General features: G+C 43.7%; 7 protein-coding genes across 22 annotated transcripts; 3 read left to right on the top strand and 4 right to left on the bottom strand.

The window, feature by feature from the left end:
• Positions 1 to 184,985: 184,985 nt before the first annotated feature.
• Positions 184,986 to 241,778, top strand: DPT (dermatopontin). Its single transcript, XM_033943292.1, has 4 exons — positions 184,986 to 185,389; positions 211,338 to 211,463; positions 236,907 to 237,014; positions 241,179 to 241,778. Exons 1-4 carry the CDS (start codon positions 185,094 to 185,096, stop codon positions 241,243 to 241,245), a joined length of 597 nt encoding a protein of 198 aa, XP_033799183.1. The 5' UTR covers positions 184,986 to 185,093; the 3' UTR covers positions 241,246 to 241,778.
• Positions 241,779 to 335,626: 93,848 nt separating this feature from the next.
• On the bottom strand, positions 335,627 to 462,339 carry MPC2 (mitochondrial pyruvate carrier 2). Of its 5 annotated transcripts, none has more exons than XM_033941050.1 (6): positions 462,204 to 462,339; positions 448,076 to 448,199; positions 410,293 to 410,333; positions 372,369 to 372,453; positions 368,423 to 368,534; positions 335,627 to 335,876 (listed from the first exon to the last, which is right to left on the bottom strand). In XM_033941050.1, the coding sequence occupies exons 2-6, from the start codon at positions 448,176 to 448,178 to the stop codon at positions 335,825 to 335,827; spliced, it is 393 nt and encodes a 130-aa protein (XP_033796941.1). In that variant the 5' UTR covers positions 448,179 to 448,199; positions 462,204 to 462,339; the 3' UTR covers positions 335,627 to 335,824. The 5 variants fall into 5 exon arrangements, with proteins under 5 accessions (XP_033796941.1, XP_033796938.1, XP_033796940.1 ...); XM_033941047.1 differs by lacking the exon at positions 462,204 to 462,339 and adding an exon at positions 448,515 to 448,662; XM_033941049.1 differs by lacking the exon at positions 462,204 to 462,339 and adding an exon at positions 448,561 to 448,647.
• Positions 462,340 to 462,375: 36 nt separating this feature from the next.
• On the top strand, positions 462,376 to 819,955 carry DCAF6 (DDB1 and CUL4 associated factor 6). 6 transcript variants are annotated; one of them, XM_033941039.1, is made up of 22 exons: positions 462,376 to 462,700; positions 530,731 to 530,792; positions 540,309 to 540,401; positions 549,583 to 549,768; positions 559,775 to 559,888; positions 564,859 to 564,994; positions 591,176 to 591,390; positions 608,562 to 608,655; positions 632,617 to 632,736; positions 663,623 to 663,874; positions 674,574 to 674,738; positions 691,286 to 691,345; positions 722,609 to 722,726; positions 733,014 to 733,123; positions 734,857 to 734,943; positions 738,257 to 738,566; positions 738,951 to 738,992; positions 777,515 to 777,653; positions 792,717 to 792,873; positions 813,263 to 813,351; positions 815,521 to 815,626; positions 819,502 to 819,955. In XM_033941039.1, the coding sequence occupies exons 1-22, from the start codon at positions 462,610 to 462,612 to the stop codon at positions 819,564 to 819,566; spliced, it is 2,811 nt and encodes a 936-aa protein (XP_033796930.1). In that variant the 5' UTR covers positions 462,376 to 462,609; the 3' UTR covers positions 819,567 to 819,955. The 6 variants fall into 6 exon arrangements, with proteins under 6 accessions (XP_033796930.1, XP_033796935.1, XP_033796933.1 ...); XM_033941042.1 differs by lacking the exon at positions 674,574 to 674,738 and having other exon boundaries at positions 462,610 to 462,700; XM_033941041.1 differs by lacking the exon at positions 734,857 to 734,943 and having other exon boundaries at positions 462,610 to 462,700.
• Positions 819,956 to 843,913: 23,958 nt separating this feature from the next.
• Positions 843,914 to 871,404, bottom strand: GPR161 (G protein-coupled receptor 161). Of its 6 annotated transcripts, none has more exons than XM_033942492.1 (7): positions 871,198 to 871,349; positions 870,335 to 870,391; positions 862,534 to 862,935; positions 859,981 to 860,705; positions 857,290 to 857,397; positions 848,591 to 848,710; positions 843,914 to 844,999 (listed from the first exon to the last, which is right to left on the bottom strand). In XM_033942492.1, exons 3-7 carry the CDS (start codon positions 862,893 to 862,895, stop codon positions 844,755 to 844,757), a joined length of 1,560 nt encoding a protein of 519 aa, XP_033798383.1. In that variant the 5' UTR covers positions 862,896 to 862,935; positions 870,335 to 870,391; positions 871,198 to 871,349; the 3' UTR covers positions 843,914 to 844,754. The 6 variants fall into 6 exon arrangements, 5 of the variants coding, with proteins under 5 accessions (XP_033798383.1, XP_033798382.1, XP_033798384.1 ...); XM_033942491.1 differs by having other exon boundaries at positions 871,194 to 871,290; XM_033942493.1 differs by lacking the exon at positions 871,198 to 871,349 and adding an exon at positions 870,978 to 871,151.
• TIPRL (TOR signaling pathway regulator) lies at positions 871,377 to 922,792 on the top strand. Its single transcript, XM_033942495.1, has 7 exons — positions 871,377 to 871,512; positions 871,790 to 871,969; positions 873,546 to 873,645; positions 894,371 to 894,502; positions 909,130 to 909,225; positions 915,573 to 915,635; positions 922,010 to 922,792. Exons 1-7 carry the CDS (start codon positions 871,409 to 871,411, stop codon positions 922,133 to 922,135), a joined length of 801 nt encoding a protein of 266 aa, XP_033798386.1. The 5' UTR covers positions 871,377 to 871,408; the 3' UTR covers positions 922,136 to 922,792.
• A 14,783-nt stretch (positions 922,793 to 937,575) lies between these two features.
• Positions 937,576 to 1,033,494, bottom strand: TBX19 (T-box transcription factor 19). Its single transcript, XM_033942921.1, has 8 exons — positions 1,033,133 to 1,033,494; positions 1,001,830 to 1,002,094; positions 988,341 to 988,475; positions 958,964 to 959,025; positions 957,371 to 957,432; positions 956,493 to 956,678; positions 945,307 to 945,397; positions 937,576 to 937,819 (listed from the first exon to the last, which is right to left on the bottom strand). Exons 1-8 carry the CDS (start codon positions 1,033,327 to 1,033,329, stop codon positions 937,576 to 937,578), a joined length of 1,242 nt encoding a protein of 413 aa, XP_033798812.1. The 5' UTR covers positions 1,033,330 to 1,033,494.
• A 60,447-nt stretch (positions 1,033,495 to 1,093,941) lies between these two features.
• SFT2D2 (SFT2 domain containing 2) lies at positions 1,093,942 to 1,145,487 on the bottom strand. 2 transcript variants are annotated; one of them, XM_033942409.1, is made up of 8 exons: positions 1,145,258 to 1,145,481; positions 1,120,460 to 1,120,546; positions 1,114,216 to 1,114,301; positions 1,112,607 to 1,112,688; positions 1,109,610 to 1,109,645; positions 1,108,388 to 1,108,446; positions 1,107,353 to 1,107,382; positions 1,093,942 to 1,100,741 (listed from the first exon to the last, which is right to left on the bottom strand). In XM_033942409.1, exons 1-8 carry the CDS (start codon positions 1,145,318 to 1,145,320, stop codon positions 1,100,702 to 1,100,704), a joined length of 483 nt encoding a protein of 160 aa, XP_033798300.1. In that variant the 5' UTR covers positions 1,145,321 to 1,145,481; the 3' UTR covers positions 1,093,942 to 1,100,701. The 2 variants fall into 2 exon arrangements, with proteins under 2 accessions (XP_033798300.1, XP_033798301.1); XM_033942410.1 differs by lacking the exon at positions 1,109,610 to 1,109,645 and having other exon boundaries at positions 1,145,258 to 1,145,487.
• Positions 1,145,488 to 1,153,433: the final 7,946 nt, after the last annotated feature.

Below are 1,153,433 nucleotides of genomic sequence, written 5' to 3'. Positions count from 1 at the left end.
AGTTTAAAGCCATCTCTATTTCTTTCTTGATGTTGTTTGCCAGCAGTCTTGTTCCCGCCGTGCTCAGGTGTAGTCTGTCCTTCCTGTAGAGCTTGTTCTTCCCCAAAAAAGTCGTCCAGTTCCTCACAAAGTGGAAGCCTTCCTCTTCACACCATCTCCTCAGCCATGCGTTCATTGCTTGTAGCTCAGTCTGCCTCTTCACATCTGCCCTCGGTACTGGCAGGATCTCTGAGAATGCTATCCTGTTCGTCCTCAGCTTCAGTTTCTTCCCCAGGATCTTGAAATGTTCAGTTAGTGTAGTCCTGCTGTAATTTCTGCTGTTGATGTCGTTTGTTCCAACGTGGATTATCACCGCTGTCTCTTCTGTTTCAGTTCCTTTCATGATCCTTTCGATTCTGTCGGTGATGTCCTTCGTCCTTGCACCTGGGAGACATGTCACCAACCGGTCCTCTCTCCCTCCTGCTATGTGACTGTCCACTTCTCTCAGGATTGAGTCTCCCACCACGATTGCAGATTTCCCCTTCCTCAGCTTCCTTTCTGGTCTCAAGTCTGTATCATTGATGAGGCTCGATGCTTCTCCCTCAGGGTTCTGGTGAATCCTTGTCTCCTCTGTCTGCTCGATGCTTTCATGAGGTCCTCCTCCCCTGATGTCTGGCGGCTCCTGTCTTCCGTCTGTTGGTTCCTGTCTGCACTGTTGATGATCCTGGTTCTCCACGCTCCTGTAGGCCTCCTCGATGAATCTCTCGAGCTCCCGTACTTGCTCCTCAATGTGGCTCTCTCTTGTGGGGTCCTCAGCTGTCCACGGTTCTTCCGAGATGCGGAGTCCCTCCAGCTCCTGGACCCTGACCTGCAGTCTACCGACCTCCTTCTTCAGGCTTTCCAGTTCCTGACACCGACCGCATATGTATGCCTGCCTTCCCAAGGGGAGGTAGTCATACATATGACACTCCGTGCAGTACACCGGAAAGCTTCTCTGGATTCCTGCTGGATTCCTCTGGATTCCATTTCTCTTTCTAGTCTCTTGGTGTGAAGTGTGCAAAGGCGGTCCCTGCTGGGAAGAGAAAAAGAAGAAGGAATTTAAGAGAGAAGTACTGGTGTCTTACTTTCTAGTTTAATCTGCTGGTGGCCTGGTCTCCTGGCTCCTTCACAAGGCTCCTTCGCAAAGGCGCTCTCGCTAAGGCGAGCGCCTTTGCCGCTCGCCTTCGCCGGGCGCCGAACGGCTGCGCGCCATTGGCTCCCCCCCTATACGTGATACTTTCAAGTAAAATGCCTAATTAGCAAGAAATATTAGGGAATGCAAGAATACCAGGTTTAGAATATAAGGAAATAATGTATGAATGGAAAATTAATTTTTTCATTTTACCTAAATGTAGAACCTGAGGTATAGTAAATACAATTGTTTCTGAAATACTGGCTGGCAAACAAGCATATTTTGGCTCCAGCTTAGCAGATGTATTTAGATGGGAAGGTGAATGGGTGCCAAATACTGTACATAATCATGAACTAACACTACGATATGATCAGTTAATGTTACATGTCGTCAATGATAACTGTGTTTTGTTTTTTTACCACAAAGAATTAACTTTATCTCATTGATTTAAAACCACATCATATTCTGTACCCTTAGATAGAAAATGGTGTAATTTTGAAATGAAACAATGTGTCCTTTTACGGTGATGCCTTTAACATTGGGACCCCAATTAGGGTTTCCCACTTATCATGGGCAACTAATAGATGAACAAAATAAAACAAATGTGTCATCTATGAACCATGTTCTTTACAACATATCTACAATTTGTGCCAATGGACCATTCCATCGCAAGGTTATACCCTTATACAAGAAATATCACATAAAAATGTTTGTGTTGCTAGCACTACTGTTAAACTTGTGATTCATGCTATTCAAGCTCCCTTTTCAGTATCAAATGTGAATATTAATTTTTCTTTTGCCGATTGCCATCTATAAAGAAAGCCATGCAAAATATAGCAATCCTATAGATACTGAATTTTGCAATACTAACTTGCATTCTGTGGCAGATCACATTGAAGCTACCACTGCACACCCTTGGTGGGATGCTTTTACTAGAGGGAGGGCTATGGCATAAAAGGTGTTTCTTCATTCCTTACTCTATATTTTTGTTTAACTATCCTTATGTTAACATTTCTTAATTGTGGGTTTACCTATTGTGTATACAAACGGACACTCTCTCCCTTTATTCGGATGATTTCTTATTGGGAGGTGCAGACTTGAAGATCCAGGGGTGGACTGTTATGCCTATGGCCAGGGGGTAACTGAAACTCAACATACTACGTAATATGTCTCCTCAAGTCTGCTTATCTGATCAGGGTGTTGCCAAGACAACATCAAAAGGACAGTAAAGCCCAGATGGGAAGCTGATTTCACACCTCCTTGACCTGAATGTTGTCCAAACAACATCAAAGGTTTCCGCAACAAGTATCTGCTATCTTGACCTTTTTGACCTGGGGGTTGCCCAAACAGCATCAAAAGGACAGTAAAACCAAACAACATCAAAGGGCTCTGCAACACCTCCTTGTTAACATCAAAAGGACAGTAAAGCCAGGACCGGGTGTGCCTGAATCGTAATAGCAGGACCAGCTGTTTTAACTCAGCAATTTTCATCTTATATAAGAACGGAATTCTGCCCCTAACATTAGAATCCAAGATGTCTAAAGGGATAGTCTCCCGTGTCTACCTACCTATCAATTGCAGGGATTCCCAATTGTGAAGGAGGTCGTTGTCTGGGATACGGTGATGTTTTTTATTCTTATATTCATATTTATATATATTTATTAAAGGGTTATTGTTTATGCTTTTACATTGTCTGTGTGCTTTTCTGAGTGTCACTGATCATCCCATTTGACAGAAATAAGTGGTGGAACAACATCATTTGTTGTATTAATGTTAACGCATGGCACTACATCACACATTAAGTATAGAGAAAACTCCCCATGTAGTCCCAGCCTATGTATTCCCTGCCCTATTCTGTGTTAATCAGTTAATACAGGAATTAGCTGGTTTGAAGAGGACAATGTGACAATGTGCCTATATAATAAAGTAGTTGCTTCTTTTTCTATACAGAATACTAATGTAATAAGTCAAATACAGTATATGTGTATAATATAGGTACAACCAACTAAACCAGTCATAGAGCTGGTACACAGCTTTTGCATATAATGGAGACAAGTGTGTTAGATAGATTGTGAGCCCACTAGGACAGATAGGGAAAATGCTTGAGTACCTGACTGTAAAATAAATAAACATTTCTAAAACATACATAAATTATTCTATATTATGCGTGTAACTATGTGCTCTACTTATTCTCCACCCAGGCTATGCCCATCGCATTTAGCTGCCATGTTACAGAATAGCACCAGTTTATGTGCTTATATGCATACTTAACTCATGAATATGCCTGAATTTTTGTCATTTAGGTATTCTTGGTGCCTAAATGTTGGTGTCTTCTTTATAGAATTTAACTTCTAAGTGTCAAGCATTGCGTTAATTGTTAGTGCAGGTGCATGCTAATTACCACATTAACTACGAGGGAGTGCTGAAAAGTTCTCAGCCCAACGAAGAAGAGAATGACGTGGATGTGGTTCAATCAGTGATCTGAAACAATGTCATAGAATTTCGTTTCTGCAAATTCTCACTTAGTGAAATAAGATAACACTCTTTCCAGCTACAGTGGCAAAATAACGTTCAAAATTTAGGAAGCTGGTTGGTTGGGCTGAGAACTTTTCAACACTCCCTCATATTTAACATGCCATGATACAGGGCAGGAATGATAGGAAATGATAGGAGATTGTTTCATGGAACAAATGGTAGGAGAACCGACAAGAGGAAATACAGTCCTGGACTTGGTCATAAATGGAATTTCGGGAGGAGCAACTGATGTAAAAGTCGAGGCCCCGATAGGGACAAGTGATCACAATATGATCTATTTTACCATTAGCATCGGAAAGGGGAAAACAATCAAGAATAAATCCACGACCTTTAACTTCAAAAAAGGCAATTATGACAGTATGAGATCCATGGTTAGAAAACAGCTCAAAAAGAACAAAGCAGAAATCCAGACAGTTGATCAAGCATGGTCTCTGCTGAAAAACACCATCACAGAAGCACAGAATCTTCACATACCAAAGATATCTAAAGGTAGGCGAAAGAAGAACAAAGGAGAACCAGCGTGGTTATCAAAAGAGGTGATATATTTCAATTTTTCACAGCTATAAATCATTTAAAATCCTAACTTATTGTGGTTGTATAAAATATATATTCTATAAATAATTAGTGAAGTGCTCAGACCAGATAACCCATATAGTAGTGATGTCACCACAATGAGGTTAACTTAGGGGACCATCATTGCCTTCACTTGTCCCCTGCCCTCCCTGGATATTGAATACTAATTCCTATCTAATGGTGGTACTTATCTTCGTTCAGGGGTAGTTCATGTTGAAGATGTTAACTCTCATTGGTGACTGATACAAATTAAAGTGCTCGTGCTTCTTTAAAAACTTGTTAGTTCTTTCTTAGGAAAACTCCCGTCCCCCCGACCCGGATTTCATCTCTTCGTCAGGGAGGGACACTAAGAAAAATCGAACAGCAAACTAGAAATATATGATAACAAAATATACTAGGTTATATTTCTATCATCTAAGCAATAAGTAATACTTAAAAGGCTCTTATATCCAATTTCTTATATAAATCTTACATATTAATATTACCTGATATCGGCTCACTATAGTCAGAGAAGTTCAAAGAGGACTGAGCGAATGAAGCTCACTTCACGTTACGTTTATTATAAAGGGTAGCTAACCGGAACTTGATCTTAAAAATTTGCCGACAACCGGAAGTAAATGCAACATCGAGAGAATACTTCACAGATTGTTAATCTACATTGCTAACCATATCAAAAGAGGTGAAAAATGCAGTGAGGGAGAAGAGGAATTCGTTTAAAAAATGGAAACGAGAAAAAACATCAGAGGCCTGGAACTGTCACAAAAGTGATCAGAAAAAGTGTCACAAAGTGGTAAGAGATGCCAAGAAAGTCTATGAAGAAAAGATAGCACAGGAAACCAAAAACTTCAAGCCCTTTTTTAGATATATAAAAGGTAAGAGACCAGCAAGAGAGGCAGTTAGCCCTTTCGACGATCAGGGAATGAAAGGATCAATTAAGGAGGATAAGCAGGTTGCCGATAGGGTAAATTCATTCTTTGCCTCTGTCTTCACAAATGAGGACATTTCAACAGTGCCAGACACAGGAAAGATATTCACCGGAGCCATAGAAGAAAGCCTCACAACAGTAAATGTGACGTTGGACATGATATACTTTCAGATTGACAAACTGAAAAGCGACAAATCCCCTGGACTGGATGGAATTCACCCGAGAGTATTAAAGGAACTCAAGGTCGAAATTGGTGAATTGCTACAATCTGTGGCTAATATGTCAATTAGAACCGGGCAAATACCAGAAGACTGGAGGATAGCAAATGTTATCCCAATATTCAAAAAAGGATCAAGAGGTGATCCAGGGAACTATCGACCTGTGAGCCTCACTTCGGTTCCTGGGAAAATAATTGAAACACTGATTAAAGACAACATTGTACAACATTTGGAGGATCACAACCTAATAAGGGCTAGTCAACACGGATTCAGGAAAGGGAAGTCATGTTTGACAAATTTACTACAATTCTTTGAGAAAGTGAACAAACAAGTCGATAGTGGAGATTCAGTGGACATAGTTTACTTGGACTTCCAGAAAGCGTTTGACAAGGTTCCACATGCAAGGCTTATGAAGAAACTACTAAGCCATGGAGTAGGAGGAGAAGTGCACAGATGGATTGGCAAGTGGTTGGAGAACAGAAAACAGAGGGTTAGCATAAATGGGAAATTCTCGGACTGGGAGAGGGTGACTAGCGGAGTACCCCAGGGCTCGGTTCTTGGGCCTATCTTGTTCAATATTTTTATAAACGACCTGGAAGAGGAAACAACTTGCAATATAATAAAGTTTGCAGACGATACAAAACTATGTCGGGCTGTTGACTCTCAAAGGGACTGCGAGGAACTCCAGAAGGATCTGAACAAGCTAGAAGCATGGGCAATAAAGTGGCAGATGAATTTTAACATAAACAAATGCAAGGTGATGCATCTAGGAAAGAAAAACAAAGAGCACGAGTATAAGATGTTGGGGGTGACATTAGCAAAATGCGAACAAGAAAGGGATTTGGGGGTACTGATTGACAGAATCCTGAAGCCTTTGGCACAATGTGCGGCGGCGGCGAAGAAAGCAAACAGGATGTTGGGAATGATTAAGAAAGGGATTACGAGTAGATCGGAAGATGTAATAATGCCACTTTATAGAGCAATGGTCAGACCGCAGTTGGAATACTGTGTCCAACACTGGTCTCCATACCTCAAGAAGGATATAATTCTACTGGAAAGGGTACAGAGGAGAGCTACGAAACTTGTCAAGGGATTGGAGAAATTGAGCTATAAAGAGCGCCTTAGGAAATTGGGATTGTTTACCCTCGAGCAGAGAAGACTGAGAGGGGATTTAATAGAGACTTTTAAAATAGTAAAGGGATTTGATAAAATCGACCAAGAAGAAGCATTACTAACCTTTTCGGATGTGACACGGACAAGAGGTCACAGACTGAAACTGAGTGGCAGCAGGTTCAGGACGAATGTCAGGAAGTTCTTTTTTACACAGCGCGTGCTGGGAATTTGGAATGCTCTCCCGGAGGATGTTGTGACGGAGATTACTGTTCTGGGATTCAAGCGCAAGTTGGATGCACACCTTCTTGCAAATCGTATTGAGGGCTATGGTATATCTGGGTCTCCAATCAGGAGTACCTAAAAGGGCCGCCGCGTGTGTGGATCACCGGACTGGATGGACCTCGGTATGATCCGGTGAGGGCTTTTCTTATGTTCTTATGAATGAGTAGCTCCAGAAGAACCCCATAATGAATCTGCTATAAATGTGCTGTATGATTCTTTCTCACCCATCAAGAGTGTACTCTATCACAGTGTTTTTCAACTCGGTCCTAGAGTACCCGCTTGCCAGTCAGGTTTTCATGATATCCACAATGGATATGCATGAAATAAATTTGAATATAAGGGAGGTAGTGTATGCAAATCAAATTTATGCATATTCATTGTGGATATAATGAAAACCTGACAGGCAAGGGGGTACTCCATGACTGAGCTGAGAAACAATTCTCTATCTTTATCTGAAGTTTGTAGAACATTGGCCAGGAAATGATTGGTGATTTAAAAATCAAACAAACCAAAAAACCTTCACTGGGTAATTGAGAGAAGAGAAAGCTAGGAGAGACCAAAATGATGGCAGAAGGAGAGAAGGTACTGGTAGTGTTCTCTGACCACATGATCCAGTCCCTGTAGGAGAGAGACTCAAATCTTTCTCACCTCCTACTGTTCAGGTTTTAGGTATAAGCACAAAAGTTTCGAGAGGGAACTATCAGTCAAGGATTCTCTGCAATGGAAGGGTTTTGAAGAGTAGGAAAAACCCCAGGTAGTTGTGAATGAAGGCCTGCAGCGCTTCAGTCACGTTGGAAATCTATTCCAATTGAACTGGAGCCCAGAGGATCAGCTAAAAGCTGTTGTGCCAGAAATAAACAAATATTCTCCTTAGAAGCTTTCAAATGTTGGCTCATATACCACATACTTGTCACAAAATTGGCAGAAAGTCTTAGAATATATAAAAAAAAACCAACAATGAAATATGTTATTTTTGATCTGCCATAATAGAAATGCAACTGTTTCCCATTAGAACCTATGACAGCAGCCTGTGAAGGGATATACAGGAGAGATCCTCAGACCACCTTGAAAACTAGCCCATTTCAATAAGTACATAGTTGCAGACGTTGAATCATAGGTGGGTCTTTAGAGAAACAGCTAAAACCCTAATCCCAGAGCTTAGCTGAGAAGAAACTGTCTTCCAGACTGGGCCTCCACTACTTATGTATAAGGAAGATTTGTTTCTTAGCTATTGACTTTACCTGCAAGCTAAGACAGGATCTCGGTTTATTTTTCATTACTGTCTTGAATGAAGCATGTTTTTCTACTTATGGCTGCCTCAATTATTTGTTTACAGGTCTCCTAGAGACCTGGGGCTTGAGCACTTGCCCATCGCTGTTCCCTCTAAGCTCTGCAGCCACACACCTTTTGGTAGTTGGCCACATAATCATTCAGCCCCATCACGCAGCCAGTACACCTTCTCCCTCCCATTGCTGCTGCTTTGCTGAATTAGCAGCAGCGGTACACTGAAATCCAGTGGTCGTGGGACCTTCATGTACTTATACGGGGCTGCTGGCTCACTCCCTCCAATGTTATTTCTTGTTCCAGAGCAGAGCCAGCAGCTGTGGGTATGTACAAAGAGGTCTCGTGATCATTGTATTTTGGTTTATTGCTGAAGCTGCGGGACAATATACTGTCCTGACACCTGAGGAAGGTTTTTTTTTTTTGCCTTTAAAAGCTAATTGAAAAATGCATTTAGTTCAATAAAATGGTATCGTATCCATTTTGGGAGGGTTTCCCCCTATTTGTTAGTTTGTAATGTAATGATTAGAATATGTCAGTTTTTGAAATTTACATCCGCTATCTTTTTGTGCAAGGTACAAAGGGGCATGCATCACAATTTTTATTTTTCTAGTGTTATATTCTATGCAGAGCCTGGCTACTTGGGAGTTTAGTTTAATTTAAATTTTTAGTTTGTGTTTACTTATTTTACTGGAATCGAATGAACGTTGGAGCATTTACCGCACCAGCCCGCAGTAAAAGGCTCTATCACTGCTTGATAAAAGGAGCCCTAAAAGGCTTGACATGAATTGTGTTTCAGCTAAAAGACCTGCATCATGAGTCAAACTAAATAAAAATAACAGAACAAACACATATAAAAACTACTAATATATGCATCCATAATATGTACATGTATCATGTGAGCTTCAATACATTCACCATTCGGATCATTAAGATTTTATAGGTCTAATATATATTTTTATTAAGCAGTTGTTCCCTAGTCCTCTTGCTACTTAAGCTTTTGTTTTATTATTTCATTGTATAATTGTATTACCTCTTCATGATTTTATTTGACATTTTAAATTTACCTTTGCATTTTATTATCTAAATATTGTTTTAAAGCATAAATGTTTATCTTATGTTATTACTAGCAGTTTCTGTGTGTACATATTATGGATGTATTAGAAGTTTCTATATGTGTTTATAAAGTTATTTTTATTTAGGCCTATTATACAAAGCCGTGCTAGCAGCTGCCTCATGTCAACAGCCCCAAAGCCCTTTAAATCTCTAAGGGCTTCGGGGCCGTTACCGCAGCGGCCTGCGCTAAATGGCTTCATAAATGAGGCCCTTAGTTTGACTCCTGAAGCAGGCCTGTTGTGTCAGGTCATTTAAGCTTTTATCACAGCATTGTCCAATAAAGCCTGACTGGTGATTGTTTCCAAGATTATATTGGTTCCCTGTCCACTCCGTTTCTTTTGTTACTAGTGTTATGGATTACTTCACATTATGGCTGGTATAGGCTTTTGGATTTGGATTTACACCACACCTTTCCCAGTAATAACTCAAAACAAGTTACATCCCTGGAGGGCTTACAATTTAAGCTTTGCATCTGGGGCAATGGAAGATTATGTGACTTGTCCAAGATCTCAAGGAACATCAGTGGGATCTCAGCCCTAGCATCCCTGGTTCTCAGCCTGCTGCTCTAACCATTAGGTACAGTTAATACAGATATGCTTGGATTCTCTAACCGGCACCGATATTGCGGGACTCGCGAGAACTGACGGCAGCCATTCATGGAATGGTGCAGGACCAGGCAGGTGTGCGAAAAGCTCGCGCCTGCCTTGTGTGCCGCTGTGCCTCAAGAGATGAGGAGGCAACCGTCCAGCGAGGGAGGGGCAGAAGCACGGAAAGCTCCTGCTGATACAGCGCTGCTGGACCACCAGAATTTTAAAAAGGTACCTGGGGGGGGGGGTGTTAAAAAAATTGTTATATTCGCTCCATAAGACTCACCTACATTTCCACCCACTTTTTTTTTTGGGGGGGGGGGATAAGTGCGTCTTATTGAGCGATAAATAGAGTATGATTTTCCAGGATACGGTGGCCATTAATGTAAGAGTTTGCTGCTTCTCAGTGCACTGGATTTTTGTGGTATCAAACCATTTTGAGATGAGTTCTCCAGTCCACACCTTCAAGTTCAACAAATGTAAGACTATTTTTTTTGGAGGTGGCCAGGGGAGGGAAGATCCCATTTGTTAGCACTAACAGTATGGCTTCTTTCACCGAGCAAGTAAATGTTTTCTGCCTCTCGACTACAGTATCTGTTATCATTGAAGTGTCTATAAAACCTTCCACTCAGCACTGTTACTTCAAATGGATCAAGTTTTCTTCCTGGTGTGCACTACATTCTCTGGAACTGATCACATGTTTACTTCTAGTCATACTGGACTACCTTCTCCAACTCTCCAAATCTGTTCTAAAAACCAATTCAGTTTGAGTACATCTCAATGTTATTCTTCATGAAAGAACTACCGTATTCCACACACCACCACCTATCAAGCCTCCATCTATTGCTTGGAATCTTAATGTGATATTATCTGCTCTTTTTTAAATTTATTTATCATTTTTCAATGACATATCAAGCATCCACTTGTACAGAAAGATAAAGTTAAACAAGAAATAAAATACAATTCATTTTATAATCTACTAACCCAGTATATCTTAACTTTAACTCAAGTCCTCAATATAGGTCCAAGATGTAGAATCAACGAGAATTAAACAAAGAAATAGAAATAAAACTAACAATTATGTTGGCTGAGACAGGAGATCAAACAATCTAATCTAAGAGTGCTTCATGTTCCTCCTCCTATTATCAGTCGAGCCACTAACAAGAAGGATGTCAGTTGGCTAGGATCAAAGAAGACATATTTTTACATTTGATGCACTATCACACATTTACATGGGTGGCGAAGACAATAAGTCGCCCCAAGAGCTATAACACCTGGCTTTAACAACAAGAATTCATGACGACGTTTTTGTGTATCTCATGACAGGTATGGATACATTTGTATTTTAGACCCTAGAAATTCTTTCTGTTTATTTTTAAAGAAAAGTCTTAATAGCCAGTTCTTTTCTGGTGCTAAGGCAACTGTAAGAAGTGTTGCCGGCTTTGCGACTTCCCTATCTGAAAGTTCCAGCATTGTAGAAATATTAAGCAATTGTTGATCTTCTTCCTTTAGCTTTTCTCTCCTTTTTAATGGGTAAATAATACATGGGTGAATGGCGGTAACAGTTCTTCAGTAATTTCCAATACCTCCATCATGTAATGTTTCAACATGTCTCTCGGAGTTACTGCCACAACTCTGGGAAAGTTAATCTAAGGTTATTGTTACGGGAAAAGTTTTCTAAAGACTCCAATTTTCTCCTTAAGTTGATATTATCTCTCACTAGTGTTTCTGTAATTTGTTTGAAAACTTTCATTTCTTGGGAAGAATTTAATGTTGAATTTTTCAAGTCTTGTAGATCAACTTTAATATTCTTAATTTCATTTTCTTGAGTATTAATTTTATGCTCTAACTGAGAGAGCTGAGGATTTATTGTTTTAGCCAAATCCGCCACAAGATCCCAGACAGCTTCAAGAGCTACCTCTTGGGGTTTCTTTAGTGTAAAGGAAAGTTTTTTAGAAGAAAAGTCAATGTTCTCACCAACTGGAGTTCCCTCTTGGTTGCAGCTCTCCTGTTCACAGACAAGCCGTGGTGCTGGCAGGTCCCTAGATACCAAAGGAATGCCCTATGGATACAGGGGTTCCAACTCCATGCTCCCCTCTAAGTTCCCATTAGCCTCCGGGGAGAGTCGCTCACCGACTTCCGATGGCTCCTCCACCCGCGGGGAGCTGGCAATCCGGGGAGGAGGGGGAGGCACTCCAGCATCGGGGCTCAAGGTGATTTCTAAGCCCAAGGAAGACACTTCCGTCTCACCCCGGCACGTCTCCAGCCGGGCCCGAACGCCGCGAGGCTACAGTGGCACTATGCCCTTTCCGCTTCGGCATGTTACAGGTAATTGAAGACAGGAAAACAAAATTAGGCGAGCTCTCTGAAGCGGAACGCTCAGCCAAACAGTTTGGATATTATCTGCTCTTATGAGGTTTCCCTTTGAGCCATTTAATAATAATAATAACTTTATTTTTATATACCGCCAACTATCTTGCGACTTCTAGGCGGTTTACAATAAAGAGAAGTGGTTTACAATATAGAGAAACTGTAGTTACAATATAGATAAACTGTAGTTACAATAAAGAGAGACTGTACATACAGCGGATTAAAGGGTATAACATTGTACATCTGGTAGTTCCAACATTAATAAATATTAACAGCAGTTTGTGTGCCGTGCTGCTTACACATGATTAGAAATGTTCCTTAAATTGAATATAGTGTTCATGGTTGGTGATTGGGTTGGGGTTTATAATTTAATGATTTGGGTATGTTGTGGTATTATAAAGGGGGCTGATGTTCTGGTTCGTTATCTAAGTATTTCAAGAACAGGTATGTTTTTAGGTGTTTCCTAAATTCACCATAGTTGGTTGTATATGCAATTAGTTTTTCTAAGTCTTTGCCCCATGTGGCTGCTTGGTACGATAACAGTTGTTGATGGTATCTCTTATATTTACACCCTCTAGCCGGTGGGGAGACAAATTTCAGGTGTGTTTTTCTTTCATGTCTGTTGGTTGGGAATGAGAAGAGGTCTGTGATGTATTTAGGGGCTAGACCGTTTAATACCTTGAAACAGAGACATCCTAGCTTGAACTTCGTGCGTGCCTTCATCGGCAGCCAGTGTAGGAGTCTGTAGGAAGGGGTTATGTGGTCGTACTTCTTCAACCCAAAAATCATCCTGACTGCTGCGTTTTGTATGAGTTGTAGTCTTTGCATTTGCTTCTGGGGGATTGTCAGATGGGTGATGTTGCAATAATCCAGGTGGCTTAGTATAAGGGATTGTACTAGAATTCTGAATTTACATCTTGCTCTCTCAAACTTCTCACTTGGAAAGTCGTTTTCCTCATTAATAATAATAATAATAATAATAATCACCGCAAGGCTGTGAGGTTCTATGTGGTTTACAATAATTAAAAAATATTACAATTAAAAAGAAACTGAATAGAACTAAAGATTGAGAAGCTAATAATTAAAAACACTATAATGATCTAAATGGTCCATAATAAAATTTTGCTAATTAGCTGCCTAAATATTTCATAAACAGATATGTCTTTAAATGTCTCCTAAATTCCCCATAAGTGTCAGTAAGCATAAGCAGTTGTTCTAAATCCTTACCCCATAATGCTGCTTGATATGAAAAAGATTTTGATGATGTTTTTTAAATTTACATCCTCTAAGAGGCGGAAAAACAAAATTCAAATGTGAGTTTCTCTTGTGTCTGTTGATTGCAAAAGAGAAAAGCTCCATTTTATATGTGGAAGATAGACCAAACAAAGTCTTAAAGCAGCAGCAACCAAACTTAAACTTCACCCATGGCAGCCAATGCAGTACTCGATAAAAGGGTGTTACGTGATCATATTTATTCAACCTAAAAATCAACCTAACTGCTGCATTTTGAACCATTTGCAATTGCTGAAAATTCCTCTGTATGCTGTGTGAGTGAACTTCAAGCTCTTATGTCAAAACTTCCCTACTCTAGTTTGTACTCATCCAAAATTCCTACCCAAGGTAGTCTCAGAGTTTGACCTCAACCAATTTATAGTTCTTCGGTTTTCTTTCCAAACCTGCTTTTTGCATCCTAGAGAAACAACACTGCAAACTTTGGACTGGCATATGACCTCCCGAGATCTTTAAGATCTATATCCCAATTCAATCTTAATATTCCTTCTTTAAAAATTATTGGCACACGCCGCACCTCAATTTTTTCCGTGACAGCCCCTACGATCTGGAATGCCCTTCCACTTTATTTAAAAATGGACAAAAACTTAAACAATTTTAAAAGCAACTTAAAATGCTTTCTTTTTAAAGATGCTTTTAACTGAAGTACTGTATTTTAGAGTTTAATTTAAATCAGTTCTTTTTTTTTTTTCTAATTATTCCTAATCCTTTTGTGTTTACCTTAAACGTTTCTCTCATTTACTATATCAATTGTATTTCTCCCCCCTTCCCAATTTGTGTCCAATGTAACTGTCTATTGTTCGTCTTTCGATAATAATCTAATAAGTATCATTGTTAGCCTTGTAGTTCATAGAAAGTATGTTTTAACCATTACATTGTTTGTTGAAATGTTATTTTATACTTTGTACAACGCTTTGTAGAACCGAGAAAGCGTTTAATCAAAAACTAAATAAACAATAAACAAACAATATCTAGAATATACTAAATCTCAAAGAGGATCTTCCCAGCGCTTTGTGGTTTTTGACCCTAACAGATAAGGTTTTCCAGTTTCCAAAAGAACAATCTCCACTTGGCTGGCAGACTATTTCTTTTGTGTATACAGTAAGGCTGGGCTGACGCTGCAGGGCTATGTAACAGGCCACAATGTCCGAGCTATGGTTGCTCCAGTAGCTCATTTCCCCTCTGCATCCATTGAGGACATTTCCAAAGCAGCCACTTGATCCTCAAGCCATACCTTTACTTCTTACTACTTTTTAGAAGAAAACTCCAGAAGAAACAGTTGGTTTGGCCAAGTAGTTCTGCAGAATCTTTTTACTTCCTAAGCACCAAATTTCCCTCCAACCCACTTGGTTTTCTCCAGGCTCATGATTATATATCCATTATCCTCATCCAAAGCCATGATTCTGGCAGCGTTGGAATCCCACCTGTGAGAATATAATGTCTGTTTGTCCTCGGAGAAAGCAAAGATACTTACCTGTAGCAGATGTTCTCCGAGGACAACATGAATACCACAAAAAGTCCAGCAAAGAACAACCTCATGCATAACAAGCAAAGGAGAAAAGGAAGTGGGATGAGAAAATGGACTCTCCACCAAACAAACGAAGCCAGAAGGATAAAAATATATTGTTTATTGATGTCCAGATTGAATGATAAAATAACCCAATATGGTACTGTGTTTTGGCGTATGAAGTCCGCCTGCATCAGGAATATTGTGAATCAATTTCTGTTGATGAATGATGAATTTTTACATAAATAATATGAACCTGAAATCCAATTCCAAGAAAGTCACAATGTCTGAAATATGCTAACCAACTGCACAAAACTACTTGAAAACTTTTGTGCAGTTGGTTAGCATGTTTTAAACCTCGTCTCTTTTTCCTGACCTCCAGGCTGCGTTTGAAGGGCTTCCAGCATGTACAGTTGCATGTGATGTCTTTTGCGCATGCTTATTGAAGGCCCTCCAGATGCAGCCAGAGCCCAGGGCTTTCTAAAACCCAGACAAACTGCCAGGTGTTCAGTGCTAGTACCTTAATAGGTGCCAGTACTGAATATCTGGAGCTCATCTGATCTGAAGCAGTCATTGCTTACCAAAACTCTGACTGCCATGGGCTCAATATTATCCCCAGTAGAATAGTAAGAGGAGAGTGGATTTCCTTGGGTGCCATCACCTCTCCACTTCCTCTCCCCAGCAATGGAAGGGGTCTCTTCGCCCTACCACCCCCCACACCATATACCTCTTCAAATCTTTACCAGCAGCAAGTAGCATCTCCTACCCATTCCTCACACCAGTCTCATCCCTCCTTCTGTTGTCATTTCCTTTTAACAGGATAAGGAAGTGACATCAGAGGAAAGGCTCAGCCAGCGTGAGCAGCAGGTAGGAGATGCTGCTCCCTGCCAGCAAAGATTTTAAGAGGTACGAGGGGGAGATGGATGGCAAGGCAATGTGATTCTGGTGAAAGGAGGAGCACATCAGGGGGTTTGTATGGTGTGGCAATGCCAGGTGCCTCCACCCTGGGCACAAACATCCCTCGGTACGCCACTGATTGCTCCCAATGTTTTTCTACCGTTATTGTCAGGTGAGCTCTTCCTCTGTAGACTCCTACATTTTGAAAAGGCTGGACTATTATATATGCTGGCTGCAGCATGCACGTCCACATTCTCCCATGGACCTGTAGAGACTGGCTGTTGACATTGCTTCTTCTGTGGTTAGTACACCCTATGGGGCAAATTCTATAAACGGCGTCCCAATTGTAGGCATCCTACCACTGTCTAACTGTATGGCTATTTCAGTCAAAGCTTTGGGAAGCCTTTCTGATGCCCCAATATTTTGGAGGATGCAGAAACGCTTCTCAAAGCTTTGACTATCTAGCTACCCTTGAGTGTGAAATTCTTTGATCTCCTCTGAGATAGAATTAAGAACTGAGGACTATATGAAGAATTAGGGGGCAGGTACATAGCCTATCAATATGGTTGTTTCAGCCATACATAACCAGCCAATTAGGTTATTGAAGTATAGGGTGGGGGGAGGGCGGGTTTATTTTAAAGTTATCTGAAACTATAATGTTATATTGAAGGAAGGGAGGGAGGAATTATATTATGATTTAATATATGTTTGATTAATAAGTGATATTAAAGTGTATAAGATTGTATTCTAAATAACAGTTCTTCAACCGCCGGTCCGCGGACAGGTGCCGGTCCGCAGAAAATTTCTGCCGGTCCGCGCAGGGCCGGCGAGATCAAGTCGGCAGTTAAATTTCCTGCCGACTGCGGTTCCTGCTGACTAATGTTCCTCCCAGCCTCAGGCAATCAAGATAGGCTGCCAATGTCGGGGCCTTCCCTCTGTGAGTCTCGCCTGTTCGGAAACAGGAAATTGAAACAAAATAGGCGGGACTCAGAGAGTGAAGGTCCCGACGTCGGCAGCGTGTCTTGATCGCCACCCCTGCCGAGTTGCTGAAGAGGGCCGCGGGGAAGTTGCGATTAGACCGGAGAGAGCTTCAGATTCAGGTGCAGGTGGAGGGAGATGGTCAGCGTGTGCGAACAAGATCCTGGGGAGCCTTCATAGTGACTTCCTCCCCTCCCACCAGCTCTCCTATTTGCCAGGGCAGTGATTTACCGGCAACTTCCTGCAGGCAAGTATCGAGAGCTGCTGGAAGGGGAGGAAGCCACTGTAGGAGGCTGGGAAGGTGCTGGAAAAGGGAGAGCTGTTACTGGACTTGAAGGAAGTTAGAAGGAGAGATGCTGCTGGGAGGGGAGGAGGGAAAGGGATGGGAAGAAAGTTAATGTTGGATAGAGGGAGGCGGGAAGGGAGAAGGAAAAAAAGGAAGGAGGATAGGGAGAAAGAAAAAAGGAAGGAAACAGCTGGCAGGGAGATTACAGGAGGGGAGGGGGGTCAGGGTGGAATGGAGAGATCAGATGAGAGAAAGGGGAGAGAGAGGAATGAGAAAGTAGAGAGACATTGATGCTGGAAAGGGGGTCAGCAGAGAAATGAGAGAGGGATAAAGATGCTAGATCTGGTGTAGAAGAGATAAAAATGAAGAAGGCAGTGAAGCTGGAATGAATAATGTAAAAAGGAGAGAGGAGGATGGACAAGGAAGAGGGGCATAGAAAGAAGTCAGATACATATGGAAGGGGGAGAGGGCAGACATTGGATGGAACGGGCAGATGGTGGAAGAAAAAGAGTGAAAAGAAGATGAAAGCAGAAATCAGAGACAACAAAAGGTAGAAAAAAATAATTTTATTTCTATTTTGTCATTAGAATATATCAGATTTGAATTATATATCCTGCTAGAGACATAACTGGGGACTGCAGTATTCTGTTAGCATGATATTTCTATGTAGCATTCTATAATAACTTGGCTTGTTCAGTTTTCTTGATAGTAAAGGGGATATATGTGAAGGGGAGGGGGGATAGGGGTTTTTGATGGTCCTTGCTCTGTATATTTGTATTTATAAAATCACAATTGTTCAGAATATTGTTTCTTTTTATACTTTAATAAAATACGTTCAATATAAAATCATAATTGCGGCTTGTGCAGATGGGATCAGATGGTTTGCGGGGACCGAGCTCGCGGAGATGGGGCGTAAATGGGGTTTTTAAATTTTAGTCCTAGTAGTTTGCCGGTCCACAAAATAATTATTTTATTTCTGCCGGTCCACGGGTGCAAAAAGGTTGAAGAACACTGTTCTAAATCACTTGTTGAAAGTTTTAAAATGAATAAAGAATTTTAAAAAAAAAAGGATACCTTATCTCGTTTCAGTTTAAACTAATTTCATTACATTTCTATTAATTTAATGTCCAATATTTTTAAATACTTTAAAGTTAAAAACCTTAAATATTTTAACTAGTTATTACTAAGAACTGCTTGCTGCCGACCAGGTAACTTATGCAAATGAAGACTATTATTGAAACTCACTCTAACTAGTGATAATCTTAAAACCCTTCATAATGAAATTTTAATATAACTTGTTTTTATAGGTACAAAATATTCTATGAAAGTACCTCTCCGTTTTTCAGTCCAACCTCGGCATATTCTAGCCTTTACTGGGAATCTTCTGAATCGCAAATGGATCAAGCTCTGTTCGTTCTAATTTTAAAGGCGTTTTTCGTCACTTCCGGTGCCTTTTTACCAGAAATGGTGTAATTGTTACGTGTTTATTTTGATTTCTACCTTTATGTTTCAAAAGCAAGCATAAACTTAATGGAAAATTAATAAAAAGGTTTTTTTTATTCCAAACTGGTTCAAGTGCTTTATACCATAATGGCAAAGAGAAATGAATCTGATAATATCCCATTTCTTAACTGTCTCATGTTAACTATCCTGTAATTATATGTTATTTGAGAAAAAAATTTGAATATACACATTCTTAAACTTTTAGATTTTTAGAAAAAAAATCTGCCAGTTAACTCTCATATTTAATCCTTTGGGTTGTAAACTTTGTAGGCGATCTATCCATTTCTGTTCTATCTGCAATAGTTTTTTTCCCCTATCCCCCCATTTACTGATTCTGAAACTTTGTCAATAATCATGCACCGTAATTGTTCAAAAGAATGGTTGTATGTTAAAACAATGTGCTACTAAAGGTGCTTCTTTTCTCTTTAAATGAAGATAGGATTTATGTTCTGTCATACGGACTTTAAATTGTCTAGTTGTTTTTCCGATGTAAATTTTTTGACATGGACATTTGATCATATATATCACATGATCTGTTTTACATGTAGTTACATGTCTTAAATTATATGTTTTGTGATTTAAGGGGTTCTCAAACGATGACCCTTGAATTGTAAGTGGGCATATTTGACATTTCCCACATATTGAATGAAATCCATTGAACATAGCCTCTTTTTGGGTAGCATCCGGTTTTAAGCTCAAATATTCCTTTAAGTTACGTGATCTAGAATATGCTAAACGAAGTCTGGCATTTTCAAAGCATGGATTCCTTTGGATTATCCTCCAGTGATTGCAGATGATATTAGCAATCTGTTGTGATTCTACATTATATCTGAGGACACAAGTCTGGTATTCTTCTATGGTTTCTGCGGTGGTTGTTTGTAGATTTACTTGTGTAGATCGCACAAAACTTCCTTGTCTGGAGATATTTGTAGTTGATTCGGTTGTCCGTGGTTGCAACAGCCATTCTTGATGATTATTCTTTGCCCTACGGTAGGATTTCTTTAAGACCTTTTCAGGATAACCTCTAGTTTTCAGGTCTTGTGCTAGCTTGTTTGCTGATCGTTTGAAATACTCCATATGAGTGCAGATGCATCTGAACCGTAAGAATTGCGCCAGTGATAAATTGTCTTTTAAAGCTGAAGGATGGCAACTATTATATTGTAATAGGCTTGTTGTATCTGTTGGTTTCACATATAGTTTCGACTCCAATTGGCCCTGTATTTTGCTGATCCATGTGTCTAAAAAATTAATGCCTTCTGACGATTGATTCATTGTAAATTGTATGTTATTATCTCTGGTATTAAGCCAATCTACGAACTGTATGAGCTGGTCGTTCGAGCCTTGCCATAATAAGAATACATCATCGATGTATCTTTTCCATCCCTTAATATATTGACTAAAATATATTGGTTAAAAAAGTTTCTTCATAATGTTTCATATAAAGGCACACTATTGAAGGAGCGCATGTGGCACCCATCGCCACTCCTTTAATTTGTAAATACAAATTAGTGCCATCTGTGAAGAAATTTTTTGTTAGTGCAAGTTGTAATAATGACATAATGAATTCTGTGGGGCTCTGGTGAGGTCGAATTCGAGTGTCAAGTGCTTCTTGTGCTATTTCTAAGCATCTGTGTTGTGGAAGTGAAGTGTACACTATATCAAGAGTGGCCATGATTGTTGGCTGATCAGAGATATCCATCGTTTATAACCATAACAGAAAATGACTGGTGTCCTTAATATAGGAATTGCTAGTTTCTACAAGCGGTTTCAAGTAATAGTCTGCGTATGTAGAGAGGGGTTCTAAGATGGAGTTCTTAGAGGATATGATAGGTCGCCCCGGTGGTTTATCTAGTCTTTTATGGATTTTTGGTACTAGATAAATCCATGGTATGGTGCTATGTTCCATATTCAAATATTGAAATTCATGTTTGGTGACGTATCCCTCATCAAAACCTTCCTGTGTTAAAGCTAAGATCTGTGCTTTTAACTGAGGAATGGGATTATGATCGAGTGGAATGTAAGGAATTTCTTCCAATTGTTGATTTAATTCACTTTTATAGTCATTTTCATTCCAAAATACAGTTGCCTCTCCTTTGTCTGCTCTCTTGATGATGATTGTTTGATCTTGTTGTAAATCTAACAGTGCTTTTCGTTCATCTCTGGATAAATTGTATGTCTCTATTTTTTATACCGCAATAAAATCTTGGATAAGGGTACAAAAAACATCTATTTATATATACATAATCTTTATTAAGCGATTTTCATTGGTGCCCTTTGAGGTAATTTTAATATATAAAAAAATAAAAAAATGAGATAGAATATGAAATACAATAGAAAAAGTTTTCATACAAAATAAATTTAAAAATTAATAAAAGAGACACATGGACCGATGATAGCCCACAAGAAGGTTAATAGTCAAGACTTGTTCTAATGGCAAAATAACTGTGGACACATGAGATCCAAGGTCTCTATTTCAATTTTATTCATACTGATACTCTTGATCTAGCATTAGCCATGGCCATTAGACATGGCTGCTAAGCTGATGGCGGCAAATAAATCTCCCTGCCATGATCAGCTGAGCGCCTGCGGCAGGGAACCAATGACCCCTAGCCCCCGCTAATCAGCCAGCAGGAGGGATGCCCACTCCCTCCCGCCGCTGCCCCAGTACCCCCTAAAACTGTCTGCAGCAGGAGGAATGCCCACTTCATCCTGCTGCCAACCCTGTCGATCTCCCGAATCCTGACACTCCCGATATCCTCCACATCTAATTGGCATGAGGAATGCCCACTCCCTCCTGCCACTGGACTTGTCAATCTCCCGAATCCCTGACACTCACAACACCCACCCGATACTGCCCAACACCAACCCGACACTCCCCACTACTCGCCCAACATTTCCTGACACCCCCAACACTCCTCAACACTCCCTCACAACCCAACATTCCCCCTGATACCTCCCAACCCCCCCCCCCACCTTACCATTAGGAGATGGCTGGCAAAAGGGTTGTCCACTCCCTCCTGCCAGCAGGCCTGCCTCTTCCAAAATGGCAGACCTTCCCCTTCCTGGTGCATTCTGGGATTCACCAGGGAAGGGCCTAAGGCTTTGATTGGCCCAGATGCCTAAGGACTATCCTCCTCCTCCTATGAGAGGGGCCTTAGGCATCTGGAGCAATGTCTTAAGCTCCTCCCCGGTGTGAGCGAGTATTAGAGAGTGTCAGGTGGGTGTTGGAGAATTTGGGGTGGATATTAGGGAGTGTCAGGGATTTGGAGGATCAGCAGGGCTGGCACCAGGAGGCATTCCTCCTGCCACTGACAGTGTCGGGGGGGGGGGGGGTTCCTGCCGCTTAGCTGATTGCAGCAGGGAGATTCCCTTGCCACGATCAGCTCTTGGCAAGGGATCAGCCGCAATTCTCTAACCAGCGCCTGTGACATGGGTGCTGGTAATGGATAGACACGATTCTGTATAGGATGCCGGTGTGCGATTCTCAGCCGCTGCTTAGGCGGTGGCTGAGACCAGTGTCCTATACAGAATTTCCCCCTATGTGCATACTTGGTTTGTGCAGAGCCTGGGCTCATTCACTTGGGGGTCAATTTTAGCAAGCAATAGAAATTGTGTTAGTATTCAGTATCACCTAATCCCCAGAGATGACATGTTACCCATTCCAGGAGGGAAACTTTTTGGCCAGGCTTGGATTTCTGCCAACCTTATCCTGGTGCATTATGGGACCTGCAGCACTGATCTCAATGGATGGAATCATAGACTACAAATACTACACTGTTTTGGGGTGTAAATTTAAAACCAGGACCGACTACAAAGTCTCCCTCCTGGAATGGGTTACTTAGCAGCTCTGAATACCCCTGAAAACAGTCCTGGGTTTATCCATCTAGTAGCATCATTTGCTACTTGTGAAACTACAGGTACCAGATATTAGCAAACTTATTCATCAGAATTGGAATTCTACATTTTGCATGTACTACAGGAGAGAAATAGCAGTCATTAATCCAAGCTCCTTTAACTAGTTTCATTAATCCCCTCCTTTACAAAGCTGCGCTAGCATTTTTAGCGCTGGCCACCATGGTAACAGCTCCGCCACGGTTATCACTAAAAATGCTAGTAAGGCTTTGTAAAGAAGGGGGTAAGTGACTGATGGGTATTTGCAGAAATCACATATCTGCTTTCATTAGTTTGTCAAAGAATCCAAGATTTGTTTTCTTTTTAATAAAATGATTTAGACAGCTCACAGTTATGGATTATATTTACTTCTGGTTTAACGCTGATTTTTTTGTGTGCTCTGATTACTTCTTGTGTAGCAAGGATTTGAGCACACAAACAATCAGTGGCAAACTAGAATTAAACCATTTAAAACTGCCAAGGAGGGAGACGGTTTAGCAAGTCCTGGCGTTGTACTTACATTCCAAAGCAGTGTGGTATTTGTTGTCTCTGAATTTAATGCTGCAGGTCCCATATTGCATGAGGATGGGCTTGTCAACAATCTGGGACTGAGTTAAAATTTTCCTCCTGGAACTGGTTAACTTTGCAGTTCTGTCTGTTGCACTTATTTTAGTATAAGTAGCACAGAAATGCAAGATAATTAGATGCATATAGAATTATATCTCACCAAATTTTACTAAAGATTAACAGATTGTATTACTTTCCTAATAAAAACTTAAAAGGGGTAGCTGTCTTAAACTGTTATAAAAAAAAACTGATAGAGGCATATGGCACTTTATAGACTAACCAATTTATTGAGGTATGAATTTTTGAGGACCAGAGTCTACTTTAGTGGTCTCCAACTCGCAGCCCGGGGCCACATGCGGCCCGTCAGGTACTATTTTGAGGCCCTCGGTATGTTTATCATAATTACAAAAGTACAATAAAATAGTTTCTTGATTATATGTCTTTTTAGCTGTAAATTACAATATTATTATTAAGACTTAGCCAAAAGGAAAGATTTATAAACTATAAAGAGTTCTACCTAATGCAAACTTGTCAGTTCTTTAATAAGACATTAACTAGTTTTTCTGAGACCCTCCAAGTACCTACAAATCCAAAATGTGGCACTGCAAAGAATTTGAGTTTGAGGCCACTGGTCTACTTCATCAAATTGGTTAGTCTGTAAAATGCCACCTGCCTCTGTCAATTTGATTTTATTTTCCTAATAGCACTGAAATTTTATTCCATGTCCTGGAAATGGAAATTGAATAAAACCTTCAGCAGTGAAGTAAAGATATAAGTTCCCATTGACTTCAATAGAAGTTAAGATATCAGCATGGGATGGGATTTCTATTTTAAGTTGGTGAAGTCCTAGGGCATCTACTGGTTAGGACATCCCTAGCCCCCTTATAAAGAGCCAAAGAACTCCTTCTCTCCTCATGAATCAATAATACTTACCTGGTCCTGAGAATTATGATGTGGTATTTAGATTTTGTATATGTTTGGTGTATTTATTATGTACATTTATTTTGTGCTTCTTAAGAACATAAGAATAGCCTTACTGGGTCAGACCAATGGTCTATCAAGTCCAGTAGCCCGTTCTCATGGTGGCCAATCCAGGTCACTAGTACCTGGCCAAATCCAAGGAGTAGCTACCGATCCCGGGCAAGCAGTGGCTTCCCCCATGTCTTTCTCAATAACAGACTATGGACTTTTCCTCTAGGAAATTGTCCAAACCTTTCTTAGAACCAGCTTTATATAAGGCGAATAATAAATAAATACAATACAAGATTTGCCACCGTCTTGCATAAGTAGCAGCAATCTGGAAGAGATGATTGATGTCACATGATATCATTAATATCAGGCAGACCACTGTCATCGTGGAAAATGGAAGAGTCTCAACTCTCAATAGATGCTAAAGACTGAAGTGACCAGATTTCTGGATGTCACCAACAACAATCCCCCACTCCCCCCAAAAAAAACCTCAAACAGTAGGACCACTTGTTTTTTCTCCTCTTGCACTTACTTCTCATGGAAGCAGTAATTAGTTATCCGTGCTGACTCAACCTATGCAGATGACAGAATCATTTTTGGTAAATTAATGCCACAGGGCCAAAAATTATATTTGTACAGTGGGTTAAAAGAATTCTGTACTAGTCCTTGCTTTCAGTCTTGATAGTGATGTAGTGACAGAGGACAGGCTATTTATATGCAACCTAGGACAAGGGGTATTTCCTCTGTGTAAAATTGAAGGGACCTATAAAAGGCACTTTTGAAGCTAAAGTGTGTGTGTGCATGTGTGTGGGGGTGGGGGGTGGAAGGGGGAAGTAGGGAGCAGGATGTCCCCTTTTGATGAAAAAAATAAATGGTCACGTTAGACATAACCCTACATGCTCTGGAAGTGAATTCATAACAAGTGCTACATGCTGCAGCAACCCAGCAAATAAATGCAACTGAGTTCAAATTAGGGCCTTTTTCTGTGTCAGTATGCACTGGTACAACATACCGGCACCATTTCCCTCCCCCCCCCCCCCCGACCTGCCAGTCCACTCATCCCCCCTCGCCCATCTTTCTCCTGTGGCCACTGCTGCTTCTCTCACCGAGCAGCAGCAGGATCAAAGAAGGAGTAGCAGGTAAAGGGCTGCAAGTGCATGTCCCCTGCCTTGGAAAAGGAAGTTGACATCAGAGGGACAGGGGACTGACAGAGCCAACAGCGTGTACCTGTGCACTTAGGTTCCAACTTGTTACTCTTTGATTTGCCCCTGCTACTGCTCATTGGGAGATGCAGCAGCAGCCACAGGAGAGAGGTGGAAGATGCTGAATGGAAGGGAGGGGGAATGATGGAAAGAAGAAGGGGGACAGAAAGAAGAGAGATGCTAGATTGAAGGAGGAGCAAAAGAAAGGGAGAAATGCTGAATGGAAGGATGGAGAGACAAAGGGAAACACTGGAAGGATGGGGGACAGAAAGAAGGGAAAAATTGCCTGGAAGAAGGGAGAAAGGGGAAGATGTTGGATGGAAAGATGGGAACAGAGAAAGGGAGATGCTGAATATAAATTTGGAGGAGAGAGGGGCAAATGCTGGATGAGAGGAGAAAAAGAGGAAATGGTGAATGGAACTGTGGAGGAGAGAGGAGCAAGCTGTAAGTAGACACAGTCAAAAGAGGGAAATTGAAGATTGGATAATAAAGAATTAAATCTGGACAGAGGCAGAAAATAAATTGAAAAAGCTGATTACAGAGCAGTATCGAAACATACTTATTTTGAAAGTTTGTATGTTCATAAATCATGATTTATATGTATATAGTAATGCTGCCTATATTAATATAATTCCTGAAAATGACCAGTTCTCTTGCTCTGTGATCCGCCTAGAACTGAAAAGCGTAATGTAATGAAAGAAAAAGGAGGAGTGAAAAATGACAAAAGAGCAGAAAATCCTAGCAATAAAATTAAGAGAATATGAGGAAAGTAGAAACCAGAGACTAGGACCAAACACAATTGAAAAAAAATGTGGCAAACAAAGGTAGAAAAAAGAATTTTGGCCCTCTTTTATTAAACTACAGTAGAGGTTTCTACTGCGGCTCAGGGTGCTAAATGCTATGGCACTGCTCTGACGCTTATAGAAACCTCTACCACAGCTTAGTAAAAATGGGGGGGGGGCTATTTTTAGTTTAGATAACATAGTATGATAGTTATTTTCAATAAGGGCTCCTTTTACAAAGGTGCGTTAGGGCCTTAACGCGCGGAATAGTGCATGCTAAATTGCTGCGCACGCTAGCCGCTACCGCCTCCTTTTAAGCAGGTGGTAATTTTTTGACTAGCGTGCGCTAATCCAGTGCGTGCGCTAAAAATGCTAGCGCACCTTTGTAAAGGAGCCCTAAATGTTGAAGAAGAAAATGGAAAAAAGTTATAACTTTCTATTGGACTAATTTTAATATCTTTTTGACTAACTTTCAGAGATCAAAACTAATGTGACTGGAAAAATAAAATACTCAGACAACAAAGGTAGAAAAGTATTTATTTTGAATTTATTGAAATTTGTCAGGTTTGGGAAATGTGCATCTCTGAGGAATGGTTGGAGCATGATAAGGGTTGACCTGGACTTAGGGCAGGATTCCCCGCTCATGCGCACACCCTGACAGTAGTGACAGGAGAAGCAGCCTCCTGTCACTGCTGTCAGGGCTCAGCCCGATCTCTCCTGCCTGCCCTGCTCTGCCCAGATCTCTCTTGCCTGCTCCCGAACTTTCCTGCTCGCTACCGCTGTTCCCTGCTGTGCAAGCCCGTGGTTTTAAAGCGGGCCTGCACTGCGGGGAACGGCGGCAGAGAGCAGACTCTTCTGAAAGATCTACCATTTCACATTCTTCTCCCAACTCCTCAGCATTCAGCCTGGGAGAGAAATCCTGCTGCCTCTCTGGAACACGCTCCCAGTTCCTCTGCTCCTCCCCCTCTCTGGGTCTCAGCTGCCTTGTTTTAACAGGGGAAGGGAGAAAGCTCTCTCTGCAGCTGTGTCTGTCTATGTGACAGCTTCATGCTATGACTCTGGCCTTCTGGGAGCTGTAGTTTCTTAGCTCCTGAGTTCCTTTGAGATCTAATAGTAGGCTTGGGAGAGTAACCTGCAACTGGACTGAACTCTCCCTGGCAGTCATTGTCTGGCTCATCAAAGTTAGTACAAGGGAAGCGGCGCGGCGGGGTGGGAGCAGCAAGCAAGGCTCTCAGCTGTTTACGTGCTGAGATCACTGCTCAGCATGTACACAGCTAAAAGCCTTACTTTCTGATTGGTCAGCAAGGCTATAGCGGGAAGACACTTTTAGTGATCTGCCCAGCACCCATAAGGTCCTGATACTGGTGAGATTCGTCTCAAACTAGAAGAGAGTGATCCGAAGAGGCAGGAGACAAGGAACCAAGCAATTTTTTTTTTTTAAGACCCTGAACTGAGGACGGAGCAGCAGTGAGCACTGCAGGCATGAGGAGTTGCTTAAGAGAAGCAGGAGGATGCGGAAGCTGGCAATCAGGTAATTAGCTTAAACATAAAAGAAACTGTGTGTAGGGATGGAGATCTGATAAGTTCTGATCCAGGGCATCAGAACACAGGCAGGGTCAGCACACAGGCAGTTCTGAACACAGGCCAGGTCGGCACACTGACCTAGGCCCTGTGTGCGGATCTAGGCCCTGTGTGCGGATCTAGGCCTGTGTGTGTATCTAGGCCTGTGTTTGGATCTGAGGCCCTGTTTCTCATTCCCTCTCCCTCCTGTCATGTATTCATTCTAAGCAAGGACAAGGTTTTCACCTTGAGACAGAATGCTGAGGCATTCCCCCCTCCCTGACTCTTGCCACTTATTAACCTGACATAGGTTTACCCTTATCTTATTCCTTATCTTGTTTAAGCATCCCTTATATGGGCAACAATCAGACTTTGCCTGAGCAAGGCTAATCAAGAGAGCTTAAGAAGAATGCATTATAACCTTTGGACTGTCACATGCCATAGTAAGATTTGAGACATATCAGAAATGTACACATTGGGAATCACTTTATTGTAACTGTTATTATGTATTCATATGTCACGTGAGATAGTAACTTTGAGAATCACATGAAATAGATAAACAAGCTATTGCCTTGGTCTAATCCTCACTGTAAATGCATTATGACATTATAACCTTGTAGAGCATTAGTTAAGTAATTAATGGAACTATGATTCTCAATAAAAGAAGGAGAGACCATCCATTTAGGTCGCCTCATCCCACTCTGAGCCTTGTGTGTGCAGCATCATTCCTACAACTGTGGAATTGATGATCCTGATGAAATCTTTTACTGTGTTTTTATATTTTCATATTGTGTTTTATTTTTGAATTCAAATAAAGATTTCATCAGGATCATCAATTCCACAATTTCTTTTGTGTTTGCACTGCTGTTTTCCTAGTGGAATCTCTGGTGGAACCCTTTTTTTTGTTTTCTGTTCAGGTAATTAACTTAAAACTCCCTCTTATACTAAGGCATGCTAGCCAATATAGCATGCGCTAAATGCTAATGCATCCATAGAATATAATGGACACATCAGCCTTAGTGAAAGAAGGGGTTTATAAGTTAATTACCTGAACAGAAAACAAAAAAATAATAATAATAACAGTTTATATACCACAGTACCGTGAAGTTCTATGCGGTTTACAAAAGAATAAAAGAAAGGTACAAATTGATTGAACTTAAAAGAGGTAAAAGCAAGTGGTTGATAGGTCAAGAGAACCGTTATTGAGGAAAGAGATGTACGGGTCAGCTATCTAGATATATCAGGAACAGATGAGTTTCTAGGCGCTTCCTGAATTCTTCATAAGTAGTGGGCGAAAGCAATTGTTCTAGATCTTTACCCCATAATACTGCCTGTTGTGAGAGAAGGTGTTCATGGTGTTTTTTCAGTTTACATTCTTTAACTGGGGGGGAAACGAAGTTCGAATGTGAGCTTCTCTTGTGTCTGTTGGCTGAGAAGGAGAAAAGGTCTGTTATGTATTTAGGGGATAGTCCATATAGTACTTTAAAAAAAAGGGTTCCACCAAAGAGATTCCATAAGCAAAACAGCAGCGCAAACACAAAAGAAACTGTGGAATTGATGATCCTGTCAGAAGTAATTGCTGCTTTTTATGGGGACGGGCGGGGATGGAGGGTATTCCTTGTGGGGATGGGTGGGGACGGAGAGGATCCTGATGGGGACGGGTGGGGACGGGTAGGATTTCTGTCCCCGTGCAACTCTCTAGTTCAGTGGTTTCCAACCCTGTCCTGGAGGACCTCCAGGCCAGTCGGATTTTCAGGATAGCCCTAATGAATATGCATGGAGCAGATTTGCATGCCTGGCACCTCCATTATATGCAGATCTCTCTCTTGCATATTCTTTAGGGCTATCCTGAAAATCCGACTGGTCTGGTGGTCCTCCAGGGCAGGGTTGGGAATCCCTGCTCTAGTTCACACCTCAGCAGCACAGAAAACCTGGAATATCAGTCCACTGATAAACCAATCAATAAGAACCAGTTCACTGTAAATTTCAACAATACTTGTTGTACTCCTTGGACTTGACTCCAATGGTAATGTAAATAAAATGTCACTGAATTTCCATAGGTGATATTGGCAAGATGGTACATAGCCAGTTCGACATGGCACTGTGTTTCACTACAAGAGTGTCATCAGGAGCTGAAGCCACTGAAGCCTTTCTGGGTGGGAGCGGAAGTTCTGAGCCCTCGCTGCTGTTGCAGTTATGCTAAAACAAAAAGGATTTCAGATGTATATGGATTGAAAACCTGAAGCGGCTTCAGCTCCTAATGACGCTCTTGTAGCAAAGCGCAGTGCTGTGTCGAGCTGGCTATGTACCATCTTGCTGATATCATCTATGGCAATTCAGTGACATTTTATTTACAACATTACCATTGGAGTCAAGTCCAAGGAGTACAAGTACTGTTGAAATTTACAGTGAATTAGTTCTTATTGATTGGTTTATCAGTGGACTGATGTTCCAGGTTTTCTGCGCTGCTGAGGTGTAAACCTCTGCAGCTATAAAGGTGCTGAGGTGTAAACCTCGGGTGCTATATCATTAGAACATAAAAACATAAGAACATAAGCAGTGCCTCCGCCGGGTCAGACCATAGGTCCATCATGCCCAGCAGTCCGCTCCCGCGGCGGCCCAAACAGGTCACCTGTCTGAATCACCAGAAGGGGCCCCCTTGCCACCCTGGTTTCCCATTGAAGTCCTATCTTCCCATCGAAGTCCTAACCCTCCGGTTTTGCACATGCACGACCTGGTCGGGATTCTATACTTATTTCCTGGATACTTCTCTCAGTATCCCACGATCCCTTTATCCCTCAGGAATCCGTCCAATCCCTGTTTGAATCCCTGTACCGTACTCTGCCCGACCACTTCCTCCGGCAGCGCATTCCAAGTGTCCACGACCCTCTGGGTGAAAAAAAACTTCCTTGCATTTGTTTTGAACCTATCTCCCTTCAGTTTCTCTGAGTGCCCCCTCATACCTGTTGTCCCCTTCAGTCTGAAGAATCTGTCCCTATCCACCCTCTCTATGCCCCTCATGATCTTGAAGGTCTCTATCATATCTCCCCTGAGCCTCCTTTTTTCCAGGGAGAAGAGCCCCAGCCTATCCAACCTCTCGGCGTATGGGCAGTGTTCCAGCCCTCTTACCAGTTTCGTCGCTCTCCTTTGGACTCTCTCAAGCACCGCCATGTCCTTCTTGAGGTATGGCGACCAATACTGAACGCAGTATTCCAGATGCGGACGCACCATCGCTCGATACAATGGCATGATGACTTCCCGCGTCCTGGTTGTGATGCCCCTCTTTATGATGCCCAGCATCCTGTTGGCTTTTTTCGAGGCTGCTGCGCACTGTGCAGATGGCTTCAGTGATGCATCCACCAGCACACCCAAGTCTCTCTCAAGTCTGCTGTCTCCCAACAATGCCCCCCCCATTTTGTAGTTGAACAACGGGTTCTTTTTCCCTATATGCATGACCTTGCATTTTTCCACATTGAAGCGCATTTGACATTTGTCTGCCCAGTCCTCCAGCTTCTCCAGGTCCCTTTGCAGGTCCTCACACTCCTCCCTGGACCTAACTCTGCCGCACAGTTTGGTATCATCTGCAAATTTTATGACCTCGCACTTTGCCTCTTTTTCCAGGTCATTGATAAATATGTTGAAGAGTAACGGCCCCAGCACTGATCCCTGTGGCACACCGCTTGTGACTCCCCGCCAGTCAGAATATTGGCCCTTTACTCCAACCCTCTGCAGTCTACCCGACAACCAGTGCTTGATCCATCTGTGCACATCTCCTCCCACCCCGTGGTTCCACAGCTTCCTAAGCAGCCTTTCATGTGGCACCTTGTCGAAAGCCTTTTGAAAATCGAGGTAAATGATGTCGATGGGTTCCCCATTGTCCACCCGACTGCTTATTCCCTCAAAGAAGTACAGAAGGTTCGTTAAGCACGACCTTCCCTTCCAGAATCCGTGCTGGCTTGTTCTCAGTAGTGGATTGGCTATTGTTCTCAGTAGACCATTTCTTTCAATGTGCTCGCAAATGCCGTCTTTGATCATAGCTTCCACCATCTTCCCTATAATTGAAGTCAGGCTCACCGGCCTGTAGTTCCCGGGGTCACCCCTCGATCCCTTCTTGAAGATAGGTGTGACATTCGCCAACTTCCAGTCCTTTGGTACCTCTCCAGTTTTCAAGGATAGGTTACAAACATGCTGGATTGTGCCCGCTATTTCCTGTCTTAGTTCCTTCAGAACCCTTGGGTGGATCCCGTCCGGACCCGGTGATTTGCCGCATTTTAACCTGTCTATCTGTTTGAGGACATCCTCCTTACTTACCTCTATGTGTTCCAATTTTTCAGCCTGTTCCCCACTCATGAGCTCCTCTGAGTCCGGTATATTAGATGTGTCTTCTCTCGTGAAAACCGACGAGAAGAACGTGTTCAACCTCTCAGCTACCTCTTTATCCTCCTTAATCACTCCCTTCCTATCCCCATCGTCCAACGGCCCCACCTCCTCTCTCGCTGGTCGTTTCCCCTTTATGTAACTGAAGAATGCCTTGAAGTTTTTCGCCTCCCTGGCCAGCCCCTCTTCGTATTTCCCTTTTGCTTTTCTAACCTCTCGGTGGCATTCTTTTTGGCATTTCCTGTGCGCCTGGTGATTTTCCTCCGTTGGGTCCTTTTTCCATCTCCGGAAGGATACTTTTTTGTCATTTATTGCCCTCTTTACTTCTGCTGAGATCCAAATCGGGTCCTTTGACCGCTTGTTCTTGCAGCCTTTCCTGAAATTGGGGACGTACATTTTTTGTGCTTCCTGCAGGGTGTCCCTGAATAGGGTCCAGGCGCTTTCCACAGTCTCCATCCTAAAGATATTTCTGAGCTTCTTCCCCACCATTTTCCTCATAGCAACATAGTTCCCTTTCTTGAAGTTGAGCGCAGTTGTTGCGGTCCTCCTTACTATGGGTGTCCCCCTTTCTAATGTGAATCTGATCGCATTGTGGTCACTGTTGCCTAGTGGTCCTCCCACTTCTACCCCGCTTGCAGGCCCCCCTAATCTGTTCAGGATGAGGTCAAGAGTAGCACTCCCTCGCGTCGGTTCCCTGACCAGTTGCTCCATGAAGCAGTCCCTCACAGCTTCTACAAATCCTGTTTCCCTAGTGCAGTTGGAGTGACCCGTACTCCAGTCTATCCCCGGGTAGTTAAAGTCCCCCATCACTGTTACACTTCCAGTCCTGCACTCCTGTCTCAGTTCAGCTTCCAAGTCGTGTCCGACTCCTTCTGGCATACTAGGTGGGCGATAGTACATCCCCAGTTTTATGTCTGCACCCTTGTTTCCCGGCAATTTGACCCATAGCGATTCCAGCCCCTCTGCCTTCTTTGCCATATCCATCCCGACTGAGTCGATAGAGTTCTTTATATATAGTGCTATGCCTCCCCCCTTCTTGTGGGTCCTGTCCCTCCTGTAGAGCTTGTACCCCGTCAGCGCCACATCCCATTGATTCTCCTCAGTCCACCATGTTTCTGTAATTCCAATTATATCCAGGTCTTCCCCCTTGGCCATGACCTCTAGTTCACCCATCTTGGCCCTGAGGCTTCTTGCATTTGTGTAGAAGCACCGCAGGTCTCGTCGTTTTTCCTCCACCTCTGCATTCATCTCTGCATTCACCTGGGCCGCCTCTCCTGTTCCCTGTACTTCTGCTTTGCCCTCCGCCTTTACCCTTGTAGCTTTCAGCTTCCCCACATTTCCGCCACTCCACTTCCCCGCTTTTCCTCTGGGTTTTCTTGCCCCCTCCTTGGCCCCGGCCTCTGTTCGATCCCCCTCGCCTTGTGTAGCCCCTATAATGCCCTCAGCTTTCGCTTTCTTGCCATCCAGTCCCCCTGTGTCTCCATGCCCCTCAGTCTCCTCCTCCTCCCAGCAAGCTCCCTTTACCTGTTGTTTCCCTCGCTGTCTGATCATGAGATCCACCGGTCTCTCTACTTTCTCCTTGCAGTCAGCCCGTTCAGTATCTGTTCTGGATACTGTTGTCCGAAGCGTCAACATCAGATCAGCTGTCGGCTTTCCCCCTCTCCTCAGTTTAAAGCCCTCTCGATCTCCTTCCTCACATTGGCAGCCAGTAGTCTAGTTCCCTCTGTGCTCAGGTGCAGGCCATCCCGCCGGTAGAGCTTACTCTTTCCCCAGAAGGACGTCCAGTTCCTCACAAAGTGGAAGCCCTCCTCCTGGCACCATCTCCTCAACCATGCATTCACAGCCTGGAGGTCTGCCTGCCTCTTTGCATCTGCTCTCGGTACAGGTAGGATCTCTGAGAATGCTACCCTCCGGGTATTCCGCTTCAGTTTTCGTCCCAGGACCCTGAACTGGTCAGTCAGCATGGCCATGCTGAAGTTCCTCCGGCTCACATCATTCGTTCCGACGTGGATTATCACCGCTGTCTCCTCTGTCTCTGCTCCATCCAGGATCCTCTCGATCCTATCAGAGACGTCTCATGTCTTGGCCCCTGGGAGACAAGTCACTAGCCGGTCCTCCCTTCCTCCAGCTACGTGACTATCTACCTCTCTCAAGATCGAGTCTCCTACCACAATAGCAGACTTCCCTTTCCTCAGCAACCTCCTCTGTCTCAGGTCCGTGTCCTTGGTGTAGTGTGGTGTCTCACCCTCGGGGTCTCGGTGAGTCACGGTCTCCTCCTCTTGTGTGGTTTCTCCGCTAGGTCCTTCCCCGGTGTCGCCTTGTGGATCCTGGGTCTCGTCTGCCGACATCCGTCTGTGCAGCTGCTGGTCCTGTCCTTCCACCTTCCTATAGGCCTCCTCGATGAATTTCTCGAGGTCCCTCACCTGGTCCACAATGAGGCCTGCTCCGTCTGTGTCCTCGGTTGACCAGCTCGTCTCCTCTGTGTTGCGCAGTCCCTCCAGTCCCTCCAGTTCCTGGACCTTGACCCTCAGTCTGCCGACCTCCATCCTCAGGCTTTCCAGTTCCTGACACCGACCGCATATGTATGCCCGCCTCCCGGAGGGGAGGTAGTCATACATATGACACTCGACGCAGTAAACTGGGTAGCTCTGCTGGGTTCCTGTAGCCTCCATTTCTTTCTCCTTGCTCCTACGGTCCCTCGGTGGTTGAGAGTGGCTTTCGGCTTGCAGCTAGCTGAAAGAGTAGAGAGAGAGAGAGAAGAATGAGAAGCTGAAGGGGTTGAGAGAGAGAGAGAAGAATGAGAAGCCGAAAAGTTAGAGAAAGAAGAAAATAGTGAGAAGAAACAATTTTTTTTTATTTTTTTTTATTTTTTATTTTTTTGTTAAAGTTAAAGTTAGGTTTGTTGCTGGGCTGCCTGGGCTCCTTCTCAAGGCTCCTTCGCGAAGGCGCCGAACGGCTGGGCGCCGTTGGCTCCCTTCCTCTTAAAGGGGAGCCCGGGCCGATGCAACCTGTGACGCGCGGGGGTGGGCGGAGCTAACTCTCGCCGCGACCCCGATCTGCCTGCCTTTGTGTCCTCCTCCCCTCTGTCCGGCTTCCTCCCTCTCCGGCTAAAACCTGCAAGAGAAAAAGAAGAAAACTCCCTCTAGAGACGCCGCCGCAGTCCGCCTCGTGCCCCGGCTCTCCTTCTCTTAAAGGGGGGCCCGGGCCGATCTTAAAGGGTTACTAAGCAATCAACTATTAACATACGCCCAATATGGTTCCATAACTTGTTATAATCAGCACTCTTATTTCTTAAAGCCTAAGTGCATCATTCTATCATAGCATGTTTCAATCCATTCCAAAATGGAATGTGACTTGGATATCATTAATAATAAAAAAAACTATCTCCACAAGTTTAAATTTATGCTTGAATTAAATAAAGAAATACAATTATAAAATGTCCTAATAAAGTGCAAGAGTGCTTTTCAGGTACTGTGAAAATGCCATAAAGTGCTCAGTCACCAACCAAAAAGTGCAGTAGTACCATCAAATGTACTAATACTGGTTGTAATGAGGGACCGTCATTGCACTATAAAGTCCCTCTTGCTTCCATCCAGAAAACAATATATACACTGTAGTATGCTTCCAAAATGATGCAAACTATCGCATATAGCAGTGGCATAATGAGGGTGAGAGGCGTCCAGCGCGGTGGCACCCCTCCCCACCCTCTTCTCCGCCCTACCACCACCATCTGCTCCTTCCCTGCCCCTCCTACTATGTGCGTGCCCCCTTCTCTTCCCCGGTACCTCTTTAACGTTCCCGGCACGAACAGCAACCCCAACTTGCTGCTCGCACCAGCGTCAGCTGTTCCTCTGATGTCACTACCTTGGCGTGGGTCCAGGAACACTGGCGCGAACAGCAGATTGGGGTAGCTGCTCGCGCCAGGAACATTAAAGAGGCATGTGGGAAGGGAAGGGGTGTGCATGCACAGTAGTGGGAGGGGGGGCGGAGAGAAGATGGGTGCCGTCGCCCCCACCAAGATGGCTCCCGGGGCAGAGGAAACTATCTCAACTTCGCTCTGCATAGGCAGCATGGGAGACAGTTACAGTTGCTCTTAGCATATGATACATTTACTCATGTTATTTTGCCATCGGATTTAGGTATTTTTAAATGTAAGTATATGTGCTCTCCTTTATATAGGGGTTTTCTTGTAATCTGCTTTGAATCTGAATTGAAGAATAGCAGAATATAACATTACTGATTAGATAAGATTAAAATTGCAGCAGTTTCTCAGTTCTGACTTCAACAAGTATATGTTCTGTTCCTCCTTTGATGTGGCAGCCACTACCTAGCCAGCAATGCCCGATCTGTAGCATAACTGTTTTCTAGCATGAATGTTGAGGCTCCACAGCAGGAATGAAGCTTTCGATGTTCTTCAGGGCGCTAGATGTGTCCCTGCCCTAAAGGGTGTGAGTATTGCCTCTGCATTACCCCTTGTCCCTCCACACTACAATAAGCCACACTGCCATGAGGCACCAGGCCAGCAAGGAGTTTTCATCAGTAAGCTGAGCTGTGAGTCACTGTGATTTCTACAAAGTAATTTGAAATCAGAGGCGTGCTTTGCAAAGAAAATCACATTCTCTGTGGGCGGTAAATCGTTCTGCTTCTGAGGAAAAAGGGGCAAGCACAACAGAGAAATTTCTATGCTAAACCTAAAAATTCTCTATAGCATATAGGCAAATTCTGACAGTCACTGCTAAAATTCATTTCATGGTTGAATTATTTTCTTTAGCTCTCAGTGCACTTTCCACTGCAGATACAAATATGTCTATAGAAGTTGGCAGAAACCTTCTTACAGAAAGCTTTTCTTTGTGACAGGTCTTGATTCCTCCTTGATAACTCACAGAAATCTGTTCCCTCCAGTACCTCACAGTGTATAAGCAGAAAAATGTGCATTTCTGCTGGAGCCTTGTTAAAGCCTAAATTTGCCTAGTAAAACAGGAAGAAATGCCTTCTGTTTTCTTCTGTTTCTTTTGGACTATCAGTTCAAATGGAACCCATTACAACATGCTCCTTACCCAGTTGGAGCTATAGCATAACAAACTTTTACTCACAGCTACTTGGGGTTTTTATTTATTTATTCAGTATATAGAGTATCTGCCCAAGCCTGATTCTGTGGGCAGAACAGGTTCTATGGCTCAAATGGATAGCAGCCTGTCCACCATTGCTCAAACTCTGTCCACGTTTTCTGGCCATCCAATCGATGAATCAAAGAAACGATCCACCAAGAGGTAGCTGAAATGAGCTGGTATCTGTCTCAGATTATGTACAGCACCAGCAGTCCGAGCTGATATGCGCACACACCTCCTAGAACTCCGTTAGACTTCCTCCTATTTGTGGGAGTTTGGCTATAGTCCTGGCATTATTGGGATTTATTGGAGGCCGCAGTGGAGCATGGTCCAGACGACTGGGTACATCTAGAGCAGGCGTCTCAAAGTCCCTCCTTGAGGGCCACAATCCAGTCGGGTTTTCAGGATTTCCCCATTGAATATGCATGAGATCTATGTGCATGCACTGCTTCCAATGCATATTCATTGGGGAAATCCTGAAAACCCAACTGGATTGTGGCCCTCAAGGAGGGACTTTGAGATCCCTGATCTACAGTTACCATACCTTTGTCTGGAACCCTGCTCCATTCTATGGGCGGAGAATCCTCCGGCCTACTGAAAAAAATGCCTGGAATCACAAAAATTATTCCAAGTAGACCCTGAAGAGTTCTGAGGTCAACTGTCTGGAAGTGTCTTAGGGCAATGAGTGCTGCTGAATTATTATGCAGCAGGCTATGTGAACTACAAGGTATGATAATATACTGTATAAGAGTCCTTATACATACTACTTTCATTACAAAAATTTTATTCAAGTTTTCTTACTTATATTTGGTTTTGATCAGTTTTTAGCAAAGTATTTTATATATAATTTATATATAGGTTTTTTGTGCATCAATAAAAATTGATTTTAATTGTTTTTAGTTTTTTATAATTTAAGTGTGTATATGTATGTGTATGTGTACACACACGCACTTAGATTATAAAAAACTAAAAACATATAAAATCAATTTTTATTGATGCACAATATATATACTACTTTCATTAAAAAAATTTTATTCAAGTGTGAGCATTGTGTATATTATTGACTACATATGATATTTGTTTTCTTAAATGTTTTATCTGTTTTTTCGGGTTTTTATGAGGAAGTTGAGATATATGTATGTATATATAAATATATATATATATATATATAAATTATTTTTCACATGTTTTACTGTAGACTCCTGAGACAGGCCCCTTGTTGTGTCGAGTCAATCACAATAAAAAGGAGACTGAACACCATTGGTCACTTTTGTTGTTGTTTTTTGCAGCCTATGTGAACCCTTGAGAAACCCAGAAAATTTGGTGAAACGGGTCCTGTCGGGCTATGGGTGCCTGCAACATTTTAGATAAGTTAATTTGGAAATATATTAAACAGTATTTCAAATGAATATGGTTTTAAAGAAGATGTAATGGAGAAGATTTTATAAAAATCATTATTTATTTATTATTTATTTATTTAAGCAGTTCTATACCACTTATAGTCTAAATCAGGGGTGCCCACACTTTTTGGGCTTGCGAGCTACTTTTAAAATGACCAAGTCAAAATGATCTACCAATAATTAAATTAAAAAAAAAAATAATCCACAAAGCACACTGAAAGGCAGAGAAAATATTAATTATCATTCATATTCCGGGGTTTTTTCGAAGAGGTCACGGCAGATGACTCTATGCAATGTCACCTCAGTAACAACCATACAAAAATAGACAAATATACTCCCTCCCTTTTTACTGAATCACACTAGCAGTTTTTAGCACAGGGAGTTGCGCCGAGTGCCCCGCGCTGCTCTCAATGCTCATAGGCTCCCTGCACTAAAAAACGCTATTGTGTAAAAGGGAGCCATAGTGCAAAATATAGACAGCAGATATAAATTCTCAAAACGGACACATTTTGATCACTAAATTGAAAATAAAATCATTTTTCCTACCTTTGTTGTTTGGTGATTTCATGAGTCTCTGGTTGCACTTTCATCTTCTGACTGTGCACCCAATCTTTCTTCCCTTCTTTCAGCCTCCTGTATGTTTCCTCTCCTCCAGACCTCATTCTCTCCCCCAAGTTTTTCTTCTGTTTCCTTGCTTCCCTTTCTTTCTGTCTCCCTGTTCCCCCTTCTTTCTGTCTCCCTGCCTGCCCCCTTTCTTTCTTTCTCCCTACCCTACCCCCAAGCCACTCTGTTTGCTGCCGCCGCCGCCATCAGGGAACAGCCCCCAAGCCACCGCCGCCCCAAGCTCTCCCTGCAGAAGCGTTGTGCTGACCAGTATTCCGCTCCCAGACGTCAATTCTGACGTAGGAGAGGAAGTTCCAGGCCAACCAGGCATTTCTCCCATCCAGCCTGAGCCCCATCTCTCCTTGATCCAGCATTTCCCTTCTGTGTCTGTCAGAATTACCATTCCACCTATTTTCCAGCATCACCCTTTTTTGTGTCCATCTCACCTAAATCCCTATCTCACCACTTTTTCAGAATCTTCATTTGTCTCTGTCCTTGTCTTTACCCCATGTTCACCATTTGCTCTTTCAATGTCTTTATCTCCCCCCCCCTTTTTTCAGCATTACTTCTATGTCTCTATTTCACTTCATCTTCATGTCCCCTCTGTATCTCTATCCTTATTCAGTAGGTCCTGCTTACCCTTTCTCTTCTTTGTGTCACTATCTCCATTTTCAGCTTTCCGCCCTTTTCTTGTAGCCAGAATTTTTCCACCCTCCCTCCACTCCGGCCTAGCCCGGTATGAAATATTTCCTTTTGTTTCCCTCCCCTCTCTCTTTCTCTCTCTCGTTCTCCTCCCTCACCCACGAGTCCTGCATCTGGCCCTCTCCCTTCCACCTGCACCCAGCCACACACCCTGCCCTGCGGTCCTCTTCAGCAACTCGTCAGCAACAGTGATCAAGACAGGCTGCCGACATCGAGGCCTTCCCTCTGCGAGTCCTGCTTTTGTAGAAAAAGGAAGTTGAAACAAGCGGGACTTGCAGAGGGTAGGCCCCGACCTCAGAAGCTTGTGTCGATTGCTGCTGCTGAGTTGCTTAAGAGAGCTGCGGAGCAGGGGATGTGGCCGGATGCAAGCAGAAGAGAGAGGGCCAGATAGGAAGGCTGTAGAAGCTCCGGAGCATGACACCGACCCCAGCCAGGATGATTTCTTTTTCAGGCTGCTGCCGCCGCCACCACCCCCCCTCTCCCCCCAAATGACAAAAAACAGACGTCCGGGAGAGGAAGGCTGATCGGCTGGTAGATCGGGACGGCAACACGAGTCTGTCACGATATGGGCTCCGCGATCGACTCATGTTGCCTTCTCGATCTACCGGTTGATCACGATCGACGTATTGGGCACCCCTGGTCTAAATGGTTTACATTCAGGTACTCAAGCATTATACCCTATCTGTCCTGGCAGGCTCACACTCTATCTAATGTACCTGGGGCAATGGGGGATTAAGTGACTTGCCCAGGGTCACAAGGAGCAGGGATGAAAGAAATATAAAGAAAAAGAATAAAAGGAAGGGGGGGGGGGGGTGTTCAGGATCAATGCATGAAACGTGGAACAATGTCAGACTTGGCTGAGGTTTATTCCGTTTCCAAGCAGGTTTCTGAGATCCTTTTCCTCCCCTTCTTATACTTTATACCTTATGCTTTGATAGTGGGATCTTTTAGTTATTTTGGAGTTGTTCCAGTGGGTCTCACTCACCATCTTTAGTGTATATCAGTGTGTTACCCTAGATGCAGCCCCAGAAACACTTAAAAATAGCAAAATCACCCCCTCCCCCCCCAATTTTCCCATAGTCTTCAATAGTCAGTACTCACTGTCTGTGCTGGGTTAACCTGCTGCAGCTGTTACAGAAGCTGGAAATGGAGAAAACTCTGCCTCTTGCTTGGCAAACCAGTTCACATGCTGAGATCTTTGGTTTCCAGTCAGTCCAAAGCCCAACCGAGACCTCAGTCCTCAAGAATCTGCTTTGGGAGTAATTTACGCAGTCAGTACCCGTTAAGCCCTGTTGGACTGAAACCGGGTCCAAACAGCCTGCGCTCAAGCACCTAATAAATCAGGATGCAAACTAGCTTCAAGAGAACTGGATCCTGGGCTCTACAAGATCCAATGAAGGCCAGCCAGACAAGAACCCTGAGGGTTGCCTTGTCAGCTGCAATCATCTGACCCAGAGTCTATGTCCTCTCCCAGGCAGAGCTGCCCTGGGGTGACTGGAGACCTTTCCAGCACCAAAAAGCCTTGAATTTAGATACCCCCCCCCAAAAAAAAAAAAAAAGAATATCAGAGCAGATCAGAATCATACCTTCTCAACTTGCTTGCAGAAGGAAAAAACTGAAGGGGGCACAATAGCACTAGAGAAGGAGGTGGAGCTGAAGAATGTTAATTTCATCCCTCTGTAATCAACTTGTGAGTACAAGGATATCACCTATTGTCAGGACTCATATGTCCTTTGCACCAAAATCCGGTGTAAGTTCCAAGAATGCCCTTGATCCAGTCATGCCTCTTCCAGGGCTATGCCCCCTTTTTGGAGCCACATATAAAATTTATGTGTGGATCCCATCATTAAAGATGTGCATGTACTTTTCAATTAGCACCCAATTATTGGCACCCAATTATTGGCACTAATGTGTTAATTTATCAATTAACTTGCGAGCACAAATTGGGTGCATGCCATATATAGAATTAGGGTATTTATGTTTATATATTTCACCTCAGTTTACACCCTGTGCTATTAAGATGTTTTAATGTAAATTGTGTTGAATTTGTCAGTAACATACTATGCCATCATGTGCACTGTTATTAGAATATTTTTAAGTAAACAGAATGTTGTGGGAGCCCCTCATTCACTAGGAGCTGCCTGTTAAAGCCTTAAAATGACTGAAATGGCCCAAAAAAGCATCAGAGGAATGGAGAGAGTCAGGGCCATCTTCCAGAGAAGCAAAATGAGTTGGTATCTCAAAACAATTCTCTGCCTGATCAGCACCAGACGAACCAAAGCCTCTCCCAACAGTAAATCAAATAACCTCTCAGAACACACAATTCAGTCATGGAGTCACTCTATGATAAACTGCACCAAACTCATGAACTGGGTAATCCCAACACTGGTTGTACCCCCCAGACACTGAAAACCATGCCACAATCGCATCACCAAACCAAACCCGGACAAACTAATAAGAATCCCAACCACTTGCACTAATGAAGTCGTACTCACCTCAATCCCATGTGGATATGCTAAGGCGAGATCAGTGGTCAACATGACTGAAATTATAAAAGATCTGCTCGATGAATTACAACCCGACTTTCTATTCCTAACTGAAACAAAGGCAATTACCTTCACCAGAGAGGTGAGCTAATAGAAACTCTCTCCTCCTCTTCCGTGACAGAATATTATTTAAAAAAAAAAAATCTTCTCGAAATCACCAACACCATTGCCACAGCTCAAACCAGAGAGATACCTGAACCAAATAATCTTCCACTCCACAAACAAAAAGGAAAATCGCACATACAAAATCATACTTGCCCTCTTAATACTCTCACTACTCATTTCCAACTGGCAAACCACAGGATATCACCTATCACCCATCCCAATTCTGATAGCAACCTACAGACAACCACAACCACCCAGAAAAATCCACACCACAAGAACCCTAACATCCTGCCCACTGACCAGCCAAGACCACATTCCCACCGTCTGGGGAAAAAGACCTCCACCAAAGCACAAGACTACTACTCAAAAACAACAAACACCACCAAAAAATATCCTCTACCTTAATTGCAACCTTAATTCCAACACAAAATATACCTCGTTAGCCTGTGCCTACATGAACATAAGATCAATTAGCCCAAAAGCAAATCTAATCAAAGACTGGCTGATTAAAGAACAACTAAGCTGTCTCTTCCTAGCCGAAACCTGGCTAACATCCAACTCGGACCCATGTATAACCGAATTCTGCCCCAAAGGGTACAAATTAGAGCTGGTTTGTCGAGAAAACAAACAAGGGGAGGACTAGCTATTCTAGTAAAAAACAATCTTAACCTAAAAGTTCTACACAAACACTCAACCCCTCACTTAGACCTTCTTGCATGCCAACTCTCCGACAACACACTCACAGGCACCTTGAACTGTCTGCTATGCTACACATCACTCCAGGAAAATGGAACACCTCAAAACTTGAACTCGAAGAATTCTTATTCCAGAACTCTATAACCTCCTCATACAATTTGCTCCTAGGAGACATCAATCTCCACCTCGAGGACCACACATCCAAACAAGTAGACGATATATTCTCATACCTCGACGCCCTATCCTACCAGATCCTCATTCCTGAACCCACGCATGAAAAAGGCCACCAACTTGATATAGCAGCATTCACGTCTCATAACCTCCAAACCCCAAATATTCACATTACCAATGGTACCTGGCATCCCTCTCTTTGGTCAGACCACCACAAATACACTTTCACCATCAACTGGCCTCAAAATAACATAAAATCCAAGCCACAAAAAACAACCATCAAATCTAGATAGAAAATTGAACCTGCCACATTCTGGGATAAAGTGGACCCTGTAATCATCCCCACTGACCCTACAGACTTCGTAAATCACTGGCGCACCCTAAGTGAAACAATCTTGAACGAGCTAGCCCTAGAAAAAACCAAACACAGAACCTGCAGATCCTCAGACAAGTGGTTCGACTCCGAACTTCTCCTACTAAAAAGGCATTGCAGACAACTTGAAAGATCTTGGAGAAAAAAGAAAAATGATCAAACCAAATCCGCTTGGAGAACCCAAATCAAACTATATAACATCAAACTTAAGGAAAAGCGCAAAACATACTACACTAAACTAATTGGCACAAACACCTCCGACTCAAAAACACTCTTCAACTTAGTAAAAAAACTTACGGACACAAACCCATTCCTTGCCACTCAAGGCAATAAACCACCAACAGCTTCCCAACTAGCAGACCATTTCAAACACAAGATCATCACAATCAGAACTACCTTCAACAACTCAACTACCAAACTCGACGAGATAATAACAACCCCCACAACGGAAGAAGCCATATCTGCAGACAGAACATGGACCAACTTCCCAAATCTACAATGGCCTGATTTGAACCGACTATACAAAAAATACAGCCACACCTCATGCGACTTGAACTACTGCCCATCGTATCTGCTTACAAACGCTTCCCCTAAATTCAAAACCAGCCTCATGCAATGGATACAAAGCACTCTCATAGAAGGCCAATTCCCACAAGATCTTGGAGAGATTATAATCACACCCCTACTGAAAGACCAAAAAGGTCCTATAGACACTCCTACCAACTATAGACCTATCGCTTCGATCCCATTATATGTCAAACTGATTGAAAGACTTGTGGCTCAATACCTCACCAACTACCTAGATGACCATAATATACTTCACTCCTCTCAATCAGGATTTAGATCTCACCACAGCACGGAAACACTACTAGCAACACTACTAGACATAGCCCGACAATACCTCAGTAAAGGACACAGGATCCTAATTATCTTTCCGCCACCTTCGACCTAGTTGATCATACCATACTACTCCAGATACTTGATGCAATAGGGATCTCAGGGGTGGTTTACAACTGGTTCCAAGGATTCCTTAAAACAAGAACGTACAGAGTTAAGACAAACGATACGAAATCTAACCCATGGTCAAATCCATGCGGAGTCCCGCAGGGGTCTCCACTATCGCCCATTCTATTCAATCTCTTCATCTCCTCCCTTGATACCACTTTAGACAACCTAAATGTAACATCATTCTGCTACGCAGATGACATAACTATTCTCCTCCCCTTCGAAACCCAAGACCACACCTCAACAGGACACCTGGAAATAATACTGGATGAAGAAGAAAAATGGATGACAAACCACAAACTGAAACTAAACTCGGACAAAACCAAATCCCTAATGCTTGAAACGGACAAAAACCCATCCATAACAGACCTAGAAATTAAAGCAACCAAATACCCAATCCAGACCTCACTCAAAATCCTGGGAGTGCTGATAGACAGATGCTGCACTATGCAGACTCAAATCAACAAAACTACCCAAAAAGCATTCTTCACAATGCGCAACTTAAGAAAAATAAGGAAATTCTTCGACAAAGAACACTATAGGATCATTGTACAATCCCTGGTACTAGGTCTTGTGGACTACTGCAATATCCTATATCTACCATGCCCCACAAACATGATCAAAAAACTACAGACCGTTCAGAACACAGCTCTCAGACTAATCTACTCCCTCGGAAAATTTGACCATATCACCAATGCCTACCTAGACTCACATTGGCTACCGATTCGAGCCAGAATTCAATTCAAACTATACTGTCTACTCTTCAAAGTAATTAACGGTACTGCACCTGCCTATCTAAATGATCGTCTAAACCGTAACCTTCCACCCAGAACAAGAAGAACACTGACACCATTCTCATACCCACCACTCAAAGGCACTCATCGCAAAAAGCTTTATGATAACCTCCTAGCAACGCATGCAGCAAAACTCGAACCCTCCATCACCAGATTGTTAACCACAACATCTGACCTCAAAGCATTCCGTAAAGAAATCAAAACACTGCTGTTCAAAAAGTATATACAATCTACCTAATCTCCCTCTCCTCTTCCCCAAGAAATCAAAACACTGCTGTTCAAAAAGTATAAACAATCTACCTAATCTCCCTCTCCTCCTCCCCACTTACTCCGACCAGGCCCTGCTCACTCCCTGGCACCATACCCTCAATCAACCAATAAAAAAACAAAACAAAACAAAAAAAACGAAAGGCAAAGAAAGCTACCTGAAACCTAAATTATCCTACCGAAACCGACTATCTACCAACGTATGGAAACAGACTACTTGCTAAGTAATGTAATGTAACCTGATTTATCTTCCAAAGTAATTAAGTCTTTACCCTCATTCTGTTATTAAGTCTATACCCTCAATCTGTATTCTCCAATGTCATGTACCCTCCTGGAAATGTCCAGTTCTCTTCTTATGTAATCCGCTTTGAACCGCAAGGTACAAGCGGAATAAAAATCACTAATGTAATGTAATGTAATACCAATGCAAAATGATCCCAGATTAGAACTACTCTGCCCAATAGATTACAAAATCACCCACCTATCCAGAACTGGTCACAGTATGGCGATACTGCCAAATCATTTTTTCACATCAAAATCATGGGATCTACAGTTCTCACCTCACTAGAACTACTAGAAATAAACTGAGACTCTTCCCAGTGCCCTATCTGCTGCATACTATTCTACATCCCTGCTGGAAAGTGTCTAGAAGCTAAATCACAGTTCTCAGACATCATCTCAAGAACCACGGTACAATACAACTCTTCATAGGAGACCTCAGCCTCCACCTACATTCAACCTCAAACTCTCAAACCCTTAAATTCCTTAACCTCAAAATCTCGTTTCAACAATCCACACACGAAAAGGGCCATCATTTAGATCTACTCGCTTCCTCCATTTCAGAAAAAAAGCACTAACTACCTAGAATTTAATTCCCTATCCAAAGTACTTTGATCAGACCATCTACTCCTAGAATTCACCAACTCAACCCCCTCTTATTATAGAAACAAAGTAGCCCCTGAATCATACCAGAATGAAATAGATGACTCATTACTATCCCTCCCCATCCCTGATCAAGACCTCCTGGACCACTGGAAAACAATCAGTGAACAAATCCTAAACAAACTAGTCCCACTCAAATGCAGAAAAAGAATCCAAAGATTATCAGAGAAGTTGTTTGACTCAGCAATTGTGTCAATTATGTCCCTAAAAAGAGGAAGGGCTGTGGCTCACTGATTGAGCTGCTGCCTCTTCACCCAGAGGTTGTGAGATCAAATCCCAGTGCTGCTCCTTGTGACCTTGGACAAGTCACTTAATCCTCCAGTGCCCACTGCTTTGAATGTCAGCTTTGAAATGCCAAGGCAACAAAAAGGCAGTATACAAGTCTCCATTTCCTAAAAAGAGCTTGCCGACAAGCCAACCACTACTGGCATAAACATCCTTTCCCAGAAAACAAGACTAAGTGGTACCAGAAAATCCTAGAATGTAAATCACTACTGATATGAAAGAAGAAAGAGTACTACTCTAAACAAATCAGCAAAGAAGAAAATCTAAAAATCAACAAACTGTTCTCAATATTAGATGAACAAGATCACAAATGGCAACATCCCCTCAATTTCAACAGCTTCAGAGCTAGCTAACTATTTTAAAACAAAGATTCAATCCACATGAGACCAGCTACTCCACCCCCCCACCCCCCACCAAACCAGCTAGATCAGGAGTAGGGAACTCCGGTCCTCGAGAGCCGTATTCTAGTCGGGTTTTCAGGATTTCCTCAATGAATATGTATGAGATCTATTTGCATGCACTGCTTTCAATGCATATTCATTGGGGAAAACCCGACTGGTATACGGCTCTCGAGGACCGGAGTTCCCTACCCCTGAGCTAGATCCACCGCATCAAAACCACCTATGGAAATACCAGTATGCAGATCTTGAAATGATTCTGAAGACATTAAATCCAAAGACGCAAAACGGCTTCTCAGAAAATACTCCAAAGCATATTGCAATCTCAACATCTGCCCACCTTACCTGATCAAAGCAGCCACCCCAATAACCATAGGAAAAACAACACAATAGCTCAACTATCGCCTAAAAACTGGCCTTTTCCCCAAATCAGGAGGAGGAATTATCTTAACACCCATTCCCATGAACCCAAAACTCAGCCCCCCCAGCATGTCTAAAACTGGCCCTGCACCAGGGCCATGATAGGGGAAACAGTAAAGACACCCGGAATATGCAGATAAGTAGAAATATCTGGATATGTTTACATTTTGGATGACAACAGAACACGACATGCATTATGCGCGCAAGAGTGTATTTACATAGGATGTTTGTACTAAGGTTTAGATGCTCAAGATGAGCATATACATTGGATGAATTTAATGTACCTATAGAGTGGAGATAGGGTATACATATGGTGCATATATAGTATATGTGTATATATGTATATATGTTGGGTGGAGAGTATTCTATATTGTACACTCGGTCAAAAAAAACTCCATTGATCTGTCTCGAAACCATCAAAGAAACATGCTAACTGTATTATACCACCATCACAGAATCACATGCATTGTAACACCATTACAAAAGCTCATGTAAACCACTCTGAACTGATTCCCCAGTCATTAGTGGCGATATAGAAGCTTTCAATAAACAATATATAAAGTCCCAAAGTTCACCAGCTAAATTCCTTTGAATATGGACCACAAAATTTATAAATTAAAAGAAAGTCATACCATATTACCTGAAGGTAATCTTCAAAATAGCTGACTGGCTTGAACTGGTGTTTCCCCTTACTGCTCACCACACAGACAATTTCTGAAATTCTTTTGTCACCATAGTAACAGTGACACAAACTCTCTACATCACCAGGCACATTGTGAAGTAACACAAAACAATGGGAAAAAAAAATCCTCAAGTAAATTTGAAATATGAAAACAACACTAATTCCCAGAACGCAAAGAGCATCAACCCTACCTTTGGAATAGGGTTACCAACTGGATCCAGATTCACCTGGTAGGGTTGATCCAGTTTGGGGGTTTACATCATTGCATGCAGGGACTTGTAGTTCTGATTACCCCATTGCATTCTTTTAGAAAAACAAGATAGCAAGTCCTTGCATGCAATGAGGTAAATCCAGAACTGGATCATCCCTATCGGGCAAATCGATACAGTCGACAACAATACTTTGGGAAGACCGTACCTCCAGGCCCTTGAACAGTATTACTATGCTTCCCAGCAGATAAAAGGAGTAACCTACTGCTTAAAGCAATGGTGTGAAAGCTGAGGAAAACAGAGTTCATATTCCACTATCCCCATTCATTCTCTTTAGGGGGCAATTCTATAAGCGGGTGCCCATAAATTGGTGCCCAGAGGGGAGCCATTTAAGAGCTTATTCTAAAAAGGAACATTGGTTCTTACTTTTCTTTAGGAATACTAGCCTAACAGTGAAAATGTGTCTATAAGTTAGGTGCACGCACTATGTCTGCCATAGCACTGGCATAAGTATATGTTTGGGTTTTTTTCCTATACTGCCTAATGAGTAAATGCACTGGGCAGTATACAAGCCAAGATAAGGAATATAAGTATTAATAAAATAGGCAAAGAAACTGTAAAGAAGAAAGAGTAAAAAGCAAATAAAATTACAACCAAAACTAACAGAAAAAAATACAGCATTCCCGGGAGGCAACTGCCATCTCCACTAACAGACTAAAGCGCCAGAGACAGATGCATAACTTACAGTGTTGTTTAAATTGTATTCTATAAGTTACATGCAGAAGTGCAATTCTGCTGATCCTCTGTCTAGACTCCGCCTATATGTATACCCACCTACCTATAAAACACAGGCTAGAGCACCTGCTGGCTTCAATACTAATCAGGCAGCACAGGTGAGTCTCCAGCGGCAAATCTTTTCAGCTGGCAGTGTTTGACCATCCCCACTAGCAAAGGTATATTGTGGCAATGGCGATGGTGGCAGCATGGGTGGGGAAAGAAAATGCTAGGTCCCTTCCAAAATTAAGTTCTTCTCTACCCCTGCCAAAATGTCTCCTTCCTGGAACCGGGCAATGTAGCAGTTCTGCTGTTCTCTGCAGTGCCCTTCTTTGCTTTGCTCTGTCCACTATCTTCATCCTTTCAGGTCCTATTCACTGCAGACTGTCTGGGTGAGCAGGAGCTCTAGAGTAAGAAGCAGAAGATTGTTCTCTCCTGCCTCACATCCAGGGGGCAGTAGAGTTAAGAGAGGCAAAATTTTGTATGCTCATGTCCCCAATCTGCCTAAAAGAAAAACCCTGAATGGAGTTTGCCAAAGCATGATCCACATTCTGCTGGGTTATGTGATTGTATGCCATTCTGCTAATATTCACTTCAACCCTATCTAATTAATGTGAAACACACCAAAAATACCTAAATGAAGGCTGATGCCAGAACTAATTAATCTCAATAGCTATCTCTTAGAGACTATGGATCTCAAGTGCTCGCAGCTGGCAGCCACTTGAACTAAGTCCAGGCTCACTAGCCTACATGCAGGCTATCATCAGTCCAAAATATCTCTGTTGAGAGCTACTTGATTTAAGGTTTTTTAAAATAAAATTATGTAAATTTTATTGCTTATATTTCAATATCTCAAATATAAGCCCTTATCAGAGCCATAGTATTAAAATGAAGTACTTAGCTCAGGTGTAATTTTATACCCGGCCTCACAACCAGCGACGGAAGATCTCCGTTTCACTCCCACATTCACGGGAGCTTCTTCATGGCATGAGTAGGTATGCGTTAACTAATACTAGTGACAATGCTCCGATGCTTACTCGCCGTAGCAGAGCCCTTAACAAAGCAAACAGAGCTAATATTGCTAGTGAGAATTATTATTTAACCTGCCTCTTAAATGCATCCCTTTAAAAAAGAAATACTTCCAAATTCAGAAACAAATAGGCCATTTAGTTAAGTTTAGTGAGGTTGGTCAGGAAATTATTCAGTCTAATGGAAGATTAAATTAAATATAATAGATATAATGAGTATATATTTAAATGGTATATAATTATGGCTTGGAGTATAATAGAACTCAGATTTTGATGGCTGCCACTGAAACGTCCTATTTATTTGCTCAGATAATACCACTGGAGTGGAGCCAAGTTTAAACAATAGAACAAACCCAAGTCTGAAAATGTATAGTAAAATCATCCTGGAGCTATATATAGTTAGGGATTTTTATTTTTTTTTTACATTGATTTCTACTCTAAAATTGAACACTTGAATGTAAAATGTCTGCCACATCTAAGTATCTGGTTCACAAAGGACTTCTCTCCCATTCAGTTTTGCTACATTTGTGGATTCTGTCAGGTATTTGTGACATCAATTGGTCACATTTGAAACAGGATACTGGGCTAAATGGACCTTTGATCTGACCCAGTAGGTTAACTCTTTATGTTCTCATGAGTCTATGGGAATATATCTTGATGAATCAGCCCTTATCAGCATTTAGCTCAGAGTTTTATCAATTACACAATGGGAATAAACTCACATCTTTCTCATTTTTTGAGATCTGGCAAAAATGAAAGTGACTTCTCTATAGTATCATAGAATTATATTCTTATATTCCGCCAAATCCCTTACAAGTTCATGTCGGATAATAATATATTACAATTACTGGGAACGCAATGACAAATATTCAAATAGCCCATTAACAGTAGGAGATGATAAATTTCAAGATAAAAACAATATGTTGACCTACTGAGCTTATTAAAATAGGAAAGACTAAAATGGTTAGGGCTCTTCAGCTTGGAAAAGAAATGGCTGAGGGGAGGTATGATTGAAGTCTACAAAATCCTGAGAGGAGTTGAACGGGTACAAGTAGATCGATTTTTCACTCCGTTAAAAATTACAAAGAATAGGAGTCACTCAATGAAGTTACAGGGAAATACCTTTAAAACCAATAGGAGGAAAAAATTTTTCACTCAGAGAATAGTTAGGTTCTGGAACGCATTGCCAGAGGTTGTGGTAAGAGCGGATAGCGTAGCTGGTTTTAAGAAAGGTATTGGCAAGTTCCTGGAGGAAAAGTTCATAGTCTGTTATTGAGAAAGACATGGGGGAAGCCACTGCTTGCCCTGGATCGATAGCATGGAATGTTGCTACTCTTTGGGTTTTGGCCAGGTACTAGTGACTTGGATTGGCCACCGTGAAAACGGGCTACTGGGCTGGACTAAGGCTATTCTTATGTTCTTATGTTAAGTTAAAGGAACCTGATAAAAGAAGGATGCCTTCCATTGAACAAATGATCTAATTGTGTTTGAGGGAAATTGAAGATAGAATTGCTTCTGTACAATATAACCTGGTCTTCCTGCTAGTAATGAAATCATTTTCACTAAATTATATGCACCTGATCATATAAAATATGACTGTAAAAATCATGATACAAAGCTTAAAATAAATCCTTGCATTTACTGGCAACCAATGTAATTTAATGAAATACAGTATGGTGTAATTCTAACATATTTAGAAATGGAAAAAATTACCCTTATCACTTTATTCTGCACAGTTTGTAATCTTTCCAACAATCCTTTAGCACATTCTAAATAAGCGATTGAACCACAAGTGCAAAGACTGACTTATTAAAACTTCTCCCTACGTATTCACTGTGATAGGGGATTAACAGAACTACAAATACAGAAAAACCGCGAATAACTTTTTCATATGTTATTCGCTGTTTTCTATTAAAAACCATTGTGAATGTGGTGAAACCGCGAATAACACAGTGGGAGACCTGGCCTGTTCCTGAAGGAGAGGCAAAACACAGTGAAGAAAGCGCCGGAAATCAGCAATTTTCTCTGTAAACGCTTGGAATCAGCGATTTCTCTCTGCAAGCTGATGCAATTTGGGGGGAGGAGCCAGCAAGCTAAAAACCGTGAATAATCGAAACCGCAAATGCTGAAACCATGAATACGGAGGGAGAAGTGTATTTCCAAACTAATCCGTAATTTCCTTAAAGAAATCTGTCCTACTTCCATTGCTTTCAATGGAAGTAAAACCCGAATGTCTAAATCCGTCCTCCTTTTTCTGGAGACATATGGTAACCCTATGTAAAATTCTTCTGCCATAAACTTAAGGCACTCATGCACTTATCTTAAATTGACATTATTTTGTTACAGTTCCAATCTCATCCTTTCACTCAATACAATAAGCTGTAATCCAACATAGCACTATGTTTCATCCAACTGCTTCAGATAGAGAGCTCCTGCCAAAATAGAATTTTGTTATTAATGTCCGGTTTTGTTCCAAACTTCTTTTTACAGCTCACAGCTGTTTTGAATCAAACTGACATTAATTGAACCCAGGCTGATCTTTTAAATGCCGGCCACAGTGTTTAAACTTATACCTTAATATTTAGCACCATCCAGGGATCCAGATATCAGCAATAAATATCTAGGTATGGTGCCAGTAATCAGATGACAGCAATATTGTTGAATATTGCTGTCATCTGGTTACTATCTACATCACAATCCAGATAACTTGGGATAGGAGAGTGTGGCTTAGGAGTTAGAGCTTCCAGAAGAAAAAGTTGTCAGGAAGAAATGTCTCCAACAACAATCTTCTTCAAAGACAAGACTCAACACAGTCCATGTTTCGCCAACACCTGCCTTTCTCAAGTGTCTAAATATTATATCACTAGTGTTTAAGCCCGTTACATTAACGGGTGCTAGTAAAGTCTCCTTCTCTCACATGTCCCCTATTTTCCGCCCCAGCTCCAGCTCCAAACCCACTTTTAGCACCCCCAGTCCCCTTCTCCCATCTGTTCCCTTTCAGCCCCAGACCTTTTCTTACCAGCAGCATTTCCCTCCCCACCCCACTTCCCTGTGCAGTAATAGCATACCTTCCTCCTCCATTTCCCTGTCCAGCAGCACCTCTTCCCTGCTCCCTCGGTCCACAAGCACCTCTTCCATGCTCCCCTGGTCCAGCAGCACCTCTTCCCTGTTCCCCCTGCCACTCTTCCCTGCTCCCCCGGTCCAGCAGCACCTCTTCCTGCTTCCCTGTCCCTCTTCATTGCTCCCCTGGCCCATTAGCACTTCTTCCCTTCTCCCCCTGTCCCTCTTCCTTGTTCTCCCGGTCCAGAAGCACCTCTTCCCTGCTCCCCCGGTCCAGCAGCACCTCTTCCCTGCTCCCCCTGTCCCTCTTCGTTGCTCCCCTGGCCCAGTAGCACCTCTTCCCTGCTCCCCCTGTCACTCTTCATTGTTCCCCCGGCCCAGTAGCATCTCTTCCCTGCTCCCCCTGTCCCTCTTCCTTGCTGTCCTGGTCCAGAAGCACCTCTTCCCCGCTCCCTTGGTCCAGCAGCACCTCTTCCATGCTCCCCTGGTCCAACAGCACCTCTTCCCTGTTCCCCCTGTCACTCTTCCCTGCTTCCCCGGTCCAGCAGCACCTCTTCCCTGCTCCCCCTGTCCCTCTTCATTGCTCCCCTGGCCCAGTAGCACCTCTTCCCTGCTCCCCCTGTCCCTCTTCCTTGCTCTCCCGGTCCAGAAGCACCTCTTCCCTTCTCCCTCGGTCCAGCAGCACCTCTTCCCTGCTCCCCCAGTCCAGTAGCACCTCTTCCCTGCTCCCCCGGTCACTCTTCCTTGCTCTCCCAGTCCAGCAGCACCTCTTTCCTGCTCTCCCAGTCCAGTAGCACCTCTTCCCTGCTCCCCCTGTCCCTCTTCATTGCTCCCCCAGCCCAGTAGCACCTCTTCCCTGCTCCCCCTGTCCCTCTTCCTTGCTCCCCTAGTCCAGTAGCACCTCTTCCCTGCTCCCCCAGTCCAGTAGCACCTCTTCCCTGCTCCCCTTGTCCATCTTCCCTGTTCCCCCGGTCCAGCAATACCCCTTACCTGCTCCCCCGGTCCAGCATGCAGCCTTGTGAGCATCGCAGCGGCTTTTGAGAACCTCGCAGGCTGCTCTGCACCTCGGTAGCACGTTCCCTCTGATGTCAGAGGAAATGTTCTACTGAGGTGCTGTGCAGCCTGCGAAGTTTGGTACAGCCGGCCGCAATCCTCACGGGAGCAGCGGCCGACCCTCTGCCGTGCTTTCAGGAGTCTTCAGCGGCTCGAAGCCCTCCTCCTGGCAGCCGCCGCCAGTGTCTCAAGCCGCCGAATACGGACACGGAGAGCAATCGGGGCGGCAAGGATGCGGGCAGGGAGAGAGCTTGCCTGCGCTTTCTCCATCAGTTGGTGAGTGAGGGCGGGAGGAGGGGAGTCGCCAGTGTTCCCTGCCGCCAAGTTCTAAAATAGAATCCGGCCACGGATCAGAAAACATGGCGGCAGGGATCATGAAACCCTAAGTGCGCATGCTCGCTTAGGGTTTTATTATTAGTGATGTAATTTCACTTAAGAAACTATTCAAACATAAGAGTATACAAGTAATTTCAACTCGCTGAAAAACCGCCTTACATCAGTGTTTGGTTACTAAATAGATTAATGATATAATTTTTAGATTCTTGAGAAAGGCATGTATTGCCGAAACACGGGGCGTATTGAGTCCAGTTACACATTGATTGAACAAAGTAACTGGCAAATTTAACCTATAAACTATGGGCTCCTTTTACTAAGCTGCGATAGCGGTTTTAGCGCGTGCTTAGTGCGTGCAGAATTGCCACACACACTAGATGCTAATGCCAGCATTGAGCTGGCGTTAGTTCTAGCTGCGTAGCATGGGTTTAGCGCGTGCGGCAAATCTGCGCGTGCTAAAAACGCTATCACAGCTTAGTAAAAGGAGCCCTATTTTTCTCAAGTTAGGATAAAACTTGTACTGGAAAACCTGCACTGTAAAGATAACTATGGCAAATTGTAACCTGTAAACTGTATATTATGTTTATGTTTATTTTAGATTTGCATTTTACTGACCTAAGTGGTTTACAATGAAAGGAACTCTATTGAAGATAGGAAAGATAGAGATAAGGTATGTACATTCCAACAAGTATTCAGTGAGGATGAAACAAAGATTATCTTAAAAACAAAAATAAAATAATTATTAAATTAAAAAGATTAAACAATTAATTCATTAAAATAAAATAAATAAATTCCAGTCAGACATTAGGTCCTCAGATGTGATAGACCAAGGAGAGAAAGAGGATCCAGCAGTCATCCATCCCTTACAGGGCTGTCCCACCGGTTGTACGCCACTTCAGCCAACCACTGCCGCTCTACAGTTCCGCAGGCCAGCAACAATCCACTGGCTTGAATAGCTGGAAGCAGGAAAAGTCAGCAGCCGTCGTCGAGATTGGCCCACTGCTGGAACAAGACACAGGCGAAGCTGCCTCTCCCGAGAGAAAAGGGAAGTCGCACGGGAAGTGAGGGAAGTCTCATCATCAGCCACCATCATCAGTCTCATCATCAGCACCATCAGTTCCGGTGCATCAGCCGCAGGTGCCTGCCGACCCTCACCAGTACGTCGGACGCCCCCACAGGCCATCTCCTCCGATGCGAGGCATCGCTTCCCTCTCAACAGTATCAATCTCCCAACTGCTGACCTTCTCAGCCATGGTGTGGCTGTTGGCATGGTGCAGTCCCGCCGTTGGTGTAAAGGGGCCAAAACCAGAACCCCTCCACCCTCGACGAAGGAGAAGGCGCGAGGGCCCAGACCAACATCCCTAAACTGCCACCATGGAACCAGTCGAGCAGTAGGTAGGAGGCCCCTCGACTGTTGGACCGGTGCCAATGGTCAAACCAGAGAGTCAGTGAAGTGATTCACAAAAACAAACAAAAAATAGGAATGGAAGTCCCAAACCAAAGGAACAAAGTTCAAAAATAAAATCTATTAAACAGAAGATCAACAAAACCTAAATAAAATATAAACAAGGCAAAAGAAAACAAAAATAAAAAAATAGGGTGAGGGAGACAGCACAGCTGGTCACCATCTTGTTGGCATATTATGTATGTTTAACCATTCTGAGCTCTTTGGGGAAAACGGGCTAGAAAATGAATTATATAAATAAATAAAGTCCTGTCTTTGAAGAAGATGGTTGGATACATTACTTCCTCATGACTTTTTCTTCTGGAATTTGTATTTTGTTGAGAGGTGTTTATCTGGTTTTACTTCTTATAGGGTTAGAGCTATAGCCTCAGCACCCTGAGGTTGTGGGTTCAAACTCTGTGCTGCACTCTGGAACTCGTCAAGTCACTTAATCCTCCACTACCCCAGGTACATTAGGTAGATTGTGATCCTACTGGGACAGATATGGAAAATGCCCAAGAACCTGATTTGTAACCTGTTCTGAGCTCCTTTGGGAGGACAGCTAAAGAATTGAATAAATAAGTCATAATAAATAAGGCAAATTAGTGCACTAGTCCGGAAGAGCTTCTATCGTTTGCTCTCTAAAGTTTTGGACTCTCTAAAGTTTTGGACCAACTATCTTTAACTATATTCATTGTCTTGTCATTTCCTGTCTCGACTACTGTAACGCACTTTATAAGGGTATAACACAAAAAGAAACTAGGCATTTACAAATCATGCAAAATACCGCAGTTAAAATAATATTTCAGGCAAAAAAATTTGATCACATTTCACCTCTATTGAAAAAAGTCCACTGGTTCCAATCGAACATAGAATCACTTACAAGATCCTCTTATTAACCTTAAAGACAAAAACAAGTAGCCTACCTAAATTCATCAATAATCTTCTTATACCGTATTCTCCCCACAGGTCTCTTCAATCTGCCTCACAAAATCTCCTTTTCATTCCATCACTGAGACATATAAACACTATGGGGCTCATAATCGAAACGGAAAATACGCCTAAAATCCTGCCTAAATCGGCACTTGGACAATCAAAAAGACAAGTCGTCCAAGTGCCAATAATTGAAAGGGGTTTTAGACATATCTATAAACAGCTTAGGCCTTTTCAGTGCTGCTGTACGCCCAGAACTAAAAGGGGCATGGTAGGAGGAGTGGTGAGGGTGGGATTTCGGCAGGGTGTGGGCTGAGCTAGACTTAGTCATATTGGAAGTATAACCAAAAGTTTAACGAGATTGCCAAGACGGAACTTGTACGTTGTGACTTAGGCGATGTAAAAATAGGTCTAAATGCCCAGAAGGTATCCAAAGTGACCAGATAACCACTGCAGACACAAAGTACAGACCACCACACACTGCCCCAGTGAACATTGACCACCACCCCCCACAACACCATAAAAATCGGAATAAAAACGTGCATAGGAAAGCCTAGTAGCGCAGCACAGAGGTGGCTTAAGTAGTCTGGGGCTATTGGGGTTGTAGACAGATGGGTCTAGCAGGTTTTGGGGGTGTTGTGGGGTGCTCACCATGACTTATAAGGGAGTTCTGGTGAGATGGTTTAAGTGGTACCTTTTTTGTGAAGTTCGCAGTTTTGTGAAGGTGCCCCAGTACTGTGTTGCCATGTCTGGGTGGCCAGTCCATCACTTTGCTGGCTCCTCCCATGTCTAAAAGGTCTTTTCTAGGCGTTTTTTGACTTGGACAAATTTTTGGACGAGAATGGGGTATAAAGATAGATGACTTAGCAGTCTGGATGATCAAACAGCTGGACGTATAATTAGAGGATTCTTGAAAAAAAAAATATTTTGGATGTATTTTTTGAGAATGGACTTTAGACACTGCTGACTTTGGGCGACTTGCGACTTAGGCCCAAAACGGATTTAGACGTATTTTTTTTTTATTATGTCCCTCTATGCGTCTTAATATATTCTCAGTCACTGCCTCTTCTCTATGGAATTCTACCCCAGGTTACTTAAGAGAATAATCAATCTTAAATCATTTCAAGTCAAAATTAAAAACTTTTATTTAATGACACATTTGGAACATAACTGTCCTTTTTAGGACAACAGGAAGATCTGTCTGCACCCCCCCCCCCATTTGTTCTTTTCCTTTTTTTTCCCCCTTTACTGTCAAAGATTGTAGTTCTTTCCCATATTCCATGTTTCTGTACGTCATGTCACGCCACGTCATGTCAAGTCATCTATATTTGTTAATTTTAAATGTTCTACATGTATTTTATTGTGTACACTGCCTAGAATTTCGATTAGGCGGTCTATCAATTTTAAATAAACTTGGAAACTTGGATAAGTTATCTGGGCAGTTATCTCTGTCTCCAGATTACTCCTCACTCTACTCAGGTTCTGCCCTTGACTACGCCAATACAATAGGGCTCATTTTTGAAACAGAAAAACATTCACTAAAACACACAAAGCAGTAAAGAGGCTTTTTTTTGTTGTTGTTGCAAAAACATCCAAATCCCTATTTTCAAAACTGATTTGAGTCACTTTTTCTATTCAGTTAATCTAAATCTGAAGGGGGCATGTTGGAGGCGTGCTTTGGGTGGGACTAGGGTGGGCTTATAATTTGTAGGGCTTGTTTTTTGTATTGTTGTTTTTTTTGTGATAATGTTACATGGCAAAAACATCAAGGGCAAAAAATAGGATATTTTTGGTTAGACCTGTTACAATAATGACTACGTGCCAAAAGATGCTTAAACGAACCAGATGACCACTGGAAGGATAAAGGCATGGCACCCTCTTAATCCCGACAGGCAAACAGAAGAGCACCTTGCCTTGGGGTATAAACAGTCAAGCAAAAAGTCAAGGGAGAGGTCTTTCCAACCAGTAGTGAAGACTTTATTAAAAACATTAATTGCAGATGTCTTTGCACTGTATTCAGTACAAACTATGAAGCCCCTTTTCAGTTTTTGTGTTTCACAAGTGATTGGTAGTAGAGAGCTTTGTTTTGCTACTGCTCAGATAGAACGAAAATCAGGATTTTTTTTGTATTATGACTTCCATGGAGAAATGTTCTAGTTCTGATCTGCACGTTGTGGGGTGGTAGAATATCAGCCCTCATATAACTAATTTTATTATGGTGTGTTAAACAGCTTTTCTTTTGCTTTCATTCTCATTTTGCTCCTTGTTGCTTGAGCATCATCTATTTCCTTTGTCCTTTTGCCGAAGAGCAGGTTAAAGTATGTGTGGCGAGAAACATGGTTCTTTAAGTTTCTTTAATAATCACAAAAAACACTTTCACCAAAAGGAAAAATTGAAGGTATGGTAAACAAAAGACACAAGCAGAGACCAGTCTTAACGGAGGAAAAAGCCTCAGACAGGGGCCCACCCACCTCCACAATGGTGGAATAACGGTGTTCAGGCGATCACTTCACTGGCATAAAACCTCCTACTATAATGGTCATAGCAATGTGTCAAAAAATTGCTTTCAGAATTGAGTGATACCCTAATATCACTCAATTCTGAAAGCAATTTTTTGACACATTGCTATGACCATTATAGTAGGAGGTTTTATGCCAGTGAAGTGATCGCCTGAACACCGTTATTCCACCATTGTGGAGGTGGGTGGGCCCCTGTCTGAGGCTTTTTCCTCCGTTAAGACTGGTCTCTGCTTGTGTCTTTTGTTTACTATACCTTCAATTTTTCCTTTTGGTGAAAGTGTTTTTTGTGATTATTAGTGATATTCACCATATCCGAGTTTTTGTTCTTTAAGTTTCTTTGACAGGATCTATTGTTATGCTTTAAACATGGATGACCTGGGCCTAAAAGGAGTGGTGTTCAAGGTTCTGCTGTCATTTACTGTGTTACTTAAGCTACTATCCTCTAAGAAGCTGCCATTCTTGCCCAAAGGTTGGGGGCAGCCCTTGCCCTACCCCTATTTTGGATGCTCGGGAGGGGGGGAGGTCACCAGCTCATCCCTCATCCCTCACCTCAGACAGAAGATTGCCTTGAGTTGATCTTATGCTTACTTCCTCCCGCCTTCCTTGCATACCTTTTGAATTCCCTGGCAGTCTCATGGTGGGCCGGGACAGGAGGGAACCCTTCCACCTCCTGTCCTGGCCAACTGTGACAATTTGTACCTCCCTCCTGCTTCCCCCGCAGTTACTATAGTCTAATGAGGAAGATTGTGTGAAATTAACTGAGACGTCATTAGTTATTTGCATTATTTCTTAAATTGTAGTGCCTCTTTTCCTAACAATTTTCTCCCTCTTTTAAATTGTGAGCTTATAGGGGATTTAGCCATATAAATTTGCCTAATATAGGTTCAACAGGAAGTAATACAGACCTGTGTTATGAGGTTTTCTACCAGAGCACATATTCCTGCCGCTATTCTCAAGAACAATTGGAGTATTATACAAACTCATCCGCTGTTCCAGCAAGATCAATTAAGAATAGCGTTTGCAAGAGACAGAAATTTAAAAGATATATTATGTCCAGCGCTTCTAAATTCTACAACTGATAGCACTTCCAGTCTTTTGCCTAAAGGTTTTTTTAGATGTGGCAAGTGTGCATTTTGTGAAATGGCGCTTTCAACCAAGTCCTTTACCAATCCAGCAAACGGAAGGGAAATAAAGATCAGACATTTCTTGACATGTTCTTCGGATCATATCATCTATACAATCATTTGCCCTTGCAAATTATGGTATATAGGTATGTCAACGAGACCCTTTAAAAAGAGACTTTCAGAACATAAATCTAATTTAAAACACATGAAGACATCGGCTCCGTTGGTTGAACACTGTTTAGAAAAAAATCACAGGTTTAAAGATCTTAAATATTTTTGCTTCGACACGATCGAACCAACAGCAAGGGGAGGTAACAAACAAAAGAGGCTACATCAGGCAGAATGTAAATGGATTTTCATGCTAAACACTTTGAAACCTCACGGTTTAAACAGCACCATTGATTGGTATGCTTTCCTGTAAAAAATAAAAAACCTTTAAATAAAAAACCTTTAAATAAAAAACCTTTAAATAAAAAATAAAAAAATAAAAAATAAAATAAAAAATGGAAGTTACAATAGATATATGACGTCACATCTAATTTTGAATAAAGGACATGCGCACTAATGTGTGTTTGCCGACGCCATTTTTTGGAACCTGATAGACCGGGTATAGCTTTGAGCGGTGAGTACCGTTAGTTAAGTTTATGTGGTCAAAAAAGTGTTGTAATATATTATAAGACTGTTTAAACAGACAGATTATAATTGAGTTTTTATGTTGCAGCTCGACTATTTAGACCCCAGAAGAAGCCAATGTGGCGAAACGGGTCCCGTCGGGCCGATAGTCTGAGCATAGCTGACAAGCGACCAGCTAAAAGATAAGTGTCGCTTTCTGTTTGCATAGTTAACCCAAGCAAACTATTAAGTTTTATATAAAGTGTTGAAAATAAACAAGTTTTAGAAGCATTGAAAAATAATCAAAAAATACGGTTTGAAGCCCGATGAAAGAAAAAGACCTACCTGTTGTGGAGATATTTTTCTAACACACAGGTCACTGAGGGCTTCATTCCATGACCTAAGTTTATTCCAGTCCCGTGTTTGTATTTGACTTTCTGTATATAAAGGACTGGTTACCATTTTTTGCCAGTAGTGTATCACTTATAGGGGATTTAGCCATATAAATTTGCCTAATATAGGAATATATAATCCTATTTTCCTTTTCTTTTGTTGAAATAAGTGTCTGTAATGGCTATTTTCTGTTTCCTGAGACATGTAATGTGTAAATAAGTTCAATTAAAATTGAATAAATAAAGAATTAAATAAAAAAAGAACTGGCTCCTGTCACTGCTTATTTTTTGTACCCACGAAAATGCTAATTAAACAACAAAAAAATGTAAATGTTGCTCTTAACTTAACTTAGAATTTGGGTAGGTGGTCCCTGGATGAATTCCCTTAATGGTACTGCCAGGATGCAATCAAAATCGTCCTTCTTTTCTCCCTCTATCTTGGGCAAGCTGATTATTTCCAAGAGAAAATTAAAACTTTTGGTTTATCCATAAAATGTTCTTGAAGGAAGAGGGAAGGTTGTCTCTAATGCATTTCCCTGGGATGTTTAAGCTATGGAAGGAGTGCCATCTGGGAGAGGAAAGTGAGCCTATAATTACTTGCATCACATGAGTAACTGCTATTAGGGACTTTATATAGTACAGAATGTGGGAGAAATGCTCAAACAGCTGGTATGAAAGAACAGCAGAATAACAAAGTGAAATCTAGCAAAATATATATAAGATCTGCATCACGATTTCTCAGCTTTTTTCATTAAAAAGTAGACTCATGATTGACCAATACATTTCACCATTTTCCCCTGCTATCTTTCTTCTAAAAACTTCAAAAATCAGAGATATAAAATCATGGGTGGGCCATGGTCCAAGTATGTTGAACCAATACCCATCCTACGTGCCTTCCCTAACCAAAGATCAATGAGGCACTTACAGGGCCACTTCTAGAGGCTAAGTAGGCTCAAATAAGAAATGTTATTTGTGCAGTAGGGTAGGATTAAATGAGGCAAACTAGCCATTTGCTTAAAGCCCAACCCTCTCATTCTATGACTTAGCACCTACATTTACATGCCAAGTGTGTACACACATTAGTTATAGAATACTAGCACTTACACATATGGCTATTATGGTTGCACATATAAGTGCTAAATGTGCACTAAGTGGTATTCCATAACTTTACTTGTAACTTGATTAATGCATAAATGCAATAGGATGTGTGAGGAGGAGGTTCATTGTGCATGTTCAACATTTACTGCTGAAATTTACAAACCACAATAACTTATGCACTAATGTGCCACATATTTACCCCTGGATGCTAAAAATAGCATCCAAATTTGACCACCCAAATTTGTGCACGATCCACTTTATTTGTGCACATGCAAATAAATGAGATAATGAACTATTAGCCATCAATAATTGGCACTGATTTAGATTTGCGGCCGGATCTGGCTACACATGATTCTATAAAGATCTGCATCCAAATCCTCTTGTGTGCAACCCAAAGGGGGGTGTGGCCTTGAAAGGGGTGCGAGCAGGTCAGGAGTGTTCAAAAAAGATGTATGCAGTATTACAGAATTTCAGGGATCTGTGACCAACTTGTGCACCAGGTTTCAGCTGGTGTAAGTCTCACACCCAAAGATGAACATATGAATCCCCACTAGGCGCTATTCTATAAAGGGTGCTCTGATTTTTCCTGGTGCATATTCTTCAGTGCCATTTACTGAATCTGGCCCTTAGCACATGCATTTAAGCCTTCTATTGGCTTGGTATACATGGATGTGTCTATATGTAGGTGCATACAGTGACATAGTAAGGAGGCAGTACAACCCGGGTGCCGTCTTGGTGAGGGTGCTGGCACATGTTCTCCTCTCTGCCCTCCCCAGTCTTTCCCACTCCTTTCCTTGCCATGCATGCACCTTCCATTCCCCCCTCCCTTACCACTGTACTTCTAGCTCTTTGCTGGCACGAGCAGCAACTCCAACCTGCTACTCACACCAGCATCGACTCTCCCTCTGACATCACTTCTGGATCCAACACCTAGAAAGTGAAGTCGGAGCCAACACCGATGCTGGCAGCAAGGGAAGGGAAGGGACATAGAAACATAGAAACATAGAAAGATGACGGAAGAAAAGGGCCACAGCCCATCAAGTCTGCCCACTCTATTGACCCACCCCATTGAGTCTGAGTGCTAGTGACCTAGTTCCTTAACTTGACCCTCGTAGGGATCCCACGTGGATGTCCCATTTATTCTTAAAATCGAGCACGCTGGTGGCCTTGATCACCTGCACCGGATGTTTGTTCCAGTGATCTACCACCCTTTCCGTGAAGAAATACTTCCTGGTGTCACCACTAAATTTCCCCCCTCTGAGTTTGAGCGGGTGCCCCCTTGTGACCGAGGGTCCCTTGGGAAAGAATATATCATTTTCCACCTCGACACGACCAGTGACGTACTTAAATGTCTCAATCATGTCACATGTGTGTGCAGCAGGGTGGCTGGAGAAGAGGATCAGGGAGGGGTGCCACTGCCCCAGAAACCTCTTCACTTCGCCACTGGGTACATAGAATTCAACTTGCCATTATAAAATTAGTGCTCAGCACACTGTAAAAAGCATTAAAATTATGATGTCCAGTTATAGAATTGTCCCCTAAATGTTTCGGAGGGGCCCTCTCACCTAATTCATACCTGGGTTCTCCAAGGATATCAGAATGAATATTCTTACTACTGGGTGATGTTAAGAACATAAGGACAAAAGAATAGCCTTATTGGGTCAGACCAACAGTCCATCAAACCCAGTAGTCCATTCTCATGGTGGCCAATCCAGGTCACTAGTACCTGGCCAAAACCCAAGGAGTAGCAACATTCCATGCTACCGATTCAGGGTAAGCAGTGGCTTCCCCCATGTCTTTCTCAATAATAGATTATGGACTTTTCCTCCTGGAAATTGTCCAAACCCTTTTTAAAACCAGCTACACTTTCTGCTCTTACCACAACCTCTGGCAATGTGTTCTGGAGCTTAACGATTCTCTGAGTGAAAAAATATTTCCCTGTAACTTCATCGCTCATTGAGTGTCCCCTAGTCTTTGTAATTTTTGATAGAGTGAAAAATCAATCCACTTGAACCTGTTCTACTCCACTCAGGATTTTGTAGACTTTAGTCATATCTCCCCTTAGTCGTCTCTTTTCCAAGCTGAAGAGCCCTAACCTTTTTAATCTTTGCTCATACGAGAGGAGTTCCATCCCTTTATCATCTTGGCTGCTCTTCTTTGAACCTTTTCTAGTGCCAATATATCCTTCTTGAGATAGAGACCTCAGTCCTCAGGATGGTATCTTCTTACAACTGTAATTTCCTAGCTACCAAGCTATCTTAAAAGGAGAATGCAACTCAGGCCTACAACAGATAAGCCTCATAACCTGAATTATATAACATGTAACATACTTTTTTTTTTTTAAAGAACTTGTAACTGAAACAAATGGGCTTATGGGGGATGAAGTTGGATTCTAAGACCCAAATTGTATTTCAAAGGACTGTCTGACCCATTCGGCTGACAGGTCAGTATGAGATGTGAATGTGTGGACTGAGGTCCATATTGCAGCTGTGTAAATCTCCTTTATGAAGGCTGAGCTCAAGTGGCCTACCAATGCAGTCATGGATATTGTAAGCTGTCATGTGACCCTCCAGAGTCAGCCCAGAACAGGCATAAGTAAAGGAGATGCAATCTGATAACCAGTTTAACTAGTTTGAGAGAGTGTATTTGCTGAAGGTAGCCCCTATCCTGTTTGGGTCAAAAGAAACAAAAAGCTAGGTGGACGTTCCATCTACTCCAGATAGAAGGCCAAATCTCTCTTGCAGTCCAAGGTGTTCAGTGTACTTTCACCTTAATGGGCATGTGGCTTCAGGAAAATAATATTGGCAGAGCAAATGACTGATTACTGTGGAATTCTGAAAACACTTAAGGAAGGAACTTAGGATGTATATTTAAAACCAGTTTGTTGTTACAAAACTTTGTGTAAGGTGAATCAGCTATTAAGATCTGGAAATCACTGACCAAAGTGACTGACATTAAAAATAAGATCTTCTAGGTCAGGTACTTCAGGTGACAAGTATCAAATAGGTCAAAAAGAGTATTCATTAGCTGGATATGGACATGGACAACATTAAGATCTCACAACATTGTAGGGGACTTTATAAGAAGTTTCAGTGGCAACAAACCTCACATGAAGCAAACAACCAAAGATTTGAGCAATGATGGGTTTACCTTATACATGGTGATAAGCTCCAATTGCATTGTGGTGAACCCTTATGGAATTGGTCTTCAGACCTGACTGTGATAAATGTAGAAGGTATTTAAGCATATTTTATGCAGGACTGGAAAAAGATTCTAGGGTCTTGCTTTCACACCAGATGGCAAACCTCCTTGTGGAATCTCTCCTGTATGCAAGTAGGACCTGGAAGACATCCTCTGGAAAGTTCAAAGGGCCCCTATCTAATCTCCTAACATCCAAGCAATGAGGGCTAGGGTTTGGAAGTCAGAATTAGAAAGGACCTCTTATTCTGAGTAATGAGAGTTGGAAAGCAGTCCAGTCTTCAAAGATATTTGGAGACTAGTTTTTGAAGTAGAGGAAACCAGATCTATCTCAGTAAGTAAGATGAACTCAGGATTATGGTTCCCCAATCCTGCTTAAGCTTCAAGAGAGTTTTCGTTATTAGGAACATTGGAAGATACACAAACAAAAGATCATTTCCCCAGATGAAGAGAAGGGAATCAAAGGTTAGTATGCCATGTGAACCTAGTATGAAGCAGAACTGAGGAAGTTTCTTGTTGAGATGAGAGACAAAATAGTCTATCAAGGGAATGCCCCACTCTAGAAAGATCTTCTAGGCAATTCCCATGCTTAGAGACCACTCGTGAAGATGCATGACCTGACTCTGTCTGCCAGAGAGTTGTCTTTTCCCACATAGTAAGTGGCTCTGAGCAGCATCCTATGAGAGATGGCCTAGTGCACATCCTGTCTACTTCCTGACACAAGAGGTACAAGTCTGTACCTTCCTACATGTTGATGAAGTACACTGCAACCTGATTGGATCAGAATAATTTGGCCTTTAATGTGTTCCAACTGGTTCATAGTTGTAGGAGACTGAACCGGTGATGTTTCTCCTGACCAGACCAGTGACCCTGGGTGTAGAGCCCATTAGATGAGCTCCTTATCCCAGGCTGGATATATCTGTCATAACTGTCTTTTGAGTTTGAGGAATATGCAGTGGTAGTCCAAGAAAGATACACTTTCAGAAGAGCAGTGGTAGAATACATCACTAAGATTTTAATGTATCTCTGTCTAGATCATCCTTGTACATTATTGTCTATCCTTGTACTGTTCTAAATTGATCTCCATAAACTGTACTGTAAGTTGTCTTGAACCTCTGTGGGCATACCACAACACATAAATCCCAGATTAGATACTTGTTTAGGCCCTTAGGTCTAGGATGGAGCAATATCCTACTATATTTTTTTGGGGGGTGACCAGTAAGCACTTGAAGTAAAATTCCTTCCCTATTCCTCCTGGTATTTCAGGATCGATCGCTCTTTTGGAGGGAGGGAGGTACAAATGCCTATATCTTTACAAGAAGTAGGTCCTCCACTGCTCTTCACCAAAATACTTCCTGGATGTGGATGCCAAGCTGGGATACTGATTTGATGGTTTTAGAGTGTGTATTTTTTTTTTTTTTTTTAATATAAAGTCAGTGACCTCCTCCCTCTTATCATAAAAAAGTTTTTCTCCCTGGCATGTAATATCTGCCAGCTTTTCCTGATTGCTGGTTTGAGTTCTGCACACATAGCCAGGCATCCTAATCCCCAAGGTGGAGGTTCTCAACCTTTGTATCAAAAGCATCATAGTTTGCCTGGACCAGGTACTTTCCCACACTTTCAGTCTTTGGCTACTAGATGATGGAGCTCCATGGCCTTCTTGCAGGAGAGAGTGTCTGTGAATTTCACTATAGTGCACATAATGTTTTGCAATTGCATACTCATTAAGAGCTAGCAAAGAGCTATATGGGAAGGGAGTATAATGTTCTGGAAAAAAATTTCCCCAAAGGCTCCAAGATCCTAGCTTCCCTCCCTGAGGTCACTGAGGAGTGAGTCTTAGAACTCTTGGCCCTTTGAGAGAAGATTTGACCACAATGGAATGGTGAAGAAGCTGAAGCTTCCTTCATCTCAGAGTCTTTTGGATTCTTATATATAAAGTCCTTCTTAAAGGAACTGGGTAGGGACTAGGAATAGATGGCAGAGAGAGAAAGGCTAGGAAAGATCCCTTGCTGTTTGTTGTTATTGACCCATGTCCTTTAATAAAGCCAGAAAGAGTCAGCTAACCATTTGTGAAAGCCATAGCATTTAAAAACCCTGTACTCAGTAATTGGGTCTTGTGCATTCTTCTTTGCATCTGTGTTTAATACTGTAGTTATTACCTTTATTACTATAAGGCTCTGATTGCCCCAGACACCCCATCTGGACCAATCAGAGCCTTAGGCCCCTTTCCTGTGCATTTGGGAAGGGGTCTGAGGATCTGATTGGCTAATGTTGTATAAAGCCCCTCCCATGGGAGGGGCCTTAAACAACCTGGGCCAATCTGAGCCTTAGGCCCCTCCCCGGTGCATCCTAAGCTGCACCAGGGAGGGTAAGGCCCATTTTAGATGACGCAGGCAGCTGGGAGGAGGGAGTCCACATCCCTCTGGGTCATCTATTTTGAGGTAAGGGGGTCACTTGCCAGCGGAAATGGAAGGGGGGGAGGGGGGTCACTTGCCAGTGGGAGAGCATGGGGAGAGTGGGCATCTCTCCCTCTGCAGAGGGGTGGTCGGGTCATGGTGGGGATTTTAGGGCAGCTGGAGGTCACCACATGGATTTTAGGGCAACAGGAGAGTATGAGCACTTCTCCTGCTGCAGGGGGGGGGGTTAAGGCCAGGATTTTAAGGTAGCAGGAGATCACGGCAGGGATTTTAGGGCAGCAGGAGAGTATGGACATCTCTCCTGCTGCAGGGGGGGGGGGAGTTGCGGCTGGGATTTTAGGGTAGTGGGAGAGTTTCACTGCTGGTGGTGGTGGGGGGTGTTCGCTGCTGCTGCCACAACTGCTGCTGCAGGGAATGGGTGTTGTGATGCAGCGGAGAGAATGGGCATCTCTCCTGCTGCATCAGAACACAGGGGCTTTCTAGCAGTCTCTGACCCTGACCGGCACCCCTGAACCAGTCACTTATTTTTGTCGCCAAAAGCTGACACCGCTTTATGAAAATGGCTTGGCATGTTTTAAGAATCCACCGGAGAGCTCATTTCAGTGTTGAAGAGCCCATTTGAATGTCAGTGTCGCAGACTGCTAGAAACCTCAAAGACAGAGATAATCCCTTTTGATAATCTACCACTGAACTGAGTACAGGCTAAACCACCAGAAAACAGTTTTGACGGTGTTAAAGTTTTGAGAATCTGGGCCTTAACCCTCAAGTGTCCACCAATTTGAATGTCAGCTTTGAAATGCCAAAGTGACAAAAAGGCAGTATACAAGTCTCCATTCTCATTATTTAGGAGTATGTATCACAGAACAGAAACGTTTTTAGGTCAGCTTTGAATGATTCTAAGGAGGTGTGAAGGTGTAGGAAGAAAGATTCTTTCTGAGTCATAAGAATGAGGTTGTGCCTTACTAAGCATAGATATACAGTGTGGTAAAAAAAAAAAAGCATTCTTAGATTTTATACTGCTATTCAGACTAAGAAATTGTCTTTAGTATCTGTTGCTGTGGTGCAAGTATTTGTTTTGCTTTATATAATCTTGCCTTTCTTAATTTACTCTAGCTCCCTCCCCCAACCCTCAACAAAATATATTTTAATTATTACTTAATTCAGGTTATCATCCCTCTCACCCCCTTGGAAATTTTTAAATGTTAATATTGGTTCTCCTTTCCCAACACCATCTACCGGTAAATGTTTTGTCCAGCTAGACATCTAATTTTTTTTTTCCATTATATAAAAAAAAAAAGGTCCAAATTAAAAAATGTCCAAAACAAGCCATTTGCATGTAAGAGAGGCCTAAGGGCACTGCTGTGAACTTCACTTTAAGGGTTCCAGGTACACATCTCACCATAACCCCCATACATTATAAGGTGAACCCTCTAAAATACTCCCCAAACCTACTATACCCACCTGCCTACCACCCCATTAGTCCTTATGCCTGCAGGTATCACCTATATGGTAGTACAGTAGGTTTTTAGTGGGCTCAAACTTTCCACCACAAATGTACTAATTAGAGTGGCATATGGGCCTTGGTCCTCTTCTCTGCAGTCTAATGCACTGCCTACCAGGCTACTACAGAGACTTGCTTGCTGCTCTATTTGGACTGGCCATAGCATCTCTAGCTGTCATAGACATAGATATGTACTGTTTCATGCAGATATATGGGGGTGAGAGGGGGGTCAGTGACCACTGGGAGAGTGTGTGGGGGCCATATTTTCCTCCCTCAAGTATTCATCTGGTCAATTTGAGTACCTTTTTTTTTTGTCATTATTTGCTTTAAAAACAAGTCTAACCCCAAACTTTCAAATTGTGCCTGGACATTTTGTAAAATGTTTGAATATATATCACTGTAAAATGTCCAAGAAGAAAGCACACCCTAATCCCACCCAAAATATGCCCCCTTATTTAGATCCATTGGAGACAGAAAGACATCTTAAAATCAGTTTTGAATATATCCACTTGGACGTTTTGACTAGTAAGATGTCCAAGTGCCGGTTTATGCCGTCTTCTGGACATTTATGTTTTTTGAAAATGAGCCACATGGTGCATCTAAATTTTCAGAAAGAGACTTCTGAGAAAATTAGAGTCATACGATATGAGACAACGTTCTGTTGAAAATTAGGAATTGGTTATTAGACAGACAACAGAGGTTAGGGTTAAATGGCCATTTTTCAAAATAGAGGAAGGTGAATAATGGAGTTCTGCAGAGATCTGTGCTGGGACCGGTGCTATTTAACATATTTATAAATGATATGGAAATTGGAATGACAAGTGAGGTGATTAAATTTGCAGATGACCCTAAGGGCTCCTTTTACAAAGATGCGCTAGTGTTTTTAGCGCATGTTACAATGCCGTGCACGCTAACCCCACGCTACAAGGAGAATACTAACGGCAGCTCTATGGAGGTGTTAGCGTCTAGCGCATGCGGCATTGTAGTGCACGCTTAGTGCACGCTAAAACCGCTAGCACACCTTCTTAAAAGGAGCCCTAAATTCTTCAAAGTTGTTACAACACATGCGGACTGTGAAAAATTGCAAGATGACCTTAGGAAATTGGTAGATTGGGCAACCAAATGGCAGATGAAATTTAATGTGGACAAATGCAAAGTACTGCACATTCCACCTTAGGAGTCAGCAACCAAGAAAAAAGATCTAGGTGTCCAAGAAGAAGATCTAGTTGTCATCGTAGACAATATGCTGAAACCATTTGCCCAACATGTGGCAGAGACCAAAAAGCAAACAGGATGCTAGGCAATATTAGGAAAGGTATAATAAATAAGACCATAAATAATGCCTCTGTATCTCTCCATGGTGTGACATCACCTTGAATATTGCATTCAGTTCTGGTTGCCATACCTCAAAAAAGATATAGTGGAATTAGAAAAGGTTCAAAGAAGACTGACCAAAATGATAAAGGGGATGGAACTCCAATCATATGAGGAAAGGCTAAAGAGATTAGGACTCTTCAGCTTGGAAAAGGGATGGCGAGGGGGATATGATTGAGGTCTACATAATCCTGAATGGTGTAGAACGGGTAAAAGTGAATCAATTTTTTCCCCTTTCAACAATTCCGAAGACTAGGGGGACATTCAATTAAATTACATGGAAATACCTTTAAAACAAATAGGAGGAAATGTTTTTTTTTCACTTGAAGAATACTTAAGCTCTGGAACTCATTCCGGAGAATGTGGTAACAGCAACAGCAGTTAGCATAGCTGGGTTTAAAAGGTTTTGGACAAGTTCCTGGAGGAAAAGTCCACAGTCTGCTATTGAGACAGACTTAGGGGAAATCACTGCTTGCCCTGCAAGATTCCTATGTATGCATGGCATTGTTTCTTCCTAAAAGAAGGACTATGCCAGACACCATTCGAGTAGTATCTAATCCCATCAAAGGATCTATGCTGGGAAGAATATTTTGTGTGATGAAGAAAAGCTGATGAAATGTTATATCGCAGTGGTGTATAGCTCCTGGATTGGCCACTGTGGAGACAAAATACCGGGCTAGATGGTCTGACCTAGTATGGTTATTCTTATGTTCTTATGTTAGATAATTCACTGCTTTCTTGCTTTCTTGTTCTCTTTCTTCTCCTGCTGGAACTCGATGAAACCCTGTAATTGAGCTCATTTACCCCAGTGTACTAGCAAGCACATATGTAAGCACATGCAACAGTCTTACTATTACAGTAGATGCCTTGAAGAGTCCAATCTTCAGCATACTCTCCATTGCCTACTTTAACTGTGTGAAACTTCCAAATAATCACAGAGTAATTTATAAGCAGTTTACATATAAATTAAATTATAAATTAGGGGACCAAAAAAGGGAGAGAAAAACAATAATAGGAAAAGGAACATAGCTTATGGGAGGAAGGGAGAAATACAATTTCTTAATAGGAAAGATTGGAGGGAAGATTGGAGAAGGAGAGTGGGAATTCTTTCTTTCACAGGTAAGCCTTGCTGCCAAGCATCAGTTATAAGGTGTCCCTTAGTAATGTGTGAATTATATTTTATGTAATATGGATGAGCTGGAGTTATAAGCATCATCAAATATGAATGGCTTTAGATTAGTCTTGAATTTAAAATTTGCAGATGATACTAAGGGCTCCTTTTACAAAGGTGCGCTAGCATTTTTAGCGCACTCCCTGGATTATCGCGTGCTACCTGAAAAACTACCGCCTGCTCAAGAGGAGGCGGTAGCTTCTAGCGCATGCGGCAATTTGGTACGCGCTATTCCGCATGTTAAGGCCCTAACGCACCTTTGTAAAAGGAGCCCTAAGTTCTTCAAAGTTGTTAAAACACATGCGGACCGTGAAAAATTGCAGGATGACCTTAGGAATTTGGAAGACTGGCCATCCAAATGGCAGACGAAATTTAATGTGGACAAATACAAAGTATTGCACATTCCACCTTAGGAGTCAGCAACCAAGAAAAAAGATCTCACGTGTCCAAGAAAAAAAAAATCTAGGGGTCATCGTATATAATATGCTGAAATCTTTTGCCCAACATGTGACAGTGGCCAACAAAAGCAAACAGGATGCTAGGCGATTCATGATATGGTCCGATTGATCTGACACCATTGGAATGTCCATCAGATACATCCGACATTTCAAGATACTCAACTCAGATTAGTATTTACACGTCAGCAAAACCTAAAAGAATTATTGAGCCCTTTGGACTTTATAAATACGGATCTTCCTGACACCAATAGGGTGGCAATCACAAATGCCTTAAATGTGGTATCTGTTCCATTACTTTAGAACTAAATTATTTTTTTTATAGATCCACGTACAAGCAGGAGTTACAGGTTATGGCACAATACCACATGCAATACTTCAACCCGTGCATTCAGGACCAGAATGGCTGAGCACAAGAGTTGTATCAGGAACAAGAGATTACAAGCGCCTATGGTTCTGCACTGTCTAGAGAACAACCATGTGTTTGATGACCTCCACTGCAGTATTTTGGATTTTGTTCCTGAGGATGGTAGAGATCAAAAGCATTTACTAATTCATTATGAACAGTTTTGGATACACACAGGTGGGACATGGTCATACCGGGTTACAACTTGCTTCGCCGGGACAGGGAGGGCAAAATGGGAGGAGGTGTAGCATTATATACTAAAGATGACATTAAGGTCACCAGAATCACAGATGTCCACTACACTGGGGAATCCCTTTGGGTAAATTTGGCCAGAGGGAAGGACAAATGCCTGTATCTTGGCATATACAGACCCCCAAGACAACAGGATGACCTAGATATGGAATTAATTGGAGATATAGAGAATATCACCTTGCATGGGGACACAGTATTGTTAGGTGACTTCAACATGCCTGATGTGGATTGGGACACGCTTTCCTCTGCTTCCGGCAGCAGCAGGAGGCTATTAAACTCTATGAAGGGAGCAAGACTCAGGCAACTGGTGTTGGAACCAACAAGGGATCAGGCAATACTGGACCTGATACTTACCAATGGAGAAAGTGTCAAAGAGGTCTCGGTGGGCGACACATTGGCCTCCAGTGACCACAACATGGTATGGTTCAATCTCAGGAAAGATTTCACTAAATCTACCACACTGACCAAGGTCCTCAAATTCAAGGACACAAACTTCAAAGAAATGGGAGACTTTGTTCACTAGGCGCTACAAAGCCAAGCAGAAACCGATAACGTGGAAGAAATGTGGTCGACTTTGAAAGCCACCATACAAGAAGCAACAAACCGCTATGTTAAATCGGTAAGTAAACGGCGAAGGAACAATAAACCACAGTGGTTCTCTGTGGAGATTTCGGACCTCATCAAGGAAAAGAAAAAAGAATTCATCTCTTACAAACAATCAGGGAAACAGGGCTCTAGGGAAGTCTATCTGGCCAAGTCAAAAGCCGTCAAAACAGCAGTTAGGGAGGCCAAATTCCGCATGGAGGAGTCTCTAGCGAAGAACATCCAGAAAGGAGATAAATCCTTCTTCAGGTATATCAGTGACAGAAATAAGAACTCAGGCGGGATAGTACATCTTAGGAAACCAGACGGAGACTATGTAGAAGCGGACTCGGAAAAAGCCCAACTGTTAAATGAATACTTCTGCTCAGTCTTCACCCGCGAGGCGCCAGGACTCGGCCCTCAGCTACAGACAAGGGTTGATGCAGATGACCCGTTTAGTAATTTTGAGTTTACACCCAGCGGTGTCTACTGCGAGCTGTCAAAGCTTAAGGTTAACAAGGCAATGGGGCCTGACAACCTACACCCCAGGGTGCTCAGGGAGTTGTGTGATGTATTGGCGGAACAGCTATACGCGCTCTTCAATCTCTCCCTTAGTACGGGTAATGTCTCGTTGGACTGGAAGACGGCTAACGTCATTCCACTCCACAAGAAAGGCTCCAAGATGGAGCCAGCAAACTTCAGACCGGTGAGTCTCACATCAATAGTGTGCAAACTAATGGAAACTCTAATCAAACGCCAATTGGATATGATCCTGAACGAGGAGAATCTACGGGATCCCCGTCAACATGGATTTACTAAGGGGAGATCCTGCCAATTCAACCTGATCAGCTTCTTTGACTGGGTGACGAGGAAGCTGGATGTTGGGGAGTCCCTGGACATCGTGTACCTGGACTTCAGTAAAGCATTCGATAGTGTACCACACCGCAGGTTGCTGAGCAAGATGAGTTCTATAGGATTGGATGACACATTGATGAAATGGGTTGGGAACTGGCTTGGAGGTAGGCTTCAGAGGGTAGTGGTGAACGGCACCCCCTCCAAAATGATGGAGTTAATCAGTGGAGTGCCGCAGGGCTCAGTCCTGGGCCCGATCCTATTCAACATCTTTATAAGAGACTTGGCAGAAGGGCTGCGAGGTAAAATAACATTATTCGCCGATGACGCCAAACTAAGCAATGTAGTGGGCAAAAGCACAACAGACATAAATTCAATGTCCGACAACATGATGCACGACCTACTCCTACTGGAGCGCTGGTCTAGGTCCTGGCAACTTAGCTTCAATGCTAAAAAATGCAAAGTCATGCACCTGGGCAGCCAAAATCCATGCAAGACTTACACCCTTAATGGCGAGATCCTAACAAGAACTGAAGCAGAACGAGACTTAGGGGTGATCGTCAGTGAGAACATGAAGACTGCCAATCAAGTGGAGCAAGCTTCATCCAAGGCAAGGCAAATCATAGGTTGCATACGCAGGAGTTTCGTCAGCAGTAAGCCTGAAGTCATTATGCCATTGTATAGATCCATGGTGAGGCCCCACCTGGAATACTGTGTGCAATTCTGGAGGCCGCATTACCATAAGGATATGTTGAGACTGGAGTCGGTCTAGAGAATGGCCACCCGGATGGTCTCGGGACTCAAGGATCTCCCGTACGAGGAACGGCTGGATAAGTTGCAGCTGTACTCACTCGAGGAACGCAGAGAGAGGGGTGACATGATCGAGACATTCAAGTATCTCATGGGCCGCATCGAGGTGGAAGAAGATATCTTCTTTTTCAAGGGTTCCGCGGCAACAAGGGGGCATCCGTGGAAAATCAGGGGTGGGAAACTGCACGGGGACACCAGGAAATTCTTTTTCACTGAAAGGGTGGTTGATCGCTGGAATAGTCTTCCACTTCAGGTTATTGAGGCCAGCAGCGTGCCTGATTTTAAGGCCAATTGGGATAGACACGTGGGATCTATTCACAGAGAAAGGTAGGGGAGGGTCATTGGGGTGGGCAGACTAGATGGGCTGTGGCCCTTATCTGCCGTCTATTTCTGTTTCTAAGTTTACAATGTGAGGAACATGATGGCTTAAATATTCGTTTAGAGTAGAGTCATTTGTCATAATTTATGTATAGATTCCAAGACTCTCGTGTTTTTTATCCATTTCACTAAGTTGCTGGTTTAAATAGCCATTCATTGGTCCCCTGGAAATGACATCCGGAGCTAGGCATTTGGCAGCCATCTTTGTGAAGAGCTCCTGACATCGGCATAATGCATTTTCATTCAGGTATTCACCTTTGTTTAAATAATTTTCAATGGACTAGTTTTTCACACACTTCTAATGATGTTAACGTTTGTGTGATGTACATTTTAGGATGGATCTTTTCTTTCACACATTGAGACAGTTACAATAGTGAAACGTTGGCCAATATCAGTGTGTAAGATCTGCTACAGATAAGCTCTCTTTTTAAGCTTAGAAATTACTCTGTGATTATTTGCATTGCAATGCACAAAGCCTTTTGTATTGGTATTGTTTCTCAGTTACTGAAAATATGTAAATGAAGGGAGTTTTTTTTAATGTCAGTGATTACCCCTTGAACTGCCCATTGTCATTTGGAGGCAGTGGGGTTCTGAGGCTTTTTCCTCCTCACTTTCATCATTGGTGGCTGTATTTGTACAATGGTGAATACCAATTTAGTTTGATTCTAAGTAATGTTGTTGATTGTAGTCTTGAATTTAGCCATGGATGATTCCAATTAGAAGGTGGTTGGAAGCACATTCTAAAGTGTAGGAGCTATCACCAAAAACATAGCTCGGTGAGTGGTGTCATAGGCAAGATGTGTTAGAGATGGCACAGTAAGGTTTTGTTGGGTTGAGCGGAGTGCTCAGAAGGTGGCATAAGGAACAAGCAGTCTAGCTGCTGCTTTCTTGGACCTCATTGCCTTTGCCCCCTGCGAGATGAGAAAAGACAATTGGTCTTTCATAGTTGCACTGGAAGCTGCATCTGTTGGTTCTCCTTTCTTAATGAAAATCTTGCTTCAACTTGATTGATGGACTTCTGGAGACTGTAAATAATTATTTCTGTTCCTCCTTGCTAGGGGTGCTGCCCAGCCCTAGGTTTTCTGAGAGCATCCACTGACCTCTTTCCCCTGCTTCTATCATACAATATAGACCTGGCTAGTTAAAACTCTCCTGCAAGAGTTTATTGCACTACAGGCAGTTCCTGGATTATGAACTTCCGACATTTGTCGGACTCGTAGTTATGAACGGGGGGTCCTGCTTGTCCCTTCCGTGTCCAGACATGCCCCTCTCCCTCTCTTCCCTGTCCCAACTCACCCTTCATAAGAACATAAGAATAGCCTTACTTTCTAGCCCAGTATCCCGTCTTCACGGAGGCCAATCCAAATCACAAGTACCTGGAAAAAACCTAAATAGTAGCAGCGTTCCATGCTAATATAAAGATTAGCCCCCAAAATGTAAGGTTTTGGAGGGGTAATGTTGAAGCAAATAACCCCCAATGATATATTGTGGCGGCTTTACAATCCACCAGGCCCAGGGTTCAATACCCTCGTAGAAGATTCTCATTTGGAAGTGAAATTACTGACAAAGACAGCTAAGAGTGATTGCATAAATAATATATATTGTGCAGAAATAGGCTTCAGAAAGATACATCAAGAATATTCTGGGTTACAAATGTACAGAAAGAAATCGAAATAAGCTTTACAAATACAGAGTGGATTCAGAGTGCTTTTGTGCTCTTGTGAACGAGAGAGAAAAGACAGCTTCCTGGGGAACAAGAATGTACGCTGGTAGGGCTAGTCTCAGTTAGGGCGCTGGTCTTTGACCAGAGGGCCGCCATGTAATGGACCACTGACCCAGCAATGGCAGTTCTTATGTCCTTAATAGGTGCTGTGAGGACAAAGAAAGAGAGAGAGGTAGAGAAAGAGAGGGGTGTGATGTCCAGGCTTCAGGTTCCAGAGCAGAGGCTTTTATAGGCTGGAATCTTATTCTAAAAATAGAAACTATTGTATTTCCCAGTATCTTTCTGTTTATAATTTGTAAACTGTTTGAAACAACGGTTAGTTTAATGACAAGGAAGGTGTAACACTTACAGGATTGGTAGATGGGATTAGTCTCTGGCTTCTTTGTCCCATTCAAGTAGCTTATTTTCTTGATAAACAATCCAGTCTGGCTGGATGCTTAATGTATGTGAATTCTGTACAGGAGCATTTAGGGTCTATCTGCATCAACATTCCAAAGTCAGATTGATATAATGTCACATAGGTCTCTGCTGACATTGGCTAGGCCAACTGAAAATGCTGACTGCTAGCAATGCTAGGCTGACAGCTACAATCCCATGTCTGTCTCAACAGCAGACTATGGACTTTTCTTCCAGGAATTTGTCCAAACCTTTTTTTAAAACCAGCTACATTAACTGCTCTTACCACATCCTCTAGCAACATGTTCCAGAGTGTAACTATTCTCTGAGTGAAAAAATATTTCCTCCTAATGATTTTAAAAGTATTATTCTGCAACTTCATCAGATGTCCCTAGTCTTTGTAAATCTTGATGCAGTAAAAACAAGGCACTATAAGCTCCTTTTCCTGCTGATCATTAAGAACATAAGAACTGCCGCTGCTGGGTCAGACCAGTGGTCCATCGTGCCCAGCAGTCTGCTCCCGCGGTGGCCCCCAGGTCAAAGACCAGCGCCCTAACCAAGACCAGCCCTACCTGCATACGTTCTAGTTCCACAGGAACTTGTCTAACTTTGTCTTGAATCCCTGGATGGTGTTTTCTCTCCCTATGCACCCAAGCATACTTCTGGCTTTTGCTACCTGTTTGGACTCTTAAGGTAATTAATTAATTAATTAATTTTAGTTCAATCTTTATTAAATTTTAACATCTTACAGAATATTCCAATTCACATATACTGTAGATCATAACATATATGTACTTCCAATAAGAAATTCTTATCAAGAACACATCAATATCTTATCCACCCAACACGCCCTTATCTAAATCCCACCACTCACCCTTACCCAGCCCCCCCCCCCCTTTTCCATTTGTCTGGCAGGTCATTCATGCGATCACACATACTGCTTAACAAAACACTCATAGCCTAATAATCAGTTCTAGTAAACCAAATTCTTAGTCTGGAACAAAATGTTGTTCTGGACTGTTTTTTTGATGAAAAAAGAATGTGGTGCGAGTGGATTTACGGTAAATGCCAGCCAGCCTCTTAGTTTTACTAATCCCAAACCTGATCTTCAACCAGTCCACTAAAATAAATACTCATAACCCACCTGAATTTACACACAGAGCAACTTTATAGTTGAGATAGTGGAGAAAAGGACAGTATTAGAATTCAAGAAACAAAAGACAAAGAAAGGATTTCTGAGGGGAAGGAAGGTATTGTAAAGCAGAGCTAAAGATGGAATACTGGATGAAATGCATGGTATTTATTTGCCATCATGTTGTATGTTTTTATGTTTTAGGGACTTTTGCTCATATCATTACATGTTGTTAACCTGCGGTATGGGGCTGGCACTGTTCACTATAAGTGCTGGATTTACCTATATTATAAGCTAAATATGTACAGTTTACAGCTTGAGGCCTCGCAATTTGCAAGGGCTTCATAAAAATTCACAATTTTTTTTAAGGGGGGCTCTGAAAAATCTATGTGGCTTTTTATCAAACTTATTTAAATGTTTGAGAGGTGAAATTACTTTCTGTATTTTTAAAATAGCTTCATGCTTAATGAATTTAGGTAATATTTTAAGCAAAAATTTTCTTTCAGGCTTATCAGTGTTCTGATTTTGCAAACAAGTTCATTATTATTATTATTTATATTAATATAGTGATCCAAATTACTATGGGCTCCTTTTATTAAGCCACGCTAGCGGGGTTAACGCGCATGACTTTTCGTCACATGGTAAACCCCGCGCTGGCCTAAAAACTACCGCCTGCTCAAGAGGAGGCGGTAGCAGCTAGCGTGCCTGGCGGTTTAGCGCATGGTATTATGTACATTAAACCGCTAGCGCGCCTTTGTAAATATACACTAAAAATATTTTAAATTCCATTTACATATACCCCCTCTTTTACTTAGGTGCACTAGCGTTTTTAGCACGCGCTGCAGATTAGCGCGCACTGCCACCGTGCTACACGCCAAAAACTAATGCCAGCTTAATAGTGGTGTTAGCGTTTAGCGCGTGCAGAAATTCCACTAGCGTAGCTTAGTAAAAGGAGCCCACAGTTTCTATGGTATACAATATGGTATAACTTATTACTAAGGGGTCTCCTCCAAGCTTTATATAGCTTAGGGCAGGGGCGTCCAACCTTTTGGCTTCGCTGGGCCACATTGGCCGAAAAAAATGTTTCTGGGGCCGCATAAACACGCAAACGCTGCAGCAAGACAGAGGAAGGAGCCGGCAAGACGGTAAACACCCGAGGGTAGCAGAGGAAAACACTGCATCGCCCTCAACCAGGGCCGCACAAAATACTTTACTGGGCCGCATGCGGCCCTCAAGCCGCAGGTTGGACACCCCTGGCTTAGGGCCTCACCAAGTCTTAATCTGGTACTAGCAGGAGCTTTGAGCATGAGGGTCTGTGTTCCTTAAAGAACAGCCATATTTGACTTTTCAGCTACATTTTCCATTCTGATAAAAAACAGATGTTATATTACATGATTACAGGATACAGGATATAGGATACAGACCAATAAACAACAAAGAACAGAAGAATGATTTACTTTATAGTCTCCAAATTTGTGACAGTCAAAAGCTGAGTGTGAAAGACAGGTTAACAAATGAGGAAAAATTCTAAAGACTATAAACCACTACAGTCCACATTTATTTTGTAAATCTGTGTCTTGTGGGCACTCTAAGTACAGTGTATGTCCTTTTGGTAAATTGATACCTTGTCGGTGTTACATATTTTCCATTCCTAAATACAGAATAGTGGACGATGCAGTGCAAAGAGCGGGACCTTCATATGAGAGGATGCCTAGTGATGGCTAAGTCAACCATGCCTATTCTCCGCCCCTAACCATGCCTACTTTTCAGGTAGATGTTGTTAGGCACCAATGGGCGCCTTGACTTAAGTATCGCTAGGCATCCTAAGAGTTTGGTGCCAAACTCTTAATTGGCAATTCAAATTTTTTTTTGAGTAGCTGACTACCAGCGTCGTCAATTACCAAGCCGATTAAGCCAATATAATAAAAAAGTTGCATACGGATCCCGAAGCTAGGCGTCACTAGATATCCACGATTAGGAAAACCTAGTGATGCCTAATGTAGGCATCTTATACAGGATCTGACTCTAACTGGCTAAAGCAGAATTAATGCCTAATTTAATTGTACAATAGGCTTAATCAGTGCCTATTTGGCACTCAACACCTCACCTTCAGCTAGAATTGGACTTAATTGAAAGTTAGGTACCTAAATCGAAAAAAATCGATTCTATAAAAAGTAGGCACCTAGCCCAATGCGCCTACACTAAAAGTGGGCGTGATTAGGGGGGGTGGATCATGGGCGTGTCTTCGAGTTATGTGCCTCTATGTGAATCAGATGCCATTATCTCTAATACAGTGTTCCCCCGGTCATTCGCGGTCCCGGTCATTCACGGTATTTTCCGACCGTGAACCGCTGACAAGGAGAGGACAGCTGGAGAGGCAGGAGAGAGCAACCGGAGTGCCGGCGAATGCAGGAAATCACTCGCTGTATGCTCCGACCGCCTCTTCCTGCACTAAGTGGGCCTTATCCAATCAGGAGCTGCTTTGACACACAGCTTCTGATTGGTTAATGCCCGACTTAGTGCAGGAAGAGGTGATCGGAGCATACAACAAGTGATTTCCTGCACTCGCAGGTACTCCGGCTGCTCTCTCCTGCCTCTCCCGCTGCCCTCTCCAGTCTCCCCCATGAAAAACCGTATTCGCAGTTTTTCAAGATTCGCGGGGGTTCCTGGAATGAAACCCCCGCAAATATTGGGTGAGTACTGTATTTGTGCCTAACTTTAAGCATAGAAAATCCTGGCATAAATTGGGGATGCCTAAATATTAGGATGCTGAGCGCTGCCTAAACACACTTAGCATGATTCTATGATGGGTGCCTAGGTTTTATCGAATCAATGCTTAAATCAGTGACTAATTTTAGGTGGACTTTATAGAATCAGGGCCTTAGTGCTTCCTAAAGAGGAGGCAGTAAGTGCTCTCACGTTAACTCTCGGCACTCTAAAGATAACATTAACACATACCTTCAATAAAAAATAGAGGGCAAGCCCCAAAAGCTGATGCACCAGATCTGAGTTTACTATGCAGTAAAATCTTTTGTTAAAACATATTAAGCCCAGATTCTAGCACGCTTTTCGTAAAAGGGCCCCTTTGAAAGTTATGCTCCTAAATTGGCCTCTGAAAATTTACTAGGGCCGAGTTCCTAAAATTATACCCAAAGTTTCACTAAACTAAATTTTAGGTGCACAAAAACATGGGTGGCAATAGGAACAGATTTGGTGCAGGGAAAAATTTAGGAGCTCAGCACTGATTTTCAGCACTAGGGAGTAGATTCAATAAATGATGCCTAACATTTGGTGCAGAAATGAATACTAGCTTAAATCGGCATTTTCATGCCTAATGCCAAGCACAGGCTATTGTATACATTTGCGTCTAAATACTGGCATTTAAACATGTGCACTACTACTAGTACTTATCATTTCTATAACACTGCCAGATGTACATGGCGCTGTATGTTAATAGAGCTTACAATCTAATCAAAACAGACAAGCAGGACAAATAGAGGTTAAGTACTTTCTTGGAGGGAACGATAAAACAGACATGGGTACTTTACAAGTAAGTGGGAGTTAGGAGTTAAAAGCTGCCTCGAAAAAGGGCTTTTAGTCTAGATTTGAATACTGCCAGAGATGAGCTTGACGCAATTATGATTTGGGTTATTCTTCCCAATGTGTATCACTTTGCATTTGTCCACATTAAATTTCATCTGCCACTTGGACACCCAGTCTTCCAATTTGCTAAGGTCTGCCTACAATTTTTCAAAATCTGCATGTGTTTTAACAAATTTGAATAGTTTAGTGTCATCCATAAATTTAATCATCTCACTTATTGTTCCAATTTCCAAATCATTTATAAATAAGTGATTGGTCCCAGTACAGATCCCTATGGCACTCCATTGTTTACTCTCCTCCATTGAAAAAAATGACCATTTAACCTTACCCTCTGTTTTCAATCTGATAACCAATTCCTAATCCACAAATGAACTTTGCCACCTATCACATGACTAATTTTCTCAGGAGCCTCTACTGAGGAACTTTGTCAAAAGCTTTCTGAAAATCAAGATATACTACATCAACTCACTTACCTTTATCCACATGTTTATTCACACCTTCAAAGAAGTCAAGCAATTTGGTGAGGCAAGATCGCCCTCAGCTGAATCCATGCTGACTCTGTCTCATTACACCATGTTTGTCTACGTGTTCCACAATTTTATTTTTTATAATTGTTTCCACCATTTTGCCCAGCACCAAAATTAGGCTGACTGGTCTGTAATTTTCCAGATCTCCCCTGGTACCATTGGCCATCCTCCAATCTTCAAGTACTACAGATGATTTTAGTGACAGGTTACAGATCACTAGCAGCAGATCAGCAATTTCATGTTTATGTTATTTTAGTACCCTGGGATGTATATCATCCGATCCAAGTGATTTATCACTTTTTAACTTGTCAATTCGGATTAGTACATCTTCTAGATTCACCGAGGTTTCTTCAGTTCCTGCGCATAACACCCTTGAAAACCATTTCCAGATCAAGTAGATCTCTTACATCTTCTTCCATAAAGACCGAAACAAGGAATTCATTCAGTCTCTCCACTATGGCCTTATCCTTCCTGAGTGTCCTTTTGCTCCTTCATCATCCAATGGTCCCATGGATTCCCTCACAGGTTTTCTGCTTCTGATATACCTAAAAAAATTGTTATGAGTTTTTGCCTCTTTGGCAAGTTTCTCTTCATATTCTTTCTTAACTTTCTTTATCAATGCTTTCCATCTAACTTGCCAGTGCTTGCGTCTCTTCTTATTTTCTTCAATCAGATCCTTTTTCCATTCTTTAAAGGATGTTTTTTGGCTCTAATAACTTCTTTAATGTCACCTTTTAACCACGCTGGCTCTCGTTTCCTCTTCTTTCCACCTTTGCTGATACATGGAATACATCTGGTCTGGGCTTCCACGATGGTATTTTTTTAAAAAACATCCACACCTAGTTTACAGTCCTAACCTTTGCAACTGATACTTTTAACTTATTTTTAAACATTTTCCTCATTTTATCATAGTTGCCCTTTCGAAAATTAAACGCCCCTACAGTAGATTTATTTTGCGAAGTTACTCCTGGTATCAGCTTAAATTTGATCACGTTATGATCACTGTTTCCCAGCGGACCTAACACAGTTAACTCCTATACTATCGGCCTCTTTTACAAAGCCGCGCTAGCGGCAGCAGCCCCAAAGCCCTTTAAATCTCTTTGGGCTTCGGGGCCATTAGCGCAGTGCAGTCGCAGCTTTGCAAAAGAGGCTGTATGTCTTGCATTCCACTAATGACTATTTTTACTGCTACTTAGTAAAATGACCCTTAATTATGCATATATTTTCCCTCCTAATCAAAGTTCCTATAGTCTTGCCTATTTTGATGAAAGTTAGACTCCACACGGAAATCTTTTTATTTTAGTTCAGAAAATTTTTATTGTTTGTATATAAAATAAACAATACAATACAATAGAACATATGAACAAAAAATCAAATCAAATGTTATATATCAGTAATCAGCAGAAGGTTTCACAAAGAATATTGACCAAAGGTAAACAATGTACCAATATGTTATTATGCTAGAGTTATGGAATAAAAGGAACATTACATACACAAGTTGAGAGTAAAACATGAAAAAGGAGGGGGGGGGGGATTAGCAATGATGGAAAGTTAGGGAAGCAAAAGATGAATTTAAATGAATCTTGGAAGGTCAATTGTTGGAGCATTTTATAATAAGAGGAGCCCAGATGCTGCTTTAATTTCATATCTATGTATCACAAGAATAGTCATCTACCAAAAGGTGATATTGAGAAGACTGGCTGATTTCCAATTGTTAAGAATCATTTATACGGTAATAATATATTAAGCAAAGATTTCTGCCATAGATTAAGTGAATCTTTTTTTTTTTTTTTTTATTAAATCTTTATTCATTTTTAAACTTATAAGTGTGATAACATATCCAGACAAATAACCATAAATATATCACTTAATAATCAACAATGATACATATAATATTCTCTTATCTCTACCCTTCCCACCCTTATCTATCATATAATCAATACTTATACAACATGTAACAATAAAAATACCCTCCCTCCCACCCCATAATCTTTAACAGCAATCTAAAGATGACAGCGTCCAGGTTCAGGGAAGATTGAATAGATAGTATGGTTTTAATAGCCTCTCAAACTTGAAGCCAAGAATTAAAAATATGAGGGCATGAAAATAACATACGAAGGAAGTCTCCCTGGTCATTATTGCAGTGCCAACACAGATTTTCATCTCTAAGGCCCTCCCTATGCATTTTATTTGGAGTCCAAATTGCTTTATACTTAATAAAAAAAGAGATTACAACAAGCTTGTGGAAGCAGTAGGGTGTAAAATAAATTTGAAATAAAAAAACTCATTCTTCTGTACCAGGAAGTATCAGGCAACCATTTTTGGGTTGATGATTTAGAGAGAGGATAAAATTTATCTCTTAATTCTCTGTAAAATAGGTATTTAGTATGACCTTGTGTGAAACCAAGTCTAACAAATGGAGAAGAGGTTGAAAATCAAGAACAGAAGGATTAAGTTTAGTTAAACAATGTTTAAATTGGAGCCAACGGTAAAATTCAGACTCAGGCAAAACATATTTCTCCATTAATAGTGAGAATGAGAAACAAGTTTTATCATCAAATAGTTGATCTACATTCCAAATGCCTTTGTGTGACCATAGTTGCCAATTGATGGCTCGTTTATTAGTTTGTATATTAGCATTGTACCATAATGGGGTCGATTTGGAAAACCAGCAAGTGGTGGGAAAGATAGAATCTAAAAGCTGAATGGCATGCATTGTGGATATGATAGTGATTAGAGAATGACACGGGGAAAAAATCTGTCCCCGTCACCGCCCCGTCACCGGCCCACCATCCTCTGCACCGCCCCGTCACCGCCGATCCCTTCACCGCCCCATCACCATCACCGCCATCCCTTTCACCGCCCCGTCACCGCCACTGCCATCCCATTCACCGCCCCGTCACCGTCCCCGCTGCATCCATATAAGCCTTTTTCCTTTCACTCCCTCCTTCCAATTTGAGCCGGGAACACTAACGATCGCACGGTCCCCGCGGCCACTACCTGCCTGCCCGGTCGATCCTGGTGTTTGGCCGGCTCTCTCCCTTCTCCTCACCTTGGTTTGTGGGTTTTCTTTTTCGGCAACCTGCGCGCTTTCCCAGGGAGCCGCACACGCGCGGCTGCTCAGTGTTCGATCTTCTGCTCTGCTGCAACTTCCTGTTTCCGGTTGCGTCAGAGCAGAAGATCGAGGCTGAGCAGCGGCGGGTGTGCGCGGCTCTCTGGTAGCGTGCGGGTCGCCGAGGAGGAGGATCTGCGGACTGGGATGAGGAGAGGGGAGAGAGCTGGCTGGACACTGGAATCGATTGGGCGGGCGGGTGTGAGCTGCGGGGACCGCGCGATCCTTCATGCCTCACTGCGGGGGACAAGACCATTCACCGCCCCGCAGGCGGTGAATGGCCTTGTCCCCATCGCCGCAGCGACTGCTAGTTTTCTTCCCCGTTTTCGGCGGGTGACCCGCGGCTAAAATGCGGTGGCCGCGGGTAAACCGCCACCGTGTCATTCTCTAATAGTGATGAGAATTTTAGGAATCATATGGACAGGAACATAAGGTAAACTATGAAGGGGAATAGGAGAAACTAAGGGCTCTTTTTACTAAGGTGTGCTAGTGATTTTAGCGTGCGCTAAACACTAACACCTCCATAGAGCTTGCGTTAGTATTTTTCGTTTAGCACGTGCTAATCTTGAGTGCATGCTAAGAAACGCTAGCGCACCTTAGTAAAAGGAGCCCTAAATGATTTTATATAGAATGCCATGCAGAGTAGTCCTCAAAATTATTATAAGAAGAATTGAGCCATATCACACAGTATCTTAAAAGGGCAGCAACATGATACAGAAAGAAATCAGGAAAACCAATCCCTCCATTTACTATGGATGATTTCAGAATTTTAATTGTAGTGTGAGGTGTTTTGTTCCTCCATAGATATTTACTAAGTTTGGTTTCTAAGGATTTGTAGAAGGATCTTGGAACAAGTTTGGGAAGCATTCCTAGTTAATAATTAACAATAGGCATGATAGTCATCTTAATTGCCTCTGCACGTCCCCACCAAGATAAAGACATAGGGGACCATTTGTTAATAAGACTGTCTAATTTGGAATCTATAGCATTTAAGTTAAGAAACATCATATGATTTTTTTTTTCTCTATGAAATAATACACCTAAATATTTCAGTTGGGACGCTGACCATTTGAAGGAGATGTTTCAACAATCAGTTAAGGTGGTTTGATCGTTAAGTGGCATGATTTTGGATTTATTCCGGTTAATACGGTAGCCAGCAACACTGGAGAATTAAGAGACCAGTTCCAGTAAAGCAGAGATAGAAGTCAGTGGGTTAGTCAGGAATACAAGCAAGTCATCAGCATATCCTAATGTACCAGAGGAAAAACCATGGATCGAGGGATTATTTCTAATGGCTATAAGCAGAGGTTTAAATGCAATGTTGAAAAGAAAAGAAGAGGTGACAGAGGATAACGTTGTATACTACCGTGTTTCCCCAAAAATAAGCCCTAGCATGATTTTCGGGGTAGGTCTTAATATAAGCCCTACCCCCGAAAATAAGCCTTAGTCGCTGGCAGCAGCAGCGCTTCCCCCCTCCCCCCGACCCATCTCTCCCTCCTATCTGAACCGCAAGACTAAATGTACCTTATAACAAACCAGCAGCAATGTAGACAGGCTCGTTCGTGGCCTGGGCCATTCCTCTGCCACGTCACTGATGACATCATTAGCAACGCGGCAGAGGAACAGCCCAGGTTACGAAGGAGCCCGTATACACGTCTGCCGACGCTGCTGGTTTGTTATAAGGTACATTTAGTCTCATGGTTCGGATGGGAAGGAGAGATGGGTCGGCAGTGGGGGGTGCGCGGCGGGGGGGATAGAAAGATGCTACATGGGTGAATGAGAGGAAGGGAGGGATAGAAGCTGCAAGGGTTCTGCTGCACAAGGGATGGGGGAGAGGAAAGATGCTGCACATGTGGGGGAGAGAAAGGAAACAGGAGGAATTGGGGTGGAGGAGAGGAAGGGAGAAATGATCATCGTACATGAAAAAAATAAGACATCCCCGAAAATAAGACCTAATGCCTTTTTTGGGCCAACACAGTACCTCTGAGTAATACCAGTAGACATTGTATTATTAATCTTGAGTTTAGATAAAGGTTTAGTAACTGTCCCAAATATGTTCTTTTCTAAATTAAACTCAGCACTGTATATTTATGGTTGGTATTATTTTTCTCTATATGCATGGATTTACACTTGTCTGCAGCGTTAGCAAATGTAGGTGTTTTGAAAGACAGAAGCACTTTAAAAATATATTAGCTGCTTTTTCCTTACACTAACCTCTGCTGTAAATGTTAGTATTATATTATAGCCTCTGCTACACTTGTATTTCAACTCTACCTTGCTATTGGAGTCCCTAATAGTTATTTGTGGTATTTGCAAACAGGGCATAGACTGTAGCCATCACTTTTGTAGAGCTTACTGGCCACATGACCACAGACTGTGAAGGTCACCTTCCTTGAAAACCTACCAATAGCTGAAGTGCATGTCTGCCTGTTTTCCTCTTCCCCCATAAAAAGAAGCTGATGCTTGAATAAAAATGTATACTATGGACAGGATATATTTTTATTTCAGTATGCAGGTGACAAATTAAGATAAGAATACATTTGCATTTTAATGAAATGTTTCAGTTGAAATAGGGTTCTAATAATAATAATTTTGTTTCAGGTGCTGCAAAGGTACATAGTGAAAAAAATATATGTAAGGAATGATGCACTGAAGAACTTTTTTTTTTGTTTGTCAAAGCACATTGCACATTAAATTGTGCAAAAACTCTGGCAAACACGGACAAGACCAGCATTTTGGCTGTCTTTATTGCACAAAGTCCTCTTTCCAAATGTAAAGGCCTGAGATGGGTAAAAGAAAGAACCTGACCTTTGGGGCCATGATAGGTGACTGGGGACCTGGGGCTAAATTCACGAAGCTCACTGATCGTGTTTTCGATCGTGTACCGACCCGATTTTCCTCCGACCCGATTCACTAACCTCTGTGCCGACCATCCTCTGATCCGATCCGTGCATGCAAATGAGGGGAAATGACATGCAAAGTAGGAAGGCAGCGATTCACTAACCAAAATCAGGAACACCGACTGGACTGGACGATCAATAAAGAAGCGACTGCTGGGGACCGGTTGCTCACATCCTTTCCGACTGCCCTGCTCTCTGCCCTGACTCTCCTGCTCTTGATGCCCTGTTCTCTGCCGACTTCAGTAAACTGCATCTCCTGCTCTCTGCCCCGATTCTCCTGCTCGCCCTTCCCCACAGTACGAGTCCGTGATTTTAAACCAAGTTTAAAGTGGGTTAAAACCACGTGCTCGTGAAGTTTTTTTTATTATTCTTTGTTTATTATATTTTGAAAAATTATACAAGCATTACTACTTGAACAGGAAAGAAAACAATTGACAATCTTAGAATTAACTAAGTGGTATATAGGAAACAAATTCTTTTATCTTCTTAGACCTCAAAAAACCTGTAAGGGGGAGAAGTCTTTAATACATGGGACTATAAATTTTTATTAAAAAAAAAGTAAAAGGCTTAATGGTGACTCCTAATATCTATATTACATTCCTTTAACCTCTGGAGATCTTCTTTAGTCTAGAAAAGTCCGCAGATGGTCAGGAACAAAAAAGGTATTCTTTGTCCCTGTATATTTAATGAAGCATTTACATGGATACATTAATTGAAAAGTAGCTCCAATCTCCTTTCCGACTGCCCTGCTCTCTGCCTTGACTCTCCTGCTCTTGCTGCACTGCTCTCTGCCGACTTCAGTAAACTGCATCTCCTGCTCTCTGCCTCGACTCTCCTGCTCGCCCTTCCCTGCAGTGCGAGTCCATGGTTTTAACCCATGGGTTAAAGCCATGAGCTCGTGAAGTTAAAAGTAAAAAAAATAAAAAAGTTTCCAGCTCTGTCAGCATGCGCAGACCATCTACAGGCAAAGAAGATGGTCTGCACATGCATCAGGATTGCTCTCTAGCGATCCGTGTGGTCAGTGGGGGGCGTGCCTCCGATCACCCCCATTTGCATGAGGACGCATTGAGAATCAGTCAGCCTGCCAGGGATCGCCCACGTATCAGGTAGGATCAGTAGCTTAGTGAATCTAGGCCTCTAGTTGTGAAGGTCTTTCTGTGAGATGCTTGCTTCCTTCTTTGGTAGCACCTATTTATTCAAATTTCAGGCATGCTTCAAAGTTCATTGCCCAGGCCTGTCTCCCTAAATTATAAGAGGGTTGTAAGGGGGTCAAATGTACATCTGGCCCCTTTTATGTGAAGTTCACAGCAGTACTCTCTAAGGTGCCCCACCACTCTGTTGGCATGTCTGTGTGGTCAGTCCATTATAATGCTGGCCCCACCCACATCCAAATGGTCTAGATTTTGATATTTTGAACGTTGACATTTTGTGGTCAAAAATGATGGAAAAGTTAGTCATCTTAAGCTTGGATGTCCTGACGACAAGACATCCAAATAGGTCAATTAAAAAAATTGGGGGGAGATCTAGCGTTTATGAAAATGGAAGTTTCCCTGTCCTGGCTTTTGGATATCTTGTGGGAAACATCCAAAGACAGACTTAGATGTTCCAGCGAAATGCCCCTCCACTTGGGTAGCACAAAGTTTCACTCCAGATAAAACAGAACCATTACCTAAACAATGTGTGGCCTTTGGACTATGTACCTTGGATCAGGTATGGGAAGATGGAGAAATTCCTTACTTAGAAGACCTCCAGGACGAATCTGAAAGACTACTACTATTATATTCAATTTTGAAATTTTTTTAATGATGAAAAGCAGGGACAGAACTTTATCTTATAAAGACCACAATGGAATTGGAAATGTGATCAAGAGTAGGATGTGGAGGAGTTTCCTATTTGTTTCAGGCTTGCTGCTCCAGTATGTCCAGGTGAATCCATACAATGTGAGTTGCAAAAAAGAACTATGCAAGTCTTATGAGTCAAAGAGCTGGGGGGGAAATCCCTACAAATTACTTTTCAAGCTGTCATTGTCTAACAACCTTGTAGAAAATGGATATAAAATGTATTATAGATTGTATTATACGCCTAGTAGACACAAGCTCATTTATAGAACAGCAGATAGTTTATGTTGGTGGAAATGCAGTCAAGCAGGTGATTTTCAACACATTTGGTGGACATGTTTACAGATTAAGGGGCTTATAAATTTAAAGAATTTGACTTGGAGGATGAGATGTACAGTGTCTGCATCTATGAGACAAACTTGTTTTTTTCTGTTACATGGAGCATTATGGACCCCTGTTCGGTTACAAAACTTAGATAGCTCTAAGTCTAATAGATGTTGGCATTGTCATCTTGAAGCAGGGACCTTAGATCATTTATTGTTCTATTGTCCATTTATTATGGCTTTTTGGAAATCAATTTGGGACCAAATTAGTTGTTTATTAGAAAACCTGGTGGCATTGACCTATGATACTATATTATTTGGCATGTCAATGAGGGCAAAGAGTTAGGTAGATATCTTCAAATAATAACAAGCTTTTACTTATAATGACAGGAGTCGCCATACAACATATTACATGTAATTGGAAAAACTGGAATAGATTGAACTATAATTTTTGGTGGAGCTCGTTATGCTATATATATAAAATGGAAAGAACAATATCTACAAAGAAGGGGTATTTAAGGAAGTTTCAAGATATAAGGGAGCCGTTAACAAAATATTGTACTGAATAGATATCATTTTCCCCTTAAATTTACAAGTTCAATACTGAGGGAGGAGGGGTGTAATTTTTAGTTTATTATTTAACAATATAAGAATGATAGGGGGAAATTTTATCATATGATACATATATTTTATATTTGCTATGGAAGGGTGGGGAGGGAAGGAGATAAGTTATATGATTTGGAATATTGCTGATTATTAAGTGTTCTATTTAATGTTAAAATGTTTTAACTCACTGTCACACTTATTGCAAGTTTTAAAACGAATAAAGATTTTATATATAAAAAAAATGTTCAAAAAGTGGCCTAAATCGGTACTTGGACGATCAAAAAGACAGATCGTCTAAATACCGATAATCAAAGCTGGTTTTAGACGTATCTAAAACTAGCTTAGGCCTTTACCTTGCCTCTGAACGCCTAGAGCGAAAAGAGGTGTTTTTGGAGGAGGGGAAAGGGCGGGAGGTGGGCCGACCTAGAATAGGCTCTCCTACCTGAAGGCAAACCCCCAAACCCCAAACCGTTAGGAGGGATCCCAAGCCCTCCTGCCGGAAGGCAAACCCACGAACCCCCGAACCAGCAGGAGGGAGCCCAAGCCCTTCTACTGGAAGGCGAACCCACAAACTCCCCCAAAACCCCGAACCAGCAGGAGGAAGCCCAAGCCCTCCTGCTGAAAGGCGAACCCCCCTGAACCCCTCAATGTGCTCCCCCAGACCCCCTCCCCCAACTAACCTTATCAGATGTCTAGCCGGACGAATCCTTCATCCAGTTGGCAGGCCCACCGTCTTCCAAATGGCGGGTCTGCCCCTTCCTGGTGCATTGTGGGATACATTGTGGGCCTGATTGACCCAGACATCTAAAGCCCACCCTTAGGAGTGGCCTTAGGAAACTGGGCCAACCAGAATTGGGCCAGTGGCCTATGGCCACTCCTATGGGCGGGCCTTAGATACCTGGGCCAATCAGGCTCTAGGTCCCTCCCTGGTGCATCCCACAATACACCAGGAAGGGGCAGACCCGCCATTTGAAAGGTGGCGGGCCTGCTGGCTGGATGAAGGATCTGTCTGGCCATCTGATAAGGTTAGTTGGGGTTAGTCTGGGGTTTGGGCTGGGGCTTGGGCTCCCTCCTGCCGGTTTGGGGTTCAGGGGTTGGCCTTCCAACAGGAAAGCCTAGCCTCCCTCCTGCCAGTATTGTCGGGGGTGTGGGGGTGTCAGGGGGTTCAATTCCGGCAGGAGGGCCTGGCCTCCCTCCTGCCGGTAGGGTGGGTGGTGGGGTTGGGGGTTCGCCTTCAGCATGAGTGTCTGGGCTCCCTCCTGCCGGTATTCATGGGGGGTGGCGGGGGGTGCTGCCAACTTTAGCATCTACTGACTTAGGCCAAAAGGGGCTTAGAGTTTTTTTTAAAATTACACCCCTCCACGCCTTTTTTGAATAAGGTAGTGAAGCTGCTCGTTCAGATTATACATAAACATTGTACAGTGATAATGGAATGTTGTCTTTTAAATATTCCAGTTCCAGGACTACAAGAGGCCGCTGAAAAATTCTCCACCCAACCAAGAAGAGAATGATGTGGAGCCGTGAAACTTACAAGTTATTCCACACTTTTCTTGACACTTTTTTTTTTTTTTTCATTTCATTTCATAATGATAAAAAGTGTCAAGAATGGTGTGTAATAATTTCTAGGTTTCATGGCTCCACAACATTCTCTTCTTGGCTGAGCTGAGAACTTTCTAGCACCCCCTTGAAACAAGGAGTGATACAGACAACATATCTTATGTTATTCTCTTTTTTTAAAAAAAAAATCCTCATATTTATTTACAACAAGCAAGATAAACATGAATTCTATTTTAACAATATCAACTCTATTCTCTCTACCCTCCCTCCCTCCTTCTTCTGCATACACAGTCTCTCCCTCAAGGGAACATCTGTTTTCTGTTTTATTTATTATTCCTTTCCTAATAATGCTTAGCATTCTATTTGTTTTCTTGGATGGTATCGCACACTGAGAACAGGATTTCAACATACATATTATCTAAGATGACACCCGAATCTTTTTCCAGGTTGGGAACTATTAATGGGGAACTGTGCATAATTCAGCTATAGTTTGGGGTTGTTCTTCTCTACTTGAATGATTATGCATTTGTCCACATTATTTTTTTTTTTAATTTCTTTATTCATTTTAAAGCCATAAGTAAGTGCAAAATAAAATATAATCATATAATTCTATAAAAGCACTTAAATACAATTACAATTATAATCTATGACAAAAAGATTATCACCCCCATAATTATATCTAAGAACTACACGCTAATTGAGAATTGAAAAATACATTCCAACCCGCCCTCCCATCCACCCACCCTGGACGTGTATGACCAAAGGGCATAATCAGCAATCACTCTTTGCAAAATTTTGGCAATGACTCCCAAATCTTCAGAAACTTCTTATAATATCCCTGATGTATGGCCATATTACGTTCCTTCTTAAAAACGTGACAGAGAGACTCCCACCAAAAGGAATAGTTCAGTCTATCCAAGTTTTTCCAATTCCTTAGAATAAGCTGTATGGCAACCCCTGTCATAATAAATAGAAGTCTACATAAAATTTTATTGAACATTTGGATGCATGGAGGGGCATTTTTGACAGGACGTCCTTTATGATGGATGAATCTGGTGCAGTAACCGTTAAAGTCTGAGCAACTGGGCACGTGATGGAAGAATATTGCAGATGGTAAGAGTCTGATCTGCAGACAAAACTTTGTTGTCACAGCAAAGGCGGACAAGACACAATGATGTCATTTAACAGCGCTTCATTTAAATCCAAAAGCAGTTTCTGCAGTTTTTTTTTAAATCACTGATTTCAGTTGCCAGTTGTAGAGAATGACACGGTGACGGTTTACCCGCGGCCACCGCATTTAAGCCGCGGGTCACCGCCGAAAACGGGGAAGAAAAATAGAAGTCGCTGCGGTGACGGGGACAAGGCCATTCACCGACCGCAGAAACGGTGAACAGGTTTGTCCCCGCGGGCCAATGTACCCCCTTCTAGGAACCGCTATTTACCTGTGTTTCACCGTGCTCCTCATTTGTCAGATCAACCCCTCCCGACAATCGCAGCAGAAGGGTACCCAACCCCTCCTGCCGGTCCTCCCAATGGCCTCCCCTAAGATCGCCGGCAGGAGGGTACCCAACCCCTCCTGCTGGACCCCCCCCCAACGAACCCTCCCACCCCGGAACCCCCTTAGTCTTACTTTCCAAGTTGGACCGGACAGCTCCTCGCTCGTCTGGCCAGCAGGCCTGCCTCCGTCCAAATGAGGCGGGCCCGCCCCTCCCCTCCCCTGCCTAACCCACAGGATCCTAGGGCCTGATTGGCCCAAGCACCTAAGGCCCCTCCTATAGCGGGAGTGGCTTTAGGTGCCTAGACCAATCAGGCCCTAGGATCCTGTGGGTTGGGCAGGGTAGGGGCGGGCCCGCCTCATTTGGACGGAGGCAGGCCTGCTGGCCAGACGAGCGAGGAGCTGTCCGGTCCAACTTGGAAAGTAAGACTAAGGGGGTTCCGGGGTGGGAGGGTTCGTTGGGGGGGGGTCCAGCAGGAGGGGTTGGGTACCCTCCTGCCGGCGATCTTAGGGGAGGCCATTGGGAGGACCGGCAGGAGGGGTTGGGTACCCTTCTGCTGCGATTGTCGGGAGGGCCGTTGGGGGGGTCTACAGGAGGGGTTGGGTGCCCTCCTGCCGTGATCGCTGGGGGGAGGGGAGACTTGCAGCACTGCTTATACAGCGACTCTGGCTGTGAGGAACTACAGTAAGGCCAGTGTTGAACAGACTTCATAGTATGAACCAACAGGTTTCTTTTTGTCCTGATGAATTCAGCTCTGTATATATTTTCTGAGACAGTCTATATAAATAGGAATCTATCTGGCTGTGAGGAACTACAGTAAGGCCAGTGTTGAACAGACTTCTATGGTCTTTGTTCCATGTGTGGTAAGACAGATTAGGATGTGTTAGATAGGGCTTCAACAGCAATTTCAGTAGTTGGAACATTAGAACAAAGTCAGGCAGATTTCTACAGTGTGTGTCTCATGTATGGCAAGACAGATTAGAATATGCTTCAATGGCAACTCCAGTAGTTGAGACTTAAAGAGAACACCAAGCAGACTTCTACGCTCTGTGTCCCTTCATGGGTTCTAATTTTGGCCATTGGGGTTCCTTGGAATAATTGTACCTAAGGGGTGGTGGAAGATTAGTGATTGAAAAATTGTATGAAAAATAACTATTTTAAATTTAGTGATCAAAATGTGTCAGTTTTGAGAATTTATATTAATTAATTTTTTCTCTGCGTGTTTTGTTTTTGTATAGTTATTAACTAATATTTAACTAAGTTTTAAAGTTTTACAGAATGTTTCCTTTAAACGTAAATAAAGAAAATTATATAAAATCGTACCCGTTTGAGGCTTTTATGTATGCGACGGTGACGGTGACGGGGCGGTGAATGGGGTTGCAGTGGCGGTGACGGGGCGGTGAATGGGATGGCAGTGGCGGTGACGGGGCGGTGAATGGAATGGCGGTGACGGGGCGGTGCAGAGGATGGTGAGACGGGGACGGGGCGGTGACGGGGACCAATTTTTTCACCGTGTCATTCTCTAGCCAGTTGTTTAAGATGTGTTTTTACATATTCATTTTACAGATGCTGTTCCATCTAGTAGGAGCAACCTATTTAAGGCTAGTCTCAAGCTTTTAGAGAATGACATCGGGAAATGTTTATCCCCATTCCCGTGGGCTCTCTCTCCTTCCCTACCCTATCCTCACAGACTCTGTCCCCATCACTGTTGCCACAGTTATCCACGTTTTGCCGTTCCCGTGTCATTCTCTACTCTAGAATTCATTACCAGGAAATGTAGAAAAAGTTGTTAGTGTAGCTGGATTTACAGTAAAAAAAAAAGTTTGGACAGGTTCTTGGAGTTAAAAAAAAAACCTCTTCTTTGGGAAATCCATTGTTCATCCCTTGCACAAGCAGCATGGAATCTGTCTATCTTTTGGGATCCTATCAGGTATTTATGACCAGGATTGACTGCATCCTTTGCTCCGACCCATTATGGAAATCTTATGCCCTTATATTCTCTCTTTTGGGTGTCTAATGTCCCTGTCTTGTAAATTCTTATTGCAAATTTTTCACAATCCTCTGATTTTCCCATCTCAAATAATTCAAAGGAAGTCAGAAATGTGTGCCTATTCATCCACGCTTACAGTCTATTTCTGAAGTACTGACACTTCTAAATGCTTTACAGTCTTGGATATACAAACTCAGACCATCCCCATATAATGGAAGTAAATTGGGGATGTTCACAAAGCCCTCTGTTCCGTAGCAGCTGGGGCAGAAAGAATGGGTGGGAAGTGCGTGCAGCCTGTTAATTATAAATCCTGAGCAGTAACAGCACCGGATTCATCTCCGTAGTAATTTTCTCTGCCAGCTCATGTCAGAATGATAGTTCAGGGCTCAGCTGCCATTAAGTTGTTATCAGAATCAAATTACCAAAAAGGTCAGAGCCATTAACATGCAGCTTAAGTGTGTGAGAATGCAAGGGAAAGATCTCTGAGCATGCAGCACCAGAGTGAATCCAGTCATGGAACATCAAGACCTTATATGATAAATTCAACCTCTGATCATAGTATCATGAAGAAACAGTATCAAAGAAAGATGCAGGACAGAAATGAGTCTCCAGTGGCAGGTCGTCTGGTCACATAAAGCCAGCCATAGGTAGAGGAACTTCATTAAAATATTCTCACACTGGGTCTCTTTTATGGCCTGCTGCCATTATAGGTTTTATCCTCGGTGGAGAAATAATATGATAAACTTCAGACTATACACACAAAGATCCCAAGACTTGTAGAGTATTCTGCTCAACAAGTTTCACTTTCATTTTTACTGCATGTTCCTCCTTAATCATATTTAGCTCCTTATGCACACAAATAAACTTAACCCTTATGAGGTAAGGGGTTGATTCTGTGTACATTTGCAAAGGAATAATGGGGTTAAGGTCTTTTTCTCAACTGTATATTTTATAATATTTTTGCTGTGAAGCAGCAGCATGTTATCTCTGCAGACACATGGAGGGGCATAATCGAAAGGAACGTCTAAGTCCGTTTTCGTCCAAGTCGCAAATTGTCCAAAGTAAAAAACAGCTTAGGACACATTTTTGAAAAATACGTCCACATTTTTTTTTTCATTTTGAAAATCGTCTAAGTATATGTCCTGTCGATCTGATCGTCCAAGTCGTTAAATCGTCCATCTTTATACCACATTTTCATCCAACTTTTCGTCCAAGCCAAAAACGCCTAGAACAAGCCCTGATGGATGTGGGAGGGGTCTGCAAAGTGATGGACTGAACACCCAGACATGACACCTAAATAATGGGGTACCGTACAGGACACTGCTGTGAACTTCACAAAAAGGGTGCCATGTCATCATCTCACTACAGCTCCCTTATAGGTCATGGTGAGCCCCCCAAACCACCTCCAGAATCTCCTAGACCCACTTATCTACCACCCTAATAGCTCTTATGGCTGCAGGAGCCACCTATATGCCAGTACAAAAGGGTTTTGGGGGTGTATAGGGGAGTGCACATGTTTCAGTATCAATGCAGTGATTACAGGGGCTTATGGACATGGGGCCTCCTCTCCATGGGTCCCTAACCCACCCCCAAGACGGCTTAAGATGCCTCTGTGCAGGTTGACTAGGCTTTCCTATGCCAGGCTGCCAGGTAATGATGGTTTGGAAGCTGAATTTTAAAGGTGTAATTACGATTTTTATGGGGTTAGTGGGGGTCGGTAATCACTGGAGTAGTGTGTGGGGGTCTGTATTATGTGTTTGCAGTGCTTATATGGTGACTTTAGGTGGGTTTTTGTGACTTAGATCATGTTTTAAATGGTCTAAGTCACAACATCCAAGTTACGTCGATCCTGTGCTGTATAACTTTTGGTTATACATGAAGTACGACTAAGCTGGCCCACGTCCCGCCCAACTCCCGCCATCAACACTCCTCCTGAAACACCCGTTTAGCTATGGTCATTCAGCGGCACTATGAAGGCCTAGGTCGTTTAGAAATACAGCCAAAACCCATTTTTATTATTGGCACTTGGATGCATTTTGACAATGTTCGTCCAAGTGCTGACTTAGGCCAGTTTTTGGACATTTTTCTCTTTCGATTATGAGCCCCATATTCATAGTTTTGAGAAATTCAAAACTAATCATTTATGATAATATCTTCTAGATAGAAAGATTGCCTGTTATATTAGGAATGGATTAAAGGAATTCATTTACCTAAAAATGTAAACATTGCATGAATATACAGCCTTATGCTACATAATTAAAAACTAATCCTTATCTCATGAAGAATAACTTTTGGACCACATACCATTTTAGTAACCGTCCTCTGGACTGATTCCATCCTTTTTATATCTTTTTGAAGGTGCGGCCTCCAGAATTGTACACAATATTCTAAATGAGGTCTTACCAAAGTCTTATACAGGGGCATCAATACCTCCTTTTTCCTACTAGCCATACCTCTCTCTATGCAACCTAGCATCCTTCTAGCTTTCGCCAAGACCTTTTTCAACCTGTTTGGCCACCTTAAGATCATCACATACAATCACACCCAAGTCCCGCTCTTCTGTCGTGCACATAAGCTCTTCACTCCCTAATCTGTACCATTCCATCGGGTTTTTGCAGCCCAAATGCATGACCTTGCATTTCTTAGCATTAAATTTTAGCTGTCAAATTTTAGACCATTCTTCAAGCTTCGTCAGGTCTTTCTTCATGTTATTCACACCATCCGGCATGTCTACTCTATTGCAGATTTTCGTCATCCGCAAAGAGGCAAATCAGTGGTGACAGAGGGTAGTGGTCAGTGAAGATCGCTCTGAGGAAAGGGATGTTACCAGTGGTATGCCTCAAGATTCGGTTCTTGGACCTGTTCTTATTAACATTTTGAAAGCGATATTGAAGGGTTTTCAGGTAAGATTTGCCACTTTTCAGATGATACCAAAATCTGCAACAGGCACTCTTAATGGGGCAAATAACATTAGGAAGGACCTAGAGAAATCTGAAAGTTGATAGGTAAGATTTAATGCTAAGAAATGCAAGGTCATGCATTTGGGCTGCAAAAACCCAAGGGAACGGTACAGTTTAGAGCAGGGGTGTCCAACCTGTGGCCCCATGAAGTATTTTGTGCGGCCCCGGTCAAGGGCGATGCAGTGTTTTCCTCTGCTGTCCTCGGTGTTTACCATCTTGCCAGCTCCCTCCTCTGTCTTGCTGCAGTGTTTGCACATTTGTGCGGCCCCAGAAACATTTTTTTCGGCCAATGCGGCCCAGGGAAGCCAAAAGGTTGGACACCCCTGGTTTAGAAGGTGAAGAACTTTTGTGTATAAAAGAGGAGCAGGACTTATGTGAGGATCTTAAGGTGGCCAAACAGGTTGAAAAGGTGACAGCGAAGGCTAGAAGGATGTTTGAGTGCACAGGGAGAGGAAAAGCCACTAGGAAAATGGAAGCATTGATGCCCCTGTATAAGACTCTGGTGAGACCTCATTTAGAATATTGTATGAGTCTGGAGACCACACTTTCAAAAAGATATAAATAAGATGGAGTCAGTCCAGTGGAAGGCAAGTAAAATGGTTGATGGTCTACATCATAAGGCATATGGGGACATCAGGGCAGGATTAATTCATCAAGGGCCCCTAGACACACAAGTCCACTGGGGCCCATGCCACACCATCCCCCACCTCCTGCCCCGTCCACATTTATTTACCCATTTTCTTATTTACTTCTTTATTTCCACTTCTTACTTTTATTTTATAATTCAAAACAAACAACAAAGACTATATACATGCTATTTGTGCATTGCCAGTGTTCTATACACTGGCACTGACATATGCATGCTATGGTGTTAGAGCAAACTGAACCCAGGCGGGGGGGGGGGGGAAGGGAGGGCTTTCTCTAACACTGCGCGCGCTGGCTTCCCTTCTCTCCTGAAACAGGAATGATGTAACTTTAGAAGTGAAGGGAAGCTGGCACGTGCAGTATTAGAGCCCCAAGGCCTGGGTTCAGTACGCTTGCGGATGAGAGGGCAATGAGAACATAAGAAGAACCATAAGAATAGCTTTACTGGTTCAGACCAATGGCCCATCAAGCCCAGTAGCCTGTTCTTACAGTGACCAATCCAGATCACTAGTACCTGGCCAAAACCCAAGGTGTAGCAATATTCCATGTTACTGATACAGGGCAAGCAGTGGCTTCCCCCATGTCTTTCTCAATAACAGACTATGGACTTTTCCTCCAGGAACTTGTCCAAACCTTTCTTAAAACCAGCTACACTATCCGCTCTTCTCTGAGTGAAAAAATATTTCCTCCAATTGGTTTTAAAAGTATTTCCCTGTAACTTCATCGAGTGTCCCCTAGTCTTTGTAATTTTTGACGGAGTGAAAAATCGATCCACTTGTACCCGTCCTACTCCACTCAGGATTTTGTAGACTTCAATCATATCTCCCCTCAGCCTTCTTTTTCCAAGCTGAAGAGCCCTAAGCTTTTTAGTCTTTCCTTATATAAGAGAAGTTTCATCCCCTTTATCATCTTGGTTGCTCTTCTATAGCTACAAGATATTTTTATTCTCATCCAGATAGCTCAGGAAGGAAACACCCTTCCTCCATGTTCAAGACTAGGGTACTTCCTTTGAGTGGGACAGGGGAAGGGGGCAATTCTTTTCTTCAGGTTCTTAGGCAACAACCCAGTTGATTATCAGGAGAGTAATTAAAGTTTCCGCAATCTAGTAGACTTGGATACATTTCTTTCTCATAACAATTGATGACCAAATTTTCCCTTTCTTTGTATTTTTCTTACTAGGATAAAAAGGGGGATGGAGTCATTGGATAGTTTGTAAATTTACATAATATAGTGATTGGCAGGGTGTTTTCCCTTTTCTTATTTTATTGCTTGCATATTACTCTTTCCCATTTTTTATAGAATTAGATGAAACCATCATCGATTCTTTCATAATTGTGAAAACCTAGTATTTTTCTGTTTTTCATTTGCTCAATAGGCTGAGGTCAGTCTACAAATGGCCCACAGTTCCCCTTTTTTCATTTCCTGTCGCTTCCAGTAAACCCAATTCTGATTCATTCTTATACAATTCAATGCCCAATTTGCCCCAATATCCTGAGCTTTCCCCATGGCTCAAGGACTTCTTAATTATCAGGTTTTACTCGATTGGCATTTCTCCCCCTCCCGATGACGGTTAGCAGCAGCAGCTGTACTGTGCATTTTGGACAATCGGCTTCTCTAAAGCCAGAACTCTGGCCTCCAAATTGCAGAGACCTTTCCCCACAATGCTACCTGCTTCTTATCCTTAGATCCCCTGCATGGGCAATGATGGGGCAAGCAACAAAGAGCATTTGAAGAGAAGGGCACAGATATGAGGGAGTTACCAGCTGAGCGGAGCTCACAGGGGGGATAATAGGGGGAAGACAAGTGAAAGATAGTGAGGGGCAGCAGAGTGAGTGCATTTGTAGGTCAGTAAATGGAGTTTGAATTGTATTCAGAAATGGATGGGAAGCCAATGAAGTGGCTTTAGGAGAGGAGTAATGTGAGTAAAGCGGCTCTCCCGGAATTTGAGATGATGAGGGTCTCCAATCTCACTAGAAGAAGAGCTCCTCTGACCTGTTTGTCTGACCTGCGACTCTGTGCAGGGCCTTGCCTCCAGTGCATGCTCAGTTTCCATGCAATGCCTCTGTATGCTCTGTCTCATGAAAACCGAGCATGCATTGCGGCAGCAGTGGTCACAAGTAGAGGAGTGTATAGGCCCCAGATCGGGACCCAAAAACAAATTGGGGAGACCAGGCTTTCAAAACCCCACATGACTATGCCCCTGCCTCAGTGGTGTCTAATGCCACACCAAATTTTTAAAACATCAGTTATTTGGCTTCTTTGGTTAGTACAGGCTTGTGAAATCTAGAACTTCAAATATACATATATGTTGTAAAATTGACATTTACACATGTACAGTACTTACCGACAGACATATAAAGTCCTGCATAATGCCATTCTTTATCAAGATGTGTAGTTTTGTGAAATTGATACTCCCATTGAACATGCCAATAAACATACATATGTTTGTCAGTATCCTTATATGTATATTATAAAAGGACTCATGTTCAGCAGAGCCTTTTGTAAAATGCCCGAGGAATTGTGAACATTCTGACCATAGACATTCGTTGCAAAATGAGGCTTCACATGCTCTTAATTTTGCTTGAATGCATATTATCTGTGGAAAAACCTCTAAAGCCAGGTAACTAAGGGTTAAAAGATTTAGAACCTGGAGATACGTATTTGTTGGATGTTGTAGAACAGCTTATAAAATGTCTGTCTGAAGTTATATAATTGCACTCATGATTCACTCCTTAGATTCTCCAGTCGGTTCATAATTAAAATCAAATTAGAGGGGATTTACTCATGTCATTTGACTTCTAATCCAGACCCAAGCACATTCTCCTGTTTTCCCAAGGAAACTTGTAAACACTCCTGGGTTGCGTAATATGAAGCAGAATGACGGATAGAAAGAAAGCAGCTTAATGGTCCTGTTTTTTATTCTTAAAGCTGTGAGCCTGGAAAAATTTCTAGGTATGCAAATGCAGTATTAGGCTCTCTTTGGACAGGAATGAGCAACCTTTAATTCAGTGCACTAAAAGTAGAAATCATATTCTAAAATTAGATTTCTAATTGTACTTCTTTAAGAAGGTACATTTAATGCGGGCAAAAGATTTTCAGCAGTGCCAGTATTGACAATCAAGTATTTTTATATAGTTAGGAAGCAGGATAGGGTAGAGACAGCAGCTTCATCCACACTGGAATGAGGAGGCATACGTAGAATGAAGGTGAAAGGAGACAGGAGGAATAACCTGAGGAAATACTTCTTCACAGAAAAGATGGTGAATTCATGGTGTAGCCCAAGGGTGCCCACACTTTTTTAACTTGCGAGTACTGCTGTTAATCCTTACTTTTCTTTACTATTTGTGTTGTTTTGCAACTAAAAAAATAATAAAACTTATTGAACTTAAAAAAAAAAATCACCAAGTCAAAATGATCTACCAACAATAAAATTTTAAAATAACACAAAGCACACTGTACGCAGAGAAAATGTTAATTATTATTTGTATTTGTGGGAGGTTTTCAGAGGTCAAGGCAGATGACTTTTACTAAACTGCGATAGCGGTTTTTAGCACAGGAAGCTGCACTGAATGCCCTGCGCTGCTCTTGATGCTCATAGGCTCCCTGCACTAAAAACCGCTATTGCGGTTTAGTAAAAGGGGGCCATAGTGCAAAATATAGACAGCAGATATAAATTCTCAAAACGGACACATTTTAATCACTAAATTGAAAATAAAATCATTTCTCCTACCTTTTTGTCTGGTGATTTCATGAGTCTCTGGTTGCACTTCCTTCTTCTGTAAAGCCAATATTTTTTTTTCTTTCTGCCTTTTTTTCTCTCTACCTCTGCCTGCCTGTCTTTCTTTGTCTCTCCCCCTGCCCCCCCCCCCCCCAAGCCATTGTGCCAATTTCTCCACTTCCCTGATTCTTTCCCTACCCCCACCCCTAAGCCACAGATTACAGGAGGGGAAGGGGTCAGGAGTCAGGGTGGAATGGAGAGATCAGATGAGGGAAAAGGGAGAGACAGGAATGAGAAAGTAGAGAGAGACTGCTGCTGGAAAGGGAGTCAGCAGAGAAATGAGAGAGGGATAAAGATGCTAGATCTGGTGTAGGAGAGATAAAAATGAAGAAAGCAGTGAAGCTGGAATGAATGAGGTAAAAAGGAGAGAGGAGGCACAGGCTGGATGGAAAGGGGAGAGGGGCATAGAAAGAAGTCAGATACATATGGAAGGGGGAGAGGGCAGGCAGGGAATGGAACGGGCAGATGCTGGATTGAAGAGACATGGCAGACGCTGAAAAGAAAAGAGTGAAAAGAAGATGAAAGCAGAGACCACAAAAGTTAGAAAAAATAATTTTATTTCTATTTTGTCATTAGAATATATCAGATTTGAAATATATATCCTGCTAGAGACATAACTGGGAACTGCAAAGCCCAGGCAGTGCTTCTTTAGCTTCCAGCTGGCTTAGGGCTCTCTCTGACCAGGGGGCACTCCCTTAACACTATTCCTGTCACATGATATTTCTGTGTAGCATTCTGTAATAACTTGGCTTGTTCAGTTTTCTTGATAGTAGAGGGGATATATGTAAAGGGGAGGGGAGACAGGGGTTTTGTTGATCCTTGCTCTGTATATTTATATTTATAAAATGACAATTGTACAGAATATTGTTTCTTTTTATACTTTAATAAAATACGTTCAATATAAAATCATAACTGAGGCTTGTGCGGATGGGATCAGATGGTTTGTGGGGACTGAGCTTGTGGAGACGGGGCAGAAATGTGTTTTTTTTAAATTTCGGTCTTAGTAGTTTGCCGGTTCACGGGTATAAAAAGGTAGAAAAACACTGGTGTAGAGTCTAACAGGATACCAAGCACCTTTGCAGATATCCTGAAAACCTAACTTGCTAGGTGTGCCCTAGGACCTGGTTGAGAAGCACTACTCTAGGACACATAAATGTAATAGGAACAGAGAGGGAAGATATATTTTTATAAAAGGTGTAGTTTCAGGCTCACAAACTATATCAATATTATTTCAATATACTATCCAGACATATAGCCATCCATGGTAAGTTTTTAACTTAGCTTTTGAGTTGCATAATCAAAATAAAAATGTCTGAAAACACACCAAAATCAGCACTTGGAAGACCTAAAAGACAGGTCGTCCTAGTGTCGATAATTGAAACAGGCTTTAGATGTATCTAAAGGCATCTTTGGTCTCTTCACTGCTGCTATGCGTCCAGAACGATAAGGAGTGTTTTTCAAGGAGTGATTAGGGTGGGAGGTGGGCAGGATGTGGGCCAACCAAACTTAGTCGTCCTGCAGCGATAATCAAAAGTTTGATGAGACTGCCTAGATGGAACTTATACATTAGTAAAATAGTAGATGACAGCATATAAAGATTCAAATGGTCCATGTAGTCTGCCCAACCTGATTCAATCTAAAAATTTGTTGGGGTTTTTTTCTTCTTCTCATCAGCTATTTCTGGTCAAAAATCTAAAGCTATGCCCGGTACTGTTCTTAGGTTCCAATTACTGAAGCCTCTGTCAAAGCTCACTCCAGTCCATCTACATCCTCCCAGCCATTGAAGCCTTCCTCAGTCCATCCTCCCCCAAACGGCCATATGCAGACACAGACCATGCAAGTCTCCCCAGTACTGGCCTTAGTTCTTCAATATTTACTATTATTTTCTGATTCTAGATCCTCTGTGTTTATCCCAAGCTTTTTTGAACTCCGTCACCATTTTCCTCTCCACCACCTCTCTCAGGAGCGTATTCCAGGCATCCACCACCCTCTCCATAAAGAAGAATTTCTTTACATTGCTCTTGAGTCTTCCACCCCTCAACCTCAAATTATGTCCTCTGGTTTTACCATTTTCCTTTCTCTTGAAAAGATTTTGTTCTACGTTAATACCTTTCAAGTATTTGAACGTCTGAATCATATCTCCCCTGTCCCTCCTTTCCTCTAAGGCAGCGGTCTCAAACATGCAGCCCGTGGGCCGCATGTGGCTCTTCAGATTTTATTTGCGGCCCGTGGTCTGGACTGGATCATTCTCTTCCTTTTGGAGCAGCAGCGTATCTGGCCGACTCGTTCTGTTCAAAGCCGCGGATTGGCGGCTCCTTGCGCTATCCACTCCTGCATCGGAAGCCTCTCTGAAATCACAACATCAGAGAGGCTTCAGACGCAGGCACGGATCTCGCAAGGAACCGCCACCCGCGGCTTTGAACGGAACGAGCCGGCCAGATACGCTGCTGCTCCAGTGGCGTACCAAGGGGGGGGGGACGGTCCACACAGCTGGCCAACCTCCACTGTTCTCCCTAGAGTGCGGCTCATCTAGAGCAGTGGTGCCCAACCTGCTTCCCTTCCCTTCTCACCGTTGCCATCGGGGAACAGGCCGGGACCGTGCTCTTTGATCTCCCTGCTTCTCTCGCCGCCCAATGTCAATTCTGACGTCGAGAGGACGTTCTGGCTAGCCAATCGCTGCCTGGCTGCCCGGAACGTCCTTTCCGAAGTTAGAATTGACGTCGGGCGGTCGGCCCCGTGGAGAAGAGAAGCATGGAGATCTCGGCCTGTTCCCGATGGCGGCAGCAGCAGCAGCAGCCTATTCCCCGGCGGTGGTGGATGGGAGAAGGCAGGAAGGAAGAAAGAAAGAAGGTGGGGGGACAGGGAGCAAAAAATGGGACACAGAATCAGAGAAAGACAGACATAGAGAAAGAAAGAAAAAGTTGGGGGAGGGAATGAGGTCTGGAGAAGAGGAAGCATACAGGAGGCTGAAAGAAGGGAAGAAATATTGAATGCACAGTCAGAAGAATAAAGTGCAACCAGAGACTCATGAAATTAGCAAAGGTAGGAAAATGATTTTATTTTCAATTTAGTGATTGAAATGTGACAGTTTTGAGAAAGAAAAGATATTAAACTTTAAATGTGATGGCTGCAGAAAAAATAGTTAATGTCTTATTAAAGAAATGACAATTTTGCATAAGGTAAAACTAAGAACATAAGAACATAAGAAGTTGCCTCCGCCGAGTCAGACCAGAGGTCCATCTCGCTCAGCGGTCTGCTCCCGCGGTGGCCCATCAGGCCTAATTGCCTGAATAGTGTCCCTGACTAATTCTGTACTGTCTCTAATCCTATCCCTATAACCTACCCCTACTCCTATCTATACCCCTTAATCCCTTGGTCTTCCAGGTACCTATCCAAACCTTCTTTGAAGCCCTGTAGCGTGCTCCTGCTTATCACATCCTCCGGTAGCGCGTTCCATGTATCCACCACCCTCTGGATAAAAAAGAACTTCCTGGCATTTGTTCTAAACCTTCCCCCTTTCAATTTCTCTGAGTGCCCCCTTGTACTTGTGGTTCCCCATAGTTTGAAAAATCTGCCCCTATCTACTCTTTCTATGCCCTTCATGATCTTGAAGGTTTCTATCATGTCTCCTCTAAGTCTCCGCTTTTCCAGGGAGAAAAGCCCCAGCCTTTTCAGTCTGTCAGTATATGAGAGGTCCTCCATACCCTTTATTAGCTTAGTTGCTCTTCTCTGGACTCTCTCAAGTACCGCCATGTCCTTCTTGAGGTACGGCGACCAGTACTGGACACAGTACTCCAGGTGCGGGCGCACCATTGCACGATACAGTGGCAGGATGACTTCCTTCGTCCTGGTCGTGATGCCCTTCTTAATGATGCCCAACATTTTGTTTGCCTTCCTTGAGGCCGCGGCGCACTGCGCCGACGCCTTCAATGATGTGTCTACCATCACTCCCAGGTCTCTTTCAATGTCACTCACTCCTAGCGGTGATCCCCCCATTTTGTAAGTGAACATCGGGTTCTTTTTCCCTACGTGCATGACCTTGCATTTCCCTATGTTGAAGCTCATTTGCCACTCTTTTGCCCACTCTTCCAGCGCTGTCAGATCTTTTTGGAGATCCTTGCAGTCCTCCGTGTTTTCAACCCTGCTGTATAGTTTGGTGTCATCCGCAAATTTAATAACCTCACATTTTGTTCCTGCCTCCAGGTCGTTAATAAATACATTGAATAGGAGCGGTCCCAGCACCGACCCCTGCGGAACTCCGCTCGTGACCCATTGCCAGTCTGAGTAATGGCCCTTTATTCCAACCCTCTGTTTCCTGTCCACCAGCCAGTTTTTGATCCATCGGTGGACCTCCCCTTGCACCCCGTGGTTCCATATCTTCCTCAGCAGTCTTTCGTGTGGTACCTTGTCGAAGGCTTTTTGGAAGTCAAGGTAAATGATGTCTATAGATTCCCCTTTATCCACCTGGCTGTTTACCCCCTCAAAGAAGTATAATAAGTTTGTAAGGCATGACCTGCCCTTGCAGAAGCCATGCTGGCTCGGCTTTAGCTGCCCAGTGTTTTCAATGTGTTCCCAGATGCTGTCTTTAATCAGCGCTTCCAACATCTTTCCCGGGACCGAGGTCAAGCTCACCGGCCTGTTGTTTCCTGGGTCTCCCCTTGAGCCTTTCTTGAAGATGGGCGTGACATTTGCTATTTTCCAGTCTTCCGGTATTTCTCCAGTTTTTAAAGATAGGTTGCATATTTGTCGAAGTGGCTCAGCTATTTCGTTCCTTAGTTCCTTGAGCACCCTTGGGTGAATGCCTGGCGATTTGTCGCTCTTTAACCTGTCTATCTGCCTGAGGACATCCGCCTTGCTCACCTCTAGTTGGACCAGATTTTCATCCTGGTCTCCTTTTGTGATATCCTCGGGTTCCGGAATGTTGGTTGTGTCCTCCCTTGTGAAAACTGACGTGAAGAATTTGTTTAACCTGTCAGCTATCTCCTTCTCCTCTTTTACCACTCCCTTTCTGTCTCCATCATCCAAGGGTCCCACTTCCTCCCTTGCTGGTTGCATCCCCTTGATGTACCTGAAGAATGATTTGAAGTTTGTTGCTTCCCCCGCCAGTCTCTCTTCATATTTTCTTTTTGCTTTCCTAACCACTTGGTGACACTCCTTTTGATGTTTTTTGTGCTCCTTTTGGTTGTCCTCTGATTTGTCCTTTTTCCATTTTTTGAATGATGCCTTCTTGTCACTTTATAGTTTATATATCTTTCCTTTTAACTGTTTAAGGAAAGTTTTATAAACTATAAAGAGTTTAACCTAATTGTCATTTCTTTAATAAGACATTAACTATTTTTTTCTGCGGCCCTCCAAGTACCTACAAATCCAAAATGTGGCCCCGCAAAGGGTTTGAGTTTGAGACCACTGCTCTAAGGTATACATATTCAGGGCTTCCAGTGTCTCCTCATATGTCTTTTGTCGCAAACCTCCTATCATTTTCATCGCCCTTCTCTGGACTGATTCAAACTTTTTTGTGTCCTTCGCCAGATACGGTCTCCAAAACTGAACACAATAAACCAAGTGGGGTCTCACCAACGACCTGAACAGGGGCATCAACACCTTCGTTCTTCTACTGGTTACGCCTCTCTTTATACAGACCAGCATCTTTCTGGCAGCAGCCATCGCCTTGTCGCACTGTTTTTTCACCTTTAGATCTTCGGACACTATCACCCCAAGGTCCCTCTCCCAATCCGTGCATCCCCATTGTGACTTAGGCAATCTAAAAACAGGTATAAGTGCCCATAAGGTATCCAAAGTGACCAGATAACCACTGCAGGGATAAACTGCAAACATCCACACACTCTTCCAGTGATCACTGACCTCCCCACACCGCCATAAAAATCGGAATAAAAACGTACATACCTGCCTCCAGAGCATTAGCACCTAGCACAGAAAAGCCTAGTAGAGCTGCACAGAGGTGGCGTAAGTAGTTTGGGGGGTGGGCTAATGAACCATAGAGAGGATAAGCCAGCCACTATAAACCACTCTAGCCACTGCATTTATGGTGAAAAATGTGAGTCCACCAAAAAAAACCCAAACCCTACTGTACTGCCATATAGGTGCTACCTGCAGCCATAAGGGCTATTGGGGTGGTAGACAGGTGGGTATAGTAGGTTTTGTGAGTGTTTTGGGGGGGCTCACCATGACCTGCAAGGAAGTTGTGAGATGTTTATGTGTCACCCTTTTTGTGAAGTTCACAGCAGTGCCCTGTAAGGTCCCCCATTACTCTGTTGCCATGTCTGGGTGGCCAGTCCTTTATTTTGCTGACCCTTCCTATGCCCAAAAGTTCTTTTTCTAGATGTTTTGAACTTGGAAATTTTTTTGGATGAGAATGCGGTATAAAGATAGATGACTTGGCAGTCTGAATGATCAAATGGCTGGGCATATAATTAGACCATTCTCAAAAAAAATATTTTGGGCATATTTTTTGAGAATGGACTTTAGACGCTGCCAACTTTGGGTGACTAGCACCCTAAGCCCAAAACAAACTTTGATTTTTTTTTTTTATAATGCCACTCCACAGCTTTAGCTGAGGGTGAGATTATAATTGGGGGGGGCCTTCAAATTAATATTTAATTTTTCACCGGACACATCTAGTCAAGCAAGTTCCACTGAGCAAAGAAAGCATTTGTTTTTAATGAGCTTTTAAGGGAGGCATACCTGAGAGATGCTAGTGGAGGGTTAATACTTTTTAAGTAGCATGCCTTTGTTTTCAGAGCAGAGTCAATACGATCCTCATATCTAATAGTATTCTTGGCAAGGTAGTGAGAGAATAGAATTAGGAACAATTATTTGATTTGACTGTGCTTCTGTAACAATATAATTAGTATGCTGGTTACATTTTTTTATCTCAGAGGAGCTGGAGACTTAGGGACGATCTTGTAAAAAGAAAAGGTTTAAACAATATGACTCTTTTTGAAGAGTTCTCACTAAATACAGATGGGAAAGTGGCTGCAGGGCTGGCATGGGAATCCTTCAAAGTGCTGATGAAAGGGGAATAAATCTCCATGAACACTCAAGAGTACACCACAAAATGAAGGAAGGAAAAATGCTAGCTCAGGGTTTAAGGGAAAGAGAAAAGAAAAATAGATTAGGATCAGATTTCTTACATGATCAAATTTCACATAAACAAGCCCACATCAATTTCTCCATTAATGATACAGTTAAAAGAAGTTTACTTAGGGGAGGTAATTATCAAGGTGCAGTGAAAGTCGGGCTTCTATAGCATCTTAATGTCCCATTGGAGTGATTAACCTGCAGTGGCTTAGTCATTCCTGTGGGTATATGAATAATGTTTCTTATGCATATTGAAATTACCTAGTAATAGTACTTCCTCTTTCATATTGTAGATGTCTTCAGTTATATTTCTGTCTACTTCTTCTGCCTGTGAAGAAGGCATTATATCACACCAATGTAAATATGTAGATTTTCTATCCCTCTTTCCAGATTATAAGAACATAAGAATAGCCTTACTGGTCAGACCAATGGTCCATCAAGCTCAATAGCCTATTCTCATTGTGGCCAATCCAGATCCCTAGTACCTGGCCAAAACCCAAGTAGTAGCAACATTCCTTGCTACCGATCCAGGGCAAACAGTGGCTTCCTCCATGTCTTTCTCAATAACAGACTATAGACTTTTCCTCCAGGAAATTGTCCAAACCTTTCTTAAAACCAGCTAAGCTATCCGCTCTTACCACAACCCCTGGCAATACGTTCAAGAGCTTAACTATTCTCTGAGTGAAATAATATTTCTTCCTATTGGTTTTAAAAGTATTTCCCTGTAACTTTGAGTGTCCTCTAGTCCTTGTAATTTTTGACGGAGTGAAAAATGGATCCACTTGTACTCGTTCTACTCCACTCAGGATTTTCTAGACTTCAATCATATCTCCCCCTCAGCCGTCTCTTTTCCAAGCTGAAGAGCCCTAACCTTTTTAGTTTTTCCTCATGCAAGAGGAGTTCCATCATCTTTATCATCTTGGTCGCTCTTCTTTGAACCTTTTCTAGTGCCGCTATATCTTTTTGAGATACGGAGCAGAATTGAATGTAATATTCCAGATGAGGTCACACTATGAAGCGGTACAGAGGTATTATAACATTCTTAGTCTTGTTAACCATCCTTTTTATTCCAAACTAACCATCCCTTTTTTAATAATTCCTAGCATCCTGTTTGCTTTTTTTGGCTGTCGCCGCACATTTGGTGGAAGGTTTCATTGTACTGACTACAATAATACCCAGATCCTTTTTTTGGCCGCTAACCCCCAAGCAGGACCCTAGCATCCGGTAGCTGTGATTTGAGTTATTCTTCCTAATGTGCATCACTTTGCATTTGTCCACATTAAATTTCATCTGCCACTTAGATGCCCAGTCTTCCAATTTCCTAAGGTCTGCCTGCAATTTCTCACAATCTGCAAGTGTTTTAAGAACTTTGAACAGTTTAGTGTCATCCGCAAATTTAATCTCCTCACTCATGGTTCCAATTTCCAGATCATTTGTAAATAAGTTAAATAGCACCAGTCCCAGTACAGATCCCTGTGGCACTCCACTGTTTACTCTCCTCCATTGAGAAAAATAACCATTTAACCCTACCCTCTATTTTCTATCTGATAACCGATTCCTAATCCACAGTTGAACTTTGCCAACTATCCCAGGACTCTTTAATTTTCTCATGAGCCTCTCAGGAAGAACTTTATCAAAAGCTTTATCAAAATCTAGATACACTACATGAACAGGCTCACCTTTATCCACGTGTTTATTCACACCTTCAAAGAAGTCAAGCAAATTGGTGAGGCAAGATCTCCCTCAGCTGAACCCATACTGACTCTGTCTCATTAAGGGCTCCTTTTATCAAGCCACGCTAGCGGGGTTAACAAGCGCAACTTTTCATCATGCTCTAACCCCTGAGCTGGCCAAAAACTATCGCCTGCTCAAGAGGAGGTGGTAGCGGATAGCGCGTCTGGTGGTTTAGCATGTGCTATTACGTGCGTTAAACGCTAGCACGGCTTGATAAAAGGAGCCCTAAATCTTGTTTGTCTACGTGTTCCACAATTTTATTTTTTATAATTGTTTCCATCATTTTGCCTGGGACTGAAGTCTGTAATTTTCCAGATCTCCCCTGGAACCCTTTTTAAAAATCATTGTAACATTGGCCACCCTCCAATCTTCAGGTACTACAGATGATTTTAGTGACAAGTTACAGATCACTAAAAGCAGGTCAGCAATTTCATATTTGAGTTCTTTTAACCTATAGTGCCTTTTCTTTATGCCATAAATCCTACAGTTCTGTCACTTAATATTATATTTAACTTATAACATCACTCCTCCTCCTTTTCTTCCTACCTTGTCCTTCTTGAACAGATTATAGCCTAGTATAATTATATCCTAGTCATGGTTCTCCGTGAACTACATCTCTGTGATCACTACTAAATGCAAGTCAACTTCTTCCATCATGGCCTCTAGATCCAAAACCTTATTTCCCATACTATGAGCATTAGCATGCATAGCTTTCCAGACGCTGACCTTTTTTCCCCATTTCTATTGAAGTATTTAATGCTTTACTTTCTCAAGGGCTTTTATTTATCTGGGGGCTTTAGTTTAAAGATCTCTTTAGTAGGTTGTCCAGTTTGCTGCTAAAGACACTTCGTCCTTTCTTTGACAAAATAACACCACCTCTGCTTAGTAACCCTTGGAAAAATCACCCCACGGTCTTGAAAACTGAAATGCTGTCAATGACACCATCTGCACAGCCATGCATTCATTCCAGGTGATATAGTATTTTCTGATGTAATTAGCAATTCAATCATGAGAAATGTAGGTTGTGAGGAAGTGATGCCAAGCAATGAGTTCAAGAAAGTTTGATAATTCCTCTCTATAGAGCAGTAATTATTTGCCCCATGAGTAAACTGAGTAGGCTACTACAATAAAGAGGTTATGTAAAACGAGTAAGCTACTACAATAAAGAGGCTATATCAGTATTCAAGAAATTAGAGAGTTTCTAATTACCCTATTCTGTAAAAGACCATAGAGGTAATAAAGGTGGAGATGACAACATAACAACATAAGAAGAGCCTTACTAAGTCAGATCAATGGTCCATCTGGATCAGCATCCCGTTTTCACAGTAGCCAATCTAGATCACAAGAGCCTGGCCAAAACCCAAATAGTAGAAACATTCCATGCTACCGATACTGGGCAAGCAGTGACTTCCCCCATGTCTGTCTCAATAGCAGACTATGACTTTTCTCAGCTAATCAGCTCAGCTGATCGGGGATTCCCTTGCCATGATCAGCTCTGCAGCTGCATCTATTCATAATGTAGGCCAGAATTTTTCTGGCCTAAATTTCAGGCACTTGTCACGGCCCTATGGAGATGCCTAGGGCCACTTAAGCTTGCCCAAGGCCAATCTGGGTGAAACCATGCCCTTGCTCAGCCTTGGATGAGCTTAAGTGTCCCTAAGCGTCTCCTTAGACCTGCAACAAACACCTACAGTGTAGGGGTTCTGGCGTTGTTGTTTTTTAAACGTGAGTCCCGATTGGCTGCCAGTGGTAGGGCACTTACCACTATCTACATTCAGGACACCCATTTACAGTATTTTCAGTATTTACAGTATTTTTCTTCATGTTGGTTAAAGTTTTTCTTTTCTGTTGTCTTGTCTGTTATCTGTAATTCTTCTTCAAGCAGATGCTGTCCATGTGTCTTTTTTCTCCTCTCTCCTAGTTCCTCACTACAGCTGCCTCTGACATAGTAATCATTCACTTTTAGCTTTCTGCCTCTTTCTCACCCTTCTCCTTCTCCTCCTTTTTTCTTTTCAGCTACCTATCAGATTTCCATCTTCTTCTTTCACCCACTAAGTCTCCCATTCCTCATCTCACTCCTTCATCATCCGTTTCATCTTTAATCTACTGCCATTACCTTATTTCTACTCTTTGTAATCACTATTCTCTCATTCATTTCCTTTTCAACCCTCTCCTACATGCCTGGCCTCTCCAATAGGATTCCACCATTCCCAATGTCTTCCTCCCTCCACCCTTCTAGGCCAGCATCTGCCCCCTCTTCCTCCCCTCCCCACTCTCATAGACTGACATCTTCCTGCCCCTTCTCTCTTCCCTCCTGCCCTTTTCCCCATGGTCTAACATTTCTCCTTCTCTCCAGCACCCCATCACTCCCTTCTGCTCCTGATCCATGTCCCTCTATCCAGTGGCGTACCTAGGGGGGACGTGGGGAGCGGTCCGCCCTGGTGCACGGACCCAAGGGGGTGCACAGCTGGCCTGCCATAGGGGAAAGACTGCCATTGCCATGAAAGAAGCCGGCGCCGATTCTCCCTCCCTCCGAATTCGCCCTGCTTCTTTTCCCATGGGCCGACCAACTTTAGCCATCCGACGTCAATTCTGACGTCGGAGAGGACGTTCTGGGCCAGCCAATCGCTGCCTGGCTGGCCCGGAACGTCCTCCCTGACGTTAGAATTGATGTCGGACAGCCAGAGTTGGTCGGCTGCGGGAAACAAGCAGGGTGAATTCGGCGCCGACCTGTTTCCGATGGCCAGTGGCAGCCTTTCCCGGTGGTGGTGGCAGCATGGTGATTGTGGCGGCGGTGGCATGGGGGAGGGCAGGGAGAAAGAAAGAAAGGTGGGGGAGACAGGGAGCCAGAAAGAAAGAAAGGGGGCAGGATGAAAGAAAGAAAGAAATGGGGCACGAAGAGAGAGAGAGAAAGACAGACATACAGAAAGAAAGGGGGCATAGAGAGAGAAAGAAAGAAGGGGGCAGGATGAAAGAAAGAAAAAGATGGGGGAGGGAATGAGATCTGGAGGAGAGGTGGCATACAGGAGGCTGAAAGAAGGGAAGAAATATTGGATGCACAGTCAGAAGAATAAAGTGCGACCAGAGACTGATGAAATTACCAAACAAAGGTAGGAAAAATGATTTTATTTTCAATTTAGTGATCAAAATGTGTCCGTTTTGAGAATTTATATCTGCTGTCTATATTTTGCACTATGGCCCCCCTTTTACTAAACCGCAATAGCGGTTTTTAACGCAGGGAGCCTATGAGCGTCGAGAGCAGTGTGGGGCATTCAGCGCAGCTCCCTGCGCTAAAAAACGCTATCGCGGTTTAGTAAAAAGGGAGGGAGTATATTTGTCTATTTTTGTATAGTTGTTACTGAGGTTACATTGCATAAAGTCATCTGCCTTGACCTCTTTGAAAACCTGCGGAATATAAATGATAATTAACATTTTCTCTGCGTACAGTGTGCTTTGTGTTTTTAAAATTTTGTTGCTGGTAGATCATTTTGACTTGGCCACGAAGGTAAGGGGGAGGGAGGGAGGGAGGGGAGCTGCTGAAAGATATCTAGTAATCCTTGCAGGTTTGACTGTGCAGGGAATTATTTTTGTAAAATCATGTTTTGTTATGTGACTAGCATTATTTAGACTTTAATTTCTATGAATGAATAGAATGAAAATGACATAAAATTACTTGCTTGTTTTTATGTGCGTGTGCTGAAGGAAAGTGGAGAGAGAGTGAGCTGAGGACGCTGAAAGGAAATGAGAAACAGAGAGTGGGGAAAAGACGCTGATTTATAAATTGACAATTGTACAGAATATTGTTTCTTTTTATACTTTAATATAATAAGTTCAATATAAAACAATTCAAGGCTTGTGTGGATGGAATCAGGTGGTTTGTGGGGATGAGGACCGAGCTTAAGGGGATTAGTCCAATAAAATGGTATTTTCTTATTTCTCATTATTTGTTTTATTTTTATTTGTTAATTTGTAAAGTGGTGATTGTTATGTATCAGTTTTTTCAAATTTACATCTACTGTCTTTATATTTTGCACAGTATTAGAGGACATGTATTACTGTTTTTGTGGTGTTGCATTGTATGTAGAGTCTGGTTTCTTGACAGTTCAGTTTAACTTTTGTCTACATATTTCTATTTTTAGTTTGTGATTATTCCATATTGGGCAAGGGTGTATCTGTCTGTGTGTATGAAAGGGACATGGCTTTCTGATAGCATCGACTGTACAGGATCAATTGACTGTGCAGGATCTGGTTTGTTTAGTTTTACAATGTATGTGTTGGTGTTCTAGTGCTCACTGCAGTGTTTAAGATGCTGCCTTTTCCTAGGTACACTCTTGTTGTGCAATATGTAGATTGTTACTAAAAATCATATTTTTCATATAGATGGGGGAGTGTCAAAAAACGATGGGCCCCGGGTGTCACATATGCTAGGTACGCCACTGCCTCTATCTCCCCTCTCCACCTGTTGTGTATCTCTACCTCCCTCTCATACACCCCCATGTCCAATTTCTCTCTTTCTCCCTTCCTTGTACCCTATGTCCATCTCTCTTCCCCCTCCCCTCATGCAGCATTCTCTCCCTTTCTTTCCACTGCCATTTCCAACAATTCAGCCTCTCTCTCTCTCTCTCTCTCTCTCTATTCACCATTTCTCTCCCCCTCCCTTGTGCCCTGGGTCATCAGTTCTCCCTCCCTTGAAGCATCTTTCCCTTTTACCATCATCATGTCTAAAATCTCTCTCTCCCCATGCACTCTTCTCTACCCCATGTCCATTTCTCCTTCTATCCCCATGCACCATCTCTCCATACCCTCCACTCCTATGCCCCAACATTTCTTCTACTCCATGCAATATCTGTCCCTTCCCTCCACCCCATATGCAACATTTTCTCTTTCACCCTTCTCCACCTCATTACAGCAGCTCTTCCATCCTCTCTTCCACCCCATGTCCAATAATCTTCCCTCTTCACCCCTTTCATCCTGCATTATTACCCAGCATCACCCAGAAAGTGGCAGAAAACTGGAACATTTTTCCGGAGGCTGTTATAGGGGAAAACACCCTCCAGAGATTCAAGACAAAGTTAGACAAGTTCCTGCTGAACCAGAACGCATGCAGGTAAGGCTAGTCTCAGTTAGGGCACTGGTCTTTGACCTAAGGGCCACCACGTGAGCAGACTGCTGGGCACGATAGACCACTGGTCTGACCCAGCAGCAACAATTCTTATGTTCTTATGTTTCCTTCTTTCCCTCTTAGGCAGGATGTGGCAGAGAACAGGCTTCCAGGCCAGTGGCAGGCAGCATGTAGGAATCACTGTCACTGCCCTGTTGAAGCGAGAGAGAGAAGGGAGGGAGATGCAATGACTGCAGGAGCCCAACCTGGTTCCCAAATGCCAGTGTTGTCAGTCCACTATTGTGGGTGCACCTGAGCCCAAACTAGTTGGGCCAGGCCCACTTGTGACTGTGCCGCTGTTCCTTACTGCCACCCAAAATCAAAATAACAGATGACATGGTAAATCAGTATTATTTATGGACAATGATTTATAGTATATTGATATAACATATTAGATGGATCCACTATAAATTTTGTATTATCTTTATTCAATTTTAATTTAAATTCTTGCATCCATTGTTCTATTAAACTCATACAGTTGACAATATCACCCATTACTTCTACAATAACAGGAGTAGGACTCAAAACCGTGATGTCATCCGCATATATAATAGGGGCTGCTGAAAAGTTCTCAGCCCAACCAAGAAGAGAATGATGTAATGAAACAAAGTGTCAAGAAAAGTGTGGAATGATTTGGAAGTTTCATGGCTCCAGTGGCGTACCAAGGGGGGGGGGAGGACAGTCTTCCCCGGGTGCACGCCTCAAGGGGGTGCACAGCCGGCTACCCTCCCTATTCTGCCGCTGCTGCTTTCGTTAACCAGCAGCAGCAGCGGCAGTAAATAGGGGTGTCCGCAGGTACTCACTCCGGCAGCTCTTCAACTTCTGGCCAGCTCCCCTGCTCAAAGCCGTGGGGCGTTGGCTCCTCACACGATCCGTGGCTGCGTCGGAAGCATTCCCTCTGACGTCACGATGTCAGAGGGAAGGCTTCTGACACAGCTGCGGATCACGTGAGGTGTAGACGCTCGCAGCTTTGAGCAGGGGAACTGGCCAGAAATGCTGGGCAGGGAAATATTGTTGCTGCACAGGGAAGGGAAGGGAAAGGGGGGGCATAGAAATGTTGCTGCTGCACAGGGAAGAGGGAAGGGTAGAAATGCTGAACAGGCAAGGGGGGTGGAGAAATGCTGCACAGGTAAGGGGGGAGACATGCTGCTGCTGCACAGGGAAGGGGGGAGAAATGCTGCACAGGCAAAGGGGGGGGGAGAAACGCTGCACAGGCAAGGGGGGAGACATGCTGCTGCTGTACAGGGAAGGGGGAGGATAAATGCTGCACAGGCAAGGGGGGAGAAATGATACACAGGCAAGGGGGAGAAATGCTGCAAAGGCAATGGGGAGAACTACTGCTGCACAGGGAAGGAGGGGTAGAAATGCTGCACAGGCAAGGGGGAAGAAACATCGCTACTGCACAGGGAAGGGGGAGAAATGCTGCTGCTGCACAGGCAAGGGGGGAGAAATGCTGCTGCTGCACAGGGAAGGGGGATAGAAATGCTGCACAGGCAAGGGGGAGAGAAATGCTGCTGCACAGGGAAGGGGGATAAATGCTGCTGCTGCACAGGGAAGGGGGGAGAAATTCTGCTACTGCAGCACCCAATTGGGGAGAGAGAGGGAAGGAGGGAGAAGGAAGACAAGGGAGAGGAACCAGAGATGCCAAGTCCATGGGAGGGAGGGAAATGAAAAAAGGAAAGGAGATACCAGACCATGGAGGGGGAGGAAGAGATGACATGGCATGGGGGAGGGGAGGGAAGGAGATAGAGATACCATAGCACGGTTTGGAGTGGGAAGGAAGGAAGGAAAGGAGAAGAGAAAGAGAGATGCCAAAGCATAGGGGAGGGGTGGAGACAGAAAAATGGAGAGGGGGTGAAGCTGAAATGAATCATGTGCAAAGGAGAGAAGGGACACAGGATATACAGTTTATTGAAGGGACATAGAAAGAGGGAAGATGCCATATAGAAGAAAGAGAGGGTGGACAGTAGATGGAAGGAGCAGAGAGAATGTGGGCAGGAGATGGAAGGGGTAGAGAGAGAGGGCAGGAGCTGGGTGGAAGGGGCAAAGAGAGGGCAGATGTTGCATGGAAGGGAGAGAGGACAAATGCAGTATAGAAAGAAGAGAGCAAAGAGAAGATGATTAAATCAGAAACGACAAAAGGTAGAAAGATTTTTTGGTTGCTTTACTTAGAATCAAGTAGTATTATAACTGTATTGATAAAAGTTTATAACCCTAGTTAAAGACAATACTAACCTAAGGAAGAAGACTGAAATGCTTGAGAACAACTTACGTAGTAATAATTTAAGGTTAATTAATTTTCCAAGACTTGAGTTAGTAACACCTAGAGATATGCTTAAGAGATATCTAGTGGAGAATTTAGAGATACCTGAAGATTCATTACCACCTTTTTCAAGGGTTTATTATTTGCCTGATAAAGAACAAAATCAACAACCAATAGTAAAATCTTCAGATCAAGAACCCTTAAACATTTCACAGATTTTAGAAACATCTGAGAAGGATTTGGCATCAAAAAGCCACTATGATTATTACTTTAGCTTTGCCGATTAATAAAACATGGTTGTTAAAACTTTTCTTTAAAAATAGACAAAAAAGCTTTCTTGGTTATAAAATACAAATGTTCCCAGATTTGGCACGGGAGACGCAAAGGCGCCGTCGTGAATTTCTTCTTTTGAAACCTGGGGTTTTATCTTTAGGGGCAACTTTTTATTTGAGACACCCTTGTAAATGTATTGTGTATTACCGTACTCTTAAATATGTGTTCTTTGAACCATCACAACTGACAAATTTCGTGGCTATGTCTCGTCTGAAGGTTAACAATCTCTGAGCCCTATAATTTGGATATTGTGACCTTATCTCATTGCTATAGCTCTCAGTTTCTTAATATTATTATTGTCTTCTTTTTTTTTTTTTATAAATTCGCTAATTTTCTTTAATTCTTGGATCTCAATTTGTGGACTTGAGCATAAATAGTATATTTGTTAACTTAGGAATTATATTACTATTGTACTTGATATCTATTCTATTCTTGCTTTCTGTACAAGTGTAATACTTGAAATTTAAGTTGAAAATAATAAAAATATAATTTAAAAAAAAAAAAGTTTATAAATAGGAAATGGAAATAAGGTAATTTTTTGGACTAAACCCCTTTCCTCATGTCAGGACAGGATGCCATAACAGCAGTATACTGTACTGTTCTGAAGAAAGATTTGGCCTCTGAAAGCTAATTGAAAAATGGATTAGTCCAATAAAATGGTATTTTCTTATTTCTCATTATTTGTTTTATTTTTATTTGTCAATTTGTAAAGTGGCGATTGTTATGTATCAGTTTTTTCAAATTTACATCTACTGTCTTTATATTTTGCACAGTATTAGGGGACATGTGTCACTGTTTTTGTGATGTGGTGTTGCATTGTATGCAGAGTCTGGTTTCTTAGTGGTTCAGTTTAACTTTTGTCTACATATTTCTATTTTTAGTTTGTGATTATTCCATATTGGGCAAGGGTGTATCTCTGTTCTGTGTGTATGAAAAGGACATAGTTTCAGTTGGCATTGACTGCAGGATCAATTGACTGGGCGGGATCTGGCTTGTTTAGTTTTACAATGTATGTGTTGGTTTTCTAGTGCTCACTGAAGTGTTTAAGATGCTGCCTTTTCCTAGGTACACTCTTGTGCGATATGTGGATTGTTACTAAAAATCATATTTTTCATATAGATTGGGGGGTGTCAAAAAATGATGGGCCCGGTCCAATATGCTAGGTATGCCCATTGCATGACTCCACATCATTCTCTTCTTGGTTGGGCTGAGAACTTTTCAGTGTCGTTCCCCCCCCCCCCCCCCCCATACATCACTAGCTAGACTGACTTATAGTACAGAAAATACTAGCTGTGAGTGTTAGGCAAATTTGAGCTCAAGTGCTGTTTCACTGATTAGGTTCCTGTTAATAGTATTAAAGGTCCTCGGGAATCAGGACACCTTGATGAAATGACCAGTGATAGCCCAATATTTCTTTAACTTTTATGTGGATAAAAAAAATGCAGAGGAGCCCCACCCTCTAGTATCCAAAAGATACTATTCAAAAAGATCAGAAGATGCACCTCTCTAATGCCAGGCTGCTTGTTTGCTACTGAGATCAGAACAGATCTATTGGTTTCAAGTTATAGCACTAGGAATTCAAGCAATATCCATTACTGCTGAATTTTCAAGTGCCCTTCATATGAACTGAGCATGGTATCTTTAAACCAAGCTGATTTACTAAAGTAAAATGCTATTCATAGAAACATGACGGCAGATAAAGGACTAATGGCCCATCTAGTCTGCCCATCCGCAGTAACCATTATCTCTTTCTCTCTCTGAGAGATCCCACATGCCTATCCTAGGCTCTCTTGAATTCAGACACAGTCTCTCTTTCTACCACCTCTTCTGGGAGACTGTTCCATGCAACTATCACCCTTTCTGGAAAAAAGTATTTCCTCAGATTACTCTGGAACCTATCACCTCTTAACTTCATCTTATGCCCTCTCATTGCAGAGTTTCCTTTCAAATAAAAGAGACTTGACTCATGCACATTTATATTACATAGGTATTTAAACATCTCTATCATATCTTCCCTCTCCTGCCTTTCCTCCAAAATATACATATTGAGATCTTTAAGTCTGTCCCATATGCCTTATGATGAAGACCACACACCATTTTAGTAGCCTTCCTCAGGACCGACTCCATCCTTTTTATATCTTTTTGAAGATGCAGTCTCCAGAACTGTACACAGTATTCTAAATGAGGCCTCACTAGAATCTTATACAGAGGCATCAATACCTCCTTTTTCCTACTGGCCATACCTCTCTCTATGCACCTTTTCATCCTTCTATATTTCGCCGTCATCTTTTCAACCTGTTTGGTCACCTTAAGATCAACACCCACAATCACACCCAAGTCCCGCTCTTCCATTGTGCACATAAGTTCTTCATCCCCTAAACTGAACTGTTCTCTCTGTTTTTTGCAGCCCAAATGCATGACCTTGCATTTCTTAGCATTAAATTTTAGCTACCAAATTTCATATCATTCTTCAAGCTTCGCCAGGTCTTCCTTCATGTTATTCACACTATCTGGCATGTCTACTCTATTGCAGATTTTGGTGTCATCCGCAAAGAGGCAAATCTTACCCAACAACCCATCAGCAATATCATTTATAAAAATGTTAAAAAGAACAGGCCCAAGAACAGAACCTTGAGGCACACCACTGGTAACACCCTTTCCTCAGAGCGATCTCCAATGATCACTACCCTCTGTCGCCTTCCAATCAACCAGTTTCTGACCCAGTCTGTCACTTTGGGACCCATCCCAAGGGCACTCAGTTTATTTATTAGATGTCTGTGTGGAACACTGTCAAAGGCTTTGCTAAAATCTAAATACACCACATCAAGCATGCATCCTCTATCCAATTCTCTGGTCACCCAGTCAATAAAATTGATCACATTTGTCTGACAAGACCAACCTCTAGTGAATCCATGTTGCCTCCGGTCCTGTAATCCACAGGATTCCAGAAACTTCACCATTCTCTGTTTTAAAAGCGTTTCCATTAATTTGCTTATCATAGAAGTCAGACTTACCAGCCTGTAATTCCCTACTTTTTCCTTACTTCCACTTTTGTGGAGAGGGACCATCTCCGCCCTTCTCCATTCCTCCCAACTCTAGAGACTCATTGAAAAGGTCAGTCAGCAGAGCTACCAGAACTTCCCTAAGTTACTTCAGCACCCTCGGATATACACCATCTAGCCCAGGGGTCTCAAAGTCCCTCCTTGAGGGCCGCAATCCAGTCAGGTTTTCAGGATTTCTCCAATGAATATGCATTGAAAGCAGTGCATGCACATAGATCTCATGCATATTCATTGGGGAAATCCTGAAACCCGACTGGATTGCGGCCCTCAAGGAGGGACTTTGAGACCCCTGATCTAGCCCCATTGCTTTGTCTACCTTTATTTTAGCTAGCTCCTCATGAACACAACCCTCTGAAGATCAGGGTCTATTAATCTTCCATCCCTATTCACATTTGTCTTTTGATGTCCCGCTCCCAGTGCTTCAACCATGAACACAGAACAGAAATATTTGTTAAGCAATTCGGCCTTTTCTTTATCAGCTTCTACATATTCCTCCCTTCACCTTTGAGTCTCACAATGCCACTTTTGCACTTCTTCCTATCACTAATATATCTAAAAAATGTCTTGTCTCCCCATTTTACCGTGCCAGCTGTTTTTTCCTTCCATTTGCATCTTTGCTTTCCTGGCTATACGACCAGCCTCTCTTAACTTTTCCAGATATTTTTGCCTGTCTTCCTCTTTCTGTGATCTTTTGTAGTCTATGAAAGCTAACCTCTTATTCCTTACCTTCTCAGCTACTACTTTTGTGAACCAAAGCGGCCTTCTTTTCCTCTTACTTTTACTTACTTGTCTAACAAAAAGGTTTGTAGCTCCTTTCAGTTTTGCCCACTGCATTTCTACTCCTTCCAGACGTTCCCACCTAGACAACAATTCCTTGATGTAAACCCCCATCTGAACAAAGTTAGTTTTTTTTAAAGTCTAGAACCTTTGCTTTTGAATGAGTCCTCTCTATACCCATCTTAATATCAAATCGTACCATGCAGTGATCACTGGATGCCAGATGATCACCCACTGTAACATCAGAAACACTTTCCCCATTTGTAAACACTAAGTCCAGTATGACCCCATCTCACGTGGTTTCCATTACCAACTGCTGGAACAGTTCTCCTTGTAGAGAATCCAGGACTTGAACTCATGTAAATTTCTTTGAAAATTGCCTTGAAATATGTTTTTTGCAGGGGGGGGGTTGGAAGAGGAGAATTTTACAGCTGTCTTTTAATTACTGCAGCACTACAATTTATGGGCCTTCCCTCTCCGAGTATAAACAGTTGGGCCCATTGCTGGAGAATAAGCCCTTCTAATGCCGCTACACCAGATGACTCTAGGTATGTGTTCTCTTTCTATCATATACAGCTTTTCTCAGCCCATGTTCCTTCTGACATTTGCATCAGAATCATTCTGTAATCTCAGGCAGCCACAAGGGCAAACAGTCCTTCAGACATGTATTGCTGTTTTGTCTAGAAATGTGTCTAATGCTTAGAGCATAAATATAACTGCAAGAAAAGACCCTATGACACGAGTTCAAGTCCTGCCCCTGCTACTAGTATTCCCTTGAGAAAGTTCCAGTCTTCCTCGGTCACTCAGTTTACCTAATTATAATAGGACTAGTGTTTAAGCCCGTTACATTAACGGGTGCTAGTAAAGCCTCTTTCCCTCACATGTCCCCTATTTTCAGCCCCAGCTCCAAACCAATTTTACCCCCCCCAGCCCCCTTCTCCCCCCAGCCCAGTAGCACCTCTTCCCTGCTCCCCCTGTCCCTCTTCCTTGCTCCCCTGGTCCAATAGCACCTCTTCCCTGCTCCCCATCCCTCTTCCTTGCTCTCCCGGCCCAGTACCACCTCTTCTCTGCTCCCCCTGTCCCTCTTCCCTGCTCCCCCTGTCCCTCTTCCTTGCTCCCCCGGTCCAATAGCACCTCTTCCCTGCTGTCCGTCCCTCTTCCTTGCTCCCCCGGTCCAATAGCACCTCTTCCCTGCTCCCCATCCCTCTTCCTTGCTCTCCCGGCCCAGTACCACCTCTTCTCTGCTCCCCCTGTCCCTCTTCCCTACTCCCCCTGTCCCTCTTCCTTGCTCCCCCGGTCCAATAGCACCTCTTCCCTGCTGTCTGTCCCTCTTCCTTGCTCCCCCGGTCCAATAGCACCTCTTCCCTGCTCCCCCTGTCCCTTTTCCTTGCTCCCCCGGTCCAATAGCACCTCTTCCCTGCTGTCCATCCCTCTTCCTTGCTCCCCCGGTCCAATAGCACCTCTTCCCTGCTCCCCCTGTCCCTCTTCCTTGCTCCCCCGGTCCAATAGCACCTCTTCCCTGCTGTCCGTCCCTCTTCCTTGCTCTCCCGGCCCAGTAGCACCTCTTCCCTGCTCCAGCAGCACCCCTTACCTGTTTCCCCGATCCAGTATGCAGCGTTGTGAGCATCGCAGCCAGCTTTTGCGAACCTTGTAGGCCGCTCTGCCCCTCAGAAGTACGTTCCCTTCTGACGCGATCGTGTACGTCAGAAGAAACATTCTACTGAGGTGCTGTGCGGCTGCAAAGTTTAGTAGAGCCGGCCACAATCCTCACTGGAGCAGCGCCCGACCCTCAGCAGATCGAAGCCCTCCCTCCGGCAGCCGCCGCCAACACCGCTCTGCACCGCCTCCTCAAGCCGCCGAATATGGCCAGCTTCCTCCAGCAGTTGGTGAGTGAGGGCGGGAGGAGGGGAGTGGCCAGAATGTTCCCTGCTGCCAGGTTCTAAAATGGAACACGGCCACAGATCACACACCACAGCAGCAGGGATCACGATGTGTTCAATGCGCATGCGCCGGTAAGCTTTTATTATATAGGATAATGATGTTGCTATTATTCCATTTTATTTGAAAGTTTTCATGCAGCTCACGTGGCAGAAAAATGTTATAGAAATATTTACACCACTGGTGGTTGCACGTATATTCCTGATCAGAATAACATTAAATGGAGTGGGGGGTCATGTGATAATTACAGTGTGAAAAGATGCACAGAAGATTGGCTCTGGACTGGTCCTCAAATTGCCCCCTCTTTAAATGCCTGAGAGGGAGCACTAGGATCAAAACCATATAGGTTTCAAGAAGAGGCACTGAAAGAGCTAATCTGGAACCAGAGAAATGCTCCAAAATTCAATCTTTGATTAATGAATCAAGGAGGGCTTGAAGGGGCATGCAGCATGGATCCAGCAAGTGGAAAAGCATATTACCCACCAAGTGTCAAGTTTATTAAAATTTGATTAATCGCTTTACATAAAATTTTAAGTGATGTACAATTAAAATGAAGGGAATACAAGTAATCATCTAAAACATGAAAAGGGACAAACATTCTAATCAAGAAACTGGAACATTAGGAAAAAGGGTGAACTACAATATGTATAGGAAAGAAATATAAAAAGGGTAGAACATAGGGAGAGGGAAGATAACCTAAAAAAAGAAGAAAAAAAGATTTAATGGTCAATGCCAAAAACAAGGCGATATTAAAAGTTCAGCGATAAGTCAAAATTAGAACTCAAACGCATCTTTAAAAAGAAAACTTTTAAGGGATCCTTATTGCCCTACTGACTGTAACCATGGTGGTTTTGAGGTACCATAGTGAGATAATTTCTTTTTGAGTTGAGCCCACGAAAGCATGAAGCATTTAGACATGGATACTGTGGAAGCCCAAATACACGAGCTGGAAACAAGAACCAAGGGGTCAATATTCAGTAGATGTTACTGGGTAAGATCTAACCAAGATTTTCAGTGGCATTTACCCAGATAGTGTCAATGAAAGCCATCTATGATTGCTTTAATTGGGGCATTCTGAAGGGGAAACTATGGCCAGAAATTATCTGGGTACGGCTAGTATTCAGTGCTACTACCCACTCGTAAATACGAGGGTCATTTCATAAATAATGCATAGGTTGGCAACATTGGGGAGTGGATGATGCAATTGCAGTAAATCTTGTTTCACTTTCACTTGAAGCAGCAGGACGTGTGCTTAGAAGCTCTGTAGTGTACACAGTGTGGCTGTGACAAGTGTGGGAAATGGAGGCTGCAGGTGTCTCGGGTACTGTGTCTGTTGACGATCAGAGGTCGTACATTAAGATTGAAACTCTACGTGACAAAATCCTGACAGAAATCCACAGTGCGTTACATGAAGTTTGTGGTGAGTTAACAGTGGAGTAGTACAGTTTCTCGGTGGCCAACTCGTTTTTGGAGTGGTCATGTGAGCATAGATGATGATGCAAGACCAGGAAGGCTGAAATCAACAACTGATGAATGATATGTGAGACTCATGGCTGATGCTCTTGAATAGACAAAGTTCCATGTGGAAGAAGTGTCACAGCAGTGTATTATTGTGATTTTTTACAAAAAATGTGCAGAAAAATGCACAAAACACAACCTCAGTTGCTCTTGGCTGGGCCACTCATTCTTTATGACAAAGCTCGCCTGCACATAGGGAATGTCGTCATTGAAAAACTTCGCAAATACGGCTGGGAGGTGTTACCTTATGCTCCCTACAGTCCAGACATGAGTCCACCAGACTTCGACCTTTTTCCAAAGTTGAAACAACCTATGCGTGGACATCGTTTTGCATCTCTGGAAGAGCTTTCTTCCACCATTCAGCAACTTAACAAAAACGGTATCTTAGATGGAATAATGAAGCTTTCCGGACGTTGGGATTCAGTCATTGCAAAGAAGGAGACTAGATTGAAGGATTGTAAAAAAATACTTAAAAAAAAAATAAAATAAAACGTAAATTAAAAAAAAAATAGTGTGCATTATTTATGAAATGACCCTCGTATCTGGAAAAGTTAGATCAAATCAAACGCTGAAAATATGCAGTAACTTGATAACTTCCAGCAGCTATTGAATACCCAGATATTTAGTACAAGTATCTAGGTATAGTTTGCTGTTGAATATCTGGGTATAAAAATGGCAACAGTAGCCAGTATTAAAAAAAAAAAAAAGACTGATTGTTGTGAGCTTAGCATTTCACCCCCCACCCCTCCAAGTATCTACTTGATTGTGTTGAGGATGAAAAGAATCAAGGGAGACTAATCAATATCCACATTATTAACCTCTGGACAATCAAGAAAAGAGAGTTGAGGAGAACATAAGAACATAAGCAGTGCCTCTGCTGGGTCAGACCAGGGGTCCATCATGCCCAACAGTTCACTCACGCAGTGGCCCATCAGGTCCTCTATCTATACCCTTCTAACCTCTTTTCCTTCTGGAAATTCTCCAATCCCTTCTTGAACTCCAATACCGTACCCTGTCCTATCACGCCATCTGGAAGTGCATTCCAGGTGTCCACCACCCGTTGGGTGAAGAACTTCCTAGCATTGGTTCTGAATTTTCCCCTTATAATTTTTCCGAATGCTCTCTCGTTCTTGTAGTTTTCGAAAGCTTGAAGAATCTGTCCCTCTCCACTTTCTCTATAAGAACATAAGAACATAAGCATGGCCTCTGCCGTGTCAGACCAGGGGTCCATCGCGCCCGGCAGTCCGCTCCCGCGGCGGCCCTCCAGGTCCATGACCTGAAAGTGTTCCCTACCTAACCTAAAATGTCCATACCCTATTCGCTCAATGTCCTGTAAGGTAAACCTCTATCTGTACCCTGTTATCCCCTTCGCTTCCAGGAAGTCATCCAGTCCCTTTTTGAACCCCAGAATTGTACTCTGTCTTATCACCTCTCCGGGAAGTGCGTTCCAGGTGTCTACCACCCGCTGAGTGAAGAAGAACTTCCTTGCATTCGTTATGAATCTGTCTCCTCTCAGTTTTTCTGAATGACCTCTTGTTTTAGTTGTCCCTGCTAGTCTAAAGAATCTGCCCCTCTCCACCTTTTCTATGCCCTTCATGATTTTATAAGTCTGTATCATGTCCCCTCTCAGTCTCCGCTTTTCCAGGGTAAAGAGCCCCAGCCTGTCTAACCGTTCGGCCTATGAAAGGTTCTCCATACCCTTTATCATCCTCGTTGCTCTCCTCTGGACCCTCTCGAGTATTGCCATGTCCTTCTTGAGGTATGGCGACCAGTATTGGACGCTATATTCCAGATGTGGGCGCACCATTGCTCGATACAGTGGCAGGATAACTTCCTTCGTTCTGGTAGTGATATCTTTTTTGATATTGCCCAACATTCTGCTCGCTTTTTTTGAGGCCGCTGCACATTGCGCCGCCGGCTTCATTGTGTTATCCACCAATACCCCCAGATCTTTTTCTTGGCTGCCTTCCCCGAGTACCCTCCCTCCCATCGTATAGCTGTACATGGAATTCCCCTTCCCTATGTGCAAGACCTTACATTTCTCCACATTGAAGCTCATCTGCCATTTTTCTGCCCACTCACTCAGTTTGTTCAGGTCGCTCTGCAGTTCTTTGCATTCCTCAACAGTTCTGACCATGCTGGAGAGTTTTGTGTCATCCGCGAACTTGATGACTTCGCACTTCCTCCCCGTTTCTAGATCATTAATAAATATATTGAACAGCAGTGGTCCCAGCACTGACCCTTGCGGAACACCCTCTGCTTCCTATCCGCCAGCCAATTTTTGATCCATCTGTGCACGTCCCCTTCCACCCCGTGACTCCACAGTTTCTTCAGTAGGCGTTCATGGGGCACTTTGTCGAAGGTTTTTTGGAAATCTAGATATACGATGTCAACGGGGTCACCTTGGTCCAATTGTTTACTTATCCCCTCAAAGAAATGCAGTAGATTCGTCTGGCATGATCGGCCTTTACAGAAACCATGCTGGCTTGATCTCATCAGATTATTTTTTTCTATATGCTCATTGATACCTTCCCTGATCAGTGATTCGACCATCTTCCCCGGAACAGAGGTTAAGCTCACCGGTCTGTAGTTTCCCGGGTCGCTTCTTGATCCTTTTTTGAAGATCGGTGTAACATTCGCTATCTTCCAGTCCTCCGGGATTACCCCTGTTCTCAAGGACAGGTTGCAAATATGCCACAGTAACTCTGCTGTTTCATCTCTGAGCTCTTTCAGTATTCTCGGGTGGATCCCGTCTGGGCCCGGAGCTTTATCAGTTTTTAATCTATCTATCTGCCTGAGAACGTCTTCGACGCTTACCTCCATGCAAGATAATTTCCCCTCTTGATCTCCCCTGAAGATTTTTTCCGGTTCTGGCACACTGGATGTGTCTTCTATTGTAAAGACCGACGAGAAGAACTTGTTTAGCCTACCAGCCACCTCTTTTTCCTCTTTCACCACTCCCTTCCAGTCACCCTCATCCAGGGGTCCTACCTCCTCCTTCGCTGGCTGTTTCCCTTTCACATATTGGAAAAATGGTTTGAAATTTCTTGCTTCCTTGGCCAGTCTCTCCTCATACTCTTTCTTGGCTTTCCTGACTACTTGGTGACATTCTATACCCTTTATGATTTTGTAAGTCTCTATCATATCCCCTCTAAGTCTCCATTTCTCCAGGGAAAAGAGCCCCAGTTTCTCCAATCTTCCAGTGTATGAAAGGTTTTCCATATCTTTTATCAAACATGTCGCTCTCTTCTGAACCCTGTCGAGTATCGCCATATCCTTCTTTAGGTACGGCGACCAATATTGGACGCAGTACTCCAGATGCGGTTGCACCATCGCTTGATACAACGGGAGGATAACTTCTTTCGTTCTGGTTGTAAACATAGAAACATAGAAAGTGACGGCAGAAAAAGGCCGAGGCTCATCGAGTCTGCCCACACCACTGACCCACCTCCCTATTTAATCGCTCTCTGATGACCTTTCCCTCGTAGAGATCCAACATGAGCATCCCATCTGTTCTTAAAATCCGGCACGCTGCTGGCCTCGATCACCTGCACTGGCCTCGATCACCCTTCTTGATTATACCTAGCATTCTATTTGCTTTCTTAGTGGCTGCTGCGCACTGTGCCAACGGCTTCATGGTCTTGTCCACTATTACCCCCTTCTTGGGTACTCTCACTCAGTAACAGCCTTCCCATCGTGTAGCTGTACCTCGAGTTTCTGTTCCCTACGTGCAAGACTTTACATTTCTCTACATTAAACTTCATCTGCCATCTCGTCGCCCACTCCCCTAGCTTGTTCCCTTTGTAAATCTTCGCAGTCCTCTTTAGTCCTAGCCCCATTAAATAGTTTGGTGTCGTCTGCGAATTTTATTACTTCGCACTTCATCCCTGTTTCCAGATCATTTATAAATACATTGAACAGCAGTGGCCCAAGCACTGACCCCTGCAGAACACCACTCATAACCCTCCTCCAGTCCGAGTAGTGGCTCTTCACTCCTACCCTCTGCTTCCTACCCGCAGTTAATATTCAAGGTCTTGAGAAGCGTTTCTGCATCCTCTAAATAATGGGACATCAGAAAGGCTTCTCGAATACAAGTGGCTAGCCATTTTATTGGGACAATGACATCATCAATTAATTCATTATTAAACATATGTAGTTGGTACATCTTTCAATTAAAATCCATTTACAAATTGCATACTGCTAATGCCAGCATTAGTTCTAACCACATAGCGCGGGTTTAGCATGCGCTAAAATCCTGCGTGCGCTAAAAATGCTATCGCAGCTTAGTAAAAAGGAGCCCTATGTTATGGCTTCAGCATCTTGTTCCAGACATGAAACCAAAATATTGTGTTTTATAACAGAAAAAATATGTACTCTGCATGCTTATTCATATTATGCTGTGTCACAAGTCTCTGAAGCATGTCCATTATTCAGCTACATCTATATATAAAATCGGAGGTATGTATGTGTGTATGTATGTGTGTGTGTATGTGCCGCGATCACGCAAAAACGGCTTGACCGATTTGAACGAAACTTGGTATGCAGATCCCTCACTACCTGGGGTGATATGTTCTGGGGGTCTCGCGGCCCACCTGCACACGTGGGCGGAGCTACAAACAGAAAATCGGATTTCACCCATTCATGTCAATGGAAAAAATGTAAAAAGCTGCCATTCTCACAGTAATTCAAAAACGGCTTGACCGATTTGAACGAAACTTGGTATGCAGATCCCTCACTACCTGGGGTGATATGTTCTGGGGGTCTCGCGGCCCTCCTGCACGCGTGGGCGGAGCTACAAACAGAAAATCAGATTTCACCCATTCATGTCAATGGAAAAAATGTAAAAAGCTGCCATTCTCACAGTAATTCAAAAACGGCTTGACCGATTTGAACGAAACTTGGTATGCAGATCCCTCACTACCTGGGGTGATATGTTATGGGAGTCTCGCGGCCCTCCTGCACACGTGGGCGGAGCTACAAACAGAAAATCAGATTTCACCCATTCATGTCAATGGAAAAAATGTAAAAAGCTGCCATTCTCACAGTAATTCAAAAACGGCTTGACCGATTTGAACAAAAATTGGTATTCAAATCCCTCACTACCTGTGGTGATATGTTCTGGGGGTCTCGCGTCCCACCTGCACACGTGGGCGGAGCTACAAACAGAAAATCGGATTTCACCCATTCATGTCAATGGAAAAAATGTAAAACGCTGCCATTCTCAGTAATTCACAAACAGCTTGACCGATTTGAACGAAACTTGGTATGCAGATCCCTCACTACCTGGGGTGATATGTTCTGGGTGTCTCCCTGCCCCCCTGCACACGTGGGCGGAGCTACAAACAGAAAATCAGATTTCACCCATTCATGTCAATGGAAAAAATGTAAAAAGCTGCCATTCTCACAGTAATTCACAAACGGCTTGACCGATTTGAACGAAACTTGGTATGCAGATCCCTCACTACCTGGGGTGATATGTTCTGGGGGTCTCGCGGCCCTCCACATGTGGGCGGAGCTATAAACAGAAAATCAGATTTCACCCATTCATGTCAATGGAAAAAATGTAAAAAGCTGCCATTCTCACTGTGACCAATTTGGACGAAACTTGGTATGCAGATCCCTCACTACCTGGGGTGATATGTTCTGGGGGTCTCGCAGCCCACCTGCACACGTGGGCGGAGCTATAAACTGAAAATCAGATTTCACCCATTCATGTCAATGGAAAAAATGTAAAAAGCTGCCATTCTCACTGTGACCAATTTGGACAAAACTTGGTATGCAGATCCCTCACTACCTGGGGTGATATGTTCTGGGGGTCTCACGGCCCACAACTCTATTTTGCTTGCTCAAGGGTGGGTTCACCCAAGAATTTATATGTTCTTGCTCCAGGAGGTGAAACTAAAATTGTTGTTTATAATCACGTTTTGCGTTAGTTGTATTGTATTCATTTTGTCAAATATTTCACTTTATAATTTGAATATTGTACTTTTTATTAAACTGTAAAAAAATACTTTCATTCACCACTATAAAGTATCTTTATTTGAATCCATTTACAGTGTTATTGCTATAATTAAATACCCGTGCAACGCCGGGGCATCAGCTAGTCTCTTATATAATATTAGTGTCTTTTTAAGATCTTAACTAAAATTGTATCTAATACAGATTGATTATGCGCCCCTCCCCCCCCTTATATCCTGCATAATACAATTACCACCATCAGGTAAAGAGATGACTCAATGGAGAACTCCATTTAAAAGCACTGGAGAATGGAATTCATAGTCAGATTGGGAATGCAAAGCATGGGCAAAAGGAGATAGCTGATACAAATCTTGTGATATTAAATTTATTTATTCAATTTTTTAGCCCATGCTCCCAAAAGAGCTCAGAACGGGTTATAAATCAGGTACTCAAGCATTTTCCCTATGTAGGCTCACAGTTTATCTAATGTACCTGGGGCAGTGGAAGATTAAATGACTTGCCCAGGGTCACATGCAGCAGTGCAGGGTTTGAAGCCACAACCTCAGGATGCTGAGCCTAAAGCTACAACCTCTACCCTTTACGCCACATTCTCCTGTGGGTGGGCTACATTTTCAAATAAAAATGCAATACAATACAATCAGTGGCATAGTATGAGGGGTATGGGGGACGGGCTGCCCAGGCACCACCTTGTTAGGGGTTCCAGCACCTCTCTGCCCCCCCATGCCACACTCACACCCCCTGTACCTCTTTAAATCTTCTCCAGCATAAGCAGCTTCTCAGGCCTGCTGTTCACGCTGGTCTGGCTTCCCTCTGAAATCACTTCCAGGTCATAGGGCCATAGTGATGTCAGAGGGAAAGCCAACGCCAGCAAGAGCAGCAGGCAGGAGAAGCTGTTAGCACTGGTGAAGATTTAAAGAGGTATGGGGGAAGGGACGGTGCGAGTGTGGTGTGGGGATGGGAAAGGAATAGGGGGGGCATAAAGGAGGGTACAGGGGGTGTTACCACCTAGGGCACTTCTGTCCCGGGTGCCTCCTACCCTTGCTACATCACTGAATATAATACAGTGTCTTATACACCACAATTTTCTACAAAGAATCTATGCAATTTACATCAAGATTTAGATCAAGTTTTGGAAGTTATATTTTTAGAGTGAGAGGTGGTTGTTAGGAAGAAGGGGTGGAAGAAAAGAGAGTGGTTATAGGGAGAAGAGATATGTCTTAAGTTTCTTCCTGAAGTCAAGGTATATGGTGGGCTATCTTAGTTGTATTGGCAATTTTTTCCAAATGAGGGGATCTTGGTATTTAAAGGTATTCTTCTTTCACTGTACTTTTTGAGATGATGGGGTAGTATGAAACATTGTGATACACGTGAGTTGAAGAAGGAAGAAGTGTGGGACTTTAATATCAGATGTTAGTCCCTCTGTGTTTTCTCCATAGATCGCTTTGTGAATCATGCAGGTTATCTTGAACTGGATTCTCTTGTTCATCAGTAGCCAATGCAGTTGTTCAATTAGTGGACTTGCCTTCTTGTATCCATTCTTTTTGAGAATTAGTCTTGTGACCGTGTTTTGTAGTAGTTGAAATCTGCCATACCACTGTAGAGTGAGTTATAATAGTCCAGATAGGGTATTATGACAGATTGTGCTACTGTCCTGAAACTGGTCTCAGTCATGACTGGTTTAATTGTCCTCAGTTGTCTCATCTTAAAAAAGATTTTTGTCACTAGAGAGGTGATATGTGTGTTGTAGGTTAAGTTCGTGTCTAGTATAACTCCCAGTATGTTGGAGGAATTTTCTGTCTTTAGAGGTACTTTGACATAGTCTGCATTAGCTACTTGTTGCAGAGCATACTAAGTTTAAGACTTTGTGTTTGATCTTTAAAGTTCTGATCGACAAATGTCCAGTAGTTTTGAACTCTTTGTTATGTCGTTATCAACCAATGAAAACTTTGGGGCTCATAATCGAAACAGAAAAACGTCTAAAAACCAGCCTAAATCGGCACTTGGACGATCAGTAACAAAAAACGTCCAAGTGCCGATAATCGAACAGGATTTTAGACGTATTTAAAAACGACTTAGGCCTTCACAGTGCTGCTGAATGACCAGAGCTAAAAGGGGCATTTTAGGAGGAGTGATGAGGGTGGGATTTGGGCGGGACGTGGCCCGTCCTAGACTTAGTCATACTGCATGTAAAACAGAAGGTTTTACAACACTGCCTAGACGGAATTTGGATGTTGTGACTTAGGCCATCTAAAACCAGGTCTAAGTCCACAAAAGGTATTCAAAGTGACCAGATGGCACTGCAGACACAAAGTACAGACCCCAACATACTGCCCCAGTGATCACTGATCCCCCCACCCCCCCTATAAAACGTAATAACAAGTTTACATATCTGCCTCCAGAACATCAGCACCTGGCATAGGAAAGCCTAGTAGAGCTGCACAGAGGTGGCTTAAGTGATGTTTGGGGTGGATTAGTGAACCATGGAGAGGAGGACCCAGGCCCATAAACCACTCTAATCACTGCATTCATGGACAAACATGTGCACCCCCCAAAAAAAAAACCAAACCCATTTGTACTGCCATATAAGTGGCTCCTGCAACCATAAGGGCTATTGGGGTGGTAGATACGTGGGTCTAGTAGATTCTGGGGGTGGTTTTGGGGGGCTCACCATGACCTATAAGGGAGCTGTTGTGAGATGTTTATGTGGCACCCTTTTTGTGAAGTTCACAGCAGTGCCCTGTAAGGTGCCCCACTACTCTGTTGCTATGTCTGGGTTTCCAGTCCCTTACTTTTATGGCCCTTCCCACGTCCAAAAGATCTTTTTCTAGCCATTTTTGACTTGGATGAATTTTTGGATGAAAATGGGGTATAAAGATGGACGACTTAGTGGTCTGGACGATCAGATGGCTGGACGTACAGTTGGACGATTTTCAGAAAAAAAATATGCTGGATATATTTTTTTGAAAATGGACTTTTTCCCGTGTCCGACTTTGGATGACTTGTGAGTTAGGCCAAAATGGACTTAGACGTTCCTTTTGATTATGCCCCTCTTTGCATTCTGAAAATCAGATGAATCTGGAAGTACCGCCATTGAATCTTTAAGAAAGCCTGGACACTTTTTAAAGTATCCCTGAAAAAGTTTCTTAAGTTCAGGGTTTAGTCTTAGCTTTATTGAAATGCTTTAGAAAACTATTTAAAAAAATTTATACATCGGCCAATGATTGGAGCAGGAGCTGTATTACTACGCGGATTATCCTCAGTCTGTGATTTTCACTGCTGTGCGTAGGCTCCGATTCTGAGGCCATAGCCCTTTAAGTTTGTCGGGCTAATAACACTGATGTGTATTGCTATTAGCGGTATTTTGGTTTGATTTCTACTATATTACTATATACTGCTGGGGTGATTAGTTTTAGGTTGTACACCTAATTACACCAACCATTACCAGTGAAGAACAGGCATGCACCTCCACAGAGGACTGCGCTGGCTGAATGACAAGCATGCACCATAAATAAAGTGACCATTTATTTTTTTCAGCAAAACAGGACATCTATTAATATTCAGTCCCGCCCCCAATCCCACCCTATTCCCACCTCCCAGCCCCACCTTAGCCCCGCCCCCAATTTCTTCCATATATTTTCATGTACACACAATATCTTATTAATTCATAATGGTAAACATAAAATATAAAAAACTACACAAAGCACACTGTATGCAGAGAAAATGTTAATTATCATTTACGAGTTTCAGGGTTTTTTCAAAGATGTCAAGGCAGATTACTTTCAAATATGCAATGTCACCTCAGTAACTATAGAAAAATAGACAAATATAGTGCAAAATATAGACAGCAGAAATAAATTCTCAAAACAGACCCATTTTGATCACTAAATTAATAATAAAATCATTTTTCCTACCTTTGTTGTCTGGTGATTTCATGAGTCTCTGGTTGCACTTCCTTCTGACTGTGCATCCAATCTTTCTTTTGCATTCAACATTTCTTTTACAATCCAGCCCCATCCCCTTTGGGTCCAGGTCTCTCTCTCTTTTCCCTCTGTTACCCTCCCCAGATTCAGTGTCAGTTCTCCTTTCTACCTTTGTTCCAGGTCTCCCTCTCTCTCCCCCATGTTTGAACCTCCCATAGTCCTGCATATGCCTCCTGTCTTTCCATTTTCATCCAAGCCTTTTTCTCTGTAGTCTTTCTAATGTGCTTACAAACCCCATTTCTCTGCCTCTTTCTCTCCTTCTTTCCTTCCTCCCTCCTTCCCTCTCAGCAGATTTTAGCATCTCTCTCTCTCTCTTTCTTTTTTCCCCTCAGATCTAGTATCTGTCTTCTTCCTCTTTTCCTCTTCCCAGGTCTGGTATCTGTCTCCTCTCCTTCCCCCCTGCTCTGGCATCTCTCTCTCTCCGCTCCCTTCCTCCTGTTCTTCCCTGGTCTTCCTTCTCAATTTATTTTCTGCCTCTGTCTAAATTCTTTTTTACTATTCAGTCCTCAATTTCTCTCTTTCACTGTGTCTACCTATAGCTTGCCACCTCTTTCCCTCACCTCTTCCAGTAATTAACTCTATCTTCTTCCCTCAATCCTGCATGTGCCCTTTTTTTCTTTCTCCTCCCCACTTCTTCCCAGCATCTGCTCCCCCTTTCCCTCACACTTCCATTCAGCAGCTGTCCCTCCTCTCCCCCACACTTCCATTCAGTGTCTGTTTCCTCCATCTACTGTTCACCCTTTATCTTGCCCCTTCCATTCACTGCCCTCTGTGTTCTTTCCATCCAGTGTCCACCCTCTCTCTCTCTCTCTTCCATATGGCATCTTTCCTCTTTCTATGCTCCTTCCATAAACTATGTATCCTGTGCCCCTTCTCTCCTTTTTACATGATTGATTTCAACCCTGTCACCTCTCTGTTTTTCTCTCTCTGTCGCCATCCCCTCCCCTATGCTCTGGCATCTCTCTCTTCTCCTTTCTTTCCTTCCCACCCCATGGTCTGGCATCATCCCTTCCCTGATTCCCAGCATCTCTCTCCTTTCCTTTTCTTCCATCTCCCCCTCCCCCTCCATCTCTGACATCTCCTCCTTCCTTTCCCCCTTCCTTTTCCCTTGGTCTGGCATACCTTCCTCCTTCCCTCCATGCCCTGGCATCTCTTATTCCCTCCAAACCCTGGCATCTCCTTTCATTCCCTCCTTCATCTTCCTTTTCCCTCCAGTTGGGTACAGCAACACTCTCCCCAATTCTCTCCCCCTCTGCTCCCTTTCCTCCTTCTGTCACCCAAGGCCTGGTGTCCTGAATTTCATCGGGCAGCAGCAGCATTCACAATTCACTGCTGTTGCTGGCTTCACGCTTTCCTCTCTGTCGGGTCCTGTCTTCATGAAAACAGGAAGTAGGCAGGACCCGGCAGAGAGGAAGGCCTGAAGCCGGCAGCAGCAGAGAATTGTAAATGCTGCTGCTGCCCGAAGAAGGTAATGGCGCCAGGCTTTGGAACACCAAGGCAGACTGCTTCTCCCTCCTCCCAGCCAAACCCCCGCTGACCCTCCTATCTCTCCCCCCCTGTGAACCCTTCAAAGCCTCCCAGCGAGATGACCGAGCAGCAAACCTCCCTCCAGTAGCATCGGCAGCCACAGCATGCTAAACAGGCTGCTTCGCGGCTTTCTTCTGCCGGTGAGTCCCTCTGCCGCGTCACTGATGACATCATCAGTGACGCTTCACCGGCAGACAAAAGCCACGAAGCAGCCTGTTTAGCATGCTGCAGCTGCCGACGCTATTGGAGGGAGATTTGCTATTCGGTTATCTCGCTGGGAGGGCTGGAAGGGTTCGCATGGGAGGGAGAGATAGGAGGGTCAGCGGGGCCCGAGCGATGATGTTGCCACTGCCGAATCCAGGCTGCGGCCCCATCCCATTGTCCCCACTCACAGCTTCGGGACGCCCTCTCTGAAAACGGGACATTTCGGCATCCCAAAGCTGTTAGTGGGGACAATGGGACAGGGGATCTGAAAAAGGGACTGTCCCATTCAAAACAGGACCATAAAGGAAGTGACCACTGCTGCTCAGCTACCTGAGGATGCCTATAGAAAAGAATGTTTTATAACATAACATCCACCCTGCGATATTGAGAGTCCTTAAACCTCACTCCCCCATCACTAGGGAAGGCTGCGCACTGGATAACCTGCGCCACGGTGGAATCTACCTCAGGCTGTTCAAACCTGCAAAAATCAGGATCCAGGTGATAAAGCTTTAGAAGGTCAGCAAGAGCTTTACAGGGTATCATATTGTTCTGAAACCAGACCAAGGAGCTGTGGACTGAATGGAAAAAAGGGCACAGGAGAATAGTCCAGGACTGAATCTTGACAAATGAAAGGTGGAGAATACAAATGGAGCTCTTTCAGAACATCATCCATCAAGAGGAGGACAGAAGCCTGCTTAAAAATCTGCAAAGAAGGGTCATCACCCCAAATCCGGATACTCAGGGTGGCCGAGGAGACCAGTCTTGGTAAATGCATCAGTTGGATCCAAAATAAAGACAGTGGCAGGAGACTGAAGAATAATATCTGCATGGCAACTACTGCAATCGAGGTCTGGCCTAGCCAGACAAGACGCCTCTGAACTCCTGTTCAGCTTTAGCCACAGGCTCAAGACTAAAAAAGCCCCGATGCACCTGTTGACTGTGTTAAACAAGTGGGGTCTGAGGAATATGCCTTTCAGAGGCACCAAATAAAATCTGGTTAAAATCTGGTGAAACTCCACAACCACGGCAGGACTCTGATGAGATACATGCGCCATGCCACAAGAGACCCCAGACTCGGAACGCAGACGTTTTGCGTCAGACTCCAGGACGGCCTGTTTGTGAGATTTTCTTCGGAAGACATGGACCCAGGCTGGCTCCCTAGCCCAAGATTACACAGAGGAAGTGAAGTCCGAAGCTCCTGCCACCTCCCCCAGCATACTTCGGCACACAGTACACAATTGCTAATCCAATGCCAATCTGGTGCAATCAATTTCCACATTCAACAGATTAGGGGCTGGGGAGTCCATCCCAAATGATTTTATGTTAAATTGAGAGGGTTTTGAGGCAGAAATAAAAGTTATAAAAAAAGATCGATTTTAAAATCCAAGATGGCTGCCATCACAAATTCAAGCCAAAACCGGCAAAAAATTTTTTTAAAAACCCCAAAATAAAAAATAGCAATTTGGGGTCTGGGGAGGTGGAAAACTTGAACCCTACCCTCAGAAACTGTAAAAAAATTATTTTTAAATCATTTTACAAGCCACCCCGAAGTTCCCAAGGATTTTGTGCCTCAGAAACAGCTCCAAACGGATCCAGACTTGAAATCTTTGATCTGCCAGCCGGCCAGAGACTGACTACGCCCTCCGCTCCCATGGATCTTCGTTCACGTGATCAGGGGCGGGAGAGGCAGCCTGCGCCTTGAAACCTGGGTGGGTTTCACTCCAGACGCAAACAGCCTTCATTTAAAACTCGTGACAAGGTCATCGGCAAGCAGATTCCCAGGGAAAGGGACCCTGAGTCTAGAAATGGTGGCATCCAGCAGGCTGGCTACACAGATCCACCAGTTTCTTTGTGAAGCAGCAGTCTGGCATTGTATCCTTTCCTCCGACAGAGGACCACCGGGAAGGGGTCTCAAGGCACTGAAGCCGTCAAGAAATGAACTTTAAGCATAAAATAAGAAAAAGAAGTGCAATAGACTTCTGTATGGATTGCTTGCAGATTGCTTGTAACTGGATATGTTTACTAGCTCTCAGTCTAAGGGCTGTGCTCAGAAAAGTTGTGGATTTCTGCAACTCACAGATTGCAGGTTGGATTTGAACACGTGTGTATGGAATCCAGAAGAGACATAACAGAATGCTAGTTGATGAGAGTAAAAAGTGCAAAAAGCAAAATGTAAATTTATACAGAAAACAATTCTGTTAGTCAAAAAATAACATTCCATATTGGGTGTGAGAGGAAGAGCTCCCCCCCCCCCACCATTTTAACATTGGTCCATTAAATGTACACTTACCCCTCCGTATTCGCGGAGGTAGGGGATCAGCATGGCCGCAAATAACTTACGTATGTTGTTCGCGGTTTTTCTGTAAAAAGCCCAAAAAAGACACAAAACTGCGAATAACCTTACCTGTTCTTGTGAAGAAAGTGCTGTGATTTTCTCTGTGCATCGCTGGGAGGATCAATTTTCTCTGTGCATCGCTGGGAGCAGTGACATCCTGCGACATAAATTTGAGGGCAGAGCCTGCGCATAAAAAAACACGAACAATGAAACCGCGAATAATGAGGGGGAAGCGTAGAAATGGTATACTTAGAATTGCAAGCCTATAGAGGCATAAATCAGACAGAGTGAAAGACATAAAAGCCTATTGGAGCAATTTAAGGCACAAAACCTTAGCAGATGGAACGCAAAATAAGAAACTGCAGTTCAGTGTGGGAGGGAGGGGGTATGAGTGACAGAGTGTAAATGGGAATGGAAGGGACATGAGCAGTGTGCATGGAGTATGAGTGAGTGGTTTAAGAGGGATTTATCTGAAAAAGCCAGGGAGAGTGGTGCTTATTTAATGATTTGTGAGACGTTTGTAATTGTATTGGCAGAAACAGACTTCAGTGTACAACGTGCTGTTAGTGTACGTTCTCCATTTGTGATAACAAAAAGAATAATAAAGAAAGAAATCATTAAATGGTAGAGAATTTTAGTTTTCTGTATGAAATTTACTACAACATTGAGTTTCCCAGTTGCACTATGTAATGTGTCTGGTGGATTATCCTTCAAAGGCTTGGAATGTCACTTTCACAACTCCCTCACTTCATGTTGTCATACTTGGCTTCCCACGCTGAAGCAGATGCTGCTAACTAGAGATCAGTAAATCTGACCTTGAGCCTTTTTGTAAATGATTATTTGTTGTTCTTTTTAAGCCTTGGCCTTCTAGGATATCTACTGATAACCAGAAATTGCCACTTTAAAAAAGCCCCAACTATTTCCCAGCAAAGAAACCTTTAAGTATGCAGTCTGGACTTTAGCCAGATAGCTCAGATAACTTCCTCCAAACCACCTTCAGAGGGATAATTAAAGTGATGAACGTGAGAGACCGTCCCAGGACTGAACGGCCTATTACAAATGGAAAGTGCTGTATCAGGAGCCAGTGACCTCAGCAGTAAAGAATCGTAGATTCCAGGAATGTGGTTGCTGCACACCCAATCCCATTCCAATATCATACTTCCTCTTCCCCCTTTCCCTCTTCTGGCTACTATGAGTGTGCTGCTGTCATCACACAGAGGACAAGCAGAAGGTAAGCACTGAGTACAGCTAGAACAAACCAGAAAGATAATGGGATACAGTATTTGACACATGCAGCTTTCTAAGACTCTCTGAGCTAGGAACTAATATTTAATTCTGAAAGTTACACAAGAGAGACACTGAATTTTGCTTTTCAGTTAATTTGCAGCCAAGGTCATTGCCTCACAGAACCACAACCTCATTTCACACCTATACCCTACAAATATTCTGTGAGATCACTCCTGAGAGATCTGCTCATTCCTTCCTTATGATTGATGTTTGTTTTCTAGTCTCAATAAATTCATAAACATAATGTCAGTATAAGGTTATCAGATGTTTGGATTTCTCCAGACATGTCCGGGGGTCCAGACAGCTTTCAAGACCCAGCACATTGGGCTAGATTCACTAACCTGCCCAATCGTGCCCGATCCGTGGCAAGCCGACAAATATGGCTGGGAGGGTGTAGATGGGCTGGAGTAAGTCTTAACAGAGATTTTGGCAGTTGGAACCCAAGCACAGTACAGGATAAAGCTTTGGATTCTTGCCCAGAAATAGCTAAGAAGAAAAAATTAAAAATTTTAATTGAATCAGGTTGGGCAGACTGGATGGACCATTTGGGTCTTTATCTGCCATCATCTACTATGTTACTAAGGCCAGCATGCAAATGGGAGCGATCGGAGGAACGCCCCCCATCGACCACATGGATCACTAATGAGCGATCCTGAAGCATGTGCAGACCACCTTCTTTGTCTGTAAATGGTCTGCGTATGCTTACAGAGCTGCTAGCTGCTTTTTTTCTGTTTTTTTTATACTTTGTGAGCCCATGGTTTTAACCCGCTTTAAACCCGTGGGTTAAAACCATTGGCTCGCAGGAGGGGCTGAGCAGAGCTGGAGAGTTGGGGCAGAAAGCATGGCAGCAGAGAGCAGGGCAGTTGGAAAGGACCTGAGCGACTGATCCCCACCAGTCACTTCTTTGTGGATCAGCCAGCCCAGTCGGTGTTCCTGGAAAAGTTTAGTGAATCGCATCCTTTCTACTTTGCATGCCGTTTATCCTCATTTGCATGCACGGATCGGAATCAGATCGGCCACAAGGTTAGTGAATCGGGTCGGGGTCACAAACCGATTGGTACACGATCGGTTTGCTTAGTGAATCTAGCCCTTTGTCCGGGTTTTGAAAAGCTGTACTCCACATCGCGTCGAGCAGGAGAGCATCCCCGCATGCACGGATGTCCTCCTACCCAACGAGAGCAGGCAGTGAGGGATGGGATTGGGGGCAGGACTGGGGCATGATGGGGCAGGGATGGATGGAACTGGGCAGAGTGGGTCTAGGGTCTAAGGGTCTGGACTTTCCAAATGGAAAATCTGGTAACCCTATGTCAATACAATTCTCTGCTGCCAGAGGAGAGCCGATTGGTAGAAAATATTTAGGGCTTCTGATTTTTAGGTTTGAACTGGAAAGCACTAATAACCTCCTCCCCCCTCCCCGCCCCCAATCCCTCCTAGGTGTGCCAACTTTTTGACAAAGGAAAACTCGGTATCTGTACTTTTCCATGCCTCACCCATGCCATGTCTCACTCTACCCTGCCCCACCTCCTGTTGTATTCTTCCCTTGCCCTGCCCCGTTACAGACAATTGTCTGCTCTAAGGTTGCCATCTCAGAAGAAAACACTACCACATGTACATACATTCTATGATTATTTCATAAACCACCTAAAAGAAACAGAGCTCCAGTAACCAAACTCTGTAAAGCAACACACACACATTCCAGACTGCTATTAAAACCTCTCGTAATAAAATAGCGCTAACGGCCAGGATGGGACAGAGAAGAGAAGCAGCCTAATAGAGCAGCAGGCTGGGAATTGGAGGGCCAAGATCAAATGCTACAGCAGCTCCACGCCTCTTTGGAATGGTCAGGGATGGCACTGGCAACCTCATACTTTCATGCTTGTGAGCAGCAGAGACTAGAAAGAGAGAATACACTACTATTACTGAAAGGCACTGTTCATTTGACATGTAATAGATGGTCCCTGCTCTGAAGAACTTACAATCTAATTTGGACAAACAGTTGGGGAGTTTCTTTGAGAAAGAATGATAGGATGGACATAGGTAATTTTATGGTGAGTGGAAGTTAGGAGTTGACAACAGCCTTCAAAAAGTGGGCTTTTAGCTTGGATTTGAATACTGCTAGAGACAGAGCCTGATGTAATGACTCAGGCAGTCTGTTCCCTGCAGATGGCACAGCAAGATAGAAGGGATGGAGTCTGGAGTTGGCAGTGGAGGAGAAGGGTATTTATAGGAGGGACTTTTCCGATGAACAGAGTTAGACTCAAATAGCAGCAACCCTGCTTATAAAAAGGCAGCACCTTAGAACATCAGTATACCTCCTGCCAGAAAAACAGAGCAAGTCAGATTGCCTTTCTGCGTCTTGGTCCCTATACTCTCTCCATGCTCAGAATCTGATCTTTGTATCCCTGTCCCATCCATTGTCCAGCTTATTCCCTCTTTCTACCCCTCCTCCCACTCACCCCAACTTGACCAGCATCTTTCCCTCTCTATCTTCCCGCCCCTCCACAGTCTGGCATCTTTTTCCCTTCTTCCTTCTACTGGACCAGCATCCCTCCCTCTCTTTTCCCCTCAGGTTTGGTCTCTCTTTTTTTTTTCCTACACTGCCCACCATGTGTATAGCATCTCTCCCCATTTCTTCTCCTTCCCTCCCAGTACAGTATCTCTCACTCCTCTGCTCTCTCTCCCAACCACAGTTTAGGCATCAATCTATTCCTTCCCCAATGCAGGTCTGGTATCAGTTAACCTCTCCTCCCCCCCCCCCCCCCCATGCATATCCCCACTCCTCTGAGCAGATCTGACATCCCTTCCCTGCCCTCTCCCTTTCTCTCTCCCATTCAGGTCCAGTATTGCTCGCTCTCCTTATCCTGCCCACAGTTCTCAAATATGGTCAGCAGCAGCAAAGAAAGTACACTACTTTTGCTAGCCTTAGATATATCTGGGAAAACCTGATCATGTCCTCTTTTTAGAGGACTGTCCAGGTGTCCGGATGGATTTTTTTAAATGAGGGAATCTGTCCAGGTTTAGCTGGCTCTCCTGACTCCCCCACCTACCTCCTCCCCAGTCGTATTGAATCTTTGGGCAGCCAGCAGCAGCAATAAGGTGAGCCTGCTGCCAGCCTACCTCTCTGCAGGTCCCGCTGGTTCTGTAAACTCAAAATAAATCAGAGCCTTTTCTAAAATACTGCTGGAATCAAACATGCCCAATCTTGATATCTCAATTCCAATCTCCATGTTCTATGTAAAATGGGCCTCAAAATGTCTTTATTCATTGAAATTCTGCTGAGAGGGCTGCTAGGGAGGAACCTGGATCCTACATTCAGGGAGTCCAGATCCTTGTATGGTTAGTGCTGAAGTGAAAGAAATTTATAGAAGAGGTGTCCTGTCTATCCCAATTGTACTGGGAGGAATACTTGGGCCCTTCAGTCTCAGGGTAGTAGTCCTTGTGTAGTTATTACTGGGATGGATGAGGTACACAAGCATATTTGTCTACCCAAGACAAACTAGAGAGGAGAAAGAGAAATAAGAGTGGATTTTGTGTGTTACAGAGCCAAGGAAAGAAGAATCAGGAAACAGACCAGAGAGAAACCAGGAAAAGAGAATGATGTGTGAAAGAAGTTCAAGACAGGGAGCCTGCCTAGAGTCAGAAGAAGACCCATCTTTTGTCTGCCTTTTAAGAAGATTGGAAGAATACAAATCATTAAATTTTTATATAGCTGGTCCTCTGTTGTGGAATGCATTGCCACCTCAGTTACAAGCAATTAAGAAACTTGATATTTTTAACAGAGTCTTAAAACCTTCCAATTTGGAAAAGCTTTTGGGATAGAATACTGAAGGTTATGGAAATTGCCCGAACTAACATCTGAAAATAACTGCTGGAAAATTTTGATGTATTCTTCCCTTCTGATCCACCTAGAATGGTAGACAGTGAGGAATAGAAAAAAATTTAAATAAATAAATTCTGGATTCTGTGTTTTGAATTTTTGTTTAACAAAATTACATTAAATTTTGCTTTGATTCAGAAACTGATCTGGACTGTGGAAGTATCAGAGTGCCTAGTTACTGGATAGAAAGTACTGAAGACAAGATAAGAGGAAGCTCCCATAGAGATGGGGCCTTGAAAATTCACTTTTCCCTACCCAACAAGGCCCTGGGGATGAGCCAAAATTTTTGTCATTATTGACACTACATACTTCGAGTGCAGTTCCCAGCCACCCAAGCTGTTATACATATTAATGCACAATCTTAATTTTCTAAAGTTAATTGTATGTATTTATGAGGGGGGGGGGCTCAAGGCTGAAGGTTCACCTAGGTTACCTAATACTTTTGCATCAGCTGTGACAAGTAACTAAACTATGTTACCTAAGCATATAACCCTAAACTGTAAACGCTAAACCAGGAGCCCTAAACTGTAAACTGGAGACATTCCTAAAGCCAGGTTCAGATAAGCTGTATAAGCCTCCACCCTGATATTACCGCAGTCCGAGGTCATAATGTACTGCTACTGGAGATTAAATATTAAACAGTGAAACATTATTGTGAAGACTAATCCTTCACAGATGCAGGAAAAATCTGACAGGGCATCTGACTTTTCTCCAACAGACTTTTAATACAAACAGGAGGCAGGCCTTGTTTTGCATTTTAAAAACATAAGGGTAGACAGTCAAAGTGATTTAAGCAGGCTTAAATCGTGTTTAGTAGGCTGATCACAGATAATTAGCAGCACTTAACCAGCTCTATCTTGAACCTTGGCATTTGAGGTATAGGAGAAGCCAGCAGTCATGGAAGTAATAGCTAGAGAATGACACGGGAACAAATTTTTCTCCGTCTCCGCGGGAACTCATTTTCCTGTCCCATCAAGTTCTTTTCCTGCTCCTACCCCATTTCTGTAACCTCTGTCCTCATCTGCTCAAGCCAATTATAACTGTTTGAGGCTTGTGTAGTTAAAGCAGTGCTTACAGGAATAGGGCAGGGACACAGACAGGGTTACCAGATGTCCTCTTTTTAGATAAGACCACACAAAAACCCATACTTGAGGCCACTACATACGCAGGCTTTAGAAAATCCCTGAAAACTCGATTGTTTAACAAATTCTAAATGCCAAACTCCTCTTCCTCGCTATGGCACTCCTCTCTACCTTGCCTCCCCAATTCTAGATTTGAGACTAACTCTTACCCTCTCTCCCCTTGCATAACATGTCCTGACAAAATGTATCTTTATTGTAAACCACTTGTATCCCATGTACTGACAAAATGTATCTTTATTGTAAACCGTTAGTATCCCATGTACTGTAAAAAAATATCTTTACTGTAAACCGCTTTGAACTTCACGGTATAGCGGTATATAAGAAATAAATTATTATTATTTATTATTATTATTATTATTATTATTAATATGCTCACTTAGCATACAAGTGCCAGAACTAAATATCAGGTGATACTTGCATAGCTTCCAGACCCAGCTGGTTGTGTACAAAGGTCTTCCCTCCCTCCCAACCGCCTCCTGAATCCCCCACAATAGACACCCCCCACATAATGCAACCCCTTGATTCCAATCCTTCTCCCTCCCCAAGAGCCAGGTCTTATGTGATAATTTTCTATCCCTTAGGCAAAGCAGATGAATTCAGATGAATGGGTTATGTCTATCCAACAGAGACAAATAGCATAGAACCAACTTCTGTGATATAGGATGGCATGCTTCCTGGCTGTTCAGTACTATTCATAACAAGCAGAAGGTTCAAGAAATGATATTCCTCCCTCTTCACCAAATACTGTAGGGATGAGCGATAACTCCACCTATGAGCGGAGAAAGAAAAATCAGCAACCCCGGCCCAACATGAGAAAACCGATAGCGTTTTACTACAGAGGATGGGGCCTTGGATTCATTTGTTGTGACTAAGGGAAAGAAAACTATCAGGTAAGACATAATTTTACCTTCCCTGTCATCAGCAGCATAGGAATCCAGATGAATGGGATATAGCAAAGCAATCCTATGAAGAGTGAGAATTGGAAAGCGCTGCCAATGGAACATTGTCCCAAAAGAAGCTACCGCATGTGCTTCTACATCCATGTGATAATGTTTTGCAAAGGTATGCAATGAAGATGACGCAGCTTATTGACAAATCTCTTTCAGAGAAAAGGTCCACGACTCCACCTATAAAGTTGCCAACACCCTGGTCAAGTGCACCTGTAACGAAAGGGGGGAAGACCTCCCTGCCATCATATAGGCCAATGAGATACTACTATTTGTTATTTCAATAGCACTACAAGATGCACACAGCGCTGTAAACGAAACACACATGAGACAGTCCCTGCTCAAAAGAGCTTACAATCTAATTATAGGAAACAGAGAGTGGGGGTAAATGGACAATACTCGGACTGGAAGAGCGTCACCAGTGGGGTGCCGCAGGGCTCGGAGCTTGGACCCGTGATCTTCAACATCTTTATAAATGATCTGGACATTGGTACGACAAGTGAGGTGATTAAATTTGCGGACGTTACAAAGTTATTCAGAGTAGTGAAGACACAGGGGGATTGCGAAGATCTGCAACGTGATATATTCAGACTCGAGGAATGGGCATCGACATGGCAGATGAGGTTCAATGTGGATAAGTGTAAAGTGATGCATATAGGTAACAAAAATCTCAAGTATGAATACAGGATGTCCAGGGCAGTACTTGGAGAGACTTCCCAGGAAAGAGACTTGGGAGTTATGATTGACAAGTTGATGAAGCCGTCCGTGCAATGTGCGGCAGTGGCGTAAAGGGCAAACAGAATGCTAGGAATGATAAAGAAGGGGATCACGAACAGATCTGAGAGGGTTATCATGCCGCTTTACTGGGCCAAGGTGCGCCCTCATCTGGAGTACTGCATCCAGCACTGGTCGCCGTACATGAAGAAGGACATGGTACTACTCATAAGAGCGACAAAGATGGTTAAGGGGCGAAAGATTAGAGAAACTGGGCCTCTTCTCCCTCGAACAGAGGAGATTGAGAAGGGACATGATCGAAACATTCATGGTACTGAAGGGAATAGACTTAGTAGATAAGGACAGGTTATTCACTCTCTCCAAAGTAGGGAGAACAAGAGGGTACTCTCTAAAATTGAAAGGGGATAGATTCCATACGAACATAAGGAAGTTCTTCTTCACCCAGAGAGTGGTAGAAAACTGGAACGCTCTTCCAGAGTCTGTCATAGGGGAAAACACCCTTCAGGGATTCAAGACAAAGTTAGACAAGTTCCTGCTGAACTAGAACATTCGCAGATAGGGCTAGTCTCAGTTAGGGCGCTGGTCTTTGACCAGAGGGCTGCCATGTGAGTGGACTGCTGAGCATGATGGACCACTGGTCTGACTCAGCAGTGGCAATTCTTATGTTCTTATGACGGACAAACAGGACAAAAAGTGATTTTGAATCTCTATGTGCTGCTCAAGTAGGGAATCACAAGGGAATGATAAGGTGGATAGGGTAGGGTGCTTTACAAGTGAGTCGAGTTAGGACTTAAATGCAACTTCAAAAAAGTGAACTTTCAGCATGGTTTTCAATACTGCCAGAGATGAAGCCTGACATACCGAGATGGTAAAGCATTTCCAAGTGAGCAATAAAGTGGAAATAACTGCTTCGTATAGCCATTTTTCCTCAACCTAGCCCTTTTAAGAGCCAAGCTGTAAGACCAAAGCAGGAAAGATTGTGTATGAGAACTGGAACCTGAACCAGAAGATCTGATGTCAGGGGTAGGGACAAAAGCAGAGGATCATCTGCCAACAATCAAATAAGATCCTCATATCACCGTCGGCGCCTGCAATCTTGAACAATGAGAATCACCCAACCCCTGTGATGACTGATTCCATGCAATACCCTGCCAATTAGAGGCCACAGAGGGAAGACCGAATAGTTCTTCCCGAGGCCAGGGCTGCAGCAGAGCATCTAGGCCTTTCGACCCGAACTCCTTATCCTTGCTGAAGAATGGGGTGACTTTGGCAATGCACTTGAAGGCCATCAGGACCAAGACCGTAAGCCCCCACTTCTGGGTCACCAACTGAAAAGTGGCCTGGGACAGCTCCCACTCGGCCGGATCCTGGGTCGTTTGGCTGAGAAAATCCGCTCAAACATTTACAGCCCCTTTATTTATTTATTTATTTATTTATATAAAAATTTCTTATATACTGCTCATCTTCAAATCTGGGCAGTTTACAACATGTATATACAATATAAAATATTGATGTGGGCCGCCAACAGAAGGAGCATGATTCTCTCCACCCACTGCAGCAACAACTGAGCCTCCGCCAACTGGGTGCAGCGTGTCCCCCCTTTCCTGTTGGTGGTGCATTAAGTGACAATAAAGATAAAGATATTCACTACTGCTGTGATGTTGTCAGACCAAGACCCTGACCAGTCTGCACCTCAACAGGGACTGAAAGGCCAAAAGAGCATTGCGCACCGTCCTAGATCCAGCCGGTTGATAGGTCAAAGGGTCTGCACAGGGGACCACAGGCCCTGGGCATTTTGAAGGAGGCAGTGAGTCCAAAATACTGACGTCCATGATCACCACTATCCAATTAGGAGAGGCAGGCTGCATCCCCTGACAGAACTGCCCAACTGGAGCCACCACCTCATGTTGACTCTGGTGGCTCATGTCTAACACAGCCGAAGCGAATAGTCCTGGGAAACCAGAGACCAAAAGGAGCAGCACTTAATGATATCCACAGCCATAAGCACTGCTTCCCGCCCAAATTGCGGCTGCAGCATGTCTCTCTGGCTTTTATTTTATGCTGCTTAAAGTCTGCCGTCAACTTGAGCAGTAGCAGGGAGCTGCAATAACACTGCAGAAAGCCAGCCTAAAGTCATGCCAAGCAGGGAGATACAGTTGAAAATGAATTATTCACCCTACTAGTCAGAACTGCAATGGGACATTCAGCTGGCTCTGCTGGGGTATAAGGCTGCTTCCTCTCTCAATTTTGTGTTCTTTATTTTTTGTAAACCAGGAGCCCTAAGTTGCAACAGTTAAATTTGAGCTTTTTTATTTTTTTTGAGAAGGAATGAAGGGAACCAGCTGCCTCTAAGGGTCTTAAGGTGGACACGTATTAAGCTGGCATAACCAGGTATACCCCAACATTAGGTACTCCAAACCTAAACCCATGGCTCACTGAATCATAAAATCAAAACAGGAGCCAAGTCAGCGATGAAACCAGGAGCATGGGAGATATCTATCCATCTGCCTGCAGTAGATAGAGAATACTGAACAGCCAGGGAGCGTGCCATCCTATTGGATGGATATAACCCATGTGTTTGCTACTGATGACAGGGAAGAGTGAATAGACAGGAGGCTCTGGAAACAGAGTTCAGAGCACAGGGAAGCAGAGAACCAGAGATGTGGAATAAGATGATGAGAAATATGAACTTCTTGTTTCATAAGTAGTACCTTTTTCAGATATTTAAAGAATAAAATTTCATCTGATAGCGATCTGTTAATAGGAAAGTTAAAAAATCTAAGATTCTTGGCCCTGTGCAAGTTCTCCAGTCTCTCCATTCCAAAATGCACTGAGACACTACTTCATTGCACTAGATCTAGTCATCTTAAGAGTTAACATTTTGGAGTTATTTAATCTTTTTTATGATCATTACATATTTGATGTTGTAAACTGAACTTAAAGACTGTATATTTTTAATATTATATTGAATGAACAATTGCTCATTTTAATATCAATACCATCCATCACAAAGTTGGATATAAACGCCAAGTTAGATAGATTAGATTAGAATATTGATGGATATATAATAAGATTACGGTATATGGAACAATAAGGCACTTTTACTAGAAAATGATATTCAAATAGAATTTTCCTGATTGGTTATTTAAATCGTGATGTTAATGGATCTAATCTGAAGCACACTCACCCTGATTCCAGACTAGTAATTTAAATCAAATCTGTCCTGCATGTGAGGTTCATTCCGGTCTTGGCATTTGCAGAACCAGCTCATTTGGAGACACTACTCCTAGAGAAGCTTTTATTCTGAATGAGCTGAAATCAATTGCTTCTATTCTCAGTAGGTGACCTTGTGGGCCTATCCATAGCTCCGTGTGAAAAGGCTTCCTGCTAGCTCCAGATAAGGTTCCTTCTCTGAGAGGAATCTGATCCCTTATGGTCAGGATTACTCTAGCTATAATATGAGTAACCTGTTTTCTAAGAATACCAACAACAGCAAATACCATCTAGTCCCTTTGGCACTCAGTTTGATGTAAACTCTTTGAATATCACATGTATTTCCAGACAATAGCTTTCTTTCACTTTCAATGAATGTTTGTACTAAATTCAAAACAACCTAGCATGAAACATTTTTCATGCTTTTGGCCAGTTGACAGTTTTGACTAGATGTATCTATTATGATGCTACAATCACAATGATGAGTGAGAGACAGTAAAACAAATCACTTATGAATGACCAGAATGCGTCACAAATAAATAGTAGTTTTTATTCTCTTCTAAGGAGAGCTGGGCTTACCATTAAGCGACTAGATTTTTACATATTTCCTTGCTTTTTGGCTCTGTTTTTCAGCCCCTACTGACTTAGGCGATAAGACCCCCACAAAGAGTCTGCACATAGTCCTGCATCCCTCCACATTAGAGACTGACACAGGGACAAAGTTTTTCACATCCCTACCCCCTTCCCCACAGGCTCTGTCCCCTTCTCCGCCCTGTCACTGTAGGCTCTATCCTCGCTCTGTCCCCGTGGACTCTGTCCTCATTTGTACAAGCCTCAAACACTTATGATTTTATATTTAAATCTTTTTTTTTGTCTTCGTTTATTTATTGAAAAAAATATACATAATTATAACAATCAAGACATATACAGTAGTTTGCAAAAAACAGTTATATATGTCAACAGGTAACTACACAGTGTGTATAATATATAGAGCATCAGTAAAATAAGCAAACAGATGAGCAATAAGCATGGTAAAAAAGAAATAATAAGACTTTAGACTCCTTCCAGACTTCTCCCATATCAAAAACTTTTTATACAACATGATGACCTATCCAATTATAGACCTATATCTAACATCCCCTTTTTAGCAAAATTAACAGAGAAAATTGTTTTCAACCAAATTTCAGAGTTTGTAGAAAAAACTAACGTGTTACATCCGAATCAAACTGGTTTTAGACAGCACCATAGCACAGAACACTCCCTGATTGGCATGACAACTTCCATTCAATATTTCTTAGATCATCATCAATCGGTGCTGTTAATTTCTATTGATCTTTCAGCAGCATTTGACATGATTGATCATCAACTTCTTCTCAATAGACTACAATCTATTGGGGTTACAGATGAAGTTCATGCGTGGTTTACATCCTATTTCAGTAATCGCACATCCACAGTTTTTTTCAATGAATCTTCCTCTAAACCATCACACATTGCACATGGGGTTCCCCAAGGATCTATTCTTTCTCCTTTACTTTTCAATATTTTTCTGGCACCACTGTTGACATTATGCCAATCTGTAGGCTTTCATGTTTTTGCCTATGCTGATGACATTCAGCTACTGCATCCTCTAAATAATAATGATGTACTTGAAATTTCGGATATTAATAGGAAACTTGACCAAATTTATCATTGGCTGGATGAAAACAGATTGGCACTTAATATAAAAAAAACTAATATCATGCTTTTTCCATGGAAGGATAGTTTCCCTCTTGTTAATCCTGTCGCTATTCAAAACGTTCCCCTACAATTAGTCCAAAATATTAAAATTTTAGGGGTATTTTTCGATAATAAACTTACTTTTCACGACCATATTAGTAACATCATGAAAACTACCTTTTACAGATTACGTAAAATTCGCTCTATTTCAAAATTTCTATGTCCCAAATCACTCAACATTCTGATTCACTCTTTGGTGATGTCTAAAATAGACTATTGCAATTCTCTATTTAAAGGAATTGCTTTACATGAAATAAAACGTCTCCAAATCATACAAAATGCATCAATTAAATTAATAACCAAATCCAGAAAATTCGACCATGTGACACCGCTTCTTAAGGATGCTCACTGGCTTCCAGTTATTCACAGAATAACTTTTAAACTTTGTATAATCATCTTCAAAACTTTATATAATATGACCCCCGCTTTTTTATTTAAATTATTAATTCCATATTCTGCAAGGAGAATTTTAAGATCCAACGAACAAAACTTATTGTTTATTCCTTCATTAAAAAGTATAAATACGAGAAGGCAATTTATTTTTTCATGTACTGCACCTCAGACTTGGAATGTCCTCCCTATTTTTTTAAGGGAGGAGAAGGAATTCGGAAAATTTAAAAGTAACTTAAAAACTTTTCTTTTTAAAGATGCCTTTGCAAACTGATTTTTTTATGTTACTACTCCATTGTATTTTATTATATATTTTTTTTAACTATTACCCTTGTGTTTTTTCCCTGAATGTCTCTTCTTTACTTTAATGAATTGTATTTCACCCCTCCTTACCTAATGTTAAGAGTATGTTAAACAGTGTAATTTTTTTTTTTTTTTTTAATATTTGTATGTATTGTACAGTTACCTAACAAATGTAAATTTTAATGTGTACATCGCTTTGAAGTTTAATTAAGCGATTCATCAAGATACCTAATAAACTTGAAACTTAAACTTGAAACTTAAACTATGGAACAATCCGTATTGAAAATAAGTCAATTACATGGCGTACCTGGCAAAATCTTGACATATGGGACCTTCACACTTTTATTGATTGTTCTAATAATAATTGGATAACTTTTCCCCAATGTCAACAAGAATATTCCCTTCCTAATACACAATTTTATCCTTGGCTCCAATTGAAAACAGTTTTAAGAAAATCTGACGTTCCATTTTTATGTCTAACTAGCACCCATGTATAAAATCCCAATGCTGAACCCACTCTCATAAGACTGTGGGATGCATACCAATTAATAGATGATATTTTTTTTACAATTTTTTATATGGACCTTCAGAATACAACCAGGCACAATATACTTCTGGTTGTTCCTATCTCCATCGGTCCAACTTTTATTGAATACTTATAAAAGTTATTTTTATATTTTTCAAATTCTTCTTCTCATCCAATAATTTATTACTTAAATAACCAGCACTTAGCTTTTAAAGTAATTATTATCTTCCATTAGCCGCCTTTCCCAACATGCATGTTTCACTGGAAACTTTCCTCAGAGTCGAGGGGAACTAAGACTGCATCAAAAACAACTAAATGTTAAATCCACATCATCAAACATTCATTATATTTCTCAAAGGTTACATCCCAAACAGCGAGCACATAAATATTGAAACGCTTACCATTTGCGGGAGCTGCTAGCCATCATAAAACATGGCCGCTGTTTGAAATTACTGCTTTTAAATTCAGCTGGTATTGTTAAGGGTCAGTATCCTGACAGAAGAAATCAGGAGAGAGAGCAGAGGACTTCTTCCCAATCCCTGTGTCTATAAAACTCTTTCCCCTTATCTTTATTATGCATGAAACACTCTTACAAATTGTTACACAGGTACCATACTTGCCTCCTGTGGAACACTGCTTTAGCCCCACCCCCAGTGCGGGTTTTAATTCAGGAGGGCATGCCGGAGGGAACTGTTGTCTCTGCCTGCATTGGTCTGTGTGCTTTGTGGGAATGATTTTACTGCTGTGAGCCTGCTGTGCTTTATTTTTGAACTTTCACCTGCTTGCTCTGGGCGTCTGCAGTCTCCTGTGGAACATTACTTTAGCCCCGCCCCCTGTGATGTCACAGACTCGGCACGGGTTTTAAGGAGCGTGACAAAGGAGTGTTCCTTTGTGTGCTCTTTCATGCAAACTTTGGCGGAAGGAGGTGGACAATGTAAAGATATTTGTGTCGATATGGGTTTTATCCCGGTTTGTATGTGGATGAGTAAGTATGGGGATTTGATAAATGTAAGGAAATTTGTACAACCTAGTTATTCCGGATTGAGGACGATAAATAATGTTCAGTTTGATGTTGGTGGGAGGGATGTGTTGGAGATGTCGATATTGTTGTCTAAAGCGCGATCTGTTAGAAATAAGATTGAGATTAGCTCGGACTTATTGATTTCTGATAAGCCTGATGTTTGTGTGTGATCGAGACTTGGCTGCTGGATTCTGATCAGGTGCTGTTGAATCAATTATGTATTGATGGATATGTTTCATTGTCAAAGCAGAGGAGGTTTGCTGTTCTTGTTAAGAAAGATTTAAATTTTGTTACCACAGAGGTGGTTTCCTAGGGTGGCTTGGAATGATTTGATTTCAAATATTTTTATTGAGTTTTCAATAACACAATCAAAAACCCATTTAGAAAAATGAGTGAAACAAAGGCAATTATTAACAAATGAACTGCAAGGTTCAACTGAACCAATCAGAATTCCAAGAAGATAACATACAAATCATCTCATATAGAAACATAGGGAAAGACCGAAGGGTCCAGGAGGACCAATAGAAACCTGGGGAGGAGACAAAGGCAGAAGAAAAAGAAAAGGGAGAAAGAGAGAAGAGAGAGAGAAAGAAGAAGAAAAGAGTGCTCGAGTGAAAAGAGAAGAGAGAAGAGTGTAGGACGGACATCCCAGCCCCCCTGCATGGAGAGAGAGAGAGAGAGAGAAATAGAAAAAAAAAAAAAAAAGGTAAAAATGGGAAAGTAACAAAGGAAGACAACGGTTAAGGAGAAAAGTGTTGGATAGGTTCCCAAATTTTGGAAACGGGCAGAGATCTGTTGGAAAATTCTGCCGCTTTTATCTCATATAAGTGGATCATGAGAACAGTGTTCCACCAGAAAACAACGTTAAGTAAGTCAGCAGTCTTCCAGTTATGAAGAATCATTTGAATTGTTAAAGTGATTAGTATATTAAGAAGAGCTTGTTGACTGGCGGACAGTGGGTCAGGCACCGCTAAGGCTCTAAAGATGAGGACATCAAACGAAAAATCAGAGGATATGGGAAGAATACGTTTGATGAGATGCCAAATACGAATCCAAAATTCATTAATGATTGGACAAGCATAAATCATATGATGAAGATCTCCTAGTTCTACGGTGCAATGCCAACACAAATTGGAATCTCTGAGTCCCGCTATGAACATTTTATTGGGAGTCCAAAAGACCTTGTAGGCAAGAAAATATAAAGACTGAGATAGACTTGCAGAAGCCGACGGACGGATGACTTTACAAAAGTATTTAACCCACTCATGATCGGAACCCGACCATGAGGTGTAAGGAGACCAAACCTCTGTGGATTTCTTGGATCTGGGGAATAAATGAGACCGTAATTCTTTATAGAAGAGGGATGTGGTGTGGCCAATTCCTAGACCTAGTCTGGTAGTTGTTAAGAATGGCGATGTGGAAGAGAAGGAAAATATAGAGGGAGAGCACTTCGATAAGCAATGGGAGAGCTGAACCCAGCGAAAACATTCTGTTGGAGGAAGAGCAAATTTATCCATAATTTGAGAAAAAGTGAGGAGTTTACCATTATCTATGACTTGATTTAAAGTCCACACCCCTTTGTCCATCCACGTGTGCCAGCTGAAGGGGCGATCAGCAATACAAAAGGAGGAGTTATACCAGAGGGGCGAAGAGGTTGTGAGACATCTGTCAGATCCGGAGATACGATCAAAATGATAGATCGCCTGGAGAGTAGCCCCAATGACATTAGATTTGGAAGGCAAGGAGGAGGCAGATAAGAAAGGTAGGTTAGAAAGGGGGATGGGGACGTGATGCTGCCTGCCTGAGCGGTCGCACGCCGGAGAGCTCCTGCCTCACCCCTGCTAAAACCGGCAAAACTACCGACTCCTTTGTGTCCCCACGGCAGAAACGAGCAGGCGGGACAGGGACTGACACCCCGCTTTTCTATCTTTGATCATCGGGAGTGACTGTAGCGGCGGGGGGGTCACGTGGTGCTGCCTGCCTGGACGGCCGCGTGGCGGTGAACTCCGGCCTCATCCCCGCTAACCTCGGCACCCATACCGATGATTTCGAGTCCCCACGGCAGAAACGAGCAGGCGGACCGGGGACTGATATCCCGCCTTTCTATCCCTGATCCTCGGGGGCGACTGCAGCGGCGGGGGGCTCACGTGGTGCTGCCTGCCTAGACGGCCGCGTGGCGGATAGCTCCGGCCTCACCCCCGCTAAACCCGGCACACATATCGACTATTTTGAGTCCCCACGGCAGAAACGAGCAGGGAGGAAGGGGACTACCACCCAGTTTTTCATTCATCATCGGGAGAGACTGCAGAGGCGGGGGGGGGTCGCGTGGTGCGGCCTGCCCGGGCGGTCGCGCGCCGGAGAGCTCCTACCTTGCCCCCGCTAAAAGTGCCGGACGCTACAGGCCTTTCTGCGTCCCCAAGGCAGAAACGAGCAGGCGGGACGGGGATCAACAGCCCGCTTTTCTTTTCCTGGTCCTCGGGGGCGACTGCTGCGGCACGGGGCATGCCCATAAAATCAGCGAAAGGCGCCCGGGACAAACCCTCTCTTACCCCCTCCAAGATGGCGACGGAGCAGGCCACATTCACTATCCCCGCTGGCGACTGGATCACAGACATCACGCGGTCGGTCACGGCGGCGCTGGCAGACAAACTGAATAAAATTCAATCAGCGGTGGATGAAATGCACGAGAAGTTCGATTCCCACAGCCAGCGCCTAACAGAGGTAGAGCAGCGCGTGTCCGATCAGGAGGACACGTGTGTGACGCTGACGGCCCAGGTAGAAGAACTCACGCGAACGTCTCGGGAGTTGCAGGCGGCCCTGGAGGAGCAGGAGAACAGGAGCCGTCGAAACAACCTGCGGCTGGTCGGACTCCCGAAGACGGTGAGTGACCAGGACCTCTATATGATTTTCAGCAAGTGGCTTCCTGAGACCTTAAATCTGACGGGGGGAGCGGAGGCCTTCGCCTGCGAACGGGCGCACCGCATTGGAAACCGGCCTCTGGAGGGGGGCAGGGCGAGGACCGCCATAGCCCGCTACTCTAACTGGAGGGAAAAAGAACTCATACTCCGGGCCTTCCGAAAGGCGGGCACCTTGGATTACAAAGGATCCCGAGTGCTTATATTCAATGATTACTCTGTGCGGGTGGCGGCCCAACGCAAACTTATGGCGCCCTCCTGCACTGACCTCCACAACAGAGGAGTTAAATTCGCGCTGGTTTATCCGGCGAAGCTCCGAGTCTGGCATGAGGGCAAAACTCTCACCTTTAACAGCGGAGACGAGGCCAAGGCGTTTCTGGCAACTTTACCCGCCTAATGTTACCCTAAACCGGAGGTTGCTGCTTTGAGGCTCACCTGCAGATGCGGCTCAGTACTCCTGGGAGCCGTGTTGGAGTCCTTTTGAAACTATCCTCTGCGCGTTCAGCGGAACCGTGAGACCAAACCACTATTGCGGTGGTGGGGCTCCCTTCCTCGACTTGGATATGATTCCCGAACCCGAGCGGCTGGTGTGACCTGAGTGATACGCGCTTGGCGTTGAGGGGCTGCGGTGCTTACGACTTTCCAGTGGACTCCTGTATCTCCGCCGGCTACACCAACCCTTGAATGACTCTCTTTGATCTTGGTGCGGGCCGCCCTGGCTGGAGGGGATCCCTTTCGATGCGGCATGCGGCAGCTCTGGAGCACTTTTTTGGACTTCTTGGTATCACCTATTCACTGTTCACTGTTTGTGTTTCACTTCCTGTTTTTGCATTAACTGCGGGGACTATATGTTAGGGGTATTGTTCAGTGGGTGGGGGGGGAGGGCTCCGGGCAGGTTGGGGGAACTTTATGGGTTTGCATGCTGATGGGATGGGATCAGCCTGGGGGGCAAGAATGGGGGGGGGAGGGTGGAGGGAGAGTTTAGGGGGGGGGAATGAATGGGAGCGTGTGGTTGTGTATGGGATGAGTGAGCAGGGGGGAAGGGTGGGGGTCTGGGGGGTGGAACTGGAGGGCACAGAGATATCAGGGCCAGCGAAGCTTAGCTGGGAGGCTTCGCCTGGGCCCACCTATTCTTTCTGTATTGGACGAATGCGTATTTGGCTGGTGGAGAATGGATGAGTTCATACACTTTGGGAGGGGTGTTTCCTTCTGGATTGCTGTGCTGCATAGAGCTACTCTCTCACTGTTATGGCTGATTTAAGAGTTGTAACCTTTAATGTCGATGGCATCAGGTCCCCGGTAAAGAGATCCCGTATTCTTACCAGCTTGCGACATCTGAAAGCGGAAGTAGCATTCTTGCAAGAAACTCACCTCACTCAGATCGAACACTCTAAGTTGCGGAGAAATTGGGTTGGGGATGTTTATTCCTCCTCCTCCGGGGGCAGGAAACGCGGGGTGGCGATACTGTTGCACAAGAGACTACCTTTTACCTTGCATAAACAATTGACCGATCGGGAGGGGAGATATGTACTTGTGCTGGGGGAACTTTGGGGTTTAAAACTGTTACTCTGTAATTTGTACGCCCCCAACTCCTACTGTCATAAATTTTTCTCCTCTGTTCTCTCCCTAATTTCGGCTTACCCGGATTATCAGGTGGTCCTGGGGGGGGACATGAATATCACTGCAGACCCGGGGGTGGATTGCAGACCTCCCAGGAGCAGTCTGAAGGATCATGATAATAAGGGGGTGGGCTTCCTGATGCAACATTTAGGTCTGGTGGATGTATGGCGGACACTACACCCATATGACTCGGAGTTTACTTTTTACTCTCATGTACACAAGGTATATGCCCGCCTGGATTATATACTACTAGACCAACGGCTGTTCTCTAGGGCTACTAGATCGGAGATAGTAGATTCCACGATCTCGGATCATGCTACTGTGGATCTCACACTGACCTTGGCGGCTGGCAGGAAGGCCTCCTCTTGGAAAATGGCATTACACCTGTACCAAGACCGGGAATTCCGGACGTTTCTACGGGCACGATGGGCGGACTACCAGGCTACAAATGACACCCCGGATATTGGACCAATATCTTACTGGTATGCTTCCAAGGCAGTCCTGAGGGGGCATGTGATCGCATACACTGCGGCTAAACGCAGGGCCCGGGGCGCTGAGCTCCTCTCACTTACGAGACAGCTGCATGGTTTTCGCAGGGCCCACATCTCCTCTCTCTCGGATAAGGAGAGACAGGAATACAAGACTATACGTGATCGTATTGAGACTCTACTTCATCAAAGAGCGGAGCAGACCCTTGCGTTTCAACGGTATAACCTGCATAGATGGGGAGGGAAGACGGGGAGACTTCTGGCGAACCTAGTGAGACCTTATAAGAAACGTCAAATTATTACGGCAATACGCGATAGTGGGGGCACTCGACATGAAGGGGAGAGACGAATTGCGGAACAATTTGTTAAGTACTATGAAACTCTATACGGTAAGAGACCTCTGGATGAGATGGCCCTTCAGGATTTTTTCAGGGGGTTATCACTACCTTGCCTGGAGGAGGATCAGGCTGCATCTTTGAGCCAGCCGATTACCGAGGCTGAACTCCGTGTCACCATTCGGTCCCTTAAATTGGCAAAGGCGCCCGGCCCGGATGGGTTTGGGCCCGAATACTACCGCATTCTAGAAGATCTGGTGGCGAAGCCCCTGAGTGCAATGTATAACGAAGTGGCGACATCAAGGGGCTCCTTTCCGGATAATATGGCTCATATAGTTCTACTCCCTAAGCCGGGCAAGGACCCAGACCTGGTGGGGTCGTTCCGCCCAATCTCCCTCCTAGATCAGGATATTAAGCTTCTGGCTGCGACTTTGGCGAGACGTTTGAATGGCCTTCTTCCCGATCTCATTCACCCAGATCAGGTTGGGTTTGTGCCGGGTCGATACGCCTCCATGAATTTAATGAAGGTCTTGGGAGCGATCCATGACAGGGTAGGCAGGGGTGGACAAGAGGCGGTGGCGGGACTGGACATGGAGAAAGCATTCGATAGCATCTCTTGGGATTATCTCTTTTGGGTCTTACGTCGGGGCGGATTTCAGGGTGACTTTCTGGCCTGGGCTTCTGCCCTATATCACAACCCCAGGGCGCGCCTAATGATCAATGGGGGTTTGACGGAAGATTTCGGTCTGCAGAGAGGAACTAGACAGGGGTGCCCGCTCTCACCGCTCCTCTTCCTCCTGGCTATCGAACCCCTTGCAGCGAAAATCAGGCAGGATGTGACAATTCAGGGAGTTGCGGTACGGGGACAGGAATGCAAAATCAGCCTGTTTGCTGATGACATCTTACTCTACTTGGATCATGTTTCCGTACATCTGCCCAGAGCTCTGGAGGTGATCCGAGCCTTTGGAGCGCTATCGGGATTACAAGTTAATTGTAGTAAATCGGAACTTCTGCTACTGGCTGGGGGCCGGGCGGAGACCTGGCACGCGGGGTTGCCTATCGCACCCACGACTAAACCAATGAGATACCTCGGCATATACCTCAGCACTGATCTTTCCACGCTTTACAACGCGAATATCCGCCGGCCCCTTGAGGCCATCGCACAACTGTGCCAGGCTTGGCAGGACCTGCCGCTGGGGATTCTGGGTCGGGTGGCCTTAGTGAAAATGAGTCTGGTACCGAAGCTCTTGTATCCCTTGCAGGCCATGCCACTTTGGCTCACCAGGAGGGATGAATTTGTCTTTAAATCTACTATCTCTCGATTTATTTGGAGGTCTCGCACTCCTCGGATAGCGATGTCCAAGCTTATCTTGGATAAATCACTGGGGGGACTCAATGTCCCGGATATTCGGCTTTATAATGTTGCCTCTCTCCTCCGTTGGATTCACGAGGGATATAGTGAGTGCCCCCGCTACTCCCCTCGGGGATGGTTGGCGAGCTGGAGTGCCCCCTTTCAATTTATGAACCTCATACATCGACATGATGATCCTGGGAGGCGCTATACGGTTTGTTCTCGTTTTCTGCGCCCGTTCAGACTGGCATGGCGCTGGTGGAGGCGACGACAGCAACTACCACCGGATGTATCCCCTTTTGTGCGCCTGGAGGGCAACTCCAGGTTCCCCCCAGGCAGGGGTAGATCTGTATTTCAGCATTGGTCGGCCCAGGGTTGTAGGTTGATGGAAAACGTTCTTGACCTGTCTCCGTCTGGATTTCCCTCCTTCCAGCAGGTCCGGGACGCGTGGGGCCTTCCCTCGAGCTATATGTTTTCTTATTTTCAGGTCCGTCACTACTGGGAGACGGAACGTAGGGGAGTGGCGGGGGCCTGGGTCAGGGGCCCACTGGATATCTTGTTCTCGGCCACCCAGCCCGCGCTAAATTCCCTGGCGCGCTGGTATCGCGTCCTTAAGTTGTCTCTTGTCACGTCGGTACTTACACCGGTGCGTACATCCTGGGAACGAGACCTAGGGCAGGATATTTCTGAATCACAGTTCACTGCCTGCTTTACGACACTATATTCCTACACTAAATCAGCTGACTTCCAGGAACTACAGTATAAGATCCTTCATAGGGCATACTTTACGGCACAGAGGGGAGCGCGACTGGGAATATGGGAGAGCGGTCTTTGTATTAAATGCAAGAGCAGTGCTGGTACATATATACACTCCTTTTTGGAGTGCCCACGGCTGGATGTGTGGAAGGAAGCCCTCCCCTTGTTGGAACAGGTGGTGCAGCGCACTGTGGAATGGGACTATGGGTTCATACTCCTGGGTCTGCAGTCATCCCTCCAGGACCAGGGATTCACCACACCCCAATGCAGGTTTCTCTATAATGCTATTTTAGTAGTAAAGAAACTGATCTTGACATACTGGATGTCTGAAGAGCCCCCTCCGCTGCCGCACTGGAGGTGCCGGCTTCGAGAGGTAGCCCTGTTTGAAATTCGATCCCAAGCGAGAACAACGAGCGTACTTAAGCAACATTACGCTGGCTTATGGGCGAGACTGCGGGACCTGGTGCCGTCGACCGCACGAGAGGGGGACCAGGGGCCTTCTTAGCAGGGGACTGATTTTCCGTTTCTTGGCCGGCCCTCGGGGGTTTGCCTTCTTTAACTGACTCTTAATAGCCTTCTTTTTCTCTCTCTTTTTTCTTTTTCTTTCCCTCTCTCTATACTTTAGTGCCCTGGGATGGGGGGGAGGGGAGGGGGGGAGGGAGCTTCCTGGGATATGAGTGAATGGTTTGTATGAATGGCTGATGATGAGTGCGCTTGATGATCTGAGTGTTGCGTGGGTTTTTTGGGGGTTCCTCTCATGGAAAAATGGCAGGAGATCGCTGCTTCAGACGGGCGACCTACCTTTCCGAATGTTCCTCTCAGCTTATGCCCTCAATGCTCTTTTTTGTCTTGCTCTGTTTTTTGTCTATCACATGCATGAGGGGGTACCCTGGGGGACGTATTGCTCTTGTTGATGCCTGTTCAGAGTGTTGGACTGTTATTTGTCTTTTCAATGGTTACTGTTGCGCCCTGCTGGGCGGTGTATTCTCTCTCGCTGTCAATAAAAATATGTTAAAAAAAAAAAAAAAAGAAAGGGGGATGGGACGTACAATGTGTTGTTCAATACGAAGCCAAGCAGCTGAGTTCAAAAGCAAGGAAAGGTCTTGGATCCACAAAGTACTATAGCGCAGGAGTGAGGCAACATGGTAAAGAAAGAAGTCCGGAAACCCCATACCCCCGTTCTCTTTAGAGGATTTGAGAATGTTAAGGGAGATACGAGGGGTTTTGTTGCACCAAAGATAGGAAGATAGTTTGCGCTCTAGGGATTTGTAAAATTCCTTTGGAGCTAATCTAGGTAGCATGGAAAGGTAATAATTAATAATTGGAGTAATAGTCATTTTTATGGCTTCAAGACGACCCCACCAGGAGAGCGATAAGGGGGACCATCTCTTAACCAGCTCCTCCACCTTGGTCGCTAGAGCAGATAGATTGAGAGACATCAGTGTTTCAATATCAGGGTGAAAGAGGGTACCAAGATATTTTAGAGATGTGCTGGCCCAACGGAAAGAAATGGGTCCACAATCAGCAAGGGAAGTGGTCACATTGAGAGGCATAACTTCTGATTTGTCCCAATTTATTCAGTATCCCGAGCAAGAGGAGAACTTCGAAACCAACTGAAGAAGAACAGGAATGGAAGAAGCCGGTTTGGACAGGAATATAAGTAGATCATCAGCATATACTAGTGTTTTGACTTGAAAGGAGCCCACTGGAACTCCAAGCAAGCGGGGATGTTGACGGATGGCTAGTAAAAGCGGCTCCAATGCTAAGTTAAATAAGAGTGGAGACAGGGGGCAGCCTTGTCTAGTGCCTCTATGGAGGAATACTGGGCTGGATAGAGAGTCGTTAATTCTCAATCTGGAAAAGGGTGTAGTGTATAGTAGCCGGATCCACTGTACAAAGTCCGAACTGCAGCCGAACCATTGCAGAGCAGCAAAGAGATGGTCCCAGTCCACCATATCGAAGGCCTTTTCAGCGTCTAATGAAAGAGCTATCAAAGGTTCAGAGGAGGAATGAGCAATGTTCAGAATAGCGTGGAAAGTTCGAGCATTATCCCCAATGAAACGGGATTTCATGAAACCTACTTGGTCGGGATGAATTAGATCACCTAAAACTTTATCCAAGCGTAAAGCTAGAATCTTGGCCAAAATTTTACAGTCAGAGTTAAGTAACGAAATAGGGCGATAGTTAGCCACCTGGGTGCTATCTCTACCGGCTTTAGGTAAAACTATAATGTGGGCTTCAGCGAAGCTACCCTGGTCAGAGAAATGGGAAAACAGGTAATCAAATAGATGTTTCAGGAGTGGAACAAGATCAGAGGAAAAGACTTTATAAAATTCAATCGGAAAACCATCAGGTCCTGGTGATTTGTGAGAGGGAAGGAGTTTAATGGCCTCCAGAATTTCACTCTCCCAGATGGGAGCCCCGAGAGAAGTGGCCTGTGAAGTGTCTAAGTGGGGGTGGGAAATGTCTTTAAAAAACTCTTCGCTCGAAAAAGAGGAAGGAGACGTAGATGAAGAGTAAAGTTTTTTGTAGAAGGTGGCAAATAGATTAGTTATAGAGGTGTAATCAGTAACGGAGGATCCGTCCTCCCTTAAAAAGGATGCTACTCTGGATCGCTGTTTTCGATTGGCAAGGTAGCGAGCTAAAGATCGACCAGACTTGTTAGCAGACATATAAGTGCCAGATTTAGAGATTAAGAAGTCTTGTTGAGCTTTGTGGTGAGACATTGAATTAAATTCCATCTTTTTCTGGATTAAGAGCGGAGACACTTGAGCAGAGTCAAGGGAGATCTGTTGAGCCTCCAGAATAGAAATGTCTTTCTCCAATAGCTCCATATTAGAGAGGTCAGTTTTACGTTTCCACGCCATATAGCTAATCACCTCCCCCCTTAGACTCGCTTTGAATGCTTCCCAGATAGTAGTATAGGAGGAAAGAGAGGAGGAGTTGTTTATGAAGAATTCTGATATAAAACTATGGATTTTATCCAGAAAAGCAGAGTCAGAGAGAACCGAGGTGTTGAGACGCCATATGCAGTTCGGACGAGTATGACGTAGTTCCAGATGTAGACCAATGGGAGCGTGATCAGAGAGAATAATCAGAGAGAATAATAGGGTGAATAAGAGAGGCTCGGATCGAGGGTAGAAGAGATTTAGAGATGAGAAAGAAATCAATTCTAGAGTAAGATCTATGGGGAGCGGAATAGAATGTGAAAGAGCGTTCCTCGGGATGGAGAGATCTCCAAGGGTCACAGAGGCCCAAATCCTGGATGATGTGATGAAGTTCAGTCCACATTTTAGAGGGACGGAATTGAGAGAGAGAATGTCGGTCTTTGTTAACATCCAATGGTAGGTTAAAGTCGCCACCAATAATCAAAGGGTTATCCGCAAACTCCAATAGCGTATCTCTGACAGAAGACATAAAAGATGGTAAGTCAATATTTGGTGCATAAATATTTACAATGGAAAGGAGCAGATCATCAATTTGAACAGAAGTAGCAATCCATCTGCCCTCCAAGTCAGAAAGTTGATGTAAGATATGGACTTGTAGAGAGTTTGTGAAGAGAATAGATACTCCTCTTTTTTTTATGAAATGCTGGGGAGAATAAATGTGTGGAGTAGCCAGAAATACGAAGCTTAGAACAGTCAATAGAATTAAGATGGGTCTCCTGAAGGAGCAATATATCATAATCTTTCGATTTAAGATAGTCAATAATCTTTTTGCACTTAAGGGATTGATTGATACCGTTGATATTCCACGAGACTATTTTAAGGGAAGACATCAGAGCAGTAAAAAAAAAGCATGAGAATGAAGAAATGAGAAGGGATGTCCGTCCAGAGCAGTAGTGATATGAAAGAAGGAGGAAGCAAGAAAAGTATTGAAAAGAGGAGGAAGAGAAATCCTCTCCAGGTAGAGGGAGGACGAAGAAAGAGTACCAGTTTGTCAAACATGTGGCCAAAAGCTGCAGAATCCCACTCAATTCTTAAAGTAATGTAGTCAATACAGATACCACCAATGGTAAGTGCAGAGTAAGTAAGCAGAGATGGAAAAAACAGCATACATTGACACTGGAGTATGTAACATCCATGGGTAGAGAACATAGTAGATAAAATACAGAACGGCGTTGTGAAACAAGGAGAGATTGTGAGTTGTGTAACAGTGTTATCATTCCAAATACCAACAATGGTAAACATAGCTTTTGGAAAAGAAATCCAAAAAATTTGTGAAGGGGGAAGAGAATATAGAATTCAATTACTGGTGTACAAGAGAGTGATGTATAGGAGAGCAAGGCTCTCAATAAGCACAATCAAATGGTACATCGTGTAGGCAGGAACATAAAAACAGGAAGATAAGGAGTATTAGGAGTTGAAAATATTTCAAGGCTCCTGCACATTAACACTAAGATGGATAAAACATGCTAGAGTCTAAAAGCCGCATATGAGACCAGTTACATACGTAAGGCATTATAACATAGGTAATAATGTCAAAACCTATTACAGTAAATGAAATATGGAGGAAACCAGGGAGACATTAGAAGGGTAGGAGATGGGAAAGGGGGAGGACATCTGATAAAATTGCATAAGACAAGCATATATAAAATACCGACCAAAATAGTAATAACAGTTATAAAATTATACAGCAAACATAGGAACAATGATGCATAGTAAGTACGGTTAGGGTTCAAGATAAAGACGAGAAGTCAGCTGAAGACAAGACAAAATGAAAAGATGATAACCAAATTTACATATGGAATTTCATCTGCAAAACTATATAGTGCAGTAACATAAAAGAGAGAAGGAACAGATGTGTATAGAAATTAATCCAGTTGTAGGGGGACATAATAAATAAGTACATGGGATAGGTAAGAACACAATGAAATGGTGGGGGCAAAGATGAAGACATGGTTCAAAGGTAAAGGGCTTGATGTAATAAAAATATAAAATGGGGTTCATGGCATTAAGTGCCAAGGTAGTGAATACAGCAATACAAAAATTCAGAATACAGGGCAATTGCATCGTTACTTCAAAATGAAGGGGTAGCAGAAAGGAGAAGAAGTGGAAAATACATATGGTGGAAGGAATTATATAGTAAATTCATCCAGGGTAATACACATAATAAAAAAAGGAAAAAGACGAGGATTCATCAAAATCGTATTGTCATAAAATAAATTAAGTTCATTAGAATAGTGACACTATAAAATATATATTAGTGAAAGGAGGACAACCTAATTTAATTACAGTTTCCAGCCCCTAACTTAGCAGAGGGGGGACAACTAGGGAAATAAATAGCATAATGACAGAATAAGGCAGTATAATATCCCAGCACAGGTAAAGAGGTAGAGTTAGGCAGCCAGAGAAGTCATTATCAGAAAGACAGCATTGAGGAAGAAATTAAGGATAAATAAAACTGAAATGGAAATGAGAGCAGCGTCTATCAATAAAGAGTATATAAGACGGAATAAGTAATAAGGTTAATTCATCTGGGGAATTGCATATGGGAAAGGTTCAGGAAAAAGCAAGGAATTCATTAAGATCATATAACTATTATATAAGTTAAATTAACTGAAAAATCAATATATCAAAGTTCATAGTAATAAAAAGTAGGCTGGTTTGAAATCATTTACTAGTCCCTATTTTATCAGGAAGGGGCAACCGGGGAAATAATATCGCTATAACAGTGTGAGGCAGTTTAAATTCATAACACAGACATGGAGTTAGAATTATGCAGATAGAAAATGTAGGGCAAAAGCAAAGAATTTATCAAAAATGTACAGCTATAAAGGAAATTAGATTAATTGAAAGACTGACAAGTTGAAGCATATAATAAAAAGAGGAGGACTAATTAAAATTCAACTAGAAGCTCCACATACATCAGTAAAAGAAGTAGAGAAAGCTCTAGTGATACGAAGCAGCCTAAATTCATAGTGCTGGGAGAAGGACAGCAAAGTACAGTCAGAAGGAGATAAGAGAATCAGTGCCATACAAATTCATTATCAGGAAGACAGAGTTGAAGAAGAAAGTTAGGATAGAGGACAAAATAGAATGTGAGAACAGCGTATCATTGATCTTGGGCTGCAAAAGGGAAAGGAATAAATAGGAAAAAAATAAGGTCTGTGAGGAGAAGCAGAAATACCTTTGAACACAGGAATGGACAGGGAATAAAAAAGAGGCAGGGAAAGGTAAGGTAGAAAGAAGATAAGCGAACACAAAGAAAGAAAAAAGCATATCAGATGCGCAAGGAAAAAAAAAAGAGGGGAGAGGGAAAATATGGAGCAAGATCATGGCGGGCAGAAGAACCGGGCAGCGCTGGAAAAATAAATCAATAGCAGAACAGAAAAGCTATAAAAAGATAAACAGTTAGTAAATAGAGCATCGGAGGTGACTGAAACACACAAGAGGAAGAGGGAGCGTAGAAAAATAGATATCAGAGCGGCATAGGACGGCAGAAAGGACAGTTAACAACACAGCATCAGGGAAAGTTACGGGAAGAAGAAGGCAAGATGGCGAAATGAAGGAAAGAATTCATTAAGGGAGCGAAGATCGGAGGGAGAAAGGGTAAATAAAGCAAAAGAGGCAAAGAGGGCATTACACTTAATAACAATCCATTATAATAGAAAAAAAAGGAATATAAGAGAAAAAAAGTCCTGGAGTCAAGAAACAATAAGTCCCCTGGAGGCGCGAGTAAGTCAGTTATCCGGACACGGCGGTTTATTGAGAAGTTGAGAGCGGCGATCAGCTTTAGTAAACAGGATACGTTAGAGACGCAGCAAGGAGTCCGTTGAAAAAAGAGTCCGTGCAGGCAGTCAGTGAGGAATCAACCCATCTTCGTCTGGTGAAGCCAAGTACGCAGGAGCTCTGGATCAGTGTAATTAGCCGTTTTATTCTTGTAGGTGACACGGAATCTTGCCGGGTAGAAGAGTCTATATTGTGCTCCCAAGTCCTTTAGATCTTGTCTCATAGCCAGGAAAGCTTTGCGCCGAGCGGCCGTGGCAGGAGCTAAGTCGGGTACAATGATAATCTTCCGACCCTGATGCAGCATCGATGCTCTTCCTTTAGCAGCAGTTAGAATTTGTAAAGTGTGCTGAAAACGGAGCACTTTAACAACCAACGGGCGGGGATGTTTGTTACCCGGCTGCAAGGAAGAAGGAGACCGGTGTGCCCGCTCCAGTTCCAAATTCGGAGAGAATTCAAGCTCGAGGAACTTGGGGAGCCATGCTGTTAAAAAGGCAATGGTGTCAGATCCTTCAGCCCCTTCCGGCATGCCAAAGATCCGTAAATTCGACCTACGATTGCGGTTAGATAAATCCTCCAGGTCTGCAGAAAGTTTGGAAATGGCCGCCGAGTTGGCACAAACTGCTGGTATATCTTTCTCTACTATAGCAACCCTTTCAGAGAGGAGATCAAAGCGCTGCTGAGAGGCTGCAATCTGGGTATGTATAGATTCCAGTTCTGCTCGCATGTCCTTAGAGATGTCCATGTGTGATTTCATTAATGCTTTGATGCTGTGTAGTTCAGATAGAATCGGGTCATTTTCTTCCTCCAGGATCACAGTGGCACCAGATTTGTCAGATGGTGGAGCAGATTTGAGGCGTTTATTCGCTGGTAGTGCGTCCGTTTTGGTTTTTTTAGTGGATATAACGCCTGCTAATATGAAAGGAGCGTAAGAGATAGCTGAAAATCCAGGAGAAAATAGAAAATTCAGGTGGTTTCTAAATGATGATCAGAAAAAGTGGTGGGAGCATGCTGCTCACACAGCCATCTTGCTTGAGACCAAACCGGAAGTCCAGGGTGGCTTGGAATGTTTGCAGATCTCATCGGCTTGTTTAGATTTTTTGTTGAATTATTGTCCTCCAGTAGTACTGATGCAGGACATGTCAATATTATTTGAGATGTTGATTGAAAATAAAATTGATTGTAATCGCATGGTATTGCTGGGCAACTTTAATATGCATGTTGATTGTTGCGAGATTGATATGGTGCTATCAACATTTTTGCAAATGCTTGGAGAGCTTGGTTGGTTTTAAGTTGTGGATATTGCGACTCATAATGCCAGTAATACACTAGATCTTTGTTTTGTAAGTAAACAGCGGTATGGGAAACTGAACATAGTTGGGCATGAGGTCCCATTGTCCAACCATTCGGTTTTATCTGTGCAGTTTCCATTTAATGATATTATTCAGACACGGAAAGGTGGAGCGACATTTAGTGTGCGGGAGGAGGTAGATTTGGCTGAGCTGAAGGCTAAATGGTGCCATTATTAGAAGGGATTTATCAACTGGGGGTTCAGGAGGCCACTGATTATTGGTATTCTTCTTTGTCTTTCGTGTTAGATGAAGTTGCTCCAATTACAGTTAGATCCTACCAATGAGTATGAGTAGCTCCTTGGTTTTCTGATATGATCCGAATATCTAAGCAAGAATATCGGCAAACTGAGCGAAAATGGCAGAAAAAGCCAGATGTGGTAACTTTGAATGCTTATTAGGAATGTTTACTGTACAGTGAGAGATTGGAGAAACTGGGCCTCTTCTCCCTTGAAAAGAGGAGACTAAGAGGAGACATGATCGAAACATTCAAAATACTGAAGTTAGTAGATAAAGACAGACTGTTCACACTCTACAAGGTACAGAGAATGAAAGGGCACTCTCTAAAGTTGAAAGGGGATAGATTCCGTACAAACGTATGGAAGTTCTTCTTCACCCAGAGAGTGGTGGAGAGCTGGAACGCTCTTCCGGAGTCTGTTGTAGGGGAAAACACCCTCCAGGGATTCAAGACTAAGCTGGACAAGTTCCTGCTAAACTGGGACGTACACAAGTGAGGCTGGCCTCATTTTAGAGCACTGGTCTTTGACTTGGGGGCCGTCGCGTGAGCAGACTGCTGGGCACAATGGACCACAGGTCTGACCCAGCAGCAGCAGCATTCTTATGTTCTTATGTTTGTGTGAGTGTAAGTGTTTAACTTTGGCTGCTAAAAAGGATTATTTTGACCGTAAAATTGCACTTGCAGCTAGCACATCCGTGAATTATTTAAGGTCATGAAGAAACTAACTGCCATACCAGGACATGAATTAGATTGCTCATTATCGAGTCATCAATTTGTTCAACATTTTACGGGGAAGGTGCATGCTATAGCTGATGAGTTTAGTGATATACCCTTACCGGTTGTAGAAGTCAATCAAGCACAGTTGTGGGTGAAGTTTGACACAGTATCAAGGGAAGATGTGAAACGTATTATTCATTGTCTTAATAAAATGACTTGTTTTCTAGTGCTTGCATCCAGAGCAGAGGTGTTGGTACCATCACTATTGGAGATTGTGACTAAATCTTTAGATGCTGAATGTGTTCAGTCTACATTGAAGAGAGCTGTAGTGCATCCGTTGTTAAAAAGTCGTAAGAATGGAATGGAATTAGATCATTTTTGCCCAATTTTTTCCTTAAATTTTGTGGCTAAAGTATTAGAGAAAATCATTTTACAATAGTTGAATGATTTCCTGGAACATCATCAGCTACTGGATAGTTCTCAATTCAACTTTAGACCTAGGCACTCAACAGAGCAAATGTTGTTTTCAGTAATGGAGACGGTACATCTAGGATTGGACCATGGAACTTCTTTTTTCATGGTAATGCTGGATGTGTCAGCAGCGTTCGATACAGGCAATCATGATATCTTGCTGGATAGACTGCATGCTCTCGGCATCAGAGGAGCTGTATTAGAGTGTTTTCGATCTTTCCTAGAGAATAGAGTTTTGTGTTGAGTATGAGCAGATGAAGTCGGGATGGTCTTCCTTGCATTATGGGGTTCCTCAGGGATCAGCATTGTCTGCACTGTTATTTAATATATATCTGTTACCACTTTGCAAAAAGTTAAAAGATCTGGGCTTGAATTTCTATCTTTATGTGGACGATATACAGTTCTTGATTCCGATTTGCCATTTTATGATGGAGCCCTGGGAGTTCTTCATAGCGCAATTCAGGTGATTCAAGGGTGTGCGTAGTAATCAGTTAAAGTTGAATGTCTCTAACACAGAGATCTTCTGTTTCAGTTGACAGAATCAGCTACAAGCATTTCCCTCTGAGGTCAAGTTAGATAATGCTACTGTCCCCGTGTTGTAGCAATGCAAATATTTGGGTGTCATACTGGATTCCGCATTGTCTTTTAAGGCGCAAATAAAAGCAGTGGTCTCGGGGGTATTCTATCAGCTATGCGTTTTACGTAGATTAAGAGATTATCTGTCTGAGGATAATTTTAAAACCACCATAGTGCTGATGATTAATCCTGTGTGGATTATTACAATGCTCTGTATCTTGGATTACCTCAATATGTTCTTAGGTCCTTGCAACTTACTCAAAATGCCGCCGCTTGTGTGGTGGCACATGTTTCTCAGTTTGTGCATATCATGCCAGTTTTGAAAGATTTGCATTGGTTGCCTAATAAGGCTCGCATCGAGTTTAAGATTCTTTGTTTAACTTTTACATTTTTGAAGGATGGTACTCCAGAGCTGTTACGTTCACTGGTGCACTTTTACGTTCCGGCATGGAGTTTACGCTCTAGAGATCAGCTCTGTCTTGATGTGCCCTCCCTCCCTATGGTTAAACTTTTGAGTCACTGGAAAGTGATGTTTTCAGTTCAGGGCCCTATTTGTTGGAACAGGCTTTCTATGGATTTTAGGCAAGCAACTTCGGTTTTACAGTTTAGAAAAAAGCTGAAAATGTCTGTTCTTGCATGCTTTTGTAATCAGTAACAGCGAGTAATGAACCAGCAGTCAGGTCTTAGTCAAGTAAAAGGAGATTATATACTTACCCTGGTAAGATCTTTTCCAGTAGATAGGTGAGACGTTCTAGAACATAGGGTTATTTCCCTTTACCCGCATGGACTGCAGAAGAAAACCATTCCAGGTTTTCCACTCCGCCTCTAGAGTACTTCACAGGCTAGCTCAGCTCCTCCCATCAGTCAGTACCCAAGCATGAAAGGAAACTCATATCCGTGAAGTAGAGGCACCTGTAACGACAGGCTAAACATTGTTCTGCTCAAAATAACTAAACAACACCCATAACCACCAACATAGGCTTCAAAGGAACTACTCCCAGGACAGGGTGAACTTATGTAGAACTACCTCCCAGCTCCTAAGGGCTGACCAGTCTCCACAAAGCAAGATGGTAACAGCGAAGGAGACTGAAATGTGATAATGAAGTCTGAAATCTGAATCTGAAACCTGAAAGCAGGCACAGCAAGGATAGGGCGGGGAGTCTAGAATGTCTCACCTATCTACTGGAACAGATCTTACCAGGGTAAGTACATAATCTCCTTTTCCAGTGCAATAAGTGAGACATTCTAGAAGACCACAGGGACGTACAAAAGCAGTTACCCAGGGTGGGCTTGCTGTGCCGGCTTTCAAGACCGAGGACCTGAAAACCAAGTTCCATCTGGCAGCAACATCCACTCTAAAATTTGGCAAACATGTGAAGAGATGATCAAGTTGCCGCTTCTGCCAATGAAGAAGCCACACTCCTAGTAAAATGCACCATAACAGACACAGGAGATTGTTTTCCCACCAAAATGTAAGTGGAGGAAATGGCCCTATGAATCCACCGGGCGATTGTAACCTTAGAAGCAGGAGTGCCTCATTTAATGGATTAAGTCAGCACAAAGAGATAGTCAGAAAGGCAAAAATCATTAGTGACCACCAGGTAACGCAGCAGAACTCTGCGCACGTCCAACCTTTTCAGGAGACGATCTTGATGGTTGGAACCTGTCAGCTGAAAAACAGGTAAATACACCTCCTGATTGACATGGAACGCTGACGTCACCTTAGGCAAAAAGGAAGGAACGGTCTGAAGTGAAACTCCCGTCTCCGAAACTCAGAGGAAAGGGTCTCTACAAGACAACACCTGCAGCTCAGAAACCCTATGGGCAGAAGTGATGGCAACTAGAAAAACAATCTTGATTGTAAGATCCAGAAGCGAGGCATTGCGAAGAGGCTTAAAAGGCCCAAAAAACTTCCCATTAAGGTCCCAGGCCGTGAACAGGTTCTTAATGGGCGGCTGGACCCAAAGAGCCCCTTCTAAAAACTTAGCCACATCTGGATGCGATATTAATGAGGACTGGCTATCCGGAGATCATAAACAAGATAGACTGGTCACCAGGACTCTTAAGGATGCCACAGTGAGGCCCTTATCCAGACCAGCCTGGAGAAAAGCAAGGACCTGTGACACAGGAGCCGAAAAAGGGTCTACTTGATCCTGGGTACACCAATGTTTGAAGGTGCTCCACACCTTAGCATAGTCTGACACTGTGGAAGACTTCTTGGATTTGAGAAGCGTAGCACTCACAAGCTCTGAATAGCCTTTACGTTGTAAGGCTGCACACAAGAGCCAAGCCATAAGAGCAAAGCGACCTGGATCTTCCAAAGCCACCAGGCCCTGAGTAAGGAGATCCATGGAAGTGTTCAGGCGCAGACCGCATCCTACTCCCAGTCACCTCAGATCCACAAACCAGGGTTTTTGCGGCCAGTCAGAAGCCACTAGAAAGACTTGGCATGGATGAGTTGCAATTCTTCGAAGAACCCTGCCTATCATTGGCCAGGGTGGGAAGACATATATAATCACATCCGGAGGCCACGGCTGTACGAGGGCATCGATTCCTGTGCTGCTGGGCTCGAATCTTCGGCTGAAGAAGTGTGGTTCTTTCTTGTTTTGCATTATGGCCATGAAATCGAGGCAGGGTGGACCCCAATGTCACACAAACTTCTGAAACTCCTAAGGCAACAGGGTCCACTTACTGTGATCCAGACTCGGACGAAATAGGAAGTCCACTTGAACAGTGTCCACTCCGGTCACATGGGACACTGTCAGTGCCAGGAAATGATGTTCTGCCCAAAGGAACAGAAGCTGAGCCCCTGTCGCATTGTCGGAAAAAAACATGAACAACTTGCCCCTCCAGATGAGTCTGCAATGCTCTCAGGGCTAGCCGAATGGCCCTGAGCTCCAGTCTGTTGATGGGCCACTTCCTGTGCGATGGGGTCCAATAGCCCTGAAGGGGATGACGATTGCAGTGAGCTCCCTCAGCCCCAAAGGCTGGCATCCATGGTTACCACAATCCAGGAGGCAATCTGCAACGGGACACCCTTGCAGAGTGACAGAGGGCAAAGCTACCAGGCCAAGCTTGCTCTGGTCTCCAATGTCCATGGCAGATGCATCTCTAAAGCATCTCGGTGAGGTGCCCAATGAGAAAGCAAGGTATATTGAAGAGGGTGCATGTGCGCCCTTGCCCAGAGGACCAGATCCACCTTGGAGCCCAATACCTGCAAGTAGTCCCACACCGAAGGAGCCTACTTCTTCAACTGAGCTGAAATCTGCACACAAAGCTTTTGTTTGTGTGGTTCGGGCAGGTAAATGCTATCCTCTGCCGTATTTAACAGAATTCCCAGGTATGCTAAGGAGTGCATGGGCATCAGATGGCTCTTCCTGAAGTTGACAGTCTGGCCCATGCATACATAATCAGCTGATATACACATGCGGTTATAAATTTAAATAATTATAGCTACTACAATTCAATAAACTGCAATTCAATAAACTACAATTCAATAAAGATGAAGCTTTATACATAATCTACTTTCTTCCCTGACAACTTAAAATGACTTAAGCTATAGGACATGCATGGTTCCAACATGTAATATCAACCATTAAACTAAAAGTTATCTGTCATGCTTGCTACAATCAGCCCCTGGTGGCAGTGACTTACCTTTCTGTCCCGTTCCTAGTGAAGAACGGTGGCTCCTTATAGACAGTCCAGAACCCCTGTGATGTACAACATAACTGAGATTGCTGGAGTTGCTGGCAGTTACACACCCACTCAGAAAAGAGTGGCGTTGGGCCAGCATTTCATGAGTTTGGAGAAGGATGAATGAGAAACTGAGCAGCAAGAGACTTCCTCCTCATCACAATGGCTGCTGTTGCTATGGAGATACAGAAAAGGGGAGGGGAGTTAGGAAGGAAAACACCTATTGGAAGAAATGACCGGTTATTCAAATCCAGGAGGACTCCTGCAGAATACAGGGCCCAGAGCAATATGGAAGGCAGGCTAGTCTGAAACTCCTACAGTGCCTATAAGGACTTAAGGAAAGCCTGTAGGTCTCCACTGGTATTCCCCTGAGGACCAATCAAAAAGGAAAGGACCAGTGACTGCCAAGATCATGTAGAGCAGTCTCAAACTCTAAGCCTTTGCAAGGCCACATTTTGGATTTGTAGGTACTTGGAGGGCCTCAGAAAAATAGTTAATGTCTTATTAAAGAAATTACAATTTTGTATTAGGTAAAATTCTTTATAGTTTATAAATCTTTCCTTTTGGCTAAGTCTTAATAATAATAATGTAATTTATAGCTAAAGAGACATATGATCAAGAAACTGTTTTATTTTACATTTGTGATTATGATAAACATACCGAGGGCCTCAAAATAGTACCTGGTGGGCCGCGAGTTTGAGGTGTAGAGATGTTTGAGATGTAGAGGTAAGGCTGCCACCAATGCATCCCAAAATACTGGGAAGCTCGAGCAGGGATTGTCTCTTACAAAGTCAATGTAATGTAAATGTACAACGCTGCATGTGTCTGGCAGGCAACGCTACAGAAATGGTAAGTAGTAGTAGCAGTGATATAAGCATTGCCAAACAATATCATGTTTAAAATGGACAAACCAACTCTGTATACCCTGAGAGTACAATCAAGGTCATAAGAACATAAGAATATGTTTAACCAAAGATTTGATTGGCCCATGTGCCTAAGGCCCCTCCTATGGGTGGGCCATAGGTGCCTGGGCTTATCAGGCCCTAGGCCCCTTCCTAGTGTATCTCACAATGCACCGGGAAGGGGCAGGCCTGCCATTCCGAGGAAGGTGGGCCTGCCAGCCAGAAGCAGGGAGAACCCGGCCAGCAAGCCATCTTTTCAGATTAGAAGGGGGTCCAGGAGTTGGGGGTTAGGGGGGTCCACGGGAGGGTGCCCGGTTAGGGGGGGTTGGGGGTGCCCAGTCAGGGGGAATTGCCTTCTAGCAGGAGGGCTTGGAATCCTTTCTGCCAGCGATCGCGGTTTTGTCAGGAGGTGCTGGCAGGAGGGCTTGGGATCCCTCCTGCCAGTATTGGGTTCACCGGGAGTGTTTGCCAGCAGGAGGGCTCTTACCGGTGTTTGGGTCACCGGGGGTGTTTGCCAGCAGGAGGGCTTGGAATCCCTCTGCCGGCGATTGTGGTTTTGTCGGAAGGTGCTGGCAGGAGGGCTTGGGATCCCTCCTGCCGGTGTTCAGGTCGCCGGGGGTATTTGCCGGCAGGAGGGCTTGGGATCCCTCCTGCCAGTGTTGGGGTCACCAGGGGTGTTTGCCGGCAGGAGGGCTTGGGATCCCTCCTGCCGGGCATCAGTGGGGGATGGGGGGATTGCGATAGCAGCAAGAGAGATTAGGCATCTCTCCTGCCACGATCATAGGTGGGGGGGACAGTTACAAGATTCTATAAATGGCGTTGTTTTCGACAGACACCAGTTAAAGAATCCTGCTTTTAGACGAAGGACTGGCCCCTCCTTTGCCTAAAAGGTCTGGTTTTGGGTGTTTGGCATTTGGGCAATTTTTTGGTTGGAAATGTGTCGTAGTGATAGACGTAGTGGCAGTCTGAGTGAGTAGATTGCTAAATGTGGAGGTAGGCCATTCTCGAAAAAACCCTTATTTTGGACATTTTTTTGAGAATGGACATTTCCCTGCTGCCTACTTTCAACGTCTAGTGACTTAGGCCAAAAGGGGACTTAGATGGGGTTTTTTTTATTATGCCCCTCTTTTTATTTAGTAAATTCTATTATTAACTTAGGGGTTCTTTTACTAAGTTGTAGAAAAAGTGGTCTTAGTGCACCCTTACATGTGTTTTCCCCCACATGCTAAGGCTGGAAAATGACTGATTTTCTATTTTTCATATTTATGGCCATGTGCCAATATTCTCAGATTGACACAAAATGTAGAGCACTCACAATCATATATACTGCTTAATATATATTAAAACAGAGGAAAAAGACCTCAAAATACCCCAGGAATCCAATCAATAGATTGAAACCATTTTGGGGTTAAGGTATCATCACAGGTCAAAACCTCTGTTGAAAATTTTTTTAATTTAATTCGTTCAAGTGTTACTAAATTTAAACATTTTATATGTGATTCTATCATTAGATATCTATTTCTCTCATATTAAAATGAGCAGTCGAGAGCTGGCAACCATGGACTTAACCATGAAAATATTCCTTCTGGCTTTATAAAAACTGACATCAAACACTTATCTTTTATGACCCGACGGAGGCCCAATCCGTTTCGCACCAACGGGCTTCTTCAAGGGAAATGATAAAGCTTGCTAGTTTGCCAGTATCAGTTAATCATTGCCCATAATCTTAGAAATAAAAGAGAGAAATAAACATTGCATTATATATATGTTTTACTTAATAAATCAAGACTTTTATTTAAATAATTCAAAATATCACCAACAGAGTCAAAGAGTACTGCTTGCCTGTTTTAAAGCTGACACCACCACGCTCTCGCAAACATACAAACAAAATGGCGCCTGAATTTAAATGAGACGCTGAGATCAATAAACCAATCAAAACTGGCTAGGTTACTGACGTCAGTTTTGGTAAAATTCGTGATGTTACTGCAAATAGTTATTATGAATAAAAGAGAGCTAATTTAAAGTGAAATATTGGTGACTAAACTAAAAACTGATTACTGAAGTATAATGTCAGAATTGTAAGGATAAATGCTGACTTTATTTCATACAGACCAGACATTTTGGGGTTCTAAAATGTTAAAAAGAAAAGAGAACAAAAAGGAATGTTGTTAGAAAAATGCATGCCACTCAGTTTGATTATTGAGTCCATGGGGCTCTAATGAATGAAGTCTGGAGATCCATTGTTGTTCACATCTTAAAAGAAGATTGTTTCGATCTCCCCCTCTTACTGATTTAATTACAATATCTATGACCCAGCACTTTAAATGGTGAAATTTATGTTGTGATTCAATGCAATGGGCCATTAGGGGCGCTTCTGTTTTTGTCCGCTTTAAATTAGATCGATGTCCATTTAATCTAATTCTTAAGCTTCTTATAGTTTTTCCAACCTAAATTTTTCCACATGGGCACAATATAAGATAAACAATGTATGTGCTGTTGCAGTTACTGAAAAAAAATCAATTGAATATGTTTTGCCATCGTAGGGATTTGTAAAATTATCAGAATGCATCATGATTTCACAATTTGAACAATGATCACATTTGTAATGTCCTTTCAGTATAGGTTTCATAGATGAGGATGATCTCAGCTCTGATGGACTTAATATTTCCTTGAGATTTTTACCACGGGAATATGCACTTCTAAAAGTTGTTGACTTGAAAACATCAAGAGTCTGCATAATTTTCCAGTGTTTTTTCACTACATAAGAAATTCTAGGGCTGGCATTATTGTACTGAGTAACAAAAGTACAAATGCTGTCACTATGATGTTCTTTAGATTGAATTTTCAACAGCAACTCCCGATTATTATATTTTGCCCTTTTATAAGCCATATTTAAATTCTTCTTGTTGTATCCTCTTCTTCTGAACTTATCTCTTAAAGATTTAGATTGATGTTTGAAGTCCTCATCGGTACTGCAAATGAGTTTGTATCTCAAAAATTGAGAATATGGTAAACCTGTCTTGCAGCCCTTGGGATGGCAACTGATTGAATGTAGCAAGGTGTTGCGGTCTGTGCTTTTACAGTGCACTTTTGTGATAAACCCCTCTTGCGTCTGTGTGATGTTGACATCCAGAAATGTGATGTTGTGATACGAATATGTGTAAGTAAATTGAATGTTATCATTACATGTATTTAGCCACTTGAAAAATGCATGAAACTCCTCAATATTGCCCGATCAAAGAAGAAAAATATTGTCAATGAATCTGTGCCATGATTTTATTCTATCAACAAATGGCGATAATTATATCCATTCGTTTTCAAACTGATTCATAAAGATACAAGCAATTGAAGGGGCAAAAGTGGCGCCCATTGCTACCCCCGATAACTGTACATAAAGTTTATCCAAAAATAAAAAATAATTTTCCTGCATCCTTGTTAATTGCAGTAAAAATTATGTGGGTACAGATTGTGGGCGTGGCCTGGTGACCAAGATCTTTCTAATGGCTTCAATTGCTTCCTCTTGGGGGATGGAGGTATATAAAAAGTTAATGTCAAGAGTGACCATTAAATATGATTCATCTTTATTGTTGCAATCAGCAATAATGTTTAAAAAATGAGTGGTATCCTTGATATAAGATGATTGACATTCCACATGTTCTCGTAGAAACTTGTCTACGTAAGATGACAATGCTTCTAGTAGTGACCCTTTGGCGGAAATAATGGGCCGTCCTGGTGATTTCTTGAGATTCTTATGCATCTTGGGCAACAGATATAGAACCGGAATGGTGGAATTAATGACATTGAGGAATTTGTGTTCTCTTTCAGTTAAAAAACTACTGGACAATGCTGTTTTTGTAATTTTTGAAATTGATGTTTTCAGTCTACATGTAGGATCAAGATGTATTGCTTTATATACTGTTGGGTTATTCAATTGAAGTGCTTCATCGATATAATCTGACCTATTTAACATAACTATAGCACCACCCTTGTCTCCATTTTTGATGACTATTTGATTATTGTTTCGCAGATCTTGTAAGGCAGCTCTTTCAGATTTTGTTAAATTATTGTGCTTAGAGGTAAATTTAATCTGATCCACTTCATCTAGAACTATTTGTTTTAAAACAGCTAAAGTAGAATCAATGGGTCCAGGCGGAGTCCAGTGAGATTTGTTATATACTACTGAACGATCAAAAGAATGTTTACCATCAAAAAATAAATTTTAATTATAGAGATATCACACCCCTCCAACAAAATTTTTTCAAAAATTTTGCACGCAGTTAGCACACACCAATTTTAAACTTCCTGCAGGATGCCCAAGCACTTCCTACGGTAAGTCATTTCATGCTGCAGTAAGTGCGAACTAGCTCTTCTCGCAGCTTAGTTAATAGGCTCCCTACTTTTTGTTTTATTTTATGAATGATGAACTATTTCTGTAGTTAACTTTGTATTTCCCAGTTAAATTTCCCAGTTATCTTACTGTAATCTGCCTTGGGTAGAATATTAATGTTCAGATTAGATTAGATTAGATTAGAATTCCCCACCCTCCCCCAAATATATTATTTTCAAACCACATACATCTTTCACAGCCTCTCCCCCACCACATATAGTAAATTATAAGGCTCTTAAACTTCCAAAAGCATTCCACCTTAAGAACGCTGCCAACTCTCAGAGCAGAGAGCGGGTCTGCTAAGCACTGACATGCTGCTTGGATCAGGAGACTGAACATCTGGAGACCAAATGTTAGTGAGAGTATAAAAGGGCCTGACCATAGACAGCATTTAGATATTTGGTGGCAAGAAAACACAAGCGACATGTTGCTACGGTTTCTCTGCATGCTTGGACTATTGTTGACTGTTGCATGGGGACAGTATGACTATTACTATCCCCAACGTGACTACTCATACCATGATGGGTATTACAATCAGTACAGGCAGGGTTTCAGCTTCCAGTGCGCCCACGGGGAGGTAATACGGTCAGTAAGCAGCATCTTCAGCAAGAAGGAAGGCTCTGACCGACAGTGGAACTATGGATGCATGCCAACACCCCAGAGCCTGGGTGAACCAATGGAGTGCTGGTGGGAAGAAATCAATCGAGCAGGAACTGAATGGTAGGTCCTAATCTTAAACTCTGTCTTTCTTGGCTTAGCTAATAGGGCAATTATAAATGTGATCCAGGTTCACAAGGTAACAGATAATGCTGCACTCACATCTTCCTTCTTAAAAATGTATATTTTAAGGGTGCTGGAACCTAGAAACAGCAAGGTTATGAGCAGAAGATTTGTAATAGATAAAAGGTTACATACAGTAGACACTTGAACCATGAAATGCATTGCTAAGTAAAGTTATATGCACTTGAGTCAGACGCTGCAAAAAAAATGCGAACTAGAGTATACAGCAGTGGCATGGAAAATGGACTACTGCGATAAGAATGAGTGGAGCGGATATACTGTACAAATGTCAGAAAGCAACAAAACCTTGCAGAGCACACAATTTTGTGCATGGGAACATTCATAATTTCATGAAAAAAATGTATTATTTGGATTTAACTGTTGAGTCCTTGTTGCACTCAATGAGATGTACATCAAAAGGACAGTTTTAAAAATCATTTACATGCATAAAATGCTGATTTATGTGCAAAACTGGGTTATGATCGACACATACTTGTATATTTGGCATGCTCAGGGGCAGAACTTTGGTGGAATATAGGCAGAGGTGCAATATACGCACACTTTCTGTGCACATAAATTTATACCTGCTCTCCAGAAGATGTGATGGCCACGACTTCCAATTCTAGGTACCTTCCTGCCCTATTAACCTAAGAACCCTGCTACAAAATAACCCCATAACCATAAAACATAATTCAATAATGCTATCCTGATTATATAATAAATCGATAGGTCACATGTTTTAATCCATCCACATTCTAGCACATCTTCATCCCTAAAACTCCACATATAGTCTTTAAAATTATAGAATTGCATTTCTGCGTACTATACTGACACAATGTCCCTCCCCCCATCCTAATTAATACCCCAGTCATTTCTGTTTTCTTCCACATCTTTCTCATGTCTAGTTTTCTTCTTTATAAAGCAATATCATTTGTTTCACAATTGTATGAAAGGCTTGCAATTCAAAGAATGCCATTTCATGCCTGAGCTGTTTCCAGCATTGAAACCGTGTTATTTCTTCTTTTCTGTGATGTTATTTCTACCATATCTCTCCTACTCACTGATACAACTAGGTCCTGTCTGATAAATAAAATAGACTGCGACACAGATGAAGTACTGCTGGAGCTAAAGCTATGTTGCATAACACATATCGAAGAGAAATGTGAAGCATTCACAATTCCGTTCTAATCTGAATGGTTTATCCCTGGCCCAAGTCCAGATTTTATTCCATCCTCTATTGCTGGTCTGTGCCAGATTCTGCTTTGCAGTAAGACTTTTATTTCAGTCCATTTTTTTTTTTCATTTTCTATCCTTTATTAGGCATAAAATCACCAGGATGCCCTCATAGATTTTAAAATAGAAATTCAATATAGAGCATACCTTTTTTTAAAAAAACAACAACCTAGCAGAAATGCCAGTGAAGATGTAGAGAAAAGCCATTGCTGGCTAACAGAGCAGTGTTTCTATGCAATCCTGGTATTACTATGCAGAAATTATGAAAAAATTCCTTGCCCTGCAGAATGTATGGTTGTAATAGATTAGTACGATACAGCAGGCTATTAATCAGGGTGTCCAACCTGAGGCCCCGTGAAGTATTTTGTGCGGCCCCGGTCGAGGGCGATGCAGTGTTTTCCTCTGCTGCCCCTAGGTGTTTACCATCTTGCCGGCTCCCTCCTCTGTCTTGCTGCAGCGTTTGCGTGCTTGTGCGGCCTCAAAATTTTTTATTTTTTTTCAGCCAATGCGGCCCAGGGAAGCTATAAGTGGTTTAATTGCATTAAGGAATTTCTGACTCAAAGACATTATTTTGTTAAAATGATCATCCACTTGTCAGCAGATTGGAAACACCAAGGGCTCCTTTTACGAAGGTGGGCTAGCGTTTTTAGCATGCTTCAATGCCGTGTGCACTAATGCCATGCTACACGGAAAATACTAACGACAGCTCTATGGAGGCGTTGGCATCTAGCGCACAGGGCATTGCAGCGTGCGCTAAAACCGCTAGCGCACCTTCGTAAAAGGAGCCCCAAGTGTAGTGCCCCAGAGCTCTCCATTGTCCCAGATGCTATTTAATATATACATGATTTCTTTTTGTTTTGTTTTGTCTCTTGGGATTACATTTTTTCATATGCAAATGACATGTTTTTGTTACTACCAATTGAAGATAAACTAATCTGAGATAAAGTCAAACTGAGATTAAGTACAGTACAAGTCAAGATACCAGAAATCCAGACCATCTGAAAATCCGGACCCTTTAAAATTGCAATCTGGACTGCCCGAGAACCCAGATTCTTGGGAAAGAGAGAAAGAAATGGTTTTGCTGGAGCTTTTACAGTAAATATTACAAACAGGAAAAAATTAACATTCAAGTTTTAAGTTTCAAGTTTATTTTAATTTGATGAATTGCTTATTTAGATTTATTAAGCGAGATACACCATTAATAAAAAAATATAAACATATATTTAGACATACCATTTAAAATTTAAAAATGATGGGTTAGACCAACAGACTTACAGACTACTCAAAACACAAGGTAAGAAGGGACAGAACTACAATTCAATGCTTTAAAGTACAGTGGAGAACCATAGGTGGAAAGAACATTAGGGAGGGAAAAATAGAAACCTAGAAACAAATTTTACAGCAAAATACCTATATTTTCTGACTCTCCTAATATGGTCTAATTCAATGAAATGTGGAAAAGCATTTTCAATAGGATGTCTAAGTAATTCCCGAGCGTTGGAGCCAGCCACCCCACCTCCCCCTCTTTCCGAGGTTACTATCCAATAAGCCTTAGAGGAATGCGGTACCACCAATCTGTGGTTTTGCAGTGACTAAGATATCTTGCAGGAGTATAAAGAATGCTTAAACAGAAAGATCCCTAAAAAAATAGCATACAATGGCACTTACTACTACTACTACTACTACTAATCATTTATATAATGCTGAAAGATGTATGCAGCGCTGCACATTTTGACATTTATAGATGGTCCCTGCTTGGAAGAGCTTGCAATCTAACTTGGACAGACAGACATATAGGGTTGGGGATGCAGAACCCAAGGTGAGAGGAGTTAGGAGTCAAAAGCACTCTCAAGGAGGTGGACTTTTAACTGGGCCTTGAACATTGCCAGAGACAGAGCCCGCCGTAGGGATTCAGGCAGCATGATCCAAGCATATGAAGCAGCAAGGCAGAAGGGACATAGTCTGACATTGGCAGCTGAAGAGAAGGGCACAGAAAGGAGAGACTTACCAGCTGAGTGGAACTCACGGGGGGGGGGGAGGTGGAGGGTGGATCTTAGGGGGAGATAAGTGAAGAGAGATAGTGAGGGGTAGCTGAGTTCATTTGTAGGTCAATAAGAGGAGTTTGAATTGTACTTAGAAATGGATCGGGACCCAATGAAGTGACTTTAGGAGAGTAAAATGGCACTCCCGGAATATGAATTGTGCAGCCGAATTCTGGACAGATTGGAGGGGAGTGAGATGGCTAAGCAGAAGGCCTGAGAGCAGTGAGTTGTAGTAGTCTAAGCACAAGGTGATGAGGGCGTGGATAAGTGTTTTGGTAGCGTGCTCAGAGAAGAAGGGTCGGGTTTTGGTAATATTATAGAGGAAGAAGCGGCAGGTTTTAGCGATATATTGTATCTGGGCGGTGAAGGAGAGAGAGAGGAGTCAAAGATGACCCCAAGATTACAAGCAGACAAAACTGGAAGGATTATATTATAGATTTTATTATAGAGGAAGAAGCGGCAGGTTTTAGCGATATGTTGTATCTGGGCGGTGAAGGAGAGAGAGGAGTCAAAGATGACCCCAAGATTACAAGCAGACAAAACTCCACAGAGACGGAGAACGAGGGAAGTGGAGAGGTGGGTTTAGGCAGGAAGATGAGCATCTTTGTTTTAGCCATATTTAATTTTAGATGCTGATGAGACATCCAGGCGGCAATATCGGACAGGCAGGCTGAGACTCATCTGAGTTTCAGTAGAGATATTTGGCGCAGAGAGGTAGATCTGGGAGTTGTCAACATAGAGGTGATACTGGAAGCTGTGGGAGGAGGTTAGCGCTCCAAGTGAGCACTTGGATATTTTAATTGCCAAAATGTCCAAGTGCCAATTTTCAAAACAGACATTTTAGACATCTTGCAGATCATTTTCCCTCCAGTACATCTAAATCTTAAGGTGGTGTGTTAGAGGCATTTTTGGGGCGGGACTAGGGCAGCCTTAGGACTTGGACGTCTTGCAGTGATAATACTACTGCTACTACTACTAATCATTTCTCTAGTGCTACTAGACATACGCAGCGCTGTACATCAAAACAAAGAAGAGACAGTCCCTGCTCATAAGAGCTTACAGTCTAGTCATGACAGATAAACTGGACAAGCAGATGCATCAATTCAGAGTGCTCAGATGGGGGAACTGCAGAGGGAATGACAAGACAGATACTGGTGCTTAGCAGGTAGGTGAATTACAGAGGGAATAAGACAGACATTGGTGCTTAGAAAGTGGGTTGGAGTTTGGAATTTGGATAATGAAACATTTTTGAAGACATCCAGGGCATCATTTTGATGTTCAGAGTTAGACCTGTTATACAAGTGCCTAAGGACCAAAAAGGTACCCAAACTGAGATGACCACTGGATACAGGAAGGTATGACCCCCCTCACTCCCCCAGTAGTCGCTGACCCCCTCCCACCCCCCTAAAGAAATGAAAGAAACAGTACATACCAGCCTCTATGATAGCTGCAGATAATATGGGAAATCCTAGTATATGTCTGGAGTAGCCTGGTGGGTGAACCATAGAGAGGGGGATCCAGGCCCATATTCCATCCTACTCACTACATTTATGGTGGAAAGTGAGGCCACCAAAACTCACTCTAAACCTACTGAACTGCCATTTAGGTGACACCTGCAGCCATAAGGGTATTAGGGTGGTAGACGGGTAGGTATAGTAAGTTTTAAGGGAGTTTTGTGTACCTGACACACTTTATATGAAGTTCTCAGCAGTGTCTCCTAAGATGCCCCATTGCTCTGTTGACTTGTCTGTATGGCCAGTCCATTAAAATGATGAGTCCCTCCCACATCCAAATGGGCTTGTTTTGGACATTTTGATTTTCGAAAATGGCCATAAAATATAGACGTTCAGGGCCAGAACATCTAGACAAGTCATTTTCAGAAAAAAAAGACAGATGTCTTGCAGTTTTAAAAATGGTTGTTTTCATGACCTGACATTTGGACTTCCTTACTTCATCTGGAGTACTGTGTTCAGTTTTGGAGGCCACATTATCAAAGGATGTGAAGAGAATGGAGTCGGTTCACCGTATAACCACTAAGATGATCTCAGGACTTAAGGATCTCCCATATGAAGAACGTCTAAGCAGGCTGCAGTTATATTCTCTCGAAGTACGCAGAGAAAGGGGTGACATGTTAGAGACATTCAAATATATTACGGGCCGTATTGAGGAGGAGGAAGATATCTTCTTCCTTACAGGGCCCACGGCAACCAGAGGGCATCTGCTCAAACTCAAGGGTGGGAGATTTCATAGTGACATCAGGAAATACTTCTTCACCGAAAGAGTGGTTGATCGATGGAATGGTCTTCCACGTCAGGTAGTTGAGGCCAGTAACGCACTTGACTTCAAGGGGCGATAGGATAAACATGTAAGTTCGCTCCGGGGAAATGCTTAAAAAGATGGTTCTTGTTGAGGAAGGGTTCTTGAAGTGGGTTCACTCTGGGAAATTCTTAGAGGGAGGGTTCTTGTTGAGGGAGGGTTCTTCGAGTGGGCAGACTTGTTGGGCCGACGGCCCTTTTCTGCCATCATACTCTATGTTTCTATATTATATCAAGAGAAGTCCAAGCGGAAATGAACTTTCAGAAATTTAAGATTCAACTAAAATTATTTTTCGTCCATCAGGCTTTTGAGATACAGTTGTCTGGATAAGGGGTATGGGGAACAATCCAGGGAAATTGTAAGTGATATGTTTGTGGTGTGTCCTTGAAATGACTAGTCTTTCCTATGATTTGATGAATTTCTTTTCACTTTAATGTTGTATTATGTAAATTGTATTGTAAACCGCTTAGGTCTTACCAAAGATAAGCAGTATATTAAGTTTTCTTTTTTTTCTTTTTAAATCTTTATTCATTTTCAAACTTACAATAAGTGTGACAATATATTCAAACAAATTAACAATAAATATATCACTTAATAATCATCAATGGTACAAATGATATGCTCTTATCTCCCACCCTTCCCACCCTTTATTATCATATAATCAAATACCTTGTACAATTTATAATAATAAATTACCCTCCCTCCCCCCCTCACAATTGAACTTGTAAATTCAAGGGAAAAAAATAAACATTTAAACATAAACACAGATTGTTTCTATGGTTTATCAGTCTTTAAAGAAGCTCTTGATGCTATTTTAATGATAATATGAAAGGCTTTGATTCTATGGGAATCAAAAAAGAAAGATGTCCAAAAAGTGACATAAAGGGGCAGATGGGCATTTTTATTGCCAAATCCTTCCAATTTGCTATTTTTGAAACTTATTTTCTTGACCAGTGTTTCCTAAGTCGGTCCTGTAGTACTCCTCACCAGTCAGGTTTTCAGGATATCCACAATGAATATGCATGAAAAAAATTTGCATACATCAGAGGCAGTGTATGCAAATCAAGTTCATGCATATTCATTTTGTATATCCTGAAAACTTGACTGGCAAGGGGTACTCTAGTACTGACTTGGGAAACACTGTTCTAGATGGATATGTGAGGGACGTTCAATAATTTATCTACCTGAGTATGAACGAAAGCAAGCATGTTGAAACAAGTCTGTGCATGTTGTAACATGTCTCATGCACAGTTGCAGCTCAGTGTGAGTCTAACATTCCAAGAGACAGGATGTAAGGAGAGTCCTCATGCGAATCAAGTAAGAAACTGTGGGATTAGGAGCACCGTTCAATGATAACATTTCTCACAAAAGAAGGGAAAAAGCAAAAAGGAAATCCATGAACGCATGGTGAGTCTGCCCCATCATCCTACAAAGTAAAATTTTGGAGGAAGTAGTTTAAGTAGGGTAGAGAGCCCTGTTAAAAATGACCCTCACACTGGATGGCGTCTTGAAGATGTTAAAAACCATGCTTTTCAAACAAGTGCTCCTGTCGTAATCTGTGGTTTCAATTTTATGCTTGATATGTCTTTTGACTGTTTACTCTAATGCCTGTAGTTGTTTTGATTGTAATAGTTTTTTTTAATGTCATTTGCATGTTGTTGTTTTTTATTATTGTGAGTGTGTGTTATTTTATTATGTATGTTGCATTGTTACCAGCCTAGAATTGCAGGATATGTGGGCTATAAATGTTTTAAATAAATAAATAAACAAACATGCAAGAAAGTTGAGGATTTAATTGTGTTAGACAGATGAATTAAGGTTTCCCGAAGAACTGAGCATCTCAGCAGGTATAGTTTGGAAAATAATTCATGAAAAGTTGGGTATGTCTAAGGTTACTGCAAGATGGGTTCCAAGAATGCTGACACCATGTCAGAAGGCCAAGAAGCTCCAGCACTTTCAGGAAAGCTTGAGGATGCTCCGTGTAAACCAAGTTAATTTTTTTTCATCGTTTGGTGACTGGAGATGAGACATGGATCTATCTCAGAGATCCTGAATCCAAAATTGATCAGAGATCCTGAATCCCTGAATCCAAAATTGATCCTCAAGTTTCAAGTTTCAAATTTAATTAAAATTTCTTATACCGCCCAATCAGCCTTCTAGGCGGTGTACAAATTTGTAAAAACAGAAAACAAACTTTAACTAAAATACAAGTTTGAGGTGACAATACGTCCCCAAACTGTAATTATAACTATTAAAACTAAAAAAAACTATTAAAAACAAAGACAAAGGCTCAATGCGTGGCGGCGGCAAAGAAAGCAAATAGGATGCTAGGCATGATTAAGAAGGGGATCACGAGTAGGTCAGAAGTTGTTATAATGCCACTTTACAGAACAATGGTCAGACCACACTTAGAATACTGTGTCCAACACTGGTCTCCATACCTTGAGAAGGATAAAATTATGTTAGAGAGGGTGCAGAGGCGAGCCACGAAACTAGTCAAAGGCATGGAGAATTTAAGCTACAAGGAACGCCTCGGAAAACTGGGACTGTTCACCCTCGAAAAGAGAAGACTGCGTGGGGATCTGATTGAGACTTTTAAAATATTAAAAGGATTTGACCAAATTGAACAGGAAACAGCATTACTGACATTTTCAGATGTGGCACGGACAAGAGGTCATAGCCTGAAACTGAAAGGCAGCAGGTTCAGGACAAATGTCAGGAAGTTCTGTTTCACACAACGAGTGGTGGGCGCTTGGAATGCTCTCCCAGAGGAGGTGGTGGCAGAGGCTACTGTTCTGGGTTTCAAACACAAGTTGGATGCACACCTTCTTGCAAATCATATTGAGGGATATGGAAAATCCGGGTCTCCAACAAGGAGCACCTAAATGGGCCTCCGCGTGTGCAGATCGCCGGACTAGATGGACCTTGGTCTGATCCGGTGAAGGCGTTTCTTATGTTCTTATGACAAACAAGAACAAAAGGTAAAAGGCATGAACTACATTAGGCAAAGCAAAAGAGAACAATTAGGAAAAAAACAATAGGGAGGGTTGCTGTTAAACTCAATAGTATTTTCGCTTAATTGCCCTTAAAAGGACAGTTAGGTCTCAAAGGCATCAAGGAAGAGAAATGTCTTTAGCTTCGTCTTAAAGTTATTAAGATTTGATTCTTCATGTAAATAATTTGGAATACTATTCCAAAGAGAGGGGGCAGTGACAGAGAAGATAGTAGACCTCATTGTATATATAAACTTCCTGAATCCAAAATTGATCAGTGCACAAGTCATCCCCACCCCCAAAAAAAGTTCAAGTCAGAAAAATCTGCAGTCAAAGTCTAGGATGATGAAGGACTTTTGTTTCTGGAGTTCATGCCACACAAGACAACCATAACTGGGGAGAGTTATGCCAAGACAACGATCACTTTGAGGAGTCAATCAAGAAGAAAAGATAAGGAAAACTCACAGCAGGCATGCTGCTTTTTCATGATAATATGCTGATGCACCTGTTACAATAATCACAGGCTTCCATCCGAGAATGTGGATTTCAGCAGTTGAACAATCTACCCTACAATCCTGATCAGGCTCCTCAAATTATTTCCTGTTCTCTGAGTTTTGAAGAAATCTCTCCATGGACAGTGGTTTTCAAATGATGAAGAAGTCCTGGTTTGTGTCGTCCTGAAGCTGTGACATCCTGGTTTGAAAGTCAAACAGAAGAATTTTTTTCAATAGGGGTTAAAGTCTTTGCAGGAAAAGCAGATGAAGTGTATGGAACTATCAGGAGACTCTATTGAAAAATAAAACAAAAAATTTGTGAAAACTTTTCTTTCCTACTGAGGTAGATAAATTGAATACCCATCGTATATGCTGTTTGTATAAATATTAAGGGGACATGGTAGAGGCATGGTGTAGGCGGGACTAGGGAAAGCTTATAACTTCAACGTTTTTCTGCCATAATTAAATATAATTAAGATTATGTCCAAGGCACAGTTTTTACATTTGGGGCTAGACCTGTTTTAAGATTGAATAAGTGCCAAAAAGGTACCCAAACTAACCAGATGACCACTGGTGGGATGCAGGCTTGACCCCTCCATACTCCCCCTGTGGTCACTGACCCCCTGCCGTCACCCCATTGATACATCCTCTGGTAGGAGGGATGCCCAGTCCCTCCTACCGGACACCCCCTCCTGTAAAGACCACACCTGGGCCAATGATGCACCAGGAAGGGACAGGCCCGCCATTACAGTGGAAGCGGGCCTACCGGCCAAACGCAGGCAGAAGCTTTCCAGCTGGCCAACGATTCAAGGTTAGAGGGGGGTCCGGGTGAAGGGGGTTCCGGCAGGAGGGATTGGGTATCCCTCCTGCCCAGGCTTTACGGAGGTGGAGGGTTCTGGCAGGAGGAACTGGGCAACCCTCCTGCCATGGTCTTTACAGGGGAGGGTGTCTGGCAGGAAGGACTGGGCATCCCTCCTGCCGGAGGATATGTTAGCAGGGTGGTGGCAGGAGGAATTGTGCATTCCTCCTGTCACGGACATTCAGAGGTGAAGGAGACTGGCTTCAGAGGTCCTGGCATCCCTCCTGCTGGTAGTGTTTGGGGAGAGGGGACGGGTTCCTGCTATGGCCACTAAACTGATCAGTTCAGCGGTCGCATTTACTTGAAGGCGCCAGAAATGTAGGCCATCATTTTGCTGGCCTACATTTCTGGTGCCTTCCATTGCCTAGAGAGGCGCCTAGGGCCACTTAAGCTCACCTAAGGCTACTTCTGGATGAAATCACGCCTAAGCGCCTTAGGTGAGGTTAGGTGGCCCTTCGCACCTCACTTTTTTCCCGGAGGTGCCTCCAATGTAGGCAGCTTGCTTCAGGAGGTTTTTTTTCCCAAAAAACTTGCATCCCGATTGGCTTTTAAACAGCAATAGGCTGCCTAAAATCAGGACGCCATTTATAAAATTTGTTCCTTAAAGCTAAGAAATGTAAGGTCATGCATTTGGGCTGCAAAAATACCTGAGAGAACGGTACAGATTAGGAGGTGAAGAAATTTTGTGCACAAAAGAGGAGCAGAACTTAGGAGTGATGATCTTAAGGTGAGCAAACAGGTTGAAAAGGTGATGGCGAAAACTAGAAGAATGCTAGGATGCATTGGGAGAAGTATGGCTAGTAGGAAAAAGGAAGTATTGATGCCCCTGTATAAGACTATGGTGAGAGCTCATTTAGAATATTGTGTACAGTTCTGGAGACCACACCTTCAAAAAGATATAGAACATAAGAACATAAGCAGTGCCTCCGCTGGGTCAGACCACAGGTCCATCTTGCCCAGCAGTCCGCTCCCGCGGCGGCCCGAACAGGTCACGGCCTGTCTGAGTCACCAGAAGGGGCCCCCTTGCCACCTTGGTTTCCCATTGAGTCTTATCTTCCCATCGAAGTCCTAACCCTCCGGTCTTGCACATGCACGACCTGGTTGGATAAATGGGGATCCAAGATGGTTGAACTCACCCGACACGTCTTCTCTTGATTTTCCTGTCTGGTGTGGTCCTGAGACTGCGGGACACCCTTCTGCAATGCCAATCAGCGGGGAAGGAGTGCCACCGGCGCCTTGCGGCGCTCCGAGCCTGTGGCTTCAGGTTCGCTGGAAATCATTTTTAGAAGGCTGCAAACTGAGATGTTTCTATGTGCGTGGTCATTAAAAAGAATTAACCCAGAAGTACTTACTAAGCCGATTTTGTAGGTGGTAAGGGCTCATGTTGTAATCCTATACTAACCAGTTACTGCACGCACAGTAATGAAGACCTGCTGATTAGTATTGGAATGCCTACTTTCTCCTCCCAGACACCCCCTCCCCCAACAAAAATGGTAAAATACTTTTTAGCATGTGGCCTGTGCGTGCCCAAGTGCATCCTGCATTGCCATTTTAAGCTGTGGTAAGCATGCACTAGTGCTTTCTTCAGCTTAGTAAAAAGATCCCTAAAAGATCAAAGCTAGCAGGAATTTCCCACCCTCTTCCTCCATCATCAGAGTAGTCCTGACAATAAATAGTATTATATACTGCTAACACAATCCACAATTGTACCAATAGTTTGATGTTTAATAAAGTACATCACGGTACAGTGCAGGAAACCTGCAGCTAAGGACTCTGCCTCAGGAAGCAAAGCATGCCATCTCTTTTCAACTGAAAATGAGGCTCTGTTTCCACTATAAGAACCAGTTCTGGCCAGTACTTTGTGATAGAGAAGTCAGTCAGCAGTCACCATTTCAGAAGCATTAGTCAATCATTTAGTGACCCACTTCAACCATGCTAGCTCACACTTTCCTATTAATTTTAAATCCAGCAGTGTCTTGCTGCTCCTTTGGACTTACAGTCTAATCCAAACTTGTTCCAACTCTTACACAAGAATCTAGTGGAATACATTTCTCAGTGGTGTACCCTGGGGGGGGGGGGCAGGAGGGAGGCAGTCCACCCTGGGTGCACGCTCTAAGGGGGGTGCACAGCCAGCACACTAGGTCCGGAACCTCTCACTCTACTCTGCCGCTGCTTTCCTGAACCAGCAGCAAACTTTAAATTCAGTCATCGTGGGACCTTCCTGCACTTCCCAGTGAATGCCGGTCCACCCCTTCCGACGTCACTTCATTGTTCCGGAGCAGAGCCGGAAACCGCGGGAAGATGCAGCAAGGTCCTATGATGACTGCATTTAAGTTTACAGCTACTGCTGCTGGTTCGAGAAGCATTATAGCAATGGTGGGGGAGGGCAAGATACTGAATGGCATTAGGGTGCACGGAAAGAGAAGGGAGCAGGAGACTGGTATGGAAGGGTGGTGGAAGAGAAGAAAGGGGGCAGATTCTGATGGAAGTGGGGTGAAGGGAAAGAGATGGGGTAGATGCTGATGGAAGAAGGGTGGATGGCGAGAAAGGGCAGACATTGGATGTTAGTAAGGAGGGAAGAGGGGAAGACTATGCTGGATGGAAGTGGGGATGGGAGAGAGAAAGAGGGGAGCAGTTGCAGGAAGGAAGTGGAGAGGAGAGAAAAAGGGGAGCAGATACTGAATGGAAGTGGAGAGAAGGGGCAAACGCTGGATGGAAGTGGACAGAGAGAGAAGATGCTGGATGGAAGGGGTAGAGAAAGAGGGCACATGATGGAAGGAGAGGATAAATAAAAAAAGGGCACAGGCTGGATGGGGGGAAGAGGATAGAGTTAGTGAAATACTGGAGGGGGATGTGAGAAAGAGGAGGCAAGCTGTAGGTAGACACAGTGAAAGAGAGAAATTGAGGACTGAATAGTAGAAAGAATTTAATCTAGACAGATGCAGAAAATAAGTTGAGAAGAAAGACGGAGGAAGAAAAGGAAAGGGAAGGGAGAGAGAATGAAATGCTAGATGATGGGAGTGGGTTGTGGAGGGAAGGGAAGGAAAAGAAAAGTAAAAAGAAAGGAAAGGAAAGGAGAGTGTGAAATGCCAGACCATGGGGGTGTGGGATATGGAAAGGAAAGAGAGAAGAGGAGAGAGATGCCAGATCATTGGGGGAGGGGAGGGAAAGGAAAAAGATGGATGCCAGACCAATGGGGGTGGAGGGAGAGATGGAAGGGGGAGGCAGACAGTTTCTGGAAGGGGCATAGAAGGAAAGAAGTTGCCATATTGAAGGGTGGAGAGAGGGCTGACAGTGGAATGATGAGAAGATGAGGAAAGCAGAAACCAGAGAAGACAAAAGTAGAAAAAAAATTTCATATTAATTTATTTTTTAACTTTAGGATAAAGTAGTATTGTAGCTTTGTTGGTAAATATTTATAAATAGAAAATGGAAATAAGGTGATCCTTTTATTGGACTAATCACAATACATTTTTGACTAATTCAGAGACTAAAACCCCTTCCTCAGTTTATTTTTAAATACCCTCCCCCCTTTATGAAGCTGCATTAGGTTTTTTAAATCACCAACCATGGCAATATTAGCTCTGATGCTCATAGGAATTCTATGAGCACCAGAGCTTTTACTGCCATAGCTGGCGATAAAAAAGTCTAACGTTGCTTCATCAAAGGGAGGGATTTATGAAGCCATGTTTGGGTTTTTTATCACCGGCCACAGTGGTAAAAGCTCCGAAGCTCATAGAATTCATATGAGTGTCGGAGCTTTTATCGCCGTGGCCTACACTAAAAAAAACCCTAATGCAGCTTCATAAAAGGGGGATTTATTTGTTAATTTGTAAAGTGATGATTGCTATTTCTCTATCTTTATATTTTGTACAATATTAGGTGACATGCATCACTGTTTCTGTTTCTCTGGTGTTGCATTGTATGCAGAGTCCAGCTTTGTGGTGGTTCAGTTTAACTTTTGTCTACATATTTCTATTTAACGTCCCGTCCCCCCCCCCCTCTGTCCCTTTTACAAAACCATAGCACGGTTTTTAGCACTGGCTGTGGCAGTAACAGCTCCAATGCTCATAGGAATTCTATGAGTGTCGGAGATGTTACCACTGTGGCCGGTACTAAAAATCACACTACAGTTTTATTTTTAAAAAAAGCGGGGGGAGGGGGGTTAATTTGTCAATCTGTACTAGTCTGGCATGTTTAGTTTTACAATGGGTGTACTGATGTTCAACTGCTCATTGCAGTATGTAAGAAGATGCTGCATTTTTCTAGGTATGCTCTTGTTGTGCAACATGTGGATTGTTACTATAAAAATCATGTTTTTCATATAGATGAGACCCCTCTTGCTTTATGCCCCTTTCCTTTACCAAAACTAGCTATCCCAAGTCGTCTAATACATGAATCAGCCATCAGGTGTCACTCTAGAGCACAGTTCTTCAACCGCCGGTCCGCGGACCGGTGCCGGTCCGCAAAAAAATCTTGCCGGTCCGCGAAGGATTTGGTCCCCGCCGCAACGAAAGGCCGGCGTCAGCTGACTTGCAACTTCCTGTTGCAGTCGCGGTGCCGGGACTCCTGCCTTCCACCGCGTTTGCCTCCTGCCTTGTCTCCGCACCTCCAGACCAGCAGCGGCAGCTCTGTATATTTTTAACTTCGGCACAGAGCTGCCCCTAATCAATAGTTTAGCGCGGTTTCATGAGGCAGCTTCGGGGCCTTTGCTAGGCCGGCCCGCTTCGATGATGCGATGTGGGCCGGCCTAGCAAAGGCCCCGAAGCTGCCTCATGAAACCGCGCTAAACTATTGATTAGGGGCAGCTCTGTACCAAAGTTAAAAATATACAGAGCTGCCGCTGCTGGTCTGGATTCTTGGGTCACTGAAGGAGGGCAAAGAGCAGCTGTCCTGAAGGTTTCCCTTCCTCTCGCCTTTGCAGGTCCCTTTTTTCCACCTTTTTTTTTTTCTTCTTCAAACGGCAAAGGGCCCCAGCATCGACATCAATCAAGTAAGTTCCACTGTTCCTTGCAAGCGGTTCTGCTCGGCCAAAGCTTCCCCTCTGACATGAGCCACCTCAGGGGAAAGAAAGTGACCCGCAAAGGTGAGGGGAAGGGGGCAGATAATGGAAGTTGGAGGGGGGGGGGGAGAGAGAAGGAGCAGATGATGGAATGGAGGAGATGAGAGAGAGAAGGGGACAGATGATGGAAGTGAGAAGAAGGGAGAGAGAGCAGAAGGCAGATGGATGTCAGTTGAGAGGGGAGAGCAGATGCTGAATGGAAGTGGGGAAAGAACACATACTGGATGGAAGGAGATAAATAAAGGGGGAAGAAAATAGTAAGATAATGGAGGGGTGAGGGAAAGGGGTGACAAGCTGTGGGTAGACACAGTGAAAAGAGGGAAACGGGACTAAATAGTAAGAAATAATTTAATTTAGATGGAGGCAGAAAATAGAGAAGGAAGACCAGAGAAGAAAAGGGAAGAGAGAGCAGAGAACAATATCAGATCTGAGTGGAGGAAATGAGAAGAGAGATGCTAAAAACCACAGGGGGGAGGGAAGGACAGAGATGCCAGACCATGAGGGGAACAGAAGGAAGATGATGGATGCCAGACCAAATTGGGGGGGGGGGGGGCAGGAGGATAGATGGAAGGGGCAGATGCTGGACTGAAGAGACAGAGAAGGTTATCATGCCGCTGTACCGGGCCATGGTACGCCCTCATCTGGAGTACTGTGTCCAGCACTGGTCACCGTACATGAAGAAGGACACGGTACTACTCGAAAGGGTCCAGAGAAGAGCGACTAAGACGGTTAAGGGGTTGGAGGAGCTGCCGTACAGCGAAAGATTAGAGAAACTGGGCCTCTTCTCCCTCAAACAGAGGAGATTAAGACGGGACATGATCAAAACATTCAAGATACTGAAGGGAATAGACTTAGTAGATAAAAACACTATTCACCCTCTCCAAGGTAGGGAGAACGAGAGGGCACTCTCTAAAGTTGAAATGGGATAGATTCCGTACAAACGTAAGGAAGTTCTTCTTCACCCAGAGAGTGGTAGAAAGCTGGAACGCTCTTCCAGAGGCTGTTATAGGGGAAAACACCCTCCAAGGATTCAAGACAAAGTTAGATAAGTTCCTGCTGAACAAGAACGTGCGCTGGTAGGGCTAGTCTCAGTTAGGGTGCTGGTCTTAGACCAGAGGGCCGCCGCGTGAGCGGACTGCTGGGCATGATGGACCACTGGTCTGACCCAGCAGTGGCAATTCTTATGTTCTTATGTTCTTAGGGCAGACGCTGGATGGAAGAGAGTGAATAGGCAATGAAAGCAGAAACCAGAGATGACAAAAGGTAGAAAAAATAATTTTATTTCTATCTTGTGATTCAAATATATCAGATTTGAAGTATGTATCTTGCTAGACATAACTGGGGAGTGCAAAGCCCAGGCACTACTACTTCTTTAGCTTCCAGCTGGCTTAGGGCTCTCTCTGACCAGGGGGCAGTTGCCCTAGTTCTACTCCCTAAAACCATTCCTGTCATGTGTGACTGTGATATTCTATTACATGATATTTGTGTAGCATTCTGTAATAATTTAGCTTATTCAGTTTTCTTGATAGTAGAGGGGATATATGTGAAGGGGAGGGGAGACAGGGTTTTTGTTGATCTTTGCCCTGTATTATTTGTATTTATAAAATGACAATTGTATAGAATATTGTTTCTTTTTAAACTTTAATAAAATATGTTCAATATAAAATCATAACTATTTGAGGCTTGTGCAGATGGGATCAGATGGTTTGTGGGACCGAGCTCGCGGGGATGGGGCGGCGATGGTTTTTAAAAAAATTTTAGTCTTAGTAGTTTGCCGGTCCACGAAATAATTATTTTATTTCCGCCGGTCCACAGGTGTAAAAAGGTTGAAGAACACTGCTCTAGAGCACCTATGGAGACCTGATCCCCATGGTAGTGAACACTGTCTCCAAAGTTGGCTGAGGGAGAATAGCATGGCTGTTACAGACAGTAAGAATATGATATATGGAATAGTGGTGAAGATGAGAAAACAAAAGCATGTTAGGTACTAAGCCAAAAAAAAAAAATGAACTCACAGTGCACCATGAGAAAAGGTCTCAAACGCGCGGCCCGCCAGGTACTATTTTGAGGCCCTCAGTATGTTTATCATAATCACAAAAGTAAAATAAAACAGTTTCTTGATCATATGTCTCTTTAGCTATAAATTACAATATTATTATTAAGAATTAGTCAAAAGGAAAGATTTATAAACTATAAAGAGTTTTACCTCATGCAAAATTGTCATTTTTTTAAGACATTAACTATTTTTTCTGAGGCCCTCCAAGTACTTACAAATCCAAAATGTGGCCCTGCAAAGGGTTTGAGTTTGAGACCACTGAGTGTCAATATTTAGCTTTCTCCTCTATGCTCTTCTGTGGCTCTAGTACTTTCTAGGGTACTCATATATATGTACAGTATATATATAATCCCAGCTGAAGCAAGGTCCCTATAATAAACAGTGTGTGAGGTCTAGCCACATTAAAAAACCCATATTATACTTTTAGAATTGTAACATTTTCCAATCTACCCTACAATCTCCTAGACTCCACAAACTTTTTCCTATCATTTCAAAATACTTATCTAGTTTGCTAAAGGAGAAAGCTACCCAACCATTTAATATAATTTGGACATTTATAAATGACCTTTTGAAAGTAACTATCGACTCAAAAGTTATGTACATTCAGTACTGACGGTTTGTTGTTCTAAAGCAGTGGGATATAGTCGGACACAATTTTAGCATTTAAATTTATTTATTTATTTAGCCCAGGGGTGCCCACACTTTTTTGGCTTGCGAGCTACTTTTAAAATGAACAAGTCAAAATGATCTACCAATAATAAAATTTTTTTAAAAACACAAAGCACACTGTACGCAGAGAAAATGTTAATTATCATTTGTAATCAGGTTTTTTTTTCAGAGGTCAAGGCAGATGACTTTAAAATATGCAATGTCACCTTAGTAACAACTGTACAAAAATAGACAAATATACCCCCTCCCCTTTTACTAAACCGCGATAGCAGTTTTTAGTGAAAGGAGTTGCGCTGAATGCCCCATGCAGCTTCTAACACTCCCTGCACTAAAAACAGCTCCCTGTACTAAAAACCACTATCTCGGTTTAGTAAAAAGGGGCCATAGTGCAAAATATAGACAGCAGATATAAATTCTCAAAACGGACATATTTTGATCACTAAATTGAAAATAAAATCATTTTTCCTACCTTTTTGTCTGGTGATTTCATGAATCTCTGGTTGCACTTTCTTCTTCTGTAAATTCAATATTTCTTTCTTTCTGCCTTTCTTTCTTTATGCCCCTCCCCTTTTCTTTCTGTCTCTCTTTCTTTCTCTCTCCCCCTGCTCCTCTCTTTATTTATGTCTTTCTTTCTGTCTCCCCCAGCCTGCCAGTCTTTCTTTCTCCCCCCTGCCCCACCCAAGCCATCGCGCCGATTTCTCCACTTCTCTGATTCTTTCTCTCTCCCTGCCCCCCCCCCCCCAAGCCACCACACCGATTTCTCCCTGCTTCCCTGAGCCAGGCCTGGTGTGTACAAGTGCCGGACCCACCAGCCTTCACCTCCGACGTCAATTCTGACGTCAGAGTGAAAGTTCCAGGCCAGCCAGGCAGCAATTGGCTGGCCCAGAACTTCCTCTCTGATGTCAAAATTGACGTCAGAGGTAAAGGCTGGTGGGTCCAGCGCTTGTACGTGCCTGGCCTAGCTCGGGGAGGCAGGAAGAACAAGATCGCAAAGGCAACGCAATCAACTCGCGTTGCTTTTGCGATCTACTGGTTGATTGCAATCGACCATTTGGGCACCCCTGATTTAGCCCATCCTTCCAAAGGAGCCCAGAACAGGTTGCAAGAGTACGTTCACAGTATAAGTAAGAAACTTTGGTGAGAAAAACAAACTTGGTGTACATAGAGGTATAAATTTCAGCTTTTACAGTATAGTTATAACATAAAGATTTGAAAATATAGACAGTGGACATAGGGTGTTTTAAAAATTGCAGCATTTTCTGAGAACACAGCCCATGGTGGTTTAAATTACATCATTTTCCATATGGACATAGCCTAATGGAAGGTAAAATAGCTTTGTAGGTTTGTGCGTCATTGAAGTATGGTGGGTTTTTGGTTCGACGTAAGGGTCAGTCAGGGATGCAGATGTAAGCTAAGGAGCTGGGTTTGTAAAGAGGAAGGTTTTCACGGCCTTCCTGAAGTTTCATAGACTGTTTAAAGATCTGACAGATGGGGGGATGATGTGCCATAATCTGGGTATGAAATGGGAATAAGAGCTTTTCCGGGCTGTTTCAGATGTGAGTGAGCAACTGGGTTGAATGGCTAGCCGTTTTTCTGCTTGGGATCTCAGTGATCAGTTGGGGACATAAATTTGTAGTTTTGATGCTATGTAGCTTGGTATCATCGTGTGGAATGTCTTAAAAGCTAGAACCAAGGCTTTAAAGACGCATCATTTTTGGATAGGCAGCCAGTACATGGATCTTAGTGCAGGGGTGACGTGATCGTGAAAAAACAGGTTTTTCAGGAGTCGGATTGCAGCTTTTTGCACGCCTTGGAGACGGGAGATGTTTTTTTTTGCTGGTAAGCCTACTAGTAACGTGTTGCAATAGTCTAAGAGGGATAACACAAACACATATAATAGCTGGGCAAAATTGTTCTCTGAGAAGTAAGCACAGATGCACTTTGGCTGGCGTAGGTAATAGAAACATGAAGACGCTAATTTTGATACATGATCTGAGAGCGACAGGTTTGAGTCGAGAATCATTCCCAGGCTGCGGTATGGAATGGTATGGTAATTTTATAATAAAATATAGGATATAGTTTAAGATTACCTCTCCTCAATATTGAGCACTTCTCTTGCCAGCTGACTTCACGGGGTGGACGGGTTCTCTGCTGTGGGCACAAAACTGATCGCAGCAGGGAGATTCCCTTGCCACGATCAGCTCAGCAGCTGCATCTATTTAAAATGTAGACCAGCATTTTGCTGACCTACATTTCAGGCACCTATCGTGGCCCTAGGAGACGCCTAGAGCCACCTAAGCTCACCTGAGACCACTTCTGGGTGAAATTACGCCCACGCCTAGCCTTGGGCAAACTTAAGCATCCCTACGCATCTCCCTCAACAGCAACAAATACCTATAGTGTAGGCGGCCTGCCTCGGGATGCTTTTTTTTATAACGGGCGTTTTTTTAAAAAACGTGCCTACCGCCACCTACAATCGGAACACCATTTATAGAATTTGGTCCTATGTTACTAGTTTATGATCTCATATATATGTTGTTCTTTTTTTTGCTAAGTGTTGGCCTGTGTTTTCCTTCTTTCACTCCCTCTTTTGCCCCTTCCCCCCTGCCTTGTCTTTTTCACCTGGAAAAGAACTCTTCACACCCTGTGTTTAATAAAAGACCTACATCCCTGATCCCTGGAGATGTGCTAGTGTTTACAACATTTGCAGTGCTGAGGGGGTTTGCTTTATATGATTAAAATTTTTAATTGCGATTAATCACAATTATTTGATGTGCAGCCTAAATAAATATATATGGTTTATGTATTGTCATGATTTTGTAATACACTTATTCCTCCGTATTCGCTGTGATAGGGGATTAACAGAACCACTGTGAATATTGTGAAACCATTGTGAATATGGTGAAACCGCGAATAACATGGTGGAAGACCTGGCCTGTTCCTGAAGGAGAGGCAAAACACAGTGAAGAAAATGCTGGGAATCGGCGATTTTCTCTGTAAATGCTTGGAATCAACAATTTCTCTATGCAAATTTTGGGGGAGGAGCCAGCAAGCTAAAAACCGTGAATGCTGAAACCACGAATATGGAGGGAGAAGTCTATGCCTAATTATTTGGCTCCTGTCAGTTTGCTGTATTCTATCACTCCCACTCACCTTACTCCCTGATTGTAGTTTTGAGGAAGGAGTGAGGGGGAGGGGACGCCATCTTAGATTGCCTTGAGCCACTCCTGGGCTGGAAGGTCCAATATAAAGCAATGCTAATAGTTCATTGAGTTTTGTATGGTTAAGCACCATCATACTCACTACAAGCACTGACTATTTACCTAATAGGAAACTGAGATCAGAATCTGTTATGAGTTTGAAGACTGATACTGTTCGATATGTGGCAACAGGTCAGTCAGCTTTTTCAGTGGCAGCGCGAAAATGTGGCTTAAGTACCAGGAACTTTGAGATTCTGTAAAGTTAATGACCAGTTTTGTAAATTGTTTAAACACATCTTTTTATGCAAGCTTTTAATGATTAAGAAATGCAGGTTCTTTAGTAATATTAGAGGCTGCTAATAGAATTTGATATTGAAACATAGAAACATAGAACATGACGGCAGAAAAGGGCCACGGCCCATCTAGTCTGCCCACACTAATGGCCCACCCCCTAACTACCTCCACGAAGAGATCCCACATGCCAATCCCATCTTTTATAGAAACATGATGATATTTTTATGATGTAAATGGATTTTATATATGTTATTTGTAACTCACCTTGGTATCAGGCAGGGGATAAATTTTAAAATAAACAGACGTAAATAGAAATAAAATCTCATGTCTATTCATTCTGGATATTCGGAAAACCAGGCTGGCTAAGGATTACTCCAGGCTTAAGAAACACTGTACTAAGCCATTATCTTTGAATTGAAGACTGAAATAACTAATAGCCTAAAGGAATCCAAACATCATGCCCATGCTAAAGGTGCCCAGTCCAATTCCCAGATCCTACTTACATTCACAGGCACTACATAGGAAAGAATCATGATTGTTGTTCACGGCAACACCTGATAGTCAAATCTAGAATCCATGATACGGAGTTCTGGAAGCAGCCCTGGTTCTTGACTCCTGGTTTCTAGACTTAGAATCTTGCTGCAATGATCAGGTTAGGAACAGCAGGAGGATGAATCTATATAAACATAACAAAGATCCCCCAGTTCTTATTGAATGAAGGCTTAAGACACTGTGTTCCAACTGAGAAGGATAAAAAAAAAAAAGAAAAGTGGAACTATTGGACCAGAGAAAAAAAAATTATACAGATCCAATCTAGGGCAACTTGAAGAGATCCCAGGGCCTTTTATTATTGTGTAGTGAATACACAGAGCCTTGCCTAAGAAATACCACATAGGGCAGGGGTGTCAAACTCAGGCCCAGTATAATTATATTTGGCCCGCAGGAAAATATCATATGTCTACTAGAGCTGGCCCACCAGTAGACAGTTTTTTGACCCAATCGGCTCATGTCTCCATTAGGCACATCATCACGTCTGACGTTTTTATAATTTTCCGCGGTATTCTCCAGCTCTTCACAGTCTCACACTGCATTGCAGTAGGACTGGACTCTTTTGCAATTGCTTTTTTGGTATTTCTGCTTTAAAAGTTCTTGTCACAGCTTTGGGAGTATTCTACTGTTTGCTCTTGGGCCAATGATTGTCAAACTTGATTGTGATCCTGTTGTTTGTTTCCCTACATTCAGCCTGTTTTTGTCGGGCAGATTGGAACTTCCCCCCCTGTTTTTGCGTTTAGTTTCATGATATGTTTTTTTTTTTAAGTTTTTAAATTTGTATAGTCCAGTCAATAAGTTTATAATTTGTGCCCCTTCTGTTTGCACCCCTTTCTTTTCATTTTTTCACTTTTTTTCTCCGTTGATGTCGGCTTGGTCATGTGACCTTTCCCGTGGCTTTTTTATTTTTTAGCATTCACGGAGATCGCGCCATTTTTACTTTTGTTTTCACAGCTTGATGAACAGTGTGGTTTCACTGCACAAGGTAAGGACTTTGCACTACTGTTTTTGATCGCGATCTTTTTTTCAGAGTAATCGCATTGTCACCATTTTTACAGTATGTTTTTTTTTGTTGATCTTTTGATATTTTAGCGCCGTTTCAGCAAAGGTTCTACACAACATTTTGAATACTCTCTCTGTTTTTCTTCTTATGCCAGCTTTCCATCGGTGTTCACCATATGTAACCAGCAATTGGCAAAGGAATCACTGCATTTATTTGTATTCCCTGGGCTTTTCTGTTCTCTTGGCTTTCCTATTTTTGAGAGATTTCCTTGTTTCCATATGAAAAGGTTCATTGTTATATTTGATGAGAAGGAAAAACTTCCTGAATTGTAGACATTTTTTCAATAAATATCAAGGTTGGCCCTCGACTTTGTCCAAGTTTTTAATTTTGGCCCATTGTGTATTTGAGTTTGGCATCTCTGACATAGGGAAAGATCCTTCTTCAAATGTATTTGCAAGTAAAGGTCTAACTACAGGTAGGTTATGGGACTCATTCTCAAAAGAGAAAAATGTTCAAAAAATGGCATAACGTGGCATTTGAAAGTTTGTTTGCTAAAATATCCAAATGGTCATTTTTGAAACATATTTCTTAATGGTTTTCTAGGCTGTTTGTCTGCAGTGTGTCTAGACCTCAAGGAGGCATGTTGGGAGTGTGTTTTGGGATGAGATTAGGGAGGATTTATGATCTGAATGTTTTTCTGCAATAATGGAACATTGCAGAAAAAGTACAGAGCAAAACTTGCACATTTGAGGTTAGACCTGTTTCAATAACGAATAAGTGTCAAAAAGATGCCCTAACTTACCAGATAACCACTGAAACCATGAAGACATGACCCCCCCCCTTACTCCCCTAGAGGTCACTGACCCTTTCCCACCCCAAAGATGTAAACGAAACAGTACATATCAGTCTGTATGACAGCTTCAGATGTTATGGCCAGTCCTATCAGAGCAGCAAGCGGGTCTCTGGTGAAGCCTAGTAGTTGGCGCAGTGAACTACAGAGATGGGGACCTAGGCCTTTACCCAAAACCTATTGTGCACCTGCAGTGTGACACCTGCAGGCATAAGGGCTATTGGGGGTAGAATACAGTATGCCCTACGTTGGGCAGCAACAACATATTGGAGCCACACACTGTGCGGGAGAATGCAATGGCAAACAACTTCTGTACTCTGCTGTGAAACATCTCAGGGTGGATTCTTCACTGTGTGCGTTGCCATGAGTCGTTGGCCAACTTGATGGCATAATCCATCATCCACAGTAGGTTTTGAGTGAGTTTTAGAGAGCTCATCATCTATGCTCCCTCTAAGCAGAGTGTGTGAGCAGTCGCTCATACATTTTACATGGCCACTCACAAAAATACCGATCTCACTCAATTTTCAAATACAATTAAACTATAAAAGATTAATTAAACTAAACTAAATTTATTACCATATGTGTGATGGTTTTTTTGTGCAATATACAGAAATGCATTGCTAATACTGAGATCAAAAATTGTTGGTTTTTAGAACTTGTCACTCATATGAAAATAAATTTGCACTCACCCAGTCACTTTTTAGAGCAATGTCACGCAAACTTTTTTTTAGCTCTGGCACACTAGTGGAGCAAATGTTTTTCGCAGCACATTGTTCTGCCCATTGCCCGTCCCTGCATGGGTCTTCGAGCATGCGCAGATGTCGATGCAATGACATCACAGACTTGCACGCATGCGTGTGACGTCATCACATTGGCATCCACGCATGCTCAGGGGTCTGTGCGGGGACGGACCTGAGCGCTCGTAATGGCAGAATATTTACGGATGTATGCTGGGGAACGGAAAAGAGGAGAGGCAGTGAGAGACCCGCTACACGTCATTCACTGGCGACACACCTGGAATCTTGCCGTGGCACACAGTTTGCGATACACTGCCTTAGAGGGAGCACTGTTACTGTACAATGGAAGGGAATTATGGTGAAATATGTATCTGTGACATTTTATGTGAAGTTCACTGCAGAACACCCTAGGGAGCTCTGCTGGGATACCAATGTGGATAGTCTGCTAAGAATGCTGGCCCCTTTTATGTCCCAATGGCTGTTTTTTGTGCATTTTTCATTTGGATGGGTTTGTTAGGGGGGGGGGTTCCCAAAAATGGTTCAAAATGATAGATGCACTGTAGACAAACACATCAAGGAAATGGCCATTTTGGAAAAGAAAAAAAAAAGATAGATTTTTTTTTCCTGGTTTGAAAATGGCCATTTTCTCTACTTTAAGATTTCTCAGAATGTCTAAATTGTAATCTGAATATGTTTGTTGATGTTTATGATTGTCTGATTGCTGCTAATTTTACTCTAACAAAGACTTTATCTTATCTATACTTTATCAAAGATTGTAGTTCCTTTCAACACTTTACATTGTATTTTAAAGCTTATATGTGAACCACTCAGAAAGTTCACCTTACAAGAGGTGTATCAAAATAAATAAAATGTGAAACTTGATATTTAGAAATCATACTGAAAATGCCTTTCCATATGACTGCAGGTAGATTGTTAGGTGTTATGTTTTTGTATGTGAACCTTGCAGTGGTGATAAGTCACGTCTTGAAAAATGTGTGTGTGATAAACTGTGGCCCCTTTTGTATTTCAGAAAGTAGGAAATGGCCTTATTATCCCCTCAGACCCCTCCCCTCAAAAAAACCCTGAACATTGAAACACCTATTAACTTTAAATAGTATAATCCCTATGATTTTTGAGGGGCAAGTTGGTTTACTCCCTCCTTAGATGGGTGTCTGGATAAGTAAGTCTCTGTTTGGCTAAGGGTTAAATGGTTTGCTTCCTCATTCTTGTTACCATGGAACTGCCTGATAACACAGCACTCATCTGTTCTATTCCTTACAACTCCAATACATCATGTTCACAGTATGCCCCAGCCTCTCAACAGAATAATCAAGCTCTAGCCTACTGCGTCACAGTGCAAGAGCCCTGGACCAACTATTGTTTTTCTTTTCATTGGTTTTATTTTTAACAGATGAAAGATGCTATCTCTCTCCTAAAGAAAGAACAGAATTTCAGTAGCACACAGAAAATCTATTAAATTTTCACGACTGGCTTTCTTTTTTTTAATGCTGCCATTTGTTTTTTGGTACAGGTACCAGACATGCACAAATAACGGCCTAGTGGCAGGCTTCCAGAGTCAATACTTCGACTCGGTGCTGGATCGGGAGTGGCAATTTTATTGCTGTCGCTATAATCGCAGATGTCCCTACTCGTGCTGGTGAGTCTCCAGTACCTTACAATCTATAGAAACAGGTCACATGGAGTAGAGAATAACACGGTGACAAAATTCATCACCGTTCCCGTCCCCGCGGATTACCGCGGGAAACCATCTTCATGTCATTCTTTAAGGAGGGAAGGAAGAATCGGAGTATGAATGGCCACAACCACTGACCCTCAAGCTTTGATTTGAAGAATGCTGGTGTAGAAGGACTGAGGTTGAAATGATATGGGATTATTTCCCGCAGTTATCCGCGGGGACGGGAACGGTGATTAATTTTGTCACCGTGTCATTCTCTAACATGGAGCCCTGTGTTCATTTGTGGGCAAAGACACAATAGAAGTAGAAGGACCCTCACAGAAAACAGACAGACCTTGGTACTGAAATGGGGTTCTATCATGATAGTCAAAGAAATACCCATTTGGATGCACTATCCTGGAGGTGCAAGTAGGTCCAGTAAGGCAAGGGTAATGTGTTTGATGCACCATTATGTGCTCGTACATTTTCTGTTCCTAGTGAGCTAGAGTTACCACACATCCGGGAAAACTCAGACATGTCCTCTTTTTAGAGAACTGTCTGGGGTCCCAGACAGACTTTCCAAAACCCAGCAGTTTGTCCTGGTTTTGGAAAGCCCCGACGAGGGGCATCTGAGCATGCGCGGATGATGTCACACACATCCGTGTATGCTCCAGGACCTCCAGACGTGGCCAGAGCTTGTCAGGGAACAAGAGAGGAGGTTTGCTGGGGCAGGGCTGGAGGCTGAACTGGACGGGGCTGGAACAGAACTGGGCAGGGCTGGAGGCGGGACAGGGTGGGGCCATATGTCTGGATTTTTGCAGCTTGGAAAATAGTAATCCTATAGTGAGCTCACAATCTAAGCTTTGTACCTGGGGCAATGGAGAGTTGGGTGACTTGCCTAGGATCACAGGGAGCTGCAGTGGAACCTGAATCCTGTTCTGCTGCTTCTTAGTCACTTACACTAATCGTTAGGCTGCTTCTCCTCTTTTTCTGAGAGATATCAGAACTACATGTCTACAGAAATGGGGGATGGGACATGGGAAATTTTCTTTTGATTTAAAATTTAGAAACAAAATCTCTTCTAAAATTTCAGAATCATGCATGCCATAGGGCTCCTTTTACAAAGCCATGATAGCGATTTCCCCCCTGCAAATGCACTGAAGTCCATTTAGTTCCTATGGGATTCGGTGCATTTGCCACAAAAGAATCGCTACTGCGGCTTTCTAAATGGGGCCTTTGTGCTTGATGAGACTTTCTCTCTTGCTCCGCAGTCCCAGCAGTGGCCCCATTTGTCATCTGTTGCAATCCGTTCTCATTATTTCTGGTAGTATGGTTCATGGAAATATTCGCAAACCACAAAATTGCGAATAATGAAACATGGGCCCGATTCTCAAAACTTTGTGCAAAAAACGATGGGCCATTGCAGCCGTTATTGTAGCAATATCAAAAAAGCGAGTCATTCTCAAAAAAATTGTGCTTGCAAATGAAGTTGGTGAAGAGTAGTGAAGGTTTGTTAAATTTACATAAGATGAGTCGCTGGCAATAGTGATCAGCACATGCACAGAATATACCACAAAAATGTGCGCATATGCCAGGAAAAGCAATGTCATAAGCAGTGTATCAATCATAGGCATGCCAGAGGTACTGGATGAAGGGAAGGAAGGGGAAATGTAACATCAGCTTCCAATGAGCGCATAAGACATGCCTTTTCTCCCCAAAACTGCTATAATTCATGTAAATCTTGTAATTTGTGTTTAATGTCTAATTTTATCATGAATCATAGCCAGAACCACATAAGACAAGTCTATAATACACGCACTCAAGAAACATGCTTTTGTCTACACACACCACACACACCCCCTAAAAAGACTGTAATTTATGTTAATCATGTAGGTTTTTATTTTATTTTTCATGAGCCACAGTCAAAACATACGCCAGAAATGCGTTTTTCATAGTACTGGCACTCCCAGACCATTCACTGATTTTTGGTCGCCAAAAGCTGACGCCGCACTTGGAAAATCACTCAGCGATGTTGAAGGATCCACTGGAGTGCTCATTTAAATATAGATAAGTCCATTTGCATGGCAGAATCAGAGACTGATAGGAAGTTCAGAAAATACCACACTATGCCGTTTTGATCTGCCGCCAAAATACATGCATGCTAAGGTTTAGCCAGTGGCGTACCTAGGGTATGTGGCACCCGGGGCCCATCATTTTTTTACACCCCCCCCCCCCCCCCATGTAAAAAAATATTTTTTGTAATGACCATGAAACGGAATAAATGGTCAGAATAGAAACAGGCAGTGAAAATTTTTTTTTATTGAACCTCATATATTACAAGCAGCGCTGTTACAAACATATTCTGAAGGTCAATGCTAAGGTTAACAAAGTTTCCTTCCAGTGTCAAACCACTGGAAGAGATCCCAAAACAACTACCCAGGAACAACACCCAAAGACCCACTCAGTGTGTGAACCAGTTGAGTGGAGTGGACTAATTAGGGGGTGGTAATGAGCCCGAAGTTTGCTCAGCAGAATTTCCCAGACCACCTCTTCCTCTCAACACATTGACACGCTGCCACCACCACCACTAGGAACACCTCACTGGGTAGGCCAGCTATGCTATAATCTTTATAAAACACATTATTATATTTTCTTATAAAGCACTTATTTTAACTGAACTCTCTGACATCCTCAGCCTTTCCATTCACAAAAATAGAAGGAAGAAAAGTTCCCATTTCCTGCTGTCTCATGTCCCCGGCCTATACAATATTTTTTTTCCGCAGACCCTTCAAAAGTCTGACCAAATCCTCATTTCACTTGCATTATAAAGTACTGAGGATGCCATCTCTCCCCAATCCCAGGTCCTAAAGTCTACGACAGTATCACAAACTAGTGCTGCCAGATTCAGGAAAAAAATTTTTGATTCAGCCTATTGAATTGGTTTATCGATTCGATTTTAATGCCCAATTGGGTGTTTTTTTCAAAAATCCTGGTGGGTTTATTTTATAGCTTTTTCACCCCCCCTTTGGCTTCTCCTAACCACACTGGTGCTGTGGTGTAAATAAAATAAAGAAACAAAAAGGACTTTTCCTCTCTCTGTTAAATCTTAGCTCACGTTTGCGGTCTAACACCAGCTCTGGCAGGATACACATTTCAAATCTGACATATTGTAATAACAAAACAGAAAATAAAATTAGTTTTTCTACCTTTTGTTGTCTGGTTATTTTTCAAATCTTGTTGGTCCAAGGCTCTGGTTGTCTTCTGATAACTTGCTTGCCAGGGTCTCCTTCTTCCTTCTTTCTGCATGCTAACCATCCATCTGCCATCTCTATCCTCCCCGTTTCCCTTCCCTCCCCCGGATGTCTGGCATCTTTCCTTTTTTTCGTCTCCCTCCACAGATCCACCTTTTCTTAACTACCCTTTCATCCAGCATCTCTCCCTCCTTCCCCACCACCCCAGGGTCCACCATCTCTCTCTTTCTTTTCCCAACTACCCTCCTAACCAGTATCTCTTTTCCCCCCTCCACAACATCCCTTGTGTCCAACTTCTCTCCCTTTCTGTTCCTACCCTCCCTAAAACCCATGGTCCATCATCTCTCTCCCTCTCCTCTATTTTCAAACCCATTATTTCTTCCCACCCAAAGTCCGGTATATGCACGTCTCTTTGAACCCCTCCCCCTTCCCTCCGTGTACTTCTGCACCAGGGCCCCCTCCCCTGAAGGCCTGTCCCCCCTTAAAGGTCTGCATCCCACCCCTGAAGGACTCTCCCCCCCCTTTAAGGCCTGCACCCCCCGAATGCCTGTCCCCCCTTGAAGGTCTGCACCCCCTCTCGAAGGCCTGTCCCCCCTTCGAAGGCCTGTCCCCCCCTCGAAGACCTGACCCCCCCTTGAAGGCCTGAACCCCCCCATTGAAGGCCTGTACCCCCTCTTGAAGGTCTGTCCTCCCCATTGAAGGCCTGCACCCCCCTCTTGAAGGCCTGTCCCCCCTTGAAGGCCTGCACCCCCTTTCAAAGGCCTGTCCCCCCCTCGAAGGCCTGTCCCCCCTTGAAGGCCTGCACCCCCCTTGTAGGCCTGCACCCCCCCTCGAAGGCCTGTCCCCCCCTTGAAGGCCTGCACCCCCCTCTTGAAGGCCTGTCCCCCCCTCGAAGGCCTGTCCCCACCGAAGGCCTGTCCCCCCCTCGAAGGCCTGTCCCCCCCTTGAAGGCCTGTCCCCCCCCCTCGAAGGCCTGTCCCCCCCTCGAAGGCCTGTCCCCCCCTTGAAGGCCTGTCCCCCCTGAAGGCCTGCACCCCCCCTTGAAGGCCTGCACCGCCTCTCGAAGGCCTGCACCCCCCCTTGAAGGCCTGTCCCCCCCTTGAAGGCCTGCACCCCCCTTGAAGGCCTGCACCCCCCCTCGAGGGCCTGTCCCCCCCTTGAAGGCCTGCACCCTCCCCCGAAGGCCTGCCTGTCCCCCCCTTGAAGGCCTGCCTGTCTGTCCCTTCCTTGAAGGCCTGTCCCCCTGAAGGCCTGTCTCCTTCCCCCCCAAGGCCGGCCTGCCCACTCGCCCGCCCGCCCCACCCTGAAGGCCTGCACCCCCCCCCCTCCGCAGGACAACTTGCCCTCCCACCACCTCGAAGGACCGCTCATCCGCCAGCTTGCCTGCACCATTTACCTGAAGCAGCCTGCAGCAAGATCGCGATCCCAGCGATCTTTGTGCTGCTTTGGCTCTGTTTCCTCTGCCGCGGTCCCGCCCCTCCTCTGACGTCATAGGGGGGCGAAACTGTGGCGAAGGAAACAGCCGAAGCAGTGCAAAGATCGCTGGGATCGCGATCTTGCTGCAGGCTGCTTCAGGTAAATGGTGCGGGGAGGAATCCAGATGCGAGACGTTGGGGCTGAACCGGACGCAGGGGGGGGAAGAACCGGACCGGGAGCACCCCCTCAGGGCTTGGCACCCGGGGAGACCGCCCCCCACCACCCCCCCCCCTTGGTACGCCACTGGGTTTAGCGACCACTTTAAAGGCAACCTTAACTTTTGAGAATCTGCTCCTGAGTCTATGGGAAAAAAGAGGTTAGGTTTCAGCAGTACACCTTGCACCTCAAAACCGTGGAAAGTGAACAGTGGATTCTATTGGGAGAATAGGGGCCCTGATGCTCAAAAGGTTTCCATGCAAGTAACACTCATTAAAATATAAGTTGGGCATGCCCTAGGACATTGCAGGAAAGTTAACTCCCTAGACTCCACCAAAAATATATAAACCATAAATCTAAATTTTTAAGATAAGGAGCACCCTCAGCATGATTTTGAAAGCTTTAAAGAGCGACTCAAAGAGCAGCTCTAGTGCTTAGAATAGCAAAGCACAGTACTGGCACTCACGGACCATTCACTGATTTTTGGTCGCCAAAAGCTGACGTTGCACTTGTAGGTCAGAGTGAGTCCTGACCTACAGTCGTGTTGGCCTGTTCGGTTCCTGAGGAAGGGGTTATTGCCCTGAAACTCTGCAGGGTCGAGCCATGTTGAAAGAGGAACATAAGAACATAAGAAGTTGCTTCCGCTGAGTCAGACCAGAGGTCCATCCTGCCCAGCGGTCCGCTCCCGCGGCGGCCCATCAGGCCTAATTGCCTGAACAGTGTCCCTGACTAATTTTGTAACTGCCTCTAATCTTCTCCCTATTTCCTACCTCTACTCCTATCTGTACCCCTCGATCCCTTTGTCCTCCAGGTACCTGTCCAGACCCTCTTTGAAGCCTTGCAGCGTGCTTCTGCTTATCACATCCTCCGGTAGCGCGTTCCATGTATCCACCACCCTCTGTACCTTAACTTTGGTCTTTGATCCAAAAAAAGCTGGACTCTCCTTGCTACTATTTGACTAGAGCACCTTTATTCAGCTAAGTAACTGGAGGGACAAGTGACTAATTTTTCATTCTTTGTTCAGGTCAGTGGGTTAGGCATTCGGGGCATTGCAGGACAGTGAACTTTTTGTCTTCCGCTTTTATATATATATATTTATTTATTGCACATTGTTTGCACTTGACTTGCACTTTAAAGCACATAGGAGCATCCAGATGATGATATGCGGCTGGCAGTGAGTGGTAATCTCTGCTCAGTGTTTGCTGGCTTTGCTATTCTAAGCACTACAGCTGCTCTTTGAGTCACTCTTTAAAGCTTTCAAACTCATTCTGAGGGTGCTCCTTATCTTAAAAATTTAGATTTGAGGTTTATATATTTTTGGTGGAGTCTAGGGAGTTAACTTTCCTGCAATGTCCTAGGGCACGCCCAACTTATATTTTGGTGTCTTTTAAGGATATTTTGTCTTAGGTTTTTTGCTATAGTAACACTCATTAAAGCAGTCTTACTGGCACGGAAACTGTCCTCCCGATGTTCAAAAGGATTCTCCATGACTGCTACCGACAACCGCATTCAAATGCATTACAAGGAGCTCATTGGTATTTTAATGAGTTTTCCTTGTGATGCACAAAACAAAAAATGGGAAATTGCAGTTATTTCCGCAGAAATTTTTCCGGCAGCTCTAGAGCTGTTGGCAGCCGTTGTGTGTGTGTGTGCTGTGCACTAACACAACACATGCACAACTACACTCTCCCCAACACCAACTACGCTCCCCAAAACCAAAAAAAAAAGAAACCCACTGTAGGCAGCCCCTGCTCTCCCTGCCAGCTCAGCTTGATCGCCACTCTGGAGCAAAGGACTTTTTCTTGGTTTTTGTTTTATTGGGCGCAGCTGTTGTGCACTCACACAACAGCTGCGCCCAATAAAAAAAATTAAAAAGTTTCCAGCTGAGCCAGCAGCCTGTACTCTCCCTGATGGCTCATCATGATCACAGCTCCGGAGCTGCGATCAAGATGAGCTGGCAGGAGGGAGAGCAGCAGCGTTAGGTTCCTGCATGGGACAGCACTTGTAATTCACTCTCCAGACAAGGCCTGCCCGCAAGGTGAAAGAGAAAACAAAGAAAGCTGGTTTTGTGAGCGCCGGTCTGCGAATATGCGAACACAGTGGCTCGAATGGGGAATATTGGTGGCAATTAATGCAACTGCAGATACACGAATTCGCACATTGTGAACACGCGGATAATGAGAACAGGCTGTACCTGCTTCAGCCAAATCTTATTCTTTCTTCCTGCTGGAGGCTTTGCAGAGTGAACAGATGCCAATGAATTGCTCAGGGGCATCACATTTATTCACTACAAAATGTTCAAGGGGAAGAGCAAGTCAGTCCAACCCAGCAAATGGTACCACTTGCCAAAACTTTACTTTTCAGTTTTATTCAACAACCCTTGCAACAGGAAGCACAAAGCAACAAAAATAGTAACTCATAAAAAAAACCAAAGGAGCCTATTGCCTCAGCATGGAATTAGAGAAACACCCTCCCTCCTGAGCCATCACTGACCCTCTGCACCAGCATACAGTTAGAACAGGGGTCTCAAAGTCCCTCCTTGAGGGCCGCAATCCAGTCGGGTTTTCAGGATTTCCCCAATGAATATGCATGAGATCTATGTCCATGCACTGCTTTCAATGCATATTCATTGGGGAAATCCTGAAAACCCGACTGGACTGCGGCCCTCAAGAAGGGACTTTGAGATCCCTGAGTTAGAGTGACCCCCCACCCAAGTCAGTACTGTAAGCCCTCCTACCCCCACTGAGCCAGCACAGAATTAGAGGAAATCTCTTCCTTCCACGCCAGCACTGACCCAATATTTCTCTCTTTATCAGTATCTCAAACGCCAGGTTTGAGTGTTTTTCTTCACCACAGATTATTATATAAAATGATGCAAACTTTGGTATTCCCTCGCCTCTGCAATTTCCCAGTTTTCGTTTCTCAGACTCTTAGCTTTATAAAAATTCACAAAGGGGAAAAAAACCTGACAAAAGTAAAAGAGAAAAATGGTTATTTTTACTTACTAAGTGCTAGAAAAATTACCTCCTGCTTTCTTTTTGATGAATACAAGTGACTGCTTCTTTTTGTTCAAACACTTCAGAGCCCTGCTGCTGAGATTCAGTACAGTGCAGAGCCATAGAAACGCGCTAATTAGTGACATCTTGCTGTTGGCTTATTTATAAATTCCCACACCTAACTGTAAGTACAGCTACGCATTAAACTCTATGTAGGTACACCTCGTAGCCCCCCCCCCTTAAAAAAAAAGGTTTAGGGGTAAAAAAATTGAAGAAAAAAAATTAAATGCAGAGGTTGGGGAGTAGAAACAAACATGTTAGTTCTGTGAGAGACCCTTGAGAGACTGCTCCTCTCCTACTGTTTTTTTAATTACCTTTTGCTTTGCCAAGATCAGTTCTCAGGAGCTATTCTATGCTCAAATGTGCAAACCAGATTGAAAAAAAGACTAGTCCTTATGTTACAGGAATATAACAAAAAGGGATGAGACACGAAATTATTTAAAAGCTTTATATTCTAGAAGGCTGGTGACTCACTTGTTTGGGAAGCAAGCAGAGGGAGGCAGAGGAGAGATGGTAGCCCTGGGTTGCACAGATTTTTCTCTCTTCTTTTATTCCTCCCATGCTCGAACGCCCCTACTCTCCTCTCTGTCCCCACTCTCACTTATTTGGTCTCTCCTCTCATTGCCTCCCTCCACAAAAAAATTATTGTACTCTCCTCTGTGTGCCCCTCCCTTTTTATTGCAGGTGAAAGTATGGGCAGAGTTTGACTGTATCATTTGAAGTAGCAAAAGGTGGGGCCCATGGGGCATATTAGCATATTCGTTTGCTATATATATATATATATATACTGTTTACTGAAAATTAACCAATAATATGAAATTTCTCTCTTTATATCCCCCTCACATTCACATGAATTAGCAAGAGGAAAGTGCACTCTCCCTGTCCCTCTTCCCTATGCCTGGCTGACACCACCAGTAGGGGGCACTGGATACTAGGCAAAGTTTGTTTATTTTACAGTTGGGTTCGGGGTGGATATTTCATTCTTTGTCTTGGTCCCTATGAGCCGAAACCCAGTTGTGTTTTCAGGATGTCTCCAATGAATATGCATGAAATCTATTTGCATACACTGCCTCTGTTGTATGCAAATAGATACAAAATAAAACAGGGGAAACAAAACCACGAGTTCAAAAGCACAAAACAGGAGTGGAATTCCACTCCTGTTTTGTGCGTTTACAAATAGATCTCATGCATATTCACTGTGGAAATCCTGGAAACCTGACTGGGCGAGGACCAAAGTTGGACACCCCTGATCTAGATTCAAACAAATTTTATTGATGCAAACATCATCAAAGAACATCAATAATGCATCAACTATTATAATATAATATACATAATAAAAGACAAATTCTAATTTCAATTAACCCCCACTTTATCTATATGTATTTGAACCTTTACCATCCCTCTCCACACCCACCCCTCCCCACCCAATAGTATTCTCTACCCAATGAAACTCTCTTCATTTAACTAAATAAAAGCCCAATTAAGAGATCCAACTTAAAATCGCACTACGGCCCTAAGGATGCAAATCTTGCAAATCACCCCTGATCTAAAATCCTTTCTAGCTAATGTGTGAGACCTGCCACTTTCACACCAGGCAGGAAACTATTTACATATCTAATAATTGAATTTCCAATTAAAACACTCATCTGTTTTGTCAGTGCTTTCCAGGGGGATGCAATATCCTATTGCATTGACAAAACAGATGAGTGTTTTAACTGTTTTAGCCAATACTGAGGATCTCTCTTGATACATGTAGGTATCAATGGCATAGGTATATATGAGAGGGAAGTTTTAGAATCTCAGTTTAGAATCTTAGCTAGAAAGCTGAAATCCAGAATTTCCAGGGCAACATCTTCAGAAATGCTTAACATGACCATTTATTTTTTTTCCTCAAAATGGGATATCTATGAATTTTCAGTCCTGCCCCCAATCCTGCCCCAGCCTCACCCCCCATTTCTTCCATTCATTTTTAATGTACACACAATATCATATTAATTCATAATGGTAACCATAAAATTTTTTTTAAAAACAACACAAAGCACACTGTATGCAGAGAAAATGTTAATTATCATTTATATTTGAGTTTTTTTCAAAGAGGTCAAGACAGATCATTTTAAAATATGCAATGTCACCTCAGTAACAACTATAGAAAAATAGACAAATATAATGCAAAATATAGACAGCAGATATAAATTCTCAAAACTGACACATTTTGATCACTAAATTGAAAATAAAATCATTTTTCCTACCTTTGTTGTCTGGTGAGACTCTGGTTGCACTTCCTTCTGACTGTGCATCCTTTCTTTCATTTCTTTCTCTTTCTTCTGTCTTTCATTCTCTCTTCCTGTCCCCTTTCTTTCTTTCTCTCTTTCTCTCTCTTTGTCCTCCCCAAGCCACCACCGCTGTAGATTTCTCCAAGCCACCGCCACAGCAACAGGCCAGATGCGTGCAACGACTGCACAAGTTTTCCCTTCCGACGTCAATTCTAACGTCGGAGAGGAAGTTCCGGGCCAGCTAGGCAGCGATTGGCTGGTTCAGAACTTACTCTACGACATCAGAATTGACATGGGGGGAGGGGGGAAGGCTCGTGCAGTCGCTGCATGCACCCGATCTGTTCCTGCATTGGCGTTGTTCCTGGGCGATCGACTCGTGTTGCCTTCGTTTTGGGCACCCCTACTCTAGGGAGAACACTGCAGTGGGTTGCTCAAAAATGTAACATTTTGGTGTCCCGAAGCTTTGCTTCCGGACAATGGGACAAGCTAGTTAAAAATGGATGGTCCCGTTCAAAACAGGATGTATGGTCACGTTAGAAATGCTCCCTGTTTCATGCATAGGATCCAAGAATCAGCCAGAGCTCCAGAATCTCACTGCATAGATGAGATGATGATACACAAAAGAGGGATTTAGATGTATTAGGAACTGGGAAATATTCTGAGAAAGGGGGAGCCTGTTCCAAAAAGATTGGCTCCATCTTAACCAGGGTGGAAACTGGCTGCTAGTGCTAACATTTTGAAAGGAGATGGAGTAGCTTTTAAACTATAACTTGAGGTTTTAAGTGAGGTATATTTGAAGGATACTATCAAGACAGGGAAGTTAGGACATCATGATAGAAAGAGTGCAACCAAAGGCAGTGATCTCCAACTGTTTTCATATAAAGGGCCACAGTGTGAAGATGAGAAAGCTCTGAAGGTTACTAAAAGATTTCAAGCTTACACATACTACTAATTTTATAACCGTCTTGATTTATTTGTTCAGACTAGGTCGGAGTGTTGGTGACTGGAGAGATGGGAAGAGAGAGAGAAGGTGCTGGAGCTGGCCACATGGGGTAGGGGGCTGGGGGAAGAAAACGAGAGGGTGATGGTGCTGGCCACATAGGGGGGGGCTGGAGGGAAGAAAAGAAAGAGAGGGTGCTGGCCACATGGGATAGAGGGAAGGGAGAAAGTCACTGGATTGAGGGTTGGAATTGGAGGGGAGGGGAAGGGAGAGAGGTGCTGGACCTTTGGGGGGGTACTGGACATGCAGCGAAGAGGAGAGAGAAGGAAAGGGAAGGTACAGAGATGGAAGATGGATGGTGAGCACAAAGAAAGAAGAAAATATCAAATGGGCAGGAGACCCTGGTGAACAAGTTAACAGAAGACAAGCAGAAACCAGAGCCTGGGACCAACATGATTTGAATAATAAAATAACCAGACAACAAAAGGTTGGAAAAAATAATTTTATTTTCTATTTTGTGATTTCAATACATCAGATTTGAAATGTATATCCTGTCAAAGCTGGTGTTAGACAGCAAGCACAAGTGTTAGACAGTAAGCATGAGTTGTTGAGCTGGAGAGGGAAAAGGGGGTGGGGGTGGGGGTGGGGTGAGTAAAGATGCTGCAAAATGAACTTGCTAGGATGGGAAAAGCATGCAGCTGATGAGGGGTAGCCGGGGGCAGAGGAGGACATGATGTAATTCATGTGATCAATTTTTCTAGCTAATTTTAAAGCTATATCACAGAAAGTGAATCAAATCATATCAATCAAAATATTGAATTTTTTTTTTCCTGAATCAGGCAGCTCTAATGGAAACTGCCAAAAGTACAATGGTTTCCATGGCAGGTCATGAGTTTGGTGTGTTCTGCCCCATTTTCATTGAGGCAGGGAATACGTTTTAGTTAGTTAGTTAGAACTTCAAGTCCCTGTATATTCTTGTGGTTCCCTGTAATAGGCTATTTCAGAGCACATGTCCAACTTCCAGTGTCTTATGCAGGGCAGGATTAATTCTTCGAGGGCCCCTAGGCACATAAGTACACTGGGCCCCCTGCCCCGCCCCACCCCACCATGCACCCAGGCGGAAACAGGAAGCTGCGTCAGAGGGAAGCTTTGGGCAAGCAGCACCGCTTGCACAATTACAGTTCCCATTGCCTTTCTTATGGAAAGTAAGACAAGCAAGCAACTTGCTTGTCTTACTTTCCGTTGATGGGGGGGGGCCGCGTTGCCGATCGGGGTGGGGCCTGCGTTGCCAATCGATGCTGGAGGGGCCCATCGCCGTTTGGAAAAAACAATGTTGATGCCCTCCTTCATCGGGCCCCCCTGACCATTTTGGGCCCTAGGCACATGCCTACTTGGCCTATTGGTTAATCCTTCCCTGGTCTTATGGTAGGAGTAACCTAATGGTTAGTACAGTGGACTAAGATCCTGGGGAACTGGGTTTGATTTCCACTGCAGCTCCTTGTGACTCTAGGCATGTCACTAACCTATTGCCTAAGGTACAAAAAACACCTTAGATCAGTGTCTCTCAAACTTTTTTAGTTCCAGCACACTAAATGGAGCAAATGTTTTTCGCGACGCACTAAACAGAACAAATGCTTTTTGTGGCACATTATAATTGAAATTATAAAAACCAACAAAAAATTAAATTTGAGAGTTATTTATTTAATGTTTTTTGTATGGGTAATTGTAACAAAGATGAAACTATAATAGATGGAATAGAATCAAAGCAATGGATGAGCTTGTTTTTGAATGCAAATTAAGTCAAAATGCCGTTTGATAGTTGACAAGCAAACACGCATTTCATCATCTGCAGTCGTTCACTAGTTTTTTTATTTAATTTCTGTCAGAGATGAAAATAGTTTATTGAAAGCTTCTAAACTGTTAAGATAAGAAGATCCAAGCACATACTTGGATCAAGATGACATTGATCAGCTTTCCCTGTAGATGGATTGACATGACTCTATCACTGATGACATTGTACTTTAGTATTGTCTTTGAAAGCTTATTTTTGAGGATGAATGGCATGCCATTTTCCCTGTGTGTTTCATGACCAGAGTAGCAGATCCAGTGCTCGTATGATTGAAAATGGCCCTGTCCTGCCTGATCCCTATCAAATCAATTTTGGTTTTCCCATTTGATTTTTAACAATTTCCAATTTTCCTTGATTCATGCTTCGTACATTCCAAGTTCCTATGTTGAGAATATTTTTACAACTTCTGATCTCCCTTTTCTGTCCAGCAATATCAGCATCAAAACATCCAGGCAGCTTTGATCTGTCAGCTTCATAAACACTGGGCATACTCTGGATGATGATCAGCTCTTCCCTAGTTGCATGGTGTATTCTGACCGAGGAGACCATCATCCAGCACTCTACATCAATTCTTTATGTCTCATCATCAAGTTTTCTTGGCAGAATACAGAAGTAGATTGACAAACCTTTCTTCTGCGTATTATAATCTCAATGTTGTCACCATTGTCACATCAAGCACGACTGCCTTCAACACTGTCCATCTGCTGCTGCCCAGATGTGTGGTATATCATTAGTCTGACATTTCCGCTGAAATCTGTCCACCTTGGGAGGCCCTGCTGGTAGTGAAACTACTGATAGTATAGCTTTCAGCTTCTCATATGCGCGCAAGCCCCAGTGGCATGAGAAGCCCATGTACCATGACTGGAGGGGGATATGATAGAGACGTTTAAATATCTCCATGGCATTAATATACAGGAGGTGAGCCTTTTTCAAATGAAGGAAAACTCCAGCATGAGAGATTATATGATAAAGTTAAGAGGTGACAAGCTCAGGAGTAATCTAAGGGAATTTTTTTTTTTACAGAAATGGTGGTAGATGCTTGGAATAGTCTCCCTATAGAGGTGGTAGAGACAAAAACTGTATCTTAATTCAAGAAAGCATGGGACAGGCATGTGGGATCTCTTAGGAAGAGGAGATAGTGGATGCTGCAGATGAGCAGACTGGATGGACCATTTGGCTTTGATCTGCCATCATGTTTCTATATGAATCCCACAATGTATTTGACTTTATCTTATTAAAAAAGTAGGGGGGAAAAAGACATCAGCCAAACAAAACTCTATGAACAGCAAATAGTAATAGCTTTAATCATTGGTCAAAAAATTTCCACACAATGTATTACCAAACAACTTATGGTAGTTCACAATGGCACAAAAATTGAAAGGAAAAACATGGCACCACCCCTCTTGGCAGTAGCTTTAGTCATACAACTCCCGTTGCTTAGCAAAAAAATGCTAACAAAAACTTGCATTGGAAGACTTCTTTCAGCCACAAAGGAACAGAGTACAGAAGTCAATCCCAACAGGGGTTACATTGTAAGGATGAGTCGGGGGATTTCATCTTCCTTCTTCATTATAACTTGCTTTCAATATGACTCAGTAATTGAAGTTGAACTCACCTGAGGTAGTTTTGCAGTGAAACAGGTAGCCCCTGTTGGAATTTGATTGTGCACCTTGTTTCTTTGTGTCTAAAAAAAATCTTTCAAAGTTAAGTTCTTTGTTAATTTTTTTTTTCTGAGCAGTGACAGTTGTGTAACTAAAGCTTTGGCAAGAGGAGTAATGCCATGATTTTCCCTTCAATTTTTTTTGTCTTTGAGAACTACCATCAGGTTTTTTCAGGAGCCTCACACTCTGGAATTCACTGCCAGAGGGCCCAGGCCTAACTCAAGCTGCTTCTATTTCAGGAAGCAGGTGAAGGCCTGGTTCTTCTCCTAAGCCTTTATATCTGTGGCTCACTTAGCATCTGGACTAACTTGCTACACACCTTGTAAATAAGACCAGTTCCACATACAATCGTACTTTATTCAACTGTGCATATAATTTGGCTTCAGTTTAGCCACCCATATATTTATCCCAACAAATTTGCTCTATCTAATTGTCTATCTACATGTTTCAACTATACTTGTTCTCTCAGCTGCCTATTAAGATGTTTTGTTGTATTGCAAAAAAAAGCTTATTTTCCTGCTGAGATGTTTTTGTTGTTGATATGGAAACACTAACCCCCTCTTCTTCGAAACCTTGCTAGAGGTTTTTAGTGCAGCGAGCCGCACTGCTCCCGATGCTTATAGGAACTGAATGAGCGTCGGGAGCAGCGCACGCCATTCAGCATGGCTCTCTGTGCTAAAAACCGCTAGCGTGGCTTCGTAGAACAGGGGGTAAGATTTGAACTATTTCAGCTCTGCTAGCAAAGTATAAACAAAATGGAAGATTGACTTAAAAAAAAAAATAGTTATATTTACAGTCACATAAGTTGAATGAAAGGACACAATAATTTGTAAGGAAGGTTTTTCCGATTAATGACTATGTGCTTGATTGGCAACGATGTTTAATAAGTAACCCGCGCTGAAAAGCATTACTGAGATCTTTTCCTTCCTTTATATAGGGCTCCTTTTACAAAGGCACGCTAGCCGCATGTGCTAGCCACTACCACTTCCTTTTAAGCAGGCGGTAATTTTTCGGCTAGCGTGCGCTATAAACACTAGTGCACCTTAGTAAAAGGAGCCCATAGTGTTCCTCTGTCGTAATATGTGAGTGGCATACACTTACTACAGTATTTATTGGTTTATCTTATTTGAATTTTTGTAAGTTACTTAGCTTGATTAGAAGGTTGATGTATTGTACTGATATGAGTAAAATATCTATTTTATTTGAATGCTCAAATGTGTGCTTATTAGAGTATGTCATTTCTATTGTGTTCAAACATATCAAAATTTCAGTTTGTACTTTGGTTCATATATACTAGCTTTTTTCTATTTTTTTGTTTTAATTTAATTTTTCAGAGATATTTTTATAAATTAATTCAATGAATTAATTAGTTAGTTTAATAACGCAAGGGGCAAAATAAAAAAAAAAACGTTTAAGTCCCCTTATCCCAGGACAAGCAGGCATGATATTCTCACATGTGGGTGACGTCATCTACGGAGCCCCAGCGCGGACAGCTTTTCAAGCAAACTTGATTGAAGTTTCAAGTTTGCACACTGCACCACGCATGTGCTAGCCTTCTTGCCCACTAGAGGGCGCATCCCCACCTCGTGGTCCTCAGTTCAATTTCATCCGCGGAGCCAGAAGCCCTGTGGAAAAAATTGTGCTCTTGTGCCTTCTGTCGCCGCGGCTGTGTAGAGTATTTCGCGCGGTCGCTGCGTTTTTTTTTGTCTTCTTTATTCTTTTTTTTCCTTTCTTTTCAAAAAAAAAAAAAAAAAACCTTTCGAATTTTATCGCTACCGGGGGCTCCCGGTAGCCGTGGCCGAGGAACCTCGCTTGTTCCCGGCCTCCCTTGGGCCCATGTCCCGGCCCGTAACGGGCTTTAAAAAGTGCGGGCGCTGTGAACGGCTCCTATCAATCACTGATCCGCACAGGTGCTGTTTGAGGTGCTTGGGGCCCCAACACCCTACAGCGTCCTGCGAGAAGTGTGCCACCTTCCAGAAGCGGGCACTCAAGCGCCGAAAAGCCCGCATGGCAGAACTTTTCTCGGTCGAGTCCCCGCCCGGGAAGGCCTCGAGTTCGGCCTCGGCTTCGGCCCCGGCCTTGACCTCGGCCTCGACATCGGCCTCGACCTCAGCTTCGGGACCATCGGCTTCGCCTCGGGCCTCGTTGCCATCGAAGCAGCCGGCCTCATCCAAGGCCTCGGGTAAGTCTCCACTTCCCTCCTCAGCTCCTGGATCATCTAAAAAGCCATCCTCGGGCTCTTCGGCGGGAGGGTCCACCTCTGTTAAGCCCAAGATGCCCACATCCGCCGCCCCGAGGGAATACTCGAGACCGAGGTCGCCCTCCAAGGAGCAGCGGCAGGTCTTGCCACAGGGAATGTCAATCCCTGTGTTTCAAGACTTGCTCCGGGCGTTAATCGCCTCGGAGCTCACCGGGGCCATTGAACATCTGCAGCAGGCTTCGGCCTCGGCTGCTCCGGCCTCGGTGGCCCCGCAGTTGACGACCTCGGCCTCGGGTACCGGGGCTTCGGCTCCCGAGGCGCCCACGGCCTCGACCTCGGCAGTACCCTCGGACCCGGCTTCGCGGGATCCGCCGGAGCGTAGTGTGCGCCCGAAAGACAAGGTGCGCCGGGTGCGGAGGATCTCGTCTTCATCCTCTGAGTCCTCGCGGGGGTCGTCGCCCTCGGGCAGGTCTCGGGCGAGGCGCCGGCCGAGGAAGGCCAAGCGGTCTCGGGCCTCGCCTCGGCGGCGCGGTCGCTCGTCGCCGGCCGGGGCCGAGGCCTTGCAGGTGAAGGACCTGCGGGTGGATAACCCCGTCTTATTCCGGTCTCCGGCCAGGGAGAGCTCCCGGGCCTCCTCGCCGGGACCGAAGGGTCGGGCTTCGGTGCCTAGGACCCCGGGGGGATCCCCGAGAGGTTCCTTTAGACGCACCCGGTCTCCGACTCCGTCGAGGTCGCAGGACTGTGCCTCGTTGGGGTCGGGGTCTGGTAGGGAGCCCAGATATTCTCACGAGGCCTCTCCCTTCGGTTCCGCCGGGAAGTCTCGGTCTCCCTCTCCTCCTGCTAAACCTTCCTCTTTTACGAGGTTCGTGCAGGATATGGCGGCGGCTTTGGGTGTAGACTTGTCGGAAGGGTCCGCTTACACCAAGGAGTTTTTGGAGGAGCAGGATCTTCCTGCCCCACCTCGGGAATCCCCGCGCCTTCCGGTTAACAAGGTCCTCTGCCAGACCTTCCTGAGGAATCTGGAGGCTCCCTTGACGGTCGCTGTGGTCCCCTCAAAAATGGAGTCGAAGTATCGCACCCTCCCCATCAAGGGTTTCGAGAAGGGCCAACTTTCTCACAATTCGCTCCTAGTGGAATCGGCGGTTAAGAAATCGCAGCCCTCCAGGGTCTCAGCCGCGGTTCCGCCGAGTAGGGAGGGCCGGACCTTAGACAAATTCGGGCGTCGTCTCTATGCGAACTCGCTCATGGCAACGAGGGTCCTGAACTACGCCTTTTCGTACTCGTCTTTCCTACGTACGATGGTGAAGGACCTCCCCTCCTTTCGTGAGGTGATACCAGAGTCGCATAGGGACAGGTTTGCCACCTTCAGCTCTAACCTGGCCCAGCTGCGCCTATATTTGTTCCACGCAGTTTACGATGCGTTTGAACTTGCCTCGAGGGTATCGGCCTGTGCGGTGGCCATGCGCCGGTTAGCGTGGCTCCGTACCCTCGAGATGGAGGCGCATTTGCAGGAACGCCTGGCTAACTTGCCGTGCGTTGGGTCGGAATTGTTCGACGAATCTTTGGATGCGGCGACCAAGAGGCTTTCCGAACAGGAGCGCTCTCTGGCATCTCTGGTGCGCCCGAAGCCTAAGGCCCCTGCCCAGCGTCCCTTCCGGTAGCCCCCGAGAAGGTACCCCCAGAAGTCTACGCCGGCCTTTTCCAGACCGCCGCCACGGCGTCCACCCCAACAGACTAGAGGTGGCCCCTCTAAGCCCGTTGCGCAGGGGGCGGCCAAGGCCGCGCCGTCCTTTTGACGGGGTGGGCGGTCGGGGGCGGGCCCCCGCCGCGACATCGTGCCACCCCCTTCCCATCGGGGGTCGGCTGACGGCCTTTGCCGGGGCCTGGTCTGCGATTACGTCAGACGCGTGGGTGCTCCGGACAATCTCAGAGGGCTATTCACTCAACTTCTCCAGTCCGCCTCCGGACTTGCCTCCTGGAGCTTGCCCTCCCAATCGGAGCCAGTTGGCCCTTCTCATGGAAGAAGCCAGGGCCCTGTTGAGCCTCCGGGCGGTCGAGGTGGTGCCTCGCGAGCAGATGGGCCAGGGGTTTTACTCCCGTTACTTTTTAGTCCCAAAAAAGACCGGGGACTTGCGCCCCATTTTGGACCTCCGGAAGCTCAACAAGTTCCTGGTCCGGGAGAAGTTCCGTATGTTATCGCTTCCGGTTCTCTATCCGCTGTTGGAGGAGGGGGATTGGATGTGCTCCCTGGACTTAAAGGAAGTGTACACCCATGTTCCGGTGCATCCCGCTTGCCGCAGGTTCTTGCGTTTTCAAGTCGGGGAGTTGCACCTGCAGTATCGGGTTCTTCCCTTCGGTCTGGCATCGTCCCCTCGGGTATTCACCAAGTGTATGGTAGTGGTTGCGGCGGCCCTGCGCTCGCGGGGTCTACAGGTCTTTCCCTACCTGGACGATTGGCTGATCAAGGCCCCGTCCAGGGAGGGGGTTATCTTAGCGACCCAACAGACTATCAGTCTTCTGCAGGACCTGGGGTTCGAAGTGAACTTTCCCAAGTCTCAATTGTACCCGGCGCAGTCTCTCCAATTCATTGGAGCCGTGCTGGACACGGTTCACCTCCGCGCTTTTCTCCCCACGCCTCGGCGGGAGGCTCTGCTTCGGTGGAGCCGCCACTGTCAAGGGCAGTCGGAGGTGTCGGCCCAGAACATGATGATTTTGCTGGGTCACATGGCGTCGACGGTTCACGTCACGCCTTTCGCTCGCTTGCACCTGCGGCTCGCGCAGTGGACGCTAGCGTCACAGTGGCGGCAGGATCGCGATCCGGTGTCTTCCCGGATATCAGTGACTCCTTGTTTACGTCGATCGCTCCGTTGGTGGACCGGCTCTTCCAATCTGTCCGGGGGTTTGCTGTTTCTCGTTCCGCCTCACAGCAAGGTCCTGACCACGGACTCCTCCGAGTACGCGTGGGGAGCCCATCTGGACGGCCTGAGGACGCAGGGTCTGTGGTCGGCAGAGGACCGCCGTTGTCACATCAATGTGCTGGAGCTTCGAGCCATTTTCCTGGCCGCACGAGCGTTTGTCCACCTGCTGCACGACCAGGTGGTGCTCGTGCGGACGGACAACCAAGTGGCGATGTACTATGTCAATAAACAAGGGGGTACGGGCTCTTGGCCTCTGTGTCAGGAGTCTCTTCGCCTTTGGGAATGGGCGATCTCCCAGAACATATTCCTGCGGGCGGTGTACATTCAGGGAGAACAGAACCAGCTGGCAGACAAACTCAGTCGTCTTCTCCAGCCGCACGAATGGTCTCTGAACTCCCGAGTACTTCGCGAGGTCTTCGACCGCTGGGGAACTCCTCAGATGGATCTGTTTGCCTCTCCAGAGACTCGCAAGCTGCCTCTTTATTGCTCTCGGATTTACTCTCCGGATCGTCTCGAGGCGGATGCGTTCCTCCTCGAATGGGAGGGGAGGTTCCTTTATGCGTTTCCGCCGTTTCCTCTGATTTTGAGAACGCTGGTTCATCTCAGATCGACCGGAGCCTCCATGATCCTCATTGCGCCTCGTTGGCCCAGGCAGCCCTGGTTCTCCCTGCTTCTTCAACTCAGTGCCAGGGAACCTCTACTTCTGCCGGTGTTTCCCTCTCTGCTGTCTCAGAGTCGGGGTTCGCTGTTACATCCCAATCTTCAGTCTTTACATCTGACTGCTTGGTTTCTCTCCCCCTGACTTCGATTCCGGTGTCTCGGGCCGTGAGGGAGATTTTGGAGGCCTCGCGCAAGGTCTCGACTCGGCTTTGTTATGCCCAGAAGTGGACTAGGTTTAAGTCCTGGTGTTCCTTGAATCGTTTGGAACCGAGTTCGGTGCCTGTGTCTTCGGTTCTGGACTATCTATTGCATTTATCTGAGTCTGGCCTGAAGACGACTTCTATTCGGGTACATCTCAGTGCCATTGCTGCATTCCATCAGCACCTTGAGGGTCGTTCTCTCTCTCTTCATCCTCTGGTGACTCGTTTCATGAAGGGGTTAGTGAATGTCCATCCTCCTCTGAAACCTCCTCCGGTGGTGTGGGATCTTAATGTGGTCTTGGCTCAGCTGATGAAGCCTCCCTTTGAGCCCATAGACAAGTCGCATCTAAAGTTTCTCACTTGGAAAGTGGTCTTTTTAATTGCGCTCACGTCTGCTCGTCGGATTAGTGAGCTGCAGTCCTTGGTGGCGGATCCTCCTTTCACGGTGTTTCATCATGATAAGGTGGTTCTTCGCACCCATCCAAAATTTTTACCTAAAGTTGTGTCTGATTTCCACCTCAATCAGTCTATTGTCCTTCCGGTGTTTTTTCCGAAGCCCCATTCTCATCCTGGTGAAGTGGCGCTTCATACGCTTGACTGCAAGAGGGCGTTGGCTTTTTATCTTCAACGCTCCAAGTCTTATCGGAAGGTTCCTCAATTGTTTTTGTCCTTTGATCCAAATCGGTTAGGACACCCGGTTTCAAAGCGCACCTTGTCAAACTGGTTAGCTGCTTGTATTTCTTTTTGCTACGCTCAGGCTGGTCTCCCGCTTTCGGGTCGAGTTACGGGTCATAAAGTCCGAGCGATGGCAGCTTCCGTGGCTTTCCTCCGATCCACGCCTATGGAGGACATTTGTAAAGCTGCCACTTGGTCTTCGGTTCATACGTTCACCTCCCACTACTGTCTGGACACTTTGTCCAGAAGCGATGGCCGGTTTGGCCAGTCGGTGTTACGTAATCTGTTTTCATAATTTGCCATCCTCCCACCTACCCTTTTTTGGTTGACTTGGAGGTCACCCACATGTGAGAATATCATGCCTGCTTGTCCTGGGATAAAGCACAGTTACTTACCGTAACAGGTGTTATCCAGGGACAGCAGGCATATATTCTCACAACCCGCCCACCTCCCCGGGGATGGCTTTTGTTGCTATGATATGGAACTGAGGACCACGAGGTGGGGATGCGCCCTCTAGTGGGCAAGAAGGCTAGCACATGCGTGGTGCAGTGTGCAAACTTGAAACTTCAATCAAGTTTGCTTGAAAAGCTGTCCGCGCTGGGGCTCCGTAGATGACGTCACCCACATGTGAGAATATATGCCTGCTGTCCCTGGATAACACCTGTTACGGTAAGTAACTGTGCTTTTTGGCCTAAGGCCTTAAACGTTGAAAGTAGAAGCAGGGAAAATGTCCATTATTTTTTAAAAACGTCCAAAAGGAGGTCTTTTTTGATAATGGCCTGCCTCTACGTTCAGCTGTTTAAATGCCCAGACCACCACCACTTCTAAACTTATACCATATAATCAACCTATAAAAAGCCTAAGCCCCAAACATCCAAAACAAGGGCTTTTAGGTGAAGGAGGAGCCAGTCTTTCACCTAAAAGCTGGATTCTGTCTGTCAAAAACAACACCGGTTACAGAATCCACTCCCCCACACGACATCAGGGCAGGAGGGAGCCCAAGCCCTCCAGCCCCGAAGCCCGCCCGAACCCCTAATTATGTTTGGGGCAGAAGAGAGCCCAAGCCCTCCTGCCCCGCGACCCCCCTGAACCCCCGATTACATTTGGGGCAGGAGGGAGCCCAAGCCCTCTTGCCCCAAGGCCCCCCCGAACCCCCGATTATGTTCGGGGCAGGAGGGAGCCCAAACCCTCCTGCCCCGCAATCCCCAATCCCCCCCCGAGTCCGATGGGGCCAGGAGGAGCCCAAGCCCTCCTGGCCACACGACCCCCCACCCCCTACAAGATCGGGCAGGAGGGAGCCCAAGCCCTTCTACTCAGGTGGACCCCCCTACCCCCACCCCCACTAAAATACAGGCAGGAGGGATCCCAGGCCCTCCTGCCCTCAAATCGACCCCTCCATGACCGCCCCCCCCGAACCCCCGATCGCCCCCTGCTGACCCCCCGACCCCACGATCTCCCCACCCCAATTCCACCCCCCATACCTTGTAAACGGTTGGACGGACGGGTGCCAAGCCCACCCGTCCAGCAGGCAGCCGGCTCCGGAATGGGGCTGGACTGGCCCAGGCGGCTCAAACCCTGCCCACAGGTGGGACCTGAGGCGCCTGAGCCAACCAGAATAGGCCCAGCTATTCCCGCAGCCCAAGGCATAAAAGTATGTACTCATACTAATCCACTATGTTTGGGCTGCCTACTTGATATTGCTCCATTGGCCAAGGAACAATCATCCACCTCTTATAACCCTGAAATTCTACTATGGCTGTCTTATTAGCGATAGAAGAATAATGCCAATGTGTGATTATATTATTTATTAAATAATAACAATACTTAGAAATATGACAAGCGGGTTACAAAAATGTACTAATGATTACATAAAAATATATATGGATAGAACTGGTAACACTGAAAATCTCTAAAGTAACACTACAAAATATATTTTGTTACACTAATTTCCTGAGAAGATATCACAAGCAGCAATTATACTGTATATTAGGCTAATTACCATGAGTCCCAGAATTACCAGTCCTTAGCTAGCAAAGGTCCTGTCTAACTAGTCCCTGAAACTGTACAAGGTATCACATTCTCACCCTCAGATCAGCTGGAACAGCATCTGATGGTGATGACACAATTCTTCTTCAGGGCTACAAGCTCATAGCAAGCCTAGGGTTCCATGTATAAGTAAGTTTCAAGTCTTTGCACTGCCAAGGCTATAGGATTCTAAGTCTGATAACAACCAGTAAATACTCAGTTGCAGAATTCTTTCTGGTGTAGGTCATAGCACATACAGACAAAATCTATAAGCTACACAGACAATTCAGTCCTTCTCTTCATAGAGATGTGCAAGCCAATCATAAAATCTTCTCCTTTTTTCTTTTCTTCCTTTTCCTCCCAAAACCAAACCCAAACTGAGTTTAGCCTGGTACGGAATCTCTCCAGTCATGGCCAGGTGACTACATGGACCAATCTGGACTCATCCAGTAGCCTTATGATCAGGCACACATAAAAGATGGTGCATAGGCGAATAGATGGATCGTCTCTTTATTAGGGCTGGTGCAGAATGTCCTGCCAAGATGATAAGAAAACAGGACAGATGTCAGAGCAATGCCTATAAATCTTGCTCCTACACAGTTTCTCAGGCTAGCCTGGTCCAGCAGAGGTAGCTAACCTTGGTTGTCAACAAACATTTTGTATCCAAGTAGCAGAGTAGGATCTATGATGTCATAGTCAAAGAAAAGATGGTTCACAGCTTAGCAAAGCTGCAGGCCTCCAAAGGATGATACAGGGATATGTCTACATCCCCCTCCCTCCAACTTTGTCAATGATTTATTTATTATTCAATTTTCTATACTGTTCTCCCAGGGGAGCTCAGAACAGTTTACATGAATTTATTCAGGTACTCAAGCATTTTCCCTATCTGTCCTGGTGGGATCACAATCTATCTAATGCACCTGGGGCAATGGGGGGATTAATGATTGCCAAAGGTCACAAGAAGCAGTGTGAGTTTGAACCCACAACCTCAGTGCCTATAAATCTTGCTCCTACACACTTTCTCAGGCTAGCCTGGTCCAGCAGAGGTAGCAAACATTTTGTATCCAAGTAGCAGAGTAGGATCTATGATGTCATAGTTAAAAAAAAAGATGATTCACAGCTTAGCAAAGCTGCAGGCCTCCAAAGGGTGATACAGGGATACGTCTACATCCCCCTCCCTCCAACTTTGTCAATGAACTCCTACCACCTCTTCCTACTACTGCTGCTGCAACCACGAGACCAACCTGAATTTCTGGCATCATGCAGCTCAAATTTGCAGAAAGCTGAATCATGCTGGGGAATCAGGAAGCCCATTGTTTGTTCTGCAACTGAAGCCAAGTGAGGGGAAGGAGACTGTATAAAGCCTTGGGGGGGAGGAGGATGTATATGAGAGACAGCAAGTAGATTGGATGAAGGCTGCAGGTAGATGAGAGAGAGAGATTAGCTGGGAAAGCACAACACTGTTGTATTTTACCACTATTTGATGAAGCATATGGCAAAATACAGTGGTGCATTTTTGGCCCTCCCAATTTTACAGAATATAAAATGTGGCCCCTGATAGAAAAAGGCTGGACATGCCTGTTCTAAACTGACAATGGCATCCCCAGGACATTTGGGAAGTACTGGGCTAAGAGGTCATATATCTACGAGGGAGATTGGAAAAGTTAAAATACAAGTTAAACAACTATTTTTTTTTTTAATTTGACAAAACCTATTTTTCCGATGGGATGGAAAAACTGGATACTCGCTGAACTAAGGGGTCCTAAAAATTAGCACGCAATAAATGCTAACGCATGCTAATGCGTCTATAGGATATAATGGATGCGTTGGCACGCATTAACATTTAGCGCGTGCTAAGACGCACTGGTGCGCCTTAGTAAAAGGACCCCTAAGTGTACAGCCTTCGATGGAGACTATGTTGAGAACTATAACTGTTTTTTAAAAAAAAAATATTTGTTTAACTTGGTTTTTTTACCAAACTTTTCAACCACCCTTGTATATCACACTACCTCTTATGCTGGTTTGGGATGAGGGGAGGGGGTTCTTTGTGAGGCTTACACATTATTCTTTCTTTCTCAATAACAGGCTGACGACAGAGCATCCAGGCCATTATGGAGAAGATATGGACATGGCCCTAGATGGAAATGGGTATTATGTCAGGGGTGCAACCACCACTTTCTCAGGTGTGGACAGGTCAGTAAGCTTTGGGAGAGAATCACTGATTATGGATAAAGCACTTGAGAATGGGGTTTGATAAAAGTGTTGCCTCTTCCCCAGCAAATATGAGAGCCATCTCCAAATAACATGTTTCCTTGGCATCTTTGGGTACATAAATAAAGCAACAAATAATAGTTTACCCTTTTTTAAATAAAGTGTTTGATTCTTTGATTACACAAAGGTAGTGTTTCTCAACCTTTTCAACCTCAAGACACATCTTCATGTTCAACAACCTCTACAAAACAGTCAGTATGGACAAGGGAGGGGACTACTTTGTTTGAAAGAAAAGGCAAGTAAGCACTGAAAGCAGTACTAGAGGCTAGAATGATTTAAAGGAGAAAGTACTGTGAGCAATGGCTACATGTATTTTCTTACCTCTGTAGCAATAACTTACATGCAAGGAGTCAATAAAAGGTGCAGGCCGGTTTACAGTCTCCCCATGATCCACTTTTAAATAAAGGGTATTTGTTTTCTGCAGAGAATAAAGCTTGATACTCGCCAACAAATGACCAGTTTGACTAAGGCTACAGAAATTACCAGGTGCAATGGGGACCATGGGACTGGTTTCAGACCACAAACTGACATTCTTCATTCTTGACAGATGCTATAGGTGCAGAAAAAACCTGCTTCCACGAGTGGATGAGACACAGAGAAGATGACCCAAATAACACAAAATGTATTTGTCTTCTAGGAAGAGTCAATTCAGCAGCTCACATCCAGCCATAAACACCAAGAATGCAGAAGCATCAATGCACAATACCAAACAGCCAGTATACCACTACAATCCAGTATCTCATTGATGAGATACAGGCAGTCTCATTTAATAACATACTGAGATTCTTCATGTAAAATTTTGTCAAACTTCCATGAACTCTTGATTTGTAGATGCAGGCTTTACAAGAGGATGTTTGTTTTAAAATACAAATAAACATGTTGTAACCCATTGCAAGCATCCAAGTATTCTAGTCACTGTGCACCTATAGGTGGATTTCAGGGTATCTGCATGTCACATTGGACGATGGCCAAATTTCTCTTTCAGGGGGCCATATGCCCAAGACCAGGTATGTACTTTCCAAATATGCAGGAATGGGGAGCATGAAGTCCCCTCCAAAGATGCACCACAGTATATGGAGTGCATAGGAGTGATAGTAAGTGATGATCTTAAAGTGGCCAAACAGGTTGAAAAGGCAATGGTGAAAGCTAAGATGCTCTGGTGAATAGGGAGAGGAATGGCCAGTAGGAAAAAGGAGATATTGATGCGCCTGTGTAAGACTCTAGTGAGATCTCACCGCACCATTAAAAAGCTATAAACAGGATGGAGTCAGTCCAGAGGAAGGCTACTAAAATGGTCAATGGTCTTCGTCGTAAGGCGTATGGGAACAGACTTAAAGATCTCAATATGTATACTTTGGAGGAAAGGCAAGAGAGGGGAGATATGATAGAGACATTTAAATATCTACCTGGTATAAATGTGCATGAGGCGAGTCTCTTTCATTTGAAAGGAAGCTCCAGAATGAGAGGGCATAGGATGAAGTTAAAAAGTGATAGACTCTGGAGTAATCTAAGTAAATACTTTCTTACCAAAAGGGTGGTAGATGCGTGAATTAGTCTCCCAGTAGAGAAGGTAGAGACAAAAGCTGTGTCTGAATTCAAGAAAGCATGTGGAAACTCTTAGGGAGAGGAGGAGATAGTGGATGGGCAGACTGGATAGGCCATTTGGCCTTTATCTTCCATCATATTTCTATGTTTTCATTCTTTCTTCTGTTCATTCTTTTTCTTTCTTTTTCATTTGTTCATTCATTTTCATTTGTTTGTTCTTTCTCTTTCGTTTGATCTTTTGTTCGTTCGTTCATTTTCTCTTATTCATTTGTTTGTTTTTTTTGTTCTGTCATTTCTTTTTCATTCTTTTATTTTCTTTCTTTCAGTCTCTTTTTCATTCTTTTTTTCTTTCATTCATTTGTTTTGTTCATTCTTTTTTTCTTTTGTGCTCATTTTTTCATTATTCTTTTTCATTCTTTTGCTATTTTTTTCTTTCGTTCTTTTTTTCTTTCATTCTTTTTTCTTTTTCTTTTGTTCATTCATTCTTTCATTCTTGTTCATTCATGCATTCTCTTTCTTTCACTCTTTTGTTCATTCATTCGTGCATCATTCTTTTTTTCTTTCATTCATTTGTTTTGTTCATTCTTTTTTTCTTTTGTGCTCATTTTTTCATTATTCTTTTTCATTCTTTTGCTATTTTTTTCTTTCGTTCTTTTTTTCTTTCATTCTTTTTTCTTTTTCTTTTGTTCATTCATTCTTTCATTCTTGTTCATTCATGCATTCTCTTTCTTTCACTCTTTTGTTCATTCATTCGTGCATTCTTTCTCATTTGTTCAATTCTTTCATTCTTTCTTTTTCATTCTTTCATTCGTTCTTTTTTGTTTGTTATTTTTTTGTTCATTTGTTCTTTTTCTTCCTTCTTTTGTTCTGTTTTCCATTTGTTCTTTTTCTTTCATTCTTTTTTTTCCTTTCATTTGGGTTTCTCACTCTTGTTCGTTTGTTCATTCTCTTTCGTTTGTTTGCTCTTTTTCCTTCGTTCTTTTTGTTCATTCTTTTTCTTTCTTTCTCAGCTTTTCTTTTTTCTTTCATTTTTTAAATTATTTTGTTCTTTCTTTTTCATTCTTTGTTTATTTTTATTTTTCATTATTCTTTCGTTCTCTTTCATTTGTTCTTTTGCTCTTGAATTCTACTCCTCTAGCGCTGTATGTGTGACCCCATTAACACCTTGTATTTCATTTTCCCTGACTCATCATAAGAATAGTATTTATCCTTCCCCCCTCCTTCTTTCCAGCAATCCAGACATAGAAATGTGTAGTCCGACATCCAACCAAAAGTTAAATTCATATATATCTGTTTGTAGTAACAAAATACATTCTGTATTCCTGTTTAGTGACTGTAGATCCAAATTTTAATACAGTAGTTTCACATTCAATGCGGCAACAAAGTGAAACTAGCTTATCAGAGAGAAAAACACAGAGAAAATGCAAGAGTTGCTGACCATTCCTGAGCTATGTTTTCAGGGCTTGCAAGTGAGTCTGTGGCAGTGTTGCTACACTAGAAGTTGTATTTGAGGAGGAGACATTTCTGATGATTTTTGGAAATAAAGCCACACTCATTTGATTTTGCAGCATACTCTGTACCTTTCTGTTTATCTCCCTTTGTTGGAGCCAGATTGGGTGGAGCAGGCATGCCAAAACTCACCAATACTCTGACAGAGCCCTTTGCATTGTGATCATGTTTCACACTTGCTCGTGCTAGTTCTGCTGGTACCTCAGTAAGGCCCATTGGGTCAGCACTTGGTGTATGTGTGTGGGGGAGGATTCCATGACCACTGGTTCTCTTCTTATGCTCTTGGTAATATTGTCTGACACCAAATGCCCAGTTCTTCAGTGATGAATGTGTTTTTCCTAATGTGGAGCTAGAAGAATGACATGTCTGGCTTATCCCAGAGAAGAAGCAGACTGAAGGGGGGTGGATGCAATGCTTGGCACAGGAAGACTACCACATGTTATAAGAGTGAATAGAACTTGCTAGCGTTTAAAGGACAATTCTGTGCTGGCAGAGGACATTATCAGATGTAAATTTTCCAACAAAGTCTCAACCATGTAATTAGCACCCCAATTTGTAATTTTCCTGGAAATGTCCAGTTAGCTTCTTTTGTAATCCGCCTAGAACTGCAAGGTATTGGCGGAATAGAAGTCACTAATGGAATGGAATGGATGGCTCATCATCCTGGCTCTCAGCAGAGAAGTGACCTAAACAACAACTTCGCCTGTACAATCCAATGGGAATTCTGATTCCACTTCCTCAAAACGAGTCAGCGGTGTTGGAATTCTTCATCATTCCCCATGACTGGAAAGTACTCAATATATATTTTTAAATTTTCTTGTTTTCTTTTCTCTTTATTTATAACTTATTTATATTTTATAGCTTAAATATAGCTGTGACTCCCATGCAGGAGTCACACAGCTACACAGAAAACATGGACTGTTGCTGTGATATCTGGAGGAGAAGAGAAATTTACAGGGTTTAAAATAGGGGAAAACTTTGGAAGAAAAATAGTACTAATACAGTTAATTTTCTGGGTTTCTTTTTCTTCAGGGATCGCCTGTGGAAGTTCATAGTTTGCAGAATGACAGATTTCGACTGTACATTCCAGAACTATTAGAAAAGTACCAAACTGAGCAACCAAAGAAACAGCAATCAACCACAGAGTCTGCTTTCTTCAGACCTTCCGATTCTATCCAGCACCATAGTAGTACTGAAAAAAACCCCAAAAAACTGCACCCACCAGGAACTCTTGTAATGTTTCAAAAAACTATAAAAAAAATACTTTCTGCTCTTAAAGAACTGCACGTTTCTTCTGCAGTAATAAATTGCTTTACTTTTTTTGATAAAGACAAATGTTAGCATTTCAACAGAAGAGTGAACAGACTTTGTTTTACCTATCATCTCCTGCAGTTAAAATTCTATAAGCAGCTTCCCTCAATTGCTAGAAAAAGTGACATATGACATCTGATGTCCTTCTGTAATTGGTTCAGGCTCTGTGATGCCATTTATGACATCATAGTTGTATTGAACTAGAGAATGACACGGTGACAAAATTCATCACCGTTCCCGTCCCCGCGGATAACCGCGAGAAACCATCTTCATGTCATTCTTTAAGGAGAGAGGAAAGAATCAGAGTATAATTGGGCACAACCACTGACCCGCAAGCTTTGCTTTGAAGAATGCTGGTGTAGAAGGACCGAGGTTGAAATAGACACTAGAAAATGACATGGGATTATTTCCCGCGGTTATCCGTATTGACTGGAACGGTGATGAATTTTGTCACCGTGTCATTCTCTATATTGAACCAAGCAGATCTGAAGAAATAGTGTTGTAATTTTCTTTCAGATATTTGGACAGATAGCACAGTATGGCGAAAACCAGTATCAGAATTTAAGAGAGCCTAGGACAAAGACAGAGGATCCTTCATTGTGGGCAAATGAAGGAAAAGTCATAAATCAAGAAAGGTCTATGGCATTGTAACAGGAAGAGAAAAGAATCAGACATGATAGGGCTGGCGGATTTTGCCATCTGATTCTGTTTCTAAACAAAGCTGCTTCCAAGAACATGGAGGACCTTCAGGGTAACTGCATCAAGAATTTTAGCAAACATAGGGAGTCTTTTACTAAGGCGCGCTAACCTCTAACATGTCCATAGAATATAATCGGCGCGTTAGCATTTAGCGTGCGCTAAATCGGCTAGCGTTAGTAAAAGACCCTCATACTTCATTAGTAAAATATCTATTCTATGCAAGACAAAAAAAATTATTTGCAGTGTTAAAACACACTGCATGTTCTTGGTGGATACAGTTTTCCTATAGGCTCTTAGTTGTAGTAACTGTGCGTTATTCTTCAGCAACAAACTATACTTGAAACTGGATCTATAAATTTTATATTGACTCATTTCAACACTTAGAATGCTTATATCATGAAAATGAATAATGCACCCAGTTCATGTACATGTTTATCTTGTGTTTTATAATTGCCATCAACATTCGCTATTTGATACACTTTTTATCATAGCTTTACGACTTATACTTTCTAACTGGAAATCATTTGACGCTCTCTCAGTTCATTTTTGGTTTCAATCAGTACTCCTCCAGCACAAACGTGAAATGTTGATTTCTACTCTCTCACCTCTATCTACCAAAATTCTCATCAAATGGGCAGTGTTTACAGAGTACTTGAATTCTCTGTAATTTATCACTCTCACTGCATCTCTTATCTCCTTCTTTCTTTCTTACTTACTTTTTGCTTATTCCTATCTTTTTCTTCTTCTTCCTTCCTTTTCTTTTTTCCAGGCCTCTGGGGATCTCTTTCCCTATTCCTTTTCTTTCTTGCCCCTCTTCTCTTCCTCCCTTTCCTAGATAGCTTCTCCTTTCCCTCCTACCGATTATATCTTGCCCTTCCTCCTTTTTTTCTTTCCTTTCCTCCCCTGTCTACTCATCCTTCTTTTTTCTGTCTCTACCTGTTTTAGATTTGGGATTCTTGAGTATTATATATTATACCCCTTCCTCACTTACATTGATGTACTTTTCATATGATACCAACACTTTGTCTGTACATTATTGACTATTGTACTTTTCTTGTGTACCATTTTCCCTTTTGCATTTGTATTTTGTAAAACTTTCAATAAATTTTCAAGGAAAAAAAAAATAATAATAATTGCCAACAGCCCATGAAAAGTGTATGAAAAATAAAAATGCATGTGTTGTAAGACTGCAGAATAGAATTCATTGATGTGCACTCGACGGCTTTTTGGCTGCCATCCCCACACAAACCTTTTGAATGCTTTGCTTGAATTTTGTTCTAATAGATTCACTAAAAAAATATGAGTGCCTACAAATACTATCTGCACTCTTCTGCAGAGTTCTCAAGGTCTATCCTGTGGATCCCACAGTCAGCTGGATTTTTATGATATACACAATGAAAATGTGATAAATTTGCACTCACTAGGACTAGGAGGCATACAATGAAGTTATTAAGTAGTACACTTAAAACAAACCAGAGAAAATATTTATTTACTCAACATCTAATTAGACTCTCGAATTCATTGCCAGAGACTTTGATGAAAGCAGTTAGCTCAGCAGGGTTTAAAAAAGGTTTGGATGAGTTCCTAAAAGAAAAGTCCAACACCATTATTAAGATGGACTTGGAAAATCCACTGCTTATTTCTAGGATAAGCAGCATAAAATCTGTTATACTCTTTTGGGATCTTGCCAGGTACTTGTGACCTACATTGGCCACTGTTGGAACCAGGATACTATGCTTAATGGACAACCCAGCATGGCAACTCTTATGTTCTTATCTCACATATATTATGCTGAGCATCCAAGGCTTAGCTCACACACAGGGAATAAATGTAGAAGCTATTGGAAAAAGCCTACATTAACAAGGAGTCAGAATCAATAGTCAGTTTTCCCTTACAAACATGGACACTGAACAAAATGGCTACAAGAACAGACTAAATCTTCCATGAACCTATTGGGTGAGGCTAGGGAGAGTAAGGTAATGGGTAGGATCAGAAGAAATGCAGTTTAGCTCATCAACAGCAAGAACTCCAGTCAAAAAGGAGGTTTTCTGCAGCCCAGAAGAAAGGAAGAGGGAACTGATTCTGCAAGGGCCTTTCTGTTTGAATAATTTCCATTGGGAATCAGTTCTCAGGAAATTCAGACTGTACTGGAAAGAAACACAAAAGTGGAAGGTATAAAAATCCTAGGTAGGATGAGGAACTCCACACAGGTAAAATTACTGGTCTTGTATGTATGCCCTCATGACACAGACCCTAGGACAGGAGTGCCCACACCTTTTGGGCTTGCAGCTACTTTTAAAATGACTAAGTCAAAATGATCTACCAACAATAAAAAAATTTTAAAACACAAAGCACACTCTACGCAGAGAAAATGTTAATTATCATTTATATTCCGGGTTTTTTTCAAAGAGGTCTATGCACTGTCACCTCAGTAAAAACCATACAAAAATAGACAAATATACCCCCCTTCCTTTTTACTAAACCGCAATAGCAGTTTTTAGCGCAGGAAGATATGCTGAATGCCCTGCGCTGCTCTCGACGTTCATAGGCTCCCTGCACTAAAAAATGCTATTGCGGTTTAGTAAAAGGGGGCCATAGTACAAAATATAGACAGCAGATATAAATTCTCAAAATGGACACATTTTGATCACTAAATTGAAAATAAAATCATTTTTCCTACCTTTGTTGCTGGTGATTTCATGAGTCTCTGGTTGCACTTTCTTCTTCTGACTGTGCATCCAATATTTCTTCCCTTCTTTCAGCCTCCTATATGCTTCCTCTCCTCCAGACCTCATTATCTCCCCCAACATTTTCTTCCTCTCTCCCTGCTCTTTCTTTCTCCCTGCCTCCCTTTCTTTTTTTCTTTCCATGCCCCCTTTCTTTCCTTTCTGTCTCCTTGCCAGCCCCCCTTCTTTCTTTCTCCCTGCCCTCCCCAAGCCACTGCCACCGCCCTCAGGGAACAGGCCCCCAAGCTCTCCCTGCAGAAGCATAGGGCCGACCAGCATTCCTCTTCCTGATGTCAACTCTGCCGTCGAAGAGGAAGTTCCGGGCCAGCCAGGCAGTGATTGGCTGGCCCGGAACTTCCTCTCCAATAGCAGAATTGACGTTGGGGAGAGGAAGGCTGATCGGCCCGGTAGATTGCGAAGGCAATGTGAGTCTATCACGGAGCCCGGGATGGGCTCCGCAATCGACTCACTTTGCCTTCGCGATCTACCGGTCGATCGCGATCAATGTATTGGGCACCCCTGCCCTAGGACATTTCTAGGAGAGACTGAGGTCACACCCTGGAAAATCCTAGCAGTGAAAGAAGCTAGTGGTCCCTCAGAACAGACAGAGGATAGTACTCTAGAGAAGGAACTCTCTGAATTCTTAAATCAGTGAGATTGAACCCTAGCTGACATTAAACCAATACTCAGTCTCAGAGAAACTGCTTCTAATGATACTGTTTCTATTATTCTAGCAATAGGAAAGGTGCTAGAAAATAATCTAAAGATTCAAAGAGAAAACACTGTCTATAAGAAGTTAAGAACTTTTTCAAGCAGACTGGAGAATAAGTTAATAATGAAAATTGAATGGAGCAAGCTATCCAGATGGTGCAGGAGTAGGAGTGTCCTGCCATGGAAAAAAGAAGACGAATAGGTAAAAGCCTAAGGGGTCTAGCTATACATATTTGGCACTGTAGAAAGTGGGCCTGACCTGTATTTTTGGTTTAGAAACAAATGTCAAAAAGAGGAAGAAAAACATTTAGATTATCTCTGGAGGCTAGAAGCTCTGCTTAGGAGAGCAGTCAGGAATGAAGGCTTAGCATTCTCAAGAAAAGACTGCCATGATAGAACAACTAGTAAGAGGTACTCCCCATGTAGATAGAATGATCATGCACCTGAGGCTCCATGAGAGGATAACAAAACCTCCTGGATTTTTACAGTACATCAAAGATTTCAGAGATGAAGAGGAGCAGGAGGCAGTAAGTCTGGCTTTGGTAGGGGCAAAGAATCCCTGAACCGCTTACAGGCCTTTTACCCAGATGAATGAAGTGGCTGGCTTAACAGAATCTATTAAGCACTTACAACAAGAAATAGAAACTGGTTTGTGTGCTTTTGGGATATTACAGTGAAAATGGCAATTCAAACTTTACAAAATTGATGTAGAAGAGAGGGAATTGATTCTGCAAGGGCCTCTCTGTTATAAGAGGTTCCTTTGGGAATTAGTTCTCACTGGTGCACCTGAAAAATCTGGAATTTTCTTATCTCTGGGTAAATATAAAGTTGCAACTTGTGTTGGAGCCACTGAATTTCTGAGCTCACTTCAAGCACTCTTACAGTCTCCTGAGTTTTTTCAGCTAACCGGCCTATCACTTCCATGGCTGTGGCAAAAGCTTCCTTCTGCTCCTGGAATCATGTTTCTTGAATCCTTAGCTTCTCATGTAAAGCTTCTAGTTGTTCTTTGAGTTCTTCCATCGTATCTTCAGGGACCAGACCTAGGGCAGAGATCGAGTGTTATGAAAAACCTACATAAAACTCAATTTTAAGAATTTGAATTCCAGTTTGGGACTTAAGAATTCAAATCCTGTCACTGTGATGCCAAAATGTAAAACCCCCTAGTTGTGACATGATGTAATAATTAAATTGTATATAATTGCAATTAAATGTATGAGATGTTATAATGACACTCAGATGTTTCAATAAGTTTCCCCTTCAATTCCCACCATCACAGAGGTTAAATATTTAAATAATTGAATTTATTTGTTGAAACTAAAAACCCCAACAACAATTGAGGATGAAAGAAAGCTAAATAGGTATGTCCAACAATTGTTGTTATCAGATATTGTTTAAACAAGGTAAATTGAATTTAAATTTAAATGAATAGCAAAGCTAATTTATGTACCATTCACATGTGATCAAATTTACATTGATTACACCATTATAGTTAGCAATAATATTCAAACCTCAAACAAACATGTCATGCCTTTCAGCTTACTATCAACTTTGTTCTAGGATATCCAAAACCACAGGTAAGTATTTGACTAGGTGACTCTTTTACAACCAGAGAGTGTTTCTCAGTCCTATAGTTCAATAAAATGCAAAAAGTGTATATCTGTGTTCACACAAAAATAAAATATTCAAAAAAACCTGTTTTCACTGGTATCACCACTTTCTTGTGCTGGGAACCACTGAGTCATTATCCTGTCTCCTGTCTGGAACCAGCAGCTCCTCTGAAGATCCAGGTGTTTGCTACTATTCTATTTTAAACAAATGAAAAGAACCACTACCCTAATCTTCCTGGATGAATGCAGGCTAAAGTCAATGTCCTCTTAGGCTGAGGTCATATATTTCTAACTACATGTACAAAAGAACAGATAATTATTTTAGCCCTAAGCTGACCCAGGAGAATCCAAAAAATGCTTCTGATATGAAATCAGCTCACAGTTTCAACACACACATTCACACAATATCTGAGCCACCCCAGCTTTATCTGCATTTCCAAGTATTTTTGATTCAGAAATAATGAAACTCAGTAATTATTTCACAGTCCCATAGCTTCCTCACACTGAGCCTGACAGTGTTGTATATCAGGAATACTGACTGGATACAGCTCTGCACCACAGAATTTCCCAGAATCCCAAGACATGAGAACACTCTTATAAGGAGCCCTTTTACGAAGGTGTGCTAACAGTTTTAGTGCACGCTTAGCGCGCTATATTGCCCTGCACACTACAAGCTAATGCCTCCATAGAGCTTGCGTTAGTATTTTTCGTGTAGCACGGGGTTAGCACGCGCTAAAACCGCTAGCGCACCTTAGTAAAAGGAGCCCATAGAGGGGCATAATCAAAAAAAATATCTAAGTCCTCTTTTGGCCTAGGCCCTAAACGCTGAAAGTAGAAGCAGGGAAAATGTCCATTCTCAAAAAAAAACATCCAAAATGAAGTGTTTTTTGAGAATGGCCTGCCTTTACGTTCAGCTGTTTAAACGCCCAGACCACCACTACATCTACACTTACAACACTTAATCAACCAAAAAAAAAGCCTAAGTCCCAAATGCCCAAAACAAGAGCTTTTAGGCAAAGGAGAAGCCAATCCTTCACCTAAAAGCTGGATTCTGTAACTGGTGTCTGTCAAAAAGAACACCGGTTGCAGAATCCACACACACCCCTTCTGTGGGCGGGGCCTTAGGCACATGGGCCCAACCTAGCCCATGTGCCTTAGGCCCCTCCTGCACCTAAGGCCCCTCCTGTGGGCGTGGCTTGAGGCGCCTGGGCCAATCAGGCCTAAGGCCTGCCATCTGCGGATGGCAGGCCTGCAGGGTGGATGGGCTTGGGACCCGTCCGTCCAACTTCTTTCAGGAAAAGGGGGGGTGGGGGGTCACGGGGTCAGCGGGGGTATCGTAGGTTTGGAAGGTGGGGGGGTTCAGGGGGCCAATTGGGGGTTCAGGGTGGGCGTTCGTGGGTGGGGTTCATCATGGGCAGGAGGGTCTGAGATCCCTCCTGCCTGTATCTTGGGTTGGGAGGTGGGGGGGGGGGGTCGCTGGGGCAGGAGGGCTTGGGCTCCCTCCTGTCAGTATCGTATCAGTGGTGGTGGGTGGTAATGGATCTCGGCAGGAGAGATTGGCTATCTCTCCTGCCATGATAGCGATCTGAAGTGCTGCCGCAATCGTTGCGGTGGGGGATAGGCAGGTTGCCAGGGCCGCTAAGCTGATTGCGGCAGCCACGATTAGCTCAGCAGCCCCTTCTTCAGCACTTATACCTGTTTTGACTTGGTCTAAGTCAAAACGTATAAGTGTCGACTAGGCAACCTGTCAAAACCTTTGGTTATGCCTGCTGCATGGCTATGTCTCAGTCAGCCCACCTCCTGCCCACCTCCCGCCCTTTCCCCTCTTCTAAAAATGTTTCTTTTCACTCTATGCGTTTAGTGGCAGGGGAAAGGCCTAAGCTGGTTTTAGATATGTCTAAAACCAGCTTTGGTTAAAGGTACTTGGAGAATCAGGCTTTTTGATCGTCCAAGTACCCACTTAAATTAATTTTAAATTAATTATGAGCCCCTTAGCTTTCAAAAAATAGTTTCAGATTCTCCAAATAGGGCTCAGCAGATTAGTAATCAGAAAAGACTGCAGGAATGAACGCCAGCAGAAAAACAACTGAATATCAATTTAAATACAAATCATTTGCCTCAAACACCAATAATAGTAGGCAACCTGAGCTGAATCAGTGGTCTTACACAGTGAAGGGATTAAAACTCTCTATTTTCCCAGTAGTTAATAATTCTTTTTAGCAACAGGAGTCACAAATCCAGTTTAAATTCTGAAACACATTTTAAAATTCTTATCAATTTGCCAAACTTAATTTAGAAATCTCCTTCATAGCCTTCTCATTAGCCACCTCAGCTCAACAGCCCATAAACAGGTTTAATCTGCATTTCTCATGAAATCAGACATTTACAGGCAATATTATTTCAAAAATATCCATTCCTTCTTCAAACACACAAACTCCAGAGCTGACAGAAACCCTCACCAAGCAGAAATCTCTCTGCCTCCCTGTAGCTCCCAGTAACAGTTTTAGGGATCTTAATGATAGAGCAGTGTCTCACAATCTTTTTTTTAGCTCCAGCACACTAAATGGAGCAAATGTTTTTCACGGCACATTATAATTAAAATTATAAAATTTCAAAACCAACCAAAAATTAAATTTGAGAATTATTTATTTAAAGTTCTTTAAGTTATGCATGGGTAATTGTAACAACAGTTCCACTAAAGTAGATAGAATAGAATCATCAATGTGATGGATGAGCTTGTTTGTGAGTGCAAATTAACTCAAAATGTGGCTCAACAGTCAACAAGAAAACACATCATTCATCATCCACCATCTGCAGTCGATCTCTTTTTTTTCCATTTAATTTCTATCAGAGCTGAAAATCCAAGTTCACAAAGATAAGAAGATTCAAACGGTAACAAAGCCTTGATCGCTTTGTTGTTCAAGTTAGAATATTGGCTATACATTGAGATCCAAAATAGAGAATGACACGGTGGCGGTTTACCCGCGGCCACCGCATTTTAGCCACGGGTCACCCGCCGAAAACGGGGAAGAAAACTAGCAGTCGCTGCGGCGACGGGGACAAGGCCATTCACCGCATGAAGGATCGCGCGGTCCCCGCAGCTCACACCCGCCCGCCCAATCGATTCCAGTGTCCAGCCAACTCTCTCTCCTCTCCTCACCCCAGTCCGCAGATCCTCCTCCTCGGCGACCCGCACGCTACCAGAGAGCCGCGCACCCGCCGCTGCTCAGCCTCGATTCCAAAATGCTGACAATTCTTGCTTGGCTAAAATAACTAGGGATAGGGGTAGGAATTGGGACTTACAGTATATATCGCCTTTTTGTAGTTTTACAACCACACTCAAAGCAGTTTACATACAGGTACTTCAAGCATTTCCCCCATCTGTCCTGGTGGGCTCACAATCTATTTAATGTACCTGGGGCAGTGAAGGATTAAGTGACTTGCCTGGAGTCACAAGGAGCAGTGCAGGTTTGAAGCCCACGACCTCAGGATGCTGAGGCTGTAGCTTTAACCACTATGCCATACTACTGCATAAAAAATTAAATTACTTGGTGTTATTTTTCTAAGATCAATGAAGTGATAGAATAATGCACGTCTGGGCAGTTGTATCTTCATGTGTGCAGACACTCATAACATTGACACTCTTGCATACACACATAGGCGCCAGCTCTGCGAGTGCTGTGGGTGCCCAAGAACCCCTAGCGGCAACATTCACAACTCGGCTCAGGCCTTCTTTTCTGCTGGGTCCCGCCTACTTCCTGCTTCCACAAAGGAAGATTTTAGCATGGAGATAGTTATCTGTGTAATAGTTGCAATTGCAAAGTTATGGTTGAGCAAGGGCATACAGATAGTAGTTATGCAATTTGATTTGTCCTGCACATTCGATTTAGTGGACCATAATCTCTTATTAGACAGTTGAGTTAGGAGTAACAGGGAATGTACTTTTCTGGTTCACTGGCTTTTTGTTATAAAGGTGAAACGGAGTAAAGGTGAATAAAGGTGAAACAGAAATTGTCAAACAGGTGATCAGCTCAATGTAGGGTCTCCAGTTTTATTTAATGTATTACGATTAAGATCATTAGGAGCTAAGTTAAAATCTATGGGAATGCAAGTGTTGATTTATGCTGATGATATTACAGTTCTACTCTCTATATTAGGAAAGTGGGATTTTGTCCTAGAAAAATAACCATTTGTGTAGATATCATCTTACAAATTAAAGATTAATAAAGGGAAACAAAATATCTTCTTTTGGCCCCTGAGTTTCATCTTTAGATTGATCGAAAATTTCTTATTACTGACAATTCTCACCAATTTGAGTCTTCAGGAAAGATATTGGGGGTTCATTTGGATAGTCAGCTCTCAACTGAACCACAAATGTAGTTAAAAGTTCATTTGTATTATTGAAAAATTTGAGACAAATTAGAAAGTATTTTGATTTCTCCAAGCTAGCTTTAATTGTTCATGCATTGATACTCTTCAAATTAGATTATTGCAGTTCAGTATATGCAGGCTGAATTAGATCTCTGTTTAGAAAACTGCAGGTAACCGTTATTCAAAACACTGCAGCTAAACTTATTTTTTCTGCTGCTGGAAAGTAGAATCATGTGACACCATTGTTAGTCTCTTTTCATTGGCTGCCAGTGGAGGCATGAATTAGGTTTAAATTGTGTATTTTAATGTTTAAGATCTATCATGGCTGGGCACCTAAATACCTGATCAAGTAAGAACATAAGAATTACCATACTGGGACAGACCAAAGGTCCATCAAGCCCAGTGGCCAACCCATAGAAACATAGAAACATAGAAATAGACGGCAGATAAGGGCCACGGCCCATCTAGTCTGCCCACCGCAATGACCCTTCCCCACCTAACTCAGTGAATAAATCCCACGCGTCTATCCCATTTGGCCTTAAAATCAGGCACGCTGCTGGCCTCAGTGATCTGAAGTGGAAGATTATTCCAGCGGTCAACCACTCTTTCAGTGAAAAAGAATTTCCTGGTGTCACTGTGCAGTTTCCCTCCCCTGATTTTCCACGGGTGCCCCCTGGTTGCCGTGGGACCCTTGAGAAGGAAGACCCGTGAGATACTTGAACGTCTCGATCATGTCTCCCCTCTCTCTGCGTTCCTCGAGTGAGTAGAGCTGTAACTTGTCCAGCCTTTCCTCGATCCAAGTACCTAGTTAGACCCAAGTAGTAAAACAAATTTTATGAGTGGGTGGTGAAAAGTTTTCAATTCAACCAGCCAAATTCCTAAATTCTGAGCATTTTTTTTTTTGCCATTGTAGCTGAAAAGAGTATTATCTTATTTTGTTAAGTGCCAATTTGCAGAAATAAAGGGGCAAATTCTATAAACGGCATCTCAATTTTAGGCAGTGATGGGCATCCTACCACTGTCTAATGGGATGCACATTTTTAGAAAAAACCTACCCGAGGCAGGTGGCCTACACTGTAGGCATTTTCACGGGCCTAGGGAGATGCGTAGGAACACCTAAGCTCGCCCAAGATTGGGCATGGGCGTGGTTTCACCCAGAAGTGGTCTTAGGCGAGTTTAAGTGGCTCTAGGCATCTCCCTAGAGCTGCGACAGACTTCTGAAATGTAGGCCATTAAAATGTTGGCCTACATTTCAAATAGATGCGGCCCCTGAGCTGATCAAGGCAAGGAAATCTCCCTGCTGTGATCAGCTGAGCAGCCTTGGCAGGGAACCCAAACCCCACCATAAGTCAGCTGTTAGGAGGGTTGCCCACTCCCTCCTGCCACCATCCCCAAGCTCCCTAACACTGTCCACAGCAGGAGGGATACTCACTCCCTCCTCAAAACCCTGAAACAACACACCCAAGGTGGCCTGTTTGCAGGAGGGAGTGGGCATCCCTCCTGCCAGGGGACATCGAGGGGGGTTCAGGGGTGGCGGCAAGAGGAATTGGGCATCCCTCCAGCCATGGACAGTGTTGGGCGGGGTCACTGCTGCTGCCATTCAGTTGACTGCAGCAGGGAGATTCCCTTGCTGTGATCATCTCAGCAGCAACGCAATTTTCTAACCGGTGCCTGTAGCATGGGCACCGGTTAGAGAATTGGGGGGGGGGGGTAGATGGGGTTAGGCATCTGTCCCTTAAGGCAGATGCAATTCTGTATAGGATGCCAGTGTGTGATTTTCAGCCACTTCTTAGGCGTCTGCAGAAACCTGCATCCTATACAGAAATTCCCCCCCCCCCCCCCCAAATTCTGTGTTTTGACATTGTTTCAGATCATTGATTGAACCATAACCACGTCATTCTCTTCTTGGTTTGGCTGAGAACTTTTCAGCACCCCCTCATATGTTGCTTATCCTAGGAATAAGCAGTGGATTTCCCCAAGCCATTTTACCTTCTTTTAGAGCATTAGGTTATAATTGTAGGAATTATATGAAGTTGAATTATCCATCGATTAAAGGAGTGAAATATAAAATACCTGGCAAAGCTTGAAGAATGGTCTGAAATTTGGCAGCTAAAATTTAATGCTAAGAAATGCAGGGTCATGCATTTGGGCTGCAAAATCCCGAGGGAACGGTACGGATTAGGGAGTGAAGAGCTTATGTGCACGACTTGGGAGTGATTGTATGTGATAATCTTAAGGTGGCCAAACAGGTTGAAAAGGTGATGGCGAAAGCTAGAAGGATGCTAGGTTGCATAGGGAGAGGTATGGCTAATAGGAAAAAGGAGGTATTGATGCCCCTGTATAAGACTTTGGTGAGACCTCATTTAGAATATTGTGTACAATTCTGGAGGGCGCACCTTCCAAAAGATATAAAAAGGATGGAGTTGGTCCAGAGGAAGGCTACTAAACTGGTATGTGGTCTTCATCATAAAGCGTATGGGGACAGACTTAAAGATCTCAATCTGTATACTTTAGAGGAAAGGTGGGAAAGGGGAGATATGATAGAGACGTTTAAATACCTACGTAATGTAAAAGCACATGAGTCGAGTCTCTTTAATTTGAAAGTAAACTCTGCAATGAGAGGGCATAGGATGAAGTTAAGAGGTGATAGGCTCCGGAGTAATCTAAGGAAATACTTTTTTTATCTTGGGGTTACCTTGGGGTGATGGTATCCGAAGATCTAAAGTCAAAAAAACAGTGCTACTGCCAGAAGGATGCTGAGCTGTATAAAGAGAAGATTATAACCAGTAGAAGAATGAAGGTGTTGATGTCCCTGTACAGGTCGTTGGTGAGGCCCCACATAGAGTATTGTGTTCAGTTTTGGAGACCATATCTGGCGAAGGACACAAAAAGACTTGAAGTGGTCCAGAGGAAGGCGATGAAAATGATAGGAGGTTTGTGCCACAAGACATATAAGGAGACTGGAAGCCCTGAATATGTATACCTTAGAGGAAAGGAGGGACAGGAGAGATATGATTCAGACGTTCAAATACTTGAAAGATAGTAACGTAGAACAAAATCTTTTCCAGAGAATGGAAAATGGTAAAACCAGAGGACATAATTTCAGATTGAGGGGCGGTAGACACAAGAGCAATGCAAGGAAATTCTTCTTTAAGGAGAGGGTGGTGGATGCCTGGAATTCACTCCTGAGAGAGGTGGTGGAGATGAAAATGGTGATGGAGTTCAAAAAAGTGTGGGATGAACACAGAGGATCTAGAATCAGAAAATAATAGTAAATATTGAAGAACTAAGGCCAGTACTGGGCAGACTTGCATGGTCTGTGTCTGTATATGGCCGTTTGGTGGAGGATGGGCTGGAGAGGGCTTCAATGGCTGAGATGGTGTAGATGGACTGGAGTGAGCTTTGATGGAGACTTCAGTAGTTGGAACCTAAGAACAGTACCTGGCAGAGCTTTGGATTCTTGCCCAGAAATAGCTATGAAGAAGAAAAACAACAACAACAAATTTTTGGATTGAATCAGGTTGGGCAGATTGGATAGACCATTCAGGTTTTTATCTGCTGTCATCTACTATGTTACTATGTTACATAAAGGGTGGTAGATACATGGAACAGTCTCCCAGTAGAGGTGGTGGAGACAGAGACTATGTCTGAATTCAAAAGGGCCTGGAATAGGCACGTGGGATTTCTCGGAGAAATAAAGAGATAATGGTTACTGCGGTTGGGCAGACTTGATGGGCCATTTGGCCTTTATCTGCTATCATGTTTCTATGTATACCAAGCAGTTGTAGCTTGGAATAATTTTCCACCAGAAGCAAGACAGATCTCTAATTACCTTATTTTTAGAAAGATGATTAAATCTGTTCTTTTTGAGGAATATCTATGTTGAAGGTTTTGTTGGTAAGACATGATTAGCTCTGAAATGGGATAGAACACATCAACCTTGAGACAAACAAAAGACTGTAAGCATATGTGTTGCTCGTAGAAAAGCCCCAAAAGAACTCAATTAACAGGGTATACAGAGGTCTCCCTGTTGATTGAGCTCCTTATGGGTTTTTCTACGAGCATCGTATATGCTTATAGACTTTTTAAAGATTGTTTTACAGTTTATATTCCCAGCACTAGAGTGACACCTAGTGGACCAATAGACACACCCCTGAGGCAGACCTCCACCTGGGGGCCAAAACACGGACTGTGTCGGGTCACAGACTGGATCCTTTCAACATAAGGACATCACATTCATAGGACTTTTTATACATGTGTTTTTATTCATTTGTTTCTGTATTTATTTTGAATATAAAAGATTGTTTGTCTCAAGGTTGACGTGTTTTATCCCACTCCCCATTTGTTCTCTTTCTGTTGGATTTTACGTGGGGTTTCTGTTTTCTTTATTCTGTTCTATATTAGCTCTGAAATGGGCCAACTTTTAATTATTATGAAATAATCCTGCTTTTTTGTTTAGTTGCTTAGAATTTGTGAACTGCACTGAGCTGTAGAGGTATCGTATGGAATACATTACATTACATTACAGATTTCTATTCCGCCATTACCTTTCGGTTCAAAGCGGATTACAAAAAGAGTTATGGAAGAAGAGTTAGATCAGAGAAGGTTTCCAAGAGAGGGAAAAGTAGGATCTGGGGTTAGGGAGGGGATGGTAAGAGGGGGGTTAAGCTTTATCATGGTACAAGAACTAAATTGTATTGTATTATATTGTATGGCTGGAAATAGAATAGTAGATAGTGCAAAATAGAAATCTTTTAAATACATAGCAAAAGGGTCTGATGCTGGGGGCATCTGCAAGAAGGAGCTGATGCAAAGGCTGGGACAGGAAGAAAGAGGGTTCAGCTATCAGACTGGGGATGGAGATGCAGGATGGGAGAAGGGAACCAATGCTAGGCATGAGTGAAGGGCGGATGGTAAAAAAGAGTTTGGGGCTGATGCAGGGGCTTGGAGAGGGAAGAGAATGACAGATACAGTGTGGAGGAGAGGAGAAGCAAGGGCATATGCAAGGAAGATGAAGATGGAGGGGCAAAGGGATTGATACTGGAGTTAAGGTGGAGGAAAGATAGGGAACTGGAGAAGGAGGTAGGTGAATGAATACTAGAGAAAGGGAGAAGACATATAAGCCAAGGATGATGGGAAAAGGGGTAAAACAGGGAGGGTTGTGAAGAGGAAGGGGACAAATCTTTGAAGAAGGTGAGAAAAGATAAAAATAGGGATGGTAAAAGAAGACACAGGAGCCTGAATTAGGAGATAAGACCTAAAGGGACTGTTGCAGGATGAATCACAAGGAAGGAGCTGGGTTTTGTAGAGGATGAGAGGCAGAGACAGATAAGCTGGGGAGGCAATGAATAGAGAGAGTGTAAATAGGAGACTAAAGAATGAGTGAAAGACAGGAAATAGAAGACTGAGTAAAAAATAAGACATAGGCAAAAAAATGAGAATTAGGGAGATAAGCGCAGAAAGTAAAAATATGGCAAGAAGGTGAACTATGGAGACTGAAGACTAGAGGGAAGGGAGAAGGAAGAAAGGAGGAATAAAATCTAGCTAAAGGTAGGTTGAAAAAAAAAAGCAGATGAGAGAAAATAATAAAACAGAAGGATTAGTGAGTCAGATATAAGGGAGGACAAGAAGAAGATGAAGAGTGAAGCAGAAAATTGAAATTAGATCCTGGAAAGGATTTTGGAAAAATAAATTAATGAGAGAATGTGTAAAGAGAGACCAGGACTGACCCAAGTGGAAAAACAAAATGGTCAGAGCATAAACTTACAAAACAAAAAGATTTCTAATTAAAGAAATGAGATAGCTTTGAAAATGTGGATATCTTTTGTTTTGTTCTTACAGGAAGAAATGTCCTCCTGTTTATTTTCTTTTTTCAGCATTCCACTGCACAGGCTAGTTTCTTGGGGTTTCAATTTCAGTTTTTGTCTAGGTACTTGTATCTAATCTGTAATCTCTTATTTTTATATATATATATATATATATTTTATTTTTTATTTTTTTTGCTAAGCAACTCTGTATTTTCCTTTGTAACAATAGAAAAGGATTATTTTAACATGTAGATTCTGTAAAGGCTTGTTCTCTTTTTTTCTAACTGGAAGTGTGCTGGTGTTCTAGATTTGCAATGCTGATTTCAATAGGTAGGATTAGTGCAGTTCAAGTGTCTGCTTGCAAGGTTTTGTTACTTCTTAGTATCTAGTAGTAGAGGAAGTTTGTGTTGTTCTCACTGATGTGACACTCAAGTTTGAACAGAATGTTCTTGTCATTCTACTTCTGCTCTATACCTGTCAGTGGGAATTTAATTGGTTGATTTGGGAATGAGGCAATTCTATAGTAAATCTCAAGTTTGGAGAGCTTTTTGTGGCATACCTTAGGGCTCTCCATTATCTCCTTTCTTGTTTAATGTGTATGGTTGTGGGTTCAAACCCCATGCTGCCCCCCTGTAACCCTAAGCAGGTCACTTAATCCTCCACTGCCCTAGGTACATTAGATAAATTGTGAGCCTACCAGAACAGGACAGGAATTGGCACGCTGAGTACCAAGTCATAGGGAAAATGCTTGAAATACCTTTATGTAAACTGCTTTGAGTGTGGTTGTAAAACTACCAAAAGGCAGTACTGTATAAAAGTCCCAATCCCTTTCCCCTTTAAGAGCTTTGGGTAAAATATTTTCTCATTCTCAGGCTCATGTATTCTCTTATGCAGATATTTTCCTGCTTTGTTTAGCAAAAGATTTTTTTTGTGATACCTGAAAGGCCGGCTGCTTAGCCCTCCACATAATGACCTCGACATAACACAGTTGCTGTTTCATATAATTATTTAAGTTTAATGACTAATAATGCAAAGGCAGCTTACATGAAATCCACCACAAGAATATACAGCATTTGTGGGAGCAAAGACGACACCCTCAGATGCATGCTTGTCTGAGAGCTCTGAATCTGCTCTAACCTAACTTCCTCTTTTACAGCTTCTTTTATGCTTTTCACATCTTTGCATAAAAAAGCTCCTTAGCTTACTCTGATTGGCAGTTACCTTTGGCATTTTTATCGATTGGCTGTGGTTACATACTTATTTTCTAATTGGCCATGCCCCTATTGGCGTATGTCATTATCAAGCTGGGGAGGTGTCTGATAAACACCTTTCTTATCTATCCCCAACAGCCTGTCCCTGAGGATGTCCACAAAGGTCGTCTGAACATGACCTCTGTCTTTCCCAACTGCCCTTTGCCTCTTTTTCTTCCTCTTTTCTTCCCTGTCAAAGGTGCTGTGGTCATGTGTACGTGCAGTTATAGCCAGGCTCATCAACAGTCCATCATATGGTCAGGCAATATCAGCTATTCTGCTGTGCAATAATACTATAACTGTCTTTTCCACGCTTCTGCCTATTCCGCTTTTGTGTGCTTTTTTTGGCTCTTATCTTGATGGCCAGTTCAGTACCTCTTTAGAAATGTTCCAGCACACTTGCTCTGCAATTGCCACATAATTCAGAAAAACAGCATCTGAGCTTGAAGTTTCACAGTGCTTGAGAGAAAGCTTGTTAAGAAGTTACACAAAATCCATGTTAGTGCTTGGCCTGTTTTGCTGTCCTTTAGCCCTATAACTAGGGCCCGATGATGGAGGGTCTCATAGGGGTCTCTCTCATACCTCAATTTATATAAAGAAGATTGTTGGAGATCTGAGTATGTGGACACAGAAGAACTTCCTCAAGCCGTTCGGCGCACGGCGAAGGCGAGCGGCAAAGGCGCTCCCCTTAGCGAGCGCCTTTGCGAAGGGCCTCAAGAAGGGCCAAGTCTTTCACACAAGGTTACTGAGGAGGCATCAAGCAGGCAGAGAGAGAGAGGGGACTCCAGCAGTAGGCAGAGAGAGCAAGAGAAGACACCAGCAGCAAGTAGAGAAAGAGAGAGACAGAGGACACCAGCAGCAGGCAGAGAGAGAGAGGACACCAGCAACAGGTAGAGAGAGAGAGAGGACACCAATGGAAGCAGAGGGAAACCAGAAGATGAGCTTTCCAGTGTTCTGCACGGACTGTCATATGTATGACTACCTCCCCTCGGGGAGACAGTCATATGTATGCGGTCGGTGTCAGGAGCTGAAAAGCTTGAGGAAGGAAGTCAAGCGACTGGAGGACAAGATACAGGAACTAGAAGGACTTTACACCATGGAGGACCCAATCAAGACAGCTGAAGTCTTCACGAGAGAGAGGCACATTGAGGAGGAAGTCAGGGAACTCGAGAAATTCATTGAGGAAACATACAGGAAGAAGGTGGAAGAGAGCGAACTTCATATGAAAGAAGAAGTCACCCCGACACCAACATGGAAGGGGGAGCAAGAAGCAGGTGACCACATAGAAGACACTCACAGAAGAATACCGCACGAGGGGGAAGAATTGGCTAGTCGATGCCCAGAAGAAGAGAGAGTGAAGTACGCTGAGGACATTGACCTGAGACCGAAACGAAAATTGAAGAAGGGAAAGTCAACGATCCTGGTGGGAGACTCGATACTGAGGCATGTGGACAGCCACATAGCAGGAGGGAGAGAGGATCGACTGGTGACCTGCCTCCCAGGAGCGAGAACCAAGGACATCGTGGACAAAATTGGGATGATCCTGGATGGAGCGGAGACGGAAGAGACCGCAGTAATGATCCACATTGGGACGAATGATGTCAGCAAGAGAGACTACAGAAGAGGCACGCTGATAGAACAGTTCAAGATTCTGGGAAGGAAGCTGAAGATGAGGGCCCAGAAGATAGTATTCTCAGAGATCCTACCGGTACCGAGGGCAGATGTGAAAAGGCAGGAAGAACTACAATCAATAAATGCGTGGATGAGGAGATGGTGTGAGGAAGAAGGATTCCTTTTCGTGAGAAACTGGACAACGTTCTGGGGCAAGAGCAAGCTCTACAGGAGAGATAGACTGCACCTGAGCATGGCGGGAACAAGACTTCTAGCAAACAATGTCAAGAGAGGAATAGAACAGGCTTTAAACTAAGAGAAAGGGGAAAGCCGACAGTCGACCTAGCGTCGATGATTCGGAAGAAGGTATCCCGTGAAGATACTGAGGGGAAAAAAGGCAGGGAAGAAACAAGAGACAAATTACAGGAGTCAACTAACCCAGAAGAGGAGGTTAGAAAGATTGTAGCAAAAGAGAAGACACCAAAGACCGAAGCACAGGGAAAAGAAATGAAGACGACAAAATGCCAGGATCTAAACTGCATATATACTAATGCAAGGAGTTTAAGTAACAAAATGGGGGAACTAGAAGCCATGGCCAATGCAGAGGACATAGACATCATTGGAATCTCTGAAACGTGGTGGAATGAGGAAAACAAATGGGATACAGCACTGCCGGGGTACAAGCTCTATCGCCGGGATAGGTCAGGTCAGAAAGGAGGAGGAATAGCCCTATACGTAAAAGAAAGCATACAATCGACAAGAATGGACACAGCGGAGATGATCAACAAACTGGAATCGCTATGGGTTAAAATACCGGGTAGGAAAGGGCATGAAATAAAGATGGGCCTATACTATCGTCCACCCGGGCAAACCGGAGATAGCAATAAAGAAATGGATGCCGAGATGAAGCGAGAATGCAAAAGCGGTTACACAGTTGTTATGGGAGACTTCAACTATCCTGGGATAGACTGGAGTCTTGGAAGCTCAAGATGCGCTAGGGAGACAGAATTCCTGGAGGCTATACAAGATTGCTTCATGGAGCAGCTTGTTAGAGAACCGACGAGAGGAAATGCCACTCTGGATTTAATCCTAAATGGACTAAGGGGACCTGCAAAGGAAGTGGAAGTAGTGGGACCGTTGGGAAACAGTGATCATAATATGATCAAGTTCAAGGTTGAAGTAGGCATACCAAACGGAAAGAGAACCATAGCGACATCTTTCAACTTCAGGAAAGGAAACTATGAAGCAATGAGGGAAATGGTAAGGAAGAAACTTAGGAACACTTCCAAAAAATGGCAAACAGTAGAACATGCCTGGTCTTTTTTCAAAGACACGGTGAGCGAGGCACAAAATCTGCACATCCCCAGATTCAGAAAGGGGTGCAAAAAGGGTCGAACAAAAGACCCAGTATGGATGACTAAAATAGTGAAGGAAGCGATAGGCAATAAGAAAAATTCATTCAGGAAATGGAAAAAGGACAAAACTGAAGGGAACCATAAGGAGCACAGGAAGTATCAAAAAGAATGTCACCGTGTGGTTTGAAAAGCCAAAAGAGAGTATGAAGAGAGGCTAGCCAGGGAGGCACGAAATTTCAAACCGTTCTTCAGATATGTTAAAGGGAAACAGCCAGCTAGGGAGGAGGTGGGACCGCTGGACGAAGGAGACAGGAAGGGAGCGGTGAAGGAGGAGAAAGAAGTCGCAGAAAGACTCAACATGTTCTTCTCGTCTGTATTTACAAACGAAGACACAACCAACATACCGGAACCTGAACAAATCTTCAATGGAAATCAAGCAGAAAAATTAACATCCATGGAAGTGAGCCTTGATGATGTACACAGGCAGATAGAAAAACTTAAAACTGACAAATCCCCGGGTCCGGACGGAATCCATCCCAGGGTTCTGAAGGAATTAAAGGAGGAGATAGCGAAACTACTGCAGCAAATTTGCAACCTATCCTTGAAAACAGGCATGATCCCGGAGGATTGGAAGATAGCCAATGTCACGCCCATCTTTAAAAAGGGATCAAGAGGTGACCCGGGAAACTACAGACCAGTGAGTTTGACCTCGGTTCCGGGGAAACTGGCGGAAGCACTGATTAAAGAACACATCGATGAACATCTGGAAAGAAACGAACTTTTGAAAACAACCCAACATGGTTTCTGCAGGGGGAGATCGTGCCTAACGAATTTATTGCACTTCTTCGAAGGAATTAACAAACGGATGGACAGAGGAGACCCCATAGACATCATATACCTTGATTTCCAAAAAGCCTTTGACAAGGTGCCTCACGAACGTCTACTCCGGAAACTGAAGAACCATGGAGTGGACGGAGACGTACATAGATGGATCAGAAACTGGTTGGCGGGTAGGAAACAGAGGGTAGGGGTGAAAGGCCACTACTCGGACTGGATGAGGGTCACGAGTGGTGTTCCGCAGGGCTCAGTGCTCGGGCCGCTGCTATTTAATATATTCATAAATGATCTAGAAACAGGCACGAAGTGTGAGATAATAAAATTTGCGGACGATACAAAACTATTTAGTGGAGCTGGGACTAAAGAGGAATGTGAAGAATTGCAAAGGGACTTGAACAAATTGGGGGAATGGGCGGCGAGATGGCAGATGAAGTTCAACGTTGAGAAATGTAAAGTATTGCATGTTGGAAACAGAAACCCGAGGTACAACTATACGATGGGAGGGATATTATTGAATGAGAGTAACCAAGAAAGGGACTTGGGGGTAATGGTGGACATGACAATGAAGCCGACGGCACAGTGCGCAACAGCCGCTAAGAAAGCAAATAGAATGCTAGGCATAATCAAGAAGGGTATTACAACAAGGACAAAAGAAGTTATCCTGCCATTGTATCGGGCGATGGTGCGCCCGCATCTGGAATACTGCGTCCAATATTGGTCTCCGTACCTTAGGAAGGATATGGCGTTACTCGAGAGGGTTCAGAGGAGAGCGACACGCTTGATAAAAGGGATGGAAAACCTCTCATACGCTGAGAGATTGGAGAAACCGGGTCTCTTTTCCCTGGAGAAGAGGAGACTTAGAGGGGATATGATAGAGACTTATAAGATCATGAAGGGCATAGAGAGAGTAGAGAAGGACAGATTCTTCAAACTTTCGAAAAATAAAAGAACAAGAGGACACTTGGAAAAGTTGAAAGGGGACAGATTTAAAACGAATGCTAGGAAGTTCTTCTTTACCCAACGAGTGGTGGACACCTGGAATGCGCTTCCAGAGGGAGTAATAGGGCAGAGTACAGTACAGGGGTTTAAGAAAGGATTGGACAATTTCCTGCTGGAAAAGGGGATAGAAGGGTATAAATAGAGGATTACTGCACAGGTCCTGGACCTGTTGGGCCACCGCGTGTGCGGACTGCTGGGCACGATGGACCTCTGGTCTGACCCAGCAGAGGCATTGCTTATGTTCTTATGTTCTTATGTTAACAAATTGAAAACTAAGCGGCTTTTATTTGGTAATTACAATTCATTACCACATAGAGAACTGGTGTTGGATACAGGAGAAAAACTTAAGATTGTGAAAACGTCAAAAGTGTTAGGTATTATTATGGATTCTGAGCTAAGTTTTTTTTCAATAAATTTTTCTTTAGATTAAGAGAGTTAAGAGCAATTAGATCTGTTTTAAGTCAGCTAGTTTCTGAATTCTCTTTATTGCGGTATAACAGAGAAAGAGTATGAGACTGCAGTTACTTCAAAATATGACAGTTATTGTAGGTTAATTTTTTTTAATAAGTCAACTTGAGAGGGCCAGTCTACTTTTGAGGAAGTTACATTGATTACCATTAAAAAGGAGAATTCAATTTAAGATTGCTTGCGTGGTCCAGAAGGCTATCTATGGAGAAAATTCTAATGGTTTAGACTAGAGCTTGATATCAATGTTACAAGTTCTCATTTAAACTCAAGATCAATACAATGTTTTGTTTTTTCCTTCTGCTTCACATGTTCATCGTAAAAAGTTATTTGAATATACTTTTGATTTTCAAGGCCCCAAAGTTTGGAATAATCTGCCATTAGGTCTATGTCAACTTGATTCGCATTATCACTTTAGGAAAATGTTAAAGTCATATCTCTTCTCTCTTTAATCTTTATGAATTGCTATTCATATCTAATTGTTCTTAGGAATTTTTATTGTAGACCACATTGAATCCTTGTTGAAATTTGCAGGGTATAAGAAATTTACAATATATGGTATGGTATAGCTTAGTATCACAATTTGTGTGCCAATGCTGTATACTGAGTCACAATTCATAACAGCATCTGTGAGCCAAGATGCCACCTGTAACCCATTCTGAGCTCTTTGTGGACAATGCGATAGAAAACAAATTAAATAAATAAATTACAGAATACTAGCCTAAATCAGCATTGATGTGCCTATATTAAAGTGTGAACAAATATGACAGGTGTAACCATTCATGCTTGCATATGGCACTTTAGGAAATTAGAAATTGATGGATCCAAGATGGCCCCTGAAAGATCTAACTGAGCGATACGCAGTGGAGAGTTTGCTATAGTTAGGGCGTTTTTTTTCTTATAAAATTTACCTTTGGATGAACGATGCCAAAGCGGAGAGGAAAGAGCTCAGCTGGGGCCTCGCGGAGCTCTGGAGTGACCGACTTTGGAAATATAGAACTGCGGCGAATGTAGGCTGCCCCGATCCAGTCGGAGACTTTACTGCTGGAGACGCACTGGACAAGCGGGACGGATGCGTTTTCCTTGGCTATTGACACCACCCCCATGATCACAGAATACCAGCTCCCCGAGGACGAAGAGGTTCCCGGAAGTTGGAGCTTACTCTGTCCTGGAGGCCATTGAGAATGGAGAAGGGAGTGTGGAGCCGGTCTTCCTACAACTACAGGAGAGTCTAGGCATGGAACGTGAGGCAATGACATCATATGGGGCCGAATGAATCCAGGAAATCGAACAGCGAGGGGAAGAAGCAGCTGGAGAGGTATCTAACTTAGCGTTCCATTTGCCTCACCCTAGACTCAATCTGGGACCTTGTGGCAAATCTGCCAAGTTTAATGAATCCCCAATTTCAACGAGTGGAAGAGAAAATGAAAACTCAGGCAATGGATATTAAAAAATTATAAACAGAAGTAGTTGAATCCAAAAACTCTCTTGATACTATTAAACAGGATATGACTATGTCTAGAAAGGTTCAAAAAACATTGATTAAGGACAATATAAACCTCAGAAGGAAGCTTGAATCTTTGGAAAATTATTCTCGCCGCCGCACATTGTGCAGATGGCTTCATTTATTTGTCAACCAGTACTCCCAGGTCTCTTTCCTGGGGGGGTCTCTCCAAGTACCGCCCCGGACATCTTGTATTCGTGTATGGGATTTTTGATACCGACATGCATTACCTTACACTTATTCATGTTGAACCTCATTTGCCATGTCGCTGCCCATTTCTCAAGCGTGAATTTGCTTGAATTTGCTTTCTGTAGAAGTTTATACTTTATTATGTAAATTTGAAAATTATATATAAATATTTTTTTAAACTATATATGGCACTTTAGCATATAATCTACTGTATTGTGTAAGGCCCTCTTTTACTAAGATGCGCTAACCGTTTAGCACACGCTAATCGATTTAGCACGCCTTAACGATTTAGCGCATGCTAAACGCTAACATGTGCATGTTAGTCTATGGATGCGTTAGAATTTAGCGTGTGCTAAGTGGATTAGCACCCACTAATCGGTTAGCGCACCTTAGTAAAAGAGGGGGAAATTCATTTCTATAGTGCTTCTAAATATTGGAGTCTAATTTAGTCCACAGCATCTAATGTTTTTAAAAAGGCTGCTCACAGCAAGCCGAATAGTGCCAGGTTCTGTAGTAGCTCACAATCAGTGGAATGGTGGGGGCGGGGGACGGTTCGCCAAGGGCACTTCTTCTCCTCTCCGCCCCCCCCCTCTCCGCCCTCCCTCGTACCTCTTTGGCTCTTACATATAAGCAGCAGCGACCACCAAGAGCCCACAGACCCGATCCTGCCAGGAGCGTGAACTCCTCCCCCTGCAGTCCATTGGAAAGATCAATCTGCCTGCTTTTAAATATCAGCAGCAGTGGAGATCAACTGCTTTTACACCTAAGCAGCAATGAGACCAGCCACAACCACCGAGAGCACTCAGACCCGATCCTACCAAGAGTGTGAACTTTTCCCCCCCTGCAATCCGCTAAGAAGATCGACTGTCGGCTCCGGGCGGCTTTCCCGCAGAGGAGAGAATCCTGCATTCACCGTGGACCTCATCTGGGGCAGCCTCCTTGGAGCGGCTGGGGCACGGGCAGTATGTCTGGGAGGGAATGCATGGATGGGAGAACATCGCAGGGGAGGAGACATAGGCATCCTGGGACTGTCGGCCAAGTCTCTTCCCTGAAGAAGCCCTTTCTGGATACGTCAATCTCTCCTCCTAAACTTACTTGCTCCACTTCATCACTGACGCTGACCCATTCTGCTTCTATTCCTTTCTCTCCTCTCCTCTACCTTCCAAAGTATTTAGATTAATGCTGTCTTTTTAAAATGTTTATTTTATTTTTATTTTTCCTCTAACTCTACTTTTCACTTCTCTATTACCCTCCAGGTACTTTAGTTAGATTGTGAGCCTTCGGGACAGTAAGGGAATTTTCCAAGTACCTTTCTTATTTCTAATCTTAATGTATATTTTCTGTAAACCGCTTAGAACCTAACGGATGTAGCGGTATATAAGAAATGAATTACATTACATTACATTACATTAATTCAACTGCGCAGGTTAAAAAGGCACTATCGCAGGATGTACTCAGGCATCCCATGGTAATCTTGGGATTAGCTTGCGTTTCCCATTTGCTACAAAATAGATTTTATTTTTTTAGCATGGGGGACGTGTTTAGGGGCTGAGAATACACAAGCTTTGTGCCAATCGGTTAGCACAGCTACATCACCATGTGCTAACCGATTAGCATGTGGTTAGCCTGTCCATAGATAAAGTTTGACAAGTACAATATACTTGTACTAGGAAAACTGATATTTTGGTTACAGGAGTGTTACTATGGAACAGTTGAGATTAATGAATGATGTGCAGCAATTCAAAAAGCTTTTAAAGACCTCTCTTTTTGTGGAAGCATTCTTTTAGAATACTAAAAGGTCTAAAGTGAGAGATTTATATTTTATGTTTATGCTTTATTAAAACTTGTTATACCGCTTGAACATACAACAGGTCTAAGCGGTTTACAATACAAATTTGATATAAAAAGAACTCCAATAATAATAGGAAAGACTTCAAAGAATACAAATAAAAACATCACATTTGTCTTGAAAAAGACACCATCTACCCTAAAAAAAACACAAAAAATACTAGAGCTAGAATTAAATCTAATCTTAAATCATATCTGAATGTTCTCTAACCACCACAATCCCTGGAGTCATACCGCAGAATCAAACTCTCTCAATAAATATGAATAATTTCTGATAAAGATATATCATTCCCAAATGCCTCACAAAAATAGAAGGTTTGTAGCCTTGACTCAAATGCCTGTATGATTACTTCTAATCTAATATCCTGTGGTAGATAGTTCCACAGTTGGGGACCCTTGAAATAAAAGGCTTTGTTTCTTGTTGATTCCCACTTGGCCCTATTGGCCGAGGGAAGAACCAACCTGTTATCCTGCATTGATCTTAATGTTCTCAGTGGTGTATAAGGGATTATTAGTGAATGTAAATATTTGGGTTGATGATGGTAAAAAACCTGTTAGACCAAAATCAAAGTTTTAAATTGTATCCTATAACAAATAGGCAACCAGTGATATTCAGGAAACGCCTAAAAACATATCTGTTCCTGAAATATCTAGGCAGCTGACCCGTACATCTATTTCTCCTCAATAACTGATCCCTTGAGCTGTTAATCACTAGCTTCCACCCTGTTAAGTTCAATCTATTTGTACCAACTTTTAATCTTTGTAAACCGCATAGAACTTCACGGTCCTGCGGTATATAAACTGTTATTATTATTATGATGATGATATTTCAAATGCAAAGGAGTAACCCTATTGAATTTCTTTTTGAAGCCCAATAATTTAATTGCAGTATTTTGAATTGTTTGTAATCTCCTAAGATTGCACTTTGTAATACCCAAATAAACAATACAATAATCCAACTTGGAGATTAATAATGCATGAATAAGAGTATGCAAATTATGCTCCTGAAATAATTCCCTAATAGACTGTAACTTTCTCATGCTATGCAAACATAATTTAACTAAACTAGAGATGTGGCATTCAAAACTTACTTGGTAGTCAATAATGACTTCCAAATATGTAAAGGTTGATACAAGTGAGATACTTGATATCTTCCTTCGGTTGAGGAGGGTGACCTGTTATCCAGCAAGATGTACATTTTTCCACATTAAGGACTAATTTATGGTTGCTGAGCCATTTATTGATTGTCACTAAACCTTCCCTAATGGGATTGAAATCAATATGAACTGGGTCAATTAGCAAGATTGTATTGTATTTGTTCTTTACTGTTAAATTGTGTATGTATTTTTTGGTATCCGCTGAGATTTAAGTAGGCTATATGCTCTTTAAATAAATAAAGAATGGCCGCATGCTACTTTTGAAATTAGTGCATGGCCATTAAGAGGAAAAAGGAAATTGTAGCCACTTTGGAGCTGCGCTAAAAAGTGGCCTCAGCACGCAGGAAACCCACATGCTAATAATACCTTATTCTACATACTAGCTTAGCTTAGTTAAAGGACCCCTTTTGTAAATATTATTCCTTGAGTTGCTAGAGGTTATTCAGAGACTTCTAGTTCTTAACTACACAATTCACTTGTTTAGATCAGTGATCTCCAACCCTGTCCTGGAGAACCATTGCTTCAAAGAAGGTTTGGATAGGTTCCTAGAGGATAAAGGGATTGAGGGGTACAGATAGGAGTAGAGGTAGATTATAGGGATAGTCAGGGACTACTGCTCAGGCAATAGGCCTGATGGGCCGCCGCGGGAGCGGACCGCTGGGCGAGATGGACTTCTGGTCTGCCTCAGTGGAGGCAACTTCTTATGTTCTTAACCACTAGCCAGTCGGGTTTTCGGGATAGCCCTAATGAATATGCATGGGGCAGATCTGCACTCCTATCATCTTCATTACATGCAAATCTCTTTCATGCATATTCAATAGGGCTATCCTGAATACCCAACTGGCTGGTGGTCCTCCAGGACAGGGTTGGGAACCACTGGTTTAGATCATTTGAATGATAGTTTAAACTCCACCCCCCCACACCCCCACCCCCCCAAAAAAAAAACAACAACTCAGAATATGTTTGTTCATTGTTGGGCCAAAGCAATCAGACAGAAACAGGAAAGAATCCAATGATGTAAGGATAATACATTCTGAACACAGTGTTCTGATTTCATTCTGCAGGAATGGAGTGTTTAAAAAGAAATCATATGCAGGCAGCCTGAAGATTTATTTATAAAAGCAAAATGATTTATTGAAGAGACAAAGCATTCATAAATAAATCTGATGGCAATATACAGCACATTGGATCTAGCAAGGAAATGATAAATGCTTGATGTTCTGATCATTATATGCCATGTTTGTTTGTTTTTTTATCAAAAGCATAGGAAAAGCAGCAGGGCTGCCATCCAGTAGTTAATGAGATTGTGCAACTAGACAGGTTGGTTATTATACCAGCCTTCTGATATGAGCTTCTAATTCCTACCCATAGCTTTCTCGGTTTGACTCAGTGCCTCTAGGTTCAGAAACCCTCTAGGTTTCCAGTGAAAGTGTGCTAATGTGGCATCAACAGAATAGTGTGAGTGATGCTACTGTTACCGCTGAATCTTGCGGCATATTGATTCCTGGTAGGAGTACCCAAGTCCAACAGAATAAGGCAGGAGATGGGAGAAGAATGTGAGAAAAACAGTGCTGCCGTGATAAGCAGGGTGCTATGGTAGTATTTATCCTCCCTGCATAGAAAGGAATGGGGTGAAGAAGGGAAGACAAAACTGAAGAGCAAATTGGAAGGGAGAGAAAGCCAAGGAGGAGAGCAGGAAAAAGAGCAGAGGCAGAGTTACTGTAGTGCTGGGCAGAGCAGAGGCAGAGTTCTGTAGCGCTGAAAGGCATACGCAGCTCTGTACATTTAATATTCAATAGAGGGTCCCTACTCAGAAGAGCTTACAATCTAATTTGCTGTGAAAAATAAAAACCAGGGTGTCTGTTCCACTGCTGATAAGTCAGGCTTCAGTGGAGAAAAATTGTATACAAGAAGGCACAATAAGAAGGCAATTTTATAAACTATTTTCATACACAAAGGCCCTGATTCTATAAAGGGCGCCTAAGTCCCACCTAGTACTGAGCGGGACTTAGGCATCCAAACTAAGTGGTTAATGAGCCATTTAAGGGTCTTAACGAGAGATAATTGGCACATGGACGTCCAAAAGATGTTGGCGTCACTTTGTAGGCACATCCACAATCTCTCCCTTCCTTCTTTCTACCATAATTTTTAACATTTCTCCCTCTCTCCCCATATACCTCTATTCCCCAACATTTCTCCCTCTCATGCCCCTCTCCTTGCAGTCTTTCTCCCTCCCCTTGTACCACATAGTAACATTTTCCCTTTCTCACCCCTCTCTACCCCTTTGCAGTTTCCTTCCTATCCCTCCCCCACCACACTTACAGCTAACTCTCTTGCTGATGTCGGAAAAGCAAGCTAGGCTCCCACAGCCCCTGCACCTCCCTCTTTTCACTCTCTGCTGGTATGCTTCAATGGGTCAGAGTCAGTGGCAACCATTGCTACAGGTTGCCTGCCGGTAACCGGAAGCCTCTCCTCTGCCGCATCTTGCCCAGGCAGGAATAGGAAATTGTAACAGCAGCAGAGGAGAGGCTTCTGGGTTACCAGCAAGTAGCCTGTAGCAATGGATGCCACTGACTCTAATCCACTGAAGATGGCTGGCGAGAGTGAAGGAAATGCAGGGACCGCAGGATCCCAGCTTGCTTCCCTGAATTTCCTTGCCACTGGGCGGGCGGGCAGGTTGGGTTGCCAGGCCCACCCATTGCTACACCCCTGCTCCCCTTCCTCTGCCTGCCATCCTTCCCTCCCTTCCTCCCAGCCATCTCCCCCTGCTATCCATCTCTTCCCCCCCCCACCAATAATACGAAGTCTTGACAGCCATTTTGAACCTCTTCAGACATTATTTCATTTTATTTTGTCTCAATGTTGCATATATCTATGAGCATGTACATTTTGTATTTCTTTGAGGACCCCTGAGGAAGGCACCATCTTCTAGCACCATCATTACATTTGGGATTGTGAATAAACTTTGATTTTATCTGAATCCACTGCCCCCACATGTCAGTTTGTTTGTTCTTTGCAACTTGCCATTCCATACTGCATTATCGTCATGCTGATCACCGCACTGCCATCCCCAAATTCTGCTTCCCTAGGCAGATGCTTCACCAAGTAGCCTAGTGGTAGAGCTGCTGCTTCTGTGCTCAAAGGTTGTGGGATCAAATCCCAATGCTGCTCCTTGTGACCCTGGGCAAATCATTTAATCCTCCATTCCCCCTGGTACAAAATAAGTAACCACAAAAAAGCAGTATACAAGTCCCATTCCCCTTATTGCAAAACCAACCCTGCTGAAAGCCTTTGTCTCACTCCTGGGACTATATAACTCCCTTAGTGCAGAAAAATTCACTCCCAGTCCTCTATGGCTGCCAAAAGATCACATTTTCAGTCCATCCCTAATAAATATGCATGAGAGAGATTTGCATACAATGGAGGTAGAATACTTGCAAACCTACGTCATACCTATTCATTGGGGGGTTTCTGATAACCTGATCTGCTGGCAGCTCTGAAGAACTGGGAGTAAATCCCACTGTCTTACTGGAAACCCCAGTATATTCTACTCCTAAAAGTACTGACTTCAAACTCAGAAGGAAGTACGAGTAACCCATTTACTCTTTCCCTTTTCAGTATACTACTGCAAAAACTATCTTTTCTCAGATCATTGAGGGAAGAATACAATTTGGAGAAATTTAAGAGTAAATTGAAGAGTTTTCTTTTCAAAGACGCCTTTGAAAATTAGTTATCTAGTCAATTTTAATCTGACTATTATTTTATTGAAGCTTTTTAACTTCACCCCCCCATGTTTTTTCCCTGAATGTCTCGCTTTCTGTCAAATAACTTGTAGTTCTTTCCCTTTTCCCTCTGTTTTTAGTTTTGTCAAGTTTGTTAATAATCCCGTAGGACTTCATTTTTGTCTTGCATTGTTTTGTTTCCCCAACACTGTAATTTTTATTATGTACATCGCTTAGAATCAAGATTAAGCGATTAATCAAAAATTTTATTAAACTTGAAACTTGAAACTTGAATGCATTCTCTGATAGCCGTAACCGAAATTGTAGAAGGCAGTAATGAAGGTCATTAGAAAGTACATCTAATGTACTTTTGTTTACTCCATAGCTTAAAACCCAATGTATTTGATTGTCAGTTGTATTATGTCAGCTCACTTCAACACAGTATGGGATTGTGAAAGACAAATAAGGTGAGTGAGTGCCTGGCTCCAGGTCATGAAGAACCAAAGATTCCTTTCTAGTTTTCAAAGCATGTTCATGCCAAGAATCTCCCTAAATGTGAAAGCCAGGATTGATTCACCTGCTCCTTCTGACCTGGAGCCAAGGGTCTCTTCTTAGAGTTACCAGCTAGCACCAGGGAAAAACTGAGCCAACCCTGATTTTATTTCCTCTCAATCTGTCCCTGATGACTTGGATCATCAATCCTTTTAATATCAAATTAGCGCCATCCAGTGGTCTATGGCAAGATATTCTGCATCTCACTGAGCTGAATGTCAGGGCCCTTCAATATCTATCTTTACAGGTCACAAACAGGTCTGATTTCCAACTTACTTTTTAAAAATTTATTTTTAGTATTTATATACCACTTACAGCCTAAGTGGTATATGTTCTGGTTAAATATATTTCTGTTTCTGTCTCTAATATACTGGTGAAATATTTCTTAGTGGAAATAACAATGAACAGGCTAGAGCTCTCAGAGACAAACCCCCATTGCCTCAGGTACATTAGAGTGTGTGAGCCCACTGGGACAGATAGGGAAAAATACTCGAGTACCTGAATGTAAAGTCCAAAAAGGTGGCGCCTTACTCTAAAAGAGAGGGGTCAAAAAAATCTTGAAACTCTAAATAGAGACCTGCTCTCTTATTCTTCAAGCACCACAAGGGTTACGGGCCTACCAAGCTCATTATAACGAGTATAGCCCAGCTATTTCTTGACTAATGGTATAATCGACAAGATTGATTATCACAGGAATTTCTCTAACAATGTCAAATTAGATGCAATTTCAATTTTTGATCTTAAATTCTTCAGATTTATTTATTTAAGACACTAGGGTATTTGGGCTGCAAGCTAGGTTTTTGTAATAATGTAGTTATAAAGTAAGAAGAAAAAAGAAAAAAAGATATAAAAAACTTTAGCATATCAAATTATAGTTTTTATAGGAGGTTGACCCACAGGGTGTGTAAAGTGAAGTAAGTGGGTAAGGTCTGCCGGGCACTTTTGTGCTACTGGTGGTATTGAACCCGGGTGAACTCGCTTAAAAAGTTGTTCTCAGCGAGTTCCCACCTACTGATTGACACCCTGTATAGCTGGGCTATACTCGTTATAATGAGCTTGGTAGGCCCGTAACCCTTGTGGTGCTTGAAGAATAAGAGAGCAGGTCTCTATTTAGAGTTTCAAGATTTTTTTGACCCCTCTCGTTTAGAGTAAGGCTCCACCTTTTTGGACTTTACATTCAGGTACACAAGTATTTTTCCCTAACTGTCCCAGTGGACTCACACACTCTAATGTACCTGAGGCAATGGGGGTTTGTCTCTGAGAGCTCTAGTCTGTTCATTATTATTTCCACTAAAAAATATTTCACCAGTATATTAGAGACAGAATCAGAAATATATTTAACCAGAACATACTACACCAGAAGTCTAAAATGCCCCTGAGCATTCAAGAACCCATGGCATTTGATTTTCTGCACACACACACATCTCTGAAATTGGCCTCCAGGCTACAGCCACCCAAAATCACTTGTTAGACACAACAGTGCCTCCAGTGGCAAGGGAGAGATTTCCGCTCCAATAATATGGCCAGCCCTGCTGTTGACAGCTGTGGATTGTGCAGGAAGCAGGAGCATACCTCTAATGCTGGCACGGTGTGACATCCGATCTCCAGCCTGGGCAAATGTCCATCTTGCCTTGGCTTTTGTAATAACCTTGCTACTACCTTTAGCAAGGCTGTTTTAGACCGGCAGTATCAGTGACTCGAGATCAGAGGAAGGGAAACTTGGAGATACAGATTCTATTTTTAATAGATGTTGTCAACTAGTGGCACGTTCTTTTTTAGATGTGTGGTAGTATGCAAGGCTTTAAATAAATCTATTGTAAATGTATACTGTATAAACGCACATTGCTTTCCATACGATTTACAATTACATCCAAGTACATGCACACAGACAAATTTACTAAATGAGCTCTCTGCAAACACAGATTGGGAGAAGCCCTCTAAACAAATCCTGATGCCCTTCAGTGAGATAAGCATTTTCTCTCACTTTTCCCCCTCAGATGCCAAAGTGATGCTGTAAAAGCATCATCGTATCTGGCAGCAGGGAGACTCTCACAAATTACAGATGAGAGCTGAATCTGAATTGCTTGCAGGCAGGCACTCGGTACAGAAATACCATTTGCACACACACATGCAGCAGCCATCACCAACTTGTTTATGAAACAGGGAGTGGAACCTTGGGATATGATGTGTTTCTATATTTGCCACCTGAAGCATGCTATGGTAAACAGTTTGCTGCAAGATTTCAACACATTAAATATAGAACTGAAGGGCACTGCTGGGAGTGATTGACTAGCTTTTCCTGTGATACGAGGCATAGCAGTGGAGGAAGGACAGATACTGCCAGCAAGGATAGAGATGGAGGAGCAGAACCAGCCAGAAACACATCCATTTTCACAGCCGTCAGTGCATTTGTGGCTTGATAACATCACAGCCAAGGCAGTAGGTCAGGGCTGCATCAGTAATAGGCAACAGGAGGCATATTAGATTTTGAAGGCACTCAAAAATAAGGACTATGCTTATTTTCTACTTTTCAACTAATAAGTTAATTGCTTAGTTCAGAATGCATAAAACAGGATCAGTCCAGTGCAGTTTCTAGAAACAAGGTGCCACGAACTTGGCCTGATGACCTCCCCTACTACAGCCAATTGGGTTTTCAGAATATCCACAATGAATACGTATGAGCTAAATTTGCAAACATTGGCGATGTGGTACATGTAAATTTAGCTCCTGCATATCTGTTGTAGATATCCTGAAAACTCAACTGGCTTTTGGAGCCACCAGAATCAAGTTGGAAAATCCTGGTGGACTTGACTTGAAGGGGCAGAAAACCAGACAAGAAAAAGGGAAATATTGAAACAAAGAAATGATGAAAAGAGCAGCAAATGGAGCGAAAAACAATCAAGTGATTTAAGTGGGCAGGAAAGGCTCCTTCCTGTTTAAATCTCCTGTGGCCACCTAACCCCCCAATATTCAGTGCCAGTAAAGCGGGCAGTTCCACTGAATATCATCTTTGACTGCCCTCATTAAAAGTGGGCAGTCAGGGGCAGCAGTGGGGAGAAGCCTGCAGTTATGCAGGTGCCTGCAATATTCAATGCCAGGACCCACACAGCTAACCCAAGATAAAACAGATCAAAAACAATCCTAAATAGCCAGGTTAGCTGTGCGGGTCCTGGAATTATTGACCAGGATCTTCATAAAAAATTTTACATTTCCCTCTGATCCTGTTCTCCCCCACTCCACCCCCCAACGAGGTCTATAGGTTCCTCTCAAGGTTGCAGCAGCCATTTTGTGAAGGCAGTCACTAGGATCAGGAGCAAATGAACTTTGCTCCTGCCCCATCATCCTAATGGATCACTAAGAAGGTCAGATAGGCAACTACTCTAGCCTGTTGTTCATGCAAGCCTGGCTCCCTCTGAAATCACTTTGGAGTTGTGGGACCAGGAAGTGATATCAGAGGGAAAGCCAGCACAAGCAGCAGGCAGAGAAGCTGCTTGAGCTTGTGAAGATTTAGAGGTTTAGGGGTGGGAAGGGATGGGGCATAAAAGGAGCGGGAGGAGAGCAGAGAGGAGGACACAGGAAGGGAGTAGCATGGAAGGAGCCACCACCCCAGGTGCCTCCCACTCTCACTATGCCACTGGGTAGAAGGGCTATGCACCACCTTGGAGGGGAGGGGGGGGGGGGGGAGTTGGGCTTATGGACCTCGCTGAAGGGCTGTGGGGGGATCAGAAGGAAATGCAAACTTTTCTTCTATGCGAGTCCCAGTTGATATTCAGTCAGAGCCCACATAACTTTCTTATGCAAGCCCCAGCTGAATATTGGCCAGGCCCTTGGAGTTAGGCCCAGACATTCAGAGCTGATGCCTAGGCTTGACTTGGCATTGAATATCTGGGCCTAATTCTTCCTGCGGCTGTCAGTGTCTAAAAAAACTGCTGACTGCTATAGGCTGAATATAAGTCAGAATGGGATCAATATTCAAAACAATTTAACCAGGTAGTGTGGGCCGCTTAATTGGGCAGTGTCCCTGAATATTAGCAGACACTACTTTGACTGTCCGGACAGAGCAAGGGTGGTTTGGAAGTGGATGTAGGGTGGAGCTGGTACCCACATGTCTAACTAGGCAAGCAGGATCATACAAAAGGCTCTCCTATCTTTTCCCAGTTAGGTAGGTGATACAGCACTGGATACTGGCCTGCTTACTTTCCGGGCATTCAGTGTCAGAGTGTAGACATGGCCTGGCATTGAAAATCTGGACTTAATTCAGTCAGTGGCTGCCAACAGCTTAAAAACTGCTGACCTTTGAGGGCTGATCCCTAATGAGGCAGATGCGCACAAATGTTGAGACATTGTTTTCAAAACATTTAAAAATTCAAAGTTATTCTCGTACCTGAGATAAAAGCTTCAAAAAGGCTTTTTCTTTTTACTTTCCAAAGGAGCAATAGTATTTGCTCTGTGGACTGCTAAATTTAGTTTTGCAGCCAAACAAAACCTTATCATCAATTAAAATTTACTGAGGTCCAGATTCACAAAACTTTAATGCAGTCGCTAAACTGTTATCCGACGGTTTAATCTGCACACATTTTAGCGGCAGATTATCAAAATGGCTTATCATGGTCTTTAGCGAACTTTCTAACAATCTCCGACACTGCTATGGGAATGCTGGATTTTTGCAGCATCTTGTACCTATCATGTCTGGCATCAATGATAAAACAGTTGCAAATTATACAAAATGCAGCACTAAGAAAAATATTTTCCATGAACAAATATGAGGGAAGGGGTAAAACGCGGACCTCACGGACCTGACGGACCTCGCAGATCTAAACCCGCACGTCCTTAAAAATCTGAGGTCCGTGCCACTTGTAGTTAGTTTCTGGCTCTGACAGACCTCGATGACAATTTAGTGCTGACGGATCTGTCTCAGCATAGGGAGGGAAACGTATTAGGATCCGTCAGCGCTACAATGTCACCGAGGTCTGTCAGAGCCAAGTTACTGGGGCTGCAGGAAACCAGTTTAAATGATTTGTTTTAGAGCCGCTCCAGCACTAGCACTAGTCTCTGGCTCTGACAGACCTCGGTGACATTTTAGCGCTGACGGATCCTAATACTTTTCCCTACCTATGCTGAGACAGATCCGTCAGCGCTAAATTGTCACCGAGGTCTGTCAGAGCCAGAAACTAACTACAAGCGGCACGGGCCTCAGATTTTTAAGGACGTGCAGGTTTAGATCCGCGAGGACCGTCAGGTCCGTGAGGTCTGCGTTTTACCCCTTCCCCAAATATGACCATATAACAGCAGCCTACCTAAAAACACAGTGGCTCCCAGTGAAAGGCCAAATCTTATTCAAATTCCATTGCCTGTTGTTCTACAGGGCTATGCCCCAATTTATCTGAGCATTAGTTTTGCACTGAAAGAAGCAAAAAGGTCTCAGAGAAACATGAATCTCTTTTATTACCCCTCAACCTACAAAACAAAAAGGCTAAAAATGTTAGAAGGCCTAATCTCATTCCAAGCAGCATAACTAGATAAAGATGTCGTCAGAATCTTAAGTGCTATATCAGATTATAGAATATTCCAGAAAGAAATCAAAATGAAGTTATTTAGAAAATGTCTTGCACTGCTAATCTAATGTCTGTCTAATAATAAGCCTGAAATATAATTCCCTGGAAATGTCCAGATACGTCTTATTGTAATCTGCCTAAAACTGAAAGGTTAAGGTGAAATAAAAGTTAATAAATGTAATGTAATATAATGTAACTCTATATAAAGTGGACCCTGATTATGCAAGTATACTGTATTATTAGAATAATGGCATATATATGACCTTGTGCACACATAAGCATATAAATACAGTGGAACCTTGGTTTGCGAGCATAATTTGTTCCAGAAGCATTCTCGTAAACCAAAGTGCTCATATATCAAAGCAACTTTCCCCATTGCAGTAAGTAGAAATGCGGGTGATTCGGTCCATATCCCAAAAAGACACTCCCCCCCACCCCGAGACCACTGGCACATTTCCACTCCACCCCACCACATCCCAAAAAGACCCCTCCCCCCCCCCCCCGATGTCACTGAGGTGCTTCCACCCCACCCCGAGAACCGGCATAGCCCCCAAGAACCATCATACCCCCCCGGCCCATCCGCCTGCCCAAACCCAAACCCTTACCGCGATCGGGCACCGGCACGCAACACCAACCCACAGGACGTGCCGGTGCCGGTGCGAAGGAGCCTGCCACCTGCCGGTGATCTCTGTTGGGCCTTGAGCATCCATTTGTCATGTTATATTTTACCAGGCATTGTTATGTATGTAAACTTGTAACCTGTTCTGAGCTCTCCTGGAAGGACAAGATACAAAACCAAATAAATAATTGGCCAGGAGTCAAGCACTCACAATTTGAGTTACTGCTCACAAGTTACAAATGTGTGTTAGTTCTACCCATTTTTGACTGTATTTTGGTGTAATAGAAAGTCCTTTGGTTGGCAGCTGATGACAACATAATGAGGTTTTCATTTTGTTATTGCTAGCCTAACTTCCTCCATGCTTGAGCCCACAGTGGAAGCTACCCAGAGCTTCTAAATATTAGGTGCCATGAACTTTCATGATGACTAGGGGTGGGTTCTCCCCAGTTAAGCTTCACCTTTCTTATTTTATTACCCAATTACTATAGCAGCAATAGATATTTATCTTATTTATTTACTCGATTGCTTAGCCTGTCCTCCCAGAAGAGCCCAATGCGCGTTACAAGTCCACACACATAATAAAGGTTTACTTACATACAAGTTTATAATGCCTCTGTATCGCTTCATGGTGCAACCTCACCTGGAGTATTGTGTTCAATTCTGGTCTCTTTATCTCAAGAAAGATGTAGCGGCACTGGAAAAGGTTCAAAGAAGAGCGACCAAGATGATAAAGGGGATGGAACTCCTCTCGTATGAGGAAAGACTAAAAAGGTTAGGGCTCTTCAGCTCGGAAAAGAGACAGCTGAGGGGAGATATGATTGAAGTGTACAAATTCTGAGTGGAGTAGAACGGGTACAAGTGGATCGATTTTTCACTCCGTCAAAAATGACAAAGACTAGGGGACACTCAATGAAGTTACAGGGAAATACTCTTAAAACCAATAGGAGGAAATTTTTTTTCACTCAGAGAATAGTTAAGCTCTGGAATGAATTGCCAGAGGTTGTGGTAAGAGCGGATAGCATAGCTGGTTTTAAGAAGAGTTTGAACAATTTCCTGGAAGAAAAGTCTATAGTCTGTTATTGAGAAAGACATGGAGGAAGCCACTTTTTGCCCTGCATTGGTAGCATAGAATGTTGCTACTCTTTGGGTTTTGGTGAGGTACTAGTGACCTGGATTGGCCACCATGAGAACAGGCTACTGGGCTTGATAGACCATTGGTCTGACCCAGTAAGGTTATTCTTATATTCTTACCAATGGTTTATGATTTATTGTATTTAATATACTGCCTTTCCTCATGCAATAACATAATAAGGGTTTACATACATAGTAAGAGATGGTGGTTTACATACATAGTAAGAGTTAGCAGTTTCAGATTGCATATATAATAAGAGTTCATAGTGGCAACTGGGGTTATAGTTATAGTTCGCATACATAAGAGTTAACAGTGTCAATTTGGGTATTGAGTCTGTTTACAGAACAGGATAGGTCCTGTGACTTTCCACTCAGTAGCAGTTTCTTATGAATAACAGTATCAGGATTAATGATTCCTTAAAGCACATAGCAAGATAGTTTTGATAGATTTCCACAGTTAAAGGTATTTTGGTTCACGGGTTAAGAAGCATGGAGGGTCTGGTGCACTTTGGGTTACAGGTTGGAATAGCTGATGCAGCTCTTTTAGGAGAGATGAGTCTCTATTGTGGGGGATCACAGAGTACAGCTCCCATCGGATTCCAGTAAGTGTGTATGCTAATTCAACCAATATGTGTCATCTTTGTACAAAACTGGAATTCTTTATCTTATGGAATGTGAATGTCGTCCCAGTTTGTCTGCAGAGTAAAAGCCAAGATCAGGCATCAGCATCCTGTTTTAAAATTCATTTGCACCATGCACCGAGGTGGTTTCTTAACTGTCTATGCTGTATTTATAGATTACATGTACCAGCGTGATGCTTACATAATGTTCTGAGGTTGATCAGCACTGCAGCACTCCAGTTTAATCAGCTTCAATACAATGGAAGTGCTCAAAGAGGCAAAGTAAGAAATGACAGTAGGACATGGTTTTTCGTGGAATGAGTAGCGAGACAAAATAGCATGTGATGAAAATAAAGGATCCCTTTTGGCAGAGGGTGCTAACAAAGAATGGAATACCTACACCAGAGATGCCAAGTTACCCAGTTCCAGGCTGGCGACTTTTAGGCCAGGCCTAATTTTGAACTTACATCCCATTACAGTGTGGGGCTTGTAGTATCTAGGGTTACCAAATGTTCAGGAAAACCAAGACATGCCCTCTTTTCAGAGGACTGTCCAGGTTCCCAGAGGGATTTCCAAAACCTAACAATTTGTCCAGGTTTTAGAAGTTCACAAGCTCAGGGCCACATCTGGAGGCCCTCTGTGCATGCACAGACATTGATGCAATGACATCATATGTGCACGCACATGATGTCATTGCATCGACATGCATGCATGCGCAGAGGCCATCCAGAAATCCAGGACTGTCCCAAAATCTTCAGCCTGGAATTTGGCATCTCTGCTACACCAAAAGTAGATAAGCCTTAAACAACAGCAAAATGATTACAGTGTGCTTCCAAAAATGCATGAGGGCTAACTTGCATAGAGCAGCAGTTACAAACTCAATAGATCATTTCAATCTTCATCTACTGTCATATGACTGTATTACTAAAAGTTATGTTATATGTAATCTTACTACTTCTAGTACTATCCATTCAGTCGTGTCCAGCCCTTTGTAGACCAGTCCTCGCCATGCTTCCCTGTTTTCCATGGCTTCTTTCAATTGCTTGATGTTCATTCCCATGTCATTCTTTATGGTATCTGGCCAACAGGCCTTTGGTCTCCACTGCTTCCTTCTACCACTAACCATTCTGAGTAGCACTTCCTTTTCTAGTAAATTCACCCTCATCACATGTCCAAAATAGGTCAGTTTCTGTCTGGTAATATTGCCTTCCTGGGACAACTCTGGGTTTATATGATCAAGAACATCTTTGTTTGTGATCCTAGCTGTTCATGGTATTCATAGAAGTCTTCTCCAGCACCACAGCTTGAAGGCATCAATTTTTCTTCTATCTGCTTTTATGAGTGTCCATGTCTTGTAGCCATATGTTGCAATTGGGAACATAATAGCAGTGATAAATCTTTATTTGATGGTGACTGAGACATCCTTGCACTTCCATATGTGGTCCATGTTCACCATGGCTGCATGCTCCAGTGCTAGTTGATGCTTGATCTCTGCTGTCGAACCACCACTGTGATCATTGAGGGACCCAAGGAAAACAAAGCTGTCAACCACTTCTATTTCTTCATTGTTGATCTTTATGTGGACTTTCTTGTTGGCAGTAGTCATGATATTGCTCTTCTTGATGTTCAAGTAAAGTTCCATCTTCTCACTTTCTTCTTTCAACTTCAGGATCAACTACTTGAAGTCCTTCTTACTCTCTGCCAGCAGGGTAGTATCATCTGCATATCTCAGATTGCTGATGGTTCTTCCACCTATTTTCATCCCAACACTCAAATCATCTAAATCAATCTTCCTCATGATTACTTCTTCAGAGGTTGAAAATAAAAGGGGAGAGGATGCATCCTTGTCTTGTACCCTTACTGATCTTTAACCATTCTGTATCTCCATACATGGTTTGCACTGTAGCTTCCTGATCATAGTAGAGTGATCTGATTAACCTGATCAAGTATACTGATATTCCTACCTCACTCAATGCTTCCCAAAGCTTGTCTTGCTCAACACAATCAAAAGCCTTGGTATAATCAATGAAGCACAGGTAGAGCTTTGCCTTATGTAATCTTATATCCCGCCATATCCTTGCCAAGCAGAGTTTGAGGCGAGTTACTATCAGCATTATCGCTACACAAAAGTAAACATACAGTGCAAAATCAAAAACAAGTTTAATTCCTAAAATAGACTTCTAAAATATCAGGTTACAAACAGCATTTTCATTACACAAAGAAACATGAATGCAAAGTCAAAGTTAAACTAAAGCTCTAACAAAGATTTTTGAGAAAGAGAGCATACATACTCGTAGGAGTAATACGAATCTGTACAGGAAGTGAATTCTAGATTTGCTAAGTTTGGTAACTGAATGATCTGCAGTGAGTCAACTAGTATTTTTCACCTTTCAGAGATGGAAAGAATAAAGTCAAACGATCAGTGTTATGATGTTCTACAGATCTGCCTAATAGTTCAGTAAACCTGGAGAAACTATCAGGGGCATCTTCATATAAGATTTTAAATGTTGAACAGCATAACTTAAATTCAACTCGCTTTTCTGTTGGGACCCAGGAGTAGCCTCCACGCTCTGGAATTTACTGCCAGAGGGGCTACGTCTAACTCCAGACTACCTCTACTTCAGGAAACAGTTGAAAACCTGGCTCTTCACCCAAGTCTTTAAAACATAGGGTGATTGACTATATACTCATTCTGCACCAGGATTAGCTTGCTACACATACTGTAATTAAATCAGTTCCTTATAAGAACATAAGCAGTGCCTCTGCTGGGTCAGACCAGAGGTCCATCACGTCCAGGAGTCCGCTCACGCGGCGTCCAGGACCTGTATAGTAATCCTCGATCTATGCCCTTCTATCCCCTTTTCCTTCAGGAAATTATCTAATCCCTTCTTGAACCCCAAACCCGTATTCTGTCCTATCACACCCTCTGGAAGAGCATTCCAGGTGTCTACCACCCTTTGGGTGAAGAAGAGCTTATATCTTATTTAACTGTATAAACAACTTGCCTTGAGCTTAACCTCCCATTTGTTTATCCCTTGAAAACTGGAGAGATACCGGAGGACTGGAAGATAGCAAATGTTACACCTATCTTTAAAAAGGGGTCAAGAGGAGACCCGGGAAACTATAGGCCGGTAAGTTTGACATCGGTTCCAGGCAAGATGGTAGAAGCACTGATAAAGGACAGCATCTGTGAGCACATAGAAAAAAATGGGCTGATGAAAGCGAGCCAACATGGCTTCTGCAAGGGAAGATCGTGCCAAACAAACTTACTGCACTTCTTCGAGGGGGTAAACAGCCATTTGGACAAAGGGGAACCTGTAGACATCATCTACCTTGACTTCCAAAAGGCCTTTGACAAGGTACCCCATGAGCGGTTACTTAGGAAGCTGTGGAACCACGGAGTGGAAGGGGACGTACACAGATGGGTCAAACACTGGTTGGCAGGCAGGAGACAGAGGGTTGGAGTGAAGGGTCACTACTCGGGATGGAGAAAGGTCACGAGTGGAGTTCCGCAGGGGTCTGTACTTGGACCGCTGCTGTTCAATGTATTTATTAATGACCTGGAAACGGGGACGAAATGTGAAGTTATAAAATTTGCGGATGACACTAAACTCTGTAGAAGGGTCAGAACTACGGAAGAGTGTGAGGCCCTACAAAGAGACCTAAGCAAACTGGAGGAGTGGGCAAATAAATGGCAGATGAAATTCAATGTAGGGAAATGCAAGGTCATGCATATAGGGAGAAAGAACCCGATGTTCAGCTACCAAATGGGGGGATTAGTATTAGAGGGAAGTAACCTTGAAAGAGATTTGGGTGTACTGGTGGATACAACAATGAAGTCAACGGCGCAATGCGCAGCAGCCGCGAAGAAGGCGAACAGAATGTTGGGTATTATTAAAAATGGTATTACGACCAGAACGAAAGAAGTCATCCTGCCATTGTATCGGGCAATGGTGCGCCCGCACCTGGAGTACTGTGTTCAGTATTGGTCACCGCATCTTAAGAAGGATATGGCAATACTTGAGAGGGTCCAGAGAAGAGCGACACGAATGATTAAGGGCATGGAAAACCTTTCATACACTGAAAGATTGGAGAAGCTGGAGCTCTTCTCCCTGGAAAAGCGGAGACTCAGAGGAGACATGATAGAGACCTACAAGATCATGAAGGGCATGGAGAAAGTGGAGAGAGACAGATTCTTCAAACTTTCAAAACATAAAAGAACAAGAGGGCATTCGGAAAAATTAGAAGGGGATAGATTCAAAACAAATGCTAGGAAGTTTTTCTTTACTCAGCGGGTGGTGGACACCTGGAATGCGCTTCCAGAGGATGTAATAGGGCAGAGTACGGTACTGGGGTTTAAGAAAGGATTGGACAATTTCCTGTTGGAAAAGGGGATAGAGGGGTATAGATAGAGGATTATTACGCAGGTTCTGGACCTGTTGGGCCGCCGCGTGAGCGGACTGCTGGGCACGATGGACCTCAGGTCTGACCCGGCAGAGGCATTGCTTATGTGCTTATGTGCTTATGTGCTTATCCCAACGCATGCTGTACCACACATCTTGACCCCATCTAATATCTGCATTTGACTCCTTCACCAATAAGATAAGCTGTTTTATAGAAAAACATCAGAATTATATCTATGTCATTTGAATGTTATGATTTGTGCTTATTAGATGCTTCATAAGTATTATGTCTCCCTTTTAGTATGTATTATATCTCTCTTATTTGAATTTAAGTTCTGTTAAGTATATTTTTGAAACTGTTTCATGGTAGTCCTGTTAAGTTTTAGTTTACTGATTTTGACTTTACCTCATTCATTGTATTTATGTTTATATTCGGTCTTTTTATGCTGTTAACAAAATTGTAAGTTTTATATTGAATTATTCCTGCTGTACACGGCCTTGGGTAAATCTCTTCATAAAGGTAGTTAATAAATCCCCATAAAGAAATAAATGGTGTAATATAATCAAATGTTGATTATATAAGTAACAGCAAATGTGGATTACTTTAAAATAATATTGCCTCAGAAGTTAAACTGAGATCTGAACCAAGAAGGAAGTATCATAATGATTTTGTTTTAAATTCCATCTAACCATCCAAATTATGTAAAAGCAAAAATGTTGGCTGTACTTTAAGAAATTCTACTTTCTCAGCAATGTTGAAGGATATCCGTGTTCCCTTGTCAGACTTCTCAAGGGCACAGATAATGATGTTCTCTTGGGCTTCTCAAGGGAGAATGATCTCCTCTTCCCACAGCTGCTGGCTTTCAGCCAGTCGGCTGGGCTATTGATGAGCCCAGAGTGTGAAGCTGATATGCTTTGTGGCCTAGATTCACTAACCTTCCTTTCCGTGTCCAATCTATGGGCGATTGCAGACAGGCCGACAAATTCACTAAAGGCCTGAATGCAAATGAGGGCAATCATTGGAGAGCGATCCATGAGCATGCGCAGACCATCTTCCTTGACTGTAGATGGTCTGCGCATGCGCTGGCCCTTTGTGCCCAGCAGAGTTTTTTACTTTTTTTACTTAGCTGTTTTTTTTTTTACTTCACGAGCCCGTGGTTTTAACCTGCAGGTTAAAACCATGGGCTCGCACTGCGAGGAAGGGTAGGCGAGTTGGGGCTGAGCAGGGCAGGTGAGTTGGGGCAGAAAGGCAGGACAAGTCAGCAAAGAGCAGGAAAGGTCATGAGCGACTGGTCCCCACCAGTCACTTCTTTTTGGATCGGCCAGCCCAGTCAGTGTTCCTGGAAAAATTTAGTGAATCATGTCCTTCCTACTTTGCATGCCGTTTACTCTCATGTGCATGCACGAATCAGAATCGGATTGGCCACGAGGTTAGTGAATTGGGTCGGGGTAGCAAAGGGGTCACAAACAGATCGTTACACGATCCGTTTGCTTAGTGAATCTAGCCCTATGTCATTTAGAACCCTGAAGTTTCCCAGTAAAAAGAGGATCACTACAGACATGATCTGAGACAGTGGCATAGTAAGGGTAGGGGCGGTGGCATCCCCTTGCACCCTAATCTCCATGTCGCCACTCCTTCTGTGCCTCCTCGCTCCTTCCAATCCCCCATTCCACACTTGCACGCTCTCCTTCTCCCTCCCCCTCCGTACCTCTTCATCTTCGCCAGCGCGAGTGGCTTCTGCAAGCATGCTGCTCACGCCAGCATTAGATTTCTCTCTGATGTCACTTCCTGGCCCTGTGACCCAGAAATGATTCAGAGAGGAACCAGGCTGGCGCAAGCAACAGATAGAAGATGCTCACACAAGCAAAGATAATATAGGTATAGGGTGGGGGAGCGCCCCCACTGACTTGGCACCCAGGGCAGTCCACACCCCCATTACTATGCCACTGATTTGAGAAAAGGCTCCACCCAAATAGACACCATAATGTTTCACCCTTCATCTTCTAAGCCACTAAAACTGGGTTGTTGGTTTTTTTTTAAGCAAAATACACCTCTCCCTCCGTATTCGCTGTGATAGTGGAGAAACAGACCCGCAAATACAGAAAAACTGTGAATAACTTTTTCATATGTTATTTGCTGTTTTCTATTAAAAACCATCGTGAATATGGTGATACCGCGAATAACATGGTGGGAGACCTGGCCTGTTTTTGAAGGAGAGGCAAAACACGGTGAAGAAAGTTTCTCAGTAAACGCTTGGAATCAGCTATTTCTCTATGCATGTAATTTGGGGGGAGGGGTCAGCAAGCTAAAAACTGCAAATAATCGAAACCGCGATTGCTGAATCCGTGAATACGGATGGAGAAGTGTAGTACATTTTGGATGGAGCAATGTGCCAGGAAAATCCCAAGCTGGAATTGTGCCCTGTGTGACACTCACTAGCCTCCCACCAAGCCCACTGCACCACAGGGAAGACAATGGACAGGGAGGGATTATTGCACTCCCATCTCCCTTGAAACCCAAAGCAGCCAGCCACACCACTTGTATAGCCCTTGAAAAAGCCTTGCAATTTGCAAACCTTTATTTTACCACTTATTATTTCTATAGCATTGCTAGACATACACATTGCTGAACATTAAAATATTCACAAGACAATCCCTGCCCAGTAATCAAACAAACAGGACAAGTAAATGGTTAGGGAGGTTCTCAGGCACGAGTGCTTTATAAGCGAGTGGCAGTTAACAAGTTAAAAGCAACCTTGAAAAAATGGGCTTTTCGCCTAGATTTGAATACTGCCAGGGACCGGAGCTTGACGTACTGACTCAGGCAGTCTGTTCCAGGCATATGGTGCAGCAAGAGAGAAGGAACGTAATCTGGAGTTTGCAGCAGTGGAGAATTGTACAGATATGAGAGATTTGCCTGATAAATGGATCTAAGGCCAAAGGATGGCCCATATACTAAGGGAACACTCATAAGAACATAAGAAGTTGCCTCCGCTGAGTCAGACCAGAGGTCCATCCTGCCCAGCGGTCCGCTCTCGCGGTGGCCCATCAGGCCTAATTGCCTGAACAGTGTCCCTGACTAATTTTGTAACTGCCTCTAATCCTCTAATCCTATCCCTATTACCTACCTCTACTCCTATCTTTACCCCTCAATCCCTTTGTCCTCCAGGTACATGTCCAGACCCTCTTTGAAGCCCTGTAGCGTGCTCCTGCTTATCACATCCTCCGGTAGCGCGTTCCATGTATCCACCACCCTCTGAGTGAAAAAGAACTTCCTGGCGTTTGTTCTAAACCTTTCCCCTTTCAATTTCTCTGAGTGCCCTCTTGTACTTGTGGTTCCCCGTAATTTGAAAAATCTGTCCCTGTCTACCCTTTCTATGCCCTTCATGATCTTGAAGGTTTCTATCATGTCTCCTCTAAGTCTCCGCCTCTCCAGGGAGAAAAGCCCCAGCTTCTTCAGTCTGTCAGTATATGAGAGGTCTTCCATACCCTTTATTAGCTTAGTTGCTCTTTTCTGGACTCTCTCAAGTACCGCCATGTCCTTCTTGAGGTACGGCGACCAGTACTGGACACAGTACTCCAGGTGCGGGCGCACCATTTCACGATACAGTGGCAGGATGACTTCCTTCGTCCTGGTCGTGATACCCTTCTTAATGATGCCCAACATTCTGTTTGCCTTCCTTGAGGCTGTGGCGCACTGCGCCGACGCCTTCAATGATGTGTCTACCATCACTCCCAGGTCTCTTTCAAGGTTACTCACCCCTAGCGGTGATCCCCCCATTTTGTAAGTGAACATCGGGTTCTTTTTCCCTACATGCATGACCTTGCATTTCCCTATGTTGAAGCTCATTTGCCACTTTTTGGCCCACTCTTCCAGTGCTGTCAGATCTTTTTGGAGATTTTTGCAGTCCTCCTTGCTTTCAACCCTGCTGTATAATTTGGTGTCATCCGCAAATTTAATAACCTCACATTTTGTTCCTGCTTCCAGGTCGTTAATAAATATATTGAACAGGAGCGGTTCCAGCACCGACCCCTGTGGAACTCCGCTCGTGACCTGTTGCCAGTCTGAGTAATGGCCCTTTATTCCAACCCTCTGTTTCCTGTCCGCCAGCCAGTTTTTGATCCATCGGTGGACCTCCCCTTGCACCCCGTGGTTCCATAGCTTCCTTAGCAGTCTTTCATGTGGTACCTTGTCGAAGCCTTTTTGGAAGTCAAGGTAAATGATGTCTATAGATTCCCCTTTATCCACCTGGCTGTTCACCCCCTCAAAGAAGTATAATAAGTTAGTGAGGCATGACCTGCCCTTGCAGAAGCCATGCAGGCTCGGCTTTAGCTGCCCAGTGTTTTCGATGTGTTCCCAGATGCAGTCTTTAATCAGTGCTTCCATCATCTTTCCCGGGACCGAGGTCAAGCTCACCGGCCTGTAGTTTCCTGGGTCTCCCCTTGAACCTTTCTTGAAGATGGGCGTGACATTTGCTATTTTCCAGTCTTCCGGAATCTCTCCAGTTTTTAAGGATAGGTTGCATATTTGTCTAAGTGGCTCAGCTATTTCGTTCCTTAGTTCCTTGAGTACCCTTGGGTGAATGCCGTCCGGACCTGGCGATTTGTCGTTCTTTAGCCTGTCTATCTGCCTGAGGACATCCACTTTGCTTACCTCTAGTTGGACCAGATTTTCATCCTGATCTCCTTTTACGATCTCCTCGGGTTCCGGAATGTTGGTTGTGTCCTCCCTTGTGAAGACTGAAGTGAAGAACTCATTTAGCCTGTCAGCTATCTCCTTTTCCTCTTTTACCACTCCCTTTCTGTCTCCATCATCCAAGGGTCCCACTCCCTCCCTTGCTGGTTGCTTCCCCTTGACGTACCTGAAAAATGATTTGAAGTTTGTTGCTTCCCTCGCCAGTCTCTCTTCATAAGCGCTAAACCTGATGGAACAATGGACCACAGAATTCAGACTGAAGCTCAATTCAGATAAAACTAAATTCTTTATAGCCTCGCCACACCCACATATCACGACAAAATCAATACACATTAACAATCTTAACTACCCCATTCAACCAACAATGAAGGTTCTGGGGGTATTACTGGACCAAGGTCTAACTATGTGGACTCCCTAGTCAGAAAAGGGTTTTTTACTCTCTGGAAACTTAGGTCCATTAGAGCATACTTCGACGCTTCAGCATTCAGAATTCTAGTACAATCCCTAATACTAAGCCACCTTGACTATTGCAACATTACCCATCTGGCCATCCCCCGGAAGCAAATGCAGAGACTTCAACTGATACAAAATGCAGCAGTCAGGTTGATTTTCGGGCTGCAGAAGTCCGATCACATAACCCCTTCCTACCGACTCCTGCACTGGCTGCCAATGGAGGCACGTACGAAGTTCAAGCTGGGATGTCTCTGCTTCAAGGTATTATCTGGCCTAGCCCCTAAATACATAACAGACCTCTTCTCATTCTCAACCAACAGACATGAGAGAAGAACACACCTGAAATTCGTTTCCCCACCGGCTAGAGGATGCAAATATAAGAGATACCATCAACAACTTATATCGTATCAAGCAGCCTTATGGGGCAAAGACTTAGAAAAACTAATTACACACACAAACAACTATGGTGAATTTAGAAAACACCTAAAAACATTCCTGTTCTCGAAATACCTAGGTAACGATTCTGGACAATAGCCCCCTTCGTAATCCCATCCAGATCTGATCTTGTAAACTGTTAACCTCTGATTTCTAACTATGATTGCTCCATTCAATTTATGGAATTTCTCTAATTCACTGTAAATCGCACGGAACTTCACGGTCCTGCAGTATATAAACTGTTGCTATTATTATCACTGTTGTTACTATCTGATGTTCTCAGCTATACTCTGTAAGTCGCTGTCTGTACAGTTTCTCTTCGTTGTGAACCGCCTAGAAGTCGCAAGATTGTTGACGGTATAAATAAAGTTATTATTATTATTATTATATTCTCTTTTTGCTTTCCTAACCACTCGGTGACATTCCTTTTGGTGTTTTTTGTGCTCCTTTTGGTTGTCCTCTGATTTGTCCTTTTTCCATTTTTTGAATGAATCCTTCTTGTCACTTATCGCCCTTTGTTATCCACACTGGGTTTTTTGTTCTATTTTTTTGCACCCTTTCCTGAACTTGGGAACGCACAGGTTTTGTGCTTCGTGTACCGTGCCCTTGAGTAAGGTCCAGGCTTTTTCTACGGACTCCATCTTCCTTGCGGTGTCATTGAGTTTCTTTCCCACCATTTTCCTCATGGCATCATAATTCCCTTTTTTGAAGTTCAGTGCTGTTGTTGTAGTTCTTTTCACCTTTGATGATCCAATTTCTAGCCTGTACTGGATCGTGTTATGATCGCTGTTTCCTAGTGGGTCCCCCATGTCCAGTGAAGATTAGATCAAGAGTGGCATCTCCCCGTGTTGGTTCCATGACCAGTTGTTCCATGAAACAGTCTCTCGTGACCTCCAGGAATTTGGTCTCCCTCATGCAGTTTGAGTGCCCTATACTCCAGTCTATTCCCGGGTAGTTGAAGTCCCCCATCACTACCACACTTCCGCTTTTGCATACCTGCCCCAGTTCAGCCTCCAGATCCTGGTCGATTTCTTCCGTTTGTCCCGGTGGGCGATAGTACAGACCCAATTTTATGTCTGCTCCAGTTCCTCCGGATAGCTTAACCCATAGTGATTCCAAGTCATCCGCCCTTGCTGTTGTTTCCATCCTGGTTGAATGTATGGAATCCCTTATATATAGTGCTATTCCTCCACCTTTTTTGTGTGGCCTATCTCTCCTGTAGAGTTTAACCCTGGTAAAGCCACATCCCATTTATTGTCATCAGCCCACCACGTTTCTGTGACTCTGATTATGTCTAGGCCCTTTTTGTTGGCTAAGACTTCCAACTCTCCCATTTTAGCCCTTAGGCTCCTAGCATTTGTGTATAGGCAATGTAAGTCCCGGTTGTTTGCCTCTCTTGCTGGTTCCCCTCGTGGTTTGGCTCTCCTGGCGACCCCCTCGTGAGTTGCCAGTCCCCACGCCTCATCTCGGTCATCCTCCTCCTGTGGTGTGTCTGTTTCGTCCTCAGCCTGTTTCCCCATTTTTGGTTGTCCTTTTGGATTCCGTTGTTCTCTGTTAGTCCTGTTTGCCAATTTCATTTGTGCCCTAGACCCCTGGAAATTGACCTTTGGTCCTTCTTCAAAAAATTCCCACTCAGTCCTGAGCCCTCCTTTACAGTGTCTTTGTTCAATGTCCTTGGCCCTGGGCATCTGCATTGTGTCCTTAGGTCCTTGTCCCAAAATTTCCCACTCAGTCCCGATCCCTTTTTTACAATTTCCTTGCTCAATGATCTTGGCCCTGGGCCCCTGTATTGCATCCTTAGGTCCTTTTTCCAAAAATTTACACTCAGTCCCGAGCCCTCTTTTACAATGTCCTTGTTCAGTATCCTTATTTGATACTTTTGTCCGATGTGTCAGATCGGACAAAAGCATATTATTTTTGGAGCATAATTTGGGATAGCCAATTAATTTCAAACTACGATTATTTATATTTAATTATTCATCTTCCTAAATCTGAAGTCGAGCCAAATTAAAGTCAGGTATAGTACGTAGTTCTCTGCCACAGTGGACTTATAATCAAAGTTTATACCTGAAGCAAGAGAGTGATGTGGGTTACACAAGGGCATTACTAGGAGAAGCAGGAGTTGAACCCCTATTTTTCCCCTAACACAGGATTGGAAACTCTAACCATTAAGCTATTCTTTCTCTCCTGTACACTAGCTTTTCTCTAATTTACCGCCTCAAGTTCTGGCTTCATTTTGTTTCTAAGTTTCTGATAGGAATCTTCTGAGTAGGAAAGAGATCATATACAGGGGAATTATATATATAGTATTAATGGCATAGTAAGGGGAGCAGGGGCGGACTGCCCTGAACACTATCTTGGACGTGCCAGCACCTCTTTGCCTCCCATGCCACGCTTGTGCCCTCTCTTCCCTGCCCCGGTACCTATTTAAAATCTTCCCCACTGTGAGCAACTACTCTAGCTCGCTGCTCATGCTGGCCTGGCTCCCTCTGAAAGCACATCCAGGTCGTAGGGCCAGGAAGTGATGTCAGAGAGAAAGCCAATGCCAGCGCAAGCAGCAGGCCGGAGAAGCTGCTTGTGCTGGCAAAGACTTAAAGAGGTACAAGGGTGGGAAGGGAGGGCATGAGTGTGGCGTGAAGGCGCAGAAGAAGCAAGGGGTAGGGAGGAAGACGCGGGGGGCCACCACTGCCCTTGGCGCCTCCTACCCTCACAATACCACTTTATGGTATTGAAATGATCTTTATTAAAAATAAGTACAGTGGAACACCGATTATCCAAACTCCAATTATCCAGATTGCTTCGGAGGTCATCAGCCCAGCCCAGTGCCCCCTCACTCTGAACCGGGAGACTTTCCCCAACCAATGATTGGACATTCATTTTTTTCTTTGATCTTAATAATTGTTAATAAAAAATACCTTCAGTGCACCTTCCCCCCAACAAGAAAAGGCAGCATTCCTCTCCCTCCCTAAACAGACACCACCAACCCCCTTGGACCCAGAGGAAAGACCCCCCAGGTCTACCTTGTTTCCCTGGTGGTCTAGCAGCAGCGCTGGGCAGGAGTGATCCTACTCGCTCCTGCCCATGCTCTATCAGTGACAAAAATAGTTGCCGAGACTTCCAACAGCAGTCTTATGAGGTTACTCATAGCCTCGCAAGACTGCCCCTGGAAGTCACGGCATCCGTTTTTTACACTGCCAAATTCTGAGTGCCATTTACAGAATCCAGTCCATAGTGTATGCCTGCACATTCCTCAAGTGCTTTCTGTATAAAAATGCACATTTGTTCTAGGGTCCCATCAAGCTTTCTGCCTTTCTATAATGAATTGCATAAGGGTAGAGACCACTGTTTCCTCTATGCCTCTATGCTGAGCAGAAGTCCTCCAGTCGCATTGCTGCCAGTAGGGAGTGGTGCTTCAATAGAATCCTGCAGAGCTTGCCTGTCCTTCACAATTGAAAATGTGATAGTGAAACAGCACTTCCCACTGGCAGAACTGTAAGGAGAGAGCCCCTGCTCAGCTTAGAGGGAACAGTGGGAGACCTACTTTCTTGCCGCCTCTCGCAGTTAAACTGTTGATTACATACCTCATAAGAGCCTCCTTTTAAGATCTCCTATGAAACTTGCACCTCATTAAATCCTTTCATTTCCTTTATTACAGTTATATTCAACAACCATACATGAAGAAGGACACAGTACTACTCGAAAGGGTCCAGAGAAGAGTGACTAAAATGGTTAAGGGGCTGGAGGAGTTGCCATACAGAGAGAGATTAGAGAAACTGGGCCTCTTCTCCCTTGAAAAGAGGAGACTGAGACGGAACATGATCGAAACATTCAAGATAATGAAGGGAATAGACTTAGTAGATAAAGACAGGTTGTTCACCCTCTCCAAGGTAGGGAGAACGAGAGGGCACTCTCTGAAGTTAAAAGGGGATGGATTCCGTACAAACGTAAGGAAGTTCTTCTTCACCCAGAGAGTGGTAGAAATCTGGGATGCTGTTATAGGGGAAAACACCCTCCAGAGATTCAAGACAAAGTTAGACAAGTTCCTGCTAAATCAGAACGTACACAGGTAAGGCTAGACTCAGTTAGGACACTGGTCTTTGACCTAAGAGTCAACGCGGGAGCAGACTGCTAGGCACGATGGACCACTGGTCTGATCCAGCAGTGGCAATGTTCTTATGTTCAACATGCCCTAGACAGAGTCAAAAACCAATCATAATAAAACTGATGACATGATACAACACAGGCAAGCTTTTGTTGATTTTTAAACTAAATTCTCATCATTTTATCTGTCTTATCTAGATTGTACTGTAAACTCCAAAGAGCAAGGGATGTATAGCACTAAGCAGCAGGTAGTGCTAAATTTTGCTATATATACTTAATAGTAATAGTAGAAGTAATTTAATCCTTTTATTAAACCTTCATAAAAGGGAAATCATCTCAACTGAAGGAAGTTTCATATGCCTTCATACTCACAATATGCCAAAATGATGCCTTTGAAACACTGATATTTTTAGTGGGAAGGGTGTGTGTGTGAGGGAGGAAGGTGGTCAGCAGTTTCTTTATGTTAGTCCTTTGGGTTTTTAGCTTAGTCAGAACTAGAGCTAGAATCCAGCAACCATGAATCCCTCTTTTATATCTCCTAACCCAGCGAGCACACCTTCTAGAAACCCTGCAGACAAGGGCCCTAGATATAGCCACCTGGTGCTATTTTTCAGCTCCATAACAAGGGCTGGGCAAGTGGTACAGTCTCAGAGGGCACAAATAAGGAAGGGTGCAAAATTTGCTTCCCAGTCCACAGTCTCCTCTCACTGGCGGCGGTGAAGCAGGCTGGGTAGGAGGCACCAGTGGGCAAGTTACAACTATAGCTTGGTATGGTCATGCCCCTGTTGCAGAAAAAATGGAACTCATTCATCCCCATGAATTGGCATCTCCAGTCCCAAATGGACAAGGGAGAGAAAGATCTGAGCCAGGAACGAAAGCCAGGTCCCCTTTCCTGTACCTCAGCAAATCTTTCTATGGTCTGTGTGTCAAATGAGAACATGTGAAAAGTAAAAATCAGAGCTCTGAACTGTTGAGAACTCCATAGAGACTTGCTTTTGTACAGATTAATAGCCTGGCTTATTAAAATATGAATTAACTGGGCTAAGGCAAGCGGCTACAGTAGCAGCTCCCAGGAAATAATACATGACTGTCCAGTATCTAGTTTTTCCAGGATTGATTTCTCTGCTCTTTGCAATATATAGTTTCCCTTGCTATATCAGGAATGTTATGACTTAAGTCTAACCAGAATAATGTGGCAGGCTTCATAATTCCAGTAAGTGAAATGTGCCAGTGGAAAGAATGAACCTCACTGGAGTCCTTAAATGTAGAAGCGATCAATCTCAACAGAAATACAACTCTATGTGTGCCTCATTCATACAACTCAAGTACGACAAACTGCTAACTGCTAAACCCAGAATATTCAGATCTTTCATGAGTCCAGCCCAGGGAAAATGGAGGATGGATAACTGCTGCTACCATAGTTACTCCTATTGGCCAATATTTAGTGCTGAGGGTGCCCTTGCACCTTAGACTGACAAGAGGCCATTGATGTGTAAAAGATACAGGAAGCAATACTGTCATTGCTCCCTTCCACCTTTGCACCCAATACCTCTTTCCCACCTTTCTTCTTTATTCTTTCCACCACCATGGTATCCCCATAAGTAAAAACAAACCTGCCTCTCCCTCACCACTGCCCAGCAATGCAACCAATCTTACAGCCTTTCTTCTCTGCAACTCAAATGCCCAAATTGTACTCAGCACAGGAGAAAAATATCTTGAAGCACTAGTAGAATTTTAATAGCCAATGTTTAGGTTCACTGCCTGCTTGTCCTCAGAAAGTCCAGTTGGGACTGGATAGGCTTACAAAGCAAAAGTAATAAAGAAAGCCCTCAAAGGCACATTATTCAGGGACCTAAAATAGAACCTGGTAAATCTTGTTCCCCTATCCTGGGCCCATTAACCACTCTTGTAAGGACATTCCAGCTTCTGCTCAGAAAGAACTGGATTATTTCCATCCTAAACCAAGACTTCAGTGTGAGACCAAATCAGTAAAGTAATCTGCAGTGGGAGCCTGTAATAAACGCTCTCACAGTATGTTATGTTAATCAAGTTTTCTATTCCGCCTTTACCCATTCAGTTCAAGGACAGATCACCTTACAAGAGGTTGGGTCAGTTACCCAGGAAGTTACAAGGGACAGTTTGACACAGACATTCAATAGGGTTGTTAGTACAGGTAGATCAGTAAAACTATTAATAGGGTTAGATCATAGTTACAAGTACAAGTAGGTCATTATTGGCTCTTCATTTTGTCACAGGAATTGCATTAGACGAGTGGTCTCAAACCCGCGGCCCGGGGGCCACATGTGGCCCGCCAGGTACTATTTTGAGGCCCTCGGTATGTTTATCATAATCACAAAAGTAAAATAAAACAGGTTCTTGATCATATAATTGAAAATAAAATCATTTTTCCTACATGCAAGGTCATGCATGTAGGGAAAAAGAACCCGATGTTCAGCTACAAAATGGGGGGAACACTGCTAGGGGTGAGTAACCTTGAAAGGGACCTGGGGGTGATGGTCGACACATCACTGAAACCATCGGCGCAATGTGCAACAGCCTCAAAAAAAGCAAACAGAATGCTGGGCATCATCAAAAAAGGTATTACAACCAGGACGAAGGAGGTCATCATGCCGCTGTATCGCGCAATGGTGCGCCCGCACCTGGAGTACTGTGTTCAATACTGGTCGCCGTACCTCAAGAAGGACATGGCGATACTCGAGGGAGTGCAGAGGAGGGCGACTAAACTGATAAAAGGTATGGAACATTTTTCATACGCTGACAGGTTAAAAATGCTGGGGCTGTTCTCCCTGGAGAAGAGGAGACTTAGAGGGGACATGATAGAAACCTTCAAAATCCTTAAGGGCATAGAGAAAGTGAATAAGGACAGATTCTTCAAACTGTGGGGAGCCACAAGCACTAGGGGTCACTCGGCGAAATTGAAAGGGGACAGGTTTGGAACAAATGCTAGGAAGTTCTTTTTTACCCAGAGGGTGGTGGACACATGGAACGCGCTTCCGGAGAATGTGATAGGCCAGAACTCTGTACAGGGGTTCAAGGAGGGTTTGGATAGGTTCCTAGAGGATAAGGGGATAGAGGGGTACAGATATAACTTGAGGTAGGTTACAGAAGTGGTCAGAAACCACTTCACAGGTCGCAGACCTGATGGGCCACCGCGGGAGCGGACCGCTGGGCGAGATGGACCTCGGTCTGACCCAGTGGAGGCAACTTCTTATGTTCTTATGTTCTTATGTACCTTTGTTGTCTGGTGAGTCTCTGATTGCACTTTCTTCTGACTGTGCATCCTTTCTTTCTTTCATTACTTTCTTTGTGTCTTTCTTTCTCTCTCCCTGCCCCCTTTCTTTCTGTCTTCCTGCCCCCCTTTCTTTCTGTCTTCTTTCTTTCTCCCTGACCCCCTTTCTTTCTGTCTTTCTTTCTCTCTCCCTGCCCCCCTCAAGCCGCTACCAATGCAACAACAGGCTAGGTACGCGCAATGACTGCACAAGCCTTTCCCCACCCCCGATATCAATTCTGACATCGGAGAGGAAGTTCCGGGCCAGCCAGGCAACAATTGGCTGGCCCGGAACTTCCTTTCTGATGTCAGAATTGGCATCGGGGGGAAGGCTTGTGCAGTCACTGCACACACCTGATCTATTGCTGCATCGGTGTTAGGGAAGCAGGGAGAAATCCCGGGCTCTGCGATCGCCTGTCCCGTTGTCCTCACACACAGCTTCGGTATGCTCTTTCTGAAAATTAGATATTTCGGCATCCTGAAGCTGTGCATGGGGACAACGGGACAGGCAATCTAATAACAGGACGGTCCCAGTCAAAATGGGACGTATGGTCACATTAGTTATACCTAATCATTTTCCTACATTGGGTGGTGCCCAAACAGCATGCAGGAGCGGAGGAGCAGCGTAATGGTTATTGCAATGAGCCGAGAATCAGCAAAGTCAGAGATCAAATTCCACAGCTGCTCTTGTGATCTTGGGCAAGTCACTTAACCTTCCATTTCCTCCAGTGCAAAGGTAGGGGCCCTTTTTCTAAGCTGCAGAAAGCACTGACATGTGCGTACCATAAGGTAAAAAGCACTGCTATGGGGCATGCCCACAGTAGTTTTTTGATCGACGTACGCTTCCCACGTACTAAAAAAATAGAATTTATTTTTTAGTTCTAAGGGCCTGTCTGGGGCAGAGACTAAGCATGTTCTGTGCTAAATGGTTAGCATAGCTACATTGCCAATTACCATGTGGTTGGTACGTGAGCCCCTACTGCCTAGAAAATAGGTGCTGGTAAGTGCTCACGTGTTAATAGCCACATACTAATGGGGTAATTAGTGCATGGCCATTAACGGAAATAATGGAAAATGGAGTTATTTTACTGTCATGCTAAAAGTGACCTCAGCGCACAGGAAAGATCCACACTGGGGACAGCACTGGCCACTCTTTAGCACGGTTTAGTAAAAGGGACTCTTAAATTGTAAGCCCTATGGGGGCTTAAAGTAAGTTGCTTTGAATTACTATTTGAAAAAAAAAAAAAGGTTGGATCTAAATGTAAAATCCCCATGTTATAAAGAAGAATCCCTGTAACATTATTATCATGATTTGTATATTTTTGAAACTGCTTCTTCCCAAACTTTGGTACAGGTGTTGGAGGGAAGCACATAGAATGTGATGCATCCAGGGCCGGATTAACCACTAGGCCCAGTAGGCACGTGCCTAGGGCCCGAAATGGTCATGTGGGCCCAATGAAGGAGAGCATCAACATTTTTTTTTCCAAACGGCGATGGGCCCCTCCAGCATCGATTGGCAACACGGCCCCCCCCCCCCCCATTGACGAAAAGTAAGACAAGCAAGCAACACAGGTAAGAAAGGCAACGGGAACTGTAATTTTGCAAGCGGTGCTGCTTGCCCATAGCTTCTTTCTGACGCAGCTTCCTGTTTCTGCCTGGGTGCGTCAGAGGGAAACTTTGAGCAAGCAGCACCACTTGCAAAATTACAATTCCTGTTGCCTTTCTTACTCGTGTTGCTTGCTTGTCATACTTTCTGTCGATGGGGGGGGGAGGTCCTTGGGTGGGGTGGGTTAGGGCTAGGGGGCCCAGTGTACTTATGTGCCTAGGGGCCCTTGAAGAATTAATCCTGCCCTGGATGCATCAAATACAGTGAGATGTGGACAGAAGCTAATGTATGTTAACCCTACACGATCTGGCCTAGTTTCTCTGCCAGCCAAGCCTCATTTGTTGATGGTAAATTCAGAATACTTATAAGTAGTGAGCAGCCTGTCTTCAGATATACTGAGTGGTTGCAGTAATGCTGTTTCTCCTTATGGTATCCAGATATTCAATATAAAGGTCTCTAAAAATGTTTAACAGCTGGGACAAAAAGGAAGACACAAATGCTGATAGTGAAGGCGCCTTCTATATGGTTCACATTACGGCTTCCTGTTTTCCCTTTGTCATTGGCTTACATTTCTCTGCCTTGCTTCTCTGCCAAGAAACGTGATTATATTTCATGCAGTTGGTTTTCTTTAAAAACACACATTCTTGGAAATCTTTCCCTAAAACTGCTATCTCAGTGGGGTGTAGGCTAAGTGTTCATTTTTATTTCCTTAAATTTCATTGGTTTGATTCCAACTGGCATTTGGTTTTCTTTTGCCTGTCTGATTTCAGACACTCTTCCCATAGTCCTGTTTCTTTAAATTTTCATATTTCTAAGAACATAAGAATTGCCGCTGCTGGGTCAGACCAGTGGTCCATCATGCCCAGCAGTCCGCTCACGTGGCGGCCCTCTGGTCAAAGACCGGTGCCCTAACTGAGACTAGCCCTACCTGCGTACACTCTTGTACACCAGGAACTTGTCTAACTTTGTCTTGAATCCCTGGAGGGTGTTTTCCCCTATAACAGACTCCAGAAGAGCGTTCCAGTTTTCCACCACTCTCTGGGTGAAGAAGAACTTCCTTATGTTTGTACGAAATCTATCCCCTTTCAACTTTAGAGAGTGCCCTCTTGTTCTCTCTACCTTGGATAGGGTGAACAACCTGTCCTTATCTATTAAGTCTATTCCCTTCAGTACCTTGAATGTTTCTCTCCATCCACCACAGGCCCATCTCTCTCCCTTCCTCTCACCTTTCCAATTTTGGCAACAAGATTGGCAAGGCCCTCCCACCCCATGATGACACTTAAAATCGGCAATGGGCCTCCTTCTACCCCTGGCATCAACAGAACTTCAGATCGGCAACGCGGTGCTCAGTCAAAAGCTTCCCTCTGACTCAGCTTCCTGTTTCCACCCAGGCAGTTCAGTCAGAGGGAAGCTTTTGACTGAGCACCGCGTTGCCAATCTTAAGTGCTGTTGATGCCGGGGGTAGAAGGAGGCGCATTGGGGAGGTGCTTGGACGATCAAAATGCCTGATCGTCCAAGTACCCATAACCAAAGCTAGTTTTAGACGTATCTAAAACCAGCTTAGGCCTTTCCCTTGCCTCTAAACGCATAGAGCTAAAAGAGGCATTTTTAGAGGAGGGGAAAGGGCGGGAGGTGGGCCGACCTACACCTAGGCGTACAATAGGTATAACCAAATCTTTTGACAGGTTGCCTAGTCGGCACTTATACGTTTTGACTTAGACCAAGTCAAAACAGGTATAAGTGCTGAAAAAGGGCCCGCAGAGCTGATGGCGACTGGCGTGATCAGCTCAGCGGCCCGGCAACCTACCCATTCCCCAACACAATCATCGCGGCAGGAGAGATGGCTCATCTCCCCTGCCGCGATGCGATCACCCCTCTACCCGAACTGCCGCGACCCACGGCAGGAGAAATGCCCAATCTCTCCTGCCGTGGTTTGTGGCAGTTCGGGTAGAGGGGTGATCGCATAGCGGTAGGGGAGATGAGTCATCTCTCCTGCCACGATGCATCACCCCCTACACACAACGATCCGAGCAGGAGGGAGCCCAAGCCCTCCTGCCCCATCGAGCCACGACCCCCCCAATGATCTGGGGAGGAGGGAGCCTAAGCCCTCCTGCCCCGTTGAACCGCAACCCCCCACAATGATCAGAGGAAGAGGGAGCCCAAGCCCTCTTGCTCCGGCGAGCCACGACCCCCCCCCCCCACAATGATTGGGGCAAGAGGGAGCCCAAGCCCTCCTGCCCTGGCAAGCCGCAACCCCCCACAACGATCGGGGCAAGAGGGAGCCCAAACCCTCCTGCCTCGGTGAGCCGCGATCCCCCCACCGATTACGATCAGGCCAGGAGGGATTCCAGGCCCTCCTACCCTCAACGCACCCCCTCCCACGATTGCCCTCTGAACCCCTGATCGCCCCCCCCCCCCCGCCGACCCGCGAGACCCACTTTTTTATAGGTAGCTAATGATTTTCTATTTACAGTATGTCCCTATTCTAGCTATATGTTCTTCCTCTGAGGAAGGCATTTCCAGAGTGCTGAAACTGGGATCTCTGTTGGGACAATACCATTGGTTGATTTGGTCATCTCGCTTGCCTTTTTTGTTCGGCTACTGTATATTAAGGCAAGGTATCTTCCTCTATCTGCTGTGGAGACAGTATGGGCTTGATTCTGCAAGTGTAGGCAGTGATAGGTGTCCTACCGCCATCTCTCAACCGATTTCTAGCCAGATCCAGGCTAGAGATTTGGGGGCAGTCCTGGTTTTCTGACCACTCCATCCTATGACACTTGCAGCAATGATTTCATAGGGCAAGATTAGGTACTACAAATCCCATACTGCACTGCACCAGGACTGGCCAAAAAGCTACAGCCTGGAACTGGGCATCTCTACAGGACCTATTGTTTTAATTTGACTGCAAAGGAATGGGGACTTCTATACTGACTTTTTGTGGCTTTGGCATTTCAAAGTCGACATTCAAAGTGGTGGGCACTGGAGGATTAAATGACTTGCCCAGGAACACAAGAAGCAGTACTGATGTTTGCTCTCACAACCTGTAGGTGCAGAGGCAGCAGCTCTACCAGTGAGCTACACCTTCCCTCACTGCCCAACATTTATGCCTGTGCTGTTACAAAACCCATGCAGTATGGAAAGAGTAAAAAAAAACAAAAAAAAACCACCCAATATGTATCTGTTTACAAGGAAAAAAGCTCTTCTACCTTCCAGATAGGGGTAATAAATAATTAAAGTGAAGCCAAGCTTAACCTGGTGAAAAAATATAGCAGCAGCCGCTCAGCTCCCTGCAATGAGTCAGCACCGTTGCTCGGGCAACAGCTTTTATATTCCTGCAATCGATCAATTTCATCTCAATGTTTTTACTAAACCATCTCCCTCTGAGTCTATTTATTCCTATCCCACATGGTTTCAAGTAATGAACTTCAGCAATAACAGCTGACAAACCCATTGCAGTCAGAGGACTGTGGAGCAGAACACAAGATTTAGATAAGAGATATGTGAATAGTTAATCCTAGATAGGATACTGGGCTGGATGGACCATTGGTCTGACCCAGTAAGGCTGTTCTTATGTTCTTATCTGTTGAGACACACATGGAGGAAGCCACTGCTTGCCCTGGATTGGTAGCATGGAATACTGCTACTATTTGGGTTTTTGCCAGGTACTTGTGGCTTAGATTGGCCTCCGTGAAGACAGGATACTTTACCCCACTGCATGCAGGGACTTGTAGTTCTGATTTCCCAATTACATTCCCTAAGAAAAGCAAAAGTAAGGGGGGAAGGGGGTAAAGCCAGGAGTGGATCAACCCTGTCAGGCAAATCTGGATCCAGTTGGCAACCTTACACACACCATGACAGTAATGAGTCTCACTTCTAAGCTAAGGTATGTGAAGTATGATCTCAGTTTCTCAAATTTACTGTTAAGCTTGTCACAGTGTTTGCATCATATCAAAGAGGTCCTTCTGCCATTCATATCATGTAACATATACAGTATAGGCAACCTATCACAAAGTGTTTGAAAATGTATTTTAATGAAGACTGTGGTTCCCAATACAATGGAAAATATTTCTCCCACACTGATCGCAGTGCTTGGTAGTTGAAGATCTCCATTCAATTCATAGAATTATCACTTGGCACTGACAGCTCTATGGTCAGCCCCAATACAACAACTGGGTGAAATTCAAACAAAGAAAGTTCCCAAAGGGCTGTGAACTGACCAAAAGGAAACAATAAAACAAAATGAAAATGCCTTTAAACCTCGAAGGTGCTCAGAACCAATATATGGTAAGAAAGTGACCAAACTGGGGCAACAACCCCTGTAAGGACTTTCAAAGATTATTGCACCATCCTCAAACGGTAGAAAGGTATTTAAATTTTGGTGAATATCTTTTTATACTTTTTTTCCTATTAAATGTCCATTTAAAATGTCCAATGCTTAAGTGAAAACTATGATCCTCAAAGTAGGCAAAACTTAACTGTGAGTGTTTAGGAAGCCAACTTGCTATAGCAGGTACAGGTGGGTCCTAACGCGTTTCGCCGACAGACTTTTTCAGAGAACCCTCATGCTGGATGGAACATCAAGTTCAACAACTTCCTAACGAAAGAAGATAGAGACAAACCATTGTAAATATTCAAACCCCATTCACCAAAAGATATTCACCAAAATTTAAATACTTTTCTATCGCTTGAGGATGGTGCAATGATAGACTCTTTGAAAGTCCTTACAGGAGTTGTTGCCCCGGTTTGGTCACTTTCTTACCATATATTGGTTCTGAGCACCTTCGAGGTTTAAAGGCATTTTCATTTTGTTTTTTGTTTCCTTTTTCGTTTTTGTCAGCTCTATGGTCAGTTCTTATATTTCCTCCATCACCACTTAATATATCTGGTTTTATGCGCTGCCTCCACAGTGTGTATGTGGGCGCTTGCGTGTATGCATGCTTGCAGTACATTGTTTGTATTGTGTTTCAGCCTGTAACAACAATTACTTCCTGCTTGATGTGTCATTTTCACTCCAGAGCTGCCAAATCAGTGGCGTAGTAAAGGGGGGCGGGTGTGGGTGGGGGTGGACCACCCTGGGTACCATCTTGGTGGGGTGCCAACACCTTTCCTCCTCTCTACCCCTTGCTCCTACCCACTCCTCCCCCCACCTCACGCATGCTTTCCTGCAACCATACCTCTGGCTCTTCACCGGCGCGAGCAGCAGCTCCAACCTGCCGCCCGCGCTGGCCTCGGCACACCCCTCTGACGTTACTTTCGGACCCTGTGACTAGAAAGTGATGGCAGAAGGAGAGCCGGTGCTCGTGCCGTGGAAACTAAACAGATATGGGGAAGGGGAAGGGAAGGGGCGTGCGTGCATGCAATGGGGGGGGGAAAGCAGAGAAGAGGGCGAGGGGGGCACTATCACCCAAGGTGCCTCCCGCCCTCGCTACACCAGTGTACCAAGTTGCCCATTCCAGGAGGGAGACTTTTTGGCTGGTACTGGTGAAGTATTTTTAGTCTGTAATTCTATACATTGAAATCAGCGCTGTTGGTCCCATAATGCACTAGGATGAGGTTGGCAGAAATCCAGGACTAGTCAAAAAGTTTCCCTCCTGAAATGGGTAGCTTGGCAACTCTGTCACTCCACTGTCATTTCCTGATTGTAGGGCTACCATATGCTTTCAATGGAAGTAAAACCCAGATGTCTCAATCTGTCCTCCTTTTTCTGGAGCCATATGGTAACACCTGATTGCCCTTATAATTTATGCTGATAGGTCAGCCTCTGCATGTGACCCTCTCTATCCAGCCACTGAACTCCAGGCAGATGCATATGACCCTCTCCTTCTAATCAAGTGCTGCCTTCAATGATCTTGAGTGATATTTCTTGAGATCTAGTCTCAGGTAGGGTTACAAGAACTCTGGGGTAGGGTTACCAGATGCCCAGATTTCCCAGGACATGTCCTCCTTTTCAAGGACATGTCCGGGGGGTCCAGACACTTTGTCCGGGTTTTGAAAAGCTTCCTGTAAAAATCAGGTTGGGAGGAGGCATCTGCACATGCGCTGATACCATCTGGGGGCGGGGCTGAGGGGCAGAACGGGGCACGACACAGGCAGAACTGGGTGGGCCATGGGTCTGGATTTTCCTTCGGGAAAATCTGGTAACCCTAGTCTGGGGAAATCTGGATATGTCCTCTTTTTAGAGGACTGTCTGGGTGCCCGGACAGACTTTCCAAAACTGGGTAGTTTGTCTGGGTTTTGGAAAGCCCCGACCTCCGGGCTGTATCTAGAGGGCCTCTGCGCATGCATAGATAATGTCACATGCATCTGCATTTGCTTGGAGACCCTACAAACACAGCCCAGAGGTTGGAAAACAAAGAAGAGGCTTTGCAAGGGCAGGGCCATGTGTCCAGGTTTCTCCGGACAAAAATCTTATAAGCCTAATCCTAGGCAATAACCCTATTGATCCCTTTCTTTGACCTCTTGCTTGGGGGGGGGGGGGAGGTCTTCTTGCCTCCTCCTCTCTGGAAGGCAGACTCTCCATATTGTCTCAGAGCATATTGCTCTGCCCTGCCCTCTCCTCCTGAGAAAGTGGACTCTCTTTTACCGATCTACAAACATTTCTAGCTACTCTTCCCCTTTTTTTAAGCCCAACCATTTAAGCACCATTCTCTACAATAAATCAACTGATTCTACAGACTGTCTTTACCCATCTTTCCACAGTAGTCATCAGCTTATCTGTAACTTTCTCTATCCAGTACATTTCTGTTCTCCATAATTTTCTTTAAATCTTGATTCCAGTGAGAGAAATCTAAAGATGTCTATTGTACGCTTGCTGTGAACCATCTTATCTGTAATCCACTGTACTGGGTTGCAAACAATTGCTTCTCCTTAGGCTTAAATTTACCTCTTTTTAAGCATTTCTTAACTGCTAGGGGATGAACTCAGTGAATTATGAGAACAGGGGTTGGGGTGGGGGGCTGAGGGCCTTATTTGAAGATTTTTAGCTTTATGAAGGGAGAGCTATCTAATATGAGCCCTTCACTCTCCAGTTCTTACACTCCTTCTGCTAAGTGGAATAGGGGTTTCTGTTTGGTTATCTGCCTCCACATCCTGGATGACATTCACTCTTCAGTGATTCACCGCTCATGTCATCCTCCACCCCTGGCTGATAGCCAAAAGCAATTTAACACAAAACAAAACAATGCAGGCTTCTAACTTCTAGCACTAACCATGCAACTTATCTGATAAATCAGTGCTCCCTTATTACTCTCTCTATCACTACTCTATAATACAAATGGAGAACTGGAAACCTTCCTCAGTTCTTTCATTCTCAGTGTGCTCTACTACTGGACTTCTCTTCTATGAACAGTTCTCTGGTAATTCTATCCATTTGCATTATCCAGAATCACTCAAGAGTTTGTAGAACCATCTTTCTTCCATGTATTCCTTCCCACATCAGGCAGGCTTTCTCCTTTCAGGCACATCCTCCCCTATCAAGTCTACCTGCTTTTATCCCAGGTTTGGATGACTGTGGAATAGCTCCACCCAGGAACATACCCTTGGATTAGAGAATGACATGGGGACAAATTTTTCCCCATCCCCACGGGAACTCATTTCTCTGTCCCATCCCAGTGAGTTATTTTCCTGTCCCTTTTCTGCAAGTTCTGTCCTCATCTGCACAAGCCTCAAACACTTTAAAATCATAAGTGTTCATAGCTTGTGCAGTTAAGGCAGAGCTTAAAGGAATGGGACAGACTGGGACAGCGACAAAACTTGTGGGGATGGGATGGGGAAATTGAGTTCCTGCGGGGATGGGGACAAATTTGTTCCTGTACATTCTCTACCCTGGATGACTCAGGGAGTTTCTATTGAACCCTCCCCCCTCTGGACAGTGGCGTACCTAGCATATGTGACACCCGGGGTCCATCATTTTTTTGACACCCCCCCCCCCATCTGTACGAAAAACATGATTTTTAGTAACAAGCCACATGTCACACATGAGTACCTAGGAAAAGGTAGCATCTTACATACTGCAGTGAGCAGTATAACATCAATACACCCATTGTAAAACTAAACAAGCCAGACTAGTACAGATCAATCCTGCAGTCAATCCTAACAAAAAACCATGTCTTTCGAACACAGAAAACACCTTCGCCTAGTATGGAATATGTAATCACAAACTAACCCCTCCCTCTTTTACAAAACTATAGTGTGGATTTTAGTCACAGTGGTAACAGCTCTGATGCTCATAGAATTCTGAGCATCAGAGCTGCTACCACCACGGCTGGTGCCAAAAAACGCTCCACAGTTTTATAAAAGGGGGGGGGGGTGGGGGGGATAAAATAGAAATACATAGACAAAGGTTAAATTGAACCAGTAAGAAGCTGGACTCTGCATACAGTGCATCACAGAAACAGTGACACATGTCTCCTAAAGCAATAAATAAATAGAAAATTTTTTTCTACCTTTGTCTTCTGTGGTTTCTGCTTTCTTCATCTTCTTGTAACTCTCTTCCTTCCATCCACTGTCTGCCGTCTCTCTTCCCCTATATGGCATCTTCTCTCCTTCTATGCCCTTTCCAGAAACTGTATGCCTCTCCCTTCCATCTCTCCTTTCACCCCCATTGGTCTGGCATCTCTCTCCTCTCCTTCCCTCTCCCACACCTCTCCTCTGCAATCCCTTTCCCTTTTTTCCCTCATTTTCCTTTTCAATTTATTTTCTGCATCTGTCTAGATTACGTTCTTACTACCCTCTCATCAATGTCCTTTTTTACTGTCTACCTAAAGCTTGCCACCCTTTCCCTCACCCCTCCAGTGTTTCCCTAACTCAATCCTTTTCTCCCCATCATGTGCCCTCCTTTTATTTATCCCCTCCTTCCATCATGTACCCTCTTTCTCCAACCCTTCCATCTAGTACCTTCTCTCTCTGTCCACTTCCATCCAGCGTCTGCTCCCCTCTTTCTCTCCTTCCATTTCCTTCCTGCATTTGCTCCCTTATCTCTCCCATCTGCACTTCCATCCAGCATAGGCTCCCCACTACCATCCAATGTCTGCCCTTTCTCTCGCCATCCACCCCTCTTCAATCAGCATCTGCCCCCTTTCTTTCCCTCCAATATCCTTCCCCCTTATGTCTCTCCCCTTTCTCTGTACATCAATTCTATCAGCACCACCCTTCCATACCACCTTGCCCCCTTTCTTTCCCTCCACCACTCTTGCATTCCAGCAATCTTGCTCCTTTCTCTCCCTTCATTCAGCAAGGTCCCACGATGACTGTAGCTGCCAGCTGCCAGTCCACCTCACTCCGACGTACTTGCTCTGGAGTGAACTCAGCAGCCGCATGCTGGAAGGTCCTGCAATGACTCGTCTGCTGGCTCTGCTCCGGAAGAAGTAAGTTACGTCGGAGAGGGTGGACCCAGCAGACTCAGGGAGTTGTGACAAAGTCCCGCAATGATTGCGTCTGCTGGGTCCACCCCTTCCGACATAACTTACTTCTTCCGGAGCAGAGCCGGCAGATGAGTCATCACATGACCTTCCTGCACCTGCTGCAGAAAAAGTAAGTCAGAGGTAACGTGACCATTTATTTTTTCATCAAAAGGGGACATTTATTAATTGACTGTGTATCCTTTCTTTCTTTCTGTACTCAGGCCCAACAATTGTCCCTTTATATTCCCTCCCTCCTTCCTTCCCATGTCCTTAGTGCCCCCAGTGCCTCCTTCCCATGTCCATAGTGCCCCCAGTGCCTCCTTCCTGTGTCCATAGTGCCCCCAGTGCCCTGTGCTGTGTCCTTAGTGCCCCCAGTGCCCTGTGCTGTGTCCTTAGTGCCCCCAGTGCCCCGTCTTGTGTCCTTAGTGCCCCCAGTGCTTCCTTCCTGTGTCCATAGTGCCCCCGGTGCCCCGTCTTGTGTCCTTAGTGCCCCAGTGCCTCCTTCCCGTGTCCTTAGTGCCTCCTTATGTCCCCCCCCCCACTGCCTTCCAGATTTTCTCCACCCCAAAGCCAGCCTGCCTGTCTGCCTACCTATCTCCCTTCCTTCCTGCTGCACTAAAGCCAGCCAGCTTGCCTGCCTACATCTTGCACTACCTATCGCAGAAAAAAAAGCGCGCCTCTCCCCTTACTTTCTCCCAGTCCGCGCCTACAATCTTATGTCCACCCACCGACAAGAAGTCTTTCCGACGTCAATTCCGACGTCGGAGAGGACGTTCCGGGTCAGCCAATCACTGCCTGGCTGGCCCGGAACGTCCTCTCCGATGTCAGAATTGACGTCAGAAAGACTTCTTGTCGGCAGGGGAGGAAGGATTGTAGTGGCGGGGCCGGGGGAAAGGAAGGGCAGGAGGACCTGGCCAGCTGTGCAGCCCCCCAAGCCGTGCATCCTGGGAGGACCGCCCCCCCCTTGGTACACCACTGCCTCTGGTAGGCTCTATCTCCCTTCCCCCCCCGAGGATTCTAGTCCATGTTTTCTCCCTACTGCTTCAAGGTTCCAAAGAACCAACTCTTGGCCCCTACTCCTCCTGGGAAGTGTAGTTCGCCCTGCACACAAACCTGGCCTTCCTTGCTTCTCCTCCTGGAACAACACCTGGAGCTTCCCGGGCATATACCACCTCTGTATCAGTCATCTCTGGCCATGGGGTTCCCTCCTATGGACACTGCCTTACATGACAGGCTCCTTTGCCAGTCACACTACATGTGTGTTGGACACAGTCCTGCCTCAATGCCCATTCAATGTGTACCTTCCTATATCTGCAGTATGGTGCATGGTCTTCATCATAAGGCATATGGGGACAGACTTAAAGATCTTAATATGTATACTTTGGAGGAAAGGCAGAAGAGGGGGGATATGTTACAGATATTTAAATACCTACACGGCATAAATGCACGAGGCCATGCTCTTTCAGTTGAAAGGAAGCTCCGGAGTGAGAGGGCATAGGATGAAGTTAAGAGGTGATAGGCTCAGGAGTGATCTAAGGAAATACTTTTTACAGAAAGGGTGGTAGATGTGTGGAATAGTCTCCTGGTCAAGGTGGTGGAGACAAAAACTGTGTCTGAACTCATGAATGCGTGCGACAGGCTCATGGGATCTCTTAGGGAGAGGAAGAGATAGTGGATGCTGCAGATAGGCAGACTGGATGGGGCATTTGGCCTTTCTCTGCTGTCATGTTTCTCTTTTTCTATGCGATATACAAATTTAAAGGGGGTGCATTCTAGTTTTAAATAGTCCAAAAATATCTATATATTCCCATGTACTACTATTTTATTATTTTGTGATTTCTCTCAGGGTAATGTTTGCAAGCAGGTTAAGTTTGTACACACAATGATAGGAATGGACCTTACCATGCTATAGCATGAAATATGATCGCCATCTCTCATTTTTACTGTTAATGCTTTTCTCACTATTTCCATTGTTCCAAAAATACCTCCTTCAAAGTTCACAGTGTATAATATATACAGGAAAGATATGAAGATGAGCTAGGAACTATTTTTCGATCAGGCCACTGGCATAAAATATACACGGGGTTTTACTAAATGGCATTAGAGGCTTTTAGTGCAGGCCAGTGGAGTAAATGTTCCGACTCTCATAGGAATTCTATGAGCTTTAGAGCATTTACCTTGCTGGCCCGCGCTAAAAACCTCTAGAGCCATTTAGTAAAAGGAGCCCATATTATCTGAGGTCCTTCCAACTTCCATTACTATTTTTGAAAAAGTTCTGCAACATGTTTTAGCCAGCTAATTTTGTATCTATGGAAAGTATTTATACATTTTATGTGGAATAAATTATAAGAATTTTTAATAGGTAAATTATATACCCACTCCGCTTTTTGATGTTGATCTTTTGATGACATTTCGGTGGAGTAGTGTCTTTTTTTTGTTGTCTAAATGTGGTTCTTCTCTTTCACCATACTTAGTATAAGTATAAAAGTCACTTGGCACTAACACTATCCCTCTCCTTTACATAGCCATGCAAGCGTATTTAGCATCTGCCGCCACGGTGACAGCTTTGGTGTTAAAAAAGCTAACGCGGCTTTGTAAAGGAGGGGATATGTTAGTAATGTTGTTTCTTGTGCTCTTTACAAACAATATCTGTTTTTCTTGCATCAACCTTTTTATCCAGGAATAAAAATGTCTCACCTTGAGTACTGCGTTCAATTCTGGCCATTGTATCTCAAAAAAATACAGCAAAATTAGAAAAGGTTCAAAGAGCAAGCAAAATGATAAATGGGATTGAACTCCTCTCATACAAGGAAAGGCTAATGAAGTTGGGGCTCTTCAGCTTGGAAAAGAGACAGCTGAGTGGGGATATGATTGAGATCTACAAAATTTTGAGTGGTATAGAAGAGAATGATACAGGGACAAATTTTTCCCCGTCGCCATGGAAACTCATTTTCTCGTCCCTGCCCCATTCCCATAAGCTCTGTCCTCATCTGGACAAGCCTAAAACACTTTAAAATCATGTCTTAGGCTTTTGCGGTTAAGGTGGAGTTACAGGAAGGGGGCAGGGACACAGACAGCAACAAAATTCATGGGGAAATTCTAATTCCTGCAGGGATAGGGACAAATTTATCCCCATGTCATTTTCAAGTGTAGAACAGGTTGCAGTGAACCAATTCTTTTACTTTTTCAAAATTTACAGAGTAGGTGACACTCAGTAAAGTTAAATGGAAATACTTTTTCACTCAAAGACTAGTTAAATTCTGGAACTCGTTGCTAGAGGATGTGGTATCAGTGGTTAGCATAGCTGAGTTAAAAAAATGTTAAACAAGTTCCTGGAGGAAAAGTTCATAGTCTGCTTTTGAGACAGACATGGGGGGAAGCCACTGTTTGCCCTGGGATTGATAACTTATAATGTTGCTATTTGGATGTCTGCTGGGTGCTTGAGGATTGGGCACTGAAAAAACAGAATACTGATCTATTTTCTTGTTCTTAACATCTTCATTCTCCACATGATCCCAGTGGTTTTCTAGCACATCAATATTATACTGTGAGAAGTTCACATTGTTGGAAACTATTACACGGCAAATAAAAAAAGGAACTCAAAATGGAAAAAAGAAGTAATAAATACAGGTCTCATGCAGAGCAGTGCACTGAGTCATCTGGCCAGGCCAATCCTTCTTGATTTTTACTAAACCCCTCCTTTCCAAAGCTACGCTAGTGTTTTTAACCCTGGCCACAGCGGTATGAACTCCAACATGCAAAGACTTCCTATGTGCGCTGGAGTTCTTACCGCTGCGGCCAGCACTAAAAATGCTTGCACGGCTTTGTAAAGGAGGGGGTAAATTTGAAGTGTTTGGTTTAGTAGATTACTTGATATTTCAGATAGCATTCATAAATATACTGTATATAAATTCCATAAATATATATAAATTAACAGAGATGATCCTGAGCCAGAATGCTTCTTCATGCATGTTTAAGCCAAGTTGATTTGCAGTCCTGTGGCACCATCTAGTGTTCAAAATGATTTAAAACAATGAGACAACATCACAGAAAACCCTACACAAGAGGGAGACCAAAAAAGTACAATACAAAGACAGAAAAAGCAGAGAATATAAATGTTGGCTCATTTTTTCTTCCAAAAATATTCAACACAGTTTCAGATACATCTAGGATTCCACCAGGCTATTTTTGTTTTCACTTACTAAAATAGAAATCTTTCTTGGTATGAGAGGGATGTAAATTTTGGGAGGTGTTACCCATTCTCAAGGGTGATGTAAAGATATAAAAGACTTTATAAGTCCTTCTGGGTTATCAACCAGAGGGAACAGTGGGAGACTTGAAAATTTTGAAAGTAAATGTAACAGACTACCAAAATGTGCTTTCCTTTGTAACTAGAGGAACAACATTCTGGGCTCCAGTTCCAGAAAGGTACCAATCAAATCTGAAAAGTATAAAACTCTGCTTTAAGGAAGAAGAGTTCTCTTTCTCCTCCAGAGGGGGGTCTAAGAGGTTTTCCTCCCCAAGAGCAGGTCCAGTAAAGATGATACAAAGCTGTACTAAATGGGTACCCTATTCTGGGATCCACAGGAGCCTTGGCTCCCTACTTTAGGGGACAAGGAGAAGAAAAAAAATAAGGACAGGAGTTGAAGGTCTTGCAATCCCTTAGGTCATGAAAGGAGGAGCGAGATTTGTTCCCCTATTAAAAGAACAGACCAGTTTGATCTACAGCAGAATCACAGTTTCCTACAGGAGAAGGGATTGGTCCTTTGGGAAACAAAATAAAGCTGCTGCCAAAGACAGTCCTCACTGGGGAAAGATGAGTGGAACTTGTGAGTACAAACAACTTAAAGGAACAGGAGAGTGGATATGACCCTGAATGGGTTCTAACTAATTTAATTTTGACATTTATTGTCTCCTTTACCTATTTTGGTAATGTGCAACCAGTAAGTAGGTTGCTTGTTTGCAATCCAGCTTGAACTATTTTGTTCAAGCTGGATTGCAAACAAGCAGCCTACTGGTTACACATTAAATAAAATACATCAAATGAATACATATGTAGTTCCCCTTCATATACATGGGTTCAGCAATGTGCAGCAGCGGCGAAAAGGGCAAACAGAATGCTAGGAATGATAAAGAAGGGGATAATGAACAGATAGGAGAAGGTTATCATGCCTCTATACCGGGCCATGGTGCGTCCTCACCTGGAGTACTGCGTCCAGCACTGGTCGCTGTACATGAAGAAGGACACGGTGCTACTCAAAAGGGTCCAGAGAAGAACGACTAAGATGGCTAAGGGGCAGGAGGAGTTGTCATACAGTGAAAGATTACAGAAACTGGGCCTCTTCTCCCTTGAACAGAGGAGATTGAGAGGGGACATGATCGAAACATTCAAGGTACTGAAGGGAATAGACTTAGTAGATAAGGACAGATTGTTCAGCCTCTCCAAGGTAGGAAGAACGAGAGGGCACTCTCTAAAATTGAAAGGGGATAGATTCCGTACGAACACAAGAAAGTTCTTCTTCACCCAGAGAGTGGTGGAAAACTGGAACGCTCTTCCAGAATCTGTCATAGGGGAAAACACCCTCCAGGGATTCAAGACAAAGTTAGACAAGTTCCTGCTGAACCAGAACGTACGCAGGTAGGGCTAGTCTCAGTTAGGGCGCTGGTCTTTGACCAGAGGGCTGCCATGTGAGCGGACTGCTGGGCACGATGGACCACTGATCTGACCCAGCAGCGGCAATTCTTATGTTCTTATGTGACTTCAATTATTCGTGGCTTTTATCTTGCTGATTTTGCCTCCGAATGACATCATCCTGAAGCGCCGAGAAAAAAGTTCACCATTTTTTGTCAGCATAGTCAGGCAAATGGCAGCAACAGAGAAAAGTGTGCAGAGAAAAAAGTTCAGCACTTGCTACAGCGTGTTTGGGCAATTGTGAACACTAAGTTTTATATGCAATTTCACAGTATTCACGAGGGCTATACCACAAACCCCACAAATATGAAAGTGAAGTTATTTGTGGGACATTTTTTACCCTAACCTCCGTGAATATGGAAGAAGGTGTAATCCAGAATAAAATTAGAGGTATTTTTGAAAAGTGTCAGATTTTCAGTGCATACAAACTCTGTATACAATGGGCCTGATATTCAGCCAACAGTGGGCAACACTGAATATGTTGTTTCAATTTTGTCCACAGCAACTTATCCAGTTAAGCAGATATTCAGTGCAAACCAGTTAAATGCTTAGAGGCATAATTTTTTAAAAAACATCTAAGTCCCCTTTTGGCCTTTATCTGCCATCATGTTTCTATAAGGACCTGCGATAGGCACGTGGGATCTCTCAGAGAGAGATAGATAATGGTTATTGCGGATGGGCAGACTAGATGGGCCATTTGGCCTTTATATGCCATCATGTTTCTAAGGCCCTAGGCGCCCAAAGTAGGCAGCAGAGAAATTAAGCCAGGTGTACACCTGGCAGGGCCTCCGCGTGTGCGGATCGCCGGACTAGATGGTCCGAAGGTCTGATCCGGAGATGGCACTTCTTATGTTCTTATGTCCATCTCTAAAAAAAAAAAAGTCCAAAATGATTTTTTCAAGAATGGCCTACCTGTTCAGGAGTTTAATTACCCACACCGCCACTATATCTTACATCTACCTTTAAGCCCTATTCTTGAATCGCCCAAGTCCCAAAACAAGACCTTTTAGGCATGGGACGGACCAGTCCTTCCCCTAAAACCATGATTCTTTAACTGGCATCTGTCATAAGTATCGCTTAAAGAATTGTGGAACCGTCCCCTCCCCCCCAGACTGATTACGGCAGGAGGGATGCCCAGTCCCTCCTGCCAGGCACGCACCGTTACACCCCCCCCCCCCCAACAATTGTGGCAGAAGAGATGCCCAATCTCTCCTCCGGCAATCTTCACCAGAAGGAGAAATACTCAATCACTCCTGCCACGATCCCCCAAACCCTTCCGCAAGCATTGGCAGCAGGAGGAATACCCAATACCTCCTGCCGCGATCCCCCAAACCCTCCCACAATCTTCACCAGCAGACATGCCCAATGTCTCCTGCTGGCACCTGCGAACCCCTCCTGCAATCTTCACTGGCAGGTGAGATGCCCAATCTCTTCTGCCAGCACCCACAAACCCTCCCCCCCCCGAATGAACATGGTAGGAGGGATGCCCAGTCCCTCCTGCAGACACCCACCTGCAGACACCCACCTGAAGTGCACTGGCAGGAGGGATGCCCAGTCCCTTGTGCCAACACCCCACCACCCTCCCTGAAAGTTTGCCCCCACTCTAACCTGGTTTAGTTGGCCAGCCAGTTCTTGCCTGCGCTGAGCTCAGCAGCCCAATCTAGAAATTATACCTGGTTTGACTTGGTCTAAGTTAAAACGAAGTTCCATCGAGGCAACCTTTTAAACTTTTCAATTATGGCTGCCAGACGACTAAGTGTAGGTTGGCCCATATCCTGCCCAACTCCTACCTTACCCATTCCTCCAAAAATGCCCCTTTTTGCTCTGGGCGCACAGACAGGGAAAAGGCCTAATCTGGTTTTAGATATGTGTAAAACCCTGTTCAATTATCAGTACCTGAATGACCTGTCTTTTTGATCATCCAATTGCAAATTTAGGCAGGTTTTTAGATGTGTTTTTTTGTTTTGAGCTCCATAGTTAATTAATCAAAATATCTGCCACATAGATCAGTCTTCCTAGATTTTCTAAATGCCAGATAAGAAGTAGAGATAGAAAGATACATGCTAACTTGTTTATCCCATAATGCTGCATGATACACTAAAATCTTACTAAAGAAACATTTATACAGAAGGAAAGTCAAAGATCCAAAGATCACGTAGATATTTTCTGTTGGCAAATTTTAAATGATCTATGAGATAACTGGGTAATAAACCCACTGAGAGCCTTAAAACATATACAGCCAAACTTAAAGATCACTCTTGCCTCTACTGGCAACCAGTGCAGTTTATGGTAATACTGCATCATGTGATCGGATCTTTTCAGTCCAAAAATCAAATGCAGAGCAGTATTCTGGATCATCTGCACCCTTTTTAGATTTTTCTTGGATATTGAAATATAGAGCACATTACAATAATCCAATGTACTGAGAATAAGAGATTGAACCAGCAATCTAAATGAGAAAAAGTCGACATACGATTTAATTGTTCTTAGTTTCCAGAATAAAAAATGAGATTTTCTAACTAGAGAATTAATGTGGAAATCAAAAGAGTTTACGATTAAAATAGATTCATAAGATTTTTACAATCGGCAAGATAGAATAAGTTGTGCCATTCAGTCTTATTGAGTCATCTTTGCTCAAATCGGATGGAGAAACCAAGAAAAATTTTGTTTTACCTGGATTAAGCTTTAATCTGAAATCCTTCATCCATATTTCAACAACCTCAAGGATCGATTGAATAAATGATAGAGTATCTTTTGTGAAAGCTGTGATAGGTATCAGTATGGTAATATCGTCCGCATAGCTATATAATTTTACCCCCAAAGAAGAAATACAAAACCCGAGGGGAGCAAGATAAAGATTGAACAATGTAGGAGACAGAGGAGAACCCTGCGGTACCCCGCATACATTTTCTATTTATGGGAAAAGAGATTGTCTAAACATACCTGATAAGATCGAGACTCTAAGAAACTTTTAAACCAATTTAACACATTGCCAGTCAATCCAATAACTTCCAGACATCCCAAAAGGATACGATGATCAATTAGACCAAATGCGCTGCTAAGATCGAATTGCATGATCAAAGCACTTGAACCTATGCTGAATAGCTGATAAAGATGATCGAGTAATGAAACTACCGGCAATTCTGTCTCAATTCTATGGTAAGGGCGAAAGCCCGACTGTGAAGAATGTAAAATTGAAAAACGTTCAAGATAATCATTAAGTGATGAATTCACTAATCCTTCTGTGAGTTTTATTAAAAAAAGGAATACCAGCAATCAGCCTATAATTACTCACAAGGGATGTTGCACATTTAGGATCTTTAACAATTGGAGTAACCTATTGTGCAAGTGTGGCATTTTCAATACCCATGATTTGAAGTTATATTTCAGTAGTGGAGGTATGTTCATATTTTATTTCTGATCTTCTGCTTTATGTGGAAGGCCAAAACCACCTTTGACTGAAAAGAAGGTACCATGCACAGTTATACCCCAGCCTCTGTAAACCTGATGAAAGGCTCAAAGACCCTGCTCGCTGAGGCGACAGATGCTAGTAAAACCATCAGTAAAGCCAGGAATCCCAAACCCAAGGCATTTTATCTTTCATTCTACATTCATTTCAGCAATAACTATTACTTTCTATAACACATTTTATCGGCAGCTTGATTTTGTGATTTTACAATGAAAGGTATTTCTTAAGGCCTAGTTTGATAATTTTTCCAATATTACCTAAGAGAAGATTAGGTTCTTAACTTGATAATCTTTCTAGTAGATAGGCATGAGTCTTGAACCAATGAGTTATTCAACTCTAACTGTGAGTTGTAGAAGGAATCATGTAAATATTTTTGGCTTCGCCTGCTGTATCACTGGGCTGTGCTGTAGCTCCTCATTTTATACCAAAGCACTATAAGAGGAAAAATAAGGAGGGGCACAGGGAGCTCCCTGACAAAGTCAAATCTGCTCTGTTCTTAAACAAATAAAATTAAAGAAACCAATAGTAAATAGGAAAATAACATAAAACAAGGTGGAACCGAACAAGCCACCTGCCTGATTGCAACCAGCACTAACACTTATGTAGTTCTCACAATTCCTCGTCTGCTTGCAATAGAGAGTAATCTTTTTTTTTTTCTTTATTCATTTTTAAAACTTACAATAAGTGCAATATAAGATAAAAACCATTTTACACTTTAACATCACTTAATATTCCATCAAAGTATCATTCAGATCAAATATCCCTCCCTCCCACATAGAAACATAGAATATGACGGCAGAAAAGGGCCTACGGCCCAACAAGTCTGCCCACTCAAATAACCCTCCCCTCTAAATTCCTCTTTGAAGTGAGCCCACGTGTTGATCCCATTTGATCTTAAAATCAGCCACGTTACTGGCCTCAACTACCTGAAGTGGAAGATTATTCCAAAGGTCAACCACTCTTTCGGTGAAGAAGTACTTCCTAGTGTCACCATGGAATCTCCCGCCCACATCTCCAACAACTGTCTTTAAACATAAGAAAACATAAAGTATCACCCCCCCCACCCCCCCGACTTGGACATGTATGTTCAAAAAGAAAAAACAATATTCATTCTTTACAATATTTTGTTAATGGCTCCCAAACATCCTGAAATTTCTTAAAATTCCCCTGTTGTATGGTTATTACCCGCTCAATAGAGAATAATCTTATCACTCTTCAGACCTGCTTTACAGGAAAAAGTCAAGTATCTACATCTGAGACAGTAAGCAGGCTAATTGAAATTTGACAGGCCAGGTCTTCAAGATTCATATGCCTTTCTACTAGAAAGATTATCAAGGTAAGAACCTAATCCTCCCTTCTAGTGCAAAAGGCATATGAGTCTTGAACCAGTGGGATGTACCAAAGCAGTCCCTTGAGTCTAGGGTGGGGCAGATGAGCCTGCTGAGAGCACTGAGGACCCAAAAGCAACATCCAGTTGTGCTGCTATATCCACTCCCTAAGATTTTGTAAAAGTATGGACAGTGGAATGGACTACATAGTTGCCCTACATATTTCTTCAGGCAAAATTGCCCGGAACTCTGCCCATGAAGCCACACTCCTAGTAGAGAATGTGCTATCAAAGAAATTGGTATTTATTTACCATACCCGATATACACTGAAGAAAAAGCCATGCAAATCCATCTGGAAATGGAAGCCTTAGAAGCCTGCTTCTCCAGGCAGCTAGGATGCATTAGAGCAAATAGATGATCTGAGAGATGAAAATAATTTGTCATCTCGAAGTAACAGAGAACTACTCTTCTACCATCCAGTACTGCCAAAGCTTTGTCCTTTCTCTTAGAACCCATAGCATGGAATATGGACAGCTGGAGTTCCTGCTTTATGTGGAAGGCCAGGGCAAAATCACCTTTGACCGAAAAGAAGGTACCGTGCACAATGAGACCCCAGCCTCTGTAAACCTGATGAAAGGCTCTCTGCAAGACAGAGCATCCAGCTCCAAGACCCTTCTCGCTTAGGCGACAGATACTAGGAAAACCATCTTAACTGTAAGATCCATCAGCAACAGTTGTTGCACAGGAGGATGCAGTCACGCTCCCTTCAAAAATCTGGTCATATCTGGATGAGAGGCCAAAAAACCTTTCTCCACTCAAGCCCTAAAGCACAAGAGGCTTATCACCTTTACTTTGAGATAACCAACTGCCAGACTCTTCTGAAGTCCATCCTGGAGAAAACACCAGGACCACAGAAGTCGGGGCCTTAAAAGGCACCCTCTTCTGCTTAGCACACCAGCTTTGAAATATTCTCCAAGCCTTTGTATAGGCTGCAATAGTTACCGGTTTTTTAGATCTTAGGAGGATAGCCATGACCACCCCGAGTAGCCCTTCCATGCTATAGTCGCGCACTCAAAAGCCATGCTGTAAGGCAAAAGTATTCCGGATCTTCCAGGGCAATGAGACTCTGTGAGAGAAAGGCAGGATGAAGTGGCAGTTTGAGATAAGTGGCCCTCTGTAGTCTCACCAGATCCATGTACCATGGCCGACGTGGTCAAAATTGAGCAACCAGGATTACCAACCCTGGGTGGGTCGCTATTCTACAAAAGACCCAGTCTTTCATGGGCTATGGGGGAAAAATGTACAACATGCCCTGTCTTTGGCCAAGGCTGTACATGAGCATCCATGTCAGTGCTTCTAGGCTTGAATCTTTGGCTGATGAACTGAGACACTTTTTTGTGGTTGCCAAAGCTATGAGATCGAATATCGGATGCCTCCAGCAATTTGCAAAGATGTCGAAGGTCTGCTGGGACAAAGACCATTCCTCCAGGTCCAGAGTCTGCCAGCTGAGATAATCAGCATTCACATTGTCAATGCAAGTTACATATGCTGCTAACAGAGCCTGCAAGAGAACTTCAGGCCACTGAAACAGCAGCTGGGCTTCCGTTTTCAATGGGGCATTCTTGGTGCCTCCCTGCCTATTGACATATATCATAGCTGTGGCACTGCCGAGCAAACCCTGACCATTTTGCCTTCCAGGGTGTTCTCCAAAGTCTGCAGCATTAGACTAGCTATCAGCTCCAATCTGTAGATGGATCACTTCCTTTGAAAGGGTAACCATCAGCCCTGAACTGGATGCCCCTCACTTCCAAGAAGATATGTGGAGAGGCAAGCCTTTGGAAAATGACTCTGGCAGGAGCAACCAATGGAAACTTTGACGCACTTCTGACTTTCAGGTCAACAGCAGCTGAAGATAATCCTTCTGTGGAGACCAGCAGGACAATAGTGCATCTTGGAGAGGGCATAAATGAGTTTTCACCCAGGACACAACCATCGACTTCAGGACCTGTAGATAGTGCCAATCTGGAGGAGCAGGCATTGCCAAGATCTCCAAAAACTGGCATCTTAGCTTCAGTTTGTGTAGCTCCATAAGAAAACCACAGCCTTCTACCAAGTTGAAAGGGATCCCCAAGTACTCTAGGGATTATGTTGGCTCTTCAGAATCCAAAATGCTTGTTTCTTTCGGCTGTCGATCAAACCATAAAAGGGACTGAGACCTCAGAATCCCATAGTTCCATATATCGACGGGGTTGGGGTTAGAATTCAGCCAGCACCTGATAAAATCCTTAGGACCAACATGGAGCCATATAGTCTGTGCTCAAGCTCTGGTACATACCAGGAGCCTTGCTTCCAGGGGAATGGTCCCCAAGCCTTCCAAAAGTGTTAAAACAGGCAGGCTAGGTAGGTGCTCTGTAAAAGGGTTGCCCTCCCAATGCTACAGACTTTTGACAGGAGAGTCTGTCTTCTCCCAGGCAGAGCTTCCCCAGTAAAACTGGGAACCTCTGAAGCACTGAGAAGCCTCAGATTCAGGCTAATCCACTACCCCTCCCCTCCTCTCTGAAAATAACAAACCAAATTCAGAGCAGATCAGATCAGACTAGACACCTTCAACTCGCATGTAGAAGGCAAAGCTGAGAAGTTACAATATAGCCCAGTAATACAAGAGATGGAAACAAACAAAAAAAATATATGAAGCTTTCTGCACAACTACAAAAGAGATGAATAACCCACTGGTCCAAGATACATATGCCTTTTGCACTAGAAGTATTACTGTTTAAATGTAAGCCTTTTTTCTTTGATTTTTAGCTACTGGTTGTCTATAGATATTCATGCCATTTTAGAATTACAAAATAAATGATACTATATTCATTAGAAAATAAGAACTTATCTACTGTATGCTGTTTATTGCTGGTATGTTAATTATTATTCATAGTTATTTTGTATGTCATATGTAATTTTATTTAGAGCACCGATTATTTTTATTATTGTTTTGGAATATTTTAATGATATAAACCTTATGGGGCTCATAATAATTTAAAAAAACGTCCAAAAACCAGCCTATGTCGGTACTTGGATGATCAAAAAGACAGGTCATCCATGTACTGATAATCAAAACAGGTTTTAAATCAGGGGTCTCAAAGTCCCTCCTTGAGGGCCGCAATCCAGTCAGGTTTTCGAGATTTCCCCAATGAATATGCATGAGATCTATGTGCATGCACTGCTTTCAATGCATATTCATTGGGGAAATCCTGAAAACCCGACTGGATTGCGGCCCTCGAGGAGGGACTTTGAGATCCCTGTTTTAGATGTATCTAAAACAAGCTTAGGACTTTTCAGTGCTGCTGTATGCCAAGTGAAAAGGGGTGTTTTTGGAGTAGTGGATAGGGCGGGAGATAAGCCAACCTAGACTTAAGTCATCCGGCAGCCATAACCAAAAAGGTTTCACAGGTTGCCAGATGGAACTTATACGTTTTGACTTAGATGAAGTCAAAACAGGCATAAGTTCCATCTGCCAACCTAAGATTCCGGTTGGCCCAAGTGCCTAAGGCCTCTCCTATGGGCAGGGCCTTAGAAACCTGGGCCAATCAGACCCTAGGCCCCTCCCCGGCCCCATTCAAAGGCGGGCCTGCCGGCAAATCTATCCAGCTTGCCATCAAAAAAAGGTTAGAGGGTCCGGCAGGAGGGACTGGCCATCTCTCTTGCTGTGATCATTGCGGGAGGGGGGGGAGGGGGGATGGTTCTATGATTCTCTAACTGGCATTGTTTATGATAGATGCCAGTTAGAGAATTGTGCTTTTAAGTGAAGGACTGGCCCCTCCTTCAACTAAATGGTTTTGTTTTGGATGTTTGGGACATGGGGCGATTTTTTGGTTGAGAATGTGTTGTAAGTGGTCTATGTTATATGTGAGAATCAGAGGGAAACAAGATTTTATGTATGGAAACCGCATAGTTGTATGTGGTATATAATTTTTTTAAAATAAATAAATAACTGCTGACTGTACACATAGTGACACTCAAAAATCCCCAGATACAAATAAAGGGAGGTGGGTAGCACTGAATATGAAATGTATATTTTATAAATATATATATAATTATATGCGGCCTCAGTGCAATGGTCAAAACTATGGTGCTCTGGCAAACTAGTGCTCCAGACTTAACACTTTAAGGGAGACTATATTTCAAGCCCCACTGTGCACCATCATAGGCCTACATATGTTCACAAATCATATTAATAACGTGTTAAATCAATAAACTTTTTCACACAGTGCTAGTAAAACATTTCAAATGCTACCATTTCACACAGTGCTAACAACATTTCAAGATTAAGAATCAAAAACCAGTGAAGTGCTTGAAACTTATTTTCGATGTTTGCCTGAAAGTTCATATCCAGCGTTGTTCAGAATGTCCCCTTGGTATCCAACAAGGCATAATATGTAGCTGAGTTTTTTTAAGCTCAATCGGCACCAGTTTCAGGTACTATACCCTTCGTCAGGAGCTATAAAGAGGATAACTTTGAAAAGTTATAACAGGACTTAGCCAAGAATAAAGTGGACGCCATTCTAACACCCGCCCCCCCACTTTGGCCTTTTTTTCAAGAATTGACATTTCCCTGCTGTCTACTTTGTGTGCCTAGGGCCAAAAGGGGACTAAAGATGTTGTTTTTGATTATGCCCTTCCACGCTTTTAATTATTATTAAAATTTGTATGCTGTCCTTTTATTTGAATTTGTTTATGCCTTTTTGTAGATATTTATTGTGATCCCTGAGGCAGGCTGGTGAGAGCCAAAACACAAACTGTGTCAAATCCAAACACTATGCTGCAATATTTTCATTGAATGATTATCCCATGCTATGGTGACTTTCCATCTCTACTCTTCATGTACGAGGTCTGACAATTAAGTTCACAAACTTACCTCTGTGCGCTTACACAGGAAGTACTGTACAAACAACTCAGTAAGGTTTCAGTACCTTGGTATATCAGTGTCTCATAGCTGTGTTCGTGTCGACGTATGGTGGTGTCTTGCAAACAAAATCAACATCAGACAACAGTGGAGACAGTCAGGATGATAAAATTCAAGTATAAATGACTTTATTGTAATATCCAATGGATGACACTAAAAAATGAAGACAACACGATTCATGTTTCGACTCCAAAGACCTGCACCAGGCGTTTATAAAACCAATAAATCAAACTTTAAAAATGATAATAATCTGGACAACACAACATGTACAGTCACGTGAAAAAATTAGGACACCCCATGAAATATTCAGTTATTTTTTAAGAAATGTTCACATATCGATGTCAAATTTTTTTTTTTTAAATCTCTGGAAAAGAAAGTGATGTAATTACAGGTAAACAAAAATTTTCCTTGATTTACTCATGAAACAAAAGATATCCACAAAAATGTGTACTATAACTGAGGAATAAATTAGGACACCCTGCCTACACCCTAATAGCTAGTGTTACCCCCTTTGGCTGAAATAACTGCAGTGAGACTTTTTGTGGATATCTTTTGTTTCATGAGTAAATCAAGGAAAATTTTTGTTTACTTGCAATTACATCACTTTCTTTTCCAGATATATATATATATAAAAAAAGATTTGACATTGATATGTGAACATTTCTTAAGAAAGAATGGAATATTTCATAGGTTGTCCTAATTGTTTTCACATGACTGTATATAAAATGGTTTACAAATACAAAAAATGATAAGGGGCCCATGATAGTGGTGGCAAAGTGTCTCCGATTTAGTTCCTTTTACCTTTCTGACATGCTGCATTCCAAACAAAAAGGTAATATTCGGGCTGATCCCTCAGCGGCAAGGACTTCCTCCCCTGCATAGCGGTCTATGTGAGAGTTTGCCACTGCGTCTCTCCTACATGGGACATCCAGAGAACAGTCGTCTGTTTCTTCGGCGAGAAAAGATGCTGAAGAATTGGACTTTGACATCTCTCTTTTCTCTCCAGATTCTGTTCCCCCACCATGTCCTGCTCCTACTGTGGCCCAGCTGGAGGAACATAGCAAAGTTTCTTTTGCTGCGGAAACCCCAATCCGAGGAGTTATTGTTGCGAGAGGTAAAGGGAACAAGGAGAGCAGGGAGCTGTAATGTAGATTTGCTCCAAGCCAGTGAGACCAGCAGTGGTGACACGAGAGCATTTGGGAAGCTCTCCATAAGCTAAACTCAACAGTTGCTAAGTCTTCTTAAGTCTTGTAAGAACTGTAAGAAGGATGTTTTGTGTAAAAAACTGGATGGCACAAAGGAGGAGTTTTCCTCAGAATTAAAGAAAGTTACAGATAAAGTGGAAAATCTTCAAAAGTTAATGGGTGGGATTGTAAAAGACAAAAATTTACTTAATAGAAAGATTGAAAAATTTTCCAAAATCTTTGGGAGTAAGTCCTATGGAATTGCTTAAAAAATATCTAATTGAAGATTTGTTTTTTGTTCTGAAAAATATTCCCCCCAATAAGTTGAATATATTATTTGTCTGGGAAGAAATAGGAGTCGACCCGGAGTTGTGCAAATGAATACAAGTAGAAAAGAAGCTCTTAATGTTACGGATTTGCTTGAAACAACTTTATCTGAAAGAGCCACCCTACTAGTATCATTTGTTTTTGAGCAAAATGTTAATGATATATTTAGGGCCTCTTTTACAAAGCTGTTTAGCACGGGCCACTGCAGTAACAGCCCCAAAGCCCATAGAGATTTAAAGGGCTTCAGGGCTGTTGCTGCGCAGCTTTGTAAAAGAGGGGGTTAGATTATTTTTTTCTAATTCTCAAGTACTGTATATACTCGAATAGAAGTCGAGACCCCCATTTTTTCCCCAAAAAAGGAAGAAAAATGGTTTAGAATATAAGACGGGGGCTTAATATTCAAGTGTCATGCCGTGCTAGGATCTGCACCCAGTGTCCCCCTCCCTCACGCCCTCCCCTACCTGGGTCTGCACCCAGCCCCTTCCCTCCATACCAGGCTATGCAGCCAGCCCCCCTCACTCCCTACTAGGCTCTACACCCAGCTCCCTTCCTTCCCTACTAGGCTATGCAGCCAGCCCCCCTCACTCCCTGCCAGACTCTGTATCCAGCCCCACTCAATGCCAGGCTCTGCACCCTGTTCCACCTTCCTACCCTGTACCCCCTCTGGTGGTCTAGAGGTAGGCCAGGACAGGAGGGATCCCATTAGTCTCCTGTCCCAGCCACCTAACACTTTTTTAAAACTTCCCCCCTCCCCTGCCTGCTTGCCTACAAACGTGTACCTTTTTTGCAGGTCTTAATCCCTGGTGGTCCAGCGGTGTATAGGGCAGGAGCAATCTTTCTACGTTCCTGCCCTGTGCCGAGCCGCTACCTCCAATCTCACGGTGCACCCCACAGGACCAAGCTATTGTGCTCCCTGCTCTGCCCCGCGCTGCTTTCTGATTGGCTTCCACCAGTTCTTGTCCCGTGAGAACTGGCGTAAGCCAATCAGAAAGTAGTGCGGGGCCGAGCAGGGAGCACAATAGCTCAGTACTGTGTGGGTGTGCAGCGAGATCGGAGGCAGTGGCTAGGCACGGCATGGGGCAGGAATGCGGAAAGATCGCTCCTGCCCCATACACTGCTGGACCACCAGGGATTAAGACCTGCATAAAAGGTATGTGCAGGTAGGCAGGGGGGGGAGGAGTTAAAAAAATTGTTAGGTGGCCAGGACAGGAGACGAGAGGGATCCCTCTTGTCTCAGCTTACCAGAAGTCTGCATGAAGTCCAAGAGGGGGTCGGGTGATGACCCAAATATAGGACAAGACCCCTAGTTTTGGACCATTTCTTGGGCCCAAAAATATGAGTATATTTGAGTATATACAGTATTATTCTATGGTAGAAGGGTTTGGATATTCCCAGACATGACCAAAGAAAATTGTTTTTGGCAATGAGAACTGAAACAGTGACTTGGGGGGCTTCATTTCTTTTGGCTTATCCATGTAAACGTCTGATCAAATATTTGGAAGTAAAATATGTATTCTATGTGAGAGTAGTTAAGAGCATTTATAGACTTGAAGAAATTGGTAATTGGTATTGCTTAGCTATTATGACCAGTTGTGATAGTGGGATGAGCTGTTAAGCCTTATTTTTGTATTAGTTCCTATAATAAGTCTTTCTTTTTTTGCCTGGGCCTCCTTTAATTGTCTAATATCCTTTTTTCTTTATATTCTTCTGTATTGAGATTACTTTCTGTATTTCTGAAACAAGAGTATTCTTGTGATTATGGTTAAATGGCAATAAAGCAATGTTACTTACCGTAACAGTTGTTATCCAGGGACAGCAGGCAGCTATTCTCACTAGTTGGTGATGTCATCAGACAGAGCCCCGGTACGGACGTCTCACAAGCACGTGTTGCTTGTAGAAACTTAAAAGTTTCTAGATGCCCGCACCGCGCATGCGCCGGTGCCTTCCCGCCCGGAGATCCGGGCGTGTCTCCTCAGTTCAGGTAGCTAGCCTGAGAAGCCAACCCAGGGGAGGTGGGTGGGACGTGAGAATAGCTGCCTGCTGTCCCTGGATAACAACTGTTACGGTAAGTAACATTGCTTTATCCCAGGACAAGCAGGCAGGTATTCTCACTAGTGGGTGACCTCCAAGCTAACCTCAGTGGGATGGAGGGGGAGTTGGCGACTTAAGAGAATAAATTTTTCAATACTGTTTGGCCAAACTGTCCATCCCGTCTGGAGAGTGTATCCAGACAATAATGAGAGGTGAATGTGTGAACCGAGGACCAGGTGGCAGCCTTACAAATTTCCTCGATTGGTGTCGATCTGAGGAATGCTACTGAGGCTGCCATTGCTCTGACCTTATGGGCTGTGACCTTGCAAGGAAGTGATAATCCAGCCTGGGCATAGCAGAAAGAGATACAAGCCGCCATCCAATTCGAGATGGTGCGCTTTGATACGGGTCTTCCCAACTTATTAGGATCGAAGGAGACAAAAAGTTGAGGAGTGTTTCTGTGTGGCTTGGTACGATCCAGGTAGAAAGCCAAGGCACGTTTACAGTCTAGAGTGTGAAGGGCCGATTCTCCGTGGTGAGAATGGGGCTTAGGGAAGAATACTGGAAGTACAATGGATTGGTTGAGATGAAATTCGGAGACCACCTTAGGCAGGAATTTCGGGTGAGTGCGGAGGACCACCTTGTCATGATGGAATACTGTGAATGGTGGGTCCGCCATTAATGCCTGGAGTTCGCTGACTCTGCGAGCGGACGTAAGGGCTACAAGGAAAAGCACTTTCCAGGTGAGATATTTAAGAGGGGCCCTGTTGAGTGGTTCAAATGGGGGCTTCATGAGACGGGAAAGGACTACATTGAGGTCCCAAACTACTGGGGGTGGTTTGAGAGGAGGGTTAACATGGAAGAGTCCTTTCATAAATCTGGCGACCACCGGGTGGGCCGAGAGGGGTTTCCCTTGTAGGGGCTGGTGGAACGCCGCAATAGCGCTCAGGTGGACTCGTATGGATGTAGACTTGAGCCCAGATTGAGATAGGTGTAGGAGATAGTCCAGCACGGAGGATAAGGAAGCTCTCTGAGGTTCCTGTGATTTAGAAACACACCATGAGGAGAATCTAGTCCATTTCTGGGAGTAGCATTGTCGAGTGGCGGGCTTCCTGGAGGCTTCCAGAACCTCCCTCACTTCTTGTGAGAATTGGTGAGGGGTTACGTTGAGAGGAACCAAGCTGTCAGGTGGAGAGACTGCAGGTTGGGATGAAGCAGTGATCCTTGATGTTGAGTAAGTAGTGAAGGAAACACTGGAAGTGGTATTGGTTCCCTGCTGCTGAGTTGAAGTAGGAGGGAGAACCAAGGTTGTCTGGGCCACCGAGGAGCTATTAGAATCATGGTGGCCTGTTCGAGTTTCAGCTTGACCAGAGTCTTCTGGATCAGCGGGAATGGTGGAAACGCATATAGAAATCGTTTCCCCCAGTTCAGTAGAAATGCATCTGCCTCGAGGCGATGAGGAGTGTAGATCCTGGAGCAGAACTGAGGCAGTTTGGAGTTGTGGGGAGCCGCGAAGAGGTCTATCTGAGGCGTCCCCCACTGTGTGAAGATTTGGTGAAGGGGGTTGGAATGGAGGGTCCATTCGTGCGGTTGTAGCAGACGACTTAGTTTGTCTGCTAGGACGTTGTTCTCCCCCTGAATGTAGACCGCTCTGAGGAAGGCGTTGTGGCGTATCGCCCAGTCCCAGACTTGTAGAGCTTCCTGGCAGAGGAGGGCCGAGCCCGTGCCTCCTTGCTTGTTGACATAATACATGGCGGCCTGATTGTCTGTGCGAATGAGGATCACCATGTCGTGGAGTAGGTGTTGGAAAGCTTGGAGCGCATTGAAGATGGCTCTGAGCTCCAGTAGATTGATTTGATGTAGTCTTTCCGCACTGGTCCAGAATCCTTGGGTGCGGAGACCATCCAGGTGGGCCCCCCATGCATAGTTCGACGAATCGGTTGTGAGAACTTTCTGATGGGGGGGAGAGTGCAACAGCAAACCTCTGGATAGATTCGAAGAGGTCATCCACCAAAGTAGAGACTGCCGAAGAGCAGGCGTGACTAGGATGTGTTTGGTTAGTGGATCGGACGCCTGGTTCCACTGTGATGCCAGGGTCCACTGGGGGATCCTGAGATGGAGTCTGGCAAAGGGTGTCACATGTACTGTGGAGGCCATATGGCCCAGGAGCACCATCAGTTGTCTCGCCTGTAGGGATTGGCGAGTAGACACCGACTGGCAGAGGTGAAGAAGGGACTCCATGCGTTGCAGAGGCAGGAATGCTCGGAGTCGAGTGGTGTCCAGGACCGCTCCGATGAAGGGGAGGGACTGGGTGGGTTGTAGATGGGACTTGGAAAAGTTGATCTCGAAGCCCAAATTCTGGAGGAAGTCGGTTGTAGCCGAGACCGCCGAAGTGACCTCTGGGGCTGAAGGTGCCTTGATGAGCCAGTCGTCGAGGTATGGGAATACCTGTAGGCCCCTGTCTCGGAGTGCCGCGGCCACTACCACCAGGCACTTCGTGAAGACTCTGGGGGACGAAGAGAGGCCGAATGGTAGCACTCGATACTGTAGGTGCAGATTTCCCACCCGAAATCTGAGGAACTTTCGGGAGGCCGGGTGAATGGGAATGTGAGTGTAGGCCTCCTTGAGATCCAGGGAGCATAACCAGTCGTTCTGCTCGAGGAGGGGGTATAGAGAAGCCAAAGTCAACATGCGGAACTTCTCTTTGACCAGAAACTTGTTGAGGACCCGAAGGTCCAGGATGGGTCGCAGGTCGCCCGTTTTCTTCGGGACGAGGAAATACCGGGAGTAAAACCCCCGGTTCAATTGGTCTGGCGGGACCGGCTCGACAGCCCGAAGCTGAAGTAAGGTTTGAACTTCCCGAAGAAGAAGGGTGGTCTGTGTCGAGCTTGAAGGATACTCTCTTGGGGGATGGTCCGGGGGGACCCGGTGGAAGTGAAGATAGTATCCTTCTCTTATGATGGTCAGGACCCATAGGCCCGTGGTTATGGCCTCCCATCGATGGTAAAAAAGATGGAGACGGCCCCCTATGGGGGAGGCTGAGGGGTGCAGAACGGTGTCGGTTATGCTCCCAGGGGGGGAGTCAAAAGGGCTGGGGAGCCTTAGGTGCAGCCGGTGGCTGAGGTTTTTGCTGAGACTTCTGGGGAGGTTGTCTCTTCGCAGGTTGTCTCGCAGCAGGCGTTTGTCTTGGCATGTAACGCCGCTGGTAAATCAGGGGTGGCCTGGAAGGTCGAGACTGTTGAGGTTTGGGTTTGGGCCGCAGGATGGATTGAAAAGATTTTTCGTGATCCGACAGCTTCTTGGTAACAGTTTCGATAGACTCATCGAACAGGTCAGCTCCCGCACATGGTACGTTGGCGAGTCTGTCCTGGAGGTTGGGGTCCATATCGATTGTACGGAGCCATGCCAGACGGCGCATGGCTACCGCGCTTGTGGCAGCGCGTGCCGAGAGTTCGAATGCATCGAAGGAGTATTGCATCAGCTGGAGGCGTAATTGGGAGAGGGAGGCTACCACTTCCTCGAACTCGAATCGAGCTTGGGTGTCTATGAACGGAGTGAACTTGCGGAGCACCGGCAAGAAGAACTCCAGATAGGAAGAGAAAAAGAAATTGTAGTTCAGCACCCGTGACGCCATCATGGAGTTTTGATAGAATTTTCTACCAAATTTGTCCATCGTTCTCCCCTCTCGGCCCGGCGGTACAGAGGCGTAGACCTGGGAGGGATGAGAGCGTTTAAGAGAGGACTCGACCAGTAGGGATTGGTGGGAGAGTTGAGGGCCCTCAAACCCTTTATGGTGTACGATGCGGTATCGAGCATCGATTTTGCTGGGAATCGCCGGTATGGAGTACGGTGTTTCGAAACACTGCATGAAGGTCTGATCCAGCAATTTATGCAGGGGAAGCCGAAGCGACTCCGTTGGAGGGTTCGGTAGATGCATGGTGTCCAGATACTCTTTGGCGTATCGGGAGCCTGTGTCAAGGGTCACATCCAGATCATCCGCCATTTGTCGGAGGAATGATGAGAAAGACAATTGATCCGCCGGCGTCGGTCTGTGGGACGGACTGGAGGAGGAAGAGGCCTCCGGATCCATGGACATCGGGGAGTGGCAAGGAGAATCGGGTACGGTTGTCTCCTCGTACTCCGGTCCCTCCGGAGGGGACACCTCTGATGAGGAGTATCCCATACGCTGCAGTTTTTTCTGCGGTGACACCTCCGAGTGGCGTGAAGAGTGCCAGGATGAGTGTCTTGATCGGTGCCCGTCTCGGTGGCGGGACGGGGATCGGGATCGTCTGTGCATCGCATGGTCTCCCGAGGCCCCCAAGTGGTAGATAGGGCTGGAAGCGGTGGATCGCAACTGGGGTTGCGATGCGGATTCTTGCGATGCTACCCAAGTCTGGTAAGGAGTACGGAGAAACTCTTCCTGACTATGCCCAGGGCTTTGAGTATCGATCAGAGGTCTGGTCCCATGTTGGTGTGGAGGCGTAATGGGCTCTAGTGGCGGCATGTCGGTAAGCGAGACTTGCCGCATGGGCATCGCCGCCCTCCCTCGTTCGTCCTCGTCGGTTTTCGAGGTCGAACGGCGTGGAGGAGGGGGAGGGGGCGGGCCGCCCCTTTGGACCGGTACCGGGAGGTCACCCTGTATGGCAGCGATGAGCCCGGGTCCGATGGTCTGCATGAGCTCAACGAATTGAGCTTCCAGCATGGACCGTAGCGAAGCCGATAAGGAGGGATCCGCACCGAAAGGGGGTCCTCCTGCACGGTCATCGCGCTCCTTCGAGGTCGAGTGCTTCTGCTTAGTAGCTTTCGGCACTTTGATGACCACTGGTGGAACTGTGGAAGGAAGAGGTACCTGAACCGAGGAGACCGGGGCAGGCACTGACGTCGAGCTCGTGGATGTTGTCGGGATGAACGATGCCGGTTTCACCACACTCGATGCAGGAGGGGTCGATACCGGTTTCGCCCGAACCGGGGAGGTATCAGATGAAGTGGAGGCTGAGGGATCCTTAGCTGCGTCCATCTTGAACATCGATTCCCACAATAGGCAGCGTCGTTTGAATGAGCGTGCCGTAAGGGTAGAGCAAGGCCTGCACGATTTCGGAATGTGGTCAGGACCCAAACACTGCAAACAGCGCCGGTGAGGGTCCGTGAGTGAAATCGCGCGTTGGCACTTGCTGCACTTTTTAAATCCGGTGATTGGCCGGGACATAGGCCGGAAAATTTCCGCCGCGAGGTCGAAGCCTGTGGGCCTGAGCCACGTGGCCGGCCCGTTCGACCCGCCGGAAGAAATAATCTTCTTTTTTTTTTAAATGAAAAAGAAATGTACTGTTAACTATAATTAAAAGAAAGCGAAAACGCGGACAAGGAAGGCAAATTTAACTGAATTCAGCTAGCGCATGATGAAGTTGAACTTCTCAGCTCCGCGGAAAGAAAAGAACTGAGGAGACACGCCCGGATCTCCGGGCGGGAAGGCACCGGCGCTTGCGCGGTGCGGGCATCTAGAAACTTTTAAGTTTCTACAAGCAACACGTGCTTGTGAGACGTCCGTACCGGGGCTCTGTCTGATGACATCACCCACTAGTGAGAATACCTGCCTGCTTGTCCTGGGATAAAATATAAATACAAAAAATATGCATAAAACTTACACACATATCAACCAACATGCATGAATAACAGTTGAAATTTTATATTTCAGAAACATTAGACTTTTTGGTATGAATAAATACAAGTTTGTGAAACCAGCATCGTATTGGGTAACGTTGCTTCTCTTCCTTTTTCATTCACTTATTAGGTATATATTTATATATTCATCTTTTATGATAACCTGTTATTCATTCATGTTTGTTATGTGTATAAATTTTATGCATATTTTTACATATACTTCATGCTATCCAGATTATCATTTTTTAAGTTTATTAATTTTATGTTTTTATAGACTCCTGATGCAGGCCTTAGGGGCTAAAACACGATCGTGTCAAGTCTTCTTTTTAGTGTCATCCATTGGTGATTGGAACTAAGCCATTTATATATGAATTTTGCCATTCTGACTGTCTCCAGTGTGGAGCTTGAATTAGACCAACAAACATTAGATTTCTTGATAAACTTGGCAAGAGTGGAAGTGAAATCAGGGATATGTTACTCCAAGTTTATGGGGATATCATGAAGAAAACGACAGTGTACAAATGGATTAAATGTTTTTTTCTGAGGGGAGAGAAAGCATCACTGCTGAAGAAAGGTCAGAGGGGCCAGTAACGAGCATAACTGATGAAAACATTTGTCAAATTCTGCATCAAAATCATCAGCTGAATGAGAAACATAGCGATAGAGAAAGTTAGGAAAATCTTAACACAAGAAAGGTGTTCAAAAATGGTCTCAAAGGAGCTCACCAATTAACAAAAGCAAAGGAGATTTGAAGTTTGCCAAGACCTTTTGTAGAGGCAAGACAATGTTTTGGGCCGTTATCATTGGTGATGAAACATGGGTGTATCAATATGACCCTGAAACAAAGCATCAACGTGTACAATGGAAGTCTGCCTATTCTCTACAACCAAAAATGTTTTGCCAGTCCAAATCAAGAATCAAAACAATATCAGAGGGATTGTTCATTATGAATTTGTGGCAACTGGACAGTTAACCAAGTTTACGATTTGGAAGTGCTGAAAAGGCTGCATGAAAAAGTTAAGATGAAAAAAAGACCTGAACATTTTGCCAACAACCCATGGCTCTTGTATCACAACAATCTGTGAGGTAATTTTTAGCCAGAAAACAAACACCCTTCCTACTCACCGGATCTGGTCCCAATGACTTTCTTTACCTGCAGATAAAGGAAATATTGAAAGGAAGACATTTTTATGACATTCAGGACAAGGGTACCATGACAAAAGCTCTGATAGGCATTCCAGAAAAAGGGTTCCAAAATTGCTTTGAAGGATGGACTAGACACTGGCATTGATGCATAGCTTCCCAAGGTGAGTACTTTGAAGATGATATTCAGCAATGAGGTATGTAGCACTTTTTTCTAGGATGAGTTTATGAACTGTCAGAACTCACATTTGTATCTAGCAACCTTCACCATTCAATGTGTAATAGCAGGTTGGACAAAGAACAGTATCCTAGGCTGTGGAAATCAACCTACAAAGTTATTAGTCAATTCTAATTTCCCACATGGTTAATTGGTTAGGAGTAGTGGTTCAGTGACTGCTCAGCAATTATCCTCTCTTTTCCTTAGTTTTCCGTGTTCATGCCTTCTCTCATAGAAGTTGCACCAAGTCCAATTTTGGCATGGCTTTGATATTTCCATGAAAGCCTTAAGAGCAAATTAATAAACTAAATGCTATTTGAGAAGATACAGATTCCAGATACAAAGAGAGAGATGGTTATATAGACTCAGGTAATGTTGAGGTTTTCCTCAGACCTGGCATTCCCAAAGTGATAGTTTTAATTCAGCCTATAAACAATGAGACCAAACTCACGATAACACTTTATTTTTAAATTCTCTAAAATCTGAAGTATTATCTACAATTAGAAACATGAGCTTCAGCTGTTAGCATGACAAGTTAGATATTAACTCCTTGACAACCAAGGCAAAACAATAACTAGTCAAACTAGTTCTTGGCTGGAAATGAAGAACCAACTGATGAATTTCATATACAAGTTAAGTCTATGCTTGTTTCTTCTTGTCAAGCTCCATGGATTTCAACTCCTGCTGATAGCTACAAAGAGAACAAAAATAGAGTCAGTACCCTAAAGAGTAATTGCGATGCAACCACTCCACAGTTTTAAAATGAAAGACGACAAAACAGAAAAAGAAGAGTATTGGTAAATTACCAAATGGTACTAAAGCATAAAAAAAACTCAAGGGCCCAAACCTCAACAGGTAGGGGCAGCTCTTGCCTGCTTAAAAATCACCTTGGGAACATTAGGGAATAATCAGCAGCAGTAACCAGGCAGGGCCACTGAAAGGTACCCCCCCACTGACCTCTGCAGTACTATCCAAATAGAGCCATAGCAATATTCAATGCTGGTGTCTGCATAGCTAACCGGGCAAGTAGGACTGTGTAAAGCTGTGCTTCTCAAATATTTGTGGTTATAATTACCATGATTATGGCCCAATAAAATTATGTGACCACCCCCCTTCCTAGTGAACAGAATACCCACTACCTAGGTCACAATCCCAAAGGCAGGTTTTGTAATCCCATTTGGGGCCTCAACCCACAGTCTGGGAAGCTCTGGTATAAAGAGTGGTCCTAATTTTGACCAGTTACATAAAAACAGTAATGAATACTGGCTGAATCTACATTAACTACAATAGGTGCTCTTCATGGATAGCAAGATACATATCCTCACAACATAGGTGATGTCACAAATGGAGACTGTCTTGGGAAACACAACTCCAGCTTAAAGTTTCTAGAAGATTTTGGCTAGGCTCACCATGCATGCTACTTCTAATCTGCTACTGTCACTGGGGACTACTTCACGTTTTGTATATGGCAGTTGAGTTGTACAACAATGCAAAGTTTTTCCCCCTCCTGCTTTCCCCTATTATTCCATATATCACATTGAATGAGTTCTAATCTTTGAACAATATGTAATATGAGCATTAGTCAAAAGGAACCCAAGTAAAGATAGAAACACATTTTTTACATTACTACATCATTTAAGGAACATTATCCAATACCCATATGAAAAGGTCACTGCCCCTTAAACTTAACTACCTTTAGCAACAATAATTACAACCACTTTCTATAATTTGATATTAGTCTTTCATCCCACTCTTGAGGTTATCTTAGCCCCCTCTTCGTTGCAGAGCTGCTTTAATTCAGACACAGCTGTGGGGTTTTATGTATTAACTGCTCATCTCAGGTCCTCCCACAGCATCTCTCAATCCATTTTGTTTCTCCTATATCACACTATCACAAAACTAAATCAACATATTTGCAATCGGAGCTCTGTACAATTGTACCCAAAGGAAGACTTATTTTTTGTTGACATCATCATTCTTCCATAACGATTGTATTCAGTATATAGGAATTTCAACATATCAAATGATGATTGTAATCCAAAAGAAAAGCATGCCAATTCACTATTCTCCAATTCACTATTCTCGACAAGGAACCGTGTTTTGCCACCTGCTGCATCAGGAGAAAACTAATCGCACATAGATATAGCTTTATTCTAGAAATAATAGGACCAGTGTATAAAGGCGCTCCAGTTTTGACTCATCTGTCCTTAAAATATTATCTCAAAAGGTTAGGGGATCATTCATGTATGTTTTCACAAATGTGCGAGAAGCATTAACGTTCTTGGTTAACATCAGTTTCCACATTGCTATTCTCCTGTGAATCCCATTTCTGCCCAGTCTCTTTTTCATTGTGGAGTCATGACTGTTGACTAGCTGAGGCTCTACTCTTTCAACTGGTGACAGAACCCACAAGGGAAAAAGTGATCTGGTCTTCACAAATGGGGAGAGTATCTCTAATGTTTGAGTGGGTGCCCACCTGGGAAGTAGTGACCATCAAACGGTTTGGGTTGATGTAACAGCTAAAGTGGAGGGTCGCCACACAAAACTCAAAGTCCTAGATTTCAAAATGTACGGACTTTAGTAAAATGGGAGAGTATCTGAAGAGAGAGCTGTTAAAAGTGGAAAAACAGTTGTCTAAGCTGAAAGGAGAAATAAAAATGGCTACTGACCTTTTATGTGAGGAAAAATAAATAAAAAACAAGAGAAAAAGGAAACCAATATGGGTTCTCCAAATTAGTAGCAAAAGAAAATAAAGGCATTGGCATTGGTGAAATATAAAAAAAAACTCAATAAGTAGTACAAAAAGGACTTCCAGGTGAAACTGAAAGATATGTCTGGCAAAACGCAAGAAGAGCAAATGGCTAGAAATATAAAAGAGGGAGACAAATTTTTTTCAGATATATTAGTGAAAGGAGGTAGATGAAAAATGGAATTGTGAGACTAAAAGATGCTATGAACAGATATGTGGAAAGTAATGAGATACCATCAATCATAGAAAAAAGTGTTTCTGAACAATTTGAAAAATTGAAGGTGGACAAAGCAATATGACCGAACAGGATCTAGCCCAGGATATTGAGGGAGCTCCGAGAGGTTCTGGTGGATCCTATTAAAGATTTGTTCCATCTGGAGATAGGAGTGGTTTCTGGGGATTAGAGAAGATCACATGTGGTCCCTATTCACAAAAGTGGTTGTAGATGAAGCGGGAAACTAAAGGCCAGTAAGCCTCACTTTGGTTATTGGAAAAATAATGGAAGCATTGCTGAAAGGATAGTGAAATTCCTAGAATCTAATAGGTTACAGGATCCAAGGAAAAGCACAGTTACTTACCGTAACAGGTGTTATCCAGGGACAGTAGGCAGATATTCTCACATGTGGGTGACGTCATCTACGGAGCCCCAGCGCGGACAGCTTTTCAAGCAAACTTGATTGAAGTTTCAAGTTTGCTACACTGCACCACGCATGTGCATGCCTTCTTGCCCACTAGAGGGCGCATCCCACCTCGTGGTCCTCAGTTCCATAACTAGCAAAGAAGCCATCCTCGGGGAGGCGGGCGGGTTGTGAGAATATCTGCCTGCTGTCCCTGGATAACACCTGTTACAGTAAGTAACTGTGCTTTATCCCAAGACAAGCAGGCAGCATATTCTCACATGTGGGTGACCTCCAAGCCAACCAAAAAAGGGCAGGTGGGAGGATGGCAATTTAGGAAAACAGATTACGTAACACCGACTGGCCAAACCGGCCGTCGTTTCTGGACAAAGTGTCCAGACAATAGTGGGAGGTGAATGTATGAACCGAAGACCAAGTGGCAGCTTTACATATGTACTCCATAGGAGTAGATCGGAGGAAAGCAACCAAAGCTGCCATCGCCCGGACCTTATGCCCCGTGACTCGACCCGGGAGCGTAAGACCAGCCTGAGCGTAGCAAAAAGAAATACAAGCAGCCAACCAGTTGGACAAGGTGCGCTTGGAAACAGGGTGTCCTAAACGATTAGGATCAAAGGACAAAAACAACTGAGGAACCTTCCGATGAGACCTGGTACGTTGGAGATAAAATGCCAACGCCCTCTTACAGTCAAGCGTGTGGAGCGCCGTCTCGCCAGGATGGGAGTGGGGCTTAGGAAAGAACACAGGAAGGACAATGGACTGATTGAGGTGGAAATCAGACACAACTTTAGGTAAAAATTTAGGATGAGTGCGGAGAACCACCTTGTCATGATGGAACACAGTGAAAGGCGGGTCCGCAACCAAAGCTTGCAACTCACTAATCCGTCGAGCAGATGTGAGGGCAATCAGAAATACCACCTTCCAAGTAAGGAATTTCAGGAGAGACTTGTCGATAGGCTCAAAGGGAGGTTTCATCAGTTGAGCTAAGACAACATTCAAATCCCAAACGACGGGAGGAGGCTTCAGAGGGGGACAAACATTGATCAGACCCTTCATGAAACGCGTCACCAGAGGATGAAGCGAAAGAGAACGTCCATCCAAGTGCCGATGGAAAGCCGAAATGGCACTGAGATGTACCCGGACAGATGTCATCTTCAGGCCGGAATTAGACAAATGTAACAAATAGTCCAGTACCGAAGACACCGGGACCGAATCCGGATCCAGATGACGCGAGGAACACCAGGAGGAAAACCTGGTCCACTTCTGGGAATAACAAAGCCTGGTCGAGACCTTGCGCGAGGCTTCCAAAACTTCCCGCACCGACTGAGAAACCGGAACCGAAGTCAAGGGGAAAGGAACCAAGCGGTCAGGTGTAACGACTGAAGATTGGGATGCAACAGCGAACCCCGACTCTGAGACAGCAGAGAGGGAAACACAGGCAGACGCAGAGGCTCCCTGACACTGAGTTGAAGAAGCAGGGAGAACCAGTGTTGACGAGGCCACCGAGGCGCAATGAGAATCATAGTGGCTCTGGATGATTTGAGACGAACCAACGTCCTCAAGATCAGGGGAAAAGGAGGAAACGCATAAAGGAACCTCCCTCCCCAGTCGAGAAGAAAGGCATCCGCTTCCAGACGGTCCGGGGAGTACATCCGAGAACAATACAGGGGTAGTTTGCGAGTCTCCGGGGAGGCAAACAGATCCACTTGTGGAGTCCCCCAGCGGTCGAAGACCTCGCGCAGGACTCTGGAGTTGAGTGACCACTCGTGCGGCTGGAGAAGCCGACTGAGTTTGTCTGCCAAGCAGTTCTGTTCCCCCTGGATATAGACCGCCTGTAGGAAGATGTTCTGGGAGAACGCCCATTCCCAAAGGCGCAGAGCTTCCCGGCAAAGTGACCAAGAGCCTGTCCCACCCTGCTTGTTCACATGGCCACCTGGTTGTCCGTTCGCACGAGGACTACCTGATCGCGGAGCAGGTGGCAGAAAGCTCGAGCCGCCAGAAAGATGGCGCGAAGCTCCAACACATTGATGTGACAGCGTCGGTCCTCCACCGACCACAGGCCTTGGGTCCGCAGACCGTCGAGATGGGCCCCCCACGCGTACTCCGAGGAGTCCGTGGTCAGAACCTTGCGATACGGAGGGACGAGAAAGAGCAAACCCCCGGAAAGATTCAAAGAGTCGGTCCACCAACGGAGCGAGCGTCTCAAAGAAGGAGTCATCGTTATGCGAGAAGAGACAGGATCGCACTCCTGGCGCCACTGAGAGGCCAGAGTCCACTGAGGAATTCTCATGTGCAGTCTGGCGAACGGCGTGACGTGGACCGTAGAAGCCATGTGGCCCAGAAGCATCATCATGCGCTGAGCTGACACCAGCGGCAGCTGAAGGATCAGACGACCCAACCGAACCAAAGCCTCCAACCGCGGAGGAGGGAGGAATGAACGGAGGCGAACAGTGTCCAGCACTGCGCCTATAAACTGAAGTGATTGGGTCGGGCATAATTGGGACTTGGGAAAGTTCACTTCGAACCCTAGTCGTTGAAGGAAGGCGATAGACTGTAGGGTCGCTGAGATAACCCCTTCCCTGGTCGGGGCCTTGATCAGCCAATCGTCCAGGTAAGGGAAGACCTGAAACCCCCGAGACCTTAGTGCTGCAGCGACTACCACCATACACTTCGTGAAGACCCGAGGGGACGAGGCCAGGCCGTAGGGGAGGACTCTGTACTGCAGGTGCAGCTCGCCCACCTGGAACCGTAAGAATTTGCGGAAAGCGGGATGCACCGGAACATGGGTGTATGCTTCCTTCAGGTCCAGGGAGCACATCCAGTCCCCTTCCTCCAAGAGAGGATATAATACCGGAAGTGACAACATCCGGAACTTCTCCCGGACCAGGAACTTGTTGAGCTTCCTGAGGTTTAGAATGGGGCGTAAGTCCCCGGTCTTCTTTGGGACCAAAAAGTAACGGGAGTAAAACCCCCGCCCCCGCTGGTCGGAGGGTACAGGTTCCACCGCCCGAAGCCTCAACAAGGCCCTGGCCTCGGCCATGAGGACGGGGAGCTGGGTCCGGTTGTATGGGCAAGCCCCCGGTGAATGTTCTGGTGGCGCAGAGCAAAAGTTGAGAGAGTAGCCCTCGGAGACGGTCCGGAGCACCCAAGCGTCGGATGTTATCTCGGTCCAGGCCGCGTAAAAGGACCAGAGTCGGCCCCCTATTGGAAGGGGGTCCGGCGCAATGGCGGAGGGGGGCCGGCCACATCCGCCTATCCCGTCAAAAGGACGGCGCGGGCTTGGCAGGACCCTGCGGCGGAGTTTTGGTTTGTCCCCCTCTGCCCTGTCGAGGGGGGTGCCGAGGCGGTGGCCTTGAAAAAGCCGGGGTCGACTTTTGAGGGTACCTCCTCGGGGGAGGCCGGAAAGGTTTCTGCGGCGTGGCTCGAGGTTTCGGACGGACCAAGGAGGCTAACGAGCGCTCCTGTTCCGAGAGCCGTTTGGTCGCCGCCTCCAGGGATTCATCGAATAATTCGGACCCCACGCAAGGCAAGTCCGCACGGCGTTCCTGCAGGTTTGGGTCCATATCGAGGGTGCGTAGCCACGCCAACCGGCGCATCGCTACCGCAAAGGCCGACACCCTCGATACCAGCTCAAACGTATCGTACACCGCATGAAAAAGGTACAAACGCAATTGAGACAGGTTGGACATAAACCTGTCGAACCCTTCCTTGCGGGAGTCCGGCAAGGCCTCACGATATTGGGGCAGATCCTTTACCATGCAACGCAGATAGGAGGAAAAGGTAAAGGCATAATTCAACGCCCTGGTTGCCATGAAGGAATTGGCATAGAGGCGACGACCAAACTTGTCAAGGGTCCGACCCTCCCTGCCGGGCGGAACCGCCGCAGAAACCCGGGAGGGCTGCGTCTTTTTGAGCGCAGACTCGACCAGTAGAGACTGGTGGGAGAGTTGAGCCTTCTCAAACCCCTTGGGTGGTATCGTCCTGTACTTTGACTCCATCTTAGACGGCACCGCTGTGATTGTAAGAGGTGAAGTCAGGTTCTTAAGCAAGGTCTGATGAAGGACCTTATTCAGGGGCAGCCGAGGGGATTCCCTTGGGGGAGTAGGAAGGTCCTGCTCCTCGAGGAACTCCTTAGTATATTGCGACCCAGCCATGAGGTCAAGGCCCAAGGCACGCGCCATGTCCTGCACAAAGCTGGAGAAGGAGGACGGCCTGGCAGGCGGGGAGGGAGTTCTCGACATCTCCGCCGAACAAAAGGGGGACGCCTCGTGAGAATAACGTGGCTCCCTACCGGACCCCGAGCCCCATGAGGCCAGATCCAATGGTCTCGAGGGGGTCGGGGAACGTCTCCGCCTCGAAGAACCCCTGGGAGACGTCCGAGGGACCGAGGCACGCCCCCTTTTCCTCGGCGAGGAGTCACGAGAACCCCCTCTCGCAGGGGAACGGAGAAGCCTCGGGTTATCGAGACGAAGCTCCGAAACCCGCAAGGCCTCGCCCCCGAGCGGCGAGGAGCGACCACGTCGCCGAGGAGAGCCTCGCGAACGCTTCGGCTTCTTCGGGCGACGCCTCGCCTGAGGCCGGCCCGAGGGCGAGGAACCCCGGGAGGACCTCGAGGAGGAGGAGGAGGCAATCCGTCTCACTCTGCGTACCTTGTCCCCGGGCCAAACGCTGCTCTCAGGCGGGGCCCCCGAGGTCGAGGGCAAGGTCGAGGCCGAGGTCGGTGGTGCCCCGGTAGCCGACACCGAGGGAGTAGAGACCGAGGTCGCCGAGGTCGGAGCCCCCGAGGTCAAAGCAGTCGAGGTCGCAGCCCGCTGCAGGTGTTCGAGGGCGCCAGACAGCTCCGGGGAAATCAATGCTCGGAGCAGGTCCTGGAACGTCAGGATCCCGACCATGGTAGGCAGGTCCGAGGCCGGGGGATGCTCCCTGGAGGGCGACCTCGGTCTCGAGTATTCCCTCGGGGCATTAGTGGCCGGAGTCCTGGGCGGGGCCGAGGACGACCCACCCGCCGCAGAGGAGCTCGAGGATGGCTTCTTCGACGACCCTGGAGTCGGGGATGGAAAAGAGGACTTACCCGAGGCAGGTTTGATCGCAGGCGTCTGCTTCGAGGTCGAGGGACGCGGCGAAGCCGAAGGCGCCGAGGTCAAGGCCGGGGCCGAAGCCGAGGCCGACGTCGAGGCCTTCCCGGGCGCGGAGTCAACTGCGAAAAGCTCCACCATCCTGGCGCGTGTCGACGGAGCGCTCTGGCCTGAAAAGTGGAACACCGATCGCAGGAATTAGTCGGATGCTCGGGTCCAAGGCAGAGCAAGCACCACCGGTGGGGGTCAGTGATGGATAGTAACCGCTCACACCGGGTGCATTTCTTAAAGCCCGTCAAGGGACGGGACGGGACATGAAAAAGAAAGGGGCCGGGAACGAACGATGTCCCGCGGCCGCGGATCCCGGGAGCCCCCGGAGCCAAACGGAAGAAATAAACTTTTTTTTTTTTTCTCGACGATAAACGACAGCTAAGAAGGAAAACAACAAATAAAGCACAGCGACCGAGCGAAATCAACCCAGACGCGGTGTCAGAAGGCAGAAAAATAGGAGCTCAATTTCCACAGGGCTTCTGGCTCCGCGGAAAAAACTGAACTGAGGACCACGAGGTGGGATGCGCCCTCTAGTGGGCAAGAAGGCATGCACATGCGTGGTGCAGTGTAGTAAACTTGAAACTTCAATCAAGTTTGTTTGAAAAGCTGTCCGCGCTGGGGCTCCGTAGATGACGTCACCCACATGTGAGAATATGCTGCCTGCTTGTCCTGGGATAACATGGTTTTACTAAAGGTAAACTGAATTTTTTGATTGGGTGACCAGAGAATTGGATCAAGGACATATGCTAGATGCAATTTACTTAGATTTCAGCAAAGCCTTCGATATGGTTCCTCATAGGAGGCTCTTGAACAAACTTGTCGGGTTGAAGATAGGACCCAAAGTGGTGAACTAAATTAGAATCTGGTTGATGAGGGTAATGGTTAATGGAATTTGCTTGGAAGAAGGAAAGATGAGTAGTAGAGTCCCTCAAGGATTGGTACTGGAGCCGATCCTGTTCAATATGTTTGTAAGCGACATTGCTGAAGGGTTAGTTGGAAAGGTTTGCCTTTTTGTGGACCATTCCAAGTTTTGTAACAGAGTGTACACTAAAGAGGAAGTGAAAAACATGAAAAAGGATCTGTAAAAGTTAGGAATGGTCTAATATCTGGCAACTAAAATTCAAAGCAAAAAAGTGGGGAGTAATGCATTGGGGATTAGAAATCAGAAAGAGCCGTGTATGCTAGGAAGTGAGAGGCTGATATGCACAGATGGGGAGAGGGAACTTGGGATGAGTGTGTCATAACAACATAGTAAATTATGGAAGATAAACACCCGAATGATCCATCCTGTCTGTCAAACCTTTCCCTTTCTTTAAATTAGTTTTAATTTTAATTTTCCCATTTCTTAGCTATTTCTGGGCCAGAACCCAAAGCTCTACCCGGTATTGTGTTTAGGTTCCATCTACTGAAGACTCCATCAAAGTTCACTCCAACCCATATAAATCATCCCAACCATCGAAGCCCATCCCAGCCAAAAGGCTATATACGGACACAGACCATGTAAGACTGCCCAGTACTGGCCTTAGGAAAGGAGGAACAGAGTAGATACGATTCAGACGTTCAAATACTTGAAAGGTATTAACATAGAACAAAATATTTTCCAGAGAAAGGAAAATGCCAAAACCAGAGGGCATAATTTGAGGTTGAGAGGTGGTAGACTCAAGAGTAATGTTAGGAAATAGCACAGTTACTTACTGTAACAGATGCCATTCAGAGACAGCAGGCAGATATTCTCACATGTGGGTGACGTCATCCACAGCCCCCAGTATGGACAGTGCCAAAGTGTACTGGCACTTTAAGCTTTGCGAAGCTTCGAGACAGCCCGCACTGCGCCTGTGCCTTCCCATCCGAAGTCGGCTCATGATTCCTCAGTTCCGTAAACAAGCTAAGAAGCCAACCAGGGGAGATGGGAGGGATGTAAGAATATTTGCCTGCTATCTCTGGATAACCCCTGTGCTTTATCCTAGCTCAAGCAGGCAGCATATTCCCACATCTGGGACTCCCTAACTTGCTGGAATGGGATGGAGGGACAGTTGGCCATTAGGAAGAAAATAAATTCTATAACACTGCTTAACTGAAATGACCATCTCATCTGGAATAGGATTCTAGATGTGAATGTGTTAATTGAGGACCAAGTAGCTACTTTGCAAATATCATCAGTGGGAGTGGAATGTAAGAAAGCTACTGACACTGCCATAGCTCAGACTGTGTGTGCTGTAACATGACCCTCGAGCTGCAGCCCAGCCTGAGCATAGCAAAATGATATGCAGGCCGCTAACCATTAAGAAATAGCCTGTTTGGTGACAGGCAGGCCAACTCTGTTAAGGGTCAAAGGAGACAAACAGTTGAGATGGAAGACCTGTGTGGCTTAGTCCTCCGAATATAGTAAGTCAAGGCATATTTACAGTCCAGCGTGTGAAGAGCTGTCTCTCTAGGATGAGAATGAGGCTTTGGGAATACTACAAGCACAATGGATTGATTTGAGGTAGAATTCCATGACTACTTTGGGAAGGAATTTTAGATGAGTTCTGGGAACCACTTTGGCATGATGAAATATAAACATAGAAACATAGAATATGACGGCAGAAAAGGGCTGCAGCCCATCAAGTCTGCCCACGCTAATGACCCACCCCTAGACTTCACCCGGCTAGAGATCCCACATACATATCCCATTTCTTTTTAAAATCGAGCACGCTGCTGGCATTAATCACCTGCAATGGAAGTTCATTCCAATGATCGACTACCCTTTCGGTGAAGAAATACTTCCTGGCGTCGCCATGAAATTGCCCGCCTTTGATTTTCAGCGGATGACCTCTTGTGGTTGAAGGTCCTTTAAGAAAGAAGATATCGTCTTCCACCTTGATGCGGCCCGTGATATATTTAAAAGTCTCAATCATGTCTCCCCTCTCTCTACGTTCCTCGAGCGAGTATAGCTGCAGTTTATTTAATCTTTCCTCATATGGGAGGTTCTTGAGTCCCGAGACCATCCTGGTGGTCATTCGCTGAACCGACTCGATTCTCCGCACATCTTTTTGATAATGTGGTCTCCAGAATTGAACACAATATTCAAGATGAGGTCTCACCATGGATCTGTACAGGGGCATTATGACTTCAGGCCTCCGGCTGACGAAACCTCTACGGATGCATCCCACCATTTGTCTAGCCTTGGATGCAGCTTTCTCCACCTGCTTGGCAGTTTTCATGTCTTCACTAATGATTACTCCCAAATCACGCTCTGCCCTAGTCCTAGCTAAGGTCTCACCATTTAGAGTGCAAGTTCTGCACGGGTTTCTGCTGCCAAGGTGCATGACCTTACATTTTTTGGCATTGAAGCCTAGCTGCCAAGTCGAGGACCAATGTTCCAATAAGAGCAGGTCCTGTTCCATACTGTTGGGCAGGGTGCTGTTATCTACTATGTTGCATAGTTTGGCGTCGTCGGCGAATAGGGTTATTTTACCTTGAAGCCCTTGAGTCAGGCCTCTTATGTATATGTTGAAAAGGATCGGTCCCAAGACCGATCCCTGTGGCACTCCACTGGTCACCTCCGATGTATTGGAGGGGGTACCGTTAACCACTACCCTCTGGATTCTACCGCTTAACCAGTCATTGACCCATGTCGTCAATGTCACTCCCAATCCCATTGAAGTCATCTTGCTCAACAATCTGCGGTGTGGGACGCTATCAAAAGCTTTGCTGAAGTCCAAGTACACGACGTCCAGAAACTTCCCCATATCCAGTTTCCTTGTAACCCAGTCAAAGAAGCTGATCAGATTGGATTGACAGGACCTTCCCTTTGTGAATCCATGCTGGTGGGGATCCTGTAGATTCTCCTCGGTCAGGATTGTATCTAATTCGTGTTTAATAAGTCTTTCCATGAGTTTGCTCACTATTGAGGTGAGACTCACCGGTCTGTAATTCGCAGCCTCCGTTCTGCAACCTTTTTTGTGCAATGGAATGACATTAGCTGTTTTCCAGTCCATGGGGACTTTTCCGGTACTTAGGGAAAGACTGAACAGCACGGATAGCGGTTCCGCCAGGACATCACACAACTCCCTAAGAATCCTGGGGTGTAGATTGTCCGGTTCCATGGCTTTGTTCACCTTGAGTTTTGATAATTCGCCATGGACGCTGCTGGGTGTAAACTTGAAATTTTGAAACGGGTCTTCCGAGGTTTGCCTTGCCTGCAGTTGTGGACTGGTCCCCGGTGCCTCACAGGTAAAGACTGAGCAAAAGTATTCATTTAGTAGTTTGGCTTTATCAGAATCCATTTCTGCATAGGTCCCGTCTGTTTTCCTGAGACGTACTATCCCATCAGTGTTTCGTTTCCTGTCGCTAATGTATCTGAAGAAGGATTTATCCCCTTTTTTAATGTTTTTCGCTAGATGTTCTTCTGTTTGAATCTTGGCCTCTCTGACTGCCGCTTTGACTGCCTTAGACCTGGTCAGATAGTCTTCTTTTGCCACCCTGTTTCCTGTATGCTTGTAGGAAATAAAAGCTTTTTTCTTTTCCTTAACAAGATCCGAGATCTCTGCAGAGAACCACTGGGGCTTGTTCTTCCTCCGTCGTTTGTTTACTGTTTTTGCATAGCGGTTTGTTGCCTCATGTAAGGTGCATTTCAGGATTGACCACATAGCCTCTACATTATTGGTTTCAGCTTGGTTTTGTAGCGCCTGATGGACGAAGTCTCCCATGCGTTTAAAGTCAGTGTCCCTGTAAAAAGGTGGGTCGGAAATCAAAGCTTGCAGTTCACTCACTCTACGAGAAGACGTGACGGAGATTAAGAAGACCACTTTACAAGTGAGATACTTAAGATGAGTAGATGCCATGGGTTTAAATGGTGGCTTCATCAGCGTGGATAGGACTAGATTAAGATCCCAAACAACTGGAGGGGCTTTGAGCGGAGGCTTGGAATTGAAAAGTCCTTTCATAAACTGAGATACAAGCGGGTGAGTGGCTAGAGGTTTGTCGTTGAAAGGAGAATAGAAAACGCTAATAGCACTGAGATGAACTCTTACTGATGTAATCAAGTCCAGAGTTAGTTAAATGGAGAAGATAGTCCAACACTGAAGAAACAGAAGAGGAGTAAGCCTCCAAGTCATGGAGGTTACACCACAATAGGAAGCCTATCCACTTTTGTTGATAGCATTGCTGAGTAGAAGGCTTTCTGGAAGCAGTTTTAATGGCTTGTACTGAGTGAGAAAGATTAAACTCTGTCAGAATTAGACCAACAGGTACCAAGCTGTTAAGTGTAGCAACTGTAGATTGGGATGTAACAGAGATTCTTGACTCTGAGTGAGTACAGATGGAAAGATCTGCAATGGGATTGGATCCTTGGCACTAAGTCGAAGTAGAAGAGGGAACCAAGGCTGTCTGGGACACCGAGGAGCTATCAAGATCATGATGGCGGACTCTTGCTTGAGTTTGACTAAAGTCTTCAGAATGAGAGGGATTGGTGGAAACACATAGAGGAACTTATCTGTCCAATCCAAAAGAAAAGCTGCTTCGAGATGATGAGAATATTGTCGGGAGCAGAAGCGAAGTAACATGATTGTGGTGCGACACAAACAAGTCTACCTGAGCAGTCTCCCAAAGAGAGATGTGGAGCAAGACTTTGGAGTTGAGAACACTTTTGTAAGGTTTGAGAAATCTGCTGAAATTGTCTGCAAGAGCATTCTGTTTGCTTTGCACATATATGGCCCTGAGAAATAAGTAGCGAGGAATTGCCCAATTCCAGATAGGTTTGGCTTCCTGACAGAGGTAGGAGAGCCCGTACCCCCCTGCTTGTTGATGTAATACATTGCCACTTGATTGTCTATTTTCACAAAAAGGACTTGATTGGAAATGTGATCTTGAAATGTCTTTAGAGCATTGCAAATTGCCCTTAGCTCAAACAGGTTGATGTGGAATGTCTGTTCCCAAGGAGACCATAGACCTTGAGTCTTGAGACCATCTAGGTGAGCTCCCCAAGCATACATGGATGCATCCATTGTGAGAACTTTCTGATGTGGCGGAATGTGAAATAGCAAACTTCTGGAGAGATTTGCTGAATTCAACCACCAGTGGAGGGAATGACGTAGAGGCGAGCTGACTGTGATCCTTTGAGACAAGGGATCCCTGGCTTGAGACCATTGTGACGCCAAGGTCCACTAAGCTGTCCTTAGGTGAAATCGAGCAAAGGGTGTGACACACATCATTTTTCTCACTGATACATTTTGTAGAGTGGATACATGGTTGCAACGATGAAGCAAGGTGTTTTGTCTTTGTTGAGGAAGGAATGCCCGCAGAAGAGTAGTGTTTAGTAGGGCTCCTATAAATTCTAGAACTTGAGGGCTGAAGATGTCACTTTTGAAAGATGACTTTGAACCTCAGAAGTTGAAGGAAAGTTATTGTCACCTTTATTATCGAATGCACTGCTTGAAGTAACGGAGCTTTGTTCAATAAATCGTCCAGATACGGGAATACTTGTAACCCATGAAACCTTAGAGTGGCCACTACCACTGCCTGGCACTTTGTGTACAGTTGATATGGAATGACCCTATTACTATTATGTGGTCGTCTGACCAATCAGACAGTTGGATAAAACAATGCTATTGAGGAACCTGGTGATGCTATGATGGTTCCTCTCGCAACTGGTCTATCGCTCATTGACTTGTTTGCTGGAGCACTGAGCACACCATATAACAAGTTTAAAACTATTTGCGAGTTACTTTTGAAATTTATTCTGCATTATAAGTATTGCATAAAAATAGAGAACACCTTCTGGACTCTATACATAGCAATCGTCTTTGTAATAGGTGCTACAGAGACCAATCTCCTCCCACATTCTCATCCATACATCCTTCAGGATTCTGTGAATGGTTACTCTCTCAGCCTCCAGGGGGAGGAAGATATCAAATGTTTCTGTCCTGTGTTCCTCCTCCACCTCTAACTTAAATGGAATAGCCTCAGCCATTTGTGAATGTCTGGGAAAAGCTACTAAAGTAGCAGATCCAAAATGTTGAGAATGGCCAATTTACATCAAGGGTCCATAAGCAATCTGAAAAAACAACATTTTTGCACTTCTGTCATTTTATTTATTTTAAACACAAAGATATAGTTTCGACTGTTACATTATAAATTGTTTGCTCTAACAGAATTCATTAAAACCTCTATTTCTGGTGACTTTAGCAGAAATAGAAAAGGTATAGAGAAGGGCAACAAAAATGATAAAAGGGATGAGAAGATTTCCTATGAGGAAAGGCTAGAGGCTAATGTTCTTCAGCTTGCAGAAGAGATGGCTGAGGGGAGACATGACAGAGATCTATAAAATACTAAGTGGAGTGGAATGGGTAGATATGAATCGCTTATTTACTCTTAAAAAAAAGAGGACTAGAGAGCACACAATGAAGCTATTAAGTAGTAAATTTAAAACAAATTGGAGAACATATTTCTTCACTCAACGTGTAATTAAATGCTGGAAGTCGCTGCCAGAGAATGTGGTAAAAGCAATTAGCTTAGCAGAGTTTAAAAAAAGGTTTGGATAATTTCCTAAGAGAGATGCACAACTCCGGACCTCGAGGGCCAAATCCAGTCATGTTTTCATGATTTCCCCAGTGAATTTGCATGAGATCTATTTGCCTGCACTGCTTCCATTGTATGTGTATTGATCTCATGCATATTCATTTGGGAAATCCTGGCCTGGTGGAGGCTGAAGTTGTGCACCCTTGTCCTAAGAGAAAAGTCCATAAGCCATTATTAAGATTGTCTTGGGGAAATCCACTGCTTATTTCCAGGATAAGCAATGCAAAAAGTGAAAGAAGGGTACTACACTGGTGAAACAAGCCAGGTGGTAAAGACTAGGATCAATTTACCATATATATTCGAATATAAGACAAGATTTTTGGGCCAAAAAAAAGGTCCATAAATGGGAGTCTTGTCTTATATTCGGGTCAGCATTCACCCGCCCCTTCCTGAAATTATTGTAGACCTCCACTGGGCTTGCCATATGAGCTCCCATCTCCTGACCCAGCCAACTGACAATTTTTTTTAATCTCCCTCCTGTATCCCCCCACATACCTTTTTGAATCCCTGGTGGTCCAGCAGTGTACTGCTGAATGGCTGCCACAAGATCTTGCGGGACTCGTGAGAACTTGCAGCAGCTATTCAGAGCAGCTCAGTGTGGGGAAGGAGCGTGGAAAGCTCGCTCCTACCCGGTACACCGCTGGGCCATGAGAACTCAAGTCAGCCACCCAGGGAGGGGCTCAGCATGGGGTAGGAGCGCAGAAAACTTGCTCCTGCCTGGTACACTGCTGGTCTACCAGGGATTCAAAAAGGTATATGGGGGCAGTACAAAATTGTCAGAGTTGGTCGGGACAGGAGACGGGAAGGATCCCTCCTGTCCTGGCCTACCACTGGACCACCAGGGCATTCGGCAGGTTCAGTGGAGGCCTGCAGGACATCAGGAGAGAGGGGGGATAGGGCTAGGAGGTGGGACAGGGTGTAGATCCTGGCAGGGAGGGGGGCTGTGTGCAGATCCAGGTAGGGTAGGGCACATAAATATTAGTAACACCCCCAGCTTATATTTGAGTCAACTTTTTTCCTCCTTTTTGGGGGGGAAAAAGAGTACCTTGACTTATATTCAGATCGTCTTGTATGTATATGGTACACGGAAATCATTAAAAAGTGCAATGCCAACTAAGATGTCACCTTTGTCGGACAACACTTCGGAAAAACAGAACACTGCATCAATGATTTTATAGTGAGAATGCTAAAAAGGAAATTTTAGGACAATCCAGGAATGCTAAGACCTTTGAAATCAAAATGATAAATATTTTGACACCCACCAGACAAGACTTAAAGACCTTGGGTTTATTTTACATTATAAAACATGAATTTAAACTGCTTTGTCACCTTCCTATCACTCATCCATATCTCAGTCTCTCACACATCCAGCCCTCTGTTTTTTACCTTGCTCATCCCTTCCTCTTCCTGTGAGACTGGTCATCGGAATGCTTTCATGTTTCATCACTTATATATGTGATTTGTCAACTTTTGATTATTTCTGATCTGAAGGGCTACCTTCGAAAGCTAACTAAAAAATGCATTGTTTATCCTATAAAAGGTATCACCTTTATCTCCGTTATGTTTTTTTCCTTTATATTACCTTTAAAAGTGGGCTAACAGGGCTACCATACCATTTTACTCAGGATAAGCATCAAAATCTATTTTAATCTTTTTGGTACTTGTGATCTACAGAACATCGGACATATTGTTTTAGGTGAAATTTCTGGGGGAAGGGGGGAGCAGGAAATAAACACCAGATTTTAAAAATATAATTTTACACTAAAATGTTAGATACTAAACAAGAAGTTCTTACATCAGAATGTTCATTATTTTGTAGTCAATATCACAGCGTAGAATCAACTTGCAGTTATTTCATAATATGTTTACATACAACATTGTGTGGTAGCATATGCAACTTCAGTTTTCTACCAAACTCTTTAAGGTGTGACTTTCAAGAGGCACAGAATGGAAGCCAGAGCTAGCCCAAGGGTATCTGACATCCTTGGCAAATTCTCGCCATGAACCCTCCCACCTTCCTGGGGCAACTCAAAGCTCCCCCCCCCTCCTTATTCTTCTTCCTCCCCCATGGTGTCCAGCATTTCCATAATGTCTCAGATCTCCCTGTTCCAAGGTTTTCAGCAGCTTCCCTTTACTTTTACCCCTTCCAGAGGAGCCTTGACACAGAAGTTAGCTGTAAATGTTGTATAGGCAAGTTAACATGGAGCCTTTACCATCCATATGTGTTCAAAGCACCATGCCAGCCCCAATGTCATCCACAGGTATGCAGACTGCCACATCAGCCCCACCCCAGGCAGACACCTAGTCTGCCTAGTGATTGGGTCAAGCCTTATAGAAGTACTGTGGCTCTAGAACAACTGGATCAGAACTGTCCAAGACAATGGGACTATCTTTTGGGTGGTGATGCTTTTTGATTCACATGATGATTTATGAGGGCATTTCATATGTAGAGTGGTCAAGTGTCTGGAAAGTTGGACTCTTGCCCTCGCTATAAGAGCTGGCCCAATATGGAACAATACACAGTAATAGATGGCACCCAAAAGAAGAGTAACAGAACAGCATAGGCAACCTCAGTGACTGAAAGATGATAATAATCTCAAACACTATATAAAATTAACTTCCAGTAATAAATGCTAGGCAAATTGTGTTATTAATCTTGGTTCTCTTAGAACAGTCACAGCTGTGACAACAGCAATGACAAAAGGAGGAAAAAAGCCACAGAAGCCACGAGGAAAATTCCTCTGTGTGGCTATGAAGAAAAGAGCTTCTCTTGTTAGCTCTTCTTCAAACTTCCATCAAAAGCAAAAAAAAAAAAAAAAGTCTCCTGTAAACACACACTTATTAATTACATAAATTAAAGTAATAAAGAAAGTTCTTATCTGTTCTGTTCGTTGCAGACCATGTTGCTGTTACTCTATCAGTCAGATTACTTCCTATGCGTGCCTATTCTGTGCTCTCCATCAAATTATTTCTTGCATTTGCCAGCGGTGGCCATCGTTACACAATTGCATAGTCACTGCTTCAGGGCTCAAGCAGATAACTTAAATTTATAGAGCCCTGAAGCAGCAACCATGCAGTCATGAAATGATGGCCACCGTTGGCAAATGCAAGATCAAAGAGGAAAAAGAATAAAGAACCGGCGTGGCTCACTGTAGAAGTTAAGAAAGCGATCAAAAACAAAATAAACTCATTTAAGGAATGGAAAAGATCGAAAACGGATAAAAACTGGAATAAGCACAAACACCACCAACGCAGGTGCCATAAGGCGATAAAAGTGGCAAAAAGTGACTATGAGGAAAAAATAGCCAATGAGGCGAAAAATTTCATAAGAACATAAGAAATGCCTCTGCTGGGTCAGACCCGAGGTCCATCGTGCCCAGCAGTCCGCTCACGCGGTGGCCCAGCAGGTCCAGGACCTGTGCAGTAATCTTCTATCTATACCCCTCTATCCCCTTTTCCAGTAGGAATTTGTCTAATCCTTTCTTGAACCCCAGTACCGTACTCTGCCGTTCTTTCGATATATTAAAGGAAAACAACCCGCGAGGGAAGCAGTGGGACCGTTGGATGACCAAGGAATAAAGGGAGCGCTAAAGGAGGACAAAAAAATTGCAGATAGACTGAACACATTTTTTGCATCTGTATTTACCAAAGAGGATGTACACAGCATACTGGAACCCATCAGGTTATATGCTGGAAGTGAAAACGGGAAACTGACAGGGTTGACAGTCAGCCTAGAAGAGGTATACAGGCAGATTGACAGGCTTAAGAGCGATAAATCCCCGGGACCGGATGGCATCCATCCGAGGGTCAGCAAAGGAACTGAAAGGGACCATAGCTGATCTGTCAATCAAAACAGGAAAGATTCCGGAGGACTGGAAGGTGGCGAATGTAACGCCTATCTTCAAAAAAGGTTCGGGGGAGATCCAGGAAACTACAGACCGGTGAGTCTGACCTCGGTACCTGGAAAGATGGTAGAGGCACTGATAAAGGATCGCATCATTGATCACCTTGATAGACACGGTCTGATGAGTATCAGCCAGCACGGTTTCAGCAAGGGCATATTTTGTTTGACGAACTCGCTGCACTTCTTCGACGGAGTAAACAGGCAGATAGATAAGGGTGACCCAGTCGACATTGTATATCTGGACTTTCAGAAGGAGTTCGACAAGGTTCCACATGAACGACTACTTCGGAAAATTGCGAGCCATGGAATCGAGGGAGAAATACTCACGTGGATTAAAAACTGGCTGGAACATAGGAAACAGAGAATAGAGGTGAATGGGTAATACTCAGACTGGAAGAGCGTCACCAGTGGGGTGCCGCAGGGCTCGGTGCTTGGACCCATACTCTTCAACATCTTTATAAACAATCTGGATATAGGTACAACGAGCGAGGTGATTAAATTTGCAGACGACACAAAGTTATTCAGAGTAGTGTAGACACAGGGGGATTGCGAAGATCTGCAACATGACATAACCAGGCTCGAGGAATGGGCATCGACATGGCAGATGAAATTCAACGTGGATAAATGTAAAGTACCGTATTTTCGCGGATATAACGCGCGCGTTATACGCGTTTTTACCTACCGCGCATACCCCTCGCGCGTTATACGCGTGAGCGCGGTATACAAAAGTTTTTCTACATAGTTCCCACCCCGCCCGACGCCCGATTCCCCCCCCCCCAGCAGGACCGCTCGCACCCCCACCCCGAACGACCGCTCGCACGCGCTCCCACCCGCACCCGCGATCGGAGCAAGAGGGAGCCCAAGCCCTCTTGCCCGGCCGACTCCCCGACAATATCGGGCCAGGAGGGAGCCCAAACCCTCCTGGCCACGGCGACCCCCTACCCCCACCCCGCACTACATTACGGGCAGGAGGGATCCCAGGCCCTCCTGCCCTCGACGCAAACCCCCCTCCCTCCCTCCAACGACCGCCCCCCCCAAGAACCTCCGACCGCCCCCCCCAGCCGACCCACGACCCCCCTGGCCGACCCCCACGACACCCCCACCCCCCTTCCCCGTACCTTTGCTAGTTGGCCGGACAGACGTGAGCCAAACCCGCCTGTCCGGCAGGCAGCCAACGACGGAATGAGGCCGGATTGGCCCATCCGTCCCAAAGCTCCGCCTACTGGTGGGGCCTAAGGCGCGTGGGCCAATCATAATAGGCCCTGGAGCCTTAGGTCCCACCTGGGGGCGTGGCCTGAGGCACATGGGCCCAACCCGACCATGTGCCTCAGGCCGCGCCCCCAGGTGGGACCTAAGGCTCCAGGGCCTATTCTGATTGGCCCACGCGCCTTAGGCCCCACCAGTAGGTGGAGCTTTGGGACGGATGGGCCAATCCGGCCTCATTCCGTCGTTGGCTGCCTGCCGGACAGGCGGGTTTGGCTCCCGTCTGTCCGGCCAACTAGCAAAGGTACGGGGAAGGGGGGTGGGGGTGTCGTGGGGGTCGGCCAGGGGGGTCGCGGGTCGGCTGGGGGGGGCGGTCGGAGGTTCTTGGGGGGGGGGGCGGTCGTTGGAGGGAGGGGGGGGGGTTTGCGTCGAGGGCAGGAGGGCCTGGGATCCCTCCTGCCCGTAATGTAGTGCGGGGTGGGGGTAGGGGGTCGCCGTGGCCAGGAGGGTTTGGGCTCCCTCCTGGCCCGATATTGTCGGGGAGTCGGCCGGGCAAGAGGGCTTGGGCTCCCTCTTGCTCCGATCGCGGGTGCGTGCGGGAGCGCGTGCGAGCGGTCGTTCGGGGTGGGGGTGCGAGCGGTCCTGCTGGGGGGGGGGTGAATCGGGCGTCGGGCGGGGTGGGGGTCGCCGTGGCCAGGAGGGTTTGGGCTCCCTTCTGGCCCGATATTGTCGGGGAGTCGGCGGTCCTTCGGGGTGGGGGTGCGAGTGGTCCTGCCGGGGGGGGGGGGGCAGGGCAGGGCGGGTAAATGGAGAGTCGGGACAGCGCACGGAGAGTTGGGGAGGGCGAAAAGAGAGTCGGGGTGGCCAGAGGAGAGTCGGGGTGGCCAGAGGAGAGTCGGGGCGGGCGAAAGGAGAGTCGGGGTGGCCAGAGGAGAGTCGGGGCGGGCGAAAGGACAGTCGGGCAGCATGCGCGTTATACCCGTGAGCGCGGTATACAAAAGTTTTTATACATAATATTGTGGTTTCTGCGCGCTATACCCGTGTGCGCGTTTTACACGGGTGCGCGTTATATCCGCGAAAATACGGTAATGCATGTCGGTAAGAAAAATCTCAGGCAAGAGTACAGGATGTCCAGGGCGGTACTTGGAGAGACCTCCCAGGAAAGGGACTTGGGAGTTCTGATTGACAAGTCAATGAAGCTGTCCACACAATGTGCGGCGGCGGCGGCGGCAAAAAGGGCAAACAGAATGCTAGGAATGATTAAGAAGGGGATCACAAACAGGTCGGAGAAGGTTATCATGCCGCTGTACCGGGCCATGGTGCGCCCTCACCTGGAGTACTGCATCCAGCACTGGTCGCCGTACATGAAGAAGGACATATTAATACTCAAAAGGGTCCAGAGAAGAGCGACTAAGATGGTTAAGGGGTTGGAGGAGCTGCCATATGGTGACAGATTAGAGAAACTTAGCCTCTTCTCCTTAGAACAGAGGAGATTGAGAGGGGACATGATTGAAACATTCAAGATACTGAAGGAGATAGACTTAGTAGATAAGGACAGGTTGTTCACCCTCTCCAAGGCAGGGAGAACAAGAGGGCACTCTTTAAAGTTGAAAGGGGATAGATTCCGTACAAAGGTAAGGAAGTTCTTTTTCACCCAGAGAGTGATGGAAAACTGGAACGCTCTCCCAGAGGCTATCATAGGGGAAAACAATCTCCAGGGATTCAAGACAAAGTTAGACAAGTTCCTACTGAACAAGGTCATACGCTGGTAAGGCTAGTCTCAGTTAGGGCACTGGTCTTTGACCAAAAGGGCCACCGCATGAGCGGACTGCTGGGCGCGATGGACCACTGGTCCAGCAGCGGCATCTCTAATGTTCTTATAATTTGATGGGAGAGCACAGAATAGCGAGCATAGGAAGTAATCTGACTGAGAGCAGAGTAACAGCAACATGATCTCAAACGAACAAGACAGATAAGAACTTTCTTTAATACTTTAATTATGCAATTAATAAGTGTGTGTTTACAAGAGGGGTTTATTTTTTGCCCATGACAGAAAAGTCTGAAGAGGTACTAGCAAGAGAAGCTCTTTTTTAAGGAAATACTTTACAGAAAGGCTGGTAGATGTGTGGAGCAGTCTCCCGGAAAAGTGGTGGAGACAGAGACTGTCTGAATTCAAGAAGGCGTGGAATAGGCATGTGGAATCTGAGAGAGGAAGAGATAATGGTTACGACTGATGGGCAGACTAGATGGACCATTTCTCCTTTATCTGCCTTCATGTTTCTATGTTTCTTCATAGCCACATAGAGGAATATTCCGTGTTGTTTCTGCAGCTTTTTTCCTCCTTTTATCATTGCTGTCATTGTTGCTGCTGTGACTGCTCTAAGAGAATCAAGATTAATGGCAATTTGCCTAGCATTTATTACTGGAGGCTAATTTATATTTTGTTTGTGGTTTATTTACACCAGTTCCTGTACTTATTTATTATTTAAGTCTGAATCTGCCATCCCAACAGGCAAAAATGTGGTGTGCACGTGCCTGTTTGCAGGGGCTAGTTCAGGGGGAAATAAAGGCTAAAGCACAGTTATTTACCGTAACAGGTGTTATCCAGGGACAGCAGGCATATATTCTCAAATGTGGGTGACGTCATCTACGGAGCCCCGATGCGGACAGCTTTTTCAAGCAAACTTGATTGAAGATTTTAAGTTTGCTCTGCTGCTCCACGCATGCGTGCCTTCCTGCTCCACTAGAGGGCGCATCTCCCCCTCGTGGTCTCCAGTTCACTTAACCAGCAAAGAAGCCAACCTCGGGGAGGCGGGCAGGTTGTGAGAATATATGCCTGCTGTCCCTGGATAACACCTGTTACGGTAAGTAACTGTGCTTTATCCCAGGACAAGCAGGCATGATATTCTCACATGTGGGTGACCTCCAAGCTAACTGAAAAAAGGATGGAGGGAAGTTGGCAATTTAAGCAAATAGATTACGCAATATCGATTGGCCAAAACGGCCATCGCTCCTGGACAATGTATCCAGGCAGTAGTGGGAGGTGAAAGTATGAACCGAAGACCACGTGGCAGCCTTGCAGATTTCCTCAATGGGTGTGGACCGGAGGAAAGCTATGGAGGCTGCCATCGCTCGGACTTTATGTCCCGTTACTCGACCATGCAGCGCGAGACCAGCCTGAGCGTAGCAAAAAGAAATACAAGCAGCCAACCAGTTGGACAAGGTGCGCTTGGAAACTGGGCGACCCAGCCAATTAGGGTCGAAGGACAAAAACAATCGTGGGACTGTCCGATGAGACTGAGTGCGTTGGAGGTAAGAGGCCAACGCTCTCTTACAGTCAAGCGTGTGTAGCGCCGTCTCTCCGGGGTGAGAGTGGGGCTTGGGGAAAAATACTGGCAAGACGATGGACTGGTTGAGATGGAAATCAGACACCACTTTAGGTAAGAACTTGGGGTTAGTGCGGAGGACCACCTTGTCATGATGGAATACAGTGAAAGGTGGATCCGCCACCAGAGCCTGTAGCTCGCTAACCCGTCGAGCGGAAGTGAGTGCGAGCAGGAAGATCACCTTCCAAGTGAGGAATTTCAGATGGCATTTGTCTAACGGCTCGAATGGGGGTTTCATGAGTTGAGCCAGCACCACATTAAGGTCCCAAACCACCGGGGGAGGTTTGAGAGGAGGGTGGACATTCAAAAGACCTTTCATGAAACGAGAAACTAAGGGATGGAGTGAAAGGGCTTTTCCTTCCAGGGGTTGATGGAAGGCAGCAATCGCACTAAGATGTACCCGAATGGAGTTGGTCTTCAGGCCGGAGTGAGAAAGATGGAGCAAATACTCCAGGACCAGGGGGAGCGGGACCGACACCGGGTCCTGGTCGTGCGAGGAGCCCCAGGACGAGAACCTGGTCCACTTTTGGGAATAGCAGGTTCTGGTCGAGGCCTTCCTCGAGGCTTCCAGTATTTCCTTGACTGATTGCGACACAGGGAGAGAAGTCAGGGGGAGAGAAACCAAGCATTCAGATGAAGAGACTGAAGATTTGGATGCAACAGCGAACCCTGGCTCTGCGATAGCAGAGAGGGAAACAGAGGCAGAGGCAGTGGATCTCTGGTACTGAGTTGAAGTAGAAGGGAAAACCAAGGCTGGCGTGGCCACTGAGGAGCAATCAAGATCATAGTGGCTCGCACTGGTTTGAGATGGACCAGCGTCCGCAGAATCAGAGGAAAAGGCGGAAATGCGTATAGAAACCTTCCCTCCCAACTAGGAGGAAGGCTTCGGCCTCGAGGCGGTCCGGGGAGTACATCCGGGAGCAGAATTGAGGGAGTTTGTGGTTGAGGGGGGAGGCGAACAGATCTATCTGAGGAGTCCCCCACTTGTCGAACACCTGTTGTAAGGTTTGAGCGTGCAGCGACCACTCATGTGGCTGGAGGAGGCGGCTGAGTCTGTCTGCCAGACAGTTCCGCTCTCCTTGTATGTACACTGCTCGAAGGAAGATGTTGTTGGAGATTGCCCACTTCCAGAGGCGCAGGGCTTCCTGACAGAGGGCCCGAGACCCTGTCCCCCCTTGCTTGTTTACATAGTACATTGCTACCTGGTTGTCGGTTCGGACGAGAACCACCCGGTCGTGGAGCAGATGTTGAAAGGCTACAGCGGCGAGATGGATGGCCCGAAGCTCCAGCACGTTGATGTGGCAGCAGCGGTCCTCTGTTGACCACATCCTCTGAGTGCGTAGGCCATCCAGGTGAGCTCCCAAAGCGTACTCCGACGAATCCGTGGTGAGTACCTTGCTGTGTGGAGGGGCGAGAAAAAGTAAACCTTTGGACAGATTTGAAGAGTCGGCCCACCAGAGGAGCGATCGTTGCAATGAAGGAGTCACTGTCACGGGACGGTCGATTGGGTCCCGGTCCTGACGCCGGTCCATTGAGGAATCCTCAGGTGGAGGCGGGCAAAGGGTATGACGTGGACGGTAGAGGCCATGTGGCCCAGAAGAGTCATCATCTGCCGAGCTGATACCGAGCTCAGCAGCGAAATCCTTCGACTCAGACTTACTAACGCCTCTTGACGTGGAGGGGGAAGGAAGGAGCGGAGTCGAACCGTATCCAGCACAGCCCCGATGAACTGTAAGGACTGAGAGGGGCGCAGCTGGGATTTTAGGAAGTTTACCTCGAACCCCAGACCTTGAAGGTAGATAATAGTCTGTCGGGTCGCTGAGATAACCCCCTCCCTGGACGGGGCTTTGATCAGCCAGTCGTCCAGGTAGGGGAATACCTGGAGGCCCTGTGAGCGTAAGGCAGCTGCGACCACCACGAGGCACTCCGTGAAGACTCGGGGTGACGACGCCAGACCAAAGGGGAGGACTCGGTATTGTAGGTGCAGGTCCCCCACCTGAAAGCACAGGTACTTGCGGTGAGCGGGGTGCACTGGAACATGTGTGTAGGCTTCCTTCAGATCGAGGGAGCAGAGCCAATCGCCCTCGTCGATGAGAGGGTAGAGAATCGGTAGGGAAAGCATCCGGAACTTTTTCCTCACCAGAAATTTGTTGAGTCGCCTTAAGTCTAGAATTGGGTGCAGGTCTCCCGTCTTCTTCGGTACCAGGAAGTAACGGGAGTAGAACCCTTTCCCCCGTTGGTCGGGGGGAACCACCTCCACTGCCCGTAGGCGAAGCAGTTCTCGAGCTTCTGAGAGAAGGAGGGGTAACTGAGTTTGGTTGGAAGGGCACACGCTTGGAGGATTGTCTGGAGGGTTTTCCCGAAAGTTGAGAGAGTATCCTGATGAGATCACGCCAAGGACCCATGCGTCCGACGTTACTTGTTCCCAGCGCGGGTAGAAGGCTCTGAGGCGTCCCCCGATGGGAAGGAGGCCTGGGGCTGTTGCGGAGGGGGCCAGCCCCCGTCCGCTTATCCCGTCAAAAGGACGGGGATGGTTTGGCGGTCGCAGGCAGCTGGAACTTGGGCGGAGCCCGATGGTGAGCTTGCGGGCGTCGGGGTGGAGGCCGTGAGAAGGCAGGGGTAGATTTTTGAGGGTAGCGGCGTGGAGGGGCCCTGAACGGCCTGGACGCTGGCGGTTTCGGCTTTTGCCGAACGAGGGAGGCAAACGAGCGTTTGTGTTCCAAAAGGCGTTTCGTAGCTGCCTCGATAGTGTCATCAAAAAGTTATTTGCCCACGCAGGGGAGGTTAGCTAACCGGTCCTGTAAGTTAGGGTCCATGTCGACGAGGCGTAATCAGGCTAGGCGGCGCATGGCGATAGCGAAGGCTGCCACTCTGGATGAAAGTTCGAAGCCATCATAGGCCGCGTGAAATAAATGGAGGCGTAGGTTGGAGAAAACCTCCAGGAGCAGGTTAAAGGCTCCTTGGCGTGAGGCCGGCAGGTCGGTCGCAAAAGCTCCCAACAGTCCAATGAGATGTTTCAAGTAGGACGTGAAGGTGAAAGTGTAACTTTGTACCCTAGAGGCCATCATAGAGTTCTGGTACAGTCTTCTGCCGAACTTGTCAAGGGTCCGACCCTCTCGACCTGGGGGGACCGCCACTGAGACCCGGGAGGGGTGAGCCTTTTTCAGGGAAGATTCTACCAACAGCGACTGGTGGGAGAGCTGTGGTTGCTCAAACCCGGGGTATGGTACTGTACGGTACTTGGACTCCATTTAGGAGGGAACAGCTGTTACCATATAGGGGATCTCCAGATTCCTGAAGAAAGCCTGTTGGAGTACCGGATTGGGCGGTAAGCGAAGGGACTCTCTGGGCGGTGACGGCAAATCCAGCTCCGCCAGGTACTCTTTAGAGTATCTTGAGTCGGACTGGAGGTCTAAGTCCAGAGCGTGGCTCATGTCCTGGACAAAGCGAGTGAAGGAGGGGCGGGACGTTCCCAGGGCTCCGTGTGGGGACGGTGAACGAGACCTCCGTCGAGCGGAGAAGGACGGGGAGGCTTCCCTCGAGTATCGAGGTTCATGCTCCGACCCGCGCTCCGAGACCGGGGAAACACTGTGGCAGTGTTCCGGGGTCGAGGACCTACGTCGTCTCGAGGAGCCCCTTGGAGACGATGCCGGGGTACGGGGTACCGATCGATGTCGAATCGGTGACCTCGACCCGGGCTCCCTCGGCGAAAGCCTGGGACCTTGGCTCGGAGCCCCGGTCCGAGGGGGAGTTAGGAGGATGTGAGGGTTGGAGAGTGATAACTCAGTCACCTTCAGCGGTCCTGTACGGGGCGTTGGTGAACGGCCTCGTAGTGTGGGCGAACTCCGGGCCTTCTTAGAGGTACGGCGGTTTGAGGTTTCGGTCGTTTTAGCGCGACGCTTTGCCCCGCGGTGGTCTGTGGAGGGAGAGCGTCTCAGGCGCCTCGGAGAGGAATCTGAGGAGGATGGAATGCGGCGAAGCTGGCGCACTTTGCCCTGAGGGGGCTCGACACGAGGCTCAGGCTGGTCCGGCGCACGCGAGGTCGAGGTCGGGGCCGGTTGTAGATGAGCCAGCGCAGCGGACAGCTCCGACGAGATCATCGCCCGGAGCAGGTCCTGGAAAATGGGCACGGACAGCATCGAGGGCATGTCCGATGCCTCGTTGCACTCCACCGGGGGCGACCTCGTATCAGAGTATTCCCGTGTGGTGGAGGCACGGCCCGAAGGCTTGGAAGGCTTCGCCGGGGCTGAAAGCATGGGGCTTCCACCATGCGTCGCCGGTGTCCCCGAGGCTGGCTTCTTCGCTGGTGCGGAACCTGAAGAAGGAAGAGGAGACTTACCCGGAGCCAAGGCTTTTTGCTGTCCTGAGGTCTTCGGGGTCGAGTCTCGAGGTGGTGTCGAGGTATTCGGGGCCGAGGTCAAGGCCGGGGCCGAGGCCGACCTCGAGGCCGAGGTAGTGGGTTGGTCGGCGGTGAAAAGGTCCGCCATGCGGGCTTTTCTTCGACGGAGGGCCCGGTTCTGAAAAGTAGCGCACTGGGGGCAGGAGTCAGTTGGATGGGCGGCCCCCAGGCAGAGGATGCACCGGCGATGCGGGTCTGTGATGGAAAGAAGCCGCTCGCACCGGGTGCACTTTTTAAAGCCGGTCAAAGGCCGGTACATAGAAAACGAAACTGGCCGCGGTCCAAGTAGCCATGCGGCCGCGGCGACCCGGAAGCCTCCGGGTCGGTCAAAATGAAGCAGGAACAGATGAATAAAAATCAGAAAAAACGCGCACAGCGACTAAATCAATAAAACAATAAAAAATCGCGGTGCTAGAAGGCAGTTGGGGCAGAGCCTAAAAATATACGACTTCTAGGCTCGGCGGAAAAATTTGAACTGGAGACCACGAGGGGGAGATGCGCCCTCTAGTGGAGCAGGAAGGCACGCATGCGTGGAGCAGCAGAGCAAACTTAAAATCTTCAATCAAGTTTGCTTGAAAAAGCTGTCCGCATCGGGGCTCCGTAGATGACATCACCCACATTTGAGAATATCATGCCTGCTTGTCCTGGGATAAAGGGGAATTGTTGGTTAGGACTATAGGCACAGAGCAGGAAAGAAATAGACTAAGTGGAAGGAGAAAAATTTATGTGGAAAGTAGTCAAGAGAAGCTGGTAGGAATGACAGGGAAAGAGAATGGAGCATAATGGGAAAACTCAGGGTGATGATGGTAAGAGAGACTGAAGCCAAAGGGAGAGGTTTGCTGAAAGGGGCTCTCAAAATTACACTTGGGTCAGGGCTGGGAAGAGAGAAAGGAATGAATATTTAGAGTTACATGTATATACACAAATATACTTTGGTGCAGTGGCTAGAGCTATAGCCTCAGCATCCTGAGGTTGTGGGTTCAAATCCCATGCTGCTCCCTGTGACCCTGGACAAGCCACTTATTCTTTCACTGCCCCAGGTAAATTAGATAGATTGTGAGCTCACCAGGACACACTTTATAAATTATTTATTTATTTTTTTTGTAGTGTGGAATAATCTTAGTAATGGCAGGAGCTGCAAGTGCATCAAAAATGTCCTATCCCTTAAGAACATAAGACTAGCTGTACTGGGTCAGACCAATGGTCCATCTAGCCCAGTATAAAAATTCCTCTATAATAAAACCCTAAGCGCGCATGCGCACTTAGGGTTTTGTGATCCCTGTGTCCTTCCGTGGCTGTCGGTGCATGCAGGGATTTGAGTGGTGGCGGCGGTTTCACTCCTGATAGCTTTCGCCTAGAGGAACGGCTGGAGGGTGTCGTGCAGCTGCTGTGAGGTGTCCCATGCTGGCTGGTAAAAATTCCCTGCTAGAAGGAGTGCTTCTGGACACGGGGGAGGTACAAGGAAGGGAGAAGAGCTACTGCTGGACAAGGGGGAAGGTCAAAGGGGTGCTGCTGGACAGGGGGAAGGTCAAAGTTAGGGAGAAGGCCTACTGCTGGACAGGGGGAGCATGGAAGAGGTGTTGCTTGACAGGGGGGAGGTAAAAGGAAGGGAGAAGACCTACTGCTGGACAGGGGGAGCAGGGAAGAGGTGCTGCTGGACAGGGGGGAGGTAAAACGAAGGGAGAAGAGGTGCTGCTGGACAGGGGGAGCAATGAAGGGGTCCTGCTGGACAGGGCGGAGGTAAAACGAAGGGAGAAGGGCTGCTGTTGGACGGGGGAGCAGGGATGGGGGTGCTGCTGGTCACGGGGGAGATAAAAGGAAGGGTGAAGGGCTACTGCTGGACAGGTGGAGCACGTAAGGGGTGGTGGTGGACAGCCGAGGAAAGAGAGAGACAGAAAGAAAGAAAGACAAACAGACAGACAGACACACACGGCGGCCCCAAGGTCAAGACCAGTGCTCCAAATGAATCCAGTCTCACCAGTTTAGCATAAACTTGTCGAACTTTGTCTTGAAACCCTGGAGGGTGTTTTCCCCTATAACAGACTCCAGAAAAGCGTTCCATTCTTCTACCACTCTCTTGGTGAAAAAGAATTTACTTACGTTTGTACGGAATCTATCCCCTTTCAGCTTTAGAGAGTGTCCTCTTGTTCTCACTACCTTGGAGAGGGTGAATAGTCCCCTCGCAGTCTCCTCTTTTCAAGGGAGAAGAGGCCCAGCTTCTCCAATCTCTCACTGTACGGAAACTACTCCATCCCCTTAACCAATTTAGTCGCTCTTCTCTGGACCATTCTGAGTAGTACCGTGTTCTTCTTCATGTATGGTGACCAGTGCTGGACGCAGTACTCCAGGTGAGGGCGCACCATGGCCCAGTACAGTGGCATGATAACCTTCTCTGATCTGTTCTGTTCTCTGATCTATTCCAGCACCTGTTAATGTAACAGGCTTAAAGACTAGTATATATAAATGGCTTGACAAATCCCAGGCACTAATTCAGCAAGGCATCCTACCTCTGCTTTTGAAAAATTGCTGTTCCTGCACTTGCACAGTTCTCCCTTCAACGAACCATTATGTGCCCGAATTCTTGTGTCCCCAAGGCCAAAATACTAGGTGAATTATCAGCCATGCAACCCACCCCCACCAGGTGGCCAGCATCTCCCCTGCTCTTTCCTACCCCCTCCTTCCTCTCAGGTGGCCAACATTTCATCTCTTTCCCTTCTCTACTTTCTACCCCTTACCTCCAACCCTAGGGAATTCAGCATTCATCTCCCCCTCTTACAGGCCCTAGGTTGTAACATTAAGCATTGTGCACATCCTTTAAGCAAAGGTCCACACTTAAGCACTGAGATAACCCAGCTCCATACAATGTAACATCTTGTTGAACAGGAGCGGGACATGGCAGTGTTTTAGCACAGGCCTGTGCTCAAAGGCCTTGTTGCATAACTCTCGTCTTCTTTCTGTTTGGAACCTTGGAGGAGGGAGGTAGCAGTAGGCCCAGCAAGGAAAGGGATGGAGAATGAGTCTCTCTCTTATAATGAAGCAATGTTCACAAACCTTTCCTCCTCTCCAAATTCTGCAGCCCTAGGCAGGTGCTTGCTAGTCTTGTGAGACCATCATGACTGACTGCAACTTGAACTGCACAGGAGCAGGAAAGAAAACAGTTTATAAGCAGAAGCCAAGCAGGAATTTGGTGTCAGCATTAGAGGATCATCAGGAGCCAACAAGAGGAAGTGGCTGACAGACAAGCTAATGGGTGGGTGAATGATTGGCAAATCATGGGGACAAGGATTTCTTTGTGGGGGGAGAACTGAGAAAGGGCAAGCAATGGGAACCATGGGTGGATGGGGCAAACTGGTGGTGATGAGGGTGGTTAAGAGAGATAGAAAGTAGAATAGAAGGAAGGCAAATAAGGGAGATTACTTGGGACATGTTGAGAAGAAAAAGGGTAGCAATAATGCATTAAAAGTTGAATTTAGAATGGGAAAACAGTAAGTCAAACCCTAAAGCAGCTGCAGTAGACTGTGGCGAATAAGCTATCTGTTGGAGATCTATTTAAAAAAGCTTTGCCACCGTTTCCCCTCATTCCCATTTTTTCAGACTCTGTGGGGACGAGGAGATTAAGAGTGCTCTCATCCATCGACTCCTAGATGCAAAGTAACTTTGCCAAGCCTATACACACTTAGAACGCTCTTCTTCAATGGTTTCCAAACCTCTCCCAAGGAGAGCCTCCAGCATAGGTTTGAGAGCCACTGGATGAATCCATGGTCCAAGAAATAGTCTTTCTGATCTTGTTTTCTTAAATGATTAAAGGGCTATAATTAAAAAAGGGGGAGAGGGGACAGTAAGCTGAATACAAATGTTTATTGCATCTTTAAATTTCCAAAGGAATATCAGATCTTTACAGATTTACAGTACATCTGACACACCATCAGAAAAACATCACTTCTGAGAAGATAAGTCGCAATTCTTTGGTATGGGCCTACATAGGCAAATTATATATACCAATTCAATGTAAATCTGTCCTTCATTTTTTTTTCTTCCTTTTGGGGTACTTTGCATTGGTCATCCTATTTATAAGCTTTGTTGGGCAAATGGACATAGCTAAGTTGATGACTGCCTTAACTACAAGAGGCACTTTCTCTCAATGAAGATAACATACCCTTAAATAAGGAGGGAGAAATGATAAAGAGATGCAAAACTGACTAAGTTCACAGCTATAGAAATAATTAATAGTAGTAGTCAATTCCTAATACATGTTCTGGCAGTGATAATACTTACCTCCATATCCTATAAAGCTGGGAAGTGCCAGCACAGCCAACAAAGAAGTTCACAGCAAACAGGAACCAGTTTTTAGGAATAATGATAAGAGAGTATCGTGACCAAATAAATCCTGAAAGATAGAAATGCCAGGTCACTTTATTTGTAGAACAAAGTTACTCACCTATAGCAAGTGTTCTCAAAGGATGGCAGGACAATCTCACATATAGGTAGTATAATTGATGGAACCCGGTGTGGAGGCACTCCCCAGTGTTTTTTTCTGAAGCTTTTAGAAGCATCCATTGAACTTGTGCATGCCTTTTCACCTATTGTTGCTATATGGGACCAGGGTGTTTAGTACAATAGTTGATAGAATTGAACTCCTAAGGGAAGAGGGCATGTAAGTAAGAATATATGTCCTGCAATCCTCAGAGAACACATGCTACAGGTTAAGTTAGCTTTCTCCAAGAACAAGCAAGACATTCTCACAACAGGGAATCTTCAATTACCAGTCACACAGTTGCTCTTCCCTGCCAGGAAAGGAGTATCCAGCAGTAGCATGGTGCTCCGAGTCAAACATCACATCCTGACTAATTCTTGACAGATGAGGTGCCTCCCTACTTGTTGAATTAATACATTACAATCTGTCAATTTGAATTAGGATAATATGATGCATTAGCCAATCTCACAGCTTTTAGAGCAGGGGTGTCAAAGTCCCTCCTCGAGGGCCGCAATCCAGTTGGGTTTTCAGGATTTCCCCAATGAATATGCATGACATCTCTTTGCGTATACTGCTTTCATTGTATGCTAATAGATCTCATGCATATTCAATGGGGAAATCCTGAAAACCCAATTGGATTGTGGCCCTCGAGGAGGGACTTCGACACTCCTGTTTTAGAGTGTTCCATATGGTCTATAACCTATGGCCTATTTTGGTAAAACTCAAAATCTTATGTTTGGGACAGAGTTCCATGTTACATGAACTCCCTTCACAGATTTATTTTGGTGATATAAAGATTCCGGTACTTAACCAATACAGATATTTAGGAATAGTTTTTTATTCCACTTTGTCATTTAAACCACAGATACATGCAGTTGTAACCAAGGCTTTTTTCAGTTAAACATTTTGAGAAGGCTGATGATTATTTATCTGTAATTTTCAAACTGTTGTGGCCACTATTTTAACACCGATCCTTGACTACTGCGATTTATTTTATCTTGGTTTGCAAAATAAATTTCATACTTTTATTTGGGAATCTCAATGTGTAGAGAGCATTTTTACTGGTAAGGATTGGATCTCTCTCTTCATCATCATCAAGAGAATGAAGTTCAGTTTTAAATGGCTTCCGGGATACAAATCAGGAACTCTTCCAGGATCAGGAAGTTAACTACCATATATACTTGAATATAAACCAAGATTTGGGGGCCCAAAAATGGGGGGGCTGTTTATTTTTGAGCCCCTTCTGATAATGGTGCTTTCCCTTACCCCTGATGATCAGCACTGCCATCCCCCCACTATCTTCTATCCACCACGACCCACTTCCCCCCCCACCCCGCCAGACCAGCATCATACTTATAGTCCTGGTGCTCGGAATGCAAATGCTCCCACCCATTCCAGGATTCTCAAAGGAAATCCAACAAGCCTCGAGCATGTGTAGATGATCAAGACCAGCTCAGCACAGAGCATTGGCATCAGCTTCCTGAGCACTAGAACTGTAAGTACGATGTTGGTCTGAGGCAGGAGGAAGTGGGTAGTGGAGAATAGCAGTGCCTAAACAAAAAGGATCAGTCTGGCTTCAATGTTTTTAAAGCATGGCAGTATTTTCAGTGCAATTTGGTAAGTGGGGAAAGTTGCCTTTGGACTCTGATGTTTCTTTAAAGCAGACAGCAATTTTTTTGTTTTTAGAGCAGACTGAATTTTTTTTTTAGCAGATTGTGAGGCAGACAACTTTTGTTTCCACAGCAAACAGTGGATTCTTTTTCAGCAGACTGCGAGGCTAGTTGTCTTATTTCTGAAGGCTTGTTTTGTGTTTAAAGTGGACAATAGACTGTGAACTCTTATTATTAAGGTAGATAACGTACCAGTGCATTTTTGGTTTGGATTTTAATTTTGTGCATTTAGAGATAAAGGCAGAACATTTTTATTGCATATGACTTGTTCCCGTCTTAATTTATGTGGAAAAATATATGTTTGACTGATGTAGTACTTGTTTTATTTTCAGTTTCTTTTACAAGAATCTAAACCAATAAGCTTTTGCATGCTTTACGACTGTTCAGATACCTTTGCTTTTTATGCTTTTAAGATATTAATTTAATGATCTCTTTTTATAATAGGAAACAAACGAGAAACAATTATTATTCTAATCTTAGAAGAACAGATGTTTATGACACTAAGGGCTCCTTTTACTAAGCCGCGCTACGCAGAAAAACTAACGCCAGCTCTATGGAGGCATGTAGCGCGCGCTAAAACCACTAGCACAGCTTAGTAAAGGGAGCCCCAAAAGATTATTCAAATTAATAAAGGAATTAAGTAACACTAAACATTTAACTAACACTCCTATTGAAAAACCACTGACTGCTCAACAATTAGCTTGTCACTTTATAAATAAAGTCAAATATATAAAAGCACAATTCCCACCTGTTTCAGAGTCTACACACCTTGTTTTTAGCAAAGACCATAAAATAAAGGGGGGGGGGCTTTATTGGACATCTTTTGAAAAAGTTAAGTGGGATGAATTCATTAAAATATATGATCAAATTCTCAAGAATTCGCAGGAGCCAGTCAAGAAGCTGCTCAGCGCCAAGCAGCAATGCCAAAGCGCACTCCTGCTTGGTGCCGCTCAGTGGCTGAAGAAACCAGAACTTGTGGAAGCCACCGACCGACCAGGTTAGCAGCAGGACAGGAGCACAGAAAGCTCACGCCTGCCCGCACCTCTGGACCACCAGGGATCGGCAGAGGTACAACGGACAACACAGGGAGGGGAGCAGGGTGCAGAGCCTAGTGGCGGCCTGCAGTAAGTCGGTTGGGGGATGGAGGGGGGGGGGGAACTGGCCTGAATATAAACTGGACCCTCATTTTTGGGCCAATTTTTTGGCCCCAAAATCCCAGTTTATATTTGAGTATATACCATATGTGGATCACTTTCACAGAATAAAAGTCTACATCAGAAACATCTGTCTCCACAGCTTCTGTTACTTTTTAATGCACTACCATTTTGCATGCTATTTGCTCCTAGCACTGGGGAGCTAAAGTTTTGCATTAGTATACAGTTCCCAAATGCAATTCAAAGGATCAGTTCACAGTTTTAATGCAAGCTTACTGCATCAACCCTTTAGCCATTCTGGCTTTGCATGTTTTCCTGATTTTTTTATGCTATTTTGAAACCGTGCACATTCACAATTAGAGATCTTTCTTTTTTATTTGTTTTGCAGTCCCTTGGGATAGCTTTTTGAGTGATTTTTGAATTAATGTTGGTGCAGCCTGATTTACAGAGTATTTTGGCTTCACTGAAATCTTTTTCTCCATGTCTTCTAAAAAATTTTGTTTATGGAATTCTTTATAGTTTAAAATTTATAATGATTAAAGACTTTTTATGGGAGATGATATTCAATGATTGCCTGATAATTTTGGGAATTTTAATGCTTTTATTTGCATTTGTCCAATATTGGATTCTGATAATCTAATCTCCCTTTCTTTATAAATATATATACTTGCCTGTATTTGTATATGATTTAGTCTGCACCATTCTATCAATTTATTGCACAACATTAAAAAAAATATATATAATCCATAGCAATCCCCACTGTCCCAAGAATTAGGGACTATGTTGAGGAATTGAATTCTACATGGCAGCAATTCAGGGCTTTTCATTAAGACAAAACCTCATCAGATATTCACGTCTTAATCCTGGCAGGGCGGGATGAACGATATGGGTTCTCCCATCTGGACACCATTTTTTAAAATTACCTGTGGCCATTAACACACCAGACTGAGCTGTACTGAGTTTTTCAGCTGGTCTTGCCATATCAGCTAGTCCAGCAAGAACCAAACCCTGCAAAAAATGTGAAAGAAGAGGTTTAAATTAGTAATAGGATACTGACTTTTGCAGCATGAAATTCATCAGCTGGCCATTCAAATGTTATTTCCATGTACCATTTTAGAAATTCTTTAAAGTGCTCCCTCACAATTCTCCTCATTGGTCAAAAATGTCAAAGGGGAAGTCCAGATTGGTTTCTTGGTTAGAATAAGGTAATAAAATTTCCTTGATTGGATGTCTGTTAATGTGAAACTCCACTGAAGGGTGGGGTTATTTGTATGAAGACACATTTTTGTGGATAACTTTTGTTTCATGAGTAAATCAAGGAAAATTGTTGTTGTTTACCTGCAATTACATCACTTTCTTTTCCAGAGATAAATAAAATGAGGTAGATATAATAGACATTACAGAGATCTGGTGGAAGAGAACAATTAATGGGACACTGTATTACCTGGGTACAAATTATATTGCAAGGATAGAGTAGATCAAACAGGAGGGGGGAGTTGCGCTATATGTTAAAGAGGGAATTGAATCAAATAAAATAAACATTCTGCATGACAGATAGCAGTGTAGAATCCATATGGATAGAAATTCCAAATGTGAAGAGAAGGAATATATAAAAGTAGGGTCCCCTGGGACAAAATGAACAGGCAGATGAAGAAATTCTTTCAGAGATTAGGAAAACTGGAAAATTGGGCAACAGTAAATAATGGATGTTCCATATAGGGCATAAATTGAGTTAGTTTTGATTGTATTTGTCCTTTTCATGAGGAGGTCTGAGCAATTTCAATTACCCCAACACTGACTGGTTAAATGTTAGATCGGTAAAATTCCTAGACATCATAAATGACTGCTTCTTGGAGCAATTGGTCCGGGAACCAACAAGAGGGGGAGCTATTTTAGATTTAGTCCTTAGTGGAATGCAAGGCATAGTGCAAGAGTTAAAATAAAGGTGTTAACTGTGTTAGGTTCACTGGGAAACAGTGATCATAATGTGATCAAATTTAAGCTGATACCGGGAGTGATGTTGCAAAAGACATCTAGTTGAATTTTCGAAAAGGATGACTATGATTAAATGAGGAAAATGGTTAAAAAGAAGCTAAAAGGATCAATTGCAAAGGTTAGGACTGTAAACCAGGCATGGATGTTATTTAAAAATGCTATCGTGGAAGCCTAGACCAGATATATTCCACGTATCGGCAAAGATGGAAAGAGGAGGAAACAAGAGCAGGCATGGCTAAAAGGTGAAGTGAAAGAGGCTATTAGAGCCAAAAATGCATCCTTTAAAGAATGGAAAAAGGATCCGAATGAAGAAAATAAGGAGATGAACAAGCATTGGCAAGTTAGATGTAAAGCATTGATAAAGACAGCTAAGAGAGAATGTGAAGAGAAACTTGCAAAAGAGGCAAAAACTCAATTTTTTTTAGGTACATCAGAAGAAGAAAACTGTGGGGAATCCATAGGACAGTTGGATGATAAAGGAGCAAAAGGGGCTCTCAGGGAGGAAAAAAAAGAAACCATAGCGGAGAGACTGAATGAATTCTTTACTTTAGTCTTTACGGAAGAAGATCTACCTGAACCGGAAATGGTTTTCAAGGGTGATGATGCGGAGGAACTGAAAGAAATCTCGGTAAATCTGGAAGATGTACTAAGCCAAATCAACAAGTTAAAAAAGTGATAAATCACCTGGACCAGATAGTATACATCCCAGGGTATTATAAGAACTCAAACATGAAATTGAAGACCTGTCGCTAAATTCATCTGTAATACCTGAAGATTGGAGGGTGGCCAATGTTACACTGATTTTTAGAAAGGGTTCCAGGGGAGATCTGGGAAATTACAGACCGGTAAGCCTGACTTCAGTGCTGGGCAAAGTGGTGGAAGCGATTATAAAAAAATAAAATTGTGGAATACATAGACAAACATGATTTAATGAGACAGAATCAGCATGGGTTCAGCCGATGGAGATCTTGCCTCACCAATTTGCTTGACTTCTTTGAAGGTGTGAATAAACATGTGGATCAAAGGTGAGCCAGTTGATGTAGTGTTTCTAGATTTTCAGAAAGCTTTTGACAAAGTTCCTCATGAGAGGCTCCTGAGAAAATTAAAGTCATGGGATAGGTGGCAACGTTCAGTTGTGGATTAGGAATTGGTTATCAGATAGAAAACAGAGGGTAGGGTAAAATGGTCATTTTTTCTCAGTGGAGGAGAGAAAACAGTGGAGTGCCACAGGGATCTGTGCTATTTAACTTATTTATAAATGATCTGAAAATTGGAACGAGTGATGTGATTAAAAAGATTAGGGCTCTTCAGCTTGGAAGAGATGGCTGAGAGGAGATATGATCGAAGTCTAGAAAATCCTGAGTGGAGTAGAATGGATACAAGTAGATCGATTTTTCACCTGGGGTGGGAGGATACTTTTAATCTGAATAGGGCAAGGTTATTGGGATAATCTATGTTTCTTTGTTTTACTGAATAATCATTGGGTGGGGGGGGGGAGAAAATGGTTGGTTAGGCATATCTGTAAGTTGAATGTGATTTTATTAACTTATTATATGATATAGATTTGTGTATTGCACTTTTGAAGTTTAGAAAATCAATAAAGAATTTTTTTTAAAAAAAAAAGACTAGGGGATACTCGAAGTTACAGAGAAATACTTTTAAAACCAATAGGAGGAAATATTTTTTCATTCAGAGAATAATTAAGCTCTGGAACGCATTGCCAGAGTTGTGGTAAAAACAGATAGCATAGCTGGTTTTAAGAAAGGTTTGGAGAATATCCTGGAGGAAAAGTCCATAGTCTGTTGAGAAAGATATGTATTTAGGATAAAATATGATAATATATATATTCTTAAAATAAATCCTTAGCTTAGTATAATAAAGCTGACAATTTACTAAAGAAATGCAAAACTTGTTTTTAGAAAGAAAGGATATATCTTTTCCCTAACTAATACCCTTCTTATATAGTCTTAAAGAATGAATCACAAACTCTTTCTTGAGCATTGAAGATTTTCTCTGGAAAGCGGACAGCCCTTCTCACAGACCCCAATTAACTTCTCTGCTCCAAGAGCCAGGAAGGGTCAAATAGTGACCTATCTCCCATCCTGGGCCTCCCATCTAGCAACCTTCCCCTGAATTTGATAAAGGTCAGCTAAGGACAAACTCCACATATAATCTAATCCTCATATAATTTTTTTTAGTTAAATATCACACATACTGTCATACAATTTGCCATTTCATTCTTTGGGATCCAAAGTCATCCATACATTCATATTTCCCATGTTGCATAATTATTAAAGCGCATATAAGATTTTAGCATACAGACTGCCTTTGCTCAGGAATGTGAAATCATATATCTTCAGAAGTCTAGAGACTCCTTCTCCTGTATATACCAGTTTAAACAAAAGACGAGCACGGGAAACTTCAGTTTACTTTAAACTAAACAGAAAGAAAAAAAAAACCCCACCTCATACTTTTAAATCTTTACCTCTATAGATGCACTCAATTTTTCCCTAAGTTCTGCTTAACCAGCAAGTTACACAATTATATATTATTATTCCTATACTTTTCTTAATTCCCTTTTTTCCTCTATATATAATTTCCTGATTTTTTGTTAATTTTCCTTATAAGGATTTTTTTTTATGTTCGCATACATACACACACACTGTCCAGAACTTGGAAAGGTGTCTGTTATGCCCTGCTATGTGCTGTTCCATTAGACAGCTCCATATCAGCAACACTGATGTTGAGACACCATTCATGTAGTTGAATTATCCTACTTAATCCATCTGCCAGGCTGTTGTCTTCCCTGCCATGACTGGAAGTCCAGTGCCACATACCAACTGCTTCATGATAATCTTGTGCCTCCCTGCTTGTCGACACGGTACAATTTAATCTGATTGCCCATTTGAATGAGGATAATTTGGTGTAACAGTTGATTTCTGAAAGCCTTTAGGGCTTCCAAATCATCCTCAGCTCTAGGAGATTAATGTGAAGATAAGCTTCCCGAGTGGACCACAGACCTCAAGTTTGAAGCTCATCTACGTGAATTCCCAATTCCAAGTTGGACGCATCTGTTATCTTTAGGGGAGGGAGGGGGGGATTTAGAATTGAAGTCCTGGAACTAGATTTGACTGCACTGTCCACCACAAGAGCAACAGAGATAACATCAGAGGCCTGACACCATTGGGAAGCTAGGGTCCACTAGGTCTCTATCAAATGGCGACATTTACCATGGAAAAAGTTGTTGTGGCCTTACAGCCAGGGCTGTGGAGTCAGAAGCAATTTTGGGTAGAGCAATTTTGGGAGTCTGTAAAAATGTATTGATTCCTGCTTCAAAATAAAATAAGTATAAATTAATAAATTTATATATATATCAAAAAATCAAAAGCCTAATATCAGTAGGAATTACAGTCAAAGAGCAGAAAAGTAGAATCCAAGTCCAATGTTTGGTGTACTGACTCCACAGCCCTAACTGCCTGTCCCTGCTCTGGAGGTCTAGGATGTGGGAGTTTGCTCCATCCTACATTGTCATCACCTACTTGTTCCTGCTTGAGAGGTCTAGGGCGTAGAAGCTTGCTCCACCCCATGTTATCAAATGCTGCCCTACTTAAGGGTAGCTCCTTGGTGCATCACCTATGCGCAAACCTTTGGAATTATTAATAGTGCTATTTGGTATTATTTAAATTGCCCTTTTATGGTCCATTTGAAACTGGGCTCATGATGACTTGGCTGGCTTATTTGTTTTTGTCCTATTAGGACTGAATTTTATAGGGAGACATGAGTTTGATTTTTCTGATTTGAACCTCTTATTCCATTCTGTTAATATCTTCCAGTTCTTGTCATTTTAAACAGCATAAGTAAGGTTTACAACTTACCGTATTTTTCGTTCTATAAGACACACCTGACCATAAGACGCCCCCCCCTATAGAGGAAAAACCAATGAAAAAATTTGGTTCTGAATTTTCTTGTTTTTCCCCCCTCTATAGGGGGGTGCATCTGGCGGTCTGGTACTGGGAAGCCTGAAGCAGCCCATAGCCCACCCCGTACCTTTTTAAACTGTTGGTGGTCCAGCACGGTATCCTGCTAGACATCTGCCTTTTGTTGCAGAGCAGTGCACAACGCAGGAGCGTGACCTTTGCGCTTCCTGCCTGGTCCCGCACTGCTCAGTGATTGGTTGAGGTCAGCTCTGCAACAAAAGGCAGTCATCTAGCAGGAGACTGCACTGGACCACCACCAGTTTAAAAGGGTACCGGGGGGCAGGGGCGAGGTGTATTTGCTCCATAAGATGCAAAAGTGCATTTTATGGAGCGAAAAATACAATACTAGATAATTTGCCTACATATACTCCAGATGTGTCAGGGCAGAAAGTGGACATTTCTACGATAACCATCTACATCAGGGGTGTCCAACTTTTTGGCTTCCCTGGGCTGCATTGGACGAAAAAAAAATTTTCTGGGGACGCAAAAACACTAACACTAGCTGATGAGCAAAAAAAAGGTTGAGCAGGTCCCAAATTTGCAATCACTAATATAGAAGATGTATATATCTAATAATAAACCTTCATTAAAGGGACACTGTGGAGAGGAACCAAAAAAGTAGTAATACTTACCCTAACTGAGTGATCTTCCTCTTGCACCACTGACAGTGGGAGCAGCCACAAGCTTCCGCATCCCCACTCTGATGAGCAGGGATGCACACTCCTGGTTCTCTCATTCACTTCTATTACAGCTACTCTGAGCCTCTTCAGAGGTGAGCCTGATAAGAGCGGGGATGCTGAATCAGCTGTCATCAGCGCACATTCAGGATCGTACAGTCAGGGTAGATATTACTGCTTTTTTGGGCCTCTCACTTTGAGCTTAGGCTGTCTCAAAATGAATATCTCCCCTGCTGTAGCTAGTAGGGATCCCCAAACCTCACCAACTGACGGCTACCTCCTCCCCCTCCAACTTCCCAAGTTTTGCAGCTAGCAGCAATATTGCAGAGCTGCTGCCTTCCCTTCTCCCTGCCCCCTCCCCCTTTGGCTTACATGCATGCATGAAAGCAGTGACAGCTTGAGGATATTACCATTGGCTGCAAAGCTTGGAGATTTTGAGTTGCCAGACTGGAGGAAGATGTCTTCAGTTGGCAGGGCTTGGGAATCCCCACTAGCTCAAGTATTTATAAATTGCACTCAGGCAGGGAGAAACTTTGGTGCTCATCCACTAATTTTGGGCTCCAGTCCCTCCCCAAATCAGCTGTATATGACTACGCCACTGAATACAAAAATAATTGTGATGCACATATCCCAAAGCTCAATAAGACCTCAATAAGCATTTTACAGATTGGGATGATGCGAACAAGTTTGAAAAGGGGGGCCTTTTCTTGAAATAGCCAGAAGGCGAAACATGTCGGAATGACGGGTCCCTTCCCGATAATAGTACGAGACAAGACTGACTTAAGATAAGTCAATTAAGTTATAATAATTTTAAGAATTAAGTTATATGAGACACTAAAGAAAAATAGCACCGAGAACTTTAAATAAGAAAAATGTAAAAATTTTTTTTTTTTACATGATGTATATGGCAGAGCCTGAAGGGAGCTTTTTGTCACCTGATTATATATGAGCGTTTCCAAGTTTGCATTATTAATTGGGGGGGGAAGGGAGGGAGTAGGGAGGGGAATGGGAGGAAGAGATGTTGGTATAGTATTTATTAAAGATTTTGTGAATTGGGGGAAATATGTTGATAGAGAGATAGGGAGGTATTGGGGGGAAGGGGACCGAGATAATTTACAGTATGGATATAAGGAAAAGGAGTATAATATGATATTGAAGTGGAGATTCTTAGATATTAAATTTTTATTTGTGTAATGATTTTCAAAATATTTTCTTTAAATGTTAATGGCCTGAATCACCCAGTAAAAAGGAAAAAGGTAATGTCATATATCAAACAACAGAATATAGATATATGTTTTCTGCAGGAGACACATTTGTCTGGGATAGAGTCTATGAAGCTGTCAGATAATTGGATAAAACAATGTTTATTTGCACCAGCGATAAAAAAGAAGGCAGGAGTAGCAATATTGATAAATAAAAAATGTCCAGCAACGTTTAATATGATTAAGGCAGATCCTCTAGGAAAATGGGTACTTGTTGACATGAGCATGGGCAATAATACATTGGCGTTGTTAAATGTATATGCCCCTAATTCGAATCAAAATGAATTCTTTAAGTCTCTACAACAATTAATTTTACCACTGGCTACTACTAATTTAGTGGTGGCTGGGGACTTCAATGCTGTTATAGATCCAATAATGGATAAAAAACCAAGTAGAATTATGAAATCAATGGGGTTAGATAATTTGATACAATCATGTAATTTAAAAGATATATGGCGTATTCTTCATTTTAATGATCGGGAATTTACATTTTGTTCACATGTTCATCAATCATTTTCAAGAATTGATTATATTTTTGTTTCAGATCAGATAGTACAGAAAGTTGTAAAAGCTGACATAGAACCAATAATAATATCTGATCATAGTGGTGTGTGGATAGAAGTTAATTTAGTAGATCAAGATAATTCTAAACCGGTATGGAGGTTTGATAATGCATTGCTTGCTGATTCTAAATTTTGCACAGAATTTCAAACTAAAATTAATGAATATTTTTTACTTAATGATTTAGAGGAAATGTCGATTGGAATTTTATGGGATGCTTTCAAAGCAACTATGAGAGGGCAAATTATATCATATTCTGCATATAAAAAGAAACAGCTAAGAAAGCAATATGTAAATTTGGAAAAAGAAATTAAAAATTTGGAATTAAAATTGGTTAATAAATGGGAACAGGAGACATTTCAAATATTGTTAAAAAAAAAAGGTGAATATAATGAAATTTCCTCTGGGTTAGTAAGGAAAGATATTTTTGCTCAACAAGCAATATATTATGGTAATGCAAATAAGGCTGGAAGATTATTGGCAAATTATTTAAAAGCAAAGAAAAAGGAAGGAAAAAATAAACATAATTAAGGATGAGTTAGGCAATTCACATTCTCAAATTGGAAATATATTAAAACAATTTTTAAAATATTATAAGTCACTGTATTCTTCGGAGTCTTATTTAAATAAAGAGAAAGATGGGTTGGATTTTTTGAGTTTAATTGAAGGTCCTAAGGTTCCTGATCATATAAAAGGAAGTTTAGATAAACCTATATCATTAAAAGAGTTACAAATGGCATTGAAATCCCTTAGAGTTGGGACCGCTCCAGGTGGAGATGGATTTACAGTAGAGTTTTATAAAGAATTTCAAATTTCCCTATTACCATATTTATTAAAATTATATCAGGATCAACTGAATAAAGGTTGTATATCAGGCACTATGGCAGAATCTTTAACTATTGTTTTGCCAAAGCCAAATAAAGATCCAACATTGGTGTCAAATTACAGGCCTATATCTTTAATAAATGTAGATGGTAAATTATTAGCTAAGATTTTAGCATTAAGATTGGCTAAAGCTCTTCCGCATATAATAGGAATGAATCAAACTGGATTTGTTGCTCAGAGACACTCTTCTAATAATACTAGACTGGCATTTCAGATGTATTATTTAACAAAACAAATTAATGATCCGGCTTTTTCGGTATCACTAGATGCTGAAAAGGCTTTTGATCGTGTAGAATGGAATTTCATGTATCAAGCTATGGAGTGGTTTGGTATTGGATCCGGATTTATACAAATGATTCAAACACTGTATAGCTCCCCAACTACTCGCTTATATATAAATAATAATATTTCAGATGCTTTTAAGTTGCAGAGGGGAGTTAGACAAGGTTGTCCATTATCTCCTTTGCTCTTTGATATAGTTCTTGAACCCTTATTATTAGCTATTCGACAGGCAAAGGACATACAGGGTATTCCATGTGCTGGAGTGGAATATAAAGTATCTGCTTATGCAGATGACATCTTGCTTCATTTGAGAAATCCGGAAACAACAATTCCATGTCTACTGAAGGTAATAGATACATTTGGAAAATTCTCAGGATACAAAATAAATTGGACTAAATCAGAGATTTTACCTTTAAATGTGCATTGTACAAAAGGTATATTTGATTCTTTCCCTTTTATATGGAAAGAGGATGGAATAAAGTACTTAGGTATTTGGTTGAATAAAACACTCGAAGAGACAATGAGAATAAATCAAAAAATTTTATTACAAAAAGTAACAGAGATGTGTGAGCAATGGAATCCTTTACATTTGTCCTGGTGGGGAAGAGTTCAAACTGTTAAAATGATGATTTTGCCTGTGGTTTGCTATCAATTGGGAATGATACCAGTGTTTTTTCAGGGGTCTTTCTATAAAAAATTAAATAGTATTCTGGTTAAATTTATTTGGCTGGGTAAAATTGCAAGAGTGGCTTTAGTGTCTTTGCAAAGACCAATTGAGGAGGGTGGGGTAAATTTTCCCAATTTTTATAGGTATCATCAAGCCTATATCATGCGCCAAGGTATGTATTGGGTCCTCCCAGAGCTTTTGGAACAATTACCAGAGTGGTTAAAGATGGAGAGATCACTTATCTTTCCACTTAGGCTTGATCTTTTGCTTGGTATAAAAGTGCCTAGAATACGTAGGGACAATATAGTATTAATGGATACTTGGAAAACATTAAGGTTTATAGACAAATTAACTACTGATTCTATTTTAAAATCGAAACAACAGTCTATTTGGGTAAACTCCAAGATACAAATAGGCGGGTTTAAGGTTGTCTGGAAAGATTGGATTAAAGCAGGTATAAGATCATTAACGGAAATAATTGATAATGGTAAGATGCTTGAATTTTCACAATTGCAACATAAATATGGTCTGAATAAAAAACAAAGTTTTAAGTGGTTGCAATTGAAGCAGGCTATTCAGGTGGGGTTCCCTGAATGGAAATCTTTAAATGATCATTACAGCTTAGAATTCTTATGTTTCCAGGCAGATTTTCTGGGTCATCAGGCCGCAAAGTGGTATAAAATTATATCTAATTATTTGAATAAGAAGCCTAAAAATGGATTAAGAGATATTTGGAGCATTGAGATTAAGCATCAGATTAATGCATCTCAATGGCCACGTATTTGGTCTTGGAGAATTAAAGGTACGATGTCAGCATCTATTAGGCAAACATGGTTCTTTTTGTTGCATAGAGCATTCTGGACCCCTACTAGATTACAAAAATTAGATTGCTCTAAGTCTAATAGATGCTGGCATTGTAAAATTGAAGTTGGAACTTTAGACCATCTTTTATTTTATTGTCCATATATTCAGGCATTTTGGATATCAATCTGGGATCAAGTCAACATATTGATGGAGAGTCATGTGGCATTATCCTATGACACAGTGGTTTTTGGAATGTGTATGAGGGCCAAATGCCAAATATCTGCAGCAAACAATAAATTATTGATGATACTTACTGGTGTGGGAATTCAGCAAATAACAACTAATTGGAAAGACTGTTCTAGACTGAATTGTAGTTTTTGGTGGAACTCAGTTTGTCATATGTACAAGATGGAAAGATTTCTTGCAGTACAAAGGGGGTATTTTAAAAGGTTTCAAGAGGTGTGGAGGCCATTAATTGATTATTATAATGATTAAGATTTATTCTTTTTCCTTAGAGGATAATTTATAAAAATGGGGTGGGGTGGGGGGGATAGGATAATTTAGTTAGCTAGTGGTATATTTCAACTGATTAATGGATATAAGAAACATGGTATATAGGTATGAATAGAAAAGGAAAGAGGGTAAATTTATAGGAAATATGTTGTTATGAAATATAAGGGGATATATGTACTATGATGAGATATATATTGTTGTGCATTACTTTGTATAATAAAATAAATAAAGAGTTTGAGGAAGAAAGGGTGGGGGGAGGGACAGATTTAATGTAAGATTAATTGTATTATGAAAGAGGGATGTATAAATATGTATAAGTTTGGACGAAATATTTTGTTGATATGGGAAGGGATGGGAGGTGGATGGGGGATATTAAAACATGTATAATAATATTGTTTAAGAATGTCAAGTGAGTTATGTGAATTAATTGTAATAATATTGTACACTTGTTGAAAGAAATAAAAAGGAATAAAGATTAAAAAAAAAAAAAAGAAAAAGAAAAATGTAAAAAAATATATAATGGGGCTAATGAGGATGCCATTTCCATAAGTTTATTTGGTGACCATAGAAATGCATGGCACCTAATGGCTAGTCTGAGACCTAAAAAAAGTTTAAAAGAAAATTAAAGGAACATCAAGGACATTGAGATGGTTTTGGATTAGTTATGTTTTCAATGTCTTACATTTGACTGCAGGAGATACATATCCCAAAGCTAGCATATTCCAGTTAATAAATTCAAAATAAAACAATTTTTTCTACTTTTTGTCTGGATGTTTTGTTTTTCCATCATCTTGGTCCCAGTTTTTTTTCTGCTTTTTGTCTATCTTCAACTAATTCTCTTTCCGGTATCTGCTGTCAATTTTTTTCTCCTCTTCTCTCGTTCCATTTCCTTCTTATGCCTGTCTCCAACATATTGATTTTTCCCTTTCAGCTTTCTTAACTTTTTCTTTTCTGCCTCCATCCACTCGAATCTTGCCTTCTTTCTGACCCTTCTTCTTTTTAAATGGTCAACTACCTCTCAATTCTCCATCTTCTTAGTCCCTAGCTCTCCCATTTCCCAGCCTCCTATTTCCTGCTATCTACTCCCCATTACCATATTTCTACCACTGTACTCACTGGTCTCTCACTCATCTTGTCATCTCCCTTTTGACCTCATCCACATGGCTCACTTTAAGAATCCCCCCTCCCTCTCTCCTTCTGGTCAGGCTATAATTCCCTGTCCCTTTCTTTCCATCTCCTTGCATCTTCTTATCCCAGCTCTCTTCCTTCCTATGGGTCCATCTCTGTTCCTCTATCCCAATGGTCCAACATTTTGCTCCCTCTCTTTTCTGTTTTTCTTCTTTCCTCCCCCCTTGATGCTGAACAATGAAATGGGGGGGGGGGGGGGGAAGATATGCTGCATCTCTCTGCCTTCCATCCACAGGCCAAACATTTCTCCCTCCCTCCTATCTCCAGATCCAACTTATTTCCCTTTCTTGTTCCAACTGCCCCCAAACCATCTCTCCCCCTGCCTGCCTGCCTCCCTTCCTCCCTCAGGTCCACCATTTCGCCCTTTCTTTTCCCAAGTTTTCCCTTCAAGTATCTCTTTCCCTCTTCCTCCACGACACCCCATATCCAACTTCTCTCCCTTCAAACTATTGCCCACCATCTCTCTCTGTCCTCTGTTTCTGGCCCCATAAGCTCTCCCCCCACATCCAATCTAGCACTTCTTTTAATACCCTCCCCCTCTGTACTTTAAAAAAAAAAAAAAAGTCTAAGAGGCTTCCTCAGCCCAGTATTTTCTCCCCCTTCTCTCCCTCACTCCTCTCCCACCACCATGTCCAATAATAAAATCCTCTGGAAACATTGGCTGCAGGCAGGCATATGTACTTTAGATGATGTGATCTCAAATGGGAAAATGCTAAATTTATTGCAACTGCAACGATCATTCGGCATATCAAAGTCTCAAGCTTATAAATGGTTGCAGTTGAAACAGGCAATTCAGAAAGGGTTCCCTGAATAGCGCAACTTTAAAAATCAGTATAGCTTGCAGGGCCTATGTTTCCAGACAGATTTGCAAAGGCATCAAGCCGCCAAGTGGTATAAATTAATATCTGAATATTTGAATAAAAAAACCTAAAACGAGCCTAAAAGACATTTGGAGCATTGAGATAAAGCAGCAGATTTCTGCTACTCAATGGCCACAGATTTGGACTTGGAGGATAAGATGTACAGCGCCAGCATCAATGAGACAAACTTGGTTCTTTTTGTTACATAGAATTTTTTGGACCCCTGTTCATTTACAAAAGTTGGACAGTTCTAAGTCTAATAGATGCTGGCATTGTCATCTTGAAGTAGGGACACTGGATCATTTGTTGTTTTATTGTCCTTCGATATTCAATTTTTGGAAATCGATATGGGGACAAATTAATATGATACTGGAAACATCAATTCCATTGACCTCTGATGTGGTCATATGTGGGACATTGCTGAAAGTTAAACATCCATTAGACAGGTATAAAAGCAGACTTCTTATAATTATGACAGGTATTGCCATGTATATGATCAGCAGGAATTGGGAAAACTGGGACAGGCTAAAAACTTTTCCTTTTGGTGGGAATGCGGAAATATTGGGACATAATAAAATATTTAAAGCAACATGGGGTCTGTTAGTGGAATTTGTTAAATCTGATTATTGTTTAAGCCTTCAGTTCCTACTTGATTTTCACACACATCCAGGGAGGGGAGAGGGAAGGGGAAATATATTTTTAATTATTATTTGACTGGAGGTAGTGGGAGGGAAGGGGGAATATATTTTGTATTATTATTTGATTGGATGTAAGTGCTGTTCATTGTATTTCTTATTTGTAAAATTTTTTGCACTTTGTACTCGAATTGAAAATCAATAAATAATTATTTTTATAAAAGAGGCCAGGAGGCTTCCTCGGCCCAGTATGTTCTCCACCTTCACTCTACGCCCATGCATCTCTACCTCACTCCTCTCCCACCATGTCCAATAATTCTCTCTCTCTCTCCCAACCTCCTCTCTCTGCATCTCCCCATGTCTTTCCCTTTCTCAGACTCCCAATTCTCCCTTTCTATTATCTCCCTCACCTCAGCATCTCTTTCCCTCACTCCCTTCATTCTTCCATCTTATGACTCATGCTCCCCTCCCTCTTTCCCTTCATTCCGAGTCCTAAGTTCATGCTCTTCCTTCCCTCCCTTCTGTGCAGCGGGTCTGATCTACATGCTAACAGGTTAGTGCAGGTTTAATGTGTGAGCTCTTATTGCCTACAAAGTAGGTGGCGTAGTGCAAAATATCATTGCTAGTGTTTTGATTGGTACTTCCCAATATGTCCATATTACTCCTGTTTTAACATCATCTTTTCATTGGCTCCCAAAAGAACAAATAATCAAGTTCAAGATTCTTTAATTTTCAAAGCCTTAAATAACATTGTTTATTCTATGACTGCTTCAACTCTTAAGTTATATCAAAAAGCAAGAGCCTTGTGGTCAGCAGACAATGTTCAACTTATCTGGTTCCTATCTGGTTAATCTGTTTAACATGACAGGTTCTAAAATCAAATATTTATGCACTGTATAATTTCAACATATTTAAAAATTAGAGTTGACTGGTGTAAAAGTAGATTCTTTGAGTCTGAAACTGTAGATTAATGATTTGCCATTATAGTTTCATTTATTTTTGATTAATCGCTTAATTAAAAATTTTTCTAAGCGAATTACAATAAATAAAATAACATGTAATTTTAACAAAGTATTAAAAACATGTAACATAACAAAGTATTTAAAAATATAAAACAAAACAGGGAAACAAAACAAAAATTACATAAAACAAAACATAAAAGAACAATAGATAATATCAGAGAGAAATTTAAAGAAAAGAAAAAATGTCTAATAAAGCAATTTACAAGTTAAAAGAATCTGTAAATAAAAAGGTCTTTAAGTTATTTTTAAAATTGTCTAAATTACTTTCATCTCTCAGTTGTAAAGGTAAAGAATTCCAAAGTTGTGGAGCTGTTACTGAAAATATTTCTTGGCGACGGGTTCCAATAATTTTTAGAGATGGAATTACTAATAATTTTTGATTTGTTGAACGAAGGGAATGTGAAGTAATATATGGCATAAGAACTTTACTGATGAATAGAGGTTGATTGGTATTAAGAGTTTTGAATGTTAATAATAAAATTTTATAAGTAATGCGATGATTGATGGGCAGGGTGTCAGGTCAAAACCGCGGAAGACAAAGGCGCGTGCCGACAACTGAGTGCAGTGTGGAGGCGCGCGCCGAAGAAAATAACTGTTTTTAGGGGCTCCGACGGGGGTGTGTGTGGGGGAACCCCCCCACTTTACTTTATACAGATCGCACCGTGTTGTGGGGTGTTTGGGGGGTTGTAACCCCCCACATTTTACTGAAAACTTCATTTTCCCTAAAAACAGGGAAAAAGTTAAGTTTACAGTATAATGAGGGGGGTTACAACCCCCCAAACCACCCACAATGCCGCCGCGATCTGTATTAAGTAAAGTGGGGGGGCTCCCCAACAAAACCCCAGTCGGAGCCCCTAAAAACTGTCATTTTCTTCGGCGTGCGCCTCCGTCTTGCGCTCAATTGTCGGCACGTGCCTTTGTCTTCCGCGGTTTTGTCTATGAACCGATGGGCAGCCAGTGTGATTTAATCAAAAAAGGTGTAACATGATCAAATTTCTTACCCTTATGGATAAGCTTAACTGCGGTGTTTTGAATAATTTGTAAGCGTTTCTTTTCTTTTTGTGTAATATTTGTGAATAGTGAATTACAATAGTCAATTTTAGTAATGATTAATGAATGAAGTAGAATATTTAAAGATTTAGGTTCGAGAAACTTAGAAATTGATCTAATTAAGCAAGTCTAAAGAAACATGATTTAACAGTGTTACTTATGTGATCATGATAAGAAAGTTTATTGTCAATAACAACCCCTAGTATTCTTAAGGATGTTACGAGCTCTATAGGGGTATTTTCGAGGAAAAAAGGGACACACAGCTTGATTTCTTGTTTCCATGTAAATAATAGGGCCTTAAGTCTTTTGAATATTTAAGGCTAACATATGAGTGGTAAGCCATTGTTTGACTTTTTCTAATTTTAGGTTAATCTCCTGTATTTCTTCTTTATTTTCAGGATCAAGTGGGTGGGTAAGTTGTATATCGTCTGCGTAACTAAACGTAGTGAATCCTATAGATTGACATAAAGTCAGCAGAGGGGATAAAAAGATGTTAAACAGCAGAGGTGACAATATAGATCCTTGTGGTATACCATAGTTAAGAGTATACGGTTTGGAAATGGAATTGTTAAAAGAGACTGTCGATGTACGATTTTCCAAAAATGATTTAAACCAATTGAATGTTTGACCACAAATTCCAATGGCTTTTAATCTATTAAGAAGTAATTTGTGGTCGATGGTATCAAAAGCAGCAGACAGGTCCAACGAAAAAAGAATTACAGACTTGTGGTGATCTAAATAGTAATGTATATTCGTAGTTAAACCTATCATTGAATATTCTGTAGAATGATTTTTCCTAAATCCTGTTTGATTAGGATGAAGAGCATTGGTTGATTCCACAAAGTTGGAAAGCTGTTCAAACACTAATCGTTCAGTTAATTTTGCAAGAAATGGTAAATTAGCTAAAGGACGATAATTTGAAGGATCTTCTAAACTAGATTTATGATCTTTTATGATTGGAAAAATGGTAGCAGTTCTCCAAGAAGAAGGTACTGTACTGAATTTAAGACTATTTAAGATGAAAGTGCAAAAAATGGGCCAAAACTTGAAAAAAATTTTTTTAGGATAATAGGAGGGATGTGGTCTGAACGGGAGCCCTTTAAATTGATTCTTTTAAAAAGTTGTTCTATATCGATTAGCGATGGAAGTTTAAAGGTAGAACATTTAGCAGTGGGGAGTAAGTCCTCAGTAGGGGAATTAGGAACAGCATTGTTTAATGTATGATCAAGTTTATTTCGAATATTGCTAATCTTGTTACAAAAAAAGTCTGCAAGGTCTTGGGCTGATGGACTATTTTTGGACTTATTGTCTTGCTTTTGTGAAAAAGGAGAAATTGATTTTAGGGATAGAATATAGAATCGATGGGTTTTTAGCATTTGAAATTTTTGAGGATATTATGATTGAGAAACTAATCATTTTAATTTGTCTTGAGTTTGTCTTTGTGTAGGTTACAATAACACATGCACAACAGAACACTGGATATAAATATGAAACATAAAATAAATAAATCTCCCTGTTGTCTAGCAGCAACCCCTAACCACTCTGTCCCCCTTGTACTTGAAGGTAGGAGAGATGCCCACTTGTTCCTGCTTCTGGCGCCATCATCTTCAAAACAGCAGTACTCTGTCATGCATTGTGCATCCTGGAATAAATTCCCTTATATGGTAGGCTGGCCCTGCCCAGTGCGCATCCCAGAATGCACTACACAGTGCAAGGCACCACCATTTTGAAGACATTGATGCCAGAAGCATAATAAAGTGAGCAACCCTCCTACCTTCATATCTGGGGATGCTACTAGGCACCAGGGATGTTCCTTTTATAGTCAAGGCAAGGTGGCCCTCTAGACCTTTAGGGATGTTTGTGCTGATGTTGGGGGCTAGCAGGGGGCTCACTAGACCACTAGGTATTTTATGTTTTACAATATTGGGGGGGGGGGGGGGGAGGCTAGCCATTGAACTCAGGGCCAGTAAAGATACTGCCAGGTATGGGATAGTTAATTACTACATTAACATTCATTTTAATGCCATCTGTGATAAGGATTTTCACGTGAATAAAACACCCATGCACAACCTTTTCTGCCTGTGGTAAAATCGTGTTAACCCCCAGTAACCACACGTTTTTTGCATTGACCTCAGAGTGGAAGTTAATATTGTCCTTTTTTAAAATAAAGGATTGCCCGATACCTTGCCAGAACTTTTGAGAAAAATCCTTCCCACAAAACTTGATCAAATATTTCTTGGAAAATTTCAGGGGAAAAAAATGCCTAGGGAATAAGGTAAAAAATTTAAGAAAAGAACATTGCTCTGTTACTCCAAATTTATTATGTGTCCCACCTAGCACCAATTACCAAACTGCTGTTTCTGACTTTGAATTAGTACTTTTACTTGTGAGTCCTCCCTTGAAATTTAATGAAACATTTCCTAGGAAACTGGCTCTGTGTGCCTTTTTTTTCTTACAGCTTAACTGTGTTAATACAAAAGCCCAAAGATCTTTAGACTCTTAAAAGAATAGCCACTTCTCATCTAGCTGAAGAATGAGTTAGGCAGTTTCATTACACTTGTCTTGCTTTTTATATTATTCCTTGCTTATATTATCATCCCTGTTTTAATGCTGTTGGGAGACTGTGGAATCAGATATGCTGTGAAAGTTATCTTGATGTATCCTTTTCCTTTTTTTATATTATTGACAAGGACTGAGTTATATACAGTATATTAATGTTAAATTATGATTTTCTTTAAAATTTCAATAAAATAAAAAAATGTTTGCCTTTTAGTGTATGTGTGTGTCAGTGACCAATCAACAGATGTTTACTTCTATTTTACAGAATGCAAACCCAATCTGTGAGGCACATGGAAGTGCTACCTTGCTTCTTATTTGGCAGCTTGACCCCCTAGCAGTAACACAAGACTTCTACTAGAGGTCAGAGATGTTATTATGAAGTCAGGTACTCAACAGAACTGAAGTGACTGCAGATCGCTCCTATTCCCCAATAGCCCACAAGGAAAAAAAACCTGCAGTAGGAGCTGAGGGGGAGGAAGGCTCCAATTCTTACACAGGCCCCCATCAACAGGCAGTAGACCTGATTTGCAGTCCCACTATTTGGGTTAATGTGGACCATAATCCCTTATGCTCCTGGCTGTAGCAGACCTTATGGAAGAATTCAGAATAATTTATTTTTTAAGTGGGATGGGGAACCAGGAAACACATATGCAAGCCTGCACATCCTAATATATATTTTACCAGAGACTCTTCATTCAATAGAATCTTTGGTAAAATACAAAAGGAACGAAGCAAGTTCTAACATGGATGTTTCAACTGGGGCCCTCATGTGCTTATATATGAAACCATCTATGTCACTGACATGACTGCAAAAGAAAGATTTCTTAGTTTAACCGCAGTGTTCAACTATCCCACAGCCAAGGCCAAATCTTCGCTATATTAGGCCTTAGATAAACATACATTTGTGGGCTACCATGATCCCCTCATTTACTTCTTTTCTAAATGCCTACAACAGAGTCTCCATTTTTTTCCATGTCCCCCATTCCCCCCCACCCACTCACACACGTGTGCCAATAGGTGAGATCTTCGTTAATGGGTCTCCATAGGACAAGGCCTCAAGCTCCAAAATTCATAATAGCTACAGGATTATAATGTTCAGAAATAGGTCTTGTAAAGAATCCTAATTCAAGGGCTTGAACAGTGTACCCCCTAAAACATAGACTAGGTTAAAATACCACTGAGGGGGGGAGGATACTGCTCAGAGTAGCAAGTGCTGCCACCTGAACCTTTAGAGAATTGAGGGCTAATCCAAGTCCCTTGTAAGGAGGCCAAAATGGAAGACAATGTCATTCAGGAAGAGCACTGCTGCTCTGCATAGCAGCACTCAAAGACCCTCCATACTCTAACACTCACCTTTAAGCCTGAGCTTCCTTCCACTAGAATAGTGGTCTTTGGTTACTGTGTCCAAGGAATTTACCTTGGGGAGGCAGAAAACTTCTCTTGTTCACCATACTGTAGCAGGTATAGTCTACTTAAGTGCCTATGGCCCTTAAGGGGACCCTCTGAGGCCTCCCATTGAGCCAGTACCATTTTGATCATGGGCCAGGAGGTCTATAAGAGTATGAAGCTTAGAGGTTGTTGTACAGGGTCACTTCTAAGTTGACAGAATAGCAGCTCTATTTCTGGTTTGCGTAGGGAGTTGATTTTTTCAATTTCTAGAAAAAACTAATATCATTGCTACTCCCCCCCTCCCTTTGTCTGCTATCTATATCATCTTATATCCAAGCTGGGCATAATCTCTAGTGTTGCATGGTCAGATTTATTCTCCCAAAACAAATTTAATAATGAATATCTTGACTTTTAGAAAAGTCAAATGTAAATACTTAGCTTGGAAATAAAGCTATCAAACTTCTTTGATTACATAGTAACAAAGTAGATGACGGCAGATAAAGACCAGAATGGTCCATCCAGTCTGCCCAACCTGATTCAATTTAAATTTTTAAATTTTTTCTACTTAGCTATTTCTGGGCAAGAATCCAAAGCTCTGTACTTGGGTTCCTACTGCCAAAATCTCCGTTAAAACCTACTCCAGCCCATCTACACCCTCCCAGCCATTGAAGCCCTTCCCGGCCCATCCTCCACCAAATGGCCATATACAGACTAGAGAGCTGCACGGGAACGGGGACGACGGGAATCCCGCGGGACCCGCGGGCATCCCGCAGGTTCCCCCTTCGGGTCACAGGGATCCCGTGGGGACACCCCCCTAGGGTCGCGGGAATCCCATGGGGACGCCCCCGAGGGTCGCGGGGATCCCGTGGGGACGCCTCCGAGGGACGCGGGGTTCCTGCGGGGCTGGATGTACTAAGTCGCGCGGCTTTTCTCCCTACCTGCTCTGCTTGCAGCACAAAGCTGAACGGAAGTCTTCCCAACGTCAGCGCTGACGTCGGGAAGACTTCCGTTCGGCTCTGTGCTGCAGGCAGGGTAGGTAAGGAGGAGTAGCCTCGCGGCTCGAGTGGCTACCAAGGGAGGGGGGCGGTCCACCCCACCCCGGGTGCAGCACAGTCGGCCAGGTCCCCTTACTTTTGTGGCGCTTCCCCGACCGACCGACCGACAACAGCCCTGGTCCGACAAAGCTCCCTGCCCTTAACTGCGAATCTAAATTACCTTCTTACAGCAGCTGTAAGAAGGAAATTTAGATTCGCGGTTAAGGGCAGGGAGGTTTGTCAGACCGGGGCTGTTGTCGGTCGGTCGGTCGGGGAAGCGCCACAAAAGTAAGGGGACCTGGCCGGCTGTGCTGCACCCGGGGCGGGAGAGAAGGAGGGGGGAGAAGGACGCTGAAAGGCCATGGGGAAGACGGGGGGGGGGGAAGGATACTGAAAGCATTTGTGGAAGACAGAAGGGGGAGAAGGACGCTGACAGGACATGGGGAAGACGGGGGGGGAAGGACGCTGAAAGCACATGGGGAAGACAAAGGGGTGGAGAAGGACGCTGAAAGGCCATGGGGAAGACGGGGGGGGGGGTGGAGAAGGGTGCTGAAAGGCCATGGGGAAGACGGAGGGGGGGGTGGAGAAGGACGCTGAAAGGCCATGGGGAAGACAGAGGGGGGAGAAGGATGCTGACAGGACATGGGGAAGGGGGGGGGGGAGAAGGACGCTGAAAGGAAATGGGGAAGAGAGAGTGGGGAGAAGACGCTGGCAGGGAAGAAGACAGAGTTGCCAGACTATGGAGGGAGCGGAGGGAAGACGATGGGTGCCAGACCAATTTGGAAGGGGGGAGAAATGGAGAGGCACAGTAACAGAGCAAATGGAAGACGCAGAAGGAAGAGAGTCAGTGGATGGAAGGAACTGAATGAGAACATGAGGAAAGCAGAAACCAGGCAACAAAGGTAGGAAAAGAATTCTATTTCTTTTTTTTTTTTGCTTCTGGATAAAGTAGTATATTAGTTGTGTTGATAAAAATTTATAAACAAAAGAGGCTCTGGTAGAAACCCCGTTTACAAAGTATGTATTCTTTCCAATTAATATTTCCAAATTAATAAAGTCTTTTTGCTTATTTGTAAATGGGTTTCTACCAGAGCCTTTAATTCAGTAGCATAATTAAATGAAATAACTATTTCTGAAGTTTATAGGGACGGGCGGGGACGGAGGGGATTCCTCACGGGGACGGGTGGGGACGGAGGGGATTCCTCACGGGGACGGGTGGGGATGGAGGGATTCCTCGCGGGGACGGGTGGGGATGGAGGGATTCCTCACGGGGACGGGTGGGATTCCTCACGGGGACGGGTGGGGGCGGGTGAGACTTTGGCGGGGACGGGTGGGATTTCTGTCCCCGCACAACTCTCTAATACAGACGCAAGTCTGCCCAGTACTGGCCTTAGTTCAATTTTTAATATTATTTTCTGATTCTAGATCATAGTCATAGTCTTGTTAACAAGAGAGCCCAAAGAATAGAACAGTCTCCCCTAGCAGCAGCCAATTTTAAAATCAAGTCAGCACAGTGCTACCAGCAAAATACTTACTTCAGTACTGGCAACAAAATTAAAATTCTCCAAGCACAAACTCTATACCACATTAAGGAACAGTACTTTTCAAAACAGCTTATCAACGAGGGTAACACAAACACTTACTTGTTGCAGGGCTTCTCAAAGGACAAAAGATACAAATCCTCATTTGATAGGAATATTTTATCAGGCCTGAAGCAGACAGTTTTTGAGAAAGCTCAGCCATGCCTGAAGTGCAACTGACAGATGCGATGTGGCACACTTGAAGAGGGTTTGTATACGGCTGTCCTCCGAGAATTGCTACAGTTGAGTAACTTTTCTCTGAGAACAAGCAGGATTATTATAAATCCTCACTTATAGAGTTCAGGGCCAGATTCTCTAATATCGCTGAAGTGGCCATAAATGTAATGATTCATAAAAGACAAGATTTTCGAAGAACTGTGCATGTAAATGAGGTTCACAGAGAGTTGCCAAATTTACATGACATTAGTTGCTGATGATAGCGAGCAGCATATGTGCAGAATAGTCCATGGAAAGAGGCTTCGTCATTATGTCAATTATAGGTGTGCCAGAGCTATTGGATGGAGGGGAGGTGCAATCGTTGGCTTTCAACAAGTGTGTACAAGACATGCCTCTAATACATGCAATCGAGTGCTTTTGAGATTTTTTTCCCCATCACTATATTACACACACTAGTTACATAAATTATAGTAGGTTTAAAAAATTTTTTTTATCATGAGCCACAGCCAGAAACCTGTGCCAGAGACATGCTTTTCATAGTACTGGCACCCCTGGACAAACTGGCAATTTATGGTCGTTAAAAGCCAGCGTATCACTTGAAAAATAACCTGGCGATGACAGAGAATCACCTAGAGTGATCATTTAAATATTAATGAGCCCATTTTACAACCATTTTAATAGTAATAACCTTGTTCTACTAAACTAAACTAAGCCTTAGGTTTATATACCGCATCTTCTCCACTGAAGTGGAGCTCGACACGGTTTACAGAGTTTAAAAAATATGGGAAGAGAGAAGAGAAAGAGTTTACAAAGCATAAAAAGAGGGGATGTAATCAGGAGAAGAGATTATTATATGCTAGAGAAAAGCCAGGTTTTCAGTTGTTTTCGGAATAGTTGGAGGGAATCCAGGTTCCGCAGCGGGACAGTGAGGTCGTTCCAGAGGCCGGTGATTTTGGAGAGGAGGGATCTATCCAGTTTACCTGCGTAGAGGATGCAGTGTAGAGAGGGGAAGGATAGTTTATGTCTGTGGGCAGATCTGGTGGTAGTTGGTGTCGGGGCGAGGAAGGATAGAGGGATTAGGGGCGGAAGGATGCCGTGAATGATCTTGAAAGCCAGGCAGGAGCATTTGAAATGAATTCTGGAAAGTACTGGGAGCCAGTGAAGATTGGTAAGTAGAGGGGAGACGTGGTCATATTTGCGTTTAGCAAAAATCAGCTTAGCCGCAGTGTTCTGGATAAGCTGGAGTCTGCGAAGACTTTTTTCGTTAGGCCTAAGTAGATGGCGTTACAATAATCGAGTTTGGATAGGATGATGGATTGTACAAGGACGGTGAAATGCTTTTGGTGAAAATAGGATCTAACTTTCCTCAGCATGTGGAGGCTGAAAAAACAAGATTTTGCCAGGGAATTCAGGTGATCGTTGAGGGAAAGGGAGGAGTCGATAGTGATGCCAAGGACCTTGCTTGAGAACTCAAGGTGTAGAGCAGGGCCTGTGGGTAGGGTGAAGAGGGCGGGCAGGTGAGCTCATTTTGGGCCGAGCCAGAGTAATTTTGTTTTTGATTCATTTAATTTCATCTGTACTGAGAGGGACCAGGCGTGAAGTCTCATTATGCATGATGTGATGTTCTCTTGGAGGTTTGTAAGGTTTGGATCTGTTTCGAGGAGGATGAGGATATCGTCTGCATATGTGTAAATTGTTTCAAGGGGGGATAGTTTAAGTTCTACTATATTTGCATGGCAGTCGGAGGCTGTTGGAAACTTGGAAAAGACTGCGGTAAGCTGTTCTGATAATCAGGCAGTAAAATACTGGCAAGCTAAACCAGTTGGAACTGGTTTTGTAACCATTGTTAAAGGCGCGGTAAGTTCTGAAAATCTGGCCCTCAGTACTTACAGGCTGTCTTAAATGTTTTCACACTTTTTTCTGTTAAAGTTGTGCCACAATAAACAAATACCAACTGGTTTTGAAGGCAAGACCTTGAGAGATTATTTTTTTATAAGGCAACCTAGAACTAAACATATGGGCATGGATGGAGTTGGATTCTAGTTCCTAAAAAAGGTTCCGAAGGAGTGTTTGGCCAAAACTAAAGTTTTGAGATTTAAGTGTGTGGACTAAGGTCCAAGTTATGATTAATCTCTTCCATGGAGACATGGGACATGACCCTCAAGAGTCAAACCTAAGTGGGTCTAAGGAAATGCAGCCTGCTAACCAAGTAAAAGTGCACATTTGTTGATAGTAGCTCTCCTTTGGTTAGTGCTGCTTACCATCTGCCTTTAAACTTCAGACTTCCTTCTCCTTGCATAACAAGATAAAACTAGAAACAGTCTTCGCAAAACCTTGTACACTACCCTGAACCCTCATGGAAAAAATTATTGTGTTGTGAACATATCAAAAGTGGTCATAGTGTTGTATAGTAACTAAATAAATATAACTAGTTACAGTGCTTAAAGGTTTGTCACTTTTGCTTGCAAAGAAATAGAGGACACTTTTGCTTGCAAAGAAATAGAGGATAACATCTGTTACTTTACTGAAGTAATTATTTTTACCAATTTTTTACTCACTTGTCTAGAATGACACACTTATGGCACTGGACATCTAGTTAAGTGAAAGAGATTCAGATGAGATAGGTCAGATGGGATGCCATACGACTCCTCTTCCTCCAAGAAGAAATGTGGATCCTCATCCGACTCCCAAGAGTGGTCCAAGTCAGAGTGATTGGAAAGAGGCTCAGCCTTCCTCAGACTAGTGGAACGATGTCCATGTTTCTCGGAGTGTTGATGTACATCCCTATCATTTGATACCAGGAAGGTTTCCCCCAACCCCCCCACCAATAATACTGATGGTGAAAGTGAATGCACCGAGGCAGACCAATGCCCTTTGAAGTACCAGATTTTGATTCAATGCACATGCGGTTGTAGTTGAAGCTACATATGTGTAAGTGCTCTTGACACTGAAGCAGCATGTAGCTGCGGAATCTGCTATCAACTCCTCCCTGGTACCGCTCATCAGAAATAGGCATCAGCAAAGGCTAGAGAGGGACAGTCCAAAGCGGAGTTGGTGCCAAATCGGAAGTGGGGACCTAGTTGCCTAAAGGCATCTCTACTAAAGAAAGTGAGCGATCTGTGCCAACACTTCTTGGGAATTGGTGCATCCATTGTATTGGTGCTCCTAGTACTTCGTGTCAAGGAGAACCAATGCTGTTTGGGCTTCCTCTGATGCTCGACACTGCAAAAGAGGTATGCTCCAGCTCCAAGAAGAGGCCTAGCACAAAGAAAAATAAAGGAAACTTAAAACTGCTGCAAATACTCAAAAATAATAAAACCATGAAGGAAAAGTTTAGAAAAGGAAAAGAAAACTAACCTCCCCCTCCCCTTTTTAATCACAAGCTGTGCTAGAGGTTTTTAGTATGGGCTGGTGAGGTAAGTGCACCGATGCTCATAGAATTCCATGAGAATTGGAGCATTTACTGTGCCAGCTTACACTAAAAACCTCTAATGCAGCTTGATAAAAGGGGCCTTAAAACTAAAGTACCGTATATACTCGAATATAAACCGAGGTATCATTTTTGCTCCCCTTTTTAGAGGAAGAGTGGTAACTCGAATATAAACCAAGAGTTTATATTCTATCATTCCTCCCTTCTGATGCCCTACCACCCACCCTCCTAGTAATCTTACTCCTTCACTGCTGCTGCAAGCCTCCTCCGAACTGGGAGATTTTTGCAGCTGTGATCAGGACATGCCCGCACCCTACCCATGCCCTAACCCACTGAACATCAGCTAGTGCACCCTCCCTTCATAAGTGAAACACCTATGCCTGCAACCTTGCATGCACTCCACTGAACGTCAGTTAGTGCTCCTTCCCTGCCTCCCAAGCAAGAGTAACACCCACACGCCTACCCCAACTCCCACAGAACGTCAGCTACTACTCCCTCCCAAGCCAGAATACCCATACCTGTACCCCCAACTGCACACCACTGAAATGTCAGCTAGCACTCCTTCCCTCCCTAGCAAGCAAGACTGACATCACATAAGAACATAAGAATTGCTGCTGCTGGGTCAGACCAGTGATCCATCGTACCCAGCAGTCCGCTCACATGGCGGCCCCTAGGTCAAAGACCAGTGCTGTAAATGAGCCCAGCCTCACCTGCGTTCTTTCCAGTTGAGCAGGAACTTGTCCAACTTTGTCATGAATCTGTGGAGGGTATTTTTCCCTACGACAGACTCCGGGAGAGCGTTCCAGTTTTCTACCACTCTCTGGGTGAAGAAGAACTTCCTTATGTTCGTACAGAATCTATCCCCTTTCAATTTTAGAGAGTGTCCTCTCGTTCTCCCTACCTTGGAGAGGGTGAACAACCTCCCTTTATCTATTAAGTCTATTCCCTTCAGTACCTTGAATGGTTCATAAGAACATAAGAAGTTGCCTCCACTGGGTCAGACCGAGGTCCATCTTGCCCAGCGGTCCGCTCCCGCGGCGGCCCATCAGGTCCGTGACCTGTGAAGTGGTTTCTGACCACTTCTATAACCTACTTCAAGTTCTATCTGTACCCCTCTATCCCTTTATCCTCCAGGAACCTATCCAAACCCTCCTTGAACCCCTGTACAGAGTTCCGGCCTATCACATCCTCCGGAAGCGCGTTCCATGTGTCCACCACCCTCTGTGTAAAAAAGAACTTTCTAGCATTTGTTCTAAACCTGTACCCTTTCAATTTCTCCGAGTGACCCCTAGTGCTTGTGGCTCCCCACAGTTTGAAGAATCTATCCTTATTCACTTTCTCTATGCCCTTAAGGATTTTGAAGGTTTCTATCATGTCCTCTCTAAGTCTCCTCTTCTCCAGGGAGAACAGCCCCAGCATTTTTAATCTGTCGGCGTATGAAAAATTTTCCATACCTTTTATCAGTTTAGTCGCCCTCCTCTGCACTCCCTCGAGTACCGCCATGTCCTTCTTGAGGTACGGTGAGCAGTATTGAACACAGTACTCCAGGTGCGGTCGCACCATTGCGCGGTACAGCAGCATGATGATCATGTCCCCTCTCAATCTCCTCTTTTTGAGAGAGAAGAGGCCCAGTTTCTCTAATCTCTCGTTGTACGGCAACTCCTCCAGCCCCTTAACCATTTTAGTCACTTTTCTCTGGACCCTTTCGAGTAGTAACATATCCTTCTTCATGTACGGTGACCACTGCTGGACGCAGTACTCCAGGTGAGGACGCACCATGGCCCAGTACAGCGGCATGATAACCTTCTCCATCTGTTCCTGATCCTCTTTATCATTCCTAGCATTCGGTTTGCCCTTTTCACCGCCACCGCGCATTGCGCAGACGGCTTCATAGACTTTATCAATCAAAACTCCCAAGTCTCTTCCCTGGGAGGTCTCTCCAAGTACTGCTGCGGACATCCTATATTCATGCATGAGATTTTTGTTACCGACATGCATCACTTTACACTTATCCACGTTGAACCTCATCTGCCATGTCGATGGCCATTCCTCGAGCCTGATTATGCCACGTTGCAAATCTTCGCAATCCCCCTGTGTCTTCACTACTCTGAATAACTTTGTATCGTCCGCAAATTTAATCACCTCACTTGTCGTACCAATGTCCAGATCGTTTATAAAGATGTTGAAGAGCACGGATCCAAGCACCGAGCCCTGTGGCACCCCACTGGTGACACTCTTCCAGTCCGAGTATTGTACATTTAACACCACTCTTTTTCCTATGCGCCAGCCAGTTTTTAATCCACGTGAGTATTTCACCTTCGATTCCATGGCTTGCAATTTTCTGAAGTAGTCGTTCATGTGGAACCTTGTCGAACGCCTTTTGAAAATCCAGTTATACAATGTCAACCAGATCGCCCTTGTCTATCTGCTTGTTTACTCCCTCGAAGAAATGCAGCAAGTTCGTCAAACAAGATCTGCCTTTGCTGAAACCGTGGTGGCTGGTCCTCATCAGCCCGTGTCCGTCAAGGTGATGCGGTCCTTTATCAACGCCTCTACCATCTTTCCCGGTACCAAAGTCAGACTCACTGGTCTGTAGTTTCCCGGGTCCCCCCCTCGAACCTTTTTTAAAGATCGGCGTAACATTCGCCACCTTCCAGTCCTCCGGAATCTTTCTCGATTTGATCAACAGTTTGGCTGCTAGTTGAAGCAGTTCCGCTATAGTCCCTTTCAGTTCCTTGATGACCCTCGGATGGATGCCATCCAGTTCTGGGAATTTATCGCTCTTAAGCCTATCTATTTGCCTGCATACCTCTTCTAGACTGACCGTCAACCCTGTCAGTTTTCCGTCTTCGTTTCCAGCATATAGCCTGATGGGTTCTGGTATGTGCATATCCTCTTTGGTAAATACAGACGCAAAAAATGTGTTCGGTTTGTCGGCGAAGGCTTTGTCCTCCTTTAGCACTCCCTTTATTCCATGGTCATCCAACGGTCCCACCGCTTCCCTCGCGGGTCGTTTCCCCTTAATATATTGAAAGAACTGCTTGAAGTTCTTTGCCTCCTTGGCTATTTTTTCCTCGTAGTCTCTTTTGGCTCCTTTTACCGCCTTATGGCACCACAGACCTACTGCGATCTTGTGGTGGTCTACCGGCATGTTGGGGCAAGAGCAATTCCCACTTACTCCTGTTCATTCTTCCTCTGTAATAAAAATGGCCACCAGAACTTCCAGCAGCATGGGAAGTGGAGGCCTGGTTACACCTGGATCCGGAGAACCTCTGCCTATAGCCCTGGGAGAATCTTTGCAATGTGGAACTGGAAAACTGTTGAGATTGCATGGAGCCACGACAATTAGAGCACCCTCAGCCTCTAGAAGTTCTGGGTCTATTATCAGACAGGTTTTTAGGGCGACGGCCCACCACACAATTCATGAGATCATTGAGGTCTTTACCCAATAACAGTTGCCCTTTAAAAGAGAGCCTGGTAAGAGTGGCTTTAGAAGGGGAATCACCAGCCTATTATCTGATCCAGAGCATGCTATGGGTAGAAAATGAATAAGCCGCTGCTTTCCCCAGAATACAAATGTTGTCATACAGGGCGTCAGCCACATAATCCACACCAGATAAAAGAAGCTGAGGAGATGGTCATCTCCCTCTTTCTCCAAACTGCACGGTCTGGACAGACAAGCAAGTGTGACAAATGATGCCATCGAGGCAGCTTTGACTCCCAAAGACACTGCCTCGAAAGGTCTCCGGAGAAACATAGAATCAGAAACTTGACGGCAGATAAAGGCCAAATGGCCCATCCATTCTGCCCATCCATAGTAACCATTATCTCTTTCTCTCTCTGAGAGATCCCACTTGCCTATCCCCAGGCCTTCTTGAATTCAGACATTCCACCACTTCTTCCGGGAGACTGTTCCACGCATCTACCGCCCTTTCCGTAAAAAAGTATTTCCTCAGATTCCTCAGGAGCCTATCACCTCTTAACTTCATCCTATGACCTCTCATTGCAGAGTTTCCTTTCAAATGAAAGACGTAGGTATTTAAATGTCTCTATCATATTTTCCCTCTCCTGCCTTTCCTCTAAAGTATGTCACAATCACAGCTATGGGACCTGTATATATCACAAGTTTCTCTTAGCAAATAAAGGATGCCTCAGCTCCACCACTCCACCGCTATGTTAATTTCTTATTTGCGGGAAGAATTATGTGGCACTTCATCATTGGCTGTACCTTTATATTTTTATCATTTTCATGCTATATATTTTTATATTATTTTTTTCTTAATAAATAAGTGCTCTACAAAATTTTTTGTGTACTTAGCTCTTCTTTCAGTCAACGCCTGGGAGTCTGACCCGACATGACATGTTTCGCACCCGAAGTGCTGTATCAAGGGTCTCCCTGTGAAATAGTGGAAGGAGTATGTTAGGTGACATTCACAACAACCTCCCCCACGACTTAAAACTGGTTTTATCCCATTCAGTCATAAAAGCTAATAACTCACCGAGAGCGTGCGTGTCATCCGACTCTACAGTAACTATGAGACGCAAAAGATGGCCGCGGCGTCTAACCTCGGGGTTTAAATATCCCTCCCTTCTCAATCAATTGTTTCCACCCCTCTGCATCTCATTGGCCAGACCTCTATCCTATCAGTGAAGTCCATTCAATCTCTCCGTTCAACCCACGAGGCACCACAGTATCCAATAGGAAAATGTGTGTCTGCTCACATTCATTAAGCTTCCTTAAATCTTTCCCACCATCCCTCCCAACAACTTTAGTAACAACGCGCCACCGAATATCCTCCACTGTATGTTTATATGTAGTCCAATGTTCCACCAGAGGGGCCTGGGTGACTCCATGTGTTATGCGTGATTTATGCTCTGTTAATCTGGTACGGATCGCTCGATTAGTCCGTCCAATATATATTAACCCGCATGGACACGTGATCGCATAGATCACATCTTGTGTTGTACAGTTTGTATCAGTCTTTCATGTTAAAATAATGTCTCTCCCAGGTACCCTCCAGCTATGTCCCTCTATGGTAGATGAGCACCATTGACACCTCCCACATCTAGTGTGTTGTCCCCCTTCCCCCCTGGTCACACCCCCATATTTAAAGGGTTACATTTTGATCCCATAGTAGCGCCTCTCGAGTAGGCTATCCTGGGGAAATCCCTTAAAGTCTGGTGTACTTGGACGATGTACCATTGTTGTCTCATAATCGCCACCAGCTGGTTAGCTGCTTTAGAAAAAGGGAGAACACAAGTTAGAATATCATTCTCCTTCTTCTGGGTTGTGTTAGACTCCTCCAAAAGAAGTTCCCGTTGCGCAAATTTTGCCCTCAGGTATGCCTGCTTTATAGCTCTTTCCGGGTAACCCCTATTCCTAAACCTCTCCCCGAGGAGCTTAGCCTGACTCATGAACTCCCCCAAGGTAGAGCATACCCTACGAACCCGCAGAAATTGACCTATGGGTAGATTAAATCTTAACCGGAAGGGGTGAAAACTATCAAAGTGAAGGATAGTGTTGCGTGTAACCGGTTTTCTATACAGGGAGGTGTCAATTCTACCCTCATGCACAGTGATAGCTATATCCAAAAATTCAATATGTGCTTGGTGACACGTCATAGTAAATTTGATATTCACATCCAAAGAGTTTAAGTAGTCAAAAAAATCCCCAAGATGTTCCCTAGTGTCTTTCCATATCAGAAAAATGTCATCCAAGAAACAACCCCAATATATTATTTGGGAAAACCATCCTGACTTATAGATATACCTGTCCTCAAATCTTGACATATACAAAGAGGCGACAGAGGGGGCCAACATTGCCCCCATTGCCACCCCCTGAAGCTGCTGGAAAAACTGTCCCTCATATTGGAAATAGTTATTATGAATGACCCACTTAGACAGTTCAATCAAAAACTCTGTGGAGATGCGCTGGGGGGGTGGTCGCTGTTGTAATGCTTCAGCAATCACTTGTAACGCATCATCCTGTGGAATCTGAGTGTATAAGGATGTGACATCTAAAGTCACCATCCATTTATCTCGCATATCGATATCTAGATGTATTATTTGCTTCAAAAAATGGGAAGAATCTCTAATATATGATGTAATCTTCGGTACTGTATCCCGAAGGAAATAATCCACAAATTTTGAAAGAGGCTCCAAAATGGACTGACGGGTGTTCACTATCGGGCGTCCTGGAGGATCTATAAGAGTCTTATGTATCTTCGGAACAAAAGAAATTCTCGGCACCATGGGATATCTTTCAACCAAAAAGGTATATTCTTTTTGTGTAAGCATTCCTTGCTCTAGGTGCACTTTAAGATATTTCAGTATGTCCTTGGATAGATGTTCGGTAGGATCATTTTCAAGTTTTAAATATGCCTGCACATCACTGAGTTGACGTCTAGCCTCCTTATCATACTGTTGTCTATTTATAAGTACTGTGGCGCCCCCCTTATCTGCCTTGGTTATCACTAAATTGTCTTCCCTAAGAAGCTGTTGTAACCCCTGATGTTCTTGACGGGTGACATTATAGGGACCTCTATTCACCCATGTAGATTGTATTTCCCTCAATTCCCTAGTGATAATCTCCTTAAAAGTGAAGATGAGGGGATCCATAGGGCCCGGGGGGACCCACCTAGATTTAACTTTACAAATCTCAACAGATGTTTCAGTGTTGTTATCTTCTTGGTCCTCGTCCGTCAATGGCGTGCCAGGCTTGTCATCTTCTTGAGAAAAGAACACTTTCAACTGCATTTTCCTGATAAACAAATGGAAGGCTGCATTAAGCTTGAAGAAATCTGGTGCTTGAGTGATAACAAACCCCAATCCCTTCTCTAGAATGGAAGATTGAGGAGGGGTCAATCTATGAGATGATAAATTTATCACTGTCGATTCGTCGGCTGGGTCCGAGTCACTGGTTGTTGGATGGTCCCTCTTCCCCTTTGTTGCCGGGTCCGGCCTCTCCCTCGCCCTTCTCTGTTGGTATACTCCCCCGACTTTTCAGTTGTAGCTTCAATGGAACCTTCACTGGTGGCATCGGATTCCCCTGATGTGCTGTCAAATGCTACTTTCTTATGCTGGGAAATAACTGGGGCTCTTCGCTGCCACGAATATACCCGATCATTTAGGTAGTCCCTCTCATCTCTCAACCATTTTCTGATCTTTGTTTGCTTTATACCCTCCCGAAATTGCTTCATTGTTGTCTTCAACTCCTGCAATTTCTTATCGAAGTCTTCCTTCTCATGGGTCAGTTGTAACTCAGTTTCCAGCGCAGTTGCCTTTATACATAACTCCTTCTCAGTGCCTTCAGTTGTTTCCACAAGCAAGATCATTAAATCTCTCGAACATCTATTAAGGATAGCTGTCCATTTTTCTCCAAAGGTTTTATCGGTGGAGATCATCTTTGGTTCCTTCAATATGCGTAATCCTCTAGGAATCATGGTCTTTTTTAAGTATTGTACCAATGTACTGCTATGCAATTCCGCCCTTATTGCATGTTTCATAATGTTCTCGAGGTCCAGCCAAGAGACTTAAAGATTTAAGGAAGCTTAATGAATGTGAGCAGACACATTTTCCTATTGGATACTATGGTGCCTTGTGGGTTGAACGGGGAGATTGAATGGACTTCACTGATAGGATAGAGGTCTGGCCAATGATATGGAGAGGGGTGGAAACAACTGATTGAGAAGGGAGGGATATTTAAACCCCGAGGTTAGACGCCGCGGCCATCTTTTGCGTCTCATAGTTACTGTAGAGTCAGATGACACGCACGCTCTCGGTGAGTTATTAGCTTTTATGACTGAATGGGATAAAACCAGTTTTAAGTCGTGGGGGAGGTTGTTGTGAATGTCACCTAACATACTCCTTCCACTATTTCACAGGGAGACCCTTGATACAGCACTTCCGGTGCGAAACATGTCATGTCGGGCCAGACTCCCAGGCGTTGGCTGAAAGAAGAGCTAAGTACACAAAAAATTTTGTAGAGCACTTATTTATTAAGAAAAAAATAATATAAAAATATATAGCATGAAAATGATAAAAATATAAAGGTACAGCCAATGATGAAGTGCCACATAATTCTTCCCGCAAATAAGAAATTAACATAGCGGTGGAGTGGTGGGGCTGAGGCGTCCTTTATTTGCTAAGAGAAACTTGTGATATATACAGGTCCCATAGCTGTGATTGTGACATATATTCGAAGGGACTTGAGAGAGTTATTGCAGATAGTGCCATACGAATATAGGGCTTTCCTCTAAAGTATACAGATTGGAATCTTTAAGTCTGTCCCCTACGCCTTATCACGAAGACGACACACCATTTTAGTAGCCTTCCTCTGGACCGACTCCATTCTTTTTATATCTTTTGAAGGTGCAGCCTCCAGAACTGTACACAATATTCTAAATGCGGTCTCACCAAAGTTATACAGAGGCATCAATACCTTCTTTTTCCTACTTGCCATACCTCTCCCTATGCAACCTAGCATCCTTCTAGCTTTCGCCATCACCTTTTCAACCTGTTTGGCCACCTTAAGATCATCACATACAATCACATCCAAGTCCCACTCTTCTGTCGTGCACATAAGTTCTTCACCCCCTAAACTGTACCGTTCCATCGGGTGTTTGCAGCCCAAATGCATGACCTTGGTTTCTTAACATTAAAGTTTAGCTGCCAAATTTCAGACCATTCTTCAAGCTTCGCCAGGTCTTTCTTCATGTTATTTACACCATCCGGTGGTCCTGCATGTCTGAGTACCACGTCGCCGTCATTTGGCAGGGAGGTGCACTTGGTGACCTGGGCAATCAAGGAATCCCCTTTAAGCTGATAACACTCCTGTGCCATAGGATACAGATGGGACATAGCACTTGCTACTTTCAAAGTCTCCTCTGGAGCATCCCATTGCTCTGAAATCAAGAGGTTAATATTAGGATTCCAAGGAAATGCCGAAGACTGAGCTTGCACTCCATAAGAGAGAAGGAAGTAGAAGGAGCCAGCTGAGTGACTAAATCCAACTCACGTAGAGACTCCAAAATAAGATCCAGCAAGACAGCAGACAAACGCAGAGCTGTCGTACCCTGGTTCTAAAGCAGGATCTAAAAAGCCGGCTTATGTTCCCAGGTTCCCAACCACAGGGGAAGCATCTTCAGAAAATAAGGGATCAGCAAAATGATCCTGCATAGCAGCAGACTGTGAAGACGATGTGCCCTGTGAAGTCATTCCATAAGGAGATAGGACCTGTTTTCCACAAACATTTAAAAAAGTCTGAGAAGGCATCTTGACCAAGGAGCGCCGAGTCATCCTGTGATGACTCTACTTTGCATGTCTTAGACTGTGGGGTATTCACTTTATTGTGTGTGGAACAGTCACCATTTCCAAGTCCCAAAAATAAAGATGGCTATCCCAATGGGCTAGCTGCCCTTTTTGTCACCTGCTGCCGGTTGGACTTGTTTAACGACTTTGAAATTGCTGTTTGCAAACTCAGGACAGTCCTTTATTGGAGCGACCACTATCCCTGGATTTTACTACTCATTCAGCTAAGTACTTTGTCCAGTGGCACTTGATGGATTTGTTTGATCTTTCTTTTTGAGACAGCTTCCGTTAGTCCTCCCGTCGGGTTCATAGGTGGGGCAAAAATTTCCTTTAAGCCATATTGATGTTATGAATATTATTTTTGATTGGTTATATCACAGAGTTATTTCACTGTAAAGCACACAAGCAGGGCTCCCATGATGGTGTGCGGCTGAAACCATTGTGTTCCAACCTTTATGTTTAAGCCTCTGGGTGGGTTATTGATCCATCTTCTAAAGCTTATCACCTCACACTGAGGGCCCTGCATTCACCATTTAAATTATATTTAATTGCTCTTTGGATGTTTGTTACACATACGGGTACAGTGTATCTACAGGAAATTTTTGCCCCTATTCTGTTTTTCCTCATAGCAATAAATATTTGAGTCTTTTGAAGTACCATTGTGCTATATTGGGGTTATTAAGTATACTTTTTGTCACCTTAGCATGCAAAGGAGAGATTAAGCTGGTTACTTCTGCCTCTCTGATCCATGCCATGCAGCACGTGGTGCAAGAATGCTCCTAAGCCAAAAGGTTTATGCATGAATTTGGGGTAGCAGGGCCCAATTACTCCATCCCAACCAGTTTTGAGGTTGGAAGGATCTTTTGAAGAAAAAAAAAAAAAAAAAGAGCGAGAGAGAGAGATCACTAAAAATTCAAGATGGCCGCCATCAAGATTTTCATGCCTAAAATTGCTAAAAAAAAAAAAAAAAACCATTTCCCAAATTTCAAAAATGGCAAATTTAGGATTTCTCATGTGGGGGGGACCACAGGGAAACATTCATAAACTGTCAAACCAGATTTATAGCCCCCCAAATCCCCTATTCATCTAATAGTCTTTAACTGCCTTACTCACTGTGGCCTGTGCTGGCAATGTGCTGCAGCCTGCCTCAGCCCTTTACAATAGCTGGAAACAAGCAGAATCACTGTCTCATGCTGGGAATGCATCTTCAAAGCTGATCTTCAGGCTGCCAGTCAGACATAATGTCTGACCGCACCCAACCCCCACAGACCGATTGATGCATTAACAGAAGGGGGAGATGAAAAAACCCAGCTGGCACCCTGCAAGATACCACTGAACCTCCTACTGATGCCTAACAGCCTGTGCTCAAGTCCCTGCTAAGCAGTAGGTGAGGACTAAAAGCGGGAACAGCCCCAAGCTCCAAAAATACTTAAGCAGGCTGGCTAACAGGTACTACCAGGAAATCGGCCTATCAGCTTCTTCTCTATGCAGGCAGAGTTGAAACCAAGGTAAAAGCTCTGAGCACTGAAAACACCGACTAAAATAAGAAAAAGGGGAGAGCAGAACAGAAACACTCCTTCTAGCTCGCATGCACAAGGGAAAAACTGCATTTGGCAGACGAGCTCCCAATGAAGGAGAAGGATCACCGAAAAAATCTGGAGTGGATTTCTTCTGCTTATGGCTTGTGGTCATGGGGAGATAACTCGCTTATCTAGAATGACACACCTATTTGCACTGGAAAAGTCTTGAATTGCTTGATCGTCTCACAGGCTGTGGATTCTTAGAACTCTAGATTATTAGCTTCTTTTAAAACTGTTGCATCTCAGTTTTGTTAGATTGCAAAAAAGTTCCTTGGTTTATTGAAGTTAGGCTTTTGAAGCCTAACTTCAGGTGATGTGAACAGCGATGGAGGAAGTACCCCTCCAGAAATACTTTAGAGGCATATACTTTGATGACGCAGCTATATAGCTACTATTTTAAATAAAAAAGATTTTAAAGATATTATTGATTCAGCTTCTACTAATCTAAAGAGCTTTTTGCAGTTGTTTCTGATTAACATTCAATACAGGCCCACAGTTGTCAAATGAGACAGTACTGAAGTCAGGATTTTGCCTCAGGCTTTAACAAAAGGTTGCTGCTATTAATTCACAATTTGATAAAAGATAAACTCCAATTGAACAAGCTATGCACACCAGACAACAAAGATAGGAAAAACTATTTTATTTTCAATTCAGTGACTGAATCGTCTCTGTTTTGAGAATTTACATTGGCTGTCTATATTTTGCACTGTTCAGGAAGAAATGCATTTGTTTCTATTTCTCTGGGGTTGTATCTTAGGGTTTCGTTTGTATATATATATTAGTACTTTTAGTTTGTGGTCTTGTATTTGCATAGGGGTTATCTGTGTTCTGCATGTGTAACCAAGGCCAGATGTTCTGGTAGGAATGAATGTTGAGAAGCATATAGTGTGCTTTGTATAGTTTAATTTTGTGTTTAACCATTATGCATTGTTAATAAAATTATATAGTGTGTATATATATGAAAAATGAACGGAAAAAATGATATTACAATTAGTACTATTATAGGGGCAGAGACTTGGCGGGGTCTGGGGCAGAGCTTTCAGGGGGCCCCAAACAAAAAAGCATTCCATTACCTTTGCCTAGAATGACTATTTGAATAAAGTTGGATTAAGTATGGTAGCATCTATGAGGTGAAAATAACCAGGTGGATTGCTGAAATAGTGTCTCAGGGTGAGGAAGGATCTATACTTCTATTAAGACTAACCCCCTCTTTTACTAAGGTGCATTAGCTGTTTTAGCACGCGTTAAAACGGCTAACACACCTTAATAAAAGGACTTGTAAGTATCTTAATAAAAAATCTGGCCTGCGACTTAGCTTGTGTTTCAGATTTTGGCCACTTATGTGATTGAGTTTAACACCCCTGCTCTAAAGGAAGGCTTTACATTTTAAACAAACAGATTTTATACTTACCCATTTCATAACTGGAGCCCAGAAAAACACAGTCTTAGGACCTAAAAACAACAACAACAACAAAAATCATGTACTACCATAAAGTGTCCAAAGACTAAATATAACCATTGCAAAAAACAATATGGTGCAGAAGATGAAAGGGCTTACAACCCTGTAATATGTAGACAATTATCAGAGAGAGAGAGAAAAAAAAATCTGGCATCTTTGTCAGCAAAGTAATTGTAAATATATTTGTTTTTTGACATTAAGGGCATGTTTTACAAAGCCACGCTAGCAGCTGCAGCGTGGTAACGGCCCCGAAGCCCATAGAGATTTAAAGGGCTTTGGGGCTATTGCTGTGCGGCTTTGTAAAACAGGCCCTAAATCACTTGCCTTTAATAGTAAGACTTGGCCTTCTGCAGTTGTACTGCCTATAATACTGGAGCAACAACTCAGAAACATATCACGTAAAAGTCCAATTTGACCAGAATGCTTTGTATTTCAACTTTGTTTCCTTATAGAAAGATCAGGGATGTTAATTATCAAAAAAAGGAAGCCAGAAAGAAATTTAAATACAACAAAAAGCCGACTTCAACAGAAAAAATTGTCTATAGAGAGTGATCAATTAAATATATAAAATGCTCAGAGACATGAAACTCTGAAGGGAAGGCTGCTAAACCTCCCGGCAATAGAGTTCACCTTCCAGTCATTGTAACTTCATAAATCAATGATCACGCTCTAAGACACAAAGAACAATTTGTATAAATTTTCAAAATTCTTATAATCCTTCAAGTATATTGAAAGTGATATCTTCTCGAAGATTGAGATTCTCGAGAAGATATCACTCTCAATATACTTGAAGGATTACAAGAATTTTGAAATTTATACAAATTGTTCTTTGTGTCTTAGAGCGTGATCATTGATTTATGAAGTTGCAATGACTGGAAGGTGAACTCTTATTGCAGGGAGGTTTAGCAGCCTTCCCTTCAGAGTTCCATATCTCTGAGCATTTTATATATTTAATTGATCACTCTCTATAGACAGTTTTTTTTTTGAAGTCAGCTTTTTGTTGTATTTGTATTTCAACTTAGCAGGTTCCTGATTTCTACAATGTCTGAGCTGCTGCACATGAAGGATTCTAAAAGCAGCTCACTCCTTTGCCAGCACTAGATGTCTAAGACACCGACTGCAAGAGGGTTTTGCTATATTTTTTCTGGTATTTTTTTTATGGAACTGAAAAACTGACCTACTGCAATTCCTCCTGAGGAATATGAAAACAATGAAGAACAAAAAACTGCACCAGAACTGTTTTTGGTTCACTCTCCCACTATGAACAGTGCTAGTTGGGAAGAAAAGATTGTGTCTGAGCCTGCTCTAACTTCCATCTGGAAAAAAAAAGTATTTGCCATTTCAAAGTTAACTTGAAGTCTGTATCTGAACTAGAACCAAACATTTAACCCCCCTCCCCCCCCTTTTTATCAAGCTGCGATAGAGAGTTTTAGCGCAGGCTGACAAAGTCCAAGTGCACCAATGCTCATAGGAATTCTATGAGTGTCAGAGTGTTTATCATGCCGGTTTGCACTAAAAACCTCCAGTGCAGCTTGATAAATGGGTTCCTTGTGTAGTAAAGAAACAAAACTTTGCAAATATTCCCTTTTATAAAGAGGTAATCATAATTAAGAAATATCTGGTCTGCCAGAAATTGATAAAAGCCCAACTTTAATTTGCAGAGTAATGCATTTGGGGATTAATAATAGGAAGGAACCGTATATGCTGGAAGGAGAGAAGCTGATATGCACAGACGGGGAGAGGGATCTTGGGGTGATAGTGTCCGAATATCTAAAGGTGAAAAAACAATGTGACAAGGCAGTGGCTGCTGCCAGAAGGATGCTGGGCTGTATAAAGAGAGGCGTAGCCAGTAGAAGGAAGAAGGTGTTGATGCCCCTGTACAGGTCATTGGTAAGGCCCCACTTGGAGTATTGTGTTCAATTTTGGAGACCGTATCTGGCGAAGGACGTAAGAAGACTTGAGGCGGTCCAGAGGAGGGCGACGAAAATGATAGGAGGCTTGCGCCAGAAGACATATGAGGAGAGACTGGAAGCCCTGAATATGTATACCCTAGAGGAAAGGAGAGACAGGGGAGATATGATTCAGACGTTCAAATACTTGAAGGGTATTAACGTAGAACAAAATCTTTTTCAGAGAAAGGAAAATGGTAAAACCAGAGGACATAATTTGAGGTTGAGGGGTGGTAGATTCAAAGGCAATGTTAGGAAATTCTACTTTACGGAGAGGGTGGTGGATGCCTGGAATGCGTTCCCGAGAGAGGTGGTGGAGAGTAAAACTGTGACTGAGTTCAAAGAAGCGTGGGATGAACACAAAGGATCTAGAATCAGAAAATAAGATTAAATATTGAACTAAGGCCAGTACTGGGCAGACTTGCACGGTCTGTGTCTGTATATGGTCGTTTGGTGGAGGATGGGCTGGGGAGGGCTTCACAATGGCTGGGAGGGTGTAGATGGGCTAGAGCAGGGGTGCCCAACACGTCGATCGCGATCGACCAGTAGCTCAGGAAGGCAACGCGAGTCGATCGCGGAGCCCATCCCGGGCTCCGTGATAGACTCGTGTTGCCGTCCTGATCTACCGGGCCGATCAGCCTTCCTCTCCAATGTTCTCTCTAGGGCCTTTTAGCTGGGCGGTCCGCCCAGCTGTCATCTGCTGCTGCCGCCACTGCTGAACATTAAAAAAAAACAAAAAAAAACGGCTTGGAGATTTCAGCCCGTAGCGAACTTATGCTCCGTGGCTCTAATGTGTGCGTGCCGGCTTCCCTTCTCTTCCCTCCGAAACCGGAAGTTATGTCGGGGGGGAGGGGAGGGGAGAAGGGAAACCGGCACGCACATGTTGAGAGCCCTGAAGCAAGCGTTCGCTATGGGCTAAAGCGGAAGACAGGTTAGTTAAGCATTTGCTCTTCTTGCTGCCGGGTCCTGCCTACTTTCTGTTTCCGCGAAGGCAGGACCCGGCAGCATTTCCCCCAATAGGTCGATCGCGATCTTGGGCCAATCAGCCTTCCTCTCCCCAACGGCAGAATTGACGTCGGGGAGAGGAATGCTGGTCGGCCGAAGCAGGGAGAGCTTCGGCCTGTTATTGGAGATGGACGGGCGAGAAGAGACCGAGTGACAAAGATGAAGAAGAGCCGCCAGGCGCTGAGGAGGAAGGAAAGCTCTGAGTTGAATTGTATCCAGAACAGCTCCGATGAAGAGGAGAGTCTGTGAAGGTTGAAGATGGGATTTGGGAAAGTTGATCTCGAATCCCAGACTCTGTAGAAACCAGATTGTCCTCTGAGTGGCCCGGACGGCCCCCTGAGACGTGGAATCCTTGATGAGCCAGTCGTCGAGGTAGGGAAACACCTGCAGACCATGGTTCCTGAGTGCTGCGGCCACCACAACCAGGCACTTGGTGAAGACTCTGGGAGACGAAGGTAGGCCGAAAGGAAGCACTCTGTACTGAAGATGAAGGTGTCCCACCCGAAATCTGAGGTATTGACGGGAGGCCGGATGGATGGGAATATGAGTGTAGGCCTCCTTGAGATCCAGGGAGCATAACCAGTCATTCTGCTCGAGGAGGGGATAGAGAGAAGCCAGGGTCAACATGCGAAACTTCTCCCTGACCAAGAACTTGTTGAGCACCCTGAGGTCCAAAATAGGACGCAGGTCGCCCGTCTTCTTCGGAACAAGGAAGTACCGGGAGTAAAAACTCTTGTTCTGTTGGTCCACAGGGACCGGCTCGACGGCCTGAAGCCGGAGTAAAGCCTGGGCTTCCGAAAAAGAAGGGCGGTCTGGGTTAAGTTGGAAGGATGGTCCGGAGGAACATGATGGAACTGAAGAGAGTATCCCTCTCTTACGATGGAGAGGACCCAGAGGTCGGTGGTAATAGTCGTCCATCGATGGTAAAAATGATGGAGACGACCTCTGATGGGAAAAAGCGAGGAGGGCAGAACGATGGAAGTTATGCTCCCTACAAGACAGTCAAAAAGGCTGGGGAGCCTTAGGGACAGTAGAAGGCTGAGATTTTTGCTGGGGCTTCTGCTGATGCTGCCTCTTTACTGGCGGCCGAATGGCGGGGGCCTGCTTCGGCGGGTAGCGCCTTTGATAAATCATAGGAGGACGAAACGGACGAGAGATAGCAGGCTTGGGCTTCTGGCGGAAAATAGACTGAAAAGATTTTTCATGTCTGGATAGCTTCTCCGTTGCCGCCTCGATGGACTCGTCAAAAAGGTCCACTCCCGCACAGGGAACATTCGCCAGCCTGTCCTGGAGATTCGGGTCCATATCAATGGTGCGAAGCTACGCCAAGCGTCTCATGGCCACCGAACAAGCAGCCGCTCTGGCCGAGAGCTCAAAGGCATCGTAAGACGATTGCATCATCTGCAGGCGGAGTTGCGACAATGATGCCAGCACCTCCGAGTACTCGAAGCGAGCCTGAGAGTCCAGATAGGGTAAAAACTTTTGAAGAATGGATAGAAAAAACTCAAAGTAGGTTGCAAAATGAAAGCTGTAATTCAGGACTCGAGAGGCCATCATCGAGTTCTGGTAGATGCGCCTGCCAAATCTGTCCATAGTTTTGCCCTCCCGGCCAGGAGGAGTGGAAGCATAGACCTGGGAGGGATGAGACCGCTTCAGAGAGGATTCAACCAAGAGGGACTGGTGCGAGAGCTGTGCCCCGTCGAAGCCCTTATGGTGCACCGTGCGGTATCGAGCATCCAACTTCCCCAGGACCGCTGGGACGGAGTATGGGGTCTCGAAGCATCTCATGAAAGTCTGGTCCAGAAGCTTATGCAGAGGCAGGCGTAGAGACTCGGCAGGAGGTTGAGGAAGATGCATCGTCTCCAGATACTCCTTCGAGAACTTGGAACCCGAATCCAGAGTGATGTCCAGATCCACCGCCATCTGCCTCAGGAAGGACGAGAATGACAACTGGTCCGCCAGGGCCGGGCCTCGAGGCGGGCTTGAAGAAGATGAGGCGGCCTGGTCCGCCGATGCCGAGGACCGGCACGGAGAGAACGAACCCCAGCAGTCCTCAAGTTCCGGCATAAGAGGAGGGGGCGAGTACTCCGGGGAAAACTCCCGGAAAGGTTGCTTCCGACGAGGTGAGGCGTGTCTCGATGAATGCCTCGATGAGTGCCTCGATCGACAACCGGAGCTGTGTCGAGAGGCAGGCCTCGAGCGACGAGGCGAGTGACGCCCAGACGAGGCAGCCACCAAGTAGATGGGACTGGAGGCTGTGGATTGAAGCATCAGAGGCTGAGATGAGGCCCCCCGAGGCGCTCCCCAAGATTCGAGGCCCGGCATCGCGGAGGAAGGGTCCGGGCCAGGCAAGCCATGCATCGAGGGTATCGGTTCCAAAGGTGGCATGGGCAAAGACTCTGCTCTTTGCGAGACATGCCCCGAAGCCAGACCAGACACTCACCGAGACTCTGCTCCCAGCAGCGAGAGTGTGCGCCGAGGAGGCACCGGAGGCGGCTCGACCTCGCAGGAGGCTTCCGCGTGCCCAGGCTGGATCTGGGAGAGAAGTGTCAGCCCAATTTTGGTAAAGAGCTCGACAAATCGCTTCTCCATCAGGGCGTGGAACGACGCCGGCAAAGAGGGATCCACATCAGCAATGGGACCTCCCGCACGGACATCGGTCACTCGGCCGCCAGGGGGTTGGATTTAGAGGCCTTGGGCACCTTAAGCACCACAGGAGGGATGGGAGACTGCGCTACCTGACCTGAAGAGACATCGGAAGGCACCGCAACATGCGTCGGAGTCGAAGCCGGCATGAACGCGGCAGGCTTGAGCAGACTCGAAGCCGAAGATGTAGAATCAGAAGTCGAAGGCGTGGCCCTCTATGAAGAGGGCAGCACCGGGGACGCCTCCATGCTAAACAGCGACTCCCACAAAATACAGCGACGCTTAAATGCACGTGCTGTAAATGTGGAGCAAGGCCGGCACGATTTTGGAAGGTGTTGAAGCCCGAGACACTGAAGACAGCGTCAATGCGGGTCCGTCAACGAAATTGCGCGCTGGCACTTGACACACTTTTTAAAACCGGTAACAGGCCGGGACATAGGCCGAAAAAGCTCCGCCGCAAGGTTGAAGCCGCGGGGCTGCGGCTTGCCCGGTCGAACGATCGAACAAAATTTTTTTTTTTTTTTTTTTTAACAACAAAACGCAACGTGAGGCAACGAGAATGAGCACAAATAAAAAACCCAAACCCGCGGGCACAGAAGGCACAATAAAGGAACTGCGCGCAGAGAGTTTCAAAGGCAAACTTCTCAGCTCCGCGGAAGAGAAAGAACTGAGGAGACACGCCCGGTGCATCGGGCGGGAAGGCACTCGCGCATGCGTGGTGTGGGCAACTCGAAACTTCTAAAAGTTTCTACAAGCAAGTATGCTTGTGAGATGTCCGCATCGGGGCTCCGTTGGATGACGTCACCCACTAGTGAGAATACCTGCCTGCTTGTCCTGGGATAAAGATTATATCCCGGTATGTTTACATCCCATCCATGTGATTCACTAAACCATGTCTCTGTGATAGGGACAATATCTCGATCTGCCTCTAACATCAGGGCTTGCAGATCATGAACTTTGTTGCTTAGACTGCGAACATTTGTGGTCATCGCTTTCCAGCTATTTTTCAGCGATAATCTCCTTTTTCGTATGGATTTTTGTTTCGTTTTACTTTCCGTTGCAATACTAAGAAATGAGTTGCTGATATTGCTTATGTTGCAGTCTTTACTACTATCACATCTTTTCTTTTGCCGGGGGTGGCCTCTATAATTGTCCTTCGTACATACACCACCCCCACCTTCTAGTTTAAATGCCTAGAAAAATATTGTCTAAATTTCTCTGCAAGGTTTCTTTTTCCTGCTGTAGTAATATGTAGCCCATCAGTGCAATATAGCTTCTTGTCCTTCCATGTATTTCCCCATCCTCCTATGTACCTGAAGCAGTGGCGTACCAAGGGGGGGGCGGTCCGCCCCGGGTACCAAGCCCTGAGGGGGTGCTCCCGGTCCGGTCCAGTTACCCCCCCCTGCGCCGGGTGTCGCGTCTGGAAACAGCCTGCAGCAAGATCGCGATGCCAGAGATCTTTGCCTGCTTCGACTGTTTCCTCCGCCACGGTCCTGCCCCTCCTCTGATGTCAGCGTACCAAGGGGGGCGAGGGGGAGGTCCATCCCGGGTGCCGCCTTAGGGGAGGGTGCACAGCTGGCCCGGTCCCTATCGCGCTCCTACCCTCCCAGCGAAAGCAGCATCGGCGCCATTATCGAAAAAGGTAATGGCGCCAGGCCTTGGAGCACCAAGGCAGACCGCTTCTCCCCCCTCCCAGCCGAAACCCCGCTGACCATCCTATCTCTCTCCCCCCCCAAGTGAACCTTTCTGACCCTCCCAGCGAAAGCAGCAAACCTCCCTCCAGTAGCGTCGGCTTTATCCTCCCTCTGCCGCATCACTGATGACGTCATCAGTAACGCGGCAGAGGGAGGAGAAAGCCGCGAAGGAGGTTTGCTGCTCTCGCTGGGAAGGTCGGAAAGGTTCACGGGGGGGGGGAGATAGGAGGGTCAGCGGGGGTTCGGCTGGGAGGGGGGAGAAGCGGACTGCCTCGGTGCTCCATTACCTTCTTCGGGCAGCAGCAGCGTTTACAATTCGCTGCTGTTGCCGGCTTCAGGCCTTGTTCTCTGCCGGGTCCTGCCTACTTCCAGTTTTCATGAAGACAGGACCCGACAGAGAGGAAGACCTGAAGCGGGCAACATCAGTGAATTGTGAATGCTGCTGCTGCCCGATGAAGTTCAGGACATCGGGGAAGGAGCAGGGAGAAATCGGCTGCTGGCTTGGGGGTGAGGGTAGGGAAAGAATCGTGGAAGTGGAGAAATCGGCACGATGGCTTTGTGCAGGCTAGGGGGAGAGAGAAAGAAAGGAAAAAAATAAAGAGGGGGGGCCAGGGGGAGAGAGAAAGAAAGGCAGAAAGAAAGAGGGGGACCAAGGGGAGAGAAAGAAAGGCAGAAATAAAGAGGGGGACCAAGGGGAGAGAAAGAAAGGCAGAAATAAAGAGGGGGTCAAGGGGGAGAGAAAGAAAGGCAGAAAGAAAGAGGAGGGCCAGGGGGAGAGAGAAAGAAAGGCAGAAAGAAAGAGGGGGACCAAGGGGAGAGAAAGAGGCAGAAATAAAGAGGGGGGTCAAGGGGGAGAGAAAGAAAGGCAGAAAGAAAGAGGGGGGCCAGGAGGAGAGAGAAAGAAAGGCAGAAATAAAGAGGGGAGCCAGGGGGAGAGAGAAAGAAGAAGGATCAGAAGAAGGACCAGAGACTCATGAAATCACCAGACAAAAAAGTAGGAAAAATGATTTTATTTTCAACTTAGTGATCAAAATGTGTCCGTTTTGAAAATTTATATCTGCTGTCTATATTTTGCACTATGGCCCCCTTTTACTAAACCGCAATAGAGTTTTTTAGCGCAGGGAGCCTATGAGCGTCGAGAGCAGCGTGGGGCATTCAGCGCAGCTCCCTACGCTAAAAACCGCTATCGCAGTTTAGTAAAAAGGGAGGGGGAATATTTGTCTATTTTTGTATAGTTGTTACTGAGGTGACATTGCATAAAGTCATCTGCCTTGACCTCTTTGAAAACCCGCGGAATATAAATGATAATTAACATTTTCTCTGCGTACAGCGTGCTTTGTGTTTTTAAAATTTTATTGTTGGTAGATCATTTTGACTTGGCCACAAAGGTAAGGGGGAGGGAGGGAGGGGAACTGCTGAAAGACATCTAATAATCCTTGCAGGCTTGACTGCAGGGAATTATTTTTGTAAAATCATGTTTTGTTATGTGACTGGCATTATCTAGACTTTAATTTCTATGAATGAATAGAATGAAAATGATATAAAATTACTTGCTTGTTTTTATGTGCGTGCGCTGAAGGAAAGTGGAGAGAGAGTGGGCTGAGGATGCTGAAGGGAAATGGGGAAGAGAGTGGGGAGAAGACGCTGATTTATAAATTGACAATTGTACAGAATATTGTTTCTTTTTATACTTTAATATAAACAATTCAAGGCTTGTGTGGATGGAATCAGGTGGTTTGCGGGGATGGGGACCGAGCTTACGGGGATTAGTCCAATAAAATTGTATTTTTTTATATCTCATTATTTGTTTTATTTTTATTTGTTAATTTATAAAGTGGTGATTGTTATGTATCAGTTTTTTCAAATTTACATCTACTGTCTTTATATTTTGCACTGTATTAGAGGACATGTGTTACTGTTTTTTGTGGTGTTGCATTGTATCCAGGGTCTGGTTTCTTGGCGGATCAGTTTAACTTTTGTCTACATATTTCTATTTTTAGTTTGTGATTATTCCATTTTGGGCGAGGGTGTATCTCTGTTCTGTGTGTATGAAAAAGACATAGTTTTCAGTTGGCATTGACTACAGGACCAATTGACTGTGCGGGATCTGGCTTGTTTAGTTTTACAATGTATGTGTTGGTGTTCTAGTGCTCACTGCAGTGTTTAAGATGCAGCCTTTTCCTAGGTACACTCTTGTGGTGCGATATGTAGATTGGTACTAAAAATCATATTTTTCATATAGATGGGGGGGGGGTGTCAAAAAATGATGGGCCCTGGGTGCCACATACCCTAAGTACGCCACTGCCTGCAACTACTCCATATGTACTTCTAATGTCATGACAATTTAGACATAATTTATGTTTTGTTATGTTTGGAATAATGGTTACATATATGAGGTTCAATAAAAGAAAATTTTCACTGCCTGTTTCTATTCTGACCATTTATTCCATTTCATGGTTATTGCAAAAAAAAAAAAAAAATAAAAATTTTTTTTACATGGGGGGGGGGTGTCAAAAAATGATGGGCCCCGGGTGCCACATACCCTAGGTACGCCACTGACCTGAAGCCTTCTTGATGACACCAGGCTTTGAGCCATCTATTAAAGTCCTCTGTGTTTTTCACTCTTTGCTCTCCCTTTCCATATGCAGGCAATATTTCAGAAAAAGCTAAAGTCTTTACAAAAGGTTTCACGCCCTCACCAAGCTCCTGAAAAGCTTTCTGTGCTGCAAGTGTGGAGTTGTTGGCCAGGTCATTTGTTCCCAGATGGATAACAACATCAGTGTTAAAATCCTTAGTTTCTTCCTTAATTATAGTCTGTATTTGCCTGGAACTCCAGGTAGCTGAGGATCCTGGAAGACATTTCACTATTTTGGTCTCCAGTAATAGTTTTCTGTTTTTGGCCTTTTTATTTGTGCTTAGGGTGTGCTTGCTCTCTTGAGTTACCTTCATTGGTTCCAGTCCTACCTCCCTTCTGTTTTCTTGAGTATCGCAGTGCACTAGTGGAGTGAAGGAATTCTGTAGAGGTAATATTAGTGAAGGTGGATGTTTCTGTGTTACATGTCGCAGTCTTCCTGAGCCTACTGTGACCCATTTATTCCTGGGCTGTTTTATTCTTTGAGGTAGAGGTGGTAAGTTGGTATGATTTTGTGGAGTGATGAAAGCTGCTTTAATTGTACTCAATTCCTGTTTAAGTTTGCAGAGCTCCTTCTTAATACTAGCAAGTTGAAGACAGATGGGGCAAGCCTTAAGCCTCCAAATAGTATGTCTTGGAATTAAAGCACCATAGTGATTGCATAGAATAAAGGTCATCTTGATTGGTTTGTGAAGTGACTTGATTTGAGTAGTCCTGATTATTTGGGTCTCTATATATGGTGGGACTATAAGTCTTACCCTTATTCCTATGAAGAGGAAATAAGATTTAACAGAGGAAAGAGAAGGGTTTATTTTTTGTGCTTTTTTTGTTTTTTTTAAGTAAGAAACAGGGAGGAGAAGAGAAATTAAGCAGATATAATGCTGAAAACCAGTGAAAAGAGCAGAATATGAAATGTTGAGCAACTTATCTTACTTGTTCACAGCAATGTCCCAAAGATAATGCAGTTAACCTTAGAAGTAAATCAGAGCCCCTCCCTTCTCCACCTAAGGGAAATGAATAAGGGAAATGAATGGGATATATAACAATAAAAGTAGGGGGGGTGGAAAAACAAAAGGGAGAGGGGAATTATTTGAAATATGCCTGTTGTCTAATTCTCATATATGTTTAGTTCTAGTTATAAATCTCAAATATCTTTAAAAGGAAAAGTTTTGAGACTATATTTAAACTTGCTAGGGTTATTCTCCTGTCTCAGGCCCAGAGAAAGAGAATTCCACAAAGTAGGCGCAACCACTGAATAAAAAGTCTTACGTGTATCACCATAAAATAATTGCTAAACCGAGGGGACTGCTAGAAGATGCTGCTGTGATGAACGAAGGGAACGAGATGATTCATATGGGGATCAACAGCCTGTCGATAAATAACGGGGTGTGATTTGTTTGGACTCTGAAGCTAGGAAAATAATTTTGAATGTCTGTGGGTGATGGGTAACCAGTGTGCTTTTTTTTTTTTTTTTTTTTTTAAGTGGGGTCACATGATCAAATTTCTTGGCGTTAAAGATGATTTTTATTGCAGTGTTTTGTATGAGTTGTAATCTCCTGTTTTTCAGATTCAAATATCTCAAATGTGTAGGGTTTAAAAAATTTTTTGTTTTATATAATTTGAAAGAGCATGTTTTTTTTGCTGCTGAAGCTATCCTGTTTCATCTTAGACCCGACCTTTCTTTGGTGAGAATTGATGGTTTAAAGATAAGCATTACTTGCTTGCGTAAGAAGGGTCATTGGCACGTCATTGTGAATGTGCAGTGGAACTACATTGATCTAAAAACTCTTAACCAAGCTTTGCCAGTCACAAATACTCGTCTCGTACTATGCTCAGCGTTTGACAAACTTACTGTGCACTTTTGCAAGATGACAGTCAAAACATGCATTGGCTTGCACAAACTACTTACTGTGTGCAAGTCCCAATGCATACATTCTCCTTCCTTTCGATCAAACAGCACATCCAGGGCAGATACAATACACAGCACACTTTAAACAGTGGCAGCATGGATGAAGTCCAGAAACTGAAACTGAATCAGGACAAAACAAACTTCATCCTACTCAAAAATAACAAAACCCCAATCATAATAAACCTTGTCATAAACTCTACAACATACCACATCCAACCCACTTTAAAACTCCTGGGAATGCTAATAGACAGAGGCTGTACAATGCAGCCATAAATCAACAAAACAATAATTTAAAAAAAAATAATAATTTGCAGTCATGAGAAACCTGAAGCAAGTCAGAAAATTCTTTGACAGAAAACAATTCCAACTCTTGGTACAATCCCTAATCCTAGGTCTCACAGACTACTGCAATATACTATATCTCCCCTGCTCAGCAACCATGATAAAACTACAAACAATACAAAACACAGCCCTAAAACTGGTCTACTCACTGAAGAAATTCGACCACATCACAGAGGCATACCACGACTCACATTGGCTCCCAATACAAGCGAGAGTACACTTCAAATTTTACAGCCTACTATTTAAAGCAATAAACGGAGACAGCCCAGCTTATTGGAACAATAAACTAATTCAATCCACCTCAACCAGACAAAGGAGAACCCATGTACTATTCACACACCTTACAACCAAAAAAGTTAAAAAAAAAAAAAAAATGTACGACAACCTCCTAGCCACTCAAGCTGCAACACTCAACCTCCAACTCTACAACCTATTGATCTTGACCACAGACTACAAAACCTTCAAAAAAGAAATAAAAACCCTTCTATTCAAAAAACATATAAAACCGAACTAACTCAATCAGAAATGTCCCAAGCATCACCTGCAACTACTCCATATGTACTTCTAATACCATGACAATTCAAATGTAATCCTTAGCAACTCAAAGAAATGTACAAACTACTCCCTAAATACTTCTAATCCGTCTTGAACCGCAAGGTAATGGCAGAATAGAAATCCGTCTTGAACCGCAAGGTAATGGCAGAATAGAAATCTGTAATGTAATAATCATGTGATTCACAAGAATGCATTCATAACTGTAGTAGTATGTGATACATGCAGCTTTTCTGAACATGTTCTGACTTGCAACTATCACAGCACAGTGGCTGTATGAACAAGTCTGGCTTCAAGGTTCATCATGACCTTGTAACACCATATGAATCTGAAAAACTGTGAAAATTTGCATAAATGCATAAAGCCATATTTTTGGATGGTCACATCTTCAGCTTCACTTGACTGTAAAAGCTCATATTGCTAATCTTGGAAGTACCTCCTAGTACATGTCTGCTGGTAAAGTTGTACCCTCAGATGACTTACTACCAGCAGCAGATTGGAGCCAAACTGTGCCAAAAATTTTCATTTGTGAATTTTTTTGCCAACTTTGCTGACCTGTAGAAATGGAAGCACGTTTGCAAAAGATTTCAAACCTGGCACAGAAACTTGCCCTAAGGTGTTGAACCAAACTGCAAAATTTCAGACTCCTAGGTAGTTTCCTTCTGCCGCAGTGCTTAAGCAAAGTTGGCGTTTTAGGTTACACGAGGCATGGGAGTGGATTGATTGCTTTTGTTCAACCACCCCTAGCTCCTGACCAAATTGAGATAGATCAAAAAATTTTGCAGTTTCATTTGAGACCCTAGACAACATCCCTGTAAAATCCGATTGGATTTCAAGGGGGTTGAGCGTGGGCTCCTGGTCCACTTGACATGGAATGACCCATCAATAAAATTATTTCAACTTTATGTTTAAATCTGTTTTATTGAATTTTTAAGGAACCAACAAAATATACATACACACAAAAATTCAAACACAAGGCGTGAGGAAATACTCCCCCCCCCCGGTCCCCCCACCCCCCTGGGAACAGCTACTCCAAAAACCAAGCAAGTTAAGCAAGTCAGTTCAATAATCAACTTCTCGCAGTAGGTGTTAAAGTAGAACAGAAAGGCAACTAACAGCGAAGAAATAAGGTGCTCTGTGTAGATTTTATGTCAGAAATGGCCTGACGCTCATACCACGCCAAGTGGATCAGTTGAGTACGCCAATGCGATGCCGTGGGAGTATGCGGAGTCAGCCAGCATTGGAGAATGGTTTTAAGTCCCATAAAAATAGCTTTTTGGACAAAGGCAGCAGCTCCTGGTCGAGCAAGGAAAGTTTCAAAGTAAAGAGAAAAGTGTCTGTGGGTACCCAAGTGCAATTCCACAAAGATTTAATCTGGAGACAGAGATGTCTCCAGTATGCCTGGACATAGCCAAAACATATGGCCTAGGGTAGCATTAGGAGCAGTATATTTAGGGCAGTTGTCACTAGAGGTAATACAGGCTTTATGGGCTCGGTCAGGTGCAAAGTAAGCTCGAACCAGGAATTTATAATATCGTTCTCACTCCGCTGCTACGACCAGTAGGCGAGTCCCCAACTTAATACTCCGCTTCAGCATGGTGGCAGGAATGTGCAGCTGTAAATCCTAAATCCATTTTGTCGCCAAGGTATCATAATCCAGATCGCCAGCCAGTTCCTGCAAAAAGCGGTGATGAAAACATAACCGAGTGGGCACCTGTGCAGTCAAACAAAGAGACTCTGACAATTTCTCCTGAGTCTCTTCAGTCAGAGCCATGCTGGGGAGAGAATGAACATAATGCTGGAGCTGTCTATAGGAGAACCAATCCCCATCCGACAGATGGAAGGAATCTTGTAACATCTGAAAAGTTTGCATCGTGCCATCAGACTACAACACTTGAGACAAATAAAACAACTCTTTCCTGGACCACAGAGAGTGTGATCCAGGCCTCATGCATAATCCCCATTACCCGTAATAAGCAGACACGGTATCACATAAAACCGGATATGCAATTTCGTACAAAGTTGTTTCCAAATTTTCCATATAGGGAATAAAAAAATGTCCCCATAGGACTGTGGATGTATAGGCAAGCTCCGGGCATGTAGTAAATAACTAAAATGAAAAGGGGCATAGGCAAGGCATTCCGCTCCCGTGGCTGAAAAATTAGAGGACCCGCAGAACCAATCATTCACGTGCCCAAGTTGACAGGCTATATTTATTCTTCCCAAGTGTAGCAACCCAAGGCCCCCCCTGATCAGTTGGGAGTGTAAGGGTAAGTAGGGGAACCCTAGAGTGTTTACTGCCCCACAAGAACAGAAGTAAAGACCGATGCAGTAAGTGAAGGTAACGACGTTGTAAAAGCAGAGGCAAGGCCCATTCTAAAGGAAAGGGTTCCGACCATGTATCTCAAACCTCCAGTTGTAGGGGAAGGACCAAAAACTTCAACATCAGACCAGAGAAAAGATGAAACTCGTCCAAGAGCTCTAGGGCCTTGGTCAGGGATCTCTACGGTTGAGCCAAGGTTAGTAAAAGGTCATCAGCAAAGGCCAACATCCTCAATTGAGAGGAGCCCTCCGGTAGTCCAACCAATTCATCATCTCTCTGGATCGTACGGAGAAGAAGTTCTAAGCAAAGCAAAAAGAGTAAAGGTGCCTGATGCGTCCCCCTACCAACCGCAAAGGAACTAGTAAGGGTCCCATTGACCAAGACTGAGGCAGTGGGGATTGAATATAAGGCACGTACAGAAGACATAAACCAGCCCCCAATGCCCACAAAGTCCAGCACCTGGAAAAGATAAGGCCAATGAACCTGGTCAAAGGCCTTGGCCGCATCCAGATTCACGAGAATGCCTTAAGTATGAGTGGATTGCGCTTTAGCCACAGCCAACAGCGCCCACCGGACATTCAGTACCGAGTGTCTTCCCTGTACAAAGCCAACTTGCTCTGAGGAAATTATACTGGGTAGAAAAGGTGTTAAACGTTTGGCAACAAACGTGCCAGAATTTTTAAGTCCGCATTTATTAGGGAGATCGGCCAATATGACTCTACTTCATATGTAGGTTTGTTCGGCTTTGGAAGTAAAGTGATAGTGGCTTCATTGGCGTAAGCGGGGGGAAAACCCCCTCCACCAAGGCATGAACATAATAGCCCATAAGGGGCTCGCACACCTGCAGAGATAACATTTTATAAAATTTAGCCGAGAATCCATCAGGGCCCGGAGCAGTGCAAGAACGTAACTTCTTAATCGCTTTTTGAATCTCCAGGCTCTGTAAAGGTTGATTCAAGACTGTTCTCTGCAAGTCTATGAAGCGTGGCAGTCCCACATCCTCCAGATAGTCTAAGATGTCCGGGCCACAGTAGGGGCCCAGGCTAGTATAAAAAGTCAAAAAATGTTGGTAAAAAGCATTGGCTATATCAACTGGCTTCGTGTGGTAAGAGCCAGGCCCCTTCGCAATCCGGGATATGTACCTATTATCCTGCCAATTCCTAGTCAAAGTTGCCAGCATTCTACCCGTTTTATTTCTGTAGCGATAAAATTTATATTTTCAATAGAAGAGAGAACGTTTGGTACGATCATGCAATAAGGTGTTAAGAGCAACTTGAGCCGAGTGAAGTTCTTCCCACAAGGCAGGAGTAGGAGTCCGCAAACAGCGGGCCTTCAAGTGTGAGTATTGTTTTTCCAAATGAATAATTCCACTCGAAATAGGTTTATTCAGGGCTGTAATGAAGGCTATTATGGCACCCTTAAGGACAGCCTTAGCAGTTTCCCAAAAAAGGCCCGGACTAGATTGATGCTGACCATTTGTCAACAAATAATCCTCCCAACATTTCCGCAGATGCTCCAAAAAATCCGGATCATCCTGCAAATATGAAGGGAAGCACCACCTGGGGGGACCCTGTAGGAGAAATACCCCAAGTAATATCCAACCAAATAGGACAGTGATCCTAGACTTCCAAGGGACCTATAGTAGCATCGTCAATCCTGGGAAACAAGGATTCGGAGACCAGGAAGCAGTCCAGGCGGGAGAACGTCCCGTGGGCTCGAGATTGATGAGTATAGTCCCGTTCGAGAGGATGGAGCAACCTCCAGGGATCCACCAAACCCAAGGACCTACAGAGAAAGGGCACCTCTTTAGAGTGGGCGCCAGGGGAAGGAGTCATAGGACCAGAGCGGTCAAGCATAGCATCCAGCACCTGATTAAGATCCCTGGCCACGATAAGCGGTAAGGACATATCTTGAAGACCCAGAGCAACCAGAGAATCAAAATAGGCTTGAATGTAAGTGTTAGGACCATAGGTGATCAGGAGCCTGAAACTGGTACCCTGCAATGATATGTGAAGTAACAAATATCTACCCTGAGAATCCAAATGTTTTAAAGTAATGGCACACTGCAAACCTTTCCGGACCAGTAAACTAACACCCGCCTTTTTTCCAGTGGAAGAAGCATAGAATACAGAACCCACCCAGCCTCTCTTCAAGTTTCAAGTTTAATGGTTCTTTTGATTAATCGCTTAATCATAATTCAAAGCGATGTACAATTTAAAATACATTCAGTGGGAAACAATACAATACAAACTTTAAATAATAACATAATGTTAAAAATGATTCAACATACAGTACAAATCAAACTTTAAATAATGACATAATATTAAAAATGGTTCAACATATTCGTAACATAAGGTAAAAAAAGGGGGTGTTCCTCCTCTGTCAATTTGGTCTCCTGCAGGCAGGACAAATCAGCATCATGATGTTTTAGTTGTCTCAAGATCTTTGTAGGCTTGATGGGGGATGTTATGCCAGACACATTCCACGAAACAATACGAAGTGGACGATCACCCAGGGGCACCAAGCAAACAATGCATACTGGACATAAGAGGCATCCAGCACCCAGGTGCCCAGCCCCACCCAAGTGCCCATCATATCACACCCAGCATAAATCAAAACAGTTGATGACTTGCTCATGAAACAGTTATGCAAAGAAAACAGAATGAAAAACAGGCCCCATAACAAAAGACCCATAGACTGTTCCCAACCAAAAATCCCAGCCCCCCTCCCCCTGTCCCCAAACAATCCCAGAGAACATATCCCCTAAGGAATATGCAGCAGGCCCTTAACTGACACCGTACGGGGCCCTACCCCTCCAGAAATATGAAGGAGGCAAATAAAGTCAAACATTACAAGCTCATAGTAACAAGAAAACAGTACAATCAAATCAGAGGCAACCTGGCAGGAAATCAGAAGAACGGAGGCCAGAAAATAAGTCACGGAGGTTCAGCTGAAGAGCCAAAGGTCACATTGATGTAATCCGCGGCCTCCGTCGCCACACTGAATGAGTGCCATGAACCATCATGATGGATCTTTAGTAAGGCCGGACAAACAAACAGAAAATGCTTCTTAAGGTCCACCAGCTTCGCACAGAGAGGGTAAAAAACCTTCCTGCGATCTGTAAGAGCCACCGAGTAATCTTGGCTAATGCGAATAGTAGAGCCCCGCAACTGGAGGGTATCTCGTTTAGCCCGATATTGGTGTAGAATATCCATTTTGTGCCTGTAATTCAGAAATTTCACGATCACCACACGTGGTCTGGACTCCCTGTTCAGGTGAACTCCGATACGATGAGCCCGTTCCAGACAGAGGGGACCCAGTGCCGAAGTATCAGGGAATTCCAGCTCCAACCAATCTTCCAGCTCAGCGAGCAAGCAAGCATCCGGTATTATTTCAGGGATGCCCAAAAAACAAAGGTTGCCGCGGCGGGACCTATTTTCCAGGTCATCCAGTTTATCAGCCTGAAGACGCACCATTTCTTGCAAGGCCTCAAGGTCTAATTCATGAGAATTGAGCTTGTCTTTCGCTGCGGACACTCGCTCTAGGTCAGTGGTCCGGACTGCCGTATCAGTTAAAAGCTGTTCCAGGCGAGCAATTTGCATCACCAAAGTGTCTATTTGCGGTCCTGTGCCACCGCTGTTTTGTTATCATTGAGCGCTGTGTCAGTGAACTCCGACACCGCGGTGCCCGATGCGGCCGCCATCTTGGGCTCACCGGGTTTTGAGCGCTCCTTTTCTTTTCGTTCGGGTTTCATGCGCGCTGCTTCTTGTGATCGGGTTAAATACCTGTCCATGATGTCCCGAACTCAACAGTAACCGAAATCGCCAGCCAGGTTGCAATAATGTCGATCATACACTACATATAGAAGAGCAGGGCCCCGGAGCTGATCAGGAACACGTCCTCACCCGCTCATAGCGTCACGTGACCCCTTATTTCAACTTTATAAAGAGATTCACCTAAAGATAGCCAAAGGATCCAATATCTGAAGGCAGTCTGCTGAAACCTGAATTCATATCAAGTCATTATTCATATCAAGACATTATACTGCTAAAAAATTGTAAGCTAACAGTTTAAGTGATCATGGAGCACGTTCCCTCTGACGCGATCGCATCAGAGGGAACATGCTACCATATGGAGAGCAGCCTGCGAGGTTCGCTACAGCCGGCCATGAACCTAAGCAGGCCGCTTTGAACAGGAGCGGCAGCAGCGGCAGCAACCATGGATGGATGGAGTGAGGGGAAGAATGGGAGGGGAAGCGAAAAAGAAGGGCTATGGAGCAGACAGGAAAGAGGGCGGCTTTGGGGGGAGGGGTGTGCTAGGGGCAGGCAGCAATTGGGGGGAGGAACAGAAGCAGGCAGGCATTGCACAACAGGGGGAGAGAAAAAGGGTGCTGCTTTGGGGGATAGTTGTGCTGGGGGCACACAGCAATCATGGGAGGAATAGACGGGGGCCACGGAGCAGGCAGGCATTGCACAACAGGGGGAAAGGGGGCTGCTTTGGGGGGAGAGTTGTGCTGTGGGTAGACAGCAATCATGGGGGGAACAGAAGAGAGCCATGGAGCAGGCAGGCATGGCACAACCAGGGGCCAGGGGGAGAGGGAAAAGGGGCTGCTTTGGGGGGAGGGGTGTGCTGGGGGCAGACAGCAATCATGGGGGGAACAGAAGGGGGCAACGGAGCGGGCAGGCAAGGCACAACCAGGGGCCAGGGGGAGAGGGAAAGGGGGCTGCTTTGGGGGGAGGGGTGTGCTGGAGACAAACAGCAATCGGGGGGGGGGAGGAACAGAAGGGAGGCCACGAAGCAGGCAGGCATTGCACAACAGGGGGAGAGGGAAAAGGGGCTGCTTTGGCAAGCAGGGGGGCCAGGGAAACAGAAAGAAAGACGCACAGACAGGGGACCTAGGAGAGACACAGACACAAAGAATGACAGACAGACAGCGTCCAGGGAGAGAGAGACAAATTAAAAAAAACAAACCCCAGACATACAGACATCTATTCTAGCACCCGTTAGTGTAACGGGCTTAAACACTAGTAAACAATGAAACATTTTAACAAGAAATGAGGGGTTAAAATGAAGTTAAAATATATAGACAGAACAAACTGAACATATACAACTGAATAAGATATGAGGAACATGTTTATTACTGTGGGCGAACTAAGCTAGCCCAGAATTGCTCAATAGTTTGTCATATTATCTAACAAAAACAAAAAAAATTAAATTTGTCTACTTGACTTTGCTTCCTCTTCTCTGGCAATGCTACTTTCTACTTTAAAACAGGACACTGCTATGAGATGAGCAGGTACGGCATGCATGAGTTAGTCGTAACAGATTTTATACCAATAGCACTAGGCCCAGTAAGAAATACAGTGTGCAGCAATAGTCAAGTAGATTTCACATCAGGAGGTCAATTCTTGAAACTGCTGAGCTTTATATGAAAACAGTTTGCTAAAAATAATAAAATAAAAAATAACCTTCCCTTAAAAGCAAAGCAATGTCACTGGCTGAGTGTTCTTTTGCATGCATTTCAGCTCCAAATCACTAACAACCAATGGGAATAGGGGGAGGTGGCCAGGCTCCTCCTCTTAGCCAAATTAAGTGGAAGCAACTAGGGTACAAAAGGAAAAAAAGGCCCTAAATTTCTGTGCACTGGCAACTCATCTTGCAGACATGGATTAAGACCATGTATCTGGAAATGATTTTTGAACACAGCATTAAGCTGATGTCTTGTATTACAGAACCAAATCTGTTCATGTAAAAAGCTGGAGTTAAGTAGATTTCTATATCAGTGTTATTAAACTGTTCTAAACATAACTAAAACCAAAGAACTTAAATTCTCAATCCAATCTGAAACAAGGCATGGTGAACTATATACTGTGATTGGTGCATCTTTCTTATTTAAGAGGATTATGCCAAAGCATTAAATCTGCAAAATTTTGGCATGCTAGCCTCCTCTAGACCCTAGAAGTATGTAAATTAATAAGAAACTGTTCTAGTCCCATCCACTGTCATAATGTGTATGTATGTACTATAAATGTTTTAGTATCTGTAGACCAATTGATACATCATCATAGTGGTTTACATAGTACTAAACAAAAGAACTCCATAATCAATAGGAAAGTAAAATACAAGAAAATAATAAATTAGAAAGTAAATTCTAATTAAAATAAAAATAGAAAAAGGATTATAAAAACTTAAAATACATTTATAAAAAGCAGCAACTGCAAATCTCTCTCCCAACGTTCATACCAATATGATGGGCAACAGGGAGCAGCTTGAGATGATATAGATTAAATTTCCAGTCTTAGGAGGCCCCCATTTCCCTTATTCCTAAGAAAAGTCATTTGCATTGAGAACCATACAAACTTCTGCTTTTTTTTTTTTTTTAACTTTTTATTTATAGAATTTTCATTCTTTCAATACATGAATCACATATTATAAAATGTATAATAAAATATATATGTATGTACAAATTCATATCATAAATATTCATCCCTTTCCCCTATTAATTGTTTTTTCCATTTTTCTTTCATATTAATATCTATATTTCCCACCCTAACCCTATATTACTATTATCAATGTGTTAAGATATCTGATCTCTAGAATAATTAGTCAATGGATCCCATATTTTCTTAAAATTTTTAATATTTCCTTGTTGTAAAGCCAAAATTTTCTCCATTTTGTAAATGTGACATACCAAGTTCCACCAGAATGTATAATTTAGTTTGGTAAAATCTTTCCAATTTTGAGTGATTTGCTGCATGGCAACTCCTGTCAATATTAAAAGTAATTTATTATTATTTGTTGATATTGGACTCTGTGTTCTCATTGCAGTACCGAATAATATGGTATCATATGAGAGTCCTACGTGATTTTCTAGTAATATATTTATTTGGGGCCAAATTAAATTCCAAAAAGCTTTTATACAGGGACAAAAAAAAATTAAATGATCCAATGTCCCTACTTCTATTTTACAATGCCAACATCTATTAGATCTAGTATTATCTATCTTTTGCAAGCGCGTCGGGGTCCATAACACTCTATGTAATAAAAATAACCATGTTTGACTCATAGATGCTGACTTTGTTAATCTTAATCTCCAGGACCAGAATTTTGGCCTTTGAGATGCAGAAATTGTCTGTCCAATCTCAATGCTCCAAATATCCCTAAGTCCAGTTTTCTTTTTTTTATTTAGAAATCCATTTATTAATTTATACCATTTTGCGGCTTGGTGACCCAAGAAATCCGTCTGGAAACATAAAACTTGCAAACTATATTGAGTATTGAGAATTTTCCATTCAGGGAACCCTACCTGAATGGCTTGCTTCAATTGCATCCATTTAAAAAATTGTGTTTTATTTAGTCTAAATTTATTTTGCAATTGTGAAAAACTAAGCAAGGAACCTTCTGATATGACGTTATTTAATGTTCTTATTCCTGCAGTTATCCATTGTTTCCAGACGATTTTAAATCCGCCAATTCTGATCCTGGAGTTTACCCATATTGATTGATTTAGGGATTTAGCAATTGGTTCTGGTGTCAGATTATTTATGTATCTTAATGTTTTCCAAGTATCTAATAAGATTCTGTGTTCTTTGTATCTTATAGGCATTGATATAGAAATTAAATGTTCTGGATTTAAAGGGAACAGGAGCCGCCATTCTAAATACAGCCAATCTGGTACATTTTCTAAGAGATCTGGGAGGATCCAATACATACCCTGTCTTAAAATATAGGCTTGATGATACCTATAAAAATTTGGAAAATTTACCCCCCCTTCCATAATTGGTCTTTGTAATGATACTAAAGCGATTCTTGGTCTTTTCCCACACCAAACAAATTTTGTAAGAATATTGTTAAGTTTTTTATAAAATGACCCCTGAAAAAATATTGGAATCATACTCATTTGGTAACAAACCACAGGCAATATCATCATTTTAATTGTTTGAATTCTTCCCCACCAAGAAAGATGTAATGGATTCCATTGCTCACACATTTCTGTTATTTTTTTTAATAAAAGTTTTTCATTCTCTTTGACTGTGTCTTCAATTGTATTTTTGATCATAATTCCTAAGTATTTTATTCCATCCTCTTTCCAAATAAATGAATATGGATCAAATAATCCTTTGGTACAATGAACATTAATTGGGAGGATTTCAGATTTATTCCAATTAATTTTATATCCAGAAAATGTACCGTATTTTTCTATTAAATTAAGCATACATGGAATAGTAATTTCCGGTTCTCTTAAATATAATAATATATCATCTGCATATGCAGATAATTTAAATTCAAAACTGGTAAATGAGATTCCCTTTATTTCCCTAGTTTTTTTTATTGCAATTAATAAAGGTTCTAGGACAACATCAAAAAGTAATGGAGACAAAGGGCATCCTTGTCTAACTCCCCTATGCAAGTTGAATTTAGTTGATAAATTATTGTTAATATATAATCTTGCTCCAGGAGAGCTATACAATGTCTGAATCATTTTAATAAAACCGGATCCTATACCAAACCAATGTAAAGCTTGATATATAAAATTCCATTCCACTCTATCAAAAGCTTTTTCTGCATCTAAAGAAATTAAAAAAGCTGGCTAAATTTTTGCTAAATTTAATGAGTGGAATGCAAGTCTAGTATTGTCTGATGAATGTCTTTTAGCAATAAATCCTGTTTGATGTACATCAATAATGAAAGGAAGAGCTTTTGCCAATCTTAATGCTAATACTTTAGCCATTAATTTATTATCCACATTTAATAATGAAATAGGCCTGTAATTTGAAACCAGAGTAGGATCTTTGTTTGGTTTTGGTAAGACTATAATTATCGATTCTGCCATAGTACCAGATATATTTTCATTCTTTATTTGATATTGAAACAAATTTAACAGATATGGTAATATGATATTTTGGAATGATTTATAAAATTCAACAGTATAACCATCTCCACCTGGAGCGGATCCAACTCTAAGAGACTTCAATGCTGTTTCTATTTCTTTTAAAGATATAGGTTCTTCTAAACTTCCTTTTATATGATCCGGAATATTCGGTCCAATAAAAGAATTTAAGAAAGTTAATCCGTCTTGTTCTTTATTTTTATAAGAATTAGAAGTGTATAATTCCTTGTAAAAATCAAGAAATTGTGTTATAATATCTTTTGTGTTGGTATGTGTGTTACCTTGTATATCTTTAATTGCAATAATCTTAGATTTTCTTTTCTTTGCTTTAAGAAAATTTGCTAATAATTTTCCTGCTTTATTTGAATTGCCATAATATTGTACTTGTTTATTGAAAATATCTTTCCTCACAATTTGAGAAGAAATCTCATTATATTTAACTTTTACTTTTAACAACTCTTGTAATGTATTGTTTTCCCATTTTGTAATTAATTTATTTTCTAAAATTTTTATTTGTTTTTCCATATCTTCATATTGTTTTTTAAGTTGTTTTTTAATAAAAGCTGAATATGAAATTATATTTCCTCTCATTGTTGCTTTAAAAGCATCCCATAAAATTTCTATATTAATGTCATCAGAAGTATTAAATTGAAAGAATTCTTGCATTTTTGCTTTAAGATCTTCTAAGAATTTCGAGTCTGCTAATAAATCATTATTAAATCTCCATATTGAATTAAATTGATCATTATTGTAATTCTGAAGGTTAATCCACACACCAGCATGGTCTGAAATTATAATGGGATCAATTACTGCTTTTGATACATGCTGCGCTATGTTATTATTTACAAATATATAATCAATTCTTGAAAAAGATTTATGGACTTGAGAACAAAAAGAATATTCCCGATCATTAAAATGAAGGATACGCCATATATCTATTAAATTACAAGATTGTATTAAATTATCTAGTCCTAAAGATTTTATGATTTTACTTGGTTTTTTGTCTATAATTGGATCCATTACAGCATTGAAATCTCCAGCTACTACTAAATTAGAAGCAGCCAGTGGTAATAATAATTGTTGAATTTGATTGAAAAACTCCTTTTGATTTGAATTAGGAGCATAAAGATTAAATAAATCAAGGGTTGTACTTCCCAAATCCATTTTAATATGTACCCATCTTCCTGAAGGATCAAAATTTATTAATTTAAAGTTTGCAGTGCATTTCTTATTTATCAGGATCGCTACCCCAGCCTTTTTTCCTAAAGCAGGTGAATAGAAACATTTTGATATCCAACCCCCTGTTAACTTCCTAGATTCATTATCTGAGAGATGAGTCTCTTGTATAAAGTATATATCGGCGTTTTGCTTATGGAGAAATCCTAATAATTTGTTTCTTTTGATAGGATGATTTAATCCATTGACATTAATTGTATATATTTTAATATCCATTTAAAATTTTAGAACTATTTTGATTTAAATGTAATATAAGTTTTACGATCAGATATCCATACATTGTAACAATATAATTTCCCATTCCCATTTCCCCTCTCCTCCCATCCCACCCTCCCTCCCCCCTAATTAATAGCAGTGCACACTTGGCAACACACATATTAGATCGGTATCAAAAAACACTCCCTGAAAGTCCAAATCTGTTAAGATTCACAAATAAGTCATATATATTATAGTAGTTTTAAAGATAATTAATATTTTCCTTGACATTTCATATTTCTATAAATCCGGTTGAGATTTTATGTTAATATAGACTTTAAATTAATTTATTATCCTATTATTCAATACACTCTTATTTTAATCTAAATCTAATAAATCATATAGTATAGATTATATTTTAAGTTCCCTTCTATGGTTCCTGTATATCAAATTATATGTTCCATTACTATTTTTGACCTTAATTTAAGTCTTATGTAAATATATTTAATTTTATAAATTTAAAAATATCACATTGTATAATCATATTATACTTATATATATTAAAATGAAATAATCTTTCATTATGTCAAACCCATTCATATACTGTTTTCTATAATATTAATCTTTAAAAACATGAAAAGATTAAAAGATATATAAGGTATAGGTTAAGTATGCGACAAAAAAAAAAAAAAAAAATTATATTCCAGAGCTCCCCCCCTTCAAACGCAGAAGTCTCTTTTATTCTTATATCGTGCTCTTTATTTACTAATATTTAATGTTCAGTACTTCCTTCTTCGTAGAAAATCATTCCTTCTTCTTTCACCGCCTCTTTGTATTTTTATATCCAGTTCAATATTCTTATCACATTTTGTTGTATTCCAGGTGATTTCTATTTTTCATCGTCGTTCAATTTTAAGATATAAGTTGGTCTTTGTTTCTGTTCCATTCATATTTTATTTTAATAGTTTATTATACAGCGAAGTAATTCTTTAATATCCATTCGAGAAATAACATCTCCTATTTATAATTCCTCTTTCCGGTTTCGTGAAGTCTTCTTATTCGCAGATTCTTTCGCATTGATGTCTGGGATTTGTAGTATTTGTAGTATTAAAGAATAGTAAAGATGTTGAAATACTGATTATCTTTTCAATTTGCTTGAGGGGTTAAATTAGTCACATGCATATAGTTCAAATAGTCTTACTGCTATTTTAAAGGAAGGAAGCTCCATCCTACAATCAATTCGCATACAGTTTTTCCTAATATTAAAAATTATAATTGAGATCAATAGAATTCAGCTGATGCCTTAACTGTTTCATTCCATTATGGAATACTTAGCCAGACCATATCATTAGCATAAAGATCGTTGAAGTGTAATTTTGAATAGGTTAAAAACATTCTAAATCGTTACTATGGGTAAACAATATTATTTTAATAAGTGTATATCATAAAATAAAATAAAAGTTTTTCCAGTTAAAATAATATAACATATAATAAAGAGAAATTAAGGTGACATTGGTAATTCTTGGCTTTGTATAAATTTTTGTAGCTCTTCTGCATTGTCAAAAGTTAAAGTTTTATCTGCAATAGTTACTTTCATATTAGCCGGGTATACTATACCAAACTTTGCTCCCATTTCTCTTAGTTGTGGTCTCAAGTCCAGGAGCTTTTTTCTTTTGATCGCTGTACTTTTTGCAAAGTCTGGAACAAAATGAATGCGGGCATCTTGAAATTGTAATCCTTTATTTTGTTTTGCAAGTTGAAAAATTTCTATAACCTGCTGGTGGCGCAACAGTTTAAAGATCAGTGGCCTTGGTCCTTGATACCTTCCTGATCTTTTTGTAGGCACTCTATGTGCTCTTTCAATCTCTATGGGGTACTTGGTTTTTAGAGGAAGTAGTTTAGGTAGTAAATTTTCTATAAATGCCACCGGATTTCCTTTCTCTGCTCCTTCCGGGAGACCAATCAGACGAATATTACTCCTTCTTTCACGATTCGATTGATCCTCCAACTCTTTAGTAAGCAAATCAATTTTCTTTTTTTCATTTATGTTGTTAGAAATTTCTTTTTCAGCTGTTATTAATCTTTCTTCCATGTCATTGCACTTTAACTCCATTAAATCCATTTTTTTATTTAACGTGGATACATCTTCAGTTAAATTGTTAACTTTTTTAGTAAGAAGTAAAAGCATTTCTTTGATTTCTTTCAATTCTTTCATTACTTCTGGATCTCCTGTTTTTGATCCTATTTCTTGTTCAGGCTTTGCTCTCTTGCTGCTTCCCGAGACCGCAAAATCATTTTTATTTTGTTTTCCTGAAGCCATCGCGTTTTTTTCTTTATTTATCATTAAATAATTCTTAAATCTCCACTTTTAGTAACTTTTTTTTTTCTTTCAAGGACTTTTTTTCACGGAGCTCTTCTGTTAGCCGACCTTCCTCATGCGTGTCCAAGCCACGCCCCCACAAACTTCTGCTTTATTTTGTAGCAGGTATTTTCTTAGAAGCAAAATATACAGTTGGGCTCATAAGTTTACATACACCTGGCAGAAAGTGTCCAAGATGTAGACCATTTGTTGAAAATATAAGTGATCAGAAAACATTTATTTTTGTTTTTCAAATTATTAATTATGTTTTTCCAGTACATGAGGTTATGACCATTTCAGGAGTTGGGCTTGATTCTGGCCTTACAATGAAGTTGCAAGTAATCAAGACTGTACAAGTATGTTTTGCACAAATGCATTTGCTACACTGACTAAAACCAATGCTATTGCCATATGACTTTCGCACTGTAGCCCAGGTTATGGTCTTGTCGAGACTTGATTACTGCAATGCCCTGTACCTTAGCATAACAAAAACAAGATGTAGGGCATTGCAGATTATACAAAATGCAGCAGCAAGATTGATAATGGGATTGGCAAAATATGATCACATTTCGCCATATTTTCAACAACTGAATTGGCTACCAGTCACCTTCAGAATCCATAATAAAAGGCTAAGCGCGCATGCGCTTTTCAAAGATCGTGATTCCTGGTGGCGTGAGGTGTGCTTCTGTGTCACACCTCACGGCGCCTGCGCTAGCTGGAGGCGCGTGTTCCAGAGACTCCTCCCTCCCGCTGCCGCTGCTCTTCAAAGTGGCCTGCTGAGGTTCGCCAGCCACTGTAGCGAACCTCGCAGGCCGCTCTCCACCTTCCCGATGCAGAAAAAAAAGCAAATCCAGGTAGGATGGAGGCTGCGATCGGCAGCGACTGCTGCTACTCCTCCAGCCGCCTAGCTCCTCTCCGCCGTCCCCGGCTGGCAGCCCCCTCCACCCCGTCCTGATCACGAGGGAGACTGTGCAAAGGGAAATGCAAGGGGAAGGGGAAAGGGAGGAAGCGTCTTTAGCACCCGTTAATGTAACGGGCTTAAAGAGCTAGTACAATATAAAGCAGTAATGATTTGACATCAATTTTTGTATGGTAATATACCAAAATTTTTTTAAAAATAATATACTTAGTTATACACCAAACAGATCACTACGTTCTAAGAATTGAGCTCTACCGAAGATGAATGTTAACCTAAGGCTTGTTGAGACAGACAAAATGACTTTATGCTGTTCAGGAGTTAAAATCTAAAACTCCTTTGCAGGCCAAATACAAAACTATAGTGAAAAGGGCATGCTTAGAAAATTACTCAAGACGCAATTATATGTAGACTAGCTTTATAGCCCGTTACATTAATGGGTGCTAGAATATATGTGTGTGTCTGTCTTCATTTCTTTCTCTCTCTGTCTCCTTAAGTCGCTTTTTCCTGTCCATTCTCCCTTCTTTTTACCTCCCCTGTGTCCACCACCACCCCTTCACTGCTCCCCTTATCCAGCAGCAGCCCTTCTCCCTTTGTTTTACCTCCCCCCTGTCCATTAGCACCTCTTCCTGCTCCCTGTCCAGCAGTAGGCCTCCCTTCATTTCCCCCCCCCCGTGTCCATCATCACCTCTTCCTGCTCCCCCTGTCCAGCAGTAGGCCTTCCTTCATTTCCCCCCCTGTCCATCAGCACCTCTTCCTGTTCCCCCTGTCCAGCAATAAGCCTCCCTTCCTTTTCCCCCCTGTCCATCATCACCTCTTCCTGCTCGCATTTCCCTCCCCCTCCGGGTCCCTGTGCAGCAGTAGCAGCATTTTCCCCCACCCCCTTCCCTACTCTTACCACGATGTGGCCTGCTCCTTTTGGCCCCTCCGCCTTCCATTCCCGCAGTCTAGCCTGCTCCAAGGGCCCCCCCTTCCCTTTTATTATTATTATTGTGTTCCCCGCAGGCAGGCCCAGCTTCTCCCTTCACGTTACCTTTTTTCATTCTGTTGCCCTCCCTCGCGTGGCTGCCTGCCTGGTCCCATTGAGCGGCTCGCGGCTGAAGTCTTTTTTGTTGGCACTTCCCTGCCCTGTGTTTGTTTTGGTGTTTGTCTCTTTGGCTGATACATGTGGATTTTTTTTTTTTTCTGTGTCTCTCTCTCCTTTTATTTTTTTCTTTCTTTCAATCTTTCTCTATTGCTCCTTGTCTTTAAAGGTTTTTTTCCTGTGTGTGTCTCTCTCTGTTTGTATATGGAGGTGTCATATGTCACCTATTTTTTTTTTTTTAATAACTGAAGTTTCACAGAGTAGTTGTTTTTTTTTTAAATGTATATTACCAGCATTTCTTCCCTCTCCATTTCCCTCCCCCCACACTACCTTCCTGTGCAGCAGCAGCATTTCCCCTACCTCCCCCTTTCCTTTTCCGCGGTCTGGTTGGCTCCCTTAGTCCCTTTCCGCCCCCCCTCCCTTCCCGCGGTCCTGACAAACCTGCTACACCAGCAGCGTCTGCAGCACTGTACACACGCTGCTTGGGGGCCTTCTACTGCCCTGATTTGCTCTGCTGCTGTGCCAGAGTAAATCAGGGCAGTAGAAGGCCCGAAGCAGCGTGTGTACAGTGCTGCTGGAGTCGGGACCGCGGGAAGGTTTCTAGAGATTAGCTTAACAGGTCACCGGCAGTCAATAAAGGGCTGCTGTCCTCGGGGGCAGAGCCGCGGCAGGAGCTTGAATTTATAGTTTGCGGCGGCCGTCCTCGCACTCCGTCCACCGTGCGCGCGGGCTGCCTCTGCCCTCGGATGCGATCGGCGGCGATGCTTGTGGCAGCCGTTGTGAAGGGGCGGCGTGGTGCGGTCTGTATTGTGAGGTGGAGAGCAGGGAAGGGCGCGCATGCGCACTTGTCTTGCCACATCCTGACAGAAAAGGGATCAGGGAACACACGAGGCAAGTGCACATGCGCGGCTAGCATTTTATTATTTAAGATACCTTTTTTAGCCAATAATTTTCCTCTCTGCACAGTTAATGAATTATTCATGATTCTCATTATATAAACTATGATATTAGTTTGTAGATATGATTTCTGATGATTGTGTGTCTGTTTTATCATATTTTTACAAAATTATGTATGTAAATTATGTAAACCGTTTAGTTTTAAACGGTATAGAAAAAACAAACAAACAAACCATTATGCATCACAAAATAGCACAATCATTAAATAAACCATAGAAATAAATGATTCTGTTCAAAGGTTTGCATACTATATTGCCCCCTTTTTGTATCAATGGCTTGAAGTGTGTTCTGATAGTTGTGAATGAGGCCCTTTATTTTCTCACATGGTAAAGTTGCCCATTCTTCTTGGCAAAAAGCCTTCAGATCCTGTAAATTCTTTGGTTGTCTAATGAACTGCATATTTGAATTCTCCCCAAAGTAGCTCAATGATGTTGAGGTCATGAGACCCGATGGCTACTCCAGAACCTTCACTTTTTTTTCTGCTGCAACCACTGAAGGTGAACTTATCCTTATGTTTCAAATCAGTCATGTTGGAATGTCCAAGTGTGCCCCATGCTTAAAAAATACAATCACTGGTGTTAGGGTATGCCGAAGAACATAATAGCAGCCTTATGGGGTCAGACGGACCAATGGTTCATCAAGCCCAGTAGCCCGTTCCAACGGTGGCCAATCAGGTCACTAGTACCTGGCCAAAACATAAGGTGCAGCAATATTCCAATATGCAATAGCTTCCTGAATTCAACAAGTGTAATAATATTAAATGTTATAATTTATAAAGGAGCGCCCTCAGAGTGAAGTTGAAAGCTTTGAAGAGTGACTCGAGTTGAGCGACTAATGCTTAACAGAAGAAAGGCCAGCAACAAGCAGGCTAGCCGCACACCATCATCTGTTGTCCTATATTGGACTGGAAGCCAGTGGGCTTTTTTTTAAGAGGGGTAACGTGCTCATATTTTCCAGTGTTTGTAATCACTTTGATGGCAGTATTTTGTATTAACTGAAGGCGCCTAATGTCTTTCTGACAGACTATATAAAGAGTTACAATAATCTATTTTTGAGATAAGTGAATGAATTAAAATATTCATTGATGATGGTTCCAGGATTTTTGCCAGAGACCTGATCATTCTGAGTCTGTGAAGCAGCTTCTTACCACAGTACCTATTTGTGAATGAAAATTGAGTCAGCTGTCTATAATTACACCTAAGATTTTAACCATGTCAACAGATTTTATTTGAACATTATTAATACATATTGGAGATGTAATTTGAATGTTATCTTTCCAGGGAAAAAAAGAGACTATTGCTTTTAAGAATACTAAGAGATAACATATTTGTTTTCAACCAATCATTAATGTGGTCAAGTTTCAAATTTAAAGCAGAGAGGCCATTGCTATTAGATGGAACGACAGGATATATGATTTGGAAGTCATCTGTGTACGCATAAGCTGAAAACAGTGTTCACATACTTTTACAGGAAATGCCAAAGCAAAGCATAAAACTCACAAGGCATTGCTTCTTTTTGATTTAAATATTTATTTGCACTCAGAAGCGCCCAGATGATGGTGTGCGGCTAGCCTGCTTGTTGCTGGCTTTGCTTCTGGTAAGCATTAGAGTGGCTTAATTCGAGTCACTCTTCAAAGCTTTCAACTTCATTTTGAGGGCACTCCCTTATAAATTATAACATTTAATATTATTACACTTATTGAATTCAGGAAGCCATTGCACTTATATGGTATACTTTGTTCTTCGGCATACCCTAACACCAGTGATTGTATCTTTCAAGTGTGCCCCATGTGCAGTTTCCTGGTTGATAAATGCAAATTTTCCTCCAATATTTTATGAAATCCTGCCATCAATTTTGACTAAATTCCCTATGCCACTGTAGCTCTCACCCCCCTTCCCCCCCAAAAAATATAGAGATCTAACTACAGCTTCAAGCTAGGGATGGTGTGTTTCTCTTATTTTGTTTCAGAGACAACCAGACCTAAAAAAGGTAGACTGACCAGCTGGCCACTGGAGGGATAAAGGCACAACATTAACAGCCTTACTGGGTCAGACCACTGGTCCAATTTAGCCCAGTATCCTGTTATCACAGTGTAGTACTGCCCGATTCAGGAAAAAATATTTTGATTCGAATCACCTTATTGAATCAATTTTTCGATTCAGTTTGCCTCTCCTCCTCCCCACACCTGAAACCTCAGGAAGCACACTAGTGTGCCGCAGCACACAGCTGCGATACACTGCCCTATTCCCTTGAATTGCTAAATGTTGTGACTTGATATGAATTCAGGTTTCAGCAGACTGCCTTCAGCTTTGGAGAGATGAACAACGCAGAGATAACAGAAGGACCCATATCCCCATTTTGCCCTCCTCCTCCCCCCATGTCTATCTCCCCTCTCCCTGCCTCCATCTCCTCCCCCACAACACCTACCTTTATTTTGTTATAAAATATGTTGCCGATGGTGGTAGCAAATCTAGCGATCTAAAGAGTTCTCCTGCCACCGCTCCTGGCATTTTCTCTCCACTACAGCCCACCCTCAGTGACAACTTCCTATTTCCACTGGGACAGCCATGTGGAGAGAAGATGTCCGGACTAGTGGCAGGGTAGCTCTGTGAATCGCATTCGCTTTCACCACTCAGCAACAACTTTTGCACCAACTTAAATGTAAATGCGGGGGCAGGAATTAGATAAATGCTGTTTGTGACAGGATCGATTTCGGGAAAGAGAGAGCCAGCTAGTAAAATATAAGTCAAAACTCAATTTAGAAGAAGAGAAGCCAGGGAGATGTGGGCTCATCTTTCTGCTGATCTGCGCACATAGGCATGCTCAGGCATTCCCTTTGTCGAAGTCCTTTCTTCTGATGTAACTTCCTATTTCACGAACAGGAAGATACATTAGATGGAAAGACTCCTGCTGTTGAGTGGGTTACCCCTCCTCCATGCTTTTGTTCCTTTCTCTGTTACCCTTTGGTTGGGACCAGCAGGCCCGCCAAGAGGGGGTTGAGATGGAAGACTTTTTACACAGGCTGGAAGACTGATGTCTATATTCAACGTGAGTCATGGGCTGATAGGTTTCCTTCAGATGCTAATGTGCATCTTGGTGAGTGCTTAAGTTTTGATTCCCTGCTGTGAAGACAGTTTCCAAGGACAATGACAGTGCTGTCATAAAAAGTGCAGGTCAGCAGAGCACTCCATATATGGGTACAAGAATCCAAGAAGCTGATAAGCTCCAGAAGTGGGAGCAGCTGGTGTATCCCAGTGGTCTAGTGGCCCTCTTCCTTTCTCTAACCCCCAACACCACCTTTCAACACTACACATTTCTGGTGTCTAGGGACCTCCTGTCCACGATTTAAAGAAAATAAATCTCTATTGTCTAGTGGTACCCAACGCCTATCTGAGCCTGACAGACCCCTGTACCTTATAAAAGGCAGGAGAGTAGAGTCAGTGCAACGGATGGCCACCAGGATGGTCTCAGGGCTCAAGGATCTATCGTACGAGGAAAGGCTGAAAAATTTGCGGCTGTACTCACTCGAGGAACGTAGGGAGAGAGGAGACATGATCGAGATGTTTAAGTATATTACCAGCCGTATCGAGATGGAAGAAGAGATTCTCTTTCTCAAAGGACTCTCAGCCACAAGAGGGCATCCGCTCAAACTCAGGGGCGGGAAATTTCATGGTGACACCAAGAAATATTTCTTCACCGAGAGAGTGGTTAATCCTTGGAATGAGCTCCCGGTGCAGGTGATCGAGGCAAACAGCGTGCAAGCATTTAAGAGCAAATGGGATGCCCATGTGGGATCCCTTAGAGAGTTACGCCAAGGGAACCTGTCACCAGGAGTGAGATCCCTAGGATAGTAGACTTGGGGGTGGGTCAGTAGAGTGGGCAGACCTGATGGGCTATGGCCCTTATCTACCGTCATCTTCTATGTTTCTATGAGTGATGCCCACTCACTCTAGCCTCCAACCCTACCATCTTCAAAATAACTGTGCCCTACCTTATGTGGTAGATTGAAAGATTAGGTCCTTACCTTTGCTAATCTTTTCTTGTAAATCAACACTCTATTCCAGGACAAGTAGATTGTGTATCCCATGTTGTGAGACTGCTTGTTGGAAGCCTCATTTACATAATTTTTCAGACTCTCCCTTCTTACCTCAGGACTGCTCTCTGGCCTCTAGTTAACGCAAAAGCAGACTGTGACGCCTGCAGAGGACAGACAAAAGGGAGGAGTACGCGAGAATTCCCTAACAAACAAGTCTAATCTATTCATAATATGAAATTTTATAACAATCATAAACAATTGAAACAAGTTAACAAACAGTATAAACCTGAAAAGAACTGTGCTAAAAGGAGATGCAACCTGTACTAATAGAGAGGTTAAGGACACCCAAAACAAAGTGAATAAATTGTTCGGATGGTATTCTTAGAAAGGCTGGTCAAGAAACCGTAAATCCAACTTACCAGTACTTATCAAGGCAGACAATCAGCGAATCAGCAACTCCCAGGGCGGGTTACAGGAATAGAGTGTGGATTTACAAGAAATAAGATTAGCAAAGGTAAGAACCTACCATATAAACTCAAATGGGAGATTTTTGGGCCAATAAAATTCCCAAAGATGGGGGGTCTCGTCTTATATTCAGATCATCATCCAACGCCCAGACTTGTTGAAGGCCTCTGCCAGACCTGCCATATGGCCTGAGGGGTAGGCCGAGACAGGAAGAACTGCCATTTTTTTTTTTACCTCCCTCCACGTACCTTTTTTGAATCCCGGGTGGTCTAGTGGTGTACCGGGCACAAGCGAGCTTTCTGCACTCCTGTCCCATACTGGGCCCTCCCTGAATAACCACCTCGAGTTCTCGCGGCCCAGTGTACCAGACGTGAGCGAGCCTTTGCGCTCCTGCCCAGCACTGAGCCACTCGCTGAATGGCTGCCGTACAACACGTGGAACATAGCTATACAGCCATCCACTGCAAACAGGGCATAAATCTGAAGTATCCTGCTTTGAAGAATACATCCGAGCGGTTTTCTTGCAAAAATGAGATTGTAGAGGCAAAAAATAACTTTAAATCGCGAAAATTCAAGATGACCTCCACTGGACCAATTTTCAAAGGAAAATAGCCCGGGAAAAACAGAACAACTCCCAAAACGCAGCAATTTTAGGATTTTAGGGGTGGGTAACCAGGGGATAACACCCAAACTGCACAAATACTATATCTGAAGACCCCCCCCCCTAAAATCGCTGTGACAGGCTGTCAGCCCTGTACTCACTGTGCCATGCTGTACTGGGAGCTGCAGTAAAGGAAGCTGAAACAACTTACAAGGAGATCTGGTGCCTCTTACAAGCCTTGCAAACTAGACTGCTGGTCTTCTGACTGCTCTTCCAGCCCAACACCAAAAGTCGGATTCCTCCGCCACCCTTGGACACTGCGCACATGACCTGGCAGAGGAACAGTCGGCCCCAATTCTAGACACATCTCCTCGTGAAGGGGGGAGGAATTATCTGGTGAAAGGAGGGAGTTGGCATCCCTCCTGCCGATTTTTGCTGGTGTGTGGGGGGGGAAGAGGGGGGTCAGTCCCCGGTGCGTCAGGGAGGGTGATGCTTTTTCTTTAATGGGGTAGATACTGTACATGTGTAAAACATGCACAGCATCTGTGTCCATTAAAAAAAGTGCTGGTAAGACAGTTAAACAACTGGTCTTGACCAGTCGCTTTTTTTTCTCTCTTTTTTTTAAATAATTTTTTTGTGCATCACCAAGCGATGTTAGTGCATCAATTACTCAGGTAGTTTGTATGTGGTTTAATATTAAATTGTTAATTTGCATGGTCGAATCAAAAAATGGGCAATCGAGGGGAAAAGCATGTGGTGAGACATTTTGTGCATCAGGTCAGCAAATGTGATTGTTAAAGCAGTCAAAACTGGTTCAGCAACTATTGTTAACTTTAGTGCATCTAGCTCTCAGTTTTCTCCCCCTCTACATATCATCACCATTAACTGGTCCTACATCTCACCTATAGACCTCAATAGTGATCAAGGATGAGGCGAGATGAAGATCAATTGCTAACTGGTCACAAACACTTATTCTACAATAGTGCTGTCACAAAAAAAAATAAATAATAATAATAAAATGTCAACACAATTTCCTCTGCAAGCCATCTTTATTATATCTTAAGAGCTGTCTTGTTTGTGGCAAAATGTACTTTATAAAAGCGTGTGCACAACAACAACAAAAAAACTACTTAGTTGAGGAAGTATAAAAATACAGCTCTCTCAGTAGAGCATCCACTATATTACTTCCATTTGGTCTCAAATATTTAATTGATCAGAGTATGGTTGTTTATTGATTTATGGGAAAATAGTTATGCTGATCACGTTTTTGCTCGGTTTAAACAATTTTATTGAATTCATGAGTACTTTGAACTAGTTTAAAGTACCTTCAAAACTCACACAGTAACCCAAATGGTGACACATACAGGTGTAAATACACTAAGGACATCATGAAATCTTTTCCCGATTCTAGGCAGACCTTCGATTCTACTAATTTTCGAAAAGGGGAGGAGGGTAAGATTGATTCCTCTTTTTGACTTGCATCGAGTTCAGGATTCAGTCGGGCATTTAACCAACTCAACGATGCAAGTTGAAATATTGCTCAATCACCCAGTGTGCCCTTGCTCAGATGGTTCATCTGCATCCAAAAGCTTAGGGAGGGGGGGTTGGAGCACATGATGGATAGAAATTAATCAGCAACAGAATGGCTCTCTTTGCCTATCTAAACAAAATAAAAGTGAACATCAGAGTGGAGTGGAGTGAGATCCCCCCCCCCCCCCCCCGTGTGTCATTAACAATTCTACTTACAAACAAGACATTAAGGGTCTTCTTCCATACTGTGTCTGATAACTACCGGTACTACTGCATAATCCCAGATCCCCACTTCCCGAGCCTTGAGATGGCTATGTGTGTCAGGTCTCTCTCTCTCTGCCTAGCACAAAACATATACATTTAAAAGCACAAAAAACTAAGCTCGAACGAGTCAGGGCCCCAAACTGCTTCTCACCTGCCGGATGGTTGTAAATTGGTCGCAGCTTAACTGGCAGCATCAGTTCAATCCTTTCCAGGGCGCGGTGATAGGACGCTCGCAGTCCGGTAGAAGCAGCCATCCCTGCAGTGGGTTCCTCGAGCTACAAGGACGGGGAGGAAAGGTGATAGTGGTAAAATAGGGCGTGTTCGCTCGCGAAATCACCCTTCCGTACCTACAGCTTATTCCTAAATGACCCGGCGTCCTCCAACCCCACTGCCGGCTCCACTCAGCCCTGGTGTGCAGATGCAACGCCTCTCAACAGTCACTCAGCCATTGGTGTACTCTACCCACCCGCACGCCTCCTCCCGATCGTCATATAACGTGACGCTAAAACATTAACCCACCCGCGCGCGCCACCTCCCGACAGTCAGCCAGAAGCTGAAACATTAGCCCGCCCGCGCGCGCCACTAGATACTTTTTTTAACCACAAATTGGGCGACTTCCACTCAAGCCTCTCGCACTTAGGAAAAGACGCGGTAGCTTCACTTTACAGCCCTAGCAACCTCCTCTAAACAAGGTTTCCGCCCACAACCTTTGGGGTAGAAACGTAGCCCTACGTAATAATTAGAGAAAAGCCCGCCCACTACGCCTCCTTTCCTGCAGTTATTGGACAGCTTCGTTCTGACATTTGAGGGCTTTGTTGACGCTCACACTGCTGACCAATCAGCGAGTTATGCGAGCCCTCAGTAGTGGCTCTTTCCTCGCCTTTTCGGTTGGTGTGCTGTGCTGTAATCATAGAATCAAAAATTGCGGTTGCGTCTATACGGGTTCCTTCGTGATAGATAAAATTTGACAGTAACGTAGATAAGTTTAACTTCGGAATGCATTCGCTTCTGCTTCCACTTCGCTCTTCATTCGTAACTGGAGCCAAGACTGAGCCCAGTTCTGCAATTCCAGATGCTATACAGAGGAATTTAAAACATATACAGTACATTGTTATTTATTCGTAATAATAAAATAAAAATAATATTGCAGTGCCCAGTTGTGAGAAGGTGACAGGCAGAGATGGAGGTGAAAGATCATCCATAAATGATGTGCATACATAGCTGCCAGCTCTAAATATTGAGTGAATGCCTTCACTATGGCCAATAAAAGGTAATATGTTTGTAACATAAAATAAATAATTATAAACCTATGTTTTCTGCTGTTCTGAATTATACAGAGGCCCGCATTCAGCACCGAATGCTGAGTACTTGCTTAGAGTTCAGACTCCACAGTTCAGTGTTGCCAGATATATTTTTATAATCTCGCCCAAGTACCTTGAAAAAGTAGCCCAAAAACAGTCCAACGTACTAGGAGGTGCTGAAAAGTTCTCAGACCAACTAACTTCAGTTGGGACAGTCTCCATCACACTTGGGGCTTCTTTTACTAAGCTGCGCTAGTGGTTTTAGTGCGCGCTAGATGCTAATGCCTCCATTGAGCTGCTGTTAGTTTTTGGTGCGTAGCACAGGGTTAGCGCGCGCTTAAAACGCTAGCGCACCTTAGTAAAAGGAGCCCTTAGTCCAGCAAATTTCCACTTTTTTTATTCAGTACTTTTCCAACGGGCTACGTCGGGTTACCAGATTTTAGTTAAATAAAATCTGAAGCCATAGCCCTGTCTTCTTCACATATAAGAACTACTATCTGGATTGCTACATTGTCTTTTTACCAATAAAAGACTTTGTGCCTTGTACATCACATCTGCAGTTTTTTCCTTTGTTTTTGATCAAAGATCATATTAAAGCTACACAATTGCAGGATCTGCAGGGCAAGGACGAGGTACTGTGGATCAATTTGGAAAGAGGGAATAGTAAATAGTAAAAAACACCAGCGACGGGAGCCAGCCACGCCGCCAAAGCCCCAGAGGAGACCATCGACCCTGCCTACAGGGTCAAACGAGCCCCTCTCCGCCTCCCCCACAGCCGGGAGAGGAAACTTTTCGGGGTTTTTTTTTCTATTTTTTACTTTTGTTATCTCTCTTCCCTTCTTCAGCGACGGGAGCCAGCCCGCGCCGCCAAAGCCACAGAGGAGACCATCGGCCCGAGTTGAGAGGAGTGTGGGAGCACTGCTCCGCCCCTCTCCCGAGCAAGCAGGAGACCTCGAACTTAAAAAAACCTAAAACACCAGCGACGGGAGCCAGCCACGCCGCCAAAGCCCCAGAGGAGACCATCGACCCTGCCTGCAGGGTCAAACGAGCCCCTCTCCGCCTCCCCCACAGCCGGGAGAGGAAACTTTTCGGGGTTTTTTTTCTATTTTTTACTTTTGTTATCTCTCTTCCCTTCTTCAGCGATGGGAGCCAGCCCGCGCCGCCAAAGCCACAGAGGAGACCATCGGCCCGAGTTGAGAGGAGCGTGGGAGCACTGCTCCGCCCCTCTCCCGAGCAAGCAGGAGACCCCGAACATTTTTGCTGTTGTTCTTGCCGCAACTCGGTGGACCGCGTGCCGCCAAGAACCGCCCCTGCACAGCCGGAGAGGAGTGTGGGAGCACTGCTCTGCCCCCTCCCGAACCAGCAGGAACCCGACTGCGAAGCACCTGCGTGAGACACCCGCACAGGCAGCCTCCGATACCAGCCTACCGACCACAGAGCCTTGCCCAGACCACAGAGATCACAGAGACAACCACTGATCTCCACTACAGTCACAGTCCCAGCAGCCCGACAAAGACACAACTGTCTCAACCCCAAAAAGGAACTCCTTCCCACGAGACAGACCCAACAGCACCGACTATCCAGCCTCCCGGTCTCGTGGTTATAGACCAGATAACCCTAACCGGACAAGTATTACTGTTACTTAATACTCTGTTGTATAGCCTTGCTAGACCTGTACAGATTATAGCACCACTGTATTGAAACTACATTGTTTAGCCTTTCTACATTGTTTAACCTACAGGATATTATACAGGAATCTACTAAACCGCTCTCCGACCCGCGAATCTAGTACCCCCCAATTACCGTCCCCCCTGCACTAATCCTGACCTCCCTAGCAAAAACACAATAAAAAAAAAAAATTTAAAAAAAAAACCAAAAACATCCTGAGTCATCTTGCCCCCTTTTTTCCCCCCTATAATCACCCGCAGGAAACTCCCCAACTTCTCCAACCGCAGTTGGATGAGCCCTTCACAATGGCCAGGCCAAACACACACCAATGCGCAGTTCTACTTCTACTCCTCTTGCTCTCTTCCAGGCTCTGCAACGCAGACCACTCCAATGCATCCCCCATTCCCATCCACTTTACGCTGCACCGATCGGTAAAACCCAGAACCCCTACATACACTCTCCACTCCACACAAGACCACCCTCACACCTATTCGCCCAACAGCCCCCCTCACCACTACAAACCGACCAAGCCCCACCCAAAAAAACCAAGAACACTAAAAAAACTGGCGTACTCCCACTACTCCCCACCCAATCACACCAACCACCAGTCCCTATAGGGCTTTTACCTGAACATCAGATCAATGAGGAATAAAGCCACACTAATCAAAGACTGGCTGACTGAAAATAACCCCGACTTTGTCCTTCTCACAGAAACCTGGTTGCTTTCAGACAAAGACATCATCATTAAAGATTGTCTACCACCACGATTTAAGATACTCTCCCTAGCCAGAACATGGGGAAGAGGAGGAGGACTAGCAATAATCTTCCGAGACCACCTCAATGCTTCCATTCTCAACACAACCTCTTCGCCCAATTCTGAAATTCTAACCATCGCCCTAGCATCAACATCTCTGCCCTCCTCACTAACCATCACTTTATTTTACATACCCCCCAAAAAATGGACTACGACCAAAGACGACTTCGCTGAATCACTACTTACCAATTCTCTAACAAGCCAATACAACCTACTGTGTGGGGACATCAACATACACCTCGAGCAAACTGACCAACCTGAAATCTCAGGCACTCGTAGATTAGATATGTTCTCGGTAGTGGGCCCCCAATGGTGGAACTCATTGCCCCAAAATATAAAAATTGAAAAAGACATTTCTTCCTTCAAGAAATCTCTGAAAACATTTCTTTTTAAACAGGCTTTTAATATATAAAATTTATCCTAATTTTTGTTTTAAGAATTTCCTTCCTCCCCAATGTTTTTCCCTTAAATGTGTTTCTCATTATAACAGATGTAACTTTAACCCCCCCTTCCCTTCCAATTGTTGTTAGTCTTGTCTTACCTCTAATGTTTATATATATATTGTTTGTATTTTAACTTAACTTATTGTATTATTATGTACATCGCTTTGTATAAAGATATAGCGATTCATCAAATATTTAATAAACCTTGAAACCTTTGACAAACACCCCCCGATCAAAACCCACCAAAGAGGACATCAGTTAGACCTGGTAACTCTATCCTCCAAGGAACATGCCAATCCCACTTTTTATTGGAAACAAGGCAGCTGGTCAGACTCCCTTTGGTCCGACCACCGCCTATGTAGCTTCACCATTGGATGCCAACTCAAACCTCCTAAAAGCGGCAAAACAAGAATCATCAAAACCCACACTACCAGAGGAAAGATTGACCCAATCGAATTCTGGTCCCATTTCGAAATCAACACCAATCCAATAGAAGATACGGAACAAATCATGACCTCCTGGAAACAAGATAGTACCAACATACTAAACGAGATTGCCCCCACAAAAACCCGCAGAATAAGAACCCCTAACCAAGAGGGCTGGTTTGATCTTGAACTGCTGCTATGCAAGAAGGATCTCAGAAAAGCCGAAAGATTATGGCAAAAATCCGGAACCTTAGAACACAGATTGGCCTGGAGGCAAAAATTAAAACAGTACAAAACCCTCACTAGTGAAAAAAGAAAAAATTTCTACTCCCACAAAATCGGTAATCCTAAAACCAATAGCAGTAACCTCTTCAAACTGGTCAACGATCTATACAACATAGAAACCTGCACAAACCTACACGAAGAATCCACCTTAACCGCCAACACCCTTGCCGACTTCTTCAATACCAAGATCTAAAAATTAAGAACAACACTACCCGCCAGCACCAACCCCCTCGAGCTCTTCCCCATCCTCACAGACATGAATCTATCAAACCCAGATCCTGGAGCCAGAGTCGACCTTAGTTGGAAACAATTCGCATTAACCGATTGGCAAACCTTCAATACTTACTACAACAAGTATACTCACTCCTACTGCCATCTGGACACATGCCCACCAAATATCATGAAAACTGCCCCCCCCCCCCCCATTTTAAAGCAAAAATGTTGACATGGGTTAATCACCTACTATCCAAAGGAAACTTCCCGTCGGAGCAAGGTCATATAATGATTACCCCAATTTTAAAAAACGAGAAAGAACCACCTAACTCCCCATCTAATTATAGGCCGATCGCCAGCATCCCCCTATTTACCAAAATAGCGGAAGGGTTGGTAAAGGCGGAACTTTCCGCATACCTTGAAAAATTCAACATTCTATGTGACAACCAATCAGGATTTCGCGCGGACCACAGCACTGAAACCATCATAGCCTCCCTTCTCGACTACCTCCACACACTCTTCAGTCAGGGCTCAAGTGCCCTGATCATACAATTCGACCTGAGCAGTGCTTTTGACCTGGTCGACCACACCATTCTCCTTGAATGCCTAGCTCACATTGGCATCTCAGACCAGGTCCTCAATTGGTTTCAGGGGTTCCTTCAAAATAGATCATACAAGGTACTCAAGAATAACTCTTTCTCTTACTGCTGGGACAACACCTGTGGGGTCCCGCAGGGCTCCCCCTTATCCCCCATCCTCTTCAACATATACCTAGCCTCCCTAGGTAAACTCTTACACAACCTAAATCTCAAATTCTTCATTTATGCAGACGATATCACAATAGCCATCCCACTAACCAACTTCTCACAAGAACTACTCGACCACATCACAAACATTCTCAACCAGATAGAACTCTGGATGCTATCATTCAGACTGAAATTAAACCCCGATAAATCAAAATTTTTCCTAGCCTTCCCCAAAGATAAAATCAAGGAAATCAAATTCAACTAAAAGGAATGACCTTCCCCCTCGATCCGACCATAAAAATTCTGGGAGTCACGCTGGACAAAAACCTATCCCTAAATAACCATACTGACCTCATCGTTAGGAAAAGCTTCTCGGTACCTTGGAAACTTCGCACCATAAAAAAATACTTCAATGACACTGCATTCCGTCTACTTGTACAATCCTCCATCCTCAGCATTCTCGACTACTGCAATATCATCTTCCTCAACGCCACAAAGAAAACTACCAGGAGACTAAAAATAATCCAAAATACCGCAGTGCGCCTCATCTTTGGCCTAAAGAAATGGGAACATGTCACCCCTTTCTATCACCAACTACACTGGCTACCATTTGAATCTAGAGTTCTTTTCAAATTCGCATGCTTCTGCTACAAATCGATTAACGGCTCTTCTCCAAGTTACATAAATACCCACTTTAACCTTTACTGCAATAACAGGACATCACGCAGAATTCAACTGTTCACCTTCCCTTCGCCAAAACACTGTCCTCTCAAAAGATTCCTCGATAGAACTTTCGCCTTCCAAGCAGCCAAGTCGAACCCATGGCTAGCCCAGATGATACTCGAGGCCCCCACTTACCTTGCCTTCAGAAAACTACTAAAAACTTACCTATTCAGCAAACACAACCCTTAATATTCCGTTCACCCCACATAACACTTACCCCACCCCTGCCCCCTTCCTCCTTCACCAGACCCTCCCTTCCACACTCTCTACTTCCCTTATCTAGTTCGACCAAACCTGCAATTTCTGTTATACTGATGTAAATCTTCCCCTCATTGCAGACAGTTGTAAATCGCTGTAATTTCACTGCTGACTACTGTAAATCGTTGTAATTTATCGTAAATCTGCTTGTAATTTGTTGTAAATCTGCTTGTCAATGCAGATCATTTGCTAATTGATGTAAACCGCCTAGAACTCACTGGGTATGGCGGTATATAAGAATAAATAATAATAATAATAATAATAAATATATTTACATTGGTGTGATATACAGGCCTACACAGGCAGAAGGCGACATTCAGACATAGTAGACATCCAGAATATAAGTTTTCAAGTTTAGTTTGATAAAGCACCAATCATGAATTCTAAACGTTGTACAATAAAATAGGGGAAACAAGAAAAATTAAAATAACACTTACATAACATACCAAAACACAATACCTATAGACATCACTTATAATAAAACAATAGGAAAGTAGGGAGAACTACAATATTTGAAGAAAAGAAGGACAATTAAGGTAAAAACAAACCCGGGGTGGGGGGAGAGGACAATGTTCTGATCAATCAGAAGGCTGGAAAAAGCTTTAGAGATCAGAGGACTGGCTCAGCACTTTAGACTTCCTTTGAATTTGTCTAGGTTACTTTCAGCCCTTAAATGGGTTGGTAAAGAGTTCCAGATTGTGGGTGCAGTAACGGTGATTGAGGTGTCCCGGCGAGTACTGATAATCTTTAAAGAGAGAACATAAAGCAGATATTGGGTAGTGGATTTTAGTGTTCTAGGCAGGTCATGCATGATGAGATGCTTGTGGATGAAAGCGGGTTCTTTAGTATTTTGGGCTTTGAAAACAAGAATGGCAATTTTATAAGTGATTTTATGCAGAATTGGTAACCAATGAGCGTTCTTAAGCAGGGGAGTTACATGGTCAAATATCTTCATGTTTGTGATCATTTTTAATAGCAGTATTTTGAATAAGTTGGAGGCGGCGGATGTCTTTTTGGTATATGCCTTTGTATAATGAGTTGCAGTAGTCGAGCTTAGATATGATAAGGGAATGAATCAGAATATTAAGAGATTGCGGGTCCAGAATTTTAGCTAATGATCTGATCAGTCTAAGTTTAAAGAAGCAATTTTTTTACTACTGCACTAATTTGGGGCCTGTAAGAAAGTTTACTGTCGATTGTTATTCCTAAGATTTTGACTGAATCGACAGAGAGAATGGGGATGCCATTAATGGAGACAGGGGCTACAAGTTGAATATTGTTTTTCCAAGGAAAGAGAAGACTGTGAGTTTTGGAGATGCTGAGCGATAGCATGTTTTCACATAGCCATTCGCTAATTTTATCTAATTTTGTGTTAAGAAGATTGATATTTGTAGGGTTCGATGCATCAGTGGGGTAGATGATCTGAATGTCGTCAGCATAGGCAAAAGCAGTGAGATCAATGGATTAACATAATGTTAGTAGAGGTGCCAGATAAATGTTAAAGAGTATTGGGGACAGTATAGACCCCTGAGGAATCCTAAAATTGCTTTTGAATGGCGATGATGAAGTATTAATGAATGAGACAGTGGAGGTGCGGTTAGAGAAGTATGAGTTGAACCATTCGAGGATTTGTTCAGAGAAGCCCAATGCAGCTAATCTTTGAAGTAGGAGTTGGTAATCTATTGTGTCAAAAGCGGCGGAAAGGTCCAAGGAAACTAGAACGACTGATTTGTGATGGTCCAGGTAATATTGTATAGTAGTTGTTAAACCTAATAAAGCGTGTTCTGTGGAATGATTTTTGTGAAACCCGGTCTGATTAGGGTGAAGGATGAGTTTTGTCAACAAATCTGAGATTTGATACGGTAAGGTATAGAGAGGGCTCATTCAAAAGCAAAGGTAAGGTAAAGAGAAGGTAAGGAATACGAGTTAGCTTTCATAAACTACAAAAGATCGCATAAAGAGGAAGACAGCCAAAAATATTTGGAAAAGTTAAGAGAGGATGGTTGAGTAGTCAGGAAAGCAAAGATACAAATGGAAGAAAAAAATAGCTGACATGGTAAAAAGGGGAGACAAGACATTATTTAGATATATCAGTGATAGATAGAAGTACAAAAGTGGCATTGTGAGACAAAGTAAAAGGGAAGAATATGTAGAAGCTGATAAAGGCTGAATTGCTTAACAAATATTTCTGTTCTGTGTTCACGGCTGAAGCACCAGGAGTGGGAATGCAGAAGACAAATGCGAATAGGGATGGGGAGAGGTAAACCCTGATCGATTTTCAGAGGGTTGTGTTCATCAGGAGCTAGCTAAATTAAAGGTAGACAAAGCGCTGAGGTTGGACGGTGTACATCTGAGAATGTTGAAGGAACTTAGGGAAGTTCCTGGTGGCTTCACTGACTGACCTTTTCAAAGCTTCTCTAGAGTCAAGAGTGGTACCGGAGAACTGGAGAAGGGCAGATGTGGTCCCTCTACACAAAAGTGGAAGAAAGAAAGAAGAAGGGAATTAAAGGCCGGTAAGTCTGACTTCTGTTGTAAGCAAATGAATAGAAATGCTTTTAAAACAGAGAATGTTAATATTTCTGGAATCCGGTGGATTACAGGACTAGAGGCAACATGGATTCACTAGAGGTAGGTCTTGTTAGACAAATCTGATTAATTTCTTTGACTGTGTGACCAGAGAACTGGGTAGAGGGAGTGCGCTAGATGTGGTGTATTTAGATTTTAGCAAAGCCTCAGTATGGGCCCCAAAGTGATAGGCTGGGTAAAGAACTGGTTGAGTGGAAAGGGATGTTTCAAGGTTCTGTTCCGGGGCCTTTTATTTTTAACATTTTTATATGTGATATTGCTGAAGGGCTGTCAGGAAAGATTTGCCTCTTTATGGATGAAACCAAAATCTGCAATAGACACCCTGATGGTGTGAATAACATGAAAAAAGACCAAGTGAAGCTTGAAGAATGGTCTGAAATTTGTCAGCTACGAAATGCAAGATCATGCATTTGGGCTGTAAAAATCCAAAGGAATGGTACTATTTAGGGGGTGAAAAACTTATGTGTACAACAGAAGAGCAGTACTTGGGTGTAATTGTATCTCATGATCTTAAAGTGGCCAAACAGGTTGAAAAGGTGATGGCAAAAGCTAGAAGGATGCTAGGGTACATAGAAAGAGCTATGGCCAGTAGGAGAAAGTAGGTATTGATGCCCCTATATAAGACTATGGTGAGACCTCATTTAGAATATTGTGTACAATTCTGGAGACCACACCTTCAAAAAGATATAAAAATCCAAAGGAAGGCTACTAAAATGGTACGTGGTCTTCATCATAAGGCACATGGGGACAGATCTAGAAGTATGAATCTAGGGCATCAATGGGAACTCCACTAACTTGGAACATGAGGACGTCACTGGCCAGACTTTACAGTAGATGTCCTGCAAACAACGGGATGGTTGGATAGGCTGAGGTGAGATTAGATGGCAACTTCAGCAGTTGGAACCTAGAACAATACCTGGTGGTCTTTAGTCTATGGCCCAGAAATATCAAAGAAGAGACAATTTAATCATGTATTTTTAATGAGAATAACCAATGGGCAGACTGGATGGCCCATTCAGGCCTTTATCTGTCATCATTTACTATGCTACTAGAGACCGCCCATGCTAGGAACTACAGTACTAGGATCATTTATTTTCTCCCAGAACCTATATATATATTTATATAGATAAATAGGCATGTGCATTTGGCTCATAAGTTTAAGTGGGGGGGGGGGGGGGGGGGAGAGCAGAAGTGCTAAGGATTCAGAGAGACCTGAATTGCCAACTTGTCTGAATATTTTTAAGATGCCATAAATTTATACACTATCAGGCTTGAAGCCAGAATGATGGTGAATATTTTTCACAATTTGACCTTCTGTAGCTAATTCCCCCCTTTCAGGCAAAAATGATGGTAGGATCCAGCCAATGGAGAGGCTTACATCTGACTAGTTACTCAATGGTTGTAAAATTGGTTGTAAAATTGAACCGGTCAACTTAAGACGCCACACATGAACTTTAAGATCTTTTCTCTTGAACATTACTATTCAAACATAAGAACGTAAGAATTGCCGTTGCTGGGTCAGAACAGTGGTCCATCATGCCCAACAGTCCGCTCCCACGGCAGCCCTTAGGTCAAAGACCAGTGCCCTAATTGAGTCTAGCCTTATCTTCGTACGTTCTGGTTCAGTAGGAATTTGTCTAACTTTGTCTTGAATCCCTGGCGGGTGTTTTCCCCTATAATAGCCTCCGGAAGAGCGTTCCACTTTTCTACCACTCTCTGGGTGAAGAAGAACTTTCTTACGTTTGTACAGAATCTATCCCCTTTTAACTTTAGCAAGTGCCCTCTCGTTCTCTCTACCTTGGAGAGGGTGACTAACCTGTATTTATCTACTAAGTCTATTCCCTTCATTATCTTGAATGTTTCAATCCTGGCCCCTCTCAGTCTCCTCTTTTCAAGGGAGAAGAGGCCCAGTTTCTCTAATCTCTCACTGTACGGCAACTCCTCCAGCCCCTTAACCATTATAGTCTGCATCTTCTCCCAGGCAGAGGTCCTAACAAAAGGAAACTTCTGGGCATTGAGCCTCAATTTAAAGTGATAGGAAATAATCTGAAAATAAATAAAACCATGGAGCAGATCAGAAATACATCTGAGCAACTTGCTTGCAGAAGAAAAACTGAGGGGGCAGGAGCAAGACTACTGGTAAGGAGGCAGAGCTGACTGATGAGTTATACAGTATCATTCTGCAAGCAACTTGCAGATTCAGATGCATAACCATAGCATTCAGGACTTCTAGACACATAGCACTAGAATGGATTTTTTTCACATATAAAAGCAAAATAACGCAAAAATAGCATAGAAAATGTATTTAGCATGTCTGGTAAAATAGCAATCATGGCAAATATGTGCTACTTTCTGCTGTAACATTACAAACTGCAGAAGAAGTCTGTCTCAAGTGGGATAAATTATAATAGAGAGATGAAGTAAGCCTAAATATTCTGGTTTTTAAAATGTGATTTTGGTAACATTACACCTTGATGTCTGCATGTAATATTGAAATGTAATGTGGACCCCTTGTTGGTGGAGTTAGTGTAAGTGTCACGGTACCTAGCAAGGTTCCCAAATAATGCCATACAACCAAGGGATTCGACAAGAAAAAGAACTGTAAGATTTATTAGATAGCAATAGAAGAAGAGCGGGTAAGCTCTTCAAATAGGTACCAATTGGTATAATTAGATAATGCAAGATGCTAATGCTATAGGGTAAATTACTGAGGCTGTTACAGGATGTTACAGGTTGCCTTACAGATTGGTAACAGTTCAATATCCTGATTTACTTCTATAATCTGCAATCAGTTTGACACGCTTACGACTACTTCATATACTCATGTCTGAGCAATATCATTTGCATAAATAAGGCCTAATGTAGTAAATTAGTGTGCACACAATGTTACCAGTCTAAGAAAATCTTTGGAAATGTTGCAGCTGTTTTGTGTTGGGTACCATGATCCTCGGTGTCAGCTCGTTGGCTCTGGAACTCTAGAACACCTACTACGCTAGCTGAAAACACACCAATAAAGAAAAACGCTAATCTAAAAATTAAAAAAAGGGATTTGACAGAAGAAAGGGGCTAACTAGATGCAAAGAAAAATAATGGAATAGGAGTTTTCTATCTATCCCTCCCCAACAGCAATGGCTTTTGTGGTCACATTCAGGCAGACTCTTCCCACCCGTTCTAGGCTCACTGTAAACACTAGCCGACTTCCACTAACCCCAAAGGCAGGCTCTGAGACAGGTCTCAGCAGGCAGGCTTAAATGCAGTTTTCAGAGGCAGGGTTAAATGCAGTTTCCAGGGGCAAACTCTGCCAGCTAAATTCTTCGGGGAGAGGAGTGAGGGTTTGGGGTTCACTTGTCCTCTTGCTCTGGCCCACCTCTTCTAGATCTTCCTGCTTGGCTCTTCAGCTTGTAGGTCTGCCTCTTCTTTAGCCTGAGCCTTGAGACTGGCTCCTTCCTGAGCTAGCTCTGTCCCTCCAGCCGGTTCTCCCTCTAATACCTATGGCTCTCTGGGTGCACAGATGGCCAGTCTCCCCTCCTTTTCCCCACAGCCCAGAGTGCCGCTGCAATCCATAGCATTTCTGGGTCTACTGGGGGGGGGGGGGGATCACTAGGAGATTTTCTTGGGCTGCTGTCTCCTCTCTTCTGCCATGGCACTCTCCTGTGCCTTGGTGTGCCCCTCTGCCAGCACTTCCGGGTTTGCAGGGATCGGAGCCTGCCTCTCAACTGTTGGCTGCTCATGAGTTGGCAGTCTGCAGGACAGAGGAAAGACTGCCCCATTTACAGTAAACATAACAGCAATACAAAGAGGAAAACCATTATTTTTTTGGTGTCCCAGGTGCATAGAGATAATCTAGATTAGTACAGACAGTCCCCGGGTTAAGAACAAATTACGATTTTAAAGCCATTCTTAAGTCGGATTAATATGTAACTCAGAACTTGTAGATTTTAAGATTCTTGCTGCTCTGCTCCCAGCTGACAAAAGGGCCAACTTTCCTTAAAGTGTTCCCTCTAAGATACAGCAGAAATTGTTCTTAATGTGGTCCTGACTCCTGCATCATTCCTGAATCTGCTGCAGGAGAAGTGAAGGCTATGCCGCTGGAAATACTGGTCTGAAATTAAATGAAGCCGCAACCGCGTTCTTAAGTATGAGTTGTACTTAAGTTGGGTATCTGTACTGTAATGCAAGAATCCCTTACCATTCCCTGAGACTGAAATGGTAGAATACAAGTTCTGAAACAAAAACCCTGAACTTCTTGTGGAACATCTTTATGCAACTAGGACGCCAGAAATTTTTTTCCTTTGATTATGAAGACTAAAAAAATGATATGAAAAATGTTTCACAGCCTTTGAAATTTCATAATTTTTCAGTCTGTCCATGAGACTTTAACAATTCCAACCTGAATTAAAAGGACCAAGGAATGACTAGAGAACATTTACAGGCTCAAATACTGAGCACAAGATGCACAACCCTGCTGTTATTATGAACTTGTTCCACGGATTTCAGGCTCAGAGAGAGTAACATTCTCAGTACGTGGTGTCCAGTTACGAATCGATCCAGTGTAAGATTTCAAAACTGATCTCAAGACTGGTCAACAACGGAACCAAATCGGGACAGTTTGAACCTGTGCTAAATGGCGATTAAAATATCGGAAAGTACAAAACAGACACAAGACACCTATATACACTGACTTTAGTAAAGTAATTCTACTGCATTCTCGAGTAAGGTTTTCTTCCGAAACATGCAGGACTTCCAAAAGCATTTTGTCCAAATCAAAAGTTGCAGAGAGCCTAGTCACGTGAGACACCACGTCCTTCCTGTCCTACCTTTCACTATCGCTCCGGTGTGTACAGGTCTCCTTTGGTAACCTAGCAACGGTGTAGTGTCACAGTGAGACCGCTCGAGGCCGCCAGGAGCTGGAGCAGGAGGAGGAGAGCGAGAGGGGGCTGGGTTACTATCAGTCCGGATGGCGGCGGCAGCGCTCTCGCGAGGTTACGGCTGACTGAGACACTTGAGGGAGTCGCTGGCAAGAAAGGAAACAGAGCTAGCAAAGGGGGCGACAGAGCTAGAGAGCAGCGGTGAGCAGGGAGGGCACGGGCCCCCCTCTCCTCCGGTGCCCCTGAAATGTGAAGCGGCAGGGAACGCGAGAGGCAGCGCCACCTTGATTTTCTCCTCGCCAAACTCGGTTTTGCACCCAAGCCGGGGGCTCGGAGCCCCCCACGTCCTCACGTCATGTCTCGGAGCTGTCCCAACCTGCTGTGGGATGTGCGGAAGCGCTCTCTGGGGCTCGAGCAGCCTTCGACGCTGCGCAGCAACTACCTGGGTGAGTGCAGTCCTGCATTGTCATCATAATTATTATCATAATATTGGTGGATAATGAAGGAGGCGAATCTAGTATCTCCTCGGCCGGACGGGACCTCTTTGGGAACCATCGCACAGTCTTGTGGAGCTTGGATACAAATCCGATCAGTACCAAAAGTTCTTACTGGCCAGTGCTTTTCTGCGAGGAAAATAAGGCGTGAAACCCTTTTGTTTAGAAAATAAATTAAAAGAAATAAAACAAAACCTAAGATGTCTGTAGCATATAGGAAGCCTACTCTCAGTGGCTGATCTCTCGCTAGTTGTTTGTCACCTTGCTTTTTTATGGGGAAGGTAAAGCCCAAGACAGGGTAGAGAGGCACAGTGACAGCTGGACTTGTGTCCCTCTTCTGGCCGTACCACTGAGCGCCCAAACTCCAAGAGTTTCTCTACTTCCAGGTTTCTAGCATTTTAAAGTTAGGGTTTCCATCTAGGTTTGAGGTCGAAGTAACTTCAGATGCTTTTTCTGTTTCTTTTTATTGAAGGAATTTTAAAAAACTTGGATAAATTTATATAGATTCCATACAGGAAAATGGCAACAGGTTTCCTGCCACATGATCCTGACAGTATGATAATAAATAGTTTATCTATGGTTAGTTTATTGTAAAGGTATTTGTGCTTTAAAAACAATGTTTTATGGTTTTATTTAGTTTTCCACTACTGAGCTCCAGGTCAATTACAAGCAGATAAACAAAGGGCTCCTTTTATCAAGCTGCGCTACAGGGGTTAACGTGCGTGACTTTTCATCACGTGTTAACCCCTGCATTGGCCTAAAAACTACCGCCTGCTTAAGAGGAGGCGGTAGCGGCTAGCGTGGCCGGCGGTTTAGCACATAGTATTACATGCGTTAAACCGCTAGCGCGCCTTGATAAAAGGAGTTCAAAGTTGTTATCATTCTTATATACTGCCTATGCAAATTATCCATTTCCCAACTCAAGCAGGAGACTTCACCTTCAAAAAGATATAAACAGGATGGAGTTGGTCTTCGTCATAAGGTGTATGGGGACAGACTTAAAGATCTCAATATGTATACTTTGGAGGAAAGGCGGGAGAGGGGAGCTATGAAAGAGACATTTAAATACCTACAAGGCATGAATGTGCATTAGGCGAGTAAATGAAAGGAAGTTCCAGAATAAGAGGCCAAAGGGTGAAGTTAAAAGGTGATAGGCTCGGGAATAATCTAAGAAAATACTGATGGCATAACAAAGGCTAAATGGCCCATCTAGTCTGCCCATCCACAGTAACCATTATTTCTTCCTCTCTTTAAGAGATCCCATGTGCCTATTCCATGCTTTCTTGAATTCAGACACAGTCTCTGTCTCTACTAGTACTGCTCGATTCAGGAGAAAAAAATTTGATTCGATTCAGCCTACTGAATTGGTTTTTCGATTCAATTTTCCTGCCCAATTGGGTGTTTTATTCAAACATCCTGGTGGGTTTATTTTATAGCCTCTTCACCCCCTTTGCCTTCTCCTAACCACACTGGCACTGTGGTGTAAACAAAATAAACAAACAAAAAAGACTTTTCCTCTCTTTCTTAAATCCTAGCCCACGTTTGCGGTGTAACACCAGCTCTGGCAAGATACACATTTCAAATCTGACATATTGTAATCACAAAACAGAAAATAAAATTATTTTTCCTACCTTTTTTTGTCTGGTTATTTTTCAAATCATGTTGGTCCCATGTTGGTCTGGTTGTCGTCTGATCAGGCTCTCCTTCTTTCTTCTTTCTCCGTGCTAACCATCCATCTTCCATTTCTGTGCTCCCTTTCTGTTTCCCTTTCCTCCCCCAGAGGTCTAGCATCTTTCTTTTTTTTCATCTCCATCCCTCCGCAGCTGCAGCGATGGACCCCACCATCCCCAGATCCACCATCTCTCCTTTTTTCAACTACCCTTTCATCCAGCATCTCTCTTCTGTGTCCCTGTCCCTATTTTCCTCTCCAATACTGTCCCCGTTCCTATGCTCCCTCAGTGTCCAGTATCTTATCTCTCCCCATATCCAGCTTCTTCTTTCTCTCTTCCTTACCTCTTGTATCCCCTTCCCCAGGTACAGGCTTTCTCCTACTATCTCTCCTGCCATCCTGCACCCTGCCCACCTACTTTGGAGCAGTATCTGTCCCTCTTGTACCCTTCCCCTTGTGGTCTTGCATTTCTTCTCCCTCTCTCCTTTAGTCCAACACCTCTCCTTTGATTTCCTCCCCCTCTTTTTTGTTTGGTCTCTCTCTTCCCTTCACCCCAGGTCTGGCATCTCTCCTGCCCTCTCTTACTCCTTCCTCCTCTTCCCTCTGCACAAGCCTGCCCCCCTGCCATGAAGGCACTGTTCGGCCTGCTCCTGCCCCCCCCCGCAAATGCCTGCCCCCCTGCAGTGAGGCACTCTTTTCTCTTGCCCCCCCACAAAGACCTGCCCCCCTGCAAAGGCCTGTCCCCTGCGGTGAGGCACACTTTTCTCCTGTCCCCCGCAAAGGCCTGCCCCCTGCGGTGAGGCACTCTTTTCTCCTGCCCCCCCCCCCGCAAAGGCCTGCCCCCCTGCCGTGAGGAACTCTTTTCTCCTGTCCCCGCCCGCGAAGAACTGCCCCCCGCAAAGGCCTGCCCCCTGCAGTGAGGCACTCTTTTCTCCTGCTCCCTGCTGCGAAGACCTTCTCCCCTCTCCACCCCTCAATGGCCTGCCCTCCAGCCATGAAGGCACTCTTTGGCCTGCTCCCTGCCGCGAACGCCTGCTCCCCCCGCAAGCCTGTATCCTAACATACATAGTAACATAGTAACATAGTAGATGACGGCAGATAAAGACTCGAATGGTCCATCCAGTCTGCCCAACCTGATTCAATTTAAATTTTTTTTTTTTTCTTCTTAGCTATTTCTGGGCGAGAATCCAAAGCTTTTCCCGGTACTGTGCTTGGGTTCCAACTGCCGAAGACTTACTCCAGCCCATCTACACCCTCCCAGCCATTGAAGCCCTCCCCTGCCCATCCTCCTCCAAACGGCCATGCACAGACACAGACCATACAAGTCTGCCCAGTAACTGGCCTAGTTCAATCTTTAATATTATTTTCTGATTCTAAATCTTCTGTGTTCATCCCACGCTTCTTTGAACTCAGTCACAGTTTTACTCTCCACCACCTCTCTCGGGAGCGCATTCCAGGCATCCACCACCCTCTCCGTAAAGTAGAATTTCCTAACATTGCCCCTGAATCTACCACCCCTCAACCTCAAATTATGTCCTCTGGTTTTACCATTTTCCTTTCTCTGGAAAAGATTTTGTTCTACGTTAATACCCTTTAAGTATTTGAACGTCTGAATCATATCTCCCCTGTCTCTCCTTTCCTCTAGGGTATACATATTCAGGGCTTCCAGTCTCTCCTCATACGTCTTCTGGCGCAAGCCTCCTATCCTTTTCGTCGCCCTCCTCTGGACTGCCCGATTCGAATCGATTCACCGATTCAAATCAGGTGAATCGATTCAATTTCCCAAAAAATCGGCCTCCCGATTCAATGATTGACCCTTCCCCCCTTCCAAAAGCAGGAGCTGCAGCGCTGCCTCTTGCTGGCCATCTGCTGCCGCTCCTGCTTGAGGGGGAAGAGTCAGTCAGAAAGGCCTCCCCCAGCTTCCCTGCTCTTACTTTTAGGCTAACACGGAAGCCTGCAGGATCACTAGTGCTATAGCTATCCCTGCAGCTGCCCGTCGTCCTCAGCGGCACGCTCTCTCTGCCTCAATCCTGTCCCTGACGTCAGAGCAGGGGCAGGATGTAGCAGAGAGAACGTGCCATTGAGGACAACAGGCAGCTGCAGGGTGCACTATAACACCAACGAGCCTGCAAGCTGCCTTAAAGAGGTAAGAGCGGGGAAGCTGGGGGAGGCCTTTCTGACTGACTCTTCCCCCTCAAGCAGGAGCGGCAGCAGATGGCCAGCAAGAGGCAGCGCTGCAGCTCCTGCTTTTGGAAGGGGGGAAGGGTCAATCATTGAATCGGGAGGCCGATTTTTTGGGAAATTGAATCGATTCACCTGATTTGAATCGGTGAATCGATTCGAATCGGGCAGCACTAGTCTCCACCACCTCTTCCGGGAGACTGTTCCACGCATCTACCACCCTTTCTGTAAAAAAGTATTTCCTTAGATTACTCCAGAGCCTTTCACCTCTTAATTTCACCCTATGCCCTCTCATTTCAGAGCGTCCTTTCATATGAAAGATACTCATACGCTTTTATGCCACGTAGGTATATACACGTCTCTATCATATTCTCCCCTCTTTCGCATTTCCTCCAAAATATACAGATTGATATCTTTAAATGTCTCCATGATCTTTAAATGTCTCCATGTATGCCTTATGATAAAGACCACGCACAATTTTAGTAGCCTTCCTCTGGACTGACTCCATCCTTTTTATATCTTTTTGAAGGTGCAGTCTCCAGAATTGTACACAATATTCTAAATAAGGTCTCACCATAGTCTTATATAGTGGCATCAGTACCTACTTTTTTCTACTGGCCATACCTCTTCCTATGTACCCTAGCATCCTTCTAGCTTTTTCTATCACCTTTTCAACCTGTTTGGCCACCGATCATCACATACAATCACACCCAAGCACTCTTCTGTCTCAGCCCGTCACTTTGGGGCCCATCCAAAGAGCACGACATCGATGTCTCCAGAATTGAGTAAGTTTATGCACAACGTTGATATCTCCAGCATTGAGTGAGTTGATGTATACCAGACGCTATCATGAGCAGTCTTGTTCTCAGTTTTGGCAGGAAGTGTCTCTTCTATGGTGTGCCTCTATATCAGTGTATTGCAAACTGTGCCTCCTGCAATTTCAGGTGTGCCACAGTACAGTGGGGAAGAGAAGAGATGCCGGTGCCAGCTGATTTTCTACAGGATGTGCCTCTCGCGAAGAGAGGCACATCTGTATGCAATCTCCAGATGCCGGCACCACTTCTCTCTGCCGGCCTTTCTCTCCAGCTCTTCTCGACGACTCTTCTCTCTTTCTCTCCTCTCGGCGCAAAGCCCGTTTGAAGGTACTTTGCGCATGCGCTGATGTCGATGTGCTGACGTCACACATTTGTGTGATGATATCACGCCGACACCAGCGCACTTTTGGGTGTCTCGAGCCTGGGACACTAGGTTTGGTGTGCCCTGGTTCGAAAAAGTTGGTGAGACACTGCTCTACTTTGAGGTCACCAATGCCTCGGTACCCTGCAACTCCAATGGTACCATTAAATCCATTGGTACCGCAACTTGCACCCAAGATCAACTTTGCTTGCTACTTCATAAAGAGTTTAGCAACCAACTCTTCGGTACTGGTCCAATCTGAGTGAATCTCTACGAGGTCTCATGGTACTAAATCTTAAATCTCTGCGATACAAATCCAGGTCCTGTCTTCAGAGCACTTCTTTCTCATGACGATAGGACTGTCTTCGAAGGAGACATAGGAGTCCTTTCTGTTGCTCTTCTCGACACCATAGCTGCATACCTTATAGCATCATACTTCTTCTAGAACTATATTATTAATTACAGATTGTAAGTTTAGGCAAAACTTTTCAATGTCCTCAGTTTTGAATAAATTCCTAAAGGCTGTTGAACCTCCCACTCCATATCTCATGTGAGCCACCATGTTCAACGTCTGGGAGAATGCTCCGCTTATTCCGCTTTCTATTAAAGGCTGCAAGCCTGTCCTGGCTTTGATAAGCCTCAATCGGAGTATCCAGCTCTCCTAATGGAATTTACTTTAAAGGCTTCATCTGGGCTTCACAACATATGCAAGTACTCCTCCAGATAATGAGTGCTCAGCTTGATCACAAGCTGTTACTAAACACAACTCTCACTAGCTGCATCCTAAATTACATTTCTATATGACTTTCTGTTTCAAGCAATTGGTTCGGTACCTGTCTCACTTTCAATAGCTCAAGCCTGAGCCTCCTTAATGATTTCCAACTAGAACTTTTTAAGTCTGCACACTTTTAAGGTGAAAAGCGTGACTTCGTCTATCCAACTTAAACTCCAGTGTCCAAGACTACTTGTAAATATTTCTTCATTGTGAAACAAAATAATCAGTGTTGACTTCTAACAATCCACACAAAGCATCACCTAGCATGAATTTCATTCACATGAATGTTCTCAGATATCTCAGGATTCTGCTTAGCAGCAGTTGACTATGTCTTTTGATGTACTTCCAGAGAACAACTTCGCCCAGTAGAGGGGCCATTGACTCTATTTCAACCATTGCCTCATAACAAAGGATATGGAAAGTCTGGGACCAACCCTTTACTTCTGTACTCTTAACAGAAACTTACTCTCCCTTGGAACTCTATATCCTTTCCTAGAGAAGAATGACTAACTATGCTCTTGGGATCTCAAAGAGGAACAAATATCCCAAAGTGATTTCAAAGTGTTTTGTTGCAGTACCTTCAACACTCCACAATTTTAGCTTTCATGTGTTCCCCTACTGAACGCCTGGTTGATAAACTGCTTGTTATCTCAGGAGGTCCAATCACCATGTCATCTCCTGGAACTTCTCGTGTTTACACTAGAGTTTATGAGTAGTACTCAGTACTACTCAATTTGGTGCTTACCTACCTCAGCAGAGTCTGGACACTCTAATTCATCTCTGAAAGTAAGTCTCTGCTCTTCTAACCATATCACTAGGATGATACACTCATTGGGTCATATTCATCAATGCCATTTCCACACCTGAATTTTAGACCTGCTTATTGAACTCTAGCCTCTCAGTACTTCAGCCTCTCAGTACTTCAGTACTTCAGGCCAGCATCTCATGATTTCCTCTCTGCTTCATTGATCTCTTCAGTTGTGGTTCCAACCAACAAACCTATCGAGAGACCTGTTGTTACATGTCCATTAGAGGATTCTAACAACACATGCTTCCGCACTCAGGAGTCTTCGACCACTCAGGAGAGATATCATCTCATTAATCTTCTAAAACTTTGAGCAATACACAGTGTTCTTTACACCTTTCAAGATGGTCTCCTAAACCAGATATTGCTCATCATACCAGACAACCAAGTTGACAGGTTTTATATTAATAAACAAGGAGGGCTTGGGGTCTTTCCCCTCTGCCTCCAAGCACAATAGATCTGATTTTCGGCAATCTCATGTATAATCTTCTTCAGAACGCTATATCTAGTGGGCAAACAAAATGCTCTTCATTACATGCTCAACACATTCTTTCAGCCTCACGAGTGAACTGTCAGTTCCAAAGTACTACCTGCAACTCTTCTCCCTTTGGGAGACTCCACAAAAAGATCTGTTCCATCACCCAACAATGTCAAACTTCCTCCCATCTGTTCCAGGCTGTATTTTCCCCATCGCCTGTAATCAGGCCGATCCCTATAATAGCAATGACACTCTTCAGATTCAAGCAAGAGCCAACCATCATGATCCTCATAACTCCTTGGTGTTTCAGGCATGCCTGGTTCTCGCTTCTACTTAACTGAGTGTCAAAGATCCCATTCCACTACAAATCTATCCATCTCTGCTAACCCAGAGCCAGGGTTCTCTTCTTCATCCAAATTTCTAGTCTCTACATCTCGGTGACAGTAAGCTGATACTCTTACATCCATCCCACTTCCCCTAGATGGCTTCTTAGCTTGTTCACTGAACAGATGACCCTGCAAGCTGGTGTCAGGCAGGAAGGCACTTGTGCCTGCTCGGTATGGGCGGTTTCAAGATTTCTAAAGTGACAGTACACTTTAGCACTGTCCATGGATGACGTCACCCACATGTGAAAATATCTGCCTGCTGTCCTTGGATAACATCTGTTATAGATAAGTAACTGTGCTTTGTCTTGCTGTTCTTGGAGAACATGTGTCCTTGGCAAATAAGCAAGTTGATGCTCTTTAGCAGGTGCGAGTTTGGTACCCAAAAGTTGGATGCAGGATTCATGTTGAATAATATTCTTTGTAGGGTGTACATCCTTTTATAGAGTAGTGCTTAGTGCTGAATATTTTTCGCTCTCAAGTTTCAATGCTGTTTATAGAGTTACTTCCAGAATATGGAGAATACTGCAGTGAAAATTCTCCATTCTGTTAAAGTTTGATCATATTACGCCTTTATTAGTTCAGGAGCTTTTTTTCCTGACAACCTTTCCTTTTCACTTTAAAATAACTGGTCAACAAGCATTTTGCTACTGGAGTTCGTCACCTGCTGACTCTAAATCTGAAAACAGTTTTCGTCTATCACATCCTTTTTTTTAAGTTATGCGTCAGTTTGTGTTTATTAGTGCTGCCTGATTTCCGATTCAAATTGATTCACCGATTCACTTTGGGTGAATTGATTCGATTCAAATTGATTCACCGATTCACTTTGGGTGAATTGATTCGAATCAATTTGTTTTTAAAAAAAATTGACCTTGCCGATTCGGTAACCGACCCTCTTCATCATGCCTTCAGGTCTCCTAAAGCAGGAGTGGCAACGCTGCCTCTTGCTCGCTGTCCACTGCCGCTCCTGCTTTAGGGGGCGAGGAGGGAGGGTCAGTCGGGAAGTGCTGCAGTGCTTAGGCGCTCTTTGCAGCATCCTCCGGCTTTCCCCCTGGCCTCCCGCTCTTACCTTCAGATAATTACAGCAGCCTGCAAAAAGGATCGCTGGTGCTGTAGCGATCCTTGCAGGCTGCCGTCATCCTCAGCAGCACGTTCCCTCTGCCGCGATCCTGCCCCTGAGGTCAGAGGAGGGGCGAGACCGGGGCAGAGAGAACGTGCTGCGGTGATTCTCTCTGCAGGTTGCGGTAATTAGTTGAAATTAAGGCCAAGATTCTCAAAACTTTAATGCATTCAATTCGGGAAAATTAATTGTATCTAGAAAAGCGTATAGCATATGGCTAATAGCATTGGAGAAACCCCTACCGAGGTAGCTGTCTTTCGCTGCAAAGTGATGTGATGCCAATAACCAGAATTCTTTAAGACACATATAGTGCTGTGAAAAAAACAAACTGAATCTATCGCCACAATCCCCGCTTGCAATTTCGTTGCAGCCAGCAGTAAAGCCTTTTCAAAGGAGATGCACACACATGGTCTGAGCCACGTTTAGCGCTGCTCAGAACCTCTTTCTAGCATGTTGTAATTTTGACATTAAGATGTGGGATTTAGAAAAATGGGTCCTTCGAGTCTGTTCATTTAAAACGTTTGTAACTAGGACCAGAGAAGATTCTGTGGAAAATCGAGGACTTTTTCCTCTGCAGAGAGAATCATTGGGACAGAGTTAGAACAACCAATTACTTTCATCTGGCTGTGAAAAAAACACACCTTTTCTTTGCCTAAAATATTATCTAAAAATGTATGAAAATAAGGTAAGAAGTGATATAATTACAATATACGAGGGACCTTTAGACAACAGAATGACTGTATAGAAAATAGCATGAGATTCTTACTCATTTTCTGTGAAAATTACTAGACAGATCAACTGCAAGAGGACAGTTTTTCCAGACTTTATCTGTATTCATCTAGAATTAAAGGCAAGATTGAAAACTAAGAGTACTGGGAGATCATAGGGTAAAGTTTATGCAGCAAATAATTGATTTCTAATTAGTACGGCATTTGTAACAATAAATTTTAAAGGGGACTGAGTAAAACAAAAATCCCACAGTAAGACTGGGAAGCCAGGGGGAACATGCAGGCCTTGGGGGTGGGGGCCCTGGTGTAGAAGTATATGGAGGGAGGGAGGGAAAGGGGGGGTTCAAAGAGACATGCATATAGCCATATACTGGACTGGGGGTGGGGGAAAGAAATAATGAGTCTAAAAACAGAGGAGAGGGAGAAAGATGGTGGACAATAGGATTTAGGAAGGGAAGGAATGGAAAGGGAGAAAAGTTGGACACAAGGGATGGTGTGGAGGGGGAGTAGGGGATAGAGATACTGGATAGGAAGGTAGTTGGGAAGAGAAAGGGAGAGCTGGTGGACCCTAGGGTGGTGGGGAAGGAGGTAGAGATGCTGGATGAAAGGGTAGTTGAGAAAAGGAGAAATGGTGGATCTGGGGATGGTGGGGTCCATTGCTGCAGCTGCGGGGATGGAGACGAAAAAAAGGAAATATGCCAGACCGAGGAAGGGAAGAGAAACAGAAGGGGAGGACAGAGATGGAAGATGGATGGTTAGCATGGAGAAAGAAGGAAACAACAAATAGGAGACCCTTGCAAGCGAGTTATCAGAAGACAACCAGAGCCTGGGACCAACTTGATTTGAAAAATGACCAGACAAGAAAAGGTAGAAAAAATAATTTTATTTTCTGTTTCATAATTACAATATGTCAGATTTGAAATGTGTATCCTGCCAAAGCTGACCGCGAAAGTGAGCTAGGATTTAATAGAGAGAGAAAAAATTATTTTGTTTACACCACAGCGCCAGTGTGGGTAGAAGAGGACAAAGGGGATAAAAGAGGCTATAAAAGGGGTGAAGAGGCTATGAAATAAACCAGGATGTTTGAAAAAAAAAAAAAGAAAAAAAAAAACCAATTGGGTGGGAAAATTGAATCGAATTGATTCAATAGGCTGAATTGAATCGAAATGTTTTTTTCCTGAATTGGGCAGCAGTAGTGTTTATATCATTTTCGTCAATAACGTTACTGTGAAGCGTTGGTATTTTACTGCTTCTGTAACATAATATTACATTTTAGGACAGCTCATCAATCACATATACCAGTAATTTGAAAGTTTTTACTAAAAAGTGATTGTGCTGCTTTTTCTGCCTGTGAATTTTTATATTTTGTTTGTTTTTGTCTAAGATATTATAATTATTATGAATAGACAAGGTTGTGTTAACCATCCTGATAATTTCTGTTATGTCTCTGGACAATTTGCTGCACAAGATCAGCGAAAGAATCTGTCCAGCAGACTTCAAAGTTCATACAAGCATTTTGGCTGTATAGTTGGTGACCAAGATAAAGCGTGGGCACCTCATGTGTGCTGCACTGCCTGCTATTCTGGATTAATACATTGGCTGAGTGGGAAATGGAAGAAGATGTCTTTTGCTGTACCCATGGTGTGGCGTGACTCAGACTCTTATTTTAGCATGACAAAAATTGCCGGATTCACAAAAAGGAATAAATAAAAAATTGTGTATCCTGATTGCCCTTCAGCAATTAAACCCATTCCTCATGACTCGGAGAATCCAGTTCCAAGTCCTACTTACACATCTGCAGCACAATGTGCCGAAAGTTCAGAAGAAGAATGTTCCTCTGCTGCTGTGGAGGAGTTGGTTGAACCTGAAGTGGATGAAAAACAACCTCACCTGCTAACTCAAGAAGTTCTTAATGATCTGGTTAGAGACTTGTCACTGTCAAAGGAGAAAGCAGAATTGTTGGGTTCAAGGCTGACACAATGGAATCTTTTAAGGCAGAACAACAAAATATCTTTTTTTCTGTGGTTGTCACACCATCCTGGTTTCCTTTTACCAAATGGAAGGAAACATTTGTTTCTGTGCTGATATTAATGGTCTCATGTGTGAACTGGGATATGAACATGTTTCTAACAAATGGAGACTATTCATTGATTTAAGCAAAGCAAGCCTTAAAGCAGTACAGTGGTACCTCGGTTTACAAGTGCACCGGTTTGCGAGTGTTTTGCAAGACGAACAAAACATTCGCAAAATCGGCGCCTCGGAAACCGAGCATGGCTTGATTTATGAACGCTATCCGGCACCCTCTCCCTGCGATCCGGCACCTTCCCCCAGGCGCTGCTTACTGTTATCTGGGCACCGGCATGTCCTGTGCATTGGTGCCGGTGCCCGAAGATCAGCCTCCTCTTCTTGCTGGGCCTTGAGCATAGGGGGGTGCCCAATCGCGGCGGCGGGGTGCCCGATCATGGGGGGGGAGGGTGCCGGATCGCAGGGGGGCCTTTGGGGAGAGCAATGCCAGTTCTCGTGGGGGGTTGGGGGGGAACGTATCAAAGCGAGTTTCCATTATTTCCTATGGGGAAACTCGCTTTGATAAACGAGCATTTTGGATTACGAGCATGCTCCTGGAACGGATTATGCTCGTAATCCAAGGTACCACTGTACTTATACACAATGGAAACCAGAAGCCATCTGTTCCTATTGCTCATGCAATAGGAAACGTACGAGTCAATGGAGACACATTTAAAACTCACAAGCTATGCAGATAACCAGTGGAACTTCTGTGGTGATCACAAAGTTGTCACTCCTTCTGCAGCTGGGGTACTAAACTAAACTAAACTAAACCTTAAGTTTGTATACCGCATCATCTCCTCAGAAGTAGAGCTCGGCACGGTTTACAGGAATTGGTATAGAAAGGAACTACAATGAAAAGAAGAAGGACTTAGAGAAGTTTAGAGGGACTTCGTATATCAATGAGGGAGGGGTCATTGCATTTTAGAGAAAAGCCAAGTTTTCAAATGTTTTCGGAAGAGTTGGAGGGAGGTCAGGCTCCGAAGCGGGTTAGTAAAGCTGTTCCAGAGTTCGGTGATCCTGAAGAAGAGGGAAGTCCCTAATTTTCCTGCATGGGATATGCCTTTTAAAGAGGGTAAGGATAGTTTGAATTTTTGAGTGGATCTGGTGGTGTTGGGATTAGAGGAGTTCCAGGATAATGGAAAAAGGGGAGGCAGGATACGGTGTAGAAACTTGAAGGTTAGGCAGGTGCATTTGTAGTGAACCCTAAGGATTACTGGGAGCCAGTGAAGCTTAGACAGAAGCGGGGAGACGTGGTCAAATTTGCTTTTTGCGAAGATTAGTTTAGCCGCAGTGTTCTGGATCCGCTGGAGTCTATGAAGGCTTTTCTTTGTCAGGCTTATGTAGATGGAGTTACAGTAATCCAGTCTGGAAAGAATGATGGATTGTACGAGGACAGCAAAGTGATGATGATGGAAGCAGGATCTCACTTTCCTTAACATGTGAAGATTGAAAAATCATTTTTTTACTAAGGAATTAAGGTGGTCATTGAAGGACAGTGTGGAATCAATGATGATGCCCAGAATTTTGCATGAGTGTTCAAGCTGCAATGTGGTGCCAAAGGACAGTGAGATGAGGGTGGGTAGCTGATCTAATTTTGGGCCGAGCCAAAGTAGCTTTGTTTTGGTCTCGTTTAATTTCATTTGTACGGTGAGGGCCCAGGATTGGAGGTTCGATATACATGAAGAGATGTTCTCAGAGAGATTGGTGAGGTTAGAGTCGGTCTCGAGGAGGACAAGGATGTCATCGGTGTAGGTGTAAAGTGTTTCCAAGGGGGACAGTTGGAGGAGTTTCAGGGAGGACATATAAACATTGAAGAGAATCGGGGATAGAAGTGAGCCCTGAGGAACTCCACAAATCGGTTTCCACGGGAGGGATGAGGAGCCATTCATGTTAACGAAGTAGGAGCGGGAACATAAGAATTTTGAGAACCAATCTAAGACTGTTTGAGTTTATGCCAATTTCAGAAAGTTGGAGAATTAGTATATCATGATGGACCATGTCGAAAGCTGCAGAAAGGTTGAATTGAAGAAGAACAGCGAACTTATTGCGAGAGTTAAGATGTTGGACCTTTGAGATTAATGAGGCCAATAGGGATTCGGTGCTGAAGTTGGGTCTGAAGCCATGTTGGTAGGGTAGGAGAATGGAGAATCTTTCAAGATAGGATGAAAGTTGGGTAGATATGATGGACTCCAGCAACTTGGTCAAGAGAGGAATATTTGCTATTGGGCGATAGCTGGATGGTATGAAGGGTTCTAGATCAGCTTTTTTCAGTAGTGGGGATAGGGCAATGCGTCCCATTTCTGCAGAGAATAGGCCTGAAAGTAAGGCAGAATTTATCAGTTTGGTGAGAGATGAGATGGCTTGTGTGGGAATTTTCTTGTTTAGGTAGGAGGGGAAAGGGTCCAAGGTACAGTTGCAGGATTTCAACTTGAGGCAGAGTTTAGCAACCTGGGAATCAGAAACGAGTTCGAAGGTGGTCCAGGATCTGTCGACTGGAATATGGTTGGCGACGGTTAGAGTGGGGTTGGGGTCGGTGGATGTAAGAGGTCAGAGAGTTGTAAGAGGGTGCTGGTGGGAACGAGCATCGTAAGGTAGTGACTTTCTCATTGAAGAATTTTGCTAGATCGTCTGGGGAGTGTGGTAGTGTCATGTTTGGAGGATAAGGAGCGCCAGATGTTGAACAAAGTATTACTTTGGTTGTTGGACCTAGAGATTTTGTTACCGTAGTAATTATTCCTTGATTTTTTTAGTTCAGTATTGTAAGACTTATTATCCCAGGACAAGCAGGCATGATATTCTCACATGTGGGTGACGTCATCTACGGAGCCCCAGCGCGGACAACTTTTCAAGCAAACTTGATTGAAGTTTCAAGTTTGCTACACTGCACCACGCATGTGCATGCCTTCTTGCCCACTAGAGGGCGCATCCCCACCTCGTGGTCCTCAGTTCAGTTTTTTCCACGGAGCCAGAAGCCCTGTGGAAATTGAGCTCTGATAGCTTGCCTTCTGTCACCGCGTCTGGGTGATTTTCGCTCGGTCGCTGTGCTTTTCTTTCTTTTTCAGTCGTCTTTGTTAAAAAAAAACAAACAAAAAAAAAACTTCTCCGACTTTGTTTTTTTCTCGATCCGGCTCCGGGGGCCCCCGTGAGCCGCGGCCGCTGGCCGTGCTCGTTCCGGCCTTGTCGGTTTTCATGTCCCGTCCCTTGACGGGGTTTAAGAAGTGCACCAGGTGTGATCGGTTACTTTCTATTACCGATCCTCACCTGTGGTGCTTGCTCTGTTTAAGGCCTGAGCATCCGACAGACTCTTGCGACAGGTGCTCTACTTTTCAGGCCAGAGCGCTCCGCCGACGCCGAGTCAGGATGGCGGAGCTTTTCGCGGTCGACTCCGCGGCGGGGAAGGCCTCGACGTCTGCCTCGGCTTCGGCCCCGGCCTCGACCTCGGCCTCGGGATCCTCGCCCCAGCCGCGTCCCTCGACTTCATCGAAGCCTGCTGCTCCGACCAAGTCTACCTTGGGTAAGTCCCCTCTTCCCTCCTCAACCCCAGGTTCGGCGAAGAAGCCATCCTCGGGCTCTTCGACAGCGGGTGGGTCGTCCTCGGCCCAGCCCAGGGTTGGCAAACCTAGTGCCCCGAGGGAATACTCGAGACCGAGGTCGCCCTCCAGGGAGCACCCCCCGGCCTCGGACCTACCGGCCATGATGGAGATCCCGGCCTTCCAAGACTTGCTCCGAGCATTGATTACCTCGGAGCTGTCGGGAGCCATCGAGCAACTGCAGCAGGCTTCGGCTTCGACTGCGCCGGTCTCGACGGCCCAGGCCTCGGCGGCCTCGGTCTCGGTACCCTCGACTTCGGGTGCCGGGCTGGCCCCGACCTCGACCCCGACATTGCCCTCGACTTCGACCTCGGAGGCCCAGCCTGAGAAGAGCGTTAAGCCTCGGGACAAGGTGCGTCGGGTCAGGAGGATATCCTCGTCCTCTTCTTCGAGGTCTTCCCGGGGCTCCTCGCCCGAGGCCGGCCCCATTTTTGGGGTGGAAAAAGTGCATCTTATGGAGCGAAAAATACGGTAATAGGGACATCCACAGTTGTCTGGAATAACAATATTCAGCACTGTTAACTTTCTGTCTCAAATTATCTGGATAGTTATCTGGGTACTGGTACTGAATATCAATCTCTCCCTGGCTCTAAGCCCTTGTACTGCACTAGCACTATCCGGATAGCTCCAGGGCAGTCTGCAGTGGTATTTTCTATATAATGCAACCAACAATCCAGATTGGCCCTGCTCAGTATGTTGTGTGATTTGTTAGTACCTAGATAAATATCACTGTTTATCTGGTGGATGTTTTTTTTATTTGGAAAATAAATAAAATATTCTTCTAACCAGAGTTCACTGTAAAAGAACAAACTGTTCTGTGCCTTCAGGATTTTCTCAGGCTACAGGAGAGGAGCCAGAAAAAACTGGCATAGGAAGGAAAACTCTTTAAATGCAGGAGATAGAGACCTTAAAGGCTAATATAACTGGGAAACCCTATCAGTCTCCGTTTGTATAAAAATAATAAAATCTGCCTTGTGCAGAAATGTTATGAAGCTGCATGACTTCACAGTTTTTTTATGTTAGGGTTTTTTTCTTTAATATTAGAAGTAGGAAAGAAGAAATGTAATTGGCACCTGGGATTTTCTGAAGGGTCAATAATTAAGTGAATTAATGGATAGTCGGGTGCCTTCCATTGGTTCGCCACAAGATTTGAGGTATTACTATACTGTATTTGTACAGAGCATTTTTTTATAGTTAATGTTTCTGGCATAATACAACTCCCTTTTCAAACAAGTAAAGACACTCTGTTGTCCCTAATATTATAATATTAGGAGAAACCTAAAATAGCAGAGACTTTGCAGGTTTGCTGGGTGAACCTTTAATTAGCTTGGAACAGGGTTGAAAAATTAAAAAACTGGATTGCATTTTTTCATCTGGAATTTAATACAGAAACTAGTATTATCCCAGGACAAGCAGGCAGCTATTCTCACATGTTGATGGAGCCCGGATGCGGACAGCCTCACAAGCAGACTTGCTTGTAGAAACTCAGAAGTTTCGAGTCTGCCGCACTATGCATGCGCGGCCTTCCTGCCCAGCACAGGGCGCATCTCCTCAGTTCAGATAGCTAACAGCCTCGGTGGCGGCCTCATCGACCAAGTCCTCAATCTCCAGCAAGTCGCCCTCCTAAGGCCTCGTCCTCAGGCAAGTCTGTTCTTCCCTCTGCAGGTACGCTAGCTAAGAAGCCTCCAGCTGAGTCTCAAGCAGTCCAGGCAACGAGTGCAGTAGTGCCGGCCTCTACGAGACCTCCTACGAAGCGTGCCTCCAAAAACAGGGAATACTCATCTTCGAGGTCGCCCTTTGTGGAGCGCACTGCTGCACCTTCTAGACCAGAGTTATTGGTCTTGGTGCCTGTCTTCGAGGAAATGCTGCAAGCCATTTTAACCAGGCAGCTAACCTCTGTGTTTGCTAAGCTTGCCCCTGCCTCGGCCCTGCTTTCTGCGAGCCAGTCTGAGCATTCTGTCGAGGTACAAACCTGTTAGGTCTCGACCTTTGTCCTCCAATGACTCCTCGCCTCGTCCTTCCAGGTCCAGACTTAGTCATACTTCTGGGATAATCAAAAGTTTGATGAGACTGCTTAGATGGAACTTATATGTTGTGACTTAGGCGATCTAAAAACAGATAAAGAGAGACTTAGTGGTGGTCTGGACGATCAAATGCCTGGACATACAGATGGACGATTATCGAAAAAAGGTATACTTTAGACTAGTGTTCTTCAACTTTTTAACACCTATGGACCAGCGGAAATAAAATAATTATTTTGTGGACCAGCACTGGTCCGCGGACCAGCGGTTGAAGAACACTAGGCTAAGTCATTAGCTGGTCCCTGCCCATCTCCGCCCAATCTCCTCCCCAAACCCCGCCCCATAATAGTACTAACTGTAGCACCATTTTTTTCCATTCATTTTTCATATACACATACACAATATAATCTTATTAACAACATACAATGGTTAACCACAAAATTAAACTACACAAAGCACACTGTTTGCTTCTTAACATTCATAAAAAATACAGGACCAAAAACCAAAAGTACTAATATATACAAACAAAACCCTAAGATTCAAGACTGCATGCAGTACTACCCCAGAGAAATAGAAACAAATGCATTTCTTCCTGAACAGTGCAAAATACAGACAGCAGATGTAAATTCTCAAAATTGACACAATTCAATCACTAAATTTAAAACTAAAATCATTCCCCCTACCTTTGTTGTCTCCCTCTCTCCATGCTATGCCTTACCTTCTAGCCTGCTCCCACCTGGCCATTTTATGCCGCCCCTGGTGTTATCTTCAGGCTGGCTCCCTCTTCATCAGTGCTGTGGTGCACAAAGACGCAGGCACTTAAGAAAATAAAGCTCTTATATTTCCAACAACCACATGTCACATGTTATAGAGTCAAAGCAAAACACTTATCTTATCAAACAGCAATGTCCATATGGTACCCATTTCGCCAGAGATCAGCTTCTTTTGGGGTTTTTTTAACAGCTATTCTGACTTAAAATACAAGCAAAGGGCTGCTAAATCATCTGTGAAACACAAAATCTCATCAGCATGGAATCTGAAAAACAAGACCATTATAAAAAATTACTTTCACACACTTACTAGATATATTATTATTATTTGGTCGCAGCGCTGGTTCCTGCTGATGGCGGTTGTGCTTTAAACAAATTCCACGCTTGCACAGTACTTATAATGTGCCACGTAGCTCTAGTGGTGCATGTAGATTTAAAACACTGCTCTAGACCAGTAATGGTGCCTGTAGATTTAAAAGGATGCCACACTTTTGCACTGGTTCCTGCTAAAGGTGGCTGTGTCTTAACATATGCCGCACTTGAGCCTTGTTTATAATATAAACATACATCAATAATAGTGCTTACTGATTTAAATGGATGCCACACTTGCGCCACAGTATATTAAAAAAATACATAAATAGAGAGTAGAGCCTGGGGATCCAAGATGGCCGCAGACCCTACCGGCTGAGTAACACGCCGAAGAGTCTCACCTCTAACAACTTTTAATCCGCTGCCCGAGATATCTGCTTCCTTCTTCATGCCGAAGCGAAGAGGACGCAGTGCCGCTGGAGCCTCGCGGCAGTCCGGTGCAGCGGTGTTCGGCAACATTGAGGAGATCCTCCGACATATGCAGGAGACACCCCGGACGTCTGGGGTCCCGCTGGAGTCGCGCCGGAGCGGAACGGACGTCAACTCCTTGGGCTTAGGAACAACATTAAGCCCCGACGCCAGAGTACCTCCCCCTCCGCCTCAGGTTACCAGCTCCCCACGAGAGGAAGTGCTGTTGGAGCATGAGCAGTGCTCTCCCCCGGAGGCCACAGATATCAGAGAGGGGAGACTGGAGATTAACTCTTCTTTTCAGGAGAGTTTGGAAGAGACTGAGAGTACAACAACTGAAGGGGTAATTTGAAACCAGAGAAATGCTGTTCAAGAAAGAACATCAACTTCAACTGGTGAGACTTCTCATTTTATTAATGTATTTCATATTGAAAAACCCAGAGAGGTAACCCTGGATTCTCTTTGGGATCTGGTGGCAGATTTGGCAAAATCTGTGAAACCCCAACTGAGCCAGTTGGAAGAAAGACTTAAAGTACAAGAGGTTACAATGGGGAATTTAAAAGTTGAATTTGATGAGTCTAAAAGCTCCATAGAAAATATTCATCAGGAGTTAAAAGTTTCTAAACAAATTAGAGAAACACTAATAAAAGATAATACTAACGAGAAGGAAGCTGGAATCCTTAGAAAATTCCTCTAGAAATAATAACCTCAGATTAATTAACTTTCCGAGGATTGCAACAATATCACCGAGAGACATAGTGAAACGTTACATGATGGAAATATTGGTAATTTCTGAAGATATGTTGCCACCTCTTACACAGGCTTATTATCTACCTATTAAAAGAGAGGAACAGCAGCGCTTACAAGAAAAGGACCAGCAACCGTTAGATGTTACTGCAATATTGGAGCGTTCTGATATAGAAATGGTTACTCCAGCGACACTGTTGATTACAGTAGCCTTAGCACCAGATAAAAACTGGTTGCTTAGGCTTTTCTTCAAAAATAGACTTAAGAAATTTATGGGACTTAAAATATTGATTTTTCCAGATCTGGCTCGAGAAACACAAAAAAGGAGACGTGAATTTCTTCTTCTAAAACCAGGGGTTAGAGCTTTGGGGGCGACTTTTTATCTTCGATACCCTTGTAAATGTTTTCATACAATATAGTATGAAAAAATATGTTTTCTTTGATCCAAGCCAGTTGACAACATTTTTGTCTACAGCACCTCAGGTTTAAGGGGGAATAAGAGGATAATTGATTATTGTTGACCTGTCTCTGCCTAAAGGGCCTATTTTCTTTTATATAACAACTTTGTTGTTAAAATTACTTTAATCATCCGCTATGCATGCCTTGGATCCATATAGTGGACTAGAGTTGAAGTTAAGGTATAATGATTTTTCTTGTAATAAGTTTGGGAGCAGAAATGTTTATATTAGTACTTTATTGGCTTATCTTTATTTTTCTGTACAAGTGATACTTGAATTGTAAATTGAAAATATAAATAAATAAATAAATAAAAAAATAAAAAATACATAAATATATAAAAATTCAAAGTTTCATTGTGTCTCTGATGCATGCTGGTAACAATAACCAAATCTGGCAATATTGATAAAAATGGTTTGACCTTCATCCTATAAACACGCCCAGTTCCTGTGTATTATTCAAGCCAAAAGACTTAACAGATTTCAATCTATGAATCCAATGTGCTTCGCGTTGTAAAAGGTTTTCCTTCTGTTGCTACCCCTTGAAGAAATTGGTTCAAAGTCAATGGCAAAACTTCTCAGATCATTGAACAAATGTTTCTGCACAACACAATGTTCAACCAGGGGTTCTGTAATACTGTTTTTATAATATTAGACTTCCTTGTCCTTATCAGCAGATGAATCCAGAGACTAGTGGGATAACAGCCATCTACCAGCAGGTGGAGATAGAGCGCACTGACTTGTTCTTAGGATATATCTTGGATGCACAGCCTCCTGGCCAATCAGTATACTCTTATCTCCAGCTTGCTGGCGGATGTGTTTCTCACAGCTCCTGGATTCTATGGGTCCTGGGGCTATGATGCTTTTGAGTCAGGTTGGGCTTTTGGAATGGAGGGGTGTTCTAGCACATTGTGCCAGCTTTGGAGGTACACCTGGGTCCCCCCCAGTATCCCTACCTCACCCTCTTCAGGGTAACACCTGGGTCCCCACAGCGTCCCTTACCCGAACCAACAGAGTGCCTTCTGTAAGTTTATTCTTACCCACGAGGGATACCTGAAGAGGAAGAGGTAAGGTAAAAGAGTACTGGTATGAGGCTGGATTTTTTTTGTCGGGGGTGCCAGGTGCATCGTGGTTCGGGGTTGCAAGGGCTCGATGCATGGCCTTTCCTGGGGACGTGAGAGCCTAGTTCGGGGTGACCCGGCAGTGTTCTTCCCTCTCGGGGGAGGGGGGAGAGCACCAGCAGCAAGGATTTCCGACACCTTCCCGCAGATGAGCCAAGGCTGTTTTTTCCTTCACTGCCTCACAGCACTTTTGTTTTTTTCCTTTTCTTGTAATGCCAGGGGTACGCTGCTTGCGGCAGTGGCAGGCGAGTGGTGGTGAGGTTTGCTTTTGGGCGAATGGGTTGCTACTTTGGCACGGTCTAGTGAGACGGGCTTGGGTCTGCAAGGGTGTGGGATGCCTTAGGGCCCCCGTATGTCATGGGGTCCCAAGCAACTTTCAGCACGGTGTTAGTAAGCGTTTTTTTACTTGCTTCTGGTGGCGCTCAGAGTCGGTAGGAGCGCGGTCTCTGGTGGACTACATTCCTTCTGCTAGTCGGTCTACAGCAGTTTGTGGGCGGTAGTTCTCTTTGCTTGTCGGGTCCTCCGAGGGAGGGAGGCTGGTCCACTGGGGATGGCTTTGGCCAGGTGTTGTTGATGGCCACTGACGGGACCATGAGTTGTATTTTCTTTCTGGCCGGAGATGCCTTACGACAGAGAAAGGTAGGCAGTTCATTGTTGGTATGGGACTGCCTGCGGGGTAGGCTTGGCGGTAGCTACCAGCCTCAGTTTTCTGAATCATGGGTAGGCTTGGGCCTCAGAGAAGAAGTATTCCTGTGGCTTAGGCTTCAGACGAGGAGTGTTCCTGGGGCTTAGGCCTCAGACGAGGAGTGTTCCTGAGGCTTAGACCTCAGACGAGGAGTGTTCCTGGGGCTTAGACCTCAGACGAGGAGTGTTCCTGGGGCTTAGACCTCAGACGAGGAGTGTTCCTGGGGCTTAGGCCTCAGACGAGGAGTGTTCCTGGGGCTTAGGCCTCAGACGAGGAGTGTTCCTGGGGCTTACGCCTCAGACGAGCTGTGTTCCTGCGACTTAGGCCTCAGACAAGGAGTGTTCCTGGGGCTTACGCCTCGGATGAGAGATGTTCCTGCGGCTTAGGCCTCAGACGAGCTATGTTCCTGCGGCTTAGGCCTCGGATAAGAGATGTTCCTACGGCTTAGGCCTCGGATGAGAAATGTTCCTGCGACTTAAGCCTCAGATGGAAAATGTTCCTGGGGCTTAGGCCTCCATAAAAGATTATTCTAGTGGCTTAGGCCTAGGCCTCGGAGGAGAAATGTTCCTGGGGGGCTTCGACTTCAGTTTTGAATGTTCCTAGGGCTTAGGCCTCAGTTGGGAGTTCTTTCCTGTGACTCAGGCCTCAGTGGGGAGTCCTTTTCTGTGGCTCAGGCCTCAGTTGAGAGGGCTTTTCTGTGGCTCAGGCCTTAGTTGAGAGGGCTTTCCTGTGGCTGAAGCCTCCGTTGAGGTTTTTTCCTGTGGCTCGGGCCTCCATTGAGGTTTTTTCCTGTGGCTCAGGCCTCTGTTGTGAGATTTTCCTGTGGCTCGGGCCTCCGTTGAGACATTTTCCTGTGGCTCGGGCCTCAGTTGCGAGATTTTCCTGTGGCTCGGGCCTCAGTTGCGAGATTTTCCTGTGGCTTGGGCTTCAGTTGCGAGATTTTCCTGTGGCTCGGGCCTCCGTTGCGAGATTTTCCTGTGGCTCAGACCTCCGTTGAAAGGTTTTCCTGTGGCTTGGACCTCAGTTGAAAGGTTTTCCTGTGGCTCGGGCCGCTGTTGACAGGTTTTTCCTTGACTCAGGCCTCAGTTGACAGGTTTTCCTGTGGCTCGGACCTCAGTTGAAAGGTTTTCCTGTGTCTCGGGCCGCTGTTGACAGGTTTTTCCGTGACTCAGGCCTCAGTTGACAGGTTTTCCTGTGGATCTGGCCTCAGTTGAGAGATTTTCCTATGGCTCAGGCCTCAGTGGAGTGATATTCCTGTAGCTCAGATCTCAAATATTTTCCTGTGATCCAGGCCTCATTTGTGAGTTTATTCCTGCCACTCCTTGGATTCCTTCCTGTGGAGGAGTGGATGGGGACGTTGGATCTTCTACCTCAGTTTCTGAGGCTGTCACTGTATCTCGTGGGGATTGGGGGGGAAGACCCTTGTCTCCTCCTGGCATTTTTCCTGACTTTTGTCAGCAGTTTGCCTCCTATGGGAGCCCTGTGGACTTTGGGCTTGGGAAAGCTTCAATTTGACGGGGAGTCTTCACTTTTTGTGTTCCTGGCTTGCTGCCCTAACACCTTACGGGGGGGTGGGGGGTGGGGGGTAAGTAGGGCTGGTCTGCGGTGATGTGCCTGGGTTTAGCTGTCAGCTAAAGACCATTACCAGACACAATGGTTTCATTCCACAGGAGGTTATCTGGGGCATTGTGGTCATGGTAGGAGGCTGCCTTGCCCTTTTATGTTCCATGGAGGTGCACGGGAGCGGTGATGTCTGCAGCGTGGTACTCTCCGGTGATTATTGCTTCTGCTCACAGAGGCTATGGGGGGTTAGCCTCTGAATGAGCGTGGGATACATACTCTCTGGAGTTTCGTATCTCCTTGGATGTGTGCTGCAGAGCAGGATTGGGGAGACATAGAATTGCATGTTCCCTGGGTTCTTTCCCTCCCTATATTTGGATTGCTTTGGTACATCCCACTAGTTTGTGGATTCATCTGCTGCTGATGACAAAGAAGGGAAAATTATGTCCTACCTGTTAATTTTCTTTCCTTTAGTCATAGCAGATGAATCCAGAGCCCCACCCTGTTGCGGGGTTTGGCGCTCGCAGGCGCGGTTTGGACATGCCATGAGGGCTGGAATTGCATTCTCAGTGATTTGGGTAGCACATGTGCGGACAGGAGTTACATATGTTCCTTATGTCTCGGAGGTTTCATTCCTTTTCTGTGCGTTGTTTCAGCTGCTTTGAGAAAACTTATACAGGTTGGCCAGGAGGTTGTGCATCCAAGATACACCCTGAGAACAACTCAGTGCGCTCTATCTCCACCTGCTAGTAGATGGCTGTTATCCCACTAGTCTCTGAATTCATCTGCTGTGACTAAAGGAAAGAAAATTAATAGGTAGGACATAATTTTCCCTTATGTTCAAGTAATCTAGTTTTAAAGGATCTTGAAAACATTCGAACATAATATTTATTACAAGGGCAGGTTATAATATATATAATATAATACAATTTAAATGGTATTTAATACTGTATATCTTCCCATCAATTGGATTTTTGAACTTTTTTACCTGCAGCGCAACTGTACAAATGCTGCAAGATAAGCATTTAAAAAATATATTTGGCAAAGACGAACAAAGGGTTTTCATTCCTCCAGGCAGCTTGACTGGACTCAATAGATCTTTAAGATTTTTCTCTCTAGCAAAAAGCTATTCTCAAACAAAGTTTGAGCTATTCTCAAACAAAGTTAGGAAATTCTACTTTACGGAGAGGGTGGTGGATGCCTGGAATGCGCTCCTGAGAGAGGTGGTGGAGAGTAAAACTGTGACTGAGTTCAAAGAAGCGTGGGATGAACACAGAAGATTTAGAATCAGAAAATAATATTAAAGATTGAACTAGGCCAGTTACTGGGCAGACTTGTACGGTCTGTGTCTGTGCATGGCTATTTGGAGGAGGATGGGCAGGGGAGGACTTCAATGGCTGGGAGGGTGTAGATGGGCTGGAGTAAGTCTTAACAGAGATTTCGGCAGTTGGAACCCAAGCACAGTACCGGGTAAAGCTTTGGATTCTCGCCCAGAAATAGCTAAGAAAAAAAAAAAAAATTTAAATTGAATCAGGTTGGGCAGACTGGATGGACCATTCGGGTCTTTATCTGCCGTCATCTACTATGTTACTATGTTACTATGTAAAGTGTTATTGAACAATGGATGAGTTTTTTTACTATTGGCCAATGTTTCTTAATGATGCTTGCAACTTGATTGCCTTTTGCATTATATCTCAGTTTACATGTCATGATGTCATCCTGTTCTATATTCTTTTTCTGTCCAAATAATAATTCACGGTTACAATAAAGCACCCTTTTGTAGGCTTTCCGAACAACACTTTGAGGGTAACATTTGATGAGTAATTTATTCTGCAACCTTTTGCCTTGTTGTTTAGTACAGTTGTGTCGAATCCTGAAGAAAATTATCTATATTATATATCTTACCACTAATAGATGCCTTTTTATTCATAATTTTTTTTTTTAATGTTTTATTGACAATATATTTTTTGTTGTGGCATGGACCCTTTGATACTTTAGCAGACTTTTTTTAAGAACATAAGAATTGCCGCTGCTGGATCAGACCAGTGGTCCATTGTGCCTAGCAGTCCGCTTATGCGGCGGCCCTTAGGCCAAAGACCAGTGCACTAACTGAGACTAGCCTTACCTCTGTATGTTCTGTTTCAGCAGGAACTTGTCTTATTTTATCTTGAATCCCTGGAGGGTGTTTTCCCCTATAACAGCCTCCAGAAGAGCGTTCCAGTTTTCCACCACTCTCTGGGTGAAGAAGAACTTCCTTACGTTTGTATGGAATCTATCCCCTTTTAACTGTAGAGAGTGCCCTCTCATTCTCTCTGCCTTGGAGAGGGTGAACAATCTGTCTTTATCTACTAAGTCTTTTCCCTTCATTATCTTGAATGTTTCGATCATGTCCCCTCTCAGTCTCCTCTTTTCAAGGGAGAAGAGGCCCAGTTGCTCTAATTTGTCACTGTACGGCAACTCCTCCAGCCCCTTAACAATTTTAGTCACTCTTCTCTGGACCCTTTCGAGTAGTACAGCATCCTTCTTCATGTACGGCGACCAGTGCTGGACGCAGTATTCCAGGTGGGGGCATACCATGGCCCGGTACAGCGGCATGATGACCTTCTCTGATCTGTTTGTGATCTTAATCATTCCTAACATTCTGTTCACCCTTTTCGCCGCCACGCATTGCGTGGACGGCTTCATTGACTTGTTGACCAGTACTCCCAAGTCTCTTTCCTGGGGGTCTGTCCGAGTACTGCACTGGACATCCTGTATTCATGTATAAGATTTTTATTACCGACATGCATCACCTTACACTTATCCACGTTAAACCTCATTTGCCATGTCGCAGCCCATTTCTCGAGCGTGTTTATGTCACATTGCGTCCTATCGCTGTCTATCCAGCCAATCGGAATGCACGTTTTTTTTTGGTTTTTTTTTAAAAAGCTCCCGAAGCCTGCCACCTACATTGGAGGCACCTCCAGGAGCCTAGAGAGTCCTGCATGCCCACCTAAGGCTAGCTGTGGGTGTGGTTTGCCCCAGAAGTAGCCTTGGGTGAACCTAGATGGCCGTATGCTTCTCCCTATTCCAGTGGGAGACGCATACAATGTAGGCCAGCAAAATGCTAGCCTACATTGTAAGTAGATGTGGCTGGAACCCGTGTGATTCGAATTTGAGATTCACTTTTGTGGCTAACACTCACCACATTACTTTTTTGAATGTTAAGGTGACATGGACAGGACAAGGCTTCTCCTATACAGTGTTTCTAAAGGAGACCGATAGAAACACTTTGCTTCTTGATAGAAGCTGTTATCCAGGGAAATTAAGAAATACTATAACGGCAGTTCCTTTGTTTGAGATGGATCTGTTTCACAGTTGAGGACTTCTGATTGCAAGCCATGTTACAGTTTTGAGTGTTTTTATGCAAGAGGGTATCCAGAATCAGTACTTTGAATAGCTCATAAGCGAGTATGGTGGACTGAAAGGAGATATCTTTTGTTATAACAACATCGACAGACATTGGAACAGGTGCCCTGTGTGTTACCATATTCCCTTTCTGTTGATTTAATACATTTCTGAATTTTGAAATATTGACTTGTGATACAGCTTAATGGAAGTTTGCAAGAGCTCCCCTTTTAGTGTTCCTTGGGGGGTGGGGTGGGGGGGCAGAGACCTTTTGGTGCCCTCCTATATACCGGTGCATGATACTGAGGAGGGTTGCCCATTTTTCGTGTGGCAAATGTAGTGTTTGTGGATCTTCATTTTTGGGGAGGGGGCTTTGTTCTGTAGTGGTATTTGTGATTTGGTGCCCCTGTTTGTTAGTATATAATTGAGAAAATAGTAAGACCATTGAAAATGAGACTTACTGAGCATAGTAGCTATCTTCAGCAGCAGGATAGGAATGCTTCTATAGTTGCTCATTGTCTGGACTTTAGTCATTCTTTCAGTGATTTACGATTTGTTGTTTTGGAGACTGTCCAGATATCTCCGAGAGGGGGTAACCTGGATAGGTTGTTGTTGTTATACAAGGAAAGAAAGTGGATTTTTAAAATTGGCAGTGTGACTCCTTGTGGGTTAAATCATGAGTATGATAGTTAAATTTGGGTTATTGATGTTCCTGTATTATGGAGGATACTTGTGAGTAGTTTTTGGCCTTGTGCTTGTTTTTGTGAGGGACGACTTTAGAGGAAATTTTATGATGCTGGTGGATATAGTAGGCAGTTAGGTATACAGTTTGTATGGAGAGGTGTTTGATTTGTATGATGTCATCACATCTGCATTGTAGTCTGTTAAATTTGTGCCTAATTTCATCTTACATGTGACATTAATGTGTGTACATCAATGTCAACGCCATGTTTTGAGAGCGTGAGTTTGGCGGGGTATTTTTGAGCGTATTTACTGTAAGTACAGTATATATTTTTTGAAAGTTTTGTGTAAGTGAAGTGTGGTTATGGGATTGATTTGATGAAATTTTTCTTTAGGTTGCTGGTAATATGAATTCCCTGAAGCGGGTTTTGATAACCAAAATGCTTGGCTGGTGAGCATCAGGAGTGTTTATGAGACAAGCATTGGAGTCTATATAGATAAAATGAGAAATCGCCTAGCATTTAAATTGTTTTGGAAATGATGATATTTTTGCATTTTCCCCATAAAATGGATTGATTAGAGACATTATTTATAAGTGGACTGTTTTTTGGTGTGGGAAGTAAGTCAAATGATTTAAAGACTTGGCTCTTCAGAGTGGAACCTGATATAACTGTGTTATAATAATAATAATAATAATAATAATAATAACTTTATTTTATATACCGCAGTACCACAAACAGTTCAGAGCGGTTTACAGTGTAAGAGACTGTACATTTACAGCGAAGATACAATGAGAACTGTACATAATCAGTAAAGGTGTTTATACAGCGAAGAACAATGTAGATTTACCATGCAGGAGACTGTACATATACAGCAGAGATATATATATATAGTAGAGAGGCAGTGCGAGAGGCTTATAAAGAACAAAGCAGTGTACAAAACCAATATAGGGTGGTGAATGTCAAGAAGACAACCAGTATCAATTACATGATGGAGGTATTTGATTATTTGGTGATGAGGGGGGTTCAAGAAATTTGTCGTAGAGGAAAGATTTGAGAGATTTCCTGAAGGATGAGTAGGATGGGGCAGATGAGATGAGGGTGGTCAGGCAGTTTGTCCATCTGCCAGCTTGGTATGAGAGAGTTCTATTGAGGAATCTTTTGTGGGTGCATCCCTTTGGGGAAGGGTAGGTAAACAGGTTGGCATTGCGCGTGCGAGTGGTTCCAGGGAACACGAAGTGGTGAGCATACTGAGGGACAAGCCAGTTAAGGTTTTGAAGCAGAGGCAGGCGAATTTGAAGATGACTCTCGCTTCTATTGGCAACCAGTGCAGTTTTCTATAGTAAGGGGTGATATGGTCTGACTTTTTGAGGCCATAGATTAGGCGGACCGCGGTGTTTTGGATAAGTCTCAGTCGTTTGATGGTTTTCTTGTAGGAGCCCATATAAATTATATTACAGTAATCCAGTGTGCTTAGGATTAGGGATTGGACCAGCAGTCTGAAGGAGGGAAAGTCGAAGTAATGTTTGATGGTACGGAGTTTCCAGAGGGTATAAAAGCATTTTTTGACCTGGGTGTTGGTGTGGTCTTCGAAGGTCAAGCAGCGGTCAAGGATGACTCCAAGGATTTTGATGGTGGGGTTAATAGGGTAAGTTAGGCCGTTGAGTTGTAAGGTGGTATTCGTTAGTTTGTGGTTGGGACTAGCTAGGAAGAGTTTAGTCTTTTCTGGATTTAGTTTCAGTTTGGACTGAGTGGTCCAGTGTTCGACCATGGTAAGTACTGATCATAGGAGGCCCTATGATCCAGTAAATTTCATATAATATGGTTGTTAATACCAAGTTATTTTTGGAAAAAAAATATATATATATATATATATATATATATTTAAAAGGTTTTTTTGCACTTGCCCCTTAGCTTTTTTGTGTTTGATTGTTGAGGGCTAGTATTTAAACACAGTTTTTGTGGTTTATTGAACCTTTATTTTTCATTGACTACTTTTTCTGGGGTTTCATGGTAACTTCAGTGAAAAATCATCAGTTAGGCCTAAACTAAGGTGAAACTATTTTTTTTGTATCCATCCTATTGAAAAATTACCTTGATTTTGATAAGAATGAGTCAGTCATCCCCTCCCCACATGGGGAAGTCTCTGACCTTTCTCACCTGGTACATAATACCTGAGGAGCCACAAATATTTATCTGGAGCAGGCAGTGGCAGTATAGAGGGAAGAAAATGGTCAAAAAGAGAAGGTGGTGATCAGCATTTGACAGGGACTGGCTTGTGGCCTTTAGGTAGAGCAAGCAGGACCAATGTTGCTGGGCCCAGGGTAGAAATTTGGGACATCAGTTGACTATCTGCTTCTGCTTTAGGCAGGCTTGGAGTCCTCTGTAACATGGGAACCCAAGTTGGTTGACCTGTGTGCACCCTCCTTAACACACCCTGGAAGGGAGTGAAGGGCAACAGCAAAAGGGGGCGTGGTCAGGGGAAGAGGTAGAGAGATCTGGTGATTTATTTATAATTATAATTATAGGTGGCTGTTGATTTTTTTAATGTAGCCTGGGGGTGAGGGATAGAGGAAAGATTTGAAACAGAGTGGTGGTAAGAGGACTGGTGGTTAATCTTAGTTTATCAAAATCTTTAAAAACCTTTTTGGAGCTCTAGAATAGAATCTAGTAATTGTAGTGCTGATTGTAAGAAGAGAAGTAATGAGTGAATGGATTTTGTGAGAGGTACCAATGTAGGTATGAATGTGTGAGTCATGAGACATGTGAATGTTAATAAAGGAAATGAAATACTAGTTGGAACTATATGTAGCCTAGTAATAAAGTGGGGGTTTGGAAAGAGGAAATGCTGCTGCTATTCTTTAGTTTCCTTCTCATAGCTTGAAATGCTTTGAGCTATTGTAGATAGGTTTCCTATTTTGCAATTAGAGTCAAAAATTGCTCCCATTGAGTATAATGAGAACTTCAGCTGCAGCAAGGAATTTTCTAGAGATATTTATACTGAGGCAGGACTAAATATATTTGTGTTTGAGAGTTCTGGGAGGCAGATAAAAGGCACATATCTGTTTGGGTGAATAACCCTAAATTGTTAGCTCATAGACAGTATGAGTATATTAATGGAATGCTTATAACAATTGCTGCTGAGTGCTGCCTCTGTGTTTTTTAAATATCTTTGTGATGTTCCTAAATAACCACTTTTTATGTCAGTTGCTATTTAGGAAAAGCTAAGGGAGGAATTATGTAACTTGGCACCTCTAGTTAGGTGTCACAATGGTTTGTTCTGAGTGCCAATTCTAGCTCAATGATAGACATAAGTGAGTGTGCTTAAGTGTACTATGCAATGCACCTAGGATGGAATTCTATAAATGGGTACCAGAACAATTCAGTGTTAAACATATGAACATAAGAATAACCATACTGGCCATCTAGCCCAGTTTCCAGTCTTCACAGTGGCCAATCCAGGACAAAAGGACTTGGCAAAAACCCAAATAGGAACAACGTTCCATGCTACTGATCCAGGGCAAGCAGTAGTTTCTCCCATGTCATAGAAACATAGAAATAGACGGCAGATAAGGGCCCACGGCCCATCTAGTCTGCCCACCTTAATGTCCCTCCCCTACCTTTGCCCTGTGAATAGATCCCATGTGCCGATCCCATTTGGCCTTAAAATCAGGCACGCTGCTGGCCTCAATCACCTGTAGTGGAAGACTATTCCAGCGATCAACCACTCTTTCAGTGAAAAAGAATTTCCTGGTGTCACCTCGTAGTTTCCCGCCCCTGATTTCAATGTCTCAATAGCAGACTATGGATTTTTCCTCTAGGAATTTGTTCAAACCTTTTTTAAAACCAGCTACATTAACCACTCGTGTCACATCCTCTGGCAACACATTCCAGAGCTTAACTATCCTCTGAATGAAAAAATATTTCCTCCTATTGGTTTTAAATGTATTCACTGTAAAAAATAATTTGCTGGTGGGCGTCTACTATTTTGAAGTAAGCGTCTATACCGAGGTGCCTATGCAGAAAGTAGGTGTGGAGTTTGGACATGGATCGAGTTATGTGCCCTCATTTAGGCTAAGAAAACCCTGGCCTAAACAGTGCGCCTAAGACTGCTTAGACGCCGCTTGATGTGATTCTATAAAGGGTGTCAAGTGGTTGATTGACAACTACGCTGAATGGTGCCTAGGAGATAGATACTATTTAAAGAATCGGGCCCTGCTTGAAGGATATATCGGCTTGGTGAAGGCAGGATATAGTATACCAGTGCTTTCTAGGCTTTTATGCAATATAACTATTTTAATACTCATAAACTCATGTGACCCTTATGTTCAAGCAAACAAAATAAGACCTCCCTTCCTCGTTTCCAGGTTCATTTATTTAATTTACTGCTCTTTCACTTTGCAGTGAATTTCAGTGGTTACAACATTAAAATTAACCATCACAAGAAAGGAACTCCATAATTAAAACAGATAAAAAGTTCATCCAACAAACCTCCCCAAAGAGTACCCAAAATAGAACCCCATAAGAACTTAGTCTTTTTTAAGTTCACTTTATTTATTGGATAATGAAGAAAAGGAAAAAAATATACATCATGTAGCAATAAACAGAGTACAGAAATTGGCAGAGAACATCATAATAGTACAGGATATATATTCTCTGAAGATACTTGTACCGAAAACAAAATAATCACATAATTAAAGAGATTGTAAGTAATCGTCAATGGGAGTCCAAATATCACTTAGTGAAGATAACAAATTGGTCTTTTTCTTGTCAATAGCATGTTGTTCGAATTTTTTATATAGGCATATAGAGTTCCACCAAAAAGTGAAATTCAAAAGAGAAGCGGATTTCCAATTTTGCAAAATATGCTGTATACCCACAGATATCAATATATCAATCAATTTTGGATAACAGGTACAGGACTTAAAGCAAGGATGGAGAGATCTCATAATAATGATGTCAAAGGATAAGTCAGCAGTACAATTGGTTACTAATCTAATTAAGGACCAAATTTGCGTCCAAAAAGATAAAATCTTAGGACAGTTATACAGCATATGTGCTAGGGTACCTGGGCTTTTTTGACAATGCCAACAGAGATCATCGTCTTTTAAATGTGCTAGTTTCATTCTATATGGTGTCCATACCGCTCTTCTCATTAGGAAATATAGGGATTGTGTCATGTTAGCTGAGAGAAGAGGTCTATTTACTTTCGTCCAAAATCTAATCCATTCTCTGTCCAAGAGTTGTACATTTAGATCTTGTGACCATTTACGCTGAATGTCTATATTGGATGAGGGTTGTCCCCCTTGTAGTATTTTGTAGAAGTATGATATTGCTTTTCCTTGTGTCTCAAGTAATGAACCCCATTTACTAATACATGAATTAGATGAGTATTGTATGGAAGAGAGTGTGGAGGTAAGCAACATCCATTGAGCGTGCTTGTCAGAAAGGGTTGGGTAGGATGCAATAAGATCAGCAAAAGAGTACAAAGTGTTGTTGTGATAGAGCTGTTGGACCTGCCATATCCCCAATTTACTCCAGGATGTCCAATGGAAAACCCTTTTGTTGTGTTTAATAACTGGGTTATTCCAGAGGGCCATATTTCTTAGTCTTAATCCAATTTTCTCTGCACTTACAATTCTCCATTGTTTTTCATCTTTCCTCAAGTTTAATCCCATAGGCCTGCTGGAACAGAAAGGCCATCAAACACATTCTAAATCAAGGGAAGAATAATTATCCTAGGACAAGCAGGCAGCATATTCTCACATATGGGTGACGTCATCCACAGAGCCCAGTACGGACAGTATGATGTGAACTGTCATTTTAAGTTTTAAGAAACGTTGTGACTGCCCCGCACTGTGCATGTGTGCTGAGGCTCGCAGTACCTCATTTCTTTGTTTTCCATGGAGCAAAAAAGTACTGTTTGGCTGGACTTCGTTCAGTCTAAGGTTGCCTTCCTGCTTCGTTCAGTCTAAGTTTGCCTTTCTGCTTTCGCGCCATTTTCCTTCTTTATTTATTTATTTTTCTTTTTAATGAGGGGAGTGACAAGAATTACATTTTCTTTCTTTTCTCTCCTAAATTTCGGTGACAATTAAGTTCAATCTCGCTGAAGTAATTTTTCCATCTATGTCGAAATTGTTGACTGATTTAAAAAAGTGTGGCAGGTATCATCAGTCTATGTCTGTTGCAGATCCTCATAAATGGTATCTACAATGTTTACACCCTGAACACAAAATTGAGACTTGTTCTCGCTGTTCAACTTTAAAGTTGTGCTCTCTTAAAACACGTTGCGCTCAGTAGGAGCAGTTGTTCGGCGCTACCATGGATATTGGCAAATCTTCACAGGCATCGACATCGAAAACTCCGACATTGGCTTTGACATTGACATTGTAAGAGATTCCAGCATCGAAGAAGCCAGCTAAGAAGCCACCTGTTTCTAAACAAGAGTCGCAGGTCTCTACAGCATTGAGTCCCTTGATGCAGACCAAACAACGATGCCACCGCTCTCTAGCTTTGTAGGTTGTCTCTCCTCATCGAGGTCACCCACTCCGAGACAACCTGCTGCACCGATGGTACTGGCTGTTGAGCCATCAGAACCGGTGCCTTCTTTTAGGGCACAGGTGTCAGTCAGTCAGTCCTCAAGGACTGCAATCCAGTTGGGTTTTCAGGATTTTCCCAATGAATATGCATGAGATCTATTAACATACAATGAAAGCAGTGCATGCAAATAGATCTCCATCCCTTCCAGCTATCGCCCAATAGCCAATATCCCTCTCCTGACCAAAATGCTGGAATCCATCATAGCCACCCAACTCTCATCCTATCTCGAGAGATTCTCCATTCTCCTACCCTACCAACATGGATTTAGACCCAACTACAGCACTGAATCCCTTCTAGCCTCTTTAATTTCAAAGGTCCAACAACTTCACTCCTGCAACAAATTTGCTGTCCTTCTTCAATTTGACCTCTCCGCAGCTTTCGACATTGTCCACCATGACATACTAATCCTCCAACTTTCTGAAATTGGCTTAAATTCCACGGTCTTAGATTGGTTCTCAAAATTCTTACGGTCCCGTTCCTACCTCGTTAACATGAAGGGTTCCTCATCCTCCCCTTGGAAACCGATCTGCGGAGTCCCGCAGGGTTCACCTCTATCCCCGATTCTTTTCAATGTCTATATGTCTTCCCTGAAACTCCTCCAACTTTCCACCTCGGAGACACTTTACACCTACGCCGACGACATCCTCGTCCTTATTGAGACCGACTCTAACCTCACCAACCTCTCGGATAACATCTCATCCTGTATAACAAATCTACAATCCTGGGCCCTCACTGTTCAAATGAAACTAAATGAGGCCAAAACAAAACTACTTTGGCTCGGCCCGAAACTGGATCAGCTACCCTCCCACATCCCACTTTCCTCTGGCACCAATCTGCAGCTTGAGCACTCCAGCAAAGTTCTGGGAATCATCATTGACTCTACACTGTCCTTTAACGACCACATCAACTCCCTAGTAAAAAAATGCTTTTTCAATCTCCATATGCTAAGAAAAGTTAGATCCTGCTTCCACCAACAACATTTCGCCGTCCTTGTCCAATCCATCATTCTATCCCGACTCGATTACTGCAACTCCATCTATCTAAGCCTAACAAAGAAACATCTTCTCAGACTTCAGCGGATTCAGAACACCGCAGCTAAACTAATCTTCGCAAAAGGCAAATTTGACCACGTCTCCCCGCTTCTGTCTAAGCTTCACTGGCTCCCAGTCTTCCTCAGGGTTCGCTACAAATGCGCCTGTCTTACCTTCAAATCTCTTCACGGCATCCTTCCTCCCCTCTTCCCTCTATCTTGGCTCTCGAGCACTCACTCCACCAGATCCACTCAGAAATTCAAACTATCCTTCCCTTCTCTAATTGGCATCTCCCATACAGGAAAACATGGTACATCCCTCCTCTTCAGGATCACCGAGCTGTGGAACAGCTTTACGGCCCATCTTCGGAGTTCGACCTCCCTCCAACATTTCAGAAAACATCTGAAAACCTGGCTTTTCTCCAAAATGTAACTACACCCTCCCTCTCCATTATTCTAAGTACCCTCTTCCGTCCTTGTTCACCTTACCTTTCTCTCCTTCCATTGTAGTTCCTCCTCTTTGTTTTTAATCCCTGTAAACCGTGTCGAGCTCCACTTCCGTGGAGATGACGCGGTATATAAACTTAAGGTTTAGTTTAGTTTAGTTTAGTTTAGATCTCATACCTGTTAATTGGGGAAATCCTGAAAACCTGACTGGATTGCGGCCCTTGAGGACCGACTTTAACACTCCTGTTTTCAGGAGAAACTCGATGAGTTCTTCCAGAGGGAGGGTAATATATTTAAACTGCACTGCATGTCGGTGCTAGCATTGACTCCCTCGGTACCGGCCCAGCTTGAGCATAGCATTACAAGGCCTCAAGGTACTGCTGTCAGATATCCATTGGAACATCAAATTTCTCAGGGATCTCCTGTGAGATACCATTGTTCCTCTTCTCGACAACGTTCACCCAGGGTTTGATAAGCCACGGCTTCAATATCAGTGTTTACTGGTGGAATCAAACCTTAAAAAAATCTTCCAATGCAAAAGTTTATGCCTCGGCAGCCCCAGGGCATGAGGACTGTACTATGGACAAATTTGGACATCACCTTTATCAGAATTTCATGCTGACGAACAGGATTATTAATTACAATTTCTACATTTCCTGTTATTTAAAACAACTGGTAAGACAATTGCTTAGCTTTGACCAATATATTCCTCCACAGCACCTTGTACAATATCAACAGATTGGGCATACTCTCTCACAGTCTAGACCAGGGGTAGGCATTTCCTGTCCTCGAGAGCCACAGGCAGGTTAGGTTTTCAGGATATCCACAATGAATATGTATGAGATGGATTTGCAAATCTATCTCATGCATATTTATTGTGGATATCCTGAAAACCTGACCTGCTTGTGGCTCTCGAGGATAGGTGTAGTAGTGGCAGCAGCTTTAAGAGATCAAGGGTTTCAAGTTTTCCCCTATCTCGATGACTAGCTCATAAAAGATGCCTCTCCTCAAGGGAGGTGCACTTAGCAGCACAGTCAACAATCAAGTTTCTTCAGCACTTAGGGTTCGAAGTCAACTTTTCAAAATCTCAACTTCAGCCCTCTCAAACTCTATAGTTCATTAGAGCCCTGCCCGATACTATTCAACTCAAGGCGTTCCTGCCTCAACAAAGACAGGACAACCTGATTCAACCCGATTCAACTTTGCGGTCAAGTACACCATCTTCCAGTCATCTCAGCCAGGCAAATGATAAGACTGTTAGGTCATATAGCATCTACAGTCCACGTTACTCCCTTCGCGAGGGGTCATCTCAGAACAGCTCAGTGGTCCCTGGCATCTCAGTGGTTTCAAGCTTTAGATCATTTTTCATAGAACATTACAGTCACATCATTGCTTCATTAATCTCTTCAGTGGTGGATAAATTCATCAAATATTTCCAAAGGGCTGCAGTTTCAAACATCTCCACATCAGAAGGTCCTGACCACAGACTCATATAAGACCTTATAAGACTGGTGAGACCTCATTTAGAATATTGTGTACAATTTTGGAGGGCGCACCTTAAAAAATATATAAAAAGGATGGAGTTGGTCCAGCAGAAGGCTACTAAAATGGTATGTGGTCTTCGTGATAAGGCGTATGGGGACAGACTTAAAGATATCAATCTATACTTTGGAGGAAAGGCAGGAGAGGGGAGATATGATAGAGACATTTAAATACCTACGTAATATAAATGTGCATATCTGGATTTTCAGAAGATGTTCGACAAGGTCCCGCATGAACGACTTCTTTGAAAAATTGCGAGCCATGGAATTGAGGGTGATATACTCACATTGATTAAAAACTGGTTGGTGGATAGGAAACAGAGAGTGGGAGTAAATGGACAATACTCGAACTGGAAAAGCATCATGAGTGGAGTGCCCCAGGGTTTGGTGCTGGGCCTGTGCTCTTCAACATATTTATAAATGACCTGGAAATTGGTACGATGAGCGAGGTGATTAAATTTGCGGATGATACAAAATTATTCAGAGTAGTGAGGACACAGAAGGATTGCGAAGACCTACAATGAGACGCTCGAGGAATGGGCCGTGAAATGGCAAATGAGGTTTAACGTGGATAAGTGTAAGGTGATGCATGTCGGTAACAAAAATCTTATACATCGCCTGGCGCGTGTTTTGCCATCGGTGATCTCAGACTCTCAGGTGGGGTTTGTGCGGGATAGACCGGTGGCTAAGAATATCCGGCGCATCTTGTTGGCGTTAGAACGGGTGGGACAGGACGGTAGCCCCGCCATGCTCATCAGTTTTGATGCAGAGAAGGCCTTCGATAAGGTGCGGTGGGGTTACCTTTTTGCGGTGCTGAGGACGTACGGTTTGGGCCCCTTCTTTTTTGGTGCAATCCAGGCACTCTATAGTGATCCAGAGGCGCGGATTTTGGTTAATGGGACTTGCTCGGGTTTTTTTCCTATTGGCCGAGGGACTCGCCAGGGCTGTCCCTTGTCGCCGCTCCTCTTTGTGCTTTCTTTAGATCCTTTACTTCGGGAGCTTCAGGCAAATGTGGATATTCGGGGATTGATCCTGGGAGATTCCCATTTTAAACTGGCGGCGTTTGCGGATGATCTTTTGGTCTTTTTAACGGACCCGCAGCGTTCCTTGCCCGTATTGTTGGAAAGTCTTCGGGAATACGGAGATTTCTCTGGCTTCGCCTTGAATTTTGCGAAATCTGAGGCGCTGGCTTCCTCGGTCCATCTTCAGCGGTTGTGGGGGGATAGTTTCCCGCTGCGCTGGGCTGCCACCTCTTTTAGATATCTGGGGATTCGGCTGACTATGGATGTGGCCCAACTGTATCGTCTTAACATAGATAAACTCCTGGCGGATACTAAACTGTTGCTAGCCAAATGGCAGGCGTTGCCGTTGTCTCTGTTGGGGAGAATTCATTTATTTCATATGGTTGTTTTCCCGAGGTGGCTTTATGTTCTTCAGACTCTTCCCCTTTCTTTGTTGCAGAGGGATATTCGTTCCCTTACCTCCCTATTGATCCGGTTTTGTTGGGGTGGACGTAGACCTAAACTGAAATGGTCCCTGTTGGTGGGGCCTGCCCACGGGGGTGGTTTGGGGGTGCCTGACATCAGGGTTTATAACCAGGCTTGTTTGCTTCGTCATCTTAGTGATTGGGTGTTAGGTACCTCTTTTTATACGGATCTCTCTCTGGAGCGGGATCATTTCTATCCTCTTCATCTCTTGTATCTCCTCCATGCCCCGTTGTCTAAACTACCGCGACCCTGTAAGCGTAGTATTTTGTTTCGGTCCTTGTGGACAGTGTGGCATCAAATCCTTCGGTTGTGGAATCAGGACGCTCATTCTAGTGTATTTCTACTGTTGGTGGGGAATTTAGCTTTCCCTCCGGGGGTTGGACCCTCCGTGTTCGGTCGTTGGAGGGCGCGGGGGGTGGAACAGTTGCGGCATGTTCTGCGGGATGATGGGTCTCTATTACCTTCTGCTGAGTTGGCGGAGAGGGGGGTTCCTGAGATAGGCCTTCCATTTGCCTATTGTCAACTTAGTCACTATGTGGCTTCCCTTCAGGGGACTTCCTTGCAGGGGGATTTTGGGACCCAGCTCTGCACTTTTTTGGCTGCAGATCCAGATACTAGGGTCTCTATATCTGCTTTGCATGGCCGGATTCTGGCCCTTTGCCCGCCTAGGGTTTTCCCTGGTATTTTGGAGGCATGGCAGCGGGACTTGGGTAGGGAATTGGGGGACAATTTCTTGTTAAAAACCCTGAACCGAACTGCGGGTTTGGTACATAGTGCTGAGTTACGTGAATGTCACTTTCGAACTGTCCTGAGGGCCTATGCTTCCCAGAGTCAGGCTTACCATATGGGTTGCGTTGATACTCAGTTATGCTTCCGCTGTACGGTGGAGGTAAATTCTTATTTTCATGGTATTTGGAGTTGTGAGGGGATTCAGACCTTCTGGACGGAAATGGCCTCCTTTTTACAGGGCTTGTTGCAGACCCCTGTGCCAGTATCCGTGCAGTCTATGCTGTTTGCCCATTTCTCATTCTTGTATATGAACAATTCTTATGAAAAATTATTTCTTAGTAAATGTTTTATTTTGGGGAAGAAATGTATCTTGTGTTGCTGGCTGTCATCTGAACCACCTTCATTCTGGTACTGGAGGAATCGCCTTCATGAACTTATGGGATGGGAGGCCCGTTTGGCTCGTCCTTCTCGACGCCGGAGCAGAGATTTTGTTCACACTTGGACTCCATATTTGAACATTTTGACTCCTGAGAGTCGTAGTCGGGTCTTGAATAGACTCCACCTCTGAACCTGTGTTTCGCGGTGTCTATGCTGTTCCCTGCTTACGAGTTTATCTGTATCTGTGGGGGGATGGGGAGGGGTGGGTGGGGGGTAGGGGCTTCTTTGTTGGGGGGTGGGGGTATGGTGGGTCCGGGGAGGACATAAGAGTCCAGTCCTCCACGGGTGTTTGCTGAAAATGTATCCCATGGTTGTTATTGCCGTTGTATTTACTGTTGCTTAATAAAATAGATTTGAACTAAAAAAATCTTATACATAAGAACATAAGAATTGCTGCTGCTTGGTTAGACCAATGGTCCATCGTGCCTTGCAGTCTATTCCCGCAGCGGCCCTTAGTAAAAAGACCAGTGCCTTAACGGAGTCTAGCCTTACCTGCGTACGTTCCAGTTCAGCAGGAACTTGTCTAACTTTGTCTTGAATCCCTGGAGGGTGTTTTCCCCTATAATAGCCTCTGGAAGAGTGTTCCAATTTTCCACCACTCTTTGGGTGAAGAAGAACTTCCTTATGTTTATACGGAATATATCCTCTTTTAACTCTAGAGAATGCCATCTCGTTCTCCCTACCATGGAGAGGGTGAACAAGGTAAGGAGAACGAGAGGGCACTCTCTAAAGTTAAAAGGGGATAGATTCCGTACAAATGTAAGGAAGTTCTTCTTCACCCAGAGAGTGGTGGAAAACTGGAATGCTCTTCCAGAGGCTGTTATAGGAGAAAACACCCTCCAGGGATTCAAGACAAAGTTAGATAAGTTCCTGCTAAACCAGAACGTACGCAGGTAAGTTAAGGCACTGGTCTTTGACCTAAGGGCAGACTGCTGGGCACGATTGACCACTGGTCTGACCCAGCAGCGGTAATTCTTATGCATGAGTCAAGTCTCTTTCATTTGAAAGGAAACTCTGCAATGAGAGGGTATACAATGAAGTTAAGAAGTGATAGGCTCTGAAGTAATCTGACAAAATACTTTTTATAGAAAGGTGGTATATGCATGGAACAGACTCCCGGAAGAGGTGGTGGAAACAAGAGACTGTGTCTGAATTCAAAAGGGCCTGGGATAGGCACGTGGGATCTCTCAGAGAGAGAAAGAGATAAGAGAGAAGCGTGCAGGGCCACAGCAGGCAACAAATATGAATCGCTGCGGCAAACGGCAACACCTCAGAGGCACACCGATATGAGGCAAAATTAAAAAACTGAACTACTATCAGAGTAGAGTGAAGTTTTTAAAGTGACTTTGGGGCTAGGTTTCACTTTTGATGCTAAATAAACTGTGAGTTCAGGACCCCGCTGCTGTCATGGGTGAAGTGCCGCTGCCCAGCCCTGTTTGAAGAGAGGCTGCAAACAGGTGGCACCAGGATGGCCTCCATCTCCCTCTGAGATAACTGCACGTCAGGCACCGCTCCCAAATCACCGAGGCTACAGGAATGGAGGCTACAGGAACCCAGGGGAGCTACCCAGTTTTCTGCATCGAGTGCCATATGTATGACTACCTCCCCTCCGGGAGGCAGGTATACATTTGCAATCGATGTCAGGAACTGGATAGCCTGAAGAAGGAGGTCGGGAGACTGCAGGTTCGAGTACAAGAACTGGAGGGACTGTGCACCCTGGAAGAACAGTGTTGGACAACCGTGGACACCGCCAGAGAAAGCCACATCGCAGAACAAGTTAGGGAGCTCGAGAAATTCATTGAGGAGGCCTGCAAGATGGTAGAGGCACAGGACCACCAACACACCAGGAGGGAACCGACAGTTGGACGACAGGAATCACCAGACACCATGGAACTAGGACCTTGCGGAGGACCTGGGCAGGCAGAGGAGGAGGAGATCCATCAGAGCCAGGAGAAAGGACTAGCGAACTGCGCAGATGACGCAGACCTGAGACCAGGGGCGGAGACACAGCAGAGCCCAGAGGACGGACAAACGGACTACACATATGACACAGATCTGAGACCAGAGAGACAGTTGAAGAAGGGGAGATCGGCTATCGTGGTCGGGGACTCAATCCTGAGAGGAGTAGACAGTCACATAGCCGGAGGGAGAGAGGACAGACTGGTAACATGTCTCCCGGGGGCAAGAACAAAAGACATCATCAACAATATCGAGAGGATCCTGGAGGGAGCCGAGACGGAGGAGACAGCAGTAGTGATCCACATCGGAACCAACGACATCAGCAGGAGAAACTTCAACAGGACTACACTAACTGACCAGTTCAGGACCCTGGGGAGGAAACTGAGACTAAGGACAAGGAAGATAGCCTTCTCAGAGATCTTGCCAGTACCGAGAGCGGACACAAAGAGACAGAGCGAACTACAATCAATTAACTTTTGGCTGAGGAGATGGTGCGAGGAGGAGGAGGTCAATCCTGAGAGGAGTAGACAGTCACATAGCCGGAGGGAGAGAGGACAGACTGGTAACATGTCTCCCGGGGGCAAGAACAAAAGACATCATCAACAATATCGAGAGGATCCTGGAGGGAGCCGAGACGGAGGAGACAGCAGTAGTGATCCACATCGGAACCAACGACATCAGCAGGAGAAACTTCAACAGGACTACACTAACTGACCAGTTCAGGACCCTGGGGAGGAAACTGAGACTAAGGACAAGGAAGATAGCCTTCTCAGAGATCTTGCCAGTACCGAGAGCGGACACAAAGAGACAGAGCGAACTACAATCAATTAACTTTTGGCTGAGGAGATGGTGCGAGGAGGAGGGCTTCCACTTTGTTAGGAACTGGACTACCTTCTTGGGGAAGAACAAGCTCTACAGAAGAGATGGACTGCACCTTAGCACAGCTGGGACGAGGATGCTGGCACGCAACATCCAGAACGTCATAGACTTGGCTTTAAACTGAGAAGAAGGGGAAAGCCGATAGTCGACCTGACCTCGACACATCAGACATCAGTACCTGACAAAGATACTGAACTGGGACATTGTAAAAGAGGACTCGGGTCTGAGGGTGTATGGGTTGAAAAAGGACCTAAAGACGCATTGCAGGGATCGAGGGCACAAATGGACCAGGTAAGCGGCACCAACACAGAACAACAGGAAACAGAGGGGCAAAGTCATTGTGAAAAAGAGCCCAGGACTGAGTGGGAATTAGGAGAGCAGGAGGCGCAGGGGAAACAGGCAGAGGACGTCACACACACACAACAGGAGGAGGACGAAGCTCAGGGGCTGGCAAACCATGAGGGAAACTGCAGGAATACCAAAGCACAAGGGAAACAAAGAGAGAGGACAAAAAACTGGGTCTTAAACTGCCTATACACAAATGCTAGGAGCCTGAGGACCAAAATGGGAGAACTGGAAATCACAGCCAGCAATAAGGACCTAGACATAATTGGAGTCACAGAAACGTGGTGGACCGAGGACAATCAATGGGATGTGGCCATACCAGGGTACAAACTATACAGGAGAGACAGGACACATAAAAAGGGTGGAGGAATAGCGCTGTACATAAAAGACTCCATACCATCAGCCAGGACGGAAACAACAGTACGGGCGGATGGCCTGGAATCACTATGGGTTAAGCTACAGGGAGGAGCAGGAGCAGACATTAAACTGGGTCTGTACTACCGCCCACCTGGACAACCGGAAGAAATCGACCAGGAGATGGAGGCTGAACTGAAACAGGTATGCAGAAGCGGAAATGTGGTGGTGATGGGGGACTTCAACCATCCTGGGATAGACTGGAGTATTGGGCACTCAAACTGCGCAAGAGAGACAAAATTCATAGAAGTCATGAGGGACTGTTTCATGGAGCAGCTGGTCACGGAACCAACACGGGGCGATGCCACTCTTGACCTAATCTTCAACGGACTAGGGGGGCCAGCAAAGGAGGTGGCGGTATTACCCCCACTAGGTAACAGCGATCACAACATGATCCAGTGCAAGCTTGAAATTGGATCATCAAAGGGGAAAAGAACCACAACGACGGCACTCAACTTCAAAAAAGGAAATTATGATGCCATGAGAAAAATGGTGGGAAAGAAGCTCAAAGGCAACATAGGGAAGACAGAATCCGTAGAAAAAGCCTGGACCTTACTCAAGGAGACTGTGCACGAAGCACAAAGCATATGCATCCCCAAGTTCAGAAAAGGGTGCAAAAAAAATAGAACAAAAATCCCAGTGTGGATAACAAGTGCAGTGAAGAAGGCGATAAGCGACAAGAAAGCATCGTTCAGAAAATGGAAAAAAGACCAAACAGAGGAGAACCAAAAAGGGCGGCACAAAGAACGCCAGAAAGAGTGTCACCGAGTGGTTAGAAAAGCAAAAAGAGAATACGAAGAGAGACTGGCAAAGGAAGCAACAAACTTCAAGTCGTTCTTCAGATACGTCAAGGGGAAGCAACCGGCGAGAGAAGAAGTGGGACCATTGGACGATGGAGACCGAAAGGGAGTTGTAAAAGAAGAGAAAGAGATAGCTGACAGGTTAAATGAGTTCTTCACGTCAGTCTTCACGATGGAGAATATAACCAACATTCCGGAACCCGAGGAGATCGTAATAGGAGACCAAGACGATAAGCTGGTCGATTTAGAGGTAAGCCAAGAGGATGTACTCAAGCAGATTGACAGACTAAAGAGCGACAAATCGCCGGGTCCGGATGGCATTCACCCAAGGGTACTCAAGGAACTAAAAGACGTAATAGCGGAGCCACTTCGACAGATATGCAACCTATCCTTAAAAACCGGAGAGATCCCGGAGGATTGGAAAATAGCAAATGTCACGCCCATCTTCAAGAAGGGCGCAAGGGGGGACCCGGGAAACTACAGGCCGGTGAGCCTGACCTCAGTCCCGGGAAAGATGATGGAGGCACTGATTAAAGACGGCATCTGTGAGCACATCGAAAAAAATGGGCAGCTAAAACCAAGTCAACATGGCTTCTGTAAGGGTAGGTCATGCCTCACAAACTTATTGTACTTCTTTGAGGGAGTGAACAGCCAGGTGGATAAAGGGGAATCTATAGACATCATTTACCTTGACTTCCAAAAAGCCTTCGACAAGGTGCCACACGAGAGACTGCTTAAAAAGATATGGAACCACGGGGTACAAGGGGAGGTCCACCGATGGATCAAAAACTGGCTGGCAAACAGGAAGCAGAGGGTTGGCGTAAAGGGCCACTACTCAGACTGGAAAGGGGTCACGAGCGGAGTTCCGCACGGGTCGGTGCTGGGACCGCTCTTGTTCAATATCTACATAAATGACCTAGAGGCGGGAACTAAGTGTGAAGTCATTAAATTTGCAGATGACACCAAACTATACAGCAGGGCTCAAACCAAGGAAGACTGCGAGGATCTCCAAAAGGATCTAACGCAGCTGGAAAAGTGGGCCGAAAAATGGCAGATGAGCTTCAACGTGGGGAAATGCAAGGTCATGCACGTGGGGAAAAAGAACCCGATGTTCACATACAAAATGGGGGGAACACCACTAGGGGTTAGTAACCTGGAGAGAGACCTGGGAGTGATGGTAGACGCAACACTGAAGGCATCGGCGCAATGCGCCACAGCCTCTAGGAAAGCAAACAGAATGCTGGGTATCATTAAGAAGGGTATTACGACCAGGACGTAGGAAGTTATCATGCCGCTGTATCGTGCAATGGTACGGCCGCATCTGGAGTACTGTGTCCAGTACTGGTCGCCGTACCTCAAGAAAGACATGGCGGTACTTGAGGGAGTACAAAGAAGAGCAACCAAACTGATAAAGGGAATGGAAAATCTCCCATATACCGACAGATTGAAGCAGTTGGGACTTTTCTCCCTGGAGAAGCGAAGACTTAGAGGAGACATGATAGAAACCTTCAAGATCCTGAAGGGCATAGAAAAAGTAGACAGGGACAGATTTTTCAAATTAAGGGGCACCACAAGCACAAGGGGGCATTGGGGGAAATTGAAAGGGGACAGGTTTAGAACAAACGCTAGGAAGTTCTTCTTCACTCAGAGGGTGGTGGATACATGGAACGCGCTTCCAGAGGCTGTTGTAGACAAGAAAACACTAAATGGTTTCAAAGAAGGTTTGGATAGATTCCTAGAAGAAAAAGGGATTGGGGGGTATAGATAGGTATAGACCATTGCTCAGGCAATGGGCCTGATGGGCCGCCGCGGGAGCGGACCGCTGAGCAGGATGGACCTATGGTCTGCCTCAGCGGAGGCAACTTCTTATGTTCTTATGTTCTTATAATAGTTACTGTGTACAGGCAGACTAGATGGGCCTTTTGGCCTTTATCTGCCATCATGTTTCTATGTATGCTTGGGGAGCTCATCTGGATGCTCTCAGGATGCAAGGTCATTGGTCTGCATAAGAACAGAAGCTCTACATAAACCTCTTGGAGCTCAGAGCGGTTCGCAATGCTCTAAAGACTTTTCAGCACACTATATACAGTCACGTTCTCCTGGTCTGGAAGGACAATCAAGTTGCAATGTATTACATAAACAAGCAAGGAGGGACTGGTTCTCTGCCAGGAAGCTGAGAAGATTTGGACCTGGGCAATTTCTCGAAACATATTCATCAAAGCTATGTTCAAGGAGCACAAAATATACTTGTCAACAAACTCAGCAGATGTCTTCGACCACACGAGTTGCTCCACTCCACTCCAAAGTTCTTACGTTCTTAAAGTCATGCATCTGATATTTTCGCATTGGGGGACTCCTCAGATAGATCTATTTGCATCCTCCAGCAATCACAAACTCCCTCAATTCTGTTCCAGGCAATACTCTCATAATCATCTGGCGGCAGATGCCTTCCTCTTGGATTGGAGGGACAAGTCCCTTTATGAGTTCCCTCCAATTCCTCTCATTCTCAAGATGCTGGTCAAGCTCAAACAAGAATCAGCCACCATGATCCTCATAGCACCTCGGTGGCCCAGACAATAGTTGTTCTCCCTTCTACTTCAGCTCAAAGTCCATCTCTTCTTACTCAGAGATAAGGGTCTCTTTTATATCCCGATCTGCAGTTGTTACACCTGACAGAATGGTACCTCTCAGTCTGACTTCAATGGACGCTGATCTTTCTGATCCGGTCAGAGTTATTTTAGAAGAATCCAGAAAACCTTCTACATAGCAGTGCTTCCAACAGAAATGGACATGGTTTTCAGTGTGGTGTGATCTTCATTAGCAAGATGCTTCATCCTTTTCCATACCTTCAGTGTTGGAGTATCTTCTACATTTATTCAACTCGGGTCTTAAAATCTTATTAGGTTTATAATATATTTCACTGAAGCATTGGGTCTCTGGACATACTATTTGGAGTTATTTGGCCTGTACTGGTACACCCAGCCATCCTTTTGTTTTCCATTGGTGCATTTAACATTGTCTGAAGGCAGAAGGCTCAGTCTCTCAGAAACCAAGTTAGAAATTCAAAATTCAATCATTTCTTGGCTCAGGAAATAAATTTATACTTTAACACTAGCAAAATTAATCATATCATGCTACACAGGGTGAGTATGAGGCTTTGGATAGAAAACTGGAAGCACAATCGATTGATTTAAATAAAATTCTGTTACCACTTTTGGCAATAATTTTTGGATGGGTATGAAGAACTACTTTATCATGGTGGAAAACCTTTGAAAGTATTTATGAAGATATACCTTAAGAGACCATATATTAATATATTTCACTGGGTGTACCAGTGTCACACCACATTCAAAAAGGAACTACTGTACCCCCAGTCTGCAAGAACAATACATACCATCTTAAGCCACTCAGACAGAGATAAGAGCATTCAATCAGATGAACAGAGAGAGAGACTGGAAGGCTCTGTAATTGGATGCGATGCCGGAGGAGACATAGCCACTGAGTTCCTGCCTTGGAATTGGACAATTGCTCCTGGATTCTGGTGCCTCATGGGACCAAATTTCAATCCACCAACATCTATAAAACCTTAAGATTCACACATGTGCTCTCTCTCTCTTTCTCCTGGGGAACATCTTGCTGCAACATCTCTTCTACAGGTCATGGGTCCCCAACTAATACCATGTGTTCCTTAAAAGCTTTCTTTCCTTCGGACCAACGCTGGAACCATATCTCTCTCTCTCTCTCTTCTCTTCGGAACATCACTGAAACATGTGCCTAGCTGTACCATGTGGTTTCCTCTGCAACTAAAGGACTTTTCAACCAGCAAAGGCCTACATTGTGAGTAACTTTTGAATCCAGCTAAATTAATTATTCTGCTTTAGCAATATCTTGTCTTGTGGCACATTTTCCCTTGTTGAAAGAACCTATCTGTAAGTGCTCTACCTGCCTGATTTTATAATTAATTCTGCTCTGTAAGAAATCAGTTTTCAGTTGGATGGTAAATGTTCAGTGTATACTGAACCAAAAGTTTTATTTATTTCAGTTTGCCTCATACTTTAAAAAACAATGGCTTGCCTCGGCTAAGCCTTTTAATAACTGCCTTACCTGGACAGAGTCTCTCTCTTTCTCTCCCCTCATTTCAGTCAGCTTCCAAGGGTTTCTGTCTTAGCCCACATGTAGGAAAACTGGGAACTAGTCTCTCTTCAGGGAGCTCTTCCCTTGGGACCTCCCCTCTCTGATTCATTTCTGGACATAAATACTTTTCCCTGTCTGACACTCACCCCTCTGACTCAGCAGTGAGCTCTAAAGTACAAGGTACTCTGGGACCTTTAGTCTTTTCCCCAATTGCCCAATGCCCTCTGCTGCCCAGTAGCACAACTGCATTCTTAAAGAGGGAAAACGCCTGAATCTGTCACACCGCAATACTGTAAAATCTTTCTTCATGACGTTATTCCTTCTCTTCCTCTTATCCAAACCATGAAAGCAGAGCAGCAGTGATGGCAGAAATAGATGGAATCGCTCAGGGCCCTGTTTGTCAGTAGTCTGTAAAGCAGTGCTTAAAGTTTTTTTTCTGGCAGTGACCTCATTTGTCAAACAAAAAAACACACACAAACTGTGGGTCCACAGTTTGTGTGTGTCCTTTATTGAAATAAACAAGACATTTTTACAGCAGTGACCCTCTGTTTTTTGTGTGATTTTGAACATGTGAGATTTTTGTCCTTTTGCACTTTTGTTGTTTGTCAGTGACCTTATTTGTGCCATCCACCAGAATGCAGAACAGTAGAGGGCCTGCCCAGGTTGTGACCTCAAATGTGGGGGTCATGACCTACAGTTTTGGAAAGCTCACACAGGAGAGGGCAAGGCCTGTGAATTGATTCATAAGTCCCATGTTGACTCTAGCTACTGGGCATAGGTTAGTAGAGGCCTAGAGGAAGATAAGGCAGCTCTGTTCTGGGCCCAATTTAGGTCCCAACCCACAGTTTGGGAACTACTATAGCAGGGGTGCCCACACTTTTTGAGCTTGGAAGCTGTTTTTAAAATGACCAAGTCAAAATGATCTACCAACAATAAAATTTAAAAAACACAAAGCATACTGTATGCAGAGAAAATGTTAATTATCATTTATATTCGGGGATTTTTTCAAAGAGGTTAAGGCAGATGTCTTTAAAATATGCAATGTCACCTCAGTAACAACTATACAAAAATAGACAAATATACCCCCTCCCCTTTTACTAAACCGCAGTGAAAATGTTAATTATCATTTATATTCGGGGTTTTTTTCAAAGAGGTTAAGGCAGATGACTTTAAAATATGCAATGTCACCTCAGTAACAACTATACAAAAATAGACAAATATACCATCCTTTTACTAAACCGCAGTAGCGGTTTTTATCACAGGGAGCTGCGCTGAATGCTGTTCCTGACACTCATAGTCTCCCTGCGCTAAAAACTGCTATTGTGGTTTAGTAAAGGGAGCTATAGTGCAAAATATAGACAGCAGATATAAATTCAGACACATTTTGATCATTAAATTTAAAATAAAATAATTTTTCCTACCTTTGCTGTCTGGTGATTTCATGAGTTGCTTGTAAGCGCCTGGCTTGGCGTTGGGGAAGCAGGGAGAACAGAACGCAAAGGCAACGCAAGTCTATCGCGGAGCCCGGGATAGGCTCCGCAATCGACTTGCATTGCCTTTGCAATCTACTGGTCGATTGCGATCGACCTTTTGGGCACCCCTATACTACAGTATACACTCAAACTAAACTCGTACTATCATACAGACAGAGAGGTAGAACAAGTGCTATTGTGACTGATGTGTTTCAGTTGAGTGTCCTTGATCAAATTACAGCAGAGACCATGAGGCAAGGTTATATTTAGTACTGACGTGTCATAGAATCTATACTAGGTATGTTGAATAAGATATGGTAATGGAGTAAGTGTGATCGTGTTTAAATCAATTTGCCTTCAGTATTACCAAAGTTAATTGGTACTAACGGATAAAGGCATAGTTTTATTTCCAGAACTGTTAACTGAAGTTTTTTTTCTGATCAGTAGGTTCTACTCATGATTTTCTTGGACTATGCACTGAATGAATTTGGGCCCCGTTACTTTGTGCAAGTAAATCTGCTGCTGAGCAAGTTCATAGTATAGTATGTAATTTGTTATAGTGCGTCTCTGAAGTGTTTTGTACGATAAATATAAATCTTTTATTTTGTATGTTAATATGTAACTCGCCCTGGATAAGGGCGGGTGAGAAATAAACAAACAATCAACCAACATGTGCCCACGGGCATATTAAAGGGAGTTGGGTGATGTCATTAGGTGGCTGGGCAAATCAGAGCCTTAGGCCCTTCCCCGGTGCGCCCGGGGAAGGAAGCCTAAGGCTCTGATTGGTCCAGGTTATTTAAGGCCCTTGCCATAGGAGGGGCCTTAAAAAACCTGGGCCGAAATCTTAGGCCCCTCCCCAGCATGCACTGGGAAGGGGAAGGCCTACAATTTTGAAGAGGCGTACCTGCTGGCCAGAGAAAGTAGGCATCCCTCTGGCCACCCATCATAAACAAGTTAAGGGGGAGGGGATGGTGGGGTCATCAGAGGCACGGGGGGATATCGGGGGGGATTGCGTGGCGGCGGGAGGGAATGGGCATCTCTCACTGCCGGGAGGTGTCATGGTGGGTATTGCTTGGCGGCGGGAGGGAGTGGGCTTCTCTCCCACTGCCGGGGGGTGTGTGTGTGTTGAGTGAGGGGTTGCTTGATGTCGGTGGCAGGAGGGAGTGGGCATATCGCCCGCTGCCAGGGGGTGGGGGGTGTTGGGTTAGGGGTTGCTTGGCAGTGGGATGGAATGGGCATCTCTCCCACTGCTTTGGGGGGGATCGGGGGGGGAGGGATTGTTTGATGGCAAAATTTTGTGACAATTTTGAGCTGTCAAGCCTTACTTTCTTGTCAGTGCCTGAGCAAATCAGCGCTTAAGCACTGATCAGAAAGTAAGGCAACAATAGCTCAGACCTGTCAGCAAATTTTGGCCACAAATATGGCACAACGAGGTTAGAGAATCACTCGGTGGTGATAGAGAATCGCTAGGAGTGCTCATTTTTAATATTAATGACCTCTTTGTACTATATTTGCATGGCAGTATCGAAGACTGCTAGAAAATTCAGAAAAGACCATGGTAAGCCATTTTAATAATCCACCACTAAAATACATGCATGCTAAACTGACTGTAACCCATTTAGCGAGCACATTAAAGGCAGATTTTAGTTTTGAGAATCTGTCCCATAGAGCATACAGTTTAGGTTTAGAGCTGCTTCTGTGTATAGGAAAACATGTGGCTTTTTCCAGAGCAGAGATAGCATGTGGCGTACCTGAATGAATGTGTATGTGTCTGGACCTGAATAGTGCGTGTATAGGTGTGAATAGGCAGAAAAGGAGAACGAGAAGAGGCAGAGAGAAAGAGAAGGCGTATGGCTTTTAGCTTGTATTCATAGGTTTGAGACTTGTTCTAAAAATAGCATCTATTGTTAGTAAATATTGATCTTTAACATATTTTCCAGCATCTTTCTCTGCCATATTTGTTTGAGAAAATGGTCTTTAATTGACAAGATTTCCTTAAACATCTGTCTTTAAGAACAGGCAGCTGGAACCATTCTTTACCTTAAGCACAGTTGTTGAAACTTCAGGGCTGTGGTGAATACTCCCAGCACTGTGCCAAAGGTTCTTTGTTAATCTCAAGCACTGGTATTATAGAAGTAACTAGTCTTATAGCCCGTTACATTAACGGGTGCTAGAATATATGTGTGTGTGTCTCTCTTTATTTCTTTCTCTCTCTCCTTAGCCGCTTTCTTTCTTTCTGTCTTTCTTTTTCCTTGGCTGTCCATCACCACCCCTTGCCTGCTCCCCCTGTCCATTGTCCCTTCCTTTTACCTCCCCTGTGTCCACCACCACCCCTTCACAGCTCTCCTTATGCAGCAGCAGCCCTTTTCCCTTTGTTTTACCTCCCCCCTGTCCAGCAACACCTTCCTTCTCCCCCTGTACAACATTAGGGCTCCGTTCCTTTTTCTTCACCCCCCTGTCCATCAGCACCTCTTTCCTTCTCCACCTGTCCAGCAGTAGGCGTCCCTTCCTTTTTCTCCCCCCTCCTCCTTCTTATCCCTATGATACACTTACCTTGCTCTGCCCCTGATCAGAGGTTCCCGACAGCCGCCCAGTTGCATCCATTGGAAAAGTGAGTGGATCACAACATCCTTCTACAGATCTTAGACGCAATAGGCATCTCAGATAAAGTTTACTCTTGGTTTGAAGGATTCCTAAAACTCAGAACCTACAGTGTAAAATCAAACAAAGAAAAGTCAGAATCCTGGTCAAACCCCTGCGGCGTACCACAAGGATCTCCACTATCCCCTACCCTCTTCAATCTCTACACTGCTTCTCTAGGAACGCATCTGGACAATCTAGGCATAACCACCTATAGTTATGCTGATGACATCACCATCCTCATCCCATACGATCATTCTAAACCTACCATGACAGACAAACTTCACCAAACACTTGAAACAGTCACAACCTGGATGAAAAATCACAAACTTAAACTCAACCAAGACAAAACCAAATTCATCCTTCTCGAAAATGACAAGGTCCAAACCACAACCAACCTAGATATAAACGCAATCAAATATCCCATCCAAACCACCATAAAACTACTTGGCATGACCATAGACAGATGCTGCACTATGCAACCGCAAATAAATAAAACAATTCAGAAATCATTCGCAATCATGAGAAATCTGAGACAAGTCTGAAAATTCTTTGAAAGAACACAATTCCAACTTATAGTACAATCCCTAATACTAGGTATATTGGACTACTGCAACATCCTCTTCCTTCCTTGCCCTGTAACTACGATTAGACAACTCCAAACAATCCAAAATACAGCTTTGAGACTCATCTACTCATTGAGAAAACATGACCACATCACTGAAGCCTTCATCAACTCACATTGGCTTCCAATCCAAGAAAGAATCCAATTCAAATTCTACTGCATATTATTTAAAACTCTACACGGAGACAGCCCATCATACTTGAACAATCGCCTCATCCAAGCACCCACTACCAGACACAGAAAAACGCACTCCCCATTCATACCCCCCCCAATCAAGGAAGTAAAAAGAACAAAACTACACGACGGCCTCATAGCCACTCGAGCCGCAAGGCTGGACAACCAGATCTCCAACCTTCTGATGACCACCCCAGACTATAGGACGTTCAGAAAAGAAATAAAAACCATACTTTTCAAGAAATTCCTGAAGCAGCAATAACATCACGACCTCTTAGTAACTCTAAAACTGACATTTGATCTACTCATTACCGCACTAATAATAACAAAAGAACCTCCGCTATGACCACCTATTAATTCTTTTACAAACCACCTCACCCTCAACAACCCGTTAAATGTTTATAAGATCTACAACTTACCTCTCTAGCTAATCATTGTAACTCTGTTTTTTTTTTTTAATTAACCTTTTGTAATCCGCCTTGAACCGCAAGGTAATGGCGGAATAGAAATCCCTAATGTAATGTAATGTAAAGTTCCCTCTGCGGCATCCCACACCCCTCCTGACGCGACTCCCGCTGTCTTTCTTTCTGTCTGTCTTTGTCCCTGGCCCCCTTTGTCTGTTTGTCTTTCTGTATATCTCCCTGCCCCTGTGTCTTTCTTCTTTTCTTTCTGTCTCCCTTCCTCCCTCTGTCTATCTGTCCGAAGCAGCATTCCCTCCCCCTCCATTCCCTCCCCCCACACCAGTTCCCTGTGCACCTGCCCCTATGTCTTTGTTCTTGTCTTTCTGTCTCCCTTCCTCCCTCTGTCTGTCTGTCCAAAGCAGCATTCCCTCCCCCTCCATTTCCCTACCCCCACACCAGTTCCCTGTGCACCTGCCCCTGTGTCTTTCTTCTTTTCTTTGTCTCCCTTCCTCCCTCTGTTTTTCTGTCCAAAGCAGCATTCCCTCCCCCTTCCATTTCCCTCCCCCCACACCAGTTCCCTGTGCAGCAGCATTAGCGTTTCCTCTACCCCCTTTCCCTTCCCACAGTCGCGACTACAAACGCGGGCCCGAGTCCTTTGCCCCCCCACCCCCTACCCTTCCCTTCCCGTGGGCCCGACTACACATGGCGATTCAAGCAGCGTGTGCAGCAGTCTTCACACGCTGCTTCGGGTCCTTCTACTGGCCTGATTTACTCTGGCACGTCCGGAGCAAATCAGGGCAGTAGAAGGGGCCGAAGCAGCGTGTGAAGACTGCTGCACACGCTGCTTAAATCGCCAGTCGGGCCCGTGGTAAGGGAAGGGGGGGCGGCAAATGACTCGGGTCCCGGGCAGCGGAAAGTTGCTGGGCTCCTCGGTGGGGGCGCTGAGTGGCCGCGATCCCTCTCCTCCCAGACCCCCCCCCCCCCGGTCCTGTCTCGGTCCCACTAAACCGGCTGGCAATAACGAAACCAGACATCACGGGGGCTTTCCCTCTTGCTAAATCGCTATAGGCTCTGCCGGTCTCGATCCCGCCCCTCAAAATCAGGAAGTAACTTCAGAGATGGGCAGGATCGAGACTGGCAGAGCCTTTAGCAATTTAGCAAAAGGGAAGAACCCATGGCATCTGGCTTTGTTATTGCCAGCTGGTTTAACAGGGACAGGACCGAAGGCAGGACTGCTCACAATCCGGTTGTGCCACAGGACTCGGCGTTCACTCCCTCTGTGACGGTTCGTCTTCTGCCAGTGACGTACTAAGCGCGCATGCGCAGTCGTGCGGCCACAGCACTACAGAAAAGGGATCAGGGAACACGGGTCGCTAGTGCGCATGCGCGGGCTAGCATTTTATTATTTAAGATTTAGTAGCATTCTAAGGCTGAATGGACTGACACTCCCCAGATCAGATTTGTTTAAAAATAATACTCGAGTCCTTTGCTGACACTCTGGTTAGGCCATCTCGCATGCTGACCAGCAGCATTCAGTAATGTAAGGCCGACACTTTTCACTTCATAAAGCTCTGAGGAGGATAGACCCCTTGAGTTGGAGGCTCCAGGGATGGTTTTGAAGGTATTTTGGATTATAGGAAAGCTTTATTTTTTAGTTTGCAAGATTTAGCCCTTATGTTTTGACTTCCTTGGGTTGATGCACTCATTATGATGGGCACTTGGAAGACCACTGTTCTGATGGAGGGAGATATTATATTGAAGGACTCATGTTAGAAAGGTGATACAGTACTTCAAGTAGACATTTTCTTTGTCAGCTCTAGGAGTATAAATGGAGGTCTGCAGTGGAAGCTACCCATGCCTTGATGTATTTGACAGAATGGTAATATACTTCCCATTGCCAAAGAAATATGTTGTGGATCCAATAGTTATTTTAAGGTCCAGATACAGTTCAGCTAGAGTCTGGATCTGCGTTTTTTGGCAGGCAGGCTTTGACCTTGTCTGCATTAGATCATGCTCAGTAGCTTCATTAGTGATAGCATGCAGGTACTTCTGGTTTCACATCTGGTCTGAAGACTCTGTACTTAAGGCATATTTGAGCAAACTCTTCTGTTAGAAAAGGCTGCTCTTCAGGAAGACTTGAAAAAGCTAGTCATGGATCTGGGTGATGCTAGGCCACAAAGATTGCAGTTTCCTTTACCCGTTTCATAAGACAACTTGATAAAGATATGTCTCTTAAACTGGAAGCGGACTCCAAATATACTCCTAAATATATGGAGACTATGGATATTAAATAGAAAATATACAACAAAGAAGTGACTACTGAAATTTTACACAAAAAACATTCATACACGCATCAGCTGGTTCAAAAACATTGTTCAGAGTTGAATTTGATTTTTTAGACCAGATGCTAAAAAACCAGACGTTAGAACAGGCTGTTATTTAACTCTCTAATCATCACACATATTTTTAGTATATAAATTACAAGTAAAAAATTTTTTTGAAGAACCACTTAACTGAAATATATGCATTATTCATCCACGGTTGGGCTACACTTTTCAACCTAGGTCAGCGACCAACTGTAATTCTGTGGGAGTGGTTTATCTAAATTCATGTCCGTGTGGTCTTTTTTACATTGGACCCGTATTTGTGAACATCTAAGCAAGATTCGGAAAGACGATGTTATGGTTTCTTTAACAGCACACTGGCAAGAGAAATCCCTTTCTACACTTGATTTAAAATATATTGTGTTGGAAGCACCTGTTTTAACCAGGGGTGGAAACCTGATGGGGGTTTTGGGGAGGAAAGAACAGAAGTGGATTCACCGATGGGAATCTGTTACGCCACGGGGGCTTAATAAGAAGGTAGAGTGGTGGGCTTTTTTGAATCATTCTTAATTTTTCTTTTGGGATTCATTTTGCTATAACGATTTTTGTTTTTACTTTTGAGTTTTATTACTTTCATTCATTTTGACGGATGGGTGATGTCATTTATCCCAGGACAAGCGGGCATATATTCTCACTGATGGGTGACATCACCACGGAGCCCCGGTATGGACCACTTTAAGAACTTGGAAAGTTCTCGGCTGCCTGCATCGCGCATGCGCGAGTGCCTTCTTGCCTGACATAAGTACGCGGTCCCTCAGTTTTCTAGTTTCTGTGGAGCTAGTCAGTTGCTTTTCAATCGTGTGCGTCAATATTTTGCTGCCTTTCCGCTCACGCGGCTTTATTTTATTCTTTTTTCTTCATACTTGTTCCTTTAATCTTTTCTTTTTCATTAAAGAAAAAAAAAATTACTTTTTTGCTTTCGCGATCTCATCCCTGTGGAGCCTGTTCCAAGCCTCAAACCTTGACCTTCGATTTCGCTGAGGCTATTTTTCCCTCCATGTCCCGACTGTCTACGGGTTTTAAGAAGTGCGAATGGTGTCCTCGCCCTATTTCGTTCACTGGTGCCTAGGGCCTAGGGCCAGACCACAAGGCTGAATTCTGCACCCGTTGGTCTTCTCTTCAGAAGAGGACCCTCAGAAACCGCCAAATTCAACAAAAGTTGTTGTTCGGGTCCGCTATGGACGGTGATTCAGCATCGGTCCCGGTGTCAGAGTGCACGCCGAAGTTGACGTCACATCATTCGACAAACATCGCAGGATTCCCCTACCCTTACAGGTTCTCAGGTCACTACTGCAGTGAGCCAAGTCCTGCCAACTTCGAGGCATCCTAAAAAATGCTCGGCTCCGATAGAGGTTAGTGCCTTCTCATCAGCCTCCTCATCTCTGGAGCACAGAGCGGCACTGAAGGTACCAACAAAAAGACAAGCGGTACCGGTGCAGTCTCTCGAGGACACAATTGCTGCCGTGCTTAAAGTCCAGTTACGAGAGCAATTGCACATTTTGCTTCCAGTGCTAGCGACACCGGCTCCTCCGCTGCCGGTTTGTTCTGAGCAAATGGTTTCGGCATCGACCTTGGTGACACCAACCAGGTCTGAGCCGTCCATCCTGGCATCGATGTTTGTTGAGCCTGTTTTTACTGCCCCGACACCGTCTTGAAAAATTTCTTCAGTGCCGGCAGTATTACCTTTGGGTGCGATGTCGGATTGAGCTCAACATCGTTCCTCTTATACATCTCCTGAGACGATATCAATCAAATCAGGCAAATCACTGTGGAAGCTCAAGCATGTTGAGCCTTCGACACCCACCTCCGACGAAGGACTCCGATCTCTGGGAGGACTCTGAGGAGCCTATCCTGACGGAAGATGAGGCTTCTTCTGATGGTGATGCTTCTTCTAGAGAACCTGTTTCGAAGCCTGAACAGATCATGTCAGAGGCACTCTCCATTCCTCTGGAGTTGGACTCTAAAAAATCTAAAGCATTTTTGGATGCATTAGATTTTGAGCAGCCTCCTAAAGAGTTTCTTAAGCTCCCTCTTCATGATATTCTCAGGGAGACATTATAAGAATCTGGAAACCCCTCTAACTGTTCCTGGGCTCCTCTTAAACTGGACTCCCTCTACAGAGTGGTGGCTCTTCCTGGCTTTGATAAGCCTCAACTTCCTCAAGGGTTCTGCTGTACAAGGGATGGGAGGGAGGGAAGGATAGAAGCTGGGCAAACTTCTGCTGCACAGGGAGATGGGAGGGAGGGAAGGAAAGATGCTGCACATGTGGGGGAGAGAAAGGAAAGAGGAAGAATTGGGGTGAAAGAGGAAGGAAGAGATGATCATGTGCATACCCCGAAAATAAGATCTATTGCCTTTTTTGGGGCCCCAAATGAATATAAGATGCTGTCTTATTTTTTGGGAAACACAGTATTTAACTTATTTATAAATGATCTCGAAATGGGAATGACAAGTGAAGTGATTAAATTTGCAGATAACACTAAACTGTTCAAAGTTGTTAAAATGCATGCAGATTGTAAAAAATTGCAGGCAGACCTTAGGAAATTGGACGACTGGGCATCCAAGTGGCAGATGAAATTTAATGTGGACAAATGCAAAGTGATGTATATTGGGAGTTGTAGAAATCCAAACACCTTTCTGAGCATGTAATCCTCCTATCTTAGAGAGTGAGTTAGAGCCCTCTACAGTTTTCAGTTTCTGAAGCAATCCATACAGAAGTCTTTTGATCTGCTCTGCATTTTTTCTTATTTTTTTCGCTTAAAGTTTTTTTTTTTTTCTGTGAGACCCAGTGCGGTGTCCTCTGCCAGAGGAAAGGACGCAGTCTCGCGGAGCTGGATTGCTGCTTCACAGAAACTTCAGTGGATCTGTAGAGCCAGCCTGCTTGTGCCACCCTTCTCACACTCTGGATCTATTCCCGTGGGAGTTCGCGTGCTCTCTGACCCTGTCAGGGGTTTAAGTGCAGGCTGTATGCATGCTAAGTCCCTCTGAGTTTCAGGGCACAGGCTGTATTTCCCGCCCTCTGTCACGTGGAGAGGTTCCGCAGGGGCGGAGGTTACAGTCAGAGTTCATCCAACTGGCAGTCTGAAGATCTACAAGTTTGATCAATTGAAACAGTTTCTGAAGCAGAAAATCCTTTCCCTCCATTCAGTTGCAGTGCAACAGAGCTGGCAGGCAGGCACTTCACAGACTGTAAGTGCACCTCCATTATTTCCTATGGGAGCTTCAGGGGCAGTCTGTGGGATCTGTAAAACTAATTTTTCAGAATTTCTGAGGGTAGGTTCAGGTCTCTACTTCCCCAAACCGCTATTTTTTATTTTTGGATTTTCTTTATTTTTGCTGTTTTTAGCGCAAATTCACTGGTGACTGCCATCTTGGATTTTATTCAATCTTTTTTTCAAAGCTTGATTTCTGCCTCAAAACCCCTCGATTTTGTTGCAAATCAACTGGAATGGGCTCCTCAGTCCCTAATCTGTTGACTGCATGTATGGATTGCGCTGAATTAGCACCAGAACAGCATTCATGTACTGCTTGCTGCAGCACGTTGACCAAGCTCAATTTATTTGATATACTGCCAATATAAAACTAAAGTTAAAATCTAAGCAGTTTGCAATAAAAATTGGGTAAGGGGATTGAACACACAAACTAATAAAAATCAGTATGAAAACAAACAAGACTGGAAACATAAGGGAAAAGGCAAAGGGGAAAATTACAATTTTTTTTTAAGGAAAAAGGGGATGGCAAAAATATAAAGGTTACAGAATAATAAATGATCTTGATCAAAAAAGAAAATAAGCTATGTATTAAAGGCCTGTGAAAAATAGTAGGCTTTAGTTGAGCTTTAAAAGTTGAAAAAGACCTTTCCACACAAAGGTATAAGGGAAGGGAATTCTAAAGAGTAGGAGCCATTACTGAAAATGCAGAGTTTCTATGAACATCCAAGAACAACTGCCTAAATTAGGGATCAGTCAATAGTGATTGAGATGAAGAGTGAAGGGTTCTCTGGGGAGATTATTGAACTAAGTAACCGAATAAAAAAGAGGGAAGACCGCTGAAAAGAATTTGAAAAGTAAGAATATTGTATTTAAATGGAATCTGTAAATAAACAGGAAGAATGTGTTCATCCTTTAAGAGAGGAGTAACATGATCGAATTTTGAGTAACCTCTAGGTCCTCCAGGGCTGAGAAGCCGGCCTGGGTCTGTGTTTTGGGCTAAAAGTTTTGCCCACTGGCCATTCTGGACACTGGCGCCAAATGCCTGCGGTCCGAGTCTGGGGTCTCTTTTGGTGCAGGTGCCTCGGCTGGATTCCGCAGTGACCACAGTTTTCAATCAGTGGTGTGCCAAGGACTCAGTAGAGCCTGAGCGGGTTCCCATTCCAGTGGTTCTTTTTGTGGATATGAATATGAGTTTAGCTGTGGCCTCTCTTAAGGTTCAGGTAGTAGGCTTTTTGTGCTTCTGAGCACATAGGGGTTCCAATTTGCTTACTGCTCATCCTGATGTGACCAAATTTATGACAGGGTGCTTCACTTGCGACCTCCCTTGCATCTTTCTTTCCCTATGTGGAATCTTAACCTCGTTCTGCAGGACCTTGTGGAAACCCCATTCAAGCCACTGAAGGATGCTTCTCTTCTGGATCTGATGATTAAGTCTGGTCATCGTTGTCTTGGCATGGTGTGTTTTGGAGTTTTAGGCTCTTTTGTGCAGTGAACCCTTTCTATAGATCATGGAAGCAGTGCTGGTTCTCCATACAGTACCTTCTTTTCTATCAAAGGTGGTTTCTAATTCCCATGTCTCCCAGGAGGTTCGTTTTCCTGCATTTCACTTCGCAGGATTGGTGTGAAAGGATCAGATCTTCCGCAAATTGGATATCAGGAGAGTCTTGCTCCACTGTTTGAAGAAGACTAATGACTTTTGGCTGTCTGATCATCTTTTTGTCCTGACTAATCTGTCTCGGCCAGGTGGGCCAACTTCTAAGTCCTTGAATGCCTGTTGGATTCATAGGGCCATTTCTGCGACTTCTATCGCCTATGGTAGGCAGCTGCCGGTTTCTCTTATGGCCTACTTGACTAGACACATATTGCTGCCTCACGGGTGGAGTCTCGAGTGTTTCATCCAGCTGCAATTTGCAGAGCGTCTCTTCATACTTTTACACGGTTTTACTGGGTGGATGTAGCAGCTCGCTCTGATGCTGCTTTTGGGACCGCGGTATTGAGGACAGGCTCTTCTGTCCCTCCCTAGACGCTGCTATTGCTTTGTTACATAACCTAGCATATTGAATCCAGAAGGGACATAACAGAATAGAAGATTAGGTTTTCACCTTCTATAATCTTCTTTCTGCTAGTTCATGGAGGATTCAATACAGCCCAATCTCTCTGTGTATGCTCAGTTGTTTTGAAATTGTCTGCTTTCTTTTTGTATCAGTTATTCTCCTTACAGGCTTCAGGATCTTCCAGCAAGTTAGCAGATCCTGGGGGCAGTTCACTCTTCTGTGAGTATGAATCTTGCCAATGGCTGTTTTATGTGGGTGCTTGTTGTACACAGCAGGTTAGTTCTACATTGTTCATCAATGTCTTTTCTGTGTTGCATTTTGCTTGTTTATTACTTGTTTTTATATTTTACAGAGCTGTTCATAACAGGAATTGTTTATGTTGCCAGGGAAGTTCCCCCAATTTCCCCTTCTTTGTCCTGGATTAGTTCCTGTATGGTTGCTTGATATTGGGACTGAACTGTAGGGGGCTCTAACTCACTCTCTAAGGTGCTCGGAAAAGTGTTTGGATTTCTGCAACTCTCGGATTGCAGGAAGGAATTGAACACCTAGAGTATGGAATCCTACAGGGACTAACAGAAAGAAGATTATCAAAGGTAAAAACCTAATCTTCCATTACCAGATCTATGGTTCACCTTGGGGGTTATCACCCAAGATAAAGATCTGGGTGTCATTGTAGACAATATGATGAAACATTCCTCCCAATGTGAGGTGGCAGCCAAAAAAGCAAACAAATTGCTAGGAATTATTAAAAAAGGGATAGTTAACAAGACTTAAGAATGTTATAATGCCTCTGTTTTGCTCCATGGTGCGACCTCACTTGGAGTATTGTGTTCAGTTCTGGTTGCCTTATCTCAAGAAAGATATAGTGGAACCTAGAAAAGGTTAAAAAAAGAGTGACAAAGATGATAAAGGGGATGGAATTCCTCTCATATGAGGAAAGACTAAAAAGGTTAGGGCTCTTCAGCTTGGAAAAGAGACGGCTGAGGGGGCTATATGACTGAAGTCTACAAAATCCTGAGTGGTGTAGGATGGGTACAAGTGGATTGATTTTTTACTCTGTCAAAAATTACAAAGACTAGGGGACTCAATGAAGTTATAGGGAAATACTTTTAAAACCAATAGGAGGAAGTATTTTTTCACTCAAAATAGTTAACTCTGGAAAGCATTATCAGAGGTTGTGGTAAGAGTGGATAGCATAGCTAGTTTTAAGAAAGGTTTAGACAATTTCCTGGAGCAAAAGTCCATAGTCTTGTTACTGAGTCAGACACGGGGAAACCACTGTTTGCCCGGAATTGATAGCATAGAATGTTGCTACTCTTTGGGTTTTGGCCAGGTACTAGTGACATGGATTGGCCACTATGAGGACGGGCTGCTGGGCTAGATGGGCCATTGGTCTGACCCAGTAAAACTATTCTTATTTTCTTATGTTCTTACTCACCAAGATTGCAATGAGATGCAAGTATTCCAGAGCCATGATATAAGTCGATCATGGGTTCTCAACTCAGTCCTCGGAACTCACTCAGCTAGTCAGGTTTTCAGGATGCCCACAATGAATATGCATGAGAGAAATTTGTGTACCTTGGAGGCAATGCATTCCAGTTTTTCATGTATATGCTTTGTGAATATCTTGAAAACTAGACTGGCTTGGTGTGTCCCAAGGACAGAATTGAGAACCCCTGAAATAGAGTGATTAATGTCCAATTTTTTAATGTCTCAGTTTTCATTTTTTTGTTACTGCTTCCTTATATAGCTGGTAATGGCACTCTCTACATAATTTTTGCTGAGTGGGAGCAGTGACTGAATGATATTGAAAATTACTTATGCATGTAACTTGTATTCTGTGACTATATTTTATTACCACATACACAGCTTTTACATGGAAATGACATTGCATATAGGTGTGAGTTCTGTGTTTTAATGTGCTTTATAGAATTTAGTTCATTGGAGTAGAGAATCTAAAAAAAGGTATCACCAAAAATTTGTTCACTGGAGTGAAATTTTGCTGCATTCACATAGTGCCTGGAGTAGGCTTGTAGTAAATTTGCTAGCTGTAACTTATTTTTTTTTCAGTTTGAGGTATAAAATAGTGTGCTAGAGGGTGCTTCTGAAGATCCAGGGAACTCACTGTTAAATTTTATGAAAAGTATCTTGTCTAATAAAGCTAAGCTAACAGAATCCTTGATGTTAACAAGGCAAAATAGGGTCATTCCTTGTCAAGTGGTCCAATATTGAAAATCATCCCCACTCAACCTCCTCCAAATTGAATAAAATTTTGTGTGGCTGTTCCCTATGGCTTCAAATGAAACTAGCTGGATCTAATCTAATTACATTACATTACAGATTTCTATTCCGCCATTACCTTTCGGTTCAAAGCGGATTACAAAAAGAGTTATGGAAGAAGGGTTACAACGTTAGATCAGAGAAGGTTTCCAAGAGAGGGAAAAGTAGGATCTGGGGTTAGGGAGGGGATGGTAAGAGGGGGATTAAGCTTTATCATGGTATTAAGCTTTATTAAGGGATTTCTTGAAGAGTATAGTTTTTATTTCCTTTCTGAACATCTTGTAGTCTGGGGTTGTTGTCAATAGGTTGGAGACTTGGTTGTCTATCTTCGCTGCCTGAGTGGCCAGTAGTCCGTTGTATAGTTTTTTCCGTTTTACTTCTTTGATTGGGGGGTAAGTGAATGGGATGTGTGTTTCTCTATGCCTGGTAGAGGTGGTTTGGATGAGGCGGTCGTTTAGGTAGGTTGGGCTGTCTCCATTTTTAGTTTTAAATAGTATACAGTAGAATTTAAATTGTATTCTTTCCTGGATTGGAAGCCAATGAGAATTGATGAATGCCTCAGTAATGTGATCATGTTTTTTCAATGAATAGAGGAGCCTCAGAGCTGTATTCTGAATTGTCTGTAGTTGTTTAATCATTATTGCAGGGCAGGGGAGGTAGAGGATGTTGCAATAGTCTAGGATACTTAGGATTAGAGATTGTACTAGGAGCTGAAATTGTGTTTTTTCGAAGAATTTTCGGACTTATCTAAGTTTGAAAGATTTCTGTATTGTTTTGTTAATTTGTGGTTGCATAGTGCAGCCTTTGTCAATAGTCATACCTAGAAGTTTTAGGGTGGTTTGCAAAGGGTAGTTGATAGAGTTGATTTCTAAGTTGGTTATGGTTGGGATTTTGTTATTTTCTAGGAGGATGAATTTAGTTTTGTCTAGGTTGAGTTTCAGTTTGTGGTCTTCCATCAAAGTCGTAACTGTAGCTAGAGTTCTGTGTAGTGTGTCTGACATTAAGAGCATTGGTTGGTCGAAAGGAATGAGGATGGTGATGTCATCAGCATAGCTATAAGAGGATAGGCCTTGTTTGTTCAGGTAAACGCCAAGAGAGGCCGTATATAGGTTGAAGAGAGTAGGGGACAGTGGGGACCCTTGTGGAACGCTGCAGGGGTTGGACCAAGGTTTGGATTTTTCTTTGTATGTTCTGGATTTTAAGAAACCTTCAAACCATGAGTATACTTTATCTGAGATGCCTATTGAGTCCAAGATTTGCAGTAGGATGTTATGGTCTACCAGGTCAAATGCCGCCGTCAGGTCCAACTGTACGAGCAGCATTTTTTTTTCCAATGCTGAGGTATTGTCTTGCTGTGTCGATAAGGGAGCCTAGTAGTGTCTCTGTGCTGAAGTTAGTTCTGAAGCCGGATTGCGTGGGATGGAGTAAGTTATGGTCCTCGAGATAGTTGGTGAGGAATTTGGCTACTAATTCTTCTATTAGTTTGATATATAGAGGTATTGAGGCTATTGGTCTGTAGTTGGATGAGAGGTCTGTTGGTCCTTTTGGGTCTTTTAAGATTGGGGTGATAATGATTTCGCTGAGGTCATTCTGTGCCATCTGTGAGCATGGTTTGTATCCAGTGTAGGAGGTAAGGTACGGAACTTAGTGCTCGCTGATGACAGGAGATATGGCGGGCAGTGGTTGAGTTCACATGATGCGTAGCTGTACTTATTGTAGAGTTTGTTGAATTCGGTCCAATGTATCTTAGAGAATTGGGACCAAGATCTGTCTGCAGCACAAGATTCATTTTCTGTGGGGAGTATTGTGACTTCGAGTAGGTGGGTTGGGTTACTAATGAGAGTAGCTCTGGTGTTTGTAATTTTATTCTTGAAGTGTTCAGCTAGGAAGGAGGCTGAAGGGGAGGAGTTATTGTTAGTGGTCAAATAGAGTATGGTGTTAGTTAGATCTTTTAATATTTGGAATAGTTTTTTGGTGTCTTGGGTTTCCGTGCCTATTATGTTGGTGTAATGTTTTTTTCTCTTTTCTTTTAATAGAAGTTTGTATTGTAATCTAATCTAATCTAATATTCTATTTGTGAGTCACACAAACCTATACAAGCTCTAGGCAACTGAAGAGTAAACTGAGGGATGGGGACATATAGAAGGAAAGGAGAAAAGGCAGATATTAATTAATTGTCAAAGAGGTAAGTTTTCAGTTTTTTTCAGAAGAAGGAGTAGTTGGCCTCCTTTCTGATAGTTTCTGGGAGATTGTTCCAGGTTTTTACTCCCAGATAGGTTAGCATGGAGTTGAAAATTGGCTTATATTAAAGTTTCCTTATGTGCGGTAGGTTCAGTTGAATTCTGTTAAGGATTCTTCTAGATGTGGACCAGGTCGCTGAGAATATCTTTATAAGGGGAGCAGCTGAGTTTCCATGCAATATGTTGTGTAGGATATATGATATTTTGAAGTTTATCCAGGATGATATTGGAAGCCAGTGTATTTGTTTGAGGAAGGTCGAGATCGAATCATATTTCTTTAGGTTGAAAATCAGTCTTACTGTTGTGTTCTGGATGAGCTGAAATTTGTAAATTAGGTGGATCTCTATTGGTTTGAGGTCACTCTCGACTACTGTTCTCTGTATAATGCAAAATGGCAACTTTGTCCAGCCACTATAGCCCAACAAAGCCTCCAAGAGAATTAAAATTTTGCAGATTAATACAACCCTTGGCACTAACTTCATGTGCAAAGTTTGGAAAGTAACATTACTTTACCTACCCTTTTATGAGCCAGTAAAGTAGGCAAAAAATGTTACAAAAGAAATGTAATGCCTACTTTGACTCCTCATTGCTTCAAGTCATAATGGTACCAGCAGTCATAGCACATGACATGCACATAGGATTTGCATTATGAAGCTTTGCAGCCAATTGGAAGTAAAGATATAATTACACAAAGCAATGATATTGGTACTTTAGACAAATTTTGACCATTTTTTGGGTGCAAAATATCTCAACTGTACATCATCCAATTTTTTTTTTAATATCACTTGAAAGAGCGTCTTTTTAGCTACAAAAGCCATTTTATTTCATATTTGACTCAGCCCTGCTTTGGCTAGGTCTCAAATGCATACACTATTCACACTCGTATTCTTGCAGTAGTAAAAAAGGGCATCTTTGGTATCCTGTTGTATAATATGCAAATGAGCTAGAGGTGTGAAATTGCTTGGTGCAGCTAAGCTTGTTGGTCTTGCCATGCTAACTCAGGTTATGACATCCACTTCTTTCACATACTCTTTCTTGTAAATGGCCCGTCAAAAATGAACATTTAGTTGTTGGTTTTTTATTGCAAGTTCAATAAAGGTTCCTAACTGCACATCTCCAATTTTAATTAAATTTTGTGACATAGATTTTGGGCCATGGGCTACTAACTGGACAACTTACTAGATATCAATGTGCTTTGGTTTACAAGTTAATATAGTCAAAATAATCTTATGATTCAAAATTAATATCAACAAAGCCTTGCTTAATCCTTTCATTGGCCCATTAGAAAAGATAGTATGTGGGTTTCAGAGGAACATATGGTTCTTGAAGCTCCAGTGACAACCTCAATAGGAAGGCAATACAGATATTTACAACAAATTCAAGGCATATTCAAGCTAGCTGCATGATGAGTAACATTTGAAGTGACTGTAAAGCACAATTTTTCTTTGAATTTATTCTTTCCTCACCATACTGTTCTTTGATCACTTAATTTTTTGTACTAATAAAAATGTATAAATATTAGAAAGCCATAAATCTTCAATTCAAAGTTTTTTTCATTAATCCAGTGCCTGTCTACATCTCCAGCATATTTTAACATTTAATGCAGGTTGAAACCTTGGTGTGCTTTCAGGTCTGTTTTAAGCTAATAGGATTATTGGGACAAAAATGTGGCTCGATGATTTTTTTTTTTATAGTATCTAAAATAAGGCTTCAAAAATAGTTTTAACAAGAGAACTGAACACCTTTTTTTGAAGAGGCAAAATGATCTCAAAAACCTCTTTGACTACCTTACTTGCATAAATTTTTTTTCAACAATCTTAATAAAGATTTATCTCAGAAAAGTGCAATGTGCCGAAAGGTTTATAGGGCAATAACTGGCCATAATCTCTTCCAGTTCCTAAAATCTGAGCCCTATTGTGCTTTCTGTTCAGGAGCTATGTTGTGTCAAATATTTGACTATGCATTCCACGACAAACTTTAATCAACTTTTTGGTCCCCCAGTGATACACCAATGATCTGAGTGGTATATTTGGATTCGGCACAAAAAGTTGTACTAGAAATATGACTTCACTTGGTAGAGCCACTTTCCTTTCCACAACCTGAACCAAAAGTTGATGTTTTTTTCTCTATGTTCCATGGAACAAAAAAAGTGGCTCCAATAATGAGGCCCTAATAACTTTGGAAGAAGTTGAGATCCTGTCCTAAGACTTTGCACATATTCATTGCATGTCTTATTGTAACTCCCATCAAAATTTCTTCAACTTCTGAGCTGGTCAGGTGGGGAGACCTAGACCACTTGACATGGAATGGCCCTATATCATGTCTCTCTGAGGTATGGATAGACTTTTGAATGATACCTTCATTTATAAAATTTGGTATATAGGCTGTTTCTGTATTTAGATGTCTAAACCATGAAAAAAACTAAATTCTGTACAATAAAGCAGATTTAAAAGAATCAAAATTCTGCATCCATAATCTTAAATTATGATCCTTGTAATTTTGTCACTATGTTTTCTGACTAGGACGAAGAGAATTTATCCAAAGATTAAAACTTGAAGCTACATTAAGCGTGCATGATGGCTGTGTAAGTAAATTGCATTTTTCTGTGAATTTATTGATGTAGAAGCCTAAAATTGCAAGCAAAAAGGATATTTATAATGCATATTGGATTCAGGAGGAATAAAACTCCATCTCTCATTCGATGACCTAAAATATTAAGGGGTCTTTTTACTAAGGTGCACTAGCCGTTTTAACACATGCTAAACGCTACTGCGTGCTAACGCATCTATTATATCCAATAGACGCGTTAATCCATGTTAGCATTTAGCGTGCGCTAAAACGGCTAACGCACCTTAGTAAAAGAACTACTAAGAGTTTTGAATTTTTTAGTTTCATGGAGTATATTCTACAGTTTCATGGAGTATATTCTACAGTTTACTTTGTCATATGGTTTTAAAACTAGAGGATTCTCAAGAAGCTAAAAGTGTGGGGCAGGACAACAGACTTGCAATGGACCAGAGGAAAACCACACAGTTGAATCTTCAATTTTATTGAAAATCTCAGCATCATAACAAAGAACTGGCATGGGATAGTGTTTCAGCTGCTAAGGTCTGTGTCAGAGATTGCCAAGTAAACTCAACCTTATCTTTGTGTAAGAACCCGATCCTGTGCCAATTAGTATACCTGTTAACCCTTAGGTTACTGATGTGGCATCAACCTGCTGCTCCTTTATGAGAAGGCTTACCACTAACCTTTTTTTTTAATTTATTAATTTATTTCATTTTACAATAACATATCAAGTATCCACTTGTACAGAAAGGTAAAGTCAAGCCAAAATCAAATGTAATACAATATGATACTAGACAGATAATCAAATAATCTGCTATCTTAAAAGAAATATATATAAAGCGGAGGGGCAGAAGCGCAGTTGGAGCCTCACGGCGGTCGGCTCAGCCGGCTTCGGCTCTATGGACGAACTGCTCCGACGAATGCAGGGAATCGCGGGGGCGTCGGCACGCCCGCAGGAGACGCACCGTGGCGAGACGGAGACGTTCTCCATGGGCCCAGATACTACCTTGAGCCCCGACGCCAGAGTGCCTCCTCCTCCTCCTCAGACTGCCAGCTCCCCGCGGGTGGAGGAACCATCGGAAGGCGGTGAGCAATTCTCCCCGGAGGCCATTGGGAGCAAAGAGGGGAGCATGGATGTGGATTCCCTGTTGTTCAGGGGATTCCAGTGGAAACTGAGGTTTTGTCATCTCCGCGGATTGTCCGTGAGCAGAGGAGTCATACCCAGGAGGGTACAATGGTTGGTGAAAGTTTTTCTTTACAAGAACCTATCTTTATGTTAAAAAAGGCTTACCACTAACCTAAAGGTTAATGGATATATATAAGCTCAGGATCGAGTTCTTATATGAGAATAAGGTTGAGTTTTACCTGTTGAGAGTTTGCGACCCCTGATTACAGACCTTAGTAACTGAAATACGATCCCATGTTGAGTCTTTGTTGTGATGCTGTGCTGAGATTTCCAATAAATTTGAAGATTCAAGTATGTGTTTTTTTTTCTCTGATCTTCGTTGCAAGTCTGTCATCCTGCCCTACTCATGGAGAATTCAATAAACTATTATTAGCCATTTAGATTTTGGAAAGCCACCCCTGGGTTTGAGCTGGGTATTTGGTCTGACTTGGGCACTGTCAAAGACAAGTTTTCACACCCCTCTACACATTTCACATTCTGCTGTCTAGAACAAAATATATTAAAGTAGGAATTTGTTTCAGTTTTTTGTGTTCCTAGCAGCTGTAAGTAGATTTTCTTATGCTCTTTCAGGGGTAAGTACCTTGGAAGCAGCATAAGGAATTATGTTTGAAGGAATCTTCTATCTGGGCACCCTGTAATGGAAAACCAGGGGAGGAGCTAAGGGTCCCAAAGGACATATGTTATTTTTCAGAGGGAAAGTGGACTATCTATGCCATTGTCTTGGTTACTCTTTTTGCTGAGTTGAGAACATAGGGCTTTTTGAGTTGGTGGGGTCCTAGTAGTGCTGCCCGATTTGCCGATTGACTTCAATTAATCGATTTGTTCTGCAAAAAAATTGGACTCACCGATTCAGTGAATCCTGACAAACCTCTGAGCCTCCTAAAGCAGCAGTAGCAACAGCAGTGGCTGGCCAGCAGAGGCAGCGCTCTGAATAGGTTGCTTGTGGCCTGCTCTGCCAGGGCCTTCCCTCTGCCATGTCACTGATGATGCAGCAGAGGGGAAGCCCTGGCAGAGCAGGCCGCAAGCAACCTGTTCAGAGCGCTGTTTCTGCCAGCCGGCCTCTGCCACCACTACTGCTGCTGCTTTAGGAGACCCGAAAATATGTTAGGTCTCATGGTGGAGGATGTCAGTTAGGAAGTGCTTCACATGGGGATGGGAGAGATGGATGGAAAGCTGCTGCACAGGGGAATGGAAGGGATGGATGGAAAGCTGCTGCACATGGGGGGAGAGAAGAAAAATTGTTGGACATGGGGTGGAGATGAAAGGAGAGATGCAACAAAGAGGTAAAAAGGGGTGAGAGGGAGAAATCCTGCATATGGCGGAGGGGATGGAGACATATAAGAAGAAGAGAGAGGGAGAAATGTTGGGGGAGTTTTCTTCTTGTTTTTTCAATGTAGCTTGTCCATTTGACATTTCTTCTTTTTCCATGTCCATCATCCTCGTGAGTCCTTATGTGTCCTGTCCAACATCTCCCCTGTGTCCCTGCCCTCAGAGTGTCCAGATCCAGCCGTTATATTTAGCGGTTTCCCTTCTGTATCTTAGGCTTGCCTTGCCCTGTATTTCCCGCTTTTTGTCCTTGTTCCCTCCCTGTTCTGATCAGCATTGCCTCTCTGTGTCCCTATCCTTCTCCCTCCCCCCATGTCCAATATTGCTAGTATAGAGAGAGGAAAGATAGGAACTCAGAAGGGCATCTCTTCTCTGTCTCCCTCCTTTACACTTCCCACCCTCAGCCTGGGGCCAGGATCTCTCCCTCTCTCATCCCATTCCCCCTCCCAGTTCAATATGACTCCTTCCTAGGTCTTTAAGATTTCTTCCCTTCTCTTCCATCCAGCATCTTTTTCCTTCTTTCTTCCCCTAGTCAGTCAGCCAATCACTCTCTCTCTCCCCCCTATAATAGTGCAGCACTTATTCCATTCTCTGCCCCTCCCCACCCCCTCATAGTCCAGCAGAGTAGCACTTAGTTCTCCCTCCCTTTCGCCTGCGGGTTCAACATTTCTACTCCTTCCCCACAATTCCAGCCTCTCTCCTTCCCACTCCCTGTGTCCAATGCTGCTCACTAATCTAGGCTAAAAGCCCACTTTTTTGAGGCTTTTTTAACTCCTAATTCTTAGCAATGTCTGTTTTATGATTCATTCTGTGAGAAATTCCCTAATCCTTATTTGTCCCTTTTGTTTTAATTAGATTGTAAGCTCTATTGAGCAGGGATTGTCTCTTACATTAAATGTACAGCACTGCATATGTCTGGCAGTGCTATAGAAATGATAAGTAGTAGCAGTAACCTGCCTCAATTACTGCCAGCAGGAGCACTGCAGCAATTGAAAGGAGCTCCTTTGGGGCCTCAGTCTTTCCTGTGATACGTCCTGCTTACATAGAACAGGAAGTTGCATCAGAGGATGCAGGGTGCGTCGCAGGGAAGACAGGTTGGCAGCAATTGAGGTTAGTTAGTGAGCAACTTTGGACAGTGGGGAGCAGGCGGGAGGGAGAGAGGAAAGCTGCCGGCAACCTGAGACAGTAGGGTAGAATGAGAGTCAGGGGAGGGGGAAAGGGGGGGTCCTCTTGTGGAAGCTATGATTTGCTGTTAGCCTCTTATACGGGGTGCCTAATTGGGGAGGGAGTAGCAGGAAAGAGAGATTGAGGGAGGTTTCTGCTTCGGGATGGAGGAAAGATTCATAGAGGTTGCTTCTGCAAGGATGGGTAGATTATGGCTATGGGTATGCAGTGTTCTCCCCAGAAAATTTTTCCAGCCGGGTGGCACAAAAAAGTAGCTGGGTAGGGCAGGATGGGGAAATTTGGTGGTGCAAATTTGGTGCTAAGTAAATTACCCCTCCCTGCTCACGGTGAAGGAATAGGGCAGGGGTGTCCAACCCTTTAGCTTCCCTGGGCTGCATTGGACAAAAATAAATTTTTTGGGGCCGCACACTAGCTGATGAGCAAAAAAAAAAAAAAGGCCGAGCAGGTCCCAAATTTGCAATCACTACTATAGAAGATGTACATATCTAATAATAAACCTTCATTTAAAGGGACACTGTGGAGAGAAACCCAAAAAAGCAGTAATACTTACCCTGACTAAGTGATCCCTTCAGGTACACTGCTGACAGTGGGAGCAGCCACAGGCTTCCGCATCCCCACTCTGATGAGCAGGGATACGCACTCCTGGTTTTCCCATTCACTTCTATTACAGCTACGGTGAGCCTCTTCAGAGGTGAGCCTCATCAGAGCGGAGATGCTGCATCAGCTGTCATTAACGCACGTGGAAGATCGTTCAGTCAGGGTAAATATTACTGCTTTTTTGGGCCTCCCACTTTGAGCTTAGGCTCCCTCAAAATGAACATCTCCCCTGCTGTAGCTAGTAGGGATCCTCAAGCCTCACCAACTGACAGCCAATTCCTCCCCTTCCAACTTCCCAAGTTCTGCAGATGGCAGCAATATTGCAGAGCTGCTGCCTTCCCTCCTCCCTGCCCCCCCCCACCTTAGCTTTCATACATGCTTGAAAGCAGTGGCAGCTTGAGGATATTGCCATTGGCTGCAAAGCTTGGAGATTTTGGGTTGTCAGTTTGGAGGAAGATGTCTTCAGGTGGCAGGGCTTGGGGATCCCCAATAGCTCTCTGCACTCAGGCGGGGAGAAACTTTGGTGCCCATCCACTAATTTTGGGCTCCAGTCCCTCCCCCAAATCAGCTGTACAGTATATGACTACGCCACTGAATACAAAAAAATTGTGATGTACATATCCCAAAGCTAACATATTCCAGTTAATTCCAGTAAATTCAAAATAAAACAATTTTTTCTACTTTGTTGTCTGAATGTTTTGTTTTTCCATCATCTTGGTCCCAGTTTTTCTTTCTGCTTTTTCTCTATCTTCAACTAATTCTCATTCCAGTGTCTGCTGTCCATTTTTTTCTCCTCTTCTGTCGTTCCATTTCATTCTTATGCCTATCTCCAATGCATTGATTTTTCCCTTTCAGCTTTCTTAACTTTTTCTTTTCTGCCTCTGTCCACTCAAATCTTGCCTTCTTTCTCACCCTTCTTCTTTTTAAATGTTCAGCTACCTCTCAATTTTCCATCTTCTCTCAGTCCCTAGCACTCCCATTTCCCATCTCACTCCTTTCCCAGCCTCCTCTTCCCTTCTATCTACTCCCCATTACCACATTTCTACCACTCTCTGCTCTCTCTCATCTTGTCATCTCCATTTTAACCTCATCCACATGGCTTACCACTTTCAGAATCCCATCCCTCTCTCCACTGGTCAGGCTATAACTCCCTGTCCCTTTCTTTCCATCCCCTTTCTTATCCCAGATCTCATCCCTCCTGCCCTCCCATGAGTCCATCTCTCATCCTCTATCCCCATGGTCTAACATTTTGCTCTCTCTCTTTTTTATTTTTCTTCTTTGATGCTGAACAATGAGATGGAGGGAAAAAAAGAGAGATGCTGCATCTTCTGCCTTCCATCCACAGGCCTAAAATTTCTCCCTACCTCCCTTCCATCCCCAGATCCAACTTCTCTCCTTTCTCTTCCCAACTGCCCCCCACCCCATCTCTCCCCATGGGTGGCATGATAAAGTAGTTGGGAGGGGTGGGGTGGGGCGGGACAGGGAAATTTGGTGGTTAGAATAGGGTCATTAAATCCAGTGGCGTACCTAGTATATATGATAGCCAGTGCTGATCATTTTTTTAACAAACCCCTCCTCTATATAAAAAGTTATTTTTAGTAATAATCCATGAGTCATACAACAAGGATGCACCTAGGAAAAGGCAGCATCTTAAACACTGCAGTGAGCACTAGAACACCAACACACACATTGTAAAACTAAACAAGCCAGATCTGCACAGTCAATCCTGTACAGTCTGTGCTAACAAAAAAAACATGTCCTTTTCATACACACAGAACACAGATACACCTTTGCCCAATATGCAATAATCACAAACTAAAAATAGAAATATGTAGACAAAAGTTAAACTAAACCGCCAAGAAACCAGACTCTGCAACACCACAGAAACAGTGACACATTTCCCCTAATACTATGCAAAATATAAAGACAGTTGATATAAATTTGAAAAAACTGATACATAACAATCACCACTTTACAAATGAACAAATAGAAGTAAAACAAATAACAAGAAATAAGAAAATACCATTTTATTGGACTAATCCATCTTTCAATTAGCTTTCAGAGGCCAAATCTTTCTTCAAGACAGTACAGTATACTGCTATTATGGTATCCTGTCCTGACCTGAGGAAAGGGGATTTAGTCCCCATAAAAATTGCCTTATTTCCATTTCCTAATTATAAACTTTTATCAATAGTAAAGCAACAAAAAATTTTTTCTACCTTTTGTCGTTTCTGCTTCATCTTCTCTTCACTCTCTTCTTTCTATACAGAATTTGTCCTTTATCACTTCCATGCAACATCTGCCCTCTCTCTTTGCCCCTTCCACCAGCCTCTGCCCTCTCTCTACCCACCCCTTCCATCTACTTTCCACCTTCTCTCTCTTCCATGCGGCATATTCCCTCTTTTTATGTCCTTCAATAAACTGTTTATCCTGTGCCCTTTCTCCTTTGTACATGATTCATTTCAGCTTCACCCCTCTCCATTTTTCTGTCTCCACCCCCTCCCCTATGCTCTGGCATCTCTGTCTCATTCCCTCCCCAACCCCCATGCCCTGGCATCTCTCTCTTTGCTCTGGCAGCTCCTTCCTTCCTTTCCCTGTGGTCTGGCATTTGTCTCCTTAGTTTCCCTTTCCTCCCCCCATGCCCTAACATCTCTCTCCTCTCCTTCCATCCTTCCCCCTGGTCTGGCATCTGTCTCTTCCCCCCCCCTTATATACCCTGACATCTCTCTCTCCCCCTCCATGGTCTGGTATCTCCTTTCCTTTCCCTCCCATGGTCTTGGAATCTCTCTTTCCTCTCCTCTCCCTTCCCTGGTCTTCCTTCTCCATCCCTCCCTCCTTCCCTCTCTCCCCCCCAATTGGGTGCTGCAGCAGCATTTCTCTTCCCCCCCCTCCATTTGGCCACACTGCATCATTTTTCCCCCTCCTCCGCAGTCCCAGCATTTCTTCCCCCCCTGCAGTGCCAGCAGCAGCATTTATTTCTCTCCCCCCCAATAGGCCACAGTGCACTGTGCAGCATTTCTCCTTCCACCCTCCCCCGCAGCGTAGCATTCACAATTCGCTACAGGCTAAGGCGGGGAAGTGAGGAGCGAAGCTTACAACTAGCTGCGCTTGCTTGCTTCGGGCCTTCCTCGCTGCTGGGTCCTGCCTTCGCGAAAACAGTAGGCAGGACCCGGTAGTGAGGAAGGCCCGAAGCAAGTAAAAGCAGCAAATTGTTAGCTTCCCTCCTCACTTCACTATCTCCCGCCGTAGGCTCGTGCCCTCGGAGCTCTGCACACTATGCCAGCTTAGCAGCGTGCCTATGCGAAAATGGCGACCCACCGAGGCCAGAAACTCCACGGCTCTACGTTCCTCATACCAGGCGGAGTTGTTCAGGATACTCAGACTGCCACACGCCTTTCCCCTACACAAATCTCCCCTTTGGCGCGCACACGCAGCAATCTCTCACACAGCCCACGCACGTTCTGCACTAGTTGCTCAAGTGGCTCACGTAAGCCTATCTGTCCACTGGGGTCTCCAATGCGTGCGGTGGCCCCGCCGATGAGCGCAATGGTGTGGTGGCCTGTGCGCTGAAAGTGCCCACATGTAAGGAGTTAGCTGTGGTATCGAAGCCACAGTACACCTGTACACAGTACAGTCTGTGCTCCACTCTGCAGTATTAAAAAGTCAGGCTGAGGCAGAAGTCAAACGTTGAACTTCTGACGACTCTTCAGGCTGTGCCGAGTCAGCCCGGGGAATGGTGAGAGGGAGGGGTTTTTTTTTGGTTTGTTTATTTTTTTAATGTTTGAGCGCCCGGCTAAAAGGCTCTAGGGAGAACACTGGGTATGTATTCTTGATTATATCACTAGTTTTGCAAATGGAAATCAAACCGGTTTCTTGTCTTTTCATTGATTTGTAAAGGAAGTACAGTATTGGTTAGGAAAGAATCCAAGCATCCATACACACACAATAAAGAGAAAAGAATAAAAATACACTCAAGGAAAAAAGATGAAGAGACTTTAGGCCAGGCTTATCCAACCTACAGCCCGCAGGCCAGAATCTGGTCCTTGAAAGCTTGGCAGTTCATATGGTGCATAGAGCAGCATTCCTGTTTTCCTGCTGTGACTCGGCTCTCTGTGGCTCAAGCTTACAGAGAGCCAAGTCATGGTGGGGAAGCAGGAATCCTGCCATTTTCTACTGCAGCCAAAGCGAGGTGAGGGAAAAGAAACTGTGGGGGAGGGGTAGAGTTACATGAGTGAGAGAAACTATGTGAAGGCTGTGTGAGGTCAAATGAGTGAGAGAAATTGGGTGAAAGCTGGGGAGGGGATGATACACCATCATGTTTTGCCACTGTTTGTTGAAACATGGCAAAATGTGTTTTGACCCTCCAAATGTTCCAAAAGGTTGGACAAGCCTACTATAGGCTGTGGTTGCTGGGAGTAGGGAGGGCTGAAACTGATTGCTTAAGGTGGTGGATCTTGGAGAGAAGCTAATCCTGCCGCTTCTGAGGGCAAGTGGATGGGAGCAGCCCCACTCACCTCCATCAGCTGCAGCTTTAGCCTCTCCACCCATTGGTTCAGCAACCACAGCCTAAAGCCTCACTCTTTTGCTAGAGGCTACAGGTGAGGCTGCTGGGTATAGGTGGATGGATGATAGAGAGTGACTGAGGCTGAAGTTTTGGTTGCTGGGGGCAGATTGGGGGGTACAGCCTCATCATCTGTCCATTGCACATCAGCCTATGGCAACAGCAGTAGCAGCAGCAGCATTAAGCTCTCTCTATAGCTCTCCAACCACAGCTACTGCTGGGGTTGAGTGGTTGGCACCAAAATCTCCTGTTCTCTTTGAGCACAATACCAAATCCTTTCCCTTAAGTAGTTTGTATCCATTTTAGTGCCACTGTTCACCAAAATCTATTCAAAACATAGGCTTTAACTGCTGCTGCAATAAGTAGCTTGTTGTACATCACCTTGAGCATATTCGGACTGAGTCACTGATAAATGCACATAAAGAAAAAAAAAAGTCAATTATTCCTAGTCTGGCTACTAGATTTTGGGACTGGCTCCTAAATCCTAAGAAAATTTGTTGAGGCCTGCCCTAGATGGCCTTGTAGAGGTTGATGTGCATGTTGTATGAATGATACAAATCATGATGATGATCGTCAACCAATTAACATTCTTCCCTTCCATATTAGCTTTTGTTCAGTTAACTTGTCAGTTTTAATCAGTTGTACCTTTTTAATGTTTTTTCTTTAATTATGAATAGGTCAATTCAATTTGCTGGAATGACACAGGAGAGTATATTTTATCTGGTTCAGATGACACAAATCTGATAATCAGTAATCCTTACAACAGAAAGGTATGTGTTGATTTTTAGAATCATTGTGCTGGGCAAACAGTTCTTGTCTGTTATGATATCCAGAGCAGTGACCAGGAGATTAAAATTCAGATAATTTTAGTCTGTTTTGTACACAGGGGTGTAGCCATAGGTGGGCCTGAAGGCAGGGCTGGCATTACCAATTGCTGGGCCTTATGTGGCCCAGTTTAGGGAAGGTCCCCTTTGTGCTCTGGTTCGTTCCCATTTCTCCAAACTTAATCCCATCCCCTAACTTAAAGCAGCATTTCTCTGTAGAGGACTTAGAGCAGTGGCAGTGATTCACATAAGCCATCTGTTGCTGACGCCAAAGTCTGTCTGCTGAATCCCACCCCTTTCGGAAGTAACTTCCTGTTTTAGCAAAGACGGATACAGCAGAGAGTAGGCTCTGTTGTCAGTGCCAGACAGCTTATTCAAATTGCCTCCACTGCCCTGAGCCATCTACAGAAAAATGCTGTTTTAAGGTGGGGTGAGGGGATGGGTTTCAGAGATGGGGGGTCATGCCAGAACTGAGCCCCTAGGAACATGGAGCCCTGTGCAGCTACCTGTTACTCCTGCTTAAGGCCAGCCCTGCCTGAAGAGGCACAGACTCCTCCAGTGCACTAAGAATATTTACTGCACATAGTGAGGATCCCTAAATATTGCTGGATGAATCGCTCTGGAGTGTCTGTGGCTCTAGAGTGCCTGTGCAGCTGCCACTGTGAGCATGTCAAGATCTCTTGGGCAGCATGTCTTGTTTATGATCATGCAAGATAATGGGCAGGGCATGTAGCTTGCTAGGTTTTGGTATGTCAGATGCACATTAGGGGAGGAAGTCAGTATTGAGGAGCAGAACTACTAATGGATGCCATCATGAGTATGATGTACTCGGGGGGGGGGGGGGAAATCCGGCAAGAGGGACTGGGCATCCCTCCTGCCGGCGATGTATGGGGGGGATGGTCAGCCGCTAAACTTTTCGCATTAAGCTCAGCGGCAAATCGATTCTCTAATCAGTGCCTGTGACATGGATGTTGGTTAGAGAATCAGGTTATTATACAGGCTTAGGCATGATTCTCTATAGGATGCCCGTGTGTGATTCTCAAAAGCCGCTTTGGCGGCTTCTGAGACTGGGCATCCTATACAGAATCCGGGCCTGAGAGTCTCCATTATTTTCTATGAGAACTTCGGGGGTGGCTTGTGGATCGATTTAAACTTCATTTTTCAGTTTCTGTGGGTAGGGTTCAGGTCCTCTACCTTACCAGACCCCAAATCATTATTTTTTATTTTTGTTTATCTTTGGCACGAATTCATGATGGCAGACATCTTGGATTTTGAAATCGATCTTTTTTCCTAACTTTGATTTCTGCCACAAAAACCCCTCGATTTTACTCAAAATCAATTGGGATGGACTCCCCAGCCCCTAATCTGTTGAATGAGGATATTGATTGTGTCGGCTGGGCACTGGATCAGCGATGGCATACCGCGTGCCATAGCTTACTGGGGGAGGGGGCGGGAGCTTCAGACATTTCCTCCGCCGTATCCTCCGGGACTGGGGAGCTGGTCTGGGTCTGTGCCTTCCGAAGAAAATCCCAGTGGCTGTTCTGGAGTCTGGCACAGTACAGTTGGAGTCTGGCACAGTTTGGGGACTCTTTTGATGTGATGCATGTTCTTCAACAGAGCCCTGCCATGGCCTTTTCACCGGATTTTATTCAGCTCCTCTGAATGGCGTATCCACAGACCCCACTTGTTTGACACAGCTGATGGGCACGTCGGGGCTTTTTCAATCTATGGCATCTGTGGCGAAGCTTCCTGTTTGGGACCTCTCTCGTCTGGCCATGCCAGACCTCGATTGCAGTAGCTGCCATGCAGATTTTATGTTTCTTCTGTCTCCTGCCACTGTATTTAATTTGGATCCAGCTGATGCCTTTGCTGAGGCTGGTCTCGGCCAACCTGAGCGTCTGGATTGGAGGTGCTGATCCTTCTTCACATTTCCAGCGGGCTTCTGTCTGCCTCTTTACAGTTGATGTTCTGAAAGATCTCCATTTGGATTTTTTACCTTCCAGACTTCAGTCCTGAACCGTTCTCCTGTACTTTGTCTATTCCATCCTCAGCTCCTGGGTCTGGTTTCAGCTCAATGTGATCCCCGGAAAGCTCTTTTCAATCTACTAAAGCTATGTCTGTGCTTTATCACCCGGATCCTGCTTTTTGGTGGGTTTGATGTGGATTCCACTGTGGTGCAGGTTTTCTAGCGTGCAGCTCTCCCTAGATCTGGGGGAGTGAAGTTTCAGGACTCTCAGGATCGCAGGATTTCTTTTCTAGCATCCTCAGGTAGCCGAGTAGTGATTTATGGCATGTGTCTGTCTTTCTGGCCTGCACCCTGAGTTATCTGTGGAGGTGCATGCCTGTCCTCTGATGGAGCTGGTTGTTGTGGGTGTGGCTGCAGTGCCGGGCGCCCTTTATGATCTCCGAGTTTAGTACATTATCTGCTGGTGCAGAGTCTGAGCACCGAACTCTTTGGACTGTGCTTGGATGAGGACGCTACCTCGAGGATCATCTTCAGCGGCCATCTTTTCAGGGGCCAAATTCTTGTTGGTATGGGTCTTGATGACCTCTACTCAGGTGTTGTAAACACCGCCCTGCGTTGCTCCCTGTGAGTCACTCTTGCTGAACATCGGAAAGGGATTGTAGTTCTCTTCGTTCCTCCTGCAGTCGTCGTAAGGGATGCGTAGGTTTTTCCTCTTGGAGTCATTCCCAGGGCTATGACCATGTTGCCATGGTTCCAGTTGCAGGTATCCTCAGGATCCTGTGCAGTGGCCATACCTCAACAACAACAAAAAAAAAAGAAAACGCCGATGTCACCTGGGGAGACGTAGCTTCCTCACTTAAAGTCTATCTTCTACTGTTTTGTCAGGAGTGGACTCGACTTTCATTGGACACTTGTTAGTCCTCCTTTTCCTGCCTCTAGCTTGGTTTCTAGACTTTTTAAAGTTGATGGTAACATAGTTCAGGTTCTGCAATATTCTGCAGCACCTCTTAGTCTTCAGGATGCTGGACCCTGTTCCAGTCCACAAATGGGGGCTTAAGCGGATACTCCTTATACTTCCTTGTGTTAAATAGGTTTGGAGAATTGGAGACATATTCTGATTCTATCATTGGTCACCCACTTCTTGCAAATTTCCTTTTTCTGAATGGACAACGGAGTACACAGTGCTAGCTCCGCAGGGGAGTTTCTAGTGTCCTTGGATCTCACAGAGGCTTACCTCCATATTCCATTCTGACTAGAGCATCACAGGTGTCTACGTTTCCATGTTCTGCAACTTCATTTCCAGTTCACAACTCTGCCCCTTGACCTCGCGACAGCTCCTGTGCTTTCATCAAAGTGATTGTAGTTGAGGTGGCTTTCCAACTCCAGGGGGTCCGAGTCCACCATTCCTGGGACAGTGGGTGCTCCAGGCTCCGTCTCATTGGGTGTATGAAGGCACAGTGGGGATGGTAGTGTCTCTGCTGCAGGCGTTGGCTTCCTCCCAGTCCCTGTAGTTTCTGGGGCTTCTCTTCATCTCCAGACAAGGTTGTGTATTTCTTCTCAGGGTGAGTAGACTGAACCTTCATCAACAGATCAGAATTCTGTTGGACTGTACGGCTCTTTCGGCCTGGTTTTATCTGCAGTTTCGGGGGTCTTTGGCAACCTACTTAGAGGCGATTCCCTGGACCAGATGGAACCAGCTAACAGCAATCTGAACTTGTGGCTTCAGGGGCTGGCTTTTGGCCAGGGTTATTTTCTTCGGATTTCCGAGTGGATGACTCTTAGGACGGGTTACAGGCTAATTACAGGGCCCGCCCCATTCAGGGGTAGTGGATTCCTGGTCTGCAACGTTGGTTGTCCTATCGTCTGGAGCTTCAGGAAATTCAGCTGGTGCTACTCGCTCTCCAGCCCCTTTAGAAAGAACAGTGGTGCAAGTTTCCTGGACGCCAGGGCAATGGCATATGTACATCACGAAGGAGCTCTAGTCCTCTTTCTCTCTTTCTACATCCAGAATGATCAGCGTCGTTTCACTGGACGAAAGCGCTTCTTCTTTCTTTCTCAGCGACCCATGGGGCTGGAGTCGACAATGTTTCGGCAGTCTTCGGCCGATGGTTCCTCTCACAGGAGCCATTCAGTCTGCTCTTACAAGAGCTGGAGTTTGCCCCAGAGGGTCTTGTTGGCTTCGGCAGAGATCTCGAAGGCCGGGCATCTTTTTGGTCCACAAATAGCATGGAAGCTAGATCCGGATGCCTTGGTTTGGCCCTGGCTGGCTCACAAGTTCCTGTATGATGTTCCCTCTGTGGCCTCTGGTTGATCAGGTCATCCGCTGGACAGTGACGCATTCCGGTCTGGTGTCTTTAGTGGCTCTGGATTGGCCTCGCTGCCCATGGTATACGGTTCTTGTGTGTCTTTAGCAGTAACAAAAAGCTCATGCATGAATACAGGATGTCCGGGGCGGTACTTGGAGAGACCTCCTAGGAAAGAGACTTGGGAATTCTGATCGACAAGTCGATGAAGCTGTCCGCGCAGTGCTTGGAGGCAGCGAAAAGGGTGAACAGAATGCTAGGAATGATTAAGAAGGGGATCATGAACAGATTGGAGAAGGTTATCATGCTGCTGTACCGGACCATGGTGCGCCCTCACCTGGAGTACTGTGTCCAGCACTGGTCCCATACATGAAGAAGAACACGGTACTACTCGAAAGGGTCCAGAGAAGAGTGACTAAAATGGTTAAGGGGCTGGAGGAGTTGCCGTACAGTGAGAGATTGGAGAAACTGGGCCTCTTCTCCCTTGAAAAGAGGAGACTGAGAGAGGACATGATCGAAACATTCAAAATACTGAAGGGAATAGATTGTTCACCCTCTCCAAGGTAGGGAGAACGAGCGGGCACTCTCTAAAGTTGAAAGGGGATAGATTCCGTACAAACATAAGAAAGTTCTTCTTCACCCAGAGAATGGTAGAAAACTGGAACGCTCTTCCGGAGTCTGTTATAGGGGAAAACACCCTCCAGGGATGCAAGACAAAATTGGACAAGTTCCTGCTAAACTGGAACATACGCATGAGAGGCTGGACTCATTTAGAGCACTGGTCTTTGACCTGGGGACCGCTGCTTGAGCGAACTGCTGGGCACAATGGACCACTGGTCTGACCCAGCAGCGGAAATTCTTATGTGTTTAAAGGTGTGAATAAACATGTGAATAAAGGCGAGCCGGTTGATGTAGTGTATATAGATTTCCAGAAAGCTTTTGACAAAGTTCCTCATGAGAGGCTCCTGCGAAAATGTGTCATGGGATAGGAGGCAATGTTCAATTGTGGATTATCGAATAGAAAACAAAGGGTAGGGTTAAATGGCTATTTTTCTCAATGGAGGATGGTAAATAGTGGTGTGCCACAGGAATCTGAACTGAGACCGGTGCTATGTAACTTATTTGTAAATGATCTGGAAATTGGAACGACGAGTGAGGTGATTAAATTTGCAGATGACACTATGTTCAAAGTTCTTAAAACGCATGAAGTCTGTGAAAAAATGCAGGAAGACCTTAGGAAATGGAAAGACTGGGCGTCCAAATGGTAGATGAAATTTAATGTGGACAAATGCAAAATGATGCACATTGGGAAGAATAATCTAAATCATAGTTACCGGATGCTAGGGTCCACCTTGGGGGTTAGTGCTTAAGAAAAAGATCTGGGTGTCGTCATGGACAATATGCTGAAACCTTCTGCCCATCTTTTCAGCCAAAAATGCAAACAGGATGCTAGGAATTATTAGAAAAGAGATGGTAAACAAGGCTAAGAATGTTATAATGTCTATGTATCACTCAATGGTGCGACCTCACCTGGAGTATTGCATTCAGTTCTGGTCTCCGCATCTCAAACTAGAAAAGGTTCAAATAAGAGCGACTGAGATGATAAAGGGGATGGAGCTCCTCTCATATGAGGAAAGACTAAAGAGGATAGGGCTCTTCAGCTTGGAAAAGAGATGGTTGAGGGGAGACATGATTGAAGTGTACAGAATTCTGAGTGGTATAGAATGGGTACAAGTGGATTGATTTTTTTACTACATCAAGATTTACAAAGGTTAAGGGACACTCAATGAAATTATAGAGTTAATAATTTAAAAACTAATAGGAGGAAATATTTTTTCACGCAGAGAATAGTTAAGCTCTGGAGCACATTGCCCATTGTCTACTGTTGAGACAGACATGGGGAAAGCCACTTCTTGCCCTGGATCAGTGGCATGGAATGCTGCTGCTGTTTGGGTTTTTGCCAGGTACTTATCACTTGGATTGGCCTCCATGAAGACCGGATAGTGGGCTAGAAGGACCATTGGCCTGACCCAGTAAGGCTATTCTTATGTTCTTAATTATTAGCATTAATTGGATTTAATGTAAATTTATGCATGGGATCCATAAGTTTATGCAAAGCGCCAAAAAGGGTAATGAGAGAGTAATGAGCGAATTGGAGATATTCCTCAAATTTACATGTGTAATTATAGACTAAGGGGTATCTGTGCCAAAGTTAGGCATGGGGATATGTACCACATTTCCATTGGTGTTAATGGATGCGCCTAAAGTTAGGCGTAGTTCCCAGGTGTAAACTGTATTCTATAAACTGCGCTTAACTTTAAGTGCAGTTTATAGAAATCCTGTCAGCTTTTTTGTACCGATTTTATTGGCGCTATATATAAAATGTACCCCTATAACATACGTATATGTATCTTAGTCCCTGGTTTTTATCCACATTGATATTCATTTAATTGTATTTTATTTGTTATTTATAAGCATGTTTATTTTTATTTTTCTAATAGTCGTGATTGTTTTTCTACTTGTATCTGATAGGACACTGGCGCAGGCAGTGTACTGAAACGTGCGTCAGCCAATTAATAAAGATTCCATATTTGAACCTGTGGTTCAGCACTCTGGTTTTGGCTATCTCCACTCTGTGATTTTCTTTGTAATTTGCAGAGATTCCAATCTCTGTTTTGCTGTTTACTGTTTGAAAATTTACCCCTGAAACTGAAAATAAAATACGAGGGTGAATCAAAAATTAAAGGCAATTGTTAAATTATATGATAAATGAAACAGAGCTAGCAAAATGCAACCATATATACTTATACTTTGCATGTTGGATAGTTCATCCATGCACAGTGCAATGCTCAGCCTTTAGTCATGTGCAGCCACAAGGTCAGAAATATAGATGATCCATTGCAAGATCGCACCATCGAAGAACAATGCGCAGTAGTTTGCTTTCTTCGGGCAGATGGAGTGAAACCTTTGGAAATTCACCATCAGATACAGACTCAGTATGATCATAGCATCATGAAGAAATAAAAGGTTTATGAATGGGTAAAAAGGTTTAAAGTGGGAAGAACAGATGTAACCGATGAAGGTCATTCTGATCGCCCATCAACATCATGCACACAAGAGCACATTGACAGGGCAGATGCCTTGATTAGAAAAGACCGTCAGATAATGGTGTCTTAATTGGTTGCAGATTTGTATATCAGCTATGGATCTGCATTTACCATAATACAGGAAAGTCTGTACATGATGGGTTCCCAAACAGCTTACTGGACTGCACAAGCAACAGCATGTGGAGGTTGCGACCCAGTTCCTGAGACAGTATGAAGATCTAAGTATTCTGGAGAGAATTGTCACTGGCGACGAGACATGGGTACGTGCATCCCTGTGACCTGGAGAGCAAAAGACAAAGCATGATTAAGTAAAGGAAGCATTGCTCACCTAGCTTCGGGAGCAGCCGAAAACCTTTTTCTCTGCAGGAATGCAGAAGCTATTTGAATAATATAACACATGCGTCATCTTGCAAGGGGATTATGTGGAAAAGTGATATGTTCAATTGCTCACAGTTATTTCTATTAAAGCCGTTAAATGTATTTTGCCTTTATTTTTGATTTCCCTCTTATTTGAAGCTAACTGAGTTTGACTCAGTAGCAGCATTAATTTAATTTTAAAGAAGATAAAGGCGTAGCAATGGAGCAGAAAGAGGAAGCTGGCAAGAGACTTGGATTTGAGTTTCCTGCCCCATCTCATTTTTTTTTCAGTACTGAAATCCTTGTTTGTATTATACTATACTGGATATAATGGATGTAAAGAAGAGAGGTTAAAAAGAAAATACAGTAATATGTTGGATCTTTAGGAGTTGTTTAAGATAAGAACTGAGGGTTGGGTAAGTGAGAACACTGGGATCTGTTTTCTGAGAATGAAAAATATTCTTGGAATCAGTGCTGGAAATTTTGCCCAAGTAACCCCTGGAGTGCATGGAGACCCAAAGGCATCTGAGCCAATCAGGGCATTAGGCTCCTCCCAATGCATCCCAGGATTCACCGGGAAGGGGAAGTCCTGCCAATTTGAAGAGGCAGGTCGGCCGGCAGGAGGGAGTGGGCATTGCTCCTGCCGAGTCTTCTAAAAATGGTACAGGTAGATAGGTTTGGGGGTTGTGCGACCAGATTGGAGGGGGGCCCTGAGGCAGGAGGGAGTTGGCATCCCTCCTGCCCATTTAATTTAAAGGTGGGGGTTGTCAGGAGGTTTGTGGGGGCTTCTGGGGGGGGGGGGTCGGGGGCTGGAAATGCCGGGAGGAGTGGGGTGTTATCTGCAAGGCTCATTGTGGGAGGAAGGAATGTGGGGCTTTTCTTGCCCACTGAGCTGATCGTAGTAGTGAATCCCTGATCAGCTGAGCCAGCAGGACTCTCCCCAGAACTGCCGGCTTTGGGGAGTCCTGTCAGCTCAGCTGGCAAGGAGAGCAGCTGTGGTGGGAATATCTTTTTTTTGATGGGAGGGATGGGGTGAGGGGATGAGCTGTGCCTAGTGATTGCTTTTCTAAACAAGCGCCAGGCACAGTTCCTCTCCTTTTTACCAGCGATTATCTTCACAGTAACATGCATATAATTTGCATGCTATTGTGCTGAGCATCGCTAGTAAAAAAAAAAAACCAATTCCCACAATGGTATTTTTTTTTTACCTGTGGTGTAGGAGCTTTGAGGATCAAGGCCCACATTAATCAAAGTAAAAAATGTTAATGGCATTAACCGATTAATGTGTTAAATGTTCAGCTCTAGTTATTACAATTTTGTTTCATGTTGAGTTATCTTATGTTGGATCGTGACTGTTAGTATATTTGTGCTGAATAATTTTTCTTTTTTTCTAGGTATTAACATCAATTCGCTCAGGACATAGGGCAAATATTTTTAGTGCAAAGTTCCTGCCACTCACTAATGACAAACAGATTGTATCGTGTTCAGGAGATGGAGTAATTTTCTTCACAAATATTGAGCGTGATGCAGAGACCAACAGGCAGTGTCAATTTACATGCCATTATGGAACTGCTTATGAGGTAGTGCATGTTAAAGTTAGCACATTTTTATTCTTTTAAAGCTGTGGCATTATGGTTTTATTTTAGGATTTTTCTTATAAGAGGATTAAGCTAACATTTAGCACAAATGCTATTGAATTGCAAAATAAATTGGTATTGAAACTGGGTCCAAAGTTTAGTGCTGTCTGGGAAACAACAACCAAAATGCAAGCCTTCAAAATAATTCAGACAAATGTAGGTGAAAAGTTCTGATTATCTTGATTATCTATGCCTCATCATGGGGGATAGGTAACTAATGTTTCTGGGTGTGAACTTTCTGAGAGAGATTAATTTTTCTTCCCATGTACTATGCAAGTGGAGTTCTAAACTTTTAAAAATTATGCATTAGATGCCTTTTTATTGTTTTGCCATTCTATATTTTTGTGTTCTAGTTGGCTGGTTTGCATAGTAACATTACTGAGTCCGCTTTTTCATTTTTGAATTCATATAATTTGTGAATAGATAATAGTGCTTAAGTTTTTGAAAGCTTGTCCTACTTAATCCTACTCATGGTGAGGGAGGGAGAGATGCTGGACCTGTGGTGGTGGGGGGAGGAGGAAGAGATGCTAGACCTGTGGTGGAATGGGGAAAGAAGGGAGAGTTGCAAAATGAGTACACTTGTAAGTCAGTAAGAAGAGCTTGAACTATGTATGGCAATGGATAGGGAGCCAGTGCAGTGACAAGAGGATTTATGTGAATGTAACAACATTGGCAGAAGACACGTCTTGCAGTAGAATTTTGAAGTTATGCGTGTCCCTTCCATATCTAGGTGCCCACACTTATGCCAGCTCTAGGCCTGGCATAAGAATGAGTGTCTTGATGTTAGAATATAAGAATTGCCATACTGGGACAGACCCAGGTCCCAAGTACCAAAGCAGATTCTATGCTGCTTATCCTAAGAATAAGCTGTGGATTTCCCCAAGCCATCTCAATAATGGCCTATGGACTTCTCTTTTAGGAAATTGTCCAAACCTGTTTAAAACCCTGTCAAGCTAACTGATTTTACCACATTCTCTGGCAATGAATTCCAAAGTTTAATTGGTGAAGAAATATTTTCTCTGGTTTGTTTTAAATCTACTGTTTAGTAGCTTCGTCGCCTGCCCCCTAGACCTAGTATTTTTGGAAAGAGTGAACAAGTGATTCACATCTACCCTTTCTACTCCACTCATTATTTTATGATAGAGGTCGATCTAGACCTCTATCATATCACCCCTGAGCTGTCTCTTCTCCAAACTGAAGAGCCCTAGCCGCTTTAGCCTCTCCTCATAGGGAAGTCCTCCCATTCCTTTTATAATTTTTGTCGCCTTCTCTGTACCTTTTCTAATTCTGCTATATCTTTTTTGAGATACGGTGACCAGAACTGCACACAGTATTCAAGGTGCGGCCGTACCATAGAGCGATTCAAGGGCATTATAACATTTTCATCTTTGTTTTCCATTCCTTTCCTGATAATTCCTAACATTCTATTTGTTTTCTTAGCAGCTGCCGAACATTGAGCTGAGGGTTTCAACGTATTCTCAACAGTGACACCTAGATCCTTATCCTGGGCAGTGACTTCTAACACAGAACCCAGAATCACATAGGTATAGTTCAGGTTCCTCTTTCCCACATGCATCACTTTGCACTTGCTCACGTTAAATGCCATCTGTGTACCGATACTGGATACAGAACTTATTTATTTAAAACACTTGTAGCCCGCATATCAACCATCTATGCGGATAACAACGATACATACATAATTAAACAAAACATTACATACATAATAAAACAGAACATAGCAGATTATTAAAATAACAGCATACAATAAACAACTTACATATATGCCTTAAAATAAAAAGCCAAGCAATTACAAGATTACAAAGTAACCAAATTTGAAAAGGCAAGTAAAAAAAAAAAATAGGCTTTCAAACATTTCCAAAATGCCAAAAAATCTGAGGTCAGACAGATAGAATCTGGAACCAAGTTCCATAGTAAAGGTCCGGCTACTTGGAACATACGCGATCAATTTGCAACTTTAGTGACAGAATGATGTGGGGACAAAGTAGTCCCTGTCCTGTTTCTGCATGCTCTATCCCCATTCTCGCCCCATACCCATGAACTCTGTCTGATCCCATCCACACATGCCTTGAATAGTTATGATTTTATATTAAAATCATTTTATTGAAGTATAAAAAGAAACAATATTCTGTTCAACTTTCATTTTACAAATCACAAATGCATAACAAAGATCAACAAGACCCCTGTCTCCCCTCCCCCTCACAAATAGTCCCTCCACTATTGAGACAACTGAGCAAGCCAAAGTACTACAAAATGCTGCATAGAAAAATCATAATAACAGAATACCTCAGTGTCACACACAGAACACAAATGCCAAATCCATAAGCTAACCTGAAATGATAAACATAAATTAAACCAAAATCACAAGAAAGCCACACCTTCCATGTAATATAATACCAAAGAAAGATCTATTTCCTTCTATATTGTGCAAAACATAAACATCACACATGGCAGGGAAAGTGTTAGGGGAATGCAACTAAGACAACAGCCATTTGGCCAGAGAGAGCCCTAAGCCTGCTGGAAGCTGAAGAAGGCACAGCTGGTAGTGGGCTTTGTGGTCCCCAGCTATATCAGCTGTACTGTGCAACTGGAAATTATTTCAAGAAAGAATTCGGCAGAAGGAAGGCCCCAAAGTAGGCTTCTGAAGATTTTTCTCTGACATGGCTGAGGCTCCTAAAGGTAAAATAGGTGCTGGGTGAGAGGAGATCTGGGGAGGAAGGTTAGAGATGCCAACCCAGGCACAGTTAGGGATTTTGTTTGTTTTTTACCGCAGGAGCAAGGCTTTTTACTACCCCTATGGGGTGGTAAAAGGCCTTGCTCTTGTTCCCAAAGTAAACCAGCTGCAATTTTCACATTCTCGCAGATTTACTGAGGGAACCTGTCCCTGTGTCATTCTCTAATACTGGATTACACTGGTATTCTATAATGGAATCTTTGCACCTTGGTCCCTTATATAATAGGCTGCTTTCAACTAAATGGATCAAACACCAATATCTTTTTACATCTGGAACAAAAAAGGCTTGAAATCACTCTGGTATGCAGTTAAGGACGCCTCAGCCCCACCACTCCACCGCTGTAATTTAATTTAGTATTACACCGGGAAGGCTATGTGGTGCCTCATCATCGGCAGTCCATTAATATTATTTTTTTAACAATTTTAATTTTGTGAATATTTCTCAATCAAAATATTTTGGCGGCTGAGATAAGTCAATATTTATATTTTTATTAAATTAAGCATTTGCACAAAATATTTTGATTGAGAAATATTCACAAAATTAAAATTGTTAAAAAAATAATATTAATGGACTGCCGATGATGAGGCACCACATAGCCTTCCCGGTGTAATACTAAATTAAATTACAGCGGTGGAGTGGTGGGGCTGAGGCGTCCTTAACTGCATACCAGAGTGATTTCAAGCCTTTTTTGTTCCAGATGTAAAAAGATATTGGTGTTTGATTCAATTACACTGGACTTAAGTGTTTCTAAAAATAAAGCCAGTGTCATTAGTACTAGCTTCAACTAAATGGAGGCACCTAATTGTAGTATTGCCCCTAAAGGGCCAAATTTATCCAAAATTAGCAGCTTTCTGGATAATGTTATCTGTGTAAGTGGATTACACATGTAAATAGTATTCCTAGCTTGTATTGATTAAACTTGTAGTCAAAAATTTATACAGATAAATTATCCATACATCTTCAGTGGTCCAGCTTATATGGATAAATTGGCTGAAAATCTACATAAAAAGATCTGGATAACTTATCCAGACATATTTATGTGGATATCAACCCCCCCCTCCCTCCTCCCTCTGTTTCTGTCTAGGATGATCTGCAATGATATAAAAAAAAAAAAACCACCACCTTAGAAAATATGGTCAACTGTCTAGTCAAATATACATAGAGGCCCTGATTCTGTATAGGACGCCCGGGAGAGGTGTTCTTTACAGAATCGGGCCTACACTAACCCTGATTCTGTAACAGACATCCATGTTACAGACGCCAGTGAGAGAATCGGGTTAGAGTAGACGCGGCCGCTACACTTATTGCGACAAGGGATAAGTATAGCAGCCACCTGTCCGATCATCGGCAGGAGGGTGCCCAACCCCTCCTGCTGGAACGCCGCCCACCCACCCTAAAACTCTTGATCGCTGGCAGGAGGGTGCCAAACCCCTCCTGCTGGAACATCCCCCTAACTCCCAATCGCCGGCAGGAGGGTGCCCAAACCCTCCTGCCGGAAAGCTGGACCCCTTCCGGACCCCCCCATGCTAACAACCCCCCTAACCTCCCCCCAACTAACCTCTAAATTGTTGGCTGGCCGGACGGGTCTTGCTGCCGTCCAGCCGGCAGGCCCGCCCCTTCCTGGCCCATCCCCGCTAAGTCTAAGGCCTGATTGGCCCAGGTTCTAGAAGCCTGGACCAATCAGGCCTTAGGCATAGCGGGTCCGCCCATCCCACTAATCCTAAGGTCTGATTGGCCAAGGCGCCTACAAGCCTGAGCACCCTCCTGCCGGCGATTAAGAGTTTCGGGGGTGGGGGGTTCCGGCAGGAGGGGTTGGGCAACCTCCTGCCGGCGATTGGGAGTTTGGGTGGGTGTTCTAGCAGGAGGGGATTGGCACCCTCCTGCCGATGATCAAGAGTTTCGGGGGGAGGGGGCGGCGGTCCAGCAGGAGGGGTTGGGCACCCTTCTGCCGGTGATCGGACAGGCGGTCACAATAAGTATTTATTGCGGCAGGGAGACGCGTAGGCCCGCCTAGGTTCGCCTAAGGCCTTTAGGCGAGCTTAGGCATCTTGCAGGCCTCCCTAGGCTCCCGGAGGCGCCTTCAATATAGGCGGCCTGCCTTGGGAGCATTTTTTTAAAAAACGTGCATCCCGATTGGCTGATTGCCTAAAATCGGGATGCACTTTGCAGAATCAGGGCCAGACTGTCCAGATCTGTCTTCTGATCTAAAAATTATTTCAAAAAGTCTCAAGATACAGTATATCTCTCTTCAGTGGAGCCTAGCCAGAAATAGAAATACATAAAGAATATACAGTATATGGTAAATGCAAGTGTTTTAAGTCATGTGTTTTAAATTGCAAGAAGCTATAGGTAACCATTAAGTTTAACAATGAGAAGTTTTTCTGACAAATGTTAGACATGTAGGTGGCATAAAATATAACATGCTGTGATTCAGAGGTCCCCAACCACTGGGCCACGGACCAGTACCGGGCTGTGAGCTGTGCCAAACTGGGCCACACAGAAAATTTTATTTACATTACAGGCAGTCCCCTGGGTTCTGTATGACTCCCTCCTCCCAGCTGCACTTCTCTTCACAAAGCCACGAGCAGCGGCTCCTACACGTTGCCCGCGGCATGTAGGAACCGTGGCTGCAGCTTTGTGAAGAGAAGTGTGGCTGGGAAGAGGGAGCTGGCCAGAACAGGTAAACACCCGTGGGAGGGAGGCACAAACTTGGGACACAATAGATGGAGGGAAGGATGAAAAGGGACGCATTGAGATAGGAGAGAGGAATGATGTTGGGACACAGAAGGAAGGGAGAGAGCACAAACTTTGGACAAAGGATGGAAAGAAGGAAGGAGGGAGGGGCATGATCTTGGGACACAGAATGGAGGGAGGGAGGACAGCATGAACTTGGGACATAGGATGGAAGAATGGAGGGAAGGAGGGAAAGAGATTCTGAGGTGGGGAGGGAATAGAAAGGGAAAATTGTTCAGCATGAGTGTCTGAGTGAGAGGGAAAGAGAGATGCACATGGGGAAATGAAGAAGGAGAAGAATTGTTGGGCACAGGGAGGGAGAGAGAATTATTGGACATGATGATGGGAGAGGAGTTAGGTACAGATGCATGGGGAAGAGAGATGAGAGAGAGAAATGTTGGATGTGGTGGCGAAGAGGGAACAGTGGGATAGATGGAAAGGGATGCAAGAGGAGCCTCAACGAGGTGGGAAGAATACTAGGATCAGATTTTGGGAGGGAAAAAAAGTTTCTCAGAGGGAAGGCTTCTGGGTTAGCCACGGACAGTGTGGTAGGTGGGAGGGAGAAATGTTGGACATTGTGGTGGAGGCAATGGAGGGAGAAATGTGACATTGTGTTGGAGAGAGGTGATACAAAGAGAAAAGTTGGGTATGGGGGTTGGTGGGTTGGGGTGAAAGATGCCGCACATGGTCCAAGTGATGAGAAAGGAAAAAATATTGGATTGTGGCAGTACAGGTGGTGGGAGAGATGCACCCTGGCAGGAGAAAAAGAGTGTGCTTTATGTAGTTTAATTTTGTGGCTACCTTAATGTATTAATAAAATTATATTTTGTGTACAGTACGCAAAGATTATATATTATGCACTTTATTGATTATGCGCTTGAATCCCTCCCCCACCCTCTACCCCCCCACCCTCCAGTTTGTGGAAAAATTATCTTGCATAAAAAAGATCCATGGTGCAAAAAAGGTTGTGGACCGCTGGTATGATTTACACCTAGCGAATCTGTACATGGTACTATAACAAATAAATTGCATGGATACAGAATTTAAGTCCAAAATGGATTGCAGTTTTGTTTAAGCAGTGGGATGAAGTGACTTGATCAAGGTCACACCTTGAGAATTTAGAGCAGGGGTAGGGAACTTGTGGCCTAGGTCATTAAGTGTGGCCTTTTCATTGAATCTAAATTCTATAAAAATAAAATGATTTGTTCTGTAAAATTTGAACCAATCCTTTTATTTTTATTAATACATTTTTGTTCATCTTTTATATTTATATTTTATTTTTAAAATACCAAAAAATAAAATAACCTTCAATAAAATAATCCTTCCCGGCTTACTGGCACAATTAGAACATTAGTAAGCCATAAGGGCTAAATTGACGCTGCAATGCTCATGATTTAATTCGTAGTTCTTACTTCCCCGTTTGACTGGTGCCTCTGCCACATGAGGCTGTTTGATGAGAGTTTTGGGGGGTCGAGTACGCTAATCTGTTATCAGCTTTTGATAACTATGTTTTCGTTTGAAATGGAATTTGTAAATAGTTGCACAGCTCAACAATATTTTTTAATTCTGTCTGCTTAACAGCCTGTCATGTCAAAGATGGCCAAGAGAATGCTGAAGGAAGAAAACAGATTTTGATAAAGATTGGGAATTGCAATATTATCTTCTTTCTGCTAAAGATAAGATGATTTCCTTGCTTTGTGATACTGCATTATCAACATTAAAGAAATCCAGTGCTCATCAGCATTATAACACTCAAAAGGACCACAAATATTTTAAATTAGAGGGAATGACGCATAAGGTTGTATTGCAGAAATTAAAAGATGAAAAGCAAAAGCAAAGACAATTCTTTCAAGCAGCAATGAGACCTGGAAATAATGTCACTGAAGCAACATATAAAATAGCTTATATATTTGGTGGGGGGGGGGGGGGGGAGGACCATTCATTGATGTAGAAATTGTGAATGTATTGTCGAAATTGTAGGATGTTTAGATTCTGATAACATTTCAAAGTACAAACAACTGTCTCTTTCAAGGAGAACCATAACTGATTGGTTACATGAATTAGCATTTAACTTAACAGAACAACTTCAGCCAATACTCCAAAAGGAAAATATATATTCAGTCGCTTTGGATGAATCAACTGATAATACTGGCTCTGCACAGGTTTTATACTTCATTTGGGTCATAACTGAAGATTTTCTTTGCTATTAAGAGTTGCTCGGTTTGGGCACTCTTGCAAACAGAACATGGGGAACAGATATCTTCCAACAACTTTCAAGATAAATGTTGTGAAGTAGGACTGAATTTGGTAAATTTAGTGAGTGTATGTACAGATGGTGCACCTTTCATGACAGGAAAACATGAAGGGTTTATTGCACAGATAAAAAAAAGTATTAACAGATCCAAATGCTCTTATTTCTTTTCATTGTATCTTGAATCAGCAAAATCTCTGTGCTAAAGCTACTGTTTTAAGTGACACTTTGCAACAAGTTACATAGAAACATGACAGCAGATAAAGGCCAAATGGCCCATCCAGTCTGCCCATCCACAGTTACTATTATCGTGCAATATGGCATCGTCAGTTTTGTTTACATGCTAAAGTTGAATGATGAGGTATTCAGTTTGGATTTGCTATTGTAAAGTGTGGATTCAGTGTGGATATCATTGTAAAGTGCATTGGCTATTGCAGGGATAGATGTTAGCCAAAATTGTATCTTTGCGAGAACAGATATCCCTGCAGCCAGCCACAGAATATATGAAAAGGCAGCACTGGCATGCACAGCCTGGGCTTTTCATTAATACTTAGGAAAAATGGGTCAATTGTAGTTTCTCCTACTGTAAACCGCGTCGAGCTCTACGAACGTGGAGATGATGCGGTATACAAACCTAAGGATTAGATTAGATTAGATTAGATAGTTAAATTTTATAAAGAACAGAATCAACAATGTGAATTTTTGAAGGAAGATTTTTATAGAAATTCTGCATTTCTGTGTGATATCATGTCAAATCAAAATGACTTGAATATTTGCAAGGTAAAACTAAATCTATAGATATTTGTTAAAAAAAAAAATCAAAGCATTTTAAAAAAGAGCTATCTTTTTTTCAAAACACTTCTTCAAAAGAAAATTTCAGATGAACATTTTCCCCAATTAGCAAAGGTCACTGATGAGCTGGATGATTTATATATGTGAATACGCAGCTGTTACAGACCTATTAATTGGAGAAACAATGAAAGGTTTGCTGACTTTGAGAATCATGACATTATACTCAGATTAGCATTTCAGCCTCACCTAGTTGATATCATCAAGGCACCTAAAGAACTACAGATGGAATTGAGCTCTCCGTAGATGACATTTTAAAGTCATTGTTTGATGCTAAGAAAGATCCAATTGAAATATGGAAAAATGCAGTAGAATACCCATGCCTTCGACAACATGCCTGAAAAATTCTTTCTTGCTTTTCAACCACTTATTGCTGCCAATCTACATTGTCCTACGTAATAACCCAAATCAAGACACCCTTAAGATCACACATGACTGACCTATCTAGAGGATCAACTGAAACTACGGACCTTCATGCTGCAACCAAATATTCAAATTCTCTCCAATAGTTTTTGATTTTTTAAATTACTAAGCACATGGTAGCTTAATATTTGCAAAATAATGTACATTTTTAAGTATGTCTAATTGAAGTTTCTTGAATGCGGCCTTCCAAGATGAAAATGTTCCCCACCTCCAATTTACAGTCTCCAAATATCTTGTTCTGACTACCATTTGGCAGTTAAAGTAGGTGGGTTTAAAGGGGATTTAAGCAGATTCCTGAAGGAAAATCCATAGACAGTCATGAGCCAGGTAACAGAATGCTGGACTAAAGGACCTTTGGTCTGACCCAACATGGCATATGTTAGGTTCTTATTCTAATATCTCCACTTTTGACCTTTATGCCTACCCTTTTACCCTTCCTTCAGGCAATCTGTCTGCAAAAGCCAGACTGGCAGAAAGATGAACAGACCGAAGTAGTTCAAAATAATCCAAAAGGAGAATTTTATTAGCAACAACATAGAAAGGGTTAAAAACTATGCCATTTCACCTTTCTTGGGCTGTGTCAAGGTCCAATGGTACCAGCCAGGGGTCAAATCCAACTTACATCAAATCTTATCAAAATGTTTCTTTTCCTCAATTGTGAGGTCTTGTTGCCAATTCTGAATTGGATCATTTTGGATACTTGGTCTATTCTTGGTCTACTCATCTTTCTGGCTCTCCTGCATGTTATTGTTGCTCTCTCATTTTGTAAGTCTGTGAAAATATGGGGAAGAAGGATATGCTAATGAGCAAGTTAATAGAAAAACTTCTGGGCCAGTGGTACCAACCAATTCCAAGTCTGTTTTGATTTTCTTGTCTCTGGTCTGTTTTTGTTTAAAGTTTTGATTAGTAGTTTAGTGAAATGTATACTTTTGTTTTGCAGATTATGACTGTACCAAATGATCCATACACTTTCCTGTCATGCGGTGAGGATGGTACCGTTAGGTGGTTTGATACCCGAATGAAGACTAATTGTATAAAGGAAGATTGCAGAGATGTAAGAAAGACATTTTGTTAAGATAGTGCTCTTAGACAAGATACAAAGTTTGGATTCAGTTGGCACCCATGGCAATGGTGACACGCATCGCCACTTGGATGACCCCCACTCTTCCCCACCGCTTGGGTGCCTCCCCATTCTTCTCCATCAGTTGAGAGTTTCTTCCCCCTGGCTTCCGCGTATCTCTTGAAATGTTTGCCGGCTGCTCACATCAGCGTTTGCTCCCTTCTAACATCACCAAGAAGTGACGGCAGGAGGGAACTGACACTGGCGCGAGCAACAAGTGGAAGATGTTGCTCACACAGTGAACATTTAAAAAACTACACCAAAGGGGGAGAGTCAGAGAGGAGGAGAGGCACTGGTGACCTCCATGAAGACAGCATCTGGGGCAGTCCATCCCCCACCCCCTTAAACGCCACTGCTTAGGCATATCCCTTTTTACCACCAACCCATAAAAGAACAGTTTTTTCCTATGTTCAGCTTAAGAGTGTGAGCATCCATCCAGGCAAGTACCCTATCAAAACATCTATTCACGAAGGGGCTCATTTTTCAAAGCACTTAGGGGTGTGGCGCAGTGGTTAAAGCTACAGCATCAGCATCCTGAGGTTGTGGGTTCAAATCCATGTTGCTCCTTATGATACTGGGTAAGTCACTTAATCCCCCCATTGCCCCAGGTACATTAGATAGATTGTGGGCCTGCCAGGACAGAGAGTGAAAAATGTTTGCATACCTAAATAAATTCATGTAAACCATTTTGAGCTCTTCTGTGAGAACAGTATAGAAAATTCTGCTGCCCATCAATATCTCTCCTCGCTTCTCTGTCCTTATTCACCTCCCAGAGAACTCCATTCCTCAGTTAAGTCACTCTTAACATTACCCTTCTCCTCCACTGCCAATTCCAGACTTCGTTCCTTTCATCTACCTGCCTCCTATGCCTGGAATAAATTACCCGAGTTTGTCCGTCAAGCCCCTTCCCTTGTTTAAAAGCAGACTGAAAACCCACCTTTTTGATATCTTTCAATCCTTAACTCTATTCCTCAGCCCTCCAACACAGCCTGCTGATTAACCATTCCCCTTAACTGTATCCATGACATCCTGTTTGTCTGTCTTGCCTGTTTAGATTGTAAGCTCTTTTGAGCAGGGACTGTTTTCTTATGCTTTGTGACTTTGCAGCGCTGCATGCATCTGGTAGCGCTATAGAAATAATTAATAGTAGTAGTAGAATAGAATAAATAAATAAATCAGATACACAAAATACTATAGGTTTCTATAATACTTTGCGTATCTAAGTGCTTTTAAAATGAGCCTCCAAATCATATCTCATTCACTAAAAACTGAAAAGGGACAACAATATGAATGCTATTTGCATAGATAAAGAAGGATATTTCTAGACGGTAAATATAATAGGAGAGAATAAATACTTTTTGGCCCCTCTAATTTGGAATGCTGGGAGTAAGACATATCATTTTTGCTACCTCTGTACATATGATTCCTTAAAAAAAAAAAGAAAAAAAGAAGAAAACTAATTCTAATCATTCACCGAGGACAAGCAGGCATTATATTCTCACATGTGATGACAACATGCACGAAACCCTGCATGGACAGTCAAAAAATGTACTGTCACTTGAAAACTTTAAGACCTCCTACACTGCACATGTGCTGGAGCCTTCTCGCCTGATGTCAGTTTATAGGACCCTCAGTTCTTAGTTTTCCACAAAGCTGACAAGCTGTGTTTTAGAGTCTCAAAGCTTGTCAAACTTTGATTCTTTTAAGTGCCTTCCCATTATTTTTTCCCTTATTTTTATCGTAGTATTTTATTTTCTTCTATTTCCTAACGTTTTGTTAAAAAATTTTCATTTTTCACCAACTTCAATTTTTCAGGCTCTTTTCAGTCTGTCATCATGCCGGGAACTTAAATGTTTTTTCGGTATCCTACCTACTCGAACTTGCTGGGCTATATGAGAGGCCATTGAAAAGTTCTCAACTCAGCCAAGAAGAGAATGATGAGGAGCCATGAAACCTTTCTATATAAGTTATTCTATGCTTTTCTTGACACTTTTCGTTTCAATGATATGAAATGAAATGAAAAGTGTCAAAGAAAGTATGGAATAACTTGTAAATTTCATAGCTTCACATCATTTTCTTCTTGGTTGGGCTGAGAAATTTTCAGCAGCCCCTTATAGAGCCCTTTGACTTTGCGTCAGCAGTTTTTCCATCGATGTCCAAGGCTCCTAGTGGCTTCAAGCGATGCATTCAATGTCAAAGAACCATTTCCTCGCTGAATGATTAGAATTAATTTTTTTTTTTTTTAAAGAATCATATGTATAATCATAGCTGGTGTGTTCAGTGCCTATGTCCAGATCATTGAGACATTTCATGCATCCTCTGCGTTCATAAGCAGAAGAGGTTGTTTAAAGCAGTGTTCTTCAACCTTTTGACACCTATGGACCGGTGGAAATAAAATAATTATTTTGTGGATCGGCACCGGTCCAAGGACCGGCAGTTGAAGAACACTGGGCAGTTGAAGAACATCTTCGCCCCAGACCCCACCCCCATAATAGTACTAATTGTAACACCATTTTTTCCATTCATTTTTCATATATACACACAATATAATTGTATTAACAACACATAATGGTTAACCACAAAATTAAAATACACAAAGCACACTGTATGCTTTTTAACATTCATTCCTACTAGAAGACAGATAACCCCATGCAAATGCAGGACCATAAACTAAAAGTACTAATATTTACAAACAAACCCTAAGATGCAAGACTCTGCAAGCAGTACAACCCCAGAGGAAAAGAAACAAATGCATTTCTTCCTGAACAGACAAATCAATCACTAAATAAAAAATTAAAAGCATTTCCCCTACCGTTGTTGTCTCTCTCTCTCCATATGCCTTGCCTTCTGGCCTGCCCCCCAGTGTTAACTTTGGGCCGGTCCACTGTGTGTCCCTGAGTGCTGCATTGCACAAAGCTGTGGGCAGCGGCTCCTTGCGCATGTTCCATGCCTCATCTGGAAGCCTTCCCTCTGACGTTGTGACACAATCACCCCAAGGTCTTTAGATCCTCAGACACAATCACCCCAAGGTCCCTCTCTCCGTCAGTGCTTATCAGCCTTTTGCCTCCCAGCTAGACAAGCCACATGCCAGTGCTTCAATATAATTTGATTTATAAACTAGGACCCCCCCTTACTGAATTAAAATCTAGAGTTCATATGGAACAGGACATGGCTCCTCTAGTACGTCATTGGCAATTAATGGGACAAACATTGAATGACATCAGATGGAGAGTTATCGATTCAGTAAAAGTAGGGTGGGAATATTGAAAAACTCTTGAATTAGAAAGAGCAATGCTGGATCTTTATATCTTCCATTTCTAGCCAAACTACTCAAGCGTGCTGTCCTCTATCGCTGCCTTGACTTCCTTTCATCTCGACAGACTCTTAATCCTCTACATTCAGGCTTCCAACCCCTACATTCCATAGAGACTGCCCTCACCAAAGTCTGCAGTGACCTGTTCCTGGCCAGATCTAAGGCCTTTACTCGATCCTCATCCTTCTTGACTTGTCTGTTGCCTTTGACACTGTTAATCACTACTTACTCCTTGATACACTGTCCTCACTTGGACTCCACGAGTCTGTCCACTCCTGGTTTGCCTCCTACATCTAGACAAAACCAAAAAGGTTGACCCTAGGAAATCCACAGAGAAGAAAGTCCAAGAGAAACAAAAAAAAAACAACAAAAAACCCACTGTGGAGTGACAATAATCCTGAAATGTATTTTATTGAGAATTTCAAAGTTCCAAAAGTAAAATTAAGTAATCCACATAAAAATAAGGTAATCCACATAAAAATCTAAAGGGCCCAGTCCGCTGGAAACGTAGGACCCAACACGGTCCATGTTTCAACCAGATGGTCTTCTTCATGGGTCCCTGAAAGTCCTATAGTAGTAGATACATTGAATAACTAGCGTGTGAAAAATCGTGAGGAAAGCACTGCTTAAAACCAAAGCAATACTGTCATTGTTTATTGTGAATAAGACTTGACACATACGTGTTTCAGCCACTATGGCCTGCCTCAGGAGTCTGAATCTTTATAAAAGAATAAATATCACATATATTTTAAAGCCTTATTAATGTGATTCTCAAAGTAAAAGTATATTTGATAAAATGTGGATCATAAAAGCTTAGCCAAGCAGATTTCAGTTGTCTCACCAGGGCTCTACTTCAGCTGGTGAGAAATTGAGCATCACAGTTCATCTTTTCTGTCTTTCTTGTGCCTCTACCGTGTGAAAGTAGGATCTCCTGTTTTGGTGTGACCCTTTCCTTAAATCACGTCACTGGCTACCTATCCGCCTTCGAATACAGTTCAAACTCTATTACTAACTTATAAGTGTGTTCATTCTGCTGCCCCTCAATATCTCTCTTCTCATCTCTCCTTATACACCTCCCACCTTCCTCAGATCAGCTGCTCTTAGCTGTACCCTTTTCCTCCACTGACAATTCCAGACTTCGTTCCTTTCATCTAGTTACCCCATTTGCTTGGAATAAACTACCTGAGTTTGTCCGCTGCGCCCCTTCCCTTGTTTAAAAACAGACTGATAATCCACCTTTTTGATGTAACCTTCAGTTCATAACACTACTCCCCATTGTCCTAGCCAGCAGATTAGCCATTCCCCCCTAACAATATCCATGGCATCCTATTTGTCTGTTTAGATTGTAAGCTCCTTCAAACAGGGACTGTCTGCTTCATGTCTCTGTACAGTACTGCGTATGTCTAGTAGCACTATAGAAATAATTAATAGTAGTAGAAGTAGAAGTCACAACTCTTCATGCTTATAGGCTGTTGAAAACATCTAAGCTGGTGCACTCTTAAAAAAATTTTCTAGTAAAAATTGCTGTGTCAAGGTTTTTGGCCTGAGTATATACACAGTTCTCAGCAAGTACAATGTTTTTTCCTTACAGGATATTTTAATTAACTGTCGACGTGCTGCCACCTCAGTAGCCATCTGCCCTACCATCCCATATTATCTCGCTGTTGGGTGCTCTGATAGCTCGGTGAGAATTTATGACCGACGAATGCTGGGCACAAGAGCTACAGGTATGAAATCCAAATTGGGAAGAATTTTGTATAGAATACAAGATAGAGCTGTAATGAAAACATAGTGTTTTTGCAGCAGGGAGGGGATTGTAGTCATTTGCAAATCATGGGAGCAAAGCTTGAGATACCAGAGATTTCAGATGAGTAATATTTATTTATTTAATTTTATTGTACTTACTATACCGCTAAAACTAGTCAAAAAGAATTAAGCAATTTACAAACACTAAAAAATTAGAAAGGAACTATAATTGATAGGACAGATAACACTAAGGAGAGGTACCGTATATACTTGAATATAGGATGAGATTTTGGGGCCAATGGGGGTCTCGTCCTATATTCAGGTCATCACCCGCCCCCTCCCTGACTTAATGCAGTCCTCTGATAGGATGGGACAGGAACAATGCCTCCCGTCTCCTGGCCCGGCTGATGCAAATCATTTTTTTACCCTCCCCAACTTATCTTTTCTGCTACCACCCCCCCCCCCCCAAATACCTTTTTAGTTATCCCTAGTGGTCCAGTGGTGTATGGGCAGGATCACGCTCCTGCCCTGCGCACCTCTTTTGACTTGCTGATCGGAGCTCGCGGCAGCCATTCTGCTAGCGGCACAGGGCCGCACAGGAGCTCGAGAAGCTCACTCCTGCATGCCTGGGCGCCACGAACCCCGATTGGCGAGTTGAAGGAGGTGCGCAGAGCAGGAGCGCGGTTCTTCCCATACACCGCTGGACCACCAGGGATAACTAAGGCCCGCTAACCGAGTAGTGTGCTCTAATCGATTTAGCGTGCACTAAACGCTAATGCGTGCATGTTAGTCTATAGACGCATTAGCGTTTAGCGCGCACTAATTCGATTGGCGCACACTAATCAGTTAGCCCACCTTAGTAAAAGAGGGGGTAAAAAGGTACCGGAGGGGATAGCAGAAAAGGTATGTGGGCTGGGGAGGGTAAAAAAAATGATTTGCATCGGACGGGATGGGAGATGGGAGGAATTTTTCCTGTCCCGGCCCAGCCAGAGGTGGAAGAGAAGGTGGGACAGGGTGCAAAGTCTAACAGGGAGGGGGGACAGGGTGCAGTGCAGAGCCTGGCAAGTAGTGAGGGGGGCTGGCTGCATAGCCTGGTAGGGCAGGGAGGGAAGGGGGCTGGGTGCAAAGCCTGTCAGGGCATGGCCCTTGAATATTAAGCCCCCATCTTATATTCAAGTCAACCATTTCTCCTCCTTTTTGGAGGGAAAAATGGGGCTCTCGACTTATATTCGGATCAGCTTATATTCAAGTATATATGGTAAATAAATGGGGAAGGTTGGCAAGGGGATAAGGTGATTGGAGAAGGAGAATCTATTTTATTGACTTTTATTTAATACTCTCCAGGCAACATTTTATGCTTTCAAAAACATTAAGAGATGTATATTAAAGTATGAAGCATTGCTAATATAACATTTTTCAGTCTGATTCTGCTAGTTTTGATCATTTTGCAAAATATAGCTTTGCTCATATCTCCTCAAGATTTCCTAGGTAATGCAGGATTTAAAATTATTTGCTACAAAATTTAAGAATGAGTGTTGGAAGCTCATCATCATCTTAGGCAAACAGGCAGCATATTCTCTCACATGTGGGTGATGTTATCCATGGATCCTGGCATATACTGTCACTTTAAAAATCTTGCAGTTGTCCATATGCGAGTGCCATCTTGCCCAATGCCGGCTCGTAGGACCATTAGTTCTTAGTTTTCTGAAGTGCGGAGAAGCTCCTGTTAGAGTGTCTCTTAGGGCTCCTTTTACAAAGGTGCGTTAGGGCCTTAACACGCGGAATAGCATGTGCTAAATTGCCACACACGCTAGCCGCTACCGCTTCCTCTTGAGCAGGTGGAAGTTGTTCAGGTAGCGTGTGCTAATCCGGTGCGTGCGCTAAAAACACTAACGCACCTTTGTAAAAGGAGCCCCAAGTGTGCATGTATTTTATGTCTTCCCATCTTTTTAACAGCCAGCTTCAGTAAGATGTTATCTCACTGATTTACCAAACTTCATTCTGTATAACTTCACAGTATTTTAAGGTCCTCAGCAGGCCACCACTGGTAACCACTGGTGGCCCGCTGAGGACCTTAAAATACTGTGAAGTTATACAGAATGAAGTTTGGTAAATCAGTGAGATAACATCTTACTGAAGCTGGCTGTTACATGAGAATATTCTTCATTCAAATTGATTACAATTAGTGCCTAGCTTTTTATTCCCATCTTTTTAGTCATATTTTTCTTTTTTCTTTCTTTCTCTTTTGCTATATATCCACATTTTAAATTTTTGATTCATTTTTGGTTTTCTACCTTCAGGCCCCTTTCAGCCTGTACTCAGACCAGTAACATTGACTCATTTTCGGTATACTACCTTCTTGACCTTCCTGGATTGTTTGCTTCTTTTCTACGTGTGTGTTCTACCTACAGATTCTGTGTATATTTAAGAGCCAGAAGACTACAGTTTGAAAAACTTTTCAGATCAACTTCAACTGCATCGACTATGGTGGGAGACTGACGCTGATCCTTAATATTGCTTAACGCCAGCATCGGCATCAATGAGCACCGGGACACCGTCATCAGAGGAGCTTAGTAAAAAAGCTAAGAAGCAGAAACATCGCTCCCCCTTGAAAAAGACATTGACGTCTTCCCAGTTGTCCTCACCATCGACATTCAAGCGTTGATGCATTGATGCTAGATCGCCATACTTACAGACAGTGTCTTATCTGAGGCATGCCTTGACATCGGGGTCATCAACATTTTGACACCTGGCGCAAGCTCCGTCTAATATATCCTTATCAATATTGGTACAGGCACCATCTCTTCAAGAATAGCTTTAATAGCGCTGTTGCACATGGAACTAGCTGGGATGCTGCAGTCACACTTAGGGCTAGATTCACTAAAGGATAGTGAGTCAATCGCTGTTGGCCGATTCCTGGCCGATTTTAAAACTGCGATTGATTCACTATCAAGTTTGCATGCAAATGATTTGCACGAAAGCCTTCAAAGCCACTTTAAGCAGACTGCTCTTCAAGGGCAAATGCTTTTTGCTAAAGGCCTAGATGACCTTATGGCCAGTGTGGTGGATTGCTACTCTAGATCTCTACCAGAGATCAGACCTCTCTGCCCCCCTGGAGGGGAGTAGTGGTAATTTTAGTTTCTCTTGCAGTTCTTGCCAGTCTTACCCAAGTTCCTCCACTCAGACATCTGTCCAGGGAACCAGTCACCAATTTAGCAATTTCAGACGCCAGTAATTCTCAGAGTTTTGCATCAACCCAACCTCCTAAAAGTCCCAATGATTCCAGGTTGACTGCTGTCCCTCTGCACATTGGTGAGAGGCTGTCAGCATTTTAGAGAGAATGGAAACAGATTTCCTCAGACCACTGGGCATTAGATATCATCCAGGATCAAGTTGTATCATCCTCCAGCAGATTTGTTTCTAGATTCACCGGCTCAATTGCCAGAAAGAGAGGCCAGGGTCCGAGCAACAGTTAAGAACAAGAACATAAGAAGTTGCCCCCGCTGAGTCAGACCAGAGGTCCATCTTGCTCAGCGGTCCGCTCCCGCGGCGGCCCATCAGGCCTAGTGCCTGAACAGTGATCCCTGATTAATTTTATAACTTACCTCTAATCCCATCCCTATAATCTACCTCTACTCTTATCTGTACCCCTCAATCCCTTTGTCTTCCAAGTACCTATCCAAAGCTTCTTTGAACCCCTGTAGCGTGCTCCTGTTTATCACATCCTCCGGTAGTGCGTTCCATGTATCCACCACCCTCTGTGTGAAAAAGAACTTCCTAGCGTTTGTTCTAAACTTCTCCCCTTTCAATTTCTCTGAGTGCCCCCTTGTACTTGTTGATCCCCTTAATTCAGAGGTTCCTGAACATTTGAGCCATAGAAGTGGTACCCAAAGAAGAATTGAGCTGTGCAGATACTCCATATGCTTCATTGTGCCCATGGAAGGCATAGAAGGCTGGAAGCTGATTTTGGATCTCAAGGCCGTCAATGCTTCTCTTAAGGATCTCGCTTTTCCATATGGAAATGGCCTGTTTGGTCATTGTAGTTGTGGCTCTGGGGAATTTCTCACCTCTAGATCTGATGGAGGCATACCTGCATATTCCCATCTTTCCGGGCCACAGGAAATATCTTAGCGGCTCTCTTGTTTGAATTAGCAACAGCCCCCTACATTTTCACCAAGGTAATGGTGGTGGTTGAGGCTTATCTCTGAAGAATGGGGATCCAGGTGCACCCCTATCTAGATGATTGGCTGTTCAGAGCTCCATCAAAGCTGGACTGTGAGCAGGGAGTGCAGCAGGTGGTGAATCTACTACAGTGGTTGAATTGGATAGTCAACTTCAGAAGAGCCATCTAGAACCGACCCAGAGTTTGGAATATCTGGAAATTCATTTCGACACGGCAAAGGGCTGCGTCTTTCTAATCCTGAGCCACGCAAACAGAAACTCAAGAAACAAATGTTAAGAGCCTGGCATTACCTTCAAGCCTGGCATTACCTTCAAGTGCTGGTCTCGATGGCAGCCTCTTTGTAGGTTGTTCCCTGGGTCAGGGCGCATAAGTGGTCTCTCCAGTATGCTCTTCTGTCTCATTGGTCCCCTCAGCGTCATTCTCTCCAGATGCAGCTCCCCTGGTCAGTGACAGCTAGGAACAGCTTATGCTGGGGCTCTAGGAAGACTCCTTGTGAAAGGGAATGCCTCTCCGAATCACATCATGGGTAACTCTCAACACCGATGTCAGCTTGTTTGGCTGGGGAGCCCATTGCAGGGACTGCTCTGTTTAGGGCAGTGGTCTCAAACTCGCGGCCCGGGGGCCACATGCGGCCCTCTAGGTACTATTTTGAGGCCCTCGGTGTGTTTATCATAATCACAAAAGTAAAATAAAACAGTTTCTTGATCATATCTCTCTTTAGCTATAAATGACAATATTATTATTAAGACTTAGCCAAAAGGAAAGATTTATAAACTATAAAGAGTTTTACCTCATGCAAAATTGTCATTTCTTTAATAAAACATTAACTATTTTTTTTTCTGAGGCCCGCCAAGTACCTACGAATCCAAAATGTGACCCTGCAAAGGGTTTGAGTTTGAGACCACTAGTTTAGGGCCAGTGGACTCACCATCAGAATGCACACTGGTTACCGATTCCCCCACAGAATAATATTTAAATTAGCTCTACTTACATTTAAGATTCGTCAGTCAAACCAACCTATTTTTCTTGACAGACTATTAATACCTTATGCCCCTCCAAGAACACTAAGATCTACAGATCATAATCTCCTCTCTATTCCTTCTTTAAAAATTGTCAATACTAGAAGAGCTGACATTTTCTCTGTAACAGCGCCACAAACATGGAATCACCTCCTAACATTCATAATAGAAGAAATATGACTAGATAAATTCAAAAGCACCCTTAAAAGTTTCCTTTTTAATGACGCTATTTAGAGTTAAATTCAGGAATAAATCTTAGAAGCAATCACAGCTTTAAATTAGCTATATTATAGCTACGAACTAGCCTTTATGAGGCTGTCACCCAACCCTCCTTAACGTTTTTACCTTTATTGTATTACTTTCCTATTACAATTGTAGTTCCACCCTCCTTCCTTTTATATCTAGTAAGTGAGTTTGTCTTAGTTCTGTCTTTACGTTAACTTTTGATGTAAATCACTTAGAAATATTTTATAAGCATTTTATCAAATGTTTAATAAAACTTGAAATGGGTGGTTCATAAATTGTCTGGAGTGCTCCCTTATGTCTGGAAGCTCAGTTGCTGTTCCATTGGGCGGAAACCCACCTTCAAGTCTTCTCTGAAGCTCACTTAGTGGGAGTGGAAAATGTTCAGGCTGACTTTCTCAGCCGGTGGATTCTCAACCCAGAAGAATAGTTTCTCTCTCAAAGGGCAGTCAAACTCATTGTACATCTCAAGGGCAGACTGGTGCTAGATTTGATAGCTTCTACCAACATCTTGTAAGCGAGGAGTTTTTACAGTTGAAAAGAAGAGCCAGGAAGCTCAGAGGTGGATATATTAGTTCAGCCCTGGCTGAACAAAGGTTTTCAATATGTGTTTCCACCTTGGCCGGGTCATTTGCAGGATCGCAATTCATCCTGGACTAGTGATTCTGATTGCTCCAGTCTGGCCTTGCTGACTGTATTATGTGGTTCTAATATGTCTTCTAAAAGACAGGATCCTCAAGCTCCCTGTTCACCCAGGGCTTCTTTGTCAGGGACCAGTTCCCATGGATAATCCAGAGCCCTTTAGTCTTACAGCATGGCTCTTTGGACGTAGTTATTACTACTCTACTCCAGGCAAAAACTAAAAGTCTTCCATAATGGATTATGCCAAGATTTGGAAGGCTTTTCAACATTGGCATGAAAGGGATCAGATGGAGCTGCTACAGGCTCCCATTCTGGTTATCCTTCCCTTTCTGCAGGCTGGTCATGAAAAAGGACTTGCAGTGGCATCCCTCAAGGTTTCAGTGGCACTCCTCTTATGCTCTGGGCACAAGAAGGTAAAGTTTTGCTAGCAGCTCATCCAGATGAATTCAGATTTATAAAAGGTGTGCTCTAGTTGTGGCCTCCGCTATGTCAACCCTTTCAGTCCTGGAATCGTAACATCATTCTAAAAGTTCTTACTGGAGCTCCGTATGAGCCACTGCAGGAGGCATCCTTCTTGGATCTCACAGAGAAGAAGATGTTCCTGGTGGCAATCATCTCAGCAAGACAAATATATGATTTGCAAGCTCTTTCCTGCGGAGCCCTTTCTCAGGATCGCAAAGGCTGGAGTAGCTCTCCATGCTGTTCCTTCCTTACGAAGATTGTGTCAGATTTCCACATCAACCAAGAGGTTTGTCTGCCTTTGTCTCAACCAATGGGCTCAAGTAAGCAGGATAGGATTTTACAGAAACTGGATGTGTGAAGAATTTAACTGGAACATGCTAAGGAATTTTGTCTTTCTGACCATCTGTACTAACCAGCCAGTCCAGATGGGGCAGACTGATGTCCAAGGCCTCTATTGCCAGATGGATTTGCATGACCATTTTGTCGGCATACATTGCCCGTGGCAAGAAGCCGCCAGTTTCTCTTAATGCACACTCAACCAGGAATATCGCATCTTCATTGGCAGAGTCTCAGGCTGTTTTCCCCGCAGAGATTTGTAGAACATCTACTTGGTCTACATTTCTTTATGAGGTTTTACAGAGTGGACGTGGCAGCTCAGGAGGATGTCACTTTTGGGTCCTCGACATTTTGGGTTCCTCTATCCCACCTTAGACATCAGCTATTGCTTTGGTACGTCACCTAAAGTACGGACTCCTGTGTAGATGTAACAGAATGAAAGATTAGGTTCTTATCTGGATAATCTTCTTTCTGTTAATCCTCACAGGAGTCCATATAGCCCGCCCTCAGGGCCACATTGTCAAAACTTGCCGGTAAACATTGGGTAACAGGAAAGCTAGACTCGGGAGAGTCTCTGGACATAGTGTACTTGGATTTCAGTAAAGCTTTTGACAGTGTCCCACACCGTAGACTATTAAACAAGATGAAATCGATGGGGTTAGGTGAGACACTAACTGCATGGGTCAATGATTGGCTGAGTGGAAGACTTCAGAGGGTGGTGGTCAACGGCACCCTCTCTGAGACATCAGAGGTCACTAGTGGAGTGCCACAGGGCTCAGTTCTGGGTCCTTTCCTCTTTAACATATTCATAAGGGACTTGACCCGAGGGCTTCAGGATAAAGTAACACTATTCGCCGATGACGCCAAACTATGTAATGTAGTAAGTGAAAGCAATCTTCAGGATAGTATGACGCAGGATCTGATCACTTTGGAAAATTGGTCCTCGACATGGCAGCTGGGCTTCAACGCTAAGAAATGTAAAGTCATGCATCTCGGCAGCGGAAATCCATGCAAAACTTACACCTTGAATGGAGAAACGCTAGCTAGGATTTCAGAAGAACGGGACTTGGGAGTAATCATCAGTGCAGACATGAAGGCTGCCAAGCAAATGGAAAAAGCCTCATCCAAGGCAAGGCAAATGATGGGATGTATCAATAGAAGCTTCGTCAGCCGCAAACCTGAAGTCATAATGCCACTGTACAGAACCATGGTGCGACCTCATCTGGAATACTGTGTGCAATTCTGGAGGCCACATTATCGTAAAGACGTGCTTAGAGTTGAGTCGGTTCAGCAGATTGCCACTAGGATGATCTCCGGGCTTAAGGGTCTCTCGTACGAAGAAAGACTAAACAAATTGCAGCTCTACACTCTAGAGGAACGCAGGGAAAGGGGGGACATGATTGAGATGTTTAAGTACGTCACAGGACGTGTCGAGGTGGAAGACGACATCTTCTTTCCCAAAGGACCCTCGGTCACAAGAGGGCACCCGCTCAAACTCAGAGGAGGGAAATTTAATGGTGACACCAGAAAGTATTTCTTCACAGAAAGGGTGGTAGATCACTGGAACAAACTTCCAGTGCAGGTGATCGAGGCCACCAGCGTGCTCGACTTTAAGCATAAATGGGACATCCATGTGGGATCCCTGCGAGGGTCGAGTTAAGGAACTAAGTCATTAGCACTCTGACTAAATGGGATGGGTCAGTAGAGTGGGCACACTTGATGGGCTGTAGCCCTTTTCTGCCGTCATCTTTCTTTCTAAACTCTGACAAGTCAATGTAGTGAAGCACAAAAAGGACTGCAGAAGTGATGTTCGTGATGTCAGCATATATTTAGTCAATCAAATGGGGTAGAATCACTTTACAACATAAGAATCCAAATATGTTTGAAAGTTTGGTCCCCTGATATCACAAACATCACCTCTGTAGTCCTTTTTTTTTTTTTTCTTTGTTTCATTGGATTTACTGTGGATCTGTTGAGTTCTCTTTTTTGCTTTTTTGACTGAGTCAATGTAGTGGCCATAGTGGGAGCGATTTACTTTTGTGGGCAATTCTCAGCATAATAGCTTGCAAATTATATGTGTGCTAAAGTGCTGGTAAAGTGGGGAGGAACTATGCCTGAAGGGAATAGAGTTGGTGGAAAAGGACAGGTTTGTTCATTCTCTCCAAGGTAGGGAGAACGAGAGGGCACTCTCTAAAATTGAAAGGGGATAGATTCCCTACGAACGTAAGGAAGTTCTTCTTCACCCAGAGAGTGGTAGAAAACTGGAACGCTGTTCCGGAGTCTGTCATAGGGGAAAACACCCTCCAGGGATTCAAGACAAAGTTAGACAAGTTCCTGCTGAACCGGAACATACGCAGGTAAGGCTAGTCTCAGGGCGCTGGTCTTTGACCAGAGGGCTGCCGCGTGAGCGGACTGCTGGGCACAATGGACCACTGGTCTGACCTAGCAGCGGCAATTCTTATGTTCCTCCTGTCAAAAATGAAAAAGAAAAAAAAATGCCCACAGCTGCTGCTCTTCCTGCCTGCTCAGCTGACTGGGGCTTCCCCTGCCATGATCAGCTCAGCTGGCAGGGAGAGCCCTGATGCTCACTCCTTCCTGCCACCAGGGTTCTCCTCCCCTCCCACAAACCTCCCATACCTTGAAATCGAAGGACAGCCAGATGGTGAATCTTCCCCTTCCCTGTGCATCCTGAGATGCATTGGGAGGGACCTAAGGCCCTGATTGGCTCAGATGCATAAGGCCCCTCCCTCTGGGGAGCCATTCATGACCTTAGGTCCCTCCCAGTGCATCGCAGGATGCACAGGGAAGGGGAATGCCCACCATTTTGAAGAGACTGGCCTACCAGCCAGAGGGAGTGGGTATCCCTCCAGCAATCCTTTGACTTTAAGAGGTGGGGGGGGGGATTGTTGGGGGACCCCGGTGGTGGTCTGCCAGCTGCAGGGATTGGCATCCCTCTGGCTGTCCTTTGAATTCAAGATACCGGGGGTGAGGGATTGTCAGGGGACATGGCAGCCTGCCAGCCCACAGGGGTGGCATCTCTCCAGTTGTCCTTCAATTTAAAGGTATGTGGGGTGTGAGAGAGCTGTCAGAGGGGTTGTCGGGGGACCCCGGCGACAGGAGGGAGTGGGTATCCCTTCTGACAAATGGGGACATTGAATATTCCTGGGGGGATCGGAGGTCTTTTTTTTAAATTTGTGTGAGTGTGGATGGGGGCAGGGGTGTCAGAGTTGCCAAGCCTTACTGTCCTGTCAGTGCCTAAGCCAATGAGCACTCAGGCACTGACCAGAAAGTAAGGTTACAACAGCTCAGACCCTGCCAGAAAATTTTGCATGCAAATGGTGTTCATTGAGGTTAGGGAATCCATGGACAGTTTAGAACACCCGGACAGTTTAGGGCAGGGGTGTCCAACCTGCGGCCCGAGGGCCGCATGCGGCCCCGTGAAGTATTATGCGTGGCCCCGGTCGAGGGCGATGCAGTGTTATCCTCTGCTGTCACTGGATGTTTACCGTCTTGCCGGCTCCCTCCTCTGTCTTGCTGCAGCATTTGCTCATTTATGCGGCCCAGAAACATTTTTTTCGGCCAATGTGGCCCAGGGAAGCCAAAAGGTTGGAAACCCCTGGTTTAGGAAATCGCCTAGGGTGCATGTTTTAATATTAATGATCTCATTTTACTACCATTTTAATATTAATGACCTCGCTGTTCTGCATTTGCATGGCAGAGTCTGAGGCTGCTAAGAAGCACGGAAAGCCATTCTGAGAATCGGCTGGTAAAATACTTGGACGCTAAACAGGATAGGACTGGTTTAGCGTCCATAATTAAATGCACGATGAGTTATGAGAATCCAGCCCTCAGTGTTTTTGATTCACCTGATTTCTGCCTTGGATATTTCTAAATTCCAGAACTAGAGTTTTTCTCCTGTCAGTCAGATGACTAAGCATAAAAAAGTCCTGCATAAGTAAGTTTCTTACTGAGCTCCTGGCTCCTTTTATGTTAGTGCTTATTGCATACAGCAGGTTGGTTCACTGTTGCTGCTATATTATAAGTACTTGTTAATAATTGTTCTTTTTATAAGTTGCAGAGCAGAACAGATATGTATGAAGTTCCCCGTACCTCTCCTTCTTTGTATTCTATTCCATTGGATGTCAATTGCTTTACAACAAACTGAAGGGGGCATTCCACTCCACTGGGAATGAGGGAGGTACCAAAAGCTGTGAGTGACACACTTCTGCAAAGCCAGTTTGCGGCTGGGGATTGATCACCTAATGCACAGACCCCTGTGAAGATTAACAGAAATAAGATTATCCAGGTAAAAACCTAATCTTTCATTTTTATATGACATTTTTGCTCATCCTGAAAATGTCTTTTTTTGAGCAATATATACCAGCAGATCATCTTTATGCTTATCAACATCTGACAAATGATCTACTAGAGACTAGAAAGTTTATGGTGTGCTTGACTATTGATGCTTTTGACAGAGCTTCTTGAACCTCAGCAGTTTCTATTGCCATGCGTAGGCAGTCATGGCTGTGAATTTCAGAGCTAGATGCCAGTATACAGGACTGTCTGTCCAATGTACCCTGTATAGGAGAAGATCTTTTTGGAGACTGTATAGAAAAGGCAGCTCAAAATATTAAAAAAAAATACTGATTGCATGATCACCTTGTCTTCTTCCAAATCAACCCAGTCTCATGCACCAAGGAAATATCCTACTACCTCCAGATGTTTCACTTATTATGCCAAACTGATGCATAGTCAGCCCTCCACATCCACGCTCTCTACAAATCAGAGGCGACCCAGCAGCAAAAGACCCAGTCACAGCCTCAAGCTAAACAGCAATCTTTTTTGACCTCATACAAGAGAGCATTGTCACCTCAGCCTTGGTCTCAGACTCTCCCCATTGGAGGTTGACTCGCCCACTATTCCCAACGGTGGTCCATCATTACATTAGATCAAGTGATGAGTCAGGGTCATGCCCTTCATTTCCAGAACACACCTCCAAACCATACCCCAAGAAAGTCTTCTTTCAACTCCCATCAGAAGACCTTCCTTCACTGAGAACTCTCAAGCCTTCCTTCTGCTCAGTGCAATAGAACAAGTACTTCTGAAGGAGAGGAGCAGGGGATTCTACTCAAAGTATTTTCTCATATCGATAAAGACTAGAGGTCTTTGTCCAATTCTGGACCTCTGAGCTCTCAACAAATATTTGGTGGAGAAATTTCAAATGGTCTCTCTGGGAACCTTATTGCTACTGTAGTAGTTTTTTGTAATATCGCTGTCTGTATAAAGTCTCTTTCTCTGTAAACTGCTCTGAACTGTTTGTGGTATTGCGGTATATAAAATTAAGTTATTATTATTATTATTATTATTATTACTGTTAGAAAAGAATGATTGGCCCTGCTCTCTAGATCTCAGAGAAGCTACACACACATTCCCAGCCCACAGGAAATATGTGTTTTCAAGTAGGTGCACACTACTTTCAGTACAAAGTACTGCCATTTGGACTGACATCGGCACTCAGTGGTAGTTGCTGCAATCCTCCACTCACAGTTTTCACGTGTTCCGTTACCTAGATGACTGGTCGATCAAGGCCTCAGAACACCTCAGAAAGCTCATCTGGCCATGAATTCATAAAGGCGGCTGCTCACCTTCACCGTTTGGCAGTGACCTCACAACTACAACACATTTGCAGTATCAGAGATATGTATTTATTTTAGAAGTAATAAAATCAATAATCAGCTTACAGAATTGGCATCAGAAAAAGATGATTACACAGCAATTGTGCCAAGCGGAGGAAACTTCCAGAGGCTAGCAATCTGGCAAAGTTCCGGTCCACTCTGACTAATTTCTTATGCGTTAGCTTTTTTATGCCTTTACATGAAGTGCTACATAGCTATTCTGATTGGTGTTTATCCTGTCATTTTGATTGGTTGTTTACATGTTTGATTTCTGATTAGTCCTTTCTCATGTTACCTCGGGTCATTACAATACTTGGACTGTTGTCTGAAAAACAACTCTCTTATCTGCCCTGACAAGTTTGTCCTTGGTGCTGATCACTAGACCCTCTGGACATGTACCCCACCCTTCTCAGTGGCCTCCTTCATCTGCTTGTTAGGTGCTGTGGTTAATGAGTATGTGCATGATGATGATGTGTACTTAGGACATTTCCATGGTACATCATGTAGTTCTGCTTTTTAGTTCTTATCTGTGAGCAACACTGCTCTTAGGACATTTCCATGAAACTGCTTAGATGTTCTCAGCTTCTTAGAAGTTGTCAGCAAGCAGCTGTAGTCGGAGATGAAGTTTTATAGAATCATAGAATCCATTTTGTACTTGAATCTATTTTGTGCTTGGCCTGTTTTTCTTACTAGGCCTTTTTGTCCCTTTTTGTATCTCAGGGCCCTCCGCTGGTGGATCTTCTCTCAATTCTTTTTTTTTTTTAATTGAAAAGCTTTTATTGAAAAACACTCCAAACAGTACAGAACAATTGCACATGAAATGCAAAAACAAAAAATACATGGAGCAGAGTACCACACTCTAAAATATCACACATAATTAAAGTCAACAACATAGACATGTGCAAGTCCTACAAACTAATAAGAACAATCTAGAATGCCCACCAAAACACAGCCAATACCCCCCACCCACCCCCCAGGGACAAAACACAATACCTACAGCTCTCAATATGGTTGAGAGACAGTCAATTCCAAACAGAAACCAAAAATTGGAAAGGAATATGGTTATGGGGTCCCCCCAAGCATTGCCCATCCATTCCAACTCCAAGGCCAACTCAAAGCCCCTGACCACCCCTACCACAAACCCCCACAGAAGCCCGAAAATTACGCCATACTTGAGCATAGCCATGTAGTTTACCATGCCGCAAGGCCGTTAAGTGATAAAGGTTCTGCCAATTAAGCAAACGTTGCTCCACCAGGGCCCACGTGGGAGGGAGCGCCTGATTCCACAAAGAGGCAATGGCCAATCGAGCAGCAGTGAATGCCAACTTACAAAACAAAGAATCACCCCCAGCCAGGTCCAATTGATGCCAAAACAACAAGGCGTGTCGCCAATCGGCCGGTATCTGGACATCTAGGATCCGGGACACCCGAACAAAGACCTCAGTCCAGAATCCACACACCTGCCCACACTGCCACCACATATGAAAGTAGGTACCCACTTCCCCACAGCCCCTCCAACATAGAACACTCGCACCTCCCTGCCAACGAGCCACAACCTGAGGGGTATAGTACCACTGAAAGAGGATCTTGTAACCATTCTCGATCAGCAAAGCAGCAATACCCGCGAGGAGATCTCCGACCATATGTCACCCCAAGTGTCCCAGGAAATAGCCGAACCACAATCATCTTCCCAGGCCCTCATGTAGGGAAGGGGAGCCCCCCGACAATTAAGGCACCTATATACCGCAGAGAGAGCTCCCTTCCGAAGCATTGGACCCAATAGCAACTCAAAGGGCATCTTACCACCCCTCAAGTCTCCCAGAAGACCCGAGGTCCTAATATAATGGAGCACCTGTAGGTAGGGGAACAAATCCCTTATCCCAAACCCAAACTTACCCCTGAGTTCTGTAAAGGGTCTAACACCGCCCTGGACCGGGTCCCACAACCGTCCCACACAAACTAAGCCCCGTGACTCCCAGTCTGCAAACACTCCCCCATCCCTTCCCGGTGGAAAATCAGGGTTGTGTCTCAACGGAGTATACCAGGAATGTCGCCTACTCCCCAATAAACAAGCTCTGGTCTGATTCCATACCCTCAAGGAAGTCACTACTGAGGATACCCCCCTACCAGTCGCGCCCTACCAGGCACCCACGGCCTATGTAACATAGGCACCCCATCACTTAAATTTTGCTCAATTTCCACCCACGGTTTCGGCGTCTGCGTCTGCCATTCTAAAAGGGCGCGCAGCTGAGCAGCCTGATAATATTTCACCACATCTGGGACCCCCAACCCCCCATCCCCTCTCCCCATACATAAGACCTTCCTACTCACCCTTGGCCGCCGACCAGCCCAAATAAAATTAAAGATATGCCTTTGAACCCCCTCTAACGTTTTCCTACCCACCCAAAGAGGCAATACTTGGAATAAGAACAACAAACGAGGCAGAATCATCATCTTCACGATGGCCACCTGGCCCAACCAAGAGAAATACAGATCTTTCCAATTAAGCAAATCTTGGCGAATACGACGAAAGAGCGGAGGAAAGTTAAGGTCATATAAATCCACTCCCGGTGGTCCAAAATAAACCCCGAGATATAGCAAAGAACGCTGAACCCACCGAAACGGATACCGGTCTCGGAGATAGGATACCCGGTCAGCAGGCAAGTTAATGTTGAGGAGCTCCGATTTGCCAACATTGACCCGAAATCCCGACACCTCACCTTAAATATCCAACTCCCGCAATATAGCTGGCAAGGAAGTCGCAGGTTCTTCCACCGTAAACAAAATATCATCCGCAAACAAGGCCAACTTAAAATCCCCTCCCGGCACCGTGACCCCCTTAATACCCTGATTCATCCGCACTCGCTGCGCCAGGGGTTCCACCGTCAAAGCGAAAAGGAGCGGGGAAAGGGGACATCCCTGACGTGTTCCCCTTGCCAGAGAGAAAGTCTCCGAATAACCACCATTCACCTTGATGCAACTCAGAGGTTCACTATATAGGACCCGAATCCAGTCCCGCATTCGTGGGCCCAAACCCACAGACTCCAGGACCTGAAATAAAAAAGGCCAAGCTACCCTATCAAACGCCTTCTCAGCATCGATAGACAAAAACACCGTTTCTCGCACCCCCCCCCTGGCCCGATCATACAAGTTATAAACCCTACGAGTATTATTGCCCACCTGTCTGCCTACCACAAAGCCCGACTGATCTGGATGGATCAGCCGAGGGATCCAACTCATCAATCGGTCCGCCAAAATTTGCGTGAAGATCTTAGTATCAACCCCCAGCAAGGATATCGGCCTGTAGGAAGCACATTGGAGGGGATCCTTCCCCTCCTTAGCCAACACTGTCACTCCCACCAAGCGCATGAAGTAGGGGAGGGTACTATTCCCTTGTAAAGAGTTAAGAAAACGCAACAAAGGAGGCAGCAGCAGATCTTGAAAACATTTGTAGTACCGAACGGTAAAACCGTCCAACCCAGGCGACTTACCAAGCTTCATAGAGCGCAGCGCGCTACGAGCCTCAAGCAATGCAAGAGGGCAGTCCAACCGCGCCACATCAGCCTGTGCAATCCGGGGCAACTCTGCTGAAGCTAAATAAGCGTCCTGGTCCCGCGAGGGCCCTGGATCTTCCGGAGTATAGAGTTGGGAATAATATTCCACAAAACGGGCACGGATAGCATCCTCAGTCTGTAACACTTCCCCAGAAGCCGCCCGGAGTGAAAAGATCTGGTTGCGCGTCTGTCGTACCTTAAGACGATGTGCAACCAGTCGACTAGCTTTATTAGAAAACTCAAAATATCTCTGCTGGAGGAGCTGTAAGTTATGGTGCAATCTGTCCAAGTCCAAAGCCTGGAGATCCCGACGGGCCTGAAACAAGCGCTCCCGCAGTTCCACATCCCAAGGAGAACGCTTATGCAGACTCTCCAACCTACCAATCACAGTCAACAGGCCCGCTGCATCCTCCCGCCGTTTACGCTGCCGGGCCGACGACAGGGCTATTAATCTGCCCCTAAGGGTAGACTTTAACCCCTCCCAAACCGCTTCCAATGAAGCTCCACACTCCACATTTACATCTAGATATTCTTGTATCCACCCTTCAATCTGTGTTCCCACCTCTGGGTCATCTAAAAGACTATCATTGAAGCGCCAAAATTTCCGTCCCGAGCCTCCACCCACACCCTGGAATCGCAACCACACCGGGGCATGGTCCGACCACGTGAGGGACTCAATCCCCGCGGACTCCACCCTCCGGAGTAGTCCCCGTTCCACAAAAACATAATCAATTCTAGAATATGAGGAATGTATTCCCGAAAAGTAAGTATAATCCTTAACCGAAGGAGGTAGCCACCTCCAGCAGTCCACCACATTCAGATTGGCCAATGCCTCACGCAACAGTTTACGATCCCTTCTCCCATAATGATCCACCCTCCCTGAGTTATCCAAATGAGGGGTCACTGTAAGATTGAAATCCCCACCAAAAACCAGGGCCCCCCCTTTAAACTTGAGGCTCCGAGGGACCAACTCACGGAAGAAGGTCCCCTGACCCTCATTAGGGGCATAAACATTTACCAGGGAGTACAAGACCCCCTCAATCATTGCCTCCAACATAATGTATCTGCCCTGAGGATCCCTCACCACCCTACGTACCTCACAACGGATCCCCTTACGAATAAGAATTCCCACCCCACCCCTCTTAGAAGTGCCCACCCTGGAAGCCCAAAAGGCCTGCGGGAACCTGTGATCCCCAACCAAGGATTCATGGGACTGCAGTAAATGTGTTTCCTGGACAAAGCAGACATCAGTCCTCAAACGGAGCAATTCCCTATAGAAGGCCCTTCTCTTGTTGGGGGAATTGAGACCCCTAATATTATAAGAGACCAATTTAAACGCCCCCATATTCCAAATAAAATAATGACAATGCAAACCCAACCCCAGCAGGTATGTCCCCACTTCCCCCTTCTCCCCCCCCACCACCCCCCTCCCCCACAGTGAGAGTCCTCAGATCTCCTACCAACATACAAAGAAGTGAACCATCTCCATGGCCCCTTACACACATCCCACACTCAAACATCAACTATCAAAAAGGTGTGTACAAGGATCCCCCACACCCAACCCACTAATCCCCCAAACTCCCATGTCATAATGCACACTCTCCCCTCCCCCACACTACACTACCCCCCATATAACACAAACCCAAAACCTTCAACTTCCCCCTCCCGCCTCATCCCAAACCAGGTAATGTATAACCCCCACAAAACACTCTCCCAAGGGGCAAGACTCAAAAGTCCATTCCCCCGGGGGGGAGTCCAAAGACCCCCCGCCGAGACATGAAACCAGCAGTAGAGACAGGAAAAGAACAAGTACAGTCAGTCAGCTCTCAGGGGGGAGCACTTGAGGAAGAAGCGGTGGCCCGAAGAGGGGGTCCACCCCCTCAGCCACCCCTCCCGCTCCGGGATCCATTTTCCACTCGTTGCCAGCGGGCGGAGGCAGGACGCCCCCCCCCCCCCGGCCAGGCACCACACCTCCCGCCGGAACAGCCTCCTCAGGGATCTCAATACCCGCTTGTTGCAACAGCCCACGAGCCTCTCGAACAGTGGTAACTCTGGTGTGGACTCCGTTGATGGTAATAACAACTCCAAAAGGGTAAGTCCAACGATAGCGCAAATTGCTGCGCTGCAAAGCCTTGGTCACTTCTCTGAACGCCCGCCGTTTCTGGAGCGTGCCAGCAGCTAGGTCCTGATAAAACTCCAGCCGGTGACCCTCCCAGGTGACCGTGCCCATCTCCCGGGCTCTGCGGAAGATCCGCTCTTTAAGGACAAAGCTCTGAAAACACAACACTATATCTTTAGGTTGATCCAGTGTCCGGGGTCCCAGCGCGTGATGAGCCCGCTCCAGTCCCGGCTCCAATGTGTCATCTTGCAGGAGCCACCTGATCAGCTTGATTGTAGTAGCACGAACATCCTTAAACTCAGGCAGGTCTGGTAGGCCCCGCACCCTCAAATTATTACGCCGGGTGCGGTTCTCCAGGTCCTCGACCTTATCCAGAAGAAGTTGGTAATCCGCAGACACCGTCTCCAGTGATCTCTGCATTCCGGTTACACTGTCCTCACAGCTATCCATGCGCATCTCCACCACCTCGACCCTCGTGCCCACCTCCACCAGGTCAGTGCGCAACTCCTGCACCGCCTCCCGAACCTGCACCGCCACCGCAGAGATTTCAGATTTTACCTCTGCAATCCATCGCTGCATATCCGCTTTAGTAAGCGGGCCCATCGGTGTACACTCTGGTACCGGGTCCACAAGCATGTCAGCCACAGCCGCTAGGGTCCCGCTCAATTTCGCCGCCTCCCCGCTGCACGTCTCAGGGCCCATGCTGCCACTTGCAGCCCGGCTTAGCGCTTGTTCCATCGTGCGCTGGCCGGGTTTGTCGCCGGGCAACTTTTTTCGCGTTGCCATAGTGGTCACTGTGACTTCGCACACCTCACCAGCCCCCGGGGACAAAAAATTTGTGCCGTTTACACACCAAAATGATAGTTATTTCGCCGGCCCGAACGTAGCTCTCAGTTCAAGCTCCCATCCGTGGCGATGACGTCACTTCCTCTCGATCTTCTCTCAATTCAACAAGAAATCACATCTAGAACCTACTCAAAATCTAGAGATCAAGGGAACCCTCTTAGACATGACCCAAGATCAAGCCTTCCTACCTCAACAGAACCTTAATACTTTACTTCAAATATGTAAGACAGACTCCTTGTAGCATAACAGCACATCATATGTTACGACATCATGGCCTCTACAGTATGTGTAGCTCCATTTGCTCGTTTACATCTCTTGGAACCTCACTGGGCACTTTTGACCCAATGGTCAAAAGCTGCCAGTCTACTATCCCAGCATCTCAGAGCAACCTCACAACTTCAATAATCTCTTCAGTTGTGATTATCATCGACAAATTTCTCCAGGGGCCTTCTATTCCAAGCACCATCACATCAAAAGATATTAACAATTGATGCTTCCATGCTTGGTTGGGGAGCCCACCTCAATGATCTCCATACCCAAGGCTCCTGGACTCCTTCCGAAAGAGCTTTCCATATCAATCTCCTTGAGCTTCGGGCAATTCACAATACTTTGTACACATTCCAGAATCGTCTCCTTAATCAAATAGTACTTATCCACACAGACAACCAAGTAACCATGTACTATGTGAACAAACAGGGTGGAACAGAGTCTCACTTACTATGTGAAGAAGCAATCAAAATCTGGTCCTGGGTGATTCCTCGCAACATATTCCTGAAAGCAGTTTATCTAGCAGGAAAGCAGAATATCTTAGCAGTCAAGTTGAGCAGAATCCTACAATTTAATGAGTAGTCACTCAAATCTACCACTCTACATCAGATCTTTGCAGAATTGGGGGACTTTGGAAGTGGATCGCTTCTCCCTATAATCACAAACTCTCACTCTTCTGTTCCAGATTGTACCCTCTCAGTCATCTTGAGTTGAATGCCTTTCTTCTCAACTGGCGAAGCAAGTTCCTTTATGCTTTCCCTCCCATGCCTCTGTAATCTTTTGGTGTTTAAAAGTGTGTATGCTTTTGTCTAGTCCAGGGGTCTGCAACCTTTAAGACATAAAGAGCCACTTGGACCCGTTTTCGAAAAGAAAAAAAAAACTTGGAGCCGCAAAACCATTATAAAACAAATCTAACACTGCATATATTGTTTCTTATCTTAATGCTATATACAGGATCACTAAATTGAAAATAAAATCATTTTTCCTACCTTTGCTATTTGGTGATTTCATGAGTCTCTGGTTGCACTTTCTTCTTCTGACTGTGCATCCAATCTTTCTTCCTTTCTTCCAGCCTCCTGTATGTTTCCTCTCCTCCAGACCTCATTCTCTCCCCCAACTTTTTCTTTGTCTCCCTGTTCCCCCTTCTTTCTGTCTCCGTGCCGTCCCCCAAGCCACTCGGTTTGCTGCCACCGCAATCGGGGAACAGCCCCCAAGCCACCACCGTCCCAAGCTTTCCCTGCAGAAGTGTTGCGCTGACCAGCATTCCGCTCCCTGACGTCAATTCTGACGTAGGAGAGGAAGTTCCGGGCCAACAAGGCATTTCTCTTCATTCCATCCAGCCTGAGCCCCATCTCTCCTTGATCCAGCATTTCCCTTCTGTGTCTGTCAGAATTACCATTCCACCTATTTTCCAGCATCACCCTTCTTTGTGTCCATCTCACCTATATCCCTATCTCACCATTTTTTCAGAATCTTCATTTGTCTCTGTCCTTGTCTTTACCCCATGTTCACCATTTGCCCTTTCAATGTCTTTATCTCCCCCCCCCCCACTTTTTCAGCATTACTTCTATGTCTCTATTTCACCTCCTCTTCATGTCCCCTCTGTATCTCTATCCTTATTCAGTAGGTCCTGCTTACTCTTTCTCTTCTTTGTGTCACTATCTCCATTTTCAGCTTTCCCCCCTTTTCCTTTGTTACTGCACCCTGTAGCTAGAATCTTTCCACCCTCCCTCCACTCCGGCCCAGCCCAGTATGAAAGATTTCCTTTTGTTTCCCTCCCCTCTCTCTTTCTCTCTCTCTTCTCCTCCCTCACCCACGAGTCCTGCATCTGGCCCTCTCCCTTCTACCTGCACCTGGCAACACCCCCCTGCTCCGCGGCTCTCTTCAGCAACTCGTCAGCAGCGGTGATCAAGACAAGCTGCCGACATCGAGGCCTTCCCTCTACGAGTCCCGCCTTTGTGGAAAAAGGAAGTTGAAACAAGCGGGACTCGCAGAGGGTAGGCCCCGACGTCAGAAGCTGCTGCTGAGTTGCTGAAGAGAGCCGCGGAGCAGGGGATGTGGCCGGAAGCAGGTAGAAGGGAGAGGGAGATAGGAAGGCTGTAGATCTCCGGAGCATGACACCGACCCCGGCCAGGATGATTTCTTTTTCAGGCGTCGCGGCGGGAAATAGCCATGCTGAGCAGTGAGCTCAGCACTACACAGATGAAAGCCTTGCTTGCTGATTGGTCCGGCGGCACGGCGGGGCGGGGCCGCCGGACCAATCAGCAAGCAAGGCTTTCATCTGTGTATGTGCTGAGCTCACTGCTCAGCATGGCTATTTCCCGCCGCGACGCCGGACTTGTAACTGCATGCCTGCGTGACACACTACCGGAGCCGCAGCAAAGGTGGAAAAGAGCCGCATGCGGCTCTGGAGCCGCAGGTTGCCGACCCCCGGTCTAGTCTGTTGAGGGTATGCACCAGAGGTCCTGGGTTCAGTGCCCTCAGAGGATCAGTAGGAAGTGAAATTAATGACGATGACAACCAAGAGTGATTGCATAAATGTAGAAATAGACTTGATATTATAGATATGCAATGCTTAGAATAAAGATACATCACAAGCATATGCTTGATTACTAATGTACAGAAAGATATTCTATTATGGAGCTGCTTCTTGTACTTTTGTGAATGTGAGAGAAAAGACAGGTGAATTTCTCAAACTAGTTCAGTCAAGAGTTCATCTCGGTACTATAAGTGCTTTTTATGCACCTATGGATAAAATGCTAATATCCGTACATCTTCTGTTTCCAGATTCATGAAAGGCCTTTTTCATACCAAACCACCAATCAAGCCTCCTTTAATTGCTTGAGATCTTAATGTAATACTTTCCGCTCTGATGAAGCCTCCCTTTGAACCATTCTTGAATTCATCACTCAAGCATCTTACTTAGAAAGTAGTCTTTCTTGCAGCTATTACATGTGCATGATGAGTTAGCAAACTTCAAGCACTTGTTTCAAATCCACCCTACACAACTTTCTAGCATGACAGGGTGGTTCCTCACACACATCTGAAGTTCCTCTCAAAGATATTTTCAGAATTTCATCTAAACGAGTCCATAGTACTACAGTAGAACCTCGGTTTGCGAGTAACCCGGTTTGTGAGTGTTTACAAGACGAGCAAAACACTTAGCAAACTTTTGTCTCTCAAACCGAGCATGTTCTGATACACGAGCACCTCCCCCCAAACTGTCATTGCAAACTACCCCCCCCCCCCCGCGAACGCCCCCCCCCCCCGCGAGAACCGCATCGCACTCCTGTGCTGGAAGTGGCATCCGTCCGCCCTCCCTCCCAATCATGCTCCTTACCCCATCTGCTGCTTGTGCGAGTGAATGAAAGCTCCCGCCTCTTCCCTGGGCTGGGCCTTGAGCATCTGCGCATGCTCAAGGCCTTCTGGCTCTCATTCTCTCCGAGATCTCGTTTTCTCTGAGATCTCGTTTTCTCCGAGAGAACGAGAGCCAGAAGGCCTTGAGCATGCGCAGATGCTCAAGGCCCAGCCCAGGGAAGAGGCGGGTGCTTTCATTCACTCGCACAAGCAGCAGATGAGGTAAGGAGCATGATTGGGAGGGAGGGCGGGCAGATGCCGCTTCCAGCACGGGGGTGCGATGCGGTTCTCGCAGGGGGGCGTTCGCGGGGGGGGGGAGGTTGCGATGATGGTTTGGGGGGTGCGATGATGGTTAGAGCGGGGGGGAGGGGGTGATGGAGCAGCGCCAGTAGCTTCGGGGGGGGGGTAGGAGGAGGAGGTAGAATGAATCAAAGCGAGTTTCCATTCATTCCTATGGGGAAACTCACTTTGATATACGAGTAACTTGGTTTACGAGCATGCTTCTGGAACAAATTATGCTCGTAAACCAAGGTTCCACTGTACTTGTCTTCTTTCACCATGGTGAAGCTGTACTCCACACATTAGACTATAAACATGCATTAGTAGCTTATTACTTGGATTGGACCAAATCTCACAAAACTTCTAATCAGCTGTTCCTGTCTTTTGATCCTAAAAGACTTGGAGCACCTGTTACCAAAAGAACCATATCTACATGATTGACAGACTATGGGCTCTTTTTACTAAGGTGTGCTAGAGTTTTTAGCGCACGCAGCAGATTAGCGTACTAACCCCGCGCTACGCTGCTAGAACTAATGGTAGCTCAATACATCAGGTGTATACCTGACTGTGCCTCCGCGTGTGCGGATCGCCGGACTCGATGGACCATGGGTCTGATCCGGAGATGGCAGTTCTTATGTTCTTATGTTAATGCTGGCGTTAGTGTCTAGCATGAGGGCATTGTAGCGCGTGCTATTCCGCGCATTAATGCCCTAACGCAGCTTAGTAAAAGGAGCTCTATATCTCCTTTTGCTATGCTTAGGCTGGTCTGACACTTGAAGGCCATGTCACTGCACATAAAGTTCGAGCAATGGTGACTTCAGTAGTTCATCTGCGTTCCAATCCCATTGAGAACATCTATAAAGCAGTTACCTGTTTCTCAATTCATACCTTCATATCCCACTATTGTTTGGAGAATCATTCCAGATGAGATAACTGGTTTGACCAAACAGTTCTATAAAATTTATTTTCTACTTAGATGCCAACTTACCCTATCAACTTGTTTGATTTCGTCAAGCTCAGTAACCCTCTTCTTAGAGGCATGATCCTGGCAGCTAGGGAGTCCCACATGTGAGAATATGCTGCCTGCTTGTTCGAGGATAAAGCTTAATTACTCACCTGTAACAGGTGTTATCCGAGGACAGCGGGCAGATATTCTCACAACCTTCCCACCTCCCCTAATTGGGCTTCTTAGCTTTGTTAATGAACTAACAGTCCTGCAAGCTGGCATCAGGGGAGAAGACACTCGTGCAAGCTTGGTACGGGTGGTTGCCACATTTTTAAAGTGACAGTACACTTTTGCACTGTCAGTGTTGGGCTCCTTGGATGACGTCACCCACATGTGAGAATATCTGCCTGCTGTCCTTGGATAATACCTGTTACAAGTGAGTAACTATGCTATTTACATATTTTTGCAATGTTGTAAAATATTCTACCCCAAATGAAGGCAGTTTGCCCCACTTTATTTTCTTTATCTTTTGTTGCCTATATTAACTTTTTCACTCTCACAAAGGAGTTTTTGTGTACTAGCAGCCAGCCCGGCTTCATTCTACACAAGGCATTTGTATTTGGAAACCAATTCCACAGTACCTGCGTATTATTTAACGACCGGACCCTTGAGACAGGCTTTGTTAGCCGAAACATGGTCCATGTTGGGTCTCTTAGTTTTTAATATGATTGATGTGGATATTTTTCTTAACATTGATTGAAGAAAGAACATTGTGTTCCGTCCACAGTTTGTTTTGTTGTTGGATTGCTCCTTTTTCTTTGGAACATTGGGTGTTCCTGTTTTTGCTTTTCACAGCCTATATTAACAGACCACTTTATTTTGCTTCATTGTTATCTGATGTCAGTCCTTCAGTTTTTCTAAGTTACCTTTTTTATTTTGGAGAATAGTAGCAGTTCAGATCTATGTGTGCAGATGCAGCTTGTGAGCTGCAAACCTAGAACTTCTTGTTCAGATGTGATGTTGAGTAAGTCATGTAACCTCTTCATACTTCAAATTTAGATGATCAATTCAGAATCCATGTTATTTTGTATACCAATAGTACTATTTAACTAATAGGTATGATTAATCATTAACTGATGCCATGCAGTGGCATTTCAAACATGCAAAAAAGAGGAATAGTATTTGCTAAGGAGGATAATAAAAGAAAAAAGTTAAGTAATTTAATACAGTTAAAGTCTGAATGAGATAAAAATGAAAGCCCCCTAAGGAAGGGAGGGCAGTCTAATGCTTAGTAGTTAGTAGTGTTTGTTGCTAAATGGAATGACAGAGATTAGTAAAAAGTGGTCTTGCTCCTAAGAATGTGAGTTGAGCTGAGAGCTGTGTTTTTGTGACTGGTATTCAGGCTGAGCGTGGGGAAACTATGTTCTTCAGACTCTTTAGTGTGGCTGTTCTATATTGGGCTTTTAGGCCAGCTACAATTATTTTGTAAATTCCTGAAAACTTTGTTGTTCTCGCAATTTTTAAATGATTTAACTATAGCCTCAACGAAATGATAATATTATAGTTATTTTTCTTATGCTTTTCTTATGTACTTTAGTTTTTAGTTAGTACTTCCTTCTATGTTTACTGCTATGTATTCTAGTCTTAATTATATATGAACTGAGTCAAGCTCCACTGGGAGATGACCCGGTATATAAACCAAAGATTAGATTAGTAGTTGCAAATATGCTCCAAATAAAGGGTAATCCATATCTATATAGTAAGGGGATGAGGTTTACTGCTAATCTGCTGCAGACTATTTATTGACTGTTAGCAGTAGTTTTCTAGAAACAGAAGATTCACATCTTGTGCTCATGGCTATTGGATATCTATCTTTGACAGCGATTAGATGTCAGACATTGGATGGCTATCTTTGACAGCAATGTGGAGAAGACAGAAATTACTGAAAACCATGTATAATGAATGCTGATTAGAGCTAGATTACAATGGAAACTAACTGAGAACTTGCAGGAAAATTGTAAAAGCTAAGAGGCAGATATTTCTATAGAGCACTAAAAATATGTTTCCACTAATTCAGAAATTTGCAATAATATTAATTTGTATTATCACATTCAAGATTCTGTTTATTATTTTTTCCATAGACATGAAATGGAGAAAAGCTCCCTAAATTAGTCTAGCATGAAGGAAACGCCATTGTCCAGATTTTGGAAGACTTACATTTTTATGTCTATTAGGTAATTATGCAGGTCGAGGGACAACTGGAATGTGTGTCCGTTTTGTTCCTCCCCATCTTACCAACAAATCCTGTCGTGTGACATCTCTGTGCTACAGTGAGGATGGTCAGGAAGTTCTCGTCAGCTATTCCTCAGATTACATCTACCTCTTTAACCCTCAAGATGACCAAGCACGAGAACTGAAACAGCCATCTGCTGATGGGAAAGCAGAGGAGGTGAGCTGTGTTCCCTGTGACATTCATAATCGTGCAGCATTGTACTGGATGCAGTAGGACTTTGTCAATTCTTGGAGATTTTGTAAACTCTTAAGCCAAAACAAAACAAGAAAATCCTATAGCAATTGTAAGAATGTCTGACTTGATGAGCATGCTTTAAGCATCAACATTTAGGGCCAGATTCTTTAAAGTTCGCCTAACTTAGTAAGTGCCTAGAAAAACAGCACCTACTGCATGTCAAAGTTAGGCGCCATTTGTAGAATCATACCTAGTGGCGCCTAAATCGATTTAGGCACCAGTAGGTGTGTATACCTTAGACACCAGTATAGCAATGGTTTTCTTGGCCTAAAATACCAGCGCCTAACTCAATTCATTCCCAAACTCTGCCCCAAATCTTTTCCTAACTATACCTACTTGCCAGTAGGCTCCTAGATGTAGGCACCTACATCGAAATTGTAGGCATCTTTCAGGTTAGGTGCCTACTGGCTAATTAAATATTTTTAAACCATTTTTTGTTTTTTAATGGTGCTTTCAATTATCAACACCAATCAAGTCAATTAAAAAAATTAAGTTAGATGCCTAGATTGGTTAGGCGTGTCAATCTAGGTGCCTAACTATGGGCTAGATTCACTAACCTGGAGATCCGTGTCCGATCCGTGGGTGATTGCAGGCAGGCTGATGAATTCACTAAAGGCCTGCATGCAAATGGGGGCGATCGTTGGAACACCCCCCACCGACTGCACGGATCGCTGGAGAGTGATCCTTGAGCATGCGCAGACTATCTTCCTTGACTGTAGATAGTCTGCTCATGCGCTGGCCCTTCATGCCCGGCAGAGCTTTTTTCCTTAGCTGGTTTTTTTACTTCACGAGCCTGTGGTTTTAACCCACTTTAAACCTGCAGATTAAAACCACGGGCTCACACTGCAGGGAAGGGCAGGCGAGTCGGGGCAGAAAGGCAGGAGAAGTCGGCAGAGAGCAGAAAAGGTCATGAGCGACTGATCCCCACCAGTCGCTTCTTTTTGGATCGGCCAGCCCAGTCGGTGTTGCTGAAAAAGTTTAGTGAATCGCGTCCTTCCTGATTTGCATGCCGCTTACCCTCATTTGCATGAGCGGATCAGAATCGGATCGGCCATGACGTTAGTGAATTGGGTCAGGGTCGCTAACCAATCGGTTTGCTTAGTGAATCTAGCCCTAAAGGTGTCTTTTATAGAATCAGGGTCTTACTGATTTTGAAAGCAGTTTTCAAATTATTTGCATTACTTTAATATTCTTACTGACATTTACCAATTTTCAAATTTAAAATATGCATGTTTTTTCCATTTTGAACATTTCATAAGGAAAGAATACAGGGATATACACCTACTTTTTCTGTGGGTGACATAGTAACATAATAAATGACGGCAGATAAAGCTGAGTGATCCATCCAGTCACATTCATTTTCAAGACAATATTGAACCAACAATTCAGTGTATTATTACATTTTACTTGCTAAGTTCCATATTGTTTTAGTCAGAAAAAGGTTGTTTTTTTTTTTTTTGTATAAACAGTTCTACATGTTGCAGTTTTCACTTTAATCCTGACTTCAGAATCTCTTATATTTAATATAGTTAGGTGTTTCACAGCACACACTCTTTTACCTGCACAGAAGGTAGTCAGTTTTCAAATAGCCCTTTTGGCCTTGTATATAACTTCTGGAAATTGCTCTCCTGTTTATCTTAACAGCAGATTGCTAGGCAACATTTTACTTTTGAAAACTTCACTCTTTGTGTACTCTGTAATATTTCAAAAGTAAATTCGGCATTAAAACTCTGAATTAATTACAGTAAAATAAGGTAAAAAAAGATGGAGAAATTATTGAACTTGGACATTTACATTTTTTACTGACAGGTCCCTAACAGCTCCTATTTTCAAATTGATATCACATATTTTATTGGTTCATATACAGCACAGTAATAAAAGGAGGAATAATACATGGTAAATATGAAACAAATTGCAAACTGTCCATAGAAAAGATTTGAAAAATATGTGCCTATTTTCCTGATGCCTTGGAATGTGCATGCATAGCTTTCTGTTACCAAGATCATTACAAGGGACTTTTTGTAAAAGTTAATACATGCTAATGCTGTAGTAGAGACCCTGTTGCAAATTTATTTGTAAAGTTTATAAAAGTTGTAAAAATGTATGAAAGCAGCATTAGCACCTGCTGCTACTAGTATTTAAGCCTGTTACATTAACGGGTGCTAGAATAGATGTCTGTCTCCCTGCCCCTATCTCTTTCTTCCTTTCTTTCTGTCTCTCTCCCTCCTTCTGTCTGTCTTTCTTTCTTTTTTCTCTCTCACTGTCTATCTTTCTTTCTGTCTCTCTCCCTCCCGCTATCTTTCTATCTTTCTTTCTGTCTCCCTCCCTGCCCCTGTCTATCTTTTTTCTTTTTCTTTCTTTCTGTCTCCCTGCCCCATCTATCTTTTTTCTCTCTCCCTGCCCGTCTATCTTTCTTTCTGTCATTCCCTCCCGCTGTCTTTCTTTCTTTCTTTCTGTCTCTCTCCCTACCCTGTCTATCTTTTTTTCTTTTTCTCTCTTTCCCTGCCCCCGTCTCTTTCTTCCTTTCTTTCTGTCTCTCTCCCTCCTGCTGTTTTTCTTTCTGTCTCTCTCCCTGCCCAGACCCTCACTGAAGCCGCCTTCCAACTGTGCCAGCTAATGGATCCCTTGCCCTTTCCTCAATCCAGCTGTGGCTAGCTGCCCACACACATCTGCCCAGCTACACAACGGGCAAATGCGTCCCGTCTTCCCTCTGGACCCCGTTCGCTCACCCTTGGTGCTGGATCGCTGCCTGATGCTGCTCTGCAGGAAGCTCGCGAACTGCTGGGCCATAGTGAGCAGAACCGAGCCCCAGCGCGCACTTCCACACTCCTCCGCGCTTTCACTTTCTCCGGGGCGTGGGGAGGGGAGGGCTCCTTTAGTCCTCGCTCGCCGAAGTGGTGGTGGCCCACCCCATCTCTCCTACCTGCCTACCTAGCTGGGGTCCACTCACATTCCCGCTGTCTTCTTTTTTTTTTTTTGAAAATATGTTTATTAAAGGATCAATGCATATGAGATAATACAAATTATGACCATACAAGAAGAACATCATGTACATAATCAAGGGTACAGGTAAAGAGTAAACAAATAGTAAACCAACATAGATAAATCCACAGCATATCATCCCCCATGCAGATCCAAATTTTGAATGAAACCCTCCCCTCCATCCCCTCCCCCCCACCCTATGCACCCATGATCTCTAACCAGCCCTAAAAGGAACTCCAATAATCCAGATAGGTCCTAGATTTCCAGTTCGCAGCCCCCCGGCGGTGCTGCCGCTCCCACCCAGCCATCAGAGACATATTAGCCCGCCACTGTTGCACTGTTGGCCGCGTGGTACCAATCCAGTGGCGAAGAATTAGCTTCTTAGTGATTCCTAAGGCCACTAAAAGAAAGCGCCGTCCAGGATCGCTAACACCCGCTTCCACCAGGGGACCTGTGACACCCAACATCAACGTCTTATAAGACCAGTCTATAGATAATCCTATAACGTTCTCCAGCTCCCGAAGCACAAAAATCCACAGGGGCCCTACATGTGAACACTCCAAAAAGTGATGTACCAAAGTGTCCCGATGAGCCGGACAACGGGGGCAGCAGTCATCAGGCCATAACCCCATCTTTCGTCCCTTACTTCTCGTTAAATAAGATTGGTGCAGAATCTGCAGGTGCACTTCCCGCAAACTCACATTAGATGAGGCTGAGGCGCATTCCTGAAAACACAAAACTAATTCATCAGCAGTGACCTGCTCTCCCAAAGCCGAAGTCCAATCCAATGCCATAGCATCAAGAAACCTGTCAGATCGTCTTTCCCTCCCCACTTTATACCACTCCGAGAGCGTGTTAAATTCCGATGGGGCGGACAAAAACTGTTGATCCAAGGAAGTGAAAGTGGGCAAGCTGCCCTCCGACGAACGGAGCGCCAAACAATAGCTACGCATCTGCAGGTAAGTCAACATAGACCCTGCGGTCCAACCCCAGCGGTCCCGACATGCCAGAAAAGAGGGGACCGATCCCGACCCCACCTCAACAACCTGCCCCACAAAGGGGCACCCAGACGTCCGGACTGAGGCAAAAAAGGCATGTAACGAACCAGCAGGAAACTTAGGGTTACCTACCAATTCCGTAAAAGGCGAAGGACCCACCGCGCCCCCCAAGGAAGAACGCCACCAGCACCAGGCCATTCGTAAGGGTCGAAACATAGAAGGGCAGGGTCCCGCCCCCTGCCACAGGAGGTTAAAAACTGACACCGGAGCTGACAAAAGGTACCAGAATCCAATCGGGGCGAACCTGGCAACTCCCATATATAATTCATGCACCCATCTCAACAATGCAGCAACATTATAAAGACGCAAATCGGGCAAGTTCACACCACCGTGCTCGCACCCCCTAATCAGTTTGTTATAGCCAATTTTCACCCGACGAGAGCGCCACATAAAGGATGAAACGACCCCCCTATAAGCCTGCATATCTTTCTGTTTGATCCAAATGGGCACCATTTATAGTGGATATAGGAGCTTCGGCAAGAGGACCATTTTAATAAGGGTGACGCGTCCCAGGAGCGAAAGGGGAAACTCCATCCACTTCTTACACAGAGCTCGGACTGCATCTAATTTATCAAGTACGTTCTTCCGATAGACTACCCCCGGATCTGCATTCAGATATATTCCCAGATATTTGAGCGTGCCCTTAGACCATTGCAGCGGGAAGGAGGGATCATGCCATAGAGTGCACGGGGGGCGGACCGCCAGAGCCTCCGACTTATCAAAATTAATACGCAACCCGGAAAAGGCTCCAAATCTCTGTATAAGATCTATTAATCGAGGAACCCCCTCTTCAGTATCTCCCAGAAAGATGAGCATGTCATCCGCAAACAAATTAATTTTAAATTCCTGTGAACCCAACCAAATACCACGCATGTCGGTGCTCTGACGGAGCTTAGCTGCAAGAGGCTCTAGGGCCAAGACAAAAAGCATCGGGGAGAGGGGACATCCCTGGCGCATCCCCCTTTCGAGTTCAAAAGAAGAGGTAAGCTCCCCGTTAATCAGGATTTGGGCCATAGGATGAGCGTATAATGATCGAATCCCAGTCAGAAAGCTTCCCATAATGCCGAACTGAGGAAGAACCCAAAAAAGATAATCCCATAACACTTTGTCGAACGCTTTTTCCGCGTCTAGACTAACTATAAGAGCGTTCTGCTGGCCCGGGTGTTGCCCAACAAGTCCAGGATTTTGAAGCACCGAAAGCGCCCTCAGCACATTCGCAGAAGAATAGCGGCCCGGCACAAAACCTGCCTGGTCCGAATGAATTAAATTGGGCAAAACCCGACCCAGACGAGCCGCCATAATAGCAGCAAACAACTTGATATCTTGATTGAGCAGAGAAATAGGTCTATAGGATCCCAGTTGATCTTCCGCTCGACCCGGTTTCGGTAGAACCACAATATTGACGTGAGTTAGTCTATGCGGAGGCAGGTCACCTCTACTAAGAGCCCCACATAGGGCCTGAAATGGGCCCACCACTCGCACCCCCAACAATTTATAATATTCAGAACCCAATCCGTCGGGTCCAGGGGCTTTAGCCAATTTTAAGGCCCGAATAGCTTGTTGAATTTCCAACCCTCGCACCGGAGCGTTTAACACCTCTCGCTGCTCATGACCCAGGGACGGAAGCTGTAGGTTTTGAAAGAAAGTCGTCCTCTGTCCTGTGTCACAGGTCCCCTTATCATATAGCGCCCTATAGTAATCAACAAAACTCTGCTGTATCCCAGCTTGGGCAGTTACCTCTCTACCATCAGGCGCCCTAATCCTTGAGATAAGGCGCTTCGGAGCCCTTGAGGCAACCAAAGATGCAAGCAATTTCCCCGCTTTGTTACCCCAGCGATGGAGGCGATATTTATACAATCTGATATCTCTAAGGGCTCTGTCTGCCAATAAATCATTAATTTGCCTACGTAGTTCAAAATACTGATTTCGAGCTGTCGTGACACCCGGGGCATGTAAACTCCCACGCAGCGCGGCCAGACGGTGTGTCAAGTCCAACAGTGTCTTATCTTGGGCTCTGCGCTTGCGGGTGGTATACTCAATAATTTTACCACGCAAGACTGCCTTGCTCGCCTCCCAAAACACCACCTCTGATACATCAGAAACGGGGTTTTCGTTCACAAAGAAATCCCATTGCTGTTCCAGGAAATCTTTAAACTCATCATCTTCGTATAATGTGGGATTCATACGCCAACTAGTAGTCGACCCCTGGGACCCCGGCCTATCAATAAGCTCCAGCCAAACCAAGTGGTGATCTGACAAAACACCATCTTCAATCACCACTTGTGGAATACCCGCCAGCAAAGAAGGAGCCACCAGCAGGTAGTCCAATCGGCTGTGAACATCATGCACTTGAGAGTGAAAAGTGAAGTCAGATTCAGTAGGATGCAGTGTGTGCCAGACATCAATCAGACCCAGTTGGTGCAGCACAAAATTCACCCCCTTGTGTTCGCCCCCTTTCAAGCGAGGCTTAGGTGGCTTGCAATCAACAAGTGGGTCTGCCGTGATGTTAAAGTCCCCACCTAATACCAATTGGTATTCAGAAAAAGGCATCAAAGCCGCTACTAATACAGAAAAGAATCTATGAGAGTATACATTAGGTGCATAAAGAGAACAAAACACATATTTCTTCCCCAAGAAAACTCCTGCCCAGATCACATAACGCCCCTCAGGGTTCTGTATTACCTTGTGCATAGTACAAGGATGCTTTTTATGGAAGAGGAGAGCAACACCTCGCTGTCTGGAGTTATATGAAGCAAAAGCTACTTCCCCTACCCAATCCCTCTTTAGTTTAACATGTTCTGTCACCCTAAGGTGAGTCTCCTGAAGCATTAAAACATCTACTTTTAATTTTTTACAGTATTGAAGTAGTTTGCTGCGCTTCACTGGGGAGTGCAAGCCATCTATATTGAAGCTGGCAATCTTAACAGAACCCACAATAGCAGTTGGTAAGAAGTAAGTCCCATCAGAGACAACAAGTCTGTGGGGCAGCAGCGCCGGCCTCCCAGCCAAACCGGCACGCCACCCACTGAATTATCATTACAGTACCGATCAGAGACCCCAGGTGACATTCCCGCTGTCTTCTAACGCATTCCCTGGACCCTCTTCTGCTCTTCCTGGCCATGCTCTTCTTGGCCTCTCCTGCTCTTCCCGGACTGCTGCCTCATCAGCGCTGCCAGGAGCCCCCTGAGGGATCGCTGCAGAGTTGCGATTAAACCTCCTTCCTGCCCTGGGATCTCAGCAGAACCACCACCCTGCCTGTTGTTCTCCCCCACCTGGAAGTTCTCGGACCATGACCCCAAGGCCGAGAACACCCCCCTCATGCTTCCACCCAAGGAGCTCTGCCCCCCCCCCCTCCGGTAGGCCCGGTCATCACTGGCTCCGGTCTCGCAGCGTCGCCGAGGGAGGGCGATGGTGATACCACCACAAGCAGAGTTCTACTCTATTGCACATGCGGAGGCATGGAAGTACGAAGACACGGAGGCACGGAGTTTAAAGTGCGCATGCATGCTAAGGATTTTATTATTGATGGGCATTATGCATGTAAATGTTTAGAAAAATGACACACACACATCAGTGTTGATACTTTGCATAAGCACTATTCTAAATACACCCACGTTACCTTTATAGTGTGTATTTTCAAGGGGAACATACGCAGGGGTGGAGCATGGGTGGGACTCCCATCTGCATATGTGACATATAGAATACTGTAAATTACGTACATCCCTGCTGCATATAAGTGCCCACACTTATGCCACTTTTATAGATGATGAAAGTGATTGCACCTTATATCATCTTAATGTTAGGTATGCCAATACTTGGTTATGCTAGTATTCTAAAAGAGAGCCTAGGTGCCTAGGTTCACTTATAGAAGATTCCTACCTTGTGACTGGAGCATCTAAATAGAAGTTACTAATTAGAGCAGTGTATCGCAAACTGTGTTCCGCGGCACATTAGTGTGCCTCCTGAGATTTTAGGTGTGCTGCGAGATGCTGGGGAGGAGGAGAGGCACCGGCGTTGGCTGGCTGCCTACAGGACGTACCTCTTGCAGTAAGAGGCACATCCTGGAGGCAATCAGCTGGTGCCAGCGCATCTCCTTTTCTCTGTGCGTCTTCCCTGTCAGCACCCCCCATTGGCAGCTCAGGGCTCATCTGGAGGGCCTTCACGCATGCGTAGATGGTGACGTGATGATATCACACATGCGTTTGATGTCATTGTGTCAATGTCCACACACTTCTAGATGCCTCGAGCCATGGCCACTCTGTTTAGTGTGCCGTGGCTCGACAAAGTTTGTGAGACACTGAATTAGATGGTGTTAGATCACTAGATGGACTCTGGAACTTCAGGAAAACTTTACTCTTTAAAACCCAGCACCTTAAAGTCATTCACCCAGAAATGCCACTCAGTCAACGGATGGAGGCCACGGTTCATGAGTTGCTGACCATTGCGGCCATAGAGCCCATTCCAGAGCAAGAATTGGGCTCTGTCAGATACTCGATGTATTTCATCGTTTTAAAGAGTGGCTCAGATGATTGGAGGCCGCTCTTGGATCTCAGTACGTTCAATGCAGCCCAGAGAGTGCCTCGCTTCCGAATGGAGACTGCATTTGATGATTATCTCTTTGGCTCCAGGGAAGTTCCTGGTCTCCTTGGATCTGATGGAGGCATATCTCCTTATTCCTCTTTTTCCGGACCAAAGGAAGTACCTGAGGTTTCACATTCTGTAGCAGCATTACCAGTTTGTGGCGCTGCCCTTCAGGTTGGTGACAATGCCTAGGATTTTCACCAATGTGATGGTGGCTTGGAGCAGTCTAGCCTGGTGGCTACACCATCTCTCTTCAAGGGTCTTCCCCTCCAGATTTCCAAGTGGGTACTTCTGATAATGGATGCCAGTCTCAAAGGCTGGGGTGCTGTTTGCTTGACCGTCTTTGTTTGGGGCCGAAGGGCCCTTTCTGAGCAGAAGTGGTTGATCAATTTCCTGGAGATTCAGGTGATTTGACTGGCGCTCCTCCAATTTGAGGGTTGTCTCCAGGATAGGGCCGTCCACATCTTCTCGGACTTCACCAGGGGAGCACCAGGAGTGGCCTCCCTGAGCGTGGAGGTCCAGCTTCTCTTCTAGTGGGCAGAGAAAAGCCTCATGCTGCTGTCAGCAGCGCAAGTGGCTGGAGTGGACAGTGTCCAGACAAAATTTTTCAGTCATCAGCCTCTGCACCCTGAGGTGTGCTCCCTATCCCAAAGACCATTCGACTGCATAGTGGAATGTTGGGGTCCCCCCCACATTTAATCTCGTGGCTTTGGCAGTCAACTAGAAAGCGGATCGGTTCTTCAGTCAATATTACAAGGTCAGCTGTGATGGCCTGGACGCTCTGGTTCAACCTTGGCCGCAGAAACCTCTACTGTATGTCTTTCCTCTATGGTCCATGATCGGGCATCTATTGAGAAGGATGATGACCCACAGTGGTCCAGTGGTCCTTGTCATGCCCGACTGACCAAGGCTCCCGTGATATGCCAACCTGGTTTGGCTATGGTGGGAGCAGAGGCTTCAGCTCCCATGTCACGAGGTGATTTGAAGCTTCTGGAGAATTAAAACAAATCAGAAATCCAAGATGGCCACCACAATAGCATTTTGGCTCCCAAATACAGCTCCAAAACACTTAACAAAAAGAAAAAAAACCCAGCGATTTTAGGAGCAGAGGAACCTAAGGGAAGAGGCAGAAATCTATAAGGTTTTAGAGACACCACCCCCCTCCCCCCCGATTTTCCTCATATACTATAACAGCTTTACTCACTGTGACCTGTGCTGGAAATGTGCTGCAGCCTGCCTCAGTTCTAAAGGTAGCTGAATCTTGGAGAAGGAATCGCTGCCTCAAATGGACTATTCCTCCTCCAGTGCCTGACTGAGCCTCAAACTCTATAGACCCGCAGACACAGAAAGGGCGGAGGCGAAATGCAGCTGGCACTCTGCGAGACTTGCTGAGCCACCTACAGATGCCTGACAGCATGTGCTCGAGTTCTTGCGGCGCAGTAGGCGAGCATTGCTACAAGGGGAACAGACCCCAAGCTCCAAAAGGTTTCTTCAGGCTGGCCAACAGGTACCACGGAGGGATTGGCCTCTCAGCTGCAGACCTCTGTCTGCTTCTCCACACTAACACAACTGGACCCTCGATTAGGGAAGCTCTTAGCACAGTTAAAATACCATGAAAAAAAACTGAAAAAATAAAGAAATAAACACAGCAGATCAGAAAGACTCCTTCCGGCTTTCATGCAAAAGGAAAAACTGAAGGGGTGAACAAAGACCTCTAGTGAAGGAGGGATTCAAAAGCTGGAGTGTATTCCTTCTACACGGCTCATGAGCACTTGGATATTATCCGTCTGTCCAGAATGACACACCTGTTGCACTAGAAGTACTATTCTCTAAGTGGCATAACATGTAACTGCAAATGGGGCATTCACATGGGCAGAGTTTGGGAGAGGCATGGGCAGGGCTTCCACTTAAGAGCACAACTTACAGAATACAATAAGTTATGCACTCCCCCTGCCACATGGGTGCCCACAGTTACACCGGGTCTAAGGCTGGTTTAACTGCAAATGCCTACATGTAAAGCATGCTAATACCAGGCTACATTATATTCAATAATGGAATCTGGGTGCCCAGACACCATTATAGAATAGTCTTTTGCTGTAAGGCTTTGGGGCCCTAAAAGGAACAAATTGGGGTTCTACTAGACATAAAGCTTTTTAAAAAAAATTTAGCACCAAGGGCTCCTTTTATGAAGCCGCATTAGCGGTTTGACGTGCTAAACTTCCAGCCGTGCTAGATGCTAACACCAGCATCGAGCTGGCGTTAGTTCTAGCTGCGTAGCGCGCGCTAAAAAGTGTGTGCGCTAAAACCGCTAATGCGGCTTCATAAAAGGAGCCCCAAGTTTTTGGAATCAACTTCCCAATAATATTTGTCTTGAGTTGAATTTTAAAGCTTTTAAGACATTATTAAAGACCTATTTTTTTCAGTCAGCTTTTGGATCATTCCTCAAAATGATCATATTTGTTAAGAAAACATCAATGTACTTTATATAGAGTTGTTTTTAGAAGGCTTACGGCACCTTTTTTTCTCTCTTTCTATCTTGAACCATAGTTTAGGTCTTTCCTATATATTATGGAGCTCCTTTTCCTTTATCTAATATATGTTTTTATTGTTAGCCACAGAGAACTGTTGTAAGCTTTTGCGAGATATCAAATTTTAATAAACATAAACTGTCCCATTTACACAGATAAAATGCAAAATTATCCCTTATAAAAAAAAATATGTTGAAAGATATATGCTCTAATACAGAGCAAGAACTTAAAAAGAGTATCTGCCAAAAATAACAGATTTCCCTATAAGACCCTCTTTTACTAAGTCGGGGTAGAGGTTTCTTCTACCACAGCCCAGAATGCTAAATGCTCTGACATTCATATGAATTCTATGAGCATCGGGAACAATGTAGGAGCATTTAGCACTCTAGGCCTCTACCGCGGTTTAGTAAAAAAAAAAAGGGGGGGGTTAAATAATCTCTCTTGTCAACATAAGTTTTAGGTTAAAATGGGCTTTTGCCCTATTTCTGTTAAGTGCTGGAAAACATGAACATCTGCTTGTGTAGCAAAATACTTAGATAATAGAATGACATCACAAAATTCTTGAGAAAGGGCCTGAAAATCCTCAAATGATATTGGCCTACAAAAGTATTCATGAAACAAAAATAAACTGAAAAGAACAGATTAAAACACACATCTCGAGAGAAAGACATTCTATAGGAAACCTGTAGGTTTCCATGAAGTAAAGATCATGCTGAGGTTTGGAAAAGGCATCTGTTCAAGTACTCAGAACAATCTGTCAAACAACTAGTGCTGCTATTTCAGTTCAAAGAGAAAAACATTATGTTATCACAAGTTGCCGTTTCTATATTTGGAACAGAATTTCATACATGTATGCCATCAGAGTAGTTTGTAACTAGATCTCCACCACCATCTGACTTTGACAAATCTATCCGAAGAATAAAGGTAATGAATGTAAAATCAAATAGGTTCATCAAAGGGAAGAAAATCATATCTTTTTCTTGAATGATCTTTCATGTTAGCTACTTTGAGTACTTAGAGCAATGTCTCTCAAACTTTCGAGCCAGGGCACACTAAAGGTAATGGCTCGAGGCACCCGGAAGTGCTCAGACGTCACCGTGATGACCATGCGCATGCGTGACATCATCATGTCGACATCCACGCATGCGCAGAGGCCCTCCAGACAGGCCTTGAAATGCCAGTAGGGTGTGCCAGCAGGGAAGTCTTAACAAATATCAACTGAGTATCCCAACCTCCACTCTACACCCACCCAAGCTCTTCTCCAGATCCCACCCCCTTTACTAATTGTAATGCAATTTTTTCCATTCATTTTTCATATACACACAATGTACACAGCAGATATAAATTCTCAAAACTGACACATTTCTATTACTAAATTGAAAATAAAATCATTTTCCCTATCTTTGTTGTCTGGTGACTCTTCTAAATTTCTCCGCCAGATGTATAAGGATCTGGACATGTCCTTGGAAGGAGACTCTAAATATAGTAAAGAATATTTAGAAACCTTAGATTATGACCTGCTTCCTAAAGACGTGTTGAAGCTCCCTCTTCATGCCATCTTGAGAGAAACTTTTTTCAAAAGCAGAGACTCCTCTTTCTATATCAGTGGCTCCCAAGAAATTGGAGTCACTATACAAGGTGGTGCCACTTCTAGGCTTTGACAAGCCTCAACTGCACATGAGTCACTGGTGGTGACTTTGAAAAAGTCTTCTGGAGCCAGCATCTATCCATCCATTCCTCCTGGAAGAGAGGGCCAGACAATGGACAAATTTGGTAGATGACTTTACCAAAATTCAATGTTGGCAAACCGAGCAGGAAATTACAATTTTTATTTTTTCTACTATCTCAAACTACTGGTCAAGCAATTTTCCTCTTTCCAGAAATACATTTCTGCACGTAAGATCAAATCTTTTCAAAATTTTGTCTTCATTGTTCTACAACTTTGCAAATGTAGGGTGAGGTCACTTATGACACGTTTGAGCTCACCTCTAGGGCAGCAGCTATGTTGGTGGCTATGCAACGTCTGGCATGTCTCCAACCTAGATGTTAACCACCAGGATCATCTGGCCAATGCTTTGTGTCTAAGTGATGAACTTTTGGGCAACACTGGCGCACAAAAACTTTCTGCCCATGAGACCAGATGGGACACGTTGATGAAACCCAAAAAGAAGCCTCAAGCCCCTTGACCATTCAAGCCTGCCTCTTCTTACCAATGAAGGTTTGCTGCTAAGGCTGCTGCTGCTCCTCCTCCACCTAGAAGGCAGAAGCAACAACCGTGTCAATAACCCAAACAACCAGCTGCTCCACAGAAACCTACATAGTCTTTTTGATGTGTTCCTCCTGAGCATAGCCACAGTTCCTATCCTACATTCTCTTCCTCAGCTGATAGGGGGGCGACTTCAGTATTACATCAGTCGTTGGGAACTCATCACGTTCGATCTCTGGGTCTTAAACATCATTCGTCAGGGTTATGTTCTTCACTTCCACACCCTTCCTCCGGATCATCCTCCAAGAGAGTCTACTTCAAACCCTGCACAGTAGTCTCTTCTTCTCCAGGAGGTTCAATCCCTTCTTCTTCTTAATACCATCGAGGAAGGTCCTCTTTCTCAACACAACCAGGGGTTCTACTCCTGCTAATTCTTAGTTCTAAAGAAGACAGGAGGACTGCGATCCATTCTGGATCTCAGAGATCTCAACAAATATCTCGTCATGGAGAAATTTTGAATGCTCTCTCTCACCCTTCTCTATCCCCTATTGGCTTAGAACGAATGTCTATGCTCTCTGGATCTCAAGGAAGCCTATACTCATATATCAATCCATCTTGCTTCCAGAAAATACCTCTGCTTTCAAGTGAATCAGCGACATTACCAATACAAGGTACTTCCGTTCAGGCTGGCATCTTCTCCCAGGGTCTTCACGAAGTGCTTGATTTTTGTAGCAGCAGTCCTCCGATCCCACAGTCTTCAGGCTTTTCCTTATCTGGATGACTGGTTGATCAAGGCTTCATCATCTCAAGAGGTGGCTCTGGAGAGAGCTCATACCATCTCTTTCCTTCAAGCCTTGGGCTTTGAGATCAATTTCCTCAAGTCGCCTCTGCACCCGACTCCACATCTCCAGTTCATATGGGCTATTCTCAATACTACTCTCATGAGGGCGTCTTCCTCCAAATCACCTAACTGCTTTGCTTCATCTCTGCCAGCAGTTTCATCTCCACACAATCAGTTTGAGGCACATGATGGTTCTCCTAGGCCACATGGCCTCCACAGTTCATGTGACATCACTTGCCAGACCTCATCTTTGCAATCCTCAGTGGGCCCTCACTTCTCAGTGGTCTCAGGCGACAGATCGGCTCTCACAGCATATCTCTGTAACCTCATCTCTTCAACAGTCACTCCACTGGTGGATGACCTCTTCCAATCTATCCAGAGGTCTGCTTTTCCAATTACCTCCTCATCAAAAGTTGCTAATGACGGATGCAAGGCCTTTGATCTGCCACAGAGCGTAAATTTCACATCAATTTGCTCAAGCTCAGAGCGATGTATTATGCACTCAAAGTTTTCCAACATCTTCTGAGTGATCAAGTCCTCCTCCTTCGCACGGACAATCAAGTAGCAATGTACTACATAAACAAGCACGGAGGCACGGGCTCCCATCCACTTTGTCAGGAGGCTCAAAACATCTGGCTTTGGGCGATGGCCCGCAACCTTTTCCTGAGGGCAGTCTACATTCAAGGCGAGCAGAATTCCTTGGCAGACAACTTCAGCAGAATTCTTCAACCTCACGAATGGACTCTCAGCTCAACAGCTCTCCAGTCCATCTTCGCACAATGGGACACTCCACAAGTGGACTTGTTTGCAGCTCCCCACAATCACAAGTTCTGCTCCAGACTTTACTCTCCTCACCATCTGGAAGCAGATGCGTTTCTACTGGATTAGACACAAATATTTCGGTATACATTTCCTTCCACTCCTCTCACCTTGAAAAATCTTTTCAAACTCAAGCAGGAGTCAGCCACCATGATACTCATAGCTCCTCGGTGGCCCAGACAACATTGGTTCTTCCTTCTACTTCAACTCAGCACCAGGGAGCCCATACCTCTTCCAACTTTTCCTTCTCTGCTTACACAGAATCGAGGAGCTCCTCTTCATCCCAACCTGTAATCGTTACACCTGACAGCTTGGTATCTCTCAGGCTGAACTCAGCTGAATTACATCTCTCTCAGCAAGTCTGCAATATTATCAATGCCTCCAGGAAACCAGCCACTCAACAGTTCCCAACAAAGATGGACTCGGTTTTCTTCCTGGTGTCTTCTGCATCATCATAATGCTGCTTTCTTGTAAGTTAAACTTGTGTTGGATTATTTGCTTCACCTTTCGGACTCTGGACTCAAATCAACATCTATTAGAGTCCATCTCAGTGCTATTGCTGCTTTACATCTTCCAGTTGAGGGTAAACCTCTCACGGTTCATCCTTTGGTCTCCAGATTCATGAAGGGACTTTTCAACGTAAACCCACCTCTTAAACCTCCTCCAATGGTCTGGGACCTTAATGTGGTTCTTTCCAGGTTAATGAAGCCACCATCTGAACCAATGGCTACAGCTCAACTCAAGTTTCTTACCTTAAAAGTTGTTTTTCTTCTCTCTCTCATTTCAGTACGGAGAGTCAGTGAGTTATAAGCATTGGTAGCAGATCCTCCTTTCACAGTTTTCCACCATGACAAGGTAGTTCTGCGCACCCATCCAAAGTTTCTACCGAAAGTTGTTACTGATTTTCATTTCAGATCAATCAATTGTATTTCCAGTTTTCTTTCCTAAGCCCCATTCTCATGCAGGAGAAACAGCGCTTCACACTCTGGACTGTAAACGTGCTTTGACCTACTATATTGACAGGACAAAACCACATAGAACATCTCCCCAACTGTTCATCTCATTTGATCCTAACAAATTGGGGCATCCTGTTTCCAAGAGAACAATTTCCAACTGGTTGGCAGCCTTTATCTCGTTCTGTTATGCTCTGACTGGACAGCAACTGTAGAGTCATGTCACAGCTCACAAGGTCCAAGCTTTGGCAGCTTCTGTAGCTTTCCTTAGATCTACTCCTATTGAGGAATTCTGTAATGCTGCCACCTGGTCCTCAGTTCATACCTTCACCTCACATTACTCCCTCGACATTTTTTCCAGACGGGATAGACATTTCGGCCAGTCAGTATTGCAAAATTTATTTTCTTAAAGGCCAACTCTCCCACCATCCCATTCTAGATAGCTTGGAGGTCACCCATTTGTAATAATATGCTGCCTGTTTGTCCTGGAATAAAGCAGTTACTTACTGTAATAGGTGTTATCCAGGGACAGCAGGCAGATATTCTCACAACCCACCCACCTCCCCTGGTTGGCTTCTTAGCTGGCTTATCTGACCTGAGGGACCGCACACCTACATCGGCCGGGAAGGCACTCGCACATGCGCGGTGCGGGCTATCGCAAACTTTCTAAAGACTTAAAGTGGCAATACACTTTTAAAGTATCTGTACCGTCGGTGACATCACCCATGTGTGAGAATATCTGCCTGTTGTCCTTGGATAACACCTGTTACGGTAAGTAACTGAGCTTTTCAGACCGACATCCACACCCCTGAGGCAGGCCTCTATCCCGAGACCGAAACACGGACCGTGTCGGGTCATAAACTGGGTCATTCAATTTTAAGGACATTGCATCTATACATCTGCAAAATAGGACTTTATATCCATGTACTTTTATATGTGTTTTAATTTGAGTAAATATTGTTGGTTTCAAAGTTGATGTTTTCTGTCCCACTCCTCATTTGCATTCTTTCTTTGTACAATTTTTGGCACACATCAGCATGTCTTGCAGCTCTTATTAAATATAATCTCTAATAAATAAAAAGTAATTTCATTATTCTAAGTAAATTCTTTGTGTGGTCTATACAGCTCCGACAACCTCCAGTTAAACGTCTGAGATTACGAGGGGATTGGTCAGACACAGGACCAAGAGCAAGACCAGAGAGTGAACGGGAAAGAGATGGTAAATGTACTTCTTTGTATTTCCCCAGTTTTTCTGATAACTTTTAGTGCTTTTAAATTGTGTAAAGCTGATGGGGGGAGAGTTATTAAAGCTGATGGGGGGAGAGTTATTAATATGGGCTACCATTAAGACAGGTTATTGTACCACAACTCATGCTTTTAGCACAGGTCCCTTTTTCCGTATACAATGAGACCTAGTTACTAATAACCCAGATTAACAGTAAACCTAATCCATTTTAACAGTAGTTACGTCGATAACTTCCCCTCTCAACCATAACCAAGGCGCAGAGGCAACAGTTGTGCTGGCATCTCTTATGCTGCTGAAAGATCCTCTTTAGAGTTTGAGGTACGAGTTCAATTTCTCTTCTGATTTTATTTCTTAGTCTCTTCTACAGTATCTACTTGTAAGAAGTGATTGGAGTTGGTTCTTTATCACTCTGAATTGGAGCTCAAGCTGTGTAACAGCCAATCCCACAGATTTTATAATCTAAGTGTTTAGTAATATGCATTAATTTATGAATGCATTATTGAAGATTAGTCCATGTTAATGTGATATAACACAGATCCCACTGGGCTTATTTACTAATAATGCACATAAATTGCAGTAATGCATGTTAGTCAGTTTAGCCTGTGGAACAAGGAGAATCAGTAGGAGATGCAGGATTTAAATTTTGGAGCTTTCATCCTGCTTCTCTACGCTCTAGACTTCTCCATTTGTGACCATTTATCCTCCATAAATTGCAGTGAAGCTACATGACTCAAACATCCAGCAACACACAGCATCCCTGTTACCTGAATATCCAATTGACTTCTGTACTTATTCTGAAAAAAGAGGGCCTTTTCCTTTATCTTTACATGGTGATTGCAACTTGAGGAAATGAAGTCCCCTCTAATGCTACATATCCATTATATCTATCATGTGGCATAGACTTCAGAAGAGGTGGAGGCTTGACAGTTTACTTGCCAACCACACTTCCGGCAATAGTTTCCTCCCAATGCTTTTCAGTATCCTGACTTGCTTGCCTTTAAAATAACTTCTACTTATTTATTTATTTATTTTTTTTAGCACATTCTCCCCTGGAACCCAGAACGGGTTACAACGATACAATCACAATGTTTTTGAGGCATACGAAAAAGGGTACATTCACATTATACTGGCATAGGAATAAGCGATACATTATATATTCTCATTATACTGGAGAATTAGGTAAGGGATATAGCGGCATATTCACAATATTGGGGGCAGAGGAATGGGGGGTTTATTCACAATATCCTGGGCACTTGGGGCAGGGTTACAGATGTAGATTCACAACTACGTGGATGACTGTGGGTTAACAAGGTAGTGGTAACTTTTGGAGCAGTCAAGTTATAGTGGTGTCTTTGAATGATTTGGAGGCATAGGAGGATACATTCACAATGTATAGTACTCTAGGCATAATTTGCTATTACTCCCCCCCCCCATCTGTTTCATCTCATGACTGGGAAGTTCTGTTGGTCTCTAGTCAATGTTGCTGGCCAATTCACAGACCATCTCGTTGTTGGCAATACACCCTCCCACTCACATGTCACTTCATTTCTTAATCAAAATTAATAGCATATAACACTTCAGGTGGCTATTTCTTAAATATCAGTTCAATAGAAATAGGAACTTCTTCCTTATTTCAGCTAGCAACCTGTTCAGTCAATTATTAGGCCCTCAGCGTCACCACTCAGAACTCAAACATATCACCGTTCTGAGCTTTACGTGACAAATCGTCACTGGGTCTAGTTTTTCTAATTTTTCACTTTTACAAGAGCTTTATATATTTAAATACTTATGACTTTCTTATAATTTTCAATGTAATTCAACTTCATTTTACTTAGCTTTAATGTAGTTGTCTCTAGTAGAGATGTTTTTTAATCAAGCAGGGTGACATAGCCGACATGTTTTGCGGGAAACCGCTTTATCAAGGCACCACCCCTTTAACACTATCGAGGAGGTCGATAGTGTTAAAGGGGTGGTGCCTTGATAAAGCGGTTTCCCGCGAAACATGTCGGCTATGTCACCCTGCTTGATTAAAAAACATCTCTACTAGAGACAACTACATTAAAGCTAAGTAAAATGAAGTTGAATTACATTGAAAATTATAAGAAAGTCATAAGTATTTAAATATATAAAGCTCTTGTAAAAGTGAAAAATTAGAAAAACTAGACCCAGTGACGATTTGTCACGTAAAGCTCAGAACGGTGATATGTTTGAGTTCTGAGTGGTGACGCTGAGGGCCTAATAATTGACTGAACAGGTTGCTAGCTGAAATAAGGAAGAAGTTCCTACTTCATTTCTTAATGACATGGGGCTTGAACACTTCATTTCCCTACTCAAATATCAGGCCACACCCTAAATCTAGTTTTCACATCCAAAGCTTCCTCACTGTTGGTTCCAACTTTAACTTTGGCACTCTACCATGGTCTGACTTCTTCTTATCCTCATTTTCTCTTACAATTCTTGCAAGTTATGTGTGATTACCCTTTTTTGACTCTTACTAACCAACCTCAAGAGATTTACCAATAAAGATACGTCTATTGGTCTACCTCCTGTTTTCTTTATTTCTGGAAGATTATGAATCTTTCTCTAGAAGAAAAAAGTACTTGTTGGAAAAAACCCTTGGCTCACATTTCTCTCATAATCCTCACTATACTGCTCGACATGAACCTTGGTTCCATCAGGGTTTTCACCTTAGACAACAGATGTGTAGAAGTGAGCACTGTTGGAGTAAGCGCAGCCCTCTAGCTCTTCAACAGGCATTCAAAGCCTGTAGCAGATTTTATAATTCTCAATTTAAAGTAGCTTAAAATATCTTCATTTTTCAAACAGTATTAATATTTCTGCAGTAAAATTCTTGCTAAAACTTTTTAATATTATATCACATCATCTCTCACCCACTGAAATCCATGTATTCAGTCCACTGCCCTCAGCCAGCTCCCTAGCACATACTACTACTAATCATTTCTATAGTGTTGCTAGACATACACACACAGTGCTGTACATTAAAACATTCAAGAGAAAGTCTCTGCTCAGTAGAGCTTATAATCTAATCAAGCAGACAATTAGGACAAGTAGGGGGTTAGGGAGTTTCCCAGGAATGGGTAATATACAAGTGAGTGGGGGTTAGGAGTTAAAAGCAGCCTTGAAACGATGAACTTTTAGTCTGGATTTGTATACTGCCAGGGACGGAGCTTGATATACTGACTCAGGCAGTCTTTTCCAGGTTTATGGTGCAGCAAGGGAGAAGGAACATAGTCTGGAGTTTGCAGTAGAGGAGAAGGGCACAGATAAGAGAAACTTGCCTAACAAACAGAGTTCCCAGGGAGGAGTATAGGGAAAGATAAGAGAGGAGAGATGTTGAGGAGCTGCAGAGTGAATGCATTTGTAAGTCAATAGGAGGAACTGTATACTATATTTATAGTTATATGAATTTTAAAAAGCATCTTAGCAACAATACCAATAACATCTTACATAAACTTACACTTCTTGGGTAGGACGCTTGCGCATTGAATTTTCTGCCTAATCTCTCCCAGGACCTTCTGTACATTAAAATAACATCACATTTTATTTATATGCTGCTATACACCAAACTGTTACAATACAAATAATTTTTCAAACTGTGCCTAAAAGCATATATGATGTACAAGACCATATAATTGGAAGTAGCTCTTAAAACCTTACATGTATTGGAGGTAACTTCTGTGGCCCCGGACAACAAAATAGTGATGGTCTCGATTGAGAAAAGCCTGGCCAAGCAGGCAGGAGTCAACAAGCCCAAAGTTTGGTTGCTTCCTTGCAGCCATGATCGCTTATATGTCTCCACACTGACATCATGATGTCAATACATGCTGATGTCATAGAGTGCTGATAATTGCGCAGTTCTACAAATAGCGCTTTATAAATGGTGCAGAAAAGTTAAAGTTAATGTGCCTAAAGTAAGGATGCATTGTAACTTCTAAGCTATATAGGCACTCTAGGGTCATTTTAGTGGAGGCGTGATTCTATAAAAGCTGCCTGTGTTTTATAGAATTGCACTGAGCGACACCGATATATAGACCTATTTTTTTGTTTTGAAAGATTTGTAAGGAGCAAAGTCTTGCAAAACTGATTATGCTTAAAATAAAGTAGCAGGAGTGAAATTGATGTATTTTTGATTATTAAAAAATGAAAATACTGGCCTAAAGATATAGCAAATTTTGCACTAATAAGGCTAATCAATGTAAGGTTTCTTTAAATGACAATAAAAATCAAACTAAAAGTACTAAATTAATGCGCAAATAAAGTGCATTTTTATGTTAAATTTATCATACAGAAGTGAAACTGATTAATGTGTAACTTCATGTGAACTAAAAGGTGCTCAATTATCTCTATTTGCGAATTTCTATTATGTAAATGGTGAAGTATTTACTTGAGTGAAAAGTGTTTACATTAAATTATTATACCAGTGTCTCATTTAAAATCATGCCCAGTGTGTGCTGCAATTACTGAAAACAATGCTCACCACTATCAATTAATTGTCACCAAATGAGATCGCAACTACAAATGAATAAAATTATAACTATCAGAAAGGACAAAATTATATTTAACAAATACCCCTCCCCTTTTACAAAGCTGTGCTAGCAACTGCTGCTGCGGTAATCACACCGTCGTCAATAGGGAATTAATGGATCTCGGAGTGTTTGCTGTGCGTCTTTGTAAAAGAAGCCCAAAGCCTTTTGATAATAGCCTTATATGTGTATAAGTAAAACCAAGCTCACATTTGGATGTATTGCATATTAACCACTAATACACTATTTTTATTATCCTGTATAATATTGTAATTTTCAGTTTCAATTCTTTTTGAAGAGTATAATAATATAAAATAGCTTCTCATCCCTTCAGTAACCAATTATAAATAACTCTTAGCAATTACAATATCAAAGAAATAATAAATTCATCGATAGTAATATTAACATGAATAGAATTATATTATATTACATTGCATTAATGACTTAACCTTGCAGTTCTAGACAGATTACAAAAGAGTTACGTTGGACATCGGCAGGAGATTTACAGAATTGGGTACTATTTACAAGATCAGGGATAATTAAGTTACGGCCTTAGTTTGTCTTAGTAACCATCATCTCTTCAAGTTCAAGTTTATTTATTCTTGATGAATCGCCTATTTAAATTGCTAGGCGATGTACAATAATAATAACATGTATTAATGAATGAAACAAGTACAATATTAATGGTGACATAAAAACAAATTTGTTGTTAGTTAAAATTTAACACACTTAACAAACTGAGTGTAAACATAAGTTTAAAATATTTTGTGGGTAAAACATACAAGACATGTGTGGTTAAGAGGGGGAATAGTTACAATTTTTGATAGAAGAGAAGAAAAAACATAAAAGGGAAAAACAAAAAGGTAGGTTATAATGGCTGTTTTAAAAAAAAAAATATATATATATATTAAAAAAAAAAAAAAAAATAGAAAACTCGGTAATGGTTAAAAGATAATCGATTTTTCTTTGTCCTAAGATCCATACGCATCTTTAAAGAGAAAGGTTTTTAACATTTTTTTAAACAGTGTTAGGTCTTTTAGTTCTCTAATATATTGTGGTAAAAGATTCCAAGATTGTGGGGCCATAACTGAGATCCCACACTTTCTTAAAATCAGACACAGTCTCTGTCTTCACCACCTCTACCGGGAGACTGTTCCATGCATCTCTACCACCCTTTCTGTAAAAAAATATTTCCTTAGATTACTCCTGAGCCTATCACCTCTTAGCTCGCCTCATGCGCATTTACACCACATAGGTATTTAAACATCTCTATCATATCTCCCCTCTCCCGCCTTTCCTCCAAAGTATACAGATTGAGATCTTTAAGTCTGTTTCCATATGCCTTATTTCAAAGACCATGCATCATTTTAGTAGCCTTCCTCTGAACCGACTCCATCCTTTAAAAATCTTTTTGAAGGTACAGCCTCCAGAATTGTACACAACATTTTAAATGAGGTCTTACCAAAGTCTTATACAGGGGCATCAATACCTCCTTTTTCCTCCTGGCCATACCTCTCCCTATGTACCCTAGCATCCTTCTAGTTTTTGCCGTCACCTTTTCAACCTGTTTGGCCACATTAAAATTATCACATACAAGTCCTGCTCTTCTGTCGTGCCCATAATTTCTTCACCCCCTAAACCAGTGGTCTCAAATTCGCGGCCCATGGGTCACATGCGGCCTACCAGGTACTATTTTGAGGCCCTCGGTATGTTTATCATAATCACAAAAGTAAAATAAGACAGTTTCTTGATCATATGTCTCTTTAGCTATAAATTACAATATTATTATTAAGACTTAGCCAAAAGGAAAGATTTATAAACTATAACGCTCTTCCAGAAAACTGGAATGCTCTTCCGGAGTCTGTCGTAAGGGAAAACACCCTCCAGGGATTCAAGACAAAGTTGGACAAGTTCCTGCTCAACTGGAAAGTACGCAGGTGAAGCTGGGCTCATTTAGAGCACTGTTCTTTGACCTAGGGGCCGCCGTGTGAGCGGACTACTGAGCACGACTGACCACTAGTCTGACCCAGCAACGGCAGTTCTTATGTTCTTATAAAGAGTTTTACCTCATGCAAAATTGTCATTTCTTTAATAAGACATTAACTAGTTTTTTCTGAGGCCCTCCAAGTACCTACAAATCCAAAATGTGGTCCTGCAAAGGGTTTGAGTTTGAGACTACTGCCCTAAACTGTACTGTTCCCTTGGGTTTTTACAGTCCAAATGCATGACTTTGCATTTCTTAGCATTAAATTTTAGCTGCCAAATTTCAAACCATTCTTCAAGCTTCACCATGTCTTTTTTCATCATGTTCACACCATCCTAGGTGTCTAGTGTAGATTTTGGTATCATCCTCAAAAAGGCAAATCTTAGCCGACAGCTCTTCAGCAATATCGTTTATAAAAATGTTAAAAAGAACAGGCCCAAGAACAGAACCTTGAGGCACACCACTGGTAACATCCCTTTCCTCAGAGTGATCTCCATTGATCACTACCCGCTGTTGCCTTCCACTCCACTAGTTCTTGACCCGGACCCATCCCGAGGGCACTCAGTTTATTTATTAGATGTCTGTGTGGAACACTGTCAAAGGCTTTGCTAAAATCTAAATACACCACATCTAGTGCACTCCCTCCATTCAATTCTCTGGTTACCCAATCAAAGAAATTGATCAGATTTGTCTGACAAGACCTACCTCTAATGAATCCATGTTGCCTCCAGTCCTGTAATCCACAGCTGCCTAGAATCAGGACACACTTTGCAGAATCTGGGCATTAGAGTATTTAGCAAACTTAAAAAATCCCAACTATTAACTTACTTGAACTTGCTGTTTTTGTCAACTATTACAACGTTCGCCGTTAAAAAGCTATGATTCCAATATCAGTCCAAGTGAAACTATAGCGATAAAATTTATTATTAACCTTTCCAAACCCTATTTAGTAATATATTTAAAGATTTAAATGAATTTCCTTACTAAATTTTATCAGTTTCAATATTTCTTACCACTCTTGTCATCTTCATTTCAAAGGCATCTTTAGAAAAAGAAAATGCAAAAACCATACATGTGCAACCTTTATAGGATTGAGGCCTCTCAGTAATGGTGTAATTACTACCGGACTGAAGTTTTAAGGAAACAACAAAGTTTATCTTTCTAAAATGATCACGCAATCAGAATAAAAAGAATCATAACTCTAAATAATTGCCTTTTTAAATATTTTTTAATATAAAAAAAACATTTCTCATAATGGGACTTATTAAGATGATGTCATGATTCAGTAAGTGCGCAATAAATGATGTCATCATATGATCTTTAAGCATAGTAGATTCTTTGAATATTGTCTGGTTATAATGAAATATAGTGTGTATGAAATATGGTGTGTAACTTCATTGTGATGAATCCATCTTAGTGATTTTATATTAGTGTAAAAAGTAAATGAAGCATAAATCATAAAATAAATTCAATGAAGCTAAAATTTGGTAAACTAAAATTAAACATGATTTTGTGAAATTGTGAATTATAATGAACTATAATATTACTTTCTTATGTATTAATGTACTGTTTTTGGTCAGAATAAATTTCAACCCCTTCTAAAGTACCTGAAAATTCAATCTCACTTAAATTGTATACTAAAGGATCCACAGTCAGGATGTCAATGGTAATTGATGATACATGCATCTCATTAGCCCTCTTTACTCCCATATCTGGTCCTCATGTTTGTATTTCTAATTTGTTTGTTTCTTCATATTTGCCATATTAGAATCTTACCAAATAGGGTTTGGAAAGGTTAATAGATTTCATTGCCATAATTTTGTTTAATGACAAATGCTGTAACAGTTGACAAAAATAGTGAGTTCAAGTAAGTTAATAGTTGGGATTTTTAAAGTTTGCTAAATATTCTAAAAGTATTAATTTGAGGCATCCATGATTTATTTGATTAAAAAATAGAGGATAGTTTATTTAATTTGAGTATTGTTTGGTAACAACACAATTGAAAAGAGATTAGAACGGCAGTGCCCATGTTTTTTGTCTTTTTGTGTTTTAAATATGCTTTTTAAAAAAGTGAGATAGTGAGTTGTAAAGAAACTTGATTCTATTCATGTTGATATTAATATAGATTAATTTATTATTTGATTACTATAATTGCTAAGAGTTACTTATAATTGATTATTGAGGGTCTGAGAAGCTATTTTATATTATACTCTTCGTAAAGAAATTAGATCAAAAATTACAATATTATATAGAATAATAAAAATAATTTATTGAAATGTTTAATATGCAATTGTACATTCAAATTCGAGTTTGACTTTACTTATACAAATATAAGGTTATTATCAAAAAGCTTTATTTGTTGACTGCAATTTTGTCATTTTCAACTGATACTTATAATTTTGTTAATTTGTAGTTGCGATCTCATTTGGTAACAATTAATTGACAGTTTTCAGTAATTGCACTACACACTGGACATGCATTTTGAATGAGACACTGATAAAATAGCTTAATGTAAACATTTTTCACTCAAGTAAATACTTCATTATTTACATAATAGACATTTGCAAATAGAGATAATTGAGCACCTTTTAGTTCACATAAAGATGTTACACGTTAATCAGTTTCACTTCTGTATGTTAAATTTAAAATAAAAATGCAATTCGTTTGCTCTTAGAAATAATGAGTATTGTTAGTTTAGTATTTTTAATTTGATTTTTATAGTCATTTAAAGAGACCTTACATTAATTAGCTTTAATTAGCTTTTTTCATGCATGATTTGCTATATGTATAGGTCAGTTTTTTTCTTTTTTAATAATCAGAAATGTCTCATGGTGGGGCCGTCAATATGGCAGCATAATCGGACATGCAGGAGGAAGCTCCATTTTGTAAAGTAACATTGCTTGTTAGAAACATAGAAAGATGACGGCAGAATAGGGCTATAGCACATCAAGTCTGCCCACTCTACTGACCCCCCCCCCCCCATTAAGTCTGAGTGCTAATGTCCTAGTTCCTTATCTCGACCCTTGTAAGGATCCCACGTGGATGTCCCATTTATTCTTAAAGTCAAGCACGCTGGTGGCCTTGATCACCTGCACTGGAAGCTTGTTCCAGTGATCTACTACTCTTTCTGTGAAGAAATACTTCCTGGTGTCACCATTAAATTTCCCTTCTCTGAGTTTGAGCGGGTGTTCCCTTGTGACCGAGGGTCCTTTGAGAAAGAAGATGTCGTCTTCCCCTCGACACGTCCTGTGATGTATTTAAATGTCTCAATCATGTCCCCCCTTTCCCTGCGTTCCTCTAGACTGTAGAGCTGCAATTTGTTTAGTCTTTCTTCATACGAGAGACCCTTGAGCCCAGAGATCATCCTAGTGGCCATCCGCTGAACCGACTCAACTCTAAGCACGTCTTTCCGGTAATGTGGCCTCCAGAATTGCACACAGTATTCCTGATGAGGTCTCACCATGGTTCTGTACAGTGGCATTATGACTTCAGGTTTGCGGCTGACGAAGCTTCTTTTGATACATCCCATCATTTGCCTTGCCTTGGATGAGGCCTTCTCTACTTGTTTGGCAGCCTTCATGTCTGCACTGATGATTACTCCCAAGTCTCGTTCTTCTGAAGTCGTAGCTAATGTTTCTCCATTTAAGGTGTAAGTTCTGCATGGATTACCGCTGCCGAGATGCATGACCTTACATTTCTTAGCGTTGAAGCCCAGCAGTGGTGACGCCCAGCAGCGTTGAAGCCCAGCAGTGGTGAAGCGGAAGGGCACGCCACGTACTTAACCAGCTGAGGCGGCTGTCTCTCCGACTTTGGGTCAATGTACGCTACAGGAATTTCTTCTGCCGAAGGAACAGAAGATTCGGGAGTAAGAGCAGGCAGTTGAGGAAGAATCTGCTTGTGACTTTGACATCACGCTAAGCCCCGAACAACGTGAGACTCTCAATCAGCCTGGTGGTAGAGCGCAGTTACAGTTGGGGGAGTGAAGTCTCTAGCTCTGAAGTGATCGATGGGACTTCCTCTAATGATGGGATGCTGACTGCCCTGTCACCCAGATTAACAGGACACCCAGCAACAGTGGTCTGTTTGGGAACAGAAGGTGGAAGCCCAGTGGTGAATTTTCCCTCTGGAGCAGGCCTTAGAAGCCCTACCAGTTGCTGGAATAAGAACTACCCAGAGGCTGAAGAAAAGACCTGAGAAAATTACTTTAGAGGGTGTGTGGGATGCTGTAAGTTTACTGGAAGCTGAATTGACTGCTCAGTTAGATAATGTTTACAGATTCCAGAACTGATTAAAAATCAGGTAAAGCAATCGCGGGACTTACTAAGCTGCGATAACGGTTTTAGCGCGCGCTGAATCTCAGCTGCTGGAGCTCAAAGGGGTGTTTTTTCTACAATTTCCATGTAAGTATATTGTTAAAATGAGTGATAGAACATATGTATTTTTTGGACTCGGAACATTAAAAAAGAAATTTTAGAGGCAAAACAGCCTCCGGTTCCTATAGCTATATCCATCCCCTCTGATTGTGATGTTAATCTCGCGATAGAAAAATGATTCCTGTTTGGTTCCAATAAGAAAAATTTATTTTTGTGAAATTGTATTGTTTTTGTTTTCTTTCCTCCAAAATTTCTGTAATCTTGTCTTCTCCCCAACTGCTTCTTTTTTTCTTTAAATTGAGGTAAATATAGAGTTACACTTTTGTTTATTGAATTGCCTTAATTAATCAATTGCCACTGGAATCTTTCAAGTGTAATCTATTTTCTTTATTAAGTATAAACTTGTAATATTTGAAAATTGCATTAAAAAAAAGAAAAAAAATGTCTCATGGTGGTAGACACAGCCTTGCACAAATGTCTTTCATGTCTTCCCATACTTGATCAACTGGTTTATCAAGGCCTCCTCACCAGAGTTCCTGTGGTTCATAGTGAACTACCCAAAATCATAGCTTTCTCCAACTCAAACCCTGGAATTCATGGGAGCCCTCCTAGATACTACTCAAATTTGTGCTTTTTTACCTCAGCAGAGATTTCACAACCTGCTACACCTATGTCAGTCTCTTCCTGGCCATGTCTCAAAGCACGGCAAATGTTACTCCTTCTAGGTCACATGACGCCCACCATCTACATAGTTCGTTTATCTCCATCCCAGAACACCACAGTGGACCGTTTCCTCCCAATGGTTTCAGGCCACAGACCCTTTCAAGTAACTCCTGAACTTTGGCAGTCACTTCAGTGGTGGCTCACTCCATCCAGCCTCTACAGGGGCTCACTCTTCCAGCCTCCTCCACACCAGAAAGTCCTCACAACAGATACTTCTCAGCTGGGGAGCTCACTTCGATGGCCTCGTCTCTCAGGAAGTCTGGTCTCCTCATGAGACAATTGTACAAATCAACCTGCTAGAGCTACAGGCGATCCACAGTGCTCTTTCTAACCTCATGAGTAGTCACTCTACACATCAGTCGTATGCCAGATTTTCACATTGTGGGGGACTCCCAAAGTGGATCTTTGCCACCAACCACAAGCTGCTGCTTTCCAATTTTAGTATATGTGCTGCCGAAGTGAGCACACAAGCTGCTGCTTTACTGCACCAGTCTTCAATCCCAACCATCTGGAATCAGATGCCTTTCTCCTCAACTGGTGAGATCTCTTCCTCTATGCTTTCCCTCCGCTGCTGCTAATTGGGAAAACTGTACTCAGTCTTCACCAAGAGAACACCTCTGTGATTCTCATTGCACCACGTTGGCCACATCAAGCCTGGTTTCCTCTCCTCCTACAACTCAACCATACAGGAATCCATCACTCTTTCACTATTTCCAACTCTACTTAGAACGAAGGCTCTCTCCTTCACCCCAATCTATGCTCATTAGTACTCACAGCCTGGTATCTATCTACCCAGACATAGATGCATATCCACTTTTGGTTCCAGGGTTGGGCAATATTCAAGCACCCAGAAAACCTTCTACTAGATGCTGTTATCAATTTAAATGGACACATTTTACTCTCTAGTGTGATCTCCACTCATTGGATCCAAACACCTGCCCTCTACCGTCAGTGCTGGATCATCTTTCCAATTTTATGTTTCCAATTTTTTCAGTACATGTATACCTCAGTGCAATCAGTGCTTTTCATGCCCAGTTGGATAGTAAACCCATCTCTATGCATCCATTAGTCTCCAAATCCATACCAAGCCTCTGCTCAGACCGCTACCTGTTGTTTGGGATTTGAAAGTAATTTTTCCATGCTGATGAAGCCTCCCTTTGAACCACTTCCATTATTTCACTGAAACATCTCACCTGGAAAATGATTTTCCTCATTACACTTACCTCTGCATATTGGTCAGCAAATTGCAAGCACTAGTCTCAAATCCACCCTATACCAGATTTTACCACAATAGAGTTATCCTGCGTACTCATCCAAAGTTTGCCAAAGGTGAACTCTGCCAAAGGTGGTTTCTGAATTTCATCTCAATCAGTTCATTGTTTTGCCTGTTTTCTTTCCAAAACCACACACTCATCCTAGAGCATCAGCTCTCCACACCCTGGATTGTAAAAGAGCTCTTGCCTACTACCTAGATCTCACCAAACAACTCAACTGTTTGTCTCTTTTAACCCTAACAGACTGGGAGTTCCGGTTACTAAGCAGACTATCTCATGCTGGCTAGCAGACTGTATATCCTTTGCATATTCTCAGGCTGGGCTGACGCTATTCAACTGTATTATTGCTCATAGAATACAAGCTACAGCCACCTCTTGCCCATTTGCACTCCACTCCCATTGAGGACATCTGCAAAGTGGCCACTTGGTCCTCAATCCACACGTTTACTTCTCATTACTGCTTAGATCAACATTCTAGAAGAGAGTCAGTTTTGTCAGACAGTTTTCAAAAATTTATTCTCTCTTTAAAAGCCATCTTCCCTCCATCCTCAGGGATTTTACCAGCTTCATGACAGTTATATTTAACTCTCTTCCTAGAGGCTTGATCCTGGCAGCTTGAAAGTCCCATATGTGAGAATATACTACCTGCTTGTACTTGGAAAAAGCAGTTACTCACCTGTACCAGGCGTTCTCTTAGTACAACAAGTTAGAGAATGACATGGGGACAAATTTTCCCCATCCTTGTATCTCAATATTCCCATCCCATCCCCACGAGCTCTATCCCTGTCCTGTCCCTGCCCTATTCCTGCAAGCTCTGTTCTCATCTGCAGAAGCCTTGAACACTTTAAAATCCATAAGTATTCAAGGCTTGTGCTGTTAAGGCAGAGACTGCAGGAATGGGACGGGGACAGAACTTGCGGGGTTGGGGACAGAGATATTGAGATCCCGTGTCATTCTCTAGTCCAAGTCTAATCCTGCCCATAGTATGCCTCTCTACATGCTCCTTTGAACTCTGGACGCACAGCAGACCAAACATTCTACTAGATGTCCAGAAAACTGGTTTTGATTATTGGCACTTGGACATCCCAGCGATTAGGGCATCCAGATGCCGACTTAGATGGCTTTTTGGGTGTTTTAATTTTTGATTATACCTCTAAAACTCTGAAATGATTTGCATCCTCCAAGTTGATCTGAATTATCTCACCAGATTCAAGATACCGTTTATACTTGAATATAAACCGGAATTTTTAGGCCAAAATTGGCCCCAAAATGGGGGTCCAGTTTATATTCGAGTCACGCTCAGCACCTACCCAATCCTCTCCCAGACTTATTGCAGGCCTCTGCCAGGCCATCAGGCTGTGCACCCTGTCCCCCCTCCCTGCCCTGTCCATCGTACCTCCTCTGCTGCTGGAATCTCTGGTGGTCCAGAAATGTAGCGAGCAGGAGCGAGCTTTCCACACTCCTGCCCCACTGCTAACCTGGTCGGTCGCTGCCGTGAATTCCGGCTTCAGCTGCTGACCGGTACCGAGCAGGAGGGCGCTTTGGCGCTGCTGCTCGGCACTAAGCGGCTTTCTGAATGTCAGATTTTTAAAAAATATTTGTTTAACTTAGTGCACTATAGAATAAAATAATACCAGGAATATTAACAGAAAGATAGACACAGCTCAGATATATAATCTATATACCGTGTTTCCCCGAAAATAACACAGTGTCATATTAATTTTAGGCCCAAAAAACGTACTAGGTCTTATTTTCGGGGTATGTACATGATCATCTCTCCCTTCCTCCCCTTCACCCCAATTCTTCCTCTTTCTCCCCCATATGTGCAGCATCTGTCCTCTTCTCCCTGTCCTCCTCTCCCTCCTCGTGCAGCAGGACCCTTGCCCAGCTTCTATCCTTCCTTCCCTCCCATCCCTCGTTAAGCAGGACACTTGCCCAGCTTCCCTTCCCTCCCATCTCTTGTACAGCAGAACTCTTGCGCGAGCACCTCCCCCCACCTCCGCAGCCAAACCCCCATCTTTCCCTCCCTCCCATCTGAACCCCGCTGACCGCAAGCGAACCTTACATACCTTCCTAAGCAGTGTCGGGCTGGCAGCACTCTAAGCATGCTGTTTCGGCCTTGTCCGCCCATAAATTCACTCTGCTGTGTTACTGATGACATCATCATTAACGGGGCAGAGTGAATTCACGGGCAGACAAGGCCGAAGCAGCCTGTTTAGCGTGCTGCCAGCCTGATTCTGCTTAGGGGAGGTACCGTATGTAGGGAAGGGAAAGGGAAACTGCCGGCGAATCCTGGGACTAGGGCTTATTTTAGGGGTAGGGCTTATATTAAGACCTACCCTGAAAATCCTGCTAGGGCTTATTTTCAGAGAAACACAGTACATGTATCTGTATTGTGTTTTATTTTATCTTTGAAGTATTATCTTCCTCAGTCTAGTTTTCTGGGCTTCAGCCCTTGGCCTATTTATATCCTATTATGTTCTTCCTATTGAGTTCCTGATTGGGGTAGTATTTTAGAAAAGGATCTGCTGATGCAGAGGCTTTTCTAAAATACCTGGAAGAGTCATATGTATTTGATGGCATGTGCACAGGAGCATCTATTTTGCACATACACATATAGAAAAACCTGGCAGCTTCCATGTGGAATTGTTAGCATTTCCATGTGGAAATGGTGATTTCACAACGTCAGTGTACACATATCTGCCCTATTTTGCAAACCTGCATTTGTAAATGCTGCCAACTAAGTAGTGAGATCATAATATTTTAATTTGGGTCATTTTGGAAGTTGCATCAAGGAGGGACTCGTTGGCAGAAGGAAGGAATCAGAACAGGCCTCTAAAGATTTTTCATCGTTGCAAGGTTGGCTCCTTCGGGTAACTTAGGCACAAGGGGAGCTGTGGAAGAGATGCTAACCAGTGGGGAGGAGGGGGTGTTGCCACTATCACTGATCATGGTACAATTTTTTTGCTGTGGGAATAAGGCTTTTTAGCGCTTCTGCAGGATGGTAGAAGGCTTTGTTCCCATTCCCACTGTAAACCGGCAGCAATTTATCCCCTTCCTGCGATTTACTGTGGTTTATCATGGGAACTTATCCCCGTATCATTCTCTACTATATACCCAAGCATCCTCCTCCTTTTGTCATCACCTTTTCTACCTGTTTAGCCATACTTAAGAGCATCAGATATGATCACTACTGGATTCTGCTCTTTCATGCACAGAATTTCACCCCCTGTACTGTCCCCCATACTGTACCATTCATTTGGCTTTTTAAAGCTCAAATGCATGACCCTGGATTTTTTTGAGCATTACATTTTAGCTGTCATTCCTTTGTCTTTGTTAGACCTCTTCTCATGTTTTCCATACTCTCAAAGGTGCCTATCCTACTTCAGATTTACTTATTAAGAGACTGTCCTCCATTGGCATTTCTGACCAAGTACTTAACTGGTTTATATCATATTTTCAACAGCGGTCAGCCAAAGTCGTCTTTAACAATTCATCATCGAACAACTACGCAAATTCTTTTTGTATACCTCAAGGCTCAATTCTGTCTCCACTTTTATTTAACATCTTTTTGTCACCACTACTTACCCTTAGTCAATCTATAGGATTTTCCTCTTTTACCTATGCAGACGACATTCAGCTCTTGCACCCATTAAATACAGCTGATTCCAATGAGATAATAAATATAAACAATAAACTAAAACAAATAAGTCAATGGCTTAAAGATAATATGTTGGCCCTGAACATTACTAAATCTTCAGTACTGTTTTTTCCATGGAAAAATGATCTTAAATTCTCATCGCAAATAATCTTGGATAACTCCCCAGTCCAATGAGTAACAACAACGAAAATACTGGGAGTGTTATTAGATCAAGAACTCTCCTTTCATGATCAGATTAGTTCAGTGGTTAAAAGCTGTTTCTATAAGTTACGTCTTATCAGATCCTTAACAAAAGTCTTAAAACTAGAAGCTCTTAACATTCTCATTCATTCTTTGGTCATTTCTAGGCTTGATTACTGCAATACATTGTATCATGGTATAACCCAGAAAGAAATAAGAAGACTACAAATCATACAAAATACAGCAATAAAAATTATTACTAATTCAAAAAAATATGATCATGTCACACCTCTGTTACAAAAAGCACACTGGCTACCAATCTCACATAGAATAATTTATAAAATCGCAATGATAACCTTTAAAATCCAACAAACTAACACACCAATATTTCTGGATCGTGTTCTAGCACCATATTTTCCAGTCAGGACACTTAGATCAACAGAACAACATCTGCTGACTATCCCTTCTTTAAAAGTAATAGGTACTAGGAGATCTACTCTTTTTTCGGTTATAGCACCCCAGACCTGGAACAACTTACCAATTTACTTACGTGGTGAATCCTCGCTAGAAAAATTTAAAAGCTCTTTAAAAAGCTACTTGTATAGGGACGCGTTTGAGACATAGATAGCATAATTCTTCTATCATTAAAGCATATGCTCTAATACTTAATTTTAATCAGACTGTACGTATAGGTCGTAATCTCCTGTATCTCTTTTTCATGTTTAGCCATGCTTTCAAGATTAATTTCTATTACCCTCCAGTTGTTTATTCCCTAAATGTATCTCTATTTTCTTTAAAGATTGTAGTTCACCCTCCTTTCCTTTTGTACTGGTAATTTTATCCCAGGACAAGCAGGCAGCATATTCTTAACGTATGGGTGACGTCACCGACGGAGCCCCGGTACGGACCTTTTTAACTAGAAAGTTCTAGTTGGCCGCACCGCGCATGCGCGAGTGCCTTCCCGCCCGACGGAGGAGTGCGTGGTCTCCAGTTTCTTCGTTTCCGCGGAGCGAAGAAGACGCATGTGGTTTCAACGGCCGTTGAACACTTCTTTTTTGCCTTCCCGCTCGCGTTATTTCTAATTTTTTTCTACTTTTTCCCTTCGGGTTTCTGTTTTCTTTCTAATTGGTAAAAAAAAAAAACAACAACTTTGTTTTTTCCTTTATTTTTCAACCGGCCCCGGCGGGGCCTGTTGCCATCATACAAGCCTCCGGCTTTGATTTCGCGGAGGCCGTATTTCCCTTCATGCCCCCCCAGCCGGGTTTTAAGAAGTGCCAGCGGTGTGCACGCCCGATTTCCCTTTCGGACCCACACAACTGGTGCCTACAGTGCTTGGGTCCGGAACATCGGGCTGACACCTGCACCCGCTGTGCGACTCTCCAAAAACGCACTCCTCCTCAGGGAGGTCCAATCCCTCCTCCTTCTCAATGCCATCGAAGAAGTTCCACCAGACCAAAGAGGTCAGGGATTTTACTCCCGCTACTTCTTGGTACCCAAGAAAACAGGGGATCTTCGTCCTATCCTCGACCTCAGGAACCTCAACAAGTGTTTGGTCAAGGAAAAGTTCAGGATGCTCTCCCTTGCCACACTTTATCCTCTTCTGTCTCAACACGACTGGCTATGTTCCCTGGACCTCAAGGAGGCCTACACTCACATCCCAATCCATCAGGCTTCACGTCGCTACCTCCGATTCCAGATACTGAATCACCACTATCAGTACAAAGTGCTACCCTTTGGTCTCGCATCATCACCCAGGGTGTTCACCAAGTGCCTGATTGTGGTAGCGGCCTGTCTCAGGTCCCACAACCTACAAGTGTTCCCCTACTTGGACGATTGGTTGGTGAAAGCAACAACCTCTCTACTTGTGCTGCAATCAACTCACCACACCATCTCTTTCCTCCATCTCTTGGGGTTCGAGATCAATTATCCCAAGTCGCATCTGCTTCCCACGCAGCGCCTTCAGTTCATCGGAGCACTTCTCGATACCAACTTCATGAGAGCGTTCCTTCCTGCCGACCGGCACCGGACACTGCTTCACCTCTGTCGACAGGTGCTCCTCCAACCATCCATCCCTGCTCGCCAGATGATGATTCTTCTGGGTCACATGGCCTCGACAGTCCATGTGGTTCCTCTGGCGCGACTCCATCTGAGGATACCGCAATGGACCCTCGCCAACCAATGGTCACAGACCAGGGATCCTCTTTCTCATCCCATCTCTGTGACATCGTCTCTTCAGCGATCTCTTCAATGGTGGTTGAACTCCTCAAATCTTTCCAGGGGCCTCCTTTTTCATCCACCCCCTCATTCCATGATCATCACCACAGATGCCTCCCCCTATGCATGGGGAGCTCACATAGGGGATCTACGCACCCAGGGACTCTGGACCCCTCAGGAGCGTCAACATCACATCAATTTCCTGGAACTCAGAGCCATGTTTTATGCTCTCAAGGCCTTCCAACACCTTCTCTATCCTCAGGTTCTTCTCCTGTGCACGGACAACCAGGTCGCCATGTACTACATCAACAAGCAAGGCGGCACCGGATCTCGTCTCCTTTGTCAGGAGGCCCTCCGAATTTGGACCTGGGCCACAGCCCACAATCTTTATCTCAAAGCGGTCTATATCCAGGGCGAACAGAACTCCCTGGCCGACCAGCTCAGCCGCATCCTTCAACCTCACGAGTGGACCCTGGATCCTCCCACTCTCCACTCCATCTTTGCTCGCTGGGGCACTCCGCAGGTGGACCTCTTTGCAGCTCCTCACAACCATCAGCTGCCCCAGTTCTGTTCCAGACTCTTCTCTCCACACCGTCTGGCCCCGGATGCATTCCTACTCGACTGGACGGATCGGTTCCTCTATGCCTTCCCTCCACTTCCTCTGATGTTGCGGACCCTGTTCAAACTCCGCAAGGACAGGGCCACCATGATTCTCATCGCCCCTCGGTGGCCCAGACAACACTGGTTCTCCCTCCTGCTTCAACTCAGCTCCAGGGAGCCCATTCCTCTTCCTGTATTTCCTTCTCTGCTTACGCAGCAACATCAGTCTCTGCTACATCCCAATCTGTCTTCCCTCCACCTGACAGCTTGGTTTCTCTCGGGCTGACCTCTCCAGAAAACCTGTCTCAGCCTGTCCGTCGCATTTTGGATGCCTCCAGGAAACCCTCCACACTCCAATGTTACCATCAGAAATGGATCCGGTTCTCCTCTTGGTGCCTCCTGCATCATCACAATCCCACCTCATTGGCGGTGGAAACCGTACTGGACTATTTGCTCTCTCTGTCTAACGCTGGTCTCAAGTCTACCTCGATCAGAGTCCACCTCAGTGCCATCACTGCTTTTCAAGAGCCTATCCTCGGAAAACCCCTCACGGCTCATCCTCTGGTTTCCCGGTTCATGAGAGGCCTCTTCAATATCAAACCACCTCTTCAGCCTCCCCCGGTCGTCTGGGACCTCAATGTGGTTTTGTCAGCCCTCATGAAACCTCCTTTTGAGCCTCTTGCTACTACCTCGCTCAAACTTCTCACATGGAAGGTGCTTTTCCTCATTGCCATCACCTCTGCCAGGAGGGTTAGTGAGCTACATGCACTGGTCGCCGATCCACCGTTCACTGTTTTTCACCATGACAAGGTGGTTCTGCGTACACATCCTAAATTCCTTCCTAAGGTGGTTTCAGCCTTTCACCTCAACCAGTCCATCGTGCTACCTGTCTTCTTCCCAAAACCCCATTCTCATCCTGGGGAACAGGCTCTTCACACGCTGGATTGTAAGCGTGCCCTGGCGTACTACCTTGACCATACCAGGGCTCACCGCTTCTCTCCTCAACTCTTTCTGACCTTCGATCCTAACCGTCTGGGTCACCCTGTATCTAAACGAACGCTGTCCAATTGGCTTGCTGCCTGTATTGCGTTCTGTTATGCTCGGGCCGGCCTGTCACTGGAAGGAGCTGTCACGGCCCATAAAGTCAGGGCTATGGCTGCTTCTGTGGCTTTCCTCCGTTCCACGCCTATTGAGGAAATCTGCAAGGCGGCCACTTGGTCTTCAGTTCACACATTCACTACTCACTACTGTCTGGATGCCTTCTCCAGACGGGATGGACACTTTGGTCAATCTGTGTTACAAAATTTATTTTCCTAATGGCCAACCATCCCTCCTCCCTCTCTGTTAGCTTAGAGGTCACCCATACGTTAAGAATATGCTGCCTGCTTGTCCTGGGATAAAGCACAGTTACTTACCGTAACAGGTGTTATCCAGGGACAGCAGGCAGATATTCTTACGACCCACCCACCTCCCCGGGTTGGCTTCTTAGCTGGCTTATCCTAACTGGAGACCACGCACTCCTCCGTCGGGCGGGAAGGCACTCGCGCATGCGCGGTGCGGCCAACTAGAACTTTCTAGTTAAAAAGGTCCGTACCGGGGCTCCGTCGGTGACGTCACCCATACGTTAAGAATATCTGCCTGCTGTCCCTGGATAACACCTGTTACGGTAAGTAACTGTGCTATTTGTGCGTATACACTGTATGTTTATTTGTATAAAGTTGTTTTATTGTTTATTTCCTGATTTTAAATTGTCATACGCATTGAAGTATTTGACATTGCATGTACAACAAATTTTTAATAAACTTGAAACTATCCCCAAAAGTCAAACTTTTCTCTGATATTCCTTCTGCAATAATGCTTACACCAAATGTTAACAGATCCCTGCAGGACAACACGGGTAATGCCCCTATCTTTAAAGCAGTGGTTATCAACCAGTGTGTCTCCAAACATTTGGCATAGACAGCATACCTGTGCTTTCTTGAACAACCACCTGTGCCTGCAAGGTGTGGAAGACTAGAGAATCCAGTCAGGCACTTGAAATCCCTGTAAGTGGTCCTAATTTCTGCTTGCCCACTACCCTCAATGATAAGTGCTGTAACCAGCCCCAACTGGAAATATTGCAAGTCTGCTATCTATAGGTTCTCTTTGCTGCACTGAGTAGCATATTTGCAGGATTTTGAGTTACTTCACAGTATCTGGCACTGGAGGGATTTTGTATTGCTGTTGCTGAGGTGACACCACTGTTCGAATATATATTTGTTTTGTATGACTAAGCTGTAAGAGGAAAAATCTTAGCTCTATGCTCTGTGTATGTTTGGCTTGAATTTGCCAACCATTCAATCCCATATTGAAAAATTGTATACAACACATCGCTCTCACTATTAAAACTTCTTTGAGAAAAAAAATCAATAACTTCAATTTTAATAGCAGTTGTTAATATTTTCCATGTATCATTTGTAATAAATATTTAAGAGTGTTTTTTAATTTGAATTTTAGTGTTCAGTGTGTCACTGATGTGAACATTGTTAGTGTGTCACACAGAAGAAAGGCTGTGAAACATTGCCTTGGAGTGAACTCCATGTACCACACACTACCTTTTGTCATCTTCTACTTAAACCAGTTTTTAACCTAGTCAATTGCTTTAGGACCCATATCAAGGGTACTTAGTTGCCCTCAACTTCTTATATAGTTCCCAGATTTGTGCACACTGCCGAGATGTACATTCAAATTAATTGGCTAACAAGCTATTAAACATAGAGTGCCAACAACCAATTTATTTTGTTCATTGGCACTCATTAAAATATATATGCGTAACTGGCTGCAAGGTTTTCTTTTTTTTTTTTTTAATTAACAAAGTTTTTATTAGAAAAGCACGAAGGAAAATCACAACCAAATACAGCCATAGCATCGCACAATAGAACAAACAGGAATACAGTACCCCTTGTGTAGAAGAAACACTAAACAAGATTATTCCCACCCACCCTCCCCCATCCCCGAACAACAACCCTCAAGCCACATGAAGTTTTCTCCAAGCTTGCGGGCAATGAGAAAGTATAGAGTATACCATGTGTCCAATCTGGAGCAAGGAGTCACAATCCGAGGAATGCAGCTGCTTGCAAGCTGCAGACACCTCTAAACGAGCTGCAGTGAAGGATAATTTACTAAAAGTCACTTCCTCCACCTCAAAGTGTGGAGGATATTGATGTAAAAATACCATGGTGGGGAGGCACCCAATCCATCTATGGAGTATAGACGAAAGCAGCCCAAAGACTTGCAATCAGTAACCCTGCATTACAGAACACTCCCACCACATGTGAAGAAAGTACCCCTTCCACCACATCCCTGACAACAGAGTTCTATACCCCCGCCACACACACACACTTGGCACAGCAAACCGGGGTGAGATACCACCTATTCAAAACTTTGACCCCATTCTCCACAACAAGGGAAGCTATCCCCAAAGACTTCACTTGGCACCAGGTGCCAGTCCAATCAGCAAGAGACAAATTCAGTCCAAATGGCTGCATGGTTTTCTATGAGGCAGGGTGCATAACTCCCATAGCACATATCCCTAAAGAGGGTGTGGCTATGGGAAGGGCCTTAAGAAAAAGTTACATGTATAGTTATAGAATAGTGGATAAGTGCACTTAACTTTGGCACCAGCATTTACACCAGGTTTCTGCAGGCATGTCTGGCACAGGAATTGGCATATATTCCATAAAGGGCACACATCCTTTATAGAATAGTGCTATTTATATATTCCCCTCTTTAATATATAAGTTTCCTTTGTTGAACTGTGTCAAATGTCTTGCTAAAATTTAAGCATACTATATCTTGTGTTTTCCCCTAATCCAACTCTGGTCACCTAGTCAAAAAATGTGTTCAGATTGGTCCAACAAGATCTACCTCTGATGAAACCATGTTGCCTTAAACCTGTAATAATACATTGGATTCCAGAAGCAACACTATCTGGTTTTAGCATTAATTTACTCACCACCAAGGTCAGACTTATTAGCCTGCATTTCCCAGATTCTTACATAATAATATAGTAGATGATGGCAGATAAAGACCTACATGATCTATTCAATCTGCCCAACAAGGCAGCCAGTGCTGCTTCTCCGTGCAGGTTATGCTTCTTCATGATCAAATACAGACTAGGCAGTTGACAGTGTGCTGCAATGCCAACCATATATAGGCAGATATGTTTGATGCAGTCTTAATAGTTTTATAATTTTTTTGCCGCAGTCTAGTCACATCCATTATCGATAATTAAGATAATTAAGCACAATCCAGCAATGTTATTAACTGACAACAGGTTAATTTAAACAAAGGACTAATGCTTTGAAACAAAACCAGAATCAAAATGTATTAATTTATACAGGAGAGCAAAGTCCAAATGTATCACTAATGCAGAGGATGTCGGATATGCTGTCACGGTGGTTTGAGGAAGCCAGTGAAGTTGCACAAAGCAATAGAGGGAGAACAGGCTCTCGCTCAAGAGGTAAATATTACTTTTAATTATTTCCATCCCAGCAGACTGATGGAACATTATACATAAGAAACAAATGTTTATAAAAAAATTTTAACAGAATGGGGCCAAATTTAGGCCCTCTGTTACTAAGCCACATTAGAGGTTTCTACTGTGGCCTGGGGCGCTAAATGCTCCAATGCTGCTCTGACACTCATAGGAATTCTATGAGCATTGGAGCATGTAGCAATCTGGACCTCAATAGAAACCTCTACCATGGCTTAGTAAAAGGGTGGGCTAGTGTAGATTTAAAACTGGTAAAAAGATACAATTTGTAGGAAGGCAAGATTGGACCAGAGATTTCAAAGAGAGAAAGATCCACCTCCCTCAAAAAAAAAATAAAAAATGACCCAGTACCTTTTTATGAAAGAAACAGTTTTCAGTTTCTGCAGCATAGAAAGATTGATAAATTGAAACATGGCATTTAGGTAATTGCAATAAAGGTTTGAAAAACATGGCATTTAGGTAATTGCGCCTATCAAATGTATTCTCTCATGTTTATCTGCCTAACAGGTAATTTAGTATATTTTAAGGGTGTGTGTGATGACTGTCCTATAACATTAGTTTCATAGAACCTAAATTTACACTGTTGCATGACAATTAGAATTGGCTAAACTAGTAGATAGCTGTCAATTCTAATTGTCATGCAACAGTGTAAATTTAGGTTCTATGAAACTAATGTTATAGGACAGTCATCACACACACCCTTAAAATATACTAAATTACCTGTTAGGCAGATAAACATGAGAGAATACATTTGATAGGCGCAATTACCTAAATGCCATGTTTTTCAAACCTTTATTGCAATTACCTAAATGCCATGTTTCAATAAATAAACTAATAAATAAAATAAAATCCAATGAAACTTCACTGATTATTTGGTTACCCCTTCCCCAGCCATTCTCTTAGGGTGGCAGCCATTTTTTTTTGGGGGGGAGGGTGTGTGGAGTGGAGCGAAAGTCTCAGTACAGAGTGAACAGTACAGCCAACAAAGCAGCCAGTTTAAAGGCCCTGTTAGCAATAGGTGTCTAGGGGAAGAGAAGATGCTGTACCCCTTTGAAGTGGAGGAGGAGGGAAGGAGAAAGATGCTGGACTCATGGAGTTCAAGAGGGAAGGAGAGTGATGTTAGAGACATGAAGGGGGGAGAAAGAGAGATGCCAAACACTTATGGGATGAAGGGTAGGAGAGAGATGCTAGACTACTGAATACTTGAGGAAAGGAGAGAAATTGTAGACTGCTTGAACACCTTGGGAGATGGAAGGAACGAAAGGATAGAAGAGCGATGTTGGTCTACTGGGAGGTGGGGAGTTAGGGAAAGGAAAAAGCTAGAGACGTAGAGGTGGGGTTAGGGAAAGTGAACATGCTGGTGAACTTCAGGGGGAGGGAGTTAGAGAACAGAAGATGTTGGAGAGCTGTGTATGGGAGTGGGGGAATGGAGGATAGGGAATGAGAGAGCATGGTAGGAATGTATGGCTGATAATTCACCACAACACCCTTCTCCCACCTCTATGAATTAAATCATAGTGATTTTCCACATTATCCCTTCTACTTGTGCATTTCCAAGTGTTCTTTCTGTTCCTGACTCCATTCCACTGTCTTACATGGAGAGAAGGCCTGTATTTTACTAGAAACATTTGAGCCACTTCATTGTGCATGCACACCACTTCCCACCTTCTGCTGTTACATAGGACCACCTCAGTCTATATATTCAGCAAGAGTAAAATATAACCCCTTAGAAGGTGGAGAGGATATGTGAGAAGTTGTATCTTGCTATCCACGGAAAAGGCCTGCTATAGGCTAGTAGTTTGGTTTTCTAAGGGACAAGCAGGATAGCAAGTCCTCACAGCATAAGACTCCCTAACTACAGGCTACTTTTCAACAGAAAAATAGGGACTGTAAATAAGATGCTGCAACAGCAACAAACCTTTTCAATATTTCTTCCTTTTTGCTCTCCTTATGATTTTTTGGAAGGCAGCCTAGAACAGAAATGAAATGGACACATGATGAATGAAGTTGGATTCTAATCCCCAGAGAGATTCTGGAAAACTGACCCAATTTATTGTCACATTGGAGTAAAGCCAAACAGTAAAACCAGGACACAACAGATAGTGTGGAGGTACTGTGGTCTACTCTAAAATCTACAATACAGGAAGCAACCAACCTCTATATAAAAACAGGCAGCGATCGTGAGAGGAGCCGCCGTGGCAACTTTAAACTTAAAAATAAACTTCTACCAGTAGTGCCGTTTTTCCTGCTTTGCCCTCTCGATCTCCTTTATCACAGTGAGTGCGATGGTAGGCCAGACCGCGGGAAGCAAAAGGGGGGGGGGGGGTGGAAATGGTGCTGCACAGGGACCTGTAGGGGAAGGTAAATACCGCTGCTGCTGCTCAGAGAAGTGGACGGAGAGGGTAATACTGCTTCTGTTGCTGCACAGGGAAGTGAGGTCGGGGGAGGGAAATGCTGCTGCACAGGGAAATGAAGGGGGGATGTTATTTATGGAGCAGGGAGAGAGACAGATAGAAATAAAGACAGACAGACAGCGGGAGGGAGGGAGACAGAAAGAAAGGAAGAAAGACACAGGGGCAGGAAGAGGGACAGAGAAAGGGGGTGAGGGAGAGAGAAATACAGCAGGAGGTAGAGAGACAGAAAGAAAGAAAGACAGACAGACATCTATTCTAGTACACGTTAATGTAACGGGCTTAAAGATTAGTAAACAAATAACAGTGAACAGAAATAAGAGATGCATATATCACCAGAATGAATTAGAATAGACATTAGGTCATGTGACTGTAGGGGCAACCATTTCTTGTGTAAAGAAATAAAAGAGTTGGATTTTTGGCATTATAAAGCTCATATCTGTAGAGCAAACAAATCTGGTTCCACCATCTGGCATAGGTAACTTGTGAGAGGTCCGTTCAAGATCCACAAATGGTTTTTAATGCAGCAATCCCCATTCCTGTGCAGACCTCTACTCTGCATGCCAGATGTTATGTCTTTATGGCCTCCACAGTACACATCACTCTGTTTGCACCTCAGAGTTCTACAATGGACTCTTTCTTCCCAATGGACTTGAGCCACCAGATCACTATCTGCACAAATACAGGTGATCGCAGCTCTTCATCACTCTCTTTAGTGGTGGATGCTTCCATCCAATCTCTCCAGAGGCCTTCTTTTTCAGCCTCTTCCTCGCCAGAAGCTCCTTACATCAGATATTTCCATTCTAGGCTGGGGAGCCCATCTCAATGGTCTCCACACTCAGGGAGTCTGGAATATTCATGAGAAAACACTTCATATCAATCTCCTGGAGCTCCAAGCAGTTCACAATGCCCTCCACACCTTTCAAGATCATCTGCACACAAGTAGTCCTCATTTGAACTGACAGTCAAGTCGTCATGTTCTACGTGAACAGACAAGGAGGCCCTATCTACCAAGAAGTGATAGCATATGGAATTCGGCGATGGCACATAATGTCATCCACAAAGCAGTCCATCTTGCAGGAGAACAGAATGTCTTAGCAGACAAAAACTGGTCAGACTCCTTCAACTTCCCAAGTGGTCTCTCCATACATCTGTCTTACCTCAGATCTTCTCACAGATTGGAGGACCTCTGAAGTAAATATTTTTGCTCTCCTCCCCCCCCCCCCCCCCCCGGTAACAACAAACCTCTTCTGTTCCAGACTCTACACTCTCAATCATCTGGAAAGTGGACACATTTCTATTGGACAGGCGAAAGAAGTTCCTCTATGCATTTCACGAAAGAAGCTCCTCTATACATTTCCTCCAATACTGCTTGTCGGGAAAGCTCTACTCAAGCTTTGCCAAGATTGAGACACCATGATTCTTATTGCTTGTAATTGACCATGCTAACCATGGTTCCCTATCTTCCTACAGCTCACTGTTTGGAAACCCATCACACTTAAGTTCTTTCCCACACTTCTTACCTAGAAGAAAGGCTCTCTTCTTCAACATAATCCACCCTCATTAACACTCACAGCATGGTATCTCTCTCTCCAGATGGGTAGACAGTTTCACCCTGTCTGTTCCTATATCAGCTATTATTGAATCTTACAGAAAACCTTCCGCACATCACTGTTATCACTTCAAATGGACTTGCTTCACAGTCTGTTGTGGCCTCTACTCGATGGATCCCATCTCTTGTCCTCTACCATCAGTTTTGGAATTCCTTCTTCACCTTTCCAACTCTGGGCTAAAGACTACCTCAGTGCATGCTCATATAAGTGCTATCAGTGCTTTCCATTCACCTCTAAAAAAGAGACCATTATCAGTGCATCCTTTAGTTTCCAGATTCATGAAAGGCCTTTACCATACCAATGAACAACTTGAAAACTTTAAGGTAGACAAAGCCTTGGAACTGGATGGGATCCATCCCAGATATTGAGGGAGCTTAGAGAGGTTCTGGCGGGTCTTCTTAAAGATTTATTCAATAAATTCTTAGAGGCGGGTGAGGTTCTGCGGGATTGGAGAAGAGCGGATGTGATCCCTCTTCACAGTAATAGTCGCAGAGATGAAGGGAGAAACTAAGGGCTGGTAAGCTTCACTTTATTTATTGGAAAAATAATGGAAGCATTGCTGAAAGAAAGAATAGTGAATTTCTTAGAATCTAATGGATTACAAGATGGCTTTACTAAAGGTAAATCATGCCAAACAAATCTGATTGAATACTTTGACTGGGTGACCAGAGAATTGGATCGAGGATGTACACTAGATGTAATTTACTTAGATTTCAGCAAAGCCTATGACACAGTTCCTCATAGGAGGCTCTTGAATAAACGTGATGGGCTGAAGTTAGGGCCCAAAGTGGTGAACTGGATTAGAAACTGGTTGACAGAGAGACGCCCGAGAGTGGTGATTAATGGTATTCGCTCAGAGGAGGGAAAGGTGAGTAGTGGAGTGCTTCAAGGATCAATGCTAGGGCTGATTCTGTTCAATATGTTTGTGAGTGACATTGCTGCCTTTATGCAGATGATACCATGATTTGTAACAGAGTGGATACCCTGTAGGGAGTGGAAAACATGAAAAAGGATCTGCAAAAGTTAGAAGAATGGTCTATCATCTGGTAACTAAAATTCAATGCAAAGAAGTTCAGAGTGATGCATTTGGGGAATAGAAATCAGAGGAAGTAATATGTGCTGGGAGGTGAGAAGCTAATTTGTACAGATGGGGAAAGGATCCTTGAAGTGATAATGTCTGAGGATCTGAAGGCAATGAAACAGTGTGATAAGGCGGTGGCTGTAACCAGAAGGATGCTAGGCTGTATTGAAAGAGGAGTAACCAGGAGAAGAAGGGAGATGTTGATGCTCCTGTCCAGGTCATTGGTGAGGCCACACTTGGAATATTGTATTCAGTTTTGGAGGCCATATCTGGTGAAGGATATAAGAAGACTTGAAACGATCCAGAGGAAAGTGACAAAAATGGTAGGGGGTCTGCGCCAAAAGAAGTATGAGAAGAGACTGTGAAACCTGAATATGTATACTCTGGAAGAGAGGAAGGACAGGGGAGACATGATACAGATGTTTAAATACTTGGAAAGTATTAATATAGGACCAAATCTTGTCCAGAAAAGAGAAAAACTAGAGGGAATAAATTGAGGTTGCGGGGAGGTAGATTTAGGAGTAATGTTAATTCTTCTACACGGAGGGGGTGGTGGATGCCTGGAATCCCCTTCCGAGGGAGGTGGTGGAAAGGAAAACAAGATGGTTGGATGGGGTGGAGTTAGCTTTGACAGCAACTCCAGAAGTTGGGACCTAAGGACAGTACCGGGCAGATTTTACAGTCTATGGCCCAGAAATATCAAAGAAAAAAAGGACAATTTAATTTAATTATGACTTAATAATGCATGTAACTAATGGGCAGACTGGATGGACCATTCAGGTCTTTATCTGCTATCATTTACTATGTTACTATGTTTTTTCAGGCATCGGGCAAGAAGAGTAGCAAGGAGCAGGAAGAAAGGGGAGAAAAAGCAAGCACAAACATAAGAACATAAGAATTGCCATCTCCAGATCAGACCCTGGGTCCATCAAGTCCGGTGATCCGCACACGCGGAGGCCCTGCCAGGTGTAACCTGGCATAGTTTTAGTCCTCATATCACTGTATGCTTCTCAAGGGAGATGTGCATCTAATTTACTCTTACCCGTATCACTCTATGCCACTCTTAAGGAGATGTGCATCTAGTTTACCCTTAAATCCTAGAACGGTGGATTCTGCAATTACTTCCGCTTGGAGAGCATTCCAGGTGTCCACCACTCGCTGCGTGAAACAGAACTTCCTGATATTCGTCCTGGACCTGTCCCCCCTCAGCTTCAGTCTATGTCCTCTTGTCCATGTCACATTGGACATTGTAAATAACTGCTTTCCCTGCTCCATTTTGTCGAATTCTTTCAGTATTTTGAAAGTCTCGATCCACTCGCAGTCTCCTCTTCTTAAGGGAGAACAACTCCAGTCTCCTAAGTCGTTCCTCGTAGTCCAGGTTCTCCATACCTTTCACTAGCTTCGTTTTTCGTCTCTGCACCCTTTCTAGCAGTTTTGCTAAAAAGCAAATGAAGAGCTGACGAGGGAGTCAGAAAGAAGCAGGAAGCTAGGGGCAGCGGCGAGAATAAGCTCCACCCACCCCCACCGTGTTGACAGTCAGTGACCGAACTCCCCCTTAAAAGGGGAGGCGCCAACGACGCGCAGCCATTCGGTGCGCAGTGAAGGTGAGCGGCAAAGGTGCTTGCCTTAGCGAGAGCGCCTTTGCGAAGGGCCTCAAGAAGGGCTGAGTCACTACACCTGAGGACACTAGAGAAGGACAGCAAGGTAAGGATACAACAGACACACAAGAGAGCACACACACACAAGCAAAGGTAAGGTAAGGACAGCACACACAAGCAAAAGACAGCAAGGTAAGGAAGCGGCAGGCACAGAAGGTAAGGAAGAGGCAGGCACAGAAGAGAACAGACACACACAAGCAAAGAGGTACCAGTACAATAATAAAGAGTACTCCAAAAAAGGCAAGACAACAATGGAAGCAGAGGGAAACCAGAGGATGAACTTCCCAGTGCACTGCACGGACTGCCATATGTACGACTACCTCCCCTCGGGGAGGCAGTCGTATGTATGCGGTCGTTGTCAGGAGCTGAAAAGCTTGAAAAAGGAAGTCAGTTGACTGAAGTACAGGATTCAGGAACTGGAGGGACTTTACATCGCTGAAGACCCGTTCAGCACAGCTGAAGACCCTTTGAGAGAGAGGCACATCGAGGAACAAGTCAGGGAGCTCGAGGAGTTCATTGAGGAGGCCTACAGGAGGGTGGAAGAACAAGAACATGAACGTCATAGGAAGGATGAAGATACTCCCACATGGAATGGAAGACAAGAGCAATCTGACTCCAAGGAAGAAGAAGCCCATAGAGGAATCCCGCAGGAAGGGGAGGCAAGGTATTGCCGATGCCTCGAAGTGGAAGCAGTAAAACACACCTGCGGCCGGAGCGAAAACTGATAAAAGGAAAGTGTGCAATCCTAGTGGGAGACTCAATCCTAAGGCAAGTGAATAACCATATAGCAGAAGGGAGAGAGGATCAGCTAGTGATCTGCTTCCCAGGAGCAAGAACAAAAGACATCGTCGACAAAATTGAAAGGATCCTAGAAGGAGCAGAGACGGAAGAGACTGCAGTGATGATCCACACTGGGATAATGTCAGCAGGAGAGACTACAGCAGGAACGCACTGATCGAACAGTTCAAGATTCTTGGAAGGAAGTTGAAGATGAGGACTCAGAAGATAGTGTTCTCAGAGATCCTACCAGTACCGAGGGCAGAAGTGAAGAGGCAGACGGAACTACAATCAATAAATGCATGGATGAGGAGATGGTGTGAGGAAGAGGGGTTCCACTTCGTGAGAAACTGGTCAACATTTTGGGGCAAGAACAAGCTCTTCAGGAGAGATGGACTACACCTGAGCAAGGCGGGAATTAGACTTCTAGTAAACAACGTCAGGAGAGGAATAGAGCAGGCTTTAAACTAAGAAGAAGGAGAAAGCCGACAGTTGACCAGGTGTCCATGATTCGGAAGAAGGTATCCCGAAAAGATACTGAGTAGGAAAAATGCTGGGAAGACACAACGGGCAAAACATGAGGATGATAAGAAGAACATAGCACAGGAAAAGAAAATGAAGACAAGAAAATACCAGGACTTAAATTGCATGTATACTAATACAAGGAGCCTAAGGAACAAAATGGAAGAATTAGAAGTCATGGTCAAAAAAGAGAACCTAGACATCATTGGGGTCTCTGAAACATGGTGGAATGAAGAAAACAAATGGGACACAGCACTACCGGGGTACAAACTCTATCGCAAAAACAGGTCAGATCAGAAAGGAGGAGGAATAGCCCTATACATAAAGGATAACATACACACGACCAGAGTGGACACAGTGGCGACGACTGATAAATTGGAATCACTATGGGTTAAAATACCAGGACGAAATGGGCCTGAGATAAAGATGGGCCTGTACTATCGTCCACCTGGGCAAACCGAAGTAAACAATGAAGAAATGGAAGCCAAAATGAGGTGGGAATGCAAAAACGGTAACACAATTGTTATGGGAGACTTCAACTATTCAGGGATAGACTAGAGTCTTGGAAACTCAAAATGCACTAGGGAAACCGGATTCCTGGAGGCTATACAGGACTGCTTCGTGAAGCAGCTTGTCAGAGAACCGATGAGAGGAAATGCCACTCTGGACCTAATCCTCAATGGGCTAAGAGGACCTACAAAGGAAGTGGAAGTAGTGGGACCGTTAGGAAACAGTGATCACAATATGAGCCAGTTCAAAGTCAAAATAGGAATATCGAAGGGGAAGAGAACCACAGTGACAACTTTAACGTCAAGAAAGGAAATTATGAAGAGATGAGAGTAATGGTAAGAAAGAAACTTAGGAACAGCTCAAAAAAATTGCAGACTGTGGTCCTTATTTAAGGACACGGTGAGCGTAGCGCAAAATCTGTATATCCCCAGATTTAGAAAAGGATGCAAAAAGAACCGAACAAAAGACCCGGTGTGGATAACTAAAGAAGTGAAGAAAGTGATGGGAGATAAGAAAAAATCATTCTGGATGTGGAAAAAGGACAAAACCGAGGAAAACTGGAAAGAGCACAGGAAGCATCAAAAAGAATGTCACCGAGTGGTTAGAAGAGCAAAAAGAGAATACGAAGAGAGGCTAGCCAGGGAAGCACAAAATTTCAAACCGTTCTTCAGATATGTTAAAGGGAAGCAGCTGGCAAGGGAGGAGGTGGGACCGCTGGATGAAGGAGATAGGAAGGGAGTGGTGAAGGAGGAAAAAGACGTGGCGGATAGACTAAACATGTTCTTTTCGTCAGTATGTACAAGAGAGGACACATCCAACGTGCCGGAACCTGAAAAAATCTTCAAAGGAGATCAAGCAGAAAAATTAGCATCCATGGAGGTAAGCCTCAAGCAAATAGATTAAAAACTGACAAATCTCCGGGCCAGGACGGAATCCACCCTAGGGTATTGAAAGAACTAAAAGAAGAAATAGCAGAAATACTACAGCAGGTTTGTAATCTATCCCTGAAAATAGGGGTGATCCCAGAGGATTGTAAGATAGCAAATGTTACACCCATGTGTAAAAAGGATCGAGAGGTGACCCGGGGAACTACAGACCAGTAAATCTGACTTTGGTCCCAGGGAGGATGGCAGAAGCGCTGATAAAAGACAGCATCGAAGAACATCTAGAATGAAATAAACTGATGAAAACAAGCCAACATGGCTTCTGCAAGGAAAGATCGTGCCTAAAGAACTTACTGCACTTCTTCAAAGGATTAACAAATAAATGGATGAAGGGGCCCCCATAGACATCGTATACTTGGATTTCCAAAAAGCCTTCGACAAGGTACCCCATGAACGCCTACTACGGAAACTGAAGAACCATGGGGTGGAAGGAGATGTACATAGATCAGGGGTGCCCACACTTTTTGGGCTTGCGAGCTACTTTTAAAATGACCAAGTCAAAATGATCTACTAACAATAAAATTTTTTAAAAAAACACAAAACACACTGTACGCAGAGAAAATGTTAATTATCATTCCTATTCCGGGATTTTTTCAAAGAGGTCAAAGCAGATGACTCTATGCACTGTCACCTCAGTAACAACCATACAAAAATATACAAATACCCCCATCCCTTTTTACTAAACCACGATAGCAGTTTTTAGCGCAGGGAGTTGCGCTGAATGCCCAGCGCTGCTCTCGACGCTTATGGGCTCCCTGCGCTAAAAACCTCTATTGCGGTTTAGTAAAAGGGAGCCATAGTGCAAAATATAGACAGCAGATATAAAGTCAGACACATTTTGATCACTAAATTTAAAATAAAATCATTTTTCTTACCTTGTTGTCTGGTGATTTCATGAGTCTCTGGTTGCACTTTTTTCTTCTGACTGTGCATCCAATCTTTCTTCCCTTCTTTCAGCCTGTATGCTTCCTCTCCTCCAGACCTCATTCCCTCCCCCAACTTTTTCTTCCTCTATCCCTGCCCTTTCTTTCTTTCTCTCTTCATGCCCCCTTTCTTTTTTTTTGTTTCTCTTCTTTCCTTCTGCCTTCCTGCCTGCCCTCTTTCTTTCTTTCTCCCTGCCCTCCCCCAAGCCACTGTCGCCATCAGGGAACAGGCCCCCAAGCCCCTGCCGCCATCCAATAACAGGCCCCAAAGCTGCTGCCGCAGCCCCAAGCTCTCCCTGCTTCACTGTGTCGGGCCAACCAGCATTCCTCTCCCCGACGTCACTTCTGCTGTCGGAGAGGAAGTTCCAACCCAGCCAGGCAGTGATTGGCTGGCCAGAACTTCCTCTTCGACGGCAGAATTGACTTCGGGGAGAGAAAGGCTGATCGGCCCGGTAGATCGCCAAGACAAAATGAGTATCACGGAGCCTTGGCAATCTACTGGTCGATCACGATCGACCTATTGGGCACCCCTGACATAGAGGGATCAAAAATTGGTTGGCGGGTAGGAAGCAAATGGTAGGAGTGAAAGGCCACTACTCGGACTGGAGAAGGGTCACGAGTGGTGTTCCGCAGGGGTCGGTACTCAGACTGTTGCTGTTCAATGTATTTATTAATGACCTAGAAACAGGGACGAAGTGCGAGGTTATAAAATTCGCAGATGACACAAAACTTTTTAGTGGGGTTAGGATTAAAGAGGACTGTGAAGATTTACAAAGGGACTTGAACAAACTGGGTGAGTGGACGAATAAATGGCAGATGAACTTTAATGTAGAGAAATATAAAGTCTTGCATGTAGGAAACAGAAACCCGATGTACAACTATACAATGGGAGGGCTGGTAATGGGAGAAAGTAGCCTAGAGAAGGACTTAGGGGTACTGGTAGATAAAACGATGAAGCCGTCGGCACAGTGCGCAGCAGCCTCAAAGAAGGTGAACAGAATGCTATCAAGAAAGGTATTACAACCAGAACGAAGGATGTTATCCTGCCGTTGTATTGGGCGATGGTATGCCTGCATCTGGAGTACTGCTTCCAATATTGGTCGCTGTACCTTAAGAAGGATATGGCGATATTCGAGAGGGTTTAGAGGAGAGCGACATGACTGATAAAAGGTATGGAAACCCTTTCATATGCTGAAAGATTAGAGAAACTGGGGCTCTTTTCCCTGGAGAAGCGGAGACTTAGAGGGGACATGATAGAGACGTACAAAATCATGAAGGGCATAGAGAAAGTGGAGAGGGACAGATTCTTCAAACTCTCAAAAACTACAAGAATGAGAGGGCATTCAGAAAAATTGAGAGGGGACAGATTCAGAGCCAATGCTAGGAAGTTCTTCTCCACCCAAAGGGTGGTGGACATCTGGAATGTGCTTCCAGAGGATGTGATAGGACAGAGTGTGCTACTGGGTTTCAAGAAGGGATTAGATGATTTCCTGAAGGAAAAGGGGATTGAAGGGTATAGATAGAGAATTACTAAACAGGTCCTGGACCTGATGGGCCGCCGCGAGAGCGGACTGTTGGGCGTAATGGACCTCTGGTCTGACCCAGCAGAGGCATTACTTATGTTCTTATGTCCGATTCTGGCATTGTTTTGAGAATCTGGGCCTCAGAGCCTTATAGAGGAACCAGCTCAACCTATGGAGATAGAGATAACAGAGCCTGATTCAGAGTGGCCACCGAGGTCTATAGGGGTAGAAGAAGCCAGTGCAGTAAAAGACTTTTTCTCAAAGGAAACAGTGAATTTTGAACTTCACTACAAAAACTTTGTAGAAAAGACGCTGTTCTAAGTCAGAAGGCAGGACTGGAGAAGCTTGTACCCTGATCTCAAGATACTGCAAAACTAATTGAGCTGCTGTGCTAAGGAAACTGGGATGACTCCATCTCATTGAATTCTTATGTTTCTCCAAGTGTTTACTGACTGTTGTTACTATTGGATGAAGGTACCCTATCCTATACTTTGTGACAGGATTCCCACTGACACAAGAATTGGAGGATTTTGACGTGAGGCCCACCATTCTCCTAATAATACACTGCTACAGCCACAAGGAATTTTGTGGATACCTGAGGAACTAACATGAGTCTGAAAGGCAGTACCTGGTACTGGTAATGTTTCACTTTGATGAATGTGAGATACTTCTTGTGGCTGGGATATATCTTTATGTAAATGTAAATATCCTTTAAGTTCACAGAACCTTACTAGACTCCCCCTTGGGGGAAAAAAGGAATTAAGGTGCTTAGGGAAGTCATCCTGAGCTTCTCTTTTACTAGAAACTTGTTCAAGGCCCTTGGGTGTAGGACAGAAACCGCCCCCCCCCCCCCCCACACACACACACACACAAAATCATCTTTGTGGTCAAGAAATACTTGGAGTAAAATCCTGCCATCTTCTCCTGCTGAAATGGGTTCAACTGCCTTGGCATAAGAGAAGAGAGTGCCTTGCTAAATGTTTCCTGATGCTGAGAACTTGATCCGCTGATTTGATGTCATAAGGGGCCATTAGTTTGTGAAAAACATAAGCTTCTCTCTTACCGGAAACTTGTTTAGCATGGGACACTGGCTATATTGTTATGGAGACAGTTAAAATCCCATCCCTGGTTTTAGCTATGAAACTGGTTGGGTCTTCTGAGATCTCTGCTGTCATGATTGGCAAGAGCAGGATGGAGGAAGAATACCTTTGTCTTTGAGAGTAATAGGACCTCCTTTGCCCTCACTCTGGTGCTTCCTGGAAGAGGAGGCTAGGTCATGAGTGGGCATGGAGAGGGTCTTTAAGATTGTTACTGTGTTGCTTGATGATAATACTACCTCTTGAATTTTTATCTCTGAAGAGGTTTTCTCCCTGGCACAGTATGTCAGCAAGCTATTTCTGCACTTTGCATCTCTGCCCCCAATCCGCCCATGCCACACTTGCCCCTTTTACTCTGTACACCTTTCCTTTTGCCCCTTCTCATTTTCAGCCATGGGCAGTGGCAGCATCAGCAGCTCTGCTCACTTTCTCTTCTCCTTCACTGTGCTGCTGTGGCAAGGAGGAAGTAAAACGCTGCACATTGGGTCACTTCCTCCTCCTGTGCCAGCTTAGGCTTGACTGTTTATGTGAACCATGAAAAAGATGCTACTGGGAAAAAGCACCACACGACAGAATAACCTATAAAATCATACTTTTAACATTCAAAACACTCGGTAACAACCAGCCAGAATTCATAAACAATTTTCTAAATCCCTACACCCCAGCTAGAACACTGAGATCACAATCACAAAATCTTTTAATAGGTCCATCTCTCCATATTATTAGCACTACACAAACAACAAACTTCTTTGTCACAGCTCCATCTCTTTGGAACTCATTACCCCTGGAACTACGGGATGAACCCATGCTAGATCGTTTCAAAGGAAAACTAAAAACGTTTCTTTTTATAGATGCATTCAACCTCTAATTCACTTACCTTATGAAACATCTTCATTTTTGGCTTTGGTTATCAGATGGAATCTCCCTTCCTTTTGCATTTCCCCTATATGGCTCTCTTTCCTATTTTTTTATGTAATTCTTTATCTTAATCCTATCGTTCCAGTAGGTCCTGTATGTTTTAATCTATGTTACCCTATTTTATTATGTACAAACCGCTTAGAAGACTGATAGGCGGTACACAAATTTTTATTAAACTTGAAACTTGTGTCAGAAAGAGTTCACTTAAATTGGTAAGAATCACGTGATGATGTGAGCACCAATGATATGTAAACTGAGGTAGTCCTGTACAACAGCTATAGTTTGGAGGTGGAATGCATGTATGGTGAAGGGTCTCAAAAGCTTCTAATAATTACTAAGCTGGAGATGTATCAGTGACATCACCTATGCAGTAAGTACTTTCTGTCCTGCTAGTTCTCAGCGAACTATGTATGAATCTGAAATGTGTACAAGTGGGTAAGCTGGCCTTTGGTAGATGCTTCATTGATCCATGAAGAAAATATCTTTACTTGGAGTGGAATTTAGAATTCCATGAATTCTTCAAATTTTAGCTAAACTAAAATATTTTCTAAACTTACTAAAAATTTATTTTGTGAAACTTGTTTATTAGAGCTCATCATAGTGCTTTTTGCAAAGAATACTGCAAAGTGTTTCATGAAAAAAGACAAAAGATAATTCCTAAAGATTAGACATGAAAAGCTTCACTGAGGTAGCAGTAAAGCAGAAAAACAAGAAGTCAAAACAAGTCAGTTGTGTGTTTGGGAAAAATTTTGGATAAAAGACTTTTATTTGCAAGTTTGCAGATAGGGGATTCCAAAGGGCAGGAGCAATAAAGAAAAATGCTGTTTGGCATCTATGATCAAGATATGTGTGGGATTTTTCATGTTGTAATTAGAAGGATAAAAGTCAGACAGAAAGTGATTGGCTGAATATGAAGGAAGACATAAATAGAAAGCTTTATGGTGAAGAAGCAAAATTTTAAAATGGATATAAGTCACATGAAGCCAATAATCTTAAACAAACAGGTAAGGCATAATTCAGTTCCACAGCCTTGTTTTGCACATTTTGAAGTTGCTAATATTTATGTATAGAAAAGATTGCACAGTCTGTTCTAGGACAGGAAAAGGAAACCCCATGAGGCTCATGCTGTTATAAGTTCTCAGGTGCAATTAAACCAAAAGGAATGGATCAAAATCTAAGAACAAACTCTTGACAAGTTCATACAAATTGGCATTTACTTTTCAGGATCTCCTGCTTTTTCCATTTTCTTATTGGCTGAAAACAGCCATAAGTTAACTCTTTATTTGGCAGTGTTACTCAGAAGCAACATGTGTTTCTATGGCTCTTATGATCTGTATCTCCAAATGCCTGTTACCTTGGCACTGTTGGTCTCATTCAACATCAAGTTATATAAAGCAGCCATTTCATCATCTGGCAGTTAAAGGGTTAAAAATATTTTTGTTCACTTTCACGGAGGTTAATAATAAAGTTGTGATATAATTTTAACCAGTTAAATTGTGATATACAGATTATATTGTTGACTTCTGAAAGATAAACACCATCTTGTTTGAACTTCTATCATGTTCTTAGATTTTGATCAATTCTTTTTGGTATAATTGGATCTGGTTCCTGGGAATTTGTAACACGTAAACTTTAATGAGGTTCCATTACTAGAATTAATTGTGATGTCTCTTATCCATTGATGTTCTGTAGAAAGCCTCTTGGAAACATAAGATGGAAAGGCAAATAAAAACCTGTATCCAATTAAATTCCTAGTGTAATTCCATAGATCCCAGGTAATCTTTGGCTTTTCTTTATGTAACGGACCATTCTTGTTCAGTAGAATAAGAGGCACTTCTTGAACAGTATAATTTCAAACAAGTAACACTATTTCCAGTGCAATAGGTGTGTCATTCTGGACAAGCAGGTTATCTCCCCATGGCTGCGAGCCATATGCAGAAGGAATCCGTTTTTTTTTTCCTATGATCCTACTTCCCTGGGAACTTTTCTGCCACCTGCAGTTTTTCCCTTCCGCTTGCAAGCCAGAAATAGTGTTTCTGTTCTGCTCTCTTTCTTATTTTATTCAATGTTTTCAACCGTTATTCAGTGTTTTCAGTGCTCGGAGCTTTCACCTAGGTTTCAGCTCTGCCTGCATGGAGAAGAAGCAGATTGGTCTGCAGCTGACACGCTGATCCCTGGTGGTACCCGTTAGCCAGCTTGCACAAGTAGTTTTGGTGCTTGAGTCCGTCCCCATTTTTCATCCTCACCTACTGCTTAGCAGGGGTTTGAGCACAGGGTGTTAGGCATCCGTAAGAGGTGCAGCAGTGTCTTGCAGGGTGCCGGCTATATTTTTTGCCACCCCCATTCTGTTAGTGCAGGGGTGGGGGTAAGGTCAAACACCATGTCTGACTTGCAGCCTGAAGATCAGCATTGAAGAGGCATTTCCAGCATGAGGCAGTGATTCTTCTCATTTCCAGCAACTGTAAAGAGGGGAGGCAGTCTGCAGCACATTGCCGCACAGATCACAGTGATGCTTTTCCTGTGGCAGGGGACCTGGGAATATTCAAGTTTATTAATACATTTGATGAATCGCCTATTAAAATTGCTAGGCGATGTACAAAATCCAAGTAAAGAATAATAAGGAGAAACTAACATTTTAACAATATAATTACATAAATTACAGACAAGAGTCGGGAGGGAAAAATTAAAAGTTACAATCTTAAATATTTGGTAGAAAAAAAAGGAAAAAACAAAAGGTAAGGGGTGATTGAACCATAGTACGATTAGAAACTTCTCTAAAAGATGTTAAAATTTTAGATATTAAAAGCATCGTTAAATAGATAGGTTTTTAAAGATTTTTTAAATATTGTAATGTCATTTTCAATTCTAATATATTACTTACTTTTTAGATACTACTATGGCTTTAGAACCCAGGGACGAGTCCACGGTTCTGCATTTATTTAAGTCTGCTACCTTGCTGGATCTTATTTCGGAGTCTCTGTAGGAGCTGAATTTAGTCACTCAGCCAGCTCCTTTTACTTCCTCCTCCCTTATGTGTAGAGTGAGTCCTCAGTCTTCAGCATTTCCTTGGCATCCAGATATTAATATAACATAGCATTTGTATACCGCAAAATCATGAGGATCCTTGCGGTTGACAGTTTAAAAAAAAAAACTCTGAACATCAGACAGTGAATTACAAAAAGTATAAGATGGTTAGTTAGAAAAATTTATCATACAAATAAGTTTTAACTGCTTTATACAGTTCATATACGAGGTTGAAGTAACAAATAGTCGATGGAGAACAGAATCCCAAGTAGCTGCTTGATATTGGAGTAGTCTTATGAAATCATTTGTAACGGCATCCCCTAATTGATGGAAAATCGAACTTTGTTGAAATACGTGAAGAGCATCGAAAACTAAAAAAAGTTAAAATGATCCACTAAATACCCTGGAGTTATACCATGCACCACCTTATAGCATAGACATCCAAACTTAAACAATACCCTTGCCACAATGGGAAGCCAATGCAGCTCTCTGTAATATGGGGTTATATGATCTACCTTTTTTAATCTAAAAATTAAGTGTACTGCAGTATTTTGTATCAAACGTAGGCAATATTAATTTTTTTTAAAGTCCCCCCAAATATACAGTGGGATTCTCCGATGGGGGCTCTCAAAGTGGCGAGAGCCATGTTCTGGCTGTATCCTATGGCACAGGAGTGTCAGCAAGTTTTTAGTTAGCCTAAAGTGGATTCCTTGGTTGCCCTGGTCACTAAGTGCACCTCCCTTCTGAGTGAAGGCGGCGTGGTGCTCAAGAACATGCAGGACTGCTGAATGGATGTAGATCTCAGGAGACGTTTTGAGGCGGTGACTTTGGGAGCCAAGGCTGCCTTGGTGGCATCCTTTGTCCAATGCGCTTGTCTGTCCAGACTGCACACTTTAGAGAATAAGGGGGATGAACCTCCTCCTCATCTTTTATCTGGTGGATTATATAACTGATTCTCTGTATGACATTATTCACTTCAGCTTATTCAATTTCTGCTCGAAGAATGCTCTGGATCAGGCAATGGGATGGTGATTCCATCTCTAATGTTACTCTTGCCAGGCTCCCTTTTAAGGGAAAGCTATTATTTGGTAAAGGCCTGGATGATCTCATGAATTCTGTGGTAGACCGTCACCCCAAGACCTTGCCTGATAGTAGATCCAGAACCTCTGGAGGCTCAGGGCCCTCTTTTTTTAATTTATGCAATTTTCAAATATTACAAGTTTACACATGATAAAGAAAATAGATAACACTTGAAAAGCTCCAATAAAAATTAATTAAGGCAATAAAACATAAGTGTATCTATATTAACCTCAATTTAAGGAAAAAAGAAATAAGTAGAGAGGAGACAAGATTACGGAAATCTTGGAGGATTAAGATCAACTTAATTTCAAAACAGAAATTTTTCCTTTTTCGGACCATTTAGTTAACATTCTTATATCTTGGGATTAATATCACAATCAGAGGGGGTGGATACAGCTATAGGAACTGGAGGTTGGTTTGACTAGGAAATTCTAGGGCACTCTAATTTTTGTTGCTCCAGGCATTCTAGTGCCACATTGCAGAGATTCTCCCAGAGATACAGACAGAAGTTTTCCAGATCTAGGCATAACCAGACCTTCACTTCCCAAGCTGCTCCATCTACCAAGAAATCACAATGATGTAAGGCTGAGGGAGGCCCCTCTGCATATAGGGGGCAGGCTCTAGGCATTTCTGCAGGCCTGAGTTCAGATTTTGTCCAGCTGCTGGGTTCTGGACATCATTCAGTCCGGCTACAAGATAAAATTTGCCTGGTTTCTAACAGATTGGTTTCTAACAGATTGGTTCCCACAGGGTGCCTGGAAAAAGCAGAAAATGTTCAAGCCACTTTGAGAAGTTTGCTCAATATTCAGGCCTTTGAGCCGGTGCTGCCCGAACTCTCGAGCTTAGGCAGATAGATACTCCATATACTTTATTGTACCAAAGAAAGGCTCCGATGATTTTAGAGACCCATTCTGGACATTACTCACTTAAATGCAGCGCTCAAAGTTCTGCACTTTCGAATGGACACGGTTTGAGCTGTCATAGCAGCGGTAACCCTGGGATAATTCCTGGCCTCTTTAGATGTGACAGAAGCCTGCTTTCATATTCCTGTTTTCCCAGACCACAGAATGTTTCTCAGGTTTCATGTGCTGGAAAATCATTATCAATTTTCAGCTCTACCCTTTGACCTAGTGAAAGCTTCTCACACCTTCACCAAAGTGATAGTTGTGGTAACAGCTCACCTGTGCAAGATGAGATTGCAAGTGCATCCCTAACTGGAAGACTGGCTGATCAGGCCCTCCTTGTTGTCTGAAGGTCGGCGCACAGTGGATCAAGTAATCCAAGTCCTGGGGGATCTGGGTTGGATTGTGAATTACCAAAAGAGGAACTTGACACTGACTCAATTCCTGGGAGTCTTGTTTGACATGGCAACCAGCCACTTCCATTTACCAGAGGCATGCAGACAGAAGCTGTACTCCCAAATTTCTTGTCTCTTGGAAAAGTCAGCTCTGTTGGCATGGGACTATCTTCAAGTCCTGAGGTCCATGGTGGCTACAATAGAAATGGTGCTTTGGGCAAGAGCCCACATGCATCCTCTCCAGAACACATTGCTTTCTTGCTGGTCTCCTTAAGCGGACGCCTTAAGTCTCTGCCCTGGATGCTTTAGGCTCAAGCCAGCATGGATTGGTGGCTGCATCCTCAGCCCCACTCCAAAAGCATGCTACTACTACTATTACTACTATTAATTATTTCTCTAGCGCTACCAGATGTATGTAGCCCTGTACAGAGTCACAAAGAAGAAGAAAACAGTCCCAGCTCAAAAGAGCTTACAATCTAAACAGCCAAGACAGACAAACAGGATGTCATGGATACAGTTGAGAATGGCTAATCAGCTAGCTGGGTTGGAGGGCAGAGGAGTAAGGTTAAGGATTGAAGGCTATATCAGAAAGGTGGGTTTTAAGTCTGCTTTTAAACAAGGGAAGGGGCTTGATTGACAAACTCAGGTAATTTATTCCAGGCATAAGGGGCATTTAGATGAAAGGAACAAAGTCTGGAATTGGCAGTGGAAGAGAAGGGTAAAGCTAAGAGCGGCTTATCTGAGGAATGGTGTTTTCTGGGAGGTATATAATGAGAGAGAAGAGAGGAGAGAATTGAGAGACAGCAGAATGAACACACATGTAGGTAAGCAATAGGAGCTTGAACTATATGCGATGGCGGATAGGGAGCCAGTGAAGTGACTTAAAGAGAGGGGTGGTATGAGCAAAGCAAGGTTGGTAGAAGATGAGTCGTGCAGCAGAGTTTTGCACAGATTGCAAAGGGGAGAGGCAACACTGCGGGAGACCAGTTAGAAGTAGATTGCAGTAATCTAAGTGTGAGATTACGAGAGCATGGACAATGGTCCAGGTAGTGTGCTCAGAGTGGAAGGGGCAAATTTTGGTGATATTGAAGAGATAGATGTGACAGGTCTTAGCAGCTTGTTGGATGTGCATAGAAAATGAGAGGTTGCAAGCAGAGGAGAATGGAACAATGACAGAGATGGAGAAAGGAGGAGCATAGGGTTTAGGAGGAAAGAGGAGTAGCTCAGTCTTGGACATATTTAGTATCAGATGAAGGCAGGATGTCCAGGTGGCAATGACAGCCAAAGAGGCAGAGACTTGTTCTTGGACTTTAGGTGAAATTTCAGGTGTAGAGAGGTACATCTGTGAGTTATCAGCATATAGGTGATACTGGAAGCCATAAGAGGAGATCAGGGCATCGAGGGAAGAGGTGTAGAGAGAGAAGACAAGAGGTCCTAAGACAGAATCCTGGGGAATGCCAACTGCTAGCGGGGTAGCAGCAGAAGAGGACCCACCAACACATACACTAAAGGTGCGTTGGGAAAGGTAGGTGGCAAACCAGGAGAGGACAATGGAATCCAAGCGAGGAAAGTGTATCAAGGAGTAAGCTGTGATTAACAGTATCAAAGGCAGTAAACAGGTCGCCTTCATCAGGAGAAGTTGTTGGGTGTGGCCATGGACATCGACAAGACCTCATAGACATGGAAGACTCCTACATCAACATTGGTATCGGGAGATCTTGCACCATCGGGGAAGCCAGTTAAGAAGCCATCCGCTTCCCAACCAGCGTCACAGGTTGCAACAGCATCGAGTCCCTTGATGCAGACCAAACAGTGACGCCAGCATTCTCCACTATTGCAGCTTGTCTCTCCTTTGAGGTGTGCATCCTCGGCAAGGTCACCCTCTCCGAGGCAAGCTGCTGCACCGAAGATAAGTCAACAGTACCGGTGCTTTCATTTAGGGAGACACTCGATGAGTTCTTCCAGTGATCTTTTCAAACTGCATGGAGTGCCAGTGCTTAAATCAGCTCCCTCGGTACCGGCCCAGTCTGAGTATAGCGCCACGAGGCCCCACGGTACCACAGTCAGCTCTCCCTCAGAATGTCAACATGGATCTTCACTGAGACGTCGATCCTCGTCTCGACATTCTAATCCCTAACATTGATCATTGCATCAAAGCTCCAGCTCTCCATCGGTGCATCGATCCACTGCCTTGAAACATCAGCATTCCTCTTCTGCTCAACACTTGAGGTTAAGACAGCATCGATCTTCATCAAGTACTTCAAAGTGCAAAAGAGCTGTTTACCAATCCTCCTCGTTTTCCTTGGATCGGTACCGAAGACATCGTAAGCATTGATCTCCAAAGCTTCTATATGATTCTGATTTACATTTTGAATCAGAAGGTGACCTCGCTGGTTCTGCAACTGAGGCTTATGACACCCCTTAGGAACCATCTCCACAAAAAACTCCTCCGAAAACAAGATCTCCTACAGAAAGACTGTTTTTTACTAAATATATTAGACAGTTAGGCAAAGACTTACCTGTCAAGCTGGAAGCTGACTCTAGCTTCAGTGCTGAATACCTGGAAGCTTTGGACTATGATGAGCCTTCCAAAAAGCTGATCAAATTACTGCTGCATGGCATGCTCAAGGAGACTCTCCTCAATAATTGTGAAATGCCTCTGACTGTTACAGTAACTCCAAGAAAACTTGATTCCATTTACAGAATCATTTCTTCTCCGGGGTTTGATAAACCACAGCTTCAGCATCAGTCATTACTTGTGGAATCAACCTTGAAAAAGTCTTTTGCTTCAAGGGTCTATGCCTCAGCACCACCAGGCGGAGAAATTTGGATGTCACCATTACCAAAATTCTATGTTAGCGAACAGGGTCTTTAATTACAATTTCTATATGCCCTGTTATCTTAAGCATCTGGTACGAAAATTACCCACCTTTGACAAATATATTCCTGCACAACATCTTCAGAAATTTCACAACATTTTTTGCATTCTTTCCCAAACTAGGAAATACTTAGCGAGGTCAGCTTATGATGCCTTCAAGTTGTCATCTAGATAATCTGCTGTGTTAATGGCTATGAGACGCCTAGCGTGGTTGAGAGTCTCAGATATGGACATCAACCTCCAAGACATATTGGCAAACATTCCATGTTTGGGAGAAGAACTTTTTGAGGATTCTATTGAGGTAGCCATGCAAAAGTTGACTCAACATGAAAAGAACTGGAATTCTTTGGTCAGAACGAAGACTAAGCCTCCCTCAGCTTCACAGTCATCTAAACCTGCCTCCTCATATCAGAGATGATAGTCTGATAAACCTTCTGCCCCTCAGCCACCTCAGCAGAAGAAGCAACAGCGGCCTCAAAAATCTCAGCCAACAGCTCCTCAAAAATCTGCTCAGTCTTTTTGACGTGCTCATGGAGAGCATAGCCGCTGTCCCTCTCGCTCAGCCTCTTCCTTAGCCAGTCGGAGGTCGGCTCCAATTATACCATCAACATTGCATACAGACAACCGATTTATGGGTTCTCAGTCATTCAAGAGGGTTACTCTCTTCATTTTGTCATTACACCTCCAAATCATCCTCCAAGAGAGTCCTCTTTCAACCCTCAGCAGACGTCCCTTCTTCTTCGGGAAATAGAATCTCTACTCCATCTGAATGCCATAGGGATAGTACCCCCTGCTCAAAAGAATCAGGGCTTCTGCCCCCGATATTTTCTCATCCCAAAGAAGACGGTGCTGGAGGTCTTCGTCCAATTCTAGACTTCAGAGATTTTAACAAATTCTTAGTAAAAGAAAAGTTTTGCATGTTGTCTTTAGCGACTCTATATCCTCTCTTAGATTAAAACGATTGACTATGCTCTCTGGATCTAAAAGAAGCTTATACCTATATACCGATTCATCCTGCCCACAGAAAATTTCTAAGAGTTCAGGTAGCCCATCAACACTTCAGTACAAAGTTCTGCCCTTTGGCTTGGCATCCTCGCCCAGTGTATTCACCAAGTGCGTAGTAGTAGTGGCAGCAACTTTAATGGCTCAAGGACTCCAAGTTTCTTCTTATCTTCGCAAAAGTCTCATAAAAGATGCCTCTCCTCTGTTTCTTCAGCAGTTGGGGTACGAAGTCAAATTTCCCAAATCTCAGCTTCAACCCTTTCAGACTCTTCAATTCATAGGAGCCCTGCTAGACACGATTCAACTCAGGACATTTCTACCTCAACAAAGACAAGACAATTTGATTCAACTTTGCAAACAAGTTTATCATCTTCCGTACATCTCAGCCACACAAATTATGATCCTATTAGGTCACATGGCGTGCACAGTCCATGTTACCCCCCTTTACGAGGTTCCATCTCAGGACACTTCAGTGGTCTCTGGCATCTCAATGATCTCAAGCTCTCGACCCACTTTCACAAGAGAGTACACTCACATCATCACTTCGTCAATCTCTGCAGTGATGGATGAATTTCTCCAATCTTTCCAAAGGGCTCTTGTTTCAAATCCCTCCACATCAAAAGGTTCTGACCACAGACTCATCCAAATATGCTTGGGTAGCTCATCTGGATGGTCTTTGCATACAGGGTCACTGGCCCGCCCAAGAGCAATAATACCACATCAATCTCTTGGAACTCAGGGTCAATCGCAATGCTTTTAAGATTATATTCAATCAAGTCCTACTAATACACACAGACAATCAAGTCACAATGTATCACATCAACAAACAAGGAGGAACAGGTTTTCTGATTCTTTGTCAAGAGGCCGAGAATATTTGGAACTGGGCTATTGCTCACAACATATTCCTCAAAACGGTCTATGTCCAAGGAGAGAAGAATACTGTGGTCAACAAACTCAGCAGGTTTTCTCAACTATATGAGGGGTTGCATCAAATATTCTCTCTTTGGTGGATTCCTCAGATAGACCTGTTTGCATCCCCTCTCAATCACAAACTGCCTCAATTCTGTTCCAGACAATACTGTGCGCCTAGAGGCAGTCTTTCTCCTGGATTGGACGCACAAGTTCTGTATGTGTTTCCACTGATTCCTCTTATACTCGAGATTGATCAAGCACAAGCATTAGTGATCAAGCACCATGATCTCATAACTCCTTGGTGGCCCAGATAACTGTGATTTTCCATTTTACTTCAGCTCAATGTCAAAGATCCTTTTCTCTGCAGATTTTTCCATCTCTTCTCAAGCAGAATTCAAAGGTCTCTCTTACATTTCAACCTTCAGTCGTTATACCTGATAGCTTGGTACCTCTTGGGATGACCTCAACTGACACTGATCTTTCTGATCCTGTCAAACTCATCTTGCATGCATCCAGAAAACCATCTACAAAGCAGTATTACCAGCAGAATGGGACATGGTTTTCAACATGGTGTAATCTTCATCATCAGGATGCTTCATCCTCTTCTATATCTTCAGTATTGGATTACCTTCTCCACTTATCCACTCCCCCCCAACCGCAGTGTACCAGCTCGCCGCGGGAATCAGGTGCGTCCAACAAGGCAGTGCCTGTAACCCAGGAGGCTTGTTCATCTGCGAGCTATGGTATAGATATACCAAAAGACTTTTTGAGTCTGGAGAGTGATACTGCGGCTGGAACATCGAGGAAGAGGGAGATACAACAAGAACCAAAAACTACAAACTTGGGAGGTGAGATTTCCTCTTTCACGGTTGAAAAACCCACTGAAATCACAATGGGGTCTCTCTGGGACTTAGTTGTTAAACTGGGAAACTCCTTGAATCCACAAATTAAAGTGCTGGAAACGAAAATTGATAAACAGGAACAATAACTGAATGCATTACAATTAGAAATGACCTCAGTTAAAACTATGTCTCAAAAAAATGAAGCTGAATAACAGGAGTTAAACAAGTTCAAGAAATTGTGATTAAAGATAGTATTAACATTAGGCAGAAACTGGAAATGATTGAAAATGGCCATTGTGCCAATAACTTGCAGTTCCTAAATTTCTCTAGGGTTCCTTCTATGTCCCCCAGGGAAATGTTAAAGAAATATTTCCTGGAGATTTTTTCAGTTTCAGAGGAACTAATTCCACCATTCACACAAGTATTCTACTTGCCTGTTAGAAAATTGGACCAGCAATTGACTAATGAGGGACAACAGGAACCACAATTGGATGTTACTACACTATTGGAAACTTCAATAAGTGAATTGGCTATACCAGCAACATTGTTGGTGACTGTTGCATTGGCGCCAGATAAGAACTGGATAATGAAGATGTTCTTTAAAAATAGAACTAAAGAGTTTCTAGGTCAGAAAGTACAGATTTTTCCAGATGTCACCAAAGAGACTCAAAAACGGAGAAAGCAGCCCTTGTTACTAAAATCTGGAGTAATTTCAGTGGGGGGAAATTTTTTTGTTAGATTTCCCTGTAAATGTATTGTTCATTATGGTTCAGATAAATATGTTTTCTTTGATCCGACACACCTAACAAAGTTTGTAGCTTTGAAACGTCTTGAGAAAGGTGGAATAATGGAAGTAACAACTGAAACACATGGTTAATTACTCCCTGCGACTTTGGTCACTTAGATTTTCTTTAAGATTAAATTGATTTTCCTTGATTGTTATTGTCACTCTTTTGAAGTCTTGGATCATAATAATTGTGGACTACAGATTGCTTAATTGTAAGGAGAATATATTAGTATTTCTTCTATTGGCTTTTTCTTTTTTTGAAGTTCCTAATTACAACCTTACTGTACAAGATGTTATGCTTGGAAATATTGTATAAAATTGATAAATAAATAAATAAATAAACCACTTCAGTCAGAGTTCATCTTAGTGCTATCGATACTTTTCATGGTCCAGTCAAGAATGAATCTCTGACTGCTCATCCCCTTGTTTCCAGATTCATGAATGGACTTTTCAATATCAAACCACCTCTCAAACCGCTTCCTGTGGTTTGGGATCTCAATGTTGTTCTCACTAAACTGATGAAGCCTCCATTTGAACCAATGTCTTCTGCTCATCTTAAATATCTCACTTGGAAAGTGGTATTTCTAATCTCCAGCACTTCCGCTCATCGAGTAAAGAGCTTCAAGCATTGGTGACGGACCCACCCTTTACAGTTTTCCACCATGATAAAGTAGTTCTCCGCACCTATCCTAAATTCCTACCGAAAGTAGTCGCGGAATTTCATTTGAATCAATCAATTGTGCTTCCAGTGTTATTTCCCAAGGCTCATTCTCACCATGTAGATACAGCTCTTCATACTTTGGACTGCAAATGAGCTTTACCTTATTACTTACAGTGGACTAAGCCACATAGATCATCTCCTCAACTGTTCATCTCCTAACAGGTTGGGCCGGCCTGTAACCAAGAGAACATTTCCACATGGTTGGCAGCCTGTATTGCCTTCTGCTTTGCTCAGGCTGGGCTACAACTCGGGGTTCATATAACAGCACATGAGATTCGAGCTATGGCAGCTTCAGTTGCTTTCCACTTCCATTGATGAGATCTGTAAAGCTGTTACCTGGTCCTCAGTTCACACATTCACATCTCACTACTGTCTGGAATCTTATTCTAGATAGGATGATCACTTCGGCCAAGCAGTATTACAAATTTTATTTTCTTAATGACCAACACTCTAGAGCAGGGCTGCTCGATTCCAGTCCTCAAAATCTACTGGCAGGCCAGGTTTTCAGGATATCCACAATGAACATGCATGAGAGAGATTTGTATACCAAGAAGGCAGTGCAGGCAAATCTCTCTCATGCATATTCATTGTGGATATCCTGAAAACCTGGCCTACCAGTAGATCTCGAGGACTGGAATTGGGCAGCCCTGCTCTAGAGAATGACAGAAGGAAAAAATTTGTCCCCGCCTATCCCCACGATCTCGGTCCCCGTCCCTGTCCCATCTCCGCTAGCTCAGGTCCCATCCCCACAAACCATCTGATCCTATCCGCACAAGCCTCAAATAGTTTTATAAGGAACTTATTTTATTAAAGTATACAAAGAAGCAATATTCTGTACAATTGTCATTTTATAAATCAGAGCTCTGGCTGACAAACTAGAGGAAGAGATCTTTAGATGGCAGGTCTTTGTTTATAAATATTTATCAACACAGCTACAATACTACTGATTCCTAAGCAAAAAAAAAAGAAAAGAAATAGACATTTTTTTTCTACCTTTGTTGTCTGGTTCTGCTTTCCTCATCTTCTCTTCATGCTCTTCCTTCCATCCACTGTCTGCCTTTTCTCTGCCTCTTCCATATAGCATCTGCTCTATTTCTATGCCTCTACCAGAAACTGTCTGCCGCTCCCTTCCATCTCTCCCTCCTCCCATTGGTCTGGCACCCATCTTCTTCCCTTCGCTCCCCCCATGATCTGGCATCTCTGTCTTCTTCCCTTCCATCTCTCCCTCCCTCCCCCAAGTGGTTTTTAGCATCTCCTTTCCTCCCTTCAGATTTTGTATCTGTCTCCTTCTCCTCCCCCAGTGCTCTGGTATCTCTCTTTCTCCTCTTCCTTTTCTGCGCTTCCTTCTCAATTTGTTTTCTACCTCTTTTCTACTTTCTTAGTTTCCAGTCCTCAATTTCCCTTTCATTGTGTCTACCTACAGCTTGCCACCTCTTTCCCTCAGTCCTTCAAGTATCTCACTAACTCTATCCTCTTCCCCAATCCAGCATGTGCCCTTTTTTCTTTATCCCCCTCCTTCCATCCAGTATATGCTCCCCTGTCTCTCTCCTCCCCACTTCCTTTCAGCATCTGTTCCCCTTTCTCCCCTCCTCACTTCCATCCAGCTCTGCTCTCCCTCTCTCTCCTTTCAGCATCTGCTACCTCTCTCTCCTCCCCACTTCCTACCAGTGACTGCTCCCATCTTTCTCTCCCTCCCCACTTCCATGCAGTGTCTGGTCCCTCCTCTCTCTTCCCCATTTACCTTCAGCATCTGTTCCTCTCTCCCCTCCCTCTCTCTCTCTCTCCACTTCCCTTCAGCGTCTGTTCCCCTCTCTCCCTTCCTTGCTTCCATCCAGAGTCTGCTCCTCTCTCTCCACTTCCTTTCGGCGTCTTCTCCCCTCTCTCTCCACTTCCTTCTAGCGTGAATTCCCCTCTCTCCTCTCCACTTCCATGTGGCTTCTGCTCCCCTCTCCCTCCCCACTTCCAAACAGTGTCTGCTCCCTCCTCTTTCCTTCACATTTTCCTTTGGCATCTGTTCCTCTTTCCCCTCCCCTTCGGCGCCACTTGACCTTTTCCCCATGTTGGACCATCTCCCTCCTTTCCCCTCATCTCTCTGAGCAGCCCGGATGCCATAGTCTTCTCACAGGTTGTGCGCAACTACTCATAAACTTCTTTGACGCAACTTCCTGTTTCCACCTGGGTGGCTTGCATCAGAAGAAGTTTCCGAGTAGTTGCGCACAACCTATGGCATCCAGGTTGCTCAGAGAGAAAACCTCGATTCTGAAAAGCATCCGCAAAGGTGAGGGGAAGGGAGGGAGATGGTCCAACGAGGAGAAGAGATGCCTAGAACGCGGCGATTGGGAAGGAGGGGCTCCTGGACTATGCTATCGCGAGGAAGGCTGCTGACTGGGAGGGGTGGGAAGGGAGGCAACATGCATCAGATACTTTACTGCGGGGACAAGGCCATTCACCGCTTCACAGAGCGGTGAAAAACCTTGTCCCCGTACCCACAGCTACCATTCTTTTTTTTGCCCCATTCCTGCGGGTTACCCGCGGCTAGCTGCAGGTAATAGTCACCATGTCATTCTGTATAACACCCTCTCCATCCCATTGTAGTAAGCTAGGGAGTCCCACATGTGATAATATGCTTTCTGCTTGTCCTGGGATAAAGCACAGTTACTTACTGTAACTGGTGTTATCCAGGGACAGCAGGCAGATATTCTCACAACCTAACCTCCTCCCCTGGTTGGCTTCTTAGTTTGTTTACGGAACTGAGGAACCACGAGCCTATGTCTGGCAGGAAGGCACTCGCACATGCGCATGTTTCTAAAAACTTAGTGATGATACACTTTTAATACTGTCCGTACCAGGGCTCTGTGGATGGCATCACCCACATGTAAGAATATCTGCCTGCTGTCCCTGGATAACACCCATTACAGTAAGTAACTGTGCTTTCTTGGCATCTACAGGGGCACTACTTGAGCTTTTTTAATGCTTATGTTAGCTGTTTCTTATTCACTGAGTGTTCAAGAGTTAGTACGTTTGAGCAGAACAGTTGTGTGAAAATTCCTATTTTTGTCCTTACTTCACATAAGTTCGATGGAGCTCTTGTTTGCATGGATAGTAATTGCAGGTTGCAGTAGAACTCTCAGTGAAGTAGGAGGATCACAGAAAAAATCCAGTCAGTTCCTTTTGCATATGGCTCTCGGCCATGGGGAGATAACTTGCTTGTCCAGAATGACACTCCTAGCTACTGTGAAAGTTATTATCAAGGTAAGGACATAAATCTCTTTTTACAGTCTCTTTCACAGGCTTTTCTCAAAAATAACAAATCTCCTAGGAAAACATCCTCCCACTGGAATAGATCCTGATCTGGTGGTGGAGATCTCCCAAAAAACAAGACTTCTGCAAAAACAGGAGCTTAACATACCTCTGGTAATGTCACTCTTGTTGAGACCACCTTCCAGAGAGATCCCAGCTCTGCTTGAGTCTCACAGCAGAGTTTCCAGAAGCTGCTGGAAACCAAGATCAGGTTTCCAACTGCCTCTTGGAGACACCCAGTCTGCATGCGCCCTAGGAAATGCACTTAGCTGAACTCCCCATCTAGTGCAGACAGGATTATCACATTCACCTTTTTAACCGACAGACAGCCCCACTATCTGGAGAATGCAATTTTAACCGATGAGCAAACATTTAAGACTCAACTGTTATATCTTACTCCAGAGACCCTAAAAGTTAGGGACTGAACATAAGAACATAAGGATTGCCGCTGCTGGGTCAGACCAGTGGTCCATCGTGCCCAGCAGTCCGCTCACACGGTGGCCCTCTGGTCAAAGACCAGTGCCCTAAGACTATCCCTACCTGCGTACATTCTGGTTCAGCAGGAACTTGTCTAACTTTGTCTTGAATCCCTGGAGGGTATTTTCCCCGAAAATGCTCCGAAAGAGCATTCCAGTTTTCTACCACTCTCTGGGTGAAGAAGAACTTCCTTCCTTACTGCAAATAACTTTTGTACACCACTATCCAATTCACATTTGTGCAGCCTGATAGAGGATTTATGCACCCCACTTCACTTCCACAGTGCATGAAATCGCTATCCTGCTACATTTAATTTCTTTGCAACCTGAAATCCTCTGTGCTTATTTTAACTTCTATAAATTTTGTTTTTACATCAATGAAAAAGATGATCAACCACACAAAAGGGTGATGTCTCCTGATACCACCAGTTTGGAACAGTTCTCTTGCACTTTCCCTGGAAGGCATTCTATCCACCCCATCTTGAAGAAGTATTTTCTTCACGGCATTAGGTACTTTATTCATGTTGTCAGTTTTATAGCTCTTTGTTTGTTTGAAGGTTCTACTAGAAGAACAGAAGCCTTGGCTACAAGTACAACCCCCAGTGCTGGTTCAGAACCTGCTGAGACTGCAATGGAATTGGATGCGTCATCTGAACAGCTTCTTCAGTCTTCCTCCTCCTCCATGTCTGTCCAGCCACCATCCACATCTTCAACAGAAAGTCCTCCTTCTACTTCTTTACTATCCTCGCCAGACAATGAACAAAGACCATCTACAGAGGCTTCCAGAAATAATACAGCTCAGCAGTCTGGTAAGAGTGAAACCTTTTGGCTGGGCATCATTTTCTGGCCTAAAAATTTGGAATAGTACAACTGCTGCTACTACTACTAATCGCTTATATAGTACTGAAAGGCACGCTCAGCGCTGTACCTTTTGACATTTATAGACAGTCCCTCCTCGGAAGAGCTTACAATCTAAGTTGAAAAGACAGACATGACATATATGGTTAGGGATGCAGAACCCAAAGTGACAGGACTTGAGTCAAAAGCACTCTCGAAGAGGTGGGCTTTTAATTGGCCTTGAACACCGCTGTAGGAATTCAGGCAGCTTGCTCCAAACATACGGCGCAACAAGGTAGAAGGGATATAGTAAAACACACTATTATTTTTTTGATCTTCAGAGTGCACTATACCCCAGCAACATTCTAAATCCTATGGAGTAGATTGGGAGCTAACTTCCTGTTGGGGTCTGAAGTGAGTGGGCATAGAATGAGGTTAAGAGGTGATAGGCTTAGGAGTAATATAAGGAAATACATTTTTACCAACAGAGTGGTAGATGTATGGAATAGTCTCCCAGTAGAGGTGGTGGAGGCAAAGACTGTGTCTGAATTCAAGAAAGTGTAGGACAGGCACGTGGGATCTCTTAGGAGAACAGGGAATAGTGGATGCTGTAGATGGGCAGCCTGAATGGACCATTTGGCCTTTAACTGCTATCATGTTTCTTTGTTCTTATGAAATATTTTAGCATTGTAAAGTTTTAAGGGAGAGTTTTAACCTGGGTGACTTTCTGCATTGGTTTGGTTTAAATATTTAAAGGAAATACTGATGAAGCTAGTAAGAGGAAGATTGAATCCCTGAGTTCCTCTTCAGTTCTGGAAGGCTCTGGTGAAACCCAGACTGTTAGTCTCCCAAGCCAAATTATCATCAGGCAAACAGACAAGATATCCTTTGGATTGCTGCTAGTTATTGCCTTTAACTAATTTGTAACCTGAGTTAGAAGTTGGTAGTGTTAACCAGGGATCAGAAATTTGATTTTTTTTTTCTTTTCTTTCTTCCTTTTGTTCAGAGCCAAACTGCTTTTTTTTAAGGACAGCTGAGTACTAGTATGAGCATCAGTGCTAATCTAAGATCCATCCATTAAAAGTTTACAAAAAGGTTTATATAATGTTAATCTCTATCGTAGTCCTGATAAACTTCCTGATTGTCATTTATTTTTCTGCATGATTGTCTTCTGTCCCTCTTTTAGAAGAGAGAACACAGAAATTCCTTTATATTTTACTTGGTGGCACAACTGCATAAAACATACATTCATGTGAAAAAATTAGGACACCCCATGAAATATTCAGTTCTTTCTTAAGAAATGTTCATATATTGATGTCAAATTTTTTTTTTTTTTAAAATCTCTGGAAAAGAAAGTGATGTAATTACAGGTAAACAACAAAATTTTTCCTTGATTTACTCATGAAACAATAGATATCCACAAAAATGTGTATTCTGAGAAATAAATTAGGACACCCTACACCCTAATAGCTTGTGTTATCCGCTTTGGCTGAAATAACGCAGTGAGACACTTCTTGTAACCATCTACCAATCTCTGACATTTGTCTGAGGAAAGTTTGGCCCACTCCTCAATGCAGAATTTTTCAGTTGTGAGATGTTTGAGAGGTTTCTTGCATTTACAGCCCGTTTCAAATCACCCTACAGCATCTCAATGGGTTTAAGATCAGGGCTTTGACTCGGCCGCTCCAGGACTCTCCATTTCTTAGTTTTCAGCCAGTTCTTGGTGGCTTAACTGGTATGTTTGGGTCATTGTCGTGTGGCAGTGTCCAGTTCCGCTTCAGCTTTAATTTTCTTACAGATGGTCTCACATGTTCTTCAAGCACCCTCTGATACACAGTAGAATTCATGGTGGATTCTATGATGGTGATCTGGCCAGGTCTTGCTGCAGCAAAGCATCCCCAAACCATGATACTTCCACCTCCATGCTTCACAGTTGGCATGAGGTTCTTTTCCTGGAGTACTGTATTTAGTGTACGCCAAACATGTCCTCTTTTCTGGTGTCCATATAATTCAATTTTAGACTCATCTGACCATAAAGCACTATTCCAGAAGTTCTGGTGTTTGTCTATGTTCTGTCTGACAAACTTCAGTCAGGCCTTGATGTTTCTCTTAGAGAGCAAAAGTTTTCTCCTTGCACACCTCCCATGCAAGTTAAATTTGTGCAATCTCTTTCTGGTTGTAGAGGCATGCACTTTCACATTAAGAGTCTGCTGTAGGTCCCGTGATGACATTTTAAGGTTTTTGGAGACTTCTTTTAGCATCTTGCAGTCTGCTCTGGGGGTCAGCTTCCTTGGATGGCCAGTCCTGGGCATGTTGGCAGTTGTTTGGAAAGTCCTCCACTTGTACACTATTTTCTGAACCGTGGAATGGCTAATGTCAAATTTTTTTGAGATCTTTTTAAATCCCTTAACAGACTTATAAGCTGCTACAATCTTCTTTCTGAAGGCCTCAGACAGCTCTTTTAATCTCACCATGGTGTTCACTCTCACCACAGCAGTCATGAGCACACCAAACTAAATGTCTGAGGTTTAAGTAAGGCAAACTTCCTTCAAAATACTGTGTAATGATGTTCTAAACATGTGCACCTGATGTGTTACACCTATGTGTGATTTGAGCCACTTTAAGTGGGAGGATATGTGGGGGTGTCCTAATTTATTCCTCAGTTAGAATACACATTTATGTGAATATATTTTGTTTCATGAGTAAATCAAGGAAACCTTTGTTGTTTACTTGCATTTACATCACTTTCTTTTCCAGAGATAAATTAAAAAAAGATTTGACATCGATATGTGAATATTTCTTAACATTTCATGGGGTGTCCAAATTTTTTCATATGACTGTAGATTAGTTAAAATAAGCTGCATTGGTTGGGGAGTTGCGCTGATCATGTCAGACAAATTATAATATTCACCTGCAGATATGGTCCATCCACTGCTCAAAAGTGGTAAAATATCGAAGAGAACTTTTACATAAATTATTTCTTTGTAATCTCGAGATCATTCTCAAATCCTTTATTTCTGACTGCTTTTGTATCCCTCTGCTTAGGGTGGAAGATGGAGAGAAGAGATTAGTGCTTGAAAAGACAAAATGATTGGAATTGTGCACTCCAGATTTAATAACTTTACATTCTTTGTTTATCTGTGTCATTTTGTTGTGCTGTCTATGCACTTTAGAGTGCAATCTTATGAAAACCAGTCAAATGATTCAATAACTGAGTATCCCTGACTTTTAATCCTTTTCATTAACCCCTTGGTAGACGAGGAACATGGGATGTGACTTTTTCTGGGATCAGCTTGAAAGCTAACATTTTCACTTTTTGACAGCGTGCAGCTCTAAAGAGCAATTTAATAACAAGGTACCTGGTTGAAGCCTATTCTGTAAAGGAAAGTAGGCACTTACTTTACTTTATAGAACCCTAGCATAACAGGGTAGATATGCATACACTATTTAGGCACAACCATTTCTACCAATCATAAAGCTTGTATAACAACAGGCATCTTAATGCCAAAGATATTTATGCACTTTATGGTATTTATAAGGTATACACATGCATATCACAGGCTACTCTCCTGTGTATATCCCCTTTGCAAATATGCGCTGTGAAAAATGTATGCATATTTATAGAAATGTGCAAATTTCTGCCTAAGCACTAATGTATATGCACACATACATGCTAGCATTCTGAACATTTCTAAACATTTATGTGAGTAACATGCCCATAAATGTTGGCACCATACCCTATCATATCATATAGTTTCTTATACCCCGCAATTGGTTACCAATAAAATTTGAGATCATTACAACAAATTTCTAGAGAGCATTGGAGAATATCAGTGAGACAGTTACAAGGAAGAGAGAGGTTTTTAACATTTTCCTGATGTTGTAGTACAAAAGGGCCTGACATAGATATAATGGTAGGCTATTCCAGACTTTGTGACACTGGAATTTGAAGGTAGATTCAAATAATTATTTCTATTGAACTTGGTGGGGGGAAGGAAAGGTCAGCTTGAAGCACTGTGTCTTTCTTGTGTTATGGAAAGAGCAGTGAGCCTTGATGGTTTGATACTAGTCCTTAAGAGTTATCTCCATAAATTGCTTTGTAGGTTATGCAGGGGATCTTGAAATGAACTTTTTTTCATTGGCAGCCAGTATAAATCTCCCAATAGTGGGCTGCCTTTCTCGAATTTGCCTACTCCAAAATTTAATCTAGCCACAGTATTCTGAAATACACTTCCCCCCACAATATTTGTGGGGGTTAGGGGTAGAGCCGACCTGCAAATATTTAAAAAACACGAATAACTTTTAGGGCCGACTCTGACCCACCCCACCTGCCTCCCAGACCTCTCCCCCACCTGCCTCCTGAACCCCTATACAGTTTACCTGGTGGTCTAGCAGTAAAGCTGGGCAGCAGCACTCTTCCTATGCTCCTGCCCCGTGCAGAGCCGTCCACAAAAATGGCTTCAGTGAGTTCCTGCTGTAGTCTCATGAGACCACGGGAACTCAGCAGTCATTTTTGTAGACAGTTCTGCATGGTGCAGGAGCATAGGAAGAGTGCTGCTGCCCCGCTAGATCACCAGTTAAGCTGTATAGAGGTCCGGGAGGCAGGGTTTTAAAAAAACTTCCGGGATTAAAAAAAAACTTTCGAATAACTGAAGTCGCGAGTCTTAAAAATGCGAATTAGGAGGGTGAAGTGTATTTGCAATTTCTGTTCCTGTGCAGTAGGTGTGGTATTCTAGACAAGTGGGTTATCTCCCTACAGCCGCGAGCCTCTGAAGAAGGAATCCCTCCTACTTCACTAAGAGCTCTACTGCCATCTACAGTTTTTCCCTTCTGCACGCTAGTATGAAGGAGTGTTTCTTTTCACGTTATTTTTGGATTTTTTTTTTGTTTTTTTGTTGCTTATAGATTCCCTGTTTGTGGGTCTAGCTCTACCTGCATGGAGAAGAAGCAGACAGTGATCTGCAACTGACAGGCTAATCCCTTGTGGTACCTGTTAGCCAGCCTATAGAAGCATTTTGGGAGCTCGAGGCTGTCCCCAATTAGGTATGGAACCCAGGCTGTCAGGCCTCCATAGGAGGCTCAGTAGTGTCTTGTAGGGTGCCAGCTGCATTTTTGCCTCTAACTTCTGGTTGCGCATCTGTCGCTCCGCGGGGGTGAGGGTTTAGTCAGATACCGTGTCTGACTGGCAGCTCGAAGATCAACGTTGGAGAAGATGTTTTGGATTTCTCCCTCTCTAGCTACAGCGAGTGAGGCTGTTACAGTTTTAGTGATTGGTGTTTGTTCCCCCTCCCCCAAAATCCTAATTTCACTAGTTTTTGACTTTTATTGATTTTCAAGCAATTTTTGGTACCAAAATCCTGGCAGTGGCCATCTTGGATTTTAGCAATCTTTTTCAAAAGTTTCCTGCAGCTTCAGAACTTCTCATTTTGTCTCAATACTTGTTGGGATGGAGTCCTTGGACTCTTTTACCCCTAATCCATTGTTAGGAATGTGCAAATTGTGCATCTCAGGAGCATCCTTGCTTCATATGCTGCGCTGCACGTGAAGGAGAGGCGGAAGCTTGGAAAAGCAACCATCCTGTGTGAAAGAGCACGGAAGCTGCAGAGCCCAGGAGGTGCAAATTAGAGTAATCTGGTATGACTTTTCCACCAGAATTCGCCAATCTAACATGGAAAACTTTTCATGAAAGCTGTCCTTCGAAGGTTGGCTCAGAGCTAAGGTTGTCAACTGGATCCAGATTTTCCCAACAGAGTTGATTCAGTCCTGGATTTATAACACTGAATTCAGGGACTTGTAATCTGGTTTGCCCACTGCGTTTTCTAAGAATAACAACGCTACAAGTCTCTGCATGCAGTGAAGAAACCCAAGACTGGATCAACCCTGTCGGGCAAATCTGAATCTAATTGACAACTATACTCAGCTGACTTCTACCATCCCAAATAGTAGAAGTTTTGTGTTTTTCACAATCCTGTTTTCAAACCTAGTTTAGCACTTCATGATTGCTACAGGTTGTTATGTATATAGAGAATTGAAGTTGTGATATCATCATCTCATCAAGGTATTCTCTGATCAATATAAAAAGGTCCAGCCATTAGGATATTGGGAGGTATGCATATTAGCATCCCTACAACTAACCAAATTCATCAGTCAGTCTAAAAGGAACTTGCTTTCTATTCTGTTGTTATCAAATGTATATAGCTTTCTTTTCAACACACGCAGGATTGGTAACTAGATAGGCTGCCCATATAAATTAGCAAAAATTGTTCATAAATATTTTTGTGTGACTTTAGTTTGCATCTGTCCTCCTGAAGTGAAATGTTATTGGCTGATATTTTCCAAGGGGGAACCTACCCCTTTCATCTACTCCTTTCAATGGAGAAGCAGCTCTCAGATCCATCCTGTAATGCCCCAAAACAGTTGGGTTTCAGTAAAAAAACAAAAAAACCCTCAGAAAACAAAACCCTTAGACTGTCTGAAATGTTTCTTAGGAGTTAGAAATCTTGAATACTCTGTATTTTGTCTGTGTATTTTAATTATGTTTAATATTAATTCATTTGAAGGTGCATTTGAACTTAGTTGTTTATCTTAGGGGGCCGGCCAGTGTAATAGGCAGTGTTTTTGAACTATGTGCTGAGCTTCAATGCTATTTCCTAAAGCACACATGGCGGGACTCCTTCTCACCCCTCTGGACCAGCAACGGCAGCTAGCTTTAGTTTAGCTTTAGCCGCGGTTTCATCAAGCAACTGCGGGGCTTTTGCTAGGCTGGCCCACTTTGATGATGCGAGGCAGGCCGGCCTAGCAAAAACCCAGAGGCTGCCTGATGAAACCGCAGCTAAAGCTAAACTAAAGCTAGCAGATGCAGGACACAGGGGAACAGGGAAGGAAGAAGGGGTACTGCTGGACAGGGGGGAGGTAAAAGGAAAGGAGAACATGGACAGGGCCAAGGTAAAAGGAGGAGAGAAGGGGTATTGCTGGACAGGGGGAGCAGGTTAGAGGTACTGCTGGACATGGGGGAGCAGGGAAGGGGTACTACTGGTCAGGGGGGAGGTAAAAGTAAGAGAGAAGAGGTGCTGCTGGACTTGGAGGTAAAAGGAAGGGAGAAGAGGTGCTGCCGGACCTTGCAGAAAGGAAGGAAAGGTGCTACACACTGGAGGTGAGGGTGAGATGGTGCATGGGGAGAGAGAATGTTGGGTTGGGGGGTGGGAAAGAGAGATGCCACTGAGGGAAGAGGCAATGACAGAGAGAGAAAGCGTGCAGGAGGCAGAAAGTGTTGGACGTGGAGAGGGTGAGATGGATGGGGAGGGCAGAAATGAAGGAAGGAGAAATATTACACTGGGGAAGGGGGAGAGGGCAGAGAGTGAAAAGTTGGACTCATGGAGGGAGAGATAGATGTTGGTGGGGGGAGGGAAGGAGGACCAAAGGAGAAGCATGCATGAGGCCCTGGAAACATAGTTAAAAGCACAGAAAAATAAAGTCACCAGACAACAAAGGTAGGGAAAATAATTTTATTTTTCATATAGTGATTGAAATGTGTCAGTTTTGAGAAAGGAAAAATGTTAAACTTTAACTGTGAGGGCCGCAGAAAAAATAAGGTACTTGGAGGGCTGCAGAAAAAAATAGTTAATGTCTTATTAAAGAAATGACGATTTTGCATGAGGTAAAAACTCTTATTCTAGCACCCGTTAATGTAATGGGCTTAAAGACTAGTACTAATATAACAGGTGAGCTATGTTCCGGAGTAGCTTAGGTGTGAACACTTAATAGAGTGTGTGTAAGTTCAGGTGCCTAAGTTCAGACATACATGTGTAACTGATAGTACTTAACCCTAAATATTTAACATTAAGGAACTTAAAGAATATACTTCTAAGGTTAAAAAATAACATTAAATTCAATTGTAGCAGCTTATAATTTTTATGGTGGAAGGTGCACGGGGAGAGTCCCTGCCCAGCCCATCCTGCCCCATCCAGATGTCCTAGATTTGCAAACCAAAAATCTGTTAACTTTTACTCTTATCACAAGCTAAGTTAATTTTTCTGTTAGGTTTTCTTGTGTACATGTTTTTGCATCCAGCTTTAATGGCTAATGTCTTCAATACAATTTGAATTTAAATAAATAGTTTCTATGCATTTCTTTGCATGCAGTTTTCTTGTGCACTAAACTCCCCTGGGCATAGAGTGGTCATCTTGGCACAAAGGAATGTAAGTAGAGAATGACACGGGGGACAAAGTTTGACCCTGTCCTGTGAGCTCTGTCCCCATCCCCGCCCTGACCGTATGAGCTTTGGCCCTGTCCCCATCCCTATGAGCTTTGTCCGTAAACTCTGTGTCCTTCCCCACAAACTCTGTCTGATCCCATTCACACAAGCCTCAAATAGTTATGATTTTATATTGAAATCATACTACAGTATAAAAAGAAACAATTTAAACAAGTCATTTTATAAATCAGAAATAATACAGAGCAAGGATCAACAAAACCTCTGTCTCCCTTCCCCTCCAATATCTAGAAAACTGAGCAAGTCAAATTATTACAGAATGCTACATAGAAAAATCATGCTAAAAGAGCACCTTGGTCACACACATACAGCTCAAATGCCAAATCCATAATAGCTGACCAAAAATGATAAAGTAAACCAAAATCCCAAGAAGCCACACTTTGCATGTAGTAATAAAAAAAATAGAAAGATCATTTCCTCATATATTGTTCAAATAGTACTAGGGAAGTGCAATTAGGGCAACTGCCCCTGGCCAGAGAGAGGCCTAAGCCTGCTGGAAGTTGAAGAAGGCACAGCCTGGTAGTGGGCTTTGTGGGTCCCCAGTTATCTCTAACACCAGCTCTGGCAGGATACACATTTCAAACCTGATAATTTCTATTTATAAAATAGAAAATAAAATTAATTTTCTATCTTTTATTATCATTTTATTTTTCAAATCATGTTGGTCTCAGGCTCTGGTTTGTTTTCTTCAGTCTTCTCTTATCTCACTCACCAGGATTTCCTGACCATTTGACATTTCTTCTTTCTCCATGCTCACCATCCGTCTTCCATTTCTGTGTATGTATTTTCCCCTTTTCTGTGTCTCTTATACTTCACTTTCTAGTATTTTCCCTGTGCCCATCACCCTGCCTTCATCATCATTACCACTCTATGTCCCTATCCTCTCCCCCTGTGTCCAGTATCATTCCTCTTATGTCCCCCTAAGTCCAGCATCTCCCTTCTGCATTCCTATTCTCTCCCATGTATACCCATTTCCTCTCTTAGTCCATATACCCTCCCATGTCTCGCATTGCCCCTCTGTGTCTGTATACCACCCCTATGCAGCATCCCCCTTTGTGTCCCTGTCCCTATGCTCCCATCTATGCCCATGATCTCCCCTTTTTTTGTATATCTCCCTGTGTCCAGCTTCTCTCCTCTTACTCTCTTACACCAATATGTCTCTTACCCTCTCTCTTCCCCCTCCCTCCAATATGTTCAGTATTTCACTCCCTCTCCCTTCATCTTCATGGTTCAGCATCTCTCTTTCCCTTCCCTTTTCCTTCCTGCAGGTCTAGCACCTCTCTACCTTCCCTTCCATCTCCCTCCCAAGGGTCCAGTACCTCTCTACCTTCCCTCCTGCTCTCCTCCCATGAGTCCAACAGCTATTTCCCTTCCCTCCAGCTCCCAGGCGCAGGTCTAACACCTCTCCCTTCCCTCTAGCACCAGACCCCCCACCCCTCCATGGGTCCAGTACTCTCCCTTCCCCCCAGTCCCCAGACTAGATCTTGCAACTCTTTCTCTCTTCAGCTCCAACCAGCACCCCCTTTCCCTTGGGTACAGCAGCCCAAGCAACACCCTTTCGTGGGTCCAGCAGCCCCCCCCCCTTTTTGGGTCCAACAATCTTCCTTTCGCAAATCCAGTAGCCCCTGCAAACTCTCCCCAGTGGCTGAAAAAAAAAAACCCAATCCCTGCAACTCAATACCCACAGGTTGGCCCCTCTATGCCTCCCTCCCCACCTCTCCTCATGCCCAATGTTCTTCAGTACATTTTAGGAGCTTCAGCAACAGAAGAAAAACTTCACAGGCCTACTCTGAGGACTTCTTTCGACCAGGTTCCTCCTTCTGATGTAACTTCTGGTTTTTGCAAACTGGAAGTTACATCGGAAGGAAGGACTTGGTTGAAGGAAGGCTTCAGTGCAGACCAGTGAAGCTTTTTCTTCCGTCATTGAAGCGCCTAAAATGTACTGAAGAGCACAGGGCAGAAGGGGGAGTGGGAGGGAAACAGAGGAGCCGACCTGCAGGAATCACATTTTTTTTACCATGGGAACAGGATGGTAAAAAGCTTTGTTCCCACACCCATGTTAAACTTTCTAGTTCTTCGTTTACCATGGTTTACCGCTAGTCCTTGTCCCTGTGTCATTCTTTAAATGTAAGCAGAGCTTGTACTATACTTTGAACTAAGCCTTCAGTGCTTTATTACATTGGCTCTTATCTAGTTGTTGAATGTTCCTTTTCTTAAATTTGAGTTTGTCAGTTTTGAACTGCTCCTGATGTCTGATCCTACTATGATGGGGAATTTAGTTTTCATAATGATTTCTTTAGCAGCTGTATAGTAACTCATTGCATACATTTTCTGGTATTTATCTTCTGTTCTTGAGCTAAATTTATACCTGTCTGTATCCTTTGCCTCTTTTCTATCAGAGTTAAGAGCGCCTGGTTTAAGTTTAATCCGCAGGCGTCTGCAGCAGCTGAGGCTTAAGAGAGTGGAACAACAACGAAGGTCAGAAATAGAGGAGGGTTCACCAGAACAGCCTGCTGTTGCTCAGGCTCCTACTAGGGCCCCTTCACAGGACCCTCTCACTTCAGGTTGATTTGCAAAAAAGTTTTAAGCAGCTGGTAGCATTTTAGTTTTTGTATGGCTGATATTTTGCTTCAATGCTTTCTCTCATCTGCACTGGCTGCTTTGCTCTGTCTTGCGTGTGGCATTAAATATCTGTGACTCAAATTTAATCCAAAAATATTAAAAACAATATTATTTAAAAAACAGATTTTAGATATTTAAAGTAAAAAAAAACTTATATTTTTATTTAATTTGTTCTTTTTATTGCTTTTCTGAAGTATAATGAGGCCCTGATTCTCTAAAGTGCATCCCGATTTTAGGCGTCCTACAGCTGTCTAATCAGCCAATCGGGATGCACGTTTTTTTAAAAAAAATGCTCCCCAGGCAAGCCTGAAGGCACCTCCGGGAGCCTAGGGAGACCCGCAAGATGCCTAAGCTCGTCTAAGGGCCTTAGGCGGGCTTAGGCTGAACCTAGGCGGCCCTACGCGTCTCCCTAGTAGAGGAGAAGCTTAAAATGTAGGCCAGCAAAATGCTGGCCTACATTGTAAGTAGACGCGGCCGCTATACTTATCGCGGCAAGGGATCTCTCTGCCGCTATAAGTATAGCGGGCCGCGGCCCCCTGACCAGGAGGGTGCCCAAACCCTCTGCCCGAAGACGCACCCCCCCCCCCCGACACTACCGACCGTCCCCCCCGACATTACCGATCCCCCCCCCGACAATATCGATAGCTGGCAGGAGGGTGCCCAATCCCTCCTGCCCGAAGACGCACACACACCCCCGGCGCTAACCCCCCCCAAACCTCCACTCCACCAAACCTGTTCTTAGAAGGGTCTTGCACGTCTTGAGCCGGCAGGCACGCCTCGTCGAAATGAAGCAAGACATGCAAGACCCTTCTAAGAACAGGTTTGGTGGAGTGGAGGTTTGGGGGGGGGGTTAGCGCCGGGGGGGTGCGTCTTCGGGCAGGAGGGATTGGTCACCTTCCTGCCAGCTATCGATATTGTCGGGGGGGAGGGGGGATCGGTAATGTCGGGGGGGGGCGGTCGGTAGTGTCGGGGGGGTGCGTCTCCGGGCAGAGGGTTTGGGCACCCTCCTGGTCAGGGGGCCGCGGCCCGCTATACTTATAGCGGCAGAGAGATCCCTTGCCGCGATAAGTGTAGCGGGCTGTTTCTAATCTAACCCGTTTCTCTAACCCGCGTCTGTAACATGGACGCCGGTTACAGAATCGGAGTTTAGTTTAGGCCGATTCTGAATAGGACGCCTCTCCCGGGCGTCCTATTCAGAATCAGGGCCTAGGTGTCTTGCGGGCCTCGCCTTCAATATAGGCGGCCTGCCTGGGGAGCATTTTTTTAAAAAAACGTGCATCCCGATTGGCTGATTAGACAGCTGTAGGACGCCTACAGCTGCCTAAAATCGGGACGCACTTTTAGAGAATCAGGCCCTGAGTGTTTAAGTTGTTGGAAGCTTGTATTTGCTTAGTTATTTCCAGCCCTTGACATGTAAATGAGGGGGTCTTTTACTAAGGCACGCTAGCTAATTCAGCTTGCGCTAAATATTAGCCTGAGGTTGTGGGTTCGAATCCCGTACTGCTCCTTGTGACCCTGGGCAAGTCACTTAATCCCCATTGCCCCATGTACATTAGTTAAAGTGAGAGCCCGCCGGGTCAGTTAGGGAAAAATGCTTGAGTACCTGAATAATTTGTTATCGAATATAAATTATAAATAAATAAAAAATGCTAACATGTCCATAGAATATAATGGGCGCGTTAGCCTTTAACGCGCGCTAAATCGGCTAGCGCGCCTTAGTAAAAGACCCCCTAAGTTTGGAGGTTTCTTTTTCAAGAACACCATAGAAATTCTGTACTAGTATATGTAGGAAGTAATTTTATAACCATATGCGTAAAGCATGTTTTAACACATGGAAAATGGCTGTTATAAACTTACATGGGTATACATGAGAAAAGTAGGTGCACCACAAGATTGCTTGTACTTTTATCTGATCGGCATATTTTGGGTGGAGTTACGATGCATGTATGTAATTTCTAAAATACATGTATTCACACATAAAGTACAAATTTATACCTTCAGTGCTGGCATAAATTTGTGCAAGACAATTTGTATACTACTGGAGTCATTGTAGGAACCTATTTTATAAAGATATTGTCTTCTGTTTGTTGCTTTTATAAAATAGGCCTAGTTATACCATACTAGAGTAATCAGGAAGAATGCATATTTTTTTTTTTTCTAAAAAAAAAGGAACATTTGTGATACTTTGAAATTTTGCAACTGTGTACATCCATGTTCTGATAAAGAACTTTGGCCTAAAATATGATCGTATTGACTATTTTATGGACTTGTATGTGTTATATCTTATTTTCAAGAAACAATGATTACCAGATAAGTTCTATTTATTTATACTTCTTTGAAAAGGTCTTTTGCAGAAAATAATGCTAGTGGATAAATGACTAAAGACTGTTTTAAATATACATTTACAGAAAAATTGGGCCTTATGATTATAACAAGATTAAAACAGTAATGAGATGCTGTGTCAGCACCAAGTGATATTGCTGTGTTTGTTGGGCATGGCTTACTGCTTTTTATATGATGGTCCACATCATACTAAAATAAGATGAAAAAATATTCATGAGAATTAGTCTACCATATTTTGAATAGTACAAATTTATTTTGAATTCTGATATAGCTGCGGTGTTTTAGAGGTTTTTGTGGCCTTTATAAAATAGATGCCTTTTGGGTATGTTACATAAGCATCCTGTTATGAAGTTACCCCCTAAAGCACAAGTATAGTGTAATAAAGAAAGATAGGAAATTCTTTATGAAAGAGGGTTCCTAAATTTCATTCTGAAACAAACAGAATCATGGGATTAATTTGGGAGACATAAGTAGGTTAAAAATGTGATAAGTTGACATCTTGAAAACTTCATCAACATTGTAATGATTTATTACTTTTTGATTCATTCTACTGTTAAGTAATTGACTAACCATGTTGGATGCTTGAGCTGGAGTGGATATTTTTTCTGTGGTAAAGTTTAAGCTATGGTCCTTCCCAAGCCATTGAGAGATATATTGGGACTAATTTATATAAATGTAACTGCTGTATTTCCCCAAGAAGATTTCTGTTTAACCCGAAGCAACTTTGTATTGGAGTATTCATTGGTTGCTTTGGTTTTTCCGAGGATAAACAGGATATAGAGTCCTCACATATAACTGGTGTTCTCTAGCACTTTCCAGAGCTTATGAGATAGTGCTACCATGCATATATGCCTGGTCCAACTGCCACTGACATGTGGGACTCCTTCAGACTTTTATTTACTGCACAGCTAAACTGGTATGATTTGTGTCACAATTACTTCAACCATTTTTTTTTTGTTTGGTAGCTCTCCTTTGTGTAAGTTCTGTCATTGTTGTGCAGGTGCTTTTTTTGTTCTAGTATCACTCTAGTTAGGATTTTCTGGCATTTTCTGTTTCCAATTTTTTTTCAGGTCATTTTGATACCATTCTCCTAGGCTTTGGGCTTTTGTTTGGGAATATTTTTCCACATCATGTTTGATTTTACTGCGGCTATTTTTCCAGATGACATATAAGACGAGCCTCAGTTTCTTGAAATGGTGTTCCCATAGCAGCAGTACTATATCAATTATGGGTATACATAACTTGAGAAAATCAAAATAATAATAATAATAATACAACGGAGAAAAATAAACCTCAATTGTGAGAGGTTGGGACTACAAAAGTGCCCAGCCCTCAACACATCATCACGGGTTTATAAAAAAACTCCGTATACAGATAAATAAGTGAGATTTTCATTCATTCACAGTCACATTTTTTTCCAAGAACTTTTTTATATATAAAGACCACTATAAATGTCTAATTCAAACTGTTCTGTGTATTGATTTTCTACACAGTCTATGTGATGTCAGCTGTTCTTCTTTACGTAGCCTGAATGAGTCCCTGTTAATAACTATACTAAACAATACGTATTGAACACACATTTACTGATTATTACGATTGTATCCCAGAAATTTGCTAGTTGTATACATAACTTGAGCCTGTGGTGATTGAACCCTGACCATGATCCCTTTACTTGTTCTCTATGTTCCCAGATGTCAAAGAGAAGGATTAATGATAGATGAATATATTTTTTTACATTGATAAACCCTGCCATTAGTTTTGGCACTGGAAGTGTCAGTCTCAATGGACACTGGAGCTGCATTGAACTCTGGGGGATTCATCGACATCAAGAGTGTTTTCATCACCGACTCTCAGCATTGATAGAGGATACTGGGCATTTAATTCCCTTCCAAAGAAGAAAGATTCATCCTCTTACTTGTCAGTACCAATTCTCTTGTAGAGGTAGAGGTGCCTCAACATGAACCCTTGTCAAAGCACAACCGAGAGCATTAAGATACCAAGGTCTCCAGTGTTTTTGAAACATGCTGTATATGAGCTCCACTCTACCATTGGAGATGATATAACAGCTTTAGGGGTTCAAGAACCTGGTTCTGATAATACCCCAGGTGACTCGGGTGGATGCGGCCAATCCTACTATGATACCCGTGCCTTTATTGATGGCAGCCTTTGAAGAGCAACTCATGAAGAAGTTTGAAGAGAGGATGCAGCACTTCTTCCCAATTCTTCCCTCAATATGATATTGTGGCTTTGATATTGATGTCAAGATGAGAGGCGATTCAGCTGATCATTGAGATTCACAGACTATCTGAAGGAGAAATCTGAATGCCAAGATCTCAGAGGGGCTTGAAATCGATGTCAGCCCTACCGATAGTGTGTTCTTGTGAATCAGAGGAAGAAGCATCACTGGCGCAGCAAAATCTTTGATGTCTTACTGTCACTGGCCCAAGTCTGACCCAATGGTTATTAGCATGTGGCAGATAGAAAATCAGACTTCTCCAACACTGAAGTACTTTTATGAATCTAATTCAAAGCACTCTCTTGGGGATCTGAAGAAGAATCTGATGCCCTCTCAGAGGAGGGGGTCACCAGGCATCCATTCAGATCACTCCCTTACTCTCAAAAGGTGTAAATCCCCACCTGAATAGGGAACAGGGTGGTAAAAGGCTTCAATTTTGTCAGGGAGAGGATCATACCATTTCATTTAAGTTAGAGATGGAGGAAGAACCCAGTGAAGAAACATTGGGTTATTCCTCAATCCAGCCAAAGAGGCTACGACAGTGATAGTTCACAGAATCCTGAAGGATGTTCATATGAGAATGTTGGAAACTGCCTTCTCTGATGCTCATATAAGAAGGTTGTCTGTGTATTGACCCCCTAATAAGTCTCTCTCTCTTCCTTCCTCACTGACGTTGACTCCTGGCTCTCCTCCTTTCTTGAACTCTCATCTCCTTCCCTCATCCTTGGTGACTTCAACATTCATGCTGATGACTCCTCTGACTCCTACATTTCCAGGTTTCTCACCCTAACATCCTCATGCAATCTCCAGCTATGCTTCACCACCCTTACACACCAAGATGACCGTTGCCGTGACCTTGTTTTCTCCTTCAATTGCTCTATCACCAATTTCTGAAGTTGAGGAAATCTTGTTTAGTGTTTAGCTCTCACCCACCAACCCACCCCTAACCTGTTCTCTGATTTAAGGTTCCTTGAGCCAATTAGAAGGCTAAAAAAATAAATAGCTAACATGAGCTCTTAAGAAATAGTCTAAGAAATCTGTGGAAAGTAACCTACCAATTACAACATTACAAAATCAGTGTTCTCCCTAGGGCCTTTTAGCCAGGCGCTCCACAAGGCTAATTTAGATGACCACCTGGCTGTCATCTCAATCGCGAATCCTGCTGCTGCCGCCGCTGCTCAACATTTTTTTTTTTTTAACTCTCATCGGCTTAGAGATTTCCTGGGCTGACTCGGCACAGCCTGACTCCTGCCTGACTTTTTTTTTAACGCCAGCAAGCGACTTGAACTCATGCTCTGGGTCTCTAACGTGTGCGTGCTGGCTTCCCTTCTTTTCCCTCCAAAACTGGAAGTTATGTCCTGGGGAGGGGGAGGGAGAGAGAAGAGACGGGAAGCCAGCATGCACACGTTAGAGCCCCGGAGCATGAATTCACTATAGGCTAAGGGGAGAGACAGATCAGCGATGGAGGGAAGCTTACAACTTGCTGCTTGTACTTGCTTTGGGCCTTCCTCGCTGCCGGGTCCTGCCTACTTTCTGTTTCCGTGAAGACAGGACCCAGCAATGAGGAAGGCCCAAAGCAAGCAAGAGCAGCAAGTTATAAGCTTCCCTCCATCGCTGACCTATGGAAGATAGGTCAGCGATGGAGGGAAGCTTACAACTTGTCTTAGTCTGTAGCGACTTTGCCGACGGATGTGTGAGATGGGTGGGATGAGAAGAGAAATGCTGCTGCTGTGCCCAATTGGGGGGAGGGGAAGAGAAATGCTGCTGCTGCTGCACCCTATGCAGATGACATCCAGCTTCTGTACCCATTAAATATAGCTGATTCCAACGAGATAATAAATATAAACAATAAGTTAAAACAAATAAGTCAATGGCATAAAGATAACATGTTGGCCCTCAATGCAACTAAATCTTCAGTAATGTTTTTTCCATGGAAAAATGATCTTACATTTTCATCGCAAATACTCCTAGATAACTTTCCACTCCAAAAGGTAACAACAACGAAAATATTAGGAGTCATACTAGATCAGGAACTTTCTTTTCATGATCAGATTAGTTCAGTAGTTAAACTGTTTCTATAAGTTACATCTTTATCTAAAGTTTTAAAACCAGAAGCTCTTAACACTCTTATTCATTCTTTGGTCATTTCTCGGCTAGATTATTGCAACACATTGTATCATGGTATAACCCAGAAAGAAATAAGAAGACTACAAATTATACAAAATACATCAATAAAAATTATTATTAACTCAAAAAAATACAATCATGTCACACCTCTTCTACAAAAAGCACACTGGTTACCAATCTCACATAGAATAATTTATAAAATTGCACTGGTAACCTTTAAAATCCAACAAACCAACGCACCAGTATTTCTGGATTGATTCCTGATACCGTATTCTCCAGCTAGGATATTTAGATCAACAGAACATCATTTGCTGACTATCCCTTCTTTAAAAGTAATAGGTACTAGAAGATCTACCATTTTTTTGTTTATAGCACCCCAGCTTTGGACCAATTTACTTACGTCAGGGGTGTCCAATGTCAGTCCTCGAGGGCCGCAATTGTGTAAGGGGCCATGGGGATGGATCACTTCCTTGTATGCTGGTGGGAGATCTGTGGACTCTCACTTTGGGGGAGTGGGCTGGGGGGGGTAGCGGGAGATGTGGGGATAAGATGGCAGGGGTTGGGGTTGCATTGCCATTCTTCTCATTAGATTATGGAGGGATTCCGGTTGGTCTCTTATAATATCAGGAGTCTAAATTCCCCCAATAAGAGACGAGCTTTCTACAGGGAGCTGCTTCGCTTGCGGGCTGATGTATGTTTCGTCCAGGAGACACATCTACTCCAGTCCCATGAATCTCTAGTTAGGGATTCTAGGTTTCCTCAGGCCTTTTGGGCTTCCAGAGTAGGCACTTCTAAGAGGGGTGGGGTGGGTATTCTTGTTCGTAGGGGGATTCGTTGTGAAGTGCAGAGAGTGGTGCGGGATCCTCAGGGTAGATATATAATGTTGGAGGCTTTGATTGAGGGGGTCTTGTACTCCCTGGTTAATGTTTATGCTCCCTATGAGGGTCAGGGGGTCTTCTTTCGAGAGTTAGTGCCTAGAATTCTCAGGTTTAAGGGGGGTGCCCTGGTTTTAGGTGGGGATTTTAATCTTACAGTAACCCCTCATTTGGATAACTCAGGGAGGGCGGATCAGTATGGGAGGCGGGATCATAAACTGTTGAGGGAGGCCTTAGCTACTCTGAATGTGGTGGATTGTTGGCGGTGGCTCCATCCATCGGTTAGAGATTATACTTATTTTTCGGGTATCCATTCCTCTTATTCTAGAATTGATTATGTTTTTGTGGAGCGGGGACTGCTTCGGAGGGTGGAATCAGCGGGGATTGAGTCCCTAACATGGTCGGATCATGCCCCAGTTTGGTTGCGGTTCCTGGGAGAGGGTGGTGGCTCGGGACGCAAATTCTGGCGTTTTAATGATAGTCTCCTGGATGATTCGGAGGTGGGAGCGCAGATTGAAGGGTGGATACAGGACTATTTAGATGTGAATGTAGAATGTGGCGCTTCGTTGGAAGCGGTTTGGGAGGGGTTAAAGGCTACCCTTAGGGGCAGAGTGATAGCCCTGGCCTCGGCCCGGCAACGTAAACAACGGGAAGAGGCGGCGGCTTTGCTGATTTTGATTGGTCGGTTGGAGGGCTTGCACAAGCGTAGCCCTTGGGATGTTGCATTACGGGAATGCTTGTTTCAAGCACGCCGGGATCTTCAGGCTTTAGACCTGGAGCGTTTACACCACAATTTACAGCTTCTCAAACAGCGTTATTTTGAATTTTCTAATAAAGCTAGTCGACTGGTTGCCCATCGTCTGAAAGTGAGGCAGACGCGCAATCAGATTCTCTCGCTACGTGCAGCCTCTGGTGAGTTGTTGCGGAAAGAGGATGCTATTCGGGCCCGTTTTGTGGAGTATTACTCCCATCTCTATGCACCGGAAACTTCTGGGTCCTTACCAGACCTAGACGCTTATTTGGCTTCAGCGGAGTTGCCCCGGATTGCGCCTGATGATGTGGCACGGTTGGACCATCCTCTCACGTTGGTTGAGGCTCGTGGAGCGCTGCGTTTTATGCCCCTTGGTAAGTCGCCAGGGTTGGATGGTTTTACTGTTAGATATTATAAACGCTTTCAGGATCTTTTGCTGCCTCCTTTGTTGCGTTTTCTTAACTCCTTGCAAGAGAATAGTGCCCTCCCCTACTTTATGAGATTAGCGGGTGTGACGGTGTTGGCCAAGGAGGGGAAGGATCCCCTGCAGTGTGCTTCTTATAGGCCGATCTCGTTGTTGGGGGTTGACACTAAGCTTTTTACGCGGATCTTGGCTGACAGATTGATGAGTTGGATTCCTCGGCTGATCCATCCGGATCAGTCGGGTTTTGTAACGGGTAGACAGGTGGGCAACAATACTCGTCGGGTTTACAATTTGTTTGAAAGGGCAAGGGGGGGAGTGAGGGAAACGGTGTTTCTGTCGGTCGACGCTGAGAAGGCGTTCGATAGAGTCTCCTGGCCTTTCTTGTTCAGGGTTTTGGAATCTGTAGGTTTGGGTCCGCCGCGCAGGCGGGATTGGATCCAGATCCTTTATACTTGCCCTATTGGATGTATAAAGGTAAATGGGGGCTACTCGGAGACTTTTTCGCTCGCAAGGGGAACGCGTCAGGGGTGTCCTCTTTCACCTCTTCTCTTCGCCTTGACGATAGAACCCCTGGCGCAGAGGGTGCGGCTGAATCGGGATATCAAGGGGGTTACGGTGCCGGGTGGGGATTATAAGTTAGCTTTGTTTGCGGATGATCTCTTGTTTACGGTGGAGGACCCTGAGGGTTCCCTGCATGCTATCTTACGGGAGTTGGATGCTTATGGTAAGGTGTCGGGATTTCGTGTCAATGTTGGAAAATCTGAGCTCCTTAACGTTAACTTGTCTGATGATCGAGTGGCTTACCTCCGAGACCGGTTTTCGTTCCGGTGGGTTCAGCATTCTCTCCGTTACCTCGGGGTTTATTTCGGACCTCCGGGAGTGGATCTCTATGATCTTAATTTCCCCCGCTCTTTCGACGCATTCGTCAGGATTTGCTTAGTTGGAAAGATCAGTATTTCTCTTGGTTGGGTAGGGTGGCAGTTGTGAAAATGATGATTTTGCCTCGTCTTTTGTTTTTATTTCAAGTACTGCCGCTCTGGGTGGGTAGGAACACGTTGGAGGGAGTTCAACGGCATATCTCTCACTTTATTTGGGCTGGAAGGAGACCTCGGGTAAGTAGGACGGTCTTATGTATGGGTAGGGGTGACGGCGGGTTGGGGGTTCCCAATGTGGTAAAATACTATCAGGCTGCTCAGCTGCGCGCCCTTTTAGAGTGGCAGACGCAGACGCTTAAACTGTGGGTGGAGATAGAGCAAAGTTTAAGTGGTGGGGTGCCTTTGTTACATCGGCCTTGGTTACCTGGCAGGGTGCGGCTGGAGGGTGGCTTGTCCTCAGTGGGAACTTCTTTGAGGGTTTGGAATCAGACCCGGGGTAGTTTATTGCTGGGTAGGCGCCATTCCTGGTATACCCCGTTAAGATATAATCCAGATTTTCTACCGGGAAGGGGTGGTGGAGTATTTGCTGATTGGAAAACTAGGGGCTTAGTGTGTGTGGGTCAATTGTGGGATCCGGTTTTGGGCCGTATTCGACCCTTTACAGAGCTTCGGGGCAGGTTTGGCTTTGGGGTCAGAGATTTGTTTCCTTACCTGCAAGTGGTTCATTATATCAGGGCCTCGGGTCTTTTGAGGGATCTGAGGGGGGGTAAGACTCCCTTTGAGCTTTTGTTAGGACCGGTGCTCAGGAAGGGAGCTCTCTCTGCTATATATAGATGCCTCAATTGTCGGGGGACCCCACATTCCTACATGAGGGCATGGGCTGGTGATTGGGGCTCTGATATATCCTGGGACACCTGGGGGGATATCTGGTCAGAGATTTCTTTGGCGGGTATAGCGGCCTTGTTGATCGAAAATGGATACAAGGTTCTCTTTCGTTGGTATTATACCCCTCAGGTGGTGGCTCGTTGGCAGGGAGGTGCAAGTGCTCTTTGTTGGAGGGGCTGTGGGGAGGTGGGTACCTATTTCCATATGTGGTGGCAGTGTGGGCGGGTGTCTGGGTTCTGGATTGGGATTTTTTCTCGGGTGTCTCGGATCCTGGATATCCCCATTCCGGTGGATTGGCGAAATGCCTTGTTGTTCTGGCATCAATTGGATTTAGCTTGGGGTGATTCTATGTTTTGTAAGTTGGCTTTCACTGCTGCTAGATTAGCTATTGCTTCCCTTTGGAACCAGGTGCTCCCTCCCACGTGGGCCATGGTGGTGCATCGCTTGCTTACTTGGCAACTTCTTTACCACTTAACAGCCCTACGCCATGGTAAACTCCATGGCTATGCTCATATTTGGCGCAGATTTCGGGCTTCTGTGGGGATCAGTGGCAGGGGTGGATTGGGGCACTGAGTTGACCATGGGGCTGGACTAGGATGGCGGAGACTAGGGGGAATCTTTATTTATATCCCTATTCCATTTTTTGGGTTTTTTTCAGGTTTTGGATGCTTCTCGACCTAATTGGGTGTTGTGGGAATTGTGTTTTGTCCCTGGGGGGTGGGTGGGGGGGAGAATTTGACTGCGTTTTGGTGGGTTTTGTAGTTTGTTATTGTTAGATTGGGGGGATTACATTTGTATTTGTTCTTGACTACACTTTGGGTGTTATTTGGAGTGTGGTTGCTTGCACTTTTTTTCTTGCTGCTGTATTCTATATGTTTATGTTATGTTTGAGGTGTATCTCAATAAAAGCTGTTATTTAAAAAAAATATAACACAAAACAGGCAAACAAAACAAAAACTAAATAAAACAAAGCATAAAAGAACAATAAATAACATCAGAGAGAAAGTTAAAGAAAGGAAAAAAGGTCTAATAATGCAATTTACAGGTTAAAAGCATCTGAACTGATCCCTTCAATTTACAGGTTAAAAGCAACAGAACTGATCCCTTCCCCCTCCCCACTCTCCCCCACCCACTCTGGTACAGAAATAATATCTAAGGATATCAACACCAAGTGTTGCACCAATGTTCAAATGAATGCCATAGTTTCTCAAATCTACCCCATTTATGATGTTTCAGTACAGTTAACTTATACAGTTATTGCCAATCCTTCAACTTATGTACCAGCATGTCACACTCCGGCAGGGTCTGCAAATGCCAAAATTGTGCCACTACTACCCATGCAGCAGTCAAAAGTAATTTGGAAAAAGCACCTCTCCCTCCTCCCACGCAGAGTCATAAAGATGAAGAAAAGTCAGTTCTACAGAGGGAGGGATGGCAGAACCCAACACATCAGAGAGCAACTGAAAAGTCCAATAATTGCGAAGGTGGACACAGCTCCACCACATGTGAAAGTAGATCCAAGGCTCCCCACATCCCCTCCAACACTTATTCCCAACCCACTATTCATTTTTGCCAAGAGTACCGGGGTAAGATACTAGTGAAAGAGAACCTTATAACCATTTTCCAAGATATGAGTGGTTAAATCCAGAGAGGCCGTGTATCTCCATGTCAGCTCACGCTCCCCAAATCTGTCTCCCAGGCCACCATGTACTTTAAAGGAGTGTCCCCACATACCTGAAGGTACTGATAGATATGGGATATCACTCTCTTTGGAACAGTCGGTCCCAATATCAAATGCACCAGCCGGTGAGCCTCCTCCAAGGCTTGTCGCTTGCAATAAGAAGACATAGAAATAAGGTGCCCCCCGAAGAGTTGCCTTAAGTCCTTCCCAAACCGCACCAGGCGACACTTCCCCATCCATATTAAAATGGATATATTCTTCAATAAGGGACTGAACCTGAGCAGCCAACCGCAGATCATCCAAAAGACTCTCATTTAGGCATCAATACTTCTGCCCCTGGTTGTCCAACGAGTCCACTAACTGTAACCATACCGGGGCATGATCAGGCCACGTGATTGGCTCAATATGAGCTCTAGTGACAGCCTGCAATAAACCCTTATCAATCCAAACATAATCAATCCTGAAATGTGATTGATGGACCAAAGAGTGGTATGTATAATCCCGATATATCAGATGGAGCCATCTCCAACCATCTGCCACATTTAAAGTAATTCAGAAATCCTTAAGCAGTCTCCAATCATGGGCAGCATAAAGGACTCCTCCCCTAGTATTGTCCAACCGTGGGCACACTGTTAAATTAAAATCCCCCCTATTATAAGGGAACACTCCTTAAAAGATAAGATCCTAGGAAGTAGAGCGCAAAAGAATTACCCCTGACCCTCATTAGGTGCATAAATGCATACCAGAGTAAACAGTTTGCCATTCAAGGATACCACTAACCCCTGAGGGTCCTGTAAGATCTTACAGACCTCAACATGAAGGTGCTTAACAAATAATATACCCACCCCTCTCTTATGGGGCGATCCCACCCTGGAGGCCCAGAACGCCAAGGGGAATCTAGAATCCCTCAGTAACCCTTCATGCGCCCACTTCAGATGGGTTTCCTGCATCATACAGACCGAAGCCTGCAACCTTGTCAGTTCCCTGAAAAAGGCCCGGCATTTATGGGGAGAATTAAGGCCCCAGACATTATAAGAAAATATCTTAGTACCCACCATCACGTAACAGGGCCTCCTAAATATAGTATCCACCCCAACCAGAGCAGGTATCCCCTATCCCTCCCCCTAACCCCCCCCACTCTCCCTTCCGTCCACCCCACCCCAATATGTTGCTTGCATGTTTGACAATTATTCATGGATTAGAAATATCTCTGAAATCTCAGAACACAATGATGCCTTAATTAACTTTTTGCATCCACAAAGCTCTGCTCAATCCTTTTATTGGCCCATTAAAAAGGATACTGTGTGGATTTCAGAGGAACATATTGTACTGCTATTATTCTTAGGGTAATGCTATATCCCACTTTCCCTTCCCCTCACCAGCTCTCTGACTGGGAAAATTAATAGCATACACAGATGACTGAAAGCATAATATAGGTTTATTCATACAATTTTATAATAATGAAATCATGCAGTAAGGAATCAATAATTTGTTACCATATATTGCATCATCACTCCGGTATCGGGGGACCAGCGCATTCATCTCATATCAGCATCACACGGCTCTTCAGCAGTGGAGAAGTCCCGATTCCACTGAGTTCTGCCTGTCTTTTTATGCTCAAACTATGGTCAGGATCCGGTTTGTGTTCACTCAAACATGAGCATGTCACAAACAAGTTAGGCACTTTTTTGATCAAATTATTATGGTCAGGATCCGGTTTGTGTTCGCTCAAACATGAGCATATCACAAACCAGTTAGGCACTTTTTTGCTCAAATTATTATGGTCAGGATCCGGTTTATGCATATCCTGCTTTTCCCCCTTTCTCGATTGAGTCATCCATATCCTGTTTTGACTAAATCTGGCTCGCCAGGTGCAAGTTATCTTTCTGAACTCTAGTTCCCCTTTTAAAAAAAGAAAGTTGTTATTTGGTATTAGGATCCCCTTTTAGTAGAAGATGGTTTCTTAAACAGCCATTGTTACTAAAAACAACTCTCAGACTCCAGGTATGTCCCATCCGTATCACACATATTTTTATGGTTTTTAAAGCTTTAATGCCAACTTCAACAAGGTGGCCATACAGCTATTTATGAATTGTGTTGTCCAATACTGGCAACAAATTCAAGGCATTGTACTCAGGCTAGCTGCATAATGAGTAGCATTTTAAGTGATTGTGAAGCATGATTTGTCTTTGAAATAGTTACACTTATCCAAACCATACTGTTTTCTGATCACATTAATTTTTTGTCCTAATAAAAATTTACAATTAGAGTGACACAAATTTCCAATTCAAAATTTATCTCATTATTTTGTGCCTGTCTACATCTCCCACATATTTTAACATTAAATGCAGGTTGAAACCTTGGTGTACTTTCAGGCCTATATTAAGCTATTAGGAATAGTGGTTAAAAAAAATGTGGCTTGGTGAGTTTTGTAGCCAAAACATTGCTCTTTCAGATGATGCATGATAGAAAGAAATTGGAGGATGTACAGCTAAAAATATGCATAAAAGCTTTTTCATCAATCTTAATAAAGAAAAGCGTGATGTGCCTAAAAGTTTACTGGGGCAATATCTGGCCGTAATCTCTTCCAGTTCCTAAAATCTGAGCCCTATTGTGCTTTCTGTTCAGGAGCTATATTGTGAAAATATTTACTTGTGCATTTCACGACAAGCTTTTTCATCAACTTTGTGGTCCCCCAGTGATAAACCAAAGCATGCACCAGTGATCTGAGTGGTATATTTGGATTCAGCACAAACAGTTGTACTAGAAATATGACTCAGCTCGTTCAAGCAACTATCCAAATTTGGCATTTTCGCACTATCTTCCATGGAATGAAATAATGAGGCCCCTAATTTTGGAATAAGTTGAGATCCAGCTCTAAGATTGGTACTTAATTTAGGTGTAAGGGTTTACACCTGGGATTAGTGGTATAGATGACTGCACCTAAAGTTAGACCCAGTTCCTGGAGCCAATTGCTATTTTTTGGTGCTGATTTTTTTTAGGCTGATTTTTTTTAGGCACAATCTATAGAATTTTGTCCAGTGTTTCTGCTATTGTTCATTAACACTGGTGCTTGCTAGCAGTGATTATTTCAAATGACAGTATAGAGCTCTTTCCCTCTCACACAGTTGACAGATACAAAGTGTTGAACAGCAGTTTTATAACAGTTGATGCACCTTTGGGCGCACAATCAAAGCCAATTACAACAAAAGCTTCATTATCCAGCATTCAAATATCATGAATGTTGCAAGCATATCGTTTTTTGCTTATTGTTTGTTTTGTTTTGACATGCCTGCGTGGGCAAGATAGGGAACATGCATATTACACAGGCTTTTTAAGATCCTTCAGCACCACACAAAACTTGGATTAAGGAAGATCATAGAAACTGTTGCTTAGAACATTAAAACAGAAAGGGAGAATATGGAAGAAGAATACAAGGTGGTAGGGAGATGAAAAATATATGGGAGATGGAGAGAAAGAGCACTGGGGAAGGGAAAAACTCTCAGATAACCAACATACCGGTATTTCATTATTCTACACAGTTTATTTATCAAGCATGTCATATATTGAGGCTTTTAGAACCTCCTGTATCATAAAAGTAGCTTAGTAAAGAGCTGATAAAACCAATGGTTAACTTTCAGTTAAATTTATTTTCTGTTAAAATGTATGCAACAGAAGGGACTGGTTTCTGTAGCAGGGTTTAAATTGATAATGCTGCCAGTGACTTCTCTGTAAAACTTGTAAAAGAACAAGTGGTCTGTTGCACTAAGATTGTCCTGTATGACAGCATAACTGATAGGTTCATTGTGGAGCTCTGGATTTTTAAAGTGTGTTTAAACAGAAACTATTTTTATACCGGTTGTTACAAGACACTATGGGAAGTTATCTTATATCTATAGTGTCAGGTTGTTGAGATTATGTGATATGCACATTTCACAGTACTAAATATTGAAGGATAGTGTATGTGAGACAGTACATGATTAAATAGGTCTCACCTCTATTGGGGCGGGATAGCAAATATTGCCGGCATAAGAAATTATTGAAAATGGCTCTAGTAGCTTCATATAACACTTGGCCTGTTCTCCATGATAATCCCTTAAATTGCCAGAATACTAAATGTTTGAGTGCATGCACATTTGCATTTGGATGCAATTAGAACATTTAATTGGCTGCTTTGGAAGGATTTCAAAATGCTTTGCTTTGCCCACCTACACACCCTTTATTTTTTTTTAAAAAATTATTATGGCATTGCTTCTGCTTACATTTAAGTTAAAATCTCATTTTTGTTTCAGATTCTCCTTCCTCTGGGGTAAACAGTCAGCTTGGATCCATGTCACTTGATGAACAGCAGGGTGCGTGTCACAAATATGCCCATCCATAGCTTTATTTCGGTACCTAAGTTAGAATTTTCTTTAGTTTGACATTTCATGCCAATTAACAATTTTTGTTCATCATAGTTATTTTATATGCAGCACTCCTGAAACTCCATTCACTCTGCTAGCTCCTTGAGTGTAGCAGTATTTCTGACAAGCACAATTTAGACATGTGATGGATGCTGCGCTCAGGATCCAGTGAAGTGTAGAGGGTTACATGGTGCAGTGGTATCCCCTACTGGTAGGAAATTTCATTGTAGGGTTAGTTGCAGAGGAAACGTAATTAATTAATACATACATACCTTATATTTATATCTGCCCATCCAGCTTGGTTTCAAAGCAACTCACAAAATAATAAATACATAAAATACAATAAAGAAAAACATATCGCATACAAACAGTAAACATAAAACAAATAAAACACAGTATCAAACTTTATCCCATCCTCTATTAATCAAAAAAACAGGCCAAATAATCAGACCTCACAGTGCTTATAAAATAACCAGAAAAGACTCATAACCTTCCTCAATTACTGTGGGATTGAGTTCCACAGATCAGTATCAGCATATGAAAAAAGCTCTTCTCCGCATATCTGTCTGCTGAATATCTTTGACAAAGTAACCAACAGCAAGTCTTTTGATAAGTGAAAAGATTGCACCAGCTGATTGCGCCAGGATGTATCACAGATAATTGGGAGAATTAGTAAACAATATGCAGAAAACAATTTGAAAAAATACTGGTAACCAATGAAAGCTACTCATTTTTTAGAGTAATGAGATTGTTAACCTGATAAACCAGCCACACTCTTGGCAGCTGTATTTTGAATAGGTTGTAGGTGAGAAAGCTGTCAGTTACAGAGGTAGAGATGGGGACTGCATGCACTTAAAAAGAATGTTTGATATAATTGCTGTACTGAGTATGGTTCACAGCATACAGTAATTCCCTCTAAAGATTGAGTTGCCATGAACAAACGTTTTTGTCACGTACAAGTTTTTGGTTATATTTTCCTGTGAGCTTTACTCATTAATATGGTTACTCATTGCAGAATGCATTTATTAAAATAATGTGTTTTAATCTCTCTAGGCCTCACAATAGCGTAAACTAAAAATATTTCCATTAGAGATGCCATGTACCACTTCAGTAAATAGTATTCAGCAAAGTTTTGGATCATCACTTCTTTGTTTTATGTTCAGTCCTCAGTGGGTGTTCTGACAGAGGGTAATCTACCAGCATAGTGAGGGACGGATTGTGGTTTGAAGAGAGAGAGAGAATGTCAGTTGCTACGAAAACCAGTAAGACATATATCAGTGATCTGACAAAGTTAAAAATACACAGAAAAAAAAAAAGAGTGCTTACAAATCACAGAGTGAAAACTATCCAGATTAACACTGTTTCGAAACTGTAGATATATTTTAATCCTTATAAAATTTTCAAGGCTTTCAACTTCTAGCTGGCTTCTCATTTTAGTTTTAATGGAATTCATCACTCTAAATCTCTTTTTCAGTTGGCATTGGATGCTTGAAAAGTGCCACAAACATCCAATAAAAGATACAGTATAGTAAACGGTTTCTGTATCTATTTGAAACTTTTATCTGCAAATGTTTTTACTAGTCCACTTTTCATTTCTCAGATATAAGTAACTTAAATTCCAGTGCAATAGGTGAGACATTCTAGACAAGTAGGTTGTATCCTAACGGCCACGAGCATATGCAGAAGGAATCCACTCCAGATTATTTCTGTGACTCTACTTCACTGGGAGATCTAGCTCCACCTGCAGTTTTTCCCTTCTCCACACATGCCTGAAGGAGTGTTTCTGTTCTGCTTTCCCTTTTTCTTATTTTATTTTGATGTTTTCATCCCTTTTCGGGATTTCTTTGTGGTTGGAGTGTTTCTTCAGCTCTGCTTGCGTAGAAGAAGACAAACTCCAGTCTGCAGCTGACAGGCTGATCTCTGGTGGTACCTGTTGGACAGCCTGCATTAGTTTCTGTGGAGCTCAGGGCCATCCCCGCTTTTCTCTCACCCTCTGTTAAGCAGGGGTTCGAGCACAGGCTGTTAGGCGTCCTTTGGGAGCTCAATGGTGTCTCACAGGGCACTGGCTGCGTTTTCCCCTCCACCTGTCCAAATAGTGCATCTGTCGGTCTGCAGGGGTAGAGGTAAGGGCAAGCACTGTGTCTGACTGGCAGCCCAAAGATCAGTGTAGAGGAGGCATTCCCAGCATGAGGCAGTGATTTCTTCACTTCTAGCTACTGTGAGAGAGCTAAGCCAGGTTGCAGCACATTTCCAGCACAGGTCACAGTGTTGCAGCCTGTGAGGTGATTTGAGGAGGGTCTGAATTTCACTGTTTTGGAGGTTTCTGCATGTCCCCTACCTGAAAAATCCTAAAATTGCCATTTTTAGACTTTGCTTCCTATTTTGGCATGAATGTCTTAGCAGTGGCCATCTTGGATTTTTAGTGATCTTTTTTTTTTTTTTCAAAAGTTCCTTGCATTAGCAAAACTACATTTTTTGCCTCAATACTTGTTGGGATGGGATCCTTGGACTCCTCTGCTCCAAATTCATGCCAGGATTGTGCAAAATTTGCACTTCTGGAGCATTCGACAAGGTCCCGCATGATCGTCTACTTTGAAAAATTGCGAGCCATGGAATCGAGGGTGATATTCTCACGTGGATTAAAAACTGGTTGGCAGATAGGAAACGGAGAGTGGGGGTAAATGGACAATACTCAGACTGGAAAAGCGTCACGAGTGGAGTGCCACAGGGTTCGGTGCTTGGGCCTGTGCTCTTCAACATATTTATAAACGACCTAGAAATTGGCACAACGAGTGAGGTGATTAAATTTGCAGATGATACAAAATTATTCAGAGTAGTGAGGGCACAGATCTACAATGAGACATAAACACACTCGAAGAATGGGCCACAAAATGGCAAATGAGGTTCAACGTGGATACATGCAAGGTGATGCATGTCGGTAACAAAAATCATATGCACGAATACAGGATGTCCAGTGCTATACTCGGAGAGAAGCCCCCAGGAAAGAGACTTGGCAGTACTTGTAGACAAGTCAATGAAACCATCTGCGCAATGTGCGGTGGCGGCGAAAGGGGCAAACAGAATGCTAGGAATGATTAAGAAGGGAATCATATACAGATCTGAAAAGGTTATCATGCCGTTGTACCGGGCCATGGTACGTCCCCGCCTGGAATACTGCATCTCAACACTGGTCGCCGTACATGAAAAAGGACATAGTACTACTCGAAAGGGTCCAGAGAAAAGCAACAAAAATGGTTAAGGGACTGGAGGAGTTGCTGTACAATGAGAGGCTAGAGAAACTGGGACTCTTCTCCCTTGAAAAGAGGAGACTGAGAGGGGACATGATCGAAACATTCAAGATATTGAAGGGAATTGACTTAGTAGAGAAAGAGAGATTGTTCACCCTCTCCAAGGTGAAGAGAACAAGAGGGCACTTGCTAAAGTTAAAAGGGAATAGATTCCTTACAAATGTAAAGAAATTCTTCTTCACCCAGAGATTGGTAAAAATCTGAAATGCTCTTCCAGAGGCTGTTATAGGGGAAAGCACCCTTCAGAGATTCAAGACAAGGTTGGATAAGTTCCTGCTGGAACAGAACATATGCAGGTAAGGCTAGACTCAAATAGGGCACTGGTCTTTGACCTAAGGGCAGCCACGTGAGCAGACTGCTGGGCACGATGGACTGCTGGTCTGACCCAGCAGCGGCAAATCTTATGTTCTTATTTGTGCCAAATGCTATGTGGTGCGATCAGGAGACACCTAGCCTCTCCCTTGTCTAAGCAGGTAACAAAAAGGGCAGCTAGCCCATTGGGCGACCTTCTCTGTTTCAGGGCCCAGCAGTACTGCCATTTCCGCACGAAGGGACATGGATACCCTGCAGCCCAGGAAACACAGGTTTCAGTCATCAGAGAGTGACTGCACACTCCATGGTCAGTATGCCCTCTCAGACTTCTGACATTTTTGTGCCCTGCCTGTCAGAACAGCTGTGCTTCTACTGTGCATTCTCCCCTCACCTCGGACTTGTCTCTCTGCGGCTTTGACTTCCTGAGCGTGTCCTATTAGCAGAGCCTGCTCTCTATGATACTCATGTTGGAGACCAGTTGTTGACCTCTTGTTTTCTGGGGAAGCCTTTTCCATGGCTGAGGACCTGAGCCAGCATGCCTGATCTCTGGTTTTCCAACCTGGGTACAATCCCATGGTTCTGCAGTGCTTTCAGTCTACTGCCTTACTACATCTCTTTTTAAGTCTCTGTATGAGCTCACTTTGAACCCATAGCCAGCTCTTTCTACCTCTTCCTCTTTCATGTGTGGAGTGAGTTCTCTGTCTTCCTTATTTTCTTGGCATCCTGTTTCTTACAGTTTGCTCAGGGCATGGGCTCTTTTGGCAGGACTCCTTGGAGGTGCAAATCATTTGCGTGCATATTCACTGACTCAATCGCTCAATGAGTGATTGAGTCGGTGCAGAGCCCTGACAGTAGTGAAATAAGAAGCAGCCGCCTGTCACTGCTGTCAGGGCTTCTGCCAGATTTTTATTATTATTATTTTTTTAATGGCACAGAGATTTTGCGTGTATTACACACACAAAATATCTGGCTGCTTGCTTGCAGTCTGCTCTGGCTCGGACTCTGGGCTTGGTATATCCTCCTCTATAGCTACTCTTGTGAAGCTCTATTTTCAGGGGCAGGTTTCTTTGGCTAAGGCCTGGATGACCTTTTATATTCTGTGGTGTATTGTCATCCTAAGACCCTGCCTGTCCGTGGAACCTGCGCCTCTGGAAATTTTGAACGCTATAATTTTCAAGGCTCTAGATGTTCCCACCCTTATTCCAGTTCCCCGTCTTGGAACTTTTCCCAGGGCTACAGGCAGAGAGGTTCTCATGCTCCAGGCATAACCAGCCCTCAGCCACTTTCGGCAGCCGGACTCACCCAGTGCGTCAGCTTAGAAGGAGATTTTTCTGCATCAGATTTTGATGACCATATCACTACATTGTTTTCCGCATCACACTCTACATGTGATACATTGGACATCTCGGACCCCTGAGGAAGGAGTGTTTCTCTGAAACACAGACTGTGTAGGGTCCATATTCTATATATATGAGAATCACTTTTAAAGGATTACAAATTTATATGGTTTTTTAATAAATATTCCTGGCCATATACATTGCAGCTTCTTTGAACAGAACAGTGTGGGATTTTCCTCATTAATGTCCCTACTTCCATGTTCTGTGTGGGAGCTCTTGGTGTTTGGGTACTAACTGCAGGTGGAGCTAGATCTCCCAGTGAGGTAGAGCAGAGTCACAGAAAAAATTTGGAGTGGATTCTTTCTGCATATGGCACGCGGCCATTGGGATACAATACATAATCTCTTTTTCTCAATACTATTCACAGAGTTCCTTTCCAAAAGAGGTTTCATCTTTGGCTAGCTAATACTGAATTTTGTTTAACAATCTGGTAAGCTGTTGGTGTCTAAAGGTAAACTTATCCTGTTTGGACAGATTAATGAATCAGTCTTTTTCAAACAAGGTCATTCTTGCAATTCATGGTCTGGAAATCTTTTATCCATATGAATGCTTATTTCAATGGCATAGTGAGAAAAGTTTGCGCCTGAGGCAAAGGCTCCTGCTTTGCCATGCGTTCTTCCCCGCCATGTGTCAACCTCCTATCCTGTCCCTTTTCTGCCCTCATACTTCTTCAGATCTTCGCCAACAGTGAGCAGGCTGTCCTACCCGCTGCTCATGCTGGCCGAGCCTTCCTTCTGATGTCACTTCCTGGTCCCAAAAACAGGAAGTGATGTCAGAGTGAGGAATTAGGCTGGCATGGGCAATGTGTAGGACAGCCTGCTTGCTGCTGGCAAAGATTTGAAGAAGTAGAGGTGGAATGCTTTTCTGAAACCCCTCCCATTGTCAGGTGAGGGAAAGAAGAGATAAGGTGACGGTGTCCTTGCCAAGTTAGTACCTGGGGCGATTCCCCCCTTCCCCTCCCCACACTCCCTTTATATGCCATTGGCTCATCAGCTTAGGAATGGAACTGTTAACAGGAGCACTGAAACATGACATCATTTCTAATACAGCGTCATCAAAATGAATCTTTTCTCCAAGATGCTATTACCTTAGCTTCCTGATTTTCACTTTCAAAATTTTCCATATTTGTCAGGGAACTTCTTTGAACAGCTTGGCAGAATTCTGCAATGTGACTAATAACATTAAGGATAACCAATGGTAAATGCTATTTTCCTTTATTTAGGAGTATAGTTATCAATGTGGACCACTGTTAAGATGTGCTAATTTACCTCTAACGTGCTACGTGCTTTTTAGTACAGGTCTTATTTTATATAATGAGATTTAGTTACTAATAACTTGAAGGGTTCCAGAAAAAACACATTTTAACGGTAACCATGTTGATAACATCCCCACTTATTTATAAAAGCAGTATTTATACTGGGGGTCATTGTCTTTATCAGCTTGTTCTCTGTAACATTATACCAATATCCTATAGTTCTTGACTAAAGCACTTAGCAAAATGCCTAAATAGCCATCTCACTTTGTTCTAAGGTTTATTTATTTAAAGCTTTTATACTGCTGACTAATGACTATGAAGTCAATTCAGAGCGGTTTACAGGAGCAGCTTTGATGAACATATGAAAAAAGCTTCCCATTTTGCCACCTTAGCAATTTCATGAAATTTCACCTCTCTCACACTAGATCTAAAAAAAATTGTATTCTACTACTACTACTACTACTAATAATAATAATAATAATTTCTAGAGTGCTACCAGATTTACACAGTGCTGTACAGTCACAAAGGAGATTTAATCCCTGCTTGAATGAGCTTACAGTCTAAACAATCAAGACTGACAAATAGGATGCCAGGGCAGGAGTTACAGTTAGGGAAGATGGTTAAACTGCTGGCTAGGGTGGTGAGCAGAAGGGAGTAGGAATATGAGTTGAAGGTTGTCTCAGAAAGGTGGATTTTTAGCCTACTTTTAAACAAGGGAAGGGGCGTGGTGGATGGACTCAGGTAGTTTATTCCAATCATATGGAGTACCTAGATGAAAGGAACAAAGTCTGGAATTGGTAGTGGAAGAGAAGAGTACAACTAAAAGCAGCTGATCTGAGAAACAGAGTTCTCGGGGAGGTGTATAAGGAGAGACAAGAGAGGAAAAATACTGAGGGCTACAGAATGAACACACTTGTAGGCTAATAATAGGAGTTTGAACTGTATGCGAAGGTGGATAGGGAGCCAGTGAAATGATTTGTAGAGAGGGATAAGGTAAGTGTAACGAGGTTGGCAGAAGACAATTTGTGCAGCAAAGTTTTGTACAGATTGCAAGGGGGGAAAGGCGGTTCAATGGAAGACATTAAAGGAGTAGATTGCAGTAGTTTAAGCATGAGGTTACAAGAATTATTTCTATAGTGCTGCCAGACATACAGTTCCTGCTTGAAAGAGCTTACAATCTAAACAGGCAAGACAGACAAACAAGATGTCATGGATACAGTTAAGGGGAACAGTTAATCAGCTGGCTGGGTTGGAGGGCAGAAGAGTAGTGTGCTCAGAAAGGAAGGAGCAAATTTTGGTGATGATATAGAGATAGAAGTGACAGGCATTAGCAGTTTGTTGGATGTGGGTATAAAATGAGAGGTCAGAGTCGAAGATGACTCCAAGGTTACAAGCAGAGGAGACATGAATGGTAACATTTACAGAGATGGAGAATGGAGGGAGAGGAGCAGAATGTTTAGAAGGAAAGAGGAGCAGTTCAGTTTTGGACATAATTTAGTTTCAGGTGGCAGCCTGTCATCCAGGCAGCAATATCAGAGACTTCCTTAGATTTTTAGTTGAAATCTCAGGCATAGAGAGGTAGATCTGGGAATCATCAGCATGTGGAGGAACATAATCAAAAGTGTGCTTAAGCCTGAGGTTGGATGTTTTGTGTAAGACGTCCACAAACCCAGCAGGAAAAATGTCCATTTTCAAAGTTTCCAAACATCTATCTATCGTTTATTTTTGAAAATGAGCTAGGTATAAGTTGTGGTCCTTAGTACGTCTATCTTTTTAGCCCATTTTCAAAAATAATACTGTCCATGCAAAAAATGTACAAAAGCAAGTTTTGTAGATGTATCCACCAACTAACTTGTCTGATTGTGGCAGAAGAAATTACCATCAGCTGAGCCAGTTTCAGGGATTCCTGGTGGTTCAGCTGATGAGGATTCCCCCTACCCAAATCAGCTGAGCTCTGAAGCCTTACACTAGGGGTGCCCAACACGTCGATCGCGATCGACAGGTCGCTCGCTCAGGCGACCCCAGTCGATCGCAGAGCGGGTTCCCTTCTTCCTTCTCTTTTTTCCCCTCCTGACTGGCCTGCTCCTGAATTCTGCTGCTGCCTCCGCTGCTCAACATTAAAAAAAAAAAAAAAAAAAATGGCTTGGAGAATTTATGCTCCGGGGGCTAACGTGTGCTTGTACTGGCTTCCCTTCTCTTCCCTCTGAAACCGGAAGTTATGTCCGGGGGGGGGGGGGGGGAGAGAAGGGAAGCCGGCACGCACATGTTAGAGCCCCATTCGCGGGCTAAAGCGGGAGACAGGTCAGTGAAGCTTGCGATTTGTTCTTCTTGCTGCCAGGTCCTGCATACTTTCTGTTTCCTCAAAGGCAGGACCCGGCAGCATTTCTCCCAATAGGTCGATCTTGGGCCGATCAGCCTTCCTCTCCCCGACGTCAATTCTGCCGTCGGAGAGGAAGTTCTGGCCAGCGGAACTTCCTCTCCGACAGCAAAATTGACGTCGGGGAGAGGAATGCTGGTGGGCACGAAGCAAAGAGAGCTTGGCCGGCAGCGGACGGCTTTGGGGGCCTGTTATCCGATGGCAGCGGCAGTGGCAGTGGCTTGGGGGAGGGCAGGGAGGGAGAAAGAGGGCAGGCAGGGAGACAGAAGGAAAGAAGAGAAACAGAAAAAAAGAAAGGGCATGAAGAGAGAAAGAAAGAGAGGGCAGGGAGAGAAGAAGAAAAGGTTGGGGGGGAAGAGGTCAGGAGGAGAGGAAGCATACAGGCTAAAAGAAGGGAAGAAAGATTGGATGCACAGTCAGAAGAAGAAAGTGCAACCAGAGACTCATGAAATCACCAGACAAGATAGGAAAAATGATTTTATTTTAAATTTAGTGATCAAAATGTGTCTGAATTTATATCTGCTGTCTATATTTTACAATATGGTCCCCTTTTACTAAACCACAATAGTGGTTTTTAGCGCAGGGAGCCTATGAGCGTCCAGAGCAGCGCTGGGCATTCAGCGCAGCTCCCTGCGCTAAAAACTGCTATTGTGGTTTAGTAAAAAGGGAGGGGGGTTGGTTTTGTCTATTTTTGTATGGTTGTTACTGAGGTGACAGTGCATAGAGTCATCTGCTTTGACCTCTTTGAAAAAACCCCGGAATAGGAATGATAATTAACAATTCTATGCGTACAGTGTGCGTTGTGGTTTTTTTTAATTTTATTGTTGGTAGATCATTTTGACTTGGTCATTTTAAAAGTAGCTCGCAATCCCAAAAAGTGTGGGCACCCCTGCCTTACACCCATCCCCTGACATCCCCGATATCACGCTGACATCCTCGATATCACGCTGACATCCCCCTCATCCTCCTGACATCCCCCTCATCCTCCTGACATCCCAGACCTTGGGAAGCAGTGGGAGGGGCCAAAGGCCCTGATTTGCGCAAAATACAGCCCTTCAAGGATGGAAAAGTGAACAAGAAAGCAATACGTGTACAGGTTGTGCCTGGAAATTTGAAAAGATGAGACAGATAGATTGGGGATTACCAGATTTTTGTCACATTCTGGCTCCAGCCCTGCCTCTAGCTCACCCCGTTCTGCCTCTAGCCCTGCCCCTGCAAAGCCTCATCTTTGTTTTTTGATCTCAGTCATGTCTGGAGGGTCTCCAAGCATATGCGGATGCGTGTGATGTCATCTGCATATGCTCAGAGGCCCTCCAGATGTGGCTGGGAGGTCAGGTCTAAAAGGAGGACATGTCCGGGTTTTCCTGACGTCTGGTAATCCTAGATAAAATAGAATGTTCTAAAGTAAAGCAACATAGCTTAATCACAGATAAACAACCATTAAAGAAGTTTCAGAAAGTTTTTTGAAGGATTAAAGGAAGTAGAAAAGTGTTGACCGCTCATCAAAACTGACCATAAAAGAAGCCATCCTTGTTGATCCAGAAGTTGTTAGTGATATAGCAGCTCGTTTTTCTGTTCCTGCAGTTATTTTGTGTGCTTCATTATTTCAGCGAAGGCATTTTAATGCCAAAACTGGGATCCTTGTTGGGACTTGTTGTTTCTAATAAAGACTTTTTGGAGTTAAGACATCCACCTTGCCTTTTTTTGTTGGTTTTTGTTTGTATCTCAAGGTGAGGAACTCTTCCTGTTTGCCTGCTAGAACTATAACAGCAGTTTTTGGCACTAAAAATAGTCAAATCAGATTTAAAGGCTTCTATGAGAGAGGATTTGGCAGAAGCAATTCTGTTCCTTAGAACAATATATTTTATTTTTGATTTAAATATTCAACCCATGCTCTTTAAGTTGTTAGGTTGTACATTTTTTAATTAGTAACAAAAGATGGTGCAAATTTTCTTTTATATCCTATTATTTTATACTTTATAGTCTTTTCAAGTGTCTGTAATTTCTTTAATAAATAAATTTAAAAAAAAACAAACTCACAGTGACATAGGTATAAGGGTCCTTTTAGCAAGCTGCGATAGGGGTTTAACGCACGTAATACTTTCCCCCCCGTCTCTTCCCCTGTCCATCAGCACCTCTTTCCTGCTCCCCATCCAGCAGTAGGCTTCGCTTCCTTTTTCTTTCCCCCTAGCACCTCTTTCCTGCTCCCCCGTCCAGCAGTAGGCCTCCCTTCCAAAAAGAAGCCTCCCCCGACAAAGCACTCCCTCCCTTCACCCCAAAAAATGGCAGAAGGAATGCCGACTTCCTCCTACCATCAGCGCTCCCCCCTTACAGCACTCTAAAATATTGCAGGAGAGATGCCGACTTCCTCTTGCCATCGGGCCAACTCCTTTCCTCCCCCCCCCAAAAAAAAAACAACAACACAGGAGGGATGCCCACTTCTTCCTGCCACTGGATGCGGACCCCCGCTCCCCCTCCCCTTACCTCTAAAATTTGGGAGCAGGAGGGGTGCTCAGTCCCTCTTGCTCCTCTGACGAACTGCGGGCCTTAGGCCCTGCCCCAGTTCATCATGTGCTTTCTGCCCTCCGCCGACAGCCGCCGCAGCTTGCAGACGCCGACAGCCACCGTGCCGCCTGAAGCCTATAAAACCCTAAGCCGTGCAGTTAAGAGTGCGCATGCGCGGCTTAGGCTTTTATTATATTAGATGAATGTTTCCAAAAACTGGTTCTTGTACATTCTTCTGCCGTTTTATTTTGGGTGTTTTGGTTTTTTGTTTTTGTTTTTTGCTTTAAATACACAATCCTGCCACAGCAAAATACTATGCACAAACTTGTGCAAAAGAGTTGGAACCTTACCATATCATAACAACACTAACTCCCACAACTCAAAAAGCAACAACCTTATGTATGAAAAAATGCATTGTAAATACAGCACCTAGTAAAAAACAAAAGAAAAGAATAATAGGACTGCTGCAAGGTTTCTACACAAAAACATTCCAATGAATAAATTCAGAATAAAATTTTCTACCTTTGTAGTGAATATTTTATTACGCTTTGGCCACAGCGTCTCCGTTTTTCTCTATTTTTTTCTTCTATCTTTGCAGGGTATCCTGACCATTTGACATATCTTCTGTCTCCAAAGCCACCTTCCATCTCCCCTCTGCATCTCTGTCTATCCTGTCCAGCATCTACCCTCTGTGTCCTTGTCCCATTTTACCCTGTGATCTGTATTGCCCTTCTGTGTCCCCATCCCTTCTCCATCCTCTGCTTCTCTGTCCCTATCCTCCCTCCATGCCTAGCATCTCTTCTCTGTGCATCACTTCTCTATTCCTTTCTGCCTCGCTCTCTATTTCTTGTTCTTCCCCTGCAGTGTGCATCTCTACCTTCCTGAGTCGTGTCCCCCTTCCTCTATCCAGTCTCTCTCTCTCATCTACTGCCCTCCCCCAGTCCAGCAGCACCACCTTTCCATCTTCTACTAAGTCTAGCAGCACCTCTCACCTCCTCGCCAGCACCCAGGTTCATCAGCACTTCTCATTATCCTCCCTCCTCTATCTCCTCTTCACTCTCCCACCCATTTACCTACCTCTTCAAAATTTTGTCGGCAGCACCTCCTACCTGCTGCTCCTGCTGGCTTCAACTCTCCCGACATTGCTTCCTGGTGACGGAGGGAGAGCAGAAGTTGGCATGAGCAGCAGGTAGGAGATGCTGCCAGCAAAGTTTTGAAGAGGTAGGTGGGTGGATGTGCAGCGGTGGGAGGGAGAGATAAGATATAGCTAGTGGTGCAGTGTGTTCCCCTGGGGATGTCTCGCATAACCCTGGGGATATGCATACCACACATTGGGAAACTTTGGTGTAGCATCATAATATGCCATAGTCTTGGTGGAATATCATTACATTACATTAGTGATTTCTATTCCGCCTTTACCTTGCGGTTCAAGGCAGATTACATAAGAATTGTTATGATATTAAAAAGTACATACTGTTAAGATAATAAGAAGTACTTAAGGAATAGTTTGAACACTTTCTAATTTGCTAAAGAGTAGATAGTATTGCAGGAGGAGTTTGGGACATGTTTGGTTGTGTTATATTGGTTTTATGTATTTTTTGAAGAGTAGGGTTTTTGTTTCTTTTTTGAAGGTTTTTTAGTCTGTGGTAGAAATCAGCAGATTGGTGAGTTGTTTCTCCAGTTTTGCTGCTCTGGTGGCCAGTAAGTTGTCATACAGTTTCCTTTGTTTGATGTTTTTGGTTGGCGGGTGTGTGAATATTCTGTGGGTTCTCCTGTGTCTGGTTGAGGTGGATTGAATTGGTCTATTGTTCCAGTAGGTTGGGCTGTCTCCGTTTATAGCTTTAAAAAGTAGACAGTTGAATTTGAAGTGTACTCTGGCTTGTATTGGGAGCCAGTGTGAGTCGTGGTATGCCTCTGTGATGTGATCGTATTTTTTCAGCGAATAGATGAGTTTTTGGGCTGTGTTTTGTATTGTTTGTAGTTGTTTTATCGTGGTTGCAGGGCAGGGGAGATATAGTATGTTGCAGTAGTCTATTAGGCCTAGGATTAGTGATTGAATCACGAGTTGGAATTGTATTCTGTCAAAGAATTTTCAGACTTGTCTTGGGTTTCTCATAGTTGCAAATGATGTTTTTATTATTTTGTTGATTTGTGGTTGCATGGTACAACCTCTTTCTATCAGCACACCAAGGAGTTTTAGCATGGGTTGAATGGGGTATGAGATCGAGTTAATTACTAGGTTAGTCAAGGTTGGGGTTTTGCTGTTTTCTAGAAGGATGAAGTTTGTTTTGTCAGGGTTAAGTTTTAGTTTGTGTTCTTTCATCCATGTTGCTACTGTTTCGAGTGTTCTGTGTATTGTGCCTACCATGGAGGGCGCTGGTTGGTCGAAGGGGAGGAGTATGGTGATGCCATCTGCATAACTATAGGAGGTAATGCCTAGTTCATCTAGGTAGGAGCTTAGGGAGGCTATGTATAGGTTGAAAAGTGTGGGAGACAGAGGTGATCCTTAGGTAATATCAGTTCGAGAATTTTTGTCTATTGCTCAGAAGTCCCAAACTTTTCTTTAAAGTAGTATAAGTGGCTTCAATTCACAATATTAAATAATGGATCTATAGAAATTAAGAAGAATTTGCATATATGTATATTTTCATAAGCTTCACACACATAAACATACATAATATGTAAATCAATAAATAGATAGATAGATGGATGGATGAGAGTGACTGCCTAATTAGTTGTTTTGCGGGGAGGGATTCATGTGTCTTCATTTTTTTTTTTGGCTTTTTTGTTATGATATGTGTTTTTTTTTGCAATCATTCTGTATAAAACCCAGTCCCTTTACAGAGATAAAGGTTAAATAAAAGCAAAAAAGTGATACCATTTTATTAGTTTAATACATTTCTTGACTAGCTTTCAGGAGCTACATGTGGGGGGGAAAAGTGTATACTTAATCATTGACTGCATAACCAACCACTGACCTTTTGGTACTAGAGGAACAAGCTTCATGCATTAATGTGGTAGGAAACTTATGGAGCTCAATTTCACTCAGAGGCAAGAAAGATTCTTATCAATTTGGGAGTTATACTTACAATCGATAACCCCTAAAACAAGTAGTCATGTACTGAATAAGTGACAAAGTAAAGCTGTTTCAACACAATAGCATCTTTTAGACTCTTGGAAATATGATGGGGGGGGTTGTTTTTTTGGCTGCCTGGCTGAGAGTTCTATGTTGTGATGGCTTGGGGTTATAAGAGACATGGAGGAGCATTTTCGATAAGACGTCTAAGTCCAATTTTGGACATTTTCTACAAAATGTCCAAAGTTGGGTGGTGGAGAAATGGCCATTTTTTAAACTCCGGAAAGTGATAGATATCCATTTTTTAAATTTTTTTTTTGAATCGTCTGTTTGGATGTCCAGACTGCCAAAACATCCAACTTTATTCACCATTTTTGACCTCAGAAACGTCCAATTCAGCACCATTTAGATGTGGGAAGGGCCAACATTGTAATGGACTGGCCACATAGACATGCTTTCAGAGCAGTGGGGTGCTTTAGAAGGTACTGCTGTGAACTTCACATAGGGTGCAAGATGTACATCTCACCATAACCCTCTTTATAGTTTATGGTGAACATTCCAAAACTTTCCCAAAACCTACTATACCTACCTGTCTACCACTCCATTAGCCCTTATTGCTACAGATGATACCTATATGACAGTATATTTATTTATTTAAAATAATTTATAACCTACCTATCCACAAATCTAGGCGATGAATAATAAAAACATATACAATATAACAGACACAATATAAATACAGAAACATTACCAAATATTGCAGCAAAAAACATGATCAATAAAATCAAATACAAATCAGCATCACAAGCAAAAAAAAATTCAAACATTTCCAGACTTTACCCCCCCAAAACGCTCATACAGTAAAGTCTTCATCCCCTTCCTAAAGTGTAAAAGTTTTGGTGGGTTTTTGGTGAGCTCATACTTTCCACCATAAATGTTGTGGTTTGAGTGGCTTACGGACCTGGGTCCTCATCTCTATGGTTCACTAGCCTACCCACCTAGCTAATTAAGACACCTGATGTTCTATACACAGGTAAGTGGTGTTTCATTCAGATCTTTGGGGGTGATAGGGGGGTCAGTGACCACTGGAGAAGTGGGGGGAGGCCATACCTTCATGCATCTAGTATGGTCAGTTTGGGTACCCTTTTGGTACTTGGACGCTTCTAGCTCTTAAGATCCATCCAGGATGCCCTGTGAAAGGTTCGATTATCACCACAAGACATCCAAGTCTAAGCCAATTCAAACCCTGTTCAAATCCCACCCAAAACACAACTCTTAACACGTCCCTTTTAGACTTGGATGTCCTACAGGGTGAATGTCCCGCAAAACATCTAAATTCTTTGTTTTAAAAATCGGCACTTGGACATTTTGGCAAGAAAAATGCCCAAGTGCCGATTATTCACTTATTTGGACGTTCTGATGTATTGAAAATGCCCCTAAAGACCTCATACCATCAAACTTGTTGCAATGCAATCTTGTTCTTTTAATTATTGCTCTGTTATTTTCTTGGGGGGAGATGGATTATTAGTCTACGTTTTGCAAATAATGGTAAATGTTAAATGAAAACCTATTGTGATTTATTGCTTTGTACGTTATGTTTTTAATTAATAAAAATAATTTATAGTAGTATAGGTTCTCCTGTGCTACATTACATGTAACATGATACCTTTGCAATAATCGCTGTCCTGTGCAGTAAATGTATTTATCGCACTGGCTTTGCACTCCATGTTAATATTTATGTTAAACATGCAGTAAAAATGCAAAAACTATCTCACTTTAGTAAAAGGGCCCATGATAAATGACAGCAGATAAAAACTTGCATGGCACATTTAAGACAATTTTATCTTGTTCGTGTGGTCATTGCTCTCTTTATTACAGTATGTCACAAACTTTTTGAGGTACGGCACACTAATCTTGCAGCTGGAGGGTACCTGCAAAGTGTGGACATCCTTCAGCTGCTGCCCTGAGCATCTGCTGCATTACTGCTGGGGGGAGGGGGTGCTGCAGAAGGAGAGGTGATGAGAAGGAGCAGAAGCACTGAGTGAGGAGGAGAGGCACAGGTGCCGGCTGGCTGACTACAGGACGTGTCTCTCGCCACAAGAGACACATCCTATAAGCAGTCAGCCGGCACCTCTCCTCCTTGCTGACATCTTGTGGCATATCTGGAATCTGCTGGGTTTACTTAACTAGCTTAGTGCAATCTAATCTTGGTCATGGGCAATTATTTGAATTAGAAAGTCAGAATCCAGTCAAAAGTAACCACTATGCTTTGCAGAGGTCACGTGACAAGCAGTAATATCCACTCTATAATAAGTTAAAATGAATAAACTTTTTAAAGGATTTTATGTTTTAAATTTTCTAATCTGTTTCCCTAAATTCCTAGGTATAACTATGTTTAGAGTGGTGTCTCAGAATGTACCACAATGGAATGGTATCAGATTGATTACGGTAGTCTGTGTGATTTTACATCATAGACAGTATGAACCAGTTCTATCCAGTATTATTGACTTATTTAGTTTTATTATTTATAAGTACATAAGAATATAAGCAGTGCCTCTGCTGGGTCAGACCAGAGGTCCATCATGCCCAGCAGTCCGCTCACGTGGCAGCCCATCAGGACCAGGACCTGTATAGTGATCCTCTATCTATACCCTTCTATCCCCTTTTCCTTCAGGAAGTTATCTAATCCCTTCTTGAACCCCAATACCGTCCTCTGTCCTATTATACCCTCCAGAAGCGCATTCCAGATGTCCACCACTTATATATCCTTCAAGGGGATCCTAAGCAGTTTACATTGAATAGTCATGTATTCTAAGTGCTTGTGTAGTACTGTTTGAATTATTGTTACTTTTAGGTTATACCCCCAGAGAATTATGTAGCAAAAAATTGAAAATTATGCAAAATAATTTTCTAGTGCAATGTGTCTAGTAGTCCAGAATGCTAGGGTTATGTTCCTGAACCTTCAATTTGATTGTAGTAGGATGTTACACATTTTTCAACTCTGCCTCCTTCCCAGTGGACTGGCCCATGCCATCTCAGTTTTCCCTTCTGCTTGTAAGTTAAGAAGGTATCTTTTTGATCTGCTTTGACCTTTTTTTTAATTTTCAGGTTTTATTTTTAGATCCAAATTTCGAGGCTTGGTGCCCAGAAGCTCCCCCTAGACTTGCTGAGCTGAAGTCTGCAGCTAGCACGATCAACCTTTCGAGGATATCTGTCTAGTCAACCTGCTTTAATACTTTTTGGAGCTTAGGGTCCATTCCTCTAGTGGCTTGTTCGAATTCCTGATTTATCAGGAGCTTGAGCGCAGGATGTTTGGCCCCTTGTTTGACCGTTTGGACTTATCAGGAGCTGGCTGCATTTATTTCCCCATAGCAGCATGAGGATTAGAGGGGATTGAGACTCAGTCAAACTGGCAGCCCAAAGACCACAGCTTTTGGATCTAATTTGAGGCAAAAATCTTCTCCAGTATCTGGAACCAGATGCCTGATCAGATAAGATCTTAGAACTCACTGATGACATTCCAAAGAGCAGTGAAGACCCTCCTTTTCAGCTAAACAGACTCTGACTGCCCCCCCCCCCTTTCTGTATCCCTCCTTTGAGCCCCTTAGTCTCTGTGAAATTTCAACATTTTTCCCCCCTATGTACCCACTAACCTATGACCAGTCTGTGACCTTCGCTTTTGTAAAATGTCTGCACTGTGAATATCCTTTTGTAACCCGTTCTGAGCTTTGGGGAGGATGGGCTAGAAATCGAATTAAGTAAATAATAAATATTCTCAGGCAGCTATTCTGCTCAAGAGTCCTATTCAGGGGTCCAGAGGTTTGGTGGGGTCAGATGACAGCAAGCCTCTAGTTCTTGATCTTCTCCAGCCTCCAAGAAAGCCCAGTGATGCTGTGCCCCACCCCCCACCCCCCCAGGATAAGGAGCAGATTGTCAACTTTCTGAAGAGTCTGGGCACAGATATGCTCAGATCCCTGGGTTCTGGAAATCATTTGAGAGGACTACAATATTGAGTGTCGCTCTCTCCTGGACCTTTTCATAGATTTACCGGCTGGACAATCGGAAAAAGCAATCAGAGTTCAAGCAATGGTAAAGAGGCTTTTGGATATTCGAGCCATAGAGCCTGTGCTGGATGAAGAATCGGGCTTGGCCAGATACTTAATATACTTCATGGTGCCTAAGAAAGGCTCAGACAATTGGAGACCAATTCTGGATTTCAAGTCCATCAATGCTGCACTGAAAGTGCCTCATTTCCGCATGAAAACTGCCCATTTGGACATTGCAACAGTAGAGCTGGGGGAGTTCCTAGCCTCCCTGGATTTGACAGAAGTCTATCTTCATATTCCTGTTTTTCTGTCTCAGAAGAGGTACTTAAGATTCCATGTCCTGGAACAGCATTTCCAGTTCTCCATGCTGCCCTTTAGTTTAGCAACAGTGCCACACACCTTTACCAAGGTGATGGTGGTAGTTGCATCAAGGTAGGAATACAAGTGTACACATATTTGGATGATTGGCTGATCAGAGTACTGTCCAAAGTGGAAGGAGAGCAAGTGGTGACATGTGTGGTCCATTTTGTGCAGGACCTGGGATGGATAGTCAATTTCAAGAAGAGCCATTTGGTTCCAACCCAACGCTTGGAGTACCTGGGAGTCTATTTCAGCATGACAGTCGGCCGTGTCTTTCTTCCAAGACCACACAGACATAAGCTCATGAAACATATATCAGACCTCTTGAAGTGGCCAGCTCATACTGCATGGCATTACCTTCAGGTTCTTGGTGTCAGTGGTTGCTACCATAGAGGTGGTTCCTTGGACAAAGACTCAAGACTCTTCTGTCTCACTGGTCCCCTCAAATCGACTCAATTTAGCAGCTGTTTCCATGGAGGGTGGAGGTGCAGAACAGCTTGCTGTGGTGGCTTTAACCAAATTCCCTCTCGAAGGATATGTCACTCTGCACATAGATTCCTGGATAATTTTGATGACTGAAGCCAGCCTCTACAAATGAGGTGGTCATTGCAATAGGCATACTGTTCAGGGCCGTTAGTCTCTCTCGCAGACAAAATAAATCACCTGGAGCTCTGAGCAATTTGCCTGGTGTTGTTGATGGTGATGTCATTTCTGGAAGGTAAGGCAGTCCGCATCTTTTCAGACAATGCAACAGCAGTAGTTTAAGTCAACGGGCAAGGAGGCACAAGAAGTGCTCTGTTGCACTTAGAGGCTCAACTCTTGTTTCAGTGGGTTGAAGCCCATCTACAAGCGATCTCTGCAGCTCATGTAGCGGGAGCAGAGAATGTTCAAGTCGACTATCTCAGATGGTAGACATTGGACCCCAGGGGGAGTGGTCACTGTCCCTACAGGCATTTGATATCATCGTTTGGTGGTGGGCATACCCTCTGATGGATCTGATGGCATCAGCAGTAAACCAAAAAGTGGATAATTTTTACAGCTGAAGATTTGAGCCTGGAAGCACAGGGTTGGACGTGTTAGTTCAACCTTGGCCTGAGAGAGGCTCTTGTACATGTTCCCCTCTCCCCCTCTGGGTTTGGTAGTTCTAGTGGTGCCAGATTAGGCCTGCAAGCCATGGTATGCAGATGTGATTCATCTGCAGAAGGACCAGAATCTCCAATTACTGGTCCACATAGATTTTCTGTCTCAAAGTCTGGTCCTATGAACACTATGGGCTTATGATATGGCTCTTGAGTGGGCAATCCTAGTAAGGAAAGGTTATTTGGAGGTGGTCATTGCTACTGTTCTTAGAGCAAAAGAAACCTTCGATAATGCAAAAAAGACTTACTACACTAATCTCCTACAGAAAGCTCTAAACAGATCTAGGAACCTCTTCACGCTGACAAAAAACCTATTCACTGCCTCACAAGGAAACAAAAAACAACGTACAAACAGACCTGGATAGTGAAACCCTCTCCATCTACTTCTAAGAAAAAATCAATTGCATACCCGCAAATCTTGATTGGACACCTTAAAACCCAGCAAACACCTGGAATGACACCCCCCCCCACCCCTCTATGAGAGAACCAGGAACCAAAACTCTTAATCGCTTTGAACTGGCAACTCATAATGACCTAACATAACCAATCATCGCACTATGACCCTCTGGATCCATCCTTGACCTGTGTCCATCAAATATTCTGACAGCCACAAAGAATGCCTTCGTCGAATCAATCCTACCTCGAATAAATTCCTCCCTGCAATCGGGAATGATACCACAAAGCTGGAAATCGGCAATCATCACACCGATCCTAAAAAAAACAACCCTAGATCCAGACAAACCCAGCAACTACAGACCAATCTCCAACCTTCCCTTCGTCTCCAAGATCCTTGAAAGGGACCGCACTATCGCAACTCCAGGCCTTCATCAAAAGACAGAATGCCCTCTCCTTGTACAAATATGACATCAGAAAATTCAATAGCCTGGAAATTATCCAGGCAGACATTATCGATGACTGCTGGAGTATACTAGACAAAGAAAGCGATGGGATACTGATCCTCCTAGACCTCAGTGCTGCCTTCGATACCATCGATCACCCCTGTCTCCTCGCCAGACTCATAAATATTGGAATGTAGCGCTCCGGTGATTCTCATCGTTCCTGAGCCACAGGACCCAAAGAGTCCTACTAAAATCCACTCTATTGCAACCCAAACCAATAAAATATGGAGTACCGCAAGGTGCTCTCCTGTCCCCTCTGCTCTTCATCTTCTATATCAGACATCGCCTTAAAACACCACATAAAGATCCACTCGTTTGAAATACTGACAACATGCAACTGTACTCAAACTGAGATGCTCATACTACACAAACTGCACAACTGCCTCTAGGAAATAAAAAGTTGGATGACCAGAAACAAGCTGCAACTAAACACAGTGAAAAACGAGCTCCTCTGGATATGGAGAGGTGACCCGGAACTCGCCCGCCTGTTGATCTCATGGGAATCAGCCACCCTGACAGCCAAAGACAAAGTATGCAACCTGGGAGTGATACTTGACGGAGACCTTTTGCTCTCTAACTATATCTTCAATCAATTACTCTATTTCTGATGTGCCTACACTTTTTTGGCTTGTGAGCTACTTTTAAAATGACCAAGTCAAAATGGATCTACCAACAATAAAATTTTAAAAAAACACAAAGCACACTGTACGCAGAGAAATTGTTAATTATCATTTATATTTGGGGGGGGGTTCTCAAAGAGGTCAAGGCAGATGACTTTAAAATATGCAATGTCACCTCAGTAGCAACTATACCAAAATAGACAAATATACCCCTCCCCTTTTTCTAAACCGCGATAGCGGTTTTTAGCATAGGGAGCTGCGCTGAATGCCCCACACTGCTCCTGACACTCATAGGCTCCCTGCGCTAAAAAACACTCTCGCGGTTTAGTAAAAGGGAGCCATAGTGCAAAATATAGACAACAGTTATAAATTCGGACACATTTTGATCACTAAATTTAAAATAAAATCATTTTTCCTACCTTTGCTGTCTGGTGATTTCATGAGTCTCTGGTTGCACTTCCTTCTTCTGACTGTAAATCCAATTTCTTTCTTTCTGCCTCTCCTCCAGACCTCATTCCATTCCCCAACCAACATCTCTCTCTGTCCCTCCATGAGTCCAACTTTTTCTTCCTCTCTCCCTGCCCCCTCCCCTTTCTTTCTCTCTCTCCCTGCCCTCTTTCTTTCTTTCTTTCTCTCCCTGCCCCCTTTCTTTCTTTCTCTTGCTTTCTCTCTCCCTGCCCCTCCTTTCTTTCTCCCTGCCCCCTTTCTTTCTGTCTGTCTTTCTTTCTCTCTCCCTGCCCCACCCTTTCTTTCTGTCTTTCTCCCTACCCTACCCCACCCCAAGCCACCACCGCCAATTTCGCCCTGCTTCCCCAACGCCAGGCCAAGCACATACAAGCGCCGGGCCCACAAGCCTTTCCATCCGACGTCAATTCTGACATTGGAGAGGATGTTCTCAGCCAGCCAGCCCGGAACTTCCTCTCCGACGTCAGAATTGATGTGGTGGGGGGGGAAGCTGTGAGCCTAGCGCTTGTACGCGCCTGGCCTGGTAATCAACTCACATTGCCATTGCGATCTAGTCGATCATGATCGATCTTTTCGGCACCCCTGCTCTATACCATGTATCCTGTATGGACTACTGCAATGTGCTCCTAAATGGGCTCACTGCAAAATACTCCCATCGACTACAGCAAGTACAAAATAATGCCATCTGACTCCTAAAGAATCTCCACACATACAATACCCGATTGCCCCAGCGTTGCACGCTGTCCACTGGCTGCCAATCAACAAACGATGTGTATCGAAAGGCCTAATGATGGCCTACAAACTCTTCCATGACATCGTACTAGCCTAAATGACCTCCAAACTTCTGCTCTACACCCCAAATCGACCACTTCGCTCGCAAGAAGAAAAGTGACTACATGCACTCTCGGGACGTGCCTTCCACCTTGAGAGTGCCTGAAAAAGATCTTATTCGCACTACCTACCATGCCTTGTCACACTCCCAGCCTTCTCTAGCGTAGTGGTAGTGCCATGGCAGGTGACTCTACCGAGACTGGCCTGCCTCTCAAAAGGGATAATGGCCCTTCAGGGTGAAAATGCCAAAAGACTGCAAAGGGAGTGATTTTAGCAACTCAAACAGAAAAGAAAACTCCCTCCAAACAGTTCTTGCTTTCAAAAGAAAAGCTTCAGTTTATTATATTCACTTCCCAAAAAGGTGGAAAGCTCAAACTCTCAGGTAAGTCTATACAATTTAATGACAACAGGCACCAGCATCAAAAGAGAAAAACACTTCCTTCTAACAGTTCAACAAGTATCAGTAAGTTCCAAAAAGACCAACTCCTCCTGGGCTGCCTTACTCCAAGCAGGCCCAAAGTATCAGAAAAAAAACAAAACACTCCTCAAAAGAAGGAGGGAAAAAAACCCTACAGCAGTCCTTTGGGCTGGCAACAGGCCACAACCCAGTAAAGTGCCCGGACTTCAGTAGTCCTTGCAAAGTTCCTTCATTGGGCCCTTGCAACAAACACAAGCGTTTACCTTTCATAAGGGTTTGTCACATTAATACAGTGCCTTTTTCCTGCTTCACCCAAGCATTGGCAAGTTCTTGCTCCATAGAGCTGATTTCAGAGCAAAAGTTGCTGTGTCTGCTTTAAACTACATTTTGATAGCACAAAAAGTATCCCTCAAAAGAATTTTCCCATCCAGATGTCACAGCACACTCACCAACTTTACAATCCCCAGCAATGCCATATACTTTAAGGCTTTGATAACAAGAAAAAAAAACCCGATGCTTGAATCCCACAAAGAAAGGAAAAGAGAAAAACTTTCTTTTCCCCAAAAAGGCTAAAAGAAGAAAAGCTGTCCCAGCAGTTCTTTTTTAGCAGTTTGCTGAAAACCCTGTCAGCAACACAGTTCTTTAAACTGAAATAGCTTTAAAAAAAAACAACCCCAAAAACCAAACAAACCCAGAAACAGGCTTCAGTCTCTCTCAATCCAAAAGAGAAAAGCAAATAAACTGCTACTTGCCAACCACAGACCAGTTCACCTTCATTTCCTTAGGAAGCACAGGCCCTGGCTCTGGCTCAGCAACTTCAATGCTTCAATCCCTTCACATGGCTCTGGGGTCTGTGGTTCCAGGACTCTGCCATTCCATCAGGCCTTCTGTCTGCTGCTTTTTGCAGCAACTGCTCCTGCACTGCTCTCCTTAACTTCTGTAAGATGGGCTTTAAGTTTTGCAGGGCCACATCCTAACCATGTTCTGTCATATAGTATTCTAACACATTGTCACCACTATCCTCCTATACTATACTATACACCATATTTACCATACTATATCTGCCCATGCTATGATCTCTCATGCTATGTTTCATCATGCATGCTTGCCTTACCATTTTGCCAAGTCATGTCGTACTATATTAACAATGCTTTGTAATACTATGTTTGCTGTGCTAGGTATTGCCAAACTATACTTGCCATGCTCTTTCTCACCATATCATGTTTTACCATATTATGTTTTACCATGCTCTGATAGCTATGTTTTGCCATCTGTGTCTACATTTGCCATGCCATATTTAACCATATTATGTCTGAGAATGCAGCACCGTGTTTGGAGCTGCAGCCTCGACAACCTGAGGTGGGTACAGGCCCGCTCTGCTCCTTATGACCCTGGGCAAATCACCTGCTCCCCCATTGCCCCAGGTATATTAGATAGATTGTGAGCCCACCGGGACAGACAGGAAATTATGCTTGAGTACCTGAATAAATTCATGTAAACCATTCTGAGCACCTCTAGGAGAACGGTATAGAAAATTTAATTAATAAAATAAATAAATTATAGTAGTTTTTGATTGCTTTGGTGAAAACTGAGGGGGCATAGTTGAAACTGAGGAGACAGAGTTGAAATCAACTTATGGGTTCTGGGACATAACCCTAACGTTCAGGACTACTAGACACATTTACAAGAAAGATTATTGAGATAAGAACCTAATCTTTCTATACATTTCTTTTACAATATAGTAATATAGGTGCTTATTTTAGAGGTGCTATTCGTGTTTTAAATTGCCATAAAATGCCAGGTTTATAAAGCTGGGGTATGAGCATCTAAAACCAAAGAACAACATCCTTATGGCAAGAAGGCATGGAGCTAAGGCAGAACCAGGGTGGGACAAAGACATAAACATATGAAGGGGAAAGCACAGCTATGATCCCTGAGATCAACATTGGGAACTCCTCCTCCCAGGGTTGTCCTCCCTGCTCCCAGGGTTGTCCAGCATGCTAAAAAGTATTGTGAGAAGCTGTGACAACTAGTGCATGGGATTGATACCATGCACTAACTGTCAATATTGTTAATAGTAGAGTCACGCCTTCATTATGCAGAATGTAGCATTGCAAGATGACTGCTAGAGGTCAACATTGCCATTTTGATTCCTGGAAACACACAGGCAGGTGCGGATGGGACTGCTCATGCCCTGGTCCACTATATCACAATTGAGGACCCTGGATGAGTCCCAGAGGTGACTTAAAGGGTCCTGGGGGTGGTGGATAGTCAGGATGGGCTACATGGATTTTGTGGTAGAGGGAAATTCTAGGTAGGAAATCTGGAGGGAAGGAGTGCTGAAAAGGGGAGTTAGGAAGTGGTGCCACAGGTGTGCACATTTCAGCATTGCCATGTCTGTGCTGTAAAATCCCCATATAGATGTGATAGAGCCAAACCTGGTATACTGTTGGGTAATTGTCATCTGCATTTTCTTAAATGAGTGCTCCTGTTGGATGTTTCCACTGCAGAGTCCTGTAAGGTGACATAAATTTGTGGTTCTGAGTCCGCAGCCTGGCAAATGAACTTACCAGCCATGCCAAGCCCCGGCCTTCCAACATGAGTGTGCCCAGGACAAGGTGGACCCTTATTCAGCTCTGATCTTGCTGATTCTCACCTTTCTTTAGGCTGGTCTGGATAAAGGCCTCACTGTGGCTTCTCTTCGGGTCCAAGTGTGTGGGCTTTCTTGTTTTAGATCCTTGGAGCGTCTGTCCTTGTTGACATGTCATCCTTCTGTTGCTAGATTTCTAAAGGGGGTACTGTTCATGTCAGTCCGCCAGTTAAGCACCCTTTCCTTTCCAGGGACCTTTAACTGGTGCTGTCTAGCCTTACCAAGGCTCCTTTGAGCCCTTTCAAGATGCTTCCATCTTGGAATTGATGCTCCAGAACTTTTTTTCTGGTTGCCATTCCTTCAGCGTGACATGTGTTGGAACTACAGGCTCTGTCTTGTAGAAAACTATTCCTCTGTATTTCAGAGCCTGGGTGGTTTTGGCTTTCCATGTTAATCAAAAAGTGTGTTTGCCTGCCTTTCAGCCTACTAGTTTTAGGACACATGACGAATTCTGAAAAAACTGGAAGTGTGCAGAGTTCTTCTGCGTTATCTAGTGATAAACATAACATAACATAAGTTGTTATATACCGCAACTACCTTATGGTTCTGTGAGGTTCACAAATTAAGAAATATTAATATTATAGCAGATCATAAGTATTTAGTCTAGATATTTCCAAGGAAATATTAACATTAAAGCATGTTATAAAACTTTAAGTATTTCCTAAAAAGATATGTTTTCAACTTTTTTCTAAAAGCTGAGTAAGAAGTGAAAAGGAGATATAGATACTAACAAATTTTGTTTCTCTACCATTTCCTTATTCTGACTTATGCAGTTAGGTGGGGCACTCCTGCTTCCAAGGCCATGATTTCCAGATGGATCCATAGAACCATTCCGTCAGCCTACATTCTTTCTGAGAAACAGTCTCCTGTTTCAGTCAAGGTGTAGTCTTCCATGAGTATGGCTTCTTCATGGGCCGCAGTTTGAGCTGTCTCTCGTGAGGAGATTTGCAGAGTGGCAACATGCTCTTCTCTTCATACGTTTGCCAAGTTTTACAGCAGTGAATGTGGTGGCAAGACAGGACTCTGTCTTTGGTTCCTTGGTCTTCAGGTTCGGCGCAGCAATTCACCCTACCTATTTAGGGGATTGCTTTTGTATGTCCCATCTGTCTAGAATGTCTCCTATTGCACTGGAAAAAGAGATTATGTACATACCCTGGTAATCTCTTTTCCAGTAGATAGGTGAGACATTCTAGACCCCCGCCCAGTCCTTACTACATCAGTATATTGTTATACTCTGTTTATGCTTCTCTAAGCTGATTCATGGATGCCTGTCAGCCCTTATGGGCTGTGAAGAATTTGTATTTATGTTTCAGCTTTATATGGGAGCTGTTTCTGAGCTCCTTTGAAGCCGGTGTTGGCGGTTAACATTATTTTTAATTCTTGAGCAGAACAATTGGTTTAAGCCTGTTGCTACAGGTGCCTCTACTTCACATGTATTAGGTGACTCTCAGTGCTTGGTTATTAACTGTAGGTGGAGCTAGAGAACCCAGTGAAGTACAGCAGAGGCAGAGTGAAAAATTCTGAGTGGATTCTTTTGCAGCAGCATGCGGCTATAGGGAAATAACTTATCTGTCTAGAATGTCTCGCCTATCTTAGGGAAAAGAACTTACCAGGGTAAATACATAATCTCTTTTCAGTTCATATCAAAATAAAGCACAGTCCCAAGCTTAAATCCTCCTGTTCACAATTTTCCAGGACAAATTTCAAACAGGTACCTTTTAAACCTTGTCCAGTTCCTCTGTTGTCTTAGAATAAGCTCCAGAGTAGGCTGACCCAGGGCTCCCAGTCTGTCTCCATCCTAGGGTGTCTCGGTGGCCGAGTGTCTTTTCTGCATCTGAGCTTCCTGTTAAAAGCAGTCCCACACACTTCTAGGTGAGACTAGGGATAATCAGAATTTCTGGATTAGAGTGGGTAAAGGATTCATCTCCCAGGGAACCTGACTAAACTCTGCTTCGCCCCAGGGAATCCTAATATTCCAGCCCTGCTTTTACTTGCTCCTAACCCACTAGGGCTATCTGTTCCCAGGACCACACACACTGTAAATCACCACAGCAGAGGCAGCCAAACCCAGGATAATCTTCCCAAGCTGTCCACCCCCCCCCCCCCAGGTGGTAGTATAAACTTTCCCTTCACACACATGCTGATACCCCAGTACAGGCCCCAGAGCCATGGGCCTTCTTCCCAAACTCACATGCCATTGCCTCGTGACAGTAATGCCAGCTCTCAACTCTCCATTCCAGACACTCTTTCACACTCTCTTAGGGACCAACAGGCTACTATTAACCCCTTCCGTTACGGGTATGCCATCCTGGGTTTCTAAGGGTGGCCTCATCCCTTGCACAGCTCAGCACACAGCCTTCTAGGACCTGTAGTTCCTGAACTCACAAGCTACTGTGACAAGCCCTAGCTATTGGTTGTCACAATTTCTACACCCCAAATGCATTACTCTACACTTTTTGCATTAAATTTTTTGTAGATCACTTCTCAAATTCACAAAAAGGCAAACTTTTCCTTCTAACACTTCAGCAATGCTATTTACAAATATATTGAATAGAACTGGCCTGAATACTGATCCCTGAGGCACTTCACTGCTTACCTTTCCTCTTGAGTGAATTCCATTTACCACCATCCTCTGTTGCCTATCAGTCAACCAGTTTCTAATCCACCATTTTGGGTCCTAACTTAAGCCTGTTCAGTTTATTCATGAACCACCTATGAGGAACTTTGATCAAAGGCTTTGCTGAAATCCAGACTACATTTAGTGCAAGTCCTTGTCATGCTGCTGCAAGAATAATGGAGTGTGTGTGTGCACAGCACCAAATGGCATTCAGAATATGTGTATGTAATAAACTGCTGTACAGATGATGGGCATACAGTATGTGTGAGGCTCTTCATGGGTGAGGAGTGCAAGGGGACCCCAGATTCACTCAACAGGTTTGATCCAGTCTTGGGTTTCTCCCTTGCCTTTAGAGACTTGGATTTCTTATTTCCCAATTGCATTCCTAAAGAGAAACAAGACCATAGGTCTGTACAAGCACTGGAGTAAACCCAGGAGTAGATCAACCATGTCCAACAAATCTGAAGCCACATGGCAACCTAATTCCAGCAGCAGTCTCAACCTCCTTGAATCTCACCGGATAGTAAAAGTCTCAACTTCCCACAGCCCCCCTACCTCCCACCAGTAGCAATCTCAGCCTCCCACAGATTGCAGCTGTTCCTTCCTTGCAGCTCTAGTCTCTGCTTCTCTCAACCTGTTTGAACTATCTACCACCACCAGCAGTCTCAGCCTCTCTTAATTCCCTTCCATGTCTCAGCAGCAGTCTCAGCCTCCCTCACATCTCTCCCCAGCACTCTTGGCCTTCTTTAAACTCTTTCCCATGCCTGAAGCACTCTCTGAAACTCTCCCATCCCAACATGAATTACACCTTCCTTCCCAACCAGCTTGGCACCCACCAGTTGCACTTTTAAAAAATCACTTCCCTTAACTGTTCCTCTCCTGTTCTGTGTTAATTTTTTTCCAGTTGGTGCTATTCCCAAAGCTTGGTCACTGGAAGGAAAATTGCTGCAGCTCATTGTTAAGGATTGGCATGCTCTGTTGTATAGCCTGACTGTAGTCTCTTCTCCTGGCGAGGAGCCTGAGAGTAGAGCAGTACTGGTTTTATGTGCAGCAATTCTACTGTCTACAATCAAGTCTGTAGTAGAGAGTTGCACGGGGACAGAAATCAAACCTGTCCCCACCCATCCCCACTGGAATCGAATCCATCCCTGCAAGAAATTAAATCCATCTCTTCCCGCTTCCTCTGAAGGTGGCCAGGAGTCCCTTTTGCCAAGCTTAGCAAGCAGCAGTAGCGTCCCTGAGTCACAAATGCTGGCACCTCAGTGGCTCAGGGATGGTGACAGCAACTTCTGCGCTTGGTGGAGGGGAATTCTGGCTGTCTTTGGAGGAGGTTCTTAGCTGGTGGTGCTTGAGAATCCCCAGCAGCCACAGCAAGGGTCAGCAAGTACTTCAGCACTGGAGAAATAAAACCATAAATGCATTTCCTTTTCTTTTGAACACAATACAAAGACATCTACTATATGCATTTCCCAAAGCTAACATATCCTTTGTTGTCTGGAAATTTATTTTTCCATCAAGTTGGTTCCAGTTTCTCTTTTTTCCGCTTTCCCGTCTTCTGCAAATTCTTCTGTTGCTGTCCATTGGTTCCTCTTACCATTTCTTCCTCTCTCTTCCCTTCCTCTCACTGTACAGCATTCTTACTCCCTTCTCTCCTGGATCGATCTTTCTATTTTTTCTCTCCCCACTTCTGTACAGCATTTCTTCCTCTCTCCTCCACCCCCATGTGGAACATGTCTTCCTCTTACTGTCCAAAATTTCTCTTTCTCTCATTCCCTCCCTTGCTGCAAAGGGATCTGGGAAAGAGATAGAGGGATCTAGGGTGCATCTCTCCCATCCCCTCTATTGCCACATCTAACATTTTTCCCTCTCTCATTCCTGGACCATCTGCAGCATCTTTCATCCCTGATCACCAGCCCATGCCCAACATTTCTCCTTCTATCACCCTTCTCCAGCACCATGCCACATCTCTCCCTCCACCATTATGTCCAATATTCCTCCCTCTTGCATCCCTTTCAATCTGTCTCACTGTTCCCTTTCCACCACCATAACATTTCTCCCTCTCATCTTTCTCTTCCCCATGCATCTGCACCTCACTCCTCTCCCTCCTTATACCCAAAATTCTCCTCTTCCATTCCCTGTATGCACCATCTCTTTCCCTCTCACACTGATGCCCGACAATTCTTCCTTTCTATTCCCTCCCCCACCTCAGCATCTCTTTCCCTCCCTCCATCCTCATGGGATCCCATGACCCCAGGGGGGACCAACAGGATCCCCATGATCCCAGGGGGAAACCCCACAGGATTCCTGTCATCCCCATTCCCGTGCAGCTCTCTATAGAGAGAGGAAAGTTAGCAGAAACAATTGATAGGATGGAAGTGATGTGGTAATTGGCTGAAATAGTACCTGGGGAATTATGTGATTCTGTTATTTCCATAAATTATGTGCAAAATTTAGCTGGTGCAGTATCGCATAATTCCTTGGGGTGTACCTAGGTGTGTAATACTTAGAAACTCCTGTTTTGTTTTGTTTTTCATTTCATGATATCTAGTGGATTCAGTCTCTTGTAAGACATAGAAACATTATGGCAGATAAAGACCAAATGACCCATCCTGTCTGCCCATCCGCAGCATCCACTATCTTCTTCTCTCCCTAAGAGATCCCACGTACCTGTCCCATGCTTTCTTGAATTCAGACACAATCTTTGTCTCCACCCCCACTATCGGGAGACTATTCCACGCATCTACCATCCTTTTTGTAAAAAAATTTTCTTAGATTACTCCTGAGCCTATCACCTCTCACTCTGGAGTTTCAACTCTGTTAAATTTTTGTGCTAGACAATTAATGAAGTGTTGATTTTGTGTGTCTAGAATGAAACCTCTTACATGCAGCCTTCATGAGATATTAATTAAACTTGTAGCTTCTTCCCACTCATTTTAGGTTACAGCAGTGAGAGCCTGAGCCCACGTAGTGGGACAAGTGAGCCAGTATTAAGCTTGCACTACAGTACAGAAGGAACCACTACAAGCACAATAAAGTTGAACTTCACTGATGAGTGGTAAGTATTCACGTCTCTAGTTTTTCTTTCCTTTTAAAATGTATTTCATACTAAATAAAATCAGTGGTATGCAGCGATATTTATGGTAGGAGAGTGGAGAAATATCCTAGTAGTTAGAGCAGCAGAATCATAACCAAAGAAACCGCAGTTCAAATCCCTTTTCTCCCATTGTTACTTCTTCTGACTTTAGACAAGTTACATAACTCTCCATTGCATAAATTACAAACTTAGATTTTAAACTCTTTGAGGTCAGGAATTTATCTACTGTACCAGAATATACTTTGCATTGAGTTATCAATAAAATGAGCTAAGTCTAAATACATCATCACCTTTTTTTTCCCTCCCCCCTCTAAAATCAACACCTCCCTTTCCCCTTATCAATGTTCTCTGCCATCATCATATTCTCTTTCTTTCCTCTCAAACCCTGCCCCTTTGTATGCGTTTTAGTTGCTAAATGACTTTAGTAACACTTTTGTTAATTCATGTTTTGTTTGTTCATTTTGTTCATCCTGAAGGATTGTCCAAAGTGGCTTACAACAGATTTAAAATGCAATTCATAAAAAATAATGGGTCTTTTAATCAAACTACCGTTTTTTTTTGTTCCATAAGACGCAACTGACTATAAGATGCACCCTAGATTTAGAGGAGGAAAACAAGGAAAAAAACATTCTGCTTGCCAGGCTCTACACCCAACCCCATACTCCTTGTCAATCTCTGCACCCTGTCCCCCCTCCCTGGTAGGCTCTGTACCCTGTCCCCCCTCTGGTGGTCTAGTGGTAGGCTGGAACAGGGCACAGGGCAGGCAGGCCTTGTGACTGGCAGGCAGGTAGGGACAGGGCATGCAGGCAGGCCTTCCCCCTCCGCAGGCAGGCCGACCGGCCTGGCCTTTCCCTCCTCCCTCCCTATTTTTAATTCAGCAGGCAGGCAGGCCCCGGCCTCTCCCTCCCGTACCTATTTTTAATTCAGCAGGGCAGCTCCCGGCCACTCCCACACCCCGTTAAATTTTTTAAATTCTGGACGCGGCTGCCTGCCTGGTCCCTGCTGGTTCCCACAAGCACTGACAGCTGACACGGCTGCCTCCAAGTCCACTTCTTTTCCCTTGGAGCAGAGTGGTGCACTAGGCTGTCCGCCTGGTCCCACGCCACTTCCCATGAGAACTGAGTTGACGGGCGATAGAGGCTGAGTGCAGTGCTATGAACAGCGGTGGTTTTAGCTCAAAGAAAAGGTTTTTTATCAAAAATGTTGGTGCTTGTATCTAAGGAGGCATAGCCCCTGACGAAACTAGAAGTGAAACGGTTGGGCAGCCGTCGTGTGCACTTTACAGCACTTTAGAGCACTTTTACAGCACTCTATGCACTTTATAATTTATATAGAGCCTGTTGAAAATTTACAAAAACATTTATTGCACTTGTTATTTGCTAAGACCAATGATGAAAACACCACCCCAGCAAGGGCAGGAATAGAATTACAAGTAGTGCCTTGGGTGTTTGAGGTCTAGTAAGAAATCCACTTATTATAGTTTTGTCCTCATCATTTGTTAACTACCAGAAGATAACCACCTTTACTATGAAAAAAGGCAAAGGAGACATGCAATTCAACCTACCTTCCACTCTAAAAAGGTTGAAATCCAAACCACCGTCTCTAGACAAAACCGGAAGGCCCAAAGTTTCAGAATTGGCTGACAAGAATATATTAAACGAGCTTCGTACTATTAAAGAAATGCTCAACAACCACATGGCAATATCGAGAGACATGAGAAATGAACTCAAAGAAATACATACACAATTAGCTGCTTCTCAAGAAAAAATGGAAACATTAACTAGAACTTCAGGTGAACTTTTATATGTATTACTGTTTTTCCCTCTATAGTACTACACTCAGTCTATCACTGAATATTTTTATTCTTACTTATAAGATTACCATAACCTTTCAATGTCTCCTAATAATTGTCCTGTTTAGTACTATTGTGCATCTCTCATTCTCATTTGATTTTATTATTATCTATAAGATTAATTTGACCTCTTAATGTCTCCTAAAGAATTTACATGTTTATCACTGTTATGCATATTTCAGTGTCATAATACATTCAGTTTAATATTGCAGAATTTCCATTATCTCATTCTTACATTGAAAGATAGCAAAACAAAGCCTTTAAAAACATCTCATGAAGTTTATCTCCATTTAATAATGGGATATATTTCTAAGTGCATACCCAATCTTAAAACACAACTTTATCAGAGTTTTTTTCCAAGCCTCACTCAGTACCACCACTCCACCGCTATCAATATTTCTTTAGCGGGAAGAATTATCTATACCAGCAAGCCTGTTTAGGGCAATAAAATGCATGTGAATAGAAGTAAGGTAAATACAATTTATGCACAGAAATATATCCTGGTTCAGATATAAACAATGTATTTTTAAAAATGGAGACAGCCCAACCTACCTAAACGACCGCCTCATCCAAACTACCTCTACCAGGCATAGAAAAACACCCACCCCATTCACTTACCCCCCAATCAAAGAAGTAAAAACTATACAACGGACTACTGGCCACTCAGGCAGTGAAGATAGACAACCAAGTCTCCAACCTATTGACAACAACCCCAGACTACAAGATGTTCAGAAAGGAAATAAAAACTATACTCTTCAAGAAATCCCTTAATAAAGCTTAATACCATGATAAAGCTTAACCCCCCCTTGCCATCCCCTCCCTAACCGCAGATCCTACTTTTCCCTCTCTTAGAAACCTTCTCTGATCTAACGTTGTAACCCTTCTTCCATAACTTTTTTTGTAATCCGCTTTGAACCAAAAGGTAATGGCGGAATAGAAATCTGTAATGTAATGTAATAATCTTCTACTTGGGAATAATAATCTGACACATCCATACCACTTCCCAAGTGTATACCCGATGTTAAAACACAACTTTATCAGAGTTTTTTTTTCCAGGCCTCAGTACCACCACTGCACCGCTGTCAATATTTCTTTAGCGGGAAGAATTACGTGAGAACTCCTCACTGGCCCATACTGTTCACTTAAATATTTTCATTAGTACAATACTATAACTTTTTTTTATATATGTATAAAGTGCAAAAGTGCTTTGTTTTGCATAACTTATCTTTTTAGTTACTTTTTATATTCAGACCCGGGAGAGACATACCAGACATGTTTCGAATCAGAATGCTATTTCAAGGGCTACTAGTTTCAAAGAGGAAGCAAGATCTTGCTCTTTGAAACTAGTAGGAGTCGGCTGACAAAATTGGCCGCAGGAGACCCTTGAAGCAGCATTCTGATGTGAAACATGTCAGGTCTGTCCCGGGCTTGAATATAAAATGCAACTAAAAAGATAAGTTATACAAAACAAAGCACTTTTGCACTTTAAATATATATATAAAAAAGTTAAAGTATTGTACTAATGAAAATATTTAAGTGAACAGTATGGGCCAGTGAGGAGTTCTCACATAATTCTTCCCGCTAAAGAAATATTGACAGCGGTGCAGTGGTGGTACTGAGGCCTGGAAAAAAAAAACTCTGATAAAGTTGTGTTTTAACATCAGGTATACACTTGGGAAGTGGTGTGGATGTGTCAGATTATTATTCCCAAGAAGAGGATTATTTAAAAATACTTTGTTTATATCTGAACCAGGATATATTTCTGTGCATAAATTGTGTTTACCTTACTTCTATTCACATGCATTTTATTGCCCTATACATGCTTGCTGGTATAGATAAAGCAAATTCCTGTGGGGTGTCTCTATATATATAATCTTCATTTTCCCTCTAAAGGTCTGCACCCAGATTATCACTGGATATTTTCATTCTTAATTATAAGATTACTAACATCTTTGAGTGTCTCCTAATAGTTTTTCTAGTTGGCACTATTGTGCATCTCTCAATCTCATTTGATTTTTTTATTCATACTTATAAGGTTATTGAGGCCTTTTAATATTTTCTAAAGAGTTTTCCTTTTTCATGATATTATACATCTCAATATCGTTATGTTCAGTTTATTACTGCAGAAGTTCCATTTTTACATTCTTACATAACTGGTTAAAAAAGCTTTTCAAAATATCTGATAAAATTTATTTCCACTCAACAATATGTTGCATTTCTCTATATAAATTGTTTTTTTCTTACTTATCTTGCATATATTTCATTGCCTTATACAGACTTAATGGGTTAGACACAGCAAGTTTATATGGAGTGAATTTATGTATATAATCTTGCTTTTCCCTTTACAAGGCTACACTCTGTCTAACACTGAATATTTTCACTCTCATTGATAAAATTACCAAAACCTTTAAATGTCTCCTAATATGATATAATTTCAGATGATATAATTTCACATATAACACACTTGTCATGACATCGAAACAGATATAAAGGGTACAAATATTTTCTATGATTATATTAGTTTCATATTCTCAGTTGTCCCTTATTGCATAATATTTTACTATACGTCACAGAGCCTATTGGTTCTTGCATAGCCAGTGGTGAGACCCTGGCTGTCACATATACATTGTTTCTTGTTTGTAAGGTCTTACATATTTGGATATTTAATATTGCATATGGGATTTCTCTCATTCACTATATATCTATAAGACTATTATGATCTTCCAGAAATTTTCTCCAATATATTATTATGGTTAATCTTAGAATTGCTAGTTGGAACGTAAATGGCTTAAATTATTCTATCAAATGTAAAAAAAAGTCTTGACTGTTTTCCAGAAAAAAATAGATATTTTATTACTACAAGAAACCTACTTGAATTTTTCAGACTGTCCTAAACTGAAATTCCCCTGGGTGAACATCTATATACACTCTCCTGCGATGTCTAAAAAAAGAAGGGTCTCCATAATCATCAAAAAATATCTTCCAACATAGTATCTTACAACAGGCTTTTGATCCAGACAGGAGATGGGCCATTCTTATGCTACAATTTGACTCTCAAGTTTTTTTCTTTATTGAATATATATGCCCCCAACGTGGATTGTAAAGATTTCATTAATGATCTCAGGAATATTATCTTAGAATACATCTCTCATCCCATAATACTTGGTGGAGACTTTAACTTGCCCTTGGACATAATTCTTGACAGATAATCCTCATCTAAATTTTGTCCTTCTTCAATGTGGTATGATCTGCACTCCTTGATTAATGATTTTGGTTTAATTGATCTGTGAAGAACTCTCAGTCCTACAGGAAAAGACTTTCTACTCAGCTTCTCATCAAACCAAACCTAAACATGGATTAATTTTTTTCTGATTTCTAAGTCCTTAATGCCCAACATTTCTAGCGTTTCTATTTCTCCAATCTCATTGATAGACCATGCACTCATTACCATGGAAATCTCTCTCTGCAACCATTCTCATCCCACTCAGTGGAGATTTAATTCATCTCTCCTTTTGGATGCAGATTTTGTTCTTAAAATCAAGAAATTTATTTCTGACTTTTTCCAAGATAATGCACAATTGGTTAAATCTTTTTCTACTATTTGGAAAGCTTTAAAATCTTGCCTACGTGGCAAAATCATTAGCTATGCAGCATAGAAAAAAAAATCTGCTAATATTATATCTAAAAAGATGGAATCAGAAATTGCGGATTTGGAGCAACTACATATACATTCTAGTTATATTACCTAAATTATTACAGTTAAAATATGAATATAATCAACATGCTAGTAAATTGGCCTGCCATGATATCCTGATTTCAAAGTCTGGCCACTACTGCTGCAAATAAAGCAGGTAGATATCTAGCCAGATTTTTGGCTGCTAAAAAGCAACGGTCCAAAATAGCTTCTCTTGTCTCAGATAATTGTACGATGGTCACATCTATTTCTCATATAGCACAGGAATTTATAAAATTCTACAAAACTCTTTTCTCCTCTCAAATCACAGAATCAGATTCTTTGCAACAAGCATTTTTGAAAGATTTACAATAGCCTACATTATCTGATTCTCAAGTTCATTCCCTAGGAGGATTGATCAGTCAAGAAGAAGTATTGTTAGCCTCAAATCACTAGCTTCACAGAAAGCTCCAGGAGAAGACAGATACAACGCAGAATTCTATAAAATCTTTGGTTCAGTGATAGCTCCAAAATTAACAGATCTTTTCAACTACCTTAGGCTTAATCCTCAAGATCATGGAAATTTCGGTGTAGTTCAAGTAATCTTGCTACCTAAACCGTGGAGAGCAGAAACCAAAGTTTCCAATTACAGACCCATTTCTCTCCTGAATCTAGACTGTAAGATTCTGGCTAAAATCCTTGCCCCAAGATTCAAAAAGATTTTATCAATCCTAATTCATCCAGATCAGGTGGGTTTCATGAGTGGCAGATTCATTGGCGACAATGCATGATCTCATCGATGTAGCACAGGCATCTAATAATCCTGCTATAGCCATATAGTTAGAGTACACTGGTTTGGTTGTAATGAGGACTTTATTGCCTGGGTTAAAGTACTATATTCCTCTCCCACTTCCAGAATTAAAATTTATGAAGTACTATCTAATCCCATCTCTCCATTTTTTTGATATGCAGTTTAAATGCATATTTAAAAGACCCCCGATGAAGCCAAGAGAGTTGGCGAAACGGGTTCCTTTGGGCTTTAACAAATATCTGAAAAGTACCGAGATAAGTAGGAGGAGTAGCTGGATGTCATCGGCACAGGAGTAGATTTTAATGTTGTACTTCTGGGCTATATTGATGACAGGTCTGATGTAGAGGTTAAATAGGAGGGGGGATAGAAGGGTGCCTTAGGGAACACCGTATTTGATAGGTTTGGGGTCAGATTTATGTGGCCCTAGTAGGACTGTTTGTGTTCTCTGGTGAAGGAAGGAGGTGAGCCACTAGAGGGCAGAGTCCTTGATTCCGAGATCACAGAGTCTGGATAAGAGGAGTTGGTGGTCGACAGTGTCAAAGGCAGCGCTGAGGTCTAGTAGGACCAGTAAGGCATCGCTGCCTTTGTCGAGTATCGACCAGCTGTCATCTCTGATATCTAGGAGTACTGACTCTGTGCTGTGGCCTGTTCGGAAGCCAGATTGTGAGTAGGACATGGCAGCTTGTTCTTCTGTGAAAAGGTATAATCAGCGGAGCACTATTCATTCTAGGATTATGGAGACAAATGGGAGATTGGAGACTAGTTGCCGGGTTTGTTAGGGTCAAGGATGGGTTTCTTGAGGGTGGGTTTGATGATAGCCAACTTCCAACTGAGTGGTATTTTCCCCGTGGAAAGGGAGGAGTTAATGATGGGGAGGATAGATTCAGCCATGGTGTTTTCTGTGGATAGTACGAGGCTGGATGGGCAGGGGTCGAGGTTGGTGCTGGAGGGCTTGAGTTCTCTCAGGGTTTCAAGAACCCCTCAGCATGTGTAGCCATGTGAAGTTGGGATAGTGTGGCAGAGGATGAAGTATTGGGGTTTTGTTGGGGGTATGCTATTGGAGGGTTGGTGTTCCCGCTAAGCTGCGCTGGGGTGCGCTGACGCACAAAATATTACCTCGCAGCGCACAAGTTTCTCGTCACAGCGCACACAGTGTAGAGCACAGTTCTTCAACCGCCGGTCCGCAAACAAAATCTTGCCGGTCCGCGAAGGATTCGGTCCCCGCCGCAACGAAAGGCCGGCGTCAGTTGACTTGCAACTTCCTGTTGCAGTCGCTGTGCCGGGACTCCTGCCTTCGCCGGGACTCCTGCCTTCCACCGCGTTTGCCTCCTGCCTTGTCTCCGCACCTCCAGACCAGCAGCGGCAGCTGTGTATGCTTTTAACTTCGGCACAGAGCTGCCCCTAATCAATAGTTTAGCGCGGTTTCATAAGGCAGCCTCGGGGCCTTTGCTAGGCCGGCCCACATCGCATCATCGAAGCGGGCCGGCTATCAAAGGCCCCGAGGCTGCCTCATGAAACCGCGCTAAACTATTGATTAGGGGCAGCTCTGTGCCGAAGTTAAAAGCATACAGAGCTGCCGCTGCTGGTCTGAACTCTTGGGCCGCTGAAGGAGGGCAAAAAGCAGCTGTCCTGGAGGTTTCCCTTCCTCTCGCCTTTACAGGTTCCTTTTTTCCACCTTTTTTTTTTTCCTTCAAACGGCAACGGGCCCCAGCATCGACATCAATCAAGTAAGTTCCACTGTCAATCAAGCGGTTCTGCTCGGCCAAAGCTTCCCCTGTGACATGAGCCACCCTCAGGGGAAAGAAAGTGACCCACAAAGGTGAGGGGAAGGGGGGCAGATGATGGAAGTTGGGGGGGGGGGAGAGAGAGAGAGAAGGGGCAGATGATGGAATGGAGGAGATGAGAGAGAGAGAGAAGGGGACAGATGATGGAAGTGAGAAGAAGGGAGAGAGAGCAGAAGGCAGATGGATGTCAGTTGAGAAGGGAGAGCAGATGCTGAATGGAAGTGGGGAAAGAACACATACTGGATGGAAGGAGGAGATAAATAAAGGGGGAAGAAAATAGTAAGATAATGGAGGGGTGAGGGAAAGGGGTGACAAGCTGTGTGTAGACACAGTGAAAAGAGGGAAACGGGACTAAATAGTAAGAAAGAATTTAATTTAGATGGAGGCAGAAAATAGAGAAGGAAGACCAGAGAAGAAAAGGGAAGAGAGAGCAGAGAATGATCAGATCTGAGTGGAGGAAATGAGAAGAGAGATATGCTAAAAACCACAGGGGGGAGGGAAGGATAGAGATGCCAGACCATGAGGGGAACAGAAGGAAGATGATGGATGCTAGACCAAATTGGGGGGTGGGGGGGGGGGCAGGAGGAGAGATGGCAGGGAAAGACAGACAGTGAATGGAAGGGGCAGATGCTGGACTGAAGAGACAGAGAAGGTTATCATGCTGCTGTACCGGGCCATGGTACGCCCTCACCTGGAGTACTGCGTCCAGCACTGGTACTTTAAGAAGGACACGGTACTACTCGAAAGGATCCAGAGAAGAGCAACTAAAATGGTTAAGGGGCTGGAGGAGTTGCCGTACAGCGAAAGATTAGAGAAACTGGGCCTCTTCTCCCTTGAGCAGAGGAGATTGAGAGGGGACATGATAGAAACATTCAAGGTACTGAAGGGAATAGACTTAGTAGCTAAGGCAGGGAGAACGAGAGGGCACTCTCTAAAGTTGAAAGGGGATAGATTCCATACAAACGTAAGGAAGTTCTGTGGTAGAAAGCAACATATTTATTTGGCTCATAACTTGCTGGCGCCCGATATTTTTAGCTCACAGTGAAAAAAGTTTGCTCACAACACCCGCCCGCTTAGAGGGAACACTGGCCGGTGCCAAGATTATTGCAGATGATTTGCACCTTGGACTGGAAGAAGTCTGAGAGAGAGTCTCACTATCAAGTTCAGTAGGGTTGTTGTGTCTATTTCCTTGAGCGCTGGTAAAGAGCTGGTTTGTAAGGTTGAACAGTTGTTTGGATCTAGTTGAGACTTTCTGTAGGATGTGAGAGTAGTAGGCTTTCTATGCTTCTAGGATGGCAGCTTTGTAGGTGGCAGATGTGTTTTCCTAGTGTGCTTTGGATTCTGAATTTGGGTGTTTGATCCAGTTTCTTTCTGCTTTCCTCTGTGATCTTTTTATGGATCAGAGGTCGCTGGTGTTCCAGGGAACTGGTGTTTTGTTAGTGGTTATTTGTGTTGTTTTTGACTGAGCGAGGCTGTTATAGAGGGACTGGATGTTGGAGTGCCAGGTAGAGGCCACTAGGTCGATGGAGTGGACTGGATGTATGGATGGATGTATGTATATATATATATGTATGTATGGATGGATGGATGAATGGATGGATGGATGTATAAAGGAAAGCAGGCATTTATCAAACATACATACATAACTTACAGTATTCTGTAAATTAATATGCATAATTGTACACCCCACTTGCAAAATACATTCTAAGCAAGTTACACACACATTTAACAGAATAGCAATTAGGCAAAATATTAGAATACTTGCATATATGAATGTATATGCCAAACATTTACACATGTAACGGACACATAAACGTTAGCGCCTGTTTTTTTATAAAATTGTCCCTGTATTCAGCAAATCAGTCACAATCCCTTATTATTTTTGCTCACGTGAAATGAATCTGTGCATTAGCTTCTATCTCAGACCGCTGACTTCAGTCATACTGCCTATGAGATCTCTCATGAATTCAGAATACATGATATTGTGAGGTCATAGACCTAGGTTACATCATCACTGAAGCTTTCTCTTCTTTCCTGTTTATTTTGCTCTATGCCATGGAATAGTTTGGATTGAACATTGAAGTCTTCCCTCCACCTTCTGCATGAAACTTGTGTTTTCATTTGGTAGGAGCAACACCATTTCCAGTTCTAGAGGAGGTGGAAGTTTCTCCAAACAGGGCAATAAAGAAGCTTTAGAAACTAATCCAGAAGAGCTGCTAATGGAAAGCATGGAATCAGGTAGTACTCAGTTTTCTCTTTTATAAAATGTTCTGTATTTCAAGATTTGTTCTAATGGAATTTTAAAAGGTTTATTTTAAAACTGTACAGACACATAAAATAGTGTAAGCAACTTTCCCTGTGTAACTATGAGCACATTTTTTTAAAGTAATGCATACTTTTACAGTAAACTCTCAGTTATCCAGTACCCATGGGGATTAGTGGATGCCGGATAATTGTAGTTTCTGTTTGCTTGAGAGATACTATAAAAATAGTTTTTTTCCTTCCCACCTCACTCTATCATCCCCCCCCCACACACACACATACTTGTAGGTGCAGCATCTGTTCTTCCCTTCTTTCTGGGTCACTTTCTCTCCCCCCCTTCTCCCCCCACTTATGGGTCCAGCATCCGTCCATCTCCCCTCCCCTGCATCCTGCTGTACCTACACCCCACAGGCCCACACACACATCTAGTCCATCTTCTTCCCCCTGTGCAGGTCTGGCCTCAGGGCCATTTGTTTTGGACAATCGGAGACTTTCTTAGGCTCCTTCCTAAAGAAGTCTCTTATTGGCTCAGAGGCCTCAGTCCCCTCCCAAGGGAGGAGCATGAGGCATCTGAGCCAATCAGGGCACTAGGCCCCTCCTTGTGCATCACATGATGCACTGGGGAGGGGCCTAAGGCCCAGTGGTGTAGCGGGCGGAGTAGCAGGAGCAGGAGGTGTTTGCAGTTCCTTCTGCTCCCAACGAAAGGTATGGACATCAGGTAGCAGGAGGGGGCATTGCAATGGCTGGAGGCTGTAGACATCACTCCTGCCATTTCGGCACGGGGGGGGTTCAGCGCAAGGGTGGGGCCGATGGCAGGAGGAGTGGGCATCCCTCCTGCCATATTTAAGTTTAGCGCTGGGGGGGAGTGTTGGGTGGTGATAGGAAGGAGTGGGCATCCCTCCTGCTGTGTTTTTTGGGAAGCGGGTGGGCCGATGGGAGTTGTGGCAGGAGGGAGTGGGCATCCCTCTTGCCGGTTTTTTCAGGGGAGCAGGCAATCAGGTGGAGGAATGGTTGTTCGGGTGGGCGATTGTCGGCTTTTTTTAATGGGACAAATGGTGCACGTTTAAGTTGCGCAGAACATCTGTCCCATTAAAAAAAAAGCAGAAGCTCTGACAGCAGTGACAGGAGGCTGCTTCTCCTGTCACTACTGTCAAGGCTCTTCACCAACTTAATCACTCACTGAGCGACTGAGTCGGTAAGTTTGCATGCAAATGATCTGCACCTCCATGCAAATCATTTGCATGCAAACTTGATAGTGAATCAATCGCTGTTTGAAAATTGGCCAGAGAATTGGCCAACAGCGATTGAGTCGCTTTCTTTAGTGAATCTGGGCCATAGTGAGAAGTGAAAATGATACAGCATCCATATATTAGGACTACTTAGGCCTGAGACTTCTAAGTAGCTGAACTGCTACATCAAGTTTGTTTTCTCTATTTGCTTGCCTCCCATTGAATAGCTGCTCATTTTTAAGCCCAGGCTGAATGGGGAAGCAAACCATGGGAGGGAACAGGAGGAGCTGATATTAACTTGGGGACAGTTGAAGAATATTCTCACTTCAGAATTTGAGAAACTTCGAACAAGTATAACTTGGAGCAGTCAGATGATTTTACATCATTTGGATAAAGAATTTTCTAAATAAAAAGGAAATGAGAACACATTGGGACAGGGGAATCCAGAATAAACTTGTTTAAGTGGCTCTGACATTTCAGGTGTACCTGAACAATTGCAAGATGAGCTGCAAGAACCTGAAGGTTGTACCTGTGTGAATGAATCTTCTTCAAGTGCATTAGATCCAGGTATAGAGCATTGTTGTGTGCAGATTTTATTTATAAAATAAATCATCTTTATTTGTTTATTTTATTTATAAAATAAGTCATCTTTGACTCCTTTCTTTCTCCACCCAGATACAACATATTGCTAAAACCTGCCACTTCTTCCTCTAAAATATCACCAAAATCTGACCCTTCCTTTCTAAGCACACTACCAAAACCCTTATCCATGCCCTCATCATGCTTAGATTACTGCAATCGCTACTCTCAGGTCTTCCACTCAGCCATCTTTCCTCCCTCCAATCTGTATAGAATTCAGCTGCATGACTCATATTCCGTGAGAGCCGCTTTACCCCCTCTTCTAAAAACACTTCACTGGCTTCCCATCCGTTTCCAAATACAATTCATACTCCTCTTACTGACCTACAAATACATTCACTCAGCTGCCCCCCACTCTCTCCCCTCACTTGCCTCCCCTTATGTTTCCCCTCGTGAGCTCCACTCAGTTGGTAAATCCCTCCTGTCTGTGCCATTCTCCTCCTCTGCCAACTCCAGACTCTGTCCCTTCTGTCTTACTGCACCATTTGCTTGGAACAAACTGCCTGAAGCCCTACGGCGGGCTCTATTTCTGACAGTTTTCAAGTCCAAGTTGAAAGCCCACCTCTTTGAGACTGCTTTCAACACCTAACTCCTCTCAATTTGGGTTTTACATCCCCAACCCTATGTCATGTCTGTCTGTCCAAGATTGAATCTTTCAGTCTTATAGAAGTGATAAATGTCTTATAGAAGTGATAAATAGTAGTAGTAGTGGATTGAAGCAAGGCACTCTTCCAAGGCCCTATCATGTTACTCCCTCCTCTACATAGGTTGGTGACCATTTTGATGAAACAAATCTAGGCTTGGGGAATGGCACATGAATTGTTCTCATGCCAGCACAGAGAATAATTTTATAATAGGGTGCTTAGGTTGTTGGACCATAGGTACATATGCTATACCAATTTTATAAAGACAACATCTACATCTTTTCTGTCTTTTTACAATTACCCTACCACAAAATAGGCACAGATACATCTGCCATGAGGTAGGCACAAGTGGTCACTTAAATTTGCAGATGTGTGTATTTTATAATATAAATAGAAAAGGCACCAGGGGCCTCACAGAATAGGACAGTAGAGTTTTCTTTATTAAATGATAAATCTATTGGCATGATTGAGGATGCTGTTGGAGTTCAGCAGTATTTAGCTTATTCAACTTACAGATGTTTTCATAAGGTTTGCTTTGAGAGTTCTCTTTTTTGGATGTGACCAAACTGAATGTCTTTTAGTACGTAAACCCTGACATAGGCATATACACTTCTCCCTCAGTATTTGAGGGGGGGGTTAGGGGCAGAACCAGCCCGCGAATGTTGAAAATTCGTGAATAACTTTTTGGCTGGCTCTGACCCACCCCCGCCTTCCCCCCGGCATCCCAGACCTTACCTGGTGGTCTAGTAGGTTTTCGGGGCAGGAGCGATCTTCCTATGCTCCTGCCCCATGCAAATCACTCATAGGAAATGGCTGCTTTGAGCTCCCATAGTCTCTTGAGACTACGACGGGAGCTCATGGCAGCCATTTCCTATGAGTGATCTGCACGGGGCAGGAGCGTAGGAAGATCGCTCCTGCCCTGAAAGCCCGCTAGACCACCAAGTAAGGTATGGGATGCTGGGGGGAAGGCGGGAGAGAGGTGGGGAATGTCCGGAATGCAGCTTTATTTTTAAAAAAAAAATTTTTTTTAATCACAAATAACCAAATCCGCAGATACTGAAACCGCAGATTCGGAGGGAGAACTGTATACCAAAACACAGTCTGTGTCAGGTCGTTTAATAAAGAGAACTCTATTCTGTGAGGCCCATGGTACTTCTTCTCTTTGGATGCTTGGTATGTTCTTTGTTTTTTATAATATACACATGTGGCTATATCAAAAATAGGTAATTGGCATATTCTAAAATCCAGAACTTTCCACAGTTGGGAGGGCATCTTTTATTAATGAGGTGATGGTAGGAGAAGTCCTTTACAAAATAAGGATGGAACTCTGAAAAATATAAATGCTACAGTGCAAAGGCAAGTTTCTGTCTTTGACTGGTTAGGCTATCGTACTACCACAGCACTCTAAAGTATGTTGGTTGTCTAATCCAGTACATCACTACAACTAAGTAAATGGAATAAGGAACCAGAGGTAGGAATTGATTTCTGGACAGAGGAGGCATATTGGGTTCTGATCCTGAAACAGATCTGGAAGAGGTCAGAAAACAATCCTTGGAACTGAGTCTAGGAATAGAAAGGGAACTGTGTAGGAACGTGAGACCAGTTTCCAGCTTCTTAAAGGTATTTGACTTATGTAATGAAGATAGGGACTCTCCTTTATTTGAGAAAGTACCAAATTATAGATAAGAGGAATAGCACTACTTAGAGGAAGAGATCGAGGTGACTGTAGTCATGAGTTAATAACAGGTGTTAGTATAAAATATTTAAATTTCCACTGATTACAACTATTGAAATATTTTCAGTGAACTTTAAATAGTTTAGTACAAACTGGATTACAATTATGTGGAATTGAAACATAAGAACAGCCATATTGGGTCAGACCAATAGTCTATCTAGCCCAGTCTCCTGTTTCTAACAGTGGCCAATACAAGTCACAGTACCTAGCTGAAACCCAAATAGTAGCAAGTAAGTAGACGGTGTATTCTCGGGGGCTAATAATCTCCCAGCCCTTGCTAGTTCCAATCCTGAATCCCAAGGATGGAGTTCTAAACAGTTGCCTCCCCTGAAGTATGTACCCCCAGTCTCCCCATAGGGTAGCATATCTTATGAGGGGCTACACACATGCATCTCAAAACTCTGCCCAACCACTTCCTCAGGAGTGCCTATGCTTATTCTGCATAAAAAGTGTGTGCTTATAGTGCTAAAAGTGTGTGATACTGCTTATATCTTTGGGCAATTTTCTAAGCTCCTATTTCGGTGGGTAAAAGGTGTTTTACCTGCAAAATAGTTTTATAGTTTCCAAAGCAATTTACTCTTGGTTTGACTGAAAAATTGCACACCCTCCCCCACCCCACACACACACACGCAACAAAAATGTACAGATTCTCAAAGAAAAACTCATGTGTGGAATTTCTTTATGAAAATTGTCTATCGGTTCCACAAGGATCCATGGATGTTGCACATAGATGGGCTACTGAAAATTGCTCCATAGATGTAAAAGCATGTCTGTCACTGTCTGATAGCCAAGGTCGCCATCCATGGAGAGCATTACATTTTAGCCAATTTTAAAGCAATCCATGTTCTGTTGGCTATCTCAGACAGGACTACATCAGAACAGCCTGGACCCAGCACAGAAGATAGGAGCAACTGGGATATTCCTGCTACCTCTGCTACTCCAGATGATGGACGATCTGGGGGAAAAAGTGAAGAGCTGGGAGCACCACCTGAGCCAGTTCCTGAGAACACCAACAACCTCAATCACAAAAGTCAGTCTCCAACAGAATCAGGAGAACATACACCTCATGAGGGATTGTCCTCCAGGAGCTCTGCCTATCAAGAGACAGATGACAGTGATGATGATCCAGTCCTGGTACCAACTTCCAGGTTCCGGACAGCACAGGGAAATAGGTAGATTTTTAAAAATATTTTTGATTCATTTAAAATAAAAAAGACTTTGTGAAACTGGATATTTTAGATTCTAAAATTACTACTTTTAAGGCAGCATTCCTGCTTGAAACATTTTTTGTTGCAAAAGTGTATGGTAATTTTGAGTTGTAAACCAGTTCTGCTGTCAGAATGGAACAAACCTCTAAGAACATGCTTTAGTACTTACGTACACTTTCTTCTCATATTATGTAGTACATGTATAAGTAAGAGGTTTATATAATAATTTGTTGCCACTTTCATTGCTTAGTGAGCAGTCTTTCTATATTTTTTTTAAATACACGTATCTTCCCATGATTGCCTTTAAAATCTTGTGAATGACTTGAGTTATTGTGTTCCCTTCACTAGATTAAATAGCAGAGGAACATCAGTCAGTGATAGATTAATGAGGTAATTCAACACCTTTCTTGAAAGAATGGATTTACTGAAGGGTTGTTTTTTTTTCAGTTAACAGAGATTAATTTTACTATTGATCTTACTACTTTTCTAGTGTGAAAGTTAAAGCTGTGCATGTTGAGTTGTTAAAATATGCATGCATCGCACGGGACTGCAACTAGAATAAATGTGTTTGTGCTCTAACAGGATATTAACTTCACACCTTGCAAATAGCTCTGATTCCTCAAAGGAGATTTTGACTCATTTCTGACATTGCTTTTATTTGCCATTTTCAATCAATGCAGAAAGAAGTGTCTGAGGTGAGACAGTCACCTCAATGATTAAAGTATATAGAAAGTAGAGAAGGGCAAACAAACATTTGTGAGTAGGAAAAGCAGGCCTCCATATCTCACTGTATATCCTGATTTGACACCCTCCGGTCTGGATCCAAATCTCTCCAGGGGAACAGTTTTGCATGTGTATAAGTGTGTCATGAAAATCTAATGTGAGATACATGTGTTCCAATGATTTTAGCAATGTTTTGAAGATTTTTGTGTTCAAGTTCTACATGCAGCATGTTATACAATTGGATGCACTTTCTAAAACCAGGAGAACCTATATAATTGGTTCTCTAGTTTCTCTTTGGAAACCTTTCCACTGTATTCATGTATACTGTGATACCTTATATTTAACCAACACAAGAATTATCCAGAGATGCTCCATTGAACTTCCAGGACCATACAGGTCCTTTCTGTACATGTGACATGGGAAGCTTGAGTACACTTTTGAATTGTTCTTATTTTGCTTTAATAAAAGGTATCACAGCCTGCAAAGAATTCAGTTTCCTCCAGTTATTGGAATGCTACATTTTTGTACAATCGCTCCTCAAAAGTAATGTTTAATGGTGCTTCCTCTAACACTTTCTGTAATGATTTCGGGATCCCACAAGGTTCTATCCTTTCCCCTATGTTGTTCAACGTTTTCCTAGCACCGCTTATCACATTAGGACAGGTCATTCGGGTTCTCAATTTTTGCTTACGTGGATGATATCCAACTTGCTCACCCTGTCAATCCTGACGATCCTAACGATATCTTATCCATTAATCAGAAATTGGAATAAATTAGTGACTGGCTCAGTTCAAATATGCTCACCTTCAACATTAATAAAATTAAAGTTATGATTTTCCCGGTTAAGGATGGCCTTACTTTATCCTGTCCCATAAGTCTTAAGTCTGTTCCTATCTAGACTGTCACATCTGTTAAGCTTCTCGGTGTTATCTTAGATGGAAAACTTACATTCCATGAACAAATAAGCTCAGTAGTTAGAAAAATGTTTCTATCGTCTCCATATGATAAGATCCTTCACCACATTACTAGATCAATCCTCAATGAACATTCTCATTCATTCCTTAGTCATTTCATGTTTGGATTACGGTAACTCATTATACAGAGGAATAACTAAGAAAGAAATAAGACTAAACTAAACCTTAAGTTTATATACCGTATCTTCTCCACAGATGTGGAGCTCGGCACGGTTTACAAGAACTTAAATATAGGAAGCAAAATAAGGTTTACATGAACTTAAATATAGGAAGAGAAGAATGGGGTTGCGTACAGGGGGGAAGAGAGAATTACATTTTTGTGAAAAGCCAGGTTTTCAGGTGCTTGCGGAATAATTGGAGAGAGCCCAGGTTCCACAGCTGGATAGTAAGATCATTATCCCAGGACAAGCAGGCAGCATATTCTTAACACATGGGTGACGTCACCGACGGAGCCCTCGGTACGGACCTTTTAACTAGAAGTTTCTAGTTGGCCGCACCGCGCGTGCGCGAGTGCCTTCCCGCCCGACGGAGGAGTGCGTGGTCCCCAGTTTTTTCGTTTCCGCGGAGCGAAGAAGACGCGTGTATTTTTTCAACGGCCGTTGAAATCACTTTTTGCCTTCCCGCTCGCGCTTTTGTTCTAAATTTTTCTTCCTCTACCTTCGGGTTTCCTTTTTCTTTGAATTGCAAAAAAAAAAAAAAAAAAAACTTTGATTTTTCTTGTTTCTTTCGTTTTTGCCCCGGCGGGGCCTGTTGCCATTATACAGGCCTCGGACTTCGATTTTGCGGAGGCTATCTTCCCCTTCATGCCCCCGCAGGTCGGTTTTAAGAAGTGCCAGCGGTGTGCACGCCCGATCTCCGTTTCTGACCCACACAATTGGTGTTTGCAGTGCCTGGGTCCGGAGCATCGGGCAGATTCCTGCACCCGCTGTGCCACTTTACAAAAACGTACTCTTAAAAACCGAAGAATCCAGCAAACCCTGCTCTTCGGCTCCGAGTCGGCGATGGATTCATCACCTTCAACGGCGGTACCGCAGAAATCGGCACCGTCAAGCTCGACACCGACCGATCCCGCATCGGCGCCACTGGCGCCAGGTAAGCCGGCTAAGAAGCCTTCCTCTTCCCTCGAGCGCCCTCCAGCTACGGTGTCGACACCGTCCATACCGGCATCGCACCGGTCCCGTAAACGCTCCGCCCCGATAACGGTGAGTGCCTCGTCATCGGCCTCCTCATCACCGGGGCGTGGAGCGGCATCCAAGGAACCGAAGAAAAAGAAAGCGGTTCCGATGCCACCCCTAGATGACCGTATTTCGGCCATTCTACAAACTCAGCTTCAGGAGCAGTTGAAGAAACAGCTTGAACAACTGCTACCCTCTATCCTGGCACCGCTCCTTCCGGTACCAGACCGGCCCGAGCCCCGCACCGAGCCCCCGGTGTCCACTCCTTCTGTACCGGTAAACACCTCGATGCCGATCCTTTCGGCCCAACAACTTCCTGATGATCCTGTGGTTCATTCTCAACCCACAGTGGATCCTACTCGGCACCAGGCGGTACGGCACTCTTCTCGGGACCGAGAACGACGCCGATCGTCCTCCCCTGGTACCGTTTCGGTGCGCTCTGGTAAATCTTTGTCCAAGACTCGCCACACCGCACCCTCCACCCCGGTGTCCCGACACGCACCAGAGGTCAGGGATCCTGATTTATGGGAGGAGACTCCTCTCGGTACCGAGGAGGATCCCTCCTCATCTGATGAGGAACCATCGGCACCTGATGCCACCTCTAAACCTGAGCAATCCTCTTTTTCTAAATTTCTGAGGGAAATGTCTGCTGCTCTGTCACTTCCCCTTGAATCTGACTCCAAAAAGTCCCAAGCCTTTTTAGAAGCCTTAGACTTTGAGCAACCTCCTAAAGAGTTCCTCAAGCTTCCCGTACATGACATCTTACGGGAGACATTCTACAAAAACTTGGAAAATCCCCTCACGGTACCGGGAGCTCCCCGTAAACTGGACAACCTTTACCGTGTCATCCCTATTCCAGGATTCGACAAATCTCAATTGCCCCATGAGTCCCTTCTGGTGGAATCCACCTTAAAAAAGACTCAGGGCTCCAGTGTCTATGCCTCTACCCCTCCTGGCAGAGAAGGTAAGACCATGGACAAGTTTGGCAAGAGACTTTACCAAAATGCCATGCTTGCCAACAGGGCAAACAACTATTCCTTCCATTTTTCCTTTTATCTCAAACACTTGGTCCAACAGCTGTCTGCCCTCCAGAAGTACCTACCTGAGCGCAAGGTCCCGCTATTCCAGCAGCACATATCTGGCCTTCTCCAAATGCGCAAGTATATGGTCCGCTCGATATACGACTCCTTCGAGCTCACCTCTCGGGCCTCTGCCATGGCTGTAGCCATGCGTCGCTTGGCCTGGCTCAGAGTCTCCGACCTGGACATCAACCACCAGGACCGCCTGGCCAACGCCCCCTGTCTCGGGGATGAGCTTTTTGGAGAGTCACTGGATTCCACCACTCAGAAACTCTCTGCCCATGAGACCAGGTGGGACACCCTGATCAAGCCGAAAAAGAAGGCCCCGCCTGCTCGACCCTATCGGCCTCAATCATCTTACCAGCGGAGGTTCTCAGCCAGGCCACTCAATCCGCCTCCCCAACAATCTCGGCGACCCCGTCAACAGCAGCACCATGCCCAGGCTCGGTCTCAGGCCACTCAACCCTCCAAGCCTCCTCAGCCTGCTAAACAATCTCAGCCCTTTTGACTCTTCTCTCCAGGGCATAGCCAGTCATCCACCCTCGCTGCCTCTTCCACAGCCTATCGGGGGTCGTCTCACCATCTTCTCAAGCCGTTGGGAAGTCATCACGTCGGACCAGTGGGTCCTCAACATCATCCGCCACGGCTACTCTCTCAACTTCCAGACTCTGCCTCCGGACAACCTTCCCGTAGAGTCTGCTTCAACCTCATCTCAAACCCCCCTCCTCCTGAGGGAGGTTCAATCCCTCCTCCTTCTCAATGCCATCGAAGAAGTACCTCCAGATCAAAGGGGGCAGGGATTCTACTCCCGCTACTTCCTGGTACCCAAAAAGACGGGAGACCTCCGTCCCATTCTCGATCTCAGGGACCTCAACAAGTGTCTGGTCAAGGAGAAGTTCAGAATGCTCTCCCTTGCCACGCTCTACCCTCTTCTTTCTCAACACGACTGGCTATGTTCCCTGGACCTCAAAGAGGCCTACACTCACATCTCCATCAATCAACATTCTCGCCGCTACCTGCGTTTCCAGGTACTGCACCACCACTATCAGTACAAGGTGCTACCGTTCGGCCTCGCCTCCTCACCCAGGGTCTTCACCAAGTGCCTTATAGTGGTAGCGGCCTTCCTCAGGTCTCACAACCTCCAGGTGTTCCCCTATTTGGACGATTGGTTGGTGAAAGCACCTACGTCTCCACTTGTGCTACAGGCTACTCATCACACCATCTCTCTCCTCCACCTCCTGGGGTTCGAGATCAACTACCCCAAGTCGCATCTGCTTCCCACCCAGCGACTTCAATTCATTGGAGCAGTTCTGGACACCACGCTAATGAGGGCTTTTCTCCCCTCCGATCGCAAGCAGACCCTGCTCCATCTCTGCCGTCAGGTACTCATGCATCCCTCCATTCCTGCTCGACAGATGATGGTCCTCCTGGGTCACATGGCCTCGACAGTGCATGTCCTTCCTCTGGCTCGTCTCCACCTTCGTACACCTCAGTGGACGCTCGCCAACCAGTGGTCACAGACTACGGATCTTCTTTCTCATCCCATCTCTGTGACATCATCTCTTCAGCAATCTCTCCAATGGTGGTTGAACTCCTCAAATCTTTCCAGGGGTCTTCTTTTCCATCTGCCCCCCCACTCTATGATCATCACCACAGATGCGTCCCCCTACGCGTGGGGAGCTCACCTGGGAGATCTACGCACCCAGGGACTTTGGACCCCACAGGAGCGTCGTCATCACATCAATTTCCTGGAACTCAGAGCCATGTTCTACGCCCTCAAGGCTTTCCAACATCTTCTCTGTCCTCAAGTCCTCCTCCTATGCACAGACAATCAAGTCGCCATGTACTACATAAACAAGCAAGGCGGCACCGGATCTCGCCCCCTTTGTCTGGAGGCTCTGCGCATCTGGACCTGGGCCACGGACCGCAATCTCTTTCTCAGGGCGGTCTATATCCAGGGCGAACAGAACTCTCTGGCCGACAATCTCAGCCGCATCCTTCAACCTCACGAGTGGACGTTGGACCCTCCGATTCTACTCTCCATCTTTGCTCGATGGGGCACTCCGCAGGTGGACCTCTTTGCAGCACCTCACAACCATCAGCTGCCCCAATTCTGTTCCAGACTCTTCTCTCCTCACCGTCTGGCCCCGGATGCATTCCTGCTCAACTGGAGGGATCGGTTCCTCTATGCCTTCCCTCCACTTCCTTTGATGTTGCGGACCTTGTCCAAACTCCGCAAGGACAATGCCACCATGATCCTCATCGCCCCTCGGTGGCCTCGTCAACACTGGTTCTCCCTTCTGCTTCAACTCAGCTCCAGGGAGCCCATTCCTCTTCCTGTGTTTCCTACTCTACTTACACAGCAGAATCAGTCTCTACTACATCCCAACCTGTCTTCCCTCCACCTGACAGCTTGGTTTCTCTCGGGCTGACCTCTCCGGAGAATCTATCTCAACCGGTCCGCCTCATTTTGGACGCCTCCAGGAAACCGGCCACTCTCCAATGTTACCATCAGAAGTGGACCAGATTCTCCTCGTGGTGTCTCCGGCATCAGCAAGAACCCACCTCTTTGGCGGTGGAAACTGTCTTGGAATATTTGCTCTCGCTGTCCAACGCTGGCCTCAAAACCACCTCCATCAGAGTCCACCTCAGTGCCATCACTGCGTTTCACGAGCCTATTCTCGGAAAACCCCTCACGGCTCATCCTCTGGTTTCAAGATTTATGAGAGGGCTCTTCAACATCAAACCGCCTCTCAAGCCTCCTCCCGTCGTCTGGGACCTGAATGTGGTTCTCTCTGCTCTCATGAAACCTCCGTTTGAGCCTCTTGCCACAGCTTCATTCAGGCTTCTTACCTGGAAAGTGCTTTTCCTAATTGCCATCACCTCTGCCAGGAGGGTTAGCGAACTGCATGCACTGGTTGCCGACCCACCGTTCACTGTTTTTCACCATGACAAGGTTGTTCTGCGTACCCACCCTAAATTCCTTCCCAAGGTGGTCTCAGCTTTTCACCTCAACCAGTCCATTGTGCTTCCCGTCTTCTTCCCTAAGCCTCACTCGCATCCTGGAGAACAGGCGTTGCACACGCTGGATTGTAAGCGTGCCCTTGCTTACTACCTTGATCGTACCAGAGCTCACCGAACATCCCCTCAGCTCTTTTTGTCTTTCGATCCCAACCGTTTGGGCCGTCCTGTCTCCAAACGGACACTTTCAAATTGGCTTGCTGCCTGTATTGCCTTCTGTTATGCTCGGGCCGGTCTCTCTCTGGAAGGATCTGTCACGGCCCACAGAGTCCGAGCTATGGCTGCTTCTGTGGCTTTCCTCCGTTCCACGCCCATCGAGGAAATCTGCAAGGCGGCCACTTGGTCCTCAGTTCACACGTTCACTACTCACTACTGTCTGGATGCGTTCTCCAGACGGGATGGACACTTCGGCCAATCTGTGTTACAAAATTTATTTTCCTAATGGCCAACCATCCCTCCTCCCTCTCTGTTAGCTTGGAGGTCACCCATGTGTTAAGAATATGCTGCCTGCTTGTCCTGGGATAAAGCACAGTTACTTACCGTAACAGGTGTTATCCAGGGACAGCAGGCAGATATTCTTAAGTCCCACCCACCTCCCCGGGTTGGCTTCTTAGCTGGCTTATCCTAACTGGGGACCACGCACTCCTCCGTCGGGCGGGAAGGCACTCGCGCACGCGCGGTGCGGCCAACTAGAAACTTCTAGTTAAAAGGTCCGTACCGAGGGCTCCGTCGGTGACGTCACCCATGTGTTAAGAATATCTGCCTGCTGTCCCTGGATAACACCTGTTACGGTAAGTAACTGTGCTTTCCAAAGCCCTGTGATTTTGAAGAGGAGGAATTTTCCCAGTTTACCCCCCATAAAGAATACCATGTAGAGAGGGAAGGCTAGTTTATGTCTTTGGGCAGGTCTGGTGGAGTCAGGATTCGAGGAGTTATAAGATAGAGCAGGGGTCTCAAAGTCCCCCTTGAGGGCCGGAATCCAGCCGGGTTCCCAGGATTTCCCCAATGAATATGCATAAGATCTATGTGCATGCACTGCTTTCAATGCCTATTCATTGGGGAAATCCCGAAAACCCGACTGGATTGCAGTCCCCAAGGAGGGACCTCGAGATCCCTGAGATAGAGGGATTAGGGGAGGGAGGATGCCATGAATGATCTTAAAAACCAGGCAGGTGCATTCTGGAAATCACTGGGAGCCAAAATGTCCAGCACCTGACATCTTCAAATCATCCAAAACACCACTGTAAAAATGATTTCAAAAGCACGTAAATACGATCATGTCACTCCCCTTCTAATCAAAGCTCACTGGCTCCTCATTGAGCATCGAATCACTTGTAAAATTATGTTACTGACCTTTAAAACTAAAATTGCCGGCCAACCAGAATTCATCAACAAGCTATTGATCCCTCAAACCACTCATTGTACTCTACTTTCCTCAAATCAAAATCTATTCTCTATCCCCTCATTAAGGTACATTAAGGTACATTAACACTGTGCAAACAATCTGGAATTTGGCCCTTAACCACTTGAGAGAAATTACATCCCTTGATAAATTTAAAAGCAGTTTAAAGCCATTTCTTTTTAAAGATGCATACGATGTATGATCGTCCTTCTAAGGATGGGTTATGGCAGTTTTTACACTTTCATTAGCTTTGCTTTTTCAGATGATTTGCCTGCTACCCCTTCCATATGTTTTTCCACTCCCCTGTTCTTTTCTATCCAAATATTGTAGTTCTGCCCAGTTTCCTTTTGTACCAGAAAGTCATTGTTTGTCTGTGTGTATGACTGTCGTTGTATTGAAATCTGTTTTTAATGTATTTTTTATATAGTTTCTTTTTTATTCTATGTAAAACCGCTTTCATATTTGATAAGGCAGTATATCAGATTTTTAACAAATCTGAACCTGACTAGTAGGTTATTTTACTTACTCATATAGAAAATAGTTACCACTTTATATAACACATCCACTGTGTAAGTATCTTAATCTTAATCAGGAACCAGGGCCTCAGATTCGGAGCATACGTGTAGTCCTATCACAGACTCGACTATCAGCGTATCCTTATAGCTCCATGCTCCAGTCATAGGCCCATAACCCAAATTAGATTTTTTTGAAACTTTTCTTAAATAGAGCTTAAATATAGTGACTAAAAATCAAAAACTTTTAAAGGTGAAATTTAAATACTAAAATTACTAAAAATCGAAAACTTTTAAAGGTGAAATTTAAATACTTGCCAGAGCTTGTAGGAAGCCTCATAACACAGAGTCTAAAGCTCCTCTCCTCTTACCTCAGGACTGCCCCCCCAGGAAATCAGTTTCTTCCCTACAAGCCAGACTGTAGGAGCTCGTCTTTACTGTTTGTGTTTATTTTCTTTAAATTCAGTCCTTTCAATCCCGTTTTCAACTCTCGTGCTGCAGAGGCTCCCTGCGGGGACATTTCTGACTGTGGGAGATCACAGACTTAATACTTATTCTGCTTCCAGGAGGTTGGCTGCAGGGCAGTGCACCCTCTGGACAGCCTGCTCTTCAGATCGGGGCTCAGGGACTGTTCGCTTGGAAACTTGCTCACCCCAGGTTCATCCGCTAGTGCAGGGGTGTCAAAGTCCCTCCTCGAGGGCCGCAATCCAGTTGGGTTTTCAGGATTTCCTCAATGAATATGCATGAGATCTATTTGCATGCACTGCTTTCATTGTATGCTAATAGATCTCATGCATATTCATTGAGGAAATCCTGAAACCCGACTGGATTGCAGCCTTCGAGGAGGGACTTTGACACCCCTGCACTAGTAGGTCAAGCACAGGCTGCGTGGCTCCATGGCAGTTTTCCCAGAATTGGGGCCGACTGCATTTCCTTCGCCACACATGTCCATGGGGTATCCAAGAGTAGTAGAGGTCCCCAGCTGTCGGTTTCAGGCCGGGAGGTGGGGGGGCAGTCAGAAGTTCAGCAGTTCAGTTTACTTGTTTGTTGAAGCAGAGGATCTCCCTATAAGCAGTTTCAGCTTCTCTCTATGCAGTTCCAGGTGAGCACATGGCACAGTGAGTAAAAGGCTGAAAACATGAATCAGTGATTTTGGGGGTGTTTCAGTAGGTTTGGGAGTGTGCTCTATCTCCTACCTTCCACCCCTAAAATCACCAAATTGTCATTTTTTGTGAGTTCCCAGACTAATTTATTCTATAAATAACACCCGTGGCAGCCATCTTGGATTTTCACTATCTTTTATAAAAGTTATTTTTAGCCTTTGCAAGCTTTGTTTTTGCAAGAAAACCACCCAGATGGACTCCTCAGGGCAGGATTCGGTGAGCTCATGTCCCATTTATGGTGTATGGCAGTCAGATGTGCAGCCATTTCCATGTGCGCTGCAGCACGGGAGAGGGCAAAATCTGTTTGACCCAAGTACCCTCGGCCTCTGAAGGGGGTCCCACTACTGATTTTGCCCATGGCGATGGGGGCCCCCGTGGAGTGCGTAGTTGATGCGCTGGGAAAACGCAAGCGCAGTTCAGCAGAAAAATCTCACAATTCAAGAGTTCCAAGAAGGGTGTGCAGGAAGCAGCTCCTGCCCCGGATGAAAGGTTTTTCCCTAAATGTTATAATATGATGTACCAGGCTTAGAAATTAATGCCAGCCGCCCTTCCGCAGGCATCATCGCCAGCCGTGGGGACCCTACCTTCCCAGAGTATGGGCCTTTTCTCCTGCCCCCCACTGTGGCCCCAGTCAGTACGCTGGCCTTGCCTGTGGTTAACCCAAATGCCCTGACAATGCCTCTGCTTATGCCCTCGTGGATCTCCAGGACCAAGGTCTGGGTGGAGCCCTGGATCTATACATAGATTTTTCAAGCCTGTGGATTTGATCTCTGAAACCCTCCAGGAGTTGATGCTAGAGTCTGGGCAGCCTGTCTCTGCGGAATGTTCCCTCATGAGTGACCCGAGGCCGCACTCCACCACTTTTCCTGATCATTCGGACATAGTTTAGATTTTCACAGACATTTGGAAAGGTGCCTGAAGGACCCATAAAATATGCTAGGTCCATGTCTCTTCTCCACCCTATGGCGGATGCTTTTAACCAGCGTTTTGCTTCCCTGAAGGGTAGATTCCTCAGTGGCACAGGTTACCATACGCATTTCTCTCCCCAGTGCTGGGGAGGTGGTCCTGAAGGATGTTCAGGACTACAGAGTGGAATTCATTCTCAAGCGCCTGTTTGATTTAGCTTTGTGGCCAGGGCATACAATTTTAAGCTCCACCATGATCCTGAAACTTTTTGTACTCAGGGACCTTGAGTTCCTGGTTTTGAGGGTGAACTATATGGCAGATGCCCGTTATGACCTGTTGATAGTCTTCACTATTGTGGAACATGTAAACAAGCATGATTTAATGAGACAGAGGGAGGGAGGGAGGGAGGGAGGGATTTAAAGATCCAAGGGAGGTCTTGCCACACCAATTTGCTCGACTTCTTTGAAAGTGTGAATAAACATGTGGATAAAGGCGAGCTTGTTGATGTAATGTGTCTGGATTTCCAGAAAGCTTTTGACAAAGTTCCTCATGAGAGGCTCCTGAGAAGATTAAAGAGTCATGGGATAGGAGGCAATGTTCAATTGTGGATTAAGAACTGGTTATCAGACAGGACACAAAGGGTAAGGTTAAATGGCCATTTTTCTCAAGGGATCTGTACTGGGACCGGTGCTATTTAGCTTATTTATAAATGATCTGGAAATTGGAACTACAAGTGAGGTGATTAAATTTGCAGATGACACTAAACTGTTCAAAATTGTTAAAATGCATGCAGACTGTGAAAAACTGCAGGAAGAACTTAGGAGATTGGAAGACTGGGCATCCAAATTTTAGATGAAATTTAATATGGACAAATGCAAAGTGATGCACATTGGGAAGAATAATCTAAATCATAGTTACTGGATATTAGGGACAGCGCTCAAGAAAAAGATCTGGGTGTCATTGTAGACAATACACTGAAACTTCCACCCAATGTGCAGCGGTAGCCAAGAAAGCAAACAAGATGCTATAAATTATTAGAAAAGAGATGGTAAACAAGACCAAGAATGTTATAATGCCTCTGTATTGCTCAGTGGTACAACCTCACCTTGAGTACTGCTCTCAGTTCTGGTCTCCTTATCTCAAAAAAGATATAGCAGCACTAGAAAAGATTCAAATAAGAACGACCAAGATGATGAAGGGGATGGAACTCCTCTCGTATGAGGTTAGCACTCTTCAGCTTGGAAAAGAAATGACTGACAGGAGAAATGATTGAAGTCTACAAAATCCTAACTGATCTCTGCTTTCCATGTTAACCAGGAAATTTGACTTCCTACATTTGCTTCCTCCGGTTCGAGGGAGCAGAATCATGTGTTGCAGTCCCTGGATGTATGCAGGATCCGGTTGCGGTACCTGGAGGTTACAAATTATTTTTGTCTCTTTGACCATCATTTTGTACTGGCGGGTCTCACCCGCAAGGGCAGGCCACCATTTCTAGATGGATCCGTAGGATCATTTCCTCAGCTTACATGTCAGCCAGTAAGAAGTCTTCCCTCTCGGTGAGGGCTCATTCTACCAGAGGCATATCATCCTCTCGGGCAGAGTCGTCAGTGATCTCATTGGAGGAGATTTGCAGGGCTGCTACCTGGTCCTCTCTTGTATGCTTTCACTGAGTTTTACAGGATCGATGTGACAGCTAAGCATGATGCTGCTTTTAGGTCCTCCGTTTGGGCAACAGGCTCATCAGTCCCACCCTGCTTCTATAGGACTGCCCTGTTATGTCCCACTAGTCCAGGAATAGAATAGGATTGTACAAGAATGGAAAGATAAGATCTTACCTTTGGTAATCTTTCTTGTAAATCCACACTCTATTCCTGGAACCCTGCTCTGTGATTTGCTGATTTGCCAATTATCTCCCTTTGCAAGTACTGGTAAGCTGGATTTCAGTTTCCTGGCCAGCCTATCTAAGAGTACCATGTGAATATGTCTAGCACTTTGTTTGTTTGGTTTTTTTGGGAGGTCCTTTGGTACAGTGCCCCTTTCTATCTGTATAGACTGTGTCTTTATAGCACTGTGTCTTTTGTTGTTCAGGTTCCTAATGTTTGCTGACCGGTTTCAATGATTGATCTGAGCAGATTTAACTTATTTATATATTTTAAAAGTTTATATACCACATATAACCTACGCAGTTCAAATAAAAATTTGACAATACAGACATAGTTGTTATAAAGGCAAATCATATATAACTTTAGAATAATATCAGAGTACATAAACCAAATCCTTGACCTATCACTTATCAGGGAGTGTCCCCGTACCCTCTCTTTTGCTTTTGTTCTCTACAGATGTTCATGGCTGCTTTGTCAATAACTGATTTCCTGGAAGACAGTCCTAAGATAAGAGGGGAGGAGTTCAAGACTCTGTGTTAAGAGGTTTCCGACAAGCTCTGATGAGTATTTGAAAATAACCTACTAGTCCAGGAATAGAATGTGGATTTACAAGAAAGAAAATTAGCAAAAGTAAGAACCTAATCTTTTGTTAGGGGAGTTCCTTACAGTATCAAAGAAGAAAAAGATTGCTTAGTGGCTAATTTGGAAATGGACCACTGCTCTGACATATTTAGATATACAGGTAGTCGTCGACTTACAACCGCAATGGTTCCAACTGATAGGTCATAAGTTGATTCGGTCGTACGTTGGCCTATGTTAATACAGTACTGTACTAACTATTTTGTAACCCTCCCTGCAAACCTTTTCCCTGGTGGTTCAGCGGTGTATCCTGCCTGAGCCCCTCCTGCCGATGCCAGAAACCAGCAGCACACCCAGGCCGGCACACGCAGAAGCAAGCTGAAAAACTGCCGTAAGTTCTCACGTGAGAACTTACAAATTAGATAACAAGGAACACCAAAAGGAGGCTCGACTGCCATTGAACATTTTATCTCTAAACTCTAAACTGATTTAAAAAAAATCAGAGTGAGTAATTACTATCCTGAGATGAAATGAATTTAGATAACTGCTGCAGTTCGTAGAAAACATATCTGTTCTCTTTATATACCATAACACATTTACAGGGGTACCTCAGAACAAAGGTCACCCGCAACTGAATCACCTGAGGTCTCACTACTAGAAACTGTTTTCTTCTCTTCTGGGTCGGGCGTGAAACATCTGGATACATTCTTATAATATTGGACAAAAAGGAAACATCTTTATATTTGAAGAACAATTTTAACATTCATTCCCTATTTGAATCAATAGCAAACTGTACTAATAAAGTAGCTGATACTTGAGTCTCAGTTTCCGACCTCTCCAGGAAATTAGATAAATCCAAACTATCTGCAGATAAATTCTGCTGATTGGGATTTTGAGACTTAGGTCTCGCAGGTAAATAATATATTTTAGAGAGAGGTGGGTAGGAGGACTCAGGTACTTTCAGAACTTCACTTAAATAGTGCTTAAACATATCTATTGCCGACATGGAAAATAATTTTGGAAAGTTAATAATCCGCAAATTACATCTCCAAATGGAGTTTTCCACCATTTTTTGCTTGAAATGAAGACTTGCACTATCTTTAACCCAAGTTAGTGCTTGCATTTCTAAAGATTTTATTCTGGTGTCATAGTCATCAGGGGAAATCAGAACTGAGTTTTTGCCCCTACGTAAACCTGAAGTCTTCAATATGGAGTCAATTTGGGAGGCTATTTCTAGTCTCCAAATTTCTCTGGGAAGTCAGATACAGCAACTTTCTCAACGTTGTACTGGAGTACTTTCAGACAGTTTGGATTTAAAGAATAAAGTTCAGTAGTATTGCTTGACTAATCGTCCTGAAGTTGTTTTGTGTTAGGACTGACCTTATTGTTCTAAGTTGTCTCAATCTGAAGAAGATCTGTACTTTATAGGTTAAGGAAGAGTCTAGAATGATGCCCAGCATTTTGGTGGTTTTCTATTTGTAGTTTCTCTCCTGAAGTTAGTTCAATTTCTGTGCATGATAGTGAGTTGAAGTTGCCAAACCAGAGAATTTTGGTCTTAGACTTGTTTAGGTTGAGGTAGTTCTTTTGTGTCCAGCTACATAAGTAGTCTGTTGTATTTTTTTGTGTGTTGTATTGTGCTATCCATTGTATTTCTTTATAGAACTGTTGGGCCACAGGTGTCAAAGTCGGTCCTCGAGGGCCGGAATCCAGTCGGGTTTTCAGGATTTCCCCAATGAATATGCATGAGATCTATGTGCATGCACTGCTTTCAATGCATATTCATTGGGGAAATCCTGAAAACCCGACTGGATTACGGCCCTCGAGGAGGGACTTTGACACCCCTGTGTTGGGCGAACAGATGATTAACATACAAATGTTGCTTCTTACAAACTGTTCTTCTACTTAACTGCAATTCATTGCTATATCATAATGTAACACTTAGCATATATTTATGTATAGCTCCCTCAACCAATCTTCAAAGTACTCCTACTGAGTTAACTTAAATCAAGTCAAATCATAGGACCACCGTCCTATAACCTATATGTTATTCCAAGTCCACATCCTAAGTCGACAGCTTTAATCATTTATACACATACCTCCTTCCCTTCCCTTACTTTCACCAAAAGATATAAGCAGTTGTCAGCTGCCACAATTATTTTTACTCAACAGTTGCTGAAATTCTCAATTGTATTTTTTTAACCTATAACATTGTATCCATTAATCTCTTGTACTGTAACAATGTTTGAAACAAGGTTTTGACAAAAGAATGGCAACATCTTCAGTGGGGATTACCACTCCCAGCGCTGGCATTGATCTGTATACTTCTGACACTCTCCCTCTCACAAGCGTTTCAATCATGCAGATCTTCCTCAGGGGAACATCATCTGCATTGCCACACTGCAAAAAAACATACTGTTGAGGCTGTTGTTACTCATCTAAAATGCTACCAAACTACACTCAAATTTTTTTTCAGCACAGCAAACTTAGAAGCCATGCCACGCGTGCATGGCCCTTTGGAAGCACGATTATGTGTTAAAAGAGGTTTCCTTCAAACAGCCCGGGTGCAGCACATTACTCATTTTCCCTAAGAAAATCACTTCAAGGTAGGAAAAAGCCTCAGAGCCCCTCCTCCACCAACCAAACAATAAAAGTCATGAAAAAGTGGAGGCTATCAGGGGATAAAGTTAAATCATTGGCATAAAAAACCTCCTCATTTGATATTTCATTAGGAGAAAAGCCTTGTGTAATGCAAACCTTTAAGGTATCTGAAGAAAACCATCAAATAACAATACTGTAAACCAGTGCTGTTATAACTTAAATAAAGAGATACTCATCTGGAGACTAAGGTTGAAAGCACATCACACATCGACAGTGGCCAGCGTTTCACTAATCAATAGCTGCTTCAGGATGTGGAAACGATGAATCTTTCACATAAATCCTAAAAAACATAGTGCAAAGATCTCTATATCTATGCCAGATTAAAACGTTTCCCTTCTTTTTTCTTTTTTGGAAAACTCAAACATACTTCCACTGGAACTCCACGTAACAGCATGGCGGGTCCTCAAACACGTAGCATAAGGGACAACTCTGCCTCTTTATCGCTAACATAGCAGGATCAGGTGACGCTGTATCATATGGTGGCTGCAAATGCTCAAACCACCGATTCATTATAGCATATGATGCCACTCAGTCCTAGAATTTAACCCCTTAGGTTCCTCAGTGTCTAAAGTGTGGATCCAGAATAGTTCCCTCTGCAGAAGCAACCACTGTCTGTTTACATGGCCATCGGTAATATTTCATCTAAAATGACCAACAACCCATCCCTTAACTCAATGAACTAAAAAAAAACTCAAGAAATCAACAATATTAATTAAAACCTAGCTTCCACATTAACCAGTGGACAATAGCAGTGCTGTGAGTAATCAAAACGCCATAACGGCGATATATATTACATCCATTGTATTTCTGGCATTGCAAAGGGAAAAGATGTCATATATGAAAGGATTTGGACTTGTGGTAGGGTGAAGCTTTCACCTAGAATGCACATGTATAGATTGAATAGAGAGGGGGAAAGCAGAGATCATTGGGGGACCCCACAGGTGGCCTTATAGCTTTGCGATATTTTTTATTCCTTCCATACCTTGTACGATCTATTTTTCAGGAACTGGGAGAACCATTGTAGCACTTTTCCTTGAGCTCCCAGTTCATTTAATCTCATGAGTAGAAGTGAATTGATCTACTGCATTAAACAGTGCTGATATGTAGTATTATCTGGGTGCCTTTACTTAGGTTAAGTTTTACCTTGGAGATGAGTTTCAATAACAGTGATTCCATTCTGTGCATGGGCCTGAAGCCATGTTGTGGGTGTGTATGCTGTTCATTTTATCCAAATACAGTGGAACCTTGGTTTACGAGCATAATTCGTTCCAGAAGCATGCTCGTAAACCAAAATACTCGTATATCAAAGCGAGTTTCCCCATAGGAAATAATGGAAACTTGCTTGATACGTTCCCCCCCCCCCCCTGAAGCCAGCGGCGCTGCTCCCCACACCCCCGCTCGCACCGGCACTCCCTGCCCGAACAAATTGAAACTTACCCCCCCCCCCTGTCTGACACCGGCATGCAGCCCACAGGACGTGCCGGTGCCGCTTGAAGGCCTTCTAATTCTCCCTCTCGTCGTGAGGGAGAATTAGAAAGACTTGAGTATGCGCAGATGCATGCTCAAGGCCCAGCATAGGCAAGAAGTTCTTCAAGTGGCACCGGCAAGTCCTGTGGGCTGCGTGCTGGTGCCAGACGGGGGGAGGGGGGGTAAGTTTCAAGTTGTTGGGGCGGGGGGTGCCGGTTTGCGCAGCGGGGGGGCCGGTTCGAGTGGGGGGGCCTTAGGGAGCAGGGGGAGCGATGCCAGTTCTCGGGGGGGGGGGGGGTGCTTGCAAATCGAGTCAACACTCGGTTTGCGAGACAAGTTTTGCGAGAATGTTTTGCTCGTCTTGCAAAACACTCGCAAACCGGGTTACTCGCAAACCGAGGTTTGACTGTATTGGGTAAGCTGTGTGTTTACGCAGATTTCTAGTAGCTTTGCAGACCATGGGATGCCTGCTACTGGTCTAAAGTTCTTTACTTTTGTTAAGTTTAATCCTGGTGCTTTAAGTATTGGGGTTAGAGTTATGTTGGATATTGCTATCAAGTATCTGGCGTGGGTCAGGCAAGTGTTTATAAGTACTGTCAACCATCGCATGAACACTGGTGTGATTTGTTCCAATAGTTGTGCTGGGCAGTTGTCTAGTAGATAGTGTTTTTGGTAAAGTCTTTTTGTCCATGTTTTGATTTTTTTGATGGAGATTGGTAAGAACTCAGTTCAGTTTCTGTCAGCTGGGATCCTACTTGTTTCGTTAGCATTTCTTTATCCCAGGACAAGCAGGCTAGAGAGTTGCGCGGGGACAGAAATCCCACCCATCCCCACCCGTCCCCACCCGTCCCCGTGAGGACTCCCACCCGTCCCCGCGAGGAATCCCTCCGTCCCCACCCGTCCCCGCGAGGAATCCCCGCGAGGAATCCCCTCTGTCCCGCCCGTCCCCGCGAGGAATCCCCTACATCCCCACCCGTCCCTATAAATTACAGAAATAGTTATTTCATTTAATTATGCTACTGAATTAAAGGCTCTGGTAGAAACCCATTTAAAAATAAGCAAAAAGACTTTATTAATTTGGAAATATTAATTGGGAAGAATACATACTTTGTAAATGGGTTTCTACCAGAGCCTCTAATGTTTATAAATTTTTATCAACACAACTAATATACTACTTTATCCTTAAGCAAAAAAAAAAAAAAAGAATTTTTTTCCTACTTGTTGCCTGGTTTCTGCTTTCTTCATGTTCTCATTCAATTCCTTCCATTCACTGCCTCTCTTCTCTCTGTGTCTTCCATTTGCTCTGTTACTGTGCCTCTCCCTTTCTCCCCCCTCCCAAATTGGTCTGGCACCCATCTTTTTCCCTCCGCTCCCCCCATAGTCTGGCACCTCTGTCTTCTTCCCTGCCAGCGTCTTCTCCCCATTCCCTCTTCCCCATTTCCTTTCAGTGTCCTTCTCCCCCACCATCTTCCCCATGTCCTGTCAGGCAGCATCCTTCTCCCCCCTCTGCCTTCCCCATGTCCTTTCAGCATCCTTCTCCCCCCTCTGTCTTCCCCATGTCCTTTCAGCGGCCTTCTCCCCCCCCCCTGTTTTCCCCATGTCCTTTCAGCGGCCTTCTCCACCCCTGTTTTCCCCATGTCCTTTCAGGGTCCTTCTCCCCCCCTCTGTCTTCTCCATGTGCTTTCAGCATCCTTCCCCCCCCCTCCACCCGTTTACCCCATGTCCTTTCAGCGTTCTTCCTCACCCCTTAAGCGTCTTTTCTTCTCCACTCCACCTTTCCTCCCTCCCTTTGTGGCGCTTTCGCACCCGACCGACAACAGAACAGGCCCGGTCGGACAAATCTCCCTGTCCTGTAGCCGCGAATCTAAATTACCTTCTTACAGCAGCTGAAGTAGTGAAGCTGCTGTAAGAGGTAATTTAGATTCGCGGCTACAGGGCAGGGAGATTTGTCGGCCGGGCCTGTTGTCAGTCGATCGAGGGACCTGACCGGCTGTGCACATTCTCCGGGGCGGACCGCCCCTCCCCTCTCTTTCGTACGCCATTGCCTTCTTCCTACCTGCCCTGCCGCACACAGTCGACTGGAAGTCTTCCTGATGTCAGCGCTGACATCGGAAGAAGGGAGGGCTTTGCTTACAGCGCTGACATCGGGAAGACTTCCGTTCGGCTGTGTGCTGCGACAGGGCAGGTAAGGAGGAGGAGACTACCCTCGCGGCTCGAGTGCACTGCGATCCAACCCCGCAGGAACCCCGTGACCCTCGGAGGCGTCCCCACGGGATCCCCGCGACCCTAGGGGGCGTCCCCACGGGATCCCCGCGACCCTAAGGTGTGGCTTGTTCCTGACTAAATTGAGGACTAGAACGTTCCTGGTGTTGCCTGAAATTGTGTCCCCCCATGAATGTTAGGAAATGTGTGGTGCACCTTTCCCCCTAGGAACAATATCCTGAGTACTTTTAGTTCCCCTTACCCATTGTTCTCACTTCTCTAATTCCGGCAAAAACAAATAGGTACTTCCTTGCTCCTCACTGAACCTTCCTTCTCTGGCTGTAGTTCTGGGCTGAGGTGTTGGTGTAGGTAGTGTTTTATCTCTTTGGGAGAGTATTTTCTCCTGCCTTGCCCTAGGCATCGGCGTCCTTTCACTACCCAGCTCGGTCGCAGGGTCTACCCTATGACAATATGTAGATATAGAATTTTTTTTCTTGAGCTGAAGAAGGATCTGTCTTCAGAAATATATTGGAAATTATATTGTTAGGCTGAGAGGCAAAGGCATCACTGTTCACCTCCCTTTTGTTTAAACTATACAATTAGGGGAAAAATTGCATATGAATTTAGGATGTACCCATTCAATATGAACCTTGTCTTTATTGTCATTTATTCAGAAATGTAGAATACTAATTGTAGAGAGAACAGGATTAGAAAAAAATTCTCACTAGTTCTAAGTACCCATCTAGAGACTGCTGCTTTTGAGCAGAATGATTGAAGCATCCTGAAGATATTCTATGGGAGGTACCACAGGGCAATTCTGTTTAGATGCCTCTTGATACACTGATCCACAGGTTAGGAAAGATAGTTTATTTGTATATGGAAAATACATAGTATGCTGATTCTTCAGATCTCTCAAGGTGGAATTTTAGGTATCAGCTATAGATTGAAACTCAGATTCCTATTGTTTTTACTATCTGGTTTACCCAAAAAAGTTATCATCCCTTAGAAGGTTTGGGAATCTTGTTAGATGAGGGAAAAGGACTGCGAGGTCAAGGCTGGGCCCGCAGGATCCTTCCCAGTACTTTAGAGGAAGGATGAGGAGACTGCAGGCCTCGGTTTTGACTCCAGCGTGGGCGCCTTGCTGTCTGGTCAAGAAAGACTGTAGCAATCAGTGAGCAATATCTGGTAGATTTGAAAAAGGTTCTGGGCACAGAATGTCAGGCGAAGTATGCTGCTCAACACAGTCAAACACTGTTGAATTTCCACTGAGATGGAAGGAGAGGGAAGAGTTTGGTGCAATAAAGCAGCACTTTCCCTCATAAAATTCTGTAAAAATGAGAAAAAATTAACTATTCTATGCATTGAATTTTGTGCCTGTGTAGAAACCGCTGGCAGTAACTGAGCCATAAAAAAACTTCTTAGGAGGTACCATGTCCTCAGAAAGTTGGGCTGGGAAAACTGGGTTTTTTGACCAAAATTACTTAGAAGAATTTAAAAAGTTATCTGTAGAGTCCTGTCTTGTGGCAGGAGAGGACTGCGAAGCAGCAGCAGTGCCCGTGGGAGGCCTCCCTGACTTTACCTTCGGAGCTGCAGAAGTCACAGACTGTTTCTGGAAGCCGCATACTGCCTTCGTGGGAACTGGTGGGAACTGTTGGAGGAGGTGTTTTGCATGCCTCTAGCAACAGTTGCATTTTCATTAGTGCTAGATGCAGGTGCCGTTTTTGTTTTCTCTAACGGCTGTGGCAGTGGTGAGCTTTCTTCCCCCGGTGTCACCTAACCTGGGCCCTGGAGCAAGGGGGTGGAGCAAGTGGCAATGATTGCGGCCTCGGGGATTTCCCATCTCCGTTGGCACGAAGCGTCGCTATGAAGGAGCAACCTTCCATCCATTAAGAAAAGAGTCTTCACGGTCCCAGCGACTGCCAGGTTAAAATGGCAAGGAGTTTGCCGTATAGAAAAAATTTCTCAGTGTTCTCTTTTCCTTTTCTTTTTTTAAATTAAGCTAAGAAATTAATAATGTTCTCTCTCTGAGTCAGGTTTTCCCTTTTTTATTTGTCAGAAGAGGCAAGGAGAGGGGAGAGCTGTGACCTTATGAGGAGCCCAGTCAAAGAAAAACTGACAGACAAGGGGAGAAGCTTTGGAAGGCGGGAGTCCCTGCACATGCCCAGTAAGCCAAAAGCTTACTGAGGCTAGGGGGAGAGCACTGATACTCAATCAGAGGACTTCACCATCAAATGTGGTTGCATATCCCCTGCTTGTCTCCAGAGAACTCTTTCATGCCTTGAAGTACTTAGGAAGAACCTTGTACCTCCTATACTGTACCACTCCCTCAGATTTTGCAGCACAAGATGTATGACCCTGCATTTTTGGCATTACATCTTAGCTGCTAAATTCTAGACCATTCTTTAAGCTCCGCTTCACGCTATGTACACCCTCAGGGTTGTCTACCCCATTGCAGATTTTGGTAACATCTGAAGAGGTAAACCCCCTGTAATATTCACAAAATTGTGAAAAAGATCTGGATCAAGGATTGATCCCTAAGTGCATACCACTAATAACATCCCATTCCTGAGTGAATTTGCCACTACCCTTTGTTGCCTTCCACTCAACCAGTTCCTAGCCTAGTCATTCACTTTAGGACCCATACCAAGGGCACCAAGTTTATTTATAAGTTACCTATGTGGAGCCTTATCAAAGGCTTTACTGAAATCTGACATCAGGCACTTTCCCTGGAACCAACTGTCTGCTCATCTAGTCAAAGGAATTAATCTGATTTGTCTGGCAAGAACTACCTCTAGTAAAATCTTGCTGCTTTGGCTCCTGCAAACCATTGGATTCTAGAACACTTGCTATCCCCTGTTTTACTCATCACAGAGATCAGATAATGCAGTTCTCAACCTCTTTCTTATATCTACTTTTGTGGAGGAGGATCAAATCTGCCTTTCTCCAGTCCTCAGGGACCACTCCCAGCTCAGGGAAACATTGAGAAGTTCAAGACAGCAGAGCCCCCAAAACTTTCCTAAGCTTCTTCAGAATCATTGGATTTATTGCATCCGACCCTATTGCTTTATCCGCCTTCAGTTTAGCCAGCTCCTTTCAAACACAGTCTTCTAAAAATTGTTGAAGATATTCCACACTTCCATCTGTATTTATGTTTGTCTTCTAGAGCCATATTCTCAGCCTTTCCTCTGTGAACACAGAACAGAAATACTTGCTAAGCAACTCCACTTTATCCTCATCAACTTCTACATATTTTCCTTTTCACCCTTGAGCTTCACTATGCCACTTTTATAATTCCTCCTTTCACTAACATATCAAAAAAAAAAAGTCTTGTCTCTCCATTTTACCATAATAGCTGTTTTTTTCTTCCATTTGCATCTTGGCTTCCTAAGCTTCTCTTTACTTTTCCAGATATTGCTGCCTATCTTCCTCTTTCCACAGTCTCGAGGGAGTTTATACAAGCTAATCTCTTTTGCCTTATCTTTTCAACTAGTACTTTTGAGAACCAAAGCAGTCGTCTTTTCCTATTATTTGTATTTACTTTTCTAACAAAAGACTTGTTTCCCTTAAAATAACTCCTGTCAATTTTGCCACTAGCCGTTCCCATCCAGCTAAGAACTCAATAAGATATTCCCCCATCTTGTTAGTTTTCTTGAATTCTGGAACTTTCACTTTTGAATAAACCCTCTCCATATGTGTCTTTATTAGACCATCTGATAATCATTAGATGCCAGATGATCACTCACTATAACATCAGTTATATTTAGTGCTGGCATCCATATAAGCAGGCAAAGAAGGGAGGCAGAGATATGATAGAGATACCTATGTGGCATAAATGCACAAGTCTCTTTCATTTGAAAGGAAGCTCCGGAATGAGAGGACATAGGATGAAATTAAGAGGTGGTAGGCTCAGGAGTAATATAAGGAAATACCTTTTTACAGAAAGGGTAGTAGATGCATGGAATAGTCTCCCAGTAGGGGTGGTAGAGACAAAGACTGTGAATTTAAGAAAGCTTGGGACAGGCATGTGGGATCTCTTAGGGAGAGGAGGAGATAGTGGATGCTGCAGATGGGCAGACTGGATGGGCCATTTGGCCTTTATCTGCCACCATGTTTCTATGTTTCTGCAGCCCTATTTTAGCTGATAAAGGGTATGGAAAATCTCTCATATACTGACAGACTAAAAAAGTTGGGGCTGTTCTCCCTGGAGAAGCGGAGACTTAGAGGAGACATGATAGAAACCTTCAAGATCCTGAAGGGCATAGAAAAAGTAGACAGGGACAGATTTTTCAAATTATGGGGAACCACAAGTACAAGGGGGCACTCGGAGAAATTGAAAGGGGACAGGTTTAGAACAAACGCTGGGAAGTTCTTTTTCACCCAGAGGGTGGTGGATACATGGAACGCACTTCCGGAGGCTGTGGTAGGCAAGAGCACGTTACAGGGCTTCAAAGAAGGTTTGGATAGGTTCCTAGAGGACAAAGGGATTGAGGGGTACAGATAGGAGTAGAGGTAGGTTATAGGGATAGGAGTAGAGGTAGGTTATAGAAATAGTCAGGGACCACTGCTCAGGCAATAGGCCTGATGGGCCGCCGCGGGAGCGGACCACTGGGCGAGATGGACCTCTGGTCTGCCTCAGTGGAGGCAACTTCTTATGTTCTTAACTATGCAGTCACTGGCACTGAGTATGGCTAGTGCCCACCTAACTGCTGGTTCCTCTCTGAATCTGCCCTGGAGTTGGGGCATTGCTGCTGCCTATTTAAGTGCTACTCAGTGTGGCCAACTGCAGATCTTTCTTCTGCATGCGTAAACCATGCTGAATTTGTGGATGCCTGTTACTATTGGGATTTCAAAAATTTCTTCGTTAAATTTAAGAAATGTGGTATATAAACATAGCACATTCTGAATGAAGGGTTATTAGGTTGTCAACATAGTAGAGTTAGCCTCCCTGCTAACCTGTTCAGTGTTATTTTCTTAGAGATAACAGAAGGAAACTGAGGGAGAGGGCAAAAGTAAGAGGAAGGCACGGAGTAATGGTAGAGAGAGTCCTGTTCCTCTCAGAGTAAGAAAAGGAGGGAAGCCCTAGCTCCACCATCATCAGCAATATACATGCAGCATGGATTATACTTGAAAGAGAAGCCAAATTGGTGAAGGATCTGGGGTGAAAGGCAGACATTGCTACTGAAAAGAGAAGCCAAGGGCCTATTCAAAAGAGGGAGGAAGATAAACACTAGCAGATCTGAGGTAGGTAAAAGAAGCTGGAAGCCAGGATGTAGAGAGGAAAATTAGGATTCTGGTGATATGGGCATTATTACCATTCTATTTATAACAAGTTCTATTCTGCTAATAGTCAAGTAAAATAAAATCAGTGCAGATTAGGCGATTGTGGCAAGCATAAAACCACTGAACAAAGATGGCAATGCTTATTAAAACAAGCAGTGACACATATCGTATGGCTGTTCCACAAATGGTTTTTGTAGGTGCCATATTTTTCAGATAGGTGTCCATCAACAAGGTAGATGTCCTCCCATTTTCTTCTGTATGTCTTGTTGGTTCCCAGGTATGGCTATCAGCAGAAGGCAGTCATAAGAGGCTATTTGTATAATTGGGCCCAGTACTGTCCTAAAGCAAGATTACTTTAACAATGGCCGATACTTAATGTTTGTTCCTCCTGTACTTTGTGTGTAATAGGTACACCAAACAATTTGGGATAGCTGAAGGTAGCCACATCTCATCAGTTAACTTTTGAAATGGAAGGGATATAAATGGGATAAAAAAAATTATTTGCCTAAATTAAATGAATCATTGTACTTATTAGCTATGACCTAATGCTATCATGGCCATAGCTAATTTTATTTAAAAGTCACATTTTTAGTTAGCTGTTGTTTTGTATCACCTGAAGAACTAATTTGGATATGTTACAAGTTCAGTGAAATTGATATGCAGTTGTGGTACAAAAGTTTGGGCTCCTGTCATCAAACTGCACGTTTTTAATCAACCTCTAAATGAAAAGAAACTAACACAACTTCTACATAGTTCAAAATAAAACACAGCATCTTTCTGCAATTTTTTTAAACTTGAGTATTGGATTTTTATATGCGTAAGAATGAAAACAACAAAACAATAACGTTATATATGCTTCCTAGAAACACCGAAACATATCTTGTAAATACAGCTTAATGATAATCCTCCCCTTCCCCCATCAATTAATGCTTTCAAGATACCTTTGTAACATATTGCCCTTTTGTCATATCTTTCCAAACCCCCAGCCTCAAAGTAGTGAGTTTCTCTATTAATTTCTAGAAGTTTTTAATATCTTATTTAGATTTCAATTTTGAAAATAATAATAAAAAGGTGACCAGGGCGTACATAATAATTTGACAGTGTTGTATAGTAACTAAGTAAATGTAACTAGTTACTGTACTTAAGTAAAGGTTTTGTTACTTGTAAAGAAGTACAGGATAACATTTGTTACTTTTACTGAAGTAATAATTTTACCAATTTTACTACTTTTACCTAGTTACATCTGATGTTTGCAGTTTAAAGCAATGGCGTACCAAGGGGGGGGCGGGGGAGGCGCTGCGCCCCGGGTGCCAGCCCTGAGGGGGCTGCACCCCCCCAAAGGCCTACACCCCCCCCCAAAGGCCTGTCCCCCCCTTGAAGGCCTGTCCCACCCCCTTGTAGGCCTGTCCCACCCCCTTGTAGGCCTGTCCCCCCCTTGTAGGCCTGCCTGCCCCCCCTTGAAGGCCTGCCTGCCCCCCCCTTGAAGGCCTGTCCCTCCCCCTTGAAGGCCTGCACCCCTTGAAGGTCTGCACACCCCCCTGAAGGCCTGTTCCCCCCCCCTTGAAGGCCTGTCCCCCCTTGAAGGCCTGTCTGCCTGCCTGTTACCCCCCTCCCCCTTGAAAGCCTGCCTGCCTGCCCGCCCGCCCCACCCTGAAGGCCTGATGCCCCGACCCACCCCGAAGGACCGCTCGCCCCCCTGGCCTCCCCGCACCACCTGTGAAGCAGCCCGCAGCAGGATCGCGACGCCAGCGATCCCTGAGCTGCTTGGGCGCTGCTTCCTGCGCCGCGGTCCCACCCCTCCTCTGACGTCAGAGGAGGGGCGGGACCGCGGCGCAGGAAGCAGCGCCTAAGCAGCGCAGGGATCGCTGACGTCGCGATCCTGCTGCGGCTGCTTCATAGGTGGTGCGGGGAGGCCAGGGGGGCGAGCGGTCCTTCGGGGTGGGTCGGGGCATCAGGCCTTCAGGGTGGGGCGGGCGGGCAGGCAGGCAGGCTTTCAAGGGGGAAGGGGGGTGACAGGCAGGCAGGCAGGCCTTCAAGGGGGGACAGGTCTTCAAGGGGGGGGGAACAGGCCTTCAGGGGGGTGTGCAGACCTTCAAGGGGTGCAGGCCTTCAAGGAGGAGGGACAGGCCTTCAAGGGGGGGGCAGGCAGGCCTTCAAGGGGGGGCAGGCAGGCCTACAAGGGGGGGACAGGCCTACAAGGGGGTGGGACAGGCCTACAAGGGGGGGGTGTAGGCCTTTGGGGGGGTGCAGACCTTCAAGGGGGTGCAGGTCTTCAAGGGGGGGGGACAGGCCTTCAAGGGGGGGAAAGGCAGGCAGGCCTTCAAGGGGGGACAGGCCTTCGGGGGGGGGGCAGGCCTTTGGGGGGGTGCAGACCTTCAAGGAGGTGCAGGCCTTCAAGGGGGGTGCAGGCCTTCGGGGGTGCAGACCTTCAAGGGGGTGCAGGCCTTCAAGAGGGGTGCAAGCCTTCGGGGGGGTGCAGACCTTCAAGGGGGTGCAGGCCTTCAAGGGGGGACAGGCCTACAAGGGGGTGGGGCAGGCCTTCGGGGTGGGGCAGGCCTTCGGGGGGGTGCAGGCCTTCAAGGGGGGACAGGCCTTCAAGGGGGGAACAGGCCTTCAAGGGGGGGACAGGCCTACAAGGGGGTGGGACAGGCCTTCAAGGGGGGTGCAGGCCATCAAGGGGGGACAGGCAGACCCTTTAAGGGGGGACAGGCCTTGGGGGGGACCCTGGTTTAGAAGTACACGGAGGGAAGGGGGTGTGCAAAGAGACGTGCATATGCCAAACTTTGGGGGGGGAAGAAATAATGGGTCTGAAAATAGAGGAGAGGGAGAGAGATGATGGACCATGGGATTTAGGGAGGGAAGGAACAGAAAGGGAGAGAAATTGGACACAAGGGATGGTGTGGAGGAGGGATAGAGATACTGGATAGGAGGGTAATTAGGAAAAGAAAGGGAGAGATGGTGGACTCTGGGGTGGTGGGGAAGGAGGGAGAGATGCCGGATGAAAGGGTAGTTAAGAAAAGGTGGATCTGTGGAGGGAAATGAAAAAAAGGAAAGATACCAGACTTCCTGGGGAGGGAAGGGAAATGGAAAGGGAGGACAGAGTTGGCAGATGGATGGTTAGCATGCAGAAAGAAGAAAGAAGGAGACCCTGGCAAGCAAGTTATCAGAAGAAAACCAGAGCCTTGGACCAACAAGATTTGAAATATAACCAGATAACAAAAGGTAGAAAAATTAATTTTATTTTCTGTTTTGTGATTATAATATGTCAGATTTGAAATGTGTATCCTGCCAGAGCTGGTGTTGGACTGCAAACGTGAGCTAGGATTTAACAGAGAGAGGAAAAGTCATTTTTGTTTCTTTATTTTATTTACACCACAGCACCAGTGTGGTTAGAAGCCAAAGGGGGTGAAAAAGCTATTGAAAAAAATCACCCAACTGGGCAGGAAAATCGAATTGAAAAACCAATTCAATAGGCTGAATCGAATCGAAATTTTTTTTCCTGAATCTGGCAGCATTAGTTTGCGCTACTGTCTTAGACTTTAGGACCTGGGATTAGGGAGAGATGGCATCCTCAGTACTTTATAATGCAAGTAAAATGAGGATTTGGTCAGACTTTTGAAGGGTCTGCAGAAAAAAAATATTGTATAGGCCGGGGGCATGAGACAGCAGGAAATGGGAACTTTTCTTCCTTCTATTTTTGTGAATGGAAAGGCTGAGGATGTCAGAGAGTTCAGTTAAAATATGTGCTTTATAAGAAAATATAATAATGTGTTTTATAAAGTTTATAGCATAGCTGGCCTACCCAGTGAGGTGTTCCTAGTGGTGATGGTGGCAGCATGTCAATGTGTTGAGAGGAAGAGGTGGTCTGGGAAATTCTGCTGAGCAAACTCCGGGCCCATTTCCACCCCCCAGTTAGTCCACTCCACTCAACTGGTTCACACACTGAGTGGGTCTTTGGGTGTTGTTTTGGGATCTCTTCCAGTGGTTTATCAGTATCTCCTTCTGGTCCAAGGAAGGAAACTTTGTTATCCTTAGCATTGACCTACAGAATATGTTTGTAACAGCGCTGCTTGTGTGGCATTAGGCTATGTAGTGATCGAAAGAAAAAAACAGACCTTTGCACATTTTTGCACTATATGGTGGGTGTATGAGGAGATTCACATTTCCTGCACAGCTAAGTCCATGTGAAGTTACCTTGTGCTGTATTTGACATCTAGCAAGGTCTCTGTTTGAAAGGAAAGATCTAAACTTAAAAATGAAGTGGCCAGAAGTTATGGTAAAAGCAGATAGTGTAGCTGGTTTTAAGAAAGATTTGGACAAATTCCTGGAGGAAAAGTCCATAATCTGTTATTAAGACATGGGGGAAGTGTCTGCTTGCCCTGGATCGGTAGCATGGAATGTTGCTACTCTTTGGGTTTTGACCAGGTATTAGTGTCCTGGATTGGCTACCATGAGAATGGGCTACTGGGCATGATGGACCATTGGTCTGACCCAGTTAGGCTATTCTTATGTTATGTTCTCATCTGTAGGGGCCTTTGTTTTCACTTATTTTAATGTATTTTTTTTCTGGGAACTTATCAGTGTTTTTTATAATGGGAACAAAAATGGAAGAGAATTAATGTGTGTGGGATGAGGGGGTAACTAATTTCTTCAGCTAAATAATTCAATCCACTTCAAACAGACATAGGAGAACTCACGCACCATTCACACACCCTCCAACCAAAAACGTCAAAAGAAAAAAACTGTTTGACAACCTCCTAGCCATTCGAGCTGCAACACTCGACCCCCAACTCTACAACCTATTGACCTCGACCACAAACTACAAAACCTTCAAAAAAGAAATAAAAACCCTTCTATTCAAAAACACATAAAACCGAACTAATACAATCAGAACTGTCCCCAGCATCACTTGCAACTACTCCATATGTACTTCTGATGTCATGACAATTCAGACATAATTTATGTTATGTTATGTTTGGAATATAAGAAAATTTTCACTGCCTGTTTCTATTCTGACCATTTATTCCGTTTCATGGTCATTACAAAAAATATTTTTTTACATGGGGGGGGTGTCAAAAAATTATGGGCCCCGGGTGCCACATACCCTAGGTACGCCAAATGGTAAATGACAGTTCCTCAGTAAAGCAAATGAAACAGCAAAACCTAGAACAGGATTTTGGTTTTACAAACCTTGTCATTCAAACAGTGGATCATGTCATCTTAAACTTTGCTATTCAGTGAATATAGCCTAAGAGAACAGTGCAATTGCCTGTGTTTGTTGAAGTGGTTACTGGTCTCCAGCCAAACAGAGCAATGATGAGTTGGGTCACTGTGAAGTGGAAATAAAGCTGAAGCTGGTTGCAATTCTTGGTGAACAGATAAGTCTTTACCCACAACAGACTGCTGATCACCTGATGGAAAAAGTTACATTGGGATGGCTGTTAACTACACTGATAGTCTTTCAAGAGGAAGTCTGCTTGTCTGGCCCCAAAACTGGTTCCCACACATTTGATGTTCTTGTATCAGTTCTCAAAGATATTCAAAGAGTTTGCAATCGGATTAAAAATTGTTAGAACAACAACAGACAATGATTCCAACTTTGTGAAAACCTTCCCTGTAATGAGCCAGCGTGATGATGATAATGAAGATGAAGGTACAAGTGATTAATTAGACCAGTGTTCTTCAACCACCGGTCCATGGACCAGTGCTGGTCCACAGATATTTCCTGCCGGTCCACAGGGCCAGCATGTACATCAGGCCCAAAACAGTTTTCTTCAACCGCCGGTCCGCGGTGCGATCGATGCGGCGTTATCTTCGAGCCAGCTCCCTCTTCCTAACTGATTCAGTGCATAAAGCCATGGGCAGTGGCTCCTATGGGCATCCTGCGCCTGAACTGGAAGCCTTCTCTCTGACGTTTCAACATCAGAGGGAAGGCTTCCAGATGAGGCACGGGACGTGCAATTAGTACTATTATGGGGGCGGGGTCTGGGGTGGAGATTGGGTAGAGATGGGCGGGGTCTGGCCTACGACTTAGCCCAGTGTTCTTCAACTGCCAGTCCACGGACTGATGCCGGTCCACAGAATAATTTCTTTTATTTTTGCCAGTCCATAGGTGTAAAAAGGTTGAAAAACACTGAATTAGACCACACTGCTTCTAATGCAGATGATAATGGCAATGATGATGATAAAATATTCTTTGCTATACAGAAATCAAGTTTTCAGACAGAGATTCCGTTAATCAATATCTGCAAACCCAGTCAAAAGACATCCACATACTGCATGTTGGTCTGATTTGAAGGAACTTTTTAATCTGATAGCAATCCACTTTCTGCCAGTATAATTGTTGAACATCCTTTTAGCTGTTCTGGTTTAATAATGACTCACAAGCACACTCACTTGATTGACAGTAATTTTCAAAATTTAGCTTTACTAAAAACAAAGTGGTTTGAATTGTAGAGCAGTGAAGTTTTGGGGATAAAAACATTAACAATAGTTCCATTCATTGTAGATACGATACTTATATACTTTTTACTCAAAAAGTATTATATTAGGCAATAATTTTTTTTACTTAAGTAAATTTTATAATGTGTTCTTCACTGTACTTTTACTTAAGTTTTAAAAATGCATTTATTTTTACTTAAGAACTTTGGCCAAGTGCTTTGAACAGCACTGTAATTTGGTCATCCTTTATTGATTTATTACTACTTTTTTTTCTTACTGAGAATTTATGTATTACAGATGATAATACAGTCATGTGAAAAAATTAGGACATCCCATGAAATATTCAGTTCTTAAATATTCACATATCTATGTCAAATCTTTTTTTTAATGTATTTATCTCTGGAAAAGAAAGTAATGTAATTACAGGTAAACAGAAATTTTCCTTGATTTACTTATGAAACAAAAGATATCCACAAAAATATGCATTCTAACTGAGGAATAAATTAGGACACCCTCCATCCTAATAGCTAATGTTACCCCCTTTGGCTGAAATAACTGCAGTGAGACACTTCTTGTAGCCATCTACCAGTCTCTGATATTGGTCTGAGGAAAGTTTGGCCCACTCCTCAATGCAGAATTCTTTCAGCTGTGAGATGTTTGAGGGATTTCTTGCATGTGCAGTCCATTTCAAATCACCCCACAGCATCTAAATGGGGTTAAGATCAGGGCTTTGACTCGGCCACTCCAGGACTCTCCATTTCTTAGTTTTCAGCCAGTCCTTGGTAAATTTACTGGTATGTTTTGGGTCATTGTCATGTTGCAGGGTCCAGTTCTGCTTCAGCTTTAATTTTCTTACAGATGGTTTCACATTCCTCAAGCACCCTCTGATACATGATAGAATTCATGATGGATTCTATGATGGTGAGCTGGCCAGGTCCTGCTGCAGCAAAGCATCCCCAAACCATGACACTTCCACTTCCTTGCTTCACAGTTGGTATGAGGTTCTTTTCCTGGAATGCTGTATTTGGTGTACGCCAAACATGTCCTCTTTTCTGGTGTCTAAATAATTCAATTTTAGACTCATCTGTCCATAGAATACTATTCCAGAAGTCCTGGTGTTTGTCTATGTTCTCTCTGGCAAACTTCAGTCTGGCCTTGATGTTTCTCTTAGAGAGCAAAGGTTTCCTCCTTGCACACCTCCCATGCAAGTTAAATTTGTGCAGTCTCTTTCTGACTGTAGAGGCATATACTTTCACATCAACAGTAGCAAGAGCCTGCTGTAGGTCCCATGATGACATTTTAGGGTTTTTGGAGACTTTTAGCATCTTGTTGTCTGCTCTGGGGGGTCAACTTTCTTGGACAGCCAGACCTGGGCATGCTGGCAGTTGTTTGGAAAGTCCTCCACTTGTATACTATTTTCTGGAGTGTGGAATGACTAATGTCAAATTCTTTTGAGATTTTTTAAAAATCCTTTACCAAACTTATAAGCTGCTACAATCTTCTTTCTGAAGGCCTCAGACAGCTGTTTTGATCTCACCATGCTGTTCACTCTCATCGCAGCAGTCATGAACACACCAAACTAAATGTCTGAGGTTAAGTAGGGCAAACCTCCTTCAAAATGCTGAGTAACAATGTTCTAATCATGTACACCTGATGCGATACACCTGTGTGTGATTTGAATCACTTTAAGTAGGAGGATATGTGGGGGTGTCCTAATTTATTCCTGTTAGAATACACATTTTTGTGGATATCTTTTGTTTCATGAGTAAATCAAGGAAAATTTTTGTTGTTTACCTGCAATTACATCACTTTCTTTTCCAGAGAAAATAAAAAAAGATTTGACATCAATATGTGAACACTTATTAAGAAAGAACTAAATATTTCATGTGGTTTCCTAAGTTTTTCACATGACTTTACAGGTAAAATACCTTAAGCATAGTTTTCAGAAATACCAACAAAACAGGAGAAACAGTTCTGTTCATAAACTTATTAATAGAAACAAGGTTGATTGCAGGTTATTTACATTATTAGAACCCTATTAACTATCCCATTCTATAAAAGATCATATTTAAATAACATTATTCTTTTCAACCACTGGTTTGTCCTGTAAGAACATCTTCAATTGCAATGCATCAACAAAAACATAACAATCATTCTGATAAGTAACCAAATACTTGCATGGAAATTTAATAAAGTAACCCTTACAGCCAATACCTTTTTTAGCTGCAAGAAAGCTCTTCTTAATTGAGTTGCTCTAGCAACATCGGGAAATATCAGAATACACTGTCCACAAATAGATAACTGTTAGGAAAGTAAGCTTTTAGTATATCTTTTTTTAAAGCTGCAGATTGTTAAACAACTATTAAAGTTGACCTTTAATGATCAACTCTTGTGAGGATTCCAATAATGTTGAGGCACCCAGCTGTTGGGTGAATTAATTATATCTAGGGCACTTTCATCATTGACTATCCTAGAACCACTAGATAAATAATAAGTATTAATTTCAACCACATTTTCTGACTGAGAAAACTGCAAAACGTCTTTAAGATACATTTTAAATAGCTCCCTGGGAGACAAATAATGAGGAACAGGGAAATTGAGCAGTCTCAAATTATATGCCCTAGATTTATTTTCCAACTTCTCTAATTCTAACTGCAAATGAATAGAAAAGCTCTCTGTAAAAGCTGTAATTATTGTTTGCATTGTTGAACATTGAATCTAAGACTTATTTAAGCATGCAGAACTGTAGATCATGCTCTTAAGATTTTGGCTGACCCTTTCTCGGAGTACTGTACTTAGAGAACTAAATTGGATGCAGTAACTGGTAATAGCTTAACAGGATTAGACATCAATTTCAGATAATTGAGAAGAGGTGACACTGTTTGTTTCAACTAAGTTGTTCTCAATCACTGAGAGCATAGACTTAAATAAAACTGTGAGTTGAGAAGATGGGGTTTGTTCACAGAAAGATAAGACTGCAACAGGAGACACCAACCTCAGACCATTAGAAACAAACTTAACACATACTGGTCCATGGGGCTTTTCAATAATAGAAGTTGAACTCCTCTATCTGCTGCTCCTTTGTCTTGTTCTTATGTTCCCCATTAGACTTAAGGACCAAGGTTCCTGGCTCTGAAGGGACTCCAGAAGGGCGGGATCCCCCCTTTTGGGCACTAATCCATGAGGCCGCTTTCCATGATAGAGCTGAGTTTCTATCTAGTGGCAGTCCTTATCTGTTAATTAGTCTTGCTTCTGCCCAGTAGTGCCTGCATCCCAAACCACATGCAATAGAGAGAACTGACTCGAGCTGATTAAACCTCCAGGAGAAGTACTCATAAAACTGTAACTCTGCTCAGAGGCTTGTAACTCTAAAGAGAGGGAGGTAACCCTCTCTTGAAACAAGAGTTAGTATTTCAAATCATAGCATAGTGTTTTAGTAAAAATGAGTACAACTCTTGAGGGTGACAAGGCTTGAAAAATGTTGTATACTTAAATGGAGTATTTTGCAGAATTTTTAAAAGTCCAAAAATAATGATGATTGCATTCAGGAAGATTGTACTTAACTTAAATACAGAACATGCAACTTCCAGGGTCCCGACGTGGCCCCGTTTCGGCGACTGCTTCAGGAGACCCCGCCAACCGAAAGTAGATAGTTTTTGCAAATATCACACTGAGTATAAGTGCTTCAACTGTAAGCGGTTCAAAAACTGAAAAGTTCAACTGCAGGGAACTTTTCAGTTTTTGAACTGCTTACAGTTGAAGCACTTATACTCAGTGTGATATTTGCAAAAACTATCTACTTTCGGTTGGCGGGGTCTCCTGAAGCAGTCGCCGAAACGGGGCCACGTCGGGACCCTGGAAGTTGCATGTTCTGTATTTAAGTTAAGTACAATCTTCCTGAATGCAATCATCATTATTTTTGGACTTTTAAAAATTCTGCAAAATACTCCATTTAAGTATACAACATTTTTCAAGCCTTGTCACCCTCAAGAGTTGTACTCATTTTTACTAAAACACTATGCTATGATTTGAAATACTAACTCTTGTTTCAAGAGAGGGTTACCTCCCTCTCTTTAGAGTTACAAGCCTCTGAGCAGAGTTACAGTTTTATGAGTACTTCTCCTGGAGGTTTAATCAGCTCGAGTCAGTTCTCTCTATTGCATTTCAGCTACTTTCTGACTCTTAATTGCTACATTTTCCCTGTGTATTTGGAAATGCATCCCAAACCAGGCAACAAATGGGCTTCCAAAGGATGTTCCCAACAATTCTGCAATAGGGCTGAGTTTTTATCCAATTGGGGTTCTCATTTGTGAGTCAGTAGACTCTCTTCTGCTCATGATGGTTCCTGTGTCCTAAACCAGAAACAAAAGAAACTCCAAGGACTGTTCCTGATTTATTACTACTTTTCAAATATTTTTTAACAAGGCCCCAAAAGATCAGTGACTTAGTTCAACTGTGAAACTGCCTTTGCCGGACCCAACTGAAGGCCTAACAAATACTCTGATCCTTATAACGTCTCAGCTTGTAATAATTGTTCTGTCTACTTTCAATAACCATGAGCTCCTCCAGTAGGTGTCTGTGCATTTTAAAATGAAGATAATTCACTCATACAAATCAAGGAAAAGTTAAAAAAAATTCCTAAATGTTCCCAGCTAACAATTTCAACTGGTTGATGCATTGTTAAGAAATGCATGGAACTGTTGAATTTAAGGCAAGATATGAAAGACCAAGAAAAATCTCTGATAGAACTGCCCCAAAACTGTTAGATTTGCAAAACAGAACCCACAGATCACTTCAAATGACATTCTGAAAGGTTTAGCAGACACAGTAGTTGTCCACGGTACACTGTTCCAAATCCTTTAAGAACATAAGCAATGCCTCTGCTGGGTCAGACCTGAGGTTCATCGTGCCCAGCAGTATGCTCACGCGGCAGCCCAACAGGTCCAGGACCTGTGCAATAATCTTCTATCTATACCCCTCTATCCCCTTTTCCGGCAGGAAATTGTCCAATCCTTTCTTGAACCCCAGTACCGTACTCTGCCCTATTACGCTCTCTGAAAGCACATTCCACACAGTCACTAATAAATAAATTGAGTGCCCTTGAGATGGGTCCCAAAGTGACGGGCTGGGTGAAGAACTGGTTGAGTGGAAGGCGACAGAGGGTAGTGATCAATGCAAGAAAGAGATGTTGCCAGTGGTGTGCCTCATGGTTCTGTTCTTGGGCCTGTTCTTTTTAACATTTTTATAAATTATATTGCTGCAGGGCTGTCGGATAAGATTTGCCTCTTTGTGGATGATCCTAAAATCTGCAATAGAGTAGACCCGCCGGATGGTGTAAATAACATGAAGAAAGACTTGGCGAAGCTTGAAGAATGGTCTGAAATTTGGCAGCTAAAATTTAATGCTAAGAAATGCAAGGTCATGCATTTGGGCTGCAAAAAACCAAGGGAACGGTACAGTTTAGGGAGTGAAGAACTTATGTGCACAACAGAAGAGCGGGATTTGGGTGTGATTGTATGTGATGATCTTAAAGGTGGCCAAACAGGTTTCAAGTTTATTAAAATTTTGATATACCGCTTTACCAAATAACAAGGCGGTGTTACATTGTATATATAAAAAAGAAACTATTAAAAACAAATTCCAATATAACAACAATCAGATACACTGACGAACAATGACTTTCTGATACATGAGGTAACTGGGCAGAATTACAATATTTTGATAGAAAAGAATGGGGAGAGGATAAAACAGATGGAAGGGGAAACAGGTGACGGCGAAAGCTAGAAAGATGCTAGGGTGAAGTTTGGCCAGTAGGAAAAAGGAGGTATTGATGCCCCTGTATAAGACTCTGGTGAGATCTCATTTAGAATATTATGTACAATTCTGGAGGCTGCACCTTCAAAAAGATATAAAAAGGATAAAGTCAGTCCAGAGGAAGGCTACTAAAATGGTGCATGGTCTTCATCATAAGGTGTATGGGGACAGACTTATAGATCTCAATCTGTATACTTTGGAGGAAAGGCGGGAGAGGGGAGCTATGATAGAGACGTTTAAATATCTACGTGACATAAATGCGCATGAGTCGAATCTCTTTCATTTGAAAGGAAGCTCTGGAATGAGAGGGCATAGGATGAAGTTAAGAGGTGATAGGCTCAGGAGTATTCTAAGGAAATACTTTTTTTACAGGAAGGGTGGTAGATGCATGGAACAGTCTCCCAGTAGAGGTGGTGGAGACAGAGATTGTGTCTGATTTCAAAGCCTGGTATAGGCATGTGAGATCTCTTAGAGAGAGGAAGAGATAATGGTTACTGTGGATGGGCAGACCGGATGGGCCATTTGGCCTTTATCTTCCATCATGTTTCTTACAAAACAATGGGTCATTGCCTAAAGCAGCATTCTTCATTACAAGGTCTGATTTTCAGTGGTGGCCCTCATTAATCCTAATTGTGGCCTCCCTGACTCCTTCCACAGTATACAACCTTCCCCCATCTTTTCCTCATACTTTATTCTGGCACGCCTCCTGTTTATTACTTGTACCATGGAGTTCTTTTTGAGTTTAAGCTATGTAAAGCTCAAAATCCCACTCTAGAAGACTGAGAGAACCCTATGCAGTTGCCTAGGCATGCTTAGGTATCACTAGGCATACTTGTGGTAGGTGTCAACATATTAGGCCAGGGTTTCATGGCCTAATTTACCGGTGCCTAGCACAGACACTGGTCCATCCCCCGAACGGGAACAGCTTCTCCTCCCACTTCACCCCACATCGAAGGAGCTCCCACTTCTTCTATCACTCCCCCTAAACAGAAGAAGCCCTCCCCCCAGACCCACCCCTAGGCTTCACTCCATCCCTCTGAGCCTACTGTATATTCTGGTGGTCCAGTGGCTGCCAAGACTTCAGGTTTTGCAATATTGCCTCTGGAGATTGCAGCAGCCATTTTGAGATGGGATATAGCACAAAAAATTCCCAAAGTCATTTTGGGCTGAAACCAGATTTCAGGTCTGTTTCAGTGTCGAAACCAAACCTAAAATTCAGTTGGCTTCCACAGGAAACATTTGGAAGCTGCTAATTCTGCCAGAGGAGATGTTAAAATACTGACCAAAAAGGTATTGAAGCTTTTGCACCTGTTACATGTATTGCTATATTGAATCTTAAAAAAAAAAATAATTAAAAAGTTGAAAAAACCCTGCAGATAGTAATTATGAATTAGTATTGCAACAAGATGTCATATTTAACTGTACATCAAGCAGTGGTTGTGTTGGCTTCTTTCACATAGGGATTCATTGAAACTTTTGACCATGGTTGCCTAAACATTTCCACAAAACTGTGTAACACAACACCAAAGCTTCAGTGATTACATTGTTCTTAGCTGACTCAGCTTGTTGTATAATCTATCTGTGATGTTAGTATACCTTTCAGTGGTGTTTTTTTCCTACATATGGTTCTCAGACGGTCTGCTGCTGCTCGGATTCAGGAACTCTTCCGAAGGAGGAAAGAGCGAAAAGAAATGGAGGAACTGGACATGCAGAGTATTAGACGGCCTTCTGCAAAGATGATGTACAGGGGTCATCGAAACTCACGCACAATGGTACACAGTGCTACTTTTTTGCCTTTTCTTAGAGCAGTATAGAGCATGTGGTACACTTTATAGTGAAATACCAATTTCTCTGATCTCATACTACTTTATCTGCAGTTGCTCAATTGTCAGCCTGGTGACTCAGTGGCAGTGCTGTGTACTGCCATGCAGAGATGGTAAATTCAATTCCCAAGTTGGTCCTTCTGCCCTCTGGCTCAGCTGGACTGGGAATGCTGTGGGGAAAGGGGAAGGAAGGCGCAGACAGGTTCATTGCACACTGGTGATCGCAGGTGGGTAATATACCAAGACACCATAAAATTTTTGAAAAATGCACTTATTTTGTACCTATTTTAAAAAGGCAACATATGTAAATGTGCCTTTATAAAAAAAGTTTCTTAAATTATTCCCAATAGCACACAGTGCTCCCTAGGCAGGTACAATTTTCTTGTGCAGTAGGGATGGTATACAGAACCAAAGGGTTGTCCATGCATCCCCCCAAGCATACTGCAGAAGATGTCAATCACAGCTTTTCAACTTCTCTTCCTTGGTCTCTGCTGCCCCCTTCAATTCATCCTTCTGCAGGCAAGCATGAAGGTGTCATTCTGATCTCCATTTATTTCTTTATTATTTTGAGGTTTTGAGGTTTGTTCACAGTTTTTATATGGCTCAAGGGACTGCTATGCCTGCTTGGAGATGAACAGACTTTAGTCTGCAGCTGGTAGGTGTATCTTTTGGGGACCTGTGCAGCCAGCTTGTTGAAGATTTGTGGAGCTCAGGGTTCCAGACCCTCAGCATTTGCTTGCTTTCTTGACTTAGTCAGAAGTTTGAACGCAGGCTGTTATGAATCAGTTGTGTCATTCGGGGCGCTTAGGGTGCAAGCTGCAGTATCACCTCCCCCTCCTCTTTTCTGCATCTTTTGTAGCCTGGGGGGGGGGAGTAAAGGATTGGTCCTATTACAGTCCAACTAGCTCTCGAAGATCGCGGCATGGCAGCTGACTGTCAGCTTGGGACAGAGAATCCCTATAGATCCAGCTACACTTTAATAGGAGCTGAAGCAGGCTGCAGTACCATTGTGCTAGCACATAGCCTGTGATTACAGGCTATGACAGCCTATGGGGAAAATCGGGGTGAGGGGAGGAAGTCTTGAAAACTGTGTTTCTGCAGTTAGGTCTTTGTCCCCCCCTTCTAAAATCCATTTTTTTTTCAAAGTTTTTGGTCAGCCCTGAAGCATTTTAAAGCCCTTTTTGGTGTCAAAACATTGTCGCTGTGGCCATCTTGGATTCTTGGGTTTTGGGGTTTTTTTTTTTCTAAGTTCTCAAACTTCTTCATAACACCTTGTTTTGCCTCAAAACTGATAGGGATGGAGTCCTCAGACCCTAATACTCCTATATCATGCCTTATTTGCACTGGATTGGTAACTGAGGAGCACCATTGTGAGCTGGAGAAAGGCAGATGATCCCATCGAGGGAAATAAAACACTTTCTGGAAACCTGGGACAGCGACCCTGCACAATGTAAGGTTGTAGATGTTTCATAGCCCAAGAAAGACATTGGCTCCATCCTAAGGGGAAAGGAGAGTTGCCCTCAGGCCTTTACCCAGAGTTCATTAATCTTCTCTGGTAGGCTTATGCACAAGGCAGAAATCTGGTCAGGTTTGCGGGCAAGCAGACCAGCAGGCAGGCTTCTCTCAGAGCGCTTTCTCCCTGAAAGCGGAGGCTCTTCTGGATTATATGATTTTCCATCAGATAGGGACCCAGAGGACAAAGGGTCAGATTTGATCCCTTTACTGGAAGCCTCCCATCTAGAGGACTAGGACATGGTATCAGCCATAGGCCAAGGAGAGGATCCCTCCATTTGCTGATTTTTTAAGCCCTCTGCTTTGCTAGATATCATTACCAAGTCCCTCTGAGAACTGAAGATAGACTCTTCACAAACCTCGTCCCAGTATTTTCTTCTGAGAGGGGTTCAGGCTCAACCCACTCCTTTTCTGTGGCACCCAGACATGAGGATCCTACTCCACAGCCCTGGGAGACCCCCCTGAAGGCTCCCTGAGGGTGGCTAAAACTATGGCTAAATTGTATCCCATAGATCAGGAATTCCAGCAAATGTTTGCTATGCTAAAGGTAGATTCCCTGGTAGCCCAGTGACCAAATGCACTTCCCTACTAAGCGAGGGAGGCATAGTTTTAAAGGATCTGCAGGATCACAGAGTGCATATGGTCATCAGGAGGCAGTTTGAGGCTTTATCCTTAGGAATTAAGGTTGCAGCTGTGGCCTCCTTCATGTCACTTGCCTGTCATTCTAAGCTATGAAATCAGAGCTTGTCAGACTCTTGAGCCTTTACCTCAGCTTGTGTTGGTGAAAATAGATTATATAGTGGATTCACTCTATGATATAATCAGAGTCATGGGAAAAGTCTCAGTATTTTTTATCTCCACCTGTCATATGCTTTAGATCAGGCAATGGGTGGGTGTTTTGACTTTTAAAGTGACATTGAGTAGGCTCGTTCAGGGGACAAATTCTGTTTTGCAAGGGCCTAGATCTTATGGCCAGTGTACAAGATCACCGACCATAATCTTTACAAGACAGCAGACCCCGAGCAGCTAGAGACCAGAGCCTCTCAAGGTCTCAGACAGAAATTCTCCGGAAACCAGAGGAACAAGTGCCAGCCAAAAAGTTACAATGACACCAGCCCTCAAGCTGCTCCTCTGAAGATTGGAAGTCAGCTCTCGAACTATCTGGAGGCTTAGGAATGGATAACTTCTGACCACTGGGTCCTGGAGATTATCAGAGAAGGTTACAAGATAGAATTTGCGCACCCTCTCTCCAACTGGTTCATGGATTTGCTGGCAGGCAAAAAGGGTCCAAGCAATGTTACAAAGGTTGCTAGATATTCAAGCCATAGAACCAGTCCTTCCAGAAGAATTGGGCTCCAGCAGATACTCCATATACTTTGTCATTCCAAGAAAGGCTCCATATACTTTGTCGTGCCCAAGAAAGGCTCAGAGGAATGGAGGCCCATCCTGGATCTCAAACATGTTAACGTAGACCTGAGAGTTCTTCAGTTCTGAATGGAGGTCATTCACTTTGTAATTGCAGTGGTAGAGCCAGGTGAGTTTGTGGCCACCCTAGATTTGACAAAAGCTTATCTTCACATCCCCATTGTCCTGGAGCACAAAAAGTTCCTCAGATTCCATGTGTTAGAGAATCATTATCAATTATCAGCACTTCTCTTTGGGCTGGCAGTAATGCCCTAAACTTTCACCAAGATTATGATGGTGATGGCCCCTCATCTCCATAGAGCAGGTTGGCAGGTGCACCTGTACTTGGGCAATTGGCTCATCAGAGCACCATCCCGAGCAGGAGAAAGGGTGGTAGTTGTGGAGATGCTGCAGAGTCTGGGATGGATTGTGAACTTTTGAAAGAATCAAATGGTTCCAAAACAGTTCCTGGAATATCTAGGGGGGTCTTATTCAACATGACAGAAGGCCAAGTCCGCCTTCCAGAAGCACACAAACAGAAGCTTTGTGGTCAGATTACAGACCTGTTAACCAAGCCAGAGTCTACTGCGTGGCATTACCTTCAAGTCCTTGGGTCAGTGGTGGCCAGAATAGAGGTGGTGCCCTGAGCAAAGGTGCACAAACATCCCCTCCAAGACACCTTGTCTTGCTGGTCACCTCAGAGAGACTCCCTGGAAGTCCCACTCTCCTGCACAGCTGCAGTCAAATGCAACATGAGCTGGTGGCTCGGTCCATGGTCTCTAGCAAAGGGGAGCCCATTACAGATCAATTCATGGGTCATCTTGACAATGAATGTCAGCTTGTTCGGCCATTGGACTCCATTGCAACAGAAGTGGTCTATCAACAGGCTGGAAGTACGAACAGTTTGTCTAGCACTGCTCTGACTGCAATCTTTGCTGGAGTGCAAAGCAGTCAGTCTTCTCCAACAATGCCATTGCAGTGGCCTTTGTCAACAGGCAGGGAGGCACCAGGAGCACTCCGCTCTGGCAGGAGGCGAAAGCATTGTTCTGTTGGACAGAAACACACCTGCAGGTGATCTCTATGGCACAGGTGGACAGTGTTCAAGCGTATTATCTCAGCAGACAAACATTAGACCCGGGAGAGTGGTCATTGTCTCTGAAAGTGTTCCAGGCCATTGTGAGAAGGGGACAGATTCAAAACGAATCTAGGAAGTTCTTCTTTACCCAATGAGCGGTGGACACCTGGAATGCGCTTCCAGAGGGCATAATAGGGCAGAGTACAGTACTGGGGTTTAAGAAAGGATTGGACAATTTCCTGCTGGAAAAGGGGATAGAAGGGTATAAATAGAGGATTACTGCACAGGTCCTGGACCTGTTGGGCCGCCGCGTGAGTGGACTGCTGGGCATGATGGACCTCAGGTCTGACCCAGTAGAGGCATTGCTTATGTTCTTATGTCCTTATGTTATCCGACATTTGACCTCATGGCGACTGCAAAGAACAAAAAAGGGATTTGGTTCTTCAGCCAAAAATATGAACCCGGAAGTGCAGGGCTAGATGCTGTAGCTCAACCATGGCCAGAGATTGGGCTACTGTATGAGTTTCTCCCCGGCCCATGATAGGATGGGTGATCCGCCAAATAGCACATCACACAGGAACAGAAGTTCTTGTAGCATCAGATTGGCCCAGTATCCATGGTACACAGATCTTGTACGACTACAAAAGGAGCAAAATCTCAGATTCCAAGAGCATCCAGACTTGTTCTCGCAGGGGCCAAGTGCCGTAGAAGATCCGGGACACTAGTCTTATGGCATAGCTCTTGAGCACGCAGCACTAGTCCAAAAAGGAAACTCGGAAGTATTCATTTCTACTCTTCTTAGAGCCAAAAAGTCAACGATGGTTTCAGCATATGTTAAGGCATGGGAGATGTTTCAGCACTGGTGCAACAGAGAAAAGTTAGAGCTGGGCAATGTCCCTATCTCATCAGTACTAGCATTCCTCCAGCAGGGCCTTAACAAGGGATTGGCAGTGGTGTCTCTTAGAGTTCTAGTAGCACGGCTTTCATGCTTCCAGGGCTGAGAAAAAAGAGCTTTGCTGGTGGGCCCACCCAGACATAGTCAGGTTCCTGATTCGAGACATGTTTCCATTCTGGAACCTTAATATAGTCTTAGAGGGACTCAGCAGAGCACTGTATGAATCCTTATGGGAGGCCTCCCTCATGGATCTGACAGTCAAAGCAGTCATTTTGGTGCAATTACTTCTGCCTGGAGAGTCTCAGAATTGGAGACCTGTGTAGAGAGCCATTCCTCAGAATCATGGAAGCAGAAGTAACCATGTGTATGGTTCCCTCCTTCCTACCAAACATCGTTTCAGGGTTTCATGTCAACCAAGAGGTTAGACTGCCATTATTTCACCCCTCAGGGTCTAAGATGAAAGACAAGACCTTGAAGGTTTTGGACTTCAGGAGAGTCCTATTGTGCTACCTTGAGATGACCAATGAATTTTGTCTTTCAGATCATCTTTTCATGTTAACCAATTAGGCAAGAGAAGGCAGACCCACTTCCAAAGCTACCATCTCTAGATGGATTCATAGGGCTATATCCTCTGCATACATCGGTTGCAACAGACAGCCACCTATCTTGTTGAAGGTTCATTCAACAAGAGGAGTGGCTTCCTCTTGGGCAGAAGCAAGGGCAGTTCCTCCTGAAGAGATTTGTAGAACAGCGACCTGGTTCTCCCTTTATACTTTCACCAAATTCTACAGGGTTGACATAGCAGCACAGGAGGATGCTGCTTTTGGATCCTCAGTATTATATGCAGGCTCATCTCTCCCACCCTAGACTTTGGGGACTGCTTGAGTATGTCTGTATGGTTCAGCATACCATCTTTATTGCTCTGGAAAATGAGATTAGGTTCTTACTTTCATAATAGCTTTTCCAGTAGAAAGGGTTATATGCTGAACCCTCTGCCTAGCAATGTATCTGATGTGCCTGCTTTCTGACTCAAGCTTAATGGTCAGTTCCATAATTAGGATTTTCCTGTAAGTCAGACTATTTGATTATGAAGTGTCTTTGTATGTGATTACAAGGGAGGAATGGTTCAGCTCCATAAATGTTCAGGATGTTTATGTTTCTTGTTTAACATATTTTCTTACATTCATTGTTCTTCTCATAGGCTTGTTAATGTTTTAACTACTTTACTGTTTGTTCAGTGATTGTTTTTAAAATTCATCTGAGTAGATCAGACAACTGGTTTCAGGGAATTCCCTGTACCCATCTTTATCTTGTCTTCTTCTGTAGGGCTGTCGCCAGCTTTGGTATGAATTGAAAGGGGCAGAAGAGACTAGGAAGAAGGAGGAATTGAAAAGCTGTGATTGACATCTTCTACAGTAAGCTAGTGAGCATGCATGGACAACCCTATGGTTCAGCATACCATTCCTATCTATTGGAAAAGATATTATCAAGATAAGAACCTAATCTTTTTTTCATGTATTTATGTGGGTATGTTTGTATTTTTATAAAATACACACATACGTTGCTTCACTCCAGCTCTGCCAAAAATGTCACCTTCAGGCACAGTTAATGTGTGTGGTCTGTGGAATATTAGTTGTGGTCTGATTAGTATGTGCACATACACTCACAAAATTTTATTAAGCAATTTCTCATACATAAAGCATCATCTCACCTGTAATAACTTTTCCTTAAAGACAGAAGATGACCTCATCTGATGGCAATAGTACAGAATGGCTCTCCCAGAGCTCAGAACAAAATGTAAAATTCTGAACAGCTGCAGTCCTTACCATGCATGGTGATCTACTCAGTATACAATTCCATAGCTCAAGAAGGAAAAGCAGTTTTGAAGTGGGAGGGATTGTGTGCCTTATCAATCCTGCTATTTATGGAAAAGTTTTGTTACAGGTGAAAAACAATGATTTCTTCACTGACAAGCATGACTGGGTGACTTCCAAGCTCAGGACTACTTAATCCATTACAAATTATTAATTCCTCAAGAGCAGCTGAGTTATCAAGAAAACTGATGTTATGAAGAATGGTTAAGCAAGTCTTTGACCAAAAGAACTGACTGATTGTGTACTGGTCCAAACAGTAACAAAGTGAAGGTATTTCATGAAGGCCAACTGCTACTTTGCATATGGCATCCAGTGAAGTAGATTTGACAAAGGCCATGGTAGCTGCAGTAGCTCTTATTTGATGAAGTTTTGCTTTACTTGTAGGAGCACCAGTTTGCTCATAACATAATTGAATACAGGATGCTAACCAAATTGCCAAAATTCACTTGACTGCTTAAAAAAGCAACTTTGTTGGAGTTAGAGATAGATTTAGTTCTTTTGAGATAGCAAGCAAGAGCCCATTTGCAGTCCAAAGTATGAAGATACTTCTGATATGGATTCTTATGAATTTAAGGCAAAATGTAGGTAACACCATATCCTTATTAACATTCTTACCTTTTGGTAAGAATTAGGATAGGTATGAAAAATTACTTGGCTATGATGAAGTCGATGTTATTAGATAACTAAGGCTTGAAACTTATTCTTCTAGCTGAAGTAAGCCCCACTAGAAAAAGAACTTTCCATTTGCCAAAAGGGTAACTTGATGAGAAATCTTAAGGTTGATATTGCAGTCCCAACATAATGTTATTTATGTATTTATTTCGATTTCTATCCTGTCCTGCCAGAAGCTCAGAACGGGTTACAAAATTAACATTCACAGTAAGTTAAACATTCAACAGTAAATCAAGGACATGACTGGTCATGAGATGTGGAGGGACATAATCAAAAGAAATGTCCAAGTCCGTTTTGGACCTAAGTTGCCCAAAGTCAGACATGGGAAAAGATCCATTTTTGAAAAATACATCCAACATATTTTTTTTTCAAAAAATCATCTTAACTGTAAGTCCAGTCGTCTGATCACCCAGACCACTAAGTCATCCATCTTTATACCCCATTTTCATCCAAAACTTCATCCAAGTCACAAACACCTAAAAAAATACCTTTTGGGCGTGGGAGGGGCCAGAAAAGTGATGGAGTGGACACCCAGACATGGCACCAGAGTAGTGGAGTACCTTACAGAGCACTGCTGTGAACTTCACAAAAAAGGTCCCACAAACATCTCACTACAGCTCCCTTATAGGTCATGGTGAGCCCCCCCGAGACACCCCTAGAATCTACTAGCCCTACTTATCTATCACCCCAATAGCCCTTATAGCTGCAGGAGCCATTTATATGGCAGTACAAAAGGGTTTTGGGGGTGCACATGTTTCACCATGAATGCAGTGATTAGAATGCTTATGGGCCTGGGTCCTCCTCTCCATGGTTCACTAACCCACCCCCAAGACCACTTAAACAACCTCTGTGCAGCTCTACTAGGCTTTCATATGCCAGGCTGCCAGGTGCTGATGTTCTGGAGGCAGATATATAAAGTTATTATTATGATTTTTATGGGGGTGGGGGATCAGTGATCTTTGGGGCAATGTATGGGGGTTTGTACTTTGTGTCTAAATTGCTTATCTGGTCACTTTGGATACCTTCTTGTGACTTAGACCTGTTTTTAGATGGCCTAAGTCACAACGTCCAGGTTCCGTCTAGGCAGTGTTGTAAAACTTTCGGTTATACAAGCAGTACGACTAAGTCTAGGATGTCCCATGTCCCACCCAAATCCCATCCACGACACTCCTCCTGACAAGCCCCTTTTAGCTCTGGTCATTCAGCAGCACTGTGAAGGCTTAGGTCGTTTTTAAATACGTCTAAAACCCAGTTCGATTATTGGCACTTGGACGACCTGTCTCACTGATCGTCTAAGTGCCGATTTAGGCCGGTTTTTAGACCTATTTCCATTTTGATTATGAGCCCCATAGTGTACATAAGAGGAGTCTGTCTGCTGGCATTTGTTTAGTTGAAGAGGAGGGTCTTCACTGCTCTTCGGAATGCTATCAGTGAATTATGTGATCTTATCTGTTCAGGCAGGTGGTTCCATAGTCGAGGATAAAGTGGCTGTTTCCATCTGGAGGGACCTTCCCAGTGGGATACATAGTTTTGTCTCTGCTTCAGACTGGAGTGGGCAGTTGGGGGTGTACTAATAGTGTAGCCTGGAACAGGTTGCCTGAATAAATACATCATGCTCTGTCTGTTGCAGTGTTCAAATCCAAGCTAAAGGCCCACTTTTTTGAAACTCCTTTCAACTCTTAACTCCCCCTCACTGCTCTCAGATACCTATACCCACTATAACCTCCCCAACCCTGAAATGTCTGTCTAAATTAGGGACTGTCTATTGTATGTTGCGTACGCCTTTCAGTGCTATAGAAATAATAAATAGTAGTAGCTTGGATGTAATGTAAGTAGGGGTTATATTGTGGGATCTTTTGTGAGCTATTACCAGGGCCTTGAATATGCAGCGTTTTTTGACAGGTAGCAAGTGTTCCTTGTGGAGAGCCAATGTGGTTGGGTCACAGTATTTGAGGCCATATAGGAGGCAGATCGCTGAGTTTTGGACTCGCTGGAGGTGTTTGAGTTCCTTTGTGATTATGCCATTAAATAGGGATTTACAGTAGTCCATTCTAGAGAGTACATAAGTGTAGATGAGCTGAGCTAGGTCGGGTTTATTGAAGTATGGTTTGATCCTTCGTAGTTGGCGCAGGTAATAGAAGGAAGTGGATACCACCTGTGAGATGTTGGTGGCCATCCAGTTGCACTCTAAGGCTGCATACCTGCTCCTTTGCTGTTAGGGAGGTGGATACCCAGGTTAGCATCGAGCGGGTGAAGCTGATGTTTTTTTTTCTGATCCAGAGAAGTTCAGTCTTAGAACTGTTCAGCTAGAGTTTATTGGCTGTCATCCAGTTCTTCATGTCTGAGAGGCAGTGTTGGAGATTGGTGAGCTGGGATGATCAGTTCTCACCTAGTGCGAGCAGTAGTTGCAGGTCATCAGCATAGGAGTGGTTTTTAATGTTGTAATTATGAGCAATATCAATGACTGATCTGATGTACAGGTTGAATAGGAATGGTCTGACTCACAGATGCCCTTTCATGAAACAGGAGACAGGAGAGTAGGAAGCTGATGTGTAGGGTGGTTGCAGTCCCAGCTGATAAAGATGATACATTAGAAAGGCATAAATGGGATTTTAGTAGCACATCAAAGAAGAAATCCTCTGTAGAAAGCTCCAAGGACCACACTCAGAACAGAGGTAGCAACAAAAGGGGAAAAGACTGCAGGTCTGAAGGACAAAAACTTCATTTCCAGTGCAATAGGTGAAACATTCCAGACAAGTTGGTTATTTCCCAATGGCCGCGAGCCATCTACAACAGTGTTTTTCAACCTTTTCAAAGCCTAACAAATACCAACCGAGTACCCCCACCTAAACTCCGCCCCTGAATCCACTCCCATTTTTCATATATACACACAAAATAATGTTATTAATACATAATTGTAACCACAAATTTTTTAAAAACACAAAGCACACTGTACACAGAGAAAATGTTAATTATCATTTATATTTGGGGGTTTTCAAAGATTTCAAGGCAGATGATTTTAAAATATGCAATATCACCTCAGTAACAACTATAGAAAAATAGACAAATATAGTGCAAAATATAGACAGCAGATATAAATTTTCAAAACTGACACATTTTGATCACTAAATCGAAAATAAAATCATTTTTCCTACCTTTTTTGTCTGCTGATTTCATGAGTCTCTGGTTGCACTTCCTTCTGACTGTGCATCCAATATTTCTCTTTCTTTCTGCACTCAGGTCCAACAATTGTCCCTTTCTATTCCCTCCCTCCCTCCTTCCTTTGTATGTCCCGTTAGTGCCCCTTCCCTCCTTCCTATGTCCCAAGTAGTGCCCCCTTCCTCCCCCGTAGCTTGCCTGCCTACCCCCAAGCCGACCAGCTGTCAATTCCGTCACCTGTCCACCACCACCGCTGCTACTAACCGGTTCCATTTAATTCCCCCCCCCTTTAGTGGATTCCTTCTGTAGACCAGGATTTCTCAACCTGCGGTACGCGTACCCTAGGGGATATGCGGACCGCCTGTTGAGGGTATGCAGGCTGACTGCCACCTGCTGCCGCTGCTCGCCGCCTGCTGGCTTCATTTAATCCCCCCCCCCCCCCCCCGCTGCTGCTTCAACTCCAAAAGGGCCAAGCGTGTGCAGTGATTGTATGCCACCGGCCCATAAGCCTTCCACCCAAAGTCAGAATTGATGTCAGGGGGAAGGCTTATGGGCTGGTGGCGTGCAATCGCTGCACGCGCCTGGACCTTTATGGAGTTGCGGCAGCAGCGGGGGGGGGATTAAATGGAGCCAGCAGGCGGCGAACAGCGGCAGCAGGTTGCAGTCAGCCTGCATACCCTCAACAGGCAGTCCGCATACCCCCTAGGGTACGCGTACCGCAGGTTGAGAAATCCTGGTCTACAGAAGGAATCAACTCTGAATTTTTTTCTCTGACCCTCCTGTGCTTCCTGGAATTGGCAAAGGATCCTGTCCCTCCCTGATTGTTGATGTAAAGCATGGCAGCTTTGTGGTCTGAACTAACACTGAGCAGTCTTGAAGATGGATGAGCACACAGAAGAGTAAAATATTTTACTTAGCTCTCAATGGTTTTGTGGAGGAGTATTTCAGACTGTGGCCATGCTCTTTCAGTATTAGCGATAGTAGAGGTGAACTCCACGTCTAGAATTGAAAACATCTGCTAGGACTGAATGCCATTTCAGTGGTGCAGTTGAGATACTCTAGTGAAGCTAGGTTCATTCAACTTTACAGCATGGATCTTAGTGACAACAGTGTGGTAGATAAAGGCTGGGTGCACTGGTCCCAATGAGATTCTTATTTTCAGGTAAGAATAGGGTATGTATACCACAATGGTTATATGGCTCAATATTTGTAAATAGGTCTTGAATGCTGTGAGCATAGAACATTGCAGTTTGCAATTGCCTGCTGATAGAAAAGATCTTGCTTGAACTGTTTGAAGTGGCTTATATGAACAAAATCCTGTTCAGTTGAAATGTCAACTTCTGAAAGTTGATGAATTCTAGGGTCTGAACTAGGTGAATTATTGTGTCTCTTAGCACCAGAAACCATTCGTCAAAGCCTAGGCTACCCCACCATCCAAATGAGCAGCCACAACTTTAAGATATCTGGTGACAACTCTGGAGGCCAATGAGAGGCCAGAAGAAAGTACTTTGTACTCATTATGGTTCATATGTAGACTAACTAAAGGATGTTCTTGCAGGGTGACTGGATTGGGATTTATGTATAAGCATATTTGAGATTATGTCCACAGCCAGTCTCCCCTTATATAGGGAAGAATGGAGGGAAAGAATGTTCATATTCAGGCTCTCCTTGTATAAAAAAGAAGTCCAGATCTCTGAGTTCTAATAAAGGGTATAAACTTACCTCTCGCGTTTTGGATCAGGAAGTATCTAGAAGAGTTAAAGTCTTGGTTCTGTCTCTTTTGTGAAATTGGCTTTTTTGTGTTAGACTACAGGAGGTGAAACCATCTCTATGAGGCAGGTAGGAGGTTAAAGTAGTTGAGACTTTGATAGAGACAAAGTAGTGGAATGTGGACCCTGAGGTGGTATCCTTTCAGTATAAAGCTGTGAACCCAGAAATCCATGGTTGGTACGTTCCCACTGCTGAAGAAAAGTATACCTAATTTACTGCAGGTAGAGCAGGTTTGCATATTCTGGAGGGACACTGGTTATGACTTTAGGGGGACAGCCAAAAGTAAGTGTGCAGGCCTAAGTTTCTTGATAGTTTCTTGTTGTTAAAGCTTAACAAAAGTAGGACATTGGAAGCTAAAGGGCTACTACAACCAAATCTGTGGCTAAAACAAACTATCTTAGCTCCCAAACAGGAACAGTCCCCATTCCCCCCTCCCCCCCCCCCCAATAGAATGAGCTCCCGTTTCTTTCCTGCTCCACCCAACCAGAAGTCCTCCTTTTGTTAAGCTTCATCAGGAAGAAAAATGACAAGAAAAGTCTCATGAAGGGAGCAATAGCTTTTCTACAATAATAGCAACTTCTATGATGTGGAGATGTACCCATTCATATAGAGAATGATGTAGAGGATGGTACAGCCATGAGATGTAAAATAAAACAGGGAGTTTCCAGCACATGGAGCATTTGCCAGTTTTGTTCATAGGCTGAATGCATATAGCATAAGACATCTGATGCCAGTGGTAGATGCTGAAGTCCTAGAAGATTATCAAATATCATAAATTGGTGGTCGCCATTGCAAAGGTCCGGGGGCCAGCATCACTATTGACCCTGAGTGCTCTCCTGACAATTGCACTATTCCAAAGTGTTCTTGTGGTAAGTCATAAGGTGCCAGAAGAAAACAGAATAGCTTTTCCAGAGGCATATATGCTAAATAATGGAGGATAAAACAAACTGAGGATGGGAGGGAAAGAGCTAGTTTGAAGGGTTTGAATAAGAGACAGGATGGTAAAGGAATAAGTGGGGAAGAGGATTGGGACTTTCAGGAATGGAGTTGAGAGTGTTGGGAAGAGCCTTGGGTACAAGGATAGAGAATGTGTTGGGAAGATGGGCATATGGAAAGAAAATGTGTGTGGGATAGTCTTTATTTTTGTTATACTGATAGTTGTGTCATTGGAGAAAGAGACTCCCATCGACCCACCCAATGTGTTGTCTGCTTTGTCTAGCAATAATCTAATAATCCTAGCTGTCTCACTGAAGTTTTTTGGCAACATGGCCTCTGCTAGAAAAATAATGAAGATCACTGTCATAGGCTGTGTGGATGAAGTGGGTTCCACACTTATCTGCTTCCATTATAATCATAGCTCAGACTGAACTTATGGGGACATGCTGGGTGAGAAAGTTTGCTCTTTTTGAACTATTCTTTTATTGGTGACCTGCAGTACACTGTTCTCTTGGTTGCAATATATAGAAGACTTCTTGAAAAGAGATCAAAAATAGAAATTTAAGAAAAATGTTGCTTCTACACCTGTCCAGAGCAGAAGCAAGTGAAAAAAGCCTCTTAAGTTTAAGACAAGAGTCCAGTGAAACAAAAGAACAAACTCAGGGAGAATGACTCTTAATGACAGCTTTGAAGAAAGATTGCCCCATCTCCCATCCTGCTCGATTTGCCATTCCACCTGTCCCTATGAAGACCAATTTAGAGCAAGTTTAGGCATAAAGCAGGGGTCTCAAAGTCCCTCCTTGAGGGCCGCAATCCAGTCGGGTTTTCAGGATTTCCCCAATGACTATGCATGAGATCTATGTGCATGCACTGCTTTCAATGCATATTCATTGGGGAAATCCTGAAAACCCGACTGGATTACGGCCCCCAAGGAGGGAATTTGAGACCCCTGGCATAAAGCTAGGAGGCACAGTGTCAGCCGTTGCATAAGACTATTTGCCTCAAACATTGCCTTGCACCTAAATCAACAGTTTTTCCTTTCCCCTTCGGGGGAGGGAGGGAGGTCTACTCTGAGATACACTGTTGCATGTAAAGGAGATGACAATCCTGTTACTTATCTCGTGGGGAGTCTTCATTTGCTCTGAAGACAACCCATGATGCCTCCCTGCTGCAAGTCTAAGAGTACTGGAGAGATGCAGCATGTGTCACACCCTATATAACGGAATGTCAGCAGTCTAATTTTTCTGTCTCAATCTGCTGGTGAGGAAGCAAAACCATGCGTTGACTGGTCTAGTAAGATGATAAGGAAGAACTTTTTTTTTTTTTTTAAATCAAACTGTGATATAGAATTTTGATGGTTTCAAATAACATACTTCCTGATAAATTGTTCAATTTGTTGAGGGTAATGAGATTTTTTTTACAGGTGCCTTCAGTAGTTTATTCTCTAGTTAAGAATAAATCAGCTTTGGCTTTTGTTCCCCAAGTTCTTTTTTCCTTCCCCTGGCTCACCATTCATTAGTAAGTAATTTAAATTGATGAATGGATCTTTTATCCATTTGTCTATGTAACTGCCAGCTGGTGAGGCAGTTACACAGTCAAGCAAGTTCCATACTGTCAAGAAAATCCACAACATACAGTAAAAGCTATTTTTAGGATGCTGATAGAGTAGCAATTACATACCTGTAACACACTTTCTCATATTTTATATATTATAGATCAAAGAAGCCAATTTCTGGGGTAAAAACTTTGTGTTGAGTGGTTCTGATTGTGGCCATATCTTCATCTGGGATCGACATACTGCTGAACACCTTATGCTGCTGGAGGCTGATAATCATGTGGTGAACTGTCTTCAGCCGCATCCATTTGATCCAAGTAAGATTAGAAGGCATATCACAATAGAAATATACAATGATTGACCTTTGCACTTATAGCTTATACCAGTGGTCTCAAACTCGAACCCTTAGTGGGGCCACATTTTGGATTTGTAGTACTTGGAGGGCTGCAGAAAAAAATAGTTAATGTCTTATTAAAGAAATGACAACTTTGCATGAGGTAAAACTCTTTATAGTTTATAAATCTTTCCTTTAACAGTTAAAGGAAAGATTTATAAACTATAAAGAATTTTACTTTATGCAAAATTGTCATTAACTATTTTTTCTGCGGCCCTCCAAGTACCCTATTTTTTCTGCAGCCCTCACATTTAAATTTTAATATCTTTCCTTTCTCAAAACTGACACATTTCAATCACTATATTGAAAATAAAATCATTTTCCCTACCTTTGTTGTCTGGTGACTTTATTTTTCTGTGCATTTAACTATGTTTCCAGGGTCTTCTTGTCCTTTGACTGGTTTGCTCTCCATCTTCAATTTCTGCCTTGCATCCATCTTTAGCATTAACTGCTTTCTTTTCAAAATCTACGTTTCCATGTCTTACCTTCCCTTCTGTCTCTCTCTTCTTCTGTCCCTATATCCATGGTCTGACATCTCTTTCTTTCCTTTCTCTCCCTCCTTCCTTCCTTTCCCCTGGTCTGGCATCTGTCTCCTTCCCTCCCCCAACTTTTTATTTATTTCACCATGCCCCCTTCTTTCTTTCTCTCTCTCTCCGTGCTCCCTTTCTTTCTGTCTTTCTCTCTCCATGCCCCTTTCTGTCTGTGTCCTGTCTCCCTTCTTTCTTTCTGTCTCCCTGTCCCCCCTTTCTTTCTTTACTTATCCCTGCACTTCCCCAAGCCACTACCATCGGGGAACAGGCCGCCACCGCCGCAATCGGGGAACAGGCCAGCGCCCAAGGTCTTACTTCTCCCTGCCCTCCCCCAAGCCACTACCATCGGGGAACAGGCCGCCACCACCGCAATCGGAGAACAGGCCGCGCCGAGGTCTTAACTCTCCCTGCTTATCTTCCGCAGCGCGGGGCCAACCAATTCTCGCCACCCGACGTCAATTCTAATGTCGGGGAGGGACTTCCGGGCCAGCCAGGCAGCGATTGGCTGGCCCAGAACTTCCTCCCCGACATTAGAATTGACGTCGAGTGGCGAAAATTGGTCTGCTCCGAGCTGGGGAAGATAAACAGGGAGAGTTAAGACCTCGGCGCGGCCTGTTCCCCGATTGCGGCGGTGGCAGCCTGTTCCCCGATGTTAGTGGCTTGGGGGAGGGCAAGGAGAAGTAAGACCTCAGGCGCTGGCCTGTTCCCCGATTGCGGTGGCTTGGGGGAGGGCAGTTGGAAGGGAAGTAGATTGGAGACCCCTGTTTTAGTCGAGGACAGATTGCGGGCCGCAAAATAGTCTCTGGGGGGGGCCGCATGTTTGAGACTGCTGGCTTATACTGTACATCACATTTAAATACTGCTAATTTTCTGACTACAAGCAGGCATTATATGTTGGAGAGGGAGCATGTCCAGGGGTGGGGGACGTAGAGTAGGCATTTCTGTGCTAATCAGCATATGCACATTACTGCACGCTAACTGGTTAGTACAAATTTACTGTGTGAGGCCTTAGGGGCTGATTCTGTATAGGATGCCGGTCTCAGCAGCCACCTAAGAAGCGGCTGAGAATCGTACACCGGCATCCTATATAGCAGTGGTCTCAAACTCAAACCCTTTGCGGGACCACATTTTGGATTTGTAGGTACTTGGAGGACCGCAGAAAAAAATAGTTAATGTCTTATTAAAGAAATGACAATTTTGCATGAGGTTAAACTCTTTATAGTTTATAAAACTTTCCTTTTACCTTATGCAAAATTGTCATTTCTTTAATAAGACATTAACTATTTTTTCTGCGGCCCTCCAAGTACTCTATTTTTTCTGCAGCACTCACATTTAAAGTTTAATATCTTTTCTTTCTCAAAACTGGCACATTTCTATTACTAAATTGAAAATAAAATCATTTTCCTACCTTTGTTTGGTAATTTCATCAGTCTCTGGTTGCACTTTATTCTTCTGACTGTGCATCCAATATTTCTTCTCTTCTTTCAGCCTCCTGTATGCTTCCTCTCCTCCAGACCTCATTCCCTCCCCCAACTTTTTCTTTCATTTTCTATGTCTGTCTTTCTCTGATTCCTTGTCCCATTTTTTGCTTTGTTTCTGGCTTCTTGTCCCCCCCCTTCTTTCTTTTTTCCTTCTGGCTCCCTGTCCCCCCCCTTCTTTCTTTTTTCCTTCTGGCTCCCTGCCCCCTCCCTTTCTTTCTTCCTTCCTTCCTTCCTGCCCTCCCCCATGCCACCGCTGCCGGGGAATAGGCTACTGCTGCTGCTGGCGCCATCGGGAACAGGCCAAGATCTCCACGGGGCCGACCAACTCTCGCTGCCCGACGTCAATTCTAACGTTGGAAAGGACGTTCCGGGCAGCCAGGCAGCGATTGGCTAGCCAGAACGTCCTCTCGACGTCAGAATTGAGGTCGGGCGGCGAGAGAAGCTGGGAGATCAAAGAGCATGGTGCCGGCGGTTAGAAGGGAAGGGAAGCAGTTGGGCACCCCTGCTCTAGACGAACCGTGAGCCGCACTCTAGGAAGAACAGTGGAGGGTGACCAGTTGTGCGGACCGCCCCCCCCCCCTTGGTACGCCACTGGAGCAGCAGCGTGTCTGGCCGGCTCATTCCATTCAAAGCCGCGGGTGGCGGCTCCTTGCAAGATCCGCGCCTGCGTCTGAAGCCTCTCTGATGTTGTGATGTCAGAGAGGCTTCCGATGCAGGAGCGAATAGCGCAAGGAGCCGCCAGCCCGCGGCTTTGAACGGAACGAACTGGCCAGACCCGCTGCTGCTCCAAAAGGAAGGAATTATCCAGTCCAGACCGCGGACTGCAAATAAAACTTGGAGAGCCACATGTGGCCCGTGGGCCGCGTGTTTGAGACCACATCTGTCTTTTTTTTTTTTTTTTTTTTTTACATCTTACAACTTAATTTTTTTTTTTTTTTTTACATCTTACAACAAGTGTATCATAAAATAACATTTAAACTTATACAATATCACTTGATTCTCTATCAATTTAACTTAAATCATAATATTTAAACCTTCCCTCCCAACCTTACTAATTCATATGTAGTACATATATCATATAATATATTATATATTCTGTCCTATTAATCTAATCATTTAATATCATGATAATCCAATAATTACTCATTACAATGTTCTATTAATGGCCTCCAAACCTCCTGAAAGTTATTAAAATTAACTTTCTGCAAGGCTAACATTCTTTCCATCCTGTACATATGACATAATGAATTCCACCAAAAACTATAATTTAATCTATTCCAATTTTTCCAATTAAATGTAATCTGCTGAATGGCAACTCCTGTCATAATAAGTAATAGCTTATTATTCTTTGCAGAAATTTGACTTTTCTTCCTCATTGACATTCCAAATAATATAGTATCATAGGATAGAGCCACTGGATTTTCCAACAAACAATTTATTTGGACCCAAATCGATTTCCAAAAAGCCAAAATGGACAGTAGAACAATAAATGATCTAAAGTACCTGCTTCGAGATGATAATGCCAACATCTATTAGACTTAGAGCTATCTAATTTTTGTAAACGAACAGGGGTCCAGAAAGCTCGGTGCAACAGAAAAAAACAAGTTTGTCTCATAGATGCCGACATTGACTCATCCTCCAAGACCAAATTCGTGGCCATTGAGATGCAGTAATATGATGCTTAATCTATGATCCCTTGCCATCAGCTGATTGCAGCAAGGGAATTCCCAATTAGCTGGCCCCTACACTTACTGTGAAATCGGCAGCAGGGAATGCTGGCAATCTTACCTTTCGATTGATATGAAATGCTGAAATGACCTTCAGCAAGAAGAACGGGACAGTGCGTAAAAAAACTCTTACCTCTGTGATCTTGAGGAAGGGCTCTCTGTGTAAAACAGCCTTCAGCTCTGAGACTTGTCTTGCTGACGTAATGGCCACGAGGAAAACATTCTTGATGGTAGTATCCAACAAGGACGCCTCTGGAGGTCACCAATGAATTCCAAATGTTGGGCATTATATTAGTGCTCACCAGCCAGGCTAAATGCAGTAGTAAACTGGCATCTGAAGCTACCATCTCAAGATGGATACTGATGGCCATCTCATCAGCATATATTGCTTGTGGCAAACAATCGCCGGTCTCCTTGAAAGCACATTCCACAAGAAGCATGGTTTCTTTGTGGGCAGAAGCTCAGGTAATTTTGCCCGGGAAGATTTGTAGGGCAGCAATCTTTTCCATTCTGCATTCGTTCTTCAAGTTCTACAGAGTGGATGTAGCAGCACGGAAGGACACCATCTTTGAGTCCTCAGTGTTACAAGCAGGCACAGAGGTCCCGCCCTAGATTTCTGGGACTGGTTTTGTATATCCTTACTGTCCAGAATGACACACCTATTGAACTAGAATAAGATTAGGTTCTTACCTTGCTAATGCCTTTTCTAGTAGATACGTGTATCATTATAGAAACCCTGTCAGTTATTTACTCCACCTGTCTACTGTCTCAATCAAGAGATAGGACAGTTACTTACCGTAACAGGTGTTATCCAGGGACAGCAGGCAGATATTCTCACATGTGGGTGACGTCATCTATGGAGCCCCAGCGCGGACAGCTTTTCAAGCAAACTTGATTGAAGTTTCAAGTTTGCTACACTGCACCACGCATGTGCATGCCTTCTCGCCCACTAGAGGGCGCATCCCACCTCGTGGTCCTCAGTTCCATAACTAGCAAAGAAGCCATCCCCAGGGAGGCGGGCGGGTTGTGAGAATATCTGCCTGCTGTCCCTGGATAACACCTGTTACGGTAAGTAACTGTGCTTTATCCCAGGACAAGCAGGCAGCATATTCTCACATGTGGGTGACCTCCAAGCCAACCAAAAAAGGGCAGGTGGGAGGATGGCAATTTAGGAAAACAGATTACGTAACACCGACTGGCCAAAACGGCCGTCGCTTCTGGACAAAGCATCCAGACAGTAGTGGGAGGTGAACGTATGAACCGAAGACCAAGTGGCAGCTTTACATATGTCCTCCACAGGAGTAGATCGGAGGAAAGCAACCGAAGCTGCCATTGCCCGGACCTTATGCCCCGTGACTCGACCCGGGAGCGTAAGACCAGCCTGAGCGTAGCAAAAAGAAATACAAGCAGCCAACCAGTTGGACAAGGTGCGCTTGGAAACAGGGTGTCCTAAACGATTAGGATCAAAGGACAAAAACAATTGAGGAACCTTCCGATGAGACCCGGTACGTTGGAGATAAAACGCCAACGCCCTCTTACAGTCAAGCGTGTGGAGCGCCGTCTCGCCAGGATGGGAGTGGGGCTTAGGAAAGAACACAGGAAGGACAATGGACTGATTGAGGTGGAAATCAGACACAACTTTAGGTAAAAATTTAGGATGGGTGCGGAGAACCACCTTGTCATGATGAAACACAGTGAAAGGCGGGTCCGCAACCAAAGCTTGCAGCTCACTAATCCGTCGAGCAGATGTGAGGGCAATCAGAAAGACCACTTTCCAAGTAAGAAATTTCAGGAGAGACTTGTCGATAGGCTCAAAGGGAGGTTTCATCAGTTGAGCTAAAACAACATTCAAATCCCAAACGACGGGAGGAGGCTTCAGAGGGGGACAAACATTGATTAGACCCTTCATGAAACGTGTCACCAGAGGATGAAGCGAAAGAGAACGTCCATCCAAGTGACGATGGAAAGCAGAAATGGCACTGAGATGCACCCGAACAGATGTCGTCTTCAGGCCGGAATTAGACAGATGTAACAAGTAGTCCAGCACCGAAGACACCGGGACCGAATCCGGATCCAGATGACGCGAGGAGCACCAGGAGGAAAACCTGGTCCATTTCTGGGAATAACAAAGCCTGGTCGAGACCTTGCGCGAGGCTTCCAAAACTTCCCTCACCGACTGAGAAACCTGGACCGAAGTCAAGGGGAAAGGAACCAAGCGGTCAGGTATAAGGACTGAAGATTGGGATGCAACAGCGAACCCTGACTCTGAGATAGCAGAGAGGGAAACACAGGCAGAAGCAGAGGCTCCCTGACACTGAGTTGAAGAAGCAGGGAGAACCAGTGTTAACGAGGCCACCGAGGCGCAATGAGAATCATAGTGGCTCTGGATGATTTGAGACGAACCAACGTCCTCAAGATCAGGGGAAAAGGAGGAAACGCGTAAAGGAACCTCCCTCCCCAGTCGAGAAGAAAGGCATCCGCTTCCAGACGGTCCAGGGAGTACATCCGAGAACAATACAGGGGTAGTTTGCGAGTCTCCGGGGAGGCAAACAGATCCACCTGCGGAGTCCCCCAGCGGTCAAAGACCTCGCGTAGGACTCTGGAGTTGAGTGACCACTCGTGCGGTTGGAGAAGCCGACTGAGTTTGTCTGCCAAGCAGTTCCGTTCTCCCTGGATATAGACCGCCTGTAGGAAGATGTTCTGGGAGATCGCCCATTCCCAAAGGCGCAGAGCTTCCCGGCAAAGGGACCAAGAGCCTGTCCCACCCTGCTTGTTCACATAATACATGGCCACCTGGTTGTCCGTTCGCACGAGGACTACCTGATCGCGGAGTAGGTGGCAGAAAGCTCGAGCCGCTAGAAAGATGGCATGAAGCTCCAACACATTGATGTGACAGCGTCGGTCCTCCGCCGACCACAGGCCCTGGGTTCGCAGACCGTCGAGATGGGCCCCCCACGCGTACTCCGAGGAGTCCGTGGTCAGAACCTTGCGATGTGGAGGGACGAGAAAGAGCAAAGCCCTGGAAAGATTCGAAGAGTCGGTCCACCAACGGAGCGATCGTCTCAAAGAAGGAGTCACCGCTATGAGACAAGAGACAGGATCGCAATCCTGGCGCCACTGAGAGGCCAAAGTCCACTGAGGAATTCTCAGGTGCAGACTGGCGAACGGAGTGACGTGGACCGTAGACGCCATGTGGCCCAGAAGCATCATCATGCGCTGAGCCGACACAACCGGTAGCCGAGAAATCAGACGGCTCAACCGAACTAAAGCCTCCAACCGAGGAGGAGGGAGGAATGAACGAAGGCGAACAGTGTCCAGCACTGCGCCTATATATTGAAGTGATTGGGTAGGGCACAACTGAGACTTGGGAAAGTTCACTTCGAACCCCAGTCGCTGAAAGAAGATGATAGACTGTCGGGTCGCTGAGATAACCCCCTCCCTGGTTGGGGCCTTGATCAGCCAATCGTCCAGGTATGGGAAAACCTGAAGACCCCGAGACCTCAGGGCTGCAGCGACTACCACCATACACTTCGTGAAGACTCGAGGGGACGAAGCCAGGCCGAAGGGGAGGACCCGGTACTGTAGGTGTAGCTCGCCCACCTGGAACCGTAAGAATTTGCGGAAGGTGGGATGCACCGGGACATGGGTATACGCTTCCTTCAGGTCCAGGGAGCACATCCAGTCCCCTTCCTCCAAGAGAGGATACAATACCGGAAGTGACAACATCCAGAACTTTTCCCTGACCAGGAACTTGTTGAGCTTTCTGAGGTCTAGAATGGGGCGCAAGTCCCCGGTCTTTTTTGGGACTAAAAAGTAACGGGAGTAAAACCCCCGCCCCCGCTGATCTGGGGGTACAGGTTCCACCGCCCGAAGCCTCAACAAGGCCCTGGCCTCGGCCATGAGGATGGGGAGCTGGGTCCGATTGCATGAGCAAGTCCCCGGTGACTGTTCCGGCGGCACAGACCAAAAGTTGAGAGAGTAACCCTCGGATACGGTCCGGAGCACCCAAGCGTCGGATGTTATCTCGGTCCAAGCCGCATAAAAGGACCGGAGTCGACCCCCTATGGGGAGGGGGTCCGGCACGATCGCGGAGGAGGGCCTGCCCCATCCGCATAGCCCGTCAAAAGGACGGCGCTGGCTTGGACGGACCCTGCGCCGGAGGTTTCGTTTGTCCCCCTCTACCCTGTTGAGGTGGACGCCGTGGCGGAGGCCTAGAAAAGGCCGGGGTCGACTTCTGAGGGTAACGCCTCGGAGGGGGCCGGAAGGGTTTCTGCGGCGCGGCCCGAGGTTTCGGACGGACCAACGAGCGCTCCTGCTCGGACAACCGTTTGGTCGCCGCCTCTAGGGATTCATCGAATAACTCGGACCCCACGCAAGGTAGATCCGCTAGGCGTTCTTGCAGGTTTGGATCCATATGGAGGGTGCGCAGCCACGCTAGTCGGCGCATAGCTACAGCAAACGCAGACACCCTTGACACCAGCTCAAACGCGTCGTACACAGCGTGAAAGAGGTACAGGTGTAATTGAGACAGGTTGGACATAAACCTGGCGAATCCTTCCCTATGGGAATCTGGCAGATCGTCGTGATACTGCGGGAGGTCCTTCACCATGCCCCGTAAATAGGATGAGAATTTAAAGGCATAATTGAGTACCCTGGTTGCCATAAGGGAATTCGAATAGAGGCGACGACCAAACTTGTCCAGGGTCCGACCCTCCCTGCCGGGCGGGACCGCCGCAGAAACTCGGGAGGGTTGTGTCTTTTTGAGCGCAGACTCGACCAGTAAAGACTGGTGGGAGAGTTGAGCCTTCTCGAATCCCTTGGGTGGTATCGTCCTATACTTGGACTCCATCTTGGACGGAACCGCTGTGACTGTAAGAGGTGAAGTCAGGTTCTTAAGCAAGGTCTGATGAAGGACCTTATTCAAGGGCAGCCGAGGGGTTTCCCTTGGGGGAGTGGGAAGGTCCTGCTCCTCGAGGAACTCTTTTGTGTATTGAGATCCAGCCATGAGGTCCAGACCCAAGGCACGTGCCATGTCCTGCACAAAGCTGGAGAAGGAGGACGGTCTGGCGGGCGGCGAGGGGGTTCTCGACCTCTCCGCCGAACAGAAGGGGGAAGCCTCGTGGGAATATCGTGGTTCCCTACCGGACCCTGAGTCCCAAGAGGCCAGATCCAAGGGCCTCGAGGAGGTCGGGGAACGTCTCCGTCTCGAAGAACCCCTTGGAGAGGTCCCAGGCGTCCGAGGGACCGAGGCACGCCCCCTCCTCTTCGGCGAGGAGTCAGGCGAACCCCCTCTCGCGGGGGAACGGAGAAGCCTCGGGTTATCTAGGCGGAGCTCCGAGACCCGCAAGGCCTCGCCCCCGAGCGGCGAGGAGCGACCACGTCGTCGAGGAGAGCCTCGCGAACACTTAGGCTTCCTCGAGCGACGCCTCGCCCGAGGCCAGCCCGAGGGCGAGGAGCCCCGGGAGGACCTCGAGGAAGAGGAGGAGGAGATCCGTCTCACCCTGCGCACCTTGTCCCGGGGCCTTACGCTCCTCTCAGGCGGGGCCCCCGAAGCCGAAGTCGAGGGCAAGGTCGGGGCCGAGGTCGGTGCTGCCCCGGTACCCGAGACCGAGGGAGTTGAGACCGAAGTCGCCGAGGTCGGCGCCCCCGAGGCCAAAGCAGTCGAGGTCGAAGCCTGCTGCAGTTGTTCGAGGGCCCCAGACAGCTCCGAGGCAATCAATGCTCGGAGCAAGTCCTGGAACGCCGGGATCCCGACAATGGTAGGCAGGTCCGAGGCCGGGGGATGCTCCCTGGAGGGCGACCTCGGACTCGAGTATTCCCTCGGGGCATTAGTGGCCGGAGTCCTGGGCGGGGCCGAGGACGACCCACCCGCCGTTGAGAAGCCCGAAGATGGCTTCTTCGTTGACCCTGGAGTCGGGGATGGAAAAGAGGACTTACCCGAGGCAGGCTTGGTTGCAGAAGGAGGCTTCGATGTCGAGGGACGCGACGAAGCCGAGGGACCCGAGGTCGAGGCCAGGGCCGAAGCCGAGGCCGACGTCGAGGCCTTCCCGGGCGCGGAGTCAACCGCGAAGAGCTCCGCCATCCTGGCACGGCGTCGGCGGAGCGCTCTGGCCTGAAAGGTGGAGCACCGATCGCAGGAGTCAGTCGGATGCTCGGGTCCAAGGCAGAGCAACACCACCGGTGTGGGTCAGTGATGGAAAGTAACCGCTCACACCGGGTGCACTTCTTGAAACCCGTCAAGGGACGGGATATGAAAACCGAACCGACCGAACAAGGAGGCCGGGTCGCGGCTCACGGGAGCCCCCGGAGCCGAACGGGGAAAAAAACTTTTTTTTTTTTTTTTCGATTTAAAGAAGTACAAAACAAAAGAAAAGCAAAATCAAGTACCATGACCGATTAAAATACACCGGACGCGGCGACAGAAGGCAAAATAGCAGAGCTCAAATTCCACAGGGCTTCTGGCTCTGCGGAAAAAACTGAACTGAGGACCACGAGGTGGGATGCACCCTCTAGTGGGCGAGAAGGCATGCACATGCGTGGTGCAGTGTAGCAAACTTGAAACTTCAATCAAGTTTGCTTGAAAAGCTGTCCGCGCTGGGGCTCCGTAGATGACGTCACCCACATGTGAGAATATGCTGCCTGCTTGTCCTGGGATAAGCTAGATTACAGGAAGGAGGGAAAGGAGAGAGACGCTGGACTGCTTAGGTTGTAGGGTGGGGAGAATGCCGGACAGAATGTGCACTGCTACTGGGGGAGCCTGATCCAAGAATGGGGGGCCTGGGTCCCCCATGGTAACACTACTGCCCCTGGAGGTTCTGGGTCCCAAGTCCCTCCCCCATCCCACCTCCCTTCTTGCTTTTACTGCTTTGCAGGAGTTAGTTATCTGTTCCTTATTCTCTCCTTGGTTCTTGAAGGGGGCCTTTGAATGCCCTTTTTCAGAGGTTTCCACCATTTTAATGTAAAAAAAATAGAGACCTATTTTCTCACTGCTGCTTTTGTAGGTATCCAGATAGTTCTAACAGGGACTTGATTGAGCCTTTGTTGAAAGGGAGGTCTGGCTCCAGTGGAGCAAGAGCTGATGGGGAGAGAAGGTGCATTTATGCTGATAGCAGTTAGAAGGCTTGGGCCTGTCTGCTGAGTACACTTGGCATTCTGGTAGCTATAGGTCCTGCCAGGGCAGCAGGCAGTTTCTGCCCTAAGTGAGTTAGCAGTATGCGACTGTGTTGACTGAAAATTCCAACGTCCCTGCTTTGTTTCAGGGGATGGTGACTCATTTATCGGCCATAAAAACTCACCTTCTTGCCTTGATTTCCTCAGATCTTCCAAATTTAGTATAAGACCCTTCTGTCCTTCCAATGGATTTTGTTTGCTGGGCAGGAAGGTGTCTTAAATAAAGGGGCTGCCATTTACTTCTTCAGAGGTTTCCCCCCCACCCCTAATCTTTTCTACTTATGCAGTGTACCTTCTGTTTAAAGAGAGATGCAGGTTCTGAAAGAGATAGCATTACTGGCTAGGGGCAGTCTATTACTGGGACTCATTTCCCTCTAAAAGACCCAAGCCCTTCCTTGAAGGGAATATTATGGAGTTAGAGTACATTCTATCAGAGAGATCCCAGGCTCTGTTAGACCAGGTGGACACCCAGGAAGAGTTGCTTGAAGCCCTGTGGGATAAGGATACAGTGCCTTATGTTGAAAATGATTCCTTGGTAGGATTTTTTCCACTGTGAGGAACTGCTGTCTCTCATTTCTCAACTACTTGTGACATTGAAGATATCTGAGGATAAACCAATGGAAACTGACAAGGGAGATCTTCCCTTCTCTTTGAAAAGGAATTAGGAAACCATCTGGGGCTTTTTTCTTATACAGCTGAATAGGATGGAGGTGAAAGGTGATAGATTCAGAAGTAACCTCAGAAAATACTTTTTCACTGAAAATGTGGTGAATGCTTAGCATGGCCTATTCAGCTGAATAGTCTATGTCAGATGTGGGGTTTATGTCTAGGCTCTACCTTATTCTGCCTGAGAAATGGGATGGTTGGTATCTTCCTAAACTGGATGCTTAAGATAACCATAGTTCTGCAGATGTAGCAGTCCTTAAAAGTCCCACAGAATTACCACATTGAAGCTCTTTTAAAAGAAGCTTTTGAGCTGTTCAGCTTGGCATTTCAAGCAGCTGTGTGTGAGATTATTTGGTCAGAACCTGTTTTTTACTTGGCAGAGCAATTGCCTTGAGAGTTCATCGATGGCGCCTGGAGGTGAAGTCTGGGATGCAGATAGACTGGAGTTGGACTCAGTTTTTCTAGCAGATACACTTTATGATCTGATTCATACTTCTACCAAGGGCATGGCTTTATTGATGGTAGCAAGATGGTATCTCTGGTTTAGGAACTGATTGGCAGTTTTTGCATCTAAGGCCTTTCTTTTTGTTTAACGTATTTTATTGGGAATAAACATACAAACAGGATGCAATAACTAGAATTCAATGCCATACCAACAATATAGAACAGATTGCAGAATATTCCATTTTTATATTCCCCTCACCCAACCCCCCTTCCCACCCATCCCTATAGGAGGCAATTACAGGCAAGCAACTATGGAAAAAACACACAAAGCGGCAGGAAATCCTAAGTTCAAAAGTCTGCTACGAGCAGTAGGTGTTAGGGAGGTCTAGAAGGGCTCCCATACGGACTGAAAATGATGGCCACCGGGAGAGTCCAGCATAGTGACACGACCCCGCTCCATCTGCAAATACTGGATGAGGAGTGCCCTCCATTGTGCCAAAGTAAGAGTCTCTGGGAGAAGCCAATGCAGCAATATAACCTTAACTCCAAGAAGAGAGGCTATTTTTAAGAAAGCCTTCATCTCTCAAGGTATCGGGGCATCCAGAGGACTCTGAGCAAAAAGTATAAGCAGTGTGAGGAGACACCAAGTGTGCCAGAGATGTGTTGCAATACTCGCTTCCAGAAGTGGGACGCCAACGGACAATGATACAGCATATGACCCAATGTAGCGCCACCACCACCACACTTTGGGCAAGTGGAGTCACCTCAAAGGGTCATACACTGAACATGATGAGGTGAAATATGATATCTCATCACCATCTTATAAGAGATTTCCCAGAGAGAGGCAGGAAGGCGAAGCCGGGCATCATGCGAAAGTAACGACAAAGTTGCATAACTGAGACAGGCACCCCCAAGTCCGCAGACCAGGTCAGGCTCAGCTTCAAATAATCATACATCTAAGGCCCATCTTAATGAGCCTCCCCCCTTTTTGGGGAGGCTTTTGTTTAGAAAAGTTGGTGAAGAGTCTAGGGCAGGGATCTCAAAGTCCTTCCTTGAGGGCCGCAATCCAGTCGGGTTTTCAGGATTTCCCCAATGAATATGCATTGAAAGCAATGCATGCAAATAGATCTCATGCATATTCATTGGGGAAATCCTGAAAACCCGACTGGATTGCGGCCCTCAAGGAGGGACTTTGAGACCCCTGGTCTAGGGCAAGGGTAGGCAATTCCAGTCCTTGAAAGCCTGAGCTAGGTCAGGTTTTCAGGATATCCACAATAAATATGCATGAGATAGATTTGCATCTCAAGGAGGCAGTGCATGCAAATCCATCTCATACAGATTCATTGTAGATATCCTGAAAACCTGACCTGGCTCCGGCTCTCGAGGACCGGAATTGTCTACCCATGGTCTAGGGCAGTGGTTCCCAACCCTGTCCTGGAGGACACCAGGCCAATCGGGTTTTCAGGATAGCCCTAATGAATATGCATGGAGCAGATTTGCTTGCCTGTCACTTCCATTATATGCATATTCATTAGGACTAGCCTGAAAACCCGATTGGCCTAGTGGTCCTCCAGGACAGGGTTGGGAACCACTGGTCTAGGGAATACCAAAATACTGGAGGATCTTTCTAGAACCTCTGCTTTAAGAACATCTTCTATAGAATGTTTTAGAGATTTTAGGAATTATATGCCAGGTTGAGTGAGAGATATTCAGAAATCTCATTTTGGAAACTGAAGTCAGTCTTTTCATGGAGACCATAGAGGTGGCAGAGATACAGGAGTAGGTGGTGCAGGAGGACCCTGAACCCAATAATATTGTTGCCTCCTGTGGGAGGAAGGTTGCAGTGCATGTGTTAACATCCATCTGGATGATTGGCTCATCAAGAACAACACAGAAAGGGACCATAAAAGCAATAAAAACAACTTTTTAGTTGTTAGAGTAGCTAGAATTCATGGTGAATTACCCAAAGTCCCAGCTGAGCCCATCATCTAGATTGGCATTCATAGAAACCCTTCTAGATAAGACTCAAGCTAAAGCCTTTCTTCCACAGGCTTTATCTTTAGTGGAAGAAATAAGCTAGCAAACATTAGCATGAAACTTGTTGAGAATGTTGGGCTTTATGGCATCTACATTGCATGTCATCTCCTTAGTGCATCTCAACATGAGATAGGCCCAGTGGACTTTGGGGCTCATTTTCAAAACACTTAGACACACAAAGTATCATAGTAACTTATGGAACTTTGTATGTCTGGGCTTTGAAAATATGCCTCTTTATGTTCGTAGTGGCTGTGGGTTACTCAAAGCTTACAAGCTAGCATCCAAATTACTCATCCACTCAGGTATTTCCTGCTCACTCTCCTACTTGCACTGGTTATTTTAATCCTGGACTACTGCAATTCACTTTATGCAGGCTTTCTCTTATACTCAGTAAAAAGGTTGAAGCTAGTTCAATCTACTACTGTTAAGCTTTTATATTGTACCCACTGTTTTCATAGGGTTGCCCCCTTGCTCTTTAGTAGAGAATGGCACGGGGACAAATTTTTCCCCATCCCCGCAGAAACTCATTTTCCCATCCCGTCTTCGCCAGTCCTGTCCCTACCCCATTCCTGCAAGCTCTGTCCTTATCTACACAAGCCTCAAACACTTTAAAATCATAAGTGTTTGAGGCTTGTGCAGTTAAGGCTGAGCTTACAGGAATGGGACGGGGACTGATGGAGAAATGACGGATGAAATTAAACGCAACTGCAAGGGAGGCAATGCAGTTATCATGGGCGACTTCAATTATCAGGGGATAGACTGGAATCTAGGCACCGGCTGCAGTAGGGAGACCAAGTTCCTGGATGCTGGATTGCTTCCTAGAACAACTTGTCAAAGAAAATATGAGAGGAAATACAATTCTGGACTTAATTCTAAATGAACTACGAGGACCGGTGCAAAGTGTAGAAGTAGAAGGGACGCTGGGAAGCAGTGATCACAATATGATCCACTTCAACCTGGACACAGAGGCAATACATCAATCCAGAACAATGGCTACAGCACTGAACTTCCGAAAAGGGAATTAAGAAGGGATAAGACTCATGGTGGGGAAGAAGATTAAGAAGAGAATAAGCACTCTAAAAACGCTAGAGCAAGCATGGTCCCTTTTTAAGGACACAGTCACTGAGGTGCAAAATCTATATATACTGCGTGTCAACAAGGGATCCAAGAGGAAAAAACAAGGAACCACCGTGGCTCACTGTAGCGGTGTAGGAAGCTATCAGAGACAAGAAGACTTTGTTTAAGGAATGGAAAAGGTCAAAAATGGATGAAAACTGGAAAAAGCACCACATCATCATCAAAGCAGGTGCCATAAGACATAAGAGGGGCCAAAAGAGACTATGAGGAAAAAATAGCCAAGGAGGCAAAAACCTTCAAGCCATTCTTTCGATATATTAAGGGGAACCGACCCATGAAGGAAGTGGTGGGGCCGTTGGATGACCATGGAATAAAGGGAGTGCTAAAGGAAGACAAAGCCATTGCCGACAAAGTGAACTCATTTTTTGCATCTGTATTTACCAAAGAGGATATACACAACATACCAGAAGCCGACAGGCTATACGCAGGAAATGAAGACGGGAAACTGACAGGGTTGACGGTCAGTCTAGAAGAAGTATGCAGGCAGATTGATAGGCTTAAAAATGATAAATCCCCAGGACTGGATGTCATCCATCCAAGGGTAATCAAGGAACTGAAAGGGGCTATAGCTGAACTGCTCCAACTAATAGCCAATCTGTCGATCAAATCAGGAAGGATTCCAGAAGACTGGAAAGTGGTGAATGTTATGCCGGTTGCTGGTCTTCAAGAAAGGTTCGAGGGGAGATCCGGGAAACTACAGACCGATGAGTCTGACCTCGGTACCGGGAAAGATGGTAGAGGCGCTGATACAGGACCGCATCATTGATCACCTAGACCAGGGGTGTCAAACTCCCTCCTCGAGGGCCGTAATCCAGTCGGGTTTTCAGGATTTCCCCAATGAATATGCTTTGAAAGCAGTGCATGCACATAGATCTCATGCATATTCATTGGGGAAATCCTGAAAACCCAACTGGATTCCGGCCCTCGAGGACCGACTTTGACACCTGTGATCTAGACGGACACAATCTGATGAGGAGCAGCCACTACGGCTTCAGCAAAGGAAGATCTTGCTTGACGAACTTGCTGTACTTCTTCGAGGGAGTAAACAGGCAGATAGACAAGGGTGACCCAGTAGACATTGTATATCTGGATTTTCAGAAGGCGTTCAACAAGGACCCGCTTAAATGACTACTTCGAAAAATTGCGAGCCATGGAATCGAGGGTGAAATACTCACATGGATTAAAAACTGGTTGGCAGACAGGAAACAGAGAGTAGGGGTCCAGCACTCCTTCGTCCCAGCTGGCACTCATAACAATTCCACCACAGATGGGAGTTGTGTCGTGAGTTTGGCCCCGCCCCCTCTACCTCCAGCGGCCGGCTTCAACAAATTCAAAGGCCGCTACCGCTGGAGGGCATTGTCTGCACCTCGGCTGCCCCTGAAAAAAAAAAAAAAAAACAACCCAAAGCCTCAGAACACGGTACTGACCTGGAGCCCAAAAGAGAGGCAAGGCATCCGGGTCACAAAAATAAAACAACCCGTTCTCCTTCTCCTGCTGCCACTGGGTGAATAACTAATTTAAAAAATTAATACACTGCTTTCACAATCCAATAATAATAGGTAAATTGATCAATTCAATACAACCCAGCTGAAGGACACTCTAAATCAGTGGTATAGTGGTATTCAACCCAGTCCTCAGGGACCACCTGGCCAGTCGAGCTTTCAAAATCTCTGTCATCCATATTCATTGTGGATATCCTGAAAACTCAACTGGCTAGGTGGTCCCTGAGGACTGGGTTGAATACCACTGCTCTAAATCATAATTGTCAACAAATTTCATCTCTAATCATTCTAAGAGCTGTTGTTACCACCAGTTAATAGAGTTCACAGTTGCTTAGGGCTTGACTTAGAAATTTTGGGGGTTTCTGATGAAGGGGTATTTCCCGAAACTGAGCTCTGTTGGACTGAGCCAGCCACAAAAAATGAATGCTATTGCATGGCTTAAATAGCTGATCATATTGACCTACAAACGCTAATAGTTCATTGAGATAAGTAACCTGGACTTGAGCTTTCAATGATTATTTAAATATAGTGGGCTTCAAGGGATATATCACTAGCACTGTTTTTTTATTGATTGATTTAACTCACTATTTAAAAAAACACACACACGCATCGGTGGGCCTATGATGGTGTGTAGCATACGGCTGATATGTTGTTGCAAAAGTAAAGCAATTGAATGGGGTACTCTCTGTTCTACTAGCTTATGCTTTCACACAGGACACAAACAACCACAAAGCAAAACACAAAAACGTGGAACAGATGATCTTGATATACAATTTATTGGAATAATGGTGAAGAGATGTGTGCAATAAAATGTACAGTATATGTACAATAATACAAAGGACTTAATGTAGATGTGGTATAGACCCGACACAGGTCGTGTTTCGGTTGTGACAAGGACCTTCCAGGGTCCGGTGTTGCTAAGAGCCACAAGTTAACACTTGCAAAACAATGCAGTAGAGACTATATACACAGCATTAGAGATTGCAGTAGAGAATATACCCAGCAAGCCAAGTCTGGTTGGCCCAGCCATTGGGCGGAGCCTTAGGCACCTGGACCAATCAGGCACTAAGCCCCTCCCCAGTGCATCCCACAATGCACCGGGAAGGGGCAGTCCTGCAATTCAGAGGAAGACAGTCTGGCCGGCCATCTATTAAGCTTAGAGGGGGGGCGGTTAGGGTGGTTCTGGGGAGGTGTGGAAGGAGGGTCTGGGGGGTGCGCGATCGTGGGGAAGGGGGTTCTGTCCAGGATGTGTCTGGCAGGAGGGATTGGGCACCCTTCTGCTGAAGATCATGGTGTGGAGGGTGTTTGTGTCTAGCAGGAGAGATTGGGCTTAAATCAGCAACAATTCTCTGCTTTCTTAAGTGAATTAGAAAGCAAATATTCCAGCTAGTCTGACTTTACCAAGGCACATTGGCTATCCTGCTCCAGGATCCTTAAACAATTCTTGGACTTGAAAGAAGAAATATGTCAGTTTTTAATAACTAAAAATCAAGACACAAGGCTGTTTTGTGATCCAGTATGGTTACAAGATTTATCTTTCATGGTTGATATAACAAAATACTTAAACGATTTAAATTTAAACTGCAAGGAAGAGATCAGATCATTACGAACATGTGTGATCAAGTTAAAGCATTCCAATGTAAGCTAATTCTTTGGGAAAAGCAGTTGTAAAATGAAGATTTAACGCACTTAACGACATGCAACATAAACAAATCAAATTAGGTGAAATTGCATCGTATTAAAAATACGCAGAAAAAATTTTAAGCCATAGAACTGAGTTTGAAACAAGATTTGCAGATTTTAAATCTCTGGAAGACAAGTTTTCTTTGTTTTCTTTGATTTTCTCAATAAATATAGAATCAGTACCTAATCATATGCAAATGGAAATAATTGAGAACCAGTGCAATTCAGATTTGAAGACAAAATACAGTGAAGTTGGCTTGCTTGAATTTTACAAATATTTGCCAGCCAGGTTTAAAAATACAGTAAAACCTTGGTTTGTTAGCATAATTTATTCCAGAAGCATGCTTGTAATCCAAAGCACTCGTATATCAAAGCGAATTTCCCCATAGGAAATAATGGAAATTCGTTCCACAACCCAAAAACTTTAATACAAAATACTATGCGTACTTGTATTACAAGACCTTGCTCATTTAGAATAGTCATTACACTCCTGCATCGTCAGAGAGAGAATACCATCAGCTCAGTTGTGATGTGTGTATACTGTATGCACTTGTATTGTAAGACATTGCTTGTATATCAAGTTAAAATTTAATAAAATGTTTTGCTTGTCTTGCAAAACACTTGCAAACCAAGTTACTTGCAATCCAAGGTTTTACTGTATTCAAAAATTTGCATATGAAATTAAAGGAAATAAAGACTATACTCTTCAAGAAATCCCTGGAAAAATACCTTCCTTCTTCCCATCTTTTCCCTAACCCACTGATACTACCTGACCCACTCTTGGAAATGACATGTGATCTTACTTTGTAACCCTCCATCTATAACTCTTTTTGTAATCCGCCTTGATCCGCAAAGTAATGGCGGAATAGAAATCTCTAATGTAATGTAATTTAATACTTATCGGTGCAAGCAATTATTGTTTATTTGGCATGTGTCGGCCTTTGAGTTTGACAAGCTTGCTCTATAGAAAACATTGGCTTCCTGTCTCCTCTCAAATTTTCAAGATCCTGGTCCTCACATTCCAAGGACAGTTGTCTTCAGGGCCAGCCTATATCAACAAACTCCTCATCTCTTCCCATGATAATCCCTTATGTCTCCCATCTCAATTTGCTCTTCATTTTACAATTTCTTGAGAAACCTTAGCCCAAAATGGTGGAATTCCCTCGCTTTTGTTAGATCAGCTGGCTCTCTTTGTTTTTTCAAAACCCTTCTCAAAACTCTTTTTTTTCCGAGGTCTTCCCCTTCCTTCTAGTATGTGTGTGCTTTTTATTTTTCTTCTAATATAGTCTATTTGTTGTTTTAACCGCATAGTTGCCATTGTTGGATTTGTGATATATCAAGAACTGTGTAATAAATAAATAAAAATAAATGTGGACAAAAAAAATCTTACAAATCCAACCTGCCCAAATTGAGACATCTGGCCTAGGATTGGGAGATTTTTTTAATAAATCGGGTTCAGTAATTGAAAAATCAGATTGACATAGAGACTGCATTTGCTAGTAGTGAGCAAAAACATTCAAGATTTACATTATTGAATTATATCACTACACCCTGGATGATTATGAATAATATTTTTGCCGATAAGTGATACAGCTTCTTATTAAAATATACACTTCACTGAGCTGTATTATGATAAAATGATTATTGTTAAAAATGTATTATACTGGTATGGGTTTTTTATTTGTATGTTTGGAAAATATCCTTTATGTAGGAAGGAAAAAGTTTTCATGTATGTCCATAATCGCCTCCAGACAGATGAAGAAAACAAAAAAAAAGGAAGTGGTCAATTGAAATTTTTTTTTGACCCCATTGCCACAAGCCTCTTGTACAGTTAACAGAACCATAGTCCTAAAAAAGAACTTATGAAGCTTTAGAGCTCAAGGACTAGAATGTTCAGCTACACTCTGATTTATACCAGTTTTACTTTCTTTCTAGTTCTAGCTTCATCAGGTATAGATTATGATATAAAAATCTGGTCGCCACTAGAATCAGCCCGGTCATTCAACATGAAACTTGCAGAAGAGGTAAGAGCATACATTTTTTATTTGGATTCCTAAAAAAAACATCATAATCTGTTTCTGGGGCTGACTGAGAATACTGCAGAAGCAGCATTCTGTCCTGGGGAAGGAAACCCAGATATAGTTCAACACATATACCCAGTTTCATAAGGATTACCAATAATATGTTTCATAAAGATTACCAATAATAATCCTTTATATAGCGCAAACTAGATGCATGCACTTGTTGCTAAGGGCTGAATTAGTTGGGAGGAAGGAATCAAATGGAAAAAACTCAGGTGGTTGTGAATTAAAATTCAGAGCTTGTAAAAATTAAAATTCAGAGCTTGTAAACCAAACATGTTCCTTTGAAATTGACACCTGAGACATTCCAGGCCTCCCCCCCCCAAAATTATTGTTAAAAACATTCATTGCAAATATCCATGTTGTTGCTTTATTTGTGGTCATAATATAACATATACTAAGAGGGCAATATTCATTGGTCCAGTAATGACATAAAGGATTATAGCTAACTTACACCCCCCAAAAAAAAAATTTACAAAAGCACGGAAGAGGTTTTTTTTAGTACCAGCTGCAGCTTTGAGGCCTGATATTACTAGAATAGCACTGCTTGTGAGGTGAATCAGAAACAGCATTATTCATATACCACTAGAGTCAGCAATCTAGGCTGCTGAAATAGTGGCTTCCATAGCTTCCCCCCCCCCTCAGTTCGGCATATGCTCCTCTCTTTGGACCCCCCTCCCTCCCTCTATGTACTTCTAATAGCTACACTCGGGGGGCCCCCGATGGCTGGCATGTTTTCCCCTTCTCTCTACCGTCGTCCCCCTGGCCTCCCAGTCTCACTTTAAAAACTAATTACAGCCTGCAGAGGATCGCAGGTGCTGTAGCAATTCTAGCAGGCTGCCGTTGGCTTCCGCCACACGTTCCTTCTGCTGCGGTCCCGCCCCTTCTCTGACGTGACATCCTGTTTTGGTCTGGAATGGACCGCGGCAGAGGGAAAATGTAGCGGAGGCTGATGGCAGCCTGCTAGAATCGCTACAAAACTGGCGATCCTCTGCAGACCGTAATTTGTTTTAAAGTGAGACTGGGAGGTCAGAGGGAAGCCGGATGATGGTGAAGAGAAGGGGAAAGCATGCCGAAAGTCCCAGGGCTAAGTGTAACCCACAGCGCTGGTGCCTATGCAGCACTTCCTGACATCGGGCCTCCTAAAGCAGAAGCAGCAGTGGACATCCAGCAAGTGGCGCTTAGGACAGGCTTTTCGCTGCCAGAGTGCTGCCGTTCTTGCTTTAGGAAGCCCGGAGGTTTAAAGAAAACTAATCAATTCACCGTAGTGAATCGGGCAGCATTAGTTGCCATCATCTGAGGGCTGGTATCCTGCTATCCCCAGAAGACATCTGTTACAAGTAGACAACTTTGTTTCAGCTGGAGTGGGGGGAAGGGCAATTTTCAGAAGGTCTTTGTGTGTAGGTAAAGACCCATTGATTTACATGAAAGCTGAGAATTGCCCTCGTATAGTAGATGTTAATTGGTCAATATTAAAAAGTATAAAATTGCCATTAAAATATAAATTTGAAAGGTACCTATGTGAATTGAAGATATAGGTGCACACTTCATGTATGCGTAGACTCCAAATTGTGATTTAGAAAATAGCAAATATTTTAACGCAGATTTGAAATAGCTGTCTGATAAGGGTAATAGCCCTTGGAGAGAGAGAGAGAGAGAGAGAGCTCTTATCGTATCAGATACTATGTAAATGACTGGGAGGCCATTTTACAGAGTACTCATCCCACATAATTGCTGATAAATTCAAAATTTGGGGCAAGTATGAATTTATCAGAGGTCGCCAAGAAATTAGATTCACTTTTAAAGTCTTCCTTTTATGGGAAGAGAGTTAGTTCTAGTCAAAATGTATGTTACAGCAAGCATGGGGTCCTCATGCTTAACCCAGCATTGTCTATTACATTGACTTTTACCATTTAATCCAGCTTCACCAGCTGCTGTATGTATGGCTATGTGATGGGCTAAATTTAACTTCTTATCATAATTATCCTCTTTGCAAAATACATAAAACAAACTTTGTAAACATTCAAAAGAAATTAAATTTTATCTTTCATTCTAGTTGATCATCATATCATGTACATCTGAACAGCAAATCTTTCTTAAATTTTTAACTAGGTTATAACTCGTAATGAGCTGATGTTGGAAGAGACCAGAAACACTATTACTGTTCCAGCATCCTTCATGCTACGAATGTTGGCATCGCTGAATCACATAAGAGCAGGTACAAAATATTCTGAAACATCAAGGCTGGCTGAGGCCATCAAGCTTTTATGCAATAGGGAAGGGAAGAGATTTTGGATTTAGCTTCTATCTTTTTCAGTTGTAGCTCAAGGCAAGTTCAGGTACAGTAGGTATTTTCTTGTACCCCACAAGGCTTACAATCTAAATTTGTATTTGAGGCAATGAAGGGTTAAGTGATTTCTCCAAAAGGCAAGAACTTGCAGTGGATGAAGTTTGAATGAAGTAGTGCCTCTGCAAAAGCCACACCCCCTGCAGTTATCATAAGCTTAATACAAAAATTACTGTGCAGTAAGTGCAAATATTACTGTAGTTTAATAAACGGGTCCCCGTCTAATCACAGGCCAAAGAAACAAGAAGCATTAGGAAGTATTATACTCTGGATAAATAAGATTGTGATGATAAACTGGAAAAATACTAAAATTTATCACTGTGCAGAAAGCTAAACTTATCAAAGTTATTTATTGGATATTGAGCAAGTCCCAAAGAGAAATAATCAGAGCCCACCAGAAAACATCACTTGAAATCAAAACCCAACATGGTCTTTTTCAGAGGTTTAATGCTGCTGCTCTATAATATTTGAAATGTAAATACAACTAGGACCAAAAGTTTACTTTTAAATAAAATATATGTAAACAAATTGTGATCTGTCCATTCTGCTTTTTATGAGGATTAGTGTGGAACATAATCTTGTTGACTACTTGTAAATCTTCCAGGGGCAATCAGATCTGGTCCTTGAGGTCAGATTTTCATTTGGTTTGCATTGTTTGATCCTCTGCATTAAACTTACAGTGTTTATGAACTGGGCTCTTGTCCTTAAACTTAATAAATCTGTTAGTCTACTCGTATAATATGGTTAAACATTATTTTATACACAGGGCCATAATTGTGGCTGCAGGCTGCAAAGGAATGGAGGGACCCCTCTAGGGCAGTGGTCTCAAACTCACGGCCCGCAGCCTGTACTAGTACTGTCTGTATTAGTGCTGTCCGCTCTTTGCAACATCCTCCAGCTTCCCCACTGGCCTCCCGTTCTTACCTTCAAATAATTACCGCAGCCTGCAGAGAGGATCGCTGGTGCTGTAGTGTTCCTTGCAAGCTGCCGTCGTCCTCAGCAGCATGTTCCCTCTGCCGCGATCCTGCCCCTGATGTCAGAGGGAATGTGCTGCGGAGGCCGATGGCAGCCTGCAAGGAACACTACAGCACCAGCGATCCTCTCTGCAGGCTGCGGTAATTAGCTGAAACTAAGACCGGGAGGCCAGGGGGGAAGCTGGAGGATGCTGAAAAGAAGGGGGGAACATGCAGGCCTTCGGGGGGGGGAGGGGGGAGATTTATAAACTATAAAGAGTTTTACCTCATGCAAAATTGTCATTTCTTTAATAAGACATGAACTATTTTTTCTGCGGCCCTCCAAGTACCTTCAAATCCAAAATATGGCCCTGCAAAGGCTTTGAGTTTGAGACCACTGCTCTAGGGAGTTCTGGTTAGGGAGTAATCTAATCTAATCTTCAATTTCTTGGTTGCTCTATGCCTATTTAAGTTCAAGGCAACTTACAAATCAAGAAGTTTTCATTATGTTTAGGAGTTACAACAATGAAGAAAGCAAAGTACTATGAGGTAGTTACCAGAGTTAGGAGATGAAGTAATCATCCAATAGAGAGAAATATTGCGTTGTCATTAGAATTATAGTACAACAGCTTGAAGTACAATACAGTTGAGTTTGGATACAAGTAGATTACTGCAATTGTGTTATGTAGAGTTTGGGGGAGGGAGTTCTTGTAATTTCTGGAAGGGTGAAATGCTTGCTGTGTAGGTTGCTGTGGAAGAGCATACTTAAGAATTAATGGAGTATATCTTCTGAAAAAGAAAAGTCCAGTTTCTTTCAAAATTTGGGGTAATTAGGTTTCTGTCTTGATAATTGTAAGTGAGAGGTCTCCCCTTAAGGTCAGGGAAGAGGGCAGAAGTACCATCACTCAGAACATTGGTGAGCTGTTGCCCAGGGGAGGAGGGGAGTACATGTAAATTATATGTCCAGGCTTTGTAATAAAACCAAATATGGCACTGCTTGTTTGTACATGGCAAAACCTGGCATCTTCACTGTGTAACCCTTTCAGGTACCAACATTCCTCACTCCAGTACTCACCCAGCATCCCCTCACTGGTCTTAACACCTTCCCCAGTCTCAGAATTCCTCCTTCCCCAATTCCAATACTCTTCTCCCCTCTTTGGCTGCAGCAATCTTCCCAGTCAGACCCAGCATCTTTCCCCTCCTACCTTTTAGGCCTTCTCTTTTTCAACCCATTCAATTGTCACAGCCTAATGCTATACCATAGTTCTCTCCATCACCCATCCAAGCAGCAAAATCTCTCCTCCTTTGATGGATGCAGCTGTTTCCACCTTAGACAATTTACTTCCCTTGCTCTGCCATGCCACTACTGCTGCTAAGCATGTGTCCTTTGTTAGGCTGGCATTCCTTAATTTGTTGCGTAGCCATACCTGGCTCTCTTTCCTTCTGCTGCATAGGAAAAGTATACAGTTGCTCTATGGCTGCCCTTGCTTACTTCATCATCGTTCTCATTATCAAAGCCCTGCAATGTCAAGCCTTTCACATGAACAGAAATGGTCACAGAGCTAACATATGGCTGCCCAGTAGCCCTATTTATTTGATTTTTTTTTTAAAATTTATTATTGGCAAACTCGTTTAAAGGGCCCCTTTGAACTAGTTTGGGCCATAGTTTGCACTGCCCTGGTCTATAATATGCCATCATCCTCTGTGTAATTATTCCCTGAACTAGAGGCTGTTATTAATCCATTGTGAGCATCAAAAAGCTGCATTTTTGCATCACTTTCCTGGCAAGCCACTATTAGCCTTTTCGCGTGTGGAAATGATGAGCATCTGCTATAGTTTCATCATGGGTTTGACAGCTAATTCTGCTTTCTACACTGAGGAACTTGAACTTGGGGTTTATGAGCAGTAGATATATTTTCATAGGCAGAAACTAGCCAAATCAACTTGCAGGTTGATCCAGGATAAGGAAGAGAAAAGGGAGCAAGAGTTATTATGAATCTGAGGGCATATCAAATGTTCATCAGACTCATATATGCTCATGCCTAATGACAGACTACACGATAAACCTTGTATCTGAATAGCCATAAATAGATTGTAACCTACCCTCTCTAACTGCATTCCATATGTATTTTTCATACAGTTCTTCACTGTCAGTTTAATTTCCATCCTATAAGTTCACATATAATTTTTCTTTTTTCAACCATCTTTATTTTCTCTTCTTTATTAATTTCCAGGTACTTTAGTTAGATTGTGAGCCTTTGGGACAGTAAGGGAATTTTTTAAGTACCTTCTTACTTCTCATTTATAATCTTAATGTATATTTTCTTCAAACCGCTTAGAACCTAACGGATGTAGCGGTATATAAGAAATAAATTACATTACATTACATTCATTGACAATATATAATAGGATGTTTGAAAACTTGAGGACATCCAGACTGTAAGTTATCTTGTCTCCTTGTAAAGCAATTATTTTCAAAAATAAATTCATCAGACATTTTAGTGAGTGCTTTGCTGAAACTTTACTAGTGCATGAGGAACTTACATCCTGTACTGGTGCAACTATAAGAAAAACAGGCTGGAAAGGCCTGTCTCGTTCTAATGATTTTGCAGTGTGTTGAAAAAGTGAAAATAATATGACACATAAGAACCATAAAAGCCCATCTAGTCTGTTGTTTCCTTCTTTTTGAATGCCATCAACTATGGTTAAGCCCTGACTTTCCTTTCACTCCTTGAAGATGCTGAAATACAGACTGTACTGTGGTCTTGAACTAAACTTGTTTGTGATCCATAGATCGATTGGAAGGTGATAGATCTGAAGGGTCTGGTCAGGAGAATGACAATGAAGATGAAGAGTAACCAGATGTACTCACAAGCACCTAGAAACGGAGGAATTTGTATGACTCTTAGTCTATTTTTCCTTACAGAGCTTTAGTGCAATTTTAAGGTTTTGTTTTTGAATTACCTAACATTTGATTTTGAGTGAAGTGTGTGTGTGTATGTATGTGTGAGAGACTTTGGAAGTGTGTGTGTGTGTAAGAAAAATAAGCAGATTGTTTTTTGGATATTTTACTATGTATGAGGCATGCAAGGAGATGCTAAGTGCAATATTTTTTTAACCCACAGCGGTTGAAGCTTGGATCATTGTAGAAATGCTGCTTTACCTGAATTTGTAACTCTTAATACTTGCTTGGTTGTTGCTTTACAGTAAAAGGCTTGTTTGTTAAAACTGACTATTGTGATGCTTTAATGCACATTTTAAACATTTATTATCAAAACCATGGTAAAGGGTAGAGATCTTGATAGCCAAAACAGAACCAATTCACATATGCCAAACAATTTGACATTTAAACATATTTCATTTTCCAAGAAAAGTTGGCCGAGGAGTCTGAGCAGACCGAGGAGAACACAATCTATTTAATACTGGACTACAAGTAAAGGTATTAAGATCTTGGGACCATGTTGCATGACTAGTTAATACCATGTGCAACTTTGGGATATGTTTAGTATGTATTGCAGAGCTATAGAGTAGAAGTCAGAAAAAACTTTACCATATATCTCTTTTGTCCTGGTAAACTTAAGTCCTTACAAAATTTATTTTAGTGAAGTTTCCCAACATACGAGTGTATAAGAAGACAAAAAGTACACTAAATACAAAGAATCAAAAATGAACAAGTTTTACAATGACTTGATTCACTTTAATCCCATTTGTACCCTGGTAAACAATGTTGTATTTGCTAGTACTTTAGATCCAGAACAAAACATTTAAAGCCTAATATCAGTAGGAGTTGAACTTAAGACAGTAGAAAAAGAGCAGTTGTAGCTAGAAGGTTTCCAGCCTTAGTACTGTCAGCTGCTAGTGCAGTTATTCACATACAATATGAATTATTATCCCAGGACAAGCAGGCAGGTATTCTCACTAGTGGGTGATGTCATCCGACAGAGCCCCGATACGGACGTCTCACAAGCATGTCTTGCTTGAAGAAACTCAGAAGTTTCGAGATGCCCACACCGCGCATGCGCCAGTGCCTTCCCGCCCGATGGTCCGGGCGTGTCTCCTCAGTTCTTTTTCTTCCGCGGAGCTGAGAAGTTCACTTCAATTCTGCGCCCATTGAATCTGTTTTTTTGCCTTCTTATTGCCGCGGGTTGGGTTCTTTTGGCTCTCCCGTGCATTTATTTCTTTCTTTGATTTCTTTTTTAAAAAAAAAAAATTTTTTTTACTTCTGATACCGGGTCGGCCACGTGGCTGGGGCCTTCGACCTTGCGGCGGAACTTTTCCGGCCTATGTCCCGGCCGATCACCGGTTTTAAAAAGTGCAGCAAGTGCCAGCGCACGATTTCGCTCACGGACCCTCATCGACGCTGCTTACAGTGTCTGGGCCCGGACCACTTTCCGAAATCGTGCCAGCCTTGCTCCACTCTGACGGCACGAGCGTTTAAGCGCCGCTGTCTGCTGTGGGAGTCCATGTTCAAGATGGAAGCTTCGTTGGATCCTTCAGCTTCGACATCGACTGGTGCCTCGACTCCTTCGGCGAAGCCCTCTGCCTCCCCGGCTGCTTCGGGCCTTCTGAAACCAGCCTCGTTCACGCCGGTTTTGGCCTCGACCTCGGCGCCGGTGTCTTCCTCCGTCTCCTCGGAACAGGTATCGACCCCTATAGTTCCACCGGTGGTGCTTAAAGTGCCGAAGGCTGGCAAGCAAAAGCACGCGGCACCGAAAGAGCGCGGAGACCGTGCGGAAGGGCCCCCTTTTGGTGCGGATCCCTCCATACTGGCTTCGTTGAGGTCCATTCTGGAGGCTCAGTTTGTGGAACTCATGACCACCATGGGTCCCCGGCTGATTGCCTCGATCCAGGGTGACCTCCCAGTTCCGGCTCCGAGGGGCGGGCCGCCCCCCCCTCCTCCACTGCACCGCTCGACCTCGTTGCTTGGCGAGGAGGAGCGGCGGGCGGTGTCCAGTTCGTCGAGGTGGTCCTCGGGTAGTGCCATGCCTCCCTTGGAACCGATTCCTTCGAGAAAGGCCTCTCTCAGTGATATGCCTCCCTTGGAGCCTATTCCCTCAAGGAGAGCTTCCCTTGGCGACTTGCCTCCCTTGGAACCTATTACCCCGCCCCATGACACTGTGTGGCGTCCACCTTCGAGGCCTCCCAGTCCTGGGCATAGCAAGAAACAGGACGAGTTCTTCCTAACCCCCTATCAAGCCTGGGCGGCTTCTAGGGAGGCCCCTACTCTTCCGCCTCTGCGATCGACGGCCTCGAGTCCTATCTGCTCCTTGGAGGCTTCTGGGGACCAGTATACTCACAGGAGAGCTCGATCCCCTTCCAGGCATCGTGAAGGGCATCGATCCAGACACTCTTCGAGGCATTCCTCTCGGCACTCGACCGTCTCGCCTCAGAAGAAATTGCCTCGGATGGGGTATTCTGCTTCGGCTGGGTCTCCTCCTCCGGGCCCGGAGTTTGAGGACCCCGAGGTGTTTTACTCGCCTTGTTGCTCACAGGCTTCTGTGGAGCCCGAAGCCTCGACTTCTTCTAGTCCTTCTCGAAGACCGGCGCTGGCGGACCAACTATCCTTTTCCTCGTTTCTCCGACAGATGGCGGATGACATGGACATTACTCTCGATGCTGGGTCTCGATACTCCAAGGAGTACCTCGATACCATGCACCTGCCTCGTCCTCCGGCCGAGTCCTTACGCTTGCCTCTACACAAGCTCCTCGACAGACCTTCATGAGGTGCTTTGAGTCTCCTTACTCTATCCCTGCGGTCCCTGGAAAATTGGATGCTCGGTACCGCACGGTGCATCATAAGGGCTTTGAGGGACCTCAGCTTTCTCATCAATCCCTCTTGGTCGAATCTTCGCTCAAGCGGTCTCATTCTGGCCAGGTCTACGCTTCGGTGCCTCCAGGCCGCGAGGGCAAGACCATGGATAAGTTCGGACGTCGCATCTATCAGAATTCTATGATGGCGTCTCGAGTCCTGAATTATAATTTCCACTTTGCCACCTACTTGGAATTTTTTCTACCTGTGCTTCGGAAATTCACGCCCTACATCGAGTCCCAGGCTCGGTTTGAGTTCGAGGAGGTGGTTGCTTCGCTGTCCCAGCTTTGTCTTCAATTAATGCAATCTGCCTATGATGCTTTCGAGCTCTCGGCCCGAGCGGCAGCCTGCTCTGTGGCGATGCGCCGTTTGGCCTGGTTACGGACCATTGACATGGACCCAAATCTTCAGGACCGACTGGCAAACGTCCCGTGTGCTGGGGCGGATCTTTTCGACGAATCCATCGAGACAGTCACGAAGAAGCTGTCTGATCATGAAAAGTCCTTCCAGTCCATTCTTAGGCCGAAGCCTAAGCCTCAGCAGTCTCGACCCCCTCGACCGCCATTGATCTATCAGCGGCGTTATCAGCCAAGGCAAGCTCCTCCTGCGAGGCAACCTGCGAAGCGGCAGCCTCCTCAGAAGGCTCAGCAAAAGTCTCAGCCATCTGCTGTCCCTAAGGTTCCTCAGCCTTTTTGACTGTCTCGTCGAGGGCATAACCAGTCTCGTTCTGCCTCCCCCTGTTTTTCCCATCGGAGGGCGCCTCCATAATTTTTATCATCGCTGGGAGGCCGTAACCACCGACCTCTGGGTCCTTACTATCATCAGGGAAGGATACTCTCTTCAATTCCATCGGGTCCCTCCGGACCACCCTCCAAGAGAGTATCCTTCCAACTTGACACAGACCGCCCTTCTTCTTCAGGAAGCCCAGGCTTTGCTCCAGCTCCGGGCCGTCGAGCCGGTCCCTGTGGACCAACACAACCAGGGGTTTTACTCCCGGTACTTCCTTGTTCCAAAGAAGACGGGCGACCTGCGACCCATTTTGGACCTCAGGGTCCTCAACAAATTCCTAGTCAAGGAGAGGTTTCGCATGCTGACACTTGCTTCTCTCTACCCCTCCTCGAGCAGAACGACTGGTTATGCTCTCTGGATCTCAAGGAGGCCTACACTCACATTCCCATTCATCCGGCCTCTCGCAAATTCCTCAGATTTCGGGTGGGACATCTGCATCTGCAGTATCGAGTGCTTCCATTCGGTCTGTCTTCGTCTCCCAGAGTCTTCACGAAGTGTCTGGTAGTGGTGGCCGCTGCACTCCGGAACCAGGTCTTCATGTATTTCCCTACCTCGACGACTGGCTCATCAAGGCTCCCTCGGCATCGGGGGTCATCTCGGCGACCCTGTCCACGATTCTGTTCCTGCAGAGTTTGGGATTCGAGATCAACTTTCCCAAATCTCTTCTACAGCCTACACAGTCACTCCCCTTCATCGGGGCGGTCTTGGATACCATACATCTCAGAGCATTCCTTCCTCCTCAGCGTATGGATGCTCTTCTTCATCTCTGCCAGTCTGTGTCTTCTCGCCAGTCCATCTCAGCGAGACACATGATGGTCCTCCTGGGCCACATGGCCTCTACAGTTCATGTGACGCCATTAGTCAGACTCCATCTCAGAATTCCTCAGTGGACCCTGGCATCTCAGTGGACTCAGGTGTCGGATCCGTTGACTCGATACATCATCGTCACTCCTGCTCTTCGGCAGTCTCTACTTTGGTGGATGACCTCTTCGAATCTATCCAGAGGTTTGCTGTTTCACTCTCCTCCCCACCAGAAGGTCCTCACAACCGATTCCTCGACCTATGCCTGGGGAGCGCATCTGGATGGGCTTCGCACTCAGGGATTCTGGACCAGTGCGGACCGACTCCATCAAATCAATCTTCTGGAGCTCAGAGCCATCTTCAGGCATTTCAACATCTGCTTCACGACATGGTGGTCCTGATTCGCACAGACAATCAGGTGGCCATGTATTATGTCAACAAGCAGGGGGGCACGGGCTCGGCCTCCCTCTGCCAGGAAGCTCTGAGAGTCTGGGATTGGGCGGTTCGCCACAACGCCTTCCTCAAAGCTGTCTACATTCAGGGGAAGGACAATGTCTTGGCGGACAACTTGAGTCGTCTACTCCAGCCTCACGAATGGAAGCTCCATTCCACGCCCCTTCATCGGATCTTTGCTCAGTGGGGGACGCCTCAGATAGACCTCTTTGCGGCTCCCCACAATTTCAAGCTGCCTCAATTTTGCTCCAAGATCTACACTCCTCATCGCCTCAAGGCAGATGCTTTTCTGCTGGATTGGGGGAATCGCTTTCTGTATGCGTTTCCTCCATTTCCTCTCATTCAAAAGACTCTGGTCAAGCTGAGGACCGACCGCGCCACCATGATTCTGATTGCTCCTCGGTGGCCCCGTCAACCTTGGTTCTCCCTTCTACTTCAACTCAGCAGCAGGGAGCCGGTCCTTCTTCCAGTGTTTCCTTCATTACTTACTCAACATCAGGGATCACTGCTTCATCCCAACCTGCAATCTCTCCACCTGACAGCTTGGTTCCTCTCAACGTAACTCCTCACCAGTTTTCCCAGGCGGTGAGGGATGTCTTGGAGGCTTCCAGGAAGCCTGCTACTCGTCAATGCTACTCCCAAAAATGGACTAGATTTTCTTCATGGTGTATTTCCAATTCTAAAGAGCCTCAGCGAGCCTCCCTATCCTCTGTGTTGGACTATCTTCTACACTTGTCTCAGTCTGGTCTCAAGTCGACCTCTATTCGAGTCCACCTGAGCGCTATTGCAGCTTTCCATCAGCCTCTGCAAGGGAAACCTCTCTCTGCTCATCCTGTGGTTTCCAGATTTATGAAAGGACTTTTTCATGTCAATCCTCCTCTCAAACCGCCTCCAGTGGTTTGGAATCTCAATGTTGTCCTTTCTCAGCTTATGAAACCTCCTTTTGAGCCTCTGAGAAAGGCTCCACTGAAGTTTCTCACTTGGAAAGTGGTTTTTCTGGTAGCCCTCACTTCTGCTCGCAGGGTCAGTGAGCTTCAGGCCTTGGTGGCGGACCCGCCTTTCACAGTATTCCATCATGACCACGGGGTGGGAGGGGATGTGCACAGATGGATCAAGCACTGGTTGTCGGGTAGACTGCAGAGGGTCGGAGTGAAGGGCCAATATTCTGACTGGCGGGGAGTCACGAGCGGTGTGCCACAGGGATCGGTGCTGGGGCCGTTACTCTTCAACATATTTATCAATGACCTGGAAAAGGAGGCAAAGTGCGAGGTTATAAAATTTGCAGACGATATCAAACTGTGCGGAAGAGTTAGGTCCAGGGAGGAGTGTGAGGACCTGCAAAGGGACCTGGACAAGCTGGAAGACTGGGCAAACAAATGGCAAATGCGCTTTAACGTGGAAAAATGCAAGGTCATGCATATAGGGAAAAAGAACCCGTTGTTCAACTACAAATTGGGGGGGGGCATTGTTGGGAGACAGCAGACTTGAGAGAAACTTGGGTGTGCTGGTGGATGCATCACTGAAGCCATCTGCACAGTGTGTAGCAGCCTCGAAAAAAGCCAACAGGATGCTGGGCATCATAAAGAGGGGCATAACAACCAGGACGCGGGAAGTCATCATGCCATTGTATCGAGCGATGGTGCGTCCACATCTGGAATACTGCATTCAGTATTGGTCGCCACACCTCAAGAAGGACATGGCGGTACTTGAGAGAGTCCAAAGGAGAGCAACGAAACTGGTAAAAGGGCTGGAACACTGCCCATACGCCGAGAGGTTGGATAGGCTGGGGCTCTTCTCTCTGGAAAAAAGGAGGCTCAGGGGAGATATGATAGAGACCTTCAAGATCATGAGGGGCATAGAGAGGGTGGATAGGGACAGATTCTTCAGACTGAAGGGAACAACAAGTACGAGGGGGCATTCGGAGAAACTGAAGGGAGATAGGTTCAAAACAAATGCAGACTGCCGGGCAGGATGGACCTATGGTCTGACCCGGCGGATGCACTGCTTATGTTCTTATGACAAGGTGGTCCTCCGCACTCATCCTAAATTCCTGCCTAAAGTGGTCTCTGAATTTCATCTCAACCAATCCATTGTACTTCCAGTGTTTTTCCCAAAGCCTCATTCTCATCCTGGAGAATCAGCTCTTCACACTCTGGACTGTAAACGTGCTTTGGCTTTCTACCTGGATCGCACCAAATCACACAGAACTGCTCCTCAACTATTCGTCTCCTTTGATCCAAACAAGTTGGGACGCCCTGTCTCAAAGCGCACCATCTCCAACTGGATGGCGGCTTGTATCTCTTTCTGCTATGCCCAGGCTAGATTACCCCTTCCCTGTAAGGTCACAGCCCATAAGGTCAGAGCAATGGCGGCCTCTGTAGCCTTCCTCAGATCGACACCGATTGAGGAGATTTGTAAGGCTGCCACTTGGTCCTCGGTTCATACATTCACCTCTCATTACTGTCTGGATATTTTCTCCAGACGGGATGGACAGTTTGGCCAAACAGTGTTACAAAATTTATTCTCCTAAGTTGCCAACTCTCCCACCATCCCATTGAGGTTAGCTTGGAGGTCACCCACTAGTGAGAATACCTGCCTGCTTGTCCTGGGATAAAGCAATGTTACTTACCGTAACAGTTGTTATCCAGGGACAGCAGGCAGCTATTCTCACGTCCCACCCACCTCCCCTGGGTTGGCTTCTCTGCTAGCTACCTGAACTGAGGAGACACGCCCGGACCATCGGGCGGGAAGGCACTGGCGCATGCGCGGTGCGGGCATCTCGAAACTTCTGAGTTTCTTCAAGCAAGACATGCTTGTGAGACGTCCGTATCGGGGCTCTGTCGGATGACATCACCCACTAGTGAGAATAGCTGCCTGCTGTCCCTGGATAACAACTATTACGGTAAGTAACATTGCTTTCTGCACAAGACCTCAGAACTCTGATTTTGTACCATAGAGTAAACAGAGAGCATCTGATTGATTCCAAAAGCAATAAGGAATATTAGCCAACCAAAAGCCTTAAATTTTAAAGCTTGTGACACCCAGAAGCTAACCAAAGAATAGTACAGGCTATATCTCTTGGAGCAGCTGCACAAGCCCTTCTTCCCCTTATATACCTGTTCAATTAGGGAGTGTTTATTGATGAGAAAATGACACATATTGGCACACATAACATGATGGCTATGTGATGAAAGTATTTTTACTCGTACATAGAAAAACAATATTGCTCATGTGGTTTCAACAGTTTACTTAAAAAAGATAATATATAGAGAACAGTATAAAAATTGTTTAAAGTATTCAGTCCTTTGCCATACATTGTGCTCTGTTGTATACAATATTGTAAAATACAAAAACATACACATTACTAAACAATGTTGCACTTCTTGTAATATTAAATATGGAAAACTGCTTTGATTGTTAACCACAGAAAAACGGTGTATCAAATCCCATCCCCTTTCCCTTTGTAGTTCTTATGCATTATACACAGGTTTAGAAAAAGGAAAAGCCACGGGCCCAATCATTAGCCAAATCTGTATAAACATTTTAGCTTCTCCCATCAATGAAGGTATTACAAATATCTTCACATCAATGCTATACTGTGCAATACAGACTTTCACATGGGTGGGGTAGCAAAAGAGAGGTAGACACTATCACCTTTATAACAATAGTCAAAATTTTATAGGCTGCCAACATGGTTTACAATAAACACTATAAAATTGGGAGTAAATAAAATATAGAACAAATTAATTCTCAAAACATTTTTCACAAGATTTCTTACTAAAGAGAATTATTATTAATATAAATATATATATAATTGTGCTCAGTGAAAGCCAAAATAAACTTTTAGTAAAAGCGTACAGGACTCTCTACCAGTTCTGGTTTGAACACATAGCACACCAAAAATGTACATATTCCTGAACCAAGAAAATAATGGTAGACAATGAAAGGTAAAGATGTTCTTTAACGGTTATGCCGCTATGGAGTCCTGATAGTGAAACTCATTCAATGTGAAGCTTTCATCATCATTGATAAAATTGCCAACACATTTTCCTCTTGAAGAAACCATCGGGGAAATTTGTACTGTGTTTCATAGACCATCGGGAGAACACGTACCATGTCGAGGAAAGCTGTGAGGTTATGGATTATATTATGGACATTGTGATTTTGTGGATTAATGAACATTGCTGATTTTATAAGGATTGCTATTTGCACTTTTTTTTTTTTTGCTGTTGCAGTCTGCTTTGTTTTTGGACAAGGATATGGGGAGCACTAAGCACTTTGGAACTGAAGTATTGTGAGTTCAGGATGTTTCAACTTTTTCAACATCTAAAATTTTTCCAGTTCACGATAAGTACCCTTCATTTTCTACCTTTATTTTCTTAGTTCAGGAATATGTACATTTTTGGTAGGTAGGGAGGTGTGCTATGATGTATTCAAGCCAGAACTGGTAGAGTCCTGTACTCTTTTACTAAAAGTTTATTTTGGCTTTCACTGAACACAATTATATATTATATTTATATTAATAATAATTCTCTTTAGTAAGAAATCTTGAGAAGGCTTACAATAAAAACATATCTATTATATACTAAATAAGCATTATTCCTGTGGCAGGGGCCCAACTAGGAATGGTGCACCTTTGTAGTAGCTGGTAGGGATTCCCACCAGCTGAATACCTCTCCCAATGTTGCCTGTACTTCTCGGTCTCCCTCAGCTCCTCCAAGTCTGCTACTCTAGTCTCAAGGGAACGTACTTGTTCTCTGAGAGCAAGGAGCTCTTTGCAGCAAGCACACACAAATAACTTCTCGCCAACCGGGAGAAAATCATATGTGACACTCAATGCAAAAAACTGGATAGCAATCCTCTTGCTGGACTGCTGTATCGGTAGCATGGAATATTGCTACTCCTTGGGTTTGGCCAGGTACTGGTGACCTGGATTGGCCACCGTGAGAATGGGCTACTGGGCTTGATGGACCATTGATCTGACCCAGTAAGGCTATTGTTATGTTCTTATGAAACTCTGTAGCCCATAGTGGTAGTCAGTGTCACCTCTAAGAGCTTCTGTGGTCAGTTCCCAAGCCTGCCTAGTTTTCAGGCATGTGCCAAAACCAGCACATGCTCTGAAAAATGAAGTATGCAAGGATACGTGTATCAGTGGCTCATGGACTTGCTGCCAGTTCTGGGTGCCCTGGGGCAAGCATTTCAGCATCCCCGTCAACTCAGGTAATTATATTTTTAAAATTTTACGGTAGGGGAGTGCCGGGTGGGATGGGGATACATCTGAGTACATTTCTGCTGTTTAGCTGTTCTACTGTATCCTAATTAAAAACGATATTTAATTTTCAGTTGCATCACAGCTAGCTCCTCTAAGGGGATATCACCCACCCACCTTAGAGGATATCACCCACCCACCTTTTAACTTTATCCTCTTTCCTCAAATACTTGATGAAACAACATAATTTAATTGATTCTGAATGTCAAATTAATTATACTCCAATCTCGTCTCTATTGAGAGGGCTTTCCACAACAAAGGGCCTGTCCCAAGATGGATCTAATGCAGTTTCTGCTAAACTGGGCTTGAATTCAAATCACTCAGATGGATTGAAGGTTACAACATTGTCAACCACAACTATGTGTTCTTTGATTACAAGATGATCAATCTTGGCTTGTCCAATAGCTAGAGCTTTTGTTTAAAATTACCGTATTTTCGCGGATATAACGCGCGCGTTATACGTGATTTTACGTACCGCGCATACCCCTCGCGCGTTATATGCCTGAGCGCGGTATACAAAAGTTTTTAAACATAGTTCCCACCCCGCCCGACGCCCGATTCACCCCCCCAGCAGGACCGCTCGCACCCCCACCCCGAACGACCGCTCGCACGCGCTCCCACCCGCACCCGCATCCACGATCGGAGCAAGAGGGAGCCCAAGCCCTCTTGCCCGGCCGACTCCCCGACGTCCGATACATCCCCCCCCCCGGCAGGACCACTCGCACCCTCACCCCGAAGGACCGCCGACTCCCCAACAATATCGGGCCAGGAGGGAGCCCAAACCCTCCTGGCCACGGCGACCCCCTAACCCCACCCCGCACTACATTACGGGCAGGAGGGATCCCAGGCCCTCCTGCCCTCGACGCAAACCCCCTCCCCCCAACGACCGCCCCCCCCCCCAAGAACCTCCGCCCGTCCCCCAGCCGACCCGCGACCCCCCTGGCCGACCCCCACGACACCCCCACCCGCCTTCCCCGTACTTTGTGTAGTTGGGCCAGAAGGGAGCCCAAACCCTCCTGGCCACGGCGACCCCCTAACCCCACCCCGCACTACATTACGGGCAGGAGGGATCCCAGGCCCTCCTGCCCTCGACGCAAACCCCCCCCCCTCCAACGACCGCCCCCCCCCAAGAACCTCCGACCGCCCCGCGACCCCCCTGGCCGACCCCCCCACCCCCCTTCCCCGTACCTTTGGAAGTTGGCCGGACAGACGGGAGCCAAATCCGCCTGTCCGGCAGGCAGCCAACGAAGGAATGAGGCCGGATTGGCCCATCCGTCCTAAAGCTCCGCCTACTGGTGGGGCCTAAGGCGCGTGGGCCAATCAGAATAGGCCCTGGAGCCTTAGGTCCCACCTGGGGGCGCGGCCTGAGGCACATGGGCCAAACCCGACCATGTGTCTCAGGCCGCGCCCCCAGGTGGGACCTAAGGCTCCAGGGCCTATTCTGATTGGCCCACGCGCCTTAGGCCCCACCAGTAGGCGGAGCTTTAGGACGGATGGGCCAATCCGGCCTCATTCCTTCGTTGGCTGCCTGCCGGACAGGCGGGTTTGGCTCCCGTCTGTCCGGCCAACTTCCAAAGGTACGGGGAAGGGGGGTGGGGGGGTCGGCCAGGGGGGTCGCGGGTCGGTCGGAGGTTCTTGGGGGGGGGGCGGTCGTTGGAGGGAGGGGGGTTTGCGTCGAGGGCAGGAGGGCCTGGGATCCCTCCTGCCCGTAATGTAGTGCGGGGTGGGGTTAGGGGGTCGCCGTGGCCAGGAGGGTTTGGGCTCCCTTCTGGCCCAACTACACAAAGTACGGGGAAGGCGGGTGGGGGTGTCGTGGGGGTCGGCCAGGGGGGTCGCGGGTCGGCTGGGGGACGGGCGGAGGTTCTTGGGGGGGGGCGGTCGTTGGGGGGAGGGGGTTTGCGTCGAGGGCAGGAGGGCCTGGGATCCCTCCTGCCCGTAATGTAGTGCGGGGTGGGGTTAGGGGGTCGCCGTGGCCAGGAGGATTTGGGCTCCCTCCTGGCCCAATATTGTCGGGGAGTCGGCGGTCCTTCGGGGTGGGGGTGCGAGTGGTCCTGCCGAGGGGGGAGAAGAATCGGACGTCGAGGGGGGGCATCAGGCTTTCAGGATGGGGACAGGACTTCAAGGGGGGACAGGCAGATCTTCAAGGGGGACAGGCAGACCTTCAAGGGGGACAGGACTTCAAGGGGGGACAGGCAGACCTTCAAGGGGGGACAGGCAGACCTTCAAGGGGGGACAGGACTTCAAGGGGGACAGGCACGGAGAGGCGGGGCAGTGCACCGAAAGTCAGGGCGGGTGAACGGTGAGTCGGGGCAACCAGAGGAGAGTCGGGGCAGTGCACCGAAAGTCAGGGTGAGTCGGGGCAACCAGAGGAGAGTCGGGGCAGTGCACCGAAAGTCAGGGTGAGTCGGGGCAACCAGATGAGAGTCGGGGAGGGCGAAAGGAGAGTCGGGGTGGCCAGAGGAGAGTCGGGGAGAGCGAAAGGAGAGTCGGGGTGGCCAGAGGAGAGTCGGGCAGCATGCGCGTTATATGCCTGAGCGCGGTATAGAAAAGTTTTTGTACATATCATCGTGATTTCTGCGCGCTATACCCCTGTGCGCGTTTTACAATGGTGCGCGTTATATCCGCGAAAATACGGTAACCTCTGCTTTTATGATACTGCAAGTGTTTTATATTTAAATTATGGGCATAATATATAAGAAACAATTTTAAACAAATTAACTTTAAACTGGTTGAGTTATACATGATAAACTAAAACTAAAAGGTGATTTCAGCACTGTTCACACTATTACAGAAATCCATGCTAAGCATCGGAGAGATCTCAAACAGTATTTACATTTCATGATCTGGTCACAGGGAGTATCTCTCATATGTTTATAGCATCCTGTCCTGTACACTAAGTGCATGTCTTGCTTCCCTGAAGCACAATGTTTTTTCTATGAAATAATTAAAATCTTTATTCTACACACCAGCACTTGGTAATAACTACTGGTAAGGTGAGCAGCACACCTGACAGTACTCAAAGTGCATAGTATGGGTTGGATTTGATATGAAAGATACTGACAGAGCTGCAGCTTCAGACACTATAAAATGATTTGAAATCTGAAGTATTCTAAAAAGAGATTATGTCCTTACCTTGATAATAACTTTTCCAGTAGATAGGTATGTTATTCTAGACAAGCAGATTTATCTCCCCATGGCTGCAAGCCATATGCAGAAGGAATCCACTCTGGATTTTTTCTGTGACCTTCCTACTCCCAGGGAGCTCTACTGCTACCTGCAATTAGTACCCAAGCATCGAAGAGCTCCATGGACACAATGTGAAGCAGGGACAAAACCAGGAAATTTCCCAAACAAATCAACTGTTCTGCTCAAACAATAACACTTGAACACACAATGAACAAGTAACAGACAAAAGAAGTATCAAAGGAGCTCCGGTAGTATCTCTGTAGACGCTAGAAACATATTTTCTTATACAATCCCACTCTATTCCTGGACTAGTGGGTTATTTTCCCATTCTCGCCAGAACTTGTAGGAAGCCTCATCCCACAGAGTCTTGAGCCCCTCCCCTCTTACCTCAGGACTGCCCCCCAGGGAATCATTCTTTCCTACAAGCCAGACTGAAGACGCTTGTCTTTTCTGCTCATGTTTATATTCTTTAAATTCAGTCCTTTCAACTGTGTTTTCAGCCCTTGTGGGGACAGCTCTAACTGCAGGAGATCACAGGCTTTACGCTAAGTCTGCTTCCAGGGGATTGGGTGCTTGGCAGGGTACCCTCTGGACAGCCTGCACTTTAGAACGGGGCTCGAGGACTGTTCCCTTGGGAGCTTGCTCACCCCAGGTTTGTCCGCTAGTGGGTCAGGCGCAGGCTGCGTGGCTCTGTAAAGGTTTTCCCAGGATCGGGACTGATTGCGTTTCCTCCGCCAGGCAAGGTCAGCGGGTGTTAGAGTGGCGGAGGTTCCCAGCCCGGGGGGGAGCAGTCGGAAAATCAGCAGTCCAGTTTGCTTGCTTGTTGAAGCAGAGGATCTCCTTGTAAGCAGTTTCAGCTTCTCTCTATGCAGTTACAGGCAGCACATTGCACAGTGAGTAAAAGGCTGACAGCCTGAATCAACGATTGGAGGGGGGGATGGAGAGTCTTAAAGGGGTGTTTTAGTAGGTTTGGGAATGTGTCCTAGCGCCCACCCCCCTTAAAATTGCAAAAATTAGCCTGGGCTAATTTATTCTATAAATAGCACCCTTGGCAGCCAACTTGGATTTTCACTATCTTTTTTAAAAGTTACTTTAGCCTCTGTAAACTTTGTTTTTGCAAGAAAACTGCCCGGATGGACTCCCCAGGGCAGAATTCAGTGGACTCATGTCCCATTTTCAGTGTATGGCTGTCATGCGAGCAGCTACTTTCCACATGTGCTGTGGCATGGGCGGGGGTGAAATCTGTTCAACCCATGTACCTTCGGCCTCTGAAGGGGGTCCTGCTGCTGTTTCTGCCTGCTTAGCTTAAAAAATGGTGACAGGTCCCCTTGGAGTGTGCAGTTGACGTTTGTGGAAATGCAAGTGTGATTCAACAGAAAAGTCTCCAAGAGTTCCAAGAAGGGTCCGCAGGAGGTGGCTCCTGCCCTTGATGATGAGTTTTCCCCAAAATTTATTAATATGTACCAGGCTTATTTGGCTAAGAAATTAATGCCTTCTGAAGGCTTCATTGCCAGCTGTGGGGACCCCCTCCTTCTCTTCTTCCCCCCCCCCACCACTACTGTGGTCCCAGTCAGTATGCTGGCTGTGCCTGTTTTTGTCCCGGATACCCTGACCATGCCTCTGCTTATGCAGGCAGGCACCACTACTGCGGGAGATGTCACAGCCCTTGCAGATCTCCCCAGAACCAAGATCCGGGAGGAGCCCCCACTGTGCGTAGATTTTTCAAGCCCACACATATGGTGGATTTGATCTCCCACTCCTTCCAGGGGTTGAATTTGGAGGCTGGGTAGTCTGTCACCACAGAATGTTCCCTCAGGAGTGATCAAAGGCCACAATCCGCCACCTTTCCTGATCATCTGAACAAAGTTAGGATTTTCACGAACATTTGGAAGATGTCTGAATTAGAGAATGACACGGTGACGGTTTACCCGCGGCCACCGCATTTAAGCCGCGGGTCACCGCCGAAAACGGGGAAGAAAACTAGCAGTCGCTGCGGTGACGGGGACAAGGCCATTCACCGACCGCGGAAACGGTGAACAGGTTTGTCCCCGCGGGCCAATGTACCCCCTTCTAGGAACCGCTATTTACCTGTGTTTCACCGTGCTCCTCATTTGTCAGATCAACCCCTCCCGACAATCGCAGCAGGAGGGTACCCAACCCCTCCTGCTGGACCCCCCCCCCAACGAACCCTCCCACCCCGGAACCCCCTTAGTCTTACTTTCCAAGTTGGACCGGACAGCTCCTCGCTCGTCTGGCCAGCAGGCCTGCCTCCGTCCAAATGAGGCGGGCCCGCCCCTACCCTGCCCAACCCACAGGATCCTAGGGCCTGATTGGTCTAGGCACCTAAAGCCACTCCCGCTATAGGAGGGGCCTTAGGTGCTTGGGCCAATCAGGCCCTAGGATCCTGTGGGTTAGGCAGCGATCACGGCAGGAGGGCACCCAACCCCTCCTGTAGACCTCCCCAACGGCCCTCCCGACAATCGCAGCAGAAGGGTACCCAACCCCTCCTGCCGGTCCTCCCAATGGCCTCCCCTAAGATCGCCGGCAGGAGGGTACCCAACCCCTCCTGCTGGACCCCCCCCCCAACGAACCCTCCCACCCCGGAACCCCCTTAGTCTTACTTTCCAAGTTGGACCGGACAGCTCCTCGCTCGTCTGGCCAGCAGGCCTGCCTCCGTCCAAATGAGGCGGGCCCTCCCCTCCCCTGCCTAACCCACAGGATCCTAGGGCCTGATTGGCCCAAGCACCTAAGGCCCCTCCTATAGCGGGAGTGGCTTTAGGTGCCTAGACCAATCAGGCCCTAGGATCCTGTGGGTTGGGCAGGGTAGGGGCGGGCCCGCCTCATTTGGACGGAGGCAAGCCTGCTGGCCATACGTGTGAGGAGCCGTCCGGTCCAACTTGGAAAGTAAGACTAAGGGGGTTCCGGGGTGGGAGGGTTCGTTGGGGGGGGGGTCCAGCAGGAGGGGTTGGGTGCCCTCCTGCCGTGATCGCTGGGGGGAGGGGAGACTTGCAGCACTGCTTATACAGCGACTCTGGCTGTGAGGAACTACAGTAAGGCCAGTGTTGAACAGACTTCTATGGTCTTTGTTCCATGTGTGGTAAGACAGATTAGGATGTGTTAGATAGGGCTTCAACAGCAATTTCAGTAGTTGGAACATTAGAACAAAGTCAGGCAGATTTCTACAGTGTGTGTCTCATGTATGGCAAGACAGATTAGAATATGCTTCAATGGCAACTCCAGTAGTTGAGACTTAAAGAGAACACCAAGCAGACTTCTACGCTCTGTGTCCCTTCATGGGTTCTAATTTTGGCCATTGGGGTTCCTTGGAATAATTGTACCTAAAGGGAGGCCCTACATTCTTTGGGCTAAAGTACTTTCGGAAACCCTTTTGGCCCAAATGAGGTGTATGGGATGGGAGCTTGGGGGTTTGAAGGAGCTCAGTAAGATCTCTAGTAAAGAGGTGGGACTTTGTAAGCATTTAAAGTACATGTCGTGTTTGTTTTTGCATTGCTAGCCCCAGGGGTGGTGGAAGATTAGTGATTGAAAAACTGTATGAAAAATAACTATTTTAAATTTAGTGATCAAAATGTGTCAGTTTTGAGAATTTATATTAATTAATTTTTTCTCTGCGTGTTTTGTTTTTGTATAGTTATTAACTAATATTTAACTAAGTTTTAAAGTTTTAAAGAATGTTTCCTTTATACGTAAATAAAGAAAAGTGAATGGGATTGCAGTGGCGGTGACAGGGCGGTGAATGGGGTGGCAGTGGCTGTGACGGGGCGGTGAAGAGGATGGTGAGACGGGGACGGGGCGGTGACGGGGATGGTGAGACGGGGACGGGGCGGTGACGGGGATGGTGAGACGGGGACGGGGCGGTGACGGGGACCAATTTTTTCACCGTGTCATTCTCTAGTCTGAATGCCCCTTAAAACGTGCTAGGGCCATGTCTCAGCTCTGCCCTATGGTGGACGCTTTTAACAAGTGTTTTGCTTCCCCAAAAGTGGATTCCTTGGTGGCACAAGTTACCCAATGCACTTCTATTCCCAGTGATGAGGTGGTGGTCCTGAAGAATGTTCAAGATCATATGATCATATGGATTTCAATCTCAAGCTCCTGTTTGACTCAGCGGCCGTCATTCAGCGAGTGGCTCAGCACCAGACAGGTGCGAGGAAAGTTCACTCATGCCTGGTACACCTCTGGGCCACAAGAGCTCGAGGCAGCCATTCAGGGAGGAGGCTCAGCGTGGGGCATGAGCGTGGAAAGCTCGGTCCTGCCTTGTAAACCACTGGACCACCAGAGATTCAAAAAGGTACATGGAGGGAGGCAAAAAAAAAAAAAAAATTGGCAGAGTTGACCAAGATAGAAGGGATCGCTCCTGTTCCAGCCCACCATGTCATACAGCATGCCCAGTGAAGGCCTGCAGGACATTGGGAGAGAGAAGGGGACATGGTACAGGGCAGGGAGGGGGGCTGGGTGCAGAACCTGGCAGAGAAGGCGGGGGGACAGGATGGAGAGCCTGGTAGGGAGTGAGAGGGGCTGAGTTCAGATCCTGGCAGGGCCCATGAATATTACCTTCCCCCTATATTCGAGTCAACCTTTTTTCCTCCTTTTTTTTGGGGGGGGGAGGGGGTAGGGGAAAGGATACCTCATCTTATACTCGGATCAATTTATATTCGAGTATATATGGTTCCTAGCTAGATCCCAAGTAGCAAAACAGATTCTATGCTGCTTATCCTAGGAATAAACACTGGATTTTCCACAAGCCATCTCAATAATGGCCTATGGACTTCTCTTTTAGGAAATTATCCAAACCTTTTTTAAACCCCGCTAAGCTAACTGATTTCACCACATTCTCTGGCAACAAATTCCCAAGTTTAATTACACATTGAATGAAGAAATATTTTCTCCAGTTTGTTTTAAATCTACTACTTAGTAGCTTCATCGCATGTTCCCTAGTCCTAGTATTTTTGGAAAGAGTGAACAAGCAAGTCACATCTACCCTTTTCACTCCACCCCTGTTATAGACCTCTATCATATCACCCCTGAGCCATCTCTTCTCCAAGCTGAAGAGCCCTAGCTGCTTTAGCCTCTCCTCATAGGGAAGTCGACCCTTCTCTGTACCTTTTCTAATTCCGCTAAATCTTTTTTTAGATCCGGCAACCAGAAGTGCAGTCATACCATAGAGCGATACAAGGGCATTATAACATTTTCATCCCTTTCCTGAGAATTCCTAGCATTTGCTTTCTTAGCAGCCACTGCATATTGAGCTGAGGGTTTCAACGTATCCTCAACAATGACACCTAGATCCTTTTCCTGCAATCGTTTGGGTTCCTCTTTCACACATTCATCAATTTGCACCTGCTCACATTAAACATCATCTGTCATTTTGATGCCTAGTCTCCCACAGTCCTTTTGCAATTTTTCACAGTTCTCCTGCAATTTAACAACTTTGTGTCATCAGCAAATTTAATTATCTCACTAGTTATTCCCATCTCTAGATCACCAATATTTATGTTAAAAAGCAGCAGTCCCAGCACAGACCCCTGGGGAACCCCACTATTTAACCAGTTGGTGAAATTAAAATAACAGCAAATAACATTTACGTTACAAAAGGAGGAAAAGCCTCAGAACCCGTTAGTATCAAAGTAGTTACTTATAGATAGTTGGGAAGTAGCAGGGATACAGAAAAAATCCAGAATGGATTCCTTCTGCATATTGCTTGCAACCATAGGAAGATAACCTGCTTGTCTAGAATGACACACCTACTGCACTGAAAAATATTTTATCCTTCCCCTCCACTAATTTATTACTCTACCTAAATATAATGTACATGAAAGCAAATACTGTAGTGTAAACTATTTCTTGAGAAGGCTAGAATATAGTACTTTTATTGAATGGGATATGGGAGATATACTTTCGTAAAGCAACAGTTGAGAAAACAAAAGGGTATATGGGTCAATATTTATATGGGTCAATATTTATATGGGTCAATATTTTATGGAACTTTCCTGGGTAAGAGAGCTCCTACCTATTTTAAAATCCCACACTTGGATTTTCAGTGGTATTATTTGAAAGTTTCTTGATCCCCTTGCATTATCCCAGTGGTGCCGGGGCAGAACTTGGACAAAATTTCAAGTTACCCAATTAGCAGTGATATTTAGTCTAAACTTTTTCTGGATACTGGTATGAATATTGCTGATGCCCAGATAACTGCTAATAGTCAGGTTACACTGGATACCAGCACTAAATATCTGGATATTAAAATCTTGTCGCAGCCAAAATTTAAATGAAACACTGGCTGCTGTGGCTGAATATCTGAAGCATAGCAGAAAATTTAACTGTCTGTAGGAGCCTGTTTGACACATTTCCATATATAATGTTGCACTTTTCTATGTGTCATCATACTGTATAATTACTCATATTTGTAATACTGTGTATGGATGTATGATTTACCACATAGAAGGTTGTATGTCGTATGACCTAAGCAATGCCAATTTACATAACACTGATTCTTTATATACAACCTCTTTGTTCTCACAAAAACATTAGTGAATGACATATAGGAATCTAACACATATTTTTTAAACAGTTTCATTCACATACTGACGTTTCATCCCTGCCACTCAACAACTTGACATCATGTAGCTGAACCCAAAATTATGGCCCTTTCTGCTGCTACAGGGGCTGCTAACATGAGCACTGGCTATGCCAATAATTTACTGTTACTCCTGGACTTAGCCTTACATTTAATGGGTGCTAAATCGATTTAATGTGCATTAACAAAAATTTAACATGTTAGAATTTAACACAAGTGTGTGAAATGAACTGAAAAAGGTCCAAAAACAAACCAAGAATATTTTTTCCATCCACATCAATATTAATAAGTGCTTATTAACTGCTTCATCCCAGTATAAGTTCAATGTTGCTTGGATGTCCTGCTGTCACTTAAAACTGAACATGGCCAAGACTGAACTACTTATCCTTCCGCCTAAACCTACCTCTCCCACCATTCTCTATCTCAATGGATAGCACTCTCATCGTCCCTGTCCCATCAGCTCGCAACCTTGGTGTCATCTTTGACTTTTCTCCATTTCTGCACAAATCCAATAGACTGCCAAAACCTGTTGGAACCCCCGAAAGCGCCCCATTCCTCCTGCCGCCACCGAGACATCCCTCGGCAGGAAGGATGCCTCCCTGAGACATCCCCAGGCAGAAGAGATGCCCACTCCTTCCTGCCGCCACCCCCACACTCCTCCCGAGACATCCCATGTGAGTGGCCTAAGGGGTCTGGCCAATCGGAATAATAGGCCACTCTTATAGTACATTCTAGAATGCACTGGGAGAGAGGCCTAAGAATCCAGTTTAAAGAATCTTTCACACATCCTTCCAGCTTCAAGCCCACCCGTGAAAAATGACAGATTTTAGGCTCCTGCATCACATGGTGCACTGGGGAAGGGAAGGACCATCATTTCTCAGAGGTGGAGGGACCCTGTTTCCCTCCAGCTCCCAATGTCTACAAAGTGTACAGGGGTTCGGGGAAGCAGCCGCCAGTGGCAGGAAGGAGTGGGCATCCCTCCTGCCTTTTTTTTTGGGGGGGAGGGGTCCGTGGCGTAATGTCCAAGACTGGGTGGGAGCATGGTGTGGGAGTATTTAGCCAGGTAGGAGAGAGAAAGCATCGCTCCTGCCATTTTCGCTGCCATGGGGGGAGGGGCTGTGGTGCTGGTTTGTGGTGGGGTCATTGGAGGGCCATCGGCATGAGGGGCTTTTTACTTTTTTTTTTTTTTTAATGGGGCGGATTATGCATGTGTAATACACACACAACCTCTGTGCCATTAAAAAAACAGAAGCCCTAACAGCAGTGACAGGAAGCTGCTTCTCCTGTCACTGCTGTTAGGGCTCTGCACATGTGTCAATTGCTCACTGAGCGATTGATCTGTCGGGTTTGCATGCAAACTTGGTAGCACATCACTCGCTGTTCCACAATTGGCCAACAGTGATCCTGTCAGTAAATTGAGCCCTCCGAATACACGTTTTTTTGTTTTTAAAACTGCATTCTGGACCTTCCCCGCCTCCCTCCCGGCATCCCAGACCTTACCTGGTGGTCTAGCAGACTTTTGGGACAGTAGTGATCTTCCTACACTCCTGCCCCGTGCAGATCACTCATAGCAAATGGCTGCTGTGAGTTCCCGTAGTCTCGAGACTACGATGGGAACTCCCCACAGCCATTTGCTATAAGTGATCTGCATGGGGCAGGAGCGTAGGAAGATCGCTCCTTCCCCAAAAGCCCGCTAGACCACCAGGCAAGGTCTGGGATGCCGGGAGGGAGGCAGGGGTGAATTAGAGCCGGCCCAAAAGTTATTCGCGAATATTCAATATTCACGAGCCGGCTCTGCCCCTAACCCCCGCAAATACGGAGGGGGAAGTGTATTACCAACTGAAATTAGTGCATCTTCCCATAGTGGGACAGAGTTAGGTATGTAAGGAAATGACAAATGATTCTAAGAGGGAAAAAGTCAATATTTTGCCTATGACCACTGAGAGCAAAACTTTCAGTGCACATTCAACTTTCCTTTAAATACTCTTTTAAATTAATCCTTGGAGAAATTTAAGAGTAAATTGAAGAGTTTTCTTTTTAAAGACGCCTTTGAAAATTAGTTATCTAGTCAATTTTAATCTGACTCTATTATTTTATTGAAGCTTTTTTACTTCACCCCCCCATGTTTTTTCCCTGAATGTCTTGCTTTCTGTCAAATAACTTGTAGTTCTTTTCCTTTTCCCTCTGTTCTTAGTTTTGTCAAGTTTGTTAATAGTCCCGTAGGACTTCGTTTTTGTCATGCATTGTTTTATTTCCCCAACACTGTAATAGAATCAAGATTAAGCGATTAATCAAAATTTTATTAAACTTGAAACTTGATTGGAATGCATATACAGTAAACTCCCGCGAATTTGCAGTTCGTGAATCACAATCACAGACTCAGTAATTCACGGTATTTTTCGACCGCCACTTCCTTGTACTAAAGTCATGGTTACACCAATCAGGAGCTGCTTTGACACGCTATCTGGCATGTCAAAGCAGCTCCTGATTGGTGTAGCCTGACTTTAGTAACAGGAAGAGGCGGTCGGAGCATACTGCGAGTGATTTTCTGCACCCGCCGCCCCCCCCAGCTGCCTTCTCCTGCCTTTTGACAAGCGAAAAACTGTATTTGTGGTTTTTCCAAAATTTGTGGGGGTTTCTAGAACGGAACCCCCGTGAATTTCAGGGGAGTACTGTAAATTTAGCACTGGATGCAATATGCCAGTAGCTGCCTCTTTTCTCAGAAATATTCATGAGCAGGTCTTTGTCCCCCAGATATCATGTAGTGAGTGACATACACAAATCTTGCCTTTCATGAACCTACTTTTAGCACCAAACAGGAATCTCCACCCCACCCCCCTAACTAGGTTAACTACAGTCAACAACTGTGTCTCTGTGATCCAATATCACAGAGAACATAGACACTCATATGGGGTTTAGTAATATCCAAAATCATAATGCCTATATTTCAGTATCATTTTCTTTCATTTTTATCTCTGAGGCAAGTACTTATTTCTTTCAAAATCCTCTAAAGCAGTGGTCTTCATTAACTTTAAAGCTGGAACCACTTTAGATTATAATGAGCTACAGGCTAGCTGCCAAATATCTTCCCATGCAAAGTCACTGATCAGTGTGTATCAATGACATCTATCCCCACCAAACCACCTTTAACCTTCATTGGAGGTATCCTCAAGAGTGCGAGCATTTCCAAATGCATTCTCTTTTGTCTATTGAGAAATGCTTTGGCCTTCAAGCATGCAGCTCTTCATTCATTCGTCTTCCCCTTTCTGTGCTTAGCCTAGATAGATAAGCAGAGTAGCAGGAAAAAAAAACACACACACACCAAAGACAATGGGAGCTGTCAAAGAGGTTTTTGGGGATTACCATTGGCTCCTGGGCCTTGTATTGAAGAACACTGCTCTAAAGGGTACATTTCTTTGCATTTGATGGGATCACTGCATGAACTAGGCTCAGGGCAAGCGCCACATTATATGGATAAGGACTAGTAACATGTTTTAGCACTTATTGGTCCATCCTACCCCTCTTCAACAGAGGAAAAATAAATACTGCTGTCATGATTCCTGTTGTTAGCCCCTCTTGCTCACTATAGATTCAAGAGTAGAGAGTCTAGTCCGTTTTCTCTAAAAGATTTCTAAAATATTGTTTCTTATAGCTCCTATGCTGGGTTTCAAGGAGATAAATCTCTACCTTGTATGTCAACTTTCTGCATGCAGAAATGTCAAAGAAACTTAAATAGTATGTAATGAAGGAGGAACTCGAGAGTTCAATAGATTATATACATATTTAAAGAATCTTTCACCACAAACTAGTATAAATCAGGTTCAGTTGTTTGTTGCCTGCATGAAATCAATTGTTTCAGTCCTGTTCCCAGTAGACAGCGAAACCATATCCCTAATATACCACAAGCATGAACTGGCACATTGACTGACACTTTCCTCCAACAAGCCAAAGATTGCCCAAGTCTGGAGAGTAAATTATCCTTTAGAGCTGTTCCCTCCACAGCAGCACACTGGCAAATCACTGTGTTGGGGTAAAGGGTAGAGGAGAAATCTCATGGTACTGCCTACTAGTGCTGCCCGATTCACGATTTGAATCAGGTGAGTCGATTCAATTAAAAAAAAAAAAAAAATCAGCCCCCATACCTTCCTAAAGCAGGAGCTGCAGCGCTGCCTCTTGCTGACCATCCGCTGCTGCTCCTGCTTGAGGGGGGAGGGTCAGTCAGAAAGGCCTCCCCCAGCTTGCCCGCTCTTGCCTCCTTAAGGCTAATAGGGCAGCCTGCGGGCTCGCTGGTGTTATAGCGATCCCTGCAGCTGCCTGTGGTCCTCAGCGGCACATTCTTTCTGCTACATCCTGCCCCTGCTCTGACGTCAGGGGCAGGATCAACTTGACATCTCCGAAACCATTAAACTAATTAGAATACATTTTTTAAAAAATGTAAAATATTAATTTGTCATGGAAATGAAGCACATAATGCACTCCTTACATCTAACTGAAAAGGGGGCTCTGGAAGTCAAGAAATGCACTTTACAGCCTTCAAAGTAAATATAATTTGACATAATGTCCCAAGTAAGCAGCACATACTTTGTTCTTTATCAGTGTATCAAAATGGGCATGGACCATGGGTCATAATACTGAACATAAATCCCCCTTTTCCATGAATGAACCTGTGAAACTGTCTATTTATACAGAATACAGCTATCTTAAGTTCCATCATCTGTAAACTCCATAAAGTTGAGTGGTTCCGACATCAAAGAGACAACAATGACCATTATCATTGTTATGTGGGGAGGGTTCATTTGGGGATATTATAGTCCATGTTAGGAAGCAAGGGAGAAGTAATTTCAGTGTGTTGAAGTTCTAAACACCCAAAATTAAGGTGTTTCCTCATGGCACCCAACTGTAACATTATTGAACTATGAGAGGAAGTTACTTCTAAAGAATCAGGAGAACCTTACATACCAAGTAAGTAGAGCCTGTCTGCTATCTTCATCAGCTTGCAGGTTTCAGAACACGGTTAATTCTTTAAAACAAAGCTGTGTTTTTCCCTTTTGGGCATACCTTGTCCCCACTCGAACAAAAACGGTTAAAGGAAATCTTGCAATGGTGTGTTGTGCAAGAGCATTTGTGTTGGTCCTGTTGCCTGGCTAGACGTTGCCTTCCTCAATGCTCTGAAGTTGGAGTCTTTGGGCGGCCAGGGACCTGCTAGTTCGTTGTACGCTGGAACTGCCTGGCATAGCGCGGGTAGGCAGCATAATCCCTGGCATAGCCTCTTCTCCAAATAAGGTGAGTTTAGCATCACTTTCAATAGCTCTTGCCAGGCTGGATGCATAGCTTTCCAAAGACTTATGCACATCTGCACTGACTTGGAGAACACGGGCTTTGGCAGCTTCTGTAAGATACACAAATTAAATGCATCAGGCAATATTTAAAAAAGATAGTTGCCAAGAAAAATCATACTATACCATTAATAATTGTTGTACAGTAGAATAGACTGGACGTTGCAATGCATTAGAACACGTGTAATTTTATAAAGCATTTCTATTAGAGATTAGATTCTTATCTTTGAAGATATCTTTTCTAATAGATAGGAATGGTATGCTGAACCTTAGGGACTTATCTCTCCCACCTGGGACTTCAGGGACTGCTTAGGTAAGTCTGCTTTCAATACTGAGGATCCAAAAGCAGACTCCTCATATGCTGCCATATCCACCCTATAAAACTTAGTGAAAGTGTGTAGGCCAGACCATGTTGCAGATCTACATATCTCTACTGGAGGTATAGCCCTCAATTCTGCCCAAGGGGAGCTACTACTCTGGTCGAATATGCTTTGAATTACACCAGTGGTTTTTTGCCGCTGACAATGCTGTCTGAATCCATCAGGAACTGGTGACCTTGCATGGTGGTCTGCCTCAGGTTGACTCTTTGGTTAGGACAAATAAATGGTCCGACAAGACAAAATTCATTAGTCACTTCCAGGTAACACAAGAGAACTCTGCGGATGTCTTTTTCTTGAGAAAATGTAGGTTGAAAAGCTGGTAGCCAGACTAACTTCTTGATATGAAATGCTGAAACAACCTTTGGCAAAAAGGAAGGTACTGTACGCAAGGTCACTCCTATTTCTGTGATCCTCAGGAACAGTTCCCTGTATGACAAAGTTTGCAATTCTGAGACTCTTCTGGCCAAGGTAACTGTAACTAGAAATACCACTTTGACCATGAGAGAAGCTTCCTCCAAAGGCTTCTAAAGGACCCTCCAAAGACCATCTAACACAGACATGAGCAACTCCAGTCCTCGAGGGCCGGAATCCAGTCGGATTTTCAGGATTTCCCCAATGAATATGCATTAAACAATTTCAGGATTTATAATATCAATTCAATAGCTCTACTATACTAAAATATAATTTATAAACACAAAGAGCTATATTTGTTACAAATTTATAAACTAAAATTCCCACACATTCATTAATCACTTCTTTTATTTTATACTTTTTAACCTTTTTAAAATTTACCTACACACTACGCATGTGTTAATACTTCATATCCTATAAATATACATGAGATCTATTTGCATGCACTGCTTTCAAAGCATATTAATTGGGGAAATCCTGAAAACCCAATTGGATTCCGGCCCTCGAGGACCGGAGTTGCCCATGTCTGATCTAATATGATGTAGAGCAGTGGTTCCCAACCCTGTCCTGGAGGAACACCAGGCCAATTGGGTTTTCAGGCTAGCCCTAATGAATATGCATGAAGCAAATTTGCATGCCTATCACTTCCATCATATGCAAATCTCTCTCATGCATATTCATTAGGGCTAGCCTGAAAACCCGATTGGCCTGGTGTTCCTCCAGGACAGGGTTGGGAATCACTGATGTAGAGATTTTAAGAAGGGAAGGGATCTCGAATCAGCAGCCTGGACCTCAGGTCTCCTTTGAAGAATCTAATTATGTCTGGGTGAGCAGCCAGGGAGACTTGCTTCTCTTGGCCTCTCTAAAAGCAAGCCAGGCCTGCCATCTGAATTCCTTGTCCAGACCCTCTTAAAGAAAGGCCAGTACCGATGATACTGGGGCTTTGTTGGGGATTCTCCTTATTGCATACCAGTGCTGAAAAGTATCCCACATCTTGGCATAGGCCAAAAGAGTGGATGGTTTCTTGGCCTTCAGTAGGGTGGTAATGACCACTTCTGAATATCCTTTCTTAGCTAGCTCAAAAGCCATGTTGTAAAACCAAAGTGACCCGGATCTTCTAGAACAATCGGCCCCTGTGTGAGCAAATTCAGATACACTTGGAGCCGAGACATTCATCCAATTGTAAGTGTAGATCCGCATACCAAGGTTGCCTGGGCCAATCTGGGGCCACAATAATTACCCTCCCTGGGTGAGCTAGCTAAAATAAAAGTAGACAAAGCGATGGAGCCGGATGGTGTACATCCGAGGGTGCTGAAGAAACTTAGGGAAGTTCTGGTGGCTCCACTGACTGACCTTTTCAATGAGTCTCTAGAGTCAGGAATGGTACTGGAGGACTGGAAAAGGGCGGATGTAGTCCCCATCCACAAAAGTGGTAAACAAATTAATGGAAATGCTTTTAAAACAGAGAATGGTGAAGTTTCTGGAATCCTGTGGATTACAGGACTGGAGGCAACATGGATTCACTAGAGATCACTTCTTTGACTGAGTGACCAGAGAATTGGATAGAGAGAGTGCACTAGATGTGATGTATTTAGAGTTTAGCAAATCCTGACAGTGTTCCACACAGACATCTAATAAATAAACTGAGTGCCCTCAGGATGGGTCCCAAAGTGACAGGCTGGGTTAAGAACTGGTTGAGTGGAAGGCAACAGAGGGTAGTGATCAATGTAGATCACTCTGAGGAAAGGGATGTTACAAGTGGTGTGCCTCAAGGTTCTGTTCTTGGGCCTGTTCATTTTAATATTTTTATAAATGACATTGCTGCAGGGCTGTCAGGTAAGATTTGCCTCTTTACAGATGATACGAAAATCTATAATAGAGCAGACACGCCAGATGGTGTGAATAGCATGAAGAAAGACCTGGCGAAGCTTGAAGAATGGTCTGAAATTTGGCAGCTAGAATTTAATACTAAGAAATGCAAGAAATGCATTTGGGCTGCAAAAACCCAAGGGAAAAAATGTAAGTGCACGACAGAAGAGCGTGTATCATTAAGCCCAGAACCTGTAAGTAGTGCCATGTTGTAGGCGCTGACTGCTATAGGAAGTTCGTAATTTGCCCCCAAAGATTCAGTCTGCGTACCTCTGGTAGAAAAACTTGGCCTTCTGCTGTGTTGAAGAGAATTCCTAAGTATTCCAAAGACTGAGTAGGGGACTAATAGGCTCTTTCAAAAGTTTGCACAACTGCTGCCGCTGCTTTCTTTCTCCCTCTTCTCGAGAGAGGGTTCTGATGAGCCAGTCATCTAGATAAGTATGAACCAGCCTAAAGGAGATAAGGCGATACCTTTTTTATTGGACTACGAAATCATTTTTAGATTAGCTTTTGAAGGTAGACCTTTTTCTTTACATCAGAAATAAGCAAATGTTGACATATTAGTAATATATAAGTGAAACAAGAAAGCATTTAAGTGACAGTCTCACAGGAAGAGGGAGGGCTGGGTGATATGAATGTAAACTGCTTTGTTACCTTCCTTGTTTTATTTCTACAGTATATATTACTTTTAAAAGTGGACTAACACGGCTACCATACCTTTTGCCTCACTATGCTATTAACAAAACTATATCAAGGTGTACCTGCTGCACAGTGCCTTGGGTCAATCTCTTCATAAAAGGTAGTTTAATAAATAGTGACATCTTCAGAACAGCAAATTGTGGCCCTAATATGGAAAAGGAACTTGCAAAATAGATCTCTTATGAAAAGCCCTAGGGGAGCTTATATAAGCATCTAGCACTTTGCAATAGCCCTAAACTACTGACTTTGTGGATCACTAAACTGTGCTTAATGATACAAGAATACCTTTCATTTGCTCCACTTCATCTTCAAAGGTGACCGAACTTCTCCTCTTACTGGGGTACACGTAGTGTGGTTGCTGGGTCCCATCAGAGCTACAGTCCTCAAGCAGCATGACATCAGTACCTAAAAATGGGATGCCCCAGAAGGGTTTGAAGATCAGAGATCAAAACATATAATTACAGTAATTCCTTTGTCCCCATTCTCTTTCCCTTTTTTTCTCATTCATGTGCTCTCATTGAAAGACCTGAACCACAACTCTGATAAGTACTCTTTTGATTTTGTAATAATTGTAATCTGTCTGATATCTATTCTCTGAATTTTTAATTACTTAGTTAAACTGTACATCTGTATTGTGGTGCACTGCTCTGTTTTCAAACCTAGACCCTTCTTAATAAAATTTTTTTTAAAAACTACCCCAAAAAGAAGCAAAAGGAAAAAAAATCTCTCTTCCTTTCTTGCTAACTCTGATACAAGAGGAGATAGTCTTTTAAAACTTGACTCTAGCCTTTCCATACTGAATCTAGTCTTTTGTGCTGCTAATTTTTCTAAACTTTCCTAACTTGGTTTCTTGAACTGTAGATTAGCTCTGCAAGATTTATTTTTCATTGGCAAAGCTTGGTTAGGTAGCAGATTAAGTCTTGGAACTGGTTCATTAGGCAGGAACTTGCTATATATACATTTATTGCTAGCCTCCTGCCCCCTCTTGAATGGAGGCAGGCTCTATTACAGAGTTATAGAAAGGTGTATTAATAGAAAATTACATTGGAGATAGGTTTCATAGTTAACACAACTCATATATATCTGGTTGCCTAGGCCCGCCCACCTTCCCCTGTGCTTACACTACCTAAATACCTACCGTATTTTCACGCATATAACGCGCGCGTTATACACGATTTTTACAAACTGTGCATAACCATGCGTGTTATACGTATGAGTGCGTTGTACACATGTTTTTTTTTCATTCGAATCCGGCATTCCCCCTGCGAACCAGCATCCTCCCCCCCCCCCCGCTCGCGTCACCCGCCCCTCCCCCGCGATCCTACATCCCCCCCCAGCACCTCAAAGACAACTCTTACCCGATTGGGCACCGGCACCGGCACCAGCACCAATGCACAGGATGTGTCAGTGCCAGTGCCTGAAGATCCTCCCTCGTTGGATTGGGCTGGGCTGGGTGGTGCGGTGCGAGAGAGATCCTCCTTCTTCCTGCGCCGGGCTGGACTAGGCTTTGAGCACGCGCAAATGCTCAAAGCCTAGTCCAGCCCGGCGCAGGAAGAAGGAGGATCTCTTTCGCACCGCCCAGCCCAGCCCAACCCAACTTTGGGTTATCCAATAGGGTTAAGTTATCCCTATTGCTGTTTTTTATGAAAAATAGGTTTGATGCATGACAGACCTCCCTCCCACAACTGATTTCTTTTCACTTTTTTTTGTATTTTTCTGATGGGTGGATGCTCTGGTGATATATATGTTATTAGGCAATCTAGTCTTTAAAACACTTGGAGACATAGTACCATATTTCACGCATATAATGCGCGCGTTATACACAATTTTACAAACCGAGCATAACCATGTGAGTTATATATGTGAGCGCGTTATACAATTTTTTTTTTTCATTGCGATCCGGCATCCCCCCCCGCGAACCCCCCCCCCCCCGCAATCCTACATCCCCCCCCAGCACCGCAAAGACATCGCTTACCCCGATTGGGCACCAGCACCAGCACCAATGCACAGGACGTGCCAGTGACAGTGCCCGAAGATCCTCCCTCGCCTGGGCTGAGCGGTGCGAGGGAGATCCTCCCTCTCCCCTGTACTGGGCTGGACTGGGCTTTGAGCATTTGTGCATGTTCACAGCCTTCTGGTCTCACTCTCTCCGAGATTCTCAGATTCAGAATCTCGGAGAGAGCGAGACCAGAAGGCTTTGAGCATGCGCAAATGCTCAAAGCCCAGTCCAGCCCAGCACAGGGAAGAGGGAGGATCTCCCTCGCACCGCCCAGCCCAGCCCAGGCGAGGGAGGATCTTCGGGCACCGGCACTTCCTGTGCATTGGTGCTGGTGCCCAATCGGGGTAAGCGATGTCTTTGCGGTGCTGGGGGGGATGTGGGATCGTGAGGGGGTGATGCAAGCGGGGGGGAGGATGCCGGTTCGCAGGGCCAGAAAAGGGAGTAAGCGGGGGTGGCGGGAGGAGGTTTTAGCAGCATGTGCGGTATACGCGTGTGCGTGCTATATAGAATTTTTTTTACATAAATGTGTTGTTTCCGCGCGCTATACGCGTGTTATACACATATGCGTGTTATATGCGTGAAAATACGGTATATAGAGACAATATTTAGGGCCTGTTTTACAAAGCCGTGCAGTAATGGCCCCGAAGCCCATAGAGATTTAAAGGGCTTCGGGGCTGTTGCAGCGCGGCTTTGTAAAACAGGTCCTTAGTCATTAAACAACAAGAATTGTCACTATCATTTATCTATTTCATGCTTTTCCAAATATGTGGAGCTCAAAACATGTTACAACAATGTTATTCATCAAAGTGCATACATACAAATATATTTCTTGGGTGATTTCTGAATTATGGCAGAACACAGGCACCTACTGACAGGGAAGAATAGATAGAAAGCTAGAGAGAAACGTATTTAGAAGACTAGGGAGATGACACTTCACGGTCGTCATAAATTTCTCTGCAGCTTAACCTTCCTCAGGCTGAAACAGATCTGCATGTTCTTATACATACACAAACTCCCGAGCAGAAAGCTTGATGCTTTCAAGTGTGACACCAGAATTAAATAAAGAAAAGTGACAGACTTTACTGAGATTAGCCTTCTTCTACTGATTCACAGCTGAGTTGTCTAAGACAGTGTTTTTCAACCGCTGTTCCGCGGCACACTAGTGTGCCGCGAGATGTTGCCTGGTGTGCCGCAGGGCCGCCATCAGGGCAGTACTACCAGTCCTGCATTCAGGGACCCGGAGCTGACAGGGGGCCCGAGGCAGGGGCGCCAGTAGCTCGCCAAGGCAAAGTGAGTCGATCACCCAGGACTCACTTTGTCTTGGCGATCTAATCTATCGAGCCGATAAGTCTTCTTCTCCCCGACGTCAATTCTGCAGTCGGAGAGGAAGTTCGGGCCAGCCAATCGCTGCCTGGCTGGGCAGAACTTCCTCTCCGATTGCAGAATTGACGTCAGGGAGAGCATGCGTCGGCGTCGGCTTTGGGGCCTGTTATCCATTGGTGGGTCCTGTTCCCCTATGGCAGTGGCAGTGGCTTGGGGAACAGCAGGGAGAAAGAAAGAAAGGGGGCAGGCAGGGAAACAGAAGGAAAGAAGAGAAACAGAAAAAAAAGAAAGAAAGGTCAGGGAGAGAGGAAGAAAAAGTTGGGGGAGGGAATGAGGTGTGGAGGAGAGAAAGCATACAGGCTGATAGAAAGGAAGAAAGATTGGATGCACAGTCAGAAGAAGAAAGTGCAACCAGAAATCACCAGACAAGGTAGGAAAAATGATTTTATTTTAAATTTAGCAAAGTGGAGGCAGTATTACCACAGTTTTCAAAGGAATTTGCCCAAATAACTTAATAGTTAACTGGGTAAATTCCCAGAGATGAAAACTTCCCTTCACTTACTATGCACAGTTCTGAATTTATATCTGCTGTCTATATTTTACAATATGGTCCCCTTTTACTAAAGGGTTTTTAGCGCAGGGAGCCTATGAGCATCAAGAGCAGCACTGGGCATTCAGCGCAGCTCCCTGCGCTAAAAACTGCTATTGTGGTTTAATAAAAAGGATGGAGGGTATATTTGTCTATTTTTGTATGCTATAAAAACCAAATACAGAGAGACTGAGAGCTGTTGACGAAGAGCTACGTGTGTGTCTTTCTTCGATTCCAGCTAGAATATCAGCTTTGTGTTCAGCCAAACAGGCCCAGGTTTCGCACTGAATAAAGTATTTTATAATTCTTCACTATTCTGTTTACTTAATATTTCATAATAAAGTAATTATAAAATACTTTCTTTGTGTTTATTTGATTCCTATTCAAGAGAATTACTTTATATATAGTCAATATAGGCACAGAGTTAAATTTTTTAACATTTTCTAATGGTGGTGTGCCTCGTGATTTTTTTCATGAAACAAGTGTGCCTTTGCCCAAAAAAGGTTGAAAAACACTGGTCTAAGAAAGAGCGAGCGCGTGTGTGTGCGTGGGCTATTTTTATTGGAAAAGGCAAGACTAAAGCAGGGCGTCATGAGTTGATGTCGCATCTCTTCTAAGAAAAGCTCGTTGGCTCCGTATTCCACACAGAATAACCTATAAATTCATACTTTTAATATTCAAAACACTCGGTAACAACCAGCCAGAATTCTTAAACAATTTTCTAATTCCCTACACCCCACCTAGAACACCGCGATCACCATCACAAAATCTCTTAACGGTTCCATCTCTCCATATTATTAGCACTACACGAACAACAAACTTCTCCGTCACAGCCCCATCTCTTTGGAACTCTTATCCCCAGATCTACAGGATGAACCCATGCTAAATCGTTTCAAAGGAAAACTAAAAACATTTATTTTTAAAGATGCGTTCAACCTCTAATGCACTTACCTTCATTTCTGCTTTGGTTATCAGATGGGACCCCCCTTCCTTCTATATTTCCCCTATATTTTATAAATGTACTTGGCTTTACCTTAATCCTCTTGTTCCAATAGGTTCTGTATCACAATCACAAAATTTCAACTCGCTCCTGAAGAACAGCAACACTTATCTTAGTAGCTTTTTTAGCTAATACCAACGTTGGAGAAATATGAACTACCTGACGCTCAACTTCATCTAGAGCAGGGGTGTCAAAGTCCCTCCTTGAGGGCCGCAATCCAGTCGGGTTTTCAGGATTTCCCCAATGAATATGCATGAGATCTATTTGCATGCCCTGCTTTCATTGTATGCTAATAGATATCATGCATATTCATTGGGGAAATCCTGAAAACCCGACTGGATTGCGGCCCTCGAGGAGGGATTTTGACACCCCGATCTAGAGCATTTCAGCTATCAATCAGCCTTGATCGGGGGACAATATAGCTACTGTACCACTTCAGAGTTTCCAAAACTTTCTGCCGCTCTTGCTGTTCTTCTTCAATTATTAGCAGTTGCTAAGCTAATAAGTAGTGTATTGATGAATTGATTTTAGTTTTTGATATAATAAAATCATTGATATTTATAAACAGTAAAAATTTGAACCCAAAGTTAGTTACAAATAAAATAAAATGTAGAAATCAAAGGATAGGAAGGAGGTTTTGAAGTAATCATGATTACAGTACATTTCTCCCTCCGTATTCGCAGATTCAGCAATTGCGGTTTCGATTATTCATGGTTTTTAGCTTGCTGGCTCCTCCCTACAAATGACATCAGCTTACATAGAGAAATCGCTGATTCTAAGCGTTTACAGAGAAAATTACTGATTCCCAGCACTTGCACCACCGTGTTTTGCCTCTTCTTCTTCAGGATCAGGCCAGGTCTCCCACCATGTTATTCGCGGTTTCACCCTATTCACGATGGTTTTTAATAGAAAACAGCGAATAACATATGAAAAAGTTATTTGCGGTTTTTCTGTATTTGCGGTTCTGTTAATCCCCTATCACAGCAAATACGGAAGGAGAAGTGTATATGCATTCAGGATGAGGACTTGAAATAACATCTATGTTATAAGACGTCCCTTTACTGAGAATAGAGCATTTTAAAAAAAAAAAAAATTCTTTATTCATTTTCATATTTTACATCAAGTGCACAAAATATTGAATTACAACAAATTAATACACAATATCACTTTTATATCTACTACATAAAATTCTGAAAATATTTTTGTCCCCTCCTCCACCCCCCGCGTACTTTCCAATCACCTTATACACATTATATACCATATTATAACATATTATGTAAAATTGTTTCCATTACCCACCCCTCCATATGTGCCATAAAGAAGACAACGAAAAAGAAAAGAAGAAGAGAAAACCTAATATTCATTTACTACAATATTTTGTCAATGGCCCCCATATTTTTATAAATTTAGTATATGTCCCTCTTTGTATTGCTAGTGCTCTTTCCATTTTGAATATATGACAAATTGTATTCCACCAAAATGTATAGTTAAGGTTACTATGATTCTTCCAGTTGTTGGTTATATGCTGATGGCAACCCCTGTCATGACTAATAAAAGCTTGTTATTTTCTGGTGAAATTTGACTTTTTTTTCTCATCATCATTCCAAATAACACGGTATCATGATAGTGCTACATGATTTTCCATCAATGTATTAATTTGTGGCCAAATAGCATTTCAAAAACTTTTAATGTGGGGACAATGATAAAGTAAATGATCTAATGTCCCAAGATCCAGATTACAGTGCCAGCATTTATTGGACTTAGAACTATCTAATTTTTGCAAACGTACAGGGGTCCAAAACACTCTATGTAACAAAAATAACCAAGTTTGTCTCATAGATGCTGACACTGTACATCTCATTCTCCAAGACCAAATTAGTGGCCATTGAGATGCAGTAATTTGGTGCTCCAAATGTCTCTTAGACCATTTTTTGGTTTTTTATTCAAATATCCAGATAATAATTTATACCACAATGCGGCTTGATGCCCTAGGAAGTCTGCTTGGAAGCATAAGAACTCTAAACTATATTGATTATTCAATGTTTTCCATTCAGGGAACCCAACCTGAATGGCCTGCTTCAATTGCAACCATTTAAAACTTTGTGTTTTACTAAGACCAAATCTATGTTGCAATTGTGAAAATTCCAGCAGTTTACCTTCCAAAATAACATCATTCAGAGATTGAATGCCTGCAATAATCCAGTTCTTCCAAAGGATTTGAGCTCCGCCAATTTTAATCTTGGAGTTTATCCATAAAGACTGATTAGTTGACTTGTTTATTGGGATAGGTGAGAATAGAGCATTTTTATGATACTTCAACCTAATTTAGTTCTCTTGTGAGTGAGTTTGCTGATAAAGTGGGGCATCATATGAATGATATAAAGTGTAGTGGGATCATAAATGTTATACTAAATCATAAAATAGAATTTTGACATTGATGTGTAAAAGGTTTTTCAAAGGTAACTGTGTTACCGACAGGTCTGCCTAGGGGGGGTTTTCCCCATTTTTTTCAATGGCACAGAGTTCATTCTAGGAGTTGCACCTGGAAGGAGGACTGGGGGGTTGGGAATGTAGGGGGGGAATGTTTGGGGGGGTTGGTAGGTTGGATATGGGGTGTGTGGTGTTGTGGGTCCTTTTGACATAACTTGAGCTTGTTTTTGTTTCACCTTGTGCCTTTGCTTGTTTTCAATGTTGAGCTCAATAAAATATATTTGTTTAAAAATGAAAAAAAATTCCCCACCACCACTGATGGCCCTCCCCCAACAACCCCTGACTATTGCGTCCCCCCCGGACAAACACGGTAATCCACCCGAACCTAAAACAAATGGCAGGAGGGATGTCCACTCCCTCCTGCCACGAAGGACCTCTCCCTACCTCCCCCCCCCCAAAAAAAAGGAAGGAGGATGATGCCCATTCCTTCCTGCCACCTGAGGCCCCCTCCGGCCCCATGCCCCGTACTTTAAAAGTTGGGAGCAGGAGGTACTGAAAACACCTCCTGCTCCTCCTCTCTCACTGACAACACTGGGATGCATGAGGAGGGGCCTAAGACCCTGATTGGCTCAGACACCTCAGGCTCTTACCTTGGAAGGGGCCTGAGGCGTCTGAGCCAATCAGGGACTTCCTTAGGAAGAAGCCTATGGAAGTCTCTGATTAATCAGGCCCCAATGAGTAACTTCCTAAAGCTCCTTCCTAAAGTAGTCCCCGATTGGCTCAGATGCCTCAGGCCCCTCCCAAGGAAGGAGCCCGAGGCGTCTGAGCCAATCAGGGTCTTAGGCCACTCCCCGTGCATCCTTTTTTCCAGGAGGGGGCGCTTTCACGACAGGAAGGAGTGTACAACCCTCCTGCCTTTTTCTTTGTGAGGGGAGGGGAGGGGGGAAGTGTTTCTTGGCAGGCGGAAGTGGGCATCCCTCCTGCCATTTTGCCGCAGGGTGGGGTGGGAAGTCAATTGGGATGGCAGGCAGGAAGGAGCAGGCATCCCTCCTGCCATCTTTTTGGGGTTCAGGAGAGGGAGGCGGTGTCTCGGGGGTGCTAGTACGCTGGGGGGGGGGCTTTTTTAATAGGACAGATGGTGTGTGTTTAACACATGCACAACATTTGAGCCATTAAAAAACACAGAAGCTCTAACAGCAGTGACAGGAAGCTGCTTTCCCTGTCACTACTGTTAGGGCTCCACGCATCTGTCAGTCACTTTCTGAGCGATTGAATCGGTTGTTTGCATGCAAGTAATTTGCACCTCCGTGCAAATCATTTGCATGCAAACTTGATAGTCAATCAATTGCTGTTGGCGAATCGGCCAACAGCAATTGAGTCACTATCTTTAGTGAATCTAGCCCAAAGAGTTCCTTTTAGTAAGGTATGATAACAGATTAGGGTTCATTAAGCACCATGCAGCCCATTTTATTCCTATGGGCTTCATTAGCATTTAGTACACCTCAGTAAAAGGAACCCAAAGTGAGAGATATTTTATAGATATTTGAGCTGTCAATAAAATTACAACCTAGTGGCCATAAAATAAAAACATTTCAAGAACATGTTGGTGCTGATGTGTCATAACACACAGAGTGGGAAGTTACCTGAATCCTGAGAGAAGCTGACACCGGTGTCTCCTGTGCTGCTGCTGCTGTGACCGATCTGCTGCCCTCCTGTCATCATGGCTGTGAGGTGTGGAGATAAGCCCAAGTCTAGCAAAAAAGGATGGATTCTCTTCAGAAAATGTGTCACATCAGTCCTCTCTTCTTTTAATCAAAACTGCAGGGCCCTTTTGCTGTTTTCACACCAAATCTACATTACCTTCTGCCCCAGAATCATGACTGTCTTACTAAGTGTTGATCACATTGCCTTGTGCTAATATGTGGAAATCTGATAAATGAAGTGCATTTCAGTGATTCCTGTAGCTTGCGGCCAAGCTGCATTCCAAGATGTTTATTTCTCTCTCTCTACCCATATTTTATATATATTATACAATGTGTGTGCGTGTTTTGCTTGGAAAGAATCTGAAGTTTCACTGAACATAAAAAAATGTTTGTATATACATTTTTTAATGTTCAATTAAACTCCAGATTCTTCCCTAGCAACATACAATAGATCTGACCTCCCATCCCTCTTTCTGGTTCTATGGAAGTCATTTCATTTCAGACGGGTTAGGCAGCACTACACACATGAAAAGCTTGTTTAAACATGTTAAGTGAGCATAGAACTGTAAAAAGAAATGTTAGAAAAGCTGCTATTTACACATGTATAAGGGGACATACGCTGTAGGCAGTCCTAAAATATACACAAAATTCCCATTTTACCAAGAGGAGTATGTGTATATTTCAAAAGTTCCCCCACTGGCATTTACATCAAGGAATCATCCATAATCACACCAAAATTTAAGGATTAGAAATAGGTTCCTTAACTTGCTTCCCTTGAACATGTAGTTTTGTGTAAATACCCCAAGAAAAGCTAATTTTATGTAAAAGTTTTTTGGTTTTATCTTTTGTAAACCAGCTGATCCCGCTGTACACAGCGACACATTTACTCCTGAATATCTTTGGATATTTCTTGTACAATAAGCCTTTTATTTATTTATTGAGATTTATTAACCTTTTGTAAAATAGCAGTAAAATTTGAATATCCGGACTCGGGCATCTCTTTTCTAACTTAGATATCCATTGCAAAATGGTGCCTCCCACCCTTCTAGCATATCCCAAGATTTAAATTAACATTCTAATCATCCTGATGACACGATCACTTGAGCACATGGAAAGCAACCTATTATGTCATGGTTCTGCCCAGTTTGCTTTATTATGATAGCAGCATCATGCATCATTTGAGACATTTCAGCATAACCCAAAGAGGAACTCTCTACATTCCTAAGTGAAGACAGCTTATCTTCTTCTGGCAATACAGAGGAGTATAATCAGTTGTATATAAGGATCACTAATGTACCTGATACAAGAGGTTGAATATTTAGGTTAGCTCTGTGATGATGATGATATAGAACTGTGCATGCTTTGATGCTTACTGTTAACACTGACTAGACGAAAGGGCTCTCAAAATGAAAGGGGGGGGACACAACTTCCCTCAAGCTGCCACAGCAGGTGACCACTATGATCACCTGGGTGGCCAGTGTACATGTACCACTGACACAGACAGCAGCACAGGAACATCTGAGCCTCAGCAGATAATAATAATAATAACTTTATTTTTGTATACCACATTACCATGGAAGTTCTAAGCGGTTAACAGATGAAGAGACTGTATATTACAGCGAAGTTACTTTTTTTTTTTTTTTTTTGGGCATAGCTACATTTACATTTTCGGCGACACTACATTTACGATGAAGTTATTTTTCAGATCGGTTACTATTGCAGAGAAGTTACATTTGTTGTAAGTTGCATATATATATATAGCGGAGTTCATACAGTAGTGTTACATACGGTGGTGATATATACTGCGGAGTTCGATAAAGCAGAGCAGAGGCATTTAGTAAGGGAGGTAACGAAGAAGGGGTGATTAGTTGGATAGGGTGATCCATTTTGTTAAGCCATTTGGTGGCTGACAGGATTGGAGGAGTCGAGAGTCTGAGGTAAGTCAAGGTCCGAGGAGGAGGCAAGGAAGAGGGGGGGGGAGAAGTTAGAGGAATTTATCAAAAAGGTAGGTTTTGATTGACTTCCTGAACATTTGGTAGGGGGGGGGGGAATTGGAGATGAGTGCTGTGAGGCATTTGTTCCATTTGCCCGCTTGGAATGCAAGGGATCTGTCATATGTAGCATGAGCAAGTTATCTCTTTCGTGCACACTATGGATATACCGGTAGTAGGCATGCATATCCATGAGACCTCGAGGACTGTACTGCAACAAGCCTGATCTACCCCCTGAGGCCCAGATCCCTCCATGCCTTTGTCAATGGCTCAACACTAGCAACCCAGGATCAACAACCAAACATCAAATGAATAACTGGCTATTATGGGATGTATTAGCAAAGCACTTTTATCCAAAGTGCTGGATGTGATGTAATAAGAGACCAAAAGAAAACAAAAGAAAATATTTTCAAAGTCCAATTAGGTTCTTTGGACATAGAAAATTTTGGTCACACTGCAAATTCATTTTTAGCTACCATTTCAGACTTATCTCTAGCTCAGTACTGTTTAATATCCCATCTGATAGAAGGCACTATCAGTGCAATGCTTCTCAGCACTGGGTGGAGAGCTGGTTCATTACAGGCTCATATAAAACATACCCTTCTGCTCCCCCCACCATACTTTTAATATCATTTATTACCTGTAATCCTATTGGAGATGCTAAACATTCTGGAAGTCCTGGTACGTTGAACAAATGATTCCCTGTAATACCGGTCCCCGAAGCACATCCCCAGTAACTCCTTTCGTACAGTTTTGTTCCAAAATCCATAAATGAGCGGGTGGCATATGGCACTTGTAAAGGACAGCCACGTTGCTAGTGTCTCCAGTGGTGGAGAGACACTGTTTCTCCCCCAGAGTGCCTCTGAGCTGATCACTATCATGTAAGGCCCCCAAGTGATAACAAAAGCACCAATCACAACCAAAATAGTTATTAATGCTTTGCACTGATTAGTTGAGTACACAACTCCTGGAAGAGCATTGCGTTTACTCCCAGAAGAGGAGGTAGACGTACTGGAATTTTTTCTCCCATTCCTTTGTGCATCCTCCTGAACAATTACAACAGTTCCACAGTGGATCTTACGTGCTTTAATCCTTGCCACCCGAAAGATGAAGCCATAACAGATCACCATCACCAGAAAGGGCAGTAGTGCACACCAGATCTGCCAAAAGGCAGTATACCCCACCTCCTTGTGCCAGGCTGCCACACACATCCACTTGAACTGATCAAATTCCAAAGTGGACCAACCAAAAAGGGGAGGAAGGCATCCAATAAGAGAATGCAACCAGACATACATGATGGCAACAACCACTCTGTTTCCAGTGATCTTCATAGGATACACCATTGGGTAGAGTACAGCATAGTATCTAAAGAATAAAACAAAAACATCAGTGCACCTCAATATGCAAGTCTGTTCCCTTTAGCCACACAGTTGTGGGAGCATGCAGCTAAAACATCAGACAAAAAAAAAAGTATAATAGTTGTTCAAACCTATATTTTAAATTGGACCAACACAGACCCTTCCTCCCATCCTCTACCCTCTTCAGTACAATAAATATTGCTGTACCTGTAGCTACTCCTACCATATATACTCGAATATAAACTGAGATTTGGGAGGTCTCAGTTTATATTCGAGTCAACCCTTTATCCCCCTTTATATTCAGATCGGTTTATATTCAAGTATACACGGTAATTGTTTCTCCCACTGTATTTATAATTGAAAATTCTGAAAGCTCCTTTTATTCTGTCATTCTGACTACTGCAGCTATAGAATGGCTCTGGCTTCCAGATAACACAAGCATAAATACACTGAACAACTAACCAGTGATGTCAGGCATAAGAGAATGTAAGAGAGAGATCTAGTCAAATAAAAGGGTGAAAATATATTGGAATAATTTAAAAAAAAACCAACCTAACAGATCCAAGGAACATGTAATTGGATATTCTGGAGACTGTCCTATTCTACAGCTTTAAACAAAACATTGGGAGTCAACTATTCATTTTGAAATGCAAACACAAGCAAAAAATCCAATGGAACTTTCTTATGTTCAAAGTAATGTTTGTTGATTAAAGACTTGGCATCTTGTACATCATCTCTGCAGTTTTCTTCCTTGTTTGACATACTTCAACAGGTATGTTATATTATTTATGGAACTAGTTTTCTAGCCCGTTACATTAATGGGTGCTAGAATAGATGTGTAAATTAGGCATTTCTTTTTTTCTCTCTCTCTCTGCCCCCTGTCTGTCTGTCTTTTTTTCTTTCTGTCTCTCTCCCCCTGTCTGTCTTCCCTTCTCCCTTACTTTTACCTCCCCCCTGTCCAGCAGCACCCTTTCCCTGCTCCCCCTGTCCAGCAGTAACCCTTCTCCATTCCTTTTACCCCCGCCCCCCACCTTGTCCAGTAGTACCCCTTCTCCCTTACCTGCTCACTGTCTAGCATCTGCTAAGCCGGGCAGCCTTGGGGCTTTTGCTAGGCCGGCCCGCCTCGCATTATCGAAGTGGGCCAGCCTAGCAAATGCCCCGCGGAGGCTGTCGCTGCTGGTCTGGCAGTGAGAAGGAGTGGCGTCATCAGAAGTCAGCTGGCATTGGAGATCGGGGCAGGAACGTTGCTGGGGAAACCCCCGCATGTGTCACAAACCGCCAAAGGCTCCTACTGCGCATGTGGCAACACAGAGCTACAGATCATGCTGCACAGAGTTTCAACTGCGCATGCGCGCTAAGGGTTTTATTATAGCGGATATTTTAAGACTTCCATTGCTTAGCAATTTGATCGAATCTTCAGTCACACCTGAGATTTGTTTTTAACCTGTAAAGGCAGAACTTAGAATTTATCTGTTCAGATGGAATTTGTAAAACTGGAGTCACTTAAAATATTAAGCAATGGGTATCTCCACTATAGATAAAAGGGAGTATGTGTCAAAAAGCCCCCAAAACATCAGTTGAGCATACAAACTTCCTTTAATCTACTGGGCCGTAAAGGACTTCAAGATGTTGAAAATCAAGAGCTATACGCTGACAGAGAGACAGGATCAGGCAGATAATGGGGAGGCTAGGCCTTGTCAGTGGAAAAGCTTTCATTGAAGAGCTTTTCCACTAATTTAAAAATATTATTTGCATAAACAATACATTATAAAATGTCATGCTAGGACACATCCAACACAGACCATGTTATTCCCTCCGCCCTCCCAGAGACTCACCGATCAATGGCAATGATCCCCAGGGTCAACATACTCGCAGAGCTGATCAACAAGTACAGCAGCGCTGAGAAATGGCACCAAACCACGCCGAAAATCCATTCCCTTCTGATGGAGCTCGTCACCACAAACGGTAGCACCAGGACAGACAGTAGAAAGTTCGACAAGGTCAAACTGAAGACAAATTTGTTGCTTAGTGTGAGGAGATAGGACTTTTTGTAGAGGGTAACAACAATGACAAGATTAGCCAAGCACACCAAGATGGTGATAACAATGATGACAATGGACTCTGTGACCATGACAACCCCATCTTCCTGTACAGGGCCATTGTTTAGCTCCTCTGTGCCTGAGGAGTTGCTGCTCATTGTAAAGACACACAGCAACAAGGAGGTACATGCTGGGCATCTAGAAGAGTAACAAAAACACGCATGAGAGCACAGAATTTACCAGTCAGAAAAATTCTTGGAATATGAGCATACTGCAGCAAAAGATTATTTTCAGACCTCTCGATAGTAAACGCTCTCAACTGGATATTTATCTATCTTCGCCAACTGTCTGGCAACGGATGATCCGGCACCTCCTTAAGTCCAGACAAAATTACAAGAAGGAACTTCAAATTCTTGCACCAGCCAGACGAGTTTACTGGGTGGCCCAGAGATGGCGTTGAGTGTAGCCATGTTCACGTGGAATGTTTATACTGTACTTGCTGGTGGTAATACCTCAATTTTGTGAGATTCCTAGCTTAATTTAAGGTTCTAGCAGTCCTTGGTGCTTTAGACATACAGGAAGTATATAATTAGTGGGTTAGTGTGCATTATAAAAGTGACCACTGTTGGTTTGGCAAAACAGTTAATCCAGCAAGGTTTTGGAACCTGGGGGTGCCGGAAAATCTGTGGTGTACCTGTATATCATCTCTATCAGCCACAGCCAAAGCAATATACAAAGACATCCTAAAACAATAATATATTAGGGAAAATAATTGATGTCCTTATAGTTTTCTATAAAAATTAGCAATGTCTTCCTCTCAAGATGCGCACTAGCTGGCTTTGTAATTTCTGTTGTATTTTGTCTGTTTCCTGAGGACCATTTTCTGTATTTCTTTCCAAATTTGGAAATGTATTAAAAGATGACCAATAACAAAAGACTGACGTGCATACTATTGCAATACCACAGAATATGGATCTCTTTAGGAAGCTATTCTTTTTAATGTTATTAAGAGTTCCAACAATGCTAGGCTACTGGGAGAACTCTGCACAGGAAACAGGAAGACACAGAAGCAATTTCTTCTGTCTCTTATGCTCAACTTGCATAATCACATGAGAAGAGGAGACAGCCAAAGGGCTACAGATCAGGCATAATCCTTACATAGGGCTCCTTTTACAAAGCCGCACTAGGGCCTTACCGCGCGGAATAGCACGCGCTCTAGCCACTACCACCTCCTTTTGAGCAGGCGGTAGATTTCTGGCTAGCGCATGCTAATCCGGTGCGCGCGATAAAACCGTTAGCACAGCTTTGTAAAAGGAGCCCATGGTATCACTTTCAAGACTACTTTAGCTCTAAAGCAGGGGTCTCAAAGTCCCTCCTTGAGGGCCGCAATCCAGTTGGGTTTTCAGGATTTCCCCAATGAATATGCATTGAAAGCAGCGCATGCACACAGATCTCATGCATATTCATTGGGGAAATCCTGAAAACCCGACGATTACGGCCCTCAAGGAAGGACTTTGAGACCCCTGCTCTAAAGCCATCTGCATTACTAAACCAGATCCTATGTCCGTTTAACTGGTCTTTTTCCCTTCATTTTTGCAATGCTTTCTGCTAGTCTCCCTCCCAAAGACAGATCCTTAGCTACTAGAAAGCAGCTTGGATTTGCTCTCAACTTTAAAAAAAAGTACTTTAGATCCTCAGACAGCTTCACAGAGTCATACACTTTCCAAATGACCATTTATTTCAAAAATTCTTGAAAAAGTTGTACTACGCCAACCTCTGGACTTCCTTAGTACCAATGTGCCTCTATGTTGGTCAAAGTACAGTCTGCCTTGGTGGTGAATGATATGTGACCATCTGTGGGAAAGGGTGACTGAAAAGATCAGAAACAAAATAATGAATGCTATTAAAGCAAATAATTTTTAATGTAACAGTCCAAATCTCATCCGTTCATCTTAAAAAACAAGTTACAGAATTTCAAATGTGTAACTCTTGTAGATTGCTTAAGGACCCATGACATGAAAAATCATCCATTCTCAACATTTTGGATCTGGCTCCTATTTATTTGTCTTTATGCTTTGAGCGATATAGACCTAACAGGAATTTTCAAGGGCAATGTTTATTTACTTTTCCAACTATCAAGCCCTGTCGATACAAGAGATTTTTCAATAAATTGCTTGGTTTCCAGGCAGGTTCAATGGATCAATGGCTAAGTACCATTATTTCTCAAGCTCATTCGTATATGTCCTTTAGGAAATTACTAAAAACTGATTTATTCAATAAATTTGTAAATTGATGCCCCAGATTACTGACTGGCAATTTATAGATTGATCTTACAGTTAGTATATTTTTTGCGGAATTTTACTGTTTTCTAGTACATTATATTTTATTCACCTATTGTATAGTTTAAGTTTAACTTTTTAGAATGATGCATTTTATTCACTGATTGTATAATTTTAGTACTGTATGTGAACCGCCCAGAACTATGTGGTAGGGCGGTATATAAAAAATAAAATTATCATTATTATTAATTTAGGGGTCCTTTTATCAAGCTGCGGTAGGGGTTTAATGCGCGTAATACCGCACATTAACCCGCCTGCTGCGCTAGCCGCTAACGCCTGCATTGAGCAGGCATTAGTTTTTTAGCCAGACGCGGGGGTTAGCGCGTGATGAAATATCCGACGTGCTAACCCCGCTAGCGCGGCTTGATAAAAGGACCCCTAAGTCCCTTTTTCCCCAGAGACGGTCAGATATTTCTATTAATCTGGACTCTGTGAAAGTTGATTGATGAACCTTCCTCTGTTTTTAATCAAGATGATAATTTCCTATCTGAAGGAGCTTGTCCTTGAAGTACTTCCCTTGAACTGCCAAGCTTTTTTTTTTTTTTGAAAAAAAATATACACACACACCTTTTTGCTCCTTACTTTTGGTGTCCTAGAGCAGGGGCCGAAATCCAAAACACAAGCTAAGTCGTAGGCCAGACTCCGCCCCCATAATAATACTAATTATAACACCATTTTTTCCATTCATTTTTTATATATATACACACACAATATAATTTTATTAACAGATAATGGTATTGTTTAATCACAAAATTAAACTACACAACAGACAGTGTATGCTTCTCAACATTCATTCCTACCAGAACACAGATAACCCCTATGCAAATACGGGACCAAAAACTAAAAGTACTAATATATTTAAAAAAAACACCCTAAGATTTAAGATTCTGCATGCAGTACAACCTCCAGAGAAAAAGAAACAAATGTATTTCTTCCTGAGCAGTGCAAAAGACAGTCAGCAGATTAAAATGCTCAAAATTGACACAATTCAAACACTAACTTGAAAATAAAATCATTCCCCCTACCTTTGTTGTCTCCCTCCCTCCATGCTGTGCCTCCCTCCGGCGGGTGTCTAACCTTCTGGCCGGCTCCAACCTGACCGTTTTATGCGGCCCGCGATCCAATTGCCCCACCCACCCCGTCCCCCGGTGTTATTTTGTGGCCAGCTCCCTCCTCCTCATAGCCGTAGTGTGCATGGAGCCACGTGCAGTGGCTCCTCATGCGTCCTGCATCTGAACCGGAAGCTTTCTCTCTGATGTTAGAGGGAATGCTTCTGGATGAGGTGTGGGGCATTCAGCTCCGAACACACTATGGCTGTGAGGAGGAAGCCGGCCACAAGGTAACACTGGGGGCATCGGGCTGCAGGGCCGCATAAAATGACCAGGGGGGCCGGATTTGACCCGCAGGCCTTGAGTTTGACACCTGTGTCCAAGAGGGTTCAATTCTAGGCCTCTATGTTGTTCAATTTATTTTCAGTACTATAGACAACTCTGATTCAGAAGTTTGGAGTGACTGGATTTATTTTATGCTAAACACATTCAGCTCATTGTTTTTACTAATTCTCCTGATCTTACCAACACCAGTTCATGTTTAGATGCAGTAGCTGTAGTTCAGGTTAAAGCTTCATTCCAGTAAATCAGCATCCATCTGGTTTGCTAAGAAACCATCTACCTTTCTGGTGTCTCACTGTCTCCCTATCTTAGGGGCACTATTATTCCTTCTGAACATTCTGTGTAAACACCAAAGCACATATTCTATAAACAGCACTGGCAGATGCCCTATCCGGTACCTAAGCTAAGTAAAAACATTTAAATGACATTTTAAACAAATTTTCAAGGCAACTTACTGGCACCTAATAAACCAACACCATAATTGTGCCTCAATAGGCACTTTACGGCACTCTGTAGGCGTGGCTAACACCAGTAGTGGCATTAGGCACCGGTAAATGCCTCCGGAGGTGATTTGCACTTCAAAGGTAGGTGTCAGAAATGTAGGCCTTGAAAACCCTGGCGTACATTTCCAGCGCCTACTATTGCCAGAGATACAATTCTCTAAACGGCAACCAGTTCCTAACTCAGTCTGTCACTTTGGGGCCCATCCTGAGGGCACTCAATTTATTAGACGTCTGTGTGGAACACTGTCAAAGGCTTTGCTAAAATCTAAATACACCACATATGGTAACTTAAGAATTTGCATATGGTAACTAAAAAATTCTTAAGTTACCACATGCAATGAATGGATGGTAAGCACCGCGAGGGGGGTTTTCACTCCCCATTAGAGCTTCATATCTGAGTGTATGGAAACAAAAACTAACAAAAACTTTTTACATATAAATTTTCATCAATACGATAGGAGTGAGTTTTCATCTTTTTGATTCTATTGGTATATAAAAATATATGTTTCTATCCCTCCTTTTGTAAACTCCAGTACCCTGCTATCTTTAACATTCAACATTCTTCTGCTTCCTTCTCAATCTATTTTTCCATGTTTTCCACTCCTCTCCATATACATGCACCACCTTCTCCCTCCTTTTCCCCTAATCCCATCAATCCTAAACAGCATTTCTTCCATCTCTTTTCCCTTCCACACTCCTCCCATCCCTGTGCACCATCTCCTCCCTCTCTGCGTTCTGACATCTCTGTTTTCCCCCCTTCCTATGGTCTGGCATATTTCTCTCCTTCCCACAGTTTGGCATCTCTATCCCTTCCTTTCCCTCCTTCCCCCTACTGTGGTCTGACATCTCTCTCCTTCTATCCCCCCTTCCCCTGATCTGGTTCACTTTCTTCTCCTTCCCGCAGCCTGGCATATCTCTCTCACTCTTCCCTCCTCTCTCCCTTCCCGTGGTCCATTTCCCTCCTTCCCTTCCCATGGTCTGCTATCATATCTCTCTCTCCCCTCCTCCCCTTCATCACTGCTCTGCACCATTGCCCATTATCTTTCTTTCTCTCTCCCTTCTGTTTCCGGCATCATAAGTTCTTTCCCTACCCCTCTCTCTCACCCCAACCTCCCCCCTTCTACTTAAGAAGCTGGTCTAGGGGACTTCCTAGCCTGGCATTTCCTCCCCTTTCTATCTGCGCTGATCCAACGTTGTCCTCACCTTCAGTCTTGCAGACAAATCCATTTTTGTTGCAGGGGACCGCCAGCTTCGGCAGCAATTCTCAATTGCCACGGTTGGGCCCCAATGATGCAACTTCCTGTTTCCACCTGGATGAACCGTGGCAAAAGGAAAGCACAAGAAAGGGACCGCAAATAGCTGTTGAAAATCAATGCTGGGGACGGCAACCCCCTGTAACAAAAATGGATGTGTCTGCAAGACCAGGAGAGGAAGACGTTGGACTGGCACAGACAGAAAGGGGTTGACATACCGATCCACTAGGGGCCCCCCAAAGCCTCAGCTACCCTGTTTGCTCCCTTCTAATGCTGGCCCTGTGCTGCAGAATAGTCACTGCAGGCCACATAAAATGGCCAGGCGGGCTTTGTGTTTGACACATGTGGTCTAAAGGATACTTCCTCCTTACTCTTGTCCCATCACTGCCATTAACTTAGAAGGAAGCCTCCCTTTAAAGAAAAGTGCTCCTAACTACTCTGCTGCTACAACACATGCTGTTTTAGGTCTTTTTTCCAACTGTTCTAGGGCTGGCTGCGGAAGTTGGGTTATCACCAACAAAATGATCCTCCCATCAAGTTCTCTCTCCATCCCCCTCACACGGAACACCTATACTATCTCTTTATATTCTAACTTTTTTTTTCATGCACTGCAACACTATTCAATTCTATGTAATGCTATTCAGCGCTATTCAAAACCATTCAGTTCAATTTTAAGCTCCCTACCACCTCACAACAGGTAGAACTCTCCTGCAGATTTTATCTTGTGGCAACAAGTAAACCATTTGTGAGGCTACCTGCAAAGTTCTTCCTCTTACGCAGTTTTAGAGAGTGGGGCTCATCCCACTGTTTTTTACCCAGCGTAAAAAATAGACAGCACTAGCACATGCTCTCTGACTGTTGCTAAAGTTGGAGTCATGAAAGAATCAGCATAGAAATCAGCAACACACCTGTAAGAATCAAATCAAAGGATTTATTTTAAATAAAATAAACTTTTAAGCCGCATGAAATTTTGTCCATGAGACACCTGGTGAGCAGCCTTTAAGAAAGGCCACTTGCAGCTGGCTCCCAAGGATTTTGGAGAGGAAAGAAACCTTGCTGGCCACTAGCTTCTCAACTCGCCAAGTTCTGGCCTTATCCAATAATCATAGCAGCCCTTAAGGTTCTTCCTACTAGAGCTCTCTTCTCATTTTCTTTGCTAAAGATTGAGTACTAGTCAGTGTCCCTGCTACACCAGCCTTTATAGGGGACTAGGCAATTTTGCTGTCTCCACCTGCTGGAGGAAGGGGGAAACCATTTATCTGAGAAAGCTCATGTCAATAATGTACTGTACTCTTTTTCTCTATTTCTAATTGTTGTGTTTAAAATGTTAAACCAATAGCCTTTGGCCTAACTATTATGAGGTTGGTTTCTTGCTGAGAGGATCTGTATCTGTTCCCTATCCCTTCTTGTCTGTCTCCTCTTATCCTGCTTGTCATTACCTGGTGTTCCTTTCTTACTTTTATCTATTTAGTTCGTATACTACCTTGTGTGCTAATCCATTAAGTGGTATAGCAGTGGTTCCCAACCCTGTCCTGGAGGTCCACCAGCCAGTCAGGTTTTTGGTATAACCCTAATGAATATGCATGAAATAAATTTGCATATAATGGAGGTGACAGGCATGCTAATCTGCCTCAAGCATATTCATTAGGGCTATCCTGAAAACCTGACTGGTAGGTGGTCCTTCAGGACAGGGTTGGGAACCACTGTGGTATAGTAAACGATCTAATAAATCTAAACATATCTTTTATATCAGGGATCTCAAAGTCCCTCCTTGAGGGCCGCAATCCAGTCGGGTTTTCAGGATTTCTCCAATGAATATGCATTGAAAGCAGTGCATGCACACAGATCTCATGCATATTCATTGGGGAAATCCTGAAAACTCGACTGGATTGCAGCCCTCAAGGAGGGACTTTGAGACCCCTGTTTTATATGAATTGAGAATGCTTGAAAAGTGTTTTTATATTGGGATACTGATAAAACTTTATTATTTGTATGCTACCAGACAATGATAAAAATAAAGATGCCTAGGAAAGGTTATTATATTAGTGCTGCAGTTGGTGAAGAGAGGCATAAAAAAATAAAGAAAATTTGTAAATGAATCTTCACTGTACCTGATTGTGCTGTTTTCAAGAGTGCCAACTTCTAACAGACAAACTGAACATGTTTATCTAAAACAACCAAAAATATACACATTACTATACTGTAATTGCAACATTAACGATTCTTTCAATTTTCAGAAGGTTGTCTAATCTGAGAGCCTAGCAAGGAAAGAACTGGAATCAGAAGCAAATGCCAAAAGCACGCAAATGTTCAAAAGAATGTAGTTTTAAAATATTTTGTTAACACATACAAACTTTATTGGCATAACAATTTACTTTAAAAAAAAATCTACCAATTCCATTTTTAAGGTATACTGCCTTAATGTAGAAGCTGAGGGTTTTAATGAGCCACTGGTTAGACTCAGCAAGGCAATATCATAGGTTCCCTTCGCTATTTTAAAACACAATGCTGAGAACGCTGGTTGAGCTTGTATTAAATAGCTTTGTAAATAAGTAATGAATGAATAAGTGCAAGAGGCCAAACACCTGCATATGAACATCCAGATACCATATGCTCTCTATTGCAACCGCGCTATTCCCATCACTTCCAGACTATCATTTGAAAGACCTGACGAAAACACTGGATTCCGATTAAGAAACTAGCAGAGGAAATGTTGGAAGGCAAAGCTTAAGAACATAATAAGAATAGCCTTACTGGGTCAGACCGACGGTCCTTCGAGCCCAGTAGCCCGTTCTCACGGTGGCCAATCCAGGTCACTAGTACCCAAAGAGTAGCAACATTGCCCAGAACATCCAGAGATATGATGCATTTACAAGTTATAGAAGACTACGGTAGGTCCCCATTGCATCTGATACGCCTACAGTCTTTGCTTGCGAACCGTATCTATGCAATATTCTCCATCCCACTCACCTACCGCTTTTCCAGTCCCTCCGCCACCTGGCCCCGAAGAATCGTCCCCTCGCGCGGCGTCTGCCGTCCGCCGTTTTCTGATGACTCCATCTGCGCGCAGCGATCGCGGAATGATTACGTCAAAGGTAGGCAAGATGGCGGCGATAGTCGGGGCCCAGCGCCCGCAAAGGCAGTCTTAACCGAGGCTTGTTCCCGGTGCTCGTGCAGCGGCCATCATGATGATCCACGGTTTCAGGAGCAGTCACCAGGACTTCAGTTTTGGGGCTTGGACACTCACCGCGTCCAAAACTCACATCATGAAGTCCGCCGACGTGGAAAAGTAAGAGAAGTTGAGGAAGGGTGTGCGAGCTGGGATTCCGAAATATTGATTTCCTTGCCCTCTCTCCAGGGACTAATATCTTGATTCTTCCCATCCACCCCCATCGATTCCCCGAAGAAGGGGGTTCTTCGGGGAACCGACTGCACCTCCCCCGGTACTATTATAACATTAATACAGTTAGTGTATAGTGTATGTTCGTTATTCCAAGATCCATGAGATGTGTACAAGATGTGTACTGTACCGTGTTCAGTGTTGTTTTTAATGTCTTGCTGCATAGGCTGGCTGAAGAGATGCACATGCCGGCCCTCCCTGAGATGATGTTTGGAGACAATGTCCTCAGAATTCAGCACTCCTTGGGCTTTGGAATTGAGTTCAACGCTAAAGATGCTCTGAAGTGTGTGAATAAGAAACAAGGCAAGTTGAAAGTAGCCTGTGCAGAGGAATGGCAAGAGAGCAGGTGAGAACCGTGTCTGAAGTGGACTCTGCAAACCAGATGAATTATGTCATTCTTTCACCTTGCCTTGCAAGGGCAGTTAAGAAGGGAATGTTTATGTACCATGAGATAGCTGCTGATTTGTTCAGCCTGGTGCTGGAGTTAAAGGGGATGGGGGGAAACAGTCTCATTAATGAAGTCACTTTATACATGGGGACATGATATGGGGGAGTTCTGCACAAAACAGTTAAAAGCTTTGCACACAATATTTTGGAATTCTGCAGGTGTTATTTCCCCATAATATAACCATTGCCTTTGAGTAATGTTTTTTTTATGATATAGTATTGAAAAATATTACCCAATGATGCAAAATCTTTTAAAACTTTTGCATAGAATTCCCATTTTAGCCCCTGTCTTCCATCCCACCACCCCAATTTCACCATTCTATCTCTGGTCTCCCTCTGGCTTGATTTCCATCTAACCCCCACTTTGTAACCTTGTGGCACAGAGTCTATGTTCCCTCTTGGCTGCACTGCACATCCGCAAGTCTTGTGAGATCTTACAAAATCTATTGATTTATGTTTGCTATACTTTGCAGGTCTTGATAACTAGAGAATGACATGGGGGAAAAGTTTATCACTGTTCCCGCCCCGTCCCCATGAGCTCATCCCCATCCCTGCCAGCTCAGTTCCCATCCCTGTCCCGCAAGCTCGGTCCCTGTCCCTGCAAACTGTCAGATCTCATCCGCATAAGCCTCGAATAGTTATGATTTTATACTGAACTTATTTTATTAAAATATAAAAAGTGACTATTCTGTATAATTGTCATTTTATAAACACAAATAATACAGAGCAAGGATCAACAAAACCCCCATCTCCCCTCCCTGTCACAAATATCTCCTCCAGTATTGTGAAAACTGAACAAATCAAATTACTACAGAATGCTACATAGAAAAATCAAGCTAACAGAATACTTCAGTCACACATGACAGGAATAGTGTTAGGGGAGTGCAACTAGGGCAACTGCCCCCTGGTCAGAGAGAGTGAGCCCTAAGCCAGCTAGAAGCTAAAGAACAGCCTGGGCTTTGCGGTCCCCATTTATGTCTAATACCAGCTCTAGCAGGATACATATTTAAAATTTGAAATAGTCTAATCACAAAATATAAATAATTTTTTTTTCTACCTTTTTGTTGTCTGGTAATTTTATTCTTCAAATCACATTGGTTTTAGGCTTTGGTTTTGGGTTCCTTCTGTCTTCATCATGGCATAGCTGGCTCCTGAAGGTAAAATAGGTACAAGAGGAGATGCCGAGTCTGACACAGGCACAATTTTTTTTACCACAGGAGCAAGACTTTTCACCTCTCCCACGGGGTGGTAAAAGGTCTTGTTCCCATTCCCATGGGGTGGTGAAAGGTCTTGTCCCCATTCCTGCGATAGACCAGTTGCAAATGTCTCCATTCCTGCGGATTTATTGCAGTGACCACGATTTACCGCGGTAAACAGTCCCCGTGTCATTCTCTGTTGAGAACAAAGAATTTTGTTGTATAAATGTTTCTACCATTCTCTTGTATGAATAATTTTTCTTGTTGCTTGTTTTCAAGGTCTGATTCTGAACATTCCAAAGAAACTGTAAAGCCCTATGACTGGACCTATACCACAGATTATAAAGGAACATTACTTGGGGATAATTTAACTTTTAAGGTAAGCAGTTAATTAGTTTGTACATCAGAAGAATGCACTTTCCAATTTTGTTGTGTCTCAAGATACCAGGCAGAATGATATAAGCATCCACAAGTGCTACAGTGACTGACTAAAAGCAAAACTTGACATCTCTAGATCAGTGCTTCTTACACTGTGGGTTGCATCACAAATGGGGGTTACCACCCAGCCCAGAAGTACATAAGCATGTCATTTTGATGTGCCTCATTGAGGTCATTTGTCATCTGATAGTATAACTTTCTATCAGCTTTATTGCATCCCTTAGTCTATTGATATTATATGGGATCCTCAGCGCCACCACTCAGAGCTCAAATAGATTTCATAGCTCTAAGCTTTATGTGCCAGCTCCTCATTGGTTCCCTTTATTTAATATCAGTCTCATACGCTTGTATATTTGCTTTTGTAATGTTGTATTTTGTAATATTTTATCTTATAAATATGTTTTTTAGTAATAATAAATTATTTAAGTAAGTACTTAGCTTTGACTTGTGGTCTCTGGCTAGGGGAAACATAACACCGACATGTTTCGCTCCTTGAGCTTTATCAAGGTTTTACCCCTAGAAATAAAACAAAAGCTGTCAACTATTATTTAAACAACTGAAGACAAATAAAAACAGAACTTAAAGCAATGCTTTTCTTTTAAACTGTCCTGCTTATTTGCTTACCTATAGTTTTCACCGCCAAACCTGCGACCACTCTATCCTGCAGATATGGCGGCGGCGTTTCTACTAAGATTTTAAAGAAACCGGGACCCGCCTTAAACGTGACTGCGTCATTACGTTACTAACGCGTCATATCGGGTTTACCGATACTACTCCATTTACTCCATTTATCGGGTTTACCGATACTACTCCTAGCCAGAGACCACAAGTCAAAGCTAAGTACTTACTTAAATAATTTATTATTACTAAAAAACATATTTATAAGATAAAATATTACAAAATACAACATTACAAAAGCAAATATACAAGCGTATGAGACTGATATTAAATAAAGGGAACCAATGAGGAGCTGGCACATAAAGCTTAGAGCTATGAAATCTATTTGAGCTCTGAGTGGTGGCGCTGAGGATCCCATATAATATCAATAGACTAAGGGATGCAATAAAGCTGATAGAAAGTTATACTATCAGATGACAAGTGTTTATGAATTATAGCTCCCTGAAAGGATTTAAGTTGTGCATTAGAAGATTCATTGAGGTCATTGGCATCACTGCAGCCACAACCATGGGGTTGCAGTCTGAAAAAGTTTGGTAAGCTCTGCTCTAGATACTCTTGGAAAATTTTTGAGCTTTGTGTTGTATTTACTTAAACATTTCAGCATTGGTATAGTTTCATTAAAAGTTTATGATACTTAAACATACAGTGCCTGAGAGAGACAACAGTATAATTGTACATTCTTGTACAATCCCACTTTATTCTGGGACCAGTGGATTAGTTCCCTCCACCCGCCAGGGTCTGTGGGAAGCCTCAAAACTTTACAGACTTTTCCCCCCCCTCCCTTACATACCTTTTCTCTGAGCATTCTCACCAGTCTTTTCTTCCTTCAAAGCCAAGCTGTAGGAGCTCATCTTTTCTGCTTGTGTTTTATTTTGTGATCTTTCAGTATTTTTTGTTTGTGGTTTTTGCCCTCGTGCTGTGGAAGTTCCCTTTGGGAACATCCTTGACTTCGGGAGATCGCAGACTGTTGGAGAATGCCTGCTTCTGGGGGGGTTACCTGCTCAGTAGTAAGCTCCCTGCACAGCCTGCACATCAGATTGGGGCTCCAGGGACTAGCTCACCCCAGACTGGGGCTCCCTTGGGAGCTAGCTCACCCCAGGTTCATCCACTAGTGGGTATAGTGCAGGCTGAGACAGTTCCATGGAGGCTCAACTGGGATTGGAGCCAGACTGCCTCCCTCCGCCAGGCATTTGCGTGGCATGTCCATAGGTGGCGGAGGACTCTGGCCATGGTGATCAGACCAGTGGGACAGTCAGAAGACTTGAAATCCAGATTTCCAGTTCACTGAGGCAAAGGATCTCCCTGCAAGCTGTGTTTAGCTGCATGCAGTTTCTTTCATTGGTCACACAGTGAGTAAAATGTTTCAGTTTTTCCTGTGAGCACATGGTTATGTGAGAGCAAGCTAACAGCTTGAATCAGAGGTTTGAGGGGGATCTTTAAAAAGGGGTTTTTAGGTGGTTTCCTTGCCTGTCCTATACCTCCACCCCTAAAATCTCTGTTTTTGAGGGTTCTCTGTGGTTTTCCTGGGCTATTTTTGGTCAAAACCGGGCCTCAGTGGCCATTTTGGCTTTTTCCAGATTTGATTTTAAAGTTATTTTTCATACTTGCCAGCTTCATTTTTGAAAGAACCACATAGATGACCTCCTCAGGGCAGGATGAGATGGATTCATGCCTCATTTGCGGTGGATGGCTGTTGGTTGCACAGCCGTGTTCCACGTGCGCTGCGGCCTGCAAAGGGGGCGAGATTTGCTCGAATGCGGTGCCTTTGGCCTCCAGGGAGGATCTTCAAGCACCTTATTCCCCACCTCCTGCGAAATTGGCATCAGGGGGCCATTAGGAGTGCGCTGGCTGCATGTCAGTGAACCATAAGCGCGACTCCAGTGATAAACCTCCATAAATCTTTCGGACATTCCAAATATGAGGTGCAGAGGTCGGCTCCCGCCGCAGAAGATGGTTTTCCTCCAGAATTTGTGCATATTCTCTCTCTCTCTTTGGGCAGAGTGGCCCAGGGGACCTGCGGGTTGGAAGGTTTTCAAAACTTGGTGTTCTGAGCTGACTGTCTTCCTGGCCAGCTCAGATTCCTGATGTCTTTAGTTTTTTTTGCAGCAGGGCTGGATCAGGACCAGGACCTGGCCCTGGCCCTGAATCCCTTAAAGGTCTAGGTGACTGCCCTTTCCTGTTTTCAGGGCAGGTTTAAGAGCCTTTAACTAGCAGCTTATGGAGAGTTAGCCCAGTTTCTGAAGGGGGTTGCTCTTTTTCCCTTCCTGGGACCTGGATTTGGTCCTTTACATGCTCTTTTAAACCCTTATGGCATACCTCAATCAATGACTTTAAGCTCAAGGTGGTTCTCCTTGTAGCGATCATTTCAGCCCAGAGTCTCAGAGTTCCAGATGTGGTCTTGTCAGGATCCATACCTCATCTGCATAGTTCTCTCCTTTCTCTATTCCACACAAACCACCGATCCTTTGGAACAGAAGCTAAACAAGCTAGATATCTGGAGGACATTGCTCCACTACTTGAAGCAGACAAATAAAGTTTGACTGTCTGATCCTCTCTTCATGTTGTTCCATGTCCCTTGTAAGGGCTAGGAGGCCTCTAAAGCCACTATTGTGTGGTTGATCAAGGTGGCCATAGAGTCAGTCTATATGAAATGGAAATGGAAAAAGGATCCAACAAAGGAAAACCAGGAAGAGCACAAAAGACACCAGAAAGAATGTCATCGAGAGGTCAGGAAGGCAAAGAGAGAATATGAGGAGAGACTGGCAGGAGAAGCAAGAAACTTCAAACCCTTCTTCAGGTATGTGAAAGGGAAACAACCAGCCAGAGAGGAAGTGGGACCACTGGACGACGGAGACAGGAAAGGAGCGATAAAGGAGGAAAAAGAGATAGCTGAAAGGTTAAACAAATTCTTCTCGTCGGTCTTCACCAGAGAGGACACATCCAATATCCCAGAACCCGAGGTGATTATAAGCGGAGAACACGACGAAAGGCTGGTACAACTAGAGGTAAGCAAAGAGGATGTCCTCAGACAGATAGACAGACTAAAGAGCGACAAATCACCGGGCCCGGACGGCATCCACCCAAAGGTACTAAAAGAACTGAGAAACGAAATAGCAGAGACACTTCGCCAAATATGTAACCTCTCCCTAAAAACTGGGGAGATCCCAGAGGACTGGAAAATAGCAAATGTCACGCCCATCTTTAAGAAGGGATCAAGGGGTGACCCGGGAAACTACAGGCCTGTGAGCTTGACCTCGGTTCCTGGAAAGATGATGGAAGCAATGGTAAAGGACACAATCTGCGAACACATAGAAAACAATGGACAACTGAAGGCGAGCCAGCATGGCTTCTGCAAGGGAAGGTCATGCCTCACAAACTTGCTGTACTTCTTTGAGGGAATAAACAGTCAGATGGATAAGGGTGAATCCATAGACATCATTTACCTTGACTTCCAAAAAGCCTTCGACAAGGTACCACACGAACGGCTACTTAAAAAACTGTGGAACCACGGGGTGCGAGGGGATATCTACCGATGGATCAAACACTGGCTAGCGGGCAGGAAACAGAGGGTTGGAGTCAAGGGCCAATACTCAGATTGGCAATGGGTCACGAGCGGAGTTCCGCAGGGGTCGGTGCTGGGACCTCTACTATTCAATATATTTATTAACGATCTGGAAACGGGGACAAAATGTGAGGTTATCAAATTTGCTGATGACACCAAACTCTGCAGCAGGGTTAGAAACACGGAAGACTGTGAAGACCTACAAAAGGATCTAACGAGACTGGAAGACTGGGCAAAAAAGTGGCAAATGAGTTTTAACGTAGAGAAATGCAAAGTCATGCATGTAGGGAAAAAGAACCCGATGTTCAACTACAAAATGGGGGGAACACTGCTAGGGGTGAGTAACCTGGAAAGGGACTTGGGGGTGATGGTCGACTCATCACTGAAACCATCGTCGCAATGTGCGACAGCCTCAAAAAAAGCAAACAGAATGCTGGGCATCATCAAAAAGGGTATCACAACCCGGACAAAGGAAGTCATCATGCCGCTGTATCACGCAATGGTGCGCCCGCACCTAGAGTACTGTGTTCAATACTGGTCGCCGTACCTCAAGAAAGACATGGCGGTACTCGAGGGAGTACAGAGGAGGGCGACTAAGCTGATAAAAGGTATGGAAAATTTTCCATACGCTGACAGGTTAAAAATGCTGGGGCTGTTCTCCCTGGAGAAGAGGAGACTTAGAGGGGACATGATAGAAACCTTCAAAATCCTTAAGGGCATAGAGAGAGTAAATAAGGACAGATTCTTCAAACTGAGGGGAGCCACAAGCACTAGGGGTCACTCGGAGAAATTGAAAGGGGACAGGTTTAGAACAAATGCTAGAAAATTCTTTTTTACACAGAGGGTGGTGGACACATGGAACGCGCTTCCGGAGGAAGTGATAGGCCAGAACTCTACAGGGGTTCAAGAAGGGTTTGGATAGGTTCCTGGAGGATAAAGGGATAGAGGGGTACAGATAGAACTTGAGGTAGGTTATAAAGGTGGTCAGAAACCACTTCACAGGTCGCAGACCTGATGGGCCGCCGCGGGAGCGGACCACTGGGCGAGATGGACCTCGGTCTGACCCAGTGGAGGCAACTTCTTATGTTCTTATGTCCTTATTTGTAGAAGTTGACTGGTGCTTCTGGATTTGAAAGCCCATTCATTGAGGACTTGGGAGACTTTATAGGCAGAGGTCCGGAAGGTTGCCTTGGTGGAGATTTGTATGGCAGCAACTTGGTCATCACGTCATTCTTTTGTTAAGTATTAACAGGTTGGACCAGCTGTCAAGGGGCAGAATTGTTGCGTCTTTGTCTTCTTTCGCCCAGTAGTTCTGCTTGGGTACATACCACTTGTTCAGAATGTCTTACCTGATAATTTCCTTTCCTTTAGTCAGCTGCACCTTTCTGAAGCCTACCCTTGGAAGACTAAGGCCCGGGGCTCACAGGAAGCTCTGTTCACTACAGTTCTGTTTAGAAAAAAAATAAGAAGAATCCAAAGAAGCAATCCTTGGATATCCAGGGTAACGAATGCCACTATGTGGTGTTATGCTTGCTTGTTGATCATTGCAGCTGTAATGGTTGATGGATGAGTATGTATTACAAGACCTATTGCTGTATTCTGGAGATTTTCACTAAGCACCAGAAGGTTATACTGGTGAGTTAACTAGAAAAGGCCAGATTTTTCTTTGCCTCCATCTGCTTGTAGGATGATATAACACTGACTAAAAGAAAGGAGATTATTAATTAAGACATAATTTCACCTGATGGCCATCGAAGGACTGAACTGTGTGGAATGCAATTGTACTGGTCTGGTTGGACCATTCTTTCCTTTCTCATTCCCCTATCCCCATTTGGACTGCCAATCCACCTAGTTCCCTTCCTTCCTAGCTATTAGGCCTAAGGCTAAAATCAGGGTTACCTTTTGTGATTAATGATTATTTTGCTCTGCCCCTCCCCCTCCAATTGATCCCTTGACAGTGTTCTCTTTTGTCCCAACAGTAACTTCATGAGTAAACACTATTTTTACATGCAGTGGCATTAGGGTAAAGCTACCAGATTATTGCACAACTTTAAATTTGAAAACTGTGAAAACCTCATTTAAAACACCCCCCCCCCCCTCTCATCCTACAGTTCTCAAATCTATCTCTTGTTATCTATCAGCTTTCCATCTGCATTTCTTAACCCATCTCCCTATTCCTAACTTCACTCCAGCCCAGTGGTCTCAAACTTGCAAGCCCGCCAGGTACTATTTTGAGGCCCTTGGTATGTTTATCATAATCACAAAAGTAAAATAAAAGAGTTTCTTGGTCATATGTCTCTTTAGCTATAAATTACAATATTATTATTAAGACTTAGCCAAAAGGAAAGATTTATAAACTATAAAGAGTTTTACCTCATGCAAAATTGTTATTTCTTTAATAAGACTTTAACTATTTTTTTCTGAGGCCCTCCAAGTACCTAAAAATCCAAAATGTGGCCCTTCAAAGGGTTTGAGTTTGAGACCACTGCTCTAGCCCACTGCTCTAGTTCTTCAACCACTGGTCCATGGACCAGTGCTGGTCCATAGAAATTTCCTGCCGGTCCACAGGGCCAGCACATGCATCAGGCCCAAAACAGTGTTCTTTAACCGCCGGTCCATGGTGCGATTGATGCAGCATTATCTTCGAGCCAACTCCCTCTTCCTAACTGATTCAGTGCACAAAGCCACGGGCAGTGGCTCCTATGGGCATCCTGCGCCTGAACCGGAAGCCTTCTCTCTGACGTTGCAACGTCAGAGGGAAGGCTTCCAGATGAGGCACGGGACGTGCAAGGTGCAATTAGTACTATTATGGGGACGGGGTCTGGGGTGGAGATTGGGTAGAGATGGGCAGGTCTGGCCCACAACTTTGCCCAGTGTTCTTCAACCGTTGGTCCACGGACCGATGCCGGTCCACATAATAATTCTTTTATTTCTGCCGGTCCATAGGTGTAAAAAGGTTGAAAAATACTGCTCTAGCCTATCTCATGCCTTTCCCAGCCTCTAATTTCCTTCTGACTTTCAACCATTCCACATCCTGTACTTTATTAAGTCAGACGCTCCTGTGCTATCTCTTATCCTCACCCAGTCTCCTTCCCAACTCATTCTCTCCTTTCCTTGCTAATACCCACTCCTCCACCTCTTCCATATAATTGCATCATGCCTTATATATCCCCTTTTTCTTCTTCTCCTCCCCTGTTAAGTCTCTCTCTTTCTCTCTCTCTAACACTTACCCTTATAGTTCAGCATATTCCCTCCCTCTCTTTCCTCTGCTCCTAGTCCAGGATCATGTCATCACATCTTCCGTCTCTCCTCGTAGTCTATCTCCATTCTCTCTCTCAGTATAGTAGATTTCCTGATAATAAGGGGCAGGACTGTAGCAGGCCTTAAGTACAGGCATGGGCTCAAAGGTCTGATGCTTCTTATTTTTTTTTTAGTACTGATGCTCACTGAGCTTCGACAATTCCTCCAGATGCTCAGGCCACTGCCTCTACTGATGCTGGATTTTAGTCTCTGCAACAGCTTAACCTCAGCAGGCCAACTCACTTTGCAGTGCCGCCCTTCTTGATCTGCCATCCCATGTGAGTGCAGTTTGCACAAAGGGTCATGCCAGCCCTGCCCATCCCCTAGACTTGCTGTCGTCTTTTCTTCCCCTAGTCCTCTGTTTGTGCATTAGGCCTACATAAACTAAGTACTTCCTCCACCAACAGATATAGATAGTGAGTTACCATTGGGTGGAGAAGGTCAGCCAGAGGGTGCCACTGGAAGATGAACAGAAACCTAGAAACATGATGGCAGATATAAGGCCAAATGGCCCATCCAGTCTGCCCATTAGCAGCATCCACTATCTCCTCCTCTCCCTAAGAGATCTCACATGCCTGTCCCATGCTTTCTTGAATCCAGACGCATTCTTTGTCTCCACCACCTCTACTGGGAGACTATGCCATGCAACTACTACCCTTTCTGTAAAAAAAAAAAAAAAAAAAGTATTTCCTTGGATTACTCCTGAGCCTTATTTTTAAAACAAAAGTAAGGAGCCTTCACAATGTGGTATGTGTTAGGACATTCACTGGCAACCCAGGGTACACCACTGGCTACGGACCCACCCTGAGAAATGCAGCTGTAGACAAGTTGAGTGTGCGCTCAAGGGAGCCCATCTACTTCCCTCACTGATCACAGTTTGGTACACATGCCCAACCTGTTGGATATAGAGGGAATGAAATATTTTTTAACTTAGAGACTAGTTGAAGCTCTGGAATGCGTTGCCAGAGGATGTGGTAAGAACAGTTAATGTAGCTGGTTTTATAAAAGGTTTGGACAAGTTCCTGGAGGAAAAGTCCATAAATTGCTGTTGAGAGAGACATGGGGTGAAGCCACTGTTTGCCCTGGATAGGTGGCATGGAATGCTTTTACTATTTGAATTTTTGCTAGGTACTTATGACTTGGATTGGCCTCTGTGAAGACGGAATACTGGGCTAGATGGACCATTGATCTGATCCAGTAAGGTTATTCTTTTGTTCTTATGAAAGGTTCACTCTTCTTTCTTTCCTTATGCAGGCAGTTATGTGGAGCATAGTTCAATAACTCATCATTTAATTTTTTTGAGGGGAGGGGTAGTTCCAGATAGGCTGATATCCCACCACAAAGTACAAAATCTATCTCAAGCAACCAAGTACTCTGAGTTAGACATTGTACCTCACAGAACACCCACAGCATACATTCCATTGGGCTTTACTGATAGGTTATAGAGTAGTACATTAATGCAGTTTAATTGATTCATTAAAAATACACAGCTGTCATACAGTGTGGCCACCAGAGCTTTACTATTAGTGTTATTGCTAAGATCAGTGTATTCCAGCATCTTTTCCCAGCACAAATGGCCTCAACAGAAGAGTAATAAATATATTTCTTTAGCACTCTCCAGACCAGTAGAGGTTAACTTTACGAATGGGTATATATCTAATCATGACCAGCAGGTGGAGACTGAAAACAAAACTTTGGGACAGTATATACTATCCTCCCTTCTCTATTTCCCTCAGTCTTCTTTCAGTCTCCAGCAGGTGTTGAGTGATCTGTACCCATCTCTCTTGGTAGGGCTGTTGGAATTTGTTTAGGGGTTTATTGTCCCTGTTTTTGGCCGGACGGAGCTTGGTCGGGCCCTGTTTGGGGGTCCGTCCGACCTCGGGGGTGTCAAACCCGGCGGGTCACGAGCGGGGTCCCTCCCCCCACTTCCTCCACCTCCCCACTTTTTTTTAGAGGAGCCTCAGCAGTAAGCCTTGCCCCCTAAGTCAAGCAAGGCATATTGCTTCGAGAGCCTGTGGAGTCTGTTCTGTAAAAAAAAAAAAAAAAAAAAATCCTGAGGTAGTGCTGGTCTGAAGGGTTGTTTCCCTTTAAGAAAACTGTATTTTACTGTATTTTTTCATGTAACCAGCACTTTTTTATAGCTAGGTCGCGTATGGAGCAATTGTGCCCTTCTCCGGGGGAGTAGGACACAATTGAGTCCAGCCGCGAGGCACTCGCGGCCGGCCTGAACTCGGCGGTTTGGGTCGGTGAGGTGGTGGAGCTCCGTCGGCAGCGGCTGCAGGCGCCCAGAGCTCCCCGCCGATGGTGCCTCGCGAGTCGGCTTGGAGCAGTGGGGAAGCCCGGTCTTCCACAACCGCCCACGGAGGGATTCCCCGAAGGATTCCCTCTCAGCTGATTTTTTGACAGCTGATGCCGACTTGCCTGTCTTAGCGGCTGAGACTGTTCAGTCTTCTCAGCCGCTACAGGCCATGGAGGGAGCATTTTTGGCGGGAACTTCGCCATTTTCTTTGTCTGGCCCCTCCATTTTGTCTGCAACCTCAGGTGACCTTCCCCCTGTATGGCGAACACAGGGGCAGGTTTCAGCATGGACCCCTGCTGGGGCAGGGAGTCCCTGGGGACCCCCAGGGGTTTTTTGCCCCCAATTTATTTTCTTTCTTTGTGCGGACTTTTGGGGGTCCCACGTGCGCCTGGGGGGTTTCGGGGGGGGTTTCCCTCCGCGCCCCCTATGGCTTTGCCTCCCTCTTTTCGTTTGGCGTCCCCTCTTCCTCCTCCCTCATCCAAGCGCCCGCGGGGGGGCTTGGATTGCGAATTGGTGGGCGGAGGAGCGTGTTGGCCTGGTTGAGGACCTGGCTGCTTTGGCGGGCTTCCAGGATCCTCTAGAGGGGACGCCTGTTGGCAGCGGGGCGGCGGGTTTCCCGTCTTCCAGAGCAGATGCGTCCGTGGTGCGCTTTTTTATTCAGAGGGATGAGCTTTTAGACCTGTGTAGCAGGTCTCCTTGGTGCTGCATTTTTGCAGTGGCGCCGCCGGAGACCCCGCGTATGGGGGCCCCTCTGCTTCAGGGGGTCTGTCCTGGTTCCCGCTCTTTTCCTGTGCGTCAGGATTTGCGGGATTTTGTGTTGGCGCAGTGGCCTCTGGGCGCAGTTTCGTTTGGTGTGCGCCTTGGCTCTTGGGTATCCCGTCCCGGAGGGAGGTAGGGCTACCTTAATTTCGCCAATGGGGAACGCGGTGGTCTCGGCACTTCCTAAGCGGCATACCGTGCCTGTTATGGACGGTTCTGCTCTTAGGGTCTCGGAGGCGCGTGCGTTAGAGACACTTCTTAAGTATGATTTTGATGTCTCTGCCTTTGGGGTCCAGGCGGCTGTTTGTGGGGAGCTAGTCGCTCGCGCCGTGTTTCGGTGGGCTGAGCGTGTCCTGGATCGGGAGTCTGATGACTGGTCTCTAGTGGATCAGGAGGTAGCGAAGATTGCGATGGCTGCCTCGTTCCTCTCAGATGCTCTTTATGACTTGGTGAGGATTTCGGCTAAGTCTATGGCATGGCCGCGCGGCGTATTTTGTGGCTACGCGCTTGGGCGGCGGATTCTGCGTCCACAGCTAAGTTTACTAAAGTTCCCTTTAGGGGGTCTTTTTGTTTGGAGAGGAATTAGATGAGTTGATTCAGACTCTGACGGACTCGAAGGTGCCCCGTCTGCCTGAGGACCGTGCCCGCCCTGCGTCTAGGTGTGGGGCTGCCCGGGGGCGTTTGCGGGAATTTCGCAAGTATCGCCCGGGGCGTGGGGCTGCTTCTTTCCCGGCTCAGGGTTTTTCCCGGGGTCGGTTCTTCCAGCGCATGCAGCCCTTTCGGGGGGCCCGTCGGGGGGCAGGGAATCCCTCCGCCGGTTCCCCCGCTTCCCGTCCTGCGCAATGACTCCTTGCCGGCGCCCCCTTTGGTTCCGGTGGGGGCCCGGCTGCGCAAATTTTTCCCCAAATGGGCCGAGATCGCGTCCGATCAGTGGGTCCTTGAGGTGGTGCGGGACGGTTACGCTCTGGAGTTTACCCGCTCTCTGCCGGACCTTTTCCTCGCTTCTCCATGTCAGACTCCATGGAAGACGCAGGCTTTTCGTCAGACCCTTCAGCGTTTGCTAGATCTCGAGGCAGTGGTGCCGGTGTCCCCTACGGAGTGGGGCACCGGCAGGTACTCCATTTACTTTGTGGTGGCCATAAAGGAGGGGACCTTTCGGCCCATCCTGGATTTGAAAGGGGTCAACAGAGCTCTCAAGATTCCGTCTTTCCGCATGGAAACGCTGCGGTCGGTCATTCTGGCGGTTCTTACGTCTCTCGATCTGACGGAGGCCTACTTGCAGGTTCCAATTCGGGCCTCTCATCAGCACTTCCTTCGCTTTGCGATCTTGGGGCGGCACTTTCAGTTCTGTGCGCTTCCCTTTGGTCTGGCCACGGCTCCTCGGACGTTCACCACGGTAATGGTGGTCGTCGCGGCAGCCTTGCGGTCGGTGGGCATCCTGGTTCACCCCTACCTGGACGACTGGTTGATTCGGGCAAAGTCGATGCAGGAGAGCTCCCGGGTTACGGCTCGGGTGGTGGAGTTTCTCCGGTCGCTGGGCTGGGTGGTCAACCTTTCCAAGAGTCGGTTGGTCCCGGCTCAGCGTCTGGAGTGCCTTGGGGTTATGTTCGACACCTCCTTGGGGAAGGTCTTCCTTCCAGAGGCCCGGGTGAGCAAATTGCAATCTCAGATTCGCCTGCTTTTGGCGTCCCGGGGTCCTCGGGCGCGAGATTTCCTCCAAGTCCTGGGGTCAATGGCGGCGTTCCTGGATGTGGTGAGGTGGGCGCGGGCCCACATGCGTCCTCTTCAGTATGCTCTGCTCCGGAGGTGGTCTCCCCGGAGGCAAGATTTGGATGTTCCGGTTCCCCTGCGAGGCTTGGCGCGCTGCAGTCTGCGCTGGTGGCTCCGGACCCCTCACCTGGTTCAGGGGGTGGGTCTGGATCTCCCGCAGTGGACGGTGCTCCTTACGGATGCGAGTCTCCTCGGTTGGGGGGCTCAATTTATGGGCCACTCAGCTCGGGGCACCTGGTCCGCGGAGGAGGCCTCCTGGTCGATCAACGTGTTGGAGACCAGAGCGGTCAGGCTGGCGCTGTTAGCTTTCCACTCCCTTTTGCTGGGCAAGTCGGTCAGAGTCCTGTCGGACAATGCCACGGCGGTGGCTTATGTCAATCGTCAGGGGGGCACCAAGAGCACTCCTGTGGCGCAGGAGGCGGCTCGGCTCATGGTTTGGGCGGAGTCCCATCTTCTGGACCTCTCGGCTTCTCATATAGCCTGGGTAGAAAATGTTCAGGCAGACTTCCTCAGTCGTCACTTCCTGGATCCAGGAGAGTGGTTTCTCGGCGCCGGAGCGTTTCGGTTGATAGTGCAAGATTGGGGGCAGCCCCTGATGGACCTGATGGCCACGAGTGGCAACGCCAAAGTGCCCCGCTTCTTCAGTCGTCGCAGGGAAGGGCTGGCCGAGGGTCTGGATGCTCTGGTCCAGCCGTGGCCAACGGAGGGGCTGTTGTATGTGTTCCCTCCTTGGCCGCTGGTGGGCAGAGTGCTTCTTCGCATTGTTCACCATCCGGGTTTGGTGGTGCTGGTGGCTCCGGATTGGCCTCGACGTCCGTGGTATGCGGATCTGGTGAGGCACCTGGTGGCGGTTCCTCTTCCTCTGCCTCTCTCGGACGACCTTCTGATGCAGGGTCCCATTCCCATGTTCGACCCGTCTCCCTTCTGTCTTACGGCGTGGCTCTTGAAAGGGGTCGCCTTAGCAAGAAGGGATATTCAGACAAGGTGATCGCTACACTGTTGGGGTCCCAGAGGCTTTCTACCTCTCGGGCTTATGTGCGGGTTTGGCGTCTCTTTGAGGAATGGTGTCGGGCGCGGGGAGTGACCTCTTTTCGCGCTTCTCTGCCTAACATTCTAGAGTTCTTGCAGGATGGCCTGGATAGAGGCCTGGCTTGGTCTTCTCTCCGGGTTCATCTTGCGGCCCTGTCGGCCTTTCGAGGGTTGGTGTCAGGTCAGCGTTTATCGGCTCTTCCTGATGTGATTCGGTTTCTGCGGGCGGCCAAGTTGCTTAGGCCTCCCCTACGGCCCTCGGTTCCCTCTTGGGATCTTAATCTGGTTCTCTCTGTTTTGGTGCGCCCGCCTTTCGAGCCCTTGGACGACTGTTCTTTGAAGGACCTTACTTTGAAGGCGGTCTTTTTGGTGGCCATTACTTCTGCTAGGCGTGTTTCTGAGCTGCAGGCTTTCTCTTGTAGGGCTCCCTTCTTGGAGTTTTCTAGGGAGCGGGTCGTCTTGCGGCCTGTTCCTTCCTTTCTGCCGAAGGTTGTTTCTCCTTTTCATGTCAATCAATCGGTGGTTCTCCCGGTCTTGGGTGGTCGGGAGGGCTCTTCTGAGCAACGGCAGCTGCGCAAGTTGGATGTCGGTCGGGTCCTTCGCTCTTATGTGCAGCGGACCCAGGAATTCCGGAAGTCCGATCATCTCTTTGTCCTCCTGGCTGGTCCTCGTCGGGGAGCTGGCGCTTCTAAGGCTACTATTGCGCGCTGGATCAAGGAGACGATTGCTTCCGCTTATCTTCTGAAACAGCAGCCTGTTCCGGAGTTTCTCAAGGCTCATTCCACTCGGGGTCAGGCGGCTTCTTGGGCTGAGTCGTCGCTCGTGCCTCCGGTGGATATTTGTAAGGCTGCGGTTTGGTCCTCCTTGCATTCATTTGTTAGACATTATCGGGTAGATGTTCAGGCGCGTCGGGACGCGGTGTTCGGTGAGCGTGTTCTGGTATCGGCCCTTCGGGGGTCCCGCCCGTGAGAGGGACTGCTTTGGTACGTCCCATTCGTAAAGTTAACCTCTACTGGTCTGGAGAGTGCTAAAGAAGGAGAAATTAGGTTCTTACCTGCTAATTTACTTTCTTTTAGCTTCTCCAGACCAGTAGAGGTCCCCACCCTGTCTGTTGTTGTTGTTGTTGTTGTTGGGGCTGTTTTCGCGGGCAGTTTTTTGTTTTTTGCTGCGGGTTCTAGTATTTTTCTAGGGCCGGGGAGAATTAAAGAACAGCGGCTGTGGCTCGGCTGGCTTAGCTGGCGAGCTGTGGGGACATTTTCCTTCGGGTATTTCTCCTCTGCATTTTCCAACAGCATTTGGGTATGTTATTTGTTACTCCTGTTCGGAGTATTGTTTTCTTCCTGTTTTCCAGTTCTTGGTTCTGCTTGGCTATTCGGCAGACTGAGGGAAATAGAGAAGGGAGGATAGTATATACTGTCCCAAAGTTTTGTTTTCAGTCTCCACCTGCTGGTCATGATTAGATATATACCCATTCGTAAAGTTAACCTCTACTGGTCTGGAGAAGCTAAAAGAAAGTAAATTAGCAGGTAAGAACCTAATTTCTCCTTATTCATTCAATGCATTTATCTGCTAATCCAACAATGTTATGTGTCACGTAAGGAAAGCTTATAAGGTAAAATCTTGTATTATAACTATGGCAAATCCAACCTACCGTGTTTCCCCCATTATAGGACCTCCTCCTTTAGTAAGACACCCCCCTTTTTTTTCCCCACCTGGGAAGTATAAGGCCCCCCCCCCCCCCCGAAAATAAGGCACTATTTGGCAAGCATGTCTTGGCGATCCAGAGTACTGGTACAGTACCGTATGCGTGGTCACACAACTTCCTGCTTCCGCTGTCCAGGAAAACAAGCCCAGGAACAGCCTCTGTACACCGAGGCCCTGATTCTCCAAAAGTGCGTCCCGATTTTAGGCAGCTGTAGACGTCCTACAGCTGTCTAATCAGCCAATCGGGATGCACGTTTTTTTTAAAAAAATGCTCCCCAGGCAGGCCGCCTGGGTGAGGCGTCATATACTAAACGCCGATTCTGTAACCGGCGTCTTTAGAGAATCGGGTTAAATTAGACGTGGCCGCTATACTTATGGCAGCAAGGGATCTCCCTGCTGCAATATGTATAGCGGCCGCGGTTGTTGCGGCCGCCTGTCCCATCACCGACAGGAGAATGCCTAACTCCTCCTGTCGGAACCCCGAGCCCCCTCCCCCCCAAACTCGTAATCGCCGACAGGAGGATGCCCAACTCCTCCTGTCGGAACCCCGGACCCCCCCCCCCCCCCAAACTTGTAATCGCCGACAGGAGGATGCCCAACTCCTCCTGTCGGAACCCCGAACCCCCCTCCCCCCCAAACTCGTAATCGCCGACAGGAGGATGCCCAACTCCTCCTGTCGGAACCCCGGAACCCCCTCCCCCCCCAAACTCGTAATCGCCGACAGGAGGATGCCCAACTCCTCCTGTCGGAACCCCGGAACCCCCTCCCCCCCAAACTCGTAATCGCCGACAGGAGGATGCCCAACTCCTCCTGCCGGAAAGCCCAACGACCCCCCGCCCCAACTAATCTCCCTCCCCCAACTAACCTTTCAATGTTGGTCAGCTGGACGGGTCTTGCTGCTGTCCAGCCGACGGGTCTGCCTCGTGGAAATGAGACGGCACGCCCCTTTCCGGCCCATCCACGCTAAATCTAAGGCCTGATTGGCCCAGGCTGTAGAAGCCTGGACCAATCAGGCCTTAGGCATAGCAGGTCCGCCCATCCCCACTAATCCTAAGGCCTGATTGGCCAAGGTGCCCTGCCTGGGCCAATCAGGCCTTAGCTTTAGCGGGGATGGGCCGGGAAGGGGCGTGCCATCTCATTTCCACGAGGCAGACCCGTCGGCTGGACGGCAGCAAGACCCGTCCAGCTGACCAACATTGAAAGGTTAGTTGGGGGAGGGAGATTAGTTGGGGCGGGGGGTCGTTGGGCTTTCCGGCAGGAGGAGTTGGGCATCCTCCTGTCGGCGATTACGAGTTTGGGGGGGAGGGGGTTCCGGGGTTCCGACAGGAGGAGTTGGGCATCCTCCTGTCGGCGATTACAAGTTTGGGGGGGGAGGGGGTTCCGGGGTTCCGACAGGAGGAGTTGGGCATCCTCCTGTCGGCGATTACGAGTTTGGGGGGGGAGGGGGTTCCGGGGTTCCGACAGGAGGAGTTGGGCATCCTCCTGTCGGCGATTACGAGTTTGGGGGGGAGGGGGTTCCGGGGTTCCGACAGGAGGAGTTAGGCATCCTTCTGTCGGTGATGGGACAGGCGGCCGCAACAACCGCGGCCGCTATACATATTGCAGCAGGGAGACCCCTTGCTGCCATAAGTATAGCAGCCGCGTCTAATTTAACCCGATTCTCTAAAGACACCGGTTACAGAATCGGCGTTTAGTATAGGACGCCTCTCCCGGGCGGCCTGCCTGGGGAGCATTTTTTTTTTTTAAAAACGTGCATCCCGATTGGCTGATTAGACAGCTGTAGAACGTCTACAGCTGCCTAAAATCGGGACGCACTTTTGGAGAATCAGGGCCTTAAATGTTTTTCTGGTTTGTGATACAGTTTTTTCTGGTTTGTGATACAGCTTTTCTGGTTTGTGATGACCTGTACCATATACAGGTAATAAATGTCTTTTTTTCAACAATAAATGTGTACTATATTCTTCTTCATGGAAAAATAAGACATCCCCCTGAAAATAAGACCTTGTGCATATTTTGGAGTTTTTAAAAATATAAGACAGTGTCATATATTCGGGGAAACAGGGTATAAACTGTCTTTGTGTCAATTAGGCTAAAACTTGTACTGGAAAACTTGCACTGTAAGAATAACCAGGGTAAATTATAACCGGTAAACTGTATATTGTGTATATTAGTATTAGACCCTAAGGGGCTCATAATCGAAAGAGAAAAACGTCCAAAAACCGGCCTAAGTTCGCACTTGGATGAACATTTCTCAAAAACGTCCAGGCGCCGAGAATAAAACCGGGTTTTAGATGTATTTAAAAACGACCTAGGCCTTCATAGTGCTGCTCAACGTCCAAAGATAAACGGGGCGTTTCGGGAGGCATGTCGAGGGTGGGAGTTGGGCGGGACGTGGGCCGGCTTAGACTTAGTCATACAGCTCAGCATTTATAACCAAAAGTTTTACAACAGAGTTTAGACGGAACCCACCTAAACTCACCAGATAAACACTGCAAACACATAACACAGACCCCCGCACACTACCCCAGTGATCACCAAACCCCCCCCCCCCCCACACACATAAAAATGTTATTCACAACTTTAAATTTCAGCCTCCAGACCATCATCACCTGGCTGCCTGGCATAGGAAAGCCTAGTCATCCCGCCCAGAGGCAGCTTAAGTCATCTTGGGGGTGGGTTAGGGACCCATAGAGAGGAGGACCCATGCCCATAAGCCCCTGTAATCACTGCATTGTTATTGAAACATGTGCACTGCCCTATACACCCCCCAAATCCCTTTTATACTGGCATATAAGTGGCTCCTGCAGCCAAAAGGGCTATTGGGGTGGTAGATAAGTGGGTCTAGGGGATTCTGGAGGTGGTTTGGGGGGCTCACTGTCACCTATAAGGGAGCTGTAGTGAGGAGAAGCCATGGCACTCATTTTGTAAAGTTCACAGCAGTGCCCTGTAAGGTACCCCACTATTTAGGTGGCATGTCTGGGTGTGTAGTCCATCACTTTGCAGACCCCTCCCACGTACAACAGGGCTTGTTCTAGGCGTTTTGGACTTGAACGGAAAGTTGGATGGAAATGTGGTATAAAGATGGACCATTTAGCGGCTTGGACGATCAGATCGCCAGGACGTATAATCAGACGATTTTCGAAAGTAAAAAAAGTTGGACGTCTCTTTCGAAAATGTGTCTTAGGCTCTTTTTAACTTTGGACGACTTGCGAGTTGGACGTAAATGGACTTAGACGTCCCTTTCGATTATGCCCCTCCACATATGTATCTAGCTAGGAAAAAATTTGTATCGGAAAATTATACTGAAATTATGGTAAATCTAGTGTAAATTGTAACCTGCTAACTATATGCTATGTATGTTTAACCTGTGACCCGTTTTGAGCTCTTTGGGGACGGGATAGAAATCGAAATAAATAAATTAGAATTGCTCATATCTCATTACAGAAAAAAAAAGATAAATCAATAAAAATAACATGGGCCATATAAGGGAATTCTAGAACTTTGAACAAAAAATAAAGCAGGTCAACAAACAAAACTAAAAGTTTACCTAGCATTCTACAGAGACTGTCAATAGATTCAGGGGCTCATTTTCAAAAGAGAACAATGTCCAAAAATTGGTATTTGGACTTTTTTTATGACAGGTACTTGTGATCTGGATTCGCCATGGTAGAAACAGAATCCTGGGCTCGATGGACCATTGGTCTGACCCTGTATGGCTATTCTTATGTTCTAATTTGCCATTTTTGAAACACATAGTTTTTAGATGTTTTTCAATGCTGTTTTCTGCAGTGTCTAAATCTCCAAGGGGGCTTGTTGAGGGCATGTTTTGGATGGGAATAGGGCAGATCTATGATTTGGACATTTTCTACAATAATGGGACATTACTGAAAACACCTAGGGCAAAACTTGGATGTTTGAGGCTAGACCTGTTTCAGTAATGAGTAAGTGCCAAAAAAGGGCCAAACTAACCAGATGACTACTAGAGGCATGAAAGCATGACCCCTTCTTACAATCCCCAGTGGTCACTAACCCCCAAAGATGTGAATAAAACAGTACATACTAGCCTGTATGACAGCTTCAGATGTTATGGGCAGTCCTGTTAGAGCAGCAAGCAGTAGTCATTGTAGTAGTCATTGCAGTGGACTGCAGAGAAGGGGACCAAGTCCCATATCCCACTCGGAAAGTGTGAACTACCCAAAACCTACTTTACCGCCATATAGGTGACAGCAGGCATAAGATCTACTGAGGTGGTATACAATTGGCTACAGTAGATTTAGGGTAAGTTTTTGAAGAGCTCACCATACAATGTAAAGGGGTTATGGTGAGATGTGTACCTGGGACCGTTTATGTGAAATTCACTGCAGTGCCCCACTGCTTATCTGGAATGTCTGTGTTGCCAGTGTACTAAGAATGCGGGCCCTTCCTATATTCCAGTGGCTGTTTTTTGTGTATTTTTCATTTGGATATTTTTTATTTTTTTTTCAAAAATAGTCCTGAGAGATAGACATACTTAGGACAAACACATCTAGGAAATGGCCATTTTCAAAACAAAAAGATAGATATTTTTCTGGTTTGAAAATGGTCATATTTGCTATTAGATTTTTTGATGTTTTCAGCAAAACATCTAAACTCAGGCATCATATCAAAAACGCCCCTCCACATGTCCTTAGTACGTTTGTTGGAACAAAAAGTAAAGACTTGATCTTTGTGCAAAGACAGAATATTTGTTTCCTTTCACAGTGTTCCATGATCCTTTCAAGTACCGTATATACTCAAATATAAACCAACCCGAATGTAAACCAAGGTAACCTTTTTTTCCCCCAAAAAAAGGAGGGAAAAAAGGTTGACTTGAATATAAACCAGGAGGTTTAATATTCAAGTGCCTTGCCCTGCCAGGCTCTACACCCTGTTCCCCCTCCCTCACTGCTGTGCCAGGCTCTGCATCCAGCCCCCTCACTCTCTCCCCCGTCCTACCAGTCTCTGCTCCCAGCCCCCCTCCCTCCCTCTTAGGTTCTGTATTCTTTCCCCTCTCCCTCCTGATGCTTTGCAGGCCTCCATCGGGCCTGCCATGAGACCTGATGGTCCAGCAATGGACAGAAGGGTTCCCTCTTACCTCCTGTCCCAGCTGATTCTAATTATTTTATCTCCCTCCTGCCTCCCCCGCATACCTAAAGTATCCCTGATGGTCCAGCAGTGAATCACACGGCAAGAGCGACCTTCCTTCGCTCCTGCCTTTTTCAGAGCTGCTAATTAATTGGCTGCAAAAGGGTGAGAGTAGTAGCCCCACGCCTCCTCTTTGACCATCCAAGCAAGTTGTGTGAGAGAAAAGGTAGCCTCTATGACACAGGTTTACAACTGGAATCAATCATATAATATGATAAAATTCATAAAAATGTTGATTTGGGTTCAAACAACGAATTACTGTAATTGAAGATTAATACATCATGCTCTTTAAAAAGGCTTCGTCTTACATTGTCATCAAACCTTGTAAAAAGTCTTATTCTGACTCTACTCTGCCGCACCAATTAACATAGCCGTGTTCCTAAAATTGTTCTGTTTCTCAAGGTTGTTCCAACAACTGATCGAATTGATACTGAGAAATTAAAAGCTCGAGAACAGATCCAGTTTTTTGATGAAGTTCTGCTTTTTGAAGATGAACTTCACGATCATGGTGTATCCAGCCTCAGTGTGAAAATTGTGAGTATAATTGTTTTATGTGCTCCTACGCTTACAGATGGTCTCGCCTTAATTATTTTCATTGAGCTGAGCATTGATCTAAACTAAACCTTAGACTTATATACCATATCTTCTCTATAAACAATAGAGCTCGGCACGGTTTCCAGAAATTAGCAAAGAGAACAAATACAATATGATTCTGTAATGGTAAGGGGAGAATATAGATATTGTGTAGTAGAGAGAACACCCTGGAAAGGGTCCTCTGGTATCTTCTGAGGTCAGAAGTAGCAGACGCTGTCACTCAGTACAAATTAGAGGGGACTGCCATACATTTCGTTTCTTAAAAATGTTACTGTGATTCGGCCTGATGGTTCTTCAGCAGTACATCATTACCGCCTACGTATACAATACACAGATCAGGCATTTATTGCATGTCCCTAGTTACTACCACTTTTTGGGACCCCTGAAGAAGATGTGTTATTCAAAACACAGACCGTGTTGGGTCCCATATTTTATATAAAGTGGTTTGTATGCAACAATCTGTTTGTTTGTTCTAAATAAACTTTGCCTGCATCTTGTTCATTTGTCTGCAGCACCTTTCCTTGTCTTTTGTTTACTGTATTTTTACTGCAGATTTGTTAGATTTTCGTTTTGGACTGGAGATCATAAAGCTGACTTAATCATGTCTGTCTTTTCAAAATTCTGAGGTGGACTTGTGACCCATAACATAGCCATTCACTATTTTATTTTTCCTTGGAGAAGGTAATTTAAGAAAAAAAACATAAGAATAGCTTTACTGGGTCAGACCAATGGTCCATCAAGCCCAGTAGCCTATTTTCATGGTGGCCAATCCAGGTCCCTATTATCTGGCCAAAACCCAAGGAGTAGCAACATTCCATACTGCCGATCCAGGGGAAGCAGTGGCTTCCCCAATGTCTTTTTGTCTTTGTTTCTCACTCCCTGCCCCACCTTTCTTTCTTTGTCTGTCTTTCTTTCTGTCTTTGTTTCTTGCTCCCTGCCCCAACTGTCTTTCTTTCTGTCTTTGTTTCTCGCTCCCTGCCCCACCTGTCTTTCTTTCTTTCTCGCTCCCTGCCTCCCCCCTTTCTTTCTCGTTCGCTGCCCCACCTTTCATTCTTTCTTTCTGTCTTTCTTTCTCGCCCCCTTCCCCCCTTTCTTTCTGCCCCCCTTTCTGTCTTTCCCTGCCCCCTCCAAAGCTACCGCTGCCGATTTCTCCCTTCTTCCCCGACGCCATGCACATACAAGCGCCGGGCTCATAAGCCTTTCTCCCCCCCCCCCCCCACACACACATCAATGCTGATGTCGGAGAGGAAGTTCTGGGCCTGGAACTTCTTTCCGACATCAGAATTGACGCTGGGAGGGAAGGCTGTAGGCCCGGCACTTGTACGCGCCGGGCCTGACGTCAGGAAGCAGGGAGAACAGAACACAAAGGCAACTCAGCAATCGACTCACATTGCCTTTGCTATCTACTGGTCAATCGGGATCGACCTTTTGGGCACCCCTGCCCTATAACTTCATCCATTGTCCCTAGTCTTTTTAGTTTTTGACCGAGTGAAAAATCAATCCACTTGTACCCATTCTACTACACTCAGGATTTAGTAGACTTCTTTTTTTTTTAACGTTCTTTATTCATTTTCAAATTAAACAGCAAGTGCACAAAAGAATATTCTATACAAATTATTTCACAATAGCACATTAATCTCTACCACATAATATTCTAGTGATAAAATAACCCCCCCAACCACCCACCCTTTATCACATTTTCAGTAAGAATAAACACACATATTATATAGCATATTTTAACATATTATGTATAAATTATTCCCAACTCCCTCCCCCCCCTTTAGTGTGCTAACAAGAAAGAAAAAAGAAAAGGAAAAGAGAAGAATCGATGACTATTCACCACAATATGTTGCCAATGGCCCCCATATTTTTATAAAGTTAGTATATGTCCCTCTTTGTACTGCTATTGCTCGTTCCATTTTAAATATATGGCATAATGAATTCCACCAAAATGTATAACAGGATTTTGTAGACTTCAATCATATCTCCCCTCAGCCCTCTCTTTTCCAAGCTGAAGAGCCCTAACCTTTTTAGTCTTTCTTTATACTAGAGGAGTTCCATCCCCTGTATCATTTTGGATGCTCTTCTATGAACCTTTTCTAGTGCCACCAAATCTTTCTTGAGATAAGGAGACCAGAATTGAATGCAATACTCTAGGTGAAGTTGCACCATGGAGCAATACAGGGACATTATAACATTCTTAGTCTTGTTAACCATCCCTTTTAATAATTCCTAGCATCCTGTTTGCTTTTTTGGCTGCGGAAGGTTTCATCGTATTGTCTACAATGACACCCAGATCCTTTTCTTGGGTGCTAACCCCCAAGGTGGACCCCTAGAATCTGGTAACTGTGATTTGGTTTATTCTTCCCAATGTGCATCACTTTGCATTTGTCCACATTAAATTTCATCTGCTACTTGGAGGCCCAGTCTTCCAAATTCCTAAGGACAGCCTCAATTTTTCACAATCCACATGAGTTTTAACAACTTTGAACAGTTTAATGTCATCTGCAAATTTAATTACCTCACTCGTCATTCCAATTTCCAGATCATTTATAAATATGTTAAATATCACCAGTCCCAGTACAGATCCCTGCGGCACTCCATTGTTTGCTCTACTATCCCATGACTCTTTAATTTTCACAGGAGCCTCTTATAAGGAACTTTGTCAAAAGCTTTCTGAAAATCTAGATACACTACATCAACCGGCTTGCCTTTATCCACATGTTTATTCACACCTTCAAAAAAGCCAAGCTAATTGATGAGTCAATATCTCCCTTGGCTGAACCCATGCTCATTAAATCATTTTTGTTTACGTGTTGCACAGTTTTATTTTTTATAATTGTTTCCAAAATTTTGCCCGACACTGAAGTCAGGCATACCGGTCTGTCATTTCTCAGATCTCCCCGGAATCCTTTTGAAAAATCGGCATAACATTGGCCACTCTCCAATCTTCAGGTACTACAGATGATTTTAGCGACAAGTTACATCAATTTCATGTTTGAGTTCTTTTAGCACCCTGCGATATATACTATCCTGTCCAGGTGATTTATCATTTTTTAACTTGTCAATTTGGCTTAGTACATCTTCCAGATTCACTGAGATTTCTTTCAGTTTCTCTGCATCATCACCCTTGAAAACCATTTCCGGTTCAGGTAGATTTCTTACATCTTCAGGTAGATTTCTTACATCTTCTGCCGTAAAGTCTGAAGCAAAAATTCATTCTTTAGCACTCTCCAGACCAGTAGAGGTTAACTTTACGATTGGGTATATATCTAATCATGACCAGCAGGTGGAGACTGAAAACAAAACTTTGGGACAGTATATCCTAGCCCCTCCTCTCTATTTCCCTCAGTCTTCTTTCAGTCTCCAGCAGGTGTTGAGTGATCTGTACCCATCTCCCTTGGTAGGGCTGTTGGAATTTGTTTAGAGGTTTATTGTCCCTGTTTTTAGCCGGACGGAGCTTGGACGGACTCTGTTTGGGGGTTCGTCCGACCTCGGGGGTGTCAAACCCGGCGGGTCACGAGCGGGGTCCCTCCCCCCACTTCCTCCACCTCCCCATATTTTTTTAGAGGAGCCTCAGCAGTAAGCCTTGCCCCCTAAATCAAGCAAGGCATATTGCTTCGAGAGCCTGTGGAGTCTGTTCTGTAAAAAAAAAAAAAAAAAAAAAAAATCCTGAGGTAGTGCTGGTCTGGAGGGTTGTATCCCTTTAAGAAAACTGTATTTTACTGTATTTTTTCAACTAACCGGCACTTTTTTACAGCTAGGTCGCGTATGGAGCAATGAGCACTTCTAAAGGGAAAAAGTGCTCATTGTGCTCCAGACGCGAGGCACTCGCGGCCGGCCTGTGCAAGCGGTGTTCAGGCCGGTGCGGTGGAGGAGCTCCGTCGGCAGCGGCTGCAGGCGCCCAGAGCTCCCCGCCGATGGTGCCTCGCGAGTCGGCAGGGAACGGTGGAGAAGCCCGGTCTTCTCCGTCCGCCCACGGAGGGATTCCCCGAGCCGCCGACGGTCGGGTTTTAGAGGATTCCCTCTCAGCTGATATTTTGACAGCTGATGCCGGCTTGCCTGTTTTAGCGGCTGAGACTATTCAGGTCTCTCAGCCGCTTCAGGCTGTGGAGGGAGCTGTTTTGGCGGGAAAGACGCCATCTTCTCTGTCTGGCCCCTCCATTTTGTCTTCCACCTCAGGTGACCTTCCCCCTGTTTTGTCTAAGCAGGGGCAGGTTTCTGCTGGGTCCCCTGCTGTGGCAGGGAGTCCCTTGGGACCCTCGGGGGGTTTTTCCCCTGATTTTTTCTTTTCATTATGCAAAGCCTATTTTCAGGCGGCTGGGGGTCCCGGTTGCGCCCAGGGGGTCTCGGGGGGTGGGGTTTCCTCCGCGCTCCCTGCGGCTTTGCCTCTCTCGTCTGACGTGACGTCCCCTCCGCCGCCTCTCTTGTCCAAGCGTCCGCGGGTGTCGTGGGACGAGGATTTGTGGTCGGAGGAACGTGTCGGTATGGAGGAGGACCTGGACCCTTCTGAGGAATTCCAGGACCCTCTGGAGGGGACGGAAGCTGGCGGCGGGTTGTCGGGTTTCCCGTTCTCCAGTGACGAGGCGTCCGTGGTGCGCCTTTTTCAGAGAGATGAGCTGCCTGACCTTATTCAACAGGTTTCTTCGGCTTTGCGTTTTGAGGACGCGCCGCCGGAGACTCCGCGTGTGGGGGACCCTCTGTTACGAGGGATCCGTTCCGTTTCCCGCTCTTTTCCTATGCATCAGGATATTCGGGATATTATTCTTGAGCAGTGGAAAACGCCGGAGACGCCGTTTCGGCTGGCGCGCAGCATGGCTCGCCTGTATCCCATTCCTGAAGGGGATCGGGCTACGTTAGCTTCGCCAGTCGTGGATGCGGTGGTCTCGGCTATTTCCAAGCGGCATACCGTGCCTGTTGAGGGCGGTTCTGCCTTGCGGGACTCTGAGGAGCGCAAATTGGAGACCATCCTTAAGCAAAATTTTCAAGTCTCTGCTTTTGGGGTCCAGGCGGCTATTTGTGGGGGACTGGTCGCTCGCGCCGTGTTTCGGTGGGCGGAGCGGGTCTTGGATCGAGAGTCTGACGACTGGTCTCTGGTGGATCAGGAGGTAGCAAAGATTGAGATGGCTGCCTCATTCCTCTCGGATGCTCTGTATGACTTGGTGCGGATCTCGGCTAAGTCCATGGCTTTTGGCGTGGCCGCAAGGCGTGTGTTGTGGCTGCGCGCTTGGGCGGCGGATGCTGCGTCCAAAGCTAAGCTTACTAAATTTCCCTTTCGGGGGTCGTTTTTATTTGGAGAGGACTTGGATAAGTTAATTCAGACTCTGTCGGACTCGAAAGTTCCCCGTTTGCCGGAGGACCGTGCCCGCCCGGCGTCTCGGGGGGGTGCGGCCCGGGGGCGTTTGCGGGAATTTCGCAAGTATCGCCCTGGGCGTGGGGCTGCTTCTTTCCAGTCTCCGGGGTTTTCCCGGGGTCGGTTCTTCCAGCGCATGCAGCCCTTTCGGGGGGCCCGTCGGGGGGCAGGGAACCCCTCCGCCGGTTCCCCCGCTTCCCGTCCTGCACAATGACGCCTTGCCGGCGCCCCCCTTGGTTCCGGTGGGGGCCCGGCTGCGCGACTTTTTTCCCAAATGGGCCGAGATCACGTCCGATCAGTGGGTCCTGGAGGTGGTGCGGGACGGTTATGCCCTGGAGTTCGCCCGCTCTCTGCCGGATTTTTTCCTCGCTTCTCCGTGTCAGACTCCGGGGAAGAAGCAGGCTTTTCGCCAGACCCTTCAGCGCTTGCTAGATCTCAGGGCAGTAGTTCCGGTGCCCCCCCCGGAGTGGGGCACGGGCAGGTACTCCATTTACTTTGTGGTGCCCAAGAAGGAGGGGACTTTTCGGCCCATCCTCGATTTGAAAGGGGTCAACAGGGCTCTCAAGGTTCCCTCTTTCCGTATGGAAACGCTGCGGTCGGTCATTCTGGCGGTTCAGCCGGGGGAGTTTCTCACTTCTCTCGATCTGACGGAGGCCTACTTGCATGTTCCTATTCGGACCTCTCATCAGCGTTTCCTGCGCTTTGCGATCTTGGGTCGGCACTATCAGTTCTGTGCGCTTCCCTTTGGGCTGGCCACGGCTCCCCGGACGTTCACCAAGGTGATGGTGGTCGTCGCGGCAGCCTTGCGGTCGGAGGGCATTCTGGTACACCCCTACCTGGACGACTGGTTAATTCGGGCCAAGTCGTTGCAGGAAAGCTACCGGGTTACGGCTCGGGTGGTGGAGTTTCTCCGGTCGCTGGGCTGGGTGGTCAACCTTTCCAAGAGTCGGTTGGTTCCGGCTCAGCGTCTGGAGTACCTCGGGGTGCTGTTCGACACCTCCTTGGGGAAGGTCTTCCTCCCAGAGGCCCGGGTGAGCAAATTGCAGTCTCAGATTCGCCTGCTTTTGGCGTCCCGGTGTCCTCGGGCGCGAGATTTCCTCCAGGTCCTGGGGTCGATGGCGGCGTCCCTGGACGTGGTGAGGTGGGCGCGGGCCCACATGCGTCCTCTTCAGTATGCTCTGCTCCGGAGGTGGTCTCCCCAGAGGCACGGGATGGATGTTCCGGTTCCCCTGCGAGGCTTGGCGCGCTGCAGTCTGCGTTGGTGGCTCCGGACCCCTCACCTAGTTCAGGGGGTGGGTCTGGATCTTCCGCAGTGGACGGTGCTCCTTACGGATGCGAGTCTCCTGGGTTGGGGGGCCCAGTGTCTGGGTCACTCTGCTCAGGGAACCTGGTCCACGGAGGAGGCCTCCTGGTCGATCAACGTGTTGGAGACCAGGGCGGTCCGGCTGGCGCTGTTGGCTTTCCACTCCCTTTTGTTGGGCAAGTCGGTCAGAGTCCTGTCGGACAATGCCACGGCGGTGGCTTATGTCAATCGTCAGGGGGGCACCAAGAGCACTCTGGTGGCGCAGGAGGCGGCTCGGCTCATGGTTTGGGCGGAGTCGCATCTTCTGGACCTCTCGGCCTCTCACATTGCCGGGGTAGAAAACGTTCAGGCGGACTTCCTCAGTCGTCACTTCTTGGATCCGGGAGAGTGGTGTCTCGGCGCCGAGGCGTTTCAGTTGCTAGTGCGTGCTTGGGGGCAGCCCCTGATGGATCTGATGGCTACAAGTGGCAACGCCAAAGTACCCCGCTTCTTCAGTCGTCGCAGGGACGGTCTGGCCGAGGGTCTGGATGCTCTGGTCCAACCGTGGCCAACGGAGGGGCTGTTGTATGTGTTCCCTCCTTGGCCATTAGTAGGCAGAGTACTGCTTCGCATTGTTCGCCATCCGGGGCTGGTGGTCTTGGTGGCTCCGGATTGGCCTCGTCGTCCGTGGTATGCGGATCTGGTGAGGCATCTGGTGGCGGATCCTCTTCCTCTGCCTCTCGAGTGCGATCTTCTGACGCAGGGTCCCATTCCCATGTTCGACCCGTCTCCCTTTTGTCTTACGGCTTGGCTCTTGAAAGGGGCCGCCTGAGTAAGAAGGGATATTCCGACAAGGTGATCTCTACACTTTTGGGGTCCCGGAGGCTTTCTACCTCTCGGGCTTATGTACGGGTTTGGCGTCTTTTTGAGGAATGGTGCCGAGCGCGGGGAGTGGTCTCCTTTCGCGCTTCTCTGCCTAACATTCTAGAGTTTTTGCAGGATGGCCTGGATAGGGGCCTGGCCTGGTCTTCTCTTCGGGTTCATCTGGCGGCCCTGTCGGCTTTTCGGGGGCTGGTGACAGGTCAGCGTTTGTCAGCCATTCCTGATGTGATTCGCTTTCTTAGGGCGGCCAAGTTGCTCAGGCCTCCCATAAGGCCCTCGATTCCCTCTTGGGATCTCAATCTGGTTCTCTCTGTTCTAGTGCGCCCTCCTTTCGAGCCGTTGGATGGCTGTTCGTTGAAGGACCTTACGCTGAAGTCGGTCTTTTTGGTGGCCATTACTTCCGCTAGACGGGTGTCGGAGCTACAGGCTTTCTCTTGTAGGGCTCCCTTCCTGGAGTTTTCAAAGGAGCGGGTTGTTTTGCGGCCTGTTCCTTCCTTTCTGCCGAAGGTAGTTTCTCCTTTTCATGTCAATCAATCGGTGGTCCTCCCGGTCTTGGGTAGTCGGGAGGGTTCTTCTGAGCAACGACAGCTGCGCAAGTTGGATGTCGGTCGGGTCCTCCATGCTTATGTGCAGCGGACCCGGGATTTTCGGAGCTCCGATCATCTCTTTGTGCTTCTGGCGGGTCCTCGTCGGGGGGCTGGCGCTTCTAAGGCTACTATTGCGCGCTGGATCAAGGAGACGATCGCTTCCGCTTATCTTCTGAGTCAGAAGCCGGTTCCGGAGTTTCTCAAGGCTCATTCCACTAGGGGTCAGGCGGCTTCTTGGGCTGAGTCGTCGCTCGTGCCTCCGGTGGATATTTGTAAGGCTGCGGTTTGGTCCTCCTTGCATTCATTTGTTCGGCATTATCGGGTAGATGTTCAGGCGCGTCGGGACGCGGTGTTCGGTGAGCGTGTTCTGGTATCGGCCCTTCGGGGGTCCCGCCCGTGAGAGGGACTGCTTTGGTACGTCCCAATCGTAAAGTTAACCTCTACTGGTCTGGAGAGTGCTAAAGAAGGAGAAATTAGGTTCTTACCTGCTAATTTACTTTCTTTTAGCTTCTCCAGACCAGTAGAGGTCCCCACCCTGTCTGTTGTTGTTGTTGTTGGGGCTGTTGCGCGGGCAGTTTTTGGTTTTTGCTGCGGGTTCTAGTATTTTTCTAGGGCCGGGGAGAATTGAAGAACAGCGGCTGTGGCTCGGCTGGCTTAGCTGGCGAGCTGTGGGGACCTTCTTCCTTCGGGAATTTCTCCTCTGCATTTTCCAACAGCATTTTTTGGGTATGTTATTGGTTACTCCTTTCGGAGTATTGTTTTTTCTCTCTGTTGTTTCCAGTTCTTGGTTCTGCTTGGCTATTCGGCAGACTGAGGGAAATAGAGAGGAGGGGCTAGGATATACTGTCCCAAAGTTTTGTTTTCAGTCTCCACCTGCTGGTCATGATTAGATATATACCCAATCGTAAAGTTAACCTCTACTGGTCTGGAGAAGCTAAAAGAAAGTAAATTAGCAGGTAAGAACCTAATTTCTCCTTTAGTCTCTCCACTATGGCCTTATCCTCCCTGAGTGCCCCTTTTGCTCCTTGATCATCCAATGGTCCCTTTTATTCCCTTACAGGTTTTCTGCTTCTGAAGAACCTAAAAAAATTATGATCTTTTGCCTCTTTTACAAGTTTCTCTTCATATTCTTTCTTAGCTTTCTTTATCAATGCTTTGCATCTAACTTGCCATTGCTTGTGTCTCTTATTATTTTCTTCATTTGGATCCTTTTTCCATTCTCTAAAGCAGTGGTTCCCAACCCTGTCCTGGAGAACCACCAGGCCAATCGGGTTTTCAGGATAGCCCTAATGAATATGGATGGAGAACATAAGAACATAAGAACATAAGCAATGCCTCTGCTGGGTCAGACCTGAGGTCCATCGCGCCCAGCAGTCCGCTCACGCGGCGGCCCAACAGGTCCAAGACCTGTGTAGTAAACCTCTATCTATACCCTTCTATGCCCTTTTCCAGCAGGAAATTGTCCAATCCTTTCTTAAACCCTGAAACTGTTCTCTGCCCTATAACGTCCTCTGGAAGCGCATTCCAGGTGTCGACCACACGTTGGGTAAAGAAGAACTTCCTAGCATTCGTTTTGAATCTGTCCCCTTTCAACTTTTCCGAATGCCCTCTTGTTTTTTTATTTTCTGAAAGTTTGAAGAATCTGTCCCTCTCTACTCTCTCTATGCCTTTCATGATCTTGTACGTCTCTATCATATCCCCTCTAAGTCTCCTCTTCTCCAGGGAAAAGAGACCCAGGTTCTCCAATCTCTCAGCGTATGAAAGGTTTTCCATCCTCTTAATCAGTCGTGTCGCTCTCCTCTGAACTCTCTCGAGTAACGCCATATCCTTCTTAAGGTACGGCGACCAATACTGGACGCAGTACTCAAGATGTGGACGCACCATTGCCCGGTACAGCGGCAGGATAACTTCTTTCGTTCTGGTTGTAATACCCTTCTTGATTATACCTAGCATTCTATTCGCTCTCTTAGCGGCCGCTGCGCACTGTGCCGTCGGCTTCATTGTCATGTCCACCATTACCCCCAAGTCCCTTTCCTGGGTACTCTCAGTCAATAACATCCCTCCCATCGTATAATTGTGCCTCGGGTTTCTGTTTCCCACATGCAATACTTTACACTTCTCAACATTGAACTTCATCTGCCATCTCTCAGCCCATTCCCCTAGTTTGTCCAAGTCCCTTTGCAATTCTTCGCATTCCTCCTTCGTCCGAGCTCCATTAAATAGTTTGGTGTCGTCCGTAAATTTTATTATCTCACACTTCGTTCCTGTTTCTAGATCATTTATGAATATATTAAAAAGCAGCGGCCCGAGCACAAGTGACAAAGTTCTCCAGTGGCATAGTAAGGGGGGGAGCACTGCCCCAGGTATCATCTCAAAGGGGGCACCTGCACCTGGCTAATATCCTACATATTTTGCAATCCTACACATTCTCCTAATTTTCTTTGTTCATTCTTTTATCTTTCCCCTTTCTTAGCTTTTTTCCTGCTTCTTTATAGTATCATATATCTTCCATATCTCTTGCATTTTGCTGGAATCTTTCTGATGTATCTGAATCTTCAATACACCTCCGGTATCCTTATTTCATACTCTACCTCTCAGTTATTTCCCAAACAGTATCCTTTTTAATATCTACTTTTACTTGCAGCTGAGTGCAAGTTAGCCTGATAGACATTTCAGCCATCTTGCTGTGGCTTTCTTCAGGGTAATGAAGATGGCCAAAAGAATACATAAATAATGCCAAAGTTCAACAAGTGTCAGTGCAAGCACAGGTGTCGGAATGGGGGGGGCGGATCACAGGGGTCGTGGCCTCCCCAAAAATTGGCAGTGGTTCTGCTCCCTCACTGGTCCGGGTCATGTGTACAACCTCTTCCTTCGGCTCTCAACTCCTGACTCCCAACAAACAACTCTCCCACACACCAACCTCCTCCCCGGTGTTTGATCCCTCAAATCTTCAAGCAGCGTCAACGAGATCAGCATCTTGGCGCCGGCCAAGATTTGAATGCCTGTCACTTCCATTATATGCAAATCTCTCTCATGCAAATTCATTAGGGCTAGCCTGAAAACCCGATTGGCCTGCCAGTCCTCCAGGACAGGATTGGGAACCACTGCTCTAAAGGATGTTTTTTTTGGCTCTAAATAGCCTCTTTCACTTCACTTTTTTACCATGCCAGTTCTTGTTTCCACCTTTGCAGATATGTGAAATACATCTGGTCTGGGCTTCCACAGTGGTATTTTTAAATAACATCCACGCCTGGTCCTAACCTTTGCAACTGATCCTTTTAGCTTCTTTTTAACCATTTTCCTCATTTTATCATAGTCACCCTTTCGAAAATTAAACACCTCTACAGATTCTGTTGTTCAGAGGAACACTTAAAAAAATATCTTGAGGTATACAGAGACATATAAACTTTTATGTTGTTCTTCATTTTTTTCTTAAATCCATATACTAAACTGTCCTGGCAGAGATTGGCACCAGTTCTTACCTTTGCTGGGGTATTAATGTTTTACATAAAGATGAATGCCCTTCTCTGTGGCTTGTAAAACTTCATCAGTTTTTCCTTCATGATCTGAGATATATCGGATCAAGAAAGTCATTATGTCCCTCTTGTAACTCAAATGAACTGCCCAGTCTTTTTTTTTTTTTTTTTTTTTATAAATATTTTTTATTCTTTTTAAATTCTTACATCAAGTGAAATACATGTATTACATTCAATTATGAAAAAACACTTGAAATTATTAATAAATGTTCTTACAGTGTAAATTAAAGAAACCCTTTATCAGAATTTTATATCATATTAATATTACAATAGTTTTCCCTCCCTTCCCTCTCTATATGTTTTATACATGTGTTATGATATCTGATCAATAGAATAATTTGTCAATGGTCCCCATATTTTATTAAATTTTTTTATATAACCTTGTTGTAATGCCATTGCTTTTTCCATTTTATATATATGACAAATTGAATTCCACCAAGAAGTGTAATTTAGTTTAGTGTAATCTTTCCAGTTCTGAGTAATTTGCTGTATGGCGACCCCTGTTAAAATTAATAAAAGTTTATTATTGTTAGCTGAAATCGGACTCTGTGTTCTCATTGCTGTTCCAAATAATATTGTATCATATGATAGTCCAACATGATTTTCTAATAAATTATTAATTTGGGGCCAAATTAATTTCCAAAAGGAATTAATGCAGGGACAAAAGAATAGTAAATGGTCCAGTGTCCCCACTTCTATCTTACAATGCCAGCATCTATTAGATCTACTACTATCTAATTTTTGTAATCTCATAGGGGTCCATAAAACTCTATGTAATAAAAACAACCATGTTTGACTCATAGATGCTGATCTTGTAGTATGTATTCTCCAGGACCAAAATTTTTGCCATTGAAATGGAGAAATTATCTGTCCTATCTCAATACTCCAAATGTCCCTAAGTCCTGATCTCTTTTTTTTTGTTTAAAAATTCGTTTATATTCTTATACCATTTTGCGGCTTGGTGTCCTAGAAAATCCGCTTGAAAACAAAGGATTGGTAAACTATATTGAGTGTTAAGATTCTTCCATTCAGGGAACCCTTCCTGAATGGCCTGCTTCAATTGCATCCATTTAAAATATTGTGTTTTATCTAATCCAAATTTTTGTTGCAATTGTGAAAAACTAAGCAGTGATCCATTTACTATTACATCTTTTAAAGTACGTATACCTGCTTTTATCCATTGTTTCCATACTATTTTAAATCCACCAATTTTGATCCTGGAGTTTACCCATATAGATTGATTTAAAGATTTAGCCAATGGATCTGTTGATAAATTGCTTATAAATCTTAATGTTTTCCATGTATCTATTAGAATTCTATGATCTTTATATCTCCTAGGCATTGTTATACTAATAAAATGTTCTGGATGTAAAAGGAACATGAGGTGCCATTCTAAATATAACCAGTCGGGTACATTTTCCATGAGATCTGGGAGGATCCAATACATTCCCTGTCTTAAAATATAGGCTTGATGGTACCTATAGAAATTTGGAAAATTTACCCCTCCCTCCTTGATTGTTTTTTGTAATGATGCTAAAGCGATTCTTGGTCTTTTCCCAAACCAAACAAATTTTGTTAATATATTGTTTAACTTTTTATAAAATGACCCCTGAAAAAATATTGGAATCATACTCATTTGATAACAAACCACAGGTAAAATCATCATTTTAATTGTTTGGATTCTTCCCCACCAAGAAAGATGTAAAGGATTCCATTGCTCGCACATTTCTGTTATTTTCTTTAATAAAAGTTTTTCATTCTCTTTTACTGTGTCATCAATTGTATTTTTTATAAGAATACCTAAATATTTTAGTCCTTCCTCTTTCCATTTAAATGAATATAAATCAAATAATCCTTTGGTGCAATGGATATTAATTGGAAGAACTTCAGATTTTTCCCAATTGATTTTATATCCAGAAAACTTTCAAAACTTTTCTATTAAATTAAGTAGATATGGAATGGTATCTTCTGGTTCTCTTAAATATAATAAAATATCATCTGCATACGCAGATAATTTAAATTCCCAATTAGAAAATGTGATTCCCTTTATTCCCTTAGTTTGATTTATTGCAATTAATAAGGGTTCTAGAACGATATCAAAAAGTAAGGGAGATAAAGGACAACCTTGTCTAACTCCTCTTAGCAAGTTAAATTTATCAGATAAGTTATTGTTTATATTTAATCTTGCTCCAGGGGAGCTATATAATGTTTGAATCATTTTAATAAAACCAGGTCCTATACCAAACCATTGTAGAGCTTGATACATAAACTTCCATTCTACTCTATCAAATGCTTTTTCTGCATCTAATGATATTAGAAAAGCTGGATCATTCAAATTTTTTGCTAAATTTAGAGAATGAAATGCTAATCTAGTGTTATGTGAAAAGTGTCTTTTAGCAAGAAATCCTGTTTGATGTATATCAATAATAAAAGGAAGAGCTTTTGCTAATCTTATAGCTAGCACTTTAGCAATTAATTTAGCATCTACATTCATCAAAGATATAGGCCTATAATTTGTTATCAATGTCGGATCCCTGTTTGGTTTTGGTAAGACAATTATAACAGAATCTACAGCATCATTGGAAACTGTCAGTTCTGTGCTTAAAGTGTTACATTAACAGTACAGAGGGCCCAAGATCTGGGTATAAGCATATCGGAGGTGGTGTTACAGGGTAGGGTCCTTCTTCATGAAGCACTCCAGCTGGTGAGAAGGGAACATTAGCACATTTAACCTGAAGGATGTGCCACCCTAGTGGCTGTTCTTTCAGAAAAGACCTCAGTCAGGCTGCTGCAGCTGATGGGATGAACATGGAGAATGAACAAGCTGAAAAAAAGGACATAAAACTAGAAAGAGAAGGTGTTAAGAGCTGATTCCTGCATTGCTCTGCTTCTCAGTATGACTATATAACTGTGACCTTTCTTTGCAGAGGGTGATGCCGTCCAGCTTCTTCCTGTTGCTGAGGTATTTCTTGCGCGTGGATGGTGTGCTAATAAGAATGAACGATACAAGACTTTATCATGAGGTAAACTCCTTGCATGTTCATTCATGTCTCATGCCTTTCACTGGGATTCTGGGGAGGCCTGGAAAAATGCTCCAGGACCCTTTGAATGGGGCAAAATCTTGGACTTTGAGAGACATGGTACTTGAGGGCAGCAGCTGCTCAACTGACTGAGTTCACATATTGCCTACATCATTACTTCAGTTCTAAATATATTCTTTTAATATTGATTTCATATTTTATTTGAAACATTTTATATTCCTACTACTACTTATCATTTCTATAGCACTACTAGATGTACTCGGTGCTATACACATTATATGCAGGTACTTTCTTTGTCCCTAGTGGGCTCATAATCAAGGATGTATTTTTATACCTAGAGCAGTGGAGAGTTCAGTGACTTGCCCAGGGTCACAAGGAGCTGTAGTGGGAATCAAGCTCCACTCCTACCAATTCATAGTTCTTGTAATTTAAATTGCTGCTTTCAGGAGCTGATCTCATTAGGGGATGCTCTCCTGGTGCTGAGGATATCTCGTAAATCTTTTCTGCATCCCCAGTCAGAGAATTTAAGAACTGGTGGTCTTCCGTAAAGATGAGAGAAAAGGAGCAGAGTTGGACTGAGGCTTCTAGCCAGGGACACTGGAAAACTGCATTTGTCAAAACACACTAAGACAAAGCAAACCCCAAATGTCACACATCAAAATGTTCAGGCTGTTGGACTACCTTTGGAGATGAGACTTTTTTTTAAATTTTCCACTATTTCCTTAGCAGCTGTTTAGCAATTTTATTTAGATTGGCTGGCAAACAGTGAAGGTAGTACATGCAGATTATCTTGTGGGTATCCTGAAAACACCCTTACTGGCTGGGTGTGTTCCGAAGACTGAGTGGAGAACCCCTGCTTTATAGAATACTGCGGTAACCTCAAATATGTGACTATCTGGGAAAATATAATTAAAGTTGCCAATCCAAAATGTTGACAATGGCCGTTTTTGGGGGGAGGGGGGTTTAATGTCATGGATCTATAAGAAGTCTGGAAAAAGTTATTTGTTTGAACTTCTGTAACTGTTTATTTTTTCATTTAAAAGGATGGGGGGAACTGTTGTATTACATATTTGTTTGCTCTAACACAATGGTTCTCAACCTTTCTTTTGTTGTGTTGCACCTTGCAGGCAGTGTTCCTAAGTATGACACACTGAACACTAAGGCCCTCTTTTACTAAACCGTGATAGAGGTTTTTACAGCAGCCCAGGGCTTTCATCCTGCTCCGACACTCATAGGAATTCTATGAGCATTGGAGCATTTAGCACTCTGGACTGCAGTAAAAACCTCTATTGCGGCTTAATAAGTTTCTAACTTCATTTATTTTATCAGTGAGAAATCTTGGACAGTTGCATACAGTTTTTCAATACAGAATTAAAAGTAGGAAAATTCACAATATACTTACTGTCGACATCATTAAAATTTTATCCATTTTAGAGTCTGTACAGCTTATCATACAATACAAATATATTTAACAGCAACACAGATTCTTTATCTTCCCTCCAGACCGGCACAGAAACTGATGATAATAGCTCACCACGACCAGCAGGTGGAGACTGAGAGTGTGAGCTATTACCATCAGTTTTTGTGCCAGTCTGGAGGGACTAAAAGAAAGAAAATTAGAACTAATTAGAACCTAATTTATCCATCCTTCTATGGCCAAGTATTGTGAAGTAACACAAAACCCTGAAAATCTGCTCCTTGAAAACTATGTGATGAACAGCATATGGGCAGCAGGCCTGCAGCATTTCCATTTGAGAGTCAGATGTACAAAGTTTTAGCAACCCAGTGGAAAACACTGAGTTTGGAGCGAGTTTCATTTTACTGGTGATGCTCAGAACAAATAGCATGCAAATTTATATGCACATTATTTGTGCTGAGTATGAGTGAAAGGGGAAGAACTTAGCCTGGACCCTGTGCACAAGAGCTGATCATTAGGCATAGCCCTTGTGATCAGGTGTACAACAAATTTAAAATCAGGTACTCTAAGCATTTTCCCTTTCTGTCCCGTGGACTCGCAATCCAGCGGGAAGGTAAGTAGCTTTCCCAGGTTCAAACCCACACCCTCAGAGTGCTGAGGTAACGACTCTAACCACTAAGCCACCCCCGCTACATTGTGCATGGCTGTGCTGATGGAGCTCTGGTAAGTATCAGCAAACAAACAAACAAAAAAAGACTTGCCACAACAAATAGACTTCACCTGCGGCTGGAAGTTTGTTTGTTTTTTGCTGCTGCTTACTGGAGCTCTATGAGTACAGCCCTACACAGTGGTTAGCGCTGCTACCTCAGTGCCCTGAGGTTGTGGGTTTGATCCTGGGCAAGTTTTAGAGTGATTTGTACTCAGCTGTTGAGCGTGTTTTCTGTACGTGTGTGTTCTGTTCCTATCAAAAATCGAATCGAAAAACTCACGCCTGCCTTTTTGCGGCTCCGACTCTGCCGCTGCCTGGGGAGAAAGCTAGATGGAAGGGCAGAAGGCTGAAAGCTCCTGCCCTACAGCGCTGGACTGCTGGAGGAGTTAAGGTAAGGGGGATCCTGCTTGCCTCTGGGTGGGGGGCCCTGCCTGCCTCCCCTGCCACTAGGCCTGCCTGCCTGTCTGTCTATCACTAGGCCTGTCTGCCTGTCACTAAGCTTCTATGTCTGCCTGTCACTAGGCCACTAGGCCTGCCTGCCCTGTCCCGGCCTAGCACTAGACCACCAGAGGGGGAACAGGGTTCAGAGCCTGGCAAGGAGTGTGGGGTTGGGTGCAGAGCCTGATAGGGAGAATTTGGTTCAGAATGTTTTTTTTCTTGTTTTCCTCCTCTAATTCTTGGGTACGTCTTATGGTCAGGTGCATCTTATGGAGCAAAAAATACCGGATAATCCCCATCATGCTTGGCATGGTGGAGACAACCAAAAGAAAAAACTGCAGGAATGGTGTACAAGACACCAAGTCTTTAATGAGCAAACATATATTTAATCATAGATATAATCATAAAACAGTTTGTATCCACAAGGGTTGGTGAGCCCGAACCCGACACTTTCGCTATTGTTCCTGCACCACGTAGGAACTTACTCAGATTGCTACGCCGTTCACCACACCATTATTTCCAGTTGTTATCCATAAGGTTTTCCTGTATATGGTATTTTTTTGGACCCAGAGGAAGGAGTGTTTCTTTGAAACACGGACCATGTCAGGTCAGGGCTCACCAAACCTTGTGGATACAAACTCTTTTATGATTACATCGATGATTAAATATATGTTTGTTCATTAAAGACTTGGCGTCTTGTACACCATTCATGCAGTTTTTTCTTTTGTTTTTCGATTCGATATATCACTGCAGTTTTGTTGGATTCTTTACTTGTGTTTGCCTCATGGTGGAGACAACTGGCATTTAAGCATGCGTAATGAGCCCACACAGAATGTGGTGGGGTGGGGGAGGGGGAGCTTGTCTTTAGCTACCTTGTTGGGCAGATTGGATGAACCAGGCAGGTCTTTTTCTGCCTTCATTTACTGAGTTACTGTATATTTAGGTGTCTTGAACAACTGCTCCTATGCCCTCAAGTATATTGGGTAAAGAAATAGGGTCTCTAAGAAATATGCATGGGGTAGTAGGTGAGTGGTGATGTTACGTTGTATGTTCGTGGGTTATATGTGTGTGGGGAAACTGTTTTTTTAATGTGGGTGTGTAGGTGGATTGGGGAAAATGGCTTTAGAGGAGTAGCCTGATAGTTAGTGCAGTAGGTTAAAAAGCTATGGAACTGGGTTCAATTCCCACTGCAGCTGCTGGTAACTCTGGGCAAGTCATTTAACTCTCCATTGCTCCAGGCACAAAACGTAGATTCTGAGCCCACTAGGGACAGAGATAGTACCTGCATATAATAAATGTGAACTATTTTGGTTGTACCACAGAATGGCAGTATATCAAATCCATGACCCTTTACCTTTATTGAAAAAATGTTTATCCCAAACTATCCTACCATTCAGGTATGTATGTTTAACTTTGGAAACAGAAGGAAAGCTGTAGTTGAAGTAACTTGGTGCCAGACTTTGTCAACTGCTTCACTTCACTTATTTTTCCCTATCTCTCTATGCTCAGAGGCAAAATGCTAGAAGAGTGAGGGGTGGAAGCTTTTGGAACTGGACATTGTTGAACATTTTGCAGCAACTGTTTCACACAAAGCAGTAGGGAATTTGGGAGGCTCAGTTCTCTAAAAATATTGCCCTAAGATTTATAGTTTTTGAATCTGTTGAAAATATTCACGTCTTCTTTCTCCGTGACAATTAGGTGCCATTTTTTTTTTTTTTTTAGAAAGTTATTGTGCTGAGAAACATGAATCCTTTATATAAAATTTTTTCCAGCACTTCTTATGTTGGAAATCACCAATGAGCAAAGTTGCCACTTCCTGTGATCAGTGAAAAATGATATTCTTAACTTATTAAGGTTATTTTTTCTACTGATGCAGAGTATACCACTATGAGGGGAAACCCTTTGCATGTAAAAGTACTCTTGTATTTTTAGATGGGACCTAATTTTGCATGTGGTGCAAGTTGATGCGTACTTGTATCAGACATGTGCAGGGGTATTTGGGTAAAATATACATGTAAAGTATGTGCTAACATTTATGCTTGCTCTTGAGTGGGTATAATGTCTGTCAGTCTATGGGTTGATGCTCAGAAATCAACCTAACTCCCCAATGCTCAGTGCTAATGTATGCAAATATAATGTACTATGAGACCAAAAATAAGGGAAGAAACATGCCTAGTGCATGGGGAGAAGAGTTTTGTGATAAGCACAGCTCTTGTGTGCATACTGTATACTCGAATATAAACCAAGATTTTTGTTCCAAAAATGGGGGTCTCAGTTTCTATTTGAGTCAGCGCCCCTCCCCCCCCCACCTCCCGGACCATCAGTAAGCCCTTGTGGTTCAGCAATGGGCTGGGACAGGAAGGATCCCCCCACCTCCTGTTCTGGTTGACTCTGACACATCCCACCTTCCAAACTTTAAAGCAAAACTACATTTAAAGCCCTAGTGGTCCAGCGGTGAACCAAGGCGGGAGCAATCTTCCTATGCTTTTGCTCTGAGCAGAGCTGCTATCTGAAAAGGCTGTTGCGACTTCTCGTGACAACCTCGCAAGACTGCGGGAACTCATAAGGCTGGCACGAGAACTTGCAGCAGCTGTTTCAGATAGCAGCTGTGCACAGGGCAGGAGCATAGGAAGATTGCTCCTTCCCCGGTTCACGCTGGACCACCAGAGCTTTAAAGGTAGGCTTTTAAAAGTCTGGGAGGGCGGTGGGATGTGTCAGAGTCAGCCGAGGCAGGAGGGATCCCTCCTGTCCTGGCCCACCAGGGCTTACAGCCGGTCCAGAGGAAACCTGCAAGGCAACAGGCAAGGGAGTTAGATTGGGTGCAGAGTCTGGCAGGGCAGGGAAGAAAGTGAGTGGGCTGGGTTCAGAACCTGATGGGGAGCGAGGCAGGAAGGGAGGGGGGCTGGGTGCAGAGCCTGACAGGGCTGGAAGGGAGGGGAATGGGGCAGAGCCTGGCATGGAGGGAGGGTCACTGGGTGCAGAGCCAGTGAGTGAAAGTGAGGGGCTGAGAGCAGAGCCTGACCAGGTAGAGCACTTATATATAATCCCCCCCTCCCCCAGTTTATATTCAAGTCAACCTTTTTTCTTCCTTATTTGGGGGAAAAAAAGGTCCCCACGGTTTATATTCAGATTGGTTTATATTCGAGTATACACAGCACTCAGGCAAACTAGGAAGTCAAGAATACATCAGTGCTGTTCTTTTGCACCTTTAAGGATATTTTTAAAAATTCCCTTGAAAGGCTTATATTTAAGCACAGAAAACAGGCACCAGTGTGTTCTTTCACTCTGAGGTTTGCTTGGACTTGCACACATTTGCTTTTCATTGCACGGGCTTCCTTCCGGTTCTGAAATAAATAAAAATTGGCAAATTTTAAGCTGAAAAAATTAAAAAATCCTCTCTTCAAACATCCCAGTGCCAGCTCTGAGCTGACATTATGTTTCCAGTGGTAAGGGTAGGGTTTGTGTGCTGTTCTCTCAGCATTGGGCGATCTTATTTACATCTATTTGACTACATTTAAATATAATTTGCCCTAATCTTTGGCACACATGCTGTTTCCTGCGCTGAAGCCCTCTAAACATTCTGTGCAGAGCAACACTGGCACTGGTCAGCTTTAGCACTGGCATTAGGTTCTGAGCATCAGCTTATAGGTATGGTTTAGTCCAGATTTATAAAAATACTAGAAATCTACATGCCTTTAAAAATAGACACCCATTGTAAAATTACCCTCTATATGTTTATATATCAAATGTCTGCCTTTTCAACAGGGTGACAAGAATTTCATGCTACGAGAATACACTTCTAGAGAAAGCAAAATAATTAACTTGAAGGTACGTAGTGGTCTTTTCATGCTTCAGAGGAGTTGCCTGCTTCATGGATGCCTCTTTCCACAGGCCAGTTGCAGAAATTCCACTAGGCCACATTTTGGAAGCTACAGTTATGAGTAGCAGCACCCAAACAAAATTTACAGTTCTAGTTCAGAGGCCCCCAAACCTGGTCCTTGAGTCTCACAAATTGGTCGGTTTTTGAAATTTCTATACTGAACATGCAGGATGTGGCAGCATATGGTGAAGGCAAGCTAAACAGATACATCTTATGCATTCGATGTTGAACAGTTTGCAGCCTTCATGGGCTAGGTTTGGGGACCTCTGTTTTTAGATTCTAGTCCCTTCCATTGCTGTTACATTGAAAACACCCAGTCCAAATTGTAGGTACTGGTGTCATAACTGAGGAAGAATGGAAAATGCCTGCTTATTTGTTGCTATTAAAATGCCATTTGAGTTAAATACATTATCCCAGGACAAGCAGGCAGCATATTCTTAACGCATGGGTGACGTCACCGACGGAGCCCTCGGTACGGACCTTTTTAACTAGAAGTTTCTAGTTGGCCGCACCGCGCGTGCGCGAGTGCCTTCCCGCCCGACGGAGGAGTGCGTGGTCCCCAGTTTCTTCGTTTCCGCGGAGCGAAGAAGACGCGTGTGTTTTTCAACGGCCGTTGAACTCACTTTTTTGCCTTCCCGCTCGCGAATTTTTTCTTATTTTATTTGTATTCACCTTCGGGTTTCTTTTCTTTTAGTTGCAAAAAAAAAAAAAAAAAAAACTTTGATTTTTTCTATCTTTTTTCGTTTTGCCCCGGCGGGGCCTGTTGCCATTATCCAGGCCTCGGGATTCGATTTTGCGGAGGCTGTTTTCCCCTTCATGCCCCCGCAGGTCGGTTTCAAGAAGTGCCAGCGGTGTGCACGCCCGATCTCCCTCACTGACCCACACAATTGGTGTTTACAGTGTTTGGGGCCAGAGCATCGGGCGGACTCCTGCACCCGCTGTGCCACTCTTAAAAAGCGGACACTTAAAAACCGAAAAATCCAACAAGATCTGTTGTTCGGCACCGGGTCGACCATGGAATCCTCGACTTCGACAGCGGTACCACAAAAATCGGCACCGTCGGCTTCGACGACGCCCGACCCCACATCGGCGCCGCTGGCGCAAGGTAAGCCGGCTAAGAAGCCTACCCCTTCCCTCGAGCGCCCCCCAGCCACAGTGGCGACACCGACCCTGCCGGCCTCGAGCCGAGCCCAAAAGCGCTCCGTCCCGATTTCGGTGAGTGCCTCATCATCGGCCTCCTCATCGCCGGGACGTAGAGCGGCACCTAAGGAACCGAAGAAAAAGAAAGCGGTTCCGGTGCCTCCCCTGGATGACCGAATTGCGGCCATCCTCCAGGGTCAACTGCAAGACCAGCTGAAACGTCAGTTCGAGCAATTGTTGCCTACTATCCTGGCACCGCTCCTTCCGGTACCAGACCGGCCCGAGCCCCGTACCGAGCCACCGGTGTCCACCCCATCGGTACCTATTAATACCTCCATGCCGATTCTCTCGGCCCAACATGCCACTGCGGATCCTCCTCGGGACCGAGCGGAGCACCATTCTTCCCGGGACCGGGACCGACGCCGGTCCTCTTCCCCCGGTACCGTTTCGGTACGCTCTGCGAAATCTTTGTCCAAGACTCACCATACCGACCCTTCCACCCCGGTGTCGCGTCATGCACACCCGGAGGTCCGGGACCCAGACTTGTGGGAAGAGTCTCCCCCCGGTACCGAGGAAGATCTCTCCTCCTCTGATGAGGATCCCTCAGCTCCTGATGCCACCTCCAGGCCTGAGCAATCCTCCTTCTCAAAGTTTCTCAGGGAGATGTCTGCCGCCCTATCCCTCCCTCTGGAATCAGACTCCAAGAAATCCCAAGCCTTTCTAGAGGCTCTGGATTTTGAGCAACCTCCCAAGGAGTTTCTTAAACTACCCGTGCATGACATCCTACGGGAGACTTTCTATAAAAATTGGGAAAACCCCCTTACAGTACCTGGGGCCCCACGCAAGTTAGATAACCTTTATAGGGTTATCCCTATTCCAGGATTCGATAAGTCACAACTTCCCCATGAGTCCCTCCTGGTTGAATCCACCTTAAAGAAGACTCAGGGCTCCAGTGTCTATGCCTCCACCCCTCCTGGCAGAGAGGGTAAAACCATGGACAAGTTTGGCAAGAGGCTCTATCAGAATGCCATGTTGGCCAACAGGGCGAACAACTATTCCTTCCATTTTTCATTCTACATGAAACACTTGGTCCAGCAGTTGTCAGCCCTCCAGAAGTATCTCCCAGAGAGGAAGATCCCACTTTTCCAGCAACACATCTCTGGTCTCCTCCAATTGAGAAAGTTCCTGGTCCGCTCGATTTATGATTCCTTCGAGCTTACCTCCCGTGCCTCTGCCATGGCTGTAGCCATGCGCCGCCTGGCCTGGCTGAGAGTCTCAGACTTGGACATTAATCACCAAGATCGTCTAGCCAACGCCCCTTGTCTTGGGGATGAACTGTTTGGAGAGTCCCTGGATTCCACCACCCAAAAACTCTCTGCGCATGAAACTAGGTGGGACACCCTGATTAAACCGAAAAAGAAGGCTCCGCCTACACGTCCTTACAGGCCTCAAACCTCATACCAGCGCAGATTCTCAGCCAGACCACTCAACCCGCCTTCCCAACAGTCTCGGCGGCCACGGCAGCAACATCACCAGGCGCAGGCACGTTCTCAATCCACTCAACCTAACAAGCCTCTGCCTTCTGCTAAGCCGTCTCAGCCCTTTTGACTCTTCTCTCCAGGGCATAGCCAGTCTTCCACCTTCGCTACCTCTTCCACAACCAATCGGAGGTCGTCTCACCATTTTCTCCAGCCGTTGGGAGGTCATCACATCGGACCAGTGGGTCCTCAACATCATCCACCACGGCTACTCTCTCAACTTCCAGACTCTTCCACCGGACAACCCTCCCGTAGAGTCTGCTTCTCATTCATCTCAAATCCCCCTCCTCCTGAGGGAGGTTCAATCCCTCCTTCTTCTCAATGCCATCGAAGAGGTCCCTCCAGAACAAAGGGGTCAGGGATTCTACTCCCGCTACTTCCTGGTACCCAAAAAGACAGGAGACCTCCGTCCCATTCTCGATCTCAGGAACCTCAACAAACACCTCGTCAAGGAGAAGTTCAGAATGCTTTCCCTTGCCACGCTCTACCCTCTTCTCTCTCAACACGACTGGCTATGTTCCCTGGACCTCAAGGAGGCCTACACTCACATCTCCATCAATCAGACTTCTCACCGCTACCTGCGTTTCCAGGTACACCACCATCACTATCAGTACAAGGTGCTTCCCTTTGGCCTCGCCTCATCTCCCAGGGTATTCACCAAGTGCCTGATAGTGGTAGCGGCCTTCCTCAGATCTCACAACCTCCAAGTGTTCCCCTACTTGGACGATTGGTTGGTGAAAGCACCGTCGCCTCAACTTGTGCTACAGGCTACTCATCACACCATCTCTCTCCTCCATCTCTTGGGGTTCGAGATCAACTACCCCAAGTCGCATCTGCTTCCCACCCAGCGACTTCAATTCATCGGAGCTGTTCTGGACACCACTCTAATGAGGGCTTTTCTTCCCTCCGATCGTCAGTGGACCCTGCTCCATCTCTGTCGTCAGGTCCTCATGCATTCCACCATTCCTGCCCGACAAATGATGGTCCTCCTGGGCCACATGGCATCGACAGTTCATGTCCTTCCTCTGGCACGCCTCCATCTCCGGACACCTCAATGGACTCTCGCCAACCAATGGTCACAAACGACGGATCATCTTTCTCATCCCATCTCTGTGACATTATCTCTTCAGCAATCTCTCCAATGGTGGTTGAACTCCTCAAATCTTTCCAGGGGTCTACTCTTTCATCTACCCCCTCACTCCATGACCATCACCACAGATGCCTCCCCCTATGCGTGGGGAGCCCATCTAGGGGATCTACGCACCCAGGGTCTTTGGACCCCACAAGAGCGTCAGCATCACATCAATTTCCTGGAACTCAGAGCCATGTTCTACGCTCTCAAAGCGTTCCAGCATCTTCTCTGCCCCCAGGTTCTTCTCCTGTGCACAGACAATCAAGTCGCCATGTACTACATAAACAAACAAGGCGGCACCGGATCTCGCCTCCTTTGCCTCGAGGCCCTACGCATCTGGACCTGGGCCACGGCCCGCAATCTTTTCCTCAAGGCGATCTATATCCAGGGCGAACAGAACTCCCTGGCCGACAATCTCAGCCGCATACTTCAACCTCACGAGTGGACACTGGATCCTCCAACACTCCACTCCATCTTTGCTCGATGGGGCACTCCGCAGGTGGATCTCTTTGCAGCACCTCACAATCATCAGCTGCCCCAATTCTGTTCAAGACTCTTCTCTCCTCATCGTCTGGCACCAGATGCATTCCTGCTCGATTGGAAGGATCGGTTCCTGTATGCCTTCCCTCCACTTCCTCTGATGTTGCGGACCTTGTTCAAGCTCCGCAGGGACAGGGCCACCATGATTCTCATCGCCCCTCGATGGCCACGACAACACTGGTTCTCCCTCCTGCTTCAACTCAGCTCCAGGGAGCCCATTCCTCTTCCTGTGTTTCCTACTCTACTTACACAGCAGCATCAATCTCTACTACATCCCAATCTGTCTTCGCTCCACCTGACAGCTTGGTTTCTCTCGGGCTGACCTCTCCAGAGAATCTATCTCAGCCTGTCCGTCTCATTTTGGACGCCTCCAGGAAACCGGCCACCCTCCAATGTTACCATCAGAAGTGGTCCAGGTTCTCCTCCTGGTGTCTGCGGCATCATCAGGATCCCACCTCTTTGGCGGTGGAATCTGTACTGGACTATTTGCTCTCTCTGTCCAATGCTGGTCTCAAATCTACCTCCATCAGAGTCCACCTCAGTGCCATCACTGCTTTTCACGAGCCTATCCTCGGAAAACCCCTCACGGCTCACCCTCTGGTTTCCCGGTTCATGAGAGGTCTCTTCAATGTCAAACCACCTCTGAAGCCTCCTCCTGTCGTCTGGGACCTGAATGTGGTTTTATCAGCTCTCATGAAGCCTCCTTTTGAGCCTCTTGCCTCAACTTCGCTCAAATTCCTTACCTGGAAGGTGCTCTTCCTGATTGCCATCACCTCTGCCAGGAGGGTTAGTGAGCTGCATGCACTGGTCGCTGATCCACCTTTCACTGTTTTTCACCATGACAAGGTGGTCCTGCGCACCCATCCTAAATTTCTTCCTAAGGTGGTCTCAGCTTTTCACCTCAACCAGTCCATTGTGTTGCCTGTCTTTTTCCCTAAGCCCCATTCCCATCCTGGGGAACAGGCACTGCACACGCTGGATTGTAAGCGTGCCCTAGCCTACTATCTTGACCGTACCAGGGCTCACCGCTCCTCTCCTCAGCTTTTTTTGTCATTCGACCCTAACCGTATGGGTCATCCTGTTTCCAAACGAACGCTTTCCAATTGGCTTGCTGCCTGTATCGCGTTCTGCTATGCTCGGGCCGGTCTGTCACTGGAAGGTGCTGTCACGGCACACAGAGTCCGAGCTATGGCTGCTTCTGTGGCTTTCCTCCGCTCCACGCCCATCGAGGAAATCTGCAAGGCGGCCACTTGGTCCTCAGTTCACACGTTCACTACTCACTACTGTCTGGATGCCTTCTCCAGACGGGATGGACACTTCGGCCAATCTGTGTTACAAAATTTATTTTCCTAATGGCCAACCATCCCTCCTCCCTCTTTGTTAGCTTGGAGGTCACCCATGCGTTAAGAATATGCTGCCTGCTTGTCCTGGGATAAAGCACAGTTACTTACCGTAACAGGTGTTATCCAGGGACAGCAGGCAGATATTCTTACGTCCCACCCACCTCCCCGGGTTGGCTTCTTAGCTGGCTTATCCTAACTGGGGACCACGCACTCCTCCGTCGGGCGGGAAGGCACTCGCGCACGCGCGGTGCGGCCAACTAGAAACTTCTAGTTAAAAAGGTCCGTACCGAGGGCTCCGTCGGTGACGTCACCCATGCGTTAAGAATATCTGCCTGCTGTCCCTGGATAACACCTGTTACGGTAAGTAACTGTGCTTTCTGTTTCAGTAATACAAACCTGTCCTAGGGGACCCCTAGCCAGTGAAGTTTCCGGGATATCTGCAGTGATTATTCATGAGTTAGATTTGCATGTACTGGAGATAGTGCATGCAAATCAAATTCATGAATATTCATTGTGATATCTTGAAAGTCTCACTGCCTGGGGGTCCCCCAGGGCAGGTTTGGGAACCAGTGCAGGAGAATATGTCAAACTCTTGACATGCTAAGGTTCTGTTCTTTTTCTTTTTACAGCATGTTTCAGCCGCTCTATTTACGGAGCCCAATGAGATCTCCCAGCATTTACCCGTGACAGAGACAATCTATGAAAAATTGGAATTCCCAGATGCACTTGATTGTAAATCTGCAGCCTCCACATAAAGCACAAAAGTGCAGTCAAAGCTAACATAATTCTAATTGGGCCTGGATGTGGGTGAGAGGACTGGAACTTATAGGAAAGATAAATGGCTTTTCATTTTCTTAACACAGGCTTTTCTTCTCTGTGAGTGGGGCAAGGTTCAGTAAAGACACTTTCCAGTAGCCCTTGTACAAACTGAATCTTAGTGTATACAGATTTCACTCTCTGCTTAAGCTTTTTTTTTTTTTTTTTTGCAATGCAAAACCATGCTGTTGGTTGCGTTTTTTTTCTAAATAACACAGTATGCTTTCATTCTCCTCCATACCATTCTGAAACATTTCTCTTGAATGTAATAATAAAAGCATATTGCCCATTTAGAAATTTCAGATCACTCTTGTCACGTGTGGATGACAATATAGTTGTCACACACATTCTGTCACCGATCATACAGCAATCTAACACAAAAAGTGAAGACTAAAGTTTTTAGGTGTAGATATAATTTTTGTAGATGTCTTCTGACAGCCAGAGAGAAATATATTGAAAGAAAGAAATGGCATAGACAAGTTTTTAAATCTGTCCCTATAATGCTTAATAGATTGGTGCTCAGTATAGGTTTTCTTTTTTAACTATAAATACTACCTGTATAAAGCATATAGATTAAATAGATTATTTTAAGTTAACCTCTTGTTGCTTGAGAGTCTCCATACTACCTCCCTATAGGGTTTGAAACTTGTTTTCTGTTGGCAAACAGAATTGAATCGGGCACCTAATTGGATATCACACAGCGCTTTGACAGAAAAGCTCAGAGCTCAGAACTATGCATTGAGTTCTGGGAATATGCAATCTTTCCAGCTTGTGAAGCCGCATTTTTCACAGAATGTAGGGCTAGAGTTGAGACTTCCAGATTGAGATGTGTTCAGTTCCGGTGGTAATTTAGAAAAGGATCATCTGAAGTAAAATCTCCTAAAATACTCATGCAGTCCTGCATGCATTTGCTTGCACATGTAAAGGGAGCAGCCGTTTTACAAATACAGTGAAACCTTGGTTTACAAGTAACGCGATTTGCGAGTGTTTTGCAAGACAAGCAAAACACTCCAGCAAACTGTGACTCGCAAGACGAGTGTTGACTCGATACACGAGTCCTCCCAACCACCATCGCAAGTGCTACCTGAACAGCTTCTCTGAAAGACGCATGGGCCAAATTTCCCCAACATGGTCAACTCGTAACCAAGGAAACCCCCGAAAGATAATGATCCGCAAAAGAAAACTTTCCCATCACCCTCCCTTCGAAACCCACCTCCAAATTCTCACGCCCTTCTTTTCGGCGGCCTCCGATTGGTGGAGAGCGAGAGCCGGCGAATGTCCCCGGATGTTGGCTCTGCGGGTGCATGCACAGTCGAGGCATACCGGACGGCGGCGCAGGTTGAAAGTGGCACTCCAAGTTAAGCGGGATGGTGACGCGTGTGCAGGGGGAGTGAGCTGCGCCGGTGGGCCACAAGGAGACTTGCAAGACAATCCTGTGGGTGTCATAGGAGAAGGAGGTTGGGCCCATGAGCCACTTTCTCTCCTGCTGCTTCGGCATCCATGTCTGCTGCGTTTACAGTCCTACACTTGGCTTCCTACTGTTGTTGCCGTCTTGTGGGCCCTGGGAGCGGGCCTGGCAAGGTGCTCCAACCCGCGAGGATGTGCAGGCTTGCCGATGAAAGATGAGGACACAGAGACAACATGGGCTGCTAGTGCTTTTTCATCATCAAGGTGGGTTGTAGAACGAATCATCTGAGTTTCCATTATCCCCTATGGGGAAAGTTGCTTTGATATACGAGTGCTTTGGATTACAAGCATTCTTCTGGAACGAATTATGCTCGAAAACCAAGGTACCACTGTATACATATTGAAAAAACGAAAAAAAACCTGGCAGCTTTCACTTGGAGGTGACAATTTTGCAACCCCAATATATAAGTGCAAGTACTTTCACATGTAGTTGCCCCCACATGTAAGTACTGCCAATTAAGTACTTTAAAAAAAATTATATATGCTGTTGAATGTAAGCCAATGTGGAACCTTTACCCTATACACAAATTTGTCTCAGTGAAGTGGGGAATACATATGTAGATTCTGGTCCCATCCAAACCATGTCCCCTTAAATCTCTTTGTATGGTAGATTTCTTTGTGTAACTAGAGGCTTTCTGAAATTGTTTTGGGGTGTTGGGTTTTTGTTTTTATTTTTTTGCATCTGTATGCAATATGCATTAGGGTGGTTTAAAAAAAAAAAATCAAGTTCATAGGACATGACCACTACAGTCTAATTTTGTTCTCTGTCTGGCCACTTTTAATTGTGCCAAATTATAAGCCTTTTGGTGAATATTTAGAGGTTACTGAATGATTTTTAATTTAATATATAAAATGCAAGTACAGAATTTATATTAATTTTCCATCTAAACCTGAATTGTGAACAAATTCACAAGGAAAGAAGTTAAAATACATACTGTTCTACTTACAGTTGAAAATAGGCTTGTTGTTTGTTTATTTCTCACCCGCCCTTATCCAGGTTGAGTTACATATTAACATACAAAATATAGGATTTATATTTATCGTACAAAACACTTCAGAGACACACTATAACAAATTACATACTTACATATCAAATCAAATTACATATAACATGCACATCGCATCAACGATGAATATCATTTAAGGCCAAAACTGGCCAAACCCACACATACATCAAAATATAAAATTCCATAAGTCATACAAGATGCCTCAATAACAGACATCAATAAACCAAATAAAACAAACCAGACCATCGAACACCTCCGTGACCAGCACTCAAGAGTCATCACTCCTCCCTCAACCAGACTCAGACCCTGTATTTAATTTTACAGAACAGATGTCTTTTCAGCAATTTATTAAAGTTCTGAACATTTTGTTGCTAGCGAATGTATCCTGGAAGATTGTTACACTCCCAGGAGCCAATGCAGTGAAAGACACTGTTTCTGGAAGAGGAAAGCCTTAACTAACTGTTAACCTAATGATTTATTATGCATTGTTTAGTGATGATGACTAGTAACTAAAGTCATTCCACATAAATACAAAATGTTTTGTTACGTGCAAACACTGAATGGTAATCCTCATTCAGTCAGTATTCATCAATGTGGCTTTGGAGTAGAGAATGACACGGAGAAAAACTTTGTCCCCTTCTCTGCCTGTTGAATAGGATCAATCCCAATACAGATCCCTGAGGCACTCCCCTATTTACATTCCTATCCTCCAAGAAAACTGCATTAACTTCCACCCTCTGCCATCTATCTGTCAACCAGTTCATCACTTGATGTCCTAACTTTAGCCCACTGAGTTTATGTACAAGCCTAACTTTAGCCCACTGAGTTTATTTACAAGGGACCATGTCAAAAGTGCATGTTCACTAGGTTAATTTAGCACAATTTTGTTTTGTGAACATATGTTACCTCATGTTACCTCACATCTTGTAACCCATTGGATTCAAGGAAACTCACTATCCTTTTCTTGAGCAGCGCCTCCATTACTTTTCCAACCATTGAAGTAAGGCTTATTGGCCTATAGTTTTCCACCTCTGTCTCTGCTTTTGTGAAGAGGGACCACATCTGCTCTTCTCCAATCCCATGGAAAATCCCCTGTCTCTAATTATTATACAAATCTTTAAGAGGACCTGCCAGAACCTCTTTGAGCTCTCTCAAGATTCTGGGATGGATCTCATTCAGCCCCATGGCTTTATCCATTTTCAGTTTGCAAATTGTTCATATACGCTTTCCTCCATAAACAGTGAAATATCAACTTCAATTTCAGATGTACCTTTAACAGCTAATGGAGGTCCTACTCCTGGATTTTACTTGGTGTAAACAGAACAGAAGTATTTGTTTGGCACCTCTGCTTTTTCCTCATCGCTGTCCACATAGCGGTTCATAATATCTTTTCATCTTACAATTCCATTTCTAGCCTTTCACTAATATACCTGATAAAAGTCTTATCACCCTTTGTTTTTAGCCATTTGTTCTTTCACCAGAACCTTCGCCAGCTGTATTTTTCTCTTCACTTCTTTCATTTTATTCTGGTAATCTCTTAAGAACATAAGAAGTTGCCTCCGCTGAGTCAGACCAGAGGTCCATCCTGCCCAGCGGTCCGCTCCCGCGGCGGCCCATCAGGCCTAATTGCCTGAACAGTGTCCCTGACTAATTTTGTATCTGCCTCTAATCCTCTAATCCTATCCCTATTACCTACCTCTACTCCTATCTGTACCCCTCAATCCCTTTGTCCTCCAGGTACCTGTCCAGACCCTCTTTGAAGCCCTGTAGCGTGCTCCTGCTTATCACATCCTCCGGTAGCGCGTTCCATGTATCCACCACCCTCTGAGTGAAAAAGAACTTCCTGGCGTTTGTTCTAAACCTTTCCCCTTTCAATTTCTCCAAGTGCCCCCTTGTACTTGTGTTTCCCCGTAATTTGAAAAATCTTTCTATGCCCTTCATGATCTTGAAGGTTTCTATCATGTCTCCTCTAAGTCTCCGCTTTTCCAGGGAGAAAAGCCCCAGCTTCTTCAGTCTGTCAGTATATGAGAGGTCTTCCATACCCTTTATTAGCTTAGTTGCTCTTTTCTGGACTCTCTCAAGTACCGCCATGTCTTTCTTGAGGTACGGCGACCAGTACTGGACACAGTACTCCAGGTGCGGGCGCACCATTGCACGATACAGTGGCAGGATGACTTTCTTCGTCCTGGTCGTGATACCCTTCTTAATGATGCCCAACATTCTGTTTGCCTTCCTTGAGGCTGTGGCGCACTGCACCGACGCCTTCAATGATGTGTCTATCATCACTCCCAGGTCTCTTTCAAGGTTACTCACCCCTAGCGGTGATCCCCCCATTTTGTAAGTGAACATCGGGTTCTTTTTCCCTAGATGCATGACCTTGCATTTCCCTATGTTGAAGCTCATTTGCCACTTTTTGGCCCACTCTTCCAGCGCTGTCAGATCTTTTTGGAGATTTTTGCAGTCCTCCTTGCTTTCAACCCTGCTGTATAATTTGGTGTCATCCGCAAATTTAATAACCTCACATTTTGTTCCTGCTTCCAGGTCGTTAATAAATATATTGAACAGGAGCGGTCCCAGTACCGACCCCTGCGGAACTCCACTCGTGACCCATTGCCAGTCTGAGTAATGGCCCTTTATTCCAACCCTCTGTTTCCTGTCCGCCAGCCAGTTTTTGATCCATCGGTGGACCTCCCCTTGCACCCCGTGGTTCCATAGCTTCCTTAGCAGTCTTTCATGTGGTACCTTGTCGAAGGCTTTTTGGAAGTCAAGGTAAATGATGTCTATAGATTCCCCTTTATCCACCTGGCTGTTTACCCCCTCAAAGAAGTATAATAAGTTAGTGAGGCATGACCTGCCCTTGCAGAAGCCATGCTGGCTCAGCTTTAGCCGCCCAGTGTTTTCGATGTGTTCCCAGATGCAATCTTTAATCAGCGCTTCCATCATCTTTCCTGGGACCGAGGTCAAGCTCACTGGCCTGTAGTTTCCTGGGTCTCCCCTTGAGCCTTTCTTGAAGATGAGCGTGACATTTGCTATTTTCCAGTCTTCCGGAATCTCTCCAGTTTTTAAGGATAGGTTGCATATTTGTCTAAGTGGCTCAGCTATTTCGTTCCTTAGTTCCTTGAGTACCCTTGGGTGAATGCCGTCCGGACCTGGTGATTTGTCGCTCTTTAGCCTCTCTATCTGCCTGAGGTAAGCACTTTGCTTACCTCTAGTTGGACCAGATTTTCATCTTGATCTCCTTTTACGATCTCCTTGGGTTCCGGAATGTTGGTTGTGTCCTCCCTCGTGAAGACTGAAGTGAAGAACTCATTTAGCCTGTCAGCTATCTCCTTTTCCTCTTTTACCTCTTCTATGTTCTTTGTCTTGCATGCTTTTGTATTTCACCGCTCCTATGTCCTCCCAACCCTTCAGCTCTTTCTTCAGATATTCCCCCATTTTAACAAAGTCAGCATGCTTAAAATCCAGGATTTTGAATTTTTGTGGCCATATTCCGCTTTAGCCCTTACATCAAACCATTCAGTATGGTGATCACTATTGGCCAGGTGAGCACCTACCCTGACACTGGACACACTATCTCCATTTGTGAGCATAAGATCTAGTGTCACCCCCTCCTCTTGTAGGTTCCATCACCATTTGTCTTAGCAGTGCACTTTGAAAGCATCTACAATCTTTCTGCTTCTTTCCAATTCTGCAGACGGGACCTTCCCGTTTACATCTGGCAGATTGTAATCCCCAGCAACAGTACAATCCCCCTTCATTCCCAACTTTTGGATATCTGACCAAATTTTTCACTAACTTCTCTGTGTGTGTCGGAGGTCTCTAGACAACGCCTACATGGATGGATGTTCTATCTTCTTTCTCTAAGACATTCCATATCGCTTCTTCCTCTCCCAGGACCCCTGCATCTCAGCTACTTTAATGTTGTTTTTCACATACAAGAATAAAGGAAGCCCTCCTTCTTTATGACCAGCTCTATCTTTCCTAAATAGGGTATATCCTGGTATGTTTGCATCCCATTCATGGGAGTCGTTGAACCATGTCTCTATGATAGAAACAATATCTAAGTCTGCCTGCAACATCAGGGCTTGCAAATCATGAACTTTGTTACACAGACTGTGAGCATTTGTGCACATAGCTTTCCAATTACTTGTGTTCCCTCTCACCATCTGTTTTTCCTTCTGTCTATTCTTCCAATCTACATTTTGTTGATGGGTGATTTGCTAAGATGGCTCATTTTAATTCTTTCTCCACTGTTGCCACTCTCTTGCTGTTGATTTTGGTGTTGGTGGGGGTGACTTCTAGAGTTAATCCGCTTCTGTTTAGCACCCCCTCTTTCTAGTTTAAATGTCTAGAAATGTATTGCCTGTATTTCTCTTTAAGGATCCTTTTCTCTGTGTCAGAAAGATTTAGGCCATCATAACAAAACAGCCTTTTGTTTTTCCAAATATTGCCCCATCCTCCTTTGTACTTAAAACCTTCTTTGTGGCATCAGGATTTTAGCCACTTATTTAAATTTTCTGTATTTTGTAGCCTTCCCTTACCCTTTCCATAGGCAGGCAATATGTCAGCAAGGGCCACAGTCCTTATCAAGGACCTCAACTCTTTTCCCAGCTTCTGGAAAGCTCTCTATAATACCAGCATGCAATCTATGACCAGGTCATTTGTTCCCACATGTATTACGTCACTCTTAGAATCCTATTGAGGCCCTCCCCAGCCCATCCTTCACTAAATCACCACATATGGGACACAGACCGTGCAAGTCTGTCCAGTACCAGCCTTAGTTCTTTAATTTACATCCTTCATTTTCTAATTAGAGATCCTCTGTTTATCCCACGCTTTTTTGTATTCCATCACAGTTTTCCTTTCCACCACTTCCCTCGGGAGGACATTCCAGGCATCTACCACCCTCTCTGTGAAAAAAACATTCCTAACATCGCTCCTGAGTTTTCCTCCCTGCAACCTCAAATTATGTCCTCTAGTTGTATCATTTTCTCTTCTCTGGAAATGATTTGGTTCTATAGTAATACCTTTCAAGTATTTAAACGTCCCCTGTGTCTCCTCTCCTCCAGAGTATACGAGGGCTGTTCAAAAAGTATCGGACCTTTATTCATAAAAAAATACTCGTATTCATATACAACAATCTTATACTAATTTCCTTCAAAGTAGTCCCCTTGGGCTGCCACGCACTTATTCCAACAGTTCTGCCACTGTTGGAAGCAGCGCTGGAATGCCTCTTTTGAGATTGCTCACAAATGGTCTGTTGCATTCTGCATGATGTCTTCTCTTGACTGAAATCTGGTCCCTTTCAGGGGCATTTTCAGCTTTGGGAAAAGCCAGAAGTCACACGAAGCCATGTCTGGAGAGTAGGGAGCCTGAGGAATCACAGCTGTGTTGTGTTTGGCCAGGAAACTCTGTATCAAATGTGAAGAATGAGCAGATGCGTTAAAATAGAGCTGCCAATTGCCCGCTGCCCACAGGTCCAGCCGTTTGCATTTCACAGCATTACAAAGGTGACGCAGAACCTCTTGGTAGTACCCCTTGGTGATTCGACGATCCTGCATCACCAGGGTCCTCACTTGGTCAATGACGATCTCATTTCTGGATGATGAGGGCCTACCAGAATGTGCTTCACTCTCCACTGATGTGCGACCATCTCTGAAACAGTTGTACCACTCCTTTATCTGTGTAGTGCCCATTTCTTCATCCCCGAAGGCCTGTTGAATCTTGCAGATCGTTTCCACTTGGGAATCGCCAAGCTTTACACAAAATTTAATGCAGTAGCATTGTTCAACTTTTTCTGTCATTTTGTCAAAAATGAAAATCAGACAGTTCCTTTACACTTCCTCACTCATTGGCAGTCTGCCGGCGACTGACAGCCTCTGTAGGCAGGAAAAAATTCAAGCATGTGCAATAGGATCACCTACATAAGTGCACCCCTAACTTTATTTGTTTATGCAAGAAAAATTAAGGTCGGATAACTTTTTGAACAGCCCTCGTACATATTTAGGTCTTCCAGTCTCTTCTCATACTTCTTTTGGTTCAAATCCCTTACCATTTTCATCACCTTCCTCTGAACTGTTTCAAGTCTTTTTATCTTCTTCACCAGATATGGCCTCCAAAACTGAATACAATATTCCCAAGTGTGGGCTCACCAATGAACTATACAGGGGCATCAACACCTCCCTTCTGCTGGTTATTCCTCTTTTTATACAGCCTAGCATCCTTGCTACAGCCACTGCCTTATCACACTGTTTAGATGCCTTTAGACCCTCATCCATATCACCCCAAGATCCCTCTCTCCATCAGTACTTTTCAGCCTCTCACCTCCCAGTACATACGGTTCCCTCAGATTTCTACCCCCCAAATGCATCACTCTGCACTTCTTCGCATTGAATTTTAGTTGCCAGATGTTAGACTATTCTTGTAACTTTTGCAGATCTTCTTTTTATGTTTTTCACTCCCTCCGGGGTGTCCACTCTGTTACAAATCTTGGTATCATCTGCAAAAAGACAACGTCGCTCACAAACATATTGAACAGAATCAGACCCAGCACCGATTCCTGAGGCACTCCACTACTCACCTTTCCATCCTCCGAGCGAATTCCATTAACCGCTTTGCCTCAGCTACGAACTTAGATTGTGAGCACTGTAGGGAAGGGAAATGCTGTACTTGAATATAACTCATTCTGAGCGATCTCAGCACAGACAATCTTCAAGACAGTGTTTCTAAGTGCAACAAATGGTTCTGTACCATCTGCACTATTGCAGAGAGTTCAATTGATGCCCAGCACAGATGTCATTGGACTACAGATCTAGATAACTGCTAATTCAGCACAAGACACTTTGTGTAGTGCTTCCCCATTGTAGAACCACTGCCAGCATCTTGTTTACCAATCATAATGCAAACCTCCAGATTGGCATCTACTGTAATAGCTTTTTCAGGTCTAGTCACAGAAGCAAATGAGTTTTATTCTGTTTGCTGCGTCGACTAGAACAATTTTGGCAAGGGCTACTGTAAAGATCATCCATTTGACCACTGTTAAGAAGCTGTTGTGTAGGTTTCTCAATTCATAGGCATCACATCTGTGCAGAAAAAAATCCATTTTTCTCAAGATCAGTAGTATCTTTGCAGTTCAGAAACTGAGGCAGAGAACAAGAAAGATTCTGTCGATTTACTTTCTACTGACTATTGTAAATCTCTCAGCTTAGAATTATCTAAAACCTGATTTTTATTCCACAATAGTTTTGTTGAGAACTGCATTCTACTGTATATGGATTCTCTCTGACCCTTCTCTTCTTGCTTGAAATAAATGATTCCAGAAGGTTAAACTTAGTTTGGATAGCTTTGAAGACTCGGAGGCAATAAAGGCCACAGTGGCAATTCCAATTCTTGTAGCATAAACAATAACTTTCTGTGTGACAAGCCTTAATTGTAATTCATCCTTTTCTAAAAATGTGGACTTTAATATAAAGTATAGCCAACTCCTAAATTCAACAAAGTTGAGCTGTCTCTATCTTCTGTAGTAGTTGAATTGGTTGATGAAGAAAATGGAAAAATTAATGACATTTTCTAATAAACCATCTGGAAAAGACTCCAGTTTGCTGGGTATTTAGAAAAGAAAGCATTCCAAGGAGCTATGACATCTGTGAGGATTGCAGTTCTTCAGCTTTACTTGGTACAATATGGGGATAATTTTATAGACTTTTCATTCATTAATAAAATGTCACTTGTATAAGTACCCTGTGTGTACTTGTGCATGACTCTGGTATAGACATATGTGGAAGAGGGTTTTAGGTAGACTCTGGATGGAGTTGCAATTTATGCCGTTTTTAACAAGCTGGTAGTAGGTGTAAATGTGTACAGCTTTATTATAGCTACAATTTCTGGGACACATAGGTGCCTGTATACCTTTATAAAATCGGGCTAAAATAGGTTCTTAATTGACTTCTCAACATAGGTGACCTGTTTTATAATTACTCTCTATATGGGCAATTCTATAACTGGGCCCCTTCATTTAGGCACTCTGAGGGCAAGTGGGATGGGAACCTAATCTATATGGAGTCTAGGCACCTGAGTTCCATTATAGAACCTGAGTGTAATCCAGTATGGACACAAGTAACATTCAGGCACCTCCACTTATACCTGTGCTGTATGTAACTCATAAAAAAAAAAAAAAAAAAACTGTGGATACAGATGTTCTGGAATTGATTTATTGTACACTGTCATATAAAACCATAAAAAGTACAATGATAAAAATCCAAACGGACGGCAAACATGCCTTTCTCAGGGATCCAATGTTTGCAAACGCACATATAAAGAATTGGACTGAAAACAGTCTATGACCTTTAAATGTATGTGCAAAAAACATTTTTAGTGCTACTTTAGCTTGTCTACGGTGTTCTTTGCTCATACATTTAAAGATCATAGACTGTTTTCAGTCCAATTCTTTATATGTGCATTTGCAAACCATTGGACCCCTTAGGAAGGCGTGTTCGCTGAAACACGGACCGTGTAGGGCCGGTTGGATTTTTATCATTGTATTTTTATGGTTTTATTTGATAGCGTACAATAAATCAATTCCAGAACATCTGTATCCACAGTTTTTTGTTTTTATCGGTGGATTGTTTTCACTGTGGATCACTGGGTCTTCTTTTTCTTTGTGGTATGTAACTCATAGCCACGCATGTCATCTAGCAGTTGTGACAGAAGCTAAAATTCTAAATGAGTTCCCACTCCTCTACTTCATCGAGAACAGCTGCCAATCAGACTGCCTGGGAAGATGGAAAACATAAAAGCCCTTGTACTCTTTGAAGATGGTATGCATTTAAAGGGCAGTTCTATAAACTAGGCGCTAAAATTTACACACATGTAAATGTTTCACATACATGTGAATGTACACTGAAATTCCACTTAAGCACTATTTTGTAAATACACAACTATCTTGCATAGCATGTACAGTACTGTATTTGCAAGGGGAAGGCTTCCAGTTACATGATTAGCTCCCTTCCCCTTTGCAAGTACATGCTATACAAGATGGTTGTGTATTTGCAAAATAGTGCTTAAGTGGCATATCAGAGTACATGCACGTGTGTATGTGTGTGTAAATTATAGCACCTAGTTTATAGAATTGCCTTTATGTCTCTTGCTCATCGAAGTGAACTATGATTTGGGATGCTGCAAAGGCAGGATTCACAGCCACTGGGAGGACCAGGCTCTTCACCATCATGCATTAGTAACACTTGGCTAATGCCAGAATGTGCTCATAGCATACCCTGAAAGAAGTGGCAGGTCAGGCCTCTGATCACTAAGGGCAAAAGGTTTGGAAGTCATGCATGATGATTCATGGTCCTGGAGCCCCCAGACATGCACTGGAGGAGGGTGCCCAAGTTAGAAACACCAAAATTTGATGAAGCTCTGGAAATCATCTTAAAAGAAATGAGAGGTTTATTTGTCTATCGGGGCAGTGACCTAATTTTGTTTGATTTCTAAACAGTGGGATAAACTGAGTAGAGTTTTCTTTTAACTGTCATCTGTTTTGCCTAATAAAAAGAATTTGATAAAAAATCTTGTTCTAAGAGTGTGCTTATGGATTAAATCTGGATTTAGCTTCACCTTAGTCGTTTTATTCCTGCAGACACTGAGCAGCAGCCACTTTCCCTATCCTCCCTCTAATAAGTCTTGTATTACAGAGCTATAATATTTTATAGTACAGTATTTAAATTATGTGAGGTGGTGGGGAGGACACACCTCCTTCCTGTTCTGGTATCTGTTCTCTCTCCTCTGTATCACCTATTATGGCATTTTGTAAACCACTCAGAAGGTTCACTAAATGGGCAATATAACAAACTGATTAAACTTGGAAATGTAGGTGTCTGTAGCCTGCACTCTGCCCCCACAATTCTGGTGGCAAGAGGATAAATGTTCAAGGATTACAATTGCATCAAGAACAGTCCATTTTACCAATTGACAAAACAGTCATGATCCATCATCAAGAGGAACAAGTTCAATAAAAGATGACACACTGTAATACTGGCACATTGGGGCTCATTTTCAAAGCACTTAGACCACTGCAAACTACCATAGAAACCTATAGTACTATGTGTGTCTTAAGTGCTTTGAAAATGGGCCCCATTGTCTATAAAAGCCCTCATTTTTCAAGACCATTTCATTGCAGTGAAAGTAGAAGTCCTACACAATGATTCCAAATATCAATTCCTCTCATTTGACTCTTTTTGTTTCCTTTCTTGATTGCCTTAGCCCGTTACATTAACGGGTGCTAGAATATATGTCTGTCTGTCTTTATTTCTGTCTCTCTCTCTCTCCCGCTGTCTCTCTTTCTATCTGTCTCTCTCCCTGCCTCCTATGCAGCAGCATTTCTCTCCCCCCACTTCCCTGTGCAGCAGCCACAGCAGCATTCCTTCCCACTCCATTTCCCTGTGCAGCAGCATTTTCCCCACCCTACTTCCCTGTGCAGCAGCCACAGCAGCAGCATTCCCTTCCCCTCCATTTCACTCCCCCCACACCACTTCCCTGTGCAGCAGCAGCATTTCCCCCAACCCCCCCCCCCTTCCCTTCCCGCGGTCTGGCCAGCTCCCTTAGTCCCTTACCGCCCTCCCCCTTCCCGCGGTCAAGGTGCTCTGATTTACTCTGGCAAGTCCTTGATGACATCATCAGAGACGCGGCAGAGCAAATCAGGGCAGTAGAAGGCCCCAAAGTGTAGGGTGCTGCAGACACTGCTGGAGTCAGCAGGTTTGGAGTCAGGACCGCGGGAAGGGAAAGGGGGGCGGCAAAGGACTAAGTGAGCCGGTCAGACATCGGGAAAGGATGGGAGGGTCTGCACGTCAGTCAGCTTTACCGATATTTGAATCAGAGTCTTGGCGTTTTTCAGCCGTTTGCAATTTGTGAAGAAAACCTTTGCCTTTGAGTTGCTCTTAAATCCAAGCAGGCGCCCTCCGTTCAGCCAAGTTTCCGTCTCGGTTCCCTGAAGCAGGATCGAAACACCGCGAAAAACTTTAGTAAGGGAGCCAGCCAGACCGTGAATGCGGGGCCGTTGTAAGCTCGCATACGTACTCTTGCCGGCCATGGACATACAGATCAGGGAACATGCTAGTAAGAGTGCGCATGTGCAGCTAGGATTTTATTATATAAGATATTATTTACTGTATATATTTTCTTTATCCAGCTCCTATGTTTTTAAAAATCTCTTTGCTAGAATTCTTGCTTCAAGCTGTTCACACACTAGTCTTTGTTTTTGTCACTGTGATGGATGAACAGAATTCTGAGAAGGATTGGCACGGCAGCAACGGATTTATTTACAATAACTGTGCAAGCAGCAACATAGGAGAAAATTTTGAAAACTTTACACACTAATTTTTCCTTAGAAATGAATTTATAAAACCAGATTAAAAGAAAGTAAAAGATTTTGTCTTAACTGCCAACAGAATTATCATTTTCCCGAGCACCGCTGTTTTCAAACTGGCCATTAGTCATCCCTATTTGACCAACCAGGAATGGCTCCTGGTCGGCCAAAATAGCACATAGCTAACTCTCTGCCGATATTCAGTGGGAGATACACAGCTATCTGCCACTGAATATCCAGGTCAGCATCTAGCCTGGTGACTGGCTATGTTGCATGGCATAGCCAGTCACCACCAATTCAGTGGCTAAATAGATTTATTAGTTATTCAGTTTTCTATACCGTTCTCCCAGGGGAGCTCAGAATGGTTTACATGAATTTATTTAGGTATGCAAGTATATTTCTCTGCCTGTCCAGGCGGGCTCACACTCTATGTAATGTAGCTGGGGCAATTGGGCGAATAAGTGACTTGCCCAGGGCCACAAGAAGCAGTGTGGGTTTGAACCCACAACCTCAGGGTGCTGAGGCTGTAGCTTTAACCACTGAAAAGCAGTTCTATCTTTGGCTGCTAAGACTAAGCCAACCAGCCATTGGATATTGGCTTTGGCCAGCCCAAAAAGAAAACCCTGGAAATTCAGTACTGGCCACTAGATATGGCATCGGCATTGAATGTCCGGTTTCACTGCTGACCGTGGGAGATAGCCAGCTGTCTCCCACAGTTTGAATATAGGCTCCAAAGTCTTTTTCTTTCAAACATGATAAAGTTCTGGCTGCGTGATAGTGTTTTCCAAACAAAAAGGCTATAAACATTTAATCATGGTAGAGAACACTCAAGTTGTGAGCTGCTTCATAGTCCAGACAGTGAATAGGTCTGGCAAGTTATGTCTTACGCCTGGTCAATACAGATTCTGCTACTTGATCTACGGAACTCAGGAAGATGATTTACTGGTGGATATGGGTTCTAATCTAGTCACCTTTTTTATTACACAGTCATAAAGAAGACCAACTGCAATGGATACTATAATAATGCTTGGTGAATGGTTGAAGAGGGTGGGCACAACTGTCCAAGTGTTTAATTTTTATAGGAATTTTATATTTGATGTTACAGCCAGCAGGGTCAGAACTGATGTAAAATTTATGTGCCTCAATGAAAAATCATAGTATCTTAACTTCATCATGGCAGCTTGTGAATGAAAAGTCTAGTCTGATTTCAGTGGATTTTCTGTAATTGGTATATTATCCACCCCTGATCCAGAGTTTTTGTACACTCATGAGTTCCAGAGTGGATATAAACCATTATTATTATTTTATGGATGTAGGACTTTTTTGAGCTGGAAAATTAGTCTTGACAGAATAGTCAAGTCTGCCCATATGTTGAGTGTGTGAAGTTCCCCACCCCCACCTTCACAGTACTGTGTTGGCACTGAAGATTCTCCTGTAGTAGAATTTGTAACTTTGAAGAGGGAAATCTCCCACAAGTGGTGCCTTCCAGTTCCAAACACCTGTGATGAGTGCTGCCTTAGTCATTGGATTAGTGAGAAGGTTCACATTAGAAGGAATGGGAGGATGATACAGATGTCCAGGTGGATACAGCTAGCCTGGCAAGAGCTCCATCTCCTTGGATCTCCATGTTACTATTCACTGTTCCCTGTAGTGGGAGAGAGGTAAATGAAGCTGAGGTGATAGGCAGTAAAGTTCCCCACTTGAATGTAATAGTAGGACTTACTGTGTCATTTCCTGGGCTGGATATGTTAATGGCACTGTTACTGACCGTCCACAGGCATGGGTAGTGGCTGAAAAGAATAGGCAAAAATTGTATTGAGACCAATCTTAGAATATTACACAAATTCATATTCTTAAAACCTATGTCACAAGATAGCTCAGTAGCAGAGAAAATATCCAAGACATGATTCTGTGGCATTGCACTATTGTATTTGGTAAAACTTTCCTGTGAAAGAATGTCTTTTGTAATATCCCACCTCTGTGGCTGCTTCAGCCATGACTGAATTATTTGTAACAAGGTGGCAGAATTTTGTTCTGTGCAGATTTTGTTCATTCTCCAAGGACAAACAGGCAATGACTTCACACATGTGGAGTGATGTCATCCCAGTGTGGACACTTCGGTGTACTGTCACTTTAAATCTGTGAGGCAGTGCCCACACTGCATTCTTGGAGTTTTCCATGGAATAGAGAGGTTGTATTTTCAATCTCTCTTCAGCATGTCATACTTTTTTGTGATTTTGGTACCTTCCCATACAGGTTTTCTCTTTCTTCATAATTTTTCTTATTTTGCCATTTTGTATTATTGTAGCAAATTTTTGTTTATGAGGCCTTCCAGGTCCCTAAAATCCTTGTGGACAGGAACATCAACAGTTTTCAACTCATCGAGTACTCAAGCTCCCCAGGCCATTGAGCCTTTTGACCTCATGATGGCTGTTTTCCCCTCCATGTCAAAGAGGGTGCCAAATAGCTTTAAAAAGTGGGCTGGGTGCAGTAGAACCTTATCAGGCTCTGACCCCCATAGTTGATGTGTTTAGTGCATGGGTCTTAAGAAGAACTATTTTTAGTAATTTGTAATTTCTCTCTAAAATCCAGCATGGTACTGGAAGACTGGAGACTGGCCAATGAGTCTGATATCAGTGCCAGGCAGAATAGTAGACACTATTATAAAGAACAATATGACAGAACATATACATAAGCATGGATTAATGAGAGATAGCCAATATGGATTTAGTTAAGATAAATCTTCCCTCACCAATCTACTACAGTTCTTTGAAGGGGAGAATGAATATGTGGATAAAGGTGAGCCAGTTGATATTGTGTATTTGGATTTTCAAAAGGCATTTGACAAAGTACCTCATGAAAGACTTTGAGGAAATTAGAAAGTCATGGGATATGAGTTAATCCATAAGGACATTATGAACTGGTTGAAAGACAGAAAACAGAGAGTAGGTTTAAATGGTGAATATTCTCAATAGAGAAGGGTAAGTGGGGTCTCAGGGGTCTGTGCTGAGACTGATGCTTTTTAACATATTTATAAATGATCTAGAGATGGGAATAACTATTAAGATAATTAAATATGTTGATGACACAAAGTTGTTCATAGTTGTTAAGTCAAAAGAAGATTGTGAAAATTTGCAAGAGGACCTTGTGAAACTGGGCATCAAAATGGCAAATGATGTTTAATGTGAGCAAGGGCAAAGTGACGCATGTGTGAAAGAGGAACCCGAACTATAGCTATATGATGCAGGGTTCCACGTTAGGAGTCATCACCCCAAAAAAGATCTAGGTGTCATCATTGAGGTTACGTTGAAGTCCTCAGCTCAATGTGCAGTGGTGGCAGCTAAGAAAGCAAATAGAATGTTAGGAATTATCAGGAAAGGAATGGAAAACAAAGGTGAAAATGTTATAATGCCTTTGTATTGCTCTATGGTACAGCCACACCTTTAATACTGTGTGCAATTCTAGTCGTCGTATCTCAAAAAAAGATATAGCAGAATTAGAAAAGGTACAGAGAAGGGTGACAAAAACGATAAAAGAGATGGGATAACTTCTCTATGAGAAAAGGCTAAAGTGGCTAAGACTCTTCAGCCTGGAGTAGAGACAGCTCAGGGATGATATGATAGAGATCTATAAAATACTGAGTGGAGTAGAAAGGGTAGATGTGAGTCGCTTGTTTACTCTTTCCAAAAATACTAGGACTGGGAGGCATGCGATGAAGCTACTAAAGTAGTAGATTTAAAACAAACCGAAGAAAATGTTTCTTCACTCAATATGTAATTAAACTCTGGAATTCATTGCTGGAGAATGTAGTGAAATCAGTTAGCTTAGCAGGTTTTAAAAAAGGTTTGGATAATTTCATAAATGAGAAGTTCATAGACCATTATTGAAATGGCTTGGGGAAATCCAATGCTTATTTTTAGGATAAGCAGCATAAAATCTGTTTTACTCCTTGAGATCGTGCCAGGTACTTGTGACCTCAATTGGCTACTGTTGGAAATAGGATAGTGGGTCTGTTGAACCTTCGGTCTGTCCCAGTATTGCAAAGCTTATGTTCTTAAGCACTGCAATCTCTTTGTCTATGCAAGAGATATCCCTTAAAGATGGTAGAATCCAGTATACTAAGCTTTGTGGGTCTGCATTGCCATAGGCATTGAGCACAGCAGGCGATTTGGCATCATGTGTAGAACCTACATCAGTGTCACCATTGGCATCGGGTGTGCCAATGCAGCATTGAGAGTATCTGGCATCAGAGTCGGTACCATGACTGCGACAGGACTCTGTGTTGTCATCATCGATGCAGCATGCATCAAAGGACCAAAAGCGTAAGAAACTTAAGAAGCATCACCATACTTCTCCCTCCAGGCATGGTGTAGACAGCTTCTCTGCATTGGAGTCTCCAATGCTGGGAAATGTTGATGTCGCTGTGACCACTCTCCTCTCTTCAGCATCAATAGCTTTTTGGATCCTTGAGGGCCCCTATACATCAACAGGCTATGCCACAAGTGGTCTCCAAACTGGATTCCCAGTCTGTATAATAATAATAATAATAATAACTTTATTCCCAGAAGAGTTCTAGGCGGTTCACATCAATTAACAAGAGTTACAAGTGGTTCACATCAATTAAAACAGAGTAATAAGCGGTTCAAGACCGAGTATCCATACCTTCTTTCCAGGAGAAGATCTGTGCTATGCTCAATGAAAAGCTTGCAGGGCTACTGCTTAAGCAGTCTACACAAGCTTACAAGGTGCTCATGCCAGCCTCAGCCCAGCCTAGCCCAAAGATGCACTGGAGCATCAGCCATGGGAAAGATCCTACATTCTGGCTCTGCATCGACTGTCAGGGACAGTATGAACCTATGTGACACCTGCGTTGACAGCAGAGGAGCTGTCTCCAGGTTCAGAGCACAGATCTCTGCATCAATGCTCATCCATGCAGATCTGACACTCTAGCTAACATCACTCTCTTCCATGTACTTCCCATGAGGAATACTGTGAAGAGTCAGATTTGGACCTCTTCTGGGAGATGGAAGAGAATCCACAGAACCTCTCAGATGAGTCATATGACATACCTTCTCAATTTCACATAGTTTTATTGAAGTTATGACATACCTTCTGAGCATTCTCCACAACCTGAGAGGGGTAAGACTCCTCCAGAAAACTTTTTTTCCTTGATTTGTCTGTGAGATGGCTCAGACAATATACTTAAAATTTAAAAAAGAAGAAGAACATTTCTGAAGTATTGAATTATGATGCTTTTCCTAGAGATGGTGCCACAGGCCCTCTTCATAAAATTATGAAGGATGCCCTTTTCAAAATTTGGGAGGCTCCACTAACAGTGCAAGTTGCTTCAGAGAAAATTGATACTATATACAGAATTCAAAAATGTTTTTGATTTGACAAAAAATAATTACCACATCATTCCTTGGTTGTGGAATTTGCTTTAATATACCCTTGCAGTACAAGATCCCATTCATCTGCTCCTCAAGGAAGAAAGGCTAGAACTCCAGATTCCTTTAGTAGGTGGATACAAGTATTTCAGGCTTTTATGCTGATCAGCCACATATTAGACTACCAACATTATTCCACAATCTACTTGAAGTCTATCATAAAAAGTATACTTTCATTTTCAGACTTCCTACCTCCTGAAAAGACTTCTGAATTTATGATTCACCACAAGAAATTAGTAGATTGTCATAAATAGCCATTTGTTGTCTTTCCTAGCTCAAAGATTCAGATCTCGAACCTGCAGTGCAGTTGTGCTTAGAAGATGTCCCATGTTGAGGAAGCAACTTGTTTAATGACAAGTTTGAAGAAGTAGTGATCTTATCACAAAGCATACCGACAATATTAAAATACTCTCCAGGACATAGCCTTCTACTCTGTCTTCTTCTAGGAGATTTTCAAGGGCACAGGTCATTCATACTATTCTTCTGCTAAGCATCGTTATACACCCTCAACCCTTTTAGCTCAGAGACAATAGGACTTAACATATTTATTGAACATCCTTTTTACCTCTTGATAGGTTGCTACTCCAAAAGTGTTCCAAATTCTATTCACAGGAATTGCTGAATGTCTTACATTCTCTAATAATAGAGACGATGATCCCAGTAAGATCTGAAATCATGTCTATGACCCAAAAATATCAAAGAAGTAGTCTCAAGCCATGGGGGATACTTTCAGACTCTGTTCAAGTTCATAGGCACTCTACCACTCTCTCCAGTGGTGGATGATATCACACAATTTTACTCTGGGACCTCCCTTTCAATCTCCTCTGCAAAAGAAAATTTTGACCATACATTCCTCCATGATAGATTGAGGGGTCCATCTCAATGACCTTCAGAGGACAAATTCTATATACTCTTAGCTTTTCAAAGTTTTTACACAGAGATGTAACTTTTTTTTTTTTACCAAACTTTTCAAACCACCCTCGTATATTCATATATTCCTCCCTTTCCCCTTGGAGTTGTCTTCTTAGCTTTCATACTGTTCTGATGGTCCCACATTTAAGTGTTGGGGGGGGGGGGCACTGCCTCCAAAGATTAAATGTGGCAGTACACTTTGCAGTGTTCACATCAGGCTCCATGGATGATATCACTTCCACACTGCTGTCCTCAGAGGCCACCTACTACACGTAAACTTTGTGTTATGTGCCAAGATTTGACCCCAATTTTTTTTTTCATTAGGCCATGACAAAATTCAGATTAGGTTGTAATTTCAGCTTTCTAGACAAGGACTTCCCAAGCCTACAGGTGACCCAGCTTCCGAGCTGTGTACATGACTATGCATAAGATAAATTTGTATATGCTGCATCTCAAGGAGCATCTTTCTCATGTACATTTCTTGTGGATACTCATACTCTGAAAACTTAATGGGCTGTGGGGGTCCCCAAACTGGCTGTGCAAAGTCCAACTGTATATAATAAGCAAGGTAACATTGCTATAAATGTACATTATATACTGAGCAAGAATTAGGTCTGAAAATAGTTCTTGTTTAAGCATTTTTAGAAAGATTTTATGTTCAATATGTTTTATTGATTGAGAATACAACAATCAAAGAAACAAAGCAGTCTCAAAATGCATTGCCAAAGGCATGTAACATAGTAAGATACTATAATTAAATGCTACAAAAGTTAAAACATTGAAAAATTTCCATCTGTCCCTCCTAAATATTCCCTTATCCCCCCAACCCTGAGGTTTTACTTAGAAAAAGAAATCCAGAGGCTAGACCCTTATACCTCTGGATAAGGTTTCACCCATTTCCAATTACAAATGTAAAGCGTTTAAAATAAAACTTCTTGCATTGTTGCATAATATAATTTTAAAAAGATCCTCAAATATATACATTAGGACTACCAGATGATCAGACCTGGTTTTATCCTGCTTTCCCTAGAGAAATCGGAACCTACGAATCGCTGCGTGCACTGGGTCAAAAACAGCATTAGCTCACTCTGACCTGGAAAATGGAGCTAGTTAGTAATGTGCCGCATAAAAAAAGTCATATTTTATGCAGGAATAGGCTGAGGGGTGCTTGGTGTGGTCTCATTGCATACAGGAAATTGTAGTTCCATTACCTCATAATGAACCAATGTTGACTAAGCCCAGCCTTCTGTCTCCAGTAGTGGCCAGTCTGAGTTACAAGTAGTAGATCCTAAAAAGTAGATCTTGCTCTTTCACAAATCATTTTCAGGAATAAGTAATGAGTCTGCAAAGTCTATCTGTTTAACCATTTTTTAATGAAATTCTCCTGCAGGAACTTGTCCTATGTTGAGTCCTGTTACGTTTAGTTGCCTTGACCATATCTATTGGCAATAGATTCTATAGGTTTAAATTAAGTGCCTGCATTAAAAAAAAAGTGATTTGTTTTAAAACTGCTGATTGTTGCTTTCATGAAGTGTCCTCTTAATTTGGTGTCATTTTACACATGATTGTCATGAGTTGGAATCACTGTGTTGCAGGCACTGCAGTAGAGAAAATGTATGGGGATTGTTTTTTTGCCCCATTTTGAAAGGATAAACAGCTGTCCCTTTTTCACCATTCCTCCTCATTCATGTTTTTATAAATTTCTATCATCTTTTTCTTTCCCCCAAAAAAAGAAACTGTGCTATGAGGCCCTAGATGCAATGGGACAAAACCAAGATTCTCTTGCATTGTCTCTGAATTATCTGAGGAGAGTATGCTGTAATGGCTAGAGCTACAACCTCAGCACCCTGAGGTTGTGGGTTCAAACCCCATGCTGCTCCCTGTGACCCTGGGCAAGTCACTTAATCCTCCACTGCCCCAGGTACATTAGTTAGATTGTGAGCCCACCGGGACAGAGAGGGAAAATGCTTGACGTACTTGCATGTAAACTGCTTTGAGTGTGGCTGTATAATTACAAAAAAGGTCGCCATACAAGTCCCAATCCCTTTCCCTCTATAACACGAGATGTCATTTTCTTTCCACTTGAGGGCAGTAAGAAACAAGCCCACTTATGGTAACCATGCAGCAGTACCTTCAGTTACCTGTAGAAAGAAACTGGCAGGAAACTGGAGGAGGTTGTGGCGGAGACTACTGTACTGGGATTCAAGCGCAGGTTGGATGCACACCTTCTTGCATATCATATTGAGGGATACGGTAAAGTCGGGTCTCCAAAAAGGAGTACCTAAATGGGCCGCCGCGTGTGCGGAGCACCGGACTAGATGGACCTCGGTCCGATCCGGTGAAGGCGTTTCTTATGTTCTTATTTCTTTATGATGTTGCTAAATGCTTGCATTCGTTTTAATAAAATGTTTCCAAATCTCTCCCAAAACAGGAAAACCAAACAAAAACTGCTGATAATGTACAAGATGCAGGCAAAAGTTTATTGTACCAAGGTTAAAATGCAGTAATATAAAACCTTTTACCAACCAAGAGACCCAACACTTTTGAGACGCTTTACCTTCGGCAGCGATTCTCAGCGCATTATACACACAGGCACTTGTTGTTACCTTCATTTTTTGCGGTATATTTTATACCTTATTTACGAAGGCGTGTTGTCCGAAACACGGACCGTGTTGGGTCTCTTGGTTGGTAAAAAGGTTTTATATTACTGCATTTTAACCTTGGTACAATAAACTTTTGCCTGCATCTTGTACATTATCAGCAGTTTTTGTTTGGTTTTCCTGTTTTGGTGGTTTTTTCTGCAGATTTGGTTAGATTTCTTTTTGTTGCTCTCCAAATCTCTCCCCCCATTGGAATCAGACAGTGGTGTACAAACAAAGAAGATAATACGTTGTCCTGGTTTGTGGACTGGGTCTCACCTAGTAGTAGTGGCAGCAGGTTCGACTGCATGTGGAACTGAAATTGTGTTTGTGCAGGGGGTGGACGGTAGCGAAGTCCAGCTGTCATGTCCTGAAAATAGATGAAGGTTTTTACTTATGTGCTCATGTCACTTTGGGCAAGAAAAAAACCCACTATAAGCAATAAAGTGATTGTGGCTCATCCAGTCTGCCAAGCAGCGATTAGTTTTACTGTGGAAGATATAAATAAAAATGACCACATTGAACCCAACACCTGCGTCCTCTTCCCACATGATCCTAACCAACCTTTCAAAGTTGTACCTACCACTGACTGTTACAGCGGTAACTGCCACTCTGTACAGCTTACAACAATACTTTCCAGTAGATCTAATGGTATCACATTGCAGCTATTGTGGATTTTACCTGCCATCCCATGCAACTTATTCCATGCATTCTAGAAAGAACAATGTCATCATGCCACTGCTAGTTTGGGCTGTAACTCAAGTTTCAAGTTTATTAAAATTTTGATAAAATGCAAATCAAGGCTTCTAAGCATTTTACAATTTGCATTAAAAAGGGGGAGACAATAAACAAACAAATACCCACTAAACAATACTTGACCAACGTAAAACAATAGGAAAGTTGGGAGAACTACAAATTAAAAGTAAAGAATATATAAAAGGTAAACCAGGGAATCAGGATTATTGAACAACTCTGGCTGAATCCAAGTCTGTTTAACAGTCATATGCATCTTGGAAGAGGTAAGTCTTTAGATTTCCTTTAAATTTGCTCTGAGCAAGTTATCCCAAGAATAATGCTTATGCAAGATTTCCCCAAGGCTTTTTATGAAAATGGATCATGAATACAAATAGGCAAAAGTATTAATGAAAAAAAAAAATCAAAGCTAGTCAAATGAAGGTGCAGCAGTGAGCAGCAACAGGAAAGCAAGCTAGCTTCCCTTTCCATCCCCTACCTCAGTCACATATGCAGAACACGAACAGACCCTCATCCAATACAGAATAAAGGACCACAAATTAAAAACAAACATGCAGACAAAAACTGCCAGACTCTATAAGCAGTGTAATACTATTTTACAAATATTTGTATTTTTTTTTTACTGTATTATTGTATTTCGCTGATTGTAAACCGCCTAGAACTTTTGGTTATGGCGGTATAAAAGAATAAAGTTATTATTATGCTGATATAAGAAAAACAGAAATACACTTCCTTCTAACCATTATGTACAGAAATAGGAAAGATGCACTTTTTTTTCCCCAAAACTGACGTCCCAATTCTTAAATATTTTAAACAATATTTATTTTCTACCTTTGTTGTCTTATTTTATTTTTCTAATCAGGTTGGTTCCAGTCTCTCTTTTCCATTTTTTCCTGTGTGATTCTTCTCCCAAATTCTTTTTTCAACATCTCCTTTTCCATTTCTTCTCTCTCGTGTACAATGTAGCCAATGTTTAAAGTGTGTGAATGAAAACACAAGAAAAAATAAGGAAAACTGATCTATCAGCTACCAAGTGTGAACAATGTTGTATGCCACAGACAGTCGTCAAAGAGCATGTATATAAAACATCTCGCCACTGGCGTGTGAAGATGTAAAACCGTCGAAGCATTACTTTAAAACTAATATCAATGTTCAACTTAAAAACTAAAAAAAAAATTATAATTCCTCAAAAATAAAAATATAATGCTAATTGTGAATTACAGTGTATAAAAAAATCATGCCACGTGTGTAAAAACAGAAGGAAGAAAACTGTCGTTATAAAACCGTGAGACTATTATGTCCATGTAAACTAAAAAAATAAAGCATATTAAATTAATATAATACCAAAAAAACACAACGGTGTCTCTTTGCAAAAACAGGCAAACCTGCCCTATCAGTATGCATGTTCAAATTACCTTACCGCTGGCATGATTAGTTTCAAGTTTTTATTAAAATTTGATGTCGCTTATCCAATTTCTAAGCGAGATACATACTAAAATATAGGGGGAGAACGAACAATGAAAATAAAAAAATAAAATAAAAATGCCAATAAACAATACAATTAATAAAAAGGAGCATTAAACAACTAGGGTAAATGGCATGATTATTGATAACAAATTAGACTAGTCTTACATAAGACAAAAGGAAGGTGGGGAAGAGGTACAATTCGTATAGGATAGGAGACAGTTAAGGAGAACATGAAAATACGGGGGATACTATTTTGTTTCTATAGGAAAGATTGACTGAAGAGAGTTTGAAAGAAGAATTAAAACGTTGAAGGCTTCTTTAAATAGATGAGTCTTGAATAGCCCTTTGAATTTGTGTAGGCTGTTTTCCTCTCTTACTTGGGTTTTAAAAAATGTCAAGAAGGTATATAATACTGTGGTACCGATGTTAAAAAACGTTGAAAAAGACCAAAAATGATACTGAAAAATTATGTATGCTTTAAAGTCTAAAAGCTTTGGAATAAAATGGATACCTTGGTGCATCACTAATAAACCAGCCCTATTGGAGGGATACAAAAACTAAAAAGCATAAATGCCTTGATTGAAAAGCAATTAAACTTATGCTATAATGTTGTTGTATATACTTTGAAGTTAAAAAAAAAAAAGCTGTGATGCAATAGTTCACGGCAAATCGCTCTCTCCCCAAAAAAAATGGCGCTAAAAGAGAACAGTTATGGTAAGTAGGTGTTACAAACAGTGACAGCATTGTAATAAACTTTATTAAACAAAAAAGGCCAAAACGTAATAGTAAAAAAGTGTGCAAATAAAAACTACATGCAATGTTTGCCAATGTTGAAAGAGTTTAGAAAAAAAAGTAAATTAAGAATAAATAAATAAACCATCAGTAACCTAATGTAAAAAAAGATTTGTGTCATGTAACACACCAAGCAGTGGAAAACATCTATCATAACTGTGAATATTGCAACATTAAAAATTACCAATTATACGTGAAATATGGGCAAGTTAGTCTCAATATAAGAACATATGCAATGCCTCTGCTGGGTCAGACCTGAAGTCCATCGTGCCCAGCAGTCCGCTCACGCAGCGGCCCAACAGGTCCAGGACCTGTGCAGTAATCCTCTATCTATACCCCTCTATCCCCTTTTCCAGCAAGAAATTGTCCAATCCTTTCTTGAACCCAAGTACCGTACTCTGCCCTATTACGCTCTCTGGAAGTGCATTTCAGGTGTCCACCACACGTTGGGTAAAGAAGAACTTCCTAGCATTCGTTTTGAATCTGTCCCCTTTCAACTTTTCTGAATGCCCTCTTGTTCTTTTATTATTCGAAAGTTTGAAGAATCTTTCTCTCTCTACTCTCTCTATGCCCTTCATGATCTTGTAAGTCTCTATCATAATGTTGATGAGTGTGAATGAAAAAACATTTTTTTTTTTTTAGTTCAATAGTTTTTATTGAATTTTAAAATGTACAGAACATAGTGAACAGAAAATACACCAGCCAATTTCTAGTTGGTTATCCAGTACAAATATGCAATGAACACTATAGTGGTTCCAATAAGGCAACTCTGTCAAGAGAACGAGAGGGCACTCGCTAAAGTTAGAAGGGAAAAGATTCCATACAAACGTAAGGAAGTTCTTCTTCACCCAGAGAGTGGTAGAAATTTGGAATGCTCTTCCAGAGGCTGTTATAGGGGAAAACACCCTACAGGGATTCAAGAAAAGGTTAGATAAGTTCCTGCTGGACCAGAACATACGCAGGTAAGGCTAGACTCAGATAGGGTACTGGTCCTTGACCTAAGGGCCACCGCATGAGTAGACTACTGGACACGATGGACCACTGGCCTGACCCAGCAGCGGCAAATCTTATATTCTTATGCTTATAATTAGAGCTAAAGAGGTGCCAAAGTAGTGCATATTGCAAGTGATAGTATAATAATCATGAATGAAAATTAATCAAAACAATATAAAATGCTCTACATTGCCGCGTGCGCTAGACGCTAACGCCACCATTGAGCTGGTGTTAGTTCTAGCTGCGTAGCGCGGGGTTAGCTCACGCTAATATTCTGCATGCGCTAAAAACGCTATCGCAGCGTAGCAAAAGGAGCCCTTAACCTTCCCGTGCATCAGGTACAAGATTATTAGATTGTTAGCCTGACAGGGAAATACTTAGTGTACCTGAATGTCACTTGGAAAAGGTTTGAGCAAAATCAAAATAAATAAATATCAACTTGTGTGCACATCTCACTGCCATCACAATCTTGATCTGGACATGTATCAGCACTGTACCATGAAGATGTGGAGTTTTCACGGGCATCAGATGGTTAATATCTAATATAATAAAATGCTAGGCCGCGCATGCGCACTAAAAAAAACGTGTTCCCTGATCTGTCGGGTTTTTTTTTTAGTGCGCATGCGCGGGTTGTACGTCACCAAACTCGGCAACGCAAGCCATGTCCGCTGTCGGCCTCGAGCTCCTGGGGGCCGTCGGCTCGAGTCGCCCAGCCGGTGCTGAGTCCCCCCCACTCCCACTTCAGCTGGCACGGACGGTTTGAGAATGAGGGAGAGAACAACGCAGCCAGACGGACCGTGGGAAGGGAAAGGGGGGAGGGTTTCGAGGGAGCCGGCTGGCCGCATAAATTATTTTAATTTGAAATCTGCCGCCGTCGCCGCGGCTCCTCTCTCATCTTCCAACATAATATAAGTGTAGCTCATGAGAGGAGCCGCGGCGGCGGCTTTGAAAACGGCTCCCTTAGTTCGCTGCATTTTTTTTTAAAGTTTAAAACTGCCGCCGTGGCTCCTCTCACGATCCCGGCCTGTGTCAGAGAAGGCTTCCGACGCAGGCCGGATCGTGAGAGGAGCCGCGTAGGCATCTTTAAACTTAAAAAAAAATCCAGCAAAGAACTAAGGGAGCCGTTTTATCTCCATGCTGCTACGAAGGAACAGGTGAGGGGGAGGGAAATGCTGATGCTGATGCACAGGGAGCAGGCAAGCAGGGGAAGAGGGAAAGGGGCTGCTTTGGGGGTAGGGGTGTGCTGGGGCACATAGCAGTCATGGGCAGGGGATCACAGAACAGGCAGGCATGGCTCAACAAGGGGAGAGGGAAAGGGGGCTACTTTGGGGTGAGGGGTTTCCTGGGCCAGACAGCAATCATAGGGGGGAAACAGAAAGGGGCCACGGAGCAGGCAGGCATGGCACAAAAGGGGGCAGGGGCATTGGGAAACGGGGCTGCTTTGGGGGGAAGGGTGTTCTGGGGCACACACCAATCATGCCGGGGAAGAGAAGGGGGCCACAGAGAGATAGGCAGGCATGGTGCAAGACAGAGACACAGACAGAAAGAATGACAGACAGACAGCATCCAAGCACAGAGAGAGAAAGGAAAAAAAAAACAGTCATCTACTCTAGCACCTGTTGCACAGGGGGAGAACGAAAGAGATGCTGATGGACAGGGGGTTGAAGAAAAGGAATGGAGGACTAATGTTGGACAGGGGGAGAAGGAAAGAGGTGCTGCTGGACAGGGGGGAGGTAAAACAAAGGGAGAAGGGCTGCTGCTGCATAAGGAGAGCAGTGAAGGGGTGGTGGTGGACACAGGGGAGGTAAAAGGAAGGGAAAATGGACAGGGGGAGCAGGCAAGGGGTGGTGATGGACAGCCAAAGAAAAAGAAAGGCAGAAAGAAAAAAAGCGGCTAAGGAGAGAGAGAGAAAGAAATAAAGACAGACACACACACATATGTTCTAGCACCCGTTAATGTAACGGGCTTAAAGACTAGTATATATATATATATATATATATATATATATATATATATATATATAAAAGATCTATTCAAAAAGTTCCATGACAGTTTGAATTGTGCGCCAACATGAAGTTCATATGAGACACGCTAGGCAGCGTTGAGTAGCTTGAAACATCACGATTAACCTCCTTTTTTTCCATTTGTTGATATCTGTTTTCGTCTCTGAGCTACAGCAGTTTTTGTGAAAGTATGTTTTCATGATTGGCTATTTCTCATCATGTGCGACCTCAGTGAGCAGCGCTACAGTGTGAAATTCTGTTATAAATGGGGTAAGACTACTGCAGAAACTTATGAAATGTTGAAAGTGGCTTATGGGGAGCATATCATGAGTTGTAGAAGGTATTTTGAAAGTGTCAAAATTCACCAATTTTGCGCAAAAACGCAATGACAGTCCTTTCCCAGCCACTTTACTCTCTTGATTTGGCCCCTGCTGACTTCTTCTTGTTTCTTAAACTTAAATCCACGCTAAAAGGAAAGTGATTCAATACCACTGAAGACAATGCAAAATTTGACGCAGCAACTTTTGGCGATTCTTGAAGAACTGGAAACGACGTTGGGAAAAGTATAGACATAGGGAGGGGAGTACTTTGAAGGGGACCCAATGGAATAAGTTGTAAGATTGTTTAATAAATTTTTATAAAATCAGTCCTGGAATTTTTTGAACAGACCTTGTTTGTATATCATATGCATGAAGTCATAGTGGTATGCTCATGCATGAGACAAGTAATATGCACACTGCCTAGAAGGAGGCTCATGCATTGATTTCCAAGCCCTTGAAGATGGAGGAGGATTACTGATGCAGATTAGATGCCCCATAAGGGACAGAGAAGGGACATGGAGAGAAGTAAAAGGTATGAAGGAACAGTCTGATTGAGGAAGTGAGAGCTGGAAATCAGGCAAATATGTTTGCATCACTGTCCTGTAGATGTTTCACCAATATCAGCTATGTATAACATACTGTCTGATATTCAAAGTTCCTGACCAGTTAAATTGCTAGTGACCACCTAAGTGCTGATATCCAGTGGCACTTAACTGGATGGTGCTGCTGAATATACCTCACAATCCACCCCTGCACTGTCTGGTTAGTACCAGAGCAGTCCATGGGTGGAGGTTGGAAGGAGCCAAGATTTAACCAGGTAGCATTCATATTCGAACCACTAACCATTTAATTAAGTGGCTAAAGCTAAGACAGCAAAAAAGCTGTCCTAACTCTAGCTGCCAAGCTAACCGAGCACCAGTCTAAACTGGTGCCAGTTAACTTCTGGGTTGCTACATCAACTTTACAGGTGCTCCCCTCCTTTCCTCACAATCCCAATCCACCTCTCTGCCACCCTTGATGTGAAGAAGGTCCAACTGTACATTCCTATCCTCATTCTTTCCAACCTTGTAGTTCTTTCCCTCCACTAGTCTTGAAGGTTTAGTGGGTTCCAAAGTGGAGCACTGTCTGCTCACTCCTATCCTTCATGCTCTTTTTACAAAATGGCTACCGTGACCTCTAATGGGGCTGGGGATGGGCAGTAGGGTCTCAGTTCCTTCTTCATATTGAGGGTGGGAGGGAGAGGAGGAATCAGAGGAGCAGAGAGCACCTGCATCCCTACTCTTAGGCAGGTCCTGGCCAATAGTCAGCCAGGGTCTGCATAAGCTCCTGCAGCCTGCACAAATATAATCCCGGACCCCAGGTTACACTCCTTGACTTATTTTCAACTGCACTGCTTGTTTCTTTAAACTGCATATTTAGCCAAGACCCACTTCAAATTGTATCGCTCTATTAACAATTGTTCTAAGTTCCAACCTGTCCGGTATCACACTAGAATCTGCTGGACACAAATTCCTTTACAGTCTCTGTTCCTCTCCCATTCGTTATCAGTCCTCTCGAACTCTCTCTCCCCCCTCCCCTCCCTCCTGGCAAATTCTCTGACCAACCCCCTCTCATTGGCCCCCCTGACTCCCACCATGAAGCCATCACTCTGGCCCCTTATTCTCCTTCTCTGCTCCCTCACAAACACTTCCCATTCCCAAAAACCTCTCCCTCCTAACTCTCCCGATGCTACATTCACTAACAACATCTGCCCTGGCCTCAGAATCCCTACGCTAGTACTCACCAGATCCCATCATTTCAAAAAGCACCGAGGAGTAAACCTCACCTCCTTAAAGCCTGTTCCCTCAGCAAACCTACCCAACCTTACCTCAGATTCTCTCACCCCAGTCCCTACTCTCTATTGTAACGCCAGATCCATCCGAAATAAGACCCAAATAGTAAAAGATTTACTCGAAGATTTTGATCCTGGTTTTTTGTGCATCACTGAATCATGGATCGAAAAAGATGACTTACTCATTCAAAATGAACTCTGTCCCCCAGGCTACCATGGTCTTTTCTCTCCCAGAATAAATAGGAAAGGAGGAGGTCTGGCCCTTCTCTACAAATCATTCTTTAATGTCAAGTTCCTCGAAAAGGGCAGCCATCCTTCCTTAGAATTCATGCTAGCTTCAATAAATGACGAACTTCATCCCCACCCATTAGGCATCCTGCTACTTTACCGCCCACCCACCCCCTAGAATAAATCCTCTGAATTTGTTCATGAGACCATAACAAGGGCCTATCTAAAATTCCAAAGACTACTGATCATTGGTGACATAAACCTTCACCTTGATGACAACACCAACAAGGACACAACTGATTTCAAAGACTTCCTCATTTCCTTAGGCTTCACTGCTCCACCGCCCACCCCTACCCACGAAAAGGGGCACTCCATTGACATCATCAGCTTTCTTGACCTGACTGAGCACAAAACTTCCACTGATGAAACCCGTTGGGAACATGTCCCCTGGTCTGATCACCTCCTAGGCTCTTTCTGCCTCCCTATCTTCATGTCAGTCCTTGGTACCCCAACCCGAGCCACAAATTCCATCACCTACCGCAAAAAAATCACAAGTGAACTATTCTGGTCCCAGTTTCTCAACAAGCTCCCTCCTCTTCCCAATCACACGGACCCAGACTCAATCTGGCACAACTGGGTGACTCTTTCCGAAACCACGTACAGTGCTCTTGACCCTCTAGCCACTAAACCCATCTCCTACTCTCATAAGGCTCCCTGGTATCTCCCATACCACAGGGAATTAAAACAGAAATGTTGGGCCCTGGAGCGAAAATGGAAAAAATCTAAATCCCCTTCAGATAGACAATCCTGGAAAGAAAACATCAAATTCTACAACTCCGTACTAAAAAAAGCTAGGAAGAATTTCTATGGAGATAAAATCTCCAGGTCAAAAAATCAAAACAGTACACTGTTCCACATCTGGCGAAACCTAACTTCTAAAAACGACTCCTCCCCCTCCCCCTCCCTTCCATCTCCAAATGACCTAGCCAAATTCTTCAACGAGAATTCGTTTCCCCCAGCTATCTCTTACAACTCTCTTCCTCTGAAAGACTCCGACCCTATCTCTGCTGACAGATCATGGACTACTTTCGAACTCGTATCCGAACCCCAGATCTCTAAACTTTGCCTCAAACTTAAATCCTACAAGTGCATCCTAGATCCTTTCCCATCCTACCTTTACGAAAACATCCCTGCGCAGGCCATCTCTTCCCTTACTAACCTTATAAATAAAGTTTTACATTCGGGCCTGTTCTCCACAGAAATGGGACACATTGCCCTATCCCCTCTTCTGAAAAAAGCCAATCTCGACCCTTCCTTACCATCGAACTACCGCCCCATAGCAAACATCCCTCTTTTAACAAAACTTCTAGAGACCATAGTCGCTACTCAGCTTTCCTCTTACCTAGAGAGATTCTCCATTCTCCAACACTACCAATACGGATTTAGGCCCAATTTCAGCACCGAGTCCCTCCTAGTTTCCTTAATTTCAAAGGTGCAACAACTACACACTCAAAACAAATTTGCTGTTCTTCTACAGTTCGATCTCTCCACGGCTTTCGACGTCGTGCACCATGACATACTAATCTACCAACTTTCTGAGATAGGAATAGGCTCCTTTGTCCTAAAGTGGTTCTCAAACTTCCTTCGCGCTCGTTCCTACATTGTCAACACAAACGGCTCCAAATCCGCTCCGTGGACACCATCCTGTGGTGTCCCACAGGGTTCTCCCCTATCCCCTATTCTCTTCAACATGTATATGACCTCCCTGAAGCTCCTCAAACTATCCCCCCTTGAAACAATATACACATATGCAGACGATATCCTTATCCTCCTCGAAACAGACCAGAACCTCACAAACCTCCATAATGAGACTTCACGCCTGGTCCCTCTCTGTACAGATGAAATTAAATGAATCAAAAACAAAATTACTCTGGCTTGGCCCAAAATTAGTATACCTGCCCACCCTCTTCACACTACCCACAGGCCCTGCTCTGCACCTTGAGTTCTCAAGCAAGGTCCTCTGCATCACTATCGATTCCTCCCTCTCCCTCAACGATCACCTGAATTCCTTGGCAAAATCATGTTTTTTTCAGCCTCCACATGCTGAGGAAAGTAAGATCCTACTTTCACCAAAAACATTTCACCGTCCTTGTACAATCCATCATCCCATCCAAACTCGATTACTGTAATGCCATTTATTTATGCCTAACAAAAAAAAGTCTTTGCAGACTCCAGCTTATCCAGAATACTGCAGCCAAGCTGATTTTTGCTAAACGCAAATTTGATCACGTCTCCCCACTACTTACCAATCTTCACTGGCTCCCAGTACTTTCCAGAATTCATTTCAAATGCTCCTGCCTGGCTTTCAAGATCATTCACGGCATCCTTCCGCCCCTAATCCCTCTATCCTTCCTCGCCCTGACGCCTGCTACCACCAGATCCGCCCACAGATATAAACTATCCTTCCCCTCTCTACACGGCATCCTTCACGCAGGCAAACTGGGAAGATCCCTCCTCTCAAAAATCACGGCCTTTGGAACGAACTCACTATCCTGCTGCGGAACCTGGGCTCCCTCCAACTATTCCGAAAACAACTGAAAACCTGGCTTTTCTCTAACATATAACATCTCTTCTCCTGTTTACATCCCCTCTATTCATATGCTCTTGTAAATCTTTCTCCTCTCTCTTCCTATATTTTTAAGCTTTGTAAACCGTGTCGAGCTCCACTTCCGTGGAGATGATGCGGTATATAAACTTAAGGCTTAGTTTAGTTTAGTTTAGCTCTGAGTATTCAAAGTCAGTGCCCAGATATGACCCAGCCTTGAATATCTGGAACTAAATCTGCTTGTGGCAATCAGAGTTTAAAAAAACAGACCACCAAGGCCTGAATATTTACTGCATGGTCCTCAGAATAACTAATGCCAAAAACATTACACCCATAGATTGCTGTTTCAGATGGGGTCTTCCCCCCCCACCCCTTTCTCCACATACAAAACAACACACTCAAAAACATGAAGATGAGAAGTTCTGTGAATGTAAGGGAGGATCAGACGTATGCTGTGGAGCTCCTTGGCCTACCTGTGGAGTGATTCCTGTGGAGGAAGGAAGCAGGATAAGGGCTTGTTCTCTGACCTCTGATTGGTGGGTACCGCTCATAGCTGTGGTGATTGTGAGAATTCGGCAGGGCCAGAGTTCCAGCAAATGGATAGTTTGAACCCCCTGAAGGGCAGATAGCCTCTGGATTTGAGATCAGCCATCCCCCTACTAGATAAAAAACAAAGATTCGGAGAATAACATTATACAAAGAAAACAATATGCAGAAATGGAGGACTGAACATTCTGCATTGGATTTGATGCATATTGCTTGTGTCTCTATGCTAGGATTTGCACATATACATTTTAGAAATGTTATTTTGTTATTGAAAACATTTTATGAATTTAGTGCTCATGAAAGGTGCTACCTATAGGAGTGTGTGAGAAAAAGAAAGCTGGAAGTCTGACTGTTGCTGCCTATGCTTTACCTGACCTGTGATGGGAAAAGTTTGCATGTATGTGAAATTGCATTGCTGCAATAGCCAGTGCTGTAGCACTTCTTTCTGTACAAGTAGAAGACTTTAGCTTTTACTGTTCTGTCGAGCCGATACTTTTCATAAAGTTTAGCAGAACAATGTTAAAAAAATAAAACTGAAAAAAAAAGAGAATCGGTATGAAGTCATCGATTTCTAAAGACTTGGAGCTAGATGGTTACTGAGGTTGGCGATAGGACTCAGCTAGGTTTACCATATGGCTCCAGAAAAAGGAGGATGGATTGAGACATCCGGGTTTTACTTCCACTGAAAGTAATGGAAGTAAAACCCAGATGTCTCAATCCATCCTCCTTTTTCTGGAGTCATATGGTAACCCTAACCTTAACTAATGTCATGCTAAAACAATAACAGAATATGAGCCTTCCTTACGGTGGGAAAATGACATATGCTGGCCATCTGGGACAGTCTCCTGCATGTCCTTAGGATGGTTTCTGGAAAACAAAATATAGGGCAGTTACAAATAACAAAAAAAAGATTTTCACCTATAAGTTACTGGAAACTGAGATACAAGGCCTCTCACCACTGGTTTCCAGAGATTAAATAAGTACTATATTCTATTGCCATTCACCTCTAGGTCACTAGAGGTTGAGTAGTTCATGGAACTGGTACATTATTGGATTAGTTTAATTGCACTGAATGAACAGAGGAATACACAACCCCTGATGGAGATGCTCTGCCCAAAGACAACCCATTCTTGAGGCCCATTGTGCTTTCCTTGAGCTTTATATCTCTTTCTCCTGTTTCGGTATCCCTCAAGAACCAGATATGTGGACCTCTGACATAGAAGATAAGAATATGGGGAACCTGCCTGCATCAAATCAAGTCAGCACATATAGGTCATTAGATCCATGACTTTGCAAGGAGATAACTACTACTATACCACTATTTATCATTTCTATAGCACTACTAGGTATATGCAGCACTATACACAAACACAAGGAACCAACTGCCTAGGGTACCATATCAGAGGATGAGGAGGGACATTGAGAAATGAGCAGCACCCCTCTACTGCACCGCAGTAGATGCAGAGTTCCATGTGGTTCAAACAGCTGATCAGTGAATTGTGTGGGATGCAGCAGAGAGAGGAGATGCTGATATGGGTAGAACCGAAGCTGTTCTGCCCCCACTTTATGTGGGCATTTGCTCAGTTTCTAATATAAGAATAAGTTTAAGTGTTCTATGTTAAGATGTATGAGTAAGGTGTGCTCTGTGGACTTCATTCCCCAGAGAGCTAGGCTGCATTCACAGAGCTGAAGCGCCACCCTTCTTCTCCAGTGTGAGAGAGAACTTTTGCCATATTTCAGACTGCAAGGCTGCATCAGAACCTCAGTTTAGCATTGTTCTCCCACCAGATATTTTTTACCCTTTATTTCTAATACAGCTTAGATTCTCTATCTACTGTAAGTCTGGAGAACAGTGTTATTTCCACAAGGTGTGGACAAACTCCTAGCTCGAATAGGAAAGCTGGTAGAGTGAGAGGATTCTATGAAAGTTGAACTGCCATGAAGTTATCAATTGTGAGTTTTATTCTTTATTTCATGTTCTATTAAAGAAAGTTGCTCAACAAATACAAAATCTGACTGGTAAAACTAAAATTACAGAAGTAAGGGTTGGCTGAATAGGAGCCTCTTACAGTTGGCAATATATCTCAGAGGAGTCCTTGCTTTAGCACAAAAACCTGAGAACAAGACTGTACTGTATAGTAAGATATAGTTGTATAGTGAGATTTAATCAGCACAGTAAAAAAAAAAAAACCCAAACAAAAAACCTGGGATGAAAAACCTGGAGTGGTAACCTGAGCACAGAAGCACAAAAAGGGAGATGCAAGGATATTAGAGGAATATGGAAAGAGAGAAAAGAGTAAGCTTGGGTGTGGATCACTTTCTCTGGTTGCACTGTTGAAGGGGGTACCAGGGCAAGCAAAGATCCTGATTAGAGTACAAACCAGCAGCTGGGACTCACCTCTCCTTGGCGTCCAGAAAAGCTTTGGCAAATGGATTATGCTTGATTTTAAGAGCTGTTATCTAGAGTTTAGAAAAATAAAGTATGTCACTAAAGAATTTTATATTTACTGTTTATTAGATTTAATAATACCATCTCTCACCAGTGCCAGCAAAGCGGTTTACATTATTTACAATAAAACCAAGAATTACATGATAGAACTCCATTAAAATTGGAAAAGCAAGGAAAAACAGCATAAGGGATATGAGTGAGGTAGTAAATACTGCGTAGACCATATGTGGAGGCATCCTCTCTCACTCACTCAGTGGTTTCTGTCACAAAATCAGTCAAATTAAAATAATGCCCAAAAGGTCCAAAAGTAAAATAATGCATCTTAAGGTCCATTTTAAATTGCCTATAGGAGGATTCTTTTCTGAGGGGTTCTGAGGGTTTCTAGAAGGGAATGCCAAAGATTTCCATAGAATGTACTGTGTAAGTATATCTATGTCTATATGTAAATGTGTGGGAATAATTACTAGAGCTGTTCTTCATTAAAGGAGCAGTATTAATTAGTTGAAAATGTTTCTGGTTTACATACATTAAATAATGTGGCACTTTAAGTCAATAGCAGCATTAATGCTGCCATGCAGGAGATCAGGGTTTGATTCTCATGCATAGTTTCTATTCTTCTGATTGACTGGGCTGAGGATGCTGCAGAGACAATATTCAGAGCCTCTAGGGGGCGGGCATAGTGGTCATCACACAATAGCGCCATCTACTGGTCAGACTTAGCAAATATGGTGTTTCAGAGTGATCTGCAATGGGCGGGTTAGATTGAAGGATAGAGAGGGTTCAATTCCCACTGTGGCTTCTTTTGACCCTGGGCAAATCACTTACCTCTCCACTGCCCCAGGGGACTGATTCTATGGCATGAATGTCAACCTTGCCAACTTTCCTTAGGAGGTTGTTACATGCAGTGGCATAGTAAGGGGGAGCGGAGAGGATCCCGGCCATCAATCCTCCTCTCTGCCCCCATTCCTTTCCATCCCCCCTGCCACACACATGCACCCCTTCCCTTCCCTCATACCTCTCTAATTTTCCCTGCATAAGCAGCATTATGAACTTGCTGCCCGCATTGGTGTCATCTCTCTCTGATGTTACTTCCGGGCCCCGCACCTAGGAAGTGACATTAGAGGGATAGTCGATGCAACACGGGCAGCAAGTCCATGAGGTTGCTCGTGTCTGGAAAATTAAAACGGTACGTGGGAAGGGGGCGCCACTGCCCCGGGTGCCATTCATCATCGCTACATCACTAGTTAAACTCGAATGCATTGCTAGAGGATGTGGTAGAGTGATCAGTGTAGCTGGTTTTAAAAAAGGTTTGGACAAGTTCCTAGAGGAAAAGTCCATAAACTGCTGTTGAGACAGACATGACAAAAGCTACTGCTTGCCCTGGATTGGCGGCATGGAACGCTGCTACTATTTGGGTTTTTGCCAGGTACTTGTGATCTGGATTGACCTCCGTGAAGACAGGATACTGGACTAGAAGGACCATTGGTCTGATCCAGTAAGGCTATTCTTATGTTTTTAAACTGGAAAGAGGGAATAGAAAATATATTTACATTGGTGTGATACAGGCCTCCCTCATAGATGGAAGAAGTGGATAGAGAGTTAATATAGAAGACATTCAAAATATAGATGTAATAGAAGATTTTAATATGCCAGATGTTGATTGCAATATTCCTATTGTGGGATCTCCTGGATTCTCTACCATGAGAACTGTTCCAGCAGTTGGTAATAGAACCCATGTAGGATGGGGCCCTACTGGACTTACTGTTTACAAATGGAGAAAGTGTTTCTGTGTTATAGTAGGTGATCATTTGGCATCCTGTGATCAATACATGGTGTGGTTTAATATTAAAACAGCTGTAGAGAGGGCTCATTTAACAGTGAAGGTTCTAAACTTTAAAAAATCCTAACTTTGATCAGATGGAGGATTATATCAAGGAATAATTGTCTGCATAGGAAAATCTGGAAGAAGTAGGAAAGCAGTGGACAAAACTGAAAGGAAAAGCTATTATAAGGGCAACAAATCATTTTGTAAGAAAAGTAAGTAAAAGTAAGAGGAAAAGATGGCTGCTTTAGCTCTGAAAAGTAGTAGCTGAGAAGGTAGGCAAAAAGAGATTAGCTTTCATAAACTACAAAAGATTGCAGAAAGAAGAAGACAGCCAAAAAATATCTGGAAAGGTTAAGAGAGTCAAGTAGTCAGGAAAGCAAAGATGCAAATGGAAGAAAAAATAGTCAACATAGTAAAACAGGGGACAACATTTTTTTAGATATATTAGTGATAGGAGGAAGTGCAAAAGTGGCATTGTGAGACTCAAAGGTGAAGAGGAGGAATATGTAGAAGCTGAAAAAGGTAAAGCTGAATTGCTTAACAAATATTTCTGTTCTGTGTTCGTAGCTGAAGTGCTGGGAACAGGATCACAGAAAACAAAAGCAAATAGGGCTGGAGGTCTGATTGATTTTCAGAGGATTGTCTTTATGAGGAGCTCGCTAAACAAAAGGTGAATACAGTGATGCGGCTAGATGGTGTACATCAAAGGGTACTGAGGGAATATAGGGAAGTTCTGGGGGCTCCGCTGGCTGACCTTTTCAATGCCATTCTAGAGTCAGAAGTGGTACCGGAGGATTGGAGAAGGACAAATGTGGTCCTTCTCCACAAAAGTAGAGAGTAAGGAAGAAGTAGGGTACACGTGATTTGGATTGGCCACCATGAAGCTGGGCTACTGGGTTAGATGGACCATTGGTCTGACCCAGTAAGGCTATTCTTATGTTCTTATGTACAGGCTGGTAAGTATGACTCCTGTGTTAAGTAAATTAATGGAAACACTTTTAAAACAGAGAATAGTGCAGTTTCTGGAATCCAGTGGATTACAGGACCTGAGACTAAAGGAATTCACTAGAAGCAAGTCTTGTCAGACAAATCTGATCAATTTCTTTGACTGGGTATCCAGAGAACTGGATAGAGGGAGAGCACTAGATGGTGTATTTAGATTTTAGCAAAGCCTTTGACAGTGTTCCACACAGGCATCTAATAAATAAACTGAGTGTCCTTTGTATGGGCCCCAGACTGGGTCAGGAATTGGTTGAGTGGAAGGCAACAGAGGGGAGTGGTCAATGGAGATCTCTCTGAGGAAAAGGTTGCTACAGTGGTGTACTTTGAGGTTCAGTTCTTGGGCCTGTTCTTTTTAACATTTTTGTAAGTGATATTGCTGAAGGGCTGTCAAGTAAGATTTGCCTCTTTGCGGATGTCACTAAAATCTACAATAGAAACATGAAAACATGAGGAAGGACTTAGTGAAGCTGGAAGAATGGTCTGAAATTTGGCAGCTAAGATTTAATGCTAGGAAATGCAAGGTCTTGCATTTGGGTTGCAAAAACCCGAAAAAACGGTACAGTTTAGGAGGTGAAGAACTTTTGTGCATGAAAGAGGAGCGGGACTTGGGTGTCATAGTATGTGTTGATCTTAAGGTGGCCAAAGTGCATGAAAAGGCAACAAAAGCTAGAAGGATGCATAGGGAAAGGAACAGCCAGTAGGAAAAATAATATATTGATGCCCCTGAATAAGACTCTGGTGAGACCTCATTTATGTAAAATTTTGGAGACCACACTTTCAAAAAGATATAACCAGGATAGAGTCAGTCCAGAGAAAGGCAACTAAAATGGTTTGTGGTCTATATCAGGGGTAGGCAATTCCGGTCCTGGAGAGCCACAGGCAGGTCAGGTTTTCAGGATATCCACAATAAATATGCATGAGATAAATTTGCATCTCAAGGAGGCAGTGCATGCAAACTATCTCATACATATTCGTTGTGGATATTACATTACATTAGAGATTTCTATTCCGCCATTGCCTTGCGGTTCAAGGTGGATTACAAAAGAATTACAAAAAGCGAATTATATGAAGAAGATATCTAGTAATTTCTAGAGGAGATAAAGAGTAGATGAGGTTGTTTTGGGGAGTCGGGAAGGTATTGGAAGTGGTATAGGGAGGTGGGAAGCAGCTAGCATTATTAAGTCGTTTGCAGGAATTTCTTGAAAAGTAGAGTCTTTATTTCTTTTCTGAATGTTTTGTAGTCTGAGATCATAATTAGTAGATTGGAGATTTGGTGGTTGAGTTTTGCTGCTTGTGTGGCTAGGAGGCTATCATATAGTTTTTTCCATTTGACTTCTTTGATTGGGGGGTGCATGAATGGAGTGTGGGTTTTCCTATGTCTAGTTGATGTAGTTTGGATGAGGCGGTTGTTCAGGTAGGTTGGGCTGTCGCCGTTTATGGTTTTAAATAGTAAACAGTAGAATTTTTGAATAGTATTCTTGCCGGAACAGGGAGCCAGTGTGAGATGAGGTATGCCTCTGTGATGTGGTCATGTTTCCTTAATGAAAAGATGAGTCTCAGTGCTGTGTTTTGGATTGTTTGTAGTTGTTTTATCATTGTTGCTGGGCATGGGAGGTAGAGAATGTTACAGTACTCTAAAAGGCCTAGGACTAGGGATTGTGCTAAGAGCCGGAATTGTGTTCTATTGAAGAATTTTCTAATGTGTCTTAAGTTTCTCATAACTGTGAATGATTTCTGTATTGTTTTATTGATTTGTGTTTGCATGGTGCAAACCTGACCTACCTGTAGCCCTCAAGGACAGGAATTGCCTACCCCTGGTCTATGTCAAAGCATATGGCAACAGAATTAATGATCTCAATATGTATACTTTGAAGGAAAGACGGGAGAGGGGAGATATGATACTGACGTTTAAATGCTGGCTCAGGAATAATCTAAGGAAATACCTTTTTACAGAAAGGGTAGTAGATGCATAGAATAGGCTCCCAGTAGAGATGGTGGAGACAAAGTCTGTGTCTGAATTCAAGAAAGCGTGGGATAGATATGTGGGATCTCTTAGGAAGAGGAGGAGATAGTGGATGCTGTGGATGGGCAGACTGGATGGGCCATTTACATAAAATACATAGAGTATGACGGCAGAAAAGGGCCGATGGCCCAACAAGTCTACCCACTCAAAGAACCCTCCCCCTAAAAGAACCCTCCCCTAAGCATTTCCCCGGAGCGAACCCACATGTTTATCCCATCGTCTCTTGAAGTCGAGCACGTTGCTGGCTTTGACTACCTGACGTGGAAGATCATTCCAACGATCAGCCACCCTTTCGGTGAAGAAGTACTTCCTGATGTTGCCATGAAGTCTCCCACCCTTGAGTTTGAGCGAATGCTCTCTTGTTGCCATGGGACCTGTAAGGAAAAAGATATCTTCCTCCACCTCAGCAAGGCCTGTAAGATATTTGACCTTATCTGCCATCAAGTTTCCATGTTTCTATCATAAAAGGCCAGATTAGCCAAAATTTCTGATAAGTATGAGTACCACAGATGTCTAGTGAATGTTGTTGAGGCAGCCTTGGCAACAGCCTTATCCGGATATTTCTGGAGTTCTGAAAGCAGAAACAAATCATTGAGTGGTGCTTTTCAGGAAGATGTGCTTCATGCCATTAGCAGATGTAGATGAGGCTAACACAGAGAACTAGTGTTTTGATGCCCTGTCTTTCTTTAGCAGTAAGAGAGAACTGCTGCTGGAACAGATTGTCAGCCTAGCTATCGCTACCATTCAGCATTTTTAGTTGGCATTACTTATGTCAGCGAAGGCCTATGGGAAATTATATCAATCTGACTCTGGATGCAGAATTCTGTGCTTCTGCACAGAATTCACATACATTAATCATTCAGCCAAACTGGATTGTTTATCAAGAAGATAGGCTGCTTGAATGGGACAAAGAAGCCAGAGACTAATCCCATCTCCATGCCTGCAAGTATCACACCCTCCTTTATCAATTAAATTAACCATTGTTTCAAACAGTTTACAAATTCTAAACAGAAAGATACTGGGACATACAATAGTTTCTATTTTCAGAATAAGATTCCAAGGTATAAAAGCCTCCTCTCTGCTCTATCAATCTATCTATCTATCTATCTATCTCTGGAGGAGAGGGGTCTTGGCTCTCCCTCTCTTTCTCTGCCTATCCTTCCCTTTATCTATGGAACACAAAGCTTAGACCATCCCCCTTTTCTCTCTCTCTCTGCCTTTCCCTGGAACTTCACGCTTCCTTCTGAACTCTGTAAGGCAGGGAAACTGCGTTGCTCTCTCATTAATTGTAATGCTTAATTGTAATGCTTATAAATATTGCTTTTCTGTAAGCCTATTTCTATAATATATTCTTTATGCAATCACCTCTGGCTGTGCCTTTTTGATTCTACTTCCTGGTGAATCTTCAGTGAGGGAACTGAACCTGGGACCAGCGTTTGTCAGGGCGCCTTTCACTTAACCCCTACCACCATATATTGTGGGGGCCACTAACAAAACTGACACAGATATCTTAATACTTTAGATGGCCTTTGCCATCCTCTGTGCATGGTGGAAGGACCCGGGTGCTCAAAATGATAACTTCACTTTTTCTGCTTCTGGGTAGCTGTCAAGAAAAATTAAAAAGAGCTGAAGAAGTTCCTTGTACTCTTCCCTTGGATGTGATGTATTCAAGGCTGTGCTGCAGAAATTTGCAATTTTTTCTGAAGGACTGATGTGTCTGCATCAAACATATCGTCCACAGCAACCTCATACGAATCTTGGTCTGTGTATGACCTATTTTGCTGAAATCTTTTGAACGCTGCAACATCTGGTCCTCCACTAACTCCAAAAGTGGGTGAAGATGCTTCCAAGCACCAGTTCCATCATATGCAAGCCATGTTAACTTTTGTCCTACTGATGATTCAATGAACGTGCATGCTCCGCTCTTCATAGTGGTATCAAACATCAGTCCCGGACTCGTCTTCAAAGATTCCACTTATACAGTACTGTGAGACAGGCTTCAATTTGTTGTTTGCCAGTTCCATGGTCAATATTTGGAACTCCAAATAACCTCTCTTACCAGTGACAAGTACTGCAATTCTGTTGACCATTTTTTTTACTTCCAGTAATGTCCAGAAGGAGTTTTCCATCCCAATGCAGCAATAATGGAGTTTCTGTTTTATATAAAAAATTCATCCTTCAGAGTGGCTGCCTCCTCACAGTTCTTGACAATGTTATTTCATTTACATCATAGCAGTGGCGTACCAAGGGGGGGGGGGGGCGGGGGGGAGGTGCGCCCCGGGTGCCAGCCCTGAGGGGGTGCTAATGGCTTTGCCGTTCAGTCCCCCACCACTACCCCCGAAGGACCGCTCGCCCCACTGACCTTCCTGCACCACCTGTGAAGCAGCCCGCAGCAGGATCGCGACGTCAGGATCCCTGAGCTGCTTGGGCGCTGCTTCCTGCGTCGCGGTCCCGCCCCTCCTCTGACGTCAGAAGAGGGGCGGGACTGCGGCGCAGGAAGCAGCGCCTAAGCAGCGCAGGGATCGCTGACGTCGCGATCCTGCTGCGGCTGCTTCATAGGTGGTGCGGGGAGGCCAGGGGGGCGAGCGGTCCTTCGGGGTGGGTCGGGGCATCAGGCCTTCAGGGTGGGGCGGGCGGGCAGGCAGGCAGGCAGGCAGGCTTTCAAGGGGGAGGGGGTGACAGGCAGGCAGGCAGGCCTTCAAGGGGGGACAGGCCTTCAAGGGGGGACAGGCCTTCGGGGGGGTGTGCAGGCCTTCAAGGGGGGGGCAGGCAGGCCTTCAAGGGGGGGCAGCCAGGCCTTCAAGGGGGGGACAGGCCTACAAGGGGGTGGGACAGGCCTTCAAGGGGGGGACAGGCCTTCGGGGGAGGGTGCAGGCCTTTGGGGGCAGACCTTTGGGGGGATGCAGACCTTCAAGGGGGTGCAAGCCTTCAAGGGGGGGACAGGCCTTCAAGGGGGGAAAGGCAGGCAGGCCTTCAAGGGGGGGACAGGCCTACAAGGGGGTGGGACAGGCCTTCAAGGGGGGGACAGGCCTTCGGGGGGGTGCAAACCTTCAAGGGGGTGCAGGCCTTCAAGGGGGGGACAGGCCTTCGGGGGGGTGCAGGCCTTCGGGGGGGGTGCAGACCTTCAAGGGGGTGTAGGCCTTCAAGGGGGGACAGGCAGGCAGGCCTTCAAGGGGGGACAGGCCTACAAGGGGGGGGACAAGCTACAAGGGGGTGGGACAGGCCTTCAGGGGGGTGCAGACCTTCAAGGGGGTGCAGACCTTCAAGGGGGTGCAGGCCTTCAAGGGGGGACAGGCCTACAAGGGGGTGTGACAGGCCTTCAAGGGGGGACAGGCCTTCGGGGGGGTGCAGGCCTTCGGGGGGGTGCATACCTTCAAGGAGGGGACAGGCCTTCAAGGGGGGGACAGGCCTACATGGGGGGGACAGGCCTACAAGGGGGTGGGACAGGCCTTCAAGCGGGGTACAGGCCTTCAAGGGGGGACAGGCAGACCTTTAAGGGGGGACAGGCCTTTGGGGGGACCCTGGTTTAGAAGTACACGGAGGGAAGGGGGTGTTCAAAGAGATGTGCATATGCCAAACTTTGGGGGGGGGGGAAGAAATAATGGATCTGAAAATAGAGGAGAGGGAGAGAGATGATGGACCATGGGATTTAGGGAGGGAAGGAACAGAAAGATAGAGAAATTGGACACAAGGGATGGTGTGGAGGAGGGATAGAGATACTGGATAGGAGGGTAATTAGGAAAAGAAAGGGAGAGATGGTGGACTCTGGGGTGGTGGGGAAGGAGGGAGAGATGCCGGATGAAAGGGTAGTTAAGAAAAGGTGGATCTGTGGAGGGAGATGTAAAAAAGGAAAGATACCAGACTTCCTGGGAAGGGAAGGGAAATGGAAAGGGAGGACAGAGTTGGCAGATGGATGGTTAGCATGCAGAAAGAAGGAGACCCTGGCAAGCAAGTTATCAGAAGAAAACCAGAGCCTTGGACCAACAAGATTTGAAATATAACCAGACAACAAAAGGTAGAAAAATTAATTTTATTTTCTGTTTTGTGATTATAATATGTCAGATTTGAAATGTGTATCCTGCCAGAGCTGGTGTTGGACTGCAAATGTGAGCTAGGATTTAACAGAGAGAGGAAAAGTCCTTTTTGTTTCTTTATTTTATTTACACCACAGCGCCAGTGTGGTTAGGAGAAGCCAAAGGGGGTGAAAAAGCTATAAAACCCACCAGGAGTTTTGAAAAAAAAATCACCCAACTGGGCAGGAAAATCGAATTGAAAAATCAATTCAATAGGCTGAATCGAATCGAAATTTTTTTTTCCTGAATCTGGCAGCATTAGTTTGCGCTACTGTCTTAGACTTTAGGACCTGGGATTGGGGAGAGATGGCATCCTCAGTACTTTATAAATCAAGTGAAACGAGGATTTGGTCAGACTTTTGAAGGGTCTGCAGAAAAAAAATATTGTATAGGCCGGGGACATGAGACAGCAGGAAATGGGAACTTTTCTTCCTTCTATTTTTGTGAATGGAAAGGCTGAGGATGTCAGAGAGTTCAGTTAAAATATGTGCTTTATAAGAAAATATAATAACGTGTTTTATAAAGTTTATAGCATAGCTGGCCTACCCAGTGAGGTGTTCCTAGTGGTGATGGTGGCAGCGTGTCAATGTGTTGAGAGGAAGAGGTGGTCTGGGAAATTCTGCTGAGCAAACTCTGGGCCCATTTCCACCCCCCAGTTAGTCCACTCCACTCAACTGGTTCACACACTGAGTGGGTCTTTGGGTGTTGTTTTGGGATCTCTTCCAGTGGTTTATCAGTATCTCCTTCTGGTCCAAGGAAGGAAACTTTGTTATCCTTAGCATTGACCTACAGAATATGTTTGTAACAGCGCTGCTTGTGTGGCATTAGGCTATGTAGTGATCGAAAGAAAAAAACAGACCTTTGCACATTTTTGCACTATATGGTGGATGTATGAGGAGATTCACATTTCCTGCACAGCTAAGTCCATGTGAAGTTACCTTGTGCTGTATTTAACATCTAGCAAGGTCTCTGTTTGAAAGGAAAGATCTAAACTTAAAAATGAAGTGGCCAGAAGTTATGGTAAAAGCAGATAGTGTAGCTGGTTTTAAGAAAGATTTGGACAAATTCCTGGAGGAAAAGTCCATAATCTGTTATTAAGACATGGGGGAAGTGTCTGCTTGCCCTGGATCGGTAGCATGGAATGTTGCTACTCTTTGGGTTTTGACTAGGTATTAGTGTCCTGGATTGGCTACCATGAGAATGGGCTACTGGGCATGATGGACCATTGGTCTGACCCAGTTAGGCTATTCTTATGTTATGTTCTCATCTGTAGGGGCCTTTGTTTTCACTTCTTATTTTAATGTATTTTTTTTCTGGGAACTTATCAGTGTTTTTTATAATGGGAGCAAAAATGGAAGAGAATTAATGTGTGTGGGATGAGGGGGTAACTAATTTCTTCAGCTAAATAATTCAATCCACTTCAAACAGACATAGGAGAACTCACGCACCATTCACACACCCTCCAACCAAAAACGTCAAAAGAAAAAAACTGTTCGACAACCTCCTAGCCATTCGAGCTGCAACACTCGACCCCCAACTCTACAACCAATTGACATCGACCACAGACTGCAAAACCTTCAAAAAGAAATAAAAACCCTTCTATTCAAAAAACCGAACTAACACAATCAGAACTGCCCCAAGCATCACCTGCAACTACTCCATATGTACTTCTGATGTCATGACAATTCAGACATAATTTATGTTATGTTATGTTTGGAAAATAAGAAAATTTTCACTGCCTGTTTCTATTCTGACCATTTATTCCGTTTCATGGTCATTACAAAAAATATTTTTTTTTACATGGTGGGGGGGGGGGGTGCCACATACCCTAGGTACGCCACTGCATCATAGCAAAGTGCTTTGGCAACAGCACCAATGACAAATGTGACACCCCTCTTTGGCAAATTAACATGATCTAATGCTCCAGCCACTTCAGGATGTGTAAAGCCGTTTTGACCGAGAACTGGAACAAGGGGTTCTGCTGATTTCAAAATCAGTATCTGAATTTGAACAACTATCAAAGTCAACTTCAATAATATTCTTGGGATCAAATAATCTACTAGTCAGCGGAAGAGAAGTAGCAGTTGGCTGTGTAGAAGTACTCACTATGACTCTTTCTGCCTCTACTTTGGCTGAAAACTTACTAAATCTTTCTTCTCATGCTTCTCATGCTCATGCTTTGAAAGATGCTCACTGGCTTCCTGTGACACATCGTATCACCTGCAAAATTATTCTACTGACATTCAAAATAAAAACTTCACACTTACCATTATTTCTTCACAAACTACTCATTCCTCAGTACTCCCCTCGCATTCTGAGATCTACAAATCAAAATTTCCTACTAATTCCGTCTATAAAAGAATTTTACTACACACGAAAAATAAATTTTGCGGTATCTGCCCCGACTCTGTGGAATTCTCTTTCACAACCACTCCGAGAAGAACAAAATCTCGATAAATTTAAGAACAGCTTAAAAACATTCCTATTTCTTGACGCATTTTCTTCCGTTTAAACTTCTCTTTATTATCATTCTTCTACATACTACTCTACATCACATACATTTTTCCCTACCCTATTTGTTATAACCCCAACCCTTCTATCTCCATTTTTCTCTCTACAATGTAACTTTACCCACCCTTTCCCTTTTTGCCCTCACTATCCAGTTTGTTATGTTAAAGTCATTAATGTTCACCACATATTTTAATTTTAATATTTTATAATTACCTGTACCTCTTTTTTTAGAAAAATATTTTTAAATTTTATGTAAACCGGCTAGATATTTGCTTGATAGTCGGTATATTAAAACTCTAATAAACTTGAAACTTGAAACTCTCTTTCTATCCTCCTTCTTTGCAAGTACAGGGTCAATGCCAGCCATGCTACATGATGAAACATCTTGCCTCTGCACAATTAGAAATTGTGTTTTCTTCAATTTTATATATATAAACAAACTTAGGAGGATCTAGAAGACTTATCAAACAGAAGCAGGCACAATAACATCCGCATCTTGGACTTTCCAGAAGGTACCAAAGGTAACAACATGCTTTCTTTCCTCACCATATAGATCCCTAAATTCCTGAATTTGGATTTCACGGTTCCACTTGAATTTGAGAGAGTGCATCGAATACCGTAAAAAATGCCCAGCAGAGCTAAACATCCTCAGCCTATCATTGTGACTCCTTAGATAGCCCCACACCCTGCAGATATTACTAGCTACGAAAAGCAAAACTTTATAGATTTTTCAAGGAAGAAAGATTTTTATTGTTCCAGATCTTGCTACCTCAACAGCTTCTAAATGCAAGGAATTTCTGATCTTCAGACAGATCTTAAAGATATCAGTGCACAATATGGCCTATTGTACCCAGCTCACATGAAAGTTACCTACCATAATTTGACAGCAATATACACATATCCTGCTCTTCTTAAAACCTGGATCCAGCAAACTACCCCCTCCCCTTTTTACTAAACCACGATAGCAGTTATTAGTGCAGGGAGCCGCGCTGAATGCTCCATGCTGCTCCTGACACTCATAGGAACTCTATGAGCATTGGAAGCAGTGCAGCTCCCTGCGCTAATAACCGCTATCATGGTTTAGTAAAAAGGGGGGGGGGGAGTAAAATGGACAAAAGATACTTCCTTTGGTCATTCAATGTTTTTCCAGAAATAAGTGGTAGCTATTCAAAATACCTCTAGTCTATGTTCTGACCACTACTCTTTATTCTTATCATTAGTAATATAAGGAGTATTCCCTTATTATGCAAAATATTTTCACTTGCATCTATTGCATAAATACGCACTATAAAAAGTATTCTTAGCTCCAAATACATTACATTTACATTAGTGATTTCTATTCCGCCATTACCTTGCGATTCAAGGCAGATTACTTATGAAATGTCAGGACATTAGAAGTACATAAGGTCATTAGAAGAACAGAAGTACATTAGAAGTACATTAGGACATTAGAAGTACATAAGGAGTAGTTTCTATCTTTTTTAAGTTGCTAAGGATTAGAGAGTGCAGCAGGTGATGCTTGGGACAGTTCTGACTGTGTTAGATTGGTTTTATGGGTTTTTTGAATAGAAGGGTTTTTATTTCTTTTTTGAAGGTTTTGTATTCTGTGGTCGTGGTCAATTGATAGTAGATTTGGTGGGCCAGTGTTGCAGCTCGAGTGGCTAGGAGGTTGTCGTATAGTTTTTTTCATTTGATGTTTTTGGTTGAAGGATTTGTGAATGGTGTGTGGGTTCTCCTGTGTCTGGTTGAGGTGGATTGAATTAGTCGATTGTTCCAATAGGATGGACTGTCTCCATTTATGGCTTTAAAAAGTAGGCAGTATAATTTGAAGAGTACTCTCGCTTGTATTGGGAGCCAGTGTGAGTCGTGGTCAATGTTCCCTCTAAGCTGAGCGCATGAGCGATCGCTCACTATTTTCAGTGGCATCGCTCATACTTTTTCTTGTGTCACTCAATCGAGTGCGGGCAGAGGTGAGAGGAAGCGGTGGTCTGCCCTGCTCACGCAGGACCGGTGAGATCAACATCAACAATTTCCTGCTGGTTGACAAGATGTAGTTCGCGCAGTCCGACAGTGTGCTCTCTCCCCTCCCAGCGGCTTTCCTTACTTAGAAGCGCAGCGATTCAGGAAGGAAGCCTTGGGGCTTTTGCTGAGTCACAGCCATCTCTGATGATGCAAAGTCCGCTTTCCTCAGAGGCGGTGCGACCCAACAAAGGACCCAAGGCTGCCTTCCTGAATCGCTGGGCTGGCAAGTAAGGAGAGTTGCTGGGAGGGGAGAAAGCCACTGTTAGAGGCTGGGAAGCTGCTGGGCATGGTGAGAAAAAAAGGGACAGCTGCTACTGGGCCTGGAGAGGGATAAGGAGAGATGCTGCTGGGAGGGGAGGAGGGAAAGGAGTCTGGAAAGCTGCTGGGCAAGGGGAAAAGGGACAGCTGCTACTGGACCTGGAGAGGGATAAGGAGAGATGCTGCTGGGAGGGGAGGAGGGAAAAGAGTCTGGGAAGCTGCTGGGCAAGGGGAAAAAGGGACAGCTGCTACTGGACCTGGAGAAGGATAAGGAGAGATGCTGCTGGGAGGGGAGGAGGGAAAGGAGTCTGGGAAGCTACTGGGCAAGGGGAAAAAGGGACAGCTGCTACTGGACCTGGAGAGGGATAAGGAGAGATGCTGCTGGGAGAGGAGGAGGAAAAGGGAAGGGAAGAGAGTTACTGCTGGACAGGGGGAAGAGGGAAGGGAGAAGAAAAAAGGAAGGAAACAGCTGGCAGGGAGATTAGAGGAGGGGAAGGGGAGAGACAGGAATGAGATGGGAAGGTGGGTCAGCAGAGAAATTGAGAGGGACAAAGATGTTAGATCTGGTGTAGGAGAGATAAAAATGAAGAGAGCAGTGCATCTGGAATAAATCATGTGAAAACGAGAGAGGGGCATAGGCTGGATGGAAAGGGGAGAGGGGCATAGAAAGAAGACAAATACCATATGGAAGGGGAAGAGGTCAGACAGTAGATGGACGGGGCAGATGCTGGATTGAAGAGACAGAGAAGGCAGACGCTGGAAGGAAGAGAGTGAAAAGAAGATGAAAGCAGAAACCAGAGACAACAAAAGGTAGAAACAAATAATTTTATTTCTATTTTGTGATTTGAATATATAAGATTTGAAATATATATCCTGCTAGAGCTGGTGTTAGACATAACTGGGGACTGCAGAGTCCAGGCAGTGGCTTAGGGCTCTCTCTGACCAGGGAGGCAGTTGCCCTAGTTGCACTCCCCTAACCCTATTCCTGCTATGTGTGACTGCGGTATTCTGTTAGCATGATATTTCTGTGTAGCATTCTGTAATAATTTGGCTTATTCAGTTTTCTTGGTAGTGGAGGGGATATATGTGAAGGGGAGGGGAGACAAGGGTTTTGTTGATCCTTGCTCTGTATTATTTGTATTTATAAAATGACAATTGTACAGAATATTGTTTCTTTTTATACTTTAATAAAATACATTCAGTATAAAATCATAACTGAGGCTTGTACGGATGGGATCAGATGGTTTGCGAGGACCGAGCTCACGGAGACGGGGCGGAAACGGGTTTTTGGAAAACTGAGCAGAATCGAAGAGAATATTTGTGAAGATTGAAGACTGATGATATTACATAATTAAAAAAACTTTAAGTAAATTGTTTTTCTTCTAAGTTTTGAGTATTTAACCCTCCCACAATCTCACGGGCACGCGTCCTCCGCGCCTGCTCATAAATTTGTGGAGTATGTAACTTGTCACTCAAGCATATTTTTTTTCGCACACACCTCATCAATCCTTAGAGGGAACATTGGTCGTGGTATGCCTCTATGATGTGGTCGAATTTCTTCAGCGAGTATATTGATATACAATTTTTTACAATTTTTTAAATATTATTTGTGTCAGAGTTTGTATGAAAGTTGAAGAATGAATGGATATGGGTAAATGTATGAATGCTGTTTGTTTTATTATACTATTTGTTATTAGCAGTGAAGCATGTTGTTTGGGCCACCTAAGTCAGATCACTGGTTATCATACAAGATGGTTTCTAGTTATGAGGTCATACTTACAGAGCAATTTCATTCTTTAATGTTTTTTTATTTGGAATCATACTTTTCTTTTCATCTTATATTTTTTTAACACCTTTCTCTGTGAATGAACAAAAGAACATAAGATTTGCCACTGCTGGGTCAGACCAGTGGTCTGTCGCACCCAGCAGTCCGCTCACGCGGCGGCCCTTAGGTCTAAGACCAGAGTCCTATTTGAGTCTAGCCTTATCTGCGTATGTTCTGTTCCAGTAGGAACTTATCCAACTTTTTCTTGAATCCCTGAAGGGTGCTTTCCCCTATAACAGCCTCTGGAAGAGTGTTCCAGATTTCTACCACTCTCTGGGTGAAGAAGAACTTCCTTACGTTTGAATGGAATCCAGTCCCTTTTAACTTTAGCGAGTGCCCTCTCGTTCTCTTCACCTTGGAGAGGGTGAACAGTCTCTCTTTCTCTACTAAGTCAATTCCCTTCAATATCTTGAATGTTTCGATCATGTCCTCTCTCAGTCTCCTCTTTTCATGGGAAAAGAGGCCCAGCCTTTATTTGACTATGGTTAACCTTAACATTGCTAGTTGGAATGTGAATGGATTGAACCACCCTATTAAACATAAAGTTTCTGATTATGGCGTGCAAAAAAATATTGATATTGTACCACTTCAGGAAACCCACTTTAATCTTATAGATTGCAATAAATTCAAGTTTCCATGGGCTAATGTACATATTCACTCTTCTGCTGCTGCTAAAAAAAAGAGGAGTTTCAATTATTTTCAAAAAATCTATGAATCCTACCATTATGCAGCAAACTATTGATACAGAGGGTAAGATGGGTTATAGTTATGCTACAATTAGATTCATTTGTATTCTCAGTACTGAATGTATATGCTCCAAATATTGATGATTGTGATTTTAGGTCATCTACTAGAAACATCTTGTTAGAATATAGTCCTCATCCACTAATTATTGGAGGCAATTTAAATTAACCTTTGGATCTGATTCTAGGTAGACAATCTGCATATAATTTTTGACCTTCTAATATGTGGCACAACTTACATTCTATCATCAAGGACATTGGTCTTGTCGATCCCTGGAGGACAGTCAATCCTACTGGAAAGGATTTTACATTATATTCAGCTCCTCATCAATCCTATTCTAGAATTGAATTCTTCCTCACATCAAAATTGTTTATATCAAAGATCAATAATACTAAAATCTTCCCAATAACAATATCAGAGCATGCACTTATTTCCATGGATGTTATAATTTCTCCTCAAAAGACAACTAGACAATGGAGGTTTAACTCTGCTTATCTTTCAGACCTGGACTTTATTACAAGAATCACAAATTTTATTCAATAATTTTTTCCAGAACAACAAAAATTCATTTCCATCACCAAACACTATATGAGAAGCTTTCAAATCCTGTCTTAGAGGTGAAATGATCTGTTATGCTGCTTGGAAAAGGAAGACTGAAAATGCTCAAATTAGAATCCAAGATATCTCAACTTGAACAACTTCACATTCAAACAATGGATAAATCTATCCTTCCAAGATCGTTGAAATTGAAATACAAATATAATCTTCAAGCTAGCAAAAGAGCTTGTCAACATTTGTAATTTAAAAAATCAGGCCATTATATTGCAGCATGATTCCTTGCTAACTGTGCACACAGATCTAGAATTGTATCCATTTTAAATGATGCTGGTCAAGTTCTTACCTTTGATTCTGATATTGCAATAGAATTTGAAAAATTATACAATCATTTATTTTCTTCCAAAATCTCAGAATCTTCTATTTTACAAGATTTATTTTTACAGAACCTTCCACACCCAACTCTAAAGGCATTGCAATAAAAAATTATTGGTGAATCTCTCTCTGTGGATGAAATCCTATCCACCACAAAAGTTTTATCCTTTCAAAAAGCATCTGGGATTGATGGATATCCTGTAGAATTTTATAAATCCTTTAGCCACATATTAACTCCATAACTCCAAGTTCTATATAACTACTTATGGCAATGTCCTCTACATAAGTGTAACTTTACTGAGGATCAAGTAGTTATTATACCCAAACCTGGCAGAAATGACACTTCTGAATTTGGATTGTAAGATTCTTGCTAAAATACTTGTTTCTAGACTGGAATTTTTTCTATCTTATCTAATACATCCATTGGATTGGATTCATGAAAGGTAGATTATATAGGAGATAATGTTTGTACCTTTCACGATATTATTGATTTAGCTCATATTTATAAAAATACAGCAATTGCTCTTTCTTTAGATGCTGAAAAGGCTTTTGATATGGTAGAATGATCATATTTATATAGGGTTTTAAATTGATTTGATTGTGGTAATGACTTCTTAAGATGGATCAGAATTCTTTATATATCTCCCATATCAAAACTTAAAATTAATGAGATATTATCAAAGGCAGTGGTCTCAAACACGCGGCCCGGGGTCCACATGCGGCCCGCCAGGTACTATTTTGAGGGCCTCTGTATGTTTATCATAATCACAAAAGTAAAATAAAACAGTTTCTTGATCATAGAAACATAGAAATCGACGGCAGATAAGGGCCACGGCCCATCCAGTCTGCCCACCCTAATGACCCTCCCCTGCCTTTACTTTGCAAATAGAACCCACGTATCGATCCCATTTGGCCTTAAAATCAGGCACGCTGCTGGCCTCAATCACCTGAAGTGGAAGACCATTCCAGCGATCCACCACCCTTTCGGTGAAAAAGAATTTCCTGGTGTCACCGTGCAGTTTCCCGCCTCTGATTTTCCACGGGTGTCCTCTTGTTGCCGTGGGACCCCTGAAAAAGAAGATATCTTCTTCTACCTCGATGCGGCCCGTGAGATACTTGAACGTCTCGATCATGTCTCCCCTCTCTCTGCGCTCCTCGAGCGAGTATAGCTGTAATTTATCTAACCGTTCTTCGTACGGGAGATCCTTCAGTCCCGAGACCATCCGGGTGGCCATTCTCTGGACTGATTCCAGCCTCAGCACATCCTTACGGTAATGTGGCCTCCAGAATTGCACACAGTATTCCAGGTGCGGTCTCACCATGGATCTATACAAAGGCATAATGACTTCAGGCTTACGGCTGACGAAACCCCTGCGTATGCAACCTATGATTTGTCTTGCCTTGGAAGAAGCTTGCTCCACTTGATTGGCAGCCTTCATGTCCTCACTGACGATCACCCCTAAGTCTCGTTCTGCAACCGTTCTTGTTAGGATCTCGCCATTAAGGGTATAAGTCCTGCATGGATTCTGGGTACCCAGGTGCATAACTTTGCATTTTTTGGCATTGAAGCTGAGCTGCCATGTCTTAGACCAGCTCTCTAGTAAGAGTAGATCATGCATCATATTGTCGGGCATTGAATTTTTATCTATTGTGCTTTTGCCCACTACATTGCTTAGTTTGGCGTCATCGGCAAATAATGTTATCTTACCTCGGAGCCCTTCTGCCAAGTCCCTTATAAAGATATTGAATAGTATCGGGCCCAAGACAGAGCCCTGGGGCACTCCACTGATCACCTCCGTCATTTCAGAGGGGGTGCCATTCACCATTACCCTTTGAACCCTACCTCCAAGCCAGTTCCCAACCCACTTCGTCAATGTGTCGCCCAATCCTATGGAACTCATCTTGCTTAATAACCTGCGATGAGGCACGCTATCGAATGCTTTGCTAAAGTCCAGGTATATGATGTCCAGGGACTCTCCAACATCTAGCTTCCCCGTCACCCAGTCAAAGAAGCTGATCAGGTTGGATTGGCAGGATCTCCCTTAGTAAATCCATGTTGACGGGGATCCCGTAGGTTCTCTTCATTCAGGATCGTATCTAATTGGTGTTTGATAAGAGTTTCCATTAGTTTGCTCACTATTGATGTGAGACTCACTGGTCTGTAGTTTGCCACTTCTGTCTTGGAGCCTTTCTTGTGGAGTGGAATGACGTTAGCCTTCCTCCAGTCCAACGGGACGCTACCTGAACTAAGGGAGAGGTTGAAGAGCGCCGACAGCGGCTCCGCCAAGACATCACTCAACTCCTTGAGTACCCTGGGGTGCAGGTTGTCCGGTCCCATTGCCTTGTAAACCTTGAGCTTGGACAGCTCAACATGGACACTGTTGGGCGTAAATTTGAAATCGCTAAATGGGTCAACTGAGTCAGCCCTTGTCTGTAACTGAGGGCCATGCCCCGGAGCTTCTCGGGTGAAGACAGAGCAGAAGTATTCATTTAACAATTGGGCTTTTTCTGAGTCCTTTTCCACATAGTCTCCGTCTGGTTTCCTTAGACGTACTATTCCCCCTGAGTTTTTACTTCTGTCACTGATATACCTGAAGAATGATTTATCTCCCTTCTGGATGTTCTTTGCTAGAGATTCCTCCATGTTGAATTTAGCCTCCCTGACTGCTGTTTTGACGGCTTTTGACTTGGTCAGGTATTCTGCCCTGGAGTCCTGTTCCCTTGATTGTTTGTAAGAGATGAATGCTTTTTTCTTTTCTTTGATGAGGTCTGAGATCTCCGCAGTGAACCACTGTGGTTTATTGTTTCTACGGCGTTTACTTACTAGCTTAACATAACGGTTTGTTGCTTCCTGTATGGTGGCTTTCAGAGTCGACCACATTTCATCCACACTATCGGTTTCTGCTTGGCTTTGTAGCATCTGGTGAACAAAGTCACTCATCTCTTGGAAGTTTGTGTCCTTGAATTTGAGGACGTTGGTCAGTGTGGCAGGTTTAGTGAAGCCTTTCCCAAGATTGAACCATATCATGTTATGGTCGCTTGAGGCCAATGTGTCTCCCACCGAGACCTCTGTGACACTTTCACCATTGGTAAGCAAAAGGTCCAGTATTGCCTGATCTCTTGTTGGGTCCAACACCAATTGCCTGAGACATGCTCCCTTCAAAGAGTTTAATAGCCTCCTGCTGCTGCCGGAAGCTGCGGTAAGTGTGCCCCAATCCATATCAGGCATGTTGAAGTCACCTAACAATACCGTGTCCTCACGCAAGGTGATATTCTCTATATCTCCAATCAATTCCATATCCAGGTCATCCTGTTGTCTTGGGGGTCTGTAAATAACGCCGAGATACAGGCATTTGTCCTTCCCTCTGGCCAAATTAACCCAAAGGGATTCCCCAGTGTATTGGACATCTGTGATCCTTGTGACCTTAATGTCATCCTTTGTATATAATGCAACACCACCTCCCAATCTACCCTCCCTGTCCCGGCGAAGCAGGTTGTAACCTGGTATGACCATGTCCCACCCGTGTGAGTCTGTGAGCCAGGTCTCAGATATTGCCACCACATCCAGGTCGGCATTCCTTATTTCTGTTTCCAGATCCAGTATCTTGTTTCCCAAGCTGTGTGCGTTAATGTACATAGCCTTCCATGTTGTGTTTTTATTATGTCTTAGTGGGGATATTCCTGTTTGAGTTACTTGGACACTTTTAGCATTATTTGCATATTTGGTATTCTCTCTAGACCCAGAGCTATATCTCGTACCTGACCCGGACTCCCCAGACCCAGAGCTACAGTGTGTACCTATCTCAAAAACGGAAATGTGTGTATCCTGTGGGGGAGTTCCCGCATGGGCTACTTGAACTCCTTTCACAAAATTTGCAATGTGTATACCCCTGCTGAATCCAGGATTACAATGTGTACTGCCCTTAGTCCTGGAATTAGTGTGTACACTCCCCGGACCCAGAATTGCAATGTGTAGTCCTCCTAGATCCTGAATTACAATGTGACCCCGAATTGTAATGTGAACCTTCCCTAGACTCGAAAGTGTGTATACTAGTTATCCCAGCCTCAAAAAAGTATTGACAGTTTAGCCCACCAGGTAGGTAATTTGTGCCCGTACCCTCCCCCAACTTACCTAGTTTAAAGCCCTGTGAAGTAGGCGGGCTAGACGGTGTCCAAGGACATTCTTCCCTCTTCTGGTCAGGTGTAACCCGTCTTGTCCCAGTAGTCCCTGCAATGCATCTCCATGGTGCAGGAATCCGAAATTCATCTCCCTGCACCATCCCTGCAGCCAGTTGTTAGCCCTCTGGATGCGATCCTCCCTGGCACTGCCCTTGTCCCTTACCAGGAGGATCGAGGAGAAGACCACCTGCGCATCCATTCTCCTCAGCTTCTCACCCAGGGCCCTGAAGTCTTCAGATAAGCTGTTCCCGGTGCTCCTGGCGGTGTTGTTGGTCCCAACGTGGATGAGGATCATGGGGAAGTGATCTCGGGGCCTGATGAGTCTGTCAAGGCAAGCGGTTACATCCCGGATCCTGGCCCCTGGCAAACAGCAGACCTCTCTTGATTGCAGGTCCGGCCTACAAATTGGTCCCTTGGTGCCCCTTAGCACCGAGCATAATCCGTTCCAGGAGCATAATCCGTTCCAGGAGCATGCTCGTAATCCAAAATGCTCGTTTATCAAAGCGAGTTTCCCCATAGGAAATAATGGAAACTCGCTTTGATACGTTTTCCCCCCCCCCGATAACCGGCATCGCTCCCCCCGCTCTCAAAGGCACCCTCGCTCCAACTGGCCCCCCCCCCCGTGTGAACCGGCCCCCCCCCGCCTGAACAACTTAAACTTACCCCCCCCCCTCGTCTGGCACTGGCACTCAGGCACAGATCGTGCCGGTGCCTAGAATATCTTCCGGCTTCTGCCTGCCTTGAGCATGCATCTGCGCATGCTCAAGGACTTCTAATTCTCCCTCTCGCTGAGAATCTGGATGCCGGTTGGAGCGAGGGGGCCTTTGCGAGCGGGGGGGGGGGAGCGATGCTGGTTATTGGGGGAGGGTGCTCACAAATCGAGTCAACACTCGGTTTGCGAGTCAAAAGTTTGCTGAGTGTTTTGCTCGTCTTGCAAAACACTCGCAAACCGAGGTTTGACTGTATTATTATTAAGACTTAGCCAAAAGGAAAGATTTATAAACTATAAAGAGTTTTACCTCATGCAAAACTGTCATTTCTTTAATAAGACATTAACTATTTTTCCGAGGCCCTCCAAGTACCTACAAATCCAAAATGTGGCCCTGCAAAGGGTTTGACTTTGAGACCACTGATCTAAGGGTATACATTTAACCTGCAGCACCAGACAAGATTGCCCTCTTTCTCCCCTTCTTTTTAATATGGCCTTAGAATGATTACTTATTGCAATTAGGAACTCTAATGATATTAAAGGTATTGGACCTCCCAACACAAAAACTTAGCTTATGCAGATGGCCTGTTAATCTTTAGTATGGAGCCCAATACTTCATCTGGTCTCGAAGTTTTCTAAAATCTCAGGTATCATATTAATTGAGATAAATACAAAGTTATGCCTCTAAATAACAATATCTTTTTCAATCAAAAAGACTCCTCTTCCTTTAAATGGTCTCCCTCCTAACTAAAATATCTAGTTATATTATTCAATAAAGACAGATCTACTGATGTCTTTAAACCTAATAGTACTTCAATCTAAAATTACTAAACTTACTACTCAATGGTTGCCTTATTATCTTTCTTGGTGGGGATGACTGTAACACCTATTGTGAATTACATTCTAAGCATGCTATCTAAATTGGCTCCACACTCTTTCTACAAGGATATTGATACAACACTCACTAAATTCATATGGCACAATAAGATACCATGAATTTCCATACACTCCTTAAAAGCTTCAAGACAACATAGAGGCATGGACTTTCCTGATTTTTATACTTTTCACTTGGCTGCCTTATTACGATATGATACTCATTGGATGATTAACCTTTCTAACAACTCTACCATTCCTGCTTGGCAAGTCATCGAATCCATGATGATAGATCCAATCTCTTTAAAATGCATATCTTATCTCTCAAAACATGCTATTCCATCTCATTTAGATGCTTTACATGCTACAAAACATGCCATTCATCTTTTAGAGAATTTTTTACCCAATCGAAGTAACAAATCATTGTCTGCCGCTGTTTGGAATAATTCTGAAATTCTCATTAATAACAAACTCTTTCATTGGCCATTATGGATTTAAAAAAGGGAATTTGGTATCTAATCCATGTAATATCTAACAATTTAACTACAAAAACATTTTTCTCAACTACAAAAAAACATTTGATCTTTCTTCTACTGATTTTTTTTTATAAATGGTTACAATTAAGACATTATTTATCTAATTTAAAATGGCTATTAGAAGATAATACTCCTGTCTTAGCTAAACTTCAAGAACTCTGTACCATAGGATATTCAGTGGGGCACACTACCTCATTATACTATAAATTTTTTTGTAAAGCCTCATTCCCACTGAAGAATAAAACTAAAACACTTTGGTCTGAGGAAACTACAATGGACTGGTTCAGATGAACAATGATCCAATTTTTTCAATTTTTTCTCTTCATCCTACATTATCGACCAGCCTTATGCAAACCGTGTATTTTTTTTATATCACAGAGCTTATTGGATGCCTAGCAAATTTCACAAAACTAATCCCCTCTTCTATTAAACTGCGCTAGCAGTTTGTAGCACAGAAAGCCGTGCTGAATGGCCCACACTGCTCCCGATACTCATAGGAACCCTATGAGCGTCGGGAGCAGCGTGGGCCATTCAGCACGACTTTTTGTGCTACAAACTGCTATCGCAGTTTCACATAAGAGGGGGTAAGTTGTATAACTCCAACAAGAATTGGCACTGTAATTCACAATTGGGTAATCTAATACATACATATTGTTATTTTCAAATCACATGCTATAACAGGTCCTTTAAATCAGTGTTTCTCAACCTGTGGTATGCGTACCCCAGGGGGTATGCGGGTCTCCTGTTGAGGGTACGTAGGCTGTCTGCCACCTGGGATCTCTTCCTGCTTACCCCCCTGCTGAAGCCACTACTGCCAAGTCCTCCCTGCCCCACCCCCAAAGCTGACCCTGCCACCCAACATGCTCCATTCATACCCACCCCCACTGCAGCAGCAATAACAAGGATAGTATGGGCCAGGTGAAGCCCACAAGCCTTCCCCCCTGACATCAATTCTGACATTGGAGAGAAGGTTCCGGGCCAGCCAATTGCTGCTTAGCTGGCCTGGAACATTCTCTCCAATGACAAAATTGATGTTGGGGTGGGGGAGGGGAAGGCTTGTGGGATGGCTGTGGTAGTGGGGGTGGGTGGGGTGGAAATGGAGCATGTCAAATGGCAGGGTTGGCTATGGGGAGTGTGGTGGCAGGTTTGGCTTCGGGAGCAGGGAGAGAGAGAGAGGAAGAAAAAGTTGGACTCATGGAAGGACAGGGATGTTGGTTTAGGAATGGAATGAGGTCTGGAGGAGAGGAAGCATGTAGGAGGCAGAAAGAAAGAAAGAAATATTGGATGCACAGTCAGAAGGAAGTGCAATCAGAGACTCATGAAATCACCAGACAACAAAGGTAGGAAAAATTATTTTATTTTCAATTTAGTGATCAAAATGTGTCAGTTTTGAAAATTTATATATTGTCACTGGCAGCCTCAGGGCAATGGGTCCTAGGGCACCAGTGACAAGAGAAAACTCTTGTGAGCCGCTGCAGGATGCACAAGGAAAAGGAAAGGCAACTGAAGAATAACACCACAGCACCAGGTAAGTATGTTTCTTATAGCATGGACCTAGCTTATTCATAACCCCCCCTCCCCCCATTTAAACCAGCCTTCTTGCATAAGAGTTTAAACAGTTCAAAAGGCCAAAAAAACAATAGTGTCAGAATGCTCCAAAGTACTCAAAATATGGTCCTTCTACTAGTGCACACCATGCTCAAAAAAGAAATGTATTTTCAAACAGTCTCCAGGTTTCTGCTGTCCAATAAAATTTTTTAAAACCCTTTAGCTTGAGTCTCTAAATACTAGAAACACAAAATAAACCCAAAACCCACAGTTCTGGCTTCTCAAATCCATCACAGCTTCTCCAGCTTATCTTTAAAGAAAGTATTTCAATTTTCCAAAACAGCTTCTTGGGCTGATGTCAGCTAACTCAGCCTGCATTAGTGCTATACCACTAAGCCCCAGCATATGACGTGCTGGCCAGGGAGTGTGCCCACAAACCCACCACAGAAAAACACAGAGCAGTCTCCACTTCCCCCACACAGCTCCACACAGCCCTTCCCCCACACAGAGGAAAGGAAAAAAAACCAAAACCCAAAACAGTTCTTTTTTTTTTTTCCAAATATATTTTATTAATTTTGATACAAATACAAGGTGTACAACAAAGTAGAAAACGCACCAAAACCCTGCTCCACTTCACCTTATCTCAAACCTATCCCCCCTCCCCCCCTACCCACCCCACCCCTATCCAACTCCCTACTATTGAACCAGTATAATACATATAATGTAGTCCAGTGCAGACCCAGCGCAATGGAGCTAGGCATTCAATAAATGGCTGCGTGCTCTAGGCGTTAATGTGTCCCAAAAGGGCGCCCAGCAATGACAAAATACTCTTCCCTGAGCAGAATCCAGTGAAGGAAGGCCAAGCCTTTCCATAGAAGCTTGGTGAATCATCAAAGTTCTCCAGCGTGAAATTGTCGGTGAGTCTGTTGTAATCCAGCACAGCAGAATCGCTTTTTTCCCCAGTAGCACCTTCTTTCAGATACCACCAAGCATCCCATCTTTCTCAGGGTTACACAGCAATAAGCATTCAGTAAGCTTATCCAAAAAATATCCAGTTCAAATTAGGCAGTTTAGTTCACTTGCCTTTAGTGCAGCAGACTTCCATTGGCAGGGCCCCATTAGGCAGTTCAGGATACGGCTCCAGCTCTATGGCTTGAAAAATCCTGGTGCACTGGAATCTGCTCTGAACCAGCCTCTACCAGCTCCAAACATTCTGGCTGTTCACAGCCATCCAGAACTCTCAGCCCTGAGCATTCCTGCCTTCCTTGCTGGTCCTTCTTTTCCCTCTGCCCCACCTAGCTGTTCTGCATTCTGGAATAAAAGCCTGCAGCTAAGCCCCAAACCCTCAGATGCAAAGGCTTTCCTGCTGATTCTAGTTTCAGCCTGCACATGATTGCTGGGAACTAGAGAATGACAAGGTGGCTGTTATCCGTGGGTAGCCATGGGTAACCCACCAAAACGGGGGAGAGAAAAGAAGTGGTCGCCGCGGGTATGGGAAGAAGGCCATTCACCACCCTGTGGAGCAGTGAATGGCCTTGTCTCCACAGTGAAGAGAACATGCGCGGTCACTGATCCGTGCAGTCCATCAGCCCCCACTCTCCTTCCTTTAGATCTCCCTCCCTTCCCCTCACCTTATCTGCCAGTGGCATGAGTGAGCGTTTCAACAAGTCGTGTTTGGCTGCCCCAAACCTCTCCTCCGACGCAACCAGAAACAGGAAGTTGTGCCGGAGAAATTTGAAGCAGCCATACGTGACCCGCTTAAAGACTCGTGCATCGAAAGGTACAGAATTTTTTAAAGCTTTTTCTGGGTAGGGGTTAGGAGGGGTCTGCAGGACCACCAGGGTATTTTTAAGCTTGGGGGTGGGGAATGAAGGGATCAGGAGGGGTCCACATCTTCGATGTACAGCAATTAGAAAAGCTTGCAGAGGGAGCCTAGATCTCTTAGCAAAAACTTAACCTCGTGGATAGATACTATAAAAACCACCGGGCAGCCATGGAAGAACTTAGAGCTTGGAGAGTGGGTTGGCTCGAGCTAGGGAGTTGGGGAATTCTGATTCAAGCCCTCAGGACATACATGAGAGCAACAGCCATTGTCCAGCCCATCTTTTCAAAGACCACGGAGAGGATGAGAAAGGAAAACTTAGACTTCAGCAAAGGCAGGGCTTCGGAAGGTAAGCAGGCAGGAAATGCTCCTGTAGTCAAGTTAGAATGCCCTCTATCCATTGAATTCATTATGAAATATGCCCATTTTCACCTACGAAATTATTCATTTTCTTAACCAAGATATCTCAAAACAAAAACATATATTCTGGGGATTCGAACACCATTCGACTTTCTTTATCCAAACACAGACCAGACAACTGTTTTTAATTTGACAGCAGAAGAATACTGCCTTTAGTTTAGTCAGATGGATCATTTCCATTTCAAAAGGAACACATTTTGTATGTCATAAATATTTCTAAGTGGGAACTTTCCAATGCCATAATATTAAAAAGAGAGGGGGGTGCGTATGCCTTTCATACACTAGTAAATAGACTGATGTTCTTTATAATGCAAAACTTTGTGTTGATAAACATTTATAAACAAAGCCCTGCCAGCTGAACATCTCTTCCTTTAGTTCAGCAGCTAGAACTTGGATTTATAAAATGACAATTATCCAGAATATTGTTTCTTTTTATACTTTAATAAGATAAGTTCAGTATAAAACTATTCGAGGCTTGTACGGATAGGATCAGATGGTTTGCGGGGACGGGATGGGGACCAAGCTCACGGGGACAGGACGTGGATGGGTGCGAGCTTACGGAGACGGGACAGGAACAAATTTTTCCCCTGTGTTATTCTCTACTGGGAACTAAGCCAGTGTGTGTGATGTGGAACAGGCAAATCTGCTCTCCTGCTCTCTCTAGAGGCCAAATAAGAAAAGTCCTCAAAATGGTCAGTTTGAGGTTTAAACTAAAGTGAGCTGTTTCTAATGCATCTGCTTCTGGTTTGTGCATTGCTCTGGGGACAGACCTAGCAGGCATAGGCTGAATATCACAATATGCTGTCTATATTTTGCTCTATGGTTGTTACTGATTACATATTTTAAAGTCATCTGCCTTGACCTCTTTGAAAAAAATTAATATTTTCTCTGCGTAGTGTGCTTTGTGGTTTTTTAAAAAAAATTTTGTGGTTACCATTATGTATTAATAAGATTATATTGTGTGTACTGTATATGAAAAATGGATGGAAGAAATTGCACTACAATTAGTATTATTATTATTATGGAGGGTGGAGTCAGGGGTGGAGTTTGGCCGGGTCTGGGGCGGAGTTTGGGTGGGGATACTCGGTTGGTATTTGTTAGGCTTCGGGGGTACTTGGCTTGAAACGGTTGAGAAACACTGCTTTAAATATTTGGCAAAAAAAATTACTTGATATCCTAATTGCTTTAACCCTTCAGATGATACTCTCATATTGGAAATTTGCACATCACTTAAACCTTACTTTTTGGTGCTCTGCTGTGATGATGATACATAATTATCAATGTAAAGCTACTCTTAACATCAATATGGATTACAAGGTTAAGAAAATTTGGTCCCCTATCTCATTGCTATCTGGTATTCCCTGATAAGTTCCAACTTTTATTGCTTTTCAGTAATTATCATCATACCTTATTGTTTTATATGGTTCCTCATCAGTCTCTATGTTTATCTTAAGGATTATATACAGCTCATACTTTTTCTGAATGGTATGGCTTCATAGACTACTGTCATTAATGTTGAAGGCATTACTTGTTTGACTTTATTGTCGTGATATTCTCAGATTCTTGCATTTTCTTATTTGCCTTTAAAAAATTTAAAAATTTCAATAAAAAAGATTGAGACTCTTTTTTAGAAACCAATTAATATTAATCCCCCTTTTAGAAAACCGCGGAAGTGTTTTTTAGCGCAGGCCGGTGCACTGAATGCTCTGTGCTGCTCCCAGCGCTTGTAGGAACTCTAACAGCTTCTAACCACATTACCACATTGTTATGAATAGCCAGCTGCATTATGGAGTTATTGTAGGACCATGAGTGACCTCTAAATTTATCCTAAGCTACTTCAGATTTTATCCATATCTTATCTACATGAGGTAGAACATATTCAGACTTGTGGTAAAAGTTTTATCATAGTCTTATGGACCACCCTAATGTCCTTCTCAGTTACCCAATGATGCAAGAAATCTTCAACCTCCCTTCCGTTGATTAATTTAGTTATATCATGCACAAGCTTATAGATCATGCTACTCACCTCTTCATTTTGGTAAGCAGTCACAGCTATGAACTGAGTTTCAGGAAAGGAGCGGTTGAGAACCATCCTGTGCAGTCCACCCACACGAACAATATGAATTTGTGGCTCATATTTATGCAAAGAGTTCAGCATTATCTGTGTGAATAGAGAGAAATAAAGAAAGAGATCCATCAGCATACAAGATCCTACATCCTAGAGAATAGCACAAAAGCAGCAGGACTAGGAACCATAAAGGATCTAAGTGAGATACCCTTGGATCACGCCTTTTGTAAAACCTCAGAATGAGAACACTAGAACTTACATTTTATAGTCAAGCTTGGCAGTGTAGGACTGTGGTGTTTGTGACTTGCTTGTCTGATATTGTGGCTCATTGCATGGCCAGCAATGACATTTAAAAAAAAAAATAATTTTATTCTTTATTGAGTTTCTATTTTTTATGAATTGTTGCTGGCCTACATTGTACACGTCTATTGCGGGCCTACAGAGACGCATTCAGCTGCCTAGGTCCAACTAAGGCTACTTACTGGCCTAGCTAAGCCCATGCCTAGCCTTAGGCTTGTGTGCCTCCCTAGGCTTTTAGAGGCATCTCCAATGTAGGCGGCCTGCCTCGGGTGGTTTTGTTTTGTTTTTTAGAAAACACGTGTCCTGATTGGTTGGTTAGGCAGCAGTTTGTCGCCTACAATTGGTATGCTGTGGTGTGCTTTAGGCATCCAATCTAAGTAGTTAATGAGCCAATTAAGGGTCTTAACAAGCGATAATTGGTACTTAGGCATCCAAAGGACATAGATGCCACTTTGTAGACACAGCCACAATTTCGTGGACACCCATGTTTAAAACTTGCGCCTAACTCAATAGGAATGGGCGTGGAATGGGCGTGGTTTGGGAAATGACTCAATTTGGGTGTCCTTTGATTCATTTACATAACACTGAGCGACCTAGGACGTCCATATGATGCCTATATTCTAGGTGAATGAAAACCAGATCTCTTTTGAGCTTAGTTTGGGCTTCAAATAGATCTGAGGTCTATGGACGGAACTTAGGCATTCTTTTGGACGTTCTTCCGGAACTTAGGCACAATTTGGATGTCCTTAATGCGATCTGCTAAATTGCTCTCTGGGTTTTTATTTTTGCTTTATTAAGCTCAAAATACATTTAATAAGCCACCACATAAACAGAACACATCAATACAAAGATATTGCTTGCAAAACCTTCTATTTTTCTGGGCAAACAGCAATGCTATTTGCTAATTAGAGGGAAAGATCCATTAATTGAAGCACTGCACATAAAAAACAGCTATATGTTTCTTGCTAAACAGCTACCCTTTCTTCTCACTAAAAATTACTCCAATGAGGTCATTCTTAAAACAGGTGGCTTCAGCAAATAAAGCACATGACAAAAATATATATATTGCATACATAACTTCATTTGCAAAAGCTTAAACACAGATACAGACTTTAGCATGGCTTCTACTTCATTGCAAATGGAGGTTTGCAGCTGCACAATGGGGACCTCATTGTGAGATCATGAAGGTGCACCTGCAAGGTAGAATGCCACAAATAAAATATGTGCTGGGGGAACTGGTTGGAATTTGAACTTATGACCTCTGGAAGAGAAACACCAAGCTTTTACTGATTCAGCTATAGCAACTTCCAGGCAGGTGTCTCTGACTGCCCTGTGATATGATAGCTTGGGAGATCTCTACGGAATGGCCATTTTTGAAATTGTCAAAACTGCTAGATGGCCATAATTTTTTTTTTAACTTATCTATTTGGACATCTCAGCCATCAGGACACCTTGAGCATCAGGACATCTTACTTTATTCGCCATTTTTGACCACAGAAACATCCAAGCTCAAAATATTCAAATGCAGACCATATAGACAAGGGAGGGGCCAGCATTGTAATGGTCTGGCCATACAGACATGCTAATAGAGCAGCAGGGCACTGCTGTGAACTTCACATAAAGGGTACTAGATGTATATATCACTATAAATCACCTAATAATTTCTGGTGAGTCCACCAATACCCCCCAAAACCTAGAGTACCTACCTGTCTACCACTCCCATAATTCATATGGCTGCAAACGGTACCTATATGACAATATAGTATGTTTTTGATGGTCTCACACTTTCCATCATATCTGTAGTGGTTAGAATGGCTTATAGGCCTGGATCTTCCTCTCTGTGGCTCACTAGCCTACCCACCAGGTTACTTAAGACACCTGTGTGCTGCTCTAATAGGATTTACCATTCTAGAGACAGGTACTAGAGACAGGTATGTACTGTTTCATTCAGATCTTTGGGAGTGGGAGGGGCTTAGTGACCACCAGGGCCGGATTAATCAATAGGCCCAGTAGGCACGTGCCTAGGGCCCAAAACTGTGAGGGAGGCCTGCTGAAGGAGGATGACTCGCCTTGCCATTTTTTTTAAACAGCAAAGGCCCCCTCCCGACATTAATGGCAATGGGCCACCCTGCATCAACGGCAATGGCCCCCCCACACATCAATTGCAACAGGCCCCCCCACATCGACGGCAATGCGGCCTTATCTCTTACAGGAAGGTCCTGTGATGACTGCGTCTGCCGGTCCATCCCCCTCCGACATCACTTACTTGCTCCGGAAGAAGTGATATCGGAGGGAGATGGACCGGCAGACGCAGTCATCACGGGACCTTCCTGTAAGAGATCCGGCCGCGTTGCCGTTGATGCGGGAGGGAGGGTAACCCTTTGCCGTTAACTGTTCTAATGGAGCTCAGAGGGCAGAGCCAGCAGCTGCAATGTTTGGAGGGGAAGAGAGAAAGGAGCATGGAAGTGTGGTGGAGGGAGAGAAAGGGGGCAGGGTGGTGGGAAGGATGTATGGAAGGGTGGTGGAGGGAGAGAAAGGGAGCAGGGTGGTATGGAAGGGTGGTGGAGGAAGAGAAAGGGGGCAGATGCTGATGGAATTGGTGTGCAAGGAAAGGGAAGAGAAACATAAGGGGAAAGGATACTGGATGGAATTGGATTGGAGGGAAAAACAGGGGGAAGATGCTGTTGGAATTGGTATGTTGGGAAAGGGGAGAGAGACATAAGGGGGAAGGTTACTGGATGCAATTGGGTTGGATGGAAAGAAAGGGAGCAGATGCTGATGGAAGTGGAGGGAAGGGAGAAGAGAAAGTGAAATGCCAGACCATGGGGGTGTGGGAGAGGGAAGGGGAGGAGAGAGATGCCAGACCATTGGAGGAGGGAAAGGAAGAAGATGGATGCCACACCAAGGGGTGGGTGGGAGGGAGAGAGAGATGGAAGCGAGAGACAGATAATTTCTGGAAGAGGCATAGAAAGAGAGCAGATGCTATATGGAAGAGCAGACAGTGGATGGAAGGAAGAGAATGATGAGAAGATGAGGAAAGCAGAAACCAGACAACAAAGGTAGAAAAAAATTGCTATTTGTTTTATTTATTTATTTTTGCTTTAGGATAAGGTATTATTGTAGCTGTATTGATAATCGTTTATTAATAGAAAATGGAAATAAGATGATACTGTTTATTGAACTAATTTTAATACATTTTTTACTAATTCAGAGATCATAACTTCTTTCCTCAGATCAGTACAGGGATACTGTAACAGCAGTATAGTTTACTGATCTGAAGAAAGAGATTTTAACCTCTGAAAGCTAAGTGAGAAATTTATTAGTCCAATAAAATGTTGGGCACTAAATTTTCTTCCCGCCATGCCCCATGCCTCCTACCCATATGCAAAATATAAATTGGTGGGCTTCCCAAAGCCCTGCCAGCTGAAGATCTCTTCATCTAGGAAGGAAGGGGGGATTTGTTCAGAGATGTTTGGAGGTTGCATAGAAGAAAAACTGTACACTGGCACTGGTATGGTAATCTTTGTTGTTTGTTTTTAATTTTAAAATAAAAGAAATAAAGTGGAAATAAAGAAGTAAATAAGAAAATGGGTAAATACATGGGACGGGGCATGGTGGGATGGGGCAGGGTGGGGCAGGGGGCCCAGTGTACTTGTGTGCCTAGGGGCCTTCGACGAATTAAACCTGCCCTGGTGACTACTGGGGAAGTGTGTGTGTGTATGTGTTAAAGGGGGGGGGGGGGGTCATGATTTAATCCTTTCAGTGGTCATCTGGTTAGCCTGGATACCTTTTTGGCACTTAGACACTTTTAAAACAGGTCTAGCTCAAAATGTCCAAGTGCTGACTTATGCGTTTTTTGGATGTTTTGTGTTTTGTAAAATCCCCTAATATTTGACTATTATTTCTGTATGGATATAGGAACATAGAAACATGACCAGTGATAAGGTCTACTTTATTAAGCAGTAGGAATTGGATAAGGAGTGTATGAATTTTGAATAAATTAAACTAATTTCAAATAGAAGTAAGATGACGGGGCAATCCATAAAACTAACAGGTAGCACATTTAAAACAAGTCATATTATTATTTTTCAATCAGCATACATTTAAGCTGTGGAATTTGTTACCAGAACATGTATACAAAGGGGCCAATATTCAAACCGTGGGAGCAGCTCAGCTAAGTCTCGTGGACAGCGGTGAGCCCAGATATTCAATGCCAAGCCATTTCCAGTGACCAGCATTGACTAGCCAGGTTTTTTTTGGCTGGTGTTAACCGGCAAAGTCAATATTCAGTACTGGCTGGTTAAGTTAATAAAGGCTAAAGGCCTGCTATTTACGTGGCATGATTTGGCCACTAAACCTGACTGGTCAGTGCTCAATATTGCTAGGTTACCAGATGTCTGGATTTATGTGGACATGTCTTCTTTTTAGAGGACTGTCTGGGTGTCAGGATGGATTTTTAAAAAGCAGCAGTTCGTCCTGGTCTTCAAGTTCAGGGCCGCATCGGAAAGGTCTTTAGGCATGCATGGGTGTGACATCATTGCGTCACATCTGCGCATGCTTGGAGGCCCTCCAGACGCGGTTCTGAACTCGGGGAAGAGAGAAAAGGTTTAGGGGGGTGGGGCTGGGGCAGGACGGGGTTTGACTTGGGCAAAACGGGATGAGGCTGGGGTGGAACAGGGCAAGGCCACGTGTCTGGGTTTTACCTTAAGAAAATCTGGTAACCCTAAATATTGCCAGTTTTCACTTGATATAGCCAGTTAACTTTTAGCCACTTGCCGTGAATTTTCAATGGAAATAAATGGCTATTGACATGGATAACCTGGACATACAGATGATTCAACTGGACATACTGGCCTCACTTGTGTATGCTGGACACTACAGACCTATATTTTCCCATAGCCAGGCCCAGCATGTACTTTGCTGTCTGTAAACACCTGCAGCCTTTGCAATGCTAACAACGTTTTTGTTTCCATTCCCTGCTGGGAGGATATTTCTCCAAGGTTCTGCTGAACTGTTATCAGTGCTGTATGACTTCATATGCCAGGCACCCTGGAAAGCCATAAAACTTTTATAATGAGCAAGGATCCCTGCAGGATGATGTGGGTGTAGCGAGATGAAAGAACTTGGTACCAAAACATTTGCTCCCTGTCTCTGAACCAAGTTATGGGAACCAAGCAGCTGGATTGTTGAAAGGTCACCTTTGCCAACTTTCAGCATACAAGGACACTATCCCGAAGATGCACAGAATTGTAAAACCACTAATTAACATCTACAAAGTCATCTCAGCGCTGGAGAAAGAAAGTTCACCAAGAGTTCTCTGTTTCTGCAAGGCCCCCCTACTGGGGAGGGGGGTGGAGGTGAGAGAGGCGTGGACTGAGAGGAGGAGTTAGGTATACATTATTTTATGTACCAATAGGGAATTACATAACCAGAATTCGGGGATGGACTTTTTTGGAACAAAGGAAGAATTGCTCTGTATAAAAAACACGTGTATTTTAGGTAGAGCCAGAGAGATTTGCTTACTTATGCTGCAGGGAACTGCTAGCCCCCTGCTAAGCATATGAGTGTTAGTTCTGCTCTCCATTGCATATTCTGAACTGACAATATATTTACTACGCCTTTGCTACTGCCATTTTTGTAACCTTTTATACTAACAATAAACAAATATTGTCTGTTTTTGAACATACAATGCTGTCTCGTAGTCATTCCAATGAGGTAAAATAAGTGGCATTACTTCACTATCTTGCAATGAATATTTGCAGGTACCCAGGTAAACACTATTTAACTGGTCAGTAGTTATTTCTGGCCTGTTAAATAGCTTTGAATATGGGGTGGGGAAGTAGTTAGCATAGCTAAGTTTAAAAGGGTTTGCACAAATTCCTGGAGGAAAAGTCCATAAACAATTGCTATTCATGTAAGCTAGGGGGAAAACCCTATTTATCTCTTTGTTTGGGTAATAAGGAATGGATTTGTTCCTAGTGTAAAGGGGCGATAAAATTATTCTGTGCAGCCATGCACTTGCATTGTACTTGCTAGTCGCCCTGGCAACCAGGGTGTAAACATTCCAGATGCTGCAGTTGCTGGTGTGAGTCAGTTGGGAGGGAGCTATGATAGTGTGTGGTCTATATTAAGTTGTTCTGCTCTCATAGCTGAAATTTGGTTGATTCCTTGAGTGTACACCTTGAAACCTTTTTTTATTTTTTATTTTTTCCAATTCTTTATTCATTTTCAAATTTACAATAAGTGTAACAATATATTCAAACAAATTAACAATAATTATATCACTTAATAATCATCAATGGTACAAAATTCAGGGATCTCAAAGTCCCTCCTTGTGGGCCGCAATCCAGTCGGGTTTTCAGGATTTCCCCAATGAATATGCATTGAAAGCAGTGTATGCACATAGATCTCATGCATATTCATTGGGGAAATCCTGAAAACCTGACTGGATTGCGGCCCTCAAGAAGGGACTTTGAGACCCCTGGTACAAATGATATGTTTTTAACTCCCACCCTTCCCACCCTTTCTTATCATATAATCAATACCTTATACAATATGTAACATAAATTTACCCTTCCCTCCCCCCTCACAATCGAACTTGTAAATTTAAGGCGGAAAAAAAAAAGTAAATAAATAAAATGCCATCTAATCGGTACAATACTTTGTAAATGGCTCCCACACATCCAGAAATTTTCTGAAAGAACCACTCTGTATTGCTATAAATCTCTCCATTTTATAAACCTGACATAAGGAATTCCATCAGAAATTATAATTTAATCTACTCCAATTTTTCCAATTATACGTAATTTGTTGAATAGCAAATAATAACAAATTATTATTTATAATGAAACCTTTTCTATAAAAGTTTAAGGGAGACTGTGTGAATATGTGTGAGGTTTAAAAGAAAGGAATCAACCTGGTAAGAAAACTGAATGGTGAAAGACAGAGTGGCTGAAAGAGCAAACGCGAGATGTTAGGCCTGCTCTTGAATGACTGTTTATAGCGGAAATAGGGATTTCTAAAATAGAAAAAAGTCCCTAAGAAGTGTGCATTTGTGCTGAGAAGCTTTGATGACTGGCAGCCTGGTAAATCTTTGGGCGATCCACGGATCTTTGGTTCTAGAAACTCAGGTAGTGTGAAGAAGATGGAACCCAAGTGGAGAAGAGAAATGGACGATCTTAAGGAACTATTCCAGCAACAAGCCATTGCCTTAGAGAAGGAAACGGAGCATCAGACTGGCCTGTGCTGTTATAGAGGTCAGTGAAATTCCTACTGTTTCACAGCAGACATAACAGGCTACAGCACTGTGCATTCCTAGAGATAAGCGAATACCCAATTTTGGGGGTTATCAATTGAGAAAGCAAGGTCAGCATTGAAAGTGTTGAGCGTTCCTCCAGAGGATCAGTGGGATGTAGTACTTGACCATTTAAGAGGCTCAGCTTATGAAATAATAAAACTGTATCGACCCCGAGACAAGCATGATGTGGTAGAACTATTTTTATGGTTGGCAAAGGAGTTTGGGGATAAAGTTTCTCTCAATGTGTTTCCCCTGGTAACTGCCTGGAAGCAGTTACCAGGGGAAACAGTTTGTATTTTTGGCTGTTGTCTTCAAGAAAAGATGAATAAAATTCTTGACTGAAAGGCTACAGCGATAATTGATGTGGAGGAGGCTCTAAGGAAGCATCTAGTTATTGGGCTGTGTGTGATGATTCCCTGAGGTTGGAAGCAAAGAGGAGATCTAAAGAACTAGAAAGTTTGTGTTAGGAAGATCTGTTGGCTCTGCTGATCATATGGTCTGAGGAAGAAGAGAACTTAGGTGCTGAAAGAAAGAGAAATATTAAGATTCTGTAGAGAAGAAATTAAGTGGGAGTAAAAACAGCAGATATGCTGTCTGAAGCCATTCGGCAGTTGAAAGCAGTGGTTGAGAAGCTTAGATCTCTAGACTCAAAGAACAGGGATCTTGAACAAAAACAACAAAGTCAGCAGGAGATATTTCATAGCATCAGCACACAGTTGGAGAATATGAAACGGTATCAGGGAGAAAAGGGTTCTTACAGAAGAAATTCTCCCTGGAGAAGTGAGGCAGGGCAATTTATCTGTTACTATGGTAATGAATCAGGAAACCTATTCTGGTTCTGCAGAAATAGGTGGAAGATCTAAGGAACTTTAATATCCAAAAGTCTGCAAGATTTGAAAGTCTGGGTAGAGAGTTAAATGGAAGCCCTGAGAGTCCAAGGAAGCTGAGCCCAGTATGGTACATCTTGTCTTCATAATTAGATCTTTTAAACAGGAAAGCAAACTCCCTTCACATTGTGATACATCACAAAAACACACTCAAATTTTATAGCAACCTGTCATCTCATATCAGCGTAAATGGGCAGGACTCAAACAAAAACCACCTTTCCTATGACAAGGCAGCATTGCAAATATAATATAATGGCAGGCCCTAGAGTACCAATATACCTCTACTGGGAAAACAGAACCAGTCAAACTGCTATAGATCCCTATGCAGAACATAACATAACATCATGCTTATAGACTGCGTAACCAGAAGTTCAATGTGGTTAACAAAAAAATTAATAATAAAATGTCATAAAAGACGCCTAGGACTATTTGGCCAAATACTTTGAGAGTTCTAAAGTGTTTGTAAGAACAAGCTCTACGTAACAGCAGTCGAAATTCTTTGTCGTAGGAAGCTGCCTGAAATGCTAATGTATGATCCAAGAATTTCTTACTTTTACAACCTTGAAGCGATGGGAAAATGAACAGGGCATGAGATCTTCTACTGTATTTGTAAGATGCTATAAGCAATCTATCAGTCATATAGATAGGAGCAGTGCCATTCACAACCTTATAGTAAAGACAACCCAACTTAAACAGTACACGAGCCTCCATCGGGAGCCAGTGTAACTCGCGTTAGAATGGTGTCACATGATCATACTTCTTCAAACTGTAGTTCAATGAAACACTTGCAAAATCAATCACCTCTGTCATATATGCAGAATAAGCAGGGTAGGATTACCGTATTTTCACGCATATAACGCGCGCGTTATACACGATTTTTACAAACCATGCATAACCTTGCGCGTTATACGCGTGAGCGCGTTTTACAAATTTTTTTTACATAGTTCCCCCCCAACGTCCGGTTCACCCCCCTGCAGGACCGCTCGCACCCCCACCCTGAAGGACTGCTCGCACGCACCCGTACCCGCAACCCCACCCCGAAGGACCGCTCGCACGCACTCCCACCTGCACCCACACCCCCACCCTGAAGGACCGCTCGCACCCCCACAGCCTCCCGACCCCCCCCCCCTCATCATGTAGAAGCTCCTACCGGTGTCCTGCTGCTTCCTCTTGGCGGTCCCGGCCCTTCTGTGAGCCCTGCGTCTGCGCTGCTTTGTCTTCCGGTGGTCCCGCCCTTTCTCTGATGTCAGAGTCGGGGTGGCCAGAGGAGAGTCGGGGCGGGCGAAAGGAGAGTTGGGCGGCGACCGGAGAGTCGGGGCAGCATGCGCGGTATATAAAATTTTTTTTACATATATTTTGGTTTCCCTTGCGCTATACCCGTGTGCGCGTTTTACACAGGTGCACGTTATCTACGTAAAAATACGGTAATCCTTCAATGGGCTCTGGCCCTGCCCCATTCCCCTGCTCCCCCCTGTACCCCAAAGGGGAGGGGGAATGAATGTGGGAAGATAGCCTAAAATACAGGCAAGGGGCAGGGGAAGATCACCCATGCAGGGTAGTAAAATCAAAGGGGAATGGGGAGCTCTGCTTCAATTAATCTCTTCCCGAGGAAGCCCTCTTGGGTGAAACTCATGTCTGAGTAGATGAGCAGTCGTTTTATGTACAACCTTATGAGCACACACCAGTCACTTTAAAGCACAATAGCAAATAAAAATTCCTGCCGGGCCACTATTTGGTTATGATGAAGGAACAAAATCAGTTACCTCCAATATAAGATAAGTGCTACCTTTTCCACTTCCATAAGTAGCCATTCTAATAACTTGTTTGTATTGGGACGGAAGAGTGTTATGATGGTCCCAAACTTGTTCTCTTAGCGGCACCGTCTGTGCAGGAGACAAAGGACACTGAGCACTTTTCACATTATAATTTATTTTTTTTAAAAAATTTAATGCTATATTTATGGACACTATTGAATATTTGAAGATATATGCTGGTATTTTGATAATGGAGTTAAAACCTAAACATTTCTCCCTTTCTACTCACCCCAAGATAGACTTCAATACTGGTTCTTCAATAGACAGACCCCCCAGCTTTCTCTCTCTCATCCCCTCTCTATTAGATCATAAAACCTTTGGCCTACTTTCACCAACTAATCTGATTATAACTCACCTTGAGTACAGATTTGGAAATCCAGCATCCACCCTTCCTACCCCACCCTCAATCGAACAGATGCCAGCATGCTTCCTCTTCTCTCCTCTACTCAAAGGCTGGACCCCTGCACTCTTTCCTTATTCCCTTCCTTTGTCAAGGTTGGACCACAGCATTCTCCTGGGCCCTTATTGTACATGGATTTTAAAAAAGTATAAGAATTCTGTAAGCCACTCTAAACATAACTTGGAAAAACGGCCAAAAAATTAAAAAGTACAGTGGTTGTTATTCAGCTGGTGGTGCTCAGTGTTTTACTAACTGCCGCTGGCATTATTCCTAGATATTCAATGCAGGTTCTGTCCAGGTTTCAGCACTGAATATCCGGTTTTGCAGAGCCAGCCTCCTACCTATTTGAGAAAATCCCTGCACAGGCCATCACATCTCTTACCAAACTCATAAATTCTGCCCTATTATCAGGCCTATTCTCCACTGAAATGGGACACATCGCATTGACCCCTTTACTGAAAAAAGCTGACCTAGACTCCTCCATACCATCCAACTACCGTCCAATAGCAAATATCCCTCTCCTCACCAAACTGCTCGAGTCTATCATATCTACCCAGCTCTCTTCCTACTTAGAAAGATTCTCCATCCTCTTAGCTTACCAATATGGCTTCAGACCCAACTTCTGCACTGAATCCCTATTGGCCTCTCTAATCTCCATGTTTACATCTCCTTGTAGTTAAGCACTATAACACTCACATGCCACATTCATATCATCCGAGTGCAGGGCTTACCTATCTCAGGGGTGGGGGTGGGAGGGGAGGACATCTTATAGTGGAACTTAGCAGGTAAACTGAATAATTACTAGACTGTTGAGTCAACATTGCCTTGACAATGAATGTTATTGTTGGGCAGACTGGATGGACCATGCAGGTCTTTATCTGCTGTCATTTACTATGCTACTGTGTTATAGAATAGAACTTAGTGCACTTACTTAGATGTGCAAAGCCCAGTTGTAGAACTGTCGTTCATGACTAACCCATATGATCTAGAGGGGTGTATTTAACATTCCAATAGTATATTGATGGATTACTTATTTAATTACTTAATTAATCATCAGGAAAAAGGCCTCAGAGTTGGAGCACTACGCGGAGTCTTTTCATCGACTAATGTTATCAGCGTAGTTTTTTTTCAGTCCTTATTTTCGCTCCATATTTCAGTCATTGGCCAAAAAAAACTGATTTTATTTATTTATATTAATTTTCTCTTTTTTTCAACTCACTTAATCTTCAGTTATGTCTTAATGTTCTATCACTTGATGTGTTCAAAATTATCTTAAGTACACCACCCCAACGGCTAAAAAAACTAACAGATACTGTAGTTACTTATCTTCATCAATAGCTTTTTCCAATTGTGCCATCTAATGAACAGCCGGAGTCATATCCGGGGCCTACATGGCTTTTGTAACCCATCAGTGTATTGCTCGAGGATCTTCCTTCCCCATGTTTTACTTCTCCCCTCCCCCCTTCCCTAAATAGAACACATGGATGACACAAAACCCCCTTAGTATTGGTTCAACCTTCTGAGACTGAAGCCCTCAGTGCTGTCTTTTCTCTGTCAGTGGAAGATAGCCATAATGAGCCCTCTCTGTGGCTGTGTGACATGCACCGGTCTCAAGAGACTTGAATGTGAATTTTTCACAAGTATCTGTTTGTGTGTGTCTTTTTCTTCTTCTTGTCTCCTCTTTCCCCAGATGATATGGCTAGGCAAGTAAAGGGACTCTCACCAGTCAGACAGCTTGAAGCAATGCTTCTAAATCTTTGTGTGCCTGTTAGCCAGATTGAATTGTGAGACCCCCCTGGAGGTGCCAAATAATGAAGCACCTATGAAAAGGCCACCCAGGCCAGCCAGGCCACCCAGGTTTTGTGACCTCATTTGTGGTTCCGACCCATAGTTTGGGATGCTCCGGATTGAAGGATGCTTCCTTGTCAGTTTACCTTTTAGCACTGGTACTTAACCAGCAGAGGCATCCCTTTCTCCCCTTCCCCCACCATCTAGTACACTCAAGCCAGATCAATTCTACACAGAGGGGAAATAAAGCGTGATTTCCTGCTTCACTGAGTTGCAGTGTCAATCCTTGTCTAGTGATCTTTGACATGAATAAAAATCATCCCAGGAAAACATTGCTCAATTTTGTCTAGATAAATTATTAACTTTTCTCAGCATAAGAGTTTTAGTCAAAATCACCACCGGCTATACAATTTTCAGCTCTGTAATAAAAATTTTCTAGCTCTCCCTTTTACAAGCTAAGGGCTTCAAAGATAAGGTCATAACTCTACCTACTTTTTCTCCAAAGCCGATTCAAACCAATATTGATAATTATTATAATTCAAAATTAAACATGGCAATTATTTCATTAAGAGCCGGCTTTTACTCAAGTATTATATGCTTGCCAACATCCCACTTACACCAACCAATGCAGGGACTAACAAAACAGCAAATACCTACAAACGATTTTCCTTTGAAACTCCTATGTAAAAAAAAATATATACAAACACAACACAAGATGACTGAAAGGCTCTGAGTGATTAAGTAAAAACATGCCATGCTTTTTTTTAACATCAGGAAGTCCATTAAAAATTTAAAAGTGGCAATTAAGAGCTGTTTATTCCTGTTTACATGTGGTCTCTGGAGAATAATTGGCTGGAGTGGGTGAAGAGGGCTTGGTAAGAATACTCTAATTGCATAAATGGACACTTGATATTTTTCTGGATCGTAAAGCACTGTGTGATAGGAAAAAGAGGCCCCAGACCTGCCCGCTTCCATTCAGCTTGTTGGTGAGTTTGACTTTGCTAAAGGAGATGGGGGCCTTCATCCAGTGCGCCCCAAAGTTGGGTGAATCTGGGTGGATGTAGACACAGCTGTGGCTAGGAGGCTCTGGTTTCCCAGCTGGCGCCCATTCTCCATTCACGTACTTCCAGCGGTGGCTGTCAGCAGGAGCGAAGTCCAGCAAAAAGGAGTACATGGCGTTTGGATCCAAGCCAGAAACACTGATTTTTAGGACTGGGAACATCCTCCTGTAGTAGGGGAAAGGGGTGAGGACAGAAGAGAAATGGAGAAGAATCTTTCAATGAAATCTAGCTTAAGGGATCATAATTGCAGCAAATTGCCAACATACTTCATGTGGAGATGACGACCCAGTCCCAGATTTACCCCCAATGCATCTGGCTTCTCTAAGAAAAAGCAGAATACAAACTCATAAATATATGTCAAGGAATGTTTTGACAACTCTAATGACCCAGCTTTCGTAGGGTTACCATATGGCTCTAAAAGGGGGGGATGGATTGAGACATCCAGGTTTTACTTCCATTGTTTTCAATGAAAGTAAGACCCAGATGTCTCTATCTGTCCTTCATACTTCCATTGCTTTCAGTGAAAGTAAAACCCAGATGCCTCATTCCGTCCTTTTTTTTCTTTTAGCCATATGGTAACCCTAAGCTTTCTATCAATGAGGCCCTTTCTATTGTATCTTGGCATAATTCAGTGGACAACTTATTTCAATATGGATTCACCCCAAACAGATAAAGATTTATGAACTTGCTTGAGATCTGACCAGCAAAACTTCATTAAACAGTACAGAAAACTGTATATTTCATCATTACATCACCAAAATGTGTCCTTTGCTTAAATCCTTATCCATCAAACTCTCATTACTTCCCACCTCTCACCATCTCCCAGGTTGAGCTATTAAAATGGACCACAGATCTTCATATTCATAGTGAAACTGTATACAATGTCGGACCCATAGGGGTTTCCTCTTTCTTTTTTTGAAATACAAAGTCTGTGTCCTATCATCTGAGTTTTAAAAAAATGAGAAGTTTGGCCAATATAAGTCAATTCACAATAAATAACTCCCTTAGACTTCTATGTGGTGTTACACTTAATTGTAAAGTCCTTATCCTCGGTTTTCACAGTAGATCCTTCATTTGTAATGGAGCAAATAGAGCAGTGCCATCATTTTTTATGACCCCCATAAACCTCAGAAGTCATTTAAAATACAAAGATGGTCAGTCAGATTTTTATTATGAGAATAAGTGACCATATATTGAACATTAAACTACAGCAGCCTGCTTCTACAGGATTCCCACTAAACTATCTCTCCTTTAATCTGTTCAAAATTATGCTGCACAACTTATCCCAATCCCTCTCATAGGCGTCAGAATGGGGGGGGGGGAGAGCCACAGGTGCCTTGGCACCCCCAAAAATCCTCAGGGGGAGGAGACCATCAATAACTCCCCACTCCCAACACGCTACTGCTTCTGGTCTGCAGAGGCAAAAACAAATCAATAAACTTTGTAGGACAGCACTGTTCAAGCTCAAGCCTGCCGACCCTGCTTCAGAATAGGAAATGATGTCAGAGGGAGCAGGGCCAGCAGCCGCGAGCATGAACAGTGAGGCCCTGCAAAGTATTTTTCTTTGTTTTTGCCTCTGCACTCCAACAGCAGCAGCTGCAGGGTTAGGAGTGTTAGGAGGAGAGATGGGGTAGACACCGGATGGAGGGGGAGAAAGAGATGCTGGAGAGAGGGAGAAAGAGAAGGGCAGATGCCAAATGGAGGTGGAGTGAAAAAAAATGCTAGCAGAAAGGGAGAAGAAGGGGCAGATGCTGAATGAGGCAGAGAGAGGGGGCAGGTGCTAGATTGAAAGGGGGGATGGAGGGGACAAATGCTAGATAGAATGGGGAAAGAGGGAGCAGACCCTGAATGATATGGGGGAAGAAAGAAGGCAGATGCTGGATAAGGGTGAGGACAGAGGACAGACACCAGATGGAGAGGGGAGAGGGAACAAACACTGTATAGAAAGGAGGAAGAGCAAAGCAGATGCTGGATGACTTGGGGGGGATGCAGACACTGGATGAAATTGGGGAGAGAGTAGGGCCAGATGCTGGATGAGGGGGGGGGGGGAGGGTGAGGGATGTCAGAGAGAAAGATGACAAGCTCTGGGTGGAAATGGGGAGAGAGAGAGGGGCCAGATATTGAATAGAAGGGAGCAGAGAAAGAGGGACATAGGTATGTCTAAAAAAAATTGCAGTAATCAAGACCTGATAAGACTACTGTCTGCAGGACAATCTTAAAAGTACTGCCTGACAAGTACGGTGGAAGGGGATGAGAGAGGGGGCAGTTACTGGATGGAAAGGGAGCAGAGAAAAGGGGATGGAAGTAGGGAGAGAGAGGGTGCAGAGAAAAAGGGATGGAAGTAGGGAGAAGAGGGTGCAGAAAAAGAGGGCAGATGCTGTATGGAGAGGAGTGCAGATTAAAAGGGTAGATGCTAGACATAAGAGGGGAGAAAGACGGCACACACTGGAAGGAAGGGGAAAGAAAGAGGGCATACACTGGGAGGAAGAGGGAGAGGGGCAAATGCTTCATGGGGAGGAAAACAAAGAGGATAGAGTTATTGAGAGACTGGGAAGAGGGAGTGAGATAGGAGAGCCAGGGTAAGGGAAAAAAGGATAGCAAACCATAGGTAGATGTAGTAAAAAAAAAGGACTGTATAGTAGAAAATAATTAAATCTGTACAGAGGCATAAAAATAAATTGAAGAAAGCTGAGTGAAAAAGGAGAAGAAAGAAGAGAAAATTTGATGGGAAATCTTGGCAAGAGAGTTAAGAGGAAAGAAGAAAACAAGGAAAGGAAAAACCAGAGTCTGGGACCAACATATTTAGAAAAAGTAAATGACCAGTCAACAAAGGTAGGAAAAATGAATTTTATTTTTAGTTTAGGATAAAGTAGTGTGGTAACCGTATTAAAATACTTTAATAAATAATGAAAATGGAAATAAGATGATATCTTTTTATTGAACAATAGGAGACTCATGAACAAACTTGAAGGGCTGAAGTTAAGACCCAAAGTGGAGAACTGCATTAGAAACTGGTTGACAGACAGACGCCAGAGGGTGGTGGTTAATGGAAGTCATTCGGAGGAAGGAAAGGTGAGTATGGGAGTCCCTCAGGGTTCAGTGCTGGGGGCCGATCCTGTTCAATATGTTTGTGAGTGACATTGCTGAAGGGTTAGAAGGAAAAGTGTGCCTTTTTACAGATGATACCAATATTTGTAACAGAGTAGACACTGAGGAGGGAGTGGAAAACATGAAAAAGGATCTACAAAAGTTAGAGGAATGGTCTAATATCTGGCAACTAAAATTCAATGCAAAGAAATGCAGAGTAATGCATTTGGGGATTAATAATCAGAAGGAACCGTATATGCTGGGAGGTGAGAAGCTGATATGCACGGAGGGGGAGAGGAACCTTGGGGTGATAGTGTCCAAAGATCTACAGGCGAAAAAACAGTATGACAAAGCGATGGCTGCTGCCAGGAGGATGCTGGGCTGTGTAGAGAGGTGTAGCCAGTAGAAGGAAGAAGGTGTTGATGCCCCTGTACAGGTCATTGGTAAGGCCCCACTTGGAGCATTGTGTTCAGTTTTGGAGACCGTATCTGGTGAAGGATGTAAGAACACTTGAAGCGGTCCAGAGTAGGGTGACAAAAATGATAGGAGGCTTGCGCCAGAAGACATATGAAAAGAGGCTGGAAGCCTTGAATATGTATATCCTAGAGGAAAGGAGGGACAGGGGGGATATGATTCAGACCTTATTAACGTAGAACAAAATTTTTTCCAGAGAAAGGAAAATGGTAACACCAGAGGACATAATTTGAGGTGGTAGATTCAAGAGCAATATTAGGAAATTCTACTTTACGGAGATGGTGGTGGATGCCTGGAATGCGCTCCCGAGAGAGGTGGTGGAGAAGAAAACGGTGACGGAGTTTAAAGGAGCATGGGATGAACACAGAGGATCTAGAATCAGAAAATAATATTAAATATTGAACTAAGGCCAGTACTGGGCAGACTTGCACGGTCTATATATGGCCATTTGGGGAAGTATGGTCTGGAGAGGGCTACAATGGCTGGGAGGGTGTAGATGGGTGGAGTAGGTTTTGACGGAGATTTCGACAGTAGGAATCCAAGCACAGTGCAGGGTAGAGCTTTGGATTCTTGCCCAGAAATGGTGACGGGACAAAAGCACGCGAGACACCAGCGCGCTGACAATCGAACGCAGACAATTTGGCGCAAGACACCAGGGCACCGTGGGAAAACTTACTTTTAAAGAGCTCTGACGGGGGGTGTGGGGGGAATCCCCCATTTTACTTCATACTGTTCGCGTTGCCATTGGGGTTGTGTGGGGGGTGCCACCCCCCACATTATACAGAAAACTGAATTTTTCCTGAAAAAATCAGAAAAAGTTCCGTTTTCTTTATAATGGAGGGTTCCAACTCCCCAACCTCCCCAACGGCAGCGCAAACATTATGAAGTAAAGGGGGGGTTCCCCACTCACACCCCGCTTCTATAAAAGTAAGTTTTACCACGGCGCTCTGGTGCTTTGCGCCAAATTGTCTGCGCTTGATTGTCGGCACGCTGGTGTCTCACACGCGAATGACTATGAACCCCAGAAATAACTAAGAAGAAAAAATTTAAAAAAATTTAAATTGAATCAGGTTGGGCATACTGAATGGACTATTTGGGTCTTTATCTGCCATCATCTACTATGTTACTATGTAATACATTTTTGATTAATGTTTGGAGATCAAACCCTCCTTCCTCATGTCGGAATAGAATACCTAAGGTGACCATACATCCCGTTTTGAACGGGACAGTCCTGTTTTCGGATCCCCTGTTCCGTTGTCCCCACACACAGCTTCGGGACGCCAAAATGTCCCGTTTTCAGGGAGGAAATAGCGGAACTACTGCAGCAAATTTGCAATCTATCCCTGAAAACAGGCGTGATCCCGGAGGACTGGAAGATAGCCAATGTTACGCCCATCTTTAAAAAGGGATCAAAAGGTGACCCAGGAAATTACAGACCAGTGAGTCTGACCTCGGTACCGGGGAAAATGGCAGAAACACTGATAAAAGAAAAAATTGATGAACATTTTGAAAGAAACAAACTTCTGATAACCAGCCAACACGGTTTCTGCAAGGGAAGATCTTGCCTAACTAACTTATTGCACTTCTTCGAAGGAATTAACAAACGGATGGACAATGGAGACCCCAAAGACATCATATATCTTGATTTCCAAAAAGCCTTTGACAAGGTGCCCCATGAACGCCTACTCCGGAAACTGAAGAACCATGGGGTGGAAGGAGATGTACATAGATGGATCAGAAGCTGGTTGGCGGGTAGGAGACAGAGGGTGGGAGTGAAGGGCCACTACTCGGACTGGAGGAAGGTCACGAGTGGGGTCCCGCAGGGCTCAGTACTAGGGCCGCTGCTATTTAATGTATTCATAAATGATCTGGAAACAGGGACGAAGTGTGAGATAATAAAATTTGCAGATGACACTAAACTATTTAGTAGAGCTCGGACTAAAGAAGACTGTGAAAAACTGCAAAGGGACTTGAACAAACTAGGGGAATGGGCAACGAGATGGCAGATGAAGTTCAATGTTGAGAAATGTAAAGTATTACATGTGGGAAACAGAAACCCGAGGTACAACTATACGATGGGAGGGATGTTTTTAAATGAGAGTACCCAAGAAAGAGACCTGGGGGTGATGGTGGACTTGACAATGAAGCCGTCGGCACAGTGTACAGCGGCTGCTAAGAAGGCAAATAGAATGCTAGGCATCATCAAAAAGGGTATTACAACCAGAACGAAAGAAGTTATCTTGCCATTGTATCGAGCAATGGTGCGTCCGCATCTGGAGTACTGCATCCAATATTGGTCGCCGTACCTTAAGAAGGATATGGCGATACTCGAGAGGGTTCAGAGGAGAGCGACACGTCTGATAAAAGGGATGGAAAACCTTTCATACGCTGAGAGATTGGAAAAGCTGGGACTTTTTTCCCTGGAGAAGAGAAGACTTAGAGGAGATATGATAGAGACTTACAAGATCATGAAGGGCATAGAGAGAGTAGAGAGGGACAGATTCTTCACACTTTCAAAAAATAAAAGAACAAGAGGGCATTCAGAAAAGTTGAAAGGGGACAGATTCAGAACGAATGCTAGGAAGTTCTTCTTTACCCAGCGTGTGGTGGACACCTGGAATGCGCTTCCAGAGGGCGTGATAGGGCAGAGTACGGTACTGGGGTTCAAGAGGGAATTGGACAACTTTCTGCTGGAAAAGGGAATAGAGGGGTATAGATAGAGGATTACTGCACAGGTCCTGGACCTGTTGGGCCGCCGCGTGAGCGGACTGCTGGGCACGATGGACCTCAGGTCTGACCCAGTAGAGGCATTTCTTATGTTCTTATGTTCTTACAGCGTCCCGAAGCTGTGCACGGGGACAATGGGACAGGCAATCGCTTCCTGTCCCTCCCCTGCTGCACCAAAAAAAAACATACAAAAGCCTCCCTCCAGGCCCGATTTAAACTTCCCCCTCAGGTCCACCACCGCTGCTCCTCTGCTTACCTCCCTGTCACACTCGGAACCTTCTTCCCGACGTCAATTCTGACATCAGAGAGGACGTTCCGGGCCAGCGAATCGCTGCCTGGCTGGTCCGGAACGTCCTCTCCGACGTCAGAATTGATGTCGGGAAGAAGGCTTCTGGGCGTGATTAGCGGGAGGTAAGCAGAGGAGCACCAGCGGTGGACCGGGGGGGGGGGAAGTTTAAATCGGGCCTGGAGGGAGGCTTTTGTTTTCCGCGGTGGGGGGGGAGGAGGTAGGCAGGCAGGCAGCTGGATATTAATAGATGTCCCGTTTTGATGAAAAAAATAGTCACGTTAAGTATATGGTAACCTTAAAATCCAACTTATCTTTATCAAAGAGCAATTAGCAGGTAAAAGAAGTACTTAGAGAGAGCTAACTAACTCAGTAACCAGCTATCAGATAATCAACCATATAAAATCAATTCCTTTTTTTTTTCCCTTCCTCCTTTTCCCTTTTTTTTTCTCTCTTTTTCGGTGTGTGACCTCTCCAGCAAAAAGAACCTGCAAAGGCTTGGACTCAGTTGGCCCTTCAGGAAGTGGCTCAGCAATTGTGTCAATGTTATCTCCTGAACATCCAACTGCCACATAACTATATGAGCCTTTAGTGAACATACTGCTGTGCCATTTGGTTCTCAGAATATTTATGGGTGGTGGAATCTTTGGATTTCCTGTGAAGAGTCGAAGGACCTCAGTTAATGAAATCACTTTCAGCATCTGTCAGTGTTTCCATGAATTCAGCCTCATTCCCAGGAAGAAAACCACATAGAACATGGCCATACTGTTGTGGTAGCTCAAAGACAATAAAACCAATGAGCTTTTTGAATCAGACCTTCTGTAAATCAGGCCCTGCATCAACAAACGAAGATTCATCCTCCCAAATGAGTTTTATCAAGTGACGGTCTGGTTCCCAGAACGGCTTCTCAAACTCAAGGATTATTTTGTTGTTTGTCCCAAATCCCATCTTTCTAATGGCTTGAACTTTATTGGAAGGTAGTGGGGGTGGAAGAAAGTGTTACAATGTTCTTTCAAGTAGCCCAGTGACACAGTGAAAATCACATGATCTGCCGTAAAAATTTCTCCATTATCACACTCAACCTTGACTGGAAATGTCCGTTCTTGCAGTGTTTGCCCTCTAAAACAGCTTTTCCAATGTATGGTTTTTACAGGTTTGTTCAGAAAAACAATGTCTTTTGGGAGGGATTTCAGTATATGTTCAATAAGGCTTTCATACCCACCTGGGGATATACAATCCAGACCTGGAAGTATTTTATATTCTCCAACTGGGCTAAGCCCAACCAGGTCCATGCTATGGATCCCACTAATGCAGCATTTCAGTTTCATTAGGGTGTTAAGAATTGCCAGCTTCAGTTTTTTAGATATTTTATCACCTGCCCATTCCTGAGCATAGTGAGCAATCTCGTTCTTTATGTATGCACCAACACTAGCAGCAAGGTCATAGTCTCTGTGAAAAACCTCACGAGTCTGGTCAAATAGAGTGCTATAGAAAATAGTCATAGATTCCACTAATTCAGGATCAACAACCTTTCCTGAATTGGAATAAAAAGTAAATGGAAAAGTTGGGTGTCCTCCAACTTCTACCTGTTGGTTTTCTTTAGACAGTGCTTCTTCATCCAGCAAATCATATGAAGTGAGCCATCTGGATTCTGCCCCCGCTGCACCCCATTGCCTCTAGGATATATCAGTTTTGGAAGCCGTGCTGATAGAGATGCTGAGCAGCGCTGATGCCCGCTATCCTGCTGGCTACGATAAGGACCTCCAGGTCAGGCCCAAAAATGGAGCTGCTGTTGCCGGACGGGAGAGCCATAAGTGCTGTTCTTCAACTGGAGACCATTAGCAGATTCGAGATGCCCTCCTCCCAAGTGATAGCAATCTCCCCAAGCCGGAAGACAACGTGTGCTCAGCACACTCTCTAAAAGCGATGATTCGCAATACCTCAGGCAGGGAGGAGGGAGGGAAAGGCGGGGGAAGGCCGAGAAAGAAGGAACAGAGAGTCCCGCCTTCCCCACACAGATATAGAAAACATGGGAAGCTGACCGTAACTTGGAAAAACCCCTAAAAACTAGTTACGCTAGCAAGTCTGTGTTCAGTGCAACTCCTGCATCATAGTTCTGTCCTCGAGCAAATCTCAGCCCAGATGTGAACATTCTACAATTAGAGCACCAGAACATTAAAGAGGGAGGTTCTTCCTTATGAAAGCTTCGCTCCTATTGGTAGGAGTACACCAGTCTCCCTGATTCCCCATTAAACGACTCCAAATCAAATAAATAATTCCCAATAGAAATAAAATCAAATCGAACAACAAAAGATATCAAAAACAATTCAATATCCTACCAAAACATAACCTAGAAAATATTGTGGGATTGCTTATACTTGAAGGTATAAATATAACAGCAGGTTAACTGCCTCACCAAATGTCAGATCACTCACAGTTAAATATCCATACGATGTTATTGCTGATCAATAAATTCATCAAGTTTCTTTGGATCCCAATACTGAATTGTGTTATTATTGAATGTAACCCTCATGACTGCGGGATAAAATAACCCTTATTTTGCTCCTAAATCCTTGAACCTCCCATAAAGATCCAAAAACTGCTTTCTGACAGCAGCTGTCTGCCTGCCAAAATCTGGAAGGAAGTGAAATTTTTTATATTTCCAAATCACTGATTTTTTTCTGTTTAGCAGCCTCAAAAATCTGCATTGCATGTTTAAAATGCAGTACTTTAATTAACATTGGTCTTGGTCCCTTCTGATTGCTCTGGATCCTAGAAGGCACCCTGTGTACTCTCTCAATTTCAAACGGCTCCATAAAATGAAGGGATAAAACTTCAGGGATGAGAGTGGTAAGGAATGCCACAGGATTTTTCCCTTCCAATCCCTCCGGGATTCCTAAAATCCAGACTTTATTCCTTCTGCTTCTGTTCTCCATCTCCTCCAGATCAGCAGACATCTGTGCAATAAGTTTGTGATCCAAATGGCTCTGACAAGCTACCTCCTCTACTGCCACAATCCTCTGCTCCAATTGTTCAACCTGAGCATTGCTCACTGCCATTTGCTGAGATAGGTTAGCAACCTCACTTTGAAGACCATTTAATTTAGATGTAGTCTCCTTGAGCAGTTCTTTTATTATCTGGAGATCAGCTGTTACTTGCTCCATAAGTTCATTTGATTTCTTAGGCAAAGGAATCTTAGAAGGTATATTTATTGTTAATTTGTTTGGACATATTGTCACACTTATTGTAAGTTCGAAAATGAATAAGAATTAAAAAAAAAAAAAAAAGAAGGTATAGGGGAATCAGCTTTCATTCTTTTGGCATTTCCCCTGAAGTAAAAGCAGCATCCACCTTATTTTGCTTTCCTGAAGCCATACCTAAGATTTAGTGAAGCAATACTTAAAAAAAGAGAAAAGGATGTATTTTAATCCTCCAGAATGTTCAAGTGTGTGAAGTAGGAAAGAGCAGTGAGATTATGCTGCCATCTTCACTCTTGGCCAAGCTCTGCCCTCTGTGATTTTCAATTTTTAACTGGGAGCTTCTTTTTGAAATCCTAGCTTCTATAAGTACCAGTTGCTTCTGGAGAAGGAGGAGAGAGGGAAAGGACAAGGTAATAACCAACTAATTACATTATTTAAGCAGGGGTCAACGACTCCAGTCCTTGAGCCAAACAGCCCGGCTTTCAGCATAGGCAGAGTGAATAGTCATGAAATCCATTTACATGCTTTTGATTTAATAACAGATTAACTTTCATATCTTGACTCACATGAAATCCAAACATGGTTGTGTCTGTCGTGTGACTGAATTGCCTATTGTTCATATACTGTAGACCAGTATATGAACAATCAAACTCAAATCATATAAGGGGCCAAAATCTAAAATGCAGGCTAAGTTGTGGGCTGGATTTTTTATTAAGATACTTGCCCCCTCCTTTGCTGATGCGTAGTGTTGGCCCCAGCGCCGGTGGTGTCTCTGATGCTCACAGGACTCCTGTGAACGCCGGATCAATCGCTGACGCGGGCGCCAAAAACCCACACTGCTCGCCAGCAAAGGAGGGGGTTAGTCTTAGTAGAAGTATAGGGATGCAACCTCTCCAACCCCATGCTGGCTACAAAATAAATTAAAAAGACTATTCAAGTTTATTAAAAAAATTTTTAAACTGCTTAATCAGGTTTCTAAGTGGTGTACAATATAAAAATTACATAAAAACAATTTAGAAATTAGGTATACTAAACAATACCAACATAGGGCCTAGTTCATGCTTGCTTTCTAACACCAGCTCTGGCAGGATACATATTTCAAATCTGACATATTGTAATCACAAAATAGAAAATAAAATTATTTTTTCTACCTTTTGTTGTCTGATCATTTTGCTTTTGGTCTCAGTCTATCTTCTAATTCTCTTTCCAGTGTCTGCTGTCTATTATTTTTTCTCTTCTTGTCTCTTGCTCCAGTCCCTGTCTCCAACATATTGATTTTTCCCTTTCAACTTTTCTGCCTCTCCCACTCAAATCTTGCCCTCTTTCTCATCCTTCTCCTTTTTAAATTTTCAGCTACCTATCAGTTTTCCATCTTCTCTTATTCTGTAGCTCTCCTATTTCACATCTCACTCCTTTCCCAGCCTCCCATTTCCTTCTATCTCTCCTCCTCTCTCCTCTTGGTCCATCATTTTGCTCCGTCTCTTTTCTGTTGTTCTTCTTCCCTCCCACCTTGATGCTGAACAATGAGATGGAAGGAAAAAAAAAAAAAGAGATGCTGCATCTCTCTCTCCCTTCCATCCCCAGACCTAACATTTCTCCATCCTCTTCCATCTCCAGATTCAATTTCTCTCCCTTTCTCTTCCCAACTGCCCCCCCATCCCATCTTTCTCCCTGTCTGCTGCCTCCCTCCCCACAGGTCCACCATTTCTCCCTTTCTCTTCCCAATGGTTCTCCCTTCAAGTAACATTTTCCCTCTTTCTCCACACTACCCCAGGTCCAACCTCTCTCCTTTCATCTCGCTCTCTTCACAGCCCGTCGTGCCTTTCCCTCCAGCACCGGTCCGATGTCACTGGTGGGCCAGGGAATCTGCTGACCTTGGCGATTTGGGAGTGCTATGCATGGCTCCTCCTCCTGCTTTTTGCCTGCTGTCTCCAATGACGTGCAACTTCCTGCTTCCGCCCTGGTAGACCGCGGCGGATGGAGGGCAGGAGGGGGAACCACAAACAGCTCTGCCAAGTCGCTGCCGAGGTCGGCGGACTTTCCGTCGGGCGGCGTTGGTGTCGGACTGGCATGGAGGGGAGGGCATGCTGGGCTCAGAAGGAGAGATCAAGAACAATGTCGCGGGCCACATAAAAAGGCCAGGCGGGCCTGATTCGGCCCATGGGCCTTGTGTGTGACACATGTGCTGTAGACTATAGCAGGTGAGTCAAATTTTAGACATGTGTATTTGGCTGTTTCATTTATATGCATAATTTTTTTACAAACATATTGATACAGTATAATCTCGTTATAAAGGACTCGCTTAAAACGGACTATCGGCCGTGCGCCTTTATGAACATGCAGAAAATCACTGCATATAGCGGACTCGCATATAACAGACTTTCACATATAATGGACAAACAATTTGGCCCCCAGAGCCGCTTTTAGCTGTAGTTGTGTTCAGCTATAACAGACATGCAGACTCCGCCTACAAGACGTGTGGCATGCCGGTGATACAGTATCAAAATGCAGCCGAGAAGAAAATGACATATTATTTTTCTTTCCGGTACAGTACAACATAATGCTTTTTAGAACATCTTTTAGTGTTCTGGTTTTGCAATCATTTCGTGCCATACCAATGTTTTGCTGAGTTTTGTTATTGATGATGCTGATATGGTTGCGCAGTTACTGTTCATTGATTGTACGTTGTTTCAAGTTGACCTAAATAAAGTTTTTAAAAAAATGCAACTCTGGATATAACGGACTGTTTTTCCAGGTCCCTTGAAGTCTGTTATAACAAGATTATACTGTATTGATATTCAAAGGATTTAAGTGGGCAGAAGAGGCTCATAACCACTTAAATTGCTTAGACACGGCTATCTGCTGATATTCAGTGGCATGTGTAGAGTTACCATATTTCAAACGGTAAAATCCTGGATACGTGGCCACACCCCATTCTGCCCCCAGCCCCCCCCTCCCAAGCCTGATCTCTTCTTTCCTGTTGGGTCTGGAGGGCCTCCAAACATACGCGGATGTGTGTGATGTCATCTGTGCATGTTCAGAGGCCCTTCAGACATTGCAGGGCTTTCCAAAACCTGGGCAAACTGCTGAGTTTTGGAAAGTTTGTCCAGGCACCCAGACAGTCCTCTAAAAAGAGGACATGTCCGGGTTTCCCCGGCCATCTGGTAACCCTAGGCATATGACCAATCATTGCTAAAATAACAACACTTAAGGCCCATATTCTATGAATGCCACCTTACTGGAGCCTAAGTTAATTACAAAGACCATTTAAAAGCACTTTTAAAACAAATTTCAAGGTGCCTACTGGTGCCTGATAAAATGGCACCAGAATCACGCCTACAGAGGTGCTTTACGGCACATAAGACCACTGTAGATGTGCCTAATTCCTGAAGTGGTGTTTGGCACCATTCATATTAAAGGTAGGCGCTAGAAGTGTAGGCCTTGTAAATCCTTTCCAGCGCCTACCTTTTCTGAAGGCGCGATTCTATAAACAGTGTCATCGCGTAATTGACATGTAATTGGCAGCCGCTTTTAAGGTGGCTGCTGACAACGGTGCCGTTTATAGAATCCAGGCTTTAGGGCTATAGTCTGTAAATGACACCTAGATCGTGCCTACCAGCACCTAACTTAATTGCTTTATTGGGATTTAATCTATGCAGCCATTAAAATCCAATTAAAATCTCATTTAAAAGAGTTGGTGTCTACCGGGATAGGCACCAGAATCATGCCTAAAGCATGGTGGATAGCAGTGCCTAAGGGCAAATTAGGTGTGGTTAGGGGGCGGAGATGACTTTAGGCGCTGCTAGGCGTGATTCTTCCAAAATCTTAGGTCCTGGAAACATAAACCTTTAAAACTCTGGCCTACATTACTGGTGCCTATGTTTTTCATAGGTGTCATTAGCTGTGATTGTGTTAATGGTGATTAACACATGACCAACGCCGTTTTTGTAGGCACTGGCCAATTTAGGCGCTGTTTATAGAATCTGTGCCTAACTGACGAAACAGCACTAACTGGCCATTTTGGAACCTAGCTACAGAGGGGTGTTATGGGGTGGAGTTGGGGAGGAGTTGGCAGTTATATGGATGCTGGTACACGAATAGCTAAGTGGACATTCAGGATGCTACATGAAGCAGTCCTAACTGTGGCCTAGAGTCTCAAAAGAACGCATAAAAAATGATGGGCTGCTAACGTAGCCATTCTGGTAGCGATTTAAAAAAATAGTGAGTCATTCTTCCAAAAATGCTCATGTAAATGAGGTTGGTGGAGAGTAGCAAAGTCTCACTAAATTTGCATCTGCTCATCGCTGGTGATAGCGATGGGCACAGGCGCAGAAAAAATGCAAAAAGAAAGAGAGTGGGCATCTCTCCCGCTGCAGGCGGGTGTGTGTGTGTCCGTGGTAGCGGGAGAGATGCCCACTCTCTCCCGCTGCAGGGAGAGGGGGTATTTGCTTGGCAGTGGGAAAGAGTGGGCATCTCTCCTACTGCGGGGGGAGGGGGTGGAATGTTGTGATACAGCAGTAGAGAATGGGCATCTCTCCCACTGCTGGGGAGGGGGGGTTCACTTGGCAGTGGGAAAGAGTGGGCATCTCTCCCGTTGCAGGTGAGGGAGGGGGAGGAGGAGGTTGTGTGGCAGTGGGCATCTCTTCCGCTGCCGGGGTTTAAAACAGTGCGGTCGGGGATTTAAACAGTGCTGTCACTGTATCGGCATCCCTGGACCAGTCACTGATTTTTGCGTCAAAAGCCGACTCTGCTCTTAGAAAATGTCTCGGCGATTTTAAAGAGTCCACCGGAGTGCTTATTTTAATGTTGAAGAACTCATTTGCATGGCAGTGTCAGAGACTGCTAAAAAGCTCACTGAAGACAGAGATAAGCCGTTTTGATAATCCACCCCAAAAATGCGTGCAGGCTAAACCATCGGAAACCAGTTTAGCGATCGTGTTAAAGTTTCGAGAATCTGGGCCTATGTCCACTTAGCTACACAGGTGCCAGCACTGAATATTGGCTAGCACCTACTTAACTTCTAAGTAGCTGATCTAATGGATTCCCCTTTCTGGCCCCTCAAGTTCTGATTCCTCCAATACCCATCCCAGCTACCCCTCCTCTTATCCTGAACCCCTCTGTGGATCTGAACCCCCCCAATCCTTCTCCACACTGGAAGGCCTGCCCACAACCCAAAACCCACCATCTTCCTGCAGCCTCCAAACTTCCCTATCATCCCTTTGCAAATTTACTGCAGCCTTATGAAGCTGCACTGCCAAGCAGTGCATGCTAAATGCTAAGCCACCTGTTCTGTTCCTATGGGTATTTTGGATTTAGCATGCGCTGATTGGAAGCACACTTTTGTAGAAGTTCACCTATGTTCCTTTCCACACAATTAGAGCAATTTAAAATACACAAAATAAGGAAATCTTGGCTGGAAAAATAAAAGTCTAGAATACTCCGACTGAAGAAGAAAGAGCATGAAAAATAAAAGTAGCCAAGCCTCTGGTTTGCAGCCTAGGCTTCCAGCTGCTCCTAACATAAGAACATAAGAACATAAGAAATGCCTCTGCTGGGTCAGACCCGAGGTCCATCGTGCCCAGCAGTCCGCTCACGCGGCGGCCCAACAGGTCCAGGACCTGTGCAGTAATCTTCTATCTATACCCCTCTATCCCCATTTCCAGTAGGAATTTGTCCAATCCTTTCTTGAACCCCAGTACCGTACTCTGCCTTATAACGTCCTCTGGAAGCGCATTCCAGGTGTCCACCACACGTTGGGTAAAGAAGAACTTCCTAGCATTTGTTTTGAATCTGTCCCCTTTCAACTTTTCCGAATGCCCTCTTGTTCTCTTATTTTTCGAAAGTTCGAAGAATCTGTCCCTCTCTACTCTCTCTATGCCCTTCATGATCTTGTAAGTCTCTATCATATCCCCTCTAAGTCTCCTCTTCTCCAGGGAAAAGAGACCCAGCTTCAAGTAACATCCAGATTAAATGTCACTAAACACCTTGGAAAAATGGATTTGCACCCTTGTTTCTTTGGTTATCAGCCTGTTAAGTCATTCCTACTTATGACTTTGGTATGCCATGAACTAGCTGTTTATCTCACCATCTAACCCTGGGATATGACCACAGACATACAACAAAACTGTAAGTTGGCATCTGTGACTTGGCAATGGCTGTCTCTGTCCTCTTCTGAGTCCTGGATAAAACCTTCTCTTACTCTCCATAACCTTTACTCCCTTAACATGTTTAGAAATTGCTTTAGATTATTGGATATGCTGACTAATTTATTTTTCAGAGATTTGTATTATAAGTGCCACTATGCCATAAACTTTAAACAAAATTCATACATGCCAACACACGAAAATTCCTAAGGAGATTTGGTGAGTCAGGGATCCTTTCTGAGAGGATGATTTTTGTACTCAAAAAAGAGGGACACAAGAAAACTAAAAAGATATGTATGGTATGTGCTGATGAGTATTAATGAAGAATAAATGCAAAAGTCACCACATCTGGAATACAGGGATTCAGTTTTGGGCACCTATCCTCAAAGAGATATCCAAATGATAAAAACTAAACAAAACCACTTGGCAAAAGTATGTGGATAGTGTCTGGCGCCTGCATATTTTGGATGCATTTTTCGAGAATGGACTTTAGACTTTGGATGACTAGTGCATTAGGCCCAAAACGGACTTAGACATTTTTTTTATCATGCTGTTCTAAGTACCCAAAGTGTCTCGTGCAGAACCCAAAGGGTGTGTGGTTATAGGAGGGGCAGGAGCATTCCAAAAATTTTGGCACAGTTTGATAGAATGCTGAGATTACACGCTCAGGCTATGTGCCAGGATTTACACCAGTTTTCAACAGGCATAAATCCTCTCACCTAAAGTTGGGCACAAGAATCCATGCTGAGTACTTTTCTATAGAATACGCTCAGCGTGGAGTGCTCTTTACAGAATAGTACTTAGCGTAGATTTTTCCTGACATCTAACTTTTTGGAAATTGTTTGTTTTTAAGCAACAGTGAACATTGGACCTCTTGTACAAAGGTGCGCTAAGTGTTTTAGTGCACGCTAAATCAACGCATACGCTAACCGTTAATGCATCCATAGGATAACATGCACGTGTTAGTGTTTAGTGTGTGTATAGCGCGCAAGCTAAAAAGCATAGTGCACCTTTGTAAAAGAGGGGTTAATAAATATTGTATAAAGAACAGCAAAGAAAAGCAGGAAATACAAAATGTTCATCTTCATGCACAAAGAAAAGCAACCACATAAGGGTATACAGTCATGTGAAAAAATTAGGACACCCAATGAAATATTCAGTTCTTTCTTAAGAAATGTTCACATATCGTTGTCAAATCTTTTTTTTTTTAAATTTATCTCTGGAAAAGTTGATGCAATTGCACGTAAACAACAAAATTTTCCTTGATTTACTCATGAAACAAAAGATATCCAGAGTAGACACCGATGAGGGAGTGGAAAATATGAAAAAGGATCTGCAAAAGTTAGAGGAAATGTCTAATGCCTGGCAACTAAAATTCAATGCAAAGAAATGCAGAGTAATGTATTTGGGGATTAATAATAGGAAGGAACCGTATATGCTGGGAGGAGAGAAGCTGATATGCACGGACGGGGAGAGGAACCTTGGGGTGATAGTGTCCGAAGATCTAAAGGTGAAAAAACAGTGTGACAAGGCAGTGGCTGCTGCCAGAAGGATGCTGGGCTGTATAAAGAGAGGCATAGTCAGTAGAAGGAAGAAGGTGTTGATGCCCCTGTACAGGTTATTGGTAAGGCCCCACTTGGAGTATTGTGTTCAATTTTGGAGACCATATCTGGCGAAGGACGTAAGAAGACTTGAGGCGGTCCAGAGGAGGGCGACGAAAATGATAGGAGGCTTGAGCCAGAAGACGTATGAGGAGAGGCTGGAAGCCCTGAATATGTATACCCTAGAGGAAAGGAGAGACAGGGGAGATATGATTCAGATGTTCAAATACTTGAAGGGTATTAACGTAGAACAAAATCTTTTTCAGAGAAAGGAAAATGGTAAAACCAGAGGACATAATTTGAGGTTGAGGGGTGGTAGATTCAAAGGCAATGTTAGGAAATTCTACTTTACGGAGAGGGTGGTGGATGCCTGGAATGCGCTCCCGAGAGAGGTGGTGGAGAGTAAAACTGTGACTGAGTTCAAAGAAGCATGGGATGAACACAAAGGATCTAGAATCAGAAAATAAGATTAAATATTGAACTAAGGCCAGTACTGGGCAGACTTGCACGGTCTGTGTCTGTATATGGCCATTTGGTGGAGGATGGGCTGGGGAGGGCTTCAATGGCTGGGAGGGTGTAGATGGGCTAGAGTAAGTCTTAACAGAGATTTCGGCTGTTGGAACCCAAGCACAATACAGGGTAAAGCTTTGGATTCTTGCCCAGAAATAGCTAAGAAGAAAAAATTTAAAAATTTAAATTGAATCAGGTTGGGCAGACTGGATGGACCATTCGGGTCTTTATCTGCCGTCATCTACTATGTTACTATCCACAAAAATGTGTATTCTAACTGAGGAATAAATTAGGACACCCCCATATATCCTCCCACTTAAAGTGGCTCAAATCACACACAGATGTATCACATCAGGTGCACATGATTAGAACATTGTTACTCAGCATTTTGAAGGAGGTTTGCCGTACTTAAACCTCAGACATTTAGGGCTCCTTTACAAAGGTGCGCTAGCGTTTTTAGCGCACGTACTGGATTAGCATGCGCTATAGCGTGCGCTAGCCAAAACTACCGCCTGCTCAAGAGGAGGTGGTAGCGGCTAGCGCGCGGGGCATTTTAGCGTGCACTATTCCGCGCATTAAGGCCCTAACGCGCCTTCGTAAAAGGAGCCCTTAGTTTAGTGTGCTCATGACTGCTGCGGTTAGAGTGAACATCATGGTGAGATCAAAATAGCTGTCTGAGGCCTTCAGAAAGAAGATTGTAGCAATTTATAAGTCTGGTAAAGGATTTAAAAAGATCTCTAAAGAATTTGACATTAGCCATTCCACGGTCCAGAAAATAGTGTACAAGTGGAGGACTTTCCAAACAACTGCCAACATGCTCGGGTCTGGCCGTCCAAGCAAGTTGACCCCCGGAGCAGACTGCAAGATGCTAAAAGAAGTCTCCAAAAACCCTAAAATGTCATCACACAACCTACAGGAGGCTCTTGCTACTGTTGATGTGAAAGTACATGTTCGGAAAGAGACTGCACAAATTTAACTTGCATGGGAGGTGTGCAAGGAAACCTTTGCTCTCTAAGAGAAACATCAAGGCCAGACTGAAGTTTGCCAGAGAGAACGTAGACAAACACCAGGATTTCTGGAATAGTGTTCTATGGACAAATGAGCCTAAAATTGAATTATTTGGACACCAGAAAAGAGTACATGTTTGGTGTACACCAAATACAACATTCCAGGAAAAGAACCTGGACCCATGCATAACCGAATTCTGCCCCACAGGTTACAAAGTAGAAATGGTATGTCGAGAAAACAAACGAGGGGGTGGCTTAGCGATTCTAGTAAAAAACAATCTCAACCTAAAAGTGCTACACAAACAATCAACCCCTCAATTAGACCTTCTTGCATGCGAACTATCCGACAACACACTCACAGGCACTTTGAACTGTCTACTATGCTACATCACTCCAGGAAAATGGAACGCCTCAAAACACGATCTTGAAGAATTCTTATTCCAGAACTCTCTATCCTCCTCATACAACTTGCTCCTAGGAGACATTAATCTCCACCTCGAAGACCACACATCCAAACAAGCAAACGAAATACTCTCATACCTCGACGCCCTATCCTTCCAGGTCCTCAATCCGGAACCCACGCACAATAAAGGCCACCAACTTGACATAGCAGCATTCACACCTCAAAACTTACACTCCCCAAATATTCACATCACCAATGGTACATGGCATCCCTCTCTATGGTCAGACCACCATAAATACACCTTCACTATCAACTGGCCTCAAAATAACACAAAATCTATGCCCCCAAAAACAACCTTCAAATCTAGACAGAAAATTGAACCAGCCACATTCTGGGACAAAGTGGACCCAGCACTTGACCCCATAGACCCTTCAGACTTCGCAAAACACTGGCGCTCCCTAAGCGAAACAACCTTGAATGAGCTAGCCCCAGAAAAAACCAAACACAGAACCTGCAGACCATCAGACAAGTGGTTCGACTCAGAACTCCACCTACTAAAAAGGCATTGCAGACAACTTGAAAGATCTTGGAGAAAAAAGAGAAATGACCAAACCAAATCCGCTTGGAGAACCCAAATCAAACTATATAACAACAAACTTAAGGAAAAGCGCAAAACATACTACACTAAACTAATTGGCACAAACAACCCCGACACAAAAACACTCTTCAACTTAGTAAAAAAACTTACAGACACAAACCCATACCTTGCCACTCAAGGCAACAAAACCCCAACAGCTTCCCAACTAGCTGACCATTTCAAACTCAAGATCACCAAAATCTGAACGACCTTTAAAAACTCAACTTCCATACTCAACGAGTTAATAACTACCCCCACAACAGAAGAAGCCATAACAGCAGACAGAACATGGACCACCTTCCCAACTATACAATGGCCTGAACTGAACCGACTATATAAAAAATACAGCCACACCTCATGCGACTTGAACAACTGCCCATCGTATCTACTCACAAATGCCTCCCCTAAATTCAAAACCAGCCTCATGCAGTGGATACAAAGCACTCTCATAGAAGGCCAATTCCCACAAGACCTAGGAGAGATCATAATCACACCCATACTGAAAGACCAAAATGGTCCTGTAGACACACCTACCAACTACAGACCGATCGCTTCAATCCCACTCTATGTCAAACTGATTGAAGGACTTGTGGCTCAATACCTCTCTAACTACCTAGCAGACCACAATATACTTCACTCATCCCAATCAGGATTTAGATCTTACCACAGCACGGAAACTCTACTAGCAACACTACTGGACATAGCCCGACAACACCTCAGCAAAGGTCACAGGATCCTAATTATCCAACTAGATCTTTCCGCAGCCTTTGATTTAGTTGATCATACCATACTACTCCAGATACTTGATGCAATAGGAATCTCAGGGGTGGTGTACAACTGGTTCCAAGGATACCTTAAAACAAGAACTTACAGAGTCAAGATAAACGACACGAAATCCAACACATGGTCTAATCCATGTGGAGTCCCCCAGGGCTCTCCACTTTCACCCATTCTATTCAACCTCTACATCTCTTCCCTTGGTACCACTCTAGACAACCTAAATGTAACATCCTTCAGTTACGCAGATGACATAACTATCCTCCTCCCCTTCGAAACCCAAGACAACTCCGCTACCGGACACTTGGTAACAATACTGGACGAAGTAGAAAAATGGATGACAAATCACAAATTAAAACTAAACTCGGATAAAACCAAATTCTTAATGCTTGAAACGGACAAAATCCCATCCATAACAGACCTGGAAATCAAAACTACCAAATACCCAATCCAGACCTCCCTCAAAATCCTGGGAGTGCTGATAGATAGATGCTGCACTATGCAGACTCAAATCAACAAAACTACCCAAAAAGCATTTTTCACAATGCGCAACTTACGAAAAATAAGGAAATTCTTCGACAAAGAACACTACAGGATCATTGTTCAATCCCTGGTACTAGGACTTGTGGACTACTGCAATATCCTATATCTACCATGTCCTACAAAAATGATCAAAAAACTACAGACCATTCAGAACACGGCTCTCAGATTAATCTATTCCCTCGGAAAATATGACCACATAACTAACGCCTACCTAGACTCACATTGGCTACCGATCAGAGCCAGAATCCAATTCAAACTATACTGTCTAATCTTCAAAGTACTCAACGGTACAGCACCTGCCTATCTAATCGATCGCCTACACCGGAACCTTCCACCCAGAATAAGAAGAACACTGACACCATTCTCATACCCACCACTCAACGGCACTCATCGTAAAAAGCTTTACGACAACCTCATAGCAACGCATGCAGCAAAACTCGAACCCTCCATAACCAGACTATTAACCTCAACATCTGACTTCAAAGCATTCCGCAAAGAACTCAAAACGCTACTTTTCAAAAAGCATATTCATAACACCTAATCTCCTCTTCCACATACACCGACCAGGTTACCCAATCCCTGACACCAAATCCTCAACCGACCAAAAATTTAAAAAAAAAAAAACAAAACAAAAAAAAAAAAAAACCTAATTCTTCCTACCGATTCATATTACCTACCAACGCCTGGAAAAAGATTTGATATATAATGTAATATAACTGCTCTCATCCAATGTTACCAAGCCTATACTCATTCTGTAACTATGTCTTAACCTAAATGTCATGTACACTCCTGGAAATGTCCAGCTTCTTCTTATGTAATCCGCTTTGAACCGCAAGGTACAAGCGGAATAGAAATCACTAATGTAATGTAATGTAATGTAACCTCATACCAACTGTGAAGCAAGGAAGTGGAAGTGTCATGGTTTGGAGATGCTTTGCTGCAGCAGGACCTGGCCAGATCACCATCATAGAATCCACCATGAATTCTATCGTGTATCAGAGGGTGCTTGAGGAACATGTGAAACCTTCTGTAAATTAAAGCTGAAGCGGAACTGGACCCTGCAACATGACAGTGACCCAAAACATACCAGTAAATCCACCAAGGACTGGCTGAAAACTAAGAAATGGAGAGTCCTGGAGTAGCTGAGTCAAAGCCCTGATCTTAATTCCATTAAAATGCTGTGGGGTGATTTGAAATAGGCTGTACATGCAAGAAACCCCTCAAACATCTCACAGCTGAAAGAATTCTGCAAAACTTTCCTCAGACTGATGAGACTGATAGAAGTGTCTCACTGCAGTTATTTCAGCCAAAGGAGGGTAACACTAGCTATTAGAATGTAGTATGGTGTCCTAATTTATTCCTGTTAGAATATACATTTTTGTGGATATCTTTTGTTTCATGAGTAAATCAAGGAAAATTTTGTTGTTTACCTGCAATTACATTACGTTCTTTTCCAAAGATAAATAAAAAAAAGATTTGACATAGATATGTGAACATTTCTTAAAAAAGAGCTGAATATTTCATGGAGTGTCCTAATTTTTTCACATGACTGTAAATAACATTATACCATAATAAACATATAAATGCCTATACTTCCCAACATCTCCCCCCGCATCCCCCACCCAAAACAACAGGTAGCATTTAAAAAGCTTCCTGAAAAATTATCATATAAAAAGTAGATAAGAGGTCCCTATCGCAAAACCCCAAAATAGTCTAAGAAAGAAAATTAAGGAATACAAAATAACAAGCCCACACAGACAGTGGAAAGAGGAAATAGCATCCTATCAAAGCCATATATTTAAACCAGAAAGATGATAACAGTACAGGTCAGAGTGAATCAGCCATCAAATGGGGGGAGGGGGGATTGTATACCTTTTTGTAGTTATACAACCACGCTCAGAGTGATTTATATACAGGTACTGCAAGGATTTTCTTTATCTGTCCCAGTGGGCTCACAATCTATCTAATGTACTTGGGGCAGTGAAGAATTGAATGACTTGCTCAAGGTCTCAGGGAGCAGCATGGGGTTTGAACCCACAACCTCAGGGTGCTAAGGCTGTAGCTCTAACCACTATGCCACACTCTCTTCCAAATGACCTTCCATGTCTAAATAATTTCCCCAAATATCTTTAAACTGCTGCCATTTGTAGGACATACTAGCAGAGAGTCTATAGTGGGCACAGACCCTCCCAAGATGCTTCCACATAAGTGCAAGTGTTAACCGGCTAACCACAGGGTGGGGACAGGAACAAAGCCCGCAAGGATGGGGCAGGAGCAGGGACAGAGGCCATGGGGACAGGGACAAACTTTATCTCCGTACCATTCTCTAAAGACTTGAGACTACTAGTATGTAAAAGACAATTGGCAGCTGAATTCAATGATTAAAAACAAAACAAAATAGCAGTATCTGTTTTTGGATCTCAATGAACTACTGTTAAATTTGTATTTTTTTATTTAAAAAATTTCTTACTTACCGACATCCTACAATTCTGAGTGAGTTACAGGAAAACACTCATAATTTAAGACATATAGTTGACACTGAACAGCAAACATACAAAGTGCTATAAGACATCAGATTGTCTAAAACAAAGCTTCAATACATCAATTCAACCTCAAGCTTCCCACCTACATGAGAAATATCTCTCAAGCAGCATTGTTTTAATCAACTTCCTAAAATTCAGTAAGGAAGGAGCACGCTTTAATTCAAACTGTAATGCATTCCATAATAGAACGTCTTGCACAGCAATCATCAAATAACGAAACCGAGACAATTTCAGAGATGACACTTCCAAACAAAACTTCTCATCAGAGTGCAATGCTCAAATTGGCTGGTATAAATTGAAGAGATTACTTATCGCTACTGGCTTCTTTGTATGCAACTTATAAATCAAAGTACCTTAAAGTCAGCTCGAGCAGATATAGGCAACCAATGAAGACTCACTAAAATTGGTGTGATAATGATCAAATTATGAAGCTCCCACTATCAATCGCACGGCGGCATTTGGCACCAATTGTAGTGCTCGAAGTACATACTTCAGTAAGCCAAAGTAAAGCACATTGCAATAGTCAAGTGTTCAGAAAAGAAATAAAGACTATACTCTTCAAGAAATCCCTAAAAAGTCTTAGCACCACGAATACCTTCCTCGTCCCATCTTCTTCCCGACTCACCGATATTACCCGATCTACTCTTTACCATCTTCCTCCCGACTCCGATACTACTTAATCTACTCTTTACCATTACTAGAAATGACCAATGTTCTTCTTTTGTAACTCACCTTCTTTAACTCTTTTGTAATCTGCCTTGAACCGCAAGATAATGGCGGAATAGAAATCTCTAATGTAATGTAATGTAATAAGAATTCAATGACCTCATTTGTGTCTTGTCTGCCTTCGATGTGGCAGATTCCTACCATCTGCAATATCCTTCCATCATGTGCCCAGCTGCTCAAGAATAGGCGTCGGAATGGGGGAGGCCACAGGTGCCATAGCCTTCCCCATAATTCTCAGTTGCTGTGGCTTTAGGCCTCCCACCCACCTTTCTCCCAGTGGTTGCTTAAGTCTTTGGGCAGCCACCGCGCAGCATCAAACAGCAGGCTGGCCCCGGAACCCTTCATTCTACTTCCGGGGGCAGGCCTGCTCATGGATGCTGCATGGCAGCTGCTGAAGATTTAAAACTAAAGTGCCAGGAAGAGGTGGGTGGGGGACTTGGGAGCTGTTTAGAGGTTGTATACCAGGGCGGAGCTCCTGGGCCTCCTCAAACAAAGAAGCATTCCGCTGCCTATGTGCTCAAGCATCTTACTGTTACTGCAACAGATTCTTCCATTGTTGCTGGCATCAAGGAACATTTCCAACACTTAATTGGCAATAATTTTCCTGTTCATCCACTATACAGTGTAGGTTCTTTGGTACACCCACGTCTGAAAGACAATCCTTTCCCAAATGATGTAAAAACATAGGAACTGAATCTTTGGGAAGGTTGCACCAAAACCAGATCGAAATGGAAGGCTATATTTATATTTATAAACAGTTGTACAGAATATTGTCCCTTTCTGTACTTTAATAACATAACATAACAACAAATTTCTAGACCGCATAACCATAATGCACAGTAAAACCATAAATGTTTGAGGCTCGTGCAAATAAGGACAGAGTCCACAGAGAAGGGGCGAGGATGAAGCCTGCAGGGACAGGGCGGTATGGGGACTAAGCTTGCGGTGATAGAGCTGGGATGGGGACAAGTTTTATCCTCATGAAATTCTCTAAATAGTATCAATATGTAAAAATGTAATACATCTTAGACAATGGCAACTGAATTCAATGATTTAAAAATTCTGCAGAAGCTGCTTTTGGATTTAAATGAACTACTGTTAAATTACATAATTTGTGTCTTCTCTGCCTTTGATGTGGCAACAAGAGTCTTGTCTGCTAATCAGACTCCTACCATCCGTAATGTCCTTTCATCAAATGCCCAGCTGCTCAAGCATCTAACTGTTACTGCAACAGATTCTTCTATCATTGCTGGCATCAAGGGACATTTCCAACATTTAATAGACACTTATTTTCCTGTTCATCCACTACACAGTTTAGGTTCTATTCTACACCCAGGGCTGAAGATAGGAAGCAAAGTGGAGAACTGGATTAGAAACTGGTTGATGGACAGATGCCAGAGGGTGGTGGTTAATGGAAGTCACTCGGAGGAAGGAAAGGTGAGTAATGGAGTCCCTCAGGGTTCAGTGCTAGAGCCGATCCTGTTCAATATGTTTGTGAGTGACATTGCTGAAGCGTTAGAAGGAAAGGTTTGCCTTTTTGCTGATGATACCAAGATTTGTAACAGAGTACACATCGATGATGGAGTGGAAAACATGAAAAAGGATCTACAAAAGTTAGAGGAATGGGCTAATATCTGGTAACTAAAATTGAATGCAAAGAAATGCAGAGTAATGCATTTGGGGAAGGAGCTGTATATGCTAGGAGGGGAGAGGCTGATATGCACAGAGGGGATGAGGGACCTTGGGGTGATAGTGGCCAAAGATCTAAAGGTGAAAAAACAGTGCGACAAGGCAGTGGCTGCTGCCAGAAGGATGCTGGGCTGTATAAAGAGAGGCGTAACCAGTAGAAGAATGAAGGTGTTGATGCCCTTGTACAGGTCGTTACGTGAGGCCCCACTTGGAGTATTGTGTTCAGTTTTGGAGACCGTATCTGGCAAAGGACACAAAAAGGCTTGAAGCGATCCAGAAGTGGGCAACAAAAATTATAGGAGGTTTACGACACAAGATGTACGAGGAGAGACTGGAAGCATTGAATATGTATACCTTAGAGGAAAGGAGGGATAGGGGAGATATGATTCAGAAGTTCAAATACTTGAAAGGTATTAACGTAGAACATAATCTTTTCCAAAGAAAGGAAAATGGTAAAACCATGGGACATAATTTGAGGTTGAGGAGTGGTAGACTCAAGAGCAATGTAAGGAAATTCTTCTTTATGGAGAGGGTGGTGGATGCCTGGAATGTGCTCCCGAGAGAAGTGGTGGAGATGAAAATGGTGATGGAGTTCAAAAAAGCGTGGGATGAACACAGAGGATCTAGAATCAGAAAATAATAGTAAATATTGAAGAACTAAGGCCAGTAGTGGGCAGACTTGCACGGTCTGTGTCTTCAATGGCTGGGATGGTGTAGATCAGTGGTCTCAAACTCAAACCCTTTGTGGGGCCACATTTTGGATTTGTAGGTACTTGGAGGGCCGCAGAAAAAATAGTTAATGTCTTATTAAAGAAATGACAATTTTCCATGAGGTTAAACTCTTTATAGTTTATAAAACTTTCCTTTAACAGTTAAAAGGAAAGATATATAACCTATAAAGAGTTTTACCTCATGCAAAATTGTCATTTCTTTAATAAGACATTAACTATTTTTTCTGCGGCCCTCCAAGTACTCTATTTTTTCTGCAGCCCTCACATTTAAAGTTTAATATCTTTTCTTTCTCAAAACTGGCACATTTCAATCACTAAATTGAAAATAAAATAATTTTCCTACCTTTGTTTGGTAATTTCATCAGTCTCTGACTGTGCATCCAATATTTCTTCTCTTGTTTCAGCCTCCTGTATTTTTCCTCTCCTCCAGACCTCATTCCCTCCCCCAACTTTTTCTTTCTTTCTCTATGTCAGTCTTTCTCTGATTCCGTGTCACATTTTTTGCTTTGTTTCTGGCTCCCTGTCCCCCCTTCTTTCTTCCTTCCTTTCTTCCTGCCCTCCCCCATGCCACCGCCGCCGGGGAATAGGATGCTGCCGCTGCCGCCATCGGGAACAGGCCGAGATCTCCCTCTTTCTCTTCTCCACGGAGCCGATCAACTCTCGCTGCCCGACATCAATTCTAACGTCGGAAAGGACATTCTGGGCAGCCAGGCAGCGATTGGCTAGCCAGAACGTCCTCTCGACGTCAGAATTGACATCGGGCGGCGAGAGTTGGTTGGCCCCGAAGAGAAGCAGGGAGATCAAATAACATGGTGCCGGCCTGAGAAGGGAAAGGAAGCAGGTTGGGCACCACTGCTCTAGACGAGCCGCACTCTAGGGAGAACAGTGGACCGCCCCCCCCCCCCTTGGTACGCCACTGGAGCAGCAGCATATCTGGCCGGTTCTTCCGTGGATAGCGCAAGGAGCCGCCAACCCGCGGCTTTGAACGGAATGAACCGGCCAGACACGCTGCTGCTCCAAAAGGAAGATAATGATCCAGTTCAGACCGCGGGCCGCAAATAAAATCTGGAGAGCCACATGCGGCACGTGGGCCGCGTGTTTGAGACCGCTAGTGTAGATGGACTGGAGTGAGCTATGATGGAGACTTCAGTAGTTGGAACCTAAGAACAGTACCAGGCAGAGCTTTGGATTCTTGCCCAGAAATAGCTAAGAAGAAAAAACAACAACAAATTTTTAGATTGAATCAGATTGGGCAGACTAGATGGACCATTCAGGTCTTTATCTGCCATCATGTTACTATGAACTTTTGGAAAGGTTGTACCAAAGCCAGATTGAAATGAAAGGCTCTATTTTGATTTATAAACAGTTGTACAGGATATTATTCCTTTTTATACTTTAATAAGATTTAAATATAAAATCATGAGTTCGAGGCTTGTGCAAATGAGGACAGAGCCTATGGGGATAAGGCGGGAATAGAGACAGAGCTTGTGGGGACAGAGATGGATCCTGTGGGGACAGGTCAGGGATGGGGACAGAGCCTGTGGGGATGGAGCGGGACCGGGGACAAACTTTGTCCATGAGTCATTCTCTACCTTGGAGCTTAAAGGCTTCTCTGAGGAGTCTATGTTTTAAACTTCCTATAACTTAAGCAGAATGGTCAATAGATGGCGAGTGGCTCATCAGCTTAGAAGTTATAATGCTTTATTTTATGGTTTTCCACAGTGCAAAATCTATCTCATATGACACTCATTGAACCATGGCAAGGTTTGTTTTCTCTCATGTTTACTGTCTGAGATGCAGACTTCATGTTTCCTCAAATCCTGGAAACTTTTGCCATTGTTTGGCCATTCTAGTAAAAGTAAACCTAGCTCAGTAATCCACAGCCCATAAAGAGCAAAAAGCAAAAGCTGGAAACAGCCTTCCTAAAGCTAATTATTTCAAATAGGTAGAAACCATGGATCTTTCCTCATGGCACAGGACAAAAGTACATTGATGTACACTTTATTGGAGCCTACAACTTCCAAGAGAGACTTTTCCATAGCAAAAGAATGTAGTTTGTATCTGAAGGTGACTGGACAACAGCAGATCCCACTTTCTGCGCTCACTAGATCCTCTAGGCCTCCTCTTTTATTGTATGCTTTTGACCATATATTTCAAAAAATGTTTTTTTTTCAAACTTCATTTCATTTGATCTGTAAGATCATTATTTTCTAATAAGACCCTAAAAAATTGATTCTATAGTTATAAGCAACTTCGAGTTCAAGTAGTAGATTTTCACAATCTCCAGCTCCTCCAGAACATAGCAGCTCAATTACTTTCAGGAGCTAGAAAATTGGACATTGGCTTCAGGATTTTCAGGATTATACAGTCGGGAATTCCACTGTCCTTGTTTAGACTCCTTATTCTACAACATGTGTACTACGATCATCTCAGCAGAACTTTGTAGTAATGCCTTATCACATACACTATGAAAAGACCTGTACATCCATTTTCAGCATAGTAGGCCCATCCATTTGGAATGGTCTACCTCAGTACATAAGGATGGAAATATTCTATCAGCTTTTTAAGAAAGGCCTAAAAGAATGTCTATTTAAGGATGGATGTACTTACAAAATTCTACGAGGAGCCCAATAATTGATACTAATGGTAGTTTTTGGTTTGGAACCTGGGTGTCATAATGAGATTAGCGTCTTATCTTTCCTTTTCTTTTCTATAATGAGATTGTAACTTCTCACCCCCCCATTTCCTAGCAATGTTTTCCTACTTATTTTAACAAATGAGACTATATTTATTGCAAATTGTGACACAATACTTCCCTTACAGCAGTATATGAACTTGAAATAAACTGTAACTGTATATGCACTTGACATCAAGTTCAATGTGATTAAATTATGTGTGCATGCGCTGGTGGCTGACTTAAGAACATAACAGTAGCCTTACTGGGTTAGACCAATGGTCCATCATGCCCAGTAGCCCGTTCTCATGGTGTCCAATCCAGGTCATTAGTATCTAGCCAAAACCCAAAGAGTAGCAATATTCCATGCTACCGATCCAGGGCAAGCAGTGGCTTCCCCCATGTCTTTCTCAATAACAGACTCTGGACTTTTCCTCCAGGAATTTGTCCAAACCTTTCTTAAAACCAGCTATGCTATCCGCTTTTACCACTACCTCTGGCAATGCGTTCCAGAGCTTAACTATTCTCTGAGTAAAAAAATATTTCCTTCCATTAATTTTACAAGTATTTCCCTGTAACTTCATTGAGTTTTCCTTAGTCTTTGTAATTTTTGATGGAGTGAAAAATCGATCTACTTGTACCCATTCTACTCCACTCAGGATTTTATAGACTTCAATCATATCTCTCCTCAGCTTCTTCATTTCAGAAACTTAAATAACCACTTTGTTAGCAGCCGTACTGATCCTTTAATTATCCCAAGAGATTGCTGTCCAAGAAATCTTGCCACCTTTTTTCATTTGGCCTTGGAAGGTCACCCATTTCCTCATCTGATTACTGTTTTGATGGCCCGATAACAACGTATCATGACCGGCTAAGATTCTAGTTGTTTTAAAATGCATCTCATTCCTGGTTTCTAAACTTGATAGCCTGAGAAAAATGAATTCAGGGTTGCAGTAGAATCTGGTTAAGAGAAAGAAACAGCCCACCCAGTTCAGTGTTAATCATATTACTTAGATTTGAGAAATTTTTCCTTTGTGATGATGGCCCAGAGGAAGATGAAACAAAAACCTAAGCAACAAGATTATGTGGCCATAGGTAAATAATTCCTTCTTCCCACCAAGAAAGTGAATTAACAGGTATCACAGTTATGAGAAATTTAAAAAAAATTAGTGATACCAGTAACCTTAAGAATGCATCAAATTTACATTTTAAAAATGTTTATTGAGGAGTTTAGGACTGCTTCTGTAGCATACTCTATAACCAAAATACAAAAAACTTTTTTCTTTAATGCAAAACATGTCCTCGGTTCACAAATATAACTCTAAACCTTAATAGAGTTTCTGCAGCTTTAAAAATACACAACCCAGTGCCCTGCATTGCAAAATGATGCATCTTTGCAAGTGGCTTTAATTTCAGTATTCACCATGCAATAGGGGGATGCTCACCTGCCATTCTTGGTCACTATCATTTCGTTGGTGACCTCCCTGAATCTCTGCCACAGCTCTGCGTCTTCTAAGGAGACCTGCAGTTGTTTCTCTGTGGGGTCCCCTTTCTCTCTGCCTGCTTGGAGCTCACTTTCCACCACCGTCAGCAGTCTGGAGACTGTACAATCACTGGGCTTCTTGCAGACAGGATCTGCCATGGCAACTTCAAAGAAAGAATTTGGCCCCAAAACTTTGCACAGCCAACAAGGAGCTCTACCAAGAGACACAAAGGCAGGACTCTGCTGTTAAAGGGATCTCTTCTCCTCCTTTAACTCAATTGCCATGTCCTAGTGTTTCTATTTGTTCTGTCCAATAAAGTGACACTAGTCTTACAGTCCTTGCAGCAACAGGACTCCCTTCTAATTACTTCTTGGGTCAGGTGGGAGGCAGCTGCTTTTTCTGATTGGCCCTCAGCTAAAAGGCAGATATTTAAGAAGAGTACGCAATCAGAATTAGTGGGCTTTTATCTTTTTATATCTGAAGAGGCCTAATTATTCTATTGGAGGACCATTTTCCATTTTGGATTTTAATAACTTAGCAATTTTTTCCCCTTAATAGGAGTTGTTTGTGCACAAGCCAAAAAAAAAAAAAAAATCCCATGTTTGCATAAACCATACACCTATAGGTGTGCAACCATGATCATGCACAGCTGCAGAGGAGAGATAAACTAAGCAGGTTTTTTTCTGGCTATCCACAAACACATAGACCTTTTCACAGATCAAATGGCAATTAGACCCTGTGTCTGCACAAAACTCTTGTAGTTCAACCCTACTGTATGAGGGGGTGCTGAAAAATTCTCAGCCCAACCGAGAAGGAAATGACATGGAACCATGAAATTTACAAGTTATTCCACATATTCGCCTCTAAGTTCAACACACTTGGCACATCATGTCTGAAGTTTCTGTAACCCTTCCCCAAAAATATGCTGATGTCTGGTCACTGAAATACTGCTCCGCTGCTGCAATCATCTCTGAGTCACTCGAAAATTGATATCCTTTCAAACTCTTTTTAAGGTATTGAAACAAAAAACTTGTCAGATGGAGCAAGATCTGGTGAGTAGGGTGGATGGTCTATGCACTGAAACATCCATCGTTTTGCCAGCTTTGTGAGCAGGTGCATTGTCTTGCAAAATGAGAACTCCTTTCCCCAGCTTCCTTCTCCTTTTTTATTTCAATGACTCCTTTAATCAGCACGACAAGTTGCAGTAGTATTCTGCATTAACTGTTTGGCCTCTTGGAAGATAGTCAGTTATTACAACACCTTCCTGATCCTAAAACACTATGGCCATGACCTTTCCTACTGACTGTTAGGTCTTGAATTTCCTTGGCCTTGGAGAACTTGAGTGCTGTTGTTTTGTCTCAGAATCATAATGGTATAGCCATGTTTCATCAATAGTAACTAGTCGTTCAAAAAGTTGGCAGCAGCTCAATGAAAATGCTGCAAAATTAACTTGGAAGTGTCTACTCAATATCGTTTCTCATCAGCATTCAAACATTTGGGAACCCACTTGGCTATCAGCTTCTGCATATCCAGCTGCTCAAGGATTATACACCCAACACATTCCCTGGATATCTGTAGTGTCTCAACAATTGTTTTAGCTGATATTCGCCAATCTGCCAAAATCAATTCATGGACACAGTCAACAATTTCAAGTCCTGACACCGTTTGAGGCCTCCCAGACCTTGCTGCATCTTTGGTCTTGAAATCTCCACGTTGAAAGTTTACATACCATTTCTTCACTGTGGAGTATGATGGGTATTTGTTACTCAATGTTTGCATCATACATTCATGGATTTCCTTTGGAGTTTTCTTCTGCAGGAATAGGAAGTTCATGATGGCTCAAAATTTCATACTTCAAAAATTCCAAACTTTTTGTTGACATGATTCAATCAATGATCTGAAACAGTGTCAAAACATAGCATTACAATTCTGCAAATTGGTACTTTGCAAAATATAATAACACTCTTTTCAGCAACAGTGGCAAAATAATGCTCAGAATTTAAGAATTGGTTGGGTTGACAACTTTTCAGCACCCCCTTGTAGTGTATTCCCTAGGAAGACCTCTCTTTCCAAGTTCTAATCCTTTCCTATGTATTAAAGCTATGGAACAATATAGATATAAAGAGGTCAATACTCAAAGTGATTTAACCAGCCAGAAATGGCTTCTGGCTGGTTAAATTGCCTGTTTGAGGGTAAACGGTCATTTTCAAAGACACTTAACTGGTTAGCGCTGCTGAAAATAACCAGTTACCACCAAACTCATAACCGAATTAACAGAATTTTGTGGATGTTCTGCTGACAGAGGCAGTACTTGGTCAGTTAAGTGCCAATATTTAGCATGTAATTGGTCAGGTTTAGAAGTTACATGTATAAGTGTGCACCTCACCCCTGCTCTGCGCAGACTCCACCCATGTGAAGCCCCCCCCTGCAAAGTGTATGCTGTGGAAAATATGTATGTACTTACAGAATAGCATATAGCACCTTATTACCATTTATGCACATATGTGTTTACAAATAACTAACTTGTTCCACTTAGAACTCAGTAGTGTAAATGTCAGCTAGATCCTCAGATGCACCACTCCACGTTCAAACTACTTTCATAACGTTAAGCTTGATGTGCAAAATCTTCACCGGATCACGATAATGAATATTCTAAATTATTTAAATTCTTTTATCTTTTTTTCTAGTATTCTTCAACCTTTTATATTCCAAGAATAATTAGTAATAAATATTTAATTCAACTTATCTTTTTACGTTCGTGGTCTCATTTTTCTAGGGACTTTCTGGAGTGGTGCATCTGAGGATCTAGCTGACATTTACACTACTGAGTTCTAAGTGGAACAAGTTAGTTATTTGATTATTTATGAATGAATGTCTAGCATTACTTTACAAAGAAAAAGTGCAGTGATTTGGATCATATGTGTTTACATACACATATAAATGACTAGAATGTGTGTATACTTTGCCTAGCTTTTGGTTGCTACTTATAGAATTACCTCCTTAGAGCTTAAGAAATGACTTCCAGGTCACAGAATGGCTGAGGGTTTCCCTGTCTTGTGGTGGATCCAGTTATATGTGGCAAGAGGAATTCCCTTCAAAATTTCTCCAGTTCGGATGGTCCAGTGTACGAACATATCCTCACTGGGCTGAAGAGCTCATGTACATAGGCTTCACACTGAATTTACCCTTATATCTTTTAGTTATGTGATATGAATGCTCTTTACTTTGTTTTATTTATTGTATTGGTGATGTTTTTAGTTTGTTATAGTGCCTGATGGTATAGATCTGAAATGTCTGTGTTCTTTGTGGAATGGAATAGAGTGGAGTGGATGAGTGGCCTAGTGTTAGAGCAGCTGCCTCGGCACCCTGAAGTTGTGAGTTTGATCCCTACTGCAGCTTCCTGTGACTCTGGGCAAGTCACTTAACACTTCATTGCCCCAGGTACAAAATAAGTATCTGTCTAAATCATGTAAACCACACAGAAAAAGCAGTTTATAAGTCCCATCCCCTTTACCCTTTTAGTTTTCTATTGAGAAATTTGTAATATGTGAAACATAAGGGGCTCATAATCGAAAGAGAAAAACGTCCAAAAACCGGCCTAAGTCGGCACTTGGACGAACATTTCTCAAAAATGTCCAAGCGCCGATAATAAAACCGGGTTTTGGACGTATTTAAAAACGACCTAGGCCTTCATAGTGCCGTTCAACATCCAAAGCTAAACAGGGCGTTTCGGGAGGTGTGTTGAGGGTGGGAGTTGGTCGGGACATGGGCTGGCTTATACTTAGTCGTATAGCATGTATAACCGAAAGTTATACAGCCCAGGATCGACGGAACTTGGACGTTGTGACTTAGACCATGATTTACACGGTCTAAGTCACAAAAACCCACCTAAACTAACCAGATAAGTACTGCAAACACATAACACAGACCCCCACACACTACCCCAGTGATCACCAACCCCTCCATCCCCATAAAAATTTTATTCACAACTTTAAATTTCAGCCTCCAGACCATCATCACCTGGCTGCCTGGCATAGGAAAGCCTAGTCGTCCAGCCCAGAGGCAGCTTAAGTCATCTTGGGAGTGGGTTAGGGACCCATAGAGAGGAGGACCCATGTCCATAAGCCCCTGTAATCACTGCATTGATACTGAAACATGTGCACTGCCCTATACACCCCAAAACCCTTTTTTACTGGCATATAAGTGGCTCATGCAGCCATAAGGGCTATTGGGGTGGTAGATAAGTGGGTCTAGGGGATTCTGGTTTGGGGGGCTCACCGTCACCTATAAGGGAGCTATAGTGAGGAGAAGCCATGGCACCCTTTTTATGAAGTTCACAGCGGAGCCCTGTAAGGTACCCCACTATTTAGGTGGCATGTCTAGGTGTGCAGTGCATCACTTTGCAGACCCATCCCATGTCCAACAGGGCTTGTTCTAGGCGTTTTGGACTTGGACGGAAAGTTGGATGGAAATGTGGTATAAAGATGGACAATTTAGTGGCTTGGACGATCAGATCGGCAGGACGTATAATTAGACAATTTTCTAAAGTAAAAAAAAGTTGGACATATCTTTCGAAAATGTGCCTTAGGCTCTTTTTAACTTTGGACGACTTGCGAGTTGGACATAAACGGACTTAGACGTCCCTTTCGTTTATGCCCCTCCACGCCTTAATAAATGAAATGCTAAGGTCAAAGTCGAATGGGCTACAGCAGGTGAGGTCACTTCTTCCTGTGTCACTTGACAGGAACTGGAGGCTTGATTCTGGAACTTTTTGAGATTGGTATGTCCTGTATGATGCCAAGGAATTTCACTTGTTAGATGTTCACCAAAATCTGGGTGCAACCAGCATCATGATCCCATGAGGACTATTGTTAATACTTTTTTGCCTCTGCTCAATGCAAAGCTAAGAAATTCGATCATGTTACTCCTTTACTTGAGAAAGCACATTGGTTACCAGTTGCCTATCGAATAATGTATAAATTATGTTTGCTCACTCTCAAATCCATAATATTCAAAACGCCAGCATTTATTTATAAAGTTTTAATTCCTTATAATACTTCGAGAGTATTACGGTCAACAGAACAACATCTGTTGGTTGTTCCTTCTTTAAAAGTTATTAGTACACGACGTCATTCTATTTTCTCAGTTACGGCTCCCCAAGCTTGGAATGCCCTGCCAATTTACCTAAGAGAAGAAAGAATTCTAGACAAATTTAAGAGCAAACTTAAGGGCTTCCTTTTTAAAGACGCTTTCAGTGATTAACTGAATTCTTTATGTTTCTAATCTTTCCTTAAATTACAATAAATTTCTTCCCCTTTTCCCAATGTATTTTTAATCTTAATTGTTTCTTTTATATTTAATTGTATTTCTTCCTGCAACTTCCCATTATTTGATCTTGTATGTAAAAATAGTCTTGTTGGTTATGTTTAGTCATGTTATTTTATGTTATGTATTTTACGGTATTTTAATATGTTTAGTAATAATTTTGTTAGTCGTGTATGTTTCCCCTAACTTTGTAATTTTTAGCTGTACATCGCTTAGAATCTGGAATAGGCGATTAATCAAATCTTATAATAAACTTGGAAACTTGGAAAACATCAATGATCCATTGACACTGATGCTGGATGTGGAATACTTCACTTTCCTCTGGTGAGTGGCTAGTCTTCATGGGGCCTGCTGATGCTCAACACTGATGGAGATGGAGGTGTCCTTGATGCTTATGCATCCCCAGCATTCAGTGCAGCTCCAGAGTCCATGGGGTCTGAAGCTAATACAAGTGGATCAAATGTGAAGCCTTTCTTTCTGCTTTTCATGGCCACCAAGACCTCTATATGTCATAAGTTGGCACTTAGAACACTTAGGGCCTGATTCTGTAAAAGGTGCCTAAATTGGCAGCCGCCTACAAAAAACAGCACCGCCACATGTCAGTCACGCATAGGTGCCATTTACAGAATCACAACTAATGGTTCCTAGCAGAAAATGTAGGCTTCTGCAATGTACATATAATATTACAAGTTGCACGCATATCTCCCAAATCTAGATGCACTCGCCTACATTGCAGACACTGAAGTTCTTTTGAGAATCACGCCTAATGGCACCTAAGGTCATCTCCACCCCTAACCATGAATAGTAATGCAAAGTAATGCATTTAGGTAGAAAGAACAAAGAACACGAGTATAGAATGTCAGGTGCAACTCTGGGCAAGAGCGAACAAGAAAAGGACCTGGGTGTACTGATAGATAGGACCCTGAAGCTGTTGGCACAATGCGCGGCAGTGGCAAAGAAAGCAAATAGAATGTTAGGCATGATAAAGAAAGGAATCATGAGTAGATCGGAGAAAGTTATAATGCCGTTTTATAGAGCAATGGTCAGACCACACTTGGAATACTGTGTCCAACATTGGTCTCCCAACCTAAAGAAGGATATAAAACTGCTGGAGAGGGTGCAGAGATGAGCAATGAAACTAATAAAAGGTATGGAGAACTTGGAATACGAGGAACAACTTAAGAGACTGGGATTGTTCTCCCTTGAAAAAAGGAGACTGCGAGGGGATATGATCGAGACTTTCAAAATACTGAATCGACAAAATAGAGCAGGAAAAAAATTATTTGCAATGTCCAATGTGACATGGACAAGAGGACATGGACTGAAGCTAAGGGGGGACAAGTCCAGGACAAATATCAGGAAGTTCTGCTTCACGCAACGAGTGGTGGACACCTGGAATGCCCTTCCAGAGGAGGTTATTGCAGAATCCACCATTCTAGGATTTAAAAGCAAACTAGATGCACATCTCCTTACGAGAGGCATAGAGAGATATGGGTGACTAAAATTATGCCAGGTGTACACCTGGCTGTGCCTCCGCGTGTGTGGATCGCCGGACCTGATGGACCGAAGGTCTGATCCGGAGATGGCAGTACTTATGCTCTTATGTTAGGTGGCTTACTGTAGATGTTATTACAAGCCTACCTTGCGCAGTCAATTACCACACCGATTAAAGTCAATTAAAACAATCAAGTTAAGTGACAATACAGCACCTTTAGAATCAGGCCCTTAGGGCTCCTTGTACAAAACTGCGGTAGCTATTCCACCACAATGAATGCACCGAAGCCCATTTGATTCCTATAGGCTTTGGTGCATTTGCTACGGGAGAATCAGTACAGCAGCTTTGGAACTGGGCCCTTAGATACTTTGTGATCTGGGCTTAGGCATCACAAGAACCAGTTGTATTTTGACTTCTGATATAGTCTTGACCAGTGGTCTCAAACTCAAACCCTTTGCGGGGCCACATTTTGGATTTGTAGGTACTTAGAGGGCCGCAGAAAAAATAGTTAATGCCTTATTAAAGAAATGACAATTTTGCATGAGGTAAAACTCTTTATAGTTTATAAAACTTTCCTTTAACAGTTAAAAGGAAAGATATATAAACTATAAAGAGTTTTACCTCATGCAAAATTGTCATTTCTTTAATAAGACATTAACTATTTTTTCTGCGGCCCTCCAAGTACTCTATTTTTTTCTGCAGCACTCACATTTAAAGTTCAATATCTTTTCTTTCTCAAAACTGGCACATTTCAATCACTAAATTGAAAATAAAATCATTTTCCTACCTTTGTTTGGTAATTTCATCAGTCTCTGGTTGCACTTTATTCTTCTGACTGTGCATCCAATACTTCTTCCCTTATTTCAGCCTCCTGTATGCTTCCTCTCCTCCAGACCTCATTCCCTCCCCCAACTTTTTCTTTCTTTCTCTGTCTGTCTTTCTCTGATTCCGTGCCCCATTTTTTGCTTTGTTTCTGGTTCCCTGTCCCCTCTCCTTCTTTCTTCCTTCCTCCATGCCCTATTTTTTGCTTTTTTTTCTGGCTCCCTGTCCCCACCCCACCTTCTTTCTTTCTTTCTTCCTTCCTTCCTGTCCTCCCCCATGCCACCGCCGCCGTGGAATAGGCTGCTGCTGCTGCCGCTATCGGGAACAGGCTATCTCCCTGCTTCTCTTCTGCACGGGGCTGACCAACTGTCGCTGCCCGATGTCAATTCTAACGTCGGAAAGGACGTTCCGGGCAGCCAGGCAGCAATTGGCTAGCCAGAACGTCCTCTCGACATCAAAATTGACGTCGGGCCGCCAGAGTTGGTCGGCCCTGCAGGGAAGAGAACAGTGGACCGCCCCCCCCTTGGTACGCCACTGGAGTAGCAGCGTGCTCATTCGTTCAAAGCCGCGGGTGGCGGCTCCTTGCGAGATCCGCGCCTGCGTCTGAAACCTCTCTGATGTTGTGATATCAGAGAGGCTTCCGATGCAGGAGTGGATAGCGCAAGGAGCCGCCAACCCGCGGCTTTGAGCGAACGAGCCGGCTGCTGCTCCAAAAGGAAGAGAATGATGGCCTCCAGACCGCGGGCCGCAAATAAAACCTGGAGAGCCACATGCGGCCCATGGGCCGCGTGTTTGAGACCGCTGGTCTTGACATACCTCTTACATTTCATGAAGTTGCTAGGGGTACAAGTGGATCAATTTTTTTTACTCTGTCAAAAATTACAAAGACTGTGGTACGCTCATGAAGTTACAGGGAAATACTTTTAGAACCAATAGGTGGAAATATTTTTTCACTCAGTGGATTTGGTAAGAGTGGTTAACATAATTTGTTTTAGAAAGGTTTGGACAAGTTCCTGGAGGAAAAATCCATAGTCTGCTTTTGAGACAGACCTGTTGGGGGAAGCTACTGCTTGCCTTGGATCAGTAGCATGGAATGTTTCATTTTCATGTGGTGTTTGCTGCAATTGTTGCTGGCCATTCTTTGGTCTTTTTTAGTGTTTTTATTGCAATACTTGGACATTTGGATTAACACATCTTTGGTTTTATCATTCAACACCAAGACTCCAGAGGCAGGCCTTCTAGGGCCAAAACACGATCATGTCGAGTCTGTTTTATAATAAAAAGGATTGAGCACCATCTGGTCTCCTACGTTGTTGTTTTCATGGACCACTATGAAGACAGGGTACTGGATTAGATGGACCCATTATGGCTAGTCTTATGTTCTTCTGGAAAAATATACCCAAGTGAAAATCAAACAATTTGACTGTGGTAACAAAAAAAAGTGTCCCAACCAAATCACTCAAACATGGACATGGACATGGAAAATGAATGAAAATTATTTTCAAAAACTCAGATTAGGGAATCTTATTTAAAACTTTAAATTCCTATGACAGAGACAAAATGAACATTGGACAACTTTATGATTCTCGAGTGCTTTTATTTCAGCCACATATGTTCAGGAAGTAAAAGCTCTTCCAAGTCATAAAACTAGAGAACATTTTCCTGCACCAGGCTCCATCAGTGACTTTGAAGTAACTCCAGGAAATATTTTGTCACTAAGAGGTTGGCGGATTTATTTATTTATTTATTCATTCATTCAATTTTCTATACCATTCACCCAGGTGAGCTCAGAACATGAATTTACCCCCTCCTTTACAAAGCTACGCTAGCATTTTTAGTGCCAGCTGCTGCGGAAACAGCTCCGACGCTCTTAGAATTCCTATGAGCATCCGAGCTGTTACCACCATGGTCATCGTAAAGGAGAGGGTTATTCAGCATTTTCCCCTGGAATACTATCCTGCTATAGCTTGGTATAGACCTGAAGACAGGCAATGGAAATGTGCTATGTTATTATTTTTAATGTACCAACATTTAAGAACAGAACTGAAAATCTCAGTAGTAAATCTAAAAATTAGACACCCCATTTTGCATAAATTATTTGACCCCCCCCCCTACTAAGCTGCAGTTGAGGTTTCTACGGCAGTCCAGAGCACTAAATTCATATGAGCGTCGGAGCATTTAGTACCCTGGGCTGCAGTAGAAACCTCTACTATGGCTTAGTAAAAGAAGGCTTTAGGTAACAAAAGCAGCATTTCAGTCAGGACATTCACAATTTGCAGAATCTATATATATAAAATCGGAGGTATGTATGTGTGTGTGTATGTGCCGCGATCACGCAAAAACGGCTTGACCGATTTGAACGAAACTTGGTATGCAGATTAGAGAATGACACGGGGAAAAAATCTGTCCCCGTCACCGCCCCGTCCCCGGCCCACCATCCTCTGCACCGCCCCGTCACCGCCATTCCATTTACCGCCCCGTCACCGTCACTGCCATCCCTTTCACCGCCCCGTCACCGCCACTGCCATCCCATTCACCGCCCCGTCACCGTCCCCGCAGCATCCATATAAGCCTTAGTACTCTAATATTTAGCGTATTCCATTCTTATAAATCAAAGTTCCTGCTGCTGAACTAGAGAAAGAGATGTTCAGCTGGCAGGGCTTTGTTTATAAATTTTTATTAACACAACTAATATACCACCATAATGTTTCCGACAGAGGACAAGTATGCAATAAATGCATTTTGCTGTTTCAATGCCAGTGCTCAGCAGAACAACAGACAGCAATATGGACATTCACCTTATGTAGTACTTTTTAAATATATAAAAATAGGCAAAATTAGTTGCTGTTTTATCATTATATTTTCTTGCCATTATAGTATTCTTCATTGATCATTTTTCTTTTTAAATTCAAAACAAATTCAACCTATCTTGTGTCCCAGCATGAATTCATATTTCACTCAATTGGCTGTTTCAAGGGAATTAACCCTCCAACTTCCATTTGCAAAAATACCCAATGTTGTTCCTTCTATGAGCAATATTTAAATTATGAGGAACAACATTGGGTATTTTTGCTGAATTGTGTGACACCATTTGGGCTGAACATGAAGATTGAAAATGCCTGGTTAGCCCTGGACAGATGATTTGAACAGCCAGGAGCCTGTCCTGGCCATTTAAATCATTTTGAATATCTAGTCCAATGATAACAGAATTAGGGTGATTATAGAAACATAGAACTTTGTTGATCACTAAAAACAGTGGAGACTAAGGGTCTATCAAGCTCAGCATCCTGTCTTTGACACTGGCCAGTCTTGGTCTTTGGAACTGCCCATTGTGTCAGAAGCAATAGGGATTAAGTGACTTGCCCAGGGTCACAAGGAGTGTAGTGTAGCTCTAACCACTGGATTTAGAAGTTGGCTTCTTTTGGGATCTTTAACTCATCATCGCTAGGACTCGAATCTGAGTCCGTGGCACCTAACATAGAATGGAATTAGTATGGCAAAGTAATGAAGAATGGTCCAGCAGCCCCCACCCTCCCTCCACCTCACCTTATATTCGTTCCGAGTTTGCCGGCTTCCTTTTTCCCTAGCCGCACGCGTTCAAAAAGCCGTGCATTTAGCCAGCTCCCTCCCTCCACCTCACCTTAAATTTTGAGTTTTCCGGCTTCCTTTTTTCCGAGCCGCACGTGTTCAAAAATCCGTGCACGCGCGGCTGCGCGAGTCAATCAAACTTCTCCTCTCCTGCAACTTCCTGTTTCCGGTTGCATCAGAGGAGAAGATTGATTGACTCGCGCAGCCGCGCGTGTACGGATTTTTGAACACGTGCGGCTCGGAAAAAAGGAAGCCGGAAAACTCGAAATTTAAGGTGAGGTGGAGGGAGGGAGCTGGCTAAATGCTACGGGCGGGCGGGCGGTGGCTGCGGGGACCGCGCGATCCTTGATACCTCACTGCGGAGACAAGACCATTCACCGCCCCGCGGGCGGTGAATGGCCTTGTCCCCGTCGCTGCAGCGACTGCTAGTTTTCTTCCCCGTTTTCGGCGGGTGACCCGCGGCTAAAATGCGGTGGCCGCGGGTAAACCGCCACCGTGTCATTCTCTAATGCAGATCCCTCACTACCTGGGGTGATATGTTCTGGGGGTCTCGCGGCCCACCTGCACACGTGGGCAGAGCTACAAACAGAAAATCAGATTTCACCCATTCATGTCAATGGAAAAAATGTAAAAAGCTGCCAACGCAAAAACGGCTTGCCCGATTTGAACGAAACTTGGTATGCAGATCCCTCACTACCTGGGGTGATATGTTCTGGGGGTCTCGCGGCCCACCTGCACACGTGGGCGGAGCTACAAACAGAAAATCAGATTTCACCCATTCATGTCAATGGAAAAAATGTAAAAAGCTGCCAACGCAAAAACGGCTTGCCCGATTTGAACGAAACTTGCAACACATCTTCCTTTTCAGTTTAAGAGATTGCAAATTCCATTGAGACTTGCATTCTCTATCACAATCAACAAATCACAGGGACAGACTATTACATACTGTGGAGTGGATATAAGATCCCCCTGTTTTTCCCATGGACAACTCTATGTTGCTTGCTCAAGGGTGGATTCACCCAATAATTTATATGTTCTTGCTCCTGGAGGTGAAACTAAAAATGTTGTTTATAATCAAGCTTTGTGTTAGTTGTATTGTATTCATTTTGTCAAATATTTCACATTATAATTTGAATATTGTACTTTTTATAAAGCTGTAAAAAAATAATTTCATTCACCACTATAAAGTATCTTTATTTGAATCCATTTACAGTGTTATTGCTATAATTAAATACCCGTGCAACGCCGGGCCATCAGCTAGTATCTTATAACAAGCTTGCTGAATGTAAAACCTTTTGTGTAGGCCATGGAAAATACATGTGTATTTGGCAGCATGTAGATAGGGAATAACAATTTTACAACTGAACACATCAACAAAATAGCAGAATCACTTGGGGTTTTCAACACTTAAGAGGCAATTTTGCAATCTATGTCACAGCATTGAAGGCTTCTCTGTTATCCTTTATCCAGTAAGGCAGGGGACCTAAAATTATTTCAGTGAGGTGGAAGGAAAAATGAAAAATGGAAAAGAAAATTCTAGGCCTCAAGAAAACTTCAGTTCCTTGTAAAAGACAGTTACTCATCCACTTATCTCTAATTGGTCCACATTAGTGGAATGAAATGAAAAATAAAATTTACATGCATCGATCCTGAGAGTGGAACGTCTGAATTATCCTCTTTTTACATATTTGTTCTTGCTCCAGAAGGACACTAGAACATAACATCAAATGGCAGAGTATCCTTTGATGTTGCATTAAATAGGTCCAATGTACATAAGGTTTGGTTGAATCAGCAAAGTGGCTATAATTATATTGACTGACACCCATCAGATCATCACTTTAACAGAATCTATCTAGTGCCCTTATTCTCTTGGACTGTGCTTTCTGCAGAGGCCTTGTGCACATATTGTTTACATCACCCTTAAAAGAATTCTGATAAATGTCAAAATAAAATTGAAATAATGAAATAAATTCATGCATATGTAGGCATTAAATTGTTTAAATTGGTATAAATTGCTGACTGAATTTATTAAAAAGAAACCAAACACTGGTCTGAGAGACATTTGGAGCATTGAGATCAAACATCAAATTTCTGCGTCTCAATGGCCACAAATTTGGACTTGGAGAATGAGAAGTACAATGTCAGCATCTATGAGACAAACATGTTTTTTTCTGTTGCATAGAGCATTATGGACCCCTGTTTGGTTACAAAAATTGGATAGCTCTAAGTCTAATAAATGTTGGCACTATCATCTCGAAGCAGGGACTTTAGATCATTTATTATTCTATTGTCCATTTGTTATGACTTTTTGGAAATCAATTTGGGACCAAATTAATTGTTTATTAGATAATCCAGTGGCATAGTCATATGATACTGTGCTGTTTGGTATGGCAATGAGAGCAAAAAGTCAGATTTCTTCAAATAATAAGAAATTATTACTTATAATGACTGGGGTTGCCATTCAACAAATTACGTACAATTGGAAAAACTGGAGTAGATTAAATTATAATTTCTGGTGGAATTCCTTATGTCATATTTATAAAATGGAAAGATTTATTGCAATACAGCGAGGATGTTTTAAGAAATTTCAAGATGTGTGGGAGCCATTAACAAAATATTGTTCTGATTAAATAAAAAAAATTTTCCCCCTTAAATTTTACAGGTTCAATTATAAGGGGGGAGGGGTAATTTTATTATTATATTTTGTACAAGGTACTTGATTGTATAATAGGAAGGGGTGGGAGATAAGAGTATATCATTTGTACTATTGATGATTATTAAGTGATATACTTATTGTAAATCTGTTTTGACATATTGACACTTATTGTGAGTTTGAAAATGAATAAAGATTGAAAAAAAAAAAAAATTTTTATATCATGTGTCTCTAGTGAAAAGTGCTCACTACCCTTTGTCTCCTGCAATTAGAGTCGCTAAGAGAACAAATATTTTATTATTTATTTGTTCATTTTTATAGCCCGTCCTCCTCAGGAGCCCAGAACGGGTTACAATAAAATTAGATACTTGGAACTTCCCTAACTGTCCCGAAGGCTCACAATCTAGCTAAAGTACCTGAAAAAACAATTATTAAAAAATAAAGATATGAATCTTAAATATAACACTGCTACTATAGCTGTTATAATAAAAATTGAAATATAGTATCACTTATTGTCATTGTTTAGAAGAACCAGTGGAGATTTTACCTAATATAAACTACACAGACTGTGCTACACTAAAGGGTCCAGATTCTCACTATGGAACCAAAGGCCTGCACAAAGTCATTCATGAATCACCAACAGGTGCCAAAACCTGCTTCATTTTCTGTTATGCGGCAGGCAACAATAATGGAACTTCAGTGGAAGATGGACAGGTCCCAGAAATAATCTTCTATCTATATAGTACATAGTGAAGAACAGTGAACTGTTCTGTATAACTTCTACTTTCTTCCCTGACCCCCATCTACCAAATTGTGGATGTAGTCATTCCACCTTGCCAACCAGAGGTTACTATTAAAGAAACTGCATCCTTGTTTCTCCCCACCAAAAAAAAAAAAAAAAAAAGAAGACGTAGCAGTTAGTGTTGCAAAGATGTAACTACAAAGCGGCCCAGCAGGACATTTTTCTTCTTTTTCTTTTTTGATTCCAATTGAAGTGAATCGTGTTCCATACAAATACACAAATGGGCTGCTCCTCTGTTTAGACCCAAGTTTCACCAAATAAGGCTTCCTCAGGAGGAGAATTAAATGTGCTGGAGTGAGCAAACCGATCGGGACCCAGCGGCCATTATGCACGCGGAAAGCTTATGATCATTAAACTGTGACATGCACACAGACAAGATGGCCCCTTGGTTTTTATCTATCCAGTCCCCAAAAGAATGAATATTAACTGTTATGGCCTTAAGAGTTATGAGTTAGAATTTATACTTGTCTCCTAAGACTGACTCTGCCAGTGGCATATGGGTAACCGTAAGAGCCTTCTAGAGATGATTCCCTGGTCCTAACTGACATTTTTCTTCCATAGCCTCCCATTTCATACATCTGTCAGTGCTCTTGTGGTCACTTTGGCATGATGTCTTCAGGAGGGACATGTCACATATGTGACTCCCAGCATAATATAATCTTCTGTGATTCAAATTTATGTTCAACTGCCACATTATCTTTACATAAGTTACATAAGAACTGCCATCTCCGGATCAGACCTTCGGTCCATCAAGTCCGGTGATCCGCACATGCAGAGGCCCAGCCAGGTGTACACCTGGCGTAATTTTAGTCACCCATATCCCTCTATGCCTCTCGTAAGGAGATGTTTGCTTTTAAATCCTAGAACGGTGGATTCCGCTGGGAGAGCATTCCAGGTGTCCACCACTCGCTACGTGAAGCAGAACTTCTTGATATTTGTTCTGGACTTGTCCCTCCCCAGCTTCAGTCCATGTCCTCTTATCCGTGTGACATTGGACATCATAAATAACTTATTTTCCTGCTCTATTTTGTCAATTCCTTTCAGTATTTTGAAAGTCTCGATCATATCCCCTCGCAGTCTCCTCTTCCCAAGGGAGAACAATCCCAGTCTCCTAAGTTGTTCCTCGTATTCCAAGTTCTCCATACCTTTTATTAGCTTTGTTGCTCATTTCTGCACCCTCTCCAGCAGTTTTATATCCTTCTTTAGATTGGGAGACCAATGTTGGACACAGTATTCTAAATGTGGTCTGACCATTGCTCTATAAAGCGGCATTATAACCCTCTCCGATCTACTCGTGATTCCTTTCTTTATCATGCCTAACATTCCATTTGCTTTCTTTGCCACCACCGCGCATTGTGCCGATGGTTTCAGGGTCCTATCTATCAGTACACCCAGGTCCTTTTCTTGTTCGCTCTTACCCAGAATTGCACCTGACATTTTATACTTGTGTTCCTTGTTCTTTCTGCCTAAATGCATTACTTTGCACTTTTCCACATTAAACTTCATCTGCCATTTCATTTACTGTCCATTGTGGGTGTTTAGGTTATGGTCTTATTTATTCAATTTTATTGCATCCAGTTTTGATGTCTTTTATTCTGTTTACCACTATTATTCATATTTATTATGTGCGCTAGCATCACACTATATTCAAATTGTATCGTAACACATAAACCTTTCTTTTTCAAAAATTTTCACATACAACTATCATTTATTTTGATTGTTGTTCATTATTGGCGCCAATATGTTCTTGTTGACTATTCATCCCTTTCTCATGGATATAAATATACCCTATACTATTGGTTATCATGTAATTCTTGACAACCTTTTTAACAGCATGTCAGTCATCTTTTACGCTTTAACACAGGTTGTTGTTGTTTTTTTTGGTCCCATTTCATCCAATTATTCATATGTTCTTCTCCCTCGCTCATTCACACGTTCACTTGTGACATTCCACTATTCTTTTCCTCCTTGCATGGGCCGCAGGTTCCTTTAATATCCATTTTGATTTCTCCTGGATTCTCTCAATGTACCTATAGCCTCTTCGACGTTGATTCATACCCAACACTTTTATAACTTTATTCAATAAACACTTCACACAACACACATCACCTTTTGCTTCCCGCTTATTTTTACACTTCTCAGAGCCTCAGCGCATGTCTTTGATCTATCCCAACAGTAGAGACCCCTTCTGTTACGCACCATATGTTTGCCTTATGTCATCCACCAGCATCATTTTATCTGACCGGTTCCACGGCGTTCTTTCACTTTTGCATTAAGTGATTACACTGAGCATCAGTCCGACAGGAGGTTTGACTTCGATTCACAGTAAGTGCCCAATTTTTCTCCTCTCGAGCCTTATGGTTTGTTTGTGACTATAATTCTGGATCTATTTGTTTCACTATTTGTCTTGGTGTTTGTATTGGTTGCTTCGATCCTTCATCCGCATTTAGGTAAGCACCCCTACATTTCTTTCTTCTGTTCTCTTGTACATACACGGGTCACCTGCATTATTCTTTTAGCATTCCTTTGCTATTATGTCTCCTAAGTTCCTTGCCCATGTTACAAGGTTGCCCTACCTCACTATCTTGGTGGATTTCAAATCAATATCTGATACATAGAAGTCTTAATATCCTGGATCGCATCCTGTACTATAGCTATCATTTTATTTACTTACTCATTTTTCTTACCTTCAAGAATTGTAAGGATTGTACACAACATTGTTGTATTCTAAATGGTTCTCCATTATTGAAGCATAGGATAACTTGGTATATATACATTTCTACCTTTTCTCCACTAAATTGTATCAGCTTCTTTCTCATTTGTTCACAACGTGATTCAATCAATCCTTTGTTCATTGTCACATCCTCACATACAAAAAACATCTTAGCATCACCAACACTTACACATGTTATTACTACACAACTTTGGTGTACACCTTTCAGCACAATTTCCTATTGCTCACACCATTGGGAATACCTCACTAATTGGTCTTCAGTCATGGGTGGCACATACTCTCCAGCCCCCACATTTCATAACTTTTCTATCTCATCTTCCTATTGGACCCCTAAAGAAGGAGTGCTTAACCAAAACATGGACCGTGTTGGGTCCGTTCTCTATGTATATGAGAGCCATTTTTGGGATTATAATATTTTCTTGACTTTTAATAAAGGTTCCTGCACCTTGTACATTCTTCTCTGCAGTTTCTTTTTGTTTTGGGGTTTTTTTTTTACAACAGAAAATAACAACATGGAGAGGAGGCCTACTAAACACAAGATCGTGAAGAAGAAAGGAATACAGATAGCAGACCTAATACAAAAACGCAATCTGGATTTCCTGATGATAACAGATAACAGTGGGGTCAAAATCAGCGAGGTGTGCCCCCCAGACCTCCGCATCATGCTCCATAATAGAACAGGGAAGAAAGGAGGAGGAATAGCAGTAATGCACAATCCTAACCTAAGTTTCCAGCAAATGAACGCTACCCAGCCAGCAGGAGCGGAATGTTTATTTCTGAGAATAGGGAACATAAACAAAACGGGTATAATGGTACTATTTTACCCCTGACTTAGACACAGAAGAATGGAAAAACACTTTGAACCTTATCGCAGAAACCAACTTAAAATTCTCCACATTCTGGGTCGGCGGCGACTTTAATCTATATATAGATGACCTAGCATGTCAAAAATCCCAACAGATGGTCCAACAACTGGAAGGACTGGGTCTACACCAAACAATAAGGGAAAAATCCCACTCTAAAGGACATATCTTAGAAGTACTGTTCGGCAAAGAGGAGGATATAGGCAACTGCAACCCCTCCATAGTAAAATTGCCATGGACTGATCACTATTTAGTATGCTTCAGCATAAAACAACCAAAAGGTAAAAAACAATCAGAAGCCTCTGAAATGAAACAAAAAAATGGGAAGAGGCTTCATAGATGACACCAAATTCAAAACCAGACGGGAGACGCACGTCAAGGACATCAAAACTAATAACACAGACCTCACAGAATGCGTAAGACTCTGGGATGAAGCACTGCACTGCAGTCTAGAGAAAGTAGCACCATTATAATTAAGCAAACCTAACAAAAGAAAACTTGAAAGAAAATGGAGGAAATCAGACAAAGATGAGGAGACTAGATAAGCCTGGTGCAAAATCAGCAGAACCTATATTAATAAGAAATGAAAAGAGAGAATATCTCTCAAAAAAGATTCTCGAAGCTAGAAACTCAACAAAAATCCTATACCGAGTAGTATATGGATTGTTAGGAAAAACACAAAAAAAGACTGCCACCGAATGCTCCCTAACCAGTAAAGAATTCAGCAATTTCTTCAAAGTGAAAATAGGAAAACTATAGGAAGACAACAAACTAAATGACAACATATCCTATAGACAAACACAAAGTGGAAACTGGAGACAAATGGACGAGTTTGAACCCGTCACACAATTCCAAGTAAAGAAACTACTGAGAAGAGTGAAATTGGACCTGCCATCCCTCAAAACCTGCCCGATTCAGCTGATGAGAGAGCTTGAAGGTCTGGGACTCTCCCACTTCATGGACCTCATCAACGATTCATTACAGTCCAGACAAGATCCGCTTAAATGGAAACTCTCCATCATTAAACCCATACCGAACAGTAAAGAAAAAGACCTAGACAACTTCTCCAACTACAGACTGATAGCAAACCAGCCATGGATATCCAAACTAGTAGACAAACTAGCATACCAACAACTCTCAGATTTCCCAGAAAAGTCATCCAAACTAGACCAAGCTCAATTGGGATTCCGAAGACACCTGAGCACGGAGACTGTGCTAGCGGCAGTGCAGGACTCCGTCCTTAAACACCAGACAAACAGTGAAGATGTGCTGCTGGGGTTCCTAGACCTTTCACTGGCTTTCTACACTGCTAAAATCACATTGCAGAGAAATAGGCCTCGAGGGAAAAGCCATGACATGGATAGAATCATGTCTATCTAAAAGACTAACGAGAGTAGAATGGCAAGTGGATATCAGCTACTGGAAAGAAATGTCATAGGAGTACCACAAGGATCCGCCATGACACCCATGCTCAGGGCCGCCATCAGGGCAGTACTACCAGTCCTGCATTCAAGGGCCCGGAGCTGACAGGGGGCCCAGGCTCCCCCAGGGTCCTAGGCAGTGTTCTAAGGCAGGGGCGCCAGTAGCTCGCCAAGGCAAAGTGAGTCGATCACCCAGGACTCACTTTGTCTTGGCGATCTAATCTATCGGGCCGATCAGTCTTCCTCGCCCCGACGTCAATTCTGCAGTCGGAGAGGAAGTTCGGGCCAGCCAATCGCTGCCTGGCTGGGCGGAACTTCCTCTCCGACTGCAGAATTGATGTCGGGGAGAGGAAGACTGATCGGCCCTAAACAGGGAGAGCATGCGTCAGCGTCGGCGTCGGCTTTGGGGCCTGTTATCCATTGGTGGGTCCTGTTCCCCGATGGCAGCGGCAGTGGCAGTGGCTTGAGGAACGGCAGGGAGAAAGAAAGAAAGGGGGCAGGCAGGGAAACAGAAGGAAAGAAGAGAAACAGAAAAAAAGAAAGAAAGGTCAGGGAGAGAGGAAGAAAAAGTTGGGGGAGGGAATGAGGTGTGGAGGAGAGAAAGCATACAGGCTGATAGAAGGGAAGAAAGATTGGATGCACAGTCAGAAGAAGAAAGTGCAACCAGAGACTCATGAAATCACCAGACAAGGTAGGAAAAATGATTTTATTTTCAATTTAGCAAAGTGGAGGCAGTATTACCACAGTTTTCAAAGGAATTTGCCCAAATAACTTAATAGTTAACTGGGTAAATTCCCAGAGATGAAAACTTCCCTTCACTTACTATGCACAGTTCTGAATTTATATCTGCTGTCTATATTTTACAATATGGTCCCCTTTTACTAAACCGCAATAGTGGTTTTTAGCGCAGGGAGCCTATGAGCATCAAGAGCAGCGCTGGGCATTCAGCGCAGCTCCCTGCGCTAAAAACTGCTATTGTGGTTTAATAAAAAGGATGGAGGGTATATTTGTCTATTTTTGTATGGTTGTTACTGAGATGACAATGCATAGAGTCATCTGCCTTGACCTCTTTGAAAAAAATCCAGAATAGGAATGATAATTAACATTTTCTCAGCGTATAGTGTGCTTTGTGTTTTTTAATTTTATTGTTGGTAGATCATTTTGACTTGGTCATTTTAAAGTAGCTCACAAGCTCAAAAAGTTTGGGCACCTCTGAGCTAGAGCGTTGAAACTGTGTATTTCCATTTTATCCTCCCTTTTACAAAACTGTGGAGCGTTTTTTAGCGCCAGCCGTGGTGGTAGCAGCGCTGATGCTCAGAATTCTATGGGCGTCAGAGCTGTTACCACCTTGGCTAAAATCCACACTACAGTTTTGTAAAAGAGTGAGGGGTTAGTTTGTGATGATATATTCCATACTAGGCGAAGGTGTTTTCTGTGTTCTGTGTGTTCGAAAGACATGGTTTTCTGTTAGGATTGACGGTGTAGGATTGATCTGTGCTGGTCTGGCTTGTTTAGTTTTACAATGGGTGTATTGATGTACTGCTCACTGCAATATGTAAGATGCTGCCTTTTCCTAGGTACTCATGTGTGACGTGTGGTTTGTTACTAAAAATCATGTTTTTCTTACAGATGGGGGGGGGGGCAAAAAATGATGGGCCCCGTGTGTTACGCCACTTTATATAAAGATACCAGAAAGCTGGCATAGCAAAAACTTTAAGTAAATTGTTATTCTTCTAAGTTTTGAGTATTTAACCCTCCCACAATCTCATGGGCAATCGTTTCAAGTTTCAAGTTTATTGAGATTTTGATTTAAACGCAATATCAAATATTTTCAATGCGTATAACAAAAATAAATTTGGGGAAATAAATAAAACCATTTGAACAATAAACATACAAACATATCCATAGATGATTAAAATTACATAAGGAGTATAAGGATAAACTACATTTGTTTAAAAATGCGTTCTCCACGCCTGCTCATAAATTTGTTGACTGGAAGGATCCAGCAATGTGGCCAGATGCCATTCAGGACAAAGACAGAGAAAGAATTGTGCAATTTGGATTAATGATGGAAGATGATTTAAAGCAAATGGCACAGTCTATGAGTAAAGATCTTGACGGATGTTCTTTTTATGAATATCTCCTCTATGCCAAATCACCCAATGGACGTGAGAAGATTTTACGGGACTGGCTTAGGTGGAGCATTAGCAGAAAAGTATGTGTGTATTCGGCCCATGGAAGAAGGGGGGGCGTCGGGGGGGGGGGAAGGGGTGCGTTAGGGGCCCAATAGGATTGCTCAGTAAGGGGCCCAGAAATTTCTGATGGCGGCCCTGCCCATGCTGTTCAACATCTTCCTCCGACCATTTGGAAAATTCATCAGAAACCTGGGCTGGGAATGCTACATTTACGCAGATGACATCCAATTGATCATACCGCTAAGGACATGGGACGCTATGACTACACACATGATCAAAACGGGCCTAGTGAAAATCTTTGGATGGTTTCAAGCAAATGGTCTAGTAGCCATCAAAGAAAAGACAGAACTACTTCTATAAACAAATGAGGAGGAAACAGCCCTGGCTTCTAACTAATACTAAACTAAACTAAACTAAACCTTAAGTTTATATACCGCATCATCTCCACGGATGTGGAGCTCGGCAAGGTTTACAAGAACTTAAAATATAGGAAGAGAAGGAAAAAAAAGGTTTACATGAACTTATATATAGAAGAGAAGAGTAAAGGGGGGATAGAATTACATTTTAGTGAAAAGCCAGGTTTTCAGTTGCTTGCGGAATAATTGGAGGGAGCCCAGGTTCCGCAGCAGGGTAGTAAGGTCGTTCCAAAGACCTGTGATTCTGAAGAGAAGGGATTTTCCCAGTTTGCCTGCATAGCGAATACCGTGTAGAGAGGGGAAGGATAGTTTATACCTTTGGGCGGGTCTGGTAGAGTCAGGTCTCGAGGAGTTATAAGATAGTGGGATTAAGGGAGGAAGGATGCCGTGAATGATCTTAAAAGCCAGGCAGGAGCATTTGAAATGGATTCTGGAAATCACTGGGAGCCAATGAAGTTTGGCTAGGAGTGGGGAGACATGGTCAGACTTGCGTTTTGCAAAGATCAACTTGGCTGCAGTATTCTGGATTAGCTGGAGTCTTTGAAGACTTTTTTTTGATAGGCTTAAGTAGATGGCATTGCAGTAGTCTAGTTTGGAGAGGATGTTAGATTGGACAAGGACGGCGAAATGTTGTTGGCGAAAATAGGATCTTACTTTCCTCAGCATGTTGAGGCTGAAAAAGCATGATTTAGCCAAGGAGTTGAGGTGGTCATTGAGGGAGAGAGAAGAATCGATAATGATGCCAAGGACCTTGCTTGAGAATTCAAGCTGCAGTGCAGTGCCTGAGGGTAGTGCGAAGAGGGTGGGCAGGTGTTCTAATTTTGGGCCGAGCCAGAGTAATTTTGTTTTTGATTCATTCAATTTCATCTGTACCGAGAAGGACCAGGAATGGCAATACCATAGAACCGTCCAAGAATGGGGTGAAAAACCTAGGTGAATGGCTGGACTTGAGCCTAGACATGACAATGCAGATCTAACGCATGGTCAAAAATGCTTATGGCAAAGTCTACTGGGTTAGAGGACTGAAACCCTACCTCTCCCACCAAGCAATATCCAATGTAGTAATATTCCTGGTACTCACAATCTTCGACTACTGCAATGCAATCCTCCTGGATTTACCAAAATACATGATCAGACAGAGCCAAACAGAACAAAACGCTGCAGCTAGGTTTTTACTAGGCAAATCGAGACAGACGAGTGCCACCCCATTTCTGAAAGAGTTACACTGGCTCCCGATTGAGAGCAGGGTGAAATCCAAAATTCTTTTGCTGACGCACAAAACTGTTCACCTCTCGGAACCGCAATACCTAGCACCAAAGGGAATAACCATTTGCCCCGGTGTGCTCTGCACTTGAGCCAAGAGTCCTTACTACAAATACTTTCCTTCAAAGACATCAAATGTTCTTGGTAATGACCTCGATGTGGTGGAATGCCCTACCGAAGGAATTAAAGCTAGAAAAGAACACCGGAAAATTCAAGAAAGGGATAAAGACTATCCTTTTCTCAAACTACTTCAACTGAAATTCTGAAGTTGACAGAAAGGAAACTAGAACTTTCAGGGATGGATGTAAATAGATTATATTTAGTTGAAATTGCCAACCTCCTTAGGAGGTGTGTAAAAATAGTGTATAGAGTATTTAGATGCAATAATAAACTTAATCTTACATGTGTATATATGTAGGATGATTGATTTGGTATAAACATGTGTATAAGTTAAAAAGTTAAAGAATAAAGCTAAAGTCAGGAACTAAAGAGTGCGGAGATTATATTATATTATATCCCCTCTTAAAGTCAATTCAATTTGTTACCTTTGCTTAATCTTCTGTAAACCGCATAGAACTTCACGGTATTGCGGTATATAAGCTGTTATTATTATTATTATTATATAAGTAGGATTATCAATATGCCATTAACATAAGATGGATTATGGCATAATCATGCCAGTATTAATAACTCAGTATTGCAACACCACCACAGAGCTCCGCATATTTCAGTATAGAGCCCATGTATTATAACACCTCACAGAAGCGCTATGTAACTCTGTACGGTAACATCTTTACAGAAGCTCATGTATTGTAGTGCCTTTGCAGAGGCTCATGTAGATCGCTCTGAATTGACTCCCCAGTCATTAGTAGCAGTATAGAAGCTCTCCAAAATTATTATTTTATTTTTTTTAATTGAAATTTTTATAATAAACATCCAGACAGGAGAACAAAGATTCTTAAATAATACTTACAACTTTGTTGATAAGAGCATAGGATATTCATGAACTACTAACATAACCCATCCCACCCTCCCCATATACAGAGAGTGCAGCTTCCATACATACAACTACATACACACACATTCTACCACAACATTCAATCCTTATTGCTGTTCACATATTATTGGATAGGGAACCACAATCTATCAAACTTCGCCTTTGTACCCCTCTTTTCCATTAAGGTTGCCTCATACTTTCCAATCAAACAGACTGAATCCCACCAAAACTGAAAAGATAGTAAAGACGCATCTTTCCATGTTTTCAAAATAGTCTGAATTGCCACAGCTGACAATATTGCTATTAATTTCTTATCATTAGTTATATCCACAGGAGCCTCAAAAAGATTAAGAATTGCTCCCACGTATGTTAAGGAAACATTCATATTTAACAAAATTTGAACATGACTCCATACCTGCTGCCAAAAGACATGTACCAGAGGCCAATGAAATAGCATGTGATCTAATGTACCCTTTTCACTCCCACATGACCAACATAAGGTGTATGGGGACAGAATTAAAGATCTCAATCTGTATTCTTTGGAGGAAAGACGGAAGAGGGGAGATATGATATGATAATATAAATATGATATGATATGATAATATAAATGTGCATGAGTCGAGTCGCTTTAATTTGAAAGGGAACTCTGCAATGAGAGGGCACAGGATGAATTTAAGAGGTGAGAGGCTCCGGAGTAATCTGAGGAAATACTTTTTTACGGAAAGGGTGCTAGATACATGGAAACAGAGTCTGCGTCTGAATTCAAGAGGGCCTGGGATAGGCACGTGGGATCTCTCAGAGCGAGAAAGAGATAATGGTTACTGTGGATGGGCAGACTAGATGGGCCATTTAGCCTTTATCTGTTGCCATGTTTCTTTGTTTCTATAAAGGGGAGTTATTGGCATTGATCTTATTTAGTTTAACAGGTGTCCATATAACTCGTCTTACCATAAAGTATAAGGACTGTTTCATTGAAGCAGACTGGCAGCATCTGAGGCTCTCGAGAAGAATGAATTTCCATTGATCATCAGATATTGACACAGTCAGTTCACAAGACCATATATCCTTTAAACCAACTATATTTTATTTTTGTTGTTCCAATTGAACCAGTACTTTATACCAATTTGATGCTTCATGACCTAGGCCCATAAGTTTTTTTCATAGTGAAAGAATACTTGGTTCAGAAGAATCCACTGAAATTTTTGAACATCCAATTGCATGAAGGAGTTGCAGCCATTTGAAGCTATGAGAAAATTTGATTTGATGACTAGCACACAGATCTGAAAAAGATTTCAATTGGCTTGATAGCACATCTGCAATTGTGTAAATACCCAATTCCATTCATTCTTTCCATATAATCACTTTCCATCAATGCAGATATTCACATTTCCCCATAGTGGACAAAGGTGTGATCTTCCGAAGGGAATGTCCAGATGATAGTCTATATCAACAAACGCCCTTTGAGTAGATCTTATAATAGGGTTTGATTTTAAATGCTTTGGAAGCTCAATACCAATCACATCTTGCAGACTAAATGGATAAAGCAAATTTTGCTCCAGAGTATACCATTTTGGTAAACTATGCTGCTCAGGCATTAACCAATATATTGCATAGCTTGTCTCAGTATATAAGAACAATAATATTTATAAAAATGTGGCAGATTTATCCTACCATAGTCTCTGGTAAGCTGTAATGTCTTCAAAGCAATTCTTGGTTGTTTATTTAGCCAAATAAATTTACTGATCTCCCTATCCAAATCCCTGTACAACAATGGTGAGAAGTAGATAGGAATCATGTTCAAATAGTACAAAATTGTTGGAGCAATGGTCATATGTACAGTTTCAACCCGACCCCACTATGATAAACACTTGGGCATTAATTTCCTTACTACATTTTTAATAGTATCTAACAATTTATCTTAATTTGCTTTAATAGTTTCACTCAAAGAAAAACGCACCTGTATTCTCATATACTTAAAACAGAAGCTCTCAATAAACAATAAGTAAGGTTGCTATGCACTGCAGTACATTTAGGACCATGAAGCTTTTTTATAGTGAAGATTTCTTTAATGCAGAGCAGTTGCTTGAAGTACACTGGAGTTGTCAATTTTGAAGCTAAGTACTGTTTATATTTTTGCTATATTATTAGTGATGTGCCCAGCATCCTCTCTCCAGCTTCCAGCTACTACCCCCCCTCCCCCCCGCATGGGTCCAATGGCAGCAGCAGCAGCAGCGGAAGTGCCCCCCGTGGGTGGGTGGTGGAAGCAGCACAACACAGCAGACCCCACCATAAAGTCCCCATACCTTCAAGTTCACTTTTCCAAAGAAGATCTCAACACTGATTGCCAATCCACACAGGCCTGCTCGTGGGCTTTCTCTGTGCTGGAGTCCTTCCTTCTTATGTCATTTCCTGTTTTCCTGTTTTGGTAAAACAAGAGGTGACATCAGAAGGAAGGACTCTGAGGAGGGAAAGCCTAAGAGCAGACCTGATTCGGTGAGTCCTGTTTTTTTAAAAAACAAATCGATTCGAATTGTGAATTGGGCAACTCTAGTTTGAAGCCAACATTTAGGCAGTTACAGATGCTGGAGGGAGGATGATCTCAGAGGATAGATATGGTAAAAGAGAGAGCAGGGGGTCAGGAAAATGCTTTCTTTGTACCTAGAACAAATATTTAGAAAGCTTTTTTTCTTTTTTTTTTTTTTTTAAGAACTTGCTTTATGGAGCAGTTGTTCTAGTTCTTCATAGAACCTTCCAGGGCTTGGGCTGGAAGATCTGACAATACAAGTAGGGATAAGGAGGCCAGTGGGCCAATGGCCTTTCTAGACAAAAGATTTAGAGTAGCAATGGGGGAGAGGAGAAGGGGTTGGGGAGAAAAGGTTACCTTATCACAGCCTCTCCCCCTTCTTTAAATTAGCCCTAGGGATTCTAGGTATAAAGGCACCCCACAACCTATAAACTTTGACTGATATTGCCAGTGCCCAATTAACATTGCATGATCTGTTGGGTTAAATTCAACTAAAATACAACAAATTGTCAACTTTGGTAAAAGAGATTTGTTGGTCAATAAGGGCTCTATTGATCTAATCAACTTGAAAGTTGTTTTAAGCCCTCTAAAGAGGTTCATAATTTTGGAGTTTTGCTTGATGAAAATCTCAATATGCAAATGCATGTTTTCAACATTTTACATGCAATTTTTACCAAACCGGCTAATGAAATGTCTAAAACATATTTTGATATAGTCAGACTTTAGGACTGTAGTTCAGGCTTTAGCATTGGAAGTTTAGATTACCGTATTTTCACGTAGATAACGCGCACCCGTGTAAAACGTGCACACGGGTATAGCGTGCGGAAAACACAAATTTATGTACAGAAATTTTTATATACCGCGCACACCCGTATACCGCGCATGCAGCCCGACTCTCCTTTCGCCCGCCCCGACTCTCCTCTGGAGACCCCGACTCTCTTTTCGCCCGCCCCGACTCTCCTTTCCCCCTTGAAGTCCTGTCCCTACCCTAAAAGCCTGATGCCCCCCCTGACGTCTGATTCACCCCCCCGCAGGACCGCTTGCACCCCCACCCCGAAGGACCGCTCGCAAGCACCCGCACCCTGAAGGACCGCTCGCACCCCCACCCCGAAGGAGCGCTCAAACTCCCACCCCGAAGGACCGCTCGCACCCCCACCCGAAGGACCGCTCGCACCCCCCCAGCCTCTCCCCCTCCCCCATGGAGAAGCTGTCTACCTTGTTTCCAGATGCCAGCGAGCCCAGCTGTTTCCTCTGCCGGTGGTCCCGCCCCTTCTCTGAGCCCTGCTGCGCTGCTTTTTCTTCCGGCGGTCCCGCCCTTTCTCTGATGTTAGAGAAAGGGCGGGACCGCCTGAAGAGGAAGCAGCGCAGCACAGGGCTCTGAGAAGGGGCAGAACCGCCGGCAGAGAAAGCAGCTGGGTTGGCATCCGGAAACAAGGTAGCTTCTCCATGGGGGAGGGGGGGAGGCTGTGGGGGTGCGAGCAGTCCTTCGGGTGGGGGTGCGAGCGGTCCTTCGGGGTAGGAGTGCGAGTGCTCCTTCTGGGTGATGAATCGGGCGTTGGGGGGGAACTATGTAAAAAAAATTTTGTACAACGCGCTCACGCGTATAACGTGCAAGGGTATGCGCGGTTTGTAAAAACCACGTATAACGCGCGCGTTATATGCGAGAAAATATGGTATTGTTAAATCTAAGCAACAAAGTCATAATCATGTTAGAGTCAGATTTAAGACAATGTTTCTGTGGGTTGAGGCAAGATGGCAGTCTGAGAGGGTGTACATGGCATGAGCTCTGCTTGTACCTCCCTGTTCTCCTTAACTACATACCCTGATGCCAAAAAGGAGAGGGAGGCAGCATGTATTCCCTGTCATACCTGCAACCCTTGCTACAGGCCTGATGCATTGCTACACTGTTCAAAAGAGCCCAAGAGCTAATCTCGATGGGCAACTATAACAATGGGCTGGATGGCCCAAGTAGTCACCCATGCTGAGACAGTTTGCAAGGGCATGGGTATGGGTCGGAGGTAGAAAAAAGGGACAGTTTCCCACCAGGAATGGATTGGTTGAGCAAGGGGAAGCAGGGCATGAAGGGAAGGGGTTTAGAAGTTGCATGCTTCCGAGGAACAATGTGCATCCCTGTCTCTCGGAGGCAACTTTCACCAGGGAAGCGATGGTGTCAGGTAAGCCGTTATCTTTAAGTCTGGGCTTCCGTAATCGCTGGTCCTGCATGGGACTCGTGGGATGTTGGTGGGTGCCCGTCCAGATGTTGTATAGCAGTGCGACACCAGTCTTGAGCTCCCCGACTGCAGTGGTGTTGGCGGCAGGCCACTGTTCCACCCAGCCTCAGGCTCCAGGTGGTGTGCGGGGCCAGCTTGTGGGGTGGGGCCATTGTCAGCATCTGGACCTTCCCTCAGCGATGGCTCGCTTGTGCGGCGAGAGTCCACCCATGTGCGGGATGCGCGCGGGCACTCGGCAGTTGAGAGGGTGCCTCCAGGTGCAGCGGGTTAAGCCCATGTGGCTGTGGGATCGTGCCGTGTTTGCTGGCCACTGCCGGGTTGTTGACGGCGTTCGCAGATGAGCAAGCGGTGCGGTGCTGGCCCTGAACTTTCCTGTTGACGGGCCGCTCGCTCGTGGTGAATCGATGGCCATCTATTCTCTCCAGTGTGATTGCTTCACTTGTGGTGGGAGTGTTGAGAGGGGAATGACTCCCACCTCTTGAGGCTATCATCACGCTGAATCTGGATGTACAAATTCTATCTTTGATGCAGGCATCAAAAGGCCCAGATCAGGGTCTAGTCTTGGAAGTTGGGAGTACCTCAGTTGGGCAGTTTGGGCTTGAAGAGCCACTGATATAGGTTCCTACTATTGTGGAAGCTCAGAACCTAAGAGGTTTAACGCTTTTTTGTTTGGGGGTCCCAAAAGCTCTGCCCAAACTCCACCCCAGACCCACCCAAACTATGTCCCTGACTCCACCCCATAATAATAATACTAATTGTAATGTAATTTCATATATACACACAATATAATCTTATTAATACATAATGGGAACCACAAAATTAAAACAACACAAAGCACACTGTACACAGAGAAAATGTTAATTATCATTTATATTCGGGGGGGGGGGAGGGGGGATTTCAAAGATGTCAAGGCAGATGACTTTAAAATATGCAATGTCACCTCAGTAACAACTATAGAAAAATAGACAAATATAGTACAAAATATAGACAGCATATATAAATTCTCAAAACTGACACATTTTGATCACTAAATTAAAAATAAAATCATTTTTCCTACCTTTGTTGTCTGGTGATTTCATGAGTCTCTGGTTGCACGTCCTTATGACTGTGCATCCAATATTTCTTTCTTTCTTTTTTATCCAACATTTCTTTCAAAATCCAGCCCCATCCCCTTTGGGTTCAGGTCTCTCTCTCTTTTCCCTCTGCTTACCCTCCCCAGATCCAGTATCAGTTCTCCTTTGTACCTACCACCACCTTTGTTCCAGGTCTCCCTCTCTCTCTCTGTTATGATCTTGCATCTCTTTGTTCTTCCTCAGGGTCTCTCCCCCTCTGCCTGCACCTCCCATAGTCCAGCATCTGCCTCCTGTCTTTCCCCTTTGGTCCAGGCCTTTCTTTCTCTCTGTCTTTCTTCTGCTTACAAACCCGCCCGCTTCTCTGACTCTCTGTCTCTCTTTCCTTGCTCCCTCCCACCTTCTTATATCCCCCTCACTGCCTTCCAGCTTTGTCCCACCCCCTTCCCTGAAGCCAGCTTGCCTGCATGCCTCCCTCCATCCCTCCCGCGCCAATGCCTGGCCTACCTGCCACCAATTCTTCCTTTCTCTCAGTCCGCCACCGAAGCCAGCCTGCCTCCCTCACTCCCTGCTGCACCGAAGCCTGGCCTACCCGCCGCCGCTTCTTCCTCCCACCCCTCAATCTGCCACCGCTCGCCGCCCACTGCTGCAGCAAATCCAAGAAGGGAAGGACCAGGCGCGTGCAGCTGCGCTGGCCCACAAACCTTCCCCCGACTGATGTCAGAGAGAAGGTCTGGGTCAGCCAAGCAGCGATTGGCTGGTCTGGACCTTCTCTCCAATGTCAGAATTGACATCAGGGGACGGCTTGTAGACCAGTGGTGTACATTCGCTGCATGAGCCTGGCCCTTCCTGCAGTTGCAGTGGCGGCAGCGGGCGGGGAGCAGCATCGGCGGTGGGCAGCTTGCATACCCCCTGATCTACAGGGGGATTTTTATGGAGGAATGGCCCCTGTGCCCCCCCCCCCCCTGTTTTGACACCCATGGCAGGTACCCTGGAGAAAGATTTTACTCAACTGCAATCAGTTTTAAATAAGTCTACATTTCCTCATTGACCAGTGGATATTACTTTGCAATCGTTGTGGGACACCATGATAGTCATGGAATTATATTCATCCCAAAATTTTCTAGCAGTTTCTCAACATTTTACTGCTGAATTAACGTAGGTTTCTATATTGGAACAAAAAGTAGTAACTGTTGATCATAAAGCAGAAATTTTGAAATCTGAAGTGAATGAGAGACAGCATGAAGGTGAAAGATACTTCTTTGCATTATAAAGTAGAAAGTATGGATAATATCTTAAGACATAAGACACTAAAATTTATCTACTGAGCCACCTTTAACTATGTTTAAGAAATATCTTGGTGAGATTTTGAAGGCCCCTGAAACTTCTTACCCCCCGATATCTAAAATATATTTTGTTCCACCTTTTCCACAGAAAGAAGTGCACCTGAAGCTACAACTAATCTGGATATTTCTTATGATTTGTTGAATTTTACTCAAGTTATAGAATTGGAACAGTCCAATATTAAACTAGCAACTTTAACTGTAATCTTTGTATTTGTTCCAAGACTTTTCTTTCATCTCTGTGACTCTCTGTTTCTAGGTTGCAAGGTTAGAGCTTTTTCTGATGTTGCAAGAGTGACACAGAAATGTCACCAACAGTCCTTGAGATCGCATGTTCAACAGTTGGTTGCTTGTAAATGTATGATTAAACATAATTCTGTGAAATATCTCTTTTTGATCCAGACCAGTTGAAGGTCACCTGCTATTGTTTCCCGTCCTCTTCTGGGAATATCTACATCTACTCCATAAAGTATAATTGATGGATTTAATTCCTTGTCGGCAGAGAGCAGGCCGGCAGAAGGCAGGGCAGTCGGAAAAGACCTCAATGATTGGTCCTCAGCAATTGCTTATTTTGGATCTGCCAGCCCAGTCAGTGTTGCTTTTTTATTTTAGTGAATTGCGTCCTTCCTGCTTTGCATGCCGATTCCCCTCATTTGCATGCACAGATCAGGATCGGATTGGTACACAGGTTAGTGAATCAGATCGGAGGGAAATCAGGTCGCAAAGGGCTCGCAAACCGATCGGTACACGATTGGTTTGCTTAGTGAATCTAGCCCTTAGTCCAGTAATTTTCTTTTTTTGTTCCGTATTTTTTTGATGGAACAAAAAAAAGTGGAAAATCACTGGACTACACCCTCAATGGAGACTGCCCCAATTTTGTTGGTTGGGCTGAGAACTTTTCAGTGGCCCGTAGTAGATCTTAAAACTCATATATTATACTCACAATATGTGCGTATTATGAATGCTCCTAAAATGCCATTATTTTATATACGCAGATCTTGTCTATTGGGGAAAAATATCAGAGGAGAGAACAGTTAAATAAAGCGTCAATTCCGCTTCAGCGCCAAGCCATGCCCCCCCCCCACCACCCCACCGATCCAGTGCGTTAAGAGACTTGAATCCCTTCCTACTGTTTGTTTATTTCCTCTCAGGATAGTAATTCATAGTGAATTTATTTTATTTTTTATTTATTTTAAAAATTTCTATACTGTTTAAAACTAAACGGTTTACATAATTTACATACATAATTTTAAAACAAAAACATGATTTAAAAAAAACATACAAACAATTCTCAGAAATCAAGACTACAAAATAATACCATAGCTTGCATAGTAAAGATCATGAATAGTTCATCAACTTTGCCAGAGAGGAAAATTATTCACTAGAGAAAAGTATCTACAAATAACTACATCTTAAGTAATTTTCTGAACATGCCCTTTTCATGACAAATTCGTATTTGACCTACCAGGGAGTTCCATAACTTAACTCCTGCACAACAAAAAGTCATTTTACCAGTCTCAACAAGCCTTGGATTCACAGTCATCTTCAATAAAGCTAGATTCTCAGAGTGCAAAGATCTTTTGGGTGTATAACTACCAAGAATATTGTTTTTAAACAATTCTGGAATGTTTCTATACAAGAATTAGTGACATAAGAACATAAGAACATAAGCAATGCCTCGACTGGGTCAGACCCGAGGTCCATCGTGCCCAGCAGTCCGCTCACGCGGCAGCCCAACAGCTCCAGGACCTGCGCAGTAGCCCCCTATCTATACCTCTCTATCCCTTTCTTAATCAGGAAATTGTCCAATCCTTTCTTGAACTCCAGTACCGTACTCTGTCCTATCACATCCTCTGGAAGTGCATTCCAGGTGTCCACCACACGCTGGGTAAAGAAAAACTTCCTAGCATTTGTTTTGAATCTAACCCCTTCCAATTTTTCCGAATGCCGTCTTGTTCTTATATGTTTTGAAAGTTTGAAGAATCTATTCCTCTCTACTTTCTCTATGCCCTTCATGATCTTGTAGGTCTCTATCATGTCTCCTCTGAGTCTCCGCTTTTTCAGGGAGAAGAGCCCCAGCCTCTCCAATCTTTCAGTGTATGAAAGGTTTTCCATTCCCTTAATTATTCGTGTCGCTCTCCTCTGGACCCTCTCAAGTATTGCCATATCCTTCTTAAGGTACGGTGACCAATACTGAATACAGTACTCCAGGTGCTGGGCGCACCATTGCCCAATACAAAGGCAGGATGACTTCTTTTGTTCTGGTCGTAATACCCTTCTTAATAATACCCAACATCCTGTTTGCCTTCTTCGCGGCTGCTGAGCATTGTGCCGTTGACTTCATTGTTGTATCCACCAGTACACCCAAATCTCTTTCAAGGTTACTTCCCTCTAATACTAATCCCCCCATTTGGTAGCTGAACATCGGGTTCTTTCTCCCTATATGCATGACCTTGCATTTCCCTACATTGAAGTTCATCTGCCATTTATTCGCCCACTCCTCCAGTTTGTTTAGGTCCCTTTGTAGGCAGTGTTCCCTCTAAGCGGGCGGGTGTTGTGAGCAAACTTTTTTCACCGTGAGCCAAAAATATCGGGCGCCAGCAAGTTATGAGCCAACTCGCCCGATTCTCCTCTCGCCGCCCTGCCATCTGCCGTACGCCTCTTCCGATCGTGCGCTGTGACGAGAAACGTGTGCGCTGCGATGTAATATTTTGTGCGCCAGCGCACGCCAGCGCAGCTTAGCGGGAACACTGGTTCAAATGGTTTTATTTATTTCCCCAAATTTATTTTTGTTATACGCATTGAAAATATTTGATATTGCGTTTAAATCAAAATCTCAATAAACTTGAAACGAGTGCCCGTGAGATTGTGGGAGGGTTAAATACTCAAAACTTAGAAGTTTTTGCTACGCCAGCTTTCTGGTATCTTTACATACAGTGGCGTACCTAGCATATGTAACATCCGGGGCCCATCATTTTTTGGCACCCCCCCCATCTGTAAGAAAAACATGATTTTTAGTAACAAACCACACGTCACACATGAGTACCTAGGAAAAGGCAGCATCTTACATATTGCAGTGAGCAGTACATCAATACACCCATTGTAAAACTAAACAAGCCAGACCAGCACAGATCAATCCTACACCGTCAATCCTAACAGAAAACCATGTCTTTCGAACACACAGAACACAGAAAACACCTTCGCCTAGTAAGGAATATGTAATCACAAACTAACCCCTCCCTCTTTTACAAAACTGTAGTGTGGATTTTAGCTACGGAGGTAACAGCTCTGATGCTCATAAAATTCTGAGCATCAGAGTTGCTACCACCAAGGCTGGTGCTAAAAACGCTTCACAGTTTTGTAAAAGGGGGGATAAAATAAAAATACATAGACAAAGGTTAAATTGAACCAGCAAGAAGCTGGACTCTGCATACAATGCTTCACAGAAACAGTGACACATGTCTCCTAAAGCAATAAATAAATAGAAATTTTTTTCTACCTTTGTCTTCTGTGGTTTCTCCTTTCCTCATCTTCTTGTAACTCTCTTCCTTCCATCCACTGTCTGCCGTCTCTCTTCCCCTATATGGCATCTTCTCTCCTTCTATGCCCCTTCCAGAAACTGTATGCCTCCCCCTTCCATCTCTCCTTTCACCCCATTGGTCTGGCATCTCTCTCCTCGCCTTCCCTCTCCCACACCTCTCCTCATAGTCTGGTATCTCCCCTTCCCTGATTCTCTGGCATCTCTCTCCTTTCCTTTTCTTCCATCTTTCGCTCCCCCTCCATGCTCTCACATCTCCCCCCTTCCTTTTCCCTTAGACTGGCATACCTTCCTCCTACGCTCCAAGCCCTGGCATCTCCTTTAATTCCCTCCCTCATCTTCCTTCTCCCTCCAGCTGGGTACCGCAACACTCTTCCCTGCAGCTCTGCACTTCCCCACAATTGCCATGCTTCGGTTCCTCTTCTTCCTTCCTTCCTCCCCCCCCCCCCCGCGGGACCCTGCGGCACCATCAACTCTTACTCCCTCTAATGTCGGCCCTGCAGCTCCAGACTTCCTCGCACCTTCTCCCCTCCCCCTTTGGATCGCTATTATTTTAAATGTTATAGCCGCGGAGCTGTATCCATCAGTGGAGATGTCTAACCTCGGCCTGCCCCGGAACTCTTACTGCAACAGTGACTTCCTGTTCCTGCCTAGACGGGCGTCTGCTGCAGTAAGAGTTCCGGGGCAGGCCGAGGTTAGACATCTCCACTGATGGATACAGCTCCGCGGCTATAACATTTAAAATAATAGCGATCCAAAGGGGGAGGGGAGAAGGTGCGAGGAAGTCTGGAGCTGCAGGGCCGACATTAGAGGGAGTAAGAGTTGATGGTGCCGCAGGGTCCCGCGGGGGGGGGGGGGGAGGAAGGAAGGAAGAAGAGGAACCGAAGCATGGCAATTGTGGGGAAGTGCAATCCCCCCCAATGCGTCCCCTTACCTTACCGACGCGTGTGTGCGCTGTGAAGAGAAACTTTGCGCTGCGATGTAATATTTTGTGCGCGAGCGCAGGCCAACGCAGCTTAGCGGGAACACTGTTTGTAGGTCATCACACTCTTCCATAGTTCTAACCCTTCTACAGAGTTTAGTGTCATCCGCAAATTTTATAACTTCACATTTCGTCCCCGTTTCCAGGTCATTAATAAATACATTGAACAGCAACGGTCCGAGTACAGACCCCTGCGGAACTCCACTTGTGACCTTCCTCCAACCCTCTGTCTACTGCTTTATACTGTATTCTGAAGGCAACTGGTAGCCAATGTAATATTTAGAGATATGGCGAAATGTGATATTTAGACAATCCAATTATCAATCTTTCTGCTGCGTTTTGTATAACCTGCAATGCTCTACATCAGGGGTGCCCAATAGGTCGATCGCGATCGACCGGTAGCTCGCCAAGGCAAAGTGAGTCGATCGCCCAGGTCTCACTTTGCCTTGGCGATCTATTGGGCCGATTAGTCTTCCTCTTCCCGATGTCAATTCTGCCGTCGGAGAGGAAGTTTGGGCCAGCCAATCGCTGCCTGGCTGGGTAGATCTTCCTCTCCGACGGCAGAATTGACGTCGGGGAGAGGAATGCTGGTCGGCCCGAAGCAGGGAGAGCTTGGGTCGGCGTCAGCTTTGGGGCCTGTTATCCATTGGTGGCAGTTTGGGTCCTGTTCCCCGATGGCAGCGGCAGTGACAGTGGCTTGGGGAAGGGCAGGGAGAAAGAAAGAAAGGGGGCAGGCAGGGAGACAGAAGGAAAGAAGAGAAACAGAAAAAAAGAAAGGGGGCATGAAGAGAGAAAGAAAGAAAGGTCAGGGAGAAAGGAAGAAAAAGTTGGGGGAGGGAATGAGGTGTGGAGGAGAGGAAGCATACAGGCTGAAAGAAGGGAAGAAAGATTGGATGCACAGTCAGAAGAAGAAAGTGCAACCAGAGACTCATGAAATCACCAGACAAGGTAAGAAAAATGATTTTATTTTAAATTTAGTGATCAAAATATGTCTGAATTTATTTCTGCTGTCTATATTTTACAATATGGTCCCCTTTTACTAAACCGCAATAGTGGTTTTTAGCGCAGGGAGCCTATGAGCGTCGAGAGCAGCGCTGGGCATTCAGCGCAGCTCCCTGCGCTAAGAACTGCTATTATGGTTTAGTAAAAAGGAGAGGGGTGGGTATTTGTCTATTTTTGTATGGTTGTTACTGAGGTGACAGTGCAGAGAGTCATCTGCTTTGACCTCTTTGAAAAAACCCCGGAATAGGAATGATAATTAACATTTTCTATGCGTACAGTGTGCGTTGTGTTTTTTTTTTAATTTTATTGTTGGTAGATCACTTTGACTTGGTCATTTTAAAAGTAGCTCGCGAGTCAAAAAAGTGTGGGCATCCCTGCTCTACATCTTGCTTTTGTTATTCCAAGGTACAGGGCATTGCAGTAATCGAGTCTCGACAAAACCATAGTCTGGACTACTGTATGGAAATCATATGGCATTAACATTGGTTTTAATCGGTGTAACAAATGTGTGCAGTTACCTGTATGGTTACTGTGATATTTATTAGTGCTGTGTTTCAGTATTTCAAGCACAAATCACTGACAGTTTCTGCTCTGAGAGAGAGGGCTGATCACAGATTCAGACTCAGACTCAGACTCACTCTCTATATATAATCGATTTGTTTTATCTCATCATTAATTGTATTAAATAAAAATGGAAATGAGACTTGGAGTCAATTCTTGGTAACAAGCAGTCTCACGTTTAAGCCTCTGACTATACAAGGCCTAATAATTGCCTTGTAGAGACTAGAAGAGGTATTTTATTGTAAACTGTAAATAATAGTTGAGCTAGATGTGTGGGATATAAATGTTGAAAATAAACAAATAGCCAGTACCAGTACCCTAAACTACCACTATAATTGATAGCATCATTCAACTAATTCTTTAATGGAAGCAAAGTCTGGATTCTATGAAGGATTGGACAGAATCTCAGTATAAAGCATGCACCTCCAGTTCTGCAATAACCACTCTTCGTTTCTTAGTGGTAGAGCTAGAACAGGGGTGGGCAACTCCAGTCCTCAAGTGCCAGAATCCAGTCAGGTTTTCAGAATTTCCCCAATGAATATGCATTGAAAGCAGTACATGCAAATAGATCTCATGCTTTTTCATTGATTCCATAAGCAAAAAAGAGCTATACTTTTACCAATTCATTATATAAATGCTCATTTATTATGCAAATAATTTACTCATAAATTTATTCCATCATACTTTTTAAAACCCATTAAGACAATTCATACATAAACAATGATGAAATACATCTGAAGCCTTCCCAATCTACCCTAGAAATTCCAACTAAAAGTTCATTCACTCAGTGAAACAATGTCCATATAACTTTCAATATTGTGCCAGCTTTCAATTTGTTAGTCTTGTTCTTCCGGAGTTGGTTCTACTCCAGATACCACTCTCCTCCTATAGACTGAGCAGTAGCACCCAACACAGCTCTGTGTTTCACTGTTCGGCGGCATCAGGGGTTATAGCTTGTTCTCAGCTTCAGTTATTTCTCATTTTCTTCTAATTCATTATACATTTCATATTAGCCACACACAATTGTGAAAACTCCAAACCAGGACGTATTTCCGCATTAACTCAGTGGGGACTGAATATTGGTATGCCTATTCATTGGGGAAATCCTGAAAACCCGACTGAATCACAGCCCTCGAGGACCGGAGTTGCACACCCCTGAGCTAGAATGTTTCCCTTTACATTTCACCATTAACAAACATTTCAAATTGTGGTTATCACCTCAGGAACAATAACATTTTCTGTCCATTGCCAGATATTGGAGAATAACACAACACCCTGCAAATAAGATATTTTTCAGAGGAGGAGGGAAGGGAACAGGGCCTAAAAGGGAAAGGAAAGATGTGGGAGAAATACAGGAATGGAATGGGGAAGAAAAGAAGAGATGAGGTTTTGGATACTCTGGGAGAGTAAAGACCTGGACTGGCCATTGGCAATTTGCATTAAAGGGGTGAGATACATCAGATCTTGAGTGCACATCTGTGCTCAGAGAACCCATGCTGTGCATTCTGCTTTTAGGCACAGCAAGTTGACCTAGGGATAAGTAAGTTGTTGTAGTGCTGGCAGAAGCGGAGAGAGAGAGCCGAGCCTATTGTGCTACTGCTTCCTAAATTCTGCCACCCTAGGCAGATGCCTCGTGGCAGGGCCTTGCTTTCAGCTCTCTCTAGAGCAGTGGTTCCCAACCCTGTCCTGGACATCCACCAGCCAGTCAGGTTTTCGGGAGAGCCCTAAGGAATATGCATAAGAGAGATTTGTATATCATGGAGGTGGCAGGCATGCAAATCTGTTCCATGCATATTCATTAGGGCTATACTGAAAACCTGACTGGCTGGTGGTCCTCCAGGACAGGGTTGGGATCTTCCCCCCCCTTCCTACCTACTCACTTTGGACACTATTCTCTCCCTCCCCTGCTCTTTTTCTCTCTCTGCAGACTCTTATCCTACTACTACTACTAATTTCTGTGGTGCTACCGGATGTTTGCAGCATTGTACACATTATATAGAGGTACTTTTTCTGTCCCTAGTGGGCTCACAATCAATGTTTTTGTACTGGGGCAATGAAGGGTTAAGTGACTTGCCCAGGGTCATGAGGAGCTGCAGTGGGAATTGAATCCAGTTCCCCAGGATCACAGTCTGCTGCACTAACCATTAGGCTACTCCTCCACTCCATGTACTTTTTTAGAAATCTGAGGGCTTTTCTACAATAAAGCTGTTTTGTTTCTATTTGTAAGGAAACACACAGAATAAAATGAAACTATAAAACACATGACTTAGGTCTCTTGGTGTGAAATGCATCTATGTACGTAAGGTTAACCAAAAATGAACATTTCAATGACTCCAGATGGGATATATATTCAGTGGCGTACCTAGGGGGGGGGGGTAGGTCCGCTCCAGGTGCATGCCCCAAGGGGGACCCGAGGAGTTAAATACATCTGGAGCCGTGAGGCTCGTCTTCAGTTCCTACCTGCCCTGCCGCTCACATATAGCCGATCGGAAGTCTTCCCCGATGTCAGCGCTGACGTCGGAGGGAGGGCTTAAGCAAAGCCTGCCCTCCGACGTCAACGCTGATGTCGGAGAATACTTCCGGTCAGCTATTTGTGCGCGGCAGGGCAGGCAGGAAACAGAAGACAAGCCTCACGGCTCGAGCTCCGTTTTGCTGAGAAAGTTGCAAAGATGGGTTGGGAGGCAAACGCGGAACACAAAAGGGGGGAGGGAGTGCATTTTGGACACAAGGCATGAACTTGGGAGAAAGGAAGGAAGGGAAAGAGATGCTGAGGTGGGGGATGGAATGGGTTTTTGGACACAGAAGGCATGGACTTGGGAGAGAAGAAGGGAGGGTAAGAGATGCTGAGGTGGTTGAGGAAATGGGTTTTTGGACACAGAAGGCATGGACTTGGGAGAGAGGAAGGGAGGGAAAGAGATGGTTGTGTACACGGGGAATAGAAGAAAGGAGAATTTTTGGTCATAGGGAGGGAGTGAGGTACAGATAGTGGCATACCAAGGTGGGGGGGGGTCTGCCCCGGGTTTACATCCCAAGGGGGTGCACAGCTGGCCACCCTCCAGTGTTCTCCCTAGGCCGGCAAACTGCGGCTCTTTAGCCACTTGAGTGCCACCGCCGCTATCGGGAACAGGCTGGTGCCGAGTTCTCCCTGCTTTTCCCTGTGGGGCCGACCAACTCTCACCACCTGTGCCAATTCTGACGTCGGAGAGGATGTTCTGGGCCAGCCAATCGCTGCCTGGCTGGCCTAGAACGTCCTCTCCTACGTTAGAATTGATGTCGGGTGGCGAGAGTTGGTTGGCCCCGCGGGGAAGAGAAGCAGGGCGAACTCGGCGCCGGCCTGTTCCCAATGGCGGCAGTGGCAGCCTATTCCCCAGTGGCGGTGGCAGCATTTTCCCAATGGTGGTGGCATAGGGGAGGGCAGGGAGAAAGAAAGAAAGGGGGGGGGACAGGAAACCAGAAAGAAAGAAAGGGGGCAGGGTGAAACAAAGAAAAATGGGGCACGGAGAGAGAGAGAGAAAGACAGACATACAGAACGAAAGAGGGTGTGGAGAGAGAAAGAAAGAAGGGGGCAGGGTGAGAGAGAGAGAAAAACAGACATACAGAAAGAAAGGGGGTATGGAGAGAGAGAAAAAGAAAGAAGGGGCAGGGTGAAACAAAGAAAAAGTTTGGGGAGGGAATGAGGTCTGGAGGAGAGGAAGCATACAGGAGGCTGAAAGAAGGGAAGAAATATTGGATGCACAGTCAGAAGAATAAAGTGCAACCAGAGACTGATGAAATTACCAAAGGTAGAAAAAATGATTTTATTTTCAATTTAGTGATCAAAATGTGTCTGCTTTGAGAATTTATATATGCTGTCTATATTTTGCACTATGGCCCCCTTTTACTAAACCGCAATAGCGTTTTTAGCGCAGGGAGCCTATGAGCGTTGAGAGCAGCGTGGGGCATTCAGCGCAGCTCCTTGCGCTAAAAACTGCTATCGCGTTTTAATAAAAAGGGAGGGGGAATATTTGTCTATTTTTGTATAGTTGTTACTGAGATGACATTGCATAAAGTCATCTGCCTTGACCTCTTTGAAAACCCGCGGAATATAAATGATAATTAACATTTTTTCTGCGTACAGCGTGCTTTGTGTTTTTAAAATTTTATTGTTGGTAGATCATTTTGACTTGGCCACAAAGGTAAGGGGGAGGTAGGGGAGCTGCTGAAAGACATCTAGTAATCCTTGCAGGCTTGACTGTGCAGGGAATTATTTTTGTAAAATCATGTTTTGTTATGTGACTGGCATTATTTAGACTTTTAATTTCTAATGAATGAATAGAATGAAAATTATATAAATTATTTGCTTGTTTTTATGTGCGTGCGCTGAAGGAAAGTGGAGAGTGAGTAGGCTGAGGACGCTGAAGGGAAATGGGGAAGAGAGAGTGGGGAGAAGACGCTGATTTATAAATTGACAATTGTACAGAATATTGTTTCTTTTTATACTTTAATATAAACAATTCAAGGCTTGTGTGGATGGAAACAGGTGGTTTGCGGGGATGGGGACCGAGCTTACGGGGATTAGTCTAATAAAATGGTATTTTTTTATTTCTCATTATTTGTTTTATTTTTATTTGTTAATTTGTAAAGTGGTGATTGTTATGTATCAGTTTTTTCAAATTTACATCTACTGTCTTTATATTTTGCACTGTATTAGAGGACATGTGTTACTGTTTTTGTGGTGTTGCATTGTATCCAGGGTCTGGTTTCTTGGCGGTTCAGTTTAACTTTTGTCTACATATTTCTATTTTTAGTTTGTGATTATTCCATATTGGGCGAGGGTGTATCTCTGTTCTGTGTGTTTGAAAAGAACATAGTTTTCAGTTGGCATTGACTACAGGATCAATTGACTGTGCGGGATCTGGCTTGTTTAGTTTTACAATGTATGTGTTGGTGTTCTAGTGCTCACTGCAGTGTTTAAGATGCTGCCTTTTCCTAGGTACACTCTTGTGCGATATGTGGATTGTTACTAAAAATCATATTTTTCATCTAGATGGGGGGTGTCAAAAAAATGATGGGCCCCGGGTGCCACATACCCTAGGTACGCCACTGTATATATTACAATATTAGTATGGCCCAATATATAGGTGATGGCCATTGAAACTCCTCTTTCTCCCTTTTCCATCTTCCTTCCTAAGGATATTCTTCTTCACTAGAGGCTCTTCCATTCCTCACACTTCCTCCCTTGTAGGGCCAGTGCAAGAACATTAGGTGCTCTAGACCAGTGGTTCCCAACCCTGTCCTGGAGGACCACCACACCAATCGGGTTTTCGGGTAGCCCTAATGAATATGCATGAGAGAGATTTGCATATAATGGAAGTGACAGGCTTGCAAATCTGCTCCATGCATATTCATTAGGGCTAGCCTGAAAACCCGATTGGCCTGGTGGTCCTCCAGATCAGGGTTGGAAACCACTGCTCTAGACGAACCTATAGCCTCAGTTGACTTTTTCATTCCTAGAAAATCCCATCCCTAACATTTTGATAATTAAACTCAAGAATCATAATCATCCCACCCCAGCACTCCCAGAGCAATCTTACAAATACATATATTTGGATATTATATTTGTAAATATTAAACTTGTTTTGTAAATGTATACATAATGAAGGCAATTCCCAAAAGCCAGTTATAAGTGGCAAATGAAATTACACACCGACGATTCTTTGTGTGAATGTCAAAACCTATTGTTTTGCTTCGACTGTGGAGCTTTTTTTGCTGCCACCAAAAAAACCAACTGCTGCTCTAGGTGACCCTTTAGTTTGCCTAATGGTTGGGCTGGACTTATTCCCTCCTTCCCTCTTCTCCCCCTTTTCCTACCTCCAAATACTAGCTCCCTCTTCTTACCCTGTCCTATTGGGACCTTCTCCCTTTCTTTCTTCCTCTCGGGTGAACAAAACCAGAGGGTCACCTATCCTTGATCTTCATCTACCCAGTTGGCAGCAGAAGAAGCAGAGCTAGGACAAAAGGGGCTTCCACAGAGCCAGAGACCACAGATTGGTTTCAAAACTCCACACTATGCGTTTTGCATCTTATCGCTGTTACTGCCACTACAACCGGTGGGCAGAAGAGTATGGTAGCAGAACCAAACTGCACCATGGCAACAGTGGCAATGTTCCAGCACCTATCAAAATTTGGCAAAAGCAGCACTTGCCTATGTATAAACCCAGGCCTGTATATCTTACTTTGAATATCACCGAACACCCCTGGACTCCACTGACATCTGCTTCAATGTGGTAAAACAAATCATTAAATTATTCCCCCAACCCCATCTGACATTTGATAGCAATGTTTTCCCTTTAAGCACACTGCAGCTCACAGCTGGGAATAGAATGACTTTCTTCTCAATAAGCTGAAATCCACCAAAAGAGCTCTGCAAGATGTCTCCATTCTTTGGAGCATTTGAAGCAGAAAGAGCTCTGAACACACAGTACCAGAGGCCTAAGGAAACCCAACACCCATCCCAATACAAAACTGGCAGGAAATCAACACCAACCTATTCTCAAAGAATAATTAAACACCGAACAAAAAGGCAGCTGCTTTCACTTTTTTTTTTTTTTTTAATCATGGGTTGGCCAAACGGAGATTACCAGCCTTTGAGTGACTTAAGCAAGATTAATCTTTCATTAGTGGAAAGAATCAGTTTGGATATAAAGCCTTGCACACGCAGGGTTTTAGTGCCTATTCTGATAATCTGGCCTGGCTTTGTATTACACCAGACCATAGTACAGCCACCAGTTTAGAGAGGCAATTTTCATAAGCATCTTTGTGGGTAGCCATTGGGTAAATTTTCCTGCAGAAACAGGCTGTTATAATATTTGCTGTCCTAATATTATTAGCAGAAGCATTCCTGAGAGAGGAGGGAGTCTGCATTTATAAACAAATGTTTAAAAATATGGTTTGTATATACATAAATTAGGGCTGCATATTTAACACATTAAACCTGTAACACCCCCTTCAGGGCAGCTCTGGGTCCAGAGCCCAACCTGGCTCGAGTTTCCTGAAGGCAGTTGCTGTTAATCCCTCACTTGATTAGTGCTCAGTGCATCCACTTGGGATAAAGAAGTGTTAGTGGGTGGGTTCACCCTCTTCTACCCCCTCCCCCCTGGAAAAATCCAGAAAGGCTTCTGTGAACAAGGTTGGCTAATAAATTAAACAGATTTATTTGAACTATGTACATAGGCCTAATCATAAAATTGTCATGAATAGTTTTCAACAATTTCAATATTTCTGCAGTTAACCCAACAGCATTAGTCTACGTTTCAGATATCCAAAGCCATTAGCTCATAGTCTTTTGAACCTTTAAACTCTCCACTCTGTTTTAGCACTGGATTCTCAAATCTTACTGTGCCAGTATTTTAGTGGCCGATTATTAGAATGGCTCACTGTGGTCTTTTCTGAGCTTGAAGCAGTCTCCGATTCTGCCTTGCAATGTAATACAAGGTCATTAATATTAAAATGGTAGTAAAATGGGCTCATTAATATTTAAAACAGAAACATGATGGCAGATAAAGATCAAATGGCCCATCAAGTCTGCCCATCATTGCTGCGTGATTCCCTAATCTTGTTGTGCTACATTTTGCAGACAAAATTTTCAGACAGGGTTTGACAGAAAAGTAAGGCTTGCCATCTGTCACCCCTCCCCCAAATAAAAAAAGAGATCCCCGATTCCTCCTTCCCATTGATTGCCTGAGGGCTGTTCGATGCCCTGATGATGCCAGTGCCCCCTGCCCCCCTGAGAACCCCCCCAACACCTTTAAATTGAAGAACAGCAAGAGGGATGCCCGCTCTCTCCTGCTGCTGGGGTCCTTGTCCCCCTGACAACCCCTCGCTCCCAACACCTCCTTGCACCTTTAAACTGAAGGAAAGCAGGAAGGATGCCTATTTCCTCCCACCGTGTTAGGGTTGCCTGCACCCTAACACTGCCCCGACACCTCCAACACAACCCCACACCATTAAATTGAAGGATAGCCGAAGGGATACCCACTCCCTCCAGCAGAAGGGGTCCCCTGCCTCCTCAACCCCATGATCCCTCCAACAACCCCCCCCCCCAACACCCCTGCACCTTTAAATGGATGGCAGGAAGGATACCCACTCCCTCTCACTGCCAGGGTCCCCACTAGAGAATGACACGGTGACAAAATTCATCACCGTTCCCGTCCCCGCGGATAACCGCGGGAAATAATCCCATGTCATTTTTTTAGTGTCTATTTCAGCCTCAGTCCTTCTACACCAGCATTCTTCAAAGCAAAGCTTGAGGGTCAGTGGTTGTGGCCATTCATACTCTAATTCTTCCCTCTCTCCTTAAAGAATGACATGAAGATTGTTTACCGCGGTTATCCACGGGGACGGAAACGGTGATGAATTTTGTCACCGTGTCATTCTCTAGACTCCTCACCCCCAATATCTCTCACACCTTTAAATTGAAGGATGGCAGACAGGATATTCTCTTCCTCCTGCTGACGGGGTTCCCTGCCTCCCAACACCCCCCCCCCCCACAACTTTAGGACAGCAGGAAGGATGCCCACTCCCTACCACTTCCAGGATGCCCACCCCCAACATCTCCCACACCTTTTTCAAACATCGATATGGTCACAAAGGTGAAGAGGTAGCGGTTATCTTCAAGGACATCATAGCAGGTGTAGAGCATTCTCCAAGGATTGCAACTATCGAATTCATTCACTTTTAAGTTGAACAGTATCCTTAGATTTTATTTTTTTCTTCGCTATGTTCCTTCTCCAATTGGTATGGATGTCTTCTCGGCTTCAATCACCTTTGTTTGACTTTTCCTCAGCAACAGAAAAATCCCGTAATTCTGGTAACTTTAATATCCACTTTGATGATATTAACAATTCATTTACAGCTGCTTTATTAACTCACATTTGTGATCTTAACTTATTCCCACTGATAACTGGCCCAACATTCTTGGCGGGACATACCCTTGCTATAGTCTTACTCCCCAAATCTCAGAGGAAAACATTCTCGTTCATTTGAAACTTGCCAGTTCCTTGGTCAGATCACTCATTTATAATAGCTTCAGTTAGCTTAGTACAAATCAAAAAACAAGATCCTCCAAAACTATCAGCTTTAGAGACTACAGCAAATTAGAATCCACTTCCATTGCCCCTCTCCTGCCCACCACTGACTTCGAAAACTTACCCCAGATGATCAACTAAGAGTTTGGGAAATAGCCATCACGTAAGCTGATGAACCCCTGGTATACCGAGGAACTTGCACTTCTAAAAAAACAACTAAGGTCCTTGGAAAGATCATGGAGGTGCAAAAAACACAGTAGCCAACTTAAAAAGGTATAACAAGCACACCACACTATACAAAGCCAAAATTAACCTTACTAAGAAAAACTATTATTCAAAGAAAATTCATACAGCTAAAAATCCATCTATTCTGTATACAGTTTTGAAATCTATTACTCTGAATATCCAAACAACAGATCTTATGACAGATGGTAAACCCATAGTTCAGAATCTTGCTGATTACTTTAGAGAAAAAATAAACAATATTTGGAAACAGATTCACTTAGCTCCAGGGAACCCAGATGATCCTGATCAGGAAATCCAAACATTACCAACTTCTAAATGCTCCAAATTTAATATTTCCTCACTTTCCGAGTTAGAGCATTTGATAAAGTACATTAATACAAAAGGCTGTCATTCAGAAATCATCCCTCCATTATTAAACATTTCTTTGCTACCTTTGGCCCTCTAATACATTCTCTAGTTTCTAATAGTTTAGAATCTGGTTCACTCCCAAAACAATGGAAATCTGCAACAATTTTCCCAATTGTAAAAGATCATACCATTAGCCTTCAAGATTCATCTAATTAGCGTCCGATTTCAAACATTCCTTTTTTAACTAAACAGCGAAGATAGTGTTTAATCAAATATCAGAGTTCATTGAATCAACAAATATAATACATCGCAACCAGACAGGATTTTGAAATAATCATTCTACTGAGCACTCTTTAATAGGAATGACGACAAACATATTGATCATTACATTACATTAGAGACTTCTATTCCGCCTGTACCTTGCAGTTCTAAGCGGATTACAATTGAAGATGGCTGGACATTTCCAGGAAGTTACAAATTTTAAGGAAAGATACATAGAGATGCTAGAATAAGAGATAGGGTTAGATACATAGAGGAGGCTAAGAGGGTGAATTTAAGGAAGTGGAGGCTAAGAGGGTAAATTTAAGGAAGGGGGGACATTTGAGGAAAGTTGTAGGGAGGGAGGAGATTAGGGTTGGTTATATGGTGGGGTATACAGGGAGGGGGATGTTATGGAAGAGGGGGATATCGGACAATATAGTTTCTTTGAATAACAGAGTTATGATTTCTTTTCGAAAAGATTTAAGGTCAAATGTGGTTGTCAACAGAATAGAGATGGAGGGGGTCTAGCTTCACCGCCTGCGTTGCTAGGAGGTCATCATACATCTTCTTGCGTTGAATGCCCTTGAGTGGTGGGTAGGAGAATGGGATCTGTGTTCTCCTTAGTCTGGGTGTGAAGTTTCGGTTTAGGCGATTGTTCAGGTAGGTGGGTGCAGTTCCATTTATTGCTTATCTCACTTGATCTTTCCACGACCTTTGATACTGTCGATCACGATCTATTACTAGCTAGGCTAGCTTCCATTGGTATTTCGGGTCAAATATTTAACTGGTTCAAATCTTATTTTTCTGATCGCTCTTCAAAAGTTATACTCAACACCTCATCTCAAACATATAATATCAAATTTGGCTTTCCGCAAGGCTCCATTTTATCTCCACTATTGTTCAATATTTTCATAGCCCCCAAAATGACTCTCTGTCAATCCATTGGATTTCTTGTCTTCGCCTGTGTAGATGGCATACAACTTATGTACCCTATATCATCTGATGATCTCAATGAAATTCTTAACATTAATCAAAAATTTGATCAAATCAGTCTGTGGATGAAGCAGAATATGTTAGCTCTTATTCAAAAAACAAAGGCTTTACTATTCCCCTGAAAAGAAGATATTTCCATAGGAGCCCCTATCACCATTAATGGCAGTCCATTACAAATGGTTAATTCAGTAAAATCTTAAGTGTCATTTTTTTACCACGAACATATTAGTTTGGTGGTCAAATCTTGTCATTACAGACTCCGCATGATTCGATCGGTCTTTAAATTCCTAGAACCCAAATCAAACATATTAATCCATTCTCTAGTAATCTCAAAACTAGACTGTTGCAACTCGCTGTTTAAAGGTATTACGCAATGGGAGATTAGATGTCTACAGATTATTCAAAACACTGCTATCAAACTCATCTCTAAAGCACATAAATTCGATCAGGTAACTCCTCTTTTGATAAAAGTGCATTGGCTGCCAATCAGTTACAGAATTACTTATTAAATTGCCCTCCTGTCATTTAAAATTCTAAAAACTAATGTACCAATCTTAAACAAATTGTTGACTTCCTATGCACCTGCTCGACCGCATAGATCAGCTGATCAATCATTACTTTCCACTCTATCTTTGAAGATAATTAGTAATAACCGCCCCAACATCTTTTCAGTTACAGCACCCCAAATATGGAATGCGTTATTTGACTATATTAGAGAAGAAAAAATGGAGGAGCGAGTCAAAAGCAAACTAAAATGCTACTTATTTAAGATGCCTTCAATTTACCTTAATTAATAGATAGGTTTGCTTGCTTTTCCTTCAAATTATTCATTTTTATTCCCTATCCATATTGTATTTTTCTTAAGCGTCTTCTTAGCCATTTATAAAATGTATTTCTTCCCCCTTTCCTCTTGGATCATATAAAAAAAAATTAAAAAAAATTTGTGTTAATGTGTTTGTACATTTTTATTATTTGGTTTTTTAAAAAAAATTCTTTATTCATTTTATAACTTACATCAAGTGCATCAAAAAGTAACACCATTTTGACTTAAACACATCACTTGAAACTCTACAATTCTTTAAATTACATAGAATTATCCCTTTCCCTCCCTTCCCTTCAATACCTCATAACGCATTCACCATATAATAATGTCCCCCCTCCCCATTCTTTCATTTGTACATATCAGGGAAAATAATACCTATTCATTACAATAATTTGTTAATGGCCCCCACACATCTTGAAATTTATTAAAATTTCCTTTCTGAATAGCTAATGTTCTTTCCATTTTATAAATATGACACACTGAATTCCACCAAAAACTGTAGTTTAATCTATTCCAATTTTCCCAATTACAAGTTATTTGTTGTATGGCGACTCCTGTTAAAATAAGTAAGAGTTTATTATTTTTGGAAGATATTTGGCTCTTAACCCTAATAGACATACCAAATAATACTGTATCATTTGATAATGCCACATGATTTTCTAATAAACTATTAATTTGGCCCCAAATTGATTTCCAAAAATCCATAATAAAATGGACAATAGAACAATAAATGATCTAGAGTCCCTGCTTCAAGATGACAATGCCAACATCTATCAGACTTACAGCAATCTAATTTTTTTAAACGAACTGGGAGGGGGGAGGATGGGAGGAATATTAGGGTTATAATCAACTATTATTATGGATGGGGACAGGGTGGTTAATAAGTTTAAAATATGCCTAAGTGGATAAATGTGTAATTTTATGTTTAAAATATGTACTGAATTACAGAATTATGATAAATTTATAGATACTTGAATGATAAAAAATAGTTTGGGTGGGGGGGGGGTTATTGATCTGTAAGAATCTTGTAATTTTTTAAGTGATGTCTATAATATAAATGTTTTATTTATTGTTCTTCACTTATTGAAATTATTTTAAAATGAATAAAGATTATTAAAAAAAAAAAAAGATGACAATGCCAACATCTATCAGACTTAGAGCAATCTAATTTTTTTAAACAAACAGGGGTCCAGAATGCTCTATGCAACAGAAAAAAACATGTTTGTCTCATAGATGCAGACATTGTGCATCTCATCCTCCAAGACCAAATTCGTGGCCATTGAGACATAGTAATTTGATGCTTAATCTCAATGCTCCAAATATCTCTTTTAAGGCCATATTTATGTTGCAACTGAAAACTCAAGCAGTTTACCGATAGAAATAACATCTTCTAATACACGTATTCCTGCAATCATCCAATGCTTCCAGATGACCTTAAATCCGCCAATTTGAATCTTGGAGTTCATTACATTACATTACATAAGTGATTTCTATTCCGCTTGTGCCTTGCGGCCATATAGTTTGATTTGTTGATTTCTGAATTGGGATAGGTGATAAATTACTCACATATCTTATTGTTTTCCATGTGTTATTTGTTAATTCCCTTTTACTTGTACATTGCTTAGGATCTGGATAGGCGATTTATCAAATTTTAATAAAAACTTAAAACTTTTAATTGAAGGATGGCAGAAGGGATGACCACTTCCTCCTGCTGATGCGGGCCCCTGCCCCCCAACACCCACCACACCTTTAGAAGGACAGCAGGAAGGATGCCCACTATGCTTGAATAGAAGCCCTAGTATAAAGATTTAAAAGTACGACCAATTTACATTAGGCTGAACGAGGTTAACAGAGAAAAAAGAAGATTTTAATAATAAGAAGAGAAAAATTAGCATCATACACTGTCCAGGAAATAGGGATATACAACACATTAATTAGAACCCATATGCAGATGTGTTTTTTATTGAGTTTCAATATCATATGTAAAAAGTTGGCTCTTTAAATATTAACATTCTGTGCATGACTTGAAGGTTTTAAATTTCTTCATCACAAGCGTATTCCAGCATGCACATTGATGAGATAATGAGTGTGCATGAGCAAACAGGAGCTTTAAAAACAAACGTGGCACAAGTTAGTATGTGCTGCCTAATATGAACTAGCTCTAAGGAAGAAAGTATAAAAAGTACGAACGAACTTTATGACTTGATTGGGGAACTAAAGAAATTCTTTAAAGCTGCTAGTTCCCTAATGAAAGCCTGAATGTTAAACCATTAGCGGTTTGCTAATAAGGAGCGTTATGAGTTTCATATGTAGTTTTTAAATTGAATACTGGGTAAAGGGTTTTTAATATAGACATATAGGTAATTACTGGCACACAAATAGAGTGGATAAGAAATAAAGTATTGGCGCTCTGTAGATGAGCAGTAAGCTCAAACATAGTAACATAGTAGATGACGGCAGATAAAGACCGAAATGGTCCATCTAGTCTGCCCAATCTGTTTCATTTTTTTTTCCTTCTTCTTAGCTATTTCTGGGCAAGAATTCAAAGCTCTGCCCAATACTGTTCTTAGGTTCCAACTACTGAAGTCTCCATCAAAGCTCACTCCAGTCCATCTACACCAGTGGTCTCAAACTCGCAGCCCGGCGGCCACATGCGGCCCACCAGGTACTATTTTGAGGCCCTCGGTATGTTACCATTGTTCTGGAACGTTGCCTGCCTCACTGCTGTAACCTCACATAAGCACTTTCCTGCATCTTTCTGTATGTTGCACTTCTTTCAGCTGTGTATAGCTGAAATTATCAGAAGCAATTAAGGAAAGATTTATAAACTATAAACATGCAAAGTTGTCACTTCAATAAGACATTACCTATTTTTTTTCTGCGGCCCTCCCAAGTACCTACAACTCCAAAATGTGGCCCTGCAAAGGGTTTGAGTTTGAGACCGCTAATCTACACCCTTCCAGCCATTGAAGCTCTCTCCAGCCCATCCTCCACCAAACGGCCATACATAAGTCTGCCCAGTACTGGCCTTAATTCTTCAATATTTATAATTATGTTCTGATTCTAGATCCTCTATGTTCATCCCACGCTTTTTTGAACTCTGTCACCATTTTCATCTTCACCACCTTTCTCAGGAGAGCATTCCAGGCATCCACCAGCCTCTCCGTAAAGAAAAATTTCCTTACATCGCTCAAGTCTACCTCAAATTATGTCCACTGGTTTTACCATTTTCCTTTCTCCTCCGACGCAACTTCTGGTTGTGTCAGAAGAGAAGCTTCCGCCCACACACGCACGCTACTACCTGTAGGCTCCGACGGCTTTGAAGAAGTTACTAAAAATGTGCCGCAAATGTAAAGGGGAGGGAGTGAGATAGATAACTTCGGGTAGGTAGGAAGGAGGGAGGGGGGGCCGCGTGAGGGGTGCTGAAGGGCGGTGAGGTGGCGAGAAGGAAGGGTGGTGGAGGAAAAGAGCAGACGCTGAAAGTAAATGGGGAAAACAGAGTGGGGAGAAGACGCTGAAAGTAAATGGGGAAGACAGAGTGGGGGGAAGACGCTGAAAGGACATGGGGAAGAGAGAGTGGAGCGAAGACGCTGAAGGGAAATGGGGGAGAAGACACTGAAGGGAAATGGGGATGACAGAGTGGGGAGAAGACGCTGAAGGGAAATGGGGATGACAAAGTGGGAGAAGACGCTGAAAGGGAAGAAGACAATGATGTCAGACTATGGGGGAGCAGAGGGAAGAAGATGGGTGCCAGACCAATTGGGGGGGGGGTGAAGGGAGAGGCACAGTAACAGAGCAAATGGAAGACGCAGAGAGAAAACAGACAGTGGATGGAAGGAATTGAATGAGAAGATGAGGGAAGCAGAAACCAGATAACAAAGGTAGAAAAAATTTCTATTTACATATTTATTTTTTTTTCCCTTTAGGATAAAGTAGTATATTAATTGTGCTTATAAAAATTTATAAACAAAGCCCTGCCACCTGAACATCTTTCTCTAGTTCAGCAGCCAGAACTTTTATTTATAAGGAAGGAATGCTAAATATTGCAGTACTGAGGCTTCTATGGATGCTGCGGGGATAGTAGTCGCGGGGATGGGACGGGGACAGTGGTCATGGGGACGGGGCATTGACATGGACTGTGGTCGTGGGGATGGGGCATTGACAGGGACTGTGGTCGTGGGGACGGGGCGGTGACAGAAACAAATTTTTTCCCCGCGTCATTCTCTAGTTCCTAGCATCATCTAGTTTAGCAATTCCATTTTTCATTTTCCTCCTTTCACTGATGTATCTGAAAAAAATGTTGTCTCCCTTTTTTACAATTTTAGCCATTTAGCAAGTTGATGAACTTTTAAAAAGACGCGTGGTGAACAGATTAATGCATGTGCTATGAAACAATATAAAGGAAGCACAAGGATCTGTAATATTGAGGTGGAATTTATATAGATGTGGCTAAATAAAATGTGAGGAGCCGCAATATGACATTTTATACTATATAAGAATTAATATGGAGCTTATATGCATTAGTATGAAATATTGAAAATCGAGATAAGAAGAGTTGAAAATCTGGTCCACTACCTCTGAGAACTGAGCAGTTCTGTTGAACGCTTAACATCACTAAATGCTGGTAATGCTTATCAGGTAGCCCCTACATAAGAGGTAATTTATACTGTATATTTATATAAATTCTAAAATATGTAAATTTTAAATATGTTAACATTAATTAAAGATTGCATAATTAAGAAGTTTGAGCACAGTTCAGGGTGTTTAAAGTGAATGCCTTTGATTTAATCGTTTATATATATGTATGTCAGATAGTTGCAGAGCGTCCTACGAACCCTTGAGAAAGCCACTTTATGGCACAATAGGTCCCCGTCGGGCTTGTTAGAAACTCTGCACTTATAAGATAAGTAGCACTTTATGCTGTGTGTAAAAAATTGAACATATTTAAAAAATAATGAAGCACAGTAAGAAATAAAATGAGCACTGGGAGGAGGAGATCTTAAGGGTCAATGATTGAGACTCCTAAACCAAGTGGGTTTCTGAGACCCTTCATCCTCCAATTCTCACTTTAATATATCCTCTTGTGGGATCTATTTGTATTGGGGGGCCCCTGCCCCCCAACATCACCCGCACCTTTAGAAGGACAGCAGGAAGGATGCCTACTCCCTCCCACCTCCAGGATGTCCACCCCATCTCCTACACCTTATAATTGAAGGACAGGAGGGATGTCCACTTCCTCCCTCTGAGAGTCCCCTGCCCTCCAACAACCCCATACCTCCCCCCCACATCTTTAGGATGGCAGGAAGAATGTATACTCTCTCCCACTGCCAGTGTCCCCCACCCCATCTCCTGCACCTTTAAATTGAAGTACAACTGGAGCGATGCCCATTCCCTCCTGCTGCGATGGTTTGCTGCCCAACAACCCCCCTAACAACCTTCCACCCCTTGTACCTTTAAAATGAAGGCTGGCCAGAGGGACGCCTACTCCATCTGGCTGATAGGCTCTTCAAAATGGTGGGCCTTCCTTTTCCAGTGCATCCCTCCTGCCGGCGATTTTCAGAGGGAGGTTTCTGGCAATGTTTGGGGTTCTAGCAGGCAATGTTTGGGGGGGTGGGGGTTCTAGCAGATGCCAGTGATGGTTGAGGAGTACCGGCAGGTGGGACTGGCCATCCCTCCTGCTGGTAATCCTCGGGGGGGGGGGGGGGTGTTCTGGCAATTGCCTGTAATTTTCAGGAGGGTAGGAGGGGGTTCTGGCAGGAAGAATTGGGCATCCCTTCTCCTGGTAGTCTTCGCGGGGGGGGGGGGGGGGGGGGGACAGTTGTTGCTAAACTTAGCGCGGCAGGGAGATCCCTTGCCACAATAAGTTCAGCTTCAACCCAATTTTCTAACTGGCATTTGTGACATGGACGCCGGTTAGAGAATTGGGTTATTAGGCGGGCTTAGGCATCAGACGTCATTCTCAAAAGCCATGTAGGCGGCTGCTGAGACTGGGCATCCTATACTGCTCTCCTCTATATACTGAGCCTTTTTTGCAAACCATCTTGAGAGAGCAGAATGTGGTTGGGCTTCCAATGGGGTCAGCATCAGTCAAGGTTCTGGCTTTCGTTGACGATATCCTATTAACTCTAAAAAAAATAAAGCCTCTATCATCCTTAGATTGCCTGTTTGGTCTTGTGGATGAATTTGGGTTATATTCAAGGTTTTTACTCAATTTAAACAAATCAGTAGCTTTACTATTACACTCTTCTATTTAAAGAACATAGACCGGCCAGGACCATTTCTATTAACTTGGGCAGATTCCAAAATAAAGTATCTGGGAGTGGTCTTGCCAGTAACTCTCAACACAATATCACTCCACTTTTAACCTCAACATTAGAAACACAAGCGGTAGCGAACCTATCCTCTTGCTACTAGGTTGGGTAGCTTTGTATAACATAGTAATATTCCCACGATGGCTATATACATTTCAAATGTTGCTTTTATTACTTTCTGCTGGGGTTGATAAACAATTAACTAGGAGTATTACTCACTTTTTGTGGAAAGAGAAAAGACCCCAACTAGTATTCCAGTATTTCCAGTATTTTACATCATCCAGGGACAAGGGTGAGTTGGGGTACTAAGCATTAAAACCTTTGTGGTAGCATGTTATATAAGACACATTGACTGGTTTTGCACTACATCCCACTATTCCAAAACCTCACAGGAAATTAGACTGAACCATCCACTTCACTTTAGTTATATATTACAAGGAAAATCAGAATTTTGGTCAAAAAACATACCCTTTATGTTTTATAGGCAATTACACAAGGTATAGGGGCTGGCCAATAAGTTCAGGGGATGCTCAACCTCATCTTCATCCCTCCTTCCAATTCAGGGCAATGAGGATTCTCTCCAACCCCCCTCGCCCCCTGGGAAATATGTCAGTAAATATACAAGTGGGCAAAAAGAGGCTTACAAAACATATTTCAAGTAGTTACTGAGGAGTGGAAGATGAAGCCTTTTGTCAATCTTTGTTCTGAATTTCAGTTGATACAGCTAAACTACTTTGCATACCTACTGTTACATTATATAGCATCACTACCAATTTTGGTACTGACCAAGGAATCACATGAAAATTTAAAGGAAGCATTCTGTCTAGTTGCATAAATACAAATCCTAGTAAAATATCAATGTAAATATCTACAGGAATTATTAAAAAGAGTACCCCTATAATAGACCATCCCATCAATGGTCTTTGGACCTAGATCCAAAAGTAGAGAAGAGTTCATAAAAAATGTTTTATTTGGTACAAAATTCACAACTGACAGTGCCATTGTGTGGGAACAACAGTATAAGTTTCTTTTGCGCTTGTACATAGCTCCAGTGAATGCAAAATCTATGCCACATCAAGATGTCAAAAATGCATTCAAGAGCAGGCAACCCTGGGATACATGTTTTGGAAATGCCTGAGAATATACATGTATACTTTCTGGGCAAATCTCTGTAATCATATTAGCTACTTATGCCAGATTCGACAAGAGACAGGACCCAAAGTGGCTATTTGACATCTTTATGCTCTTCCACCCAAAACACTGGAAGAGACTTTAAAGGCTTCTTAAAGTATGTTGATCATGACTGAAAAGAGATGCATTTTACAAACCTGGCTGCAACCCACCTTGACCCAGTAGATATTGTCAATGATAAATTTGGCTTCTTTGGAGCATCATAGATTCACTGATTTTTCCTTTGCAACTGGACATTTATTTCTATTTGGGAACCTTTTTTGAACTCTTACCCATATGGCTCAAAATAAGCTGTTAAATCTGTAATAGAAGCAGTTCAGTGGAATTTACTGTCATGACCCCACATATTACTGTGACATTGTTAATGGGAGGGAGGGGAACAGCTGTTTTCTAATGGACAATATGTGAAAAATCAAAAAACTTCTTTGTTTGGCATTGAGAACAATGTGATGTTATCTTTCTATTGAATAAAAATGATTTAACATAAAAAAATGATGAGTCCTTGCTGCTAAGAAAAAAAAAGTGGGAAGCTAAAAGCTACTTGGAGAGAATTATTTTAAGAAAAAAAAGTGACAACACATTTAATTCAATATAGTTTTATTGAAAACTATGTTCATCTTTCAATTTTTTTTTTATAACGGAACAATTTCTTTTTGCAAGGCAACCCCCTGCACCACATCAAAAAAATGTTTTAATGAAGTAAAAAAAAAGAATTACTATGCTCAAATTGGTTACAGCATATCACATTATCAGAAGGTTAAAAAAAATACAAATTCTGTAGGTTTATACAAATTCCACTGCAGACCAGACTGAGAAATCAGTTATAGTATTAAAATAAGGCATTGCATCCAATCACATCTTGCATAAACAAAAGATGTACCTGGTAGAGGCACACCCATTTGTGTCAGATCACTAGCCCCACTAAGGCAGGAAGCAAGGCTAGAGTGCCTAAGTGACAAGTGAAGGTAACTACACCCTTCCATGTTATATAACTTGTGAATCCCATTTTATATACAATACAAAGATCAGATTTTATCAGTTCCGATGCTATTTTAAAAAGGATCTGTCAAAAGCAGAGCTTTTTTTAACATATGGGCAGGAGAACACCTATATTTACTGGCATGTGCAGTAGAAGCAGCCACTGTAAAAACATACCTGTTGAATACCAAAATCAACATCATCAAGGACTTGGAATCTTCCAAGTACAACTATCCCACTTTACAAACCTGTAGTATTAACCACTAAAGCTACGAGGCTGCGCTTTTAACTTGTTTTGGAGGTAGAAATAAAACTACTTGGGATTATGAATTCCCTTAATCTCCCATGTAGATTTTAAATGGACCATGGCATCCGGAAAATGCCAGGGGTATTCTTCCGTGTCCCCTACCTACCTCTGACTGCTGAAATTTAATCTTCAGGCCAGGCGACAGCAGCAGTGAGATGAGCCTGCTGCCATCAGCCTGCCCTGGAAGCCTTCTCTCTGGAGTGAAAAGCACAATCCTGGAGAGAGGAGAGAGAGCATGAGTGAGAGTGGGGGAGGGAAGAGAGCATGAGTGAGAGTGAGGGAGGGAAGAGACAGAGAAAAGCACCTGCAGGGGAAGGGGTGGAAGTAAATATTGAACCCGATATACTTTAGGCCGGGGGAACAAGATTTCTGTTTGTTACAACCAAGATTGGTTATGAAGGGGTACTATTTGCTTCTGGAAATCCATATGTTTCCTCTCAGGTGACAACAGGTTTATGTTTATTAAAGTTTGTCAACAGCACATTGTACAAAATATATAAAAATAAAAAATGAAAAGAATGCCATAAACATAGGAAAGCAAAGAAAAAAAATCAATAGAGAAAGAACAGAAATAAAATACAAATTTAAAATTAAATTTAAGTAATCTAAAAAGAAAATTTTGTTTAAATCTTGTTTAAATAGTTGCCAAAACACAGGATCGCAATTTACAAAACTTCTCATAAAAATGCTAAACACAAAATGCGTCTTAACCACTGATCTAACTTATACTTTCCCTAAATACATAAACATCTTCAGTTAATCTTTAAGTGAATTTGTAAAAATAAATTTGTTCTTTTAAACTCTGTCCTTAGGGGACTTCCCTCTTCTTATGAAGATAAAGCTCTCCTCACAAATGAGTTAGATTGTGAGCCTTTGGGACAGTTAGGGAAATTTCCAAGTACTAAACTAAACTAAACTAAACTAAACCTTAGGTTTGTATACCGCATCATCTCCGCAAGCGCAGAGCTCGGCACGGTTTACAGAGGTTAGGAGGAAAAGGAAACTACAAAGATGGATATGGGAGAGGGAGAGTACCTATCTTATTTATTTTTATCTATTGTATCTTTTAATGCATCATTTTTGTAAACCGCTTAGAAACCTCACGGTTATTAGCGGTATATAAGAAGTAAATTAAATTAAAAAAAAAAAAAAATTAAAAATGCAAGATTTACCAAATCACACTGGAATTTAAACTTAACGCTATTATCAGCTAAGGGTGTGCCTAAGCTTAGGATCTCTTAAAAAGGTGTGATGGGCTCTCTGCATGAGGACATCCAAGAACACATAGCAATTTTCAACTTTGAATACATGGGAATTATAAAATGCAACTCCTATCTATTGCTCTATGTCAGTATCTCTCAAACTGTGTGCCATAGCGCAGTGGTGTGCCCTGAAGTGATTTCGGGTGTGTCGCAAAAGATTCCAGAATTTTACTTTTTAAAAACTCCCTAAGTATACACTAGAATAGATGAAATGTATGTTGCATACACAACAGTCTGTCAATATTACGAATGCCTGTGTGCATAAGGATACGACGACCGAGACAAACATCATTCTTTAACATGATTGGTCCTTGAAAACTTACGGCAATCAATTTTAGTTTGATTTTTATGAAGTAGTTATCCTAACTCGAGCAACAAAGCAATCAAGACTTATCTTTTTTAACTTGGATTTTCAGGTCTGACAAATTAAATTGAAAAAAAGAGAACGACTGCGGAATGTGGCTAATGAAATGCGTGTTTGTTGTTGACTATCGAGCTGCAATTTGAGTTAATTTGCACTCAAAAACAAGCACATCTATTGCATTGATTAACAATTCTATTCTATCTACTTTAATTTCACATACATAGCTTAAAGAACTTTAATAACGTTCAAATTTACTTCCCCCCCCTTTTACAAAACTGCGCTAGCGTTTTTTAGTCCAGATCGTGGTGGTAGCAGCTCCGATGATCATAGGAATTCTATGACCATTGGAGCTATTACCTCCATGACCAGTGATAAAAAAATAATAGCGCAGTTTTGTAAAAGGTAAGGGGGGAGGTAATTGTTGTTGGTTTTGCAATTTTATAATTCCAGCTATAATGTGCCATGAAAAACATTTGTTGTTTAGTGTGCCAGAGCTAAAAATGTTTGAGACACCCCGCTCTAAGGGATTTTTCCATGTTTGATTATAAGCATCAAAGGTTGTGCTTTATAGGGTTTATCATCCCCTCATTGCGCTTTTCTTTAGCAGGAATGTTTTGTTCATTAATTTTAAGAATACCTGCAGCATTCTTCTCCCTATCCTCAACTTATTTGATTTTTTTTAAGGCACTGGTTACTGGAGATCTCTCTCCTCCTGAAGAATCCAGTTCAGAAAACAAATAGAATCTATAGAATCACCAATTCACCAATTGCCCTATAAGTTCTATTTAGAATCTCAGGGTTTGTTTTTTTTTTTTTTTTACTAAAGCCACAGCAAAAGTGGCCTTAGTGTGCCGCTTACACATGTCTTTTCCAACAAACTAAGGCCATTTGTGCCACAGCCGGAAAATGTCCAAGTGTTTCATTTTCTCAATTAGAGGTCTCCCTCCATATTTGTGGGTTCAGCACTAGCGACTTCATTTACTTGCAAGTACATGCTGCATTTTAGAATGCCGCTCCAAACAAAGCAGCCTCTCACGTGATTTCATCTCGCCTGAGACAGAGCTGACTCCATCCCCTAGTGACATCATCCCGGGATGCCAAAAGAAAAGTCCAGCACCAGAGAAGTATGCGATTTGTTGCAGCATGGTCGGGCAAAGATCAGTATCAGTGACTGCATTTTGCTGCAGCTACACCAGAGGGGGAAAAACTGCCCTGGATCAGCTTGTTGGGAATTCTCAGAGCATGCCGGGCAATTGTGTGTATTTTTTTTTTTGTATGGCTACTTTGCAAACTCTTTTACAAAATTTAACTTCACCGTATCTGGTATTGCCTCTTCTTCAGGAACAGGTCTCCTTCCATATTCGCAGTATGGCTACAAAGTGTAAGGCTCCTAGTGCTAACGAAAGTGCTCCCAAGAGGGAAAAAAAGTGAAGACCTTACCAGAAAGGTTAAATTATTGGACCTGCTTTATAGAGTGAAGTCAGTCTCTGCAGTTGCTCGGTATTATGGCATTAATGAATCTACCGTTAAGTACACAAAGAAGGAAAAGTCAATCCATAAAGCCGTTGCTGCAGCTACATCAGCAGGTGCAAAGACATTACGTGTTGTAAGAGTTAGCAATCTCTCTCATAAGAAACTGAAACATTTATGTGGGTGCAGGATTGCTATAAGAGAATTCCTGTAGACTCTGTGTTGATAAGAGGAAAGGCAAAGTCTTTGTATGAACTTGAAAAAAAGGGGAAGGGAAACTGTCGTAATCTATAGACTTTCAGGCTAGTAAAGGGTTGTTTGATAAATTCCGGCACAGGTATAGCCTACATAATGTGAAAGTGACAGGAGAGCAGCAGCATCTGCCAAGCAAGAGGCAGCTAGAGAGTTCCCTGCCACCTTTAAGGAAATTATTGAAGAGAAGGGATATGAACCTGAGCAAACATTCAATGACGATGAAACCACTCTATTTTGGAAGAGAATGCCACTGAGGACTTTTCATTAGCAGAGAGGATAAGCGAGCACCAGAATTCAAAGGCTGCAAGGGGTAGACTAACCATGCTGCTTTGTGCAAATGCAGTAGGCCATATGATAAAGCCTACACTGATTTATAAAGCCACTAACACCCAATCCTAGGGAATGCATAACAAGAAGGCTTGGACAAGAATGTTGTTCCTTGAGTGGTTTCATCAGTGTTTTGTGCCTAAGTAAGAAAATACATTGCCAGTAAGGGAAAGGAATACAAGATTCTGTTGGTATTGGACAATGCCCCCGGACACTCAGAACCACTTGAGTTCTATACCGAGGGTATTGAGGTTGTCTACATGCCCCCCAATGCAACATCTCTCATCCAGCTGCTTGATCAGGAGGTAATAAGGCCATTCAAGACCCTACATGGAGAGGATTGTCCATACAATGGAAGAAAACTCCAACGTAGAGATCATCATGAAAATGTAGAAGGGCTTTACTATCGCTGATGCCATCAATATTACTGAAAGAGCAATGAAAGCTGTCAAGCCAGAGATAGTGAACTTGTGCTGTAAGAATCTTTGGCCTGAATGTGTAAAGGAGTTCACTGGCATTACCACAGAGCCAGTCAAAAGAAATTAAGAAAGACATCATGGACTTGGCAAAAAAGGTGGGTGGGGAAGGATTCAAGATACAGATCTGGGGAATATTCAAGACTTTAATAGACACAAGAGCTGACAAATTAACTGAGGATGAACTAATTGACCTGACTATTCAAGATGAAGAAGAGGATGGAGAAGAAGAAGAAGTGCCAGAAGACAAGTTTACATTGAACAAGATTTCAGAGGATTTGCATAGGTTCAATGCTATCATGGACTATTTTTATGACATTGACCCATCCATGGTATGCGCCTCGACGGTGAAGGAGTTAGCAGAAGTAGCAAGAAATGAAGAAGCAGAAGAGCCAGACTGAAATCACAAAGAAGATACTGGGAGTCCCTGCCTCCCCATCCATATCAGCCACCCATGAGGAAGCACCCACTTCATCTCCTCCTCTACCACATAAAGAACATGTACAGGATGATGAGAATGAAGACACCGATGATTCACTTCTGCTGCTTGAGGAGGCACCTGGTACTCACTTATTCTCTTCATCTTCCTCCTCCTGCATCACATGCGGAACATGTACAGGACGAGGAGGATGAAGACACCGCCTAAATAAGTGATTGGTACATGTTACATGATTTAATGGGATTACAATATATGCTTGCACATGGTCAGTTTTATAATACAGTAAAGTGTACAGTACAACTTATTTTAAATCAATCTATGCTTGCGAATATGGAGGGAATGTACATTATTTGTGAATTTATGGTATTTTCAAGGGCTATACCCAAAATCCTACAAATATGAAAGGAAAAAGTTATTTGCGATTTTTTGAGTATTTGCAAGGGGGCTGCACCCCTAATCCCCACGAATATGAAGGGAAACGTGTAACGGCCCCATTCTAATTTTGCCACTGGCATGTAGCCATTATAAAAAAGTTGCCACATGAGCCCCTACTGACACCTATTTTTACAACCCTCCCCCCCAAAAAATACCCCAAAAACCGAGTCTGTGACATATGTTGGTATGTGGTGATTCCAGAGATTAGGGGGGGAGGGATTTCTTCTGGGCATTACATTTTTGGCATCTGGCACCAAATAGAACATTTGAAATAAATAAAAAGGACAGGGAAGAGATTGTACATTTATGGCACAAAAACTGAAGCAAGTAGGATATGGCTTGGCTAGAAAAGAGAGAGCTGCAGGATGGAGGTGCCAGTTCTATAAGAAAAAGGAGATGACAAACTAGATTGGGGGGGGGGGAGGGAGGTGGAGAGAAAGGGAAAACAATTCTTGAACCGTTTCTACTTATAGTTGTTTTGTTCGGATTTTTTTTTTTTAAAGAAATAAAAGCATACATGTAGGTATTACTTACACACTATGAGCTTCTTTTAATAAGCCATGGTAAGAGGTGGCTTGCACTTACCACAGCTTAAAAGGGCTTACTGTGGGAAGCACCGAGGTATCCTGTGGTAGAAGTCCAATGTGCTCATACAAACCATGAACTAAAAAAAGTTTCTCGGAGGAAGTATATCTGGGGGTGGAAAGTGGGCATGACAGTATAAACGAGTTGCACAGCCGCATTACTGCGTGTCAATCAGCACAAGAGCCCTTACTGCTACCTAAGTTTTGGTAACAGTTGTGCATGAATGGCAACATTAGTGTTTGGCCATTAATTTGGAAAATGGGGGGAAAAAGTGTAATTTTTTGTCTGCTAGAACAAGCTTAACGCATGGGGAAACCCTGCATAAGAGCATGTCAAGGCCACTTTTTACCGTAGCTTACTGAAAGGATCCTTATGAAAGATATGAACATATGTACAGGACAGTGCTTAGGCATAATTTTTTGCATTTTACATGTTTTATGCGTGCACATATATGCATTTTCTAAAATGTTTATGTACATAATCAGAGCATAAATGTTAGCACCTACATTACAAACCAACAAAACAGCATAAAACAGCCTCGAGAATAGGGAGAAAGATGACTTTAATGTATGTGATCCGACACGGTCCATGTTTCAGCAGGAAGCCCCGATTTAAAATATTCTTGGGGAACCCCAGACCAGATCCTAAAGTACCCAAAGTCCGCCCAAAAAAACACTCTAGTTGCCCCCTGTCAGTGTGACAGTCAGCCCATTACTATTATTGAGGCTGTTTGTACTGTTTTGTTGGTTTCTTTGCACTTTTATGATCCCTTTTCTTGTTTGACTGAGCACCTGCTTTACAGAATTTCTCCCTCTTGTCAGTGCTCTATGAATGATCATTTTCATCCATACTGAATTCAAAAAGGGGACTCAGATATTTGCTTCAGTGCCCTAATCAAAAATTATTTCTAATGGAATTACAAACATGTCTTCCTCTCCATAGTGATCAGCAGTATTTTGACATGGCACTGTACTACAAAATTGGATAAGAGGAACTACTGATCTTCACCGTAAACAGAGCTCAGTTTAAGTTTTGAGCCTTTTTCTTACTAAATACCATGTCTGAAACATTTAATTTATCCTTGACTTGTACACTAGACAGTTCACTATTTCCTAGCAACTACCCATTAAATATAGAGGCAAATTATCCCTGCCCTTGAAAGAAGTCACTGGGGTAAAACAGAAATCTTCTGGATGACAGTCGGGCTTCCTAACCATGGCTGCTCCCTCCCCAGCTCAGACTCCATTTTTATGCACTCAGTACTGCTCAGGGCAAAAAGCTGGATGTTAAAAGTAAAATATATCATTTTACCACATCTAAGTTAGTCTCTAAAGCAGTAATGTGTTTAAATAAAAGTACCTATCATCTAAACTTGGCAGGCAACAGATGGAAGCCACAGAGCAGCAGCATAATGGCCTCCTCATGACCCTGTGGCTTTATCACAGGCATACCACAAGCATTTATAAAATGCAGAGGCCTTTATGCAGACCCTGATTTCCAGGGGAAAAAATGTAGATTTACTGTACATATAGTCAAGTGCCAAGTTATTCAGCTTTGCTTCTGTAGGCAGCACATTGCTACTCCATCTAGTGTACAAGTTAAGGATAAATTAAATGTTATTTTGGCATATGAAGCAGAAGAAGGCAGTGTAGAATGCTCCCTACCTTAGTGCCTTCCATTTATATTACTATAACAGATATCAATAACATACAGGATGCTCACTGGCAAATTAAGGAAGCTGCAAGTGACATTTATAAATGCAAGAACAGCAAAACTGAGGAAACGCTTCAAATGGTGCTTCCCAACCTACTTTCAGAGATCTTTAAACCTGTCGTGTGATCTCACAACCATTCAGGTTTACAAAATGTCCATAAATTAAATTAGCAAGTGATAATCTGACTGACTGTTGGATCACAACACATTTGAAATATTATATTGCAGGATGGCAAATACCAGTCATTAAGTACTGTAAAGAGGTACATTTTTTCAGGATTTACATAATAAATATTGGACTATTATCAAAACAGACATTTTGGTTATGACAACCTGTGAGCCAGTCAGGCTTTAACAAATTCCATAACAATTAGGTTTAGGAATCTAAGATTTTTATCCCCGTTCAAGATAATAAGCACAAGATTTCAGCACTATACTGGCTCTTTGTTCATTAGGTACATTCTGCCAGACTTAATTCCTAATTGGAGCTGTGTGGAATTATCAAACTATACAAGAAACATCTGACCTCCACCATTTCAGTCCCAATTCTCATGATTTATTCTCAGCTATACAAAATCCAGCAGAGGGCACCAAAGCCTCAGGATCCAGACAATAATTGAGGAGATACATACTTAATCGCAGTAAGGTTAGAAAACGTCCCATCAGTCAAAAACTCAGGCCTAAAAGAAAGAACTGAATTCCAGAGAACTTTCTGATATCTATTTTAGCCTTACTGTACAGCATTATGGGATACTGTTCAATTCAAGATCTCCTTTTCTTTAGGAAGCAGCCCTTAGAGCCCCTAGAGCAGGGGTGTCCAACCTGCGGCCTGAGGGTCGCATGCGGCCCAGTGAAGTATTTTGTGAGGTCCTGGTCGATGCAGTGTTTTACTCTGCTGCCCCTGGGTGTTTACTGTCTTGCCGGCTCCCTCCTCTGTCTTGCTGCAGCGTTTGCGGAGCCCCAGAAACATTTTTTTTCAGCCAAAAGGTTGAACACCCCTGCCCTAGAGCAAGGGACGAATTCATAGTCATCATGGTAAATAATTCAAGGCTAGATTCAGAGCTCCTGAAGTAGGTTTTCTTAAAAGGAGCCCTGGTACATGGCCTTGCATTAAGGACTGTCTCTGCAATGACTAGTTCAAATCAGTCTGAGTGGAATAAAGGAAAATGTCCCATGTAGGTGTGAATAAATGCTCCTGGAATAAGGGTCTAGCCTTGATTTTAACTGGAAAAGGAAGTCCAAATAAGAGTGATTTAATGGTATCTGCAAAATTACCACAGAATGTGGCCAACAATCAAGCCTTAACAGCTGAAATTTTTCACCATCAGAATGGACAAACTGTTGTCTGGCTGCGATCATCATTATTGTGTTGTAAGGATTTCCATCATCATGAACATACGTGGTTTCTTGTCAGGGGGTGATGGCAGTTGGGTCTTGTGTCAGTTATTTCAAAAGTCCTAAGACTAAACCTGGATAAAAGAGGTGAGGGAGCAGCAAAGTAGCTAAATTACATTTTGACTTAACATATCCTGTGTGTTGTCCTTCAGTATCACATGTGTCCATTATACAAAGTGCATCAGTAGAGAAGTCCATGTGCTTTCCTTTATATAAGATGGATTACTGGATCTGGGCATATTAGTCCAATTGTGGGACGAATCAGAAGAGATTTTTTTGATATGCACAGAAAGGCAGTGGTCTAGCCCTAGAGAGAGGTCTCAGTGTATATGAAGTCAGCATAAGCAAACTGGTACACTCACCAAAGACACAAACGGCAAGAATTTACATTCATTAACTAGACAGCATCCTAGCACAGTTTGGTCAAAGATCACAAGATTCTGGATCCTTCTAGACAACTTTCAGGACAAACAAGCAGAAAAACACTTCTTCACCGCATCTCTGTTGGAAGATAAAAACATATTTAGTTAAAACACTGTACAAACACACATACCTTGAGTATTCAAGCAACTCCTTGACTGTCTGTTATTTGCAGGTGGCTTAATAAGGGTGACACTATTAAACCCTAAAAATGTCTGTGCTTATGACAGCAGTCACTAGTTTAGACTACTGGCTTCTGTCTTAGGAATAAAGCTGGTCCCTGCACTGCCTGACACTTGTACATCATATCTTATCATATAAAGTCAGATTAAGGGAAATCTTAGCCAATGAACAAAAAGTGAGGCCTACCAACTCATCTCAGGATGCAGATGAAGAAAGATGTAGTTGGTTGTACCTCAGGGATAAACTCCCACAATATTTGTGTTATCAACTGAGGAGGAAGAGAATGTCAACCCATAGTGGTTCAGGTTCATATTCTCTTCCCTGTCACAAAAGAATAGGAGACTTTAGCCCAGGTGGACCAAGCATAAAGAAAGGCAAAACACAGCAAAAAAAACATTCAGAGTAGAAGATATTTTAACAAACAGCATCCAGCATTTGCTCCAATTGTCATCTTAGGGATCAAGAAAGAATAATCTTGTAGAATATAACTAGATTTGAAATATAAAATTCATTGCCACAAACACATACTTATCCAGTGGGAGTCTCAAACAAATAAGAAAATCACAAAGGGATGTGAAACACAAAGGAATCGGAGGAAAGTGCAACCCCCCCCCCCCCCCCCCACTAAACCCAACAGCAATTCACCAGCTAATGCTGCTGCTAAATCTGAGAAGAGAATTAATTTTTCTACTCAAATCTTGCTGAGTAGCTTCATGAGGCGACTGTTGTATAAAATCTATACCAAATCTCGATAAGGTAATAAATACTAAAAGTAAGGTAAGAAAAGGAAGGAACACATTTTGGTTGCATATAACACAGCATAAAAACTTGACCACAGTAGCTTATACTCGTACACTAGGGCTAGATATGGTGGTAGCTATTGTGCAGATACCACAGATGAAAATAACACCCCATGCTGCAGATAGAGGACATAGTGAATTTGTTCACGAATCCAATGCAGAAGGAAATAAAACCAGAGAAGTTAGAGAATGGAAAAAAAAAAAAGCTTAGAATATAAACTATAATTAAGTTGACTCCTGCAGACAAAGAGGAGATAATAAACTGGCTTCTATGGTACAAATTCTATAATTAAAATTAAGGCGGGTATACCAAGAAAATCTGCCAACAATAGGAGGAAAGAGGAATACTGCTTTAGGGAAAAGCATAAAAAAGCAACCAAAGCAAATTTTTAAAATCCATAATATGAAAGATTACAAGTAAAGTAGTACATGACTGATGATAAATTAAAAATAACTGAGGGATTTTCTAGAAAAAGAAGAATGAGGCGAGAGCACCAGATGAAAGAAGAGCCTCAAAGAACAACTGAAGAAAAGCTGGTTCAGAGAGAGAAGAAAGAGCAGCAGGAGGTGAAGGGGTATCTAGGGAAAAGAAAAGCATATGAAGAACGGCTGATATATATATAGAGAAAGAAGGAATCTGGAAAGCAACATAAGAGCAAAAGGTTGAAACTAAGAGAAAAGAAAAGGCCGAGGTAGAGATGGAAGAGGGAGACCCAGAAACACAAGCGAGCAAGAAAAATAAAAGATGGGCTAACAAGTCAACTAAAGAGGAAAAAGAAAACCTGCAGAAATTGCTGAGCTCCTTGCTTATTTGGAAATAGATGAATATGCTGAGTTCTAAGAGAGCGAATGATTAGCCAAACTGAATTTAAACATCTAGACCAGGGGTGTCAAAGTCCCTCCTCGAGGGCTGCAATCCAGTTGGGTTTTCAGGATTTCCCTAATGAATATACATGAGATCTATTTGCATGCACTGCTTTCATTGTACGCTAATAGATCTCATGCATATTCATTGGGGGAAATCCTGAAAACCCGACTGGATTGCGGCCCTCAAGGAGGGCCTTTGTCACCCCTGATCTAGAGGAATGTTTATAAGTAAGATGAATATACGGCTATGGCTTTAAAGACTAAAAGGATTCTACCAACAAGGATGGAAGGCCATAGGAAAAGAAAAAAAACTTCCTACTTGGGGAAAAAAATGTATTGAAGGAAAAATAAAATCATTGTAGGTAAATGTATCCCTGATTGATATCGATCCCTTTTAGAGATACCCATCTAAGATAATGAGAATGATCCAAAACAAAACTGAAACATGCTGCCTTAATGAAGTAGGTAAAGCACAAAAAAAACCCACAGAAAACAAAAATGAGAATAGCATCAGCACAATAAAAAAACATGGTCACTTAAAGCTGAAACATTATATAAGCAAACTGTAGAGCATAACCAAGAAACAGAATGGCTACCCAGAATATGAGAGAAATTGGAAAAGACAAATCTAAAAAAAAGCTATGGCATGGTCTCAAGTAACAGGAGTTGGAAAGTGAGTTATAAAGAGCCAGGGCCCAGATGGAGTGACCAATGATCGACTCAAAACAATCACAGTAGAATCCCAATTATCCGGGACTCAAGCAACCAACACTCTCACCCAACCGGCAAAAAAAAATCACCAGAAAAAAAAAATATCATCCTTCCTGTCTCAAAACGCCCCCTGTGTTCCTCCCGTCAGCCCCCAAAGCAGCATTGGCAGCAGTCCTGACTTGCCAACCCTCCTTTCTCCCTCCAGCCTGGAAGCAGCAGCAGTAGCAGTCCTGACCGCCAACCCCTCCCCCAAAGCAGCAGCGGTCCTGACCCGCCAACCCCCTCCCTCCCTTTCCTGAAGCAACAGCTATAGCTGATTAGCAGAGGCAGCACTGTAAACAGGTTGTTCATGGCCAGCCCCGGTAGGTCCTTTCCTCTGTCAAGTCACTTTCGACACAGCAACTTCTGTATTCTTGCACAGCTTTGGAATTCTAGACTGGCTTCTTAAAGATCTTGAAAAACTGGATGTATGAACAAGAAACTCCTCCATATCCATTAAGTAATATCCAAGAATCAAAAATAAGCCAAGACACTATTTCTTGAGCTAAAAAGAGAGGAATGGACCTCAAAGACAGATTATAACTCTGGAACTACTATCTTGGATCTCCAGGCCAACTTAGCAGCTTCGACAGGTCCAACTATGCCGAAAACAATGATGAATTAAACTAAAGGATAAAGGGGATGGGACTTGATACCAAAAAACAACAAACAGACTGCAGACAATGTACAAGATGCAGGCGTTGTTTATTAGTAAATGCAGTAACATATACAACCTTATAGCCAACCAAGGGACACCACTTTTTCTGTGTGGTTACAATAAAAGTGGTTTACATATTTTAGACAGGTACTTATTTGTACCTGGGGCAATGAAGCATTACGTAACTTGCCCAGAGTCACAAGGAGCTGCAGTGGGAATCAAACTCACAACCTCAGGGTGCTGAGGCAGCTGCTCTAACCACTAGGCCACTCATCAACTATCCAAAGTCCATCGTCCTGATTAAATTTAGACAAACATTCCAACAAGTAGAAGGAATGAGCGTTTACTTTGCTCTGTGCACTGCTGGATTCTCAACTTACAAAACAAGAGAGAAAAACTTGTCAAAGAATTCGCTCAGTAAAATAAAAACAGTGGCAAATCCACAAGCACAGTGGAAATACAAAGTGTTATTCCAAGAACAGCATGTCAGTCAAAACTGCTACAAAAATGGTTACAAAGAAGTGAAATGACACAAAGGATGAGAGATTGTTAGCTGCAGCTCATAGGAACATAAGAGGTGCCATACTGGGACAGACTGAAGGTCCATCAAGCCCAGTATCCTGTTTCCAACAGTGGTCAACCCAGTTCACAAGTACCTGGCATAATCCTAAAGAGTTAAACAGAATTTTTGCTGCTTATCCTAGGAATAAGCACTGGATTATCTCAAGTGCATCTTAATACTGGCTTATTGACTTTTCTTTTAGGAAATTATCCAAACCTTTTTAAACCCTGTTAAGCTAACTGCTTTCACCACATTCTCAGACAATGAATTACAGAATTTAGTTATATATTGAGTGATGAAATATTTTCTCTGGTTTGTTTTAATCTACTACTTAGTAGCTTCATTACATGCCCCAAGTCCTAGTATTTCTGAAATGAGTAAAGTGATTCACATCTGCCTATTCCACTCCACTCAGTATTTTATAGACCTCGTATCATATCTTCCCTGAGCTGTCTCTTCTCCAAGCTGAAAAGCCCTACCTGCTTTAGCCTTTCCTCATAGGGAAGTCAGCCCATCCCTTTTATCATTTTCATTATCCTATCTATACCATTTCTAATTCCACTACATCTTTTTTTGAGATGAGACAACCAGAATTGCAGGGCAAAAGATGGTTGACAGCAAGCATAGGTAAAAACTTTAAAAGCCAACATATCTAAATTCTGTAAAAGAATATCTAAAAAATGTTACACAGACTGGCTTTAAAGTTCTAATGAGAGAAGATTTATACATGGAAAGGCACATCTCATCCCAGGGAAAGCCACTGCTTATTCCTGGGGGAATCCTACTACTTTTGGGATTCTGCCAGATAACTGTAACCTGACTTGGTCAGGAAGCATGATACTGGAATACATGAATCTTGGTTTTGATCCAGAATGTCAATGCTTATGTTCTTCTTGGAAACTGATCACTACAACATCACTGTACTGGAAAAAGCATTGGGATCGTGACCCTAAAAGAATTATGGAAAATGAAGAAGTTAAGATTACCTAGGACATTCCCATTCAAATGGATAAAAAGCTTGATACAAGAAGGATAAAAAGTTTGATATAAGAAAAGTGAACATGGTAGAGAGACAAGCAGAAGAACAACACAGATAGAAGTATCTATCAGTGACAAATGATTATGCTGTGCATTGAATGGAGGAAAAAAAAAGAAGAAGATGATCTTCAAATAAAGGATGATGATTCGATATACTGCCTTTCTGTGGGTACAACCAAAGTGATTTATATAAATTCACGTATGAAGAAAGATTTAAAAAATTGCGGCTGTACTCACTTGAGGAAAGAAGAGAACAGGGAGATATGATTGAAACATATATGTACATCACGGGACGCATCGAATCAGAAGATGATATCTTCTGGCTCATGGGACCCTCGACCACCAGAGGGCATCCGCTGAAAATCAGGGGAGGGAAGTTTCATGGCGACTCCAGGAAGTACTTCTTCACCGAAAGAGTAGTGGATCATTGGAACAGACTCCCACTCCAGGTGATAAAGGCCAGCAGCGTGACAGATTTTAAGAGAAAATGGGATACTCACGTGGGATCTTTAAGGGAGTAAATTCAGGGGAGGGGATACTTGGAATGGGCAGACTTGGTGGGCTATAGCCCTTTTCTGCTGCTTTTTTCTATGTTTCTATGTTTCAAAATTATACACTTCTGCAGGTACTTTCTCTGCCCTTAGTGGGCTCATCATCTGTTTTGTACCTGAGGCAATGGAAGGAAGATTAAGCGAGTTGTCCAGTGCCATGCACTGCAGTCAGAGACCAAGAAAATGAAGCAGATACAGAAAAATTGTCCATCATATTGGGAACTACAGGTTTCATTAAAAGGAATTTTTAAGCACATCTCAATAAGTTGCCTATATGTTACTTCTTATGAACTCTCTTTGTAAGTATAGTCCGTTGTGTGAATTTGCTTATCTGTGATTGCATCAATTGCAACCAATATTCTCCATTTACTCCACTGTGTTTGCCTGGTGCCCAGAAAACTCTCCCTCCCCTGAAGCCTTGCAGGCCTAACCCTGGGCCTGCTGTAAGACCCCGGTGGTTCAGAGGTGAGCTGGGACAGGAGTGATCCCTCCCACCTCCTGTCCCGGCTGACTCAAACCACCCGCCTCTCAGACCTGTAAAGCTTACCTTTAAAAACCCTGGTGATACCACGATGAACCAGGACAGGAGTGGTCTTCCTATGCTCCTGTCCCATGAAGAGAAGCTATCTAATATGGCTGCCACGAGTTCCTGTTGTCTCGTGAGGTAGCCACGGGAACTTGTGGCAGCCATTTTAGATAGCATCTCTGCATGGGGCAGTAGAGTAGAAGATCGCTCTTGCCCTTGTTCACTGCTAGACCAACAGGGCTTTTAAGGTAGGCTTTACAGGTTCGAGAGGTGGGAGGTTTCAGTGTCAGCCTGGACAGGAGGTGGGAGGGATTGCTTCTGACCCGGCTGGACTACTGGGGCTTATAGCAGGCCCAAGGGAGACCAGCAACAGGTATGGGAAGGGGGCATGAACCTAACCTTATTCTCCTAGTAGGATCTACAGTTTACTTATCATGGTTTTGAGGAGCAAGGTGTACTGCTGGAACTTAACTTGTATTTTCCCACTGACTCAGCATTTCGTTATTTGCGATTTCACAAACCACATTACCGTGAATAATGAGAATAGACTTCTATGGAGGCTACTATCTTAGGATGAGATTCGTTGTTGACATGGTAAGAGCAAAACTGACTTATCTGGAAACCCTATCACCTAGCCAAATGCAAGGCATCCAATTCCTTTCATCAGAACCTAAAGGGTAATTACTCAAATTTGAATCAGAAATGGGATAAAATTGCATGCCCAGCCCAAGACCAACCAAAAGAACTAAATGCTTACCTTGCAAATGGTATGTAAGACAGACTGTACCTATAATAAAAATTTGATTTTAGCACAATGTATTATGCAAAATTCAACTAGCATTAATTTTAATTATAAAATTACATCATGTTCCTTACCTATAGGATAGCAATTCCAGTACCAGGTCATCTTTCTCTAGCTAAGATCTAGTTTAAACCTGTGTCTCTAGCTTATTTCCCATCATAATAAAGAAGCAAAGGCCAACATTAGCTCTCCTGCTGCCCTCATGAAAAAGAGGCAGCTTCCCTCTTCATTCCAGTCACTTCCAGTGAATCCCTTTGCTCGCCACTAAGCGTAAGCAGTATTTAATTCTCCTCCTTCTGAAAGGGGGAAACCCCCCACCTAGTTTGCCACCATCTTCATTCTAAAATCTTAATACAACCATAGTCTGCCCAATCTGATTCAATCTAAAAATTTGTTGAGGGTTTTTTTTTCCTTCTTCTTCTTAGCTATTTCTGGGCAAGAATCCAAAGCTCTGCCCGGTACTGTTCTTAGGTTCCAACTACTAGTCTCCGTCAAAGCTCACTTCAGTCAATCTATATCCTACCAACCATAGAAGGCCTCCCCAGTCCATCCTCCACCAAACGGCAGATACAGACACAGACCGTGCAAGTCTGCCCAGTACTGGCCTTAGTTCTTCAATATTTACTATTATTTTCTGATTCTAGATCCTCTGTGTTCATCCCATGTTTTTTTGAACTCCACCACCTCTCTCAGGAGCACATTCCAGGCATCCACAACCCTCTCCGTAAAGAAGAATTTCCTTATATTGCTCTTGAGTCTACCACCCCTCAACCTCAAATTATGTTCTCTGGTTTTACCATTTTCCTTTCTCTGGAAAAGATTTTGTTCTACGTTAATACCTTTCAAGTATTCTCAATTTCTTGCACCAAAATTTCCCTAATGCGTTATTTTGGTGTTGATGTTTTTGGAGCATTCCAATCAAGAATCAGATGCAGATCCCTCTGTATGAAGCCCTAAGCCTCAGAAACAGGTTTAAAAGCTTAAACATACCATGTCATGGCAAGGAACTGAAGGAGGCAGAAAAGCAGCACAAGTCCTTTATTATGCCACTAGAAAACAAAAGAGACAAGACAACATCAAACCATCAGATTTATATACATATTTTTTTAAACACACAACCTTCCCCCCAAATCTTCATATCCACAAGGAAATTTTTAATAGGTTGGCACCAGTATCAGTTAGTTCATGTTAGATTCAGAAATGTTTTATATAGACTAAGCTAAATGCTGATAATGTGATTTTTTTTGTTAAGGAAAATTACAGCATTTCTTAAATAAAAAGTAAATTTTTAAGGGCAGAGTCTAATGGATTTTAACAAAAAGTATTATCAATAAGGCACATTTTCTGGTTCTATTTCTGGAGAGGATTCCAAATTGTTAGAGGTGTGAAGCCATTTTCCCTTAAGATTTATCTACATTGCAGTTGCTGAAGGGAAAAAAATCAATAAACAAAACAAATAAAGCACCTTTGAAAGGGAAGGAATGGAGACAATCCTTAGGTACTTGGGGTGCCTCATTCATAAACCATTCTGCCTGTCCAAAAACAAACCGTTAAAGCAGTATATACAAATAATGATTGTACTGTATGTACAGAGATATATACAGAATTTTATAAAAACGAAGAAGTCTTGTTTCTACCAAAATTCTCCAGGTACTCTACTATCTTGATCATTTGTGATTGGTGGATTATCTACTACTTGTAGTCCTGTAGGCCTCTGAATAACTTCTGACTTTGCAGTATTTTTTCCAGGTCTGAATATTTATGGATAGATATTTTCAATTCTCAGTTTTAACTATTTGCACTTTATCCAGATTTATACTAAATATTTGTTTCACTTTCAAGACTACTTTTCAGAACAATTTCAGTATAAATTCTATTGGTATCTAAGGCATTTCCAGCAGCTCTAAAGCCCATCTCAGGTAGTGAGGGACCATATATTTCTCAGCAACAGTATGCCCTTTTCCTCCTTGGCCACAAACAGCAGCAATGGGGCTGCTCTGAGGAACATAGCTTTGCTATGTTAACAGAGATATTGTCTGAGAAGCATGACCAGTCATACACAATGATTGACGTCTTCCATGGAGGATGTCACCATGTGTGACTGTTCAAGCTGCCTTTCATTGGAGAAATCAGATCATAATGAACCAAAAATGGATTTGGAAAAGTCTTTAGCCAGTTAGAAAAACAAAATGGCATCTGATGGGAGACTTACCCAGAATGCAGCACATAATGTTAAAATCAAGCACAGCTGTCAAGAGGAAACAGACAAAAATAAAGAAGAGTAGTGAAAATACTGCACCAAAGTATTTAAAGGTAAATGTCACGCAAATGTGAACCACTTCTGTTTTTCCTAGTTATGCTGTAAGCTGGAGAAGGGCAAAATACCACCTATTCCCCACCCTTGACCCTGCCAAGCTAGCCCTAAATGTTTACTAAACTTAAAAGAAACAATTTTCCGGCCTTTGTGCCAGTAGTTTTCTATCCTGTCTGTTTATTCTTGGCCTTCTCTCATTTCCTCTCTGCTTTCAAGTTTTCATGTTCCTTCTCTTTTATGAATTATTTTCCAGGCAACCTTTCATTGTTTTCCTCCATATGTATGTCACCCCATAGCCTGTCTCTCCTCTCATCTTACTTCATTCTAGTCTCACCCCCTGATGCCATTTCTCATCTTTTTCTCCATCATGACATCTTTTCTAGCTCCTCTTCCCTCTGCACCTTGTGCTCTCTCTGCCTGCTCTTCTTCCTCTCTCCTCTATCATAATCTCCTTCTCTCAGCTCCCTTCCCCATTGCAGCCCATGCTCTCCTCCCTTCACAGCCTGTTTTTATTCCTCTCACATAGTTCTGCTGCCAGTTTTTGTCCCCATCACACAATCTCTCTTTCTTTTAGTACTGCTTTATGCCTTTTACACAAAGCTTTTTCACCTCCAGCCAGACACTTTCAATTCCCCTTCATCCATTCCCAGCCCCATCTATTCCTTTTCTCACAGCTCTACTCCCAGTGCTTAAAACCACTACCCAGCCTTGCTTCCCCTCCTCCAGCTCTTCACAGCAACATATTCTTTCCCCCAGCTCTTCACCCCTTCCTGGCCCACTACTCTTCCAGTATTCTCTGTCTTTTGAACTTAGCAGCAAAATGTATTACTTTGACAACACACGTTAAATTGTCATGCCAATAAAGTTATGTGATGCAGTCTTCTTTCTTTTTTGCCATGAACAGTGTGGATCTTTAAGCCAGGGGTCCCCAAACCCCGGTCCGCGGTCGTCTGACAGCCAGGCAAGAAAAGATCCCCATTGCGCAACATCTTTTCATCCCTCCTTCCCAGCAGAACCCCACCAGGGCGTTCCCTCTGCTGCCGCCTCACTAATGACATCATCAGTGATGTGGCAGCACAGGAAAGGCCCCAGTGGGGAAGGCAGCGAAGCAGCCTGTTCAGTGCTGCTGTTGCTGTTTGGAATGGAGGCATGTCGGCCTTGCGGTGGGAGGGTTGGTGGGGTTCTTCTGTGCGGGATGGGATGCGAGTGAGAGATGGAAAGATGCTGCACAGGGGGAAGGGTTGGCAGGGGTCATCTGGGTTCTGCAAGCTCAGGGCTTCCAATGATTCTGCATTATGGTAAGTTGTATAATTTCTTATGATATTATCTATCTATCTATATACACACACACAAAAATCGGATGTATGTATGTATGTTCCAGCATAACTCCAAAACAAATGGAGCGATTTCAACCAAACTTGGTATACATATCAATTACTATCTGGGAACAAACACAGTGAGGGTGGGAAGGGGGGTGATATGTAAAGAATCATCGAAAAAGTGAGATATTGCTTTGACCAATTGCGTGAAGCTTGGGGAATGATATCACACTATGCTGTGATTGCTGTAACAATGCCTCCAAGGAAACGTAATGTAATTGGCCAAGTTTTCAAAGCTACATCTAGAGCTTCAGAGACAGTCCGACATCATAAGGCCTGACCACAGGATATGAAAAAGAGAAATGCTACATCTAGAGCTTCAGAGACCATACAGGCCTGACTACAAGATATGAAAGATAAGTGTCTAATCCATAGTTTTCGGGCGCGCTGAGACATAGAGAGGACTGAGACATGTGGGAGGTGGGACAACGCCGGGTAATCTGCTAGTAACTTAATAATAATAGAAATGTATATTATGTATAAAACTGCCCTACGAACTCCTCCCCCCCTTTACTGATCCCTGGAAAAATGGAGACGACCAATAACAATCTTACAAGGAATGACAGGGGTTGAAGAGAGAAGGAGAATAGAGGGAGAGATGGTCTTCTGATCACCCATGCATTCTTCCCTTCTGTTTTGTCTCCTTCCCCCCACCTCCCATATTTTCCCTCGAGACTGTTGATGGAATGCATTTATATATAATTTATATCTTTTGTTACAGTTATCTTTGTTCATACTTTCCTGACATGAGAAAGGAGGCTTTGGGTTCCAAAAGCAAATCAAAATGTCTAATCCAATAAAAATTGTCATCTTATTTTCATATTTTGGTTGTTTTTTTTTTTTTTTAAATTAACCTTTAAAAAAATGGACCAATGTGGTTACCACACTATTCTATTCATGTTTGGTTTTATTATTCTTCCCAAATGAATAGAATATTTGAGAACCACTCAAATCAATTCACCCTGCCTTTCTGGATCAGAGAACCAAAAACAAGCAAAACAGAAACACACATTAAGAAAAGCTTTAAGTCACGCTTCCTCATTTCTTCCACAGAGATGAGGTTTTCAGTTCAGTTGACATTAGTGTACGGGCAAGAAGTTGGGTCTCTGGCAGTTGGCTACAAGATCCTACAATTTTCTAGAGTGAAGTCATACCTCTAAGGCACAAGAAAAAATGGGAAGACAAGGAAGGTAAATACAGTAAAACCTTGGTTTGCGAGAATAATTTGTTCTGAAAACATGCTTGTAATCCAAAACACTCATATTTCAAAGCGAATTTCCCTATAAGGAATAATGGAAACTCCACAATCCAAAAACTAATACAAAATACTGTATGTACTAGTATTGCAAGACCTTGCTTGTATATCAAGTTAAAATTTAATAAAATGTTTTGCTTGCAAAACACTTGCATACCAAGTTACTTGCAATCCAAGCTTTTACTGAACTGTATCTGAAAGCTGAGGAATGAGGGAGATGAACCATATAGGGTAAAACCAACACACCACGATGACACATACCAGCATAACAATTGTTGCAATCAAGCGTGTGGCTTCAAACATTCTTTTCAGCTGTTTCAGAGGACCCATAAGAAATATTGTGCTGGGAGAATAAAATGCCACAAATTATTTCATTACAATCTACATTATTGGGGAAGAGAAGAAAAACCTTTCATTCTAATGTATTTTTAATGGATGCAAACAGTATAAAATGAGTAAAAGCAACATGATAATGCCAGACAATTGTATATTCTTAATTAACAACAAGGAGTCTTGACACTTTAGTTAAGAAAAGGATATGTAAATAAAGTGGTCCTCTGTTCTCCCTTCCACTAGGGGCTCTTATAGTCAGAGAAACTGCCAGTCTGCCTAGCTCACATTTTTAGGGCAAGTTTAATACTGTGTGACTTGCAAACACAGTTTCAAAGGGAAAGCCCCGCAAGGGGCCTTACTCTGTGCACCAGATGCAAATGTACACATGTACTTTCCCTTCTGCTCTCTCTTTGCCCTGGATGTGTCATTTCTGACATAGGTAAAGTAAAGTATAAAATAATCTTCAGTCCCTTATTAACGTTATTACTGGTGAATATTCATACATTAATATCACAAATATTTAGTGCATTTGATATATGCTCAGAGACTTGGAGACCATCAGGGAACTCTGTCCCAATGTATCTCACCTCCCAATCACAGCATATATATTTGTATGCATACTAAACTCATCTTAATCAGCTTCAGGATCCCAATGTGATCACATTTCGTATCCTTCCTCAGGGAACCTGAAAAATATGTTTTAATATGTGTCCTGTGTGGGTCTCTGTCTTTTAAATGTTTTCATGTTTCAAAATCTGCAAATTTTGACAAAGGTAATAAAACATACCCAGCTAAGCATGGATAATTTCACCCACAGATTGGGGACAAGCAACTGTCAGGAGGATTTTTCCCCACAGGAAAAATTTACTTCCGAGATTCAAACTTCATCCTCTGAGACTCAAACTTCAGCAATGGGCCCTCAAAATTCATTGCCAGGGTCTTCATCGTTTACAAGTAAACTTCCAAATTCAGAAATAATAAATAACCAAGTCATAAGTAAAAACTCCTCCCTCCACTCCCTCCAACCCATCAAACTGGATCACAAGTTAAAAATTTGGCTGATACGGCTTGGGATCCTCATCAGCAAAAAGTAAAGGAGTTCAGGAGAGGGTCAGAGCCCAAATTTTGGAAGCCAGTTGTTAAAGTAGCATCAGCTCCCAAAATTTTTTAAAACTTAAAAACAAGACGTCACGATCTGGTGTAAGCCAACTCAAGCACACTACTCGCTATGTGTGATCTGGACCAGGTATAAATGCCAATGCTGAAATTTTACTAAGTATGTATGCACTGTTATGAAAAATAAATTTCAAGATTTGCCCGTACTTTGCCCTTCTAAAATTATTTATACATATATGCTGATTTACAAATATCAATGGTCCTTTTTACATATATAAATTCTAAAATTGCCTTTTATATCTGTAAAACCTTTGTAAATACGATTTCTTTAGTTTTTAGTTGACTTTGATAATGAAATGCTACTTGATTAAATGACATGTTCTAGGGTGCCAGTTCCCCCTCCCATTTCTTTGATTGTTACCTTCCAAGGGATGCAACATTTCCCAAGGTGTAGAACACTGCAAAGAGCGTGGTTCCCTTACGAGGAACCCAAAGTAGACCGACACCCTAAAAACAAAAAAAGAGGAACAGGGCAAAAAATGAGGAACCATGAAACATCACCTTACATTAGGTAAAAAAGAACATTAGTACCCATGTTATTAAGTTTGGTTTCTACATACAAGGGTGGTTTGAAAAGTTCAGTAAAACAACAAGTTAAATAAATATATATTTTTTTAAGAGTTTTATTTCTCAACGTAGTCTCCATTGAGATCTGTATACTTAGTCCAGCGAGTTTCCAATTTTTCAATCCTGTCAGAAAAATAGGTTGGGTCATATTTTTTAAAATGTTGAACTTGGTTTTTTTTTACTGAACTTTTCAAACCACCCTCAAATTTGTTTAATCCATATAATAAAATCTATTATTAAAAAATTTGTTGGTAATTAAAAATTATTGAAGGCAGATCAGGGTTTTTTTTTTTTGTTTGTTTATTTTTTTAAAATTAAAAGGGAAAGGGGACTTGTATACTGCCTTTTAGTCGCCTTGGCATTTCAAAGCCGACATTCAAAGCAGTGAGCACTGGAGGACTTGCCCAGGGTCACAAGGAGCAGCACCGGGATTTGATCTCACAACCTCTGGGTGCAGAGGCAGCAGCCCAACCAGTGAGCCACAGCCCTTACAACATTTTCACATATGCCATGACACTGGTTCTCAACCCAATCCTCAATACATACATACATAGTCAGTCAGGTTTTCAGTACACTCACAATGAATATGCATATGACAGGTATGCATACAATGGAGGCAGTGCAAGCACATTTAATCGCATGCATATTCATTGTGGGTAACCTGAAAACCTGACTGACTAGATATGTCCCAAGGACTGGGCTGAGGATATAAAGATCCTACTCCTGTACATTCTGTCTCTGATCTTAATCTGTAACATTTCTAATAACTGTAAACCGCAAAGAACTTCATGGTCCTGCGGTATATAAACTGTTGTTATTATTATTATTATTATCTTATACAAAAACATATATACGTATATGCTGTGAAATTTAGAAATACAAAAAGGAATTATTCTAATTAGAAAGCTAATACTGGACATGAAATCAAAGCTGATATATAGGGAGAAATATAAGCAACCTATTTATTAACAATTAGCAGCGTATGGATGCTCTACAAGGCACATATGGAAAGGTATGGGATCCATTATGGGAGCTATACGCAGCACTAGGTATATGTTAGTTGCCAGTTTGTTTGTTCTCAAAATTTTCAGTGACAGATTACTGTACTTCTCTCCCTCCCCTTCACAATTAAAATACTATCTTTGCTTCATCACATCCCAAGAAAGTCTTCAATATGCCAATATAAAATCTTTTGTGTTTTAACTGAAGCACAATCTGTTCTTGGCCTTTAGTCAGTACAGGAGGATAAAACTGTGTCATGCCGAGTTAAGAGCAATGGCGGTCCAACGAGCCCTGTATCTTGCCTCTAAAAGCAGTCAGTTTGAGTTTCTTGAAGCATCCAGCAGTTCCTAGTGGCAACACCTATTCCATGTTGATTATTCTCATATGTTGTGCTCCCCAGTCTGCCCAATTGTTAATTTGCTTGTCCTCCAGAAACTTGTCCAAATCTAAGCCTAGCTATACTATTGGCCTTCTTCACATTATCTAGCAAACCCCCCCCCTCCACTTCAGTTTTATATTGACTGAAAAATATACTTTAACTTTGCTTTAAATATGCTGCCTCTCAGTTTCACAGAACAGTACTATTTGTAAAGGCAAATCGTTCCTTATTATCCTTTTCCAGGTACTGCAGACATAAAGCCATTCAGGTGCCACTTTATAAATCTCCATCATCGTTCTTCTCACTCATCTTCTCCAAGATGACTTAACTTGCTCAGCCTTTACTCAGACAAGAGCTGTTCCTTTTTAATCTAATTGTTACCCTTTTCTGCAATTTTTTTTTTTTAAGTTTTATCACCTTATATTAAGTTGTGGGGGTGACCATAATTGCACACAGTACTCAAGGTGCAGCCAGACTCACGATTCCTTTCTGAATAATGCCAACCATTCTACTTGCTATTCAACTGTTGCCATATCCTGAGCGGAAGATTTCAATCCATTGTTCATGACTGCAACGCTCCTTCCCTGGACAGTAATTTCTAATCAAGAACTCAGTATCATGTGCCTACTGGATATAAACTGTGTATCTGCACTGCTTTGAATTTGTCCATATTAAAACACATCTGTCATTCAGATAGTTGGTCCTCTTGTCTGTCAAGGACCTCCTACAATTTTATTTTTAATTATTTCTCTCTCACTTCCCTGTTTCTAAACAGCATACTGGTTAAACATCAAAACATAAACTCCTGGTCGATATGGTAAGTAGCTGGGTCATTATCTTTTCATACCTGTTGACTGTGTATTTGTCCATTCGGAGTCAACACGGAACCACAATCAACAGGAATGAAAAAATAATAATCAAGCTGCTTTCTTTACCCAAACATACCAACAAACAAGAAACAAAACACCTCATCATACACCAATACTCTTCCTGCTCTCCACAGAGAGTCAATGCCATTTCCACAAGCAGTACTAGCCTTTTCCCTAATCAGAATCCTTATTGCCTTCCACAAAGCACATATGCCATTTTACTCCTGGATGAATTTTGCTCAACAGTGCAAAGCAGAATTTGTGCAGAAATAATTGTGAGGAAATCTGCTCCGCAGAATTTGGTTGGGGGGATGAATAAATACAAGGGTTCTTCAAAAGGTTTCCACACTTCCCTGTTGGGCGTGGATACTAAGATTTTTACAAGAGTTATTAGCAGATTGCTTGATGAGTTGGATTCCTTGTATTGTGTACCCGGATCAATCTGGCTTTATTGCAGGCTGACAGGTGGGCGACAATATTTGGAGTGTATAACAGCGGTCACAACAGGAGACTGTATCTTTGTCAATTGATGCTGAAAAGGCCTTCGATTGAGTCTCCTGGACTTTTATGTTCAAGCTATTGGAGTTTATTGGGTTAGGGCAGTGGTTCCCAAACCTGTCCTGGAGGACCCCCAGGCCAGTCGGGTTTTCAAGATAGCCCTAATGCATGGAGCAGATCTGCATTCCTGGCATCTCCATTATATGCAAATCTCTATCATGCATATTCATTAGGGCTATCTTGAAAACCCGACTGGCCTGGGGGTCCTCCAGGACAGGTTTGGGAACCACTGGGTTAGGGCCTCAGATGCTTGAGTGGATTCAGATTCTCTAAACTAGTGTTCTTTAACCTTTTGACACCTATGGACCGGCAGAAATAAAATAACTATTTTGTGGACCGGCACCAGTCTGCGGACCAGCAGTTGAAGAACACTGGGTTAAGTCATGCCCATCTCCACCCCAGACCCTGCCCCCATAATAGTACTAATTATAATACAATTTTTTCCATTTATTTTCCTTATATACACACACACACACAATATAATCGTATTAACAACACATAATGGTTAACCACAAAATTAAAATACACAAAGCACACTGTATGCTTTTTAACATTCATTCCTACCAGAAAACAGATAACCCCATGCAAATACAGGACCAAAAACTAAAAGTACTAATATTTACAAACAAACCCTAAGATGCAAGACTCTGCAAGCAGTACAACCCCAGAGGAAAAGAAACAAATGCATTTCTTTCTAAACAGACAGCAGATGCAAATCAATCTCTAAAAAAAAAAATAAAAGCATTCCCCCTACCGTTGTTGTCTCTCTCCCTCAATACTATGCCTTGCCTTCTGGTGTGACTCGCGGTGTTATCTTCGGGCCGGTCCACGGTGCAATCAATTAAGCGTCTTCGGGCCAGCTCTTGAGTGCTGCATTGCACAAAGCTGTGGGTAGCGGCTCCTCGTATGCGTCCTGCACCTCATCTGGAAGCTTTCCGTCTAACGTTGCGACGTCAGAGAGAAGGCTTCCGGTTCAGGTGCAGGCCGCGTGTAGGAGCCTTTTCCCCCGGCTTTGTGCACTGCAGCACTCAGGGAGTCAGCTTGAAGATGCCGCATTGATCGCACCGTGGACCAGCGGCAAGAATACTGTCTTCTGCCTGATGGATGTGCTGGACCTGTGGACCGGCAGAAAATTTATATGGACCGGCGGTTGAAGAACACTGCTCTACACTAATCCGGTGAGGTATATAAAAATAAATGATAGTTATTCTAGGACATCTTCATTATCTCGGAGGATTCCCAGGGGTGTCCACTGCCATCTACACTGTTTGCGTTGGTGATCGAGCCTTTGGCTCAACGAGTGCGTAATTATTCTCAAATAATGGGAGCTTGAGCACAGGGCAGGGAATATAAGGCGAGTTTGCAGATAACTTGATCTTTATAATACAGACTCTGGAAAGACCTCCGATAGTAGTAATGATCGAGTTGAATGAGTACAGTGCAGTTTTGGGATTTCGTATCAATTTGGGGATGAACTGTTGAACGTAAGCTTGTCAGCAGATGCAGTAGAGCAGTTGATACCGTTCTGTTTTTGTGGGACGGAGCAGTGAAACAGGCGCGCTGAATCGTCCTCTCCACCTCTTTGCGTTACTGTCTGTGCCTCTCCTCCTCTCTGCCCTGGTGGTGTACTAAGGGGAAGCGGGAGGTATGGACTGTCTCCCCTGAGGCGTTGGTGCCTCTCCTCCTTTCCACTCCTCCCCACATACCTCTTGAAAAATTTGCTAGCACGAGCATATTCCACCCCTTGCTCACACTAGCTTTGGCTTCCTTCTGATGCCACTTTCTAGTCATGGGACCAGGACGTAACATCAGAGGGAAGCCAAGGCTAGCACAAGCAGGTGAGAGATGCTGCTCATGCTGGTGAACTTTCAAGAGATATGCAGAGGCTGCGGTGGGGGAGTGTAAGGGGCCATCCCTTGTTTGGGGAGGGAGCACATCACACACCCCCAAATGATGTCAGGTGCTGCTATGATGTCCCCAAACTGACAGCTGGGTGCAGAAGATTCATTATGGTCGATTCAGTGCTGAAACGACTACGTTGAACTGGCCAAGCTGAAATGGTTACAATGAATCATTCTAGACCCTCGGTGGGTACACTTCTTACTGCACTACTTGGAAGTCCATTTTGGACCACTGGGTGCCGATTTATATGATTTCAGTTACCCCCCCATTATTTCACAGCATTAGGAAGGATTTGGACAGATGGAAAATGATGTACTTTTTGTCGGTAGGTCGCACTGAAGTGGTAAAAATGATGATCTAGAACAGGGGTCACAAAGTCCCTCCTTGAGGGCTGCAATCCAGTCGAGTTTTCAGGATTTCCCCAATGAATATGCATGAGATCTATGTACATGCACTGTTTTCAATGCATTTTCATTGCGGAAATCCTGAAAACCCGACTGGATTGCGGTCCTCAAGGAGGGACTTTGAGATCCCTGATCTAGAAGCAACTGTTCTCGTTCCAGACTCTCCCAATCTGGGTGAGCCGGTCAGTGTTGGAAGGTTTACAGAAAAGAATTTTGAGATTCATTTGGGCTAGCAGGCATCCCAGTGTGGTGAGACAGGTTCTTTATTTAGTTAAAGGGGTGGGAGGATTAGCAGTAATTTGGTAAAGTATTACCAGGCCGCCCAGTTAAAAGCCATTAGTGAATGGCAGGCTCAGGAACCAAAGCAGAGGGTAGAAATAGAGCAGTCAGTAGTAGGAGGGACTCCTTTGAAGCATCTGCCATGGGTTCCACAGAGAAGCCAGGTGAAGGGTAGTCAGTAGAGACAACTATGAGACTGCAGATTCTAAGGAAGACTGTGGAATTACACTTTGGGACAGACTGGCACATGCTGAAAAATCTGAATTACATTAGTGATTTTTATAACGCCATTACCTTGCGGTTCAAGGCAGATGACCAAGCAATGCAATTCCTAGGTAAGGGAGAGTGCAACCTGATGTAATGTTGAGGGGAGACAGGGAAATACAGAAAGGTAACTTAAGAAAGGTCCTATTTGGGCAGAGAAGCATGTCCTGATTTTTTTGGGGGGAGGAGTGGGGGCAGAAGAGGAAAGGGAAACGTATATTGCAACCAACTAATGCTGATATTTTCTCCTTCCCCTCCCCCCAAAAGAATTAATCACTATTAATGCAGCTCTTCATCCACAGAGATTCCACACCCTGATCTAAACAAGCGATGTTTGGTGAGAACAAGCATTAAAATACAAACAACGGTTTAAGATCTTACCAGAAATGAAAATAGTACTCCTGCTACAAAGCAAGCGATGAATCCTTTTATTCTCGTGCCCCAACTTAGAGAACTTGCATCAACTACCTGTAAGATAAAAAGTGTTAATTTACTACTATTACTATTTAATACTTCTATAGCGCTGAAGGATGTATGCAGTGAGTACATTTTGACATTAAATAGACAGTCCCTGCTCAGAAGAGTTTACAATTTAACTTGGACAGACGTGACAGAGGGTTGGGGATGCAGAAACTAATGAGTTGAAAACAGTCTCAAAGAGGTGGTCTTTCAACTTAGACTTGAACAATGACAGAGATGAAGCATGCCGTACAGATTCAGGCAGTTTGTTCCAGAAATACAGCGCAGCAAGGCAGGATGGAGTTGGCAGAGGAAGAGAAGGACACATGTAGGAGGGACTTACTTACCAGTTGAGCAGAGCTCGCGGAAAAGGGGGGGAGGGTAACATAGTAAGAGAGAAGTAAAGAGAAATAATGAGGGGCAGTTGAATGAATGCATTTGTAGGACAGTAAGAAGAGTTTAAATTGTATTCAGAAACAGATAGGAAGTCAATGAAGTGACTTTAGGAGAGGGATAACGCGAGTATAGCGGCTCTCACGGAATACGAGTCGGGCAGTTGAATTCTGAAAGGACTGAAGGAGAGAAAGATGACAGAGCAGACCAGAGAGTAGCGAGTTGCAGTAATCCAAGCGTGAGGTGATGAGGGCATGGATAAAGGTTTTGGTAGCTCAGAAAGGAAAGGTCAGATTTTGGTAATATTACAGAGGAAGAAGCGGCAAGTTTTAGCCATCTGTTATATCTGGACCGACTGGTGACCTGCCTTCCGGGAGCAAGAACCAAGGACATCGGGGACAAAATTGAAATGATCCTGGAAGGGGCGGAGACAGAAGAGACCGCTGTAGTGATCCACATCGGGACGAACGATGTCAGCAGGAGAGACTACAAAAGAAGCACGCTGTTAGAACAATTCAAGATTCTGGGAAGGAAGCTGAAGATGAGAACCCAGAAGATAGTGTTCTCTGAGATCCTACCAGTACCGAGGGCAGATGTGAAAAGGCAGGAGGAACTACAATCAATAAATACGTGGATGAGGAGATGGTGTGAGGAAGAAGGATTCCACTTCGTGAGGAACTGGACGGCGTTCTGGGGCAAGAGCAAGCTATACAGGAAAGATGGACTGCACCTGAGCGCAGCAGGAACTAGACTCCTAGCAAACAACGTCAAGAGAGGAATAGAACAGGCTTTAAACTAAGAAGAAGGGGAAAGCCGACAGTTGACAAAGGGTCGACGATTCGGAAGACGGTATCCTGTGAAGATACCGAGGGGAAAAATGGCTGGGAAGGAACAAGGGACAAACTACAGGAGTCGACTAACCCAGAAGAAGTGGTTACAATGTCTGCAGCAAAAGAGAAGAAAATATGGACCGAAGCACAGGGAAAGGAAAGGAGGACAGCAAAATACCAGGATCTAAAGTGCATATATGCTAATGCAAGGAGCCTAAGAAACAAAATGGGGGAACTAGAAGCCTTGGCCAACGCAGAAGACATCGACATCATTGGAATCTCTGAAACATGGTGGAATGAGGAAAGCAAATGGGATACAGCACTACCGGGATACAAGCTCTATCGCCAGGACAGAACAGGACAAAAAGGAGGTGGAATAGCCCTATACATAAAAGAAGGCATACAATCCACACAAATGGACACAGCAGAGACGGCCAGCAAGCCGGAATCTCTATGGGTTAAAATACCGGGAAGGAAAGGGCCTGAAATAAAGATGGGCCTGTTTTATCGCCCACCGGGGCAAACCAGAGATATCGATGAGGAAATGGAAGCCGAGATGAAGCGTGAATGCAAAAGCGGCAACACGGTTATTATGGGAGACTTCAACTACCCTGGGATAGACTGGAGGCTTGGAAGCTCGAAATGCGCTAGGGAAACAAAATTCCTGGAAGCTACACAGGATTGTTTCATGGAACAGCTTGTTAGAGAACCGACGAGAGGAAATGCCACTCTGGATCTAATCCTAAATGGGTTAAGGGGACCTGCAAAGGAAGTAGAAGTAGTGGGACCGTTGGGAAACAGCGATCATAATATGATCAAGTTCAAGGTTGAGGTAGGAGTGTCAAAAGGCAAGAGATCCATTGCGACAACTTTTAACTTCAGGAAAGGAAACTACGAAGCAATGAGGGAATTGGTAAGGAAGAAACTTAGGAACACTTCCAAAACATGGTTAATGGTAAATCATGCCTGGTCCTTCTTCAGGGACATGGTGAGCGAGGCGCAAAATCTGTATATCCCCAGATTCAGGAAGGGGTGTAAAAAGAATCGAACAAAAGACCCGGCGTGGATAACCAAAACAGTGAAGGAAGCGATAGGCAATAAGAAAAAATCATTCAAGAAATGGAAAAAGGACAAAACTGAGGGGAGCTGGAAAGAGCACAAGAAGCATCAAAAAGAATGTCACCGTGAGGTTCGGAAAGCCAAAAGAGAGTATGAAGAGAGGCTAGCCAGGGAAGCAAGAAATTTCAAACCATTCTTCAGATATGTTAAAGGGAAGCAGCCGGCTAGAGAGGAAGTGGGACCGCTGGACGACGGAGACAGGAAGGGAGTGGTGAAGGAGGAGAAGGTAGTGGCAGAAAGACTTAACATGTTCTTCTCGTCTGTATTTACAAACGAAAACACGTCCAACATACCGGAACCTGAGCAATTCTTCAACGGAAGTCAGGCAGAAAAATTAACATCCATAGAAGTGAGCCTTGAGGACGTTCGTAGGCAGATAGAAAAACTAAAAACTGACAAATCCCCGGGTCCGGATGGCATACATCCAAGGGTTCTGAAGGAATTAAAGGAGGAGATAGCGGAACTACTGCAGCAAATTTGCAACTTATCCCTGAAAACAGGCGAGATCCCGGAAGATTGGAAGATAGCCAACGTTACGCCCATCTTTAAAAAGGGATCAAGAGGTGACCCGGGAAACTACAGGCCGGTGAGCCTGACTTCGGTTCCAGGGAAAATGGCAGAAGCACTGATAAAAGAAAACATCGATCAACATTTTGAAAAAAATGAACTTCTGATAACCAGCCAGCATGGTTTCTGCAAGGGAAGATCGTGCCTAACGAATTTATTGCACTTCTTCGAAGGGATCAACAAACGGATGGACAAAGGAGACCCCATAGACATCATATATCTAGATTTCCAAAAAGCCTTTGACAAGGTGCCCCATGAACGTCTACTCCGGAAACTGAAGAACCATGGGGTGGAAGGAGACGTACATAGATGGATCAGAAACTGGTTGGAGGGTAGAAAACAAAGGGTAGGAGTGAAGGGTCACTACTCCGACTGGAGGAGGGTCACGAGTGGTGTCCCGCAGGGCTCGGTGCTCGGGCCGCTGCTATTTAATATCTTCATAAATGATCTAGAAACAGGAACGAAGTGCGAGATAATAAAATTTGCGGACGACACCAAACTATTTAATGGAGCTCGGACTACAGAGGACTGCGAAAAGTTGCAAAGGGACTTGAACAAATTAGAAGAATGGGCGGCGAAATGGCAGATGAAGTTCAACATTGAAAAATGTAAAGTATTACATGTGGGGAGCAGAAACTCGAGGTACAACTATACAATGGGAGGGATGTTATTGAATAAGAGTACCCAGGAAAGGGACTTGGGGGTAATGGTGGACATGACAATGAAGCCATCGGTACAGTGTGCAGCGGCTGCTAAGAGAGCGAATAGAATGCTTGGTATAATCAAAAAGGGTATTACAGCCAGAACGAAAGAAGTTATCCTGCCGTTGTATCGGGCGATGGTGCGCCCGCATTTGGAGTACTGCGTTCAATATTGGTCGCCGTATCTTAAGAAGGATATGGCATTAGTCGAGAGGGTTCAAAGGAGAGCAACACGTCTGATAATAGGTATGGAAAACCTGTCATATTCTGAGAGATTGGAGAAGCTGGGTCTCTTTTCCCTGGAGAAGAGGAGACTTAGAGGGGATATGATAGAGACTTACAAGATCATGAAGGGCATAGAGAGAGTAGAGAGGGACAGATTCTTCGAACTTTCGAAAAATAAGAGAACAAGAGGGCATTCGGAAAAGTTGAAAGGGGACAGATTCAAAACAAATGCTAGGAAGTTCTTCTTTACCCAACGTGTGGTGGACACCTGGAATGCGCTTCCAGAGGACGTTATAGGGCAGAGTACGGTACTGGGGTTCAAGAAAGGATTGGACAAATTTCTACTGGAAATGGGGATAGAGGGGTATAGATAGAAGATTACTGCACAGGTCCTGGACCTGTTGGGCCGCCGCGTGAGCGGACTGCTGGGCACGATGGACCTCGGGTCTGACCCAGCAGAGGCATTTCTTATGTTCTTATGTTCTTATATGGGTGGAGAAGGAGTCAAAGATGACCCCAAGATTGTGAGCAGACAAGACAGGGAGGATGAGAGTGTTGTCCACAGAGACAGAAAGCAGGGAGGTGGGAAGGTGAGTAGCTCTGTTTTAGTCATATTTGGTTTTAGATGGTGGTGAGATATCCAGGCAGCAGTGTCAGACAGACAGGCCAAGACTCGAGTCTGGGTTGCAGTAGAGACGTCTAGTGCGGAGAGGTAGATCTGGGAGTCGTCAGCATATAGGCGATACTGGAAATCATGGGAGATCAGTGCTCCAAATGAGCAGGTGTAGCTTGAGAGAAGGAGTGGTCCCAGGACAGAGTATAACCAGTACGCCAGGTAGTTGATGGAAATCATACTGCACTGTTGAGAATCTAGGGGAGGGGAGGGTAGAGGGAAGAGAGGGAGTTATGGCCAGAAATGGGAGTATCTGGCTTGCAGGTGAAAGGAGAAATGCAAATGAATTGCAGCTAAGAGTTGGAACTCAAGGGTAATGCAGGCAGACTTCTACAGCCTATGTCCCAGAAATGCCAAAGATAGACAATTTAATCATGAATTAATAATAAATGTAATTATCTGCCATCATTTTCTGTGTTACTGTGTGTGTGTGTTATGGTTTTTGCGTCCCCTCTATTTGCCATCAGTGCAGAATTTCATCAGGAATAAAAGAAAATATACTAACAGAAAATATTTTTTCATGAAAAGAGTAATAGATTCCTGGAATAGCCTGAGAGAGGCAGAAACAAAACCAGACTAACAAATGAGATAAGCATGACTCATAGAATTCATTAGCACAAACAAGCTTTAATAGCAAGAAAACAATAAGATATTTAAAATAAGAACAGTATCTAAGGGGCACACTGATGCAAAGCACCTGGTGAAGTGAGGTTTGTCTATACAACAAGCACTTCAAATACTGAAGCACAAACACACGCAATGGAAAATAAACTTGAATTCACGACAATATAGCACTTCCATTGGGTTTGAGAGAAATATACAAAAGCAGCTGGGAACTGTCTGTCCGTGTCTTGTGGGCAAAATAATGGTGAAAATATAACAGAATAGGATGAAAACTAGCACATAGGAAAATCCAGTACCAAGACATCAAGTCTGAAGATGGGCCAAATCAGACCCAGTTTCAGCAAAATAAGCCCCCTCCTCCCCCCCCCCCCAAAAAAAAAGCCCTACATTTCTAGGGAAGGTATGCTACTAAAGGCTGGAACGTTACCTACATTGAAACAGGGCAAGTAGGGAATTCCCCTTTTCAAACTTCCTTCCTATGCTTTCTACTCTACTGGCCCCTACCTGCATAACCTACCCTCTGCTACCTTGCAAATTGCATTCAATCCGAAAAAAAAAAAAGTAGCACCTCCTCTCCCAACTGTCCTAGCACTCCATAATCTGCCCCACTCTCCCAGTTTGGAAAGAAAAACTGCCTCTCGCAACCACCTCAATATGCACACACACAATGGTTGGAAAGAAGTCCATAAGCCATATTCTACATGCTTTCCCCACTTCTATCCTAGAATGTCATAAGAACATACGAATAACCTTACTGGATTAGACGAGTGACTTGAATAGGCCACTATGAGGACGGGCTATTGGGCTAGATCAGGGGTACCCAACACGTCGATCGCGATCGACAGGTCGCTCGCTCAGGCGACCCCAGTCGATCGCAGAGCGGGTTCCCTTCTTCCCTTCTCTTTTTTCCCCTCCTGACTGGCCTGCTCCTGAATTCTGCTGCTGCCTCCGCTGCTCAACATTAAAAAAAAAAAAAAAAACCGGCTTGGAGAATTTATGCTCCGAGGGCTAACGTGTGCTTGTACCAGCTTCCCTTCTCTTCCCTCTGAAACCGGAAGTTATGTCCGGGGGGGGAGGGGGGAGAGAAGGGAAGCCGGCACGCACATGTTAGAGCACCATTCGCGGGCTAAAGCGGGAGACAGGTCAGTGAAGCTTGCGATTTGAAAATCCAGTACCAAGACATCAAGTCTGAAGATGGGCCAAATCAGACCCAGTTTCAGCAAAATAAGCCCCCTCCTCCTCCCCCCCCCAAAAAAAAAAAGCCCTACATTTCTAGGGAAGGTATGCTACTAAAGGCTGGAACGTTACCTACATTGAAACAGGGCAAGTAGGGAATTCCTCTTTTCAAACTTCCTTCCTATGCTTTCTACTTTACTGGCCCCTACCTGCATAACCTACCCTCTGCTACCTTGCAAATTGCATTCAATCCGAAAAAAAAAAAAAGTAGCACCTCCTCTCCCAACTGTCCTAGCACTCCATAATCTGCCCCACTCTCCCAGTTTGGAAAGAAAAACTGTCTCTCGCAACCACCTCAATATGCACACACACAATGGTTGGAAAGAAGTCCATAAGCCATATTCTACATGCTTTCCCCACTTCTATCCTAAAATGTCATAAGAACATACGAATAACCTTACTGGATTAGACGAGTGACTTGAATAGGCCACTATGAGGACGGGCTATTGGGCTAGATCAGGGGTGCCCAACAGGTCGCTCGCTCAGGCGACCCCAGTCGATCGCAGAGCGGGTTCCCTTCTTCCCTTCTCTTTTTTCCCCTCCTGACTGGCCTGCTCCTGAATTCTGCTGCTGCCTCCGCTGCTCAACATTTAAAAAAAAAAAAAAACCGGCTTGGAGAATTTATGCTCCGAGGGCTAACGTGTGCTTGTACCAGCTTCCCTTCTCTTCCCTCTGAAACCGGAAGTTATGTCCGGGGGGGGAGGGGGGAGAGAAGGGAAGCCGGCACGCACATGTTAGAGCACCATTCGCGGGCTAAAGCGGGAGACAGGTCAGTGAAGCTTGCGATTTGCTCTTCTTGCTGCCAGGTCCTGCCTACTTTCTGTTTCCTCAAAGGCAGGACCCGGCAGCATTTCTCACAATAGGTCAATCTTGGGCCGATCAGCCTTCCTCTCCCCGACGTCAGTTCTGCCGTCGGAGAGGAAGTTCTGGCCAGCGGAACTTCCTCTCCGACGGCAAAATTGACGTCGGGGAGAGGAATGCTGGTGGGCCCGAAGCAAGGAGAGCTTGGCCGGCGGTGGGCGGCTTTGGGGGCCTGTTATCCGATGGCAGTGGCAGTGGCTTGGGGGAGGGCAGGGAGGGAGAAAGAGGGCAGGCAGGGAGACAGAAGGAAAGAAGAGAAACAGAAAAAAAGAAAGGGGGCATGAAGAGAGAAAGAAAGAGAGGGCAGGGAGAGAAGAAGAAAACGTTGGGGGGGGAATGAGGTCAGGAGGAGAGGAAGCATACAGGCTAAAAGAAGGGAAGAAAGATTGGATGCACAGTCAGAAGAAGAAAGTGCAACCAGAGACTCATGAAATCACCAGACAAGGTAGGAAAAATGATTTTATTTTAAATTTAGTGATCAAAATATGTCTGAATTTATATCTGCTCTCTATATTTTACAATATGGTCCCCTTTTACTAAGCCGCAATAGAGGTTTTTAGCGCAGGGAGCCTATGAGCGTCGAGAGCAGCGCTGGGCATTCAGCGCAGCTCCCTGCGCTAAAAACTGCTATCATGGTTTAGTAAAAATGGAGGGGGTGGGTATTTGTCTATTTTTGTATGGTTGTTACTGAGGTGACAGTGCAGAGAGTCATCTGCTTTGACCTCTTTGAAAAAACCCCGGAATAGGAATGATAATTAATATTTTCTATGCGTACAGTGTGCGTTGTGTTTTTTTTTAATTTTATTGTTGGTAGATCACTTTGACTTGGTCATTTTAAAAGTAGCTCGCAAGCCCAAAAAGTGTGGGCACCCCTGGGCTAGATAGACCACTGGTCTGACCCAGTATGGCTATTCTTGTGTTCGCCTTGCGGAAATGTGCAAATACCATGACCATCATCTTGGTGAAGGTGTGTGAGGCGCTGTTGTCAGACTGAAGGGAAGTGTTGAAAACTGGAAAAGTCTCCCTATTACATGGAATCTCAAGAACTTCCTGTGAAATATGGGAATATAAGTAGGTCTCTGTCAAATCCCCGACGCCACTGCCACAATGACCGAATTGTCTCCATGTAGAATTGGGGTACTTTCAGTTCTGTATTGACTGACTTCAGATCCAAGATTGGTCTTCATTTGTCTGGATCTTTCATGGGCACTATGAAGTCCTGTATATAGAGTAACTGCCTTAGCCCAATTTGGTTAGTACAGACTTTACAGCTTGAATATTTAAGAGCTGTTTTGCCATTGCTCGGACCTTGATCACTTTCTCTGGCCAGAGTCCACAAACAAGTCTACCAGAGGATGAAAGAATTCAAGCTGTTATCCCCCTTGAATGATGTCCAGTACCCAGCAGTCTAAGCAAATCTGCGCTCAAGCCTTCCAATAATCTGACAACTGCTGTCCTATCCGCAGAGGTATGGCTACTGACCTAGCGTCATTGAGACTTCTTGGAGGCTGCTGCAGCGCAAGAACAGGAGGGCTGAGGTCGCCTGAATTTTCAAACCTCTCATAAGAGCCCCGAGCCAATCTCTGGGCAGAGGACCCTCCTGAGTACTGATGAAACCGCTAAGTGCCACGAAAATTAACACCACCTGACCCCTAACACCACCTGACCTGATAGCAGACCACGGGGCATGTAGTATGACAGTCATACTAGCCACGTCATACTAGCCACGTCTCTTACCAAAGAGCATTTGGCCTTTGAAGGGAAGCCTGCTCAAGGTGGCTTTAGAAGCTTAATCTCATGCCCATTGCCTGTTCTACGGGTGGAGATAAAATAAGCAGAAACTTTGCTCATGCCCCCAAATTTGCATCTGCTACTTAATCTACCCCCAACATTAACAACTGGGGTGTTGTCATCCATCAAGGGAATCCAACGTAATCTAGTATGGCAGACATGTGCAATGAAGAAGCCACCTTTTTGATAAAGCCTTCAATCCATAACCCTACTCCTCCGCCCAGCAACCCAGCTAGCTTCTGTCTGCATGCCTTGGGTAGAAAAACTTGGCCTTCCGCTGTGTTGAAGAGAACTCCCAGGTATTTCAAAGACTGAGTGGGGACTAAATGGCCCTTTCAAAAGTTTACAATCCAGCCCAGACTCTGTAAAGTTTGCACAACTGCAGCCATTGCTCTCTCCCTCTTCTCGAGAGGGGGCTCTGATGAGGGAGTCTTCTAGATAAGGATGAACCAGCCAGTCCACCCTGTGGAGATGAACTGCTACTACCACCATCACCTTGGTGAACATCTGGGGTGTTGCTGAAAGCCCAAATGGTAGGGTTGAGAATTGATAGCAATTCTCCCAACATGAAAAATCTCAGAACTCTATGTGTGCTGGGAAAATTGGAATGTGGAGATAAGCCTTTGTTAAATCTAGGACAGCCAGAAACTCTCCCAGATGAACAGTTGCAATGACAGATATCACCGTCTCCATCCGAAAACGCAGAACCCCCAGGGCTGCATGACATGTTTGAGATTCAGAATGGGTCGCCAGTCATCAGACTCTTCCTTGGGCACGACAAAGTATATAGACTATGTGCCCAAGCCCGAGTGTTCTTCCAGAACTGGTTCTATGGCTTCAATATCCAGCAATCTGTTTAATGTTGCCTGGACTTGGATTGCCCGATCCATTTGGCCCACCAGAGAATCCATGAACCAGTCAGACAGAGGATATGCAAACTATTTTGTAATCTTCTCTGACAATATCCAAAACCCAAAGATCTGTCATTATGGTTTCCAAGGGCTCCATAAAGTCCTGAGAGCCAACCTTCAAATTTCTGAAAGGCAGCTAAAGGCCTGGCGTCATTGCGGCTTCTTGGCTGCAGTTGTGGCTCGGAAACCTGCTCAATGTGAAGTAGTGACTAAGAAAGTAAATAGAATATTAGGAAAGGAATGGAAAACAAAACCTGTAACTATAATATGATTATATCACTCTATGGTGCAACTGACCTCAAATATTGTATACAATTCTGGTCACTGCATCTCAAAAAACTTTAGCGACCAACTTTAGCGACCTCGGGCCGCGTGGGAGCCGTGCTCCGCCCCCCGAAACCACAACATCTCTGCTGCCTTCCTTCGGAGCGGCTCCTCTGCCACCGGGAGCTGCCTCCACGGCTTTGGCGACCTCGGGCCGCGTGGGAGCCCTGCTCCGCCCCCGAAACCCCAGCAGCCTTGTTGCCTTCTTCAAAGCAGCTCCTCTGCCACCGGGAGCTGCCTCCACAGCTTTGGCGGCCTCGGGCCGCGTGGGAGCCCTGCTCCGCCCCCGAAACCCCAGCAGCCTTGTTGCCTTCTTCAAAGCAGCTCCTCTGCCACCGGGAGCTGCCTCCACAGCTTTGGCGACCTCGGGCCGCGTGGGAGCCCTGCTCCGCCCCCGAAACCCCAGCGGCCTTGTTGCCTTCTTCAAAGCAGCTCCTCTGCCACCGGGAGCTGCCTCCACAGCTTTGGCGGCCTCGGGCCGCGTGGGAGCCCTGCTCCGCCCCCGAAACCCCAGCAGCCTTGTTGCCTTCTTCAAAGCAGCTCCTCTGCCACCGGGAGCTGCCTCCACAACTTTGGCGACCTCGGGCCGCGTGGGAGCCCTGCTCCGCCCCCGAAACCCCAGCGGCCTTGTTGCCTTCTTCAAAGCAGCTCCTCTGCCACCGGGAGCTGCCTACACGGCTTTGGCGACCTCGGGCCGCGTGGGAGCCGTGCTCCGCCCCCCGAAACCACAACATCTCTGCTGCCTTCCTTCAAAGCAGCTCCTCTGCCACCGGGAGCTGCCTCCACAACTTTAGCGACCTCGGGCCGCGTGGCAGCCCTGCTCCGCCCCCGAAACCCCAGCAACCTTGTTGCCTTCTTCAAAGCAGCTCCTCTGCCACCGGGAGCTGCCTACACAACTTTAGCGACCTCGGGCCGCGTGGGAGCCCTGCTCCGCCCCCCGAAACCAAGACTCTAAGAAAGAACCACTCCCTCTACCTAACAACCCGAACACTCCAAACCAGACACCAAATATGAAGCCCTCCCGAAATACACACAAAATAGCCATCATCCTGATAATCCTCCTCATTTCTAGCTGGAAAACAACAGCAAACAACCTACCCACCACAACCTCAACCGCAAGTACAACCAACTTCCAAATCCCCAACAGAAGAATACTCACACCAAGAAACCCAAACCACCACACCAACACTCAACACCCCATCACTGTTATCTGGAGAAGAAGATCAACACCCCCGAAAACAAAATCTCACACAACCCACACAACACTCATATACCCGGAAACAACTTACAGTCCAAAGACCAACACGACCTCCCTTACATGTGCCTATGTCAACATCAGATCTCTAGGACCAAAAACAGAAAACATAAAAAATTGGATAACAACAGAAAAACTTGACTGCCTATTCCTCACTGAAACCTGGCTAACCTCAGACACAGACCCTAGAATAAAAGAAGTATGCCCGCCAGAATACAAAATAACAGTAACCTGCAGAGAGAAAAAAAGAGGAGGAGGACTAGCAATAATATTCAAGAGCTCCCTAACTCTAAACATACTTGAGAAAGTATCCACTCCACAATTGGATTTCCTAGCATGCCAACTCACAAACACAACACTAAAAAACTCTCTAAACTGCCTGCTCTGCTACATAACACCAGGAAATTGGACCACAGTGAGACCCGAATTTGAAAACTTCATCTACCAAAACTCACTAACAGCTGATTTTAACCTCATCCTAGGAGACCTAAACCTACACCTAGAAGACCCAACCTCCACACCAGCAAATAACTGTCTATCCTTCCTCAATGCATTATCCTTCCAGATCCTAAACCCACAAACCACTCATGAAAAAGGTCATCAACTGGACATTGCAGCATTCATGTCTCACCAACCATCCAATCAAGAAATCCAAACTCCTAACGGAACATGGTCCCCATCCCTATGGTCAGACCACTACATCTATAACTTCAACATCAATTGGACCAAAACCAAACACACACCTCTATCAAAAAAAACCACATATACCTCACGCAAACATATAGACCCAACCATTTTCTGGTCAAATGTAGACGAAACCATCCAAGACTGTGACCCAAAAAACTTCATCTCCCACTGGAAAAATGTATCCACCAACATCCTTGATAATTTGGCACCCCTACAAACCAAAACCAGAACCAGCAGGAAATCAGACCAATGGTTTGATAATGAATTACTCCAACTCAAAAGACAGTGTAGAAGATTAGAAAGAAAATGGAGAAAAAAGAACCAAGAACAAACAAAAACAGACTGGAAAAAAATCAACAAACAGTACAAAAAGCTACTAACAGACAAGAGGAAAAGCTACTATACCAATCTCATAGGCACAGAAACACAAGATTCCAAAAAAATATTCCAAATCCTGAAAGAATTAACAGACACCAAACCATACACTACTACCACGAACACACCTCCACCATCACCCACCCTCTTAGCAGAACACTTCAAGAACAAAATCACCAACACCAGAGCCACACTCATCCTCAACCCCTCCAAGCAAAATCCAATCACAATCCAACCTACAAGAAAAGAGGCAATCGCAGCAGACAGAATTTGGACTCAATTCCCAAACATACAATGGTCAGAATTCAACAAATTCTACAAAAAATACAGCCATGCCTCCTGTGACCTCAACCACTGCCCCTCATATCTCCTTACCACCTCTAGTGTAAAGTTCCGCACCATAACGCTACAATGGATCCAACTCACGCTCACAGAGGGCACATTCCCTGACAACCTCAGCGAAATTGTCATCACCCCAATCCAAAAAGACCCAAAGGCACCACAAAACCTCCCATCTAACTATAGACCTATAGCCTCAATTCCGCTATATGTCAAAATTATAGAAGGCCTAGTAGCCAAACTCCTCACCAATTACATAGAAGACCATAACCTACTCCACCCCATGCAATCAGGATTCAGAACAAACTTCAGCACAGAGACATTACTAGGCTCCCTCATGGATACCGTCAGACAACAACTTAGTACAGGGAAAAAAATGCTACTCATACAACTGGACCTATCAGCGGCATTCGACCTAGTAGACCACAACATCCTTCTACAGATCTTAGATGCAATAGGCATCTCAGACAAAGTATACTCCTGGTTCGAAGGATTCCTAAAACTCAGAACCTACAGTGTAAAATCAAACAAAAAAAAATCAGAATCCTGGTCAAACCCCTGCGGCGTACCACAAGGATCTCCACTATCCCCCACCCTCTTCAATCTATACACTGCCTCTCTAGGAACTCATCTGGATAATCTAGGCATAACATCCTATAGCTATGCGGATGACATCACCATCCTCATCCCATACGATCATTCTAAACCTACCATGACAGACGAACTTCACCAAACACTGGAAGCAGTCACAACCTGGATGGAAAATCACAAACTTAAACTCAACCAAGACAAAACCAAATTCATCCTCCTAGAAAATGACAAGATCCAAACCACAACCATCCTAGACATAAACGCAACCAAATATCCCATCCAAACAACCATAAAACTACTTGGCATGACCATAGACAGATGCTGCACTATGCAACCGCAAATAAACAAAACAACGCAAAAATCATTCGCAATCATGAGAAACCTGAGACAAGTCCGAAAATTCTTTGAAAGTACACAATTCCTACTTATAGTACAATCCCTAATACTAGGTATATTGGACTACTGTAACATACTCTTCCTCCCATGTCCGGCAACTACGATAAGACAACTCCAAACAATCCAAAATACAGCCTTAAGACTCGTCTATTCATTGAAAAAACACGACCACATCACTGAGGCCTTCATCAACTCACACTGGCTCCCAATCCAAGAAAGAATCCAATTCAAATTCTACTGCATATTACCGTATTTTCACGCAAATAACACGCACCCGTATAAAACGCGCACACGTGTATAGCGCGCAGAAATCACGATGATAAGCACAAAAACTTTGGTATAACGCGCTCACGATTATACCGCGCATGCTGCCCGACTCTCCGTTCACCCCCCTGACTTCCGTGCACTGCCCCGCCTCTCCGTGCGCTGTCCCGACTCTCCGTTCACCCCCCTGACTTCCGTGCACTGCCCCGCCTCTCCGTGCGCTGTCCCGACTCTCCGTTCACCCCCCCCTGACTTCCATGCACTGCCCTGACTTTCCGTGCGCTGTCCCGACTCTCCGTTCACCCCCCCTGACTTCCGTGCACTGCCCTGACTTTCCGTGCGCTGTCCCGACTCTCCGTTCACCCCCCTGACTTCCGTGCACTGCCCCGCCTCTCCGTGCGCTGTCCCGACTCTCCGTTCACCCCCCCCGACGTCCGATTCATCCCCCCCCCCGGCAGGACCATTCGCACCCCCACCCCGAAGGACCGCCGACTCCCCGACAATATCGGGCCAGGAGGGAGCCCAAACCCTCCTGGCCACGGCGACCCCCTACCCCCACCCCGCACTACATTACGGGCAGGAGGGATCCCAGGCCCTCCTGCCCTCGACGCAAACCCCCCTCCCCCCCAACGACCGCCCCCCCCAAGAACCTCCGACCGCTCCCCCAGCCGACCCGCGACCCCCCTGGCGACCCCCACGACCCCCCCACCCCCCTTCCCCGTACCTTTGGAAGTTGGCCGGACAGACGGGAGCCAAACCCGCCTGTCCGGCAGGCAGCCAACGAAGGAATGAGGCCGGATTGGCCCATCCGTCCTAAAGCTCCGCCTACTGGTGGGGCCTAAGGCGCGTGGGCCAATCAGAATAGGCCCTGGAGCCTTAGGTCCCACCTGGGGGCGCGGCCTGAGGCACATGGGCCCAACCCGACCATGTGCCTCAGGCCGCGCCCCCAGGTGGGACCTAAGGCTCCAGGGCCTATTCTGATTGGCCCACGCGCCTTAGGCCCCACCAGTAGGCGGAGCTTTAGGACGGATGGGCCAATCCGGCCTCATTCCTTCGTTGGCTGCCTGCCGGACAGGCGGGTTTGGCTCCCGTCTGTCCGGCCAACTTCCAAAGGTACGGGGAAGGGGGGTGGGGGGGTCGTGGGGGTCGCCAGGGGGGTCGCGGGTCGGCTGGGGGAGCGGTCGGAGGTTCTTGGGGGGGGCGGTCGTTGGGGGGGAGGGGGGTTTGCGTCGAGGGCAGGAGGGCCTGGGATCCCTCCTGCCCGTAATGTAGTGCGGGGTGGGGTTAGGGGGTCGCCGTGGCCAGGAGGGTTTGGGCTCCCTTCTGGCCCGATATTGTCGGGAAGTCGGCGGTCCTTCGGGGTGGGGGTGCGAGTGGTCCTGCCGGGGGGGGGGGGATGTATCGGACGTCGGGGAGTCGGCCGGGCAAGAGGGCTTGGGCTCCCTCTTGCTCCGATCGTGGATGCGGGTGCGGGTGGGAGCGCGTGCGAGTGGTCGTTCGGGGTGGGGGTGCGAGTGGTCCTGCTGGGGGGGTGAATCGGGCGTCGGGCGGGGTGGGAACTATGTTTGAAAACTTTCGTATACCGCGCTCACGCATATAACGCGCGAGGGGTATGCGCGGTAGGTAAAAACGCGTATAACGCGCGCGTTATATGCGTGAAAATACGGTATTTAAAACCCTACACGGAGACAGTCCATCATACCTGAACAATCGCCTCATCCAAGCAACCAATACCAGACACAGAAAAACGCACTCCCCATTCATACCCCCCCCATCCAAAGAAGTAAAAAGAACAAAACTACATGACGGCCTCCTAGCCACTCAAGCTGCAAGACTAGACAACCAGATCTCCAACCTTCTGATGACCACCCCAGACTATAAGACGTTCAGAAAAGAAATAAAAACCACACTCTTCAAGAAATTCCTAAAACAGCAATAACAACACGACCTCTAAAAGCCCTTAAGATCTACATCCTACCTCTCTAGCTACTCATTATAATTCATGTAATTCTGTAATTCTGTAACTCTGTAATTCGGTAATTCTGTAATTCATTGTAATTCTGTCTTTAAACTAACCTTTGTAATTCTGTAATTCGGTAATTCTGTAATTCATTGTAATTCTGTCCTTAAACTAACCTTTTGTAATCCGCCTTGAACCGCAAGGTAATGGCGGAATAGAAATCCCTAATGTAATGTAATGTAATGTAATATAGTGGAATTAGAAAAGGTACAGGGAAGGGTAACAAAAATAACAGATAAAGGGGATGGCATGACTTTCCTATGAGTTAAGGCTAAAGAGGCTAGAGCTCTTCAGTTTGGAGAAGAGAAAGCTGAGGGGAGATATAATAGAAATAAAATATGAGTGGAATGGAATGGGTAGATCTGAATTGTTTGTTTACTTTTTCCAAAAATACAAGGACTGCCGGGGGTGGTTATATAATGAAGCTACAAATTAGTAAATTTAAAACAAAATCAGATAAAATATTATTTTCACTCTAAACTCTGAAATTTGTTACCAGATAGAGAATGTGGTAAAAGCAGTTAGCTTAGCAGCCTTTGGCCCCTCCCACTGCATCCCAAGATGCTTTGAGGGAAGCCCCATCATTTGCAGCAAGCAGCCTTGTAGGCAGGAGGGAGTGGGCTTCCCTCCTACCATTTTCTCATCTAAAGGTACCGGGAGGTGGGGGGAAAGGGGGTAGGACTCCGCGGCTCAGCTGATCCTAGCAGGTGGAATCCCTATCAGCTGAGATGCCAGGAATCCCCGAAATCAGCTCAGCTGATGGGGGTTCCTCTCCCATGATCAGACAAGGTAGTTGGTAGGTACACTTACAAAACTTGATTTTGTGCGTTTTTCATGTGGACGTTTTTATTTTTGAAAATGGGCAAAAAAAGATAGACATCCTAAGGACCAAAACTTATACCTAGGCTCATTTTCAAAATTAAAAAGATGTTTGGCAGCTTTGAAAATGGACATTTTTTCCTACTGGGGTTGTAGAGGTCTTGCACAAAACGTCTAACCTCAGACTTTGTGGCACACTATCAATTATGCTCCTATATATTTTTAATTCCTGTTTTTTATTCCTCCTAGCATTTGAATTGTCTCTCTTTTATGTGGACTATCCAGAGTTAATTAAAATGGGTCGCAACATGGCAAATGAGGTTTAACGTGGATGTGTAAGGTGATGCATGTTGGTAAGAAAAATCTTATACACGAATACAGGATGTCCGATGCAGTACTTGGAGAGACCCCCCCCCAGGAAAGAGATTTGGGAGTACTGGTCGACAAGTCAATGAAGTCGTCTGCGCAATATGTGATGGTGGCGAAAAGGGCAAACAGAATGCTAGGAATGATTAAGAAGGGGATCACAAACAGATCGGAGAAGGTTATCATGCCACTGTACTGGGCCATGGTATGCCCTCACCTGGAATACTGCATCCAGCACTGGTCGCTATACATGAAGGACACAATACTATTCGAGAGGGTCCAGAGAAAAGCTACTAAAATGGTTAAGGGACTGGAGGTGTTGCCGTACAGTGAGAGATTAGAGAAACTGGGCCTCTTCTCCCTTGAAAAGAGGAGACAGAGAGGACATGATCGAAACGTTCAAGATAATGAAGGGAATAGACTTAGTAGATAAAGACAGGTTGTTCACCCTCTCCAAGGTAGAGAGAACGAAAGGGCACTCTCTAAAGTTAAAAGGGGATAGATTCCGTACAAACGTAAGGAAGTTCTTCTTCACCCAGAGAGTGGTAGAAAACTGGAATGCTCTTCCGGAGGCTGTTATAGGGGAAAACACCCTCCAGAAATTCAAAACAAAGTTAGACAACTTCCTGCTGAACCAGAATGTATGCAGGTAAAGCTAGCCTCAGGGCACTGGTCTTTGACCTAAGGGCTGCCGCATGAGCGGACTGCTGGGCATGATGGACCACTGGTCTGATCCAGCAGCGGCAATTCTTATGTTCTTATTGTGTTTTGCCCCATTTTTCATTTTCAATTATATTTTTCTTTGATGTAAAACTATAAATGCATATTTAAAAAAAAAAAGATGAAATTGATAAAGATAAGGCTGAATTGATTAACAAATATTTCTGTTCTATGTTCACAGCTGAAGCACCAGGAACAAGACCGCAGAAGAAAAATGCAAACAGAGCTGGAGGTGTGATAGACCCTGATCGATTTTCAGAGAATTATATTCATGAAGAGCTAGGTAAACTATAGGTTGATAAAGCGATGGAGCCGGATGGTGTACATCCGAGGGTACCGACCTTTCCAATGCTTCTCTAGAGTCGTGAATGGTACTGGAGGACTGCAGAAAGGCAGATGTGGTCCCTCTCCACAAAAATGGAAGTAAGGAAATAGGGAACTACAGGCCGGTAAGTCCGACTTCTGTGGTAAGTAAATTAATGGAAACACTTTTTTAAAAAAATAGTGATATTTCTGGAATCCATTAGATCACAGGACCTGAGGCAACATGGACTCACTAGAGGCAGGTCTTGTCAGACAAATCTAATCAATTTCTTTTACTGTGTGACCAGAGAATTGGATAGTGGGAGATGTGGTGTATTTAGATTTTAGCAAAGCATTTGACAGTGTTCCACACAGGCATCTAATAAATAAACTGAGTGCCTTCAGTATGGGCCCCAAAGTGACGGACTGGGTCAGAATTGGTTGAGTGGAAGGTGACAGAGGGTAGCGATTAATGGAAATCGCTCAGAGGAAATGGATGTTACTAGTGGTGTGCCTCAAGGTTCAGTTCTTGGGCCTGTTCTTTTCAACATTTTTTGTAAGCGATATTGCTGAAGGGCTGTCAGGTAAGATTTGCCTCTTTGAGGATGATACCAAAATGTGCAATAGAGTAGACATCCCTGATAGTGTGAACAACATGAGGAAGGACCTAGTGAAGCTTGAAGAACGGTCTGAAATTTGGCACTTAAAGGTTTAATAAAACTCAAAACCCCTCACATTCAATTACATCAATAATGCAGATATAATAAACGTTGAAAAATGAAAGAAATATTGAAAATCTATAAACTATTCTTAAAGCTTTATTAATAAGTATCACTGTATCTAGAAACTTTATTTAACAATCTAAATAAGCTTAATATAAAAGCAATATATATATATATATATATATATATATATATATATATATATATATATATATATATATATATATATATATATATATAAAACGCAAGCCCCACAGACAAAGGACATAAGCTTCATGATCATGAAGAAAAAAGGGATCCCAAAAGAGAAAATACCCTCCCCCAAATTAAAAGAAAAACAAACATTGAATCAAAAATAAACACAAGGAAACTTGATCTAACCCAGAATAAGTCTAACAGACATCCACAGCAACAAAGGTAATATCAACAAACATGTGAAGCCAGAAAAAAACGGATTAAAGCATATTAAATAAATAATTCAAAAAGGCATAGAAACAGTCCTAATCAAAATGGCTTAAAAAAAAACTCCAAAAATCCAAACGGACTTAAAGTGAAGGTCGACATCAGTGAAGTGCAAGCTAAAAGTTCTCAAAGCAGACCAAGTAGACACCACAGGAACAGGAACAGAAGCATTCAGTGCTCACAATCATGAAGCCCACGGGCTAGGGGGGCAATTCCTATTCATTAATATTCTTCTTAACTCCTTTTCCTCCTTCCTTGACACAGGGCGTGTTTCAAGCTTTCTTTCTCAAAAGGAAGAAATGCCACTAAAACCAAAAAATAAATGTAAACTAAACAACGTACCAAAAACAACCACCAACAAAAGAAAAATAGAGAAACAAAAAAACAAACAAATGAAAGGCAAACCTACCGGGCAGGAAGTCAAAGCTCAGCTCATCAAGAACATGACTCGCTCAAGCAAACGTCATGACGACAGAGAGCTGCAAAGGCATTTAAATATCCTGAACCTAACAAAGGCCAGCTGACAATACTGAATAATAAATGAGATGACGAAAAACCAGCAAGAAACAGTTAAAGATCCATATAGAGGGGCTATAATTAAACCAAAACAAGCGGGGGAAAAATCAAAAACAATCAAAAAGAAAAAAATGAAACTTGACAGCAGTTCAATCCGGAATCAGCCACTCTATTTCCCTATTCAGGCCATTAGGCATGACAGTCTGCCAGGCAAAAATCAATCTCTGCTCATGAAAAGTTAGCAGACGGGAGATATCACCACCCGATGGTAATGACAAACGTTTAAGTACACAAAAGCGAAGATCAGAGACAAGATGGTTATACTGGGACCAATGATCAACCAACGGAGCATCAGCTTTACAAGTTCCAATACAGCTAAGATGTTCAGCAATACGAGCCTTAACGGCTCTCTTGGTCTGGCCAATGTAAACTTTCTGGCATGGACAAAAAATGCCATAAATTACCTGGGTAGAATTGCAATCAGTGTGATGATGTAGAAAAAAATATTTGTTTGAATTAGGAATAAGGACTTTATCAGTAGTCATGGAATATTGGCAGTATCTGCACTGGTTACAGGGAGCATGACCTTGAGTAACATTGGGAGCAGTGGCACTTATCCAATGTTTAAGACGTTCCCCCAGATTTTTGCCACGCTTGAAAGCAAATCTGGGACGTTCCTTGAATTCAGAATGAAAACCTAATAAATGCCAGTGCTGACAAATGATATTTTGTAGCTGAAGAGACAGCAGAGAAAAAGGTAAAACACATGTCATTCTACAGTCAGAAATATTATTATCAGCTTTAGGATGCAGAAGCCATTGGCGTTCAGCATTCATGGCGCGTTTAGAGGCTTGTTTGATAACAGCTGTGGGATAGCCACGTTGTTGGAATCTCCGGGCCATGTTGCCACACTGGGCCCTAAATTCGTCTTTAGAAGAACACAAACGTTTCAATCTGAGCATTTGGCCCATAGGAATGCTGTTACGCAAGGCTTTTGGATGGTAACTACGATAGTGAAGGACAGTGTTAGTGTCAGTCGGTTTGCGAAAAATGGAAGTCTCAAACTGACCATCAACATAACTAAGCTGTACATCTAAAAAGTTGATAACATTAGAATTATGGGTCATGGAAAACTGTATATTGCTGTTGCATTGATTAAGGTAAAGCAAAAAATTGTCCAGATTAGATCTTTTGGGATCCCTTTTTTCTTCATGATCATAAAGCTTATGTCCTTTGTCTGTGGGGCTTGCGTTTTTTATATATATATATAGCTTTTATATTAAGCTTATTTAGATTGTTAAATAAAGTTTCTAGATACAGTGATACTTATTAATAAAGCTTTAAGGATTGTAAAAGAGGGGAGCTAATCAGTAGTCTTATATTCCATCATTTTTAAATTCAGAGTGGATTATAACAAGAAAAACCCTACATTAAGGGGAGCACATATACTTAAATATTATTGCACAAAGAGATAAAATATCAAGAATAACATTTATCAAAAGAGTTGGTCTCTAAAACTTTACAAAAAATAATATATGAATTCAGGCTTCTTATTACTAAAGGAACATTGCTCCACGTCTCAACTGCCTGATAAGAAAACGATTATACCAGTTCACTCTTCCTAATCACTCTAAAAACTGTTGAAAACTGAATTTTAAAGCTACAAATACTCCATGTAGCAATAAAATTAGCTGGAATGCATAAGAGAAATGTTAATTGTTTGAGTATTACCATATAAAAGTAGTGGTCTTCAATGAAAGGCCCGTGACCCAATGGTGGCCGCAGAAACCTTTTGGATGACCTGCACAGCTGTCCAGTCCAGGCTTCCATCCTCCCCGCCGCGGCATCTATCGCTGCAGACGTTCTTGCACTCTTTGGGCCGCCGGCTAGCATGAGTGAAGTAAACATGCTACCCTGGGCAGCCCAGAAGCTTTCCCTCTGCTACTGCTTCCTGCCTATGTGAAGACAGGAACCAATAGCTGTCAGCGTGCTTACTTTACTCACACTGCTGACAGCACAAAGAGTGCAAGAGCAGCACATTACCAGATCCTGTGGAGGGGAGGAATGAAGGAGAGGTGGTTATTAGAGATGCTGGACTGCAGGAATGGAAAGGAAAAAAAAGAAAGAGACGCCAGACCGAGAGATGCAAGGGGAGGACGAAGATGCCAAACCATGGTAGGGAGGAGGAGGAGGAGGAGGGGGAAAGGGAAGGAGAGAAGAGGAGACACCAGGCCATAGAAAGGAGAAAGGGAAGGACAGAAATGTCAAACTACTGGAGGAGGGAGGGAAGGATAAGAAAGAGTTAGGGGGAGAGGAGGAAGATAAGGACATAGAAATGCCAGATCACAAAGGGGGAGGAGGGAAGGGAAGGAGGAGAGTGATGCCAGATGGAAAGGAGAGGCAAAAGATGTCAGACCACCAGGGGGGAAAGAGAGGGAAGAGATGCTGCACAGAGATGGAGAGGAAGGGGAGAGAGAGGGAGGAGATAGTGCACAGAGATGGAGGGGTGGAGAAGAGAGATGGAAAAATATGCTGTTTAAGAATAGATGGGAATAGGGGAGAACAAGGAAGGAGGTGATGATATGACATGGAACAGTAGATAGATATGAAAAAGAAGCAAAAAAATTGAAGAAAGTTGAATATTAAAAATTAATGGCAAAATGAAGGAGGAGAAAAAAAAAAAGACAGCAAATGGATAAGGCCCTGGAAACCCAAAAGAGCACAGACAGAAGGAAGTGCAACCAGAGACTGATTAGAAAAATAAAAATCACCAAAGGTAAGAAAAATAATGATCAGGGCTAGAGTAAAGATGTATTGAGGAGTCAAAAGGTACTGTACTTCAGTGGCTGACTTCACCTTAAATGACCCTGTTCAGCCTGGACCCCCACCTCTCCCTCACTCTTGACACAAGCAGGCCAAATGAGAGGAGGAAAAAAAGTGAGACTCTCTTACCCAGGGCCATGTGGTTTAAGACACCTGATATAGGGAAATCCTCACATGCAGTGCAGTCCTCTGTACAAGTACCACCACAAAAAATCAATACCACCATGTCCTAGGGAGGCATCCAGCAGCATTCTGTTCTTCCTGTCACCATCTATCAATGTATGTTTAATGCCACAGTCATTTGCATGCCATTAGTTTACTCTATCAGGATCAGGGACATAGCAATGGGTGAGCATGGGCCCATCCACCTGTGGCGCAAGCCCACTCAGCAGCAGAATACACATAGCTGGTAAGGATTCCCAAATCCTACCAGCTGATATCCTTAGCCTAACCCTGGAGCAAGAGTCAGCAGACATATCGCCAGTTGCTGACACTGGCATCCTGTGTGTGCTCATTTCATAGGGTGTTGGCATCAGAAGCTGGGAGAACGGCAATTAAGTGCAGTTCTGGGGTTCGGGCTGAGGGATCCCCACCAGGTAAGCACTACTCCCTCTAAGCCAGGGATCTCAAAGTCCCTCTGGATCTTTTCCAGATAAGCCCCGCCAAAAAGTTAACCCCCACCACAGTTTTAGCTAACACCATGCTAAGTGAATACTTTCCTCGGAGGGCTTCAATAGTTTAATAATTTATAAGGTGGTGGTGCTTAAGTTTTCGCCCGTGCACTTTTTGCATTAGTGGCGGGGCTTATCTGGAAAAGACCCGTCCTTCCTTGAGGGCCGCAATCCAATCGGTTTTCAGGATTTCCCCAATTAATATGCATTGAAAGCAGTGTATGCACATAGATCTCATGCTTATTCATTGGGGAAATCCTGAAAACCCGAATGGATTGCGGTCCTCAAGGAGGAACTTTGAGACCCTGCTCTAAGCTGTGCTAGAGTCCTCCAACCTCATTGCTTCCAGTGGTGGATGATATTGTGTTTTTAATCACTAGTGACAGATCATTTGGAATCCTGCAGAACTTGCCCGTTTCTTGCTATTGAAAAATGTGATATTGCAACAGCACCTGCCAATGGCAGGAATGTAAGAGGAGGACACCTGCATTGCTTAGAAGGAACACTACAGTCAAGGTATTAATTTATTTATTTATTTTTTTTTTGGGGGGGGGGGAACACCCCATCTTCTGATTATGCTACCAATCAAATAGTAAAAAGATTTTTGCAGTCTATGTATTAAAACATTGTGTTCTTTTAAGTTAAGAGTTAACAAACACATCGCTAATTACATCAGCCCTTTTTTGTACAGATTATTTTGCCCTAAATTTAGGTTTACCATATGGTTCCAGAAAAAGGAATGGAAGTAAGGAGGACAAATTGAGACATCCAATGAAAGCAATGGAAGTAAAATCCGGATGTCTCAATCCGTTCTCCCTTTTCCAGAAACCATATGGTAACCCTACAGGAGTAGACAAAATTGTACACAGAACTGCATTTTTTCCAGGCTTTACTACATCAACCTGATTACAGGCAGGAGAAAAAAAAAAGATACTTGTGCTATTGTGACGATTTACTTGCCTGGGCTTGGCTACAGAGTATCAATTAATTGCTTTGTACCTCTTATCCTTCCCATGAGAAAGCCAAGCACACCGTCAACACGCACGTACTGCATCCTAGGCAACATACTCAGACGTAGCCATAGCGCTCCCTTAAAGAAAGTATTGCCCCCGTTCCCCTCCCCACGAATAGTTTACCTCCGCCAGCCCGCCCCGGTCCTCTTCGTCCTGTCCACTCAGGACCTTTTTCAACTTATCCATCTTCGCTCCAACTTACAGCCGCGGAACGCTCGGGACCCAACTCTCTCCCTCTTCCGATTCCACTCCAACAGGTGCCTGCCCTCTCCTCATTGGTAGCAATCCGGTGACGTAAAAATGAAGCCGACCAGACGCTCGAAGGATTGGTGCGGAAAAGCAGAAGACGACGACGCTACGGTAAGGTGCGTTCAAGCTTGGCCAACCAATTAGAACCTCTGCTGACGAGCAGGAAGGAGGAGCAAATGGAACCAAGGCGCTCGAAATGTGCGTAGTGCATCGCACTCGAGTGTGTTGTGTGAATTGTTGGGAGTGGGCGTGAATGGGTGAGCGGCTGGCTGGTTTCTGTGTGCTTTATCGATTGATTAAGGGAACCGGTTTCCTTTGGATCATAAGAAAGTGTGCCAAGAGAAACAATTTATTCTGATTCTTGTTTTTTGTATGTCTTCTGAGAGGTATCTTGAGACTGTTTTCTTTGTGACTACAGCGCTGCGTATGTCTGGTAGCGCTATAGAAATAATGCATAGAAAATAGTAGATTTTTTCGACAACTTTCAGATTCCCCCCTCCATCGCGATATTTTGATGATTAAGACGGTTATGGTCATTCCAGCACCACTCTTCCAAGGGTAATCGTATAAAACTGCACAATTGGATTGGGGGGGAGGGGGGAAGAGGTAAAACGCGGACCTCGTGGATTTTAACTGCATGTCCTTTAAAAAAAAATCTGTTTAGCTCGGTTTTGACAGCTGCTGTTGATTTATCTCTGACAGACCTCTGCATGAGGATCCCCCGGACCTCGCAGATCTTAAAAAGAAAGCGGCCGTGGAACGGGTCTGTAGGGATCCTTGTTTTAACTTCGGCAGACCTCACGGATCCTCATCTTACCTCTTCCCTAGTTAAAATGAGTTAAAATGTGGATGAGTTAAAATGTGGATCCAAAGAGTGAGTGAGCGAGATCCATGAGGTCTGCGGAAGTTAGAAAATGAGGATTCCTGGGGTCCCCACACCAAGGCCGCTTTCTTTTTAAGGGCATGTACTTTTAGTTCATTGGGGATCGCGTTTTAACTTCTATCTTTGCTGGTTTCTTTTTGTTTGGGTTGGGATTGTTGGTGCTGAATACTGCATGAATTTCCTGCTCTCTTATCTTAGCTCTTCCCTTTGTTCCGCCAATCTTTTTTGCACCCCAGTGCCCCCAAATGCCTTCTAACTGGGGGCTCCATGGATCCCGTGGTCCAAAAGCGCAAGGCCTTAAATAGAAAGTGGCCGTGGTATGGGGTCTGCAGGGATCCTCGTTTTAACTTGCGGACCTTACAGATCCAACTCGCCCCCAAGGTAAGCAGATTTTTAAGGACATGTGCTAGAGATCTGTGAGATCACTAAGTCCACATTTTACCCCCTCTCCAACTGGATATCATACTATAAATATATATATATATATTTTAAATGGAGCTATTGTGCTCATTCCCCAATTTTGAGCAAACTCCTTGACTGTGTCCATGGAGGGATAATGTCCATTGGATTTATCACCCCCAACATTTTGAAAAATTGGCTCCTGTGATGCTCGCTTTGGGGGTTCGACAGTTGAGGATACAGATGGGAGGTTGAAGCAGGGGCTGTATGATCTCCTGGGAAGAAAGTGTGTCTGTACCGGAATCGATGCAGCCGAGAAACTAATAAATATCAGAGATGTTTAGAGAGGCCTCCACTGAAGAGTCAAGTAGAAAACCTTGGGGCAAAGTTTACACTACGGAGGGGAGAGAACCAATAGGGCTAGGGAAAGCTCCAGTTGCCACTGCTGTGTTTGGAGACCCCCAAGGAGATTGCTGTGCAACAGATAACAAATATATGTCGCGAGTGCAAGTACATTCTCAGCAATTTTTCTTTAATTAAAGTACTGAAAAAGGAGACCTGGTGGCGTACAAAAACTAGGCATATCTTTATTGAATTTCAACAGTTTATAAAGCATTCAGGTTTTCTAGGATGCGGGGAGGTAGTTCTGCAACTGCTGCTAGGACACTTGTAGTTGCCTAGTAACCCTACTCCTTGGTTATTAAAATGAGAAAAATTAAATATTGCATTTTTAAAAAAGTTGGCCATATAGGTATGACAGCCTAACTTTTTTGACAGACATGCTATACTGAGAATTTCCTCTTCATATACTGAGACTTGGTCCCCAACTCTCTTAAGGATCTTTTTATGAAGATACACTGAAATCTAGACTTAGTACATTCTAATGCAGGACTTGACCTATGTGTTAAGACCAGATATATTGTGGTGTATATTTAAAGTTATGGTTGTTTTTTTTTAGGTTGTGCACTAATATTCAAGTTAGCATAGGAACATTTACAACCACTACCTATTTAGGAGGCACTAAGGGGTCCTATCAAGCGGCTTACTGCAGGCCACACTGAGGTGTCCCATGGTAAAATTTAGATATGCGTGTGTGCTGCCCACATGCTAATAAATAAATGTTAGTGTTTGTGCTAATCAGTTAGTGCAGCCACTTGCAGTGCTCTAACTCAGTGTTTTTCAACCTTTTTACACCCATGGACCGGCAGAAATAAAATAATTATTTTGTGGACCAGCAAACTACTAGGACTAAAATTTAAAAACCGCGTTTCCGCCCCATCTCCGCGAGCTCGGTCACCTCAGTAACTATAGAAAAATAGACAAATATAGTGCAAAATATAGACAGCAGATATAAATTCTCAAAACTCACACGTTTGATCACTAAATTGAAAATAAAATCATTTTTCCTACCTTTGCTGTCTGGTGATTTCATGAGTCTCTGGTTGCGTTTCCTTCTGTCTGTGTATCCTTTCTTTCATTTCTTTCTTTCTGAACTCAGGCCCAAGAATTGTCCCTTTCTGTTCCCTCCCTCTTTCCTTCCTATGTTCTTAGTGCCCCCGGTGCCTCCTTCCCATGTCTTTTAGTGCTTCCTTCTCATGTCTTTAGTGCCCCCAGTGCTTCCTTCTCATGTCTTTAGTGCCCCCAGTGCTTCCTTCCCATGTCTTTAGTGCCCCCAGTGCTTCCTTCCCATGTCCTTAGTGCCCCTTCCTGTCTTTAGTGCCCCCAGTGCCTCCTTCATATCTCTTTAGTGCTCCCAGTGCCTCCTTCCTATGTCCCTCTCACTGCCTTCCACACTTTGTCCCATCCCCACCCCCAAAGCCAGCCTGTTTGCCTGCCTACCTCCTTCTCTCCCTGCCTCACAAAAAAATAGCCTCCCTCCTTCCTTTCCCCTGCTCTCACCGCCCTGCTGCTGCTTCTAAAGCCGACAGGAAGTCTTCTTTCCGACGTCAATTCTGACGACGGAGAGGACGTTCTGGGCCAGCGGCAGCAATTGGCTGGCTCAGAACGTCCTCTCCGACGTCAGAATTGACGTCGGAAAGAAGACTTCCTGTCGGCTTTAGCAGCAGCGGCAGGGCGGTAAGAGAAGGAGACCTGGGGAAAGGAAGGAGGGAGGGACAGGAAATGATTGCCTGTCCCGTTGTCCCCGAGCAACGGGACAGGAGGTCTGAAAATGGACCTATGGTCACGTTAATTTTGCTGGCCCTGCGCGGACATCCTTCCCCCCTTTCTCTCCTCCCTTCTACACATAAGTTCATGTAATCCTTTTTCTTCTTCTCTACCCACTATTTTTAAGTTCTTGTAAACCGTGTCGAGCTCCATACTCATGGAGATGATGCGGTATATAAACTTAAGATTAGATTAGATTAGAAATTTCCTGCGGACTGGCACCGGTCTGCAGACCGGCGGTTGAAGAACAGTGCTCTAACTGATCAGTGTGTGAGCCCTTACCATGTACAAAATGGGTAGGGGAGTAAGGGCCTATGCACTAATAGCAACATTAATGTGTGGCCATTAATGCCGAAAATAGAAAAGTGGTCATTTACCGAAGCTTTGTAAAAAGGTCCCTAAGTGCTTCTACTTTAACCTAGCATTAACCAGTTAGTGCACTAATGCAAATGTGCTAGCAGTGGTCTCAAAGTTGCGGCCCAGGGGCCACATGCGGTTCGCCAAGTACTATTTTGAGGCCCTCGGTATGTTTATCATAATCACAAAAGTAAAATAAAACAGTTTCTTGATCATATGTCTCTTTAGCTATAAATTGCAATATTATTATTAAGACTTAGCCAAAAGGAAAGATTTATAAACTATAAAGAGTTTTACCTCATGCAAAATTGTCATTTCTTTAATAAGACATTAACTATTTTTTTCTGAAGCCCTCCAAGTACCTACAAATCCAAAATGTGGCTCTGCAAAGAGTTTGAGACCACTGTGCCAGCTGGTTAATGTTGACACCCCTCTAAAAAATATATTTTTTAAAAATAGCTAATATGAGATGTTACATAAAATATTGCAAAATATTTTAATGCATTTTGTAATAGCATGTTGGGTAACGCTGAACTGCTCATTGACTCAACGCCCTTTAGTAAAAGGGCCCCTTGATGCAGCTACACAGTCTGAGCCCATAGCATCAGAAACTGGCTGTAGTACTCAAAAACATGTTTATGAACATTAAATTATTTCTATGGATACATTTTATTTTGTTTTTGATTCGATACAAAGACATGTCAGATCACACTGAAACTTCAATCTGGGTACATGTCTGTGTGACCATTACCTTTTGTAAATTCAAGCTTTGGTACCCCATTCAATAAGCTATGCTTTTCTTTAGTGCAACAGTTTTATCTGGATTTCCCTGTGCTAAGGTTGCTCATGATCAATGGTCAATGATCAAAATCAGTAGTAGTGTAGTGGGCATAGAAAATATATGCAAAACACATAGTAAATGACAGCAGATAAACATAGAAACATAGAAGATAACGGCAGAAAAGGGCCATAGCTCATCAAGTCTGCCACTCTAATGACGTAATGTAATGTAATGTAATTTATTTCTTATATACCGCTACATCCGTTAGGTTCTAAGCGGTTTACAGAAAATATACATTAAGATTAGAAATAAGAAAGGTACTTGAAAAATTCCCTTACTGTCCCGAAGGCTCACAATCTAACTAAAGTACCTGGAGGGTAATAGAGAAGTGAAAAGTAGAGTTAGAGGAAAAATAAAAATAAAATAAACATTTTAACAAGACAGCATTGATCTAAATACTTTGGAAGGTAGAAGAGAGGAGAGAAAGGAATAGAAGCATGATGAAGTGGAGCAAGTAAGTTTAGGAGGAGCGATTGACGTTTCCAGAAAGGGCTTCTTCAGGGAAGAGACTTGGCCGACAGTCCCAGGATGTCTCCTCCCCTGAGATGTTCTCCCATCCATGCATTCCCTCCCAGACACACTGCCCGTGCCCCAGCCGCTCCAAGGAGGCTGCCCCAGATGAGGCCCACGGTGAATGCAGAATTCTCTCCTCTGCGGGAAAGCCGCCCGGAGCCAACAGTCGATCTTCTTAGCGGATTGCAGGGGGGGGAAGAGTTAACACTCTTGGTAGTATCGGGTCTGTGTGCTCTCGGTGGTTGTGGCTGGTCTCGTTGCTGCTTAGGTGTAAAAGCAGTTGATCTCCACTGCTGCTGATATTTAAAAGCAGGCAGATTGATCTCTCCCCACCCCCCTTGATTTTACCCCCCTAGAGATCCCACATGTGTATCCCATTTCCTTTTAAAATCTGGCCCGCTGCTGGCCTCAATCACCTGAAGTGGAAGTTCATTCCAATAAAGACCTGAACTGTCCATCCCGTCTGCCCAATAGTTGCACTCATTATACATTCATGATTAAATTAAGGGCTCCTTTTACGAAGCTGCAGTAGCGGCTTTAACGTGCGTGACTTTTCATCACGTGCTAACTCCCGCACTAGCCGGAAAACTACTGCCTGCTCAAGAGGAGGCGGTAGCGGCTAGCACGGCCGGCGGTTTAGCCCGCGCTATTACGCGCATTAAACCGCTAACGCATCTTCGTAAAAGGAGCCCTAAATTGTCTTTTAACTTTGATATTTCTGAACCTTTGACTCTAAAGTCCACTTGGGTTGGTCCTTAGGTTCCAACTACTGGAGTTGCATTCGAAGCTCACTCCAGCCTATCCAAACTATTTCGTTTGCGGGATACAGACTGTAAAGGTCTGCTCAGCACCGTCCTTATGTTCCAAATTACTAGCATTCATGTCAAAGTCCTTTCCAACTCATCCTAAACTGAGTTGCCATATATGGGACACAGACTGTGCAAGTCTGCCTAATACCAGCCTTAGTTCTTCAATTTATATCATTCATTTATTCATTATTCATTCCCGCTATAATTTTCTTTGGAATTATGCTAGACACTTCACTATATTAAGGTTTGAAGTCTTTCTACTACCAGTATTGCATTATGAAATACCTCTCTTATATGTCCCACCGTTGTTATTTATTGACTGAGCAAGGTACTGTTCTCTCCACCCTCTCCAGGATTCCTTTCTGACTCTGTTGGAGTTGCCATGTGTGATTACAGAATTGTTCATTACTTGTATTGTATGCTATCTGACTACACTATTTGTCTATTTATGTTATTGTACGCTATTTGTCTATTTATGTTATCGTACACTTATCTGTTTTATATGTTAAGTTCTATTTTACTAAAAATACCAATAAAAATATTTGAAATCATTTTTTGATTAGAGATTGTCTTTGTTCATCCCATGCTTTTTTAAATTCTGTCACTGGTTTCCTCTCCACTACCTCCCTCAGGAGGGCATTTCAGGCATCAACTACCCTCTCCAAAGACAAATTTCTCTAGATGTAAAATCTGCACTAAAATCTTGGATTAGCACCGTGAGGCCCTGGAACAGAGAGTCTCCAGTGCTGAAAGAAACCCCCCACCCTCCTCCAGACCAATTATACAGTGGTGCCTCACACAACGAACTTAATTCGTTCCAGGAGCAAGTTTGTTATGCGAAAAGTTCGTTATGTGAAACGCGTTTTCCCATAACAATACATGTTAAAAAAAATAATTCGTTCTGTAGCATAAAATATGCTAAGATGACATAAAAAAAGATAAATTTTTGGTTATTATTTTTATTTAGATACATCTAAAAACATAATTGTTTTTTAAAACAACACACATTTTTTAAATTTAAAGACAGACTAAGTAGAGTCTAATTTTACAGTGAGAGGGCAGAGTCTCAGCGGCAAAAACTGGGACTTAACTGTTCATTTTTTTTTTTTTTTTCTACCGTGTTTCCCCGATGATAAGGCAGGGCCATCAAATAAGACAGCCCCCCCTTTTTAGAAAAAAATGTAAAATAAGGCACCCCCCCGCAAATAAGCCACCCACCGATACCTGCGCTTACCCGAATCGGGTGGTACGGTGGGTGACTCCGTGTGGTCCCTGGCACCCCCGACACGATCGGGGCAAGAGGGAGCTCAAGCCCTCTTGCCCCCCCGACTCCCCGACACGATCGGGGCAAGAGGGAGCTCAAGCCCTCTTGCCCCCCCGACTCCCCGACACGATCGGGGCAAGAGGGAGCTCAAGCCCTCTTGCCCCCCCGACTCCCCGACACGATCGGGGCAAAGAGGGAGCTCAAGCCCTCTTGCCCCCCCGACTCCCCGACACGATCGGGGCAAAAGGGAGCCCAAGCCCTCTTGCCCCGCCGATTCCCCAACTCCCCGACAATATCGGGCCAGGAGGGGGCCCAAGTCCTCCTGGCCACGGCGACCCCCTAACCCCACCCTGCACTACATTACGGGCAGGAGGGATCCCAGGCCCTCCTGCCCTCGACGCAACCCCCCCCTCCCCCCAACGACCGCCCCCCCCAAGAACCTCCGACCGCTCCCCCAGCCGACCCGCGACCCCCCTGGCCGACCCCCACGACACCCCCAACCCCCTTCCCCGTACCTTTCTGTAGTTGGCCGGACAGACGGGAGCCAAACCCGCCTGTCCGGCAGGCAGCCATCGACGGAATGAGGCCGGATTGGCCCATCCGTCCCAAAGCTCCGCCTACTGGTGGGGCCTAAGGCGCCTGGGCCAATCAGAATAGGCCCGGGAGCCTTAGGTCCCTCCTGGGGGCAGGGCCTGAGGCACATGGTCGGGTTGGGCCCATGTGCCTCAGGCCCCGCCCCCAGGAGGGACCTAAGGCTCCCGGGCCTATTCTGATTGGCCCAGGCGCCTTAGGCCCCACCAGTAGGCGGAGCTTTGGGA

The sequence above is a fragment of the Geotrypetes seraphini genome, chromosome 4 (assembly GCF_902459505.1).
Source record: "Geotrypetes seraphini chromosome 4, aGeoSer1.1, whole genome shotgun sequence".
NCBI lineage: Eukaryota > Metazoa > Chordata > Amphibia > Gymnophiona > Dermophiidae > Geotrypetes > Geotrypetes seraphini.
The sequence above is the reverse complement of the archived record's forward strand: the minus strand, read 5'-3'. Positions and strand labels throughout refer to the sequence as shown.

What these genes read in the sequence shown, in the direction of transcription:
- TIPRL (XM_033942495.1), top strand. Translation starts at nt 871,409, where the DNA reads ATGATGATCCACGGTTTCAGGAGCAGTCACCAGGACTTCAGTTTTGGG. An exon ending in GAGGAATGGCAAGAGAGCAG is followed by an intron (nt 871,970 to 873,545) that starts GTGAGAACCGTG and finishes CTTGTTTTCAAG; the next exon opens with GTCTGATTCTGAACATTCCA. An exon ending in GGGATAATTTAACTTTTAAG is followed by an intron (nt 873,646 to 894,370) that starts GTAAGCAGTTAA and finishes CTGTTTCTCAAG; the next exon opens with GTTGTTCCAACAACTGATCG.
- MPC2 (XM_033941050.1), bottom strand. Translation starts at nt 448,178, where the DNA reads ATGGCTGCTTCTACCGGACTGCGAGCGTCCTATCACCGCGCCCTGGAA. An exon ending in AATTTACAACCATCCGGCAG is followed by an intron (nt 410,334 to 448,075) that starts GTGAGAAGCAGT and finishes TGTTGTTTTTAG; the next exon opens with GTCCTAAGACTGTGTTTTTC. An exon ending in TGGTGTGTTAATGGCCACAG is followed by an intron (nt 368,535 to 372,368) that starts GTAATTTTAAAA and finishes TCTATCTTTCAG; the next exon opens with GATTTATTTGGTCACGATAC.
- DPT (XM_033943292.1), top strand. Translation starts at nt 185,094, where the DNA reads ATGTTGCTACGGTTTCTCTGCATGCTTGGACTATTGTTGACTGTTGCA. An exon ending in AGATGTCCCTACTCGTGCTG is followed by an intron (nt 211,464 to 236,906) that starts GTGAGTCTCCAG and finishes TCTCAATAACAG; the next exon opens with GCTGACGACAGAGCATCCAG. An exon ending in ACTTTCTCAGGTGTGGACAG is followed by an intron (nt 237,015 to 241,178) that starts GTCAGTAAGCTT and finishes CTTTTTCTTCAG; the next exon opens with GGATCGCCTGTGGAAGTTCA.
- SFT2D2 (XM_033942409.1), bottom strand. Translation starts at nt 1,145,320, where the DNA reads ATGGATAAGTTGAAAAAGGTCCTGAGTGGACAGGACGAAGAGGACCGG. An exon ending in GAGTACTATTTTCATTTCTG is followed by an intron (nt 1,114,302 to 1,120,459) that starts GTAAGATCTTAA and finishes TTTTGTTTTTAG; the next exon opens with GGTGTCGGTCTACTTTGGGT. An exon ending in AATGTTGCATCCCTTGGAAG is followed by an intron (nt 1,112,689 to 1,114,215) that starts GTAACAATCAAA and finishes TTATTCTCCCAG; the next exon opens with CACAATATTTCTTATGGGTC.
- TBX19 (XM_033942921.1), bottom strand. Translation starts at nt 1,033,329, where the DNA reads ATGGCAGATCCTGTCTGCAAGAAGCCCAGTGATTGTACAGTCTCCAGA. An exon ending in CCACAGGAATCACTCCACAG is followed by an intron (nt 945,398 to 956,492) that starts GTAGGCCAAGGA and finishes ATCTATTTTCAG; the next exon opens with GACATGACAGCTGGACTTCG. An exon ending in CCTGCTGCCACTACTACTAG is followed by an intron (nt 937,820 to 945,306) that starts GTGAGACCCAGT and finishes TATTCTTTTCAG; the next exon opens with CCACTACCCATGCCTGTGGA.
- DCAF6 (XM_033941039.1), top strand. Translation starts at nt 462,610, where the DNA reads ATGTCTCGGAGCTGTCCCAACCTGCTGTGGGATGTGCGGAAGCGCTCT. An exon ending in GTAATCCTTACAACAGAAAG is followed by an intron (nt 540,402 to 549,582) that starts GTATGTGTTGAT and finishes CTTTTTTTCTAG; the next exon opens with GTATTAACATCAATTCGCTC. An exon ending in CGGACAGCACAGGGAAATAG is followed by an intron (nt 738,567 to 738,950) that starts GTAGATTTTTAA and finishes TCCCTTCACTAG; the next exon opens with ATTAAATAGCAGAGGAACAT.
- GPR161 (XM_033942490.1), bottom strand. Translation starts at nt 871,283, where the DNA reads ATGGAGTCATCAGAAAACGGCGGACGGCAGACGCCGCGCGAGGGGACG. An exon ending in GGGATCATTGCCATTGATCG is followed by an intron (nt 860,706 to 862,533) that starts GTGAGTCTCTGG and finishes TTTATTCTTTAG; the next exon opens with ATACTATGCTGTACTCTACC. An exon ending in TGAAGTGGAGCAAATGAAAG is followed by an intron (nt 845,000 to 848,590) that starts GTATTCTTGTAT and finishes TGTATCTTACAG; the next exon opens with AAGCTGCCAAAGCCCGTGTT.